This window comes from Ischnura elegans, chromosome 9, assembly GCF_921293095.1.
Source record: "Ischnura elegans chromosome 9, ioIscEleg1.1, whole genome shotgun sequence".
Lineage (NCBI taxonomy): Eukaryota > Metazoa > Arthropoda > Insecta > Odonata > Coenagrionidae > Ischnura > Ischnura elegans.
The window spans coordinates 82,759,888-83,660,853 of record NC_060254.1 but is presented as its reverse complement, the minus strand read 5'-3'; the positions used below and the strand labels follow the sequence as shown (position 1 = coordinate 83,660,853).

Here is a 900,966-nt window from a genome sequence, read left to right as displayed (position 1 = left end):
AATTGCAATATTATCTTTGTAATATTCTGTAGAAACAATATTACTTATAGCAATCTTATTAACACCAGTTTATGGTTATTCGACAGAGCATCACATGAAATTGGCTGGGTTTTGAATTTAAATTGGGTGTCACAGTTAAATAATAATCCTTTGAATGAGTTATTGTAACTGTCTACGGGGAAAGGAATTTGGGGACTAAGTTTCTTTGCCCACTATTACATTTCAAAGTCGAAATGAAACTTGGCATTGCCTTGAATAGGTGAAAGTCGTCCATTTCTTGTCTGAAAGCAGTATGTTCTGTGACTATGTATGACTTCGAATAGACTACTGAATTGACACCTGGAATCAATCAAAATAAGCTAATATTGTTTACCATAATGCATATATTACTAATTTACATCGTGAGACGCTGTTAAAAATCGTTCTTTCAATGGTACAGTAGGTTCATCCTCCTTGCTATTGAAACTTAACGTCAATCTTGAGTTACTATGCTCAGCAACTTTAGGTATATTGTTCAATAGCACATCGCGCACAGAAGAAAAAAACACATTTATCAGACTAACACCGGCAAATACCATCCCGCTCATAATAATGGCTATGTATATATTGAGTATGTTATATTGAAAATCTCTAAAACAGCGATCACGGATATCGGATACTTTTATGCATTGGATATACGCTATTTTTCTACTTTTTTCTGCGTAACCTGACACACGAACGATTTTCAATTGAAACAACACTATATTAATAGCTATAACATGTAAAACCAACGTATCTCCATTAAAATCGTCCTAATGAAGAGCTTTCTGCTCCTTCCTACGTGCAGGAACAACAGCCGTCGCCTCGCTTTGAAACAATTCCACTTGTGCTGCAGTTATTACAGGGTCGTAGAATTAAAGAATATTTAACTTCAAGTAACGGTAATAATTGCTTTGAAACCAAAAAGTAGGTATCACCCCGTAACTAGTCAATAAAACAGTGTAAAGGTCTCATATACACTATTCCTCATAGCACTACCGCGTCATGACCATCGTTCCTCTGTTTCGAGCGTTCTCCGCCAGGTGGTGTCTCCCTTGGCTGGAATCGCGAATGGGAAGGGACAACAGGGTGGTTTCCTATTATTTTTTATTGCCTAAATCGAAAGATTATTACTCCTGGAGTACGTGCTTCACGCTTTTAGATTTTTAAATGACGATATCTATGTTTCGCGAATAAATGAAAAGTGAAAATTTTCAAGCGAGCAAAAACGCGACGGCTAAGTATGAATGCCGGGAAATCTCTGTGTGACGTCGTTCTGGTTCCCGCTGCCGCAAGTGAGGTGACCTTGGGGCGAGGCTTTGAGCACTGATGTGATGCAGGATGCTAGAAGGTAGCCGAGTACCCTGCACGCTGGTAGCACTTGGCTTAAATAAGGATTATTAATACCTTATTAAACGAAGGAAACTTTCCGACCTTAGCCAGTTTTAATAGGTGATTAGAAAGAGATGCTTCCCTGAGCTCTGTGCCTCATGCAAGCATTGGTAATCTCAGAACAATGTAAAGCTCCTATCTACTCGTATAGAAACTAGGTCCCTATGACGTCACGTGGAGTAGAATCGCATGGGCGCCAATCTGCCCTTTTTCAAATGAGGATAAAATTGACCATTGCCATTCGTCCAAACCGGTATTTCTAAAACCAAATAATTTGCATATTATGAATACACTAATGTTGGGTAACGAATTGCAATCAATGCCTTTCCTAAGTCTTTGATGAAGGAAACTACCCTATTGTAGAGGTGAAACTCCTTTAACGGGACGTGTCCTGGAATTGGAGGAGATGATCAATATCCTTCTGTAAGTAATGACTATTCAAAGTCATGCAAGTCTTTAAGGATAGACAGGTATTGTTATTTTCCTTTTTCTTGCCCCATTTTCGATTTCTTTTCTTGCATAACCTTGGTTTGTATATGAGATTCTCTCAATGAGGCCCTGAAATAATTTTCATAGAGCTTGAGAAAACGTGCTCATTTGGGTAAATTTTGAGCTCCAATTCTCTCGAGGACTCACCTTACCAAGCAGTGATTAGACCCCACCAAACCACTCCTACCTACTGAACAACTACCTACCCCTTCCAATTTCAGTCAGAGCCAAATCTAGATTTTAATATTTGCAATGGGGCAACTTCCTGGAAGCATAGGAAACATGAAAAACCTCATGCATTGATGAGTTACCTACCTTGGATGCTCAAGATTGTGGCAAGAAAAATTTTTTAGGGGGGTGATTTGAAAGGAGGGTCCATTGATTTGGAGGGAGTACACTTGAGATTCCACACTTTTCAGGAGGTATGGATACCTTGAATCCCCCAGTGACTAGAGTCTACTGCACTAGGATTGGGATGAGGACGAATTTAGCCTTCCTTCCCTTGAGTCTGCTTCTTATCTCACTGAGAAGGAATGTTTTCATGATCACTTATTTGGGTGCATGCTTTCCCTTCTAACGTTAGGCTCATCTTAGCGAGAGTCATTCCCTGTTCATCTTGGTTTTGTATAAAATGTCCAAAAATTCCACAGAGAAAAAAATCATTCACCTTGACTGGGATTCGCCAGGACCAGGAGGCCCGCTTGAGGCAAATGATTTTTTTCTCTGTAGAATTTTTTGCTCATTTTGTGCATTGTGGGTAACTCTGAAGAGTTATCACTGTGGCTTGTCCCGATATACTCAAATTAAAATTGTATAAAATGTATTTGCATTGCTCATTTAGTGGTGTATTAAGGAAGAATAAAAAATTTCGGAATTTTAGATCCATTTGCTGCATGTCATGTATGTCAATGGAGTGGTGAGGCAGTAAAGGATCCGTACACTGCCTTAAAGGAACCCATAATTTCTCTATTTGGGAAAGTAAAGGGTGAAAAACTATTTGCATTTGATGTCAATGAAGAAAGTGAAGCAATTCATTCTATCTAAACTAGCTCCAAATATGTATAAACTCATGCTCCTGAAATAATTGGAATGAAGACCTCAGAAAACTATGGGGAGAATGAGTGGTTTAGCTTTAAGAATAGATATTAATTCTAGATATGGGGAGATGGTACATAAATAGCTTCCAGAGTATTATTTAAATGAGACATTGCTATATTTACAGCTATGTCTCATTTAAATATTATTAAGAACCAGGGATGCTGACTTCCAAAAAATATTTGGGGGGCCCAAACTGGGGATCTTGCCCCGGAAAATTTTCTAAGTAGTGAGTTTTAAGTTTTTTAAGCATTTTAGAAGAGTCATATGATCAACATTATTACCCTAATAACTAGAATCTCGATATGTGGACACTACGGGGAAAATTGACAAGCCTGGCATATTTTTTCCTCACACCCATAATGAATTTTTGAGGGGGCTCAGGCCCCATGGAGTCGGTGCCACTATTAAGAACTTCATATAACCATAATTTCACATCATTCAAGAGCTTCCAGGGTGTTTGCTAAGGTATAATTTGAGTTTGGTATGGAAAGGACTGTCAGAATTCCTGCCATCCCTCAACACCCCAGAGTTATCTGTGTAGGTGAATGGCACCTCAAGGCCTTAAACTCGATGAAATATGAAGGAGCCCACTCCCTGCAAAATGTTTGGGAAATTCTTATGTATCTTAGGTGTACCCTTTTCAAATGAACCATCCCAAAATGCATTCCTCCCTTGTAATAAATGCCTATCCAAAAATGTTATTTTCTAGCTGTGGTCTTCTTCCTATAAAATTACTTGTAAAAAAAAAGAACATTATCTTAGGTACCTGTAATGTATCTTATACTCTTTGACCTGCCAGCCAATGTTGCTCACCAAAACATTTTTTATATTGATTTAACTTGTATACATCAAGTCTGGTCTTTCAAAGACAGCTTAGTACATATAAGGGATTGAACGAACTACGGCTGTTAAACAGTTGAAAGAAAATTAATTCCCCAGGGCCGTACTCTTTGCTTATAGCTTAGTAGATTAAAGAACCAATCTGCTTTTGTTATGGGATCTTCTCATACTTTGAGTCAAGCTTAACTAAATCTTAACATGCTGACATTGGGGTACTCTTTGGATGACAATCTGGCATCTTAAATTTCTTCAACAAAAAGCGGATCATATGCATCCTGACCTAGTCTCTGCACTCCCTTCTCTTTATAATAGTCAACTAACATACGTAGGCAATTTTTTATTTTACTGAGAAACTTCACCTTGAAATTTTTATTTGAGTCATTGTGCACTCTTTCCTTCTCTATGCTCCAATTAAAAAGTAAAAAATATCATCTAAATAAAAACAAACCTAAACAACAAGAGGACCTTTTCTCTTTAGAAATACACATGGATTGCATTCACACTGAGTGAATCATAAAGATATCAAGAAGTCTTTGATATTATCATTTCAAGCTCTATTTGCCTGTTTAAGATCATAAATGTTTTTATTCAGCGAGAAACGTTTTGAATGGTACAAAATTCACATTGCTCCATGTAAATGGTTTTTGTTTATTCTCCATTTTGAAGGCAGTCCTAATATCTACATGTTCCATGTCAAAATCTAACTCATATTACTCACAGCCATCATAAGCCTCAATGTTTCTGGATGGAAAACGATTGTTTTCCGTCTTAAGTGAATAAGTTCCATCATTTCTGCTGGATTGTAAACTCTTTGATGTAACCAAGTGGGGGATGTGGTGTAACCATGGGGGGATCCAGTGGCGTAACCATGGGGTGGGGGGCTAGGGGGATAGAACTCCCCCAAAGCCTCAGAGAAACAAAATAAATATTTAAAACTATCATCTAGTTTTGACATATAGCAACTGCATTAGCTTAAATATAAAGATCATTTATGTATTAATATCATAGTAGTGAGACGTACAAGTCACTGAATACTGACCAGTGACTAAGGAGTTAAACTAATGTAAACGTAGAATTTTATAATTGCAGAAAAAAATTAGTTCAAGTGATAGGAGTCTTTTTTTATGCTTCATGATAAACACGAGCATTGTTGGGGCCCCTGGCGATTGCCGACCAGCTGACATGGGCAGATCGCCCCTGAATGTAGGCAACACCAGAGCAGTCCCACTTCGTCTTGCATTCCACCCTTCACTGTAATTATGAAGAAAGTCAAGGTCAGTTTCCAGAGTACCTAATCTTTTTGTTGGCAGTAACATATGCCAAGATAGGGTTGGTGCGTGAGTCAGGCAGACAATGTGGCATTATGGGACCATATTTCATCAGTATAAGTAACATCGCAATCTATTAATTCACCTTGAACACTCAAGTTATGACTAATGCACTGGTCAACTAAGGCAGTCCTCAATATATGAGCCCGCTGTAAAGCTTATGACACAGCTTATGAGCTGACCGGTGACACCTTATGTCCACTGAAGCCTTTGGCAAGTTTATCTCAAGCCTCCTTCCTCATATGTGATATCCAAGATACAGGAGTGTAAGGATGTTGAAATACACAATCCAATCTTCACTAAAGCTCTCCAACTACGAGATGCATTGGTATCTGTGTCTTCCACATCCCAAAGTCCACTGTCAAGTCTACTAGTCAGGGGCGGATCCAGAATTTCTTTCTGGGAGGGGCACAAGCAAGGCCGTATCCAGGATTTTGTTCTGGGTGGGGCACAAGGATACCTCGTAATACAAAATGAACGCAATGATAATGGGACCGTATTAAAAATCTTGGATATTTTTGAGGGTCATGGGGGGGCACGTGCACGTGCGGGCACCTATAATTTTATAGACCATGGGCATGAGGATAAGTCTTTTAAAGGGTATCCTAAGAACCTTAAATACTTTTAGGGTTCTTGGGGTATCCCTACAGTTCCTCTACCTTTCATCAACATAAATTACTCTCCCGCTGCTCTCCTTTGACGATGTAAGGAGCTTGAATTGCTTACCATCTGAATACCTTTGTTTGAGTACCTGCTCTTTTATTCGGGGGACCATACTTCATTAAAATGAAGTATAGAAGTCAATAGAATAACTAATTATCAGTAAGTGGGTCTGTTGACTTCATAATCGCTAAAATAATAGAAACTATTGCCTATACACAAATTCTAGTACACTTTGAGAAACACAATCTCTTCACCCCTTCCCAGTTTGGATTTCGCCCTGGGAAATCCACTGAATTGGCAGTTGAGTCAGTGCAGGTAAAAAATTTATCAAGGGCATTTGAAGACAAGCAATGTGTCTCACTCACACTTAGTGATTTAACCTCTGCCTTTGACTGGGTCAATCATGCTACCCTCCTGCAAAAACTCCAATACTACGGCTTTCATAACAGTGAGCTGAAATTCATGACCTCTTAAGATTAATTACCTCACTGATCGAAAGCAGATGGTACAAGTAAATTGTAACCAATCTGATTTTCTTCCAGTGAAACATGGAGTTCCTCAGGGGTCCATCCTTGGTCCTCTCTTGTTCCTTATTCTAATCAACGACCTACCTTACAATCTTTCTATGGACTGCATGATATATGCTGATGACACCACTCTGGTACAGAAATGCAATACTCCTAGCCAAGTCAGACTTCTTACAAAAAAGGCAATAGAAGAATCTCAACTCTGGTTTACAGCCAATAATCTCTTTCTGAACAATGGCAAGACACAATATCTTACATGCTGTCTTAAAAGCACTGAGCTAAACAATGATCCTGTCAGGCTTCTAGGCTTTAATATTGACGCTAAATTGACATGGAATAGGGTGGTTTCCTATTATTTTTTTATTGCCTAAATCGAAAGATAATTACTCCTGGAGTACGTATTTCACGCTTTTAGATTTTTAAATGACGATATCTATTTTTTGCGATTAAACGAAAAGTGAAAAATTTCAAGCGCGCGAAAACGCGACGGGCAAGTATGAATGTCGGGAAATCTCTCCGTGTGACGTATTTCTGGTTCCCGCTGCCGCCTTGTGAGGTGACCTTGAGGCGAGGCTTAGCGCTGATACGACGCAGGCTGCTAGCGGGTAGCAGAGTACCCTCCTAGCTGGTAGCGCTTGGCTTAAATAAGGGTTATTAATACCTTATCAAACGAAGAAAACTTTCCGACCTTAGCCAGTTTTAATAAGTGATTATTAAGACATGTTTCCCTGAGCTCTGCGCCTCATGCATGCATTGGTAATCTCAGACGACGTATAACTCCTATCTTATCGTATAGAAACTAGGTCCCTGTGACGTCACGAGGAGTGGCATCGCATGGGCGCCAATCTGGCCCTTTTCAAATTAGGATAAAAATGGACCATTGCCATTCGTCTAAACCGGTATTTCTAAAACGAAACAATTTGTATATTATGAATGCAGTAATGGTGGGTAATGAATCGCAATCAATGCCTTTCGTTTTCTTTGATGAAGGAAACTACCCTATTCTCATGTTTTCCTAGTCAGCAGAAAACTCTCTAGGGTTTTGTACTTATTGAGGAAACTTAAAACCTGTGTCAATGAAAAGTACATGAGATTAGCCTATTTTGCTTTTTTTCATAGTATTCTTGCCTATGGTGTTCGACTCTGGGGACATGCAAATGAAACCAAAGAAATTCTAAAACTGCAAAAAAAAAGCAGTGAGGATTCTGAGTGGTGCTGGGCCCTGTGACCACTGCAGGCCAATTTTTAAAAACTTTCATATCCTCACCATGTACAGCCTCTTTGTGTTTCGCAGCATTATGCACATTAAAGATAACTTAGAAACCTACCCCATACGATCCACCATCCACTCTCATGACACTAGGGCTAAAAAATAGCCTAAATGTTAATTACTGTGGGCTGTTTAAGACCAACAACCAGTCTGACAATTTGGGAGTAAAATTATTTAATAAATTACCCAGCAAAGCCAGATCAGTGAGCATCACTAGACTGAAAAATGTGCTGGAAAAGTGGCTGTGCAATTATCCACTGTACTCAATTCATGAATATTTTGATCTGGACTTTTCTTCTCTTTTATTTTAAATGTAATCTTTGTAATGTATGTGTTTATAATGTTTTGATCCAATGTACATGTTTTGTATGTTTCGTTGTATCGAATGTTTTTATAAATGTGTTGTATACAACATCCGCGAGGGCCAATCCTCGCCGTGGATGAATAAAGATAAAGACATAACAATGAAGTGAAAAGACGCACATTGGACGCACATAAAAATGTAATCAAAAGACCCGCCCGGATTTTGACTACGCTCATCGTCCGTCATTTCATTAACGGCTGGTACTTAGACCATTTAAGTAAGTAGACCTGCCATTCGGGCGGAACGCTGTGGCCAACATCGCACGGCGGGGAAGTGAGTGGGATGAGGGAGCGTGACGTCACGGTTGGGACTGCAGACGATATTCCGTATGCGCGCTTGAGATATTTTAACGCTCATTCGCTGCAAAGTCGCTGAAAAGTGACGATATTGGGCACGAAAAATGATTATACACTTAATAAATATATTTTTACGATGAACTAAGGCATTTTATAGCCTTGACTGTGCGCAAAAAGCTAAATAAATCAAGATAAAGCGAGAAGCGATCGTATTAAATAAATTGATTAAGAATGTCATATGTAAACATGGGCGTACCCAGCGAAGGCCAGGGGGAGCAGCTGTCTCCCTAGAAGCAAAAATCGCAAAAGTCTTCAAGTAAAATCAGTACTGAATTGAAACGAAAGTATTCAACAAATTTTTCTTCAAACCAACGAAAAATGATATGTATTAGTATAAGTTAAGTAACTGAAATAAAACTATTTTTTCAAGGAAATGATCTCATAAACTAATAAAGCGCTGTAATAATGTTCTTATAATGTTGGTTTCATTCATCTTTTCCATGGTAAAATGTCTCAACTTGGCTTGCCCCCCCCCCTCCTAGAACATGGCTTCCCCCCCAGGACCATGGCTTTCCTCCCCCTAGACCATGGCTTCACCCCCTCTAGGTAAAAAGAAGGGGTCCTGGCAAGTATCACGTAATTTTTTCCGCAAAAACCAGTTTATTGCGATCTCGGTTATCTTCAATAAAAATAATTAAACAAATCGTTTTATTTATAAGCCCAGCACAATGAAGCCTAGATTAACGTATTTACACTAAAAATACGCATTTTGAAAAATCCTACGTGAGATTAAAAAGAAGGCGTGGAGCAAAATCCCACGATATCTCACAAAGGATGAAGGGAGGGGTCCATAAAAATGCAAAATTATTTTAGAAATATTACTTATTAATAGTAGATTAACCTAACGGTGACATTCCTAGAAAATGAATATTAAGACAGTCCCAACGGTCGTGTGTCATTTTTGACCCGTAATTTTAGTAACTTTGCATCGAGCAATATTCATGAAAATTGGCACACTTATGGGGAAAGGTCCTAAGTTTTGTTGAGTTTAAGCAACATTTTTACAATTTTGACCTTTTGACCTCACAATGTGGGTCCAAACCAAAAATTTTAATTTGCCTTATGTGGTTTTAATGTAAAAATTGAGATTGAAAAATGTCTAAATTTCATTGACCAAAATGTCAATTCTTGGGTTTTCGGACTTAAGAAACCCGAAAAAAACACTTTCATTTACGAAAGTTCAACCTTTGACCCAGTAAGGTCACCGTCAAGGTCATAAGGGTGGCAAAAAGAATAGCATACCAACAAAGGTGTCGATCCATGGATTTTATAGGGCACCCAAGTCATTGATATTGTCCAAATACCCGTATTATTCACTAATTGACCTCCAAGGTTAATACGGAGGTCAAAGGCCGTAGAGGTAAACGTCCGGCCATCGTGACACCCAGGTTTCGAACCATGTGTTTTCAAGGGTGCCAAAGACGATTTTTCAATTAATAGATCCGTACTGCTGATTTGTTGACCACCGAGGTCTCAATGGGGGTCAAAGGTCATAGAGTTAAATGTCTGGCCATCATGACAACCAACGTGTCAAACCATAGGTTTTGAAGGGTGCCAAAGTCGGTTACGCAGTTCATTCATCCGTACAACAATTTATTTTGACCTCCGAAAGTCATAATGGGGGTCAAAGGTCATAGAGATTTTAGCCGACCGCTTTGACTTTCTGGCCGCTTTTGATTCAGTTATTTTAAACTTCATTCGCTACTTCGATTACCAAAATTTTATCTCCCTCAATAACTTCAATAGCATTTTAAAAAAGATGATTGTTTGTTTTTAAACTCTAGCTAAATTTGAGGATTATTTTTCAAAACTCTCCTCTACAATTCTAGGCCATTAAGCCTGATATAGAAAGTAGGAATTTATGGTGTGGTATAATTTGAAAATTCTATCTAAAGCTGTCGACAGAGGTAACTAGCGCGTTTTACAGTAACCAAGTATTTTCTTGTACATGCGACTTCCGCAGTTTCACAAAATTCGTTCAGCATTTGAAGACGCACACTGTAATGTAGAAATAGAAATATATTTTAATGACAATATTTTCCACATCTGCGGGCAACAAAACAGCAGCTGTTTGAACGGACTTATGTATCATGTGCGCTGCAAAACCGATTTGATAACTTGTGATGTACAGACCTTAGATCTGAAGGAATGGCTATAAAAAATAGAATGGAAATACATCCTTCTGCTAATGCTAGTTTCTTTTCTTCGTTTTCATAAATTGTTTTTACTTAAAATTTCTGTATTTTGGAGGAAGATAGAGCAGTATTTAAATATCTTTTATGGTCTTGCGTCTCCAAGTGCTTCGAAATATCATACTGCCGTGAAAAATAGAAATTTATCCGTTACATTTCACACATTCTTAACAAATTTCACAGAGTAATCGCGTCTGGATTTTTTTAATAAAATGAGATTCACTTCTTAGATGATCTTTGAATCCACATCCTCTTTTCTTACGTATTGTGACAAGAATATAAAAAATTAAATTATGTCGTAAATTGTTTAAAAAAATTTAATTGAAAACTCTGTAAGTACATACGTACAAAATTACATAAAAATATTTAATAAGTTATTCAATATATTAAATATAATTGATTGTTATAAAGAACATTTATTTTTAAAATTATTTTAATCCAATCTTCTCTTTCTTTCTAATTATAAATATGTTAGTAGGTATTATTTATTCCCAGAATTTTCCGTAGCGTACGTAAATCGTAGGTGTCACTTGCAAAGCCGGCGCTAGACCTTTTTCCACCATCGCAAAATATATATAACACGAGAGCTGTCTGCTAACAGTAAGTAAAAAATTATGCATTTATGAAATAACTAAATTACTTACCTGAATAATATGAATGCTGATTTGTTGACATCCCTTTTTAGTAGCGCTAGCGCGCAGCTCAATTTGCATCGCATAATTGACCGTTTAAAAATTACTATATGCGAAGGCGTTGCCGCGTTACTTCGTGGACGACCGGCTTTACACCATGACCCTTTTCCTCTCTAAAATTCCTCCCGTTTACAACTTTTGTACAAGATTTCATGTTTTTATAACGATGTTCCGAATGATGCTAGATCGCTAACGAGATAAGAAAAAAATCTGCGGAAGTTTACAAAGGGCTTTGTCTTCATTTTACTGCCACAATATTTTTTCGTCGCTGCCAATGCCGAAAAATGCCACTGTTCATTAATTGTAAGTTCACCAATCCAACCATGGCTGAGAGAATACTTCTCGTACATAACGCAATAAATATTAGTACTTTTAATTGAAAAATCGCGAAGAAAATGGTCAAAATACCGCAGTGATACAGTGAATCCCCATTCGTAGCCATGCGCTACGACGATGAGCGTCCCAACCGTGACGTCACGCCGCACAGTGGGCTAGAATCGAAAAAAGCTGGCCAAAACCTCAAAATCGATTTTTTTGAGCTAGGAAGTTGAAACTTCGCATACACATTCTCAAATAAATTGTGCATAACTACCCAGATTATTTTGGTCCTGTGTTTTCACTTTAACAATATATGTGAGGTCAAAGTTGAGCAAATTTAGCGAAAAACGACCACCCTCGATTTTTTCTGAAAATTGCCGACTTTATCCTCGTGCAGTGGTTTTATAAATAGTTTTATCGACAAAACTGTTATACCATCTTAATTGACACTTCTTATTCTTTCATTTTAAGGGTTTTTAAAGATTTTGTTTCATCAATAACCATAGATACATAGCAAAATGGCGGAGCCTGTTTTCAACCCATTTTTTTACATAAACGTAGAAAATAAGTAGACATTGTCACCGGCTTACACTAAGTAACTTATATCATGTCGTTCTTTGAAGCTTCTATATTGTGAATCTAAAGTCAAACCTTGCACCAATTTGCAACCCCGAATTTTAAATCGTTTTTTCGAACGCACGGACGACTCCGGTTCTGGCCGGAGGCGGCGCACAGTGGGCCAAAATCCAAAAAAGCTGGCCAAAAGTCGAAAAATGAAGTTAGCGCAAATCAACCAAAAACAGTTGATATTCATTATTAAGCATGTACTCTATAATATAGGATACCATACAGAGCATGGAATACGTTAATATAATTTTTACAGCTGTTTAAAGTAGAGCATGTCGGAGTGATTTTAGCGACCAATTTTTTTCCGTTGAAAATAGCTAAATTTGTAGCTTCATTACAGTGTCGTTGTTACGAATATTGGTTTCAATGTATTTTTATCCATAGAATTGGTCTTTCATAAAATGAATATGGACAGTGTTTGTTTGATTTTACTTGTTAATTCATATTTTTATAATTTTTCAAAAACTGTGTTGATTTTTCATTGAATTTCATTTTTAACGGCAATTATCGTTTGTTTATACATCAGAATACACGGAGTTATTTGCACTGTGAGATAGACAAAAGCATGTAGAATAATGTCCAGAATGCAGTTTTTGCGATAACTTGCGATCCTAACTTTAACAACCATATTTCTGTGAATCCACCCCGGCCGCACGGTCCACTGTGGCGGCCACGAAACGGCGGCGGGACTAAGCGAAGAAAGGATATGATATCCGTGCATAAAGACTACGGAATACTAAAAGTCCAATGACATTTGTCACTTGAATACATATTTTATGAATAATTGTCATATTGTTTTTGCACATTATACTGTAAATGGCTAAATTCAACGAACATCTTGTCGCAAATAACAATTTCTTGCTATATTGGTGACTGGCAATTCTACGATTAGGTCATTGGAAGGTTCCTCGGCAGAGTTATGGCTAATATATATTTGAAAGGATTTTCTCAGAATTTCGGATTTCCCTAAAGCATTATGGGCAGGCTGCGGTCGAGGGGTTTAGGAAGGTCATGCACGTGCAGCGACAGGCGCCCACGCCGAATGGTTGAGGATTTGCGACCCTCCGTACTTACTGGCCCGACAATGCTGGTTTTACAACCTTACCAGTAATGACTCTTTTCTACTTCCCCTAATTCATCGATAGCTATCCCATGTTATGCTTTTTACACTTTTTTGTCTCTTTTTGCCGACCCTTACCGCCACTTGTTCCGACAAATGGAATTCTTAGTTAGGGTTTTTCGGTTGTTTTTGCGTACCACATCCATCAGTTGTCCTAGAGAGAGTGCCGAGTGAACATCCACTATAACACTGGATTGATCTGTTCAACGTCAAAAGCGCTTTAAAAGAGGATATAGTTACCTACTTGTTCCTGGGAACCAAAGCCTCCTTGCACCCGCCTCCGTTTCGTTGTGACTTCAATAAGTGTTCGTTGCATCCATCGAGAAAGATTTTACTTTCCATTGTAGCGAGAAGCAGTTCGAAGTTAAGCAAAATTTTTAAAATGATTCCTAGTTGTAGTCCGCAATTTTTTTTGCTACCCATGTAAGAATGATGATAGTTCGGTTTTCGATGGAACTGATTACCTGATATTTTTTAATGTCTTTTTGATTCAAGTTTTTGACAGTGAAATTATTAGCTAGTATTTCTTCAATATTAAAATTATAAATTATTATGGTCTCTGCCACTGGTTTACATTTATGTTGCATTGCACTCAACTACTTATTATTTGCGGTGACTTTATGGTATGTACCCTTATTTGACGGTTTTACCCTTGGGTCTTCGCGCGGAGGCCGCGTGCGGACGGTAATAAACCTAACGGTTCGCGCGCTTTCCTAGCCCTTTTCACTCGGCGGCTGCCCACTTGTGTCCCCAGATTTGTTCTTTTACTTTGAACACGTGCAAATTTTTCCAATCTAGAAGTTTAATTTTCCCAAAATAAGCCGTCTAAGCGATTGGCTCGCTCATTTCTAGCCGAGTCAGTTTCCTTTCAGTATTCCTTGTCGAATTGCCGAAGGACGTCCACAGAGTAGTTGCTCAGTTATGGATAAAACGACAGTGACTAGTCAAGATTTACATAGTGTCGTCTTGGCAAATAGAGAGGGAACTATTCACAAAGTTTTTATACATGGAGCGGGAATCGTGAAATATGACATTCTTCCTATTGGGCAGCTTTCCGAAGAGGCATTGGAAGCCCGACACAAGGATTAGAACATTAGAAGATTAGAAAAAATCGGGTAAAACATACCAGAAAAGTTGACTTTTTGACTCAAAATTTACCTTATGTAAAACTATTTGATAGCTTCAACGTTGTTAGCAGTAGAAAAAATTCTATTTTTCCCTTGATATTTCCTGAGCAGAAGATAGGCGTGCCCCTGTAGAGTTTGCTTCCCGCATCACATTCGCCTATTTTTATTGTTATCGCCCTTCTAAACAATATTTTGGCCTACATAATCCTAAATAAGTTAAATTGCACATTTACAATACACAATTTGTAAAATGTTTCGTTAATTTACTAATAACTTAGACTCTAGCGACTTTTGGCCAGCTTTTTCCTATTCTAGCCCACTGTGCGGCGGAGAGTACGGCGACGCGGCAAGCGGGAGGATGCAATACGGTCTCATTTACTTTTACGTGTGGATAATAGATATATTAGTGACAGAAAATAATCACCAGAAAGTAAAATTAATAAATATTGCTACGAATGACTCTCATTATGCGATCGCTGGGCACTGCAAGAGGTGCACTGAAAGGTTTCTTTCTTTGAGTGCATTCCATGGAGAATGGACTTAAATCGCGTGCTTAAAGTGGGGAAACGGACTCTTTTACTAACTAATAAACTTTTTAACAATAACAATTAACATATTCCTTAAACGTGATGGAAAATGGCTCAATACAGTACTTGATTTTGCCGAATTTTCCCAAATCAAGTACTGTCTTGGTGCTTGAAGAGTTCATTATTTTTATCCAGTAAGGTTATTTAGTTTATATTCTTGATTTAAAGCAATTAATAATTATTCCTTATGCAGCACAATTTACATGTTGCTCTAGTTTATCCAGTGCAGATGGACGTCAATTCATGTTTTCAGGGCTGTATCGAGAGAACGAATAGGATGAAAACGAATGCAAAAGGAAGATACAGTGACCATCCTCGGAGGCAAGAAGAACTCTGCCAAGTGGATAAAATGCAACCCCGAGTATTATGTTATGTCAGATTAAGAGGCTCTCTCACTATGTAATTGTGTCCATGCAGCTCACAAAATTTCGGTGAAAGGGTGTTCGAAAATCTGAAATGCCAGGGATATAATATTAACCCCAGCGATGAGAGAGTGACGCGAGCATATGATTTCATTTACCCGAGTTAAATTATTGTAGCAGAGGTTATATAAGAAGTTTCCAAAAATGGTTCTGCATCTTACTGCGACTCGAATCTTAACGTGCATTTCCACAGATCCAAGTTTCGCGTCGCATATAAAGTGCACTTTAATTTGCAAACACGGCTTTGACAGCAGTTAGCACATGCGCAATATAATCTCACGTGGGAACGAGGGCCTATGTCTCATGAATTATTGCTCGTGAGCACCTTTGTGCCTTCTTGTTTAGGTAAAAAATGCTGTTCGTTAGGCGAAGCATGAAACAGGCACGAGTATTCAAAAGTCATCACAATTATTCTAGATTTCCTCTCCAAATAATTTAATTTTCTCTCTCTCTCACTGACGCTTTAAATGCAATTAGTATATCACCAACCGTGCATAAGGTCTTCATTGACGGAGCTGACTTTGCAAAAGAGTCCATTCTTAATTGCGACAACTGTCAGGGGAAGCAATATAGGCACGGTTTAAGGACGTGAGAAAGTTCCGTGAACAGTTGACTAGAAAAATGGCACGAGTGGCCACAAATAGGGATTTATTCCGAAGACAACTCCTGATGTAATAACTGATAATGACAAAAATTACGCCAATTAAACTGGAGGAAACACATACCTTGCCGAAAAATGTAATGGATCTGTTTTTGAAAAAGGAAAACAATGCTTTAGCTCAGACAGTGAAAGTGATAAAAACTCGTCAGATAGTGAATGAAAAACAGTAACCTTTTATTGCTGACAGTGCTAATTGCAGTATGTTAGTTGGGAAAAGTGTAAATTGTGTTGCTTTTGTTTATGTTATGTCTGTATGGTAAAGTATTTCTGAAAAATAACCATTTTGTCAGCAGCGCAGTTTATTAAGAATAATGACGTTGATGTATAGGTAAGAGATTTAAATCAATACTTTAAATTGAGCATAAGGCATAGTTCAAAATGAACTGTATTTCTTAGAACGAATACATTATTCGATGTGAGTAATATGCCTTCCGAAACTTTTAAAGCTAGCAGGAGTTCAAACCAAAAACAAGTTCGAAGGGATCGGTACACTACAACAATACTATAAAACGACTGTTGTCAGAAGGCCTTTAAATATGTATGGCAGGTAAGAAAGAGGAGGACATGAATCATCTAGGGCTCTTGCCTAGAAATTGAGCTTGTTTCTTAATAAAAGCCCACTGTGCGCCGCTTTAAAAGTGGGAGGGGAAGGAAGGGAGCGGAGGAGAGATGTTGGCCACACGGCGAGACATGGGTAGGGGTGGGGAATTGCGGGTGTAGTTCTTATATGTTCTAAGTCTGTATCTGTGGAAATCGACTACTGGTGGCATCGACTATCGACGGAATCCACTATCGAAATCACGGGCGGGAGTCCAAATCTTGGCATTCAAAAAAATTAAGCTTCGCGTTATGACTTGAGGAATAAATTCCACTGAAAAATATATTTTTTGTTTCATCGCCTCAGTAGATAAAAAAGCACGATTGAAATCACATTTCGAAGAGCATTTTTCTTTATGAAAATAGGGACTTTTCATGGCAGGATATTTTACATCTTAAGGCAGTTCATTGATTTTTTTAATTAATCTGCATTTCTTAATAACCCAGGCGGACGGCGTTCTTGGGTGTTCCGAATAGAAATGATAAAAAACTCTCCAGCACCGTTATCAGCCTCCTTCATTTTTGCCAGGGCTGCCTGAAGCCAACCGGGGAAAATAAATTCACTGATGAATCAGTTTAAAGATATTAAATGAGACGACGTCTTTATCCAATGAAACCAGAAGGAGAATAAGAAGAGAGTAGCGGCTCGAGCCGATACCTTTACAAAGAATGAATATACATGTACAAACGTAATTATTTGCTTTGCCAACCTCGCTGCCGTGAATGACACCTGCCCTTTGCGAACAGGTCCCACTCCATGTTTTCAGGGAAGAGTTAGCTGGTAAGGTTTTCCAACTAAATTCCAACAGTGTTTTTCACGTGACACCATCACGTGGACTACCATTCGTCTGGCTCCTACCCTTCCACATATTTGGCGTGAGTGGCCCTTCCTGAGGTAATTTAGATTTATTCCTGTCAGTGTAGCTCTTGGGGTCATAGGAGCACGCAAGTAACGGAAAGGTTTTAGCCCATTGGAAAGGACGCTGTGTATACTGAAGGCTACATATGGAAATAGTATACGGACAGAGTAACCTTTAAAGGGCACTAATTGTTTACTAATGGCTACACAGTAGCGGATACAGAAAAAAACTCTAGAGGGGGGCGCAAAAGATATCTTGACCAACCTTTGCTTTTATCCTAAAAAAATAATCAAGTCACATACAAAGTTTAAGAAAGTGTTATTTGAACTGATTATACGCACATGAAATACAAAGCCATCTTATGACATAAAAAAGTTAAAATTGTAGTCCTGCAATGTTTGGTTATGCGGGCGGCCAGGAAAGGGTTGGGGGGCGCGCCTCCCATATGCATCCGCCACTGAGATTACATATGGAAACAGTATATGAAAGGTATACATATACCTCTCAGATACTGTTTCCATATGTAGCACATACGTATACAGTATATGAAAGGTATACAGATACCTTTCGTATACTGTATACGTATATGCTTCAGGATACTGTTTATGTATACTTAGAATCTAAAACATGTATACAGTTTCTCAAGGAAACAGTATACACCTGGTATACTTACGGTATATGTATACCGTTACCAGTTGCTGTCTGGGATATGCCCAATTCATTACGTTGCGCTCTTAAATTAGAAAGGGATCTCAACCTTGTCTTGAAAATTTCAGTACAAGACGGAACATGTAAAGAATACTCACACTTACCGCTTGAGCAACTAACGATATAACGGCAGTCTTTTCTACAATTTCCACTATCCACAGTTTTCGATAATAGACCGTTGTAAAATGAAAAAATAAATAAATCATCAACACATTTCAATGCCGTTCATATGTTTAGAAGCACTAAAAAACGTATGAATTGGCCACTTAGTTGTAATTTTAATTTATCATGTAATCATAAATAGAAAATAAAATTCAGTTGCATATCACGTAGTAATTCATTATTGCATTTGCAATGCTTCACCTGCGACGGTTCCGGAGCAACAATGCTTTCGAAACCATACGCCAACCGTTACTACGGGACTATTGTTATTCCTCATACGAATGCATTCAGAGCAATCGAGAGCAGACGTTTGACAACTGAAAATACTGCTTTTAAGCTGTTAATTGAGCAACTTGAAGTCCAGCATGGGCCAGTGCTTGTGCCGTAAGTGTCATAACCATTGTAGGATAGTATTTTTAGACCTAAATCCACTAAATATTGGCTGATTTTAATTGAAATACGTGGCGGAAAGGATATTGCCTAGCAACCACTTGGATATAATCATCATGCATCCCTTGGCTGGTCGGTCCTCGAAGGATTCGACAGTTTTCGAGGGCTAATGCACAAAAAGTTGCGTATAGTCTTAATTTTGGGAGTAATATCCCTCAGAACGGAATTAACTTAACAATATTCGGGATCTTAAACCTGATGAGTTCGGTTCGATGGCGTGCTTCCTGAATTGAAGCGCAGAGTTCATGCTCTCGTTCTCTTCGTTACGCGAAATCGCTTTCGCTTAATTTCTGCGAGGGCCAATTACTGCGACGAAGCGTATCCATAGTGTCTTATTAAATAAGAATCCTAATCAAAGAAGAAGTAAGGCCTAATGTGTTCTTAAATCGCAGATAACCTATGCCCGAGACCTGATTGAATTGAATTGATTGTCACATACGACGAGAAATGCATAAAATAGGAATTTAATCTGCAACTCTTAGCTGATTATGTATGTTTGCATGCAATTTAATTGATATGAGGTTCATAAATTCGTTTTTGATTGGAAATGAATGTGGGGAAGGTTGAACTAATCATTTAAAAAAAATCAATTACTCGCTAAAGTGTCCTTTCCTCAATTTTAGTTGATGAACTACCAGCAGTCCTGTGTAATAATGGTAATATGTATATTGTAATAGGCAGGGGCGTATTCAGGACGATATGTTAGGGGGGCACGACCCGGGGGGGTAATATTTGAACATTTTTATCTCTAAAAATAACATTTTATGCTATTTTGGACGTTAAAATTAAGCAATTCATGGGTCGTCGGGAAACTTTTTTTTGCTAAAATATATTGGTGGAGCAGAATATATTTTTTTATAGGTTAATATTATCCTCCTTATATGAAATGCTTTTGGTAGGTTGGCACGTGCCCCCTGAGACTTCTCCCACCCCCACCCCGACTACGCCCCTGGATATAAATTTTTTACTTCATAGTAGCGTATTTATCCCTTTCGCATCCTTAAGAGCCTTGCCCAGTGACGTAACTAGGAATATGCATTGGGAGTGGGGGAAGGGTTAGGCCTGAGGGGGCGACCTCCCCCCCTGGCATGCCATTGTGAAAAATGGCATGCCTGGAAGTACATTTTACATCATTTTATGCTTAAAATTTAACTCACGGCAGATGCAGTTATTATACGGAAAAACTAGTCAATGGTTTTAAATATTCTTTTTATTTCTCTGAGGCTGGGGGAATCTATCCCCCTTCGTGGAGGAATTTATCCCGCTCATACCACCCCCATCGTTACGCCACTGACCTGACCTATGTAACTCCCTACGGGCCATCCCTTACCCTTCTTCGCATCCACCTACCCTTGGACGATCGTTTTCATATAGAGATTATAGGACTTTCATATCCTTCATTTCCCTCCAGGCAAGCGAAAACGGCAGGGCGACTGTCAAGACGCGTATCGGCCCGGAGGGAGCGAGGAGGCCTCCCGGGATGATGTCCCTCCATCGGCAGAGGCTGCGGAGCGACTCAGCACCGTGGATGAGGCGAGGGAAATTCCACCACCCTCCAATCCGCCGATGGAGGGCGAAGGAGATGAAGAAATCGTCCCGGGTTGGCTTTTTGAGCGACACCATATTGGGGCGGGTGATGCTGGCCCAGTTGTGGGCCAGGACCCTCCACGGCACATGCCGAGGGCCTTTCAAGGCGTCGAGGGGATCGGCTACCTCAACTTCCACTTGCGAATTACTGCGGAGGAAGTCGAAGGGCAGTGGGTAATCCGCAGGGTAGAGGTAGTCGCCCCCCTCGACGTCGTGGTGGTCTACCCGGGCCACCCAGCCTTCGCCGTGGAGGTGCGATTTCCGCCGGCCGGGCCCCATGGAGACGGTCCCGCTTGAGGCCCGCAGCCGGCCTCCATCAAGAGGTGAGTGAATCATCTTTTGCGTGGCAATAATGAGTATTTTGAACACTTTGAAGCCCCAGCCCTATCCAATCTCACGGGATACCATGCATTACCATCACATCGAAATATAAAATTCGTGAATACTTACACATTCATTGGTACCATCAGTTATCAACTCATAGCTCTTGATGTTGGTTCGCTAAGTAGTCTGCATTTACTAACTACACAGCAAACCGCCACTATAGGCGTGTGGCAGAGGTTGTTGAATCACCAGCCGCGGGCAAAAAAATGTTAAAAGTAAATAAGGTGCTTATTAGAGATATTTAACTGCATAATCCCAACCAGAATTTATTAAAACGACCGGAATTATCTCGAATATTCTTGGAAACAACAAATGCCTAAACATCCGTATAGCAAAATATCTCTCTTGCGTGATCGTTTCTGTATCTGTGAGTTAAACTCGCCCCAACCAGCCAGTTTACTAATGAAATTTTAAAATAGCGCATGTGTAATGCTGGAAGCTGAGAATATTGTTTAGGTGAAGAGAAAAATGAAATTATTAGAGCGAGATCAATAAGAAAAAATGAACAATGATAAATAAACGCATGCAAACAATCAATCGATCGATCAATAACAATTTTTTGGACAATTTTGACATATTTTTGCGCAAGCCCGAGTATTCCTCGGGAAATATTTCCCTCCAGGGACTCGGGCCCGATTAGAACTAGGGCTGTCGTATTTGATTCCGTGGAAAAGAATTCCGTACGTTTTTCTCGAGCCCCAACTATTCAGCCTTTTTATTAAGCTCTTTATCTAGTCTTGCTTAAAAGCAGGAATGGCAAGTGAAACGAAACGAAAGGCAAGACCAGTGAAATTTCAATAGTTTCGTTCCCTGGAGCGAAATGTAGAAACGAAACGAAATGAATTTAATCCCGGGGAGCTAAAGTCAGGGTCAGTGGCGCCGACTCCATGGGGCCTGAGCCCCCTCAAAAATTCGTTATGTGTGTGAGGAAAAAAATGTGTCGGGCTTGTCGATTTTCCCCGTAATATCCAAATATCGAGATCCGAGTTATCAGGGTTCTAATGTTGATCATTAAGGCCCCTTTCAGACGTGACGGCTTTTCGCTGCATAGATGGACCCATATCCGTCATTTTAGCGTGTGGTAATCATTTAAAATATTTCTTCGTTTCTGTTAAAATTATTAGATAAATTCATTACACATAACCTTTTCCTTATTTTTCAATACAACTGAGTAATTTGTTACAAATAATTTTAAAATTAAAAATTAAAAATGTACAGCGGTTACGTCTCTCCTGCCTCGCCTGCCTTAGCTTACCACACGTCAATCATTATGGCAGATACGATGCTTATTTTAATTCAAAATGTAATTTTCAAGGAATTTCGAATGCATAAACGTGCTAATTAAATCATCAAAATAGCCAGGTTGCCCGTCAGTATGACAAATCAGGTTCCTCGAGCAGTGGCGTAGAAGTGGCGGGGGGGTTTTGGGGAAACCCCTCCCCCCCCCCACCCGAGAGCTCAAATGAAATTTTAAAGTTAAATCCATTTTACTTAATTGGATTAATATTACTCGTAGAATAATGTAAGGATACATGAAATATCCCCCAGAAACCCTTTAAACTCACTGTTTTGAACCATTAATCATATTTTTTTTCTGGGGGAGGGCCCCCGCACCTCCCACTTTCGTGGCGGGTATTCTATAACCCCCAGACCCCCTGAATTAGTTGCGCATAAACCCCCCCTAACTTTAATTCCAGGCTGCGCCGCTGTCTTCGAGTGCTAAACAGAATTAGGTACAGCAATCGATACATGGGCGTACCAAGCGAGGGGGAGCAGGGGGCAGCTGCCCCCCCCCCCCCCCAGAAGCAAAAGTAAATTTAGTTCAAATCGAAAATTTTGAACAAATTTTCTTTTAATTCAAGAAAATTGATATATAACATATATAATTAAAATAGAAATATTGTTTCGATCAAATTATTTTAAAAATTAATAAAGCGCTGTTATTTTTGTTTCCTTAACTTTTTCTTTGTTACAACTTGTACGACCATGGCATGTCCCCCTCTAGTTTTGATCCTGGGTATGCCCTTGAAGTGATAGAAAAAGTAAGCAAAAACTTGATGGCCAAGGGGTACTTTAAAGTGAGTCTCCGTTTTGTGCTGACATCGAGGGGAAATTGATATGCTCCTCTAAATATCAAGTCGATCACGTTTGTTTTCTTTACCAAATTTCTCCACCAAACTCTGTTCTGAAAAAAAATCACTTGTACCCCTTGGCGTCTCACCCACCTCATTTGCAGCTGAATCATTTGCGCTATGAGGGAAGGGTGGGGAAAGAAAGGCTGAGAGAAACTCGGCTTTGCCATCAGCCTGATCTTGACCAAAGGCGCCGAGGAGACCACGGTTTGAATTTCCATCCGACAGTACTGACAAGGAGACATCGCCAAAGTGATTTTCGGGATCTACATTCGGATGTTATTTTCTGAAACTATATAGGTAAGGTAGAAAAAGTGTCACGGTCAAAGTGTCAAAAATTGATATTAAATTTAAAAAATCGTGAAGTAACTAGATAAAACGAATGGGTGATTTCAAAAATTAGAAGAGAGAAAAACTATTTCCGACACTGGGACTCGGTCCCTAGACACTTTATACAGGTTTAATAACTAGCGCCCTAGACCACACCGCCATGGCCATATTTGAGAGATGGAGATTACTCAATGGATGTGATGCTGCGCGAAATCTTTACAAGCGAGCATCTCTCGAACCCGGGCCTATGTGGAAGAAAGCCGTGACACTTTTTCTGCCTTACCTATATAGTTTCAGAAAATAACATCCACATCCAGATCCCAAACATCACTTTGGCGATGTCTCCTTGTGAGCTTTAAGTGGCCTCCGATGAGCACTCCGATGAGGAGAGGTCAGGCAGTCTCTGAAAAATCTCTGCCATCGCCAATATATGAACTCGGTGAATGCCTCACTACTTTGAACCCGGAACATGATGATTTTTTGTGGACATAAGCCTACATTAACGCCTCTTTTAAGAAAATCTACCAACCTTCGATCAAAGTTTTAGTGAATTATATTCTACCGCAGTGGTGTAACTATGGGGGGGGGGGGGGGGGGAGGAACGAGGAGGATAGACAACCCCCAAGCCCTCAGAGAAATAAAAAAAATTTAAACTATTGCCTATTTTTGGTATTCAATAACTGCATCAGCTCAAAGTTAAATTTAAAATGCAAAAACGATGCAAAATGTATTTCCAGGCATGTCATTTTTCAAAAGTTTTCCCGGACCCCTTGGGCAGTGTATGATCCACGGGGCGGAGGGGCCACGTAAATGCCTAGGTTTTCCTTTCATGACATGATGTGAATCAAATAGCCATACTTGAGACACAAGATATTTCGTCGATATGAACAGCGATAGTATGGCGAGTGTGAAAACTGGATAGATCGCGAAACACAGCCAAGCAAAGGAATATGGATTCACACACTAATGACAAGATAATATCCGCATAGGGTTCACGCGAGGATTGCATTCCTGCTCAGTGCTAGCTGCGTTTTTTTTCCAAATAAAATAATCTTTATTACCTCTTGGTTCTCAGGCATTTTCTAGGAATTTTTTCCACGTATGTAAATTTCGAGCTTCTCAAAACTCGTCGGTGTCCATCTGCATCGGCTGTATTCTTCGAATTAGATTGTCTTCAGCGGTTTTCTGTTTTGGGAGTGGGCGTGCAAAAATATTTTAAGGATAATTTTATGGCAGCGGAAAACTTTGATCTAATAATATGAAAAGAGAGATAAAATAATTTCATGGATGACTATTTATTGGCTTTAAATTGTTGGACGAAGTTAAGAATTATTAAAAAGAAATATGACTCGAACCCCGAATTATTCATCAAATTATTAAAAGGATATATTTCTTATTTATAATAATAACAAATTTTGGATGGCTATTGTAATTATTATATAATCTACAATTTGTCGGTTGGTAATATTGTGTTTCTAAATTTTAAGTACTTAATGATAATATGTGCTACCTATCAAGTAAAATACTACGCTAGTAAACGCTATTCAAAACTATAATTTAACCTTTATATTTCCTTAATTTTAGGACCATGACATCTCGGTCCTCCCCGCCCCAAACATGGCGCCAAGAACAGCCAAAGGTATGTGAAATATGCTCTTTTTATTGTCCCTATAAACTTTTTGTTTCTTAACCCTTGCACTTATTTAAAATGAGAATTTTCTACTTAATCATTATAATTGTTGTTGAAAAAAATAAATTCCCCTAGGCCGTACTATTTGCTGGGCAAAAAGGTGGGAAATAGAAAGGATGAGAGGGGGTGCAAACCTGAGTGTATGTGTGATTGCGACCTTTGTTCCTTGGAGCAAATCCTCTAGGTGTGTGAGTGAGCTTATGCGATTGATTGTTTCATAGTGTTTCAGCTTTATTTTTGTGTATTTAAATTGTTGGACCTCTCTGTCATCCTTCTAACTTCCCAGCCCCCCACCTTTTTGCTCAGCAAAGAGTGCGGGCTTGGGGAATTTATTTTCTTTCGACTGTTAAACGGCCGTAGATTGTTCAATCACCTGTATAATTATTTTGGCTGCTATACATTTTGCCATTTACCATACAGCATAAAATACCACGTAGTTTAAACATATCCTTAATAGAGCTTAAAATGAATGCGTTATTGATATTACATAGAAGCAACATTGCAAGCATACTGGGTTAAACTAGGCAGGATAATGGTATTTTCCCCGCTTTGAAGCCGTGTTGTTATCGATAACAATCGTCAAAACGTTACGGATTTTTTTTATTTAGGAAACTCCTGCCATACACCTGATACTATTTCCTTTTTAATATCCTGACAACAAATGTCGGCCTTCATCTCGTATTTTCGGCTCCACCTCTAAGGGCTTTGCATAGTACACTAAATACTAAGCCGTTTAATGTACTGATTGCACTGGAATGTCGTCAAAGTGAATTTCGTGAAGTACTAAAGAATCGCTATTGTCATGTTTGTGTGCTCATTACCTCATTGGGTTTTTCGAACAAGATGTTGAAGTCACAAGTCCACACTGTGGCACATGTGGCGAGGGTCGTGCTTGCTTAGTCACTGTCAGGAGTGAAAACCGCCTATTTTGTCGCTGGTCGGCGACGACGAATGTCAAAGCACTGCAGAAACAAGTGACTTTGTATACAGTCACGCGCACGGGTGCAAAGTTAAATACACCAAAGGATGAAGTTCGCCATTAAAAAAATATTTTACTTAGCCGGGATTCGAATAGTTTTGTACCAAAGGCGTACCCAGGACCATAACTAGGGGGGCAAGCCATAGTCTAGGGGAGGGGGGGGGGGGGGGGGGGGCAAGCCATAGTCTAGAGGGCGGGGGGCAAACCAAGTTGTGACATTACTTTATGAGATTATTTCCTTGAAAAAATAGTTTTTTTTTAGATACATATCTTATACAAATACATATCATTTTTCGTGGGTTTAATGAAAATGTCTTGAATGCTTTCGTTTCAATTCAGTAGGTACTGATTTTCCGGTTTTTGCTTCTAGGGGGGGAAAGGGGAGGGAAGACAAACGATGGTAGTAGCAAAATGGACGGTAAAACTTTTGGCAAATAAAATTTATGACTATTGGCTTAGAGGCGTAACTGCCAGATTACATGACAGGAATTGTGAGAGACAAATTCGATTCTTGAGATGGTTTAACGACTTCCTTTGGAAATTTTGCTCATAAAAGGCTTTTTATAATTTTTAGAGACAAGTAAGATTTACACATTTAATTCTTTCATCGATTTTGATATTAATAACAGTGATAAATAGTTAAAAACTGCGACAAAACAATGATGAGGCGGAAGCGATTGATTCTTACACCAAATATATACATGGTTATATAATCACTATCACGTATATATATTCTAATATAATTTACGCATTGATTTAATTTTTTTAGGAACGGAAAATCACCATAGCGTCCATCCATTAATTACGTGAGGCGATTTTTACACTCCCTACCATCCCCCCTTGGTGAGATATCGTGATAAGTATTTGGCTCGACCCCCACCCCTTTCCTCTAATGTCACGAGAGATTGTTCTAAAGGCGTATTGTCGGTGTAAATACGGTAATATGTGCTTAATTGAGTTGTGTTTACTAGAATAACAATTTGAGATCAGTGAAAAGTAGTTTCTAAGATAACTGAGATCGCAATTGTACACTGTTTCTTGCGGAAAAAAATTACGTAATACTTGCCCGCACCCCCACTCTCCGGCACGTGAGATTAGTTGAGAATCGGTTAGATCGCCCTAAACGCCTCGCGTAATTAATGGATGCCCCCATATTGGTTGAGAATAATCAATGAAGCAGTATCGATTTGGCCATACGTGATGGTGCTTCGGTAAATTGCTGTATCTTCTGTTGCATTTAATCTTATACTTAAAATTCATTTCCCAGGCCAGAACACCAGGCCACCTCCTCGCTCCAACCCTGGAGATTGCGTCCATGCAGGTAGGATACCTTTTTTCATCTTAATACTCTTATCACCTACCAAAATCAGGTAATAGTTCAACCATTAATTCGAATTTATAGTAATCGAAGTTATCCGAAGAGAAGTCACCATATTTTTAGACAATCAGTCTATTCAGCATTTTCATTATCACATACATTCAAATACCTAAAGCAAATGGGAATATACGGGTAATAGCCACGGTGCTAACTTTACGATATCACCCGCAGATCACACATTGTGCGAAAAGTCCACAGAGAAAATCATTAGCTTTGACAAGGATTCGAACCCGGATCCACCGATTTCCGATCGAGTGCTTTAACCAGTTCAGTTACAGAAATTACCCATATCCTGGGGTAACAGCAGTCGCTAATGTCATGTCCTACTAAATGGTTGTAAAATAAGAATTATGAGGATTTTAGATGACTTAGGCACGTTAAACTGAAATATTTATGTTTATTATATTAAATAATTCCGCATTTAAAAAATCACAAAAAAGTAAACGGAAATATGGACTTAATATGAAGTCAATGGTTAAAAAAATATCTTTCCATGGTAAAAAAAGGCTGAAAATTTTAAGGGCACTGCCAATAGGCTTACATAAGTTTATGAGCTTTTAGAACCTTAAGTTAAATTTGAATTCCGAAGCACATGTTACATAAATACCCCTCAGGAGTGTTCCATCTAGAACATTCTTGATGTGCCCTTAATTCACAAGTATTGCACCGATACCACATTTCTCCCTCTTATCCGGTGTCTTCGTTAATAGAAAGTGGTTTATTTACCCATTTCCGTTAAAAATAACTCACTTTCTAATTCGTCTTCACAAACCTTTCTCTCATCAATAGCAGTGTCTGAGTCAGATTCAAAGTTTCCTGCGCATTTTCTTTTGCTTCTCTTTCTGTGTTTTTCTTTTAGCAATAGCAGCCGTTTGCTAATGATTTTTATTTGAAGATGTCTGCTACAGGCTAAAAGCTTTATTTTTTTATTTCAACAATTTTCCAACGTTCCCGTTAATACAAATTATTGTTTAATAGGCCTTGCATTGTGGACGATTTTGAGATCGGAAAAATGGGCTGCCGTGGATGTATGGATGGTGTTGGTGGGCTTTTGTTAACGATGTTCGTTGCAAAATTTGGAATTAGTTCCGTACTTTCAATGAATGGAGTCATTCATCAATTTTTTTAAATGTCGATTGTGATATGGCTTGAAAAATAGAGAGACCAGTGATATTTCGTTTTTCGATCCGTCGAGTCGCCTAATTCACGTTCTTCTCGCGACGTAAAAGCGGCAGTCTAGCCCTTTCGCGAATAAGTTGATGACGTCACAAACTCCTGCCGAGCGTACCACTGCTTCTCCGCAACTCCTCCGTTTTGCGCATCGGTTCCACGTGGATCAAAGTTATTTACATTCCAGTGAGCGACTCCTTCCTTCAATTAGCGGTTATCTCTGAACGTATGAATGAGATGGAACACTAATGACGTCACCAACGCATGAAAAGTAGGCGGAATACTTCGTGTTTTTTTAATTGATAACTAATGAGAAAATCACGTTATGAGGAATGTGACATTTTTGTCATAACTGAGGTTTCCCTTTCGTCATAACTGAGGTTTCCCTTCCGTCTTTCCGTTCCGTCTCCTCTTCGAGTCGAATTGTCTCGGAAACCCAAAAAAATCGAGATTGAAAAATGTCTAAATTTCATTGACCAAAAATGTCAATTCTTGGGTTTTCGGACACAAGAAACCCGAAAAAAAACACTTAAATTTACGAAAATTCAACCGTTGACCAAGTAAGGTCACCGTCAAGGTCATAAGGGTGGCAAAAAGAATAGCATACCAACAAAGGTGTCGATCCATGGATTTTATAGGGCACCCAAGTCATTGATATTGTCCAAATACCCGTATTATTCACTAATTGACCTCCAAGGTTAATACGGAGGTCAAAGGCCGTAGAGGTAAACGTCCGGCCATCGTGACACCCAGGTTTCGAACCATGTGTTTTCAAGGGTGCCAAAGACGATTTTTCAATTAATAGATCCGTACTGCTGATTTGTTGACCACCGAGGTCTCAATGGGGGTCAAAGGTCATAGAGTTAAATGTCTGGCCATCATGACAACCAACGTGTCAAACCATAGGTTTTGAAGGGTCCCAAAGTCGGTTACGCAGTTCATTCATCCGTACAACAATTTATTTTGACCTCCGAAAGTCATAATGGGGGTCAAAGGTCATAGAGATTTTAGTCGACCGCTTTGACTTTCTGACCGCTTTTGATTCAGATATTTTAAACTTCATTCGCTACTTCGATTACCAAAATTTTATCTCCCTCATTAACTTCAATAGCATTTTAAAAAAGGTGATTGTTTATTTTTAAACTCTAGCTAAATTTGAGGATTCTTTTTCAAAACTCTCTTCTACAATTCTAGGCCATTAAGCCTGATATAGAAAGTAGGAATTCATGGTGTGGTATAATTTAAAAATTCTATCTACAGCTGACGAAAGAGGTAACTAGCGCGTTTTACAGTAACCAAGTATTTTCTTGTACATGCGACTTCCGCAGTTTCACAAAATTCGTTCAGCATTTGAAGACGCACACTGTAATGTAGAAATAGAAATATATTTTAATGACAATATTTTCCGCATCTGCGGGCAACAAAACAGCAGCTGTTTGAACGGACTTATGTATCATGTGCGCTGCAAAACCGATTTGATAACTTGTGATGTACAGACCTTAGATCTGAAGGAATGGCTATAAAAAATAGAATGGAAATACATCCTTCTGCTAATGCTAGTTTCTTTTCTTCGTTTTCATAAATTGTTTTTACTTAAAATTTCTGTATTTTGGAGGAAGATAGAGCAGTATTTAAATATCTTTTATGGTCTTGCGTCTCCAAGTGCTTCGAAATATCATACTGCCGTGAAAAATAGAAATTTATCCGTTACATTTCACACATTCTTAACAAATTTCACAGAGTAATCGCGTCTGGATTTTTTTAATAAAATGAGATTCACTTCTTAGATGATCTTTGAATCCACATCCTCTTTTCTTACGTATTGTGACAAGAATATAAAAAATTAAATTATGTCGTAAATTGTTTAAAAAAATTTAATTGAAAACTCTGTAAGTACATACGTACAAAATTACATAAAAATATTTAATAAGTTATTCAATATATTAAATATAATTGATTGTTATAAAGCACATTTATTTTTAAAATTATTTTAATCCAATCCTCTCTTTCTTTCTAATTATAAATATGTTAGTAGGTATTATTTATTCCCAGAATTTTCCGTAGCGTACGTAAATCGTAGGTGTCACTTGCAAAGCCGGCGCTAGACCTTTTTCCACCATCGCAAAATATATATAACACGAGAGCTGTCTGCTAACAGTAAGTAAAAAATTATGCATTTATGAAATAACTAAATTACTTACCTGAATAATATGAATGCTGATTTGTTGACATCCCTTTTTAGTAGCGCTAGCGCGCAGCTCAATTTGCATCGCATAATTGACCGTTTAAAAATTACTATATGCGAAGGCGTTGCCGCGTTACTTCGTGGACGACCGGCTTTACACCATGACCCTTTTCCTCTCTAAAATTCCTCCCGTTTACAACTTTTGTACAAGATTTCATGTTTTTATAACGATGTTCCGAATGATGCTAGATCGCTAACGAGATAAGAAAAAAATCTGCGGAAGTTTACAAAGGGCTTTGTCTTCATTTTACTGCCACAATATTTTTTCGTCGCTGCCAATGCCGAAAAATGCCACTGTTCATTAATTGTAAGTTCACCAATCCAACCATGGCTGAGAGAATACTTCTCGTACATAACGCAATAAATATCAGTACTTTTAATTGAAAAATCGCGAAGAAAATGGTCAAAATACCGCAGTGATACAGTGAATCCCCATTCGTAGCCATGCGCTACGACGATGAGCGTCCCAACCGTGACGTCACGCCGCTTTAAAAGTGGGAGGGGAAGGAAGGGAGCGGAGGGGAGATGTTGGCCACGGCGAGACATGGGTAGGGGTGGGGAATGGCGGGTCTAGCTCTTATATCGTCTAAGGGCTGGTAACGATATATCGCACCACGTTCGAGCGGATTGGAGCGGATCGATAATTTATCAACTTTTGAGTTGAACTCCTGAGAATGTGAACACGTGTGTGTTAAAGTTGAAAATACGTTAATTTATCTTGGCAGTGTGTGGTTTTGAACTAATGTCTTGTTAACCAACATAATGTCGAAAACTGGAATATTGAAAACGGCTGGAGGAGCCTCCAAACCGTCGAATAAAGTGCAGTTCCGCATTCCAATTGGTTTAAAGTCCACGTTGTCGGACTACGTTAAGGGACAGGATAAGCGATTATACGAAGAAACTGTTTCTCTCCTTCGCGACTATGACGTAGTGGTAGGTATTTATTCACATTTTACCTTAAATTTTGAGTTGGTACGATGCCATCGTCAGGATGATTCACTATGAACGCCCAATATCTGATCGAAATCTCCGATGAATAGCACCGCACATCTGAACAGTCTCACAATGGATGTTTTAATAGCATTAGCTGGTCGTATAATTTTTGCTATTGTTTATTCTTTAATTTTTCTCGAATGTTAAAAATAGAGATAATGGGCGAGAAGTTTGCTACCTACTCAGTCAACGGCTGTCTGGAATATTCTAACAGCTGAGCTACTGTGTACCAAATGTTTGAGTGCCAATTCGATGCAAGATTTTGAGCTTATTTCTACCACAAACCCTGTGCTATCCCTATTTTCCTATGTTCTTTTAATTATAGTTTTTTATTTAATTCAATTTTATTATTCACTTAGTATTCCTACGTAGGATATTTGATTTGGGAGTTGCGACCACTCAATCCTAGTGTTGTAGGCCTATGATGATGATGGCATGGAATTTAATCTGTTCATTCTGCACCACATATTTGAAATAGTTATTAAATGGGTAGATCTAATATTTTGTGATGTCGCTCTTCAGGATGATGACCTATTGCAGCTTTTGAAGGAAGTCCGTAGTGTTGTCTCAATCCTTGATAGGAGAGTCAAGTTTTTTGTTCACGTTTTTCTGGTAAGTGGATGTCAATATTTTGCTCGATGTGATTACATGTACAGATTGTCAGTCAAGATTCTTAAAATAGAATTAATGGTTTAAGGTCTTATTTGCTATTCCCAGTATTCTGCGAAAGAAATGTTTGTGTAATATTTTTGTGCTATGGTATTATTTTTCTTCAGATAAATTATGTAGAAAATAAAAATTGAAAATATTCTTTTCAGCTTATTCCATGGGCACATCGTTCTGGACCAGTCGTGGAAGAATATCAAAAATTTCTACTTGACATTCTCACTGCCCATAATTATTATATTGACATCTCATTTGAAATTCTAGTTAAAACCTTTAGGACAGGTAAGTTTATTTTTTATGGCACATCTGATTTTTTACTTGGTGGTTGGTTTTGGCTCGGTGGTTAACAGCTTTGTGGTTATCAAGGTTTCAACAATGCCTTTGTACCTGTATCATAGCCCTGGTTAGTCAAATGTAAGGAGGTTGAGGTTTTTTGCTTAATTCATTTGAATAACCAGAGGAGTAGGCTCTTGAAATTGGTTTCAGATGGGAAATGAGTTAAAACTAATTTGTAAAGCCTAATTTCTCTTATATTCAATGGAAAACGATTTTGATGCATACGAATGTACTTTGCAGTGGTATTCTTTATATTTCAATTAGCAAAAGGTGCCAGTAAAATTTAATGGTTAGTGAATATCAAGCTATGGGCTTTGAATAATTTAAGCAATGGTTCTGTGTTTAATTAGGTTCAGGTAAAAGCAGAATTATCCTTCTACCTATGTTACACCTACTTATGTGTAGCGTATGTGAAGTATGTGAGCACTCATATTGTTTATGTAGGAAAATATCCTGTTTTGCTTCAACTTTTTGTCTTCTCTTCCTTGCACCACTTGTGACCAGTATCATTCCATTGTCATGGATTTTGTTTATCCTTCACCGTCCTACCATTCTGCTTCAATATCTAGCTATACCAAATTATTATCTCTTGCAAAGGCTTTCTTACCTTGTAAGCCATCATGTGTTCATAGTTATATGCCTTTTCTCATAGCTGTTACATATTCCTTGTCCTCCAGCTAAACCTATCTTGGCTGCCTGTAGCACATTCTTATCTTAGTTTCTCCAGGTCCCCATTATTCCACTCAAAACTATACATACATCAGGTACTTAGAATTGTATTCTGCCAAATTCCGGGATCCCGTAAATGAAGATTCCGTAGGTCTCCATGTCAGTTGCATTTTACCTTCAGGAAAACCTTGCTTACATTTTTTCTTGTAGTGGTAATTAGTCATTATCTCTTTCTATTCCATCAACAGCTATATTAATATTATATTTTCAGTCACCATTCGAGTGCTATCATCAGCAAAGAATGGTGCACTGTATGGATGGTTTCAGAGCATCAAAGCTCTTGAAATGGTCTTAAATTTCTTTCCTTCATTGCTGACTAGAAAATAATTGTAATAAAATGCAACAGTACTGTAAATGAAGGAAATTCATGTTTAGTAGTCAAGTTAGTGGTTTTGGAGAACATATTAACATAAAAAATTGAATGATAACAAAACAGAGCTTGTGTTTGGGCTGATGAAAGAATGTTTTTTCTTGAAGGTATTGTAGAGATGAAAAATTAAGTTTTATTGTATTGGTGGGGAATACTAGGGTATCCACTGCACAGATACACCTGCACTTGGGATAATATTTATCAATTATTTCCTCATTCATTCAGTCAAGATGAAATTTTTTTGCACTTATTAATAAGAATTTTCATAATTTTATGCATTTTGTTTAATTTTTATTTTATTAACCAATTTCTGTTTAAACTAGAACAGTATTTTCACCGAGCTGAATAAGTAATCACTTATGAAATATGTGTAATTGGGTTAAATATTTTTACAGTTGATCCTAGTGCCAGTGAAGATGACCCAGTCCCTACTGCCCATGAAAGGAATGTTTCTACTAATGTGCACAAGGTGTTGCGTGACATATTGAGAGTAATTCCGTTGTAAGTATTAAAGTGAAAGAAAGAATGAATAAATTTTGTAGTCTTGTGTTTTATTGAATGATTTATTTAGAATTGCAGTATTATGTAGCTGATAATATTCAATCTATTCAATCTACTTAGGTCTAGCGAAATACTTGTAGAACAATGCAAAACACAGTATCCTTATGTACGTCGTCCAGCACGAGAGCAGGAACTCTACCTTGGCAACATCCTTACAATCATGAGGTATCAACCTAGCCTCCAGTTAGAACTATTAGGAATTGTTATTTCCAAGTAAGTAATTTAGAAAACCTCTTAAATCATTTTACCTGCTTGGTTAGCAGCTTTGGAAACATTACACTGAATGAAACTTTGTTATTCCATACGAATTGCACATGCATGAACACATAGTAATTGTGCATTTGGTTTCAGAATGATTCTGTTGGATGTCAACTCCCCATTTGACGAAATAGAGACTATGGAGGAGGAAGAGGATGAGAAAGATGTCTCTTCTACGGCTGTGGATGACTTGGATGCTACAAGCACAGTTACATCGTTAATGGGTGGTCCTCTTATAAGGCGGATAGGTGGCACTGGTAAGTTGTTCCAATGACCATTTAGGATCAAACTGTTTCTGATCTTTTATTCTTGACAAACCATGCCTGTAAACTATTCTGCTTACTTTTTCTATTGCATGGTTTTTATTCTATCATATTTTTATTCATAATGTATTTTTTTGTTGATTTTGTTTTATTTTTCTTATTTTAGGAATGCGACACCCACTAGCAAACACCCTAGATCGAAAAATAGTGAGATTCTTAGCCTATACAAATTCAGTATGTTTAAAGAATAGGCCTGCAGAAGAGAAAGAAGAGATAAAAAGGTAATTGTTTGTTCCCCTGCATTAGCTTGGACTGTCACCGTGCTCATGCATAATGTTATGATTGTAATTGGTCTCTATTATTAAATATATACAGTGAGTCCTCGTTTAACGTCACTTACCGTTCCTGAAAAATGCGACGATAAACGAAATGACGATAATCGAAGCATAATATCCAATAAGAGACAATGTAAAAAGTGAATATCGGCTCCTAGACCTCACAATTCCCAATTCCTACGCGAAAAAAATGTAAGCGTATCATATGTGGGGCATTTTTTACGGTGGGAATGCCAAACTATCGCATAAATACGAGTTCCTGTCTTCATCGACGACAATAGCAGCAGTGACATAAATCCTTTTCCATTTTTGTATCTTCCAGCATTTGCTTTTCGGCTTCGCTACGGTGGTCGCCCGGGCGAGCGTCGCCTGGGCATCATCATCGCTGAAACATAGTCGCAGTTACAGGAACCAAAATTATTGTGAACTCGGCAAAAAAGTGACGACAAAAAATCCGAGTTCTACACGTAAAAATGCCTTGAAATCACTTTTTAGGTTCCTGAAAACCATTATGTCAAGTAAAACCTTGCGCACCTACGTAAGAATTCATTTAGCAGAAAATCGCAATTAAGAATAAACACACTGTTTTACACTTTGCTTAGACTGACTGTATTACCGCCCACTAAACGAACAACCTGCAACGCCCGCCTTTTCGCGTTTTTTTCGCGCGAAATTCAAAAGGCTTGACATTATCGCGAAGCGAAGGTGCGATAAACGAATGACTGTCTCAAAATTTTCGTGACGTTATCGCGAAATGACGTTAAACGGAGTGATGTAGAACGAGGACTCACTATATATTAAAACAAAATCCTTTTTTGTGGTCAGCAGAAAAATGCAGTGCATGCTCTTAGAGTTCCTTTTTTTTCTAATGAAAAGCGGCTGGCCACCTCGGAAAAAGTGTACTTACATCTTTCACATGACCTTCATTGACATACTCTATTACTAATTTTTTATGCTTTCATGTTTCAGGTACTATGTTGAAAGTTTGGAGGAATTGCAACCAGCATTTCTTGTAGATCCGGAGGAGATGGCTGACTCCAACCAGGCACTTACTCAGTCTGAAGATAAGGTTAGTTGTGTGAATTGTTATTATCCAAAATGTCCATATCTATAGATTGGCTTTGAGTTTAGATAGTTCTTAGCATTTCCTTCTGCCTTTTATGAAGAGTTAAAAAACAAGTGGCTAACTATTAAATGAGTAGTTATCCCCTTGGTCTCAAATTCGTATGCAGTTTGTATGCGATTTAAAATTATTAAAGGTGTGCAATTTAAAATTTTAATTAAACCACAGCTAATTTCTTTGACCTCACTTTAACAAGGGTCTAAATTTAAGCAATGTTATTTGGTCATAGTTGATTTAAAAAATTTTGCCTTCTGCACACATTTTCCGGCAGTATCTCATTTTTGAGCTCTCTAGTGGCCTTAGGTCACAAGACTAAGTTCCTGAGCATTGGCATGTGGCAGAAACAGTTGACAAATTCAAGAACAATGAACTGAAAGTGCACTTTTTTTCTGAATTATAATTGAATTTTTTTACTTTTTACATTTATTCAGTATTTTGATTGCAGATTTACATTAGTGTTAGTGCCTTCCTAGTGATTAATGCAATTAAATAGGCACCCAAAATAATTTGATTTTGCTTTAGTTCATTTTTTCTCTTGTTCTATGACGGAATTAGTTTCATTTAAAGTATTATGTTAATGATGGTTTTTATTATTAATATTATTATTAATCACACTGAATATACAAAAGAAGAAAACATCTAATAATTTAAATAAATAAGTAATTGTATTTCAACCATGATTGCTGTTTATTTTTAAAACCTAAAATGTAGCTGAAATGAAAAATTCGTAAATGGGCACCTATACAAATTATTCTTTATTTATGCTCAGTTGAAGATAAAATGTGATAAAAATGGGTGCTTTTAATTCATGTGGCTCTTAAGTTGTTAACCTGATAATAAATGTATTCAATCCACATTTTGAGCTCCTCAAAGGTTTAACCTTGCTCTGTACTAAGGAAAGTTTATCCAAAAATGAAGTATCAAAAATGAAGGTGGTTATTCTGGAAGAAGTCAATGGTCCAAGTAGGCCAATATCAAGTAAATTTTTAAATATATTAAGTTATAAGCTGGTATTTTGGATTCTCTCACATGTGATATGGTCTATAATGACAACATGTTTCAGAAATGTTGTACAATTCTTCAGGTTGAAATACCCCATCATTATTAACCAAAATAAATGAAGGAAACGACCCAATAGATTGCTATTGCTCCTTCAGACCAGGTATATTGTCTATCATGTTTCAACAACTATGATTTGTTGCTAAAGAACTAAATCTTATGTCTGTATTGAGTATTTGTGGGTTAAAAACTTAATTGTGTTAGTTTTGAATACATAATTTATATTTATTTTTGTTATTTTTAAAGGTCGTGGACTGGGTGAGGTGTAAGTGTCTTTACGATGACCTGAAAGATGTTTTCTCTCGCCTTGTTCTTCCAACCCATGGGTCACATCATGTACAGTTTCTTATGTTTTACTTTGCGGCTGGTGGAATCCAAGGTGAGAGTATATACAGTAGAACCTTGGTTATATGACCCTCAGTTATGCGATGGCTTCACTTGTATACTGATTTTTTTGTCTCTTGAATAACCCCACATTAAAAATATTCCCGGAGGGAATGAAGCATTAATAACGAAAGAAAATTAGTAACTGATCTGATATATTCATACTGAATGTAAATAAACTCATACAAAAACAATATGTACAAGAGGCAAAAAAGCACTTTTCACTTCAAAATCAGCTAGTTGTGAAGTGAAAATTGCTTTTTGTAACCTCCTCTGAAAAGATGCCAATGATGAAGAGTTCCTAGTTGAAAGGTTAAGATTATTCCATTCCCTACTTGCAGTAACGGTAAATAATGAGCAATGCTGTTTATTAGATATTAATCATAATTATAGTAGATGATCGTTTATCCAGAATTATAAACTATGTCTTAATGGATGTCTTTAAACGAGACGAATCGCACCTGTGATGGCATGGTGCTGTCGACGGTCACCCGCATGACGGTGCACCATCTATGGCGTAAATAAGGTATTCCAAGGCTATTTATGGGAATATATACGGTTTAGAGGAAATTAGATACCCAACATCTATGCTACCGGGAATGCATCCCTATCTTCTGAATGTTAAAACGCTCTCATATAATGCAAATTCGTATAGCGCAAATACCCCAAGGAACGCATCCCTTGTGCTATACGAGGCATGGGTGTATATGGGTTGATTGTATATCTGTATGAATTTCGTAATTCAATTAATACTATTACTTGTGGGAGAATTCAGAAGATTTCTTCCTTTTTGACATTGGCAGTCATTTATTTCAATGCTATCGGATTTATGTATGATTTTTTTTAAGCTATAGCATTCTAGCAATAATAATGTTAGTTCAATAATACATCTCACAATTTTATTAATTCTCACTGTTCACTTCACTCACTTTTTTATTAATTTATCCTTGCTTGAAGTGTGTAATCAACAATTTTCATTATCCTTGTACCCTATTAGATATGAAGAATTTGCATTATTAATTTAAAGGGAACATTAGATTTCTTTGGTGCTACCTTTCCATCCCTTAATAGGGATGGAATGTATAACCTTGTGAATCTTGCTTCTGTGTTTATCTTTTAGTTCTGACTGTTTGTGAATTTGTTTTTCTTTAGATTCAAAGAACCAGCAGTGGGTGAAACTTGCTAGTTCATATGTGTCCTTGCTTTGGGAGAAGGCCAGTAGTCCAAATTCTGCACCAGTGGAGAGGGTTGCTGCTCTGAACTACCTCGCCTCCTTTCTTGCTCGCTCAAAACTGCTACCAATCAGGTAACTGATGCATTTCTTGTTGTTTAAAGTTGTTATTAAGTGTTAGAAGATTCTGTAAATTTCAGTGAAAAAAAAAGGTCTGGGGATAAATTTTGGACGGGAAGTGAGCACAGGAGTGAGCACGTGCCACCGTAGGCAGACATTTTGGGTGGCACGCAGGTTGCATACTAGTGTGGGCTGAAAAAAACTCATTTTTTTATTTCGTAGTTGTAATTGCACAGAAAATTTGCAAAATGTGTAAACAAAGCAAAAGAAAAAAAAATCGAAATCGGTTGATATCTTTTGGTCGCGCATGAACCCTAAAATTTGACAAACATGAAAATAAACTTAAGTTTTACGATTGCTTTTTTTAATCTTTGAATTAGATTGTTTTCGCAATGCAATAATTTGTAACATCTTCAAATAGAGCCTCAAAACATTAACTCTATTGTTAAAACTATACTGTAACCTTGCATAACTTCTACATTTTCGGGGTAGTATGCACTGAGAGTTCACTCAGGACTAAACTACAGGCGTGTGAACATCAACAAAGACAGTGTAGAAAATCTCCCAGTGGCAGCTCGCACTTTTTTTTTTTAACAATGTGCGAAGTTTTCATCCATGATTTAATCTGGAACCCTTCATCAGCTAAGGACTCTACCCATTAACACAATACATAACACATTTAAAGGCTTCACTTAGTAGAATCACATAATGATATGCAGGGTGGAGAAAATTTTGCCACAAGCTTTCGGCATTGGATAGCTAATGCCAGTACAAACCAAAATTACTGATGATTTTTGGGTCAAAAATGCACAATTTTTAAACTACAGAAACTATGGGCCAAACGCTCCGATTGAGCGCGACATTACCCAGTTGTCAGATACCTTAGATACATCTCTGGCAGGAAAAGCCCTCGAGGTCATGAGTTGTCCAGAGCATCTGGCAACAGGTCTAGCCTAGGCTACAAGGTGTGATCAAAAAAGACCGTACTGATTTTATTCTGCACAAACCGTTCAACGTATCAAAGTGAAACAAAGTGTGCCATCTTGCAACACATTTGATGACTGAAAGGAGAGGTGTTGCATTTGTTTATGTCAAGTTGTTATGCAGCAGTTACGCAGTTGTTACCTGTTTGTAGCCGCATGCATCGGCGGCAATAAAGGAGTTAGAGGAAGTTTTCTGTGTGCTTGTTTGTTTCAAACTAGGCAAAAGTGCCACAGAGACGTTTGGAATGATTCAGTAAGCCTTATTATAGTAAAGCTATGAGTTGAAGCCAGTATTTTGAATGATATAGTTGTTTTAAATTGGTAATAACCTCGAAAGATAAAGATTCACGAACAGGGTGGCCTTCCAGATGAATAAACCCCAACTATTTCAAATTGGTGAACGATTAGTGGGAAAATCTCCGTTTAAGTAATAGGGAGGTAGCCGAGGAAGTGAACATTGGTATTGGACCCTGTCAGAGAATTTTGATTGACATTTTGGGCATGATGCACATCACATCAAAATTCATCCCTCATGATGGCGTTTCCACCACCGTAACGTGCCGGCTCACACGCTGATTGTGACAGTTTTTTGTCAAAACCAGAACTTCCGTGATCCCACAGCCACCCTACTCTTCAGATGTGGACCCATCAGACTATATTTATTTTCATAGTTAAAATCAACCTTGAAAGGGCACCGATTAAACTCATTTGCGGATATTAAAAGTCATTGTACGGCGAACCTAAAGAGGATCCCCTAGGTGGCTCACCAGGCAGAGTGCGAGGGCTGGAAGAAACATTGGCAAAGGTGTGTCATCAGCCAAGGCATGTACTTTGAATGTGACAAGTTCGATTAAGCTATATCCGTTGAAATAGTTATATTAGAGGCACACACGTGTAAGAGGCGCACCCCTATTTTGAGCATCGAAGCTATAAAGAAAAAATATTTTGTGGCATTTTTTTATCCTATCGTGCGGTGTTGCAGACGTATGCCTGGAATTTCGACAGTTATCGAAATTTCCTCTTTCTATGCTAATTGACAGAAAAAATTTTGATAACTGCGGCGGTAATAGCGGCATAAGAGGGAGTAGGAAGAGTTCCGATCCTCTCTTCCAATACGCTGTTGCTCTACGATGCTAGTCCTACTCATGAACAATTTTGTTTAGAAGCTCTCGCACGAGTATTGCAGTAGAATTGTAGCCGTGGAAAATTTTAAGTCAAAACACGACAGGCACATAGCATGAACCTTCCCAAGAGATTGGACAACAATCGGGGCAATCTCAGCGCCGTAGGATAATAACCACGTCGTAGATTTAACGGAGCTACACTCGGCCCTCCATCAGCCAATGCCTCTGCCGTTTGTTTTCCTTTCCGAGACCCCACAGGAAAATAGCAAAATATCAAGTTATAGGGAAACAATGGAAACGTGTTTCATCCCTGCCCCATCTCACCAACTACCTTTTTCGGTCTACCAGGTTCAATTCTCCTAGTTTCTGGAGGCCAAATACTAGGTGAGTCACCTACTGAGCTCGAAGATATCTCGATATCTTTCAGCAATTGTATGACACGCACGAGGTTCTAAAAAGATTGAGACCTACGCGACGTATATCTGACGGCATTTAAGTTTTTTGAGCTCTAATTGATTGACACAAAGATTTATAGTTAAAACAAGGCTAATAGTATTCAACATAGTCCAAACAGCACAATTTCGGAAGAAACAAGCGTAGTATAAGCGCACAAGGTTGACACTGGCTGCCTTACCTCGCATGCACAGGTAAACTAATCCATGTCTCTTTTTAAAACCATCGATCCAGCCATTGGAAGCATGGAAATTTTCAATGCCCATTTTCACAGCCAAATGTATTGACTTTCTTTATTAATATAGCCATCGAACGGCACATTCGAACTCTGCGTTTGTTTGCACCATTTGAGAAGAACATCTTCCAATTCTGGAAATTTCCCATCACGAACAGGCTTTCGCTTTTTGTCACCCTGACTTATGATTTTTTCGCGGTTTCTTACAGTCGTGGTTAATGTGGATGCAGGAATGTTTAATCTTTGCACTAATTCCACTCGCTTTACGAGTGGATTTCGGTCAACTTCCTCGAGAATTTTGATCTTTTCTAAAGTTGTGATCTGCTTCACGATTCATTTTCTCTCCATTTCAATTGTAATTTGACGGCCCTCTGTATGATAACTCGTGCAATAGCAACAACTGCCCATTCGCAAAATTTGTGCAGTGGGTGGCACTCCAAAGGCAACAGAAGGTGAGGAGCTCGGGTTGGGGAAAAGAGGGGCCTCTCATTGGTTGCAGTTTTACATAGTCAGACATTCCCAAAAAATGGCTGCATTTTATTTTCATCACGTAACAACAATTGAGAAATGCATTTAGATAAATCATGGTCGTAGAAAGAGAGATGTGGAATGAATGTAAGAATGTCAGGGGCTGATAATACTGAATTAAATCATGAGTACGGAGGTTTACAACCCTTAAGGAATAACTGTTAATATAACGATTTCTGTACCTAATGATGTCGCCTCTGCGACGAAACCGGTCGCATTTAATAAATCGTGTGAAAAAGTACCATGCCTTTTTATCGTTCTTAAGGAGATACTGAGAACGAATTGCGGGTTGCGTCATGGCAAGCAATTGAGCGTACTAACCAGGAAAGCACAACTTTTTCAAACGTACTAACCAGATACATTTACCTGTGTTTTGATTGGATGGTACCGGGGCCGAGAGAAATCGCTGTACTAAGGAGGAAAAATATTAAGGGGGAACGTACTAACCAAGTTCCACTGTATCTCAAAATCGGATACTGCCACTATAGTCAACACTGCCCAGGCCCCAAAGTTAAGGATTTTGGGAACATTCAGAATTTAGATAAAGGCATCTATGGAGAATAAGTCACTGGCAATAAAGCCCATTTTGGCTATAAACAGTGATAAAGATAGCATTCAAGGCCAAATTGACGAAGTTTATCTAAAGAATTTTATGGTCTTATGATGGGTGAGAATGATCAACAAATATTGAGTGTATGAAACTTGCGTGCCACTCATGTCTGCCTGGGGTGTCGTGCCCTTATATCATGGGAACCAGAGGGAAGAAATGAAAGATATTTAAGTTGATATGCTAAAAACGTCTAATGAGTCGTTGTAAAAAAACAGAAAAGGGTTACAATAATCTGAGTGTGACGTCATCTTCAGTTATGTCTGAAAAACACCCAAAAAATCCAAAATTTCAAAACTTTAATTGCGATGCGGCACGTTTTCCCGGTATGTTATTGCAAAAATAATTTACACGATTTATTTTCTCACCAAATGGAACAAAACTGGGGGGCGTCCCAAAAGAAATTCAAAAAATTTAAAAGTAAGGACCACCCTAGAGTAATACATAATCGGTTGAAGGGCTTTTTCTCTAAATGGCTACAGAAACTGAAAGCTTCTCAATCATCATAATTTTTGTTTGGTGCTAGTATGTAACCAGGTGCTAGCTTGTTCACATAGTCTTCGAAAATATAACTTGTATTTCCTTGACTGCTTTGTCTGAGACACCTATGTATTATCTCTAGTTTCCTTTAAAATTACCACTCTATCAGAATGAAGGTTTATTTTCACCTTGCATTTATCATCATGCACAATTTTTTGCAGTCCTTTGGATGTCCAAGTTACTCAAATTTATGGTAGGCTTTAGTAGGGTTCCCACTCAACCGTGAAAACCTTAAAACTGTGAATAAGCCGTGAATTTCGTCTACCGTGAAAAAACCTGGAAATAGCCGTGAAATTTGCCATAAAAACCTTAAAAACAGCTTGAAATTGATTGTAGAACTACAATTGATGGATTAAAAGAAAAATCGATATTTCGATCATATTTCAAGGTCAGTCACTCGCAAACAATGTCCACGCATTTATCTGCGCACGAATATTCGAAGCGCAATTATTGGTCCTTGTATCATGACGACACACAGACCTTAAGCCTGCGATTGGAAGGCATTGACCCTGGAAAAAAATCAGGCACTTCCCTGCCACCCTGCTCTCTCCATTTTCCCACTCACACCCAATAGCGGGACCTGAATTTTTCTATCTATAGGTGACGTCATAAGAGATAGCACCTTCGTTGCTGCGTTTCCATTCATTTGCTGTGTTTGCCACAGTTTTAGTTAACGTGTGGCAGATGATTGTTACGTGATCAGTATTTACGCATAAAATGCCTTATCTACGAACCGTGAATTTGATGATATTTAGACTGAAAACCTGGAATAAACCGTGAATTTTATAATTTAGTTAGAGTGGGAGCCCTGCTTGAGGTTTACGAGACAATGTGAACTGTAGAAACCCTTATTTACTTGATCTCTGTTATTTAACCTTCCTAGTGTTATCATTCCTTAAGGCTTATCTTTCTCTTTAAGTTTTTCTTTCAGCTTTTTAAAATTATGCTATCTTTCTGAATCTCTGTCCCTATTAACTAATGTTTGATTGATGTAATATCAAGCCTATTCTAATTCTATTTTTGTTTGGCCCCTCAAAGATTGAAGGGCTATTTATTTGTATAATATAGCTTTCATTCTCCCTTCCGTTTTATCGATTAGGCCACACTAGCTATTTCATTTCTCCTTTTGGTTCTGAGATCACGAATATCATTGCCTCAAATGATTGTGTATTTTTTTTTTCTTTTCCTTTTCCCTTGCAGTATTCTGAAAACATCTTTGACTGAGATGTGCCATTGGATTCACTCATATATTGGACGGCAAGAATATACGGAAAGTGGAGCCTTGACGAGGGAATGTGAAAACCGAAATCATTCAGTTTTCAACTCTGCCTGTCATGCTTTATTCTATATCATTGCATTCAGGCACATGTTCCTCTCCAAGACTACCCAAGGTATTGTGAATTTTAGTTTTGGGTGTATTAATTGTTGAAGGAGGGTGGTAGACTAGTGGGTAGAGTGATTGGTTGCATGAGTTCAAATCGAGATTGAAGTCCTGGGACAGTTCTAAACAAAATCCTCTGTGTGTGAGTGCATCGCTCGTCTTCTGAAATAATGAAATTAGTTTTCTCTTATGTTTTTCCTGTCGGAAGCTATAAAATATACATCCAAGCCTCGCTTAGCACAATTTCGATCAGTGAAATTTCAATATAGTGCAGTGTTGACAATTCCTTAGAATTGCATACTGGGAATATGTGATTTCTTTATTCGTAAATTTTGTTGACATTCTTGTCAGTACTTCCTATTTAAAAAAAAAACTGGAACTGACTGTTTATCAAGAAAATGGGTGTTCCTAATATTTTTTGGGGAATTGCTCGGTAACTTGAAAAATCCTCCATGCTCATGCAAGTTAACTTTCCACTGTGATGTGGAAAAGATTATAATATTGATTTCATGTGGTCATAATGTGACATGAAGTTCAATTATGTCGGTACCTCTTTTTAGAACTGTGATAAAAATTAAATGAAGGTGTTTGCTAAGATAGTTTTTTCTTAAAGTAATTTTTTATCAAAGGTCAAACTTGATATTTAAAAAAATTAGGCTATAAGGAATTACAATGCACGTGGTACGTTGCGTAATAACACCAACCATGCTAATGATATTTAATAATAGCTTTAACTATAGTCAGTAGATAACTATAACTATATATTATAAAGTTATATACTATATAACTTTAACTATAGTCAGTGTAAATAAATTGTTAGTGTCAAACATCAAAGTGAATTTTATTTGCCTACATTGTGGTTCCACAATGTCTAGCTGGAAATGTGAAATTTAAGCAATGTAATGGGTAAAATTTGTATGAAATTAGAGATTAGGGACACTGCTTCCCTCAATTATATTTTAATTGTTGATGTTGCTTTCAATAAGAACTTTTTCGTGGCTTGCTTTGTACAACTTGTGATCTTAGTGCTCATTTAATATCCTTAATTATCTTTTTTGTTGCAGACATACAATTTCTTCAGTCACTCAACCTCTCTCGTATTGTAACAGCTGCTCTGAACCCTCTTAAAACATGCCCATCGAACATTGCTAAGCGCTTCTCATCAGTTGTGGCATCTCTACAGCTTGCCTACTGTGCAACTGTTATGGAAGCAAACGCAAGAGAGACAATACCAATTGAGAGCAATTCTACCACTCTGTCTACCTTGCCTGTGCTGTCTTCATGTTTTCCATTTGACCGTTATGCTTTGACCAGGTGAGTTTTCTTAAATATTGTCTGATCCACTTGTCTTCTGGATTTGCAGTACTACGTCGTAAGCTTTGATTGAAAGATAATTTTAGTGCAGCACAATTGACAGAGGGGAGTTGAAGCTCATTATATTGAGCATTATACTGAAAGTTGATTTATAACAAATCTTAGTGGTGGATGATGATGGGAAGGATCAGTAGGGTGGTTTCTTATTATTTTTTATTGCCTAAATCGAAAGATTATTACTCCTGGAGTGCGCATTTCACGCTCTTAGATTTTCAAATGACAATATCTATTTTTTGCGATTAAACGAAAAGTGAAAAATTTCAAGCACGCGAAAAAGCGATGACTAAGTAGGAATGATGGGAAAAGTCTGTGTGACGTATTTCTGGTTCCAGCTGTCGGCGTGTGAGGTGACCTTGGGGCGAGGCTTTGAGCGCTGATACGATGCAGGGTGCTAGCAGGTAGCGCTTGGCTTAAATAAGGATTATTATTCCCCCATCAAGCGAAGGAAACTTTCTGAACTTAGGTATTTTTAATGTGTGATTATTTAGAGATGTTTCCCTGAGCTCTGTGCCTCATGCATGCATTAGTAATCTCAGACAATGTAAAACTCATATCTACTCATATAAAAACTAGGTCCCTGTGACGTCACGTGGAGTGGCATCGCATGGGCGCCAATCTGGCCTTTTTCAAATGCGGTTAAAATTGACCATTGCCATTTGTCTAAACTTGGATTTAAACCTAATAGTTTGCATATTATGAATGCACTAATGGTGGGTAACGAATCGCAATCAATGCATTTCGTTTTCTTTGATGAAGGAAACTACCCTATTGGTGCACATGCGCGAGCAAATGTTGCCGCCACCCACAACACGACTGCTACTTGGGCAATTTTATGCGATGCGATTGTTTGGAGTACGAGAGTTGGTGTCTTGCAGTGCACAGTGGTTTGATAAATCTTAGCTATTGTTGCCATACTATGATCAAGTCACCACACATTCAGTGTTACTTAGTGGTGGACTTGTGGTTTTTGAAGCACATGTAAAATATCATTCTGTGAGATATCATTTGCAAGATATAGAAAAATACACAACTTTATGTAGAAAATGTTCTTTCTTGGTCAAGTAGCAAAGGTACATTAGAAAAATAGAAATTAAGGATTAGTGTAGGAATTGCGGGGCTTAATCCTTCACTTTTATACCTAGCTAGCATCAATATAGTGATGATTTACATAGCATTGAGATTGCTCTGTATTTTGAGCTTCTACTGTGCTCAGATGTCTTTTAATGTAATGTGTAGGCAAATGAGGTCGTTACTTATTGTGTGATAGATGAAAGTTAGAAATAAATTTTACCTTGTTTCATTTGGAATTTAATGCTTAAGAATGCGTGATTTTTAAAGAAGAATCACTGTGTGTAATTTTTCATGTTTGTTTATATTTTTTGAGAGTTGAATTCTTAAATGCTATGAATAATGGTGAAGAATCTATTTTATTTGAGTAGGACTCGTTTAGTTTCATTTGATCATGTGCCTGAGGAGATAGACAGTTCATAGAGATCGAGTTTTACAGTTTGGTTTTCAGTTCTGAAGGTTTATTTTCCTTTCATGCCATCATTTTACCATGCATGTTTATTTAAAAAGCAAAGAAGTTTGAAACTGTAGGTTTGTCCTGCTGGAAAATGGTCTGCATGTTCACATTGTGGAATTTTGAGTCTTGTTGAGGAGGATTTAATTGAAAAATTATATTCTATTCTAATATTGTTCAGTTTATATCCCTCTGTATTCAGCATTTACATTAAAAATAACTTTGGGTTTATAATCTTAAGGATCACACTATTTTGGTTCATTTTTTTCTGTATTTTGGGTAATTTTCTGATTTTTATTCTTGTGTTTATCCTTAAAGGATTTTTTTCATTTGGTGCAAGTGACACTTGGATGAATGGATGAAAGTTTGTGCATTCACTGTGTCACTTGCTAAATGAAAGAGGAGAGGGTTTGAGTGTGCTAAATTTTAAATATGATTTGGCACATATAGGAACTCTCCCACACAAGTTTAATTCATTAATATTGAATGTAATTGCTGTAAAGAGTGTGTGTATCTGCAATTTTTTGATATTGGGGTGTAAAAGAATGCTGCTAATACATGTATCTAAACTAGAATGATTTGTATCTAATTCTCTTTTAAAAGTAATTGCATATGCATGTACCTCAAGTTGCCACAATCTCCTGCTGGCAGCTTCAATGGTAGTGTTATGATTGGTCCTTTGTATCATAAAATCTCATGAATTGGAATGGATTTGATACTCAAACTTTCCTAACTTGTTCATATTATTTAGCTTAGGCATTTTCTTTGTTGTCTTGAATTCTCATTCTATAACATTCCATTGTATATCATTAGAGAACTCTGATGCTTTTTTACCTTCATTGTCTTGGTTTTGGCTATTGTTATCCACGAACAGCAATTATGAAGGATAAGTGGGTGGTAAAACCAAGGGTGATGTTTCAGCAGGGTTGATAGTTTAACACGTTGCGTACGGATGGCGAGAATTCTCGTCATTTTTTTCCCGAACGTTCCGGACGGATGACGAAGATTCTCGTCATTGAGGCGCGTCTACCTAAACAATTTTAAAGCGAACAATACGTATTCATTAGTACGTTTTCAAATGTTGTTCGGTATTCATAATGAATTGATGCATCATAACGTTTGATTGGGTAAAGTTATATTGTAAACATTACCTTACCCCGGTACGCAATGTGTTAAATGAATTAGCAGAAAGTGAGGGATTGTAACAGCTCCCTTAGGCTTCCTCTGAGACAGCTGTCAAATTAAGAGATAAAAGGGTTTACTATGTCATTACTACTCTTCCAATTGATGACCTAAACAGGTTTTAGCTGAAGACCACTCGTCCTCAAGAAATGTTCCTTGAGACCTTTGCAAAAAAAGAAAACATGACGTATTTATTCAATATCATGGACAAGAATTGAATACTGAGAAGGATAAAGGTTATGGAGAGAATTCTCTCTCATTCCCAGCATGTGATGAGTTTTATCTTGAGTTACAGCGTTTGGGTTTAAAGTGCAAAGGTGTCTTGGCTAGTAGTCTTCTCAGAAAACTATGATTGTCATCCTGTTACCAATTTTCCCATCCCTTACGGTCTCATTCACCAAATTTTTTAAAACTACTGATTGTGATAGAAATTGGAAAATACATAAGCATGTATTTTTCAGTTTTCCAATATATCGCCTACTTCTCAAGCATTCTTAGTAAATAATTGATGACTTCAACTTTTTTACTAATAAGTTGATGATATAAAAAACTCATTATGAGTGGTTCACCGCTTCTCAGCTGCTCCTCGACCGTGTGTATGGATCTTTTGTGGTTTGTCTTCTATTTTTGGGAGCAATGCCTTCCCTCGGCGAAAAGTTGACGTCAACTTCCATGTTTTTATTAAATTTTAACTTTACAAGAATAGCAAAGGGAGGGAAATTTGTTTTTTCATTCTATCTTTTCCTTCCATTGACAAATTTATTTCAATCAAGTACGATATTGTGTTGTGAGCAACCCCATTATGGAGATCAAATAAATAAAGGTTGATGTTAATCATGCTAATTACTAGTCTAGTAAAGACTACTAGTCAACTTCCCAAAATTATGACCTTTCAAATTTTTATTGGATTTCAATTTATCTCTCTGTTCCATCGACTTGAATGAATATTATCACAACAGAGGAAAAGTAAGTTTGAAGAGAAGTCATTCATCATGCTTGTTTGTATCCTCTGATCCTTTGTAATGGCTTAGAAGTGTTTTTCTTATTTTTATATCCCTGGAGAAGTTTATTGTTTAAAATTAATATTTGAATCATGTGCCTAAATTTTTAAGGTTGGTATTCAGTTGTCTCAGGCTTGAATTTGTTGAATTTACTAATAATTTAAAAATAATAAGAAAAACTTAGTTTTTCCACGTAGATTAATTAAAATATGGCCTAGGTTTTTATGAGGAATGTCATCATCAGTGTTGATTATTAAATTGGTTTGTGGGCATTTCCATGAAAATGTCAACTATTTTTCTCAAATTAAATTTTAAACTGGAAATATTTTATCTTTATAAATCAGCAGCTAAATTGCTGAATTTTATGAAATCAGTATTTGAAACATTATTCAGAGCCTTATTAAAAGTTTTCAGATTATACTTCGATTTACAGAGTTTTGTTTGAAATCATTGCACTTAAGAGGTTGACGTGGCAGTAATTCCGTCACATGTTAATTTTGGGCATATTTATAAGGTATTCCATCAATTAATTTTGTTTCTCTACATGAACATCAACTTCATAAATGTTTTTTGATCATGCACAGTTAGAAGTTTTGCGACTTTTTTCTTCTTCTTTACAATTTTATCGAAATATCCCATCTCATAATTTCCTCTAAAGGTAATTCCGTCGCAAATGGAATTGCCCATGTACTTTAGGACTGAAACTGTTTAGTATAATTTTGGATTTCCTTCTTCAGGTCTGACTGCTTCATCAGTCCGCTGTTCCTCCAGTATCAGGGAAGTGAGGAGAAAGAATCCCCAGACGATGAGTGTGCATCGGAAGATGAGGATGGTGATCACTTTCTTGATGAAAGTCCTTACCACGTTCCTCGCCGAGTGCGAGATGTCTCCATGAGTGAAGTTTATGGGACATCACCAGGCCTTATGGATTTGACTTAAGATGGTGAAATTGATCGCCAGGTAATTCTGCCTGGTTAATAATTGTGGCTGTTGAAATTTTAATACTCCGAAAGTTTCTCCTTTCCAAGTGGAGAATTAAATGCATAAAGAATACCACTCCAAGTGGATGGCTGTTTCTGGACCTGTACATAATTTTTTAACCAGAATTCTCTGATGATACTGTTGAAGACACATGGTCTATGATTGAGTGTAAATATTTGTAGGTGAGATTTTCAGTTGATTGTTGTGGTTGTTATTTATTGAGATTGGGAATGATCCCAATGGAGGAAATAAATGACATTGATGTTATTTTTGTTAGATATGCTTGGATTTTATTTGTCGTATTTTGTGACTCCTGTGACATGTGGCTCTGCTGGCATAGATATAAATTTGAGTCCCTTGCATTTGACTTAGATTTGAAGCCAAGTGGTAGCAGAAGCTGCATGAATCCTGACACTGTGTTTAGTGGATACTACATATTGTGGGAGACAACAGTATGTATTGGGAACTCAGATTTCACATTTGTTTTTCATCTTCATCTCTGTTGATGACCTGAAGGGCAGTTGGCGACAGTGAATTACAACAGTTGTTACTTTATTTGAAGTGTTACTTGATCCTTAGAACATTCTCATGCTGTCAGTTCGCTGGGAAAGCTCTAAAGCTTTCCTTACCTGATCAACTTAAACTTTTTGTGCTGTATGACCTTCTATCTGTGAACTTCATGAATCCTTTTATTTATATTTTTTATGCTCTTTAAATAAGATTAGAGGTAATCTAAGAAGATAAGCCTTTTTAGAAACCCCATATCAGGAAGATCGATTGTCTACGAGGTAGCCTCTGTCTGTTACCTCAGTCAGTTGGTGGTACAGTATATACAATTGTCATTTGGATTGACTGTTGCAATTATGCACTAATTTTTTTGTCCTGTAGGTAACCCCCATACAATCACATGTATTAACAACCTCCCTTATGAAAGTTCTCATTTTTATATTGAACTTTTTTGCAAAACTATTTTTTGCGAGCAGTGGCAGGAGTTCTATTACTTGTGTAACTTATTTGCGAGTAACATTACCTTCAAAATGATGACAGTTATATCAGGTAGTACTACTTGACAGTATCAGGATATGAATGAAATGTGTGATCGACCATGGCATGTCAATGCGCAAATGTCGAGAAAGTAACCAATGTTGTCATAGTCTTGGAGTGAGTTGGGAAGGTGAGACATGGATCAATCTTTTGAAATCAAATCGGATTAAATTTTTACAATATGAAAATAAATAAGAACATTTGTATGACATGCATAACATAAAGAAAAACATTATGTAATAATCAAAGAATAGGCGTGTACAAGGTATGCAATGGAATTAAGGAAAAAAACATCAACAAATACTCTTGCTTTGATTTGTGCAAACAGAAAGAAAAGAATTTAATCCTAGATCAACACTGTAAAAACAAAAAAAAGAGACAATATTGCTGAAGGTTGTGGCATTGAGCAGAGTGATCAAATTTCAAAATAAAAGTGAATTGTAGTCTCGCGCGTTACTACTGGCATAGAGTAAGTATATATATAGGGCTCACCACACATACAAAAATTGTATACGTTTTTGGTGTAGTTCTAGAACAATTAACCAGATGGCGAGGGACAATTTTTTTTTCGATTTTTTGAATTTGCTCATTTCACAAGTCTAAAAATATATTTTGAAGCAGAAAGGGTTGCTACATTTAGTGGAGACATTAATTATTCAATATTGTCTATACCAATTGTTATAAAAATATTTTCTCGAATTTCGGCTAGTTACTTGACTTTTCTGAGTTTATATTTCTAGTCCATTTTCCGGCAGACTGTTCTTAGTATAGAGTTGAAACTTGCAGGAAACGTTTATTGCACATTTTTTTCCATACTGGTAAAATTTAATTTGTTCATAACTCAGTTTCAACGTTTTTATGTGTGTTTATATATCTTTCGGACGACAAATCTGGAATTTTGGAGGGTTAAAAATCAATCACCTGCTAACTTTCGTATCTTATGATATAGGTCCATATATGCTGCGTATGAAATTTGGAAAAAACTATAAATTTATTTTTGGTGAAAGAATTGTAACTTGATCTCTATTAAGGGGAGTTATGAAATTTTAATGGTCACACCTTGTCAGGCTTTCCTTACTGGCCTGGGTCTGCTCTGAAAGCTCCCGCCTCCCAAGGAGATCATTTTGCCATCAGGTAGGTTGGCTAGGTGAGGCTGTTGTTTTGACGAGGAAGAGATTTTCCGTAAGGGAAGATGTTTTCGCTTCAAGAGACAGTATAAATCTTATTGATGTTCATCGCTTCATTGAACGATCAACATATCGAATGAAATACATTTTGCGTAGTGTGCTTCAGAACTTCAGTTAGGAAATACCTCACTTTGGTGAAGTGTAAATGTTATTTACAACACCAAGTGCTGGAATATTACAATAAAATAGGAATGCGAGATTGGATCCCTGCACTGAAAAACAATGCACTGTTTGCCTTTCGCTAATGGTCATAGCCTCTTCACCACAGTTGGTAACTAAAGATTAAAATAAAAAAAGAATAAATTCTTAAGCACGCCACTGCAAACGAACACACAGAGATTTGCATCAGCAGTAGCATTTTTAGGAATAGGAGTGGTCGGTGACCTTGATTTGTTTGCTTGATAGCGGGATGAGTAATGGCCCATTCTGTTACCACGTCGAAAATGAAAAGGTTTCTTTCGGCTCTACCAGGTTTCTAATTCGGGTCTTACGTATGGGGCCGGAAATCATCTAATGTAAGGTTTTGTCTTTCCTTGAGACCTTATTCTAATCATAGTTGTGATAATCGTTGTCTTGTCAATAACAAAACGCATTGTCGTTTGAGGAAAGTTTTGTTTTAAGCGTTAGTCAGTTTACATTTGGTTGAGGTTCCTAAAATTAAAACAAATAGCGGCTGCAATTAGGCCCGGGTTCACTCATTGCTTAAATTCTTGCCGTCATTGTATGAATGAATCCCTTCTCCCATGGGCCGAAAAACGAAATATCCAAAGATACATTCTACGCGGTGAGCATTTAAACAGGAGTATTTTTATCATATTCCGATTGTAAGTTGTTGCGTCACTAGAAAAATATGGCAATTCAAAACTATCCGCCCTCCCCTTTTTCGGAATTAAACCTCCTATTATGCAGTTTTGTGAATCGAAACTGCAAACAAAATTTGCATCGTAAGCATCATGGGGAATCCTAATCCGTAGGCTTAAATATGTCATCACGTTAGAATCTTGAGTTATCCATTCATTAATTGTTATAAAATATTTGATTCAAAGTATTATAGATATTGATTGTTTTTTGTACACAATGTAACAGTCCAAAACCTATTTTTTGTCTTTGATAACAAGTTATCCATTACAATATTGATTTTCAACACTAATACAGGATTTGTTTCAATCATGCAACATAAAGTTGGCTCGAAGATTTTCGCGGCGTTGATCAGATGATTTTTGCATTCTCTTCGGGTTTCCACTGCTTTCGTTGGCTTTTGGCGAAACTGTTCTTGCCAAAAGCAAACAGACGCGGTGGAAACCCGAAGAGAATGCGGAGATCATGCAACATAAAGTTTTAAGTCCAAACTTCGAACTGCAACCAACCTGTTGACGAGCCTTTCCGGAGATACTTCCTCTGAGTGGCTGAAATGTCATCTATCAATGATTTTCCCGAGGGGTAACCCTCATTTTCCTCCATTGTTAGGGACTTATTTCCCGACGAGTAAAAACTAATGATATGTTTTTAGAAGGTTAAAAACTTCCATCTAATGTAAACAATTTTTGATGTAGTCGACGTACAAGTAGCCCTCCAGCGTGAGAATGTAGGCATCAAACAAAATTGTGCAGATATAATTATAATGCCTTTGCTAATCCAAGTACATCTCACCATATGAAAGTTAATCACAACCAAGTTGATTTTGATCAATCAATTAGAAGGTTAATGAAGAAGATTTGATTATTTCCAAAGCAGAAAAAGGAACTGTGCTAATCCGTAATAAGGTCTCATACATCGTCAGATGTGATGATGTGTTGGAGGATACCTCATTCGTGATTCTCCCCCGTGATCCAACAGATAAATTCCAAAAAAGTGTTAAAAAAAGCTTTATCTTCCTACTCTAATTTTATAACTTAGCCCCTAAATTAAATATCATTTTTAGGCAATTGCCTGGATTTTCACCAAAATATAATATTAATAGCTCCATCATTTTGTCACAGAAACTTCAACACCTCACATTACCATCCAACTCCAAGCTAGTTTCATTTGACATAAAAAATCTATTTAGGTACTTCTGTACCTGTACAAACAACCTTGTTACTTATGAGACACTTATTGAGAGACTACAACATTGACAACAGTGTGTCTTGTGAACTTCATTGTCTAACGGAACAGCTTGCCAACCAAAATTATTTTTTGTACAATAAGAATGTTTATCACCAAACAGACGACCTTGCGATGTGGTCCCCCCTTTCACCTGTAATAGCCGAAATATTTATGGACAATTCAGAACGCCAAATATTTGATTCAGGCATTCTATCTTATCCAGCATCTTCTGTTACCGTTATGTTGACTACATCATCTGCCGCTGGACCGGAAGTGTCAGACAATTAGATAATTTTCTGAATGTTTTAAATGCTCAACATCCTAATATTACCTTCACAGTAGAAATAGAATCCAAAAAGCAACTTAACTTTTTGGATCTCTCCATATCCATAGTTGGTGACAAACATGAATTTGGTGTATACAGAACCCTTGCTATAGTGATACAATCATTCCGAGTTACTCATGCCATCCAACCTCCAAAAGGTTATCCTCCTTTCATTCTATGTTACATATATTGGTCAATCTACCTTTAAATGCAGTCAATTTCAATTGTGAACTTTCCACAATGTAATCAATTGCAATTTCAAATGACTACAGCTTAAATACTTTAACTAAAATCCTTCAAAGAAAATTGCAAATGCGAGCCATTTCACAGCTTTGCTCGCTTCCCCCATCACAGAGAATTCTAAAAATTGGTGCTGGTCATTGTTTGTGGGAGACCTTTCCAACAGGATTGCAAACCAATTCCCCAAAAATAAATTCAATGTTTCTTTCTACAACCCTTGCACTCTCGGTGAAGTTCTGTGTCGTAACAAAGACAAAATAGAACCCATCCATCAATGCGGCATTTACAAAGTTAATTATGAATCCTGCAACTTGTGTGACATTGGTCAAACAGGCAGAAGTTTCATTATCAGAGTGAAAGAGCATAGAAGGTGCTGGAAAATTGGGATGAAACGTCACTTCTCGCCAAACATTTGGTACAGACTTTTCATTCTTGTCATTTTCAACCAGAATTTTCTCCACTCCTTCAGTAAGGTCACAAGGCTTGATGTTTTAGAGCAATTTGAAATTGTACAAATTGATACAAATATTCTCATGAATGAACAAGTGTTTATCACCCACTCTCATCTCCTTAGTAGCCTCTTCCCGAAAATAAATGGTCAAATTCTTTCTTCACCCACTCCTAAACCAACTCCAACCTCCACATTGTTTTTCCGTCTGCCCACCCCCTCTCCGTATTGTGTTGACCATTTTCTTCCGGCTGCAATCCCCTCCTGGTACCCCTGCTAATTCTCACTTCTTTCTCAGCTACCCTTCGGCTACTCCTCTCCCCCGCCTCTTTCCTGCTTCGCTACTTACTCTCACCTCTCCATTTCTAATGACACGCCACGGTATTGGTTCAGTTGCTTGAAAGCACAAATTATAATTATTGGTCTTCATTTATGATTGGTCATTCATATATGATTGGTCTTCATAAATGATCTCCCACACCATTTACCTTGCGCCTCAGTATTATATGCTGACGATACTACTCTGATACATGATCTTAATAACTCCACTTACCCCTCTGATGTTATCCTCTCCGTGGCTGAAGAATGGTTCTCAGCAAATGGGCTTGCCATCAATACAGAAAAATCCCAACAGATGGTATTCTCTCTAAGCCCCACTTTGTATCATACCGGCACTTTAAAGCTACTAGGCTTTGACTTTGACTGCAGACTACTATGGGAGTGTCATACTTCCTCTACTACTGTAAAATTGTCTAAAGCTATATACATGCTAAGAAAGCTGAAAACTCTCATTCCCACTGAATATCTTCGAGCAGTTTACTTTGCCATTTTTCACTGCCACTTAAAATATGGCATTGAGGTTTGGGGCCATTCTTCCTATGCTAAAGAATTATTTATTCTGCAGAAAAGAGCAATTAGAACCATTACGAATTCAAAAGCTATGGAACATTGTAAACCTCTATTCAAGGAGCTAGGCATAATGAAATTGTATGGTCAATATATATTTAAATGTCATATAAATGTAAAAATGAACCTGGACAGCCATAAAACTGGTAGTGACGTTCACCATCATTACACTAGGCTAAAAAATAATCTCATTCAGCCTCAATGTAGGCTGTCAACAACGAGCAAGTCTTTTGACCATGTAAAGCTGTGCCTTTTCAACCACCTACCCCGAGAGGCCAGAGACTGTTCATTACCCAAGTTTAAGCGTTGTCTCCACCTATGGATATGTAGCCAATCTTTCTACTCTATGAATGAATTTCTTGAATGCAGTACTCAGAATTGTATTACATATTTAGCTCTAGAATTTCATTGACTTTGACGAAGACTATTGCATTGCATTGTGTTTAACGTCGAATAAATCATTATTATTATTATTATTTGCCTGCATCCAATCATCGAACTATTCAAAATAAACCACAGGAGTTCTGACAATCAAATGGGCTTCATGTTCCCTCTCCTGAAGGGCACCTCAGTTGTGAAACTTCTTTACTTTTGACATTTTTTTTGGTGATATGCTGAAAATCTTGTGGGTGAGGTTCTACTGTAATACATGAGAAGGGATGTTGCTGTTAAACTGTTACCATTGTGGAATACTTTGATTTAGAGGAAGTTATTTCTAGGGTTCCTTGCATTATCCAATTTTATGCAAACAACAGGTTGTCTGACATTACACTCAACATCTTCAGGCATTAGTATTTCCTGGATTACATGCTTTACTTTAACGTACGATTTAGAACCATTGGAGTTTGGTACGCCATTAGCTATTGCTTTCTCCTCATGTAGGCTTCAAGTAAATGTTTGAAATAAGGGATTGAACGAACTACGGCCGTTAAACAGTTGAAAGAAAATTAATTTCCCAAGACCGTACTCTTTGATGGGCGGATGGGAGAGGTAATAATGTTAACACGGGGAGTGATGGACAAAATAAGACACTTACGGAAATACAAACTTGAAACTAACACACGCACAAGCACTCACTTACTCAGGTTTGTGAAAAACACGCTACCGACAGTGACCACCCACAACAATAGAAAAGGACAAATAATAAAATAAATAAAACACTCTCTCATTCACGCACCTCGCGGGTTTGCTCCAAGGAACAAAAGGCCGCGTAGGACACACGCACTCACTCACTCAGGTTTGTGAAGCTCACGCTTACGACAGTGACCCACTCACACAATAGAAAAGGACCAATAATAAACAAATAAAACACGCTCTCATTCACGCACCTTGCGGGTTTGCTCCAAGGAACAACTGGCCGCGTAGGACACACGCACTCACTCACTCAGGTTTGTGAAGCTCTCGCTTACGACAGTGACCCACTCACACAACAGAAAAAGACAATTGAAAATTGAATTGAAAAAGACAATTGAATTTTTGAAAGTTTGCGATTGCCTTTCCGATTGGTACTATACTAATTTTAATGGAATTTATGGCTTATTTAACAATGCAGTGAAACCTTGCTACAGTTTCAAAGGGACTCTTATGTGTACACTCAAGTACAAATTGGAGGATACATTTAAATGTTTAGAAAAACATATGATGTATTGGCTGGAACCTAAAAAAATTTTTACTGAGTCAGAAAAACTAAAAGTAGATGTAGAGGTCATGGAAATGACAAGTTTCTTTTTTAATATTTTATCCTCATGAAATTTAATCTACTGTATGGGTTCCAACAAGATATGTATGTCCTGTATAGAGGCATGTCTCATCTTTATTAGTGGTCCTGTGTTCTTGTAAGCCCAAAATAAGGGCCCAGGAGATCTGAAAAGCATGACAATCGTTTTAATCTCAACCCTCCCGTTTGTATTTCCTGTTTTAAGTTGTTATTGGCTTTGCAGAGGATGTTGGCAATTTTTATCACGTGGTTGAACCTTGGTAGCATGTAAGGAATATGTCTTTCAGTTGTTCTGGTGACCAGGGAATTAAAATGTTGTGTTTTGGCTCCATCTTTGTTTTGTCAGTTGGTGGTCTGTGGGCCTTAATTCTGTTCTTTCGTTGATTTGAATAAGCTCTCGATGGTATTCATTGGTTTCAGATGTGGTTTTTAAAGGTTCCTCTCTATATTTAGAAATGGTCAATCATATAAATTAGATGCTGTGATTCTAGATTTTAGGTATAGAAAATTTATAATTAGGGTGCTAATGCAAGGGTATGTGAAGGTTTGTTTGTATTTTTCCGTTATGCTGAATAACCAAGTTTACTATTTACAAAAATTGCGGATGGTAACTTTTCTTTCATTTCACCATAAATTTTCTAAGTTCACTCTCATTGGTTTAAGTGCTTAAGATACATCTACACTCATGTAAATACTCCTAAGTGACAAAATTGTCCTCCCCGTAACTTAATTCTTTTGTTATACTGTGCCACTATAAAATGGCAAACTATGCTGTATGTGGACAATTTGATAAATATATAAATTAAAATCCACCTTGCCATCTTTCTGTGGAACTGCTGAGCTCAAAATTTTATTTTTACCTTGAACAGGTAAGTAATGACAAGTGAGAAATGAACTCATGTACCTTTTTCATGGTAATTCTCAAATAAAAGTAAATACAATTTTTTAAAGAATCCGTTATTTTTGGAATTACCACTGGAAGTCCTGAAAATATGAGGGATTAAGCTGAGCTGCACACTTATTTTCGGCTACGTTGAAAGCCTCTGAGTGCATCCACCGTTTTGTGGATGGCAAATTTACTCTAGATAGAGCGGTTAACTGTGAGATAAGCGAGTTTACTGGAATAAGCAGTTGTGGACGAAAGCAATAGCGTTCTGAGGGAGTATTGGTCTATCCTTGGTTAAGGTTGGCTATTAAAATGTTCCTGAAACCCTTTTGCTTGCTAAATACTGTGTTTGGACTGTGAGGAACCCTGGTCAAGAATATACCTGTGGAAATTGGAACAGACACAATTGTGAGTTGCACTTTCGGGTTTTCGATAGGTCACTATTTATTCAAGAATTGCCATGAGAAAAAATTCCCCTGCACCGGGAATGGAACCATGGACTTTTGACTTTCCGGGCCACTGCCCAGACCACTACGCTATCCAGGTTCTTTAATTCCCATGGCAATTATACCGGGGCTCGTGGTACTAGGTGTTAGGCCCTCGCGGTCCATCAAGGATGGCAACGCGAGGGAGAAAGGACTTCCAAGAAGCCACAACCGGTTGAGAGCCTCAAACCTGCGCTTAAGCCACGCAAAGCGGTATTTGTAATATTTCTAACTCTGCCGCGTGAACTACTACTTATTACCTCTTATCTAGAATTAGTAAAATTGGACATTGCAATATTTCCACTGAGTTTTATTTTTGACCCTACGCGTTTCGTTGCTACAAACTTAAAATTATCAAGTGTAACATAAATCTTAAGAGTTCTTCCTTGTATAGGTCTTGGTGCTTGAAGGGAGGGGGTAAGGGAGAGGATGTGGTTTGTGTGCCGAGAAGTGGGGATATTGAGGGTTGTGGGAGAAAGGGTCGTATTATAGCTCCTTTGATCATCTTTCGAAGGCCAATACCCTTTCGAAACCCACAGCAACGAAAACACCTTATTTGAGCTTTCGAGGTATATTGGTGCTTTGAATTCGAAACACATGTATTATATTTTGCAGCTCTTGTATGTGCGACCTGAACAATTTTTGTAGCCCGCCGCCAACTTTTCGCCTGCATTACTGCTTCTTGGACCTCCTGATAGAGTGGTCGTGCCTCTATGGAGGATGCGTAGTATGCATACCGATCTGTATATCATGTTGCAATTTCACGCTGCTTTCACGACGTTCCCTGTGCGGCCTCGTCAACTGTTCAGCTCTGTTTCTTCAAAAACTTGAACCTGCTTTCAATATTTTGTCCTTCTATTTTATGTTGTAAAGACCTTCATCAAGAATACTGTGAGACTGATTACCTACGAAAGCGAATCATACCTAAATAACTCTCCCTCCTTGGTCTCCTTCGAATGCGAGATAAAGGTTATTTTATCTTCTGATGAAAACTCTTTATCTTAACTTAAATTTGAGGAAACAGTATAGTGGGATGATGAATTCTATTTATTATTCACCAAATTTCTCTCTTCGCATTGAGAATCGGCCGCACAACTGTCTCCCAAAACATGATCTAGCCCAATATCAGACTCCATATAGCTAAATTTGCCGTTCGGTAGGTTTTCGTCGTCTGACAGATCGTTCTCTAACCAATTCGCGATAGAATCATCATTTAGAGGCATTCTTCACTAAAAAAATGAAAAATAAAAAAAATTAGAAAAATCACATAATCACCTAGCATAGGTCTCTCAGGCCCGAAGTAGCAGTTTTTTTACTAACCCGCAGTGGCGGCTCGTGAGTCAAATACTGGGAGGGGCACACTCCACCGGGGGGTGAAGATTTGTTAATATTTTGTTTATTTTATTGAGTTCTTAAGGCAATCTAAAGGCCAATATGATTCACTATTACACAAAGCAATCACTAACACTAACAATCACTAACTCGATCAACTCATCTACAACTAGACCTATTTAAATTAAAAAAAATTACACATAATAGTCAACTGGTCACCAAAACAAGGTATTCTGAAACAATGTATCACCAAGATTTCACGGCCGCCGGGAGGCGCGGCGATGTCAACTCACTAGATACGTCGCTCTGCGCATGCTCGGCGCGGCGTCCTAAGACTTCCATAAGGCACAAGCTTAGACGCGTCATAGCACCAGCAGCCCCCACCACTACCACTCTTCATATAACTGCATGGTGATGGATTGGGACGTTCTGGCCAGCGCCCCGTGGCTACAAATGCGAACTTCTCGCGCTATTTTTGCGTGTTTTTTTTTCCTACATTTTCGATGCATGCGTTTGAAAAAAGACTGGTTAATTAAATGTATAATTACAATTGAATGGGCATTTAATTTTTTTCCTTTTTCAAATCTTTTGGGGAGGGGGGGGGGGGGGGGTGCGGCGTCCGAGAGTGCTTATTATTATTATTACATAAATTATTACAAGTCGACCATAATGTCGGGTGGTAACATAAAATCAGGAAGTACATAATACAAAGAAACAGAACCAGAAGACATATATAATACCCTAATTCTAATCTCATACAACTAAGAATTTAACATTATCCCAATAAAACAATTTAAAAACAATCCATTAAATACATTAATTCTAATATAATACAACTAAAAAATGAGCATTGACCCAACTTCAAACTCTCTTTTTGAACCATTATGTACTTAATCAATAGGCAAGAGCTTCACACTTCTTCCTAAAAATTTTGGCATTTGAAGGGAAGATCTTGAAAATCACTTCAGGTAGGTCATTCCACTCTTTTATTCCTCTATGTAGGAAGGATTTTCTCAAAATGTCTGTTTTCTGTTTTTTCAATTGAATTTTAAATTTATGGTTTTTCCTTCCTATGTAGCAGGGTGAGCCCAGCTTAAGACCTAATTCTTTCCAACCCTGCTCTTTTGTGAATGCTTTGTATACCCCGCATAGCCTATTAATGGTTCTTGTCACTTTTAGAGGTTTCCATCCTAAGCTCCCTAGCATTGCTGATACACTTTCCCCTCTTCCATGTTTCCCTAGAGTGTACCTTATGGGCAAACCGCCACTGCTAACCCGTGACAAATGCGCGCACGTCCGGCTCCTGCGCGCGGTTGCGCGACACTGAGGGGTGAGAGGAAAAGGTACAGGCACGAACAAGTCAATACAAAACTGTGGCGCCGAAATATTTACGATTATTTAATTGTCAAGGTCTTATGCGGCGTGTTATTTTATCATTTAAAAGATAGATAAAATACTACCTTATCAGAAGAAAATATTTTTTTCAATAGAATAAAAGGAACGCTTGGTTGGTAGAGCACTTGACTTCTTATCACGGTTCCACAAGTTCAAATGCAGGCGAAGCCTTGATACTCCCCTAGCAAAAATTCTCGATTTAAGTGGCGAGACATGGAAAGGAATTGACCTTCTTGAATGCGTATCATTTTCACCCCTGTAGCTTAATCTGGGATGAGCTCTAGCCTCTTCTGTGCGCACCAATCTTCAGGTTCAAGTGGGTGTGTAAGATATGTTCCGTACCGAGAGGAAGTATGTGATTTTATTCCTTTATGAAACTGTTATATGTTGCGTCTATGAAGAAATAATTTCGTTGCCAACTGCTGTATTTAGTAAACTAATTTAACGCACGTCTCGAAATGAGTTGCTAATAACAAGCTATCCTTTACCTTGTTAACGAAATACCAATTTGAATCTCGGTTGGGGGTAGATTGAATAAATTAGTGTGGAAGTTGACGGCGGTGCTTTATTTCTGGAAAATAAGAACGCATGCATATTTTTAATTCTTCGCGAACAAGCTCACTGCGAAAGACAGCCGCTCTTGGGAGAGAAATGTGAAAAAACTTGTTTTGTCCCACTATAATGGACTGGCTAATTATTTTCATCTTGTTTTGAAAATAGAGGTGGAAGAAGGTAAAATAATTAATTAATAACGCGAGGAGAAAAAAATGGAAATGAATGTATGCTTGGGGAATGTCTCACAGTCACTCGCTGTTTTTGTTAAGACCGTTGTTGTTTCGCGAGAGGGAATTTTTGACTGGAGTTTTCAGCTCTCCTCTTCTCGCTGAAGTGGATCCTGGATATGAATTTTAGCGTTTAAATTAAAATATTTATCCTCTGTATCATTTTCAAAATTGCGCCACGGGCACCCAGAGCAAATTAAGCATCTCGACTTTATCGACTCTCGATCTAATCATCCCATGGTTTCTCCTCTCTTTCTGTACCTTCGTACGGCCTCCTCCTAGCGGTTAGCGTGCAATGATGTAAAGACCGAGGTCTTCGAGATCACATAGCGGACAAATAATGATAAAGTTTCAGTATTGTTCGTGTTTTCTGCGGTCAATGTGGGCACTACGCCGATAAAATGACGTAATATTATGACACGAACTTCCTTCATTAGGCGGTTTTTGGTCACAATTTTTCCAAAAGTTTGTTTTTTGAATTATACCTTTTTAAAAGGTGATATTTTTTTAAACCTATTTTTCTGTGGTAGAGTTCCAATACCGTCTGTATCCCCATCTCCGGATTTCCTGACCTGTGGTGTCCACAGGTAAGTCCGGACTGGACTAGAAATCTACTGCTCGTGAATGCTACTCGGCAACTTTGTGTGCTCCACCGAACTGTGATAATACCACTGTGTCAGGTCCTTTATGGTAACGGAGAATGTGGAGTGTAGCAGTTATGCTCGACTTCGGTCAACGCACATATCGACGGCTAAGTTCTAAAGGCCGTTTTACACGGTACACGGAATTGCGCAGGTTAGAGCTGCATTAATTTCTAAAATAGCGTGGAATTGCGCGAATGCATGAACGAAATTAGAACATGGGCTATTTTGCCGTCTCGCGTCCACGCATTCTCGCATGTGTTCTAGCATTTCACCGCTTTACACGACGCAATTTTGATTGCGCCTTCACAGGTACGTCAGACTGCGCTCTTCCGTGTACCGTGTAAAACGGCCTTAACAACACGTAGGTATCTCAAAAATAGCAACTTTTCAGGAGAGCAAAAAAAAACATTAATTTTTTTAATTTTACACTGAAATTAAAAACCACAAATTCATAAAACTGAAAAAGGTGCATGCATTTAGAACTTAGCCGTCGGTATATAGGTTACAGATTCAGGCAATGATGCTCTACGTATTAAAAAGTAATCTCAGCTTCTTCCACAGATATTCTTCATTTGCCGTCACCACCGCGTCGGTTTGTTGAGGCGAAGACATCAGCTTCGCTGGCACTACTGCCAGCGTCTCCAGGTCGAAGATTTACTACGGTACTATTTATCCTTCGACCTGAATAAGAATAAATATTACCGTCGTTAATATTCGACCCTGAGACGATGGCAATAGTGCCAGTGGAACTGTTGTCTTCCCCACAAAAAACCTACGCGGAAGTTATCAGAGTGAAAAATGTTTTTCGGTGCATGAAAAGACGTTTTTAGGACTGAAAAAAACGTATTTAGGACCGAAAAAAACGTGCCGGAGACTACATGAAATCGTTTAAGATACTAGGTAAAGGCGTGTTTAGGATCAAGAAAAAACGTTTTTCGGGCGGACTTATTCACTGTTTCAGCACGTTTTTCGCCGTTTTCGAAACGCTTTTGAAAAACGGAATGAAACGCTTTCATGACGTTTTTGTGTTCTCTGGGTAGGTACGAACAGGTTAGGTGCAATAGCGTCTTTGGCTTGTCGATGTCCGTTTTTTGACGCAGCGTGGTTGCAACATGAACCTCAAGATAAAAACACCAACAACCAGAGAATATGAAAATTTTTACCGGGAACAATTTTATTTGAACAAGGAATTTGGGAGGGAAAATGATAGAAAACTTTACTTTTGTTAACTTCGTGTTTAATTCCATTGAAATATACGTTGGCTTTTAGGGAATAGATTGATAGCATTGAAAAACTATGTACCCATTTATCTAATTCTATGGAATGAACTAATATACAATTTTTCGTTATTTTTTTCGTAATCGATCGTGTGAAAAGATTCAAGTGGAGTAATTCCTGCTTGGAACAAGTCCCTTTGTGACCCCACACCATACGTGTCTACAAACCTGGAGAAAATTGATTTTTGTATGCGTTCTTCTGCCGTAGTTCATCTCCATTCGTGAGAGAAACATTGAAAAATGAAACACTTCTTTCGACTCGCAACACATACGTCTTTTGAGTCGAGTAATGATGGAAAGGAAACGACCATGCCGAGGGTGACATATCTGTATTTATTAAAATTTTTCATTGCATTAATGCTTACAAAAACGGTTGCACCGAGCAAAAATATGTTTTAGCAACTTTTGCTATCCTTATGTCGTTGGAGTTCATTGTTTTACAAAATTCATGCTTGTATTCATGGAATGGATAAAATCAACGAAAAGGGCGAATCACAACGCGAGCGAATGTATTTACAAATAGTTTAAATTGAAAACAAAATCAAGTCCTTTGTGTTTGGTGTACATCAAACTTCATAATCAAGTCTCTTACTGTAAAAATTACCATAACACTAAAACATAAAAATACGTGAGGGCAATTTATGATTCTGTCTCGCACTTTTCGTAGTTAAAACCGTATGTTAAGCGTCTGAAATTAATTGTTATGGCATTTTATGCTCTCATTGTGTGTTTCTCTCTTTCTTAATTTTATTTGCTATAACTTGAATTATCAAATCATGTGTAGTGGGGATAAATTATTAATATTTGGATTTTAAATAAAAAATTACAAGAACTTCTCAATAAACTTCACATTTTCAAAATGAAACTAACGGCTTATTAGCACTTATGAAAACTAAAAATAATAATTCTTCGTTAATTTTATTTTTTATTGTTATTTTCACCTTTCGGATTATAAGAGGCAGAGTTCATATGACGTTAATGTTCATGATCGCAGAAATCATATTATTGTGCCATTTTAAGCTACTCTGAAATGCTGTTCAATCAACGCACAAATTCTTGTGATAACACCTTTATAAAAATCAAACAATTTGGGTTCGTTGTTCGGAATAGTTTCGAAGCCAAGTTCAGAAGCAGCAAATCTATTTATAGCCGCTGAGTAATGCTTATAAGCTCACGAGAATCAATGCCATGAAGCAGCAGTAGCTGCAGAAACAGCCCGTTCGGGTCACTGGGTCATCAGGTTCCAGGGACGAGGAATACAGATGCTCCTTCTGTCAGCTGAGCGTTGTGTCTTCAAGTCAATTTATTTTGTTTCTTAGGCTGCGTTTGGATTGTGTTATGATCTACAGGGGTTGGGGGATGACTTTAGCAGGAAAATTGAGGCTGATCGGAATAGGGTGGTTTCCTATTATTTTTTTATTGCCTAAATCGAAAGATTATTACTCCTGGAGTGCGCATTTCACGCTCTAAGATTTTCGAATGACCATATCTATTTTTCGCGTTTAAACGAAAAGTGAAAAATTTCAAGAGCGCGAAAACGCGACGGGTAAGTATGAATGCCGGGAAAACTTCGTGTGACGTCGTTCTGGTTCTCGCTACCGCAAGTGAGGTGACCTTGGGGCGAGGCTCTGAGCGCAGAGCTGATACGACGCAGGATGCTAGCAGGCAGTAGAGTACCCTGCTAGCTGGTAGCGCTTGGCTTAAATAAGGATTATTAATACCTTATCAAACGAAGAAAACTTTCCGACCTTAGCCAGTTTTAATAGGTGATTATTAAGAGATGTTTCCCTGAGCTCTGTGCCTCATGCATGCATTGGTAACCTCCGACGATGCAAAACTCCTAATTACTCGATTAGAAACTAGGTCCCTGTGACGTCACGTGGAGTGGCATCGCACGGGCGCCAATCTGACCTTTTTCAAATGAGGATAAAATTGACCATTGCCATTCGTCTAAACCGGTATTTCTAAAACCAAATACTTTGTATATTATGAATACACTAATGGTGGGTAACAAATCGCAATCAATGCCTTTCGTTTTCTTTGATGAAGGAAACTACCCTATTCTAATGTTGCATGGTTTTTGCGTAAAAAACGTTTCTTCACGGACAAGACGCAGCCACAAGTCAAAGAGGAATTCCATACTTCGAGCCATCTCATATTCAGAACAGGAAGATCGCCATTGCTGACCCAAAGATTGTGGTTGATTAGTGAATGTAACGAATTGATGTTGTTTACAATGTATGCGCTGTAATGTATATTGTAATGTAATTATGTTTTTCCTTCGCATTCTGGAAAATTGACTGGTTTTTTATTTATTCGTAGCCTTATCAAGTGATTTAACTCTTCCATTGGGGTCGTTCATCATTTTTTATTGTCGTTCGTGGTCATTATCAACATAGGTCAGCAATCCTAAGATTGGTTTGGCGTAGCTCTCCTCTAAATTCTCCTGTATGCAAATTTATCACATATAAGTTTTTCATGCCTTTCCCACCCTTATTTACCTGTTCCATATATTTAATTAGAGGTCTCCACTTTCTGCTTTAGACATCTCGTTGTACGGCGACGAATGTGACGATAATCGTAGTTACGATAGTCTTGTTAGTGTAACTGACCTCTTAGATAAACTCGGATGGGAATCTCTGTCGGACCGTAGATTGAAAAGTAGACAAAACCTTTTAGATAAATTCAAGAGCAGTGTCTTTTCTAACGAAGTTAACCATATCTTACGGACGCCAACATACTACGGAAGATAAGATCATATAAATAAAATAAGAGAGATAGACTGTAGAACAGACAGATTCAGAATGTCTTTTTTTCCACGATCAATAAGAGGTTATAACGGCAGCGATAGAACTCATAAATAGATTGCATGACCTGTAGTGTAGCCTACTAACCTATGTAAAACTTTATGTATGTTTCTTAATTTTTTTGTTATTTCTAACAGCATAGGGTAGAATAATTTATTAGTATACGTGACGCTTTTTGGACCGTGTGGTGTGCATGTGGGAGTCCAATTAAATACTGGTGATTGATCACCCCCTGCCAAACACCCTAGAGGTGGCTCGCAGCGTATTATAAAGGTGTAGATGTAGATGTCTTCATCAGGCCATCATATCTCAAGATATGGCCGGTTTGATTGTTTCATCTTTTTATCCGGGATTTCACGAGGCTTCTCTTCTCTCTTACTCATAGGACCTCCTCAACAGTGGCGCAGCGATGGGTTTTGGGGAATAAATTCCCCCCCAGAGCTAAGAGAAAATTTTAAGTTAAATCCATTTTACTTATTTGGATTGATGTTACTAATAGAATAGTATAAGGTTTAATAAATTATCCCTCAGAAAGCCGTAAAACTCACCATTTTGAACCATTTATCTTAAAATTCCGAAATTTATTGATATCGCACCTACCGCATATCCTGGTGGGTATTCCATACCCCCACACGCCCCGCTTTTAGTTGCACCTAAACCCCCCCTCCAGCCTTAATTCCTAACTGCGCCCCTGCTCATCAATACCTACTCGGTGAATCCATTTGATCATCATCATTCTTTTATAGCACCACATTTTGAAAGCCTCCACTCCTGACTTCTCTGCTGCTGTCATTGTCCATGCCTCCCTTCCGTAGAGACACATTCTCCAAATGTAAGTTCTGATAAATCGTTTCCTTACTTCTATGCTTAAATTTCCCGCTCTAAGTAGATCTCTCTTTTGGTGGAGTGCTCTTTACGCGTGGGCTGTTCTACTGATAATTTATTTCTTGCTTCTTCCAGCGCTAGCTATTATGCTTCTTTAATAACAGAATTCATTCACATCTTCCAGTTTGCGGGTCTCTATTTTATTGTTCGTCTTCACTTCTCCTCCTATACTGCATTCAAGTATCTTAGTTTAAATTTAGCATATTTTCAGCTAATATTTACGTCTTAAATTATTCATATTTGCAAGAGTTTCCCTCAAATCCCTCTGTGAATCTGCTATGACTAATGTGTCATTGAATAATCGAAGCATGCCAATTTTTTCTCCATGCATATTAAATCCTGACGCATTTTCTTTGATATCATTGCCGTTCGTGGTAGAGAGTTAAAAAATTGAGAAAATCGTATTTTCGTTTCTGTATTCGTCGCCTTCAACTCGAGGAATTCGCGGGGAAAAATCGACTACCTTAACCATTTCGCAGCTTAGTTGACGACGTAACGCACTCTTGCCGAGCGGGTCACTATTAATCCGCTACTCTTTTTGGTCATGTATCGGCCTCACGTGGTTCGTTCTCTTGATTGCGTCTCCTTCCCTCAATTAGTGGTTCTCCGCGAACGAGTGAATGGACCGAAACTATACTGACGTCATCAACTCATGAAAAGTAGACGGCAACTCTCTCGTTTATCTATATTATTTTTTTAACTCATGAGAGGATGGATGAGTGAGTAAGATTTACTTTCGTCGTAACTTATCTGTCCCCTCCCTCCACAGAATTATTTTACTGATTAGCGATATCGCGTCTGATTGAACGACACTACTCCGCACTCGTCTGGCCACAACTTGAATAGGCAGTTAATATAGGGGTTCCACTCAAAAAGACTTAATCCGTTAACTCAATGAAATACAAAGGGAAGCAGCCAGATTCTTAAAAAATATTACGGGCGTACAGAAAGCGATACTCAGATGTTAGACTAAAAAGGCTGGGAGCCGATAGAGACTCGGAGGCTGCGCGGTAGGCTTGGATTGCTTGAGCCATTATAAATAAATATCTTTGGGAGTTACACGGGGAATATCATCTCAGAACCGCACTATATTTCTTGGTCTGACAGAAACGATAAATTAAGAGAGACATTTTGTCGAACGGATAGATATGGGTAGGTACTCGCTTTTCCCCTGAACACTAAAGGAGTTTACTGAGTGCTTGGTGGAACATAATTAGAGCATTTACTTTTTACTTGCTTACGTTTGGTGTTATAACGCCCCCGCTATACGCCTGTTGATAGTAGGGTAGTATGTTGATGTAGACGCATCATTTTGCTTTCTGGGTTTTGATAAAATGCCGTGAATGTTGGTTGTGGAAATTTTAATGCCAATAGAGTTCTCACAGTAGAATATGATAACAAAGGCGAAGGTAATTCAGAAATAGATGTCACTTAAATTTTCGATACTGTGTTGAAGGTATGAGTTTTTATTGGAATTATTTAATTGAACTTGAATTTTCTTACCAGCCGCCGTATAACCACCTTTTTGTGGAACATTCTTGGCATTTACCTCATAAAGGTCTGCGGTTCGATTTCTGGTCATTATGATTTTTTTTCACCCTGAAATTCATGATAATTTCACTGCCGTTAACGAGGTGGTTTTGAAAATGTCAAATCCTTTTCGCGCTTACCGTGACGCCCTGAGCATGAATATTTAGGCCATCTAGATATTCCTCGGCGTCTTTCCATTGCTGTGCGACGACAATTTTACCGGCGTTTGCAGTTGGCGTCTTCAAATCAGTGAAGTGTACATGCTGATAATTACCCTTATTTTATCCGTCGTCCGCTGTGATTCTGAGTCTCTAAGTTTAGTCTGCAGCCTTTTGTTCCAGTATTCGGAGTCCAAAATCGTGTCAGCGTCGTATAGCCTTGAGCTGCGGGGTCTATTCGTTATCTCGGTGGTTTCCTTGGTTAGTCGCGGATGGTAGCGGTTTCATTTGGTAATTAATTTTACCTCGACTAAGCTAATGTTATGCACAAGTTCTATCCATTTGTGTTTTGCGATAGCGTTAAATAGGAATTGAAATTTGGTGTCTAATGAAATTAAAAGCAAGCCTTTGGTACCTTTTAGCCCATTAATCCCCAGCGTTGCGTTAACGCAACATTATTGAATCCTAATTCTCAGAGCAAGTTTCTGCTTCAGCATAATTTTTTTTCGATTTACTGACTTTTTTTTAAAGTATCCCTAGTTTTTTTTTGTCATTTTCACCAAAATTTCCATTTATATAATTGTATTTTTATTACTGATGGCGTTTGGCATAAAAATCGGTGCGCACATAAAAGACACCCTAGGAAAAATGACATACCCCAGCATGTCCGTCAAGGCAGAATACGGTATTTTATTCAAAGGAATACTGATAACTCCAGGCGAAGATGTCGAGTGTGCAAATCAAGATAAAAATAAAACATGTAACCTACTTATTAAAAATTACTTTTTTTGTATTTATTTACCGGAGTTTTCCCAGCGTTGCGTATACGCAGCATTATGGAAATCATATAATATGATGAATATAATTTTTTTCCAAAAATTCATTTTAATTAGGCCTAATTATATCGGAAAATGCGAAGCACCCGACGTTAAAAGCCCTACGTACAGTCTGGGGAATAATGGGCTAAGGCAAGGCCTTAGCCAGGAGAAAAATCGGGAGTTGGGAGTGAGAGGGGTGGGCTGGGACTCATTTAGAGGGAGTGTATTAATTTTTGATCGTACATATATCGAAAATGTTTCGGGGCCATTTGATTCATCTGATCTCCCCGTTCGGTACGGTTTGAATAACCGTCGGGCGTTAGACTGATTTTCCTAGAGATGCGTAATTGCCGAACTTGTTTCTCAGTGCCATAGGTATCATGTTCTTACTCAAACTTCGTGATTAGTTTCCATAAAAATTGCTCTTATTTTGCCTAATTTCAAAATGGGCACCAGCCAATAGGGTGGTTTCCTATTATTTTTTATTGCCTAAATCGAAAGATTATTACTCCTGGAGTACCTACGTATTTCACGCTTTTAGATTTTTAAATGACGATATCTATTTTTCGCGATTAAATGAAAAGTGAAAAATTTCAAGCGCGAAAACGCGACGGGTAAGTATGAATGCCGGGAAAACTCCGTGTGACGTCGTTCTGGTTCCCGCTGCCGCAACTGAGGTGACCTTGGGGCGAGGCTTTGAGCGCTGATACGACGCAGGATGCTAGCAGGTAGCACAGTACCCTGCTAGCTGGTAGCGCTTGGCTTAAATAAGGATTATTAATACCTTATCAAACGAAGAAAACTTTCCGAACTTAGCCAGTTTTAATAGGTAATTATTAAGACATGTTTCCCTGAACTCTGTGCCTCATGCTTGCATTGGTTATCTCAGACGATGTAAAAATGCTATCTACTCGTATAGAAACTAGGTCCCTGTGACGTCACGTGGAGTGGAATCGCATGGGCGCCTATCTAGCCTTTTTCAAATGAGGATAAAATTGACCATTGCCATTCGTCTAAACCGGTATTTCTAAAACCAAATAATTTGTATATTATGAATACACTAATGGTGGGTATTGAATCGCAATCAATGGCTTTCGTTTTCTTTGATGAAGGAAACTACCCTATTGCCGAACTTGTTTCTCAGTGCCGTATGTATCAAGTTCTTACTCAAACTTATCGATTAGTTTCCATAAAAATTGTTCTTATTTTGCATAATTTCTAAATAGGCACCAGGCAATTAAGGGATTTATGTCTTGGAAATGTCTTGAAAATTTCAGGGCATATAGAGTAGACTGTTTTGGACATTTAACTGCATCTTAATTTTCATATTTTTACCTTTTAACAATTTTCTCAGATGAAATTCTCAAATATTTGTAATGCAGGCAAGCGTTGAGTAAGGTGACCGCTGACCTGAAAATTTCAGAAAATAATAAGTTAGACAAATTTCATATTATTATTAAGAAAATTACCGGTTTCGGTGGCGGTGGAGTTAAGTCCTCCACTACCAACCATAAGGTCGCGGGTTCGGATCCTGCATAGGGAAGCGGTCCCAATGCAGGGCATGGATGATTTTATGGTGCATTGTTGTGTGCTGGAAACCCCGTTGTAAAATCCGATATATATATCTCTCTCTCACCTCAAAATGAACGAGCTTATATACCCGCGGATGGTCCGGCTTCCGGTGAGTATATATACCACCTCTTCAGCGGCGATGAATATACGCTAAGTGCGTATGCAGGGCAAAAATGACGATTCAAGTGTAAAGGGACCAGTGTTACTTTTCCAGTGTTAGTGAAGGAGAATTTAAAAGACAGGCTTCTAGTGAGCGCGTGCAACAGCACTCTAAAATTAACAAGACTAAACCTATCCGGCGTCCTAAGCCGGGAACGGCCCTGATTGGCCCAAAACATTACATTACCAGGATATAATTTTTATCATGATTTTTCACAATTATTTAGTTATTTTGGTGCATTAGTATGCATTTAGTTCATTTTAATTATTTTTTTGCATATGCTGTTTACGGGGAGGCTGGAAATAAATTAACTGAATACATTTCAGGATAAGCATAGTAGATATATTTCACCTAAAAGGACCACACTTTAGAAAGGGTTACGCCCTCTTAAGACTTATGAGAATGTAAGGGCAAAACTTGGAGGTGGCCTTTGCACTTACCCTTCGGTTGTAGGGGATTATATTATAGTTTAAACGGAAAGGCTGCTTTATACTTTGATCTCTGGTTGAAGGTGAGGTGTTGCTTGCCACAAAGGTGTTTTAAAGTTTTTTCGATCAAAGTCATCCATCGAAAATGCCTTTCGAGCTTGAAATTTTTCATACCTTTTTACAATTTGAACTGCCCTTTCGTTTCTGCTAGCTAAGTTATATCCTATTTTACGCGATAATCGGGTTGTAATTAATAGTGATTGCATACATGTATAATTTTCATTTCGATACGTTTTTGCTGCTACTTAACTTCCATAGAAATTCTTCCGCGTTCGTAAATTATGCGCAAAAATTACATCAATTTACAGATATCATTCTAATTTGAGTCATAAATGTGTTCTAATCTACAAATAAAACCGTGAGGCACTAGTACGAATCTTAGTAATTTTTTAGGGATAGTTGGTTGTATATTACAGGGGGAGGGGTAAGAAGCTAAGGGGTAATAGTGATTTTTTGTCTAAGCAGTGTTAGGTACAGCAATTAGGTAAAGGAAAGAAACGAGATAAAGTAGATATTTAGTAGTGTATTTGATGTTTCACTCAATGTCAGCACGGAACATAGGGGACAGTGCCCCCCCAGACGATAAAAAAATGGACAAGATTTTTAATATGGTTATAATTGCGTTCGTTTTGTTTTCTGTATGACGGATCCGCATTCATTTAATTTTATATTAATAACTTAAATGTAAATAAAGGGAATATTTCGTACTGTAATTATTGTAAGCTGTTTTTAATCTGAAATATGAGAAGAACGTTTGCCTGTCAGACCATTGTCACCTCAGAATAAAATCCTGGATCCGCCAATGGAGACTCTTTCCCTTTGGACACCAAGTTTTTGTATGTTTCTTATATCAATCACTGTGCATAACTATGTTTACAATAAATATGTATCTTAATTTTACCTTTTAACAATTTTCTCAGATGAAATTCTCAAATATTTGGAATGTAGGCAAACGTTGAGCAATGTGACCGCTGACCTGAACATTACAGATAATAATATTTTAGATAAATTTCATATTATTGTTACTATAATTTTAAACGTATTAATCAACCTTCACAACGTTGTTTAAAGAAAATAATATAACGTGATATGGGGGTCTATTCTCTAACTCGAAGCTCCCGTTCTGGTAGCTTCGAACTAGCTACCAGAATTGGCTACCAACCTTATTATCTAACTGACAGTAGCATTCTCAGACCGGAAATGGGGTATGAGAAATACTTCGTGCAAACTCGTTTTTTGCTTTTAAAATCAATGAAATCTCTCGTTTCATCGAGGTACACTTGCGGGGAAATCATAATGTGCACTTGTACCTGTTGGTTTCTCAACCCCTCGTATATAATTAGTGCTTTTTCGTGATATATCGTGATTCTTAGGCCGTTTTCCAATCCAGGTGGTATGTACTCGTTCCCTTTCTCCCTTGCACCCTGCTCCCTTACTAATGATCTACTGGCCCCATAAAGTGTGAACGGAAATAATGCGAACTATTGGCAGTAGCGAAATGTGACGCGAGGGGTAGTGTTAGGACATCTGGTGGTTGATTTAAGAATGAATTTCACCTTTACCTATACTTATATTTTTTCATGTGAAGAGCAAGAATTCACAATGCCGATATAATGTTACGTAAAAAAGCTCACATAATAAACACAAAATTACTTAAAACTCCAGTTCAAGATTTCTGAGTTTTCCATTGCCGCCATTTTCACGTCCACTTCCTACGAGGGCACGTGAACGAGAGAGCATCCACGTTCTCTTGTTCACTTACCCTCCGTTCCCTTGCGCCCTTGCCAATTGGATCCACCCTTGCTGTCGTCACATCCGTAAGTTGACGATCGAAAAGTGCACGAAGGGTGAATAATTGCGAATTGGAAAACGGCCTTAGAGAAGTGATAGATAGCAATGAGACGGGAATAGAATTCGAAGGCACGAGCTGTCCAGAGAATCCTTCAATAGGACAAAGCCGTGTGCAATCGGAGCGCTTAGCTCAAAGTTTCTGTAGTTGGTGCGTGTCCGACCTAAAAATCATTAGTAATTTCGATTCCGATTATCATCAGCTATCCTGGGTTAAAATTTCGTGACATAATTTTCCTCCACCCTACATATTCAGTACTTTTCGTACATATATTGTGATTTTTCAGAGAAACGATCGATAGAAATTGAATGAGTGACCGGGTGGATATACTTACATCGAGAGCGGATGCGCGGAATTTGCAGAAATGGAACGTTGCTTAACGCGATGGCATTAATGACTCAGGATAGAAAATGGGACCGCGCCATTTCCTCTCTCTCTCCACCCAGTCCGAAGTAGACGTTTCAAGCAAATATGACGAAAGTGGTCGCATTTGGGAGGCTTTCGTCAAACCAGGACTCGAGGAATGAGGGTGGGGGTAGGGGAAGGGGGATGGAGGGGACGGTAATTAGCGAGTGGGTGGGGGTGAATAGGAAACGGGAGAGCGGAGGAAAGCGCATCTGAATGTTTGTCTCGAAGGAAATTGGATTTTCTCGTTTGGTTAACCTGGAAACGTCAGGAAAATTCAGGAGCGGAAAACTATGATCCCGCTCTCTCAACAAATAGTGCAACTAATGGTATCGTTTTTCATACTGCATCTGGTCTCTACGGAGAGATCTGTAGTCTTAGAGAGCGTAGGTTAAACTTTTTATTCATAGCGCTAACGGAACATAGAAATTCAGTGATCAACGTTGATTAATTCACCAATTAAAACTTGAACAATTAGGAGTTTGTGAAGGAAAATTTGCTTCATCTGCTTGGAAATTGCAGTGCATTGCAAATCACAAAGTTTAACTAAAACCCTTTCCATATTTTTTTTTTGATTGACGAAATAAATTTATTTCACCATTGGCAGTGCACACATCTGCAAGGCTAAAGTCAAGTATAAAATTTACAAACAATTACATACATACATGAATATTGAAATTACCAGGAGAAAATTCTTGGGAATTCCCAAGATAATCATTAAGCTATGATATGTACAACATTAAAACAGAGTTCAGAGGGTTAATAAATACTAACAGAAGCATGGAAAAAATAGGCAATTCTAGTTGCATCAAGAAAATGACCTTACAATGCATCCTCCAGATATTCATTAACACTGTAGTAGCATTTTTCAGCCAGGAGAAGTTTTAGTTTCTTTTTAACAAATGCTTTAATCCTTGCCATGTTACTGATGATCTTATCAACCCTACTTTCTTTGATTTTATATGAATTACATAAAAAGCACTCGCAGTATAATATGTAATTGTTATGCATCGTTTTTTTGTGTGGAAGACAGTATTTCAATATATTGATTAATTTTTAAACGGACTGGTTATTGAAGTTTTTGCGCACTTTAGGAAACCGTGAGTGCTGAAAAAATGTTTTCGAACGGCCACTGAAGATCTTATTCATTGCTTACTAATTACTCTCCACTAAATCATCATCGTTACTAGTCAAAAAACTTTATGATTGGTTTCAAACATCTCTCTATTAGCCGTAGCCTTATTAACAGTAGCCGTGAGAATGGGTGGCGAGTCGGTACCCGAAACGTCGGCGCTCTCATATAATCTTACCCGCGCGGTATCCCGAGAAGAGTTTTTACATGTTGTTCGCCGGGAATGTGTACAATCTTACATAACTCTCTATTATATGGTGCTATCAGTTATTCGCATTGACATAGTTATTAACCTTCTCCCTCTCCTGTTTCATGTACATCATCCGAGGCCTTCCATAGTCATTCTTTTCACTTCTTCTTCAAAAAGAAAATTTAAATAGCTTTTTGCTTTGAAGAAAATAAAAGCCCCTCACCTTCCTTCTCTGCCTCTTCGTCTTACATCGAGTCGGCACGCCTAGATGCACCTTTCGGATATCCTGCGTGGACTTCGGGAATATCCATGGCTAAACTTTTTCAAAATTCAAAACAATTACACAGCCTTTACTAACAGCACTGAAATTAAATGCTTGTATAAGGCCAAAGACACAAATGAAAGCAAAATGAGCTAATGAACACATTGATTCATTGGAGGAGCAATAAATTTATTAATATCTATCATGAAACACCATACATTGCATTATAACACATAATATTATACATCTCTCCGACGGTGTACATCTATGTAGCGCTAAACTCTCTTCACACAATCACTTCACAAAAAAGATCGCTTTAGACAGACCGTTACTGAAAATGCACAGGAAAGTTAACCATACATTTTTAGATACTCGCATAAATAAGACGTCCATCCCATCCCATCGTGCAGTGGATATATTGGCGTTGGTAATCACTTCAGCTCCTCAATTTTTGCCGTCACTACAAAACACTGTCTCTAGCAACATCAATAATAATTACTGAATCTGAGTTTTGTCGTTACACTAGTAATAACTTCATGCAAAATAAAATTTCACGTGAAATAAAATGATTAAAAGCAACAATTTTCATTCAACTCCTCCAAATAATGAAATCAACAAGTTAGCGCGATCGATAGTTCACTCCGAAACATACATATTTAGTCACGAAATTTATCACACATACCCACTACTTTGTAAGAATACAATAATGGATGGCTTCAAATAATTTATACAGCATGCGCGACCTCATCAAAGGAAATAATTACGAAAAAATAATAAAAATAGTCACCTTTTTTGTTTTCCAATCCATCGCTAGCCTTGCCAAGAAAATTACTGACGGGATAGGACAAAAGACTAGCGACATGCGCTACTTGGTTCACGGTAGTGCACCAGAATTCCATAAAAATTCTCTATGTATTTTGATGGTAGCCAGCTGAAGTGCGGGGTCCCGAGGGCGCCCTTCGTGAAGCTAACCTACAATCGTAGCTTCACACTAGGTACCACGGTAGCGGAAGTAGCTTCACAACCCACAGAGAGTTCGGTTTGGAGCATAATAAGCTTCCGGTAGCTCATGCTTGCTCTTTCGCAGGAGCTTTCACAATAGAGAATACAAGTGGGAGCTAGTTGCTTCAGCTCATATCTTCGCCAGAAAGCTACCGCACTTCAGTTAGAGAATAGACCCCATGAAGTAATGGAAAACCACTTTCTTTGCAAAATTAATTATTTGTAAAATCGTAAAAAATAACATCGTGAAACATGTAAGAACCACTTATTTCAATCACATATGCTATTTAGAGAGATAAGAATTGAAATTTTGAATTACCAGCACTGAATGTGCAAAATTTTTTGGGGGAGAATTAATTTGCTGGGAGTAAAGTATAAGAATAGCATCAACCTCTATCATTTTTTCAAGCTTGGGCTAAACGGGAGAGGAAAACATATGAAAAATATATAATGATTACAGTATGCACTGGCTATTCGTCGTGAAAAACTATTTTGAAATGTTCTCTTCACTGAACAGGATGAAAATAGACAGTGTAACCCACCTCTAGTACAGAGGCCATCGCAAAAGGTATCCTGCACACGCCGCAACCATCATTGCATAAGTTGATATTGAGTGCCTGAGAGGTTTGCTCAGTATTATATCCTGCAAACACCGCAACCACCATGTCATCCCACGTCGTCGTCGTCGGACTTCATGTTTGATTCTTTATTTTTATAATGCAAGTTTTCTTGTAAATTAAATATTGACCGACGATTTTACATAAAAGCTCTAAAAGCTCAAAAAATGTCAGCATTTAGGCAGAACGGATGTCCAATTTTCGAATTCATTATCCAGTACATTTATACGAAAATGTGTAGCGTGGTTTTCACTCTTGTTGGAATTGGCGAGTTGCATATCATGAAAATCATTATATGACGTGTGCTTTGAAAAATGAAATAGACAAAATTGAGAAATCCACGTTATTTTTTCTAGTTCCAAAATTCCAAAAATTTTACGGTTCCCAAAAAAAGTTTATATATTTGATTATATGACACTACGATACATTACCTGAACAGGTTTTAGTAAAATTATTTCATTAATGGTATATTGATTATATCTGTATGAACAAGTTCATGCGGCCTATAAGTACTATCTGAAACGGTATGAATATCACTATTTATGTAAATATTCTTCCTTCTTTTGCACATTGGTAAATACACCTATCAATCTTAGCGAGATAGAAAGATATTTTGAATCTTCAGGTGCGTATATCATGTTGAATTATTAATGCTTATATATTGATTTACTTAGCCATTGATAATTTTGTAATCAACCACTCATTAATTGGCGATGACGTTAAACTCATCCGTGGATATTGCGGTCGGACTCTTTTTAGAGCCTACCGAAATTTGCTACATTATATTTTACGGCATAATTAGCAAACGCAGTGTATTTTTATTTTATCAATATGAAATATCATTATTTATAATGTGTAATAATGGTTTAAAACCATGCAATCATTTGCTTTATATTGTAGTGTACAATAGGTAAACGACCATGTCCTTTGAAATGACTCCTTTAAAGTTCCTTACCGCATTATGTAGAAACTCCTAAAATATAGAATTGTGGTATTCACTCAATTGTGTTCATCAGATATTATTCAGACTATTCTCTATAGCATTAAAGTTTCTTTGCAGCTCTAGAAAGAGAGATTTTTTTTGTAGATTTCAGTAATATTACAGATGAAATTCTTCAACATATATCCTCGAGGAGATTTTTTCATCAGGGTACTTTATGGGACTTTGACATATTTTTTCTTGCTCTCTGGTCGAGTTGAAAACGGTGTATGTCCAAGTTCAACCGATTCAGGCACGATGTAGTGGAAGTTCGACATTTTGTAATTAAATGGAGTTGGGCAAAGGTAGTTGACTGATCTTGTACCAGATGATGGCATCGCACACATTAAATAAATGTGGAAAATTGAAGCTACCTTTTAAATAAATGTGGCGCATGTCAGTGGCGTAGCCGGGGGGGGGGGGGGGGTCCAGGGGATCCGGACTTCCCCCGAAATATAAAAACTCAATAATTTTTCTTCACAAAAGAAAACAAAATATTGAAAAATCGTGAATAAAAATTGTTTTCTTTAGCAAACGAAGTTTTTTTATATTATGAAAAGTGTTAAAATTAGTTAAAAACCCATTACTTACAAATTTTCCCCCCTGGTTTTGATCCCCCCAGAACTAAATTATGTGGTTGTTCACTTTGGGTACAAGAAATGAGTGATAAGTAGGGATACGTGAAAATCGCATTTTCATTTTTATTTTATCGCACTTTCAATAACAGTTTATCGCATTTTGTAGCGTCTATTTTTTTATTTTCATAATGAGGTAGATGACGATCAAATGTAGTGAAACACAGTTCTATGACAAAATAAATAATATTTTAAATAATTTTGTTGTAGAACAATAATTAATTAAGGAATCAGACATATATAGTGGCGGAGGTGTAGCTTGCCCGCGCCCACTTGTAGTTCTCGGCCACGTAGAGTCCCAGCCAACTAGTAGCTGGCCAGTCGCTCAAATACTTTAAGCGGTGAGTGTCGGTGGAGCATTTAAACTGCGCTCGGCCCAAAATGTACGCGAAAAGGCAAATTTACGTAAAAATATCATAAAATTCCAGTCATCGCATCAATGTCGCATTTATTTGCGCACATCGCATCTATATCGCATTTATCGCATTTGCGATTTTCACGCATCTCTACTGATAAGTAATGTCGTCGGTAGCATATTCCCTAGGCTATGGTCATAAAGCTCTAGACTCACCCCCGTGTTACAAAAATGTCATGTTCATGTGGTAGTGTGCTTTCGGTAAATGAAATAAGTGATGAGTTATTCCGTTTGTGACGTATCCCTTGAACTGAGGCCTTGAGCGTGCCGTGATTCGCGTGCATCCGGTTTCATTCGTGCTATACCTACCCTCTCAATTCCCAACCTCCCCTCCCATAGCTCTATACCACCCCCTGCCATTCACCCCTTCTCCCTCTTGCAAATGGAATCGCTCGATTAATGGAGGAGGAGCGATATGCGTCTTCCGAGCTCACCGCAGAGCCATGCCGAAAGTGGAGTTTCTTACCACTGATGGCTGAATCTGGGACAATTCTATTAAGCTAATGCCTCCTCCGAGTGGGAGGGAGGGTATCGCTTTTGGGAGAAAAGTCGTCCATAACATATTGCCCTCGAGGGAGGTATGCTGACAATCCTTCCCTCATCTTCCCTGGAGAGAGAAAGAGAGAGAAATACTCCCGATTGACGTCAAAGGATCTCTCTTCTGTATTGTGCGGTCTCGTATTGGAGCACTGCATTTTTTACTCGATTTTAATCGATGAATGTCCATTTTTGATTGATTTCTATTCAATAACAGTTACGCAAATGATATCATCCTTTTATTTCCTTTTCATCTCGAGAATTAAAATTATATCTTTTTAGAGCTTTTCAGGTGGCATTTTTTCTGATTTCTGGGTTGCGGCTTAGGTAAATTTTGAGAGTACTGAAGATAAATAATAAAAAGTAATTGAACAAAAAAAAATGCAAAGCAGTATCGTGCAAGTAGGGTAGAGAATTGAAAATTACTCAGTAACGGCTGCAATATTTTTTGGTTTACCCATTTGTGTATTTTGAGGAAGTCATGTAAATTCTTCGAATAAAATAAATTAGAGTCATAACAATAGGTATTTCGCTGTGAAGACGAATATTTAAGTGTTGCACCAGCCATTTTGATCAATTTTTACTATTACTTCCTTGAAAAATTCCATTGAAAAAAATCTTGTACATTTGGTGGAATTGTGCGAAAATATCTTTATTTTTCGTAGACTATCCAAAATTTGAGCACTCTCATTTATTTTATTTAATCATCAAATTTAAAGTTTGAAATATGTCCTTTATTTCATTAATATTAGTTTTAAAACTATTAAATCTATTGAAGGTTTTGGAGGAGTTGAAAATGGTCTTACGTTTACTAAAACTTCTAAGGTCATTTACTATTTTGTAGTATACAAGTGTCGGCTGAGAAAATGAGCTTCAGCGAGTGACTTTTGTAGTTACCCAAGGTAAGGAAATAAACATTTATGTGCCTACAGTATCATTTTCACCCTCTGTAATTAAAATAATATGCCCGGGTAGTTGAAACGTTATTAATATGTCACAATCCTTCGAATATCCAATTTTGTCCCAGCTTCTTTATGAAATTCTCGACATACTTTCTTTCAAAATGAGAGCTTTGATGAGCAAAAAGAGAAAGAGAATGAAAAAAGTGACCTTCATAGCAGATTACGGTTCATTTTCAAAATTTTGACTTATTAATGAGAAAAAACGCCATTATTTCTGGTGAAACGAAAGAATGATCTCTGTTTGCTATGGCATAAACTTAAATCCGAAATTTCCTAATTATATCTTCGATATTGATTCTAATCCGCATGCATATTTGGTACTAAACTTCTCAACCAAATCAGGTGCGCTAGAAGAAATCGGAATCAGCGGTTAGCTATATTACACTCATTTTGGGGAGATGTGGACCAATTTAGCATTTAAATAAAGTTGTATATGGGTATACTGAACCACTTTAAGAATATTTTGCGTGATCATTAATATTAATATCACATCTACGTCATCTGATTTCGTTCAACATCAACAGGAAACACGGTTGACCACGATAAACACAGCACACACGCATTCGAGATTCGTGCGGGGTTCGTCAACGCGTACAGCGGTACATTAGAGCATGTTAATTTAGATAGTCTTCGAAAATTAACATGATTTTTCAGTATGTACATCACACGCGCAGCAGTTTATGTATGGAAAAAATATGAAAGTATATAATAACCTGAAGTTATGGCAATGAATATGCATCTAAATTTAGGAAACTCAAGATGAAGGGACTTCATTATGTCAATGAAATTTAATCATAGGCCTGATGCGATTACAGTAAAAAAATGTTACTCGCCTCAGTTTCTACTGAAGGCGATGAGGATCTTCCTCCGGAATGACATCTGTGAGAGATTCAATCAAATATCCTACCAATACCTTTCAGAGACAAAAAAGGTTCTTGAAATCGCCGTCGCTCACATTGAAGGCATCTTCTGTTTCTCTGAAGTATCTTATTCTTCCAAAAGCTCCTCCTTCTTCCTCTTCTAATTCTCTCATTAACCACACATTAACCATAACATCCGCCATATTGTTTAAGATTCCGATACGGAATTATGATCTCGCCTAGCTACTAACATCCTGCTTTCATTAAGGCATTCTCGGAATCATCAGATTCAGAACAAAATATCATCTCGAGCGTTTTTATCACACCAAATCATATTCTGTATCGAAAATTTCCGGGTGAACTCTTGTTTACGCATCGGAATTAATCCCAAGCGATTCAAGCACAGCCCTCCTTTCTCGAGCCGGTTCTCAAACAAGGTGTTTAATTTCATTGTTTAATTTTCAAAATCTATTAATATATTTAGTCCTGGAATCATGAAAACTACCAAATACAGTCCATTCAGTAGCTGGTTAAACTTAAAAACTCTATATATTAAGGATGTAATGTGAACTATGAAATCGAGAAAAGTTTTCAAACTGGTTTTTTGCGCAAATTATTCAGGTGACGGAAATCAAGGGTAATGGCCTTAGAAATATGGGGCTACAGAAGTATGATGAGGTCAAATGGATCGACCGAGTAGGTGATGTGGAAGTCCTAGAAGAGTAGGAGAGAAGAGAAGCCTCTTGAGAACCTTGACAAGAATGAGGAACAACCTCATGGGCCCAATATTGAGACATAATGGCCTCATGAAGACAATCGTGGAGGGAAAAATAGATGGCAAGACCGGGAAAGGAGGACCTCGAACAAAATATATGGAACAGGTAAAGATGGATGCGAAAAGGAAGAACTGCATAGGTGTGAAAAGATTAGCTGATAAGAGAATACGGTAGTTTCCTTCATCAAAGAAAACGAAATGCATTGATTGCGATTCCTTACCCACCATTAGTGTATTCATTATATATAAATTATTTGGTTTTAGAAATCCCGGTTTAGACGAGTGGCAGTGGTCAATTTTAACCTCATTTGAAAAAGGGCAGATTGGCGCCCATGCGATTCCACTCCACGTGACGTCACAGGGACCTAGTTTCTATACGAGTACATAGGAGTTTTACATCGTCTGAGATTACCAATGCACGCATGAGGCACATAGCTCACGGAAACATACCTTAATAATCACCTATTAAAACTGGCTAAGGTCGGAAAGTTCCTTCGTTTGATAAGGTATTAATAATCCTTATTTAAGCCAAGCGCTACCTGCTAGCATGGTGCTCTGCTACCTACTGGCATCCTGCGTCGTATCAGCGCTCAGAGCCTCGCCCCAAGGTCACCTCAGTTGCGGCAGCGGGAACCAGAACGACGTCACGCGTAGTTTTCCCGGCATTCCTACTTAGCCGTCGCGTTTTCGCGAGCTTGAAAATGTTCACTTTTCATTTAATCGCGAAAAATAGATATCGTCATTTAAAAATCTAAAAGCGTGAAATAAGTACTCCAGCATTAATAATATTTCGACTTAGGCAATAAAAAAATAATAGGAAACTTTCCTATTGAATGGAGAGCTGCGCCAAACCAATCTTAAGGCCGTTTCACACGGTACACGGAATTGCGCAATCTGACGTACGTGCGGAGGCGCAATCAAAATTGCGTCGCGTAGAGCGGTGAATTGCAAGAACACATGCGAGAATGCGTGGATGCGAGACGGCAAAACAGCCCCTGTTCTAATTTAGTTCATGTAGTCGCGCGATTCCACGCCATTTTAGAAATTAATGTAGCTCTAACATGCGCAATTCCGTGCCCCGTGTAAAACGACCTTTAGGATCGTTAACCAGCGATTATGATAATGGCGGTATTTATTTTACGCTTCAGTTTCATTTCCTATTCAAACCTCAAGAACCGGGGTAATAGAGAATCGAATAACCCTAAACATCCTTAAGTATTTTTTCTTATAACTTTAAGCACACATTGTTTTATTTGGCATTGTCTGTGTAAAAAAAGTTGGAACAACACGTACGGAGATTCGTTTCAATTCGATTAGTCGCGTTTGGGTCACAAGGCATTCGCGAGCCCAAATTAAGAGCAGCGGTCGACCCCGATCATCTTTGCGGGAGTATTTACGTCCACTTTTGAATGTTTTTTTTTTCAACCTCGTTTGGGAATCGGATTTCAATGATCCTCATCCAGCATCCGGGTCGCCGCCCTCTGCATTGTGCCCAGAGATGCGCCTCCGATGAAGCGCGAGCAAGATTTCTTTTTTTTTCAGTATCGGAAATGCTCGCGGATGTGCGCATAAAATATATACTCTGCCGGTCGATGAGAAAAAAAAAAGAAGAGCGAAACTTAAATGCGCCGCTGAGAGCCTTTTGTGCGGCGGGCGATCCCCGCCGGGTTTCGGATATCCGTGGGCGACGAAGCGTGGTTTGGCCAGACCCTCGAGGTCGCTGGGCTGGTGAGCCGCGAACCGTCGTCTCCCGCTCGCTTTAAACCAAGGATTAACACCCCTTGAGGGAAAGGTTATGTAAGTTGGAGGGGGAGGAGTGCTTAATAGTGGGGTCGGAGCATGTGCGATGTAAAAATGGGTAAAGGTCGCCGCACATCCAATACAACGTGAGGTGCAAGGAGCACACGTCAGCTAAGCGCGAAATTAAGGGGCCTCACTACTATTGCAAGGGCTTAGGTATACTTATTGAACTTTTCCTAATTTAAACATTCAATATATTAACTTGTGGTAAAAAATATCAATTTTAGGTGACGTTATTTCATATGAAAGATTCTCTTTTTGATTAGCTAAAAAACTTTGTATCTCATCTTTAGGTTTTTCACTTATTGTTCTACATGTTCTTGCGCAATTAATTAGCTCATTTCTACTATTCTTATTGCTTACTTCAGTTATGGTAAAAAATTGATCAAAATGACTTGAAAGATCCTCATTCTTTATTAAAGATGCAATATCATCAATGACTTTTACGTATAAAGCAAGTTTTTGCGATTTGCTACGATCCTCAAAACTAAAGAATGTTACAAAACTTATTTTTTGTGATGTATCTTGTTTTTGCTAGAAAAGATTCGATCTCGTCTTGGCAACGCACTCTCTTAACTGCTTCAGCAGGTTCAACCATACATCCAACCAAACATCTCTTGAAAAGCATTACCGCAGACCACCATTATTTCCCTTTTTGTATGATAACGTTTTTATAAATTCGCTTTGTTGTTTGCCATCTTGTCCGAGTCAAATGTTACAACTCAATTTAAGCCCTTTTTCCGATTAGCTATAAAGCTGAAATTTTCAGGATAAGTCAGAACCAGATGACAATACAATAGTATAGCACTTTCATTATGATTTGAACTGTTTTCCGATCGTTATTCAGAATTTAAAATTGAGTGTGGAGATCGGTTCAAATAATGACCACCAAAATCCGACGAGGCGCTACGATCCACGAATGATAGAGACAATTGACACAAAACCTGTTTACATCAAAGTTCATTGCAAAATTTATTAAAAAATTCACTTTTAAAATAAAAAGGAACTAAAACAAAAAGAGGAGACCTTTAAGAAATGGAAATTTGCAATGTAATTTTTGAAAAAGTTAAATTCTTCATGAATTGTGTTTATATGAACAATTCCACGCTGAAAAATATTAGTATTATTTATAGTTGGCAATAAAAACATTGTGGTAATCGACTGGAGTGATTCGAGTAGCATTACGAATGTCGAGTCGAGTAGTTTCGATTACAGAGCTGTCGAGGCCAGTAAGTTCAGAAATCTGCCGACAGGAAGCGCTATCATGAAATATTATGAGAATGGTGCAAATACTTTTACTCAGGGCTGTTTCTGACAGTTTGAATACATATACATTAATTAAATTGGGTTAGTTAGTTCGAATTAATTAAGCGGTTCATGCGTAAAGACATGGTGCTGCATTCAGTGATACTGCGACGCATATATTATAATTCATTATTTTACAAATCTTCCTTGAGTGTCCCTATAGGCGCTATCACCTATCATCACCGTTGCTAGGCTCTGCATTGGAATCAAATCAATGCTGAAGTTGCTGGTAATAGTCCCTATGGGCCAATCTAAGGGAGGGGTGGAGGGGTTCTGGCCTGCACCCCACCCCCTAAATGAGAATCTATGTAAGCCGCTGACCAATCATATTTCCTGAGTTATTGACGTATTAAAAATGTCACTATCATCCTGATATTTTACGGTCGTATACAAAGATTCCCATCATTAATCACCTGTATAGGTTATCCTTTGCGAAGGCCTATTATATATACCCTGCAAAAACAAGACAAAGCGCTAGTTTTAAGCATGCTTTGCTTCAGGAAATCAAGATATAAAATGATAGGTCGAACGGAAGTGATGTGTTCTGGCAAGCCCAAATTACACGATCATTTTTCGGTTGACATTAAACATTAACAAAGTGATTTTACTTGTAATCTACGTTAAGTAGTCATCATATCTAAAGGCAATTTTAACTATATAGAAATGTTAATGAAAGTTAGTCATGTTTTTGGGTTACCAGGCCGCAGCCGTCATCTCAGCCTATTCGAAATACATGCCATATGATGTGATGGTGTACCTGATGATCAATGTAACAGTATATATCGAGAGCTTTCCGGTCTACGCTATTGTTTAATATAAAAAAGTCTTGTGCTTCATACCATGTAATTTGGGTGATACGTTGTAATATTTTACTACTTGACTGCGAAATAGAAGGGAAAATTTCTGTGGAAACTGACCTGATCTACCATTTGATTGAAATACATTGAGGTTTTGCCAGTTTACGCTATTATTTAATATCAGAATGTCTTGTTGAAACGGAAGTGCTTCTTAACACGTAATTTGGGTGATAATGTGCAAATGTTTAGTGCCTGACTGTGAAATCGAATGCAAAATTGTTAAGAAAACTGATCTGATCAGCTAGTTCAAGGCTATTCAGTAGATTAGAAGGCATAAGGAACGACAATATGTTAAAATTAAGGCATTGCTACTCAGGGGCGCAGCTAGGAATTAAGGCTGGGGGGGGGGGGGGGGTTTAGGCGCAACTAATACTTACGGGTGTGGGGGTATTGCATACCCACCAGGATAAGCAGAAGAAACGGGGTCATCCTCCAGAAAAAAATGAAGAATAATGGTTCAAAATGGCGAGTTTTACGGCTTTCTGAGGGATATTTGATAAATCCTAACAATCTTTTATAAGTATTACTGATCCAAATAAGTAAAATAGATTAAACTTAAAAATTTCTCTGAGCTCTGGGGGGGAGGGGGGGTTTGGGGGTTTATCCCCCAAAACCTCCCCCCTCGCTGCGCCACTGTTGCTACTAATGAAGAAAGTGGAAATTACCTTGATGTACGTGATGGATTTACCTCGCGAAATAAGGTATTAAAAATTATGACATTGTGGCTAATGAAGAAAGTGGACATTACCTTGAAGTATTCGATGAATTAACGTATCAAGTGATACACGCGCCAACTATTTATATAATCGAAGACTTGATCGGTGGAGCAGTTTTGAAGCTAGCCATTAATGACTCTGCGGTCAAAGTTACAGTAATCGAGAGCACCTTTACTTTCGCCCAGTAATCGAGCCATCGCTGCCCACGGGCCGGAACGGAAGTTTTCAAGAGGACAAATATTGAGTCGCTCCAAACTGTGCCGCACGAGGCGGCCACGCTCCGAGAAGCATCAGGTGGAAATGGAGGGGGGAGACAGGGTCGTGCTGCAAGCGTGGAAGGTGCAGGAGAGGGAATGTGCAGCGCAGCACCCACCCCCTCCTCTCCACTGCTCCGTTGGAATAGATTGGGTTGGCTGGGGTCATGCCAGAGACACGTGTGGGCGAGTCGTCTGTCGGCTTGTCTCTTGGCAAACGCAAACCTTGGATGCATATCCTGCGGCAAATCGCTCCCGAGCAGAAAACGCGGAATTTTTTAACACGTTGACCACCATAGTGTGTTTGCATACAGGGTGTCCTATTTATCTTGACCACCCGAAATAACTTTTTGTCCAGATGCTAATTCTAAAATGTGTCGATCAAATGTTCATTATCCGTCAGGGGGACATTAATCAGCATGATTGCCTTACTTGTAGCTTTGTTATTACAAAGATATGTCTTTTTTAAATGGCACCCTATATTTTTTATTCGGCAATACATTTCCTCTCCTAAATACTTATTCAAACATGTAGCACAGTGGGCCATTAACACAAACAGAACGTTATGAAAACATAAGAAACTCGTCCACTTACTGGAGTCAGCAGTAAACAAATGACAAGCAAGTCAAAACATAACACAAAAGTCACTTCGAGCCCGGGACCACAACAGCGTCCACGTCTAGGGTGCCATTTAAAAAAGACTTATCGGTGTTCATATCTTTGTAAATAACAAAGCTACAAGGAAGGCAACCATGCTGATTAATGTTCCCCTGACGGCTAATGAACATTTGATTGACACATTTTTGAATTTGCATCTGGACAAAAAGTTATTTCGGGTGGTCAAGATAAATGGGACACCTTGTATATATCCTGTGACAATATCGGTGCTTTTCTTATTAGGTGCGTTTTATTAATCTGCATCTACACACTACATCTCAAGCCGCGTAAATAGGCGTGTGGTAGGGTTGTTAGGACGCTAGCCGTTACCAAAACAACTTTACAACTAGCTGGTTAATATGCACGGCACTGAGCAGCGTCTTCAACAAAGTGATATGTATCACTGAATGTTTATAAATATATGTTATATTTTATGCCTTAATTGCATGTGTTATCTTTTTGTATACTTTGTACCTCATTAACTATGTTGTATTTTACATGTAACATGACATTAGCTTTCACTCAGTAGGTTTTCGCAGGTTTTTCACGCCCCCCTTCTTGTGTGAGCGTTTTCCTGCAGTAGGTTTTTTCGGTGAAGAATACTACCTTCACATGTACTTGTTTATCTTTTTTGACATTTCACAAATAGTGTATATTGTATATCTTTTGTATTGTAAACGTTTATCTACCATTTTTTAATATGTTTGGATTGACGCTATCGAGGGGTTAGGTGGAAGAGGGGACTTCTTAGCCTCAACCTCGCCCGAATGAAGACATATTATTATTATTGTTAAAAGCAAAAGGGGAGTGGCGTCAGAAATCCACTGCCATTTACTATTAGTTGCTCCGTGGCTAGTCAATTTGACCGACATGGGGTAGCGGTAACTTCCTTGCCGGACCTTTTGGCGGACCAGGTTTCGGCGAGAGCGATGTTATTGTCATTATGACCAACATTTCTTAGTATACCCTTCCCTTTCTACTATAACGGCCATCATTTGCATAATAGGGTTTTCTTATCTATATTTATTGATAATTGCTCTGAAAAATCCATATTTTTCCATAGGCTCCGAAGACGATTCTTATCTGTGCGTAGATAATCCTTATGGGGTTATGCTTCTGTCAATGATCAGAATTATTCCGAGCTTTTTCATTAAGAGTCGTTGATTCCGAGTGGTTGGCAACGTGATCTCAATTTGTTGTGTTTGAAAATTGTCATTACGTCGACTCAGCACGAGGCATCATCTCGTTGTCGGAATGAGACCTTTCAAGCTCAATGAATGCCAATCTCGTGCCAACCCTAGCAACCTAGCCATCAGCCGCTCGTTAAGAATACCTATTATAGTAATTCCAATCAGTGTCAAGCGCATTCCTTGAAATGTAATTTTTGTTTAGGCGCAAGTGACACATGGTGCATCGTTACAGGGGCGCAGCTAGGAATTAAGGCTAGGGGGGGGTTTAGGCGCAACAAATACTTACGCGTGTGGGGGTATTGCATACCCACCGGGATAAGCAGGATTTGCGGGGGCCTTCCTCCAGAAAAAAATTGAAGAATAATGGTTAAAAATGGCTAGTTTTACGGCTTTCTGAGGGATATTTGATAAATTATAACACTATTAGTAATATCGATCCTATTAAGTAAAATGGATTTAACTTAAAAATTTCTTTGAGCTCTGGGGGGGGTTTTATCCCCCAAAACCCCCCCCCCCCTCGCTGCGCCACTGTATTGTTACACCCAAAATGAAATGGAAACCAAAATAGCCCTTGACTACTCACTTCACTTATGGCACTTCTAAAATTTTTGAAACTTTTGTGACACAGTGAGTAAAACATCAGAACATCGGCAACATATGAAGAGCATCACCCGTGGTTCAGCGATTTACTTAGCGTGATGTAATTTGATAAAACCATGTGTTTTTTTTCAAGTTGACACAGGCATCGAGGTTGAACCTGTGCCTTTTGATTCCCCACTTGGCCCGCGATTGCCAGGAACGTAGTCGGACGCTTAGTAAACACGTTTTGAATCCATGAATGCGGTGGAGGGAAGTCAAAAAGATGTCATTGGTAATGGGGCCAGGCATTGAGGAGCAGTGTTTGCTTGGGAGGGAGGTGGTGACTGGGGATATGTGGGTAGAAGTGGAGACGACGCTATGCTTTAGGTTCGGAGTGGTGGGGCAGGGATTCACTTGGAAATGAGGTGGCCTTTCGTTTACATGGCAGTCATGGTAAATGGAGATAAAAGGAATGCGATCGGTAAAGCCTCGTACGCCACGGCTAGGCGTAACTTAGCTCAGCACAAAATCATGGAAAACCATCTCGAGGGTTCTCAATGACTAGAGCGTGAAATACTACATTCGCAGTAGTCTAGAGTTGACCTCAGGTCAGATTTATCCTATTTATGATCTGTAGAAGAAGAGCAATGACAGTGATACTGAAAGTGGCAATCTATTGGTTACTGTGTTTAATGGTTGATGTAGTGATGTTATGCGGTAATAACTGTTTAAAGATGTTTAGTTTAATTGACTATTGATATTAATTTATATTGCATCCGTTGGATTATAATGGTTTGGGGCGATTGCATTTAAAAATGGGGCTTTTCCTCATTGTTCCAGAGGGGTTCTATCAGAGGGCTATGGTATGGGTTCTTTGTAGGGAATTTTCAAATGATCAGCAGCATGGTAGGCTTTAAATTTCGAAGTTATCCAGTGAAGGGCGCATTTACGCAAGCAAGTACGCAGTTTTCGAACATTTCTTTTTGGCCTTTGTAACCCTGGTCACTCCCACGTTCGCTGTATTTAGTCAATGACGTTGTGCGTTTTAAATGTTGCTTAATACAGATATGAATCCTGCTTTATTTCCTAGGATGGTTATTCATGTCTATGGATGATTTTTTCAGTAGAAAAAAATTTCTCAATGCGCCAGGTGGAAAGTCATAATTTACAACGACAGAGAAAGGCTGTAATTTTCAAGCTCAAATGCTTGCAGAGGAAAGTCTTGCCAAGCTCAAATGCTTTGAAGATGTACAAAAATAAGAATAAATATAGATAATAAAATATGCTCAGACGTCTATCGTCCCCCCAAAATGTTTTCTAGTTTCCTCGAAATACTATGTACGATTGGGCTTACAGAAGATTTGATACGACGCTTATATAACTTACGCTTAGAATAATCTTGCGCATCGATAAATTTTGTTTTGTTTATAATTCCTTGAATTAGGACTAATCTATTGTAAAATGTTGCCAGGCAATGTCCGATCCATCAAATCAACTATGAAGAAAAAACAGCAAAAAGTCTGTTAAAATACAAAATTTGGGAGTGGGTAAAAGGGAGAACTTAGAAATGTATCCTTTACGACTGTTGTACGACTTTTCAGATAGTCGAATGATTATCCGATGGAATAGTTTGAGTTTTATTTTTCTCTTTATATTGATTGTATCTCCTATATTAATCGTTGGCAAAATAGAAATCAATAGCACTGTATTTCACCCTGATTGGACAGCTAAGAAGTGGAGAAAGTGAAAGGTGATTTGTTCGAGGTCAGCGTTCTTTGGGCTCATGGCAGAGTTTAGCCACCAACACTTTTTGTTCCATTCGAATTGTTGCCAATATTCATGAATCCCTTTGAGAACTAGGGAGTTGGTTTTGTGGCTTCTAATTTTGGGCGATGGACTTGTTTGACGAACGATTTTCACCATCGCCTTTCATTGACTGGAATCAATCGAGTGACTCAGATTTTGCCGACAGACATCACAAAATCGAAAAGAAAATAGATGGTTGTCACAATCAATGGTAATTGATGACGAATATTGTGTACTTTCGGTGATACTTGATTTTTATGGCCAATGATTATCGATGGCCATCGGTTTCGTTCAGTGGAATAATGATACCGCTTCCTCGAACGAAAGCGAGATATTGCGCATCTGGCCATCTTGAAAAGGACCTCTATATAAATACGCGCTCCATTTTAGCACTCCAATAAAATACATATGAAATCATGTAACTTTGAAATATTTTAAAGTGAAATTTAAAACTTTTTCTCAGCTCACATCATTTAAATGAGGTTGAAATAATTATGATAACGCCTCGATAGCTTAACTGGCTACAGCACTCGATGGTAAATCCGGATTCGAATCCTGGACAAGGCGAACGATTCTCTGTGGAATTTACGCACATAATATCATCATGAGCTACGAAAATCTACAAGTTCCTCAATTGCAATATTCGTCACCAAAACTATGGAAGGTACTCCACATTAATCGTACAGTTGAACTACCCTATATAATGGAGGTGGTTGTGCCTGTGTCTGCTGAAGTTAACTGTAAACTGTCGTACATAAACATTGAAAAATATACAGAACCCAAAGATCACCAGATATAATCATAAGCTATGAAAATCTAAAAGATAAGTTCCTCAATTGTTATATTAGTGACCAAGATAATCGAAGGAATTCCACATTTGTCGTACAACTGAGCTACCCTATTGAATGGAGGTGGTTGTGCCTGTGCCCACTGATGTTTACTGTAAACTACCGTAAATAAACATTTAAAAATATACAGAACCCAAATATCACCAGATGTAATCATTAGATATGGAAATCTATAGGATAAGTTCCTCAATTGTAATATTAGTGACCAAAATAATCGAAGGAATTCCACATTTATCGTACAATTGAGCTGCGCTATTGAATGAAGGTGGTCGTGCTTGTGTCTTTGAGCAGTGGAGTTGGCGTTTGTTGAGGGCGTTCTTGTTTGGGGTGGGGGGGTGTGAGGTGGAAGAAGCTGTTGTCGTCAACTGTTTGGCCTGCCGCAGATGAAGGGGGAGCCAAGGCAGTCGCCCGAGTCACCCCGTCCCCTTTACACCCCTCCCACCTAACACGCGGTGGGGTCGTCTGTCCTCCCTGCGTCGGCTCTCTTTCCAAGAGGAAGAACACCGGACCCCTCCAAACCCCCCCCCTATCGGAACCCTCCCCCCCTTTTGTGGTTCGGCGTGGATTCATTTCCGAGTGCGCGCTCCAGGGGGTGCGACACCACAGGCCCCAATCTCCCGTCGTCCGAAAAATCTATTACATCTCGTTATCGGATCGGAAAAGTCTTGAGAGGAACCCCGTGTGGTTTTCCCGAAAGTGTCAAAAAGAACGGCCCTGCTAGCGGAGAGTGTGTTTCTTCATCATCGGCGTTCCGTTTTGCCTTGAGCATTGAGGAAAAACAAGACTTGTTTGCTTTTTTGCTGGTGGATTCGTTCGATTATTTCTTTTAATCAGTCGGTTTTGGTTGACTGAAGGAACGATAGTCATTTCGTTTTCGCACGTCGTACACAGCGGAAGGTCGTCTTCGTAAGTTTGAAGTAAGTCGCCCACGCGGCAGCTCAGTAGTGGTTAGGTTTGACTTCACACATTTCCCTTTTTAGAGTAACACCGAGCAGTATTTGGGTGTGGTAACTGAATTTGTGCGACGTAATTTAATCGGAGCTAATAATTTCGTTCAATCCGCAGGATTTTTGAGCATAGTGCCCGAAAAGATTAGTTTACTTTTATTTCCGACAATATTTACGAACATTAAACGACTTTCTCCGATTATTGTAGCAGTGTCCTTTCCTCTATAGTCTCTTGTGAAGGAGGAACATTTATTTAGCCCGTATACAAGAATATTGTTTCAATTTTAATAGGAGTCTGGATTTCCTGGAGATCTACAGCGGACATTTGACTGGGAGCGTGTAAAACTGCGCGCTTTTTTTTTCGCGAATTCGAAGGCGGCAATTGCTTCGCGGGAAACCGCAGCGCGACTTTTTCCTTGCTGTGATTGGACGGGCAGCCTAGATGCGGAGAATGCGCCGAGGATTACGCTGGAGAGAATCGGACGAGGTAAGTGACTTTTGGATTTTAATATTTTTTTTCCTGGGATCTACGAAATTACATTACAATCATGTGGCAGTGTGCATAGAATTCCTCGTAAACTGTTCTCGGGTTTCCTTCCCCGTTAGATCCTCTATCTCCATCCTTGCCGACGTTTCGATGAATGACTTATTCATCTTCATCAGGGCCATTGATGCCGACATCTCCGTTTGCCCACAAATGTGATCCCAATATATACTGGGTAATAGTCCACATCCCGCTGAGTATACATATCGCCTCTCTAGTCGTTTTGATTGTGCGTTTAATATGCTTTAAGGGGACTATGACAAAACTAGTTTAAGGGACCAGAATTACCTTTCAAGTTTAAGTGTCGTTGATGCCGGTTCTCGTGTGGCCAGGTGTATTTAGTGTGTCTCTCTGATGAGGTCGGATCCCATTGGTGGATGCGTTGTAGCTTTTTCCCACCAGTTTTGCGATAGGCGTCAAGGTCCTACTCAAGTGGAAACCATCATATCTATTAAAATTCTTGCTCTCGAGGTACATCTCGATTGTCTCCATTGTAAGCCGGTCCCAGTCAGTGTTGGTAAAAGTGGTGAAAAAGTAACTGTGGTCAATTATAGTTTCTTCGTAAAAAAGTAATAAGTAACGAGTACAAATTTCTGATTTTAAAAAGTAATCAGTAAAATTACAGTAAAAATTACAACTACTTCTGGTAAGATTGTCCATTCCAGAGATTACCTGGTCACTATCGAATATTGGAGTAAACCTCTGAAATAATCGATTCATATAAATTGCTAAAGTTGCAATTTCAATTGCGCTGCATACAAGAAGAATCTCCAATCTGTCACTTCAATAGCATTTCCACTGTGCAAGGCATACATATGAATTCCATTTCTGGATTTGCTTGACCTCTTGCTAAATATTTTTGTAGTGAATCCAGCGTGTTCCACTGTCAATTTGAGTGGGTTTCGAGTGTAAATACATTTATTCCTTTCCCTGTTTTTCATTACCACCAAACGAGATAGCTGCTGTAACACACAAGGGGTATCATATTTTGTGCCCATCATAAGTAGCCGATAACATAAGAGTGGTGAACCTAAGAAAGCAAATTATGGTACTCAGGGACTCGTATTATCTGTAGGCCTAGGTCATCATCACTGGAAAAAAATCCAAAGATTGGTTTGACGTAGTTCTGCACTCAATTCTCCTATCAGCTAATCTTTTCACACCTACGTATATCTTCTCTTTCACATCTTTCTTTACCTGTTCCATATACTTTGTTCGAGGTCTTCCTTTTCCGTTCTTGCCATCCAGTTATCCCTCAACGATTGTCTTCTTCAAGCCATTATGCCTGAAGATGTGGCCTATAAGGTTGTTCCGTCTTCTTATTAAGGTTATCATGAGGCTTCTCTTCTACTCTTCTTAGGACTTTCTCATTGCTAACTCGGCCGGTCCATTTTATCCTCATCATTCTTCTGTTGTTCCACATTTCGAAGGCCTCTATCCTTGCTTTCTCCGCTGCTGTCATTGTACCTACATGCCTCACTTCCATAGAGGAGCATACTCCAAATGTAGATTCTTAAGGCCTAGGCAAATCAGTGAAATCAGTAAAGTAATCGCCGATTACGAGCAGGTAATGATTGCAACGAAAGTAACGATTCCTCTTTAACCTTAATTAATGGAGTAAATGACAAATAATAGTTACATTTCATGAAAAGTAATCGTTGCTAGTACATATTACTGCAAAAGTAGCGTAACAAGTAATCCGATTAGTTTTACTCGATTACTTACCAACAATGTTCCCAATATCCTTTGAAATGGCCCAAATGTGATGTTTGCTTCCATTGAATGGCATGGTCGAGGTTGATGGAATGCCGATTCACGAAATGACCGCGCCGAAGATGCGTTGCAAATAGCTGTACAGGTGATTCAAAACTCACCCCTACCAGCCAGTTTACATAAGAAAATTTAAATAATGGCGCATATGTACCATTGGCTGTGTTAAATGCTGTTTGTGTGAAAAAGAAAACTTAAAACGATTGCTTGAAAAATAATTTACAATTTAGCAATTATTACTATTAGTTTTTTTATATTTGTTACTTGATTATCTTTTTTCGATGGTTACATTCAGAATACCTCATTCAACATCTATCAGTTAGACTCAATAATGATCTATCGTGGAGTAAACATATTCAGGAAATAACAGGTCAAGCAAATCGTAACAAGGGTTTTGTTAAAAGAATACTAGAAAAGAATACTATAGAAAAAGTAACAGATTTTAGCTACTTCTCCCTTGTTAGACCTCATTTGGAATACGCTGCCGGTATTTAGAATCCTCATGAGATAGGCTAAAGAACGGAGTTAGAACGCGTACAGAGATTATCTTCTAGGTGATTATCGAGTGAAAAGTTGTTACTGTAGTCTTGCTAGTGTTACTAACTTCTTAGATTAACTCGGATGGGAATCTCTGTCAGACCGTGGACAGAAAACAAGACTACTCGTAAATGCATTATGTTAATTCAAGAGCAGTTAATTTTCCGAAATTAGCCATATCTTACGAACGCCAACTTACTACGGTAGATCAGATCATAAAATTAATATAAGAGAGACTGTAGAATAGATAGACATAGAAGATATTTTTTCCACGATCGTTTAGAGACTACAACGGCAGCGGTAGGACTTACTAATAGGTTAGTTGACTTGTAATGTAGCCTACTAGCCTATTAATACCTTAATGCATGTTTTTGAATTTTCCTAATGTCTCTAACAGCATGTTTTAGCTTCATAGGCAGAATGCCTTGATGATCAGTTGGCAAGTTTTGCCTCTGCATGAATGTGGAATTAGAATTTATTAGTTTGCGTAATATTTTTATGACCGTGTGGTGTGCATGTGGAAATCCTCTTGCAAGCCGCATGCTGGTGATTGATCACCCCCTGCCAAACACCCTGGAGGTGGCTCGCAATGGATTATGTAGATGAACATGTAGATTTCGGCGGCGTCGGGCCCCTGTCCATACATTCGCCCCTGAGGGCAATACCATTAGCAGCCCAATGCATTGGTCCGGCCCCAATGTAGAGGGTAACATCGGTAACGAGCGGAGATCGTGTATAAAACGACACTCCACGAATGTTTGTCGAGTTAAGATATTCGATTTCGATCCATATTCCTCTCTATCTGAAGCAGTTCCTCAGTCTAATATTGCTTAAAATTAGAATTAAATTATGATCATGGATCGATACTAGTGGTGTTATAATTGTGATACTGGTAGAGTTTTAAAATAACATTGTATTAATGTAATATACTTTTAAAATTAGTTTTTTTTCAGCTGCCCAAGTTTCATGGTCAAAGGAAGTAGAAAAGCACAAAATTTTCTAAACTTTATGCTCTATTGTTCTTCAAGAAGGCCAGGCTGACTCTTTGCTGGATAATTTTTTTAATATTGAAGAACAGTTCACGTTAAAACTTAGCAATTATTGTGAAGCCACAATCGATATCGGAGTGAAAATAAAGTGTTATGTAGATGGAAGAGAGTGGTAGAAGCGATCCAATGTTCGTGGTTCGATTCCCGGTCCAGGGGAATTTTTCTCATGGCATTTCATGTATATTTCACCTCCGTTCTTCAAAATATTACATTTGAGGTCTCTTCTTTCAGACCAATCCATTTGCGCCTCAAAGTTTCTACAGAGTGGTCAGTTACACATTTTGGATTTTTTCTCTCGTCTTATACGTTGCATCATCTTCTATTCGTCATCTATTCAGTTCGGAACCTTTTTTTTTCTCTCGGCACACCTATAACTGGGCAATTTATTTTTTCTCCATCTTGCATCGGATTCTCTCCCTGTTTCCATTATTTTGATGAAGTCATCCACGCTTCGGGGGGCTGGTCTGTCTGTATTACCTGCTCCACTTAACCATTCGAGTAATTGCGAAGTGCACTCAGGGGATCTTGCATTCCCTCACCCCTTGCAGAGGGATTCACTGCATGCGAGTGGCTTGCTGCTCGCTGCCACACCCCAATTCCTCCCCTAACCAGTCGTCTGCAGTGACTGTTTTACGAGAGAGGTGGCCGAGAGACAATTTAGATGCCTGCCGACTGCTCCCTGTGGCTAATCACCTGCTGTTCTTCGCTTCTTCCACTCCCTTCCCTCTATATATCACTGTATATCCCCTCTGGTATCGATTGTGGCTTCACCAGAAGCAATTGTACTCTCTCGAAGGCCTGATATAGATGAATAAATCATGTGCAGCTGTGCATATGCATCAGAATCGATTGGATCAGACTCGAGTCAGCCCTAACTCCGTTTTAAAATTAAAACTATCGTTGTTTTAATTCTTGACGCACACAGACCGAGGGTGCGTGAAAAATTCACGAACTGTAACTTGGATGAAAAATTCACGAAATAAATCATGAAAAGTTCGTGAACAGGAAGGATATTATGTCAGGATCGTAATCTAACGGCCGTATCAACAGTTTTCCGCTAAAACACGCTAGTAGGGCGACTAACTTAGTCGGCTACGAAGACCTTTAAGTCGCCTACTAGGATATGGTATTCATGGATTCTTCTAAGTGAGCTACTAACTTAGTATGCTACTAGCCAGCTCGGTAGCCGATACTCGGTAGCGCTTTGTGTTCAACCCGCTAGGCTATGCTTGACAACTTTGCATCCGACTCCTCCGCGGCGCGGAATCTGAAACAGGTTTATACAATTTAGCTTCCTCGCAGCTACACAAAACTTTCAATTCCTGTCAAAAATTACACAACATACGTTGCCTGCCTTGCTTGCAGAATTCTCGTATTCCATTTTGGCACAAATGCGTAAGAAATCTATAACAGTATACAAATAAAACCGGAGTTCGATCATCCACAATGGTCCGCCATTTTAATAGCTCCCTTAGACAAGGCCGGAGGGCGACTAATAACCGGCTGCTAAGATAGTAGCATACTAAGCTTAGTAGCCCTTACTAACGACCTATGAATACCATTTTGCTAGGATGCTACTACTTAAAACGCTACTTAGGCGTTAGTAGCTTACTAAGGTAACTGTGAATACGGCCGTAAGAGTTCAGAGAATAGGTTAGAGATGATTCTAATCTGGAGCGAGGCGCTTTTCGGTGCGAAAACATGGTCACTTATGAAAGAAGACGAGAGAAGACTGGAGTCATTTGAAATGTGGTGTAGAGAAGAATGGAGAAAGTAAAGTCAACGGAACGAATGGGAACGACGAAATGCTGGACATGGTGGGTGAGGAGCGGCAGTTTTTAGCTGAGATACATAGCAGACAGAAGGTATGAATTAAGCGAAAACTTACCCGGTATCCTGTAGTATCCCGGGGAGGTAATGTTGAAAACTGTGTTAGAGGGTACAATGCTGGGTAAACGAGGGAGAGGAAGGAAGATAATAGGATTTCTAGATAGATTGAAGGGGAGTAGGCCTCACAGTGAATTGAAGAAGGCAATACATCTAATTTGTCCATAAGAACTCATTCTCAAAGGTGCATGCTTTTCGCAGACATTTATAGGTAGCGCAATTTTCGAATGCTCTATTTCATCTTCTTCGGCTTATCCAGATGACTGCCACTTCATTGCATTAAGTTCAATGTTACGCAAAGAGGACGAATCAAGAAATCGAACGCCCTTGATATCCTCCAGAGTTTTGTTAAATGCCAGGTGGTAAATGCGAGGTAATTTTTTTCACTTAGCCCGCACAATTTGCAATGTTGGATAAATAAGATAGAGGTAGCTGTCTTCAAATATTTAGTGTTCCCGTCATCTTAGCCTAAAGAAGGAGTCGCAAAATGTTAACTGAAGGTTAGCTTTAATTTTCATTAAACCCTTCTGCTTCAATTTATTTTCTGAATATCGTGCTCCTATCCTCTATTTATTTTTCTGTAATTCTTGTTTAATGAAATGGTTGGTAATCAAATGATATCTTGTAGTCTGTAATCAACGTAGAATAGTGAAATGAAAAGTGATCGCTACTCACATAAAATCTTTATTACTTCCAATGTATCATATTTCATGGAATATGAGTTATTTATAAATATAATGGATGTTTTAACATTGTGAAAGATTCAAAACGTCTCTATTGTTCCCCTAAATAGTGCTAAAACTATGAAAATCTGATGACGAGGTACGAGTCATTGCGCCATTTGTCATGGGAAGTTCAAAACGAACTGGGCTTTTCATTTCAGCACAAGGGGTTAATGTAATTATTTTTTAATATTTCCACTTCTATAGAGTATTCCGTGAAAAGAGAAGTACGCCGTGAGAGTCATAGTCCGAGAAGTAAACTGGCCAATGAACGGAAGATTATTTTCGTGTCGAATCTCAAGACGGGGTCTCGTCGCGTCGGACTTGAGGCCAAGGTAAGGTGAAATCAGACCCAGTAAATGGTGTTAGGGTCTCTGCGTTCTCAGATGCATCTGCTGAGCACAGCAGGTGTGGATTTGCGCTAGGACGCCCCCGCGTTTGCGCGAGAAGTGCCGGTTAACCTGTTTTACTCGAAGGGGATCCGTGGAGAATGCAATTTACACATGCTCTAACTCGAAGCCCTTTAGGCTGCGCAAGTTTCATGGTCAAAGGAGTAAAAAAGCACAAATATATCAAAACGCTATGCTTTTTCGTTCTTGAAGATGGGCTGGCTGACTCATTGCTGGATACTACTTTAATATCAAGGCGTATTTCACGTTTAAACTTCGCATTTTTTGCTTTATCTCCTCATTTTGAGATTGGATTATATCAAAATAATTTGCGCTTCCCTAGTAGATTCATTCACTCACTTATAGACTCACCCATTTAAAATATTTCTAGCAGTTGTTATTTTGGCAATTTAATGACGAGTTCATGGCACCTATTTCACTTTTGGCCATAAAAAGATTTCCTGCAGCCAGCTCGAATATACTATGTTAAGTTTAATTGGTTTCTCAATTTCAGTATGCATAGGAAAGCCCGCATAGAAGTATAGACCAATGTGGAACATAGGAAAGACCACATAGAAGTATAGAGCTATGTGGACTGGAACACAATGCTGGAATCCTGAAAAATTGGATTTCTTTACAATGACAGGAAGATGAGATATAGCTTATACGAAAACCAAGTAGCGGTGATAATATCAGGGCCCAGCTGTGAAGAAGCAAGAATCATGAAATGAGTGAGACAAGGCTGTGCTTTGCCACCCGTAATTTTCTACGTTTACACCGAGAAAACCATTAATGAAATCAAAGAATCGGCCTCGAAAGTGAATATCCATGGACAGAAAATCAGTATGCTCAGATTTTCCGATGATATAGACATCATAGCAGATACAGAGAAGAATTTGAAAAATATTTTGGTTGATATGGGTAGGTTAATGGACAAATATCAGCAGAAAATAAACACAAATAAAACCAAGATATCAGTAAGAAGCAGGAGATAAGAAGTCAAGGCTAACATTAAAATAGGGAAGCAAAAACTGGTGGTGGTGAATGAATTCTGTTACATGGGAAGCAGGATAACTAGAGACGGGAGAAGAAAGGAAAAACACTATCAGCAGAATAGCCCAAGCGGAGAGAGAATTCCACCAAATGAGATGCCTTCTTACAGTGGGAAACTTGTAAAGAAACAATTTATAAGAACTTCCATCTGGAGTATGGTCCTATACGGAAGTGAGGCATGGACAATGACAGCAGCGGAGAAAGCAAGGATAGAGGCCTTCGAAATGTGGAACAACAGAATAATGATGAGGATCAAATGGACCGATCGAGTTAGTAATGAGAAAGTCCTAAGAAGAGTAGAGGAGAAGGTAAGACTCATGATAATCTTAATAAGAAGACGGAACAACCTTATAGGCCACATCTTCAGGCATAATGGCTTGAAGAAGACAATCGTTGAGGGATAACTGGATGGCAAGAACGGAAAAGGAAGACCTCGAAAAAAGTACATGGAAAAGGTAAAGAAAGATGTGAAAGAGAAGAAATACGTAGGTGTGAAAATATTAGATGGTAGGAGAATTGAGTGGAGAGCTGCGTCAAAGCAATAGGGTGGTTTCCTATCATTTTTTTATTGCCTAAATCGAAAGATTATTACTCCTGGAGTACGTATTTCACGCTTTTAGACTTTTAAATGACGATATCTATTTTTCGCGATTAAATGAAAAGTGAAAATTTTCAAGCGCGCGAAAAGGCGACGGCTAAGTATGAATGCTGGGAAAACTCCGTGTCACGTCGTTCTGGTTCCCGCTGCCGCAAGTGAGGTGACCTTGGGGCGAGGCTTTGAACGCTGATACGACGCAAGATGCTAGCAGGTAGCAGAGTACCCTGCTAGCTGGTAGCGCTTTGCTTAAATAAGGATTATTAATACCTTATCAAACGAAGAAAACTTTCCGACCTTAAGCCAGTTTTAATAGGTGATTATTAAGACATGTTTCCCTGAGCTCTGTGCCTCATGCATGCATTGGTAACCTCCGACGATGCAAAGCTCCTAATTACTCGATTAGAAACTAGGTCCCTGTGACGTCACGTGGAGTGGCATCGCATGGGCGCCAATCTGGCCTTTTTCAAAAAAGGATAAAATTGACCATTGCCATTCGTTTAAACTGGGATTTCTTTAACCAAATAATTTGTATATTATGAATACACTAATGGTGGGTAACGAATCGCAATCAATGCCTTTCGTTTTCTTTGATGAAGGAAACTACCATATTCTAAGATTGTTGACCAGTTATGATAGGAAAGCCCAATTTAAACCATGCGAAACGGATAGCTTCATCAATTCAATGTAATACAAATTTTATTTCAGTAGCTAATAATTGTTTCCGAAATATTTTGCCTTTGTCCTCCATAAAAGTGATGAATTCTTTTAATTTTTTTAAAAAGTGATGAATTCATCAGTACCTACATTGGTTGATTTTATCAGGCCTTCCTTCTTCTCCCTTGAATTGGATGCATTGTTTGGTCAGTACGAACTTCTTTGGAATGTGAGATCATAGCAGTCAATCTATGGTGCTTCTTTTTCTGGTATGTAGAGAATGGATAAAGAACGCACATTCCCTTCGGTGTTATTTTTCGTAATTACAAAGTTTCTTTCATTTGGGTATAAATGTGCTCCATTTGTTGCACAGGCAACCAACCGTGGTAAAGGACAGTGGAAGATATTGCCCTTTTTAGGTTGTTTACGTATCAGTTCGGAGTGGTTCTCTTGTGGGTAACATCCGAAATAGTTGGTGGAAATACAATTGTTTTCGTGCTAATCGTACGCAAGCGTCTACTTTATTTGTGTTAAAATCTCGTTCATGCTAATTCAAAATAATTTTGTAATCACGAAGATAAATATATAAAAAATTTGGATAAAATAGGCGCTAAAGAAAATTTGGTGAGGTTGAAACACAGTGTCAAGAGGTGTGCCTACCCGGCAGGATGACCAACCATATACGTTGTGTGACGTGACCTGACGTAACAAACTTTAATGAGAAAACGAAACAAAGGACGCGTCAAATAAACGACACTGACAGAAGTAGCACTACGGGTTTTGGGAGCATGAAATGGATATACTTACTAACTTTGGTTGCAATCCGTGCCGCAGGATTGAAATGAATAGCGGGCAGACAAACAGACATCCTCTTTTATAAGTATAGATTTAGTCCAATTGGTTGTTTTATGGGTAACGTCCACGGTGGTCAGTAGAAAAAGAATTGTTTCTGTGCGATGCATCCTGTTTTCAAGCGTCTAACGTTACGTACGATTGGCACAATCCTCAGCGGGGCTATTTATCCTCCCCTGAGACCCACGCCTTGGGGGTAATGCACCCACCTCAGTCAGCAGTCCGTTCTCTGGGAGAATGTGTATCGACTGCTCCGCTCCGACACCTGCTCCTTTTCCCAAGCATTTCCCATGACGTAAGTTCCTTACGCCTTCTTCAACGAGATATCCAGCCTTCGGTTGAAGAAAGCGGCGTCTAGTCCCTCGTAGTTTTCAGCCCTTCACCTTACTGCTGCGTTTTTTCCCTATTGCTCGTGAGACGGTTCTCCGTAATGCCTGTTGCTTGGGAAGGAGTTATCTGCGAACGGTCAGCGAGATGATGTATACATAATTAAAATGTCTTCAGGTAGAGTTTTCCCAAGGGACGTTTTCGGTTTAATTTTCAAAATAAACGTTTGGTGCATTTCATCATCATCTGTGGGCATCAATCCTAAGATTTGTTTGACGCAGTTCTCCACGCGAGTCTCCTATCGGACGAAATGTTCTACACCGAATCATTTCTTTCTTTTCTATTTTATGTGCAATGAGCGTGCTGTGTCCGCTCCCATCGGGCTTCCCCCACTCTTTTCAATGCAGGTCCACAGAGGGATAGGCGCGTTTCTAATTTTAAAATGTAGAAAAAAAAGGCAGGGTCTTATGTACAAATTTAATTGGATTGTTCATGTACAAATTGAGGTCAGAGGACTTCTTTAAACACAACATTGGAAGTAATTACACTATCCTCTGTTAAACGCACATGATGACTCATACTTACGTATCAACAGGAGACTTGAATGTGGAATCAGCCGCATTTTGATAAAAGTTATTTAAAGAATGTGAGATATTGTTGCAAATGAACAAATGTATCAGTTTTTGCGCCGTTAACGTCAGGAATATTTACCGGATTTTGTTTTTTTTTAATTTTTTTTTTAATTATTTAAAAACCAATTTTAGGAAACAATAGCAATATTTAGGAAGTAAGATATGCCGTCGCATGTTCTCTGATAAATTCTGTGCATTTTGGTACCTCATTTGTAGAGTTTGGTTGCGTGTAAGTTGAGAAAAAGATATCTATACAGTAGAAATAATATAGAAGATGCATTTTATCCTGGATCTTCCTTTTCTGTTCTTACCATCCTCTTGTCCCTTGGCGATAGTTTTCATGTGGCCAATTTTTGTGTAGTGATTATTGTGTGCTATGTGGAGATTGTTTATTCTTGCCATCAAAGTTGCCCAATTCTCATGGGTCATTCTCCCCTAAAAACAACTATTCCGACCCCAAAATATAAAAAAAACATTGTAGAAGACCCCTAAATGATTTATCCCCAATCAAGTTGTTTCTAAGGCGCACTTTCGCCATGAAAACCTCCCCTTTTTGGACGGCCCTGCTCACCACTCCACGCTTCTTAAATTTTCAATTGATTTAATGAAAAGTATTTTAATAATTAAATACAATTTATAAATTATCATTGAGCTCCCATGAGGGAAAAAGTGTGTTGAATTAATTATTAAAATCTCAGTAATATTCTCTCAAAATCATGCGCACATTTTCATTTTATATTTATCTGATCCAGTGTTGTCTCTGACCCAGTGTATATTACACTGTGTAACCCAAGAAGGGTTCAGCGACACTTTTGGCCAGTCATAATTTTAATGGATATTCATTATCATCTGCATACTTCTCCGCAAGCCACCTCTATGAGCGTGTGGTAGAACAACAGCCGTTGTGAAAAAAATGAAATTACATCATAAAAAAGTGCGCTTTGGAGATATTACCGTGTCCCACTAAGGATTTATGTATACTTCATCGATCGGAGGAAAAATTAATTCCTATATATACCAGTTGGGTGAAGTCTCTCTCTTATTTTATCATTTATGTCCGACCCAGAATCTATGTGATATCTCAAGATGAAGTTTGCCGAGTCGTTCCAAAAGATATCTGTGCTTAAAAGACCAAGAAATCTTAGCTAGTATCTTGTTAGCCCCGTGCATAACCTTCGAGTCTCTATAGCATCCTGCCCTAATTCGTTTAAAAGGTAAATAATTCTATCTGCTCGCCCTAAGCAGTTCTTGATGAATCAAGTGTAGCTTAAGTTTATGCAGAAGAGATTTTACTAATGAATTTTTATTGATTAATTTTCTCTATGCTTTATTTTGGTGAAAAAGAACGTTGTATGAATCATTTAAACTTCCCCTAAAATCTATCTTTTAAATTCGCATTCACTCTTTCCAATTGACGTTGAACTGTTTGGGTGGTATCTTGTTTGGGAGTAGTCAACCCTTCCCGGTACGGATATTTTTTTCCCTCTCGCTCGGGAGGTGATTCTCAGGAAAGCCTGTTGATTATTGCGGTGGAGTCTCCTGCGAACTAGAAGCACAATGATGCATGCGAAATAGAACTGTCTTCAGGTGAAATATTAGAAGCAGAGAGACATGGTTGGGTTATATTTCAAGAAATTATGAGGGCCGTCATATATCTTGTGTCAGTCTCATGAAAATATTTTTATAGTCCCAGGGAAAAAGGATAAGGAATCGTAGGCAAAGAGAATGTATGCACGAGGAGTCACTTTTTTCAAGCATAAATGTTTCATTTTAAATAAAAATCTTTGTTGAATTAACATGTGCGTATAACTATGGGCGACCGGTCTCATCGTAGTGTGAAAATTTATGGCACAGAATCAGGAAATACAAACTGTTAAGTACCCTTGGTCTGTGGGGGCGGAAGTTTAGAGACAAAAGATTGGGGAAGGTTGTTTGAAAGTTGTGTTCCCTTCACATAGCCTCCCTCCACTGATGTGTATATGTTAAATCTACGAAGTTTTTATTTAAAATTTTTATTCACAAGAAATACGTTGTTATTTATTGTGAATAAAATGCTGAATTGGCTCATTATTATAGAGAACTACTTCAAAAACGAGCGCAAAATTAAATGTAATAATACACATTCTATGGACAAACGCAACAATCCTTTGTTGAAAACTTATCTTTATAATAACATGTACGGTAACAGGTTGCTGAAGTATGTTGTACCTCATACCTTTAATTGTATGCTAAAGGCTTTATGTAATCTCAAATCTTTGGCCGACATTAAAAGAAAAGTGAAATATTGGTTAATAAGTGATATTGTAAACTTGCAATTTCTTTATTTTAATCTGAAATGTACAATATATATTATATCATCATAGTTTTGTTTAAAAGCCCCTAAAGTTGAAGTTGAAACTTGTAATATAAATGCTATGCTCTCAATGTGCCACGTGTTGTATTGAATAACTGGAACCTTCTGACAAGCCATATGGCTTAGAAGGACCAAGTTTGTATATGCAAAATAAAGGCAATGAAATTAAATTAAAAAATGAAGCGCCTGATGAAGCCTCAAAAGATTGATTAGAAACGCTGCCTTTGCCTGTATTATTATTGTTTTTATGATAAATGTGAATCCAATCATGAATATGAAGCTAAAGGGCTTAAATAATTAATAATATTGTTTTTTGGATTATAGTTGTATTGTTTTTCCTCGTGAATTATGAATTGAGTTGATCGGGATATTATGATTTATTTAACATGAGGTTTTATATGAAATTGCTATTCCTAAGAGATTTATAAACCTATTTTGTCCTCGTCAAAATTACATGAACTGTGAAATCCGCAATGACTCTACTAAATTTTTGTAGGTAGTGCTCTTTTCATGAAGTTAACGATTCGACCTTTTGACAGTAATCGCTACAGAAAATTGGCTATACTATAAGGGAAGTGCACTTATAAAAGTGTGTCAGGCTTCACTTTGTGGAAATATTTAGCGTCCATATTGAAATAAAATAGTTTATTTGAAATAAAGGTGACGTAGCTGACAAGTTGATAGGTTAAATTTAGGGGTGTGCGATGTATAAGAATAAAGTAAAATATCGGAGTACAATATGTTAAAGTTGGATCGATTGACCGATGAGAATATTGTTAAAAAAATCCCCGGTGTACTGGGCATCGTTTATGTATTTTCAATATAATCGGTTATTGTAATTTGCAAATGAGGGGATGATAACGTTTTTTTGTAGGCATGAGACAACTTTATTGACAGATATAGTGAACGAAATCTAAGGCCGTTTTCCAATTCGCAATAGGGTGGTTTCCTATTATTTTTTATTGCCTAAATCGAAAGATTATTACTCCTGGAGTACGTATTTCACGCTTTTAGATTTTTAAACGACGATATCTATTTTTCGCGATTAAATGAGAAGTGAAAATTTTCTAGCGCGCGAAAACGCGACGCGTAAGTATGAATGCCGGGAAATCTCTCCGTGTGACGTATTTCTGGTTCCCGCTGCCGCCCTGTGAGGTGACCTTGAGGCGAGTTGAGCGCTGATACGACGCAGGCTGCTAGCGGGTAGCTGAGTACCGTGCTGGCTGGTAGCGCTTGGCTTAAATAAGGATTATTAATACCTTATCAAATGAAGAAAACTTTCCGATCTTAGCCCGTTTTAATAGGTGATTATTAAGACATGTTTCCCTGAGCTCTGCGCCTCATGCATGCATTGGTAACCTCCGACGATGTAAAACTCCTATCTACTCGTATAGAAACTAGGTCCCTGTGACGTCACGTGGAGTGGCATCGCATGGGCGCCTATCTGGCCCTTTTCAAATGAGGATAAAAATGGACCTTTGCCATTCGTCTAAACCGGTATTCCTAAAACGAAATAATTTGTATATTATGAATACAGTAATGGTGGGTAACGAATCGCAATCAATGACTTTCGTTTTCTTTGATGAAGGAAACTACCCTATTATTCACCCTTCGTGCACTTTTCGATCGTCAACTTACGGATGTGACGACAGCAAGGGTGGATCCAATTGGCGAGGGCGCAAGGGAATGAAGGGTAATTGAACAAGGGAACGCGGATGCTCCCTCGTTAACGTGCCCTCGTAGGAAGTGGACGTAAAAATGGTGGCAATGGAAAACTCAGAAATCTTAAACGGGAGTTTTAAGTAATTTTGTGTTTATTATGTGAGCTCTTTTTTGTACTATTATATCGGCTCTTCACATTCAAAAATATAAGTGAAATTGATTCTTAAATCAACCACCAGATGTCCTAACACTACCCCGCGCGTCACATTTCGTTACCATAGAGCATCTGGAGAGGGCGTTAGCTACCCCTCCCACGGTAGGAAAGTGAAGCCAGGGGGGCGTGGCATTTCAGCCCGTCCGCCATATTCCTTTACCCCGGGTGAAGCAGAAATACATGGTTCCTTATGGCATATTCGTCAAAGGAAACTCAATATTTTCCCTACTGACAGCCGGAAAATGCCGTTCCCACCGATGAGCGAAGATTATTTGTTGAATATAAAACCGGAAAAAATGCATCTTTTGGATGAAATAGACGATTCAACCACGGTGCGGCAAATTAAAAATATGACGCACGACAAGCCACTTGCGACAATAGCAACTAATTTTCGGCTGTAAGCTGAAAAATATCTGATGAATTCATGTGAACCCTTAAAGAATATAACTTCTGATATTTACAATAGAATGTTTCAAACCAAATTCAATTATGAAAGTAAATAAAAAAGGATAAATGGACGAGAGAGGAATGGGAGGACACTGAATGCTACGATAATAATCACGTTTAATTGCTATTGCGTGCACTACAAGATTTTATTTGGCTAATAATCCGTCAAAAATATACATAAATCGTGACTCTAGGAAAATAATATGGTTTAGCAAGACTTAAAACATTACATCGGGAATCATGCCTACCATTACTTATGAATGCTCTACAAAAAGTACTGATGAGAAAATTTTAAACACAGCGAAGTCGAGCTTCGATTCTTATCGCCGGAAATTTTTTTCGGATATGTAACTTCAATATCTAAGTGTTACACAGTGTAAATCATTTCCGAAACTACTGTTAATAACCTCATAGTCATTTAATCAAAAGGGCTTCCTCATCAAAGGAAAAATTTGAGCATTAGGAAAGTAAAATATCATCTATGAGACAAGGTCGAAAGAGATTTCGCTTACAATTCCGAGTAAACTGCCATGAAAACAATACTGTCTTCAGAAATTGAGGATGGGTCTGATGAATTTCAAGTGCTGACAAATTATAAATTATTTTCCTTCCCCGAAATCAGACGAACATGCACAGTGGGTAACAGCTGTGTTAAATGGAATCGTTGAAGGAGGTATTAAAAAAGAAAACAATTCCCATTTTCCAACTTATATAATGTACACACCCATCAAATGTTACATTTTCAGATTTCCAGAATGATTAAACAATGCTATTGAAACTGATTATTTATACAATTAATGCAAAGTAACCAAATTAACAATAAATCTCAGGCAGACATGATGTAACATTCTATTAAGATATATTCAGATTGGCAAGAGAATTATGAATACATGATGAAGGCCACCACACCTGCGGGATTATTTCCAATTTTTGTACGCTCATACACCCTCAATTACATCGGCTACTGGATTAGCTGAACCTGCAATTATAAATATGTATAAATTCTTTAGCTATATTACACCTAAATAGGAATTATTTGACAATTTCAATGGGCATAATCTGTGTGATATATCAAATGCTTAGCATCACCAATCAAGATAAACCTCTAGATGTTTATGAAAAATTAAGTTTCTACTTCATCAGGAGAACAATGAATGAGAAATTTCAATTTCGAGTTCGTTTGAAATTCGTCGCTAATTAAAGAAGTGATTGAATGCAAGATATTCAGAATAGGAGGGCTGATTACTTTCTTTGACCACCACAAAATGCAAGAATTTCTGTTGGATGTGTCAAAAGGTGTCACGCTTCAAGCAGTAGCCCAATGGTCTATCCACTAGGCCACCGCACTTCCACACTGGTGGTAAACAGAGTTGGTCCTTATCAAATTGGGAACAATTTACTACACATATACAAAATAATCCTGTTCCATTTAATGTTGTCTAAAATTGGCAATATTTTTGTCACCCTTTAATGCCAAAACAATGAAAGTAATGAATAGAATTTTTGCAAGCTAGTATTTGAGTAACTTGACATTATGGTGCACATGTGTGGTACAAAATAGGTGCATACTTTTGTTTGCTATGTATTGTAGTGGTGTGACATATGTGTGCACCTATAATTATAGTGTACATATAGCCTAAAATAGATTGTTTATTGCATCGTAACCTTAATGAGTGTTATTCACATTGATTAAAATTGAAGCGAAAATTGTAACGAAAGACAGATATGTAGAGTCAAAGGGGGAAATTCATTGATAGATCATTAGTTCTGGGCTAGTAGTTAGTAGGAAACCACCATATGTGCCACAAACTTTCATCGCCTTATACAGGGTAATTACTTTTTTTTTCAAATTGCAAAACAGACGAACACATGATTGATCATGATGAACACATTCACAAAGAAGCAATGAAAGGGGCACTAACTTGAAAAAAATGAAAGAGGCACCAACTTGATCATAGCATAGCTAAAGGAGCTGTTGCTTCAGCAAAGTTGTAATCACAAAAACAAATATAAACAACACCTACGAGCAAAAAAAGATGAACAAGAGCTAAATGAAAAATGATATTAACCAGAGATTGCTGTAACTCAGCAAAAACTAATTAGAACATGTTCCCTCCACTTTCTAAGAGATTATGTGACATGAATAGGCTATGAAACAAGAAAAAACACTCTGGGCACGTAAAGTGGTTCATTAATACATATCAACTTATGCTTTTACTACAATATTTTTATAACTGAGCATTTTATTTCTAAATAAGATCAATTAAGTTGTATATCAACCCATCAACAGAGGAAGAAGTTCGTGTTCTTTTTTTTTTTGCTGAGTAAGTGCTGTTACTGGTCATCGCTAATGATGATAATAACTTTTCGGTCGATACTTGAAATATTGCTAAGCATTCCTTTCAAAACATGAGACGCAATTGTAAGGCCAGTATAATAACTTAACAATTTTGCATTTTAGATCTAATTTCCACAATTTTTAGAAAACAACATTAATTTGCCAATGCTTGGTTGAGAAACACAAATCCGTGAACATGTGTTATGATTTCGAATGTCGAATTTCGGTGGCTAAGAGTGCCATGCGTATATCCGCTCTTAATATACCTAATATCTGAACACCAAAAGTTCAATGAAGCACGAAATTCACTCTCATCGCACAACTTGTACCGCGAATTGGCACAAACATTTTTGTACCATTACGTCAATACACAAAAATGTTCACCAGCGATGGTACGCAGGGATGAAAAGAGTTCCGAAAAAGAACGGTTATTTTTTAAAATATCTTACTTCATTACGATAAGCATTATCACTCATGACAAAATTCAACATAGTATAATACAATTTTAGCACTGATAAGGATAAGTAACAAATAACCAGTACACTGCCGCACATGAGTCCACCTGCTGCACGCGGCACATACATAGACAATTAACAAGGTTGACCATGCACTTCAAGCAAATGATAAACATATTACTAATAATTGACTATTTTGCAACTTACCGGTGGAATGTGAGTCCAGGTATCTTTTTACCAGGGCAATTGATGCACCCGTAAGCCGCGCAGCAAACCATCTGCGAAGGTTGAATAAACATGTCGTTTTCAAGGCTAAATACTCAATTTTTAACGGAGATATTAATATACCAGTATTAAGATGAATTCTAGAATATCAGCATACCTTCAGAATGCTTCAGCAGCCTCGGTATACTGAAAATTAGGTGATTTCCTTAACACGTACCTTTATGGGAAAACGAGCGAGTGGGGTAAAGGAACATGGCGGACGAGCAAAAGCGCATCGGGTAAACAGGTTTCTGCTGGCTTCACTTTTTTCAGCTAACGCCCTCTCCAGATGCTCTATGTTCGTTACTGACAATAGTTCGCATTATTTCCGTTCACACTTTATGTCGCCAGTAGAGCATTAGTAAGGGAGCAGGGTGCAAGGGAGAAAGGGAACAAGGGAATGAGTGCATACTACGTGGATTGGAAAACGGCCTAAAAGAAATGCGAATTTTCAAAACTAATTTTTTGATCTGTGCTGATCATTTTAATTGTATGCTTCTTAATAGACCATATCTGTGAATAAGAGACAATGTATTCTATCCCTCAGGTGAAAATCAAGTGTTCAGCTTTGGAAACTGCTCCTGAAGGGTAGATGAATAGGATACAGCAGCCATCGCTTGATAATTTAACAATTGTAGTGGAAGCAGATAGAGAGGACCTTACTACATATGCCTTGAGAAAATTTTTACCACGTGAAAAATTATTTGCCTGTATTTATTTATTTATGTAACACAAAAAACAGCACTAAGATCTTTACATTGGGTTTTATAAAAAAACAAAGAAGATAAAACACAAATAATACAAAATAAGAAGCACTGCTGAGGAGCAACAAGGTCTCAATACGTTTGGAATTGAAAATCGCATTTGTTTCAGTTATGAATTGATGAAAAAAATCCATTTGCCCCCGACTGATTTGATGGAAATGTTTATTACTAACATTTTTTCTCTTTATTGGAGCTTATAGGTATAAAGAGTTTTCACTGACAATGAGTTTGGGCACCCTTGCGACACTAAACGGCGAGCGTTAATTTTACGAACATTAATTTTTATAATATTCAGGGTGTTAGTGACATCAAATCTAAGTTGTAAGTGCGATCCTGTCATAGAAATATGGGGATGGAAAAATATATGCCATTTCTCCTAAAGCATATTAGAAGTACTAGCATTTAGTAAATGGCACCGAATATTCCGGTATATCGACTTTAAAATCAAAACATCGGGAAAATATGCCGAATGTATCAGTATATCGATTCGCGCCGCTAATTTCTTGTTGTTAACATCGTTGGTATGCAGCTCAGTATTATACATTAATATTTCACAAAGTTTAAGAGCTTAAATGTAAAACATTGCCTCCTTTTCCTTGAGTAGGGACTGTTGGTGAAAATTTAGTCCATTATCAACACTCTTGAGTAGCGTTATGTAGACGTAGAAAGCAAAGATTCATGTGGAGTGAAGATGTGGGCGACGTTCTGTCTCAAAGAAAATCACGGTTACGCCAACCATGGCCTTCAAGCATTCCAAGAAAATCCCTCGCGTCATTGTGGAGCAGTCCTTCAGTCTTGATATTCATGTTCATATGCCCTTTAAGCATGAACAAACGTGTAGGCGCTTCATGCTGGGTTCTCGCTGCCTCCTACAACGCGACCGCAGAGAAATCCTAGTCCTTAGAAAAATCAATTTTTCGCGTTTCCCCCTCATCTCTTGAGTAACCTTTCTTATTGTGGCCTACATTTTCCCCTTTGAATTCTAGTTGCGCTTTTGAATATTAAGATTCTTTGCTGCGGGAGTTTATCCATCCTTCTGCGATCCTATGAAGGTACTACCTTTTGAATCTGGACTGCGTAGGTGGAATGACGATGATAGATTGTCGTGAAATGAGGTCAAGGAAGTTTCTATTTCTTTCCATTAGATCACAGATTGATTTTATATTTGTTTTATATTAAAATATCGTGGATTTTAATCGAAAGCATGGCTACGGTTTCCGGTGTTAGTTGCAGTCCTCACTTCCGTAACTTATACTTTTTGGCCTTTTTTTGTGTGTGATTTAGTTTTATTTTTCCAGGAGGTAATTTTTCTGGAATCTCTCCGGTTGTGGACTTCTGTTTAGGTGTTTAAGGAGTGGGACGATGAATATGTTTATTTTTACCGTTAATTTGATTGCTATGATCAAATTGTTGGACGAGAGAAATATTTATTAATTTTTATGATTTTCTTCCCAACCGTTTCCCATGAGATGTGACATATGTGTGGTCAACCATCAGGTTTTTATGGACACATGATATGAAATGGATGCTTAAAAGGACAGGTTATGTCTTTTAAGCCATTGAGAGAAGGGAATCAACAGGGGGAGATACCCTAGCAACCCGATCAATAAATAACAAAAAGAAAGTCCGATTGAACGGGAGTGATGCGTCAACTTAACGGAAAACTTGCCGAGGAAACACGACTTGACGGTCCCTTCGATGGACAGAGTACAGTACCGAAGTGCCCCCAAAAAGCACCACCCCCCTAGTAGCTTTCGTGATTCCACTGAAGATATCTGCATGCACGCGGTTGCAATGCTGGGCCCTTTTGAATGGGTGCCCATTTACGGTTCCATTAGAAGGCAACGCGTAACGTTCATTGAGAATGAAGTCCCGATGACTCAGAGATTTATCGATGTTACGCTCTTCATAACATCTACATCTACATACTACCCTGCAAGCCGCCTCAGCAAGCGTGTTGGAACACCAGCTGCAAAAAAATAAAATGGAAATTATCCAACAAAATTCCGACTAGCATTTAGTCCTTGATTGTTCGGAGGATAATCGAATTCCCATACCTATTCGTTCGAAAAATATCTCTCTTAGTTTATCCTATCTGTAAGATCTGGAAATAAAGTGGGGTTATAATACGATGGTCACCGTATCGCTATAAATGTCAAATGTATAAATATATATTGTCAAATACTCATGCAATCTAAGCCTACTGCGCGGCCTCCGAGTCTTTAGCCCAAGATAGCCTGTTCTGTTCACTCCACGATAATAGTAGTTCTATACATATATTCGAGCTAATCCTAACTGTAGATGTAAAGGTCAAGTAAGGCCTTAATGCATTTCTGTCTCTCAGTAGCTTGTTATGCTTAATGTTAGGGTAGCATTTAAACTTGCGATGTGGCCATAATGTTATCCGCCGCTTTGGGTGGAGTAGATTGCATCTTACTGTGAAGTTTCTGGAAGGGCATTATATTTTCGCAAAAATATTTCCTTCACGTGCCGTAATTTTGATTAATAATTTAAAAATGTCGTGCAGAAAGCGATTCAACAATATTTTCTTGGCTAAAAGTGGCATCGCATTCATTTCTCTTTCTCATTAAAAGGCTTTCTCATGTAACTATTATTATTGTTGCAGTTCATTTTGGCTCGTTTAATATAATTGGTTGCTATGTTTCTGCCTTCAAAGGATTTCCAAAAGTAATGGCTACAACGCGGGAAAACTTATTTTAGAGACTTGTCTATTTTGCTTATCAGCCCGTGTCGTTTCGTATAAGTTCGTGGCACGTTCTACGGCGATTCTTCCTCTTTAATCTAGCCCATCCGCTTTAACGCGACAGCAAAAATGTTAAAAAAAAACCTTGCATAGCCGTTACAGCGGGCGGAGATAAAACCATTTACGGCACGGCCAGTTATCGGAATCCTGGAACGCTTTCGAATGACCTTATTATTTCTAGTTTGTTCACTCAAATATGCAAAAATTTCGAGGAAAATATTAGTTACGCGGCGACCCCGGGGTGAGATGGGAATGGAGAGAGGGGGGAAGGGTAGGGAGTGAGGAGGAGGTGTGGGTGGTGGGTGGGGTGAGGGATATGGTTGAAAATGAGACTGCGGAAAGGTTGGAGAATAAAAAAAGAAATATGGCAGGGGGTGTCCACTCTAAAAAGTCTACCTAATCTTTAAAACGGCGATCTTAACTGACTTACGTTCTCTTGTGTGCGAAAATTATGTGACATTATGCGTTCGCGTATATAAAAGGTCTCGCTTAGTTAGGTTGTGAAGCAATTTAGTGATACCTTATCCGAATGTTTTCTACTAACGAGCGGCTTACAGTTGCGACGGCGTAACTTTCGGCGTCGCAAGTGGATTTTAAACATTATTCCTACGGATATGCCTTCGCAGTATTTCAAGTAATCCCTTTATAAATGACTCGTTAGTCATATTTGTAAACAATGTTTTATGCGATTTTGTTTGCGAAGAATTGCGTACAATTAACGTTTGCCCTTTTGTGACGCAAGGGCCCTAAGGTCAGCTAAAAATATTCATACCTAAGCCACAGTAAAGTAAGAGTATTACAGTTGAATAAGAACCCTAGAAGCAAAGGGGAACAAGTGCAATTTTTATAATTTTAGAGATAAAGATTCGGTGATATACTTGCATCTCTTTGTCATAATAATAATGTGTTGCCCACCAGCCATTACCTACACTTATCCATAAAATAAAAGAAGCTCTGGTATCCCTTGGATTTTAGGGTTCTCATTTATGATATTTATTATTCACTCCAGAAAAATATTCCAATAACGTCACCAGCTACAGCTATATATTATTTTCTGAGAAAACTTAAAACCGTCGTTCTTTAGGAAACTTCGTCATATTTGCATGCCCGTATTCATTATGAGGATTATATTGTATGCGGATTATTCGTATCATATATTTTACGTAAAATATGTGTAGCAATTAAAATTCAGCCAACCTCTTAGAGTTCTTTTGCAATTTTTCAAGTTCCTAACTCGAAAACCGTCAATTTATAATTTTCTCCGCCTTTTCTTTATTTCAGCTCATCTGCGTCGGCAGGTCTTCATGGCCCATTTACTGCGCATCGGCCCTCAAACGTTATCTTTTCCTGTTTATAGTATCTGCACGTCGTTTATTTTAAGCATCGAATATTTCGCATGCAAATAGAGCGTCAGGGCCTAAACTACGATGTAGAACCACTCTGCGGCCACAGTGAACAGGGCTGGATCGATAGTCGAAACATCTTAGATGGCATGCGAATTCGTAATTTTTAATAATTAGCCTTAGAAATCCTAATTTAGGACAACTTAAGAAAACATAAATACTCAATGATTTCGTAATTCTTAATAATTGACCTTAGAAATCCGAAGTTAGGATATGTTAATAAAACCTAAATACGATCATCCTCGATTCACCTTCGTATTCAATGATGTACCATTTCATCAACAATGAGATTGAGTCGTATGCATTACTTTAGTGTTCGGTTTCTTGTGTACTTCATGAGTACAGCCTTTAGGAGTACCTAATTAATATTACACAAGTGATGCGGCCTTAGACCAGTCTTTTTATTAAAATCCCAAGAAGAAAACTCCACATTTTTTTCATCCCGTTCGAAGAAAATGTCGCCGCACTGTATACATCTGGATAGCCCTCGGCCCTGAATTTGGCGCTGCATTCGCTGATTGGGTTCTGGCGTTATAGTAATGATAACTAGAATGTGTGTGACGTCACTACCTTGGTCCCACAATACTTTGAGCGTCTCAATGGTAACATGGTACTGTGCCATGTGACATGCGTTTGATGTACGAAATGGTGCACCATTGCTGTGCAATCGGAAGTCAAGAAAAGTAATTCAAGGAATTCTCAGTGACCTTTTATTGGCGAGTTAAGTTAAAAATGTTTGAATATAATATATTTAATTTTCAGATGTGCTTAATTTGCCTTTCCGAGCTCGTCGATGTTTTTAATTCCTACGTCACGTGATACATATGATGGCAAACATGTTGACTGAAGATGGTATTGGCTATTCGCCCTCTTCTCATCGTTTCTGACTTAAGGTTTTGACCGTTTAGATTAAATTCATAAATGATTAAATGCATGATATATTTTCTGAAAATCTATAAAAAAAGCTTCAAATTTTTTGCATACTGCCCGGTGAAACAATTTTGATAGCAATTTCTCTTTCGAGTTAAAAAAGTTACAATACAGAATTCAATAATGGCCTTAATTTCAATATTTTCGCATGGCTCTTGAAACTTGGATTAACCCTGCCACTTTTTTTGTTTGCCGTACTAACTACTGGTACGGAAATCGCTTCTTTCACATATTTAAGGGGCTTCTGACAAATATTCGGATGAAAAGAATGTAGCTGTAGAAGTTGACACACTGATCACGGACGCATAGAGCACTACGCGAAATTACTCAATCACTAGTTGCAAAAGTTCCACAGTGTTTTAAAATCGCTTTGACTCGTTAAAAGCGAAATCTGGCGTGCTGGAATTGGCAGGTCTGAGTGATGGATGGTATGATTACTCGAAAAATGAAAATATGTTTGTGCTTTGCTTCTTGAATAGCATGTTGATATATTTTCCTGTGTCAGATTAGGTATCTGTGGAATTGATTCATCGACGCATGATTTAGTAATGTTTTTGAGATCTGGGAAAAAGTAGTCTCACTCATAAGCAGATCTGTTTGCATAACATGATTGTTGTGTGGTTTTTAAATCATATTTTAAACATAACAAACGACATTTTTATGATTTTACAATGTGAATATCGTCTGCTTATTATCATAGTATCTCAAAAATGTTCCTCTTACTATATTAATTTAATAATTTTATTATTATTATTAATAATTTACTTATAATATTGCTCTCCCGTGCGTTTTTTCCCTGCATGAATTTCTTAATGTGAAATGGTAGTAGTTTTCATTAGGTGATTGTATTTATGTAAATGTTTACTGCAATTAAAAAAAAACTTTAAAGAAGAACGGTATAAGAACACATGGGGTCATTTCGAGAAATTTGGTGTCCGCAGATTTTTTTAAAGTACTAATTTGGCGATGATGGGTCAGAAACTAGGGTCAGTCTAAACGTAAATAATATAAGAGTATTGCTTGAGGTTAGGAGTCAACTGATTTGAAAATATTTGCTTTAAATAGTCTTTCCGCTCTGACATTACACGGTGTCAGTTGTTATTTGAAATTAGCTACTGACAGCGGTGGTCGTAAGTACGATATCATAAGCCAGTAAAATAAATGCTACACGTGGAAAATATGAAAATAACAGTAGGTTAGGTGATTGATTTGGACAAAAATGATGATGTAATGATAAAAGGTCATTTTTCTATGGCAACTATTCATGGAAACAATACATATCAAATAATTCCTTTTTGGGATGTATCTGTAACTTTATTGTTTTTACGAAATAGGCTTCGTGGATATATCTCTTAGCATCAGGTTTCACTTCGTGGATAAACGTAAAATTTATTTTACAATATACTTTGATACCTTCTACAGTATTTTAACATAAATATTTACAAATATTTATGTTTTAAAATATTTTTAAAATATTTATGCTTAAAAGCGACAAAAGTTTATTTTAAAATAATGAATGTTTCGTAGAATTTTTGTCCATCTGAGGTTTTACTCTGTTTTTCATACATTCTTCCTGTATATTTTACCTCAAATGTTAGTAGAAGCGTACGTCTCCATTTAAAATTCATCTCAGCGTTACATATTCCATGCAAAACGAAGGCTAAGAAGGCAGAATTTGACGGTAGTAAAGCTAACATTTTATAAGATGTAAGCTATCTCTAGCCTACGTTTGTGCGACAAAGATTTTGCGAGCGCGTATGAAATCTGTCAACTACGAAGAGATAATAAATACTGTGAAAGGAGCGGAAAATAAGATCCTGGGATGCGGAAGAGAAAGTAAGCGAGAAATGAGTGGCGAGTGGGGATTTAAGGTTTGCATCATGTCAAGAGGAAGCGGCGACAAGCAAGGGGCTTTGCACTAATGTTGGTTGTTTGGAGAACACTGGCTTTTAGCTAAAATGTAGCTAGAGAGAGCCCACTCCCACACTTTATTTAACTTAGTATACATGTACCTTGTGGGAATGGGGTTAGAGCTAGAATACGCAGACTGGGTGGCTGTACTAGGGCGTCAAATTTCGGCCAGCATATAGTACGCGTCGAATGAATACTGTCTCTTGGATGCATTGATGCAAAATGTAGGGAGCCAGTGTTGGCAACGCCAATTTTATTTGAATAATTAAAAACATGGGGGAATTAATGAATAGCTGATTCAGGATATGTCCTTAAATTTTACCATTTCTTTAGTCATTATGTAAAAATAAAAAAATGATATTTTGCTTCGACGGAAGTGAAGCAAGTTTTTTCCAATATTAGATTTTTTATGCTAACTGGTATGCGAAAAAGCCATAAATTACTTCCCATTTTATATATTGATGGAATTCAGGCGTATTTAGTATGCCACAACTGCTCCAAAATTAAATTAAAATTTTCTTGACTAGTTACCGATGGAAAATCTTGCACTCAAACTCAAATGATCATAGTAATGCCAGTAATCACTCAACCTATAGTATAATTTTTTCCTTATTCTGATTATAGGTGTAAAATCATTCATATATGGAAAGAGATACTCTTCGCTTTTTGGTGCCTACGTAAATGAAGTAATTTTGATGGCACGACCTAGAAACATTGAAAATAATACCGTTTAAAAAGTTCTCAAGTTTCTTTGAAATTTAGGCGTCACGCTCAAAAAAGTTTCGAGGTTCCATATTTGCCTCTAAACTTAAAGTTACAACGTATAGGGCGTAGATTGATAGGCTCACGCAATATTAAGCATATAATTTTATCAAAATTGGATCATAAAAGTGGTAAAAATGGTGCCATTGACACGTGAAAATTGTGCCAAACAAAGTACTGAAATCTAAAAAACACCACTTGTCCATAATCGACATCACCACGTTTTGAAGCAAACGCGCAGGAAATGATACAAAAAAATATCTTGGTCAAATTATGTCGCTTAGTAACATCTATAATTAGAAAGGCGTATGTTAAGGAAGGTATATGTAAAACTGCGTAGAATATGGCTACAAGACATCCAAAAACCGAGGCCAGCATTGAAATGCCAAATGACGTATTCTTATGGATAATGAAAACAGCAAAGTAAGTACCTATAAATAAATTTGATCAAAATCATGACATTTCTCGTTCATTATGAGTATTCAATTTTGTGGAAATGAAATTTACAATCGAAATAAACAGCATTAAAACAAACGCCATTGTCGTAGTCAGTAAATCAAAATCAGATCCATCACATGATCTCGGATTTTGCCCTATAAATCACGGTCCCATGCGCAGAACAGATGAGCGATGTCGTGCATATTTTCTCTGAGATTGTACGATGCTAAAACCACATGAAATTTTCACGGCTGGAAACCTGCACAAAAATTTCGAAGCTTCACTTAATGCGAATCCAGGTTTCACCCATTTTTAGCGGAGTGGATTTCAGGTTATCGACCACCGGTAACCAGCGTAGCGAAGCTAGAAAGCCCGCGTGAACAGCGCAAGATGGAAGAGTGCCTGGGGACGTGCTGGGAGGGAAAAATGGCGGGAAATTACCGTGAGATCGCATGGAAGGGGTGGATTAGTTGCGCAAAAAAATGGAAGGAGCCTGTTATGTTGTTTCGCTTGTGCAAGGGGAGCTCACGGAGTTTGTGTGTGAGGGGTGAATGCTTTTTGGGGGAATAACTTTGCAGCAGGTGTATGCAGGATCACGCCCAACGGCCATGAAATCCAATTGGAGGACGGCGCGGCGCGGCGGCGGCCATATCGATTCTCTTTTTCTTTTCGTCTCGCCGACGGCGGCGTCCTCGGGGGTGAGGAGGCAAATGTATCCGCTCGACGAGGCACGCGTGCCCTGCCTTGTGGCTGCCGCCGCCGTCGCCGCCGCTTTTGAAGCGTGCCAACAAACTCTTTCGCACTTCTTCTGCTCCAACTCTCACAATTCCCTTCCTTCGATGAACCTGCACTTCCGCCATCGCCGAGGACTCGGTGAGGAGATCAGCGTGATGGGTCTGGTGGGGATAAGCTCGGAGTGAGGAAGCGAAAGAGCGATGACGATGGCAGGGAATGCCGTCGAAACGTTGGCAGCAGTGTCCATCCTGACCCGGCTAATTTCCCGAGAAGACCTCATCAGAGCGATTATTTAGTGCGTTGTGCGATTATTTGCGATTATTTCCAGTTTCTAAAATGATGCTGCCGTTTTCTTTGACGCAACGGATTTCCTTGTTCGCTATAGTTTCAGAAAATCCATTTGTTGGCTTCAGGAATATTTGAACCCCATTGATACCAGGTAACTCATCTCCTAACATTTTTGGATGTACTTTCAAATTAACAGAAAACGTTGTTGAAGTCTTCTCGGGAAATCAGCCGGGTCAGGATGGACATTGCTGCCCTGGTGGAAACTGAAACCGTTATGAAATTTAAGCTTTTTCCAGCATGTCCATGTAAAAAAATACAGAATTAAAAGGGCAATTATCCACTGCCATTTATGAATTTAATGAAAACAATATTTTCAGCAATGTCCATCCTGACCCGGTTGATTCCCCGAGAAGCTTCATCAAAAAGATTCGCCGGGAAAGCACCAAATCCTTCATTACCAGAAACGGTTTTTCTTGGGTATCTAGCGTTTTCGTAATTTGGTTTAATACTCTGGATTTTTATAGACATTAAATAATAAAGTTTGTACGAAGAAGTGCGATTATTAACGTCTGAAAAATTTATCCTTGAACTTAATAAAACAAAAGCTGTCAGCGACTCAATCTCACACATTTTGAGATTGCTTCGAGACCCCCAGAAGGGGAGTACCCATCACCAGGGTGGAGACAACAATAGGGTAGTTTCCTTCATCAAAAAAAACGAAAGGCATTGATTGCGATTCCTTACCCATCATTAGTGTATTCATATTATACAAATTATTTGGTTTTAAAGTACCGGTTTAGACGAATGGCAAGGGTCAATTTTATCCTCATTTGTAAAAAGCCAGATTGGCGCCCATACGATGCCACTCCACGTGACGTCACAGGGACCTAGTTTCTATACGAGTAGATAGGAGTTTTACATCGTCTGAGATTACCAATGTATGCATGAGGCACAGAGCTCAGGGAAACATGTCTTAATAATCACCTATTAAAACTGGCTAATATCGGAAAGTTTTCTTCGTTTGATAAGGTATTAATAATCCTTATTTAAGCCAAGCGCTACCAGCTAGCAGGTAATCTGCTACCTGCTAGCATTCTGCGTCGTATCAGCGCTCAAAGCCTCGCCCCAAGGTCACCTCACTTGCGGCAGCGGGAACCAGAACGACGACACGCGTAGTTTTCCCGGCATTCATACTTAGGCGTCGCGTTTTCGTGCGCTTGAAAATTTTCACTTTTTATTTAATCTCGAAAAATAGATATCGTCATTTAAAAATCTAAAAGCGTGAAATACGTACTCCAGGAGTAATAATCTTTCGACTTAGGCAATAAAAAAATAATGGGAAACCACCCTATAATCGCTGTGCCACTTATGATTTTAGACATATTCTCTATCTATCTACAGAATTTTAAGTCAATTGATTTAGTTCTAAAGAATTCGGAAGTTACACCTGATTTTTATCTTTAACGTCTGGACTATATTTCTACGCATCCATGCATCCAGCGTTGAAAACCCTTTAGTCACATGACCAACCGTCAAGTGTAACTTTCCATTACAGTGAGGGCCACTAATTTGCTCATTCCACCGATAAAATTGCTTGAATTGTAGCGGCAGTATTGCGATTTATTACGACCGAAAATATTGTTTTCATTAAATTCATAAATGGCAGTGGATAAGTGCCATTTTAATTCTGAAATTTTTTTTACATGGATATGCTGGTAATAGCTTAAATTTCATAACTTTTTCAGTTTCCATCATATTATTTTCATTCCTCTGAAGCCTTGAGAAGGCAAATTATTTTTCAGGTTTCAGTTACTTCACAACCACGTTCAACGCTCTGAGGGTATCTTTTTTTTACGTAAGACGTAGTTTTTGGCTAATTCCGGGGAAACAGTTTGAAAACATGTTTTTTCCATAAAAGTTCTAAACTCTCTACCGTGAATAAGTGAGAAATTATTGATTAAAAAAACTCTTAAATACATAAACAGATGAAGTTCGCCATGAAAAAATATTTGATTCAGACGGGATTCAAACCTGGATCTCCCGATTACCGGTCAGGTGTGTCAGCCAGTTACACCACCAAGCCATTTTCTCAGAGTGAAATTCGGGATGGGTTTTACCGGACAAGATGTTGACGTTACAAGTCCACACTGCGGCACATGTAGCGAGGGTCGTGCTTACTAAGCCACTGTCGGAGTGAAAAAACCCTCATTTTGTCGCTGATCGGCGACGACGAATTCAAAGCGCTGCAGGTACAAGTGGCTTTGTACGCAGTCACGCGCACGGGTGCAAAGCTAAATACATCTTCATTTTTCGTTCTTAAAAAAACGATCCTCCATCGATTTCCGAAGTTATATCGATTTCTACTATGAGTAAGATAGTTGAGTTACAGCGCAAATTATTTCGTTGTGGCCTTGAGACATAATTTAATCATCAGTTCCGGTGGTTCGTAGAGGAAATAGGATTTGTAACACGTATCCAAAGTGGGTATCGCCGCCCGGAAAGAAGAGGATACCTACTCCTTGTCTGATTTAACTGGCCAAAAGAGGATGCCGCCGGGAGGATAGCTATCGAGCCATGGATACGGCGGTTACGCAGATTTCTGGTGATTTAATTTCCGGCCGCTCGGAGTGGCCATTGAGGGTGAAGTGGCGCTGTAGTCATGGGGATGGGGAAGCGGTTGGCGCAGGTGGTCGCGGTGAAATTACGAAGTAGGCACTTGGACTAACTGCCACTCTTGTGTGGCAGTTGAAAAGAATGTCATTCCATTGGATGCTGGTGCCATTTCGTGCTAAAATTCCTCTTGATATATTCCTCTGTCCGCCCAGCTTTTCTAAATTGGGGCTGATCAATACTCTTGTGGGGGATTAGTAATGCGAGGATCTTAATTATGTATTGAACCATAATTATCGTCGACGGTGATGAATCTATATTATGGTTATTTATAACGGTTCATTCATTATTGATACATCAGTTTATTCACCTTTTGTCACATTTTTTTGGCCTTTTATTATTAGGGGGGCATGAATTATTGTAAAATTCACTGCAAGTTGAGGTGAAGTTTAATAAGGAACTACTAGTGTCATAATGTAAGTATGTATGTGCCGTAGTATTAACGTAAATTGCCTAACGATAAGGGATGCCATTACTGCGGGTGACAATGATCGCCGGAAACAAAAATTATACTCTTCAGAATAAAAAAATATTATTCTTGAGTGCTGGGAAAGCCCTAAAGAAAATGTCATGTGGAAAATGAATGAAATTTTATTGCTATTATTAAGGCTGAAATATTATAATTCTAACCTATATTGACGTTTTATTTTCACTTTTGGGACTTCTCCCCTGTCTTAAACCTTGCATTATTTATTTCAATATTCTTTGCTCATGCATTCCTTTAGATGGCGACTCCGTAACCTTGCGTGCACGGGGGAAGCGAGTTAAAAAAATACTACTTTCCGAGGTTCCGTATCGTCACCATGAAAAAAACACTCGACTCTTCTTATGGAGGCGTCGCGTCGCGGCGTATATCATTGATGACAGTTTGATTCCACGTAATTTGGAAAATATGAACCGTAACATTCGAAACATGCGCAGTGAAAGCGTCAGCAAACGTTGTTGTATCCTGTTATCCCTGCAGTTAATATTTTTGTACTTGTAATATAATACCAGCAATAAAAGGTGGGTGAATTAGCTGTTCAATAATTATTAGAGATCCTGCAACAAAACTTCTGCATTGTACTTTAATCTTCAGAATAGCTATGTCTCTGGTTTTCATACATATATTGAATATTTTCAAATGCTCTGCTCTGAAAAGTTTGTCATAAGTATTTTACCTCAGCGAAATCATGATTTTTAGTTTTGGCATGTGCCTAAATTATGAAGAGTAGAATATCTTCTGCGGACTTTGCGCCCGACAGATTCCCCAAGGATTGACGGGAAAGAAAGTTGAGGAACTTTTTTGTAGAAATTATTCCGGGACAGAAATAATTACTACTTGTAAGCTACTGGGTCACATAAGAGGTATTTTAAAAATTTGAAAGAGATGAAATTCTGAGTGTTTTCAAATATATATATATTTCCTCCGACTATATTCGGTTTTCGTGGAAATTTGAGAACATGTCTGGGACAGTGTGGTGAGTGTCATAGCAATGGGAAATTTAAGGCAAAATATATGCAAGGGCACGATAAAATTGAATTACGTAGGTATGGCATCGATCCATCCTTAATATCTGTTTACCTCTTTGAGTAAAATATCGTAGTGACGTTTCGCTAGCCTCGGAACGAATATAGAGAATAAATCGGGATTTTTAGATTGTCATTTCATCGATTGCTATTCGCATACTTCAAATTCAGGGCATTTGCTGGGGGTAAGAAATTCGAGCTGCATCCCGGACTAAATAGGCGCTATGTCTATTTTAAGTGTTCGGTCAAGGCCAGGTATTGATTTCCCCCACTGGTGACGAAGCGCTTAGGCTATGTCGTCGGAGACCTGCGGTTAGCCTCAAACTTGGATATTCCGGGAAGAAAGTCGCAGCTATACTTTCAAGTTATAGCTTTATCGAATACCATTTCTGGGCACTTTTTTTTCCCTTGAAGGATATTTTGCGGACCTCGAGATATATCAAAGGAAGACTCGACTTGGCAGATCTTTGGAATTTTCATCTGAATTTATTTCATTATAGAATTGGTTCAAATGCTTGAAATGGGCTGTTAGAAAGTCCACGATTCGAAATTTCCAAAGTTCGAAAATTTAGAAGTTCTTCCTTAAGTCAGAATTAGCCGCGGCACATCTTTGGAATTTTCATTAGAATTTGTTTAATTTTATTTTATTTTCTAGTGCGATGGGCTAATTACAATGTTTACGGAGTTAGTACGATTCAAAATTACGTAATTTCCAAAGTTTTTAAAAATTTATCACAAGATTTTTCGTCAATTAAAGTCTCGTAAGTTTTTCGTGAATGCGTACGACTATGTCGTTGCCGCGCGACGCTCGGGGTCACGTGTACCATGAGCAAACACATTGGCGGGAGATCATCAGGTGGCTAGACTCGACGTCGAGTGTGAGGCTTTTCCTTCTGCCCCCGTTCGCCGGCACGTTTCCCTCCTCGGCGGGCCTACCTGTGGAGCCTGGCACTCGCAAAGTTCGCGCTTTCTCCGCGTGAAATGAAATTATCGGGCTCGTCTCGGCCTTTGCGGGGTTCAGGTCAATGTCTACCTCCCGGGGCAGCTCGGCTTTTGTGCAAAGGTAGGTCGCTTCCAATGCCGCAATGCGCCTGTGCACTTCCATCCGCATGAAATCCACGGAAATGGTTAGAGGCTTAGGGAATAACCAGGGCTATCTCATCGAGTCGGCGGAATCTTAACGTGGAAAATCGTAAAATTAATAATTCAACATATTCCGCTTCTTATCTTGGCTATTCAGAAACTATGCTCTTGACTATTAAATAAAAATAATTTAGCTACCGCAGGAAACACATTAAACCAGACTTTTTGCTATAGTAGTTGTAAATAATTAGGCTGTGGAGCGAGGTATAGTTAGAAGGGTGCCACATTAGTCTTTCATGAATAGTTAATATATTCCGCTTTTTATCTTGAGTATGGATAGACAATGCTCATAACTATTAAATAAATATACTATATTCCGTTACCGACGGCAACATAAAAAATTCTAGATTTTTATTTTTTGCTGAAGTGGTAGTAAAAAATTGACTATGAGAAAATAATAAGCAAAGCATAGTTTAGAAGGGTACCATATTGATGTAACATTGGACTTATATGTTTTCCGGTTTTAATCTTGGATATTGATAGAATATACTCATGAATATCAAATAAAATACCTCCTTAGAGCCCGCAGACAAAAAATGCTAGATTTTTATTTTTGCTATACTAGTAGATACAAATTAGACTATGAGGAAATAATTTGGCAAAGCATAGTTTAGATGGTTATATTGGTCTTTTACTAAATATTTTCCCTTTAAATTATTCTATTCATTCATAGCATTGCTATCTTAGGATTGGTTAATTGCAGTTCTCAATTTCACCAATTCCCAAGCGAATTCCTTCGCTCATTTCCCTGATGTCCTTTAGATGGAGCATAGCAAGTTTTTAACTGGTAAACGCCAATTAGTATCACAATTGTGAGACGAATGATTCAGCCGTTCAGAAGTTTTTTTTTCTCTGGCCAACTTGCTTTTAATCAAGATCGCAACTTACATCTCCCGAAGCTTCGGTGTTTGTTGGCAAAAGAAGAGCCAAGCAGTCTTGCGTGTTCAAAGGCGGAAGGCCTCTTCGGGCACTGGGAAGGGGCATTATTCGAGCGATGAGAATAACAGATAAGGAGTATCAATCGCCGATCTTTCCTCTATTAGGTCAACGAACTTCACATGAAAGAATCCTTTAGTCGATAGTCGTGGGGTACGTTTGCTTTTGAGAAAAAATATTTTGTTTTGGTGGTGAATCATGTTGCAATCATTCGCTTATTACCTTCAATGAGTCTATTTGTGCTGTCAATATGAATGCTTTTGTAACAATAGCTGCATTTTTCTTGCCAAAAACAAAAAAAAAAACTTGCGGTAGCCTGCAGAGTATTCAAACTAAATTCATGTTGGTAAAAAAATGTGATTATAAAGTTTTAGTGAGATATTTAGTCCTAATTTTCGGGTTCGGATTCTATGATGTCATCTATATCATTCACATTGTTCGAACTACTCACAGGTAGTATCTCTATGAGTATACACAGACACATATGGCAGTGGTTGGTGACAGTTATGGTGATCGACAGAAATGCTGCAATTTAGTTTTGATGCTGTTTTGATGTTTTGAGGATGAGTGTCTCATCTTTGAATAACTCGAACGACATGCTTTCAACTGATGCTGGCGTTAGAAATGCATTTTTATGTGGTATACAGCTTTCATAATAGCTGGGTATTATTCAGTGTGGGGTAAGGATACCAACCTCGAACACGATTTGAGCTGACAGGTACTAGTTTAAAGTATACCGGGACTAGCCGCGGTGATAACTTTTACGGGAGTCACCCGCAATGCACAATCGTGCGAAAGATTCACAGGGAAGAATGACGCCTCGGTAGTTTAACTGGCTAAAGCACTCGACCGGAAATCGGGGGATCCGGGTCCGAATCCCGGTCAAGGCGAATGATTTTTTTCTCTGTGTATCTGACAGGTACTGTTTAGTTGCTGTGATGTAACATAGTTACTAAGATTAACGTCAGTAAATTCTTCTCGAGATTTCATCCGGGTAATCTCCTCATTCTTCATCGCGGCCGACGTTTCGAAGAAATTCTTTTCCATCGTCATCAGGGACTGTAGTACTATCCTAATTGCAGTCGGAGAATCTCAACAGTATATGTATTAACATTTCGGAATTTAACTTTGAACCTTGCTGATCTTATCCGCATGCGTTCGTGCTCAGTGATCAAGGCTATCCTCATGCCTGGCTATATCCTGGCAGCCTACTCCAAATGAGGTCTTACGAGGTGAAAGTAGCCCGTTTCTCTAGCTTTGTCTTCGCATCTCCCAAGAATTCTTTTTAATGAATTCTAATTTGCGTTTAGCCATACACATTATATTTCTATCGTGTTTTCTCCTGGTATGATCTTAGTTATTCTAATCCCAAGCATTTAATTTATTCCATGCTTTTTACATACCCCGTCCAACAGTGAAGGAATCTATGCCGGGGATAGCCTTTCTTCTTTTTTCTCAAATCCTACGCATCACCACGCATTTTTTCCAAATTAAATTCCAGTTTCCACTTCAGATACGTTTTCATATAAAATATAATTGTAATATTATTGCATATTATATTAATATTATAGTAATTATCTGCTTATGCCATTACGGAACAAATATGTTTTTACGTTTTCAATTAAGCCAGAGATTCCATTATTCATTTTATTATTCCATTGTTCTCTCGGGACAATGACACGTAGGGAATCGGGTTGGTGTGGTGGCTAGTGTGATGGCCTCTCACCCCGTGGGCTCGGGTTCAAATAACGGGGAAAAATTTCATAGCCCTTGAATGTTGTGTGAAAGGCACTTCAAGTACAGCACTCGTCGGATGGGACATTAAACCGTGGTCCCCTTGGCGCCTTTCGCTGAGGGTAGGGCTATTGCCGACGCCGGGTTTCTCTCCACCCTCCCTTCCATACCCTTACGGTGCAAATGAGCTCAGCTGTCGGTCGTCTCCTCCAAACACCAACTTAAATGTAATATATCATGAAGCGTTCTACCCGAGAACCACTCATCGTTAGTGATTCGACTCAAAGGTTCGTTTGTTTCGGTGAGGGTCGAGCTTAGCCTGGACTAGGGCTCTGGTGTGAGAACTTCACAATTTCAGGATACTATTATTCCTTTCACTAGACCATCACGCACTTCGAGGATTTTGATTTGGAGTGTGCGAAGACTTCATTCGGGATATGAATCGGTGTCCCCTCGATCAAACATCCCATATGTTCCACCCCCTAGTCCAGGGGTCTCCAAACAATGGCCCGCGGGCCAAATCCGGCCCGCCAAACAAATATCTGTGTGTTTACTCACCCTAATTTACGATGGGATCATCCAATTTGGAACCTGATTTAAATGAAATTTTGAGGTCAAAACGACAGTATCATTCGTCACACTAATTTGGTTGGATAAAACTAAGAGCATAATTCTATTTAGTTTGACCTGATTTTCTCCAAAAGGATATTTTTTAATTTTTCCACGTTTATACTCTAATTTTTGAGGAAATTAAAATACTGGCATTGATTTTTTTTATTTCTTCGGCCAGTATAAATGTGGGAAATATATAATATGGCCCTTGCATAGAAAAGTTTGGAAACCCATGAACTAGACTACCATACATACTAAGGATTTTATGCCACATTTAGATTTTTTAACCTCAATATATAAAAATAGTACATGGGTAATATCGCTACCGAAAATTACTGTAGCTTATCTGTACAATGTCAGTTTTCGTAGCACCTAATACCATTCAAAACCGCGATACGTTTTCCTACAATATTTGTATGACATTTAAAGTTGCCTCCAGCTTATTAGTTTTCCTTGGGAAGCACTGATGAATAACTCCTCGTGTTGGACCTTAAGGAAACCTTTCGCTTTTCACCTTTGTGGGGACGTTTGGAGAGGGCGCTGTTGACTCGACCGCCCACGCACCCCTTCCCGTCCCCCCGAGGCAGCGGTGGGGGCAGTGCAGTCGCAATTCGTTCCGTTCGATTGAGGAATCAGCATTACAGATGAACGGGCGGGAGAGAGGATTCGTGGGCTGGGGTTGAGCGGTTGCGTGTGAAGGGTCTGTTCCGTACGACGGAGACCCCTTCTAAAACAATTGATCCGAGTGTTTTCCAACGCCTCCAGGCAGAGGAAGAGGGGTTTGTTAGGGGGAAGAATTTGGGGAATCTTGGTGGGAGGGTACGCGATAATAAATAATGCCCGAGTGGCGGTTTATATCCATATAATATTTGTACGCTTAGATATAATATTAAAAAAGTAATTGTCTAAATGAATGATAATAATAGAACAGAAAATTGCAAACGCTACACCGACATTCGAAAATGGAAACAGACATGACCCAGTGAACTATCGACTAATTTCCAGGGATGGCATTAGAAACTAAACGAAAGTAAAAACCAGTTAAATTTCAATAGTTTCGTTCCCGGGAGCGAAATGTAGGCACGAAACGAAATGGATTTAAACCCTAGGAGCTGAAATCAGGGTCGAAACGAAATCGGAGACAAAACTACTTCGGGTCGAAACTAAACTAAAACTCTGGGACGAAACGAAACACAGATAATGGTCGCGTTCAGGCGACTCAACAGTTGCGGCACCGGTGGAAATTATCTCCTGAACGCTCACCGATAAGTCACCGGTGAGTTAACATGTTACAGATCAGACGCCATTTTTTCCACCGGAATTCATCTCCGGTGCGAATTGGTATCATGTTGAGAATCAATATGGCTGCGCCCATGACTTATTCTGGTGTAAATATAACTTGTGTTTATATTTACAATGTGATGACCATTCAGCTTGAAGATAGCCCAGAAACTCACTGCTGCATCTTATTTAATATATTTGGCATGAAATCGTCGTCGACGGTGATAAATAGCGCCAAATCTCTCACTACATCGTTGGCGCCCATTTTCGGATGTCCGTCTGCTACAAGTTACGTGGCCAGAATTTGTACCGGTTGCTGATTTTCCCGTTCAGCCGATAGTAGCCCGCACCGCTTACCGGTGAGGCACGGGTGAATCACCGCAATACTCGCCCGAACGCGACCAATGTTTCGCACCTGAGGGACCACGTGCTTCACCTTCGAACGGTTTAGTTTCGACCCACACAACGAGCACGAAGTATGGTTGAATGAAGAAGAGGTTCGACCTGCAGCCATTAGATGCTTGGGGCACTCATATTTTTACCAGTATCAGGAGAACGTTGAACGCAAACTGGCCATTCGATTTTTAAGCTCAATGTTTTAACCTCTCTACACGTATGCCAAATGTAATGGGTCGAAACTCGACTCAACTTTTGGGATCGAAACTTAACTATGAGCAGTTTCGTTTAATTTAGTTTCATTCCCGCGAGTTAAGTTTGGTCCCTGGTCGAAACTTAACTCATTGGTGATTTTTATTTCGTGCGGGAACGAAACTAAACCCAGGCCTCGTATTTTCGTTTCCCTCCAGGTCGAAACGAAACATTTTCGTTTCGTTTCACTTGCCATCCCTGCTAATTTCATTGATATCTACTGTGGGCGAGATACTCCAATATATCGCTGTTAGCGATATCATGACCAAGGGGACTGCATAGAGAAGGCACAATTCCATTAAAAATAAGGCTGATATTCGTTGCCATTTCGGTCGCATTTTAATCGGCTTTCAAAAATATCCGAGGCGCGGTGATGACTGTAATGTGATACAATGTTTTCTAATATTTTGCAGCATAATGTTTGTAATTGCGAGGAATATCTCTGAAAAGTTGTGAACTCGATAGATAACACTATCATGTATATATATTTCGGTTTACATCCTTAATTATTCATTATTCCCCCGTGAAACTTGGATCACTTTGTACGTCGGCGACTTTCGTAAACCCATTGAAACGCGGGGTGAGTGACAACATGAGGCCGACTTGATGATCCCCTTTAGTGATATTCGTGATTATTGTGTTCCTGGGCAGTCCTAACTTCCTCCATGGTCGTCACCATGGCTTCCGGAAAGGTAGATCATACGAAACACAGCTCGCGCTATTTCTTCAAGACGTTCTCAAATCTGGCGAATCGGAAAAACAGCATTATTTATAGATATTGAGAAAGCTTTCCTTCAAGAAACCTTTATGCAAATTACAGTATTGGGGGTTAAACGAAACAGTAGTAAACTGGATGTTAAACTTTCTGAGTGATCGTAAGCAAAAAGTGGTTCTAGACGGAATAAGCTCTGATGTACGAATTACTTAAAGTGACATCAGCTGTCCCACAAGAAGGCGTAATCGGTGTTCCACGTATAATTTAAATCCAACTGATAATTTTGAAAGGCTGATTATTATAGGGAAAATAAAAACTTGCCTTACTACTTGTCTCTACCATAATGAATGGGAAAATAAGATAAAAAATTTGGAGACGCCAGGTATCGATCCTGGTACCTCTCGCATGCTAAGCGAGCGCTCTACCATGTGAGCTACGTCCCCGTTGTACGGGAAAGTAATAATTTTAGAAGCCCGTTTTATTTTCTTTAGAAAGTGTGAATTCACTGGCATTTAAGTTGCTTATTTTCCTCAGGTGTCATGGGATTTATTAATAGGGGAGAAATGAGCCCTACGACCCAAAATATGCAATATGGAACGAAAAAGGCCGTATAATATCTCCCAACTTGCAAAAATGGGCCGAAGTGGCACCAATCATTGATTCATTTTTACAGAAGTGGAGGAGCGTTCGAAGATTTTTTACGTTCATTTAATTTTTTCATTTAATACTGTAGGAATAGCTTTGCCTGAAGAAAATTAAATTTTTTGAATAAAAACTTTTGGGCTATGTCGCCGCGTCAATTCTTGGGTGGCCCCAACGTTTCCCGACCGATGCTGGTGCAGCTATGAATGTGCAGCGAGCATATGGGATCCGGTGCATAAGGACTTAAACCCCGAACTGAATAAAATTCCAAGGAAGGCTGCGCGGTTCGTCACAAACTGCTACGGGCGTACAGACAGCGACAGCTTGAAACGTTGTCCATTATGGAAAAATTAACCAGGTGGGAATACCGAGAAGAGTCTACCCATTTCTCATTCTGTTCACAATAAAGACAGCAATATTATTCCTTGCTTTACATTTTCAAGAAAAACATGTCTTATCCTGAAATTATCTTGACTGATGTAAAATTTAATATATTTGGAGGTGCCAGGTAACGATCCTTGTACCGTTCGCATGCTAAGCGAGCGCTCTACCATGTGAGCTACGCCCCCGTTGTAAGAATTGTAAACATTTTGGTAGCCAATTATTTTTTTCGGTAAGTTCGAGTTCAGCAAGTTTGAGTTTAAGATGTCGCTTCTTTTTCTCAGATATGATTATCTTTGTCCAAAGGGAATTAAATTTATCCTTGACCGAATGTTTAGGGCAACATGGCTTGTTGAGAGGTATGGGTATTTGTAACCTAAAGGATTTGTTTACACCAACGAAACGCATTCCTATTCACTGTATTCACAATATGAATACCCAAGATTAAATTCACTTGAAAGTCTCCTATGACCTAACCCTCTCTTAGCATTAGTGGGCACACTTACCTATCGAGTGGTACAACAAATAGCATACTCTGACATATGAGAAATCGAACAATCTTCCACTGTGGTATGGGTAGTAACTTGAAAATGCTTTTCCGTTATTAATTTACTTAAAAACCCACTTCCAACCACTCACTTATACTTATACAAATGTTTGGGGTAAACAAGACGAGATGCGACAGGAAGTTATTCAGACGAAATCCTATAAAATCGTCTGAAACTGAAGGAAAAATTATCGAAACGCTAAATTTTTTATTCTCTATCTATGATATTGTTGCCTATTGCTCATATGCTTCTACTTTTTTGGGGCGTTTGGGGGTAAAAAAATATGTTTTTCGAAAATGTAATTTTTAGAATCTAGACCACGTGATGCGTCAAGAAACCAGTATTCAGACATATGGGACCACTTTTCATTTCAGCCAAATCGAGAAATTTCACTATATCGTGATTAATTATCTCGACAGCGAAGGGAGCTACGGTGTTGCGTCATAGAGAGTGACCAAAAAAGGACACAGGCCTTTTCCGAGAGGGTCTGGGAGGGGGAGGGGGAAGCCTCCCTAGCGAACGAAAGCGAGTTGCTGTTTAAAACAGAAAAATGATGGCGAAAATTCTTCGATTGATTAACGTTTAAAATGTAGCACCTCTCACTTGCTAAGAAGCTCATTACTTTGTGTTATTTGCCAGATTCATTTTAAAACCCGTATTATTCAGTCAAATTTACTGTATCTAAGGTCAAATTCCACAACATAAAGAAAACGTCTTAAAGGCTATGGGGGTTTTAATATATCGCACAGCTCTTAGTGAAACGTTTAGAGTGTCATCCTACGCTTAAATTAAAACAAACTGACTTGCATATTTGCTGTTATTTTAAAGTAAAAATTAAACCTTGATATTTATACTTTTCCAGCAAAATTATTGACGAAAAAGCTGGAGACGCCAGGTATCGATCCTGGTACCTCTCGCATGCTAAGCGAGCGCTCTACCACGTGAGCTACGTCCCCGATGAATAAGGTAGTGATAATTTTAAAACCTTATTCTTTTTTCTTCTGGAAGTGTGAAATCAAAGGCTTTGGAAGTAGCTTCTTTTTCTCAGATTTGATTAGTATAGTCAAAGGAATTCTGTCGTCTTTGAATTATAACGTGGATCCATTTAATTTAGATTCATTTACATAACTAATTCTTTTTTTTCATAGAAAATATTGTTATAATGAATTTGAAACTACATTATGCGTAATGAAGCGGAAATATTTCTCGTATTTCACTATAAAAATAGTTATATAATTCCTTACTTTATTTATAATAAATAGGGTTAAATAAATAAATAATAATAAATAGGGTCTGGAACTATCTTGACTAATATAAAAGTTAACACATATGGAGGCGCCAGGTATCGACCCTGGTAGCTCTCGCATGCTAAGCGAGCGCTCTACCATGTGAGCTACGCCCCTATTAAGGAAAGTTGAATAAATTTAGGGCCTGATTAATTTTTCTTCAGGAAGTGTGAATTCACGGGCATTGGAAATTGCTTATTTTTATTGGATAATGTTATCTAAGCCTGGATAAATTAAATTTATCTTGATTACATTTTTAGCGCAACATTTTATATTGTGAGGTATGGATGTCATCATCATCACTGGTCAACAATCCTAGGATTGGTTTGACGCAGCTCTCCACTCAGTTCTTCTATCAGCTAATCTTTTCACACCTACGTATTTCTTCTCTTTCACATCTCTCTTTACTTGTTTCATATATTTTGTTCGAGGTCTTCCTTTTCCATTCTTGCCTTCCACTTGTCCTTCGACGATTGTCTTCATCAGGTATGGATTATGGAATCTAAAAGATTCATTTACACCCTCAAGACGCTTTACTATTCGCTTGATTCATAATATGCATGCATAAGACCACATGTGATTAAAAGTTTTTCATGATCTCACTCTCATTATTATTCTTCTTATTACCAGAGGGCACCCTTACCACTCGATTGGCCACGAATATTACAAAAAATAATCCTCAAGTCGGCCTCGAAATGTGTTGCCACTCACCGCACATGTAAATGGGTTTACAAAAGTCGACACTCGCGTCGCTGACGGACAAATTGATCCGCGTTTTCACGCGGAAATATGGTATAATTAGGGGTGTTAACTGAAATTTATGCACATAATGATGTGATATATCTAATTCATTACTTGTCAATGATATTCCTCGCAATTATAAATATGATACTGCAAAATATTGGAAAAAAGTGAATCGCATTGCACTCGTCACCGCGCCGCAGACGTTTTTGAAAACCGATTAAAATGCGATCATTGTGGCAACAAAAATCAGCCTTCAATGGGATGGAATTGAACCTCCTATTTGCAGTCCCCTTGCGATTAGCATAAGAGATAGCATACCGTAACATACGAGAAATCATACTGTCAATAGTAATTTGGAAATTATTTTGCTTTGTTGTTAATATTAATGCAAAATTCGTTCCCAAAGTTTGATGCGGATAAGAAGAGGAATTGAAAGAATAAGAAATTTTTAAAATGCTCTATGTGTAATAAGAAAATATCCTTGCATAAATAATGCATTAAAATTTTTTCCAGCCACAACTTTCCATACATTTCTGTCCCCTCCTTCCATATCATATGATTGAAATTTCGCCGTACTAATCTACAGGTTTCCTCGTCTCCGTGACTGTTATCGTGCTCAAATTGCATTCGAATATTTTGTCCATTGATCATTGGAAAATTCGTTGAATACAATTTAATACTGTTTTTAGTATTAATTTTGGAAATTTCAAGTATAATGTTTTGAAAAAAATGTTAATCCAACTATAGTTTTTTAATTATTGGTAAATAATTTCCGTCTAAATTTATCAAATAAAAATTAAGTGATGGAAATGGTAATGCTTGGCATCGATACTGGTACGTCTTGAATGCCATGAGAGTGTTCCACCATTTGGGTTACGAATGTTGAATTGTTGTGGATGGAGTTAAGAAATATTAAAATATTTTCAATTTTGATGGTTTAATGGAATCCGTGGTGTATCAGAAATGAAATAGATATTCATTGGGCAAAAATCAGTTTTACTCCGGGATCATTTTAGTATAGATATATTATATGACACGCAGGTTATTTCTTTCCTAGCGCTCATTCTTTCATTATTCATGATGTAAACATTTAAGTATGTGTTGTACCTGAAATGCTGCTGTAGAATGAATATAGCCTGTCCTAAATCGTAAAACCGGAATTATTTAACGAAAGATCATTAGAAAGAAGGCTAACATGTGTGAACCATCTCAAATATTTCACTCACAAGAAGCAAATACATGAAGAATTCACATAACATTGAAAACATAATGCCCCTTTTCTTTTGATAAGCATTGTTTTTGGCAATCTTTTTTAGGTAATTCGTAAAATTGCGAAATAAAATGAAATAAAATAAAATATAATGGAATAAAGTAGAGTGAAGTAAAATAAAATGTAGTAAAAAATCATTTTTCGAACGGAATAACAAAAAGTTCGGTAGCATCAGCTATAGATTGTGGTATGAGAGGTAGTGCTCTCAAGGTTTTAGTCTGATACTTATGCCCCATTCACACGACGATCATTGTCAACCAGCGTAAAGATGACGTCAGAACCGGCGTGCGTTGACACATACCATGGTTAGACCCTAGCGACATCTGATGAGTGGTAAAGTAAGTACAATTAAAGAAGTGAATTGACAAGAGCGAAGAAACTGTTGGAAGGAAATAAAGAATGTGCAGGAAAAAGTTCTTGTGTTAATTGCAATGATTTTAAACGTATATGCATAGTATGAGCTGCTTATGAATTGAATAATGGCATTTCAGCGTCGTCGAGCATTGTTCCTTGCTACGTAGAAGTTAATTCAGTTGTGTTCGTCCAACATTGGTACTAATTATTTCATCGAAAGCGTGGTTAGCATTTTTCCACTGCTCTATTGAATCCGAATTAAACTGACAATTAGTATTAATTTGGTTGGTATCAACAACATTTACTACTACTTGCCCTTAATACGGAAGTGTTGACAAATCATTGACGTAGGTGAAGTAAAGAGGACCTAATCTTGAGCTTTAAGCGTCAATTGAGGCATACTTATAGTGATTTGGAATAGAGATATACTTGTCGCTAAATTGCGGTCCTAGCAGTTATTGTTTTCTGATTTTGACAAAGGGTATGATCCAATCTGATGCTATACCATAAATTAAAACTATTTTACCTCAATTCAATGGTGGAAGATTAACTTGAAAAATGTGACTTGAATATTGCTGAAATAAAATTTATGAAATAAGAGAGAGAACGTGGTAATTTTTTGTGATATTTAATATCACTTGACGTTTCTAACTTTATGTTCTATAGTTAGATCTAACTAGCAGTTAGCCTGATATTTTATATTTGTTTGGAGGAACTTTTGTTCAAGGATGAATATAAGTGATCTTTTTTAAACTGGGACAAAGAACTTTTACCAAAACATTAAAATCATTGTGTCCGCACATTTAACATTATTCTATAAAAAATGTATAGAGATTATTAAATATGTCCGTAACAATACAATGCGAGCCAATGGCTAATTCACTACGTATTATAGCACATTGTATAACTTACATACAGGTTAAAATTTATTAGCATGCAACAAAATACGGAATATCTATAGCATTTTCCTTTGAATTAATTCTGACGAATATAATTCAACAAGAACGGCCGTCTCCTCTTCGAATGCTTTACTTTCTGTTTTCTTTCCTCCTATCCCACCTTATTACTGCTTCGCCTTCTTTTTCTAACCAGCTTTTAACCAACTTGCGTTCACATACGCATAAACTACCGCCAACCATGGTCGGAAAACGGTGGTCAGAATCCCAACCATGGTTAACGTTAACTTGCGTTCACACCTCGGTTTGTAACCATGGAAGGGGCTAACCGGCGTAAAAATAGCGTAGTGTGAACGGGGCATTAGTAGAGGTAAAAATGAGCCGGCAACGTGATACATCGCAATTGCTTAGACCAGCGGGAAGTAGAAGTTAACATAGCGGCAGGTATTTTAGCAAAAAAAATATATTTAGAAATGTCTCAACGCTTCACCATCACGAAATGTGTTTTGTTGCAACTATCACTTTAGAAGGAAAACTTTTGCTATTTAAATCGAAATTAGTTGCGTTATGAGTAAATTTAGCCAGGTAACTGGATCAATGCAATCACTGGTTCGTAAATCGAATCTTAACAGCAGTGAAACTTTGTGTCTTGTATCGCTGTTTAACGGAAAAATATTAAGAAAATTCTTCGATTGATCTTCAGGTCACGCAAGTTTCTTTTCAACCTTTGAGATATGGTAATTCTCGCTTGCTAATGGAGAAATTTTCTCACATTAGCAAGATCCACTCAAATATGTACGTTATTCAGTCAAAATCCCAAGGTAGAAGGTTACCTCCCACAATGTAGAGAAAACTTCACAAGCGCTACGGAGTAGAAATATATAGCTAAGTTTTTAATGAAGTATTTAGAGTGTCATTCTAGGCTTTACTTAGAACAAATTGTCCCATTTTTTTGTCTTTCTTTTATGGTAAAAATGAAACCTTGATATGTATATTTTCCAGCAAAATGAATGACGAAAAATTTGGAGACGCCAGGTATCGATCCTGGTACCCCTCGCATGCTAAGCGAATGCTCTACCATTTGAGCTACGTCCCCATTGCGAATAAGTGGGATAATGGAGCTGTAAGCATAATTCTTTTCCATGATGTACTCCCAAAAACGTATTGTGTCTGGAACCGGTAACGGATCCAGGATAGGAAAAAGGGGGGGGGGAGAAGGAGTAATCTCCCAGCAGTAGTGGGGGTCCGAAAAATATTTATCATTATATCCAGGGTAAATTTGATACCAAAGGGGATTATAAAGGGGGTGCTATAGCCCCCACATAGATCCGCCACCGTCTGGAACGATATGTAATATCATTCCTATCTGCACATATTTGTAAACCTGTGTTAATAAATCAGTGCTAAAGAAGCTAACAAGCACATTTCAAGCGTTGATGGGAAATATTTTATAAATTTAGAGTTAAAATTATAGGCATATACTGTAACTACTCAGATGGACCTATTTTTTGGCTCTACATTTTACCAATTTACTTTTGAAAACGTAAATAAGGCATGATATTAGTGGTAGTAGCCAGTTGGATATGGCTATGAAATCACTTTCTCAAGAATCGAATCGTAACAGAACTCAAAATTTCCATCTTTTCGTCAGAAAGATGACGAATAAAAACCTTTCCTTTAGCTGTTGGTGTCCCAAATGATTTATCAACCATCAAAATACCTGGAATGCTTCTGAAAATCAGCGATGGGAAATAATTATTAAATCTCAAGCACGAGAAAAACGGTGGACACGCAAACGGGTTGGTATTAACATAAAGGCAGCAGACGAAGTGAAGTACCTGGGAGTTACGATAGCTTCAAACCTCTTGTGGGGAACAGTATAAGGAATATTTGCGGCATAGCCCTGAAGAAGTTAGGATTCGTGAAGCGTATTGTGCTAAGGTTTTCGCATGAAAAAATAAAGAACGGTGCTTTTCCGCACTCGTCCGACCACACCTTGAATATGCAGCGAGCATATGGATCACAGTGCAGGAAGACTAAATCCGTGAATTGAATAAAATAGAAAGGAAGGATGCGCGATTCGTCAAAAACTTCCACGGACGTACAGATAGCGTTACGCAGATGTTAAACAAATTAGGCTGGGAGCCGCTGGAGACACGGAGGATGTGCGCTGGGCTTAGATTGTTTGATCAATTTAGAATGGATATCTTTAAGAGCGACACAGAGAGCACGATATTAGAGCCACACTATTAGAACCAAGCTATTTTTCCAGGTCCGACAGATGCGATGAATTTAGAAAGATATTTTGCTGGACGGTTAGTTATGAGAATTCATTTTCCCCCCGAACCATTAAGGAATTCAATAAATACTAGTCGTAATTTTGTTTGAGGATTTGCTTTTTTTGACTGAACGGCTGGCGTGCAAACACCCATTGCCACACGCCTGTTAGGCGGCTTGCTGGGTAATACATAGATTTATTAAAATCCCGGGCGTGTCTGAAATGAAATAGGAATTTATTTAGGCTACAATAACTTGTAATACTTTGTAATTTAATTTTTTAGAATGAAGGCCTACATGCATAGGATACAGTCTCAAGGTATGAAATCCGTCTCAAGCGTTACGCTGTAGACCTATTGAATTAATTTTGCAAACACACAGCTTCCAGGCTTTAATTAAATCAAACGGAGCTATATTTTGACCAGCTATTTGGATGAAAACACCAAAAATTGCTGAGCGCGAAGAGTATGAATGAAGATAATAATAAGAGAAGGCTATTAATTGATTTTTCATGCAGTACACACAATAATATGGCGTTTGTATGCAATGTAATAATTTATTATTTTCGTTAGATCTTCCTGGTGACTGGTATCTTTTTGCAATTTTTGAAAGGAACGCTGATGTTTTATAAACCCATTCTCCTCAAGCTCTATTTCAAATATTGACACATTTTTCGGGATACCAATTTAATGAGATTCATTCTTTCCATGTGAAATCATCTAAAAAAATTACGAATGTATGTAGCATGTATTTGATAGATATCGATCCTTGTATCTTTCTCATTCAAATCGATTCCAATTCTATTCCTCTCTTATTTCATCTCGGTATACAAGGCAACCATACAATGAAGCTTAGTGTTATTTCAGTGGTTACTATTCACGAAATAAAAATAATCGCATGTCTGTAATATAATGTGAAGCCATTAAATCTAGCTTCATTTATTAGCCTATCCTGTTTTGATAACGTAAAAGAGTGTCAAAATGAATTAGAAACAATATTATGCGTTGAAATATTGGGTTGAAATATTGGGTTGAAATATTTCTAACACTCTGAAGTGAAACTAACAATAAGAGCCCTTGCTTTATTTGAAATTAATAGGTTAATTTTTTTGCCTTTACAGTTTCAAAAAAAAAATGAAATTAGTAATGACCTTAGTAATGAAATTGCCTTTACTGTTGTAAAAGAAAGTGTTTGGAGGCGCCAGGTATCGATCCTGGTACCTCTCGCATGCTAAGCGAGCGCTCTACCATCTGAGCTAGGTATAATATCATTTATTGTCAAAAGCAAAAATTCAATTTACAAGTCCAAAAATTTAGATACATATGATATTTTCCAATTTAAATTTCAAGTTTCTTCAAAAAACATTTAGGAATGGCAAAAGAAAAGAAAACACAGAAAAAAACAGCAAAATAAATAATAATGAAAATCACAGCTTTTGTAACAGTCTTTCTTCCTCTCTCCCTTGCAATACTGCAGGCATTTCCTTCTCAGGCCTCCGTCACCGTCAGCACCGACGTTGACACTGGTGCGCTTGCGCCATCTATTGCCTGCTGGAAGAGATCTAGCAGCCACGGTCGTATGTTCGCCGGAGCACCCCGGAGAGGGGCGCCGCGAACATGGGACATGAGAACTCTGCCCAAATTTCTATTATTTAGTTTAGCTTCAATAAATTTTGCCACAATGGTGGAGAGAATGACATTCTTGAAGGACGGAAAAAGCCGAAATTTCAATGAAAACAATTTTTCGTCCGCAATGGAACCACCACCAAAGACATCCCAGGTTTTGTAGATTTTCTTGACCACTTCCCATTCTAATATTTTATCATTACACCCCAACACAAAGTGAGGGACGTCATCGTCTCTCTTGCACTTGGGGCAGTGCGGGGTATTCTGAACACCCATTTTATGGAGGGCCACTCGCGTGGGGAGGAGACCAGCAACGGCTTCATACGCTGCCGTCGCCACCTTAGCGTCTACACCAGCAACGCACCCTGCCCAGTTCCTCCATTCATCCCTTACTCTTTTAGGAAACCCAGGCGCTCTCCTCATTCTTTCATAAATGGTTTTGGTTTGGAAAGCTTCCCCTTGTCTTAGGGCTTCCGCGACTTCTCGCGTGCCCCTGATGCCCCGCCTAAATTGAACGGATTGGAAGCTCGACTCTGCCCATGCGGAACGAAGGAGAGCCTTCCTCGCATCGTCGTTTCCGGCCAAAATGTTTACGTTGATTTTTGCAAAGATAATTTTTGCCTTCAATTCAATATTGGTGAGGTTGAGACCTCCCTCCTCGTGTGGGCCGTATAAAGTTGCCCTTGCTACTTTCCTAATGTAGCCATGCCACAACATGCTGTTGGTGGCTTTTATTAGCGTGGCGTGTGCACGCGTTGTGAGTGGCCACACATGTGCCAAGTACCACACCTTAGGCAAAACGCTTTGGGCAATCAGTCTGGCTCGAGCAGTGAGGGGGAGTGAGGGTAGAGTGTATTGCCTCGCCATCCCCCAGATACTTCCCCATACTTCTTCCCAGTTTTTATTTAAGGTAGTTTCTAAAGGACCGCCCCACCAAAAACCCAAAATCTTAATTGGAGCCGTGGTGCGGTTCCAACATGTATTTGGGAGAGGTCTTCCCTCCCCTTTTAGTACCAACACGTTTGACTTATTCGTGTTAATTTCCAACCCTCCCGACTTGAAGGACTTAATTATGTCCTCAGCTTTAGTTAAATGCTGCTCTTTTTCGATGAACAAGGTTATGTCATCTGCATATAACACCCCTGTATACAAGGCATTATGCCTGTGTACTCCCACACCCGCTGTCTCTAAGGATCGCATTAACGGATCCATTCCAAAGGCAAACAGCAGCATCGAAAGTGGACAGCCTTGCCTCACTGAATTTTTGATTGGGAATGTGGGTGAGATATCCCTTCCCAGTTTTAAGTTCGCAGATACGTCAGTGTACATTAATTTGATGGTATCCGTAAAAATTTTCGGAAAAGCCATCAGTTCCATTACATGTAAGACGTATTCTATTCTAATAAAGTCAAATGCTTTGGAAAGGTCCACGGCTAGAATCGCGAAAAAATCTTCTGTGGCTGGGGGAGGGGTTGAGATCACGTCTCTAATTAAGGCTGCGGCATCTAAAATGGTCCGGCAGTTGGACACCGCGTGCTGTGAAGGGTGAAGGACGGAGTCAGCAACAGCCGAGAGTCTTTTGCTTAATACACGGGTGAATATCTTGTAATCAGTGGTTAAGAGAGCGATAGGCCTTAAATCACTATATGACTTCGGACGATTCTTTTTAGGAATCAGCGATATAGTGGCGGTGCGCTGACTTTGGGTGAGCGCACCATTCGGACTGAAGATAGCATTAAAAACTAAGGTCACGACAGGTGTTAAAATATCGTGGCACAAGATATATAATTCATAAGGGAGGCCATCCACCCCTGGGGCCTTTCCTTTCGGGAGAGCGCGTAGCACCGCTGCCACTTCTTCCTCCTCTATTGGCTTAGCCATATAGTCCGCATTTTCAGGGGATAGGGTGGGGAGGGGAACGGGAATGGGAGGCGAGTCCTCCTTCCTCCACGACCCGTACTTATTGAAGGTGTTCTTAAAATGACTAGTGGCGTCTTCTAAGAGTCCGCCGTGCCGTGATTCTGTCGGCTTCAACTCACAGGTCTCTCCGCGTCGAAGTCTGACTGCTCTGCGAAGCTCCGATAGTGTGAGTGGGCCCCACGTATCGGGATCTATTTCCTTCTCCCAGTGATTGGGAGAGTGCCGTATTGTTTCATACCTCAGTATTGCTTGTTTAAGAGAAGAGACCTGTTCGAAAAAATTGTGAGGTCGAGGGGTCAGATTTAAGAGCTCGCTTAGCGCGGAACGATGAAAGGCAATCGTATTATTCATTCCCTTCCTCCATTCGTAACTTTCCCTTTTTAGAAAGGATCTTATTTTATTTTTAAATCCATATTCCCACCATGTTATAATGTTATCACCCCGGCGCAGCGTTTTGATTAATTGCTCCGTCCGCCGTCTTACAGCGGCTCGAAAATCTTTGTCAATCAAGGCCCGCGTATCAAATCGCCAGGTATGTGGCTTGTTAAGAGGTAGGGAAGAAGTTCCAGGCAATTCAATGTCAAGAATCAATGCACAGTGGTCCGAAAGGGACACCGGCACCGTTTGAGTTTTTCGGGAATGGGTTTTTAGGGCGTTTGATACAAGAATCAGATCTATACGCGTGCGTGAATTACGACCGTAACGCGAATAAGGTGTGGTCCCAACAGTGTCTCTAGCTATTACATCTGTCGCTACGATTGAATCTATGAGTTGCTTGAGAGCACGGCTCGGGCGATTAAATAATCTTGAATTGGTGCATTTCAAATTCGATTCTGAGTCTTCTTGCCTGTAAATTGAATTAAAATCGCCAGCCATTATGGCTTTCCCTGTGAAAGTGGTGACGTATGGGATTACAGTGTCACTGAAAAAACTCTCCCTCAGAAGTCGATTTTTTTCCCCAGATGGGGCATAAAGATTTATGATATGTATCCCTTCAACTTTAATGGAAGTTATTCTTCCTGACGCATGTAACCTCACACTGGAGGTTTTCAAATTATATTTAACAAGGATAGTGGTTCCAGAGCGAGGTCCTTCACAATTTGCAAAAACTTTATAGAGGGGATCAGGCCAAACTATCCCCTCCGCAGTCTCTTGAAAGAGAGCTACGTCTATTTTTTCTTTTTTTAAGAATGTCATAATTAAATTCAATTTTAGGGGACTTGAAATGCCCGCGATATTAAGAGTTAAAATTCTCATTTTTAGGTTTGGGCAGAATATCTCACCTAAAGCCGTGTCCCAACTCGTTAGCCATTAGGCATCATGTATTTAGCCAGCCAGATTCTGGGCAGCCAACCGCAAGGGAGCATGAATTGGGACATCCTTACGCAGGTGCTGCCATCTACTGGGCACTAGGCCAATGCAAAACAAGAGATAATCGGAATGATTTGAACAAATGATCAACAAAACCCACCCTAAATTGTTAATGTGATGTGTCAAGTGATTTTGAGTATTAGATGTCGGAGAAGAGTATTTAATCATAATTTTAGTATCTTAGACAATCTTTTTGTAATAGTAGAGTAGGGGTATACTTTCAAATTCGTATTTTTAGTTCCGTATGGTTTTGTTTAAGAGGTTTTAGATAAGTTTGTGGCGAAATGTTAGCGTATATTCCTTTTAATTGGTTTGTAATATTTCAATCGTCTCTCGACCAAGTACTTTTTCGAATTCCTTATATTTTAGCAATTTAATTTCTAGTTTTGTATTATTAAGAACAGGTCTATTTAGTCTATTCAAACGGTTACCGTCTGACTTGGGAATTATTTTCAAAATTTATTTAAAGTATGGTTTACGTACATAAATCAGGTTTCGGTATCATCTTATAATCACTATAGATTTTAATTTTTGTTACTTATTCCGATTCCAATTTCGGGACTTAGTCCAATAACATATAATAATAATTGTTTATTCTTACGGGTGTTAACCTAATGTACAAAAAGTGTTAAATAAGAATTTAGACATAGTGTTACATAATTAAGTATACCTATATTAGAAGCATATAAACATCAATAAGCATTATATAACACGTTAAAAAAAGTAAACGGTAGCAAAAGATAACATGTGATCGGTATAAAAAGTTATAAAATAACATATACATACATAAGAAGCATATAAACATTAATTAGCATTAAAATTAACGCCGCCTTCTCTTTAACTAATTTCTCCGTAATTCTTACACTTCCATTAACGCAATTTCATTATTATAAACAAAATAAAAATTAATAATTATTCGAAACAAGTCTCAAAATATCAACACTACTTGCAAACAAGTACTATCCCTTGTTGACAGCCATGATGCCCTTTCTCCTGAACACCACTGAACACGCTTTGCACGCTTTGAATCATGGGAAAAGTGGGGCGAAGGATGCACTCCTCGATGCCTAAATCTGGCGGCCGCGTTAGCTGCCTAAATTCCCTCCCTTATGCTGGCTAACGAGTTGGGACATCCTTCCAAGATGGCGTCATGGCTAAATCCTGGAATTGGCATAGCCAAATGGCCAATTGGGACACGGCTTAAGTCTTTCCCGCTCCACTTGCCCACTTGCACTTCTCATCAGCTTTCCGCCTCGACCCGCGGCGAAGGCCGGATCGACCTCGCCGCGTGGGAGACTGTTCAGGGCTGCTGTCGTCTTTTTCCTGGCGTTCGTACTTGAAGGGGTTTGGGGTTAGAAGGGAAACAAAGGGGGTGCCTGGGGATTGGTTGGGTTGATCCGATGCTTGGGTTTCTCTAGCCTGCATGTTGCTCAGCTCTTGTTCTTCTTTTTTCTCCGCCTCCTCGTTCTCCATGGATTCGGCCATGTCGCTTTCCGCCCCGTTCCCCTCCTCCACGGAGCTGCTCTCATTCCCCATCGTCATACTCTCTGTTTTATGTTTCCTAGGATGCAGTGGCGGGTACTCCTCACTCTCCACCTTCGCTAAGGAAGTAGAAGGAAGGGGGAGTGGGGAGGGTAGAGACAAGGGCAAAGGATGAATCACACACTGCGTAAATTGGGTGTCGTGTGGGGTTGGCGAAGTCGTCCGCGGCCTTTTCGACGATTCTTCGTCGGATGAAATGGGGCTACGCCTCCCGGCCCCCTCCCTATTCACCTCCTCAGGGTTGCTGTCTTCGGTCCGATCCGCCGGCAACGACGTAGCGACTGCTGCGGGGTTTGACTCCTCGACTACCTCGGGGGCTGGAATGTCGGCGTTGGACTCCCTTCTCTTCGTTTCCTCGAGGTTGAGCAGGGCTCTCCCCCGTTCCTCTGCCATCGTCTCGCTGATTTCCTCGTCCTGCCCCGAAGCCGCCTGAGCGTAGCTGCGCCCCGCAAAGTTACGGGGGCAATGTCGCCTCTCGTGGCCCTCTTCTCCGCAACGGGCGCAGGTTCTGCGCTGGCCGTCGTATATTACGATTGCCCTGTGCCCAGCAACACTCAAATAGCTGGGGATGTTTTTAGCGACCACCATCCTCGCCATTCTTGTCCCCGTGAGGGCTCTAATTAAATTGTCTCCCTCCCACCGAGTTTCTACGAGTCTAATTATTTTCCCGTAGTGGGAGAGTTCCTCCTTCACTGCCTCTTGCTTCACTTCCGGGGGAAGGCACAATATTTTTACATTCACAGGCGATCCTGCTGCTCTCTCCACGGTAACTCGTCCTCTTGGATTTCCCTTGGGGAAGGGCTGGGTTTTCAAATTCCTTTCCAAAGTTTTTTCTAAGGTCTCTTCTCTTGTCAGTTTTACATAAACGTCATTTCTGTTCCATCCATATTGGATGGCCACCACATCTTCTGCCGCGAGGCCCAACGATAATATGAAGTCGTGGACCTCGAGCGGCGTAGCTCTAATGTTCTCTTCGAAATGGAGGAACAAAGTGTTTGCTCTACACACCGCCATGGCGGTGCGAGAACCAGTTTCACTTTCCTCCTATGTCACTGAAGCACAAATAGAAGACTAAACTGTCTTGAGGAAAAACACCGGCACGTGGCCGAATAGTTTCGCGGCCACCGAGGCCCCACTTGCCGATAGCACGGAGCTCGACCTTCGGTTGCGGAGCACACACAAAACACGTCCGCTCGCTACGAGAGCTACGCCCCCGTTGCATAATGGGTGATGATTTCAGAAGCTGATTCATTTTCCCTCAGTAAGTTTGTATTCCAGGCATTGAAATTTGCTTCTTTTTCTCAGGTATGACTAGCTTCGTCTGAAGGAAATTAAATTTATCTTTGAATAATTTTTTAGCGCAACTTTGTCTGTTTTGAGGTATGGGTATTTGGAATATAAATGACTCATTTACACCAGAATATATATTCCTTTAACTTTTTTCACTCAAAGCCAAAGGTCCTTGGTTCCAGGTCCAGGGAAATTGTTTTCTCATGGCAGTTCATATAAATTAGGTCGTTTTATTAATTATTTTTCGCGGTATAACAAAATGAACTACTCTAAATAACTAGCCGAGCATGAATAGGAAATCTGTAACGTAGGAACGCATGGCGTAGAAGTTCACCCAGCGTGAACAATGCAGTGAGTCTTCGTTACCTGGGCGAAGAGCCGCGCGGGGAATGCGAAATTCCCTCAGCATCGATTCCTTCCCCGGAGTCGTCGCTCCTGAGAATTGATTTTTCTGGAACTGCTTTTCGCAAACATTTTGCCTCGCACCGGGTTCTCAAACCCCCCCTCCCTCTCCTCTCTCCCTCCGCTATTCCCCGAGCAATGCTGATTGCACAAACCTCAGCTCCCATTGAAACACCTCATCCTCTAGGCCCACCAATGGGATCCTCGTGGTCCCTAATGCACATGCCTATGAACATACCTACGTGAATGTCTACACCAATTCGCATTTTGTATTTTTTTCTTTTTCAAATCCACCCGCGAATTTCTGCTCATAGACATAGTATGAATGCCTTTTCCAAACATATGAGCTTCCGGACTAAGTTTTCCCCGCGTGGTAAAGGATGTTCAGAGTGTGTACCTTCTAGGTTTGAGTTGATTCCATTGGAAAATTGAGTCAATGATGTTTCCCTCATATTCCATCTTGCCGTTGGATTTTCCTCCGAATAATTGCGTTTACACAATCTTGTCTTCTATATATCATGAAATGAATCCATAAAGTTGTGATTTAATATATAATTTATTATTTTGGTTTCATTTAATGTTCCTATTGATGATAAGCGTATTTTGTCAGCCATGAAATTGACCATTTAAATTATGGAATATATTTTTTGGGGACAATTGACCATTTAAACAAGGATTTAATTCAGTGGTGTTGCAGTATCTTAAATCTCAAGGCTAAGAATTAAATTTATTCACAAAATGACCTGTATACATTTTCAGGTTAACATATGGAAGCGTCAGATATCCGTGGGACGTATCTGTCAATTTTAGAGGCGTCAGTTCATCCTGGTACTCCTCGCATGCCAAGCTAGTGCTCTTCCATTTGTATTCCAATGGTTCCAATCTAAATTTCAAGTTGCATCAATTCACATTTCGGAAGAAAAAAAATACGTTGCAAAGTGAATATACAAATACGATGAATAAAGAAAAGAAAAAAATGTTCACAGAATTTTTTATCTGGTATCTATATTCCTTTCTCTCTGCATCATCAAGCAGGCATCACCTTAATATCCGCTCAGGCTTTATGCTAGGGTACTTCAACGTGTTCCTTTATAAAGACAACTATGCCAGCCGTATATGACTTCGTATTTTCAGGAAAAGAAATTTCACCGACAAACCTTGGGATGGCCATTGGGTTGAAACGAGGTGACCTATAACGTCTCCTATCAAGCCAGCCTTCTCCTTGAAACAAATATTTTGAGATAACGCATGTGAAATGAACAATTAAATTGGACAAAAATAATATTTTTCCGGTAAATTAATTATATCTAATTTAACCGTCCGGCTTGTTTTTCCTGGAAAAACACTCTCCAATATTGCAGAAACTTTTTTCAGGTTTAATTAAAATTTGGCGGACTTTGAAGAACTTGGTTATTTTTACTTGCACTAAACATCACATCTGTCGAAATGCGTTCGTATCTATGCCCTGGAGCTACGGTGATCGATCGTAGAGCTTTCTCTGTGTCTCATGGAACACTGTTCGCTTTAATTCCTGTAGTTGTCGTTAGAGAGGAAGACGTTGAATTGAGGCCTTGAAAGACATTGAAATTTACAATTTTATTTGTAAAAAATCATGAATGTAAGTGTATGTGGTGAGTGTAGCTGTCTGTGATTAGATGACTTCAAACTTGAGTGTAGTTATAATGCTAAATATCTGTACTTGATCAGTAGCTTTAGGTTTTCAAAAAAGGTAACTGAATATAGTGTAAGGCCACTTATTCACACTTTTCTTGTGATGGATTTTTACTTCGTCAGTATTCCACGTTAAACAGATGTTAGCTTGCGATAAAAAGAATGGAGCGATGTAATATTTTCATTTGTGTCTCGGGACACATTATTTTAATTCTGATCTAAATGTTTTGCGTAAATGAAGTAATGTAGGGCTATAGAAAGTTGCGGATTGCATAAATCAAATTCCGAAAAAGTAAAGTCTGGAAAGATCATTTCGTTAGCTATAGTAGATGTAGTGAAATAAGGATTAAATATTTTAATATCCGAAATATGATTTTATGCTTTCCCGGCGAATAATGTGGGTAAACTTTTCTCGGGATTCCCACCGGGTTAATGTGTTTATAACGGCCGTTATAAACCATTAACCCGGTGGGAATCCCGAGAAAAGTTTACCCACATTTAAATATCTTTCTGGCCGTCATATTTGACCTAGAGGAAGTATCACTTCCACACACTCATAAATTTTCGCGGCAACTAATTCGTTTAAAACTTCCACTCTTATCTACAAATATTCCTGGTTTATTGTCTAGCAGACTATTTTCATCACTTAATTGCATCCCAAATTTTCAAATTTTACGTGTTTGCTCGGGTATAAAATTTTTGCATTTGAAAAAAACAGACATGTATTGACTGAGATCTACTTAATAAATCCTGAAAATTTCCATATGATTATTTAAATTGTAAGACTAATTTATTGCCTAAAATGACAAAATACAACTGGCCGAGAAGGAGTGACGAAGTCCTCTGAAGTCCCTTGGTAGTGCTCCGCGAGGGACACGCTGCTCATCTACATCTACATACTACCTCGCAAGGCGCCTAAAAAGGCGTGTGGCAGGGGGTGTTACATAAAGCCGGCCGCGCACCAGCCGTTTACATAAAAAAGCAAATTTTCAAACAAAATTACAACTAGCTTTTATGCTTAAGTCTTTTATGGTAGGGGGGGGGGGAGAATTCCCATATCTATACGTTCGGCAAAATATCCCTCTTAATTTATCGCTTCTGTTAGAACTGGAAATATAGTGGGGTTTTTAAGATGATTTTCTCCGAGTCGCAGTTAAAGATATCTATTCTCAATAGGGTGGTTTCCTATTAATTTTTTATTGACTATATCGAAAGATTATTACTCCTGGAGTATGCATTTCACGCTCTTAGATTTTCGAATGACTATATCTATTTTTCGCGATTAAACGAAAAGTGAAAATTTTCAAGCGTGCGAAAACGCGACGGCTAAGTAGGAATTCTGGGAAAAGTCCGTTCGACGTATTTCTGGTTCCAGCTGTCTCCCTGTGAGGTGAACTTAGGGCGAGGCTTTGAGCGCTGATACGACGCAGACTGCCAGCAGGTAGCAGAGTACCCTGCTAGCAGGTAGCACTTGGCTTAAATAAGGATTATTATTACCCTATCAAACGAAGGAAACTTTCTCAACTTAGGTATTTTTAATGGGTGATTATTAAGGCATGTTTCCCTGAAGTCTGTGCCTCATGCATGCATTGGTTATCTCAGACAATGTAAAACTCCTATTTACTCGTATAGAAACTAGGTCCCGGTGACGTCATGTGGAGTGGAATCGCATGGGCGCCAATCTGGCCTTTTTCAAATGGGGTTAAAATTGACCATTGCCATTCGTCTAAACTGGGATTTCTAAAACCAAATAATTTGTATATTATGAATACACTAAAGGTAGGTACCGAATCGCAATCAATGCATTTCGTTTTATTTGATGAAGGAAACTACCCTATTGTTCATTTTCTCTAATGTTTCTTCCGGTGTGAAATCGAAAGTGCGCTGCCGTTGCCATGTGCCCACGAACGGCAGCCCCTGATGTGGGCCAATGGACTCATCCCATGCATGCCTGACGTGGTATTAGAAGGTTTATGTCGTGTCACCCCTGTTGCCTCCATTCGCTCCACGTAATCCTCCTGTCAGACGAGAGGCTCTGGGTATGCACAATGCGATGATAAGATAAGGGGAAAACTGTGCATTATTAATTTTGTAGTTTTTCCTTGTTTTCAACCATTTTCGTCCATTTTATTGCCAAAAAAGGTCAGGTCAGTCAAAACATCCTCCATCTTGGCTAGGCTGAGACCAGAAGAGCCTAAACTTGACCGGTTGGCGTTAGAGAAAAACAGTTCCCTCTAAGAAACGAATTAATGGCTATTTCCATGAGAAAAATCAGGAAATGCTCATTTTGTTTTAATTATTATTTTTTTCCTTACCTTGACTTCGTTTAATTCATGTTAAAATATTTCTTGGAGTGTAGGTCAACGTATGTTATGCAAAAAAGTTATAGCCAACGTTTTTGCTTATTTTAAACCATCATCAGGGCTTAACTTTGTACATATTTATCAATTTATCAATAAATATGTACGAAGTTAAGCCCTGATGATGGTTTAAAATTAACAAAACGTTGGCTTTAACTTTTTTGCATAACATACGTTGACCTACACTTCAAGAAATATTTTATCATTTTATTTTATGCTGCAGTTACTTCTATACATTAATTAGGGCTTTTCGAACTATATTTTTATAAAAGGAATATTCTTGAACAGGTGGTATATTGTTATTTTCGTAATGCAAATGAAAAAAATATACCGACCCATTCTTTTTATCGAAAGTTAACGTATTTAAAACGTAATGTGGGAATACGTACCAAGTATGATACTATTGCAAGAAAAAAGAGGGCGTGAGGGGCCTTTTATCATTACAGTTATTTTTTTTAATCTGGTAATTTCTGTTGGTTGTAATTACGTTGGAGAGCATATTGTTAATTGTTTCCGTAGAAAACCTATAGTGCGCGATGAAGAAAAGTATAAATCATGGTAAAAGCTGAACGGGTGCTCCTAACTGTACTGATTTTCAGCAGGTATTAATTTTGTGCCGTAATTGAAGTTTAAGTACACTTATAAAATGAAAATCATTCTTCATTCGACCAATGCGTCGATAAAATGTATTCATTTAAATTTAAACGAATTGAATGATTTGACGCCTAATATCCTAATTACCGTAACTTAATTTTCCCTTTTAACGCATTAATTTTTTATGAAAGAGTGCACGCAATTTGGTACGAAGTAATAGTTTTGAATAGCATTGTAGCGGAGGGATCTCATTAAACCATCAAGGAATCTATCATCTGCAGAGTTTCGGTTAATTTACTAATTATATTCCGTACCCTCAAACTCCATCCTCCGCTTTAACATCGGTATTATTGCCACATATTAGTTTTTTGCTTTCATTAGTAAATTTAGCTCCTCAATTAGCCCATGAATTTTTTTTACTACTGTTAGTAACGTTAACACTTAGTTTAATTAGCTCCTTAAATGTATTTAACGGCAGGAGATGTCAAAACTGGAAGAATAATGTTATAGTGCTATGAAATGTCACGCCCTGAGGTTGGAGAGCATAAAGTTTTAAAGAGAAGAGTTTTTACATGTTGTTCGCCGGGAAAGTGTAAAATATTACATAAAGTTTCCTCTAATTTGACGATATTAACGATTTTCTACCGTTGGTGATTAATTTGAGTAACATTTTCATCACGTTATTTGTGGGCGTCACCCTATTCCACGGTTCTTACTTATATTTAATTCGGAAAATCGTATAAAGTAATTGCTCGAGGATCCAGCCCGCATGCCTAGCTAGCATGAGCTAGCCTCTACGGTTGGCATTGTTTGATCGGGGCAATAGGCGTAAATCAGGGCTGGATGGGCTGGCGTTGTGTAACCAAATATTGCCTATCCGTCGTGTAGTCGCCCAAACACATCGTGATCATTATTATGATAGATTATTACCGATTTGCATAGGTTTACATTTGAAGTATGTTACGAATAACTCCTGTCCCCCATTTGAAAATTCAACCTCCCTTTTCAAATGCCATGAATGCTTTTTCCCTGTCGTTATATCTATTGTTTTCCTCCCCATTACGCGATTGACTAGCGTTATTACCTCTAATGCGTTTTTTAGAATCTAATCCCCGCGTAATACTCGCTACACCCAACTCCTATGTCTCATCAGAGACTCGGAGGCTGCGCGCTAGGCTTAGATTGCTTGAACAATTGAGAATGGATATCTTTAAGAGCGACACAGAGAACATAATATTAGAGCCACATTATATATCCAGGTCCGATAGAGGTGATAAATTAAGAGAGATGTTTTGCCGAACGGATAGATATGGGAATTCGTTTTTCCCCCGAACCATAAAGGACTTGAATAAATGCTAGTCCCAACCTCGTTAGAGCACTTAATATTTTTTGTAGTAAAAGGCTGGTGTCCTAACACCCCCTGCCACACGCCTTTTAGGCGGCTTGCGGGGTATTAAGTAGATGTAGATCCGTTTTTCGTCTCGGAGTTTCAACGCATATTTCATGGTTTATAGATCCCTATTATTCCTTGCAGTATGCAACACTTCTTCGTTCCTCTTCCTATCCATCCAATTTCGGATAAAGTTTTTAAATATTGTTTCTCAAGGTAAAAAGAAGAATTTTTAATATTATTTTCCAGTGGAAAAACACTTCGAAAATAAATTAAAAGCTAGTTCCCACTTAATTGAAATATCTTTAACATCTGAAAAAATATTGCCTGACGGAAACCTACGTTGAAAACCATGTAAGAGCTACAGTTTCTCCGAAATCAAAGTAATTAGAGAAGAGAATTCCTTTTTCCCGGTATTCCTTTCCACCCCAAGTTCAAAACTGAGGCTCCGTCGTTACTCATGGGGTCATTCAGCCTGCAGCTTTTCAGATCTTCTCTGTACGGCTGTTAGTCTCTGATGTACCTATCGTGCCCTCCGGGACATCGATGAAGTGGGTCTACTGGTGTTTGGGTCCTGGGGGCGGATCTCATGTTGCACGCGTGAGTACGGTACTTGCGCGCGTAATGTGAATGACACGGACGGCTGATATGTGAGCTCACACGCAACATTGGGGGATCTGCGGTATTTCGAAGGGGGGCGTGGGTTAGAGCAATTGAAGTTGGTGATTGTGGTGGTAGGTCGATGTTGTGCGTCGAGTTTCGATGCAAAGTGATCGATGGACTAAAATTTAGATTCTGGACACCGAACAGTTGTAAGTTTACAGGGTCATAATCACAGGATAAAAGGGTCTAGCCGGATAACTTCAAGGGTAATTAAAGTCAGGAGAGATAAAAAAACATTAACGGCAGACATTGTATTTCTTGAAGACGAACCTAAAGCTTAGCTGTATGATGAAAATGAAAAAGCAGGAGAAATTTCCACAATTTTACATTTATTAATAGGTTGATGCTGAAAAGCGAAACCGGTAGTATTAATAAATGTAAAATTGTGGAAATTGCTCCTGCTTTTTCATTTTCACTATGTCACGTTTCCACTCCATCTCGCCTGAAACCTCAGATTATATACTTAGCTGTATGGTTGTAACTAATAATTATGATTAATGTAAGTGTGATAGGGATTCTTTATACCAATCTGTGGCCGTAATCAATAATATTACAAACTGATCAACAATCGTTGCTCTCAACAATCAACTCAAATATCCTCCTGGAATACATAGATGCAAATGGCGCAAAGCAGTTATTCGTGTTTTTGACAGTGTTTCACCAAGTTTAAAAATCTGAAAAAATTAGGGTTATACTTGGATGTAGACGTAACAAAATTTATTTTTTTTTCGTCGTGTCTATTGTTTCCTAAAATTTTTACTTTTGAAAATTTTAAACTTATGCAAAAGTTTAATTTTCGGTCAAAAATTTTTGAAAAAAATCAGGATGGTAGAACGTAATAGTATGTCCATTTTAAAATCAAGAAAAATATTTTATAAAAATAAAAACAGGAGATATGGATAAAAAACGAAAAATCGTGTTTCAATTTTTTGGGGGTTAATTTCCATTGTTAAGACCTGAAAATTTGGGGAAACACATAATTTTTGATGCGCTTTAAGTTTATATTTTTTATTTTTCATAACATAGGCGGGCACTTTTCACCATCTTAACCTGCTAGACCCTTTAGAGGATTCGGGAGACATGGGTGAAAAATATATGTAGGTGAGACAAGTGTCAAATGGGGCCCAATGACTTTATCTTCCAAGTCGCAATTTCATCCGAAATATATCGTAATATATCGAATATTAACGTCATTTGCAGTCATGGTTGAGCTTCCAGGCAGTCATGGTTGAGCTTCCACGCGAGACAGACGTGGGCTGGTGCTTCGCTCGAGACAGGCAGGTGCCTCAGTGATGTGTTCAGTTGCGTCCAGAGTATAAGTGCATTCAATTACGAGGATAACTTCCTACTCAATTTAGAAGCTCGAGTTACTAATATTAAGTGTAAACCGCAGTTTAAAATGGCTAATTGCAGGGTATGTAATGTGAGTGTTCTTAAGCGCCAGCTAAGGATTACCTGCAGTGAATGTCAAACTCAGTGTCACGCTACTTGTGTTCACTTGTCCAAAGAGGATATCGAGTATATTAGCGCTGAAAAGCAAAGTTGGCGTTGTCCAACCTGTGCTGCGGAAAAACGTAAGAGCATGTCAGTAGTTCCACTGGCGGATACGGACACTGCTAGTATCTCTCATATTATAAACCTTCTAGAAGAAGCTAAAGAGGACAGGAAACGCATGGAATTGGACTTGAACAAGGCTATTGAGTTTGTGCACAATAGATTAGATGAAAATACTAAAGTGCTTCAAGAAAACTCAACGCAGATTGCTGAATATTTAGCGACAATAGACTTGCTTAGGCAAGAAAATGTTGGCTTAAAATCTCGAGTGAGTGAATTAGAAAAGAGGTTAGACGACCAAGAGCAATATTCTCGAGTTAATGACCTTGAAATACACGGCATTCCCCAGCAACCAAATGAAAATACCTTAGAAATCGTGAAAAGTGTGGGGGACGCCCTTGGTGTTAAAATAACCGACGATATGGTGAACACATGCCACCGATTGGGAAAGAAGGGACACGAAGGCGGAACGAGAGGTATCATAGTCAAATTCGTCCGTAGGTCTACAAAAGAAGAAATTCTTCAAAAGAGGCGAGTGAAAAGGACCTTCTCCACACGGCACCTGGGCTTGGCGACCGATACTCCGGTGTACATAAACGAGAGCCTGAGTCCAGGTCGGAGGAGACTCTTCGCTGCTGCGCGTCTTGCGAAGAAAGAAAAGGGATACAAATATTTATGGCTAAGGCATGGGACAATACTCATGAGGAAGAAGGAGAATGATCAAGTAATCACTCTGAAATCCTCTGATGACCTGGAGAAACTGTAAGCATTCTGTGAGTGAGTTATGTATGTCTTCAACCTATCTTTACTAACAAAATGCAGAGTACTGTTAATGATAGTGGATTTAATGGTGGCAGGTTCCTTGTCTTGCACCAAAATATAAGAAGTCTAAGAGCTAATTTTGATAAATTTGTATTTCAACTAATTAATCTCGATATAAAACCCGCTGTAATAGTATTGACAGAAATTTGGGTCAATGACACTGAAGTATCTATGTATCAAATAACTGGCTATCGGAGTTTTGATGTGTGTAATAATAACTACAGGGCTGGAGGAGTTATTGCATATGTAGCAGATACTTATGAGTGTTTTTCTATTGATCTGGGTGAATTAAAAACTGCTGATATGGTTAAAATATCAGTAGGGATAAATGATTCTTCTTGGATAAGCATTATTGGTGTATATAGACTTAATTTTAACCCTGTTGAACATTTTTTGAGTGAATTGGAGAATGTATTAACCATCTCTCGTGAGAGGAATTTAATTGTAATTGGTGATGTTAATTTATGTATATTACAACCCAACGATATTTCCTTTGAATATCAAACCCTTATGGCTAGTCATGGACTGGACCAGCTTATTCGAGTACCAACTAGAATTAGCAAAACGGGTAGTACATGTATAGATCACATTTTTTGCAGAAGTAGAGATAACTATAAGTATGAGGGAAGAGCGGACGATTGGGGTTTAACAGACCATCATGCTGTATCATGTTCTTTAAATATTAATGTACCCATTAATATATACGAACGAGTTTATCGAAGCCATTGCCGGATAAACTTTAACCATCTAAATAATAGTTTGCTAAGATGCGACTGGAATGATGTTTATTCTCAACAAAATGTCAATGAAGCCTATGAAATATTTATAAATAAATTGAAATGATGCATTGAAAAAGCTGAATGCGTGTCAGACAGTAACAGATCGGGAGGAATGAAGAGGCCATGGATGACTTACGCTTTGTGCGGGAGAATTTCTAGGCGAAATTTTCTGTATAAAAAAATGATGAAACACCCTGAAAATGAAAAGCTAAATAGGTACTACGTATCGTACACGCAAAGATTAGAATATGATATTAAAAAGCGCAAAGAAAAGTATTACAGGGACCTATTCGATAGTAATGTCAATAATACCGCTGCTCAATGGCGCATTTTAGATTCACTCACGGGAGGAAAGCAAGGAAATGAGAATTGTGTAAAAATTAGAACTAGTAATGGTATCGTTGTCACTAAGTGCCAGGACATTGTAAACGAATTTAGTTCACATTATGGTAAAGTAATTCAAGCATTGACCCAGAACAATTATTTTGAAAGTAATACGAATAAATACAAAGAAATATTCCCAACCTCCAATTCAATTGACTCACTGTTTTTTGTTCCTACTGATGCGAAAGAAATAAGCAGCATTATTAAGGAATTAAAGTCTAAAAAATCTAAAGGTGTTGATAATATTTCTACACAAGTTATAAAAGAAGTAAATGCAAATATTTCGGAGGTCCTTGCCCATATTGCTAATCTAAGTATGTATACTGGAATATTTCCTAAACAATTAAAAACTGCAATAGTGATACCAATTTTTAAAAAAGGTGATAAAATGAACGTAAATAATTACAGACCAATATCCCTATTATCTGTATTTGCTAAAATAATAGAAAAAGTTGTTAAAGTCAGACTTCTTAAATTTCTAAATCAGCATAGTTTTTTCAATAAAAACCAATTTGGATTTATGAGTGGTAAGAGTACAGAGGATGCATTATTAAAATTCTGTTCAGAGCTGAACGACGGACTGAATAAGAACTGTAGAGTTGCTGGCTTATTTGTAGACATTACCAAAGCCTTCGACTCCATTAATCATAACATACTAATGAATCGATTATGGGAAGCGGGTATACGTGGAACCGCATATGATTGGTTTCAAAGTTATCTTTGTGATCGAGATCAATGTGTGCGTCTCAAAAATTGCTACAGTGAAAAGATTCGACTCACCTGTGGTGTGCCACAGGGTTCTGTGTTGGGACCCATACTGTTTTTAATATATGTAAACAATTTATGTGCTGGCAGGTTTAAAGGTCAATTAACGTCATTTGCAGATGACACTGCACTAAGTTACTCTGTTAATAGTGTTGATGATCTATATGAACACATACAAAGTGATCTATTAACACTCAATATGTGGTTTTCGGCTAATTATATGTTGTTTAGTGAAAAAACGAAATATATTATGTTTAGCATGAGTAAATCTACCCCAAACAAAAGTAAACTATACTATCAATGTGCAAATTGTATAAAAGATAATGTTACTTCCTGTGATAAATGTATTTTGATCGAACAGGTTAGTCACATAAAATATTTAGGTATATATTTTGACCAAAATTGTAAATGGAAGTCTCACATAAATAAATTAAAATCAGAAATGATTTCTATTGTAAGAAAATTCTACTTCCTCAGATACATATGCCCTGAATCAGTGTTAAAAATGGTATATTATGCTCTCATTAATTCAAGATTGCAATACGGAATAGCCTGCTGGGGTGGAGCATATTTTATCAACATTAAACCATTGATAGTGGCGCAAAAAAGGGTTATCAGGGTTATAACACGATCGTATAGGAAAAGTCACTCATTTCCTCTATTCAAAAAATTAGATGTCCTCCCACTAAGGCATTTATTCATTTATAAAGTCCTTAGAATATTCTATAACCGTAGTGGTGAAAAGGCCCGACCACAAAACTATGACGTTAGAGCTTGGAGAAACTTCCATATACCTAGGCCGACGATTGAAATTTATCGACAGTCATACAATTACTTAGGGCCTAAATTGTTTAGCATGTTGCCAAGCAATGTAGCAAACTCTGAAAAAAGATGGGGATTTGCATCCGCTGTAAAAAAATGGCTAATGAGGTGTGAGGAAGTAGAGTTTCTACTAAGAAAGGTGGGTTAAAAAGTTTACAATAAAAGGTATATTGTATATTCTATGTATGTAATTATGCGTTTATATAAGAAAAATAAGAAAAATAGTTATCCTTATCCAAATATTTGAAATACGTTTTGTAATAATGAATGCAATCGGCAATAGAACAAATAACTGAATACAAAGAAAGTTTACTTCTTATGTGTGCTAGCACCAGACCTATGTAAAAAGTTTAAGATGGTAGCCCCAAAACTACTCAAAGGGGTACCTATATATTCCAAAATTATTTAAGTATGTTCTAAAATGTAATATTTGATTGTAAATGGAATAAATTATATATATTATTATATATTATATGCGATGAGATAAATTAAAATAGCTTGATTTCCCATATATTTAAATGGAGCCCAATTCTAGAGGTCCTTCTCAAAATGGCCTAATGCGCTTTCTTGGCTTCACTTGGTGAGATGGTATCAGCATACAATTGTTCAGCGTTCAGTGATGTAGGTTGCTGATTGTTGTTCAACAATCGGATGGGTTTTAACCCTCTATGCCCCAGGGTGACTTTGAGGTAACATACCGTATTAATGCACTTTTTGTAATTTTTTTTCATTTCTTGGCCTCTGTTTACCATTGTGACTTCAAAGTAACAGTTAGGTACCCAATCCCCTCTCATGTATTACTTTTAGTTTGTTTTTTCCCCTCTTGAGGGCGTTCTCTGCCAGATCTCTGCACATGCACATGTAAAAAATTGGGGCATAGAGGGTTAATAGCCGGTTGTCCATGGACTATTTTACCTACTTTGTGCTATTGAAAATGTCCTCATACAGCAATATTGCCAATTTACAGTGGCCCAATAGCAAATAAATGCATAAAATATTACAAAGAGAATCGAAGCAATCGGTAAGAGAATGTGTAAGAAGTGATGATTTTTATTATCAGAGAGGCATGATGGAGACAAATGTGTGAACACGCTCGGGGATAGAGTAAAGGGATCAATGTTCGGACGAAGGGAGTTGAGAAGTGAGGGGATATGAAAAAAGTGAGCGTTGAATGAGCAATAATTTGAGAGTTGGTGCGTGGAACATGGAGTGGGTGCACGTAGGGTGGGAGGACACTCAGAAATTTAGAATCGAAAGTAGTTCAGGACAGTATGTGATAGAGTTGAGGATTTTTTTTGGCCAATTTAGGGTCAATTTCATAGGTCAACCTTAAATAAAAACCAAAATAACAATGAAAGCCAGAAAACCTATTATCTGAAACCAATTCCTAGATGTCTGCGCGCAGCATCTTAATCAAATTATCTAACAGGACCAGAAGGTGAAGATTAAATTGAAGTTGGTGGGTTAGTTGAAGTATTCCTGTGCTGGGAATAGAGAGAAGGTTGGCATTGCAGGAAGCGACGGTCTAGGTCAAGGGCGCAAGGGAATCGGATTAGTTTGGCAGAGTTGATAACAAGGCTATGGAGCAATGGTAAAGGGGTCGGCTACGCAGTTGAAGGAAGGGTCCTTGTGGATCATGGTCTAGGTAATCTTACTCGATCAACAGTGGTCGAGTAAAAATAGGATAATTGTTCATATTGTATATATTCGATTTAAGAGGAGGACAAAGGAATGGTTGCTTTGCGCATAAATAATGGTGCTAGAGATATGCAATGGCTCTACTGATAAATTATATAAGGTACCTGCTGATAAGCCAATAAGGCTGAGCAGGACCACTAATAGTTTGCATTTAATGTTTAACTGACACATTATAAAAATGTTTTTATACTGCGCAACATATTCTAATTTTACAGACTTTGGTAAAAGCATTAATTTGCTGTATTAAAAAATGAATAAAGTGTTTGATTAAAGAATCGCTCAAACATTTAAGTGTGGTTATAAAACATTTTTGCTCAATGATAAAAAAAATCGTTAATTGTCTTACAAATACTAACTATTGCCTATAAGAAAAATACAGCTTTCTTGAGATTCCTAACTCATTGCCTACCAACGACAAAGAACAGAGTTACGAAATACTAAATCAGAACAAAAATTCACATCAAGTATAAGACGTAAGGTGGAATTATTTGTTAGAAATAATAGTGAAAAAATATGTTTTTTTTTGTGCAAAAAATTAACTACAAGCATGGATTCTGTTGTAATTAGAATGCGCTTTCAAAAGATAATTATGAAGAAAATCACTTTTTGCGAGTGACTTTCAGCAAAAATTGCTGAAACGTTGATAGTATTAGCTTTTTTTCTGAATATTTTCATGAATTTCCGCATTTGGAAACTTATAAGTGTAATTTGGAAATTATCAATAAAACAAGAAACTTAACCAATCCAACTACAATAGTATACACCATTCAAGTTAATTTTTTGCACAGAAATGAAGAGCTTTTTTCTCACTATTGTTACTAGCAGATAATTGCACCTAAAGTTTAATACTTGATGTGAATTTAGTGTATTTACACCCATATAATCGGAAGATGCAAGCGTGATGGAGTGGAATTTTCCATATTGAAATTAATACTTGCAGTTTCCCACGGTTATAAAATTTATAACGAACTAGGTTTCAGCGTAAATAGATCTAGAAGATGATGTGGTAACATTGAAACATACATCTTTAAGGTGAACTTGAAGATTTATGTATTTCATGCAGTCCAAAGACAGCACAAGGCCAATTACAGAAGACTCATGATAAGAAAAATTGACTAATAGTGAGCAAAACGTAAAAAACAATGAACAAAATAATCTTCAACGGTATTATCAAACAAATAACAAAGAATAGTAGTCTTCATAGGGTGGTACGAGGAGTAGGGGGAAAATTGCGATGGAGTTAGTGCGAGATAAGGGATGGGATAAGATGAGGGATGAAAAAAAGGATCAAAATTTGGAACACATTAAGATTGTGTAGTAACATTGAAAAGTAAAGAAAGATTTCGTGCTTTCCCGGCGAATGGATTGAGTGAAAAGTTCTCGGGATCGCCACCGGGTCAGGAACTCCATATCTGCCAACGTTTCGATGCCCGACTCGGTCATCGTCCTCAGGGCTCATTCACAGCCCTGAGGACGATGACCGAGTCGGGCATCGAAACGTTGGCAGATATGGAGTTCCTGACCCGGTGGCGATACCGAGAACTTTTCACTCATTGAAAAGTAAGTCGCAATAAATTTCATAATCATGAAAAATTTCAAGTTTTCATTTCAAGATTGTTAAGGTCTCGAAGGATGGGTCGATCATTAAATAAACGTTATCAAGAAAAAGAAGAAAGAAAGTATTTATTTCAATATTTTCACGCCCAATACAATACCCGATGAAAAACCCGAAGAATATGTTTGATCATGTTATCAAATGTTATCAAATGAGTTTTGCTGGCTTATTGGGATGGGCGTGTCACCCTTCCTTCCCCTCGTGATGTTCAGGTTCCCGTACCCCGGGGTGTGGCGAAGGGGGCCTTTGGGAAGCATCTCCCGAAGCGAACCAGAGCTTAACGCCACGATCAGCACGATCGATTTTTAAAAATAACGCTGAAATATTTGTGCTCCCTCAGTATTTTTTCGCACACGAGATAACCCTTGCGCACTACGCGTCCTCACTTGTTTCACCTGCGGCTGTTTATGTGCTCGTGACATCCTCTCCCGCCATGTGCTGATGATGGAGTCGTGGAGTGCCATTTCGGTTCCGTCAGCAGCCTCAATTTCTACGTGCCTTGCTCCGCAATTTTTCCCATCTTTTGAAGTAAAATTTCGATTCATCTATTTAGTGATGAAAATAATGAAGCAATACGCTTTTATTAAAACCTATATTACCGGTCACAATATTATTATTCTGATGTAAATTATCTTCGCTTATGTAAATATAGTTGTGGGAGGGTATAGAAATTTGCTTCAAATTCCGAAATTGAAGTATGGCAAGCTCATTTTGTTGAGGATTTACTACTGAATGTAACATGTGCGCCCTTGAACATCCTGTACTTTATGATTAAATCAAAGAAGAACAGACTGCGGGCAAGAAGCGGGCAAACAAAATTATAACCCATCAAAGTATAAATCAAACCTTGACAATAGTAAGACAGTGAACATAAAGAACAGAAATCTGAGTTCTGGCCAACGAAAACTGATTTCGTGACAATATAATTACAATAAATCATCAGAAGAATTAATGCATAACACAGGATCATTATCATTTTTACTCAGTAAAATTATTCCATTGCATATCCATAGGTATTTATAGCCATTTGTCTTTTTGTACTCACGCGCTGTCGCAAAGAGTTTCTTCCTTCCTGGAGATAAGCTGTCATTAATGTAAACAGGTGCGTCGAGCTTCAAACCCAATAAACATCTCATCAAACAATCCCCTTCATTTGTTTCAATAGCACTTTTGCAACAATCTGCTATTTGACGTTGAAACAGCAATTATTTTCGCCAAATTTGCGTTTGAGCACCTGCATAGACCGATTTTCTATCCACTTCCTCAGTCTGTCAACAGTGGATACCGTGCCGTGACGTCACGCTCCGATGACGTCGTGTTTTCAAGCAGCCGATGAAGATTAATTTTCAAAGGCTCATAACTCAGCTAAAAAACATTATTCATCCGCGAAAATTTGCGAAAGTATATTTGAGGTATGGACCTTCTTATTCTAGTACTTTGAAAAAATTGTGCGTGTTCCTCATTGCTCGCTCCGTTGTGATATCCGGTGTGATGTGCACTACGGTTGCCATGCACCCGCGAATGGTAACTTTATTGACAATAAACGCGCGTCTTTTGTGGTAAAATTTCGATATTCCCTGAAGCTAGATTATGTTCGGGTTACCGCATATGGGTCACTGCTCATGGCTTGTATTCGTAGTAACTATAAGAATACGAGAGATTTTGTTTTGCTTTTCGTGTCTGAGGAAATAATATAGACTTAAAAGTGCGTTGGAAATAGTTTTAATTAACATATTGTTCAATATCAGTGACTAATTGAGGGAGAAATTTGGGAAAACAACAAATGATCACTGATTTCAAGATGTAACCCTGAAAATTATGCAGTGTGATCAGCAAAACTTCACCAAGGAAACACCAAAAAAGCAGACAAAAACTAGTCAAAATTTCGTTTGAGTGGATATCAAAGTAACATGATTGGGGATATAATTATAGATATTGGAATTCGTGCGTAGGTTTCCGCGGCGTTGTTCACGATGACTGCTAATTTCCGGGTTCTTCAGCCGCGTCTGTCGTTTTTGGTTGACAACAGTTTCGGAAGCCATCCTGCTTCCGTCTTCAGGTCGAAGGTGAGAAGTTTTCATTTTTTGCCGTCTTATATAGCACTGGCCGATCTCCTCCTGTGCGCTGATTGGTCAGAACTCTCTTCCAAACGTTGCTGATTGGGTAGCCGTTGTCCCTGTTAATATTTTGTCTTTTGTAAATTTCAATTGCTTCCCTGATTTGCCTTGGGTAGTAGCGACTCTCTTTTGCCACTATCTTCGCTTTTTCGAATTCAATGTTATGGCCGGCCTCACTCCAAACATGCTCTGCAATGGCTGACAAGTGCAGTTGTTTTTTATTGGTAGCTCTCACATGCTCCTTCATCCTTGTCGCCATTCCTCGGCATGTTTCGCCAACATATGACTTTCCGCAGGAGCATGGCACTGTGTACACGCCTTCGCATAGTGCCTGCGGGATACGATCTTTTGGTCCAGGTACAATGTTTTGTATCTTGGTCACGCAATTGAACCTTGTGACCTCGTCATGCTTCCTTAGTATCCTAGCAATGCATTCTGACACTCCTGCTATGAATGGAATTGTAAGCCGTGCCGTAGGTTTGGTCAATTCCTCCTCCTCTGTGACCTGGCGTTCTTCAGATGGTCGTGAGTGCATCTTTTTGACCTTAGCGGCCCTTTTGAGGACCATTTTCCGGTCGTAGCCATTCCTGATTAGTGCTTTGGTCAGGTGCTTCTTCTCTGAATCTAATGATTCGGCGTCGGAAATGGTGAAGGCTCGGTGGAGTAGAGATGTTACCACCGAGGCCTTCTGGGCGGGATGGTGGTGTGATTCTGCGTTCAGGTATCGGTCCGTGTGCGTTTCCTTTCTATACACCGCATGTCCAAGACTGCCATCGTCTTTCCTCTGAATCATCACGTCCAAGAAGGGCAACTGGCCTTCGCATTCCTTTTCCATTGTGAAGCGGATCCTTCGGTGTTGGTTGTTGAGATGTATTAAAAATTTGTCCAATTCCTCTGCACCGTGTGGCCATATGATGAACGTGTCATCAACATACCGAAGCCAAAGCTTTGGTTGCTTGTGGTAGGTATTCACGGCCTCCTCCTCAAACTTTTCCATAAAGAGGTTGGCCAACACAGGGGAAAGGGGCGAACCCATTGCTGCTCCGTCTGATTGTTCATAATAGTTGTCATTCCACAGGAAGAAGTTGTTCCTCAGGCAGTGCTCCACAAGCTTGGGGAAGTCCTTGGGAATTCCTGAGCTTGTCAGCTTTTTCACAATTTCCACTGATTCTTCAATGGGCACGTTCGTAAACAGCGACACTACGTCGAAGCTCACCATGATGTCTTCTCTCTCGATGGTAATGCCTTTTATCATATTCACGAAATGGGCTGAGTTCTTCACATATGAAGAGGTGTTTCCCACGCAATCCTGTAGAGTTTGGGCTAGGTATTTGGCGAGTCGATAGGTTGGAGCGTCAATTTGGCTCACAATGGGCCTCAGTGGTACGCCCTCCTTGTGTAACTTCGGTAAGCCGTATAGCCTCGGTGGTTTGGGTGCGGACGTAATTAGCCATCTCTGTTCTTCAGTCGGAATAGAGGACCTCTTGATCATGGCTCTTGTCTCCCGCTCTGCTTTGGCCATGGGGTTCTTTTGCAGTTTGTTGTAAATGGTGTCGGACAGAAGTTCTTCTACCTTTGAGTTGTATTTCTCCTTCTCCAAGAGAACGGTGGCATTTCCTTTGTCCGCAGGCAGGATCACGATGTTTTTGTTTTCACGAAGGGCATTGAGAGCGGCCCTTTCTTTCAACGTAATATTCGGCTTCGGTGGTTTAGCTCTGCGCAAAACTCGCGCTACATCCTCCCTGATTTCGTCGGCCACAGGTTTTGGTAGTTTCCGGATACCAGACTCCACTTCGGTGATGAATCTTTCCCTTGGTATGTCTCGTGGCGTTATGGCAAAGTTTAGTCCTTTGGCTAGCACTGCAGTAGTGGCGTCGTCGAGTGTGATGTTGGCTAGGTTGACGATGCAACGGTCCTTTTCAGGGCCTTTGTCGAAAATTGGGTGCTGACGAGCGTGAAATTTCTCGTACTTCTTAATCTGCATTTCTCTGTGAGCCGTTTCCAAGGCACGTGATGACTCGTATGATAGCTTTTCAATTGTCTCCCAATCACTGGCAGTAAGAGTAGCTGCAAGTTCCAAGTGAATCCTGTAGAGTTCCTCGGATAATCGGTGAAGGTCCAGCCTCTTTTGGTGAATTCGTTCCCTCAAGAGTGCTTCGCTAGTGCGGCGAAGTATTTTCTTGGCTGCGTAGGTGTTTAGATGGTGTTTTACTTCCATCGCAAAAGAGAGTCGCTACTACCCAAGGCAAATCAGGGAAGCAATTGAAATTTACAAAAGACAAAATATTAACAGGGACAACGGCTACCCAATCAGCAACGTTTGGAAGAGAGTTCTGACCAATCAGCGCACAGGAGGAGATCGGCCAGTGCTATATAAGACGGCAAAAAATGAAAACTTCTCACCTTCGACCTGAAGACGGAAGCAGGATGGCTTCCGAAACTGTTGTCAACCAAAAACGACAGACGCGGCTGAAGAACCCGGAAATTAGCAGTCATCATAGATATTGGAAGTAATGAGAAAAAATTAACAGCTCTATTGGAAACTGATATTGCTCCTAAGTGGTGCGATACTAATCACTTATTTGCGATTGATTCATTATTAAATATGAATGGAAAGGGAGTTACTTATTTGAGGAACCTAACATGAAAAAAATCCGATAAAATTATCTCAGCCATACGAGTGACTCATACAATAGGGGTAGAAAGTGCTGTTTTTTTTCTTTTTCGTCTTTTACACTAAAATATGTCTGCAATCTGATCTGCAAAGGTAGCTAATCGGCAAAGGTCGGTCTTCGAGCTGTTGACTGCCATTCATTTTAACGCAGAGATATTATTTCTTGCTCCACGCTTGCATGTATTCTTCTGCGTAATGCGGCTAAAACTCATGTGTAGAGAATGAAGCTTACTCCGCCGCTAAAATATATCTTCGAGCTAAAATATTAATTATTATTCCCACATCGATCTCCAATATTTCCAATTGTTTAGTCAGGTGCGTGACGTGGTATGTGCTTCGGTAACCTGAGTGTAATGAGTTGTTGGAGGTGAGCTGAGGTAACGATTGTTCCGGCGGGGAGGAGATGACTGGTATCGATGTGCACCATTGATTCATCTCCTCTGTAAGTTCATTGACTCGTGTAAACCGTGCGCAAGGGTTAATAATACACCATGGGGTGAAATGAACAACAAGGATGAAGGGAAAATATTGCGAAAACAGGGTGGAAATTTATTCTCTCGGAAAAAGTGCAGTTGCAACAGCAGAAGAAATAAATAAAATGAATGCCTCTGAATTCGTTGAACACCCATTATTACTTCCACTTAGCACATACACCTCTCTCTCGGAAAAAGTGCAGTTGCAACAGCAGAAGTAAGAAATAAAATGAATGCCTCTGAATTCGTTGAACACCCATTATTACGTCCACTTAGCACATACACCAGTTTCTGGAAAAATCTCCAAGAATTACATTGATGCATCTTAATTAACATTAAAAAGAAGAACTTTGTGCTTTCACATTAATATTTAATCACAAATTTACGACCATGGTTTCAACGTTAGACGTCAACATCAGGTGATGATGACGTCTAACGTTGAAACCAAGGTCGTAAATTTGTGAATAAATATTAATGTGAAGGCACAAAGCTCTTCTTTTTAATGTTAATAATGAATCGCTTCCACCAAGTTACGCCTCAAACAATCAATTTGATGCATCTTATTCGTGAATTATCAGCAGAGATGGTGTAATATATTAAATTTTCTTAATTGCAATTAGAATGTGTTAGATCTCAGACTACATTTATCATTTTCGAACACGAAAAATAAAGAAAATGATGTAAACTGTAATTTGTTGGTAAATTTCGTAACATTTATTTTCAACTCCAAGAAATTATTTTAAAGAATAGTGAAGTTACTTTATTGGTTCAAGCTCTCGATATCTTTTCCGGCATCGTGGATAAAATTCTTACGGAGTGAATAGTTTTTTCGTAGTGGAGTTCTCTGTATGTTAGTTTTATTTAATCTTTTTCGTCACGCTCATCTTGTGTGTCACGGCATTATTATTATATACGTTTAATATAATTTAGAATTTGGTTATTAACGCTTTGATCCAATTATTATTTTAATTAGTCTACAATAAAAATTAAATTTTTATTGTAGACTAATTAAATTTAAATTTTTATTGTGGACTAATTAAAATTTAATTTTTATTGTAGACTAATGACCAAAATAAAATGAAAAAGGAAATGAAATCTGTATTGCTGCTTCCGTAATTAATTCATTAAATCATGTGAACTAGCATTATACTCCTGTATTGTATTTTCGTTCATATTCATGTAGACTCTTGTATAGGGACTAAATATCTTATTTAGGGAAAACTGTATTATATGGTGTGTCGATGAAGAGTATTTCATCAAAAACCGATATTCATTCGTGGAATTCCTAACCCTTTTTTCTAAAACCTCACGTATTACTTTACGTTAATTTATCGTTTCGTGTCTCTTTAATCAATTCATTAAGTCATGTAAGCAAATATTTTAATCGTGCGTTGTTGTGTTCGCGTAGTGTATATTTGTACTCTTATTCGCGTAAACGCTTTTATAGAGATGAAATTAATTATATAGCGAGGAGTCCAATGTATGCCGTGTCAATAAAAATATTTCAGCAAAAACAGTAACAATTAGATATTAAATCGCAGAATTCTTTGCTCTTTTTCGTAACCCTATACCATTACGTCGCGTTTTTCAAAAATCTATGCTATCCTTAATTCAACATTTTTATGTTTTTTTCTTTCAGAGTTTTTTTTTTAATCAAAAGCTCACGCATTTGCGCTGCAAACAGAACCGATCTCCGTAAGCATTGGTTGAGGACACAAGTTCGCATTATTCGCGTCCCTCGCTTGTAGAATATTGTAGACAAAATGCGCTGCAGGCGATGACGGTGATATTGCACTCGCCATTACTTGTAGTCCTGTGTGCAGCAAAGCCCCGCTTCAGGTGGCATTTCCATTCGCGGAGCGAGCACCATTGAACTGAGCTGTGTGAGGCGCTCGGAAAATAAAAGAACTGCCTCTACAGATGTCCGCGTTTTGACGTGTGCCCGCTGATGGAAGTTTAGAGTTCGCCTCCATTGCCTATTCACGTCCACGTGCCATTGGAATAGTATTTTTACTTTGCATTCCACCCCCTCGCAGGCTGAAAGTTTTTGTTTCCCGTCATGTCACGGAAAAAAATGCCTTTTATCACTTTCCCTCCTGCAGGAACGGGAATTGAAATCGGAAATGTAAACGAATATTCGGATTCGGAAAAATGAGATTTTTAAACCAGAAAACGTTTTATTTTTAATTTAAAACACTTCCAGGAATCCTCGCACGGTTGTATTCACGATAAACAGTTTTGCATACTTCATAAGGCGGTAAGTGCAGCTTTTTCGGATATAAAATTTTAATTTCGTGGTAGAAACCGTTGCTGTTTAGCAGATATTAATTTTTGAAGCATAACACGTGTACTCAAAGTGTCTTTGAAATCACGAAAATCCAATTAAAGGCTTTGATTTGGAACCGAATGTCTTTGTGGAATGAAACAGCAAAGAAAGCCAACATCTGGGCACGGCAATGCATTTTGTCAACTTACTTCCCCTGGAATAATAGAGGAAATGATTGTATGCATTCGATTTACTGCGCCACTGCTTTATAGAGAAATATTAATTTGATAAGTTCATAGCTTTTCAAATACAAGTATTTCATGCTGCGGTAATTTCATAAGGAGTATCTCATTGGGATTGAGGCGTAAAGAGGTAATGAAACACGTGGCTTTGATAGAATGGAATTAGCAGATTTTGAATTATCTATTAACAAGCAGAGATATTTTATAGCAGTTTCTGATACAAGTTTTAAGTATAATTCTTGAAGCTAGTTGTTTGAAATAATTTTCAATCAATAGTTTTCGCTTCAATTTTGATTGCTCTCATAAAAGGATTCAAAAGACTTACTCATTCAGCCTTCTTCAACATCATTCAAACTAAGGAGTTTCGAAATATTGTGAGTTCCCAATCATAAATCAATACGTATACTATCTCTACCAAAAAGGTGTAACGATGGCATATTAGATAAATATATGGAAAAATACATATCCGGGTTGTTCTACAAATATGCTCTATATCTGTATTTTTGTTTTAGTGTGCGTTAGACTTGATATTGTCTTAAAAATATTATCTTTATCATGGATTTTTCTCCTGTATAGGGTAGATAGCTAAATATTGCAAAGATATTCCAAATAAGTGGCGAAGAATCAGTGACCTTTATTGTGAATAAAGAAGAAATAGACTGATCTAGCTAATAGAATTAGGGCAATGGCAAAATTCAATTTACAAAATTTAATGGAAATACGTAATTGAATTGAGTCTTTGAGTTATTTCAGTCCGAAAAATTATGTTTTGCGTCTATCCCTGTGGATTAGTCTTTGCGACGAAGGAAAATAGACATAGGGACTCCTTATGAGCGTTAAGCTTTATAAGTTTAAAAAAAAAATTCAAAAATGCAATCCAGACGTTTAGGTATTGGTGGAAGGAATTTATAATTCCTATCCAATATTTCTTTTAATAATCCCCGGAAACATTGTGGGAGTTTTTCTAAGAAAAAAACCGTATACATTTTTTTACTGCGACTCTAGAATTAATAAGTTCACTTTATGACGTTCTCATAGAAAATGAGTGTGCTTCTAAAGCTATGGTATTATAATTCTTCCCCGTTTTAGTCTGCAATTTCTTCATCTTCAACAAATGAATTTACCTACATAACTTAAGAGAGAATGTTATCAATAGATTATTTGTTTATAACTTAGGCATGCCAAACGATAAATTAGGATGATTTCTCAGCTGACCTACTTCAGAATTTCATTAAATATCCTAAATCGTTTTTTTATTACTTTTTTTATCTTGAATTCAGTTGCTTTTTTCCCCGCATCGTACTGCCTTTAGGAAAAACGAATATAAAAGAAGTATGCACTAATTTCATTCTCAGAGAGCACAGGAGAGATACCCCATATTTCTTCATTAACTCGATAATTGTGTTGTCTGCGAAGTTCTACGAAAGGTATGCTCTTCAGCCATATCGTCTGTTTTTTTCCTGTTTATTAACAATCTCAAGTTTTGGTACCCCTTCTGTAATATGCGAGGAGTACCCCTTCACACCTTAATAGTTATGCATGTGTAGATACCTCGTTGGTGTATCTCATGTATCTGTTAAATTTTTACATTTCAAAATTTACCCTGATACAAATTGATACAAGAAATCAAAAATTCAGTGGGCTCTATTGGCCAAAATATGAAAATATATGAAGGTTTAATTCTATTGATGAGAATATTTCAACTTCGTTTTTCCAGGATATTTTTTATGCAGACATAATTTTATTTTCAGAAAAAAGTTTTTGTATAGTAATTGAGTTGTTATAAATTTAGATGTAGTGTAATTAATAGAAAAATTACATCATTGTAGTTTTTCGTTCTTCAAAGCAGTTAATCTCTCCAATATCTGTAATTTTGAAAAGAACATCGATGGATAATATTTTAAGTTATTTAATTTTTCATTTGCTCCGATTTGGTGAATTACTACATGCATTAACATTAAAAAAAAAAGGAAAGTGAAATTATGCGTACTTTTAGATGGGAAAATTTATGTACCTACGGCATGAAATTAGGGTTGCATGAAGCGAGGATACTAATATTTGAACAACCAACGACTATTTTGATTGGTTTAATTTATTGCACGTGGTGTTTGTTAGTCACTTTTACCCCTTTAAGTCATAATTTGTACAAATATCAAGGGATTGCAGTAGCTTGTGCACCCTTTTTTCATTGAAAGAAGCGTATAGTAATTTAGATGGAAACAATAGCAAAAAGAAACAAGATAATTATATTTTTCTTTCTTCATGGCTGCCCATTAAATTATTTTAATTTCCGATGCACTCGTTTCACTTCTATAATGTTATCAAAACTATTCCTTCTTATTGATATGAAATTTGATCCAATGCTTCTTTGAACTTTGTCCTATCTAAATTTAAATTGTGGTCTCTCTACAGTCATATGGGAGCATTATGTATTACTATGTGGAACAATTATATTCTCTTTTTGAGTTATAAAGCTTCACGCAATAATATATAAGTTTTATATAAATTATTCTTGGTACAGCTGTAGTTAGCCGTATGTCTATGAATAACAAATCGCTTAAACATTATAAAACGTACTTGTCTTGTACATTTTGAAACCAGTTGGTGATTTAATTCAGTGTCGTGGAAGTAATTCGGTGGTTAGTTCTTATAAATACCGCAAACTAAGTTTCGAGGCTTCATGATTGGACAATTTTTTGTTATAAATTAAAGTGCCATTAACATATTTCGTAAGTTATGCCGCTTATATGTCGAAAAAGTATAAAATCAATATTGTACTTCTCTTCTCTGACAATTACTTTGATTTGATTCGGTCTCTACAGTTTGTGTTTTGTTCCTGTCTTCCAGCCAGTTGGATGCATGGTAGGAATTGAATAACATTTAGTTCGCAAAACTTCATTAAATAAAATCATTAAAGTATCAATAACTATTGAAAGCAATTGATATTCGAATTAAACTCTTATTGGTTATTTAATGTCAGCAGGATAAATGCTAGATTAACTGGTAGGGAAAGAGTAAAATTTTTAATTAGCAGTCATATTATAAAAATGAGTCCCATCAGACATGGTTGTTCTTTCCATCACTGCTTCAATATTTATGTGTCATAAGCATAGAAAGAGAAATAAACAAGAAAGGGGATAAAAACTTCTCATTCCGAGAGCTTAGCTAGGTAAAAACCCGAATAAATTGAAAAATTTATGTAAAATAGATTCAAAATGCATGAGAAATAAAGCCCTGTTACCGTCTGATACTCGCAAAGTCAATGTGGAACAAAATTTGAGAGCACAATAGCATTGCTTTTCGGTCCCCAACTCCTTCCCCCTCCATCCCCTGGGAAATTAAGCTCGCTTCATACGTTGTCTTTTGTTTCCATCGGTGGCGGTGTGCTCGCTTGGATTTCGAGTCCAGCCGTCGTTTTTCATTGCCGCTCACACTCGCATGTTGGTGCACCTGCACGCACCGGGAAAAAAGAATCCCTGGATACTCTGCCAGCGAGGGATGGGATTGGGGAAATAAAGGGACAAATCCTTTGCTGCCTATGCGCGTGAAATTGCACACGGAGGCGGCATTACCAACCAACCCCCGCGACTCCCTCCGCTCCCAACCGCTGAATGCAATGCATTTGCAGATCCATGCCACAGCGATCGCATGTGCGTGCTGCGATTTGAGTTCCCCTGCACATATCTCTTCCCCCTGTGTCCGACGTAAACTTTTACTCCAACGGCGTGATTTCTTCACCGCACGCAACAGCTCGTGCGCGCCGAGGTTTTATAGTTAAGGGGGAAAACGTATGATGCATAGCAAAGAATATGTCGGCAAACACGAGATTGGAATCGTTGGTGCAAAAAATTTCCCTGCATTTTTATAGCATAACCATTGTTGGTCGGTCTTTCCGCAACGTTATCGTGGTAGTTTTTAAATTCTCACTATGATCGCGAGTGGAATTTTCTGGTTCGTTTCAGCGCACAAAGTGAACACAAAATTTGCAATGTAAAGTAAGTAGTTATTGGTGAGAAAACAGCTTAGCTTTCAGTTGTAGCTTATTTTTAAAACGAGCATGAAATTACGGACAGTGTAGGAAAATACTCTGCAATATTATGACTTTGTAAATAGTCACGACCTTTTTATTCCCCGTATTTGAAAACGAAATTGGGAAAACCGAATCACTATGGTTGCAAAATATTTTATGCGCAAAAGGTTATCTGCATTTTTATAGCATGACCTATGTAACTCCGTTTTTCCGCTATATTATCGTGGAAGTTTTAAAGCCTTTCTATGATCGCCGTGGAAATTTTTGATTGGTTTTTGCGCAAAAAGAGGACCGAAAATAGACAATGTAGATTCATTGAGTATTGGCGAGAGAACTACTTAACACGTCTATTAATTCCTACTGTAGCATTGAGTATTGGCGAGAGAACTACTTAACACGTCTATTAATTCCTATTGTAGCTCTCAGTTAGCATTGAATCACGAACAGTTTAGGGATATAATTCGCGGTATTACGGTGTTTGTGATTAAAAGCGACCTTGTTATTCCTTGTATTAGAGAACAAAATTGGGAAAACCACTATCATTACGGTTTCTAAAAATTTTAATCCTTGCTATATTGTAAATACACCAAAGGATGAAGTTCGCCATGAAAAAGTATTTGACTTAGCCGGGATACGATCCCGGATCTCCCGATTGCCGGTCAGGCGTGTTAACCAGTTCCACCACAAGTTGGTATATTTAACTTTGCACCCGCGCGCGTGACTGCGTACAAAGTCACTTGTTCCAGCAGTGCCTTGATATATTGTGTTTATGTATTTTTTATCGATTTATTTTTAGGTTTTTAAACCGCACTCATTTGTTTTTAATTTTTTAAGTAAACAATATTTTTTAATACTTTCTGTTGATGCAATTCCTTGGTCAATGATAAAATAATAATCACAATTACCAACGTGAATTAATCATTGCGCAGAATCACGGAACTATACCGCTCGGAAAGAGACATTTCCTTGGAGTTTATGCATGGTCTCATGTTGACTTTATCCAATGTAATTTTTTCACCGCAGCCACATTAACTTCAAGTAGTCACGCAGAAAACTTATCTCAGCTTGTGGCATGCTCTAGAGCTTGGTATTACATTCATAATATTTAGATTACCGACATTGTTTTATTTGAAATTCTATTAAAAAGTTTCTTCAAAGTTTTCGACATTGTGTTAAAGGATTGGGCGAAATGAGTACAAAAACCATTCATCTCCACCATGGAATATATAATTAATGCATTAGATTATTTCTGAAGTTAGTCTGTGATATTACATGAGCTTATTTGGATTCGCTGTTAATATTATTTTGCGAGAGTTTGTTAGCCTAATGGGTAGGTTACTTAGATGCTGATCAAGGGATCCCAGGTTCATATCCCGGGGGAGGCCTTTGGAAATGCCCTTACAAAATCCTTGAAGGGCAAGGTGGGCCTCAGAATGCCCCCTCCCTCGTTGACTAAGTGAAATACATATTCCTGTGGCTTAGTTCAATGTGAGCTCTACCCGTACCTATGCGAACAAATCTTCGGGTTGAATCACTGAGTAATAGGATTAAAAAATGAGCATGCGAGCAAGCAGATTCGCTCCATGGTAATAACAAACAGCAACAACGATAAAAAACAGCTACGACGATACTAATTCATAACTTGTAGGGTGCGTGAAAATCATTTGTGAATAGTTTTAAATATTTTACGGCGTACGTATTGCGCATTAGCTGACTCCGACTTCGTAAAGGCGCATTTTGGGAACATTCTGAATGTAGATTAATTCATGGTCGCGTATTTCTACTCCGGCATTGAAGATTACTCGGCGCGGAGTTGGTAATCAGCAAAATTGAAATGTAACATAAATTAAATCAACTATCTCGTTCGCTAGTAATCTAGAGCTTGGAGAATACAATGTACTGAGAAAAAGGTACTAAGAGATACATAAGTTTTTCTAAAACTGGGACAAATAGCCTATTGGCAACACGTAAACGTATTGTTTACTGAACTATGACGTCACGCTCAGCAAAAATGGCGATGGGTCGTTTGGAGCGAAAGATTATTGTATCACTATAATTTTCAGTGTGGGGGATATTTTTTTATCCGAAAATGAAAAGGAGACTTCGTTGACTTCCAGTGGTTTATTTCCTCGGTACGACATGTTACGATCCATGGAGGTGATATGTACTTGATAATGACCTCTATGGCATACGGCATATATTCTTGATAATGACCTCTATGGATCAAAACATGTCGTATCGAGGAAATAAATCAGTAGAAGTCAACGAAGTCTTCTTAATATTTTCGAATATCAACTTCCACATAGTTGAGCCTGATACCATTAAACTTATCTTTTTATCGTATAATCATCCATTTTCAGTGGAATTCCCAATTGCCCGCTCTTTAGATAATTGAATGGATCAGGTTGCCAAACCTCACACACTGCCATTCCGCCCAGTGAATTGGCTTGGTTCAAAGAGAGCTCAACCCTCACCTATGGAAAACCAACTTTCGGGTTGAATCACTGGGTTACCCAATAGGGTGGTTTCCTATTATATTTTTATTGCCTAAGTCGAAAGATTATTACTCCTGGAGTATGCATTTCACGCTTTTAAATGAAAAGTGAAAATTTTCAAGCGCGCGAAAACGCGACGGGTAAGCATGAATGCCGGGAAAAACTCCGTATGACGTCGTTCTGGTTCCCGCTGCCGCAAGTGAGGTGACCTTGGGGCGAGGATCTGAGCGCTGATACGACGTAGGATGCTAGCAGGTAGCAGAGTACCATGCTAGCTGGTAGCGCTTGGCTTAAATAAGGATTATTAATACCTTATCAAATGAAGGAAACTTTCCGACCTTAGCCAGTTTTAATAGGTGATTATTAAGACATGTTTCCCTGAGCTCTGTGCCTCATGCATGCATCGGTAACCTCAGACGATGTAAAACTCCTATCTACTCGTATAGAAACTAGGTCCCTGCGACGTCATGTGGAGTGGCATCGCATGGGCGTCAATCTTGCCTTTTTCAAATGAGGATAAAATTGACCCTTGCCATTCGTCTTAACTGGTATTTCTAAAACCAAATAATTTGTATATTATGAATACACTAATGGTGGGTAACGAATCGCAATCAGTGCCTTTCGTTTTCTTTGATGAAGGAAACTACCCTATTGTTTCGACTTGGCATTCGTGGGATGGAGGTCTGCCGATGACAATAAGGTCCGAACTCAGCGCATGCTGGTCACTTTTGGCATCCAGCTGCTTGGGAATTTACTCGTTTCACTCGCTTCCATGACTTCCGGGTCTCAAAATGTGTCACTGCACGTGTTCGCAGTTATTATTGCGAGCCATCCTAATTACGTAGCTTCAGTGAAGGAGAAGTGTGGGGAATAGGAACGGAAGCACGTGACACTTCTCCCCTCTAAGCGGATTACTGTTAGTGAACAAAAAAACACTGTGCAGGAATGGAGAATCAGGAACACTGTTTCAGTTCTCCCTTGCCAGTTCCATATTTTGCGCCCTACTCCTCCGTGCATTATAGTTTCCACGTGACGTTGCGTTTGTCGTTTCGACTTCGCATGGACATGTGGTGGATTTCAGTTATTGCTTACTGCAGAATTAGGCTTGAGGTTTGGGAGTTTTAGTTAAGCTCTGAGACTCCGACTGCTCTCCAATCGGTGTAGAGTGGTACGTTTTCTTTTTGGTTTCGTTCCCAAACGTATGGACTCGGCCAGGCTGGGCAACGACCTTCAATGGAGATATTCGGAGCATCTGGTGATGTTGGACAATCCTATCTGGATGCTGGAAAGTTCTACAGATGCCTGGAAAATTATAGAGGAAAGTATTATGTATGTGTGAGACAACATAATCGAAAATAAGCAAAGTGTATATTTAATGCAGTATAATATATTACAAAACATAAAAAAAACTAAACAATACAAACCTTTATTTAGGTTGGTTGATTGAAAAATTTTAAGCCCTTTCATGATAAAAAATGTGAAGATATTTTCCACTGAAAACTTGTTGATGCCGTTAAAATGTTGACTTTAATTTGAATGTACTGCGTAGTTTTCGTGGTAATCTTCTTTCATTGCTATGTCCGCAGTTGTCGCATGATGCCGTTCAAATTCAACTTCAATGTTCATGTGCGTTTATTGAAGTACACTCTTACTTATTTTTCAATTGCGTTTTCAATAATATCGCGTACAATGACTTTGACTAGTCAGTTTTCAACGAGGAGGCTTGATGTCATGCGCTTAATCAGCAGGGAATATGTCTTTTTTCGGCCACTACCTTAGCGAAAAAACTGTTGAAATTTCAACAGTTAATTGGGACTACTATGTAACTAACAGGAAGTGTGAAAACTAACACTAACTGTTAAAACTAAAAGTAACTGTTAAAACTATCAGTAACTGTTAAAACTAACAGTAACAGATAAATCCAACAGTTATTGATGAATTCAGCAGTTACTGTTGTATTCAACAGTGGTCCCATTTAACTGTAGAAATATCAACAGTTTTTTCGCTAAGGGCTTCCAAAATTTCCTAGTTGGAAAGCGTTAAAAACATGAATAGTGAGAGAATATCACCATTATAGGAGAGTTATTGCTGCTCTTTCTCTATTAGTGAACTATCATCATATTACTTATAAAATTAATATTTGTGCTTTTTAAACGAGAGCTTTGAGCGAATGTCAGCATTACCATTGCACAATCTCAACCATTTTGAGATTGATCGTTTCATACAATTATAATACGTAGTACATTTTCTTCCAAACTTAATAATATAACATCCTTACAAATTCAGAGTATTAAATAAAGTATGGATATCTGAGAAAATTCTATTTTGTGGTAACTGCGAAGTGTATCCAAAAATGTTTTTACGTTGCCATAGCTCAGTAACTAAGGAGTTGCGACCCCATTTTCAAGGACAAAAAATGGTTAAGATTGTCTCCCCTACTACCTCATGAGGTGTTGCAGATTCATTCCGAGATACCATGCATATTATTTAAAAATTTCTCGGGTTTCCGTGCGGGTAAAATATTCGAAGAGCGCCGGCGTTTCGGCTTCCGACTCGTCACCTAAAACATCAGCGCTCTTCGAATATCTTTCCCATATATCATACAAGATAGGCGATCACTGATATTTCGCTAAGTTTCAAGCGCGATGCTTTGCGTGAAGGTTGTACTCTAGGGTGCCTCGTTTTGCCACTTTTTTTTAGGAGCGAATCGTAATAGCCGGCAAAAGTTGCGTACCCGGGTGGGTATTATATATACGATTTTTTTTTCAAAATCGGTCAATATCTTCTGTTCGCCATTTTGTCTTGAAATTTCGAAATTTTTAACGAAAAACGTTAAAAATGTAAATAATTGAAATTTGGTTGTAGCAAGCACTCATTTTTTCCAATGGAGTACAGCATTGAACTTCCAAACTTAATAATATAACATCCTTACAAATTCAGAGTATTAAATAAAATATGGATATCTAAGAAAAATCGTTTTTGTGGTGACTGCGAAGTGTATCCAAAAATGTTTTTCGAAAAAAAAATCATTAAAAAATCGTATATGTAATACCCACCCGTGTACGCAACTTTTGCCGGGTATTACGATTCGCTCCTAAAAAAAGTGGTAAAACGAGGCATCCTATTGTACTCCCATTAAGAATCTAACTTTATGTTCCTGGAGATTGGTATTTGTGATTGGGGACGCATTGAAGCCCTCACCGAACGTTGCCTCCTGCTGCTGAACGTCCCAATAGTCCCGTCAGCGTGGCCCTGTACCTCGTAAGGTTCGCAGATTACGCCCTATACGACTCCCGAGACGTTTGTGAAAGCGAACTTGCTTGACCCCTGTGGGTGCCCTCTCGCGTGACCCACCGACATTCTATGGTCACCTCCCCCCCTGGGACCCTCGACCCATGATCCTTTGCGTCTCTTACCCCCTCGAACGGAAGCGCCGCTCATCGGGAACTTTCCTTCCCACCTCTCGCCATTGGTGCTTCTCGCGCCGAAGTTACTCACTTCAAGCCTTCGGGAATATACTCCATGCATATTTTATGCGAGAAAGTTGACGGAAGAAAGTTGGGGAAGCCACCCACGATTACAGTTGCGACCCCATTAGTTTGGTGCCGACAATTAACTCATTCGGTGGAACACACCTAACTATCGATGAAACTTTTCTGGAGACAATATCATCTCAGTCACTACTGCGAGGAATTATGGGTACGTTTCAGGGGCGGCCTGGGGTGATTGGGGGCCCTCGGCTGGCACTCCGGAGAATTCGGGCGCCCTCCTCCGTAAAATTTTAGGAATTTGCTTACCCGGAAATATATTTCGAAGCTATTCTGGCTCTTAATAACTTGATCAAAACAGATGAAAATAGCAATTTAATTAGAAAAAAATACTATGAAAAATGAGATTTTCACAGCTCATAAAATTTAATAATGTATCATGGTTCTATCACCTATTTAGTGAATTTGTACCCTGAAGCTTCGCTGGGTATGTTGTAAATAAAGGAACTACTTACTGAAAGCCTTGAATTGTATAATTGCAATATATTTTGGCTCAAGTAATCTGAGACTTTTTTGTTGCACCATATACACTTCACAATAAACGGGAGTGTTGTGGGGGCTCCCTAATCTCGGGGCAATTGCCGACCGGTCGTCCTGCCGACCACCCGCGCCCCTGGTAGGTTTTAAGATAGCGAACACAGGGGTATTTAAAAGTCTGGAAGGCGAGGGTAGGTCACCATTAAGTGGTATGGAATATCTACAGTGCCTAGCGAATCCTGTTATTCTGAAAAGTATCATAAAATGACCCTTTAGTACTCCGAGCCTTGATATTACCTTAGTTTGCAGGTTTTTAATGAAATTTATTTAATTAATAATGGAGTTTTTATAGCGGGGCATTCCACCCTAAATGGACTCTATGTTTTCCCCTTTTTCCGCCGATTTCGACCAAATTTGGCAACTCATATTCATTATAAAACGAAAACCCCACAATCTTGTGTACTACGGTTTAAAAGATATTGGAATGTTATGTAACTGTCATTTTACGAAAGCGTCGTCGCATTAGACGTCATATATCTGGAAATAAGGATGACGTAAAAGTATGCGACGTCTCATTTTAAAGTTCTTAAATAAAAAAAATATTATTACTGGCTTGTTTTATGAAATATAAATAATTTGACATTGTTTATAACAAATTCAAAATTTCATATCGATTTGTATCGATGTTGATACTCCGTCGATTTTTCTCATTTTTCAGTATGTCGTTGGTAAAATATTCCTCTATAAGTTAAAAATTTGATGAATTGACATTTCGTTTTTGATAGAAAAAAAATTGATTGAGGGCGTAGCGCTGTCCTCCCTCCGCGCGAGTGATTGGCTATTTTAGACGCCATGTCTTTATTTATTAGGATAAAAAACATGTAATGTCTTATTCTATAGGCCTTGCACTAGGAAAGGTTTATTTATTGCATTATTTAATAAAAATGAATCGAAGTTTACAACATTTAAATATTTTGTAAACTGTATTATGCATTACAAAATGACTTAGGGGTTTTATTTTTATGATCAAATAAAGACGATTGCCCAAATTTGTTCGAAATTGGTGACCCGAGGGAGATCATCTGAATATTTTTGATGATCAAATTTGTGTGGAATGTCCATATTAATTTGAACTGAATTAATTTCCCTTTTGACTTTGTCCGCGTCGCCAAAATTGGTCAATGTAGAGGAAATTACAATTGTATGCTTTATATTAGTACGTTCATGGATTGTTGACAATTAGTTTTCTTGGAACATTGGCCATATCATGACCGTTGTCAAACATTAATGATCAGTTGAAGATCAGAAGAATTCATTTAAATTTCTAAAATTGCACCCTATAACCCGCATGACCTTCTCCCTCCAGGTCTTTCTGCTTCCATTGACTAATGTATTAATTATCTCGACTCAGGAGATCGGAATGCATATGTTAGCAGATTTCCTGGAAGGTTATTTTCCGTTAACCATGCCATTCTAACGATTCACCGAAGCGATCGGCTGACTCTGATAGGGATTCAGTGGTTGTCCTAGGGTTTGGGCCACTGTCTGCGCATAATCACCTAGCCCATGAATGTTTTGGGTATCTATATCTCTGTGCAGGATATGCCTTGCTCATTTTATGAAGAGAATTGGCACGTAAGAAAATGTTGGTCTCTATTATGCTTTCAAAAAAAAATAAGACAGCTGGTGTAACTTCCTCAACATATATTTAAAAACTTGTACAACGCAACCGGTACGTAGGTTTCGGCACACAATACCATTGTGAAGGTGGTAAGTTACGGCAAAGCGTGCCAAAGCCTTGGTTGGTTGCGTTTTACATGTTTTAAAATTATATACTTTGGAAAGTTACACGTACAATTTTACTTGAAATTAACATAAAAAAGCACTCCAAGTTAAGCCAGATACGCTTTTATAACTTAGCTTTCACTTGCGTGCTACGCGTATTGAAAAAAAATATTTTTGCAAATCATTACATCATCTTGCAATCATGCATAAGTACGCGTGCGAGGCAGATTTAACCACGATTACTTATTTCCTTACAATGCGAACAGCTTGGGAAAGTTGAAAACTAATGTCTGTTAATTATGTTATGACCCACTCTATTTTTAGGATCAAAAGCAATGTGCTCATGCAACATTAGTAACAGCAATAATTTTTCAACAAATAAATCATACCTGTCGTCGTTCTATCCGGAAAAGATAATCGAACCTGTATTTAGCTTTAAAGTATGCTGAATGTTCTGAAATCATTACTTATATTAATTAAGTTCTTCTAGATGTTATAGAAGGCAAGCCATAACAGAGCAAAAACAAGACAGTTAATGAAAATGGAGTAAATTAACATACGACAACAAACTTTCAAATTAACTAACGAGAGCAATCCCAGGAGAGACATTCTAAATGCTCATATGGTCACCTCTTTTAGAAAACTAAGTACGAATTTTATACCTCTCAAAATTCAGGAATGTACAGGATTAAGCGCTGTAATTTTGTCAGGAGTTATGTAAAACAGACACGAAGGAGATTTGCTACCCAAATAGGATATACGGGAGAATAGGTTACTAGTCTTTCCTTGTGGCAAACACCATTTGGTCACAATCAGTGGTGTCATGGTGCCGGAAAGCCGTTCCGGCACTGGTCAACACAAGACATAATAGTCAAATAACACTTTCATCAATTTGGTTGCCTCAAAATTTCAAATTTATACATTCGTAAACAAAACAAAAATTAGTGACGTTAGACGTCATCAAGAGGTGAACTCCACAGTGTTCCATCACATCATTTTATACCATCCTTTTATACCCCTCCTAGCCTGGTATAAAAGGTTGTGATGGATCTCTAGAGAGTTCACCTGATGATGTCGTCTAACGTTGAAACCATGGTCGTAAATTTGTGAATAAATATTAATGTGAAAGCACAAAGTTCTTCTTTGTAATTTTAATAGTGAGAAAATGTAAATAATGACTCGTAATAAAAACACACAGAGTAATATTTCACTTCTAGAAAAATTTCAGGAAAGTGCGTTCCGGCACTGCTAATTTTGCCATGACGTCACTGGTCACAATGCATTACTTCGTGTATGAAGGGGGATCGGGTTGGTGTGGTGGCTGGAGTGCTTTCTTCCCACTCTGTGGGACCGAATTCAAATCCCGGCGATGACGAAGATTTTTCAGAGACTTGTTGAGGGCACTTCAAGTTCAGCACCCCGCATTTCGGACGGGACTTTAAGGGGGCGCCCTAGCACGGTCGCGGAAGCCGATGCAGACCCTTTCTATTATCTAGTTTGTGCTTCGCTCGTCATAGGTACATACCGGTTTCTTGACTCAGAATGCTAATAAAGGTTAAGGGGGCGCCCTAGCATTTGAATTTCCCAATTTAACGACTCACGAAGGCCTCTAGCAGCAGCGCCGGAACAAGGAGACAAAAGTAAAAAAAAACACATTTTAGCACTGAAATTTTATTTTTTAATTTTTTTTAATTCCCAAAACACCGAATACAGATCATATTGAGCCATTATATAATGGGTATTCAACAAATTTAACAAATAGTTACACGAACAATCAAGTCCTGAATAAGGGAAACCTATCCAGGCGGGACTCGAACCCGCGATTTCTTGTTTGGCAGGCGAGGACTTGACCCAGCCGCCACCGAAGTCGGCGAAGCGATTTTGACGAAATGCCTGCTAATATGATGAAGATAGCATCGTCAGCGATTTCGGAAAAGTTGTGAGCTCATAAGGACCTTCGCATTCACAGGCCTATTTTTTCAGCGCTTGAGAGAGGAACACGGCCCCCATAAATTGGCTTCCACTACTTTTAATTGGCTCGCCGCCATTTAGGTGTCACATATCAACACCGACTGAGACCCCTGATCCAGCGACCAATATCATATTTTTCATGAGTATCAAATTTCTCCTCGGAGTTGTCGCAGGAGAAGGAGAGGAACAAGGCCCCCATAAATTGGCTTCTAATATTTTTAATTGGCTCGCCGCCATTCAGGTGTCATATATCAACTCCGAATGAGACCACTGATCTAGCGACCCATATCATATTTTTCATGAGTATCAAATTTCTCCTCGGAGTCGTCGCGGGAGAAGCTGGGAGGGGATTTGCCTTCCCCCCCCCCTTTCTCTCCCTCGAGGCGCCATGGCTGGTCTCCTTGTTCCGGCGCTGCGGCTAGAGGCCTTCGTGAGCCGTTAAATTGGGAAATTCAAATGCTAGGGCGCCCCCTCTCCTTGGCGCTCTTTGTGAAGAATACATCTACATCTACATAATACCCTGCGAGCCACCTCTAGGGTCTTTGGCAGGGGGTAATCAATCACCAGAATGCAGCATGCAATTGGACTCCCACATGCACACCACACAGTCCTAAAAACGTCACGTATTCTAACAAATTATACTACCTATAATTAAACTATACTGCTACCTATACTTAAACTAATTATACTATACTTATGATTAAACTATACTGGTATTACCGGCGTTGGGCTTCTCTACACCCCTTCTTTCCCTTACTCTTCCCACATGGAGCAAATGACCTCAGCTGTCGGCCGCCTCTTCTAAATAGCATACATATCTGTTTGACCCTGCAATAATACACATTGAGAAGAAATGCCGAATATGAGACGCTCTGTAAATTAAAAAGTGGAAAGCATCATGAATGACTAAAAGTTGAAGTTCCGTCACACGTTGATACCATTCACTCACCATTGTAGTAATGTTTTCTCTTTCTGTAGATTCCCTCCGGCTTGAAAACTGCATTTCTGCCGACGTTTCGAGCTCCGACTCGTGGCTCATACTCAGGGCTGCTAATTGATTCAGATGATTCAAGAGCCCTTATGATGAGCCCTGGCTTGGAGCTCGAAACTTCGTTAGGAGTTTTTAACCCGGTGGGAGTCCCGAGAAAAGTTTACCCTTATAATTTACCGGGAAAGCATCACATCTTATTTCATTACTCAGCACTCGTCCTTAAGGAGAAGATGAGACAACTTAGTTGGCCACTGATGCTCGGACGATACTGCTCGATGAACCGTACAGGATATCGTTACCGAAAAGACTGGTTTCAATAACTTGCGTTTATTTTCTTGGATAAATAATGATTGCAACGACTGGCAAGGAGACGGGGCTCCCAGGCGACTTTACAGAGACTGGCAAGGAGGCGGGGCTCCCAGGCGACTGTACAGAGACTGGCAGCCAGACGGGGCTCCTGGTAACTTGGTGACTGACTGAATGACTGCTTGTGACTGCCTGGGTTGACTGCTCCCGTTCAAGTGCCTGGTCAACACATCAATGCCCGTCTCGTGCGATCGGTGCGTCAGCGCCCCTCGCGGCTCCCTGGTAGACCAACAGCGTTACCAGGCGCGAACGACTCAAACAGCCACACTATGAGACATGATGGCCTGATGGAAACAAACAAAGAAGGACAGGTGGAAGGGAGGAAGGGCAAGGGATGGCCCCAAATGAGTTACGTAGGACAGGTTGTAATGGATGTAAAAGAGAAGAAATACGTTCCTATGAAAAGGCTAGCGGATAGGAGAGAGTAATGTAGAGCTGCGTCAAACCAATCTTAGAATTGTTGACTAATGATGACGATGACCACTATTCACAATTACTCGTACCTATATACCGCAAAAAAGGTACATTTCCAAGCCAACAGCCTCTCTTTCCCCCACCTCAAGTACCAATACCATACTTCCATCCTTCTTTCAGTACGATCCTTCAACCAATCATTACCTACGGCCGCTAGCAGCGATATTTGACCAATATGAATGAAATGAAATTGAATTGAATGCAATAGGATAGTTTCCTTCATCAAAGAAAACGAAATGCATTGATTGCTATTCGTTACCCACCATTAGGGTTTTCATAATGTACAAATTATTTGGTTTTAGAAATACCGGTTTAGACGAATGACAACGGTCAATTTTATCCTCATTTGAAAAAGGCCAGATTGGCGCCCATGCGATGCCAGTCCACGTGACGTCACAAGGACCTAGTTTCTATACGAGTAGATAGGAGTTCTACTTCGTCTGAGGTTACCAATGCATGCATGAGTCACAGTGCTCAGGGAAACATCTCTTAATAATCACTTATTAAAATTGTCTAAGGTCGGAAAAGTTCCTTCGTTTGATAGGGTAGTAATAACCCATATTTAAGCCCAGCGCAACCTGCTAGCAGGGTATTCTGCTACCTGCTAGCAGCCTGCGTCGTATCAGCGCTCAAGCCTCGCCTCAAGGTCACTTCACAGGGCGGCAGCGGGAACCAGAAATACGTCACACGGACTTTTCCCATCATTCCTACTTAGCCGTCGCGTTTTCGCGCGCTTGAAAATTTTCACTTTTCGTTTAATCACGAAAAATAGATATCGTCATTCGAAAATATAAGAGCGTGAAATACGTACTCCAGGAGTAATTATCTTTCGATTTAGGCAATAAAAAAATAATAGGAAACCACCCTCTAGAATTTGATATACAGTGGCGGAATTCGGAAAAATCTATGGAATTTCAATTCAGGGATACGAATCTATTTCCAAGTTTTTGGGAGCAGTGCTATTTTTATGTTGTTAATCATTTAGTACTTCGGACTGTATTTATTCCGCCCGCAAATTATTTCGAATCATTCAAAGGATTGGTACGTTTTTCTCTTTAGCTGGAATCACACCATAATTTGATAGCATTGTCAGCATTTGTATTTAATACTTGGTCATTCACAAATTCATGATGGGACACAGTGAGAAAGAAATAAGTAGAAACTTCCTTTTTGAGAAGGTGATGTTTTATTTTCTTAGTATATAAAAGCAAAAATTGGTTATAATATGCTTCACTCGTTCGGTATCACACAGACTGTGAGGCAGAGTGGGTGTGTTAATAACTGTAGCACTTTGAATTATAATCACAGATACATTTATATTCTATTTTCCTCAAACTCTATAATAGTTTGACCCATTTTTTGACACTGTGTACTATGTCATTCTCAAAGGTGAAAATACACATTTTGCGGGCTTATTTATACCGCTTTGCTATGTGGAGAGGGATGAAGTCTGGTTGTTTGAGGGTGAGAGGTGGAAAGATAACAAGGATATGGCTTTCTCAGGGTAGGCTGACGTGTTTAGCTTGGAGTCGAGGAGAAATCTGCATCTACATACTATCCCACAAGCCGCCTAAAAAGGCGTGTGGTAGGGGGTGTTACGACACCAGCCGTCTACGTATAAAAAGAAAATGCTCACACAAGATTACGACTAGCATTCAATAGAGGCCTTTATGGTTTGAGTGAAAAACGAATTCCCATATCTATCCGTTCGGCAAAATATCTCTCTTAATTTATTGCTTCTGTCGGACCTAGAAATATAGTGCGACTCTTAGATGGTGCTCTGCGTATCGCTCCTAAAGATATCAGTTCTGAATTGTTCAAGTAATCTAACCCAAGCGCTCAGCTTCGTAGTCTCCAGCGGCTCCCAGGCTAATTTGCCTAATACCTGGGTAAGGATTTCTGTTCGCTCTTAGCAGTTTTTGACGAATCGCGCAGCCTTTATTCTGCCCAGTTTCTGCACCGGATATCATATTCTCGCTCGCTGAGACACAACGGACACAACAGTGATTTTCGTCCCAAATCAAGGCTGCCCCTTTCCCCCTTACTTTCCTTCTCACTATTCCATTCCGTGTTTAACCCTCACCCCCGCCTTTTCAACCAGACCTTTTCCTTTCCGATAGATGTCCTCACTGTCACTTGTGTACTTTTGTATAAATGTATGATGCATGCAAGACCAGTCACCTGACGATGTAACCAAGTTACGAAACCCGGGTCGTGCCCATAATTAAATAACAGTGAACCTTACAAAGTTTTATTTCCTTCCTTCCAATATGGAGAGGTTTCACAAAGTAAAGCAAAATATCATTAGCAGTAAAAAAAGTAGTTATTAGTTATATTTTTCCTTTTATATAGGTTGTGAAGGAAAATGACATCACAAATGTGTTTTAAGTCTAACAAATGCTCTGCAAAACTAAAGGTTGGAAAATAAACAATATTAGTGTATCTGTGGTTATGTTTCATGTTATACTGTTCCACTAAATATCGCCATCCACCCTTAAGTTGATCTGCAGCACATATATAGAATTTCATTTAAAAATTAGAAAACTACACATAATATGATGAATGATTGAGCTGAAAAAGTTCAATTTCACTGTCAAAACATAGTTATCGGGAAAGTTGTGCAGTTTTCTTATTCACTCAGAATCATACGCCTTTCTCTGTGGTAGAGTGTAACATGGATTTGTCCATTCGTGGAAGTTGTCGATGAAATTTTCTCTTTCCTCCGGTCGTGTCTGATTTTTTTGTCTAGCCAAGTCGGGGCTTTTTTAATCAACTGTTCAGTCGGCTGCGCCGTTGGCGACGTGGATCTTTATTGGCTCCAGAAGTGCAAGGCGGCCTCCAGAAATCGTCTTCCTTCCAGAAATTGAGCCGTTACGAGTGTCTTCATTGCCTCCGCGTGCACGTGCCACAGTAATTACCAAATTTTCTGACTTAGTCCTCCTCTTTAATATATTTTCCCCGGGAGTGCATCCAAGCAAGGGATGTGGGGAACCCTTTCAGAACTTTGTGCCCCGTTTTAATCGACGCGAAACTCAAATTATGAGATGCAGCCCCTTGAGCGTACTACTCCGTTGAATCAACTCGCTGCGTCGCTTATATTTTTAATGCGCGCGAAGTTTCTCGTTTTTTTTCCTTCCGACCCTCTCGCTTCCCGAGGAACGCCTCAATCTTAAATATATATGCATTCGTTCAAGTTGTTTGCAAGCTCAAGATTTGTTTTCATCCAGCGTTAGAACGACTTCTTCCCTAGGTCTACGGCGGTCAATTCCAATTTACATTCGTCCCGCCTTAGCGCAGGGAGGTATGGGATTGCTCGCGCCTTCTTCGTCTCGACGAACTTTCTTCGCGATTCATTATTTACTTCGCTCGGAAGTCTCGGACGAGGTCGTGAAACTGCCGGGCCGCGGCGCCACAGTCGGCCGCAGAACACCCCTCTGACCATTCCCTGGAGGGTGGACGTCGTTCTCAAGTGAGCGAAGCTGCGGGTGTGCTCGCCTCCAAAATTTGATTCACCCTTGGTGTTTTATTTTTGGTGTTGCAGGTCCTCACTCCGTGGAGTCATACGGAAAAAAATAAATGCCTATGAATACCTATCTATTGTAGGCTAAAGAAATGTCTTCTGTAAGGATTGCGAAAAGGCTTTCAGAAAATCCTGATTACAATTAAATGTGCGTTCATTTTACTTAAGGAATGTATGCAAAGCACGATTTTAGCATGCACTTAAGTGTAGTTGTTCTTCATGTGGCATTGCTGATTGATAGTAGCAAAATAGTTCCACTATCGCCTCCCTATTAGAAGTGAGATGATTTTTTTTCAGGTGATATGGAGACATTGGATATGTGGAGAATTTCCTTAATTTCAATTAATAATTTTCCTTACATTTTGTATATCGATCATAAACAAACTTTGATTGTAAAGAATGGAAAAGAACAAAGTTTGTACTTCCATATGAAATATTTATTTACACATTTACACATGTATGGTTTCAACGTGAGACGTCATCATCAGGTGAACTCTGCTTCGCTCTGAAAGAAAGTTCACCTGATGATGACGTCTTACGTTGAAACCATGGTCGTGTTATGAAGGATCTAAGGTTTTCCCGGCGAATAGACTGGAGGAAGAGTTTTCGGGTTTCCAGCCGGGTCCAAGGGTCCAAAAACCCTTGGACCCGGCTGGAAACCCGAAAACTCTTCCTCCATGGTCGTGTTAATGTGTAAATCAATATTTCATGTGAAAGTACATAGTTTATATTTTTCCATTCTTCATAATGAATCGCTTTCATACAGTTACGCCTGAAACCATCAGTTTTTATCAAGTTTTGATTGTTTCCCATCGCGTGAATTTATCGATACGTGCGATATTCATATATTTTTGCTGTTTTGGTAGTCCGTGTTCTTTGTTCACTGTCGCGATTTTTCTTATCTCACTCATGCGTGGGGTAAAACACTATAGTAGATTATGTAATGAGACGATACATTCACATTGAAATGATTTCACGTTCAGTGCATGTTTACTATGTACCTATCGTATTTGTAAATACGTGATACTTAATGTATACTTAAATATAGGCATTCATCTTATTTCCGCGTGCAATGTAAAGAGAATAATGATTCGCTTTTACCTGTTCTGCTATTCCTTAGCATTTATGAGTAGGAATCAATATGAAAATGCAAGAGCTCTGTGTGTGCAAATTTTTTGCTGATAAATTTTACACAGGTTAAAAGATTATCATTATTATTTCTATAAATAATTGATCTATAATATTGACAGACTCGATTAACATGAAATGTGCAGATTGGAAACATTTGTTGAATTGTATTTTGCAAATTAGGAATTATGATCCGTAAAAATATAGTTGGAGGATAAGTAGAGTGTATTATCTGCTGTAGATATTTATGTATGACTATATTTAAATACTTAATGAGCTTTTCTTAAATTCCCACGACAGCTCATAGCCATGTTTAACTCATGTTATTTTATTTGCGCAATATCCTCATTATATGCGTTCTTGTCGTCATTAAATAATGATGATAATCTATTTTGAAGTGTTCTACATTTATTCATATTTATTTTTTGCAAGCACCGATATTTTAACTGATTCTTGGGCTTCTCTTAATATTTATGTATCTAAAATGTATGAGAGCACTGGTTGGGTTATAATTGCTAGACCTTGCCGTAGCGTCAGGTATCCAGGGAAAATTAAAAAATTGACGAATACACCGTTAAAATTTGAAGAGAATCAAAATAATCTCTGTGGAGATCTCGGAACAAAAGGCGAAAGAAAATTTCTCCAAATTGTGTCATCTCGACTACGCCGTGAACGTTTCAGAGTCGGGGAGGAGTCATTCAAATTTTGGACTGTCCTTTACACAAACGATATCCGTACGCTTCGCTAAAACCTCGAGCAATGGAAATTGTTCGCTTTCTGGAACTACGTATTCTGGGAAATGAACTATTTTGGTTGAAAAGTAGCTGTAAATGTTAGCTAAAAACCGTTGCTTTGTATAAATGACAAAAATGGTTCTCAAGGTAAACATGGCGCTAGGAAATAAATCTTACAATTAGATAAAACTAGATGTATTGGATATATAGATTGATGAATATATACGACTAGGTATGGGAAGTTCTGTGGGTACTTCATATGATATGGTGGTCCATGAAAATAGACATCGATGATGAAAGGCTGCATATTGTTTTATATTATGCTTCTTTTAAGCTAAAGTTTTCGTAATTTTTATTTTTACCTAACTTAATTATCAAAGTACTGCATGCAGCAAGTAACTTTATACGCAGAGTCGGGAGATTAGGGTTCTAATATCGACTAAGCCAAATATTTTTTGTTGCAAAATTTCATTCTTGGCGTAAATAAGTTTACATCAGCACATAAATTCGCATGGCAGCGAAAAAGTTCCTTGTTTCATGCAGAGCTTTGATCACTAAGTTAGGTCAAAATTTAAATTAGGAACACTTTTTGCTTTAAAGGGAGCCTCCAATGAAGCATTTTGTAGGCCAGGCATACTACCAGTTACACCATAAACCCAAGGATGATTCTTCCAAGGTGGATATCGGGCTGGGTTTTACTGAACAGTGTTTTATTCTTAATTATTTATAGCTTTTAACTTAATTACTCCTAGTTTTAAGCTATGTCATGATATTTCTTAGATACCAGAAAATGGTTTATTGAAAATATTTCCGCAATATTGGTCTGACTGGCTACTCAAAGAGATTTTAGCATATGATTTCTCATGTTTTCGCCCGGCTTGAAACTACCATGACGGCAAGTTTGGACTTTTATTGAGTTTAATAAATTAATTATACTGCTGTATATGTAGGTACGAGGCTCTTAGACTTAATTAAAATTCTATAAGTAACTACCCATAAATATTTGCATTTACTTCATACTCGCCGTGTATGAAGCATTTAATTTCAAATTATGTCAGATAATTGTTAGCGCATTGGCGACATAGAATTTTAATTGAATATCCTCTAAGATGTTTAAGTATACCGGGACTAGCCACGGTGATAACTTTTACGGAGTCACCCGCAATGCACACATTTTCGTAAATCCTCCAAGATATGCGTGTACTTTGAACCAAGGAGATGAGTTCGAAGGTCTCATACTGTGGCCGCACTTGTCACTGGCCTAGATAAAAAATTCCATTGAATTAGTTCCAGAGTTTATAAATATCTCGATCTTGATAAGGACGCATCACTTATGCTCATTCGGCCATATTTTGTATTATCTTGTCTCCAAATGCAACTTGTTTAAAAGTCAGCTATCACCTTGAAATCCTCAGGATGTATAGAAGAGTTTTACAACGTTTATCTGTATCTCTCATTCCTCAGAACAAATACTGAAATAAAATGTTCGTATTTGAAATAAGGGCACACGAAGACAACACATATACTTGTTGAGTGAGGCTTAGGTACTCTGTGTATACACAAAATTTCAAGATCACAGTGCTTGGATTTGAAAAATTCATGAAATAATAACCACTTAAAAAGGAGAGTTCTCCATTAAAGAATGCTATTACAAAGACAGTCCATTAAGGTAATTGCCAATGATCGATATTAAAAACTTGTCGTCTTCTGATCCTGAATGTTCAACTTCGTCTAGGCCTTGGTTTCGCTTTATCCGCAATTTCAGTGTAAGTACTTTTTTCAAAATATATCAGTCATGCGGAAGTGATTCGTACCTACTAAGGCGGTTCGGGTTGGTGTTGTGGCTAGAGTGTTGGCTTCCCACCCCGTGGGCTCGGGTTGAAAACCGAGGCGGCGGCTGAGAATTTCCAGAGAATTACCGATCCCTGCTTGACTGCTATGTGGAGGACATCTCAAGAGCAACACCCCGTCCGTCGGATGGGACGTTAAGCCGTGGTTCCCTTTGCGCCGTCAGTTAAGAGAAAGCTAATGCCGACGCCGGGTTTCTATCCACCCTTCCTTTCCTACCCTTCCCTCTTTGCGCAAATGACCTCAGCTGTCGGTCGCCTCCTCCAAATACCATACCCATACCGTAATAAGGCTTTCTATTAGAGAGAAAAGCTCCCCGCTGCGCAAGTCGCCGATGGAAGTGAGCCACGTGCAGACTTTCCGATCGCGACTCGCAAGGGTCTAGTCCGATAGGGTCGTGCTCGATACCGTTGGTTTCTTGGAGGTTCATCCCCTGCCCACCGCGGCAGTTCTAGTGTCTGTTGTGTGAAAAGAAAGCACTGCCGAAAAAGAGGTATGGGCCCTTTGCGGTTTGTCATATCCTCACAACCTCTCGAGCCTCCGATCGAGGTGGTCGGTGAAGTTCTCCCGCTGTGGGCCGGGCCGCGCCTAATAGAAGCCAGAAACCGAGTTCGCCCGTCGTCGCCGAAGCCGTGGTGATGGATTTGTTAGCGGAGTCATGAGAACCGACAGGGCTCGGCAGAGGTGAGTCCTCCTTAACTTCTCTCTTAAAGGGGCGCAACACGCCTATTTTATCATCTTAAAATTTTAAGAGTCTATGTGGTGGGCCTTTGGCAACCTTCTACTTTTATCGAGTCGCCAATTTTTATTGGAAATTCAGCAAATTTAGGCTTTTTTTTATACTGATTTTACATTATAAACAGTCATAGATATGGACGAAAGCGTGGCAACAACAATTATATGGATAATACAGATATACGTCTGGTCGTGAGGGAGTAACGCTTCCTCTAAATGAGGTTGGTTTGAGTATTTATTATATGCGTAAAAATAAAAAAAATGTTCCTCTCATTGCGATTCCTTGTCTGATGTCCACAAAATGTTGTCTTCTTGTACCATGATTGCCGGAAATTGCTTTGGAAAATTTGACTTTTTGCCCAGGTTCTTACGGTGTTTCCTTAGCATTGGGAAAAACTTTTATTACCAGCTAAATAGTGATAGTGCTGCAAGATAACTCAGATATGGTGATTTTGATGGATCAAAAGAAAATAACGGGGTGTCATTGGTGTCACTAATCACTGTCAGACCTATGTCATCACTGACCTTACCTTTCGGCGGTAGCAAAAGCCTACACCATTTCACATTAGACCATTTATTATTGACGGGAAAAGTCTGCCAGTTGACAGCGCTTGTCGTAGTTGGGAGGATTGCACCGGCGGGCACTTGTTTAAGATTTTCGTTGCCAACTTCGAAATTTGTCATGTGCCACCTGCATTCCACCACAGGTTCAGGCGTTGTCCCTTCAGCCGATGTGATTGGCGGAATGGCAGTGTGGAAACTTCGGCTACCAAATACATTTCAAGCTCTTAAAAAAATCACAATTTTTAAAGCACTCACGCAGTCATGGATGAAATGTCTGTCGTCAATATTGCATCGACCCCACTATAATATCATTGCAACATTCGCAATCATCAATTCGCGAGGCGACGGATTAAAAGGATGCGGTCGGGCGTATTGGATTGAATAGATAATGGAAGAGCTCAACCCAAACTAAGCCACATCCGTGTGAAGTTCACACTTTCAGTGTAGGAGTGTCAGTTCCTTTCCCTGGGGGACCTTACACTTCGAGGATTTTGTTTGGGGATGCACGAAGGCTTCACTCGGGATTTGAAACCGAAACTCCTCGATTAGCGGCCAAGTCCTTTACCTTCTAAGCTACCACGCTCTCTAATTTTTCAATAAAGAGTCGAATTCCATTTCTCCATCAATCAATACCATCAAAACCCTAGTAGACCTTAATTATGTTTAAGTAGTCAAGGTGGTCTTAGGGCAAAATTTAATCTTAAGAAGTCCGTGGATGTATTCTTGATTCGGTACAGATTGGTTATATTTAATTGCACAGGCTTTTATTTCTGCAATTGAAAAACATAAGGCGGCAACTGTGGCTGAGGACTCAAGCTGTTTGCGGAATCGCGAAATATATATCGCGTAGGTTATTTTTTTGGAATATTAAAATAGGTAATACTTTGAAGTCTACCGGTAGAAATAATGGGCCATTTTGTGTCGCGGAGTGGAAAAAATATGGTAAAAGACTCATTATGACTCATACCAGTGTAACCTGGTCTAAGAGGAATTATTCCATTACGAGGTGTTTCAAAAATAGCAGGAATTTTTAAATTTCGCGGGCTTGGAGAGTTCGATTATCAATTGTTTTAAATATTTTGGTACTCTTGCCCCTGAAGTATTACAAAATTTTCAGCTCTGTTCACTGTTTACGTTTTCTTTGATAGCCGCTGAAACGCGTTTTGTCGTTTGTTATTAGAAATGGATCAAAGAATGATCGCAAAGCAAAGAATGATCAGCAAATAAAGCGTAAAAAAGCAAGTGAAATGTCAACAAACGCTTTTGGTGAGTCTGCTATGATTAAAACAAGAATTTACGAGTGGTATGAGTAGCCTATATTTTAATACTTATGTAGTGACACAAAAATGAACAAATAATGTATGCATACATGTAATGCGAGGAAATCAATATCAACTTTCATTGTGATTACAGTACTTTAAAGCCGTGTGTGAGTAACTCAGAGGGTCAAAGCATTCCTTCAACCATTCGATACGGTGAAATTGACGTTTCAAAAGCGATCATTCAAACGATAAAGGAAAGGAAATACCTGCCTTACTCACTACTCGCCTGCTGTGGTTCGAAGCATTTCGGGTGATCACACCAGTTCATGCGATTGCCTGTCGTGATTGTTTACTAGAGCGTTTGCTCTATGCAAAAGGGAACTCACTTTCCGTCAGTGTAAACTGTATGGAAAATACTATTAGGACGTGATTATCTGTAAGAATTGCGTACTTTTAGCAATATGGAACACATTTAACTATTTTTTCTAGTAAACAAAACATCTCAAATAAACCTAGCGGTAAGACATGCAATAAATGCGTATTTCGAGTGATGAAAAAATTATTCAATTATTTGATTACACGGCGTATTCCGGTTTTTAGGGCATCTGGATATAAGGGACAGCCGATAATTTGAGACAAATGTTCACTAAAAGGACCCAATTTAAGAATTAAATTGAGTTTTCTTGGGCTAATTGAGACGAAATTCATCGATAGGTTATTGCTTTCCATTGAATTAACCCTGAGACTGCATCCTGCTCTTTAATTGCCTATATAAAGTAAAAACACACGTACTCATGCGTAGATCCTGAGAGAAATAATGATAATAAATAATGTATGAGTGGGTTGGAAGCCAAGACGTGCGAGTGATTGCTCTTTTCTATACAGAGTTAGGTGCTGTAATTAGGTATAGAAAACAAACGAGATCAACTAGATATTTAGTAGTGCATTTGATTTTCCACTCGATGTCAGCACAGAACAGACACTCACTCGTTTCCCTTGGCAACCAGATTTTTCTGTATTTATTCTAACAATAAACTTTACCTAACTCTGTTGAGAAAAAAATTACTTGTACCCCTTAGCTTCCAACTCACTCATATACTATTTTTGATCTGCTGAATTTTTTTTAGATACACGATGCTAACTTAGATGCCTTTTATAAGCTTAGTTTAGTTAATACGTACAAGAAAAAATGCATTTAAATCTACATTTGTTCGTTGCTGTATTTCAAAGCCAAGATATGCATGCTTATGGAATGCTTCGAATAAATGTGGAAGCCGCTAAGTTAGAGCAAAGTGTACCAGTCCTAATGAGTCCCAATTTCCCACAATTTACCTACTGCACACGCTAAAGTCGGTCCAGAAGTTCAAGAGAGGCGGTTCCATTCGTCAGATTTACGAAAAGGGAGGTTATTGTGTAGAGTTATGTTGCACCTTAAATTTGGGGATCTATAAATGGAGAAGTATGGTCCCTTATTGTATGTTATGCTTTGATTAATGTTGTGTATTTTTGTCGATGCGCAGTATTTATTTGGGTGAAATTCTGCTCGTCATATACCTATAAATGACCACATGGAAGTGTTTGCTCTGTGCTCTATTGTTGTGCGAAGAACTGGGAAATGAGAAAGTGAAGTTTAAAGAATAACCTTTTTACTATGTTTGAGAATTAAATCGTTTCTCTTGGTATTAGAGATCCACAGAGAGCGGGTAACTGAACTGAGTTAACCGTAAACAGCATTTATACCGCTTAAGAGAATAATAAAAAGTAATAGGGATACCATTACTATGTCTCCATGAAGTGAAGTGTAATTGTTTCTCTCCTGGATATCTGCCATTTCTCATTTATCACAAATTGCTCCAAGTCATCGATTCTCCAGACGAAAGGAGTTCTTTTATCGTTTTTGCCGCCGAGACGCGCCGGACCATTCATATTCTAGGCGTTACTTGGCAGGCGGAATTCCATGACGTAGGAAAAAATTACATTTCGGTGGCTTCTTGCGTAGTCTGGGGTCTATTACTAATTTGAATCACTATTTGAAATACTTTTGGATTTGGTGTACATAATTGCTAATTCTTCGCCGGAGTGGTATCAATGGCAATGACAGGAAAATCAACTAAATTTGCGTGTTTTAATCACCCTCTTTTCCTTAATCATCGTGACTAAATATACATATTTTACTGAATTTTATTTTAAGTGATATTGCAATTAATTCAAGCAATTGCAGTTCATTCAACACATTTTGCAATTTTGGAGTGTGAATAAAATAACTTACATTGTTATTACGTTAGAATATTACCTTATGTGCTTGTTTAAAAAAAAATGATTTTATCCTCTTGTATTTTCCTTTTAATGTCTTTTTATTGTTTTTGATCCTTTTCTTGGATTTCAAGTGAAAACCATATTTAAGAGACTACTTAGGTCTCTAAACTTTTCAGCTGTAAACCACTGGGTGAATGTTTCATCCGTAATAAATTCAAATGTTTTTTTCGAGAAAATTATTATTATTCCTTAGAGGTATTGGAATATTTTGACAAAATCGTATCACCGAACATTCCATTGAGAATTGAATCGGAGTTAGTTTCAGCGTAATTATTTTGGATCCCGTTTGAATATGGTTGAATAGAATGTATGTGAGCCATTATCCAAGTTGAATATTTTGAAGCAATTTTATTCAACATTTTGTTTTTAATGCAGGTAATGCAAACTTACGATTTTATTTCCCTGGGATAAAGTCGAAGCGGGGGAATAACTGGCACGCAGGCGGTATGTTATCAGGAATCGCAGACGCATACATTTTCCTGCTAGCTATGATCATCGACGTGCTTTTAGTACGCGGCATCACGGCAATCAAGAGAATGTTGGCATTGAGTCACAAATGACAAAGAGGACGGACAATCTACCGAAATCATCGGCTTTGAAGACCTTCTGTATGTGCGTGTTTGTATGCTTTGCGGCCAACGTAGTTCATATAAAGTGAGGAGACGCTTCCCTCTCGACCGCTTTTTCGCATTGATGCCCTTCATTCCAAAGCATGACATGTGCATCCGATGAGCACTCAGATGTCTGCGGACGAATTTTGTTTCAGCGCCCAAGTTTCTCATTTAGGGACCCTGCTTTCATTCCAAGATTTCGTCTTTATTTTCTGGCTTTGATCCTGCCTCAATCGCCTGTAGCCACATAACTTTGTGTTGCCGGTTACTAATGAAAGGAGAATTTGTTTTGGTATGATGAATAATGAAAGCGCAAATTTGGAATGGAATTTCCAAAATTGACCACTCGTCTCTAGTTGCAAAGCACGATAGTATATATTAAAAATCATCCCATTCAGGCGTATCTTGAATCTCTAGTCCAGAAAATCATTTCAGTAAAATTTGAGGCTTATAATCATATCTGAAACTTTGTCCATTAAATTCGCATATTGGCCTATAATTCAAATTTCCTTTTTGTGAATTCGATTTTCATTATTTTTTTCCGAAGAATAAACGTTTTATGGAAAATATTTTCGTGTTTTATCTCATTATTTAAAAATTTTAATGAAGATAAGGCTCGCGAATGAAATGAGACTCCTATTTGTGAAGAAGCCGTATAAAACCGAAAAAATAGATTTTTAGACCGATGACACGAAAATATTGCTTTTTCATAGTGAATATATCATTGAAAATTATTGAAATCGAGATCCCATAACGAACATTATATAATTTGTCGAGGTACTGCTATCTGGACTGACTTTTCGAGATACAGTTTAGTGGACTGTTAGTCTGGTATAGGATATAGCTTTCGGTATTCCCCATAGTATGTCCATGTTGGTGTGAAAATTGTGTTAAAGTAATTTGCATCATGGGCGAACGTTACGTTTATTTATCCAGGAGTAGCACGTATTTTTGTTAATTCTTTTGTATATTCTCAGTCACTGTGAAGACTACGATAACAGTTTCAATATACAGATTGGATTATTTAACTTAAGACGTCTGAAGTTGCATCCAACTTAAGACATCTGAATTCCAATCTGTATTTCGCACTACATCTTTATACTTTGTACTCCTATTGAAATGGTTCAGAATTTATTGAATATTGGACACATTTATTCTTATCTGCTTGAATCATCGTCACTTATGCTCTTAAATGTAGCATTCCGTGACCTGATGAAGACAGGTCATACTCTTTTGTCTAAACCGATGTCTTTTAAAACCTTTATGGAGTTAGCAGTTATTTATGTAAGTGTTCTCAAGGTAATCAGAGGAAAAGTGGTTAAGTTTATTTTATTTATATTGTGAATCGGAAAACGCTGAGGACCTGAAGTGTACAAGTACTTATGTTTCAAAGTAAAACATAAGTATTGTCTTCATTTCAATCCATATTTTGTCTCATACAGTGCGATATTTTTGTATGCAGTTTGAAACAATGGCGTGAACGAAGTGGAAAAGGTGACACGCGAAAGTTTACTCGAGCACCTCTCGCGAACTCATAGAAGTTGTCATTCTGTTTGAACTAATTCGCAGTCCACGGCTTTACTCCACCAAGTTCAGTCTATTACGGTCCAATTTCTGTCGCGGAACGAGAATGACATCTTACACTCGTCTCTTTGTGAGGAGTGAGACCACGTGGAAACCTACTAGGTTACTTCCTGCAGTCAACCTTTCATCTCACTTGAGACTTCGCTTATATCGCGAGTTCCTTAAGTAGGAAGGAACAACCACTCGTGCCTCGGCACTGCTGGGACGATCCAACCTTGAATGGTCTGACATGTGAGGAAGTTAAAAGACATGAAAGACGGGAGCATGAGAAAAGATTTGACTTTTCGAGGGAACTTGCATTTGAGAAAGTTTTCACCGATGACAGACAGTTGATTACTAGTGTAGATGGAGAATAAAAAGTGCAGTAAACTTGTGCAATGTATAATATTTTATATATTGTGCTCACAAATGTATAGCTTTTGCCAGTGAGATAATTGGGAATCTCAGAAGTAAAAGAATATCACAGGCTCATACAGTGACAGCGATGAGGCTTAGCGATTTATTTCACGTGCTTAGCTCCATACTTATAATTAGACTAAGGTAGTCAGTGTTACCTAGTAACTAAGTGTTACAAGGATGTATGACAAAATAATAATGAGTAGGTTGAAATAGTAAGCGTGTGATATGGGTTATTTTATCACTATTTTTTGCACAACTAGTAGATAAGGTAGCAGTCTATCAGTTGTTAAAAAATTTTAATCCCATGTGAAGGACATTCAGTTAAAAAAATTAAGTGTGACCACTTATTGTGGGCCATTGATTGTTATCACACGACTAGTAGCTATTAATTACAGTCTATTTCTGAATATTGGCGAGATAGATATGGTAGTAACATATGGTTGATTATTAATATTTTTGGTCAGGTAGACTACTTTTTAAAAGCTTCTGTGCACTCCAATACGAATTAAATGAGGGAGGTAGGGAATTAAAAACTAATTCTTGATGAAGGAAATAAAATGAATGAGTTTCAATCAATAGTAAAAATTTCTTGTTTAGTAGGTATCTATAAGTAACTTTTAAAGCCTTTAGCCGCATAGTAAATTTTTATTTTGTTCCAATTTCGACGATTTCTAACGTCAATTATAGACGTATTTTAAGCTATGATATTTTTTAATCTTTATGAAGGAAAAAAATATCGCCTCACTACTGATTCCCTTAAAATATTGGACACTTCTCTTAAAAAATTGATGGGCGCCGTAGGAGAATTTGATGATTATCTCCAGCACAGAATCGTTAAATTTCGCAAATTTGAATTTCGATTGTGTCCGTAACTCGGAAAGGTAGAAATGATTCGACTTTTACTGGTAAGGACGTTTTGTTTAATGGCGGCTGTAAAAACCGTCGGCTTCTGCTCCCATGCTCCAGATGTCGGGCTTTTGTTTAGGTCGCCGTGAGTGTAACCGTGTCCCACCTCTATCGTCTGATGGGCGGAATATATCTTTTTTCAAAAATTTAAAATGCTCGGGCTCTCCTAAAATAATTCGTAGTTAAATGGGGTCCGGCCGCATTTTATCCGGGAATCATCTGACTTGTGTGGAAGTAGTTAAATGGGGCCCAGCTTCATTTTATCCGAGAATCATCTCACTCGTGCGGAAGCAGCTGACCGTGGTAATCCATCGCCAAGGGAGGAAGAGGGGTCTGTTTTACTCATGCTCCAACGTATTGCTGTTTTGTTGAGGGGGCTTCGTAGCGAGGAACCACCACTCCACCCTCCAACCTACGACCTTCCGGGCCATTAGCCGTTAGCCGAGAGAACCCTTATTGCGTCCTCTTATCGGCGTAACCACCTCTGCCCCGTTTTTGTGTTTGCTGATTCCCTTCGCCAGGCATCGTTTCGACCGACTACCCAGACGACTCCGCCGTTATCTTTGCCCCCTCCTCCTCTTCTTACCCTCTCCCGCTCCATCACATCCACCCATCAAACTATGCCTCTTTTAACCCTCGCATATGAAAAATCTGTAATGGTCATCGCATTTGTAAAAATGGGAGTTAGTGCGATTTGTTTGTAAAAATAATCCCCAACTTCAATTATAGGCGGCATGATGCCGCGGAAGATTTAAATTCTATTTAAGTAACTTAAATTCTATTCAATTCTTACTGAAGTTTATAATATTAGTTTAATATTAGTTAAATGACACATTGCGAAATTGCCGCAGGCTTTATTCGAACACGACGCATTTCGTTGTTACAACAATATTATCAAGCAACATCATCAACATTATCAAGCTTTGATTATGTTGTTGTGACAACGAAACGTGTTCAAGTATATCCTGAGGAAACATCTCTTAATAATCACCTATCAAAACTGGCTAAGGTCGGAAAGTTTCTTCGTTTGATAGGGTATTAATAATCCTTATTCAAGCCAAGCGCTACCTATTAGCAGGGTACTCAGCTACCTGCTAACAGCCTGCGTCGCAGCAACGCTCAAGCCTCGCCTCAAGGTTACCTCAAAGGGCGACAGCGGGAACCTGAATGACGTCACACGGCGTTTTCCCAGCATTCATACTTAGCCGTCGCGTTTTCGCGCGCTTGAAAATTTTCACTTTTCATTTAATCGCGAAAAATAGATTATTATTATTATTATTATAATAGTATTCTACCGATTAAGGTAGGTTTCCATGGAGTACGCAAGAAGTGATCTGGGATCCTCCTTTTCCTTCCAGCACTGCCTTCTTTAACTCACAGTAAGGCCTACTCTCTTTCAATCTATCTAAAAATCCTATTCTTTTCCTTCCCCTCCCTCGTTTCCCTAACATTCTACCCTCTAACACCATTTTCAACATCCCCTCACCGCTAAGCACTAACTCCATCCATACCTTCTGTCTCCTCCGTATCTCATCTAAAAGCTGTCTCTCCTCGCCAACCATATCCAGCACTTCGTCATTCCTTTTCCTCTCCGTCCATTTCACCCTCTCCATTCTTCTCCATACCCACATCTCGAATGCCTCCAATCTTCTCTCGTCTTCTTTCCTCAGTGTCCACGTTTCCGCACCGTAGAGAGCTACACTCCAGATCAAACTCTTCACTAACCTTTTCTTTAAACTCTTACATAACGATCCTCTTAGGAGCTCCTTCCTGTTCATGAACGCCTCCTTCGCTAATGCAATTCTCTTCCTGATGTCCTTACTACTGTATCCGTTTTCCTCTAACGTACTGCCTAAATAGTTGAATTGCTCAACCTGCTCAAGTTTTTCACCTCCCACCTTTATCTTGAGTCTCACATTCCTCGCTCGTGATGCTTTACAAAACCGCATAACCTTAGTTTTCTTGTGATTAATCCTCATCCCATACTCCTCGCAACGCTCGTTTAACCCTTTCGCTACCGCATTTTGGATTTTGATCCTAAAATTTTGAAACTTATATTTTTAGAACCAGCTTTTTTTTTTGAATTTTTTGAGTTGTGTCTGACCTCTGTAGCACTAATGGTTTTAAAAATACAGATCGTCCTCTAAATGGGACATTGGGAACAACAGCGCCAGTTCCGTGGTGTAATGATTTCCAAAGTCTTAAAGTATTTAATACTGTAGAGCAGCCCTGACAGTTAGAAGTAAATTTTAACCCTTCCTTTTTTTCAGTGAAGAATGTGATGTTACTGTAAAGAAATAGAGATAAATTTTTTCACTAATTTATATAGTAATAAAACCAAACTTCAATGTGCGGTGAGCAAGATAATGCTGCCTTTTTTATTATTTTCTTTCACCCTGTATTAAAACTTTTTCTTAAATTTCAATTTTTTCTGCAAACATAAGAATAGGAAAATAGGGGACGACGAAGAATTTTTGTTTACTTGATGAGTAATTGTCACCACCTTTATAACTTTAGTTATGTGCTCTATTTCTTCTTTCATTTGTTTGCTTGTCAGCTCAAACTTTTCCAATATCATGCAAATGTTAGACCAATAAAATACCAATAAATAAAAATAATCATCCATTTATATGATGAAAACAAGTAACAACAAATTGATTAGAAATAAAAATTTAGTGCTGGTTTTATTTTTTAAACATATTTTCTCTTTTCTTACAACGGCGTGACACAATTTTTACTTTTTCTCGTGATACTCATGGAAACAATTTTTCTCACGTGCACAACATAAATTAATGTTACATTTTGTGCATATTATATATGTTTTACTTTTGCATCCGGGAGTTTTGCATCTGCCAGTGCTTGCGACATTCTTAAATTCAGGAAAATGTCCCACATTATCAAATCTGATGTCATCTATCCGTTTTAAAATTTGCTTCCTTCTTTTTGGAACTGTTGGTGAAATGACAGGGCAGTTGGATGGTCGACCGCGTTTCTTCCCTGCAGTCGATCCACAAAGAACAAGACTTTCCGCAACATAAAGTCGAAAAGCCAGCAAGTCTAAAATTTTATTCTTTGGCAAACCAATTGCTTCTGCATCTGATCTATAATTCAACCAAGAATTAACCACTGCAAGATCAAATGCATGGTTGGCCATCCGAAGTGTCCACTTCCTGGTTCGGATTTTTGTCTTGTAAATAGCAAGTAAAAAGTCGCATTTATCAACCCCTCCCATGCTTTCATTATAGAGTCTAATGCACGCAGGTCGATCAATTTCAATGAAGGCATTGGTAGCTCGATCCCACCGTTTACATTTGTCCATAGTCCCGATACCTTTATAGTTGGAGCCTACATTTACAGTGTTATTATCTAGCCACTTCGTGATAACCACTGACCCATCATTACTCCTGACCTCTTCGGCGTAGCCTCGTTTTTGGTTCTTCTTCACCTTTGGATCATCTGTGAGAGGAGGGTTTGAAAATCTATTGATTCTTATGGTACCAATGGCGTAGATATCTTTCTTCAGTAAATACTGGAATAAATGATAACTAGAAAAATAATTATCGAAGTAGAGGCGGCAATTCTTTTGGTCAATGCGCTCTGCGAGTTGCATGACTACTGACGGCCCGAGACCAAAATCCTTGTATTTTTCTTGAATTTCTCTACTACTACCTTGGTATAAAATGAAGTCATATACAGTCCCACTTTCCCCGCAAAGTGCGAATACTTTTATACCCCACTTAGTTGGTTTATTCTTGATAAACTGTTTCACGTTAATTTGTCCTTTGAATCCAATCATTTGTTCGTCTACACAAAGGTTTGGCTCGATGTCAAGGTTTTTACATTGAGCTCTGATAGATTCATAAATTGGTCTGATTTTCCAAAACCTGTCATTAGAATTAGCTGGTTTCTCATTCACATCTGTTACATGGAAAGCTTGCCGAATTTTATGGAAGCGATTACGACTTATGTTGTCTAAAATGAGTGGAATACTGAATTTTTGGTTCCAAAATAGATGTATCTGCGGGTAATTGAAAATACCCATAGCCAGGTTTACTCCGATAAAAACTTTCATTTCTCGCTCATTTACCGGTGGGAAATTAGCCACATTTGTTCGAGTCGCATAAAGGTTCGTTTTTTCCACCATGTCTTGCACCAAGTCATCTGTTATATAACGCTGAAAATATTCATAGGGCGATGGGAGACTTGTGACTTCTTTAGGCGGTAACTCATAAAAGTTTATGGCATGGGAGTCAAGAGGACCTTTTGTCCAAGAGATGGATTTTCTGTCAGTTAAATTGAGAGAATTAAAAATTTCCTTGCGAACTGCAGGATCAGGGTTTGGTGGCTGTCTTGGAGCCTGACTGCTCTGATGTGATTCACTGGTACCTTGACTACTTGATGCAGATCTTTCCCTGTTTTGCCGCTGACTTGTTGATCTCTTTTCTCTGGTCGAGGAGCTTGAAGCCTTTGAAGTGGACGGCCCAGGAATGTCCTCCGGTAAATTTATAATTTCGTACACATCAACATCATTATCATCTGATGGATTATCTTCATGGTCTCCACCTGATTCAATCAAAATCATTTATAAAACTCTGAGAGGAAAATAAGGTAGCTAATTGATTACACTGATCGAAGGTGACTCTTTTTCCACCTGTGCAAATGAAATTTATTACCAGCATCAATCAGATTTTCAGTTATTTATAGAGTTATTTTGGTTATCCGTAGATGCATCAATTATAGAGCTGGAACGTCATTTGGAAAATATCTCTCACCATTCCTTTTAAAATATGCAGCAAGCTTTCCATAGGAACGATGTCAACAATAAACTTCTTTTGGATAGTTATAACTATTTCTGTCAAACTTAATATCGTGGTAAAAATTTTTATATAGATGAGGATTTGCGTGTAATCAGATCAGGGACAAAAGCCAAATTTACGGGAAATAATGTACACAAAACAAGTCCTAGAAAAAGGGTATGAGTCTCTCCGCTCCATGGAGAAAGAGGTAATATCTATAAGTTTATCATGTATCAAATTTCAACCTCCAAGAGAAGCCCATGAAACAGCGTGATGGAGTTTCCCATGCGATTGTCCCAAGTAGATCGTGAAACAATGACTGCCGCGCTGTAGAGATATTTCCCAAGAGAGGGTGGACATGACGTGAATCTAGGGTCTTAGTTATTGTAAGGTAACTTTATCAATTGAAAGGAACACAGGAAACAGGACGAGATATTTTCTTACCTTCTTGATCAATTACAGCTATTTCATTGACTGCGTCCTCATCATCCGAGAGATTTTCTAAATCGGAAGTATCACCATCACTGATTAAAATGTTAACTATTTGTTCATCCGACAAATTGTCATAGCTTAAAAATGACATTGTTCTCTAAATTAGAACGTTAAGTTTCATAAAATCTCCGAAAAACAAACACAAGCCGTGAGCACGCACTTCCTTTCACAGTTTGTTTACTTTGATCGCTGACCGGAAACAGGTGGCGTTGAAAATATTGTCCTCTATACGGGACGATGTTTCTATAGAGTATAGAGGCTTCAGAAATCACTTCTGATTGATCTAAAAAATCCCATGCACTCTACCAACGTATCTCTATTAAAAGAAAAATAACCGAGACTTTTATCAATGTCTTAAAGGAAATAAAAAAATGCTAAATTTGTTACGTCCGGTCACGTAGTAAAACAGCCCGGATATCCCAATTGCGAGGGTTGTAAGTAGTTCTAGATACGCCGAGTAGGTGGCAGCATGATACAGACCGCATCAATGTAGTGTCCTCTATATGAGACAAAAATATTAACAGGTCCAGAATAGGTCCCTAGTCTATTTATCTCCATTTTAAGCAACGTCCTCTATATGGGACAATAGAGCGAAAGGGTTAACGCATCCACTAGAGCCTGAAGCCCCCTCGCTGACTGGCTAATCAGCGCCTGATCATCCGCGAATCTCACTGATTTGAACATCATTCCTCCCACTTTTATTCCAGCTTCTAACTCATCCCACGCTTCCCTTACCATCTCTTCAGCGTACACGTTAAAGAGCAGCTTTTTTTTCTGTCCTCTATCGCCGCTGCTCTTTAACGAAAAATAGATATCGTCATTTAAAAATCTGAAAGCGTGAAATACGTACTCTAGGATCTTTCGATTTAGGCAATAAAAAAATAATAGGGAACCACCCTATTTCCAAATAATGTACGATGAAAAGCCCTATATTTTCGAACGACAGCCGTATCGATAGAGCACAATGGAAAGTCTCTTTGGACGTATTCACGAAAAAGGCATTAAGGTACATCTCCTTTCTGTGATACATCCCTCTTCCACTTTCCCCTCGAACATTTTCAAAGCAACTCCGAGTAGACCTTCCTCATTTGGCCGCCCTCCCTCTGGGGGATCCACCGTCGCGGTACGACGGTAGCGCGCTGCCTTGGGCGGTTGTGTCTTTTTCCTCAACCGTGCGGTAGCCTTTTTTTCGTTCGAAAGGGAGTGGAAGAATGAATGAAAACAGAAGAACCCTTTTTCCGCGTCTTCCTTTTTCCCTTCGCCTAATTCGAGAGTCGCCCCGCTGCGTTCCCCGGATTAAATTCCCTTCAGCCCTGTCCTCGCGTTGAATTAGTGTCGTGCTGTCGTCTTACAACGAAGGGATGAGGGGTGAACGCTCCGCGCCGTCGAAAATGTCTTCATTTGCCTCCGACATCGTTCCGCCTGAAAGCTCACTGTCGAATCTGTCCGTCAATTTCGGTCGTACTTAAGCTCCAATATGCCTGCAAGTCATGACGTCGTCATGGTGATATCCACCAGATCAAGTTCATGTGATAATTTCGTCCTCTTTTTACTTCTTGCATTTACTGTGAATGAAATTGTCGTAATTAATTTATTAAGGTAGGAATTTATAAAAATAATTTAATAATTTTTTCTTATGCATTTAATTTTATAAATTGAGTTTTTTTTTCTTTATCCTAACCTCTATGTTTAACGTTGATTGGTGTCTTGGTATGTAGGTCTCGAAGAATTTAAACGAAAATATTTGCCAACGTTTCGGTATATTTATATACCTCTTTATTAGGCTTTTTTTGCAATGAATTGGCTTCTTTTGAACGACTTAACTGCAAGACACAAGTTAACGTTCAATTTTATGCATGTTTGGGTTTGTTTGTTTTCCAATTAAAAAAAATTCGATTGCAATGGAATTACACTTATTTTTTGTTTCTCGATTGGTTGTCTAAGTCTTGTAAATGAAAGACATTCTTAACCCGTTCGCTGTTAAGCTGATGACGTCACGCACTCATGCCGAAGGTGTCAACATTCACCTTGGCCTCGCACATCAGTCTAAAGATGCATTTACACTGTGAAACATGTTATATAAAACAAGTTATGTACAACATGTTTTACAAAAAAGTGACAAATATGTGTAACATGTTACATGTTACTTTGTGTTATAAAACAAAATATCGTGTTATACAACAAGTTTTTGGTTTCTCGCTTCGTTTAGGAAGCCAAAAACTCGTTGTATTACACGACATTTTGTTTTATAACACAATGTAACATGTAACATGATACACAGTTTTTATAACTTTTTTCTAAAATATGTTATCTTTAGCTTGTTTTATGCAACATGTTAATCAGTGTAAATGCAGAGAAGATTGGCTATCTTTTCCAAGTAGGCTTCCGCGGAGATTATGATGAATTCTGCTGGTTTTTCCGGGTATTCTTCCGAAAAAAATGGATGAACGCGGAAGGATACCCGGAAAAACCAGCAGAATTCAAGATTGGCTATTGACCAAATGTTGTCGGCGGATGAGGATAAAAAGAAGCAGTGGTGCACGGTGACGTACCTCGATGCACTTTCTCTGAAAATGTCTCATCATTTACCCAAGGACACATTCCGCATGGCTTTTAAACCTTATGCCACTCTAAGGAGACTGATTGTTAAATGTGAGAATCACATAGACCAATTGCATAGGTGTGGAGTATATTCATTGAAATGCAGCGATTGCAATGGTGTATACGTGCGACAGACAGGAAGAAGTTTTGAAATCAGGAAGAAAGAACATTTAAATGCTTACAAAAATAACAAAGATAAAAAAGTAAATTTGTTAAAAACTTAATATGCAACTGCCATAGGAGCGATTTTAAAATGAATATTTTAAAAATTTGCAGTGACCGCCGTGAATTGGACTCTAGGGAGCAGTTAGAAATTAAAAAAATTATTCGAAAGTCAGGACAGTACTCTTTTTAATGAATTTCTCTTCCCATCCTTTTCCCCTATTCTGGCGTCGGTTTTAAAATTCATCAAGTAACTAGGTAACAATAATAAGATAAACAAATCATAATTTGCGCCTGAAGATGATGATAATTCATTGAAACCCGAGTCGCGCTCTGTAAAAAATAAGTGGTATAAGTAATTGTGTGATATCCAGGAAAATTGAAAATGGAATACCACGAAGTTCATCAAAAGTTAGCGAATTTTGTAGTTCATTGTTGTTTACACTGCTGTGAGCGATACCTTCCTTTAACACTAGGAATACCGGTCTTGACACCCCTCCTAGAACTACGGATGGAGTCATTTTGACTCTTAACTTATAATTGATTATTTTTTGCAGTTTATATCTGAATTTATTGATAAGTTGCTTTAGTTTACCCTTTTTCTTTATAATTTCAATATCTCAGTCGTGGTCTTAGCAGAGAAATGATATAAAAAAAAGCGTTGTTCGACGGTATTGCTTTGAAATTCTTTTTTCTTGCATGCCATATTGTTTTAATGGGATTATCACTGAGGAATTGGATAAAACAGTAAACATAAACTTTTCACCATATTTTATTATCATGTTTCTATGATAAAAAATATTACGTAGGCTACATAGAAAGTGGGGAAATAATTTAATAAAATAAAAAATATTTTTATTACAGTTGGTACCTCCTCTCTTTGGTACTCAACGGTAAATTTTGAAAAATGTGTACTATTTTTTTTCTAAAACTATTTTTATCGCAAAGCCTTATTATTTGTCAGAAATGAATAAAAGTCAATGAATTCCAGGCCGAAATTCGTAAAATATTAGTCAGAGTAGAGAAATAAAAATCTCAAGGAGTCAAAATGACTCCATCGGTAGTTCTAGTGTTACTGAATGGTTATCACTGAACGAGCTTATGAAGTATGGTGGTATTTGGAGGAGGCGACCGTCAGCTGAGGCCATTTGCGCCATGCGGTTATCACTGAACGAGCTTATGAAGTATGGTGGTATTTGGAGGAGGCGACCGTCAGCTGAGGCCATTTGCGCCATGAAGGAAGGGCGGAGAGAAACCCGGCGTCCGCATTAGCCTGCTCTTGACGATAGGCGCCAAGGGGACCACGGCTTAACGTCCCAACCGGCGGACAGAGTGTTACGCTTGAAGTTTACTCCGCACATCATTCAAGCAGGGATCGGGCAGTCTCTGAAAAATCTCTACCACCACTACCACCGGGATTTGAACCCGAGCCCACGGGGTGGGAAGCCAACTCTCTAGCCACCACACCAATTCGATCCCCTTTATAAACCTGTAATGACGTCATCAACTTATGAAAATTGGGCAGCAATTTTCGTGTTTTTTCCATTCAAGACTTAAAAGAGAATAACTGAATGAGGAATGATCTTTTCGCCGTAACTTAACTCTCCCTTCCGTCTTCCGAATTATTCTAATAAATAGCGATTTCCGTTTCGACCCATTTCTCATAATGGGGCATATTTATGGAATTGAAACAAAGGACGAAGAAAATGAATATTTGGAATTGCTCTGCGATTTTGGATTTCCCAAAATAGCTAGCATATCTATCTCGCTTTACGCATACCGGTATTCCTCTATGAGTGATAGGCAATCGAGCTTGACTTTCAATCACGCACTTGATGGTATATGCTTACTATGGCATGGTCATACCACTGTTAATGAAGTGTATTTGAGGATTAGTATATTACTTCGTGACTAGTCATTTTGGTTACCTTATGGCTAATTAAGTGTATATTTTTTAGTCAGAATATGTTGAAAGTATGAGAACAATTTAAGATTGTTCTCTGATTTGAGGCGATTAATTGGGGACTAGAGTATTTATTACCATTTCTCTGTCACTATGTCACTCTATACAAAATGTACTGGAGATATTTCGTCAATGGTTGAAGATTGGATTACAAAGGTAATCAAATATAAATACGCCTTTTTGACGAATGCATTGCATTTTTAAAAATTGTAATGAAGAACTCTTGAGCCAAATAAATTTGATAATGCGGTGGGAATTTGTAATAGCGCACGCTTGAGAATACGGCGTAGATAACGAATCAGAGATGGTGAAATTAAAATGGGAGGACTAAAATGTTGAAACTGAGTAAGCTGTGTTATCACACATGTTTTTCCCTACCTCAGTTTGAGAATCATACCCTGACACGTTTTGATGAAAGTTAAGAATAATAGTGAACAGATATATATTCACACTTGTGCAATTTTTGCTTTATTTGTGTGATTTAAGTATCTATTCTAACTTCACGATGTACACTTTATACTTATCAAGTAGATATTTTGCATGAAATTATCTCCTTTAAGTTTTGTCTCATTTCCATGGTAATGCATTGTTGGAGCGACGTTCGCTGTTTCATTTGCACTGCTCTCCTTGAAGACAGAGACAACCCTTTCCTGCCATTCCCTTTGGAATTCTCGCTGTCCGGTGCCTCTACCAACTTGCAATTCTCACACCTCTGTCATTAGCGAAAGAAAACTGAGAAAGAGTTAATGGATTAACTGGAGCGTTAGTCCTTCCGAGCTTGAAGTTGTTAGATTAAGATCTTCTGAATGCGGAAGGAAATCCCATCTTGCTTTGTAAATGGACTTAATTAGCAGACCCTGTAGTCATGAAGTTAACGAATGGATAATGAATTGTTAAATCGTGGTATTGTGGCAGTTATGGTCTACTAACTCAGAGCCAGAAGGCCATTGGTTGATTAATTGGAGGGAAGAGGAAGAACAGGTAAGGTGAGCTCTACGGCTTCAATCGTGAAACATAAAATCATCTCCAATGGTCGTAACGTAAGGATCATGTCACAGGTTTATTATTATTAGTATTCTAACGATTAAGGTAGGTTTTAATGGAGTATTCAAGAAGTGAGCTGGGAGCCTCCCTTTCCTTCCAGCACTACCTTCTTTAATTCACTGTAAGGCCTACTCTCTTTCAACCTATCTAAAAATCCTATTCTTTTCCTTCCCCTCCCTCGTTTCCCTAACATTCTACCCTCTGACACCATTTTCAACATCCCCTCACCGCTAAGCACTAACTCCATCCATACCTTCTGTCTCCTCCGTATCTCATATAAAAGCTGCCTCTCCCCGCCTACCATATCCAGCACTTCGTCATTCCTTTTCCTCTCCGTCCATTTCACCCTCTCCATTCTTCTCCATACCCACATCTCGAATGCCTCCAATCTTCTCTCGTCGTCTTTCCTCAGTGTCCACGTTTCCTCACCGTAGAGAGCTACACTCCAGATCAAACTCTTCACTAACCTTTTCTTTAAACTCTTACACAACGATCCTCTCAGAAGCCAAACAAAAAATTTATTTGGATGCTGGAACGGGAGAATTTGCAGGAGTGGCCAACCCCAGCCTCTCAACCGGAAATCCTTTATAAGCACCAACTCAACTAGTAAGAAACCTTTGCGAGTATTGAAGGTACCTCACTAAGGTTTCTTCAGTTGATACACATGCACTCACTCAATGCTACAAGTGCATCGTGCATCACACAACATTTATTGTTTTTACCTCAATGATAAATGTATTGCCTCTTATTTCACTTTGTACGGAAATTTCATGCCTCTTTAGTGTTTGAGACTGTAAAAATGACAACAGTTGCACTTGAGGGATAAAAAAATACGAGTTACAAGAAGGTTTATTGGCTTCACGCTGACCTTTCTTTCCTGTTACCTTGGCTACAAGACACAAGCTTGTCATCAATGTAAAGACTGATTTCACGCAGCTCTTTACTCCGCTTTCCTAAGTTGTAAAATTTTCATGTAGTATACGTATTTCTTCCCTTTTATGTCATTAATAAGTTGTATATGTACCTGAATCGGGGCCATATTATGCTTTTCTTGCCGTGCACCTGTCCTTCTAAGATTGTCTTCATCAAGTCATATTGCCTAATGAAGTGGCCGACTTGATCGTACGTTGTCCTACCTTCCTCCCATGGTTTTTAGAATACTTATATTTTCTTCCAATATTCCTCATCACTTACTTGTTCGAATTATTTCTGTTAATTCTTTAATTTTCATCATTCTTCTGTAGCACCACATATCGAACGCTTCCTCTCTTGGTTTATTTACTGCTTTCACAACGTAAGTCGCGCTCCCTATTTAGCATCTAAGTATTTCCTTCTAAGCTTTTAGTCTCACAATCAGCTGCCAGCAGGTTTTCTTTTCATGAATGCCCTATTTGTATGCGATATTCTGCTGACTATTTATATCTAACTTCGTCGGTTGCTGGTTAATCGGCTACCTATTTTGCGAAGCTCTTTCACCTTTTCAAGATTTAGATTTCCTATTTTGATCTTAGCGCTGGTCTCCTCAACTCATTAGAGTTATCATCTTAAAGTTGTGATGTTATCAAAACTCTCTACATAAATGTGTATATGTATGTGTGTGTTCATTACTAAGTTAAAACTTATATTTTTGTGTTATTAGTATTGAATATTTTACATTTTTTGTATAAAAATCTACTACTTGTTAGCCTAGCAATAATCTCCATAATGCCTTATTTTTGTCAAAATGCCTTTTATTAAGAGTAGAACATTTCCTGTATTTTCTATTTTTTGCTCTCATAGGTCTTACCTAGAGCATAATAAAAATATTCTATTCCTCTCTTTTTTCTATTTATTTTCATATAAAACACACCACCGAAAACAGCGCTACTTGGCCTTTACGTCGGGGCTTTTATTACATTTAACAACTATTCATACACGATCATGCACGCCCTAAATAGGGGGAACCGACTCAGTCGGGTTTCGGACCCGCGACCTTCGATTTAGCAGGCGAGGACTTGACCCGCCGCCACCGATGCTAGCCATATTTTGTTGCATAATCACACCTTATTTTCTTTTTTCTTTTAATTTTCAACTAATAGCTGAACATTTACATTGCCAAATGCGTCATGGTCTTCTTGAAATCTTTCTCTGTGCCGACTTTGAATGTGAATGGCATTTTACCGGCATTCATTTCCTCGTGAATTCGTTCTCTTAAGGCCGTTTTACAAGGGGCACGGAATTGCGCAGGTTAGAGCTGCATTAATTTATAAAATGGCGTGGAATTGCGCGAATGCATGAACGAAATTAGAACGGGGGCTATTTTGCCGTCTCGCATCCACGCATTCTCGCATGTGTTCTAGCAATTCACCGCTTTACACGACGCAATTTGGATTGCGCCTTCGCACGTACGTCAGATTGCGCAATTCCGTATACCGTGTAAAACGGCCTTTAGAATCCTTACCTTTCATGTATTTTAACTTTGTGGTGAGAGGAAATCGGTCGGTGATTCTCTGTTGTTGGATTCGTAAATTGAGATATTTTTTGTACCCCCTCCGCCTGTCAAATTGAGAGTTGAAAATATTTGTCCTCGAAATTTTAGGTAGCAAAATGGAAAAAGAGCACTTGCATGAATGAACTGACTACCTCATAATGTCAGTTGAGAGTGATTTCAACCATGGTGAAGAAGATTCTTCAATTTGAATTGAATTTTTATTTTCATCACGTTCTTCAATGCATGGGGGTGGTGAATCGTTCACCGAACAGAGTTTGCGTCGTATACGTTTTATCCCGTTCAATTGAGCTGTTAAAACAATTGACTGCGTTTGTCCCGTGCATGCTACGGAAGTGTTGGCTCATTAAAAAGGATCGTTCTGCACTTTATTGGATCGATGTTGCAGATTGTTTAAAGCATCGAGTTCATTCCAGCGAACTACGAAAAAGCGCTTAAAAGAAAGTGCCTTCAGGGATTTCACGTGAAACGGTCGAGCTAATTGTTAGCACTCGTAGGAATGCCGAGCCAATGTATAAAAATACGGCTCTCGAATGGCTGCTGGAAACAGAGAGATAGCTCCTAATTGGGAGGTCGGCAGAGAGCTGTGATTTTGGCTCGCGTACAAAACACCAATGCGATGGAATTAGCCTTTAGTCTCCAGGTCGAAAAATATAGAGGATAGTTTTCAAAACGATTCCCATGTAATAGTGAAGGTTCTCTGTGAATCGTTAGCTCTTTACTCCCTGTCAGTGCTACCTGCGAAATCTGTTTGTTAAAAAGTTTTTGGCGATTAAAAAAAATAGCAGTTCTGTGCTTGTGTGCTATCTGTAAAATTTCCTAAATATGCGTTTTCGAGCAGATGGACAATTTGTTTTGTTGGAAACTTTATAAATTTAAATAAAACTAAATCTCCATTTGTTTTATGCACCATAAATTTAATAATTTATGAATAAATTTGACTTGTCCCATCAGGGATATTAAAACATTGTCTATAAATGAAACTGGGCATAGGTCTTTTTAAATCTATGTCGACTGTTTGCGTCAGGTGGGGATGGGTAAGGGTAGAGCTAGACTGTTACATCATTTTAGCATACTAGAGCAATGGAAGGGAATGAATAGTCCAGGTAATGATTTGATTTTTAACAAATTATTTTGCTTTGATATTTACTACGGAGAATATGATTTGATTTTTAACCAATAATTTTACTTTGACATTCAATACGGTGAATACAATTTGCCAAATTCTGCATATTTCAAACAGAAAATCTTGAGAATAGTCACATAATACAACCATAATTACACGATCAAGGTGGTTGTTAAATGTCTTTTCCTTAAACTAGAGACTGATTATTCGTGCCTTTATATGTAATGTTGTATATCAAGTGAAATGTGAATTGTGGCAAAATGTGTGCTGAGATCTCTATATGCATATCATATCCTTTTTTAGTTTCTTCCGTCAAATTTATGAAAGACCATAAAGCTCTTCGTGGTAAAACACGCTGAGATGTAAGTTCGTATTTTTTATTTCCCGGTTGTATAAAGCCAAATGCGTAAATACTAAAATATGCTCACCACGAAGGATTTGAATGAATGTCGCCAAAAATACTACATTTCCAAAATTGCAAGGTTCTTTGGTTTTTATAAATCTGCGAGCTAGATTTTATGAATTGTTTTCTGAGCCAAAAATTCGCGAATGAAAATGGAAAACCGGGAATTAATTATGATGAAAAAATTGTCAACAAATTTTCCTACGCCAAGTAAAAATTAGTGACTTACACTTTTATAAAGGAGGAGGTATTTAATTATTTACGAGCTCTGAGCCACGGGGAGGAAATTATGATTTTTTTTCAGCGCCTCTTCTTAAGCCTCGTGGTTTTAATTGCTTTGAACGAGTGCATGTGGACGAAAAATCTAGGTTTCGAGAAAGATAATGAAAAGGGTGATGGCCGTTTCTAAGGGAACATTTGAGTGTAGAATATTGCAGGATTGCTTGCTACAAAAAATTGTGTGGACGGTTTTCTGTTTCAAAGATAATTTCATCAAGCAAAGCGGCATTACTGTGACGCCGCGTGTGTAATTGAAGTCTCTCCCTGTGTCAATTTGTATCATTATGGCGGTAGATTGAATCATACCTTGAGCTTAGTTATGCTGGTTAGGTTACACAATACGGACAAATTGCATTCTATAGCAAGTACTTCACCTTTAACATGTATTTTATTTGTAATGCTTTTCATAAATGATAAAAGAAAGTGATGATGTGAAATACGTCTGTTAAAAATATTAGGAAAGTGAAAATTAGATGGAGGGAAAGAAAAATCAAAATTTTTTGTAAACATTTGGTTCGGAAAAGTTCATTGCATTATTTTAGTTATGGTATCACCTTGATAGAAATGCTATGAAATATGAACGTGGATTAATTCCTGCTGTAATGTTTTGATTAAACCGGTAAGATTTCAAATTTCGTATATTACTTTGAGATTGATGAATATATTGACGTTAAAATACTGCATAACAGGGGAAATATAGATTGGCCTATCATGTATTTATTTATTTGGAATTCTACCTAGGTTTTTTCCACGTGTTTCTTTATCACTCTGTTTTAGCGTAATACGATTTCATAAGATATTAAGGTGGAAATTATTTTGTGCATCTAATGGAGATTATAGGGACAAAATGATGGTAGGGCAAGGATAAAATCGATGCAACTTCCAATAATTTACCAACGTTCGGAATTTGAAAGAAACAGTAATGAAGAGTGTGGGTTCTAGCAGGTGCATGAGAAATAACGTGTCATTGAAGATCTTTCGTTATTCTGCGGTCAATAAAGAACAAGTTCCATTCAAATAACGAAACTAGTTCATGGAATTTGTGGCATTAAGCTGATTGGTTTTTGATAGGGCCTATAGCAAAGGAGAATATTTGGTCTGTTTGCGTGTATGTGCAATTCCAAAATTTTCCGTCATAGCATGTCCCAGGCTAATAAGAGCCGTATTAGTAGCTTTTAGATTAGGATTGATGATGCTTTTATATTAGTAGCACGTGGAATCCAAACGAAAATGAGCGCAGCCTAATACGTTATTGCTTGATGCTAAAACTGATCCGGCCTCTAACTGGGCTGGCAAAATTACTGGCGTCATTATCTTCTTCTTAGCGCCATATGTATGTTTAATTAAGAAAAGATTGCTGTTATATTAGATTATTGAGAAAAAAATGTCTCTTACTTTACTTAAATCTTATATTTTTTTTAAATTTCGAACTCTTCATTAGGCTGCAATTCAGTCGCAGTTACCAAAAAAGGTTGGTTTAATTTTTGTAATTTTTTCATACTTTTTTCTCGCCCGTAAGCATTTAAGTAGTATATTTATTTGATCTGCAGAATTCTTATTTATATATTCTTCCATTGCGGTGCTGGCGATCTGATCCTGCTCACTCGGCTAACTTGGCAATTTGAATTTCCTTTAACATTTTCTATATTTATTTCCAAATCATTTTAAATATCTAGGTATATTTAAAGAGCCTTAGAGTTGTTTTTATGTATTCGACGGTTTAATCAAAAAACTTTCTTGTTGTATCCGTGCCTCATGTCTCTATTATTACCTTGGAATTCAGTGCGCATTCAATAGCTGTATTTAATTTACTCATGTACACCGAAAACAGTACTGTTGACCTTTTTCACTGGGATTTTTAAATTAACAATCAAACGTACTCGAGTATAAAAAATAAATACAAGGGAAACCTACCCAGGTGGGACTCGAACCCGTGACCTCTTGTGTGGCAGGCAAGGGCACTACCCCGACACCACAAATCCGCCGCCCGTGGCCGGCAATTTCAAAGAAAAGTTACATTTTTTGGATTGCTTCACATAATTATTGCAAACAAGAGCTCTCAATTTTGTGCCACTGCTTACTAAACGCTCTGTTTTTACGCTTATCTGGCCTTGTGATTTTATGTGTCTAAAGGCCTGTTTACACGATACATTAAGAGGTACGAGTTATTGTACGTTTTCGTGAATCATTTTTGTGGACCGGAACGGAACATGTACGAATGAATGAACCAAATTAGAACAGGTTCTATTTTCTGTGTATGCATTTGCACAAGTTGGGTGGTTACTCCGTGCATTTTGGCGTTCATTCTCGCGTTCATACATTTAGACATTAACCCGTACGTATTAATGTACCTTGTAAACAGGCCTTAACACATGGCTATAACAGATTAGCTTTTCGGCTGCACTAATATCATTTGTACTCTAAAGGGCAGTGAAGGACGTGGCAGAGAAAGCCAGCGTTGGGAAGGGGACTTCAGCTAAACACACGATCCTGCACGGACCGAGGTCTTTAGGTTTAGTGCCCTCCACAAAAAAAATCGAGTAGGGATCGTGCAAATTCTGACAAATCTCTGCCGTCTTCGGTACTTGAATACGTGCCCCAAGGGTAGGACGCCCAGAATTTTGCTGCGCTAAACCTAACCCCGAGAAAATTTGGGTCATTTAATCATTCACATTATTTGAGGCAAGAAGACTAGATGGAGAAAGCCTTATTCCAACCTACGTGAAATTGATTATGATGCCAGTTCGTTCGTTTTTTAATAGGTTTAAAAAAAATACCCATAGCTCAGCGATGACTGTATAGTGATCTACTTTTATCCTACATTTTGCAGTGTAGTACTTGCATTTGTAAGAAGTAGCATTGAGAAGTTATTACTTTGACCGATTACACCATCAAAAGTACACATAATTTTCAATGTCGTGATTATAGCTTATAACTTTACGTGAAATCTGGATCATTTTCCCATCAGCGACGCGAGTGGCGACTTTCGTAATCTCATTGAACTGTCATTTTCGTAAATCCATTTTTTTTACCTCTGTGGTCTCTTTTTTAAAATCAGTTTTCAAAAATGTCAGCAGCATAGCGATGAGTGTAGTGCGAAAGCCTTATTCCATCCTGCAATGTTTTGCAGTACAGTATTTGCATTGGAGAGGAGTTGCATTTAAAAGTTATGTCTTTGATAGATCACATCATCAGGAATATAATTTTGCCCAAGAGTCCTGTTTATAGTTTATATATTCGTGAAATCCATATGGCTTTGCATGCCAGAGACGCGAGAGGCGATTTTCCTCTATTCCCCCTTTAAGTGCGTGGAGGGTCACAACGCATCCATAAGCCAACGTAATGAAACCTGTATCGTAATCTTCTACATGTATATTATTTCTACTGTATATATACCTTTTTCTCAACTTTTACGCAACCAAACTCCACAAATGAGGTGCCAAAATGCACAGAATTTATCAGAAAACATGCGACGGCATATCTTACTTCCTAAATATTGCTATTGTTTCCTAAATTTGGTTTTTATATAATTAAAAAAAACAAAACAAAAAAAAACAAAAAAAGAAAAAAACCGGTAAATAATCCTGACGTTAACGGCGCACAAACTGATAAATTTGTTCATTTGCAACAATATCTCGCATTCTTTAAATAACTTTTATCAAAATGCGGCTGATTCCACATTCATGTCTCCTGTTGATACGTAAGTATGAGTCATCATGTGCGTTTAACAGAGGATAGTGTAATTACTTCCAATGTTGTGTTTGAAGAGGTCCTCTGACCTCAATTTATACATGAACATTCAAATTAAATTTGTACATAAGGCCCTGCCTTTTTTCACATTTTAAAATTAGAAACGCACCTATCCCTCTGTGGACCTGCATTGAAAAGAGCGGGGGAAGCCCGATGGGAGCGGGCGCAGCACGCTCGTATTCGTGATTTGGACTAAACACATAGCCATCTGAATACTACCGGCTAGCTTCGGAAGATGTCGGTTACCTTCAGTCAGTCGTATTACAGGGGGTGGTGGGAGTAGGAGGGTCGAAGACAAGGAATTCTATCCGCGGAAGTTGGAGATCCCGGGGCGAGGCGTGTGAGTGTGAATTCGAGGGGAAATTCCGTTCGAATCAAGAGAAGCGAGAAGTTTGCGTGGGCATCAAAATGTCCCTCGCGGTTTCGCGTTCCCTTACGATCACCCCGTGGCTGGCAGCTTGCGTTTCACGAGAACCTCGTACACTAGGTCAGATGGGCGCGAAACGCATCCGACATAGTCGAGTCTATCCGAAGGATCGATTGAGTAAAACTTTTTCCCAGCCAGAGTGAAAGAGGAAACTTCATCGCTGCCAGAAGTGAACAGCCTCTAGATTAGTTTGATGTGTGGATACTCGCTCAATTCTTTTTGACATGGGATTCGCTTGTTAAAACCGTGTCTCACTTGACGCGAAAAAATACATTTTGACTCTCGTTCAACATTAGACCTAAAACAAAGGTGTGTAAGCAAATGCAAACATCTTGGTGCTATTAAGAGGAGCATCAAATTTAGTGGGAATAAAATCAAGATTTCAAGCTGCAAAGAATACATTTTATTCTCTGAACGGTGTACCGAAGTCCTGAAATATGTCGAGACAGCTTTAAATTATACTGTAAAAGTCACTATTTCTCCCTGTAGTTCTTTGTGGTTGTCAAAGCTTGAGCACAAGAGGACAATACTTGAACAAACTATTAGTTATTGAGAGGATGGCGCTTGGGAAAATATATGGTCCAGTTTAGGGCGAATTAATTGGAGAAAGGAGAAAATGACACCATCAGGAACTATGTAATATATATTGGGACAATATTGTATTGGGATAGTTAATAGCGAGAAAGTTGTAAGTAAAAAGAAATTAATGGGAGTTCGATAGACGTAGTGTTGGCTCGAGGGGTAACGAAGATGAGATCCAAGTCTGTCACCTCGAAACCTAATTTATGTCTGTGAGAAGCTTCAAAATTTCAAAAATCCTAATTTTTGTAAAAATAATTTCGCAGCTCCGTTTATCAATGTTGGTGGTTGCTTTCGGGAAATGCTGCGTAGGTAATATTATCTGCTCGACGTTTCACTCCTCCTACTGGGAGCGTTTTCAAGTTTTTTTTATTATTACAGTCTTTATATCAACTCACCAACCTGTCTGTTTGTCTGTTTGTCTGGTACAAATCTTGTAACTGAAATTTGACTCACTTCCTGTGAAGCAAAAACGCTGAAACTTTGCACACTTCTTCATTTCCGATGACAATACATGAAAATATAACTTTTTCTCTCCAACCCCCCTTTAACCACCCCCCAGTCAACCTATAGCCCCCCAAAACATGTTTTTGATCTAAGAAGTTCCAAATGGTCGATTTTCGTGTTTCGTGGCATTTTTAACATAGGGGTAGGCATTTAAAAGCATAGGGGTGGCATTTTGAAACATAGGGGGCTTACCATTCACTGAAAATTTAATAAATATAGCGACTTTTTTAATACGTCACTTTTGGTTTTTCGGGGTCACTGAGTTTTTTTGCTTTGTGTCATATATAAACGTTGCTCATCCCCTGTAATCTAAATATAAAGGCTGGTTTTTAAAAAAATTTTTTTTATAAGAGCTTATTCTCTTGAAAACGCTCACAGTAGGAGGAGTGAAATTTTGATCAGATAATGTTCAGATAATAATCAGATCAGATGTTACCTACGCAGCATTTCCCGGAAGCAAATATCAGAATTTTCAAAAATCCTCACAACAGTGAGTTTTTGCCAGTATAAAGTGTCGATTAGTACTAACCAGATATAAAAGTGGGCACAAGTTTAGCTTTTCTTCTTACAAATGAGTGGGTTGTAAACCAAGGGGTTCAAGTGATTTTTTCTCAACAGTTAGGTAAAGTTAATTGTTAGAATAAATACACAAAAACCTGGTTGCTAAGGGAAACGAGTGAGTCTCTGTTCTATGCTGACATCGAGTGGGAAATCATATGCACTACTAAGTATCTAATTGATCTCGTTTGTTTTCTATATTACCTAATTTCTGTACCTAACTCTGTATAGAAAAGAGAAATCACTCGCACCTCTTGGCTTCCAACCCACTCAAATGGTTTCCATGGTCCCCTTTGATGAATTTTTTCCAGAGGTGGCTAATACCGTGGCCGGTATTCTTTGCAACCTTCATCCCCTGCCCTTTCTTTGAGGCGCTGGTGGCGTTAGCTGCCGATTCCGTCTGGAGTATTAAGCGTGGGAAAAATAAACGGCACCTGAATAGAAAAAAAAGAGCGATAAGTGATATAAAGTTTTATCAGTGTGACTATCGAATAGTGTTTCTCTTGCTTTGACTCAATAATGAAGCTGTGTTCTTGGAGAAGTTTTATTCAAGTAGGCAATAATGAAGACTCCAAAATTACTGCATCAATGGGCTTTAAAGTGGCACTATAATTAAAAATATAGTTAAAAGTCGGAAATTCTGCCAAATGGTAACATATATTGGTTTTGCCCAAGTTAATACTTCACATTGCTATTGAAAAAACACATATAAATGGAGAAACTCTCAGACAAGTAATAGATTATAAAGTTTACCCAAAACATAGTAAAAAAGACGAAAATGAAAAAGACCCTTACGATTCTATTCTATTGAGATAATTTAGTGGTGGTTTAATACTACGAACTGAAGTAGATAAATTAGGATATAAATCAAGCTTCAAGAGTGTTTGATTTTCTGCCTGAAAAGAATAAAATTATGACTGGCTTAGTCAGTCTACTTCTTTTCCATTTTTTAAATTTAAGTTTGCGGGATACGTTGAAGCGTAAAGACATTTGAAAGATCAGATTGGATAACGGAGCTTTTTTCATTTACACTTTTCAATCAAAAAATAATATATTACGTCTCAGCAAAATAAATATTGTCAAAACTTGAAAATTTGCTATTGCCGTTATGCAAATTGTTTTTCTTCTATCATCTGTTTCGCGGTATTTACTTTAACTACATGACTGGCAATCTTTTCGGGAAGGTAATTTGACTGCTTGTCTGGAAGGCGGTAAACGGAATTTAATATAACGATCTGTTTCCGATATCCTTTCGTCAGCATTAAATCTAACCCGGTCTTGGGCAAGCAATTTGCAAATTTGGTCCCTTAATGGCATGACCAAAGTTTAGCCTCGCTTGGGTCTTGCTTGGGGTGAAATAATGAAGGGTACAGCAAACTATTAATCGAAGCAAACCCTCTTATGCGGGGTAGGCAAGGTCAAGTGAGGACAGATGAGGTCGAGGAAGGGTAGCCCTTAAACAGCACTTCGGTGAAGAACGTAGAGCACCTGCATGATTGGCATTGGAGAATACCCTCTCTCGTCGCCCTCCTATTTTCAAAACGATCACGGCCTGAATTGCTTAAAGAATTAATTTCATGAGTATTAAGGAGATTGCAATTCAGTATTAGGCTAAACAAAATATTCATTCGATCAGTTTTATTTAGTTAGAAGACGGAACAACCTTATAGCCCACCTTGAGACATGATGGCCTGATGAACACAATCGTCGAGGGGCAAGTAGATAGCAAGAACGGAAAAGGAATATCTCGAATAAAATACATGGAACTGGTGAGGAAGGATTTAAAAGAGAGAAAAAACGCAGGTGTGAAAAATTAGCTGATGTAAGAATTTAGTGAAGATCTGCGTCAAACCAATATTAGATTGTTTACCAGTCATGATTAATATCCTAAAGTAATTACTTAGGTAGTAAAAAAAGTTACTTTAGGATATTAATCATCACTGGTAAACAATCTAATATTGGTTTGACGCAGATCTTCACTAAATTCTTACATCAGCTAATTTTTCACACCTGCGTTTTTTCTCTCTTTTAAATCCTTCCTCACCAGTTCCATGTATTTTATTCGAGGTCTTCCTTTTCCGTTCTTGCCACCTGCTTGTCCCTCGACGATTGTGTTCATCAGGCCATCATATCTCAAGGTGTGGGCTATAAGGTTATTCCGTCTTCTAATCAAGATTTTCACGAGACTTCTTTTCTATCCCACTCTTCTTAGGCCCCTTGCACACACATCGATTTTGGACAATCCGGCGTGTGTGCAAGCTCCCATTTGGCCACGTACGCCTCTGTATATCCCGCACCGGCCCAGCGATCCACAGTGGCAATGGACGGCAGCTAACCGGCATTTTGCCGGTGCCGGCGCGAGGTCGGTACGTGTGCAAGCTCCAAGCTATTGGAATGTGGACGGACGATATTTTACCGTACGTCCAAAATCGATGTGTGTGCAAGGGGCCTTAGGAACCGTACATTACTTACTCGGTCGATCCATTTGATCCTCATCGTTCTTCTGTTGCACCACATTTTGAAGGCCTCTATCCTTGATTTTTCCGCGGCTGTCATTGCCCATGCCTCACTTCCTTTGAGAAGCGTACTACAAATATAAGTTCTGATAAAATGTTTCCTGACTTCTTTGTTTGAATTAAAATGTAATGCTAAATAAATATGTAGGATTTAATAACGTTTCAATATGTAAATTCAAGGGTCTACATGGCTGCATATTGAAAAATGAGATACATCCTCATGATATGATATTTAAGGCCCAATTATTTTATTATTTACCGCTGATATTAATGAACTTAAATTATTCACCTCAGTTGGGAATGTTTTCCCTTCATTGTTTTAATTATTAAATTAATGACATTTGTGGCGAAAGATTGAAAGTTGCCTCTAAATTTTTCCTCAACGTATAATAAATATTCTGGAATGATGAACGCATACGCATGCAAGGAAAATACTACCCAAATAATTCTTTTATCTATCACTTTGTCGTAAAAGTTAGTATTGGGATATTTTTGCTACTAATTATATAATACGGATTTTTAGAAGTTTCCACACTTCAGCGATATGACTGTTAGTCGAAGTAGGATGAATTTTACTCATTGTGGACGGAAATATACGATTTTATTACATTTTCGTAGTTCAGTGGCTATTCTGTCCAAAAATGTTTTCTACCTTCAACAAAGTTAACCAATGTGGCTAATTTTTGTTCAAAATTTTATATTGTAACTAATTGTTCATCTCTATGAAAAATGAAGTTATTCCAGTTGCAGTTATGTTATGATTTCACGGACTCGGAAGTCTTTTGTAGGAGTCATAAGTCATTAATCGGATTGAAAATATAGCCTGGATGTAATAATTATTACTTTTTTTCCGACCAATTAAATTACCGGAATCAAGTTTGGAACTAGGCAAACATCAAGATTACTGTGTAATATTTATAGGAGTCTATAGCGGATTTAAATTTGTCATCGTAAACCATTATCGACAAGTGTTAGTCGGTGTCCTTTATTTATATAATTTACCTTTGCTTGAGTGAATTTTTATGATATCTTCCTTTAATCCTTATCATTGCCTGGAATTTAATATTTTAGGCCAAACAATTTTCATTTGAGGATTTGAAATTGCATTAGGTATATTTCCTCTTGCATTTCTACAAACAAAAACGGTGCTTCTGAGGCTTTGAACCATAGTATCTGTATTTCGAAAAGAGGGGATGGTTAAGACATTTTGAGGTTTATAATATGTACTAATCGTTTCGTAGTAATTAGTTGGAAAGGGTTGTAAGGTAATAATATAGATTTGCTTTTTCCTATAATATTTCGGAAATTTGAGAATATCATCTTGAGACGGAAGGAATTATGCCTGTAAATGAATCTCTATGAAGTATTGTATTCCTGCATTTAGAATTGAGTGAACATCTCGTAGGTAAAATATTTATGTAAATTAATATAGTGTGGTTCAAGGGGGTAGTATTGGATATTGGTTACCACGTAAATAGTGCTAATGGTCTTATTTTAAGGCTTGATAAAAGAGGAAGAGATAATGGGAAGGTTTGCTATTATTTTTTAATTTCCTAAATCGAAAGATTATTACACCTGGAATACGTATTTCACGCTTTTAGATTATTTAATGACGCTGTCTATTTTTCGCGATCAGATGAAAAATTTCAAGCGCGCGAAAACGCGACGGCTAAGTATGAATGCTAGGAACAATCCCGTAGTCGTCATTCTGGTTCCAGCTGCCGCCGTGTGAGGCCACGTGGGTGCGAGGCTATGAACGCCGCTACGATCATGCTGCTTGCTGTCGACTGCCAGCGGGAGCCAGCTAGCAGGTAGCGCTTGGCTTAAATAATGATCATTAATACCCTATCAAACGAAGGAACCTTTCCGACTATAGGCAATTTTAATAGGTGATTATTAAGAGATGTTTCCCTGAGCTCTGTGTCTCATGCATGCATTGGTAATCTCAGACAATGTAAAACTCCTATCTACTCGTATAGAATCTAGGTCCCTGTGACGTCACGTGGAGTGGCATCGCATGGGCGCCAACCTGGCCTTTTTCAAATGAGGATAAAAGTGACCATTGACATTCGTCTAAACTGGGATTTCTAAAACCAAATAATTAGTATATTATGAATAATTTTAATGGTGGGTAACGAATCGCAATCAATGCGTTTCTTTTTCTTTGATGAAAGAAACTACCCTATTGAGAGAATTAAAATATCTTTCAGGCTAGCCAGTGACAATGAACTGCTGCTTAAAATTGATTGGCTTGGAACACGCTTGAATCCGCAAATGAAATAACTAAAACTATATTCTTTGCTAAATGATTATCTGGTCATAAGCAAACCTCATTAAAGAGAGATGTGTATTATTTTTCATTTAAACACATAGTTGAACCATTGTAGATATTCATGCATAGATATATTTTCAATTTTCTATCTTCTTCAATAGAGAGTGTTAACACGTGAGATATTTGTGCTATTGATCAGTTATCAATTATTAAAAAACTAGTTTTTCCTCACAAAGGCTTGATAAACGCAGTGATTATATATTATGTGATGCTAGGAATTTTTCCGAAGTTCACATCGGAAATTCGCTCGCAAAGTGAGAGTCATCTGTTTAAACTTGTATGGCAACAACGGCCATCATCTAAACATGTTTGGCGTCCGATTGGGTTGCTTTTTAAGTGGAAGCCAACGAAAGTCTCCAAGGGGGCCGTGTGTGTACTCTTTGGAGGCCTTATTAATTGGACCTCGTGGACCGGAATTGAGAAACAGGGAAAGGGAGTCTATATTTATTCAGCGGCCGACTCCGGGTTTGAGTTCGGAATTATAGCTGGACTCCTGTTTATTCTTGTGTTTGACTCATTTTCCTTATCAAATTGATACGCCTTCTCAGCCCCAATATAACGGTGTGTGGTCGGAGTTGATTCATATTTTTTACTTCCTTCACCGAATGCCCTTCCAGGCACTTTCACTTCGGACGAACCTTCTCATTGGGCGTGAAATTAACAGCAAGGACTATTTATGTCGACGGTTTCGTGGAATTTTTTCATCATCGATCAAAAGAAAGGCCTTTTACTCAAAGGTAAGCATGCTCATCCGTTATCAGAATAAAAAAAATAAAAATGCAATCTGGTCCATTTTAGCTTGTTTGATGTAGGAAGATCTCACCTTTACCTCACCGGTCTCTCACCGGTAAATTGCTTTCGGATAGTCTAGGAAATGTAGGGGATCCGAGTATCCAAATGTCAAAGTTTTGTTTAATTATAACCTGCTACAAAATTAAAGCTCTATCCTCTCTCAGTTTTTGTCATGTATTCTGTGGATTGGGCAACTGTCAAAATTACGTGACCATTAGTTATATTCGAGTGTTTTCACTGATTAAAATTTAGTTAGTTAATTTAATTAGCGGAGCTGAAGACATGCATTATCATACTGTCTTAGAATATCCGAAATATTTCTATGGAACGTAGAAACATGTGGATAGGAAGCATGGATAGGTACTTGAGTGAAATAACCAAAGCCGCATGAATTCAGTTTTGGTCACAAGAATACGGTAGACCAAATACGGTAAACCAAATACGGTAGACCAAAACCAAGAATACGGTAGACTCTTTGTATTTAATACTAATACTATTATTTGACTTTATATACTCTAAAGGTTTACCCTTGTTGTTGCTGTCAACGTTCCTCTCAATCTAAACTTTCAGTCATACTCTTCATAAGGTATATCTCATTTCAGTTACCGATAAATAAATTAAAGATACTAAGTTTTGGATTTCTTCTGTGCTTAATGTGGTGTACATTTCCTTCCATTACATTTTTATTGAGGGAACGATGAGTTTAGCATAAATTTTAAAAGAAATACACGCGGTGTAACCAGTGGCGTATATTCACTCAGCCACCCGCAAGCATACATAAGGTAGTATAATTCTCAGAGGAACGGTAATTATCCTGGACAGGGATTTACTTTTATTTTTTCACCTGTTTCCTATATTTCTCTTTCAGTGTGATGAAATTCTTGCTCATTTTTTATTTTGGTCTACCGTATTCTTGTAATCAAAACTGAATGCTTGCGGCTTTGGTTATTTCACTCAAGTACCTATCCATGCTTCCTATCTACATGTTTGTACGTTCCATAGAAATATTTCGGAAATATATTCTAAGACTGTATGAAAATGCAAATCTTCAGCTCCACTAACAGTTTTAACCGCTCTCAGGCTAAATTTTATTACCTTGCGAGATATTTATTTTTAAACATGGAACCACATTTAGTGTTAGTCTTGAATTTATAATTATAAATCAATTGTTCTCCAAAATTACTGCTTGATAATTAATAGAGTGAATGGTCCGATGTAATCATTTTAGTACAGAAAAGTTGGAAATTGTGACTTTCCAGTGAACTTTTATAGTTGTATTTGCTGACTATGGCACTAATTTTTGAAATGCTGTCGTGATATTTTGGAAACATAGTCAATTTTCCATAGTTGTTGCATTTTAATACAAAGCACTACATAAAAATATCTATACTTAATAGTTAAGTGTCAAAACTAGTTACATTACTTAGTTTTGCACTCTAGTGTGTTTTGATGCCTTACAGTGTCATATTCAAGTTATAATACACATTTATTTGGTAGGCATGTTTGCATCAATGCATATCCGGGAAATGCAAGTTGAGGGGCATAATCACCTTATAGATATCTTTTCTTCCGATGCATATCATGCGATGCAGGAAAAAATACTTCTTCTCAAAGCGGTTTTAAATAGTGATTTTGCTCAAACGGTATTTGGAATTTATATCTCTTCATCGATTATAACTAACTGTTATTAATTATTATCATAAAATCGAAAGACTTTTTACAGAATATGGTGCACCAAATACCTTTTATTTCTGTACTAATAGAGAAGAATATGATGGGGATGACGCGTGCTTTAATCTGGGTTTTGGAGACATTTTTTTAGACCTCGGAGTTAAAAATGTGGAAGAGTTTAAACTGTCGACCCCGAAAAAATACATTTTAAATAAATTCTGATTTTAAGCGTATTTTTGATGGTCAACATCCCACGCATGGCCGCTGCTACCTTGTTTCATCGGCTTTCTGCAAGCACAAATAACCAAGAATATTTTATTCGGGAGCTCACAGGGTCATTGCAATATCCAAATTAGTGCTAATTGAGATAAACAAATATTACGGGGGCGTTCTCCTCCCTCGGTCGCGGGTATATGAGATTATCGGACAAAAGGCTGGATTCGAAAAAAAAGGTGTTTTTCGGGTAGTTTTTAAGCCCTGGTTCCCTCTAGGGTCCTCCGTGAAAATGAAAAAGGCTCGCCGAATATTTTCCTGCCAGTGCTAACGCGGTTTAAAGACCTTCTCGTCCGGCCTGGTCGGCTGGCGTAAATTCCTAACAAGGTTACGAGGGAACTCGCTGACGTCCTGGCGATAAGCGGGATTTCGGGTTCTGCAATGTTTGCCAACAGTAGGGGCCAGTTTCGTCGATCGGTAGTGCCAACCTACCGGCTGTTTCATCCTTTGTTCATAGAATGGGAACAATCGTGTAATAGCGCGGAAATGAGCCCAGTTAATTTTGGGTACATATGAAATTTGACAAAAAGTTAAGAGTGAAAGCATTAGAAATGTGGTACTACCGCAGAATGATGAAGATAAAATGGATCGACCGAGTAAGTAATGAGGGTGTGCTAAGAAGAATGGGTAAAAAGAGACTTTTTCGTGGCGAATTACTCATATGAAACTTGCGATATCTTCTTGATGTCTTCAGAGCATAAACAGTAGACGCTTAGAAACATTTGTTTGTATCTCCAATTTGTATAATTGAGCTCAGAATTGTTTCTATGTAGAATTTTATTATTATTAATTAATGTTATAATATTTTTAATATTACATCTGAGACAATAGTTTTGTGGTATAGTTAAATGTTGACTGAGATCTGCTCTAAGGGCCCTGGAGATTTCAAGATGAAACGGTTGGATAAAAGTGAGCGATTTACCACGCAAAAAGACATGATGCGACCGTTAGGAAGCAAATGATACATCTTCTAGCACCCTTTTCTAAGTAAATGAATAGATTAGGAAATTAATAAATAGTCATATTTTCAAGCAGTAGCTTCTAGTCCGTATGAATCTCAGGACCTGTCACCCTGAGTGAGTGATGATATCATGAGAGGACTACTGACAAATACTATTTGTGTAAAATAATTTCTATGGATACCTTAGGGAACGTGGTAGCCTGGAAGGTAGAACGCTTTGGTGCTGATCAAAGGGTTCCGAGTAAAAATCCAGGTTTCAGCCTTCGGACAATTTAAAGCACAAGTATTTGAGTTTGAAGTTACCCAGGAAAAAATAATTGCCACCCTCGACCCTGTATACATTGAATTCACACGCTTTTGGCTTAGTCCTGGGTGAGCTTTACCCTCGCCAATCAAAATCAACCTTCGGGTTGATTTCACTGATATAGTGAGTCATTACCCTCTTTTAGAAAAAATAATTGCCACCCTCGACCCTGTATACATTGAATTTACACGCCTTTGGCTTAGTCCTGGGTGAGCTTTACCCTCGCCAATCAAAATTAACCTTCGGGTTGATTTCACTGATATAGTGAGTCATTACCCTCATTTAGAAAAAATAATTGCCACCCTCGACCCTGTATACATTGAATTTACACGCCTTTGGCTTAGTCCTGGATGAGATTTACCCTCGCCAATCAAAATCAACCTTCGGGTTGATTTCACTGATTTATTGAGTCATTACCCTCTTTTAGCGCCTTTCTCTTAACCAAAACTCAAGGGTTATTAAATATTCATATTTTATCTTGCCAATATAATTATTCTTTCGGACGACTACGGAGTCTTCACGGACCATCGGTTGAGAACCACTGATTTAATGAATAGTTAAATTTAATTCGCTTTTTTTTCATCACTTAGGGACGCGGAGGCCAAAAGCATTTAACTACTGATCCAGGGGTGAAAAATTGAACGCCTAAGTCCTCGTTTTGTGAAGTGTGTCCAGCAAAAGAACTAATCCTTCTTACGTATTTAAACGAATGATTGAAATTCACAAGTATAGCTCCGGGGGTATTGAGCTCTACCCTCGCCTTTCCAAACCAACCTTAAAAACCAATTCCGTGAAAGCAAAATAATTGAGGGCGTGATCATTTGCAATTGGGGCCAATATAGTTGTTAGACTACTTTATTGGCTGAAAATAAACAACTACGAAAAATTCTGTGGAAATAGGGTAGTGTAACTAATTTCCTGAAGTTATGAGATAATGAAGTATTGCGAAATAGGAAGATAGTAGTAGTAGTGGAAATAGGGTAGTGTAACTAATTTCCTGAAGTTATGAGATAATGAAGTATTGCGAAGTCGAGTGGAGATATGGTATATTTATTTTTCTTTTGAATTTACGGGAATACATGGAAGCGCAACCAGGAATGAATAAGGTGTCTGACAAATTTTAGCAATTAAAATAGACGAAATTCAATACCGCATCTCTTGAATCAAAAGAGTTTTGAGTTATAGAAGAATATTACAATTACTATTTCAAAAATCCCTAAAGATATGTATTTATTTTGGGTCAAGCAAAGACTGCAGTTTTTACTGGAGGTGTTTAAATTTAGTAATTTTTAGTATTAGTAATTTTTATTGGTATTTATTATTATTAGTTATTTTAATATTTTAGATTGGTGATATTTACCGCTTAAAATATGCTCTAATTTTGGAGCAGTGATTATTCAATTTTCAAAAAAATGACGCTCTTCACTGTTTAAATTTTGAGAAGAGTTTTGTAGTTGTATGAAAATCAGTCTACTTCAGCCATACCGGCTAAATATTTGCCCAATTACCGATTATTTGAAAACCTTAGTTTTAATTTGACTAAGCAAAGAGCACACGGTGATTCTGCCTGGGAATGGTTTACTTTACGATGTTTACTTCACTGCACGTATCCGAGTAGTGCGTTACTCTATCCACTCTTGTCGTCGTTGGCATCTTATAAGTTTGCGTAGCAAATATTTGGTGAGTTCATAGTCTGTGGTTGCTCTCCTGTAGTAATGCATTTTTGTTTACTACGAATTACTCCTGTTTTTTCTATTATTTTTTAGTGGGTTAGGGCGATTCCACGCGTCACAGACTGACCGTCACAATGTGTTTCTGAACTTTTAATAGCACACCTAGCGCGAATGGACTGACATACTAAACTTTTTCAACTTCCAAATTGCTACACAATTGTGAGACATTTAACTTGGGTGGATGCACTACTGTGTCTTGAAAAATACAGGACTTAATTGACTTAAAACTCACTGTCACGGACTGACAAAAATGAAACGAACTTTCCGCTCCTAGTAAAACCTTTAAGTTTTGCTCTGAAACAAAAAGTGATTAAGAGTTTCAGTAAGATACATCTCAGAACTCCAAATGTATATTTCATAATGGTGCAAAGCCCATTAAAATAACTGATTTTACAGAGGAGTAATTCATCTTGAAAAGCATCGTCACGGACTGACCAGAAACGTCACGGACTGACTTTTGTGATTCCCTTTTGTTATAAACTTATTCACTGCCATTAAAATTTTAAAAATAATTTCTTTTATTCAAAATAAACAAGGCAAATATATTAAAAAACTCTTAAAATCATTCAAAATAATTAACGAACCTCAAAATAGATAAAATACAGTCATTCAGTGTCCATAAAAATGAAATAGCAATACATGTTTTTTTGCGCATAGATGATGAGTGAGCTCACATGCATTACCTCATTTTGTTTATTACACTCAGATACTTCGCCCAATGGTATCTTCAATGTAGATATTTTTGCACAATTTTTTCATACACGGACGTTAACTATCTATTATTCATCACCTTTTCCCCTGATCGTATGGCAGTCCACACCATTTTCTTCACCAACCCACCAATTTCATCCACATCCCCCTTTCCATGGTAGGACTAAAACAATTCCATTCAATAGACGCATTAAATGCATCAGCTAGATATGTCATATTGCGCAGTGTATACATTTTGTTTAAATTGACTTGATACCCCATCAGAAAAATGATTAAGTTCTGAATATCTGGTATCAAGGTAAATATTTGGCCCAGCAAAGTTTTTAAAGCAACATGTACGCTGTATTTACCTTGATCTGCACAGTCAGAGAGTAAAGCAAAGGATTTAGTTTTAACATCTCTATTTAGTTGTTGGTGGCACCAGACTACTGCTGCATAAATAGATACGATCTTATTATAAGATCCAGTGAGCACTCTGTATTTCATTTTGGTGTTCGCACGAATAATTCTCAGCAAAGTCCACCTGAATAACCAAAACATTAGTGGTCACATTTTCTCTAGCATCTTTGAATGCTTTACTCTTCACAATTACGTGTTTAAGAGAGCGAACAAGTGAATTATCTAAATTTTTAAGTCAGTCAAGAACTAAGCCCTCTTTAGGTATCAACATAACCATTTTATTCTCGATACCCCAACAACGCCACTCACAACTTTTATTAGCAAGATCATCGGCCAGTTCAAGAAAGGAGATTCCTGGAAAATGAGGAGTTTCTGACTTCATACATTGAGTAGACTCTTGATTACACGTGGCCTGAGCAATAAAATCCTTAAATTCTGTCTTAATTGTAACACCTTTGCTGTGTAAAGCCCTCAGAATAAATCTCTTATTTTCTTGTAAAACACGGGTGCACACATTATGAGGTGAATTACCATGTAAAAAGGCAAAAACAGGACGCGGCGAAGCAAATTTGGAAAAGCTGATACTAAAATCGTGCTCTTGGGTAAAGAGGGAATGCGCCTCCTTGAAGGTTAACGTCATATATCTCACGGAAGCTTACAACACAGTTCCGTTCACTTGCATCTTCCTGCATTCCTTTATTCCTGGACACTGGTAGTAAATCGAGTCGTCTTCGTAGTACTGATCGGCCTGGCGTGTTTGGTCAGGCAGTCGACACGATGATCGCGTGTCAGCAGCCTTAGGCTTAGCGTCCCTCACTTCAAGGCCATTCTCTCTCGTCACATCAATGAGATTTTCTCTTTGTTTCCTTGTCGAATCTGTCAAGGAGGCGATCACTCGTTTCTTACATTGTTATAATGTTGTCGACTCCGAATGGCAGTGGAATCCGAATATGGAATTGCCTAAGCGATAAACCATAAAAGTGGCATGCTGTGATTTTATTCAACAGTAATTTCATGATTATTACTCGTAGAAAAAATTAAATTCACTCCGCTAACCAGTGTAGGTGACCCACTTGCTCTTTCACGGTGGTGCTGATTTTGTGTATAGACCCTATTCTCCTGTTTTGTATTCGCCTTTCCTCGTTGGATGGAATTCACTGTTGCCCTTTTCTGCTGGTTCTTCAGCGTATCCTTCTTTTGTTTTAGATACTCCTTTTTCTCCCTATTTCTCTGTATATAGTCGCGCTGTAGTTCAGCACCCGTTTTACCCCTTTTTCTCGATACATTTACTTCATTAAGCGTGGAATAGTAAGACGACACTCTCGCTCACGATCAGACCGAACTAACTGCTATGTACGACAATCTCTAGTGGTGTAAAAGGAGTGGAACTTTTTAATAATATTGCATGTGTTGTTCCCTATTTTGAATAATCAATCATTGTTGATTTATATGATTATATATCTCTTTGTTGGCCTGGTAATGTATAGTGTCCCTTAATTAGCGTAATAATGTCAGTCCGTGACGGCGCTCCTGAGCCGAAAGTATTGTTGCCACAAAAACAGTTCGGCACCTTAAGGTGGTTTGAGCGAGATAGATCCGTAGTCACAACAGCGACTGTATCTTCTCAAACTTTACAAGTATCAAGAGTTTTTAAGGTTTTCGATACAATTTTATAATTTTTTGTCGGGTAAATATTTGCATCAGTTGCTTATTTATCTCGGTAATGAACAAAATATACGTATTTTAAACTCTATCTTGACTTATTACCAAAGGTACCAACGGTACTTTTAGTAATATAATACTAAGTTTCCTTAATATAGTATGGACTTAATCCCGACTTGGAGTACGATATCCTGACATCTGAAATGTTCAAACATAAAAATTTAAGGGTTACTTATATTAGAAAGCTATTTTAAAGCATTGTATCGCTAGAAATGACATATGTCAAAGAGACGTTCGACTTGGCAACAACGTCAAATTTCTTAGGTTGGTGCGACTCTCAACTAGCAACTAGAAATTCAGAGAAACAAGTGAATGGCTTGAAGCGTTACAGGAGTGCAGAGATTTCGGTGTTGAAATATACTTTAGAAAGTCGAGTATTTCTCTAACTTTTTAGTGAAATATGCCAGTTTTTCAGCCTTCTCTGCTTTAACGATGAAGTCATCCACTAGTAAAGCGGGGCGGTTTGTGCGGAAGAAGGAATTTACGAAGGGACAGAAGAGTTCTTCTCGAACGTTCAGTGAATATAGGTAAGTGCTCTAGTAAATAACTCATTGCGAATTTAAAAATGGAAATATGTTATTAGCTGAAAATAATTTTTTTATTTCATTTATAGTGTGCGTCCTGTCATGTGTTGGGAATGAGCAAATGAATCGGGTTTTGGCAACCCTAATTATTCCGTCTGTCGCCAATTCCACTTGGAAAAGGTAGGAGCGATCTGTGGGGTCAAAGGTTGAAGATGCAATCGAGTACGGAAGCTGTGGAGGTGGAGAAGCTTCTCACTTTGGCCTTAACACCGTAAGTTTCACCGCATCAGTTTAAAAAATGAGACTATAAGTAGTAGCGTTATTGGTCCCCCGAAACCCAATGTGAAAGTTAATTCTTTTTTTTTAAATGTGCCTTGTGGTTGCATTACGTTCTTTCATATCTCTTGGAAATATTCAGTCGGTGTGCTTTTTATTTCCATGTACATTGCATTCCAAGAACATTATCAGTAGTAGGTCCAATATATAAACTAAAATTTAGGAAATGCAGAGGCTTTAATTTTTTTGATGATTACTTTGTTCAAGTGTAATTTTAAATTAGTTTCATTTAATTTTTTATTGTCCTTCAATGTAATTTGTTATTGGTTCCTTTGGATGAAATCATTATCGATTAAGTGACTGTTGACTGGAATTTGGTGATGTGAGCTATATAAAGTGTTTGATATTTAGAACCAGAGAATTACCACAGATTTGCTGTTTTTAACATAGAAAATCAATAATTGCTGGATTGTGTTAATGTGGATTATAAGTTGATTAATTATGGTGATCTGTTATCAGGTCATAGGATTAGAAGTCTATCTAACATATATTTTCAACTATAGTATCCATATCTTAAGTATTTATTCAGCAATTGAAGACAATCTAATTTCTCCTTGATTATTATTCCTTAGTCATTGTTTCTTAAAGAGGTAAAGTACTCAGCACAGCCCTTATACTGGTGTGCTCAGTGTTGCAACTATTACTCTATGTCATAATTTTACATGCTACTTATTTATCTAAGACTTTCAATATTTTTCGTGGATCAAAAACTTTTTCTTGATTTCTTAAAGGGATTACCTGTCTCCTCTAACAGCTATTTGCATGTGCTTGCCAGAAGAGGAGTATTAGTTATAATTCAATCAGCTTTGTTTCGGTGGCCATACCCTTTCCACTTATGATGTTCATCCTTCTCTCACAACCTGTTTTTTATGCAATGTGAAGAAATATTTTCTCTGTCGTTAATTTTTTAAAGTCAAGGCTGTACATACTAATTGCATACCCTTATTCATTTCAAATTCCTAATGTTGCATTGAGTGAATGCTAATGATCACATTGAACTTATCTTTCCAAAAGAATTGCATATAATCATATTTTACTAGTGGAAATAATATTGCAGGAAAATGTTCCTATCCATCGACATCATCTCCCTGTTGTTCTTGATGGTTCTGTCCTGATTGTGGTTGCTTTCCTACATTTATCATAATTACAACCTACTTCACTATATCTGGTATGATGTTGGGCACAATATGGTGGTCTTTAATATTAGTACAATTAAAAAGACATTGCAATATTTCCACTGAGTCTTATTATGACAACAACAATTGATAATGTTGTTTGTAGCAATGAAACGCGTTTTGTCATAATAAAACTCAGTGGAAATATTGCAATTTATAATTTTAGTAATACTTCATTATACATACTGATTAATGTTCTAGTTAGGCTAATGAGTTCCAAAGTGGCAAAATGTATTTGTGTCACATTAACCAATGATAGGGTATAAGTGTCTGACACATATACAATGTCCTCCCTAATGTTGAATCAAGAACATCATAAGTTAAGGGGTAGATTACCTCCAATGTTATCATACTATTTCTATTCCTTAGTTTTAATTCCACCCAGTCACAGAAATCTAAGTGCAGTGCATTGGCTAATTAATATGTGGCCCCTCATTCAGTATACATAATTTATTTCAGTGGCATGACTCCCAGTGAAGAGTCTCCTATGCAGTGCAATGATGGAGCTGAGGTAGATATCATTGCCTCTTATGATTATGGATGGCAGAAGAAAGGCAATGGGTAATCATACAACAGTAAATCTGGTAAATTCCATCATATTTTCTGGGAAATAAATTATGCATAAATTGTTCCTCTTTATTATGTTAACAGTTAAAATGTCTTTCTTTTTACATTCACAGGGCATGGGTCTGTCATTGATTACCACTCCAAAAAATTACTTGCGTATGATGTATGCAGGACTATCTGTGCAATGTGTAGAAGACACAGAAGGTGGGAATGTTACAAACCCTGTGGAGTGTTATTTCAAGCTTAATGATTTCCCAAATGGCTACAGCTGGCATTAATATGGAGAAGCTGGTGGAAATACTCAGTATATGTGGAACTGAGGGAATAAGATTAAGTACACATGGGAGAGAGTATCAATGGTAAGCCCCATGTTACCATCCAAAGGAGAATAGAGTTTCACAAGTCTATTGAGGCTATTAGTAAATATTTTGAGGAGTTGAGAAAACTTAAAGAGTATGATAAATAAATAAGATGATAAATAAAAAGAGAAAATTAAAAAGAGTAAGACTGATAAATTATCTTATGCCTTATGTATAGCATGGTTTAAATGTACATAGTAGCAATGGTCATACTGTAAAGTCTATTAGAGATTTTTTAGCTTCTTTAAGATTCTCCCCACGTCCTCTGGCTTGTGGTAACAGGTGTCTCCTGAGTATTTTAACTAGTATCTTCAGGTTTGCTGCAAGGGTCTAAAGGTTTGCGTGACATAATATTGGGCAATTTTTCCATGTTTTCTTTTGGGTGATTATCTTGTATACTGGTTAATGCGTCAACGCCTTTGAGTGAGAATGACTCTTTAGAAACTCCCTCCTGAATTGTTAGTGGGATTTTGTCGATAGGGCTGATCAATTTCTTTGCACACCTTGATTGGCAAGAAAATTATGCTGTCCCTCCCAAGGGATTGTTGTTAAAAGGGTAGCAAGGATTTTATTATTATTTGCATCGGTGAAAGTTATTTTAAAGTACTGTTTAACTAATTGCCATCTAATTACTGAAAGACATTGTGTTCCACTCTATGTATATAAATATCTTTATATATAAAATTAACCTGAAAATGTCCACCAGCTTCTCCATATTATGTAGAAATAAGGTTAAGGCAAATCTGGTGGTCTCCATGTTCAATGCTATTGGCTCCTGAAGTTAAGCACAATCAAGATCAGCTTACATAGCTAACATTGGTAACATATTCCCTTTCGTATTATATCTTTTGCTCTTACAATGACTTCGGGAACAACCTAAGTTGCTTCACAGGGACTGTAACTTGCCTCCTTACTGTAGCCTTCATTTTTTCTTCTATTCTGCTAGAGTGGGGCACATGGCATATGCAGTGTTGAATGCTAACAAAGAAATGTTTCTTTTTAAGACTAGCCTCTGCCCATTTCTTCAAAATTTACTGTGAATGCCTGAAGTGTATTTTTTTAACACTGATTTGAAGGAAAAAATCCCACTACTACATTGGAAATATGAGGGAACATTATCACAAGCAAGTTAGAGTGATAAGACAGCAGAGAAACACCTCATATACAAACAAACAAAGTATATAGTAGCCAATTTAATGTCTCTTGGGAGCCCTGGCTCTCCTTTTTATGTTCTTAGCCAACACTCAGTGAAACTGAAATGTGTATTGCTACATATATGTAACATTGTAGAGTGCTTTTCTGAAAATATTTTGTAATTTTTGTTATGTATTAATAATAAATATGTATACCAGAAGTGTAGTAATATATCATTTTTTGTCTGATTTCTTCCTACAAACCCTAAGTTGGTAACTATGTGCATATATTTCCAGAATAGGGCCTTGAGATGAAAAGCAGAATATTGAAATTGTATCCAATTTAACTAAAGGTAAGGGGTATTGCAGTAGGCATCAAGATGAATGGCAAGCTTCATTTAGAATAGTGTTATGGATATTTTAGTGGTTGAAGCACAATATTGTGATTTTTTAGCTTATAGTATCTCTGTAATGATGTAAGCAGAAGTCCATTTGGTGTGAATTTCTTGTTCCTAAGGGATTGTTGTAAGGAAATGGCAAGATGCACTTCCTTTGAGACTCAATATGACTGTTATTGGAAGATTAATTTATATTTCGGTAACGTTCTATCTAAAGATTAGATTCGTTTGATTGCTTCGTGGTTAGTAGTCAGCTCTGCATTCATAGGTAATTTAAAATCGATGTCGACCAATGTTAATATATTCGGAGGGCTGGTTATACATTCATTTTTTCGATAGGTTTCCTCAAATTCGGTTAAGGCAACAAGATTTAGTAGGTTTTATGCATTGTGGGATGAATTCTGATTTCCAAAAGGGAGATGATTCAACAGAATTTTACCATAAACGAAATGTGTTGTTTGACTTAAGTGTAAATGCATGACTACACTCATAATATCTCGCCATGAATCCTGTCCTTTCGTTTATGTAAGGTTCGGACTGCGTTGACTTAAATATGAAAAGTACTTGTCAATAACTACCTGTTAACGTTGTTCAGAAGGTTTCACGCACGGCTCATACCTAAAAGATGGTTTGAGCCACTCGATTTCATCACAAATAGCAAGTTCATTAATGCGGATGGAGAATCGTACTTGTGAAAGTAAATACGCAGACACCTTTAGTATGCGTAAAATCGGTAATATCTTTCCTCCCAAAGCATGCCAAATAATATTTACGTACACATAAGAAATCTCTTCATTCGAAGTTTACAGAAACCCAAATAGTATCAGGAATCGCGAGTCTCATATTTCACTTCCCAATGTCCACCACGAAGTAATTTTTGTACTTGGAATTTACTGCGACAATATGGAAAGTCAGTACACTAAACTCTTACGCAATCAATTATATCCAGTTATTCCTTTTCCAATTATTCCTTGTATGCGATCATGTTTGTTTACGTTTAATTCTAAAGCAGCGTTGCCAAGCCGAAACTTCCGGCATCCGGTCGTCTGCAGGAAATGCCTTTTCGACGAAAAGTTTTTCTTTTATATTTTAATTATACTACCGGTGACCTATAATTTTAATGCAACCAAAAATTCATAAATGAAGTTTACTACACTCAGTTAGTTTTTCGTCGATTTCTATGTACGGGAAATAATTCTTTTTAAATAAATACTGTCGCCAAAGCGCATGGCTCCTATCTATGCCATGTAAATCAGCTTCTCTTTGCTCACAAATATCTCTGAATTTAGCCCGGTAAGGGGTGTATATTATGATATCACTGGAAAGATCAAGACTTTTTCTTTACAATGAGATAAAAATCATAGAATTCTATGATGATTGATTTTTCGCTCAAACTACCTTAATTGTCGAGCACCTCATGCTTGATTTGTACATAAAAGGAAAATTCTTTACTATCACGGATCAATAAATAACGGAATTAAATTCATGTAAAACGTCACGGACTGACATGATTATGTATTTGACTTGCAGACTCCATTTCTCAGAAAACAAATAGGTATCGAAATTGCAAGTATGGACGGATATGTGTCATAAAAGGAATAAAAAAATGAATTCATACAAATTTTTATTTCTAATTGTAATTATTGATGCTATATTTTTTAAATGAAAGTATTTATCATATTTCGTATGTGGCTAAAATCTCCCGTGTCAGAGACACACGTGACTCATGCAAAAGTCAGCACTTAATTACGAAAGTGTAGACTTAGTATCACAGATTTTGATCCATAGCAGAGCCTCCAACCACTTTTTTTTATTTTACCAGTCAGTATGACATTTACGTGGAATCGCTCTTTACAGTTTTGATACTATATCTATAGGGCTGAAAAGTAAAGTATAAAGTTGTAAATTTTAATTAAACACTTACCTTATTTTGCTATATTATTATTTTATATTTATCTCATATACATAATTTATAGCTCAAAAATAAAGGAATGGAGTGTTTATAAAATCCTTTACCATTTCTTATATCGGGAATTGTCTCTGTTGGACTTGCATCAACTCAGTTGCATGTTTAAATAAAATATTTTGCTCTGTTTATCTTCACGTATTTGGAAATTTGGGAATCTGTTTTAGTAAGTGTTAAAAAGCTACGTTGGCCATAGTTATGATCTCTATAATCCCCTTTATTTTGTCCTATAATCATCGGCTTTTTTTAGTGATCACGTTAGCAATTCATTAATTGTAATATTAATGCCCATATCATTCAATTTTCAAAGAGTTTCACTTCTGTTTCACTATTTTCTTGGAATGGTACGAAAAACAGCGTTCTCACTCGTGCTATCAGTAATAATACTTTTTTTAACAGTCAAATTATTTCCCATTTCAGATGCAATGTCAAATTTACCATATATTATAATGGCCTTCGGCGTTCTAGCATATCGTTGCCAACGACGAAAAAACTTTTTTTCTGAAAATACCTTATTATTTTGTTTTTTAGGCTGCTGAATCCAAATATGATGCTTAAAAAGTTGTATCACCCACCATTTATTCACATTTTATAGTTAAATTTATGAAATCAAGCAATATTTTTAGATTTTAGCAGATTTTTTATCGTAAAAATAAAATTGAAAAAGTAGGACAAATTAACGAAGATGATGTTTGTAGCACTTCTAAAATACATGCTGAACAGCAGTTTTGTTTACTTTCAGTCTAACCTAACTTTCACGTTTCCTGTACATGTGCTCAGTGCAATGCCTAATCGCGGTTGTAAAGGTCTGATGACAGTTTTTGTCATATTTATGGTGAGTTTGTTATTAAAATACCAAAGAAACATTACATACTTTGTGAAAAAAGTTTATCTAGTATATTTTGGAAGTGAACTTGGAGATCAGGGTAAATCTTGGGCGCCGCATAAGGTATGTTATGTATGCTTCTGTACCTGTCGGTCATTCTGTATATACGATAGAGAGCTACGAAAATCTAGAAATAGTGTTAAATAAAGTAGGTTATTCTGCACATGGTTGGTCCTTGCATGCTCCTTGGTCAGCAAGGTGGTTTTAAAAAATTTCCATGTTTCCTGTGTGAATGGGACAAAAGAGCTAGGAATCAACATTGGTGCAAAAAAAACTGGCCTTCTAGAGAGTCTTTAAAGCCTCGTGAAAAGAACATTCTATGCAAAACCTTGTAGATCCAAGAAACATGATCCTACTAATTCTTTTGCCGTATCCTTTAATTATTAAAACAATTTAGTATACAGTGGAGGTGTAATAAAGTTGATAAATGCGCAACAAAATCAAATGAAATAAAAAAATATTGATTATGGTGGCATTTATTTTGAAAAAAAAATTAAATAAAAATTTAAAATTAACTTTTCCAATTTTGCCGCCCTCTAAAATCTGGCGCCCGGGGTACGAGCCCCTTAGGGTGGTACTTATTTTTAAAGTTTTCGAATTTCTTTTGGGACGCCCCCCAGTTTTATTCCATTTTGTGGGAAAATAAATCATGAAAATTATTTTTGCAATCGGATACCGGGAAAACGTACCGCATCGCACTTGAAGTTTTGAAATTTTGGTATTTTTTGGGGGTTTTCGGACATAAGTGAAGATGATGTCACTCTCGGATTATTCTATCACTTTTTTGTCTTCTACAACGACTCGTTAGACATTTGCAGAGTATCACCTCAAATTTATTTAATTTCTGCCCTATAGTTCCCGAGATATCGCACCGAGAGTGAGCGCGTGCCACCCTAGCAAGACACTTTTTGTGGCACGCGGGTTGCATACTCTTTATTTTTGTTGATCATTCTCACTCGTCGTAAAAGCATAAAATTCTTTAGATTAACTTTAAACTTCGTCAATATAACCTCGAATGTTATCTTAATCAATGTTTATTACCAAAACGGGCTTAGTAGCAGTGGTTTATTCTCCATATCTAAATCTTACATCTAAGGCTCTGCCCCTGCCCCGCCCCAGTACCAGGCCTAGCTCGGGCTACCTCCAAGTTTCGCCTCATATCAAGACTACTTATGAGACGCCTGGGTTTATCTTCGGTCTCACGTGTCCTCCTGATATTCCGCCCGCCTTGCGTCCCACGTTTCTTCCTTAATTACCGCGCGCCCTTGCCTATTCCTCGCAGTGCCACGTTCCGTAACGAGATGCTGTCGTTTTTTTATGGGATTGCTCTCGAATAAATCCCTTTCAAAGTTTTAATCTACTTTCGCATTAAAAACAGGTCCTTTCATTCGCCGACTGTGTGTTGATGAATTTGGGTTAGTGGATAAAATGAATGAAATCAGCTTTTCTCTTCACCGTCGGAGTCGACGCTAAATTTTATGAGTGAAATAAATGGGAAGTTTGCCGTGGTTTAGCGGATGTGGAACTGCATTTTCATTTCGAGAGGTTCACATTTCCGGGGCTTAGAGGTTTTAGTAAATTTGGACGAATTTGCAAAGGCGTCGGGTAAAGGTCACTTCCAGAGAAGTTAGTGTAGCAGTAGTGTCTTAGCATTGTGAGCCTTTGGATAGTTGTGGCTCTAGATTTCCCTGCTCCTACATTAATCTCCATATTAATGACTATTTGATATCGATACATGTGATCTTTTTGATCATTGGTAATATTGTGGACACTAAGATCGTTTATTAAAGTTGTTGAAAAGTCTCAGTAATAGCTCCTGTGCTCTAAAGTGTTAAAATGACCTTAGGTAATGACTGAGATAAAGATAAATTACGGAAGAAATAAAAAAGCAAGCACATGCTATTGCGAAAGTAAAATAAAATATAGATAAAAATTGATGCATTATGTCGTTATTTGCAGCTAGTAAAACTACTTGTAATATAATATTGGTCAAAATCGATTGAAATTTTGCAATTTAGAACTTGGATTGCGGTAGATATGCGAAATATATTGCTGCAGAAAATGAGATTTCATTTTATTTAAACTCTTTGCATGAGACAAGTAACTTTGTGCGCATTCACGCGCACGGGTGGAAGTTTATGTACACCAAGGTTCGCCATGAAAATCCCGGTTAAGCCAAATATTTTTGATGGCTAACTTAATCCTTGATGATCCTAGGTTTATAGTCTTTGGCTGCATGAATAGGTGGGTCGTTCAATAAGTCTTAGGAAAAAGGTAGGAAAAAAAAATTGTTTTCGGAAATTTTTTTACATTTATCAAATTTGTTTCCTTTCAGCGCTGTAAATTTTAAATAGCTTTTTTCTAACCATTTTAAGCTGTCCCCAAAGTAGAATTTCGGGATCTCCTCAAAATAGGCATTTTATTGGACGATGACCTACTGCTTAGATGTAAAAATTTGTTTGCTAAGGTATTTATGCTAATTGGGAAACGAGTGAAAGTTGCTTGGAGTCAAATCTCATAAATACGGTGAATTTTGTAACAATTGGAACTTTAATTCCATAACTTTGGCAAACACAACTGCATAGGTGTGCAACCGTGCATTGTCTTGTTGAAGGAGGAACTTTTTCTCTTTCAAACGAGGGTGCTTTTCTAGATTTCTTCCCACAATCAGTTCAATCACGGTGCATAATACTCTTCTGTTATAGTTTTTCTATTTTCTAAGAAATTGATGTAGATTATTCCGCATGCATGCTAAAATCTCGTTGCCATGACCTCACCGGGCCTGCTTCCACCATCTTCGCCATCTTCGCCTGCTTTGGACCCTATTCACTTCCAGAATTCCATTGTTTCGACTGTTTTTGTCTCTTTAAGTGTAGCGATCGATCCATATTTCATGAAAATATATGTATTGACGTGGAAAATCCTTAGTAATGCGGCGGAAAAGCGCCAAAACAGCCTCGAAGTTTTTCTTTTATTCTCCACCAAGAGCAAACGCAGCAGCCATATTGCCGAGATATTTTCACATCCAATTTTCAGTTCAAACTAAAAGCGATTTTGCATTTAGGAGTGCCTGTGGCCTCAACTATATCTTGCAATTTTATTTGTCTATCTTTTAAAACTATATCGTGGATTTTGTCAATCATTTCGGGGGTAGAGAGTTCCACAGTTCGACCGGAACCACGTTCATTTTTTTTGGATTTATGGCCACGTTTTAATTCACTTACCCAATTGAAAATAGTTGCAAACAAAAGAGCAGATGTGACATGAACTTCATACAGCTCAGATTTGATTTCTTTCGGCGTTAACCCTTCAAAAAACAAGTATTTGTTCATTTCACGAAACGCACTTTCATCATTTTGTAAAAACAAATAAAAGCAATTCTCTACAATCGGCACCAACAATGAAACTATTGGCATGCCTACACTTGACACTCTAACAACTTTCTAGTCAAGATTGTTGCCTACTGGGAAAAATAAATTTTTGATATGAAGAGTGTAATATCTCGGAATTTCTAAGGACTTATTGAACGACCCCTCTGCATTCCTCATAGTTCATGAGGATGCCTTTAAAAACAATAACCGTATGTTTTTTAAAATTATGCAGTCTGGGTCACTCATCGAGACTCATTAAATCATGAAAGAGACTTGTCTTGTGGAACTCATTGAGGATGTTGGCGCGTGGCGGCGCACCGATGGGTGTGTGTAAATCCGACATGTGGTCATCTGGGAGGCTTGCCGTACCACTGGCTATCAGATATAACATCTTGTTACGGCATCTAAATTTTGGAATTCTCTACAGTAGTATTGATAGAAGGGCTCCATTTACACATTGAAATATAAATTATGCATGCCTCGACTTAATTTAGAGCAAATTTTAACTCTGGATAGTAAAATACAGCCTGCATATTATGTTGTTAGATTTGAATGTTTGTTTCCTTGTTACCTCGTCATTATTTCTGTAACATACTGCTATATCATTAATTATTTATTATTACACACATACAATATACTGTATTGTATATTGTCTGTATGTAATTCTTATGCGTTTATGTAAGAAAGTTAGTTATCCATGTGTACATTTTTGAAATATCACAAGTGAATGCAATCGGTAAGATAACAAATAACTGAATGCAAAGAAATAAATTTACTTCTCATGTATGTTAGTACAGACCTATACAAAAAGTGTAAGATGGTAGCCCCATAACTATTCAATACGGGGTACCTATATATTCCTCAATTATTAAAGTGTTTTCTGATGTAAGATATTTGAATATAAATGAAATAAAGTTGTATTATATGTTATTATTATTACTTCTGTTTATTTTTTCATATACCTATTAATAAGCGGTTTGATGAGCCAATCATTGCAAAGTGTGTGTTGCTCCAAGGGTGATACCCATAGCATAAATTAATATATATTCTATTTTAGCGGCAGCCAGACTCCCAAACCTTCATAACCCTCCCACTGCGCGGTAATTTGGGCTTAATGTCGTTTTGCGCTCTTTTCACAGAAACATGACACTGCAGTTAAGCTTATTTGCATAGTAATTGTTTTACGGGAATCAATTAGTGTATTCTCAATCCCTCATATTTCCCTGAAGTTTTGCCACTGTTCTCTGCATAAACTGTTCCAGGCATTCGCTCCGTAAGCTTTGTTGCTGGCTTTCCTTAGCACCATAGATTTGGTAGGCCAATTAAGGCCGCAAGGTAGGTTACATAACTTCGTGCAAAACGTCAATTGGATTTAATTTCCAACAAATAACTCCAGCCAATGCAGAGAAAATGCTTTTATATAGTTATAGTAGTGTTTTTCCAATTTTATGGTGTTCTTATTGTATAAAAATGCTGTGTATAAACAGTGTTAACTTACACCAGTTGCGAGCTATAAGAATTATCAAGAGAATAGAATTTATTAATGATTTCTGACGTTTTCTCTCCTTTTAATATACTGCTCATTAGTTATCAATACTATCCTCAGTGCTGTGAACAGTATGAATAAGCCATATTTTTTGTTAGCTTAATTCTATGCCATTGATTAATTTGATTTTTACTTTTCATATTTTCAGGTAAGAGTCCATGGGTCTCTTTACGAGTTACTAAGATTTTCCACCCCAGGGATGATGGCGATATCTGTGAGTAAAAACATGCATCCACCAAAGGAGAGGTACATATAAAAGTTGTGATGAATGGAATAAGTTGGAAGTTAATGATTTTTTCCGAAATTTTACCCATGTCGAGGAAAACTGGGACGGTCATTAGATCTTTTTTAAATCACTAAATCAGGCCATGAAGCATTCTGAAGGATTGCGAAATTTACCATATTTCAATTTCTATGGGAATATTACAGTCTTTAAAAGAGATAGTATGATATTAGTTCCAATGTTTTAATTTTTTTGTGTGAAATTTTGGTGCTATATTAGCGCGGTAATAGTAAATAGTTGGCTCAACCCAAGTTATAATATGATTTTATAGTGGTTTGGAATTTAATTTGGTATTTAAATGTTTAGCAATTTCAACTGATTAGGAAGTACTACTGCGAAATTTTAATTAAAGTGCACAAGGTATGCTTTAGTGTATGAATAGTCCATTTCATCGGTTCATCTTCATGCGCATACTACCCCTAAAGCAGCCTCGATAGACGTGTGGTGGGTGTTGTTGTTGACTCCACCCGTCAGCAATAAAAACGAAAGGAAGAAAAGGAAAAGAGATGCGTTTACTGATTCCAACCTAGCATTTATTTAAGTCCTTTATTCGAATATAAACGAATTCATCTACCCATCCGTGCGACAAAATATCCCTCTTAATTTATAGTTTTTATGGCTTTATTTAACAATATATATATGTATTATTTTAAAATATAAAGTATGGATTTTGGATATTCATGAGGTATTCGTGTAATTCGTGAGGTATTCGATTAAAAAAAATATCAATTTCAATAGAAGATATCAATTTTTCCAGAAATTAAGGTGGAGGCTCAGCGCCATCCCGTTCCTCTCCTAAATCCTTCACAGAGATGATGTCACATAAATTGCAATACCTCCTGATGACAACTTTCAAGATGAAAAGCTATAAATTTATTACACAGGCCTAAACTGCAACGGATACACATATTTCATACGGCCGATTAAACTTTGAGCGTTCCAGGCGACGACTTTTTTAAATTTGCGGCACATTTTGGTATTTAATGGCATTGGCATGCCTTGAAATCGACATTTTACGATAACATACCCGAATTGGTTTTCTTAAAACTTATTTTATCATGGCCTCTTAAAATGCCATCCCTCATGACGAAACAATTATATATGCAACCAGCACTACACCACTACCCGCGAATATTTTTCCGCGACAAACCCTACTTTTGTTCGAACGCATTTTGAATTTAATTTGCTGACATCAAAGAATTATTAATGCGTATAATTTAGACTTTTTATCAGCAGTGAATAATGAGATATGTTGACTTTTCTGCCCTTCGATAACTAAGCAAATGAATTTACGTGGGTAATGAAATAATCCGGTATGCCAAGTTCTCTTCAGCGAATTTCCATTTTTTTCCAAATAAATGGTGGTTTTGCGGTAGAGAACCCGATAGATTGGATCTTTCCTAAGAAATACTCAGATGAAGCCTTTACAAGGAAGTAAACATAATATTCGATGAGGAAGAATGCACATTTTTCTTCAATATTCTTCTCTTGCTTTGATCTTTTATCTGAATCAGGCGATTGTATTCGAGACGGAAGCATCGAATAGATTTATTCTGACAAATTATTGACAAGGGAGGAAAAATACGCCATTTCATGCTTGAGGAAATTTATTCTCTCCGTGGCGGAGCCTCGTTCGTCCATCAAATCGCCCGAGTCGTGACAGAAAGCCAAGAGGCAAAGTAGGGCGCCGGCGCCTCAATTATACACGCCACATCGGAACGGGCACATCGTAAGAATCTCTGTTTTCTGAATACGAATTGCGGTGGTGATGTTATCCGTTCAAATCGAGGAGCTTTTATTTTCCCACGAGAGGATTTAGACCTTGAACTTGGCGATAAAAATTCTGAGCAAACCGTTGCAGGGCGATTTTTTTTAGAGTACACGTTTCACCTACTTTTTCATGACCGAAGCATACAAGGTTTGTATATGTCACGGTATGTTTTGAGTGAATATCCCGATGCTGGAGAAGGTAAATATGTGACCAGTGAAGGGTACGGTTATTCACCGCTGACTGTTAATTGACATTCACTCAGAGACTTGATCGATATTCCATACACCACGCACGCATTTGTTTCCTACGAGGACGTACATTTATTTTCTGAAATATTCTACCGAATGAGATGTATCTGTATTCATGGAAAATCGCGTATTAAATGCAAGGAATTTTAATTGTTCCGTTGTATCGTTACCCCTTTGTAGCATTGCGTCATTGCAATTAATTAACTATCAAAATGGTCACATAATTAATTATGTAATCAGTTTTACTGGGAAATGTGTTATTACTTTAGCGGCTATTTGCAGTTGTCGCACATTACTTTACGACGTGTTTACAATTCCGAAAGAAATTACGCAAAATGTATAGGTAGTGTATCTGCAGTTGTCGGTGCACAAACATAGTCGCAATAAATTAAATCGTGCTGGTAATATTGTTGTGTTTGAAATCCGAGAGGAAGAATTAAAAATAAAAACTCGTGAAGAGTTCGAGTAGCAGACATTGTTAGCTGTTGTCCAGGGAGTTTGATATCAGAGGAAGGTAAATTGTATCTATAAATCCTTGCCACTATCAGCATGAAATAGCTTTGAAAGAGCCTGATTTGGATAGTTACAAGCGCATCCAACTAGTTCAAAAGTATACTGTGACTCAATTTTAGTGCTTCTTTGCACTTATCGTGCATGTGCTGACATAAAAAAAATCAACGTATTAATGCCTAGCTAGATAAAATATAAAAGATACTTATATTCACTAAAAGGAAATGGATTAATATTTGCATGAAGAAAGTACTTGTTGTGAGTAGTAGCAAAAGTCGTAAATTTTTCGTAGGTTAAGGTATAAAAATATAACGAAACGTTGGAAAAAAATTTGCATTAAATTCTACACTCCAAGACACTAATCAACGTTGAAACGATGTCAAGAGAAAGAGAAATAGTTTTTTTTTTAAGGATTCAATATCGAAACACTACGATTTACTGGTGAATTGGATCGAATTATCCCTGCTTGATTGAATTCCAGTTTCTATCAAAGCTCTATCGAAGATCTATTCTTGTGGTGCCGATCCTCATGCCCAAGGAAAATAAAAACTCGTTCATCCGACTGAACGGCCTAGCCCAGTACTCCATCACTTGTCCACGTAGAAGGCGCCTGCCTGCCATTGACGCGGACTTCCGGAGGAACAGGACCCTTTGCTGCTGCTATCTCCTGCCGTTGGACGAGCGCGCGGGATTGTCAGGCTACGATGTACGTGGTGAAGGAAGGGTTTCCGCTTTTCCCTGCATCTGAAAACCGTGGAGGAAGAATGACTGGGAATTAAGGCCGGAGAGTGTATGCTTAAAAATCGAGTGAATTCTCTTGCTGCCCTCTATCTCAGCTTTGCTTCAATTTCAGAAATATCACGAACAGGCACCTATTTCCTCCTCTAGTGATTAAAAAAATTACAGCTTCAGCCTGTGCGAGTGGTTACTAGATGAGAGTATGAGCGTTACTCGCGCTGACCGAAAAGGGAAACATTTATCTAAATTCATTTGATTTGATTAAAATTGGAAAAATAAAATGTAAAAAATGCAGTCGTAGGTACAGTTGAACAGCTATCACCCACTCCTATTGGGTTACCAAGAGAAGTGTCCAAAATACCGGATGAATTTTGCTTAACTGATAGATTCTAATGCATTTCTACTGGTGGTAACCGGGTTGTGTGTGGCTGCAACAAAAATACCATAGATCTAGTTTTCGCCTCAAGAATAGGAGTCATAATAAGGTATCATATGATGCCTTCAATTAGTATCTAAGATAAAAAAGTAAGATGCCTTCAGCTTATGAATAATTGACCTTTCAATATTTGATCAAATGAACGTTAAAAAACTTACAAAGCTCGAGTCTTAGAATTAAACTAAAGAAAATTGAAGTCCAAAAACATCTCTCATGTTTAGTTTTTCCCTCATCTTTACGTCTGTTTGGGAAAGTCTGAAGGTCTAAAATGTTTAAGGTGAGTTTTGAATTGCACCTAAATATTCCTGATTACTTGACTAGGTGCATCTATTTTTTCATTAACTTGAATCCATGGAATGACGATTATTTGGTTGCAGAGAATGTGCACTCAATATATTCATTTAGTTTTCCTAGCACACAGAAAAGAGCTTTGTAAATAACTTGAAGCATTAATACATGCTTAAAAATATGAAGTTGTCCCATAGGGGACTTCTTATTTAAGTTTAATATTTTTTCCTAAGCCATATTAGGCTTGTCAGATATTCTTCAGTTTCTGTTCCGTTCTTCAGCACGCTAATAATATAAGTAAATTTCTATGTTAAATAGCCTTTATTTCTTCATTTTACATTGGTTTTATCGAGTACAATGTTATGACTACAAAAAACAAAGATTTCTTGACTAGAAATTCCCTTATAAAAAACGTATCTTTGCTATTCAAAAGGGCTAAAATTCATGATGAAATGGATGAAAAAATTGTTATTTCTACTCCATCTCTACTACCACTTCTACTCTTTCCCTTAGGTATCTTTACTGAACATAATATCTTTTTCTTATCCCTGTTCAGCCAAAAGAAAACCTTTGAAACTTTTATCACATCAATAAATTTATTAAATTTATAAATAATTAATTATTATTTATTAAATTATTTGAATATGGTTTATAACTGTATATGAGATAATTTCATGGTAAGCATATTGAGCAAGTGCTTCCTCTATCTGGAATGATACTATAGCGCCATGCACGGTGGTTACCTGTAATTAAGTTCAACTTTTCCGAAGAAAGGCCCAGCGTGACGACGATTTAATGGCTAGCATAGTGATAGAAATTAATTTTATAAGGAATTCATCATGCGTTATTCTCCTGTATCTTAATCCTAAAAAAATACGTTAAAATCATTTAAGAGAAATTTTCACATTAACTTTTTTCGGGTAGGAGTTAGAAGACAATGAAAATATATGATTCATGTTCGAGTACGACTTAATAGAAGTTAGATGGGTGTTTAATTTTTTCGCATCGGGAGTATCATTAACTTTTTTATCACCGAAGAAACTTTATTATGATCAATCTTATTCTAGTTATGAAGACTTTAAATAGGTCATCATGTAATGAGCAAAGAATGAGGAATGATTAATATAACGATTGACTACGTGTATCTAAACTAGTTTCTAAGTCAACGCGAGGAAGTGTAGCATTTTTACTCACCCTTAGATTGAACCACTTCCATTCAAGTACTCTCTTATCATACGCTAAAGATTCCACCTGTCAAGAGATTTTACTTAATGTGATAATGTTATATAGAATAATGCTACCCTTATGAAAATAATTTTTTCCCCATTGAGAAAAGCCTTTCACTAGGAAATGACTAAATTATCTATTTTAACACTGTCTTTTCTCACCTTTTTTTAGCCTAAAAAATGATATACTAAGGCCTGGTGCATTATCGCTGCTCTTATGTGATAATCAAATCAGTTTATCCTATTTTTACTATGAATGTCAAACTTGCATAGAATTAAGCACATGTCATGAAAATGTGAAGTGAAACGTAATTTTATGGGATGGAAAACACTACTCATGGAACCTTTATGATCCAAGTTAAGTACCCTCACACATATTCATTTTCTGGAGGATGATAGCCGTCCTTAATGGCCAATATCTCGTAATAATCGTGAATTTATGTTATAGATGTCGTAGAGTAGGGTTTTAAAGGGTGCAAAGCCAGCCATGAATTCAACCGTATATTTGATCTCGCAAAGTTTATGCCTGGATGCTAGGGGTCAAGAATTTGAAGACTAAGAGAACAAGGTCGCAAAGCTTGGCTCTGATCCAGCCATTTCCCGGTTGCAGGGAAACTTGTTCCTTTAACCTTTTATTCTCTTATTTCCAGCTATTCTTCCGTATTGCGTAGAGCGAAATTCCTTTCATTTCGCCCTCATCAACGTTTTAGCTGTTTTTTTTCGCAAATATAGGTTAATTGGGTAAGTTCAAGTGTTCACCGGCGAACGAAAAGGAGAGGATTGCCTGCGGCGAATGCTAAGAGTTAAGTTTAAAAAACAAAAAAAAAGAAGAAATAGTTTTAATAGACAGTAAGTAAATTTAAATTTTCGGGAGAAACTTATTTGCTGCATGGGCTGTACGAATCAAATTACAGAAAAAAACTTGGAGACCAACCATTGATTTTAGAGCTGTGAATATGATTGAAATTTTAATTTCATTTAGCGTATCATTAGCCGGTTTGACCCCCCCAACAAATTCGATACTTCGCAGCGAAAGAATTCAAATGTATGAACTTTCATGATTCAATCTCGACTCAAAATATTGGGCATCTGCTTCAGTATGTGAGCTATAAATTTTGGCAAATTCTCCTTAAAAAAACTTTCCTCCCTTATAAGTTACTATAAGGATTTTGTTTTAAAATTTCATGCACTTAATCATGAGTAATCATTTTTTTAATAATTAAAATTGGAGTTGATGACTTTCTCCTTCAATTAGATTTGATTTTTTGATTAGATTAAAAATTTGCAATAAACGTTTTATTTCGACTTGAAATTTATTAAGAAAGTTTTACCATGAACAATTTATATTTTCTTTGGATATAGCTGTTGTTAGATGATTAGCTAACTTGTAGGTATATCACAGTGGACAGATTAGTCAAATCGATAACTAGACCGTGCGTCTTGTTTTTACCGAGTGCAGCAGTATTGAGTTATTTTTCACGCAATGATTTTTATCAAATAAAGCTAATAAATGATACAAATGAACTAAAGGGTGGAGAAAAGGGTGATTGATATCGAGTAACATGGGGTCTACTGTGGCAATAGCGTGATGGTGATAGTCCTCTATGGGAACGGGACTATGCAGTAAAAATCTTATGAAAAGGTCATCTCGGAGATGAATATTGTATAAAAGGTGACGATAAGTTCCCTCAAGATATGCGAGAAGGATTCTGATGACGACGAAACTCCAAACGATGGGTCAATGCTTGAAATTTACTTTATTATATTTCTCTGTTCGAAAAAAAAGGAAAGAAAGGTACTCTGAATACAAACACTGAAACGATTCTTTTTGTCGTATAATATGTTCTCTTTCTGCGGAAGTTTTATACATTAATTTCCTAACGAATGTTGCCATTTGTTTTAGCCATGCTTTTCAAAGGCTGTTTACAAAGGTAAATATCACTTCAATCCAGCCTAAATGAAAGTAGTATTTATACTGGCTTGATTTCAAGCAAACAGTGATTAATCTCTATTGTGCCTCTATTAAAGAAGTGATTAATTAATAATTACTCTTACCGCTACCATTGTGGAAAGATAAGGCAAAAAGGTTTGATGATCGAGTAGTTTTAGAAGGGGAGAGAGATTAAAGAAGACAAGGCATTTCGTTAAATTCTCGTCACGTAGTTCTGCCGAGATGCGCTCGTCCGGCCATTTCCCGGTGGAAAACGCTGACCACCAACAATTACCCTTAAACGGATTTGTTTTTTTCTCGAGGGATTGAGTGTTTGGCATTTTTGCCGTAAAAATTACTTTGATAACCCATTGAGGGCTCTATTTTTATGTGAAAGCGTTTGTAGAAAAATTAATCAAAGTAGAATGTGATTGCCTATTTTGTATTTAAAGCTATCATTTACTGTTGCGATATAGGTAATTTTAATATCGCACTATTGTGCTCATGTCTCTATATTTTATTAAAAGTATGCAAATGTTATCTCTGTATTCTCCGCTGAAATTGCTTTAACTGCTCATTTTATTTTCTCCTTAGATCCTTCCTTCTTGTTAACCTCTCGTTATTCCAGGAGAAAGATCGGCATAATTAACTTTTAGTGCCCGTAATATCAGTAAAACACGACAGTCTGACTCCATAATTATTAAAATTAATGATAGATATAACCTTTTGTGATAAATTAAATGATCATCTACTGCTATTCAATGCATCCTTAAATTATCACAAGAAAAAGAAATAACGCTACCGAATTAATAAAAATATACTTCTGGCTGCAGCATATAAAAATATAGAGAAAAAATATGTATACATTTTTCATGTAGCTTAAATCACGCTTGGAATTGTGTTAGAGGCAAACAAATATAGCAAATGGACAAAGCGAACTTCTGAAGAGTTTAATGTGATAATTCAAATCGAATATTTCTCGAAATATTAAAACCTCGCCTGGGGGATGACAGGTTTAGGGAGTTCAACCGAACAAGTCTTATGATTTGAGATATATTCAATAAAATGGTCAATGACTGTCTATATAAGAAAAACTGCAAATGTTTCATAGAGTTGTTTTTGGAATTCAGCGGCATAGTTTCTATTTACGTTTCGTTTAGCTATCAACCGTGTTCCCAGCTACCCATATTATTTTCATTGTAACCATGATGACCCGATGAAGATAATCGTCGGGGGAAAAGAAGATAGCAGGAATAGAAAAGGAAGAGCGCGAATAAAAATGAATGGAACAGGTAAAGAAGGATGTGAAAAAGAAGAAATAAGTGAGTGTGAACAGATTAGCCGAGTGGTGCGTAAAACCAACGAATCTGAGACTTGTTGATTAGTGATGATGATATTACCGTTAAACCTTGCATACTGCATTTAATTCATAATTAATTATGAAATCAATTTAATTCAATAATTTTATCCAGATCTCGAGCATTTTATCTCGGTAATATTCTTTTACCTCACAAAATCAATCATTTGGAAGTTTTCGTAGAGCTTGTAAGCATCTAAAATGCACCTTATAAGAATAGCATCCATACAAAATATTAATTTAGGGCAATTTTTAGCCTTAAATTTTAAATAAAGCTCACAAGAAGCCTTCATAAATTTGATGATCACAATGGGCTCTTGATTTTTTATTATTTTCCCAGTCATGTAGGGGAAAACATTGGATGGTTATTGAACCCTTGCCTTGACTGATTCGCCGTCGATCAGAAAAGTTTGCGAAACTTTTGAGTGACGGAGCAATTAAAGCTGGGCACAGCGGTTGGTGTCTGCCTGAGTCATTCTAAGGAGAAGTCCTGTTTCGAGATATGATTCGTTAAGGCGGTCAATGACTAAAAGTTTCGTCTACTGGACGGGCGCACCACGTTTGTAATTGTGTTAGGGGCAAAAAAATCGTAGCACATGAAGGATACGAACATTCGAAGAGTTTTATGTGATAACTTAAATCAAGTGTCTTCGAAATAATGAAACCTTTCTTGATGGATATCTTCTATGACTTCCTATCTAGGAAAAATTCTGCAAATATTTTGTAAAAATGGTTTTGATGCTCAGCTGCATACTTTTTTTTTATCCACGTTTAGTGATCAACCGTATTCTCTGCTGCTAATATAATTTTCATCTTGACCATGATGTCCTGATGAAGACAATCGTCGAGGGGCAAGAAGAAGAGTTTAACCGAAGAAGTCATATAATTACAGATATATTGTTGACTTGTAGCTGGCGTTGACTGAATATCTAGGAACTATTCCGCAAACATTTTTTAGAATTGCTTTTGAAACTATATAGGGAATCGATTCTGTAAACGTCGAAAATAGTTATCAATTATTTTCCGCTGCTAGTATAATTCTCGTATTTTTCACGAACCTGATAGTACCTATACATAAATCATACAGTCTCTTGCATGCAAAATATTTGTCGAAGGTATTTTGAAAGTAAAATCGAAGGTATTATGTTAGTAGAATATCGTTCTAAAGTAAATTCTATATTCCCATTCAATACCGTTGAGTCATGAGCAACAGATGCCAAGTCTGTACAAAAACCAGTTGCTTTTAAAACGTTTATTCGTTGATAACGTTTCGTTTGACAAGGTGACATTACATTTGTGTGGTGGCTACATAATACCTAAATATGTATTTAATCCGCCAGAAACTTAGAAGTTGAAAGCTTTTTCCTCTTATGGAATCTCCTTAACTAGCTCTTTACCCTTAAAAGTAGTGAGTATTCGTTTAAATGTTCAAGTAGGCTTCATAACAGAAAGAAATACAAACATTTTGAAGAATCGATAAGCTAGTTGAAAACTGCTTCCTCTTCGTAAGCTGCAGAGTTCAATTTATTTAATAATTTTTTTAATCTAATGAAAGGTAGAACAGACATGGATCATTTACTTGAAGTGAAATATGTGTCATCCATTAACTTTTAATTGATTTTATTTAGCCTAGTTTGGAAAAACTGTGACAAATATTTCCTTGGTTTTAACAACAATTCAGTACTTTGTGTCGAATCACTCATCATATTTTGTGAATGACAATGGCATAACTTTCAACTATGATAACTGTAAATTTTTACTTTTAAGCCAGCCATCTTATATCCAGCTATTCATGCTCCTTCCTGACTCTTAATGCTTATCATTACTATTGGGAAGGTTTCTCATTCTGAATTCCTGAAAGCGAGAGTTGAATACATCATCATATCTATTATCATTGCGACCCGATTGGTTTACATGGAAAATATTTGAAATCACCCTTCTCTTTTCATGACGTCTGTTTGTAGAGTTAAACTTCCGCAATTGTGCAAATTAGTCGGTATACACAAATCAGAAATTATCGAACGGATTGTTTCATCGACAAACATCCTTTTCAAAGGTTTAAATCAATGCTCAATGGCGGGTGGTTAAACTCAAGTAGGAGGCGAAAACATTCCTCCTAGCTTCTCAAGACTTCGTGGAATGTGGAAGGATGGGTATCCTCAGCAACCAAAGATTTAGGAAGTGAAAGTTGAGCTTTTGCGATGCGGACTCATTTGGATGCGGCTTGCAACTTCTTTGGAGGAAGAAAGTGCTCCCTGAGGAAACTAAGGGCGTGGGTGGTGGGAAAATTAGTTTTCATACCAGCGATTGCGGTGGAGGCCATAGCGTAAGGGGGGCTAATCTTTCACATTTCGCTGTCTGCGAGCATGGAATACTTTGTCCTCGTGGTTCTAGATTTTTTTTTGCAAAATACATCATATTACTTACATAGGATAATTTAGTACGAATTTTTCAAACCTGGGGACAACTTATGTAGTAGAATTTTGATAATTATCTTAGTTTTGATGTGATGGTACCCTTATTTTGCTTCAATATCAACCTCTTTAATGATAACCGCGTGGTTCATATTACTTCTATATATAGGTACTCATTATAATCGGGAATGGCAAGGTCAAAGAAACGCTGTTAGCGTCGAAATCACTGAAATCTTTTGCCGAATCACCGACGGGAAGAAGTGGCTTCACTTATGCTTAAGGAAACCAATAATTCTCATATTAAATCTTATCTTCTTTGCCCTCCAACTCCGTTAGCCTTGTAATTATTGCAAACTTTTTGTAGTCTGACTTTGACATAGTTGTAAATAAAGATTTACGAGCGTGATGCGCCCGCTTCCAGCGAGCTTCCCCCGCTCGTTTCAATGCAGGTCCACAGAGGGATAGGCGCGTTTCTAATTTTAAAATGTAGAGAAAAAAAGGCAGGGTCTTATGTGCAAATTTAATTGGAATGTTCATGTACAAATTGAGGTCAGAGGGCCTCTTTAAACACAATATTGGAAGTAATTACACCATCCTCTGTTAAACGCACATGATGACTCATACTTACGTATCAACAGGAGACTTGAGTGTGGAATCAGCCGCATTTTGATAAAAGTTATTTAAAGAAAGCGAGATATTGTTGCAAATGAAAAAATGTATCAGTTTGTGCTCCGTTAACGTCAGGAATATTTACCGGTTTTTTTTAAAATTATTCGAAAACCAAATTTAGGAAACAATAGCAATATTTAGGAAGCAAGATATGCCGTCGCATGTTCTCTGATAAATTATGTGCATTTTGGTACCTCATTTGTAGAGTTTGGTTGCGTATAAGTTGAGAAAAAGGTATCTATACAGTAGAAATAATATAGAAGATGGCTTTAGTTAACCTGAAGTAAAATGGTTTTAATACAATAATATTCTATGTGGATAAGTGTAAGGGGAGTGTGGTAGCCTAGTGGGTTAGCCTAGCCACTTGGCTGCTGATCGAAAGTTCAAATCTCAGGACACCCCAAATCAAAACCCTCGCTTAGTCCGGGGTGACCTCTACCCTCCCCTAACCCAACCCACATTCGGGTTGACTGAGTCAGATTCACTGAGTGAGTGAGTTTTTGAAGAGAGAGAAGATTAAATAGCTATTATTTTCCGTTGATTAATAGCAAACTTAGGGATTGAAATAGTGTTCTCTTCTTAGACCCGTTACTTATTCCGAGGGTAAATATTTAGAAATTTAGAATTTTCCGATCTTTTGGTAATAGTTTATTTTTGCCTTAAGGCGATTCTGCCTTAAGCTTCAGGCGATTTTTCTATGCTTAAAACGATGATTTGTGGGTCCTAGAATTATGTACAGAGGTTTTGAGCATTGATATTTCATGTTAAAGTAGGATCGTTAATGAATATAACAGCCTTGAGACCGGAACTACTCACTATTTTCTTTGTTAATAAAGTTAGGTGACTCTACTTATATTAAGCGTTTATGATATATTATTTAGTAAAAGTAAATTAGAATTTTATGGCATTCAGTCTCTTAAGAATCGCACAGTATCCACGCGTGGAAGTATATCAAGCGGTGTATGCCAGAAAAATGGTTGGGTAGGTTATTAAATTGATATTGTAATATTTGAGAAATTAATGTAACATCAATTCTAAAATAATTAATCGGAATTGATTTTGGGGATTTAAAATTCCTGTTTTTTACTATTTGGAATTATTTCTCTTGCATCGTCAAAGAAAAATTCTACAGCAATAATTTGCGCTCTAAAAAATGTAGGTGAAAAGTGTTGTATATTTCAAAATTAGTGCAGAGCACATATAAGGGATATGTCTGAATGAACGCTATTTTAGTTTAAAATTGAAAGCGAAATGACTAATATTGCCTATAGAGGTATAGTAGGCGTGAGAATGGTATATCTAGTGTGCTGAGAGTAAGGTCATCATTAAATACATTTTTAATTTCCCAAATAATCTAAATGAGAGATACAGTGTCCGGCGTGATGCGGTGGAAATCTTTGATATTTAGCTTATTAAAACAACTTGTATGTTTTCACACTATTTTATTTTCACCGACCATGGTTTCGGCAACTTGTGACACAAGTTTCGGCACCTTGACAATGGCACAAGTTGCCGAAACCATGGTCGGTGAAAATAAAATAGTGTTGTAAAGGTCGGCTACCAGGCTATGTTGCAAGCAAACAATACTCTTCCAATGTACGATTTTTATTATGTACAAAAATTGGTTTACACTTGAGGTGGCACAGTTCTCTCTAGCACAGCGTTCTGCTAGCACCTTCTCTTATATTTCTGCCTCTGGCGGTGGCTTCTCCGCTGGTCTTATATACGCTGGCTATACTGCTTTTGGTTTGATGCGGCAGCCTCGCTGCGTTGACCGGGCTCGCCTGGTTGCCCGCGCTGATCAGCGTCGGTGCGTTGTACTTCCTGTTTGACTCGCCACAATACCCCCTTGGCAGTGACAAAACCTATGTTTTGAACGAGAGAAGAAAGCATAAGGAAAATGTACTAGGTAAACAAAAAAATAAAAAGGTAGTTTAATGGACTTGATAGCGGTCAGGGAAGTGGACTCTTCTTCCGTAACGTGTTGTTGTCTCTGGTTGCCTTTGTAAACGATCGTCCTTGCTGCCCTTGCTACCTTCGCCCGCCGGAGGTGACGTCTTGGGGTCCGCGTCGTCGGCGAAAACATATGCCGGCTTCAACCGTTCGATGCTGATCGAGCTATCCTTCCCCTTACAGCGGGCTATGAAATACTTAGGGTATCTCCTTATAACTTTAAAAGGCCCATCGTACGGTGGCTCTTTAATGCCCTTCGCCGAGCCGCTTCTCACGAAAACACTCGGAGAAGTGGCCAAGTCTTTAAAAACGAAGGTTTGCCTTTCCCCATGTCGTATCAATTTCGCTGGCCTCAATTTCTGCATTCGCCGTCTGAGGATGTCGACGAACGTGGAGGTTTCGACGGTCTGCGGCTGCGGTGATAGGAATTCGCCAGGTAGGCGCAAGGTCTCGCCGTAGACCAGTTCAGCCGCCATTCCACCGATGTCGTCCTTCCACGCCGCACGCATTCCCAGGAGAACCGCTGGAAGTGACTCCACCCACCATTGATCCGCATGGCACTTAATTGCTGCTTTCAACTGGCGGTGCAGTCGCTCGACGAGACCATTAGCTGCGGGATGAAACGCCGTTGTTCTGAGGTGCTGAGTTCCTGTCAGACGGGTTAAAGATTTGAAAAGGCATGACTCGAATTGACTTCCCCGGTCCGTTGTGACTTTCAAAGGCATACCGAACCTGGAAATCCAACCGCCGAAAAATGCCATGGCCACTGTGTCTGCTTTGATGTCTTCAATAGGGAAAGCATCGGGCCATCTGGAAAAACGATCTATGCAAGTTAAACAGTAGCGAAAACCACGGGAAACCGGCAGGGGGCCAATGAGATCTATGTGAATATGCTCAAATCGCGAAGAAGGTAACTTAAATTCGCCTAGAGGTGAATTCACGTGCCTCGTAATTTTTGAACGCTGACAGGCGATGCAACTCCGCGCCCATACTCTGCAATCTCTCTTGACTCCTGGCCACACAAATCGCTGCGTAACAAGCTTCGTTGTTGACTTGATACCTGAATGTGCGAGGCCGTGGACGGTGTTGAAAGCTTGGCGGCGGAATTCTTCTGTGACGTAGGGTCGAGCAGTCTGCGTGGAAATGTCGCAGAAAATGCTCTCATCGCAATCTGGAATCTGAACTCGCTTCAGCTGGAGCGAAGTTTTGGACGCTAGTAATTGTTGTAGCTCTTGGTCTTCCGCCTGGGATCGGGAGAGCGCTTGATAATCTATTGCTGCAGACAGCTCGTCGATTCTGGAAAAAGCATCTGCCACCACGTTCTCCTTTCCTGTCACGTGACGTATGTCGGTGGTGAACTGGCTGATAAAATCCAAATGACGAAATTGTCGCGGAGTAACTTTATCGGCCTTCTGGCGGAAAGCGAAAATGAGAGGTTTATGATCCGTAAAAATAACGAAATGACGCCCCTCGACCATGTGACGAAAATATTTTATGGATTCGTAGACTGCGAGCAATTCTCTGTCGTAAGCGCTGTACTTTCTCTGCGCCGGGCTCATTTTCTTCGAAAAGAAAGCAAGTGGCTGCCATCCGTTGGAGTTCCGCTGCTGTAGGGCGGCGCCGAGGGTACAATCAGATGCATCCGTCACAATCGCCAAAATAGCTTCGGGGTCGGGATGCGCCAGCAAAGCTGCCCGAGTCAGACTGGTCTTGCATGCATCAAATGCCTGCTGTGCTTCCGTAGTCCACTCAATTGGTGCCTGCCCTTTTGAATTTGGCCTTTTCAGTAGCTCAGTCATTGGCGCTTGGATGGCTGCTGCGTTTGGAATAAATCGGCGATAAAAATTGATCATCCCCAAGAATCGCCGAAGTTGCTTCGCTGTTCCAGGCAACGGAAAAGGTGATAGCGCTTTTACTTTGTCTTCCATTGGCTTGATGCCTTCCTTGCAAATGGCATAGCCTAAAAAATTAATAGCAGGCTTTCCGAAAATACATTTGGCGGGGTTAATCAGAATGCCTTCCTTCTTCAATCGCTCGAACAATTCCCTCAGGTGCTCTTCATGCTGCTGCTCCGAATCGGATGCTACCAAAATATCATCGATGTAGACGTAGCAGAAGTTCAAACCGCGGATTGTTTCGTCCATAAAGCGCTGGAATGTTTGTGCAGCGTTTCTTAAACCAAAACCCATGAAAGGAAACTCGTACAAGCCAAATGGGGTTGTTATTGCTGTCTTGGCGATGTCCTCTTGAGCGACCGGAATTTGATTGTAGGCACGTACCAAGTCAATTTTTGAAAATACTGCCTTCCCAAAAAGGGAGTTGGCTACGTCTTCTATGTGCGGGACTGGGTAGCGGTCCGGAATAGTCCTGGCGTTGAGGGCTCTATAATCTCCACATGGCCGCCAGTCCACCCCTCTCTTTGGCACCATATGCAAGGGCGAACTCCAGTTGCTTTGCGATGGGCGTGCGACTCCCATCTTTATCATTGCTTTGAACTCCTTTTTTGCTGCTTTCAAACGGTCGGGTGCTAGTCGTCTGGGCTTGGAGCACACGGGTGGGCCTGGCGTTGTCCTTATATAATGCTCCGTGGTGTGCTTGGGTGTCGAAAAAACTCCTATCGGTCGAGTAATTTCCGGAAACTCCCTCAATAATCGGTGGTACATAGAGTTGCCCGTTACTACTTTTATCTGCCCCACCGTGCCTTGTGCCGGGTGACCGGGAGTAGAAAGAGAGGTAATGTTATCCAAAAGTCGCCTATTTTTAATGTCGACGATTAGACCGTAAAAGCTTAAGAAGTCTGCTCCGATTATAGGTCTGCCGACGTCTGCAATAACAAAATTCCACACAAAAACGCGCCTAAGGCCAAAATCTAAGTTAAGCGTCACGAAACCGTAAGTTGCGATCCGTGACTTAGCTCGTACGAAGTCTTAAAACGGGGACCCTTAATGCGCCTCCGCGGATAGACGCAGAGATCAGCACCTGTGTCAATCAAGAATTGTTCCTTTGTTCTTGCGTCGGTCATGAAGAGGCGGCCTTTAATGGGGCTGTGCTCGCTAGCCGCTATAAACGAGGGCCCTGGTCGTTTTCCTGAGAATACGAACAAGGAGATGAGCATTTCCTAGCCTTAGAACCAAAACGCCAGTGATACCAACAGAGGCCCTTGTTCCTCTCCTCCGGATCTCGTTTTCGCGAAAGAGAACGCGATCTGCTTTGGCGTGGCTTCCTGGTGTCGGTCGTCAGGGCTGCCAGTTGCTTCGCCAGGTCGTCAATTTTCTTCTCAAGCGTTGCGATACGGGGCCCGTCTTGTAGGATAGCGATATGGTGCTTAGGGGTGACCTCATGTACCTTGTCTGCCAACAGAGCTATCTTTTCAAGTTCTTCGTCACCTTGGGTTGCCAGTATTGCTTGCATGGATGCTGGTAAGCGACCTAACCAGAGGGTCTTTAAAAAAGTATTTGGCACTGCAGGGCCGGCAGTGGTCCGTAATTGCCTCAAAAATTGTGAATGTGTCCGGTCCCCCATCTCCTCGCGCTCTAACAATTGTCGGATTCTTTGCTCTTGCGAGGCCGAAAGTCTTCGAATGAGTTCAGATTTTACCCTATCGTACTTTCCCTGGAGGGCGGATCGGTAATGATGTCCTCCACTTCTAGGGCGTATCTATTCTCTAGGTGTGAGACAACATACCAGAACTTCGTGTCGTCTTGCGTGATCCCGCGCAGTCGGAATTGTCCCTCCAGTTGCGCAAACCACAGGGCTGGTTTTTCAGGCCAAAAAGGTGGGACTCGAACGGCGACCCGGTCCAGCATGCTTCCTGCGGGGGCTGATTCGGCTCCAATAGCAGTCCCAGGGTCCGGCATCACGTCGGGGTCACCAATGTAAAGGTCGGCTACCAGGCTATGTTGCAAGCAAACAATACTCTTCCAATGTACGATTTTTATTATGTACAAAAATCGGTTTACACTTGAGGTGGCACAGTTCTCTCTAGCACAGCGTTCTGCTAGCACCTTCTCTTATATTTCTGCCTCTGGCGGTGGCTTCTCCGCTGGTCTTATATACGCTGGCTATACTGCTTTTGGTTTGATGCGGCAGCCTCGCCGCGTTGACCGGGCTCGCCTGGTTGCCCGCGCTGATCAGCGTCGGTGCGTTGTACTTCCTGTTTGACTCGCCACAGTGTGGAAACACACAAGTTGTTTTAATAAGCTGAATCTAAATAAGTCTTGAAATAATGTCTTTTCCATGTAAAAACAACATTTAGGTGGTGCGAAATAGTAAAGGAGCCTTTATCAGAAAGAATAGCATTATAGATTTTTGATTGAATTCTGAAAGGAGTGCTTGATCAGCTGAGAAAAATTTTAATTACTCTGGTGGAACAGGATATTGGGGCAAATGAATACATATTAAAATATTTCATCATCTGTTAAAAGCTAGGGAGATCAAAATTCTTGAGAGGCTTGAGGAGTATGAGGTAAAACTTGTTGCGGTTATAGAGTCTCCTCTCTTTTTGGTGGAGCTGAAATTAAATTAGGGCTGAATTTTCAAATTATGGATACAAGTTTGCCTCATAGTTTCGTATGTATTCCCATTTTGGAAAATCTCTTAATTTATTTTAAATTCATCGCATTTTATGGTGAGCCATTTGGTGAATCTACTTTGCTCACGAAATACTTTTTGTGTACAGTATTATGCGATAGGAATATTTTGTTCTCTCCTTAGAAATGAATTTACCTCATAGTTTTGCATATGTTCTCATTATGTTCACATTCTTTAGGATTCAGCGCATATAATTTAGGTTTTGCTGGTGAAACTGTTGCTAACAAATTACTTGCATACATAAACGCTTATAGTATCGTACAAAAAGAATTTTCTCACTCATTTTTACCGTCTTAGAATAACATAGAGCTTATAAATAACTATGCTTATTAAAATGTTAATAATATTCATCTCAAGCCCCAATTTCTTTCTCATGTGCACGGAAATTACAAATTATCAGAGTTTCATGCCGTAATTTCGCTTATTTCCTTCATTGTACTCGGGAGGTATAGAAACACTATGACTATCTTAAGAGTAGAACTCTTCCTGATTGTAGTTTGGTGTGAAAATTACTTTAGATTCTGGTGTAGGCATATTCTTCGAAATTTTCGTGTTGAAACGAAATATTACGTATTTGCCCTGTACGAAGGAAGAAGTCTGAAGTGCTTATATACGGGAAAAATACTGCTATTGGTACGGGTAAAATACTGGAAAAATTCGTGAATGCGGCTTAGTGGGCTTTTTTCCCGCTATTTACCAATTTTAAATAAATGTTTTCAGCTTCGTAATCACATCAACTACTTTTATACCATATCGCTGAAACTATTACCATGAGTGAAAGCTGTAAAACAATTTATAGAGGACACTGGTAAATGGCATCATGAAATTCAATATTGGCGAATTTATGTAGCAATTTTGATCGACGTTTTAAATTTGCGAAGCACATATAGAAGAGTGCGATGCATGAAAGGCATTGGTTTTTCTCTAAGCAAAAATACATGAAAAATATTACTCATGTTTTTTTCAACTGGTTTACAATCGTGTTGTTCGTACCGCGAGCGTTATTAGGGAATTTTATCCCTCTCTCAAGCTGAATTTCATGACTGCTGCCTTTGAAATATTTTATGCGCAATAAATAGAATAAGAGGTATTAAAGTATTTGGCAGAAATGATTGCGATTAATACAGAAGCTTTACTTTTTATGTTTAAGTTCACGTTTTTGTTGCCAATGACACCGTATTTTTATCTTGGTTCGTATCATGAATTCGTGTATTACCTAGCCAACCATTTTAATGTGTTGTTATTTTAATTTTCAGATGTTCGTTGGTTAGCGAACAAATATATTTATGATTACTCTGAGTAAAAATACTCTTCTGATCTGATGTTAATTAAATGAGGTGTCTTCAGTTGAAGTTACATTTTTCACTTACTCCAAACCAGTGCCTTTAACAACTCCGCGTTAAAGAAACTAACAAAATGCCTACAGGAGGAAAATGTCTCTGCTACGGCACCAGCCGAGAAATACTCTAACGAAATTACGCCTACATTTATTAAAGTATTTTATAGTACGGGGGAAATACGAATTCCCATCCCTATCCATTGGGCAAACTATCTAATTTGATGTTAATTAAAGTTTAGTTTATCGTTTGTTACTTTTTGTTTGTTGTTTTTTTTAGTTTACCATTTTACAAGTCGTCAACTCTTAGTTTATCGTTTTTGTCCAACCTGGAAATATATTTGGGTTCTAATATAGTGTTATCCGTGTCGGTCTTAAAGATATCCATTCTCATTTTTTCAAGCCATCTAAGCCTAACACGCATCCTCCAATCTATATCAGCTCCCAACGTAATTATTCTTGTGGTATATTATGAAAGATTATGTGTATGAAAGGTATAGATTTTGGTGGCTCAAGGCCTAAAGTTAATGTGTACCATATTACTGGTGGCATCAAAAGTTATTAAATCTGTCTCTGTGATATTACTTTGATGTTTATTCATTCTACCGTTGATAGAATTTTGCAAAAGACAGATATAGAAGTTTTCCGTTCTTACCAGTACGGTAGAAAGGTTGGCTGCCATAAGGTTGAATTATTTCAAATTATACTTCTAGTGGTGTTTCTATGATGATATTTGGATGTAGTGATCAGTTTTTTACTGCATATTTATGAAGCATCATTGCTATGAAGTTTTCAGCATAATTTTTCGGGTGAGACCTTTGATTCTCGTAGCTATAAGATATACAGAACATTTCGATTTTCGTTATGTCCTGAGGGAAAGAAGAAAAATGAAACATTCATATGGGGAACCATAACGGAAATGCTCGTAAAAGGAAGATGACGTGTCAAGGGAGTTAACTCCGTTGCTACGGTGTCTGCTGACGAATGAATCTTGAAGTGAGCGGTTTAAAAAAATGGAGGGTGAATAAAAATAAGTGAAGAAAATTCTTCTTCTCGATGATTGCGACTTTCTTCCTTTTCCCATGCACCTAAAGCACTTCGGTTGGTGGAAATCTTTCTTTCAGCTAAGCCTTCCCATCCACAGGAATTATTTCAGAGTTTCGGCATGATGATTAAAATATATTAGAAAGTTTTGGTACAGAAAATATGATATTTAAGCGGCACGTTTTATCTGGTGTAGCGATCAAAGTCTCCATTTGTTGTCATTTATGAAGCCCATTTTGCTTGGAGGCAAAGAATACATGCATATATAACAGTGTAATTTCTATAACATCGACCAACCTATTTAAGTTCAATTGTAGAAGCTAAATTTTTTTGCCTGAAAATTTGAAATTTCTTATAGCCAATCGATATATTTTGAACTAATGGCATTTTCGCCTCGATTACCCATATAATATTTACAGGTATATTTTAAGTAAAAATTTAATGTGCTTAAAGTTTAATGTGCTAATAGTAATGCTTTATTAAAAAATTATTACTCTTAGTTCTATTATTTAAAATATACTCATGATGTCGAAAATCACGATGCCATTTCTATGTAAATTGAAATACCTAAACACGAAACATTTATTATGCTTATGACGCGAAGAAACTAGTTATATTTATTAAAGTATATTGGTATATAGTGCTCCATGATTTAGTATTCAATTGGTTTCCAATACTTTGTGTTAAACTTGGCAGGGACTTCCCCCAACTCAATCCTACTCTCATAATAATAATAATATCTGTTATAATATCACACCAAACAGAGCACTTATTTTAGGTAAATTAATAGTTGAGGTATAGTAATTTAAATAGGCATTCAAAAAATGTGCTTCTAAATTTATTATTTTTTAGGCTCTGAACTATAAAAGTTGTAGGTTGTACTGGGCATAAGTTCAAAAAGTACAAGAATATGAATATGAGGAAATTCTTGTCCTAAGTTCTGACTTGCATGAAAAAATGTTTACATAAAAAAATTCACAGATTGTAGGTATAATTAAAACATGAATTTAGAAGTTTCTGAATAAAAAAGGTAAAGTTGCTAAACTGATGAGATGGATACTTTTACTGTGTTATACATAATTTAGATGGCACTGTAAGGGAATTACCACTTCATGAGAATGCCTAAAGTTGACGATGACATCTTGATTTAAGCGATTAAATAAGGTATGGGGCGAATGATAAGTAAAGAGAAATGGATTTTATTCCAGCTCTCCACATCCGATGCGTCCAGTGCACCTAGTTTAGTGGGAAATTATTCGCGCCCCAATCCCTCGCAGGCATGATATATGGTTCTCTGCGTCGTCGTCCTCTCCTAGGAGACGGGTAGTAATCAAGCCGCGCCATCATTTCTGCATCCTCGCTGCCCCAGCCATGCCGTCTCTCCATGCAAACTACCACATTCCTCCACTCCTTTGGCGACGGACTGTGAGGCTCAGTAATGTGCTAAGACCACGTACCTACCCACATAATCTGCCCGCATTGGCGTGCACTTGAGTTGCGGTTTAGGTGCTTAAGGATAAAGATAAAAGAACTGAGATATTATATAGAAAATTCAGTTTATTACTGAAAATTATCTTCATACATATTATTTTGGTACTAATGCAATATCGTTTGTTTTCTTATGTTTAATATTAATGAGGTTCGTGGTGTCTTTAAAAGCTTAGCATCGGGTAAAGGGTTCATATTAGAGTATAGCCTTAGAACATTCACAGACAAAAATTTGATCACAGCGGGAGCTCTAGAGAAATTAACTTTTCATCTAATTCAGCAATTTCTTTCAAGGTCTATAGCCGTGTGTCCCTTGTTTGTGGCACACAATTATAATTTTATATCTAACTATTTTTACAAGAGTTTTTCACTGAATTTTACTTTTACATGTTGAATACATTTTCTACATGGTTGACATATGAGTAAGGATGGTGCTAACATAAGAATCATAAATCACAATATTAATCAATTTAGAATATTATGTCCACCCTATTGAGAAATGGTGAAAGCAGGCTGTAATAACTAAGCAGGCTAACAATTAATATAAAATTAAGTAAAGCGGGTTTAAATGATAGCAACGAAATGGGTTTTAAAATTTAAATAAAAATTAAAAAGGAAGTACGATGGCACATATAGATAAACAGGATGTAATGCGAAATATCTCAGAGGCGGGTGTTAGACACCTTGATTGCGGCACGTGAAGATTCTAGTTCGGTTTTCTTAATTTTCCTCTATTGGGCATCTTTGGTTTGTGATTGTTTGTAGCAAGATGTCCCTCATTGGTAGCACATTAACATAATTTTATGTTATCATATTTGATCCATGCTTTGTTCAGGTACTACAACTATTCTTATTGTTGAATAGAAGAATTTGACTTGTGAGTAGGGTTGGAGCTCACCCGCATAGCAATCATAAATCACAACCTTGGATTTATTTATATTAAATTGTAAACCATTGTGGACAATGGTGAATATAGACTACAATATAGCAATCGGGGTCACAGATTAATGTACAGTTAGGTAGAGCACAGGAATAGAAGGATCAAAAAATTTGCCATTTTCACATAGTAATTTATTGACACCGACCATGGTTTCGTTACGGAGTAACATTATCAAGGTGATATTTGTTAATAATTGATAATATTACTCTGTAACGAAACCATGTTCGGTGTCAATAAATTACTATATGGAAATGGCAAAGTTGTTGATCTTTCTATTCCTGCGATTATGGATTTCCATCAAGTTACGCCCGCTACTATTAATTAGGTAGAGCAATTTTAAACAAGAACAACCAAACATAATTTTAATAAAAAATGTAAAATTAAAAGGAAGTACGATAGCACTTGTAGATGCAAAGGAAATAATCTCTAAGAGGCGGGTGTTAGACACATTTCCACTCGTGTAGGTTCCAACTATTTTCTTCATTGTGTGGGGGGCATCGGCCCACCCAGCCCCCCTGATATTATCCCTAACATTGAGACATAACTTTATAGAAAAGGGCCACCTAGAGACCTGGAGACATATTTTTTTCGATGGTCTCCCATTCTTTCATGTATGACTTTAAAATTGCCCTACGATATCACAAGATTGCTTTGGTAACTAGGAATAAAATTGTCGATAGGCGCTCTCCGAAGTGTTAAGAAATATCCTGATCCAATGGTAGCCATGGAGCTCAATGCCCTCGCTTTCTAATTGGTGAGTGCCTTTTCCCTCTGCCTACGTCTTATCATCAAGCTTCTTTTCTAATATACCAAGAATTCGCTAATATTTTTCTAAGTATTTGAGGGACTCGGCGCGTGGGTGTTTGGGGTCAGGGGTGGGCGGCAATGTGAGGCGGCTGGTGACCGCAGGGAAGGTCAGGTCAGGGCGCAGAGTCGGTCCCCTTCTACACGACGGGGCCAAGTTCGATTATAGGGTCGGGGTTGGCGGCAGGGTTAGTAGGAGGGATAAATATCGAAGGCAGATTTTCTGAATAAATCGATTATGTATTACTGCGGCGGCCATGCTTCATTGCACCATCTAAGGTTTTGTTACTGGATTGCTTATCTTCAGAAATGGGTTTAGTAAAAAAAACTCAACTTTACCTTGTGGCAGTTACTTCTAACAATTTCAAATTAGCTTTGTGGATAATTTGTTTTTTTTAAAGGAAATTATTATTGTTAAATTAAACGATATTCGGTATTAAATATTGCCATTTGTATTCTTCTTTTTATTATAAGAGGTAGGCTATTAATAGGTGTTTTCTTTCCAGCCAATTTAGTGACCAACAATAATATGCAATAAAACGTAATCGTTAATATGCAATAAAACGTAATCGTTTCCGGTATGAGTAATTTTAACCAATTTTACTCTTAATTGGGTAAAAAATCGTTTTGTCAGGCATTTTTGCCAACGAGTGTTTAAAAATAGTAAAAAATTGATCAAATTAGACGTTTCATCCTACAAGAAAATATGGAATAATTTTCCTTAAGGTGAACAGGAGTCGAAGTGTTGGAAAAAATGAATGTGCATTTTATAAAATTATACTTAACTTTACGTTTTTGAATGAAGAGAGCTAGTTTTACCTTTAGGAAATGTGATCTGATGAGGTTAAATGAGACTCAATTTTTATGCTATACTTAAAAGATTAACGTTGAATAGAAAACGTGTCGGTGGCAAGCAGTAACACTTCGTCTTATTATTTTCGAATGCCTGTCTAGGTATTCTTCTCATGTTTATTACCTTCTTTTTACATCTTTAATAAGGCTATCATGTTTTATACTAGAAGCTTTACAGATTTTAATTGACCGAAATCTCTAATTTACGGTTTTAATTGGTAAAACAGATTATATTTCTTGATGAACCTATCAGTCATATGATTGAGTATCCGTTCGATCGGCCCAGTATGCTTGCCTGGAAATAAGAGGAATACTAGCGCATATGGTTTAGTATTTCTATTTCTTCGTAAATGATGTTCTAAATCAATTAAATTGATGTCCTTATATTTTGTGCTGTTAAAAACATATATTTTCTCCTGTACCTTTTTTTATAAAGTTTAAATCAATTCTCTAATTTTTTAGGCTTCAACTAATACTGAGTGATGGCTTCTTCCTGTGAGCTTATATCTGATTTCAATACAATAACGAAGCTTATAGGAGAGAACAGAGGTGTTTTTCATTACAAAATAATGTTTTCAATATCTAGGTTTAATACTAATTACTATTTTACCGGGAGGTAAGGTTCCTGTAAGCAATAAGTGATTCGTTTGTACTAGGGCGTCACAATTTTTTGTTTGATGATACTTATATAGCTTTAATGCGACGAACAATTTATAATTTAACGTAGTGCGTTGCTGAGAGTAATATAGGTGCTACTGCAGGAACTTAACCTTCATTCTGACATGATTTGTTTGTTAGTTATCCTAAATGTTATGTAGCATTCAACTCACAAAGGAAGTGCGTATTGGTAGATTTAAAGGGGTGAGAGAAATAGAATGTCAAGACTGTGAAGTGCAATAGGTCTTGCCAAAAGCAATGATGAATACATGGCTAGAGCGAGGATTACCAGATATTGTGGGTGGGTAGGTTTAAAAGTATTTCCTTAGGGATGCAAAACTATGTTGTGTATTGTCCCTTCCATTTTTTTCCGACAGCTATTTACAAAAACGAAAAAATACTTTAAATCGCAGGCGACATCAACCATAGCTTGGGGCGCAACTGATAGTTTGCCAAATATCAATCCTCTAAATAATTTAGTCCTGACGATTCAGAAAATTTAAATTTTTACAAGGTGACATTTCCCGGTGACTTTATCGATTTCCTGGAAAGGAAGATTCGTGGAATTTTGTAGAAATTTTTCCCAGCAACCGGACATCAGTTAAAATTGTCGGGTATACTCTCAAATAAATGGCCATCTTGGTAACCCATCGCCCCTTGCTATGATGATTGCTCTCTGCCACAATAAGAAAAAACCCAATTACATCTTCCCGCCCTCACTTTCCCTGGACTAAAGCTCGATTGCGTATTTAATCGGTGATACGATTTATCATACTTCGCTTAAATTTTGTAATTATTTCATCATGATATCATTCCGATTGGCATGTTAATTCTTGCACGTGGTTGAAAATGTTTTGATTTAGTGAATTTTTATTCTTGATTTTTTTTTTAAATCCCTCCCGACTTTCTATTCCCCTCCCAAACTTTCCTATACCCCCGTCGTCAGTGGCCCTGCTTTTGGTAAACTTGCGCATCGAATATGAATTACCAAAATTTGATTTTAAGTGAGGGATTATTTAATGTATATCGGAATGAATCACTTGTTTTTATCCAATGTAATGCCCGTTGTTAGAGATGCATACAGTGCTAAAAATGCTTATCTCCGGAATTGGGCTACCGGCGAGCGGTTGTTTGTGGTGTCATGTAAACACAAGGAGAATGCATCAATCGATATCATTAATAAAATTTAGCGAGGGTAGAGATGTATACAATGCTAACAGCGGTTGGCGGATCTCCGTCTGTTAAAACTACGCTTTAGTTCAGATTCTGTATCAACGAAACTTGAATGCCATCATGCTATTAGTTTTGTTTCCATTTTAAGATTATCAAAATTATTACTTATCTCGTTTTTATAAATGTGAGTAAATACAGCGACTTGGTCGATTAAATGTGTCGTTTTTAAAAGTCACCAGATATAATACATGCCCCTTTTCTTTGTTTTGTACTCGATTGTGGAAAGATCCATCCAGCGATTGACTACGAGATTAATTGCGGTGCCGATTTAAATACTCACAGATTGAGGTGTTTATCTTCATTGAACAGGGCAGGAGACTCAAACAAACCAATCAGTGAAGTTGGTGCGAAGGCTTCCGCGGTGCGCTGGTAATGTAGGCTGCATTTTCCGGGTTTCACCGCGTCGTGGTTGCGTTGGTGACAACAGTTTCTCCTGCATTCCAGCAGGCGTCTTCAGGTCGAAGTGATTATGCCGTGTTTTGGCCGCCGTTATGTAGTCAGCCCAGTGGTGTAGGTTCGCCCTGATTGGTCGCCTTGCGGCCAATAGCGTAGGGCCAAACCGATGAGTGGTGGGCGGACCAACGTCTGGTATATCCAAGAGAGCTTTCGGATGTTCCCGGGACTTGACAACCGAAGAGTGATTAAATAATTAAGAGATTAGTTAATTAAAGATACAATAATTAAAGATTAGATTAGTTATCTTGTTATTTAAGTGCATCAAAGATAGTGAATAAATAGTTATTTAATATTAAAATGCAGTTTATTAGATAGAAAACCATGAAGAGGTTGACTACGGATGCGTGATTATATTTAGCAGAATAAAAGCTTTGTTTTAATTCAGGAAAATAAAGTAGATTAGAGATCCACGGCTTGCAAGGATAGACGAACGTAAGTCAGTCTACGCGCGCTTTCAGATTGCAAATTACCAAGACTTGCCGATCGGTAATCTATTTCTGGGGCTATCATTTAAATAGCATGTGATGCATATCTAAGGCAGATAGATATATTGTTTTTAGTTACTGTAACATACTTGATAGAGAGAGATTTCTAAAATTTCTAAAATTATCAGAATAAAGTACTCGTCTTCATCCAGCTTGCATGCATTCAGATTCACCGATGGTGGGCAGACGTAAGTCTATCTACGCGCGTATTTAGATTGCATATTATATATTTAATACCTACCGACGAACTATTCGTTTTTTTATCATTTAAATATTATACGCTGACTTCGCTGACTGCTGGGTACAGTCCTCGCCTGCCACACTGAAAGTCGCGGGTTTGAAATCCGCCTGTATAGGTTACCTCTAACCAGGGCATGGTGGGATGCGGTTATGCTATGGTAATTGTTACAAACCCTTCTAGATTAAGGCCAAAAAGTGCTGTTTTTGATGCAACGGAAATTAATAAATGTATAAATAATATCATCATCTAAAAGAAATTGATTTATTGTATGTAGTCAGTTTTATGTACTCGATAGAGATTGTAAAAGATTCCTGTGGTGCTTGAACAGCGATGAGAAATTAGTTGTGCGTTATATAAAATTATCAGGATATATTATTTGTTTTTTTTTCCAGTGTGATGTTATAACTTATGATTTCAGGCTTATCTATGTGAAGTCTTTCTATTATTGAGCAATTAAATAATTAACTTTGCTAGTTTCACTAATATTTTTGGAAAAGCACGACCCGGGTTTCAAAACATATTTATAAGTTATTTCACCTGACGATGTAACTATGTAATGACACTCGGGTCGTGCCTTTTCAAAAATATTGTTGAAACTAGCAAAGTTTATTCCATCATTTGTCTTCAGTGTGCATGTGATTAGGGATCTACGTTTTGCTGACAATGGTGGTGTCACTTCCTGAATCATTGGCCTTCCCCCTCTCCGAGCTGGACTGGTGTTCAAGGAAGCGGGGCGTGGGAGTTAAGAGCTTTCCTGGGCTGATTGTGGGCGTACCGCTCCGTGTCCGGTCGGGCCACGTCCCCAGCTGAAAGGTGAAACGGGGGCCCGTGGGATGGTGTCATGGTGCGGTTGTCAGGGGCAACGAGGGGGTGACGCGCTGTGTGGTGGAGGGGCTCTAATGAGCTCGCCCAGGCTGTCACCGTGCTTAACATTTTTGGGAACACATTTGCGGAAAAAAATAACGAAGAGTTAAAACTAATAGCCTGAGGACCGACTGAAATTGAGTATCATGTTGATGCAGGCACAAATGGTGTTAAATGTTGGTTGTCTCAAGTTTAGGGAGGAAAAAATTTCCCTTTGTGCCCAATATGTCAAATAAAATATGTTTCCGAAAGGTGATGTAAAATTATGTTTTAATAGCTTTTGACGATGGGTAAACGGCATTTTAATTCGAAAGATAGTTTTAATGCAACTGAAATAAGTGTTATTAGTATGATAAAAAAGTAACATGTATATAAAATTAAAATGTAATATGCCCAAGTGAAATGATATTTAACTAGGTAAATCTTGCGTGAGATTTTGTGTGTGAATTAGGAGGTACAAAAATTCATTTTCCAATCTATGTTGTAAGTTTATCTATGCTTGCAAAAACGGTTGTAATCTTTAGATTTTAGTTTAATAATTTTTGGGACAGAAGTGACCTATTAGTTTTTTTAACGTGGAAATGAGGGCATATCACAGAATATACGAGGTGATGATGGTAAAGAGGTTTTTCCAATTACTCATCTTTCTTTTCAGTAGCAGTCAACCTCTTCCTTATTCCGCATTATGTTTTCAAGACCTTTGTAACTTTCCGAATGTTCACCATACTTTTCTCCTTTACCTCTTTCCTATTCCCTTCCTCCTCTGGTTCAGAGTATTAATGTGTAAGGCTGGTGAAACTATGAGCTATTTTGTAATCTCTTGATAATAGCCTTATTCCTTCGGAACCGGTAGAGGGTAATACAATTGTGTCCAAATACACGAAATTATCTATTTTCAAAGCAAAGTTTTCTCCGTTTTTGCCGTGCCAATTTTTTAACAGCTATCTTCTCTTTGTGCATTTACCTACATAGCAATAATTTACAATAAAACGTAATACAAAGATAAAGTGACCTTATTCTGATACTTTAGTATTCAAATTCCTTATATATTCACATGTGTACTCCCCAATGTGGTGCATCGCGCATCAGTTTGTCTTCGTAATTTTCGAGATCTTGAATAAACTTAAACATGGAGTGTACCTGTGTCACATGGAGTGATAGATACCTTTGAATTTTTAGTGAGCAGATGATGTAAACGTTGCATTTAGTTATCTCGATTACTTCCTTTTAATTTAGGGTGCCGAATTTCCCTAGCTGAACAGTGTAGTGATCTTCAGTAAGTGCAGTTATGTATTTAAGTCCTAATGACTGTAATGTCATTATATATTTCGAGAATGGTGGATGGTAAGCCATGCAATCACTTTTAACTGAATAGGAGACTGGAGAGAAGTTCATATGGATTGTATTTGATTATAGAGCAAAATATTTTGTGCTTAGCCTCGGATAACAATGTCGTTTTTGAAATAGCGTCGTGATTCAGCGAAGGGCTTGTATTCTCAGGCGTTTCTCATTTCTTTTGCGCAAATGCAAATTGGTCTTGTGAATCGTTCAAAGTCACACTTGTATTCAAGCGTTATTTTGATTAATTTTTTCTAACGGCTTATTCGCTATAATTAATCTTCACAACGGCACACCTAAAGCAATATTATCATGTGTAGAACACCGAAATGTGTCTTTGAGTAATGGAGCTATTCATCTAAATCTACAAACTACCTCGCAAGCCTTCTAAAAAGGTGTGTGACAGGGGGTGATAGGACACCGGCCAATTACATATAACTTTATTGAGCTGAGTGATTTGTTACTTTGTTGGCTTTTCTATGCAAATATATTTTATGTGGTGCAAGAAAGTGCCTAATGGATCGTGATTCCGACATCACTTTCGTAGTTCGTAAGTGATTCTCTCATCCCGTATTTATCTCATCCACGGAGGTGTATGTGCTTTATTTTAAGCCTGCCGCGTGAACGGCTTGGACAATCATATTAGTTGCGACGAGAAAAATATCCCCACAACCGGAAGTCGAGCCATATGCCATTGGCATTCCGAACCACTGCATATACCGCTACGCTGAACCTTGGTAACGTAGTGGTTTCGAAAAGCAAAGATCCATGGCTCGATTCCCGGTCCAGGGGAATATTTTCTCATGGCAATTTATGTGATTTTAACAGAGGTGTACTTTGGGGTTTGGGCCACATGACATATTTAATCCTTTGCATTATTCGCATTTTTCATTTGAACTGCTCCAAGCATCTAGCCTTCGGTTTCAAGTTTTTCATTCTTTCCTGTCAGTTTTTCCCTTATTGCTCCCTCTTCCGTTTCAGTTGACGAGTTTTTGGGTATATTTCATTTTAAGACGTATAGCCAAGCATTATCAATTATTATGCTCGTCTCCTTGGACCAACCGACCAGGATCGTATTAGAGTTTTATTTTTATTTGTTTGGGGCAAGAAAATTTTTGATTGGTTAACGGTATAATCTGAGGTTTCAGGCGAGATGGAGTGGAAACGTGACATAATGAAAAATGAAAAAGCAGGAGCAATTTCCACAATTTTAAATTTATTGGTACTACCGGTTTCGCTTTACAGCATAATCAGGTCCTGGCGCCTCAAAATAGCTTAGTAGGTACCTGATGATTCTGTAAAGCGAATACGGTAGTACCAATAAATTTAAAATTGTGGAAATTGCTCCTGCTTTTTCATTTTTCATTATGGTTAACGGTAATATTTTCTCATGAAACTTTATTATATACCATTGTATTTTCAAAAGAATTACCTAGCATAACATACCCAGGGTGCTGACAGAGTTTGAAGCTATCAAGTTAGTCTTACGATGGCCAACCTATTCACCAATCACGGAAGGTTGGCGTGATCCTCAGGGTATATTGGCACACTATTAGGACGGAGGAAAGGAATGAATAGGTCTCAAAGGGACGTTTTTCGTAATAATCAATTATTTTAGAAGCATTATCATCCTGCTGAAACAAAATCACTGGTTGTAATAATAGAAAACAGATGTTATGAAACAACAGAAGTCATGATGGTTAATTGATACGTCAAAATACGTCCTTAATTGGCCGTTTAATAATTATTTTAATCGTTGTAACATTACGGTACATTGTTAAGAAACTTATACAGGATCTCTTCTTATTAATCACGGTAGGAAAATATTCCGTTATCAACATTTAAAATCTGCCCTATCCTCTACACCTATTCTTTATGCTAGTAAGAAGTATTGACGGATTTAGAGTGGAAATTGATACAAGATAGGAGGTTAAGATGAGATAAATGCTTTTGTTTATTATTACTCTTCTGATTCACATTTTGACGTGTGAAGGAACGATAAAGTTTATATCCAACCTTGCCTCTACTTACCTTTTTGTTGTTTAACCCTCCGGGATTAAACTTGATGTTGTTTGTTTCTCTTTTCATATTAAAAATGAGATTGCTGTATTGTGTCAGATTTTTATGATTTCAGAATTAGTTCCACTTGCTTTCACGCGCAGCAATTGCCGGAAAACATACGTCTGTTGCCTTATTAAGAGGAGAAATTTTTACTTTTGTACGTATGATCCTAAATGCTCTTGACACTCCTCTGGCGCCTCAAAATAGCAAAGTAATATCTCATCTCTCCATTTTCATTCTAGGAACTTCATAGTATATTGCTCAACGAAACTTAAAGTATCACAAACGAGCCAAATGCATTTTATTCAGGAAATTCACCAGTTATGGCAGTATAATGTAGAATAACTTCACCTTAAAACACTTTTATGTTGCTTTCTGAGATATGCATGTTAATAAGTGAAGTGAAACGCTTTTATGCGGGCTAGTTTTTTGTCACCTCTTCGGAAATTTCAAAGCGGCAATTATAAGAGCCAGTTTTCCATTTATTCGCAACATCAGTATGATTAAGATATCTGATTTTCCCGATTTCTACAACTTTGGTGCGTGAAATAAATAATTGCATTGATTTAATGTCTGTTTTTCCCTGCGAACAACGGCAGTGAATGTTTATCCCAATTTGGATTCCCCTGGAAACCCTGAAAGCAATGGGCGAGTTGCAAATCAAAGCGTTGGAATGAGATATTGAGGATCTTACCCGGTGTCTTCACAGCCAATAATTGCCAAGCTTTATCGCATTTTTTGTGGGGTGCCAGGTATTATTTTTTAAAAATTGGAATAATACTGACCTTGACAAATATTTTTACACTCTATTGACATGCCGTCTTCATCACTCTATTCATAGTTGCACGTAGCAATTTAGAATCACAATGAGCTGAGTTGTATGAATAGGACGAAAGTGATATCATCCCTTTCACATATTTATATCCCACTTCCCCGCAAACAGCGCATAGCAGCCTTTACGACGGGAGTTCTAACATTAACAAAGCACGAACACGAAAATATATGCCCTAATAGTAGGTAGGGGTCACCTACCAAGGCGGATTTCGATCCCAAGGCCTTAGGATTGGCCCGCAAGGATTTTATCCTATCGCCACTGCTAACCTAGAGGTCGCGGGTTTGAATCCCGCCTGGGTGGATTGATCACCATCCAGGGCATGGATTTTTGTGATTGTTAATCAAGTTAATTGGAAGATAGGACAATGCTGTCCTAAATTCACTTGAAAAATAAAGACGAAAGAAAGGCCGGCTTAAACCCTGAGAATGATGGGTGAGTTGTATATTAAACCGTTCAAAAGAGATATGGTGGACCATACCCGATGTGAAACTGGGATATGCATATTAAAATGCGAAAACATAAATTGGGATTTTTTTGTTTTAACCTCTTAGACTCTGTTCGAAAATTCTATAGAGGAAAAAAAAAACAATTTCCTTGACCGGTATTCGAACTAGGATATCGATGGCTAAGTTCTAACAACACGTATCTCAAAAATAGCAAATTTTCAGGAGAGCAAAAAGAAAAAGATTTATATTTTAACTGTACATGATTTTGATTGAAATTGAAAACCAAAAATTCATAAAACTGAAAAAGAAAAATACATTTGCAAAAAAGTGTTGTTTTCTGCTTAATTTGTATTGTTTATCAACAGTATTAGCAGTATTAACTCACGCCTGCCAAATTTTTAGATACATGTTGTTAGAACTTAGCCATCGACATGCCGATTTCCGTTCAAGCGCTTTAGCCAGTGAAGCTAACGAGAAGTCTATCGAATTTGTGGAAATTTGTGGACTATACTGGACATGATGGGTTGGATTGCATTGCGGGTGACTCTGTGAAGTTTTCGCCACCAATATTACAAATGAGGAGCCTCAAGTCGGCCTTTAAATGTGTTGTCACCCACCACGCATTTAAATGGGTTTACAAAAGTCGCCACTCGCGTCGCTGACGGATAAAGTGATCCGAATTTCACGGGGAAATGGGGTATAAATTGAGGTTCCGACCGAAATTTACATTGATGATGATGTCATTCATCAAATTCACAAATCTTCAAAGTTATTTCTCTTATTTCCAAAGATCATACCGGAAAATATTGAAAAAAAGTGGATCGCATTGCACTCATCACCACGCCGCGGACATTATTGAAAACCGATTAAAATGCGACCGAAGTGGCGAAAGAAATCATCCTCATTGGGATGGAATAGGGTAGTTTCTCTCATCAAAGAAAACGAAATGCATTGATTGGGATTCGTTATCCACCATTAGTGTATTCATAATATGCAAATTATTTGGTTTTAGAAATCCCAGTTTAGACGAATGGCAACGGTCAATTTTAACCTCATTTGAAAAAGGCCAGATTGGCGCCCATGCGATTCCACTCCACATGACGTCACAGGGACCTAGTTTCTACACGAGAGGATAGGAGTTTTACATCGTCTGAGATTACCAATGCATGCATGAGGCACAGAGCTCAGGGAAACATGTCTTAATAATCACCTGTTAAAACTGGCTAAGGTCGGAAAGTTTCCCTCTTTTGATAAGGTATCAATAATCCTTATTTAAGCCAAGCGCTACCAGCTAGCATGGTACTCTGCTACCTGCTAGCAGCCTGCGTCATATCAGTGCTCATGCCTCGCCTCAAGGTCACCTCACAAGGTGACAGCGGGAACCAGAAATACGTCACACGGACTTTTCCCATCATTCCCACTTAGCCGTCGCGTTTTCGCGCGCTTGAAAATTTTCCCTTTTCGTTTAATCGCAAAAGATAGATATCGCCATTTAAAAATCTAAAAGCGTGAAATACGTACTCCAGGAGTAATAATCTTTCGATTTAGGCAATAAAAAAAAATAGGAAACCACCCTTTTGGGCCTCTTCCATGAAGTCCCCTTGGTTTTCACCGTAGCTAGTCCTTACTTAAACAGTTTGGCTTTGTTTGACTTCCCTAACGTTGATTGACCTTTTTGTGCTTTTTATTTGACACATTGTAAACCTTAAGGGTTGATGATACCCGTATATGTGTCTCGTTGGTGATGGCTCTGACAGCGGCGGTATCGTTAATTGTGTCGGAATATGTCGGAGAAAAGGGGGAGCAAACCGCTGTAATCAGCTCAGGGACGCAGGGTTCGAGGGGTCAGGCGGGATCGTTTGGAATTAAAATAGGGCAAAGACCCCTTAACGGTGTGAGATTAAGAGTTTTTGCCCTCGCGAATCCGTGTCCTTCCACGCCGTTACGTAAAATGGGCTAACAGCCCTCAGTAATTGGTTTTAAATCCACAGACTGGCGGCTGTTACCCTCTTCTTCCCCATGCTAATTTGACGAGAAAGACAGTATAATTTCCTTCACAGATGTCGCCTTACTTTAATTTATTTTATTCTAGACTGCTTTGTCTGGTAGAGATTTCGTTCAGGAGCTCTCCGCTTAGCATACAGATTTTCTGGTGAATGAACGTCTCTAATGAAACCACGGGATCCTGAGGTGAAACTAAAATAAATAGACTGTAGTACCAGATATTTTGTTTCTTCGTTGATTTTGTCAAAGTTCTGAATAGAAAAATGGTTTTCAGTGATTGAGATGACGTTTTTATGCATCATATATGGTGAATGTGGTAGCACTACCACTTAAAGATCTTGGCTATGCCTTTATTGAAACGTAATTCACTGCTAAATAGGAAGAGTTCTCGTGAGAGAATTGGTAAGTGTCCATATCTATCTGAATATGTGTCAATGAAAATAATTAATCCTGAATTTATACCAGTGCCATCACTTATAGCGTCTGAGTAGGCTTAATACTTTTTAATAGGCTTTCCGATAAAGTTTGAAGATAGCTAAACTGATTAGGGAAGGTAATACTAGCGGTTGGAAATTTATTTCTTGAACTATTCTCTAATCGTCTCATTTGTCGGCCTCGGTGACGGCGGGGGTAAGTGCTTGACTGCCATACCGAAGGTCGTAGGTTTGGGTCTCGTCTGGATAGGTTGCCTCTTCCAGGACATGGGTGTGTGTGATCGTCTGTTGTTGATTGTTTCAAATCCCGATGTAAGGGCACATTGTGCTGTTTTTGGGGGTAATTGATATCTATGTATATAAAAGAATGTCGAAAATCGTGGTAGTTAGAACACTTATAACTTGAGAATGGCTGCACCGATATTAATGATATTAGGTTCTTTAGATTCGTCTCAGCCCTGGATAACATATAGGACATTAAAAAAAGAATAATTTCACAAAAAATTCATCTCTTTCTTAGTGATATGTTTTTAGGAGTTAGTAACGCAACAAAAATTGATAATTCGGTCAAAACTACAAATTAAAGTATTTGTATTGTTTTTACCATTTTAATAACTGAACTTCGTGACAATATAATATTTTAATTACTAAAATATATTTAAAATATGGAATTTGTATTTAAAAAATTTAATTCGACCAAATTGTAAAAAAATTAGAAAATTCATTGAAAAAATCCACATGCACATGCCTTGGTCTACTTTTCCGGTGTAGTTTGAATAAAGAAAATATATTTTTAACTAACCATTGTTATGCTTATTTATGTTTTCTTAATTTTTCATTATTTCATTACCGTAACTTAATATTATTAAAATCAGTACAGTCCGCTCTTGAGTAATAAATGGTGTAACTAAACTGTTCAGTGATTAATAGGCGATACGAAGTTCGTCGGGTCAGCTAGTAAATAAATAAATGTGAAAAATTCTTAAGGCCAAATTTGATGATATACCTAGCCAATTTGTTATTAAAATCTCATTTAAAAAACAAAAAAGAGCTGATTAAGTATCGCAAAAATAATTTCTTTGTTAGATGTACAAAAATTGTTTCTTGGAGACTACAGCTTCAACATGTTTTGGAATTCATTATGGTTTTCTTATTTCTTTTATTTTTACCTTAATTCTGTTGAGCGTTCCCTAAAATAGAATTTCTAATGGGGAAAAAAACTGTTTTTAAATCTATCAATTGAGTTTGAAAGGTAGGAATATATGAAAGTTTAAGATAAACGAAGAAAATAATAAATGCACAATGGCATTATTATTTTTAAAAATTAATGTTTCACAGGGAATAAGACTGCGAGGAATTAATATTTACATATTAAATCAACAAGAATCCTCAATCACCGATAAATTGTAAAAACCTTTCTTGAGAAAAGTTATATGGAAGAAAAATTTTCTGCCGGCAAAGGAAGAAGTGAAAGGAGTCTACAGGTTGTACATTCATCTGCCATAATTTCTTTCTCCAAAAGTTGTTTTTGAGAAAATTTGGCGTTCCATGAGTCTAAAGGATGCCATGTATAGGGCTTATAAATCATCAGGCTGCTTAGAGTGTCGGAAGTTAGGGCCAGTTTTCTTTGGCATCGTTTTGTTCTTCAATTTCAGGGAAGTAATGAGGCTCACTGGTGCCTTGATTTCCACATTCATACTCCACTCTAGGGACTCGGAATCTAAAGCCTAAAGCTGGCAAGAGGTGTTCTATTCAGCACCAATTATTTGTATCCAAAGCTTAATTTTTTTTGTTCAGATTAAAAAAATGAATTAAAATTATTTGCTGTAAACCATCGCGTTTCCTCTTTTAGAATTTTATAAATTATACATGCTGTCGATGAGATAATTGTTGTCTGGTTCCATAATAGATTGGGTGTACTTCATTGCTTGCCATCTTCTTTCATGATAATATGTGCACCTGGGTCATATGAAGCTCAGTACACTCGTGCAGGACCTACTAAAGTTACCTTCTTTTACCCTCTGCAGTGTGGATTTCTTTTGGATAGCAATTACGTGAATTGATTTTTTTAAATTTTCATTCCGTTACTTTCATAATTTGTGGGGTAGTTTAATTTGCATGACGAAAGTAGTGACATTATTAGCTGAACACAATTTGTACACAGCCGCCTTAATTCCAACGATTATAATAAGGCTTTGAATTTTGTTAAATACCGAAATAAAAAATTCATACCCTCCGCATTATTAAATGTTTATATTCAATTGTCCCAAGAATGGTACCATAATGCGTTTTTTTGGGAAGAAATGCGGTTCGTTACATATTTTTAGATTCGAATAACAGATTCAGCAAACGGGAAAAAATTGCATCTTCATGTGAAGATCCAGTGATTTTTAAAGAGCATCAATTCAGGGGGAATATGCTATTATTATCTAAAAATATTTTCTCATATTATGAAAAGTGATTTATATATTTTGCTCATAGAATGTCTGACTTTTCTTCAATTTTAATTTTTCTTCAAAGATTTAGGGAGAGATAAGATAGAGAGTTTTTACATGTTAATTTAAAGAGATATTTAATGAAAAAATTTTAATTTTAACAGTTCCAGGAAATAAAAAGGTCCAAATGCTAACGGCCGAAGAGGCTCGAGAATATTTGAATTCATCATTCCCGTAAGATAATTATATTTTTCTTTTTAAAATTTGCGTATAAATTTTGAAAAAGCTGCCATTCGCAATTCTAAATAATGTTTGATATCTACTAGCCCGTGCCTTCGGAATGAATCTCGGAATACTCTCAGCTAAAATGCACGGAGACTAAGGATTTTTTTTAACGAGCTTTTAACATAATTTAATTTTTTATCTTATTTTTTTATGAAGCATAAAAACATGTATTTACAATTCTTGCTAATGTTTAGTGCATACAAGCCCGAACTTTCGGAGTGCATCTCTTCTGCGGATTTTTCGGTCTGGAAATTCCTCTCTCGATACATTAACCAAGAGGCAAGATCCGTAGCATAAAAACATCTCCGTCCCCGAGGTTTGTCGCCGTCTCGGACGGCTATAAGTCGCGAAAAAATAAACGCCGGGCAGTCTGGAGGAGATGGCTAGATTAGCAATTGTAATAGCTTCGCAAAGAATGGGAGCAATCAGGTCATAACCTATCACCAGCACTTTTCAATTTGTGCATGGAGTAAGCGATGAAGGAAATTAGAGAATGGAGAACCAAAGGAATGAAGATGAACGGAGGAAAAAATCAACTTGCTGCGATTCGCAGATGATATCGTTACCATAGGGGGAGGAAGGAGCAAAAACGATCTACAAACCTCACTGAACGTTATTCAAGAAGTGATTTTTAGGAATGCATAATGAAAATACATAAAAAGATTAAGATCTGATTGGCTGGAGAGAGAAAGAAGTTTGCCGTCCTCGGTGGCGCCTGGGTAAAGTCCTCGACTGCCAAACCGAAGGTCGCGGGTTCGAGTCCCACCTGGGTAAGTTACCCTTATGCAGGGCATGAGCGTGTGTGAATGTCCTTCATTGTTAATTGTTAAGTCACCATTGTAAAGACCGTAAATGTGCCGTCTATGTGCCGTCTATGGGCGATGGAAAAAAAAGTTTCCAATAAGCACTTCAAAGGAGAGGAATTGGAACAAATAAAATCATTCACCAATCTCAGATATACCGTTAACTTGCATGGAATGGGCATAGCAGTCAGAAAGCGTCGTGTTGTCCAAACTAAGAAAGAAATCATGGCCTCAAGGCCGCTACTTTGCTTCAAGAGCATTAAAATCGGGGCACAGAAACAGTATTAGAAACGTTTGCGTTTCGGCACTACGGATCACAGACTTGGACATTCGGAAAAGCAAACTAGAAAAGATCGTCCCTCGAGGCCTGATTACGGCAAGATCTGAAGTTTAATACTTGGGGTATGTAAAATGGAGGAGGAAGAGAGCTGAGCTATTTTTCACCATGAAGGGATGAGTATCAAATGGAAGTTTAGGGTGAGATACAAGGTGTTTTAAATATTGGGGTATGAGATTGTGCAGTATCATACTCCAGGGTAGGACACGGTGGATCGGTCATGTCATCAGACGTGAGAAATATATTGTAGGAAAACATTAAAGGATGAGTGACCAGATAAAGACCCAGAAATTAGCACTTGGGGTAGATAAAGAAGGGCAGAAGGAAGAAGATGATTAGGAAAATGATGACACTTGCTTGGGGAAGTGAGAAACGGAGAGCTTTAACTTACCAATCTTAGGAATTGTAGTACTTTGTATGTAGATCATCGGAGATTGTAGGAGTAAGGAGGGAAGAATAGTGATGCAATCGAAGGTGAAGGGCTGGCAATCATTTTATTGGTTGCTTTGAGTTATTTATATTCATTTATAATGTCGTATTTGGTGGTAAATATGATGTGCACAAATCACCTTATAGTGACATATTTTATTGACTCTTTCTATGTTTTCCTTTCTATGTTTGTGATTATATCGAATCTTTGAAATTTCGAATTTGTATGTAATGTTTGATCTAATCAGTCGCGATGCGTGTGTATAATTTCATGTCTCGGCCATTTCTCCAATTATCGCAATGGAAAAAGTTGACTTGTTAATGTTTTTGTTTTTAAAATATTGACTTCAATTTACTTATCAGCTAAACTAAGTAATGTTGAGCATGCAAGTCATATCTTAATACCACCTTAACTTAGGTACGCTTAATGAAATTAAGTAATTATTCCTGATGTGGGCAAAACTTTGATGCAGGCAATTTTTTAAATTTCTATATGATTTATGATTAATTATCTAATTCGTGATTGGTCAAAGTAATTTATCATATTTACGAAGAATCCATGAAACGTACATCACGAATTCAAAATGACAAAGCTCTCATGCTAAAATGGACGAGGAACCTGTGAACATGAAAACATGAATAGACGAAATGAGTCCCTTCATCTTCTGGAAAGTATAATGAGCAACCTATTGGAATTTCCACTAATTGGTGCTTGAAAGTTCTTTGGCTACGCTAATCAATTTCTGGGCACGGCAGCTACCAGTATCAAGCTGCACGTTAAAATTGTGCACCGCGGTACAAAACATTGATAGTGCCTCTTTTTATTAATGTACAGTGGTAGGATATTTTTGATATGATACTTTTCCAGTTATGCATGAGTGCACTGTCTAAATCTAAATTTGCTGTGACTCAGAAATTCCAAGTTAAATTTACATAATTCGCTGAATATTTTTGTACTTAGTTGCTTGGCTATATAATTTTTTCAGTATATTTAAGCACTGAAGAATTATTGGTCTCTATTTTAAGTAATTGCAAGTAATTAATGTAGGATATTCGGGTTATAATTCGACGGCGTTCCTTGACATAAAATTAAAATTTTCATCAAACTCTAAATATTAGCAACTCATCTCCGAATTGCTTATTATGTTTTTATCGTTCACGAAAATATAATCTAAAATATATTGAAAAAATTATATAGCCACTCAGAGCATAAGTTGACGCTGTGTTATCACTATCATTTTTGTATATCTTCGAGATCCTTCGGTTATCATTTTTCCCGTTGAACTACTTAGTTTGAGGTTGTCCTCTGTTAACTTGGCAAAGGACTCTTGGAATCCATTTAAGAATGGCGGTGCAAGTAATACCTAGCATCGCTAATCATAACCGGTCTCTCCAACTTATGGCTGTATATAAGACCGTTAACTGAACGCTTAGCATTGAATAATAGAAAAGTTATTATTCGCCACACCGTCATGATTTGGGTTAATGAATGCAAACACACATGAAAAAAATTGCGCCACGGAAAAAGAGTTCCTAAGATCAATACTAAACATGCAATGGTTGTATAGTAATATTAATAGTAAAATACTGTATAATAGAGTGAGAATTAAGCCCGTTGAGGAAACTTTTTAAGAACTGCCATCAAAATACTTGGAAAAGCTTGAAGGATGCGAAAACGAATCAATAAAAGGTCTAGAAACACGCAAAAGACATGCCTGGGATAAACATAAAAGGGCAGAACTGTCTCAATACTTAGACGCAAGTAGACTCTTAAATACGAGGAAAAAAGAAAAATGAATATTGAGAAAAGCCATGCCATCTACAATAACATTACCATAAAAAATGCTTTTAGTCATCAAAGAAAACCTTAACTTTAGCATCAATCAGCCTAGATGGCGATGGATAAGTATTTCAGTGAAACGTCGCGAAATGGGCTGAAATCGAAAAACCTGGCAAAAACCCTAAAGACAATTTGTTTGTGATAACAAAGTGATTATGTCCATACTGCATTTACGCGTTTACCGCGTCGCCGTAACCCACCGCCACGCCGCGGCGCGGCGACCAGAACCCGAGTCGACCTCACCCGGAGAAAAGGATTAAAATTCGGGGTCACCGGTATGAGATGGATTTTACTTTAGGTTCACAATGCAGAATATTCATAGAAAGCCGTGGTATAAGTTATTGGGTGGAACTCGAAAGTATATAATTTTCTCTGCGTTTGTTTAAAAAGGAATTGCCTTAAAACAGGCTTCGCCGAAAAAAGCTGGCTGGAAGGCAAGTATTTGGGAATTTTCAAAAAATAATGGAGGGTGCTTGTTTTTCGTTAAGTTTGTTCAGCTTTGATCTCATATACGTTGTAAACGTGAGGGCAGGGGAAATAATAAATTGGTTTAGTTGTGCACAATTTATTTGACTATATTTACGCGAAGTTTCAACTTCCTAGCTCAAAAAATCGTTTTTGAGGTTTTGGTCAGCTTTTTTTTAAAATTGTGCGTCGGCAGAAATGGTAAACTTAACCCGGACGGAAGCCCGAGAAAATTTCGTAGCAGAATTTTTGTTTTCCTATCGCCCAGCTTTATAGGGATCCTTGGTCAATCATTAGGGGGTTCTGAGTGAGGATGGACAGAGTTCTCAGCAGCAGCAGCTCGCCTTCAATAGGCTCGCACACTCATTTGCGCCCTCTCCTGCAAATCAAAGTCCCTCGCTCCACCATAATTCCGTTTTTATTTCCGCCTTCGGCAGCGAATTCGAAAAGCAAATTCAATCCCTTTGAATGCTTTGAAAATTTTGTTTCCAATTCTAAAGTATCCGCTTCAAAAAGAGAGAAGGTTGCATAAGATTCAGATACATCACGTCAATGTTCGCTCGATACAGTATGCCGGGGAAAACGGAATCGTGGGTCCAGCGTCTTTGCTGGCGTCCACGAAGATTTCCTCGTTTCTTTCCTTCATCATTATTTTCTCCTCTTTAACGTAAGTTCAAGCTTAAAATATCTACTGACTAGCGTAATACACCATAGTTGTACACAGTATTTTACTTTCCCGTTGAGCTTTCTTTACGTGAAATCTCTTGATATTTTCCACAATGTGGCAAATGTACATCTTTGTTCGACTCTCATGTGTGTTTTATTAAGATTTATTTAATAATTTTACGGAGTCTCATTGCGAAATAGAAATAAGTAAATACGCTTTGGAAATAGTTTGGGGTGAATTATTGAAAGAGGGATTCTTTTGGTTGGCTAACGAGCTAAAGTTCAAATTCTAGTGTATATTAACTTAATGTGAAGTATTTCATCTGGATTTCATATCGATAGTACATAGGGAGGGACGCAGTGAAAAAAAAACGAAAAATAGAGCACGAAAATAAATAATTAACGCAATGAAAGAATTACGCCGGAAACTGTATCTTTAATACGGAAATAAAGAGGCTGTGTAGAGATTTATAAATCGCTCGACATCAATCAATATTTAGCTAGAGTTGTGGTCATCCATGTTTGTGAACTTTTTACCTTATTCCGCTTCTAAGATTTTTGCTTAGTATAAATCAATAGGTTTTGGAATAATAATTGATAATGACGCGTATTATATTTATTTTAAAGAAATATGACCTATCCATCCTGTCATAGGCGTGGGGGGCGGGAATGAGGGGGAAAGATCCCGTACAAAGTCTTAGAGAATATCATAGTATACTAATGGTTTCCCTGTTGTGGTGGTTTCCCATGAAATTGCAAGTGAAACCCAAATTTTAAGTGCCAAAGTAATATAAAATGTATTTCCAGGCATGTCATTTTTTTAAAATTTCCGTTCCCCCGTTGCCAGGGGGAACCCAGACTCCCCCAGACCCTCCCATCCTCCACAAAGCATATTCCTAGTTACGCCACTGTTTCCTATCATATTAATGCTACGGAGTAAAGTAGTTCTGATTCTGAAATCATACCATCCATTTCTAGTCAAACGCTCTTATTTGGTTGACCTCTTTCAAAATCCCTACCATTCAGATTCAGAGGTCAAATATCCTCTTAACCTCTTTCTCTATCTTCAGTTTTAAATGTCAATATTTTTCGATGTTACCCTCAAATAGAGCTCGGCATAATGCTGATCCATGAGTATTTGAAGTATAAAATACAGCTTCAAATGGATTTGAAATGCAGAATACCTTTGACATGGTTATTTGAAAAGCGAGCGGTAAAATAGTAAAGAATAAAGAAATATTTATTGTTCTTGGACCTTTATGGTCCACTAAGAACATACAAGGGCTTACATTCATATTAGAGCTCAGTGCACAGAAGAATAAGATACATGCAAAAAAAATAGAAAATAAATAGTAACAGAATATAGTGGCATATTGGTACAATTACATTTTTTCTTGTAATAGCATTTTAGTGAACATTAGATTTTTAAAAGACATCAGTGATTTTGCGGTTTTGATTGGTTCAGGAATACCATTCCATAGCCTTGACCCAACAACTGAAAATGAATTATCAAATGCAGTGGTTCGATGTTGAGGAACAATTAAAAAATCAGCTGATAATCTAGTTACAACATTGCGATATTTCTCTTTACTCTGAAAAAATTGCATAATGTATTCTGGCTGTTTGCAATTAAAAAGTTTGTATAAAAAAGAGGCAAGCATGTATTGCCTCCTTGTTTTTGCTTTAAGCCATTCTAATTTAGAGAAATAAGGGGATATATGTTCATCTTTTTTAAGATCATAAATGAACCTAACACACATATTATAGTATTTAAATACGTTTTAAAATACACAATACATTTGTATGGAAACTAAAAGATCTTTGAATAACAAAACCTGCCTTAGTACTTAATGGATAGTTACAAACATGAAAAATACGATTCCAACGAAAAAGAAGTAATTTCTGAAGCATAATGTTCGAGAGGTGTTATCAGAGCTACTTCAAAAGCATTTTCCAAACGTATTTTTTATTTTAGAATGGGAAGATACCCAAAATATGTATTTGAAAAACAAAATACAAGATAAATTCAGCTCGTGTATTTGAAATACTAAATACAAATTACAAATGTACTTCAAATACCTTTTTAAAAGTACATCTGAAATTCTTCCCAGCCCTTCCCACAAGGTATCCATCTACCCCATTTCTAGAAAGAATTATTGTAACACATTACAAGAATAGAAAATCCCTTTGAGGAAACTTCTCAGTTGTAATTAAATGCCTCTGCTGGAAAGGACTCTCAAGTCAAGGGTTTCTTCAAAATGAACCAAAAATATTCCCCTCATTTTAAAAAATATTCGTGTTGGGTGATGATCTTAACACATTGAGAGACCCTTTAAGTTCTGTAGAGTGCTGAAAGAGATGTATTTCTCTTCTTTAAAATATTTGTACACAGAATTGATAGTTCCTCATGGAATAGTGCAAAATGTTTTATTTGTAAACCAAATTTGAGGATTGATGGGTGTAAGGTATATTTTATGACGCGGTATGGAGAACAAAAATAAAATTCGAGGCTCTGTTTTGATGCGGATGACTGCTTTGCCTGCAGTTGTTCTAGGAGATCGATGGATAAGCTTATATCGAGTGCAAGGCTTACCTCATGATTTATGCAAAGGATTCTGGTCAAGCATCGTATTTTTTCGTGAGATAGTGGAAGTATTGACGTATTTTCATCTTATCGAGCTGTTTTTTCTTCTTTCGATAGAACTATGTGGTGTAATGATCCAATAACAGGACCGTGGGTCCTATTTGCTTCTTTTGCTAGTCTTCCGTTTTGCTACAACTTGAGAGCACTTCAATTTTAATTGATGTGATGTTTGTCTTGTTGTTGAAAAAATAGTTGTACCATAGTAAATCTATGTTTCCGTGGTTATTGATATGTGTAATATTACGCTCATGTATACGCTCAGTATATCATCAAGAATTTTAACTAGCTTATTGGCATGATATCTCTTTAACAGGTATGAAATTATATTTTTGCGCTATCTGTGTCTTTTTTCTTCATTAGTTTTTAAGGTGTTGACCTGACCGACGAAAACATTGAAAAGTGTAGTTATTAAAAAAATAATTGATAACTGAGCACTTGTTTGGCTTAATGTACGTACAACTTTTTTCTTTAGTTGATGCCCATTTTTTGATGAACATAAATATTTGTATTACTTTGCTCTGATTTGCCTTAATTTACTTGTATTTTCTTTGGTTGATGCATATACCTATGAGTGAATTTAAATGATTTTTACACTTTGCGTGCTATGAGCGTAAAGGTGCGTTTACATCGCGTAACATGTTACATAAACAAGTTACATATAACATGTTTTACGAAAAATTTACAAATCCGCGTAACAAGTCTCATGTACCATTGTGTTACAAACAGTGCTGCAGTTGGGCCGGTACGAGCCGGTACGGCGTACCCGCTGAAATCCAAACTCGTTACAAGCGTACCGGTTAAACTACCTTTTAAAATCTGTAAAAAAATAGACCTACTTTAAATGGTACAATGGATTCAGAAAGAAAAATCGGGAAATGATTAATTACTTGTTCAGAGTCGTCTCGTGGCAGAAATTGGAACTAATATAAGAGTTGGAGTTTGACATTTCGATCGCGGCCGGATGTATAATACATGTTCAGCTAATGACAAATTTTGGGGAGTACCGCTTCAATTTTATTCCCAACTACAGCACTGGCTACAGAATCAAAATTCGTGGTACATAACAAGTTTTTGGTTTCCCGCACGAAGTGGGAAAATGTGTAACATGTTACAGAAAAGAGGTGAGGCACACGGTGGGGATAGCCAGTTGACGGCTGGGCTGCGACTGAATCTGTAACATGTTAATTGCGCATATTTGGCTCCCCTGGACTCTTGTTATAAAAAATGTTATATAAAACAAATTTTACAAGTAACTTGTTACATGTAACATGTTTATATAACATGCTACATATTGTAAACGCACTATATTACGTCACGCAAAATCTTTCGATTTTTGCTGCGAACGTGATATAACGTCATCTTTCTTTTGTTAAATCGTAGTTTGCCATTTTTTTTAAACAAAGTGGTACTAACCTCTAAGTAAAAAAAATAAAATCAAAATTCATTCTTTATGAAACTAAATGATAAAGGATGCTAAACAAATTCCTCGCATCAAAGGGCAATTGTTAAGTAATAACATAAAAGTATGGAAAATGTTCAGCACTAGGGTACAGATGTAAAATACTATGGTCAGCTCGGTAAGTGTTAAAAATGTAAATTAATGGCGTTGTTTACGAGAAACATGATCCAAAGTGAATGAAAAAAATATTTTCCTATTTCTTGTCAACGGAAGACATTATTTCTGGATTACGTAGTCATTGCATCTTTACCCGATGTTCTAAGTGGTTAACAGCACGTGCGTGAAGGGCGAGTTGGAATGAATATCTTGTTTTTTTTTGGTACTCTTGAGAGCTGTATCATCCGCAATTTATTCTGTTTGCCTCTAGCGTACCCGCTTAAACGAAACAGGAAAAGTGTCTCGTACCCGGGCGAGCATGGAGAGAAATGAACTCCCTGAGATTTCGCTATTCAAGTGTTTTTTTCCAGCAGGACCATCACCATGGCAACATGACTCGGGGAAAATTAAAAACCCCGCGTTTAATGGAGCGATCACTTGAAGAGTCCATTGCTATAACGCGAAGCAATGTTGTTTCCGTGGAAGGAGAAACAAACGAGAAAAGAACATTTAGCTTTGCTCAAGAGGACAAAACAAGCAGGGAACTGGGAGTTAAAAAAAATTAAGGACGAAAGGTCAGCCATAAGTGAGTTCCCTTGGGAAGGCGAAAATATACCTGTATTTAGAAGTAGCGTTAATTATTTTTTTTCTTCAAACGCTCGTACTGACCAATATTTTTAGTCATTACTAACGAAACATAGGTACTACTTGAATATAAATGCTTAGAACCACCTCTATTGTTTATTACATGTCACATTATGATAAAAAACTTTTATGTTGATCCTCTTTTCATCTGAATGCATCGGAGATTTCCTTTTGATGATTTGCAAAATATCAAAGAATTAATTATTACCCATTATTTATGAGCTTATTCTTCCATACAACGTAAAAAAGCTGTACGATAAGTAACTACGTTAAGAGTCATTAGAGGATATGATGCGGAAACTTTGTAAATATTAAAACTGAAGTTCAAGTCTTATAATAATGTTTAGCGAAATAATGAAGGGAATTTATACTATTTTAAAGGTACGATTTGATGTGCTCTTTCAAGAATGATTTTTTAATGTAATTGAGAACTATTTAATCTTGAAATTTACAAACGGTAAACTGCCGGTACTTACTGGGGTAGAGTCAACTTCAAGGTGTGATCAAAAAAGGCCGGACTGATTTTATAACTTGTTTATTTAGAATGATACAGATTAATCGAACATGTCATCCTCAAAGTACATCCCTTGACTCACGATACATCTTTGTCAACGTTTCTCCCAGCTCACGAATCCTGCCTGGTAAGCAGCTTTAGGGATCCTCTACAGGTCCGCCGTACACTTAGTTTTAAAGTCCGCAATAAAGTTGAATCGGTGCCCTTTCAAGGTTGATTTTAACTATGGAAACAAAAAGAAGTCTAACGGAGCCGCGCTTGAAGATCAGGGTGGCTTCGAGATCACTGAAGTTCTGGTTTTGGCGAAAAACTCTGTCATGATCAGCGTGTGAGTCGGCGCGTTATCTACATCTACATTATACCCCGCGAGCCGCCTAAAAGACGCGTGGCAGGGGGTGTTAGGACACCAGCCGTTTACAACTAAAAAAAATGAAGCGCTCTAACGAGGTTGGGACTAGCGTTTATTAAAGTCCTTTATGGTTCGGGGAAAAAACGAATTCCCATATCTATCCGTTCGGCAAAACATCTCTCTTAATTTATCGCTTCTATCGGACCTGGAAATATAGTGTGGCTCTAATATTATGTTCACTGTGTCGCTCTTAAAGATATCCATTCTCAATTGTTCAAGCAATCTAAGCCTAGCGCGCAGCCTCCGAGTCTCCAAACACCATCATGAGGGACGAATTTTGATGCGATGCGCGTCATGCCCAAAATGTATATTAAAATTGTTTAACAGTATCCAAAACTAATGTTCACTTCGTCGGCCACCTCCCTAACATTTGAACAGAGATTTATCAGCGCCAAATCGCTCAACAATTTCACATGGTTGGGATCTGTCGATGCGGAAGTCCGCCCCGCTCGCGACTCCTCATCTGTCGAGGTTCTGTCCGATTTAGGCCCAGCGCACACGGTGTGACTGTTTTACAACTACCGTTGCAAACCAGTTGCGCGCGCAACTGTTTTGTGACCTCGACAATGTATTTGAGTGGGGAGGCGCACACGACGCGACTGGTTTTTGACTATCTCAAAACAGTCCGAAACCAGTCACATGCAACCGTGGGCCCGCGGTTGCAGTTGCGTTGCAGACTTCAGTTGCACGAGACCACGTGGTGTTTTGGTGGTATTTTGACGGCCGTATAGTTCCGATCTCAAAATGAATGATCAAGAACTCAACATGAAGCTCGTTGGAGCAGTAGAGAAGCATGAAGTCCTGAACAAGTACAAACTGTTTAACGTCTTTGGTATTGATAATAGTTCATAGCGTCTTCTTCGCCTGACTCAGTGATAGTAAGCGCTGACGGCCAAGGCAAGGGCTAAAAAACAACAAGAACCGCACTAAATAAACACTCCTTTGATTGCACAATGGACGAAACTGATTTACAAACAGCCCTTTGTCATTACACCCGTGTGCGGACAGAAGTTTTGTTTCAGTTGCAAAGTGGTTGCAGAAGCAACTGATTCCCAACTGTGGTCTCAAAATAGTCGCTCCGTGTGTGCTGGGTCTTAGCCCTTTCTAACCCAGAGCTGTATCTGGGAGAAATCAAGTTTCAACATTTTTCATTTTGAAAACTTGAAAATTTTACTCTCAATGATAATTATCCTGGCAGCTAAACATTTCGCCATTAAAATTTACACTACAAAATAATATTTAGTTCAGATATCTCCTACATAGAGCTGAGAGTTTAAACATTTTTAATGTTGCTTAGAAGCAACATTGGGTGATAAAGGGTTAAAAGGACTGTGCCTCTCACAACACTGGCTTTGACTAATAGCTTCATTAACAAAGGCTTACTGAATCATTCCAAACGTCTCCGTAGCACTTTTTCCAAGTGTTTTTAATAGTATTTTAACGTATTTTAAGTAGTTTTTATAAAGAAGTAAGCATAAACAAGGGGCAGAGCGGAGGGTTTTCCGTTTCAATCCCATGATCCTTCACTTCGAACGAAGAGGACGATGGTTGAATGCCGACGAACTGTGGGAATTCACCAAAAGGAGGACGAGAGGAAAAAGGCTTTGAATACCAAACCCATTCCGCGATACTATCCCTCTTGCCTTAAAACCCCCCTAACCCGCCCTTCCCCCTTATTTAGCTTACACCAGGTATATATAAACTCCCACAATCCAGATCCATTAAGAGTACCCGAATACGACGGAAGTATGCGTCGAAACTACTTGTACGAGTCAGTATTAAAGTTGACTTACATTATATACTTTGCATATGTCATTTTTCATCATTATGTCCCACCAAATCACGCCTCACCGTTGATTTTGTGATATTGAAAGCACAAAACTAGTAACCTATTCTTCTTAGTAATTTTGGAGTGGTAGACCACGAATATGGTTGTCGTGTATATTAAAGACGCTAGTCCAATGAATATTAGGATAATCTCTTTTGAGGGAATGACTCAGTACCCCAAAGCAAAGGGTTTAATAGAAAAATAAATTCACGCGTTTCAAGAAGTGAAGAAATACCAAAAATTTTACGATCGAAAAACTGCTATTAATACTCGGCGGTAAATATATATCTTTGAATTCCTTCGCTCAAAAGAAGAGTCCCTTTATATTTGTGGCAATCAAGGTGAATGTACGGATTTATGGCATTTACCAGCGATATTCCGCAGCAAAAATCCAACGAACCCGATTAAGGAATACCCGAAAATGACGCATGCCTGTGGATTATTTCGAAATGAGCTCTAGCCTCACCTATCTAAACGAAATTTCGGGTTTCATCACTGCGTTAGCGTGCCTGATATGGCTAGTACTCGTAAAGGAAAGGCCGGTCCCATTATATCTCGGTGTCCTTCGCCCTCCACCTCGGCTACTTCTTAATACAAGTATATTTCACTCAATGACAACACCTGAAGGTTGGCTTGGAAAGGTGAGGGTAGATCTTCCCTAAAAATGACGCATAGTGTAGTGCGTTGAAACGTGTTAGGCTGATCGGACCCTGCCGCGTACAAATCCCTGCAGATGCGTTCATAGAACCCTAAAAACTTATCCTCCAAGTGCTAGGTGGCCCAGAAAGAGGAACTATGGGAATATGATGTCACACGCATGCCGTTTAAGTGTGTGACTCTACCCCTAGGTTTTGATGTCCCTTTTTTGTTTCCATTTATGTCCATGTTTTAATTGCCATTTCAAGTGGCGTTGTACTATGGCCTATTTCGAGGTGAGCTTTACCCTAACCATCCAAACTAACCTTCCGGCTCAATCACTGAGTTAGTAAGTGAGTATGTATGATATGGCCAATTTTCACAAAGGAGCGGTGTATCTTGGTGTCCTTCGCCCTCCGCCTTCTCTACCTCTGAATACAAGTATTTTTCACTCGATGATTATAACCGAAGGTTGGTTCGGAAAGGTAAGGGTATATTCTCCGCGAAGATGACGAATGCCAGTGACTTAGTTCAAGGTGAGCTCTACCCTCAACGATTCACACCAACCTTCGGGTTAAATCACTGCGTGAGCGTGCCTGATATGGCAAGTGCTCGCATGGAAGCGGACGGTCTCTCGATGTCCTCAACGTTAGTAAGGGCTTTACCCCCGCCGCTCTTCAACAACCCTGACCCTCTTCCACCCCTACCTCCACCCTGCTCCTATGGAAACTCCCCCTCCTCACCCAGAGCATCCCCTTGGCTCACCCAACGCGAGACCCTCAAGATCCTCTTCTCAGCCCCTTAAGAAATCCCTTTTATAAGCCCCTTCTCTCCGATCCCATCCCACCCTTGCCTTTCCGAATAATCCAGAGTTCGTGGAGGCACATGCTTCAATATATCCCCCCCTCCCATCCTCCTCCTTCTTATTCCCCCTTCACGCATCCCTTGCCATCCACTTTAGCGCCTCATCCCATAAAGAAAGAGAGGACCACCCCCTCGCGAGATCTCTCCAACTCCCACGCCCCATATCCAGCTCTGTTCAAGGGCTGACCCTTGGCTCAAGTGCTGACCCGGTGGTGTCCGTGTCGACCGGGTACCCACCAAGTCATCCGTCCTGGACGGTTGACGGCAAATCTCATGCTGAAGCCAGATGCCAAAAAGGAGTTTTCGATTCGATGTTCTGAACAAATGACGGGTAGATAATTTGCGGTGATGATTCAATATTGATGCTTTTTGTATTTCAAGGTAAGGGAATTATAAAACTACTTGCTGTTAAACATATCACGCAAAAATATTTATCGAACGTCACTAGTATTACGTGAAAACTTGACATTGTATTGTCTCCTTACTCCAGAACTGCCTCGGCTGAAGCAAAGTTATTGGGAAGTGTTTTAGATTTGAGATCAGGAAGTCACAATTTAAACACAAATTTTAAAAATGGTTTAAAAGTTGATTCACTCGTGATTAAAGATTGTCGGCCGTGGTTTTCTTGATTCGATATTGATGGTTTTTGTATTTCAAGGTAAGGGAATTATAAAACTACTTGCTATTTAACATATCACGCAAAAATATTTATCGAACGTCAATAGTAATACGTGAACACTTGACATTGTATTGTCTCCTTACTCCAGAACTGCCTCGGCTGAAGCATAGTTATTGGGAAGTGTTTTAGATCTGAGATCAGGAAGTCACAATTTAAAAATAAATTTTAACAATAGTTTACAAGTTGATTCACTCGTGATTAAAGATTGTCGGCCGTGGTTTTCGTGATTCAATATTGATGCTTTTTGTATTTCAAGGTAAGGGGATTAGAAAATCTTTTGTTTAAAATGTCACTTAAAATATTCATCGAACGTCACTATTATAACGTGAAAACCTGACACTATATTTACTCCTGATGTTCTGAACAAATAACGGGCAGATAATTTGCGGTGATGATTCAATATTGATGCTTTTTGTATTTCAAGGTAAGGGAATAATAAAACTACTTGCTGTTTAACGTATCACGCAAAAATATTTATCGAACGTCACCAGTATTACGTGAAAACTTGACATTGTATTGTCTCCTTACTCCAGAACTGCCTCGGCCGAAGAAAAGTTATCGGGAAGTGTTTTAGATCTGAGGTCACGAAGTAACCACTAAATAACAAATTTTATCGATGGTTTAAGAATTGATTAGCTCGCAATGAAAGATTGTCGGCCGTGGTTTTCGATTTCATTTCCTAGGTTACTTATTTAGTGCCCTATTGTTATTCGCGTAACAAAACCGAGAATGTGCGTATTAGTTAAGTATGAAAATGAAATATTTTCAGTGACTTATATGGGATGATGGGCTTCGCTTTAAAGACATTCTAAAGTGCAGGTGTTGTAACAAGAGAGATAAATCGGTGGAAATATTGCAAGGTCTAATTTAACTAAAAAATTAGCATAAGGAGAATAACGTCTACTCTACTACTAAGTTATCCGTGCCCAAATGATTGTCCAATGTTGTGTGGAAAGGAAGAGGTTATCAGCATCACTTGTATTTCACGGAATCTTCATACGAATAGCTTGCTAAGGTTGATAGGGAGATATAATTTTGGATGATTGCAGACGTTTTGGAGCAAGAATCAACGTTACAGGCCTGAGATCAAGAACGAAATATAATCAACGATTAGAATACAATACTGGATGACTATTAACTTCCTCTTCGGCGTAGCAAAGTAGAAATGAGATAGTATCACTGAAATATCTCTTCGGTCTCCGCTTTTTACACGAACGAAAGTGTGTTGTGTCTATGCTACAACTACAGAACAAAATTTGAAACGATTGTATCCAAGGTAATGATATCGATAAGTGCCTAGGGCGGAGCTAGAGTGACCCACAGACAAAGGTCTTTGGGGGACGAAGGGGAAACTGGCTTGGGATGAGGAGGAATCGTGAGCTCCTGCTTTATTAAACCTAGACTTTCATAAATACGATGATATTAATTCCGAATAAATTCATCCGATTCAGGCGAGATGCTGTGAAAGTTCGGCATATTAAAATAAAATGTAATTGCAATTTTCCACTGTTATTTTCACCCGTACGACGCTAATAAAATGCTTTCCTTTATTTCACGCTGCCCATTCTATTCTTCTTCATCCTTTGGCCTTTCCGTTTCCCTCGTTTTTGTTTTCGGTGTCGTTCTCCTACGGCCAGTACTAGAGTCGCCTCCTACTCCCGGTTTTTCTATATCTCCTTGGTCGTCCGTTTTCTCGATGTCTCCCCACTATACTGTATACATGTCTTGTGCCAGATGATAGCTTGTCACAGTAAAGTGGCTTTGAGCCCAAACGCGTCGTATGCATTAAGATAATTGTGAAAAAGTGCAATCACAAATTTTTAATTAGACTAATTCCTTCGATAGAAATAATTTGGCGTCCAAAATTATTTTTATTTATTAATACTTTTTTAAGCGTTTACAGTCTTCTCAGCTGAGATACTAGTGCTTCTTCGATGAATGCCCTTAGCAATGCTTCTCAAAGTTCCTTCAAAGGGAAGCTTGACTTCTGGAAACGTTTCAAATTTCATATTTTTTGTTGTTGCGCCGTGGGTAAACTGAAAACCTATGGCCTTTTTGATAACGACAGATTGCATAAAAATTTGAATGTTGTTCTTAATTTACAGTTATTCCAGACTTAAGAGGACTGAAGAATATATGATTAACAGAGGACCGATTGAATCCTCAATTTCTCTCGATATACTTCGTTGCACGCTGCCTGAAGTGCAAGATTTCGTGAAATTTGAGAGTTGCCTGTCTGTTTCTGTAAATGTGCTAATATAATTTAAGTTCTTCGGCCAAAAATCTTGTGAGTTCAGATGGCTGAACACGCAGGTTAATCCCGGGTAAATTAATAAGTTTTGATCTCTTATGTCTTAGCTGCATGTCACTGTGATAAGCCTTTCGCTTAATTTTACATGGTTACCACTGCAACTTCCACCCAGTATTTGTTCCTGCTCTGGTGGTTCCTTTCTTTCTCTGTGACTGTATCAGAACTCTACTCAAGGAGAAGCCGAGAAGTCTTCACCAATCTTTCATCTACCCATTTCCATACAACACTCACAAAGTAATGGATTTATGGGAAAATCAAGAAACTTTACTCCGATGCATTTATTATAGGCTTTTAGAATACGCCACCAGAAGAAAAATTGGATTTCTACAAATATTTCTGGGACAAAATTGTTGTCTCTTATTCAAACCCAAGTGATGGATGGTGATTCCATCTGTGAATATTCCACCTCAAGGCATTTATTACCCAAATGACTTGAACAGCCTTAATCATTTTTCGAAGGAATGTATAATAAAAAATTTAAGGTACTTACATGACTAGCGGAATGAGGCTTGCATGAAGGTATATTAAGAATTTGAGCTCAACTTTAAAGAAACCTTAGCAGAATAAATATACAACCTTAACTTACTTTGCTGACATAGTCTGTTCCGTTGACTGTTCCTAGATCTTATTCAGTTCTCTCCTTCAGAAATTCATATAAAATCTCCTAGGCATGTATGTTGAGGTAGTCAAAGAAACAGGAATCGCGGAATTCGAACGAGAATTTTTTCACGTTTCATCGGCGTGGTTTCTTTATTGATTTATTTACGGCTCGATTTCAGCTGGCTATTAAAGAGTTACTGTCGGTGCCAAGATGTTTGTATTGTGTTACTTTGCTTGCCAATGGATGGAGCGAACTTTTGGTTTGTTCTATACTTTGTGTGTCTATTATTGGTGAATACAGATTGTGTGTGAGTGCAGACTGTCGCAGTCACACATGTTTCTTTGCCGAGTCATTCATTTAATTTTCATTTACAATGCGCTCGCGGTCCAGCTCAATCACCAGCTCCTGGTGACTATTTATACCACCTTCGGCGGATTTGATTGGGCGTTTAATGCGTACTGAGGGGACAGATGAGACAACAAGTTTAAGTGACCAGTATTAACTTTCCAGTGTAAGTGAAGGATTTGCATTCACATTACAGTCCTCTAATATTTTCTCAACCTACTGCTTTAGCGCTGAAACAGTTTCCTGTGTGTAATAAAATTTAGAAAAAGGCAAAAAAGGGTTGATAAGCAATGCAATGCTAACTTCGCGGAGGATGGTTCTAAGCACTATGTGAGCCGGATATTGCTGCAACCGTCAGATACTGTCCGTCCCCTCTACAGCGCCCTCCCACGCCCTTCCGACAACTTACCCTTCAACTGAGCCCTCACCGAGTTCTTCCTTTCCAACTTTTTTTCTCTCTCTTTCCCTTTTCAGACGCCCTTCTTGCAGCGTTGCGAACGTCTGTCGACGTCAGCCGGAGGTTTCCTCGAGAAAAAGGGCGGGCGCAAATAGCGCCATTGTCTCACGTAGCTTTTTTTTATTCCTTGCTTGCTGAGTCTCTCTCACTCTTGTCTTTATTTTTCCCGTATCCTTTCTTTGATGGCAGTGCTGCGCTGAGCGCGTTTTGCTCGCTAGACTCGAGTGGTAATTGGCGTCCTGCGAGCCCCTAACGGTTGAGGTTGCTACGGACGATAAATCTCATTTTTTGAACGGGTTACCTTGGCTTTGCCTCTCGTGGTTTTCCCATCACATCGCTGCTGCAAGGTTTTTTCCGCCTAGGATGCTGGTGAAGGGGATGAACATGTATGCAGGTCGTAGTGATTGAAGTAGTATTGTTAGCGTATACCTTTAGAAACAACTCTCATGTTGTTAAGAAGAACAGTAAAAATCTGAAGGGGAGGAACATATACAGGGTGTAGTGGTTGAAGTAAAATCATAGGGTATGCATTCGGAAAGAACTTATTCGTTGCAAAGGAGAAAGTGAAAAACCAGAAGGGGGGGAATATATGGAGCCGTTGTGATTGAACTAGTATCATTAGGTATATCTTTGAAAAGAACCAATATGTTACAAAGGAGAACAGTAAAAATGTAGTGTATCTTAAGATTTTCATTTATATTTCTTAGGAGTGGTATCAATAGCTTGCACCATGGGGAATAAGTATTTTAATGCACTTTTCAGCTAAAAGAGAGCGTCAGTAAGAACAATGCTGCGTTACTTCTCTCAATTTCGACTTCAATTATCCAGTTTTTCAACCTCATTGTCTTAAATTATTTTTATTTTTTTCATGCTATGGATTCCATCAATATAGCTATCCTGTTCAGTACCATTCACAGGGGGAAATTATGCAGCTCAAAACGTATACATATAGCCCATTTGTTGCCGAACAGAATAGGTATGGAAGTAAATTAACCATCACCTGACTAGCTGCCTGAAAGCTAAAGCCACTTTTATATTACCGAAACTGTATAAACATTCAATGAAGATCGTTTGCTTCTCAATTTCTGCCAAAATTGATTCCGAATATATTACCTTCTTTGATTTCTGTGATAGTAAGTTTAATTAATTTCTACGGCATTATTGTTTCAGCGATGCCTTGTAGTTGGAAAATATGTCATATCTTTTTCGCAATAACTACAGCTTTCTAGATGTTTTTGAAATGATTTAAAATTTGACGCAGTTAATAGAAATTTAAAGTGAATATACGGCAGCTGCAAGGATTTGTGCAACAAATTCAGACTCAACGTTACTCAATATAGCTCCTTGAAAGTATCTTTGAGTTTCTTTTATCTAAGACAACATAACTGCGAATTTGCCTCCAAAAGAGAATTGAAAGTATCTGGTTTTTCAAATATTGTGAATAAATTTAGGTGGAATGATACCTTCATTCATTTTAAGGAAGAACCACGGCTTTAGAAAGTCCAAATAATTTTTATATTTTCCCTCAGTGATTTTTTGCACGCTGAATAATAGGACGAGCAAATGGTGTCTAAATGTGTTGTGCACCATCTTCTCTGAGCGTCCTTTTATGAGCATGTAATTTGATAATTTTGGTTATCTTGCAGAGCGCGTGTAAACGCTATGTTTAATATTTACGTGTGTAAGACCATCACTTACTGAGCAATGCCGATAATTTCGATGGTCATGTTTAGGATTTGGTTCACTACGTTTAATTAACACTCTTAATAATGTCTGATTTATACATTTGTGTATTAATTTGTTTAAGGCGGAAATAATATATTGATAGCTTTGGGTTTGCCTCAAAATGTAAGTCTGTATCTATTATTCTATTTTTGTGAATATAAAAATCCCCGTCCATTAATTAACTCGTTATATGCGCTATGTTTCCCTCATCGAGTTGCATCTACTCTGAGGAGTGTTACCAACATGTAATGCCTCTTGAAAACATTAATAGGGTACTTTCCTTCATCAAAGAAAACGAAAGGCATTGATTGCGATTCCTTACCCACAACTAGTGTATTCAGAATATAAAAATTATTTTGTTTTAGAAATCCCAGTTTAGACGAATGTTAATGTTCAATTTTAACGTCATTTGAAAAAGGTCAGATTGGCGCCCATGCGATTCCACTCCACGTGACGTCACAGGGACAGGGAAAGTTTCAATACGAGTAGATAGGAGTTTTACATTGTCTGAGATTACCAATGCATGCATGAGGCACAGAGTTCAGGGAAACATCTCTTAATTATTAAAATTGCCTACGGTCGGAGAGTTTCCTTCGTTTGATAGGTTAATAATAATCCTTATTTAAGCCAAGCCTTTCCTGCTACCTGGGTAATCAGCTACCTGCTAGCAGGCTGCGTAGTATCAGCGCTCAAAGCCCCGCCCGAAGGTCACCTCATACGGCGATAGCTGGAACCAGAAATACGTCACACGGACTTTTCCCATAATTCCTACTTAGCCGTCGCGTTTTCGCGTGCTTGAAACTTTTCACTTTTCGTTTAAAGGCGAAAATTAGATATTGTCATTTAACAATCAAAGAGCGTGAAATGTGTACTGCAGGAGTACACATTTCACCATCTTTCGATTTAGGCAATGAAAAAATAAAGGAAACGACCCTATTAGGGGAATTATAACTTAACCTGCACTCAGAGATTCACGCTGCAAAAGGAAACTGCTCAAAGATTACAATATTAACCATTACCATTGGGAGTGACGCAGTTAGCAACACTATGTAAGGATTGGTTTCCGTGTCGACTCACTTTTGGTGGACACCTAAAATGAGTCGACGCGGCTGTAACCCGGAAACCGATCATCAATTTAATCACCACGGAAGCCTCCATAATAATACTATGTAAGGATAATTAAAATGGAACCAAACAGGAATTAATTGAGACAAAGTTCTTTCCGGAGTTTGTAGGATGCCATTGACCGACTCTTACCAACCAATCCAACTTTTATTTATTTCGAAAGTATATCAACAAATTTTCATCCTATCATGTCAAAGTTTCAAGAAGATAAAGATTTTATATTATCCTTCATCCTGAGAAGTAAACCAATTGTGTGATCCTCGGAGGAAGCAATTTAATATCAGTTGCATAAATATAAATAAAAATATCTTCATGGTTCATTCAAAGAACAAAAAATAATTTACTCATTTTTTAATGATGCATACGACGCGGATTGAAATATGAAGGTGAGACTTTGACTTAACATAACAATATTCATCCATTAATTGTTATCTCTATTATAGTAGGTCTCATTTAATATTCGTTTCTTGAAAGTTCAGTGAAGCATGTCAAGGTCGCTTTTTCGATTCGACTTCCTGCGAGTCTATGCATTCCAAGCGTTGTTATTTTAAAGTTGACGTGATAATATTTGTATGTTTTTGCAGTAATTTTAACTTTTTGCGATATTTCTCGGAATGCTGTTTTTTTATGGAAGAGGTGAACAATAAATCCGTTCAACCACAGGTAGTGGTACTACCTGGTCTTACTGCTGATTTAAATTAATAGACTTGGTTATACATGGTAAACACATCTTGGGTTATCTGCATTAATGTGCTTCTGTTTTTCTCGTTGGAGTTAGTACATTGAATTAAATTAGAAAAGAAAAGGAGTGGAATTGCGTGGGATGGCGCATTGGATGAAAAGGTCAGAATGCCTTTTCTGTTGCCAAAAGCACTATTATGTAAGCTGTATTTTTGATCTCATCTATTCCTTCATTTGATGTAAATATCTAAGTTAAAATCTTGACCTTGAAATAAATGATCTTCAACTCGTTGAAAATCGTCAATCATTTGTTCGTTTATGTACTCAATTACATGTGCCATCGCTGGATGATTCCTGGAAATAAATATATCCTCCCGGCATCATTTTCTTTTCCACCATCAATTCTTTCATCTCTCTCGAGTCGAGTTGAGTGGGAAGTCGACAGCGGGGCAAAAGACGTCAAGTGGGCGGAGGGTGAGGGATTCGACCTATTCCCATAGGTGACGAAAGCCGCTTTCGTCCACTTTTCTCCATCCATCCATCTTCTCGTCTCCATCTGTATCCCTATCGGGGGTGTGATATGAAAACACACCCACTGCCACGCTGGAGAGCACGACTCTTGCCGAGGGGAGAGAGAGCTGCCCCCAAGGTAGAAAGCTCTCATTTTTTAGTCTCCATCTCTAATTAATAAAAGATATCAATCTCCATCTCGATAATGAATCATCCCATCTCGTTTCTTCACCCTCCTTGCCCGCTCTTCCCCTTTTCTCGGCCAATATGGAAGCAATCCCCTTCCCCTCTTCCCTTTCCTCGAAGTGTGTCCTTCTGCGGATACTTCTACCCTTAACCCTGCCCTACTCTTGATCCTTTTTCTCATCCTTACTCACCTTCCCCTCTCTGCTCCTCTTCTCTCAATGAACTTTCATTTTTCCTTTCCTTTTCGTGCAATCTCTCAACTCAACCCCTTTTTGTATCCAAATTTTTTTCAGGACCTCTTGCCTGCTTCACTGATTAATCAATTTATTAATTATTCCTACAGCACATATTATTTAAGAAAATTTCTTTGCGTGATTATTTATAACAGCACATTTTATATTTGAACAAATTGTAATTTTTATTCATAATTTTTAAGTGTTCGCTGTTTTTATAGCCGAAAGGCTGATGCTGCGAAAAACCGGTGACCATCTTATTAAAGCTGAGAACTTTTATGGGCCTTAGACCGAAAAATTTATTAGTCTAAGACCACAGTGAGGCAGTTGCTTGGGCAATAGTGTAGCAACATTAACATACCGGTTCCTGTACGATCACTGAAGTTGAGCTTTATGGAATTGATCCTCCACCTAAGGTTGGATGCGTGTAATTCATACTTTTACAGTAGTGCAATGGTCTGTGGCCTGAAAGAGGTGAGCATAATAAAAACTTGGACACTATGGACTAAGGAAGGTCAATGGCAGGTCATCTTGTGGAGGCCCAGAGCTATGTAATCAACCAATCGATACAGTTGCTCTTTTTTTTTTAACAAATTTTCAGAAAAATTAAAAAGTTTAGGGAGTTTTCTATTGGTCATTTAGCGATTAGGTGAGAAAAAGAGCGGATATGAGGGAAATCATAGTGTAAGTTGTTAATTATTTACAGTAAAGCATAGGATTGCTTTTCTAATTCATGTCCTTTCTTCCTTTTCGCTTCCATATACTTTAATAACCTCATAATATTCTTCTTCTTCTTGCTTCCGTGACTAAGAGGTTAATTAATTTATGATTTGGCATTTAGTTCTGAAAAATATGAAATGAAGTATTTTGTGCTGTAGAAGTTTATATCCATGACCAGTCGCTATTGACAAGGTCTCTCGAAGAAATGGTCAGCCTCGAAATTTATTTCCATTTTCGAAATCGCGCGAAATACGAGACTAATGTGAAATAATTATCTTATGGCTCCTATCACCAATAACTCATATAATAATTAAGATAATAATGATAATAATTATAATATGATTGATTGAAGTAGTTGACGGTGGAGATCACTCCAGAATAAATCGCTGGCGTACGTAATACCACATCAGACAAAAAGGATATTCATAGGGGAAAAACAAATGAGATACCTCTTATGTAAAAAATGAATACGGATTCATGGAAAATGGCATTGATCGCCCATAGCTATGTGTTGACGATGTTTTGAAGATACTGAATTACCATTGGATCAAGATGCGTTAGTCACCTCAGGCTATGAAAAAGAATTTCGCAAAAAACTCCAGAAATATAAAATGTATTGAGAATAAAATGAATGAATTCCCTGTTACAAAATACAATTCATTTTGTAACAGGGAAAGATTGTCACAAAGAGACAAAAATGTCCACGACTGTAAAAGAGACGTAATGTATCGGCAGCCACTAAATTCTACCACAAGATGCCAGGATTGAAGGCGTCATGACCACCTTTTAAATTATGAATGGATCGATGAGGTTATAGCGCACGATACAAGAAATCTTCCATTAAAGCGACACTCTCAACTTGCTCTTGCGTCGTTGGTTACGAGCTTACCTGGCAGGTCAGCATCACATGTTTGGCATTCACTGGGAGGTACTTGGGGTGGACGTCACTGACTTTGTGTGATGCGAAGCTGATGGGTACTATATTGTTCCGATACAGCTATCGGTTAAGGCAATGGAGGTATTTTACTGCTAAAACCTAAATGTCAGCGATCATACTCAATTGATTTTAATCCGGTGGCACGTGTATGTTTGACCTGACTAGCGGACAACTCGTGTGAATTCATTCTAGGGATCTGTGTAAAAAAGTCTTTTTTGAGTTTTAGTCCATCAGAAAGTTGATTGAGTAGACAAATCGACAATATATATATTATTTGGCTAATCGATTAATTAAGAAGTCGTCAGTTTTAATTATTTATTTTATTAATATACTTTATTCAGAAGCTAGATTATTCATTCTTCATGAGAAAAAAATGAATCTAATCATGAAATATTCGGGTTGGACCGAGATAATAATGGTCTCTAAAGAGGGAATTTGTGTCTAAAAAGGGATGTGAAAGTATTCGATAATAGTATATTTTAATTATGTAATCTTCTCCGATGAGAATCGATTGGAGGTAGGGCTAAGACTTTCCTGTCCATAATGCTCTTCTAAAAACTAAATTAGACTAGTTACACGCAAAGGGAAACGAATGAGTATTTTCTCCATGACAAAGCCCAATTAATTGGAGTAACAAAGGGAAGTGAGTTTATATTTCAGTGAGGTGAGCGTTTAATTCACATAAGTTTGCTTATTTTACCATTATTGTCATTGTACTATGTAGTGTTAGTGCTGCGCCTCTTAAATTTCCAGTTACAAATAGTCTAAGGCCGCGTAATTTACCAGATTATACCACAAGAGGCATGAAAAAATTCTGACTTTCCTAGGTGTACACAATTAGATTTTTTTTCATTGAGCGATAATTAACCTGGAAACATATTCCACCGAAATAACATCGTTTTTAAAATCATAATTATCTGAGAATAATTTTGAGGTTTTAAGGGAGGAATGCGAGGAAACTAGTAAAGCAAGCCTAAAGTTTTGATTTTTTTATAGCATGGAGTTCGTATTTGTTCTTTTAATGCTCTCAAGGTACCAATATGTTTTGCAAATGAATAGGAAAATATAGTGACGCTTGTTTTTAAAGGTGAAAGAGTTCACCTTTTGTGCGTGTTCTGTTGTGGGATGCATGGCAGAAAAACAAAAGTTATTAAACTGGAGTACCCGCATTTGAAAATGCTAATTTGAAACAGTTTAAATGGAAACGCTGAAACCTTATTTTCAGCTTTGAATACAACTTTCATATTATTTCAGTGCTCCAGTAAACTCAAATTACCCTCTGAAACAACTTTTTTGAGACCCCTCATTTTTTACAATGGCTGTGGCCGGTAACTACATTTTATTTTAAAATATTTGATTGCTCGGCTGATTTTACAACGAATTTTAAAATTTCCCTTAACCTGGAAAATGAACTATTTAATACTAAAGTTGGGGCGTTTGAAATAAAATAATGATCTATTCCAAGGCACATTTCATTGTATCCTACTTCTATTTAAATTTATAGGTTGTATTTAAAATAATAGTATACCATCTTCAGCGTGAGGCGGTGCAAAAAACTACATTAATTCTTTATTCTTTAAATCCATAGGTCTAATGCCTAGTCCTCTAGTGTAAGCATCTAGTTGAATGGTTCGTCGAACTGTATCAACTTGAGTTATTTTCATCGTGATCGAAGCATTGAGTGGAAAGTTCATCTTATCATACGAGGTAAATTTAAAATAAAGATAATTTCAAACTCGAAATGGTGCGTAAAAAACATGACTCCTATTTGATATTTTTGATTTTATTGAAAATATACGAATAGCGTTTTACTGGGTTAAAATTTTCAATCTTTGATAGTAGGTAAGCCACCGTTGACGTGAATGATTCGTGAAGCCCTAAATTGCTATCAGATGGAGTTATTTTCGTCTTTTTTTCCCTCCGGTCAGTCATTGTGGCGAATGCTCATTCTTCTTAACAGCGTTTTTATTAAATTTTCTCTCTTTCGTTTTCTTCTGCGCAGTGGGAAGGAACTCAAGTGTGCTATCCGAAAAAGTACGTTGATATTATGTTTTTTTTTGTTCAGTTTGAATGTGAGTTTTCAAATAGTCAACGGTGTCGTCTTGTGCAATAATATTAATGAAAGCAGCACCGAGACAAGAAAAAAAAACATTTTAAAGCCGTGTGTAGAGTTTAATCTAATATTAGGTTTCTTCAGTATAAAAATAGTCATAAATTTCGTTCCATAGCACAGAAGTTCTTCCCTTTTTGTAAATTCTATGAAAAATCACTTTCTTATTTTTATTGACCATTTGCTTCCCAACGGTCTAGTACATAAAGGAAACTGCCGATGTCTCCTCGTGTTCCAATTCTCTTTCGGCTCGATGGGTTTTCCAGAAGAACCTTTCAATGAATTATGGAAGAATTAAATACGTCTGAAGTCTCCATGAGAGATTGCCAGGAAATACTGGAGTGAAAATGTAAAAACATGATGAGGTCAGGACATTACAACATGCCGGCGTACTTTGCCGTATAATTCACGTGATATATCTCCGTGTATATTCAAAGCAGCCGCTGACGTGACTTATAAAACCTAAAAAGCGCAAGAAATGCACTCTCCCGTGGAAAATGTTTCATGGTTTTCCTTGAGATTTCTCTCAACCGCTCTCAGGCACAAGAGGAATTTTAACAGGCGGCTACCCCTGCCCTTTTTCCCCCTGTCTTCTCTCCGATTCTTGCTTCCTCCTATCTCCGACTTCCTTCCACCGACTTACTAACAGGTTCTTTCCCCTTTAAAACTCCCCTCGCTCTTCTCCAAAAAATAATTCCTTGGCTACAAACTCACCTCTCAGTCTCTTCCACAAAATCCTTAAGATCCTCCCTCATTCCGTCTTTTGCCTACGCTGTCACCACCATTCAGTCATTCTTTAAGTTTTTTCTAGGCATGTATCTCTCCTTATTGTGGACTAACTATGGTTAGGAATTTGTAGAGTACATTCCATATATTTGACATACATCGGCACTGATACATTTTGTCGAAAGTAATCGGCATCCCCATTTCTCGGAGCATTCCCGTAAATATTAATTATGTGCATTTTCCAAATTTTATAAATTATAAAATTAAATGTATATTTTGAAATTCTATGAGTAGATAAAAAATAATGCATACTTCAGGCAGCCTGCATGCATTAAAATGGCATTGACAAAGTGGACTGGGAGAAAACTCATGACGACGAAATTAAGACTGCACTCTGAATAGATTACCCTATTTCAAATATGAGTTTAGCTTTCATTGAACGTGTGTTCTTTACTTAGGAAGCGTCAAGACAGAAGTTGAAAAAGTATAGGTACCCAAGATTAGTTCATTGGTGACAGATATTGTAGGAAGTTAGTTTGAAAATGTTTATAAAATTGACATTTTAACGTACGCATTGGTTTAATAGGCAACCCATTTAAACACCTTATTTCCCAATCAACGTGAGAAAATTCAAGGTAATTCTTCACTTGAGGTATGTTCTTGGAGCATTCTCCCAAATAAGCGGCTGCTTCAAATATACGGTGGGCCAATTCACCGGAACCTACTGCATTTTGCTTTTTGGAATACTATAATTTCTCTTGGAACGGACGAGAGAACAGTGATGCAGTATTTGTAACAATAAGACATCGCGCATGATGATAAAAAAGTAGTTGGAGTTTTTATAGGCATCTTAGTATTCCCTTCAAATGAGTTCCATGTTATATTACTTCCATTTTTATGTATTAATTATAATTACTTCAGAATTTTTGTAGATTGAATAAAGTACCAATTAAAAGCCTCCGGAGTGGATGATAAATCATGTAAGCGCAACTCAGGTACTCGTTTAAAAAATCTTTTTGCCAATATTTATTAGGGATTCCTCAGGCACTAGCTTTCAGGTAATTTTAAATTAATTTAAATTTTATTAAGAAATTCAGTTAAGATTTGGATTAACCTGAAGGCCCTGCGTTTTTCGATAAAAATTGCCGTAGTGGCTGCTTTTCGTTGCTTAGATTTCTTTCGCATGTTCCACTGAGCATTTCACGGCAATCACGGAGCCTTCAGAGTCCTACTTGTTGACGACGTTTTGAGAACGAACGCCCATGGTAGAATAGAAAATGTTAAGTTTAAAATTGTGAAATAAGTTGAAAGTTAAGCATCAATGATGACAAAACTATCCCAGATTTATGCTAAATTTTGTTCAAGATGTTGTAACATTCCCTTTTACTCCGTAACTTCACACAAATCTAGTTAATTTGCAAGCAGATTGCCAACGCACTTTATAAATACTTCGGCGGAAATATCGGCAGCGACTACGCGCACACCCGCTCGCCACAATTTCCATTACAATACTCTCCCATTCTTTCTTTTCGCGCCGTCAACAACTTGTGCAAAAAATCCACTGAGAAAAAAATCATTCGCCTTGATCGGGATTCGAAACCGGATCCCCCAGGTCGTGTGCTTTATTTAGCCTTTATATTTCTACGAGGAGGAAAGCCGCCAAGGTAGCTTAAATGGGTATGCTCTTCCACCGAAAAAGGAGCATTCGGGTTCGAATCCCGGTCAAGATGAATTATTTTTTCTCTGTGGATTTTTCGCATAATAGGGTAGTTTCCTTCATCAAAGAAAACGAAATGCAATGATTGCGATTCCTTACCCACCATTAGTGTATTCATAATATAAAAATTATTTGGTTTTAGAAATACCAGTTTAGACGAATGGCAACGGTCAAATTTAACCTCATTTGAAAAAGGCCAGATTGGCGCCCATGCGATGCCGCTCCACGTGACGTCACAGGGACCTAGTTTCTATACGAGTAAATAGGAGTTTTACATCGTCTGAGATTACCAATGCATGCATGAGGCACAGAGCTCAGGGAAACATCTCTAAATAATCACACATTAAAAATACCTAAGTTCGGAAAGTTTCCTTCGTTTGATAGGGTATTAATAATCCTTATTTAAGCCAAGCGCTACCTGCTAGCAGCCTGCGTCGTATCAGCGCTCAAGCCTCGCACCAAGGTCACCTCACAAGGCGGCAGGGGGAACCAGAAATACGTCACACGGACTTTTTCCCATCATTCCTACTTAGCCGTCGCATTTTCGCGCGCTTGCAATTTTTCACTTTTCGTTTAATCGCGAAAAATAGATATCGTAATTTAAAAATCTAAAAGTGTGAAATTCGTACTCCAGGAGTAATAATTTCTTTCTTATAATTATATCTAATAATCTTTCGATTTAGGCAATAAAAAAATAATAGGAAACCACCCTATTTGTGCATTGCAGGTGACTCCGTAAAGCTATCACCGCGGCTAGTCCCGGTATACTTTAATCCGTTAACAATAATTTTCGTTCGTTATTGTTCAACTCTATGTTTTTCTAGCATCGCCAAAATTAATTGTTACAGTGTAGTAAAATAAATGAATAGTTTTTTGAGGTGATTCCTCGAGTTGTTATTCTGTCACGTCAGCATGTTCCGGTCAGATTTCTCCCTTTTTATTTTCAAAGCCCACGAACTCACTGGAGCGCGAATACGCTTGTAACATTTTACTGTCTTCTCCTTTTCGTCCGCTTCTTATCCTCAACGTTCCTCTCAGAAACACTCTAACCGCTTCCTCTTCGGTTCCTCCCAATTTGTGTCGTCTTCATCATCCTTAAGAGTCTCTATCCTCCAAAAAATGGATTTCTCCAACAAAGACCGCATTCTCAGCCCCTGTAGCAAACATTTGCGGTAGTGAATAGCGCATTTTTTTCCTCGTTACCTTTCCTGTTAGACAATCCGTTCTCTTTGCGCAATGTCGCCGTACTTAGCATTAAAACTTAACCTAAGCGCGCATCTACCTGTGCTCAAAACCACATCGCTGCAATGGTACCAATAATGCCTGCTGCTAGAGAGTTACTTTAGTGCATGTATGAAGTTCAGCATTAGTGGTGGCTTCCTAGTAACGATGCCTCATTTCTCTTGTGTTTCTACCCTAAATGGACCTCTCGTCCGCATTAGCTATCAATGTTAACCTAAGTATACGTAATATGGGCATAAGAACTTAAGATCGTGAATATTATCCTGGTTTTCATTGTGAGAAGGAATTAAAATAAATTCATACAGTTCCACATTGTTCTCATTTAAATTTCGAGGGGACGTATTAAAAGAAGTAAGACAGTAGTCTCTGATTCGCCGCAATGAAGAAATTTTGCAAATATATTCCTTCACCTCCTCATTTTAAATGGCTACCCCTGGTACACCTAGAGGTATGTTCTGAGGAAGTTTCCTTAAAGATCAATTAAAGAAGTTTCCTTAAGATTATTATCTAAGAGCTTTTCTCTTTCGAGAGATTGCTCCAGAGTAATTTTTTTTGGTCTTACCTAGATCGAGGCCGCTCTACGAATAATATTATCGTTTTGTTGAACAGTGCTAAAAATGCGTAGCTGTCAAAAAATTTACAGAAGAGTCGCAAATATAGCACACTTGCTATCTTGGGTCCATTCAACTACCGAAACATGTTAGTTGTGAGATAGAGGCTTAGAAAATCTAGGTTAACCGAACATTAATTTTTAAAACTAATTTTAACTCCGAGGGCTCTTAGAGGGTGACATTCAGGACCTCTCCCTCGTCTACGCCACCACAGTTGGTTTCTCCGCTCTCTCCGTCATCTTCCTCTTCCTCCCATATTCCTTTCGGGCCAAAAAATAATCTCTCTCCGGTGCAAAACCATCGTCGTCTCAGCCCCTCCTCCGCCAAACCCTTTACACAGCCAGCCACCCCTTACGATACACGCCGCACCCCCTCACCTAACCTCCCCTCCACCCCCACCCCGACTTCCCCTTCCCCCTCTCCCTTACCTCCCCCCTCCCACCCCACCCCCAGTAGTGCCACTCCCGCGCGGCGGCAGCTATCAGTTCGCCAGCCGCGCCACGCCGGTTTGGACGCTCCTCTTCTCTCTATCTGTCTCTGTCTCTCTCTATCTCTCTTTATCCTCTCTGTATCTCTTTCGAATCCTTATCTTATCCTCCTCTCTCTATCCACTTTCTATCCTCATTTTTATATACACAACTCTCTCCCTTCCTTCCTCATTTTTCTCTCCCGACAAACCTCTTCTTCCTCCTCCGCGCGCCTCTCACCCCCATAAGCGGTCACGCCGATTTACCCACCCTCCCTCCACCCCCTCCCTCCATAATTTCTCTCTCCCCCCCTCCTCCCACTCCCCCCGCCACCTCCACACGCACCTTCCCCTCCCTCCGCACTCACGCACCCACTCACACACAGTCAAGCGAACAAACGCACGCGCCCACTCCAGGCCGCTTTCGCTGTAGTAGTATTGGTGGTCGTAGTGTTGGTGGTGCGGCGGCCGAATAAGACGCGCCCCGTGAGCGGCCCTCCCTTCAGTCCCTCTTCTGTCTCTTCTGCCGCGCCTCCGCCGTGAGCCGGCCGCGCCGCCGCCGCCGCTTGTCTCGTCTCCCGGCGCTCGTTGCCGCGCTCCGATCTCTCTCTTCGCGTGCCACAGCCGTTGGATCCGCTGACGGAGTCGGTATTTCCAGCGGAAGGGATATTTTCCTCAATCCTCAGTCCTTAAATTCTCCTCTAACCTTATTATTTCCTCTCCAACATTAAGTTAACCGTCAATCCTAATCATTTCCTTGCGCCTGAACTTTTCTAGCGAACTCATCCTCATTCCTCAATTTTAATTTTCCGGAACCTTATTTTTGAAGGGCGAAATATTCCTCAATCCTTACTACTCCTTATTTCCTGCCACTCCCAAGTATATTTATCTTCTACATTCATCGGTTAATCTTCCTCGTTTATATTTTCTAAATTTTCTCTCTTTCCGCGCCTTCTCCTTTGTCTACCATTACGGTCACCCAAATTAGGAAAAAAGTTTTTTAAGTTTTTGTTTTCTGCCAATATTTTTTCTGTCATAATTCCTCCAATCAAATTATTCTTTCATTTTTTGGTCTCTCTCAACATTTTCTCGTCACAACTCCTCTAGTCAAATTAATCTACCTTTGCCTACACCGCAGAAATATTTCCATTCTCCTCATAACTGGCAAATAAGTTCTTTCTTATCCTATTCACCCTCACTCCAACCGCTCCTGTTTCGATCAACCAAACCACTTCCCTCGACCCACTGAATCCATCACTTGGCTCACCCTCTCTATTCCCTTCCCTCTACCTTATCTTCGGCCAACTATCCTCCACCTTCCGTATCCACTTCTTCTCCCAAACTTTTTTCTCTCTTTCACCACTCCTAGTTTTCTTTCGCCTACCACCCGAAAAAAACCGTTCTCCTCAGCACACCTAAGGCTTTTCCCCATCCACCCCACAAACAAGGCCATCCTCTCCCCACAAAACTTCTCCAGCAATCTTCCCTTCTTCCCTCTCTCTCTCTTTCCCGGACGCAAAAAAAGGAGGAAGCGGTCGGCGTGAGCGTTCGCAATTCCCTTTTCATCGCCCGCCCCAGCGACCTCGTTATCTTCCTCTTTCTTTCACTGTTTCCTTCTCCTGGTACTCGACGTGTCACCCGCTACCTGCTCCTAGAGTTACATACATACACCCGACGCTTAGGCGCGCGAGGAATCGTTCCAGTCCTACGCCGCCGAGGCTGTCGACTGCGGTGAAGGCAGCGAACGCGTACGGGGATACCCGCGGACCACTCCCCATCTTGAGCACAGGTATGTCTCAGCGCTCGGCTTGAAAAGAAATAATGGATTAAGAAGCAAAGGGGTACGAGTGATTTTTTTTTCCTTGACTGAGTTAGGTACAGGCATTGATTGAGGGAATACACAAAAACTTGTTGCACAAGGGATACGAGTGATTCTCTGTTCTCTGAAATTAGTGCGTAGGTTTCCGCGACGATGATCATGATGAATGCCAAATTCCGGGTTCCCCAGCCGCGTTTGTCGTTTGTGATTGACTACAGTTTTAAAAGCAATCCTGCTTTCGTCTTCAGGCGAAACCAGTCTTCAACCTGAAGACGGACTTTGGCAGAGGGGATAACCCGGAATTTGGTAGTCATGTCACCGTTCTGTGCTAACAGCGAGTGAAAAATCAAATACTATAAAATATCTAGTTAATCTCACCTATTTTATTTACCTAATAACTATACGTAACTCTATTTAGAATTAAAAATCACTTGTACCACTTGGCTCCTCACTCCACAAGTGTACTTTTTCACCCTACTCTTATTGGCTGATGGGTTTCTATAGTTAATCCCCACCCTGTTGTGTGCAAACTGTGTTGCGATATTCAAGGATTTTACCATCATTTTCTACCCTTGTTTAAATTCCTTTCTGTTTTGTGCGTGGTGTTGGCACGTTTAACAGGCCATTCGTAGTTTCGGTAGCGGTAAGCCTCAGCAGATTCACCCGCAAGTGTGCTCAAAGTGTGGAAACTTCGTGAAGGAAAAAGAATTCGCTTGCATCCGCTTGAACTCGTGGAATCCTGATTTGTGTTCTAGTCAGAGCTACTGATCCTTTCCTCTGTGGAATTTTAGCACTGAAATTGTTTAATCTGATCACCTCCTGACGGGTGTTGTGGATGAATTTATTTAGGCTTTGGTAGAATTATTTTGGGAGTCTCTTGCATTATTATCGAATTAATTTTAAGTTTCTGGTAAACGGTAGGAGTAGCCAAGGAAACGTTGCCAAAAACCTTGGACCGTCTTTCATAGCCAAAGGTTTACACCAACTGAGTTCTTGTTGGAATAAAAAATAGTTTCCGGCGTAATTTTGTGGAAATATTTGATATTTAACTAAATGGAATATGCTTGTCTATTTCCACGCTTATTTATTCCAACCGACCCAGATTTTGGCTGACTATTCCATTTTCCCATTCTTTGCACTTGAAAATGGCATTATGTGCCGATACCTGGGTCGTTAGGGATAAGTGAGGAAATAGACGTGTACTTTTCGTCATGTTCTTGTTTGTAAACTGCTGAAGGGAGTACGATATTTTTTAGACAAATGTTGCTGTTAGTAATTTACTTTTACGTGAACTTACATGATAAAGAAGTTAATTTTACGTTTAAATAACGAAACTGCGCATTTGTCGAGGCGATCCATGATTAAGTGGAATTTTTTTTCCTCCATACGTTTTTTAAAAAGTCGACTTGGGTTTCAACGCACAGCACAGCGTTGTCGAGTTGCGACACAGCTGTGTGGTGATGGCAGGCGTCGACAATTATAGAGTTTAATTATATGTTTTATGTACAACAGCAAATGTTAGCGTATTTGCTGAAATTAGTGTTCTTGTTTAAAAACTGCTTAGGGGAGCAAGAGGTTTTTGAGGTTGAGGACCGGTGTTGCCGTTATTAATTCACTTTTACATAAAACATACAAAACAGTGAAGTTTATTTTACGTTTAATTTAAGTAAAGACAAGTTTTTGGAGGCGATCCCAGATTAAGTGGAACGTTTTTATACTAGATACCTTTTAACAAACTCGACGAAGGTTTCAAGTCACGGCATATTTGTCAAATTGTGACATAGCTGAGTGATAATGGCAAGGGTCGACACTTATGGGGAGCTTAATTATATTTTATCTGCAACAGATGTTTTCTTGTTTGCTTAAATCAGTTTGGATAAGCGTTTTTATGCATGAAAGAAAGTCCCTTCCGGTTATCAGTCATTTCATGTTACTCAACCAACCAAAAACTACACCGGAAAGATGAATAAGGAAACTCATCTCTTGCTTGTTTCCTCAATCGGAAATTGGTGCAGGAGAAGCAAGTATGTGAGGAATTCTTTCATTTTACTCAATTCTTTCCCTTCTACTTTTTTCATCTTTCTACACTCTTGTATTGATTTTTTAATTAAGGCTAGCCTTGCTGGTGGCAGTGGAAGCGTTTTTTTTTTTAATTTTTTTGATTTATTTTTTTTTTCTGCCTCAGAGGAGACATGTCCAGTCCGCCATGTGAGGGTTCTATAATTTTTTTCTCCCTCAGAGGAGACGTGTGTGAAAGTGTCCGATAGCCTCTGCAGCCGCTCCCGGCGTCTTCTCCGCTTCCCTCCGGCTGCCTCCCCTCGCATTCCTCGCGGAAAATTCATATTTTGGAGGAAAACTCATAGGGTTAACATCAAGTTATTATTACGTTCTCCATATCTTTGCTCCTTACAGAAAGCCTGTTTTCTAATTCCCCTTAGTTTTACTGTTATTTTATTCCACTTTCAAAAATTTATATTGTATACTAACAGTAAATTATTAGCGGATTTAGTCAGGAAATAGACTTTAGAATAGACCATTAGGAAATAGACTAATAAAAGAAACTCAGAATATATTAGAACTGGACTTGGGATTATGTGCTACTCTCATTTATATTTTTAAAATCATGTGGACTATTTTAGATATTTTTTGTGAACAGGATTTGATTCTTCACCTTTAAGAGTGCGTGACCAAATTTCAACGAGTCTCACACTCATAATTTATTTTCAAAACGTCCAGAAGTTTTTGCATAAAATGAAGTCATTAAAAAGTTCACAAATTAATGGAATTTGCAGATATTTTATCCCATTTTCTAAAGGTTTAAAAGCAAGGTGATTTTGTGATAACCCGACTACCACAGTTAGTTCAACTTGGAAATAAAATCTCAAAGGATTTTTTGATTTCTCGTAACCCTGAACTCGGGTTTCGAATTGTGGCATCGTAAGGTGTTACACCAATTTATGGGTGATCAGGTGGTCCAGGAATCCAATTCGTTATTTGTATTATATTTATACAGGACACAATTTGCCGTTGTTTTAAATTAGTAAATGCTCGGTAAGGCCTCGGATTATTTTGCCAGACTTACGGCCTTTCCATCAGTCTCTCTCAGATTTTAAAATAGAGGATTCGATTTAAATTTATAGGTGAGGTTAGATCTTCACCCATATTAAGCTTAGGTATTGGAAATTATAATATTATTGGTTGGGATCCAACCCATTTTTCTGCGATATTTCGCACCACGAAGAATATAGATTTGGGGTAGAGTATTCGGAGGTATCTGGGTTTGAACTGGTTCTCCTCGAGTGGTCACCAAACGCTCTGTCCACTGCATTAAAACCCTCCCCTTGAGCCAACATAAATAGGCGCAGCAAAACTAATTGGCGCTAACAAATAAAGCGTTGAACCCATTGGTGACTCATTGTGCATCAAGTAATCTTTATTCATGCCAAGGCGTTGAGTTAACCAATGGGGACGCGGTACACGAAACTGCTCATCAGGGTTCAGTTACACCGATTTAGCCGTTTGAAGAGCTTACGCTAGCTAAAAGGCAATTTCTAAATAAAAGAGCCAGGTTAATTCCTGAAACATTTCGCTCGAACTTAAACATTTAGGAAAGTTCCCATCGCTCTGGTGGACTGTGTTTTCGAGGATAGTTAATTAGACACGATAGGAGAAGATCTTATGAGTACACTGAATAAAAGTAATTTTCAGCTGCACCCATTTACAGGTAGGAAATTTACCAAGCTAACTCATTAACCCAAATAAATGTTTCCACTCAGGTAATTGCAACTTTTGATGAAACATTATTTAACAATATTAAAAATAAATAAATATTAATTTTTTATTAGTTATTTATTTTTTAAATTGTAACTAAATTTAACTTATTTTTGAGATTTATTTATCTCGACTGAAAAACATTGCTGAATTGGAAGTTGTTGAGCCTACACTTCTTGTACCTACTAATCTTATGTATGGTAAACTTAACAAAAATGCGGCGTTGAATTCTTAAATCCCTGCTGAAGTTTGACGAATGCGTCATTGAAACGTTAGAGACTTTGAGGAACCTAACCTTCATTCATACAATTCAATTTCTCAATTCCTCATTGCCATTAGTTTTCTCATATTTTCTCTGCGCCGGTGGTCGGTAATTTTCCCTGTGTCGTCTTTATAATTAGATAGATGATTAAAGTGCTCCTATTGAAGTATACCGATACAGTACAGCCCTCCAAGCCAAATTCATGTTTCTGCTCAGTTGCTCGCAACTTTCTATGGCATTCTATTCATATTTTATTAATGCTAATGCTATTGATTGTTTGAGGCGTAACTTGATGAAAGCAATTCATTATTAAAATTAAAAAGAAGAACTTTGTGCTTTCACGTTAATATTTATTCACAAATTTACGACCATGGTTTCAACGTTAAACGTCATCATATTGAAACGACTACATTTTAATAATGCTAATACTAGTTTCTGAGTCTATATTCCTTGTACTGATTCATCGTATGCATAGCGAAATTAATGTAAATGGAGCATTGAATTCTTGAATCCCTGCTGAAGTTATACGAGTGGCTCATAGAAACGTTAGAAACTTTGAAAATGCTGACCTTTTATGGACCCCGAGCGACTCTCTTTCTTCCCATTCGCCGATTCCGCCTAGCATTCATACAATCCAATTCCTCTTTTCCTCATTTCCATCATTTCTCTCATATTTTCTTCTCCGTGCCTTCCAAAACCCAAATATTCCCCTCCGTCGATGTGGTTTTATGTTCGAAAGGAAGGAACGAGTGAGCTTTTCGAGATGTATAAGGTTGAGATATTTTATGGCGGGTCCGGGAGACTTTTTTTCATGGAGCACTTGAAGGGCGAAGAAAAGATCGTATATATTCCAGAAGGGGGCCCGTTACTTACCTTCCTATCCGGCCGATAGAATATTCATTTATTCATTAGTATTCAAGACCCAATCGTTCGTTAACTGCCTACCGCTGTTATTTCTTATCTCAACGATGATACTTTTACTTCACAAAATCTTATCCTAGTTGAGAGTTACAGCTATTTATTACGCCAAAATTGCATATTCGACGCCGTTAACTCGAATCATAAGCCATGAGTGGTATTTTTGTTCGATTCGTGTGTATGATGAAATTTCCGGCATTTCTGTACACCTTGGCAAGTCAGTATCACATGTGTTTGTTGAAATCAGGTCAGAGTGTTATGTATTGCGTATTGGAACTGTTCTTTGATGTTTTTTAACATTTGTTTCACCCGTAATAAGTATCTCATATCGCTCTGTGTAGCATGCGGATAGCAGCAAGGGAAAGGGGCTTAGGCTGGGTTTTCCATTACTGCCTGTAATAATAGTAGTTTGGATATTATCACGTTTATTTTTTGCTAATATAATGGCTCATACTATGCAATTTAGCAATTAGTAATCACTTAATACAATTGTAATTATTATGGTTATAATTCATTATTTATTATCATGATTCTGACTGTTTATCGGACGTTGAAAAACCTCGGAAATGAAAAAATTAATAGAGTCGTTTCATAATAGAATAAAGAGAGTGAAATCAGTTTTTCCCATTTATTAAGTAGCCAGAACAGCCATGTTCCTCTTTCCATGGGAACGGAGTGGACCGTATCCCCGGAAAGAATAGCCTCACTCTATATTAAGTTCTATACTTAACTTAACCCTGGCTGAAAGGAAACAGGAATCCTGGGAATGGTCCAGGTGGTAGGCGGTACTCTTTAACTGGGACCTGCATTTATAATTTACATGGATTTTTTCATTGAATATGTCATCTTCTTTAATATAAATGTGTCTAGTCAAGGCCTCTCACTTGCGATGAAATTATCAACATCCATTTCATCCATGAGCATTATAAAAAGTTAAACTTGTATTAATTTCCATTTTGAGGCAATTCAACGCAGAACCTATAATGAAAAAATTTCGTCTTTATCTTTGAGTATTGATCTGACTCTATTTTCGTGCATTTATTATGCACTCATTTGTTGAAGACAAATGAAGACTAATTTTCTGTGAATTGCTATTAGTCATCATAGCGATAAGAGGAAAAATCACTGGCATTTCTTGTTTTTTTTTCAGTGGACCCAAAACGTAACTGTTCCATGTAGAGATTAAACTTCCATTAAGCTGGTTCCTTTTACTGGTGATAAAATGAGAGCTTTATGTCAACCTAATGTCTTTACGCTCGTTAGAGGCGGGTACTCTGAAAAGATAATTTTCTTTTTGAATTATTTTTCTTACGAAAAACAACTATTCCCTCCGGTGGCTAGCAGTGACGGTTTAATGTGAACTTCATTTATCTTGTCCCATCACCATTTCTCAATACTTAATACTGAATAAACTATACTTTCCGTCCACTAATACAATGCTTGTAGTTTGTTTGGTAAAATAACGCAGCAGGCATCACTATTTTCTGGAGAGAATTTTCTGAATAAACTGGTTCAGGTGTTATTCCGCAGAACAATTATGCATTGATAATAATAAAATAAATAAATAAAGTTGGTGCGAAGGCTTCTACGGTGTTGCACAATGAAAAAAGCATGTTCTGGGCTTTACAGCAGCTTCGCCTGCGTCACTGCAGGCGTCTGCTGTAATGAAGGCGAAAGTGCTGTCACCGTAAAAAACGAACACGGGTGGGAACCTCTGCCAGAAGATACTGCCATTCATAAAATAAATAATTACTTTGACTCCAATATTAGACGTAAAAGGCCGAAGGCACTGGTAATCAGTAGTTCATTATAATTTGCATGTATTTTTGGAACCTGACTCCGTTGGGTAAAAAGAAAATTTAACTAATAACTTCAGGCTTTACTTTGTGAAACCTCTCCATATTGGAAGTAAGGAAATAAAACTTTGTAAGGTTCACTGTTATTTAATTATAATAACATTGAACCTAACAAAGTTTTATTTCCTTACTTCCAAAAAGAAAATTGGTGATTAAAATCCAGTCATTTGAAAGATTTGCTGCAATTGGATTACATTTTGGTGAGATCCTGTCTCCATTTGGGAAATCAAGGATATTTAGGAGGGCTACCAAAAGAGAAAGTAGACTTCCACCAAAGTGAACTACTTGGAAAAGCATCCACGTCTGCATCGTCATAGCCGAGGGTAAATTTATGGAAGTTGCTCTCGTCACAAAAGACTTCCCTGTTCTCTCCTCCCTCTCCAGGACGATTATGGGGACGCCTCCTTCCTCCTCTCCAAAAGTATTTTTTTGGTGAAAAAGCACGCACTCGCTTAATACTTACGCTATAATCTAGAAAATTTCAGGGTATGTAGAGTAGCTCTTGTTCAAAATTTGACTGCATCTCAAATTTTATAATTTTACCTCGGCGTTTCCTCAGATGGAAATTTTTTAGAATGGACTTAAGTTTTGAATAAGTACTACGTATTTGAAATGGATAATACGACCTGCCATCTTAAGAGTACCCTTCAATCATTTTTTCTTCTGGAATTGAGACAAAAATGAAATGTTTGCGACAAATTGAGTATAACTTTGTCAAAATGTATCTACTTCTCAAGTGTAAAATAAATTACAAATGATAAAATACCAATTTTAATCATTGACATTTCCTCATATGTTAAAATTTTCAAATTTGAGCAGCAGATGAATGGTAGGTACTGAGGGGCTATTTTACACACCGTGGCTATCTGATAATGATGGCATCGATTTAAAACGAGTAATGCGCCAATTAAAATAAGATTTGAGGTCTCAAAAATTGGTTTTTCGAATGACTAGGCAATTGATAAAATAACGGATTAGTCGTCGCTATTCGCTATTCCCTATTATCTTGGAGAGAATTTATTACGAAAACAGGTATTCTTCTGCAGAAATATTTTAATCCATCATAATACAAATAAACACTATTACCATGACCTGTGGCAAGTTAACAAACATTCTATTCGCCGACGATAGTTGCCTAGGGAACCGAAAAACCGGTTTCGGAATCTTTAAATCCTATTTTTGTTAGCTTCAGGGCATACACGTTATGAAGAATTGTAGTCTGACGAGCGTGATGAGCCCGCTCCCAGCGGGCTTCCCCCGCTCTTTTCAATGCAGGTCCACAGAGGGATAGGCGCGTTTCTAATTTTAAAAAGTAGAAAAAAAAGGCAGGGTCTTATGTACAAATTTAATTGGAATGTTCATATACAAATTGAGGTCAGAGGACCTCTTTAAACACAGCATTGGAAGTAATTACACTATCCTCTGTTAAACGCACATGATGACTCATACTTACGTATCAACAGGAGACTTGAATGTGGAATCAGCCGCACTTTGATAAAAGTTATTTAAAGAATGCGATATATTGTTGCAAATGAACAAATGTATCAGTTTGTGCGCCGTTAAAGTCAGGAATATTTACCGGTTTTTGTTTTTTTTATATTATTTAAAAACCAATTTTAGGAAACAATAGCAATATTGAGGAAGTAAGACATGCCGTCTCATGTTCTCTGATAAATTCTGTGCATTTTGGCACCTCATTTGTAGAGTTTGGTTGCGTATAAGTTGAGAAAAAGGTATCTATACAGTAGAAATAATATAGAAGATGAAAACAATCGGAGAAGGACAAGTGGAAGGAAAATGGCGGGGGACCGCTTCCAAGGAGTTACATAGGTCAGGACATAAAAGATGTAAAAGAGAAGATATACGTCCCTAAGAAAAGGCCTAGCGGATCGAAGAGCAAAATAGAGAGCTGCATCATACCAATATTAGGATTAAAGATAAAGTTTCCGGCGTAAGTCGGTGAAAAACTTTGATATTTAACATAATGAAAGTGGATGTCTATATCCACGCTCATTTATTTCAACCGAATCAGGTTTCGGCACATAATGCCATTTTCAAAGTCTTTTTCGGTACACAATGCTTGCAATGTTAAACTTTAGGATTATTGACAGCTGATGATGAGGATGACTTTACTTTCAGCTCACTATATCATAAACTCTCACTCCAACTGCTCCCCTACAGGCAATATTAGTAATATTTTTGGGATTATACTTCTAAAATAAAAATTCGTAGAAGGGCAGATGGAAGGGAAGATTAGGTAAGGGACTGTCCCGAATGAGTTGACATTCCAAAGACGTACACAAATTGTGGAGACACCAAACATAACGAAACTTTTGTAATTAAAAAGAAATTGTAAGAAACTATTGCTTGAAAATCAACAATAATTTACATAGGTCAGATTTTCATCTTTCCTTATATATGTTTAACTGATTAAAAGTATGTAATTTAGTTTTATTTTCTTCATAATGAGAGAAAATATCCGTTGTACCTGCTAAACTAATGCGCTTTCCTCTATCTAACGATTTTTGCCCAGTCAACCACCTCCTGATGAGCCACTGGCTCAGGAGGACATATATGGTAAACATTTGTAACATTTCTATATAGTCAAATCATACATTTTACCTTGCTACCCTCTATTATTTACATTGTATTGTTATTTGGTTAATGAATACCTTTATAGCGACAAGAGTTAATAACTAAAATATTTTAATAGGCTACATGTGTGGGTATTAATATTATTGCATCATATATCTTGTGCATATAATGTAAAATGTTATTTGCACCAATAAATAACTTCAGTTATTACAAAAAAATTCATTTCAGCTAGTTTGATGCTTCATCCAATTTTCAGTTATGCGTCAACATAAGACGAAATACGGCAATAAATAAAAACGAACAAACTATGTATTAATCCACCAATTTATTTATGCGGCACGACTAGTTTCGACGCAGCGGCGTCATCCTCAGGTATAAATGATGAATGAAAAATGTACTTTGTTTTCCATATAAATTGGATTTCCACATATTCCACATATATATAATATATGTGGAAAAACAAAGTACATTTTTATTCATCATGAGCAACTTCCATAAGGTAACGCCTGAAACCATCAACTTCTCAGGTATAAAGGTTACAAAGAATCAAACATCCTTATATCTTTGTAACCTTTGTACCTGACGCCGCTGCGCCGAAACTAGTCGTACCGCATAAATAAATTGGTGGATTAATACATAGTTTGTTCGTTTTTATTTATTGAAACGAACTTCCACAAAGTTGAGCCTGTTACTATAGACGAAATACGGTGTGTGAGAGAGTGATGCGTCATCTTAAGAGTCCCTTCGTGTGCTTTCTCCGTCGTTCCCTCCGTTCTTGTCGGTGGACCGAGTAAAAATATTCGACGACAGCGCCCTCCCACGCGGAGCCACTCCCACCTCTAAGGCGAGAACGTAGGCATTCGTCCCGAATCTCTCTTTTACGTCCGCCGACTTCGACCGACCGAGTTGACGGGAAACCCCTTTCCCAATCGACCCAACACCTCCCCCCCCCATTTCTCCCTTTATCGCCCCCTTTCGATGCCTACGCACCCGCTCCAGAATGCATCGCGCCAATTTATTTTTCTCTCCTTTTTTTTGTACTCGTACGTATTCTTGTGGTGGTCCGGCCACGCCTCCGCGAGCGATTCGGCGGAGTTTCTGCCGCCGCCGATAACCGAGATCTTCACACCTAAGCTTTTTGTGGATGCACGAACGATGTCAGGATGATTGAACTCTGAGTAAGAGCCGTGAGTTTGAGGGGAAAAAAACCGGCTCCTTCACCTTCCTTCCTAGAATTGGCACGCTCTCAAGGCACGGTACATGTACCCGCGCGAGCTACTCTCCGAGTGTATCAACGCGTGAATGAGTTCAAAAATGCAAAGTAACTTATGGAAATACTCGGAAACAGTGGTGGTCTATGGAGGGGGGACTAAGGGAACCATAGCCCCCCTCATTGGATCGAAACACACACTAGATAAAATCTAAATTTTTGGATCTTGTACAAAGGTAGTTATATTTTCCGATATATTTACCTGCTTTAACGAATTGGAATACAAATAAACTCTAAACTTATGGCTATTTTAACACGCTTTTAGTATGTTACAACCCAGTGGTAGATCCATAGAGGGTCTATAGCCCCCCTTGGGAATCCAATTCATACTAGATAGACTGGTTATTTTTATGAACGCTTGGATGAATTAAAAATATGCTATAACTTATGGGAATGCCCGAGCATAAACTATAATATGCTATAATTTGGTTCCTGCATTCGTTCACGTTCCGATCCGGTTCAACAATCGTTTATGTATTAAGGCGCTAAATCGTACGGGTTCATATATATCGTGTAACCAGTCCTTCAGTAACCAGTCCTTCAAACATGCTCTTTCATCATAGATATATCGAACTTCCACCGGATCAATCCTGAGACGATTTTATATGTTCTTACTTCACCGCTGTTCCTAAGTAGCTTGCATTATTTACTAGATGTCCAGAATTATAGTTCAGCATATTTTCACTGCCTTGCGCATCTTCAATATTTAGTCATCACGTATCTTCACAAAGAGCGTATAAATTGCAATGCGGCGTCAGATTTTTTACATGGGGTGAAATTTTATAAAAATAACAATGATTTTTTACTTTCCGCGATATTTATAAGAGGAAATTTGCGTGCACACTCGCCCCAGAATGTATCGCGCAAATTTATTCTCTCTTACTTTATTTTTGGCCACGTACGTATCTTCGTGGTGGTCTGGCCACGTCTCCAAGTGTGCGATTTGTTGGCGTTTCTGGCGCCGCGGCGCGCCGGCGGTAACCGAAAGTAGCAAACCTAAGCATGGTTTGAATGCACGAACGATATTAGGGTGATTGAACCAGACTAAGAGCAGTTTATTCTTCTTAGAATAGGCATGCTTTTGGACATGCTCCTAATTCATCATCTCTTCCACGTTGTTTAAAATTTTTGGTAGATATCTCAAGTACATCTTCATTGCTTCGTGTCAATGATCTTGCATTATACGTCCTGGAAATAAGTATTTACCATCTTTTTCGGGGATCGAATTTAATTTGTATGGGCGAGATTATCAACTCCTCACGTTCTTCTGTTGAAGAAGATTTTTTTGGGAATCGCTTCTTCTTCAGTTTTTTTAAAATTTCATAATGCCGGCATGTGGTCGGTCTTTTTGGACTTTAGCATCATTCTAAAATTGTGCACAGCATGTAGTAGATGTATGCAGGATGTCGTCAGTATCATTTACTTCTCGAACATTTGCTAGACGTCTAGAAAAATGATTTTTTAAAATATTGCCCGGTATTTACGTGTTATTTGGCATGGAATTTTGTTAGAATAGCAATCAATGTTACTAGCAATCACTAAAAATTACCATTTGTCTTCATTTATCATGCAATTACAGCTGATTATCCATGATTTTTATCGGAGAAATTACCTGTGCACCCGCCCCAGGATCCCTCACCTCAATATATCTTTTTTCGCGCTTTAACGTATTCTTCTGGCAATGCGATGCGGCCACGCCTTCGTGGACGATACGATGGCGTGTCTGGCGGCGACGATAACCGAAAACAGCTCACCCAGGCAACGTAAACGCTCGCATGATGCTGATTTGGCTAATACCGAGAGCTGTACGGCTTACTATCGACGCAAAAAAGATAGATAGCTGAACTTTAAGCATTTGTATGAAATTCTGCCATTCTCCTCCATAGGGCCGTGTCAAATATCTTTTTACGCATTGTTTATTCAACTACAACAATAAATCATTAAAAAATTTATAAACTTAAACGTTTATCTTCAACGGTCGAAAGACTTCAATTTGGTAGTGTGCATTTCCGCAGGGAGATTTTCGTCTTTGTGGATTATTTTGAGTAAGATTAATAATATGTAAACCACCTCACATGATTATGTTGGAAATCTTTTTTCCAAAAAGCATACGTAACTTCGATATTCATGTACTTTTCTACACCTCGGAAATTGAAATCTACCTTTCGGCCATTAAAAAAAATCAAAGAATGGGTAAACTTTAATTTTAAAAAGCTATTTGTAACACGGAAGAATGATAAGGAAGTAAGGAATGCGAATCGTTCTCTCTAAGAACATACAATGAAGTTTACCGATCAAATATTTTGCCCACGACGAGTTCAAGAAGACGACCTTTTCGCCGCTCTCATAGGTCTTCTCGTGTTCTTCTTCACTCTTTCTAGCGTGAAGCTATATGTTTACCTTCAAACATTGTCTAATGATTTATTGTTATAGTCGAATAAACAGCGAGTAAAAGGATATATTACACGACCCTTATGGAGCTTCGGCAGAATTTCATACAAATGCTTAAATTTCAGCGTTCTGCCTTTTTTCGCCGATAGTATCTACCAAGTCGGATGATGTACCAAGATGTATGTAATCATCAAGCGTATTGTGGGAAGATTTTCGGATGAGAAAGTAAAAGAAAGGTGCTATTTCGCTCTCGTCCGACTGCACCTTGAATATGCAGCGAGCGTATGGGATCCGGTGCAGAAAGACTTAATCCGCGAACTGAATAAAATGCAAAGGAAGGCTGCGCGTTTCGTGAAAAACTGCTACGGGCGTACAGACAGTGTTACCCAGATGTTAAGCGAATTTGGCTGGGAGCCGCTGGAGACTCGAAGGCTGCGCGCGAGGCTTAGATTGCTTGAACAATTGAGAATGGATATCTTTAAGAGCGACACAGTGAACATAATATTAGAGCCACACTATATTTCCAGGTCCGACAGAAGCGATAAATTAAGAGAGATGTTTTGCCGAACGGATAGCTTTGGGAATTCGTTTTTCCCCCGAACCATAAAGGAATTTAATAAACGGTAGTCCCAACTTCGTTGGAGCACTTCATTTCTTTTAGCTGTAAACGGCTGGTGTCCTAACACCCCCTGCCACACGCCTTGTAGGCGGCTTGCGGGGTATTATGTAGATGTAGATGAAGTCATCTTCTTCCTACCCAGTTTTAGGCATGTTGTTTGCTCTGACTTCACAATCGTACCTAAGCAGCTACTTAGAGTTATGGTAAATCGTCATCGTTGAATGTATTGTGACATCGTTGTCAGTAGTAGAATTTATAGAATTGCGTCTTTGTAATTTTATTTTTGTCCAGTTTTAGCTATTTTTCAAAATCGCATCCATGTATGATAGCTTTGTGTTTACAGTATTTACAAAGTACACGGGGTATTTACAATTTATCTAAAGCATGTCGTAAGCATGTAAGAGTATCCCGGAAAAAGTTTTTGGAAATGCCTATTTACTATGGGATGAGAACGATGGACAGTTGTAAATTTCCACGAAACTTTAATCGAAGCCGGGTCGTTCAGAATTAAAGTTATGTGGAAATTTACTTCTGTCTTTCATTCATGTTGTCAATGCCTTATACATATAGATTTTTATAGGCGTCTATTGTTAGGCATTTTAAGTGTAACTTAAGATTTATTATTTGTTCACATGAAATGTGATTGGCATTATCAAAAATATTCACAAATTATGATTAACAATGATTAGCGTGTTGTCGCAGTAGGCTCGTTGAAGTGAGTTTATCATAATTATTTATGAAATATGTTCAGTTAAGCAACCACTTTCCTAGCCGCCTGATGGCTTAAATCACCATTGTAGCACACAATTTAATTCTTGAACTTATTAATTACAACGGTGTCGAGTAGTTAGCAGATTCACCTTCCACGTTGTTTAATTGCTCGTGCCCTGTGAGGTACAATCTGTTAAAGATTATCATCTTATTTTTTAGCGCGTCCTGCCGGCATCTATTTAAAGTGCATCCGGTGCTCCGCCAATTATTTTCGATCCGATTACCATTTTTCCACCTCTTTTTCTTGTTATAAGTTCATGAGATATGGTCATACAATCACGAAATTTAAACTATACTTACCATTTTTCCGAACTGAAGGCGGCTGGGTGGAAAATAGAAAGTAGCCATTAGGAAGCACTTCCCCTTCCACCTCTCCGTTCCCCTCCATCCCCATCCCTTTTCCCCTCCGCTCCCGTCCATCCGGCCGACCGGGCGGCGTTGCCAGCCTTGGGAGTAACGGTACTTTCGGGGGCAGCAGAACGAGCGCTCGGCGATCTCGAAAGATTCGGCTTGGCAACACTGCCAGCTGGAGAGCGATGAGCGCTGAACGGAGATCGGAGAGAGACTGCAGGCTCTCGCACACTTTTTCCTGTCGCTCTTCTGTGATTGGCTAGAAGAGTGGGTGGGTTGCGAGCACGCTCAAGGTCAGCCGCCTTCAGTTCAGAAAAATGGTATAGTTCTTCATCCATATTTTAACTGGCGGCCCATTGATTTCTTTAATGCACCGCATAAAATCTTGTCATAGGTCTAGCCATTGTACGTGGTTGCTTTCTTTTGATTGCTGCATTCGTTTCTACTATCTTAGATGACCACTCTAATAAATCTGTTGCAATATATCCATATGTTTCAATTTTTGTACATTTGGCTATGACTTATTCTCATACCTTTCTACTGGCCGACCATCCTCATCGTCTCCTTCGGTTTCTAGGTGGTCGTTAAATTCTACGATTTCGAAGTAGCAAGCTACGAATTGCCTGGTTTAGAGATGTCGTAGTTGAAAATGTAAGAGTTGGTATTCGTACAAGAATGTTATCAATCGAAATAACGTTGTTATTACAAATAATGAATGAGAGTTATAAAAAAATCGTTTACAGAAGTACTCTTCTTGATGATGGCTGTGTGGGTGAGTTTTTAATCAAATGCCCCATCTTTCCCTTAATGGGGTATTTTGAGAGCGGTAATTTGCCCGTTCATTTATAATTCAAGGTGAACTTCTTAAATTTAGCGATGATGACCCCACGAGAGACTAAATCTAAGTTAGCTCGAATAATTATAGCAATTTGTGGTAGACGGCTTGCTTAATTGGAGAAGAAGCAACTGAGAAGCAGAAGCGTGGAGGGAGAAATTGGCCTGATTATTGAGAAAAGCACCCTGGAAGCCAATGTTCTGTGTTCCGTCCGACAGATGAAGTGTAGCTAGGCCGTATACAACGGGAGATCTGGGGGCTCAACCCCCCCGGAATGTTTTGGAAACACGGTATTAATTGCTACTCCTCCTGGAGAACCCCTTCGAAGTGTACCACCTAAAAAACCCGATAAATGTTTGTGGAGTGTGTTGCTTCGAATACTTCGCTTTTAAGTTTGCTTTAAATATTTCGCTCTAAAATTTGTTGCAATTTGCTAACCTTTGCATAAATGAATTTATTAACCTAGCGTAAAAACTGCTCTAAGGTATCTATATAGGGTTAAAAAACCCTTAAAGAGAAATGCTCATACTTCAAAGTTTCCGGTCTTAGTGTATGTCCACAACATTTATTATAGTACTACGCGTTTAAGCGAATCACAGCAATTTATGTTGCTTTTGTACCTGATGATGGCGAAGGTAATTCGCTGAAACACTTGCCTAGTACTATAATAAATACTCTGCACAGACACAAAGTTTTTCATTTTCAATTATCATTGTAATATGTTCCACAGCATCTCGCCGAACACCGTTGAATACTTCCGGTCTTACTTTGTGGAACCTCGAAATTGTAAAGAAATATTCACTTAGTGCATTCCACACTAATACTTTATTCCAGACCATAGTTTAGACAGTAATATTCATAGTAATACTGAGAATCGTTGAAATGACATAGTAATGTGTAAATTATGGTGGGGAATATAGGATGAGTTCGGAGTACTGCGTGAATTTACATTTCCTCATAAAGAAATTGTATCTATGACAAGCAAAAATAATGATGGCAAATAAAACTTTTTACAAAAGAGGCATAAAAAGACATAATTATAGCGTTCGCGTGTTCTTCTCCACTATTTAGTTAGCAATTAGTGGTTTTATTAACTTAGTGGGCCAAAACTATCATGGAAGGAGAGTGGTTGTGAAGGTATTCAAATAAATTTAGGGTGGGTATGTGGTTGTGCAGGATATTACGTTTATTAATTTTCGGAATTTGACCTAATTCATGGGAAAAACTGGAGTTTGTTGTAAAAAGAAGGAGGGATCGATACTACAGGAGGTACAATTTAAAATGAAGGGAAAAAGACATTAGTCAATTTGGCAGTCGTCGATGGCTGGTATATGTGTAGACAGGTGAGAGAAATGTATCCTCATCTGAGGAGATTCTGAGGTGAGCTATGCGCAGTTTCTTTAAAGTTAATAAGCGTATCTAAAATCATTACATTATGCCAGATGTAGTGGTATTGGTTGTTTTAGGTGCGTCGGCAATTGAGGTTATTAGAACTGCAGGAATACGAACCCTGCAGGCTATCGGGATAAGACTTAAATGTCTGGTAAAATATATTGACTTAAACCTTAAATGTTGGTACCTCGTGAATTCTGGGTATAAATTATCTCATGGTGAATAAAAATACTTGGTCGACGAAAATTCAATGGCATTTCTAGCTTCCGATATTTCATATGGAATGCCGTAATCCGTAAGCGAACCAGCACATGCTCCAATATCTGGTTTATGGAATGTGCTAGAGTTCATTAAAGTACCCCCTCTGTGCAGCCATAATGGTAACCAACAACGGGAAGTTAAAAGCCTACTTGTGGTCGCTGTAATGAGGTAGATATTTTTTTTTCGTGGGGTGCCCTCTAACTGTTGACCCTCACCTTCTCGCCAGACACAACCTTCGCTTCAGTGCCTTGAGTCGAGGTCACACGAAGTGGAATAAACCTCCAATAGCATTTCTAGGGCATGTGATTGCGACCGTGAACCCATCGCGAGCACAAAAAAACTCAACTTCATTTGTAAATAAAACTTTTTTTGGGCTTTGATTTTTTTTTAATCTGGCCATCCGGTCGTGTAATTCTCCGAAAACTCTGATCCATCGCACGCCAACTTCTGATGTATTGCTTGAGTCCTGAGAGCGAGAGCCGAAATATCGCGTCTTTATTGATTGCCCTCTGTTTGGTCTCAATGTATTCCGCGGTGATTGAAGTGGGAGGTTTTAGGATAAAAATTCGGTGTTACCCTGAACAAAAGGAGCCAAGGGTAAATGTTATCCTCGTCATTCAGTCATTTTCAAACGTTGATATTTTTTCTTTCCATGGTGTCTATCTTTTCGTAGTTTTACAATCAGATCCTCTACATCCTTCAAATATCCTCTTTATATCGGCGTCAAATATTCAATCCGTCCCCCTATTTTTTTAAGGTTTAACCGGGCGTTTGGAGAAATTAGGGCAAACAAAAAGAGTACATATTTTTTTTAAAGGCCGTAGCATGTGGTACTTTACTCTGCACCTAAACTTTTGTTCTGTATGGCCGGTAAGTATTAGAAGTTTACAGATGAATTATGTGCGATAGAAGCCGGAGGAGAAATTCCAGGGGATCATTGATATATTTCGTTCATATACTCGGTGTTGTAATTTCTTTTAGGGACTTAAAGGAGAAAATTCTTCGAGATATTTGTAGGTAAACGTGATCGATCGAATTTATTCTGCTATCGATCCATTTATTTAGGCCCTCTTGGTTGTAGGCTGAGAACTTTTGTCCATTTCGAATACTTGGCGGGTGAGAATGACGCCATTTGTCGTTGACCCTCGCTCAGAAGGCAACATTGGTCGCTGACAGAGATAGTTTATCATTGTTTTGACCTAACCAATTCTCTACATTATCTTTTATGCGCCGAAGCGAACGAAAGTTAACCTAAAGGACCGTACTATCAATCCAAAGTTGTTTGATATGTACTGTATAATCGCACCAATAATAAATTTTAGTAGCTTTGCGAGTGTCATAACTAATATGATTGCTTACTGTCGTCCTGGCTTCATTTTGTACCACAATATTAATATATTTTCAAATGCACTCAATATTAGGCTGGGACACGTAGATATCGTATCATACAAGCTTTAAATTTGACTCTTTGTGAGCCGGCAAGTACTAATTTACTCTACTGCTGATGTCAAAATGAAAACGCCTTTTAACAGGGGTTTGAAAGGTCACAGATTAATATTTCTGGTGCGTATATCTCGTATCTTTAATATCCTGGAGGAATGAAGTACAGGAAAGAAATATTGCTCTAAGTGTCTTATGACCGGCAGTTTGCCTTATATGATTAGCGGGATGTTTTCTGGATTTAATGGGCAGACTGCGCAAGGAATTTGACACCGTAAAGGTCGCGAGTTAACCTTTTATATAGGTCATAGATGATTTATTTTCCGTAAGCTCGATGCTTTGAGGTAGATCTGGTGATTAAATCTAGATAATTTGTACTCTTTCATATGGTATTAGTGGTAATTATAGCGGCATAGAATCTGGAGGAAAATGCGCTTGTTTTATCATCAGGCGATCATTTCTGTCTTCTTCTTGTAAATCAGTGATTAGATTCCTCCAATGTAGTTTTACCAAATGTTGGTAATTTATGAGCAAAATAATTTACTTTCTCCCTAAAACTAATAACGTATCTAATGCTACCTGATAAATATTCCTGCCGTGGAAATTTTTATCGTTTTTATTAATTATCGGAATGTATGCGTTCATTTTTAAAAAGGAATCGAAAATTGCTCAAACGTTGAATGACATACTCTGTTAACATGGTTTTAAGGTCTTTTTTTTGGTAAGGCAGCGTAGCCACACCGGTTAATATGTGCGAAGTTTTTTGAGTGTGGATTTTTAAATATAATCATTAGGGTGTAAAATAAATTACCTTTCTACCTTAAATAAATTAAATATTTTCACACTGACAGAGGCGCCTGATTAATGCGTTGACAATGGCTTATGATTTTTTTCTCATTCACATTTTAAAGGTAGTTTACCTAATGAAAATGATTCTATCCTCACCCAAATATTTTCTCGTGAACCGTGTGACGAAGTTTCAGTGGTGTACTCGAAATGGACTCATTTTTGAAGCCTCTGGAAATTTGGTTGTAAAAATGTCTGTTGCTGCATTGGGGTGGCAGTGTCCTTGCTAGCCTTGTAGGAGCTCGATTTTAAATATGTATTGTGTAAGTATTTCAGGGATAATCAACCACTACAACGATGAAGTAAAGTGTTCTCGGGTTTCGCACCGGATCAGGTCTTCCATGCCTCCTTCCAACGCTTGTATCAGCAACTCGCCCATCGTCATCAGGGATTCAGGAATCCAAGGATCATTGGATACTTCAATAGTTCGCCGGGAAAAAAAAGCAAAAATTATATCACAACATGTATAATTTGAGGAGATCTCTTTACTATAGTTATAGTAATTATTGGATAGATATTCAGTAATAATCCCCATTCCATTTTACGGTGAAGGCTAATATTAGTGGAAGGATTCTCTTTTAATATTTCAAGCTCGTATCCTAATTTTATCCCATCGGATTTAGGCACCCACGATTGCAGAATAAACTTGATAGGGTTGTCAATCTTCATGCTACCTGTTAATATCATACATGGCATTTTTAGTTTCAACAGTTTCCGTATCGTGAGATATTAGCTGTAACAAATGAATCGTTGGTATGTATAGACAACTCTATACAATTACAGTATCTACTTAGGAGCTGGATGAGGTAAACTTATATGGAATACGAAACTAACATAATAGTGATAATTGCTATTTAATTTCACTTTGAGTCGTCCGTATTTATTTATTTATTTCACCTTTACCACTGACTCACCCTTAATCTGCATCTGTTACATGATAGGCAATCCAAATGTCAACTTAAATTATGAGGAGCATCAACTGATAACGAATGCCGGCGAAAAGTTCTTGATTATATTTTGCCTCCGCTGAAATTACTATTCATTTTACCTATCTTTTCTCACTTCAATTCCACCGTTTTAGCCATAATGTGCGACTGAAAATACGATGGAGGCGTTGGATTTCATTTTGACAACATTTTTTCAGACACTACCCAATCTCCGCTAATGTACTTTGTGGCTAGCACGTACAGAAGTACAACACTCCGCCCGTCGAATGGGACATAAGGCCGTGGTCCCCTAGATTATTATCATGTAAAGCATATTGATGCCGACGCCAGGTTTCTCTCCCCGTTCCATTCTTTCCATCCCCTGCGGCGATACAGGCCTAAGGGCAGGCGCGCACCAGCGCGACCACGACCACGGCCACGACCACGACCCGTGGCATACGACCAGTTTTTGCATTGCAACAAATGGAGCAACGCGCACTAGGCCAAGTGCGACTCGTTGGTCGGACCCGAGTCGTCTGACCAAAATTTTTGAATTTGGTCGTCCCCGACTCAGCGGTCGTTGCGGCCAGAAATGACACATATTGTAATGGCGCGCCGCGCACTGACTCCGACTTCACTCCGACCCGACCATACCGACTGAGCAAGTGGTGAATGTGTTTTGCTATCGTGGTCGTGGTCGTGCTCTGGTCGGAAGGTTTGCGACAGAGATCTGTCGTGGTCGTGGTCGCGTTAGTGCGCGCCTGCCCTAACCTGTTATTATTCTCTCCCAAGTATCTACCTCTCTCCTTAAAACCTGCATTATGCGATCATTTTTTCCATCCCTTTAGAGGGTTTGCTTCAGCGACCGCTCCAGCGATGGCGGAAGAAAGTGTCCGTTTCTCGCAATCGTTTTCCGCGATGGCTCGAGGGATCCATCACTCGTCACGTCCCTTTTTTCCGTAGCTGAAGCCATAGCTGGCAGCAAGCGGAATCAATTAAAGGAGACCCCAGAACATGGTGGTTAAGAGTTACATCTGTTGCCGTTTCGAGCGCATTTTATTCGGCGGCGCCACTAGGCGACAGTATCTCGTTCAGCGTGACTTTCGCCTATAACTGTAGAGGATGTGGTATTTTTTAGTCGAAATTCGTGTCGAATGCGTTAAATGTGGGCTGTATATGATTTATTTGTTCAGTTGCGAATTGCTTTTGTGTATTTCCTCGTAAAAAGCGGATAAAGATGGAGAAAGATCTGAGGTTTTCCCGGCGTATGATGATGTTGAAGTTATTTCGGGTTTCCCACCGGATAAGGTTCTCCATCTCTGCCGACGTTTCGATGGTCGTGTCGTCCATCGTTATCAGGGCTTGATGACGATGGACAACACGACCATCGAAACGTCGGCAGAGATGGAGAACCTTATCCGGTGGGAAACCCGAAATAACTTCAACATCGGATAAAGATGACTGACGGCGCCGCGAGTGGCGATTTTGAAATCTGATTTTAATGCACGCAGAGCTACAATAATTCTACCGGTGGACTTGATAATCCTCTGACCTAATTTTCGTGGCTGGCACCAATCAGTAAATCAGAACGCACGGTAGCTAACAGCGATTGCAACGCCACGCTTGGAATTTAATGGAATGACAATTGTAAAAAACGGTAAGTGATGGAAAAAGGGACGGTGAGAATGACCATGTGATTCAGAAAATGATGGTTCAAGCGATCCCTCTTTCTATCAAACCAATCGCTCTGAGGACGGGAATTGATGGGGAAGGGACGCTGATTCAGGCTCAAACAACGACTGCAATTTCTTCTGATTTTTCTGGTTCTACATCTGATATGAGCGTTTGACACTCATTTCAAGCGGCAAATTCGTCTCGTGACACCACTGACGATAGACTACTCGGGGGCAAAGCGTGTTTCTCGAATTCGTCACCGATGGCGTGAGAGTGGCGCACGTGTGCGTTCGCCGGCGGCATTCCAGAGGGCGTCTCTGCTGTGTGTCGAAAGAGTGGGGTGGGGAAGGAGTGGGAGAGGGGGTGGGGGGTGGGAGGTAGGGCGGGCTGCTGCGTGGACCACACCCTTTGATTTGAGGCCGTGGTCCAATGAACTTCCTCGATTCTCCCGCCTGAGGATCAATCGTCGTGCGATTGAGGTGTCGCGATTTTCTCGTTCGATTCAGAGTTGGCACATTATTTTTTTTTGAAATCGTTTCTGCATGCATGGCATACAAAAAGTAAGAGAATACAAGCATAGAGGTAAGGAAACAGTTCATCAGATGCTACATATGGAACATGTTTCTCTATAGAAGCGAGGCTTGGACATTGGCAGGTATAGAGAAGTCAAGAGGAAAAGAATTCAAATTATGGTGATGATAACCGAAAAATTATGAAGATTAAATGGATCCACCCAGTAAATAATGAGGAAGTGCTAAAAAGAGTTGGGGAATAAGAGAATTATCCTAAAAACCTTAAGGAGAAGATAAGACAACTTATGAATAGAAGGATCAACAACTTTGCTATTTCCACGTAGTAATTTATTGACACCGACCATGGTTTCGTTACAGAGTAACATTATCAAGGTCCAATAAATTACTATGTGGAAATAGCAAAGTTGTTGATCCTTCTATTCCTGCGATTATGGATTTCCACCAAGTCACGCCCGCTACGATTAATTATGAGACAACTTAGTTGGCCACAGTTTGCCACAGTTCTGAGGTATGATGGCCTGATGAAGACAATCGTTAAAGATGGAAGGGAAGAAGGGAAAGGGACGGGCAACAATGAGCTCTTTAGGACAGGTTGTATACGATGTAAAAGAGAATAAATTCGTCACTATAAAAAGGCTAGTGGATAGGAGAGAGGAATGGAGAGCTGCGTCAAACCTATCTTCGGATCGTTGATTAATGATGATGATGACACAAAGTAAAGCTCTAAAAGTACATAATTAAGGTTCTGTATGAACATGATTCCAGGGGCGCAGCCAGGAATTAAGGCTGGGGGGGTTTAGGTGCAACTAATACCGGGGTGTGTGGGGGTTTGGAATACTCACAGGATAAGCGGTAGGTGCGAGATTAATAAATTGCGAAATTTTAAGATAAATGGTTCAAAATGCTGAGTTTTTCGGCTTTCTGAGGGATATTTGGTTAATCATTTTACTCCCCCTTTATTTTTTGTTAATGTTTTATCCCCCAAACCCCCCCTCGCTGCGCCACTGCATGATACTACCTTTTGTATTGCATCTGAAAAGAAGCTTATAGTCTTCCAAGAAATATTCTATGCACTATTATTGGCCCAGTATGTGACTAAGTGAACCTGATGGATACGGACCAACAGAGAACAAAGAGTCCTCTACCAATGTGTCAAAATGGTTGTCCAAATTGAAACCAGAAGATTAAGATAGGCTGGCCATGTTAGCAAGAGGGAGCTAGACTCCTCACTGAGGATGGCGTGAAAATATCCCGCGTGGTGGACGACCCCTGGCGCATCCTAGACTACGGTGGGAAGATCAAGTGCATCAAGACTTTGGGCTCTAAATGTGCTCGCTCTTTCGCTGAGTCTACGACTTGAATAGCCAGTGGCTGGGGAGCAGCTAGGAATTAAGGCTAGGAGGGTTTTTTTTAGCGCAACTAATACGTTGGTGTCTGGGGGTATGACATACCCGCCAGGGTAATCGGGAGGTGCGGGGGCCCTCCGCCAGAAAATAATTAAGATAAATAGTGAGTTTTACGACTTTCTGAGGGATATTTTATAAATTCTTACATGATTCTATAAGTAATATTAATGAAATTAAGTGAAATGGGTTTAACTTTAAAAAATATCTGATCTCTGGGGGGGGGGGGGGGTTTATTCCCCAAAATCCCCCTCGCTGTGCTACTGGCCAATGGTGTAACTTTTTCAGAGACGTCCGCTAGAGCGAGGAAGGACAAAAATAAAGGGAGGAAGATTCTTCAGATAAACACTGATCCGCGAGGTGTGTACAATCATCGAAGCAATTAATTTGGGCCAGCATACCTAATGTCTGGTATTTATTTGAAAATTTTAGTTTAGAAGGGTGATCATTTTTTTAACCCATGAGTATTATGGTAATTTTATTCATTATTAGCTATGCTAAGTAGCAAGAATAAAGAAAAGAGTAAGATAATGTTTGCTCTATTTCCAATAATTGTAGTGTGTTTATTGAGAAAGAATATTAAGGAAATAAAAGAGAAGGCGCCAGGTGTGAAAAATACGCGGTAAAAAATTTAGCATGCTGCAATTTACCGATTACATATCAGCCATAGCAGAGGCTTAGAGAAATCTTAAGAAAATTATATTTGTTATGGAAAACATAATGAAAAGATGAAAGCTGAAAATATTTGTCTATGAAAAACATAGGTCTGCTGTAGAAGAGAAGAGGCGAAGACCAAACTGAAAATAGGAACCAGTTAACTTGAGATGGCGAAGGAGTTCTGCTACCAGTGTAGCCGAGTGACCAATATAGTATAAACGACGGTATATAATATAATATAAACGACGGTAATGGTCAGTAGAATTGCCCAAGCGAAGGGGACATAATGAGGAGACTTCTTACTGCAGAAAATTATGCGTTGAAGTTTGGAGGAATTTTATCAGGACTTATATTTTATTATATTTGGAGCATTGCTTATGGTACTGAGGCATGGACGATGGCAGCAGCGGAGATAGCAAGGTTTGAACACATCTTTCTAAATGTGGTGCTATTAAAGCATGGCTAAGATCAATCGGATAGATTGCATGAGTAATGCGGAATTTCTTGTTAGGTCAGAAGAAAAGAGAAGTCAATTGAAAATCCTGCGCGCAAGACGGGACAATTTATTCCACTGCATGGTCAGACACGGAGGCCTGATGAAATCATTGTTGAAGGACAAGTGGAAGGGAGGAATGGCCACGAATGAGATATATAGAGCAGATGATGATGGATGTTACGCAGAGGAATCACTTTTTTTGCACTCCAGCAGTTGGGTGAAAGTGTACTAAAGTGGAAAAGTTGTATGCAACATAAGCCGAATTATTTTGAAATTTGGAATTTTTGTTAATGAGTGAGTCGACAACCCTAAAGCCTGGCGAAAGTCTGAAAGGGTCTTTAATTCCAAGTCTTTGTCATTTTTATTTCGTGTATGATTGTATTATAAGGAATTCAAATTATTATTATAATTATGCCGATGTTTAAGCATAAGCCGATAGGGGAATTGAGAGGAGACTGCGTCAGACCAATTGCAGGATTTGTAACTGCTGATGATGATACTCCTATATACCTCCCAAGGGGTTTAACACGTTGTCAAATCTAGGCTAATGAATTTTTCCTGTGCGCAATACTGAGCAGTCGACGTCGATGTCGACGAACCAATTGTCGGAAAACATGGGAAAAAAAGGCTTCGTATTAGATGCATGGATCAAGTGATTGTGGGTTCAGAGAAGTGGAGACACTTGGCGAATAAAAAATAAGCTAATAGGAGAATGTAGTAAGAGCTGACATAAACTACTTTCAGAATTTAAGTAATGAAATAACAGAGAGATGGCACTTTTCCACAGGTTTATTATTGAAATATTATTGTGGAAAAGTACCATCGCCCTGTTCATTCAATACTTACAGGATGTCATTCCACTATATCTCGCCTGCTTCTGTTACTTTTACTTTCAGCATTATTCACCTATGATATTGATAAGATTAATGTAATTTGTGTAATTGAACGAAATCTTTGAGGAATGTGGCGGTCCAGTGGATAGAGCATTGGTTCACTAATCAGAGGATTCCAGGTTCATAATCGGGATCCATTGGACACCCCATCTAAAATCTCCGGTGCCAGGTGGGTCAGGGAAAAAGACTGGCCCCCCGCTCTGTGTGTATGTGTGAGTTGATACACCTGTAACTTAGTTTTGGGTGAGCTCTGCCCTCGCCTATTCGATATTCAGGTTGGATTACTGAGTGAGTGATTGTATATTGGGGGATGGGAAGCCAAGGGGTACAAATGGTTATTTTTATAAACAGAACCCGGTACAAAAATTGACTTCTAACCCCCTCATATGATATCGTTGAATTGAGCTCGGGCACCGTTGCAACCGACTCTTCTGTGCGGGCTTTGTGGGGGGGGGAAAGGGAGGGCAATCCCACCGCTACTGCAGCAGCCACCCCCTATAGCCCCCCCGGCCGATGCTGCGGCGTCAGAGGAAGACAGACGGAGGCGGGGGCGGATACGGGGGATGGGGGATCGGTGCGCGCTGGTTGGTACTCGGATCCGTTGCTAGGCGATGGCCCAGCCGCCGTATAAACCCACGCGGGAAAAACAACAGCAACGAGAGCATCAACAACAAAGGCGGTTGTGGCGTCAGGGGCCGCCGCTACCTCGGACAGCGCCGCACTCAAACATGCGCCCCCGTTTACTCACCACTTCTCCCCACCCTAACTCCCCAGGGCCAATTCAGCACACCTTTTAGGATTCCAGAGGTCGCACGTTGACAATCCACTGGAGAACTCAGGTGAATGTTTATCTCACAGAAGAGTCACAGAGTTTTATCCCGCAAAATTTCCTTTTAACATATCAATCTTTACATCATCACATCGAATGCATTATTGACATTTTGGGGTTTGTTTCTAGATCCAAACATTTGTTGAATCAAGAGAATTTGGGTGAATAGAAGTGGAGATACCTGGCGAACAAAAAATAAGCTAATAGGACAATGTACCAGAGAGCTGAGATAAACTTCTTGATGTAAGACCAACTCACCACCTTTTAGGACTCCAGAGATTGTAATTTTCCAAGCCACAGGAGAACTCAGGTGAATGATTATCTCAGAGGAGAGTCACAGAGCTTTAGTCCGCAACATTTTATTTTCACCTGCGAATCTTTATTCACACCGAATACGTTTTTGATATTTTGGAGTTTGTTTCTAAAGCCCAAAAAAATGTTGAACAGATGAACATAAAAAAACAGATAGCCCGCAAAATTTCCTTTTCACCTATCAATCTTTACATCATCACATCGAATGCATTATTGACATTTTGGGGTTTGTTTCTAGATGCAAACATTTGTTGGATCAAGTGAATTTGGGTTTACAGAAGTGTAGATACTTGGCGAGAAAAAAATAACTGAACAGGAGGATGTGCCGGAGAGTTGAGATAAAATACTGTCAGCATTATTTACCTACGATCATGATAAAATTGCTGTGAGACTAACTTATCACCTTTAAGGACACCAGAGATCGCTTGTTTCCAAGCCACAGGAAAACTTAGGTGAGTGAATGATTGTCTCACAGAAGAGTAGATTTACTGAGTTTTAGCCCACACAGAAGACTCCACTTCTTTGTTGATTGAGATCAAATCCCCGATATCATATCCAGCCACTCATTCAGTAATTTAACCCCAATGTCGAATAGGCGAGGGCGGAGCTCACGTGAAACTAGGCTACGTGCGTGTGAAAATTGAGTCTTACTTGAAATAGAAATGGTATTAGTAATGGATATTCATCCGAGAAACCTTAGAATGATTATTTCTTACCTCCTATAGGTGCATTTTATATCCAGAGCTAGCTTCGTGCCTTAAAGAAATTAAAATGATTGAAAAAAATGATGATCTTGAAAATGTTATCTCATCTAGTGAATATAAGGATCCTCATTTATACATATTGTGTGGCTATACCTTTACCGATTTATTTCTTGTCAACGTTAATTTGCAATGAAATTAGTGTTGCTCCTAAAGTTTGTAATTTTTGCGGATGAATGTTTATCAATTAATATAATACCTAATTATTTTTATATTGGTACAAAAAAAAGAAACTTAAAAATCTTTCTGTCTTATAAGAACCGCCGGAGAGATTATTCTACCCTGAGAAGTTAAGAGAAAGTTGTGTGCCCTTTGAATAACAAATCATAGTCAATTATTATAACAAGTATGCCCTCAGACGTGATTTGCTGGTTTATGACTTTGAAGCTTTGTTTATAGTATCAGATTCCCCATGAACTGTCCTGAATGGGCTACCTTTTGTTTCGGCACTCTCCAGCAGAACAGCAGCCGCCCGTAATGGGTTTGTACATTTTTACTATCGTCGTGTCTGATAAAATCCGGAAATCAATGAGAGCAGCATTTTCCATTTTTCTATCCGTCGTATATTTCTCAAGCTATTTACGACGAAAAGACCACAGCCTTAACATTTTTCTGAGAGAAGTTAATGACGTCACGGACTCACGAAGGCGGCTCACCGCGTGTGCACTACTCCTCAGGGGGCCTTCACAGTTCGGCGTTGCGTTGACGCCGCGGCTAGCGAGCCAATCAGAGCCCGTCTTTGAGAATTGATGACGTCACGTCTCCAGCTCGCTGCGTCGTTGCAGAAAAACTGAACCTGTTCAATTTTCTCTGCGTCAAGGCGGCAGTACGCCGACGATTTCGAATTGGTGTTTGTTTATGGGTATGCAAATATGCAAGATTAGCTCTAATGGGAGTGGCAAATGCTATTTATTTTATTATTTACTATTATTTTGAAGTGTTCAGCTTAGATATTTCGTATCTTTAACCCTAAATTAGATTACAATCACTGAGGAGCATAGATTAGCGTAACACATACCCGTAAATGGAATCAAAAGCTAAATACAGCGTGAGAGGTGCTTGTTGGTGACTAAGGCCGTTTAAATTCCATTTTATATCCAATAATTGTGCCCTCATGATCTACTCAGTTAGAGCTATTTAGATAACATGACTAGGACACTCTGTTTGAACAACAGTTATCATTAATAAATATTCCTGATAATATTCCACGTTACTCATGTTCATTGAGTGTATGTAATTAGCTATTTTTCGAATATTCCGAGTTAGGAAATAAAATTTAAAGGTCATAATAATGCATAGGCAAGGGCCATCACTACATGCATTATTAACGACTTTATGGTCGCCATATTAACTTCAAATGCTATTTATAGTTAAGAAGAACATTTTAAGAAATGAAATTGGGTAATCTTGCAGAAAACAGCATATGTATTGTGAGTTTGGTTCGAAATCCTAAGATGATATGCTCACAGGCCGATTTTTAGGAGCCGACGCTTTTTGCCTTTCATTTGTTTTTGCAACGCAGAGCTGTGAAGGGCTCCAACTTGCTGCGATGAGTTAGCTCCGTCCCCAAGTACGCAACGCCGAGCTATGAAGGCACCCTCAGTCTCGCGCTTCAGTCCCACATGGTTCGGTCTTATTTACAGTATAGAGAGCGATTCTTTCCCTCTAGAAACGGCTCTCCGTGAATGAGTTAAATGAAGCAAAACTGTAGTGACGTCACCAACTTACGAAAACTGGGGGCAACTTCCGCATTTTTCATTTTAAGTTATGAAAGAACTTAGTGTTTCATCTTAACTTATCCATCCCTTATATCTACCTAATTCTGTTGACAGTTTGCTATTTCTGGTCCGAGTAAACGACCCCATGGTATGGTATTAGCAGGAGACGACCAACAGCTGAGGTCATTTGCGCCATGAGAGAAGGGTATGGATGGAAGGCTGCAGAGAAACCCGGCGTCGGAAATTAGCCTGCTCCTAACGAAAGTCGCCAAGGGGACCACGGCTTAACCTCCCATCTGACGGACGGAGTGTTGAGCTGGAATTGTCCTCCACTCAAGCAGGGATCACGAGGTCTCTGAAAATTCTCTGCCACCGCCGGGATTTGAACCCGAGTCCAGAAGGTGGGAGGCCAATACACTAGCCACCACACCGACCCGATCTCCAACCCCATTTTCCCATGCAAATCTAGACCGTAGCACGCATATATTCATCAAGGTACTCCATTGGTGCAAGTGAACTCTGACTCTCGGAATTATACGGCGTAGAGAAAATAGAAGGTATTGATATTTCTGAGTAACTCCCCCGCATATATCGATTTCAAGGAATTAATTACTCGTTCGTTCACTCACCTTTCGCTCTGAAGCACCTTCATCGACTTCAGCCGCTCACTTATATTCTCCACCAAAGTAATGATTCGCTCCCTTTCCGTCCCGAATGTTGTTCTTCGTTACATGCGCCAACTTTGAATTCGTCGTGGGCGTAAGTACGCCTACTACACGGCTACTTTGAGAGATGGGTAAATTCTCAATGGAGGTGGGAACAGAGAGGAAGCCGTGGGTTCGTCCTTAATTACCTCGGAACTATTCTCTTGAAGTCTTGTTAGCACCGCGGAGATTCCTCGCAAGGGCGTCGCTTGAAGCAGGCCTGTCTTTGGGGAGTGGAGATATTTGTGCCACTAGACTCCTCCGCATTCCTACCTCATCCGCTCTTGCGCCTGGTCCATTCTTCTCCCGGCGGACATTAGGTTGTTATTCTATAGAACGGGACTGGTAATCTCTCAGTCTAGCGACAAACTAACTAACTAGCTCCAGATACCTGAAGTTCACCTGTTCTGTGGGAGTAGGCTCGATAGTTATCTCTTCTATAGCTGCCCACTTTGTTGAAAGAACTGAAATGATATAATGGGCGGGTTTCTCACTTGCATTCCGAAAAAATACCATTATGACATTTCGATATGTCGCATGTGTGAGTGGTACACTCTCATACTAAGCAGCAAACTAATTAGCTCCATTTACCTGAAGTTCCCCTGTAATGTGGGAGTAGGCTCGATACCTATCTCATCTAATGCCGCACACTATTTTGAAACTACCGAAATGATAAAGTGGGTGGTTCTCGCAAATACAGGGTGTCACATTTATCTTGACCACCCGAAATAACTTTTTGTCCAGATGCAAATTCAAAAATGTGTCAAGCAAATGTTCATTAGCCGTCAGGGGGACATTAATCAGCATGATTGCCTTCCTTGTAGCTTTGTTATTTACAAAGATATGAACAGCGGTATTTTTTTTAAAATGCCACTCTATATTTTTTATTCAGCAATTCATTTCCTCTCCTAAAGACTTATTAAAAAATGTAGAACAGTGGACCATTAACATACACTATGTGGTATGAAAAATGACTGACTCTCTTGCACTTAGTGGAGGTACGCGGGTATTGGAACTATTCCACTTGTTGACGTTGACGGTGATCAAATGAAAACATAGTAAAATGCACACAAGTCTTAAGAAGCTCGTCCACAGGAAGTGGCTCGGGTTGTGTATTATTGTTGTTTTTGTTGTGTATTTCGGGTGGTCAAGATAAATGGGACACCCTGTTTATCGCTCAACAATCCTACTAAAACATATTCATATGTCGCGTGTGTAGGTGACACTCCCTCATACTAACGGCAAACTAACTAACTTGCTCCAGGTACCTTAAATTCCCCTGAACTGTGGATGGAGGCTCGATAGTTATTTCGTCTGTTGCCGAACTCTTTGTTTAAACAACTTAAATGATAGAGCGGACGGTTCTCCCAATGTGTCCCTCAACAATCCCACCATCTCATATCGATATGTGGCGTGTATAAGTGGAACATCCTCTTACTAACGACTAACTAACTAGCTCCAGGTAGCTGGAGTTCCCCTGTATTGTGGAGGATAGTGCTCGATTGTTATGTCGTCCATAGTGACACACTTTGTTGAAACTACTGAAATGATATAGTGGGCGGTTCTCGCAAGTATATCCCTCAACAAACCCACTATAATGTATCGATATATCGTATATATGGGTGATACTTCCTCATACAAGCGATAAACTAACGAATTAGCTCCAGATACCTTAAGTTCTCCTTTACTGTGGGAGAAGGCTCCCTCATACTGGTGACAAACTAACTAACTAGATTCTGTACTGTGGGAGGAGGCTCGATAGTGATCCATGGTCGCGTACTTTGTTGAAACTACTGAAATGATATAGTTGGCGATTCTTCCACGTATATATCTCTCAACTTTCCCACTATCTCATATCCATATGCATATATTTAGACTAGTGAAATTAGTAATTTTCAAACTTGAGAAATGCATTTCCCAAAAACTACAGTCTATAGCTTGGTTCAATGGAAATAGACCCGTTATAATCATAATTGCTGCTACATCTGTCCTTACAATTACAATTAATCTATATATTTTTTAATTCTATTCAATTAGCAATAAGAAAAATTCACGACCTATGTAATCACTTCTCATTTGCAGTTTTATTAGTCTTAAGTTAAATCTTAGCCTAAAAAGTACAATATTCTATAGTTTCTTGTTTCGAGATATTTAGGATGCAATGCCAAGCAAACCAAGAGAGGTGTATCGCTATGAACAAGAATCAACAGTTCACTAGACTAGCGGGCTGATTGTGGTTTTAAACCCTACCCTTTCTATGGCGAATACTGCAGTCCTACAGTCCCAATGGAATCTTACGACGCGACGTTGCTAAGCAGACTGCGCTGGGACTGGGGAGTCTAATTTCCAAAACAGGTCGTCGTGGGTGGACGGATTGGACTATTGTTCACTTTCTTCGATGGCAAACTATACAATTTTTCTCATACCTTCAATGAATTTGAATGTTCCTGCTTTTTCCTGCTAAGTGTCATGGAGTGGGCATTATTGCATTCTTGGTAGAGTTGGTTGAATGAAAGGAAAGTATGGTCAGCTATATATCTGATTCTTGGGATAGTCATTTCTTCACAGAGACACTTTGCTGGCCATTTTACCTGACTTGTGCTTACATTCTCCGCTGTTCCATTTATTTTACCCCTCCCACATATTTCACGTATTCTCAGTCTTTGGCAAGGGTTGCTATTCGATAGGGAGAAATGCTGCCCATCAAGTGATGGCACTCTAAATAACTAACTCCTTCGGGTTTCAGTTCGTGATATTTATCTACTGAGTCTGTAGCGGTGGAATGAGGCGTGCCATTTATATTTTATTTCACTGTGTCTTCTTATTAACCACTTCAACCCTAGGCATATTCTATTCATATAAGGGAGGCACAGAGGCACGTGCTCCCCCAGACGCTTGAAAAAATCTGCATAATTTTTTATACGGTTATCATTACGTTCGTTTTCTTTTGTGTATTACGGAGCCTCAATCATTTAATTTCATATAAATGACTGTTATGCTAAAACAAAGAGAATTACTTTGTTTACAGTAATTGTTGTGTCGTGTTTTTGATCTCAAGTATGAGAAGATTGTTTGCCAGTCAGATCCTTGTGCCCTCCCTGAAAAAATCCTGGATCCTCCCCTGACTACGACGATACTGATACGTGATCAATGCCATGGACTATATACTGATTTACGTGTAGTTTAGTTTTTGAAACACAATGAGCAACTTTTACACCATGAAGTACTGACGTATTCCATTATATAAATGCAGCACAGAGCCCTCACTTGATGTTTTTCGATCAAAAAAAGGGAATACCGATATTTTTAGAATTACGATCTATTGAACGATGCAGCACAGTATATAACTAGAGTCACAATATGTCACTATATGATATATAATAAATACGGGAATTTACTTTGTTAATTTACTTTACGCTAAACTATGTTTGTTTTTCTTTTTCTTTACGCTAAACTTTTATGTTTTTCTCCCATTCATTTATCTCTCGGATATTATTACGTCGCTATTTGGTTGTGAGGAATTATGCTTCCTCTTCAATCATTTTCCCTCCACAGGGTAGAGATGCATGTAGTTCCTTCATGCTGTTGGACGAGGCGCTATTATATTCGTGTCTATCACCTTGGCCTTTTTGAAAACGGCTGGAATGATATTGTACACAATCGTGCTTATTTTCCAAAGATTGACTCATAAATATTTTATCCTGATACAATATATCTATGGACGTAGTCTCCACAGATTTAGCCCTATTCACCTCAACTTTATTCGATTTATAAAATGAAGCAGACCAGTTTATGAAACATTCCCCCAATCACAGCTAACACCGCGGGTCAATCGTGAGATTAGTTTTAGAGATCTTACGATAATTCATGTCTTACCTATCCGTGTCATTCATTCAGGCAGACCTATCTTCATTACTACTGGTTTGTTAAAAAAATAATATTTCTCTATGCTAAGTAGAATTGTGACATTTTAAGTTTATGTGAACAAGGGAACGCTCTTTTTGAGTTTTCACGCCCATATTTACGACAGCTTAAGTCAAATTAAGTTACTGTGAACAAGGCTTTAAGCGTAGATTATATAAGACGGTATGAAGTACCAAAAAATTCGTTGAACGTAACGGTTGTACTGCTATTCCTTATCTAGAACCAATAACCTAGTATAACAGAAGTCAGATGTTCAGAAATCCGCAGGGATATCTGTGAGGATAGAGTAATGGGGATTACAAGGTAATATAACTAATCGTCAGTATAATAATGAGTCTTTAGGCTAGCGAGATGAGTATGGTTTTACTCACGGTCCGTCATATTCCACTAAAATTCCGTCATAGTTCCTTTTAGAGGAAGTTCTATGTTCCACTACATGGAACCAACGCAAACTGACAACGCAGTTCTTTATTTAGGTACACGATTGATAAGTTTCCCTTTTGCTGCCGAAACTTATGTGATGGAGCGTGATTATTATCATGTGCATCGACAGGCCTGTAGTGGAGGCCGTTGAAATGATGCGGTCGGCGAGCATGTTCATTTCCTTGGAATACTTCATGTATCAAAATTGCATTTTCGACTACCTTTGTACAAAATGTAGACATTTCGCGAGATAATTGCCATTGAGAAGTTGACACATGATTAATCAATGGAATTTTTCCGTTTTTTGGACCGGAGAATATTACCCTACCTCTATCATAGGAATGCCTACAATTCACATGTATTCTAAATACCATTCCTGAAAAATGTTTTCCGGGAACAACGGTTCAGCGAAAACGCCATCCGAAGCCTCATTACCGTCTCTCATACCGCCTTGTTCTGCGTGGAAATTATTGAAATAGCACAGTTCGCGGGCACAATAATAGACTACATCGAAATTCTGAAGTATTTGTTTCTATATCTTGGAATTTATTTGATTTTTGAAGCATAGGTAGTTAAAAATTCTACTTGTTTACAATTTATAAGCTCAGTTCAAAATATTTTACTTGGTGCATTGGGAGAGATGTACAATCAGTTATTCAAATTCCCGTCACAATGTCAATATGAAAGAGTTTGTCGTGGTTACAAAAAATAAAAGCTAATTTACATCATCTGATGTCTTTTTTGGGAATCTTAATGTTACTCTCACTCCATTACTTACTATTTCTTTGGCTAAACTTTTATCCTTCGGTGATTTTATGGAACATTTTTCGCATGCGTGTATTAAAACGGCCTTTACTGTGATAGAGTCACTCTCTAACATCCGCATTATGGAAAATTGCTATTGATTGAATATTTGAAATACATGACTACCTTGTTTGATCTATTCATGATAGAATTTTCTCGCTATACTTCGTAGCCAATTATGGGATCATTTAAAAGTTCTTTTTCATTGTCTGACGTAATAGAGTTTAAAAAAAAGAGAACCTTTTATATAATTTTTTTGATCTGTTCTGTCTGATCGGTTTCCTACTTCAACCCATTAGCGATGAAAAATCGGCATTAACCATATCGCGGATAAGTTGATGACGTCATGAATTCGCATAACGGGTCGTCGCTTCTCTGTTACTTCTCGGCCTTGTACTTGGACCTCATGTTTCGTGAAGGAATAAATCAATGGAAACTTCTTGGATTATCTTTTATAATAATTAAATATTTATTATTACTAAAAAATTCAACACAATGAAATAAGAAGACATATGCTAGACAGGCTGACTTAGATCATAAGGTTACTGCAGGACGGCTGCCGTATACAGCAAGTTCACAGCAAGACGGCTAGATGAAGACAGTCGACTGTTGGTGGAGCGCAGACAGTTGAGCAATAGCGTGACCAAGGGGACTGTATAAAAGGAGGTCGAATACCATTCCATATAAAGCTGTTTTTTGTTGCCAGTTCGGTCGTATTTTAATCGGTTTTCAAAATTGTCCGCGGCGCAGTGAACTTTTGCGATCCAATTTTTCCAATATTTTGCATTTTAATATTTACTTGTAAGGAATAGAAATTTTAACTTGTAAGGATAAGAAATTGTCAGCCTCGGTGGTGGCGCGGATAAGTCCTAGTCTACCATACTAAAGGTCGCGGGTTCGAGTCCCGCCTTAATAGGTTTCCCCTTTAAGGACATGAGTGTGTGTTATTGTCTGTTGCTGATTGTTTAAACTCCCAATGTAAAGGCCATAGTGTGCTGTTTTCGGGGGTAATTGAGATAAATAAAAAATAAATAAAGTAATAAAGTGGATAGATCACATCATCATGTATATAAATTTCGGTTAATTCCCTTAATCATACCTTATTTCCCCGTGAAACTCGGATCACTTTGTCCGTCAGCGACGCGAGTGGCGACTTTGTAAACTCATTTAAATACGCGGCGGGTGACAACACCTTTCGAGGCTGACTTGAGGATCCTCTTCTACAATATTCGTGAGCACGACGAGACTTGGCGGCGCATGCGCGTTGGGGCACAGTAGACGACGCACGGTGACCTCTCAACACATTCCAACACCTCGCATAGTTCCATATTGATCACGTTGTTGTGTACGATTCCTTCCTTCAGAGAAAGGCTCTCTCGAACAAGAAAAATAAATCTGAATGTCATTAGACATAACCTGTTTAGGAAATGTGGGAGGAAACTTAAGCGTTTTTCAATTTAAAGTTATCGAGGAAATGGCTAAATGTGGTAGTTTTTTTGTTTCGTCGTAACTTATCATTTCCATCCTCATTACATTAATAAATATGCGATACCGGGTTTGAGTGAACGACCTTTTTATATTACTATAATCGCTATCAATTGATATTTCTTTAATTTTTTAAATTTGATTCCTCTTTTTTTCGATGTTCCCCGTGTCAATATAGGTACGCCTAGGTAATGAGGACAGCTTTGATCACTACAGAGTCGCTGAAATTGCATCAACTAATCCTTTGTGAATTAAGATTTTCCCTTTGAAGTAATTTGGGCGGGATGAAGATACTAGATGTCAAAGTGATGTCAAAGAGAGTATAGTTAATGGGTAAGGAATACTTGATGAGTACTGCGGAAATTGCGCCACCAGATTGAACCGTCACCGCTCGGAATTAACGAAGGAGAACATTTCAGAGATAATAGCTACACATGTCTGATATCGCCCGTAGAAAATATTACTGCCTTTAATGTAGTGGTATAAGCCTTGATATCTCACCTTGAGGGTTCGTAGTACAAAGTTTCCTTTATATTTCAAATTCTGTTTGTGTACATGAACCTTGTATCTTATGTTATATCCAGAGGTATTTCAGAAACTTCTTTCGGAAACTAGCGTTGTCGAAAAGTTTCGTCTGATGTGAAATGTGAACGTTTAAAAGTATCTTCATTCAAGCCATTCCACGGAAGCGTAATAGCAATCCTACACGTTATAGACGAATAAAATCGTTAAATTGTGTTATATTTATTATTTATTACGTCATTTCTTGGTTGGGCATTAATATAAAAGCTTACATTATTCTCCTGCAAATCTTTTGGATCTTTGGTGTTTCTGTTACTCGTTATATAATCCCAAGACAGGATTTTTCATGTCAAGTACGAGTCAATGCAAAAATGTTTTTGAGGAATAGCCATTAGTTTCACCATGAAATTTTGGCAGCCTTTTTAGTACTTTTACGATGACCAACATTATTTTCGATATTTATCGGATTTTTAGCATATGAAGGTCATCACAAGACTATGGTAAGCATTTCTATCGGAACGGATAACCGTAGGTCTCCTTTCTATCGCGCTTAAGTGGAACTTAGGGAATCTTGGTCTGCTGGGAGCAGCTAACGTGAGTTAACCAGAGGCTCATTACAGAATTTAGACTCTCTCAAACATATGATTAATGTATGTAAAATTCATGAGTGTCACATGAATGACGATCGGAATTTATCGAGCAAAAGAGATTCTACTTACTTAATTTATTGAAGTCATTATAGGGACAGACAAATAATATATGAAGTTGTATTTCTGGAGAGTATTATCAGTAATTTCCGAGCTTTTTCACTCACTTTTTCTTAACTTGCTTCGTCCGATCGTTTTGTCGTTTCATCGATGGAATCTTGTTATTGATTTTAGAGTCACTACCCATTGTTGGATCAGCTTGAAATTTTGCTCAATTTCTCGTTTCTGATGATAATGCAATATTAAATAATGTAAATTAATAATAACAAATGAAAATGAATTTGGTTCCATTGTGCTCTAATTAATGAAATAAATTTTCATACGGAAAAATAGTTTTAACTTTTCTCAATAAATAGCGTTAACTATAATTTTTTTCTCAGAAATTTCTCGAGCATCTCTGATTAAATCAATTTAATGGGAATTCGTTTTCCTCCGAACCATAAATGAATTTAATAAATACTAGTCGTAATTTCCTTAGAGCACTTTATTTTCATGTGTAAACGACTGGTGTCCTAACACCCCCTGCCACACGCCTTTTAGGGTATTATGTAGATGTAGATAACTTCATCCGGCCGGCCAAACAAATCCCTGTTTACTTACAATTGGCTCATTTAATCTGGAACCTGATTTTAATGAGATTATGAAGTCAAAACGACTGTATCATTCGTTACACTAATTTAGTTGCATATAAATAAAGGAAGGAATCTACTCAGTTTACATTGATTTTTTCCAACAAGATACTTTAATAATTTTCCACGTTCATACTATAATTTTTGAGGATATTAAATGACTGGCTCTGATTTACCAACTCATCAAGCTCTTCATCTATCATTTATGATTAACCTATTTTGAACCCAAGTGCTATTTTCCGGGTGATGAAAAAAATTTTTTTCTTTATAGTGCATTTCATATTGTTTTCCGAAAGAGCAAGTTTCTTAAAAATCTCCTTTTACTTTATTTTGATATATTTTAGTTTTCGATCCACAAATAGATTTTTTCGAGCCGCTGTAACGTACAGCTACACGATTGCAGTTGGAGGATTGGATTGTACCGTTGCGAATGGTAGTCCGCATCAACGCCGGAGCGCATGGGAGCCGCGGCGTCGGGTGCCGGCCGCGTCGCTATCAGTCCTCAGCCGTGGCGTGTGTGGGGACCTAAGTTGTTTCTCACGGTTTATCGTCCCCTCTGCGGAGACTCCACTGAATTCCCAAGCAGGTGGAATGGCTTTTTGAGAAAATGGGTTATCTCGGGAGAAAATTAAACATTCGGGTCGCAGGAAGCAGGGCGATTCACTTGATTAAACTAAGGATGGGCTCTTGGGAGATTTTCAGGTCATCTTAAACCATCGTTAAAAGTCCTTGGGTTAAAGTTGGTTGAACAGTAATCGTAGGACCTATAGAGACCATATTAAAAAATTTCAACTTTCTTCGTAAAATAATTTTTAGCAGGTCCGTCCCATTCACCCATTCATGCGATACTACGGTTGGTGTTGTAAGTGAGGGTAGACCTCACACCGAGCTAAGTCTCGGGTGTGTGAATGTAACGCACTCAGGGTAGGAGGGCAAGTTACTTGCCCTGCGCCACTCGCTACTTAGAGGATTTTGTTTTGGACGCCGAAAGACTTCATTCGGCATCCATTGTAATTGATAATTCCAAGCTAATCATCATCATCATCAGTGATTACTGTCCTTAGACAGGTTTCCACTGGACTTCTCTCCATCTTTCTCTATCCTGAGCATCCTCCTTTAGGTCTTTGTATTTTCTTCCTCTTCTTATATCATCCAACATTCCCATCCTCCTTCTTCCTCTTCCTCTCTTTCCTTCTATCTTCCCTTCTATTATTCTCCGTTCCAAACAATTCCTTCTTAATATATGCCCTAACCAACTTGCCTTCCTCTTATGAATCATATGCATTAATTTTCTTTCCTCGCCTATTCTTCTTAGAACTTCCTCATTCTTCACTCTGTCAGTCCACTTCACTTTCAACATTCGTCTCCATACCCACATTTCAAAACTTTCTAAATATCTCTCCTCCTTCTTTTTAACAGTCCATGGTTCACATCCGTACAACACTACACTCCACACAAAACATTTCATAAACCTCTTCCTCATCTCTATTGGAATTCTTTTTGCTGTTAACAATGCTTTTACCTTTCCATACGCTCCTTTACCTATTGATATCCTTCTTCTTATTTCCTCAGTACAACTTCCATTCCATCTTACCAGACTTCCCAAATATTGGAAAGTCTGTACTTGCTGTATGATATTTCCTTCTAAGGATATACAAACACAACCTTCTTTTCTGCTGATTCTCATCACCTTGGTTTTATTTATGTTTAAGTTCATTCCAAATTCCCTCCCCACATTCATTATATCATCCATCATATAGTTAAGCTAATAGGACCATTAAATCAATATTATTATAATGGACCGGTGTTGCACATTAGGAAATATTTAATCGTGTCAGGCGAAACATGATGAAACTCTTTCATGATGAATCAAAAAAGGAAAGACAATGGCAGGTTCTACAATTTAATAAATACTTCGACCGGTTTCGAATACATGGTGTCATCATCAGGCCCGATGTATTCAACGGTGTTTGGCGAGATGTTGTGGAACATATTGCAGTTATAAATGAAAGTGAAAAAACTTTGTGAAACAGCGATGAATCGCTGAAACACGTCGTACTTGAATAAATACTGTGGACATTCAGAAAGTTTTTTTCACTTTCATTTATATCAGGCCCGATGATGATACCATGTATTCGAAACCGATCGCAGTATTTATTAAATTGTGGAACCTGCCATTGTCTTTCCTTTTTCGATTCATTAGGAGATATTATAATAAATATTAGCTCATCAGTAAGTCACGTAAGTCACGTAAGCCACAAAAATTACTGACGTGCATGTCTGTCCTCGTAATAACTTAAGTGGGAATTGACCACGAGTGTATAGGACGGTAAAATGATGCATAAATACGTTTTTCTATGTTTATCGGTATCAGGGACCTACTAATCAGACGCAATGAATACACACTGGATCGAGGATGGTGGCGTAAACACGCGGCAGACTTAAGAAATGGTATACTCAACCCTGAAGATGATGGTCTAGGTAGGCGTTGAAACGTTGGCAACGACTGGAATACACGCTGGAGATCCCGAGAGAATTAAATTCTCTGTGTGCGCAAAGGAAGCACCAGGTTTTATGTTGACCTTGTAATAATTGAAGTTATGAGGAGTAGAAGCTATAGCATAAATAGGGGATGGAAAAAAAACACTTGCTCTTCGTATACCTCCTACCACTCATTACTCCTTTCCCCGATAAGTAAATCCACTGCGGGAACCTCATTACATTCGCACGCGCTCAGCATCAATATTACGAAGCTCTTTATTTATGAATTCACGAGCTATTTTTTATGTAGCGAACGGAAGTAGGGGTGTAATACCTGAAGAAGGCATACATAATTTGAAAATAAACCTTGCATAAATGGATTTCATCGATCAAATAATCTCTTGATCATAACATGTGTTTTCGTTGCTACGATGAAAATTGATTGCATAATTTTATCAGATTTTATGAACTATCCGCGAGGAATTTTGTCAATCCATTTTATTATTTGTTTTCTAATCACCTTGATCAATCGATCAGTCCATTTGGGCTACCGATTCCATTCGGAAATTTTATAGTGTGTAATATTTGAGTGGTATATGTGAAATGTGTAGTATTCGCTGTAATTTAGGTGTATTAATTAATAAATAAGTTTTTGCACTCCGTTCATCAAGTGATATAAGAAAAAATAGTTGCTCACTCGTAACTATATTCTTAACTATGAACGAAAAAATAAACAGCTACATTCATTCAACTTTAATAGATTTCATGAAGCATTTTAAGAAAATTCTCTACGTATTTACTACACGAACATCATTACCAGGTTTTATCTGGCTTCAGGTTTTCATTCAGGTACAAAGCGTATTAGAGGACATTTTCATTCATTAAATAATTATTTTTTAAACCAGCTGTTCAGGAGGTGACTAATTTTTTGGTGATTTTCAGATCGTCCTGCACAGGATAAATCTGGCTTATGAGGAACTTGTTGCTATCCGGGGTGGCTACTTTTTTATATCATATGGATAATGACTGGGAATTGTTTTGTTTGCTCTGTAGCCGATGATCTTGTTAAACCCAGGGCAGCGTTAGCGAGCTTTGATGCATGCATGGAGTCTAAAAAAATTACTTAAGGCAAGAATAGAGTTCGTGGCAAATGGTGGGGATTTTGGTTGTTAAATGGAGACTATTTTGGAGTTTGTAGCGCGTGAAAGCGGTGCTTGTGCTGTGCTTTATTTGAGCGTTTTTTTTTGTTCCCTCTCTTGATATTTTTTCTTATTTCGTTCTCATATTCTATTTTTTCTTCCTGAGCCCCTTCTTCTCAGCACGAAAGAACTAGGTGTATTCTGATAACTTCTTTACCGAGTTATAAGTCTTTATCGACCTTCATCCTTAATTTATTTTCATATATTTTCTCTCTGTTCCTATTTATAAGTGCCTTTTCACTTCTACAGTTTTATTCTGTACTCCTTAATGTTCTCAAATTAATGACTATTAACTCACCATTTTTGAGAAAAAATAGAAAATTATTAACAAAGCGAGATCAGGGGTTAGAAATGAATTACCTATGAATAACATCGATAAGGGACATACTTTTCTGCATTAAAGTGCATATACATAAGATTTTATACTTAAAGTACTACGATTAATAAGATTTTCTACTTATTGAATGGTCACTGTCCATGCGGCAAGATGGAAGTGAAGAATTCCTTCAATTCGTAATTTTATTCGTATATTTTTCCTCGATTTGTTGGTTTGTATATGGAATACATTGGCAACGTATGTGACACTAAGTTGTGATGAAGAGAGATCCTATATCTCCTGCAAGAATTTTCCACCGAGGTAAAAAGATTTATTCTCAGTTCGCTCTGCTGTGAGGGAGGAATTAGAATTGGATTTTTAGAATTTGGATTAAGCTTGGGCCCCCGGAATATTTTTCTGAAGTTGACATATTCCTTTGACTCTGGAAACTAATTTGCGCATATTTACGGCAGGTATTCCAGCTTTTTTAATACCTCTGAAGTGAATCGCGTAACTAGTTTCCGGGACATAGAAATAGTGATCCAGTACTTTCCTTTGTGAAGACGCCATTTATCTAGCTCTCATTTCCTCCTTTTCCTCGGAGACTTTCATTTGTGAAGGGATTTTTGCATAAAAGATAAAGGATATTCCAAAATATCCCCGTTCTCTCTTGACTTCTTCCTCACGCGAACCCACAAAAAGGACACGTTATGACCATTTCATTTTTAGAACAGGAAGCTCCGCATTTAGACACGATACAACCGATGTTGGCACGAATAGCAGATGCGAGTGGCTACTATGGAAGTTATGGCTGATCAATACAAACTTATTACTTACCTTAAGAGTTTGGGTGAAAGTAGATGAGATAAAATGGTTGCACGGCTAATCAATGAACAGAAAACCAACCTTGGCTCATCGCTAAAATCTTACCGATTTGTGCGTTTATGCATATATCTATGCAAAACGTCTACTCTATGACCGATGTTTTTTAATTTTAAGTACCGAGCACTTAGATATGAGGATTGCTTCACATAATAAGGTATTATTGTTGGTCCACATTATAAAACAGTACTGAAATGTTAAGATTTGGACCAGGATAAGAATTTTATTCGCTGTTGTAAGTCATCAGAGTAAAATACACAACAAAATATTTTTGTTGAGACGGAGATTCTTAATGTTATAGGTTTTGGGTGTGTCTCTGGGGTATATTGTGTCTCCCTATTTCCTAATATTAATTAAAAGGCCGTAAAATCGCATGATACTATATGATATTGGTGTGTACTTCTTGGTGTCAGAGGCTGTCTCATAGTCATGGGCTGTCTCTTTGTTTCTCGACAACGCTCTCAGCAAGACGATTGATACGTTGAGTAAAAATGAATCGGATGCAGCATTTTCCGGAAGAAACAGCTATGTAATGGTATCGTCAATTTGCTTTACAAATATGCTAAACCAAAAATGGTAGCCAAACTAACGATTCGTGGGGAGTACTTTCTTTATTTTATAAGAGTACTTTGATTAATATCCTTTAATTTTGTGAAGTATAATAATACTAATTCGATTTTTTCTATATTTCTTTTTCTTTATTTCTTTCCTTTTAACTATAATATTTTGATAATAATAAAAAAAAAGATTAGTGTTGTAAGATCTTGTTATATTTCCACTGCATGCCGGACCAATAATACGGGGGTCGTTCTTTTGGTGGCATATGAAAATATTTTTTGCAGAAAACTTTTCTGTCATACCTATTTATTGATCCTTGAAAATATCTATATTTTACTTTCCTTGTTAATTTGTGACAATGCATTCATATTAGCCAAGAATAAGGGGCTCGGTCTCTCTTAAGTCCGACATTGGAAAAAATTAATTTTCGAAGTTTATCATGGATGAAAGCTGAGAAACAACTTGCTTAATTTTTACATAATGGATTTATGAATCTTTTAATATTCTATGGAATAGAAGAAAATAATTCAGACGAGATTATTGCTCATGCTCCGAGAAAATTATCAAGATTATTTTATTATAGTTTTTTCCATGATGATATTCGGCAAAAACCTATACAACGGCTTCTTCATGAATATCATTCAAAAGGAATTGAATAATATGAATTCATTCATATTATTCAATTCTTTTCCTTCTCCCTCGCATATTGAAAAGAAGGTTAGGCGAGAAGCAAAGGGGAATGGAGTGATGAAGGTTGGAGAAGAAAGGAGGGGTGGAGAGGCGCTCCAAAACATCCCTTTTTAAATCCTTTTCCGGTTCGTTGGCTACAAGGTTTAAAATACCATCCCTTCTTATTCTTTGGCTCTCAAACTATACACACTCGCAAGAGTTTAGCTCATTGGTTTTCCTCCTTCCGCCACGATCATTTCTATATTCCTCACCTTGCCTCTCCACAAGCAGACTTTGCTGAGGTAAGTCTATTCCAGCTACCTGTGAGTCGGAGAAAAGAATTACGGAGTAGGAAAAGTATCCTCTTGCTTCTTGGGTACTTTTATTATTTGTTATTATTGGGTACTGCTTGATATTAAGGTTTTAATTTTACCATTGTTCCAGCATACTCCAATATTGTATTGATTATCTTTTATTTTTGCACTTAATTCAGGAGGTACATACTCCTTCACGCATGTTCTGGTGAGAATATTATCAGTTTACTGCAGGTGTTCTCATTTGTGCATAGTTAAGAGCAGCTTTTCTTAGTGTGAAGGTATTGGAATATTAATTAAATAGCATTTCTAGTAAAGTCTATCAATGATACTCCATCTTTAATGATTTCACGTTGTGAGGCTTTAATTTCTTTTACTTGCGAATGCAGTTATTTGAAACCCTATTTGAAGTACCTCTCAATACTTTTATGCTATTTGGCTCTCTCAAAATCACCTCTCCTGCCAGATTACTTTTGTGACTTGGGCCATTATTATAACGTACACCTAGTTATACGCATTCAGTCGAATGATATTATTTTTTTCCATACCCGCTCAAAAGATACAGCCACAGTCCTCGTAATCTTGTAACCTAATTTATTTTTACATGTTTTAAATCAGCGACCTATATTTTTACGCCCTAACTACCAAGGTTACGTATTTTTTCATGAAGACACGGTAATCAAATTATACCCGAGATTTCCGTTAAGGTAGTTAGCATCAATAAATTTCGGTATAGTTTTATCTTCAACGATAAAATAATTTGTGAGATCTCTTTCCCGAGTGCCATGCCGTGTGAAATTCTCTTAAAAATTTCAATCGTTGAGAAATTGCCTCATATATATTAAAATTTGCTCTAGTGATCTTTTTGCCCTCTACTCATGTATTGCGCAGTAATGCTAGAAACAGCGGTTGCAATAGACTTCATTGATTCAGAATTGGTTGGTGGGTTGCATGTAATACTTCCATCCCGTTCAGGGGAATGAGGGTTGAATCATGATGGTAAAGGATATTTTTCAGTGCTATAACGAACCGCACCGTGGTGCTTCATGTGTGGAGACTGCTTCAAGTGTGGCTCGACGCCATCCGGATAATGGTGACGTTGAATTTGAGGACCCCCTGGTGGCCTTCGTTTTGGAGTAGTATGATTTTACTCCCATCCCTTCCCATTTATAGACTAATCCGTTCCTTAGAAACCGATGCACGTATCTGTAGTGACGCAAGAGATCACAGGCTTTGGCTACCTTCTCATGGAACCAGAAACCAATGGCTAATGTAATGTGTGCTATGAACATTAGATGGGCAGTTTGTTGCTCAGGGGTTGCTGGGAATGGATTATTGTCATGTACAAGATATGAAATCAATACGCGTAGTGCACGGGTTCCAACTCCAATGGTAACATCATATTTTTTAAGAGGTAATCCTTTCTCTTCTTGAGTTCTTTTAAGATAGCTGTTGAGTTCGATGTTCGGTCCGTCAAATGATACCAGAACGACGTCTGCACTTACAGTTCTTACTGCTTTTTGCGAATATCAGGCTCTTAACGTTTGTGGTCTTCACTCCTATTGGCCACCCAGTCCCATTCTATTGTTTCTTTCAAATTAAAATGCGAGTGAGGAAAGGTAGACTAGTTAAAAAAAGTAACTTGAGCCCGCCGTGTTCGTCGTTAGAAATGATGAAAGCATTTGCTTTAATAAATTTTTAACAATTTTTTCCTCAGTTCCACGCCAATATGTGATCAGTCTCTTCTAAGAAAACTCACTTATTATTTTTATGTAGAAAAAATACCGGAACTGTCGTTACGACGAATAAAGTCAAGATATTTTTTAATAAATTTTACTTTAAAACTTTTTGGAAATTTCCTGTGAATTTTTTCCAATGAATTGATTTTTTCGACGAAAATCGACTTAAACGCCGAATATCCACAGTTTGGTTTACTTACTACAGTTTAGTTACCAACTATAAGGTAGATTAGATCCATGGACATTTAAATTGGACGTATCTTCATGAATTTCATATCAGGTAACAATATATGTGGGTACTACTTACTTATTGTTAACAAAATATAATCCCAGTTTTACAGTGTGATGGTAAAATTTCTTAAACTATTTTTTTAGTGTGTGGTACTCCATTTTTAGGTTTCTTGTTTGGATAACTAATACTTACAAACCGATTATTTAAAGAAGTGATGTGAGTGATAGATATCCAGCAAAGAAATCATTGTGATTGTACTTGACCACAAGCATCTGTTGAACATTCATCACTATCTTTTTTTCTTTTTAAACGATTTCTGCATCCGATAAGTACTCATGCCGCGATGTTATTCGCTCCGTATGCCCTTTCTACCTTAGTATTCATCTCTACCTCTTCGCATATGCCACCATTACCCACTATTTACACAATTTTTTAAAAAGGAGTTGTATAAGCAATAGTTATCCAACAAAAAAATCATTTTGATTGTATTTGTCCACATTCCTCTGTTGAATATTCATGACTATCTTTTTTTTCTTTTTAAACGATTCCTGCATGCGATACGTACTCAAGTCGCGATGCCAATCTCTCAGTATGCTCTTTCTACCTTAGTATTCATCTCTCCCTCTGCCACCATTACCCATAATCCTCCTGTCCTCTCGAACCGTATCGATTTGTGGCCTTTCGTCGAGAGGACGAAACATCTAATCCTTCCCTCTTTCAAGGGCCCTTATTCTCTTCCCCTCCGTTCCTCTCGTTCCCCCCCTCCCCCATCCAACCCTCTGCACTGCTATGTCCATCCAATCTTATTGAAATATGCTCGCTAATTCCCGAAACGATGTACGGGCGAGCCGTTTTATAATCGACCCCCAAAATCTCTCCCAATTTGACTGCCATGCCGCCTACTCTTAACGGTCATTCTGGGTTCCAGATTCACATCCGAATGGCTTGTTCAATCCGCCGCTTTTTAGAGTGAGCACCGTAGCGACAACAGGCTGCCTCTCGAGCCCTCGCTGACGTGTTGTTACCATGACGATTTCGCCTCGATAATTCCTCGATAGGGTGGGGCCACGTAATTCATGCTATGCTGCCGGGCGAGACTCCAGAATTGCACACAAAAGACCGCTCTCTATATGGTCACGTCGAGCGAGAGATAGGGCGAGACATGTAAAGAAGTTCCCTTTACATTTATTTCAGATTTCTTTTTTAAATTTCAAGTGCTGCAGTCGCCGTAGTTCGTGACGGGACTAGAAATTGGAGGATTGATAGTGTGGAAATATCGGCGTAATAGAACGCTCTCATCATTCGGGTTCGGATTTGACTTCCAAAGCGTAGCCAAACCCTCTGATCCATCCCACGTGACAATAAAGCACTCCATACTCATATTCAATAAGGGTGTACCATAAACCTGGCTCCATAGAAAATGTCAAGCTTATTTAATGGAATCGAAGCTTGAAGCTTGTGCGTGGTGGAAGTGCTCCATATTATCCATAACAGACACTATGTTACTTCCACAATATATTTAACAAATTTTTATTTTTGACCGGTTTCGGCTGTTACACCATTATTAATAAATAGAAAGATAATTTCTGTGATGATAGAAATATATTTTCTGTACTTGATTATGGTATGACAGCCGAATCCGGTCAAAAATTAAAATTTGTTTAAATTATTGTGGAAGTAACAGTGTCTGTTATTGATAATTATTTAACGGAGTTGAAGTCGAGCTGGGTTTAATTTATTCCGAAACTTTGAACGTTTTAAAGTCACTGTCACAGTAATTGGTACTTTTATACGCTAAATAAATATAAGAACCATCATTTTGATTGTCAATTCGTTTTTCCTAAACCGATTTGGAATAGTTTCTGACATGTCTACTTTAGAATATCCATGTGAGAATTAAGTCCGGTTGTATTGAGTGACATTAATGTAGGAGAAAATCTTCATACGTATTACTTTAAGTTTTGCGTGCATGAAATTTAATAGGAAAATTATAACTTTGAAAGCCGAAGTAATATGATTGTCGACGAGGCATTTACACTTCTTAGTGTCCAGGCGAGAGGTTTTAAAATTTATCTGCCGAGTACTTAAAGGATAATTTTATTTTTACCATCTCCATTTGTAAACAATATATTTCATCAACGTCTTTTCTTTATTATATCTCTTCCATAGCAGTGTTATCCCTCATGAATGCGTTGTTCTTGGCCACCTTTCATTTTACTTAAAACTTGAATGCAATTCTCCTCTCTTATATTTCACGTTTGACGATGAAGTTTATATGGATGAGCTGGAATATAAACGAAGCTTCCTTAGATGAGGTAAGCCGTTCGTATTCGGTAAATAATAATCTCATGATTACCCCTGAATTATGACAAGAGCGAGTTTGATTTATGTGGATCTCTTGCGCAAGAACTCAATGTAAATGTGATTAAAAATATTGTATTCGCGGGATATTTTGGTAATTTAGATATGAGAGCTTGCATTAATTACAAAGCTAAATTTCGAGCTTACCATATGAGTGGCTTTTATTGTAAACAAGGTTAGTGGAAAAGTTATGCAGGAGACTTAACTCCTCACTGATTACTTTTGGACATTATTGAAGTTTAGCAACCGCCACTTTGCAATATTATTGGCTCTGATGCCTTATTATGTAAATTAAAAAGGAACATTCGTACACTTGCCTTGAGTGAATAGCAGAAAATCAAATATTCAATATTATTCATGATGTTTTTAAATTTGACAGTTGTGTTTGGGCCTGATTAGCCTAATGGCTTTGGGCAACCCTCGCCATGCTTCAATTTTACGGCTGAAACCGGAATAAACTTTACCAGATTTCGGGAGAGCGAGAAAATTTCCGGAAAGAACACCCATCCCCAAACACAATTTTGTCATATTTTATTTGCAGGAATCGTGATGCGATTATGCTGGAAAGGATTGACTCGGTGGAAATCATACGGTGGAATAATTCTCATCCCTACAGCCTAAGCTTTTATCAATTCTCTTTCTATCCCTAAAGTGCTCACAGCCATGACCTCATTTTCAGTTCGTGCATGGATGGGTGTTGCTACTGCACAATGCTTATTGAAAAGGGTAAAATACGGAATGAATTGTTTCCACTTCGGCAAATATTTTCGGCAATACGTTTTTTCTGCACGGTCCTCGCACCGGGAAATATTGTGTGAAAAGTTTCGAGGGGTTAAAAATTTTGAATTCATCATCCGACTGGCAGGTTAATTGGTGGTTTTTTGTGGATCAGATGTGAAAAAAGTCGAGAGAGGATTATACTCCTTTTTTAACGCTTGAGATATTGATGTATTGTGATTGCATATTTATGGCACATATATATCAGGAATTTGAAAAGTGTGGGGCATTAAAAAAAATGCCTTTGTACGCAGTTACGCAAAAAGGTACAAAGCCATAAATATCAACTGCCCATTAAGAGTACTCCGTCGAATCTCATTATTGTTTTCATGGAAATTTAACAAAAATTAATGATTTCCATCTTTACATGCATGTATAAGTTTGGGAATAGGTTATCAACTCTTTCCTATCAAAACCAACTACGATTTTTTGCCCTCCCTTAAACAGTGTTTTTTTAATCTTTACTCCTTTGTCTTTTGTCGAGCTATGAAATTGACAATTATTGTGTGACGGTTGAGAAACTGTTTCATTCAAATGATATGATAGTGAGATTCATGTTCTCGTTCATATAGTATCTTGAATAAATAATAATACGCTTTGAAGTAATCAATGATGGTAAGCCCGGTAATGAAATTGGATTTGGTGAAGTCATGGTACTAGTGTGTTGGTCGAGAATCCTATTAATTTGAACTGTGCTGTGGAATTTTCCTTAATCACAGTGATTTATGTGCCATTCCTGAATTTTTCTCATTTTTTTAAATTTTGCTCGGTGGATCTCCGTGTTTTGGTCCTAGTATCGCGAAATCACGAACTTTGCGTTTTCATTCAACTTACAAATATACTATGGCGTCTCCCTCGAATAAAATTTCAGCTTAACAGAAAGTTTTTCCTAAACTTACGATAGAAAGCAATTGCATAACTCCAAAACTTCAGAAAAATTGTTAAAAACTGGTAAAAGATCCGATAACTTTAATTCAATGCAGTTAAGTACTAGGCTTATACTTTAAATTATCGAACTCAAAGCTAAGTTGCATCGTGCCTTCATACACTTCATTAATTGCAGTCTACCTGTATTTTGTATTGAAGTTAATCAGTCCTGATAAGATATCGTTGGTTGAAGTGTTTTAAATAAAGTGCTGCTGAATTTTGAAGTGTCGACAGTAAATTTAGATCAGAACCCGTAACAATATCATCAAATGCCCAAACATTTCATCCAATGCAGTACACCTGCACTTCGGCTACATTGAAATGGCCATCAGCTGCGTTCAGGTTTTATTAAATACCTAAATAATAAAAAAAACATACAATTTACTGTCGCAATTCCCATTCGTAAGCAAATTTTCTATTCTCTGTCCTTATCACAGAGAAAGTCGCTTTGTGCTTTATAGCTGGCCACACTCATTTCTCCCACATCTGTCTCGAACTTCGCTCCCCCCTTATCGGATAGCGGTCGCCTGGGTAAATAACAATCCACCTTTACTTTGACATCTATCGTTAAATGATCACCATATTTCATGATATCATAGATGGCTCATACATTTCATCTATTGCAGTGCACCTTTTCTTCGTCTTTATTGAACTGGTCATCAGTAGCATTTAGGTTCTACTGAAATTTGAAGACAAAGCTCTTTTACTTTAATAATTAAAATAAACACGCGATTTTTGGACGCGATTCCCATTCGCATGCAAATATTTCACGGTCTGACTTGCCATTTCCAAGAGAAAGTCTTAATGCGCTTTGTTGCTGGCCACATTCATTTCTTACGTCTCGGACTTCGCTACTTCCTTATCGGATAGCGGTCGCCGGGGTAAATAACAATCCACCTTTACTTTGACATCTATAGTTAAATGATCATCATATTTCATGCTATCATAGATGGCTCATACATTTCATCTATTGCAGTGCACCTTTTCTTCGTCTTTATTGAACTGGTCATCAGTAGCATTTAGGTTCTACGAAATACTTTAATAATTTAAAAATAACACGCAATTTTTGGACGCAATTCCCATTCGCATGCAAATTTTTCACGGTCTGACTTGCCATTTACCAGAGAAAGTCGCACTGCGCTTTGTAGCTGGCCGAACTCATTTCTTTTCGGAACTCTCTCATCGGAGAGCGGGGCTGCCGGGGTAAATAATAAAGCGTAATACGAAAAATTTTGCTCGCATAGTTTTTTTTTAATGGGAAGGCAGTCGCGGTCAGCAGTGCTCCCGGTCCGCCAAAGCGACAAAGGGAGAAACGCAGGCCTCACGGAAGAGTTGAAATGCTGATCTTCTTTTGTTATTATATTTTTTATTATTTTAAATCGTCCCCTTTCCCTTCCGACCGTCTCCGTTGAGTTCAACAACGAGCGACAAATTCGAGGGTTGGCCTGTTGACGATGTGTTATCATTGTGTTCTTCTCTCTCCCTCTCTCTCTCTCCCTATTTATCACTCTCAACCGGCATCTCCGCAGTGAAATTTCAGCCCCCTTTCGCTCTGCTTGCTTTCCAGTTTTGTGCGAATGTGTCTACATGCGTTTTCCAGTCCGTCAATGAATTTAACGAACCCCACGTTGGACGTACGGCAGTTTATTTTTTTTTGCGTGTACACCCTTACTAGCTGGTAATTACCAGCATGTTCTCTTTGACCTTTTTTTTCCTTTAGCTTTGTTTTATGTGCCTGTTCTTAGCGCAGTTAAAAAAATAATTCCCGATTCAGGTCATTAAAATCGTCTCGGATTGTAGAGAAGGAAAATTTCTTATTTTTCGTAGAATTGATGACACAGCGTCCCAATTGATGCTCATTATTTCCGCCAATAATTCAAGGATCAGAATGCGTGTAGTCGATTCGTAACAAAGTTACAATTGTGAATTTTAAACGTTATCAATTGGATATCAATGGATATTTTGTGAATTGATAATAAATTCGGCTGTTACCCTTGGCTCTTTGTGACTATTTGCTAAAGTATAACTCCCCATTCTTTCATCACTTTTATTTTTGATGATTTGTAATGTTCTTAGTGCAAGTCAATCTTCGGAATTCGAGGGACGGACTTCCACTGTACAAGACTTAATCAGTTGAATTCATTACCAACCAGAAAACACAGATATTATTGGCTGTAGCAAAAAGGGAAACAAATAGCGATAGCCACATGTGGAAAAATTGCTAAATTGCTGAGAAATCTCTTAAAAATTCAATTTCGATAGTCATTATTATATTTCAATACTGCTTTCAAAGCCATGGAAGTGTTCTTTTATGAAGAAATAGATTTATAGTAAGAGTTATATCTTACTGTTAACATATCTAAAATAAAATGTGAGTCACGATGGCAATGTACCTTTGGGAAATGTTTCGATACATTAGTTAATGATGTAGAATAGGTACTTTCGTATACGTCGCGGAGGTGATAGAATACACGCAGAAACGATTTAGTATATTTTATTTGCTCGGTATATATTGTACAAAGAGACAAGCGCTCAGATGTAGCACTGACGGGCGTAACAGGCGGTGGGCCAGACCGGGCACACAACTCCTTCACGAGCAACTCTCCGGGAGCTTGCGCGTATCGGTTCGCCAATGTTTTTTTCCGAGAAGTTCCTTCAACGGCCGTAGAGGGCGCGCGGTGCGCCGTTGCGAGTCGGAAATTTTTTTCCCAGGCGGTTTGATTTACTATTGGTAGCCACTATATGACAAAGTAATTTTATCTTTGGTCACGTCTACTGAGACAAGGTAAGGAAAAATTCTCCGAGAAAAATATCATTTGAACGGAACATTGGCATGAACATCGTCGTCGAACGAAACTCAGTTTCGATGAACTAAATTTTTAAATATTAGTATAATTGACATGGATCGAGAAATGCAGATTTTTAATTCCGGCCAGCATATAAATTACATCAATTTTTCAGAGGCTACCAATGGAGCATGTTTTCTATGATAGCGAGGCTTTGACGTTGACATCAGCAGAGGAGTCAAGCATTCGAAATGTGGTGCTACAGAAGAATGATGAAGATAAAATGGATCGACCGAGCAAGTAATAAGTAAGTGCCAAAAACAGTGGGAAAAAAGAGAAGTCTTCCAAAAACTTTTATGAGAATACGAGACAGCTTACTTCGTTGGCTGCATTACAAGGCATGATGGTCTGATGAAAACAATTGCAGAAGTACGGGAAGACGCGAAGATAGGTGGGAGACCTCCTCGAATGAGTCACTGCAATCGAGGAATTCATGTCCTTATTCCGGTCATCTGATGAATTGAATCATGAGAGCGAGGCTTCAACCTATGTGAGCGAGGCTTAACAGCAGCAGACAAGTCAAGAGTGGAAGCGTTCGCAATGTGGTGCCACCGAAGATCTGTCTCATTTTCGGAATTATATAATAGTTCTTTTGAGGAATGATATGTATACCGAGCCGAGGCTCTAAATGCTGATTCTTAAAAGTCACTCTATATTCATTTTTTATTTTTAAGGACAGAGAAAAGAGAAGAAATACCTCACTATGTAAAGGATAGTGGATAGGAGAGCGGAATAGAGAGCTGAATCAAACCAATATTAGGATTGTTGACTTATGATGATAATGACTGCGGTCAGGTCTAATGATTACACAGGACAACAATGAAAAAACTTTTTTTACTGAAAATACCTTATTCTTATGTTTTTTAAGTTGCTGAATCCAAATATGATGGTTTTAAAGTTGTATCACCCACCATTTATTCACATTTTAAAGTTAAATTTATGAAATCAAGCAATATTTTTAGAATTTAACAGCTTTTTTATAGTTACAATGAAATTGAAAAAGTAGGTCTAATGAACGAAGATAATGGGGGATTAATGTTGGTACTTCACCGAAAAGTTCAGCAAGCGATTCATAGCAGAAAAAGCTACACAAGAAGCTTCGAGGAAAAAAGGGAAAGAAAATGTAGAACAATTCCAGCTGACAAGGGAACCCTGTATTATCACGCTGTAGTAAATACAAACAATTTTATCACGATGTAGTGAACAGTAAATACAAACAATTTTATGATATAACACAGTGTTTCATTGATTTCCCTTTTACCGTATAGGGGTATTAGACTCAATATTAAAATACATATTGCTTGGAAACTATGGGTGATACAAAAAAGCCAGGTTTGGATTTGGTACATACAAATCTATAAAATTCAGCTCTTAAAATAAAAAAAAGTTTTCAAACAAAAGTTTTTTGTTGGCCTGTGTTATTTTCGGTGCGAATTAATTCCCTAGATGCTTCTACTAATGGCTGAATATCCTCTAAATTGAGATTGGATCCACTCTTTTCTTTTGATGCTCTGTTTTCTTCATCCTCACACCAAAACAGGATTCGCTGCGCGTACGTCGTTTTTTTTGTCGCGACCTAGCGGCCACACCGCTGGGTCGCGACGTGCGGTCCCGCCGTGAGTCGAGCATAATTTTCGCAGAAATCTAGGGCGCGAGCACGAGGAGGACGGTTTTTTCGCGCATATGTTGTCGCCGGATGAACCAGTGTCCTTTTCCGTCTCCGAGGGGTCCCTTGCGGTCCGGTCGCAGTCTCCACGCGGGAGAAGCTAGCCGAACGATTTATTACTTGGGAAAGGGGGAGAAGTGCCTCAGAGATAGGAACGGGAGGAAGTGCTGGGACAAACTGATATAAACGAGCGGTTTTCTCAAGCGCTCGCCGCTCGTTCCGGCTGAATCTCATTTTAAAGCATGAGCTAATAATTTGATAATACCTTTAAGCCTTGTCAACGACTAAACTTGCGTTTCTTGGCATTGCGTAAATATGGATTTGAAAATTCAACATAGCAGCAAGTAGAAAAATAACAAGTAGAAATAGCTGAGCTATATCTAGGAGAGCAGTTTTTGATAAAAGATGAAATTTGTCTAAAAGTATAAGAGTATTAAAGAAAGATCTTTATGTAGAAATAAAAACTGCTTATATCCCCAGAAATTGATTTCACGATTAATGTACAGTTTTTGCAATACTTGGAGGAATATACCGTTTCTGAGTTCAATTCATAATCAGCTTAGTTGAACTAAGTTAAATTGATGCTAAGGTAGATCAATGCATCTGATTACGTCTCTTCTAAATGTGATACTCACAGAAAAGAGAGCATGTTTATCTGAGTGATTTTTTTTTCTAGGTGATTTTAAGTTGAAGCATCCTTTCAAAAGATTATTTTCAATGAGCCGTAATTGAGTATATATATTGGGTGATTCACTTGGCTACGGCGTTTTAAAGCGTTTGATTCAACCATTGAATCAGCCATTGATCGAATCTTGACTGCGATGCCAGGTAGCAAGGGGCTATAACGCGGCCAATGGCCTGCTACGGAAAAAATGTACCTCTCACGTTCAATTTCTTATGCAGGGTACTCCATCATCAAGTCTGTTCGAAGCCAGGTTTTTTATGTCTACCGTTAGAAAGAAGGGGAAGTCGTCCATTTATGGTCGATAAAGCAAGTAAAAGCATTAGAAAAAAATATGTACTATCATAAAATGCTGGTTTAAGAATCTTCCAAGTAAAAACATCTTACTACGAAAGTTCTAGCTGTTAGTTTAGTCAGCTATTATTTTAGCAGTTAGTTTTTCCTTTGAGTTCTCAAATGTGGTTTTCACAATTACATAATGGCAATATGCTTGATACTTCCTGAAAAGCAATCGCTCTTTGCACAGAGCAAAATATAAATGCAGCTCCAAACCCCTGTGTAAGTAAAGCCTCGGTGGGTATTTGAAGAAATTGTGCTTCCGTTATTGAGGTTGAATATTTCAAGGAATTATCAATTACAGCAACACACTATCAGGCATAAGACCTCTAATTTAAAATAGTGAGTTATAACGATGAAACTCAGTTTTAAATATAATTTTATTCCTTAGCATGGTATAAAAAAAATCGAAAATGTTTGAGTGAAGGCAGGAAACAACATTTCCGAAATGAGAAATATAATTAATTGCAAATTAAATACATGGATAATTGATGAATTCATCAATTAAGTTTTTGTTGATCGAATGCCTAGGAAATTTTGTCAATTCTTTAAATTATTGAATATTTCGCTTGGATTTCCCATATTTTTATTTAATAGCATGTAATGACATCAAAAGTTTAAAAAAAAATTTTTTCCGAAAAATTTACGTCCCATGATGTGATGCTATGCAGATAGTCGGCATAGTGCGATGCAGTTATCGCCGCCGGTATTTGAACCCAAGGTCTTTTATTCTAGTCACCACTACAACACGATATTAATTGCAAGTAAATGATTCATGATTTTTTATCCTTGCTTGCACTTATATCATTGTAATTATCATAAGAGGGTGAGTAAGAACTATCTCTTTGGCATATGTATTGCATATTGCTACTGCAATAGTGTTTAGCTACGTATAACTTGTTTCAACAAGTTTTAAATTATATGAGAAATAACATGAATATTGAATTTATTTAAATAATAAAATAAATATGAATATAATTACAGTTTTATTGAAATTATTAAGTCTATTAATATCATTAAGATTTTTATATCACTTTGCTTATTGTATGTTTGTGTGGATTTGTTTATGCTGTGTTAAAATCGTTATGTATTATGCGTTTAGTTTCAAAAATTGATCCATACTCAAGAGGAAAATCCATTGATTGATCAATTAACAATTAAATTGATAATTTGCTGAAGAGGGAAAAGAGAGTATTTAAAATCCTCCGGAAGTTTCAAGTAACGCTGCCCAGGTGATGGGGAGGTATAAGACTGGCGCATCAAGGGGTTGAAGGGGTGTCACGTTTAGCGAGCCGGAACGGCCTCCCCCCCCCCTGAGGATGCTGGCGGTCGGAAGGGTCGCTCAGGGCCAACCGACCGCAGTCCAACCCCACCCCGCCTCTCTCCCGCTCCGATACTCCTCCCTGAACCCTAACCGCGTCTCCACAATCTTCCAAACACGATGACAGCTTACTCTTTAGGTGTCCGGAATGGTTTTGTGAAAACTTATGGATTTGAACTTGAACTCGGGCTGTCCATCGGGTGAAAGTTTGACTATTTCCGTGAAGAAAGGGACTAGAAGGGACGACTAGCGTTAAGGACCCAAAGGAAGTATTCTCTCAATTGTATTAGACTCAACTATGTGGAAATTAATTCACGAAAATGAAAAGGAGACTTCGTTGATTTCCACAGATTTATTTCGTCCGTTCGACATGTTTCGAACCATAGAGGTCAAGCTTGATAATGACCTCTATGGTTCGAAACATGTACGGGCGAAATAAATCTGTGGAAATCAATAAAGACTCCTTTTTATTTTCGTGAAGTATTCTCTATTTCGACGATTAAAAGAAAGGGATTGTTTTGGTGGCTTTTTTCAGTACTTTATATGCATGTGACAACGTTGCATGACTAGGCGAGGGCGTTAGGTGCGTTTGGGGGTCAGAAATTGGCTGCAAACCGTGATGGCGGAGGATTCTCTGCCCATCCTTTTGAACTGTCATGGGAAAACTCTCGCCGGCTGGACAGTAAGATTTAAGTTTTGAATGGCAGCATCTTTCTGGGTTTCCAACCGTGTTCTTTGTAAATAGTGGCAACAATTTCGACTGCGATTCAGCCTGAGCCATCAGGTCAAAGGTCGTCACTTCGACATGAAGGCTCCTGCTGGAACGCAGGGGAAAATGTTGTCACTATTTACAACGAACACGGTTGGAAAACCCAGAAGATGCTACCATTCATTACGCAACACTCTGGAAGACTTCGCTCCAACTTATGTATTTATTTGAATCTTTGCAAGCTTCTTTTAATCCACCTACGTCCCAGTAAACGATACGATGGGCTGGTGGGAGCGAAGGACTCGGTCGGGCTGAAGGCTTCAGGAGTTTATCGAGTTTCGTGTGAATGCGATAAGATTTATATTGGCGGGACAGATCGGACGATTGAGACGCGCTTAAAGGAGCATCGTCACCACTTTTGCCTTTGCCAACTGGAAAAGTCTGCAGTGGCAGAACACGTCAGCAGGGAGAATTATTGTATCCTACGCGAGAACATCGCAGGGTGCCCCGGTCACCAAGAATGCAGTTGAGTCCTGCCTAAGTAGCAGTAATATTAACAGGACTTCGCCCTTAGTATGATGTAGGAACTAGTAATAAATAAGGACAACACTGAGTGGCCGAGAATTCATCAATTAACGATGACCCAGACGATGAAGTATCGTATACCTGTATGTACCCCGAAAGACAGCTATGACGTCTTATCTCAGCTCTAAAGATGTTATAAAGGAATTCTATCGAAACGTTGGCCATAATGGACCATCTGACCCGGTGTAATACTCGAGAGGAATTCATACAAGCATGGTTTTTATATTTATGGGTAGCAGTAAAAAATTGAAATTCGCGCAGTGTAATATTTATAATGCTTTGGTTATTGCATTATAGAAAAATTCATTTTAAGATGAAATGTTAAGAGAAAATCACTCTGTTTCATTAAAAATGAATCAAGCGAAATATGTTTTAACTATACATAAGGGAAATGATGCATAATATACTATTCGCCCGCTGGCCTCGTCGGCGCTGGGGAAAACTCCTTGCCTGCCAGTCAGAAGGTCACGGGTTCGGTTGTCAATATTGAATAGGAGATATCTATCCAGGACATATGTATTTGTTATTGGCCCATATTCAAATGATTTTAATTTAGAATCACTTATAAGTAGAGATGCGTGAAAATCGCAAATGCGACAAATGCGATATAGATGCCACGTGCGCAAATAAATGCGACATATATGCGATGACTGGACTTTTATGATATTTTTACGCAAATTTGCCTTTTCGGCGGCAAAATTCGTACATTTTGTGCCAAGCGCAGTTCAAATGCTCCGCCGACACTCACCGCTTAAAGCACCGCATGTGAGCGACTGGCCAGCTGCTAGTTGGCTGGGACTCTACGTGACCGCGAACTACAAGTGGGTGCGGGCAAGCTCTATACCTCCGCCACTCTGTCTTATTCCTTAATTTATTATTTTTCTACAACATAATAATTTAAAATGTTCTGTAATTTGTCAAATGTGTTTCACTACATTTTATCGTCATCGATCTCACTATGAAAAAAATGGACGCTACAAAATGCGATAAACTGTTATTGAAATTGCGATAAAATAAAAATGAAAGTGCGATTTTCACGTATCTCTACTTATAAGTAATGATGGACTGATCATTATTACCATAACCTGCTTCAAGGAAATTTATTTGTATTTAAACAAAGTTAATTTATTAAAAATTAAATTAGATATGTTCCATCATAAATTGCCATAAATATGCTTCTAAATTTCAGAAGACACTTTTCAGAAGACCTGTCTGTAGAAATAGCAATAATCTATTTTAGAACTGCGAGTTATAATGGCACAAAGTCACTTGAAGATCGATAAATTAGTCAGTTTAGAATATAAAAATGTGTGTCTGAATGGGGCCATTATATTGTTTACCGCATTTATTGGCCTTGACATGTATCACTGAGCATATAATTTGAACTGATTTTTAGAATAATTGATGCATGTGATTTATGGGACATCGTTTGCCTTGCTTTTTCATGAAAAAATACGCCTATAGATGCAATTTAATACGATGCATTATCTGTTGCGAATAACTTGTTGGCAACATCTTTTATCACGAGATATTTCGATACATCATTTTATATTAACGTCTGTGTTCGATCTTTTTGAGTATCGTGTGATCTTCGTTTCCGTTTAGAATCCCCATTCTCTCTCTCTCTATCCCTCAATTTCTTTCCCCCAACCCAAATCTTTTCCTCACACCCACCCTCCCCTCCCCTATTTAGCTCCCCTTCCATTTTCGCAACAGCGTGGGTGCTTAACGCGGGGGTTTTACCGACTTAACGTCCCAGAAAATTAATACCTCGCCGACTTTTCGACTTCAGCAGCTAATTGTTTCTCGCCATCCACTTTTCCTCGTAGTTTTGCCGCCACAGACGAACGGTTGCTCCACCCCGTTCCACACCCCGCCATTGAATCTCTAATCTTTTGCCACAAGAAGGGCGTAAGCTTTTGGGGGGAAAAGAAAGTCATTTTCGGGGCGTAGGCAGCGCTTCGTTCATTGTATTTTTTTCGAGACGGAAATATTTTTCCTTTTCCCTCGTAAGAGGATTTAATAGCTACAGGTCGTGAGGGTAGGCATTGAAAAAGCCTCGCATTATAGGAAGAAGGGATGAATTAAATACAGCGATTTATAGATATGAGAAGAAACAATCAAGTTTTCTTCCTTTCTTGTTGATATGATAACAGTGATGACAAAGGAAATTTATGAAGTCTTTACGAATCATTTATTTAATAGGCGGCTATTAATGAGCATTTCAGTTATATTGCCTCCTAGTGAGAAAAGTAGGAAATATCGTCAATTCAAGGGTAAATAATATTCGTTTATGCGAAAAGTTGTCTTCTCAATTTTAATAAGTCTTCATCCGGGAACTGGAGGTTTTCTCACCATTATACACACTCTATACTGTCCTGTTCCCTATAACTAACAACTATATCACATTATGTTTGAGAGAATATATTGAGTCTACTTTTTTGCCCATCCAATCATCTTCTTAAATATCCAATAAATCTCAACCATTAAGTTTGATGTCACTTTCAATATCGCTATCGCAAGGTCTATTTTGCATTTTGTCACTTAAATTTTACGTGAATCCAACAGTATGTATTTTACTAGAGTGGGTTAAAGGTTTTTCCGATACTTATGATGCATAGAATTGCTATAGTTTTTAATGCTATAGTAAATCGAACTACAGTTAACTTCCGGCTAATAAATCCAGGCTTTTTATCTGCGACTGCTATTGGTTGCTTTTTTCTTTTGGTTTTTATTTTTGCACTATCAAATTTAAGATTGTGTAGGTATATTGAAGGCGGCATTTTTTTGACAGAAATATTTGGCTGAAATACATATTATTACTGCTTTAAAAAATCGAAAAATTATTTTCATATGTATTTGAAAATATGATTTCCAGCCTCTCGCAATGTAGTGGAAGCGAATTAGGTCATTATTTATATTAAAAATTGAATCGAGCTATTTTAGAAAATGTGTACTAAATTTTCTGCCTGAATTCATCATTACTGTGTTATTTCACGAAAAAAATTTCCCGAAAAAGCGAATCCTCTTATCTTCTTGGCACCAACTGAGACGAACTTGTGGAGAGTTTAAAGGCCGTAATGGCTTTCTAGTGGGCTGAGATTTATTGGGGTGCATTGACAGTTTCGCTCGTTCCGTTCGAAAAGGTCGCTATTTCACGAGAAAAGAGTGGGAATTGTGGATTGGGATGGGCAGGGTGGGAAAGCGACGGTCTGAAGTGACCAAGAGCGTATTAGAGGCGGTCCGGATCAGGGGTGATAATTTGAAAGTAGTCAGCTTCACTTGCGAAAAAACGGATGATCATTTTCCTGGAAACCGTATGAAGGCGTTTTGAATAAATTGCTTCCCAAAAGTACATAAATCAAAGGAATTATTCACGTTGTGGTATCCTGAACTTCTACTAAATCACGGAGGTTTGTTTTGGTGTATAGAGGAGGGATGTTCACGATTCCACTGTCATAAACAAATAGTTTTTACGTGTGTTGTCAAAAACGTTAAGTCAATATTGGCGAAACCTTTCAGGCAAGTAAAATTTTGAGCTCAAAATGAAGTTTCTGGAAAATATTGCACGGAAATCCAAGTTTTCCTCCCACCAGTCTGTGGATTTTAGATAGAAGTGAAATTTTGAAATTTTTAGTGAAAATTTTGAAATTTTCATTAAAATGGCAATTAGTTTATTTTTCGAACAAAACTCCTTAAAACGTTCATGGAATTTCCTCAATTAAAATTTAAAGGCTAAATTATTTTTCTCCAAAAGAAAGTTTTCGTTTTTTGTAGTTGCGACAAGCTATTCATTTCCCTAGATGGAGTCTGGAAAAACAGTACTTACAGGAAGCTGCTGCTATGTATTTTGGTTCAGCAGGATCAATAAGTTGCTACTATGGTTTCTTATTAATGTCGTCGGATGCTCCCGGAAGTTACCAGAAGTTTATAATTTTTCCCTGGTGTACAAAATTGCGTAGAGGAATCACATGGGTAGCAGCACAAAAATAAACAATTAATTTTATCGTGAACGATTGTTTTCGGGTTTAATTAAATTAAATTGGCGCATCAAAGGGCTGGTTGCATAAAATAACGACTATAATTTCCAATTTTAGTAAGATGATAATCATTATTTCATTTAACAGAATACCGAAGAATACGGAGAACTCTTTTGTCCCTACTTTCACTTATTAATGTGCACAAATTATGTTTGGTTTCACGTCCCGGGTTTATATTGTCCATTTCAGTCGTAAAAATCATCTTACTTCAGATTACTCTGTTGAAATTTATTTCGTTCTCAGATTAGTTTATTGGAAAATTCCGTACTTCACTCGTTTCCAAGCAACCGAAAAAATTCTGCAGACACTCGTTGGTGAAAAAATTGAAAATGGATAAAAAAAAGGTTGGGTCCAAACGCCTCTGAATTAGAGCGGTAACCCTTCGACTCGGCAAATATTTACCGACTCTCGGGGGAAAAAAAAAACTTCTCCGGAATGAGCAGGTCCACAGCAGAATGTCTGGGTTTAGTGTTCCCCTTCTCTCGGGGCGTTCAGGCTCTAAACATGTCCCCTGGGGAAGATGTACTTCACGGCTTGGGATGTACGTACTCTCTCGGCAAACGTTGCTGCGAATGCACGTGAAGGGCTTTGTGCCAAATGTTATTCGCTCAGCGTAAACGTTGATGGCGGTCGCCTCTTAAATGGAAATGATCCTTTGACCAGGAAGTACAAATGCCCTACGGCGTCTTCACTGAAGATATATTTTTTCACGGATTGAACCCTTAATTGCTGAATAATGTTATTTCTACAATACCTCAAAAAAGAGATAGTAGTACAGGATAGAAATGAATGGCAGTTTGATGTTGAAACTTATGCTATCATCATCTCAGTCAGCTAGTGATTTAACCCGTAAGTTAGTTTAGAGAGGTGAGGTTAAAACTCACCCCAGACTAAGCCTATAGGGTGTGATTTTACTTATTCAGGGCACGGGTAGGGGCCTGCTCCTTTTCCCAAGCTGTATCGCATTTAGAAGATTTTTGTTTGGGGTGATAGGAGGCTTTCACCGGAGTTTGAATCCGGAACCATTCGCTTTGCAGACACCAACACTTTATCATGCCAGAATGGTAGCATGGGCATTTTGTATTGTTTACACGCCCGTGGTTAAATCTAGGGCTATCTATACCCTAACTTATCTATTATGGGGCCGTGGTGCCACAGTAGGTTGAGTGTTGGGCAGGTTATCCGATAGTATAAGGCTCAATATCCGATTGAAACCCTTAGGCGACATATACAAAACTCTTCGCTTCTTCGCAGAGCGAGACGGCCCAGGGAAGGAAACTTCCCCACTACCATGAATTTGTGAGTATAAAACGCAAGAAGTTTCGTTTGACGAGAGCTGTTGCCTGAAATAACCTTAGCGTACTTAATCACTGAGTGGGTGAGATAATGAATGCTACTGTTTAGGGGATTCTTAACCTTTAGTCAGGAGCAATATTGGGAAATGCAAAGTTCAGGCGCAATGTGCCTGACAGGCACAGATGTGAAAAAAATTATTTACCGTTAGCATGGCTCAGTGGTACACCCTTAAGGTTTAAAGGACCATTATTAGTGTGGTCAAACACTTACATGGCGTCATTTGTGCTATGCATAGACCCATGTATATACCGTCATACGGCCCTGGACCAATCCAGAAAGGTGCTATTTAACGTGTTCTTTAGGTTACTGACTACTATTATATGTAATGTGTTTCAGTACGTGAATTCTCTAAGATCAGTGATTTTTATTTTGCTACCATATTTACATAATGCAGTAGAACCTCGGATAACGACCACAATCCGTTCCAGAAAGCTGGTTGTTATCCGAAATGTTCGCTATCCGAAACTAATTTCCTCATAAGAAATAAATTCAATAGGAATACCTGGTTCCTAGCTCCTATTGAATCGCTATTATATGAAAGTTACAGGGTATATGTACAGGGTTACAGGTATTGTATTACATTGTATTATTTGTACACTTACTATTGTAGACATTGTATTACTTTGTATCCATTTGGTATCGCGCAGCACGGAACACAAACATGGCCGCTACACATCTGTTCGCTAACCGAAATTTTGTTCGCTATCCGAGACAAATTTTTAGCGAAAGTTTTGGTCGATATCCTAATTGTTCGTTATCAGACGCGTTCGCTAACCGAGGTTAAACTGTAATATATTTATTTTGCTTTATCTCGCCATTATTTTGCTTAATTATGCTAAATATTCCGCCATTGATCGGCTGCATAGAGCGTGTCGAAAAAACAGCTGCTATGAGTGTCAAGGGTGTATGCCGCCTATTGGCTCGAAAAAAAAAAGAAATGAAAAAAAAAATAAAAATGAAAAAAAAACTCGCGCTGTGTCTGTCTGATCCATTGCGCCCGACGTAGGTTAAAAATGCATATTGAAGATTCAAACGAATATAATCAAAACATTTGACCTTTGACATAAGCTTTACATGATGCTTAAGATAAATACGTATGAGGACTCCTGACTTCTGGTTGTTATCTAGAATAGGCGACTGTTAGGTTGCTCCAACGTCCTTTGAATTACTATATACTGCTTTGATTCTGACAAAGGTAAAACCCACTCATTCATTCTTCATTGTCCTACCTCTGGTGTATAACCCAAGTCTTAGTTCGAGATGGAAACCTCTTGACAATGATGTCCTTGGATATCCATGCTGAAAAGGTTTTTCTCGCTTCATTTACGACTTGAAGCTTTACTCTCACCATTCCAATTGAAGTTGCCCGGATATATCTCAACGGGGAATTTACTTTCCGAGAAAGACCCTGGCATATCGAGGTGGAAGAAGAAGTTTCTCAATTTCATCTCCTTCAAGGATTCCTTGCTTCATGTTCCCAGCCTTCTCGTGACCAACCTGACTAGGAAAACTCTTTGCGACCATTTTTTCGTAATAGTCCTTTAGAATTTCAGAAAATTACTGAGCAAGATTTTTTCAAAGAACTGCAAAAAATGAATCGTTAACAGTAAGGAGAAGAAGTGACTATGGCAATAAATCAGTAGGGGTTCACTAGACAAATCAATTACTTCAGTGAATTGACGTTTCTTTATCGGAATTAATGTTCGTATAGAGTCCTTAGAATTCGATTATCTCTTTATTGCCTATGCTGCACTTTTATATTTACTGCTGCTATATGCTGCTGCACTTAGCAGCTGTTGAAGCAATATATATTGTTAAGTACGATTCGTTTTTTAATTTTTAAAATTTTAGATAACGCAGTTCGGAACAGGAAGTGATTCATTAGGCATATTCTTTGGTAGAAAATATGTATGGAGAAAGTTGCTTCGGTAAAGGGAAGTGGAGCAAGTATCAGTTTTGAATAATGAACTCATTAATAATAATGACGACGATTTTTAGTTTGCTCGCTGACTTCATTAGTGCATAAGAGTAATTAATATCGTACCCGAGGGAATAAGTAATATGTGCTTTCGATGCCTTGAGTGATTGAAAGCATGGCATAACTGATGTTTGTTGCCTATGCTTTGAGAGTTTTGGTAAGGAAGTGTAGATGTGTGGATGTAATATGCCAGAGCTGAATCGCTCCACGACTCTTGGATATGTTAATTTTGGTCTCTTCTAGGTTTTGTCTTCTCCCTGAATTGTATCTGCTCGAGCTACTTTTTTAATAGGAACGTCTGTTCCTCTTCACTTAATTTATTGAGAATGATATCCGTCTATTTGGTCTTATGTATAGAAATTTAGACAGCACTATCCTTTTTCGTATCAGTGTCCCACAAATCCATATCACTCTAATTTTTTGATTGCTAAATTGTTCTCTGGCCACGTTGGCCGCGGGGTAAGGTCCTAGCCTGCCAAACAGGAGGTCGCGGGTTCGAGTTCCGCCTGGGCACCACTACCCAGAGCATGGTTGTTTGTGCTCGTTAAATTGTTAACATATTAATGGCCCCGATGTAAAAGGCCGTATAGATCTGTTTTCAGATCTGAATCGAAATTATTCAGTTAATAATTAATAGTAAAATAATTAAAGAACGTTTTAATGAAGCGCATGCCATGATTAAGGACTTATATTTTCTTTTTAATGAGGCAGAAGGCCTATTGCTCTTTATGTCTATCCATGAACCCTACTCTCTTGCTCGTCCTTTCCCTCTAACCGAAAATAATTCGTTTTATCATTCTTTTCAGCACCCTCCCACCGATCATTACTTGCTCTATCCACACCCTATGCTTCCTTCTTATCTCCTCTTGCAATTTCCTCTTTTTTTCTCACAATTTATGGCGCTCATCGTTCCCTTCAACTCCATCACCTTGTATATTCCGGGCATCTCGAACGCTTCCTTTTCCTCTCATTTTCCTCTCTTTACTTTCTCCAGTTGAGAGACTGCATTACACTCCCTCCACTGTATTTTTTGCGACAAATCACTCGTTTTAAACTTTGGTATCATCTTGAAAATATCAAGATATTTTGACAGTAATCCGTTCAAATTTTTCTATGTGTCAAGCATTAAAAGTATTATCTTAATCTTTTAAAGTAAATTTTTTAAATCTGTAGTGATGGTTATTGTTTTGGAAAGGCTATGCTCATAATGATTTGAAAATTTTAAGAAAACTGCGTAAGTTTGCAATATATTATTTTTTGTAAAAAATAGCCGATCGAGCGAGAGTGATTCTCCTCTAGATCAGACTGAGAAGTATACCTTTCTTTGCACTTATACTCAACTATTTTCTCACAAATTCGCTAATGAACATATATTGCTCCTTTACAAAAACTAAACTCATACCATTATTCTTAATGATGTGCCAATTTTTCTCAGTTGCAATAATTTCCAATTGCACTCTAGTGAGTTGATAATTTTTTACAGTAAATCTGATATTTACATTGATGTAAATAATAATTGTTGCTTGCAAAAAAATGTTAGAATTTTGAACGGAAGCGGAATCTTAATTCCAATGAGGTACCTGTGTTCCAAATTATACATGTACCACTAATCATTATATTTATGTGTGAAATAAATGTTATACATATTATTAATTCACCTCGTACATGATTTTTAAATAGTTTAATTGCTAAGCCTGCCGAATTGCATATTGATTAATTGACCGCTTTCACCGCCTTTTCGTTGGAGTGCAAGCATAAGGCAATCCATTATCTTGATTGGCTCGGCAGTGATTAGCGCCACTTCCTATGCCCCAGAGGGGAACACGTGTCACGCCGGAAACGTGTTTGTATTGTTAAGACCAACGCCAATTGCGTTGTGTTCACGTGTGCTTTGATTTGATTATGATAGGGTATGCGCTCCAGAAAATGCGTTAGAATTCCCGCTCTCTGTCTTTATCATTACTGAAATTTAGCGCTTTCGCGAGATGATAATTTTTTTTACAGTATATCTGATATATACACTGGTGGAAATAATTTGGTGATTTATATAATAATATATTTATCTGATGGAAAAATAATAAGAATAAATATTAACATTAACAATGCCCATCACACTTAGATTATCGTAATTATTGTTTATAACCATACTGTTAAGCTTTAATTTCCTATTTAATGCGTGAAAATGGCAGAAGCGGTCATTACGAAATTTTCGAATATACATAAAGGCCGTTATACACGGGGCAAATCGTTTCGCAAGTTAGCATTGAAAAAAATTGGTTGAAATTGCAAGAATCCGAGCCTGCAGTTAGAGCAGGGGTTGTTTTCCCCTCTAACAGCAGTGCATTCTCTCGTGCGTTGTAGCAATTCTCTCCTTTACTCGACGCAATTTCGACTGCGCCATCGTACATATGTAAGATTGCGCAATGATTCGTTACGAGTAAAACGGTCGAAGTCACACTATTAGCTTCGTCGAAGCTTCGTCGAAAACAGGTCTCCGAAAATTCAGTCATATTATTGCATTATTAGGGAATTTGCTCAAATGCTGTGGATAACTTCATGATTAATTAGTCAGGAGATCTGAAAAAAATCATTTTCGGCAGACTTTGTATTTCTCGAAGCTTGAACACTAACTTAATCTTACATCAGGCACAATATTGGAATTGCTGAGTTCAGGCGCAATGTGCCTAAAAGGAACAGATGTAAAATAACATAATTAACTCTTATCATGGCTCTGTAGTACACCTTTGAACTTAGCACCATTGTTAGTGTAGTCTAACACATAAATGATATCTTATTTGCTATTATATACCCCTATACACGCCGTCATCCTGCCCCAGACCGATCCAGAAAGGTGCGATTTAATCTACTCTTTAGGCTATTAAGTATTATTATATGTAATGTACTTTAGCATTTGAATTCTATATGATTAGGGTTTTTGTTTTGCTATTCTAAATATCCACTAGTGCTTTAATTTCGCTTTAAGTAGTTGTAGAACACGGGCTTACGAGGTAGGCTGTATAATGAGAGCGAGTTATACTATGCCATCAAAGCTCTGCCTCTCTGGCACGTGTCAAATATTTTCTCTTTCACCAGAATCATTCTGAACTTTTAATATCCTCAGTGGCCGTCGGCGTATCTCTTACGCCCCGCTTTTATTAAATCGCACTTCATGGGTCCAAGTTATTAGAGATTTCTCCCCAGGACGTTGCAAGAAACGAAGTTTTGTCTTTGCTTTATTTTTACAGAAAAATCATTTTTACCGAGATGCAACATTTCAGTAACTACTGAGATGATTGACAATACATTTCAATTATCAATCAGAACTATGATGGTGTTATTATAATAATAATTTGGCTTAAGTAATTAAACTTTACGGAAAAAGGTAGGTACCTTTTTTTTTACAAAGCCTTACCTATCTGAGCTGAATTAAAAAAACATGATTGTAAATTGAGTTATATCAGCTTACTTGAAAATAAAGAAAACAACAGGTAGGTAATTGCATATTTCAGCGCTGAAGAATAGAAATTACCGTTAATAGATGTTATAGCCTGAGTTTGATTTTGTCTCTGTCCTGTCAGAACACACAAACTATACGATGCTATTCCTGTCAGTTTCAATTTGTACACCATCATGAGTTTTTTTTTGATTTTATGTTAGTCGTGAGAATTTTGCAATTTTTGTGCTTATGAAATGGTTAATGCAATGAATTTTAATACTTGGTTTTTTGTTTAACATCAGAGAGAGCCCATTTTTAAGTGAACTTGTTCATTGCTTGCTTTAACCCCGCCAATGCCGCAGTATAAAAGGTAGAATTTTGGTAATATCAGAATCACAGATTTCTATATGATGTCTATAATTTAAAAATTTCAATTTACTTGATAAACGCAGGTCATTATTCAATTTTTTATTAGATTTGTGAGACATCGATGAGTTATTTGTAAAACATCATGTTTGAAGAAATATAATACAAAAGTTTCTGAATAGCTTCGTTGGTGATGTATTTAGAAGATTGATTCAATGGCACTCAATCCTTATTTGATTGAATGACAAATTATATGTTTCATAGGAAAGAGAAATGAAACATGTTTCCAATTTTATCAGCAGCGTTTTTAAATATGTTCAACTGTGCAATATTTCTTTTAGACAAAGCACATATTACGGTTAAATATTAACTTAGATATCGGAAATTTAAATCCAAAAAAATAGTTTCAATGTTATTTCAAATTTACTTCGGTGATTTTTTAAGGATATTTTAGGAATTTAAAAAGTTACTTACCTTATTTTTATTCTTACCATAAAAATTATGTAATTAATAATTATTTTGGATTGTGTATTAGTGCCCAAAAACATTTAGGCCCTAAGAGATCCTTTTCAGCAATTGTGGTTTTTCCAAGAGAGAATGGGTGAAGTATGTCTTATGGTTATCATATATCATTGAATTTATTTTGTTTAATTTTTTATTATTAGCAAATGGTATTAATTTTTAACTGGAGTAAACCTTTTGGAGTAAACTTTGGAGTGAAGCTTTTTACTAATTGCTTGTTTGATATAATAATAATAATAATAATTTAGCGATAGCTTACACGATATTTTATCATCTTAAAGTGGCTAAATATCGAATTTTATGCTACCATTAGCTGCGTAGAATATTAATCACAAATTTTAGTTTCAATATTTTATGCAAAACCTATACTTTTCCTTTTTGGACCGTTTAAATTAAGCTTTCGTAATTTTTATTGTGATTTTGAGACACGGAGATAAAATGATTTAAATTTGGATGTTTGCGCACAATTTTGACACGTTTTATTGTTGTAGTGGGTGATTATATGATATGATATATCATATGATGATGTTATAGTGATTTCTGAGAAGGAAATAGTGGCTAAGCGTTGTTAGTTGGTTGTTAAGGTTTAGTCCACTTGATCTCCAGGAATGAGTAACCCCAAGTGCCTAGGATAAAATTCTAATTGTAAAATCCATTCAAGGATATTATGGAATTTAAGGAGTTACCCCACTATAGTTCAGATGTTTCTGTGAAAAAGCTACATATTACATAAAGCATGTAGTGTTGCTGGTACTGGGACAATGAACGAATAAGAAAATGTATGTATAGTGGACTGCTCCTTAGGGCAAATAAAGATGGAGGGAACACCGCGGGTTTAGAATTTCTTTGCTTTATCAATTTATGAATGAATTGAGTTGTAAATATTTCTAGGACTGTTAATCAACCGTTATACTTATATATGCAATAATTATAACACATCCAACTTTTGACAAACAGTAACACTGGCTCTGCGGGAACGCATTTATCTATACATACTTTATGTACTTTGTCAGGAATATCATGAATTTTTAAAAATGCGCCTGAAATATACTGTTTTGTAGAATGGTTCATGTTTATATTAGAGTAAATACTGCTTTAATGTTCCATTTCTCATAGAGAAGTCGTTAATTAAATCACGAGTTTTTTTTATCATTCAGTGACATCCTTAAGGTTATGCAAAATAAAATAAATGACATACGTATGTATGCAATTTGCCTACTATCCAGGATGTCATCGAGATCTGTAAGCTTGGAATACTCATTTATGATGGCGTTGCCGTAATTCTTTATGCAAATTCTCTTTTACTATAATTTATTTTCGCGACTTTCCCCGGTCACATTACCGTTCTAAGATCTTCAAGGTGGGAAATAATGGTATTTCACCGATGAAAACTCCTGTAAATCATCAGAATATATATTTGCATTCTGGAATAGATTGAAATAAGATGAAAGTCAATGATTGAAAATTTCAGAATAAAAGTTCATAACTATTTTTTTCTAGCCTGAGAAATACAATTAATCTTACTAGGTTGGATATCGCTTTAAGAATGGGTTAATTTTTATTCAAAACTTCAAAATTTTTAAATGCGACATTATATTATAACTTTAAGCAGTATTGTCATAATAGGGAAATATAGTTAATACTACGTAAAATGTCAAAAAAGGCCAAAATTAGGATATCAAGCGTCCAAAATTATTTGTAATTGGCGAAAGAAGTATATTTCTGGCAAAGCTAAAGCACATTGTGTTTGCGAAATGAATATTCATATTTCATGTATTTATGAATGGAGATTACCCTTGTTTCCGGACATTATTAGTGAAAGGGTGTCTTTTAAAAAGAAAATTATTCTCTCGAGCATGATTTTCTCTGGCCAGCTGTCACCCTCTGGAAATGTTTTGCATTTCCAAGATGTGCGAAGATATACGTCCCCGCGAGAGTTTATCCATGCATAATTGGTGTTACCAGGAAAGCTGCTATTAATTACAGCTGAGCTTGTTTTCCTACATGTGAAGCAAATGAAGTCCACGGGATACGTGTTTCCCTTTAGTTGATTAATTAATAGGTGCAGTCTGAGTTAACCTTGAGTTGGATTCCGTGGACTCTTTACAATATGAAGCATCAAGTGAAATGTCGGAAAAAGAATTTGCCCTTGTATCAACCCACTGAATATTCATCTGCTTGCTTTGAGCAGTTTCGTTTCGTAAATACCATGATTTTGTTTTGCTGCTTGTCTAGTTGTATACTTTCACAAAAGCTCATTAGCGCAACCGCTGTTTGCAATTGTTTATCGACATTTATACTCTTTTTTGATGGATGTTATCATTATTTAATTGACATAAATTCGTGATTTGATCTTCATGTTTGCCATCGTTTGTATCTACTACGAATTTTACGGCTGTTACTAATTTCTTCGCTTAAAATAAAGTTTTACATGCGTCAGAAATTTATTTAAAGTGCTGTGATGGTTCTAATCACTCTCTATTCGAATGATTAATCTGAAACTACATTTACATCAGAGAGTAAATAGGAAAAAAACTACAAATGTGTTATCTAGTCATAGGTCGTTTGAGTAACCTTTGTGTAAAGTATTCCATTTCCAGATATTTGGTCATCGAATTTCTAAAATAAGTTCCTCCAATAAATTCCTCCAATTTCGAAGTTGTTCTTGTATCTGGTATCCTATAGGTATTAATTTTAGCTCAGTAACATACCGAGTTTTCGTTCAGGAAAGAGTGCCTCTCTCTGCTAAATGAACTGTGTAATTAGATATTCAACGCCTCAACAAGTTAAAAGCCCACAAGTAACCTTACAGGTCTAAGTCACTCTCTGTAATTTTAGCGTCTTCTTCTTGATCTTTGGAGAAGATCTGATACCCTTATATCCCAAAGTTTGCAATCTTCACCTTTTTTTAACGAATGTTTCATCTTCGTTTGGGGAACATGTATTCGATTCGACGTGTGTCAAGGAATTTCTAGAGCGTATGACGTACTACTGGATCAATTAGCGAACATACAGAGAGCAAGGGGATACAATTTGTATGTTTGGGCTGATTTCCCTCGTCGATTTCCGCTTAACATATGGGATTCACACGCCACGATTGACCCCCGCGCTTGGAAGCAGTGGTAATGTGCGGCTGAGTGGAATTCCTAATATCGACAGTGCGACAATATTCACGAATGAGGAAGCCACAGAATTGCATGCTATTAATTTTGAGTGCATTATTGCACCCATAGTAATTGATCGCGCGTTGTCGATAATTGAGGGTGACTCCAAGTGCAAAATTATTCTCAGTAAGCTCATAATTTTCCGTTCTGTTTCATGGTCTATTAATGCATATGTGAGGTTGTTAATACGATTTTTACTTCGCTATATAAATTAATGACAACTAAGTTTATTCATATTCAAGTCACCCGAGAATTATATTTTCGTTGAATCAAAAAAATGGTAGGTTGATCGAGGACGCCGTATTACTCGCCATTAATGATGCAAATGGAAATTAGTTGTACATATACATGGTTTAATCTTGCTTTGATTAAATGTGGAAAAGAAATATTATCTAATGAGAGAAGGCAGGAAGGGATGCTGAAAATTTTTACCTGATTACGCCTTTAATATAATCTCATGCAGTTGAGTTACATAATATTTCCGGGTAACTATAACACATATGCAATACTTGTTGGATACTTATACCCATGAAGAAGCTATTTATTAATCCATTTTTTTATCATGTCCTCAATATATATATAATATAAAATGTAGTCTATATTATAGGCCAGGAAAATGAAATGTAAAAATATTTGCCGTCGTTTCGATATATTTCTTATGTCTTCTTCATGGCTATGAACCATAATGGTTACAATACATTAATAAATGAAGGCGTGAACGATTTTTACAATCTTTTTTACAATAAAAAAGTATAAAAATAATTCTATTATACATATAAATGAAGAGACAAGAATTTTGACATTAATAATTATGCACAGTGAAATTCCTTTTATATTTTTTATTTTATCATTTTAAAGAACTTCTTTTGGGTATTTTAAGATTTGGGTATTTATTCTTCGGGTATTTTAAGATTGTAATCAGCATTACATCGGACCGTTGAGAAGTCATGCAACCGAGGTTGATATGAGATACAGTTTGCCTAATTTTTATTGGCGTATTGGAGTAATTATTATCAAAGATTGCTAGTTACACTATGGAATGAAAACCAAGTTCATATCCAATATCATGCAACATTATGGGTAGCATTTAAAATATTTTAAGCCAGTCACTAAAATCAAAACATTTTATTCCTGGAGGAATTCATCGCCTTTTATCAAGTCTGTAGCTGCCAAGTTTATTTTTTGTATCTGCTATATTTTAATTCCATAACTAAATATTTTCATGCAAGGTTTTCGAGTAGTTAAACACATTACTTCATGTTATCACGTCTATTTTCAAATTAAATTAATTTATTGGAAAGAATGCGTTTGGAAGTCAGCTACTTTTGTTTAATATTTCATTTCCATTTCCCATGGGGATACTAACACAAATATGTGTATACCAGCCTCAATAAATCCTAGTTTTTGTATGATATTTTTGTATCCCAAGGCTATAAATACAGGAATTAGGGCAACGCAGCGATATATGCACTATATCTTTGCTTTAAACCGGGTTTAGCGCAGTAATATAACCACACCTAAGCATTAAAGACTTGAGGTAAATGGTATTTTATATCATAATATATGGAAACGATAATATACGGATTTCAGGAAACCTTTTGCAATTGCTTTGGATATATTTTCTTGGAAATTGCTTCTGGCCTACCAGTCTTAATTCGGTAATGAATGTTTATTGAACGGAGGTATTCCAGAACTGTTTCCTTTTGGCTCCCCTTGAAGCTCTGGTTTCTTGACCTATTTTGCTCTATTAATATTTAGTGTGCAGGACATTCTAGGGGTGATCTTGAGGAAAAGAAGAGAAAATCTGATTTAAAAGAGTGGCTTTACTGGCATTATGATGGTATTGGATTCAAGAAAAAATTGAAACATGAATGTGTTCGTATACAAGAATGTTTTTTTTTCATTCGCAATACCAATAACAGGCCTAAGTGTTGTCATTAATGATTCATGAAATAATTCTTCATACTTTTCCCCCGAAGCACATTTGCCTACGGCTGAATCACCACCAAATGATTGGATCTTAATATGCTAATTGTCATTCAAGTATCAAAATGTTAACGTTAACGAGCAATAATGAAATTGAATCCTATTAAAATTTATGTGGGAAAATTAAATTCTAATTTGAAAAAAAATAGTTTTCAAATCGCCTACACCGCATCAATTACACTTTTTTCAAGTCGTATAATTTCATTCTGACATAACTCAAATTCATAACAGGAATTCATGAATCTAGGATTCAAGTATAATTTAAATTAATCTATGAATCCAAAATGATTAAGGTAACGATTTGGCAAGAAAAATAGATTGGCTGTATAATTCACTCTTTGAGCCAAAAGTGATGATAATCATAGAAGTTTTCCCTTTTTACACGCTCTTCTTAACTTTTCGTCTGTCTGATTCATCGATAGAATATTATATTATTATATTGATAGAATATATAGAATCGATAGAATATTATATTATATTATTGATTTTTAAACTACATTCCAATTTCGGATTACTTGAAATGTTGCACATTGGATTGCTTGATGAAAATACAACATTCAAAATTCATTAATTTGAAATTTTGTTCCATTGGGCTATAGTTGATCAACTAAATTATTTCCTTATTGAAATATTTTTTCAATAGTGTTCTCAATAGATGTTAGTTGTAAATTTTTAGACAGAAATTTATTGAACAGCTCTCTTTTAATCGATTGCATTTTTCACACGTTAAAAGTGGTAAAAATATGAATTTGAAAAAAAAAATGTGAAAAAGAATGCACTTTTTCCAAAAAAGTGAAAAATGCATTAAAAATTAAAAAATGAGATTTTAATGACGAGGAGAATACGACACTGGTGCGGATTAGGCTTCGATATTAGTGTTGCGTGCCATCCTTACTTATCAGTCTCTTTTACGAATTCTCAAGACCATTGCACCTGGACGCGGACGGTCCGCTACGCGCGCGGTTTGGGTTCCAATGGCGTTGATGGAAGCTTACACATGAGTGCGAACCGTCAGAGAACCATCCGCGTGGCCCCTGCGCCCCGCGGATCATCCGCGCGCGTTCGGACCACAGACACAGGTTTGTGCTTACACATGAACGCGGACGGCTGATGCGGACCAAGAAGATTTGTTAGTGGAAATAGAGCGACCCTTAGCGAAAAACTGTTGAAATTTCAACAGTTATTTGGGAACATTGTTGAATCCAACAGTAACTTTTGAATTCAACAGTAAATTGGGACCACTGTTAAAACTAACAGCAACTTTTAAAACTAAAAGTAACTATTAAAACTAACAGTAACTGTTAAAACTAACTGTAACTGTTAAAACTAAAAGTAACTGTTTAAACTAACAGCAACTTTTAAAACTAAAAGTAACTATTAAAACTAACAGTAAGTGTTAAAACTAACAGTAACTGTTAAAAGTAAAAGTAACTATTAAAACTAACAGTAACTGTTAAAAATAACATTATCTGTTAAAACTAATCATTACTGTAAACTCTGACAGTAACTAATAAATTCAAAAGTTATTGATGAATTCAGAGGTTACTGTTTGATTCAGCAGTTACTGTTGGATTTAACAGTGGTCCCAAATAACTGTTGAAATTTCAACAGTTTTTACGCTCAGGGGAGGTTGGTGATAACAGAGCGAGTGCGTCTTTTCGCCATGTGTATTGAATTAGATTGTCTTCAATGGTCTTCTGTTTTGGGTGTGAAAATGATCGAAAAACTTACATTCATCAGCACGTAGCTGTGTAAATGTGCTCACCATAGGGGCTTTTAGTTTACTTTGTGCCACAATAGGGTTCATCCAAAACCTCCTTTGACCAGAGTCCTCCAGATTGCTCTCTCAACACTACTCTCCCATCATGTCGTAGCTTTTTGTATGAGAAACAGGCAGTCAAAGATCTATTTCAATGCAAATCGAAAACACCAATGAAATGTATTTAAAATTTAGAGTGAGAAATTTAGAATCTTCAATATGCTCCACGCTATCTATTTCATCCTAACATATTAATTAAGAACCTAACAGAAAATACGAGCAAATGAAGACTCAAAATGTATGGTTTACAATTGATTTAAAAAAGAAAAAATCCATTAGAAATTGTAAGAGGTTCATCTATCCCAACTTCGTAGTTATTATATGGCAATATAGAGGACTCTGCCTTTGACGGGCATTTTTTCCGTTTTTTTTTCTAACTTGGAATAGAGAAATTACTCGAATGGCCCTTGGCACTATAACTTTCTTCCACCTTGGCAAGCTACGCACGACTGACATTGTGCCCGACGCGGACGATTTTCGTCCGCGCTTATGTGAACAGCGGCGACCGCTTTCCACCCCCCCCGTCACGTGCGCGGGCCGCGGACCGTCCGTGTCCGTGTGAAACGGGCATTATTTCCTTAGAAATGAAGTCCTATTGGTAAACACGAACATCCCATACATGATTAGTATGTGATAGAAATTTTACAACTCTGGTTTAATCGATTTAATGAATCACCACTAAAAAGTAGAAATTGATAATAAAATAAAAAAGAGGTATAAAGAAAGCGCTTTTTCCTAAAAAAAGTATATAGTAATCATAATACGAATAATAATAAATTTATTGTTCTAGGTCCTTCTCCTATGGAACATATCACATTTTACTAATAAGTCTCAGCAGTGAACAACAAAGCAAAAGTTAAAATACAATTTTACAGTATTAATGATATATAGTGTTAAAGTATTGTAATTACAATTATATTTTTCAAGTAAATAAGCAAACATTTTCATTTTGAATTGATTTACTGTGTTACAGTTAACAATGCCGTCCGGTATTTCATTCCATATTCTTATGGCAGAGTTTAAGGTTGGCAATTGGTACACCGTAGTACGGCAATTTGGAATTTTAAATCGTCTTCTAGCTCTTACTACACTACAAGTTTCACTCTGGTGGTACATAATCATTTTATAAAGATAATCAGGTGTTTTGGATGACAATACAGTATACTGCCTATTTAATATAAAAAAGCGTACTGTATACTTCCCTCTTCACTGGGGTCCTGCGCATCTTCCTCCCACTCGTTCCCTGCCCGCCTCTACGTCACAACTTTCTCTTCCAGTGACGCACCACCCGTACAATCCGGCAGTAGCCTTAACATTTGGGTATTCAGAGTGTAGTGGGAGCATGATGTCACCAGCCCGATTTATTCCACGTGCCGCCAGGGGAAGCCGATTGCGGTGACGTCAGGCGCGGTGAGATTTGCGACGTTAGCCAGGCGAACTCTAAGGTACCCAATGGAATTCCGGAACAAAAACATATCTCTCTAGGATATAGACATAGAGGATGTGAAACGATTTAAAAAATATCGCTTTCAACAGTAGGATTTTATCGCTGAAAGGGTTGTGAGAGTTCGCTCTCATTTTTACTGGCACGATACGACATGCATGGATTAAGTTTTATTAATTCTAAGGGTTTAATTAATTAAGGGTTTCCAGGGTTTTTCCAAACAGGCGGGAGGGGCGAGTTCTAGTGGTTCTAGATTCAGTGAATCGTATGGTCGTGAATTTCTTTTTCCATTCTATTTCTTTTTGGAAAAGAAAATTAAATTTGAGTTGGGATAGATGAACCTTTTACAATTTCTAATGGATTTTTTCTTTTTAAAATCAATTGTAAACCATCCATCTTGAGTCTTCACTTGCTCGTATTTTCTGTGAGGTTCTTAATTAAGATGTTAGGATGAAATAGATACTGTGGAGCATATTGGAGATATATTTTCGAACGAAAATGAAAAACTAATTCTAAATTTTAAATGTATTTCGTTGGTGTTTTCGATTTGCATTGAAATAGATCATTGATCGTCTGTTTCTCATACAAAAAGCTAGCGGTAGTAGAGATTTATTTGAAGTGATGGCACTTAAAACCTAAAGCTAATCGTTACGGACTAACCTTGGTCATTTATGGTCGTTTTGGAAAATTGTCGACGTCACCACTTGTAAAACCTGGTATTAACTTGATGGTTACAGTCTTTCATGTTAATAAAAATGTCTATTAGGCTATTAAAAAAGTCCAGAGATTTAAAGAGTTTTCATGTGTTTGAGCTTCAGGCGATGCACTTTTCCCTTGCGCAAATGTTTTGCACTGCCATTCTTGGAACACCGTGTCTACTATTACTACTACCAATCAGGACTCTTGGAAAGTCATCATTCTCTGCCTCTTAAGCTCAGTTAGTTAACCAAATTGTACTCGCAAAGGCTCGCTTTTCTGTATGCTGCTTAAAAATCAATAATACATTAAGATATCCCTATATATTCAATATTTTTTAATATAGGATGTTCCTAAATAGTAGTCGCATCAATTTACAACGAAATTTATTTTCGAAGACCATATCATAGTGGTACTGCTTCTAATATTGTCTTAATATCGGTAGGAAATATGAGTAAAGTGATTCAAATTGTTTAATAAATGGGCATTTCCATGAATATGTCAACTTTTTCTCACAAATTAAAATTTAGGCTGGAAATATTTTCTCTTTATAAATCAACAGCCAATTGATTGAATTTCAAGAAATCAATGCTTAAAATATTATTCACAGCCTTGCTAAAAGTTTTCAAACTATACTTCGATTCACAGAGCTTTGAAGATGTTTAAAATCATTACACTTAGGAGGTTGACCTCGCAGTAATTCCGTCACATGTCAATTATGGTCTTGTTTAGAAGGCATTTCGATAATTAATTTTGTTTATGTACATGAAAATCACCTTCATTAATGTTTTTTGATCATGCGCAGTTAAAATTTTCACAATTGTTTTTTTGTATTTTACGATTCAATCGAAATAACCTATTGCATAGGTTTTCTCTAAAGGTAATTCCGTCACAAATGGAATTGCCCAAATCCTAATTTTCACTGTATCATCATGTTTCACACCGATCTTCTGGGATAATAATAAATTCCTCGCAAGCCATTTAATGCAAAATACCACTCCGGACACCAATGTTTCAAGTGCCCGGTAACCAGTGAGCACAGTTTGTCTTTCGTCATAAAACGAGCAAACAACTGGTTCGGAGCGCGTGGGTGGTGGCATGAATGCAGGTGAGCCGGTGGGAGTAAGTCCACCACTAGAATGGAAATGAGGACCCCATTCCAAAAGTCCCTCGTCAGCGTCCTTCCCACCCCGTCTTCGATCCCTTGATACACGCTAAACTTTCCCCCGAACCCTGAAGCGGGCGGTGACGTCACCATCTCCTCTCCTCTCCTCACCAACCTTGGCTTGCGTCACCGTCCCACGCGGATTCACTCGCCGAACCGGCCAATGAACTCGCTCCCGTCTGCACCGTCTGCGCGAGACCCACGTGAGATTTTAACTGCGTCATAAAATGAACCGTTGAGGCGGTGACGTTGTACTCCATAATTTATGGCCCATATAGATAGATCGGAGAACGTCACGTTTTCTTCGCGAAAGAAAACTCATATCCTAAAACAAATTAATGAAACGCCTTTTTCGGTGGCATGAGAATGACAAATTGAGGGATAATGATTTTTTTCTAAAAAGGGTTTTTTAAATTTATTTTATCTGTACATCTACATCTACATAATGCCCTGCGAGCCACCTCTAGGGTGTTTGGCAGGGGGTGATCAATCACCAGCATGCAGCATGCATTTGGACTCCCACATGCACACCACACCGTCCAAGAAACGTCCCGTATAATAACAAACTAAGAAAAAACAACAAACTACAGTCCATCAATCAAATTCATTTCTAAGTACCTACTTGTTCTCGTTTGTTTCCTTTGCCTAATAACTGAACCTTAACTTGTATAAAAACAAAATCACTTGTGCCTCTTGGCTCCTCACCCCCTCAATTTAGCTATGATTTGTTAAGCGCAGTGCTGTAGAGAAGCAAATGCCACTTCCAGCCATTTTTTAAAGCCTAGACATTCCTCTCAAAGGAATTTCATCCTCAAATGCAGTTATGTCTTCGAATGACACAATGCATCTACGCCATCTGTATTAAAAGGTAGCTCTTATCAAGCGTGACCATCTGATTTCAACAGTGGTTTAACTGACACATCCTGAAATGAAGACAGAAAAAGAAAACTTCCCACGCAAATATATCGCCAGGTCAATGTCACTGAACGTATCATTTAGTAGTAATCGAGGATAAACAGATAATTAGGTGCACTGGCTGTTGAAAGACCGGTTTTTAAATCAAGGTGAATACGATCATCTTCTATTGTTTACTGGAAAAGAGAAATTTTGAACCTCCTCATTCTCTTATCTATTTCCTGGATTTTTTATCATACAATTTTTTTTAGGTTAGTTTTTAGTTAGGTTTTTTTAGGCCATTGGGTAGCATTATTGATTGATATATATGACAATATAGCAAAATCTTTGGGTTTTTGAATCTCTTAATCACACTCATACAGCATAGAAGGACCTATGGGATATTACATGACATGGGTATAAACGCAAAGTGTTTATTCTGATGCGTGCGTCCGATAGTAACATCTGAGATTGTGAACTTAATATCATAGATAAACCGTCCAAAAGTCTTGCCATTTCGCTGTAAAAACATTTCTTTGAGGTTTCTTGCTGCTAAAAACTACTGTGTGAGAATAATTACATATCTATCCAGTAACTACATCGCAAATAGAAAACTCTCTAGATTTTATATTGTTCTCAATGAGAAGTTAAAATACAGTAAGTTTTTGTCACCATGTGGTGAAAAAATTATTCCATATTGTTCCGTAAACAGAAGTATGTTTTAGTTAGAACGTAGGTTTCCGTGGCGATAGTTTGATCTCTGCATGTCTTCAGGGTTTCCTTCCGCGTCAGCTTGTTTGTGGACAAGAGTTTCGCTGGCTATCCTGCCAGCGTCTTCAGGTCGAAGGTGTCGGCTGTCGGTTTCTGCCTCGCTTACCTATATGTTTTAGCTGTCGTAACTGCCACCGCAGGGCATAGTTTTATTCCGATATTCAATTTTTTGTGTGTGCGCGTGCGACCAGTCGTCGTTAATCTCGGAGTCAGTTGTGTCATTCAGTGTGTGGAACTCATATCGAGAATGTGTGGTGCCTCAGCTCCCCCAACCCCTCCCCCACACCCCAAGTGTGCTCAAGTGTCGGCGGAACTGCAGACAAGGAGGCTTACTGACTGAAGACTGACTGATAAGTGAAATTCCCCCCCATTATTATTCACTATTTTCATGATATTGTTAAAGATATGAATATATATTTTTTGAATGTTTAAGAGTGCGTTGTATTTCTCTGGTCCTTCGGGTTATAGTTGTATGAACATCGATCCTTTTTCATCCCGCGACACATATTGTTCGGAACAAAGAATCATTGATTAAATTGACTTGAATCGACGCTAAGGAAGCATTCGTTGTAAAATTCAGAAAAAGTAATGAAATCACTGCGATTTACCATATGAAAACAATTCTAATTATTAGTTTTACCATTTGATACTATGGAGTTAATTTCTATTGCTCTATGAAAGAATGATAGTACCTACTCTTAGGCAAGTGTAACTATCATGATCTAGTTATGGAACGGTTCGACTGTGGAAACTTTTGCATTCTGAATAAATATCAATCCAATTATTACTCTCCTACTAAGTTCTGGGCAAGTAAGTCAACAGCTTTTAATACACTTGTTTTAAAGTTATTTTAATTGAAGATATGTTCATTTGAGTTATTTATAATTATCATTGTGCTCCCTCCGTTTTTTGATTAATTGATAATGTATATCGCTGGCATTATAAAATTAGGTTATTAAAAGAATTATAATTTTACTTAATTACCTAAAAAATATTTTAATGCATACAATTATGCTTATATGTCCTGGAAAACGTGGTTACTCAAGGAAATAAATTTCTCCTTTGGGTGTCTGCAAGGGTTTTATCTAAAAATGTTGGAGGAATATGAAACATTTTGATATTATTAAGGAAATACCGGCGAGCTAGTTATTGGCCACCTTCACGGAGTCACGGGAAATATTATCGTGCTCGAGGAAAATGATTTTCCCCGTGAAAAAGTGCACATCTATTAATTATTCATATTCTCTTAACTTACATTTTATGCCAAAGCAGGAAGGATTTACTGAAGCGACTTGAGTGTACCATTCAGCTCTGACAGCGGGAAATCTGTCTACTCGTATACACAGTGGTCATGTTGTTCCTTGATAGACCGCGGTGATTCCCCAGGTGTTCTCTTGGGGTCGATTTTCTTCCTGGCATCTCATCTCTAAGTCAGTCGCCTCATCGTGCAAATACATCAGCCAAGCATGATCAGCTAAATAAAGCTCGCCGTTTCTGCGGTGTTCTCTCGATTTCCTTGGCTTTTCCGAGTTCCCCTGAGTGCTTTGATCATTAAGAAGATTTATGGACGGTACCGAATGCTTTAGCGACCCAATTTGGATAGCGGGTAAAACTTTTAGCCGTTCAGCGGAAACAGAAGGAATGCAATCATTTGTGCAACTCCGTTCTTCCCTTTCCTGTTCTTAGGTTTTCGGAAGGCTTGCAAAAGGGGACAACAACTCAATGACCTAATGCTTTTTGCATTTTACCTTTGAGCTAACGTAATTGGAAGTTATTGGAATGGTCTGGTAAGAATATTTATAGACCTAGGTGCGTCCGAATTCTATTCAAATATATATTTATTCTGACTTTTTTCCCCTCCAATTCCGTTAAGGCTTATATGGAATCTGGTAAAAGAGCTCTTTTAAGCTCTTTATTATCTAATTGAGTACTCGACATCCAATGCAGCTTGAGAAATTTCCGCTGAGATATAATCCTATTCAGGTATCCTAGGTCAAAAACTTTAAGGTCAGTGCTCCAGACTTTAGATACGACCCAGAAATTATTAATTATAGGCCTGTGGAAAGGTCAGATTCCTCTTACCCTGCAATCACTTCTATCAACGAATTTTATATTAAAATTCACAAACTCTTATTTCGCGTAATTGACATTCGTGCACGGTAATGTTTGCTATCTTGCATGTTTTTCTTGGAAATAAACAAAGGAATGCAGAATGCTTCACGAAAAAATCTTGATGCGGTATTATTTGCACCCACACAACTATATAAGTTGTCGTTTTCATTAACTGAGGCAAGGGTGCAGAAATAAACTTAACTGTGAAATCTTTATTAGCTTATCATTAAATAAGTTATGATTTTAAAAAATATTTCTTTCTTTCTTGCATGGTCTTCATGGTGGGCGGAATCGAAAAGATTGTGGTCTGGTATATAGTTCATATTTTATTGTATACAATTCCAAAAAGTCGTATAAATTCCACATGCGTTGATTTTGGATATCACGAGTTTCATTGTTTATTCTACGAATCTGCGTGGTTTTCACAAACTTTTTAACGGTTGTATGTTAGTTTAACTTCCTCAACGTTTTTAACTAACACTAAGTATTTATCATACTATTTTTTTCTATTTCAGGTAGGTGTCCCTGTCGCACAATATCTTGAAATTGCTCTGGAGTTGATAGCTTGTGTTTCCTGATTAATAACTGCATGAATATTAGTAGCTTCCATCTTAAAGGTAAGTAAAGAGCTCTAGATAAATATTCTGATGAATTTAGGATTTTTCGTTTAGTAAAGAACCATACGTTCCGCGGTGGATCATTGATTTGAAATTTTAAATTGATTCTTTACGACTTAGTGTCTTATTTCAGGAGGACACTTACTAGGTTAAGTACCTTAAAGCTATTAATGTCCTCTCCTCATAGAACCCCAAAAGATGTTTGGAATCGTCGTGTTATATTTCTCGGTAGAGCTTCGGCAAATATATAAGCGGGGAACGAGATACGCTATAGAACTTATAGACATTTTCCTCTCACTTTAATATTCACGAGAGAAATTTCAGTGAATTTTGTATTATCTTCAGGCGTTATTCATGTTCAATACGTCTATAAATACGTTACTTCGTCACGGATTGACTGACATTAAGAAGTATTGAAGTCAATCTTTCCATTCGGGAGATCGTATGCACATCCTTATAACTTACCCATTGAAGTGTATGGTATTTGGAGAAGGAGGCGACCGAGTTATCCAATTTCTCTCCCCCATAGAACCCCAAACGATGTTTAGAATCGTCCTGACATTCTCTCAGTAAAATTCTCTTCGAAAAAAATAAAAGTGAGGTCCAAGATACACTGTAAAACAGCTCGGAAACAATTCCGAGGGTGATCCATCTGGCGCCGGTAGTTGGAGGCAATCATCTTAAAGCTATTAATGTCCTCTCCTCATAGAACTATCGAAGATGTTTGAAATCGTCGCGGTATATTTCTCAGTTGAGCTTTGGCAAATATATAAGCGGGGAACGAGATACGCTATAATACTTATAGGAAATTTCCTCTCACTTTTATATTCACGAGAGAAATTTCAATGAATTTTGTATTATCTTCAGGCGTTATTCATGTTCATTACCGGTTTGTAAATACGTTACTTCATCACGGATTAACTGACATTAAGAAGTATTGAAGCCAATCTTTCCATGCGGGAGATCGTATGCGCATCCTCATAACTTACCCATTGAAGTGTATGGTATTTGGAGAAGGAGGGGACCGAGTTAACAAATTTCTCTCCCTAGTAGAACTCGACACGATGTTTGGAATCGTCGTGACATTCTCTCGGTAGTAATTCGACAAAAATAAAAGTGAGGTCCGAGATACACTGTAAAACAGCTCGGATATGTCGAAACAATTCCGAGGGTATCTGGCGCCGGTAATTGGAGGCAATCATTGTTGCTTAAATTTCCTCTTTTGAGACGAGAGTGGGGACTGCGGGGAAAACTATTTCCTCCCGGCTTCCAAGAAGTGCGGAAATCAAATGAAATATTGGAGAGGATAAGAGAAAGAAGGCGGTGAAATGGACGCAAGGACAGAGGACGCCTTTCACTCGTGTCTCCCTCCACCGGTGCAATTCCACGTCAGATCCATCGCCCGTTTATATAAAGTTCTCAAATTTTCGATAAATTTTATATGAAGAATACACTCGACAATGTAGGCATGTGGACAATTAGGTAAGAATAAAAATTTTCTTGTTCCACATTCATATATTTACTTGCGACCGCTTTCTCTATAGGTAGTGTGTAGTCATCTCGCCAGACGACGATGAACTGGATCAAAAAACGGTCGTAAGTAAATATATTATTGTGGAACTAGCAATATTTTATTCTTTCCTGATAGTCATGAAGGAGTTCCATCAAACGACACTTAAAACCATTGCATTTAGTAAGCAGTATTTCGACATCCGATGTCCAACAGTGCAGTGGCGGATCTATGGAGGGGGCTATAGGCCCCAATCCAATTTACACTAGATAAAATTGTAAATTTGCTCGGACCCCCACCACTGCTGGTAGGTTAACCCCCATTTAGTACCCCTTTGTCCCTATCCTGGATCCGCCACTGCACCTGTGTATATCGTCGGAGATGTTTTCATTGCAAAGGTAGTGCATTAAAAATATTTCAAATATTGGTTTTAAACCCATGCATTTTACCTTTCGAAAGACATGTTATGAAATCTTTATTTGATGGAGTAAAGCTTTACAGTCTTTTAATTTATACTTAAACCTTGATTCTCTCAAAGCACACTGCCTAAGAGTTTTATATAAAAAATGTATATATTTTAATGGAGTTTAACGTCTCGGAATTGATCAGAGCTAAACTCCGAGGTTTTAATCATTGTTAAATGATCGAGGTCTAAAAGTGAAATAGATTTTACATATTTTACTTCTGTAACAGCCTTGTTATATTAACAATATTAACTTGGTATTAACTTAATACTGAGGGAAAGAAATTACACCCATTTTAGACATAATGAAATAATTATTTTGCGAAAAGCTATGAACATCCTTTTGAGCTTGTCAATTTTATACTAAAATAATTTTAAATGACAATATCTGTGGAAATCACAGTTACAGAATGGTTAATTAGTGTAACTGTGTACTTTTAACACCTTTACATAACCTGAAATTTATTAGTTACATTAAATTCTCCTATTTTGGTTTCAAAGTTGCTTAAACTTTTTGGTGTCATGTTATTGTTTTTTTATTAAGTTGGAACTTTAAATGTGATATAAAGGTTATTCTTGCAATATGCCACTATGTAGGATAAGTGGAACCTTCTGACAAGCCTTCTTGCGTTTAAGGACCAAGATGTGTATGAAAATATGTATGGGCAATTATTAATTATTACAAAAAACATTTATAAATAAAAAAATGTATATGAAAATATAGGCAATTATTAATTATAAATTTTTTTAATTCATGTTTAGAAAAAAATTACATTCGTGCTTAGATTGTTGAGTGTGAATTTTCTACCAAGTTTGATGAAAATGGGAGAAAATGAAATTAATTCGTGTTTGTTCTGGCATTGGCTCACTCTCTTCTCTGTGGATTCAGTTCGATTCTTTTTTGTCTTCCCTCATCCAATTCCTCCCTTTCTCATTACCTTCCTCGATAACATATTGTCTATTAAGCGGTCGTAATTGGATGGGCGTATGATGCATTGACATTCAATGTTGCATGATCGACTAGCGGAGCACGCTCCGAATGGTCCACATCTTTCCAGTGAGTAGGGGAGAGTGGGGCAAAACCGACTGGGCGGGTCAAACCGACCCCTTTAAAATCACCCGGTAGTTGTTGCTTTCAAGTAGCAACATTATATGCTAGTTGAAGTGGCCGCCATTACCAGCAGATCGAACTTGTTTTCGTTTGCGTAGTGGCCGCCGTTTAGTCTCTGTGAATTTTTCAAATTTAATACAGTTTTCTTAATGATTTTTATTATGTTTGTTTTGGATCTGGCAGCTATAATGCCGATATGATTTACCCACGGTAAGTAAATACGATAATTTAGTGTTTTTAGTTGTGTTTTAAGCCCGAGTAGCCGAGTAGTTGGTTATGGATACGCATGTATTGACATATTTCTGATGTTGTGTGTCGAGGGGCAAAACCGTCACCGGAGAGTGGGGCAGGACCGACAGAGGTTGCATTCTCTTAAAGATAGGGATGATTTTGACGAAGGAGACGAGGAGGCTCGCAAATTTTGCAATGAGTTGTACTCCGGTTCCAAGAATAAAGAGGGTTGAATACAATGTTTGAACTGCAGAGGGTGGGCTCACGAGGAGTGTTCAAATTGTGAAGAAGAAGATGACAATGTCATTTTTGATTTATGTACGTAAGTTCATTTCCAATCTCACATATTGTTAATTTGCTATTTCATGTTCACAAATATCACATACGCGTTAAACGAGTGTTTGTAAAATACATCTTTCAAAATTGTACAGTAAAGGTTTTGTAAATGCAAATTCAATGGGTGTCTGTTTTGCCCCACCTATGGGGCAAAATCGTCATTTTGTCAATGTTTGATAAAAATCATAAATATATGTAATCACTATAATAAAATGTATTTACATTAATATTCTACACTCTTTATATATAAATGTTACTATTAACCACATTTAAAAGAATATTAGCAACAGAATGATGAAGTTTTAAATGAAAAAAGGTTAACCGGTCGGTTTTGCCACACTTTCCCCTAATCATCGTTTGGAAATCCGTGTGTCAAGCAAAGAAGGCATGATACTGCTGGGACTCGTTGAATGCAAAATTGACCAGTAGTAGAAGGTCGAGAGCTCTAGCCCCGTTCGCAAATTAAAATAACTCGGGCGTAACTTGACTTAATAATCCCATGCTGATGGCTGAATATTTTCCACCAATCAAAATTTAGACTGCCTTTCGTTCATGACGTTGATTTTAGAGGACTTTTGATTAAATTCAACCGATTCAGACCCCGACCACCTTCAGACGCGATATAGTGAAAGTTTGACATAAAATGTAACTGCAATTTTCCGATATAATTTTAATGCGTACGATATGTTTCGGCTCACATAACTTTCATCTGTTGCATCATGATACATGTGAATATCATATTTAAACACTGGAGGTAGATTTCCAAGTAGGATTCCGCGGAGATTATGATGATATCTGGTGATTTTTTCGGGTATTCTTCCGCGTTTATCCATTTTGTACGACAATAATTCCCCAACGTTCCAGTTGGCTTGCTCAGGTCCACTGAAGTGTCGATGCAGAAAGTTGTTCATATTATATACACCCCGTTTGCCGCCTTCTTTGTGGAGGTGTGTCCTGATTGGTCAGGATCTTTGAAGACCCTCTTCCAACAAAGAACTTAACCGTGAAGACGGCTACAATCACGCCAGCGCGTGGAAAAGGGTCTTCAAAGATCCTGACCAATCAGGGCACACCTCCACAAAAAAGGCGGCAAACGGGGTGTATATAAGATGAAAAACTTTCTGCTTCGACACTTCAGTGGACCTGAGGAAGCCAACTGGAACGTTGGCAAAATATTTTCCTACAAAATGGATAAACGCGGAAGAATACCCGGAAAAATCACCAGATATCACTGGACGTAGAGGTGGGGGAGGATTTGAAAAGTTTGAGGAAAGGGTGGGAAACAGAATTACAGTGGAGTGATAATGAGAAAATAACCGAGGAGGAACGATATGATGTTCTCATGTATGATATGACGTATTGTACCAGATGATTGCTCGGTGAGCCGAAACGCGTCGAACACATTAAATTAATTGTGGACTCAGATTATTCCATTTTCAAGAAGAGATGTAAAAAATTTATCTTGGAAAACTATTTTCATTGCTTATTTAAAGTTTTCAATTTCACTGATCTAGTTTCATCTTGGTGATGAATTTTCATTCATTACATATTAGCTGTTACCATCTGGAAAATAGCTAACTTGTAACTTGGATAATAATATAATAATGATATTACACCCAAAAGATCTGAGAATTTCTTGCTGCAAGCAATTTCAACGTACATCTATCAACTAATAAGTTCATAAGTCGAGCAACGCCGTTTTAATTAGCCATGAACGTGCTACAGGTTTATCAAGTTTTCAACCACATAATTACTCGAAGTAGTAGTAGTAGTAGTTGTATGAGAGGCTCAAAATATGCTTGGTTTATATTTGAGAAATATAAAACACTTAATCTTCCAGTGTGAGCTATTACGTGCATGTTGTACTTTTGCCCTCATTGAGAAAGTTCTTGTATATTTATAGCCATTTTCTTTCGGAAAAATGTCTACCATTCTATTGGTTAAAGAATGAAGAATATTTGAATACAATAAATAATTACGAAAATATTACGAGGTTAATATCTCAGTTAAAATGGCGGGATTCACAATCAGAGACTTTTAACACTGTTATTCATTACAAACATTCTCATACATGTCCCGTATCGTGTCTGTAATACTAGTTTTTATGCTGTTTTATTTTATATTTCTCTTTGGCAACTGAGAAATAGAATTTGTAGCGTTTGTAAATTATAATCCGAAATGTTATTTGAATAAATCGAAAGGTGTCTTAATCTTAAAATATTTTCTGTAGTTTTTTATATTTATATAGCTTGTTTTTAGGCGTGAAAGTGAAGTCACTATCAGAATTAGAGTTGTTTACTCGAATGAATTCTCCGGGATAATTAGTTTTCAACTACCCGCTTCCATCACTGTTTCCATTTGCTTTCAACCAAAGTTTGTATCCCTTTGTTCATTTAAGCGCTCGCGATTTGTGAGCTATTCCAATCCTGAAAAAGTACAAACTCTATCGTTATAACATTGTCTCACTCATAAATACATTCTTTTCTCATACTGGAGAGCCACCTTTTATTGAGTTGGAACTCGTTGAAAGAGTTGTGAAAAAGTATGTATTATAACTATTTTTTTCTTCTTATCTTGACCTCGTTTAATACATGTTAAAATACATACGTTGACCTAAACTCCAGGAAATATTTTAACATGTATAATAACGTCACCAATGCCTTTTTTCATGCGATCGTTACATTTTTTCCTGGTAAATTGATATATATGACTGTGAAATAATTGCAGTAATTTTTTAGCCCTTTCGACGCATTGATAGTTTATTTATACAAACTACCTAGTGAAATGTTTACGTACAATAGCTCGATTGATTAACTACGTTAGTTAATACATAGTCATTATTCCATTCATTAACTGAATGGGAAAGGCCATTATTGATAGTGACAGATTTTGTAAATAGACCATAAAAAAAACAAATTTCAATGATAGTACAAATAAAAAATAAATAACAGGAAGAAATTACTTTTGAGAATAAATATAAACTATCGGTTGATTTTTTTTACGGCCTACAGAGGTAAATTTTTATATTGGTGTTATTCTTTTATCGCCAGTGCTTCCTCGAAGTACGACTCAGAAGCCGTAATTTTATTTGCGTGAGCAAAATTTAAAATATTTCCGTTCGATTTGGCCTGGAGAATTCTAGAGACGTCTCCAAGAGCACCTCAATATCACTTTGGCGCCCAGTGACAGGAAATTGCGGAACGTTAAAGGCTGAAGAATGAGGAAAAAGAGGAAGAGAGGACTTTGCGCTGGAGGATGGGGTACGAGAGATGCAAATTCCGGTTCGTATCTCATTCCGTCGTAAATTTTCTCGGGTCTGCAAGAATGAGACGACATTGCCTCCTCTCTTCACTAGATCTCTCTTCACCTTCTATTCACTCACACTCCCTTCACTTCCTCATCTTCTTACCGCGCCTACTCGATCCTTCCAATCCTGTGCAACCTCACTTAAACCCCAGTTCTCCCTCCAACCCCCCCAGTCATAAATTTTCGTTTAAAAACGAAGTCGCCCTTCACGTGCGAAGGGTTATTTCCCGCACAGCCCTTCTTCATTCTCTTCCTCTCACCAATACCTTCCTCCTAACTCACCCCTTTTTCCTCATATCCATCCTTGAACCCTACCTCAATCGTCTGTGCAACTGCCACACCGGTTTTACCGTCCCTTATGTACTGATCGAGAATGAGGTAAGAGTGACCAATAAAAACGTGATGCGCCCTTTTCGAAAATGCCATTATTGTAAATTAGAAATTGCTGGTAATTTAACGAAAATATTCAAACGAGCGGTATCAATGCAATTTTTATTATCTTGGGGCAGTATTCATGTTCATTACCGGTCAAGAAATACGTATGGCATGGTATTTAGAGGAGGCGACCGACAGCTGAGGTCATTTGCGCCATGAGAGAAGGGTGTGGAAGGAAGGGTGGAGAGAAACCCGGCGTCAGCATTAGCCTGCTCTTAACGAAAGGCGCCAAGGGGACCACGGCTTAACGTCCCATCCGACGGACGGAGTGTTGCGCTTGAAATGTCCTCCACACAACACTCAAGCAGGGATCGGGTATTCTCTGTAAATTCTCTACCACTGCCGGGATTTGAACCCGAGCCCGCCGGGTGGGAAGCCAACACTCTAGCCACCACACCAACCCGATCCCCAAGTTCGCAAATATTCACGTTCTGAAGGTCACGTATATTCCGTTCATTTATCTATATTACTTCAAACCTAGGATTGGTAGACTGCAATACTCCATTCCTCCCTTCTTCAAGCGATTCCCTTCCGTTTCCTGATGCTCTTCATTATAATATCCTAATTTTACTGTTTCCACTTTAGAATCAATCTCTGCAAGCAGAAGGTTCTCGTCCAGAAATATGTTATTCCTTAAGGGAATGACTGCGTTTGAAAGGTATTGCAGCCAATTTTTCCATGCGAGGGATCGTGTGCATGTCCTCATTACCTACCCATGGTATGGTATTTGGAGGAGGTGAACGACAGCTGAGGTCATTTGCGCCATGGGCGAAGGGTAGGTAAGGATGGGTGGAGAAAAATCCGGCGTTGGCATTAGCCTTCTACGTCTTAACTAAGGGCGCCAAGGGGACCACGGATTAACATCCTATCCGACGGCGGGATTGTTGTGCTTGAAATGTCCTCCACACAAAATTCAAGGAGGGATCGGGCAGTCTCTGAAAATTCTCTGCCACCCCCGGGATTTGAACCCTTGCCTACGGGCTGGGAGGACAATTATCTAGCTACTACGCCAACCCGATCCCCAACCTACTCATCTTTTACATTCGTTCATTCTTAATATATATCCTATAAACGCGATATAATAGGGAGAATGTAGAAGGTATTTAAAGTTCGGAATAGGGTAGTTTCCTTCATCAAAGAAAACGAAAGGCATCGATTACGATTCGTTACCCACCATTAGTGTATTCATAATATACTAATTATTTGGTTTTATAAATCCCAGTTAAGACGAATGGCACCGGTCAATTTTAACCTCATTTGAAAAAGGCCAGATTGGCGCCCATGCGATTCCACTCCACGTGACGTCACAGGGACCTAGTTTCTATACGAGTAGATAAGAGTTTTAGATTGTCCGAGATTACTAATGCATGTATGAGGCACAGAGCTCAGGGAAACATCTCTTAATAATCACACATTAAAAATACCTAAGTTCGGAAAGTTTCCTTCGTTTGATAGTGGAATAATAATCCTTACTCAAGCCAAGCGCTATCTGCTAGCAGGGTACTCTGCTACCTGCTAGCAGCCTGCATCGTATCAGCGCTCAAAGCCTCGCCCCAAGGTCACCTCCCACGGCGACTACGGGAACCAGAATGACGTAAAACGGCGTTTTCCCAGCATTCACACTTAGCCGTCGCGTTTTCGCGCGCTTGAAAATTTTCACTTTTCATTTAATCGCGAAAAATAGATATCGTAATTTAAAAATCTAAAAGCGTGAAATGCGTACTCCAGGAGTAATAATCTTTCGATTTAGGCAATAAAAAATTATAGGAAACCATATGGATACCCTATTATGGAAATTTACCTCAGGAGGCGTGGCAGCTCAATGGCTTGAATTTTACTGTACAGATCGGGTCCCGGATTCGAATACCGGTCGAATGTTTTGAAAATTCGTATTCAGTAGCCAAAGTGCGAGATTGGATCGCCGTCAGATCTACATCCTTTTCTTCTCTAGCTCTGTCTTCCACAGTTATTCCTGTCTTCGCTGTATTCTCTTTCAAATGCTTTCAAATCCTCCCATCGTATGCGCAACTACCGTGCCCGCTAAGCTTTCGCGTACTTTCGGGGTAAGAGCAATTAAACTCTTCTTCATTTATTTATATTACCTGCCTAAAACACTTCATTCTTTCATGGGAGGGACGGAAATAGGAAGTATTGAGGTCATTTTTTCCACGCAGGAGATCATACGCACATAATCCTCATAATTTTACCCCATTCTTTTATATAAGCCAGGTATGCATTGTAACAACCAATTCAGACCGTGTAAAAGGGCGAAGACTTCGTTTCATTTGATTAAGAATCATTCCAAAGGGTACTGTGTAGGTGTGTTCGAAGGTTTAGACCAGAGTTTGAACGCTTCGATCAGCAGATCGAAGCTTAATCAATTAGGCCACCACGTTCTCCGAGAGTAAATGCTAGATTTCATCATACTAGAAGACTTTTAAATAACTTTTAATTACATGGAAGGTATTTAACCCTGACGTTAGGCAGGTCGGATTTACTCTTACCAGTGGGCACACCGCAGCAATTTTACTACAAATATAAATGCATTCCTTTGCATTAATGTGATGGCCTTCGTGCCCTCTTAAAGATATCTATTCTCAATTTCTCATGCAATCTAAGCCTAGCGCGCAGCCTCCGAGTATCTAGCGGCTCAGCCTAATGTTTTTAACATATGTGCAACTCATTCTGTACACCTGTAGTAGTTTTTTTTACAAATCGCGCTACGAACGTTAGCTTTATTTTGAATTTTATAAAGATCACGGATTATATTTCTGGGCCGAATCCCTTTATATTGATGATTTTAAGAGAAATTTTAGAATATTCAAAATCGATATATATTATTTGTAAATTTTACCTTGCAACATCTACAATTTTGTTATGAACCTAACATGATATCATCATGGAGATCTAAAATGGTATTAATGAGTGATTACCAAAATGAAGTCGCTTTCAAAATGAATAAGGCTAGAGTCTATTTCAGTTCTAAAACGCGGCATTCCGGAAATTCCTCTTGGAAGAAGTCGGAAAATATGCTGGAGGCTGCTTTAATAAATCGGTTACAAGTAATCAAGGTATTTTCTCTCATTATTGCTTTTTGCAGCAGTTCTCATAAAGGCAGTTATTTTCTAAAGCATCAGAAAGGCTTCTTCGAATCTCGGTTGGAATAAATGAATTGTCTCATAGAAATTACCTTCTTGGTGCATTTTTGAACGTAAGTTAAGGGCGATTTCCATCAATGTACCCCTCTAATCTATAGATGTACCACTTCCAGTTTCCTTGCAAATTCTGAGAAGACAGGAGGCCACGTCATATATCGGAAAAGCTGCCGTAGTTTTATGGAATTTATATTTTTTTAAATATTCCTTATATTTACTCAAAATCTTGCTCGTATTCATGTAAGGTTGAAGAATATTTTGAAGGAATTAATTGTTGGGAAAACAATAAGCGTATATCTATATTTTCGACACTTTGTATTGCCCTTTTTCTCAGAATATCCCTCTCCGTATATCCTTTTCCCTTGGGCGATTTCTGTTTCCCGGAACGACATCTTCTTCTCCGTATTCCCCTGTTTCTCTTTTCTCGTAATTTGACGTCATACTGTTCTGCTACTTATCCTTGTTCTCATCGTCTTCCTTGAGGAAATGTTGTTATATCTCTTATAAGTACTAAAACTCTTATGAAAACATCAGGAAGTCCTTCGTCTAATTCTCAATCTGGATGCCTTTCTAATCTTTGTCTGTGCATTTGACTAACTTTTCCACATTATTTGGCTCTCAAAATAAACTGAATGATACTGGTTTCTTCGAGAAAATTTAAATGCTTCATATTGCGGCATTTATGGTATTCCTAATTACACAAACAAACAACGAGCAAATATAATGTCAAAAAGGTGAGTTTTGATTTCAAATATAATATTAAAGTTTAAATGGCGTAAATAAATTATAGTTTTTACAAGGGTTTGATAGACATTGATCAATTCCATGAAAGATAAAAATTGTAATGGGAAAAGGTTTTTAATGAATGATTTAGTTAACTGTGCATGGGAACTCAACAAAATTTACCTAAAACTTATTTTACGATTAATTTTATTTCAAAATGTGATTTTTTTGCAGTTAAATTGCAACAGAAAGAGCATCTATATGGGAAAACAATAAGCGAAAAAGAAAACAAGTCCAATGCTTAATTTTGCTTTTTCCCCCATAGAACCTTATTTCATCACTTCACTCCGTGTTTTGATCAGCTGCGTGTTTATTAATTGGGTTTTATAATAATGGAGTTTGGATATTTGGTCTCGTTAGCATTATTGCCATTTCCCGGAAAAAGGGAGATATTTATTTATGTTTCGGAAACAAAAGTCTTGATACCTTGAAATGCAATATCATTTCGTCAAGAGTTGATACTCAGCGAGACCAATTACGACTCGTACCGAATGTCGCCCCGAGGGAATTATTCCATTGAGGAGCCGTGGAAATTTGGCGGCGTTTATTTTAACTTTTGCGTAAGAAATGGAATTCACATAGATCCTTACGTATCATATGGACCTAGTAGTGTGGGCTTGATTTGTTGATTTCATTCGGAAATTAAATTTGTGGAAATACAATAATTTCATGGCTAGCAGACCTTTCCCATGCGATGGAATTACTTTGAAATCCGTACGGTATGAAATGTTTTGGCATTGGTTCGATGTGCATCATACAAATCTTTCATACTTACACTTATTTTATCTTACTTCTATCAAATTTTACAGCACAGTATTGCATATAATGGTAAGTGTATGCTAAATATCTTCAGCATTCTTACGTGTTACCATGATATTCCGTAAACAGTTAAGATGCTACTTACATGGTAAAAACAAAAGATGACGAAAATTATGGTACAGGATGGCATCGAAAGCCACACAATAACGTAATATGAAATAACTTTCATTAGATAGGAATTATTTTGAATTTTATTGCCCGTTTTGTTTTCTTCTACGTTTTAGTGCTTGAAATGACGTTTTGCAAAAATAAGTGTAAAAGATATTTCTTAACGCTGTTTACACGGTTTTTCTAAACAATCTTCGTCCGTCTGTTTCATCGATTGAATGATGTAACTGATTTTTAACTAAGGAGGTTGTAACTATCTCGAGGGGGCACCACTGGTTTCGATCGTGGAGTGAAGTGTGGCCGGAATAGGGGTGCTTGGGTAGGACAAGCCACGCCCACTTTGACCAAAACATTGACAATCCCATAAGGTAACTATTTGGTGAAAAATTTTGTCATAACTCGTTAACACATTAAAATAACGAATGGAACCCACAAAGTAAACCTTTTTTTCTTACTTCATTGGTAGGCTTCGCGAATTTAGGACTCAAACATCTTTTTGCAGATAAAATTATTAAAGCCACCACGGTTACGTTCTGCAACCAGCTAAGGTTAAATTTTTTTGAGAGCAAACTAGTCAATTACCTGCTCAAAATATTAGTAGGAGACCAAGCACACACATTGTCAAACCAAGATGGCGGTGTAGCGTGGTAGTAACTCATTGTTGGCTCAAGTAAAAAGAAATGACTTCCGCAGGTAACAGACCGCTCGTGGTGAGCGTTGTTTTATTGCGAGCAGACACACTACAATCAATCAGCTTTTTACACTAGCAGTAGTTTTGACCACGTTAACGACTTGACGTTAGGCGTAGAACTCCTCGGGTCTGGTTACTCTTCGCGACCAGCCGTCTCCGCTCCCCTGGCGGTGGCGAGCGGGACTATGAAACAGCTGACGATCATTGGAGCGCGTCGTCTGCACAGAATCCACAGAGGAATTTAGGCCACGCTCGCCACGCTACAAACACGGAAACAGCGCCTCAAGATATTCACAACCTCCATGTTTTTAACCACCTTCCCATTGTCGAATCGTCTTGAAGATTTTCATATTCGATTGTTTCTGATTTACATATTACATTCGATAATCAGGAATTTGAAATATTGTTCCATAATGCTCTATAAAAATATGGAAATTTCACTATCGGAAATCCATTGGTAAGAAATAGTTTTAAAATTTTTTAATAGATGGCAGTAGTAATAATTTCTTTGACAGAAGTTTCTTTAACAACTCTGGTTCAATAGATTGCAAGAATCGCCACAAAATAAAGTAAAATAAATAAGAATAAAATAAGATAAATAACAAGCTTTTTGTAAAAACATTAGAAACTGCACTAATAATAATAAATAAGATTTTCATTACTCTCAGAACTAAGTGAGAGAGTAGATTAGGTTTAGATTTTAATATTGCGTCTCAATAATTATTCTCCATATTTCTTAACCTTCATTTGTGGTATTACTAATTAGCAATAACTAATCTCCATCCATGTATACAAAATAATTATTACGTGTGGAATTATATGGCATTGCCGTATTGACGGAGACTCGTTCCCTTGTCGCTCATGACTTCTCTTCGCCACGGCGAAGTCGAAGCGAAGCTAAAATTTTCTTCGCGTCTCGTTCTTATCTGCCCGCCTTAACGCTTCAGTTCAGGTAACTTTGTGCTCACGGCGAAATACTGTGACGTAAGCAGTGACGAATTTTCCATAAGTTAATGGGCAAAAGGTAATTACAGCGATCAACACACTACCTCCGTAGTCTGAAAAAATTGAAGAGCGCGAAGCACGTTCGTAAGTTCAAATCATATTTCAAATCATCAAGAGAGATCTGGCGGCACCTCCCCTTGCCGTCATCGTAGATGTAAAAATGAATCCAAATGTCGCTCCAGCGAAACTAATGGGTTAATATTTTCTATTTAGCCTAGCCCAGATAGCAAAAAATAAGAAAGTTGTCTGTTTCTTATTGTTTTGTTAGGGAAGAAAATGACAAGCAGCTTATCGTACGCTAAGGAACTTGTGTAAGGCAAGAATAAATAAGATTTTAGGGAAGAAAAGGACGGAATGCAGTCAAATATTCTCATATTAACATAATTTACTGATGTTGGATGAACACCAAAGGCGTCATAACAGCGTACTAAACATCCCATGCTGCCTGGAGCTCTGCCGGGCATAAATGTAAAGCTTAATAGTGAAATTCAGTGAGTTTTTATAAGAGCTGGACAACTGATAAGAGATATTCCTGTAGGTGCATGTAAAATATTCTGACAACTTCAAGTGACTTGCCTCTGAAGATGAAAAGCATAGTATACGAACCTATTTCTTGATGTGGAGAGAAAAAAGTGACTATGGCAGGAATAGACCGTATAACCTTAAGGCTGGTTGATAGCCATGCTATCCACTACACCACTACTTCAATTAAAATACGACATGCACTTGTATGAAAAAACTTCGGTCAGTCCCTTTCTTATTGTTTCCGATGAAACTTGAACGAATTGTAACCGAAACAACAAGTTTTCTCAGGCAACACATTTACATGCTAAGAATAATAGCACTCCCACGATAACACAATACGCTTACCAGACAAAAGCTTCGCTGTTCATTCAAATGCAAACCCACTTTTAATGCCATCTATTTAATTACGTAGAAAGACAAGACGAGTAAAATAATACACAAGTTGTATGCTAAGCATTTGAATAACAATTTAACTCATTGGGATCAAAAATATAACATAGTGATAGTGTATAGCTGTAATTAATTGAATGCGATGGTGGTTGGCGTAACATGGTGAAACTCCTTCATGATGCACAATGTCGCATTATTTTGTGAAACAGCGAAGTCTTTTCTTAACCTTTGTGTAGCTGTCATTTAATCACGAGTCGGTCTCTCATCAATTCTTTCGCCAAGCCGCTAGAGCGACTTCACTGTCGTCGCTAGCGAAATCCGCTCTTGGCGAATGTTTACATTCACTATATGCTCGCCAGACAGAGTGAGAATAACTTTTTCGTCGCAAGATGGACGAAGCGAAGCTTATCTGGTGAAATATCTGGCGAAAGAAAATGAGAATACGAATTAAGTCACCGTTCGCCAAGCTTTTCGACAGATCGCGTTGACTATAGCCAGAAAAGAACCAGAATCAGGCCCATGATGTCAGTAGACGGAGCTCGTTGCTATAAATATATGATATTCTTTCTAATTTTCTTCATGGACAGACAGGATGTACATGCAGTAATTGTGAAAACACTTGTAAATATTATTTTGTATCATACTGGGTGGGAAAACATTAGGACTATGAGTGGAAGAGAAAAAATTAATCCAAGCGCCTCTCCTTGTCTCAAGTCGCTATCTTCTCTTATATGTATCACTACTCTTCCTATCACACGTTGAGCGGCTTTCTGGGTGTTATGTTGCCATGGAATACCTCTTAGTTCTGCTTCAAATACTCTTTTGGCGGCGGACTAACGCTAGAGTGAATTTATCTCCATTCCGTTTGAGCGATCCTCCGCGCGAAAGTAACCGGAATGCTTTTGAGACAGGTGTAATTGGAATTATTTCGCAGAAGCCGAATATCATGCGCTCAGTGAGTGCTGTATTGGCGTCTCATGATGCATTTAATTATGGTGCTTAAGCGGAGAGCTGATGCAAAGAATGAAATCCATGGAAACAAGGGAAGAATTATCTTGGGTAAAATGCTCGTCCTTCGTGTGCTGCCGACGGAAGAAAGTGCCTCTTGCTTCGACGATGAGGGGAATCATTTTTCGTGGAGTACTAATTTTCCTCAAAGTTATCACACTTGAGCTAATACGTGTATCTTGTTCTCTAACGTTTTTTAGTAGTTTGCTGTAATTCTTACGTTTTGAGCCTCCGATTGCATATTTTAATAATCATTATTTATTCAAATTTTAATCGATTACATTTGGTCAACAGATTTACTCTCTTGAAATACGAACAAATAATGATAGAGCAGGTAAGTTTATTGCTAAGATAAAACAATGTAAGGCTGTCCAATGTTCGGTGAGCGTAACAACATAGTCATGCACATTACGGAGGATACAGCACCAGCTAATTTTCGAATGGCTTTTTCTCAGAAATGGTAAATCTTAGAGAAAAAAGTACATTGATAATTTTCTGATCTATAATTTTAGCCTGTGCAATTTTTATCGTAAAACTAACCGTTTGGCCAAAAAATGTAAATAAAACTCATTTTTTGTGACCTTCGGCCTTAAAAAATTTTTTTGTGCACTCGGGATAGACGAGGACTTTTTAGGATTTCATGAAAGTGGTATTCTTAAGGTTCCTGTAAGTTTTCAGCTTGTTGGGAATTTATGCAAGGGTCAATGCCTATTTTGACCGTGTTATATAAATCTTCGATTATTGAAAATCTCATTTCAATATGTCATTGATGTTGTTCTCCGTGGCTGCCACGATTAGAGTTTATATTTTAATTTTACCTAATTTGATGTAAGCTTATTATATGACCGCAATAAATAACAATTTATCTTTTCTGACGGGCAGTTCATTAAAATGTCTAAAATCTTGCAGTGTGGCATATTGCGACATTGGTCTATAAAGACTTGATCTCTAAAGCTTTGGGAATTCTAATTTGAGAATCAGTTTTATATTTTTTGCTGGTCATCCTGAAATGTGTAGTGACTTACCATATACAGCAATTACGAACGAGACATCGAGGGGGACTAAAAAAATGTCACGTTGGCTATCGCTCGGTACATCCGCGCCAACCCACGTTCTTTGTTGTACGACCTGCCATAGGCTTTACGGACCGATAACGGAAGTAATTGCTTTGAAATCAGTGTGGGAGTATGGTGGACGTGATGGTAGAGGTGAATGTGATAAGATATGTAACAGGAAAACTTCCCACTAGAATCATAAAGCACATATTTCACCTCCTGCCGATATCTACCTTCTGTATGCACTGCGTAAAAACAGCCGTAGAACTCTTAAGCCTAGATCTAAACCGTCTCTATCGTCGAAATCCTTCTTTTCCATGGATTTGAAAAAAAAGTCTCATCATAATTGCATTCATTTTGTAGCATTATTGTACATTTTGTCTTGGAGTAAGTTGAGAGGAATAAACATGTGCTTCATTATTCGACATAAAGAAGAATGGAGTGAAAAAATCATACTTCAGCCATGAACAGAGTAGTGCATTGCACTGAATGGCATATTACCGAATCTATCCGATGAAAATGGAAACATTTCCCTTCCCAAAATCAAGTTGTTTCAAACCTGGAGAGGGGCAGTCTACGGCGAAGCTTTAGTAGATAAATCCAATATTTTTAATTTTACTTATATTTTATAGACATTTTATTGGCTAACTAGTATAAAATATTTTATTAATTTAAATAAACAAGGAAACTTACTATTTATACTTAATTTCAAAGGTTTATTTGAACTTGAGAGAGTAAAGGTTGGATAGGAAATTGGCCTAAGGCGGTTACATTCAACTATTCTGGTTAAAGGTCCCATTTTCTTCTCTTTGGCTACGTCGCTAACTATTTTGGCTTTGAGGTGGTTCTAGACTTCATCCGGAATTTGTATCCAATTACTTTCAATTAGGAGCTCAACTTTAAGGCTTTAACGCAATTAAAAAGAGATGAGTTGATAGTGAAAGCTGACGGACCTTCATCCTATTTCCTTGAGACGGAAGAGTGCTAAAGAACTCATTACTCCTGAAAATAAAATAAATATGGTTTATAGGGCTTGTAGTAAAGGACGAATGTAAATGTACCTGTAATTTATTAACAGGCACGTCTATCTTACTGAACACTGGTACTAGTATTCCTAGAAGAAGCACTAAAAATACGATTACAGGTAAATGAAGATAAAGCTAAATTTATGAAAATTGGAAGTCTGGCAGAGTCCAATAGTTAAACGCTGGGCGTTATGGGATAGAGATTTACAATGACTGAAGAATTTAAGTATTTGTGAGCTATCATTAACTGCCAAAATAAAATAGAAAAAGAGGTAAAAATGAGGTTAAATGCAGCTGATAGATATTGCTGGAGCCTATCAAAATAATAGGGTGGTTTCCTATTATTTTTTTATTGCCTAAATCGAAATATTATTACTCCTGGAGTACGTATTTCACGCTTTTAGATTTTTAAATGACGATATATATTTTTCGCGATTAAATGAAAAGTGAAAATTTTCAAGCGCGCGAAAACGCGACGCGTAAGTAGGAATGGTGGGAAAAAGTCCGTGCGACGCATTTCTGGTTCCCCCTCCCGCCTTGTGAGGTGACCTTGATCGAGGCTCTGAGCGCTGATAGGACGCAGGATGCTAGCGGGTAGCTGAGTACCTTGCTGGCTGGCAGCGCTTGGCTTAAAAAAGGTTTATTAATACCTTATCAAACGAAGAAAACTTTCCGACCTAAGCCAGTTTTAATAGGTGATTATTAAGACATGTTTCCCTGAGCTCTGTGCCTCATGCATGCATTGGTAACCTCAGACGATGTATAACTCCTATCCTCTCGTGGAGAAACTAGGTCCCTGTGACGTTACGTGGAGTGGAATCGCACGGGCGCCAATCTGACCTTTTTCAAATGAGGATAAAATTTGACCCTTGCCATTCGTCAAAACCGGTATTTCAAAAACCAAATAATTTGTGTTTTATGAATACACTAATGGTGGGTAATGAATCGCAATCAATGCCTTTCGTTTTCTTTGATGAAGGAAACTACCCTATTGAAGAGTACAATCTTGTTAAGAAATGTAAAAATTAGAATATACGCAGTCATTATACAGCCAGTTCTCGTGTATGGGGCTGAGGTATGGGCCCTAAAAAAACAGTCCCATGTGGAATAAATAACATTTGAAAGTAAAATATCGAGAAGGATAAATGGGCCGACACTTGAAGAACGGGTGAGGGGAACACTGAAAAACAACTGCTCAAGAACCTGTACAGAATAGCAGATATTGTAGCTGTGATAAGAATTAGGAGAATTAAGTGGCTGGGTCACTAAATAAAACAGCCAATTAAAGATGGCAACTTAACGGCGAGGCTAAAAATCAACTTGATTGTCCATAGGAGTTGACAAGAGTTATTTGGTACCATGTTAAAATATTTGCTTTGATACAGTAAAAAATTACATCCGGGAATCCATGACAGGTGCAGTTGAAGCTCACGGTAAAATGAAGGCAATGGTTCTAAATGTAATCACTCCTGTATTTTTTAGATTATGTTAAGTGCTCAAGGTGATAATTTTCAAGGTTTACATCGGTGTTTTACGAAGGAGGCCATGTCTACGCATCGACAGAGTGGATATAAACTTGTGCTTTTGTTGGTCTGCCCACCGTTGCAGTGGCAATCAATCTCACCTCTCGCCCTTCCTTTCTCCGCAACTTCGGAGTGCTCGCCGCCGCATAGGGGGGAGTCGCAGGGATCAACTCCTCCACTACCCTCCCCGCTCCACGGATTATTTGGTCCTCCCACGTTTAATTCAATCCTCCTCTCCTCCCACTTTTATCGCCGCGGGAATCCCGACGCATCGCTTCTCTTTTGTTCTCGCCGCCGAGGCGCACTGCCGCTCACCAATCTCACCGAAATCTCCGAAAGGGAGGAGAGAGGGAGGGAGGGTTGTTTACTATCGCTGAGCGGCGCGTAATCGCGATGGCTTAATGGCCGGAGACTCGCGGGACGCTCTCCCGCTGAAGCGTCACTGTGGATGGAGGACTCTTCTCCCCGCGGTTAAAGTTGCTCTTTTAACATTCCGTGCATGAAGTGGTGTTCTTTTAACGGACCCCACGGTCTGAGAAGCAAGAGATAGAGGATTAATAGTTTTTAGGAGCAATACTTAATAGTGTTTTGGCGAGGGGAGGAACTGAATAGGTAACATAATAAAGATACACTTTTGGTATATATAAAGATACACTCGTATAATGGTATGCCTTGATATAAAGGTATACCTTGATAATGACGTAGTGTACTGTCGAAACCTGGGTCGGTTATTAAAACTTCTGTGGAACATACAAAAGTGTATCTTTATTATGTTTCCTGTCACCAAGTTCCACCAAGTATCGCCTTCCAGCCTTAAGGTGAACTCAATGGGTGTTATGGAGTGATAATAAGTTATTAACTTGCTTCTTGGAAATTTTTCTGAGAATATAGTCGGTAGGTAGTAGCATTAAATAAGACTATTTCAATATGAATATTGACCAAATATTCGATGCCGCTCTCGGTTTCACCTTCGTAAACTTGCCTCTCATTAGCAGGGAAAACGAAGCGTTAGCGTAGTGGTAGCGTTAGTCCCGACTAACATTATTTTAATATCAATATCGAGCACGGCTTCGAAGTCGTGTGATAGCGTTGGCTGAGTGCTCCAGTGAAGGCTCGCCGTGATAGAAGATATATAGAAGATGATGCGACTCTCAGTCTCGCGTCCTGTTGGTAGGTGGTAGGTTGGTAGTCCTGGGTTATGTAATATAGGGTTATAGATGGATGCTTTTCAGTAAGAAACTATAAGAATGAAAAGAATTTATTTACTCTGTATTCGATTTGTTGGGTTGTTTAATATTAGCAAAGATTAGTGACGGAATTGACCTACATGTTTTTCGGAAGAACATCCACTTGACTTGACTTTTCATTTATTTCACCTAACCAAGGTGAGGCCCCCTATTCCCTTGGGCCAGGGCTTTTTTTCCGGCTTTCCGATATTTCTCACAGGTTTTGTATCTAATTTGTGTTTTAGGCAGGCAGGCCGATAAAAGTTCATTTTCGTTCAAGGTCGATTTGAAGTCAAGTCAATTTTTATTTGTAATTTACTCCTAATAGTAAATGAGGAATCGTTACTACCTTTGTAATCTTGTTGAAACTTGAATTATTTTCAGGCAGCTTCGCTGGCCTGTGTACAAGCTTCAACAGTTTTCTAGTTAATAATTATTTTCTCTTTGTCACGAATTATTTATTTTGTGCGCAATAAGTTGTAAAAGTTATTCACTAACTTACCTAGGCCTGCCGATAACTCCGAATCCCTGAGTGCCATAATTTTCTTCTTTAAGTTCAGCCGCCTTGATGCTGTAGCCTGCTTATGATGGGTACGAAATATGACAGCCCTTTCATCGCTAGAAGGGTTATAATTCTGTGTCTATCAAGTGTACTGCATCTTTAGCGATTTCTATGCTTTAATTATTCCACATATTTATTGCACTATTCGGCAGCTACCTAGTGGTTTCTAGAGTGGACAATCTTGCAAGAAATAATTGTAATCATAACTGTAAATTTACGTAAGTACTTTTTTAAATCAGTAAATTGTACCCGTAATTGATTAATTCTTTAAGAAGTAACTGTATTGAGGCCAGTTACTTTGCCACATAACTTTTACCAACACTTCACGTAGTATAGGGCATGAATTGGCTGTGAAAATTCATGTATTTGACAAGTCTAGAGAACTGTGCATTTCGTTTGAGAGAACATGCCATTGCGCTGAAGAAAGGCGAGGATAGTAAGTTAGAAGGCTTGGTGGCGGAAGACACTGGGTTCGCACCAGACGTACAGATGAAATCTCGTGGTACATGGAAGACAATGTCTGTCTATCTGTCGACCGTGCGTCCCATTGCTCTTTCAACCGTCAAGTGTATCGAGTGTATTTCGCCGTAACACATATTTCACACGCTTTTTCTTTACTTGCTTCGTCTGTTTCATCGATGGAATCTTGTCATTGCTCTTAACCCACTTACCTCGTCGAATCGGCTGGAAAATTTCATTAAAGATCAGAGCCAGATGAGAATGCATTCTTACACTATTCTTATACTGGGTCTTCAGAGGCAGCACATGCCACCTTTTGCCACCTTTAATAAACACTTTTATTAAATTCCTCAGCTTCAGAGTAAGTTCTAATAATTTCATTCGTCACAATCATATAAGATGTCATCTGTTGCAACGGGTAATGAATCTTCCAAGGAACGAGTAAATTACAGGTTTGAATGCTGGAAAAGTTGATTAGTGCGCGTATTCCACCGTTTTAGGATGTTTTATTTCGCACTTTATAACGGGAAGTTTTTAATAGGCTAGTAGTCCTCTCTTTTATAGAATAAAATATTAAAATAACATTAAAATGGAGTAAATAATTAAATTAAAATCCACGTTTATAGGTGGATCGGCTTGAGTGTTGGCTACCCACCCGGCGGGCTCGGGTTCAAATCCCGGCGGTGGCAGAGAATTTTCAGACACTGCCCGATCCCTGCTTGAATGTTGCGTGGAGGACATTTCAAGCGCAGCACTCCGTCCGTCGGATGGGACGTTAAGCCGTATTTCCCTTGGCGCCTTTTGCTAAGATCAGGCTAATGCCGACGCCGGGTTTTACTCCACCCTTCCTTAGCTACTTTTCCCTCATGGCGCAAGTATCTCAGCTGTCCTGATATTTAGTGATTTTTCCGGGTATTCTTCCGCGTTTATCCATTTTGTAGGACAATATTTCGCCAACATTCCAGTTGGCTTCCTCAGGTCCACTGAAGTGTCGATGCAGAATGTTGTTCATCTTATATACACCCTTCTATCTTATATACAATAAATATTGTCCTACAAAATGGATAAACGCGGAAGAATACCTGGAAAATCACTAAATATCATTATAATCTCCGCAGAAGCTTACTTGGAAACCTATCTCAGCTGTCGGTCGCCACCTCCAAGTATCATACCATACTTGAAGTTTATATTCTCACTAAAAAGAAGAATACAAAAATGATAAAAAGATTAAAAAACACGCTTCTTCCAAAATTAGTCAAACATTCACTCAAAAGTGAAAAATTTCTACAAGTTTTTCACCACCCTGAGAATAAAGCTTGTGCACTGATTTGGTTTAGATATTAATGTTGAGAGCCAATCCTGACTCACCTATGAGCCTATATTCTGTACTCATTTCCGTTAACCCGTTTACGCCTAGTGGTACCATATGGTACCAGCTGGTAGTGCAATGCTAAACATAACTTTTTTTGTCATTTATCGTAATTAATTTTTGAGAGTTTCAAATCAATAAGAATATTTTCAATAACATTTTTCCGAAAAGTTTGCTATTATAAAGCTGTAATTAACGTATTTAGAGCCGTTTGAAAATTGAGAATTATCAACTAGCCCAAAAAAATGGAATTTTTAGAGCAAGCATTTCCATTTTCTTTACTTACGCCTTATGTACTATTAATATAGAAGTTTTATTATGTAATTATGATTGTTATAACATTTTTATACCATATAAGGTATGGTTATTTGATGTGAGCCTAATATTTAGGATATTATGATGCAAAACATTTTGGTGGTACCATATGGTACCGCTAGGCGTAACTATTAGTGCTCAAAGAATAAATTTTCCGCCTAATGACTCAGAATTTCATTGATATTTAGATACATGATTATCACAAAAATCGCAGAAACTTTTTAATTCAGGCATCACCGGGTTAAACATAATCAGCACCCACGCTCTGCTCTCTAGGGGATTAAATTTATTTTTTACTTTTTAGTTCATTTTATACTGTTTTTGTAAAGAAGCGTTGTTTTTTGGATTATTTTTTATTGAAAAATACCCAATCGGCCGTTTTCTGTGTGCTGGTTATGTTTAATGAAGTATCCCATGCTATTATGATGTTTTAATTTAGAAGAGCTCAACAAAGAATTTTTTGAGCCATCATTTCTAAAAATTACCGAAAATAAACGAATTGAGAATCTCCGATATGTATTTCGCGATGAGAACTCCATTTGTAAAACGAAATTGATTGACTTTGTCTTGGATTTGTGGAAATTGACCATATTAGCAAATTAAACAATAGTAAGCCACCATGTTTTCAGTAAGAACCCCTACCAAAGGGTGAACGCTATTATGAAGCCCTTCGACATTGATTGATCTGATAGGTGAATCATCAAATGGATCAATTAACTTCATTCGTTCTCATGCCTATGTAAATCAGAAAGATCAAAGTATACTATTGCTATATCAAGGCGAGAGAAAACAACAAAAACTTAGTTTATGAAATTAACCAATGATTCAAAAAGCTTTATTCGTAATTGATCTTAAAGTGAGACTAATTACTATTTAACTTCGCCTAAGTATTGAAGGTGAAATTTAATCGTCACCTGAAGTAATGTACCTTCCTTGTATATTGTTTGTGCTTACTTATTGCCTTAAAGGTTTTTAGGTGTATATTACGATCACTCATCTTATTTTCGTAGCACATCAAGACTCATTACATAAAGCTTTTTGCTCATTTATGATTGCTGCAACAGTTTTAGGTAACGATATCCATCGATGCATTTATCATGATCAAGGCGGTCTACGAACACAAAAAATATTTTCCATGAAAAATAGAACATTTATTTTTTTACTTTTGGTATCTTTTATTAATACAAAGTCTCCGTGTATGACCTCCAATTAACATAATAACCTTTGTGAAGTCCTCTAGCTTATTTATTATTGAGCTGCTCTGTTGCGTGTTGATTTATTTCACTACAGATTAGTAAGTGACTGAGAAAGTCACTAATGCTCATTTTTTGAGGGGATTACTATTTCTCAGTTCTATTTCTTTAGAAGAAAGTTGAGGAAAACGCAAATTTTCTGCGGAAAATAAACTCTTAGGTCCAAGGATGTTGAAGTGATGGTTAAGTAGTGAGAGTATGGTACTGAAACAAGGAGACAGAACGTGTGGATGGATCGTGTAATCAAAGAGAAGTACGCCAGGGTCTAATAAAGGTAGTTGAGCAAGCGACGAAGGGGCAGGAAGATAACGGGGTTAATTCGTTCGGTGAGAGGAGGCAGGCAGTATGTCGTGCTAAAGACGCAAATTTAGAGAGATTGGAAGCTTCCAGGAGTGATGGGAAATATTCGCCCGTGTACCTTTGTGCAAGCCTGCCTACATTGGTACATTACCTCTTGTAATATTACGGAAAGTTATTCAAATGTCGAATTAGCGCTATATGTAATGTGCCGATGCCTTTCTGGCCTCTGTGATAAAAGCAAAACAAAATTGAGCCTCTGCTTAACGTAAAGCTGTCCACCTGGGTTCACGTGGCTGCCTCAATTTAAGCAGCATACTCTCGCGGCCACTGCGGGCAATACACCGCCAATACATCAGCTCATGTCGACCGGATGACAGGCTAGGTTGACGGGAAGAGGTCAGTTTATGGGCCCTGCTAATCGCCAGGTCTACCCTTTCTGGGTCCCCTCGGTGACCTTGTCCGACAAGGGGTATTAAAGGATTATCATTGCAGAGCGGTGCGCCATAAGCATCAGCACACTTCAAAAGAAGTTTGTTCCTGAACTATCCAGATGCGTGATGATGACGGATAGTGAAGTGAAAACAATGAGCACATCTTTCAGTCCTTGATGGAGCCTCAAATATAAAATAGTACCATTACTAGATATTAGGGATGTCAATAAAATGGCGTAATCATGTATGTTGTGCATCCAATACCGAGGCTATGATGAACGAAAAAATAAAGTTAATATTTTACTCCTTAATATTGTACAAAACTTTTTTTTTCATCTATGCAATTACCAAACTCCAGAGCAACATGCCTGGTGCCTATCGATATAGAGTTATCTATAATATTTGTGAATTTTCGTTGATTATAACAGGTCCATCCAGGAGAGGTTTTTATCGAAAGTCGTGAAGACGATTCCTTATGTTTGACGATCATTTAAGAGAAAACAATAGGCACATCCTTGAGTCCTCGACAGTGCCTAAAAGTTTTCATCATCAGTTACAAGGTATAATTATATAGAGTGGCCACGTATGCGGTGCGTTCAATACTAAGGATATGAAAAACGAAAAAATATGTGGTCCTAAAATGAATATTTAAAAAATATGCAACGACCGTTGTGAATTAGATTCTAGAGAGCAGTTAGGAATTTTTGAAACTTATAATAATTAGGACCGCACTCTAATAAACTAATATCTTTACCAATCCGTTTCCCCTATTCTGACGTCTATTAAAACAAAACCTCTCTTCTTCCGTAACGTAACTAAGGTTACAATAATAAAGTAAATTAAAAATCAAGAAAATTCTCCAGAATAGTGTACTAATATTTCTATTACATCTATGTTATCATCAAACTTAAGAGCAACATGCGATGTGCCTATCGATGTATTGCTATCTATAATATGCGTGAATTGTTATTTATTACAAAGGATAAATTGATGGTTAGCTTTTTATTGAAAGGGGTGAAGATTATTCATTATGATTAGAAGATTAGCGCAGTGAAAATAATAAGCACATCTTAAAGTTCGTTTAAGTATCTCAAAAATATCATCATTAGTTATAGGAGACAATCGATCGGCGTAATCATGACGTGCGATGGAACATGATAGTGATGTGTTCATACGTGCAATTGCAACATATATTGTTTCATTTGCCATTGAATATTCATGCATATTTTTTCTTCATTGTTTCAATATTTATTTGTCGACTTTTTCTCAAATAGGTGCTGGTAGACCAAAACATTGGCATAAACGATGGTCAAATTCCAGAATGTCCGGCTAAAAATTAACGATTGAGGGACCCTTCGGAGGTTATTTGGCGAAGAAACTTGTATTCTATAACTATGTATGACATAGTATTTATCATTTAAAAATGTAATTATGGAAGTTAATCATTGGCGAGTAATTCGGTGTATATACATATGAAATGCATATGATTATTTATATAATACTCCCATCATTATCTGGCCATTTTTGGATTGGTTTTATGGGATTTAGTTGTATTAGCAAACGTATTGATAACTATTAACTCAGTGAAATTCATTCTCTATACTCTGCGGCTCGAATAATTTGTACTAAAGTGACTTGAAAATATGATATGGTTTCGAATTCCTAGTATGAGTGCACGTGATACGATTATTTTAACGATGGAATTCTTGTGGAACGAATTAAAATTTTATTTAAGCTGGATATATAAAAGTAAAAACTTATCAGAAAGGTTTGAGGATGTAGAACATTTCTCGATTTAGCTAATTGCTTTAACATTTATTCAGAATTACGTCTATGCACTTAACTTCCATCTAAGCTCTGAATCCGGTATTTGCTCGGTTCCAATTTACCTAATACCCGAACCGTACTCCACAATATTAACCAATATCTGATCAAACGTGCAAAGAAGCCATAAAAAAGGAATGCGTTGTCAGTCATGCGTTTCATATTTCATATCCAAGTACTCACGTAGAAATATGCCTCATCTACGAAATGAATTGCAGGTCATCTTCTCATACCTTTTTGCTAAAAATACTCCGAAGTCTTTCATTTTATTTTTTGAGCCCAAATCAAATTACTGGTGGAATTAAAGTCAAAAGGAGTTGCATTGACATGCTGCAGCAGTTACGTCTCTCCTCCTAAAAAAAGCAGTTTATTTTATGAATATTAATCGAAACAGATTCGTGGACCTATTATGGTATATGTCCCTAATTAAACGTGGCATTTAATCGTCATTAAAAATATTTCCAATGAAGCTCATTTCAATATATGCTTTAGATTAATAAATGAAAATTTAGTGGTAAGAAAAAGGTTAATACGTATGGAGTCTGATAGATGTTTTCTATATAATATAAAAATGAAATTAGAAGATTTATCTATTGGTCAATATTTATGTGATGAAAACGCATGAATTTTAATTGTAATGTTTTTTTCGGAGAATTTTCTTTTGCTGCTTGCTTATTATTTATTTTTCAGATAATTTCAATGTGTGTGTTTTTTATTATAGTTCATATTTTGCTTTTATAAGCATAGAAAATTACTGGAGTCGGAGTGTTTAAAATTATGTAGATTTACTTTATTTTTGGAGCCATAATCGAGGCTTATATTTAACATCCAACCACATTTTCATGGTATATTTTTTTTCTCGCGCCTAAGGGATATAATGGATATTTATCGATAATATAGAATTTAAAAAGAATATCGAATTATATTCCGTCGTCCAGAACTTGGAAAATTTTTGTAATTTTAGTTCGTCGGAAAATTTGTTAAATCATAGTTTTACGATTTGATGAAAAATATGAAAGAGATATTTTTAATCCAAATAGAGCCTTTAAAAGGAGAAACCTCAATAGATAGGTATGTAGGGTGTGATTCCGATTTGCATTGAGTGCACGAGCCGCGATTTTTGCTGCTATGATCCCACTCTTTTGAGCGAATAAGCTGCAATAGCGACCATGCGGGTCTCGATGTTCATGTCCATTCAAACAAAGCTATGGGAATGTGATTCAGGTTAAACCGTCATGACCTTTGGAGACCGGAGACATTATCTCCCGGGTTCGTTCCGCTGATTCATTTTCATCAACCCTTGCATTTAGAACATTCAGCATTTCTATCCCATTCCCCTCGTCGAAGGATTCCTGTCTTTCTCCCTTAAGCACGTTTCCTCTTTTGCAGAAGGGCTCGCCTCAATTTTCTGTCCCCCAAACATTGTTCGCAATTGTTCCTCTCTTCACGCGAGGGTAGGGTAATTGCTGCTTCCTATGGTTCCCGTGCCTAATTCTCCCTTCGACCTCCGGTTACAAACTTGCAGGCCGGCTGTGTCGAGCAGAACGTTGGCTCGTGGCTTGGATTCCAGCCGAGATATTTTACAGGTGATATGGAAGCGCCCATGCCCCGCGGGATCTTAATCTCGTTCGTCCTTGGAAATTTCATAAGTTGAACAGCGAACAGAACGGGTTATTAAGGAATAAAATCTACTGTCATTAGGGGTGCATTGTGACCACGTGGTAGCGTAATTCATGTTTTAAATTTTTTGAATGCCTACGAAGTCTGATAAGTATGAATGAAGTCTGATAGATGTTTTCTATATCATATAAAAATAAAATTAGAAGATTGATCTTTTTTGGTGAATATTTATGTGATGAAAACGCATGAATTTAAATTGCAATGTTTTTTCGGAGAAGTTTCTTTTGTTGCTTGCTTATTATTTATTTTTCAGATCTTTTCAATGTTTGTGTTTTTTTATTATAGTTAATATTTTGATTTTATAAACATAGAAAATTACTGTTTTCACAGAAACATAGAAAATTACTGTTTTCACAGAAACATAGAAAATTCCTTTGAAATTTCATAAGTTGAACAGCGAACAGAACGGGTTATTAAGGAATAAAATCTACTGTCATTATATGTGCAATGTGATCTTGTGGGAGCGTAATTCATGCTTTAAATGTTTTGAATGCCTACGACACTGGCTATTTTTTTTAGATTGCTTAGCATTTGAACACAGATTTTTGACCATACACTACAGATATTTCGTCCATTATATTCCATTTATAATATACATATAATAGTATAATATATTATTGGTCCTCACACAATCCAAGCATGGAAATATCGAAGATATAAAACCAATTTTAGAGCTTTTGGTGAACCTAGAGGCTTTTGCCTGTTGGAGGGATCGCCTTCAGAAATACAATAGTAATACATCTATAATAATATTGTTACATAACAAAAATTGTCTTTTAGGTGAGCTTTTGACACATAAGTAATGTAAAATAAAGATTCACTGAATATAAAAATATTTATTATATATTAAAGAAAGATATTTGCGCGAAAATTGCCGTATCGCGCCCATTTTGGCAAAACATTGGAAAATCATGTTCAGAAAAATCTCTTTCAATAATTACTCGTAATGAATTTAAAGGCTAGTGTACTTGAACGGAGAGACGACTTTACTCGTCCACTTTTCGATGGGTTTACTCTTGCTGATATCGTTATTGACCATTTGGTAATTTAAGTTTTGTTTTTTTTGGAGGGTCGTGAAAAGGTTACAACGTGACATGGAGAGAGGATCACTGATTGAACGCACCATTGTGGTCCAGTGCTGTTCAATGGCTGTATCCATATCTCCCAAATCAATCTCTCATCGCTTTGGAACCGATCCACTCGATTGTAGTGGAACGTTCCCATGGCAACAATAGTATATTGTCAACCGTCTCTTCCCATTCCTCTCCTATAGAAGCTCTTCGCTCAAAATATTGTCTGATCTATCCCTCCGTAACATCCGATACAGGCCTTTGAATTCTAAAAGAAAAAAATCTTGCATCATGCAGCCATACATTCTTTTTTCGATATCACATCATACGCGGTTTGTTTTCATGAAAGGGAAATCGAATAAAAATTTTAAAAATTAAGTAAAAAAACCTTTTTTTGCTTTCTATTGTTAGCCTGGGAGATGAACAGGAAACTTAATTTTCGTTTTCATGGATTGCTTCTGCATTCATGGAACGAAGAGTGAAAGAATCGGCTCCTTTCTCGCTGCCGACTCTGAAGGTCCTTGAAGTTGGGTTAGGTATGCCAGAGATATATCTCGCTTTCCCTTTAAAGTGAAATGTACAGAATTTTGTGAGTTTAAATCCTGGCTTCGCTTCTGTGATCGATCGAAAACTTATCGTCGCCTTCTTTTTACTGTAGGGAACGGTAGTTTTGGACTTCTACCCTCGAGTTGCGCTCATTGATTATGTTAGCGACTCTTCTGGAAAAGGAATATTTTTTAAACTCACCTTTTAACTTTAGAATAAGGAGATTTACTAGAGAAATTATATTTGAATAAGGATGTAGTTGTAAAAGTCAAAAGAGGACTTGATCAAATTTTTTGTGTCTCCAAAAAACTTCTGCTGCATAAAAAAGAAAAATGTAACTAATCCATTTTCCAGAAGTAAGCCCTAACTGTTTGTCAGCAATTATTTTCGAGCTATTTTAGCTCCTTATTCTTCAAATGTAGCGCATTAGATCGTAAGTCAGCTTCTTACTGAGATAGCAATCCTGTGCAGACGTAGTGATGGAAATGTATAATAAGCTCTTATAAAAATTTTTTTTTTTTAAACCAGCCTTTATATTTAGATTACAGGGGATGAGCAACGTTTATATATGACACAAAGCAAAAAAACTCAGTGACCCCGAAAAACCAAAAGTGACGTATTAAAAAAGTCACTATATTTATTACTACGAATCTGCAGGCGCCCGAAGGGAAGAAAATTTTTTTGACGATTTTCGAAAAAAATCTAAGTGCCGAAAAATTTCAGTCCAGAGTCCGGACCTGGGACGACGGAATTCGGACGAAATTTTTCCAAGTCCGAAGCCGGACCCGAGACGACGGAGGGACTTTGAAAAATTTTCGAAAGCGGGGGTCTCGCCGAGTAAAGCAAGACGAATCCCCCAAGCTAGGGCTGAGTCGATGGGAAATTTTATGGTGGATAACTTTTACTGTGGTCGCAAAACACGAAAATCGACCATTTGGAACTTCTTTGATCAAAAACATGTTTTGGGGGGCAATAGGTTGACTGGGGGGTGGTTAAAGGGGGGTTGGAGAGAAAAAGTTATATTTTCATGTATTGTCATCGGAAATGAAGAAGTGTGCAAAATTTCAGCGTTTTTGCTTCACAGGAAGTGAGTCAAATTTCAGTTACAAGATTTGTACCAGACAAACAGACAGGTTGGTGAGTTGATATAAAGACTGTAAAAAAATGTCCACCCAAGGAATTCATCGTGGCCATGGAGTAAAAAAAGTTTTGGGTCTCTTTGCTTTCAAGGTACTTGTTATCATTGTCTTTAACCTGAACATTCAGTGATGCAAAGGATTCTTGCCAAAATTTTTGAAGTGACTGAAAAATTGTCATGCTCCAGAAGATAATAAGTAACCGATGTATTTATGATAAATAATAGATGATAGATGGTAACATTTTTTGTGTCGTATTATATAAATGATGAAGCATTGAGTAAATGCGTTACTGAAGAATTATGAGGTTAAAATACATCACCGAGTAAGTAATGAGGAAATGCTAAGAAGAGAGAAGTGTTCCAAAAATCTTAAAAAGAAGACGGGACAACTCAGTGACCCACATGCTCAGGCATGATGGCCTGAAGAAATCAATCATAGAAGGACAGGGAGAAGGGAAGGGGATGTCCCCAAATGGGTTCAATAGGACAAATCATTATGTTTGTAAAAGAGAAGAAATATATCACAACGGGATGGCTAACAGTTTGGAAATCGCAAAGGAAAGCTACGTCAAACCAATCCCATTATTGTTTCCTGGTGATGATAATGAGGTGGTCTGATTATTAATTGATTTGAACAACACCATGAATTTTTTCTATTAGGTTTTAAAAATCAATGTTTCAAAATATTGATATATTGTGCTGATGACAGGGATAAGATGGTATCTCGCATAGCTTAGTGGACTTATATTCCTGATAATATCAACTGTTCGTCGAAACCATCGTCATGAAATGAATCGTCATATAGATTTGTGCAAATGAATCCCCTCTAAGATGTTTCAATCTATTGGCGTGATGAAGATGCCTGATAACAGCTTTCATAATTATTAATAATTAAAGCTTTAGGCATTTATTCTCGTTTTGGTTTGCGGTAGTAGAGCGGAGTAATCCTGCAGATTGGTTCAGGTAGTCACCCGAAGACTCTCATTATCTGTTTCCTCCGTCGATCGCATCTTAATCCTTTTCTTCGACGGGAACATGGCTAGGCCTTCACGGCGGTACTGTACAATTAAAAATACATATGTTTTAATTTGCAAAGTTTTTCATAAAATAAACCATCTAGAGACTTAAACAAGTGTCTTTTGATTGACTCTCTACGATAAAAATTAGGTGTATGAAAAATGGATAAGGAATGCACATATCAAACATGGTAGAGCTCCTGCATTGATAGGGCATTTTTTATTGGGATTTCAAAACCTGGGACGCTGTTTTACATGGCGCGTCCTAAGGTAGTCCATACTTTTCCTGGCGGAAACCTTTGAATTGGTGAGTGATGTTATTACTCGTGTGTTTAGGGAGAAGAGAGTTAGTAGAGTTTCTCTTTTTCATTTTAACAACGTTCTGTATATTACACCTTTCGTCCGGCCTCTACTCTCCGACTTATCTGGCAAGGGTATCCCAACCAGTAACTGAAAAAACTTTTATACAATGCGATACTCATTATCTAATTATTCTTGTATTCTACGCGATAATGGCTTGCGTCAAATTTACTGGAAATTTTTATGTGAAGTATTAATTGCCATCCCCCTCCGTTCAAATTCCGTCATGCGAAAGGCGAAAAAGAATTGATTTATTGATTACAGCTCTCTAGCACTAGATCTAGAGAACTACTAAGTTTTTACACATTTATTCCTTGTTTAAAATGTCTTCTTTGAGCTCATTAGTCCATTTCCGCCCGTCTTTATTAGGTTTTCAGGGAACTCTTTTCCGAAAATATTTCAGTAGATATATTTTCTATCCCATATTCCCTTCGTGTTTGCAAGCATCTTTATTCATTGCTTTATCCATCTGCTGTCTTCCACGATATATTCATTTAAATATTTTTCAAAGTTTTCTCTATGCGCATATAGGGAATTATATGAAAACATGGTGTAGGGTGAGATTAAAAATGAATCCTTATCTTGCCATTTCTGGAGGTCTCATCAGCTGCCATACCTGGATGGGGTTTTGTTTCCTTCCTCTGCGCGAGAGTTTATATTTATTTTTTATGACAATTGGTTTGTACCCCAGGGTTTTATGCACCGGATCTGATTTTTAGCAGGAATTTTTATAGGAAAGGTATGAGTTATACAGCATTGCAAGTATCGGTCGCCTCCTCCAAGTACCATGCTATCCAAAACCCTCGAACACCATAATTTTTACGTGATGAACACTTCGAACATGGAGAGAATTTTATCGAGAAAAATACCACGAATCATATCGGTTTAAAGATTCAATGTAATTTACATGACTACCAAATTAAAAATTACTCCACTTGTAATCTACACTGCCTCCTCTTGTGATAGAAAATATGATAGGTAACCGAAAGGGAAATTTATTTGGTAGGAAATGAAAATTCTTAAGGAAGTAAGTTGGTAACTTAGCTATTCAAAAGAAATAATTTTCTCTTATGGTATTTGAAAAAATGTTTTATATTATATATGGCATTCATTAAGGTTGAAAATGTAAGTAAGCTTGCAGATAATGTGGATAATTTAGTCATTATTAACATAACCTCAGTTACACTATTCCTTTGTTAATGAAGCAAATATTACTAAGGTGGCGGAATTTTTATATTTTTTATTATTTGCATTTCATAAAATATATTATTTTAGCTTTTTGTCAAAACGACTTACTCATTGACCACATTTATTGTTTAGATAGGCATTTCCATAAGAATCTGACGCAAAAAGTAATTCAGTGCCGAGATCATTATATTTTCATAATTATTTTCATTACATTGAGTATATTGTTTGAGTTTTTTTTCGTCAAAATGACTTTTACATTGCCTTATTGATCCACATTTATCGTTTAGATATCGCTTTGACAAGCATTTAACAAAGAATCTGCACCCAAATGCAAATTCTCAGATGAAATTTCCAGTATATATTGCGTAGAAAGGCTATTTATTGTGACGGTAAGTCTATATAGTATAATTGGAAGATCATATTTTGAAGTAACCATACAATTGAAATAAAATTCGTTTTTTGGTCTCCTTAAATGAAAAATTTCATCTGATAATTACGGTGCATCCGACACCGTGTACTATTTAACTGAGGAATCAATTACAAAGATACAGCTTCAATCGCTTTTTCGTTCGCTGAGGAAGCTTCATTGTGTCCTTACTAACATTGGAACGCTTTACCTAATTTCCTGCGAGAACGAGTTTTCCTCTGTGATGCCGAGATGAGAAAGAGTCTCCGTAGCAATGCCGTCATTCCTATCTCCGCTGAAACTCCATCCCCCCTCCAGCCACCTCGTACCCCCTACCCCCACTAAGCATTCTTCCACTCTGCCCGCATCCCATACACAGCCTTCCTCACAAACATTTGCCTCTTCTTCTCCAACCTTCCAGTAATCTAATTTTCCTCTTGCGACGAGAGGTACTTGGGATATCAGTGTCCAAACACTGCTTGTTTTCTGTATAGTTGTTATCGCAGTTTCATTTCCAAACTCAAAGTATAAAAGTCGTTTTCATTTGACGGTGTTTACAGTCTTTTTTCAAAGGTAAGACTTGAATGGTAGGTATCTGATCAAATCGGATCCATTTAATAATTGTCTTTTGAACGCAGGGAATCTGTTTTATCTTCTTTCAATTAGGCTCACCGACTTGGCATTCATTTACGGAAAAAGTGATGGCGATGAAGGTAGCTCAACTTGTGCAAACATTCAATTCTGAGTTACCTTTGCTGATTGAAAAGACAAAAGTGTTCTGGTTATGTTAATGTGATTTTGTCTCTTAGAGAAGAAAATATTACTATCTTAATTCTGACATGTTGAAATGTTAAGCTTTCTATGGAAAAGTCGTGGTATTAACCTGGTACGACGAGGCTGAGACCTTAATGCATAGGGCGAGTGAAGAAAAATATTGGCAAATGAGCATTGGGGAAGTGAAGAAATTGGTATAGGACAGTGTAAATGAAGGGCTAGTAAACAGTTTTTCTTGTGATTTTATCAAAATATTGATTCGCAGGTAAATGTAAGTATTCCAAGATATGGATGCTATACCTAAGGGTCATTTACATCGTTAGTTATATCTGTTATACCTGCGTCGGATAGTTACTTCTGCTATCATCTGCGTTTCAATTAAAGCATGAAGAAGTACGGAGAGAAAGCATACTATTTCCCAATAAGAAGTAATTTAAACAAATTAGGATTTCAATCTGCACTTGAAGACTTAAAATTTATTTACAAGCAAAATTTACTAGAGGAACAATTCTCAGTGCCCTGCCTTTAAAAGTTAAAATATTCGATAAGGGAAAAAATATAAAAAATAAGGGAAGGGAAAGCCTGATATTTCCCATTACCTAGTTATTTAAACAAATTAGGATTTCAACCTGCATTCGAAGACTTACTAGTCATTTACGAAGTAAACTTACTAGTGGAACAAATACGGTATTTTCTCCGCCTTTAAAAGTTAAAATATAGGGTAAGGGAAAAAATATAAAAATAAGGGAAAGGTAATCATGTTATTTCCCATTGCCTTGTAATTTAAACAAATTACAAGGCAATGGGATTGGAAGACTTACTGGTTATTTACTAAGTAAACTTACTAGTGGAACAATACCAATATATTTTTAGTGCCCTGCCTTTAAAAGTTAAAATATTAAATATGCCACGATGACATTTTTCCCTCGACTTCCCGAGAAAAGACGCCTTTTTTACGGCTGAGAATAAAAGCGGTTGACAGGTGACAGCAGGACAGGACGGAGCATCGCGAAAACTAAGGACACTTGCGACAAAAATGCGGAGCGCTTCGGGACTTGAGTGCGTGCTGAGGGCCTTTAAATTGGAACTGAGGGAGAGAGATTAGCGTGGATGAAAAAGTTTATGCCAGAGCCTTCGTATCCCTTTATTCTACCCTCGCCATTAATTACCTGTGCCTTTGTTCTACCTTGCCCATTCCATTAAAAAAAATGTTTACTTCAACTTTTGTTTTGCGGTGGACTGGTCGTTTTCCGTCACTGTCTAACCATCTTGTACAAGTCTAACCATCCTGATCACCCTGCTTTAAATTGAAAAAGTCAATAGTATTCAGTTGTCTTAGTGTTCCCAAATTGACTTTTGCACTGATTTTCTTAATTCGTGAGTCACATGTGATATTCTGTGGTAAAAACCTCTTCAGAGTTGAAAATAATCTGATCAACAAACTTTTTTGTAAAATTACTTTGCGTTCAACTCTCTCATGTAGTATGTCTGAGCTCTTAAGGTATATTTTTCCATGTATCTGGGGCTAAATATTTGAAGGCAACGGTAACTAATGTATCATTTTTCGCGACCAAATACGACCAAAAACTTCAAGACATTTGATGTGACATTCTGATACTTTATACTGCAGGAATGTTTTTCATTGTGAGAGGAGATAAACTCTTGATTTGGAATTATGCTCTGAAAGAAAACGCAATACACTTAAAGGAAAAATGCTTGCAGATATGAGAGCAGAAATTGAGTGCTGCGTCAAACCAATCCTAGGATTGTTGTCCAATGATAATGACTCTGACTGTGCACAAATGGTATCGTTAATACTATAAAGGAATATTTTTCATGCCTGCGTCCAACTAATCCTAGGATTGTTGTCCTACGATAATGACTCTGAATATACACGAATTGAATCGTCAATACTAAAAAGGAATATTTTTAAGGTTTTAATTAAGTCCTTACCCAGCTATTATGAATAAAAATTTTTGGCTATGTCGCCGCGTCAATTCTTGGGTGGCCCCAACGTTTCCCGACCTTGGGGCAACCCAAGAATTGAAGGGGTGACATAGTCCAAAAGTTTTTATTCATGATGACTAGCACCCGCGAAAGTTTTGACGAAGAATTTCTTACCCAGTTGTTAATATGTACAAATAATCTAGCCTGCATGACGAAAACGGGCAGATAATTGATGAAATAGATGGTTTGTAGCGTGACTCGGTGAAATTTCTTCATATTAAACAAAAAACCGTGGATTTCACATATGATTTTGGTAACAACCAGTTTCGTCGCTTAGCGTCATCGCCATTTTAATCCTGACGATGACGACAGTTGATTTATTACGACAACACAAATTATGCATCAACATGCATTGAAAATTGTTCAGATGATAGGTGCACATTAGGTTGGTCATTATTTTTAAAGTTTTCGAATTTCTTTTGGGACGCCCTCCCGGTGTTGTTCCATTTGGTGAAAAAATAAACCATGAAAATTATTTTTGCAATCTGATGCCGGGAAAACGTGCCGCATCGCACTTAAAGTTTTAAATATTTGTATTTTCGGGTGTTTTGCGGACATAAGTGAAGATGACTTCACTCTCGGATTATTCTATCACTTTTTTGTCTTCTACAACGACTTTTTAGACAATGGCAGAGTATATCCTCAAATTTGTTTCATTTCTTCCCTTTGGTTCCCGAGACATCACACCGAGAGTTAGCGCGCGCCACCCCAGTCAGACACTTTGGGTGGCACGCGGGTTTCATACTCTCAATTTCTTTCATCATTCTCACTCGTCGTAAAAGCATGAAATGCTATAGATAAACTTAAAACTCCGTAAATATAACCTTTAATGTTATATTTATCATTGTTTATTACCAAAGCGGGCTTAGTAGTAGTGGTTTATTCTCAATATCTGAGTTCTTCTGTCTAAATTCAGAGTATCATTTCTGAGAGCTAACCCCCTGAATAGTCATTGAAGGTGCTTCTCCTTGCATGTATTTCTTTGCCATTGTACAAGCTCTGGGTTTCAACTTATGAGATTTTATTTCTTTGCACTAGAGAAAGGTGGGGTTAGTTGAAAGTTAATTGATAAGTGGCGGAGAATGCACTGCACATCACTTAAATATTTTAATTGAATTAAATTTATCAATAAGTCAATAAATTTAAAGGACGCTTGTAATGACATCGACTTGAAGAAAGTTTGCACTTACACTTCTGAGGTTTAATAGTCGAGTGTAAGTAATTTATACCTCATTTTGCGTCGATGCGTGGCCAAATTCAAGAATTTTGAGAATGTTTCGTCCTCTCGTGCCGTAATTTTGGTCCGTTTCTTTCGTGAGGGAGCAGCATCTTTTGGTCGGATTCATGAAGCCTTGCAGGGGAGACTCAAAAATGGCTCTTTCCTTTGCTTGATCAAAGCACAAAAAAAAGAGAAAGAAAGACAAAGGAATCTCCTCGCTCCTCTAAGCGAAGCTGAAGGAAAGAAGGAAGACTTGTGGGGCAGAAAGATTGCTGGCTGCGTCGTTTCTTTTCCGGCCGCTTTGTGAGGGCTATATGAGGCCGCGGCACACACTCAATAAATGGTCGTCGAGAGGGAGGAAATGAGATAGAAGGGGCAGATCGGCTCACTTACCCGTCCCGCACGAAAAGCGACCGTTTTGCTCCTCGTCTACATCTACATAATACCTAGCAAGCCACCTAAAAGGCGTATGGCAGGGGGTGTTTGGACACCAGCCGTTTACAGCTATTAAAAAAATGAAGGGCTCTAACGAGGTTGGGACTAGCGTTTATTAAAGTCCTTAATGGTTCCGGGGAAAAACGAATTCGCATATCTACCCGTTCGGCAAAACATCTCTCTTAATTTATCGCTTCTATCGGACCTGGAAATATAGTGTGGCTCTAATATTATGTTCTCTGTGTCGCTATTAAAGTTATCCATTCTCAATTGTTCAAGCAATCTAAGCCTAGCGCGCAGCCTCCGAGTCTCCAACGGCTCCCAACCTAATTCGCTTAACATCTGGGTAACACTGGGTAACTGCAGTTTTTGACGTAACGAGCAGCCTTCCTTTGTATTTTATTCAGTTCGCGGATTAAGTCTTTCTGCACCGGATCCCATACGCTCGCTGCATATTCAAGGTGCGGTCGGACCGGAGTGAAATAGCACCTTTCTTTTACTTTCTCATCCGAAAATCTTCCCACAATACGCTTGACGAATCCTAATTTCTTCGGGGCTATGCCGAAAATATTCTTTATATGTGTTCCCCACGTAAGGTTCGAGGTTATTGTAACTCCCAGGTACTTCACTTCGTCTGTTGCCTTTATGTTAATGCCATCCACTGCATAAACATGGATGGAGTTGGACGAATTCCGCAAGAAATGTACCGCCATGCATTTGCTCAGATTAAGTTCGAGACTTCTTGCTTGCGCTCTCAAAGCCTCTCAGATAGAGTTTGTCCAGGAATTATCCGAAAGCATTGCGTCCAACCCTCACACTTCAGCAGAAATTTTTGAAAAATTTCGTCAAACATTTCAAGTATTGATTAATATAAAAGTAACAGAAGCAGACGAAATATAGTGAAATGACATCCTTACAGGACAAGTATTCTTGTTAGTATTATTGAACGTTAATTAGTAGTACATCCTTCTCATAAGTATTAAAAGAATAGAGAGATGGCACTTTTCCACAGGTTTATTGAGAGGATTGTATGTACTTGATGGTAACCTAACGGTCGAAACGCGTCGTACCCTTAATAAGCCTTTGTAAAAGTGCCATCTCTCTATTCTTCTAATACTTATTGATTAATATGATTAAATACATCTACATAATACCATAAGAGCCACCTCAAGGATGTTTGGTAGATTTAGTGTTTACACCAAAAATTTTCATATATTTATTAAATATTTCAATTATTTGTAATTGAATAAATAAACTCTTAACGAGTATGAATTGATCCATGTAAGTTGACCCCAAACATTTGACCAATATACCCACACCTTTATTTGATGTAACTACCCACACCCGTACATTGATGTAACTACACACAAGTAAATAAAAATGTTGGTAACAAATGAAAAGAAAAGTATGTGCTTGTCCATCAAGGTATTACAATGAATTTTTTTCTTTTCACTTGTTAGAATGAACTTCTACAAATTTGAGCCGGAGACTATATAGATGAAAAATGTTTGTGTATAAACACAACCTGCCATACACCCTTGAGGTGGCTCGCTGGGTATTATGTAGATATAATGGATCATATTCAGGTAATGTTTGATGGAGCATCACATAACATGAGGCATGCAATACTGCTGCGTATTCATAGTCATAGAAAAAAGGGCCATAACACATGCAAATGCCAACAGGCGGTGTAAACTCTTTTGCATTGCTCCATACAAGTTGACACCAACCATTTGACCAACAAAGCCAACTGGTTGGTCAACAGACCCAAAGCAGGGAAAGAAAAAGAAAAGAGAAAAAAGAAAATGCATTTCGGTCGATCTTACGTGTGCAGCGACCAATTACATCGATGGCACATTTGTTACTTCCGCTGATAATCTTAGGATACTTCCTATCACCCTAACGTAGAATGTTGTATAGAAAATCCTAAGATATTCAATGCTAATCACTTTTCATGATGCACAAAAGTTCTATCAGCTGCTGATTGAGTATTGAGGAGACTTTCATTCTGATAGGTTTACAGTAATATCTTTTAGAAAATGAGCTAACACGAGCTTACGGAATTAAAAAAAACTGGTGATAGTTTATACAGCCTCAATTTTTACTTATTTACCATCGATACTCTCAGCCTGAGTAGGGTCAAGATCCCATGAAAATCAACGCAATGTTCAATTCTTAAATCTATAATGATGCTCATATTCATTTCACTCTATTTTATGTAGCGCATTAACGTTTTCTCAAGTATAGGCAGGCAACTGTCAGGATTTAAATTATGTTAGTTGCACACAAAAGGAAACAAATTAATAGAAAGTTACGACTCAAATGAAAATATTCAAATAACAATGGGACAATCGCTGAATCCACTTCACGCATCGAGACAGCTGATTTGAAAAATCTGTGTTGAATTGATAGAGCTTATTTTTATTAATTAGCTATCGAAAGTTCAGTGTCTATGTCAGATTTACACAAAGGTAAATCATAATTTTTTTGGCTTCCACTCGATGGAGAGAAATCTCGAACGTTTCAAGTACATTCAATACATTTTATCTCACCCCTCAGTAGGAACTTTACAATACCAATCTACCAATCTGAAGTTTCTCTAAATCTATGGTGCCATCACTCATAGTCAATGAAAATTTGGAATAAAACATTAATTTAAATGATATTAAAATACGTATCCCTCAAAATATTAGGAATATAATTACTAAATTTGTTTTTTCCCTTTTTTCCAAACGTTTATTGATGATATTGATTTTTTTCCTATTGATTATTAATTTCTGTTAATCAGAGGATTGATTAAATTGAGAAGAGACATTCAAACACGGAGCAGAATTTCTCAGGGCATGCCTTACTTCGACTTAATTCTACTAATATTCCAGATTATATATTTCAACTGTTAAAATATATGTAGGAAAGAAGTATCCATGCAGTCTAATTGAATAAAAAATAGAATATGATACAGGATTTAATAATGAGTACCTTTCATCTTATTTAAATAATATTCAGTAACACTTCTTTTTCTTTTCGGAGTGCAATGAACGAAACTAATTTGGATATAAACTCTTCACCCATTTTAATGAGATATTAGCCATGGTATGACGCTATTGACGTTATCGTCTCTTATGAGGAAAGACAAGAAGAAGGACTGGCTTAAAATGCTGGATATACTCCCTTACGACAAAGACGGTCTTAAGGAAAGACTCAAAATGTAATCTAGAAAGGAAAAAGTGAAATAAACTAATTCGTTATTTTCCCCCTGAACTTTGGGATAAAACAAAACCACTCAACTGAGAGGAAAAAAATTATTAAGGGAACGATTTTGGTCGTAATTAAACGTAGAGTAGAAGATTATTATGTGTACTCTTTGGCAAAGTTGGCCCAAGGGATTACTCAGCGGTTGAGGAAAACAGCAGAAGGAGGCCCATGCCCCTTCAGATGAATCTTTATTGGCTGAGCCCTTGATTTTCGCGATAATTTGGTTCATAAGGACTCGAGTAATCAACTGTCTCATCAAAAAGTCTTAATATAAATATTCTCGGCGCTTTCCTGTCCTTTTTCCGTAAAATTTCTTTGACCTATGCAGAGAGAATTTTCAACGGTGACCATCACGTTCAAAGAGCCTTAATGAAGGGCATATGGATACTTGGCTGATTTCTTATCAAGTTCAAATAAACTAGAATAAATGCAATTAATAATTAATTGCAACGCACCTTCCCAAAAAAACCTAAATTTATAAGAATTCAAGCAAAAAGTTAAGGTTTGTGATCAGTAGTTCAAATGAAAAGCTAATGATTTTCATTCAACATGCAGAAATATACATATTGGTCCAAATTCTTTTTCCACTATCAATTATTATCGGGTTATTTTCATTTCGTAAATTTTATCCAAACATAACCAAGCATGTAATTTTTTATTTTACCTTTTCTGGCTTGGCTTTTTTGGTCCTGTTTCCCTTTTTTGCACCTCATTGGTTTTATGCAGTTGCATCAATATTTTTTCCTTTAATAATTTTGTATTTTTTTCATGGTTGATGTCAACTCGCTTGTAGCAATGCATGATCGGTGAGAGCTCACTCCATCTGCTTGCGTATGCATATATTATGGCCTTTTTTACATGCTGCATGTTTGTTTATACTCACCGCTTGCCAAGCAAACTTGAGGCTCGAAGGATATTATGTAGATGCAGAATAAATTGAAACAAACATTTTCTTTGAAGCCTTAAACTTCCAACTGGTATGAATCGTGTCCAAAACCTCTTCTGGCCACCATTTTCGAAATTTCTATGGTATATGGTATGATATGCTGGAAGTTCTTAACATTAGTTAAATGAAATATGAAATATTTTCACAGTATTTAATCGAGCATTATCAAGGTATAACTTACCCTTCAAGTTACTTTGTGAATATATTGCTTCCATCCTGTATTTATTGTTTCTGCCGTTCTTTTTACATGGAATTATCGGTAATTAAATGTTATTTTTTAGTTTGTATTCAACGTAGAACAATGAAATAAAAGGTGCTTAATATTTCATATTGTAAATTATCTAGTTAAATATATCAAGAACACAGCTATTGCTAGTCGTATAAAATCATTTTATTACTTCTAATGCATCATATTTCATTAAATATGAGTTATTTGTAAACATTATGGATGTTTTAACATTGTTCAATGTTTAAAATATTTATATTGTTTCCCTAAATTGTGCTCTAATTATAAAAAATCTGATGACCAGCTAGACTCGTTATTGCGCGATTTAGCATCAAAAGTTTTTTGACTAACTAAACCCCTCATTTCAGCGCAAGGGGTTAGTGCCATTGTAAGAACCAAATGCGTCATGTTCAAGTTAATTCAATATGAAATATTATAATTTTCCATAAAAATAATTTTCTATATTAAACCTGTTAAGGAGCCCCATAAATTTTGGCCCGTTATTTTCTGTTTCGCCGTTGCGATACCACGCCGTAAGGTTAAGAGTTCCATTGTCCTTCAATATTTGATGTACACTATGAAAAACGGGACGGAGGAGAAGATAGAGGTGAAAAAACGCCCATTCTAGACGTCGGGACGCGAGAAACTTTAACCCATCAACGGCCTCCGATGAGCGCCCCCTGTATGCAGACGCCAGAAGGACCCGTGAGGTGGCAACCCACCCTTACTCTCCCCCCTGATTCTTTGTTCACCAAACTCGGCGAGCGGCTGTTCGTATCGCTGAGTTTTCCTCGATGCTGGGCCTTGTACGGCGGCGATTGTGAGGGAGTGCGCGAGAAAAAATAAAGATGAGGCCATGCTCTTCAACTTCTTCCAATATATATATATACATGTACATATATATATATGAATGGAGGATTGTTCATTATCCTCTTCTCCATCGAAGCAGTCTTGTGCCTTTTTTCGTTGTATTCATTTCCCCTTCGAGAAAAGGATGCTCTGCTTGTTGGCTTTCGGCGAGGCAGAATTCCCAACGAAAATCGTTGAAGCGTATTGATCTCGGAATTTCGAGAAATTTTCCCCGACCTAACTTAGTTTGTTCCCCATATTTCTTGCCGAATACACTCCTCTCTCATTCAGAGAAAGAGTCCCGAGAAAACTCCTCAGTGATGCCTAATTCATTTGCCCAATCTACATCTAAATCTAAATAATACCCTGCGAGCCTCCTAAGGATGAGTTGACAGAGGGTGAGTATATAAATCAACTGCACAACAAGCAATACACTACGTCATCGTAGTAATCGGAGAAAGCCCGTAGTGGCAGCCGGTGGAATGAGATCTTACCGATCATGCATTGCTCCATGGAAGTTAACACATATCATGCAACAAATACAAAATTACTGATATAACTGATAAATTCAGCCTTTACTGTTTGAAACCTTTCCATTGTAGAAAATGACAGAATAAAACTTTGTTAGATTCACTTGTATATTTAAATAGGCACGGCTCGGCTCATGTCATGCTGCATATTATGCTGGAAGCTCTTATGATAAGTTAACTGAAACATGAAATATTTTCACAGGATTTATTCGAGAATGACGCGTTTCGTTGTCCCAACAGCAGTATCATTCTGCTGTAGGGACAACGAAACTTGCTTCTGCATGCTGAAAATTATTAAGTGGATCAATAACCATGCAGCTGTATGAAACCAGATGCTGTAAATGAAATGAAATGAAAATGGAAATGGGTATTAACGAGATTTATCGTAAGTTCACGAGGGAATTTTCGCAAATTTGAATTGCTTTCTTAGCAATCCAGAATCGAATGTTAGCTATACCAAGAACGGCCAAAATGGAAATAAAAGTAGATAATTTTAAAGCTCGTAGCTTCGTTGATGTAAGTAAGACTTAAGTAAAACTGGAGGGATTTTATATGAAAAAAACTTAAAAATAGTCTTATCAATTGTACATAGTTACATATTAATTAAAGTTCAATTATGAAATTGGCCTTTTTATACCATTTCAGTAAATTCTACACCTCATATGATTTCGTTTGACAAAAAGACATCTTTTTCTGCAAACTTGAGAATTTTAATGTCGCGTATTTATTTATATCGGAGTCTTCGTGATTTAAAATACTGCTACATCATTTAAGAGTGAAAAGATATCAATTTCAATAATCAATTACTTAATTACGATTTTTTAAATTTTCAAAGCCCAAAAATTCTCCTTTCGCCCTGCTTCACGCTTTCTTGGAAACCCATATTTGTATTTTACAATCTCCTGTATGGTTCGGCCGCCCCATCCTGAGAGGAAGGAAATAATAATACACCTTAGGTAGGGAAAGAGGAAGGCATAAAATCAAGCCCTGATTTAAAGCTCATAAAAAGTCTCTTGTTTGGTTTATTTTTCCATTTCCTCCGGTACACATAAAATATTCCTCTTTCTATCCTGCCGAAGACAGGAGCGATCTTAATAAAAAATGAAACAAAACATAAAACATAAATGTCTATTTGGTTTTCTGCTGCCGTATTAATATCCAATTATCCTTTTATTTATCATCGCCGTGTTTTTCTATACTCATGGCAATATCGCATGTCCACACAGGAATCTGCGAAAGAGTCAAAATAATCGGGTGAGATCAGCAAACATCTGTCTTCTTTAAGAATTTTGAAAATCAAAATGGAAGCCATATGTTTAATCCATGATGAAACAATTTCTTGCAATTTTCCGCAAAAATAATTTTACTTCGACTCGAGTTTCGATGTTACTACATCATTTTCAAGGTACAAATGGTACAGCATTTGTACCTTGAAAATGATGCAGTAACATCGAAACTGGAGTCGAAGTAAATTTATTTTTGTGGAAAATTGCAAGTCATTGTTTCATTATGAATCAATTCCACTCCATCTCGCTTGATTCCTCGAATTTTATATTTAACCCACGAATTGATGAATTAAGTAACTGTTAAATTGCAAATAAATAAAAAATGAATTCATCATAAATTTGTGGTGATTCTGTTTTAAACCCTATCTCTTGTACCCTTGATGTATGTTTTCAAGATAAACTGTTTGTATTGCACGTGATTTTTTGAATGTTCTTCGCCGTATTTACAGCCAGTTATTCGTTGATTTCCCGACACCATGCTTGCTTATACTCTGGGGGATACCATACGCAATGGTGCGAAGCTGCGAAAAAATCAAATTAATCTAGTGAGATCAGCAAACATTTATCCTCTTTAAGGACTATGGTAATGAAAGGGGAACTCCTCTATATGTATCGATGAGTTTATGAAGTAAGCAACTGTTATCTAATTAATATACAAAAATATTCATTCATCATAAGTTTTCGAAAATATTATTTATCTAAATTTATTTTAAACATAATCTTTTGAATACTGGTTCTTGGTTTCCTGGATACCCTATTTTGTATAGTACGTGTATTTTTAGAGTGTTCTCCGCCGTATTTACAACCAGCCATCCCTTGATATCTCGTCAGCACGTTTGCCTATACTCTTGGAAATACCTCGCGCTCGAGGTAGAAAGCCGCGAAAGAATATAAAGAGTCGGATGAGGTCAGCAAAGATTTGTCTTCTTTAAGAACTTTGGTAATGGAATGGGTACTCATCTATTTCCATCCATGAATTGATGAAGTAGGCAACTATTACATTGCAAGTTAAAAATGCATTCGTCATAAATTTATGAAGGGCTGTTTTAACCCTTTACATGATTTGCTGTTTCCTGAATAACCTTTTTTGTAATGTTCATGTTTTCACCATTGCTTACAGACAATTATCCCTTTATTTCTTGTCACCTTGTTTGCTTATACTCTGGAAAATACCACCAGTGAGGGTACGAAGCCACGAAATAATCTAAATAGTCGGAAATATTCTCGGTCTCAAAATAATAGGAAAATTCTTGGTTTCCTAGATAAATAGTTTTAGTTGCATGTGCTTTTTAGAGAGTTATTCTTGCTTATACTCTGCAAAAATACCACTTGCTAAGGTGCAAAACTGCGAAAGAATCGAAATTACCGGAAATAGTCTCGGTTTCCTGGATACCTTTTCTGTATTTTACGTGCTGTTTAGAAAGTTCTCCGCCGTATTTACAACCAATCATCCCCTTAATTTCTCGTCGCCATTTCTGCTTATACTGCGGGGAATACCACACGCCTATGGTACGCATCCCTGATAGAATCGAAATAGTCGGAAATAGTTAAGCGTACCAAATATTCTTGGCTTCCTTGATAGTACCTTTTATGTATAGTACGTGCTTTTTAGAGGGTTTTACGCCGTATTTAAAATCAAATATCCCTTGATTTCTAATCATTGTGTTTGCTTATACTCTGGGAAATACCATACGCTAAGGTACGAAGCCGCGAAACCGTCCTTAGAAACTGAACCGTCGGCTGAGTTTGGCGCGAACCTTTCTCTCGTAATTAAGAAAAAAAAGAAGGGTAGGAGCGATAACGGGGTTTGAATTACGGTAAGGGGGACCCCGAAGCATTCCTACTTCCTCCTTCTATCCGCGGTCCCTTCCTCTTTCCTCTGCTACCTTGTTTATACGCGACAGTGGCTCCTTCTACCCACTTAACCAGCACAACATCTGTTTACACCCTCTCCCTCCACCCTCTCTCAGCGCCCTCTTCATTTCGTTTTTTTTCCGGCCGGCTCGAAAAACAAAACAATGTCGTCGATGTCCTCTCTCAGGACCGTAAGCTATATTGCCCAGCCTGTAAAGGATGGTCGTGAAATGGAGGAAAATAAGAGGGTAGGGTCGGATGAATTTCATTTTCTTCTTTTATGGAGCATATCGGTGAGAAATATGTATCATATCGGGTTTCATCAGGGAAATACAATTTTTCGGTAGGGGTCCCTTGCGTTGATGATGTCACTTTGAACAAATTTCGGTCCAGATAAACCGTAAAGTTTGCGAGCACCTAGCTGTTTTTTTCTTCTAAATTTCGTTCACTGTTTTCAACGAGGAAAATATATAGAGAGGATTCCCTAGTAACGTTTAGAGGAAAACTTTTCTTTTTCATATACCCAATAGAATCTTAGTGCGTTCGTATTTTTGTCAATCCTTTTTCGAAAAATTTTCAGCCCTGACCAGAATGTGAAAAAAACCTGTACTCACTATTTGCTGTTTTTTTTTAACCATACGAGAAAAATATTATTTTCCATATATCTGTTTCTTACAGTTTTTTAAAATGTGGGATTCCCTTCAATGTTTATGCCCCTTGTCTTGATTAAAAGTGGTTTAATAAAGCCTGACCTCCATAGCAAGCCTATCTCAGAAGTTGTTGTAATGGGAAATTAATATTGCGATATATTTTTTTTTAACTTGTGGACCCTATTGATGCTATGTTCAGCCACATCAGAATTATTTAGCTGTCTAAGTGTAAAATACCTAATGAGGCTCCTTAAACCGGTTGAAACCCCGAGAAGGTTCGCTAATAATCCGCCGGGAAAGAATTATATGATACATTTATGAATATTTGGCTATAGTAACATCAATGAAATGACTTGGTATTATGATAAATAATAATAAATTAATATTATTATATTTTATCAATTATATTTAATTTGTATTATAATATTAATTATATGAATAAAAATAATGATATAATTTAAATCCAAAGTATTGGCATCTTTCTAGATGATAATAAGCCGAATGGCGGTAAAATTAGATACATACGGCTACTTTTCCTCAAGCAAGCAATCGGTGGAGATGAAATTCTTCATGGCGGCCAAATAGTCAGTGGTACATCTCGGTTGTTAAGGATTCGCGTAAACACGGGGAAGTTCCTAAATGGCTTTCTCTTTCGTTTATGACCCCGGGATTCTCTTCTACCTTTCCAATCGTTTGTGTCTTCCGAATGATTTATCCCTCGCATAAGTGCCGTAACAGCTATATATTCACAAAGCTATTTATTTTAAGACTTCTCATATTTTATCATTGCCACAAATTGTTCCTTCACCTATTTGCAATAATGTTTTACAGTGTGAACTATTGTATTGCTTACGAAATCGGCGAAGGCAACATTCTTAAGAGTGGCAAACCAATGCGTGGTACATCTCGTTTGTTTAGACCTCGCGTAATCCTAAAAAGCTTTCTCTTTCGTTCATGCTCCTGAGATTCTATTCTACCTTTTCAGTCGTCTTTATCCTCATCCATATGATTCATACCTCGTGTAAGTGCTCTTAAGGCGAGAAATTTACAAAGCTCTGGGTTTAAAAAGTTCTCATCTTTTACCATTGCCTTGTTCTTTTCCTTTACCGACTTGTATTTTTTTTTGCAGTTTTCCCATTTTAATACATAGGTATGCAATCAGTGATGACAAAATTCTTAAGATCAGCAAACTAATACGTGATACATCTCGTTTGTTTAGATTCCGCGTAATAACGAGGAAACTACTAAGGAGCTTATTGACTCTTGCCCCTGAGATTCTCTTTTTCCTTTCCAATCATTTTTATCCTCCTCCACGTTATTTATCCTTCATATGAGTTAATGCCATTCAAGCAAAAAAATTCACTAAGCTCTTTGTTCTAAAATTTCTCATCTTTTACCAATGCCTCTAACTTTTCCTTTATCTATTTCTAATAACGTTTTAAAGTTGGTCCCATTATATAACATACAAAATCAGTGAAGAAAAACTTCTTAAGAGCGGCAAACAAATACGCGATACATCTCGTTTGTTTAGACTCGGCGTAATCACGAGGGACCTCCTAAAGAGCTTACCCTTTCGTTCTCCCAGCTATTCTGAAAGCCTCCCTCCCCTGGGTCCGCGGTGACGTGGGTCGACTCTTAAAGAGCTCCTCCAGTGGTAGGCGCTCGGATTCATCGCATCGCTCCAAGGGTTCCTCGCATGAGCACCCCCATTCGCTCCGAATTGGATATTCGGCTGCTTCCTCGGAGGATCCACTCTCCTCTATCTCCTCGTTGGCACAGCAACCACCCCCTCCCTCATCAACGTGCGACCCTATCGAAGGGAAGAAAAGATATTCTTCCTCTCCTTCCCTGTCCTATTCCTCAACTCAAACCTACCCTCTCGCAAGCAGAGAGCCTCGTTTTTTGTCGGTCTCATGATTCGACATTTACGTCCCTGTAATTGACGGACACAATGTGCTCGATCTCGACTAGTATGCCCTACCACACTGTATGCCCTTATCTGCTCTTGAAATAGTTAACAATACGATGAACCAAGCATGTGGATGAAAAATTTAATCTGACAAAAGAGAGGTACAAATTGAAGATATATTTAAGGAACGCAGGTGCTTATTCTTATGCTGGTAGGCTTTGTCTCTGAAGCAGATAATCAATCAATTAAAAAAAATATTATCCTTATCATACCATGTTGAAAATGAGTCGTATAAAATGTTATAATTTTATAAAGTAACTCAAATTTTATTAAATAGCTTCAATATGTATTAATATACCTTCATTAATAAGGCCTTATTTGCCTCTGTTTACTTGAAATCTTGCAAAATATATGTTTACTAATATGACTAATACCTGTTTATTTCAGCCAGCTCTAAAATCTGTAAATATTCAGGAATGTGAAATAATAATGTATTCATACAACTATCCTACAAATATATCGGTATTAAAATGGTAGTTCGATAATATTTTATCATCCCCGTGCGACCCTATCGAACAGAAGAAAAGATACTCTTCCTCTCCTCCACTGTCCTATTCCTTAACTCAAAACCTACCCTCTCGCAAGCAGAGAGCCTCGTTTTTTGTCTGGATCACGATTCGACATTTACTTCCCTGTAATAGACGGACACAATGTGTTTGATCTCGTATATTCCTACTAGTATGCACTACAACACTTTATGCCCTAATCTGCTCTTGAAATGGTTTACAACACCATGAGCCAAGCATGTGGATGAAGAATTTAATGTGACAAAAGAAAGGTACTAATTCAAGATATATTTAAGGCAGACAGGCGCTTATTCTTATGCTTATAGGCTTTTTCCGGAAGCAGAATCAATCAATCGAAAAAAATTATCATTATCATATTATGATGGAAATGAGTTTCCCAGCCACAAAAGTGGTATAAAATGTCATAATTGTATAAATTAACTAAAATTTTAATAAATAGCTTCAATATGTAATAATATACCTTCATTAATTAGGCCTTATTTGTCTCTGTTTACTTGAAATCTGGTAAAATATATGTCTATTAATATGACTAAAAACTGTTCATTTCAGCCAGATATAAAATCTGTAAATATTCGTAAATGTCAAATAATAATAATATATTCATACAACTATCCTACAAATATATTGGCATTAAAATGGTAATTCGATTTTATTTTATCATCACCGTACGACCCTATCGAAGAGAAGAAAAGATACTCTTCCTCTCCTCCCCTGTCCTATTCCTTAACTCAAACCTACCCACTCGCAAGCGGAGAGCCTCGTTTTTTGTCGGTCTCATGATTCGACATTTACGTCCCTGTAATAGACGGACACAATGTGTTCGATCTCGTACATTCCTACTAGTATGCGCTACCGCACTGTATACCCTAATCTGCTCCTGAAATAGTTTACAACACGATGAACCAAGCATGTGGATGAAGAATTTAATGTGACAAAAGAAAGGTACAAATTAAAGATATATTTAAGGAACGCAGGTGCTTATTCTTATAGGTTTCGTCCCTGAAGCAGAAAGCAATCAAAATTATCCTTATCATATTATGATGGAAATGAGTGTCCTAGCCAAAAACGTGGTATAAACTTTTATAATTTTATAAAGTAACTCAAACTTTAATAAATCGTTTCAATATGAAATAGTATCTTGCTGTACTTGCCTGTACTTCTTGCCGGTGTTCATTTGAAATCTGGCAAAATACATGGCTACTAATATGACTAAAAAGTTTTTATTTCAGCCAGCTCTAAACTCCATAAATAGTCAGGAGTTTAAAATAATAATGTATTCATACAAGTATCGTACAAATATATTAGTATTAAAATGGTAATTTTAATACTAATTCAATTCAAATTAATTCAATGATATTTTATCATCACCGCGCGACCCTATCCAAGGGAAGAAAAACACTCTTTCTTCGCCCCTTTCCTCTTTTGTAACTCAAACCTTCCCTTTCGCACTCCAAGAGCCTCGTTTTGTCGGGCTCATGATTCTACGTTTATGTCCTTGTACTAGACGGATACAATGTATTCGGTTTCGTATATTCCTGCTAGTATGCACTGTATGACTTTATCTGCCCTTTGAAATATGTTACAACACGATGAAACAAGCATATGGATGAAGAATTTTATGTGAGAGAGGGGAAGTTATATTTAAAATTATGTTGAAAAGCACATAGATAATTATTATCAGCGTTTTGTCCCCGAACCAGGAGGTATCAATCGGAAAATATTATGCTCATCATATTATGAGATAAACGAGTATACTAGCTGATAGAAAAGGTACTATTCCTCCACCCCGATCCTCTTCCTTAACTTAAGTTTCCCTCTAGCAAGCCGAGGGCCTTGTTTATATTTATGAGGATCATCATTCGACGTCTACGGCCTTGTACTAGACGGACGCAATGTGTGCGAGATCGTATATCCCTTCAAATAAGCATGGTATGCCCTTATCGGATCTTGAACTATTTTCCAATGCAAAGAACCAAGCATGTGAATGAAGAATTTAATGCGACAAAGTGATGTGTTTTACTTCAAGATAAACATTAAGGCATTTTGCTGCTTATCAATTTTTTATTTATGATACAGTAAATATTATGCGGGAAATGAGTCTACTAGCTGAAAGCGTGACATAGGCGCATTTAGCGGGGAGACACGGTGGCACGTGCCTCTCCAGACGCTTAAAAAATAGATAAGATTTTTAATACGGTTATCATTACGTTTGTTTTGCTTTTTGTATTACGGAGCCTCAATTTCATATGAATAAATTTTATATTAAACTAAGAGAATATTCTGTATAGCAATTGCGTTATGCTATTTTTAGTTTCAAATATAAGAAGACCATTTGCCTGTCCGACCCTTGTGCCCCCTAGAAAAAAATCGTGGATCGGTCCTTGAAGCGTGGTACAAACTTTGATGAAATGATGCTCTCGATTTTTTTCCAAAACAGTGAACCATGCTTGCGGGTGAATAATTTAATGTGATAAAGTGATTTGCATTCTTCAAGATATATCCTAAGGCACCTAAGTTCTTATCAATTTTTTTTATCGCTGAAGCAGAAAATCAATCAATTGGAAAAGATTATTGTTATTATATTATGAGGGAAACGAGTGTACTAGCTGGTGTGCTAACTAGAAAACATGGCGTAATCTTTTACGATTTTATAAAGTAAGTAGAATTTTAAGGAATCATGCCAGTATGTGTTAATCCCTGCATTACTAACCTATTATTGCCTATGTTTATTCGGAAACTGGCAGTTTTCTTTCAGCCAGCTTCTAAATCAGCAATAATCAGGAATGTGAAATAATGATAATATATTCTCTCACGTATAATATATATTAATCCTAAAATGGTACTTCGATATCTGGATGATAGTATTTAAACCTTCATTTGTATCAAATGATCGGCTTTTTGGAAATAATCTAATTTTTATACACAGTAATGTTTTCTTCGGTAAATTGAAAATTATTACGTCTGTATACTCTCTCCTGTTGGATTTAGTGTTAAAATTGAAATTATTAAAATTTATTTTCTTTGAAGTTGGTCACCGAAAAACTAAGTACATTCTATTTTCGTGATAATTTTTAAATATCCAGTTTTTGTTGTAGACTTTCGACTGAAAGCGATGCTTGTCTAAGCGGATAAAAATATTGAAGAAAAATAAATATATGCCTTATAATTTACAAAAATTCATAGGAGAGGTGTGTTGTCATCGCAGTGATGTTTTAAATTAAACTTAGTCTCGTCACTGCTCTTAGTTTTGAGTAAATTGCAAGTTTATGCGACATTTAGAGTCGAACGAGTGTAGTTACATAAAAATGGAGCTAAGGTCAGCAATATAGACCGGGAAAAGCACTAACTTAAAAAGTTGTAGGATTGGATTTTCCGTATTAAACGCATCCTAATTTCACTCGTCAACCTCGATGAATGTCAACTATGACGGCAAAGGTTTCAAAGACGTATGGTTTTATGCGGATTAGTCGTTTCCATTCATAAACTCACGGATTCATCAAGGAATTCATCCCCTTTGTCATGAGGTAGAATAGAATGCTAGAATCCTTGGAAAACTCCTGGAAAACTTATGGCATGATAGGGATCGCTCTCGCATATGTTTTTTTTGTCATTGATAAACCGCGTTACGTCTTAAATTTTTAGTTAGGGTGCTTGGCTACTAATTAAAGGGTTCTGAGTTCAAATCCCGAGTTTAGTCTTAGGACAACCCCATATCCTAATCCTCGAAGTGCGACGTTGCCCAGGGAAAAAGAACTGGCCATCTCTACCCCGAACGCGTGCAATTCACAAATGTGTGACTTAGTTCGGGACGAGCTCTACCCTCACCTATCCAAACCAACCTTCGGGTTGAATCACTGAGTGAGAAAGCTTTATAATCAAAATATGATTCATGAATGGAAGGTATGCTCTCCGAAGGGGTAATATTTTTCAATATAATGTCCTCGCTCTTTGAAGTGACGAATCTGATGAACTTTTGTTATCCAGCTAGTAATGTCATTTGTACGCCTACTAACCATTTTTGGAAAGCTTTCAGCTTATTTTATCATATTTACACCAAGGACGAAATTCGCCGTGGAAAAATATTTGACTTAGCCGGGATAGCCAAATATTTTTCATGGCAAACTTCATCCTTGCTGTATATAACTTTGCACTTTGTGCGGGTGACTATGTACAAAGTCTCTTGTTCCATGCGGTGCTTTATTTTATCTTGTTTACAAAAAGAGACCGTGGCATTCAACTTGCCGGAAATCTGTAGTCGCTGTCCAGTTTTGCCAGAGAGGACTCCGTTGTCGAGTCTTTCCATCGTGGCAGGAGTCAGGAAGGTGAGCCGGGGATGAAATTCGCGTTGCCTTTGATATCGACCCACGTGCAAAAACGAATCAAACCCCTCGAGAGTTCACTTGGACGTAAACGAAGGTTGGCACCTCTTTGTGACCACTCGACTGTTTAAGTCTAGCCGGAGCGAGGCTCGACTTCACGCTAGACCAGAGACTTGACTTGACTTTTGTTTTATTTTACCTGGCTCGGGTGAGGCCACAATCCGACCCCCTCTTCCCCCGAGCCAGGGCTCTTTTACATAGGTATTTTAGTTAATTCTTACAGTACAAAATAAGATATCTGTATGTATTATTTTCTTCTTTTAGTACATTTGGCTCAGCTTCGTGGACATTCAATGGTCATTGGATGTGGGGCTGGTCAAGTCTTTTCTTTGCTTCATTCGAGTTCATCTCAGGAAATCCAGTATATACGATATGTATATAAAAAAGTTATTAATTGAAGCAATATAAAAAATAAATGTCTTGAATATAGATACATAAAAGTATAGGCAGCATTCTCGCCAATCAGTGAAGGACATGAACAAAAATCAGATGCTTAAAAGTTGCAATAAAAACGTTAAAATAGAGAGAAAAAAGAGACGTGGTAGCATTCTGGAGGAATGGGCTGAGGGAAACTCCGTCTCAAGCTGTAGCTAGCTTGGTGAAGCAGCTACGCTACAGCACGCATGAAAAATCTGCTAAAAATATTTTTTTTTTAAACTTGAAAGACGGCAATTTATTCATTTTTTTTAGCTCTGAATTATTAACTTTACAATGGCACCTAAAAAGATGCAGCTTTTCACATTAATAATAACTGGTGCCTGGGCTGCGATGTGCTTCAAAAGTTTTATGCTATACGTTATGAAACTTAAAATCGTTTTACTGATGCTTGGTGAAAACGAAGCATAGGATAGCAAATATTTGGTGGGAATTCACTCTATTTTGACGAAATTTTCTCAAGCTCATTTTCTCCTTCAGTAACGTTACACCTAATGCTGTGTCAATTATAATCATTATGGCTATCTAAACCTCAGAGCTGCGGTGGATATCACAAACTTTCAAGACCCGGGTGGAGACGTTTCTCTAAGGCTTTAGTGAGCCATGGAGGCTTGGCTAAGTCATGAATGAGAAAGCTGGTAATGTATTTTTATAGTCATTTTAAAGGAATAATTTTTCACGCGTTATTTTTACCGTATTAAAAAATATCATATTGTTATAAACCGTAATGTTTAGTCGGAAATTTAGTTATGAGATCGAAAAAGTCATTCTCTCTCGTGTAAATTATGACTAGAGCTTGATCTTCAACGCGAATAAAAAATATTCATCAAGTATCTCCTCTTCCTGCTTTGTAAATCCGAATATATGTTGGGGGCAGCTTGATTGGCTGACACTCTTCACTCCTCGTTTCTTTCCGCCTTGTTTTTTATTACCCCCTAGCTCCTCCATCCGACATCCTACGACATCCTCGTACGATAATTGATCAATAAACTGGTCCAGCTAACGTCCTCCGGGCCATTTTTCCGGTCACATTCCACTTATTTGTCATTATATTTCCTTCATGCCTCATTATTTCTCCTATACGTTACAGTATTCGGTTAGAGGCTGCTTGCCATAAGCTTTTCTCATTCATTATTATATTCGAGAGTGCGACTGTTTAAATCAGTGTCACTTGGCAGAACAGGAAGCCGTGATGAACGCGGTAGCATTTGTAGGGCTGGAGACAATTTTATCTCAGGCTTCGAGGGGAGTTCAATGAGTAATGCAACACATTTTTTCTGAAACAGGGGTTGCTTTATTCTTAATTCAAACACACCGTGTTAATGCCTAATTTTTTAGCTTCACAAGATTATTTCTTATCGTAATCTCCATTCAATTCCACGGCTTGAAGTCATCTTGAAGGGAGGGTCTGCTTGCCTGTACGGTATCATTGCACAAGTCAACGTCGGAACCAACGTAGCACTGCATCAGTAACTTCTTCATTATCCCCGTAGCGGCGATGATGAAACACGCATTGCCATTACTCCGTCCATGGGACGTTAAGCCGTGGTCCCTTTGACGCCTTTCGTTATTAGTAGGATAATTTCGTAGGAGTAGGATTAGTTCCTCTCTGGTCGAGCGACTAAGGGACCCTTGTTGAAATTTATTAATTATGAAAAAAACTGTTTGAGACGACAAATTTGGAAAATAAAAAAACAAACTTTGAATATTCTGTTTCCAGTTTGACTATGTTGAAAACCGCACAATTCCTTTATTATAATCCTGCATTTGTACCTATTTGCGAGAGAGTACAGTTATATCTTGAGTTCTGAATCCTATAATGACGCTGATAACACTGTAGATTTTTGGGGTTTATCATTAATAAATAGTGCATGGGCAACAATGTGATTCAGAAGTTTGCATCTAATTTAGTGCAACTTAAAAACCGTAATACTGATTTTTAGTGCACATGAAAAATGGACAAGCAAAAATTCAATTGCAATTTATCCTTTGTTTCTTTTTCATTAAATGCCCTAAAAATGACTAAACTTTCAGGCTTTCTTGGAGGCTTGCACCTTGAATATTAGTATCAAGTGTATGTCATCCCTTCAAGTGCATCGATGCTGTCGTTATTTTTAAAGCACCGAGAATCTCTACATTTCCCAATATTTTTGAACTAAAATAAAATTCCTATCAATATTTTTAGCGGATAAAATATATTTTTCATTCCCAAAAATCCGTGCATAAAAATAGTGAAAACAAAAAGTTGGAATATCTCTTCAGGATATTTTAATAATATTTTCGCCACAAGGAGTAGCCCTTTTTCATCCTCTGGAAAGAAAAATTTGGCCATAAAAGTAACACAATATACGGCGCGCATTAATCTTTCGTGCGGGAGCCATGGAATCCTTTTGTTATTTTTGGTGGCTTTGATGATAGAAATATACTCTCGGCTGCTGACAGATGCTATGTTTACCCGACCGCATGGACTGCCCGTTATGTACACCCCCACTAAAGGTCAGAGAGGTGTCATGATTGGTGGGTGGTGCGGTGGAAATTGTAAGGCCACGTGATAGCATGTGAATGCCGTGTGTTTTGATTGCTGACTTTGATGCATTTACACCTGTCTCACGTTTCTCTGTGATGAATGGCTGGAAGGGACCCAATGCGTGGTTAGGAGTCATGCATTTTAGTTTATCTGATATAGCGGATCTGGTACTGGGGGTAAGCATTGTGTTTGAAATTGGTGATATCGGAGATTAGGACTTCCTCAGCTAGTTGAACTGGCATGATCTGTCTATAGACCACAATTATGGTGTGCCATGCATAGATATATAACGTTAATGGGAAAATAAATCCCTTTTACTGCAGATCTAATTAGTTTATTATTATTTTTTAGTAATTCATTATTTATGTCTTAAACTCTCTCTTTGTTTCACTGAAATATTTTGATGTAGAAGTTTTTGGTTTAATTTTAGTCCTCTTTTTTATAAAATAAAATCGAGAAAATATTCAATAGTATTATAATACCTTTAACATTAGTATTAAATCTTTTTTCAATTAAAATGAAAAGAAGAAATTATCACAATAAATTAAAAAATTATAAAAAAAGCCACATTTGAATTTTAACGGAAATGAAGTAAGTACATCTCTGGGAAAAAGGGCCGCATTTCAATTTTAAGGTAAAACACTTCACGTTCAAAATCAAAAAAGTGGTGCGTATCAATTTCAAGATTTCTAGTTAAAGGTATAAAGATGATTTTATATCACTCAAGCGTCAAATACTGAGCGAATACGTACCAGGTGTTTTGTTTTGAACATATTGTCTTTTATCTTTTAAACATAGGACTTAAGGCAAAGGCATGGAGGTTGATTTTCTTCTTTTTTTCCAAATAAAAAACCTCAGTTTTTAATTACTGTAACATTTAACACACCAAATGCAATGATGTAGGTTATTCCAGTATATCGTTCCATTCTTTCCTGAGTGATAAAGAATAGAACATTTGTACTTGCCCGATATATTTAACAATTAAATTTCCTCAAAGCATATTCAGTGCGGTCTTAGAAATTTTTACATTTTATATGTTGAATAAATGGAGAATTATGTGTGATTAAATAAATGTCAACATCCTTTCATAGTTTTATCCAGAATGTGCATTCTAACGCCATATCTGCACATAGTAGCCCTGTATTTTAAGCATGAAACGAATAGGCACAAATTTGCACATAATGAAATGCTATAATTGTGCATGTAACTGCAGTGTCGAAGAGACTAAAATCTGTTACGATTTTTTGAACCAGATTTTTCCTAAAGCTAGTGAGGAAACTCCAAACTTATTTCGTATGATATTAATGTATATATTTTTTAAAGTAATGATGCATTGCGTTATGTTTTAAAAAAGAGATCGATATCGATGTTACAATTTCCAGGCGCTACCCATTCCGCAGAAGTTTTGTGCCCCCTCGAGTCCCGACGTAGACTGATTTTAAGCCATGCATTATGACACACATTTTCAGCGAAAGAAAGAAGAATTAATTGATTACATTTTTCTTACATAAATACTCTCACCTCCACGGGTAACTGTAAACAACTGTTCCATCTACTCTTGAGGTTTGCATCAGGAGCTTACACGCTATGCCCGTTCATTGACTTCTGGCTGTTTCAGAGCTCTTCGTTTAATGGTACTGTCTTTTACGTGGATGTAGCGTAAAAAATTCAATTTTTGGCTCAATATCTGTGTACGGAATATTTTTGATTGTGGAAGAAAAATCAAATACCTTGCGGCTAAGTACTTACAATGTGAAACATCAGGTTTACTACGGTATGGTATGGTTTAAGTCACGTTCATTAACTTGCCCTTAGCCATCTGTTTCTCTTGCTTTGTTTGTGAATTTTGATTATAAATAAGTGTTAGGGTGCTTATGAAGGTAAACGAATTTAATAAGGCAATTTGTATGTGCGAACGAATTGTGTATTTTTCCTGGCGCGTAGTGTGGTGCGATTCCGCTTGTCACTACTGTAACTCGAGGTAAGCGCGCCGCTTATAAGCGTCGTTAAACATTGACCTGATGTCACGCCATGCGTAAATAAGGCTCTTATTTAGTAGGAGGTCCTTAAAATAGCGTACACAAAGAGTACGTGAAAAATTTTTGCGGTGAGACATGGGGGTGGATCAAAGGTGAGGTGGGGTTGGACAGAGTTGCGGATACCCTACATGGAAAAACCAGACAAAATATGCATTTGGAGAGACAGGCACTGAGTGGAATGAATCAAGATAAAGTCACTCCAACTGTAAAAATACTACGAGGGAAAAATCTATGTACCTCTAAAACCAAATAGACTATTGGTAAAGCCAGAAATGGACATTGGTAGGAGCCATACAGTTTGGAGGCATTTTTAGTGATCTATCACCTCACGCTCAAACCAATTGAGCTGACCTTTTGGGTAATATTAAGGTATAAATGAACATCTTTGGTTTGAGAAATGAGTTTACAAATTCATTACGAGTCATTAATAGGAGAATGTGATGTTAATTTAATGTTTAAATGATAAGAATTTTTATCATTAGACAATGAATTTTTACAAACCGAAACACAAGATCAATTTGATGGTAATTCGTTGTATATGTTTTCGATAACTCATAATTTTGGTAACCTATTATTATATTTTTTTCTCATTGTATGAGCAAATTCATTCCTTTTTCGCATCTTTGCTAACTGCTGCTTTATTCTTATTTCAGGTAAATGATCTTCCGTTTACGCCATAGTGGCTGTAGTCTTCGTATTTGACTTTTTCTACTCATCTCTCGTCTACATTTAGAGTAAGTAGGTACTGAAATGATCTTTTTCTTGGAGCATGCTTCATTTTTCTCGTCGAGGGTAAAAATATTTTGGATTAAGTATAGTAGTGAGGTAGAAAATTACAAATTTGTTTCTAGGGTTCTAACAGCTCTCAAGTTTTTCACCGGTCGTGGATTGTGTGAAAATGGACTTCTTATTACGCATTATCTCTAATGTAAAAAATAACTATCGTCTGAATTTATTATTGGGTAACAATAGGGTGGTTTCCTATTATTTTTTTATTGCCTAAATCGAAAGAGTATTACTCCTGGAGTACGCATTTCACACTTTTAGATTTTTAAATTACGATATCTATTTTTCACGATTAAATGAAAAGTGAAAAATTTCAAGCGCGCGAAAACGCGACGGCTAAGTATGAATGCCGGGAAAAGCCCGTGTGACGTCATTCTGGTTCCCGCTGCCGCAAGGTGAGGTGACCTTGGGGCGAGGACATGTGCGCCGCTAGGCGCAGGCTGCTGATGCAGGTTGTTAGCAGGTAGCAGAGTACCCTGCTAGTAGGTAGCGCTTGGCTAAATTATGGAATAAAAAAATATAGATTTCGAATGAAAGAGTTAATTGTAAATTATGTAAAATATGAGTTCTTACTTTAGGTTATCTCTAAAATTGAAGTATACACGGGATGCTTTGTATGCTAGTTACTGTTATAAGCCGATTGCGGGTTTCATTATCAGTTAAGAGAATTGAGTTACCCTTTAATTGCGAAAACCCAATCCATTTGTTTTACCCTCGTCTGAGACACTACCTTGAAGCGGTTATGAATTTTCTTGTATATGCATTAGATGCTAGTGGTTTCATTTTTTAAGCTCTGCAGTTTAAGCCTAGATATTTGCCAAATACTATGTATCTGATCGTAAATATAAGTATCTTAAACTTGAAAACTCTTTCAGATCCTTTGTAAAACCAGCTCAGGTTTATTCAATGGTATCCATCTCTACCGTTTGGAAAATGTAAAAGCAGTATTTTTTTAGCCTTACTACGGTAGTAATTTTTACTATACCATAAAACTGGCTCATATAAAACGAGAAAGGTAAATTTCTCAACTAAACTCAGCCATTACTTTTTACGATTCAAATTTGGAACTTGTTTAACAACCAGGTTAGCTTTACGTCAGCTTGGGCTGAAGCTCCCTTCAAGAAAGGATCATGAGAACAGGATGCTTAAACTTGTGGAGACACTTTCAGGACGAGTACCCAAAGATGCTAAACGAGACGAGTGCCAAAACTACATTTTTCGTAAAATTTTCAGTAAAGGACAATAGAGTTAATTAATAAACCACCTGGAATGGAGAATAGTTAGTTTGGGTATGAAATCGAATTATTCCTACCTTAATTTAATTTTTATTCGACCAATATAAATTTAAGAATCTTGGATCATAGCGTATTTTACTCATTTAGTCCTATTTTCAAGGTACATTTTATGTCCTATTAGCTTAAACGGTTACGGTAGAGCTTGCTCACTTAGATTTCAAAGTACTTTGGGCCGGTGTGCTTTGACTTTAGCTCAGCTTTCGTGACCGTTCTGCTAGCCATGCATAATTCCGAGTGATTTCGAGTTCAGGTAGCAGTTTCTGAAAATTATTACGTCCAAGGGAGCGTTCGAAATCATCCTCTTCTCCGCTCTGTGATGTTCCACCCTAGAGTTTTTATCGCCTGAATTTGAAAGCAATAAAATTATTCGCTGCCATTTATATTATCGATCCCAGTTCACCCACTAAAAAGATCTCTCACAGTGTCCCAAATTATGCATACAGTTGATTGGTTGAAAATGGCAACGAAAGTCTACAGCAATGATGATTTTAAGAATTATTTCCGTGTAAAAGTATCAGCAAGATGTCAATAGAGAAAAACGTTAATCAGAGCGGGTGATATACAAATTAATCTATATATAATCTAAATTCCTCTGGTAACTGGGAAACAATTAATTCCGTTCCCTAAATATGTTTAGCCGGAGAATATTTTCAGGATACTAGTCACAGGTTAATAAACTTCTAAATATTACTGTAAAAGAGGTAATTTTTACAAAGAAGGTTTACTTAATACTGATTTCGATATATTTTGTGTAATCATCTGATACAAAGGGTATTGAATCCGGTATTGATTGAAATTTTTAATGAGAAAAGTTTTTTCAATATGTTAAAAGTCTCACCAGATTAATCCTGAGAACACATGCCATAGCATGTCACCTTTCAATCAATAAATTAGTTTCGGGAAATATTCCACCGAGGACCTCCAAAAGTTTTCTACTTTAAAATGGAATGATGATTAAGAGACGAAGAGCCATCAGCCAAGTTAGTCGAAGCCATCGATGCATGCATCACTTCTCTTTAACGGATTGCGAATCGAACGCTTCCGCTGGTACTTGCAAGAAGTCGCTCTTGTGTGAGCCTGAACGATTTCCGCGGAAGCTCTGCAAGCTAGCTGCAGAGACAACGACGGGATCCAAGTTTCACGGGCAAAAGTCAACATGTCCCCCCTATTTGCCTATCAATCAGAAAATTGGTCGACTCTTGAATAGTATTGCTCTGCTGATTCTGTCATCTTCCGTATATTTCTCTTTCACGTCTGTCTTACCGTAATGATGTAGTGATTTGATTCAATGAGTTTAACTTACGAATGGCTTCATTTATACTGGATAAAAAAGCTCTGTTTCCTTAGAGTATTTTCAATTTACTGCTCTTTTTAAGAAAAAAAGGAATTCATTTTTAAATTAAGCCGTTCTTTGTTTTCAGCCGTAGTGTTTTTTCCATTATTCCTATCATTTATATAGATCTATATTAGCTTACAACCATTTCTAGTTGTTTTTCTTTCGCCCTTAATCCTATAAAGTATTTATTTAAACTAATCGAAAAGTTCAAGCATGTACTAGAAGATTTATTTTGTCTCCGTTTTGAAGGTAGCTTGGTTTTTTAAATCCGAAAATATGAGGACTATTGCGAAATATGTCAAGTTAGAACCGTTAGACTGTGCTTTGCTTGATGTTTGTACACAAGTCTCAAACATAAAACAAAGGTCCTTCATGGCCAATTGAAATGATTTGTTTTATAATATATTTTATCTTTAAAACTTTTCTTCCTAATTTGATGGGAATATATTTTTCGAGATGGAAAGAACTAAATTTCATTTGGAAATCACTAAAGAATTTCCTGATTTTAGATTTATGTTAGTGCTCAGATAAGTTGCCATCAAGGCCACTTATAGATACATTTTTTTCGAGAGAGCATGATTTTTTTAGACTCCTGGTTACTCTCTGGTGGTCTTTGTATTTGGCGGTTGATGTCGCTCTTCAGTAGTTTTGCAATCCTGTTTTCCTGCGTTAGCACGCCGTTCCGTGGAATTTCATTACTTCCGTCTCTATTTTTCCAGAGTTTCATGCATATGAAGAAAAAGAAAATCATTCTGCTCTCGAGCGTATCGGGTCGTTCCACTTCCTTGTGTGAACAGAGATCCTTTTTCAATATTGCGTAATTTAATTTTTGCCTACACCGTCCCTTTTTCCTTCGAGATACCACCCGCCTCACGTCTGTTGAATTTGCTATTTTTCTGATTTCGAGGAGGCGTATGCATTTCGATTCCGATGGTTTCTCTTCTCCGAGTCCGAATCAGAATCGGAGCATCTCATTACTTCGCTTCGTTACTAGGTTGCGCGTGTTTATTTTCCCCCTGGCTGAAACGCGTTCGTTCATTTCGAATTTTGATGCTGTTTTGACTGAACTGTGAGAAATATATTCTTTGATTGGGTATAAAAATACTGTTTTAAATTAATCGTTTCATTTTGATCATTTTAATATTGATCAAGTGGACAAGGTTCCATACAGCGAATTAAAAAATTCTTCTCCCCTAAGCCACCACAGAATCTTCTCTGAATTTTCAGGCATTCTGTATTAACAGTTGAAAGCTACCTACGAGGATTGCTCAAGGATTGCGATGAATTTCTCTTTTGGATTTTCTATTGTTAAATTGTATTGCATGCCCGCATTTTTATTCTTTAAATCATGGAAAATATTTGTTTAGTCTTAAAATACCATGCCCTCCTTTTATTTTAGAAAATGCTATATCAACGTTGAATTAATAAGGAAAATTTAGGGAGTCACTGTAAAAATACTGTTTTTACATGCATATCACCTTAAATCTTTGAAGTAAGACTTCGTGAATGTATTCTTATTAAGGTTCCTTCATTATGATATCTTATTTTGCTCATTACGAGCGAGTTTTATGTAGTTTCTTCCCATCACTCGTGAAAGGATCTAAGCTGCAGTTCTTAGCTGGGAATTAACCTTTGGCATCACATTAATGAAGATGGAAGAACTCTTCCAGAAGGAATGGCTCTGGGGAACTTCCGAGATTCTTGACATAAGCGCAAGGCAAACTGCTGTCGCATGACTGGAGATACCATTAAATGCTGTTGAAGTATTCCTCATAAAAACGCTTAAGTTTTTTCTTTTATTTTTCTTAAATTTTAAAAGTAAGTCCTGCCCATCCATAATTTATTCCTGACTCTCATTAAAGTGCACTTTAATCTCAGTACTGTCGTCATTGTACCTTCGAAAATATATTCTAACTCGCAGTTAAGATTATCCGCCGAGAAAAAATAAAATGGAACGCCCGAGGGTGTCAAGTCAGTATCCTCCTTTAATGAATCCGAGTGCCTGTCTGACGTTTTTTTTCCTTTCGCGTCGCTGGTTTATGCTCTTTTCTTCTGACTGGGAAAAGAATGTTTCTTGGAATATTCGCGGACCAAGTCCTTTTTAGAGAAGTCCTTCCTTGCCATTCTTTTACGCTCAATTAACTTAATCCAGGAGCTGTACGGCGCTTACAACGTTTTTTTTTGCCTGTAGTTGGCAGGGTTTCAGTGGGCTAAATCTACATACTACCCCACAATCCGTCTCAATAGGCGTATGGCATAGTATTTTAGGACATCAGCCGTCAGCAAAAAATAGAAAAATATGGACAAGGAAATGCGCGCACCGAGTTGAAACAAGAATTTATTAAATTCCTTTATTATTAGGGTGAATGACGAATCTCTGTACTTACACGTTCGGGAAAATATGTCTCTTGATTTTTCGTTTCTGTCGGGCGAATATGTTCCGGTATGACGTTCTCTGTGTCGCTCTTAAAGACATATATTCTTTACTGCCCAAGTTATCGAAACCCAGATCGTATAGTACTGGAAAAATCGACTTCGATTAGAATAGAAAGTTGAATTTCAATAGTCAAAGATTGAGGAAATAGAGATCGAGCCATGATCTTCGAGTTTTGATCCAAACTCGATTTTTCAAATTCAATCTGTACCATTTTATGTGTTCCCAGCAGCGTTTCTTGATAACATCATCCATCACATGTGAAAGACAGGCCCTCTAACATCAGGAAAACATCTCAATCACTTTATGTTTCTTAAAAATTTTAGTGCATCCCATTGGTTCAAGCGGTGACCCCAAAAGTTAAAAGTGGATTCTTTTTTTTCACAAATTTTTACTACTAATGATTCAAGCATGTATTATAAGTAGATTTTTTCTACTACTCAAATATATATTTTGAAAGATTTTGGAATCAATTATAAAAATGTCTTTCGTAAAACTTTTTTTTTAAAGAACCGTCGATGTTTCCGATTAATCGATCTTTTGGTTCATATTTCAATTTTTGTTGAGAATTTGAGCTTTTGATTTCGATTAAAATCAATTAAGATCAAAAAATCGATTTTGAAAGAAATTTTCCATCACTAAGCCCGTAGTCTCCAAGTCTCCATCAGGACACAGCTTAATTCGTTCAAATATTGTGTAACGCTTTCTATTCACTCGTAGCGGTTTTTGACGAAATATTTTGTTAACTTAATGTATTAAGTCTTTCTGTGCCAGATGCCATATGCAAGTGGCCCAGCCACATTGCCACATAATTCCCAGAAAAGATCACTGAAGTAATGAGGACGCATCACTACAGTTCAACCGGTAATTATGCTACTCAATCATCAAAATTATTTCCTCGATGTCACTTAAAAAAAAAAGATCTCAGGAATAAGTATATTCAGAGCATCTTCTCTAAGTGCATGCTACGTAGTAGAAAAACGCATGTGTCATATGTATTCTTGGTACATTTTTCGGCCATTACAATATGTTTGCTGTCTTGAATTGCCAATATTAATATTATTGTTGTCCTTTTTGCAATCGAAGTACATATTTGAAAAACCCAATTAATTAATCCGAAAAAATGTACTGGTAACATTAAGATTGGGCAATATACGTGTGGAAATTAGGCAAGCGTCCGTTAACTACGTGTATTTAAGAATATACCGAACTTTACGATTTGAAAGTCAAAACTTTATTTATAATGCTCGAAATATCGGAATGAAAGGTAATTCATTAGCTTACGTCTTAATAGTTATTCTCCTCAAAAGATTTTTCAGAATGATTTATTAAAATGCATTAAATCGTAAAATTTTACAAGAGGTATGGCCAAAATATACTGATTATTCCGAGAAATATTCAAAAATGGTTATAGGAGGCATCAATGAAAATATACTTTAAGGATGTATCCCTTCAGTTAGTGACTTTAAAAAATAATCGTACGGGGAAAGTGTTTCTATTTGGATCCATTGTACTCCTCTCAATATTATGGGGTGCTTAGGGCCAGACGTACTGAGAAAATCACTGCCATTCCAACTTAGTTTCGTGAAAAAAAACGTTCTTCTAGGAAACACGTATTTGAAGTTAAAAACTGCTCTCCGTTTAGTCCAGTTTCAAGATTCGTAACTCGTTGGCGCATTTAGCTTAGGTAGTTTGCCGTTTCCCTAAGGATTTACTATAGCATGGAGTATTTGCCGAATACAATTTACTTCGACATTCCGCTTCACTGCCTCTCTCTTGCTTATTTGAAGGGTCAACGTTCCCATCGCACCGCTTGCATAAGAGAAAGAGCCCGTGCTTCTTTGAATCTCATGTTTTTTGAACTATTCCTTGGCGATGCTGAGACGTAGACGACGACATCATAGGACGTCGGCGCTACGAAGCCTTAGGGGGCGACTGTAAGTGGGGGAGGTGGATTGAACAGACCTGCGTTGGGAAGTACACAACTTTACAACCCCAGTACCTCATTTCTTAGTCACAATGATGACAGTATTAAGATTTAACGATTTTAATTTCTCCCGGTGAATACTATTGATGAATTTTTCTCTGGTTCTCAGCCAGGTTAATGCTTCCACAATCCAGATTTTGTAAGCATTATTTTTTAAATTTATACTAGAGCTACATTCCCACTTCTGAGCTGTAATAATTTGGGAATTAAATGCGTATTTTATTTGTTTCTATTTATTGCCTTATTTTGTAATAATGAGTAGAGATTTGTTGATTGCTTGTTGAAATGTAACTGAATAAAACTCATGTTAAAAGTGACACCCTTTTTGAAATTGAATAATCACTTTCCACAGCGGAAAACATCAGGAAACTATGAATTTGTGAATTTTATTGTCCGTCGATGTGATATATGTCACGCTCATCGATTGCCTTGATGTCCTTTTGATAACGGCGTTAATGCACGAATCGGATGCTCTGGATAATGAAATGAGCAGGTAATGACAAGAGATTAGAAAAGGAAATGACAATTTGAGGCTGTAAACACATTGATGCATAAAAATTAATCAATTTAAAGTTCAAAAGTTATAATTACACGTCTAATTTCCTTATTGACTGTGAAATTCTGGAAATAGGTTTTGCTATTAGTTGGAAATAGAGAAGGTAATGTTACTTTTTTCCTCGCAGATTATAAGAGATAAATAAATCATTATGTCTCGATGTATCATTGGGATGAGCATAGGTACTCCCGATCGGAATATAAGCACTGATGTCCTCATAGATAAATAAATAGAACTAATCACTTGTAAAAAGCCTTGTTTCACACTTAATTGATGAAATTTACATTATGCCATCAATTAGATTAGCGCACAATTATTATTTTTGACGGTTTCCTGGTTCAAAATAGCTAATTTTAACTACATTTTGGTAAAAAAAACGAGAATGCAATTAAATTTTTTAGTCACTCCTTGTTTTAAAGATACGCAGCAACCTCATTGATTCTTTCATGATCGCATTTGTCCTCAGTTACTTACAGATAGAAAACTAAAAAACTAAAAGTGTGCAATGTGGATCGACCACGAGATGGCCAGTATTAGAGTACGAGGAAATTACTTTACTTATAAACACGCTTTTGTGGAATGTGTAACATACGCGACAACCTCAGAGAGAATGAATGTTCTGTAAATTCTCGCCATTTCATGTAAAGGTATTTTGAAGAAGAAAAAATATTTCTCTGTAGTAAATATACTACATCAGATAATGATTCATTGAAAAATAGAAAATTTTCATAAGGCAGCGTCTGATTTGAGCCTAAACCTGCGCACTTTTCCTTATGAATAACTTCTTGTACTTCATATCCGGAGCATCTACTGTTGCAGTTCAGTCGTAGCCGCTGAGCAATTTAACGATTTAACTTAGCGACCGCGGCATCTGCGTACCTTTGCAGAGATATAATGGTGAATGCTCATTGCTTAGAGCTCCTCAGTGGAAAAAATCAAGATTGAAGATTTTCTATTTCGGCTTCCAAAAAACACAGAAATAAGCCGTATTTAGTGTACCTAACTGTATTACCTGGAGTAAGAGCAACGACTTTCAAATTTCAACAAATCTGAAATAAATGAACCTCATATGTGATTGAATCTTGGAGTGATTTTTACGTTACTATAAGTTTACTTTATGTAAAGGGACTGTCAACTGGTAATGAAAGGAAAAATGTCGCTTCTATGCAAGAACAATGCTTTCCAACTGAGCTTGGAAGGTATATTTAAACATCCTCCCCTTCCTTAAAGAATGAGATATATTCAGGAAATAAATGTATCAAGCATTCAACGTTGATATAAAAAACACGTGATTTTTCTTCTAAAAGTATATCTTTCCTTACCAATGATTTACTTGTAAATGTATATAAATATATTTTTGTGAATAATATTGTGACGCGTCCTTACTGTGTAATATTGAATTTTGGTTGAAGTAGACGTTAATGTTTCAGTCTTGACGCTATACGCTCTGCTTTCTTGTAAGTCAAGTCAAGATATCTAACAAGATAATACAATATTATCTTCCAGAATTAGTGGAGCTCATTTAAATATTCTGCCTTAAAGGCAAAATTATGGGCATTTCCATATGTTTTACTTTTTGTTCACTATCATTCTTTTCAACCTCATAATGTTGAAGTGGTTCAGGAATTTTCCGATTAGCCGAGTGAAAAAAAAAATGGCTGAGTCATGAGAAGGTTCCCGCGGCGATTCCCATTATGAGAGCAATTATCTGTGTTTGTCTGTAGCGAGCGATGACTGTTTCGAAAGCCATCTTGCTTTTTCGTCTTCAGATCGAAGTTCGCCGCCTTACATAGCGCATTCTGTCATTCCGCTGAGCGCTGATAGGCTAGCAATCTCTTCCACGGGTTACTGATGGGGAGCCACAGTCTCTGTTGAAAGTTTCTATTTTATGGATTTACAAGGCTTCTCTAACCTGCATTAGATAGAAACCGCTCTTCTTTACCAATTGTTTTGCCTTTTCAAAATCAATCCTATGGCCTGCCTCACTACATGCGTGTTCCGTACTTACGAGAGGGTAGTCCACCCAAGCAAGCGGAACACCCCTGTTAGATAGGCAAACGCGTGTGTTTCAGTTGAAAAAAGGAAAGTTTTCATAATTTGAGGCTGATGCGCCTGAATGTTGCAAGTTGAGTCCAATTGCATTTTATTTATTTTGAGGCATATTGGAACAAAAATCATAAAAAGCTGCATAGCATTCCGAAACTTTATGATGCTAAAATTACCCCTAACATTGCTTCTGGGCTATCCCAATTGGATTATCAACCATTTGCAAAAAAGAGATAACAATTTTTATGGCGATTTTCGTATTTGAAAGACATAGAAGAACATTTTTGGTGTCGGGTAGTGTTATTTTTTTACAGGAGAAGGGAATAATTTTATTGACAGAGCAAAAAGGAGTATATATCTTTTAAATTATGGATCAGCTTCAAATTGAAATTCATTGCAGTAAAATGAGGATAGAAAATAGGATAGAATATGTGTTTAATCTTAATTTTAAACGTGGACATATCTAAATTGGAATACAGTTCTCAAAAAACTACTTTGATGAATATACGGGAATTTGGGTTTTATGCGAATATAATTGCCTGTAGTATTCGATAGTTGCAAGCCACCATTTACTTCCACTAAAATCATGCCTGGCGGCATGATCCGATGATGGAGGTTTTTGTTGCCTTGCTTTAATGGATGATGAGCAATTTAAGTGCCCCAAATAAGGAATATTTAGGGCAATATACGCTTAGAGCATTCCGTGCATCTCCGTGAATGATTGATATCCTTTGGTGGATGCATTATTTTGGAAAATAGGTAGCTTATGTACTTGATAATCAAGCACTCTTTTTAAATACATTTTACTAGTTTTCACCGAGATGTACTCATCTGCTTTTAAATGCACAATTGAGTGCATTGATTTCGGCATTAGCGATAACGTAGGATCATAATTTTTTTGTTAAATTTCCCGACACTAGCACTGATAAATTGCGTTACTGATAGCGCTGGTGCCTTATATTTCGGTTATTAATAAATAAAGAAATCAGAATTACTTGGTACATTAATTGGTACAGGCTAAAGATATTCATTGTTGCTGTTTAGATGTTTAGCCCATATTTATGCCTTTCCGGATATTGTTTCTTCTTACGCCATCTATTCAGATGATATTTTGGCTTTGCGATTGAGTTTTTGTCTTCCATATTCTAATGTTTTTATTTTATAAATGCGTACACATTTTATTACTTATAGCACGTGTGGCTGATTTTCACTAGTTGACATTTTCAGAAAAAGAAGTTTTTGGCAAAGAGATATAATAACATAAAGTATTGCAAGTATAGGGGCACAAATTTAGATTCCTTAGGTATTCTATCTCTCACGCATATCGCCGTTCAAGTATAGTTATGAATAATTCATTTGTTACATTTTCTGCCAAATATTTGCTATGGCAAACACAATCTCCCTGATGACAGATTTTTTATGAGCAAAGTGGTTCAAAAAGTTTCTATTCGCTACATTAAGCATAGAGTTAAGTGATATGATGAGGCTATGATATAAGTATCATATGGGTAGTTTTGCGAGGCATATTTTAAAACTTATGGCGGAAAAAAAAACTCAGATTGAAGAAGACGCAATAAGCACAGGAAAAAGTCTGCAAATGGGAACGCATTGGTCCTCCTTTTAAGCCTTTCCATGCAAGAGAATTTTTCCATCCTTTGATTTGAATGACCCATTCATTTCAAGCCACTCTTATGTAAACGGGGTGCAACTTTTTTTTTGCGTTTTCCTTTTAACTCTTCTGAAGTGGCGCGACCCTTTACATGAGGATCGCCGGAAGTTTTTCCACGCTTTTAGTGTAGGATTCCGGCGGGTAAACAGGTAATCTATCCCTATCCTTTGAGTCTTCCAAAAGCAATCATCAACGAGGTACTATACGGCACGTGGACATTCAGAAAATGCAGAATCTAGCAAAAAAAAGCAGCAGATCATGGTTTTGTTTCGTACCAATCTTTTTCTGCAGAGGATTTTGTTGCTGTTACGTTTTAAGGTTTTTGGTATTTCAACCTAACCTTGCGTTATTGCTATTGAAGGAGAAAAAGGCTTGAATAATTGAACTGATAAAATCCCGAGTCCACTGGTAGAAAGCAAAGATAATTTAAACAAGTAATTATTCTATTTCATCTGTTTTGTGTTTGAGCACGGTGGCGTTCCTATGCGTTCACCAAGTTCACAAGGTCTTCGGAGTGTCGCTTTATTTGGGGGCTATAGTTTCTGCGGAGGATTCTGTTGTTGTTACATATTTAGGTTTTTGGTATTTCAACCTAGCCTTGCATTATTGCTCAAGAAGATGAAAAAGGTTTGAATGTTTGTACGGTATGGATGATAGAGGGTCAAGTTAAATGTTCTTCAATAATATTTTATTAGTACAAAGTGCTATGAGAACGGTAGCCTTGGGTGGATATTTTACCATTTGAATGCCATCCTTGTATCAAGAAAAATACCTTCAAACCGGAAAAGTTAATATAGGTTATACACGAATCTTTAAATGTAGATATATTACTATTGCGTAGCATTTCAAAAATAATTTAATTCCTTTTAGATTCGCTATTTAAATTGATGTGCCCATTGTATTTCATTAAAGAGATTACGATTCTAAAAATGTAGTGACTGTTAAAATGAATATTTCAGGTTTAACTAAGTTAACGAGTCAAGTCCGTGAAGTTTCTATGAAGTAACTTTGTTGTATATAATCATTGGAATTTATCGCTGTATTTTTCCTTCACTGACTCTTTTGTGTAGTTCACCAGAGCCTATTTTGTCCCATCAGGACATCGTATCTGACTTTAATGTAGATCGTTAATAAATTCTCGTCGGCTACAGTTCATTACAACAAGTTAGAATCGTTTGCGGCCATGAGTAGAGCAACTTATAGAAATTAAACCCATAAAAGTGGTACAAAAAATTAGTACTGATGAATATGGCGGGTTATTTGGCTAGTGATATAAATCTTAGAGGTTTATTTTAAGGAGATTTGTTGGAATAACTGGGTGGAATGTATAATTGCACTTTTTTACAGTGCTGCTTACAGAGCTATTTTTTCTTCTGAAGATATGGAATTCTAAGGTGAGAGAGTTTACAAGAGAGGAGGAAAGGAAGCAGGCTATGTGGCATGCTTAGAATAATGAGTGGGGAAAAAGCATGGAAAGAATTTGGGAAGGACATGTCAAAACCCAGCTTTGTTGGAAAAAATGATCACCAGTTCAAGATAAAGTGCCGATCACAAAGGACAAATACGAAGCAGTTCTCCTTCTTGAATAGGACCATAAGGGACTGGAACGACCTACCACCAAAACTATTTGAGCCCTTCCCGAAAAATTTACATATTTTTAAAAAGCGGTCGAAGAAGTAGGGACTAAGGGCTTATTATAATGTTTTCTATTGTTTTTGCATCATATGTACATGTTTCCACCAGGTCAATGGCCTACTTGCAACCATTTAATAATAATATTAATAATAATAATATGGCGTATGACCTCGAGTATTTCGTGGACCAATGCTCGGCGGCTTTAGTCCTTTACGAGACGTTAGAATCTCTTGTGGGCATGGGTACAGCTGCGTTCTCTCAATAATCGGACGGCAGAAATCCTCGGGCGTTTAACTTCCTCATGGGAATTGCTCTATCTCGAGGCGGAAATGTCAATACTCAGAATTGAGGGAAAGGAAAATGAGTGGTTGGTGCAAGATGGAGGCTTTACACCCGTCGCCAAAGTATTCTGCATTAATCTTGAGATGCACGTGTCTCTCCCTTCAATTACCTCTCTATAACCATCTCGTGGCTCTGGGGCAGTTGAATGCGTTTGAAGCCCTTTGATTGGCTGCTGCACGCTCTCCAAATTAGATCGGAAGGGAACTTTGACAAGAAGTATTAGCTCATCTCCGACGAGTTTTTGAGTCTGGAGCGATATATTATACCTTTAATACTCTCTATCCTAAAAGCAAAGAAAGTTACTTACGTAATCTGTAATTAGGGCCATCTTTATCTTGTCGGAAGCTAAGCAATTTCTCGAGATGAAATCAATCAATTGGGAATAGTTAAATGGAAAAATCTGTATTAAGCTAAGCAATTTCTCTTGATGAAATGAATCAATTGGAAATAGTTAACTGGAAAAATCTGTATTAACGAGTAGCATCCTATTTTATCTTGCTCAAACCGAGTGTCAGCAAATATATGATTGGAATTTTGCAAATATATAGATGATAGAATTTCCCGTTTTATCTTTTAACGGCTTCCCTTTAGGATTAACTACGATTTTATTTTTAGGAGTAGTTCATATTTTACTTAATATCATTTAGAGATAATTTAAAATTTGACGGTGTTTTTAAGCAGGGTATATAAATAAAATAACGTGTCATTGTGGCAGCAAATGCCTTTTTGTGGTATAGAGAGAGAATACAATCTTTTTATGAATGCCTTCCGAAAATGTGATGCGAGTGTTCTGGTAACTGACAAGAAGATCGATTTCCGTTTTAATATGGAAAGTGTATACATTTTACAGCAAAAGTTTCTTTTAAATTTATTCTTCACACCTTTTAAGACATGATTTAACTAGGTTTTAGAATACAGTAAAATGTTTCTGAATTAGAATTAAGTAAAGTTAATTTTGATATGCCCTATCTTGCATTCATATTAATTCTACGTAAGTATTTTAATGCGTTAGTGAAAAATACTTTAAGCTAAAATTCAGCCCTTTACATGTGTAACTTAACTGTAGCATTGAGCTAACGAAAGCAGCCGAGTGTTTACTACTGTTTTAATGTTAGTCGATGTTTTTCTTCACATTCTATTTAGGAAATTTTTCATTCAAGTTTCTTTCCTCTTCCGATGAATGTTAGGAAGAAGGCATTGTTCAGCATAAATTTAATAAGAGAGAAATATTCCTGTATCCTCAGCTCAGTCTTTCACAGCATATCACACTCTCAAGAATTTGAAGGATTCTCGGAAATCTAAGGAATCTCGTTTGAGAAAGCTTAATAATGTACTTAAAACTGCAATCAATTTTCGCAAAAACTCCATGACCTAGATAATACGCTTTTTTATATACGTGATGTGGAGAACATTATTACTCTTATGGATACGTTCTAAAATGAGTATTTCCAAGAAATTCAGCATTTTATAATATTTGTAGTTTTTTAAGTTAGTCGATTTTTTCTCGTTTAGGGAATGATTATAAATACCCTTAAAACACATCGTAATTTTTTTTGACGCAGTAATGGGCAAAAATAAGTGCCTACGTAGTATAACATAAGGTACCGAGACACCTCTGGAATTTCATCGTATTGCATTTCTCATGACTGCTACTTTTTATCGAAACTATTCTTAATTTGATGCGCATTTTCTGTAGATTCTATGCTATAAATTGTATTTTTTGTTTCGATTTTTTTCCACAAAAAAATGTAAAATTCATTTTAGCCTCTCGCAATCGCTTCGAAAAATTCTTTATTTTATGAGAGGAAAGAATTTCCTTGGGTGCCTCACTCATTTTGATTACTTTTAGCTGACGTTGCATGAATAACGCGACGCAAATTAAAATTAGACAAAAACGGTATCAGGATTTTCGGTTCTGCATTTTATTACCTCTGTCCCATCATTTTATGCATGACTGATAAATATGGAGAACAGTATTTTCCAAGAGAGTGATTTGTGCTTAGTGAAAAAGATTTTTGTGCATGACTGGCTTTAATTCCAAGTAGGTAGTGATGAAAATACTAATAATATTAAAAATATAGAACAAAGCAGCATTTAATTCAAATATTCGAATAATGGTTGCAATTTAACTATTAAAGCATGCCTTAAGTGAATGTTTTATTGTTAGATTGAGTTTTTAAGGTTTTTTTGCCAGAAATTGCTAGAAATAAATAGGATCTGAGTAATTAAAAGAGCATATTGCAATCTAAAACTATGCTCCATATTGCTTTCTCAAATGATCAGCAGTATGAAGTGAACAGTATTTTAACACCATGTCAAACGGTGCGCTAGGGTACCCTGGCATTCTGAAGTTGGTTAGGTCATTTTTATAACGCGTTAAAAAGGGATACATGCTTAAATATTGGTTGGATAGGATAAAAATTGGGAGAAAAACGTTTTGCTGATTTTAGGATGCAAAGCATTTTTGTGAAAGGGGGTATTAAAGAAAGGCGATCATTAAGTTTTGTACACAGAAATTTTTCGGAAATAATTTTATTAAAATAACAATTTCTGGTCATTAAACACAACATAAGATATATCTCACCAATCATGCAGTCATTTTAAGGGATTTGAAATTATTTAAGTATTAGTAAAGTAATAATAATGATATCCTTAATAAAGGCTTAGGTATTTTGGATTTTATATATATTTACGAATATTTACAATCATCTCGGGTCGTTGAGTCCTGAGAATTTTGATAAATTGAATTTAGCCTCGTTTGGGGTTTTATTTAATATTTGCAATGGCCTTTCCTCCATAGCAGAAATAGCATTAGGGCTGAAGTGATGCTACATGAAAATTAGTTCTTTTCAGCATTAATACATATTGGAATAATTACCATTAGTAGTAATAGACCTAATGAAACTATTTGCTGATTTTTTTTAACTACACTTACACCTCCCATTATATAAGTGGCCACAAAGTATCTTATTTTCAGATTGAAAACTCTAGCACTATCATTTAATTTTCACGGTAAGTATTTTATCATAGCTTATGATATTGCAAAGGCAATGCAAGAAATAAATATTTGCAATTAATTAACACCGAAACTAATATTGGACTGATTAAAGGGATATCGAGTCCAAATCTAAGAACACTCAAATATTATCCCCGCGCATCACATAGCAATACCTAGAAGGCAAGCATTTGATATTAAATTCTACCAGATTTCGCTCGAAAAATGGCAGTAAAACAAAAGGGAGAAGAAGCGTAATCATTTCTAGTTTCTGTCGTGGATACCATTTTTCACGCTCAGGCATCAACCAACCTGCTCTCCACAGACGTTTTCGTGCCCTTTCAAAGCCACACTCAAAGGAATGCGTATGAACACGTTAACGCGCATACAGTCGTGCGGAGTAGTCGCCGCCACAATTTGATGTCGAAATAAGGTTTTCCCCTTCCGGCTGAAGAGGACCGCATGTGCGATGCATCTCCGTTTAAGCCGAGGGATATGTGCAGCGAAATGTTCAACCCTCCAACGTGACGAGTAGATGGAAGCAAAGAATGCGCTCGTTAGCACCGCTCCGCAGCTGATGCAATGAAAGCAGGATTATACGGGATGGGTGAAAAAAATGAGGATAAAAAAATGAAGAAATAACGACTTACCCGTTTGGTGCATTAAAGGCTGATCTGATCCCAAGGGCCACGATAAAATGCACGTTTTGCGGTTCTAATGGAAATGTTTAGTCCTCATTGATTCTTCTTCCTTATAATTGGGAATATGCCAAATACATTCATGACTGAATAATCCCTTATTGATAAATCATCGTACTGCTTGATTCCATATTTTCCGTAAGATATATATTGTTTCTAAAATAATCCATTTCCGTCCAGTAAACTCTCTGCCTTTGATTGTGAAGATATTTGGGTACGTTGCTCTAGTGGTCGTCTTTAGTAATCCTGTGTAACATTTTAGTCATGCAACAACTTATTTCTTCCGAATGACCCGTAACCATATAGCTTTACTGGTTGGAAACGTGGTTACAATCTAATGTCGTTCAATTCCACGAAGTTTTCTTGATAAAAAGGATGAATCCTCAGAGAAAGCATCATTTTGGATGGTGAAAAGTTAAAATAACCTATACAATGCCATTTCCTGTTTATTTTTATGAAACCTACATCCAATTTACAGACAGTAGCTGTCTATAGTGAGTTCCCAGTTCCCATCTGTCTTTTTTTATCTGTGGGCTTATTTCGATAGGTTTAAAAAATAAACTAATGGGTGGAATGAATTTTTTTCATGAATCAACAACACATTCGTAATAATTCGACACCAAAAAGGAGCGGATATTCTTTAAGAGTCTACGGTGGGCGGAAATGTGTTTAGTTCACATGCGTACTTGAAATTATTCGCTTTCTCGAGCGTGACTTCATAAGGTAAAAAAAAATTAATTCCACATAAATGTAATAGTGTGCGACATAGGTTTCGATGTTACACGTCATTATATGGTAAATTTACATAAAAGATTCCGATGACTTCGATACAAAATTTTTGGTAGTAAATGAAGACGTGAGACGAATTTACAAATGAAGCAATGATATTATAATGTCTCTGCGATGCAAAGGTATCCAATGATGCCGTGCCACGTCAATAAATTGGTCGTGCAGTATTAAATTTATGTGGAATTACAATGTTTTGTACATTTCATTGGCAGCTACATGGCTACTGGTCATTCTGAAGAAAAAATTGATGTATCACCAAAATATTTCACAGGATTACTAAAGATGACCAATTGGAGCAAAGTACCTAAATATATTCACAATCGCAAGCAGAGATTTTATTGAGCTGAAACGGGTCAAGTTAAAATTGTTATATATCTTCCGAAGTTTATGCAATCAAGGACGATGATTTATTAATAACTGCTAACTTTGGCCCGACTTTTCATGATTTATTGGAAACAAACAAACTTATCTAAGTTGAAATTAATAAAATTGCATCAGCTAAAAATTATTGACGGATCAAGTACCTTCAATTTAAGGCTCTTACTGAACCTCTGAAAATTAAAAAAAGTATTTATTTAATTAAAAATTTGGGGCAAGATTTTCTTGATTTGTGGTTACTATTTCCCGATCTAATAAAAAGATGCAAGACTAGTTATTAAGCGTACTTAGTATCTTTCTCATTTTTACAGAGTTCACCGATTTATCCATTTGGCATAGTTGCATTCTGATAGGATTGATTTTCAGCGGACAAAAATTTATGAAATAAATGAAGACGTGATGCGAATTTACAAACGAAAGAATAATTGATGGATTCTTCTCGGGTTTTCAACCAGGTAAACTCAGTCATATAGGCCGACGTTTCAGAAGGCGACTTGTGTCCCATTTTCAAGGCTTGTTTCTCAATAATATTTTACACTGAACCGGATCGACCGTGTTTCGTGATTAACAATAAGGCTCAGGCCGTTTTCCAATTCGCAATTATTCACCCTTCGTGCACTTTTCGATCGTCAACTTACGGATGTGACGACAGCAAGGGTGGATCCAATCGGTTGAGGGCGCAAGGGAACGAAGGGTAAGTGAACAAGGGAACGCGGATGCTCCCTCGCTCCCTTCCCCTCGTAGGAAGTGGACGTCAAAATGGTGGCAATGGAAAACTCAGAAATCTTGAACTGGAGTTTTAAGTAATTTTGTGTTTATTATGTGAGCTCTTCTACGTTATATTATATCGGCATTGTGAATTCTTGCTCTTCGCATGCAAAAATATAAGTATATTCTTGCTCTTCGCATGCAAAAATATAAGTATAAAGGTGAAATTGATTCTTAAATCAACCACCAGATATTCTAACACTACCCCGTGTGTCACATTTCGTTACTGCCAATAGTTCGCATTATTTCCGTTCACACTTTATGGCGCCAGTAGAGCATTAGTAAGGGAACAGGGTGCAAGGGAGAAAGGGATCAAGGGAATGAGTGCATACTACGTGGATTGGAAAACGGCCTCAGCTGTCGTCCGATTTGCTGAAGGTCTTTTGGCATTCTTTATGTGATTCCCTTATGTTTTTTATGCAGCTGATAACAGGTCCCCATGCTTTGCTTAGATGGAAGCCGGTATCGCGATTGAAAAATTTTGGGATTGAGGCGGATATCGATGGCCTGCTTGATTATGCGGTCACAGGAGCGTCATAGGCCTATACGACTGAATTAACTTAGTTGAAAACCCGAGAAGAATTCTTCAATATAATTCACCTGGAGGAATTGAAATCGAAACAATAATTGCTCATGAGGCTGTTCATGAGATGGAACTATGATGGACGGTGAGGGAAATTTATCTAAAGCCCCATGGTATCAATTTATTCCCACCGTGGTAAAGTTTTTTAACCTCTAACTCATTATAGACTCCTCATTACGTAATAATAGTTTTCATCCAATAGTTTATCGGAATAATGAATATACTAATTTATAATTTAAGATTCTTACCAGTAAGCGGTATTAATATTACTAAACAAAAAATATATCAGTAAAATTTTCACGAAACTTGTCATTCGAATTAGGCCATAATTTTCAAACTGAGAAGAAGCATATTCGCATTTTGTCAACGGATAACATAATTGCAGATCACAACGTGTATGCCTAAATTGGAAATAGAATATGATGATAAAAATCGTGCCTTTATTATTTAGATGAGTTCTTTTGTTAAACCATAAAAATTTGAATCGTACCAGCACCAATTGATGTGGAATATTCAAAGTTTGACGATTTGTAGAGCGTCCGTACAATAGAAAGCCTGGTCATTGAATAGCATTCGGAGCAGATTCGAATCCGTGGAAACTTTGATTGCATCAAATTCCTCTGTTCATTGATATTAAAAAGATTCCAGATTTTAGATTTCATCCCTACTTTGAAGTGGATTAGAATTTATTTTCGTCAGTTTTTTTCCAGAAGCTTCTAAATGTTTTTTCTTCTTTCTTTAGCATTGGAATCCGTTATTTTTCAGAGCCTGCGTTCTGGCCAGCTCTCCATATCAGGGATTATGAGAAAAGTTTATGCTTTCAGTAAAGTTTTCTTTTAAGTATAATAATGTTACCGAACCAACCATTTGTTTTGAAATCACTCACGGAATTTTACGTATGCGGTTTGATAAATTGTTGTGAAAAACTCTTTTTTTTAAGTAGGAAAAATTTGTTCTGGTAAGACTACGTGGTGCAGTACAATGCTTTTAATTACTATCATTTTCTAAAAATACCATCAGCAATAATAGTCGTGATTATAGATGGACAAATATAATAAAATAATGAAGAATAAATAATAATTAAATAATTAAAATAATCAAATGATCTTTCTGTCCCAGGCAAGGGAAATCGGTGCCGTTTTCACGAAACGTGTGCACTCTATTGATGAAATTCACCTGAAAAAATCATTATAGAAAAAAGTTGTTTAATTGGGTCCCAATTTTCGGTCAGGTGTACCACCAGTTTCATCACCAAGTAATCCGTGGAAATGTTCTCCTAAGGCGAATCGCAGACTCAGGTTCAAATGCACCCCTGACAATTTTTACCCGGGCTCTTATTTTCCCATTTCGTAGTAGAAGTTCAAGTTCATGCACCTGGGCGCGTGACTGTGTCAACGTAAATTTTTGTACACAATGCTTTGAAGCTAATGCATGTTTTGCGTTGCTCTTTAGTATGTCTCATATTATCAAGAACTTTGGTATCAAAGTTGCACAGTGCTACTTTTTGTAAATTTTATACGAGAAGTTTTTGTGTAATATCCCATTGAATCATTCATGCTATTTCTTGCGATGCATTGGCAGTGGGAGGATGGAGAAAAGTGGCGTACTTGCAACCCCCTGGCCCGTGAAAAATTTTCTTAAATGATTGTGGAAACTCAAAACCACCAAGATGTAACCAGAGAAAAAAATTTAAAAATTATACAATTTCCAAATCACGTCAAGTCGTTGCGAAATCCGAGAGCTAAGCTTCTCACATTAAAACCCATTTACACAAAGTCATCGCACAAATCACCAGCATCAAGAGAGAGGTATCGCATTGGTAAAAAATTGATACAACCCGCAAAATAACTCCTTGAAGGATGGAACTTAATGAAAACACCTGACGATTTTTCAACCGAAGCCCATGTTCCCATGTACGGATACCCTATTATCTCAGTAGCTCTCTTCTGTTATCGCAGCAGCTCTACCTCAAGCTCATGCACTGCTGAGGCATTTGTGTAAAGAAGGCATTTGTGACATATCCGGTTTCGTATTAAGATTTAGTGATCGTCATTACTTGTTAGAAAACCATTAGTGCATTCAATATATATTAATGGGTAGATTCCAAGCCCTTCCTTTTATTTTAGTCCTACGCCGTTATTCGCTGATTTCAATGCTTTTAGAAGCTAAAATAAAAAGCGATTATAAGACTATTTATTCGATGCTTTCGTGCGAGAGTGTTTTTAGTATAAATAATTGTTAATTAAATACAGTTAAATAATATTTAATTATATTACGCCGTTATCGGAGAAATTCCAACATAAATCCTGGGTTGTAGGATTTTTGCAGTCGTTGCGAAGTCCGAGAGCTAAGCTGCTCACATTAAAACCCATTCATACCAAGTCATCACGCAAAACTATCTACATACAATTACAAAGTCATTCCTCAATACATATTTTTTTCTCACGAAAATTATTCAATTTTAGGTTTTTTAAATAAATATGTTATTCCTAGTTGATGCTTAACAGAATTCGTCGTGCCGTGGTAAATTCTGAAAGTTTTATTTTGTAACATTGAGAGGCTTGTATGACTCAATGTACGAATAGTTATTTATGTGGAAGAGAATAATTTAAAAATATATGGAGTCAAAGCTCCTTATTGATCGGAAAATATAATGCATCCCTGAGTAAGTATGTGTTAAATGTGGAAAACCTGACGTACTTACCTTCCTATCCGCGAAAACAGTCTGCAGTCTGAAATTTTATTTTGTGTCATTGAGGAACGTGAATGACTTAATATATTAATAGGAATAATAATTTTAATGGAATTATTTATATTACAAAAACATTGAATTGAAGTCCCTCATCGATCAGAATATATAACACATGCGTGAGTGCGTGACAAGTAAAAAAAACGGCGTACTTCTCTTTTGCGTAAAAAAGTCTAAAATTCATAAATAACAATGCATTCTCGCCTCGCTTGCACTTTTGTTCATTTTGTTTCCATCGATATTGCGATTAGTTCTCCCCGCCTGCTGGGTGAGAGAGGGAAAAAGGGAAAATGTGCGAATTCAATTTCCCAGGATTCCGTGCCATTTCCTCCTTCTCCCCTCGGTCGAAAACGACAGCTGCGAGCCCATTTCCAGCCTCGTATTGTTGCCTGGAGCTCGCCTCCGCTGCCCACCCGACTGGCTCCAGTGATCCAGGAGTGTTGCTGTGCTGCCGCCGTCAACGGATATAGGCGGCTATGTGTCTGGGGGGCCAGCAGAAACTAATTCCCAGCGTAAATTCGACCGTTATGCCCTTTTCCTGGCGCCTGTCTTAGTGGATCCATCGAGTTCACTCGCCCGTTTTCACTCGAGTACCTGTTAGGTTTCGTTTGGTCGTTTCTGAGTCTGAACTTTTTTTGAGGAATTTTCTCGAAAGCTAGATCAAGTAATTTTTTTTATTTTTTCTTTTCGATTGATAACACAGGCCAACAAAAAAATTAGATGTTTTTATAATGTCTAACAATATCAGCGAAATCCGAAACAAAGAGCAGTGATTTGTTATTTAAATTTAACTATTTGTGTTCTCAAATTTATCTTTACAGATTTTATGAAAGATCATATGAAAGATAATGTTATTTTGATTTTGTTAAATATATCGATCACTTATTAAATTTATCGTAGCTTTTATGGTCCTGGAAACATTAGGCAGCCAAAAAAATTAATGTGAAATAAAAACTCATTGGTAAAATCTTGCATTTTGATGAAACCTCAAACCATAAATAAACCTGAAATTAATAGTTATGCATTAATTTGAATGGCTGTAGAGTCAATCACTGGAGTATTTATTTTTAGTATTTAGTGGCTTACAGGTTTTGCTTCATGTTTGGTGGGAATGAGGTCTATTTATACGAAATTATTATAATAAAAAATTATCAAAAGACTTCGTGCAATCCCACAATAATTATGGAATATAGTGGAATGGTACAAAGGGTTTTTAATAGTATTTAAAACACAAGCGTTCCACAAAGTACCGACAGAACCCTCAATTTGTTCTAAAATGTTACTATTTATAATTAAAAATTTTCCAAATTGAAGCCTAACTCATGCTCTTCGTTATATCATCCTCTTCCATTCCATTTTTTAATCTAGAATAAAATTGGCTTTTCATGCTTGATAAATTTACGTTTTGGTTTCGTAGAGTTTGTTAGATGCCATCGAATGCACTTCGTATTATCCTCAAACCACCTTTTTACGTGTTGTTAAAGCTCCTCTATCTCTTGTTAACTCTTCGTCTACCCCATCCCTCCGGCGATCTGCTAGTCAAGGGCCCTTGTCTTTCTCCCTGAGGTCTCCTTTCGATGGAAAACATATTTTCTTTCCGCTTTGAGCCCTCGATGACGAGAGTCGCAAAGAGTCGAGAAAACCATTCCAGGAATGCTCGACGCCGATTCCTTTTTGCGGGTAATCGGCCCCAAGAAACGGTTGCTACGCCATAGGGTTCCGTCGTGTTTTTTCCCTTTCTTCAAAAGACCCTTTTATGCCTCGCGCGAGGCCGGGTTTTTGGAGGTTGTGTTGATAGGTTCGAGAGCTCCACCTCAAAGGAGAGTTCTCTTGGTCCCTCTGTCGGGTAAGCAGGGGAAATTTTGAGATAGAACTGCTAAAAACCAAGCATCGTGCTTATACTGAGAATTATCTAACGTGTTTTTATTTTACTTTATTTAAGTAAACTTCACATACAGCCGTGACGCCAATTTACAGTGAAATTTTTAAAAATGACATGAATTAGACAGAATACAATAATAATATAAAAACAAACAAGAATTAACCAGTAGGGAATTATAATATTCAATTAGCAGACACATGGGTCAGAGCTTGTGCGGTGAATTTTTTGCGTGACAGGTAAAAAGGATCTACGGAAGGAGGGAGCGCTTCGGATTGTGTTCGGAGAGTGTCTCGGATTTTTAAGAATAAATGCACGTTAGCTCATTTCAAAGTAAGTTTAATCCCGTTAAGATGAGCAAGCAAAGCGTACGAGAATGTCGTAGAGAAGAAGTGCACCAGACAAAGAGAGCGAATGAGCGCTCAGAGAGGTTACTTGGCAGGTGCGCTAACAAGTTGCGCAGTAGACAATCGGCAAGTCCTAGGACTAAAAATTACGCAAAGGCGCACATTTGAAACAAAAATTTTCAACATAACGTACATGCAAGAAAATATGAAATGACGACAGAAAAATATCCTTTTTCTGCCCTGGAAAAGACTTCCTGGTTACCATTCAGGTATTCTACAGTATATTTGTTGATCGGACTTTGAATCCTGATCAAGCTAAAGGATTCCAACCTGCTTGCAGGGGTGCTCAAGATCACGGAGACTCGTTTTAAATCCATTAAGAATATATTTTCCAAGAATATTTATTTTGTTAGTTAACGTTGGTTGCCGCTGAAAGTGAGATTTTCAAATGTCATTAGAACTGACCACGCGCGTTAATGTAAAAAATATGGATTTATTGCGCTCAAAGGGCAAAAAATTTGAAGGAAAAAGAATTGTAATGATTGGTGGTTGATTTCCACATCACAGAGAACTTTGATATGCCGTGTGTGTGAATGTGTCACTACGTGTGAAGGATTTACTTCATAGCTTTATCAGAATTTGCTCACCATGTTTCCCGGAAATGGAGCATCTGTTTTGGCAGCAAAAGCCAGGTGTATTAAGCCCATCGCTCAGCAGCGGCTTTTCAGTTTACCTTACCAGTTTTTAAAATTGAAAACCATGGAAGCTCGTATTCCGCTTCAGAATCTCTATCCATTAATCTTTGTTATGTAGCATGCTTATAATAATCTCCTTGAACTACTCTTCGTCCAAAATTTAAAAATTTATTCCTTCCGCGGCTTTGTGTTATTAGGGATGCATTTTAATTTGGCTTGTTGGGTTATTTTATGCATCCGATAAAGGCAATGCGTTCATATTACCTTCGTTTCAGGATAATGCCTCTCATATTGGTATTATACGCAAATTGGACTTTTTTTCTCCCACATTCTGTTTGTCTGGGTTCCGCGATGCAAAAATGCGATCAAAAATGTAAAATAGAATGTCAGTGTTTATCATTATGAGACACGTAATAAACGAAACATTTAGAATTTTGTCATTCTATCCCCCTTAATACTAATTTTTCTGAGATTCAAGTCCTTAATTAAAGTGGTCTGCTTTTAAAATACTCCTTATCCTCCTTATACTCCTTAACTAATCCTTTGGGTTATTTGTACTTTCTATACGTGCTAAGTGCTTCAATCCGAGCTTGAATAACCTTTCCTTTACTACTCATTTCTAAAATAAAAAAAGCAATTTTTATTACTCATATTAGGAGAATGAAAATGAGCGTAAATATTTCTGTTTTAAATGACGCGTGCATTAGCGTAGAAAACTAGAATTTATGTATTTTGATAACTTTCCGCTTGAAGAATCAGTAACCTTAGTGACGGAAAGTGGGTTCCACGGCAAACTGACCACTACTAATGGCCATCCTCAACGGCCACCTCTCTACGCTAGGATCCATACGCTACGGTCACCTACCTACCCTCACAGCCGCCACCAGAGCACCTATTCTGTCCCCAGCGATCCACGTTTATAGGAGACTGCATGGGGTGAGAGTACGCTAGTGAGGAGAGGGTCGGGTTGGTGCATGGAGGGTTGAAACCGTTCGCGCGGAACAGGGGATAGAGTCGATTTTCAGACCACTCTAGGGTGGTGGGCGTCCGACAGGCAAGCACCCCCATCCAAGCATAAAGAAGAAAAATATCTTGTCTCTTACGAAGAAGATGGCACGCGACGAAATGTAACAATAAAAGGCGCGTGGAGTGTCATCGCTACCCCAAGGAAAATATTTTTTTCTCTTTCTTTGGAATGATACAGCTATCCTTGTTCTTTTTTAAATAGCTCCACCGAATTTAATTGATACTGATAATTTTTCTAATTAAATAAAGAAAAACTATGGGGTGGGTAATACACCCCGCGCGTCCTTTCCCGAGATAAGCCTGAATCACAGGATTATTTTTTCCATCCCCTAGCTTCAGCGATAGTTTTTCAGGGACAAGCAGAGTGAACGCTCGACGCATCATTATCTGAATTACACGGTCATTCCCATATCGCATTATTCCATCGCTTATTCTGTCGCTTTTCGTATTTACAACTGCCAATTGTCGAACAACTGTCTACAGTTCAATTAGGAGCCAAGCGTGGTGTTACAATCAATATTAGCGGCCGCCTGTTCTGATTGGCTGAAAGACATTACCAGCAATGATCAATGGTTTCAGCTACGGTAAAAAGGAAGGAACCAAGTGGTGGTGTAAGATACGGGATTACCATCCCCGGAGCCACTGCGGAAAATGATTGCGTAAAACGGTAATTTTTCCTTTATTATTGAAGAGATCACTGGAGCTGACGCACGAAAGGGACGAAAAAAATGATGTAAGCTTCAGGGTTTAACAAGACAAGCACTGAAAGAAAAATAAGGGAGCCCTTGATGATGGTTAGATGGGTAAAATTTCCTTCAAGTGGCGATGGCAAAATGTGTAACAGAGAGATAGCTATTGCGATTCCGACAGATTCGTGGTGTTGGCTAGCGAGATCATTGTATTTATCACTTTTAACTGCAGTGGAACGAGGCGTTTATTAGTTTCAAACTGTATTGTATAATAATATTGACGTGAACAGTCAGCAGACACCAAAACAATCCATTCTGAATCTTATAGCTAAATTGGATGGGAATAATCTTCATTGGTGGCTGATATCTGCTAAAATATTCATTAGTAATTTCATATTAGCCTTTATCAGAATTGACGCGATGTCATTGTAGATCACTCTCATTGACTGTACGTAATAGCATACTAGGAGACATAAGTTACTTGTTCCAATCCACACATTCTGTCGTTAAATAAATTTGTTTCAACGCCAAAGGGAATGAAATGGCTCTAAGTTTTCTGAAATGAGCAATGCATGATACCAAATCACCGACGGTGTATTTTTTTTACCTTCGTTTTACCAAATCCTTGCGCTGGAGAACGAGGAAGTTAATAAAATGGAATGACTACAAAGGATATTCCAACATGTAAATTTATCCCGTTAAATATAGTTTTCCTTTCGGCATAGCATTACCAACAACCTTGAAATAGTTACGTTAGAGAAAAAGTTGTGAATAAAATCCTGAAAATTTCCGATTTGAGTATTTCTCCTGTGAAGGTATCCTTGGTATCAATTCATCTTTTAATCTTAATTATTAAATGTTTTTTACATGTCTGCCAACCTCTGCAAATTAAGAAAACTTTTAGAAAGAAGTGTTCCAAATCCCAACTATGGCATTGGTCCAGAACTATCCAAGTCTTTCGTTCATTATTCCATTTGATCTATACCTTGAAGATAAATGTCTCTCTCACTGATTCCATTTTTATTGATTTCCAATCGCAGAGAAATCATAAATTTTGAACCTTAATCCTCTCCCGTCGTTGGGGAACATTAAAGGGTTTCGCGGTGAAAATTCTCAGCATTGCATCGAGTGATGTTATACACCTCATGACTCAGAATAAGAGAAAACTGCTATAGAAAACATAGCAAAATGCCTTAATAATAAATATTATATCCTACATTTTTCAGCGACACGAATCATGCGTCATTAACAAAAGTCTTCAGCGGCTCCTGGCCTTCTAGATACCTCTTAATGCTTGTCATTTGGAATATAGTACCTGATGATCATACTCCAGCATTGAAATCCGGACTGTGCAAGTTTTTCTTTCACCATAGTGGATTGTAAAAGCTATTGGTATAGTGTGAGAATTATCAAGATTAATTCGGTTCCTAACCTATTTCGCCTAATTAGTACCTACTTTGTAACGGTCTTCGTTAGCCTGTAGAAGTTTTTTTTAACGGATATTATCGCTTAACTTTGTATTTTATTTAGTTCACGGATTAAGTATTTCTTTCTCACATGCATGTAACGTATTTGCGGGCTTGCGTATATTGCGGGTTGAAGTATATTCCTTTTGGATCCAAGAATAATATTTTGATAAATTTTGAGCAAAGCTGCGTTGAGACAAAATATCGCGGACGAAATGAATGTGGAAGGACTTCATTATTTGATAAATGCTTTACGGTACCTTTGACACCATGAGCTCCTCATTCCAGCGTCTCAAGTTTCCATCGCTTTAGGGAATGAGTGACAACATAGGGGTAACTTTAGCCTTCACGAAATGAATCCTGGCAGTTGCAAAATTGCGGGCATTGTTACGGCAGTGGGAGGTTCAGGTTTGGGGGGAGGGGAAGAAATAGCTGGGGGGTTGCCTGTGGAATTTCGTAGGAGTGCTTTGCTGTGTAAGGGGAGCAGGGAAATCCCTGTTACCCTCCCCCCATCTCCCTCTCTCTTCGCCCGAAAGCTCTTCAGGGTTTCCTACTTCATCTGACGCCAACTCTCTTGTCTCTTTCCAGCCCTGTCATTTAATCCTACCACTGCCTCCTTTACCCTGTCATCCCTCATACACCTCCAAGTCCAGCCTCTCCCTCTGAACTTTCTCCCGCTTTCTCCCCATATATATATATATATATATATATATATATATATATATATATATATATATATCACATTTTTATCTTATCTTACACACTACATTTTTAACTTTCTCAATCAGCCAAGTAAGACGAACTATTTTCAGCGCGTATTTTATTATCATTTTTCTTATTAATTTATACTCACTGGGTAAGAATGTGATGGATTTATTGACAATACTGTAGTTTAATTTTAGAACGTGTTTATGAGTTTTAAGTTTTTGATTCTAAATGGAATGCGTAGGAGATCTTTATGTAACGCAATCTCTATCGCCTCGGGCCGAACCTTGTGGAAGTTCATTTTATCGTGGGTAAAAATAAAAACTTTGTTATATTCCGCTGCGTCGAAACTAGTTGCACCTTAGATTGGAGGAATATAACTAAGTTTTTTACTTTTAATTACGATTTATCTTAAGTTATTTGTGTTTTGAAGAAGTGTGAAGGGAAATCTGTCGCCATTTCTGATTTTCTCTTGAAGACAGGCGTTAAGAGGATCATGGCCCTGCGGACTGTTGTACATAAAAACAATTTATGATATACCAGTTAGACTAATTTTAGTTTATAATAGCAATAGTACGCCATGCTCCCTACCATATTCATTATGTGTCGAAAATTGTTTTTCAGCTGTTCAATAATGAGAGATCATGTTTCTATTTCCATGCAATTTTCAAATCAAATATCTTCTGAGGTTCATGCATGTTCTTCTAAAATATTTTCTATGTGGTATCTTCAGAGATTTTTGACTTTAAATTAAAATCCGTAATCTGAAATGATTCTCTTTCGTGATTGAAATAACAAGTGCTTATGTTTTTTTATTAATCTTCGATTTTAGTTGGCAGGACGTAATAGTCGTCGTTACAAAATTTCTCATCGTGTTTGGCGAGATGCTCTCTGAAGCCTCGATATAATGGTTAATTAACTGAATGAAGTTTGGTAATTCCACATTATATGTTTTCGTACTTACTAACCAGTTTCGAAACTACTTTAAAATTGATAATGACATGCGAATGCTGAGTCCGGTGGGCATGTACAGATACAAAGTGTGTAGAATATAAAGTTAGTTTTATTTATTAAACCATATTAGTAAAAACAATATACACACCTCCATTTTAGTAAAAACAATATATTTCAAAATACTGTTATTCATTGGTACAGAGCAATGATTTGCTTCTTTGCTTGTACCCTCTTATTACGTCCATATTGATCAACTGAGAGCGTTCCGTGGTCTAAATTGAACGAATCCGAGTGACTGATTGACCGGAAAATACTTTTCGTAGGCGCCGGCGCCTCTCACAAAAAAGGCCCATCGCCTTTCTCATCTCATCGCTCTCGAAGCTCGTCGAATGTTTTGCGGTGAACGGCCTTTCCCGACTGATCTCAAATCACACCACTCCGCCACTCCTCACAACCGTCAGCGCCTGGCGCTAGTCTTCTGTTCTTCTTATCGCCCCCTCCCTCTCTCCGACATCCTTCAAGTCGCCGCATGCTTCGGCGCTTTTTGTCAATCGTTTCTCGTGGCTGAGAGGAGAGCATGCATTGGGGGATACTGGAGGGATGTATCTGGGGAGGTAACGGGAATCGGGGAGCCCAGTAAGAACGTGCGTGGGATGGAATGAATAGTGTACTGGAATTGGGACATAAGCGTGGAGCGTAAAGGGCTGAGGGTACTTAGAAATGGGAATGGCAAACCGGGTAATATATTATTATTATCTTCTTCTTATTTTCCCTCTAACTAGGTTGTAAGTTTTCTTTATAGTGAAGGGAACAGGTCAAGTTCAACATTTTATTCCATATATTCTACAGTTAGGAACCGTCGGGCAATTTGACACGTGTACTGGATTTGTATTTGTACCAATATGCCTTTCAGGTTTATTTTTTAAAATTGGTATTGCACTTTAAATGGTATGATTGCAGTTGTTGTTATGACAACTGGGCATATATCCACCGACTGCATTTTTCACATAGCTTTAATCTCTACAACAAGTTCTGCATATTTATTAATTTTGGAGTTTGACTTCTGCACGTAGTCTTTTCATGGGATAGTTACGTCTCTTAGGGTTGTGTGTCGCTGTATTTTGCCTGCTACAACTGGGTTTTATTATTATTATTATAATAATTATTATTATTATCATCGTCTTTTTCAGTAAATTATGTTAAGTTTACACTTAGTTTTTTTATGTAAAATGTACGGGTTCTCACCAAAGTAACTCTTTACTGTTCCGTTTAGTTAAAAAATATTCTCGTGATGTGATAAGTTGAAATTATTATGGCCATTTGCATTTTGATGCATGGAATTGGTAAAGGTTGAGTACTGTAAAACCTTTTTATTTTTTTTGTTATTATTAAACATAATTTTTGTAAGTGGGAAATTTGTTTGGTGGTAGCAAAAAACATAATTAAATTAAAATCGTTTCAAGATTAAAAAGTCAAAGATCAAAATATCTTTAAAATCCAAAAGAAAATTGAAGGAATAAATTTAATAAGAGGAAGACAAATGGTAAGTCTACTGCTTTAAGCATTCTTAAAACTGTTCACAATTTTTGGAAAGGGCTTGAAAAGTTCTGGTGTTAGATCTTCCCAATCAAGTATGGTTTTATTCGCGTACGAATTTAAAAACAAATCCATTTTTTGTGACCGAATCCTTATCATGAAATATTGGCAATTTTTTCTCCACAAAATATGGGTCCACTACATTTTTGCCAATTTCTTCCCTTACTTTTTCTCTACAAATAATTATGGACATCCCATGTAATCTACCCCTTTTCCTCCTTAGTTCCAATCTGTCCCATCTCAATACTTTGAGCTTTCTTCTTTCTTTTTCTTCGAAATTTCGACCTTCTAAACTACCCATCCTTTTGTGGATCCAACAAAAGTGCAGAGTATTCAGGAATTGGGAGAACCAGGGTTTTGTGGGCCATATTTTTTCGTGGCCGTTGCACCTTATTTGATATTACTTATTATGAAGTGCAGAACTTATAAATTTTTTTAAGCAATTCTTTCCACGTTTGGACCCCATTCCAAATACACGGACAAAGGTACACTTAAATATTTTCAGCTGTTTTTCTTGGGAATTAAATTACCAAAAAAGTATACACTTATATACGGTTATAATCTATCTTTTATTTTATTATTAATACCCTCCCAGATTTCTTCCGCACTTTTCCCACGCAGGGAACCTATCTTTTAAAGAAACCCTTATGTGTTACGAATGTATTTCCTATATTTAACGAATTATAAAAGAAAAATATTGCGTTGAAGTTAAAAAGTTCATTCAGTTCTAAAAATGCTGAGAATTCCGTATTATAATAGACCATATATATTTATATGAGCTCCTTTAAGGCTCTTTTTTTGCAAATTATTTGGTTAAGGCTGAAAAACCTGAGTTTTTGGAAACAGTAGTGTTGATTTCAGGGAAATTTTCTTTTTATCCACTAAGGTTGCAAGTGAATGATTGAAGGCAATATGACACAGAAATGTTTTATATTGGCTAAAGAGAATATGAATGTAGAGCAATAGGAGTGAGAAATATATGTATACAGTTAGTACCTACCTTCTGTAGTGTCTTATTCACTGTTTTAGTGGTAGTTGTCATAATATTTTAATTCGAGTATAGATATGCTTCAATTTTGTTTTTTCTAGCCATATCACTATTTTATCCCCCCATCTTGTTTGTCAGCTCCTTGATGCACGAAGGCAATACTCCCTTCTGTCACGCGCCGTAAAGTTACCGTGGTTACGGTGCTCTTAATTCGGGCGGTGAGGGCAGTTAAACTATGCCCGTATTCAATTAGTAGGGGCAATTGATTATGACCTGTTTCCTTGTACATCGCCGTCCTTTGAGCATATTAGGGACCACCGCAAAGCAGGAGTGCCTCTCCCGCGAGTGTGTTGTCGCGTGGGGACGCAAATAACGCCGCCAACTTGTGCATACAAAGGACTCTCAAGTGTCTCCGTGCACACAACACCGCGCTAGAGAAGGATCTTAATATGCTTCAAGCCAAGGGACATTCTCCGCAAGCAGTGCGCCTACCTAGAGACTATGTTCTATTTATAATGACAGTCGGTTAAATTCGAAATTTGTCCTCGTGAGCAAGTTCTATCCGACACCATCGTGCGGCGTTGTGTTATAACGAACATTTTGCCTCTCTGCTTACCCATGAGATGGTGATTATGAGGGTCTAAGAGGAAGAGATAAAATTCCAAGATAGAGATGATAACGTCTTGGTCTAGGGCATGACCTCAGTACGATCAGCTCCAATGCCTTCTTCTTGAAGGAGAAATGGTATCCTTTTTATATGGCTTTTGTATACGTGGGATCAACCCAGTGCTCTTCGCATGAAATCGTTTCAGGCTTGACTTGGTAGAAATGCTATAAATCCATGATAAATTATGAGCAACAAATGATTATTTCCACAGCTTAATATATAACTTCACTACAGACCATGGATTCGACACACTATGTCATTTTCAAGGTGAAGGGTCGGACATTATTTGTATTTATCCTCCTTCCTTGGCTGTGGTTTAAATACAGAATGTGTTTCATGACCTTGAAAATGACATAGATCGTCGAAGCAATAGTAAGATGTGGAGTTCGATATCAAATTGTGTACATTGTTGTTTGTTAATAAAAAATAAAACTATGCAATGGGTCGTCCTAGCGAGTGACGCCGTTAATTTTTGTAATCGAGACTCCGTTGCTATATTTACTAGTACGAGTAAAGAATGGCATTTTAAATCTCTCTGTTTTGCGGTGTATTTCATTCAATTTCTTCTCGCAATCACGCCTATCATGGCACAAAGGTAAACGAAAGATATGATCTCACTGCGTGTGGAGTAGTTCTCGAGTTCACCTCCGGGTCAGGAACTGCTCCCGTCAGCGCCCCAAGTTTTTTTTAAATTCACACATATTTCACTTTTAAAAAATACGATACACATGAGCTCAACACAATGAGCACAATTCAAACTGACTGAATAATAGAGGAAACATTCTACTAAGTATGTGCACCAAAATGTACACTAAAATTCACATATTAGATGCATTGCAGGAGTATTGGCTCAACACTGCACTGGGTGCCATATGGCACCCGTGGGCGTTGACGGGTTAATGCCGACGTTTCAATGTCCAACTCATCCTAATAATGCAGTTCCTGACCCGGTGGCGATCCCGAAAAATATTCACGCAGTCAATTCGCCAGGAAGCACTTAGCCTTTCAGATATGTTTCGAGACCCAAAAAGCTAGGACGGACTGCATTATGGAAATGTGAAATGTGCATGGCCTTAATTTCTTTTCTTAAAAAAAAACTATGAGGCGAAGTAGGGAGTGAGGTTGAAGGGAGAAGAGGAGTGGAGGAAGTGGGAACATTAGGGAACGAAAGCTGTGAGAGAGAAAGCGGAGGACATTCTCCCGCGACCATTTGCGCCCTAATCTTCCTCTCGCTTTACTCCATTTTATCCCTTTGCTCTAATCTTCCACACTTATCGCCGAGGAAGCGGATTCCCTAACCTAACCGCAGGATCAAAAACGACTGCGCACGAAAAAATTCCATTTTTCGATAAACGATTCCTTGAGAGTAGAGAGCCCAGGTTGACTGGAGAGAGGGACTCGATTCAGTCAAAATCCGATTTGATTTGCCAACGATTTGCTACTGCTATGGTGCCCAGATGTTCGATGAATTCACATTGGTAGGTGCAGTTTCCCATTTGCAGCATCAAATGTTTGCTCTTTTGCGTGTTAAGCGCTATGGAAGAAACATTTTCTAATATTGAAACTAGATTTTTTAATTTTTTTATGTCTTCGAAAAAATCTACCGACTTGATATGGTGTTCTAAACATAACTAAAATAAATGTCTCCAAAATAAAATTAGATACTTTTTTATGCTTACCTAGGACAAAGTTATTCAACATAAAGACAGTGATATTGCAGACCCCTGGGTTAGTTTAATTCAGCAGAGAACTATGCCTTTTGTTGCTGAATAAAAGTTAGATAATTGTTAGTGATCTCCCAAATATTATCACCCACATCATGCTTCGCCTATTTTAGTCCCAAGTTGTTGCTAGAATTGACTAAATTGCCCAAGAAATACGTTATGATACTAGTTTAATGTGTGCCTAGCTATGCAGGCATTTATCTGTTTTTATTTGTGAGGTCCATGTGCTCTAGGTAAAATAATTCATTTTCAGAATAATGCATTTCAGAGTTTTCCATAATAGCCTATATTTAGAAGCCTTTGCACGTGGAATGGTATCCACATCCTTAATAAATTATGGAATATTTCAACAAGTGTTGTGCATTTTCATAATTTTTCCATATTCATCTGACGTATTGGGATAAATTTTCAGGTTATCTGTCCGCATTTAAAGCTAAACTTGGAAAAATTAAAAGCTAATGCCTCGATTGCTACCCTTGGTTGTAAGCATCATCAGTTATTTTTCCGTTACGGGCATGGGCTTGGAAATTCGGCCATAATGGGGTCGAATCAATCGTAATAACAGCATATTCTATTTTCCTTTTAATCAAAGGCAAATTATTAATGATTTCTACACTATGAGAAAGGGAATGAATTTTAAAATTATTGTGTATACTAGAAAACTTCAGGAGAGGGGAAATATTTTCGTAATACTTAAAATTGCGTTTAGCGTCATTCATTTATTTTTGCAAAAATCATTCGGACAATTAAAGATTGAGATGGGGCAAAGAAATGTTTTTAAGTTCATATTTCGCTATATGAATCGGTTTCCAGAAAGTGTGTCTGCAAAGGACGTTAAAGTGTCAAGAGCCATCACTTATTTTTAATGCCGGGCAAAAAACTCTTCAATTTAGCACTGAATCCCGTTAAAGTGAGTAGCTGGATGGTTATCTTTAGAAATGTGCCATACCAGATGTAAAGGGGGGGATAATTATTTCGTCTTTAAGCAACGAAATCCATTCAAGATTTTAGTCAAAACTTGGAGACAGAATATTATTGTATACCTAAATATTTTTAGGTTGAAAGAGCAAGAATACTGATTTTAAACCCAGTGGAGAATGTAAGACTAAGACAAAATAATTGTTTCGCATTAAATTTTTTTTAATGCAGTAGAGGTATTTTAACAAGCTAGTCTTCCCTATTGCTCGGGCATCATTGAGGGAAAATTCGAAGTAAGCCTCTGTGGCAAATATCTCTCGGTTAGTTCATCCTACCTCGTAGCAGAAAAAAAGGCTTGCCTTATGGAAACCCTTCTTTGTACCTAGAATTTCGTTGCACTTTTTGGCTGCATCTGGGTCATGCAAAAGCTGAAATCAGCTCCAGTACTTTGGTAGTCGTTATTTAGCTCATTTTCTTTTGTGCATCAGTGGAATATTTAAAAAAAATCCTCTTTGTCCTCCTTGTATGTTTCTTCTCATTGCAGGCAGGTCATTTGAATTTGCCTGGCTTTTACGTAACGAGGCAGGGTGGAAAGGTATCTACGTTGCTTCACTGAATGTAACTGCTCACTAAGCTCTAACGTGGGAGAGCTATATTTTTTCTAGTTGGGTAGGTTTGTTTTTATTCAATACTTAACGGTATTTGGGTAAAGGTTAGCTAGCAAAAGAGTGAGTATTCTGAGACCGGTAACAATGTGTAAACAAGGAGTCTGCCGCGACATACATTTTTCCTCGTAATACTTACAAAAAAGGTATGTATGGTGATTCACCGAGCGCTACTTGTAAATGATCAATGCAATCATTACTATCAAAAATAGTTATAGCCAACCAACCAACTAACCTGTATCTCTTTGTGCATTAGAAAAAGCGTATAGCTGTCTCAAAATATCAGTATGCAGGTATTTCTTAAGATGACGGCGATTTCAACATGTATATGAGGAAGAAAATAGCAGCAGAAGTATGCTACAATCAAACACTATTAAATTGAAATGTCTTGTATGAAATTCTATCTATAATCAAACACTGTTAAATTATCATGCACCTCATTTGGGATGAGCTTATCAAAGTAACTGCTATCTAGAAGGCCTACTTTGGAGCAGGGCTAATTAAATTGTCCTACCGTTCCTATTGCTCTATCATCATTGGGAAAGATAGAGTGAAAAATTTATAACTTCATCATAATTTGATCATCATTGCTATAATTGCAGTGGAGTTATATGTCATAGCGTTAAAATGCAGTCAGCATTAAGTCGGATAGAGCCTAAATTTTTTACCAACTAAAATAGTCCTCGTTTGAAAACTTATTCGAAAGAATTCGCGTAAAAATGCATTTAGCTTGCTGCTATTTTTACTTTGTCTTCCAAAAAATGAATAGCTTTTAATGCAGTTTGATTCCTTTTGCCTTTATTGTATTCCCTGCGTAATTTGGTTTTCGAAGGAGTAATGAGAAATACCGGATACCTTCAGCGGTTTGCAATTGAAATAGTAGTTACTGCCAATCGGAAAGACACTTGTTCTCCATTGTTTCAATGTTTCCATTATTGCATACAAATTATCGCCAGGGATGGGAGACCCCAAAAAATTAAAGTATTAAACCATCAAACCCGATCAAAAAGTCATGATTTAAATAAAACTCTCTAAATAAGTGTAAATTAAAAAAAAATAACATGCTATATGCCTTAGTGACTAGCATTTCTTTTACCACAGCATTGTGTCAGCCATTAAATGCATATTAATTTGGTACAAATTTTTATTCTCTATGACACTGTTCATTACTAACCTGAGAAGCTATAAATTTTATTATCATAATCCGTTTGGTATTCCTGTTTTTCGTTGGGTTCTAAGCACTTAAATGGAAGTGGCTGAAAATAACAACAATATGTGTGTACTTCGTACGTGTACTTCGAGTGTTAACCTAGCATAACAGTCACACGAGGAGTCTTAATGAAGAAGGCTCTCAGGTCATCAATCTGTAAAATAGAATGAGACCCTTCGTTTCCATTTTTGGTTTTGACCAGCATAATTCCGTTCTTTGCGTATCCTTTTAGGCATGGCTCTAATATTCCAAAGCCTCGTCTCCCTATGTTAGCCATGGAGATAATCCTCTGTACACGTAAAATGTTTCTTGGATTTTCTGTTTTAATTCCGCCGCGGGGAAAGTTCTCCGAAAGATGAGCGCTGGAATCAAGAGAAAGGCTGAGCTGACTGGAAATCTGGAATTAGCCCTACTTCTTCGTGGGCACTGTGAAATGTGTGGTGATGAAAAAATTTCAACCCGGAATATCTCTTGCGCTCGCGCTAATGAGATTCTCGCGGTCCCGGGGGTATTTGCGTTGTGGTAATTTTTTTGGAATCCCTATTTGCACTGTAGGCTGTGCGCTCAACTCTGAAACAAATATACCCCCTGAATTCTGGAACATGGGCAAATCATTGACCACGAATAAAAAATTGAGGAATGTCTTGTGAACATATCTTCATGAATGTTGAATTTTGGTCAATGTTTAAAAAGCCTGTGATGTAAAAAGATGTTTTAATTTAGTAAGCGGACGAATAATTTTGAAAATATTACAATTCATCGCAATGACGATATGAGTCTATGTCACCAAAGTACATTTTCCTAGGCAAAGGTGGTAATTTCGAGGCCAAAAATTTATAATGCAGTTTATGAATAAGAATTCAATTTTTAGTAGTAAAATATATTTTTTTACTAACAAAAAACCAAAAAAGAGGCAGTTTTCAATACCCGCTGTTGTACGACATCCAACCTACAAGCTAACTTTATTAGGTAACTAATAGCCTATACCGTTTTTTAAGCTTTATTTTTAATAAAATAAATTGGCACCTTTATGGTAAAAAACGTATCTACACATTTTAATAAATGGTGTTCTTTCTATTTTATTTCAAATGCTACTCACAGTATTGTGATTTTTGGGGAATTGTGATTTGGGGAATTGTGATTTTTAGTAAGATATATAAGGGCAAAATACCTACCCTAAGATTGAATTTTGATGAAAAACTGCTTCACGTATTATCTATTGTGATGAAATTTGCGTTAAAATATTCAAATGCCATAGTTGACTAAAACTGATTAAATTTTCATAATGCTTAAGTTGTTATTTATACATTATTCAAGGAAACTTATAAGCAAACGTTTTTTATAGTTTGAGGAAGGTCAAATAACTAAACTGAACCATAATACAAGGTAGAGGATCTATACCCTTCCTTGTTCGTTACACATTCAGTTTTAAATTCGAATACTTTCCAAACCTTACGCTTATTATCGTTTGTATAATATTGAGCATAATAACTTATTGAAATCTCCCTTTTGCATAATGGATCTTAGCCATTACCCCATTAAAGACCAAGGCCGCTTTTAAGTATCATCATCCTGCATAGAGCTGAATTGTGTGGGTACAGTTAAAAATGAGAAATTTTGAAGTTTAAATTCTACCAGAAGAGGCTTTAGGATAGAAATGGTTAACTATTTATTTGTTGTGCTGTAATAGGGCGGTGATTTTTGGTGTGGTGGAATATTGTGATCAAATAGTACATGAAATGTGATATTCTTCGAAAATTTATTGAGATTCAGCTATACTTGAATCTTAAAAAATTCCTACTTCCGCATGTGTATACACGTCTGCACGTTTATCATTTTATTTTCTCACAGAAACAATATTTGGGTTGGGATAAATTAAATTACGTCGTCTAGCATTTTGCTGTTTATGACTGTCGAGAGCCATGAAATTAGTCATAAACAGTCCATTGCCTTATGTGAGGGTGATTATAATGATGCTTGTTACATGAATATTTGACAGCTAGAGTAAAATTTCTGTTAACTTTATTTATATCCATTGATTTCATTGTCACCTGAAATTTTTAATTATTACTTACAAATAAGTTTTTCTTTGAAAACCTTTTTAGCTTGACATATTTATATCTAATTTACGCTACCTACCGTGATTTCTCATTGAGTATAGTTGTATTTTTTGCTTTAGTAAGATGCAATTTGGGTTTGTTTCGAGCTGGTAGAAAATATATCACGCACTATATTCGATATAGTGATAAAATCCCATATTCTCAGAAGTGGGTGGAAAACAGTGCATGATGAAAGAACTTTGCTTTTCGAAAGAATTTTTAAAAATTCTCTTGTCTTTGCATAGATTATATCATATGAAATAACTCACTGGTTTGAAAACTACTTCCCTTAACAATCTCCTATTTGATGAACGTAAGCTCTTAGAGTGCTCATCAAAGCTCACTTTTAAAGGCTCCCTACATTATAAAGAATGGAGTGTTTAAGAGATAAATGGTGCCATTAATGTTGTTAGCTGTTTACGAAATGACTTTTTTCTCGTCAAAGTTGCTTATGAGCTTAAAGTGGAGAGGAAGCAGTTAATGCGTGGGTAGGTGTAAAAAGGTGTATTTTAATGAGTTTTCATTCATTTTTTCACTCGAAGCGAGTCACATTACTTCAAATGAAACGGATATTGCTCCGTATTAATTGTATGGTAATTTTAATATCTACTCGAGAGAGTTTAGTTCGTGGAAGTTATTACGTGTGCTACCGATTACGGTATACCTTATTTCTTGTCGTATGAAATTATCTTTCCTCTCTACACCTCTTCGTTGAAATGAATTCTTGCAAAAACTGTTGGCTTGAATCAAACTCCAAGCTGTATGGCATACAATTATGTGGTCAAGTGACACAGCATCAGCTAAATTACTCCCGAAGAACCTGATTTGTTTGAAAGAAGATTTGTTATCCTGGATGAAAATTTTTGCGAAATCCTGGTTTCAGCTATTGTTTATTTTGTTTTTTTTCAAGCTGTGTTAATATGGCGAAATTATGTCAGCTGGGGGTAATTATATCTCAAACGTGTTAAAACTTCACGCTCACGGGTGCAAATTGCACGCTATATACAACGAGGATGAAGTTAGTAATGAAAAAATATTTAGCGTAATCGGGATTCGAGACTGGATCTCCCGATTGCTGGAAAGGCGTGTTAGCCAGTTACAATACCAATCTATTTTCTTAGAGCGAATTCGAGGATGGGTTTATCAAATAAGGTGTTGACGGTGTTGACAATTCCACGCTGTGGCACGTGAAACGGTGGTCGTGCTTTTCACCATCTTAACCTGCTAGAGCCTTTCATATTTTCAGAAAATGCTAAGTTCCGCAGTGCTCACCCATTCTAATTACTCGAGGAATTTTCTGTGGAATTTTGAATGGTCAAGATAATTGTGTATTGCAAAACAAATTGTTTTAAGCCGCTAATATTTTCACAAAAATTGTGTCCCAAAAAGTGTTCCAGTCCTCCCAAGTCTTCCCTATATGCAAGGAGGTGAAGATTTGTGCAAACTATTGGTAAAAAAAACAAAGAGTAATGTTGTAATTGAAAATAATTCCTCATTATAATGTTTTTAACCGTTTGTTTATTACAAATGAGTGGGTGAGAAGCCAAAGAGTACAAGTGATTTATTTTTAGTACAGAGTTGCGTGCAGAAATTACGTGAAGAAATCAAACGAGTTGAATTAGATATTTAGTTGTGCATTTGATTTTCTACTCGATGTCAGCACAGAACAGAGGCTCACTCGTATCCCTTAGCAACCAAGTTTTTGTGTATTTCTTCTAACTTTACCACAATCTGTTGAGAAAGAAACCACTTCTACTCCTTGGCTTCTCACCCCCTCAAATATGTTTAACTTTATCCTCAGTACATATAACCTTCTGCCCATGTGCGTGACTGCGTAGAAAGTCGCCTGTTCCATGCAGTGCTTTGAAAATTGTGGGCGACGACATAGGGTTCGTTTCTCCAAGAGTGAAGGCGCAGTCAAAATTGCGTCGTGTAAAGCGGTGAATCGCTAGAACGCAAGAGGTAATGCATTGTTGCGATATGGCGGAATAGCCCCTACTCTAATTGCGGGCTTTGATTCTCGCAATTTCAACAAATGTTTTCAATGCACAATGCCTTGCCCCGTGTAAAACGGCCTTTATGCTTATTCGAAAAGATGATACACCAATTATTACCACTTCTGTCATATTCTCGCACTATTAGGAAATTGGCTCAAATGTTGGCGATGACTTCATGGTTAATTAGAGTCAGGAGATATGAAAAAAAAATCATTTTCGGCACACGTATTTCTCGAAGCTTGAAGACTAACTTAAAGCTTAACGGTATGGGTATAAACGTTGATTACGATAAATATTATTGTGATAGGATTTGTTTATGCTAATATTTATTCTTAATCAATAATATTGCAAACTAATCAACAATCTTTGCTCTCAGAAATAAAAACATATGTCCTCCTGGAATACATAGATGTAAATGGCGCTAACAGTTATTCGTGTTTTTGACCGTGTTCCACCAATTTTAAAAATCTGGAAAAAATGAGGATTATATTTTGATGTAAGAGTAACAACATATATTTTATTCGGCGTGTCTATTGTTTCCTGAAATTTTAAATTTAATTTTGAAAATTTCAAACTTACGTAAAATTTGAGTTTTCAGTAAAAAAATTATGAAAAAAATCAGAATGGTTAAACGTAATTTTATTTTAACAACAAGAGGACTTTAAAAAAAGAAAAACTGAAGATATGGTTAAAAAATTAAAAATCGTATTTCAATTGTTTTGGGAGTAAATTTCGATTTTTAAGGTCTAAAACTTTGGGGAAACACATAATTTCTGATGATATTCCGGGAGAAATGGGACAGTTAAATGGGAGGAATGGGACGCTAATGTAAATGTGCTAAAATGGCAAGAAAAAATTAGTAATTCAAAATATATAAAAAATAGACTTATGGTTTTTTCTGATCATATTTATTCGATTTATAGTAGTATTGGTTAATATAAATTATTTACTCTCGCTTCTCTCTCACACTTTTGCCTTCATCACAAGCCATCTTCACAACTTTCAGATTTGCACAATTTGGTACAGGTTCCTTATTTTTTCCTCCACTAATGAGACATAATTAACTAAAACTTAACATTAAAAGGCCTTAAAAAATAAAACTTAAAGAATGATGGTGCTTTGGGGGAGTGAAACTCTGTCCCATTCCTCTCAGATATCTTATGTCACAGACCTCCCTTAAGCGCCATTTTGTATTTCACAAGTTTAATAGACTTAAAAAAACAGAAATATATTATTTAAATTACCAGTTATAAACCCGAAGTCCATGTATTTTTTTAGTTTTTTTAATTTTTTTATTTTTATAATTAACCAAATAGGAAATTAAAGTTGAAGCATCTCACGGAAGTTACCAAAATTGGTGTGAAAATCAATATCTTCTTCTGAAGTACACTCAGAGAAATGAGTCAGGAGCATTTTATGAGGAAATGTGGCTTCTGCTTCTCATGCATGCGATAAAAGCAAGAGCTAAAAAGCTTAAATCAAGGGAGGGAAATTTAAACTGTCCCGTACCTCACACTGTCCCACTCCTCCTTTGTTTTCCCTATCTTTCTCATGAGTTATGATTTTAATGGGGAGTCAATTAATTTCACTACCAGCGTCCTATTTTACCGATTTCCTTGCTGAAAACTTCTTTTAATCCTCACGTTTCTAGTTCAGGTTGATTAAGCTGTCTGCTAAACGCCGTTTCTTTGCCTCTTTCATCGCAATACAAGGTAAAATATCGGCGCTGGAAGTGTTCCAAAAGCAATTGTTTGTCCTTAATTCAAATAAATTTATGGCCTTTGGAATTTAAACCAAGCAAGGTGCCGAGGGAGCAGGAAAGATATGGATTATATTTGCGTCATTAATCCCACAAAAACTGTGGTCATATCTTTTAGCCACGATGAGTAATAACGATTACCACTTCTTAGGTCAGGGTCGGATTCCATGTTGGGTAAATTTTCATTACCTTTTGTGTAAGCCGAAGAAAGTTGGTGACAATTAAGTTTAAAGTCCCGGATTTTATTCAGGATAATCTCTAATGTATTTCTAATTTTTATTCCACATGTAAAATCTTCCTATCTGTGATGCTTGCTTTACATAATTAGGATAGATTAAATAAGATATGTTCCTTTAGGAATCTGAGAACCGGGGATGAATTAATGGCTGCAAATTGTTTGTAATGGCAGAATAAAGGCAAAATAAATGATGCAGTTGACGGTATTTGGCTAAACATTTTATCTGACACTCCACCGAAAGATGTAATGCTAACATTCAGTCCTCAGTGAACGAAAAATATTTTGAATATTCCGGTTGAATTTAGTAGTTTAAAGCTGCATTTCTCCGCTAAGACAATTTCTTAACAGCATGTAGCATAATTTCGCAATTGGTAGAAGTAGTTGCCGAATTCTGAAGCTAAGGATGATTGGATTAGTACGACTTTATAAAAATACAAAAACAGTTATGGAAATTTCATGCAGCTCCTTTCATTTTATATGGATTCTGATTTCACCAACTTATGGAGTTATATGCTGTTTAAAAGTTTTCTATTGACGGCAGGTAACAACTGGTATGTCAAAAATAGATACTATTCGATCAATACTCATGGAAGTGTTCAAGTTCTGAAATTAAAAAAGAGAAAAGTATATTTTTAAAAAATAAACATTTTTACAACTTTAAGATGCACAAGTGTAATTTCTTTTCGGGTTTTCTTTCGCTAGGAATAAGTGCAGCGAATGAATTCAGTGGAATGAATGTGTCTCAGTCCGCTGATGAAGTTCCTCGCTGAAAGAACGAAACATTGAGTGATGAAAGTTCAGCACTTAACCCGAGCAGCGATGAGTAGCAGTGAACCCGATAATGTATTTCACGAGTAAAAATTATATTTTGTATTAACACTTTCTACCGAGAAAGCCGTTGAAATAAATATTCGGAATCAAAGAGGAGGATAGCCAAATATTACCTTTTGCATCTTTTAGCATAAAACTACTCCAATGGAAGGTTTTTTGTTTAACACCACTTAGGACATATCATAAACATTTGCAAAACTTTTTAATATTTTATACATTAATAAAAACGGTATTTAAATTTTCCCTTATTCCAAATATTCCATGATTTTTCCGCTCTTGGCAGAAAAATCATGGAATCATTACAAAAGGAAGAAGGGCGAAGAAAGAGTATAAATATTTTAATATATTATTTTTTTGGCGTTCAAAAATTAGAATCTTTACATAAAAGGTCTAAAAGGCCTGCAATTCTGAACGCCAGTAATACTGAATTGAACGCATCGAACCATTGAGTTGGTTTCAGTACTTAATTAGAAGACTCATTTTGTGCCATAGTATAATAAAGATGTATATAGTTATTCAAAAAGTGTTATTAAATTCTTACGATCACATTTTATCCTTTTCATTCTCACCTAAGGAATATGCTATCAAGTAATACTACACACAAAATCCCTTTTTACTCATTTAACAAGGCCATTGGGAGATGTATGCTTGGCGAATTTAAAAGCAGCTGTGATGTTCATCTTTATTGAGCAGTTTAAGTCAGGAAAAAAGAAAGGGAAGCGATGGGGTTGGGACAAAGTTTTGCAATTTCGTCCTGAAGTTGAAACGAGGTGCAGGAGACCGCGGAAGAATGCCTGAGGAGGAAACGTCCCAGGAGTTTGGTCCAAGAGAATAGAAGAGTGGTATGATCTACAAAATTTTAAGTGTGGACGCTCCACCTCGTTTTTATTGCCAGATTGGTAAATGAGTGCCCTGCATTGGTCGATTTTCAAATAAGAAAGCGCCCAGTTACTTTAAAATAATGTGAAGGGCATATTTCTGAAGAAATTTCTCGCTTATTTTATAAATTGAGAATAATGGAAACAGATGGAAAATTTTTTGCAACGTAAGTGATGGAACTTGGAAATAAAATTTGGAACCTTGTAATTAAGTATTTATATAATTATAACCATAACTTGGAAAATGTGGTAGCCAAATGTAGAATGTTTGGATCCCGGCTGAAGGATTCTGGTTCAATCCCAGGTGAGGTATTTGGATACCCGCATAAATCCCACAGTGAAATAAACAGTTACACATTCAAAATAGCATAAATTAACACTTGCTAGAAACGTAATATATCTTCGTGTCGGGTGACCGCTAACAGTTATCCACCCGAGCCTTCGTATTAGAGCATTGATTAAGATAGTATCTTTAAAACAATAAAGCAAGTCTTCATTAAGTAGATTACGGTGAACTCTTTCTTGAACAGGTCGAATAAATAATTAAATTGAAGATTTGAAAGTGAGTATCACCAAGAAAAACCTATCTGCGTTAGCTTACATTTTGTTTGACCTTAGTTTCTATATAATATTTTTTATGAAGAGCAACTTTTTTCCATCAGATTTAACACTCGCAAAGTATTATGAGTATCACGAATTTTGTAAAATCTATGAAGTTATACAATGCAATTAGTTTTTCCTTTTCCCATAGAACTAATTATGTTGTGGTTTCTACTGTTATCTTCAGCTAATGATTACTGCGCAACCACCGTGAGGACTCTGTTTATATTTATTCGTAGTATGCGAGTGAACGTGAAACCATGGCAACGGCACAGGAGGGGGTGGGAAGTGTAATGGGGACAGAGGGAGTGTCATTGGATAGTGGATGCTGTGCGGAGGGCGAGTGAGGACAATCTGCGGAGCCCGTTTGACGATCAATTAACTCGGCGGCATCGATTGAGCGCCTCGCGTTCCTCCCCGCGGCGGACGACACACAGACTCGGGAATCGCGACTTTATACCAAGTGTCGGAGGCACCATTACTCAACCGACCTTTTATCGCACGCCTAATAAGCTAACGCAGTGAAGTAAATGACTCCCATCAGCTCGTGTCATACATTAAATTTTATTTTATATAATATGTAACAACTCTTCTGGGGATACCGCGTGGGTAAGATTATATAAGAGCGCCGACGTTTCGGGTACCGACTCGCTACCCATTCTCACGGCTACTGACAGAAAATTTGAAGTGACCGTTGAAGCTCAGCATTAGGAGGGGCCGGATTGGTCGAGTCCCGATTGTTGTCGCGGAGGACCGTGGACCAGCATAGATTTAGCTCTGGCAAGCATAACTCTTTTAAGAGTTCTATTCCAAGAGCTGCTGATCGAATATCTGGTGTCTCTGTTTACATTTTTATTCTCAAGTCTTATTTCAATAGCCTCTTTAGTTAAACGATCCCAAAATTGATTTGATCGCCATAAAAATTTGGTGTCATCCCACCGTATTTTATATAGTTTACCAATAATATCGGCGTAAGGAAAGGTAGAACGGTGAAGTATAAGCATTTGTATGAAGTGCTGCTGAAGCTCTATTGGGTCGTGTAATATATCGTTTCACTCATTGTTTACTCCACTAAAATAATGAAACATAAAACATTGTTTAAACTAAATGTTTAGCTTCTACGGTCAAAACAGTGAAGAAGAACTTGCTAAAAACTATGAGAACGGCGAAACGGTCGTCTCCTTCATCTCCTTGCGGGCAAAATATTTGTTTGGCGCACTTTATTGTTTTTTTTTAATAGGGAGAACGTCGTCTTCGCATGAAAAGTAGCTTGTTATAATAAAATTTTACCAATTCTTTGATTTTTGAAATGGCCGAAAGGTAGATTTAAATTTCGGAGGTGTAGAATATTTCATGAATATCGAGTTTACGTGTGCTGTATAGAAAAATATTTCTAAACTTTTCATCTAAGAAAATGTCGATATTGTTTCTTTTATTTAAATAAATCACACAGACGAAAATTGCCACGCGGCAATACGCACTAGGAAAAAAGTAGTCATGCTATTCCTAACGAAATGGTGGAGGAATTATAAATAGAAGGTTTTGTTATGTCCGCTTAGAGTTTTAATTAAGTGCAGCGCGTTTCAACGCCACTGCGTCATCATCTGCCAATGCTGGTTTTAATCAGATACACTGAGTTCGGCATTTAAAAATTAGACTAAGCATTTATGATAGTGAAAAAAGACTAGAATTGAGGAAAACAATGGCATAAATCCATTGAATACGTTTCAACACATAATCAGAATTGAAATTTTGTGCCATTGCAAAATACAGTTATAAAATGCATTAATTTATTTTTGCGATAATATTTTCTCCTTTCCGCACTCTATTAACTTAGCATTTTCGACATGAATTAGGACGGTTTTAATCAGATAGGTACACCGAGTTTAAAACCAGTGTACCTGATGATCAAGCAATAGCGTTGAAACACGTTGTACTTGATTAACCCAATGTTGCTCCTAAGCAACATCAAAATTATATACATTTTCAGCTGTATTAAGGAAATATCTGAACTACGCATTATTTTGTGGTGTAAATTTTAATGACGAAATGTTTAGCTCCCAAGATAATTACGATTGAGTGCAAAAGTTTCAAGTTTTCAAAATGAAAAATCATGAAATTTGATTTCTTCCAGAAGTAGCTCTGGGTTAGAAAGGGTTAAAAGCCTTAGTGGCCATTGCAAAATCTTTTCTTTGCTAACTCTCGAAGCATGTTCCACAAATTCTCATCTGACACTGTTGTTTCACGTTTACCTATTCGAAATGTTTGAAGTTGAATTTAGTAATAGTTTCTTTTATGAACATTTCTCTCTTGCGGATATCTCTAGCGTACTCCGACCTATAACTGATATATTCCTTCACTCACAGGTGAGTCCCGCATTAATTACCGAATCGATTTGAGAGGACTTTCTATCGTTTTTTTGATTCTCAAAGGAGGTGAATATCGTTCTTGCTTGTAGTCAATTGAATCAAATTTTACTTTTCATAGCTTTTTAGAAAGCTAAGTTCAGTTACGCCATTTTATACCGTCGCGGAGAATAGGCGCTTTTCTCAAGTTTTCAATATAATCACTGCAAAGTTAAGTCGCGTTAACTTGTTGTGACCAAGTTTTAAGCCTAGCACGGCGTTATCGGATTTTTATAACGAATTTACTTGACTTGACATGACGAAGTAATAGAGTTAAAATCTCAGAAAAAGCCCATGTGCGTTCAAAACGACCTTAATGGATAATTCCTGTAAGGATGGTCGTCAATAGAGAAAATCTCAAATTTCTCTTAAACAAAAATGTACCTAGTAAACATTTATGTCTATCGAGATATTTTTAAGGATTTAGTAAAGATTTTAAATGAAGTGATGAATCAATTGAAACTATCAGTGAACATAAACCATTTTTTAATGCAATGAGTAAAAAAGAAATTAAGATTGTATTGCTATAGTAGATACTAAAATAGCCCTCCAGATGGACTCACTCTCGATGGATTATTACTAACACTCACCGTACTGACCTTAGTACGGTAGATCTGTACCCCAGTGCAAGCTATTTTCAAAGGTGTCATTTCCTAGCAATCAACCTTTGATGCAAGGAGTAGGTGTTTGTTATCATTTTCAAAAATTAATTTTGCTTTTTTTAATTTGTTTATTTAGCGCAGAGTACCTACCTACATTTTTGTAGAAAAACTCTGAATGGTACTCTTTTAAAAAAAAACGGATGGAATAACTTTACATCCGCAGCAAAAATCGAGGAACTTTACGTGGGGTAATATCGCACCAGTTGCACGCTAAGTGTTGGAAAAAAATTACGCACGGGTAAAAAACCCAACTTCGCGTGTAACCCATGCAAAAAGGGACTTTATTTACGCCGTCTATGAATTCAATAAATATATTTCAACTTAGTGCCTGACAATTAGTGAACGCTCCGAATCTCGCGTCCACGCCCCTGCTTCGCTTCCTTGGCCGCGCACCTTGGTCTGCACTTCGGTCGGAACGGCCATACAGCCTCGCCCACCCCCACCCTACTTCGCTGCCCTTTACCCCTTCCATCAAAACCCCATGAACCCCAAACCCTCGGACTCGCTTTCCTCGAAACCCCTCAGGGAGTCCGCCCCCCCCAAACCTCCCACCCCTATCTAAACATATCAAACTTGCGCTAATCGACTCTTCAAACAATTCCCTTCCAGCCCTGCCCATATTTCCCCATCCACTTTCCTCCGCGTCCAACCGATTGCGGTGGGATTTCGATTGCTACTCTTCCTCCGATTTTGTTTTTCTCGCCCAGAGAAAGTATCCATACGATTTTTATTTCAGCCTGCCTTCTAAGTTTGGGGAGACTATATTCCCAGCTCGGGGCACTGCCGGAATGGGAGTTTCTTTTTTACATTATACCCCGTCTGTTAGGATGGCAGAGCTAAAGTTTTTTTTCCTGTAAAATGGAGGTTCTTATGGAGAAGTATTGCTGTAACATTATTTCGTAACAGTTTCGTAGGCGTCATCTTTCTCTGATCTACAGTCTTGCCGCAGAGAAAAGGCTTGCGCGTTACAATGGGATGGTTTCCTATTATTTTTTTATTGCCTAAATCGAAAGATTATTACTCCTGGAGTACGTATTTCACGCTTTTAGATTTTTAAATGGCGATATATATTTTTCGCGATTAAATGAAAAGTGAAAATTTTCAAGAGCGCGAAAACGCGACGCGTAAGTATGAATGCCGGGAAATCTCCGTGTGACGTCGTTCTGGTTCCCGCTGCCGTAAGTGAGGTGACCTTGGGGCGAGGCTTTGAGCGCTGATACGACATAGGATGCTAGCAGGTAGCGCTTGGCTTAAATAAGGATTTTTAATACCCTATGGAGCGAAGGAAACTTTTCGACCTTAGGAAATTTTTATGGGTGATTATTAAGAGATGTTCCCCTGAGCTCTGTGCCTCGGTAATCTCAGACATGCATGCATGCATTGGTAATCTCTGACGACGTAAAACTCCTGACTACTCGTATAGCATCTGGGTTCCTGAGATTTCACGTGGAGTGGAATCGCATTGGCGCCAATCTGGCCTTTTTCAAATGAGGTTAAAATTGACCATTAGCATTCGTCTAAACTGGGATTTCTAAAACTAAATAATTTGTATATTATGGATACACTAATGGTGGGTAACGAATCGCAATCATTGCCTTTCGTTTTCTTTGATGAAGGAAACTACCCTATTGTAAACTTTTGCTGTGCTATGAAAGTATAAACTAGCGCACGAAAACGCGACGGGTAAGTATGACTTGACCTGACTTCCTTGGCACTACAGCCCGGTATGGGCTTTGGCCTCCCTCAAGACGCCTGTCCATTCTCGCCCGTTCTGCACTTTCTCCCACCATCTGACAATCCTCATAGCCTTTATGTCTTCTTCCACATCCTGCATAAATGGCGATATATATTTTTCCCGATTAAATGAAAAGTGAAAAATTTCAAGAGCGCGAAAACGCGACGCGTAAGTATGAATGCCGGGAAAACTCCGTGTGACGTCGTTCTGGTTCTCGCTGCCGCAAGTGAGGTGACCTTGGGGCGAGCCTTTTAGCGCTGATACGACGCAGGATGCTAGGTAGCAGAGTACCACGCTAGCTGGTAGCGCTTGGCTTAAATAAGGATTATTATTCCTCTATCAAACGAAAGAAACTTTCCGACATTAGGCTCTTTCAATAGGTGATTATTAAGACATGTTTCCCTGAGCTCTGTGCCTCATGCATGCATTGGTAACCTCAGACGATTTAAAAATCCTATCTACTCGTATAGAAACTAGGTTCCTGTGACGTCACGTGGAGTGGAATCGCATGGGCACTAATCTGGCCTTTTTCAAATGAGGTTAAAATTGACCGTTGCCATTCGTCTAAAACGGTATTTCTAAAACCAAATAATTAGTATATTATGAATAACCTAATGTTAGGTAACGAATCGCAATCAATACCTTTCGTTTTCTTTAATGAAGGAAACTGCCCTATGGCTGGGAGGTTGAATCTATTACTCCCATTAGGGCCATGTAGATAGAAGGATAGGAGCCAGACTTAAGGTAGCCCACGGGATGGTGTCACGTAAAGAGCACTGTTGGAACGGAAGTGTAAAAAACATGGAGTACAATGAAATGAACCTCGTAAACAGTGTGAGGTGAGGTTGTAATGTCCTCAGGGTCGTCAGTGGGTGAAACTCTTGCAGAGACTTAACATCATAAGCGGCCGCATGAATGAGAAGAAGTCAGCAGTAAATGCTAGTACGTGGAATGAGAGGACTATGATGTGGGTGGGAAAGAAAGGAAATATCAAAAGGAAAATTGAGAAAGGGAGAACCGATATCTTAATACCATGCGAAGTGAGGTAGAAGGATAGTGGGAACTACTTAATTGGTGGATACAGAGTAATAAATAGTGGTGAGGAAGTAATTCAACGAAGGGTAGCTTTACTATTAAAATGGGAATCTGAGTAAGAGATAAGACTATGACCCTTAGTAGTCATAAATCAGGTAAGCAATAGGATTGCGTGTTGGAAATTGAGGTGAACCCACAGTCCAACAGTGAGACTGTGAAGTGTGAATTTTAATTCACAAATCAAAAGAAATAAATTGTGAATTTAACAAGATTGAAGCTGAAAGTATTCATTTTGTCGTAGTTTTTATGGTATGATTCTAATGTGGAGTACAAGAAACCCAAAGATCTTATTGTCTATGTATACTGTATAGTTGCGAGCGTCTGTTTACAATTCTATGTGAGTTCTTGCGAGCCTGCATCTGTAAAATCTTGTATATTAATATATAGTTCTCTTGAAATTATCCAGAGAAAACTTACCTCAAGGTGTCACTCTGCATTTGAACCAAGCTGTATATTATTAATTGATATTAATTAATTGATGTATTAATTGTAGGTCTAATCATTTTTAGATGAAAATTCATCATAGACTTCTAAGATAAAAGGCGTTTGATAATTTTAATTACTACATTCTATCTAAATATTAACTTACGGTTTTAGCATACTTATGCTTATATGCAATGCCTATTTTTTATGTTTAACAACGTTGACATTATATGGTAACGGTTGCCATTTGTACTGCTGCTACCGCAATAATCATTTCCACACGTAATTCATTGTTTAAAAATGTTTTACACGGGAATTGTATGGGATTCAAGTAATCGGGAATCGATGTCTAATGAAGGTCGCGTAAAGAGTCACAATAAATGAACGCCATAGCCAAAAATTGAATATTCCCGGCAAAAACAATTTGTTGTAAATATGTAATGATTATGAAAATATCTTGCGCGTCTGGTTGTGAAAACAGTCTAACGCTGATTTGCGTTTGTGGCACCATCTATATCATAACAATTAAAAACATGTTTTAGAATAACTATTTTTATTATAATGTTAATGAAAATAACTTACCTGTCTGGTGATATTTTTTTGTCTCGATATTTCGCGTTCCTATTGCCATCTCTCGTCTCACAAATAACTACAGGTTTTATAATAGCTGATTTTATGATTGTTTGTGAAAATAAATTACAAGCCAGGTGATAGTTATCTTTCACGTTTTTCCTCGTTCATCTAGCCATCTCTTACCTTATAGTTATGAATAGATGAACATGTGTATGAATTGTCGAATTTTTATAAATATACCTCAAGGAATATGCGAATGCTGGATTTTAGGGGACAGCGTGTTGGTGGCGCGTTCTGTCGCTTGAAAGGTAATAACATTTGGATCCTCGCTTTTTGGGATTATGTCTTCGAAGTTAACTTGAGCGGCTGAGTATTGGTATTAATTAATATCACTCCATTTAATTAACAATAATGGTCTTTTAATTTGTTCAAGTTTGTTGGGTTCAAACCCTCATAATCAGAATTGGAGGAGCTACAATCCTAGGGTAAGGGCTAAAATACGAAAAATCGCCTATATTTCACAAGTTCATCCGCCATTAATTTTATATTTCTCTCCATTTCCTATGGTCTAGAAACGGTAACCTTAGCACGTTTAATTAATCTCGGGATCAGCTAGCGACAGAGCGTTGCACAAAGCTGCCAAAATATTGGCAGCGGCTTACTTAATGTACTAGTACCATGAGTACCAGTGATTTATGACTGAAAGTAAGTATGTCAAAATTAATTGAGTGTGGTAGCAAATATTTATGTATAAACAGAGGAACTTTTTGTACCTACTTATTACAAGTTTGTGGAGTATTTTAATAACAATTTGTAAATAAGTAGCTGTTCCAGGTATTCCGGCTTCTTTAATGTTATATCTAGTTTTTATGGCAAATAAAACATAAACCTTTGGGTAAACTGAAGCTTTCAACTTCGGGCCTGTTACAAATTGAAGCATTTTTATGGCTATACTGCATAGCAAGTTATCCTGTTACAACGGCTGCTTTGGAACCATGAAATATAAACCATGAAATAGGGTAAAATCTATGAAGCATATGAAGTATCTCTTTTCCCAAATATCCATCTGGTTGCCTTCATCCGATGCTCTTGGTGAACCGAATAGATGAAGTCGACCGTCTATTAAGTGCCTGGGCTCATTATTTTGAGAATGGGCAATTGAAGATCACGTCGTCACTATACTGAATGAAGAAAATTTAATTTTTGTATCAATATTTTTGATCCGTAGAATTTTTCTGTGAATCTTACTTTTTGTGGTAGTACTTAGTAGCTACTACAGTGCATGAATTGTGGACCATCCAACTTTTTACAAGTAGATCTTTTTCCAATTTTTTTCCATCACTACAAGATGGTAACATTGTGTACATACATTTTTTCTTCGAAGAATTTTTATCGTGTATATACTTACTATATGTCTACTGCTCTCTACTCCTCGATTAAGTGGTGTGTTCTCGCTCTTTCGCAGCACGTAACATACTTTCTCTCAACTCTTTGATTTCGTAATCCTTATTGTAACATCTTTCATATCGTACTTGCGAATTCCGTCTCGCTGTTTCTCGACTGTTGCATCTCTGTCTACAAGATAGTTGGTAGGATGGTAGAGGCGTTTGGGTAGAATCTCTCTCTCTCTTTTTCTCTTTGATACTTCCGAAAAATTACTTGTTGACTCATCACATTTATTCGCGTTTCCCACATCCTTATACTTACCCCACATGGACCTCTCCTTAAACACAATGCCGATCCTACACCTTTCCCGTACGCTGTCACCACTATTCAACAATTCAAAAACCGTTCCACGTCACCCGCCATCCGCACCGAACTCCTTCTCTTCCCAGATTTCGCGTCCGGAGAAGGAGGCGGGGCAGACAGACACAAAGACAAACAAGACAGCAGCCTGAGGAGTGGAGGAGGAAGATTGCGGCAAGATGGGGGACAGAGTGCTGGAGGTAAGAGAAAAGTGGGACGCCTTGGTTTTCTGACAAGGGGCACATCGTCTTCGACTCTTGAAGCTTCTCTTTGTTTACCTCATGCCAACCAAGTCCATCTGTCGTCCCCTTGCTATCATTCCTACTCTTCAATCTTACTTATCCCATTTCCTTTCCTTATCGTTATGTCAGGGTGGTGCGGTTAAGGCTAATTACTATGTCTGTTGTGTTATACTTAAAGGATAATTCCCACACAATTAATAAAGCCCACAAACTGAAATTCACTCGAAAAAAGCCGCAGTAAAACAACTTTTACTGTTTTTTACAATTTAAACTACTTGTAAAAAAGATTCCTTGTCCCGAACACCGAAAGAGTTGACTCTGGGATCACTAGAGGCATACCGAAGGAAGATGACGACAACTTCAATGCACATAATTGACTTGAGAGGCTGATACTTTGTGGAACTCAATGATTAAGGAGAAAGAATACTTTTTAACTCCATTGACAATATAAAAACCTCAATCTTATACTTTTCGTGGAATTAGAAAGTATTACTTTCCTTTTTTTAGCTGCGAATGCAAGAGAATTGCCGTCCATGCCGGAGCGGGAGAGGCCAGGGTAGTACAGTGAATATACCGAGCTATTGCGAAATATTTTAATTATTGTTGCTATGCTATGCGACAAAATATTTTTATTGTTACTGCTGTTTCTTGTTGTCATATATTTTTATCATTCGGGGGAGGATGATGTGAAATGGAAGCTGGAAAGTTTTTAAAATACGTGAAAATTTGCGAAAAAATGACAAAATTGATCATTTTTAATGCATTTTTACACAATTTACGGAGACTAATTCCCCCCAAAACTACCTCTTTACCATAAACATTAATGTTTTAGAATTAATTTTTCACCGCTCAAAACCACTAGAAAAAAATTAAATGCTAAAATAACCCTTTTAAGTCCTAAAAATGACCGAAAAGTGATAAAAATTGGAGGGGGGAGCTCCCCCGAAAATGGTGGGTGGTGGAGAAAAACGGAGTTCATATTCCGTTTTAGGAGGTCATTTTACGTATGAATCAGCAGGAATGGTGTCAGGGCCGATTTTCATGCCGTCCAGCGTAATCCATCTTTCCTCGACTTCACTTTGAACTTTGAATCTTTGACAATAGACATTAAAACTTTCTCTAAAATTGTTTTTATCTATGATTGGAAGTACAATCAATTATCATGAGAAGATAGCAAAATTAAGCGCGAAATAAGTTAGTGATCAATATTTCGTACATTTTTCAAAAGATCTATAAGGATAAGTTTTTTACGACAACTGTTATTTTTCCCATTTCAGTGGTTTAAAAAATTAAAAGTTCATTTATATATTTGTATTTTTCCACAAAAAATCTCAAAAAAATATTTTTCGCCTGCATTACTACATGGTGGTAAACATTTTTAGAGACTATAAATAGCTAGTTTTACCATTTGAGAGTGATTGGCCAGAATGAAATGAATGAGTGAACGAATAAGATGAATTTTGGCAGGTGAATGGAGATTAGATAAGATGATTAAAGAGGCAGGTCGGTCAATCATAATAACTTCTTCAGTCTCTATATAAAATCAGTTTCTCCTTAGAATTACATCGTCTTCGAGACTGAAATTATGTGTTTTTACCCATTATACACATTTAAGATAGTTACTTTTCATGTTCATGAACTCGTTCACTTGATATTTCAGATTGTTTAAGGAACGGAATTGCGTGAAATAAATCAGATTAAATTAACTACGATTTTACTTGTATTGCGTGTCGTTGGCTGGAGGTAATGTGAAGTTTGAAGAAATTTGTGTGTCGGTTTTCATGCTTAAACGACGGAGTGCCCTCTGATTGTCAATAAAGAGTACTCTGATGCATTACATCAAATGAAGTGCACCCTAAAATCGGTATTTTTGAGGGATAGTGTTTCTTAAGCAGTCTCTTGAATGTATTAACCAATTATAGATCATAAACATAAGAATGTTTTAATTTATAATTTCAAAGATTCAAAGTTAAATGCGAAGTCGAGGAAAGATGGATTCTTCTGTAAGTACAACCGATATTATACTATTTGCAATGTCTATTGGTGACTAAGGAATTTAACTTTTTTTTATTTTTGAAAGAATTTGCAAAGGTGCCTTGTAACGCCGAAGCGTTGAGTTCCCAAAGGAATTGAAGCTCATCCATTTCCAGATTAAAGTTTATTTGTCCCTGCGAATTCTTCCAAAATGCGCGTCTCTTTTTGCCTGAATATAACTCGCTCCGTAATCACTCCCAAACTTTTGATTCGCTTCTTTGCTTCATGGCTCAGGTGTTTCAAACTAGTGTCCTCCTCCTGTTCCCTGTTTTCCTGTGTGTACACTTCTGAAGATTTATCTTTGCTGAATAGCTCCATGAAATGAGTTTTTGAGGGAATTCCTTCCTTGCTCATGCAGAAAAATTTCTCTGAAATAGTCGTTTTCGCTGTTTCCGTCTTGACAAATAATCTTTAGCTTATAACAGCTATTATAGCGATTGTCGCATTATTTGTGAACAATACGTAAAGCTTCTAATCACGGTATGCTGTTTTCAAATCTGGAGTAGTAATGATAATTAATTTGGGGAAGTATCTCAGGATCCCCACTCCATTTGTAACTTCAGTTCCGCCATACATATAAATCGCAAGCACCGCTGAAAACCAAATACAGGAACACCACAAATTGTAACTGAAATGTGTACCCTCTTAATTCGTCGGGGAAGTAAAAATTTTTTTAATACCTACTCTAATAAAAAAAAAACCGTCGAACCGTTTGTTTGGATTGATGATTCGTTTTTCGGAGGTTTTTCTCTGTTACACATAGTTTTCAGAAGCCTATGGCAAGAACTAAAGGAATAGTTTACCCTTTGGAAGGCATGGTAAATAATTAATCAATTTCTCTAAACTCTCTCTAATATCTAAACTCCGCCTACTTAAACATTCAGGAAATAGATAGTAAAGAGTACCAAACTCTGAGCACTTACCTTGTGGGACTCTTCAAAGCAAGAAAATAAATTTTGCATGTTTTGCAATGTTTGCTGGGGCAAATATCTATCAATAGTACTATTACTATTTTTGGGGCGCAAATATCTACTGAAATTCTAAATCAACATACCAAGGCGATCACCGAATCTAAGGTGTTGGCTAACTTATTGATCGGAGGTTGGAGTGAGTATTTTTCTCAAAATTTTTTCCGCACATATCCAGTCTGTATAATCATCGCCATCACAACGTGGTGCAGTGGGATGCCATATATGCTTTTAATCAAAGCGATTTGGAGGGAAGAGAATTCAGATAGGACCTAAGAATTAGATTTTGTTTGCATCCTAGTAGGGCCCTCGTCTCCGGATAATGGGCCTTGTGAATGATTTCTTTCCAATTGCATTTATCTTTTTCGCGGTTGTAAAATTATTTTAAACTCTTAAAATTTTGGCTGAAAGTAATTTATTTGAACTTTCAAAATAATTTTACTATATTTATGAAGATTAAGTTTCATATTTAATTTTTATGAATGAATATGATGAATTAAGACATTTGGCAAGATAAAGGTAATTTCAGGTAATTATTAAATGAATGGGAAATTATTAATAAATACGCGATCATCTTTCCCCTTAAACAATGAGCGAAGAGAGGAACTTAGATGAAAAACTTTGCAAGGTTGTTCAAGGGCGTACATTTGGTTTAGGAAAATAATTTTGTTCTCAATCTCTATTTATCTATCTTCGTAGTACCCTGCGAGCTACCAATAGGTTTTTGGCAGAGGATGGCCAATCGCTAGCACCCAACACAACCTCTACATGTATACAAAATGGTCATAAAAGTACTACCCCCCACAACAAAAAATATGTAAATGCATGCAAAGGCAAAACTACCAAATGCTAGTAATTCTTATAGTAAATCCAAACAAGGACAAAATAATGGAAAAATATGTACAATTATACATGCAATGAGTCTTCCTTGCGAGTAACGCCATTATTTGTGTTATCCCAGTTACTGTTGTTATCCTCGATAATACGATGAAAGAATGACATTTTAAATCCATCTGTTTTGCATTCTTTATCTTTATTTTCTCCTCACGAACACGTCTACTCTACTACGAGGGTAAGCAAAGGATATCTCTTTTCTCATCGTCTGAGATAACAGGATAATTTACTGCTCGGTATTTCAATTATGCTTCTTCCGGAGTTCCACAATGTCCGATTTCTTCACGTTAGCCTGAATTAATCTCATAGTGAGTTAATCGAATCCTTGCATGAGAGTCATGAAAGACCCCTTCGTCTTAGAAAAATCCTTCCCCGAATTTACTCAGTAAATTTAGCTTGTACTTTGCTCTAATATCCTGTAACCTCTTTGATAATCTTGCGTAAATGTATGGAAATGTGTGCATAAACCTGAGAGTGTAATTTGAATTCAAGGCATTGGCTAACTATCCTCTATTAATCGTAGGCCAAGAAGTGCGTATTTAGCGTCCTCTATCCTTCCGCATCTATCCAAAGCTTTAAGTCGTCATCGCCACAGCAGTTAGGTGCAGTTGGGAGAACCGTCCTGTTCGCAGCGAGTTTGAGGGAAGAGGATTTAGGTGAGATCCAGGAATGTGGTTTTGCGGACGTCCCAAGTAGGGCCCTTCGGGATCCAGGGTTCACAGAAGGGTCGAGACAGGGGAGTGGCGGTAAAGAGTTGGGGTGGCGGATTAGCGTCGAGGGGACTTATCCCCTCCCTCCCGGAATTGGCAAATAGTGGATGGCGATTGTTGGAGGCAGCAGTGGTGGTGGTTGACCGATTTCGCGGGCGAGTGGTCGGATGACGGCCGGGGGAGGAGGGCCAAAATCCTTTGGTTTTCCCCACACGAGAGCGAGGGACTTCGGCGCTTCATTTATCAAATACGTCTGGAGTTATCGGTCGTCCGAGTGTGCTTCACAAATCGTGCATTATCTCCGCGGGATATATGTTTAGTGTTGAAAGGTAGAACTTCGTGATGCCAGCGATTTGCAATTGGTTAAGGGACTGGAATGACATGGTAATGTGAAGGAAATAAAAAGATGCAACGGTTGGAATCCTATACAATTTTTATTATGTCCCACAAATTAAGCAAAAATCGCATCAGTTTCAAATATCAGGCTAATCTAATGGTCAGCTCAGCAGTCGTAAGTAGTTCTTTTTGCCTTTTTCTGATGTTCTACAACTGAGTTAATTTGAATAACTTATTAAAAAGGTTTTCCGGAATGTTCAAGATAATGAACATTGTTGGACTCAATTTTACCTCAATTTAAGTAACTATACTCTTCCTTGACCGTATGAACATCATGACAGTATGTTATTGTTGTAACTCGATGTTTTAAGACTTCTTTTATTGTTAGATATTAAATGGGAGAATACCAATATGTGCGTCACCAGTGAATGTATTCGCAAATATATAATATAGAACATGTACTACTTTCCTTATTATCGCCGGCAAATCTTACATTTAATCTGAATTTCTACCCTAAATGCCATTAATTGTAACAAATTTGTTTCATGTTACCCTCAAGATCGCTAAATTGCGATGAATTCAGCATATCAGTATAATCAGTTATCCTGCATATGAAAAGAGTTGGTTCCGTTAAATTTAATGTTTAAAGTAATAATAAAAAATCTTAATTCATTCGTGACGCTTGTTGCTGATCTCCCCTAGATTTTTAATGGAACCGTAAACGAATGAAAAATAAACGAATTTTCCCCTACTTTTGGTAGTTCATAATCATATTTAATTAAGCCCAATTATAATCTTAACCTTCCACTTGGGGAATCTGATATTCCCATCCCTTATCCGCGTTAGTGAATACCATAAAATTTTTTCCCGTCGTCTAATGAAACGGATTCCCGGTAAAACATAGCGATTAGCCTTCTTGCGTTGGAACTAATGACCCAAATTAGGTATGAATATTCATTGGTGGTTCCCGAGACCCGGGCGGGCAGCGAGGGAATGATATTCCTCTTCCTCGTCTTCTTTTTAATGTAGGTACTGGATGAAAGCACAGGGCTAAAACACATCAAACAATTGTGCTTTGGTGGAAGTCCCGTATTAGCTTAACCAAAAATTGTTCCGTGTTAGGTTGAGGCTTGTTTTATCTCGATGGCTTTGCTGTATAATTAGTCATTGGGCCTATGAGTGAGTGATAAACATAGATAGAATGATGATAGGAAAATGAAATTCAGATAAAAAGAGTGATAGACACGTCAAATCATGCAATACCTGAAATCACAGCATTCGCCCATTATTCGTAGTTGCCGCTTTTTTCGCAATGGAACGCCTCATTTAAAGGACTCCACGTAGAACGACCTACCAATCAGCTCCAATGGCCCCTTTAACATTTATTTTTTCGAATTATGTGTAGACGGCATTTAGATTCGTTAGCAGCAAAAAAAGCTTTTTATTCCCACTGACTAGTTTGTTTTCTCATCAACCTGGTTTACACAGCTTATTTTTCACCAATTTAGGGAGTGCTACCAGAGGTAAAAACGATGGTAGGGTCAGCTACTCACTTACTGCACCATACTAGGGCAATAATAGTTAGGAATTTGAAGGAGGTGACCGACAACTAAGGTCAATTGCGCTATTAGGAAGGAAAGTGGAGAGAAACCCGGCGTCGCAATTAGCCTGCTCTTGATGGAAGTGCCTTGGGGAACACTTAAGGGCTTAACGTTCCATCCGGTGGACGAAGTGCTGAACTTTAATTACCCTCCAAAAAGCACTCAAGTAGAGATTTGTAAGTCTCAGAAAAATCTGCCGACGCTAGGATTTGATCCTGGAACCGTAGTTTGGGAAAAACTCTTGCTGTCATGGCAACCGTGATACCTCTACCTGAGAATTCCCAGAATTTATATTTATAAATGATACAGGTAGGTTATTGAGGTTCGGTCTTAAGTTTATAATTATTTGTCAACTTTTACCGCTAGCATTTTGCTCCTATATACGAACATGCGTAGGGATTAACAAATCTAATGAAAAACCTTAACCCTGATTATGCTCAAATAAGGAGAGATACGTTAGTGGTAAAAATTATCTAATTCCTATAGCTTATAATCCAAATATCAATGACTCGTACCCGTTAGTTATGAAATAAATGGTCAAGAACTATAACAAAGTCTTTCTATATGCTGATAAATCCTCGAAGAGCCAAAGAGTATGGTATGATATTTATAGGAGGCGACCAATTGTTAATATAATTTTTGGAAGGGGAATAAAACACGTGGTAGACATTAGGCTACAGTTAACGAAGGATTTCTGGGGGACCACGGCTTAACGTTCCTTCCGACGGATGGAGTCCTACATTTGAAGTGTTCTCAAGTACACTCAAGTAGGGATCGGGAAACCTCTGTAAAATCTCTGCCGCCGCTGGGATTTGATCCCGGGCCCACGGGATGCGAATTCAATACTCTAGCTACATGACTGACACGATCCCATAGGAATGTGGAATTCTGATCAGTGACAGCGAATTTTTTCGCACGACTGTTTGGTGGGGAGCAGACGTCTCGAGCATTTTCACGTGTTTCTTATGATCACGAATGCTGTTGACTTTCCCTCATTCTTTTAGTAAAGCATTTCCTCCCCCACTCTCTTCCCCTGAGGTCTCTCCTTACCCACCCTCCCACCCCACTCTCACCCCACCCACCTACCCTTCTCCCCCTCTTTTCCTTCACGCTCAATTTGGACCATTAAACGACCCGAGCCTATTAAACGGATTTTTGTAATTGCCTTAAAGGAGTTCGCTGTGCCACTTCGTAAATCAAAACAGGGAACAAATCTAAACTTCCTACCCAAGCCAGTCTTTTTGGCCTTATAAAAAAAAATAGGCTGACTTACTCCTGATAAAAGACCTCATTACGGTGCGGAGAGAATCAAATCATCATTAAAAGGAGAAAGACGTAGATGGTAAAAAGTTTTGGTAAAGGCAGAAATAAGTAACCAAGTTAATGCTTAAATATAGTTTTCCAAACCTATGCTAATGCGAAATAATTTAATGCAGAATATCTATAAAATATTTTCAGTAAAGAATCAGGATTGCCTGGGATATTAAAATCATATGCCATTTAATCTTCATTACAGTTATCGGTATGTATAGTGGTAGTATTCTTTTTTTAATCGTTATATTACTCGATAGCGCAGTTCTGTACAGCCACTTTCCAGTACTTATCGCTACTTTATCAACTTGCTTAGTGAAGAGCCAATTTCGACTGTAAATTAAATTGTAATTTTAAAGCTGAAAAATAGTTAGTTTATGTGGCGTTAAAAATTTATGGTTAAACGAAGTGTTTGGGAAATTAACTGTTTAGAAGAATGTGCCGTGTGAACACGCCTCAGTATAATTTTCCGTTGGTAATAAATTCTGTTAATAATATTCTGTTCTTATCCAATGACAACATCTGATTGAAACTTATACTCACCTTTATTACGACTTAGCGCACCATAACGAGATAACTACTTGCTCCTTATACACAGGAGAAAACTTACTGCGTCATAATTAGATAACAAAAGACGCACGCTTTTACAAAAAGTAATGACTGCTCTCCTAGCAGAAACAAACATTAGTTCGTCGATCTTGGACACACTATTGACACATTCACCATCTCATGCACATCAACAACTTATAAAAAAAAAAACATTTTAAAGAGGAATAGGGGAATAAGAATTTATGTAGAATGAAAGGGAGTACGCCTAACTGTGATTTGGAGAGGGAAGTACATGAATGTTAGGGAGAATGCCGGAAGGCTTCGTAAACACTCCATAGAAAACTATCAAAATCGGTAGAAATTTTAATAATAATAATTGGCGTTAATTATGTCGAATATAATCATATGTTTTATTGAATAAAGATTACGTGATTTCCCGGCGAATGGACTTAGTGAAGAGTTCTCGGGATCGCCACCGGGTCAGGAACTCCATATCTGCCGACGTTTTGATGTCCGACTCGGTCATTGTCCTCAGGGCTTTAAACGTGTGGGCTTTCACAGCCCTGAGGACGATGATCGAGTCGGACATAGAAACGTCGCACAGTGGGCCAAAATCCAAAAAAGCTGGCCAAAAGTCGAAAAATGAAGTTAGCGCAAATCAACCAAAAACAGTTGATATTCATTATTAAGCATGTACTCTATAATATAGGATACCATACAGAGCATGGAATACGTTAATATAATTTTTACAGCTGCTTAAAGTAGAGCATGTCGGAGTGATTTTAGCGACCAAATTTTTTCCGTTGAAAATAGCTAAATTTGTAGCTTCATTACAGTGTCGTTGTTACGAATATTGGTTTCAATGTATTTTTATCCATAAAATTGGTCTTCATAAAATGAATATGGACAGTGTTTGTTCGATTTTACTTGTTAATTCATATTTTTATAATTTTTCAAAAACTGTGTTGATTTTTCATTGAATTTCATTTTTAACGGCAATTATCGTTTGTTTATACATCAGAATACACGGAGTTATTTGCACTGTGAGATAGACAAAAGCATATAGAATAATGTCCAGAATGCAGTTTTTGCGATAACTTGCGATCCTAATTTTAACAACCATATTTCTGTGAATCCACCCCGGCCGCACGGTCCACTGTTGCGGCCACGAAACGGCGGCGGGACTAAGCGAAGAAAGGATATGATATCCGTGCATAAAGACTACGGAATACTAAAAGTCCAATGACATTTGTCACTTGAGTACATATTTTATGAATAATTGTCATATTGTTTTTGCACATTATACTACTGTAAATGGCTAAATTCAACGAACATCTTGTCGCAAATAACAATTTCTTGCTATATTGGTGACTGGCAATTCTACGATTAGGTCATTGGAGGGTTCCTCGGCAGAGTTATGGCTAAAATATATTTGAAAGGATTTTCTCAGAATTTCGGATTTCCCTAAAGCACCATGGGCAGGCTGCGGTCGAGGGGTTTAGGAAGGTCATGCACGTGCAGCGACAGGCGCCCACGCCGAATGGTTGAGGATTTGCGATCCTCCGTACTTACTGGCCCGACAATGCTGGTTTTAAAACCTTACCAGTAATTACTCTTTTCTACTTCCCCTAATGCATCGGTAGCTATCCCATGTTATGCTTTTTACACTTTTTTGTCTCTTTTTGCCGACCCTTGCCGCCACTTGTTCCGATAAATGGAATTCTTAGTTAGGGTTTTTCGGTTGTTTTTGCGTACCACATCCATCAGTTGTCCTAGAGAGAGTGTCGAGTGAACATCCACTATAACACTGGATTGATCTGTTCAACGTCAGAAGCGCTTTAAAAGAGGATATAGTTACCTACTTGTTCCTGGGAACCAAAGCCTCCTTGCACCCGCCTCCGTTTCGTTGTGACTTCAATAAGTGTTCGTCGCATCCATCGAAAAAGATTTTACTTTCCATTGTAGCGAGAAGCAGTTCGAAGTTAAGCAAAATTTTTAAAATGATTCCTAGTTGTAGTCCGCAATTTTTTTTTGCTACCCATGTAAGAATGATGATAGTTCGGTTTTCGATGGAACTGATTACCTGATATTTTTTAATGTCTTTTTGATTCAAGTTTTTGACAGTGACATTATTAACTAGTATTTCTTCAATATTAAAATTATAAATTATTATGGTCTCTGCCACTGGTTTACATTTATGTTGCATTGCACTCAACTACTTATTATTTGCGGTGACTTTATGGTATGTACCCTTATCTGACAGTTTTACCCTTGGGTCTTCGCGCGGAGGCCGCGTGCGGACGGTAATAAACCTAACGGTTCGCGCGCTTTCCTAGCCCTTTTCACTCGGCGGCTGCCCACTTGTGTCCCCAGATTTGTTCTTTTACTTTGAACACGTGCAAATTTTTCCAATCTAGAAATTTAATTTTCCCAAAATAAGCCGTCTAAGCGATTGGCTCGCTCATTTCTAGCCGAGTCAGTTTCCTTTCAGTATTCCTTGTCGAATTGCCGAAGGACGTCCACAGAGTAGTTGCTCAGTTATGGATACAACGACAGTGACTAGTTAAGATTTACATAGTGTCGTCTTGGCAAATAGAGAGGGAACTATTCACAAAGTTTTTATACATGGAGCGGGAATCGTGAAGTATTCTTCCTATTGGGCAGCTTTCCGAAGAGGCATTGGAAGCCCGACACAAGGATTAGAACATTAGAAGATTAGATAAAATCGGGTAAAACATACCAGAAAAGTTGACTTTTTGACTCAAAATTTACCTTATGCAAAACTATTTGATAGCTTTAACGTTGTTAGCAGTAGAAAAAATTCTATTTTTCCCTTGATATTTCCTGAGCAGAAGATAGGCGTGCCCCTGTAGAGTTTGCTTCCCGCATCACATTAGCCTATTTTAATTGTTATCGCCCTTCTAAACGACATTTTGGCCTACATAATCCTAATTAAGTTAAATTGCACATTTACAATACACAATTTGTAAAATGTTTCGTTAATTTACTAATAACTTAGACTCTAGCGACTTTTGGCCAGCTTTTTTCTATTCTAGCCCACTGTGCGTCGGCAGATATGGAGCTCTTGACCCGGTGGCGATCCCGAGGACTCTTCACTAAATATGTTATATTTGTTCTAGCAGTGGGTATCATCAGGCCTGTTGATGTTGAATACTTCTTAAATTCTCCACAGAAATGCACTTGGTAGAATAATTTAATGATAATAATTTGTTTTCCTTCCCGTTCATACGTTTTAGGAATAGAACTCCCAATCTTCACCGTTGGACCGCTCCTTCTCTCCGGCCCACATTCCTAATTCGTCCTATTCCCCCAACTACTTTGCTCTTTCCACCAGGAGTTCTCCGAGAGGTGACGCTGCCTTTTCATCCGGTGGCACCGCGATTTGGCGGTGGGACTTCTTGATCCTCACGGGATCTCCACCCCTCCCACGCTTCGCTTCATTCCGTTTCCCGGCTTAGCCGATATGTCTCGCTGCCTTCGCTCATTCCGGACCTGAACTGCGCCACTTGCCGCGACGGGATAATTTCTCGGGCCAATGGCGTCTTATTGATTTTGCGTCCCACCGCCTCCTCCACTGCCTCCTCCTCTGCAAATCAACTCTCATTTGTTTTTGTCGTCCGGGGAGATTTCCTTTGTGGCGGTGGTGGTGGCGGAGGTCCCAAGTCAAACCGGTCCAAGCCCTCAACGGCACTCACTAATTGGAATAGCGCGGGAAGTAATCGATTTAGGGTCAAATGCCACGTTCGTCTTAGATTCATCGCGAAACTGAAAACTCTCTCTAATGTGATTCGAAACGAATCTAGACCCGCAATGAATGGTATTTCTGTCGTGCTCAAATGCACTTTCGATTATTGTTATCGTATATATATCTTCTTAATATTAATTTTTTATATAGGTATGTATGCATTGTCTATTTGTCTGTCCGCTATGCGTCTCCATGCCTCTGCACAGATTGCAACCAAGATTAGTAAATACCTTCGTCTCATGCTCCCAAACCCTGCAGTGCTACTTTCGGTTGCGTCTGACTCGTCCTTTGCGTCCTTTTCTTATTACAATTTGTTACGTCACATCTTGTAACATCTATGGTTGTATATCCTGCCAGATATGCACACCCCTTTACAAATAAAAATAGAGAAGACATAACTCAAAGGATACTACACTTGCCTTAACCCATTAGTGCATAAAGTTTTTTTTGCCAAATATTCTTTTAGAAAGTAATTATTCTGGTTAAAAAGGTTCATTTTAACTTATTTCTGCAATTTTAATATTTTTTAAATCAATAGTTTAAATAATACAGCTCTTCCGATGTATCGGGCGGTCAGTTTTCAGTGTTGATTACAGATGCAAAATAGTACGGATAAACTTGATAATGTAGAGAATAAAAAGATAAACCTTAAGAAGAAAAACGAGATAAAAGTTATCAACATACTGAGCAAAATACGTCATTAAAAAATAATTTACTTGCCCCATGCGGGTGACTGAAAACTCTTTCAATGCCATGTCTCACATAAATGCTTCTCAAGTCGATAAATTCAAGGGGTCGACTAAAATATTAGCGGGGCGGTGAAGACAGACATCCATTTGAACTTAATATAGTATCAAAATGTAACACGAGTCAACTGGAACCCAGAAAAGAAATCAAATACGCGCGTCCTATATATCGGACCCTGTGCACTAATGGTTTAAATCCTCTCAGTGCAAACTCTTCACAGGACGTTTTTGGTCCACGCGCGTACGGACAAAAATAACTATCAATGTTGTGGAGAAAGGTATAAGCTGATTCTGATATATAAGAAAATCTCTTTTTTCATTGCTTGCTGATTAGCGTTTTGCGCTCACCGTCTTACTTCAATTTTGAGTCAACCGTGGGATACATTAGGACAGAGTTATCGTGTATATATACGAGACGTATTCATAAATTAAGGGCCGTTTGGTCACAAAAAAAATATAATCATTTGAAACACATTTTTTTGACACTTTTTGTCGGCTACAAACCTCTCTACATAGTTGCCGTTCACATATAAGCATTTTTCGTACCGCTGCGCTAGCTTCTTCCACCCCTCTCCATAGAGGCTCACCGCCTGAGAGCTGAACCAATTGGACTAAGCCACATACTCGCACTGCTGTCAAAACCAATAATAAAAATTCAAGATTCTCGTTGTCTTTCTTTGACCACCCACCGTGTAGTCCATAACTTGCACCTAGCGACTACTTCCACTTTTTGCGATTGAAACAGTGGATCGGTGGACAACATTTCGAAACCGAAGAGGAAATCAACGGCGTTGTCGATTCGTTCAACTCTCAGGCGGCGATGCATCAATGCAGAGGGGTTAAAAAAGGTGTTGCAGTGGTACGAAAAATGATTGGAAGTGAACGGCGACTATGTAAAGAAGTTAAGTAGGTTTCTATCAAACTAAAAATGCGAATTAAATGTTTCATATGATTATATTTTTTCCAGTGACCAATCGGTCCTTGCTTTATGAATACGCCTCGCGGTATATATGTATATACACCGTCACCATAGCTACTTTGTTCCTTTACCTGAAAATCGTGATTATGAATTCCAAGTTTCCCATTTCCCTAGGCACTATTCCTCCCGATCAACTCCGGGTGGCCTGCTGGTAATATTTAAATGGGGAAAAATGTTTCCTAGTGGATTTAGCGCTTGACTGCTGACCTTAGGGTCCCACGTTCAAATCCCGGGTGAAGCCTTCTGACAAAAATCCTCAAAAGTGCGAGGTGACCCACGAAAATAAAATGAGCCCCCACACCCTAGATGTGTGATATTACTTCCCTATGGCTGAAACTTGTGGGACCTCTATCTTTATTTATTCCAACCACCCTTTGTGTTAAATATGACAGGGGAGTATAAAGGTGGCATCGATTGGCAAATTTGAATTTCACTCTGGAAACGATGATATTATAATTATTGACGATGAGTGAGAACAAAAAGATTGCGGGAAAAGACACATTTACGTTAATACATTAAATCTTGTGTTCAGCGAGGAGCAGGTGCGTGAAATTTCTACTGCAAGCACCATTTAGATTTACCAAGAAGGGTTGGTTTCGATAAATGAGGCTAAAATGCGTTACTAACTAAGCTACTGGCGTTAAAATTGAACTAACTCAGGACGCTGGAGCTGGTTCTCTTCCTCGGTTATCTTCCTTGATTTGAATTTTTAACTTCAGAGAAAACGTTGTATTGGTGCAGTTAGATCTGAGTGTATTGCAACACACTCAGCGATGCCACTTTTACCGCTGTTTGTCATCGAGTTCACTTATTTCTTATCTCAGAAACATGGAAATTCGAACAGCACATATCCAATAACGCTTTGATACTCTTTCCGATGTTAATTGAAGAAAATGTATGATATACATCTTCTTTATTATTTCTACTGTATAGATACCTTTTACTCAACTTTTACGCAACCAAACTCTACAAATGAGGTACCAAAATGCACAGAATTTATCAGAGAACATGAGACGGCATACCTTACTTCCTAAATATTGCTATTGTTTCCTAATATTGGTTTTTAAATAACTAAAAAAAACAACAAAAAAACCGGTAAATATTCCTGACGTTAACGGCGCATAAACTGATACATTTGTTCATTCGCAACAATATCTCGCATTCTTTAAATAACTTTTATCAAAATGCGGCTGATTCCAAATTCAAGTCTCCTGTTGATACGTAAGTATGAGTCATCATGTGCGTTTAACAGAGGATAGTGTAATTACTTCCAATGTTGTGTTTAAAGAGGTCCTCTGACCTCAATTTGTACATGAACATTCCAATTAAATTTGTACCTAAGACCCTGCCGTGTTTTCTACATTTTAAAATTAGAAACGCGCCTATCCCTCTGTGGACCTGAATTGAGAAGAGCGGGGGAAGCCCGCTGGGAGCGGGCGCAGCACGCTCGTATTACTAAAATCAAAATTCTATAGAAGATATGGGCATCGATTGCATCGACACTTTTACGTGAGGATGGCTCAGTAAAATGTTTTAAAATTATTTTGATGTCTTTAGATTTTTTTCTTTCCTAACAAAGAATTACTCGTTATTTTGTAGTAGTACCACACCACCACATTATTGATACCACATATATCCAAATAATTACTGATATCAGTAATTATTTGGATATATGTGGTATCTATTGTTTACTTTTGCTCTTTTCTGAAACTTACACATTCTGCTAACACTTTTATACGAAAAAATAGAGCTTTAGCAATGAATGCTTACTTATGACGGTTGCTTCAGCCCAGGTTTTCTCTTGATGAAACCCAGCTTTCTTATTCTCTTATTCTTTTCAAGTCAGTGTTTTGCATTGTTTTGTTTAAAGCAATGAATTTAATTTGTAACAAAATAATCGACTGGTGCCAAAACTCAACGGGTAGGGTGAGAAACGTGGTGTACCGGAAAAAATGGGAAAAAGGAAGAGAATTGTGGAGCACCGCTCGCCAGAGAAGGACCTGATGAACATGCAATGCCGAAGATCATGTAATTTGCGTAAGGAATATAATGGATGGAAAAATTGAAAGAAAAGTCCCCAAGGAGGACCCAAAGACCCCTTCAAACAAACCCATCGTAAACGTGTATATTTAATTTAAATCTATTCATTGATCGAATAACATCTCGTCAAAATACCAGCTTCATTCCAGCACGATAGCATATTACGAGGAGCGTTTTTTTTAACTAAGTAGGTACCGTCTTGAAATTATTTGTATACCATCGTCTTTTGTATAAAATCGTTATAGACAAATCCGCCGGAGTTGACAGCCAATGCAAAAATGTTTTTACGTTTTCATCTTTATCATGGCTTCCTAGCTGTTTCTTCAGATGAAAAGAAAAACGAGTTTGCCATTTAACGCAAGGTCTGCACTGTAAGGAGAATGATAAAAATTCCTTCCAATCCAATGATGCGTTGAGATATTGATCTAGATTGGCGGCATGTCAATTGAGTGCATGAGATAGTGGGCTTGTATGTAAAAAATAAATTGTCACAAAATATTTACTGGTTCTTTTTATGTTTCAAAATGGTACATACTTTAAAAGCACGTCTTGTATATTTTCGTGGCTTCTTCTACACTTCTGCTCGCAGAGATTGATTCTAAAGAGGAAACAGTAAAATTAGGACAATATAATGAAGAGCATCAGAAAACGGAAGGGAATCGCTTGGAGAAGGGAGGAATGGTGTATTGCAGTCTACCAATCCTAGGATTGAAGTAATATAGATAAATGAACGGTGTTTAATATTCAAAAGGTGAAAAGTGGACTGTATAGGGCATATAATGCCGCCGAATGGTACTCACAGAAATTCGGAGGCGTCAATGCCATGGCAAGCTGGCGCGTGGTCTCTGGATGTTCGAAGCACACACGTTCCTTTTTACTACTTACTAACTACTGACCCTCGTCTCGAGGATCAAAAAAAGAGAATCTTTTGCCCTCTTACGGCGAACACGCAACAAAAAAACAAAAGAGAAACAAAATTCACCACTCGGCGGCAACGGAATATACGTGAACTTCAGAACGTGAATATTTGCAAACTTCAGAGAGAGGACCTTACTCCCTTTGTTGTAATACTTTAGGACTCAACTCCATATACAGATGTATAGCGGGAATGACGACAATATAATGAGCTGTAGTTATTGAATGAAGCAGGTATTTTTGGCGAGAGATTACCCGATCGATGAGGAGATTTAAAATAAATATACATGTTTACGATGGCATTGTTTGGTGTGATGGGTGTCCGCGTAAAAGGGGATCACAACGGCTGAAGAGTTTTGAAAGGGAGGACGATGGGAAGAGAGATCGTAAGCTGGTTGGTATAGAAGACAAGCAAAACAGCTCGAGGAATTTATGAGAGAAAAAGTTTGCGTGCTGAGATTCTGAGAAGCCAGCGAAGGTAGCTTGAAGGGAGCCGGGAGGTATAAAGGGAACGGTGTGTTGAATAGCCTTAGTGGCAGGGGAGGAGGAAAGAAATTGAAAATTTTGACAGCGTAAAAGAGAGAAAAAATCCACTCGGAGGATTTAAAGATACGTAATTTAAAGGAAAATGGATTTTAAGCTGAAATGTTTAATAACTGATTTGGTTATATTAGATTTTGAAACGTAATTTTGTAGGACTCGTGTTCTTATACTTTTTATACTCTCTTGCGTTATATATTAAAACTAAACTTGTAACGATCTCTAGAATAACTTGTTCTCACTTCATCCGAGTAGATGAATTAAAGATAATCGTTGCAGATAAATCTTAATGGGGCATTTAGGTTATAATTGTGCCTTAAGATTCATGTATAATAAATTAAGTGTTTTTAAATAGCTGAGGATGATAATGCAAGAAAGCGACGGCATGTATAATTCGTTTAACATGATGTGGTAAAAGAAATTCCTGAAGTTCAATTTAAAAACCTGCATTCTGGCGGATAGAATATGCAATTAAAAGTAGAAAAATTTTTTTGTTTCATGCATAGTAAAATTTTCAGAGTTCAAAAATTCTTTGAGTTGGCACAGTAAAACGAATGGTCACATTTTTCCTGAAACCACGATAGCATAACAAGGAAGCCAATCATGCTAATTAATGTCCCTCTGACGGCTAATGACCATTTTCTTGACAAATTTTTGAATTTACATCTGGACAAAAAGTAATTTCGGGTGGTCAAGATAAATGGGACACCCTGAATTGTAGGTATACGTAACATTAAAATTATTGCTTTGCCCAATATTTAATTTCTAAAAAAATCTATCCAAATTAAAAAAATACTTATCGCGGATTCAGGTTTCAAGGGCACTCAGCAGGTATTTTTATGGAAAGCCCTGAACCATGAATCGTTGAAAGAACCTGAACCATGAAGTTGAAGAACGTTGCATTAAAATCCACTGAAAAAGTTGGCTCCTGTTGTCACCTAAGTCGTTTGGGAGGCTTATGCAATTTAATTTCTTGTTACGAAAGAACGGAAAACTTGGAGTATGGAATATTTTTATTCAGTCATTGAGATTATGTTCCTCCATACGTCTGATCTGTCAGTGACTAATGGTTGCGAAAATTATTTTAAACAAATAAAGAGGTAGAGACATCAAAATTTCATTGGAAAACACGAATTTTTCGGAGCCGGGAATCGAAAGTACTTAATTCGATGAGGCCTACTGAGTACATATCTGCCATAAGTTAGAAATATTTTGACCCCCAACAAATCGATTTTTTGGCATATTTTTCACTTTATGGTCCTTAAATTCAATTTATATTAAGGTTTGGACTGTAGGCATGAAAAGTACTCACGAAATCGGTATGCTAAATCGGTAAATTGTACTCTTTATAGGAAAACTTCGTATTATGTGCCCTGCCCATCGCAATCTGCGGCTCTTTGCTTCAGCTACGACGTTGACTGGCGAGTCGAAAAGGTCCTTGATTTCTCTGTTGTGTTTTCTTCTCCAGCTTTCATTCTCTCTTGTTGATCTAAAAACTTTCCTTAACACTTTATTTTCAAAGAGAATTTATTTTCCGTTCTTTTGTCGATAATCCACGATTCAGCCATATAGATTATATAGATAGATTCAGTCATATAGAAGGATAGGTCTCATAATGGTTTTACAAATTCTAAATAAGAACATGATACGAAGAAAGCAAGATGCCCCAGCAAAACAAGTCTGGGTAGAAAACCCTGATGGAAGAAGACCTCCAGGAAGACCGAGAAAAAGATTGAAGGATGAGGTGCTGTTGATATGGGGGAAATGGGAGTTAGCGAGGCGGATGCAGAAGTTAGAAAGAGTTGGAGGCAGACAGTTGGCGAGCCAAGTACCATTTAGTGTATTAATGGCCATGGGAGTGAATGAGTATGGGAATACTAGAGCTTCCGAGAAATCTTCAATCCTATACCATGACGTATGAATTTCCTCACACTGCCAATGCCATTCTTTTTTATTTAGGCAATTTTAATCTTACAGCATACCTCGAAGTTAATAAATCGCAAAATGTCAAGATTTATAATGAATGACTAATGTATTCAACTATAGATCAGAGTTTTTACAGTATGTGTGCACCTTCACTGGAACAATTGACCCACAAAACCTTTCGTGCATTTTCCACACATTTTAATATTTTCAAGGAAACTTAGGAAAGGAAAAATACATGGGTATAATTTTTATTTTTATATTTTTGCTTTAGTTCTATCTGTTGCCACCAGAAAATTGCCAACATGAAACTATTTTAAAAGTAACAGTAACATATTGTTATATCCTTTCAACCTTTGATTAGCAAACTAATATTCATAACATCAAGGATAGATCATGTATATAATGGAAAATTTATCCAGAGCTGACTTCTTGGGATATTATTCAATCATCTTCAGGGATATGCTAGAAGAAATGTATAATGGTACAATATAATGGCCAAATTAATAGATCACTCGAAATAAACAGTATAAATTTTTGTTTACAACAATTCCTTGGAATTAATAACATCCACGACATCCTTATTCAAAAATCTTGTTTTCCTAATTACAATTTACGTAAATAGGAAAAAATAAAAAAAACTTGGAGTACTCCACCTTTGAATCGTCATAGGTATTGTGTTCAATCAAAAACTTCTATGAATAATCTCACATAACAAATCATAAATGAGGCTTCTGATTTTTTTTAAATCAATAGATTTTTGTAAAATTAAGGAATAATGAAATTATTTAAAAATATAATAATCAATTTGAACATAGTTGTATAAACAATAAAATATTTAAATATAAATAATTATAGCGATAGTTTAATTCGTTTAAAATTTACAATTACACATATTAATAATGCTTGTAGTGATATTAAATAAATATGAGCCCTCTAGTCCCATAAATGCGTGCAGATTTCTCGCTCTCGAGGAAGTAGTCTTTTTTTGCGTAGGTCGGTAGCATCGGCCATCCCTTTCTCTCACGATCGCAAAGACATTTCGCTTTAGCGTCCAGCGCACGCCCCACCGCGTGTTCGGGCTGCGTCCTGGGCCATCGAATGCCCAGTCGTGCGTGCAGCAACGCCGGCTTGTGCGTCTGTGTTGTGTGACGCCCCTTGGGAGGGACCGTGAGGTGGAGGGGGATGTGTGGGGGGTTGGTAGGGCATTGTGGCCTCCGTTTCCCTCGCGCACAATCGGATGGTGGGAATCGATACACATGGAGACCGTCTGGGATGCCGAAACGGAGAAGGAACTGGACAAAGCGTCGAGTAAGGACGATCCTTGACCACAGATCCGGATTTCGGTGACGGTGGGAAAATTTTTGGCATTTTTATCACAATATCTGGTTAGCTGAAGCATATTGCTGAAACGTAGCGTTGGGATCACTTCAAACCCGAGCGTGTATTAACGCAAGACATTAAAAGGGTCGATTTCATTTTTTTCGTACGAGTTTCCGTGAAGCTGTTGTATGAATTTATATATTGAAATTGCGAAACACTCCATTAAAGTGAATCATTTTTATAAAAACTCATATAAATGCCAGAATTTAAGATTAAAGAACATATGCCTACCAAGGTAAATTGGAATCACTTAAATGTATAGAAATTTTTCCATAAGCCGCAGCATAAAGTTCTCGTCGTGTTTAAAAAAATAACAAAGTGCATATTTTTCTCTTTATTACTTTTTTATTTTCAGCGAGAATAAAAGGATTTTATGAAATACTTAGAAACATCTGTAACTTGATCGCCTAACTTCTAACTTGGCCATTATATTTAAGATATATTTTATGGAAATTTTCAATTTATTTCAGAAAATTCTTCTTCAGAAGGATGCTTTTGGTGTTGGTCATTCTAAAGATTGTGATTTGTTTAACATTACACGCGAAAATTCGTATAAACTAATATTTAAGTTTGTTTTCACATTGTTCAATCCTATTCCTAATACTGAGTCTTGATTGTTGGCCCCATATCTTTGATTCGTATTCTGTTTCATTCCCATTATTTGATTATAAATAGGTCGTGAGGTGAGAAATAATTAAGGACCTGTAAATCAGAATGAATGGAATTGTCACAAATAAATGGCTGACTGCAAAGTTTTTCCTCAATCAAACACAGTCGAATCATTATCGTGCAACATTTACACAATAGCGAATAGTTAGAAATATTTTCACCCCTAAGGGATCGATGTTTTGGCATATTTTCCCCTTTTTGTTCCTAAATCCAATTTATATTAATAAGATCACAGAGAGCTACGCATTTTTTAATCTCGTCCTCGAATTTTGTCCTTTCGTTTTGCGACTTTGTTTATCATGACCATGAATATGTGCGTTGCTGACGTTATCGAGACGAAAATGCCAAATGAGGGTGATAAGATTTTCTCTCTGGCATGAAGACCAGTTTCCAGCCGTGGGCCTCTGATTTTAGGCACGAAATTATAAAAAAAAGAGTTTTGCGTTTTTAAAAAAAATACGGAGAGGTTTCCGAAGTATAAGTCCAGTTGTATCCGTTTAGCTATGCAATAAAAATGCATCTACTGCGAATTATAGGTAGCAATTGGAAAATACATTGCAAAAATGTTTTTTGCTCGTAATGACTCATGACCACTCTGTTTAACGGATTTCCCATTAATAACGAGGACACGAAGGTACACATAATCTCAGATCAAAATTTAAGCACAAAAAATCCCTGAAGTTTAATTAAGCATCCAGACATATCTAAAAATAAAAAAATATAATATGTATTCATTCAAACGAAGGTATTACAAGGCATCCTCGCCAATTGCGGCCATCTACCATTCTGGCAACTCTCTCAACCGCAGTAAAACTTTCGCAAGAATTTCAAACCTAAAATTAGCACTTATACTTTCTACAGTTTTGGATTTTATTCGATCACAAAACAATGAAGGCGCTTTCAAATCTGAACGGAAGGAATATGAACATATATTCAGATGACTTTGAATTTTGGAGGTTTTCTCACTGCTTGAAAATATAAAATTGGCATCATTATTACCCATTGCAATTCATAGTTGGTACCGCGGAAAGACCCACGGCTCTCCCATGTGTAAGACAATAGCGGCAACTCTGTCGCTCTCAACCAGTTCATCCTAGCGCGCTTCTCTCCCCTTAATCACTTGGAATCGCCCCCCGACCTCTGCATCACTCCTCAATTCTCACCTCCGCTCTCTGACTCCTGGTCCCCAAATAATTCACTCCAGTTCTTCTCACACATAAAAGCATTCCGGGTCTGTGCTAACGGGAGAAATATTTATATTAGGTAAATGATTTGAAAATGTTTTATTGTTATGAGTGGTGTATATTCGCTTGGTCTCGATGCTTTGAGAACATTTAAGCTCAATGAGTAAATTGGTTTGAAACTTGCACTGAATATTAGTGTGTTATCACTTTTATTTTATTGTGTTAGAGCGTAGGTTTCCGCGGCGATGGTCTGATCTCTGCATTTCTCCAGGGTTTTCTTCCGCGTCAGGTTGTTGGTTTATTGACATACAGTTTATTTTATTGTGTTTATTCTATTGCTGTTTTTATATTCTTTACTATCTATTAAGCAATAAATATTAATCGGTTGTTATTAAATGTTATTAAATAATTAAAGATAAGGTGCTAACGAGCAATACTCAATCATTAATTTCTCTTACTACCTTTACGCAGATAATCCGGCATTTATACTGTTATGAATCTTCCTGTTAGCCGTGAGAATAGAATTTTTTTCAAATTGATCCTGATGAAGAATTCCCAGACTGATTTTTAATCTGAACGATATGAATCTGGAAATAATCAAAACCATCTGAAGGTTTCCAGATTCCTTTCTTACCGATTTGAAAGCACTTCGATAAAATTTTTCTCCGAATAAAATAAAAAACTGCAGAAAATATAAACGCTAATTTTAGGTTAGAATATTTTGTGAACGTTTTGGCTACGGTTGAGAGAATTACTAGAATGGTAGCTGGCTGGTATTGTTGGCTATGTCAGAAGTTGCAATTCGAAAAAGTGTCTGTGGATACAAGTAATTTTTAACATTTCGGTATATTACCTTGTTATTTTCGGATCATTCCCTTAAATAAATCATATGACGACTTCGGAAAGGTGAAAAAAGAAAATTCACTCTCAATACATAGGTATTACCTAGCTTTGAAAGGGCTGTAAAAGATACATTTACAGTAGCTTGAGGTTAAGCATCCAATCCGCTGTTGAACCGAATCTCATTGATTAACATATCTAACTAGAACTACCCGTTCATGGTGAACTAGACTATTGAGTCATTAAGAATCAAGAAATCTTCTACGCTTCTCTGTTCACATGCTGACCTGCTGGAAACCTCGACTATTTCCCACTCTAAAGGCCTGGTTACACGGTACACTAACACGTACAAGTTAATGTACGTTTGCGTGAACGATTTTGGTGGACCGGAACGGAATATTAACGAATGCATGATCCAAATTAGAACAGGTTCTATTTTCCATTCATGCATTCGCAAAAGTTGGGCGGTTACACGGTGCATTAACGTGTTTGTTCACGCGTTCATACATTTAGTCATTAACCCGTGCGCGTTAATATATCGTGTAACCAGGCCTTAACAAATATTTCCTTACCCTTCATTTTAAATTATTTCTGTTTTACCCGAAGCTACTATATGTATTTACCTTTCACTGCCATACCAAATTTATTTATCCTACCCATTTATTCTAAATCGGAAGTCAATAGCTAAGTTATTTGACACATTTGTGCATTTATTCCCTGCTGGCAATTATTTCCTATCGGCCAGCGTTGCAGGTACAATAGACTTGCAGGTTACTTTTGCTATTTAACCCTTTCTCTTAGAAAATAATTTGTTTGAAGTTCATTTTATAAGATTGAAATTCAACGTTTAACTACTACGCTAAATATTTTCACATTTTTCACGGCTTGTCATCAAATTTTAACAAAATTTACTCCAAAACTATTTATTCACTGCTTGGTGGAAGGTTCTTTTTCCATTGTGGATCTTTCCATTTTGTGGGTCAGATCCGCCAGGAAATTTTTTCCTATCAGCCAGTGTTACAGGTGCGATCGACTTTCAAGATTATTTCGCTTCTCTACCAATAGTTTCGGAAAATATGGTGTTTGAAGTCCATTTTATTATTATAGATTGCCATTAAAATTGTAACTACTAAGATTTATACTATCAAATTTGTTACAGTTTATTGTTGTTTTTTTTCTCAAACTAACCCAATATTAGTTATTCACTGGTTGACGGTAGGATATTTTTCCAGTGGAAGTCTTTTCATTTTGTCGGTGAAATTCAGCGAATGTTATCTTTTTTGGCGTGTCTTCCATCTCTCTTATTCGTTATACCCTCGTGAATTGCCTCGAATGTTTTATGGGCGGGATAAACAACCCATTTGCATAGAACAACTTTCCCAGATCCCCTAGCGAACTCTCTCCCTGCTTATCTGCTATCCGTGAGAACTCCACGAGTCTATCTGTGGGTCGCTTCATCTTCTTTCTCAATCCTCTGAATCGTAGCGAAATAATAAAAGAAAACGAAAGGAATCCCATGTGACGCAGTGATCTCATTCCGGTTCAAAAATGTATAAATGGAAGGTTCGGAGCGAATGGAAAGCGAGCCATATAAGCGCAGCATCATTTCCACCTCGCTTCACTACCCTCGAAAAAAGCAGAGGTAACCCTGTTGGAAATTTTGTGTGTTGGTTACTACTCATATTTTGTCGTGTTGACATATATGGCTATTTTCACATTTCGATATAGCAGCATTCTTTATATTTCATTAAATTTATTTAATGAAGATTTGTGTGAAAAAGGATAAGTACCAAAGTTAAGAAAACGGTGAATCATCGTTGGGCGAATTATTATTTATTTAATTATACATTTGAAATTATGTATATTATTTATTCAATACGTGAATCTGTCATTAAAATAGTGCATTTAAGGCCTTAATATGTCGGAATCTAAAGAATAACGTTGGACGATCACAAGCACCGATTTTATGGATAGGGGAAACTTATCTGGGCTATACTCGAACCCTCGGTCATTTATATAGCAGGTTGGGACCTTACCCCAGCGCCGCACAATTTTTTAATTGTAATTTGATTGATAAATGATTGAAAAATCGAAAGATCCTTACTTTTCGAATATAATATCGACAGATACAGATCTAATTCACTTGCTCTGTCGTTATCTTACGCTATTTGCGAGCTTACCCGCTGCCTTTAAGTAAACAGCCCCACTTGGGGTTTTCACTTAACTTTTTTACTTTAATTGTGGCTCATTCCCGTATTTTGGGTCCATTATATTATGTTAATTCTCCAAAGACGTTTTAAAATACTTTTAAGCAGGAAATACAGCCTACTTTATGATATAAACCTGTCACTTTAACCGCTCTCCTTCTTTCTCCTCGTTTCTCCGTAAAATGGGATAGAAACAATGGAAGTCCTATTAATTCAATGGTCCGGTAATGTGAACGAAGATCGGCAATTTATGTAAAGACTTTGATTTGAATGAGTAATCATTCAGGCCTTAAATTTGGCTATTTGTACCACAGTCTGCATGTGACTGGCATGCTAATCATGGCACGATGAATCAAGAAAGTTCTAACTTCCAGGCCTTTAGTCGAAGGTTTATTCAACCATAAAATCACGTAATTTATTATTTCCATGTACACCGTACAGTCAAATATATGGTTACTTGTATACAGCTGTTATTCTTACCGCTTTGGATTCCGTTCTTATGGACGTTGGTCTGAGACGCGAATTATGATCTCCAAATGAAAACTAAGATAGAACTTTCGTTCCTCATTCATTGATGACCGAAAAAATATGCTTTCCGTGCCATATTTTTGGGACTTTGAAGTTGGGAATTCCTTAATATGAAATAAAATATATCCACTTCACCAGGCTACGTTTGAGTTATCAGGAAATGAGTACTGCATTTTAAGTCAAATCACAATATCGTACGAAAATGGCGCTAATGTCTGCACTAATGGCTTATCCAAATTTCATGAACCATTATTTTCATTTTAAGTGTGGGTAGATTTCTTCTCTAATGACGGAAAAAATTTAATTTGAGCATGAGAAAAGTGCTTATTTTGGTTTGCTCTGTCACGAGTTAGATTAGTTAAGCAGAGGTTACTTGGCTGAGAGCCCTTGTAGTTTATGCATGAACCCAAAGGCAGAGCGCGTGTATCGGAATCCCTCCTGTCGTGTCCGTGCTAGCGTGCGTGGAGAGAGGGGATGAGAAGCCACGCCCTGGGCACTGAGCGCTTGCGCCTGCCGGGATATGCAGACACGCTCCTCCCGCCTTACTACAGAAATTTTAAAATTAATATCAACGAGTCGGCTCCGTTCCTTCACTCCTGTTTTCTTTTTTCGCCGACGTGGTAGTTATTGCGGCGGGGATGATGCGAGAAGGAGGATTTCTGCGAAGGAGGGGTATATTCGGAGGATGTGCGTGAGATGATGCGAGGGGAATGGGATGTGAATGCCCTGTACAAATGTCGGTGTGCTGGGGCGAGGTCGTGACTTGAGGCGGACGTGTTACCCAATGCTCCTTTCACTACGGTTTTCCCGGGAAATGGGAGACGGTCGTCGTTTGAAAATATTGCTCCGGTATTTCTCCTAAGCAATCTTTTTGCACTTAAGGAGGTTGGTTAGGGTTTACGGACACCTCTGACTTACTTACTCCTCTGACTCACGGACACTTCTGACTTACAGACACCTCTGACTTACGGATACCTCTGGCTCATGGACACCTGTGACTTGCGAACACCTCTGACTCATGGACACCTCGGACTTAAGGACATATCTGGCTCATGGGCATTTCTGAATTACTGACACCTCTGACTCACGGATACCTCTGACTCATGGACACCTCTGACTTGCGGACACCTCTGACTTGCGAACACCTCTGACTTGCGAACACCTCTGACTCATGGACACCTCTGACCTACGGACACCACTGAGCCACGGACACCTCTAACTCATGGACACCCTTGACTCACGGATTCCTCTGGGGTAAGGATATCTATGATTTACCGACATCTCGGACTTAAGGACAGTATGCAATTCCCTGGCAGAAGAATATAATGCGCTTCTATAAGGATGTAAACACTGGTATACGTGCTCTCCAATTTACGCACATTTAGGCACAGTTTTACTCTTCCGGGGACACCATCGCCATGGGTTTCTGGCCTATTTGTCAAAAGTTGAGTGTTTTTTAATAGAAGTATTTTATTCAGCTGGCATTCCTATACTGTAATACTTGCGGGGGCCTCAGCCTAAAAATACTTCGTTGCTTTTGTAAGAATATCACTTAAGCGTAAGAATGAGGTTTTCTTTAGGTACTTTCCGACTTACGGACACCACTCCATTTAAGACACATTTTCGAGGACCTTTATTGTCCATAAATGAAAGGTTTCAATATATTTGTGCGCCATTTTCATGAATATTTGAAAAAACTGAACGAAAAAAATATTTTTTCCGGAGTATACTCGCTGTGAAGGCTGCTCGCGGGCTCCATGGCTACCGCAGATTACCCGGTGGAGCAACCGTGCAGCCCTAACCGAAAAATGTCTGTAAAAATTTACTAATGTTGTTTATCTTCATGCAACATTTCACCAAGTGGAAGAGGAATCTATTTGTTTCATTAAAAAATGCATATTTTAACTATGTCAAGTTCCAGAGAGGAAAATTAATCCGCTTTGCCCGGGATTATATCCCGGATCTCTTACTTCAGGCTGTGTCTTTTAGCCAGTGAAGCTACCGAGGTATCCATCTCCGAATTGGAAATTTGTGGACTATACTGGACAAGATGGTTTGGACTGCTGAGCGTATTATGCGATTAGCGGTCCAAATCGTGGGACACTGCGCCACAGCCGGAGAGGAAAGCCCGAACTTTGAACAATAGAGGTGTTCGCTCTTGATGGATTCTAGTATACCGGGGCTAATCGCGGGCATGATTTCACGGTGTCACCCGCAACGCAGAAATGTGCGAAATTCCAATGCGATCGACACCTCAGTACGTTAACTAGCAAAGATACTCGCTTGGAAATCGAGGGACTCGTATTCGAATCCCATTCAAAGCGAATGATTGTTTTCACTCTGAAATTCCGCAAATTCGTTCGTTGCGGGTCACTCCGTAAAGTTATCACCATGGATGGTCCTGGCATACTAGAATCACTCTTTTTATTGTTCCTCAATGGCTGGTTGGGTAAAAAAATAGGCTTTCCGTGATATATGTTCTGGACGTTGCAATTGAATCTCCGCATTTTCATACATGTTCCTATGACCGCACTTATATAAGCATATGAAGTTGAGATCAATGCTAAACTATATACTTCGTACTGACAAATAGCTTAATAAATTTTTTTTTACTATTATTTATAAAATAGAATTATTTATAGGCTCTTTATTGGGCTACATCTGATCTCTCAGAAAATGAATACTCATTTCAAGTCAAATCACGTTATTTGCAATAGAAAGGCGCTATGATCGAGGTTTGGACCCCCGATTGATAAAAAGAAATGTATAAGTTTACGAAAACTTTTATTTAAAACATGCAATTATGAAAGGAATTGACATGCATATTAAAAATGTAATTTTTACATCCGTATTTTACATGACTCCTGGTTTTGCGTGATGGGTATGAAAAACCTCGCCACCTTTAAACGTTTCCAGATACGCCTTTGGATACAGCAATTGAGCTGTTGTTGGAGAAAAAAGAGGTTGAAAATTAATCAGTCCTGTTATTTCTCCAAAAATTAGCACTAATGTCTTTATCGTAGAATTGTCAGTTTAGAATCAAGTAAACAGTTTTCTCTAAGAAAACACCTTCTTTTCATAAGTTATTTATACAATATTGCAATGGCTTAAATGTTAATTATAGTTCACTTCATCACATAATAATGTAATGGCAATAGTATGAAAAATCCATTGTGGATGCTGTGTGAATTAGCGGATAGTAGTTGCAATTGTAGTAGAAGACAATAGATGATGTCCATTCACCGCAAGCATTTGTTAACGCCGTCAATCCAGGTACAACAATCATCAACAGGAGTTGCGGTGCCGCGTATGGGCGTGTCGCTATACGATGGACCCTCTAAATTACGGCTGTACTTGTCCAGTCGTTTGTTGTGTCAAACTTCCCATTAGCTAGCTCTCGAATACAGATGAGACTAATTGCGCACTTGAGGTTATTGGCGAGTTCTCATTCGTGATGCTGGTTTGTGTTGTGGGATGGGAGATTGAGAGCGGGTTGGGTATGAAAAGTTATTCCTTTCTGCAAGCTTCCGCCCCCAGCAGAGGCTGTGCAATCGCATCGACCGTGCACAAAAACACACTATTTCACTTGCTGTCGTCGCTGGATTAATCATCGTCCATCGACAGAGCCAAACTAATCCGCTTGTCGAGCAAAGTGAAAGGCTCGGCGATCATTCTGTATGAAATGCCTTACATCGGTTGATTTTGACAATCTCCGAAATCCTACGCGCGAACGATAAAAGCAGTTGTGTAGTTGCGCGCGGAAAAACGGTTTTCCGCGGGGCTAAATTTGTCACGTGGTCACCAAATGTTCGTCGCCCGGGAATGCTAGACGGAGAAATGACGCCGAAACAGTTGGATCGGCGCACTGAATTAATAATTCAGCGGAAAAAAGAAAATGAGCGGAAAAAAATGAGGCCTAGTTCAAGCGACGCTCTGGGATCGATACAATGCCGGGGGAGTGCATAATGAATTTTCGCGTCACGGGAAAGATAAATTTCGCCATAAATTTTAACCTGAGCCATTTTTACTAATCGGATTGGCAAATGTGTTTTTGAGATGGAGTGATCGCGGGAAAATAAGCTGGAGGGAATTGAAGTTGGAGTGGAAAATTATTTCAATTTCTTTTTTCTGGACAGGTTCCACAAACTTTAAACCGATACTTGATATTTCAATGCCTCCCGTTGTATCCGAAAGATACATTGAATAAATATTTCTTCTCCATTAGTTGACCATTTTTATCTTCCTTAATTTCATATTTAATGAGATAATAGAGTTTTTGGTGGCGGCCGCGGAGAAAAACAGAAAAAAATGCAGCGAAGAATGGTTGGTTGCTAAACCCGCGTATAGTCCGTATCAAAATCTCTCAGGATTGTTTACGTGGGAGGGAATGGAATTTTGTCGACGTTTCGACGACAGACTCGACCGTCACCTTGAGGCCTGATAATACCGTGAGAAAATTATTGACCTACTTACATGCAGTACCACCGATAGTATAGTGGCACTATTATCCCTGAAGATGATGGCCGAGTCGGTTGCCGAAACGTTGGAACTATTCCAGGATCTGCCCAGTTGTAACACCGTGAGATATACCTATAAAGTGGAGTGGTAATGAGAACTGGGCTTTAGAAAATCTTTTTTCCTTTTTCTTGTACAATTTTTGTATGTACTCAGTGGAAGCAAAAAAATGAAAAAGTCACACCTTAAAACGAAACTTGATGAAACAAGGCGAACTTCAGTGCTTACTTCACGGAGGATAAATAAAGACTGAATATTTAAGAGTAGGGTAATGTATATGTACATTGACAAAATAAATACGGTGCTACAATTGGGGATAGAGTGTTGGCTTCCAACCCTGTGGGCTAGGGTTCAAATCCCGGCGATGGCAGAGAATTTTCCGGTATTGCCCGATCCCTGCTTGAATGTTGTGTGGAGGACATTTCAAGCGTAACATTCCGTCCGTCGGATGGGACGTTAAGCCGTGGTCCCTTTTGCACCTGTCGTTAACAGCAGGCTAATGCCGACGCCGGATTTCTCACCACTCTTCCTTGCCAACCCATCCCTCATGGCGCAAATGACTTGAGCTCTCTGTCGCCTCCTCCAAATACCCTACCACCACGATGCTACAACAAATCAAAGGCAAATCTAACTATTTTCTCATACAGTTCTCATTTGTGCGTGTGGACTGTCGTGATCAATTTCCGACCACAGCAATGATAGGAATTGGTATCATCATCTTTAAATAAATTGATTTTTTTCAATGGAACATCTCTTAACTTTCATGCTCTTGCTCATATAATTCTGACCCTGTATGGACTGTCGCAATCAATTTCTATCAGCAACAACAACAACAATTATATGCATTAACATTATAGGCATGGAATCGTTTCTGGTGATTTGTTTGATTGATTTGGTGGAAGGTCGATGAATCCATGATGAAAGAACACATATGGTAATTTCCAAAACTCAACAACCGACCACGTTTTCAACACATTGTGTCACCTTTTTGACCTTGAAAATGATAATGTGTTGAATTTTGGAATTAAAAAATGTGGAAATTATATCTTTTGTTCTTTTATCATGGAGTAATATCATCATTCAATTATTCAAAGATTTATTCATGCCTAATAAGTGGTGGTGAGATGCCAAGAGGTACAAGTGATGTATTTCCAGTGTAAAAAACAGTGTAGTTAAAAGAAACAAACGAGATCAACTAGATACATAGTGCATTTGATTTTTCACTCGATGTCACCACGGAACAGGGAATCATTCGTATCCCTTGGCCCCCAAGTATTTGAACAGTTCTTGTATCACTTTTTGTACCTGACTCTGTTTTGAGGAAAAATCACTAGTATCCCTTGACTTCTTTACCCCTCATTTCAAAAAATGTATTTCTCTCCTTTCCTCTCCGGCTGGTTTTCCATGAATACTGTATTTTTATGAATGCAAGATTTTATTTCGAATTGACAGTCGTGGAGATTCGAAATCATTTTGCGAAAGTTTTTGACAGCTATGGCCCTTTTCCATCCGCAATTCTTTTCCCTGAGGCATCAACGACTATGACCTCTGTAACACGGGTAAGATGAGTTGGGTGTTTGTCCAGATTGGCACATCTTAGGATTTGTCTCCTGAGGATACTTCCTCCTTTCACTTTTCTCAATATGTCCGCAGCGGAGACTTCCTTCGCACAATTTTTCCCTTCCTGAACTCTCTACGAAGTCTCTTAATCCCAATTCTCTCCAAAGTTAAAAAATTTACATCAACGGACGTCTTTTTGGTATGAATTGAAGCAAATATTCCTTCCATTCGGCGTGAATTAACCATTAGATTGTTTAAAGCATAGAGGACCGTTGTCCTGCTTCCATTTTTTTACTTTCGCTACTCCTGTAGTTGTTGAAATTCACTTGCAATCGGGTACATCTACTAAATTACTATGACTCAAAATATTTTATTAGTTGCTAAAACAGTTGGCTCAAAATGCAATCATTTTGTACTTCAATACCATTATAAAGCCTTTAAATATATCGTGTCACTTTTTTTATACGCCGAAAGTGTGATAGCCCTTACCTCGAAATCAAAACTTCACTTAAGCACCTGAAACCGGCATTCACACCATTATTATCATCATCATTATTATTATTATTATTGTTTTTTTATTTGTTTTATTCATGTTTGACATTGAAATCTGCACATTCATTTTAATAAGGCTTGATATGTAGCAATAAGTATTTTTAGTTCTTGCTATTTCAAATTGAGATTAAGTATCAATTCAAAAAGTCGGCGTTGAGCAAAATCATAAATCGATAGCGTCAATGCAAGTCGGAGTACTTTTATCATGGCTACGAAGATTTAAATGTAGTAGAGGGAATGAGATTGTAATTTACCTGCAATTGTGAAAAAAAATCCACTACGCCCATTCAAAATTGCAAGCTATTGATACGGATTTCTATTGCTGCATAAAAATTCCGGAAGCGGGTAATTCTTCTAAAATTAAATTAAAGTTTCTTTCATATTCTTCCTTGCTGTTCTCCCATTCACAATGATTTCAAAATTACTCTTGTCTGCCGAAGTTGAAATGCGTTTTATGCCTATCGACTAATAGGCATGAACGGGCTCCAGTGAGCAACTTTCTCCAAAAATCTGAATGCCATTCCGGTTGCATTGAACTCGGGCTTTAGAGATAGTTATTTAAACTCTATATAATCAAATTTTACGAGACTGAGTGATCGTCCCAGAAGAATGATAGCTCACGGTGACATTACCGTGTTCATTGGACCACAGTCCCGCTGCTAAAGTGGAAACTACTTCGCGCACTTTGACCGATTTCTGTCATAAATTTCAAAGAGCCAGATATGTCCCTTTTCTAGGCCATCCCTAAATGTAGCGACTTAAAACTAAAAATGTATCCATTTTCTAATATATTTCATTTTTTTAATATCTTTAATACCCAACCGATTTCGACGCTGATGCGTTATTATCATTGGTCTCTCAAACCGTCCAAGTTTTCAGAAGTAAACAAGACATGTGTACTCTAAATCTGGGAGGATGGGGAGGGTTGATGGAAATAAATATCGATGATTAGAAAAGGGTGGAAGAAAGCAGGAACAACAACAAATCCCGCCGTTATTAGGGTAGTGAAATCACTGGTAATTTTTATGTTTATTTTTATTTTACCGAGGTAGGAGTAAGTTAAGGTATTGCGGTTAGTTGACTCTTTAGGTAAATCCGGGATGGTATGGTAAAACAAATGTTATGTCTGGTTTTTCCCGGCGAAAATTGTTAAGGTCCTCCATATCTCCTTCCGGCCTTTCGATGCTTGCCCACTGTCCGCAGGGACACTGGAATCCAAATCTGTGAAAAAATATCTTTTTGTTGTTTAAATCATTTGGATTCCTTTACCTCTCAGGACGATAGGTGAGTGGCACATCGAAAGGTCGTAAGGATATAAGAAGGACCTTACCCAGCATGGGACCCGAAAAGTCTTCAATTTCCTTCTAAAACAGAGATTTTAAGCAATAAATACTGTTAACCTTTATTGCAGACTTGTAATTTCTTTATTTTAATCTGAAATGTACAAAATATATTAAATTACCATAGTTTTGTTTAAAAGCCCCTAAAGTTGAAGTTGAAACTTGTAATATAAATGCTATGCTCTCAATGTGCCACATGTTGTATTGAATAACTGGAACCTTCTGACAAGCCATATGGCTTAGAAGGACCAAGTTTGTATATGCACATAAAGGCAATTATTATTTGGAAAAAAATATTAAAAGGCTAAAAAATATGTCTCCAGCCTATATGGTCCACATAGCTGAGCTGCCTACTAAGTAACTCAATATTTAACTGGATCTGGACACGAGCCCGGATGTACCAAACTCTGGCCATGTGATTTAAATTCCAATTGTGCCCTCTCGAGCCACTCAAAACGATTCGATACCGAAAAGGACTCTTCGGTCACTTCAATGTTTAAAGTGGGCACTCGGCGCAATTTCGGCATATCGATATCGATCGATAGACACCGGAGAGAAACAATCATTTTAATCAAATTCCCGTCGCAGCCGAGTGCGAGGGAGAGAGAAATGAGCACGAAACTAAAAAAAAATGGAGTGAAGTGCTCTAGGTGTGCATTGAAGGGTTATAATGAACATTTTTCATGTGGAGTGGAGGTGTGAGTTTTGGGAAATATATAGAGAGAACACAAAAGCAGGAATGGAAAAGCCCCCTCTACCACTGTCTCCTTTATTCTGTCCTCTCTATATTCCTCTCCCGCCTCTTCACAATCTCTTTTGCTCGAGTGAAATGATTCAAGAGGCGAATGGCTTTGGAGCGCGCGGCCCGCGAGAACGCCACGATTTATGTGCGGAATGTGGAAATGTGGGCTTTCGTTCCGTACCTCTCAACTTCCTTTCTCGCTTCCGACGCGAATAATGATTCGGAGCTATTTTAATGAAGGTAATTTCGAAACTTTTTCCGAATGAGTTCAGTTTCGCCATCGTTCGGAAAGGTTGTTGTCGATGAGAGAATATTCATGGGCTCGTATAGAATATATATTTTGTGAGCATGCGCAAATCGAAATGATAACCCTCGCGGAAATAGCAGATATTGCATTGTTTAGAGCCGGGCGCACGGTATCGGTCTCATATTACTCACTTGGAGAACCTCACCTGGTGAGTTTTTAATAATTATGGAAGCGTGGCGTGGGTCCGTACGCTCACTGTTTGGTAATTTTTTATATATTATTTTGGACTTTTTGCTACCAAAACATTTCTCTCTAATGTTTAAAGCAAATAGGTATTCGAGGGCTAACTTTTGGCTCATCAACATTTTTGTAATCGAGAAATGAAAATTAAGTCCTACTCAGCGAAGAGCTTTACGGGATACGGGTTACGGCACTACGTGTGTCCATGTTTGTTGACAACAAAGCACAGTTCTTTATAGTCTACGAAAATGGGCGCAGTGCGCATGCCCCGTAAATCTCGTCGTTGAATCTTCACCACACCGCGGAGGCCAATACAAGTATTGAGTCTTATTATTGTTACTAGCCTATACAAGTATTGAATCTACTTTTAAAACTTTGGTTTTTCGTATCTTTATTGGGATTATGTAGATTTACTGTAGTGATTTATGCTCGTGAAGTAAGAATTCGAAGTCCACATGAAACGTCAATCATGCATACATGAAGATAGCGATTTAAGCAAAAAATCAGTCCAAGCGGCAACTCTTCATGTGCATTATTTTTTGAATATTGTCTTTTCTTTGTAACTTTTTTGGCACTTTTTGAATACTTGAAAATAGGGGTGAATACTTGGGAGGCCTTTACCCTCCATCATATCTCGTCATCCAGGCTTCCGAAACACAAAAGAAATACACGTTCGGGAAGTTGATGCACGCTGGCATAAAAGCTCATGAAGAAAGAATTCAAAGTCTACAGGGAACTTCAATCATACATGCATGATGATTGATTATTTTAACATTTGTACTCAATTACTCTTGTGTTTATGCTACACTTATTTCTTAATTACCGAATTCTGAGCAGAATGCATCTGTACTTATGTTTTTTGCTCCTATCGGTTTCCCACAGCATTTATAAAACCGTTTCATTCATTCAGAAAAAAAATTATTGTCCTTAACAAGGCAGGCTCCACATAGTAGGTTAGCATTCCTTTGAAATAGAGAAAAATCCACGTGAGGAAAGATCAATCATACACGCAAAGAATCAGTCCTGGCAGCTACTCTTCATACATATTTATTTTTCAAGTTGCCTTCTCTTTCAATCATTAGTAACACATTCTTATATTCTTGAAGAAAAGGGTGAATACTTGAGGGGCCTTTATCTTCAACCATATCTCATCCACAACGCTTTCGAACAGTGAGAAATGAACGTTTGGGAAGTTGGTGTTGCTCAAAATAATGAAAATTGAAGCTATCAGGTTGGCAGTAAAAATCCGGATAAATTACTCCTCACGAATGGCAATCAAGAAAAGTGGCGAGGCAAAACGCCATTCAAAAAAGTTTGTGAACTGAACTTCAAATCAGCGCGTTAGTCATCATTCATCTTTGCTTCTAATTTTTGCTTGATCATTCATATAATTGGCACTTTACGTAATTGGCATACTCACCTTTTAAATGCAGAAGTAATTAGCAAGGGGCACAGACCGTATTGAGGAATGTATTATTTTTTTGGAGAAAAGTAATGAGAAAGTAAGTTTTTTTTGATATAACGCCAATTACATATAATTAAAAAATTGTCGCACATGATCTAAGAGTCCCACAGACAAGTTGCATAAGATGTAGGTTGAAGTATTAATGTTAGCATAGTTCTATGGACTTTCCTCATGTGGATTTTTCTCTATTTCTCAATGCTCACCTACTATGTGGAGCCTGCCTTATTAAGGACAATATTTTTTTCTGAATGAATGAAACGGTTTTATAAATGCTCTGGGAAACCGATAGGAGCAAAAAAACATAAGTACAGATGCATTCTGCTCACAATTCGGTAGTTATAAAATAAGTGTAGCATTAACACAAGAGTAATTGAATACAAATGTTAAAATAATCAAATCAATGAGCTCAGAGATTCTTACTTTTCGAAACAACAATGCTAATGTTTTAAATGTTCGTATATTATCCTCTTAAAAGATTCTGCGGTGGAGGAGAATTCTATTGAGAGGAGGTAATGAATTTCAAAACTTGGATATGGTATAATAGGGAAGGAATGTAGGCACTTCTTGTTGGGCTTGGGGTATGTAAAGAAGGTGGAAAAGAAGAGAAATAATTCGTTATTTATTTATTCAAGCTATTTTTAATCGGGAAGAAACGCTTAGAAAGAGGTCTTGCGATCGGGATTTAAGTTACCAATCGGTCATGCAATGTCAAACATGTTTACTGACCATCTCACGCGTCCCGGAGGGATCACACATATGCCCAGTGATTCGTTCAACCGTTCTTACCAACAAATCTTGTCAGTTTTTGTCACATTAGTGCCTCGGTGCTTATGTGAGCGAGAATTTTCTACCCTATCTCCACACCGAAGGAGTAGTTCGGGCTTGTATAATGGAAGCTAGAGGCAGCCCATTTCCTGCCTCAACGCGAACCAAGGTATGCTTGAGTATACCCTCTAATTGCCTTCTCTCTATGTCCCTTTAACGACCAAGGAGTTCAAAGTGGCCTTCTTTGATGGAGTATCATCCCGTAGTAGAGGAGTTGTCGCTCGCTCCGGTAAGATACCCGAAATTCCGACTGTTGCCGAGTTGTCAAGGCGACCCAGGATCGGCATGAGGGGCTCGGGTGGGACCTCTTTCGCGTGCGAGTTTGCAGGAAGCCATGCAGATAATTTCGTTTTGTGCGGTTCACCTTTGACTTCATGAATGCTGCTCTCCACTTGACGGAAGGTAGGGAAAGTACTCGGATTAACTCAGGTGAACATATTTTAGCGGAGAAATTAGTTACATTAGTTGTTTTTTTATAATGAAATGACTGTACCTACTCATCCAATGCGAAATACGGTAAAACATTTTTGGAATACCACATGCTATATTGAAATTCGTGCTTGTAAATATTTATGCCACACCAGTAGTGGTGCCATACACTCATGATACGATCATTTTTACATTTTAACGCAAATGTTTTTTGTCACTACCTACTGTAATGGCCGCTCATTCCCATAGAGTGTCCAACACTTTTTCAGTGACTCGTGCTTCCCCTTTTTAGACTCATTAATCTTGTAAATCCCTGAGTAATTAATAGGCTTCACAAAAAATAAACAGTGTACTCGAAAAATTCAACGACAAAGCTGTGAAATGTATTCTTTAATCAAGGATCGGTGCAACCAAAGTGACTCCTAAGCTAGAGCACTATCAATGCCGTTTAAAGCTATTTGGAATTTTTAGGCATTGAGAATAAATGTACCTAGCACAGATTAAAAATATGTAGATTGCCTCTATCTGAAAATTTGGCACTAAATTTGAAGTAAACATTATTCCCTCCCTTAATAAATATTATTTAACTTATTACTTCTGAAGAATTAGCATTGGCTTTGTGGTTTTCATGCTCGTATTTTTATGTTTATTCATTTTATATTAGAAAGTTCAACTTATATTACATCAAAGATTTGAAAAATTCTCTGTATTGTCATTGGTTCAATGAAAGGCAGTTGGAAATAATCACCAGAGCCTTTACAGCTGGGATTAGAAAGCGCATTTTACTGCTGTAACGTCTCCCTCGAATTCTTCGCGATCAGTGTCGGCTACTCTCTTCAGTCTCGACCGAGGTATGAAATGGAGTAAATTGCAAATCGCCCTTAATAAGGCGTAGCAGTGAAATGTTCTCTTGGGGGAACTGTCGCTACAAAGGGGGAGTTCGTTGTAATTAAGTTTCGGGAGGTACTCGAAGGAAGCAGTTTGGGTAATAAATAACTGCAAATCTCCAAACTTCGGGAAATCGCTAATAAAATGCATGTGAGTAGAAGGGGAGAGGTAGATGGGAACCCTTATCTAAGGAATTAGGATACGGCAGTCTTTTTTTAGGGCTGCCTTATTTCCGTGCAATATTCCCCATCCTCGGGATTAAGGATTAGCGAAAGAAGCGATGAAGATTATCATTTTAAAATTTTAAAACCTCAATAGTTTTTTATTTCTTGTTATAAGCATGAAATTTCAACTTCCTGTCGTTAAAAATATCCATTTACTTGCTAACGTAGCTTGCTTCAGCTACTTGTGCTCTTTAACTTTTGAAGAGTTTCAGCTGAGTTGATTTAATGTTAAAGGAGCTTAAATATTAATAAATATAATATTAATAAATAAAGTTTCAGGTATATTTGGGCTAGTAGTATGCTCTCAAGAAAATAAATATGATTTCAATATTTTTACGGTATAGTTTCATGTTTTCAGATATTGTTAAAATGCAAAACATTCCCAATTTAAAGTATGGAGATGAATTGAATAGTGCTGTGGCACTGTAAAAATCCTACCTTAGAGCAACTAAAAAAACAAGCAACTTTAAGCGGGTTGGTGTGGTGGCTTGATTGCCGGTATCCTCACTATGGGAGCCCTGATTTTAATCCAGGCGGAGGTGTGCGTGTTTCAGTGACTGCCCGATCCCTATTTAAGTGCTACATGAAAAGCAATTCAAGTTCCGTACTCCGGCAGTGGCATGATGTGTTCAACAGTGGTTCAATTCGAATGTCGACTCCGATGTTCTCTCCACCATTCCTTTTCTGCCTTTTATTATGGTGCAAATTGTCTAAACTTTCGTTTGCATTGTTCAAATATCATGTCATTCTAGTCAGCTTAAGGTTGGAAGGCGATATTTGGTGGAACTTGTTCACAGGAAACATAATGAAAATACACTTTTGTATATTCCACAAGAGTTTTTAATACCGACCCAGGTTTCGGCAGTATGTACAATGACAGTGTGTACTGCCGAAACCTGGGTCGGTATTAAAAACTCTTGTGGAACATACAAAAGTGTATTTTCATTATGTTTCCTGTGTCATTCTAGCTTTTATCGTCACATATATTTTTTAAAGAAGGTAACTTAAATAATTATTTTTTTACGTATTACTTTAATTAGTCACTTTCGTCGACATGTATCTTTTATCATTAACTGGATAATATTATATTTAAGCCCCGATTACATTAAATCAACTCGGCCTATGTTGTCTTACTTTTTTCTGAACCAAGTTGACTAATTTTGTCTGAATATTCCGCCAGTCATAGCTCACACCGCGCGTTGAAGTAGGTATTAAAGAATTTAGAAATTTTTAATGGCTCTCGATTGACATAACTTTATTCCTTTCCATCAACTTATTGGAAAATAAATTGAGATTTTATCAACTATGGTCTGTGCTATGTTGAGTTAAGTTGCTGAAAATCAGCAGACGCCTCAGTCAAATTTTCAACTCCACAGTTACGCCGGAGTTAATTTGTTTTCTTCAAGGAGTAACTTAAATCTGTTTATTTTTTTTAGAAAAATTTCCTTCCATTCCACCAACCTTTTTTTCCTACTTTTAAAGAAATTGACCTTTTCTCAACTAATGGCAATGCCATGTTGAGTTACATTGCTAGAAACCAGCAGACACCTTTGTCAAATTTTCGAATGCACAGTTACTCCGAGATAAATTGTTTTGAAAAAGGTGTAACTTTAATCCATTAATTCTTTTTTGGAAAATTTCCCATCCATGCTTCCTCCACGAAATGTAACTCCCTCAAACACTCCTGTCTCGCCGTTTTCCGCGCTCTCTCTCTCTAGGGCGTCAGCAGTTAAAGTGGTTAAGGTCGTTAGCGCGCTTGGGGCCATCTCAAGGACCGGGGGAAGGGGTGGTTGGCTCAGGAGGAGGGGGGAGGGAGAAGGGTTTTAGTCGCTAAGGACAAGTGCGTCAGGCGAAACTGAGAGGAAAGGGTTGTTGGGGGAAAGTCTTCGCCGCGCGCACTGCCGACCGCAGCCCGGCGGGGACTGGCGCGGGAGCAAATATTGCAAAAGGACGATTGAAATAAATTGCGGAGAAAATTTGAGCTCCCTTGTTGTGTGGAAGTATACAAAATTTTGGAATAAACAGCTAGAAAGCACTGCAAACTGTTTGCGAATTATGTTTACGTTATTTTGCCATTGAAATGCATGCACTTTTATCAATGGAATTTTCAAAGTAACGGGCTCTTAGTTTATATACAAAACACTCGTAAACTTCACAATGTGGAATCACATTGCGATTCAAGTAAACTTTTTCCGGATAGATATCATGGCAGCATATCAAATGATTATCTTATCATAATTACCATTTCACTGGGCGATATTTGGAAATATGATCTCTGTATCCACAGATATATTTATTTACCTGCCGAGGTTTAATCAATCAACGGGACATTATCTCCGTCAACTTCAAAATGCTTATATAAAAGCGTCGATACTCAGGTGGGTCAATAAAAATCTCTTTGATGCATTGAAAATCCATGTTTTCTCTGAATGAGTTTCATTTTTGTTTACGTTTAGCTGATATTGAGTCATCTATTTTTATTGAATTACGATTCAATCGTGTGCACATGCATCTCAAATAAATATCGAGAGTTAGATATGTCAGACAATTAATGAAACATTCGTTCAAAGTCATTTACTATTTATGATTCAGTGAAGTTAAATAAAAAAGAACAAGTGCCAGGAGGACAGAAAACTGACGCCTTTAAAGATAATAGGTTGTATATGATAACGCAAAAGGCTCTTTGCCATCAGTTATTTAGCGAATGTTATGCCACCCATGAAGTCAACTTCTATGGATCTTTCACACCAAAATAGCATAAATATAACTTGCCTACTCTACAGACGGCGTTGGAACTTGCTTAGCTTAGACATATTAACGTTAATTTAGACAAATCGATGTTAATTTTATGCAGGCAATGCCAAATTCTACGTTGCAATATGCACGTAACATACGTACGTATCTCTAGGTAAAGTGTAAAGGCATGTAGAGTGGGTAAATTGTCCTCCATAAAAGATTACATTGTTTATGGCAATGGCAAGTACTCAAAACATTTTTGCCTGATATACCTCTCCATATCGAATGTCATAATAGTTTCGTGTCATACATTAATTTTCACGGTACACCGTTTATTGTGTAGATTTCTAACTCTCGACTCCAGAAAACCTAGACCTCATTAAAATTTGTCTGAGGCAAATGGAGTGGACCATGTGAAGGGCTTAGGTCGGAGCTTTTAAATGTCCTGAGTTGGGAAAGGTTGAAGGCGAAATCAGCCAGCAAGGCCTTGGGAGTCGCCGGCCACTCGCCTGCCGCGCCATGAAGCCACGACTCTTAATGAGCGTTAAGGACATGGCACTTAAGCGCACCTTCTACTACTAGGAGCTATCTTCTTTTGGAGCCCTCTGTAGTCGGAGCATGAATTATGGAAGGAGTGTATCAAATAGACTCGAATACTGGTATAAGAGTTACGCAATGCTTCTCCGCTACTCGTTGCTATTGGCTTGGGTATCCTAATTCGTAGATGAATGAATTCCCGCGTGATCTGGCAAATAACTCCCGATCTCAAGGATAATATTTGAATTCTTTTATTTCTAAATACACCAAAGAATGAAGTTCGCCATGAAAAAATATTTGACTTAGCCGGGATTCGAACCCGGATCTCCCGATCGCCGGTTTGTTAGCCAGTTACACCACCAAGCCATCTTCTCAGAGCGAACTTCGGGGTGGGTTTTACCGAACAAGATGTTGACGTCACAAGTCCACACTGTGGCACATATGGCGAAGGCCGTGCTTACTAAGCCACTGTCGGGGTGAAAAACCCCAATTTTGTCGACGAATTTCAAAGCACTGCAGGATTTTATTTATAATCGTCTACTTTCTCGGATGAGATGTAATTTTTAAAGATTCTAGTATTTCGTAACTCCGTTAAATTATTTTTTCGCGTTTTTTGTTGTTTATCGGTTACAATTGAAGTTTCATCCAATCTTTGTCTGTTGTACAGTATTTTCAAATTTATTAAGTTAAAAATTTTGGACAATACGACAATATTTTCGTATATGATTCTTTTTTCGAGTGAAATTGAGAGTGAAATGTGGCCTTAGTGAAGAACTTCATGCTGACGACTTACCCCGAGGAGCAAAGTGAATGCCATTTGGCAGTATTAGTACTCTAAGTACTCGAGTACCCCAACTTTAAATTTTGTAAATGGCAAACGACTTCATTGGTTCTTGAATTGGTTCGAGGAGTCCAGGGTTCAGATCACGGCTGAAATCTTCTAACAGCCCAAATCGAAATTTGTGAAAGGAACTAGCATTCCTACGCTGAATTTGTGCAATTATTAGGTTTTTGACCGAGTATAGGTTGAAGGTAGCACTCCAAACTAATCTTTTGGATGGAATTATTGGCTTTTTGATATTAATCACTTGCTTGATGTATATGATTTGGTCTCGTTGGCTGTTCATTATTAACGTCTAAATTTGGGTTGTACGCGAACCCCAGACGTTCCTCATTGCATCTGGTTTGGCTAACAATTCAATCATTGTAGGAGAAAGCTTATCAACATATCAACCGCCACATAATGGACGGATAAGGTTGCGATAACGTTTGAAGAGCGTAATGCGGGCGTATAGCTCTGAATACTTGGAAGAGACGCCATGCGACAGAGAAACGCTCCACGTGGGACCCAAGGGTATTAATATTTTATCACTAACATTGGCTGGATGAAAAGGCTCCTTATTCTCGGAACCGCCCAGCTGTCACCGATCGTATGCCACGAAATTGGGCGCATAAATTCTTAAAAAATCTTTCTAATGGAACAGGGTGTTTACTCACTTCTTCATTCAAATTAATCATGAGGCAACTCCCACAAGGAATCAGAAATACTGGAGTATTCATTCGCTATAATTTTCAAGCCAATATCTTTTGGTCTTATTTTATGACTCATTTACCCTTCTTAACAAAATATATATCCACATTCGTATAAAGGCAAAATTGTCAACTACTAAAGAAGGCAATCTGCCTATGAATCTGGAATGAAGAAAAACATGCTGTTAGAAATACTATAACAATTCAGAAACATACATACGTTAGTAAGCCACCGCACCAGTCAGCTAACCTGTTTCTAAGTCCCAACACTCCCGTTATAGTCTCTTATAGATCGCGGAAAAAAGATATGCTAAATTTATCTATTCAACAGCTTACCACTCTTATTTTATTTTTATGATCTGATGTTGGCGTTCGTAGGATACGGCTAACTTAGTCGGAAAATAGACTGCTCTTGAATTTTTATAATAGGTTTAATCTAGTTTTAAGCATACCGGGACCAGCCATGGTAATAAATTTTACGGGAGTCACCCGCAACGCACAAATTGTGAGAAAAATCACAGAGAAAAATCATTCACCTGACCAGGATTCGAACCCTGATTCCCCGATTTACGGTGGAGTGCTTCGGCCAGTTAAGCTACCGAGGCGTCATTCCTCCCTGTGGATATTTTCGGACACTACCGGACAAGATGTTGCTGGACTGCTGAGCATATGATGCCACAAGCAGTCCAAATCGTGCGCACAACGTCACAGCCGCAGAGCAGGCCCGGACTTAGAACATCGGGTTATCTGGGTTCGAATCCTGGTCAAGGTTAATGATTTTTTTCTCTATGATTTTTCGCAGGTTTAATCTAGTTTTCAAAGTACTATCTAACAGTTAATCGCATCCGATTTATACTAAGAAGTCAGAGGTCGATGTTTTTCACGTACCTGATAGCTCTTTTCTCTACGCGTCCGAACTCTGTTTTTAAGCCTTTGTAGCTGTTGAGAAGAGGAAAGGGAAGGATTGGCAATGAAAATATCAGCACGGTGTGCTTTCCGAGAAAATCTATCTATTTCGGAGATGACCAGAGGTTGCAGGCTATTGATAAGTAAGCTCCCTGTTGAGCAACCACTGCAAATCCAATTAGAGCGCATATTGGAGGCACTACCTTCTTTCTCACTTGCTTGGTGGTGGGTGTCACTTCTTTTATTCACCATCTCACTCTAACTCAGTTCCAACAGTGATAGCATTTTCTGCATATACATCTACATAACACCCTGTGAGCCACCTAAATAGTGTTTAGCACGCGAAGAGTACACACCAAAATTCAGTACGCTACGTCTTCGCGGTCTTCGAAAAAATAGGCTGAGACGCATGCCAGCATGCGGTGTGAGCTTTCCCTAACCATGCAATTCACAAGAATCATGTAAAAAGTACAAATTATTTAGTGGATAAATATCCACGCTGTTACATAAAACTAGTTAAATGCCTAAAAGGAATATAAGGACAAGCAAACCCAAACCAGAAAATGGAAAAAGAGAAAGAAAAAAATACACGCATATGGTTGACCTAGCGAGTGCAGCTATTAATTTCGCTGATGGCCAGTCTGTTACTATCCCTGATAGTCAGACGAAAGAACGGCATCTGAAATCCGTCTGCAGTTTATTCCTTTTATTTTCCTTTCGTGATCTCTTCTACATAATACGACGGTAAGTGAAGCATGCTTGTCATATCATCTGTGAACACGACCTCTCTGAATATGTTTAGAAGGTTCAGCCTTTACTTTGCCCTTTCTTCAAGTCTTAACTCATCTTCGCTCATCGCCTAGGGCAACCCATCTAACAATTCACTTGCGTGGCTTTTGTGCCTCCTATTCTAACTCTGACTCCTTTCACTGGTGTATCTTTCCCAGTTCCCTCCCCCCAAGATATACAATCGAGTGATAATTTTGCCTCCGGAATATTTTGCTGGGAAGGATGCCAATATGCCATGTTGAATGCAAGGCTGCATCTTCTAAGGTAGTTACTTTGGTGATTTCCCATTGCCTTTCATATGGCAGTTCTATGATCAATTTCGAGAACTATACGCTACTGATTTGTGAATGAAAAACTTTGCTGTTTCTACAATTTGGAACTTTATTTTCCTGACTAGTTTCGATTCACTGTATCATATTCATAGGACTAGCAGTACAAGTAGTTTCGTTGTGGGTTATATACCAAAATCCACAACGACGCTATTTGTACTGCTAGGCCTAAGAATATGATACAGTGTATCGAAACTAGTCAGGAAAATAAAGTTCCAAATTGTAGAAACAGCAAAGTTTTTCATTCACAAATCATTAAGATGGATTTCTACAACGTGAAGGCCTCCACTATTCTGTGCATCAACTATACCCTAGCCAGAAGCAATGGCAGTTGATACCGGACCAATTCTCTGAACCGACACCATCAGAGCCTTCTGGTGAAACTGTTTCCGTTTCTTGACCCCTCTCTATGCATAAAATTTCCAATAAAAGAACCTTGAGGTATGTAGATTCCAAGAAGTAGTTACCCCTATTCCAACTGCCATTCCTCTTCCTTGATTACCTTTCCCATAAATGATCTCCTTCCTCGTCAATGGCATTGACACGCTGATTACCATCGAGTTCTGTGCTTGAATATTCTCAGAAATTCAGTTTTGAAGAGTTCCTCTCTTACCCCCCTTTCATCTTCTCAACTGTTACAACCACCGCTGCTGAAGGCTGAAAGAAGTACCCCTTCACAGACCTTTCTTCCTCCCTTACATCCCCTGACTCCCAACTTCCTTTTGATGCTTGGTTGTCAATCCCTGTCTACCTGGAAAGCTCATAAAATTGTGTATAAACCGACCTGACTTGAGCATATTAGCATATTAAAGCTATAGAATTACAGCTAGAAAAGCCGTTACTGTATTTACGTGTAAACATTCACAATGGATCTCCACTATCAAGAAGATTCTCCATCAAATCTTTAGGGCGTGAAATATTCGTCTGAGTGGTACAAACACTAAGAACTAACAAATTGTGTCCTTGATATTTCTGCCTTTTGTACTTGTGGAGGAAAGATTAAAAGAAATATCCAGAGAAGAAATATTCAGAAATGGCCAAACCAGAACGAAGTGCTACCAGTTAATCCATAAGGAGCAGATATAATGTTTGGTTTCATAGTCTTAGCTCAAAAAATATTTTATCGTTCTGTTCATGTTAAGCATTTGTTTTTTCACAACGTTGAAGCAAAAATGTCACAATGGCGTGGATAAACTAAGTGTCGTGATGAAATTGTCTATTTTTTAAAACAAGTATTTATTTATAAAAAATGCTACGCGAAAATAGGTGAAAAATCATTATGATGCTATAAACTTAGATAAGAATTAATTTCGTTTATCGACTTATGAAAAATAGTAGGGGCCTCCAAAGGAACCCATCGCTTCCCAACGCAATGATATGAAGGGTCGGTGACCAAAAATATTAATAGGGGTAGTCAATATTGGTTGATGATAGCAGTAAAAGGTAATATTACGGTTAAAATCTCTCTTTGCTCGAAGAAGGATCACATTAAATCACGCCTGAAAAACCGCATGGTTTGGAAAAATATTGGGAATAGGAATGACTTCTTTGTGAAAAAATTTTTAAAAACTAAATTCATCAAGAAAATCTTGGGATTTTTGAGTAAAAAATGGGTTATTTTTTCTTTAGGTATCTAATTTTTCAGTGTACAACTGCTGAAAATGTATAAAAACTACATTTTCTGTATGCTTAATATTTATTTAATATTGAATGGGAAAGTGTGTGTTGCTATAAGCAACAAAATCAAGCTTGTGGTGTTGATGTAATCCATCGATTTATTGGATCGGTTCACTGTCATAGAAAAAATTGTAAAAATAAAAGGGATTTTTTTGGTGTACCACCATATTGCGTAATTTAGTAATCGGCTCGTAATGCCAAAAAGAGGAAATGGTAATCAAAGAACATGGGGAGAAATAAAAGTAATTACAAAATTATGCAGGACATCCACATTATTGTAATGAGTTGTTACTATGCGAACTTTCTCATTATTTATAGTTCGCTCGTGGATCAACCTACTATGGCTGCCCGATTTAGATAATTCTTGCCACTGGAAAATTATTAATCTCCATACATTTTTTGATACTTAATTTTTTTGGAAGTATTCAATGTAGTTAATACGAGGTGCAAAACGGACGCTGTGTGCGATGATTATTGTATGCTGGTAATTCATTTGCATTACATGGATCACATTAATGTTGGAAACAGCAATAAAATCCCTTGTAATAGAATAAGAAGCGTATGGAGACTTAAATGAGATTATCAATTAACAATATTCCTCTAAATATCACCAAGATTCTTTCACTTTTGGTTTAATTTTAAACTCAGTTGCTGGGTTCTATAATGTTTCATAATTGAAAATTGATGAAAAGTTGCTGATACAAATATGAATAAGATGCTTAACTTTGATAAGGAGTATGCGTAAAATCAGAACCATTTTGTTACCATATGTATAAAAACTCAATGGTATTAAAGTGAAAGCTTTGTGAAATGATTCTTTCGTCTCGTGACAGTAAATTTAATTAAAAATATAATCACCGACTCAATCCAAGTCTAGGAATGCTTTGATGATAACTTGGCCTCATTTTAATTGTATTTACCATGAAAATTTTCCTGCCATTTATCAGTTATTCATAAGGGGATACGAGATGCCCAATCAATAAATCAGTACTGTATCGTACAGGCATAAGCTGCCATCAACTATCGATGATACGCTAGAGGAATTTCACATGTAAACTTACTGGATCAAAATTGCTCTAGCACTTTCTACTTGACCTTTTCTATTCTAAATTTTATGATGGATGCCCAATTTTCTCTATTGAAAAAATTGATAAAAATCATGAAAATAGTATTATTGAAGTAAATCAGCTACTGGGGAAGACACAGTATTTGTTTTCACAAATTATGTCTTTTATATTATATCTTTCCCAACCTTGGTTTTTTTTGGTAAAGAACCCATCCCGGAATATCAAGAAGTATTCATATAGTAAAAATATTAAAGGTTTCATTGCCAAGTAACATGCTCCATCATTTATGGGTCAGATACTTGTAAATGAAATTGACAAGAACAGCAAAAATTTATGCACGCTGAAAAATTCTTCCTCTGTTTATTTATAATTTAAGAAATGCCACAAAGAGAGTGAGTTGATGTAGAAAAAAATATAAGCCGACGGCGATACAAAATTGCATTTTGGTACCTTGCCAACTCGTCTTTCAAGCTTGTAGAAACTGTTCACAAATATGTGTTTTATGTGACGGAAAAGTGCATTCTAACTGAAATTGCTGACTCGTATTTTTATATATATTCTAAAAAAAGAGATCGGAGATGATTTGAAAAAGAAAATTCTCGCAGATTGCTAGCGGAGTTGATGGCATGGAAAAAATGAGGAGATAAAGCATCAGGATGGCATATGAAGCGTACGCTTGGCATTCTCTGTATGATGAAGGAAGTATTCAATTCCATACAAATCAGACGAAATATGCGTGTAGGTTGGGTATGAAAAGTTCTGTTTCGCTGGAGGAGAAAACTTCGAAATTCACGGTGCTCTTCCCTCAACACAGAGTTCTGAGAAGAGACGCGACATTTGAGACATTTATATCAGTGTGCCCCCGGGGAGAGAAAAGAGCGTATCACTCCATTTGCCTCGAGTTGCTCTCGGCTATCTCCTTTCTCCGAATTGAACAATCTGAGGGCATAGTTTCTCATTTCCTTTGCATACATGGTTCAAACGTACGCGGTATACTCTTCACATTTGCGGCGCAAATTTTTTCCTTTTTCATTCAACCACAATTCTGGGTACGCGAGTGGAGGTATAATAAACTTAATAAAAAAAATTATAATAATATGATATTAAGAATTAAAATTATAATGATGATGATGATAATAGTAATGATAATAACAATAAAATAGTAATAATAATAATTTATTAATATAATTTTATTTATTACAATGATAAAAATTGTTTAAATAATACATTTGATAGTAAAATTTTTTTTCAAACAATAGTTCCATACCTGTAAAATATTAACCATTCGTTAACATCCATTCAAATAAGTAGTCACATTGCATAGCATATTACAAAATTTTTAAAAATGTTACAAAATATAAAATATTATCTGAAAAATATGATATTGTCATTATATAATTCAATTCAGTTAAGTATATCTTCCAATAAAACATTTAAGTTCTCTAAATATTTACATTTGAATGAAGACTACATTATTTTTGCATTTTAATGGTCCTGCTAAGCATTAAGCTTATCAGCAGGTTCCATTATTATCTTTACTCTTACAAAACATTTATTAAGTTTTTACACACAGACAGCATACATATACCCCATCATACATATGAGCACTAAAGTATTCCTAAATTCCCTAGCCACATAGTAGTATTACATTATGACACTCAAAAACATATCTAAGAAAATTATAAGACATCAGTTTTGCTATCTCTCCAGTAGGTGCTTTTTTAGTTTACTTTTTAATTCCCTAATAGATTTTATTCTCTTCAAGTTATTTGGTAACTCGTTTATTGCCATTGGGATTTTAGTATTCATTACACCTTTACCATAGTTGTTATTATATTTCGGTACTTAGTAATGAGTAAGATTTCTCATTTCCATGGAGTGGTTGTAATATATAATATGTGGTCAATACAAGATTGGTGAAAAATACCATTTTTTGTCTCCTCTCTTGTGAAACTGTTAACTATGGGGGTGAAGCCGCAGCTTGATAACATGTTGAGATATCTATTTGATATTATGTTGAGCCTATCTTTAATGTTTATATTTATGTCACCTATTATAATTGTATTAAATGACTTACCAAGTGTTAATAACTTTTCTAATTCGTCAATAAAATGAGTTTTGTTCATGTCTTGAGGTCTGTATATTATAATTAACTTTACCGTACCGCTCCTAATTGAGACCTCTGTTATGATTGCTTCACAAGAATTAAATTTTGTATTTTGTCTAGCAATTGATATTTCTTCTTTAATGAATAAGAAAATCCCTCCACCTCTTTTGCCTTGTCTTAAGCTAGAAATAAGTTTATATCCATCTATTTTATATGTATCCACTTCTTTACACAAATTTACTTCGATTAAAATCAGTGCAATGAGATTGAATTGTTTGGCCAGAATGTTTATATTCACCAAGAGAGCATTCCAATTCCTTCTTAAGGATCTAACATTAACATGGATAACAGTATCACTTTTTATTTTATCAACATTATCTATGGCAAACACCGATTCGTATTCTTAGTGATAAAAGAAAACGATTCCATTGTTACCTAGGTTTTGCAGTCCACAGGGCACAAAAAACAGGCCTTTCCGTTAGAGAGGGCTATCAAGCCTATCCAATTCTTTTTCGTTGTGTATTCTTATGGGCATTGATTTGTCATCTTTTTTTACAAACAGTTTTCCCTCTCTGCACCAGACATATTTGTAACTCTTACATTTATTTTTTGTTTTCCTTATTAGATCCCTGAAATACCATGTAAGACGTTCATTAACAAAAATATTTCCAATACCTCTTGTTGACTTGAAATCTTGAGATTTCAAGACATTCTTACACATCAACCATTCTTTTTTGTTATTATTCAAGGTAAATCTGACAATGATTTTTGGATTTTTTTCACTTCTTTTTTGTTTGATTATAAAACACTCCTCTATTTGATTTGTGTTACAGTTATTGATGTTGATCCCCGTGCCAAGTTTGATAATCTCAGTTTTTAATTCATCCACTGATTTGTTTACACAGTCCAGACCAACAACTTCGATGTCCTTTGATAGAGATTGCTGTTCTAGATAATGAATCTTATCCTCAAGAATTTCGATGTTATTGTCTTTTTCTTTCAATTCAGCTGTAAGATTCTGTATAGCTAATTGGAGTTCTGTAACCTTTTCGCTAAAGTTGACGTACAGATTTGTTAGTTGGTCATACTTTTCATTGAGGAAAGATAGGCTTTTGTTAATTTCGGTAAGATTAGAGTTTATATTAAATGGTTCATCACCTTTATCACCTTTATTTGTAAAAGGAATTGTAATGTCCGAAGCAGAAGGTTCAATTCCAGGTGAAGAGGCCAGTCCATTTGTCCTTATGTCAGAAGGTGCCGTGGTTGTTCTTCGGCAGGTTACACATTTCCAGGAATCTTTGGTTTTCCTTGACATAGACCGATATGTAGACTCCTTAATGCCAGAACATTCGTAATGAATTTTACCATCGCACCATCGACATCTCACAAAGTCTCCATCTCCTGGAAGTTCTTCAAGCATCTAGAGCACTTCATTACCACTTATATAAAGGATAATAAGCATTAATGTTGCATCAAAATACACGATTCTCGCTCTATAGCACTTAAGAAGAATAGTGACAGTCACTTTTTTGTTTGAAGATGTAAACACAAATATAAATAATTGGAAAAAAGTATCTAACAGACAATTTCCACATTCACCAGCATTCACCGAGTTAGTTTATGTATACTTGCGTGTTAACAACCCACAATTGTGTTACGTAGCACAATAAATACCCGCAAAAACAGTATAATTGACACCACTAAAGAACGATCGTCATACTCTACGTACGATCGCCACTCCGTCGATAATAATAATAATAATCTCTGCGGAGGGAGTCTTGTCTAAAAGATTCAAAAAAGAAGTCGAAGACCTGGGAATTAAAAAACAACTGATTAACCTCGGGCAAAAAGCTGTTTTACTACAGACCTGCCAGACCGTGAGAAGATTCCTGGGTCGGGCATGATCGGACAGTGTAGGATAGGTTGAATTCTCTTCCTTAGCATCCGAGCCTAATCCTAAATTGACCTTGGGATAGGTGAATATTTCCAGCTGGTTTTAATCAGCTGAGAAAGTGCATAAACTCAAATAATAATAATAAAGGAATATAATCCATAATAAATTTAAATAACCACATATTGTCATGAATTTATTTGTATGGATTGCGTATATTCTCTATTAGGCAATTATGCATAGGGTAAACTAGTCCAAGATTGGCAGCTCTGGTGATAATTTTAATTCTTCAACCGTTTTTTATTTTTTTGTATTTTATGAAAGAAATAAAATTTACCACTACTATTTCACTGCTCATGAACTAATTCACTACCTTATGCAAAATAATAGGATGATACAAATGCATTTATATCCAGTAAGTGCTTTTTAACAAAAACTTGGCTATTTGAACTAACTGATAAAAAACTAACACATAAATAAATTGAAAACCATAATTAAAATCATTACTATACGTATGGTTTTCTAGTAAGATAAATTAGAGTCATAAATAGCATTGGTGCCGAATTTTTATTATATCAAGACCCGGATAACCTCAAAAACCCAAGCATCTTATGCATGGACCACGAAAGTTGAAAAAAGTATTTGAGAGTTTTAAGCACATCACCGGACAATGTAATAAAAATAAATTATAATCAGTACGAATAAGTAACACAAAATCCTAATTATCTGAAAATATTGATAAAAACTGGCATTTTTGAGCATGCATGGCAACGCATACAACATAGATTGCTTCATTCTCAATGAGCTCAGGCGCAGCCCCTATCGCTCTAGGAAAGGATGAGTTTTCTCTCTTGAGGATCAAAGACTTTCCGCTCCGAAGATTGGAACGAGAGAAAAAATATGCCCCGAAGAAAGTAAGTCAAAACCCCGGGATTCGTCCTCTGTGGGAGAGCTAACTACCTAAGGAAGATGATATCCTCGGGAAAAAAATTCGCTTGCATGTGGCATATCGACCTGACGTAACACCGTCGGGGATTGTGTTTCACATAAAAATGATAGCAATCTCACACGGGAATGATAAGTTTTGTGTTCCTCTATCGGGGATCACTGGGAGAAACATATTGATAAACTGGGGTTGGGACAAGGGGGCGTATTGAAGGTTCATAAAAGTGAACTAATTATGGCCAAGTGTATGCTTATTAAGAGTTAGGTGAATTTTTCTACGCTATTATTTTCGCTTCTCAGCTGTGTACGTAAGCAACTTTGCCCACTTCTCCTTCAAGCCTAAGTAAAAAATATACTTTAATCAGATTTTTTCCGTGGAATTTCGGTCTGAAAGTATTTTTAAATCTTCAGAAACAAAATGCAAGAATGTTTACTGAGAAAAAAATTATTACTGCAATATATTTTTCTCGGTTACCACTCATGCATTTTGGGATTCAACAGTTCCATTCCACCGGTATTTTTCTGTGACTCACCTCTCGTTCGAAACTGATGGCGCACAGGATATCTTTGACAATATAACCGGTATTTATTTTGATACTAGGATACTTGAGACACTGGCAAATGGTTAAAAAAATGTTCTCTATATCCCTTCAAAATTTTCAATTCCAGGTTCTTGTATATCCAGGGTCCATTGGAGGTATATCTGAAGCTCACATTCTGGACCATAATAACAGGAGGAGGAATCTTTCCACATGATGGGAAATAAAACTGAATAATTTTCTCATTGGTCACCTTCTCTGTAAGACCTTGTGATACCATCTTAGCTAGAGTCTTCTCTTTACTTTGGGCCTGTCGGGCAAGCTTAGCACTTCCATGACCGAACCGCGCAATGTCTTCATATGGGCAAGATGAGAGCATTATTATTAAACAAGTTATAATAAATCACCAAGCCTAAAATATAATGTTGAAGGGCGCGCAATATGTGATGAAAATATTATTTACATATTCTAGATCTTGGCTATTCTTTGGATTCTTATATAACTTATACTCGAGAAAAATAAAACGGCATAATAATGAATGAAGAATAAAAACAAGTAAAAATACGTTAATGCATTAGTATTTACTTGAAAAATTATTCAATGTAAATATTTTCACTACACATTTTCAACAAAACGAGGCGAAAAGATAACAGTCATAGCCATCAATATTCTATCCACATACTCTTACCCATTTTAAATGAAATAATAAACTTTGTTCATCACAGACTATATTCTGTGGAAAGAATTTTAAATTTTCATTCAAAATGAGTAACTTCCATGAAGTATAACCGGAAACCATCAGCTTTACTGTTACCCACTTTTTTGGTGGGAAGCGTTTCTACGAACGAACTAACTTCTACGAACGCCCCGCCAAACACTGCTTTCGCATCGGCGTCCCACCATCGATACCCGGACCTACCCCTGACACGCCCGCGCCTCCTGGCTGCCCCTGCCCTAATCCCCATTCTTGCGCGTACCACGGGTGGGTGGGGGGAGGTAGGGTTGCAGTGCATTCATTATTCATCCCCTTCTTCACTCGTCCATTGTCCTCCTCCTCCCCTGCTCCTCCTTTCCGCCACAAATTCTCCGTCCGCTCCGGGAGGATCCGCGCTTTCCGGAATTCCTTACCTTTCCGGAATTTCCCGCATCCCCCTCGTACCCCATCAACAGCCCCCGCGAACGGAATCGCTTCTGTAAATGTCCCCTCTTTTGTGCCAATGCCCCGCTTGAGTAAAGTTCCGACACCTCCATTGTGCTCTACCTGCGTTTCCCTAGCTGTTCCGCTTAGTTTACTTCGTTGCCCGATGAGCCGTTGCATAGGGGTGGCAGCAGGGGCGTGGCTAGGAGGATGTGTTGGGGGGTTACGACTCAGGAGGATAGGGGGATAAAAGTGTAATTTTTGCTCCGAGTATGAAATAGAAAATAAAAATTCATTTGTCATAACCGGGCTTGGATCTCGGATCTCTTTACACCTGCACGCGTGTACGTGTAAATGTACTTGTAAGGTGCTGTGCTTAAAACACTCTCGTGGCCCATACGCTCAAAACTCTAATTTTCCCTGCTTTATTGGTCCATGAATCACTTGAAAATATGTTTGGGGTTACCCGCGTCTTCATATAAAATATAGATCCGACACCATTGCTCCTTACGATACCCTATCTTAAAGAGCATATCGATGGCTAACTTCTAACAGCACGTATATCAAAAGTACAACTTTTCAGGAGAGGAAAAAAACGATTTAATTTTTTAATTTTATATAATTTTAATTGAAATTAAAAACCTAAAATTGATAAAACTGAAAAAGACGCATACATTTGCAAACAAATAGCTGTTGTTTGCTTGAATTTTATTTTTTATTAACAGTATTAGCAGTATTAACTCAGAAGGGCCAAATTTTGATTTACGTGTTGTTAGAACTTAGCCATCGATTTGCTTAACCATTATTCGATCACTTTTTCTTTTTTTCTTTGCAAGAGTTCATTTGTAAATTTTTTGTAGATTAGATAAATCTCGATCAAAATAGATTTTACAGCTTCTTTTGTGTTTTTGTGGTTCCGGTGAAATTGCACTGATGGATATAGGTGAAAAATATCGATTATATGCTATATTTAATAGATACTGTTACAAGCGCAATTCTGTGGAAATATTTAATATTCAATGTATGATGTACCCTGGTATTTATCAAAGCTAGCTGTATGGCATTATGCACTAAAACCTAGGGTGGGGGAGATAAGACCTAGTGATTTCACCATTTAAAATTTTTATTAATAACTTGTTAACAAGTGCAGTTTTGATTTTAATGTTTACAGACCTGTAAAAGGCATCACAGCTTGATTGAAGACTGTTAAGTTTTGTAGGGCAAGGGAATTATTTTAGTTTTAGTGGAATGGGATTCTATTTCAGTGCATAGAAAATCATTTTTATTTCTCTAGCCATGTATTATATTTCAATAATGGTTTAGTATTCATATCGATGTCAGCGTTGCATCTAGTCATTCTCGGTTCCCTTTCTCTCCTCGAATATTGCGTAATGTGCCATCTCTCTTCTCACGTAAATGCTTTTTTTATACTGTTTGGATCATATTAGGGTATATTGTGGTGATTTAAGGGCTATAAATAAGTAGGTTATCCTGAACATTCTTTGTATTAAAGATCTAAAATCGTTAATTATGAATGAAATATCCATGGTGATACAAGGCAGTAAGATGCAAGGAATTAGAAAGTTGTATGGGAAATGAAGTATAATAAAAGTTACTTGTAATAATTTTGCGAGATTTACAGAGAGATTAAATCATACACCTTGAGCGGTCAGGGCGAATGATTTTTTCTCTGTGGAATTTTAACACAATTTTCGCATTGCGGTTGACTCCGTGAAGTTATCACCGTTTCTAGTCCCAGTATATATTTGAATAACTCACAGCAAACACTTTTTTCTCACCTCCGCTTGATGAATGCTATTGGTAAGGACAATATGTTGAGATGGGTCGCATCAAATTTGTATTTGTGTAAAATTTCCACTAATTTCACTTTTTAATGAAGAACGCAATTCCTACTCCTTCTAATCATCTTACGTAATCCTTGAATGGTCCCTGAACACACAAATGATTTCAGCTTCCTTTGAACAACAGCGCTCGCAAGAATGCCTGCATTTCGCAACTGCCGTCACCTGACAAGTAACGTCCACACTTTACGGAAGGGTTTTGCTACAACTACGACGAAAGTGCTGCCTCCCGCGGCGCCATCTTAATTCACTGTCCCGAATTTGTGAGGTGCGGTCTGGTGACAGCCAGACAGTTGAGGAGAGAGGCAGGGGGCTGATGAAAGTCCCGTAATGCAATGGGAAAGGTACGACACCGTTAAACAAACGCGGGGATCAAATGCAGTAGTAGTCTCCCCTACGAGTCCTAGACCCTACGAGCGGACGTTGTCTGACGCAGGACAATTGTTGAGAATTCTAAACTACGAATGTGGGAGCTTCGAATGAAAAAAATAAGTGTAGTCGTGGCTATGGACCAAACTGCGACACTCAACTAGGCTACCCACTGAGCAGGAGGGTGAAAATGTAACATGGACAATAAGTCAATTCTATTCACTCAAAATTGAGTTTGATGGTATTTTGATTAAATGTTAAAAAAAATGATTTGCTAAAAAATTAATTATTAAAAGGTAATAATAATGAAATAAATTGCTTTTGATTTGCAGTTTTAGTTTCATGTTTAAGTTTAAAAATGTTTTGGGACGCGAGATTTTTAAAATTCCTTTTCGCCTCATACTGTCGTCGTAAAAGATGATTAACTGTAGGGAGTATTGGAACTTGAGCGTACATGAAATGGTTATTGATGAAAAAGATTTAGAAAAATTTCCTAAAGGTTTTAGGCTTCTCATTGCTTTTGAATATTTACTGGAATAACCGGAACGATTTTTACGTTTTCCTCATGTACAGTAGGCTTATTTTTTTATAGCTTCAGAAAATATTTATTTGATGTTATTTTGATTCATGCCCTACAATGTTTTGAAAAGGCTTTATATTTTATGAAAATGTATATCAGTTATTATCATTATAATTTTTCTAATATCTCAGTGTTCCCTGAATGATAATTTTAGCAACCTCTCATATTCAGGCAAAGCCCTTAAAACTCTACGGTTGTTTTTTTATAAACTATCACGAATTATCATCTTAAAAAGTCATTTATGCGTAGAAAACAAAAACTAGCTGAATATTCTGGTTGAAAATCAAATTGGTTGAATATTGTTTTGTGAAATAATCTCTGATAATATAAATATATTAGCAAAGGAGGCATAGTGGTAAGTGATGGCATATTTAAGATTAAAATGCCCAGAGCACGGAATGCTTGATATAAAAGGCTTGAATTGAGTGCAAATACTGGGTATTCAAACTACCGCTACTTGTCCTGAAATGTGCGGTGGAGAAGGATATTAGTTAATATTTGGATTTTTAAATGCATGGTATGTATTGGGAGGTTATTTGGCGTCCGTTTTCATGGAGCTTTTTCACTAATAAGGTATATTGAAACCAAAATAATTTTCAACATATAGCAGTGCTTCCAATTAATTTTGAATACAGTCGTATACGCAATTTCTATTACACGTCGTAAAACGATATAAAGGTCCATAGTATCAACACATAAGCTTAATTGAATAATATTGCGTGAACTGGATTAATGTTTTCTCAAATTCTATGCAGTGTTTAATTGGATATTGGAGATTAGCAGACGAGACAACAAAAATGTATATCATCAGAAGAAAAAATTGTACCTATTCATCGTGTGGATTTGCAGGGAACCAAACACTTTTTAGCGCTCTTAATTTCCAGTCACACATCATGCAGGTTATATTTAAAGTTTACCTTTTGTATTCCAGACGCTTAAAATTGAGTAAAACTTAATTGCTTGCTTGAGACAACAAGTATATTGAAATAATGGGGAATAAACCTTAAGGTGATTGCAGCGGAAAGTAAAAAATTGAAAAAAAATGATGAAGATAAGGAAGAATAGTGATAAGACTCACCAAAAGAAATTGAGTACATCAGTGAGGGTAAATGAAGACCTCTCATTGGGTGTCGAAATGGTCGGTGTTGAAAAAATAGCATAAGGAAAAATATAACGGAAAAGGTGACCTTTGGAATGCTCTTTGAAGATGATCTTAAATGGCTATTCGAGAAAACTTTTCCATGGCAACTACTTCTTTAATAACCCAGAATTAACTACCTTATTTCTCGTTGTTTCGAGTAGGTGTATGATAATTTATGCTTATTCATGTATCATAAAGAATAAATTATTTTCTAGAAAAGCGAGTTAGTATTAGCGATTAATGAAATTTACCCGTATCCAATCAGCGCTGTTTACATCACAATAACTACTGAATTACTGTACTACACTGTTAAATTACGTCTCAGAAATATCTCACAGCATTGTTGTAAATTTCCCTTAGATTTAAATCTACACCTTTTTCATAATCATATACATACACAAGATACACTTGCTCCATTGTTTTAAAGCAGACATTTTTGTCTTAAAAACAGGGAAAATACTTATGTTAAAGGTATTTTCACGGAGTATAGGACCCACTCTGTGGTAGTATTATGCAATTTTTAGACCAATGTCTTGCCCAATTTCACCGAAGTGGCTTTTCTCTTATGGGAATCATGGAATACTTTTTTTAGGAAATAATTTGGAGCTTAATTAATGGAAAACTAATTTGAAAATGGCAGGTTTATTAGAATTAAATAAGTATTAAAGGTTATTTTTGCAAATTAATTTATGTACATTGTCTTTTATGCAAAAGGATAAGGTGTATTTAAAAATCGTTAAGGTTCTTGACACCATTTAATATATGGATTATTTGAAAAATTAACATAATTTTTCAAATAATCCATCAAGATTGCTCTTCTACCTAGTTTTACACATTGGATATATAAAAAATCCAAATATTGAGATGTGAAAACCAATAAACATCAAAGTAAGCTTTGGTATGCTGTCAACCAATAGTTATTATTTACATTCAGGATGTTTTTACCCTCCTAAAGTTACGTCAATGGTTAGTATTAACAGTCTACTTCATCAAAAGAGTGTAATCACTTTCGGTAACAACTTAAAAACTTCATTTTCTCTTTTGTAAAATTTAACTTTATTGATTTGAAGCGCTGTGAGGCACCGTGCTTCATTTTAAAATGTTTTTTATGCAATTAAATTAAATGTATTACCTGCAATTAAGTATTTGAGTTAATGTTTTTGTTCTCAAATAATCGATATGTGATAAAAAGTGAATTAATTTTGATTAAATATACTGTATATTGTATTGTATAGGTTGTGAGGGTTGGCCGATGATTTCTTTCCTAAAAATGAATTTTTGAGGCTTATTCAAAAACCACCGGTAAATAAAGACTTTATCAAAGATATTCTTCCTGAAACATAAGACAAAGTTGCGGAATTATTAGACGTGACGTCAAAGGATGTTTGAGGATGTTTGAGGCAATTTCGAGGATGCATTATTTTAGATTGTCCATAAAGTTAAATATTTTGATTATGCCTACTTGGAATTCATCATGCAATTCCTATTTTTGCATCCAATTCATGGTCATCAGTTATTAATGTCACAAGTTTTATGTTAAAATCAAAAGATAATATTACCTATCTATTTGTGGACTAAAGTATGAGGTAGATGCACTGTCAAATCATTGATTGAGAAATGTTTTCTATTTTACGAATGCGTCGGGATCTGATGGAGACAGCGAGATCTCATCATTCTTTTTGGTCTTCCTTTCCAAAATGATTTTTAGAGAGTAATTTAGAATTGGCCGCTACTCCCGTCAACTGCAATATGCTGTTACGGTCCCAGATATCCAATTGTACAGCAACATTTTTATTTATTTCCATCGTGAAGTAAATAGCGTTTTTTGAGTCATCAGTACTTGACCCACGCCCAGAAAGCTCTATGATGCGAATAGAGGCACGTATTTCCTATTTTCAATTAGAAGGAAAATATTTTATTGGCGAGTGGTGCATATTCTTGTTTTTAGCTTCGACGCTTTGATCAAACTCAGCCGTGTGAGTGCTTTACTGTTAGACGTTTAAAAACATAAATTTCGGAGCCCTGAGCTAAATTTATCCAGGTTTGAAATTTGAATATGCATGAAAGATTTTCAAATCCCATTTAAACGAAAATGGTGCTCAAGTTTGACTGGTACGTTTGATGCATGCTCATGCGATTGAACTTTATACGAAACGATAACTGCTGCTTTCGCAAAATAGAGGGATATAAGGAAAAACAATCGCTAAAAAGGTGGTTGATAAAAACTATTGGTTGAACTTAAGATAACCAGTGAAAAAATATGATACCTGGGCAATTCCATTTGTGACGGAATTAACTTTAGAGAAAATTATGAAATAGGATATTTCGATTGATTTGTAAAATACAAAAATATTGTAAAACTTTTAACTGTGCATGATCAAAAAACATTAACGAAGGTGATTTTCATGTACACAAACAAAATTAATAATCGAAATTATTTCTAAACAAGCCCATAATTAACATGTGACGGAATTACTGCGAGGTCAACCTCCTAAATGTAATGATTTTAAACATCTTCAAAGCTCTGTGAATCGAAGTATGGTTTGAAAACTTTTAGAAAGGCTGTGAATAATATTTCAAACATTGATTTCTTGAAATTCAATCAATTAGCTGTTGATTTATAAAGATAAAATATTTTCAGCCTAAATTTTAATTTGTGAGAAAAAGTTGACATCTTCATGGAAATGCCCACCTACATTCGGGTACGACTATTGAAAAAATATATTCCTAAAAAGTCAATTGCGAATCCCATACTTTTCTAGAATTGAATTCATTAAAATACTATTATTCATTAAAGCTAAAGCTATTTCATATCAATCAACATATTAAAAGGTTTTTATTTAATTGTTCCGCATAAAGAACGGCAAGGGTACCAGAGTAAGGATTAGCAGCCTCTTAATTCTCATATGACAGCGTAAATAATTCAAATGAAATTACATAATGCACAGTTATGCGCCGCGATGACTAATTTGGTGCGATTTGTGCTTTTAATCTAAGAATTAAAAATTTTAATTGCTGTCTTGATGGCTTTCTCCACTCTGCAGTCCTACAGATGGGCCTAGATATCCTCAATCGTAACTAAATATCGCACCAGGCAGCGCATTTAGAATTATGGACGATTTTCCGTTAAATAGAGCTAATTATTTTCCAAACCATGCTATATTTTTCAATGAGCTTTTTAAGTTTTTTTTTGGATGAATATCTATTACTTATACCACTCCTTTTTTTTTTTTTTAATAAAATGACCTCTTTTCCCCAAGCCTGGCATCTGTTTAAACTCTAAAATGGAATAAAAGATTTTCATATCTAGTCAAGCAATTTGATTTTTTTCAAAGAATTAGGTGATTAATTGACTTAAAACTGCTTACAACCTGAATCTCACGTACATTTGTGTTAAAAACTCATCAATACGCAGAATTGGTGAATGTTTTAGTCACTTCTCTTTTGCGTCATTTTGGTGGTCCAAAAATGTTCGTGTATCATTTCGTAGTAGTCGTTATGTATCATTTCGAGGGGTGAAATATGTTTTTGATTGGCAGGAAAAACCTAGTGGAGAAATGATCATGTCCCGGCCGTAGAGTCATGCCAAAAGCGAGTAAAAATAAGAGGTTCAAGCTGCGCATGGCATTGACGGGATTTAAGGATAAATTGCTTCGTTAGTCCAGCTCCGCGACATGTATTCCATCACGAGCACGTCCTGTTCGGCTGGTGTCAATTGATATTGATGAATTGCAGTAATTGAATTTTAAGCATAGCGAGACCATCGTTGGGCAGGACTCGACGGCGCGGTTATAATATTTCCTGTGGTTGACCCATTTAAAAATCACCATAAAACCGATTTGCTGTGGCGTGTCATGCCTTTTAAGCTGCAAACGTATTTCAGTTTACCGAAATAACTGATATCCCGCATATTTTTTCCTCACTTTCCAAATATAATTTTAGTAACGTCCATTTTGAGATAAATTTGAACATTTTGAGAATCTGAATTTCCAAACAAAAATATCTAATGTGCCATCGATAAAGTGATTATTTTGTGTTTTATTGATGCACAAATGATTTTTGGATGTTTCGATTGGATAAAAGAAAATTAACGATGTGAAATCTCGTTCAGCTGCATGAAATGCCGTAATCCACTATGCTTAATCAGATTGAATCAGTAATAACTTAGCACAAGATGAACATTTTCCATCATCTTTTTAGTGGTATTGTTAAATATTCCAATTTAATTTTTGTTTCTGACGTCTTTTGCGGAAAAGAAGTCTTTAAAGGGTGCTCTTTGTTTTAAGTGATCGTGAATAATTCTTTTGTTGCCGTTTTATATTTGTAGACATTTACTTACAGTTATTTGTGAGGTATAGTAGGGGATTTCCCTAAAAAATCTGTAGATTTTGTAAAATGTGTTAAAGAAATTTCTTTAAGATAATGATTGGCCTTGGTGGGAAAGATTTTTTTATTTGGAATTTTCGCAATTTACGCGCATTTGCGGGAAGCTCCGCAAAAATATGAAGCTGCTTAATCCACGCTTTTATCCGTAAGAAATGCCCGTTTATGTTCAGTTCGAAATAAGTATATGAAGTACCGGTTAAATTTGTAGGGTACACCTGGTTACGCTACTTCAAAGTGACACCTAGCCTCATATATGTATCAAGGACAGGACGGTAAAACAATTTTTCATTATGCATTAAACATATGTAATATCTATATTTATTAATTATGTATTATCTATATTTGTGCTAATTATGTATGCCTAGTGATTTCGGATCAACTAAAAAACCCCTCTGTAAATGAATGTAAATGATTACAGTGGGGAGTTTATTTATAAGTTATAACGGCATATTATGAATTAGTTATTTTTTCTTTTGAAAATTATTTAGACCAAACTCGTCGACCATTGAGGCTGTACAACGAGTCGATGAGTTCTCGAAAGAGGCAATATCATTAAAAGGTTCAGTCACCAGAAATTATTGCTTTCCCATGACCACCTAATTTCATCGCCATATCTTTCCTGTAAGGAGCATATTACTACAAATACCGACATCTTAGCTTGTCATCTAACGATGAGATTTGCTCAAGATATCGAACCTACTTAGGCTCGTATTCGCGTGATAGAAATCTAATGCTGGAGGCATACCTCTTGACCTACCCGCCCGAAAATTGGCCAGAAGCCTAGCCTAATTGCAGCCCCTACCCTGAATTCCCATTCCTCTCTCGAACACCCGAACCTTGCTTACTTTCCTGCGTGGGGTTGCGCTCAGCAGTGGGTAAACATTTGCAGAGGTTAGAGATTTCAGCCTTTTCCTCCATGGCAATATTGGCGCTTTACCAGTAGAACGGGCAGGATAGCAAGATTAGCGTTTCGGCCATCCGATCCATACTATCTTGAACAACTTTGCTAATGACAGCTATTAATGGCGTCGATTAATAATGTAGCGAACACGAAAGCAGTTCTAACTTATCATGACCCACTTATCACGACAGACTGTAAAATCAAGTTTCCTGAGTGCTTTTGAATAATCAATTTCGGAAAATGGGCTATATCAGATTTTTACTTTTTTCCTAAACAAAATTACCAAATCTGCAATGGTTCGTGTAAAGTGCTAGAGCGAGTACTTTTTAGCTTATATTTTTATCGTGTAGTTGTTAACATTGACGTTTCTCTTTTCGTGATCATGTAGCCGTGACAGTTAAATCAGTGACGTGTATTTGACGTGACTTTTAATGCGTTAAACTGCCCTTCCATCCCCATGCTTTCATCCTCCTTTTTCAGGCACGAAAACACTTGACGTAGACGGAGCGGGTCAATTTTCGGTCAAATTCATCAGCGGGGAAATAGGAAAGTGATTTTATTTAGAAAAAGTATAACATATGTCATTCTCTAAAGGATATTTTCCCAACCTCTATTGAACACCAATATGCCTAACCATGTTCAGTACTGGAGTTGTCGTGCTAAAGTTTAAATTTAGACTGGTGAAATGCATTGAATAATTTATATCCATGTCTCCCGAGATCTTTTCATCAGAAAGTAGGCGATTTTTTACGCATGGTTATAGTACTTGTAAATGTAATTAATAAGTAAGTAAATGTAATTGTACCAATATGCCACTATATTCTGTTACAATTTATTTTCTATTTTTTTGCATGTATCTTATTCTTCTGTGCACTGAGCTCTAATATGAATGTAAGCCCTTGTATGTTCTTAGTGGACCATAAAGGTCCAAGAACAATATTTCTTTATACTTTTTCCCCTCACACATCAAGTAATCATCTTATTTTGCCGTCTACCCCATTTAAATTTAAGTAATGTGCGTATGTAAACTTCCTTAGTAATAGCTCTTGGACTTATACTGGATAAAATGGCTCTGAACACCTTCATTAGTCAGCGATGCTAAGATTGGATTGACGCAGCTCATTATTCCTCTCTCCCATCCGCTTGTCGTTTCATAGTGACGTATTTCATCTCTTTTACATCCGTTATAATCTGTTCTGTGTAACTCATTCGGGGTTCTTTACTCTAGTATTGTTTTCATCAGGGCCATCATTTCTCATAATGTAGCTAACGAAGTCATACCGTCTTCTCCTTAGTTTTTCGAAGATTTCTCTTTTCTTAGTATTTCCAATCTTGAATTCTCTGCTGCTGTCAACGTTCAAGCCTCGCTTCGATAGAGAAACATGCTCCATATGTAGAATGTGATGAATTGTTTCCTTACTTCTATGCTTTTATCCTCATGTGTAAAGGCCGTTTTACACGGGGCACGGAATTGCGCAGGTTAGAGCTGCATTAATTTCTAAAATGGCGTGGAATTGCGCGAATGCATGAACGAAATTAGAACGGACTATTTGGCCGTCTCGCATCCACGCATTCTCGCATGTGTTCTAGCAATTCACCGCTTTACACGACGCAATTTAGATTGCGCCTTCGCACGTACGCCATATTGCGCAATTCCGTGTACCGTGTAAAACGGCCTTAAGAAGATTCTTCTCTGCATTGTCGAAATTCATAATTTTCGGGTTCTGCACCTCATAAATCGCTGTGTTGACTCCAAGTCTATTAGCCATTTTTATAACTAAAGCGGTACTATTCAGTGGTAACAAGCCACTTCGTATAAGCTAATTTAAAATGCACTCAGTGCTTGAATGCGTGGTTAAATTTGCTTGTACATGAAAATAGATTGTGTTGGGGGAAAATAATTATTTAGAGCTGCTGATAATTTTATTATGTCTCTCTTTGGTTGTCATGGATCAATCTATTCTAGGTAAATGGCTTGAATGCAGCAATGCAAAGTGCTGCATGTCGTGTAGATGCATGAAGAAATAATCAATTTATTCGCTTTTATTTGTGACCCAATGACGTATCAAAGTAACAGCAGCGTAGGTATAAGATTTTATCGAAGGACCAACTGTCTTAGCTAATCAATGGGTGCCTATAGACCATAATATTTCACACCTAATTTTACAGAAGTTTACAATGTGTATTGAAGTATTTTCTGGGAAATGCAGAGTGTTAAAAAAAACATCAATTACCTGTAAAAGGAAATTAGTACTTCATTTTTTATGCAGTGAATGCAATTTTAGTGCTGTCCTGAATTCTTAAAATAAGCTACAATCGTGACCCAAAAATATATACGTTGGAACAAAAAAAATTAAATCCTGTATCTTAATTGATAAGAAATATTTTTGAAAATTTGAACCAATTTTTGAATCGTCTATTCCGAACAAGATACAGTAAAAGTATTAGAAATGCAGGAGTATTTATCTATCAATTTTATATATCAACTGTATATTATAAATTTTAGTTTTCATTAAATACATTTGCATCGTTCTTATATCAAAAATGAGGAAAAATAGAGAAAAAAATCACCATTCATTACGTTTCACGAAAATGCTTGTCCATGATATCAAACCCTGCCATTCCATATGTTGCAGAGTTAGTATATTATAGCTATACATTGGCGCAATAAGTTGAAATATAGAATTATTATTTTAAGGAATCATCTATAAATTTATCAGGATACCCTTAATCAAATTTACTAAACCCTGAACGTACTGTGTAGCTACCGTATCCTGAATGTAGACGCGCATATCTCTAACATCAATGCGGTTACCAAAGAGATTCTAGCAACTATCTTTGTTTCAACTCTTGCGTAACAATTTATGCATGCGGAAGTTTTTTCTTTGTGCAATATCCTGTCTGCTCCACTAAAGATACCCTTCTGTAATAATGCTAGCACGCATCATAATGTTTAAACTAGGAAAACGGGATAAGGAGACTGTAAATAGGGATCGTGTATTGGCCTAGTTACTCACAAGCTCGATTGTTTTCTTGTACTTTTGTCGGTATTTCAGATAGTGTTTTTAAATCTATGTTTTTCCTTGTCGCCATTATCTCAGGTAATTATGTTTAGAGGAACCCATCTTTTTTCAGGGCCCATCTGCTTGCCTGTATGTTATCTTCCGTGATATGATGAAATGCGCGCTTGGGCAGAAAAAAAGTTGTTTGCTACAGAGCATGTACCTTCCTCTTTCTAGTTATTTTATCTCCAGACATACGCTTGAGTGCGTAATGATAAATTGTGAACATTTTACCAGCGTTTTTGATAAAAACAACTCCTGTGTATAAAAAGAAATAATAATTATCAAAATAAAAACACGCATTCAGTGTTGATGTAACATATTTTGCGGGAAAATGAGCTGTTTAATAAAAACTTTAATGGTGGTTCGCACTGAAATTACTGCTAATGAATGTGGAGTACAAAATTCATCTCTTCATAAATAGCGTCATAGAGTTTAGTAACATCATCATTCTGTATAAAAAAACGCGTTCAACCACTTTCACGCGCCAGCATAATAGTGTGTCTAGCTTTGAGGAAATCTGAAATCGTGTTATCGTTAGAAAAAATTTTACTTGGCACTTATCCAATATTTGTCATAGAAAATTGTTCACAGTGAAAATGACCACATACTGATGAATTTTCAGATAGCCAAGTAATCATTATCTAGCTCTAATTCATTTTAACCTAACAATAAAACGTATTTAGTTTGTGATAAATGCCATCCATAGGACAGGACTGTTTCTTTTTCAGCATCATTTACTTAATTAACATGATTTAAATATTCTTATATAAAAATTTATTTACACATTTATTCTTAGAATAATATGCAGACGATATCAATTTTCCATACTCCCGTTTTTTGGTAGCATACCTTTAATGGTGTTTTGTTCTTTGTCAAAATTCACGATTACTTAAAACAAATAGATGATTTATTTATCAAACCAACGCATTAGATGTCTTTCCAGTGATTTTATTCATCTTTAAATCAAAATTTAACTAATGAAGAGTCTTGAATTTAACATGAAAAAGTTAATACAAGAATGTAAATTTAAAATGATTTTTCATTATGATGTAATTTGCTGATGGGAAGTTAATTGTGTAAAAAGAGATGTAAAGTTAGGCCAGTGTTCAATTTGACCCATTCCTGAGATGTCCCGTTGCTTTCTTAGTGAAATTCACCAAAATTCACCAGTAAAGAAGGATCTATGCCTGCTCATTTGATCTTGAAGTGTGCAGTTTCTTCGGTTTTCAGGTAGAATTAATTGTGCCTTGGATATAAGCGTTTGAACTCCCTACCCAAGTAACAGCGTGTCTGAGAGAATGTACCTTGAAACACCAACTACAGTTCGAGGGACGACGTTTCAAGATAAGCAACGCAATGTTACCAAACGTTATGTGATTCAAAGCGAAAACCTTTGTTGACTGAGAACAAATGCGGATGTCTGAAACACCATTTAGAAACTTTGTAAATTGTTATCGCTCCAAAGCCTTTGAATGGATATTATGTTCGAGACAGGATGAAACATGTTCCAACGTTGACAGCATCAAAGGAAATCAAGCATGCTGTATCTAGAATTTAAAAAGTCATATTCGGTTGTTTGGTGACAGGAGGTTAGCATCACATTTTTTAACGAATCCATGAAAGCAATAATGCACGTAAAGGGTGAACATTACTTCAGCATTTTTTATGAACAACTGCATAGCAGATTTCAATGGCGAGAAAATATCGTTTCCATTGACTTTATGTCATTTGTGGTTGTGGGTTAATTACAGATTTTTATCACATTTTTCTGTCAAGGCATTTTAATTTTTAAGCCTCACCGACTTTGGCCGCTCATAAACTCCGTGTCAGCATTTACTTCGGTTCCCAGTTGCCATCCCTGCATGACTGTATATTTTATTTTATATAAAATCCTATTATTTTTCCCAATCCCATATAGTTTAACTAGCAATACAGATGCAATAACAGCGTGCGATTCCAGTATAGAGAGGTAAATGAAACGTAAAACGTGTATCTCCAGATATTATAGTCAATCCGCCGCGCTGAAATCACTTGAAGATTGCAGGTATTTCACTTATAGAAAAATGTATGGCGAACGTCATTTGGTGACATCAATCTGCTTATCATGTTCTCAACCCTTTCTAACCCAGAGCTGTTTCTGGGAGAAATTAAATTTCAAGATTTTTCATTTTGAAAACTTGAAACTTTTACACTCAATGATAATTATCCTGGCAGATAAACATTTCGCCATTAAAATTTACAATACCAAATAATATTTAGTTTATATATCTCCTAAATAGAGCTGAAAGTTTAAACATTTTTGATAATGCTTAGAGGCAACACTGGCTTATAAAGGGTATACCCGTTTCCGCTAACTGTAGCCATGTTGATACACCCTGCCATGCTGGGCAAAGATCCTCTTGATGAAAAGATTATTATTATTTATATGTTAATATTATTTTGGAGACAGTTTGATGAATGCATCACCAAAATATTTTAAGATGATGACTAAGGGCGACCACAGGGGCGAAACACCTGAATAACTTCAGAATCGCAAGCGGGCATTTTTCTGGGTGGAAATGGGTTAATATACGTTGATAAAGGTAATTCGTCCTTTTCCTTCCTCCCACATACCGATGGCCTTTCAGCGTCGTGCCCTTTCGTGGGTGGATTGCCCCCTGGGCCCTCATTTGGGCGCGACCTTTCGTAGATACCTAGGTGTACGCACCGATCACGTAAATATTTCAGTGTTTCATGATCTGACCGAATGAAAATAATACAGAATATAATCGAAAATTGGTTCTTTTCATTGTTCTCTATATACCTGGAGGTCACAAAGACTTAATTGTGACATTTATACCTCACGTTAAATAAAGTCCCTTCACTACTTGACGCAATCGATGATGAAGCGGACTACCAGAAATGTCAGCCGATACCTGCGTGACATGGAATATGTTAGACATTCGTAAAGGGACCGCCGTCATTGGCGAGATCCTAACAGCCAATCCAATCGTTTCAGCCGGAAGGATGTGAAAGTTAGTTACGAATTATTAAAGCAAAACTTCGTTTAAATCATTTCGGATTTTACCGGTGAATGCCAAAAGGCATCTTGGCGTTCGCACCGTGTGATTATTTCATTGTGAGTTGTTGCACAGCCTTACATACACGCTCAGAAAATTATAGATATGATTAGTCGAAAAGTACTCGTTATTAGAAACAATTCTCCCATAGAGTTTAGAGGAACATATTTTATGTTAAAAAAGCACAGAATAGTTTATGTGGGATTTAACCCATGAGCGTCATCCTCAGGTGCAAAGCCGGCATTTCTTCTTTCAAAATGGATCAATGCAGTAGATGGGAATAAATATAATACAAATAATATTTTTAGCGGCTTAAGGTAGCAATCATAGAAATGTCAAGTTTAGTCTTTATGGGTCAAAATATTTTTGGCCTGCATAACTGTTTTGAAATTTTCATTGATTTCCTTGATACAGTATAAAATCGGTGCTTCTATTGAATATAATTTGTGAAATTTAGTTTGAGAAATGTTAGAGAGATGGATATAGCGTTCAATATCGGTCAGTTTAATGTGAATAACTTGAAGACGGTTTTTGAGCACGGAAAATTACAATTTGCATCACTATTTGCATCTATATTGTAATGAAATAATGAGTAGAAATAGTTTTCATAAAATTACATATATATGAAAGAAAAACTATTATTGGGGCCATCATGAAATCAGATTCCTCAGATTTTTTGCGGTTGAAATATCTCTAGTAATAATAGCTAAAGGTTAAAATTACGTTTTCGTAGGCACTCTAGGTTTTCATTCATTTTACATCTTTCAACCTTCGTGTAATACCTCGAAAGGAAACTTTGTATTTTTGTGTTCAAAGAATTTTTTAAAACAGATCTCTTTCTAGAGACAGTGGTTTAATGCTCTTTTCATTCGTGTATTTTCCCGCGATAGTCAAATATTTCCCCTGCAAAGTTTACCTTTTGGTCGGTAAAAAGTTGGACATACCTTTTGACACCGGATTTGGGTTGAAAAAGGTCGACGACCTTTGACATCCACACAATCGAATAAACTAGGTTCAACATCCGTCTCTATGAGACCGAGTGGGAGAGCAGTCCAACAACTAGGAGTGACTAGGAATTCCAGGAAGGAACAGGGAAATTTTTTCTCTCTTGGAGACGAAAGAGTCGCTCGTTCAAGCTATTTGGAGTTTCGATGGTAACGTGTTGCGGAGGGGAGAATAAAAGGCGTGAAAATATGTCTCCCGGGTGTGAAGTAGCGGTGAAGAGACTCTGTAAGGACATATAAAAGCCCCCCTTGAAGGAGGAAGTCTAACACGAGAGACTTTGAGAGGGTGCTTGGCTAAATATGAGTGCGAAAAGATGAAGGTTTCTTCCTCAAGCGTAACTGCTGTGTAATACTATTCTTTCTGTACTGCTCAATGAACACTTTAAGGTGATTTACTTCAATGGAATGCGAGCTCTCGCATTGTTAGCTGTTACGACTTCATTCATATGCATTGTTCACATGTTAGCCTGATCATATAAATTTTATAGCTAACGATTATTATCTTATGATTGCTAAAAAATGGCCTTTTATAATGCATCTGAGCATTATAACATCATTAAATTTCGGTCTCATGGCCATATTTGCCAACATATGGATGTGAATTTATTATAGAAAAATTAAACTAATGTAGCTTAAATGTAATTAAATATAAACATAATGAATCATGAGGGAATATTCCTCTAGAAAATTTAAATTAGAGCTACCTGTAACATTTCAATTAGTTAACCTCGAAGTATACGATGCCCTGGGACAAGTAATTTGAACGTCACAGCGAGAAAATATTTATGGCTTTTTCTGGTTCTTGGCTATTAAATTTTTTTTGTGGAACAAAGAGCGATTGGTAAATATCTTTTTACGGCTCAATTCAGGCAGGTATATTCCCGTCAATTGCAATGTATGAATTAGTGTCACCTAAATAATTGTAAAGGATCAAGAATGAATTACTGGAAGAAGAAAATTGGAGTTTTTCGAAGAATTCTTTTGGTTTTCGTATGCTCCTTCCTTCCATAAATTGTATAAAGAACCAGGTTATTCAAGTATGAAATGTTCTGGCATAAAATATATCATATAAATAGGAATGTAAGCATTTAAATCATAAGATTTTATCGCAGGACTGGCTGATTCCGGCGTTTGATTTTTATCCTATTCCAAAATATTATCTCTTGATTCCATAGTCTGACCACTCCTTCCCAATGTTTGTGTTATACAATTGTAGTAACAGGTAAATAAATACTAAAACATTGTGCTTGCAAGGGGACAGTTGAAAATTAATGGATGGTATGAAGGGCGTTTTTCTGCAGAGGAAGTGGGTATGATGGAATATTTTGATCCCTCATGGCTACACTGAGAGTGATTAGAAAGAAAATAAAATAGAAATGCGTCTTCACTATGTTTGCTCGAGGTTACAGGAGGGCTTCAGAAAATGCTTATCTTTGGTTTTGAAAGCTGCTCGGGTGCTCCACCGAGTAATCTCAATCATGCCTAACGACGTTTCGGGGTACGAGTCGTACTCCATCTTTAGGATTAATTGATGATTATCGGACTCGTGCGACGAAACGTCAGCAGCGATGGAGGAGATTTTTTTCGGAGAGCCCGGAGAGCATCTGAGTGGTAGGGCGGATCGGAAAAATCGATTTTTTTCAAATCCATCTGGCCCAATGAAAAAAAGTTGTGGGACCTGAAAAATATGAGACCTCTAGGTGAACCCCTGACCCTCGCTCAAATGCTATATAGGGGGGGAGCGTCAAATATCGAAAAAATTATCATTTTATGGTCATTCCCTACATATTTTGGCACTCGAGTGGTCACTTATAGACTGAAGGCTCCTTGCCTGCGTTCTAGGATCTAAAAATATCGCGATAATCACAAAAATATTTCATTACTTCTCTAAAAGTCAGAAACGTCGATTTGTTGAACGTCGACGAGAAACCAAAAAAGGGAAAAGTCAACAAAAATCGAAAAAATTAATATTTTATGGTCATTCCCTTCAGATTTTGCCCAGTTACTGCTCTAAAAGGGCAAAAACTTCGTGCATTTTGGCGTATCTGCCACCGTTAAGCCACAAAATGACATTTTAGCGCGCGTCCTCGAAGAACATATTCCAACCCCCACGCAGCATCGCGGATAAAGGAGCGGTAGGCTGCTCTCGTTCCCTCCCCGTACGCCCCTCCTCCTCCCACGCCCCGAATGCAGCAAAAACATCGATTTTTCCGATCCACCGTATTGATCAGCCTTCACTATTTACTACAAGCATACGGCAGGAAGGCATCAAATCTTTTTTCAACGCTTATTTTTGCTTATGAAGAGGTTGAATGAGGGAAAAATAACCATTATAGAATAAAATAAAATAAATTTGTTTTATTTCACACTTTATTTTCAATAGCACGACCCGGCTTTCAACATCTAGTGTTATCATCAGGTACAACTAGTTGGGTGGTGCTCTTAAATAGGTTATCGTGGGTGGAAGGGGGGGGGGGGAACCGGAAAAGGGGCGGATGGGAAGGAACATTGATGACGGGTGAAGCTGTTTTTTGAAGAAAGGAGTGGTGGGGCCTTGGGCTGGCTTGCATGGGCTAAACGACTAGGAAAAAAGATAAAGGGGGGAGGGGTTCTCAGGGTTTTTTTCGGTTCCCCCCCCCCCCTTCTACCCACGATTACCTATGTAAGAGCATGCCACCCATCTAATTATACCTGATGATAACACTAGATGTTGAAACCCGGGTCGTGCTATTTAAAATGAAGTGTGGAATTAAACAAAGTTATTTTATTTTATTTTATAATGAAGCAATTCCACAAAAATAACGCCTGAGACCGTGTCTTATATGAAAAATAACCAAATAATCTCTTACGTATTACTTGAACGCTCCCTTGTCACAGAGATGGGCTCGACAAGGGAGCGAGGATACATAGCAGCTGAAAAAATGCAGACTTAAACTCCGTGAGTGATTTCGGGAACTTTTAGAAGGGTTGCTTACTCCAAAGAAAATAGTTGAACTAACGTGTTATTTAAATAGCTCCTCCTCAGAAGGCTGCAGATTGCGGATGTGCTGGGAAACTTTGCCGATGGGAAATCCAAGGAGACCACCCCGGTGAGTGGAAACTTTTCCCCAGTTTTCATATCGCGCACACTGGCTTCGTCACAAATGACAAATGATTTCCGTTTATTGCAGTTTCATGAAGTTGAAGGAAAGTTAACCTGACATCATATTGTTTCTTCTTTGCAGGTGTGTCTGGTGGAAAATTTCCCCAGAAATTTCATCCTTCTTCAAATCAGTATGCTTTCTGAAGTTGAAAACTTTTTTCTTTTCGTTTCACAATGACGGTGCGCTGTGAGCAAAAAAATATCGGTGTCGCAATGGGAATAAAATGGGAATGCATTTGCGGGAATTCAACCAAGGCACGTGGAAAATGCGTAAATAATTTAGCAACCAAATGCGGCAACCAAGGTCTGAAATTCAACCATGAAATAGGTTCTGTGGAAATGAATATAAGTCCCATTATTTTTTTACTAAATCTTTATTTTTACCTAATTTAAGAGGAGAATCGACATGAAAAAATAATTCTGAAAAGCAGGGATCGGGCAGTCTCTGAAAATTCTCTGCCACCGCCCGGATTACAACCCGAGCCGACGAGGTGGGAGGCCAACACTCTAGCTACCACAACAACCCGATCCCCCTATGCTCCGTTCTGTGGAAATTACCTCCTGTGAACATGATGGAAAAGAGTTATTTGTGATATTCCATGCTTTTTGCAGAAAAGTGTAGAGTTAATTGAATACGCTTGGCTTCGGTAGATGTTACCTTTATATAGTACCGTAATCGATCAATGAACTATGGAAACAAGGAAATATTAAAAAGTTGTTTACTACATGACCTATATTAGTGTCTTTGATGCTATATTGTGTTAATATATCTTTACTCATCCTGGCCTTAACTTTGTCGACGTATTAACCGTGCAGAATTTTTTATTCTCGGGTAAAAGCTTTTTAAAGACCCGCCTTTGATGTAGTAAAGGGTATACTCTATGGACTTATTGATAATGTGCGCGCCTCAAAGGGTTTATTTCGTTACAGCAGATCAAAAGAAACAGGGGTATGGGCAGTGATTCGTCTTCTAACGAGATGAGCTGCTATGGGTACTATGAAAACGATATTTTATCCTAACTTAATCCTCGCAGTCCTTCAAAAAGATGTAAAATTATTAAAACAGCATGAAGGCAAACTATTTTGCCATTTTGTATTGTATTCTTCAGTTAATATTAGTGCGGTATTTATTTTGATAAGAACCTTGGAAAATATGGATGTATAAAACTGTCCGGGAGGGAAAAAGTTCCTCCTTTAATTTTGACCTTCTGTAACATATACTTACATTATATGCTGATAGTAATTCGAGTGTGTGCATATACCATAATGCACTGCGTGTGAAAGGTGAACTTCTCCAAATAAAATATACGTGTATTCCCGAATTCCCAAATTCTCCTTATATTTGCCAATTCAAAACCTAGATATGTCTTGCTGTCCTGGTAGCAAGGTATCAAATCAAAGTTTCGCGAGTTCAATACGTGGAAGGGTGACGTAATAGAATAAAAAATAAACCTTATTATATTCCACTTAGTATTTATTAAAACTTCTACTGATTTTGACCTTTTCAGGTCAGTATCAAGAGGTAACAGACCCTCTCCTGTTAATATTAATGCGGTAAAATATATATTGTTTAACAATTTCTCAATTACATTTTCTGTTACTACCTCTTGAAAATGAGCTTAAAAGGTCGACACCGGTAGAGTTTTTAAACTGTGCGGAATATAGCAAATTTTATTTTTGATTCCAGAAGTAAGGTTGCTGTGGGTTGTAAGGTTTGCAATCGGATGGTAAAAAAGATTTTTTCAATAATTTTAGCGTCGAAGCCGTGCCCAAAGAATTTGATCTTGGTGTTTGAAAATCACGGTTTTCTTAAATTGATAAATGCATGAAAAAGATGTAAATTGTCACGATAAAAGTTGCCATAATAAAAAGTATCTTTCAATTCCTATGTGCATTTATAGTTATATAAATTTTTTCTTTCTATTTTCAGGTATGGATACACTATAACTATACTTACTAGCAGTGTGTTCTCTGGGAGGAAACGTGGAAAAAAAAGTAAGTTTGATGTAGTAATTAATAGCTATGCTTATTTAACTCCATGATACGTCACTACCGTACTGTTTCCTTCCGTGTGCAACTTATATCAAAACGATAATCCGTCTTATCATTAGGACCTCGCTGCTGTGAAATATAGGAGATACTGAAATTATATTTTTACGATCTCATGGTATGGTACGGTATTTGGAGGAGGCGACCGATAGCTGAGGTCATTTGCGCCATAAGGGAAGAATATGGAAGGAAGGGTGGAGAGAAACCCAGCGTCGGCATGAGCCTGCTCTTAACGAAAAGCGCCAAGTGGACCACGGCTTAACGTCCCATCCGACGGACGGAGTGTTGCGCTTTAAATGTCCTTCACACAGCACTCAATCTGGGATAGGGTAGTCTTTGAAAATTCTCTGCCACTGCCGGGATTTGAACCCGAGCCCGCCGGGTGGGAAGCCAACACTATAGCCACCACACCAACTCGATCCCCTTTTTACGATCTCTGCTCTATGGATCGAGTTATGTATGTTTCCATGTAGGGATACGTCGGTAAACGTAAAGAGTAGTGTGACACTAGAAGCTATATTATTTCATTTATTTCCCACCACGATTTATGAATAAAGCAGCTTACTCGGGGAGAGTGGTTTTAGGTTAGATTAGAGATTTTTCTCCGTTTTCGGGCAGAACTCCCTGGAGGAACAATGGACTTATGTAAACATTCAGCCTATAGAAAGAGTCAATTGGTCAATTAAAAGGCTATTCATAACTGAGGTGTTGAAAATGTTTTTTTATATTTCATCACCAGTATAATGCAATAACATTTATATTATATTTTTCATTGCTTCGTTTGTGGGTTGTTGAGAGACCTGTGACTGCATTAAGGCAAAGAATTTGTTAGTTCTAACATTCGATCAAATCTATCGCTCTTATTAGCTGGAAAATGTACAGGGTGTCCCATTTATCTTGACCACCCGAAATAACTTTTTGTGCAGATGCAAATTCAAAAATTTGTCAAGCAAATGTTCATTAGCCGTCAGGGGGATATTAATCAGCATGATTGCCTGCCTTGCAGCTTTGTTATTTACAAAGATATGAACAGCGGTATGCCTTTTTTTAATGGCACCCTATATTTTTTATTCATTAATTCATTTCCTCTCCTTAAGAGTTATTAAAAAACGTAGCACAGTGGACCATTAACATAAACACAGTGACTACTCCACTTGCTGACGTTGAAAGTGAACAAATGAAAACATAATAAAATGCACACCAATCATTCAGTCAACCATCGACGGTTGAACTGCCGAATAAAAAATATAGGGTGCCTTTTAAAAAAGGCATACCGCTGTTCATATCTTTGTAAATCACAAAGCTACAAGGAAGGCAATCATGCTGATTGATGTCCCCCTGACGGCTAATGGACATTTGCTTGACAAATTTTTGAATTTGCATTGCACAAAAAGCTATTTCGGGTGGTCAAGGTAAATGGGACACCCTGTATAATTCACCATTCTTATCCAAAATTATAAAAATGTTAATTTCTGAGTCCAGGAAAGCCGTCGCACTTACTTTTTCATATTTTTGCTAATTCATGAAATGGCAATGAATCCGTAATTCACTATAATTTATAACTTCTATTGAGGAGCGCTTGACCCATAGTGATTTCTCATATGTCCTTAATGGAAAAATGAAAGGATTCTGGAATCGAATTCAACGAAGCTTAGCGGAATGAGGGAGCATGGTAGCCCAGTGAGGAGAACGCTTGGCTGCTAATATAAGGGTCCTGGTTTTAAATCCCGGTCGAAGGATTGTGTAGCTTCCGAAATAATCCTCTCTAGTGGCGTTGAAATCTTTTGAACCCTTTACTTCTTTTGTGAGTTCCAACGCGTGGAGAATTAGGATCAAAGGGATATATAGAAAGCGAGTCTGGGCGGTTGACATTGAAAAGGGAACTTTTTCTTTCGGCGCCGGAGTGGGCCCAAAACACTTCTGACCACCGTATTCTTTCCCTCAATCCCTCTGTCCCCTTCTCAACTTGTTGCTCCATCTTGCCAATCTATCTGCCTCTCCCCCCTCCCCCTTTTCGCTCAACTCTATCTCTCCTCTCCCCATGTCCCGCCACACTCTCCCTTCCTTCTTCCGATCCGCCAACTTGTTGATCATTACGCCGCAGGAAAAAAATGGAGAGTGGATGGAGTATAAGGGCGAGGAGAATGGGGACTAGGCAGGGGTGGTTTGCGTGGTGCCCCTGGGGGTAAGTTGAATGAGGCCGTCAACTGCGGAAACAGGGTATCCTCTTACGGGGACTCGTCAATCCCTCTCAACCGGTCGTTATTTTTAATTTTTTTCCTTAAAATCAATTGCTTAAAAGCTTTCATTAAAATACTGAAACATTTAACGCTATGTGCTGATCATTGTATTATTTTCATCGATCTTACATATGAAACTTTGACTACAGGATACAATTTGTTCTAGATAATTTTCGTTAAGAGTAGGCTAATACCAACGCCGGGTTTATCCCCACCCTTCCTTTCCTACTCTTCCCTCATGGCGCAAATGACCTCAGCTGTCGGTCGTTTCCTCAAATACCGCGCCATACCGATTATGTTAGGCGTGTAATAACATATTTTTGTGGACTTGGCATCATGGAAAGCAATAATCATAGGGGATAGGTTTTTAAATTCTACATTTCTATTAAGTATCCCGACTTTTTTTCAAATTTCATTAACTCCATACCGTAGCTGAAAAGCGGTACATACTTTAAATTGTTTTTGTAAGGGTATTATGAGTAATTTCTTGCAGCAATCTCGCGATAAATTTATTTGACGAAGTCCTGGAAGGGAGAATGTTGAGAAGCAAAATGAAAATAGGCGTAGGCTCCGTAGTAGGTACTGAAATCCTCAGATGGGTGATTGGCAGCTCTTCATTTTCCCTTCACCAACGTGTTTTTTTAGTTCTCATATTCCTGTGTCCTCTATCAGTTTAATAATTTATTTCATTAATACTTAATAATGTAAGCATGATATCGCCTGGTGGTTACATGATAATTAAAATAAATCAGGGAAAAGCCCACATAAGGGAAAAGTGAAGGAACAGAAAATACACCAATAAGATGCAAAAAATGCTTGATTGCAAATATCGCACTAGTAAAAAATTGAATTTTGCATCAAATGCCCAATTTTCCAACGCTCCATTACGAACCATAGTGACAGCAGCTAAGAAATGACGGACACTTTAAAAATTTTCAATATTTGCGGGGAAGATCTTAAAAATTTCTTCAAGTAGCTCACTCCACTCCTATATTCCGCTATTCTGGCAGGATTCCTTCAAAATTTTCGTTTTCTGCTTCTTGAACTTAATTTTGAATTTATGAACATTACTTCCCTCATACCAGGATGAGTGTGGCTTTCGATCCATTTCCTCTACAAGCCTGATCTTCGATAAAAGCTTTGTAGACCTCCACAAAGCCTATTAATCGTTCTATTGATTTCAATGGCTTTCATCCCAAACACCCTAAAATAGGCTTGACGCTGTCCACCTTTTATGCTTCTTTAGAGTAAACCTTGCTGCCTTTAGTTGAATTATTTGGTATATATCTTCCTATGTACCTTTTTCCAACTGTATCAAACTTCAATTTTATCTTCCATTGCGTTTCTTACATAATCTCTTCGTCTTGCTGCATGGTCTAGAAAAAGAAAAAAAAATTGGTGCTCACACTAAGGGTATTTTTATATTCCCGGGGACAGTTATTTTGAGCTTGAAACTTTTTATGAGTCAAATATGGATATTATTCAGTTAGAGTAATGCTTTTCCATGTTCAATATTACTTATCTAAGAGCTTCTTTCATGGAATCTATGTCTATTTGGCAGGCTCTTTTCATTATGCAGCTCCACACTCCTTACTTTACTCCTATTCTTCCACAACCAGCACCATGCCTCGAAAGCTTCCAGTTTTTTTTCAGCAGTTCCAATGATCGCTCCAGCAATTCTAACCTAGTTACCAATATGCTCAAATATTTAAGGGAAGGGCTCAAAAAATCAAAGAGAACACGGCTACATTATATCTCGTAATAATTTAGACGTTTTTGTAGAAAATTGCCCCACAATATTCCGCTAATGGCGAATTCCACTCCTTCTCGCTTAAACCCTAGGAAATTGTAATAACTAAATTGAATTATATTTTCGATATTAATGGTATTTGTCCGTAAAAATAACTAATTAACGAAAATAAATACTCAAATAAAATACCAAAGCAGCAATACCAATAAATAAAATTCGGCGCGTGTAATTTAGAAAACATTTTTGGAGCTCACAAAGATTTTTATCCCTGAGGAGAGTTATTTATAAGCTTAAAAAGTTCCATACGTCAAACATGCATATTATTCAGCGGGAGTAATTATTTTATGGGCACAATATTAATTATTTTGGATCTGCTTTCATGATATTGATATTCTTTTTCAGCTTCATTCATCCCAGAAAATTGAAAGTCAAATTATGACTGAGTATTCATATGACAGTCGTATGTAATGCAACCGAAAATGAAATATAACCATCAATTTCAGTCTATAGTATATATTTTCGTTAATATAGAGGAAGGAGGGAGAATACGATAGTTTGCCTCCTTTTAGCATTACATATTTAATTTAGTTTCAATAAAAGTTTAATCGCCATTTTCAATATTTTAGTGCGCCTGTTTTATATCCAATGTCCTTGACCTGAAACTTCTCATTCCTTCATTACTTTTTCAAACCTTTTAAACGCTAATGAAAAAACATTGGCTGCTAAAAAATTGGATTATTATTCACAGTGGATTGCTCGTATCACATGATCAATATAATGGCTTACGCAGGTCAAATTTTTACGTCTAGTCACCTGGAAAAGAGTAAGCAATCAACGCCAGAAAGATGGATTTCAGTAAATAAAGTCATTTAAGATGACTAGTAATGATTGCATAAGTTTAACAATTGAATAACCATCATTGTTGATATAATGGGTTGAATTTCCCGCTAATGATGCTAATGCATTTTAGACTTCTAAAGTCTTTTTTTCTCTCTTATCAAAGATAATTGGAAAATGTCAATACGGAAAATGGGCCTTCATCCTTTGCATAATCTCGCTGTAAAAGAATAATTCAGTTGAAGATGAATCAATATGCCTATATATTTGCAGATTAAGGCTTATGAAACAAATCTGATTGCGTCATAGTCTGTAAATGTTTTTGGGTTGTTGGGTATTATATTACGTATAGTATTCGAAGATTTTGATAATTCTGTTTTAGTCTTACTGATGTTGATACTAGGTAGAGAGGTTGGATTAAGTATGTTCCTTTAATGTGGGACACGTGTATTTCAGTACTATGTGCAACTGCATTAGGCGTATTTCGTGTAACTCCTGCACTCAGTTCTGAAAAAAATACGGATTATGTTCCCGGCTAAACTGCGCTCGATGTTGAGAGGAATTATGGAGAACTGAGACCCACGGGTGAAGTCCGAAGGACTTATCCTATTGAGACGTGGTCGGGTCAAGAGCATCCTCGTCACTGAAGTTCCGAACGGACCCAAGCACCAAAGTTCTGCATGGACATCGTTCTCCAGCTGCCTCTCATCCAACTGAGAGTGGTTTTAGCTAAACTAAATGATGAGTCCTCGCTTTTACGAAGAATATATAAAATCTAATTTCGAAAGGCACGAAGCAGAGTTGGAGCCCATGATATATCTCGGGCATTGCGTCTATGTTAGAATTTAGTAAAAAAAATTCATAAGATCGCCAACCATGTTAGTAATGAAGGGGTATGTAACAAATAAAATACTTCTGAACTTATATTGAACTTAGTCCATCCTTTGTAAGTTAGACTCGAGGATGAATTGTACACTTCCGTCGATGACATAACATACAACATTGCGATAGTTGGAAAGGCAGAGTTTTATTTTATAGCAAATTAAACGTTTCATATATCACCTCGCCTGTTTTTATGTTATGCTTCCTGGAAAAAGAACATTGATGCGAGTTATTTTGATTTAAAAAAAAGTAAATCTGTCGAAGAAATTGATAGATGATTAATACTCTGTGGATACATTATTTATAGCATTATACCCATCGCATACTTTAGTTACTTTCTCCATTCAGAGAGCATACACACAAAAACTATAATTTTCATATTTTTTCATTAGTATCGTCGATAAATATCGAAACCATAATTATGTAATAATTGAGAATATTTATAAAATAATTTTTGAGCTGTGCGTGCTAGAAAACTTTATTTGCAAACGATGAATACATGCTGAACTGCAATTACTACAAATTCTACCGTGAACGATCACCTACAGTATAATTACGCCAGCCAATGCTACTTAAATTTCTAGGAATCCTTTGGAATATTTATGTATACGTTCATATTATGTACAAAAATTTTCTAAATTTAAATGCACGTATAATGCACCTTTTAATATTTTTCTGCTGTTTTACGCACGTAAAAAATCACATGAATTTCCTTCATGGTATCCCGGATGATAGATAATTCCTTTATATTCGTGGCTGTTTCCGTTATTATTAAAAATTTATAGAGTAACCGCACATTACTCAAGACATTTTTAGTTTGTAAGGTAACTGTTGGTGGGAACCATGTACACCTTAATTTAAATTAGTTTATGGATTGCATAAACCTTCTTGCCTTGATTTCAGGAGAAAACTATAGGGAGTCATATTGAAATCGAAGACTCCGAGAGACAAAAGTGATTTTAATTTAAAAAACTTCTTGGCTGAGTCGTAAGCTTGAGAAGTTTTACTTCATTAAGAATTCACACAACTAAGATACATTTTTAACCAACAAGCTTTGTAAGTGTATTTCCAACGGTAAATTTTCTGGAGTGGTACTAATGTATTTTCACCATTTCATTCCGCGAAATATTTGGAAAAGAGTATTATTCATACTTTTTTGCGTTACCTCGGCATTTTTCGTTTCGAATTTAAGTAAGTAAAGCGCTTTAATTTAAACTAGGTTTTTGTTTGCATAAAACTTCTTGCTTCATAAAAATGAGGAGTCAAAGAGAAGAGCCATATCGGAGAGCCTAAGCCCCTCCTAGTTACATTAGAGATGACTCACCTTGGAACGAAGGAATTCTGCTGAAACGAAGCGGTGCTAATGCTTGCTTCCGGAACCAGATAGGAATAGCCCTTGGGGCAGCGATTGCCTCGCAGGGGTCACGCGAGAGCCTACGTCACTCGAGTTCGACGCAATAATCGACGGATCCTGAGGAAAGCACTCAGCAGATGGCGTGGCAATCCCATGTATTCTTGTCACAGGATTCGTTTCGGGCCCAAGATGTTGCCCCGAAATTTCGGCTGATGGACTTCCTTTGTTATACTAAGTTAAGTGCGGTGCCGAAGTGGAAGTGGAGGGGAGAGGGAGCCAAAATCATGTATTTGGGACGGAAGAAAAATGAAGAGACGCAATGCTGGAGGGGAGTTTAAATCCTGTAACACTAGACGAGCATTATATATGAACGAGCGTGATGCGCCCGCTTCCAGCGCTCTTTTCAATGCAGGTCCACAGAGGGACAGGCGCGTTTCTAATTTTAAAATGTAGAAAAAAGGCAGGGTCTAATGTACAAATTTAATTGGAATGTTCATGTACAAATCGAGGTCAGAGGACCTCTTTAAACACAACATTGGAAGTAATTAAACTATCCTCTGTTAATACTTGTTTAGCGTTTTCCTTAATATTTACAAAAATATTTTGAAAAGATCTTACCCTAGAGAATGCTACATAAAGTCGACCATGAGAGAATACAGGGTCAGGCAGGAATAACCCAGCTCTTTGCAAAGTCTGACCCTGAGCCTTGTTAATAGTCATCGCATAGGAAACCTTAATGGAAAATCGTGTGCGAGTCAAGTTAAAAGGCATGGTGGGATCCGACGGCGTTAACTGTATTCTTGGGATGAGGACAATCTTGCCGGAATCGATTATTTTTTTATCGATTTTTTTAATTTTTAAAAACCAATTTTAGGAAACAATAGCAATATTTAGGGAGTAAGATATGCCGTCTCTATGTTCTCTGATAAATTCTGTGCATTTTGGTACCTCATTTGTAGAGTTTGGTTGCGTATAAGTTGAGAAAAAGGTATCTATTCAGTAGAAATGATGTAGAGGATGACAGACTTGTAGCACGCTTTGCAACTGCATATTGCAAATATAATATACATGGGTGTAAAACTCATTCATTCACACCAATAATACGTCGAAGAAAAATTCAAAAGCAGATTGTTTTCGGGAATAAATTATCATTCAAGCCTTCTGGAACATGAAAATCAACTAATTTTGCTATTATGAGTTTAATTTAAATTCATCTAGCCTGAATGAGGATTTCTCCCAACAAGAATTATCTTTCATACAAATAGCATACATTTTTCATTAAATGTAGTATTTCAGTGTAACACAAGACGGGCATTTTAAATGAACGACGGACATGTAGCATTCTCTGCATAGGCATATTGCAATGATAATGTTGTTGCGTGTAAAAATAATTCATGTTTATGTCAGTAATCTTTTATCATTCATGATTTTTTAAATATTAAGCATTTAAAAGAATCCATTAGCATTTTTCATGTATAAATTGTCATTTTAGCTTTCTCAAATATCCAAATCAACTAATGTTGCTGTTGTAATTCTAATTTGAAATCTTTTTGGTTGACTGGCAAGCTAATGGTGAGTTACTACAGCAAGAATTATCTTTCATGGAAATACCTGATTTTTTTCGTTAAATGTTTTTCAAACTCATTTTTTCTGGAGCAATACTAATTTATTTTCACCATTTATGTCCGTGAAAAATTTGAAAGCAATAGCTTCGTATGATTGGAGTACTAGAGTTAACGATTGGCGTTTATTGTCCTTAAATCTGAGTCAATTTTCCTATACTAAAATTTCTCTTTTATTTCAAAGTGAAAGTATGCTTGTCTGTCATATGGTATATTATTTGAATAACCATCTAAATAAATATATTTAAAAGACAACGCTAATTCTTGCTGGGTTGGAGGGATTAGCTTTTATTTCCTAAAATTTTAAGCCATTTGTTTTTCTTTGAAATAACGAAATTGGGAACTCACTCCAACGTCGAAATGATGTGGGTGCAGTCATTGGCCCTCAACTGGTCTATCAAGTTCCGTCGAATTTATTGCTTGAAGCGTACGAAGCAAGGCCAAACAAAAAACGTACGATAATTTAGAGCAGAGAATATACTCAATGAAGTTGCAAAGTCATTCGTACCCGCGATGGTATAATCAGATGGACGGTATCAGTAAAATTGGAGGCAGTTGTTTCTCCATATATTATTTTATAGCTTTAATCGAAATATGAACATGAACGTGATGTTATTTTAAATTATCAGATCCGAAAAATGAGTCCTTTAACATCCGTAATATAAAATGCTTCACGCAAAATTCTTTTCATTATGTGTACCATCCATTTTCGGCAGGCTTATTTTTGGATATTACTACTGTTCTATTAGTGATTACATTTTAACATTGAAATAAAAATAACGTTTAATAAAGTTTTCTATAATTACTTGTGTTTAAATGACCTATTATTATCTTTCTGAGAACAGTTATCAATCATAGAATGGATTTACTATTTTGGAAAGTTATTTGTACGCTTTGCACTTGATTGTGATCATTTTAATATTGCGCCATAAACAAAATTTAGTCTCTCCAATATCATAGAATTAACATAGACGGTTCGGAAATGATATTACCGTCATTAATTTTGGTGCAATTTCATTAATCAAAAGAGAAATAATTACCCTTTGATATGCATGAAACCATTTTTAAGGCATATTAATTGCACCCGGCCGTATGTATGAATACTGATAGGAACAAGGAAATTTTAAGGTTTTAATTAATGATAACAAGTTCAAATGATTTTACTGTATATTTACTACATCCTTTTAATGGTAAATGGCGATCAATCGAAAATAAACAAGTAAACGATTAATATGATGTTGAATTAAAACTTTTGGGCTATATCGCCGCGTCAGATTTTGGGTGGCCCCAACGTTTCCCGACCGATGCTGGTCGCTTTCTCAAGGGAATCTGAAGAGGTGGGATTTAAAATTGGTATATATAGGTATACGTGTCAGGTGGTGGGGGGGGGGGGGAGGGGAGTGAGAGGTTGGAGGAGGAGGTTGTCGATTGTTTTTGCCGATTACGGGTTGCCAAGTACGGCTGATTTTAAGGCCAGTGTCTCTGTTAAAGTTGTTTTTCTCCTCTTTAGATATTTCTATTGCTTCTCTTACGAGTCTCTGTTTAAAGCCTTTCACTCTCGCCACAATTTTTGCTTCCTTAAGGTCGATTGTGTGGCCCAGCGCTGCGTGTTCGGCTACTGCGGACTTCGTTGACTGCCCCAGTCGAATTGCTCTCTCGTGCTCCTCTAGACGTGTTTTAACCGATCTGCCAGTTTCGCCGATGTAGTTCTTCCCACAGGTCTGGCAAGGAATTCGGTATACCCCTTCGACTTGTAATGGAGTTCTATCCTTGACGGTTTTCAATAGATGCTTTATCTGCACGTGAGGCGAGAATATTGTCCTTATCTGGGACAATATTCTCGCCTTATTTTTTAAATCCCACCTCTTCAGATTCCCTTGAGAAAGCGACCAGCATCGGTCGGGAAACGTTGGGGCCACCCAAAATCTGACGCGGCGATATAGCCCAAAAGTTTTAATTCAACATGACGAGCACCCGCGAAAGTTTTAACGAAGAATTACGACGCCTCTATGGGGAGGAATTGCGACATCGATCGAAGAAATTCGACAAACTCCGAGCCAAGAAGTCATCGCTTCTGTGCCAACTATCCTTTCTACTACGTTGCCGAGACCAGCAGATTCTGCCAAATTTCCTGAGACTACGTCACCATCTTCGCTCTCAACGCACACCCCGGATTCTTCACAACGCCAGTAAACAATTACTACGAGCAGCTATTCAAGAGACCCGCCGTGAACTGGACCACGTCGGCAAGGAACTTTTCAACATTCACATCATTCTCGCCAATGCCATGAAGAATGAAGATTTGGAGAGGCTCGACAGGATGACAGCATCACACATGATCGCGGTAGCAGAGACTACGACGGAGAAGCAGAAGAGGAAATTTACAAGATTGGAAATTTCGCAGAAACCCTACAATCCACAATGCGAGGCAAAGGTCATCGTCAACCTCTCAAAACTTCCCCTGGACCCTGCCGCCCAGTCGATCCTTCAAAAAGGATTCAATTACGCACTGACGCCGAAGAAAATTCCAGTAGAAGAAATCATCAGTGGAGTAGAGAGCGCCATTGGCCACTTGCCCCCCAGCGAGGCTGAAATAGTTCGACAGGACGCCTGCCGAATCCTCAGAATGAAAAGCAAAAACCAGAAGCATAACACCACCATGGCGGAGAGAGAAGCCCTTAGAAAATTGAAAGAAAATGAGAGCATCGTGATTTTACCAGCCGACAAAGGCAACGCGACGGTCGTCCTGGAGAAAGAAGACTACGACAAGAAGATGGAAGATTTACTCGCGGAAGGGCCTTATCAAAAGATCGACAGAGACCCAACCGCCCGATACAAGAGGATAGTGACAGAAATAATCAAGACGTATATACCAGATCCCGCCGATAGAAGAAGACTCAACCCACAGGATCCGAAAACTCCGTGTATCTACGGCCTGCCAAAAATTCATAAGGAAGGAGTGCCCCTTAGACCCATAGTCAGCGCCATTGACTCACCAGCATATAAACTAGCGAAATATCTGGCACCGATCTTACAGCCCGCAGTAGAACACGCTAAATCTTTCGTGAAAAACTCACAACATTTTCTTCAGATCATTAGTGGCGTCAAGGTCAAAGAAGAAGACATCCTAGTCAGCTTTGACGTAACATCGCTCTTCACAAATATTCCTTGTGACGAGGCGGTAAATATCATAAAAGACAGGTTCGGAGAAAACATCGCCAAGATGACAGAGATTTGCCTCAAGAGCACTTTCTTCCGGTGGAGGAATAATTTTTATCAACAGACGTCTGGAGCAGCGATGGGTTCCCCTCTCTCCCCAGCAATTGCAAATATATTCATGGAGCACATAGAAGATACAGCCATTCAGAACGCCCCCTACAAGCCGAAGATTTGGGTGAGATATATCGACGACACTTTTATCATTTGGACGCACGGCAAAGAAAAGCTTCAGGAATTTTTTACTTATTTGAACGGGATCAACAGCAACATAAAGTTTACAATGGAGGTGGAGGAAGGCGGAAAACTTCCATTCTTAGATGTCCTCGTGGAAAAGAAGAAGGACGGAACATTGGGGCATGCAGTGTATCGAAAACCTACAGCAACAAATCGGTACCTGCACGCCTTATCTCACCATCATCCAGCGCAAATAAATGGAGTGGTCAACACGTTAATTCACCGCTCCTACAAAATAAGCGACCAGAGCAACTTTGCCGAAGAGAGGAAGAAGCTAGAGGCCATTCTACGGGCAAATGGATTCGACGACAGAGTTATCTCTCGAACATTTAATAAAGTTATCAGAAAGAACAACGAGATCAAAATCAACACCGCAGAAGCAGCGAACTCCTCTGTTAATGACCTCAGCGACCAGAAGAAAGCCTTCCTGCCATACATTAAGGGGACGACTGACAGAATAGGAAATATCCTACGCAAATTCCAGATAAGGACAATATTCTCGCCTCACGTGCAGATAAAGCATCTATTGAAAACCGTCAAGGATAGAACTCCATTACAAGTCGAAGGGGTATACCGAATTCCTTGCCAGACCTGTGGGAAGAACTACATCGGCGAAACTGGCAGATCGGTTAAAACACGTCTAGAGGAGCACGAGAGAGCAATTCGACTGGGGCAGTCAACGAAGTCCGCAGTAGCCGAACACGCAGCGCTGGGCCACACAATCGACCTTAAGGAAGCAAAAATTGTGGCGAGAGTGAAAGGCTTTAAACAGAGACTCGTAAGAGAAGCAATAGAAATATCTAAAGAGGAGAAAAACAACTTTAACAGAGACACTGGCCTTAAAATCAGCCGTACTTGGCAACCCGTAATCGGCAAAAACAATCGACAACCTCCTCCTCCAACCTCTCACTCCCCTCCCCCCCCCCCCACCACCTGACACGTATACCTATATATACCAATTTTAAATCCCACCTCTTCAGATTCCCTTGAGAAAGCGACCAGCATCGGTCGGGAAACGTTGGGGCCACCCAAAATCTGACGCGGCGATATAGCCCAAAAGTTTTAATTCAACATGACGAGCACCCGCGAAAGTTTTAACGAAGGATTAATATGATGCTTATTCGTTCGCAAGAGTAGATACGTTGTAGTTGTGCTTATAGATTTTATCTTAGTGTCTATCCCGGGGATGAATATTATGATTATAGGTTGAAAATAAATTATATCAATAGTACCATACACGGATAAGCAAATATATTGGAGAATTTAGCTGAATTTTCATGCCTCCTCACGGAATGTTATTGAAATCTTTGTCTTTCGCTTTATATATTGTTTGATTACCTCTGACCATTTGGCCACATATTTTATAGTTCTTTTTAGTTCTTTGTTGCTTTACTTATGAATTAATTTATGAGCAGTATTGGCTGTAAATTGGTTTTATATGTAATGGAAACGTTGCAGCTGTATCCATAATACTAACAAAAATCAGTGCTTTCTAAAAGTATTATGACGGAGGTAATAGATCTTCCTGAATGCTTTGCTTAAAAATGTACTTGGTAGGATGGATTAAGCCGTTTAATTGTTGACCCAAAATTTTGGCTGATGGACTCATTTGGTTTTAAATGTATCTGCAGATAATTTAATTTGTATATTTTTGTCTATTTAAGTGGATATATTTACGTAAGGGCCTTTACGTACTTTAGTCCTTGCAGAGCTACTTAGTCCTTACAGAGATACTGATTTCGGCATGAAACTTAAAAGTATTTTAAATCCGCTTGTAATTGCGCATATCTAAGGCACAAATTTGATTCAACACGCATGAAATAGCAGTTAATCTATAAATAATAAAATTTTCATGTTTACAACCTTTCTTTCAGATTGTCATCCAACTGAACAGCTACATAATGATATTTTGTATGACCACCGTATTCATTGCGTAAAACTATTTTGAAAGTACAAAGTATTATCGAACAAAGTAAATTAGTCGAATTTTGATACCTCAGAGGTGATCATAATTAAATGTTAATTATAAGTTTTCCGTAGCTGAAAGGTTGATATGTTTTGATGAGCATTTACGACTGCATTCATGTATGATACTTTATCAAACTTTAAATTTGAAACTATTTTAAAAGTAAGAATACGTCAGAACATTCTCTAGTTCTCTACAGCAAACTAGTTTTAGTAATGTTGTGTATTAAGATATGTTGATGATCCTTGTACACAACAGTCGAAGAGAGGGAGTTTGGAACAAATGATATTTTAAATACAATAAGTAATTTTCAATTCTTATTTATCGAACGTCATTACCAGTCTTAACCTTCTTTAATGTTTGTGAGGTAAAATAAATTTTTATCCCCTTAAATAGGATTTTTAACACCCTTTCTTTCCAGTAAATACCTAAGAATTTTCTGGAATACAAATTATTCATAGGAAAATGATCGATAAAATGTCGTTACCAGTGATGAGCCATATTTAACATGAGTTTAAATATGGGATACAAGAGATCGTTCTTTTGAAATCATTGTTCGATTTCCCAAAGTAAAACCAACGACATTCTATTCTGAAGAAGTAATTGGTATTTATTTTGGTTCGCTCAGGTCTTGAACTTGTCTTAAAGCTTGACCTTTCCCAACGCATCAAATGTCCAGCCCTGGCAAATCGTTCAGAAAGGCCGCTTCGCCGGAGCACCAATTCCCCGCGCTGCCAAATAGAAATCGCGGGAGCGTCAGCGATTCGTGTTTAGATGAATTTCCGCATCCGACGTAGGTAGTGGAAGGGCACGGGGAAGGTCGATGCCTTTTCGGGAGAAACGGCCAAATGCTAGGGGGGCGCAGCAAGTGAAAATGACCACTTTGGGCTCCGTCCAGCGAAAACACGGGCGGCCTGGGTCTCTTTATATGTGCTCTTCGCCGTGCAAGGCCTCAGTAAGCCAGGTGGGCAGCGGGCCGAAACGATGGGTGTGTAATTGGCCTTGCTTTGCCACTTGCGATGGGAAACCCAGGCTGTGCGCTTGCAGAGCAGGGCAGAAATGGAATGGTTGAGGACGAGAGAGGAGTGTATGGAATGAAATGAGGATTGCTGCGGAACATTTTAAAAGGTACGGACGAGCTAACGACTCATGGCGACCATAGAAAAATTAGAAATCCTTTACGTTGTCGTATATATAACTGTATAATGTGCAATAACTTTCAACTTAGGCGGGAATTTTCTATGACGACGGTAAGCGAAAGCATGTATTTTGACACGATAAGTACTTTTACATTAACGAAAAATATGTGAAATGTAGTTTAAAGTGTGGAGTTTTTCGTGTCAAAATATTTATTTTTAAAAGTTCAATGTGTATTTTATAATTCAAAGCATTACATACTTGAAAAACTTTTATAGAATTTCTGTAAATCCTATTAACCCCATTAATATTCCAATATTAACTCCATTTTGCAACATAAGTCCATTTCAATGTAAAAAAAACAGCTCAGATAATGTTATCTTGGAAAACATCTTACTTTTACTCGAATATTTTTTGTTCAACAAATAACCAGGAGATCCTCTCCAATTCAAGCATCATGCAAAAACGTATATATTTGGGATATCATTTTGGTGGTACACTTTTAATTTTATATGTTCATTTTAAAAAAGGATACTAATATTTAGGTATATCACCGGGCAATAACCAGAAATATGACCAAAAATGTTTATAGTATTTTCGTTTGCAAGTACATAATTATTCCTTATGAATATTTAAAAGATAGCCAGCAGTGCAATGGGTTGATAAATTTGAATTTAATGAAAGATATTTATTGAGATTTCGTTCACCCACTGATCCACTGATATCCACTGATTTTGTTAATTGCACAATGATTAAAAACTCTGTAAATTATGTAAGTACCTAAATGTACTTAGCCTGAATATTTTTAACTTATAATATTCACGGAAAACATTCTTTATCTTTTTAGAAAATGACAGTGTTTGTTTTAAATATCAAAATTTAAGCCTTTTATCCTAAAGGTGTTTCTCATAGTACGTCATCTTAGCCCAAATGATGCCCGTAAAATTTGACGAACGATTGCCATCCAATCGCTCCTTTAATTAAGATAGTAATCCTTCAGAGTGTAATCACGCCTTGGCTTACTTATGCTTTGGTGAGGAAAACTTGAAAGATTGATCGTTATCCAATGGAATTATACTTGGAAACTAGGATGGAAACTTATACCTCCGTTGGTGGGTAGCACAGGGAACTTGAACCCAGCATCAATATCATAAGTAGAGAAAATCACCAGTTTCTCTGGAGGTAATAATCCGAATGTATGAAGAATCAGTCTTTCTGTATTCTTTAGCATTGACTTGGAAAAAAATATTTTGGGTTGAGCAGGGCAGGCATGTGAGAATGACATCTTGTATAGTGTCGAAACTTGGGTCATACCATTAAAATATTAGAGAAAGATACGACATTAGTGTATCTGAGATTATATTTATGCTACACAGTTCCACCACATATCACCCTCCACCCGTAAGTTGTTAATGCTGTGAAGAGTTTAAGATAATGATTCATTCATGTTCATGTTTGGTTCAAGTATCAGTGTTCGAGGGTTTACCATTTCTGATATTTTAATACCTAGTTAATAGCTACATTTGTATCTCTTCAGCTGTTATTAATGCCTGAGTGTCAATTGAAGATGTGACTTAGTCTATCCGGGGATCATGAAATGCACATAACTTCACGTTTGGAAACGGTCCAGGTCTCACTTACGTGGACCATCGTTACGATCGACGTGGAAGCAACGCATGTGGAAGACATACATCGTCGATCCCATCCGGCGTCAGGATTACGATTTTAGAGCGACGGAATACGACGGAAGGGAGAAACATTGATGGGCTGAAACGTGACGAGAGAAATGGAGAGGGCGCCATCAATCTTCCAGCGGCTGAAAAACTAATCACATCCGATCCGTGGCTATGAAAGTGCCTTCCGGCGATCTATCGAACTCCGTGATTCCGTAATCGATTCCGCACTTGATCGGCACCGAGGAGCTCGTAGCAAACGCTAAATACCTCTTCACACTGGTGAAGTAATCGCTTGGTAAGTTTGAGGACTAGGCGAATCGCGATTGTCATATTTTTTAGTGCCGTGATGAGCATAGAGGTTTCAGTTCAATAGGGCAGGGAAATATTGAGTAAAAATGCTTGATTACTTAATGTTTATTCATGAACCGTTTGTATATGTGGAACAGTTAAGTAGCAGTCAATTTTCCCCTGTGAAATATTTTATTTTTACTCGGCAAATTATTCTCAACAAGCATTTGAGTACTCTTTACCGAATAAAGCATTATGTATGTATTTTTGACAGTGAAAATTAAACATTTTTATTCATTTTTGAAAAATTGACGTAGGAATGATTTCTTCAGCTACATTTTTCCCAATATTTCGGGTTTTAGTGTCGCAGAAATATATATATTGATAAAAAGGCTTATAATTTTTATTAAGAATATTCATTATGGATTTATACTTTATTTTATATGATAATTTATTGTTTTCCTCAATACTTAATTGATCCTCAAGATTTTAAACTTTTTACATTTTTCGCTTTTGCAATAATCATTTTGCGTCTGCACATTGATTGATTTAGGGTGCATCGTCAGCTTAATGTGCCTCATTCAAGATCTTACCCTATTGTTTTCACCTCCGTCTCCTCTTCGACTAAAATGAACAATTAAATGCTTGATTCTCAAAGCATGTGCTATTACGTATTGTTTTCCTTTTATTTGGAAAGAATATTTTGAGATTTTTCCCTTTCCTGTTCACTTGTAATTTTAATCTATTCCATACGCTGTAATTCTTCATTTTTTGTAATTCAATATTTTTCTGCATCATTAATCTTCTTTTATTTTCGCGTTCATTAATCTACTATGTCTCCCTCAACTACTCTATTAACTTTTGCTCTATTGACTTTTTCCCTGGTGGTTTTTATCACTTAGATAGTCATCACGTTTTCGTTTGGCAGACTAGAAAACCAATAGACTACATATGCTGCAATTGTTTTTATACGACTGAGACTCCAATGTCAGTGCAAGCCGTACCTGTTAGGGACGTAGAAATGGTAAATTACGTTACAATGAATAAATTGCTTACAGCTGTTCTCAATTAACAATTATTCTCTCAAATAACCCATTACCAAGCGAACAATTTGTTGCGACTGTAAAATTATGCTATTGTCTACTTCTATTTACCAGTTCAGATATTTCCGTAGCATATTTCGCTGTTGTAATATGAATTTTTAATTATTGAAGCATTCAGGAATACTTAAAACCCTAAATCATGACCTGGGACGTAAAAATATATCATATGTGTTAATGGAAGCTATATGGCTATACTTGCTAATTAAGTACCAACAAATAAGCCTTTAGAAGGTGATAAGCCACTTACAGTGGTGTTATGCCCTAGTTAGTGTTTTATTTTCAACTTCCAATTGTTTGGCTACTACGATCACTCTGCTGATATACAACGGCTATTACGCAAACACCCCGGCTCATTTTACATAATTGTTCACTCCTCGTCTCGTAAACTACCGCATGCTAATCACCATCCGCGAATTAGCCTACGAGCTCATCCGACGGCTGGCGCTTCATTGGGACACAAGTGTTCGGTTTCCATCACCTCACGTAGAAGACTCAATCATCCTCATCATCACTTCGATCGCCTTGCAAATTCTACCTTACTCCATAGTTCTTGCTTCTTTAATTTTTATTTTGATCCCATGTTTTCATAGACAAAATATGAAATTACTGCCTTTCATTGCTGGTTTGGTGTAGCAAAAATATTTAAATAACTTATGTGTGACCTTAAATATATTCAGCGCCAGCTCCCTTTTTACTTATTATCATTATATCATCCTTGACAGTTTTTTTCAGTATTATTAAGGAATTTGGTGTTCATCATGATTGTACTCTTATATTAAAATCAATGGCATAAATTACTAAATACATTGCATGCAAGATTCATTACATACAAGTTTATGCATGCAGCTTTAGCCTAAAAGTGCGTTCAAGTCTTTGACGTTATCACGCGTCAAAAATAGGAACTAAACGTCGTGAAAATAAACTTGAGGTGTTTATTAAACGACAGGTTTTATATGCATTAATTAAAGACCACCAAACGACATATGAAGTGATTATTCCCTTCATCAAATTAAAAATTCCTATATAAATTTTACCACCATACTCTTAGTGGACTTCCAACTGTTTCCCTCAGTGAAGCTGGTAGTGGTATGGTAATGTATTTTAAATTGCAGTTACGCGTTCACCTTGTCAAATTTGACGTAACTATTCTCCACGGGTTTCAATTAGCGCTTGCTAATCACAATTCACGAATAAGCCGACGTGTCGCGATGCGCTGTTGCAGGGGATGCTCCTATGCTGTGGCTGCGTTATTCGGTTCGGCTGAGCGTTTCCATTACCTGCCTTGGAATGCTCAATCACCCTCTCTATCAACACCTAAGCATTTCGAAGTTCATGCACTTTTAATATATTTTCTAGGTAGATTATAAAAAAATCATCGATGGCTAAGTTCTAACAACACGTATTTCAAAAATAGCAACTTTTCAGAAGAGCAAAAAAACGATTATTTTTTTAATTGTGCCCTGAAATGAAGAACCATAATCATAAAACTGAAAAAGAAGCATTCATTGGCAAACAAATAGTTGTTTTTTGCATGTATTTTATTTTTTTACTGCCATTAACCTTCGTTTAAGATACCTATCTCAAAACGGCCGAATTTTAGATACGTGTTGTTAGAACTTAGCCATGATCATATTCCAGCCTCGAGTAAATATTTCAGGAAAGGAATTATACATTGAAATACGTTATATATAAGCTGAAAAAACTTTTACACAATTGTATGCGTGTTATCCATGGAATTTGGTGTAATTATTTGTGGTGCCAGTACTTTTTTCCATCAGTATAATACGAGAAAAAATCCCGATGAAACCAAATTACGCAAATTTATTTGCATGACTGGCGTCTTAATTTCGATTTGCCTTACCACTGGCATGAATCCAATCTTGAGGTGCAAAAATGGATTTGAAATGATAATGGAAGCTGTATTTAATCTAATGTAAATTAAGAATCATCTAATATTCATTTAGAAAGTCTTTATTTGCAATTAAAAAAAAACATTTTCTGCAGTTGCGAAATTATTCTGTCCTCCACAATTTCATTTCCCAATGTTTTCGTGTCATAGTAACCATCCTGATGTACATAAACTCCTCCCTTCAATGAGCATCGTAAACTACAACATGCTAATCACCATATCCGCGAGTATACCGTTGCGATCTCTTTCCGAGGGATGATGCTTTATTGGGACAGGAGTGTTCGCTTCCCATCGCCTCACACTCGGAGGGCTCAATCATCCTCATCACGACCGCTTCGATCGCACGCTGAGCATCCGCCCCAAAATAGGATGGGCAAAGGTTCACTCCGGAAAATGAATGAGGCAATTCAACCGACCTCGTCACCACGGTTGAGAGAATTGAATACCACCTCTCCTCCACCCTGTACCCCGCCTTTCCACCCTCGAAGCAAGCGAAAATCCTTGGCTTGGTCATTAATTACCGATCACCCCAAAATTCGCCGTCCGCATGATCGACAGCCTATCGAGTAAATGCGATTCCGATGTCGCACTCGCGTTCTCGAGTGGGATCTTCCCAAAATGCACTTATCCTCGGGGCCAAGAGGAGAGGGGTGTTGGCGTATTACCATCGTCCAAAACGCTGCTCGTTTTTCACATTCTTTGGCAGACCCTTTTTGTCCGATTCGCTCGTTCATTAATCCGTTTGGCTGATCGGGGTGACTAATTTAACCTCGAAGTAGGCAAGGCGTTTTGCTGTTTTCCGTGTCATTGACCGGATGAGTGTGGAAGAACACATCAACTTGAAATGATGTTAAATAGATGAAGGGGAACCATGTGTGTATTAGCAATCCCTTCGCTCTGTACTCTCATATGCAACGTAGTTGGCAAAGTTAATCAAGTGATTCAAGCGGAATCCATACCAAAAAGTGTTATTTGTGCAGATTTGATACTGATTAACCTCCACCAAAACATTATTTTCTCCCTTTTGGTTTGTGTAATTATCCATTTTGTTGACATAAATTGATAATTTGGCATTGCTGATAATTGAGATTTGAGAGCCACACCAAGAGAATGGTTGATTGTTTGGGTAACTATCCATGCCTTAACTGCTCTAATTTCGAACAAAGTGATTGCTAAATTAAGCGAATTATGGGATTTAAAACAATTGAAACTGCTCAGTTAGGTGCCTGTATACTTCCATTATTTGGATAGCGCTTTTTTCCAAAAAAGGCATTCTTTGCATTTTACTTATAAAACAGAATTGTGTTTCCGCAACAAGTTTGCTGGCATAATTGATACGAGGTTCTTATGAAGAAGATGGGTCTTTGAGGATGGGAAGAATTAGGTTGGGAATGTCATTCATTCATCACTTGTCTAAACCCATTGCTATAATGATTTCGAAGCTAAGTATTTTCCAATTTATTTCCCAATTTTAATTTAACTCGTTGATGTGATAGTTTTTTCCAATTTGTATTAGTAATTTACGAATGCGCAGCATCGTGAAAGTAACATCAGATATTACTTCAGCTGCTCATCATTCTAGGTCGAAGTTATTCTAATGTCTCTGCTCTAATATAAGAAAATCTTTTATCAGTATTGGTGGTATTGAGCTACTTCCATAAAAGCCAATGAAGTTATGTGACACTTTGTATTTATTGCTGTGAACCTAATATTTTTTCGTATTAACCATTGATTAAATTATAGTTACACTTTTGTACTCTTTCTTCTAAATAGTCTTAAGCCTGTACATCATCCTGATTATGGCGATATATAGTTTTGACCTTAAGTATATATTTTCATGTCACAATATGTAATTTTGAAATAAAAATTATTAATCATTAAATATATGTATTTAATGTGCACCAATGCATCTTTCTTTGTATTATATTTGACTTTGATATTGAGATAATTAGTAACGAAGCACTCTATGAATAAGTATTTATTCTTATCAATACTTCAGCCGGAAAGTTCCTTTGTATATCCTTGAGTAGAGCTCAATCAATAATCCACTTCATACCTTGACAGTGAGAAACCTAGTACTTACAATGAGATGCTTTGTTTTCAAGTTTGGCCTTATGACAATGCTTTAAGCTAGCCCTATCCGTAAGGTATTCAATCCAATGACTGATATCCTCACCTCTAGTTGTTCTGCTGAAAAATATCGATCAGTAATAACCAAAGACATTTTGAAGGAAGCAATTCTCGACTCTGTTTTACGGCAATAACTGCTGGGCTCAGTGAATACATCCAAACTCATAATAATACATTTCCGGGGAAGAGAAAGTGAAAGTCTGCATTCACGGATTTTCACGCGGAATTGGTTGCTTCACTCTTTAGCAATACCGTTAAAAGGAGTAAATGTAGTATTGAACAAAGAATAACTTGCGCCTCATATCTGTTCTCCAAGCAACATCGAAAGAGAATACACATTGTGAATCGAGGCTTCAACGTGAGACAAGGGAAGCAGGTAGTACACCGAAATGAACCTTTTTTTTCTGAAAATCTCGAAGCTTTTTATTTTACAGGTCGCTCCCATATTTTTCCAGCGCCGTATTCCATGTCTCTGGTTCCTTCCCTCAGTCTCCTCACTATCGAAATCCCAGCCTCCATCTCTCACCCTTCATCGCTTCATTTCTCTCGCTCGACGTTATTCTTTTGTTTTCGACACGTTCGGCCCGAAATTGACTCTCTCCCCCCCCCCATCCCTTTCTCCCCCACCCCACTCACTCCCCCCGTGCGCCGTCTCGCCATCTTGCCTCTCTCCCCCTTTCCCCCAACTCCGTTCCTTTCAGAAACATTCCCTTTTTTCGCTCCTCGTGGCCCTAGAGGGAGTTATATTTGCCACCTCTTTCCCAAGACTCCTTGCAAACACAATCCCTTTCTCCCGGTTCAACGTATGCCAAGTTCTTACTTTTTCTGGGAGATTTCCTTGTAGGGTACTCTGACGGCTTTAGAATGCGCCCGCACGGTGGACGTATTTATATTTACCTCTGAGGGAGGGGCTCATAGATGCTTCGATATCTTTCATGTGGAATGGAGCCGCTACAATGATGCCGAAAGGCTATAGTCGAAAACTGGTTGTTGGTCGCGTGATATTCAAGCAAGTTCTACTCACGGACCATCTTGATAATTTTATGCAATTTTTCCGTGAACAGAATTCAATGACGTCCTGAATAATTTATTATGATGTTCATTCTATTACTCCTCGTGATATGAAAGAGGAAAGCCACACAGAGGTGAATACGTGGTTTTCTCAGTCACTATCAAAAATGGGAAAAAATGACCGTCACTAAGTCATTTTATCGTGCATGTTCATTACAATTCTATTTAAATGTGCATTTAATGAAAGCTAATGATTTGTCTTCATATTTTTACGGAAATGGTATTAAAATCAAGTTAGCCCATGAATGAAAGTTTAACAAACTTGCATATTGCCCAAAATTTGAGGTCATTATAAGTTAAACATGAATGAAAGATGTGTTATATTGTGTAACTCAGTAAAATGAAAGAGTTGGGGAGGTTGAATTATGGTAAAACCCATGATGAATGAGTGACCGCGGATATCGCATCTCTGAAAATACCTATGTGCATGGATTTAAATATTCTACGCACTTCTAAACCTTTTTAAATTTGCATTAAAAAATCATTTCCTTCGATGTATTCATATCTCGCAACTTTAACCTATTTTGGTTTTACCGCTTTTCATACCATTTCCGGAAATTATCAACTCCTTTCCTTTTTGCTCAAATTTATTATATTATAAGAATATTTAAAAGCAAAGCTTTTGCTTATAATGTATCAGTAGAGTTGAATATTCCGAACACTTGTGTTGCAAAAAAATTCAATAATTTTTTTGGGGTGAAAATGAATTCTTGTGTTAAATCGATTTCGATTTTATTCTATAGAAACGACTATTTTTCGATACCGAAATCTCAGATTTAATTACCTTCTAGTTCTTAATGTAATTTATGTCGGCAAAATTTATGAATTCTTAATAAAAAAGGCTGCAAACAACAGAATGCCTTACCTTCTAAGTGAGAAATCAATAAAGAGATAGTATAGAGAAAAATTTAAATTTCTTAGCTGATTTCTTTATGGATATGCTGAAGACGGTTGAGTAAATTACTTATAGAATTGATTTCAACGTAATGGTGTCCAAACTGAGATATTACGTAGTCTGGAAAGTGCCCCCTACATAATGAAGTGCCCAAGGTTGAAGGAGAACTCATGGAATTGATAGAATAGATAGACTTCTTAGATGCAGTAGATAAAGCAGAAAGATTATCAATTATTTTTATTTAATACCATCAGTTATTCCTTATTGACTATCTTCGTTATATATTTTAATTTCGTTGCAATCATTTCTCACCACTTGCAAAGATTTCATCGGAAGGTTACTTCCTTTCGACAGGCCTTTTTTCGTGTTGCTTTTCATCTGCGATTTGCTACCTTAAAACCATGAACCGTGGAAGAAGACATCTCAGGATTAATACTAAATTAGATATAACAATGGAATAGAGAGGTATGCCTCGGGTATTGAAATGGGTACCGGAATTTCACGCTAAGTAAGATTTCAGTACCAATTACATTACCTCGAACGTGTTATTTATTGCTTACTTCTATAAACCACCCTTCATACTGTATTTTTGTCTCTTATTATACGTTTTTCTTAATTTGTTTCGCCTGTCTGTATCTTTCATTGGTGAAATCCTGCAATTGATTTTTTAACCCAATACACATTGTCGGATTCGCTTGAAATTTTCAGCACAAGCTTCATTCTGATGACAATCCAACATTAAATAAGGTTAACATTTTTTCGAGCCAATCAGACTATTCTACACTCATTTCTATCTTAATTTTCTAACTTAATCAGCACCCACGATTTATTCTTGGACGGTTGGATAGCTTATATTTTTACTCATTTTTGCATTTTATACGGTTTTTGGGAATAGCTTGTTCTTTAAAAACGCCTGTTTAAATTTTGTTCATATTTTTTTGCGTGATTCGGCCTCTCCCCCTCGAATACATTATCAATGCTTCCTTTTCGGCGCGTTCAACTCCCTCGCACTTTTACCCCATATCTCTTTTCATCCATATCTTTCTCCCCCTTCTCGCTGGCATTCCTCTTTCCGGAATCGGCCGAGAGTCCATTTCTATCGCAAATAATCGTGTGTGGGCTTTCCCCTTTTTTTGGCTTTCTTCCCCGCTTTCGCCTCGCACAATGAGTGCTATCTCCTCCTACCCCGTCCATCTACGCAGAGACCGCTTACGCGTCACGAGCCCCCACCACCACCCATTCCCTCAATCCACCTCCCCCTCTTCCTCACTTCTTCTTGCACAATGGATTCCATTAGGTCGTCGTTTTCCCCCTTTCGCCTACATTCCGCCTCCCACTACTTTTTCCCCTCGTATCCCGCCCTTGGGCAGCCATACTTTCCATACATAACCCTTTCCATGCAATCCTCGCCCTTCTATTCCTCTCACTCTTTCTCTAATCGCCGTTTCGACGAATTATGAGGACGCGGCACGCCGTCGCGCGTCAATTTTTTTTCTAATTTTACGATCAGACGCTATTTTCACTAAGGCATATCTCTATTACTTTCAAAATTATTGGCGATTTGAATCCTTTATATTTTAGCACACCGATTTCTTTTATCTCCATGCCTTATACTCTGGGAATTCAAGGGTGAAATTACCAAGTTACTGTGAAACTTATTTTGTGTATTTTATATTTGAAACTCTCAGCGCGCACTCCTCTAATATAAAGAGGGTATGACCAAAAAGAAGGGGAATTATGGACATTTTGTCAGTGATTTTAACCTTTATTTTCTACAGGAGCAGTATAATATATGACATGATGGAATTCCTGTACGATAAATTATAGAAATTGGTCATTATTATCACTAGTTAAAAATCCCAAGATTGGTTTTGTACAGCCATCCAGTCGATTCTCCGATCAGCTTATCTTTTCACACCGACGTATTTCTTCTCTTCTACTCTTCATAGCACTTCCTCAATACTAATTTGGCCGATCCATTTGATCCTCATCATTCTTCAGTAGCACCACACTTCGAAGGCCTCAATCCTTGCTTTCTCCGCTGCTGTAATTGTCCATGATTCACTTCCATGAGGGAGCTTACTCCAAATGTTGGTCCTTATAAATTCTTTCCTTACTTCCATATTTAAGTTTCCCGCTTTAAGCCGGTCTCTTTTGGTGGAATGCTCTCTTCACTTGGGCTATTATTCTGATAATAGGGTAGTTTCCTTCATCAAAGAAAACGAAAGGCATTGGTTGCGATTCGTTACCCACCATTAGTGCATTCATAATATACAAATTATTTGGTTTTAGAATTCCCAGTTTAGACGAATGGCAATAGTCAATTTTAACTGCATTTCAAAAAGGCCAGATTGGCGCCCATACGATGTCACTCATTACGTCACAGGGACCTAGTTTCTATACGAGTAAATAGGAGTTTTACATCGTATGAGATTACCAATGCATGCATGAGGCACAGAGCTCAGGGAAACGTCTATTAACAATCATCTATTAAAACTGCCTATGGTCGGAAAGTATCCTTCGTTTGATAAGGTATTAATAATCCTTATTTAAGCCAAGCGCTACATGCTAGCAGGGTACTCTGCTACCTGCTAGCAGCCAGCATTTCAGCGGCGCACAATATCCTCGCCCCAAGGTCACCTCACACGGCGAAAGCGGAATCCAGAATGACGTCAGATGGGGTTTTCCCAGCATTCATACTTAGCTGTCGCGTTTTCGCGCGCTTGAAAATTTTCACTTTTAAATTAATCGAGAAAAATAGATAAAAATAGATCGTCATTTAAAAATCTGAGCGCGTGAAATGCGTACTCCAGGAGTAATAATCTTTCGAATTAGGGAATAAAAAAATAATAGGAAACCACCCTATTTCCTTTGTGCTTCTCCCGTCGATAGTTATCCTGCTTCGCAAATAACAGAATTGAAATGGCTATTTTCATGTAATAATGTAATTTTAAAAACTTTTGTAATCCCTCATGTATACTAAAATACTGTCAACCTGTGGTTTTCAACGTGGCACGCCATCATTTGGTGATTCCATGTGGTGATTATGACGTTGTACGCTGAAATCTAGGTCGCAAGGTCATTGATTTATGTAAAATTACATTTTTTTATTTCATTATGTTAAGTTGACACAATGAAGTCAAGCCTGAGACAATGAATTTGTATTTTACATTGAATTTAGATCATACGTAAAAGGGTTTCAATTCTCTACGTAGTTATCAGATTCTTTTAGGAAATGAGAAATGATTCTTAAACCATCAATTGATTCAGTAAAGTATATAATTAATTTTTCCCCTATCTTGACCTCGTTTAATACATGTAAAAATATTTCTAAAAAAATGTATTTGTAAAACAGTGTAGGTCATCGTACAACTTACGCAACTTTGTACATATTTATCAATAATTATGTACAAAGTTAAGCCCTGATGATGATTTAAATAAACAGAAACGTTGGCTATAACTTTTTTGCATAACATACGTTGACCTACACTCCAAGAAATATTTTTACATGTTAAGTACATATTAATATCTATGGCTATATTCGAGCATTTTTCATAATTTTGTGATCGGAACGTTTATAATTTATAGAAGTTTATATAGAATTTACGAATTTGATGGTAAAAGTAAGATAATAAGATTAATGGTACGTGGTAAAATCATTCACCGCTTGGAATGCAAGGTGTAGAATACCGACCAATACCGAAAAATTGCCAATATGGGAGTTGGCCCAAGGCGATTGAGGCGCGACATTGTCCGACACCTGATTGGCTGCCTCCAGAACAGTGGCGCCCCGCTCGCCGGAGAAGCTCGATTGTGAAACATTTCTCTCGCCATGAAAGGCTCGCTTGGAATTTCTCGCATTTTTATCCATTTTCGCTCCGTATTTCGACCCATTTTGACCCATTTTCGCTCACTACCTGTGCCTGCATCTCTCTTTTCCTTACTTAAATCTCTTTATTTTGCCATCACACGCCCATTCTGAGGTGTATGCTATGCCGATCTTCTGTCGATGAAGATCAATGCTCTGTAGTGTGACGGATTATGTTCACGCAGTGCATTCGTTGCAAATACCCTATTATCCTAAATGTCACCGAAAGAGAATCTCGCAATGATGCGTAAATACTTTTATTAATTCTTTCTTTTGTCGTAAATGTAGGCTCAAGCGTTCGAAATTACTGTAACAAATTACTGAAATGTCCATCTTTTTCCGGAATGAAAAAGGACAAGCATTTTTTAATATATGGCATGAGTTACATAAAATCAGATCACTTGCTATCCAGGTGTATTGATTTATAAATCTTCTACCGTCTCCGTAATTTGCCTACAGTTTTTAATACCCACCTTGCTTGTGATATTTTTCATTTAAAACTGTTCACATATAACTGCCACTAATTTGATGAAAGGACAGTCTCTGGCTAAACTCGTTGACAAATATCTCTCTTCTAATATTTCTACCCGAGCGATATAAAAACATGGAGAATTTTAAATTTGGGTAGGTGAGTCATAAAATTTACTTGGTAAGATATGAAGCAGGATATTACTTATATTGCTAAAATTTAGATGAATAATATTTACTTCCTTTTATTTAATTTTTACTTTATTTAATTTCTTTCTTTTCAATTTCCACTGGATGAAGACACTGTGTCAAATAAATCACGACGGTTTGTTGTCAAGATACAAAATTTAGTATTTTTTATTTGAAGCATATCTTTGCATGAATCTTAGGGTATATTGTCAATATTTCAATTCTATTGGATATTTTGGAAAAAGGAAATGACCGATTTTTTTATATAAAAAGTAATTGCCTTTGAATTTTCTCACGCCTACATTCATGGAAGGATATTCATTTCGCTAAATCTGCCATGTTCCAGGCGGACTAACTTATTGAAGTAAAACTGTTCTCCGATAAAGAAAAACACTAAAAATTGCCGAGGTTAATTAAATATATAAAAATAAAAATCGGACGTCATGGTATCCCGTCTCCATATTTATCTTTCCTCTTCTTAAACTTCATTTCCTCTCCATATTCACGTCCTGCCGAAATCTTGTGCTAGCTCGGCCTCCGCCGTTTCTATGAAGGCAGTGCTTGCGAATGCAATTATTGCGAAAGTTAGCTGTCATTGACTTTCTCAAATGCCCATATGGTGGTAGGAGATGACAACCTATAACTTTGTTTGAATGAATAAAAAATTTATCTGTATAGATGATTTTCTCCATCGTTAGAATTTAGCACGATCATTAAATAACGCTGTGAAAAAGATGGTGAATATAGAGTTTATTCCTCGGGAGAGGTGCAAATTATATCAATTCAAAGGATATAAATCGAGATATATAGTATCTTGGGATTAAACGAGAAATTAAATTTTTTACTACTACCTTGATTGTGGACGCTGCTTTGTAAGTTGATAAGTTGAGGAAAACATTCGGCTTTGAGTCGTCTTTTGAAATGAAAAGCTGACGCTAGAAAAGTCAGCTTTGGGGCAAAAAGTCTATTGCCGATTTAAATTGTCTTCGATATCTTATTTTAGTGGACTATATTTTTCCAATCCCTCTGCAGTAAAAGCACCGAATATTCGCGAATTAGCGAATCAGGGTCGAGTTTTAAGATTAATATTACTAGTAGACTCCATAGAAACGTTAATCATATTTTTTAGACTTAGTAAGTTTTATCACTTTTTTGCGTACGGATATTATTTAAGTTAACTTCACCTAAAATTGCCATTCCGAAAAATTCGATGCCTACTCTCATCAGCTCTCTAACTACAACTCTTTAAAAATTAGTCGGCATTGTCCCTTTACATGTACCATCTCCCTACACATTCTCCACACTCCGTCTCCGCTTGTCGATGCTCTTCGTATTCGCCCGACGAAGGTGGAGCGTGCTCAAATAGCCGTAATGTCGGGTCATTATGGCTAATTCATGCAGAAGCGATAAGTCCCCCATTTTGTTCCTCCGTTGAAGCGGACGCACGGTGTATTGAGAACGTTCACGTAAGTGCGATGTGTGTGGAGTCGAGGGTGGCCCAACATGTCTCCTTGCATTTTGATGTGTACGGGTAATTAGCTGTAATGTCTTCACTGTTCTTACTTCCCGAGCGACAAGTGACCATCCTTTTCGCTGAAAGCGAAAAATAAATCTGCATGAAAAAAACGCAAGTTTCAAGCATCGGTTGCTCAGATATTTCAAGTTGGTAGAACATCTGTAAGTGCCGTAATTGGATATCCGTAAATAGAAGGTAAAAATATCTGATGAAATCTTAATGCATATTCAGGAGGTGGTGAGAAAAATACTTGACAAAGACGCGCTGAATTTTTTTCATTTATTTCTCAAAACATACCACCAGTTTCGTTACATTTTTGTAGTCAAGTACGATTTTCGATAAAGTGGATTGTTCTAATAGATATTACAGGTCAGAAACTCTTTGTTTAGCAATGAATTACCGTGATACATAAGGTACTCATGGACTTATAATTGAGGTACCATGGAAAATTAATTATATTCCATGGATTGAAAGAAATAAAACATCGATTAATGTAAAAATTTAGTGAATGTTTTATCCCACCAAGGAAAAACTTTGCAAGTGTAAGGTTTCAATTTTAATTTTAAATTCCAATTTGTAAAATACCAGATACCTGCCCTTTAAAAATGGTCTCGTTATTCTCAGCATAGATAAAGAGTATTCGTCAGTGTACTACGAGAAAGCAAATTATTATTTTTAAGTCCATGAGTGATCGGTACATAATGTGGAATCTAATAGATGTGAATATGTTTATAAATAATTACTTATAAGTATTCAATGTTCTTCTCAATCAATTTATTTACAATTTTCTGCTATACATCAGGTTTTGGTCCAATTAATGATGGAAAAATGAACGATAATGTCGTGCCCTTGAATCTTGAGGAATCAACGAAAAATTCGCACTATTTGTAATAAACGTACAAATCACACTTTACAACTGAGGAATATTGATTGAAAACTTAACAGAGAAAAACAAGATTAAAACAATGTGCCATCGTAGAGTATTAATTTAGCTACAAAGGATAAATGGAATGTGAAAAGTGGAACCGAATCCTGGTTAAATGCTATGATGCAAGTATGTGACATCAACTTGTTAATGATATATTACAATTCATTCGTTGAGAAACCTTCAATGTGAGATAAATCGCAGTAACATTGTTTCATAATCCTACTAAATGAAGAGAATGCATGAAATATGTTGATTCAGTGGAGTAAGTTATAAATTATTTATAAGTTTGATGAATTAGTCTGCAGTGATGCATTACAAACTTATTATCATTTGCATTAATCTGCATTTTAATAGCATTATTAAAATCCAAAGGTGCATCACTAGAACCAAAGAATGCCAAAATAAATTGATGATAATTTATTTCCGAGTAAGCTCTAGCTTCAAGCCCTAAAAAAATACCAGCAACTGATATACGCATTATGTTTTAAAGTTCATCGCGGGTCATTGACATCGTCTCATACTTTCATATAACTCTAGTCCAAAGTTTTTTTTTTCACGCTCAGAAAACGGCGAAGCTTTCAAAATTCTACGAGGGCGCTTCCCTATGGAAATCACTTTGTATTTCATTTTTTTGATATCTCATGCATCCGTAAATTTTTTCCGCCTCTTTTCCAAACATTTTTATTGATTAAGCTAGTGCAAGGCGTGGGCGCGTTGGACTAAAGCCGGGAGATAATGCCCTGAACAAACTTTAGGATTTATCGGAATATCCTCCACGAAGCACCCCTTTGGTTTCCCACCGTCTCCAATCACGTTTCCCAATATCAGCAAACGATAGACTCCACCCTGTTGTGTGTTGTAAATACGATAATCGATCAAGAAGCTTATGATACTAGGTCGAGTGCCCCCAAAATTCTGTACAACCTATTTGCCCTTCCATTCAATATGACATCACTCCAAAGTGAGATGACATAGCTATCTTCCATGCAATGGCACTCTTTTTTTATACGCTACCTTTTTTTTCGCTGAACCGTTTCGTTCAGAGAGGTCATTGGGGACCTTTAAAAAGTCGCATCCTGGGCACAAAGGATTTGGTAGGCGTGGGTCTTTCGACCTTTGACCCGCTCTTTTATGGGCATCATCTCAGCAGTTACTGTCGTAGGCGTATTTCTGAGAAGGCCAAAGATCAATGTTCCCCGCTGTTACTGTGCCGTAAGTTCAGTGTAGGTGCTCTCATCGAAATACTTACCCTTATTTCGGTGAAAGCTCACATGAAACTCCTGCAAAGATCCGTCTCTGATAACGATGACCTTTGTTGAAAACTTTCAATGCTCCCGTTCAATAATTCATTGTAAAATAGGTGGATTATGGAAATTGTTTCGACAAGAAAAAGTCGAACCATACCATAGAATTATATAAAATTCATAAAATTGGAAAGAGAAAATATAATTCACAGTGTACGGCGATATCTGGTGGAAATGTTTTATATCCATGAGAATAAAATAAAATGGTAAACTTCCACACAATTTTATTTACAAAGTACCGACCCGGTTTTGATAATACCTTGATAATGACACTACGTGTCGAAACCGGGTCGGTACTTTGCAAATAAAATTGTGTGGAAGTTTACCAATTTATTTTATTCTCATGAAGAGAAAATATATTTTCTCTTGGAATATGAATTCATATAGGTTTGTTCATTTTTGGGTGAGAGGATTGAATTGTTAGGATATTAATACACAAGGTGTGATGCAAAAAGACTGGACCGATAAAATGGCTTGTTCATTTCGACGGATACCGCTTAATTGAACTTGTCACCCTCAAATTACATACCCTGGCTGACGACACACCTTTGCCAACGTTTCTTCCAGCTCTCGAACCCTGCCTGCTAAGCCGCTTTAGGAATCTTCTTCTGATCCGCCGTACAATCCCCTATATTATTTCTACTGTATAGATACCTTTTTCTCAACTTATACGCAACCAAACTCTACAAATGAGGTACCAAAATGCACAGAATTTATCAGAAAACATGCGACGGCATATCTTACTTCCTAAATATTGCTATTATTTCCTAAAATTGGTTTTAAAAAATGGCCCTTGATATTTTTCTTAGGGGATGAGGCGATCCGCCATCTTGACGTCACGCACTTGCTCCATGGTACAGAGCAAACCTTTATTTCAGGATATTTAATTGATCCCAATTTAGTTTCAGATATATATTACTATATTTTTGCGGACCTGCATTGAAAAGAGCGGGGGAAACCCGCTGGGAGCGGGCGCATCACGCTCGTAAGTATTTGTGTCCGCAATAGAGTCGAGTCGATGCCCCTTCAAGGTTGATTTTATCTTTGGAAACAAAAAAAGTCTGATGGAGCCACGTCTGGAGAGTAGGGTGGCTGTGGGATGATGGAAGTTTTGGTATTGGCGAAAAACTCTGTCATGATCAGCGTGTGAGTCTCGCATTCTTCTATATTATATGAATGCTGTATATTGTACGTCCTTTAAGAAATCTAGAAATTTTTCTAAAGTGGGAGACGTATTAATCCCCGAAATATTTTCAAGCTTGCCTCCTTTTGAAGCTACAATATCCCCATTGATATGCCAAATCTGATTACGTAACCGTTTGGAAACTTTACGCTAATTGTCTTGAAATGTTCTTGAATCGCAAAATTTTAACACACGATACCTACGAGGAATTTATCGCTAATTAATTAATTATTTTTTTTTTATCATTCCGAATTTGTACTTATTTATGCCACCGGTAAAATTATTATATAGATATTCATCGGACAACGCTTTCGCTTAAAATATTTTGTCCGCTTTTTGTGAATGGCAGATTTATTAGAATGAATATATTCGTTTCATATATATAGGAGTGAGAAATTAGAGAGGCAATCGCTGTTTCAATTCAAAGCTCCGTCATTTACTTTCACCAAAATATCCAATAGAATTAACATATCGCCAATGTTCTCTAACATTTATGCAAAGTTATACTTGAAACAAAAGAATAGCTTTTCTTTCATATTGATAGCAAACTGTCGTGATTCAGCTTTTGCAATGATATCCACTCAGTATAAATGGATAAAAAATGAAGTATTCATGGCAATAGTTAATATTAATTTTTTATTCTTCATCCCCGTAACCTTAATTACTTTTGACCACGATTTAAAATATAACTATGCCCTCTACCTATTAGAGAGTCAAAATTTCGGTTTTCATATGCTGTTCCTGAAAAATGCGACCTTACCAAATCAGTTGAGAAACCTTTGAATTTACAGTAAACTTTGGGTTCCTCATATCACATAACTAATTTCCAATCTTTTCGAATATTTAAAGTTTGAATAAACTGCAAAGAAATGAGGAGTAAGAATTGGCAATGTTGGTACCGTTCTTAGAAATATTTTACTTATGCCTTACGGTTGCGTGAATTAAGCAAATTTCATTTGGAAAAAAGCCTGCATAAAGTTAGTATAAATGATTGGAAAAATTAATGAAAATGTTATTTTAAAGAAATATTCGTGTTAAGTGTGACTTTTATGGCAGATATTAGGATTAAAGAGCTTACATTTGCGAATGGGGTGGCGAAATCTATCCACTTAAACCAAAACCTTCATTGTGGGTTAAGATGGAATTAATTATTATAGAGAAAATTATATTTTCTTTTGATGCATGCTTGATAAATACAAGTTGAAATATACGAAGATTACCAAATATTGGTTTTAAGTAGGCGTTTCTTAGCTAGCACGTAAAAAAGTGTTTTGTTTTATGCATTGATTATACGTGACCCTTACACTCAAACATATGGAAGTAAAGCAGGGTCAAGTCAGTTTCCTTCCAATAATTTTATCAATCATGATTACTAAAACCATGCAAATAATTGCAATCGCAAAGAGGTGCAAATTCGAATTCGATATGCTGAATAAAGTAATTGCGGTATATTCTGGCATTTTTGCCAATATGTGGCCAAATATTTTCAGTAGAATCATGCAGTTACTACCTGGAGTAGAGGGAGCGTAGTACTCCATCCGTTAGACGGGATTCCCAACAGTAACTTATTAGGAGGGTTTCGTGAAATGTAGGCTAATGCTTATAAAATATCTAAGCGGATCTTTCTATGAACCTGCAGTGCGAACTTCTTTTGTTCAACTTGCACGTCGCATGAAAATCGAACAAAATAATTTTACATCAGTTAAAAATGTATCCATCTTGTTTTTTCTAGAATGCGTGATTTTAATACTCCCTCCTCTATGCTTCTCCTATTGCTTAGATCCTTTTGTAATTTTGCGCATAATATTGTGTCTTTCCTCGGCAATATCTCCATGCGCTGCGTGAAATTACTCTTTTTTTAATCTACTCAATGCATGATTAGTGCTATCATTAAACGAAAAATAACCATCAATATGCTAAACTGAGCCATCTACTTAGCAAATAGCACGATGATATTCATAAATCAATAACGCTGCTATGAGAGTAGGTGATCCAAAGAATCGCCATCAAAACTGCTTTAAGGGATTCACAGTGGGTACAATAGATTTTCATTCGTCTCTAAATACCCCCTTTAGTACAAATGAGAGCAGCTACGGATTTTTGGCTCCGGATTCTCAGCTTCAGCGTCACAACGGAGATTATTTTTCAGGCATCAATACGGAGCGAGAGGGACAACGGCCTTGAGTCAGCTCATCTTTTTACTCCCGAAATTTGTCGTCTCCAAACCGTCCGTTCGCTGCCTCGCCCTAAATGCTGCAGAGGGAGCAATTTTGGCATCCCCCTCCAGTTCCCCATCGTCCTACTTCATAGCTGGGCCGATTGCTAACGATCCGGCTACGGTGTGCCATGAGTACGTTCATTGTATGGAATTTCCGGAGACTCAGGTATTCTGTGATCTTACGAAGGCTTCCCCTCCGTTTTGGTCGGAATTCGGCGCGTATAATTGCTTTTGAGCTTCGCTTTCCACTCCCAAAGGGTGGAGCGGATGAAAAATTGTGAGCGCAGCTGTGAGTGGACTGTATTTCTCCCTTTCCAACTTCTCATGCAATCATCACTCCCGAATCCTCACTACAGTCGAATGATGAGATTCGAAATGCCTTCTAATTTTTTGTGCAATATTATTTTACTTTGATAAAAGGCCTTGTCCTTTATTTTAGTGTAGAATCAGGGGTGGATAAGTTCAAGTTGGATGAGCGTGTATAGAAAGCCAATAAATTTGAAAGATGTAATATTACGTCCATGGCAATCTTCAATAACATTAACAGGACGTAATATTAAGTCCATGGCACGCAAAGAGTTACCTATAAAATATGCTCCAACATTTTATCCGCTGCTTAGACGATTCTAAGTTATTTCCAAAATAGTATAAAATAATAAATTATAAATTATAAATCCTTTTAATAAATACTACTCGAAGTGCTAAAAATGCTTTCTTAATTCAATAATTTAACGAATTTTCCTTATTTTTTTGCGCGATATTGTTTTATTTACCAATGGTTTCGTCTTTTATTTTACTATAGAATAAGAGAGGGGTACATACATATTAGATGAGCCTGAGCCTAGGCGTGTAAGAAATATTCAGAATTTACAACAGCAATAAATTTAACCTCACAATAGTCTAACTGTGAAATATGAACTTCTTCATAGCTATCAGCATTCTTTTCAAAAACAATTTATAATAGTGCCATACTTGTTTTATATAAGGAGCAGTATTTTTATAGATAAAAGTTTTTGTCCCTAAGATTGGTAGACAGGAAAATTTATATGAACAGGAGAGTGACAGACAAGTGGGCGACAATGAACTTTCCTTTTCCCTCGTTCTGTGCAACCACCTTCCTTAATCCGCATAACAATTGAATGATTACATTTGAAAGGACTAGATTTTTCACTCTATAGGAACAGTCTTATTTTTCTTCAGAGGTTTCATTTTTTGGTATCATGAAACAGCCCCAGACGCGGATACAAGCAGGGGAAAAATTATTGTACTGCAAAATTAATAACACAGTGAATAAATAAATTCTGTCGCACTATATTGACGAGATTTGAACCGATTTTCAACGTTTTATTTGTTGTTCAATATTTTTTCATGGATAAATGGATTAATCCCTTGTATTTTCTATTGTAAACCAGCGGTGAATGTAGGCACAAGTAACACAAATGCGCAGGCTTAGGGGCCCGCAAAAAATTTGCAAGTGGCAAAACCAATGAATTTAGTTTCACTACAGAGTGCTAGAAGGTTCCATAATCATGTGTTTAATATCATTCATAAACATCGAAGAAAGTTTTTTTTCCATTGGTTAGCTTTAACTTTGGCGGATACGGGTACACTCATCATAGACACGGATTTGAACCGACTTTTTTCTGTATCTCTACTTAGAATCCACTCTGACGGTTTATTCGTGAATCCTTGCGTATTTAAGTATTGGCCCTCTTTTAGTCAAAGAGTCCTACGGCTCTTCTGGTATTTCAAATATAAAAAAATTCACCTGATACTTACCCGAAAGAAATTTTTGGAGTAATTTTATGCTTCTCTTTGGAATGTTATTTATTTTTTAATGTGAATGAAATAATTTCAAAGCCTGGATTTAGTCAGAGTTTCATTTCATGCTTCTTTGGGCATAAAGATGATTTGACTGATGCGCATTTCGGCTGCAGAAGTTCTTGCTTGAGTAAAACCTCGAATACTCATAAAAAAATTTTATTCATGAAATTACTGAATTGTATATATGATTGGGGAACGAACGTTTCCGAATATTTCTTTGTTTGTAGCTTTTAAATGAAATACTTATTTGAGGAGAGTCACATAAAAAGTTTTATTTTCTGGAATAAAGATAATTTTATTTTCTTTTGAGAATACTATCAAGACTATAGAGTAAGCTTCAGGTGTGTAGGTTTTAATATTCCCTAAAAGAAATAAATGGTTAAGCATAAAACACGATGGTGTTATTTTACTGTCTTTGATGTAAAGCACCAGTTTTTCTGCTGAAAATATGCCGAGATTCCCCGGCGATTTCCGTGAATTTCAGCAAAGATTTACATTTATGGGGCAGTGGAATAAAAAAACTGAGACCCACTTTTTCCATTAATATTTTTCATTCTTTTAAAAATATGAGTATCTCCATAAGTTCTGGAAGGAAATAAAGGAATGCGCTGGTCAGTAAGGGCTCCGATAACTCTGCTCAGGTAAAAAGATGAAACCTAAAGTTTTTTGGCTGAAATCATGGGCTATTTCTCTTTAAAAACTCAACTCGTGCTTTTTTCATGATTAAATTTAGAAATCAGTTTTTGTCTATTTAAATTAGAGTAAACCTTTCCTGTAATATCAACAGTTTTGTTCTGAGAAAAGTTGGATATTATGGCGGAAAGATAAAATTAGTGTTTTTTGTAATTTTTATCCCTTACCCCACTTGCTTGGAGATGGACTTTGCGGTATTAAACATGTCAATGTCAAATGCTGCCAAAAATAATTACAGGCTGAGAAAAACCATTGGTAGTGATGAACTACATCATATACCGTCATGTTGTTTTTCTCAGATGATGATTTAAATATATGAGCAGGCTTTAACGATTTCCAGGTTACCGGATATTTCTTATTAATTTTTTTTACTCGATACACAGATGAGGAGATTCTACTAAAGAGAAGAGGAAAATAGATGTGAGGATTTAACATATAATTTTGATTACCAGGTATTAAAATAAATCGTGTGCGTACGTAAATAGGCAAGTTCAAATAAACAGATATTTCGTGGATGGACTAAAATCCTATAGATGAGTTATCAGTTTTCTTTATTTTCCTATGAATTGGATGTTTCCATGTTTGCCGGAAACGGATAATTTTATTGAGTTTAATATTTATTAGCGAGATGCAGTTTAGGAATTTTAAGGGTACAATAATAAAGTATTCGATACTGCATGTAACAAGGGCGGATCAGGAAATAATTATTAAATCCAAGACGTGGAGATGGCGCTTGTGAAATGAAAACGTGTGGTTTTTTTACAATTACAATAATTGATAGTGCAGTTTCCAAAACTTCATCTATATTAATCTCATCTTTTCAAGCATGTTACCAAAGCTATTATCAGATTTTTAGTTCACACAATTGAGTATTGAGTAGCATAATTTTGTATAAAATCTGAAGATTCAAGCGTAGTGGAGAGGAATTTTTCCATATTGCAATAAATAATTCTACAGGTTTTCATATCTCTTCCCCCTCCTCTTTTCCCTTACTTCCCCCACTCCAGTCAAAAATTGTATTTATTTGACGCACTACACACCATTTTTGCCTCTAAGATATTGTAGTAACAATTGTCAACCTAAACTAGGTCAAAATAAATTTATTATCGTGGAAAATAATATTTATTTCAAAAGGTCTAGTTTTGGGCGATAGATATAAGTATTTGTTGAAGTCGTATGCGGCCTGAATTGAAGACAGTAGGACCACAGTTTGAGTAGTGTTACCTTTGGAGGCAGTTTAGTTAGGAATTTCTGAAACCCTCGCCTACCGCTGGAGGAGGACTAAAGTATTGCTTTCAAATGGATTCTTGTGTTCCGTGAGTGAGCTCAGGAACACTGGGTGGGCCCACGTGTGTCCGTCTCCCTGCAGAAAGGACGTTTCCATGCCTTTTATCCTACACTTCTCTTAGCTTCCTTGATGGGATGCCTTGCATTGTTTACTCTACCACTTGAAGTTGCAGTGGGTACGCTAGAGGACTAGAAGAGAGTGGCGATGTTACTCTAGCAGTATGTTCTTTTGAGTGTCGTGAATCGAGAGAACACGGTCCCGTCTCGCATTTCAATCTCCTACTCGAGAGAAGTAACGGAACGTTTTCAGTTTGCTCATCCCATTTCCTAATCGCAGCTGGTGATTTAAGTCGATCACCCTTTCTTTAGCCTGGGGATTGGGTTTGTGTGGTGGCTTCCCACCCGGCGGGCCAGGGATGAAATCCCGGCAGTGGTAGGGAGAAGTTTCAGAGACTGTCCGATCCCTACTTGAATGTAGCGTGCAGGAGATCTCAAGCGCAACACTCCGTCCGTCGGATGGGACGTAAAGTCGTGGTCCCCTTGGCGTCTTTCGTTAAGATTAGGCTAATGCCGACGCCAGGTTTCGCTCCACCCTTCCTTCCATAACCTTCCCTCATGGGGCAAATGACCTCAGCTGTCGCTCGCCTCCTCCAAAGACCATACGATACCATATCTTTCTTTAACCTTCCGTCAGGCGCAATGAATCTAACAGGCACAGCACGAGGTTTTTTTATTAATTTCTCCGCAACACTATGCGGCATAGACCCTTGAAATAGGTTTTTGTTTTAACACGCTCTTTGCTGTTTTTCACTTTCCGAATTTATGCTGACAGATCAGTGGCGGAATATTCAGCATAATTAAAGAAATGAAGGCACAATAAAACAAAATATAATTATTTTTAGATGAATGAGATAGCAAAATAATATCCTCTGGTCTTATAGAATTCACATGATAAAATAAATTACATAAAAGAACACTTAATAGCCGAAAGAGCACGTTGTTGGATCGGTCCGGGCCGTATGACGGTATATAAAGTGATCTATGCATAGCACGAAAGAAACAATGCAAGTGTTCGACTAAGCTAATAATGGTGCTTTGAAATTTAAAGGTGTACCACTAGGCATGCTAAGAGTTAATAATTTTGTTCGCATCTGTGCCTGTGCCTGAACTAAGCGATTCCAATATTGCGCCTGATGGAAGGTCAAGGGAGTGGATAAAGGGAAATACGTAGTTAATGTGACTATAAAATGTTGCCTTTTTGAAGCAATTTCGTGAAACTCGGCACATGCGTTTCCTTTGAGTATTACGATAATGACATTAAAAAATATTCTGTATGATAAACGGCACGATGTGGTGGAAGATCTTAATTTGAATTAAATGTGACATTGCAACATTTCCACTGGATTTGTTTTAACACGACGGATGTTGTTTGTAACGATTAAACGTGTCGTGTTAAAATAGTGGAAATTCTGCAGCGTCTTATTAAACTAACATTGAAAAATGAAGCAACAACCTTTATAGATACCCATTATCTACCATGATCCCCAAATGGGGACCCGGTTCTTTAAACTACATAGCAGCGCTACCTGTGACCAATATATGGAAACTGGACCTTCGCGTCTTCCAACATGATGTCGTTGGTGAAAGGAGGCATGAAGTGATCACGTGCATGCATTGACATGTGCACACGAGCACGTTTCCGCTCAGAGGTCTCCGTTTTTTGGTCGTAGAGGGAAAAGGTGACTTTTGACAGCATAAAAGACGTTGTTGGCTGTGGCTATTCTCCAACTGGGTCCATTTTTCTTCATTCCTGGTTAGCATACAATAGCATAATCGACGTTTTGTATTGCCAATGTGCGTCACTAGGGAACAATGGACACAAACACCTCGAGCCCCATCTGTGGCTCACGGTTGACATCGTGGCCGTGAGACTCAAAATGTGTGTTTTCCTAATTATTGGGATGTATACGGACACAATCAAAGTAAAAAAATTAAAAAAACAAATTTGGCAGTCAATGGGTTAATTTATTATGCCCATCCAGTTTTCTTGAGCTCACTTACGGAACACGTAAATCTATTTGAAAGAAGTTCTTTAGTCCTTTTCCAGGGGTAAGCGAGTTTCAGTAATCCCTTACTAAACTGCCAATAAAGGTAACACTACTCAAACTACCCCTTACCCTGTATTTACTCAGTGTTTCAACCCGGCGTAGGTTGGAATGAATTTGCTCTCTCCGGACTAAGGCAGAGGAGCTTGAATTTCGGAGATTTAGACGTGGGGTTTAGTTTAGCTCCTTAGCCACCACGGACTTCGAGATTATTTATTATTTATTATTATTATTATTATTAATACATAATTTGTTACAAGTCGACCATGAAGTCGGGTGGTAACACAAAGTTAGGAATTATATTAAGACAAACATATCAAATGCAAAAAAATTTAAAAAGCCCTCAAAATACCATTTTTTACACAATACATGTCCCCATGTACATAGCACCAAATCAGCAGAAAACAATACATGTTAACATTTACATTGCCCTCAAAATCCAATTTTACACAATAATATACGAAGGCCAAAGTAAAAAAGACGAGAAACACTAAATTCAAAAAATATAAATTTATAAAGCCCTCAAAATTCAACTTTATTTATCCTATTGATAAATATTGTGGCGTGAGTTGGGAAGGACTCAAAAAAAAATTTCCTCCGGTAAACCATTCCAAACCTCTATCCCCCGATGTAGGAAGGAAAATTTTAGTCTATTTGACAGCTGCCTTGGAGCCATATTAATGATACGTTGATTTTACTTAATAAAAGTGGTAATAGAAGGATCAACAACTTTCTATTCCTACCTTTATGGATTTCCACCAAGTTACGCCCGTCACTATTAATTATAAAAAGAGGTAATACTATGTAAATAGTATAATTTGAAAAGAAGGTTTGATTATTATGCCCAATTTAATTATTTCGCAAACGCAGGTATTCAAAGCACCCGTGCCTTTGTGTCATTGAAGCTGGGTTGTTGAAGCGAACCATCTCTTAGAGTAGAATAATGTTTGCCACTCCCACACCCATATATTACCGTGCCATTCAACTCGAGAGTGTTTGTTTGTGTAAGAGCTTTCACCAGCTTACATTGCGCTAAATGTTTCTTCAAAGCAATGCTCAAACAAATGCATCTAGTCTACATACAACCGATGTGAGGTTCCGCAAGGCATAGGCATATAGCCTCATGCATCACAAAGGGCTGTGAAATAAAAGCAAACAGTAAGGGAGGTTGCCAAACTTCATCATGCCATCTGTAATTATGTCTCAATGTATATTGTTGTAGTCCACTCAAAATAGTAGCTAGGAATTTAATAAATAGACTGTAACCGTGATATCGGGAGACACTTATCGTTGAACAATTCTCATTGACATTACTCCTCGATCTTTTATAAAATATTACTTCTGATATTTCATACGGGAGATTAATTTTTCTCGTTTGAAGTGATTAGGTTTTCCAGCACCGGGAAAGAAATACAAATAATGATCATGATGAAGAACACAAATGGTAATATCCACTCTTTTTTAACACTCTGCGTGCCGTGGACGTAATATTACGTCCTGCTAATCCTTCTGAGGATTGCCATGGACGTAATGTTACGTTCCATCTATTTTATTGACTTTGTTTGCGTGAAGCTGTAATATTTCGCCCATGGTACTTTTCCAGTTTACTGCTTAGCGGTTTTGTTATTTCAAAAATCTACTGCTCGATAGAAGAAGAGTTCTTTTAATGTCTTGAGGACGAAAAGTCCTCCCTTATCTCAGCCTACTTTGTTGAAAATTCTTTGGAGGAAAGAACCGTTCGTTGAGGGTGCAGTGACCCTTTTTGTCATCCACGATTTGGAATGATTTGCTTGGAACAATGCTACGTATGGTTTCCATGGTTTAAATAGTTCAAATTGAGCGTAATAAAAAATATTATGCATTTTATGGCCGTACATCATTTGTTGCAACTTTTTTATTTAAAAAAACAGCAGGTTTTCATTATTAAAATATATATTTAAAAGTTAGCAATAAATGTTATCCAACTCATTCATAAAGGAGAGCAAACAAAGTCCATTTTTATTGAATTACACATCGATATAAAGATATTTTTGATGCCTATGTTTTAAAAAAATTGTGAATTTAGTAGAAATGGCTGGAATTTTTCAGTAGGGCTTTAAAATTAGCGGCAGGCACTCAAAGTGTTTATGCAACACTCAACACCAATCATGGTTTCAACACAATGTGTCATTTTCAAAGAAATAATGATCCTTACGCTGAATCGAGCAAAGAATTTGCACTCTAGCAATATTTTCTCTCCAAAAACTTTCTCATTGATTTCTCATGCCGATGATAATCAGGTATCGACTATTTACTCAGGCTTTCTGATTAATAATTCTGCTGTGCACGCTTACGTCATCATTTTTTATATTTTACTTCGGATCCCATATATAAAGTGGGTGTTTTGTAATTTTCATAGAGAAATAAACAATATTTTATCGCTCTGGGGATTAAGGGTAATTATTTTCTCGTTTTTAAAGCGCATTAGAAACGCTCATATTTACCCAGATGAAGGCGTATTAGAAAATGAAAAGCTCTAATTAAAGAGGAAAAATAAAGTAGGTACCTATTTTTTGTGGCCCTAGAGGCCTGAGCATAAAATGTGTAAAATGAAATTAGCAAATGAAAAACTAGGTCAAACAAATATGAGCGATGACATTTCATGATTCACTGGAAAGCACAAATAATATGAATGCATTTGAACACGTATTATTTTAGTCTCTATCAGTTCTATGAAAAATTTTAGAGACATTATCATTTGCATATACATACTACCCCGCAATCCGCCGATAAAGAAGTGTGGCAGGGGGGTTAGGGTACCAGCCGTAAAATTTAAAAAGAAAATGCACAAAAAAATTAATGGTGCGATTGAAAAACGAATTCCCATATCAGTCCGTTCGGCAAAATATCTCTCTTAATTAACCGCTTTCGGACCTGGAAATATAGTGGGGCTCTAATATGATGTTCTCCGTGTTGATCAATGTTCTCAACTGCTCGAGCAATCTAAGCCAAGCGTGCAGTGTCTAGCGGCTCCCAGCGTAGTTCGCTTAACATCTGTGAAAAAGGGCATTAAACACATAAATAGACATCGGGAGCATAGGGTTGCATATTGGTGCATTATAGATAAAGATAACGAGCGTGCTGCGCCCGCTCCCAGCGGGCTTCCCCCGCTCTTTTCAATGCAGGTCCATAGAGGGATAGGCGCGTTTCTAATTTTAAAATGTAGAAAAAAGGTAGGGTCTTATGTACAAATTTAATTGGAATGTTCATGTACAAATTGAGGTCAGAGGACCTCTTTAAACACAACATTGAAAGTAATTACATTATCCTCTGTTATACGAACATGATGACTCATACTTACGCATCAACAGGAGACTTGAATGTGGAATCAGCCGCATTTTGATAAAAGTAATTTAAAGAATGCGAGATATTGTTGCAAATAAACAAATGTATCAGTTTGTGCGCCGTCAACGTCCAGAATATTTACCTTTTTGTTGTTTTTTGGTTTTGTTTTTGCTTTATTTTTTTTTATTATTTAAAAACCAATTTTAGGGAACAATAGCAATATTTAGTAAGTAAATTATGCCGTCGCATGTTCTCTGTTGAATTCTGTGCATTTTAGTACCTCATTTGTATTCTCATCTCTCATCTGATTTTGGTTGCGTATAAGTTGAGAAAAAGGTATCTATGCAGCAGAAATAATATAGAAGATGTTTGGGAAAACTTGTTCTCACAAAAGACGGCTACACGTATGGGCCCCGTATAAAAAAATAGCCCGTGCTTGGATGAGGGGAACAGAATCTGTTTGCAGTGATGACCGTGCCTTGTCGCTGTGGGAGGTCGCAGCGCTTTGTAAACGGTTGTGGGGATCGCGGGAGCAAATACGACATCAAAGAAAACTTGAGGAGTGCGTCGCTGGGAAAGCGGTTAATTTCGAAGCATTTTGAGGCAATTTCCGTCCTGCTGTTTCCCACGAGATAAGGGGTTGGGGGGAAGGAGAGAGGGAGTCAATTCGGTTGAAAGCGGCGGTAGTGGTGGCAGCGTTGACGCCGTTGCCCCGGAGACAGTCACTCGTTTGATTCGTGGAATCGGATTCGCGACTCGAACGCCCGACTTCTAAGGCGATACTTAAGCCCTCACCGTCTGTCTGTGTTCGAGTGTGGGATAGTTCTCCTCTCAAAATCCCTTCGAAGACAGTTTCGGGCCTTTCTGTGACTACGAAAGTCCAATACATGAAACTTTGTAGCGATTTTCATCATTGGCTACGTGTGCCAGGTGCTCCTTGATTTAATGTTACCCCGGAATAATTTGGTCCCTATATCTACGTAATTTGCGTTCGAGAAGGCCGTATTTTTTATTTGGGGAGTTTGCCATAGATATATATTTCCAATTTCCCGCTTGAACGGCAGTGAATTTTGGTGAAATTAATTAATTAATCATTATCATTATTTATGTAATATTAACATGAAAATGAAAAATTTATTCCCATGGGACACATTTTCCTTGAATCAGGGATTGAATCACCGATCGGCTTGACTTTTCGGGCTGTGCAGGCTACTATTGAAACTAAGGGGGCCGTTTTTTTTCAAACTCCGACGGGTCATGGACAAAAGAAGAAATGATCGATTAAAAATTATGTCATCGGTAAATATTGAACACACTTGTGGTGTCCTTTCGACATAATCGCCTCGACGACAGAGGAATTGATCGAGCCTGTGGGCATGCTTTACTAAACCTTCTTCATATGATGCTGCCGCCGATGTCTTCCAATGATTTTCGCCTTTGTACCGAAGCTAATGGTCTGGGGGATCGGGTTGGTGTGGTTGCTAGAGTGTTGGCTTCCCACCCGGTGGGCCCGGGTTCAAATCCCGGCAGCGGCAGAGAATTTTCAGAGACTGCCCGATCCCTGCTTGTGTGTTGTGTGGAGGACATTTCAAGCGCAACACTCCGTCCGTTGGATGGGACGTTAAGCCGTGGTCCCCTTGGCGCCTTTCGTTAAGAGAAGGCTAATGCCGACGCCAGGTTTCCCTCCACCCTTCCTTACCTTACCTTCCCTCGTGGCGCAAATGACCTCAGCTGTCGGTCGCCTCCTCCAAATACCATACCATACCAGCTAATGGTCTGTTTGAAAACGCTTCCCTCAGGGCCACGTCCTCATTTCAGCGTAAAGATGGAATTCACGCTTCACGAGGTCGGCATTGCACGGCGGGTAATCGAAAATGTCCCATTGAAATAGTGTGGTCTCCTATTATTTTTTGTTTTCCTAAATCGAAAGATTATTACTCCTGGAGTACGCATTTCACGCTCTTAGATTTTCCAATGACGATATCTATTTTTCGCGATTAAACGAAAAGTGAAAAATTGGACAACGGTTTCGCTGGCTATCCTGCCAGCGTCTTCAGATCGAAGGTGAAGACCTGAAGACGCTGGCAGGATAGCCAGCGAAACTGTTGTCTGCAAACAAGCTGACGCGGAAGAAAACCCTGAAGAAATGCAGAGATCATACGAACGGATTTTATAAAGTGCTATGAAGGAATTTTTTTAAATTTCATGCCATTAGCCACCATACATAGACAATAAAGATATATTAGTGAAATCCGACCGGTGTTGTCCTGTCTGTGCATCACTAATTCCTCAGTATATATATTATCCTAAGTGTCATCAATGAAATACCAATTGTACGGGTAAAATTGAAAAATATCATGATTTTGAGAAGACAAAAATGAAAAATGGGTCATAAGCGCTTGATTGTGATTCACCTATAGTGTCAAAATGTATCTATCATATTATCCCACTTTTAAAATTACCTTTAGGACTCTCATTTCTCAAAATGAACTTTATTTTCATTCTAGCAGTCTCAGTAAAGTCGCATACGTAAGGGATTCAATGGGTTTGTTACCTAATGCGCACACAAGGTCGCACGTGTGCTGAGTCACCAAAGGAAATGACTGTCATGAACAGAATTAGGGCAACGTATCAATTTTCTCGACCTATGTGATATTTTGTAACTTTTTCAGGGTCATAATTATTTCTGCGTATCAAACCTACGTGGTCCCATCAAGCGAAAGCCATATCGGCTCTTTATAAAACATTCCATGTGCTTTTTGTCTTTTTATACCTGGAAATATGCAATCTCAGTGACAAATTATACTATTGTTTTTTATCTATTATTCTATATCGACGCCATTACAGCCAAGTGTTCACTACTTTCTTTCACCGAATATTAAAGCCAATTTTAATAATGGTGCTGCAGGAAATATATATCCCCTTGGCTGTTTGATGTAAAAGCAAAGCAAGCTGTCATGGATGAAGTTGAAATATATCACAATTAATCGTTAAAACTTCTGATTAACGAAAACGAACCTTTTTTACGTACTTAAAATTATCCTGATGACACCTAATATTTCTATTTGGTGAGGGATTCAATTTTTTTATCATATCAGGTATGGTCTTTAATGCTTTCAATGCCTCGTTCCTACCATCGTGCGTATCTTTTCGACTGCATTATTTCGGATTACTATTGATGCTCAGTTGACTCCGTTTACTACGCATTGCCGCATAGCATTTTTCGTTCCATTTTGAATAAAGATGAGCACTCCGTTCTTCTAAGAGACGCAAAGCATCGGAAAGTCAAAAAAGAGGAGGCTGTAAATAGAAAAATCCTTCCAAATTTGGACGGAAATAAAATTATTTTTCTTTTGTAGTCCACATGGAGCGACGAAAATATTTGCATAGTAGAACAGGCATGCATAATTCATAATTATCATAATGTTAATTGCAAGTCTGTATAGAGGGTGTTTCAGGAGGAATCTGCAATACTTCAGGAGGTGGTAGTGTATGCATTTTACATCATTTTGGCACTTAAAATTTAACTTTAAGCAGACGCAGTTCGCATGTATCAATTCCAGACAAGAAATTTAAATTATTTTTTGATTTCTCTGATGCTTTGTGATACATCTCCTCATCCCCCCCCCATACTTACGCCACTGCACTAGGCGGATCAGCTGAACCCCGACCAAGATCGCCCCACCCGGTCAACTTACTACCCCTCGACTCTCGCCGACTACTTCAACCAAGGGGTTGAAGGGGTATGCGACCTTACCCCTTCTCCTCCGACAGCGGCCTCCGAGGCTGTCTACGGAAGTAACTAAAAAAAAGAAAAACGGTGGGCGCTCCCAAGCGCCAGCATAAATGAAAACGTCACAGTAGGGGAATCGACTATCTTGTGGACTCCTTAGTTACTGAACTATGCTACGCAAACATTTTTTGTATGCACTTTGCAGTTATCAAGAGAAAGGTTTTTCTCGGATATCCTGAATTTACGACATTTTATGTTACTCTATTTTTTAAGGCCAGTAAATAAATAAGGTTGGACGATAATGTCCAATGAAAAATGAAAAAGCAGGAGCGATTTCCACAATTTTACATTTATTAATGCTACGGGTTTCGCTTTTCAGCATCATCAGGTATCTGATGATGCTGAAAAGCGAAAAGGATCTGATGATGCTGATTATTTCACGTTTCCACTCCATCTCGCCTGAAATCTCAGACGATAATGTTCAATTTTATTGCTTTCGACAAGCAAACTTTGAGCTTTATTAAACGAGAGCTTTAAGAGAGTATCGACAATACGGTTTCGCAATATCGCTCATTTAGCGATTGTTTTAGACAAACATTATCATATATCTTAGTCCAACCTTAATTCTTTATTGCCCTTAAAAGTCCAGAAAATATACCCTCTCAAAGTACCTTTTCGAAGGTAACCAAGAAAAATCTTTTTCATGGTAATCTAAAAGTTCATCCAAAAAAATATTTGCGTTTCCATGGCTCAGTAACTAATTAGTTGCACCACCATATTTATGAACAAAAACTGCTGATAATTGTCTCCCTTACCACCTCCAGAAGTATTGAAGATTCCTACTCAAGTACTTACTCTATATTTTTTTATTTTCGTAGGTATATTCAATATAAAGCGATTCAATTAATTGTGATGTCACTTCGTGAATTCTTTCATTACATACTGATCCCCGAGAAAGCCCAGAAGTTAACCAGCACAAAGAAATAAAAAGAAATAATGATCCTTACGCTCACAGGACGCGCTCTCTTCTTTGGTATTTGCACTACGGGAATATTTTCTTCCAATAATTCTCTCGCAAAACTCTTATTGATTTTTCATGCTAAAAATTGACTAGCACTGAACATTTACCTTGGCCTTATAAAACAATGAGGACGAAATATATTTTCAATTCTTCTGTATAAACACTACATTGTTCCTCTTCTTCAAGTCAATAAATAGTTTAAGACGGGTTAGTTATTTTTGACTGTGTGATTCCGTAAGGTAGCTTTTTAGGAATGTTTTCTGAGATCTCGCATTTTTATTGCGGTCGAATATTTTCGAGGACAGCTCTCATCACGTGATGTATTCCGGCAGCAAAAAAATAGGAAAAAAAGGAATCTCCACATTTTTCCTTCGTCAGCGGAAGCATTTTTATTGCGAGCGACTCAAGAATTCTAGAAAGTCCACGTGTTCTTATTTTAAAGTCGTTATATGATTCCTTGCATTTTATACGGGTTTTCTTCTCGACGTTCAGATATCTCTGCTCGTATGATTTCATACTTTTTTTTCCTGAATATGACCTCGTTTCTCAGGCATTGTTTTTTCTATTTTTATTTCTTTTTCGGAAAAGACAAGCACCGTAGAAACTTTAGCTTTGGAAGATTCTTATGGAAAGACTTTAAATTACAGCACCCAAACTCGTACTTTTACGACATTATTTTGCTTGTTCGGCATTATTTTTGCCTCGATTGGCAGTGTCCTCATGAGAAAATTGTGACATCAATATTTTTGTTCTTCTTTTCTATATATTTTCCCGAGTTTTAACTGTGAGATTTGGATGTGGGTTGACTTAACGGGTTGAGATATTGAGGATTGGATTTTTTTCCACATTGGGCACTGCTTAGTCAAAAACCTCTATGCAATAGATTAATAATAAACTACTCATAACAATTACCTTAACATTTTCTAGAAGTTTACTCATTTAAGAACCTTTAAATATAAAATTTCTTTATTTGTGTTGAAATTATTCACTGATTTGAAAGTTTAAAATAAAAGTATGCTAATTAAATATCATTTATAAGCTTTTAATTATATTCAGACATGCAACGACACAAAAATACATGGAAACTTCAGCGTCAGCCAATTCCTGACGCTTTTGTGCAAGAACATTTAAGGCAAGCAAAAATATCATGTTTATGAAGAGAACCATTCCCTTTTTCAGGTTTTTAAATTTCTTTTTAGTTCTTTAACCATGCGTAACGCAGTGCATGCTAGACGGGGATTTTGAATTCAAAAATGTTCAAATTAGAATCCCTAGAGCTGGATAACATTCCTCCTCTTTTCGATAGCGTTGCAATGAAGGGAATTGGTGGATTAATTTTCCTTGCCTTTGGCAGCTTTGAAAATTTCGGATTCCATCTCAATTATCGTGTAGGAAAAGGTGAATACCGGAGTGCATGTATTCTTACGCCTAACAAAACTGGAATTTAAGCAACACTTCTATGAAAAGGATACTTGAGATGATGGAGAGGATTAGACGGCATCTGCGTTAATTTAAGTGGAGAGTATTCTGCCGGTGGATAACTGTATAATTTCATTTATTAGAAGACCCGTTGTAATAGTTAAATAAAAATACATCGATTTTGAAGGATATTTGGCTTATGTTTTATCGATTACAAGCCGCGTCTAAACTTAACGTGAGCTAGAACACTTTAGGACGCCAGAATAGTTAAATATCATACTCGTAATGCACTACTAATTCTGCGCATCACAAAACGCTGTTGTAAGTTCAGCACTGTAGAGAAATATATTCTAGAAAACATATTATTTGCTCCATCATCTCTTTGGCCCCGAATGTTAAGTCTATTTGAATATATTAACGAATTATATTGTTGTGGAATGAATTTAGGCTTCCGTTAAATACAAAATATATATGATAATCATCCGTCAGTTCAGTATGCCATTATTACGTGATTCATCGCATTCATAGTAAACTTGACGATTTCCCTTTAAATTTTAAAATGTTAATTCCTCAAAAAGATTTGAAGATTTATGAAATTATGCCAAAATATCACTTCGAATGAGAATAAACTACCTCTTCACTATGAAATATAAAAAAATGGTTAATTTATTAAGAATTCCACCAAAAAATTTCAGATTTGTAAATTTTTTGTCTACAACACCTTTCAATCCCGTTCTTTCTCGCATTGAAATTTCTTAAAACGTCTTATGTCTCGAAATGTCTTATTTATTACCAATAGGAAAAGAGTAATGGAGAGAAAGAGGTACATTACGTACTTTTGGAATGGTTGTTACGTTCTCACTGGCAAAGAGCGGCTCGAAGCCACCACCTGATTAACTCAATTTAATGAATTTCGCCGATGGGACACTAATTGGTCAATCATGTGATGCATTTCTTCCCTAAGCGTTTCAAAAGAATGGTGTTCCGGGAAATTCTTTGCACCCGCTGCGATGAGTGCTCTTCTACTCGGAAAGAATGAGTTAGTGAGAAATCTAACTTGTACCTAAGCGCTGTGAATAACATGTGAGTTTAATTTATTTATGCTGAGAGTGAAAAATATCATAAAGAATATCATTTAGCTTGGAAGAAGATGAATTGATGGTGTAATTGGTAGCATATTTGTTCAGCAATCGTAGATCAAGGCTCGATTGCCGATTTGACCAAACCATATTGTGTAAAAATGGATTTTGAGGGCAATGTAAATGCAGACATATATTGTTTTTTGCTGATATCCTGCTATGAACATGGGGACATGCATTGTGTAAAAAATGCTATTTGAGGATTTTTTACATTTTTTTGGTACTGAGTATTTTGGTCGATGTATATTTTTGTGTGTAATGCAACCTATCAATCAGAATTTTATATTTGTGTGTTAATGTACTTCCTAGCTTTATGTTACCATCCGACTTCATGGTCGACTTGTAACTAATTATGTAATATTGATAATAATATTAATAATATTTATATAACATTTGACCCTTTGTGGCTTTGCACCCCTGCGCGAGACTACGAACAGGATCACTCTTTGTACTCAGGGCTTTGGAAAACATACGTCTCTGGATAAGTGAGTAGGGTTTAATCTCCGAAACAGGCAAGTAAGTACGATCCCCGACTCCTGTGACAGTACGAAAACTTGAGACCCCAACACCTTGCTCCTTAAACAAAGCCTTAATTTTGACTTGGAAGAAGATCGCTCACTGGTATAACTACAGCATTCCTTACAGGTGATCAGGGGATCCTTTTTCAAATTCCGGCTATACCAAATTGTTACATCCCGACTTCATTTTTCTTTCGATTAAGTTCTCACACTCTTTTTGCTGATGTGTGCCTATTCTTTTGGTCGATTCAATTTCCGGCCTATGCATCCTCTTCATCCGTCTTATTCACCTTTTTTTGCGTGAGTGTCTTGAGCTTTCCTTATGCCTGCGCGGTGCTTATTGTGCTGACAGTGGGGAATGTATTTTTGATAGACGGTGCGTGTGCGTTTTTATGAAAGGAAAGCCTAGATGCCCGTACTATGCTGATTTTGCTGAGAGTGGGAATCGCACTTTTGATTGCCGGTGCGTTTGCACTTTTCAGAAAAGAATGGCGCACCTGTGGAAAGTTCTAGAACGCACGGAGGGGGGGGGGGCGCTCACAGGGCCGTGGAGGGGAAGGTCTACGATTGACCCGGAGTATCCGAGGGAGGAGATCACTCTTGTTCAACAACCAACTGTTTCCAAATACACTCCTTGCGGCAAACTCCGTATCTTTCATTTCTCGCCGATACTGTCCCTCCGAGAGGACCACCTTCGCAGTCCGGAATCCCTCAGCGTCAGTCAAGATCCCTAGTCTGAGTCGCCCCTTGTCCAGCTGTCCACGAGAGGACACGACAAAATTATATTTTTAATATAAATCCATTTATTACATTTTAAAGACATGGTCTCACTTAGCCACATGTCTTGTCAGAGGGTTCTACACATGTGCATAAAATACGGCAAATAGTTGAATAACATACATAATACTGAGAATGTTACAATAAATTATAATATCACAACTAGCAGACATAAGTACATATAATAAATTTAGATTTTCCACCTCTTTGTAGTCGCAGGCATTCATACCAAATATATAGAACATAATCCGTTAAAAAAATTTAAAATCCTCCAGCAACCATGAATATACCTCATAATTACTTCTGCCATTTTTAATATAACCAAGGTGTTTAGGAATGCAATCAAAAGTGTCTGGTACACAGTGTTTTGGCAAAGTTTTTCCATATAAATTACAAGGAAAATTTCACCTTAAGAGTAAGTAGGTGACAGAACGGTTCCCTTTTTAAGGTGTCCCTAACACCCCCTGCCACTCCCCTTTTAGGCGGCTTGATGGGTATTATGTAGATGTAGAAGAGATGGGTTTCCACAAGAACGAGGTGATGACTGCTGGAGAAGCAAAAAATCTCCAGGAGGAAGAGACAGACAAAGCGTTAAGAAATAAGGGGTTGAGAGAGGGGCGCGAGGAACAAAAGAGAATACGTCCAGAAGAGAAGTCGAAGAATCCGTCCCCTCCACGCGCGATTAATCGCAAAATGCTTCGGCTAAAGGCTTCGTCCGCATTATCCCATCCTAATTAAGTCCCTGGGATTAATTTATACGACGACGGATGAGTAGGCGCGAGTGGGAGGATTTCCAAAAGGAGGTTCGGGGTGGGGATAAGCTGGGATTCCTTACCGACGACCACCCTCTCGTCCTTGTTCAACCCCACCCTTAGACACTTCCTTCAAACCAGCACAGGGCCGGGATTGGTGATGTGAATTCCAATCTTGGATACCCATGAATCAATATATTATTAACGTTTGTCATTTTTCATTGGTGGTCAATTTGGACTTTTTGTACGCTCTTCACTATATCATAATGATTCTTGCCATTAGGTCTCTTTTTTTTCCAATTCGTTGGCCAATTCAACATTTTCTTAGACTCATACTAGTATTATCCTTTAAATGACTGTGGAATTAGTTTCGCATGTGCTCAACTCATCATGCTGTAATTCAGGGCAAGTTTTATTCTATAATCTGTCGACATTGCATTGATAGAGAATAAATATCTATAAATTGATCTAGGGTTTTGATGCTTTCTGACATACCAAGAGTATTAATTCTGTAAATTTTAGTAAATTAAAAATAATTAAATTTAAATTGATGTAAAAATAAATTTATAATTTCAAGCGTCTCTCGGTGAAATAAATACGAAATAATCTCATGAACATATTATATAAAATATTTAATATGTATGAAGGTGATAAGCTTCAAATTTTAATTTTTTTAGGATTAATAAACATTGAATGTGGAGTTTTTTTAATTATGTGAAATAAAATATATCTAATTTGTCTGACAAAATGTAATTTAATTTCAAGTGGCGAAAATTTCCATACAGTGTCAACCCTAATTCATGCCTACCATTGATTTTTGAAGCTACCTCATCAAATGAACTCATTTTAGCCTCCAACGCTTCCTTCTTCTTAAATATGGAGGATCTTTCGTCTTCGATTTGTTTGCTCATGACTTAGACCGTACGAACTGAGCTTCGCTTAAGCGGTCTTTCCATTTTCTTCGAGTAAATTTGCGAAATTTCTCATAGAAAGGAAAGTTTCGGAGTGACTGACTGTGGTGGACTGGGAAGTGATGGTTGATAGGTTTATGTTACTGGGCTAGTAAAACCACGGCATTTATCATAATTTCGCAGAGTCATTTCGCTAGAAAGCTTCTCCAACGTTCGTGGAAAACCAGTTTCCATATTGTTTTTGCCTTGCATGGCGTAAACATTTATCCGTGGTGAGGAGTGAATACTCTTCTCGTTTGTTTAAAAAAAACGCTTACCTTGGCTGCGGTTTTTGTATGAATTGAAATAAATTTCGTTGCAAAAGGTATCCAATGACATAACTTAACACGCGAGTATTTCTCATAAGACAAATTTCACAAACCTCCGAGTTATTTTTATAATTTCCTTGACTCCTTAAAAATAAGAGGGATGATGTAAATTTTTTTCTAAAAATTAAAAATTCAAATGCCCATTTAAAAATAAATTTTTATCTTTCTCCTGTTCCTCTATTGTCTATGAATGATTGTGGGTAGAATATATGCATAGCAATAACGCACAGTATTTCAGGGAAAACTCAATTCCATGTCCCTACTCTATATTTGCTTCATTCAATAACTATTTTGGTCTCACTATGGCATGAAATACTTCAAAATATTTCCATAAAAAGTTTTATTTCAATTTTTGCGGAAGACAGAAGGGGTAGGTACTGTTAGTATTACTTTTTTCATGACGTGGAAATGAAAATTTATGCATTGGAAATCCTGTTATTCACAAAAACGATTGCATGATGTTACAACCAGCAAATTAAAAGTTTGAGCTGTTTTAGCCAACAGATTATTATGCGCGGACTCCATCAATGAATATTCAACGATTCCCTATGAGCATGGTCCAGTGAACTCGCGTATGAATATATCATTTCAGAGGTAAGACTGGGCATTTTTTTTCGCGAAGTGTTCATTCCTCTAGCAGCTTACAGGATTTACCATATGACACCGCCACTGCTATCCTTATACCGGGGATGTATCACATATATTTTTACTAATTCCGAGATACTTCAGATAGATTAGAGTGTAGCTCATCCCATAATAGCCTAAGACTTGTATAACGCACCATATTAAGTTAAGGTTTCTGTACAACCAGATCCTGCACCAACCGCAAATCAGTTCCATTATTGAAATTTATAACATGTTGCGCTATGATTATATGTAATTTTTTTCTTGTTTTATTTCTAAAGGGCTATGGCATGGATGCTCGTATGAAATGCATTAATATCCAGTCGTAATTTTACAATTTTTTTGCGAAATTGATGTCGTTCAATTAATCCATAAATATTTTGCACTTCATTATTCTAGCTAAATTATGGTGCATTATTACAATTGCTTTGCAGAAAATAAACGCATGTAATTTCACATTTGTTGCATAGCGCTACTCATTTTTTTGTTTATCCCATTCATAAGAAGATTAGCAAAATTGTATTTATCTTTTAAAGGTGGCGTGCGCGGTGACTTTGTATAGGTGGCGCGCTTAGCATAGCACATGCATAGCACGAGCCATAATGATGTAATGTGCAGTTGAGAATTATGGAATGCAGTTAATCAAAAATATATTAATCCACGGTTGTTTTACAATATTGATAAAATAGTACTTCGAGAGTTAGAATTTAAAGCATAAAATAATTCTTGTCATATAATCCTCATCTTGGGGTATCTATATTATTGAGATGGGAAATTATTTTGTGGCTCCTTATCCTGAGAGAGGTAATGGGGTACTGATATCAAATACCATTAAAAACTGCCAGAAATTTATGTTAAATTTATGTTTATGTAATTATAAAACTCTTGTCTTAAACTTTTCCAATGGGATAAGGAGTTGCAGCTTTCATTGTGCGACTAAATGTCTAAATTGAAAATCGTATATTACTTCATGAGCTTCCTCTAAGGATACATGTGTCATAGATATAATTAACACTCGCAGCCCAAATCTCAAAAGTTATTGGTGAAACCTCTTTGTAGCTTCTATGTAGTATACTTTCTCTATCAGCTCTCAATTATGAATAAGACCTGAATTTCTTTGGTAATAATGTCTAAGATGAGCAGAATATGATCGTATTCCCCATGATGGGGAATAAGATCATATTTCTATTTGCGCGCTAGGCTTAGATTGCTTGAACTATTGAGAATGGATATCTTTAAGAGCGACACGGAGGACTTAATATTAAAGTCCCACTATATTTCCAGGTCAGATAGAAGAGAGAAATAGGGTAGTCTCCTTTATCTAAGAAAACGAAAGGTATTGATTGTGATTCGTCACCCACCATTAGTGTATTCATAATATACAAATTATTTGGTTTTAGAAATACCTGTTTAGACGAATGGCAGTGGTCAATTTTATCCTCATTTAAAAAAGGCCAGATTGGCGCCCATGCGATTCCACTCCACGTGACGTCACAGGGACCTGGTTTTCATACGAGTAGATAGGAGTTTTACATCGTCTGAGATTACCAATGCATGTAGGAGGCACAGAGCTCATGGAAACATCTGTAAATAATCACCTATTAAAACTCGCTAAGGTCGGAAAGTTTCCTTCGTTTGATAAGGTATTAATAATCCTTATTTAAGCTAAGCGCTACCTGCTAGCAGGGCACTCTGCTATCTTCTCGCAGCCAGCATCGCAGCGGCGCCTAATATCCTCACCCCAAGGTCACCTCACACGGCGAAAGCGGAATCCAGAATGACGTCAGACGGGCTTTTCCCAGCATTCATACTTAGCCGTCGCGTTTTCGCGCGCTTGAAAATGTTCACTTTTCATTTAATCGCGAAAAATAGACATCGTCATTTAAAAATCTAAATGCGTGAAATACGTATGTACTCCAGGAGTAATAATCTTTCGATTTAGGCAATACAAACGTAATAGGAAACCACCCTATTAAGAAAGATGTTTTGCCGAAGGGATCGATATGGGAATCCGTTTTTCTCCCGAACCATAAAGGACTTGAATAAATGATATTCCTAACTTCGTTGGAGCATTTCATTTTTATGTGTAAACGGCTGGTGCCCTAATACACCCTGCCACACGCCTTTTAGGCGGCTTGCGGGGTATTATGTAGATGCAGATGGTTGAAATCCACTCAATATGTGCTATGGAGGAGAAGGAAGTGAACGTTTTGGTGAAAGGTAGAGATGACGGAGCAGGGTACTTTCATCATGTTTGAGAGCTTATGCATCATTAATGGGTAGTCTGGCGCAGAGAAGGATTGGGGAATGTGGAGTGGCCCTTTGCTTGAATATTAGAGCCTAGAGATTTATCGAATCATATTCCTCGGGGAGATTTTACTAGGAAACGGGCATTCCGATAAACGGCATCTATTAGGAGGCCTACTTTCTCAGTAAGCTCCTTCACCATAATTTGAACTTTCAAATATAATAAAATTCGAGAACATAAATACGCGTACGCATTTTCCAGTTTTTCAATCGATTTTTAAGTTTCTATGTTCTGGTGGCAATAAATATACGTCACTTTTCCCTCCAGGAAAGTATGTATTACGATTATTTATTGAAATAAAATGATAAAAATGACGGAAAAATGCTTATTTTTCGCGCCACATGCCACTACCATCCAATTTCAAGAGGAGCTACATTGCGTTGATTTTATTCGCTGCATTCCATCACATTTCTCATTACTTACTTACCAGTGATGGTTGCCTTATGTTGCTAATTTTTCAATTTTGAATTTAAAAATTTATTCTTTATTGACCGTTGCCATCTGGCTACACCTTGCCGTGCTGAAAAAAATAATCTACCGTTGCTTTGAAAAAATAAGGCAATTTAATGGTACGAATGATTTGAAAATATAACTACGTATACATTATACTTTGTATGAAATTTATGACAGATTTCTTCTGAAATTGCTACGTCAGTGTAGATCGGAAGAAGTCCAACTTTTGGTTCCTCTCACCCATCTATTAAATCATTAAATTCCATTTAAAGCTGGGTAAAATCAAGATCGTGATCAGGAATGCACTTTATAAAATACGTTCTTTTGATTTGTCTCCAGTTTCATATAGGGTGAAGAGAACTTTTTTCTATATATATTATTATTCTATTTACATATATTGAATTATTTCAAGTCTTACCGTATATCAGGTTTACTCTATAATGACACTTGCTAACGAAACTATGGCCGCCTTGCGTCTTGAAGTGTGGAAAATGAGAAAACATTTTTCTCTGGGATTAAAATGATACTCACGTAATGAATCTGGAGAATTTGTGTTACGCGATATTGCCTTATATCTAATATAGTAGTTTTGGGCCTGTAAATCGTAAAAATATTCCAATACCTCAAAAATGTGGGACGCTTCGCATCTATGCGAGCAGGTCTTTGAGATACAGCAACGCCCTACCATCCAACCCTCATGGCTGGCTTAAATAACGTTAGTTGTGGCTTCACCTTGCCAAACAAGCTTCTGGTTTCATGCCTTTGCGTATTCGCCCACCTTATTAATTCCCGCCTTCCAATCCTGAAACCCAGCGCCCTCCCGAACGAAAAAAAAAACTCTCAGCTACTCAGTCGAGCCGCTGGGTTGGCTTTTCATGGAAGCGTCCTTTGCCACACTTGGGAGGGAAAGGTGCCCCATCATACCGGGCGAAGTCGGTTGTTTACGGCCGTTATCCTTTGCCTTTGCTCGACTCAGATTGGCGTCTTCGTATCAAAAGACGAAGTGGAGTTCTGGAAATCGTTGCGACACAGGCATCTCTCATGTCGCCGCCATGAAGTCACCTGGGTGAGTGGGAGCATCTCAGGTTTGCCGGCGGGACAGAGGGGGTGGAGAGATTCGGAGCGTTTATTTCCTAACCGAGCAATTCACCTCGAATTCGGTGTGATTACGTTCTTAGTAATTAGTGAACTGGATTCAACGTACTGCGTTACACGATGTTTTTGACCATTTTGGATTCGTTCATTGGCATTAGAAAGATTTATAGCTTTCGTAAGAGAAATATTTAATTACGCAATGTCAATTTTTGCTCTTGTAAGTATTTGGATATTGATATGACCAAATGAAATATTATTTTGGGTTTATTAATATTACAGTAGAAATATAAGCAGAAATACCAGGAGTGCTCATTAATATTCTTTGTTGAGACATGAATTTGTGCTCGTACTCTTCAGTAAAAGATGAACTGTGTGTACTAGCAGTTACTGGCAAATTACAAGAATGCAAACACAGATAGAAGGAACATATTCTTCAAATACCAAATGAGAGAATTCCAAAACAAGCAATGAAATATCAACCAATTAGCAAGAGAAGTGAAGAGAAAGAAGACCAAGAAAAAGATGGTAATGTGGAGACGGAACAGGCTTAGTAGCCTAATCCTGGAACGCAGAAGAAAAAAAGAGACTCTTCATTAAAATATCATAATTTGTCATATAAATCACCTTAATATACTTAAAATTAATTTATATGTTTTCTATTGCCAGCATATAAGGTGTAGATACCGTTTACGGTAAAATGTGTCCGTAATGTAGTCAGAAATTCGGATGACCAAACGTTATCTTTCGGTGTGAGTCAGCATCAGTTTTCTGTATCATTAAAAGTGATCTGGTAACAGAGAGGAAGCCATGGTGCAATACCTATTTCATTAATTTAATTTTCGATTCGTTAATGCAATTTTGTTCCTTTTTTTCTTTAATATATCATCACTGTATATTACTTCTACAAAATCACTTAATCAAGGAGAGTATTAGTATTAATAAGTATTAGTTATTCATTTATCTGCACAGGGCTGCGATTATTTTCTGAAGGTGATCTTACCAACACGTAAAAGCCTCTGGATTCACCAATAGTTCCACTTTGTATTTGTATCTATGTTATGGTAAAAATTTTACAGCAATAAATATCATATTATTATTAAGTAAGGCTCTCTTTATTTTTTAAACTCAATCGCAATGGACAATTAAAAAAAATGGTGAACACTGTAGTTCCTTAAATGAATGCACTCATCTCTTTAGTCGATTCAACTTAGCGAGGTGTATCAGCGGAGGTGTGAAGGGGACCGTTGCTTACCCTTAAGGCTTTGGAGTATCCGTTCGTGCTGTTGAAAGGGTCACCTAGCAACCAGCAGACGCCTCACCTGCGACGTATGAAATGAGAGCCAGCAGCACACAGTGTCTTTGACTTGGGCCCTTTCCTCTGGCGGCGTGTTCGAGGAACTAGAATTGATTGCGTATGCGATGGACCGGACGGTCGTAAGGGTCTTGGGGTTTGGGGGGGTCGTCGTTCAGGATTTTGCCTCGGGGTTATTTTATTTTCCTCAGGGGATCGGCTGGAAATTTAATATTCCTCAGCAAGATTCCCCTCCGAAGCGGATTTCGGCATGCGTGAAGAGTTCCCAGCACAAAACGTATCAGCCTCGGGGTAGCCAGAAAACTGGGACGGGAGTCTCATTTGATTTGGGGCTGCTCGTGGATGTAGTCGAGGATTTATTGAAGAATTTGGAGCATCGTTGGAACTTATAGAGTCAGTAGGAAAATATGCTCGAGCCTATCTCTATGGGGAGCTATCATTGACCATTTTCTCTTTATTAAGTAGCTATGTATGAAAACATTCATGCATTCTATGACCGGAGGCTTACAGATTTGGAAAAATTTTCATGTAGAAAGAAGCACACATATTTGATAAGTAATTTAGTTGAGGGCTTGTTGATTTTGATTTGATGCACTATTGCATATTCTTGTAACTTTGCTAATTTCCTTATCAATATTGGATCTCCTGCGTTGTATTAATCCACCGATCTCTGTCCGTAATACTGGATTAAATGCTGACTGAATATACACGTTTCTTCGGTCATCAATTGTCAAAATTTTGATTAAAAATGAAATATTACTTGAGCTAAGGCGTATTTGTGTTCACCTTCTTAGCAAACGCCTTAATTCATGTATCTTCTTCAGCGTTTGAATCTTCTCACATTTTGATACATAACCTCATTATTTGCCAACTGATTTCCAATCAATCAGAAGAATTGATTTCATTTCTTCTGATTGATGGATTACCTAATACTCGAGTTAAAGTTTGTAATCAGAGAAGTAGATACGTATGAGTGAGAGGTAAATTTTTTAACACCGCTACAGCCCCTTTGTTTTGGCCTTTGTGAACCCTGAGGAAGGAAGGATTCAGAAAATAAGAACTTTCCAATTTTCCATATCGCAGTATTTTAGCTCTTAGGTGACGAGAACAGTGATGAAAGAGTAGAAGAGATTGGTGGTAGGCTATTGGATGATAAAAATGGAAGAATAGAAGCTTTTAGCAGTTTCCTGATCCCCTATTAATAAATTTAAGTATACCGGGACTAGCCACGGTGATAACTTTTACGGGAGTCACCCGCAATGCACAATTGTGCGAAAAATCCACAGAGAAAAAATCATTCGCCTTGACCGGGATTCGAACCCGGATCCCTCGATTTCCGGCCGAGTGCTTTAGCCAGTTAAGCTACCGAGGCGTCATTCTTCCCTGTGGAAATTTGTGGACTATACCGGACAAGGTGGTATGGACTGCTGAGCATATTATGCGACGAGCAGTCCAAATCGTGCGCACGGCGCCACAGCCGGAGAGTAAAGTCCGAACTTTGAACACATATAGGTGTTCTCTCTTTGACGAATTTAAGTATACCGGGACTAGCCACGGTGATAACTTTTACGGGAGTCACCCGCAATGCACAATTGTGCGAAAAATCCACAGAGAAAAAAATCATTCGCCTTGACCGGGATTCGAACCCGGATCCCTCGATTTCCGGCCGAGTGCTTTAGCCAGTTAAGCTACCGAGGCGTCATTCTTCCCTGTGGAAATTTGTGGACTATACCGGACAAGGTGGTATGGACTGCTGAGCATATTATGCGACGAGCAGTCCAAATCGTGCGCACGGCGCCACAGCCGGAGAGTAAAGTCCGAACTTTGAACACATATAGGTGTTCTCTCTTTGACGAATTTAAGTATACCGGGACTAGCCACGGTGATAACTTTTACGGGAGTCACCCGCAATGCACAATTGTGCGAAAAATCCACAGAGAAAAAATCATTCGCCTTGACCGGGATTCGAACCCGGATCCCTCGATTTCCGGCCGAGTGCTTCGCAAGGCGAATGATTTTTTCTCTGTGGATTTTTCGCACAATTGTGCATTGCGGGTGACTCCCGTAAAAGTTATCACCGTGGCTAGTCCCGGTATACTTAAATTCGTCAAAGAGAGAACACCTATATGTGTTCAAAGTTCGGACTTTACTCTCCGGCTGTGGCGCCGTGCGCACGATTTGGACTGCTCGTCGCATAATATGCTCAGCAGTCCATACCACCTTGTCCGGTATAGTCCACAAATTTCCACAGGGAAGAATGACGCCTCGGTAGCTTAACTGGCTAAAGCACTCGGCCGGAAATCGAGGGATCCGGGTTCGAATCCCGGTCAAGGCGAATGATTTTTTCTCTGTGGATTTTTCGCACAATTGTGCATTGCGGGTGACTCCCGTAAAAGTTATCACCGTGGCTAGTCCCGGTATACTTAAATTCGTCAAAGAGAGAACACCTATATGTGTTCAAAGTTCGGACTTTACTCTCCGGCTGTGGCGCCGTGCGCACGATTTGGACTGCTCGTCGCATAATATGCTCAGCAGTCCATACCACCTTGTCCGGTATAGTCCACAAATTTCCACAGGGAAGAATGACGCCTCGGTAGCTTAACTGGCTAAAGCACTCGGCCGGAAATCGAGGGATCCGGGTTCGAATCCCGGTCAAGGCGAATGATTTTTTCTCTGTGGATTTTTCGCACCCTATTAATATTTTTAGCAAACTCAAATTAGTTTAGACACATTCAAAATAAATAGAATTCGAAGGCACAACCTTGTGGAATAATTTATAATTAAAATAATGGGTTTATAGTTTAAGAATAAATCCAAATTCCCTCAAAAAATTTAAAATGATATTTAAAAATTTAATCAAATGCTTAGACAGTGACTGTGACGATAACGATTTGAATGGAGAGTATCCCTCGGGAAATCATCAGAAAAAAGATGGGTTTGCATTGAAAAGGATTGACTTTGTTTTAAAAATATAGAGCCAGCTACCAGGTCGCTGCTTTGAAAGATTTCCTAGCACTGCCTTCGAAGAAGCTCTCACAGTTGAGCTTCAAAAGATACACTCCGCTTTTGACCATTCCTGAAGCTTCATGCCGCATTATAGATTTAAATAAAACGAAAGCAGAAACCTGGGAGCTTCCTTGCTCCCTTTCAAGAGGAACGAGGAGGGTCCCCTTGCATCAGAATGGAGTTTGTATGGCCTGCTGTGACCTTTGGGGCCGGTTGAATTCTCAGAATCAGAACATTGGGTTCCAGTTCGAGGAGGAACGTTGGAGTTGCGTCTACTTTGGGACGACCGAGTCGTCAGGGAGTTATTCGCGCGGCAAATCCACGACGAGGCTTGCTTACATGGCTGGACGTCCAACCATCGGTCCTTAGTCGAAGACCAGATGCAACTGAACTCAGTTTGGAGTTTTTACCCGCTCGGTCGATACGAGAAAACTTTCTTAAGAGAAAGTCCTTTTAGCTGCTGGGTCCTCCGGCATCTCTTCGTGCCAACTGTTGCCTAATTCGCTACAATTTGGAGCAAATCAGGAGGACCAAGTTTATTGAAGAAGTCAGGGTTCTCAAGGGCTAAGACCCTTTGAGCTTATGCTTAATCTGTCTGGTGGACTTCGGCTGTAAAGAGATGAAGTGTGCGTATGACCCTGGCCAAAGGCAAAGGTGCCGGTTGGGGAAAACTACATTAAAGACTCGTTACTTGAAGATGGATTGTAGAAAAGAAAGGAAACTAACTTAGTAGCATTTATCTTTTTTATTAGTACTTAGGAAACAAAAAATCGCAATTTAAAACCACTCATAATAATATATTAACATATGCGTGATAGTGAATCCATATATACTATTAATTTTTTTATAAGAATAAATATTAGAAATGTAAATTTAGAGATTTTTCAAATATAAGATTCAGTAATGTCACCAAAACCCGATAAATTGTTTAAATTTTCAATCCTAAGTACTACCAAACAATTTCAATTACCCTATTTTTGAATTTGATAGCAAACCCTTTTAGACAGGCTTAAAAAACTTGGTTAATAAGACATGCAATTTATAATCATGAAATTGATGTATTTCTTACGATAAATGATATTTACGCGCAATTATGAAGTATTGCTTTTATTTCTGATTCTATGACAAGTGGAAACAGTTTTGGAATGTTAAATCTCTTGCTGATAAAAGAATTGATCGGAGAGCTGCGTCAAGTATAAATTCGGATAGCTGACTGATGATGATGGTGACCCAATTTGAGATAAAGAAGATTCTATTACCCTGGAAATTTCCTTGCTAAAATATCACCATGTCATCGTGGCTTTTTTATCTCTTTATTTGGACATAATTTCATGTTCGGAAAAATGTGACGAATATGGGTTTTATTTGATTTCACCTGTCTCGCATGAGAAGAGGGAAACCTATTCCTCGGCCATTGTTTACCGTTTGAGTTACTGCTCTGTCAAAGCCCTCGCTCCACTGATCGCAAATCGAGAGCGAATCACAGAGGAAGCCGCCTTCGAAGGCGGAAATATATATTTGCCCAGAGTCGTCAATACCCGTGTTTCCTCATAAATCCGCAAATCCGAGTGTTTACATTTCCGTTTCCATGGTAGCGCGATACCTTCGCGATGAACTTGGGGATCGAAAGGGTAAGTTGGAATCATGGCGCGGCATTCTAGGGACATGTTTTGGCAATAGCAGCGGTAAATTGTGTAGTACACGATGGATGAAGGTATCCGGAGTATATAAGATGGCCCGCATCAACATTTTCGAGAATTTACACCAGTCTCCACAGCTGAATCGGCACGGGTAATTATTCTTGGCAAATAAGCAAGTGGTAGTGACCTTTGGCAAATTAAATAATTAATAAAATACAGAGGAAAACTTCGTGATCTTTCAAAAACTGCTACGAGCGTAAAGAGGGCGTTACATAAACTTTAGAGAATTAGGATAGGAGCCGCTAGAGAATCGGAGGCTGCTCGCTAGGCTTAGATTGCGTACGCAATGGAGAATGGATATCTTTCAAAGTGATATGGGGAACATTATATTAGAACCCCACTATAGTAACAGATATGATAGTAACGATAAATTAAGAGAGATATTTTGCTGAACGGATAGGTATGAGTATTCGTTTTGCACCGAAAAGTAGAGTTTCCATAAATGCTTGGCTGAACTTCGTTACACCACATGCTCTTTGTTTGATAAATTTGAAAAAAAACGATACGTTAAGAGTAATATTTTGCGAACGGATAGGCATGGGAATTCGTTTTGCTCCGAGCAATAAAGAATTTCAGTAAATGCTATGTTGAACTTCCCTCCAGCAATTCCTTTTTATTTGTTAATGACTGGCGTCCTAACATTCCCCGCCATACGCCTACTGAAATAGCTGGCGTGTAGTCGCGCCTGCCGTGTCCATGGGCGTGTATGTAGATGAAATTTTGAAGAAATATTTGTAATTTTCATGATGTTTATAGAAGCTTATAGTTGACAGAAAAAGTATATAGCTGAGCATTCGTAGGCTAATATTATTCTTATTTGTAAATATTTCCAGGTATAATAAAAGTGAGTAATCGTTAGGAACACTATAAAGCGTGGTGTACAATGGCTCCGACATCACTCGGCGTCACAGTTTTCTGGACAGGATGGATTTTTCTCGTGTTAATTGTGTAAGTTAATTGATATTTTAAGTACATACTTAGATTCCTTTGTATCAAAATGAAAAGGAATGAATTAAAATTTTATTTTAAATATATAATACCCGTATTATATCTAATATTTCCCCTGATGAAAAGAAGCGGCACGGCACTTTGTAAGTTACTAATCATTGACCAAGTAACTCGTTGAAAATCTGAGGATATGCAGCCTCCATCCGATGTGCGTACACATGTCTTAGTTTTACGCAAAAAGTTCTGCATAAAACTTTGGAGCCTGGATTGTAAAGCCTATTTTAATTCGAGAATATTTTCAATTATTCTATGATGATTACGTAATATTCAACAGCTTATTAATGAACTGCAAATGACCTTAGTTGTCGAGGCACCCTAAAAAAATACTACTTATCAGTGGACAGGGGAATTGATGTAACTTTCATATAATTGAGCTCAGCTTTGAGGATTTTATTGCTGGGCATAACTGTAATTGGCATGTGTTTCCAAGGGTAATGTTTTTTTTTAATAGTACCACCAGAGATATCCCTCATCTCTACTCTTTACAGACTTGCGCAATAAATGCTGCTTTGCCTTGGGTCACTGCGAAAGGTTGAAATTGCTCTCGCCATAAGAAAACATCACGTTCTGTAGCGCCGATGACCACTTGCGAAGGCCAAGTGGTGAACGCAATAGCTGGCTCGCATTTTCTGCTCCGAGGAGAGCCACCGGTTGGAGCAGGAAAATCAGAGTCAATTAACTGGCGTTCTGTTTAGTGAGAAAACCGTGGCCAAGGATCAGGATCGGTTTACCTAGTAGGAATCTGCGCTGGAGAGACGCCTTCAAAGGCAAGGAGGTGGTGCGGTGCGGGAGAGGTGGCTATGAGGAGGAAATGGCTGCTTGTTGTGGTTGGAACTGGGAAGGTGAAGGGAAGCTGCGAAGCTGGGGAGAAAGTGTGAGGAAGGTTGAGGGGAGAGGAAGATGGAGATAGTGGCACTATGATGAAAAGGATAGATAAGTTGAGTTTATTCTTTTTTCTTTATCTTGACCTCAATTTTTAACGTTAATAATAAAATAACTTTAATAATAAAAGCCTTGGAGTGTAGGTCTGAGAGAGTAAAGTGCAATTTTTTGCTTACGTTTCGTTATGTTTATATACTTTTATCTGGGCTTCTTTTTCAATGAATTTGATTTTTTTCATGTAATTCTTCTATGTTTTACATTTCGACAGCGTCGCATACTACTTTTATGCACCCATTAGTATCCGTTAAGATAATGACAGTGCAAAAGTCCTTTAATTTAAGAGTGAAGTTGGTATATATTAAATTATTATTATGTCCATTAATACCAATGATTATCAAATTATATTCAATGCTAGCAAAATAAGGGAAAAAGATATCGAAAATGGAAGATAATGAGTGATTAGTGACTGATGGTTGCAAGTGATCATACAATCGTGAAAACTTTTTAAAAGACTAGTTTTCAATGCATTTATTATCATCAAGTATAGCTTGGATCGTGAAATATCCGCAAATGCAAAATTTATGGACCTACTCTCATCAAAAAGTGGCTATGAAAGGGACCCTAGTATTCATGTTATAGATTTATGACAATTCGATTGTAAAAATTTGCAATTGAATTGATTGAAATGGTTATTGTCGTGTGAAACCTATTTTACGCTCATTTTGGTATTCAGCCAATCAGAGATAATGAATGAAAGCAGAATTCTATCCGAGATAAACCCTATGGGGCAAATATTGAGTAAAAAGGCCAGTTTCCGATTCCCTCGCCACCTGTATTTTCCCACGAAATTTCTGGGTTCGGAAAATCGCATCGCAGGGATTTTAGGTCAGAGGTGTCCAGAAAGATCTAACACGGATTTAAAGCCGAGGATGCCATTGAACATGCTAATGATTAGGACTTAGTTAAGATTAGGTACGATACAGAATCCAAAAAACATGGATTCAGTGAATCCATGAGAATCAAGGTTTATGGTTGTTTTTCTCCCTCTGCTTAATGATTCTACAGCACATATTTGTCGCAGAACTATGAAATCAATGGTGAATTGATTTTACTGATGTCTTGTTAAGGCTATGAATTTTGCCATATCGGTTGTAAGATTAAATAAAGGCCACCCTGATGTTAAAAACATGCAAGGTTATTCTGAGATTATACTTGCATAAAATTTTTAATGTTGGTTATCACTATGCTTCTGACACCCGGAATATCAAGTCCTAATTGATTGAATCACATTGAAAACTGCATTTTTAATCATTCTTTCGTTTTTGTTTGTGTCGGTGGATGAAGAATTAAACATTCCAGATCTAATTGTGATCGCAGTTAATTCAATTACTGCCTCAGTTATTTCAAGAATTTGATAACAGTGCCGAAGTAATTATTATTCGGAGCAAAAGTTACAGAATGCGCAGTAGATAAGAAATTTTAACAATATCGTACTTGAGATTTGAATTTAAAACCGTAAGATAAACTATTATACATACATTAAAGTGTTTCAAATATATTGTCTCCTTTAAAACGGGAGAGCTTGATTCTTGCATATATATTTCTCCTCGCTGCTCTAGCAAAATCCAATACCAGTCACGAGAGAGGTATCACATTGCTGAAAACTAACGAGTCAGTGTCACACTTTGTCCCGCAATATCTCTCTCTCCTTGTTAATTGAACGTGGCGCCAACTTACGGAGCTTCCTCAAACCTCTCATATTCCCGCCCATTCCACGTCAAGTTTTTATGGCCTTCCAACCGTCGATGCGCATGTTTACTTCTCTTCCGCCACAAAGCTTCCTCGTCTCAACCATCAGTGTGAACTGCAATGATTAAACTCCCATGTTTTATCATATGCCAAAATTTTGGGAGGAACGTGAGCCTAGTATCAACGTTAATATCACTGTCCCAAAGCTTTTGGCCCACTGAAAAATGTGAAGTACCACCCTTGGGTATACTTAGAGCCTCACCTTGTTCAAAAGCCAAAGCGGCTCCGACCCCTTTTGCTAGAAATGAGTGTTCAAGGGAGACTGCTGCTACAAATATTCCAGGGTTCTCAATCTTCCCATATCCTAAAGCACATCCGCCCTCCACCGGAATTTTGGAAAGTTTCGTGGATCGATGACAGGTTCCCAGAACTCTGTGATGGAAACATTCTGCTACGAAACATGAACTGACATTCAACCGGAAAGTTAATCAGAAATAATATCATATAATATTGTGAGGGGTGTTGAAAAACATATATTAGGACCAGAGGGCCAGATGAAATGTAAAATGTGATGTTAGTATTTGCTCACCATGCTATTCATACTAATGTCTTGGAAATAAGATATACGAGTGATACTAAAACAAATGGAATACAAAAGAACATGCGTTTTACAACCTCACAAATAAGGGCGCCTAGTCAAATAATTAACAGTTCACTTTTTGCTTCTGTCGTATATCTTTGTGTATACATTGCATCAACTTAAAAACGGTAAATTTAAAGGAATAATTTACAAAGCTTCCAATAATCCATATTTTGTATTCTGTTACAACTGCCTTGTTGCAATGCCTGGTTACATACCCTAGCAAGGTTAGTAAAGCATAGTAGTGTATCGTGTATGGGATTATATCGCAAGCAAAAAAAATTAATCACCATTTGTACAAAACGGTTTACAAAAAAATTTTCGATGGTGTCATATAATTATAAAAGTAATGAAGTGGCCTTACTTTTATGAACAGTCAAACGAGATTATAATTATTATCCTCAAGGGAATACAAAAGAAATTGTAGCGATTTGAAACTCTGCGAAAGAAGGTGTACAATTGACCTTTGATGAAATAAATATCATTAAAATTCTTATACTTCTTGTATAACTTATTAGTTTTTGCCATTGATAGTACTTGTCTACTACGAGTGAAAAATTGATCATAAGTTACATGAAGGGAGTACTGCGGAATATGTGATTGTCTGTCATTACGTTAGCGCGAATTATTTAGTACAACTTGCTGAGAGCAGCGATAAACGGGCCCTTCTGCTGATAAATGTAGTATTTACTGCCCGTTTAGAAAATTTGTAAAAGAAATATACACTATCTCTTAAAAGAAATGGAGCTTAAAATATTAGTTGAGCACTATGTATTCAATTGCAACTGGCCAAAATGCGAATGATGACTTTGTAAGTCGTAAAATAATGCCTACCATCAAAACGGAATATTTTCAAATGCTCATTGCCTTTACTTTATTGATGTTTCATGCTTCAAAAATCAAATTTTATATTTGCACAATATTTATTTAAAACATGACAGTTGCGTTGCTTATTAACGTTTGTGTAGCTGTATATCATCCGTAGTGCTTTTAATGCATAAAAAGGGTGTGATACTGCGAGTTGAAAATATTATGTTATTAAGCAGCATAGTTATATTCAATGCTTGTCTCTAGAGCCTCCACCAACCCACATTTTGTTACAAAAGCATAGCTGTATTTCAGGAAACAATTACTTGACTATTCAATAATGTAGATTTGGATTTTTCGATAAATTTGGTAAAAATAAAATTTATAGAAAATTAATGAAAAAACAAAAATCGAAAGTCGATTACTTGAAAATTGAATCTGGTTTTAAATATCGAATCATTGATTCATCTATTATCAGCTATTGAGTGCGTCACGTTTATCGTGTTTACAATGGATTATTTAGGGAAGTTTAAATAAGGTGTTATTTTTAGAACTTTTTTTGACCTGAATGTGTATTACCTATTTATGCCTCATTGAAATGATTCATAATTGACTCGAGGTAATTGAAGTATGCAAAATAACGAGTACACGCCTAAATAAAAAAAGTAAGTTTAGTTGAATTGAATATAATCTGAGTTAATTTAGTTGTGATTAATGACAGAGGGCCAAATTATATACAACCTATTTCTGTCACGTTGGCGGAGGTGAAATTCACCATAATTACTATGGGAAAAACTCCCACTCACCGGGAATCCTGCTAGATTATCATGAGCCTCGGTAAATTGTCATTGGAATAAAGGAATCTGGATAGGGTAGCGGTCTCCACAGTGGCTCGGAAATTCAAAGGTTTATATTTCAATATCCGAGCCATGGGAGTTATTTCTCATGGCAGTTATTGTGAGCCCAATTATTGTTATTCCTTACTTAGTTTGTACATTTATCGTGGTCAAAATCATGAATGTAATTTGTATATAATCGTTATTTATCATAATTCAGGTGTTAACCTGGCATTCATGATTACTTTTATGAGCCATAAAAACATTTTTTTCACTGAATATCAATTTCTTTGTCACTAGTTTTCCATAACAGCTGACTTTTACCCATCAAAACCATAAAACTAGTTTCCCAAGACTTGAAATGAACATAATTTTGCTCTTGTACATTCTTTCTTAAATAATAATAATATTTAATATTTGGCGGTTAAGAATTAATACTAAATCAGCATGCCAAATCCAACTAAAGATTGGAGTTACAGATAAAATCCTTCACTGGTATGTTTGACCGAATTTCTGGGATGGAAAGACAAAGATCTGTGCTACTTCAACCCTGCCTCTGGAGGCCCCAATGGTTTCAAATAATTCTCCTTTCCGTCATTCTGCTTGGAGAAATGTCTAAAGGGATACAGTCATATCAGAATGAGCGGAAGTAATAACCATAAATATCTGAATAAAGATGTCTTCCGTTTTCCCACAGAGTCATGCTGGTTTAATTGCTTTCAATAGGAGATGGGTTCAAATTCTTCCCCCAGGGCTAATGCGTGGCAGCAATATGTCCACGGGGACAAGACCATGGAGTGATTAGTGTAATGGCTTGGAGGGCCAAATTCTCCTTGGCGGAAACCCTGCGGTTGCTCAATTCGGGTGGTGCGGTTGGGAAGGCAAAATTTTGGCCCTGGGAGGGGAAATATTTCGTGTGCCATTTGCGTGTTGCATTGATGTGGAGGCCACATGCCATCTGCTAAACTCTCCGATTGACCACAATCGCCATAAGGAAGGCTCACCTTTGACATCTAGTTCATTGTAATTGGATATATTTCTCTCAGCTCCCTACGTGATTTACTAAAAGGTAAAAATTCCTCATAACATAGTCGGGGGAACATGAAAGATAATATCAGCATTTCTTTAGAGTAAAGCTGCCGAAATAAAAGTTCTAAGCATAATCAATAGCGTAAATAAATGTTTCAGGGAAATGTGATGAAAACATTAATAAACGATTACTATTGATAAAACCGCTGAATAATCTGTTTTTTTCGTGGACTACTGTGCAGCGCATTTTAGCTGAATATTTGCAAATGATACGAATCGCGGCGAAATTCATCCCCTGCATGTTGACTCCTGATCAAACCGCATTTGGCAAAAAAATCTTATGTCACCGCTCCTTCACCCACCTGACTCACCAGATGACCAGACCTCGCACATTGTGATGTCTTTTTTTCACCCGGATGAAAAAGGTGATGAAAGGGAAATGTTTTGATGACATTCCGGAGGTGAAAATAGAATCGGAGGTCACTGGAGAGGTCGAGTGCCAAAGTTGTACCAGCAAAAAAAACGTTTGAACCAATATATCAGTGCTTCAAGTGTGACTAAAGTTTGTAACACAAAAAATATATTCTGAATTTTTTAAAAATTTCTTTCGGTTATTCTTGCCCCCCCCCCCCTTCGTAAACTTATTGTGTGTTGCATTTCTCTCTCTGTAACACTGAAAATGCTCGAATGTTACGATAGTAGCATCTTAAAAGACTTGAAAAGGTTTTTGTATATATAATTTTCTACGTGTTTACTAATTCTGTGGAGGGTTAAAATTTTGAGGGAGAGGAATACAATTTGTAATCTCCATATGTTTTAAAGCCTAGCTCAAAGTTGCGTTGAAGTGCCTGTTAATGTAATAGCAAGTAAAAAGGGAGCGCATAGAGGAAAAACGGGGAGACACGTGGAGACGGAGAGTTTCAAGGACTAAGGCGTCTGCTGCAACCGCATCCGCCGGTGCGGTCGGTCAAACCTCCACACCTCCCTGCCGCTGCCCTGGAAACCATCTGCAGCCATACACACCCACATCTCCTCTCCATGCCCTTTCTCGAGACACATTTTTGTTGTCCAGTAAAGTCACTGTAATAATTAGATAATGATAAAACATCGAAACATCACTTACAAAAATAATTGAGGTAGCTTATGTTTCTTCCATGATTATTGATGTATGGCAGTATAATTTATAATAATGGTAAAGCTTTTAACAATTTTATTCCTGAAGAATCGCGAAAATGCATAATCATATGCGGTGATCGGAATAAAATATTTGCAATGCATGAATATTTTCTACTTCGCGTGGATTACGCAGATTATTATTTCTCATCCACTGATGTATAAAAGTACAAGGAACAATTTTACAATACAAATATTCTACAGAGGAATCTTGTTTTTCCTCTGCGAAACGTGATTGAAAAAATTAAACTGAAAAAGTACACAGAAATTTTGGATTATAAGGACCAAGGTGTCTATGGAAACTGCATCAGCCGACGCGCCGTTTCGTGGCCGCCACAGTGGACCGTGCGGCCGGGGTGGATTCACATAAATATGGTTGTAAAATTAGGATCGCAAGTTATCGCAAAAACTGCATTCTGGAAATTGTTCTATACGCTTTTGTCTATCTCACAGTACAAATAACTCGTTTAGCCAGATGTAGATACAAACGATAATTACCATTAAACATAAAATTAAATGAAAAGTCAACACAGTTTTTGAAAAATTATAAAAATATGAATTAACTAGTAAAATGAAACAATCACTGTCTCCATTCATTTTATGAAGACCAATTTTATGGATAAAAATACTTTGAAACCAATATTGTTAACAACGACTCTGTAATGAAGCCACAAATTTAGCTATTTTCAACAAAACAAATTTGGTCGCTAAAATCCCTCCGACATGCTCTACTTTGAACAGCTGTAAAAATTATATTAACGTATTCCATGCTCTGTATGGTATCCTATCTTATAGACTACATGCTTAATAATAAATATCAACTGTTTTTGGTTGATTTTCGCTAACTTCATTTTTCGACTTTTGGCCAGCTTTTTTGGATTTTGGCCCACTGTGCGACGGTGGATGTCTTTGGCCGTTCCTTTCAGAGTACTGCCCTGGTAAGCGTCTGCAGCCATTGCCGTCCACAATCCCTAAGTCACCCATTCGCCCACCATTACCCCTTTCTCTTGCCGCCTTCTGGCCGTTCCTTCCCCCTTGTCCGCGCACGCTTCTCGGCGACGTCTGTCCCCATCCCTCTTATCCTTTACTGCCCCCTATTCCACTTATTGCTCACCCCTCGAATACCCAGACTTTCACGACAAAACTACATCTGCAAAACGTAATCGCCTTCCGTACTGGCTTCTGAACACCGTGTGTTGGGTCATGCGTAGAGCAGTATCAGAGGGTATACGGCCGATTTTAAACTGCTCCAACATGATGGGATAAGAGAGTTAATTTGTTTTTGAATTCAATTAAATAAAATTATGGTGATTTTATACGCGAAAATTTACTGGATAGTCACCACTAATACTTGCCTCTTCTGCCCAAAAAATAGACTGGCTTACGCATAGACTTCTGCTATACCCGGAATACAAAATTTTGATTGCACATGCAATAATAAAAAGAAGCAGATAAAAATATTAGAACTTGCTCCAATTATTAACTTTTACCTAATATTTCCGACGATAACCCTGTGTGTGTGGTACTGAGTTCTGAAGGTTAAGATTAGAGGTCCTGACTTTTTATCCCCAGATGTCCGTCGCTCGAATTCTGAAACTGTCTCAAAAATATAAGTTCAGTCCCCACTCCAATGCTCTAATGCACTCTAATACACAGAATTTCAAACAAAATATGTTCTGCACCCGATCCTGCTCCTTAAAACTGCGAGAAACCTAGCTCTTAGGCAGAATACGGTCATAGTATGTACGGAGAAATATTGATGGATGGGAACTGGTTTGATTAGATCAATGTAATTTGAAATATATTGCAGTTTTTGAATAGAATAGAATAGAATAGATATTTATTATGCTCTGGGAAAAAACCCTTGGAGCAAAAAACACAATTTACAAAAATAATGGCTCATCAAAGCAAAAAGTTCATGAAAAATGTCAAGTAAAGTTGTTTGATACGCACCTATAAAAAAGAAATAACACGTAACAAGGATTGAAATTTGACATCATAGGCAGACGGAATATAGTACATAATACATAATAATGATACATAATAGGCTGTATTTTCGTGGGAGTTTATTTTAGCTCTCCACTGAGTAAATCCATGTACAATTTAATTTTAAAAGCATGGATGGAGCCCCTCTGTCTAAGATCCTCAGGGAGAGAATTCCAGAATTTTTGCGTAACAAATGGAAAGAAAAGCAGGCAGAAATCTTATCATCTCCCACTGATGATACTAGAGATATAATTTCTTCTATAACCTATTCTTATATTCGCATTTAACATAGGAATGTTACCCATTTATCATTTATTCATCGAGATAACATTTTAATACTTTTGCCCCCAATGTCAGCAAGTGAATAAATCGTCAAATTCACTTGTTACTGGTAATTTTAGGCATTATAAATTGGATTTAGTACATGCCGTAATGTGTATATCTATACAATTATGCAACACGTGAGCATATACTCAGTTTGATAGCATTCATGGCATTTCATCGAGTTAAGCTAGTTGTTGTAAAAGGATATAATATTTAATGCTACCTAATGATTGTAATTTCTAGATTTCAAGACGTTTTTAATGAATCTTAATAAAATATATATGTATAATTTCGGACCGAAGAACTCATGATTATAATATTACACATATGGTCCGTGTACAACTATCGAATTTATAGAAATTAAATATATTGCATATATTCGGGCGTATTAAAGATTCCATAAAACCTCATGACTCAATCGTAGCGTGGTTACCTTACCTCCATCAACAGTTGAACTGAAATGCTTACAGTATATATTGCGCTCATTTATATGGAGATTGAATAAATGGCTTTACTATAAAGTGTATAATGGCTATCACCTGCTTTTCCTCTATACATGAAAATTCATAAAGTTCTCATGAATATTGTGATAGAGTTTTTGATGGATAAAATGTGCGTTTAAAAGGCAGGTATTGTTATACCTACGGATTTATTTTCAGAATTACGGCGTTAAATGCACGAGAATTTGTTGTATTTTATGCCCAATAGCATTATCATCTTTCCCTATAATGTCGCATAAAATTCGCTCAGTGAGATAACTAAATTATTACAGCGCATATTGCGAATTTGGCGAAGTCTAGTTTGAGAAAAGGTCGTGTAATAAGTGTAATATGTTAAACATACTCTCCTCCTACATATATGCAGTCAAAAGTGGAATAAGAAGTACTACCTTCAGAGCAAACGGGTATCTATTCTCCATTGAAAATACTTAAATCGACATGGATCGTTTAAAGCAAAAGAGGGAAGCATATACAGGGTGTCCCATTTATCTTGACCACCCGAAATAACTTTTTGTGCAGATGCAAATTCAAAAATGTGTCAAGCAAATGTTCATTAGCCGTTAGGGGGACATTAATAAGCATGATTGCCTTTCTTATAGCTTTGTTATTTGCAAAGATATGAACACCGGTGTCTTTAATATGTCTTTTTTAAATGGCACCCTAGACGTGGACGCGGTTTTGGCCCCGGGCTCAAAGTGACTTTTGTGTTATGTTTTGACTTGCTTGTCATTTGTTTACTGCTAACTCCAGTAAGTGGACGAGTTTCTAATGTTTTCATAACGTTCTGTTTATGTTGATGGTCCACTATGCAACATTTTTGGATAATTCTTTAGGAGAGGAAATCAATTGCCGAATAATAAATATAGGGTGCCATTTAAAAAAGACACACCGCTGTTCATATCTTTGTAAATAACAAAGCTACAAGGAAGGCAACCATGCTGATTAATGTCCCCCTGACGGCTAATGAACATTTGCTTGACACATTTTTGAATTTGCATCTGGACAATAAGTTATTTCGGGTGGTCAAGATAAATGGGACACCCTGTATATCGAGAATAATAGTAGGAAATTGTATAATCAGCCCCAATAGTTGAGGATAATGAGGTGTGAGGAACCTTTCCTCAAAATTGATTGTGATGAAAAATCTCTCTTATCTTGAGGTAATAATAAAGGTGTTTTACTGTTTATTTGTGTGGCTTCTGAGATGATGGCAGATTATCATTAATCGATAGCTCAGCTTCCCACATAAATACGGTCCTTTCGTTTACCTAAGAAATGTTTATTGAGTTAGGTTTTAATTTTTCATAGCATTTTCCTTTATTGTTTGTAGAAAATTATCCTCACATCGTCTACATTATTTTCAATATTAATGGATAAATTGAATCTTTAAAAAATTCCAAATATTAATGTTAGCTAATAAATTTAAATAATGATAAATGCTGATGCAATCACATACATTTACCCCCTAAATTTATGTATAGGGTAGCTTTTCTCTGCAGACTATATTGATCACCACAAGCACTCAAAAACTGTTGTTGCGATTATGGACAAGATGAAGACATGAATGCCTAAATCGTAACAGTATGGCATAGCTGATATCTTCTAACAAAATCCTTATTTTGGTGCCCTAAAAAAGTTGATTTGTAAAAAGATGATCAGTATTAGCTATGAACCTAGATTTATTTCCAAACTCCAGGATCTCTGTCAATTACTTTTGAAAAAGCTCCTGAATAAGCTGTGAGATAGTTAACTTTTACATTCCAACAAGGGCCATTATTTAATGACCAGAAAGATTATGACATGCATATTTTATCAAAGATCAAGTGCGTGCTTAACTAGACATTTCCTCATTGAGTAACAATTGTTCGCGGTGACTTTCTCAATCGGTAAGATTGATTACCTCTGACAATTGACGGCCTTTTGCCTTGTAGAAACAACTGTTCCCCTAAAATACATCTTCTTCATAACTCACCCCTTTGTTTCTTTCTATTTGGATCTTCTCTCTTTCGCGGGCACTGTCATCCTTTGTCATTCTCCTTCCTAAAATTTTCATATGACCACGTATCCGTTTTCATTACCAATCTGTCACGTAGTTATCACTAGCTTTTATAGTACAATATATCTATGAGATGTACGGTCAACAAAGTGACGCTCTTACACGCAAAAAAATACTACTAATTGAGGCTAGAAAGGTTACTTATGCAAATATATTTCAATTCATTTCCTTTACTAAGTGATTGAATTATCAAATTTGGCTGAGCTAAATATTTCATACTCATATCTTATTGAAATCTGATAATAATGAAGAGTTTAAATGTAGTGAAGAAAAGGTACGTAAAAGTAATGCAAAATGGACGAGAAAAATCATCAGACTCTCCTTCAAAGCCTTGCCCTCTTCTCGACCCCATTGCGAATAAAAAGATCCACCCTCCCTCCACTCCAAACTCTACACCCTTTTCCCACACTCACTTCATCCCTTTTTGCCGCCGCAATCCAAGCGCTTGGAGACCCCTTTATCTCCACACAATCCTCAGAGTGGCGGCGCAAGCCATCAAGATAAAGATCCCACCCCTTCTGCGCGTCCTCCCTGTCTTTCCCACAGTTCCTCCCTCTCTCTCTCTCTGCTTTGCGCCACCCCCGTCGAGGCGTAGGACAGGGAGACCACCCACGCGGGAATACCGGGAACCGATCGGGAATTGCAAGATAACGGGATGAACTAGGGAATTGTGTTATGTCAGCGGTAAATTTGTTTTGAGGTTATTCCAAATCAGCTCACGATACGAAGCCAATGAAATCGATAGATTCGGCTTTCACTTGATGAAAATTCATGCTGAATGAAGATAAACTCTCTTTGTAAATTTCTTGTTAAAATAGTTCTTGGAGTGTAGGTCAATGTATGTTATGTAAAAAAGTTTTAGCCAACGTTTGACATACCTTAACTTTGTACATATTTATTGATATTATGTTACTAAGGTTACCACACCTTGTTACCATTGATTTTGATTGATTAAGTAAAAATAAATTTTACTGAGGTTTTCAATGTCAAAATTTCCACAAATTTTGTAAATTTCCACATAATTTTTAATCAATAAAATATTATAAATTTAAAGAAAATTGAGTAAAAAATTTAGTAGACATCTAAAAAGGTTGTTTTCCTTCATTCATACGAAAGTAACGTTTCAAAACCCACCTCATGCGATTGCTTTCACTTTTGTCTCATATAATAACGTATAACTAATAATGGAATGCAAATAAGCATTTAAATATAGTTTTCGTACAATTTCCCTCGTTTAGTATGCTGTAACATTAGTAATAATTTCTTAAAAAGTTGTATGAATCGGTTTTTTCATTGCTAACAAGGTTCATTAAAATTTTTAAAATTGAACGAAATCATAAATGATCTAGCTGTGTTGAACTTGTATGGAATAAATAATCGGAAAATAAAGTGCAAGTTTTTGAACAAATAGTGAAAAAATGAGCAATGCGACTGTTTGATACTTATTTTTTCCTCCTTTGGTCAGTGATTGTTTTATATAAAAAAGGAGTGTATGTGCGCATGCATTCTCGAACATTTGGATTCGGTGAAAAAGTAACTTTTGAAAATATTTTCATTTTTTTACATTTTAAAGCCTTCGCTAAACATTTGAAAATGTCAATACTGAGGTAAATATAAAATAGGAATAATTATTAGCCATTGCCAAGAAATTTAGGATTTAATTATAGTATAGAAAGCTCATAAAAACTCTATGCAAAGTAAGGCACAAACTTTAAAATATTTTTTTGGCTAATGGGGAGATCCGAGATATTTTTTGGCCAAGCACCGTGGTTTTATTGCATGAGACAATTTTCCATATAGAAGAATTTTATTGAATAGTCGACGACGGAGTCAAGGTATTTGAGAGCAATCACACATAAATTTAAGCTTTGCTAGAGTATACTCAAGAAAATTGGAAATTAGATCGGGAAATTAAATCTTTCAAATGAGTGGCCACCCATTTATTAGTAATTCAAAATATTCTTGCATTCTTTACTGAAATAGTGAAGTGATAAATTGCAACATAACTATGATAAAACGGAAACTTGCGCGAGATCTTAGGGAAAAAGTGGGCATTGTTAATTCTGCAATCGAGTGGCCACTATGGGTAAGGAAAGGGGTCAAATATTGGGTTGTAATTTAGGCAGTATTACGCTATAAATTTCACTTAATAACGATAAAACGGGATACGGGAACAGGATAAAACGGAAAAATAGCTAAGGAAAAATTAATCCTTTTGCGAAGTGGTCAGATTATCTACGTATTGGTGACTAGAAATTTTCACGTAGTACTTGATCAAAAAAAGTATGATAAAATGATGCAAAATAGCTGGGATTGAAATGAAATTTTTTTCGGGAATATCGGGAAAAAATCAGGTTTTTTTATTTCTGTAACCGAGTGGCCAGCCTGGGGATGGGAACGGGTTGAGAGAGAGAGGGGTGGATATGGGGAGAGGAAGGAAATAGGCAGGGTTGAAGTGGGGAGGGTGAACCACCACCATGTACTTCGATCGATGGTTTAAAGCCCATCCACCACGTCCCCTCCTTTCACTCACCTCTCCTCCCTATTCCCTCGGGCAACCACCGCTGCGCTGCTGACGACCGACTCGTGAAAAGTCAAACGATTTTAACATTTTTTTTTTGCCTCCGATGATTGTTCATCATCTTTGAGAATCTGACGAAAAATCGGTATGCTGCAACACTCTGACTCATTGAATCATTTTAGCCCCTTTATATCCACTTCTGCTTGAAATTCCCACTTATTTATCCCGGGTCATTTAAAACTTTTTCTTTCACGATTATTTTCTATTACACCTTATGCCTATGTTATGAAATAACAAATCTTCTTTCATTTCCTTAAAGTTTATTCAAAAATATTTTTCCTCATCAAAATAGTTTTCATTGCTGTTAAAAAAAATCCGTGCATATTTATTGTGGTGAAGTTTTTTCTATCCTTTTTTTGAGCTAACGGTTTCTTTGCTGGTGATTAATTAATCAATTTCTTCATAATATCATCATTTTATTCCTTTCCTATCGGCAATTTTGTGTGGCTATCCATCATCGTTCTCCATAATATCTTATGAAATTCAAGCTAAATGATTCTTTTATATCTGCTCGCAGAGCCGCACTAAAATTATTATATCTCCTAATGAGTGAGTAGTAATCTGTACAAATCTGTTGTTCTGATTCATATGTGCTAATCTTAGCTAATGGCTTTCTTACTTGATTGTTTCTTCTCCCAACAATTGCATTCACTTATTACCCAGTTTTCGCGGTATTTATTTAAAAGTCGTGTATTACAAATATTCTTTAATAATTTTTTTTATTATCACCTCGTGTTATTGCAATTGAATGCCACACCTTCATTACTCAATTTTTCAAGTGAAAATATTTTTAATTAGTGCATAACGTCTTTGAGACTATATGTCTTCAATGTTCTGAAGTATTCCTATCTATTTTGTCCTCAGTTTAAGATTATATTTTTTATACTACTAGAATGTTCATTTCATCTCTGAACTCATTCGTTAATGGATCGATTTGTGAACATTATTCACTATTTCTAAGTTTTTGATCCGATTGGCTTCTATATAAATTATATTCTATATATATTATAAATCCATAAAATTCTATTAAAATATTGGCTTATATATTAATATTTTATATCAAATTTTGGCTGTCATCCATATCTATCCAGGATTCGACACAACTATAACTACTTCAGCGTCTCTTTCTACTTCCGTCTTTTTTCTTTCAGAAATCGATCAATCATGTCTTTAAAAATGATTTTGTTCTTCAAAAAACGCTTTAGTAATCATTCCGTGTATCTGATACCACTGTCTCTATCGCATTTACGGTCTTTACAAATCCCTTTTGATGATTTTATCTTGCATAACTTACTCATACGCATATTCATTTATCTAATTACGCTTCATGGAGATGAAACTTGAGTTCATTTAAATGCGCAGAATGAGGCCTCGTCGGCATATTTCGTTCTTCATTAATGAGCGAAGGCCTGAATACCTCTATCCGGAGTCAATTTTGTTCGTTCCAAATGAATATTAGTTTTCCCTTCATTTCCTTTAACTTAATTCCTCGCATTTCTGAGGTTCTGTCATCCCTGGTCCACCTTGTTAATTTGTATCATTCAAGCCCTAATTTTTTTAACATTGAAGTAAATTTATTTCGATTGCCATGTTGTTGAATACCTAAAACAATTAATTAAACCTTATTACAAATCTCTATTTTACGTAATTACTTCATGTATTTAATTTACACATGTCTGTAAAAAAACTTTGTGTTGTTTATTTGCTTCAAATCTGTTTATAATCATTATTTGCTTCGATAGCACGGAGAAAATATAGTGTGATTAAAACATCTCTAACTTATCGTTCTGGATAAGAAACATTTGAAAATGTAAAATTAATCTTAAGAAAATTCTTTATTCTTGTGGAAACCATCTATTACCTATGAGTTGGGATATGGGATGAGTTAAATTTATGCTTTAACTTTTGGGAAGAATAGCAGTATAATGGTATTCTAGAAAAGGGCATGGATAGAAAGATTTTAGGCCACGAGAACTTTTTAATAGATGTTAAATTTTTATATCAATGTTGATTCTAAATATTCAACTTAAGTATTACTTTACATTAGATTTTAGCTTATTTTCGAACGAAATCACCTCCTCACCATTGTGTGTAATTATATTAAAATTATTTCGACATTATGCACTCCCTGTCATGATACAGCCGCGAAATTTTTCTATTGCAGGACAGACGCTTTTATATTCTCTCATTTTCTTAGCCAATCCTGTATACGTGCCATGCCTCTATCCACCTGACATCTTCTTCTCATCTTATCCGCTTTCCCCTTCCGGAAAATCCTTCTTTATCCTGGTCTTAATCCCCGCCATCACACAGCCAGAATACCACCAGCGACGCTTACAAAGTCTTCCGAATTGATGTTTTTGACTCCACATCCGCGCATGACGGTCGTGCCTTTCACGCAACTTTTTACAGTGCTGCCCTTGAGCGAAAGAGCTGGATAAAATAATCAAAATGGCGGTTTGTGCACTTCATTAAGAAGATCTTTCTCAGAACGGTTGCGGTACTGTTGCGAATTGAGGAGCTGGTGACAGAGCGATAAAACTGGAAGGATGTTTATGATGATGAAGGCAGACAATGATCTTTTTACGATTGTCGTCCTCCTCAAATGTTTACTGTGAACTGGATTAAAACTGAAGCCTTGGGTTTATGATTGAATGTCAAATTAAACGAACTTTCGCCATCATCACCCACCATGGTTAATATTAGGCCACAAACAATTCTTCACAAGATTTAGATATCTTATTTTGATGAATTTAAGTGTTGGTAGTAACCCAAGGAGTATGGTGGAGGAAATTAATATTTTTGTTCTTCAGTATTTAATATTGTGTTAGCTATAAAACCAGGATCCTAGTAAGATTTATGGGCGTAAATACTGGATAAATTATACTTAACGAATAATGCTTGTTAGTATGAATTCCAGCCTCGGTGGCGGCGGGGTAAAGGCATCGCCTGCCAAACAGGAGATCGCGGGTTCCCGCATGGGTAAAACCCCAATCCAGGGCATGGTTGTGTACGTTAAACTGTTATTAACCCCGATGTAAAAGGCAGTATGTAGCTGTTTTCGGTGGTATGAAAATAAAAAAAATAAAAAGTAATAAATTTTGTTGCACGAAATGTAAGTGGTGTAGTTCTTTTGGGTATAGAAAGATTATGGAATAATTTACCATTCATTTACATCCAAGATCTGAGCTGAAATTTGTTGTCTGCATTGTTCTGAGGTTATTCCAGTTTTATATTTATGGTAGGGGTGGTGTGGTGTCTCGAGTGTTGACTTCCCATCCCTTGTGCCCGTATTCAAATCACGGCTGTAGCAGAGATTTTCTCGAGGTTTCCCCATAATTTCTGGAGTGCCGTGTGGAGGGTACTTCGTCCGTCGAATGGTATGATAAGGCGTGTTCCCCTAGTTGCCTTTCAGTTAACATTGCAGGCTTATGCTGACGCCGGGTTTCTCTCCACCCTTCCAGCTTATCCTTCCCTAACAGCGTAAGTGAACTTAGCTGACGGTTGCCTTCTCCAAATACCATACCATGCGATGAGGAGTTATACTTCCGCCATTCATATTATGTAGACACTCCTGAACTTATGATGCTCGCTCCTTTGTTACCTCATTAATATATTACAGGAACGATTTCGGAGGGATTTGAATCGTTGTTTACGGAGTAAATTATTATTTTTTTCACTCTCTGAAAATTTTAAGGCTATTATTCTAATGATACACTATTATATATTATATATTTTTGTATATTATTCTAATGATACTACATTATTCTAGCTATTAACCATGAAGAATATTTTGGGTTCGGAAATGATGATTAGGAATGTAGGACTGCTTCAGCGAATTAGTGTGATCTATCGGGTAGAGAGACTTCCAAAAGGCTTATAGCATTTAAATTTAGATCTGGATGAATTTCTGCTCAAATCCCCAGATTGAAATCTTTGCTTTGCTAACCTAGAGCCTACAGGTTCACTTTACAATGGATTAAATTTTCTAATTTAAATTCTATCTTCGGCTTTCATTTTCACTTTGGATAGCAGTTGCACATGTGTCCATCAAAAGCAGGGTTTACGACTTTCAGTTTTTGGCTTCAGCAAAGCGGAGGGTAAGTAATGATGAATTGACAGCCATCTAAAAGATAAAATTGGATTTGGATAATCTGTTCATTAAAGTATGGAAAACACTAGGTATACCTATTTCGAAAACGTGGCACGTTTTCATCCACTTACTTGCCCAATATTTTCACTTGTCGATTACTTTTCCTCGAGTTTACCCCATAAAATGTGTTATTTTTATATTTTAATGTGATGATGTTTTTTCGACGCAATTTTGAGGCCATACCTAGCTAATTTGTCTCTTGTTGGGTATAAAGTATTTTTATGTTGCATTGTGATTGCTAAGCGTGATAACCTAAGTTTCAAGGGCTAGGATGGATTAATATTGCATTGCTTTTTTCTATTATTATTGTTACATAAAGTTAATACTTTGGTTTCGCTGTTAAAAAAGGAATTCATTATGAACTCAATTACATAAATTGAACTTAGTAAAGAAACGACTTCCATAAAATTCACCTGAATTTATTTCCAACATGATGTCACAATGGTTTTCTAAACATCTAGCAGGTCATCTCATTTTATTCATCAGCAGTTTAAATAAGTTGCGCTACGTTTTTATCACCTAAAATTTTGTAATACCTCGGAGATTAAGGTCATCGTCTGACAATTTTATAGGCTTTAAACGAGTACCATTCATAGGCAGGAGCTGCACAAGTCTCCCGGAAGCTCGTAACTCCTACCCGAAAATAACTGGAAGAAATGAGGATTATCACGACATTAATAAGCTAGTTTAGTTAATATACCGGTATAAATGTATCTTTACTCTTATATCATCTTTACCTCACTTCATTGCAGCTATATCTTAGGAGATCTTTGGACATAAATGTTGTATTTTAATATTTATTGCTGGTGCATTAGTCGGACGGGATAATAAGTAAAAAAGTATTCTGGTAAATGTATATTCCTTGATTTTATTTGTGGTTCGTGAATAAAATGTCGAAGAAAGCCTCTGGGGTAAAGGAAAAGAGATTTGTTTTTCACCTTTACTGAAACTAAAATCTTGCGTCAATATTCTTCACAATTGACATGAAATCTGAAAAAAATTATTTAAACTAGCTAAATATCAATAAAAAAACTGGGCATGCCATTACCTATCCCAAATTATCCACGGAAATTTTACGGAGCATCGGCTTGAGTTGCTGCCAGCACTTTCAACAAATCTACCTGTGGACCTTACAACCTTATCCACGCAAATGGAAAAATGTAGTAGAATGAAAATCTGCTGGTCGGTCGCAGGAGAGCGGATTGGAAGGTCTTGTCCATGGCGTTCGTCGACCAATAGTGATATTTCTACTTGTTTTACAGCTTTTTTTTGGTACTTTTATAGTTTTATTATAAAAATTTATATCTATTTTTTGCAGAATAATATAATCACCAAATGGAATAAACTTAATCAAATGCTATAATCGTTTGCAAACTATTAAATTTCACATGGTCCTCAACTATTCATAAATATATGAGAGGTATTTATTTTTGCCAGCAGTTATGTTTTCGAAAAAAAGCAATGTCGCATTTAACTTTCAAATGTAAATCTTGGTGAAATAAGATCGACGTCTTTCCCGATGAACCACCTGAAGAAATGCCGATGAAGAAAAGGCGGAAAAAGTAATTTGATCTGATTGAAAACCTGTTATCCGGACAAGGTGGACAATTCAAACAGATTTGTCTTCAGTGTGCCTATGGCTCATCCCTTCTAGGATTCCATTAATCTTTAAACAGCACACCTTTTCCATCCTAAATTTTTCCTTTCCCGTCGCGCCTGTTCCCCACCGTTTTCTTTAGAGAATCCTGTCACTATGTGCGAAAAATCCACAAAGAAAAATTCATTCACCTTGACCGAGATTCGAACCCGGATCCCTCGATTTCCGGCCAAGTACTTTAGCTAGTTAAACAACTGTGAAAATTTTTTGACTATAGGCGAAGAGAGCATTCCACCAAAAGAGAGACCTGCTTACGGCGGGAAACTTAAATATGGAAGTTAAGAAACAATTTATAAAAACCTACATTTGGAGTATGCTCCTATACGGAACTGAGGCATGGGCAATGACCGCAGCGGAGAAAGCAAGGATAGAGGTATTCGAAATGTGGTGCCACAGAAGAATGATGAAGATCAAATGGATCGACCGAGTTAGTAACGAGGAAGTCCTAAGAAGAGTAGGAGAGAAGAGAAGCCACCATGAAAACCCTTACAAGAAGACGGAACAACCTTATAGGCCACATCTTGAGACATGATGGCCTGATGGAGACAATCGTCGAAGGACAAGTGGAAGGCATGGACGGAAAGGAAAGACCTCGAACAAAATATATGGAACAAGTAAAGAAGGATGTGAAAGAGAAGAAAGATGTAGGTGTGAAAAGATAAGTTGATAGGAGAACTGAGTGGAGAGCTGCGTCAAACCAATCCTAGGATTGTTGACCAATGATGATGATGACCGGACCAGCTCAAATTTCCACAGGGGTGAACGACGGCTCGGTAGCTTAACTGGCTAAAGCACTCGGCTGGAAATCGAGGGATCCGGGTCCGAATCCCGGTCAAGGCGAATGATCTTTTACTCTGTGGATTTTTCGCACAATTTGTGCATTTAGGGGTGATACCGTAATAGTTATCACCGTGGCTAGTCCCGGTGTACTTAAATCCTGTCACTATGGCTCCTCAAATCAGGGGCGCAGCTAGGAATTAAAGGTTTTAGGCGCAACTGATACAGGGGGCTGAGAGTGTGGAATACCCTCCAGGGTAAACGGGAAGTGCGGGGGCCCTCCCCCACAAGTTTTTTCAGATAAATGGTTCAAAATGGCGAGTTTTACGGCTTTCTTTGGGATAATTTACTGATCCTTACACTATTCAATACTTACTATTAATCCAATTAAGTGAAATGGAAAATACTTAAAACTTTTCTGAGCTCTGGGGGGGGGGGTTTATCCCCCTTAACCCCCCCTCGCTGCGCCACTGCCCCAAATGTCCTTTCAAGTTGGCACGCAGATACAGATGAACCTGTTGTCAACGATGCGTATCTTTGAGAGCTCACCACAACTCTTTTGCTCTAGCAATTTGGTGGATGGGGCATAAGATATCTCACAGACGCATCTCCCGGGCGATGTTGAAAAAAAAATTCGCATCCTTCGCTCTAAGACCCCTCGTAAAATTTTCACTCTCGGTAGGTTGGGCGCGTGACCCGAATGACCGGAGGCTTATCTGATGGGAACGGCAAGGGGTCGTGGGGAAAGAAGGCTCTAAGGGTTTTTCAAGGCTCATATCCCCGCGTTCATGTTGATTTTTGGATTAGGGAACCCCTTTTAAGCATCGTCCTAAATGCTCGAACGAATGGTACATAAGGTCCGGGCTACCGAGGTGGAATTTCGAATTAGACGGTTGGTTTCGTCGTTGAGCTGGATGTCCAGGAACTACGTACGTTAGTGAATGTTCATTGAAAGCCGTATCACTTAAGAGCAGGCCAAGGTAATTCCTGTCTTAAAAGTTACATATGGATTTGCTTTCTCTTTCCTTCAGTAAAGAGATTTTTGTTCCTCGAGAAATACCCAGGAACTAATACAGTATGAATATTCTTTAATTGTAACCCGTTTACCCCGTTCTATGTTTTATATACGGCTAAAACAGATGATTTCCGGCAATGAGGAGTATAAATAAATAATAAAACAAAATCTGGAACTTTGTATTATAGATTATTTCTACCTGGGCTTTTGAACTTAAGTAAAATAATTGATTTTAATGAAACCTTTGAAAATCACGATTGTGACTCCATCAATTTTAATTTTTCACTTCATTTTTTTCATCTCTAATACCCAATGCGATGGGAGATTTGATTTGCATGATGACATTAGATTTTTTCCAATTGAGATCTTAAATAAGTCATACTGATGTAAAGTATTTTCACGTGCCGAATCATCGCACAGGTCTCTCAGCTAAACTTTCACAAATCCGAAATCCAAAAGGTCACCTTGTTCTCGCGTTATAAGCGGAGGCCACGAGCTGTGGTTTCCCTTTGCCAAATTTTTCTCGCTCTCGCGCGTAAAACTAAACCTCGCAATTAATTATCTTTCCAAGCTGTGGTCAGAATCCGACTTTGAACTAGTTAGAAATAGATCGCATCTAATTAACTAAATACGTTCTTCTCTTTCTCGCCGTGTGGTAAACGACAATATCTAATTTGATGCGATTAACCCTTTATAACCCAGACCTGATTCTGGGAAAAATCAAATTTCAAGATTTTTCATTTTGAAAACTTGAAAATTTTACACTCAGTGATAATTATCCTGGCAGCTAAATATTTTGTCATTGAAATTTACACTACAAAATAATATTCAGTTTATATATCTCCTAAATTGAGCTGGAAGTTTAAACATTTTTGATGTTGCTTTGAAGCAACATTGGGTTATAAAGAGTTAAATCAACCTCTGATTTTCATTTGGATTTCAGGTATACCGCTTATTTTAAATGGCACAAATTGATGAATTGAATAGAAAAGCAAAAAAAAACTCAATCACAAAAATTAATGTGCGTTATCAACATTTGCTTGGACTTAATTTTATGGCCAACTACATTCAGCGTTGGCTTTGAACTCCTAGCTTCCCACTTGAAACCGCAAAGGCTAAATAAATGACTATAAATAAAAGAAATGCGTTTTGCTAGCACGGCATTGGATTTCCATAAAGCGGTGGCCGACCTTTGAGTCATCATTTGCGTTGTGCCCTCCAAATGCAGTCAAAGCGTTCACCACACAGGGTCGCACGCTCACGTACAACGGTATTAAGTTACTCTCATAATATATGCTCTTTATGGTGAGAGTGGGGAGGTAAAAGTCGCGGAGAAAGCTTTGCAAAGAGTCGGTCGGAGCTCTCTTGAAAACTTCATCGCTCGAGCGTGCGGCAAGTTGCGATTTTTTTTTCGTTTATCTCTCACGCGCGCGAGAGATTTTCCAAATTTTCTCTCGCCGTATTCGAGCGATTCACTGAAGTGCGGTTATCCGCAAAAAAATCACTCCCGTAATCCGACACGGGTGGAGTGAGAGGAGTCAACGGGAAGGATAGACGGGGGACGATCTCGCCACGGAAATTAATCCAGTTTTGAGAGAACGGACGCTAAGGTAGTGTGGTTCCGCACTATGTGAGGATATCGTACGCAGGACGTTGGCATGATTTCATATCCTTTCTTTTCATCGTTTTTGTGCGTAAATCCATTCCATTGAAACTAAATTTTGACAATTTTTTAAAAATTGATATTTATTTGATGTCACAGCTCTGCTACAAATATGTATCTCCAAAAAATCCCTAATGAATGAAATTGTATTAACTGAACTAAAAAATTACATACAACTACATGTTTCATCTGAATTACAAAATAAATGCTTGCTTGCTTAAAGTTTGGCTGACTACTTCTAATTAAAATTATTGTACTATCTCTGAGGTCAGATTTACAGTCGGTTAATGTATTATTACATAGGGAGTTTCATATGCATTTTCTGACTATTCGTGAATCTAATGCGCTGCTTTCTCCAAATCAATCCTTTTACCTAAGTTTTGCTTGAGAATCTTTTCCATTGTGCACGGTTTATTATATTAAGGGAGGGTAAAAATTTGCTTGCAATATTTTAAGATGGTAAATTACATAAATTGTAAATATGTATTGAATTCCCTTGGTTTTGTAAGTACAGTTGTCCAAAAATCAAATCATTCCCGCAAATCCAACAGGCAGGGATGTCTCACAAATTTATCCAGAGATGAGAACGGATTCTGAGATAGTGAGGATTTCCGTACCATGCGCAGGTGATGATTTAATATCCTTTCTTTCCTTCGTTCTCGTGCAAAATCTATCGGCTGGCTCTATCGTCGGTGAATGTCACAAACTCTACTCAAACTCTAAAAAATGGAATTATGAATAATTGCGCCTCTGGCCATCTTGGGGAGGAACTATGTGAAGGATCTTGTTAACCGATTCAAATACATGGGAATTAACGCAACTCAAATATTTTTATTAGCTCATTTCCTTGCGATCAGGTAGTTGTTGTAGTAGTATTGTTGTGACTAAGGGTGCGTCGACATCTGAGGTCATTTTGCACCACACCATATCTCATGTTAAAAAGTTGGTGAAGTTGTATTAAACTTTGCGTAAAATGCCAGTTACTTTTAACACAATTATTACCTGGCTAAGTTGCTCATGGTCTTCACGGAGCATGTCCTTTAATCCTCCGACAAGGTCCATTCTATTTCGCCATACCCGGTATAGATCACACTCTGTCAAGAAATGTCTTACACTGATAACGGGGTCACATACATAATATTGAGGCGGGGTTTTATCTTTGCGATTTGTGATTAGGGATACCACTTGAAAAACAAATAAATTATTGGGAAACAGTTTAAATTCCTCAAAATTCACCGTCGTATCACATTCAAATTTTGCGAATATTCCTATTTGAAATACATGGTAGCCCGCCATTTTTGGAATTCACCAACTGCCTTCAGCATGGTTTCACCTGATTACGTGCGCGTCGCACAGAGTTTGGAATTCAATTGTTTCGAGTTCAGTTGGGAACATGGAAGAGCAATATTTCGAATTATAAAACCAAAAATATTGTACCGTCCATATTTATACCATGAACAAAAGACATAATAGACAAATAACACTTGTATCAGTTTTTGTGACATAAAATTACTGATATATACATTCGTAACTAAAACAAATTTTTTTCCGATTTGTTCATTCTATATTTGTTGAAAAAATTGGTGCTTGAGTGAATCGTTGTACTGTACTGTAAGTTTATTCTAGCACTCCTAATTTTGCCTTGAGGTCACTGCCAATCATGACACCGTAATTAGTTGAGAATCGGAGAAACAGTCATTAAAATCGTTTTAGTAAAATAGTTTAGGAAATTTTCCTTTTTATTAGTATCCTTTGATCTTTTTACAGTATTCAATCCAATCTTTTCAATCATGAATCTCGCTGTTTAAGGGCATATGCAGTATTATATTAATTTATTGTTTGGGTGGAATTAAAAACACGGTAATGGACGAGGTTCTTTAAAATAATTTGTTTCTTGATACGAAAATAGTAAAATATATGAAATATTTTAGTTTCTTTTGAATCTGTTCTCTTCACTATGTTTTTGAAAGATAGGTATGTACTGTATTATCATAGACCATTTTTTGCTCTTGGATGTTTGTTGTTTTGTTTGCCTTGATGTTGAATATGAATGCGTGATTCCCGCTTATCTGTATTTGTTTCATGTTAATGGAACTTGTGTGCCTACTCTTTTCTCACTACACGCTTATCTTCTACAAAGGGATTGTGTCATGATATCGCCGGAAACGGCGTCAGATCCAACGCATTAATTTTCCATTATTCTCACTGCTAATATACCGATGGATATAATTTATTTTAGCAGAAAATGATTCTATGATAAGGTGCAGATGAACTATGGAAGGCTTACTTCAAAACAGCCACTAAGTATAAAAAAATAGTCGTCGAAAGATCGAACCAAAGCAGGAAATTAGATGAGAAGGGCTTTTGTGGCATTCACTCGATTTTCTTGTAGAATTTCGAAATTATTTGTGATCAAACGAGGAAAATAATTAATGCACCAGTTATAAAGGATCATTAAATACTATATTTTCCCTGGTAAAAGCTGTTAAAAACTGAATTATATCCGTGTTAATCCCTTAGAGATTTTTTCTCACTGTTTGAACTACATTATTTAGTTTATAACGTCAATTTAAACAATTGTATGTGTCTTTTTGATTCTTAAAATGCATTTTAATATCGAATAGTACCCAGACAAAAGTTTCAGTATATTTATTAATCTGATTTACTGAATTACTTTATTTTACCGTTGGCTCTGTGAGTCAAATAATAAACCGATTCACCACTCGGGTGATACCTTTGGATGACAATTCTTGGACGATCGATAGCAACCGCTCTGTCGAGTGTCATTACCGTCCCATTGGGATGGACCTTGTAAGGCACTGCCCCGGCGAATGAATCCTATAATATATCACAAAGTGCGATAAGCAACCGGTACCAATGAAATTAGTGCCTTGGAGACACATCCTTTAACTCCCAAATTCAGAGTGATGTGGCGGCAGAGGAACTGGGAGTGATCATTGTCCTTGGGTTGTGAGCACATCATCTGGAATACTTCAAAATTTTCCCGCTAATCAGATGGTAGCACAATGTTTAAACTCCTTAATATTTTTATCTAATATGTAAATTACTATTACCTACGATCTAGTTAGAGCCGGTTTTATTACCTAAATTTTAACAGTATATAAGTATTAAATCATTTTTCTGTTAGATACGAAAAATTTTAACAGTGGTCCTAGCATCCGTGCTTAGTGCATTTTTACCGGGGAAACGTGAATATACAAATTCCTTTACGAGCAAATATTAATTCATCCATAAAATATGTTTAATTTATCAAATTTCATCAACCAGAAGCTTTGGCCAATTGTAAAGCAAATAAAGATTACGTAAATCATTGACAGAATATAATGCTAAGCTTGAATTCACCGATGATTTTCCTTAATGCAAAATTTCGTGAAAATTTACGCAAGACATCTACTTTACCATTTACTGTACAAACGGCAATTTAAGTATTGGCGACTTGAATTCTAATTACCCCTGAAAAATAATTCCGTTGAGTCTGATTAACCTCGTGAAAGTTGTCTTGTTAAGTATGACCAAAGGGTGTGTTACTGATCTGTAATCTCATTCATGCCCCTATTACCATTCCTGGAAAACATAGGAATTACCCTACTGTATTTTTTCATGTATTTACTTTATTTTTCAATGTAATTTAGGTGTATACTCTCTTTTTTTTACTTTTCCCTGCTATTTGTTTTCACTCGCTAAAAGACGCGTCATAAAGAATGCATGTCGCAGGTAAGCAAAACGACCGGGACAGGACTGTTGCTTATCTCTGGTAAAATGTAGCCGGGTGCGCCTTATCGATTTAAGCGATGACTTTGAAAGCGCTCTTTTTCCATAAATTCCTTATTTACTAAACCTGAAATCTATTGGTGCCTACTCGGGTGTTTTTTTCGGTGAAAAATGCAGACGCAACGTGCCCTCGGCCGCCCAGATCGGCCGCCGGCTACATTGCCGTAAACCTCCAGATGGACATATCATGGCTGGCCGCGGGAGGTTTGTGTAAGAGCCTCATATCAGTGGGCTTCCCTTATCATTTCTCACGTCTCCTTTTTTTCTTCTTCCAACAGGTGAGTGAGGGGCTTAATCTGGAAGGTGGAATCGATAATGGTCCCGTATCGCCAGCGGTGCGATCGATATTTTGCTGCGTGATCCCGTGAGTACACTGCCTGCTCATTTACTGCTTTTTCCCCTAGGTTTATATATTTTGTTCACTCCAGCTGATGAGAAAGTCATTGGAAAACATTTTTTTGCTCTTAAAGAATGGCCTAGTGTTTAGAATTAAGTAAATGAATACTTTTAATTTCATGATTACGCTTACACTTTAAAATAAAATTTGGCAGTGATCGAAATGGCCTAGTGTTTGGAATTAAGGAAATAAATGCTTTTAATTTCATGATAACGCTTAAAATTTAAAATAAAATTTGGCAGTGGTCGATGAAAACTACTTTTGAGTGACTGAAATCATGGAAAAAAGATAACTTACTTTTTTATTCTGAAGCATTTAGAGTTTTCTGGGGTGGTAAAGTGTTAAAAAGTGCCTAATTATACTCTGGTTTTAGAAGTTTGTATGTTGTATGTTTGTATGTCATTGACCCTTTCTAACCCAGAGCCGATTCTGGGAGAAATAAAATTTCAAGTTTTTTCATTTTAAAAACTTGAAATTTTTACACTCACCGATAATTATGCTGGGAACTAAATATTTCGTCATTAAAATGCACTCTACAAAATAATAGGTAGTCCAGATATCTCCTAATTAGAGCTGAAAGTTTAAACATTTTTGATGTTGCTTAGAAGCAACATTGGGTTATAAAGGGTTATTGACCAACTAGTCTCTCTGATCTTAAATCGTACAATCTTTCTTAAAAATGTATCATTATGGATATAATTAGCGACTAGCGTTTTCAATCTAAACTGGCAGGATTAATCCATGAAATGAGTCAGAGGAGCAAAGTGTGCCCTATAAATTCTTAAAAATTGAATATTTTTAGAGCATTTAATCCAAGTTATTTTTAGGAAAAAAGGATTTGGAGCAAATAGATTACAGTCATTACTTAATGTGTAATCAATTAGCTGGATTTAGAAGAAAACAACTAAATATGTTCTCTTTAAGAAACCAGTGTTTCAAATACATTACTTTAATCATTTTACTTTTTTTAAGTTATAAGTGTAAAATTCTTCTTTAAGATTCCACTTTAAAATAATTTAGCACGGCCATGGAAGAACGTGTATGCTGAATTAATTAACGCCCAGGAAAGGTTAACCAAATAACTTCCCTCGAAAGCATTCGCTGTATTTACGATTCCAATGGCGCTATGTTTCCAATTTTGTCCTCAATCAAAAAGTTCTATATCTTTATATCGAAACTTGAAGCTTGTACGTGGTGGAAGGGCTCCATAACACTTTTTATTGCTAATAGATGGTCGCAATTACGTTTTTATCTTGTAGTATCTTGTATTTATTGACATGCATTTTAGTTAGTATATTATTTCTGAAACTGACTGGGTGATTTCAACCTATGTGTAAGTTATCTTAGCAGCATAGGCAGTAAAAGCATAAATTTCATTGCTTTCATACACATTCTCTATGTATTCAAGCAATTTAAGCGAATAACCTATTTAATAATTGCCTTTTCATCAAATAATCCTCGAGTATCTTGACCGTTGTTTACTGTTTGTGACATTAGTGCAGAGTAAAATTTTGCATGTGGAATTGCTGGAAGCTGAGTTTCATAAACTGCATTACTACCTAAAATGCTGCTTTATATTTTATGTTTACCGTTATATTCAGAAGCCATGCAATACATACAAGTTGCGGAAAATGAATCTTGTATATTTGAAGCGTATTTTTTCATAAGCTTATGCAAATTTATAAAGAGAAAGCAAATACAGCGGTAAAACATTTTGACCAAAAAGTTTTTGAAATTTGTACACTATCAAATGAAAGGGAGTAGGCCTTATTGTGAATTGAAGAGGGAAGTGCTTGATGCAAAGGGAGGCTCTTAGAATTCTCCCCAAGTACTCCATTGAAGCCTATAGTAATTGGTAATGCACTTTAACAAAAATTATCGTTGTATGTATGAAAGATTTATAAACCTAGACACGGGAATGGAAATAATGGAATCATTGGCAAAAGTAACGGCAGCAATGAAGATAAAAAAATGTCAGGATGTGTATAGTTCAGAGATTGGTTTTATCGGTGCCCACCGCAAGACCTGTGATTCACGAAGGATGGAGGCGTTGGCTATCGGATTTTTACGGAGATAGCATATTATGATCCAACTTCACAGTATCGCACCTGATCCCAGGGTTAGAAATCTGGAACGATCTGATATTTATATACTACCACCCCTTTGAGGGAATGGGTTCCACATTCTGGTATCAGTTTTCCTAAAACGGCTCTCTATACATTATCCTTGTTTCGTGCCCCAGCCAATGCGACATACGAGATTGGTACTAACAAACTAGAGGTAAGCAACAAACAGACTCTGGCGTAATGTATGACCTCCTCAGGGACTCATAAATTACGCCAATCATTTTGCCCTCTATCTATCTAAATATAACTAATAACTTCAGGCTTTACTTTGTGAAACCTCTCCATATTGGAAGTAAGGAAATAAAACTTTGTAAGGTTCACTGTTATTTAATTATGGGCACGACCCGAGTTTCGTAACTTGGTCACCTGACGATGTCACCAAGTTACGAAACCCGGGTCATGCCCATAATTAAATAACAGTGAAACTTACAAAGTTTTATCTAAATATCTTTTATTTATAGTTTAATATTTGGTAGAAAAATTATAGCTCAATTTTTGATTTCCGTCTCTTTTCTGGTCTTCGGACCCTCACTGTCTGCGGTCGATTGTTTGCGTTGGAGGCAATAGAACCTGATAGTACATACAAAATTTCATAAAACATCTGCGGATCAATGGTAACTCATAACTCTGTTATTCACACCAAAAAATTCGCCTTTAATGTGAGGAATTGGTTCCATTTTTCATCAAGTTTATGTGTTAAAGCAGATCAGATATAAAAATACATGATAGTTAGCGCTTTCATGACTCTTGCATCAAATTGTAGTCAATTTATCGTTTGAATTGGAATGGTATATTGCAATTCGAATGTGAGATGAAGTAATTTAATTATTGTGTTAATTTTTTCAAATATTTCAAGGAAAAGGTAACAAACTATTTAATCAATAATTTATTCTACAAATATTTTTGGAGGCAAATTTCTTGTAGATCTAATGAAGAATTGTAAAGACGACTCCAGTTACTACACTGCGTGTCATCACTCCATTTGGTGTTAGAATTCTACCTTATTCGTTCATTTGCAGACTCATATTTCCGGAACACTTCACTGATTATTTAATTAAGGCGTGTGTAAAATAATACGCAAGCATGCATCAATAAACTTTCATGTAAATTTAATTTAGTAGTCGAATGTATTTTGGTGCCTTTAGAGTGTTGCGTCGCCCGAGGAATTTCAGTTATTTTTATGCATTTACGAGCGTGATGCGCCCGCTCCCAGCGGGCTTTCCCCGCTCTTTTCAATGCAGGTCCACAGAGGGATAGGCGCGTTTCTAATTTTAAAATGTAGAAAAAAGGAAGGGTCTTATTTACAAATTTAATTGGAATTTTCATGTACAAATTGAGATCAGAGGACCTCTTTAAACGCAACATTGGAAGTAATTACACTATCCTCTGTTAAACGCACATGATTTGAACGCACATGAAACACACACGCACACACGTATCATTAGGAGCCTTGAATGTGGAATCAGCCGCATTTTGATAAAAGTTATTTAAAGAATGCGAGATATTGTTGCAAATGAACAATGTATCAGTTTGTGCGCCGTTAACGTCAGGAATGTTTACCGGTTTGTGTTTTTTTTTATTATTTAAAAACCAATTTTAGGATACAATAGTAATATTGAGGAAGTAAGATATTCCGTCGCAAGTTCTCTGATAAATTCTGTGCATATTGGTATGTCATTTGTAGAGTTTGGTTGCGTATAAGTTGAGAAAAAGGTATGTATACAGTAGAAATAATATAGAAGATATTTTACCCTCATATTTCTCTTGTTATCCAATTAAGCCACGTATAATAGGACTCCGGAGCTCAAACAGCGCGTTGCCTTATAGCACGAGGCTGATCTCCGTCACCGCACTACCCTTGAGGCGACTAGCGAGGTGCCTTGTGGTATAGGCGTCAGTACTCGAGTGCCTTCGATCCACAAGCGACGCGCGTGTGGTCGACACTCGACTGCTCCCAATGATGTCCCGACTCCTCTGAGTAATCGCGGCCGAGGTTGATGACGCCTCCGCGCGGCGTGGTGAGGCGAGAGAGCACGCGCTGCTTCGTCAAACAATGCCCCAGGCTCTCGTTATCAGTTGACGAGGGCGTCGGTGGGCATTCTGTGTGGTAACGAACACATGTTTGCCGTGTCGCGTATGGTGCAACAAAAAAAAAATCAATGGTTACCTATGAAGCGGTCGGTGGATCCATTGCTCAGGCTGGCGCTGCAAACTTGCTCTTGCAGTTCAGCAGCTCTTCCACTTAAGGGGAATAAATGCCCGCTTGAAAACACGACGTCATCGGAGCGTGACGTCACGGCAAGGTATCCACCGATGGCAGACTGAGGCAGTGGGTAGAAAATGATTGCTGTTCTAACGTCAAAATTAAGTTAATGAACATATTGGGTTGCCAAGGCGTCGTTGTAATAAATAAAGGGGATTGTTTGGGGAGAATTGGAAAGGTTAAATGAAAATAAGTTGATTGCACATTGTGATCTACGCTGCACACCTACATCATTTGTAGGTTTAATATAATGGTACTATCTTTATCCATCTAAATTTCCATATAACTAAATATCTAACTAAATCTCTATCTATCTCTAAATCTATTTATTTCTATCAATTTCTATCTAAAAAAGCTCTATCTTGTCGCGTGTGGTGTCAACAAATCAATTAGTAGCGATTAAGCGGAATGTCCTGGCAACACTTAGGACTTACTTTTGAAGAACATCAACTCTATCGCTCGTTGAATCAAATAAAAAAGCTTTATCAACTCGTTGTAGATTTATGATCGTTGAAGATCAGGGGTTGAGGAAATGATGTTACATCAAGGAAAATTTAGATTATGACGGAAATAGAATTGAATGAATTACTAATTTTTTTCTCGACCAGAAGCAAATGACAACGCTGTATTCCTCTGATTAATTAATCGACAAATATAAGCGGTTGACGATTAAATAAATGAAAATGGAATTTGAGGGAAGAGCGGTTGATTTAGATTATAACAGATTTCTCTTGACATGGTGAAAAAAATACATAGTTTCTGCTGTAAAATATGGCAAAGCAATTTTTAAAATTATAATAGTATCACCGCATGCACAAATAGAGTATGTATTTTTATGTATATTATGGATGTTTTTTAGCAGAAGAACCACGTAGCCATTGTAAAATATCAATGATTGACAATTGGCGATGCCAGGTAATCTGTGTGGAGGGTTACAGAACATCTATCGAGTCACGCATGGCATCAAAAATCTATATTTAGCAAGTAAGCGGAATCTCCTAGCAACTCTAAGAAATTCATCTTGTAAACTCATGGTCGGCAGTTATATTGCTGAGTTAATTAAATCAAATCACCTTACATTTATTTCTAAGTTAAAACTGAACACCCTCATTTTAGAATTTTCCACAAGTTACTCTTCTGAAACAGTTGTTATTGAAAAGAAATCATTTGGCAGAATGAAAAAATATCGAATTCATTTTACTTCTAGATCAATTGAATATGATGGAGGTGTTCATGTCAATACATTTTCGGTAAATTTGATATACATATCCATTCGAACAAATTAAAAATGGACCTAAATCAAGTCGTTGTAGAAAACATGTTAGGTATCCGTTAAATGTGATATCTTTACCATTGCACGAAATAATAATGACTAACATTGGCTAAGAAATAAATGGCTGAGATTTTCTCGGCAAAATCAGAATTTCAAATGATACTAACTATGTTTCTAAAAGGAATGAGAATCCAGTGCACTATGCAGCGTATAAAAATGTGTTATGTATTTTGAGATATTAGATCCTTAAAAATTGAAGTAGCTCTTGGGTCTCTCCAAGAAATTCCAAATGGCAAAAAGGAAAGTATGTTTTAATGTTTTTCATAAATTGTAAGAATAAGATTACAAAAATTCTTGGCATTCGTTTGAAGAACTTGTTGAAAAATGAGTAGAGGAAACAGCGTAGCACATATCATAGTTTTTATGATGCATATATCAGTTGCATGTCATGAGGCAGTAATTAAAATTAACATCTGTCAAAATAATAGCCTATGGAATCGCACTAATTAAAATTTTCTGTTTTACCGTCTTTCATTCATTTAATTATTACACGTTTGGCATGTTTTTATGAAGCCTCCTTTTTAATTATCATGGCATTTCATTAAAGGAGGCTATATTATTTTGTCGGGAAGAATAAAAACAAGACGCATTTTTCAACACGGTCGTGGAAACATTTAATTAACCATTCAATTATGTCTTACGTAGGTGGAAGATGGGTTACCTATTCAACTTTGTGAGAGCTCCCACCAGTGCAGAGACAAATTTCTAACAGCCATAATAACAGCCAGCCACCAATTTCACTCCTCAGCTATCGCAGAAACGCTCCGTGGATATAATTGGATCCTTGAATCTGAAAGGCTAGCCTCTCCCCTAACTGCAGTTCATAGAATGAACGCTACGTGCGTCAAAGTCAGAATTCATTACCGGATCCAGTTCTCTGCGATGTGGGCTGACAAGTAGCTCATGGGCTATAGGTCTGATTAAATTTTTAGTAGGAAACAAAAAAAACGTTTGCGTCAGTGAAACATTCACGGCTGGACGGTATTTTTCAGTACTTCGTAAACTAGCAAGTCTGTTGATAAAGTGGGTGTCATAGGGATAAAGGGTGTTAAAAACGTTGCTATTTTCGATTTCGGTCCGCCAAATAGAGTATAGTCCGGTTATCGCTATACTAAGTGCGTACAACTGTTCATTATTAAGGTTGTTAAAAACTGAAGCTCTACGATTGAAAAGAGCTCGTTTCCTATAGATTCTATGGGATTTGAATAAATTGTAGCATTTCACCCTTTTATCAGCTGTATAAATGACAAAATATATAAATATCGTGAACATTTTCCTCCAAAAATCAAGCAAAAAAATAAGGAACAATAAAATTTCAAGGAGAAAAAATCATGATTTCATGCGATTGGTATATTCTGGCTGTAAACTGCCGTTTATTCAAGAAGATAAAATTTATTGGTGATATAACATGTATTGACATAGCCGTTATAGCAGAAACAGAGAAGGATTTGAAAAATATTCTGGTTAATATGGGTAGGGTAATGAGTAGATATCAACTGAAAATAAGCACGAAGAAAACCAAGATCTTAGTATTCAGCAGAAGAGAAGAAGTCAAGACCAACATTAAAATAGGGAGGAAAAAACTGATAGAGGTGGATGAATTCTGTTATTTGGGAAGCAAGATAACTAGTGAAGGGAGAAGCAAGAAAGAAATTATCAGCAGAATAGCCAAGATGAAGAGAGCATTCCATCAAAAGAGAGACCTGATTACAGCGGGAAACTTAAATATAGAAGTAAAGAAACAATTTATAAGAACCTACATCTGGAGTATGCTCCTATACGGAAGTGAGGCATGGACAATGACCGCAGCGGAGAAAGCAAGGATAGAGGCCTTTGAAATGTGATGCTACAGAAGAATTATGAAAATCAAATGGATCGACCGAGTTAGTAACGAGGAAGTCCTAAGAAGGGTAGGAGAGAAGAGAAGCCTCATGAAAACCTTAATAAGAAGACGGAACAACCTTATAGGCCACATCTTGAGACATGATGGCCTGATGAAGACAATCGTCGAAGGACAGGTGGAAGGCAAGAACGGAAAAGGAAGACCTCGAACAAAATATATGGAACAAGTAAAGAGAGATGTGAAAGAGAAGAAATACGTAGGTGTGAAAAGATTAGCTGATAGGAGAATAGAGTGGAGAGCTGCGTCAAACCAATCCTAGGATTGTTGACCAGTGATGATGATAACATGTATGGCTCGATGGTACACGAAATGTGGAGACTTAAGGCGCATGTAGTTCTATTAGAAAGGCGTAGATCCATCATTGAATTCCACGTCAAGAGATAGAAGAGTTTTAAGAGTTTTCCTAAGTACCCTATAGCCGCTAATAAGAATTTTCAGGAATGGTCCATTCCTTTTAGCATGAATTTCTTCTCAATTAGCTTTATGTACTTTTTTCAATTATTTCGATTAAAATCTATTTGACCAATGATTCAAGAATTTAAAATATTAGATCCAGCCATTTCAGTTTTTTTCGAATTTCATGAGATATATTTTCACGAGAAATCATTTTATTTTAGACGTAAAGGGATAAGAAAGTCCCTCTTTTTCTCTGTGGTGTAGTTTCTTTGAAATTTATGCGAATGTGAAGGTAACTCAAGTACACTCGGTTTTTGAGAGCTCATATATATAAAAAAGAGAGTGGTCCTTTACTCGAGGGAAATTCTCGAGAGATGGAGGAAAATTGCCTCTTTACGAGAAATCATGAATTTAATTTAATGAGGGGAATTTCATTTTGAAATTTGATTTTCCTCATAAATGCTCACCAATCACCCGTTCAAAAAACGGCCATGGATAGAAATTTTATCCCGGTTTGATCTTTACTTTGGGAATAAAATTAAGTTCCAAGGACTTTATTGCAATGCCAAAGGAAAAAAGTAAAGATTTAGATCTTGCTAGGGCACTGAATGAAATATGAGTCTGAGAATCATATTGGGTGAACTCGTATGAAAAGGTTTTGGGAAAAGACATTAGGACGCATGTATTATTTAAGATATTCCTTCTTTCTTCTTTGCTGAAAAGTATTGTTTTTTCTCTATACTTTGCATTATCTGTGTGTTGCTACTATCAGAAAAAGGTGATACTTCTATCTCTTCAGTGAAAGAAATTACTGTTGCAAAGGGTATCCATAGTAATAATAACATGTTTTACACAGCATAATGTACGTCACAGACCAAAACATATTTTCAACAAGACAAACCATAATATTATTATTTTTAAAGTATATTAGTTTTCATCTGTGAAAATGGATCCGTATGAAAGGAGAAAACTATTATTTTTTATTGATATTGTTTTCCCTCCATGCATTGAATCTCAATACTTTAGATTGAAAATGAACTACCATATGCATAATGTGCAGGCTATGCAGCTATATCTGATTCATTCAGCATGCCCTGTAGTAGACCCCATGTTGAAATATGATATTTTATTATTATAAGAAACGATGATATTTTTTGTGGAGAAATATTGTGAACCCCATTTCTTAGTTAGTTTCTCAATTATTAAAAAATTCTTTTTGTAGGTATTCCTTATTTTTTCTTTGCTGAAAAGTATTGTTTTCCTCCCTATCCTATGCATTATCTGTGTGTTTTCTACCATCAAAAAAAATGCTTCTGCCTCTACAGCCAGTGGCGGATCTGTGGGGGCTGTAGCCTCCTAAGCTAAGGTTAAGTGCTATGGTGGGTCGAAACACGCACTAGATAAAATCGAAATATTTGGTGTTTTCCACTTCGTAAAAAAGTGTTTTGTCAAATTTTCCGATATATTTACCTACTTTAACGAATCTAAATACAAATTAATTCTATAGTTATGAACTATTTTACACTTTTTTTGGTGTGATACAATCTAGTGGCAGATCCAAAGAGGGGCTAGGGGGGCTATAGCCTCCCCCTTGGGTATCCACCCCACTTATCCCGCTTGTCCACATCCTGGATCCACCACTGTCTACAGCAACCACTTCCATGGTAGACATTAATGTCGCCGAAGTTGTATATAGATTTGGTAGCATAGTTTTTACACAGTGTGATGTACAGCGCTGGTCAAAATACACTTTTGGCATGCGTAACCGTAGTTATTTTTTAGTCTTAGAGTGAATTGGTTTCCATAGATGATAATATGCATAATGAATTCGTAAAAAAGAGAGAAAAACTTCTCCTTCGATGCATTGAATCTCAGTACTTCAAATTGTATTTGAACTGTATGTAAAATGTAGGGCTATATAGCTGTATTTGATTCTTTCAGCTTGAAATATTATAGATCCCGAGTTGAAATACGATATTTTTTTCGTCCAAGAAACTGGTTCATATTTTTGGCGAAGAAATATTGTGATTGATTACCCCCGTAAAGAGGTTTCATGGATTTAAATTTCTCAATCGTCTCGATACTTCGCAACTTACGGAGTTTTCTCTTGCCTATCCCGCACTGTTCTATTTGATACTGGATTTGGCAGAATTTTTTTTTTCGCTGCTTGGTAGTCTTCTGAGTGAGTCCCAAGAAGATTCACGAATATATTTTAGCGGGGAAGTTTTTTTATTTGGTCGTCTCGCATCCATCACTGAGCTGAAGTCGGACATTTAAAGGGAGCTTTGCCTTCTCATGCCTCTGAGCTATTCTATTCCGATCCGCATCTCTGCGGTCGATTTCCTTATTTTTTTGCCGTCGCACTCCGCGTTGCCTCGTGAACGGATTCGAGAACGCAATCTTATATATTTTTTCTCCTCTCGCTTGGAAAGGTATGTACCTTATAAACAGCAGAAACTTCTTTGGGACTCCTTTGATCCGAGTACCCACTCAGGCATAAAATAAAACTCCCAAATGCCTAACTCCAGTGAAAGACGTAGTCCATTAGTATTGTATTTGCCAGTTTGCTGACAGCATTCGTATTTTATTGAAATCTGGGGGAGCCACATCGTCAGTGACCGCATGATTACATTTTGCTACATTTTCTCACTCAAAATTCCCTATTCAGTTCCCGTTTTCTCTAGCTCCTTGAGTGAAAAGAATTGTGTACGGTCTCCTTGTGATGTAATTCTGGATTTCAAATCTTATAGTCCATTTGATTGACATTTGATAGAAGCTATTTGGCATGCATTGCTTTGAATGCATAGAATAAACAAATGCCTTTGTGCGTAGATACTAGACTTTGGATACTATCTCAACGTGTATATTAAATATTCATCTATTAAATTTCATCTTTAAACAGTTTAAGGGAAATTATTGTGTCACTAACGAAGAAAACAAAATGCAATTTTTTAAACTTTATTATTATTACATAAATTGTTACAAGTCGACCATAAAGTCGAGTGGTAACATAAAGTCAGAAAATATATAAAGAAAAAAACATAAAATGCAAAGTATCAGATTGGTTGGTAGGTTTCATTAAACACAAAAATATACAAAAACCAAAATGCAAAACATAAAATACTAGGTACAAAAACATTTTGAAAAAGCCCTCAAAAACCATTTTTTACACAATACATGTCGCCACGTACATGTATGAAGACCAAAGCAAAAAAAACATGAAACACCAAATTAAAAAAATAAACGTTTACAAAAGCTCTCATTATTCAATTTTGTTTAACCTAGATACAAATATCTTAGCGTTAGTTGGGAAGGGCCCCAAACAATTTCCTCCGGTAAACCATTCCAAACCTCTATCCACCGATGTAGGAAGGAAAACTTTAGTCTATTTGACTGCTGCCTTGGAGCCTTAATCTTATAATTATGATCCTTCCTCGCCAAATAACTTGGTCTTTTTAACTGCTTTGTTATGTTCCTCCATGCAGGATCACCACTTTATTCTGAAAGTGGAATCATATTTACGATATAATGGCAAGTGAATATGCATCTTGGATATATTCTCTTCCTATATCTGCTCAGGGTCATGCTTAATATCACTATCGAGTGATTAGGGAAACATTAATTTTCAAATTCACACTTGGTGTACAGGAACAGTGATTAAGACATGTTATTACGGCAAGAATTAATTTTAAACCCATAAAGTATCAAGTTGTCTCATCCCTTTCGTAAAAGAATTATATATATTGTATATAATAAAATAATATATACAAGTATATGTGAAAATGAAGTAGAGTAATTTTTTTGACAATTGATCCAACTTCATATAATTAGTGAATATTTATTTTTTTGGATTTCAATAGTACTGTTTTTCTGCCGGTATTCTTATAGTTAGTGAATTCTTTCAATTAACTGGAAGGAGGATCAACTTGTGAATCAACTGAGACTGGTTAGTTGGTTGAAGTATACAGAGCATTTTGAAAGTGTACAACATAAATAATTGAGGGTGAATAATTAATCGTAGTCATCAGAATCCCTTTCGGCGGGAAGGAAATTAAACATAGACGTTTTAGTCAACCTCTTACCCCCCTCAGCACGATACACATCACTTTTTAAGTGCGGCAATTATTAGTGAGTAAAATATGTACTTGAATTTTCATATCAGCGTCTGGGAAATATTTTGCTTTTTTTAGTGAATCTCGTTCCTTGGAGTCTTTATACGTCGGAATGGACTTTTCTTGAGTTAGGAATAAGTGGCGATACCCTTACTTTCCTTTTAAAAAATGGGCTGGAAGGGAAAGAATTATTAGGAAAACTGTCTCTAAAATTCTCGGTTAGAAGGTACGCATCTAGTCTGTTTAAAAACTTTCAAATTTACCCGTCGGCATTAAGCGGAAATAAAGTGAGTTACAGCGTCAGGAATGGGAATAAAAGGGCTAATTCAATGTCGAGAGTTAATTCAACCCTCTCTTCCTTGAGGAGGGTTTCTGAAAATGTGTATATTTTCTTCCAACGTTTCGTTTTAATTTCACATATTTACGTTCGCAGTAAATGCTGCCCTTTTGATTCCATTTCCGAGGCCTTCTTCGGATATTTTGTGAGCCACGGTGGAGTGGGAACAATAGTTAAGAAACGTCGTCTTATTTTCCGCAGGCTGTAATCAAAGCCACGAATTGAGCCAAGACTCCGTTCTAGGCAAAGAATAGAAGACCATAAGTATGGGGAGTTAACCTGAAGTAGTTATGCGCAGGAAGAGGAACCTGGAAAATAAAGGACCCGGTATGAAAAAGAGAGATGAATACGGTTTTGAAATTGAGGGAGAATTTTCAGTGAAATTTCCGGGTCTATTAAAAGTTACTTTATTTGTTTTAGAAAGGACTTATTTGAGGAAATTGCTCTGATTATATGTTATGGCAACAATAGTATGTAATCTTATTTAGTGAACTTTATTTAATGTGACTTGAGGATTTTTTTAGAAAAAAATCGAGTATACAAAGTGTTAATAGAAGTTATTTTTGCTCGTAATGTGAGCCATTGATCGTGAAAACAGCCGATAATACTCAACGATTTTTTTATTATGAGGCTATTTTATGTGGATAGCTGGGAGTCGGTCAGATTCAGCAAAGGTATGTAGATTGTTATCCGCAAATTGTTTACTTTATCGAATATATCATATGATTAGATGACAAACAGTTTGATCAAATTTGTAGTGCTACAAGAGATTTCCACTCTTGTCTATTTATTCGTTATTTTGGTTTATAAATAATAAGAAATGTTGTTTCGGTTAATAATTTGGCACAGCAAAAACTCTTGATTTCGATAATTTCTATGGAAATAATGAGCATCTATTTCAATGTGGACCGCTTTCAACCTGTGTGCCGCGAGTAACCGATCCCTAACATATGCCAATTTATGTCACTGAAAGGAATAATTTTACATTATTTTGACAAGGGTATCTTCGGAGTTGTCCCAATTTAGATTACTTTAAAAAACAACATTGAATGGGAGTACGAAATTGGAGTCGACTGTAGACATTGCAGATGAAAGCTAAGACAGCAATATCACTTGTAGTTATGGAGCCCTTACTTGGTCAGTTTTTAAGTTTCAGTCCGAAGTTTACTTTCATATTTTTTCGTTTAACTGCCGGTTCACAAATTTAAATTAAAGACTTTTTGGTTGAAAAGGAGGGAAAATTAATGGGAAACAGGGAGGCGGCGTAGGACAAAGTATAGGGATTAATTACTTTCTGAGACAGAAATTAACTAGGATCAACATTGCCTTGCTGTGTAAAACTTAGACTTAACCGATTGTAAAATAATTACTAGATAAAATTTCAAATTTCACAACGTCAGCGAAGTTTTCTTCCTATTTTTACATGTGTCAGCCTGGTTTTTAAAATATGTCGAAACATTTTTTCTTATTCCTGGTTTCGACAACTGAGAGATGAATGAAAAAATGAGGAGGAAGGGGAAGAAAAAGCTGTAGGAATATATATAAAAAAGAAAGTAATATGAAGTCAAAATGGTGGCTGACAGTCTCAAACATTACATGGCTATGGAGTAGTGAGAATAACCTTAGTAAACGAAATTTTTTTACGAAAAGTCATCAAGAAGTTTCAAAGTTCATGTAGATATTCATCTCTTAGCTCTCCATGGACTAGTCACTTTCCTATTTAAATTAAAATATTTATGAAATAGTTACCAAACAAAGAATTTTATTTTTTGAAGAAAACCGAGCCTGCAGTGTGAAGACATCATGGTTTAAGAACAATGGCGTTTAATATTGCCGGCTTCGGTGACGGTGGGGTAGATTCCTCGCCTTCCAACCCGAAGGTTGCGGCTTCGAGCCCGGCCGGCGTAGGTAGTTTATTAGGGTTTGTGTAGTGCACTATTGATGCTGGGAACCTCGCTGTAAAGACCTGGTGCTGTTCATGGGAAAATTAAAATTGAATAATTAACTAAATATTGCAACTTTAATCAACTCCAAATCAAAGTTTAAAGGGTAGAGTTCCCGCCTGCCAAACCGAAGGCCTTGAGTTCGAGTACCGCAAGGGAATGGATGTTTATGTTGTGCATTGATTATGTTGGAACTCTTGTTTTAAAGACTCGGATCTGTTTACGGGGAAAATTAGAAATAAATAAATAATACGACCAATTATCGAATTTCAAATCAAAGTTTACCACCCGGTTCTCTATGTGTCAACATGAGTTTGAGGATGAATCGAAATATTTTTTTTATCCTTAGTTTCGGAAAAGTCAGGGCCAGTTTCAAACATTTTACTAGAGTAAGCAAACAACATCTCCACTCTTAAAAATAATCTGATAAATATCAGGAATGATCTCCGGATACATTTCGAAATAAATGAAAATATAAGACGGTCTCCTGCGTTACTTTGTGGAACTGTTTCATCATAACATAAAATAAAATAAAAATACTTTGTTCTATTCCACACTTTATTTTAAATAGTACGACCCGGGTTTCTACATATCATGCATGGGTAAGTAGGCGGCTACGTAGGGCGTCACGCTAAGGGGGGTGCGTAAGCGCTCATTCCAAATTTTTAGTCCCAATAAAACATGGAGATTAAAGGTTCATCAAACAAGGAGGTTTATGGGTATCACATTCAATATATAAGAGCAAGCACATTATAAGCTCACGCTGATATTTAAGTCTCATGCATGCATGATATGCAGAAACCCGGGTCGTACTAATTAAAATAAGGCGTGGAATAGAACAAATAATTTTTATTTTATATTATAAATGAAAATAATTTAGGAATAAGGGTCGATACTTAAATATCAGCGTGAGCTTATAATGTGCTTTCTCTTATACATGGTGTTCCATTTATCTTGACCACCCGAAATAACTTTTTGTCCAGATGCAAATTCAGAAATGTGCCAAGCAAATATTACGGGGTCACGGGGACATTAATATGCATGATTGCCTTCCTTATAGCTTTGTTATTTACAAAGATATGAACAGCGGTATGTCTTTTACCCGCGTACTTGCACTAAGCGCTAGAGAGTTAGTCATTTTTCATAACACTGTTAATGTTAATGGTCCACTGCGCAACATTTTTGAGTAAGTCTTTAGGAGAGGAAATGAATTTCCTAATAAAAATATAGGGTGCCATTTAAAAAAGACTAACCACTGTTCATATCTTTGTAAATAACAAAGCTTCAAAGAAGGCAATCATGCTGATAAATGTCCCCCTGACGGCTAATGAACATTTGCTTGGCACATTTTTGAATTTGCATCTGGTCAAAAAGTTATTTCGGGTGGTCAAGATAAATGGGACACTCTGTATATTGAATGTGATATTCTTAAACCTTCTTATTTGATGAACCTGAAATCTCCATGTTTTACTGGGGCTAAAAATTCGGAATGAGCGCTTACGCACCCCCTTAAGCGTGACGCCCTACGTAGCCGCCTACTTTTCTTACCGCTTAAACTGGCCCTGAGAAGAGGTGTATAAATGTGGAGGGATGTGGGCGGTGAAGAGTGTGGTATCGGGAGAGAGTTGGTTGCGAAAGAGGAAATAGAAGTGGCATTGAGAAGGACGTTATCCGGGTGATGGAAGGTATACGGCGACGTCCTACGCAAAAGCTCTCTGGATGTCGCGGGAAATGGAATGTGTCCCTATAAACGCTTGAGGATTTTCTTTTCGGGGGAAAAAATCAAACTCGAAACGCTCTTTTTTAAATGGAAAGGGTCAAAAGAGCACATAAAGTCATCGTAGTGGAAAGAAGAAGAGGTTGGAAAAAAAGAAGATTAAATCCTTCAGTTAAATCAAGCGAATTCGTCATAATGGGGTGCTCAGTGCTCACCAGGTACTAACTAACAGAGCCGGCCTTAGGGCGGGGCGACCGGGGCGACCGTCCCGGGCACCGCGCTTCGGGGGGGCCCCGCGTTCATGAAAAAAATAAAACATACGACAGTTTTGAAAACGCAATTTCAACTATTAATGTATTGTTAAGTCCGTGCTAGACAAAAAATAGTACTATGAAAAAGGAATAATTACGGCGTAATTACGAAGTTTGAATTTGGGAGGGGAACACATACTTAGCCTGAGAGTGGTAGGGACTCAAAATGCTCGAGTTTGCAGATGGGGTATAGAGTTTAATATTTCTGGCCCCGCACTGAAGGTTCGCCCCTAGCCCCGCACCTGCTAGGGCCGGCCCTGCTACCTAATGTGTGTATCTCTTTTGTGACGTCTGCATGAATTTTGTCATTGAATTACACTTTTAATGTGAATGAGACATGTATCAGCTCATGACATGGTGACAGTTCTACCTATTTTGCCTTGTCATTTGTGAAAGCTTTTTTAAGTGCGTTGGAATGGGAATGGATTGCATAGTTTTGAAAGTAAAATTCATTGCTGCCGATTCCTTGTGTTTACGTTTGTATTTTCTCGATAGTTTCCATATGATATAAGTTTTCACTGGTTTTGGTACATATCGAATTCCAAAATTTTCTATCACTATTTATATTTCTCTATTCATGCGCAGTGTACAAAATATCTTTTAACTATTTGGGGAGAAACTTGGTGTAGATTAAGCCAGACACTTAACAATAGCATGCCCGACCAATCCTTACACTTTATTATGCCCCTAGTGGGTCAATTTGACCCAATACGATCAGGTTTGCATATTTTACTCAAAATATTTAATTCCTTCTCAGTTTATTTATTAATATCGTTTAGAAAGTATTTGGGTGGGAAGTGTAAAATTTAATTGGACGAAAAATATTAAAATTGTAGTTGTTCTACAATTTCTATGGTGTTATGGGAAACTAGCTTACACAAATTTGTGAATGCCCATCTTTTTTCCTCTGGTGGGTTTGGGAGGCACATTGAATTTCAATGGAATCAGGTTAAAAACTAATAACGGTAACATTTTGACAAAAAATCAGCATAAAACACAGCGTTTCATTGAATACAATGGAACACTAGAAAGGCTTCAATTGAATTTATATAGTCTGGGTCAAAATAGCCGTCCGGGAATGGCAGTTAAAAGTGATGAGAAAAAATAGAAAAAATAATAATAATATCAGGCCTAACTTTTGCACAGTTGTAAACCAAACTAAATAATTATAATTCATAAAATAAGAGTCTAAATTTTTCTTCGTTTCAAAATAATCAATATAAATATTCTCTCATTGTCAGTCAAATTGACCTAGCCGGGTTAACCCTCGTGTGGCGTCACATTTTGGAACGCTATTTGTCGCGCGGCGTCTTACAGACACCATTTTGAAATGGCTAAACAAAATGTATGAAAGTAGAAATAACTGTTTCAACTATAATAAATCCTTCATTGAATACTTAATTTCATGAAAGACAACCAATTTATGAATAGGTATTTATTAAAGTATTCTACCGATTAAGGTAGGTTTCCATGGAGTGCTTAAGAAGAATTCCGGGAGCCTCCCCTTACATCATGCACTTCCCTCTTCAGTGCACAATAAGACCTGCTATCTTTCATTCTATCTAAAAATCCTATTCTTTTCCTTCCCCTCCCTCGTTTACCTAGCATTCTTCCCTCTAACACTGTTTTCAACATCCCATCCCCGCTAAGTACTCGCTCCATCCATGCCTTCTGTCTCCTCCGTATCTCATCTAATGGCTGCCTCTGCTCACCCACCATGTCCAGCACTTCGTCGTTCCTCCTCCTCTCCGTCCACTTCATCTACTCCATTCTTCGCCACACCCACATCTCGGATGCCTCGAGTCTTCTCTCGTCTTCTTTCCCCAATTCCGCACCGGAGAGCGCTACACTCCAGATCAAACACTTCACTAACCTTTTCTTTAAGTTCTTACATATGAACCTCTCAGAAGCTCCTTTCTGTTCATGAACGCCTCCTTTGCTAATGCAATTCTCTTCCTAATATCCTTACCACTGTGTCCGTTTTCCTCTAACGTACTGCCAAAATAGTTGAACTGCTCAACCTGCTCAAGTTTTTCACCACCCACCATTGGGTAATTCCACATCAATTCAACACAGAAAAGTGGCATTTTCAACCCGACCACCTCAGATTTCTTTCAAATTTGGTGTATTCAATGGTACTGGTAAGTAATGGAAAAATACCAATTTGTAGAGGTATATGATGATTTTGACAAAAGTTACAGGTCCGCAAATGTTGTAAATTTGTCGAAATTTCAGCGTGTCTCTCTAAAGGTAAATGACTATAATTTCGGTTCTATTCAAGGTAGAAAAATGAAACTTATGTTTTTGGAAAGGTAATATGTAGGGCTTTACAATGATATACAACACGGCCTATTTATAATAATTTTAATACTCGAGGTCATTGACCTTGACCTTTGACCTTGAATATCTCAAAACACCCCCTCTTCAATTTTTTTAATAAAAATATATGTTATTGCTCATACATTTTACTACACGAATACAAAATATCAAGATGGCACACTTACGGCATCATGCCCAAAAAATTATTTGTCTACGGAACTACACAAGCAAAATGCAAGAAGTACCACTTAAATATGAAATGCCCATTGTTGAACGGTATAGGTCACGGCTATATCATTGCAGTGTTACAGAAAACAATATGATGGGTAGCTTCAATGAAAATACAGTTAAAATTGGTAAAAACCAGGGGTGGTTTCAAAATGGGGCTAGGGGGGCTAATTCCCCCAGGGGTATCCAATTTACATTAGATAAAATGGTAATTTTTTCGGACCTCCTCCTTTGCTGCAAGATTCAGGTCCATGCCCTCACTATTATTGCCACGATAAAAGAGAAAGGAAACGATAAGGCAGAAAAGCAGATGATAATGAACCACAGAGGAAAGCATTCGGCGCCCCCACATAGAACACACAATCGCTGAGAAAACACATAAATCGGAGCGTGAGTGAAAGAATATCTTCTTTGAGGGTCCACCAGACGCTGCTCCTAGAGGAAGCATCCTAGCATCAGCTGGAAAAAATATTATTTAATAATACGAGCACACAAACAAAAGCAAAGAAGAGGCACAAAACAAAAGCAGGCAGTTATGTCTCATATATAGTCACTAAAAGTACATAAATGGAAGCTAAGAGATAGGAATTCTTAATAAAAGATTCGGACGCCTTCGGTGTATAGCGCACGCTTTAGGCATGGCATTTAGAAGATGCTTACAGTGCGTTGCATACGCTGGGAGAGGGACCACGGGAATTTAAAGTCAGGCTTGAAGGGTTAATCTAATTAAGACTAATCTGATTAGATTCAGAGAGTTTAATTTAAAGTGAGAATCATACAGTCATTTAAGCTCCTTATCTGTTGCTTGTCCTATGGATGTCACTTAAGTTGGAACTACAGTGAGGCGTATGAGTAAGAATCAGACAGTCATTTAAGCTAATTATCTGTTGTTTGTCCCAGGATGTGTCTTCAGTCGGAAGTACAGTGAAGTGCATAAGTAATTTTGAGCACTATTTCTTTTATGTGAAACAGTAGTTTGTGAAAAATGGCTTTCATGTCAAAAATGTACTCTTGCAATCCATTTAAAGAAGAAGGCCATGCAAGAGTAAAGAAAAATTTGAGAGACGTTCAGGAGTGGATGGCAAACGAATCACCTAATGTATTGATATGTGGGAAAATTTGCAGTAAATGCCGAAAAAAATTATCACAGAAGTTATCAGAAGATGCTGAAGTAGCCTCTGCTATGCCAGGGACTTCCAAAGAAGATTTAAGTGAAGATGAAATAGCACCTGCTATTGCCCTGGATTATTTAAATAGTAGCCTTCAGTGCTTAGGTGAATCTCCTGTGAAAAAAGGGACTTCAAAATGAGAAAAATTACCCAAAAGAAAAATTACCCAAAAGAAAAATTGAAAAAGGTAGCCTCAGTTTTGGAGCGTACTTATTTGTTGCAACCTGAAAAAGAAAGAGAGTGCAGAAAGTGAAATCATAGCCCAGCTCAAAGATAAGTTTCATAGTTCAGACAGTATATGTGACAAGACACAGATTCTGACTGTGCTTCCGAAGAGCTGGAGTGTTAGGAAAACCATGAGAGAATTTTCTGCCTCAGATTACATGGTACATTAAGGAAATGTACAGATATTTCAAGGAAACATATCCAGATTGATAAATTGGAATCTCCAAATGTTGTGAATTGCAGCCGAAGCACTGTGTTCTAGCGGGTGCTAATGGAACCCATACTGTATCTATGGCATAGATGAAGTTTCGTACCATTCGTTTCGTTTAGATGAAGTTTTGGTTGACCACTGGCAGGGCAGTTTTAGAGACTTTAACAAAATCAACGGATGATTTCCTAGAAGCATTTTCATCCAGTTTAAAGCATATAATACCACACTCATTCATAACACAAGAGCAGTCACAGTTCTTCAAAACTTCGAAAGAAGAACTCAAAGTGAATAAATATCTTGTGGTTTGTGATTTTGCAGAGAACTACTCCATCATTCAAGATGAAGTTCAAGGGTTTTACTGGAATAACTCAGAAGCCACAATTCATCCATTCGTGGCTTACTATAGAGACGTTACATCTAATAAAATATAACATGTGTCATAAGTAGAATTATCTGACTGCCTTCATCATGATATCGTATGTGTGCATTGTTTCCAGCGCAATTTCATTAATTCCCTGAATTGCCACTTTTTAACTCCAAAGCACATTTACTATTTTTCGGATGGATGTGCTGCCCAATACAAAAACTGAAAAAAATTCCATCAATCTGACCTACCATCAGGAAGGCTTTGATGTCACAACAGAATGGCATTTTTTTACAACAGCTCATGGCAAAGGACCTTGTGATGGGGTTGCAGGGACTGTAAAAAGACAAGCCTCACTTGCAAGCCTCAAGAGACCTTTTGATAATCATATATTGGCAGCACAAGAGTTGTTTCAGTGTAGCAAAGTAAATATTCCATCATGTACCTTCAACTATACACCGACTTCCCATCACGATGAAGACATGGCCAAGCTGAAGCAACATTTCGAGGCCCCTGGGGGGATTAGCCCCCCTAGCCCCCATTTTGAAACCACCCCTGGTTTTTACCAATTTTAACTGTATTTTCATTGAAGCTACCCATCATATTGTTTTCTGCAACACTGCAATGATATAGCCATGACATATATAGTTCAACAAAGGGCATTTCATATTTAAGTGGTACTTCTTGCGTTTTGCTTGTGTAGTTCCGTAGACTAATAATTTTTTGGGCATGATGCCTTAAGTGTGCCATCTTGATATTTTGTATTCGTGTAGTAAAATGTATGAGCAATAACATATATTTTTATTAAAAAAATTGAAGAGGGGGTGTTTTGAGATATTCAAGGTCAAAGGTCAAGGTCAATGACCTCGAGTATTGAAATTATTATAAATAGGCCATGTTGTATATCAATGTAAAGCCCTACATATTACCTTTCCAAAAACATAAGTTTCATTTTTCTACCTTGAATAGAACCGAAATTATAGTCATTTACCTTTAGAGAGACACGCTGAAATTTCGACAAATTTACAACATTTGCGGACCTGTAACTTTTGTCAAAATCATCATATACCTCTACAAATTGGTATTTTTCCATTACTTACCAGTACCATTGAATACACCAAATTTGAAAGAAATCTGAGGTGGTCGGGTTGAGAGGTGTGTTGAATTCACATGGAATGACCCCATTATCTTAAGTCTAACATTCCTCGCTCAAGATAAAGGTGGGTGGTGAAAAACTTGAGCAGGTTATGGTGGATATATTTTTATTAATAAAAGACTGAATACTACTTATTTTGACGTTTCTCACAGTTTTTCATTCATCGAAATTGTATCAACAATTTTAATTTTTACAATAAATGCAAGCATATTTTTCACAGTTCCATAGTACGTATTTTGCAATTAACCTAAAAAAATAATTTGGCTACTGGGGGAATTGTTGATTTTGGAGACGTTTTATATTGGTAGCGCGTTCAGTTGAGCTCGAACCAAAATGTCTTTTATCAGATTGTTAACGGAAACAAGCGATTACGGCAAAGAAGAAAATTTGATGCAAGCACGAAAAACTTATGTCTATGTTACGGTTAATGCTATGCATCTACATGAATATGATAAACCACCATAAAAATAGGTAGCGGAGGGGAAAACGGTGTATTATAGACAGTAGTTCACTCAAATTATGTGATAACCTTATAAATTCTTCGCACTAATAGTTTTATTCAGGCGTTATATTGGTTACAATTAATAATTCGTTGCAATAAGACGCATATCCAAATTTTAATGCTATCATAAACGTATTAAAAAACTTTTCAATGAATATCACGAAGCTATTACCATGTTATGTATTGTAACTCAAGTTGTCGCATGGCGTCTACCAGACTCCAAAAACGACGAAATATCAAAATGTATTCCGTAATGGGACAAATCATACAATAATATTGGTGAAAATTTCAGAATCATAAAATAATAAGATACAAGGAATATGAGTTTCCTAACTCTGAAAAGACGATGTGGGAATATAGAAAAGAAAACGCAACGCGACTAACAGAGGGTTAATAAGATTAGCCAAACATTTAAAGTACTAGCGTGAATTTGGAGGGCCTATACCTGTCCAAAAATCACTGAAATTTTTCATATAATGCTAATTATCCTAATAGATAGGAATCATATGATGCGGTCAGCCTCTTGAATTCGACGATAAGAATTAAATGAAAAGGCTGTTTCCTCTCTGATGTATTTCATGACGTATTAGACGTTATAGTACACCTTTTGTGATATAGTTGGTCATTTCTGCACTATGAGGGAATAAAATAGATTAATTTTGAAGGGATAATAGGAGGGAAACGGTAAAGAGGAAGACCAATATTAAAATATTGAAAGGAACACAGATAAGAGAAGTGATTTAAATTTGCATTGCATTTCAAAATTTTCAATAACTATTTACATTTCTGATCATGCGCAGTGTACAAAAAATATCTGGCTAGTAGGGGTGAGATTTGTTTTGGAATAAGCCAGACACTCAATAAGATTAGGCCGACGACGGTTCAATTACTATTGTAAATTTTGAACATAATTTTGTGAATTGATTATTATTTTGTGTCGTCATCCAATCCTGGTGAATTGGCCACAATAGGCGAGAGAAATAAGACATCCGTATTTGTGGGATTCAATGGCACGCTTTCCTGAAAATTGTTGAAGTCTAACATTCTTCAGTATGTGCCTTAAATTTTATGGGAGCTCTACCTCCACATGTAAAGAAATGGAAGTGGTGAATCATCGCTCTTTCCTATCACGATAATCTGTTGGTGGGTAAGGAGTTTGTTAAACCTTGGCCGCATACGCAGTGGCCAAAATTCAATCTCCCTCATTCTTACCCTGGGGTCTCGCGCGGTTGGTTGTCAATGCAGATCAGTGATGCGCGTGAGACTTTCCGACTGACCGGGTAGGGCAGTGAGTGATAGAAAAGGCGCTTGCAACGATGCCCACCTGGCGCTTGGCAGGAGAATATGTGGGCGGCTCTTAGAATCCGGTGACAGACCATTCAGGACAGCGGTTCGGATGTAAAGGCGTCTCCGAGGCTGCGGGCGTCGGGAATCAACGAGAGACCTGTATGATGCAAGTGACGCTTGCCTACGGACTCGATCGCTTAGCTGATAACATTGGTGAATTAGGAAAGGGTCGAGCAGGGTAAGATGGTGAAAAGTGCTCCCCGATATTCTGAGAAATAAAAAATATACACATAAAGTGCATCCAAAATTATGTGTTTTCCCAAAGTTTCGGACCTCAAAAATGGAAAATAACTCCAGAAAAAATTGAAATACGATTTTTAGTTTTTTAACCATATCTCCAATTTTAATTTTTATAAAATCGTTTAACTGATTTTAAATTGTGCATAATATTATGGTCTACCATCCTGATTTTTTTCAAAATTATTGAACCGAAAACTAAACTTTTACGTAAGTTTGAAATTTTCAAAATTAAATTAAAAATTTTAGGAAACAATAGACATGCCGAAAAAAGTATATGTTGCCACCCCTATCTAAAAGTATAATCCTAATTTTTTTCAGTTTTTTAAAATTGGTGAAACAGGGTCAAAACACGAATAACTGCTTTCTGCCATTTGCATCTATGTATTCCAGGAGGATATTTGATTTGATTGTTGAGAGCAACGATTGTTGATCAGTTTCTAATATTATTGATTAAGAATAAACATTAACATAAACAATGCCCATCACACTTAGATTAACCGGAATTATTCTAACTATAACCAGGCATCACTTGGTGGAACCACATATCTATAGTGAGAAGTAACTCACTTTGCAATGTTCCACAAAACGTTATTATTCCGACCATAGGTGTCGACTATTAGGTAAGTCGTTATCAAGGCTCAGAACATGATAATGACTATCAAGCAGGGTTAGCAAGCAAAACGAAACGAAAGTCAAAAACAGTAAAATTTCAATAGTTTCGTTCCTGGGAGCAGAGTGTAGAAACCAAACGAAATGGATTTAAACCCGGGGAGCTAAACTCAGGCTCGATACGAAATCGGAGTCTACTTCGGGTCGAAAGTTAAGTAAAACTCTGGGACGAAACGAAACGCAGATAACACAGGCCAACAAAAAAATTTTGTTTGAAAACTTTTTTGTTTTAATAGCTGATCTTTATAGATTTTTATGTGCCGAATCCAAACCTGGCCTTAGTTTTTTTTGTATCACCGATAGTTCCCAAGCAATATGTATTTTTATATTTCGTCTAATACCCCTGTAAGGTACCTATATAGGGAAATCAATGAAACACTGCGTTACATCATAAAATTGTTTGTATTTACTACAGCGTGATAATACAGGGTTCAGTTGTCAACTGGAACTGGTCTACATTTTCCTTCCCTTTTTTCCTTGAAGCTTCTTGTGTAGCTTTTTCTGCGATGAATCGCTTGCTGAACTTCTAGGTGAAGTACCAACAGTAATCCCCCATTATCTTCGTTCATTAGACCTACTTTTTCAATATTATTGTAACTATAAAAAAGCTGTTAAATTCTAAAAAAATTGCTTGATTTCATAAATTTAACTGTAAAATGTGAATAAATGGTGGGTGATACAACTGTAAAACTATCATATTTGGATTCAGCAACTTAAAAAACATAAGAATAAGGTGTTTTCAGTAAAAAAGGTTTTTCATTGTTGGCCTGTGTAATGTTTCGCACCGCAGAGACCACGTGCTTCACCTTCGAACAGTTCAGTTTCGACCCACTTACCGAGTATGAAGTATGGTTGAATGAAGAAGAGGTTCGCTTTGCCGGCATTAATTCAAAGTTTTAACCTCTTTACACGTATGTCCAACGTAATAGGTCGAAACTATTCCATCTCTTCCACCTCTGGGATCGAAAATTAACTATGAACATTGGACTTTCGAACAATTTAGTTTCGTTCCCGGGAGTTAAGTTTCGTTGCGGGTCGAAACTAAACTCCTCCGTGATTTTAATTTTGTGCAGGAGCCAAACTAAACCTGTGCCTCTTATTTTCGTTTCCCTCCCGGTCGAAACGAAAAATTTTCGTTTCTTTTCTTTTGCCAACCCGGCTATCAAGTACGCTAAATCCAGGGTCTGCATAATAAAGTTTTGTCGAACATTTCAAAGTTAGTTATTTCGCACTATAAATACATCATCATCAGTTTCATAAAAGTCAGCAATCCGAATATATTGGTTTGACGAAGCTCAACACTCGACCCTTCTTCATCTAAGTCCATGGGTGGAGTTCAATGAGAACTAGGTGGGCCAGTCCCCCCCCCCCAACTTAATTTGTAAATTGTCCAAAAAAGTGGTACATGTTGTTGTACCTGTAGATTCAAGTAGAATGAAAACAAAATCATCAAATTAAAAAAAAAATGTTTGTCTTTGATAAAGAGAATTAAAATACAGATGCTTAAAATGCTGTTTTCAGAGGCTAATTTAAACAAATTTTCCACGGCGTGGTCGCGGGAACCCCCCCGTTTCACTTGGGGGTTTCCATAGCCCCTGAACCCCCAGCAAGATTGCTAGCTTCCCCAAATATAAAGCTCTAAACTCCCCCATGTCTAAGACTAAATAAATGAATTTAGTTCTATAGATTGATAATAGTTAGAGCTAATGAGATAAATCCTTCTCTGGTTTACAACCGGTTCAGGTTTTCTGTTGCCGACGTTTCAATAGCTATATCCACCATCGTCCACAGGAAGTTGATGATTTTTTTGATGGATTTTCTCGCATTTATATACGATCCCGAACCGTCACTTCCAGCTAAATAAAATCATTACTTTTATCCTTTGGAACTCTGAGAATGTATTGATGTTGATCTTACATCTGATCAGGTCTGATATAAATCCTGATAAGGATTTAAATACACTCTCACCCTTATTTAAATATTAAGTTAGACCTGACCTAAAATTTTCATCAACAATCTCATCAACAACAAATGTGTGTGAAATGGGAATTATTCGCAATAGCTCATATATATGGATGTAGGATGTACAAAGGAACCTGGATAATTCTAAATACTTTTATTCGAGTATTTATCTTAGTCCCTAGCATTTTGTTTTCAAATTAATTGCTAACAAATCGTGAATAATTCGAATTTTATTTCGGATAATTCGAATTTTTGGTGTGTCAAATTGAGGCATAAATTATAATATGCGACTCAAAAAAATTGTGAATCCATCGGAAAATATGCTTTACTAACGCTATTGTCAAAAGATTTGTGTTAGACAAAATTATCTTTGGTTATTATGATTCTATTGCAGTGAATTATGCTATGATACGCTGTCTAAGCGTATGCGATTACGAGTTAAGTAGGTAGTGCACACCAGTTCAGATGTTGCTGAGGACATTTTAAGGTTGGAATAAAAATGCCACTATACTTTACTTCGTGGTTTGCTGATATAAATATTCCTGTTTTAAGGTTACTTTAATCTTGTTAATAGGCGTTATTCAAAGTATTTATATTTCAAGAGTGTCAATTCAATAAAAAGTTTGATTGAAAATATGAATTGTTTTGGAACTATTCATTAAGGAATTATTTGATTCGAATTTTTGGACAATTCGAAGTTTTTAACTGGTCCCCTGATGTTCGAATTATCCAAGTTCCACTGCATTCACATTGTCACTATTTTACTCATTCAAGCCGAAATTTAGTTTGGACTGATAAAGATAGAGGTCACCAGGTTTATAAGCGTGCGAAGTTCTCAAAATTTCAGGCTAGAGAAGACAGTTCCATACCATAGACCAGTTTGCAACCGAGGAAAGATGTTGGAGGTGACCAAAGGCCGTAATGCCCCATCAATTTCATGAACACCTCGAAAACTATTCTTAATAAACTTTTCTGCTCCCATGGATAAATTGAAATGGAATAGCAAGATGTTAAGCATAGCGGGGAATATGAACGCACGTACTAGGTGGCGCACAGTGGGCTGAAATCGAAAAAAGCTGGACAAAACCTCGAAAATGGTTTTTTTGAGTGTGGAAGTTGAAACTTTGCACAGTTGTTGCCAACACATTAGTGCATTTTTTGACGCAAAATATTTTTCATAGGCTAATTTTTTATATAAAATACATAGCCTCAAAGTTGAACAAATTTGGCGCAAATTGCCCGCTTTGAATTTTTTTCGAAATTCAGCATGTTTAAACTAATGTCACACCTTTAGTAGTAATTCAATAGCAAAAAAAATTTACAAAATTGTTAAACGGTTTGTTATCATCGATTAACATCAACTTTCACGTCTTAGTTGTTGTATTTGTGACCAATACGATACAAAATGGCGGACCCTGTTTTTCGTCGAATTTTTGTTTTTATGTAGGATTTAAAAAAAAGGATCACCGAGTTACCTCGAGATATTTACACCACATATACAACAAAGTACAGTGAGTCCTCGTTCTACGTCACCCCGTTTAACGTCATTTCGCGATAACGTCACGTATTTTAAATTTCGCGCGAGAAAAAAGGCGAAGTGGCAGGCGTTACAGGTTGTTTGTTTCGTGGGCGGTAATACGGTCAGTCTATTCAAAGTGTAAAACGGTGTGTATATTGTTAATTGCGATTACTTTTTTGGCAAATTTTAGCATCAGAGACATTTCCACGACAATGTCCAAGAAAACAATATTCACAATAATTTTGGTTCCTGTTACTGCGACGATGTTTCAGCGATGATGATGCCCAGGCGATGCCCGCCCGCCTCAATTCGCAATTAAAACCATCTCTTCGATTTCATAATCCCAGTTTGCCCGCCCTCGCTCATTTGCGCCATTTTGATTTCGCTCCTGACCGGTTCGAAAAGAAATTCTCGTAGCGAGGTTAGGGCCTATGGACCGGAGCACTGGATCCCCGGTCTGTAGCGTCTGGTAGCATTCATTGGACCGCACTATAGCGAAGCCGAAAAGCAAATGCGGGAAGATACAAAAATGGAGAAGGATTTATGTCACTGCTGCTATTGTCGTGGATGAAGACAGGAGCTCGTATTTATGCCATAGTTTGGCATTCCCATCGTAAAAAATGCCCCAGATATGATACGCTAAAATTTTTTCGCATAGGAATTGTGAGGTTTAGGAACCGATATTCAATTTTTACATTGTTTTTATGGGATATTATGCTTCGATTAACGTCATTTCGTTTATCGTCACATTTTTCAGGAATGGTAGGTGACGTTAACGAGGACTCACTGTATATAGATTATGATAATCGGAAGTACAGCTGCGACCACCTGCGACGCCGAAATTAAGATCGATTTTTCGAACGTGCGGCACCGCCCGCAGCTGGCTGCTGGCCACGGGAATTGCCGTACACGACGGATGTTGGATAGTGAATCATTTTAAGCAAATTTATTGTATAAAAGCTATGATATATTATTACTACATTTATTTTCCTTTTGTTGTAACCTGATTTATTTACTGTCTTGTAATATTTATCGTCGATGCAGTACAAAATGGTGGACGCTAATTTCAGTAACATTTTTGCCCGTGTGTGGCTGTATAAAAAGGAGGACACCGAGTTGCTCTCAGATATTTACATCGTAATTGCATGAAGCATTTTAGAGTCTTCATGCACAGAAATAATCTGCGACCGTTCGCAACAAACAAAATAAAATCGATGTTTTTACCGTGCCGCGCAGTCCGCGGGTTCTCCCTGGGCGCATGGAATGTTGTGACGTGGGGTAAAGTCCTCGCCTGCCAGTCCGTAGGTCGTGGGTTCGAATCCCACCTGGGTAGGTGATCCCTAACCAGGGCATGAATGTGTGTGTTTTGCTTTGTTAATGTTGAAAACCGTTATTAAGGCTGCAATGTGCTGTTTACGGGGAAGTAGGAAATAAATAAATAAAAAATAAATAAATTTTCTCTGTACTTCACTATGTTAAGCGTAATGGAGAAGGACGTTACGATAGAGGTATAGAGGTTCAAATTTTCACGTGTAAGCAATTACGAACTCCGTCCACTTTTCTACAGACCCGTCATTGGATGCAGCCTTATTAATTTTTATTCAAAGCTCTTTAGATTTTATTATCCTGTGGCACTTATTTCTCTAGTTAATTATCGTCGCAACATTGCGGAAACACATGCGTAAGACTTGCTCTCAGAGTACATCGCCAGTGCCAAAGGCCTTTAATGAACTTGATATAATGGCCAAAATTGCCTTTTTCCTCATATATCCTTCCATGTGCAATGTAGTGGCGGATACTGAGTACAAAAAAGTCAACGCAAGTGATAAAAAACTAGGCTGAAAAAAATGATAAAACATGGAGAAAAAAATTTCAATTTTTGTCTTTTTTTGCACGGGGGTGCATTCAGGTTATTGCGATGGTGTAATTTCGTTAATGGATATGAAATCTTTCATAATTTCCTGGTAAAACAAGTATTGCGGAAATAAATTGTGCGAGTACAGCAAAGGGTGAAGCGGGCGAGATTTGCGAGATTTTAGCGAAGGTGGAATTATCTGGCGGGAGTTACGGAGAGAGAAATTTTGTGTAAACGTTGTGGAAATGCACGTGATTAAAGTAAGTCGCAAATGGTACGTTGCGGAAGTTTCTGTTTCAAATTGAGCACAAAGGAGCTGAATGGGTTTTTACAGCAAAAATGGCTACCCTTCACATTACCGAAACCTAAGTGTAATGAAATATAATTCATACGTACTCAAACACCATTTCAAACGGCTTTGGATATCATTTCCAAATTTGCGCGATCAGAGAAAGATTGCGCCATGATTTCATTGTCTTCTGTTTTTACTGAAGCCGTTAAAACATTTGATAATATTCCATTTTCAATTTCACTATAAAGAAAAATGAACTTAAAGTAAGTATAGGTAGTCATTTTGACACTTTATATCGAGCTGTCATAACAGAAAAGACGAAACGTAGATTTAAAAATGTTATTAAATGTAACTGTTTTTTCTTGAATTTAAACACTTTGGAATTTATCCATTTTAGAGACTATGAAAGTTCAATAAAATGTCCCACCTCCATTTAAAATTCGGAAGGACCCTAGAGAAGAGCCCATTAGCCTCCGCCTCTGTTAAATACATTGTTATGTACCACTTTTGCAATATTCATTTTTATTTTTGCAATTATTTCTCCATTTAAAAGGTACTCACTGTCATCGCTAAATGGTGTTTTAAATATTTATTAATCATTTTTAAACTGAAATCTTCCTCTTTCACATTTATTTTTCTTTAAGTGGGGTGCATCAATTTTCACTGTCTCTTACCTTTAAATCTTTAAAAAAGGTATGCATAGTTTTAAATTCGCTCAGTCAATGCTTCAGCCCGAATACTGTTTCGAATAAGTGACGATATACTTCACTTCGGGCTAGCTACAGATATGTCACTTGTCACACATTCTGGGTACCTTTGTCATGGCTAATGTGTACCGCGAGAATAGGGTAGTTTCCTTCATCAGAGAAAACGAAATGCATTGATGGCGATTCGTTACCCACCATTATTGTATTCATAATATACATATTATTTGGTTTTTGAAATACCGGTTTAGACGAATGGCAGCGGTCAATTTTAACCTCATTTGAAAAAGGCCAGATTGGCGCCCATGCGATGCCACTCCACGTGACGTCACAGGGACCTAGTTTCTACACGAGAGGATAGGAGTTTTACATCGTCTGAGATTTCCAAAGCATGCATGATGCACAGAGCTTGGGGAAACATGTCTTAATAATCACCTATTAAAACTGGCCTAGGTTGGAAAGTTTTCTTCGTTTTATAAGGTATTAATAATCCTTATCTAAGCCATGCGCTACCAGCTAGCAGGGTACTCTGCTACCTGATAGCATCCTGCGTCGTACCAGCGCTCAAAGCCTCGCCCCAAGATCACCTCACTTGCAGCAGTGGGAACCAGAACGGCGTCACACGGAGTTTTCCCAGCATTCATACTTAGCCGTCGCGTTTTCGCGCGCTTGAAAATTTTCACTTTTCATTTAATCACGAAAAATAGATGTCGTCATTTAAAAATCTAAAAGCGTGAAATACGTACTCCAGGAGTAATAGTCTTTCGATGTAGGCAATAAAAAAATAATAGGAAACCACCCTATTTATTACTCGGGATTTGAACCCGTCATCCTTAGGTTGGTAGTCAAACGCTCTCCCCTGGTAGGTTATCAGGCTCCATTATAAATCATGATTTTGCCATTGATATTTGGTTTGATCCCGGATTCTGTTTCCATTCCCGGTAGAGCCTACGGACACCCTAATACAAAAATCCTCGAAATACGAGGTGGCTCTGTGAAAAGCACCAGCCCTACTTCTCTGAATACTTGAAAATGTGACTTAGTTGGTTTGTAGTGTTGGATTGGGTGAGCTCTACCCTCGCACATCCAAGCGAACATTCAGGTTGAATAACTGGGTAAGCGATTACACTGTTCTGCATAAAAATAGTTCAAAAAATGCCTGGCTACAATTTAGGGTGTTTCTGACTAATTTTGGGTCGCTGAATCCGAAAATGACCTCCGTTTTTTTCTATCACCCTCCATTTTTACGCAACCCCTTAATTGGGGAAAACAACCCCTTATCTAAACTTATCGCTTTTCAAGGAACTTTTACTGTTGTTATCTGCTTCTGATTGAAAAAAACTGACATTTTAAGGCTATCAGAGTCAAGAGAGAGACAAACTTCGCTGGGGTTGAAAAGATTTAGGGGGTGAAAATTTGAAAAAAAACTTTAAAAAACATTAAAATAACCATTTTTCTTCGTTTTTTATGACATATGATATGGCAGCTAATATGCAATAACATTCAATTCAAAAGTAATTACTTTTTAATTGTATGTTTGAATTGTATGAAAAGTAATGACTTTTGAATTGTATGTTCTCTAGTCATAAGTGGGAAAATCAACGAGTCAATTTACTACCAAATATGGAGTATATGTAGGTAAATGACTTCCATAGTCCTCCAATGTAGCACTCCTACGTGAGAGGAAAGGATAATGGAGAGAGTCATCTGTAATGTGTGATAAGGACTACTTTGAGATTGAACTTTAGGCTCGGCACGGAGGAAACCATGAAACCCCTTGAAGTGTATGGATCGGCTGGAAATGGAACTTGAAAATGAGTATGAAGGCAGGGCTTTAATGTCTGTTGCCTACGGGGAGTCGACGCAGCATGGTGTCGAAATGCTGCTGAGAGGAGTTTCGGGGAATTTCTCCTCGGGAGGGAATGGAGACTGCCACGTACTGAACACAGGAGCACGGCTTCAGGTTTCACCGCCACATTATGAGCATGTCATATTCCGGATTCTGTATTCTTCTCTGCATTGTTTACGAAAAACTGCTTTTACAGGTGAACAGCCCGAAGGGGTTTATCCAAGAGTTTACGCTCCCAAATATTCGCGTTATTCGGAAAGTCTATTTTTTTGAATGAACATGTTGCTCCATCCCCGAGTTCACATAGCGCTCACTTTCATACCGCCAATACGCCCTATAATGCGCTCTCTCTGGATCCGCATATCTTGTTTTGTGGTTATATCATGCTATTCTAATCTTCTGGTACTCAAGTCACTTCAATACGCGGACGGTTTACATTTGAACCAAGCGAATTACTGAATATTAACAATAACTAATAAAACCTTCATTACTTCTTCTTTTCAGTTGGTGTATCTAAAAATTAGAGCGGTGGGTACACAATATATATAATTTTAAATTTCACTTAAGTTTAGCGTGAGCTCATTTTAGCTATAATTTCTGCTAGTAAAAGCAGCTTAAAATTACTTATCTAAATTTTCATTGAATGAGGTACTCGAGGAGGATAACACAATTCAACGGATGTAGACAGTTTCTGTAAGGCATTCCTTAAAAATACTGTCAATGCAAGAATGAATGACTAGAATGATCGAATGTGGGCTGCACTTAATTATGAAGTCATAGGTAATAAGAAAATGCTTATTGCCGACATATCTATGGTTTTTTTTCCCCTGAAACAGTACAAACGACCCATTTATACATGTGTCACGGAAAAAATTCCTTACTAAACCCAGAAATATCCAGAAATATTATTTTAGCCACTATTCATGAAAATTATATAATATAACGTGTGTGAACTTCAATTGAACTGATAACTCCTCTCCTGAAAAGAGTAGTTAATAGAATTCAAATTCAATTCGCTATTCCATCGGTGCTGTGGCTCAACGTAAGAACCATTGCAATGGGCTATTGTATCACGAAGAAAATTACCAATTTGATAAAGAATAGCATTTCTATGGGTCGTCGCACGGAAAAGGGGACGAACTACGAGGGACGTTGCGAATATTACCAAAACTTTCTAATGTGTAGCCCCTGCAATTTGAATACAATCAGGCTACCTAGTATCTCTAAAAATGGGCAATATCAAACGTGAAAAGGATGGAATTTGAGGATGCAGGCAACGAGGAAAACAATTAACTGGTGAGTGAATTTCGAGATTCATCTGCTGTCGAAAATATCCGTGTCATACATGCGGCTACATTCCACAATTCAATATTCCAGGAGGATATTTGATTTGATTGTTGAGAGCAACGATTGTTGATCAGTTTGTAACATTATTTATTAAGAATGAACATTAACATAATGCCTATCACCCTTAAATTAATCGTTATTAAACTTTAAGTTAGTCTTCAAACTTCGAGAAATAATACGCCAACACATATTATAACGAACAATGCCGACAACAAATATTTCTCGCCATGCTGTTAGCATACGTCCTTTAAAATTTTTAGTGTACTGGAATAAAATTTGAATATGATTAGTGAAGGTGAACATTGATTGTCGTCAGGAGAAAATCAGTTTTCTTTAATAAAAATTACACTAAGCAGTAGCGGCAAATAATTTTGGTTATGAACAGCTCTTTCTGTCTCCCAAGAAAATATGAATATAAATTTAAATACATCTTGACAAATACGACTTGTCATGTATAGCTTAAAGTGTGTTGCATGATAATTATTAAAATTAAAAGAATTAATGAGAAAAATATTTCTCGTCGGTTGCAATTTTTTTGTGTGGGGTTAAAATTTGTGTCTTTAATGTAGAGGAAAATATATCTCGTGGCTAACAAGTAATTAGTGTGCAGCAATAAGATTTTCATTTTGGAAATAGAGGTGAGAATTTTATGACGTTAGCAACATTTAGTGCTCAGAAATACATTTATTATATTAATAGAAGAGGCCACTTATTTTAGTCAACGGAACCGTTATAGGCTACTGGAATGTAATTAGAATTGAATAAGTTTATGCGAATATTTCTCATCGTTATCAACATATTCATGTTCTGGAGTAGAGTTTGAATTTAAGGAGCATAGTTGTGTATGTCTTGTCCTTAGGAACATTTTAATGTTTTCTTGTAAAATTTAAATTTGATTACAGGCTAATATATTTCTGCACTTAGCAGTTTTTTTATTTTGCTGAAATAAATTTTAAACTTAAGCTGTTGAGGTGAATATTGATAGTTTTTCAATACAGTATATGTGTGCTGGTATATAATTTTATTGGAGTAGTATAGGCGTATATTTCTCTCCTTGAGCAGCTTCTTTGTGAGCTGGCATAATATTCTAGTTTTCACCCTTCATGCAGCGCTCATATCTCCAGCTTTCCTCACCGGCGGCGCATCACCTTGCAGTATTTTGAAGCTGTCTCCCAAGATGCTTTTGACATACCTTATTTTCTCGGAGTGCGCCAAAGGATTTTCTTCGAAGAGAGGGAGGGAGCCGGATAATGTTTAGGGGGGGGGACAAGGAGATGTTGAAGGGTGCGGCGATAGGAAGGTGTGCGGTGATGGAGAGACGCCACCCGCATATCGCCCCTCAAATTCGATTTCGTCGCAGGTGAAGAAGCTAGTCCGCTTCATATCCCTGCTTCTTTTCGCTTCGAGTTAGTTCTGAATCCAGGAACTGTAGTGTAACGAAGGGCTTGTAACCAAAAGTTGCTTGTGGGAGGAGAGCGAGTCTATTGTTTGTGCAAGAATAAAGTTGGTTCGTATATTTCACACTTAATTTTCACCGAGCACGCTTTCAAAAACATTTTCATTGGATATATTTTAAAATTTGAAAAATACATTGATTATAAGTTGTGCGAAAATCATGACCGGTAAAAACATGTTTTTTGCCACTTACGAAGCTAATTCCCTTTTCGAAGTTAACGATTTCCTAGTCTGAAACCTTTTACAAGACTTGAACTTAAAGACTTAAATTATTTGATTTCTTATGGCATTGTTCAGATCAGCCCGAAGTCGCAATTCATTAAAATAATTTGGCAGATTGAAGACAAATGTGTGTGACGATGAAATAGGAATCTTTCTCAGTCAGTCACTTTGTTATTGATTAAAAACAGAAACTGCGGAAGTTAAGGTTCACTTTTCAAGAGTTAAAGATGTCATTACAGTTAGAGGTAGTTATCTGGTTCGAGGAGAAGCTTAATTTAGGGACAGGGTTGAACGCGAGAGTGTAAATTATAATGAACCACGGAAGTCCGATGGAGCAGGGAAAGGGAGCAGTTGGAAGCAGAGTCAAGCTTGGTATGAGTGCGTGACATCACTGTTGGACTACGAAAGGGTTAGGGTCGTCGAATTTACAGCTCAGAAATCGGGAGACGTAAGCCATGCAATTTGTGTCAGATGATGTTCCATAGTTTTAAAATACATAATATGTCGTAATTATACTAACTTTGTTTCAGGGTGAATCTTAAAACTTTGCACATAAATTTATCATCATTTTAGATGAAAATTTCGTAAAATAAATATATTCCAAAACTATTTGAGAGTATTTTTGAAGTTGCGAATTAGTATAGAATTAAGATTTGATAATCCATTATTTTTTGAGTTAATAAATCAAATTTGTAGAAGGATTAATTAGAGCGTTAGGAACAGGCTATGTTTCCGGCCAAAAGATCAGTTTTCACCCCTTTTCCTGCTGGACATTCATTTCTCTTATTTCTTCCTCCAAATTGGCTTATCCTTTCAATAAACCCACTTCGACTTCTCTTTACTTCTTCCCAGCTCTCTCTCTCTACTAATCTCATTTCCATCCCTGCCACCCGTAAACTACCCCGCTAACGGGCTTACCACATTCACTCCCGCCGTCCTACGAAACCAACGCCACCGTCCTACAAAAACTGAACAAAATTACGCGTGCTTGTGTCGTACAATATTAGATTTAATTTTCCTCCTGATTCGAACTAGGGGTTTTTAATTACAATGGACGTCGCTGCTTTAAAGCGCTATAAAAATTAACTATTCGTTGTTTTACGTAATATCTGAAGAGAATGATTGGATTTTGTTGTTAAATGAAGAGGTATTATCAATTCGTCATTAGTACTTTCACCGGATAAACTTTTCATACATATAAATAAAAACCTTAATATATTTACTTACCGATGGCGTAGGGTCTAGCCAAACGGATATTCATACTTATCATACATATTTCAAAATAGTTTGTACCATAATTCCATGTAGCATGCGCATTGTACTAAATTTAACGAGTTTTTAATATTGCAGGGAATATAAATATTAAGTTGTTATATTTTTAATATTTAAACTAATATGGATTTTATTTGCCTTGAATGCTTCAAAATCACTCTTGATAGAGGTCATATAAATGAGTGATAAGACACCTGGGCAGCGTAATTTTTGGCTCACAATATTGATATTGCTGCTGATTTTAGTTCATGTCTTGGCAGATGCTTCACTATTGCTTGGTCATATTTTTTGGCAGATTAATATTATACTTCTCATTTTCGAAATGATATTTCTCATTCATAATTTAAGTAGCTTTTAGTATTATCTGTATACTTTTAATTCGAAGCAGAATGTAATCCAGCCAAAAATGAAGCCAGCCGAACCGTTGAATTCCATCTCTAAATCTCTCATGTACCCGTAGGTTATATTAGCTGATTTGGAATACACGGGAATTGTACCAAAGGTTTCAAATCCTGGGTGAGCCCTCTGGAAATACAAAAACTCCTCGCAGCATGATTTTTCACAGCAAAAAGATTATGTTCCCACTCTGAATGTCTGATTATTCAATTGTATGGAATCTTATTAGCTACTTTTTTACCCTCACTTAGGCATAATATTTTTTCTAGTTTAGCCAATAAATGAGTGAATTTTATGTTACATAGCTATCATAATTCCATAAAATTATTATATATACACTGATTCGTTACGTATGTCTTGCTGTGAGGACGAATGTTTCAGTTTAATATGTCATGAATAGCTTTTGCTCTTTATGAGATAATGTACGACCAGAGCACAGCTACAGTAAGAATGTCCCACGAGGATAGTCAAAAGTTAAGCTTGCTCTCAGACTCGTGCGGCAAGTTTGACTGGAAAAAAGGTTTTTTTTTCGGTCCTCATAGTAAATGGGATTTCCGAGCGTAGACGCAGATCTAGGACATTGTTCCGCTGAGAAGGAGTCTTGCTGAGTGACTCACGTGGGGCCGCCTCGTGCATTTATCCCTACTGCCGGGAAGAGATTGTGGATGCATCCGCGAGGCGTTCATCATTTGTTTTTTTTTCTGACACATGCGCCCGAAAAAGAGCGCCCATCTTTCTCTCATCCGAGTCCATGTTTGCAGCCACGCTTCCCTTGTGCATGAACTTTCACAGGCGGGTTTATGGACCACAGGGCCGTGTGTCCCCCTTCCAGACGCTTAAAAAATAGACAATATGTTGAATATGGTTATCATTACGTTCGTTCTGCTTAGCACATTACGAAGTCTCAATCATATAGTCCTTGAGTAGTAGTCCTTGAGCTCAAGTCAAGAAGACATTTATCCGGTCATTGGTCATTCACTAATCATCGATCGCTAAAAAAATCGCCCTAGTGGAAAGTTATAATTATATTAAGTGGGAAAGGTATAATTTCCATTTAAATAATATAAATTTCCATTTAAATGATATAAATTTCCATTTAATTAATATAAATGGCATTTTTATGCATGTAAATTAAAAATGCTTTCATATTAATAGCTCACATGTTAGAGAAAACACAAACGAGAACAATTCGAGAATACATCTGTAGACACTAAATCAAGGGACCAGAATGATCATATTTTTCGTATCGCATCAAGAGCCACGTAAAGCTCCAACCCGGAATATTTTTTAAGTAAACGTTCTAAATAGAGGATAAAAAGGGTCCCACTCCATTTCCCGGCTGAGGACATTTTTCTCCTTCTTTTCTGTTGACAGGCCTCACGACCCATGCATCTTTCTCTCCATGTTTAGAATAAGGGACTTTCTGGATGATAAAATAAAATGGGGTCAGAAGGAAGTCGTGCCTTTGGCATATTCTGAACACCTGGGGGGGTATTTGTTTAGTGCCTGACATAAATCAAATAAGTAATGTGTGGCGTATACCAAGGAATGTGAATTCATCGGCTTGTTTTTACATAACGCTGAGGAAAAAATGAGTAAAATAAAAAATACACAAAATCATTAGCAACAAATGATGTAGCCAAGTTAAAATAAATGTAATTCCAAAGTACCAATCTTAGGTTTGGAAATTATACATTTTTTTCTATGTTGGTATAGTAAATGCCTGCTACCGGGGCCTGTAATTTCAATTTAATTATTAGAAGTAATTAACCCGAAGTTTGTTCTCATTCTGACGTAGTGGCGATGTTAGTATTGACTGAAAGTACCACAATGTTTGTTAATCCGTGAGAAACGTATTTATCGGAAGATATAAATGCACCAAATATATCTTATTCATGCACCCGTTGCGATTTCCATCAGTATTTTATCTTGCCGATTTATATCTGATACACATCTTTAAAAAGTAGTCTAACATATACATCATTAACTCATGGACTTCTCAGCGTGATAATACTTGAATCATTTTTAAATTAATTTTTTAGCCTTCTATTATCCATCAGTAGTATCTCTGTGTTTAGTCTCTATACTTAAAGTATAAAAGTGAATTATATTACACGTATTATATCACTGGTAGATCGTTTTAAACTGTGAGTTTTATATCGATAATCTAAAATAAGTACCATGGATTGATACACACACACACACACCGAAAATAAAGTGTAACAAAACCTAGTTTTTGCTCTTTTTACTTGAAAAAGAAGTTAAATTTATCTCTTTCATAAAATACTACATCACGCGTTATTATATCTGCAGCGCAATTATTTACATCAAGGTTTCATAGTAAATTTTTGTTTATGCAGTAGTGTTATATTTTAAAACCATTTGTAATGAATGATACTATTCATCACCATAAGGAAGATGATACGAATTATAGATAAAAATAAGTCCTAATGTAAGATGTCCAATTTTTCACTTCATATATAAATTACCGAATTCATTTGTCTATTTTCATTAAAAGCAAGAAGACTTCACCAATGATTCAAAAACTATTTATACAATAATTTTTATTAAAATTGTTAAAGTCAAGCTAAATTCTAAACCTAATTTATTCTGAATATCTGAAGTGTACTTAATATTCAATTCAATTACTAATTAAAAACAATTTTTAAAAGTTTTTAACATCAATAACAGTTTTTTCAGCATTTTCCTGACCGTAATTAAAGTTTAACTTGAACACATGAAAGCCTTTCAGAGGTGTAGGATCAGTGTAATGCGGAATGCGTTCATTGTTATCATTAATGAATTTCAATACTTGACTTTTAGGCCTGGGGGTAACGTCAATTTCAGTTACGCATAAGGGCTGCTTTTTTATAATGTTATGGTGTGGAATAATTTATTTCATTTTGTTAAACTCCATAAATTACTCATTTCATAAATGAGAACTTTGAATACGTGAAACCTATGTTATGATATGAAACTACCACCTAACAATAAGTCACCTATATGCATTACCTACTGTAATAAATAAATCCTATTACTGGTAAACTTTTATTTTTATTTTTACCTCTATCTTTTATCGATTCTGATATAAAGTAAGTCAGAGACTTTTCATGCATCATATTTACTTTGCTTCAATGAAATTAAGTACATTGTGTAAGCCATACAATTTTTTATTTAAAAAAGTGACTGTGATGAAATCATAATAGGAATTTATTTATTTTACGCGGCAAGGGTCATGTATAAGGAAAAATAGTATTGCGATCGGCTTACTTAGTCTCATTATTATTTTTATCATTATTATTTTCCACATTTTCAATGCTGTCTAAAAATCGTGAGAAGGGTGATAGGAAGGGCCAGATATATAGTCTCTACTAGTCTCTACAGTCGTGACTAGTCTCCTTCGATGACAACTGTCGGAATGAGCTGAATATTTGCTTGTTTCCCTGCACATAAATGTATAAACGTAATAAAAAATTGTGACTGCTTCATTAAACCGCCAAGCTATCTTTCGGTCACAACGTGGTTATCGATGATGCTCTGGGCCAATTAACCCAATCGGCATTTATTGAATAATTGGTTTGGTAACTCTTGCGAGAGCTGATAATATTAGCTTCAAAGGGGCAGGTCCTTGGATTTATTCATCTGTAAATCATTCGTTCGAATCCAAATAGGGTTCATCAAAATACAAAATGAATACATGCATTATAAAAGGCAGTTGAACTGAGCAAACTACATAGCATGACCATTGCTCAGTGCGGCCAAAATAAAAAAAATATTTATCGTGGAAATCAATTGTTATCACCCAGCCATGTAGAGAACATTCCGTTGATGCTAATGGACTTGAAAACAAGCTCTAATGGAGTATCATCTATTTAATGTAGAATATAAATGGTCTTTGACGATATCTCTCACAGAAAACTGTAGCTCTTGATGCGACACGGGATGCGTTCAAAGTTTTTAATAATGACTTTTATTTGGCCCTTAGGACTGGGAGAAATATTAATTTCATTTACGAATGAGTTACGACGATTTTATCATTATATTCACACATTGCATGATTCATTTTATTTAAACTCAATAAATGACTCATTTCATGAGTGTCAGCCCTAAATACGCAAAAATCATTTTATAATTTGAAAATACGTCCTATTTATCACCGTACAGAGTCGTCGCTACGTTTCTGTAGCTTGATTCAACAATCTTTTTCAATGTTAGCCAAAGTTTTTTGGCATGCAAGGAATTTAAAGTGGTGTCAGTAAAGTGTGAAGCATTATTTATGAATCATCATTTCTATTTATAACCTAATACTTCCTCGATGGAGGAATTCAGAATATTGAAATAATTTCCAGATGCATGAAAAGAGGAACAGTTATGTCTTACTTCTGATAGGAGTTATTGCTTATATCATGCCGCTTCTTCCATTATCAATATAGGTTACTCTTGTCATAGAAAAATATATTAGAAAATTAAAACATACTTGATTTTTCGGTTAAAAACATGGGTTGTTACTGAAAAAATATGGAGTTCGTTTCCAAGGATTGACATGAGTAAAACTTTACCTTTAAAAAATTCAAAAAAAATAAAAGAAGAATAATATAGAAAAACTATTTAAAACTGCATATACCTTATCCCCTCATGTATTGCATTAGATACGACCTAAGAGTTATAACCCTGAAATGTTTGGTTATCGTCGACGGTTACATATTAAAAGCACACGTAAGATTTTATTTCTAGAATATGTACTGTATTTTTCAGATTTTTGCCAAAACACAACTTTTGATTTATTAGGATCACTAATATTATTGGATACTGCAAATTCACCATGACTATTTGCTCTTTCAGTTAAATATAAGGGTTTTTAAGGGCGAATTAGTTTTAAATTGAGTTAATTCGGAAGATTGGAGAGTAGGTATTTATATCGTTGAATAATTTTCTTGATTAACGAAATGCTAATTGGAAAAAAGAATTCTTTGAAGCCGCAAGCAGGGCCTCTGTATTTTGGTAGTTAAATTCAATCCGTCCGTCTGATGACTGGTAGTTACAGCAAATAGATGAAAGGTTACCCACTTCTAGGGTTCAAGTACATCTTACCTGGAGTTACTCGGAAATAGAGAGGAACATTGTTCTTCGTTTCGAAGGGAGTGCAACTGTAGGACAATGCTCATTTGGGTTTTTAAGAATGTAATAAATTTATTTACACCATTTAAGAACAGCTGAAGCATCTTTCGGTGTAACTTTATAAATTTGAGTCCGTACTACGCAAATAAATATGCAAAGTGCCTTTTGAAAATTTAATAAAATATTGAATGGAATGGCGATGTTCTTTTCCTGTTTTAAACTTGAAATTCAATATTTTCGGATATAAACACGGTATATGACTGTGATCAAACAAATTTCAGGAGTCTAATTGACTATAAAAAAGTATTTTTAAGCACATGCTGATGGCCAATTTTTATTCGAATACTTTAAGGTAGCGATATTTTAAAATATTTTAACTCCCTGGTTCATACTGGGAATGGGGAACATGCATGAAGTTTGTTCATCATGCTAGTTAGTCTCGTTGGATAGAAAATTTTCTCACGAGTCCAAATATATAAGCCAAAACTCTCCTAGTACTCCACAAACGTCAATAAATGCTAATTAAAAATGCTCAAATATCGCTTTGTTGTCACGTGACCTGAAACGCCTCTGGCGTAATCGCACGGTGCACCATTCACTTCGCTAAAAGAGAAGAGTAGTAGAGCCTTCAATGCAAGATATCGAAGTGAAAATATTCGTCGAGCTTTGTAGTAGTTTCTAAAAGGACAAATTGACTTAAGAGAGATTTAAGAAAGCACAATACCTCAGTTTAATTTTGGTCGACTTCCTTATTTGACGAAGCAATTACTGTTTCGACGTCGAAACAGTGATTGCTTCCTCACTAGCGCCACGCGGGAGTAAAATGAGGGAGGTAAATAATCATGCGATTAATGAAAACTATTTTACGAACGTTTTTAAATATTTATTTATTGTCCATTAAGATTTAATATATCCATTGCTAGCTGAAAATCTACCTTATGCATTTACTTAGTTACCTACCATGCGGAACTTAGTCTTCCCTAATCGGCCGGAGTTGAGATCCTAATCATCGTGAAAAGGATAAAAAAGTATTTGATAGACATAGAAATAAGTTTCCAATACTATTTACTCTGTACTCAAGTTCCTGTTTTTGAACAGAAACCCACTGCAGAAACGAGACGAAATTTTAGATTTTGCGTTGACATGCAGCGAACTTTATGGGTAAATACTTAATTTACATTACCAAATGCCACATATTTCTCGTATACTCCTTATTTTACCCGTGGTTTAATCGTAATCAGTATTTATTCTCATAAATAGCCACCTTCCTTTATATATATAATCCTACAATCGGTGGACTATTAGGTTGTACATTTCTAGGGTGTTTTACAAGGTGAAATGAGTGATACATCCTAAATTTAGTGGCCATCGGAGAAATACTGGCGATTTGTTAACACCCTACGATAACCCTGATTAAAGAATGTACTTACGTTGAGAAACATCCCGTTGACAATGGAAATAAAGTATTTAACTCCATTCCGTAGTCCATCAACCACCTCCTTCTCTTATTTTTGTCCTTTGGGGCACAAGGAAAAATTTTCTCCGGCGAGAAAATAGAGGTACTTGAGCGGCGGGGCTCTAAACATGATAGATATGGTTTTCACACATTTGTCTATTGAATATCCATGCTGCAATACCAAAACATTCCACTAACCAAATGATATGGGTGTCCAACGTAGATCGCAATCTATAACCAACTTATTTTCATTTAATCTTTCCAAATCTCCCCAAACAATCCCCTTTATTTGTTTCAACAAAGCCTTGGCAACCTAAAATATTCACAGTCTGCATTTTGACGTTAAAACAGCAATTATTTTCGCCTAAGTTGCATTTGAGCCCTCGTAGATCGATTTTCTATCCACTTCCTCAGTCTGACATCAGTGGATACCGTGCCGTGACGTCACGCTCCGATGACGTCGTGTTTTCAAGCAGCCGATTAAGATCAATTTTTAAAGTCTCATAACTCAGCTAAAAATCATTATTCATCCGCGAAAATTTCGGCGAGTGCATTTGAGGCAGGGAGCTTCTTATTCAAGTACTTTAAAAAAATTGTGCATGTTCCCCATTTTGTAATTATCGTTGTAATCGTTAAATTATGTTGTGTGTTATCTGTCGGTAACCGAGGAGATAATGCAAATATGTTTTTTTATTGCAAGGCAAATCGTATACGCGCTGAAATTTATACTTTCCAACGTGGAAAATCGGAAAATTTTGTATCTTTTTTTCTCTCGAAATTGGTCAATGAATACACTGATTTATTTAGTATTGCCATTTTGTACATTATAGTGCTGGTAATAAAAAGCGTAAATAATATTTTTCATATAAAGGGGAGACATAATTGACTTATTCGCTTGATTTTTCTGATCATAGTTATGCCTTGTATGGAAAAAAGAGGAAATTTGAAACAGTTTTTAGCCAAGCAAATTGTCAGTCCTCCGTCATCTTGCTTCTAAAAATGTAATTGTTTTCTTTTTAGCCTTGGTATATTGATATCGTCACTAAGAGATCAAATTTCAGACTATTTTCTGGGCTAGTAGAAAAGGAATCAATAAAAGTGCATACGAAAATGGATGTAGTATCCCTTTATGAAATGCTAGTTTTAAAGATAGCTTTCAATATTTTTTTCTCTTTCTTGTCTATATAATATATACATATGTATTTCATCCAGTTAATTCATAGAACTTGAATCTTATTTATGTGCGTTTAATATCTCCAGCATACCTGATATTAATGGATTTAAGCGTCCCTATGGTAATCAAATTAAAAACAATAACTCATCGCTGATTGATTGGTAGCTATTATCTCTCATCTGATTATTACGTTTTATAGCTATAAAAAGGGGAATTATCCCGCAATACTAAATATTTTTATCCCTTCCAGTTTCCTTGAGTATTTCGCTTATGGTCCTTTTATTTTCTCTATGAAATAATTGTTCGTTATTTTTTTTAGAATTTCCTTTCTCCTTTCACCCGGTCTATGCCAACATCGGTAAGATATGCCGGTTTTTTAATCCAGAAATAATAAATATGTGAGGAATGCCTCTCCGAGAAGAAATTTGCTCTGAAATATATGCAGGGAGTATACGGGAGAGGCTTCGCTTCCCGTGGATAGACGGGAAGAATTTTTCCGATTTTTTCAGAATATTTAATTAAATAAAACTTGTAGTGGTGATGATACCCTCACGACCTGCGAGGAAAAATTATTCCACGGCGTGAAGCCGTGGTTAATCAACCGCGTTGCCCGGAATATATTTATCTACACGCAGTGTTCGCTGCATTTTGGCCCCGTGAATAATTATCGCCCGTGATGAAGCTCAATTTGTGCTTGGGTGGAGCTCCAAGCATCAATATGGTAATCATTACTCGTATGCTTTGAAATTTTATACGGGAAGCCGCTTTGTAAAATATGAGGGGGCTTTTTGACCCTGAAACTCGACCATTTTATTTGTTTTAATTTTGAAAATTACGTGGTTTGATCGTCGGTGGAGTGGAAAGCATCAGAACATCATTTTCAATCGATTGAAGAAACTAACAGCAACTAATTTAAAAAATAATAAATTTCGGTCGCATCCTGATGGGCCATTTAGTTGGGTTTCATGAATTATTAATGAAGTAGGCATTTTAGTTCATAACTCGCATGCAGCGATATCAATCAAAATGGTGCTTCTCTTTCGGGTTAACCTCTGACAAAATATTTGGAAGGTAAATTATTTTAAACTATTTAATCGGGTTTTCAATAATTTCCTGCTCCAATGTACTTCAATCCAATCAAAAAATTGAAAAGTGATAGAAAAATTAGGAAATTAAAAGGGCTATTTGTGAAAGTATTCATTTGATGTCACGCTTTCTTCCGAATTTTTTTTCATGCATGTAAAAAAGACTGTAGCCACACGAGACATAAGTGGTACGCAATGCTCGAGAGTACGTGTGGAGAGTAATATGCTGAGAGAAATCAGACACATGTTTTAGTAAAATATTGACATTTTGTGGAGCAAAGCCCGTTAGCCTTCTATGCAAAGCAAAGGATAGAATTCTCTCTGGACCCCAATGCGGGATATACCAAGTTAACTGCAACCAGGGCAGTGCATGCATCGCACAAACTGCTGAGCGCTAAAGAAACGGCTCCAAGAACACCAAATAGCCACAAGAAATCAACAACTAGGCTTCTCAGCCACAGCTGAACACACCAGGAGTGGATCAGGTTACAATGTTTACAAGACAAAAGTATAAATTTCCAAGAAGGAAAGATACTATCCACGTGTCATTAAGGAAGCGAGAGATATTATGAAGTCTACGAAAGTCTTCAATAGGGAATACAGATACCAGCTATCCAGCTCATGGAGAGGAGTGCTTAAACCAACTCGATAGAAAAAGTTCAAGCTATACACAAGGGGAGACGGACCAATGAGAAGTCTACGGCCTCCTATATGGATCAATGATAAGACACCTGACTCCGACGGATGTGCATAAAAGACGGTCCACCTCTTTGCACTTCATTGACAGAAAGAAAATGCTTACGTCCAATACTGAATATAAGATGGGGGACAGAGGATTATGACAACGAAAGAATATATAAAAAATCTGGGATTCAAAACATGCAATTACTAATAAGAGAACATTGCAAAACATACTATGAAAAACTAAAAAATAATGACGAAATAACAATCAAAAACTTAGCAACAACAAAAACCAGTACTTGGGACAAACATACAAGGACAGAGTCCTGTTTGCATATATAGGCCGGGGTAGCCATAAAAAAGGGAAATGAAGGAAGATGGAACATTGCAAAAAATCGGTGAACCGATTGACAGCAAATGAAAGCTGTTTTAACAGCAAGACACGCGCACTTCATTGACCTGAAGAAGCCACTGCAATGCCGGTGAAACCGTTGTCAGCAAAGGTGGGCACACACAAAGATGGCGGTGCATAACTTGTAAACCTCTTCGATGGAGCGTAGTGGTTTGTGCATTGCTCCTTAGAACTAAAAGGCCGTGGTTTGATTCCCGGTACATGGTTTTTTTTAAATTCCATTGTAATTAATTTGAATATCATGGCCGTTTGCCCACCAGGCTTGAAATATACCACGTGCATCTTCATGTGCGGTGTTAACGTTGAAATTGGGTTCACCTTTGGTGATGGCTTTTTGGAAACCCATATTTGCACGCTTTACCATCTTGGAACTTGGATGGTATAAAGTCTGCGCAGTTTTACGGATCACCTTTTCATACTCAAAATAAAGATTTCGCGCTTTATTTGCAGCCCCATTCTCAGATGGGAAATAAGGATTTTAATGCACTTAATTTAATGTGGACTACCTCAGTAATCTTAATATAATTTCTCAAGTCCATTATTTTTTACCACCTTTCTTCCCTTCGTTTAACACACGAGGTATTAACCTTGTCTACTCCATGATGAAAGAAAGCAAATGGTGATTTCGACACTTTTTAATTCCAAAAATCAGCAATTTACCATGGTTTCAGCGGATTGTGTCTTTTTCAAGGTTTTCTCCCATTGAAAATGACACAATGCGTTGAAACCTGGGTCGGTTGTTGATTTTTGGAATTAAATAGAGTGGAAAATACCATTTGTGTTCTTTCATCATGGATGCGTCGAACTTACACCAACTCAAGCCTGAAACGATTTTATACTTGTCTTCTCCTTCCCTGTGTCTCCTAGCCATTGATATTCCCTTCAATAATTAATGTGAAGTATGTTTAATTTTCTTTTTATCGAAATTAATCTTCTTCTGATGACAGTTTTTTCGAGTTTAAAAATACCGAAAAATTGCCAAAACTGTTCCACTGTTGCATAGTTGATTAACAAAAGGAATGTTGACATCCACACTTTTAAGTATCATTCTATGCATAATTTATAATAGTTTTATTAAAATATTAGTTCATTAAATCCTTTAATTTAGGACCAGGCCCAAATGTGGACATTCTAGTTCTAATTTTCTTGCGAATAGCCGTTTGATCTGAATAACTCAAAATATATAGTGTATATAGAATTATTTCCAAGCTTTTTAAGAAGAAAAAATTTCCTTTACCAGGAAATACCATCCCCGATGATAATATAAAAATAATTCAATCATATGTTGATCAATTTTTTCAATGCGTGTCCTGGTTTAAGCTATAGTTTTTAATATCTAAATCATCCAAGTTATTTGCATCAAAGTTCATTACATACTACACATTATTTGTATTGAGCTGAAAATGAGAGATGAAAATGCAATCTTTTCTTTATTAAAGTGGCAAGGCCATTCATTATGTTATGGTATGGTATGGTGCAATTATTGGTATGGTGCAATTTACTATTTATTTCATACTAAATTTTTGTTTTTCCTCATGAAAAATGTATTTTTGTTTTGGAAACTGATTTCATACCATTTATAATTAGTCAATAGCAATTGAGGTGGTTGAATATATTATGCCTATGCATGGAAAAACCTCTTCTCTTTGCTGAAAAAATCTTCGAAATTGTTGAATAAGCATTGGCAATTTAGTAAATATTCAAATTGAAACTACTTATCTGTAATTGAAACGCTATTATTACTTGTAAATTTGTTTTTCTTTTACTCTCATGTCATTCTGCTCTTCTAAACTATTATATGTCGTGACAATAATAATGCACCCAACTGCTTGAGAAAAATACATTTTGTCTTTTTTCTTTGTTTTTAATAGGGGGCAATATTTTTCCACAATTACGATGAACCTTTATAGACGCAAATTAAAACATTCTCACTAAAACATTTGGAAGCACTCATTTCCTCCATACATTCAGATTATGTAGCGCATATTAATTCAATCACTGATTACCATATTTTCAGCCCACGCTGTCTATAAAAAACTAAAAGGTATGTGTTTCTAATTATTCTGTTTCCTTTTCAGTATTACTCCTACATTTTCATTCATACAGCTTATTTTTAATCAAACGTGTGCAGTCAACGGCAGTGGGGAAGTGAACGCGTAAAAATAAATATCATCCAATCCACTGCCTCAAACAGTATACTCTGTCAATGACCATTTACTGATCCGATTTGAAAGCCCTTGTTAGTACAATCCCCAATCCTTTTGGTCTTTTAAAACCTCGATCCAGGCATTTTCTGAAACTCAACAGGTACTCTCAAAATGTGAAAATATGGATCGGCCAAGTCCATTGTTACCTCTGGTGTGCCCATGAAACAATGGAAAACGGATTATGCACGAGGATTTAAAAGTGCATGCAAGCTTTTTTCAATGACACGCGACCGACCGAAATAGTGCTTCGAAAAATCGGCAAAAAATAATAAAGCCATCGCTGCAAAAATAGTCTTTTTAGAGCATCGCTGGTAAATTCAGAGGTTCTCCTGGTTAAAAGGTGATTTTTGTTTCGGAGTCCGCTGGGTTTGGTACCTCTTTGTGTTTTCCCTTCACTCGCCGAATACTTTTTTTTTCTTCTCCCTTTCTCTAAGTTAAAAAAAAATCAAAAACGGTTCGCATGGCCTGGTTTATGTTTTTTTTTATTTGTTATTGTTTTCCCGAGTGGGAACGGCGCTTTCGGTGAATGGCACGCGAGGTTTGAAGGAGTGGTCTTATGTTCGCTGACAGTAGAGCAGCGAAAAATTTTTGAAAAAGAATAGTTTGCCGAGTTATTATCTGTTATTTTTTTCTTAAAAACGATAAGGGGTTGTGAATGGGAGTGGGATGGGGATTAAAAATGTGAAACTTTGGGGTTTGTGAGGGAAGGTAAGGGATTTTGCGATTGGAAACTTGGAAAAGGCAGGAGTTACGGGGAGAGGTTATTTTTTTTAAAGGGGCGAAAAAGAAGACAAGAGAGCGATGGGTTTAAGAGAGGAGGAGGGGTCAGGGAGGTCTTTGGGGGGAAGAGAAGTCATCTGGAGATGGAAATAATGAGGCAGTCGAGATTAAGGAGTGGATGGAAGACGTTTGAAGAGACCTGGGACAGATAAGAGGTTGAGATATTAAGGAGCGGAATCTTGTCACTCAGTGAAACGGGTCCCCTGCATAATTCATCTTGAGGTGCTTCGATGTTTCAGTTGCTGAAAAAGGTCCCGACTAAACTTAAGCCTCGTTCATAACAAATTAACTTGACGACAGAGTGGAATAAAAAAACTGTATTTGAAAATTTTGCCCATTTTTGCTCGAGTTATTTTTTTGCTACAAATTTTAGCTACTTAGCATTTTTTGTTAGTTTTATTTATCCTGAGCATATATGATTCGTATTTAAAAGAAACTTACACTCTTAGAAGCACAGTAATACTATATAGTAGTATAGAAAACTGGAAACGAATGGGAGCATGAAGAAAAATCCTTTTTTTGTTAGTATTTCTTTTAATATCGAGTTTTAAAATGAAAACACACTTCACTTCATTATTTCACATGATAATTTTTAAAACAGATATCATGTAAATTTAAATTACATTTCTCACAACATTTTTAAAAATTTTTTTAGCTCATAGCACACCGGTTTTTTCCTTGCAGTATTAACGATCCAATGGTCGGTGTGATCAGATCTTATTTCACTAGAAATACGTAGAAGTAAGTCTTTAGATGACTTAGGTCTCCCTCCTCCAACTGATTGCCTGCCCTATTTCTTCCAATGCACTTAAACAATATGCCTTCTGAATACTAGATAATCAAGATCTTTGTTGTTTTCCTGAATAGATGGCATGCATTGTGAATACAGGTATCCAAGCAAAAGCAGAATAAGGGCCACCACCACTTCTTTGATGGAATGGATATCCTATAGATTTCAATTTTTTCATCCGTACTGCCTATTCCTCCCATGAAACGGTTATATTGTGACACAACGTGTGGAAGAGCTATTGGCATTTTTTTTCCTTTCAACGGAAACCCATGTGCTGGCAGTACCAGTGGGGATACAGAGTCACATAAAGTTATCGAAAGTACCGTTCTATTGTCATTCCATGATGTTATAGTACAATTTTTAAAGTATCAGAGCGATAGTCATAGCGTCCTCTCCTTAGTTTCCTTTTTTTCTACTTCAGATATTGAACAACCTTCCAATGGATTTTTCATCTCTGTTCCTGTATATTTATAACCTAATTTTGACATTCTATCTAACAGCTTTACCGAGGGGAAAATTCTATTAGCACATATTTTGTATGGAATATTTTTTGGCAGAATACTGACCAGATTTAAAATCACTGATGCTCCGAGGCCAAATTCTGAATTGGGGCGATCTACCTGCTTTCCCTAATAGGGTTCAAATTGCATCAAATAACCTAATGGGTCACAGAGACACCACAGTTTGTATCCATATCTTATATGCTTTCTTTTTAGAAGTAATTTAGTCCCATGGTTACCGAAATAAGGAACCATTCTTTCATCAACTGATAAACGTTCTACTACCGTGGCATGCTTTAAAAAGCGTTTGTTCACCAAATTAGACAGCGGCGTCATTTTTCCAAATTAGTCATTTTTAGGTAGATTTTTATTATCACAGCAATGGACGAAACACTTTATGAGTCAAATTTGTTTCTTCTCATGACATCAGAAACCAGTCTATTGAAACACTCGGAATCCGTTTCCTACCGCATCCTCCATCGAGGAACAGTTACATACCCAGATAAGAAGCAAACCGATAAAGCATCGAACATTATCACAGTAAATTTCAAAGCTATGATTAACCTTTATGCTCTCTAGCATAAATCAAAAAAATATTTTTTTAGAAAGTAATATGCCTCATCATCGATAAAAAGCTCAAAACATGACACTGGTTTGGAAGGTTTCAATTTTTGGTTGGTCATGCAGAGGTGAAACAAATTCAGGAAACTCCTGCACCAAATCCTTTTTCGCTCAGTCCCGCAAAACCTTTGATATTTTTCTAACGAGGCAGACTGGCCACAGGGTCCTCATCCCTATCATCACTACATGTTCTGCAATATCGTCCTCGGCGCACAAACTCAGCTCCAGCCTCTGCTTCTAGCTGGCGTCCATTTATATTGCTGATATTGCCTCCTTCATCTTCATCACCACTGTCCTCCGCACTTCCTTCACCATCATCAGTTGGCGTGAGAAAATTGTCTGCTCTCGTTATTTCTTCGTCATCTTCCAGTATTCTAAGTACTTCTCCAGTGTTCAAAACCTTTGAATATTTGTGAAATAAATGTATTATACGCACATCATAAATAATTTTTTTACCTGATGAAGGCGCTACAAAAATATGGAACACATTAATTGTTTTACTTTTCTGATAACTTTTTTTCGGATTATCTGGTTTCGGCATTCACTGATTTGTTCACCTAAACTGTTTCCCCCTTCCACTCCCCACACCCCAATTCCATATTCCCCCACCTCCTACCTTAGCCTGGGTATACATACCGAGAGAGTTTTTGTTGGATTACCATGAAAATGACACATAGTGTCGAAACCATGGTCGATTAATTGTTAAATAAAATAGTGTGGATATTATCATTTGTGTTTTAATCATGGATGTAGCATTATTTCACAAAATTAAGCCTGAAACGATTTTTTTATACGTTCTGGATGGTAAATTTGGCTCAATGAAGGGTGTTAAATATTCAAGTTCTCATTCATAAAAGAGCCTTTTTCTGCGTGAAAACAACGCGAGTTCGGTAATTTTACTTTTTGGAATACAAAAATATCTTCTTTTATGAAGTTTTTGCATGATTCCAATTTGTTTACCATGAATTTTGGTGAAATCCATGCTCGTCATATTTAAGGCTGGGTAACCCTTAAATTTATTAATTTTAAAATTTCTGTACATAGGTAAGTTCCATTCAAACTAATCACTAGGTTGCAGTTAAATATGAACGGTTAATGAGGTTTTTGCATTTTCTCTAAAATTTCAGAGCAGTAAGTTTTAAATTGTAATGGAAAGCAATGAGTAATAGTGTAATGTATATTTCTGAAATTTTCTATTCCTTTAATTTTTTTTTGTGCCTTGAATTGAATTCAGGTTTTTAAATAATAACAGTAAGCCACGAATATGAAACGAGTAATTTTTTTATTCGATCGAAGGCAATATCTCTCTCGGTTGCCTCCTGTATCCTTACATTACATGCACCTGCATATTTGTATGCACCGTGAACTTAGGATAAAATTTATCTCATGCTTTGAACGGTGTATAAAACCCACTTTAGTGACTGAGAGTCACAAAGATAAGCAATAACGATGAGCTATTTTTGTAGCAAGAGATGACATTCATGAGTTGAATTGAAAACCAAGTATAGAATGGATTTTATTTTCGCCTGCTCTCTCCGGGGCTAAAATAATTCTGCCTCAAAAAAAGAGAGGTAGAAGTGAATTATTTTAACTCAATGTTACAACTACCCGCTTTAATTTAATATAATTAACCTGCATATTACCATAAAATTTTGACATCTAATTTTTAAATATCTAGCTTTCAGGTGGTGTTGCCCTCTGGTGCAAATATTTATATCGCAACTGAAAGCCAATAATTTGCGGCGCATGTTCAAATTTTATTAATGTATTAATTTAGTCATTAATAAAATGAATTTGCCAAACTTTTTAAAATACTCGCTTAAAATCCAGGAATTTGAATTGATAATATCATTATGTTAGAGGTAAGGAGTATTTATAACATCAGAATTGAGCATTCCATATGAGCCTCGTTGAAATATGTTTCATCAAATGGCAGTTTACTTTTCACTGTTGCAAATTAAAAGCTAAATTGCTTTATTTGATTCGCATTGTTTATTGATAGTGCATTATGGATTAGTATTTTTATGGATTAGTAGTAAATGAAAAAAGGCGAAAAACCAATTTTGATTATTTCAAATGTTAATTCTATAATTGGTATAAAACAAGATTGATACAATATAGAAACAATTTATTGTATCTTTATTAGCTAAAACGAAACTCTATGGTACTCATTGCGAGTGATTGTTTACTATATTAATTTTAAGGATGATTCCCATGGGGAAAAGCAAGACTTAAAGATTGGGCCACTAAGTCTCTTTGCCTGATTTCATCTTCACGCAGGAATTATTAATATTAACGTCTATTTTTTGCACTCATGTTGAAGTTTTACCCTATTTCAAACCACAGTACCTATATCAAACTAATTTTCTGTGTCACCATGAAATGGTGATAATGCGAGAAAATGATAAGAATATAAAACGTTCTAAATCATGCATAGTTTAACTTCGAAGTTTGTAAAGATTCTCTGGCCTCATTTTAGTCAGAATTTGCTTTACCTTAACGGAAGTTTGTTCCGTAGTTTATTATGAAATTTATTACGGAATAAATTTGGCACATCCAGCACAACGCGCGAGGGATTAATATCCGGGGAACTGCTGGTTTGCATACATTTAAACAGTCTGTATGCCTTAAATATTTTGAGCGGAAATATTGACAATCGATTATATTGGATTTCAGTTCCTTTATCTCATGTGATCAGCTTGTTTCTCTTACCTGCCTGTTTTAAAAATTGATATATAAATGCTATTTTAATCCCGTTGATGCGAAATGAATGTTTATTTTCGCTTAATATTCAGTACTTGAATAGAACGTGGTAAAATAGCCTTAAACTGAATATTTTTGTCACTTTGATTTATATCTGAAAATGTTTTACTAAATTTGGTTTAGAGAAAAAGTTTATTTGTTGGCTTTCAAACAATTTTCTTATTGTTGTTATTAAATTTTTATGGATGGCAAACAATAAATTATAGATCGAAATATAATCCTGAAATTCCGCTATACGTGCGTCAAATACTCCGATCCGTCGAATAATATGATGGATAAAAGTTTTGCGCCATTTTCATCAGATGCTGCCACACATATTTTTGAAGCCACATTTAGGAAGTTAGGATAAATTGAAATTGAGTTAAAAAAATTATCGACTTTACTATACCCAAAACATCCCTTTTATTCTTGGTGCTTAAAGATTAAATTAATACAAAAAGTAATTTTATTTCATTAAAAATATATTTTTAAAAGAGGCATCATTGATTAAACGTGAGTTAAATATTTTTTTAAGCTTAAAAGGTATTCATTACGAAGAAGTTTTAATCCATACAAATTAAATTATGTCACTGTCAAGTTTTGAATTGAAAACGCCATCTTTGTGCTGCAAAAGGAAATACCAATTACAGTGCGGTTTTCATGCTTGTTCGTTGCATCATCATGGAGTTATTGATTTTGGATATTATTGATGGTTATTGTTAATTAGAATATAAACTCTAGATTAGTACTATTAATCGCTTTTAGATCCACGGAAATAGCCACGAGTTAGACGCAGCTTGCTATGATAGGAGAACTGATGACCTATGGGTAGTTGTTCATTTTTAATATCTAAATATTCCTAATGCAATGCATTTAAAATTGATGGTTTGAAGTGTGCCAGGTTAGTTGGGGCATAAATTGATGTGATGGACCTCTGTAGAGTTCACCTGATGGCTACGTCTTACGCTGAAACCATGGTCGTGTAAATATGTAAATAAATATTTCATGTGAAATCACAAAGTTTCTTCTTTTTCATTTTTTTATGCATTTACATTTCTCTAATTATATTATGAATTTTAAAGGTGGAATGTCTTTTACTTCAACCGTTAGGATATTTTTTAAACTGTTTACTCACCCAAGCGTAGCAGAAAATATCCTCATTTGACATGATGTTTTTTCCTTGTGGCTGAAGTAGGCCCGCCGAGATGTTACTGATGGTGTTACTGGCAGGTCGCTCACCACCCAGACCCTAATGTTTACCTTATACTCGACGTCACATGAGAATTGCGATGAGCTGAGGAACTTTTCGCTGTCTGGACCTTCTCTGACGCGCTAGAACTCGTGTTTACTTGTGTAAATTCTGCCCTAATGTATATTCTTTATAAATACCTGTTTGAATACCAATAGCTAGCTTTCTCACGTTGCATTGCCAAAATAAGACATACTGTATCAAATATCTGGAAAAAAGCTGGATGAGCACCATCATGCAGCAGGTAAGCATGTTGACAGAAGCAAACTTAGTTTCGGAAGTAAAATAGATCCCTTACTTCAAAATAAACATACTTGTTTATGGATTTAAGGTTTCCGTGGCGTTTCTCTATAAGAGTCACGAATTTTGGGTGTTCCTCCACGTTGTGTTGTCCATACTGTTGTCATCGTCCACCATTACTAATTATATTTGCTAGACTTAGATTGCTTGCACAATTGAGAACGGATATCTTTAAGAGCGACACGGAGAATATAATATTAGAGCCCCACTATATTTCCAGGTCTGACAGAAGCTATAAATTAAGAGAGATATTTTGCCGAACGGATAGATTCTAATTCCTTTTTCCCCCGAACCATAAAGAACTTTAATAAATGCCAGTCGTAATTTCATAATAGCATTTCCTTCTTATGTGCAAATGTCTGGTGTCCTAACACCCCCTGCCACACGTCTTTTAGGCGGCTTGATGGGTATAATGTAGATGTACTACTGCTTTCGTCACCTATGGACATCAAAACGCGGAGGAACACCCAAAAGCCGTGGCTCTTATTTGTTACTGTTTTTATTCTATCATCTAATGTTTTAGGACGATCAGGGAATAATGAGGTTAGAAACTGATCGTTTAGAAGAAAAATTAAAAAGAGAAGAGAGGCAAAAATAAATTCCTGAGAACGATAATTCACTTCACATCAATTTCCCTCTGTTTCCTCCACTTATCTTAGAGATGGTGCTTTTAATCATTAATTATAATGCTACTCTATTGTTCTGTAATGCATTTCTGTAGTCCATCACTAATTTTGTGATTTCTCATAAGCTCTTTAAGGGCTTGGTGTATGCGTTCTGTGTTCATTTTCCGATGGGAGATTTACGTTATGCTCTGAAGACCAATGTATTGTGCGCTTCAGTGTCTGTAAGTTCCAGCGAAGAGCTAGTGAATGAAGCGTTTTATAAAGGGAAATGTGTCGCTGCGCTACTTTACAACGAAAATATAATCCTTATAAATACATGTCTCATACAATTTTGAAAAATTGTGATGAAAATGCATGCTTATAGCAGCACATTTTTCTCATTTATTACCTGCTTGCCTGCATGGGCAATCCTGCTCTTTTAGGATTCAATGGCGACGTTTGATAATTTTCAAATACATTTATTTTTCCTTATGATAACACTTTGAGGGTAAAATAAACCTATTCAAACCCTTTCCGCATGACTTTACATGCACAAAGTTTTTAGCAGTTTCGTTTAGAATATGCCTAGGTTTACTGGGCAAGCATTAGTGATGCCGAATGGCCGTTAATTACAATGGATGTGTGAATGTGAATGGATGTATCAGTTCTTTTATTTTAGCTGTATCAAAACATTTAATAATACCAATTAATGAAGTCAGGATGATGATGCATGTTGCATTAGTGTATGCAAGAGGCATTGTTTGAAGCATGAAGTGGAATTGATATGCTAAGCTTGGTTTATATTTTTGCGAAATGTGAATATTGAAGAGTGAAAAGCGAGAAAGTTCTGAGGGCCTAAATAACTATCAAGCATATCATTTCTTTGTCTTTATTACTGGAGGGAAAGTCTTAGAAGTTCTATATTAAATTAAGATAGATGATTTCCCCTGAAATTAAGAGTTCGAAAGGCTTGATAAATATATATTACATAACGCGATGAAAGAAATAATTCTTTTATTGAAAGTGGAAAGATTTAGATTTTTTTTCTAGTGATGGCAAAGAGAGACATTTCAAGACTGACCAAAGTTTTAGCAGAAAGGAAATGCGCTTATTCTTCAGTCAATGAAACTCGAGAAGATCAAATCATCGTTGATCAAATTTCAAAAAAATGATAATCATGGGAGATGGATCGGTAGATATTTTTTGGAATGATAGATAAAAGAAACAAAGGATCTCTTTGGAACATTCGGTTTGAGGAAACTTCCGCACAGTTCGGTTCGTATAGCTCAAAGGTTCCTAGATAAATGATTCAAAATCACAAAATATCATTAGTGAGTCTCTTTTCTGTTCATTTTTCCCTTGTGATGGTTATTAAGGTTATGGTTAAAAGCGAGTTTTGTACTTATAGGGGGAATATAATTTCAGATTTATCAGTAAAATATAACTTCCAATTTGAGCAGGGAAGAGAACAAAGATTACTCCTTATCGAATGAAAAACGCTAAGTCGACAGCTAACTCTCTAAAGCCGCAGATAATACGCTTAATTGGCCTTTCAACTAAGAAAGGGTTGACCTTACATTCTAAAGAAAAGAGATTGGTCCAGTCTTCCGTGACCTCACGAAATCTCTCAAATAAATATATAGACGGGAGAAATACACTAGTTTTTTATTCATGCAATCACATGAAGGTATATAGGGACGGAAAAATAAGCGTTCTTTACCTGTATTGAACAGAAAATGGTTGCGGTCGACTTGGATTGTTGGAGTACAATGCGTCCTTTCCATGTGCATGAGGAGGAGGAAGGCAATTGGTAGCCTCTTGCTTTTTTGCAAATTATTCCCGTCGGCGGTGAGTTTTTTATCCTGCATTAGCCTGCTATTGAATCTATTCGTCTGCTATAATAGTAGAGTTACTGAAAATTGTGTGCCGTTCTGTTATTTGGAAAAGGTACGAATAAATCTTCCCTTGAGGTCATTGAAGGTAACCCTTTTGTGACATATTTCTTTCACTGTTTCCGTCTACATGGAAGTTTTGCAAAAAAACTCGGAGGTGCAAATGGAAGTTAAGGTGGACATTATTCTTTAGGAGTGAGAGTAAAATGGAACATTTATTGGCAGGAAAACGTCGGTGATTTAAAGTTTAATGTCTTTGTTGACACAAAAATGCAAAATATTCATACACGTTAAATTAAAGTAACCCGTATGAAATACGTGCATAATCTTTAGAAAAATGTTATTTCATGTGGATTATCCCATTCTAATTCTCAATATAAAAATAAAATTTATAATTTAATACTCCATATAGAATGAACTATACAATACCAATACACCATAAAATATAAAGTAAGACCTTTAATTTGTTAACAATATAGTTTCAATAAGATTCTAAATGAAATCATTCTCCAATCAGGCATATATTAATTTTTGTATTAAAGTTTAATTAATTTACGTGGTGTCTTATTAAATTTTTTTAGGAACTATCACTTTGAATACGTTATTTACGTATATTTTATATTGCAAAGGTCAAATTATTTTTCCTAGCTGCCCGGAGAGATTCAAGCTCTCTTAAAAAAATAAGTTTTTTTAACGCTGTCAAAGAAATAATTTTCTCTTATAAACATATTCCTCTAAATTTTCTGTAACCTCGAAATCTCTAAGTATTTGTGGATGGCTGTGGAAAAAATGAAAAATTGGTAGAGATTTCAGATGCACTAGTATTATATTTCACGACAAGGTAACTGCAAGTTAGGGTGGAATCGTGAACTTTTAGTAGGTAATTTTTATACATCTAGTGTTAAGTATATTGAATGCATTCCGATGGTAAAAGTGATGGATAGAAACATAATTCCATTTGCCACCTGAAGTGTTTCAGGGTGACATTTTAACGGTATTCACTGCGCTATCATTGGATTTTTTGCTTATCAGTGAACTATTCCCATTAATGCATGCATATCAAGTCGAACATCTGGATAAAGAAAATATGGCCTAATTAAATTGAAGTAATTGTACGGATTAGTGACAAAATTGATAAAAATTGTAACAACTCTAGCTATCATTATCCAAGGTATTATATCATCCACCATCCATCACCTACCGCTGCGACTTAGTCACAAGGAAATGGGTGACGTTAGTCAAAAAACTGCTATAAATAACAAATTCGTGGAATACTTTGTATGGAAAAGGATTTAATCAACCCAATCCTCAGAAAAATGCCTACCTCTTTGGTAAATAGGGAAATAATAATTTAGGATCATTAAATGAATTATTGGATGAATGAGATCACGATATTGAGTCAATAAAAACAGCTTTAATGAAGGTGGAAGAGAATTTACATTCATGAGACGGCTGATTGGGAAGCATAATCTTCTAAAAAGCCAAGGATGAAAAATTAGCTGATAGCCCAATGGCAGGTGTAGTTCTTTAATCATTTTGGAGAAACTAGGTGAAGCTATTTCCTGTTACAGAAGGTTTTATAACTATGCGGCCCTATTAATTTACCGCACATCAATATTTGAATTCAGTCATAACTTAATTCCTTTTGGCTTAAATTGTCGCTGGGTGAAAGTTGAGCTATGCAGTGAAGCAGAACCATCCGGGAATCAATTTTAATTGGTGAGCAAGAGACTTCTATCAATATGCTGCTCCATATTTCCCCGTGACACGTGGATTGAATCTTATGTGAGACCGCAACGCATACGAAATGGAATGCAAAAGGTCTTTAATATCTTTTTTTCCGTAATGGATAGAGAAATGAAATCCTTGATTTATATGAAAATGTATTTTTCTTGTGGACTTGAGGCAATCGAGTTGAATAGATTTAATATATTTTAGAGTCAAGTTGAGGATTAACTATCCTATATATTGCCGTGAGAGACTGAGAATTACTCATAGCTTTGAGAACATAATCCAATTTTTGCAGTCATATTAAACATTGGAAAAAAGTATAATTTATTATAATGCGATGATAGGAAAAACATTTAAAGCAATAATAATGAATAGCTGTACGAAAAAGTAACTGTCCATTTCTATATAACTATAACTGTCCATAACTATAATTTGCTGTACTTTCAGTGATTAACTGTAAACAGTCGAAATATATTTTATGTCACATTTTAATTTTTGTTCTCATTAAGTATACGTGGCAGTGAGAGGTCATGGTAGCTTTTAGTAGGTTATAGTAGCTTTTGATGCATAGGAATCTGCAATTTATATTAGCAAAAAAAAGTTATTACTGTTGGTTAGATTAGAAGTTAGTGCCTGAAAGGTTTACAGGCTGTATTCTCGGTGTGGTATGATGAAACCGTCCATGAAATCTAATATTTCGATTATTCCTTCATTTTAATGATGATAATACGTATTGAATTCGAAAAACGGTAGCAATAGCATGCTCTGAAAGACTGAATCTTGATTAAGTATTGTGACTGGAATAGAATTTTATCGGTAATTATCGGGATTAGTTGACTACGGGAATGTTCTTGTGCTCTAGTTTTCAATATGTACTTAAATATGTTTAAGATTCCCGTAAAGAACAACTGTTTTTTTGTATCTTATAGCTGCATATTTGGAAATGGAAGTGGCATAGTGTTCAAGCAAAGGGAGTGCGTGAATTTTGACCAAAGAGTGCCGGAATCACATCTCGAATAAAGCCGGAGCGACATCCTTTGAACGGCTATCACTCGGCTATCCTCGAATTATAAGTTGGCCCGGCGAAATCCAATCCTATTATGCATATTCTTAATACATGTAAGCCTGTGGCTTAGTTCAGGGGGAACCCCATCTTCACCCCTCCAAACTAACTTTATGGTAAAATCAGTGATAGTGACATTAATTATTGGTTTGTGGGTTGCAATTATTTTAGCTTGTGGTCCATTTATTGTTCATAGAATTTTTATTTGTGTTTTGAGGGTGAAATTATAAAACTATGGAGGTAGTTGGTACATTGAGGGATGAGGTTTGAGGATCGGGTGATATCGTCGGTTTGTTTTTGTTTCTAACGTTGTCTGGTAGTGTGTACTGAAGTTGACTGATTATTAAAACAAATTAGCCATGTAAAATAGCTTCTCTTTCTCTGGCATATTGTATCAGGGGCATGATTTAAGCGTATTCTTTGACGAAGCGGTGAATAAATTGATATAGGTCATTATAACCCTTGGTGGTAAATAGTATCACATTTTCTACCCGAAAAACATACAAATTAAATCTAAAACGTTTGAGGATTAAACATTGGTTTTCCTTTGTTTTGGTGAGAATGAATCACTTTGCAAGTGTATAGCGTACCAATTCAATTAAGGAAACTATCGGCGAGATAACAATGGGTTTGCCGATCTGCAATGAATAGCGATTCTGAGTTTTCAGCTGAACTCACGGGGCTATTATGAAGGCCTTTTGATCGGCTTAGAATAGCGTTGCGCGATAATCGCACCAATCCTGTTTCCTGATTGGATTGCATATTTTCAGAGGGGGTGCTCTAACTCAAGCATTGTTATCTGCTTCTCACTGCCAATCAGTTTTTTTCGCTCAAAATCCTTCCTTTGCGTGCAAAATGCGTCGATGATGCTTCAATGACTCTATTCGGAGTCTAAATACTCGCGGTGATAAGCCGTAATTTTTTTCTACACATTTCCAGTAGTTTGCTGGCCTTCACTTTTAAAACCTAGTTGCCGCATACAAATCGCTCCAGTTCGCCTCGTGGAATCCAATCCGTGGCAGCGTTCACATCCGTTGTGCTATTCTCATGGTGGATGGAATAACTCACTGGCTGACTTAGTTTATTCAAGCACTCAAACGTGCTTTTCCCCCATTTTTCTAGGCGAGCGAGTTTGAGCCAAATCACGCGTTTTACTTATTTTTCCAATTCGGTTCATCGCCTTGCAGATATTTGAATTGTTATTTTTAACACTTAATTTCTATTTTTCCTCGGCCGATCCACATTGATTACTTTTTTATTCCCAATAAGCAATAGTTTTGAAAAGTTTTTTTTTTTGTATTTCCCAGATTCTAACGGTATACTCACCAAAAAGTGAATTTTTAATTGATCGTAATAAAATGTATTGCATGACTAATTTTATTAGCGCAATTTCCTCCATTTTTTTCATTATGTTAAAATTCAAGTTCCATAAATTTCGATATTTCCATAAATTTTAAATATTGCACTTCTCATTAATGCCGATATGAAACACCACATGCACCCAAAGTAACACAAATTAAGTTAGCCATTTTAGGTATCAAAATATTTGTTTCACATCATACAAAATATCAAAATGATGTTTAAATTTATCTATTTATAATGGATAAGGTATCAGTATGATTCTTTTAAGTATAACAATATAAAGCTAATATGTTACAGAAAATTATGGAGAATGTTAAGAAATTTGAAACGAGAAAACTTTACTTAATTAAAGTGAAGTAAGGGTTTTAGTACATTTACATCCACGAGATACTGTGAAAGTCACCACCTGGTGTGTGGCATAGGCTGATTCTACAAAAAGTATGCAGCAACCATCCTGGCTTTAATCAGAAATGCGCTCGCTTGCCAGACACAGACAAAACACACAAGACTGCGAGATGCGATCAGACTAGATTAGCAGATCAGATCAGATTAGGAGAGTATTACGGACACGAACATATTACCATGTAAAATAAATCAATTAAGTAGTGAGAGAAAACGAAAAGTTAGCGTAATAAGTAGCAGTTATTACAAGCGAAAAAATTCATTCATAGTAAGCCATTAACCGTACATATTCTCCCTAATCCGAATCAAGCTCTCCTAAAGCTTAAGTATCGCAGGCATTATGGTACATTATTGTACTTGATACTAGGCAAAAGCGGTGATCTCGTCAATATTTCACTGCGAATATCTCGAGAAATATGGGATAGATAAAAATCGGAAAGATTAAGGGTCTATTTACATTTAAAACTCTATCTCAATTAATTAATATTAATTAATAAGTGGCAATAATTAAAAAAGTGGTGAGCGGTCCTACATGGGCCGTGTTTTCAAACTCCGATGGCTCATGAATAGAAGACGAAGTGATTGATTGAAAAGTATTTCATAGCTAAATATTGAGCACAAATATGATGTACTTGCGACATAATGTCCTCAGCGATTGAGGAATTGGTCGTACCTGTGGGCAACTTTTACGTACCCTCTTAGAGGATGTTGCCGAAAATGACTTCCAATGAATTTGCCTTTGTCCTAAGCTCATCGCCCGTTTGAAAATGCTTTCCTCCTTGCCAAAACTTCATTTCAGCGTAAAGATGGAAGTCATACGGCCCAAGGTCGACATTGCACGGCGAGTGATCAAAAATGTCCCATTGAAATTGCTCAAGGAGCAGTTGGGCTGCATCAGCGCTTAGATGACGGTCGTTGTCATGGATCAGGACACTTTCAGAAGTCGGCATGTCTCTTCTTTTGTTTAAAATGGGAATAGGCGTAATGTTTGACACTGAGCAGCTGAATTAATGCCAAAATTCTCTTTTAGTGGCATAAAGGTGAAGACGTGTCAATGCTTGTGGCGAGTTTTCTGGCTCTCTCTCCGCAGTGCTCTTTTGGCGGGAGAGTCAATGGGGTAGTTTCCTTCATCAAAGAAAACGAAAGGCATTGATTGTGATTCGTTACCCACCATTAGTGTTTCATAATATACAAATTATTTTGTTATACAAATCCCAGATTAGACTAATGTTATTGGTCAATTTTAACCGCATTTGAAAAAGGCCAGTTTGGCGCCCATGCGATGCCACTCCAAGTGACGTCACAGGGACCTAGTTTCTATACGAGTAGTCATGAGTTTTGGAGTTTTACATCGTCTGAGATTACCAATGCTTGCATGAGGCACAGAGCTCAGGGAAACATCTCTTAATAATCACCTATTAAAACTGCCTATGGTCGGAAAGTTTCCTTCGTTTGATAAGGTATGAATAATCCTTATTTAAGCCAAGCGCTACCTGCTTGCAGCCTGCATCTCAGCGGCGCACACATTCTCGCCCCAAGGTCACCTAACTTTGCGAAAGCGGGAACCAGAATGACGTCACACGGGATTTTCCCAGTATTCATACTTAGCCGTCGCGTTTTCGCTCGCTTGAAAATTTTCACTTTTCATTAAATCGCAAAAAATAGATGTCGCCATTTAAAAATCTAAAAGCGTGAAATACGTACTCCAGGAGTAATAATCTTTCGATTTAGGCAATAAGAAAATAATAGGAAACCACCCTATTGAGGCAGTGTAACTAATGAGATTGCCTCTAACCTTAAACTAAAAACTTACAGTTAGAAATGAATTGAACGTGTGGTGCTGAGAACGCGCAATTGCCCTACCTGCGCAGTACCCGCCTGTCGCTTGTGTGGTGTTTTTGCCGAGCGATCGGAGGTTGAAAAAAAACCTCCCTCGTATTAGGAGCATTAGTGAGTCTAAACCACATCTGAAATACATTTGTTGATACTGAGGGATTATTTTCCCTCAGTATTAGAATAGAAGATTATTCTTTATCTCATCTATTCTGTGAATGCATTCGAGAAATGCTGAGTGAAAAATAAAGGACAGGATTTGATGTTGAAATTCATGGCCATATAGCGTCACAGCTACGAAAAGTCAAGTGCTGCTTTGGAGTAGATTTCATGATTTATATTTGGAATCGGAGCGTAAATAGCAGTACGACTTTGATGGAGCAGCGAAATCAATCATGATTTACCTGCTTATTTCTACTCTAAGCCACTCTAGGAATTATGAAGTCTTCGGAATGGATAGTGGAGTTGGCATTTTATCCCCAATATCATCACAGACATAAGAAAATTTTGAAAAAAAAATTAAAAAGTTAAGCAAGAATATCTTAGGCCCAGTAGTTTTAATACTGCGAGATTGTATGAGAAAAAGAGGAGCAACGCTAGAGTGAAGTAGAGATTTTTTCAGGCATGACTCGCAAGCGTTGGGAAAGGATATGGCGTCAATCAATTTCGTTCCGTCTTTGATGAACATCTGGAATCAATCTTTTTTTATCCGCCACTCTTCCCTATAGGTTGTTTCCATTTCTATGGCCCTCAGTGGATCATTGCAAAAGAAGGGGAATAATCTATGAATCTATCACCATGGTGAAAACAATTATAATATAGGAATTGTTTTGAGTAAAGATTATTTTATGTTTTACTAAAGTAAGATACTTAGGTGCATTAACCAATTTAATTTGTCTTTAATTGTGCTGTTAACTCAGTCATAGTTTATCTATTCATTTTTCCTCTAACTATCGTTTTAAAATTCTTCAATTTTCTTGAAAGACAACATTTCGATACTGAAATGGTTAGCATAATTGTTTCACAGAAAGAAATGTGAAATTAGGCATATGTTGGAATAAATTTGACTGCACTGAGGATAATTTTCCTTACTATACATTCTTTGATAACCTTAAGAAAATTATGAGTGAAAGATCAAAACTTGGAAATTTGATTTTAAAAACTTTGGCAACCGTTATGAAAATTCAAAATCTAAAGGCTACGCTAAAGTAAAATTATGCCAAAAGTTTTTTCTTAAAGTTGAGAATGCATTGCGTCATCAATTTTCTCTACGACGTTATGGACAGGTATAGGTTGTAGTTGATAGTATAAGTTAAGTTATAATAATTAAGCTAAATAGTAAAATATATAGTTAGGTTCATGGTGAAACAAAACTCAGTACTATTCCACAAACTTTTATTTTAACAGTCTACTAGTTTCGATGTCTATACCGTCATTATCAAGACTAACGGTGACGGTATAACGGTATAAACGTCGAAACTAGTAGACTGTTAAAATATAAGTTTGTGGAATAGTCCTGAGTTTTGTTTCACCATGAATATTTCATCGTTCCACCAAGTAACGTCCAAATCAGTTGATTTTATATAGTTAGGCATAAGTTATAAGCCAAATATTTCAGGCCTGTACCTCGGGCGTTGGGGTGGATATAATCAATTTCATTCGTCTTTGATGAAGCTAAAGAATCGATAACTACTTTTTTCCACCAGTCTCGTTTCTTTTGGTGGGTTTCATCTTTGCATTCTTGTTTCTCGGGACCCCCAGTCGAGGAATGCGTAGCGAAGGGAGAAGGGTTGGGGACAAAATGTCACGAGAATGTCTCCTCTTGCTACCCCACATCTCTCTCTCTTTTTCACTGCACAGACGCTGGCTCTCGTTTCTTTTCCTCGCCAGGCTTCGCCACCGGCGCTCGCATCCACTTGTTGTCTTTTCTGCGAATCCAAAACCACGGCCTCCCGTTTGGAAATCATTTGTTCTCCCCTTTCGATCAATTGGAAGATGGCTCCCTTAAACTCATTCGATATCTCTTTTTCCCTTTTTTTTTTCTTCGATCTTTTTTTTCCACCCTTCTTTTGTTTATTTCCTCGCGTGCTCGTCGCTATCGATCCGTGCAAATGAGGTCTTTTTCCTCCCCTTGCAATTCCAATCCCTTTTTCCACCAATACCTCTTTTTTCTTCTTCAAAGGCTTACCCCTCCCTCCTGCATTTTTCCCCTTTTTGGCTCGAGCTACCGAGTGATCCCGAAACACGATCGTGCATAGGGCGAATAAAATTCGTCTATTATTTCGATTCGGTTCACTTTTTTTGTAAACTTTCTTTCTATTTTTTTTCTCTACGCTTCCCTACGTGACCCATATCCATCGGAGCGTGTTTCGTGGAACTCCAACTAGGGTTTTCCGGATTCCCAAAACTTAGGAACCTTTTCGATTCACTACCCGGAAAATGCCCTTATTTCACCGTAACTGTTTAAATTTTCCTTGTCCAAGCTTTTTTAGCATTCTGTTTTATGTTCTGTTTAGCATCGACCAGTTCTAGACTTAATTTTTGATCACTATTATTTATTCAAAGGGAAAGGAGAGGCAATGAATTATATGAAAAGGAAGAATATTTAATTCCTTTTTGAATTATTTTGCATGAATTTATTGTTAAAGAATTTAGCGTGGTTTTTGGTTGATTAACTTCCTGATATTCTTCATGTTCATTTTACTTAACTGATGAGTGGCAATGCTCAAATAAAGAACTTCAATACCTTAAGCCTTTGCGTTCCAACGTTGAGGCTGGTTCTATAGGCCTAGTGCTACCATCAGATCCAGCGACAATTTTAGCTCGACATCACAAGGCGCTGCGATCGTACAAGGGCTCAAGGGATTATACATACAACATTCCAAGAGATATCACACGTGGAAAATTTTAAAGAAAAAACTCTTTGATAAAACATGGATACTAAAAAAACCATTGGATTTTTACTTCAAACAATAAAATAAGAACATTTTGAGGACAGCAATCAATAATGTCACTTTTTTTCTAAAAATTATTTTGAAAAAAAATAATATTTAAAAAAATTGTACCAGAAAGGTTTAGTGAGATATTTAATTATATTTTCATAGTATCATACTCGAATGTATGCTTGTAGAATTTTAGTTCTTCGCGTCGCATGGTTCGAAGGAATAATTTCGAATAAGTTCGAAGCATTAATAAGGTGGAAGGGTTTCTCACCGGGCCAGGTATTGGTTTGTTTTACTCACTAAAATCAGGGGCAACAGCAAAACTTGGACCTGGCACGAATAATTATCAGCTTTGCATTGTAAAAGAAGGCGCTTGAAATTAACTTGGAAGAAAAGAACACAAATAGAGACAAATAAATCCAACTTAGCAATACGTGGAAAATCATGATCAATCATTGTACACGAAAAAAACAATCGAGAAAGAACCAATCAGGGCACTAAAGGATATAACTATATAAATAAACAAACAACATACCGGCAATGATTTGCCTTCAAATTCTACCCCTGAAGACGAATGCAGAATCAGCCTCAGGGATGCCAATAAATTATCCCTTCGGGTGTATGCTTTCTTTGTCTTTAGTTTTATTATTAGTTGATTTAGTATTCGCAACAAGCTAGTAATAAGGTTACATTGAAGCAGAAAAACAGAATTCATTGAGGCATAGGTGGTATTATTAAAAGAAAAATATTAATTAAAATTGATAATTCTCTATTCCCCATGTCTCTGAGAGATATATACATGATTAATGAATGAAAATTTTACTTTTAGCCCTATTGGGTATACTGAGTCTTCCGGCTTGCTAAGTACTAATTTTTCTATTAATTATTCACAACATGGTTAAGTAGTGCCATCGACTTAAATCATCCCCAAACATGTCCCAAATTAACTATTTGTTCCAGTTTCGATTTTTGGGAGATAATTTGGGGCTCCTCTCAAAGCTGTACGGTGGTTGACGCCACCGATTGTAGCTTAAGCCTTTCCCCCATAATAATTAGGAAAAGTAAAAAGTTTTTCTTATTCGTGACCTCCGTATCCAAGTGTCAAATAAAAGCACCTTATTTTGATACCTGTCTTTTTACATTATCTAAAGTGGTTATGTTACAGACTATTATTTTACGTAATCAGAAACCTAAGTAGTAAATAATAATGAGAAAAGGAAGAAATTTATTATTGATGAAAACATTTTTCTCTATTTGTTCATCAAATTTCAAATTATTTAATGCAATTAGTCGCAGCACAAGTTATGACCATTTTGGTCAGCGAAGGATCTCTTTCTTCAAGAGGTTTCAATACCCCATTTCTCCTTATTGGATTTTCCTTCTACAAGATTCATTCATTTGTGGACTCTGATCAACCGGACGCCCAAAGGCTCGTACATCTCTCCACTTCTACTCAACCCCTCTCCCCACACTTTTAAGTCTCCAGCTCGTGACCCAATTACACTGAAGCACATTTAGAGCCGGCGCCCGACATTCCAATCTTTAACGAAATATTTCCCGTGGACGGTGCAAATGGAATGTGTTTCTTCTTCCTTTCCTTCCAAAGAGGACAGCCTATTTTGTTCATCCCCTTGCCCTAAAGGCCCTTTCGACGCTACCCCTACCACTCGTTCTCTAATCACCCACCCCCCTACGCCTCGCCTCCTTCCCCCTCCATTTTCCGATCTTCGATTGTTGTCCCTTGAAATAATATCTCCACCCACAGCGAGGCTTGCTTCCTGTCGACGAAATAACTTCCTCGTCATCAATTTCAATAATTCCGAACCTTTCTTTTATTTTTCGAGGAGGGATCTTATATTTTTACCTCCGACTCTCGGAATTTGTTTTATCTTTTTTTAAATCGTATTGTTTATTTGACATGAGATTCGGTGGCTAACGTATGGATTCAAAATATTTTTTTTAGACAGGGTGTTGAAGCAATCTCCGAATTCCGGAATTTGTTTGTAGTTTCAAGCGATCACTTCATTCTTTACTCGTTTATCAAAATCAAAGGCCGTCATTGAAGTGTATAAAACTGTATTAAAATATTTATGTATTCCTTATTTAGCATTAATTGTAATTTACCGTGCTGAGGAGTGAGTTGGAGGGCTTGTTATGTTATGGCCTGAAAATATTATCTATTTATATTTTCGCCTCGTCGCTGTCCTCTAATATACATTATAAATTGATAAATGTGCATTGATCCATTTTACTGCCACAATTTAAGGTCAAAACTATGCTAATTAAGTACAATTATTTCGATGCATTCATCATATTGTAACTGCAACTATTTGCTTTAAAACGAATTCAAACTACGATACATATTACCTGTATAATATTTGCATCGTATCGAAATTTGATCTAGAAATATCATACTTATTAGTTTCAGTGATTTTTCCTCCGCCCGACTCTCATGTTACTTTAAGCGGAATCCAATCTTTCAGAGACTTCTAGCATAAAATATAATTCGGAAAGGATAAAAAACTAACTAATTGCTAAATATGAAGAATTCAACTTCTTTGGCAAATTTTTCGCATTATTTGTCCCAAAAAAAAACATGATTTTTTATCAAAAATCTAGATAGACAATTAATGTCATCTTTGGATGTTAATTGTAAATTTAGGCTCTTACTTCAATTTATTTTTAAGAAAATACTTCTGACGGCTACAATAGTTGCAATTAATATTTTTAGAATGATTGCAATTTGTAAAAGCAAATGCTACATTTATTTTAAGGCGTTACAAAATAAAAATAATTATTTATTCGTATTTCTAAATTACATTTAGTCTTCCAATTGGTAAACTGAAACAATGACAATGCTCCAGATTCTAAGTTAATTATCTTCTTTGTTTTTAAATTATTTTGCCAAATTTTATTTTATTTAACCAAAAACATAGGAATGGTTGATATATATGTATTATCATAAGTACAATATTTGCGAAATAGATATGTATTTGGAGAAGAGCAGTCATTTTCTGCCATCTGATGAATAAATTCTCAACAAATTTTCAATTCAAATAAGTGAAGGCAGTTATTTTATATAAGTTCTAAATAAATAGACTAAATCAGTGATGCCTTATCTATGCATTTTGGCAGTTTTCCTATGTTTTAATAATTTAGAAAACGGTTAAACGGAAAGAACTCTCCGGCTTGAAAAATCAACTAAATAATTGTAAACACGTCAAAAACTCTGTAATTGAATGGTTTATGCTTATGGTATGGTATGGTATATGGTATGGTATGGCTGTAATTGAATGACTTATGGTATAATTATGTAAATATTTGTCAAACAAAAATGTGAATATTGCTGTTAAATTATAAATGATATATTAAAATTTTTACTAATATCATGAAAATCTGGTTATATTTTATGTTAGTCATTGTGACTGTTAATGATAGAACTGTGTGAAAGTAGAATGTTTTCAAAGAAAATTCTACTGCCGCTTCTAATTGAGTCAACAAAAAAAATTAACATTTCATCATCAACGCAAGTCATTTTTGAAATCAAAAGCGCTTAAGTGTGTATACCTATTACCATTTTTAATTATTTCACAAAGTGTCTTTATTGGGAAAAATCCCTGATATGTGAAGCACACAATAACGAAACTTTCATAATAATATGTGTTAATTTTTTATGTGAAAAAGTGTTTATAATTTGATCAGGACGTGGGATGATTGTGAACTTAATACTTATTTATCGGACTCGCCATCAGCTATGATCTCTAACTTTTCAGTTGGAAATCTATTCTGACTACTGACGCATAAATCTGATTAAAACACTGAATATTATGTGGAACAACGCGTGTCATGGACAAGCTGTGATATTTTAGCAGATTTCGAATTAAAGTGGTTTGAATAGCTACAATTTCTGGACGTAGCTCTTTTCAATAGAGATATTTCATCGACACTGATTGAAGTTGATAACTAGGCCGTCATAGAGCTGTGCCGAAAAGGAAAATTTCGCCGAGTACGCCCTAGGATATGAGGCAAAATGGCCTTTCACTTCAGAGACGCGATTATGAAATAGTGAAAAAGAAGCTTAAAGAGTTTGCTTTTGCGTGCGCGGGATAGAGTATAACGCTCTTGCGCCCGATGTTATTAAATGTCGATATTAATGTCGAGGCCAGATGTCGAGCTAATGGCAGCACCGAATGCTGAAAATTGCGTGAAATTCCGTGCGAGTTAATTAAACTGGACTCGATGATAGAGTGACGACGCTTTAGAGTTTTTGGATGCCTTTGCCAAGATTATTGGCTCAGCGGGGAGGGAGAAAAAGGGAAAGAATAATTTTCCTGGAATATAAGTTACTGCTCGTGCATTATTGAATTAGTTATAAGCCTCAATCAGCATAAGGATTCATTTTGCCGCCATAAAAGTTTACTAGTCATTACGTTTGAATATACTCAATGAATCTTTTATTACTTTCATTTTTTTGCTGGGAAAAATCATAATGTGAATGCGAACTGAAGTAATGATTTGACACAAAAAATCCACTTTCAATTTAAAAGGCTTTTAAATTAATGTGAAGGCAAATCAAAAGTTAATTGGTAGTTTTCATTGCCGCCATTCTTTCAGTTCCATGATTTTACAGTACCAATGTGTTCTTAGTTCAACACTCTCGGTGCTCAGGTCAGTTTAGATAGAGGAAGAAAGAGCTTATCCCAGAATAATCCAAAGGCGTGTTAATTCCTGTGATGTCGCAACATTTTTCTTCTCAGAGAATAATAATCACTTTAACTCTTAAGCACTTTATTTCATCCCCTCCATCCAAAATGGCTCTCTGTCTAACAATCCACTCCTTACTCCCCATCACCATAGCGCCTTCAACTCCAAAACACCGAAATAAATACAAATAACCAAAATGCAATTTAAACATCAGTGCATAATTAATTACGCAAAACATCATAGACGCACAGTTACATTTCCCATGCTTGGAAATGGCCAGTCCTTTTCCCCTTCTCCTAATCTCTGTGGTGTTTACTGGCTTCACCGGGGTTGGAACTCGGTATCTTTCTATTAGCCGCCATTACCACTATCCAATACCAGCCATTAGCTCTATAAATTACTGCTCGGCCCCAAATGGATCTTTATTTTACAAAGTTCTTACTCATTATAATATATACGAACGATTCATATGCATTTGAAAAAGTAAAATAAAATGGCGCACAAATTTAGAAAAAAAGAGTTACTTTGCTTAGAGTCTTTAGCATTCACACTACTTCGTTTAGCCTACCAGAGTACACTTATCAGTGATTAAACTAAAAGGTAGGTTTGGAAACTTGATGGTAGACCACACCCCGAACTTAATAAGTCACAGTAATGCAATGCCAATCATTCTGGGTAATGGGCCACCACGCACCTGGAGCATTATTTTGTCATGATTACCTCAGACTTCAATCAGGATTAGTATTTAGGACCATCTAATCAGCTTGTCAGGGCATTTACCCTTCAGGCTATCACGTTCCTCCACTAGAAAAAAGATGTAATAAATTTTACTCCAAAACAGATACGAAAGATTTTTGGTGTACTTATGCGATTGTAAAACTTTTGATTTCATTCATTAGTCTTCCTTTGGACGCAATGGATCTGAGAGATACATTGCGAATGTTTTTGCATTTCTGCTTGCCACTAAGCGGCAAAGACCCTCGGCACTTATAGTAGCTGTTTGTTTTGACATGCGCAATGTAGCCTTTTGCTTTTCGCATTTATGCCGACGGATCAGTGGCGTTTTATTTAGCATAGTTGAACAAAATAATGGCATAATAGATTTAAAAAAACCGTTATTAGCGAAATACGTTTACAAAATAAAAAACACTGATCTTATAGGATTCACATGCTAAAATATCTTCTATATTATTTCTACTGTATAGATACCTTTTTCTCAACTTATACGCAACCTAACTCTACAAATGAGGTACCAAAATACACAGAATTTATCAGAAAACATGCGACGGCATATCTTACTTCCTAAATATTGCTATTGTTTCCTAAAATTGGATTTTTAAATAATCACAAAAAGCACGGTAAATATTCCTGACGTTAACGGCGCACAAACTGATACGTGTGTTCATTTGCAACAATATCTCGCATTCTTTAAATAACTTTTATCTAAATGCGGCTGATTCCACATTCAAGTCTTATGTTGATACGAAAGTATGAGTCATCATGTGCGTTTAACAGAGGATAGTGTAATTACTTCCAATGTTGTGTTTAAAGAGGTCCTCTGACCTCAATCTGTACATGAACATTCCAATTAAATTTGTACATAAGACCCTGTCTTTTTTCCTGCATTTTAAAATTAGAAACGCGGCTATCCCTCTGTGGACCTGCATTGAAAAGAGCGGGGGAAGCCCGCTGGGAGCGGACGCAGAACGCTCGTATTACATATAGTTATAGTTTCATAGCATAAGAGCATGTGGAATCACACCTTGCTGGATCGGTATAGGGCCGTATGACGACGTATTAAGGAGTATATAAGTATAGTATTCATCGTTGAAGTTTTAGACTATACTAATAACGGTGCTTTAAACTTAAAAAGTGTATCACTGAGCCGTGCCAATAGTTAATAATGTTTTTACACATCTGTGCCTGGCAGGCACATTGCGCCTGAACTCAGAAATTCCAATATTGTGCCTGACGGAAAATTAATAAGATAAAAACTGCTGTAGTAATTTTCCACAGTACTGTAGCCAAACAACCGGTTTCAACGCTTACACGTCATCATCAATAGCTGTCTCTGACGTGTAACGACGAATAATGACGCTTAAACGTTGAAAAAGTGAATAAATTGGAGTGTAAAATTATCACAGGTGCTTGTATCAGATGACTATGAATTTCCACAAAGTGAACCCGTTAGCAATCGATCTCATTCATTAATTACCAATACGAAAATTATGTGTTTGAGTACACGATTTGATTGGATGTGGAACGCGCAATTAATGGATTACATGGCGATGAGTTAAAGGAAAAAAGGAGGGGTGAGCTCTTTTTAAGGGATGAGGGATGGGTGATTCAGGAATGGGGTCAGAAAGTCGACCTGGGCCAGTCGAGAGCCTTGTTTTTAAGAGGGTGAAGGGCTTCTCAACCTTTTGAGCAGAAGGGTCGAACTTGATGTTTTTTCTTTCTTCTCCTTCTTCTCTTTTCTCCTTTCCGCCTCCTTCTCCTTTCCGTGGGTCAGTGAGCTCATTTTCTGAAAGTCAAGGATGGGGCTGACTGAGGTGAAAAATAAATCAGCTGAATACAACATCCTATTCCGAAAGTTAACTTCCGGCTGCCGTTTAAATATTTGATGGGGTCCAAAAATCCGAAATCACCTTAAGACTTCCCGTTAATGCACTTATTTCTCATGAACGTCCTTAAATATTAGGGTGATTCTGATTACCGATCTATCAGAGATTGAGAGCAAATACAAGATTTCAAAACTTGTGCCCTCCTTTCATCACGGCAAATATTATAGAACTTGATTCATTAAGGCACATGGATTAAATCATTGAACTTTGAAGTATATATAATCAGCAATATTATTAATTTTCGTTGGCAATATTAGAAAATTTAACTCTTCCTTGATACACATAATGCGGGTAAGTTGGCTTGAGTTTTTTTTCTTCATTTCCGCTGGTGATTCAATCAGAACAAGTTTAAAAAATATTGCTCACGTTAAGAGCAGTTTTTCTTACATTTTAAGCTATCTTAGCTCTCCATTTATGCTGGTGATATCTGTCTTCATTTACTCATATTTCCATTTCTTTTAAAATTTAACTGTTGGCGTAGCATTTCTTTAATCATTTTTAATGTTTAAAAATTTGATCGCTTTAAATTGAAACCCAGAAGGAATTTTTTACGCTATGAGAAACCGAAGTGGTCAATAACGTTAAGTGTTAATTTGGACAATATACTTTAGCAAAGCTACCATTCGCTAAAACTGATTTTTTGATATTACGAGTCCTTTCAAATTCAGATAATCTCAATGAGATATATTTTACATATTTGGCTTATTACTCTATTATTTAGTGATTCTCTGAAAAGTGGTGACTTATTGAAACGGTGCTAAATAATGAAAATCTATCGTGAATAAAAAAAACTCTCTATGAAAAAACGAAATGAAAGTTTTGACTTATTTAAGATTATTGATAACCCTCTGTTTTAAAAACAATGAATAGCAAAGTGTTATAAAATCTTTGTACACTGGCAGTACGGCTTTAATTCTGATTCTCATTATTAATAATTTCTTTAAGTAACTCAAATGGAATTGTAGGTGAAATATTTAATTCCACCACGTCAACAGAAAATTACATATTTTCCTCTTTGTTCGCAGAGAATTTATTTCTTTCCTATGCGTTTGAGAATGTCTTACTCGATAGTATCATTAATTAACGACAAGAATTATTGCAAAGATCAATTATAAACTCTACGAAAGCAACTTATTGTACCAATCCCAAAAGGAACGAAACGATAATGTTTCTTTTTGTTGGTGAGTGTTTGGTCAAAGCTGTACAAATACTTTGAAACATTAAAAAACATTAAAAATCGGATTCAAATCATGATTACAGGGAACTAATCGAAGGATTGGTAAACTGATTGACAAGCTGGTCTCAATGGCATACCGTTAACCTCAGTAAAAAGTCATGAAACGTTGAGGTTTTCTTTAATTGGTCAGTATTTGATCAAAACTGTACAAATACTTCCTGGAAACATTAAAAAGGGGATACAGGGCATGATTTTAGGGGACTAATCTTAGGATTGGTAAACTGACTATCAAGCTGGCCCCAGCAGCACGCCGTAAACCTCTAACAAAAGGAAAGAAACGTTTAGCTATATTTTAATTGGCCATTGTTTGATCCAAGGGGACTGAATTGAGGAGGTCCAACTTCATTCCGTGGAGGGAAGATTTCCGTTGCCACTTTGGCCGTATTTTAATCGATTTTCAAATATGTCCGCGGGGCGGTGATGAGTCCAATGAGATCCACATTTTTATATTTTGCAGTATATCTGAGATTGCGAGAAATAGCATTCAAAAGTTATGAATTTGATGGATAACATCATTAGTCAACAATCATAGGATTGGTTTGACGCAGCTCTCAATTTCTCCCTCCTACCCACCAACCTTAATTATAACGACGTATTTCTTCTCTTTTACATCCTTCATAACCTGTCCTATGTAACTCATTCGGGGCCGTGCCTTGCCCTTTTCCCCTTCCACTTGTCCTTCAACGATATTCTTCATCGGGCCATCATGCCTCAAAATGTGGCGAAATAAGTTGTCCCGTATGGTATGGCATGGTATTTAAGGAGGCGACCGACAGCTGAGGTCATTTGCGCCATGAGGAAAGGTGTAGGTAAGGAGGGGTGGAGAGAAATCCGGCGTCGGCATAAGCCTGCTCTTAACGAAAGGCGCCAAGGGGACCACGGCTTAACGTCCCATCCGACGGACTGAGTGCTGCGCTTTATATGTCTTCCACACAACATTCAGCATGGATCGGGCAGTCACTAAAAATTCTCTGCCATCTCCGGGATTTGAATCTGATCCCGCCGAGTGGGAAGCCAGCACTCTAGCCACCACACCCACCCGATCCCCTGTTGTCCCGTCTTCTGCTTAACGTTTTTAGGAGGCTTCTCTTTTCTCCCACTATTCTTAGCACTTCCTCGTTACTTAATCACATCATCATGTATATAAATGTCAGTTTACACCCCTAATTGCACCTGAAACTAGGATCAATATGTCCGTCAGCGACCCAGTGGCGACTTTTCTAACCGCATTTAAATGCGCGATGGCTGACAACACATTTAGAGGCCGACTTTTTTGTAATATTCGTGGTGTGATCAAAGCTGTACTAATGATTCCTGGAAATAATAAAAAGAGGATGCAAGGCATGATTTTAGGGAACTAATCCAAGGATCGGTAAACTGATTATCAAACTGGCCCCAACACCCTACCGTAAACCTCGACCAAACTTCCCCCGGCGGCGGTATCCCGCGCTTAATGGAGGATGCGTTGGGAGGGACAAGTTATTGAATACAGCTTTAAACTTCGGGGCAGGAGCTGATTCTCGTCTCTCGGTGAGAAGACGTCCTATAAACGAGGAAATAGGATTAATGGCTGGAGTGGATGAAGCTGATAGGACTTTGCGGCGCTTAAGAGACACGTCTGGAAGTAGGTTTTTTTATTTTCGTGTGATTCAGTGGAGCCCTAAACGCTTTGACCAGCTTCTCAGGGTTTATGCCCGCAGTCAAACACAACCGACCCATAAATCTACTCTGCTTTGAGCGCGATTTGTATGGCCGTGCGTGTTTACCCAAGGACATCAAAAGGTGTCCTGTCTTTGATGAAAAGCATTGCCCCAACGGTATCGCTTATAATCGATATTTGTTTTGTCGAACGGCCTTGCTCATACTATTTGGTGAAAGAGGAATACGTTATTTTGATATCCTTTTGACTGAGAAATAAATTTTTCTGTCGTTTACAAATATTCCTCTAGAATTGTTAACGAGGGGCATATTAAGGGAAGGGAAATTTCTTCATCTTTGGGCCAAAATCTAATCTATGTTATTAAAGGGTCATTTCAAATCCATTTTATGACAAATAAGCACTTATTTAGGGTTATCATAAAATAATGGTACGGTTTTGAGCATAGTTGAAATGAAAACAGCATTTATTACAGTTTATATCATTATTTTTTAGAATTTTTCGTCTCAAACCATTAAATTATTTCGTCAAAATCCATTTTATTGAAATATATTACATGGTCAATACATTTCTATACATGCGCCCTTGGTTGTTCATCAAGGGAGAAGCCTGGTTTCGGAATTAGCCTCCTTCTAACGAAAGGCACCGAGGTAACCACGGCTAAATGTCCCATCTGACGGACAGAGAGTTGCACTCGAAGTACCCTCCTCAAGGCGCTCAAGCAGGGAGACTGAAAAATATCTGCCACCCTATCCTCACTATTTCCCTTTGAAATACAAAAACTACGCCGATCTTCATCGGAAGTTGGACGGGCCCACACGGAAAAAAACGTTTCTACATCTACATAATACCCCGTAAGCCGCCTAAAAGGCGTGTGGCAGGGGGTGTTAGGACACCAGCCGTTTAAGCTAAAAAAATGAAGTGCTCTAACGAAGTTGGGACTAGGTTTATTAAAGTCCTTTATGGTTCGGGGAAAAACGAATTACCATATGTAACCGTTCGGCAAAACATATCTCTTTATTTATCGCTTCTATCGGACCTGAAAATATAGTGTGGCTCGAATATTATATTCTCTGTGTCGCTCTTAAAGAGAGAACTATCGAATTCTGATGTTTATCAAGCTTTTCGGTTCATATGGAACATTGAAAAATTACGGATAACAATGCACTTGAAAGCAGAAATAAATACAAAAATGAACGTTAACAATATTAAAAGGTTATTGCAATAAAAAGTAGTGAAAATAAAATCATTTCTAACAACCTATCCTTTAAGTAAGGCCTGTTTAAGAAACTTTCAACTGCAGTTGTGTATTCATGTATCAGTATAAACTAAAGAGGAACGACCTACCGTTCGATAGATCGAAACACGATTAGTAAATTATATAAAACCATATTTGGTTAACAATATAGAGTTTGATAATTGTTGACAAACAAGCAAGCACCTTCGTAAAATTAATCATAACTTCGATGAAAGTTACAAAACTCTGAGTCGTATTGAATTAATTAAGTTATTTTTACCAAACTCTTCTCTCAATTTACAAAAATATGAAATATCAAAATGTTCGATGAAATATATCAAAAGCGTTTGATAAAATAAATCAAGTGCTCATTAATTTACATAAGTTAAAGTATATTTAACAAATATACTCCCTATCACACCAATTTGATAGTTTCAATCAAATCTTTTTTCCGTGCAGGATAACAAGGGTGCTAAATTGAAACCTTTTCACAAAATTGTAGACAACCATTCAATTTGGGGATCGGGTTGGCGTGATGCATAGAGTGTTGGATTCCCATCCCGTGGGATCGGGTTCAAATCCCGACGGTGGCAGAGAATTTTCTGAGACTGCCCGATCCATTCTTGAGTGCTGTGAGGAGAACATTTCAAGCGTAACACTCCGTCCGTCGGATGGGATGTGAAGCCGTGGTCCCCTTGGCGCCTTTCGTTAAGAGCAGGCTAATGCCGACGCCGGGTTTCTCTCCACCCTTCCTTACCTACCCTTCCCTCATGGCGCGAATGACCTCAGCTGGTGGTCGCCTCTACAAATACCTCCATTTTCAGCTTTGTTCAACAAATCCTTAATATTATTCGCAGAACGACCTCTATCTCTTTAATTACTCAAGCAGGGATTTGGCAGCCATTGAAAAATCACTGCCACCCTATCTCTACTATGTTACAGTGAAACCTGTATTAACCCTTTCTAACCCAGAGCTGATTATGGGAGAAATCAAATTTGAAGATTTTTCATTTTGAAAACTTGAAAATTTAACACTCAATTATAATTATCGTGGCAGCTAAATATTTCGTCATTAAAATTTACACTACAAAATAATATGTAGTTTAGATACTTACTAAATAGAGCTGAAAGTTTAACCATTTTTGATGTTGCTTAGAAGCAACATTGGGTTATAAACGGTTGAGCGAAATCTCTCGGGCCCTTCACTTTTTTCCGGATAAGATGGTATTCCGCTTAACTCAGGGACTGACAATTCAAAAAAGACCGCGAAAGTCATATCACGTCTATTGCATGCGTTACCTAAAAGGTATTATAACCGCACCATTCTTTTATGATATTCCTGTAAAATGTCAGATGCTTTCCCAGCGAGCAATATAATCGACATCTTCACTATTTACGAATGAAACATTCTTATCATAAAATATATTCGAATTGACCAGGCCATTATGCATCGTAAATAAATACAAAGTCATTTCATTCATCGATTCGACCCGAAAATCATATACAGCTTAGGATTCAGATTCATTTTCCTGTGCCAACCCGTACTTAAAGTTTGTTTGTTAATTTGCAATGATTTCACCCGGGATATGATCCCATGACCACCCAATGAGCAGCCCAACGCTCTAACTATTCGGCCATAAGACTCTCAAATATTGTTGTAAAAATAAATAAATAGAGAGTAATCATGAAAAACAGAAATCGTCAGACACTCTTAACTTTTATTTTGGCAACCTTATTCAACTTGGTCTTTATTGCTTGGTTTAACGTCATTTCAATGAATCTGCCACTTATGATGGCGGGTATGCGCATTATTTAGGGGTATTTCTCTTGTCCTTGTTGCTGTAAAAGGCAATTTCAATTCTAAAGGAATTTAAAACAAGCAAATTGGGTTAAGCAGAGGTAATGATTTGTTATATCTTTTTTCTAGTAGAGGAACGTGATATCCTAGTGGGTATAGCCCTTGACTTGCTTATCGGAGGGTTCGAGACACTAGTCCCGATTGAAGCCGTCGTTGATCACCATACAAAAATTCCCCTAATGCGTGGTGCGCAAGGGAAAGGAACTGGCCCACTTACCCTGAATTTGTGGTATTACATTACTGTGGCTTAGTTTGGGATGCACTCTACCTGTCCAAACTAACCAAATGGTTTTAAAACTAACCTTAGGCCCACTGATGATTGATCTTGTGAGTTGATTCTGCGAGATTAATTTACTTTGGATCAGAAAATTTTAGCACTTTTTTAATTCATCATGGCAAAACGTCATGTTCATTTTAAAAAAATAACATGGCAAGTATACGCATTCATGTTCAGGAAAATGAATTTCCGTTTTTTTCTCTATATTACATCAGCGGAAGTATGAGTTAAATCGAAAAAATTCACTGTATGAACGTAATATCAATTTATTTACGATATTCAGCCACTGCTCATGTATATTTAATATGGTAGCTTGGCACTTTTTATGAGCCATGCAGTGGAGTTCCTGCCACCATGGATCACTTTCTGAGCCGATCGTGTCATATCATGGATCGGATTTACTCCCTAAGCTTGTTTTGCTTGCATTACTTCCATCCTCTGACTCCTTTATCGTTTCATTCTCCTTCTCAAAGAGTGATACTTTTTTGTAAAACGAGGCGAATCCTTTTATAATATGAATATCCACATTGCTGACATGACTGGAAAATGAGATGGTAGCACAATGGAGACTCAATTTCTCCATAAATAAGAGCCTTTGGCATTTCGCCTCAATACAATCCGGTATCTTTCCTCAGTATGGAAGAGCCTTATGGGGATTTCCAAAAAAAATATTAAGAAAGTTTTATTTTCTAACTAGTAGCAACAAGGCGTAGATTTTTATGGAATTGTCAGCTTTATTAAATTACATGGAGGGAACTGAACTCTCTCTTCCCAAACATTCAGTGGACGAAGAATTGACTCGATTTTTCACTGTCAATCGTTAAACCGCCTTACACTCTAAAACTTTATTTTGGTGTCCTCATTGTACTTGGTCTTTATTGTTTGGTTCAACCTGCTTTCAATGAATTCAAAATACCCTACTAAATTACTGTTGAAATTAACAAAGGTATCTTTGCAACTTTGTTGTCTCCAGAACGAATTCGGATGTATTACCGAAAATAATTTTACTGCCCAGAACGTCAAATTTTTGATAGTTGTGGTTTTCAATAGTTTTCTAGATAATAAATAGATGAAAGCAGGTGCTCTTTAGCTTTATAACTTATGTAAATAAGGAAAATCTAATTTGATTATTAATTAGGGTTCAGGAATTATTTTGAGGAACATCTTGCAAGGCTCAATGTGAAAAAGCACAAAAAAAACAGTTTACACAAGAAAAACGTTACGACTCGAGTTTGCTTATTTCGGTACCATTGTGTAAAAAACACTATTTGTTTTCATTTTTCACTGTGCATTTACAATGTAGTTACGTAAAGCACCATTTCCTCCCTCTAACAGTTAATATGTGGAACTACACTCACTCAATCGTAGCGACCCGAATGTTGACTTTGGTATGTGAGGTTAGAGTTCATCCCAGACTAAGACACAGGTGTGTGATTTACATAAATTCAAGGTACTGAACAAGTACTTCTCTTAGCCACATATTCTGATCAGTCTGCTGACCTCACGGTGTCAAGCTTTACGAGCCAGGTCTACAAGTCAACTAATTTTTTACTCTGTATAATGATCAATGCAGGAGATCATCCCTTCTGGAATTGCTAGAATTGTGTGCAATTACGGTTGACTCCGTGAAGGTGTCCTAAGCTGAAGGTCGAAGACGTGGGCATGAATTTTTTTAATTCACTTATATTATTTGTTATTGATCTCCCGGTGTAAAAGCCAAATAGTGCTGTTTTGGGGGTGATGAAGACTAATAAATATAAATAAATATATAGGGTGCCTCATTTATCTTGACCACCCGAAATAACTTTTTGTCCAGGTGCAAATTCAAAAATGAGTCAAGTAAATGTTCATTAGCCATCAGGGGGACATTAATCAGCACGATTGCCTTCCTTGTAGCTTTGTTATTTACAAAGATATGAACAGCGGTATGTCTTTTTTTAATGGCACCCTATATTTTTTATTCGGCAATTCATTTCCTCTCCTATAACTCCTCCAGTTCATATCTTTGTAAATAACAAAGCTACAAGGAAGGCAATCATGCTGATTAATGTCCCCTTGACGGCTAATGAACTTTGCTTGACACATTTTTGAATTTGCATCTGAACAATAAGTTATTTCAGGTGGTCAAGATAAATGGGACACCCTCTATAATTGGCTTATTACCACAAAGTCACCTTGAGCGCTCCAGTATATAGTATTTAATCTTTAGCCAACTCTGTTAGCCATTGTTTGTAGAGAAATGTAACGCGCATTCTATGATGGGACAATGATGAAAGTTGATCTTTGGCAGTCATCTGGTTCTCACGCAAATTTCTTTCCGTCAGATGGTGGACCAGGAGCGCATCCGTCTGGTGGTGCTGGGCGGTGCGGGTGTGGGCAAGAGCAGCATCCTGCAGCGCTTCCTCTTCCGCACCTTCCCCGAGAGACACAAGAGGACCGTCGAGGACCTCTACACGCGGGACTTCAAACTAGCCAGACACCTCCCGCCCATCCAGCCCAACCAGTCCGCCACTCCAGGTGCGTACGAAGATGTACTTCATCCCTTTGAGTGATTTAAAAATTTTCTAACATGATTAGGTACGAATACAATAAGCACTTTTTACCTGACCGAAGAAGGCCTTCGTCATCATCATCGCTGGTCAACAATCCTAAAATTGTGGGTGAACTCTTTTCGGGATTCCCACCGGGTTGATATATCCATAATAGTCTATTATGAATAAACTAACCCGGTGGGAAACCCGAGAAGAGTTTACCCACACTATTCCCCGGGAAAGCATAAAACCATATTTCACAATACTAAGATTGATTTGACGCAGCCGCCAATAAATTCTCTTCTCACCTTATCTTTTCGCACCAGCGTATTTCTTCTCTATCATATCCTGTTCACACATTCTGTTTGTATTTACTATATCCTCTGGTGCGTCACTAGGCCACTTGTTGATTCATTCCTCTACTTTAATTTGTTATGGCTTCTGATGCAAAGGAAGAATCTATCTATAATCACAATGAGTGCAAAATTTATCATATTTTAAATTTAATCTCGGGAGTATAAAAAATCTAAAAAGAGTAATTTTTAATAGAGAGTCTCGCTACAATTACGTAGAGAAAAACCTCTTGATACTAAAACCCAAGCACAACGTAGCAGAGTCTATTTGTATGTTGTGTTACGCAATTAAAAATGTTAGTTATGTCGGGAGAGAGGGAGGACATTGGGACGCCTTCCGTCTGCTTGAAGAATTTTACATCGTACATGAAGAGCGTCGTTGTCAGTGCATTATGAAATAGTTCCACTGTATTCTGGTCGAAGCGTGTTCGAAGTGTGGCATTAGTTTTAACTTGATGATTTTTTTTAATAATTCAATACGGACATTTTTTGCGAAATTTGTAAAACTTTGAGGCCATGTAATTTGCTTAAAAAAGTAACCTATGAAAAACGATTTGCGTCGAAACATGCCGTAATGTATTTAAAACAAAACAGGGCAAAGATTCGAATTCCATACTAAAAAAAAAACCTTTTTTGGGGTTTTGTCCATCTTTTTTAGATTTCAGCCCTCTGTGCGCCTCTTACTTCCTCTTTTTCCTCCTTAGCACTGCTCCTGTCTTTGATGAAAAGCATTGCTCCTACGGCATCGCTTATAATCGATATTTGGTTTTGTCGAACGACCTTGCTCATGCTATTTGGTGAAAGAGGAATACTTAAAGAAAGATTTCGTGCTTTCCCGGCGAATGGACTTAGTGAAGAGTTCTCGGGATCGCCACCGGGTCAGGAACTCCATTGCTGCCGACGTTTCGATGACCGAGTCGGACATCGAAACGTCGGCAGCTATGGAGTTCCTGACCCGGTGGCGATCCCGAGAACTCTTCACTGAGGAATACGTTATTTTAATATCCTTTTCACTGAGAAATAAATTTGTCTGTCAATTACAAATATCTTTTATATTCTCAATATACTCTTATATACTAAAAAAAAGCATTTTTGGGGTTTTGTCCATCTTTTTTCGATTTCAGCCCACCGTGAGCCTCTTACTTCCTTTTTTTCCTCCTTAGTACTGCTCTTTTTAATGGTAGGGGGAAAAGGTCTCTCTCATACAAGCGCTGCCTTAAGAGTGTCTGGATAGATTAGCATTGTCACTATTTTACAGCCTGAAGCCTGAATAACACGATCATTTGTTACCCTTCCGAGCGATAGCTCCAGCTATCATTCCGGTTATGGCGGAATAAATAATAATCGTTGCATGCAATCATTTTCCGCGATAGAAGTCCTATTTTTTAATTCCTAAGTCCTAAGTTATTATCTATACATGCAGATCATATTATACCGAATCTGACAAGCAAACCTAGTGCTAAACTATCGCAGGTATTATGGTCCCTTATTACACGGGGAAAAACTACGTCTTTAATCTATAGGTTTATTTACATCCTTAGATCTAATGTGTAAACAGATATACTCTTTTATACTATGAGCTATCGAGGAAGTTGGTTCCAATATCAAGCCAGACCTTTGACGTAAGACCTTATATCACCATCTGAGGAGCCTATCCACGACATGGCTGTCTGTTGGTTGTTGGATTGGCAATCACGGCTATCATCTGGATGCCCATTGGAGGAGGCTCATTAGGCGGACCAATAGGAGAGCGGCAGCCACAACTGGCGGGACTGACCCCCTATATAAGGAGGACGAAAATCGTGGACCGGCATCATCTTCGACCTGAAGACGCTGGCAGCAGTGCCAGCGAAACTGTTGTCATCACCAACAAACCGACGCGGTTGCACCGGAAATATGGAGAAATTGGAACCTGAACACCGCGGAAATCTACGTAGTCACTTTGCTTGTCACGTTTTTGAATTTGCATGTCGACAAAAAGTTATTTCGGGTGGTCAAGATAAATGGGACACCCTGTATACATACGTTTTTTTCAAGCTCCGATGAGCCATGAACAGACGATGAAATGATTGATCGAAAATTATTTCATAGTGAAATATTGAACATACTTATGGTGCCCTTTCAACATAATCGCCTCGGCGACTGAGGAATTGGCAGTACCTGTGGGCAAGCTTTACTACACCTTCTTCATAGGATGTTGCCACCAACGATTCCAACGAATGTTGATTTTGTCCGGAAGCTCATCGCCCGTTGAAAACACTTCCTTCCAAGCCACATTTTCAGTTCAGAGTCAAGATGGAAGTAACACGGCACGAGGTCGGCATTGCACGATGGGTGATCGAAAATGACCAAAAAACATTGAAATTACTCGAGGAGCAGTTGGGTTGCATCAGCGCTGAGATGACGGCCGTCGTCATGGATCAGAGCCCTTCCAGAAGAAAACATGTCTCTTCTTTTACATTGACTGGGAATGGACGTAATGCTTCACACTTTCTAACCCCATTGCATTAAAAAAAATTATCTTTTCTCGGCTTAAAGGTCAAGACATGTCAATGCTGAAGCCATTCGGCGAGTTTTCTGGCTGTCACTCCGCAGTGCACGTTTGGCGGTGGAATCAATTGAGGCAGCGTAACTAATGAGATTGCCTCTAACCTCAAACTAACGACTCACGGTTAGAAATTACTTGAAATTGTGGTGCAAAGGATGCGCAGTTGCCCTATCTGCGCAGTAACCATATGTTTCTTGTATGGTGTTTTTGTTGAGATATCGGAGGCTGAAGAAAATGGCCCTCGTGCAAACCCGAATGAACCTGGCGGTTTTTCATGATTTTTCAATACCCTAGAATTAAATACCAGCTACTTAGTGATGTTACTCCCGAAAAAGTTTCTATTTCATCTGGAGTTATACGATAAAGCTTTATATGCCTACAATTGTTACCTATGTGATACAGATTTTTTAAAATTAGTTCATTATCTGCTCGTTGCGGCGCCTCCTTCGTTTTTCCGTCCCTTCCTCCCTAATCTTAAATTCAGGGCGTAAAACTCACCGAGTTGCTAGCCAGGACTCACGGTTGTATTCCATATTTTTTTTCTTTGTGGCCCTCTCAAAAATATTTTATGAAAACATGCGTTAGAAAGTTTGAAATCGACGCCATTTCTTCTTTTCCCGCTCAATGTTTTTGAACTTAATGAGGAACTTGCATGGGTCGTAGATTGCTCTAAAAACTAATTTGAATAAGTCAAATGGATACATTAGCTCGCAAAAATACCTTCAGTTTCTCCATTCAACATCAAAAGAAATAAAAAAATTGCATTTAAAATCGAGAAAAATTTCTCTGAGCCGACCACTGCGCGAAGACACCCGAGCGTTGCCGAGGCCAGGCGTGACGTCATAGGTGCCTAAACAACCGTAGGGAGTAGGGAAATACGCTGAGCGGATGGTGTAAAATTTGTTTTGAGGGAGTATTTAGCCGCTCATCGTCACTTTATTTTGTTCTGTTATTCTTGGGCAAGTTTTCCTATTGCTATTGTGCCTAGATTATTACTTGGGATATTAATAATGCGGCATCGGGATGATGAAGTACAAGCGTTTCACTTCATGTGTTTTGGTTATCAGAAAAATGGATGATAACGTTGCCACTCGTTCAATTAGTACACCTGAAATTCATCTACATCTACATAATACCCCGCAAGCCGCCTAAAAGGCGTGTGGCATGGGGTGTTACGACACCAGCCTTTTTTTAGGACACCAAAAATTGATGCCACGACCCTCATGAAATTTGTTAAGACAAATTATTGCTATACGTCGGCGGCAAATCGAGTTGTAAAAGAAACTTGTAATACTGGAGGATAACGATCGTAAGCTGTGCTGTTGACATTAGAGTAAGCTGTGCTGTTGAATTTGGCAACGCCGGATTAACGGAGAAGGTAGTCCTATCCGTCCTACCGTACGAATTCACTGCAAAACAGTCTGCACACAATCCACATGTGAGATCGCGAATCGGTTCCGCTGCCAACACACACGCAAGCTACAACCTATTTCAATATTAAAGGTAAATCCATAAACAATATACTAGCATATACCATAAAAATATAGTGGGAAATAGGCAAATACTCTTATCAAAAACTGGATGTCACTATCACATTCTTATATTCATCACGTACCACTTACAATAACAGAACTCGTTATGATGAATACAACTATTTATTCACTTATTTAAACCCTTAATTTAGCCCACACAAGTGACACAGGTGACATTTCTCACTACTATTCGTTGAAATAATGGAATAACAAACTTCACACACAGTTTTTATTTCAAAAGCGTGATCGTGAAATGTCATATCTACGGTGAACAACGGAGATTAGTACGGCACTGACAATTTTTACACTACTGTTAGACATTTATCGATAGCGTAATAGCACTTTTTACAATTCAATCACGATGGAACACTGATAACTCTTGGCCGATATTTTTCAACCTTGTCAAACTTTGTGCATTACAACCACTGGCACTGTGATTATTAGCAGTAGCTTAACGGGAGATGTCACGTTGAAAATAACACTATTTTGGCACAAAAATGTTCCTAGATGTCTCCAATCAGCGAGCAAAAGTTGCATTGACTGGAATTCACCCCATAATACAAGCACAGACAGTCCTAAACGACGAATTCTCCGGTACCTATGAATAAACTGATGAAGTTATTGTATATAAAAGCTAAGCGGACATTAGTAAACATCAAAATCGTTCTAATTACATACTTAAATGAATGATATGCCGTCGATAACATCAACTTACAATTAACGTATCCCCCTTCCAATGGCCGTGGCTCAGACTCCTGCAACGATGTTATTTAGGTATTATCAAATTTTTGGTTTAACTGCTCCAGTTTTATATTTTATGCCCTTACTCAGATATTAATATTATAAATAATGCATAATACGAGGGCTTCCAAGCCTCTATCGTCGGATATTTATCTTTAAATATAAAATAATCAACACGTCTAACAAACGAAGCTCTCACAACTGCTGGCAACTATTACAAACAATCACAACAATAGCTTCGCGTGATGTTTAGGCACCTTTGACGTCATCGAGGCTTCGTCGGCAGTGGCTTGGGGGGTGAGGGAGTTTTTCCCGCGCTTTAAAATTCGTTATATTTATCATTAAATATCTCGCGAAGGAAAACTCAGATTTACATGCGGTTTTCTTTGTTGTATTCAGAAAATAATTTTCTGTCCGCCTATGAAATAAAAAAAATTCATGCAAGTTCCCCATTGGACATTTGTTCCATTAAATAAGCTTTTAAATGCCGCAAACTGCATTAAAATATAAGCTTTCTTGACCGAGATACCTCATAAAGAGTTAAAATCGTTTTTTCGAGCTAGCCGGCCCTGGTGGGCCTCCAGCGGGCTGGAAGTGTGAGAAGGTTAGTCCTATTTGATGCCAAATCTCATGCCCTAAGTTTGGAAAAAATCCAGGACTTTTCACCCTCTTATTCAGCTATGCACTTTTAACAAATGTACAATTATGCGGCCTATATTATCTTCATATCTTTAGTTATGAAACTATAACTGGTAGGAGAACTGAGTGGAGAGTTGCGATCAACCAAACTTAGGATTGCTGACTCTGGCTGATATTTGTAGAAGTAAATATTCAAGTATTTCACATGAATCAAACATATACTGAATGACTCAATTCACTCAAAAAACTTGCTTGTTCCAATCACGTCCTATTTCGTGCGTCCTTCAGGAAGGCACTGGTGTGCGCTTTGTGGGTGAAATCAGAGTACCTACTTTTGAATATTTTACCCCTGAAATGGATTGAAGGAGTCTTGAGAGGACTAACTTTGCTTTATGAATACGACTTCGCGATGTTGCAAGTTTAAATTCAGGGCATTCCTCCAGTGAGATACCGCGGTCTGAGAAACACCTGTACGTGCGAATTGAAGAGAGACACCTGTGGAGAGGAAGCGGCCACGCAGCCATATGATTACAATTACACTCACGTCATCCAAGGTGGCACTGTAAGAAAACGTCGATTCAAATTTTCAGGACAATATGGTGAAATTTTGTCTAAAACTGGTGGAGATCGCGAAAATACTAGAATTTATTTTACTGACTGATTGGTAGACTTGTTTTAAAGATATTTTTCTGCTCAAATGTTAATAGCACAGTATATACAGTTTTTGCACAGTAAATGTAGCAGAAATTTGATCAATTTCCTGACACTTATTGGAATAAAAGTTACTCTGAATTTCATATTGTTTTCCTAATGTTCTACAAGCCAGTGGTAAAAAAATAACCATCACTCAAAGTGCCGAATTTGACTTTTATGGTCTGTATTCTGTCTCATTTACAACAGGCTACATCATAAAAGCGTGGGAACAATCTTGTGAGTTCATAAATTCACGCCAGCAGTTTTTACCCATTCAAACTTCTTTTTAATGGAGTTTTTCCTTGTCCGTTCTTCTCTTGTATTCCACAATCGTCCAACTTCTTCCATTGTAAGTGGATAAATCCAATTCTGGAGCTAATTCCGACCCTCTGTCCTTTTATTATCCTCGGTCTTATTCTTCTCTTCTGGAAATCGGAACCGGCTTACCGAAACCTCATCCTCCAGTTGACTTCCGTTGAACTCTCAGGCAGTCTGCATTTACCGTACCTTTTTTCAGGAATCTTCGTTCTCGAATAATTAGAATATATAAAATGATGTTTCCTGGAGTTTAGGTCAATAAATTAAAAGTTAGCAGCCAACGTTTCGTTTTATTTTAAAAACATCTTCAGGGCTATGTTAGAAAAAAAATTATGAAACAATATAAAATGCAGAGAATTAGGCAATATACAATATATATACATAAAAAAGGAGCAATCGTGCCTTTTTTTATATAAACAATATAATTAATAGAAATATATATAAACATATATATATGAACAGAATGGATTATACAAAAAATTTTGACATACCTCTAAACTTTGAATACATTTATTGATATTTGGTTTCTACGGTATTGAAACAACCTAGGTTACCATTAATTTTGATGTATTAAATAAAAATAAATTTTGCTGAGGTTATCGATGTCTGTTTTTTTATTACAGCAATTTTTTGTTTTTGAAATATAAACCATTTCTTTAAAAAGTCTTTTTTTCAATATAATTTCATGATCCAAAATTTCGGCGTTCTCAAAATCAAAAATATGGCCATTGTTTATGCTATGGCTAGCTAGAGCACATAGAGTTATACCACCTTTTATTGTTGATTTATGTTGAGAAATTCTATTTTTTAAATATTGCGATGTTTGTCCTACATAACAAGTGTCACAGTCGAGGCAAGAAATTTTATATATTATATTACTGTTTAGATTTTTAGGGGTTTCACTCGATGATAATGACATATATACGGAGATTCCAAAAAATAAAAACTTTACTACTTCACTTCAAACTAAAGTAAATACACTGGTTAAAAAACTTTTTAAAGAAAAGAAAATAGATTTTAAGACAAAATGTAAATTAACAAAAAACAACGGTATTCCTCCAAAATTGTATGGTTTAGTTAAAGACCATAAACCTAACATACCCCTAAGACCGGTGGTGAGTTTCATAAATAGTCCAACTTATGAATGTGCCAAATTCCTTGCTTGCATTCTTAAGAATCTATCCTCAGATAAATATAACTTAAAAGATTCTTTTCATTTTTATAATACAATTAAACAACAAACGATTCCCTTAAATCATAAACTGTGCTCTCTAGATGTTAAATCTCTTTTTATAAACATCCCACTAGATCTATTAAACAATATTATTATAGAAAATTGGCTTTTAATATCTGATCATACAATATTAAACAAGGAAGAATTCTTTGAATTGTATGATATTACTGTCAATCAAGGATATATGCAATATAAGGACCGTCAATATCAAATAAAAAATGGAGTCCCCATGGGTTCCCCAGTAGCGACCATTTTAGCTGATTTGACGATGAACCATCTCTTAGACAATGTAATTACTAGTTTACCTTTCAAAATTCCTTTCATTTACAAGTTTGTTGATGACTTATATTTAGCACTTCCCAATGACATCAAGGAAGACACCATTTTAAATTATTTTAATAGTTTCCACCCTAAATTGCAATTTACAATAGAATATGAAAAAAACAATACTCTACCATTTCTTGATATGCTGACCATTAGAAATCATGATGGTTCGATTCATGTGGATTGGTGGAAGAAACCACACAAATCGGATAGATTTCTGAATTTCGAATCACATCACCCTCTTAAACATAAAGTAAATGTAGCGCTTGCACTAAAATTTAGAGCTCTGAATTTGAGCGATAATATATTTCACGAAAAAAACATTAAAATAATTGAGGATATTCTAAAGAAAAACCATTTTCCAAAAAAACTTGTTCATTCTATACTTTACAAAAACAACACTAGACTTTCACGTACTCAAAATTCACTAAACAAAAATGATTCAGCAAGTACAACATCCCCATACCGTGGAATCATCTATATTGGTAAATTATCTGAACAAATTTCGAACGTATTCAAAAAAATAAATTATAAAATTGCACACAAGAATCATAACACTCTAAACAAGCTCATTTACACAAAAATAAAATCTGAAACCCCTAAAAATCTAAACAGTAATATAATATATAAAATTTCTTGCCTCGACTGTGACACTTGTTATGTAGGACAAACATCGCAATATTTAAAAAATAGAATTTCTCAACATAAATCAACAATAAAAGGTGGTATAACTCTATGTGCTCTAGCTAGCCATAGCATAAACAATGGCCATATTTTTGATTTTGAGAACGCCGAAATTTTGGATCATGAAATTATATTGAAAAAAAGACTTTTTAAAGAAATGGTTTATATTTCAAAAACAAAAAATTGCTGTAATAAAAAAACAGACATCGATAACCTCAGCAAAATTTATTTTTATTTAATACATCAAAATTAATGGTAACCTAGGTTGTTTCAATACCGTAGAAACCAAATATCAATAAATGTATTCAAAGTTTAGAGGTATGTCAAAATTTTTTGTATAATCCATTCTGTTCATATATATATGTTTATATATATTTCTATTAATTATATTGTTTATATAAAAAAAGGCACGATTGCTCCTTTTTTATGTATATATATTGTATATTGCCTAATTCTCTGCATTTTATATTGTTTCATAATTTTTTTTCTAACATAGCCCTGAAGATGTTTTTAAAATAAAACGAAACGTTGGCTGCTAACTTTTAATTTATTGACCTAAACTCCAGGAAACATCATTTTATATATTAAAATAAGGTCAAGAAAAAGGAGAAAATATAATAATGAATAATTAGAAGGCACCAGCTACCCGCCTCGCCTCCCTGCGATCTCTTTTCACTTTTCGTCGGCCCTGTCACAAAGGGCGACCTTCAAAGTTTTCCGCATTCTTTAGAGATAGCGTGGCTATACGTGTTCGACAATGACTACGTTCTCATTCTTTCGCCTAGGCTTCTTTCGCTTCGTTCAGCTTTGAAATCTCTATTGGTACACACATCCTGGTACCGATAATACGGTTTTAAACAGAATATCAATTGTGACGGTAGTAATCGTGACTAGACCCGGAAGCGTGGAATTTGAGAAGGGAAGCGTTATCATTTTTTTGTTGAGCTCTTCTTTTTTTGTTCTGCCCTTTATGAAATGGAGTTATTTTAAACATATTATTACTCGATATTTAATTTCTGAACCCACAAATTCACTGAGAATCTTAGAATCACAGACGAATTCAATACAACATTAAATTCTGAACAACTGAATTTTAACTAGTACGTCCACAAAATTGATACAGAATTAATGCGTATGATCGGGAAAAAATTAAAAATCGGAACGTGAAATTAGCACTTCTCCTATAATAAGCAATGATTTCATTTATTATATGGAAGCCAAAATATTTTAGGATAGTGCCTCATGCTTAGATCTCATGAAAAATATTTTTCTCATTCATACTAATATTCTTCTTTTACAATCTTGATAATATGAGCAAAAAGACGCAATCACGCAGCTTTTAATTGGATATTTATTGGGTTTAAAGCAGTTTAAAAGAGAGCCTTTGAGAGCTGAAGAATGAAGAATGCTAATGATTATTAACACAGAAATGAGTTATTTCAGCTTAAATAGAAGTTTTATAAATCTATTCTGTGTTTACAAGGAAATTTATTCTCCCTACCCTGGCGAGAATAGTATGGAAAGACGGAAAGGAGAAGCAAAGGTAATGATGATAATTTTATTCCGTTTTCCTGGCAACATTCGGTGGAAAATTATTATCCTCATTCCACTTATATTTCCAATTATGTAGTTATCTACTCATCGATTGAAAGCGTATAAGACGCGAATTATCCATAGAAAACCATGTGTCGGACACAAACGTTTAGATACGACTGTATGATCGAGCGAGATGAAAGTTTTTGATTCTCTCTAAACATCAATAATTTTGATTCCAGAATAATAAAGCCCTTCTTGTTGTACTCCTTGCTGTTAGACATTCAAATGCAACATTTTCATTCATTCTGTTAATATCTGTTACTTATCAGCAAATAATGAGCTAGTGATCAGTATAGTTCACTGAGGTCATTTGAAGTGATATTTTAGAGGGAAGTCTCGGATTAGAATTTCAGCCTATTTATATTTTATTTCTGTGGTCTTTCACAATGTGAAAGTGAGATTCTTTCGATATTTAATTTGCGTTGAATTGACCAAAAATGAGGATTGACCAATTATCTAGTACCTAGCATCTAGTACCTATCACTCTAATAAGTTAGCTATCACTGTTAAGATTCTGTCATTATTAATTGCCAATATGACCTATGGGGTGGATATAAGACAGGTATATTATTGCTGGCTTACCGGAACCTAATGGTTTTCATACCTCACAGTTGTCTGTACCAGCTAAGGTTAAGTCATGTGACCTCCCTTCTCTTTGCTTATTAGTCAATTCGTTGACATAGGTTGAAATGAATTGACATAGAGTTCTTAATCGTGTCATCTAATTGAAGAATGAGAAATAGACTCCGAAGCACCGTAATAAATCATCTAATCGGTGAAAATTGTGAAATAACTGGCATATTGAGTTTTAAATGCCAGTAATCAACATATACCATGCCTAGTAACTTAATAATGCGTTTTTTTTTACAAATCCGTACATTTTCATATGAAATTATGTGCAATGGTAATGTTGTGGAATTTCTCTGTGCCGGGAGTAAAAAATTATTTGGATTTCAGTTTCACTGTTAAAAGTGAAATCACGAAATTTTTGTACCCCGATATAATGTGGCCTCTCCACCTTGAATAAAAAGTGACAAATTTTTTAACGTAATTTCATAACTTAAAGTCTTTATTTGACTTATTTATCTGATTTGATTGAGAAAAAATTGCATAGGTAGTAACCTAACGGGTTGGAAACTTTTCTCAAGCATCATATTATTGCTGATTCGACAGCTTGAAAAGATCGGACGGGGAAATATTTCGTATTCATCATAAGGTTTCCTAGACTTGTAAATTCAGCCCATCGTAACTTAGATATCTTATATTTCTAATAGTCAAAGCACTGAATGAAACAAATAACGTGGCTCGCAGTCATGCGCACGAGCGCAAAATTATATACAACGAGTCGATTGGGCGCTTGAATTCATCAAGCGGGTAAATAGGGGGGGGGGGGGAACATAGTTGTGTCACATGTTTCCGAGTCATGTGCCCATAAGTGGTTCAAAAAGCGAAAGAAACACCCCAAATATCGTTTAAATGAGTGAAATATGCGGGCAATACGCTCATTCACTGTCAACAATACTTAAGACCATCTTAGTAACCACGGTGATCAATGCTTCGGGGAACCGTTTTATTATGAATGATTTACGCAATATAAAAAAAATATAGTGTATGGTAGATGAACTTAAGCGATTTATCGTATTTCAGCCATTACCCTAGGATTGTATCACCTCTTGATTTACTCACCTATTTTTGATTTATAATGTTTGCATACAGCAAACTTAATGAAATTAAAAACAGCATTTTTAGAAAATAAACGAACAGAGACTAATGAAATGATTATCCCAATAATTATGTCTCGAATAATGAAGTAATGTTCGGATTTCTCTCACGATGTATGTCTCTCAATGGTGTCAATTTTTGGATCTAAGGAAGGTTTATAACAACAAAACGCATTGATTACAATAAATATATTAATACGGTTATGAAACTTGAATTGGAGAAAGAACCGAAGAATGTTCAACTGTCCCCGTTGATGTTATATTCGGTAAGTAATAGCAGTTTGATATATTTTACAAAAACGTAGATTCGATATGTGTCGAATGGGAGCTTGGAAAGCAAATATATTTAATTGGTGCAGCATGAACAATGCTATAATAAACATATTCATAAAATTTCTTCAGTTTAACATCAATAGTTAGACAGATACGAAAAATTGCATATTTGCTACCGTAATCATCGAATTATCAAGTATACTGACACGTGAAGTTAAAATTTCGTAATCCTATTGATTTATCTTCCCGTTTGGTCATCTACCCTATAATTCATGGTCAAATACGCCCGCGGATGTAAAATCCTGCATGTTATAGCAATTCGACATATTTTAAGAAAACGCTGAATCGATATATATCTAATGAGACAAAACATGCAAAACATATTCCCATTGGGGTTTGTGAAGAATACCAGGATGTGCACATTCACCAAATTTCATTGGTCCAACGGATATACGAATCAAGTTATGCCAATTTGCGTATTTTCTATAATAATTTAATTGATATTTCGACTATACTGCATCTGTAATATAAAATCCGCAATGCTTTTGATTTTAATTCCGGTATATGGCCATTTACCATATAATTCCTAGTCAACTTTGCCCGTTGATGTAAATTCCTATGTGTTATAACAATTCCATATATTTTAAGAAAAAGCAGATTCCATATATATCGAATGAGAAACTATACACAAAAAATGTTTCCATTGGGCATTGTGAGGAATACAAAGTTGTACCCATTCACCAAATTTCATTGGTCCAACGCATATACTACTCAAGTTATGCGTATTTGCGTATTTGCTACAATAATCGATTCGATCTTTCGATTAAACTGCATCTGCACTGTATAATCCGCAATGCTGTATATTATAATTCCAGTTAATAGTTATCTACTCTATTATTCCTGGTCAACAATGCCTGTGGATGTAAAATCCCAAATGTTAAGGCAAATCGATATAATTTGGAAAATGAAGATTCGATATATATCGCATGTGAGACCATATACAAAACATATTTCCATTGGGCATTGTGAGAAATATCATGATATACCCATTCCCAAAATTTCTTTGGTCCAACTTATATAGCAATCAAGTTATGCCAATTTGCGAATTTGCTATAATGATCGTATCGATCTTTCGATTATACTAACATCTGTACTGTAAAATCCGCAATGCTATTGGTTTAACTTCCAGTCTACGGGTATTTTCTATATGATTCCTCGTCAACTATGTCCTTGGATGTAAAATCCTATATGTTATAGCAATTCGATAAATTTTAAGAGAAAGTCGATTCGATATATATCGAACGTGAGACTACATACAAAATAAATTTCCATTGGGCATTGTGAGGAATACCAATATGTACCCATTCACCAAATTTAATTGGTCCAACGGAAAAACTATTGAAGTTATGCCAATTTACGTATTTGCTATAATAATCGAATCGACTTTTCGATCATACTGACATCTGTACTGTAAAATCCGCAATGCTATTGCTTTAACTTTCAGTCTATGGGTATCTACTATGTAATACCTGGTCAACTATGCCCTTGGATGTAAAACCCTATATGTTATAGCAGTTCGATATATTTGAAGAAAAAGTAGATTCAATATATATCGCACGTTAGACTACATACAAAACATATTTCTATTGGGCATTGTGAGGAATACCAAGATGTGCACATACGCCAAATTTCATTGGTCCAACGGGTATACTTTTCAAGTTATACCAATTTGTGTATTTGCTTTAATAATTGAATCGATTTTTCGATCATACTGACATCTGTACTGTAAAATCCGCAATGCTATTGGTTTGAAATCCAGTCTATGGGTATCTACTATTTAATCCCTAGTCAACTATGTCCTTGGATGTTAAATCCTACATGTTATAGCAATTCGATATATTTTAAGAAAAAGTTGATTCGATATATATCGCATGTGAGACCATATACAAAACATATTACAATTGAGTATTGTGAGGAATACCAAGATGTACCCGTTCACCAAGTTTCATTGGTCTAACGTATACGCTAATCAAGTTATGCCAATTTGCATATTTGCTATACTAATCGAATCGTACTTTAGACAATAGTGACATCTGTACTGTAAAATCCGGAATCCTATTGATATCCCTTCCATTCTTTGGTCAATGCGTTATCCCTACCTTCTCTACTATCCCCGCTTTCAACATTTAGCCTATGTTCTTATATTGGTGACGTAGATAGACGGGATGCGTGTATTTCTTACGGGGGCCTAATACAAAAAGGTATAAATTCATATCGATGTATCTTCATTAGGAAACGTAATTCATCTAAATAATTTATGTGTGCGCATAATTCATTCTTTTCCTTACATATTGTTAAAAACTTTATCCCCGTAACTATGTAAACAAGCCCAAAAAAAGGCTCAATCGAATACAACCTTGCATCGATCATAACTTCGAGTCTAATCAATCGATCCGCTTGATTTAACTTTTGTCGGATGAAACACATTATCAGTTGTATTGTGTATGACTTCCATGTTCAAAACTTGATTAACAAAAAAGTTATTAGCGATTAAAGCGTATCCAAGGAGATTGGTATCGATATAACTCGCACATGAATCGATCGAGCGGAATCATCACCATTGCAAAAGTTGACTATTTTAATGATGCTGTTACCCTGAAAATTTCATCCATCTAGCTGAAATGGTTACTAAGATATTTAAGGTTGTATGCTCCACAAAAAAATGGCGACAATGATTTTTCGCGTGCAGGACATTTTTCGGAATTTAATTATTAATTAACCAAGAGGGATACGGAGAAAGTGAGCTCAAACGTAAGGGTTTGAAGTACCCTTTACGGTTTTTCTAAAGATTCCAAATTTTCACATGGCACATGTCTCAAGGCCGAAATCCGAATTTGAATATTCGCCCATCACGACAATGTAAAATTGAAATCGTTTATTCCTCGGAATTGTTTCGACATATGAAAATTCCAAGATAGCCAAAACATCAACCAAAAAATTCTCTACCAAATAAGTCAAGGACTTTGTCGTACGATTATTGAAAGTTGGTCAAAAAAATTCCTAAACTTTTTCCATAAGAAAAGCATAGAAAACGTTCAAAAAATAATAAAAAATACTGAATATCAATTTGTCGCTATGGCAACTATACCAAAAAATCGACCAAAAAATCTACTTTATGTCCATTGATTATCATGTTCCTCAGACGTTTAAAAACATAGAATGAAAGCGAAAAAGTTTTAGTCCCATAAGGCTCCCATGTTAATTCAAGTCGATATATCTCGAAAAATAATCGACTTTTTCAAGTTTTCAGATTTTTTCTCACGATGAATTTTTTTTTACTTTTGCGTCCAATAAGCCAAATACCCACACCTATCACAGTTTGGGCTGCGAATATTGATGAGTCAGTCAGTGGCATATCGATTTGCCATTATATATTAGCTTAACGAGTCGATTGGGTGCTTGAATTCTTCAAGCGGGTAATTAGGAAGGTGGGAACATTGTTGTGTCACGTGTTGTCGAGTATTGTGTCCATAAGTGTTTAAAATATTCAAAAATTTCCCTGCCGGTTTTTGAAAGGGTAAGGAACTTAATTGTTTACTTTTAAAATTATTTGTTATTTTCAATATGATTTCATTTGACGGATAGTTCATTATTTGAATAGGCTAAGTTTAGTACTGAGACATAATTGGAATAAGGTTTTTAAAATTTCAAGACAGTGATGATTTTGTGGTTATTTTTCAACTCTTAAAGTCCAAAAGCGTTGTGATAAGCGAAACTTGAAAATGAAACGCAGATTCCTTAGATAAATATATAAAGATATACCACTCGCAAAACATATGTCCATAATGCAGTGTGTAAAATACTAAATTGTAACGATTCCCCAAATTTCTTTGGTACTAAAAAATAGTTATTCTCAAGATATTCCAATTTCAAAAAAATTGCTTTGGCATATTTGCTATCATTATCGTATCGAATTATCAAGTATACTGACACGTGTATTGAAAATTCGCAATCCTGTTCCAGTCTTCGATCATCAACCCTAAAATTCCTGGTCAACTATGCACGTGGGTAGAAAATCCTGTATGTAATAACGATTCGATATATTTTAAGAAAAAGCATATTCAATTAATATAGATCGTGAGACTACACGCAAAGCATATTTCCATTGGGCATTGTGAGGAAGACCAAGATGTACCCATTCACCAAATATCATTGGTCCAACGGATACACTAATCAAGTTATGCCAATTTAAATATTTGCTAAAATAATCAAATCGATTTTTCAATTATACTGAAATCTGTACTGATAAATCCGTAATGCTATTGGTTTAACTTCCAGTCTATGGCTATCTACTACATAATTCCTGGTCAACTATGTCCTTGGATGTAAAATCCTATATGTAATAGCAATTCGATATATTTTAAGAAAAAGTAAATTCGATTTCTATCGAACGTGAGACTATAAAAAAAAATTATTCAATTGGGCATTGTGAAGAATACCAAGATGGACCCATTTACCAAGTGTCATTGGTCCAACGTAAATACTAATCATGTTATGCCAATTCGCGTATTTGCTACAATTATCGAATCGATCTTTCGATAAAACTGCAATCTGCACTGTAATATCCGCAATGCCGTGGATTTTATTCCAGTTAATAGAAATCTTCTCTATATTTCCTGGTCAACTATGTCCTTGGATGTAAAATCCTATATGTTATAGCAATTCGATATATTTTAACAAAAAGTAGATTCGATATATATCGAACGTGAGACTAATCACAAACAATATTTCAATTGGGCATTGTGAGGAATCCCAAGATGTACCCATTCACAAAATTTCATTGGTGCAACGTATATACTAATCAAAATATGCTAATTTCAGCATTTGCTATAACTATCGAATCGATCTTTCGATTATACTGACACCTGTACTGTAAAATCCGCAACGATATTGATTTTATTTCCACGCTATGGTCATCTTCTATATAATTGCAGGTCAACAATGCTCGTGGGTGTATAATCCTATATGTTATAGCTATTCGATATAATTTGTGAAAAAGCAGATTCGATATGTATCGAATGTGAGTCTACATGCAAAACATATTTCCATTGGGCAATGTGAGGAATACCAAGATGTACCCATTCACCAATTTTTATTGGGCCAACGTATATACTAATCCAGTTATGCCAATTTGCGTATTTGCTACAATAATCGATTCGATCTTTCGATTATACTGACATCTGTAATGTAAAATCCGCAATGACATTTTTTTTATATCCAGTCTATGGTCATCTACTATATAATTCCTGGTCAACAATGCCCATGGGTGTAAAATCCTATATGTTATAACTATTCGATATAAATTGTGAAAAAGCAGATTCGATATATATCGAATGTGAGACTACATGCAAAACATATTTTCATTGGGCATTGTGAGGAATAAAAAGATGTACCCATTCACCAAATTTCATTGGTCAAACGGAAACACTATTGAAGTTATGCCAATTAACGTATTTGCTAGAATAATCGAATCGATTCTTCGATCATACTGACATCTGTACTCTAAAATCCGCATTGCTTTTGGTTTAACTTACAGTCTATGGGTATCTACTATATAATTCCTGGTCACCTATGTCCTTGGATGTAAAATCCTATGTGTTATAGCAATTCGATATATTTTAATAAAAATTATATTCGATATATATCGAGCGTGAGACTACATAATAAACAAATTTCCATTGGGCATTGTGAGGAATACAAAGATGTACCCATTCACCAAATTTCATTGGTCCAACGGAAACACAATTGAAGTTATGCCATTCAACGTATTTGCTATAATAATCGAATCGATTTTTCGATCATACTGACATCTGTACTTAAAAATTCGCAATGTTTTTGGTTTAATTTCTGGTCTATGGGTATCTGCTATATATTTCCTGGTCTACTTTTTCCTTAGATGTAAAATCCTATATGCTATAGCAATTCGATATATTTTAAGAAAAAGTAGATTCGATATGTATCGAAGTGAGACTATATACAAAACATGTTTCCATTGCGCATTGTGAGGAATACCATGATGTACCAATTCACTAAATTTCATTGGTCCAACGTATACACTTATCATTTTATGCCAATTTGCGTATTTGCTTTAAAAATCGAATCGTACATTCGACTATACTGCCACCTGTATTGAAAAATTCGCATCCTATTGATAACCCCTCCTTTCGATGGCCATACCCTTATCCCTCTCTTCTCTACTATCTCCGCTTTCAAAATTTCGCCTATGTTCTTATATTCGTGACGTATATAGGGCGATGCGTTTATTTCTTACGGGGACCTTATACAAAAAGATATAAATTCATATTGATATATCTTCGTTAGGAAACAATACTCATCTAAATAATTAATGTGTACGCATAACTCATTCCTTCCTTTACATATTGCCATAATTTTTATTCCCGTAACTATGTAAATAGGTCTGAAAAATGGCTCAATCGAATGCAACCTTTTATCGATCATAACTTCGAGTGTAATCGATCGATTCGCTTGATTTAACTTTTGTCGAAGAAAAGACATTAACAGTAGTATTATATATGACTTTCACATTCATGCCTTGATTTAGAAAAAAGTTATTAGCGATTTAAGCGTAACCAAGGAGATTGGTATCGATATAACTCGCACATGAATCGATCGAGCGAAATGGTCATCATTGCAAAAGTTGACCATTGTGATAAAAGTATTACCCTAAAAATTTCATTTATGTAGCTGGAACGGTTGCTATGATATTCAAGATTGTATGCTCCACAAAATATTGGCGACAATGATTTTTCGCGTGCAGGACATTTTTCGGAATTTAATTATGAATTAACCAAGAGGGTTACGGCGAAAGTAAGCTTAAACGTGAGGGTACGAAATACCCTCTAACGATTTTTCCAGAAGAGTCCAAATTTTCATATGGCACATGTCTCAAGGCTGAAATCCGAGTTTGAAAATTCGCCCATCACGACAATGTTAAATCGAAATCGTTTATTCCTCGGAATTGTTTCGACATATGAAAATTCCAGGATACTCAAAAAATCAACCAAAAAATTCTCTACCAAATAAGTCAAGGACTTTGTCGTACGATTATTGAAAGTTGGTCAAAAAAATTCCTAAACTTTTTCCATAAGAAAAGCATAGAAAACGTTCAAAAAATAATAAAAAATACTGAATATCAATTTGTCGCTATGGCAACTATACCAAAAAATCGACCAAAAAATCTAGTCTATGTCCATTGAATATCATATTCCTCAGACGTTTCAAAGTACAAAATAAAAGCGAAAAAGTTTTAGTTCCATAAGGCTCCCATGTTAATTCAAGTCGATATATCACGAAAACTAATCGACCTTTTCAAGTTTTCAGATTTTTTCTCCCGATGAATTTTTTTTACTTTCGCGAAATACCCACACCTATCACAGTTTGGGCTGCGAATATTGATGAGTCAGTCAGTGGCATATCGATTTGCCATTATATATTAGCTTAACGAGTCGATTGGGTGCTTGAATTCTTCAAGCGGGTAATTAGGAGGGTGGGAACATTGTTGTGTCACGTTTGTCGAGTATTGTGTCCATAAGTGTTTAAAATATTCAAAAATTTCCCTGCCGGTTTTTGAAAGGGTAAGGAACTTAATTGTTTACTTTTAAAATTATTTGTTATTTTCAATATGATTTCATTTGACGGATAGTTCATTATTTGAATAGGCTAAGTATAGCACTGAGACATTATTGGAATAAGGTTTTTAAAATTTCAAGACAGTGATGATTTTGTGGTTATTTTATCAACTCTTAAAGTCCAAAAGCGTTGTGATAAGCGAAACTTGAAAATGAAACGCAGATTCCTTAGATAAATATATAAAGATGTACCACTCGCAAAACATATGTCCATAATGCAGTGTGTAAAATACTAAATTGTAACGATTCCCCAAATTTCTTTGGTACTAAAAAATAGTTATTCTCAAGATATGCCAATTTGAAAAAAATAGCTTTGTTATATTTGCTATCATTATCGTATCGAATTATCAAGTATACTGACACGTGAATTGAAAATTCGCAATCCTGTTCCAGTCTTCGATCATCAACCCTAAAATTCCTGGTCAACTATGTACGTGGATAGAAAATCCTGTATGTAATAACGATTCGATATATTTTAAGAAAAAGCATATTCAATATATATAGATCGTGAGGCTACACGAAAAGCATATTTCCATTGGGCATTGTGAGGAAGACCAAGATGTACCCATTCACCTGGTCAACTATGTCCTTGGATGTAAAATCCTACATGTAATAGCAATTCGATATATTTTAAGAAAAAGTAAATTCGATTTATATCGAACGTGAGACTATAAACAAAAAATATTTCAATTGGGTATTGTGAGGAATACCAAGATGTACCCATTTACCAAGTGTCATTGGTCCAACGTAAATACTAATCATGTTATGCCAATTCGCGTATATGCTACAATTATGGAATCGATCTTTCGATAAAACTGCAATCTGCACTGTAAAGCGGGGATTACACGTACGAGTCGACTCGTTGGTACTAGCCGACTCGGACGTGTATCATATCAACTTCCGGCCGAGTTCACTATCGATTGCTGTGGTTCTCGATACTCGGACAGGGTAGCCGCCATCCTAGTAGCTATCCGAGGGTTCTCGATTTGATCGAAATAATCGCACTGGTCCGACAGCAGTGGATGCCAGTTTAAAAGTGGAGAATTGTTATGGAGGTATGTTATGGAGAGTTTTGATCAAAATTTGACCAGAAGCCACAAGGCCGTTAATTGGACAACAGTTTAGTAATCGAGTTGTTCTTAACGGTGTTAGCTGTCTGGAATTTAGTATTTGAATAGTACATGTGCACTGAGGTTCAGGCGTGCCGACTTACAAAAAATATTGGGGGGCCCAAACCGGGTATATTGCCCAGGGATATTTTATAAGAAGTGAGTTTTAAGTTTTTTTAAGCATTTTAGAAGAGTCATATGATCAGCATTAGAACCCTGATAACTCAAATCTCGATATCCGAACACTCCGGGGAAAATCGACAAGCCTGACACATTTTTTTCTCACTCCCACAACGAATTTTTGGGGGGGCTCGGGCCCCCTCAGGCCCCATGGAGTTGGCGCCACTGCTGAGGTTTCCATGTATATTAATTACTCCGTCACTCCTACGAACAGCGATGTTGTATTTCCTCAGCAGTTGTTATACATTGATTGGGCTACCGTATTTTTCCAGCATTTATTTGCACTGTTAGTTAACTGGAGGTGTTACTGTACTTTTCAGCATCAAAAGTAATTGCCCCTGAGACCGTGTATAACATTTGTCCACTTGAGGTAGAGCACAGAATTAGGTGGGATTAATTACTAAACTTGTAGCCAGTAGCATGAGTCCTTCCAGTACTTCGGTTACTCAGTACAAATTTTGTTGGAATGTTATTTCTAAGGTTTGTTTTATCACATTTCTTCTCCAATAATTATATAGTAATGAGAAGATGTACATCTAATTTGATTCATTGATTTATAACGATTTTCCATATCAGGACTAATGAGTACATAATTTCCTCTTCCTCTCCTGAACATCCTTCAGGCTGCTCAACAAAACAAGTCCCAGCGCGACTCTCCTTCGGTTAATAAACATCGCCAAAAACCAATAATAGGTTATATGCTTGTTATAAAAATACCGCCAACGACAAGACTTCACTAGCGATAACGTGCAATCGACAGCACTACACGTGTAGACACAACAGCGAATCCAAGTGGAGTCGAAACTCACATTCGATTCAATATAAATCGATCGACTACGAGTTAACTCGTGTGTGTAATGCCCCGTTAATATCCGCAATGCCGTGGATTTTAATTCCAGTTAATAGAAATCTTCTCTATATTTCCTGGTCAACTATGTCCTTGGATGTAAAATGCTATATGTTACAGCAATTCGATATATTTTAAGAAAAAGTAGATTCGATATATATCGAATGTGAGACTAAACATAAACAATATTTCAATTGGGCATTGTGAGGAATCCCAAGATGTACCCATTCACAAAATTTCATTGGTGCAACGTATATACTAATCAAAATATGCTAATTTCAGCATTTGCTATAACTATCGAATCGATCTTTCGATTATACTGACATGTGCACTGTAAAATCCGCAACGATATTGATTTTATTTCCACGTCATGGTCATCTTCTATATAATTGCTGGTCAACAATGCCCGTGGGTGTAAAATCCTAAATGTTATAGCTATTCGATATAATTTGTGAAAAAGCAGATTCGATATGTATCGAATGTGAGACTACATGCAAAACATATTTCCATTGGGCAATGTGAGGAATACCAAGATGTACCCATTCACCAATTTTCATTGGGCCAACGTATATACTAATCCAGTTATGCCAATTTGCGTATTTGCTACAATAATCGATTCGATCTTTCGATTATACTGACATCTGTAATGTAAAATCCGCAATGACATTTTTTTTATATCCAGTCTATGGTCATCTACTATATCATTCCTGGTCAAGAATGCCCGTGGGTGTAAAATCCTATATGTTATAGCTATTCGATATAAATTGTGAAAAAGCAGATTCGATATATATCGAATGTGAGACTACATGCAAAACATATTTTCATTGGGCATTGTGAGGAATAAAAAGATGTACCCATTCACCAAATTTCATTGGTCAAACGGAAACACTATTGAAGTTATGCCAATTAACGTATTTGCTAGAATAATCGAATCGATTCTTCGATCATACTGACATCTGTACTTTAAAATCCGCATTGCTTTTGGTTTAACTTACAGTCTATGGGTATCTTCTATATAATTCCTGGTCAACTATGTCCTTGGATGTAAAATCCTATGTGTTATAGCAATTCGATATATTTTAATAAAAATTATATTCGATATATATCGAGCGTGAGACTACATACAAAACAAATTTCCATTGGGCATGGTGAGGAATACAAAGATGTACCCATTCACCAAATTTCATTGGTCCAACGGAAACACAATTGGAGTTATGCCAATTAACGTATTATCTATAATAATCGAATCGATTTTTCGATCATACTGACATCTGTACTTTAAAATTCGCAATGTTTTTGGTTTAATTTCTGGTCTATGGAAATCTACTATATATTTCTTGGTCTACTATGTCCTTAGATGTAAAATCCTATATGCTATACCAATTCGATATATTTTAAGAAAAAGTAGATTCGATATATATCGAGCGTGAGACTTTATACAAAACATGTTTCCATTGCGCATTGTGAGGAATACCATGATGTACCAATTCACTGAATTTCATTGGTCCAACGTATACACTTATCATTTAATGCCAATTTGCGTATTTGCTTTAAAAATCGAATCGTACATTCGACTATACTGCCACCTGTATTGAAAAATTCGCATCCTATTTTTAACCCCTCCATTCGATGGCCATAACTTTATCCCTCTCTTCTCTACTATCCCCGCTTTCAAAATTTCGCCTATGTTCTTATATTCGTGACGTATATAGGGCGATGCGTGTATTTCTTACGGGGACCTAATACAAAAAGATATTAATTCATATTGATATATCTTCGTTAGGAAACAATACTCATCTAAATAATTAATGTGTACGCATAACTCATTCCTTCCTTTACATATTGTCATAATTTTTATCCCCGTAACTATGTAAATAGGTCTGAAAAATGGCTCAATCGAATGCAACCTTTTATCGATCATAACTTCGAGTGTAATCGCTCGATTCGCTTGATTTAACTTTTGTCGAAGAAAAGACATTAACAGTAGTATTATATATGACTTTCACATTCATGCCTTGATTTAGAAAAAAGTTATTAGCGATTTAAGCGTAACCAAGGAGATTGGTATCGATATAACTCGCACATGAATCGATCGAGCGAAATGGTCATCATTGCAAAAGTTGACCATTGTGATAAAAGTATTACCCTAAAAATTTCATTTATGTAGCTGGAACGGTTGCTATGATATTCAAGATTGTATGCTCCACAAAATATTGGCGACAATGATTTTTCGCGTGCAGGACATTTTTCGGAATTTAATTATGAATTAACCAAGAGGGTTACGGCGAAAGTAAGCTTAAACGTGAGGGTACGAAATACCCTCTAACGGTTTTTCCAGAAGAGTCCAAATTTTCATATGGCACATGTCTCAAGGCTGAAATCCGAGTTTGAAAATTCGCCCATCACGACAATGTTAAATCGAAATCGTTTATTCCTCGGAATTGTTTCGACGTACGAAAATTTTGAGATAGCCAAAAAATTAACCAAAGAATTATCTAACTTTTTGGCAAAGGAATTTGTCGTACGATTATTGGAAGTTGGTCAAAAAAATTCCTAAAGTTTTCCCATAAGAAAAGCATAGAAAACGTTCAAAAAATAATAAAAAATACTAAATATCAATTCGTCGCTATGGCAACCACACCAAAAAATCGACCAAAAAATCTTATCCATGTCCATTGAATATCATGTTCCTCGGACGTTTAAAAATCAAAATTAAAGCGAAAAAGTTGTAGTCCCGTAAGGCTCCCATGTTAATCCAAGTCGATATATCTCGAAAACTAATCGACTTTTTCAACTTTTCAGATTTTTCCTCCCGATGAATTTTTTTTTACTTTTACGTCCAATATTCCATATACCCACAAATATCACAGTTTTGGCTACTAATTTGTGTCAATCACCCAATCAATGAATTACTTTCCCACTTTATAGACGCAACGAGTCGATTGGGCGCTGGAATTCATCAAGTGGGTAATTAGGGGGGGGTGGGAACATAGTTGTGTCACATGTTTCCGAGTCATGTGCCCATAAGTGGTTCAAAAAGCGAAAGATACACTCAAAATATCGTTTTGACTGATTGAAATATGCGGGCAATACGGTCATTCACTGTCAACAATACTTAAGTACTTCTTAGTAACCACGGTGATCAATGCTTCGTGAAATTGTTTTGATATGAATGATTTACGCAATGTAGAAAAATATATAGTGTACGATAGATGAACTTATGAAATGTAACAGATTTTTCTTATTTTAGCCCTTACCCTAGGATTGTATCACCTCCATTTTTGATTTTTAACGTTTGAATACAGCAGAAATAATGAAATTAAATACATCATTATTAGAAAATAAACGAACAGAGACTAATGAAATGAAGATCCGAATAAATATGTCTCGAATAATGAAGTAATGTTCGGATTTCTCTGACAATGTATGTCTCTCAATGCTGTCATTTTTTTTATATCTAAGGAAGGTTTATGACAACAAAACGCATTGATTACAATAAATATATTATAACAGTCATGAAACTGGAATTGGAGAAAAAACTGAAGAATGTTCAACTGTCCCCGTTGATGTTATATTCGGTAAGTAATAGCAGTTCGATATATTTTACAAAAACGTAGATTCGATAGGTGTCGAATGGGAGCTTAGAACGCAAATATATATTTTATAAGTGCAGCATGGACAATGCTATAATAAACTTATTCATAAAATTTCTTCGGTCTAACATCAATAGTAATAAAGATACGCAAATTAGTATATTTGCTACCATAATCATAACGAATTGTCAAGTATACTCACATGTGAAAATATAAATTCGCAATCCTATTGGTTTATCTTCCCGTTAGGTCATCTACCCTATATTTAATGGTCAAATACGCCCTCGGATGTAAAATCGTGCATGTTATAGCAATTCGATATATTTTAAGAAAACGCTGAAACGATATATATCTAATGAGACACTACATGCAAAACATATTTCCGTTGGGCTTTGTGAAGAATACCAGGATGTACACATTCACCAAATTTCATTGGTCCAAAGGATATACGAATCAAGTTATGCCAATTTGCGTATTTTCTATAATAATCGATTCGATCATTCGATTATACTGTAATGTAAAATTCGCAATGCTTTTGATTTTAATCCGGTCCATGGCCATTTACCATATAATTCCTTGTCAACTTTGCCATTGATGTAAATTCCGATGTGTTATGACAATTCCATATATTTTAAGAAAAAGCAGATTCGATATATATCGAATGAGAGACTACATACAAAAAATGTTCCCATTGGGCATTGTGAGGAACACGAATGTGTACCCATTCACCAAATTTAATTGGTCCAGCGCATATACTATTCAAGTTATGCCAATTTGCATATTTGCTACAATAATCGATTCGATCTTTCGATTAAACTAACATCTGCACTGTAAAAACCGCAATGCTGTATATTATAATTCCAGTTAATAGTCATCTACTCTATAATTCCTGGTCAACAATGCCTGTGGAGGCATAATCCTAAATGTTATGGCAAATCGATATAATTTGGAAAATGAAGATTCGATATATATCGCATGTGAGACCATAAAACAAACATATTTCTATTTGGCATTGTGAGAAATATCATGATATACCCATTCCCAAAATTTCTTTGGTCCAACTTATATAGCAATCAAGTTATGCCAATTTGCGTATTTGCTATAATTATCGTTTCGATCTTTCGATTATACTGACATCTGTACATTAAAATCCGCAAAATTTTTGGTTTAACTTTTCAGTCTACGGGTATTTTCTATATGATTCCTGGTCAACTATGTCCTTGGATGTAAAATCCTATATGTTATAGCAATTCGATATCTTTTAAGAAAAAGTAGATTCGATAAATATCGAACGTGAGACTATATACAAAACATATTTCCATTGGGCATTGTGAGGAATACCAGGATTAACCCATTCACGAAATTTCATTGGTCCAGCGGATATAGTATTGAAGTTATGCCAATTTACGAATTTGCTATAAATATCGAATCGATTTTTCGATCATACTGACATCTATACTGTAAAATCCGAAATGCTATTGGTTTAACTTAAAGTCTATAGGTATCTTCTATATAATACCTGGTCAACTATGTCCCTAGATGTAAAATCCTGTATGTTATAGCAATTCGATATCTTTTAAGAAAAAGTAGATTCGATATATATCGAACGTGAGACTACATACAAAACATATTTCCATTGGGCATTGTGAGGAATACCAGGATTTACCCATTCACGAAATTTCATTGGTCCAGCGGATATAGTATTGAAGTTATGCCAATTTACGTATTTGCTATAATAATCGAATCGATTTTTCGATCATACTGACATCTGTACTGTAAAATCCGCAATGCTATTGGTTTAACATCCAGTGTATGGGTAACTTCTTTAAAATTCCTGGGCAACTATGTCCCTAGATGTAAAATCCTATATGTTATAGCAATTCGACATATTTTAAGAAAAAGTAGATTCGATATATATCGATCGTGAGACTGAATACAAAACATACTACCATAGAGTATCGTGAGGAATACCAAGATGTACCTGTTTACCAAGTTTCATTGGTCCAACGTATATACTTATCAAGTTATGCCAATTTGCGTATTTGCTATACTAATCGAATCGTACATTAGACACTGCTGACATCTGTACTGTAAAATCCGCAATCCTATTGATATCCCTTCTATGGTCACTCCCTTACCCTGCCTTCTCTAATATCCCCGCTTTCAAAATTAAGCCTATGTTCTTATATTGGTAATTGGACGGGATGCGTGTATTTCTTACGGGGGCCTAATACAAAAAGATATAAATTCAAATGGATGTATTTTCATTAGGAAACATAATTCATCTAAGTAATTTACGTGTGCGCATAACTCATTTTTTTCCTTACATATTGTTAAAATTTTTATTTCCGTAACTATGTAAATAAGCCCAAAAAATGGCTCAATCGAATACAACCTTGTATCGATCATAACTTCGAGTCTAATCAATCGATTCGCCTGATTTAACTTTTGTCGGATGAATGACATTTTCAGTCGTATTTTGTATGACATTCATGTTCATAACTTGATTAACAAAAAAGTTATTAGCGATTGAAGCGTATCCAAGGAGATTGGTATCGATATAACTCGCACGTGAATCGATCGAGCGGAATGGCAATCATTGCAAATGTTGACTATTTTAATGATGCTATTACCCTGAAAATTTCATTCATCTAGCTGAAATGGTTGCTATGATATTCAAGATTGTATGCTCCACAAAAAAATGGCGACAATGATTTTTCGCTTGCAGGACATGTTTCGGAATTTAATTATGAATAACCCAAGAGGGATACGGAGAAAGTAAGCTAAAACGTAGGGTTCGAAGAACCCTTAACGGTTTTTCTAGAAGATTCCAAATTTTCACATGGCACATGTCTCAACGCCGAAATCCAATATTGAAAATTCGACCACCTCTACAATGGAAAGTCGAAATCGTTTATTCCTCGGAATTGTTTCGACATATGAAAATTCCGAGATAGCCAAAAAATCAACCAAAAAATCTAGTATCTTGCGTTTCAAGGAATTTGTCCTGCGATGATTGCAAGTTGGTCAAAAAAATTCTTTACGTAGTGCCATATATAGGGACTTCAATAAGTATATAATCCATTAAGAAAAAAGATTGGCTTGAGAGTCACTTACGAGGAAGATCGTGGTGTAACTGGTAGCATACCTGACTAGCAATCAGGAGTTTCGGGTTTCGAATCCCAGTTAAGCCATATGTTCTTTATTAGCAAATTTCATTTTTAGTGTATATAGCTCTGATAGCTCTAAGTTTTCAGAAAAAAATTCTTCAAACGGAATGAATGGGTAACTTAAAATTATTATTCCCATTTACGTATTTAAAATGTCTCAGAATGATTCTTAGTCATCGCTTTTCTCAACTATCGGTGACTGGGAGTTAAAGGTGCTTCTGTTTTTCGTTGAGCTAAAACATTCATCCGACAATCGCTGACTTTCATCTACTTGGGGTAAATGTGCGTGAACTGATAAATTTCTTTGGTCCTAATCCTAACCGCTAATAATCCTAGCCTAATAAATAATACGCTACTCCTTTTTTCTATAATGTGGTAACAAATTTTAAAAAATGGCATCCAGTGCGTGCGGAAAATACAATATGTTTTTGATGACACGCATTATTTGCTCACAATGTTATGAATCTAACAAAAGATGATGGTAAAAAAGTGGCAATTTAGGCAACCCACTGACCTACCCCTCGTTTCTCCCCTGTCAGGTGGCCCGGGTTCGAAGGCGGCGGGGTCATGCCTCATCCGGCAGGGGTTCTCGGGGTTCACGGCAGCGCCCGGGGACCCACTCCTGCTCAAGGTGGATCTGCTGGACACGGCCGGCGACCTCCAGTTCCCGGCCATGCGGCGCCTCTGCATTGCCACGGCTCACGCCTTCCTCATCGTCTACTCAGTCACGGATGCTGAGTCACTGGACCGGGCCAAGGGGTGTTTGGAAGAGGTTAGTGGTGACATATTTAGTGAAGAGCACACTAATTGTTTCCTACTATCTCATCATTAGAGATACGTGAAAATCGCACTTTCATTTTTATTTTATCGCACTTTCAATAACAGTTTATCGAATTTTGTAGCGTCTCTTTTTTATTTTCATAAGGTGGTAGATGACGATAGAATGTAGAGAAACACAGTTATATGACAAAATACAGAATATTTTGAATAATAATGTTGTAGAGCAATAACAAATTAAGGAATAAGACATATGGTGGCGGAGGTGTAGCTTGACCGTGCCCACTTGTAGTTCGCAGTCACGTGGAGTCCCAGCCAACTAGCAGCTGGCCAGTCGCTCACATGCTTTAAGCGGTGAGTGTCGGCGGAGCATTTAAACTGCGCTCTGTACAATATGTACGAATTTTACCTTCGAAAAGGCAAATTTGCATAAAAATATCATAAAAGTCCTGTCATCACATCTATGTCGCACATATATGCGCACATCGCATCTATATCGCATTTGCGATTTTCACGCATCTCTACTCATCATTATCATCTGCAGTCATTAATCTTTAGATCCCCTCCACTCAATTCTCCTATCGGCTAATCTTATAATAAAAGATACAGTTTTCGGCGCAGTTCGATAGAAATCTTTGAAATTTGGCATTATGAAAGCACTTATATTTTTTTACACTTCTTTATTTCTGTTGACCCAGATTTCTGCATATAATACCATTTCTAACGTCAACCGAACCTCGGTTGGTTCTTTACACGGAGAAATTCAATAAAATGAAGTGTGTTTAGGCTCGTTATCAAGTCAAAAATTATCTTAAATTAATTAGCTACTTATGGTTTACCCATCTTAAGCATCCTCCGGTGAATTCTTCCACTGCTGCTTTTAACATGAATAGACTCTCTTTTAAAGAAATTCATCAGAACAATACCATGGATATTTGAAATAAAAAATAATTTTAAGAGACCCTTCGAATTTGTGTACGTATTTCTAGTCAAAGAACTAAAGTCAGTTATAAGCAAAGTCTAGCAAAGTCGAACTATAACGTACGTTGATCACAATACAAAGACTATATAGTGCAGCGGAGTAGATTTTTACAAAAGCAATTTTTAAAATCCGTGCGTGAGTTGAAGTTTGAAATGGGAATATCCCTGATCACGTGGTCTAGTATGAGATTTATTGCCTACCTACATTAAGAGCGTTTATTTTCATACACACCTGCGCCTGAAAATTTTATTTCCATTGTGTTAAACCAAAGAAAGATAAGAATCAGGACTTTCATGAAATTAATTGAAACGTGTGTCATTGCTAACTTTTTTATTTCCCAATATAATACTCAAGCTGGGGTATCATAGATATCGTCCGCTTTAATATGAGTACTTTCTGCCAGAAAAGAACTAGCTTAAAGCTGAAATTGTCATTTTCTGCTATAAGCCATTGCATAGAAGCTACTGTTAATATTCAATTTTCACCAACCTTACTTAATTTCAAGCGTTATTAGATTACTATCTTCTAGTGGATTACAGTTCTTTATGGTATTTCATATTTTTCTGTGAATGCTTTTAATTTATCACTCGTGAATAAAATAAAATTTGGCTTAAACTTGCTGTGAAAGAAAACTGCTCTACGGATATGATTTATCCATTTTCACAGGGCTCTTCCAGCAAAAATCTCCGTGGTTCCTTGAGCTCTTTTCCTTTCCACCCAAAAACAGCTCCCCCTCTCTTCTTCTTCAAAGCTTTACATTTTTTTCAATTCCAAAAAAAATTCTCAGCCCGTCAAACTCATCGGCGAAACTTAATCAAGTCTGCTAACAGGAAGAGGTCGTACAAGGTCAGTAGCATTGAAACGCCAGTCATTCGGATTAAAACGAAAAAGGTTCCGGAAAATGGTGAAAGAGGCTTATGATTTTTTCTGTCAATCGAATTAGCGGTAACTTAATAAAACGTGCATCAAACATGGACCCAATCTGATATCTAGTAATGGTTGGGTATGGTAGAGTTCGAAGTCTTCAATATTATCCTTGACGCAGTCTTTGGTGTATCCACTTCTTTCAAGAGACGCTACTTCATCACGAATAAGGCAATAATCCATTCATTGGTTTCAAATCTTTTCCTTTGGCGTCTTAATCCCCTACCTTGAGCACCGCATTATTTCGCCACGGGATTGTTAATACCACGGAAATTCTGAAGCGAGGGATATCTCCGTTATCTTGATATCTTGAAAGACATAAAGGCAAAAGGAAGCGATACACTTGTCATTTTTGGACTGCTATGTACTCAATGCATTGATCTGATATTTTTGATATTTTAGAACAATTTTTGTGCGTAAGTTGATATCAATATTCATTTACCACCGCTTTTAGTCATTATGAGAAATAATTGTTTGTTGAAAAAGCTTTATTTCGTTTGGTGTTTTCTATTTTTCATGATTTCACTGATGAACGCTTTCACTAATTTGGTACTTGTGTAAATTTTGTCTCAGTATATCCGAAAAATGATATAGTGACCAAATATATTTGACTTACTCAAAAATATTGATTCAATAACTTTTTGAAGGCATAGGTATTTATAATCCTCGAAATATCTTAAAGGATGGTTACATTAATTGCTTTTATTTCGTTCTTCTGACCTCTTGTCTAGCGTGTATGATATCAATGGTATGATATAATATGTGATATGATGTCAACTGCTCGGTAGAGTAAAAGTTATTATAACGGCAAAGTATTAGGCTGATACTGTTACCTGCAGGTGATCAAAACCTCTAAGGAAATTGAGTATTTCAAACTAATCAGTGATGTATAACTATCATATCAAGATGAAATATGTCTTCAGTAAAATTTTTTACGGCGATATGCAGAGTTTTGATGCTATTTATATGTTTGATTAACGGCTCTAGAAGTCCATTTTGACTCATGGCAATTTAATCCATCATTAATTTATTGCCGTTGCAAGAATCCAAAATGAAAATAGTTCGAACCGAGTTACTCGAAGCGTCTCTTCGAAATTCCTCGTCAGAAAAATGGAGAATAAATGAGCTATATATACATGATCTCCGCAGTCAAAGTTTTATGCCCGTATATTTTTAGGACGAGAGCATAAATTAGGAGAATGATCGCAGTATAGGCCTATGAGTCCGGATTTGGGAATAAAATTTTATCGACATGGTGGCGATGTGAACGTGTACTCGTATACCCTCCGTGGTTTTACGGCCGCAAGTTTTATTTTACGATTCGCAAGGAGAGAACTGAGATGTACTGAATGAGATGTGGAATTTACCACTAGACCGAGCTTATTTTATTTCTATTATCGTAAAGGACCATTAGATTGTCTCCGTAGACATTTGGAGAGTACAACTTCTTTTGAAAGCGTGCCGTGAAAGTATTCAATGGAAGATTATGTTCCACTTTAAGTGCGAGATTCCAATGTGGGTTCCACTTGGTTTTGTGTTTACTGCCAATTTTTTTTTATCCGAAGGAATTTTTTGCACAACAATTATCTATGCAACGGCGACGGTTAGGTAAGCTTTGGAAAATGTCACGTGTTCTTTTATAAAAAGGCACATACCGAAGCTTAGAGCAAGTGTGATTTATCATTTCTTTCGTGAATTCTGGCAGAAATCTATTATTTTCTGGTGTAAAAATATAAGTTGTATAATGTGTCCAACCATCGCATGTAATTTTTGTGAATTGGTGATGTAAAAACATAGTGGTTTAAGATAGAAATTGGTGTAAGTATTTGAAATTATGAAAAAAATTATGAAAATTTTATTATATGTAGTATTAGGTGTGCCACTTTGAAACAAACTGGGAAATGAATTGCTTTCTTTTCATCAACACTCGCCATTACGTATTTTTTGTAAGCAATCTATAAAAAGTTTTAAAACTATGAGTTCACAATGAGCAAAGCTTTTATAACGCACTTTAATCCAGACTCTGTGATCATTGCTAAAATTTTGATGGATTGAAATAAAATGTAAAGAAGATAGCGATTTGATCCTCCTCTGTTGTTCGAATAACATGAACCAAAGGAAGTTCAATAGTCCTTGAAGTGCCTTCTAAAAGTACCCTGTGTGGCTGCATAGCATTCTGTAGTCGTTGTTTACTCCCTATTCTAAGTTGTTTCTCGGGATACCGATAAATTAAGAAAAACACGAATTGCTACCACATTAAAAAACATTAACGCATTTATTCCGCCACAGGCAATGATATCATGAGCAAAAGCCTTTTTCAGACTTGATTCAGAAGATTTTTATCGATAGAATCTATTCTAATCCTATATTTATGCGGCTTTAATTGTAATTCAACTATACATATTGAATTTTTGATAATCATAAATCGAAAATTATAAACTGAAATAATGTATTCAAATACGATGTTAGACGAATATTTTATCAGCCATTACTTTTTATTACCATTCATAGAAATAAGTGAAAAGTTTTTCTGTTTCCATAGCCCGCTTTGTCAAATACTTTCCTCAATTGAGAATATTCTTATTACCTTTAGCTATCGGATAAGTGTAAGGTTTAATGCATTTGGGAGACCCACTTAGCGGCCAAGGGATTATAAGCTTTGAGTGACCACTTGATCATTTCTTTTGTGTGTCACATGGCTCTTGTATGGGTCGACATATTGTAGGCTGTGAAACCAAAAATTATTTTAACTGTCGATACACCTATTACTAAGTCCCAAATTCTACTCCAATAAAATTTAGATTTTGTAGATTCCAACAACATTTGCTGCTCTCATATGTGTTGAGATGGAGTGAATTAATATCATTGGCGTTGGAAAGTCTAAGGAGTATTTTCAATCTTAGGCTAAGGCTTTTTATGGAATAAACTTTTTTCCTTTTTTCTAATTGTTTTGAATGTGACGGCTTTTGATTTCTTTCTTTAGTACCCTATCTCGTCAAGCCATTTCTTTTAATGTAGCTGTAATAGTTCTTTTAAAAAAATCTTTGAATTATTTAGCTTCTCCAGTTAAAATCTCCTTTACTAAAATATGCTGTTCCTGTTATTTTTTACACTTAAAAAATTGTGGCAAGACGCAAATTGGTTTTTTATTGGCCAGCAGCCGTAGTGCTTTTTGCAAATTATGTTGGAGAAATACAAAATTTGTTCAAAACGACTGGTACAAGAGGAAATTATGTGAAAATATTCCGTGATAACAATTATATAATTATACTTACATTGCCATAAAACATTATCATCAAATACTTATGACCAATATTTCAACAAATAACGCCACCTTCAGGTGAAAATAAGGCGAAAATGTTTGTCAAAAACTTCATTTTTACCTTCGAATTTGTTCATCAAACTTTTATTGTAAATTTTTCAAATATTGTCCTTTATTTTCCTTCTTTTGAATGAAACTTGGCCTGTCATTTTTATGACTACCTCTTCAAGTGCTTAAATTTTCCTTAATCGATCCATGGTGCTACAGAAAATGACGAGGATCAAATGGATCGACTGAATTAGTAATGAGGAAGTCCTAAGAAGAGTTGGAGAGAAGGGAATCCTCATGAAAACATTCATAAGAAGACGAAACAATCCTAAAGGCTACATCTTGAGACGTGATGGCCTTGTGAAGACAATCGTCGAGGGGCAAGTGGATGGCAAGAACGGAAAAGGAAGACCTCGATCGAAATATATGGAACAGTTAAAGGAGGATGTGAATGAGAAGAAATACATAGGTGTGAAAAGATTAGCTGATAGAAGAATCGAGTGGAAAGCTGCGTCAAACCAATCTTAGGATTGTTGACCAGTGAAAATTATGATGAATCGATCCAAAAGAAGCAATATGTGGACATATGTGCATATAAATATAGGTAGATGTACGAATAAAAATATTTATGATAATGTACGGCTTCTCTTGATCGCTTGATTCCTCTGAGGCTGTATTATAGATGAAGGAAACACCTGGCTTTCCCAAAAATCCTTGACCCTTCAGTACCAATCACGACCTCCTTGTGGTAACGGGTGAGGAAATAAGGGTCATCCAGTAGATTGTACCCTTCTTTTCCCCCTGGATTATGTGAGGGACGGTTCGACCCCCACAGAGCCATTCCCCAGGGGACTTCGGGAGAAGAATGGGATGCTATTGATCCTCTAGGAGAGTATATGGAGGGCACCACAAGCCGAAACTCTTTTTTTTTATCCGTTCCGGCGGTAAATCGTCAAAGTCCGATATCATCATCACTCTTAAAGAATTATGAAGAGTTTCCTAGGTGACGACATTCTCGGAAAATTTGAGGAAACGGGAAATCTGGAAAATAATGGTTGAAGAAAAACATAAAAACGTGAATTAGACGCTATCGGAAAAGTTCATAAAAATTTTTCAGTTTAGCAGGGAAAGTTGAAACAATTGAAATTGAATTTTATCCATATTAAAGATAGAGTAGAGAAGGAAATTAATCATTTGTTCAATTATTTTATTAATTCTTAAAAATATCCATAGCATCAAGAATTTGAACACACGGAGTATCAAGAAGACTTGTACCTTGAAAAATGAGGACAATAAAAATTAGAAGATGTAAAGGAACTGTCGGGCACTATCCACCAGAAAGGAACCCTTTTTAATTAGCCATGCCATTCTTTGTCTTGAAAAATATAATGAAGATAAAAATTGAAGAAAAGTCCCTCGAGCCTCCATCTATGTGTTAAGTGGTAATCCAAGGATGTTCTTCTATGAATGAATGATTTTGTTGATACTGTAGTGTCCATTACCCCAAAACAGCACAGTGAGGCCTTTTACGTCAACAACTAACAATGATTGTTCACAAACACCCATGGTCCGGTTAGGGACAACCTACCCAGGTGGAATTCGTACCCTTGACCTTCGTTTTGGCAGGTTAGAACTTCCCTCACCGCCACCGAAATATATATTAGATACCCATTTTTTTGGAATTTATTGTAATTCAGGATTACTATGTAGTGCAGGCAACATATTAAACAATATAAGCGAGGAGCCACTTTGCGCTCTTAAGTCTGCACCTTGAATATTTGGCGCGAATATGGAGTCCGGCACAGAAACTCACGATACTTCTGTTTTAAGTAAATCCATGCTAATTTTAACAAAATTGAAAAATTTATACATTTTTTTAACAACAGATGGTGTCATAACATACCCATTTGAGTGGCTTGATGAGTAGTATGTTGGTGAAGTTATGTAAACTCAATGTAAAGAAGCTTGAGGAGAATGAAAACACACTCGGGGAACCCGAGAGAGACCCGGGAATTTCTGTAACCGAATGGTTGCCCTAAGTTAGTGGCATTGGGGGCAAGGAGGGGAATGTGGAAGGGTTTATAGGATTGGCAGAGGTCTCGGCGAGTGTCCCTAAGGAAGAATGCGGACAGGGTATATCTCGGGAATGGACTCACACACGCCAACTCCAAGGGAATCCACAGGTATAGGGCTGCGTGATGGAGGTGGAGGGGTCGGGGGGTAACTCAACTCCCCGCTTTACGGCGTGGGTCGGCAATATTTTTACGTCATAGAGCCACATGTTCAGCTTAGCGTAGATAGACAAATTCATATGCTTCATCAGTTGGGTAAAATTTGTTCATTATTGTGAAAATTTGGGTAATAGATTTTAATATTGATGGGATTTCTTTCACAAATTTCGTGAATTCAACATTGTTATTCTTCTATTCCCATATCCGCTCTCTTCGACCTCTAAAAATTGCCTTAATCGATCCAGGGGAAAAAATCGCATACTTATTCATTTGCGTAAATGAAACTATTTATTTACAATGGTTACCATGAGAAAAAATTCCCCTGGACCTGGGATCTAACTACGAACCTTTAGCTTTCCACAAAAGTCCATAATTCGATTCCCAGACCAGGGGATTTTTTTCTCATGGCAATTCATGTAAACTTCACCGTAGTTCATGCGGAAAGCTCTAGATATAGCATAAAAAATAATTTTTCTTCTGTACGGCTTCTCTAAATGTCCCCTTATGTTCTATAATAGGTGAAGGAATCACCTCGTCCTCTTTTGCGACAATTTGAAGCATTTCAACAGTGGAAGGCGTGACAATCCGGACTACTCTCTCTGCCTGAAGGGGCCAATTTGACTTCTTCCTTATTGTATGATTAATTTCAGGCACAAACTATCGCGATGCAGCTATTGTTATGGTAGTAAAGGTTGAGTTTTTCTACGCCTCATAATGGTTAGTTGTCTCTGTAGAATTGTTTCATCGGTTTGGTATTTTTCCAAGTAATTTGGTAAGAATTCCATTCGTTCATATCAATTATATTGTAAAGTTATTCATAGCTTTATAGGCATTTTTTGGTAATAAGTAGAATCTAACCGTTATTATCGAGTGGGTACACTTAATTCATTTTAAATTCAATTAAATTAATATCATTTAGTTCATTTGGATTTAATTAATTAATTTTATTTTTTGAAACAAATTAAATTTCTTAAAATTTCTAAATTACTTAGAAGAACAAAAAATAGTGAGGGTAAGGGTAGGTTTCCAATAAAAGTTAAGCATTAGGAAAAATTTGTTTAAAAAACGTATAGCAGTATTCAAGCTATTAATCTATCTAAATAAAACCAGCATTTATAGTTTTTTCTACTTTAAAGAAGTCAAATGCCAATTAGACCGAATGATTTGCACTGGAACATTCCATGACAGGAAGAGGTCCATCGCCTACTAACAGTTATTGCTTCCAAACCTTTCGGTCTTAAGTTGACTAAAATTCATGAAAAAATTATAAACGAAATTGAAAATGGACTGATACGATCTCCTCAGTCTTTTAAATGCTTGTGATAATGAATTTAGAACGAGTATTCGAGTAAAATACGAGTAATATTTAAAATTACTACTTTATGTATCATTATAATATTAATTAGTATTAGTTGCGGGGCCCGGAAAGCTCCTTCATTTGCTGCAAGCGACTTACAAGTTGTTCGGCCCGAATTTATGGCGCTGGGCTAGGGTAGAAAAATATAGTTTTGTATAAAAAAGGAGCCGGGTTCATTTTATTATTACGCATGGCATTGGTGAATATGGTAGCCAAGGTCTCCTTACAATTTGCGATATTATGGGTTGAATCCAGCTTAATATAAGATTTTTTGTGGACGACAATGCTTCCCTTCCACATTCCTTCTCTAGTTTCATGAAGAAGTTACGTCGGTGTCAACCGTCATAGTTGGGATATTTACCAATAGTTTTATCTATCACGATAAATATGTCATATCTGTGTCACTGTTCTTTCTACCGGGTATAACTTAATTGTACATATTTTTTAACTTTGTCAATATTTTGTTATCAATTTATGCATCTCACTTCAAACTATTTATGACAAGAAATTACCATTTTGTTTTGAATTATATTTAACTTTATAAAGTCGTAACAGCTATATAGTTTAAAATCATCGGTTTTCGAGCCGTAATTGGTAAATAATTATTAGTGCCTCAGTCGTTAAATGTTTTCTTTTGTTTGTCCAATGACTCTGCTGTTGGATTGTTGCGCTAGGGTAAGTAAGTTTCCGGAAAGCAACCTAATAAGTTAGAATCCTATTGCAGCATTTTTTAGCCTAATTGGGGAGAAACTTGCAAGCTAAGTCTGTTTACGCCGACCTTGTTCTAGAGAAGATAATTTTGACTTTAGAAGTGACACTTGAAAACTCGCAGCCTCCGGAACCAGTATTAAGACTCCTTGAGAGGCATAAAATAAAATTTACGAATAAAATTATTTTAAGCTTTCTGCTGTTTTTTTCGTGGACCTAATGCTCCCCTGCCGTCGAAATTAGGATCCTACGACTCTAAGAGCAATTAGTACTGCATTTAGGATTGAGTAGAAAGCTTCTCCTTGACAGCATACGCGGCGCTGGTTCTTCAAGAGAGAAGGGGAAATGAGGAAAGGATTTAGGCTGATTCCTTCGCCATCTATTAGTATGAAACTCTCTCGGCTGTTCTCAGGATGAAAATTGACGGGAAGATTCTGCTAATGGCTCCTTTCCTTATCTCTTAAGCGAACCATTAGCTTAAAAATTTTTGTCCATATTTCCGTCTTCTTGACATAGTTGTATTTTTGAATTGGTGATGCAAAGATATTTTTCAATATTCTCGAGTCATTCCTAACCTTCGGGAGATTATATAATTACCGTCTTCTCAATAAATCATTTCTCTTTTTCTCAGACTATCCTTGGCTTCATGTAATAATAATAACGAAAAAAGCGTGAATTTTTTTTATAATCCTACTGGTTTTCATGTTTTTTTAAAGAAATTAATGTCATGATGGTTGTTTCTCATTGTAATCAGGTACAAGTTCGTTTGTTCCTATTTATAATTCTACCCTGAAGTCATGCTTTAAGTATGACCGAGGATAGTCAAGTAATTTTTAATAATCAAAGTTTCCACTTAAAAAGCATGGTATCTATGAACCTAATAAAACTGTGAGAAAATTGCAAAAACAACCTTAGATTATGACCTGTTTTAATTGTCCCAGAATAAATATTCTATACTTATTTAAACCCTGGCTAAAAAGAGATTCTTCCTTAGAATATTTTAAGCAGATTTCAGCTGATAATAGTCGCAAATATCTATCTGGAGAGGAAGAAAATATAATATAATTAAAATGTTATCGGGTGTCAATCGCAGTATTATTTGTTTTTTTTTGAAGAATTTCAGTTGCGTATCAGAAGTGGGATATATGAATTTTTCCATGAAATATTAGGATCCATTGTGAAACGATCCCATTTCGTAAAGTACGATGGCAATCGCCTTTAAAAACTTTGACGATTTTGGCAGCAAAGATAAAAAAGGCATTATGAACGTAAAAACTACCTAACTATTGAAAATCATATTTCATTCTTATTTGCTTTCATAAAAGAAAGCAACATGACAATTAGAGGAAGATGTTTGTAAACACTTTCTTACTATCTCCCGATTTTCTGGCCATTTTTCCTCAGGTGGCATTTTTCATAATATTCTCCGATGCCTGCCGAAGCTAAGGTCAATATTTTTGTGATAAACTTTTTTTAACCGTCCAACCAGCAACAGCCGTAGTTATATTACTAACTTATATTTCATTAATCTATTATTTTGGAGATTTTTTAAAACGTCGGTCCATAGTAACCAACTGATTTGGCTTTATTTTACATTGGAAATATTTATTCACGCATATGTCAAAGAATCCTTGCATGATAATCAGTTAAAACTTTATTTGTGATTTTTATCAGTTATGAACGAAGCACGTCCTCTATGAAAAAATTGTAAAAACCTGTTTCAAAATTTTATAAAATTTATACAATTGCCATGGCAATGTATAAAATTTTGAAACAGGTTTATACAATTTTTTCATAGGGGGTAAAATGGAGGCAAATCAACAAAGGCCATCATTGCGCATTTCATTGCAAAATTCTTGTCTGTATGCACCAAATTATCTTGCAGTAAAGTTAACGCTTAGATTTTCTCACCCGTATTAGTTGCGAAGACCATTTTAACTGCAAGTTACCAAAGTTATGAAATTGTAAGCTAGGAAATTATTTGATCTAATAATACAATATCAGAATGATTTTCTTAGTTTTGGAGCAAATGCAGCAGATAAACTGACAAAATCTTTAATAATGAAAATATGCTGAGTCACAGAAGCCCAATTATAATTTTGAAGCATCACCAAGGCACCGCGATTAAATTTATTTTCTGACTTTTGGAGTAAGTATATATACCTACTTTATACTACCGTGAGGTCTGATATCCTCTCAAATAGCCATAGACACTTCATTATTCAACGCAAAGATTTTTTTATAAGTCCAATTTTTCTTATAATTGTTCATTTATAGTCAAAAGTCATGAACTCCTTGCTGAATTATCCATATTTATGAGATTTTTTTTAGATACAACGTAGGCTTCAAGGTCTTACCTCGGCTTCTCCCCGCACGTGGCTTCATCTCGACCCATGTAAAAAAGGCGCATGCCTCATATCCGCAGTGTGCGGTTCTTAAGTAATATTTTACCATGAGGCACATGCCTTTTTCTCCTTTTTTCCACATCGCATCCACTTTTCTGCTTGGTTTGTAACGCGGGATTACGTGCCAGCTTATGAGAAATCGGGTTCTTCGAGATAATCTTACCGTATTCGCATTGGGAAGTATCTTTCATGCATGAAGAGCCTATGTTGACGTGCTGAGTACGGTAGGGCACGGAGCAATCTCTTGTCTATGCATATTAGAGACAGCATTTCCATTTGCGATGCATCTGTTTCTTCGATAGAAGAAAACGGATCGCTGCCATCATTCAAATATTTTTTTCGTATTTTTGCCGCGGTACTCCCGTCTCTATCTCTAAGTTTGATCAAATCAACCCCTGAATATTTCAATTCTCCAAGATTCTGCAGCTCTCTTCTGCAACTCTGCGTCGGTACTTTGAGAATACAATACTCTGTCTCCATGGAGAGCTGCTTAGCAGTGTTGTCACTCGGGGAAACTCTTTGATCGGAAGAACACATTTCCCCAGCGTATGGGGACTTCAACTTCCTCCTTGTCTATTGCGTCTATTTTCTTTCCAGTCTACGATGTACTTGGTGAAATTCGGTCACTCACTGAGGACGCAAAAAAATAGGAAAGAATCTAGTCCTGGATATATACCTATATGTAACCTATATATTTTCCTGAAATAACTGCGAAAGTTTTGAGAGGCTTTGTCGTGCAGGCAAACTACATGCAATCGTTTACGGCTTTGCTTACATTCGTTTTTATGATCAAGTTTAGAAATAATAGGCACGTTCGTAGCCAAAAGCACTTTTGCATCTTTGAAAACGTCGAAGTATGGACAAAAAGGTGGCAATAGTATTACCCTTTAACTGAGAATTTCCGTGTATGCTGTATGTTTTAAGAAGTGTCTCAGATGTGAGCAGATTTTGTCATAAAATTATTCTAATTTCGTTTTTTCTCTGAAGATGAATTTCTTGCAGCGATGTGCATCGCTCTAAAAGTTGATGTAAGTAAACGTCTCATTTCTAATGTTTCCGACACACAATTTATTTTGATCAAGTCATCATTAAGGGCCGTTAATCTGAGCTTAATACATAAGCAGACATACTCATACTCAGGGGAGATACGGAGTATACATTGGAGATAGAGATGGTAAATCAATAATTGATCAAACTGTAAGAGAATGAAAAAAACAGTGAAGATGTAAAAAAATATCAAGTAGGTAATTATATGTTTAATAGTGTAAAATAAGGTCTATTAGTCAAGACCATGCGTTTAACCAAATTACACCACCCTGTTCAAAAATTCTAAGAGTTCATTTTGCAAAAATTGAAAATCAGTGGTTGACAAAGATCTTCACTGTCGATCATTTAAAGCGCTTGCAGGGAAAAGTTTCTATGATCAGTTTAAAATTAGGAAGCATCTAATTAGGTGAGCGTGGGAAATTAAATCGGGGATTGATAGGTTTGCCAATTAATGTGCTCGTAAATACCTTAGAAAATATTTTCTGGTTTTCATGAGCCAGGATTATTAAGCCCAATTGGCGAGCGATAAAGCATTTGCATTCTATGCGGTAATCGGCTGAAAAATTTGGTGACTTCATAATTGGATGAAGAGCAGGAGCTGAGGCAAAGTTCCAGAGAACGAAAGATAGATGGAGCTCAAAATCTGTGGGAAAAATGCCATGAGAATCGGCTGGATCTCAAAATCAGAGCGTGGAATTCAACTATCATAAATTCAAGGAGGACTTATTTTTGCGTGCAGCTAACGTTCAGAGAGAGTGAAAAAATGAAAAAGAGACGTTCAGTATATGGTACAATAAAGGAAGTTTCACTGAATTATGGAAAAATAAGTTATTGGATCTAGTGCAGAATACCTGATTTTCTCCGCTGCTTATGGGCTTTATTGAATTTCATTTTCATTTTGCGGATAGGACAGCTGAAAAATAAAACACTTTTTTTCATTTTTAATGCGCAGAGAAAAAATTATTATTGATATAAAATGTTCTAACGGTGAAAGTAATATTTTATTCATAAATTTAGTGGAAAAAAAACTTTTTTAAATAGAGTTTTTCCTTACTGCAACAAAATATCTTTGTTTTCACAATAAAAAGTTACAAGATCACAGAATATAACATTTATTGGTCTCATCTCAACCAAAATCTGTATTAAGAATGAATATAATGGAAATAACAATTCATTCTCTTCATAAATCTGCTCAAACAGAGTTGCTAAAATTGGTTGGACCCGATAAGTGTTCCTTTTTGAGGGAAAAGGGAATTTAAACCCACGACAGCAGTAGTGAATCATTCGGAAATTGGGGATCACCTTAAAGGTCGGAATCGTTCTGCCGCTCAAGTGGAACATTTCGGAAATGGCGCCTGGGCAAAATCCTTTGGGTCTTTCCCCCCCACCCTTACCTTTGCCAATTGACTACCCTAAGCCACTAACCTCGATTTTTAAAACGTTATTTCACCCATCGACGAGCACTTCGCCCGGCTTTCCCATTCCTGTCTCCGCTTAATCTGAAGGAAAAGAGAAGTTGAAAGGTCAATGGTTCACCACCACATTCTTTTTGAGCATCACTGTCGTCACTTTCGCAGCAATTATTACTATTAAAGCGAATTGAGAACAGCACATTTTTCATCTAATTGGATTTGACATCTACTTTTTTCTTTTTTATATCCTTTTTATAGTTTTTTATAGTTTATATTTGTTAAATCTGCCGATTTTATGCTTTTTATTCAATGTAATGGCCATTTTGGCTGTGTTTGAATAATTTAATAAATAAATAAATAAATTTGTCTCCATTATCGAGAGTTTTCATAGTCTTTATAAATATTTGCATATAGTTTCTCAAGTTTGCGTAGCCAAAGTAGGAATTAAACTAGTACATTAATACACTAGTACAACTAGTACATTAAAGTACACTAGTACATTAACTAGTACATCAGAACCATTGGTAGTAGTACATCGTCATCGTTTTCCTTAAAATGTATGTTTTAATCCTCAGTTACTACAATATTATTTTAATGCTTATTATGTGCTTATGAAGTCTCGGTTCGTAATGATCCACAATTATTGTTTGAAGAGGTTGATAATAATATAGCGAATTAGATGCTAAAGTTGTGTCCGAGTTGATTCAATACGAGTAATTTTTCACTTCCCTCTATCAATTCTGCTACACGTTTGTAAATGCATATCAATCCGCTGAATGATCCAAATTTCTGTTCATCCTTTCCTTTTTCTGCGGTATTTATTCAGTTCAATAAATAAATGCTTATATCCAAACTTTTGCCTTTCTTGATGGGATTAACTCAGTGAATGTTTTCTTTTATCACCGCACTCTTGTGAATAAATATACAATTTCTTCACACTCATTGAAGTTCATGGACAAAATAATACGTTTTCCATACAAAGAGGTTTTTACATTTGAGGGATTCACATTTTATGGTGGGGCAAAGTCTGTTAACGTGTGCCTGAATTTTTTTTCACAATTCCATGATAATGTAAAAATTAGATATCTAAAAACACAGGCTGTCGCAATCGGCTTTAGGAGTGGTATTTCGTTTTCAGTCTTGGAGTCGTATTATGAATGATAGTGATGGTCATATAGTGAATTAACGCAGTTTTTTTGGATAATTAAAATGATTTTATTCAATGTTCTTGCCTGAAATTTCTCTATTTAAGCATCATGAAAGCTTTTATCTATCAAAAAGCTTTGCTGTTTTTTTAGGCAAACACCCGGAAAAACTTCCTCCGTAGTTACAGGTTGTTACAGTCCTAATTTGATTGATTCCAGCTTATAGATCCTTTGATTGTAAATTTACATTAGAATTTACGAGTTTTATGCCACATTTACTATTTTATATTTTTTGCATGACGCTTGGATTTAATATTAAAGTCGTTGGTTTGACCAAATCTCTGCTGCTTTGGTTTTTTTCTGCTTGGAGTGGAGCTACTCTTGGAAGGAAACTTGCGACTAAACGCTTGGGATTGCAGCAGCATTTCTTTTTACTCCGCTGAATTCTGTATCGGAAAAGGTTTGATGGGGAAAGAGCCGTCTATTTGGAGTATAAGCGGATGTGGTCGCACGCGTGAATGTCTACTTTCTGGGAGACAGGGGTCTGGCTGGCGTGAGTGCTTGATATGTAAATTCTGAGGATGGAAGGAATTTGATCCAGCCCGCTCGAGCCCATCGCGACGATATTTTGACGAGATGCGGTGAAAGGCGCCATCGGATTCTGGAGTATCTGCCGTCCAATTTTTTTTCATCGCCCCATTCTAGGAAAGAGACTCTTCCTCCACCGAAACTGGCTGTGTTCTTAAAGACTTCAAGGGTCCCCTTGGGATGGAACTAAAAAGGGAGTGCCTGAGAGGTTGACCTGGATCTGAGGAAGGAATTCCAGCCCGAAAGATTGTGTAAGAAAACGCGGATTAGTATCCTATTACAGCGGATTCTGACGAGTTTATTTCAGGAAAATTGTAACAACAGTGAGTGATTCCGTAAGTTTCATTTTCTTTACTCTGTCATAAGAGACGGCTCTTCATCCTTCAAATCTTTTCCGGTACAGAATTTAACAGGATAAAAAGAAATTTTGTTACGATCCCATGTGTACACTTGCACGTTTCACGCCAGGGTATGTTTTATCTATCATAAAAATTTTAAATGTGCAACAAAGCATCTTTCGTAACGAAGAAAGGTTAAAGAAGAATCATAGTCTCCGAAGAAATCATCTTTTATCTCATTATTATAGCAATGTTGATGCGATTAAAATTGAATAGCAAATTGATTACTTAGCATAAAATTTATTATAATATTTATTGTAAATTATACTTCAGATTCACCCAATCCAAGGTGAAAAAATCTTTTCGTGGTAGAAAAATCTCTAAAAAGTGTAGGGAAATGATTTACCTTGATGTTTTGATGTAACTTTCTATAATGGTAGCTGTAACCTTAAATCCTTTGAAAAGGCTATTTTCATTCTTTCATGCTTAAGTGTCTAATATTCCAGAAATGATAATGATATTTTGCGGAACTCGGTGATAAAATTTCTTTGGAATTTTAAGCTGAATATCTAGATGCAGTATATAGAAAATTTAGACCTGTGTCTTGTAGATCAGATTTGGTATGGTATGGTGGTATGGTATTTGGAGGAGGCGACCGACAGCTGAGGTCAATCGCACCATGAGGGAAGGGTAGGTAAGGAAGGGTGGAGAGAAACCTGGCGTCGGCATTAGCCTGCTCTTAACGAAAGGTGCCAAGGGGACCACGGCTTAACGTCCCATCCGACGGACGGAGTGTTGCGCTTGAAATGTCCTCCACACAACATTCAAGCAGGGATCGGGCAATCTCTGAAAAATCTCTGCCTCCACCGGGATTTGAACCCGAGGCCACAGGGTGGGAAGCCAACACTCTAGCCACCACACCAACCCGATCCCCTCAATCATATTTATAGCTGAACAAATGGACGTTGGGTTGCCATTTATTTAGATATCGAGAGAGCAGGTTATAGTGATAGTTGAAACAGGAGTAGTATTTTTCCACACTTTTTATTCTTCCTCGACCGTTTTAATCATTTCGCATTATTATCAAGAGCTGTCTAACCTAAGGAGCAGCAAGCCTGGTATTTATATTGAGGGTAGATGTAGGTGGGGTAATGTATAGAAGCAGGAGTGGTTGAGGTTGGGTACTCATTTGCGGGATGTCTATTCAGGGTCATCAGAAAAGGTTTTCAAGGGAGGAGGGACTCTTGCATTAAGGAAAGGTGAGGTCATCATTGGTACCACCTCATTGACATGACATTCACCAAGCAACTTCGAATATAGGCCTATCTAAAAAATTTCCACAAAATCCATTTTTTTACCTTTGTCAAATGCATGTAAAAGTTTTAAGTTAAAATCGGATGAGTGGTCACAGTAATACAAATGTTTTACAAACATAGATTTTTCGTCACAATTTAAAAGAGACTTTTTATGTTCATCAATTCTTACGTAAAATGTTCTCCCAGTCTGGACAACATAACAACAATTACAATCATTTGTTTTACATTTCAGAAAGTGAACACCACTCTTTTATCATTTATAGGGTCTTTAGAATTAAAAAACAGTTTACTGGAGGTGATAGGGTTATAAAAATATAACTTAAAATTATCCTTAGGAAACAATGTTCCAATTTTATATGAAAGATGGCCTAAAAATGGTAATTTTGTCCATTGTTCCTTTGAACGTGGTCTAGGGAAATATATTTGACCGTGGTATATATTAAGGATGGAAAATGTGAAAGAATGACACAAACGTGGGGTAAGTCACGAAGAATACGGAAAAGAAGAGCCATGAGAAAGTGATGGAACTAATATGAGGCAGGGAGAAATGAAGGGCAGCAGTGATCTAATCCAAGGTTTGAGACACCCACGCATGAAACTTTATATTGGATCACACTGACTTTATTTTGACTCTGTTTATGCATGCACACTTCACTGTTGGGACATATCACAATTATCTGACACAGAACGATCCGAAATTGCATTATTTAAAAAAATACCCAGCTCAAGTGTATAAATAGAGGTTAGATTAAGTGGTAACTTTTGGGTAATAAGTTTGCATGGCTCACACTTGGTCGGAATGTATTGACCAAGTGAAATTTTAATCTTAGCTCTCATTCAGGCTCAGAAAGATTTTAATCTACCTTGATAGCAAGAGAACGTTTTTATGCGATTTTAATCTCCGTAGCAGCTCTGGTGTTTGATTTATTCACCATTCATATATGAAACTTAAATATTTTTCGACGCTATAGCTTATTTTTTAAGTTCTCAGTTTAACGTATATAATTTTTAATTTATATTTTTATGGGAAATGTATAAAAATGCACAAATATATTTATAAATTGCAAAAAGAGTGTAATCAGGGCGTCTGACCAATCAGCTAATCGTGACTGAGGCACGCTAGCTCACAGAGTGGCTTTTAAGGCTGAGAACGTGGCCGCCTTCAGCGCTAAAATATTTTTGACACAAAAACTGTTGCTTGGACATAAAAACTGAGCAAATGTTTGGTTCAATAGACTGTATCTTTCAGTATTACTACAAAATATGATATTGGTAATGTATTTGAAGGAGGCGACAGGCAGCTTATGCCATGAACACCATCATGGAATGATAGGGAAAGTAGGGTGGAGAGAAGCTCGGCGAAGGCATTAGCCTACTCATAACGAAAGGCGCCATGGGGACCACGAATTGACATCCCATCTAACGGATGGAGTGCTGCACATAAAGTGCCCTCCAAAAAGCATTCAAGCAGGGATCGGGTGTAAGATTTTACACTTTCCCGGCGAACAGCATGTATAAACTCTTATCGGGATACCGTGCAGGTACGATTATGTAAGAGCGCCGACGTTTCGGCTACTCGTTACTCGTAGCCGTGTGAATGGGTAACGGGTCGGCATCCGAAACGTCGGCGCTCTTACATATTCTTACCCGCGCGGTATCCCGAGAAGAGTTTATACATACAGGGATCGGGTGGTTTCTGAAAAATCACTGCCACTAGCGGAAATTGAACTCGGACCCTCTGGGCAGGAAGCCAGTACTTGTTACAGTGGACACCACACCAACCCGATCCCCAATATGAGGTTCGTGAGTAATATTCATAACATTAATTTTTTTTCATTGGACATATGATCATGAGAAAACTCCAAATCACTCTGCTATTTTGAAAAGGTTCTATAGACTCACAGTTAGTCTGACAAAAAATAGCTTCATTCCTTGCTTATGTTTTAATCAAGTCAAATCTTTACTACCTTGCGTCATTTCCTTTACCGAAAAATAAAAACGCAATTTAGTACTTTCCCAAACCAATGCAACTAAAGTTTAAACAATGGACCTGATATTATGCTATGCATAGGTAACGTTTTTACTCTCCATCGCAAATTCTAATAGGCTGAAATTGAAAATCCCTGAAAAATTTATTAAAAAATCCTTTTAGACACTCTCAAGCTGACCCTGAATCCGAATGACTCCCTTTATATTGCAGTCTTCGGCTAAAAAGCAAGCTTTATCCATCGGACCTCTCCCTACTCGGATGTAACTCTTTCCACCCGTGGGAATTTCCCAACTTAAGCGCTCTCAATAAGCAAAGGGACGCGTTTCTTGCCCGCTTGACTCCTGTTGCGTATTCTTCGCACATGGAATGCACCTCCCTTCATTTATCCTTTCGTTTCGTCTCACATATATACATTTTCCTCAATCTCTTCGTCTCTTTCGATTGCCCGCAGGTCCGGGAGCAGAGGGCAGACGTGCTGGACATCCCGATCGTGTTGGCGGGCAACAAGGTGGACGTGGTGAGGGCCGGCGACTCCGGGGGCGGCGGTGGGGGTGGTGGGGGCGGGAACAACCCCCAGAAGAGAGCCGTCACTGCAGACGAGGTGGCAGAGTGGCTGACGTGCGAGATGCCGAACCTCAGGTAAGGCTCATTTAAGGAAATATATCCGCGGACGAGTCAGCGGCGCGGCACACAGCTTTCGCAAAAAAACCTGACGCAGTACTGCGCAAGAGGGAGGGTAGGTAGCGGTGTAGGAAGTGAATGGAAAAATCTACGTCTTCATCATTCCTTGCGGGTCTCTTTAACCCTCGAGCGGTCGCGCTGGCGTATAAAGTACGCCAATCTTCGAAAACCAAGGTATTCAAAATTTTACGTACATTCTAGTATAAAATGGCCGCGTGTATTCTTACAAATGGAACGGAACCCTAGGACGGGCTCGCGAGGATACACTCCCAGGGCAGGGTCTATAAGCGCGAGATTTTTACCTCTGCACCCAGAAGGGGGAGGCTAGGAAGGAGAAGGGAAGGAGGCGCCGCCGCGATAGAGGCCCGACGACGACTCCTGGGACAGGATAGGGAAGGAAGGGACGAGGAATCCCACACCGCCGCAAGGCGGGCGGGTCTTACTATCAGCATCAGCCATTGCTATTCTAACAACTTTGGAGGATTATCCTATGAGGAAGAATAATCCAACGATCAAATCGTTAGATATATAGCGTGTATTCTTACAATGTACTTTGACTGTGTATAGTGCGAGTTTTCAAATATTAAATATTGTAGCTAAATCATCTTTAGATCAACAAGAGGAACCGATACCCGTGGCGTACAAAGTACGCCGCGCGACCGGCCGTGTACCAATTGTACCACCTGCGTACCTTTATATCTGTATCACCTATAAATGTGCAAGCTTGAACTAATTTCTACTAATAAAGATATTTTTTTTATATAGAGTGTTATCATATAAATTCTATTTCGTAGACAAAGTATTCCACTCGCCCGGTCGTGTAAAAATATCAGGCGCGCCCTCTCGAGGGTTAAGGGTGTTTGGCAGGGAGTGAGTGTTCAATGTCGGAATGTGAGTATACACATAACCGTCATCCTGAATCCCGAATATTAGCATCCATTCTCAGTGATATCTTCGAACCCGAAAATAAAGTTAATATGGTCGGCGATGGCATAAAAGAGTTTTCTCCCATCTACATGACTAACCTTGACATTTTCAGACGTGATTTCATCTTTTTGACTGAAAAAGTCTCTTTTTCGAGTCATAGCATAGCGTAAAATAATGTGGAGTGCTGGGGGTTGCCTACCCCGAAAAAGTGTTTTCTGTGACACTATAAAAGGACATTTTCTCGATAATTAAAAGCAATATTGCTTTAAAAAAGTTTGTCTAAAATATCAATTTAAAGTCCAAACATATACCCTACTGCAAAAAAGAGTTCTTACTCAAACCAAATTTAAATTATTTACATTTTTAACATTTTTTGCTAAAAATTTCGAAATTCTATAGGGTAAATGGCGAGCAGAAGATATTAACCGATTAGAAAAGAAATCATGTCTGTAAACCTATCTGGGTACCCAACATTAGCCGGGTATTACGATTCGCTCCTAAAAAAAGTGGCAAAACGAGGCATCCTAGTATACACCAATATGTAGCATTCAATATGCTGCGTCACTGCTGTCATCGAAAAAAGGTCATAGCCCATACATATGCCAGCTTTGTGAGCTCTCTTCGATCATGTATTGTTCCACGCAACTTGACACGAGCCATTAAAAAAATATGAAATTATTCAGTGCCTCGATACGTCGACCAAAATTATTTACTCGACCAAGCAATTGATTATACTGATGGCACATCTGTTACTGTCCCTGATAGTCCTGGGAAAGAACGACATTTCAAATCTCTCCACTCTGCAGTCTATGTCTCATAAGTTCCTTCCGTGATGTCTGCTGCCATAATACAACGGTAATTGAATTTTACGTTTCATGACATCCGCGAACACGTCCTCTCTGAATCTGTTTAGTAGTTTCAGCCTATATTTCGTTTTTCGCTCTAGTAGTGACTCCCAGCATAACTCATCTATCAATACGCTCACGCTATAAAATGCTCTGTACTACACTTTGTGATTCAGGGTCAACATACTTGATGCCAAACTTTAGATTTTCCCAAAGGGTTCACGGCAGTGCCATCCAGTGACGTCATGGCAAAATTAGCAGTGCCGGAACGCACTTTCCTCAACTTTTCAATAGAAGTGAAATATTACTCTGTGTGTTTTTTACTACAGATAAGTTATTATTTATTTTATTAACCCTTTCTAACCCAGAGCTGCTCCTGGGAGAAATCGAATTTTAAGATTTTTGATACTGAAAACTTCAAAATTTTGCACTCAAACATAATTATTGTGGCAGCTAAATACTTCGTCATTACAATTTGCACCACAAAGTAATCCTTGGTTTAGATATTTCCTAAATAGAGCAGGAAATTTATAAATTTTTTATGTTGCTTAGAAGCAGCACTGATTTATAATGGTCAAAAAATATTTTGTTTTGGTTACGAATGTGTGTATTAGAAATTTTGAGGCAACAAAATTGAAAGAAGTGTTATTTGATTATTATTTTGATAACCATTGCCGGAACGGCGCACAGTGGTTCCAAATCGAAAAAAGCTGGCCAAAAGTCATTTTTTCGACTTTTTACGAGGAAGTTTTGATTTATGTATTCGGATTCTGCAGGATATGGCCTATAATATTTCGTACCTGATAGGTCTGTGTGATTATTATGTTGACCTGTGTAACCCGTCAAACATGGGCATATTCAGCCTAAAACGCCCGAGGCGTAGAAATAGTCGATTTTAGGGTAATTCAACTTATTAAATGACTATTTTAATTTCATGGGATTCATCTGTCAATTTTAATACGGTAAGTTTGCATATTTTTTCACAATATTATAGTAATTTTTGTTGGTTTCAGAATTTATTATAACAATATTTAATTATTTATAATGTTAGCTATTTTTGGGCCTATTTTTAGTCAAATGTGTCGATATAGTTTTGTGCCCCTCCGTGCCCCTCGAAGATTCCTATGCTCAATCTTTAGGAAGAGTATGTACAACAAGATGGAGAAAAAAAATCTTGCCTATACTTGCCTATCCGACATCTAGAGGGTTTTAAGTTGAGCGGTGCACCGCTCCGCTGAGGGCGGCTGGCCGGCGGCCGGCGGGAGACAGTGGCATTATCGCTCAAATATTCCTGTATGGGTGGTCAAACTTGCATGGTGTATACTTAGCATAATTCTACACCCTGTACGATTGCATACATCAAGTAAGAACTTCACGCCTATCGTATGCACACTTCTCGTTTGTGCACTCACCTTCAAATATTCATGAAACCAATGAGGGCCAGTTTTCATGCTCTTAATGAGAAACACTATGAGTGATCAAAAGCCACTACTTAAGTCCTCATGCGAAAACCTTACAGTAACCACAAGATGCTTTTCTCTGTAAAACTTTCCTCATATTTTTATAGAGAAGAGATCCCTTACATGCCGTACAGCGTTGTCAGCACGTTATTCCGAAATAACGTATTGGCGATATGAGAAATAAATGCTCCCTAATGCCAAGAATTGTTCACAGAATCATTTCAACAGCCCATAGACGTAGATAGGATTGAATTCGGAGGGAAAAATTCGTCTAAACCCACCAATGGAGCGTGAATCTTGCAAGTGCATTTTTTAATAATAATGGAATGAGGATGACGGCCTCCCTCACCATAGCCATTGCATGGATGTGGTGAATATTTCCCACCCAGTTTTACTTAATGATTTTCTTAGTGAAAAAGTGCTGTGCTCCAAACTGTGTTAACACGGCTAACTCGAGAAACTTGTCCTGTCCAGATAATTAAAGCACTTGGTTTGCAAATGTTTGGCATTCAAATTTCAGGGTACGCCGGAAACTCAGAGGCAAGTCTGTATAAGCTTTATATCTTTTATTCCATGTCAACTCATAATTTTCGGTTTATTATTGGTTAAAAATAGACAACTTTTGGAAATCACATTCATCGTTTCAGCCGTAAATACTCCTGTTAAATTTGAATTATGGGTGCCGCAAATTTTTTCGTACCTTGCGGTGTACAATAAAAATACAGAGAGGAAAGAATATTAATAAGCGAAGAAGAAGGAATATGTCGTGGAATATATGAAAACAAGATTTCGACTGAATGAAATCAAGCATGCAAAAAATATTCTGACGCGTTTTGTGCGAAGAATGGTTTCTCGAAATACCTGAGAAAGTGGAATTAAAGCTCGAGGACAGATGAGCATTTCAAAGAGATGTTCAAAAGCTGGTTGCAGAAGGAAATGAAATTCCCTCCAGAAGCATATCAATATCTCCCTCTCGCATCTAGTGAGTGAAAATGATTACCTTATGCACAATCGGTGAATATATGCAGTGTATAAAAATAATCACTCATTAATCTCAATCATCATATTTTTTAAAGTGAATTTTTAATTCAGGATTTCATTTCAGACAAGATGAAATTACTTGTAAATATAAAATTATAATCAATAAGTAAGAAATATTGGACCCGTTTCTATTATTTTGAAAAATCTACGAATAAATGCTTTATGTGTATGAAATGTAATTATTAATGTGGTTTGAAATTTTCATGACGGGTGTCGATGAAAGACTTATTCATAGACTTTCAGTGTTATTAAAATCTCTGTCCTGCGGCTATGAGGTAAATAATGAATCCTTCAGGCAGTATTGCATTGAAATAGCTGAGCTGGGCATCGATTATAGTTGGTATTATATTCTGCTCATGGTGCATAAAGTGCTGATACATGGAACAACAATGTCCAAAGAATCTTTTCTTACAATTGAAGTTTTAGCGGAGGAAGCATTGGAGGCCAGGAACATAGACATGAGGAAATTCCGAGAGCATTGTACAAGAAAATACCCAAGAATTTTAAATTATGAAGATATCTTTCGAAGACTCCTTTAAATATCTGAATCATACATTTTAATTACATCAGGAGTTACAAAAAAACGAGGTCAGTCTATCAGGTGAGGTGAAAATTTGCTAATTTTAAGTGATTCGCAGAACGACAATGAGTCCGATGGTGTGGCATCGGGCGACGATTATTTTAAAATTTGTTCTTTGTGATACATGAAAGCGATTTTATTGAAATTCGAACATTATTTTCCTCAATGTTTTTAATATCAGTCATTTTATTTCATCTTATGTGACTTATCAAATATATGGAAGCCAAAAATGAGTGTGTGAGAGTACTTTTTTTTTCGATTTTGGTATCTCACCAACTATGCTGATGGTCGCGGGTTCGAATCTCACCAATTTCATGTCGTAAATTCTATAATGGGTTTTAACAACAATTTATACATCTTTTACCTTAAAATTATACTAATTTAAACTCTCCATGAACACCAAGTTATCACCAATCGCAATGACATCTATATTGAGATTTTCTAAAAAAATGTTTAAATAATAACAGCTCAAATAATGATAAAATGAAGAGACATCGTAAAAATAATGCCAAAATCAGATTCAGACGATCAAAATCAGTAAGGGAGATCCACTTTTGTTGCTGTTTTAGCTAAAATTACGACGTTATTAATTTTGGCCAGCTTTTTTCGATTTGGGACCACTGTGCGGCGCGGCGTTCCGGCGCTTTCCGGCACCATGACACCACTGGTTCCATCCTCTATATTACCTGGCATTATAACTCCAGCGTATCATTCGATTTTACAGTTCACCGTTGACATTGTGGGCCAAAAAGGGTAGACAAAGGAGATTGCCTCATGTTGGTTTCATTATTTTTTAAAGGGGAGCTTGGTAACCTCATATATACATCTTCTCGCTACAGAATAAAGGGTCATGTGCTCAGATTCCAAGTGTAATATACAAGAATTGCCATGAGAAAAAATTTACAATTTTACATTACAATTTTAATAAAATATTCTTGTATATTTCACCGTCGTTCACGCGGCAGGGTTAGAAATATTACACATACCGCTTTGCGCGGCTTTAGCGCAGTTATGAGGCTCTCAACCGGTTGTGGCTTCTTGGAGGTCCTTTTTCCTCGCGTTGCCATCCTTGATGGACCGCGAGGGCCTAACATCTAGTACCATCAGCCTCGGTATAATTGCCATGGGAATTGAAGAACCTGGGTAGCGTAGTGGTCTGCGCAGTGGCCCGGAAAGCCAAAGGTTTGTGGTTCGATTCCCGGTCCAGGGGAATTTTTTCTCATGGCAATTCTTCTGTATTTCACCGCCGTGGCAGGGTTAGAAATATTACATATCCAATTGTAATGTTCGAAAATGACTCAAGTAAATGAACTGTATCCCTAACTCTGAATTTGTGAATTTTAAATAAGCATCGCTTTTCTGGGGTGATCTCTCTCTGTTGAAAATAACTTTCGCGTTGAAGCTCTAAGTGAGCGTATTACTTCAATAGCCTGAATAATTACCAAACTGCATTTTTTATGGTATGGCATTTGGAGAAGGCGACCGATAGCTGAGGTCGTTTCCGCCATGAGGGAAGGATAGATAAGGAAGGGTGGAGAAAAACCCGGTGTCGGCATAAGTTTGCTCTTAACGAAAGGTGGCAAGGGGACCACGAATTAGCATCCCGTCCGACGGACGGAGTGTTGTGCTTGAAATGTCCTCCACACAATATTCAAGCAGGGTTCGGGCAGTCTCTGAAGATTCTCTGCCACCGCCAGGATTTTGAACCCGAATCCTCGGGGTCCAACACTCTAACCACCACAGCAACCCGTTCCCCTTGAGTTTTTTAAATCGAAGAATTGCATGTGTATTATACACGAGATATCAATATTAATATTATTAATTTGAAGAAGAGTAGAGCCAACAGCAATACCTAAGAGGTGTACTTATTTGTTTTGACTCGTGATCGAACTAGCTGATGACTTGGTTATTAATATTAAATATAGCTTGTGCAAACATTGTACATATATATGACGTGGTAAGTGTGATTTTATATTAAATTTAACGACAAATTTAATGAAAAATAATGCGAAAGATGAATAAAGCAACTAAGAAATAATGAATTTCATAAAAAGGTAAGCCTAAATAAGCGGTGATTGAAGAAATAACGCCATAAATGAAGTGCAAAAAACAAATTGTTTGTCTTACTTATGTCAGTGAAATCTGTAAAACCAACTTTTATCACAATCAGCATGAGTAGCAATGCAGAAAGTTGAGAAATTACTCCTTCAATCTATAGATATGAATATTTCCACTGGGCCGTCTGTCATCTTCAGATTGTCTTTCTTGCTACTGTCGCTTTCCTACACACATTTTCATCCATCTGCTTTTCTCTTGCTCGACACCAGTTGGCGCCGTCGTGTCGATTCACTCCGCTCCACGAGCATCTTTTGTTCTTCAAAATCCTCTCCTCCTCCCTTATTACTCGTCGGAAAGCACCCTACTCCACTTTCCCTTCATAATGAGACAACTCGGGTTCTTTCCATCACCTCTTTTAGAAATGCGGAAAAGTGCCAAAAGTTTAATGTTGCTTCATTATGGATGTCGAGGGCTTTTCACCATGTGGCTCCACCAGCCTCCTACATTTTGTTTTCTCCACTTCATTTACGACGTTTTTCCTTCAACCGCCACTTATTTAAGGCTTTATTTTTTGAAGCTAGTACACAAAGAAAGTTCATTTTTTGCTATATTCATCTTTCGCGTTCTATTTCATTACATTTGTCGTTAAATTTAATGTAATATAACATTTAGCATCACGTCGTCTGCAAGGTAATTTTCTACCGAAGTTGAATTTTGAAAGAAATACTGTTTTGCCAGTTTTTCTTACCAGCTATTTTAATTCCTTGTTGAGAATATCTGATTAGTTTCATTCATTAGTTGATTAAATACAGTTGAAAGATTATATTTTGAAATTATCTTGGAAATGTATACTTCATTGCTCGCGCCAACCTCCTTAAATAACTGAAGTCAATACCTTGACGAATTCCCTAGCAAGCAGGTTCCAAACCCGTGTATTGATCAAGGTAGATTCGGGAACTCGCTGCTGTAGCCATTTCAAGTAATCCTATTCGCTGAGAAAACCGAGAACTTGATTACGATGGTATTCGCCTGGGTATTCATAGTATTCCTTTCAGTACCTTTTCAACGCATCAGTTGGTTCATTCAGAAACTCATGCATGCATTTCGGTTTCTAAGTAATCATTTAATTAGTAGAGTATCAGTGGGGTTGTAACGCCTGATTATTTTAACGTTTTTATAAATTCACTTTGTTGTTTGTCATCTTATCCGGGTCAAATCTTGCAACTCAATTTCAACCCACTTTCCGATTACCTATCAAGCTGAAATTTTCAGGCTAACTCAGAAGCAGATGACATTGCAATATTATGACACTCTAATTATAGTTTTAACTGTATTTCGACTCTGGTATTCAGAATTTAAAATTAACCATGGAGATTAGTTTTAAAAATGGCCACCAAAATCCGACGCGATAATTTTTTTTAATAAACTTTATTCTTAAATTACTTTCGTAGAATTATTTGCATAAAGGTTGTTTATAAAGAAGTGAGTGTACTGTTTCATTGATGGATTTGGTATATAGGAAAATGTAGTGTAAAAAATGGCCACCAAAATCCGTCACGATAAAAACGTTTTTTTAAACAACTTTATTCTTGAATTACTTTCGTAGAATTATTTGCAAATAGATTGTTTATAACAAAGTGGGTGTATTTTTTGCATTGCTGGCTTTGGTGAGTAAAAAGACAAGATGTGACATCACAGTCGTTTCCTTTTGGCTTACCGTAGGCTTCATGGGTGCCGACTTACAAAAAAATATTGGGGGGCCCAAACCGGGGATCTTGCCCCGGGAAATTTTATATGTAGTGAGTTTTAAGTTTTTTAAGCATTTTTAGAAGAGTCATATGATTGAAATTAGAACCCTTATAACTTGAATCTCGATATCAGGACACTCAGGGGAAATTAGACAAGCCTGGCACATTTTTTCCTCACACCTATAACGAATTTTTGAGGGGGCTCGGGCCCCCTCAGGCCCCATGGAGTCGGCGCCACTGGTAGGCTTCCTGAACAGCTCCCGCCAAAATTTTTCCTCCGCCATTTTTACTCCTCTCCCCGCCTGTGGTGAAAATCATGCAATGGGATTACGTGCCACGGCAGATAAGGATAGAAAGACAGTAGTAGAATGGGGATCTCTCCGAATCATTGGTTTGGGTCCTTTCAGCGCTAATGGCTCCATCTTCTCCCAAATGTTGGAAACGCGACTCTGGAGAGTGGATTGGAGACGAGCGACGACGTGTATTCTTTCGATACACTCTCCCGTTTCTCCTTTCGGGAACTCATTTACTCCGTGGAATGACGAAAAAAAAATGTGAGCCTGCACGTGGTCGCTAAAAGGAATGGAGCAGTAAACAGCATCTGAAGTCGATGTGCCAATACAATGGATTAATTCGCAGAAGCCCAAAAGAAAGAATCGCGATGGGGATCGAATTCGCGAAACAAATGGAGGAAAGCATTCACTGGTGATTGGGCAGAAAAGAGAGATAAATTACTATGGCAACGGAAAAATAACTTCCCATTACTCGCTCTACTTTAAATTATCCACTCCACTCTCGCGGTATGTAATTTAAAGAAATGCTTTGACTTTAAGGTACAAATCATCTGGAACCAGTGGGTTAGGGAACCAATGTTCAAGGGGCTCCAAAACTAGGGAGAAAAATATTTTGAAAAACAGGGTAGCAAGTAAAGGGTTTTCAACTAATTTTAACATTTTTCATATTCGAAAATACTTCATTTTTTCAGAGATATCTTTTGTAAATTTATGATTTTTCGAAATTTATTTTCTTATAAGAAGCACAGTAAATATGTTTTTATATTTTGGGGGGTCCGGACCCCACAGACCTACTCTGCACTACGCCTCTGTGTGGAACATAAGGGGATCTTTTTAGGGAGATAAAGGATCTTTTTAGCCAATTTCTCTTTGTTTGCCTATTGATAACAGTTACTGTTACGGCTTAAATTTGTTTAACTTTTTCTTCTTTAATTTATATTCCAAATAGATATGTAGATATCATTTTATTTTTGCATTTGTAGTAATGTAAAAATCTCCTGTCTCAATAAAAAAAATCACTTAAAATCTATTGGATGTTTGGAACTTCTTGAGTAAACACACTTTTATCGTTTGGGAATCATGATAGCATGGTCATTATGACACCAGACAACCATTAGATCTTACCAAGTTAATGTTTTTGATCAACCATTGGATAAACGAGGGCCGTTTCTTTCAACCTCCCATAGCTCAGCAAAAACACCATACAAGCGACAGGCGGGTACTGTGCAGGTAATGCAACTGTGCGACCTCCGCACTACACGCTCAAGTTATTTCTTACCGCAAGTTGTCAGTTAAAGGTTAATAGCATTCTCAGTAACTACACTGCCTCAATTGATTCTCCCGCCAAGTGTCCACTGCGGAGCGACAGCCAGAAAACTCGCCGAATGGCTCAAGCATTGGCATGTCTTCACCTTTATGCCGATAAAAGAGAATTTTTTTAATGCACTGTGGCTAGTGTGAAACTTAACGTCCATTCCCATTCAAAACAAGAGACAAGCTGACTTCTGGAAGTGCTCTGATTCATGAAAACGACCACAGCGCCGCAACTTCATCGCAGCGCTGATGAAGCCCAAATGTTCCTTGAGCAATTGCAATTGAATATTTTCGATCATCCGCCGTGCAATGCCGACCTAGTGCCGTGTTACTTCCGTCTTAACGCTGTAATGAAGATGTGGCTTGGAGGCAGTGAGCTTCAAGACAGAGGCAAATGTATGGGCAAGTCCTTTCCTTTACCTCAGGTTTGGGTGCGACACCCAAACCTACGATTTCTCGTATTCGAAGTGTTTTTTCGGTGTGGCAACATCCTATTAAGCCGTCCATGACTCATGGCCATCACGAAGAGTAGTGAAAAAGACTGCGGAGTGCGGGTGCAATCCGCCGAAACTGCTTTTTACTCAGGCGAGTGCCTGTGCAGTGGCTGACCTAGTGGGGAGTTCTATAAAACGGACCTGCGACCCTGCCCCCGGGCTGATTTTGCCGACGTTTCTCCTCGTGTGAGGACGGCGAGGAGTGTCATCTGAGAAGCGAAGCGACGCCAATTCCACCAGATCGACGACTACTCGTGCGAGTACTGCCAGCGCCTCCCTCATACCTATCCTATCCCTCTCCCTAAGTAAGATCGCTTTTCACGATATTATGTCTGTATATTATTAAAATAAACTGGTGCCTTTTGTCTCTATTGGTTGGCTCTTGGGTTTTCTATCGACCGCCCCGACCCACTACGCGTTTCAGTATGAAGAAGGTATATAGGTAGAAGCTTGTCCACAGGCCCACTTGTCCTTTATTGCCGAGACAATTATGTCGAAAGGACGCCACAGGTGTGCTCAATATTTACAAATGAAATAATTTTTAATCAATCATTTCGTCTTCTGTCCATGGCCCATCGGAGCTTGAAAAAAACGGCCCTCGTATAAATGCTGGAATTGCTTTGGGTCCAGTTAATGCGCAATTTCTTTGACGCTCGTGAAGAATGGGTCTAAAGCTCTAGACTTAGTCAGCTGGAATGAGACTCCTAGGGCGGGATTGCGAGGATACACTCCCGGGGGCAGGGTCTGCAAGCGCGAGGTTTTCGCCTCTGCACCCAGAATGGGGAGGGCAGGAAGGAGAAAGGAAGGAGGCGCCGCCGCGATAGGAGCCCGACGACACTTCCTGGGACGGGATAGGGAAGGGACGAGGAATCCCGCACCGTCCCAAAGGCGGGCGGGTCCTACCATCAGCGAAAACAGGCATCAGCCATTGCTATTCTGACAATTTTGGAGGATTATCCTATGAGGAAGAATATATAATCCAACGATCAAATCGTTAGATTCTAGACTTAGTCAAGAGTATGAGAGTTCAGGGCGAACCCTTCGAGGATACAACGCAGCGGGGCCGGGAACCAAGCCAGTGGCTTATACGCCCGATCACCCGGGAATGGGGAGGAGAGGAAAGGAAAAGGAAAGAGGCGCCGCCGCGATAGGAGCCCGACGACGCCTCTGGGAGAGGAAAGGTGCGGAAGGAACGGGAGAGGGATAGACACTTCAACGCTATAGAAGCGAATAGGGCCCTACTATTAGCGAAACCAGGCAAAGCCATTAATGTGCCAACGATCTTGGAGGATTATTCCATGAGGAAGAATAATTCAACGATCAGATCGTTAGATCTAGACTTAGTCAGTCTTCTATATTTGGCTAACGATGGCAGAATAAATATTGTACATGGGATTCTTCCCCCCCGCGATTCCATTGGTTCCCACCGGTCGCCGTAAATAGTGTCGTTCCTGTTACCGGGATACATGTATTGACACGTACTACCCCACAAAAAATACGCTACGCGGCGAATTAAATGGCTTATTGCTAAAAATGAAGCTCAATTAATGACTATTTCGCTCAATTATATAAATAGTTAAAAAATCGAATTTAAGCATTAATTGTGAAATTTATTCCCTTCAAAACAACATGTAACTACGTGTTACCATGGTCCAGTAATGACAGTGCTCGACTTATATGATCGATTTTCATTTACGGTATTTTATTCCTAAATTCCTTCTACTTTTTCTTTTACAGGGGCCTGCTATTCACAATTTTTTTTCATGATTTTCGCTGAAAATTTGATTTCTGTTCGAGGAAATATTTTTGTGAACATGCGGCTTCTGATGCTTTCCCATTTTATCACACGGAAACTTCCTTTGAATGTTTTTATTTCCGTATCGCAACACGGCGCATTTTTAAATGGGAAAAGAATCCGAAATAGCGAAAAAAATCAGAAATAGGAAAAGATGCCACATGGACACAAAATGAATTTCTCGGCACAGAAATAAAATTTTGCAGTGAAAACTATGAAAATAATTGTGAATAGTAGGCTTCCACAAAAGAAAAAATAGAAGGACATTATGAAAAAAAGTAACACAGGCGAGAGATGAACCTGGTATCTTGACATAAGAGTGGAACACCGTAGCTACTAGACTATGACAACAATTTTCTGAAGGGAATTCATGCGCTCTATTCATCCTACCGTCTGTGTGAATGCATAAATATTTTATTCCATTTCCTCTTCTGTGTATAGTATATTCTCGACATGCGAGCAAGATGCGTTCCGAGACTTTGTTTGCGAGTTGGAAAACCTAAGCAAGGTAAAGATAAGTGAGGTTATCCTGCAGGATGCAACACCGCATTACAAGTTTGCGTTAACTCGCAATAGGGTGGTTTCCTATTATTTTTTTATTGCCTAAATCGAAAGATTATTACTCCTGGAGTGCACATTTCACGATTTTAGATTTTCGAATGACGATATCTATTTTTCGCGATTAAATGAAAAGTGAAAAATTTCAAGCGCGCGAAAATGCGACGGTTAAGTAGGAATGATAGGAAAAGTCCGTGTAACGTATTTCTGGTTCCAGCTGCCGGCGTGTGAGGTGACCTTGGGGTGAGGCTTGAGCGCTGATACGACGCAGGCTGCTATCAGGTAGCTGAGTACCCTGCTAGCAGGTAGCACTTGGCTTAAATAAGGGTTATTATTCCCCTATCAAACGAAGGAAACTTACCGAACTTAGGTAATTTTAATGTGTGATTATTAAGAGATGTTACCCTGACCTCTGTGCCTCATGCATGCATTAGTAATCTCAGACAATGTAAAACTCCTATCTACTCGTATAGGAACTAGGTCCCTGTGACGTCACGTGGAGTGGAATCGCATGGGCGCCAATCTGGCCTTTTTCAAATGAGGCTAAAATTAACCGTTGCCATTCGTCTAAACTGGGTTTTTTTTAAACCAAATAATTAGTATATTATGAATACGCTAATGGTGGGTAACGAATCGCAATCAATGCATTTCGTTTTCTTTGATGAAGGAAACTACCCTATTATGACGAACTGATCTTGTTGCGCGTGCGACGCAGTTGTAGCCGAAAAAATTTCGCTGTCCGCGGGAAGGTAAAACGCGCGACACAAATTCCTGACTTCTCTACGGTTTAATTGATACTTCTCACGGATTAATAGCTTACGTATGATAATATCGATGGCTTAGTTCTAACAACACATATCTCAAAAATAGCAACTTTTCAAGAGAGCAAAAAAAACGATTAATTTGTTTTACTCGTACACTGAAATTAAAAACCAAAAGTTCATAAAACTGAAAAAGAAGCATTCATTGGAACACAAAGAGTTGTTTTTTGCGTGTATTTTATTTTTTTATGTTATTACACTTTGTTTAAGATACCTATCTCATACCGGCTGAATTTGAGATACTTGTTGTTAGAACTTAACCATCGATATGCTAGTGGTGGGGAAGGGAGGGAGGGAGGGGAGATCAAATGAAGTGCATCTACATACTACTCTGCAAGCCGCCTAAAAGGCATGTGGCGGGGGATTTTAGACACCAGCCATTTGAACATAAAAAGGAAATCCTTCAACAAAATTACGACTGGCATTTATTAAAGTCCTTTATGGTTCGGGGGAAAAAGGAATTTGCACATATATCCATTCGGAAAAAATCTCTCTTAATTTATCACTTCTGTCGGACCTGACAATATATTGGGGCTCTATTATTATGTTCTCCGTGTTGCTCTTTCAGATATCTATTTTCAATTGTTTAAACAATCTCAGCCTAGCACGCAGCCTCCGAGTCACCAGCAGCTCCCAGCCTAATTTTCTTAGCATCTGAGTAACGCTGTTTGTATGCCCACAGCAGTTTTTGATGAACTGCGCAGCCTTTCTATTTTATTAAGTTCACGGATTGAGAATTCCTGCAGCGGATCCTATACGCTCTAATGATGAGAGGGACAGCAGACTGATCTTTGCCCCCTGACAAAACTCCTCCCTGTATCAGTAGCTTGATTCTCTCAGTTTCTGGCACCCAGAAATATTTACTTGGTCATCTACATTTTATCCATGCTTGATGTGTGATCCATTTTACTCTGTAAAGTTAAATTTTACTGAAAATTTGCACCTTAACAAAAATTAACACCAGGGTTGAGCTTAATTCTGTAAATCAAATGAATTTACTTTGAATTAATTGGCTTCAGTTAAAACGATTTAACAACTTTCCTTCCGTAATTAAAAAAAATTAGTGATTACTCCAATGAAGAAATTTTTGTTGACATGACGTTTTTTTAAATTATCAATGAAGAACGAAAGTTATATTAGCTTTTCGAATGGTAATGGTAATAGTTGTATAAATTTTGAATATTCATTTATGCTTGATATCATTGGTATTTCTAATTAATTTATGTTTCATCTTCATCCATGTTTAAACAAAGTTTTTTATTCAACAAAATGGTGTAGTAGGTATTTAGTGGTGCATACATGGTAATTTTTCAAGGGTGAATGCTGTGCTGTTGAAAGCTTAAGGATTAAACTATGAATCACTGCTTGTATTTGGTTTCATTGTTGTTATGTATTTTTTTATTTTCAAGCCAAATTACATTAATATGCAACCAGCTCTAGGAATTGAGTTACGTAAAACCTAAAATCGGTGTAAATTAACATGCACATGCATATGTAAACAAAAATTCTCTGGATTACTTGATTGTTATGTAACAAGTAGGTAAGTGTTTTGTAATTTTGAACGCATCAACATGCATGCTTCATGTTTATGGGAGCTGATTTAATGATGTACACGTAAACCAATTTATGAAGCTCTTTGCACATTTGAGTGAGAGTCGAAAAGATAAAGTAGTTTTATACATTGTAAATAATTGATATTTTCCTTATTTGAACAAAAATGTTTCACTGAAAAGCTTCCAAGAATGTTTCAAGTGCATCACAGTATTTACTTTGAATTGACCTCTATTAATCTCTTTGAAAAGATTAATAAATATTAAATTGAAAAAAATTATTGAAAATTCATTGTATGGAAATTATTTTGTTTAAAAAGAGTCACATGTTCTTCCTATGCTTGAGGTGAATTATTATAGTTAGTGTGCTTGTGATAAAGCAAAAATATCCTTATGCAAAATGAAAATATTTCTCTTAATTAGCTCTATAAATATAGTTCATCCTTGAGCATTTCATGTATTTTATTAATACCTGAGTACATGTTTGACGCAGATAACATTGCTTTGCTAGTGCTAAATAATCTTTATGCATGATAAAAGTATGTTTCTCAAATGGTTCATTCTAGGCATAAAAAATAAAACAATTGTTATGATATGAAGGTGAATTTCCTCAATTTTTGCTTTTTTACATACATTCTTTTGTTTGTGCTTTTTTTTTGACGTCACAGCCCCTAACCATGTTTTCCTCCAAAATCCTCTATTGTTCCATTACTTACTTCTGTGAATTGTCCTCTGTGATTGTGAACTCTGGTTCACTTGGATTCAATCTATAAATGTCACTATAGTTTCTGCTTCAACTGAATGGAATGTTTTCATTAGGATTAAATGCAGTGCCATTGAAAGATAATTAAGAGAGATCATTGCATAATAATTGGATTGGACCAACATTACAGTTGGATCTCAGTATAAATCTGATCATTAATTGCTGTCTTTCTTCTATATTTTATTGCTCTACCACAGGGCTCGTGTGATTGAGTGTTCGGCAAAGGAGGACCACAATGTGAATGAAATCTTTCAGACGTTCCTGGCCCTGTCACAAATCCTAGGTGCTGATAGCCATGATAATGATGGAAGTAGAATTGTGGGACAAGGTGTGTACAAAACTGTCTGTCGATTTCCAACTACTTTTATTTGGCATTTTGGCATTCATGCCTACTTTTATTTTTATCAATTTTTTGTCATGATATGCTAATTTGAACTGAATATCACTAAATTATATCTATCAATTAGTTAATCTCATTTATTATTCTGTCACATATCTTAATATGCATGAAAGAATCACAATTCTCAATTTTTATGAAAACTCACAAAAGTAAATACACATATTTTCTACTCATTGCTCATTATGCAATATTCATTTGCAATAAGTTACATTGCATAACTCCACTTGCTGCAACCAAAGGTCATTTGTTAATATATCGTTGGCTGTCAGATTCCTGCCATTTTCAAATACTGTGTATAATAATCACTGACATACCTGAGGAAATATTCCATATCCTCAGCCATTTTATTTACATACACAAACTTAAGACTAATTTTATGATGGTGAATTATTATCATTGAAATACAGATATGAATTTTACCTGTTATTGGCGCTGTCCTTTATTTGTGATATGAAAAAGTTTAAAGTCGTGAAACTGTGCATATTTTCCCTAATGTTATTCAAATCACTGCTTACTGATGATTCTAATACATATTTTTCTCTTTTTAATATTACATACTTGGTTTGTAAAAAAACAGGTTTTGTGTAAAAAAAATGTTTTTCCCTATAACTTACCTTCTACTATTGCAAACTCACTGAGAATATAAAAATGGTTTCGTAGAAACACTTCAATATGGGAACCGTGTTATTGATTACAGAAACATTATCTCCACAAATGCGTGCCCAGTCCATTATGCTAAGAATTAAAAATCAACATATTTACCTCAATATATTAAGATGTCACTAATCAAAAATGTGTGATGTATTTAGACATCATCCACTTTTGAAAATGTTATTGACAATATTCTTTACCAATGGAATAACTCTTTTAAGATGGTGATACACCATTTTTAAATCATTGTTAGGAATACATTGAAAATTATTTCATATGAATTACAAGTGAACTCAGCGCAAGAACATTCCTTTTCCTCAATACTAGGTGATGTGGATGATTTGATCTAATAAGATGATTTTTGGCTTTGGGGTTACCTGCATCTTGATGTTAACCCGGGAGAGGGCATGTGGCAAAATGTAACATTAGAAGGCACGTGGGGTGTCATCGACGCCCTATAGAAAAATTTTTTTTCTCTTTCCTTAGAATGATACAGTTATGTTGTGTTCTTTTTTAAATAGGTTCACCATATTAAATTGATACTTTCAATTTACTTTTACACTATTACCATAAAATTGATAATGGGAGAAAAATATTCAACTGAAGTTTTCTCTGTAGGTTATTTGACATTTGGTAACATATTTGATGTTACCTTTACATCTTTGGGTTTCAAGGCATGAAATACCTTATTAAACATCCTGAGTATAATGTTATACATTCTAAAAGCAAAAAAAATAATTAGCTCTCATGCAAGAAAAAAGCTCGAGGGAAGAGGGCTTGGGAGAAAGAGAATACAATTATTGTGGATCATTCTGGACTATTCTTTCTTTATCACTTGATATTACTGGCATTCATCATTCACTTTAAGGCTACGTTGATTTCCGTAATGCTCTCCTCTTTTCCTACTCCTCTCCTCACCATGAAGCACTAGAAGTACACTGAAAGCATTTTCAAGCAGCTTTGTGCTCACAGGCATTCGATGAGCAGCTACAAGCATAGTGCTCGCCCATTGCAAGTAAACTTTCACTCCCAGTGGACATGTGCATCCATCACAGACAGATATGAGTTTCAAAGAGAAAAAAATCACATCAGGCAGAGCACACACATACTGATACACTGCACCATCTTAGGTCAAGCATCTACATGCGATAGACCCAACCCAAACAGGATGTGTAACGCAAGCTTGAATATACCTGAAGCTCTGTGCAGTTTGGTGCCTGCAGTAGATGCGGGCATATCTGACTCTGGTTTTATGGGATTTGCCATGTGGAGCCACTTGTATACACTTGTGTTGCCTGAGCTCAAAGCCACCTGGAAACGCCTCCAGCGTATGACCAGCCTGAAACTATTACATAATTGATGCACAACATTTTGGAATATGTACATTAGCCCTAAGGAGGTGAGGAAGAGGAGATGGCTCATTTGAGCATCAAGATGCAGGTTATCCTAATAAAATTAACAAGCCACATATGGACCCCCGAGTCATAAGCAGATTAAAGTTAATGTCATATTTTTTTAAAACATATGAATTACCTACATTTTAAGTTCTTCTATGAAAAAATGTGATCAAATCCTATTCCTACTGGTTTGAAATTCCTGGGAGTTATAACATTTGCCACAACACAGATATCCCGGTACTTTTATTTTGTAGACTTTACAAGCATTTATTTTGGGATGCTAAGCCTTTTCCTCCCAGATTAAGAAGTGTACATATTGTACATGAGGAATATTTTCAAGTGATAAATGATAATTACATATTCACTCATTGATAATATACAGTATGCCAATTCATTTGATTATGAAAGCTATTTATTCAAATATTAATATTTTTCTACTATGGGAGAATTATATTTATATGTATATCTTAACTTTACATTTGCATGTGCAATTGTAAAATCTTAAACTCACAAGAATTTTCATTAGAGGTATTACTGCTTTAAACTGAGACAGAAAAATTCAAGCTGACATATGCATGTGGGTAACTTTCATTATTTTCGAGAAATTTGAACTGATAGTTGAGATTTCTGTTATTATTCTGTGGATAGTTAGACTATTTTTAATGCAGGTAATTCAGTGCTTTGCTCAGATAAAGTACAGGAATTACTGACTATCCTATCACCAATGCGAGCATAATTGTAAAGAGTAGGCTGTATCTTGGTTCATGGGGAATTGGCCGTGATGTGCTGTCATCAAAAAGCATTGAACTCCTCACCAACACATCATTCCCACACCTTTAATGTCACCTATATGTAGCTTCCAATGCTTTGATTCTCTCCACCTGTCTTGGTTTAATATTTCCCATGACTTATGCACGATTCAATAAAATATACCATGGATAGTACCATACTTAAGTGTTTAAAAAAAAGTATTGGAACTAAACAGGTATACATCCTTAATTTGACCTCATACATCCTTTTATTTGTTTGCTAATTGGACTCTGGCTGTTTTAAATCACATAGTTTGACTACCTTGCATCCTGTACAGCTTTCCACATCCACAATTCTGATCTGTCAGCCACTGTTTTCTAATTGCCCTTTATACAAGGTATACTACAACTAGTTCTGTTTGCTTAATCTGCTTGTTTATCTGCTGTTACAATCTTAAGCCAAAAAATAAATGGATAGACATGAATTTCTTAATCCATAGGATTCATCACCCTCAATCTCCTCATTGGTTGTTTTTTGTCTTTTTTGGGGCTAATTACACATTTTATACTTCTGTTATCATCTAGAAATTTTTGGGGTACATTTAGACCTTTCTCAATATTTGCCAGCATCTCAAACAGAAAAAATTTATATTTGAAAAATATTGACGAAAAAGGTCAACTCAATAGACCCTGGTATTTTCACATTAATAGGGTAAATTTTAAATTTAAAGTAAGTAATCATTGCCAAAAAAGACTATTGAGTGGAAGTGATGCATCCTCTTAAAAGATTCACATTTTTTGGAAGCAGTTAGCACAATGGAATATGATATATATTTACCATTACATATGTATTATGATTTGTGGTACATAATGTATTTATTTTTGGTAATAATTACAAATTTCATTGATGAGTTCACACTTCTTGAGGCCCTTGTTTATGTTTTTGTAAAAGAAATTTAGGAACCTCATCATGTTCATTTGTCACAGAGATACTTGATTCATTTCTTATGCTTTGATTACTTTTGCTCATTACACTATAAAGTTTCCTAGCCTTTGAACAAGATAGAGAACCAAATTGGTGTAACCTAATGGAAAACCAGTCTTACAAGTTAGTTAGCTTTCTCTTCTCTACTTTGTTGATGTTAATTTTCAATTATTTTTCCATTTTCTGGGTGGGTCTGTATTCTGTCTATGAGATATCACCTTTGCATCTCAGGAAACTTACATAAAAAAAACGCATTACTGAGTAATTATATGATCCTGATCTTATTTAAATCAGCGATTACAAGATAATAATTCTTATAACTCTTCAATATATTTACCTCCAGCATTTAGCTATTTCAAACATTTTACATTCTATTTATTACCATGTTTAACATATAGAGCACGTCTACCCTGTTTCCAATTAATTTTTCTGTGATTTATCTCTTTATGTGAGCCATTTTTATGGCAATTTCTTCATGTTATTTATCCAATCTTCTGCAATCGAGACTTCTTTCATCTCAATGGTAAACTTATTGATCTTACCTCCACCTTGACAAAAATTCTTTAAATTCAATGCATGTAAAGCATGTGACACTAATTTGCTGCCATCAGATTAATATTTGCAGCCCATTCTTCCCATCTGTCTCTCTTATGATTCTTTGCATGATTCTCTTTAAGTTACATGTTATTTTCCAGTAAGTCCCTTTACCGGGACAAAGAAACTCCATATTAATTTTGAAATTCCCTGCTAAATTATTTTTCCCTACTCATTATGCCATCCTCAGGTTAAGGAGGTTCCTCTTCAATCAGGGAATTCATGAGAATACTTGATAAGATATGCTTATTTGCCAACTTTTATGGCAGTTCGTTCAGACTATTTTCATAAGCTTAACATATTTTGCCTTGTGTGAAACATTAATTTTCCAATGAATGTTCCGATTATTTACCAGAAGATGTCTGCATTTAATTTATTATGCCTTTTATGCCATATTGCTGCCTTATCAATCAATAAAATATTTATTTTCTACTAGAAATTGACATTTTCTTCTATGCATTGGCAAGTTCAGGCACCATGAAGAGCAGCATGGCGTCAATAATTAGTATTAAGTACATATTAGCTTTGCTAATACAAATTTTTTAATCTTCATATTAAATTCGAATTATTAATCCTCAAATTAAATTCATATCGAATTTGAATATATAGAAGTCCAATTTATTTCAGGAGCAGTGGGAAATGGTAAATCCACTCCACTGTCTTAGGACAATAGGGCACATTTTCTAATTATTGTTTTAACAATTTTATTATTATTAAATGAATTTATAAAATTTAAATGATACAAACATACATATTTTTATGTTATCCCTATATACTGCATCAAACTCTTAATTTAATACTCTTATCAAAAGATTCAGTATTTTGCTTAAAATTTCAGACAAGGGGAATCAGCAGGGAAAAGAGACAATTAGTTTTCTTCTTTTTCAAATATTTTGGGGAAGTCTTTGCTGCAGTTCGAACGACGCTTATAAATTTTAAAGGAAAATATTTTATAAGAACTTTCCATGAATGCAAGTAAAAGATGAAACAGCTTTATAATTTCTTTTACACACTAATTCATTCTCTTGTGGAGGCAAATTTTCCTGTTCTTGAATAAAAATTTATTTTATGTCAGTTTTCATTTTTTTAAATCATCAATTTTATTTACTTATGGATGATGAATCTCAAAAAAATTTTAATGTGATCTATAAAAAAATGGCTTCTCAATACATAATACTTTTTTTGTCGGTGGGACCACTTTCAATTGAAAGGCCTTCGAGTGAAAAAAAAATTGGATATTTTGAAAGTGCTATGAAGATAAAATTCACTCTGTTTAATGGTGGAACCTCCTTAAGAAACATTTTCATGGAATTATAAAAGAAGAGGAATTCAATACATAATAGTTTGCTGTCAGAGCTGTGATTTTTTTCCCATATGTTGCTGTGCACTCCTCCCTCCTGAATTACTTTGCACTGCCGCCCATAGCTTTACTGCCTCCCTTATTTACCAGCACTACGTTTGCTACTGCAACTCCACCTCCCCTGTCCTCCCCCAAGGCATTAATTGACCCCCATCATCCTTCCCATGATCCATCTCTCAGCATCTTCATCGGCTCAGTCCCCGAGCGCTTCCGGGAAAGCCAATGGGGGCGGAGGCCTCAAGAGGCGATCCTCTGCGTATGTCAGCGCCTCACGTGGCTGGTCGTCATCTTCCGCCTCATCGTCGCCAGGACCAGACGGTCGGAGGGGCGCTGAGTCACCATCCCTGCTGTCCTCGTCGTCGGCAACTTCGGATGCGCAGAGCGACTCCCCGCTGAGCAGGTCGAAGCCGCGGTCGAGATCGCTCATTCGGCGGTGCAGCCGCAAGGCGAAGCAGCAGATGAGGGAGGCGCACGGAGGGGCAAATGACTGCAACGTGTCATAAGGGGGGTCATTGGTCGCTGAAGACGACGGCAACATTTGGATGATCTCAACTTAATACAAAAGAAGTGAGGTGGCTGCTCTCAATGGAATATTCCTCAGAATGAATATTCACGCCTGATTGGTATGATTGCACTATGTAAGTACTCCTCTCGACATATGTAATCATCTTAAGTGTGAGGAGGATATATGCATGATGGGCTGTGATGTATACAATAGCCAGCCATTAAGAGTTAAAAACCCACCGAAGCATGGATTAATGTTTCCGGTTTTACCACTATTAGTTGATACACATGAGGTGCTAAAACCTAAAACTATCTTAGAGATTGTAAGTTACAGATATGTTTACGACATGCCTTGCTTTCTACAGAGCTTTTTCAGTCTTGAACACAAACTGTATGATTTTCATTTCACCCAAACAGTAGGCTGTAATTTGGGGGGTAATCAATGATGAGCTTTAAGTGAAACTAGCTATGTATTCTTTCAATGGCTTTAAAGCCATAGTGTAAATATTGTAAAAAAAGAGATATAAGTTGAAATCACTTGGTTATAATGGAAGTAAATAAGACCTTGTATGGTGCTAAAATCTATACAGTGTATCAGTGTTCAAGTGGTCTCACAGAGTAAGGTATCAGAGGCATGTCCTAAGACCTCGGTTCTTTTGGACTTACTGTTGATTCTCTCCTGGATCAACAAAAGTATTAGAGATATTTTGCTGAAGAATCCTGAAGTAAGGAATAGTAGATTTCGACTTTTGAAGCAATGACCATGATCTAATCAAGGATGACAGGCTATATTAAGGCTGAGAAGACTGAAATATTGTCAGATATGTCAGTATAGCAAGTAATAGCAAACATTTTTCCAAATATGTATATGCATTTGGCAGACTTATGGCATTTTCATCAAAATTTTAACCACAACAAGTAATGATATTTTTTTAAAACCACCTTGGAGCAGCTAAAATTGTTGTAAAATGATACTTGCTTGCATAAATAGGATAGATGAGGGGATTTTAAGGTGTAGTTCAATTCACAGTATGATAAAATTTAAATACAAGATATCACGAGAAAGAAAGATATCATTGTAATCATTCAATGCTACATCTTTGAAGCTGCATTAAAACATGGAAGATATATTTATTGCTTCCATCAATTTCTATTGCATTTTATTCAAAAGCAGCCTATACATTTGTGGTCTGCCCCTTTCTCTGTGCAAGCTATATTGGACCTAAAATCAGTTTTTGATGCCTGTAAGTGGACTGGAACTTCTTGGAGACACTTTCCTTACAGATTCCTCAAAGTGGAATATTCTCAATTTATAAAAACTATTGTTATTAATTCATAAACTTCATAATTAATTGCATTCTGTTTCAATTGCTGATTGAATCAATATTTTCCTTGAAAGAATAAACTTACCTGTAAATGGTGTTTTCTCCATGTAACATGTTCATGTATTGCATCTCCATTTTCATTTTTTCATTATTCATGTTTAATCACGGAATCACAGTGAAATACTGAGATATTGATAATGTGCATGATTGAAGGAGCAGCCGTTAAAAAATTGTAAAAAAATTCATTGGCCAACATACTCCTACTAAACATGTATTTTGTTGAAGAAATTATTTTGCACTTTCAGTATATTCTGTAGTGCATTTTACCAAAGTCAACAGAGAAAAAAAAGAGCAAAAATATGGTTTTTAATATTTGCTGTGCATCAGTGTAATAGGTTGTTTGAATGTTAGAAAACATAGACCTAAGTTTTAAGAAGAAACTACCTATGCTGCTGGAACATGTGTTTTGCAATGATGTTTCAAACATGTCCATGCACAGTATACCTATATTATGAATGCTCAATCTGTTAGATGGAGGACATTCTCTAGGGATAGACATTTTTTTCAGAATAATCCAAGGTACCACATGGCATCCCATAAGTCTCTATTTTCTATTGTGATACCTATGTACAATTCAGGATTATAAAATGGTTTGGATGGAAATCTGCATTTTGAATTGCAGAAACTTACCTAATTATTAATTCATAATTCATTTGCTCTTGAAACGTTTTTGATGTTTATGCAAAATTTACTTCTGTGTCCTTTCATTGCTCTTAAAGTTTTGGGATTACGATAAATATTTCTCTCCATTTTGAAATATTAATATCAGCTAAGCCAAATGGTGACTTGATTCCCTCCAAAGCATTAATGCCAACCATTCAGCTAACATAATAAATGATGATCACCATGATTACTAATGAAATTCACCTGTGTGTAATATTTCGTGTAATTACTGAGTTCTTTACTGATACCTCTCTTTCGTTTAATTCATTATTTCTGTACTGGCTGCATTGAATGTTACTATGTGATACAAGAATCTTAGAGTAAAGGAAGTATTATAGCATCTAAGTGATTCATGTTTTAAATGAGATAATGTTTAACGTAAAAAGTATCCCAAAAAAAGTTTGAAGGGTGTAAAGGGCTCCAATATAATATTTATTAACATTTTATTCCTTACATTTGAAGAAGACCAATCATTTGGAAATCCTTACTGATCTATAAAAAGACTCCGTTCATAGACCCAACTATAAAAGGTGCTATGTCATTGTTATTAATGTTTCCAGGTACATTTCTTGGTGTTTCAATTGTGTCCTAGATCATTGTGCTAGACTAATGAAGAAAGGTTTTTGTTGTCTTTATAAATTATTTGTTTGTGATTTTGATATGTATCTAGTAGATAACATATCAACATAGGATTTTATTGTAGTTTATTTTGACCATCAAAATATTTAGTACTGGAACCAATCATTCTTTGTGATCAAGGGGCTGTAAAATGGACAACTATATCCTGGTATATCAACATTTGCTCAATTTGCCAGTGAAGTAAGTATATGCATACTAATATTGCGTGTAATCTGCTTCCATAATTGATTGAGAAATAAAACAATTACATGTAAACTGACAACCTTAATCTGTTTCTCCATTAGAAGTTAGTAATTTTTGATTTTAAGATTTGATTTCATTATTAATTTTTCAATGCTTGTATTCCCACTATTACAATGAATTTCTTTATTTTTTCGACATTCTATTCGATGAATTTTGTGGTCTACAAAAAAACAAATGCATGATTCATTTTCAAGTTCATGAATTGATTGCACAGAATAAGTCACTGTTGAGGAGCACTAAATCACCACATATTTGAAATTTTAAAATGAACATATTCTGTTATAATATGTCACCTGTTATGGTTCATGTCTACATATATTTTTTACCAACATTCTCCACATAAAACAATTGACTTCCACACCTGAGATTACCTGCATTACTTGCATTTGTACCATTCCTTTTCTTTGTCCCTTTTGGCTGCTGCACTCATAATAATAATGCAGTTGTGCACTTATCAACATGCATAGCTTTAAATGTAACCTTGATAGCATCTCTGATTATTCTTTAAATTTACATAAAAATGATGTTTGATGACGTGAATTTTGAGTGCTTCAAAATTTTCTACAAAAGGAGTCGAAACTTTAAAATGGTTTGTTTTCTCTCTCAGAAAACTCTCTTACTTCGTATTTCCCACCAAATCAGTATTCATTATGGTAGAGCCAGTAGTAATGTTATGCTTTGGCATGAAGCCTATTATTATGCTTAGCATTCATCAAAAGAATTCGGTTGATGGAAGGGAAAGATGGTTTATGCTGAAGTTACTGGCCTCTTTTCATGAGATGGTGACATCACATTAGCCCCGGTGCAACGGAGTGTTCTGAAAGGATCACTCAAGAAACAAGAGAGCAAATAGCAGCAAACTATGCGAGGCTGATGCACAAGGCCAAGGAGTAGCTGAGATCTTCTCCATAGAAGCCCTTTCAGCCACAAACCTGTCTGCCCTTCCAGCTATCATTAACGTATATAGGAATGGGTTTAGGATATCAATTTGTTTTCCGTGGATAGCTCAAGAAGTAGACAAAGGAGAGGAAAATTGAATAACATGGGTCTTTTTATTTTCAAAACTCTACCACAATCGGCAGTGAAAAAAATTGTAAATGAGTGGATTTCATCTGTGAATGAAAATCAACTTGACATTGAAATAGGCAATAAAATTCAATATGTGCAGATGCTAGTCAGTACGTTGGCTATCACTTCCAATATTTCATTGTCTCACAGCATGTATGGAGGGACCATCAAGGGTAGGGTTTTCAAAGTGCAGGGCAAAGTTTCCTCTCACAATCTTTGGTGGAACATTGAAATCCATCAGGTATGAAGTAAAAGTTTCTCGTTTAGAATCTAGTTATTTTTATTTTAAGATTTCATTTAGTAAGCAATTGTTCATAGACCCATGATGTTTAGAATGAGTCAATGTTGAGGATCAACAAAACACCATGTATTTGAAATTTTAGATAAATATTTTCTATGACCATTACCAATTACAGTTCATCTCTATACAGTTTTACCAACATCCTCTTCAATAAACAATTTACTTCCGCACCCGATATTACTTGCATTACAGCACACTCCCGATTATCTGTGTTAACCCTTTCGCGCCGGACCTTGGTTCAGGGAAATTCTTCCTCAATACGAGTCTCTTGAAAGTTTACTTTACTCCCTTGTACGAAGCGTTTTCACATCAATTGAAGGCAGTGGTTCCCTCCCTAACCATTTTTGGACCCAACTCAGAGGGTGCTGATCCCTTTCCTCGGCCTCTGTCCCAGACCCTAGAAGGATTAAAAGCCCCTTCCTAGCACGAGTTTGCGGTCAACTGGCTAAAATGTTAATGAAAAATATATGAAAATATTTGTTGCTCGCACCTATTTTTTTACATTCAAAATGAATTTTGTGTTTTTTTCTGAGCGTGCAGAAATTTTAAACGAAGTTCTAATGTTGATTCAGACGGATTTAATGTATTTACTAGTTGTTCTATAACTCCGTTGAGATTAACGTTAGAATTTTGTTTGAAATTTCCGTGTGGTCAGCAAAAAAAGATGAATTCATTTCTAGCATTGAATTTCAAAAGTAAGCAACAAATATTTTTTTGGAAAACACACTGCAAATAACAGTAGTTGACTGCGTGGAGAGGATGAGAAAGGGTCGACCTGAGCGGCCGAAGATGGGACTGGGCTCCCGCTAAGGCGGATCGTGAGGGGCGACCGCGTCTGTGGGTCTATTGTGTCCGCGACGGTCACTTTTTTCAACCTGTGCCGCACAGGCGCAGCATTCATTGGTTAGGGTAAGAACATTCAGGACGCACTGGTGTGGCATTCGTTGTTTAGGGAAGAAAATCCTCGCCGCACAGGTGAGGCATTCGGCACGAAAGGGTTAATGATGGGGAGAGACGGCACGAAAAATCAGAAAACACAGATAACCTTAACTTTCACTTAAATGTCTTGCAATACTCATAATTTACGTAAATCAAATAATGTGTAATTATTCATGCACTTATTATGTTACTTTAGTGTGCTTCCTGGACTCATTGAGAGCTTCCTTCGCCAGACCGCATTCTTTTTAGCGGCGATAACAAGGTTTTACTCGTATTATTACAGCTCCATATAAGAACTGGTTTTGAAAACCAGTTCACCTGCAGCTGCATGATCATGGATACAGAAAAGTGGTTTGCATGAATGCTGCAAAACCACTGCGCGATGTCGGAAACAACACCTTCAGGCACCTCGCCACAGAATCGCATCTCGCACTAGTTGCCTGGACTGCTGCAGGACTTGTATCCGTGATCATGGAGTGCGATCGCTCACTGCAAGGCTTGGAAAACAGGAACATGGAGTGAATGCAGCTAGCAGCTTCTGTTTACCAATGGGGATTCTAATAGAGGTAATAAGTTCGGTTTATCCTAACATTCAAATGCCGTAAATCCGGTAATTTTGCGTCATATTTATTTTTTATAAAGGTTACGGAAAATATTGAGCGAGAGTGAAAATCATGCACGGATAATCCGCAACACAGATATACCACAGCCGGATAATCGAGAGTCTGCTGTACTTGCAATAGTACCATTCCTTATCTTTGTCCCTTTCAGCTTAAGATTGCAGTTCATTCAGTTTGAACCTTTCCTTGTACCACAGTATTCACATTCACAACATTCACAGTGCATATTAATGTTAAAAATCAGTTTATTGAGAGCCCACCCTCATTTATATCCATCATCAGCCATGCTATCCTCAGACAGTCCAAAACAGTTGTATTTGTGAAAGAGACATGAGCTCCAGCAATCAGTGGCGCAGCGAGGGGGGGGCTTTGGGGGTTAAAACCCCCCCCAGAGCTCAGAGAAATTTTTAAGTTTAATCCATTTTACTTAATTGGATTGATATTACTAATAGAATAGTGTAAGGATTAATTAAATATCCCTCAGAAAGGTGTAAAACTCACTATTTTGAACCATTTATCATAAAATTCCGCAATTTATTAATCTCGCACCTACCGCTTATCCTGGTGGGTATTCCATACCCCCACACAGCCTGGTATTAGTTGCACCTAAACTCTCCCTAGCCTTAATTCCTTGCTGCACCCCTGCCAGCAATGTTAAATCAATGGTGGTGGCATCAAGGGGTATTTTTGTGGTATGGGGTACATTTAGGCATCCACAATGATGTGCCCTCTGTGGAAATTGGTCTCTAACAACTAACAATCCTAAAAATTAAGGCATAAAAAACTAAAGTTTAGCTGTAACTACATATAGTAAAAGGATCAAAGGGTAGTTTAGCTATAATAAAATCTAAAGTTAAAATTTTTGTATGCATCCAAGTACTGGGTATATTCTGGGAATCTCCACTGTCTTAATTTATGTGGTGCTGCAGAGTGGACCAGTTTTTAGTGTTGGCAGTGTACCTACACCTCCCATGTATAAGGGTGGACCCAAAAATAACTGGACGAAATTTTAAAAAGATTCTGAATTTATTTTTTTGTGTTAATAAACATTAGTCACCTTCGCAGGACTCTCCATTAACACTGATACATTATGTAGGTCTTACGTTTATTCCACAGTGCACGACAGATTAGATACATATCCTTTCCGATGCCCAGCAATGCCACCTTTGATTTTATTTTCACCACCCGAATGTCATCAAAACATTTCCCTTTCATCACTTATTTCATCCAGGGGAACAAAAAGCAATAACATGATGTGAGATCTAGTGAATAGGGTGGGTGAGGAAGCGGTGTAATATGTTTTTCCCCAAAAATTATTTGATCAGGAATCAAGAAGAGGGGGAATGGATTTCATTGAAATTCGTCTCATTTGCAAATCTTCAGCTAAAGTGCGCTCCACAGAACTTCATGAAAACCAGATTGTTCAGCAAGTTCATCAATAGTACACCTTCTATCCTTGTAGTCAAGGACACCAATTTTCACCATATTTTCATCAGTTCTGGACGTGGAAGGCTTGCCTGGGCATTGAATGTTGCCATGTTTGAATCGTGAATGCCACTAGTACACTTGAGTTCTTTTTAATGTGTGTTCTTTGTAAGCTGAAGACAGCATATCAACCATGTCCAATGCACATTTACTGAGTAAAGAAACAAAATTTCAATATTGCACATGATCACAGGCGCCTACTTCATGGGGCCTGAGGGGGCCCGAGCCCCCTCAAAAATTCATTATTGGTGTGAGGAAAAAATGTGTCAGGCTTGTCGATTTTCCCTGGAATGTCCAGATATTGAGATTAGAGTTATCAGGGTTCTAATGTTGATCATGTGACTCATCTAAAATGCTTAAAAAACTTAAAACTCACTACTTTCCCGGGGCAAGATCCCCGGTTTGGGCACCCCCAATATTTTTTGTAAGTCGGCACCCCTGCACATGATATCGAATATCAGCCATTTCCAAAATCGAAGAGAGAAAAAGCTCTTCAAACAAAAACTGTCACTGGGGCTTGCGACAACTGTCTAAAGCCATGCCGTTGACTTTGCATTCTGACTCAGAAAGGGTGAATTAGCGGTGTTGTGGTTGAATCCCAATCTATAAGTTGCGTGTGCAGTGATTTCCATCTGGTTATTTTTGGGGCCCCCATATAAACCAGATACATAGTCATCCTTATCCAAAAAAGGCAATACAGAATCTTTTATTGCAATTGAGTGGATGATGAACATTGTGAAGATTGTTGAGAAGGATAGCTGAGGCCTACCAGGGCCATAAAGCAGGGCCCTATCTTTTGTCCATCACTGCCCATTGGGCAGAAGCTTGTTCAAGATTTCCATTAGCTCAAGGAACAACAATACTCACGTGTAGCTCTCTTTTTCATCAACATCCAAGTACTAAATATGTTCATCTGCACTTCCAAATGGCTAAAATATTTCTGTTAATAGCTGGGCTTCCAGATTGAGGTAAAAATGGTGATAATCCTTGAAGGTGCACTAAGTTTTTTCCAGAAAAAAAAGTTTTTTAGAAACGCATCTGATGAACAGAAATTTTACTTACAAAATATGGATGTTAATTCATTCATATGGTTGCCATAAATGACGTTACCTCCTTTGTGTAAAATTGAATGTTATATTTACCCATGCAAACATGCCATGCTGGTATTTTGGATATATGTATGCATATTGTCCAGAGTGTTTCTTCTGTTTTTTGTTTAATTTGAAAGGGTTAGCTAATGCCTAAGTTAAAACTACCCATAAGAAGATAATACAACAATGGTAGTGACTCGTGCTAACTTAAGTTAGCAGCCGAGAAATCTGCTATTCGACCCATCTCTAGTAATATGTTTTTCCCCAAAAATGGTTTGATCAGGAATCAAGAAGAGAGGGAATGGATTTCATTGAAATTCATCTCATTTGCAAATCCTCAGCTTAATAACTGGGATAAACGCCCAGGTCCATGCAAGGTTATTCTCTAAGTTAGAATATTTTGCTTGTGCTTCTGGTTATTCAAGAATGCATCCCTCATGAGGACTAACACAAGCATCCATGTCACATTGGCATAAATTTTGATGCGCACTTCTCAGTGTGGGCAATAAGAAATGCATTATTAGGCACTGAATGATGAGCTTTTGGTCCTCTGGGTGACTAACTTTGTTAATTCCAATTAATATTGCTCTGATCTTCTTTACTTGGATGTAATTTTGGCGTACCATCTGTGAATTGAAATTAGTTTCTAAGTGTTGAAGTAGTCTTGGGGAGAAACTTTCTGTTGAAATTATGCTTTTCCCCTCTTGATACACTGTTTTATTTTTTTCTGTCATGGTCCTTCCATCATTTCCTATGGCTCATATATGGCAAAGGCTTCCACCCATCTGATGAATATGTAGGTTAGTTACCTCTCTTACTTACAAGTGTTGGTTTAATACTGGCAATATCCTGGAATAGGTCTACATATGTATAAAAATACATATGTACTTACCTTCAGTTTAGAAATGATATAGGTATATATACCATGATATGCTTTGTAATGCCTTTTTTTAACTACGATGCAGTACCAGGAAATATAATCTATAAATATATAAACATATGTCTCTTATCAAAAAATAAGCTATTTTCTACTTGAGCAATTTTTTAATGGATGCATTACATCTGATCAATAGATACAATATGCTATCAATAAGTTTAGTATATAAGTGATTCTCAACACTGAATATCTTATAATATATTCGAAATTCATCTGCTACCCTCTGACTGCTGGCTGTTTGAATGCATAATTTCTTTCTTTTATTTAACCTTTTTACTGCCACTGGGCTGATATATCGGCCCTCGCTGGTTGAGCGAAAACTGCTAGGGGCCGATTTATCGGCCTGAATTATTTATTTTTTTTTGTGATTGTGGCCTTTTCAAGGGCTGTAATTTATGTAAACCCCCATAATCTATCAATGGTTATAAGATATAAATATATCTTAAGAATTGGGAAAAAATCGAGACGTATTTAATAAAATTAAGTAGCTGAAAAATTTTTAAATCTGAAATGCTGCTAATTCCGGAAAATAGCTTTGGCAGTCTTCATACATCCCACCTGAAATGGGCTGTCAGTAAAAGGGTTGATTATAATTTGCATCATTGTGTTGGTATGTACTTCCCTATTTCAGCGTATTATATTTTTTCTGCCAGTTGCAGTACAACAACAAATTTGCAAGTCAACGATTAAAAAAGATTTTGTGCAGGCTCTCTTTAGTTAGCATGTTGCATACCGAGGTATTTAAATTCCTAGGAACGCCGATTCTGGGTGGAGGTGTTGAGATTGGAAATATGCCTTTGGTTTAAACATGGTTAAAAAGCTAATGTTTGGAATATAACTTTACCCAATCAAACGTTATGATGCATCAATTCATTATGAATAACGAACAACAACTGAAAACTTACTAACGAATACGTATTGTACGCTTTAAAATTATTTAGGCTGACGCCCCTTAATGATGAGAATCTTCGTCATCTGTCCGGAATGTTTGGGAAAAAAATGACGGGAAATCTCGCCATCCGTACGCAACGTGTTAATAAAATATACTATATTTTTTTCAAATCAAACTATGTTTCTTCATCAATAGAAAATAGGCAAAAACATTTCAAAAAAAGAGATTTAGAGTGGTTCTTTGAAGGCTCGACTGGTTAGAGATCTTTTCCTACTCTTTGCAATAAAACCCTAATGATTTGCTGCATCATCACATCAAGAAAAATATAGGTTACTCCTCCAATCATCTAAATATCTTTGATTTTTCCTAATTGGGCTTCCATGATTTACTTTTCGAGGAATGTGGATACACACTGAAAAGTTTTAGCATAAGGCAAATTCTTTGTCCTACTCATTTATTTTATTGACCTTCAAAGCTACACATTTCCTTATTATACACTTAACCCCAGATAATCTGTGCATGGAATATCCATGCATGAGTTTCACCCATCTTCAAGTTTTTCTTTAAAAATTATTTCCAAAAAAAATATTTCCAAACATATTTTTTCCATTAGAATTCCCTTTGCAAAACATAACTATTTTCTTCACTCGCTGGCAAGCAATTTTTTAATTCTTTTGGACGTCTGCTTCAAGTATTGCAGAAGATAGGTAATGATCAGGCAAAAAAAACTATTTTTATTTTTTTAATTAACATTCTTTATTAATTTTTGAAGTTATCTTCAATGGATAATCGATCATAATTTAAGATTTGTGTATAATTTTCAATCTTTAAATCTATTTTTTGTATCATAAATATACAATTACTGCTGCAGCCTCACATGCAGTTGAATACAACACAAGGGAACTGGATATTTTGTTGCACTCAGGCATGTTTACGCGGTGATCAGTCAAGCTCAAAAGTAGTGGAAGTAAAGGCTGGGAAAGAATGGAAGCAGAGAAGAAGAAAATAGAGATCGCATGAGTCACAGGCAAGTGCTCACCTGTATAGAGAGTTTGCTGGAGTATATGAGCAGTAGGAATACGTGTACAATGACATTGCCACTAAAAGATCCATGGTTAGCTAAAGAAATCTCTCAATAAGTCCTTCCCAGTGAGAAATGGGTGGTGGAATCCACGTGGAACCCTCGTGGAATCCACGTTGAGTGGTGGATATTTGGTGGTGGTGGATATTGAGTGGTTGGACCCACGTGGAATCCACGTTGATTTCAAGTGGATTTGTGGTGATTATCATAAAATGTTAAACAGAATTTCTAATTTGTGGAACTTAACTCTCTGGTGACATTGCGTCATTTATCATCCTGAAACCACGCTAGTTATGTGAAAATGTATCGCACATTCTATTTTTATATAATTCGTGGAAAGGCAGCCATGAGAGCACATGAAAAATCGTAGACACATATATAGAAGGTTTAGATATAGAGTGGTTGAGGTTTTAATGGTTTTAGGACAGCACCTACTGCTGTTTTAATTTTTCCACCAAATTTCCACGTGGGTTCCACGTTGATTCCACGACCAAAAACACGTGGTATCCACGTTAATTCTCCACGTGGATTCCACCACCCATTTCTCACTGGGTTGAAGCAGTTTAAAATAACAGACCTTTTTATAAAGAATATGTTCTTTTATTTACATAAATTATTGGCATTTTAAGGCATAAAAGTGAAAGTTTGGATTACATATCTGTGTTTTCCGATTGTTTGTGCTGCTTCTCCACATCATTAGCCCATATAATCTGGAGTTAAGTGAATTTTCAATTTGGCGAGTTAATCTTATAGTGAGGCTGGTGGAATTTATATCAAGGCATTGTGTAAATTTTTTTCTTAAAACTCCCTAAATTCTAGGCTCCCTTAAGAGGAGACTATTCATTCGGATACCTTTTATGTACATTTTACCTTTCTCATGGTAAAAATATTGCATATATTGTATATATGTGAAAATATTGCATGTAGATGTTGCTAGCCATCATATCTAGGTATAATATGATAAACAAAGGAGCACAAATGTTGCTGCTACACGCACAATCACAAAGAAATTACATAACTGACTGATTTTTTCCTGTCAGTGGACATTAGGTACCATTCATTTTTAGTTTCTGCTAGCTACTTGAATTTGCTTCATTAAGCTATTTCAAAATATGTAAATAATAAATGTCCTTTAAAAGCCTGCATACATTTCTAATGCTATGTGATCTATCTGAAGAATTTTTTAACTTGCTAATGTCAGCAGAGTTTATTTATTACCTTGGGACCACTAAAGGATAATTTTTGCTTCTCTGATTCTGGAAAATCTCCTGTAGTGAAGTTTATTCCTTAAGAAATCAACTTCCACTTAATTGTCTTCAAATTGTTATATTAATTAGTGCTAACTATGTACATATTTCATTTTAATGCTTGTCATAGTCAGTAGTTTTGGAAACCAATAGTAATTGGGAAATATGTAGGTACAGTATTCTCTTCTTGGGGGTCACTTATGTGGCAATTGGCTGTTGTTTATATGTACAGGAACTTTTGGAGAACTGATGGTACATTTGTGCACCATCACTGAGTGGACTAATCACATTCAGTAGAGCTTTGATTATCCAATCTAAAGGAGAATATAACACCTATGAATCATTATTCATTGGTGTTATATTCCCACATGCCTGCAAAAAAATATTTTTTGAAAGTTGTTTGAAATTTGATAACTGATTTTTATGTACTTTTCAGCGCTGATTTAAAAAATCTAATCGGTTTTTGTCAATCATGTCAGGTTTTCTCACAAATTAGGGAGTATGTTTGGGTATAATAACAAAATATAGGCAATTTTTCACATTTTTTCCAAAGTTATAAAATTTTTTATTTATTTATAAATCATGTTATAAACTACGCTTCCAGTACACTTCCATTTCTCTTTAATCTCAAAGGTCCTTATAATCACAATTTTGCTCTCTGTCGGAACTTCTTTTACTGCTTGTTCGGTTGTAATTTCGTTAAGAATCATCTCTTTTTATCATCCATTAGTAGTCCGCTATCATGCTGACTTTGAATCTTCCTCAATATCTTTTTTCCATTTCTTTGACGTCTTGATGGAATCTTTCCCCCTGCTGTTCACTCACATCAACAAGGTTTGCAGGGAAGTAGCCAAGATGTCAGTGGAGAAAATTAACTTTAATGCTCATGTTACAGCTCAGCTTCTTAAAGTTGTCGAGCATGTCTGAGACGATTGTCTTGTAGCTTGGATCTCTTTTGTTTCCTAGGAAACCGGAAACAAATAATTTAAAAGATGTCCATGCTGCCTTTTCTTTTGTTTCCACTTTGTTCACAAAGTTGGGATCTGTCATAAGTTTTCTAATGTCTGGTCCGGCTAGTATTCCTTCCTTTACCTTTGCCTCTGATAAACCAAGAAACTGTCCACAAAGATATCTGAAGCACTTCCCTTCTTTTGGCAATGCCTTAACAAATTGTTTCATCAGCCCCAACTTAATGTGAAGTGGTGCAAGTAACACCTTTTTGGGATCCACAAGGCTTTTCCTGTCAATATTTCCAACCCATACCGGTAATCTTTTTCTCAAGGAAAGGATAAGCTTTTTGTGTGTGGCGTTGCTTTTTGTCTCTACTGTCCCATTCACAGAGAAAGCAAGGGAGCTTTATAGCCACTTTGTTGACCAAACAACATTGAAATTACTTTTTAATCACCATATAGTGCCCATTTGTGGTCTGAATAGAAGAGTTTGCTTAAAACCAATTCAAGGTTTTCGTAACATTCTTTTAAGTGAACCAAGTTTCCAACTGGTATAGAAGCATACTTATTGCCATTGTGTAGAAGTACTGCTTAAAGGCTTTTTTCCGAAGAATCAATATAAAGTCTCCACTGATCGGGAGCATATTCTATTTTGTAACGTGTCTAACTAAATCTTCAGTTCAAATTGTGAGAATGGAATGGGATTGGTTGTGCTAGGATCGTATCAATTACTGTCTTCTTCACTATAACCTAGCTCAGCCAATACCTCGTGATCATCATGCATATCATCCAAAAAATATAGAGGAGAGGGTATTGATACCTCAGGTCCATGAGGACCAGGGCGAATGGCCCATTAAATGATAGGATAAGAAATACCCTTTTTGTTTCTTAAATTGAAACTTCGTACGCTGCAAGAACAAAAACAGCAGTCATCGCTATGATTTTTGGGCTTCCTCCTAACCATTGGTATTCCAAAACGTAATGACCGCTTTTAACAATGAAACCAATGCCTCAGTTCTTCAACACACACTGCACAAAATTTGTGTGGGGCCCAAGGGTTATTTTGATCGCCTAACTTTATGTATACCAAAGTAGGCGAAATTTACTTTTTCAGCAAGTGAGCCAGCAAGTGCATGGGAGAGGGGGACACCAAGGACAAGTGCTGACATGAAAATACTGCTGGTTTCTCTTAATAATTCTTTATTTTACGTAAATCTAATATGAAAACAGCTATCCAAAAGTATATGGGAATCCTAAAAACTGAAATTCAGACTCACTAGAGTGCTGAAATATTTATAAAAATATCAAAAATGGCTAAAACTAGAAATGCAGCTTGTGAAATAACTGTGCGTGATGGAATTTTTTCTTTATTTTTTCCGAAATCAGCGTTGAAAACACCATAAAAATCACTTGTTAAATTTGAAACAATTTTTATGTCGCAGACCTATGTAATCGAAAGAAAAGGATTGCATACATTCATTATCGTTTTATGAGAAACTTTTACTTTGGTTTCTTTGTTATGTATCTACACACCTTTAATACCCGTGATCCAACATAAATACAGCTTGTTTTGGATTGTTTAAATGGATATTTATAAATGGATGGGAAATTGGCAATTGAGGAGAATACAAAAGGGAGAGAAAAATTGGCAGGAGTACTGGCCAGGGAAGTGATATGTAGGTGATTGACCCAATAAATAATTAATTAGAACAATTGCCCAAATTTGAACAACAGATATGAGCACTTGAAAACATTAATAAATGTGTAAAACTCAGTGCCACCAACTTTGAATGTTTTAATAATTTGTATAGACAGTATACTGCTTTAAATGTCAGCACGGGGCACTTTTTGTTAGCTGTGCTTATTTATCATCTGATGTGTTAGTTTCCTTCTTTAAACAATAAATAATGGAAGCTCTATGGAATAAAAATGTAACATAATGACCTATGTGCACTCATTCATTATTCTGAGGAAACAATTCACCTCATTTAGCAGTCAAAGGTCATATATGTCGAGTGCATAAATTGGACCCTGAAAATAAATCCTGTTTGTAGTTGAGGTATGCATATTTAAATGTCTAGATTTAAAATGAGGACTAAGTGATGTGATTTTGAGTCCTAACAGTGAAAATGTATCTATTTTATATTCTGCATTTGATGTGTATTGTACAGATCGACATTTGCACAATGGTGGAGAGGGTAATGGGGGGAAATTTTTATGACAAGTTTTTTAATTGTGTAGTAGTACATATATTCAATGCAAGGTTGAAAAGAAAAATATTGTGGAAAAAATTGATGTAATTGGTCATTCAAAAGGAAAATTAAAGATTAATTGATTGCTGGATTACAAATTGAATGTAGTTTCTGTAATTTTGGGTTTGATAGCAGGCAGAGACATAAATTACCTCATAAATTGAAGATCATGAAGATCAACAAGAATAAGATCAAAAGAGGAGAAAACTTAACATGGCCATAGTTATTTCACTATGACACAGATGGTCCATGCTCTACATGATATGGAACAATGTGCTTGCTATTGGTAAAGTTCTTTAACATAGATGCTGAACAGACATTATGGACGAGTCAGGAAAAATCTCTTCTTTATTGTGTTGAAAAGATAAAAGGAAGTCAAGAATTCCAGACTAACTAAAGAAATTGTGGTACCTATTCAATGTTCTGCAGTAAATACTGAGTACATATAAGTAGAGCCTTTAGCTAAGGCTCATATGGGGCATAGTTTAGTGAGGCTTTAACAGTAATTACATGATCTTATTTGCAGATTTTTCTTACAAGTAGGTAGGTCAATTATTGAGAGCTAAGTTAATTCAAGTCATTTTGAATTAACTTTGCTCTCGACATAAACCAACCTTGTAACTCTATATTCTATTTTCCAATTTGTGGTACCTGAACTTTGCCTTCTGGTCACATCTGTTAAGGGGAAAATTATACATATGTAACTTGTTTGCGTCAGGTACAAATTCTATCCTCTTCACATGCATGCATTGTCAATGATGTGCTTAATCATAATGTACAGAGCTTTTGGTTATTAGCTCCATGATGTCCAGCCACCATGAGTTAGGCACAGGAGAATCATGGTGACAGCCAATGAGGTTGTTTAATTTTCATGTCAATATGCTTGCATCTACCATTGTGGCTCACACCCATGTGGACAACTTTGGAATAAAGGAGGCATGTGGATAACTCCAACCAGGAATTCAAAAAGGAGTGTATGGTCCTGTGAGGCACAGTCTTTTAGAAGCATTATACTTATCTGTGGTCGGAGGGCATGGTATGATGTCCTTAATGAAGGATATACATGAATGTTGGCAGCATGGCTGACGGTAACTCGATGTGGTCGCTCACATGGTCTGAAAAAATTGTTTTGCTGTGAAAATAACTCGCGTGGAAAATAACTTTATAATTATTATAGCATTATTATTTCCATTCTGTTGAATTATGATGATATCAAGAGCAAGAAGACACATTTGTTTTAAGGAAAATTTTGTTGGGTTCCTAATCTATTCCTTCGATAAACAATTATTCCTCTTTTTTAAAATCACCGAGTTCCGTCATCCTACATAAATATCAAATAAAACACTTTTTAAAATTTTCTACTGTGTCAGAAAAAATGACATCACACATGAAGGTGTTGTATAAATACAGTAATTAACCTCACTTCAAGTAATTAATTCCTACAATACTACAATGGCTCTCTGATGTAAAGCTCTAGTGAAGGAGAGACAGGGACTGGCATGCCACAATAATTCCATGTCCCCCAAATCCCCTGTGATCATTTGTTGCAATCGGCCCGTGATTCTCATGATTTAGCCATGACTCTCATGATTGGGCCATGACAAGCAACAAGGTAACAACCAGTAGTCCAGCAAGGTCAACCTGGGAGCAGAGCACATATAGGTGGGCACTTTTAGTCATTTGAGAAAAATGATAAAGTCTTCTTTATTCCAATAGATATCAATAAATGTTTCACCAAGATGAGCTTGTGATTTTGTTTTGAGATTCGTATGATAGATGACATGATTACTGCATTAAGTTCTTTTGTTCATTCATCAATTGCTTCATATCTTATATATTCTGATTATGTTCAATCTCTGCCTTGAGAACTATAGCCGTCTTCTATTTAACAAACTTACAATACCACTGTCTCTGCTTAAGATTTTAAATTAAATTGCTCAAAACCAATGATAAACACTGATTCTGGGATTAGTATTGGACATCCATCCAACAACATAGGAAAAAGTCTTCGTCTGACACCAGAATTTTAAGAAACTTATGGCAGCTAACAGTTGAGAACCAAGGGATCAAAGAGTAGCAGGGCTGAATTAATTTAAAATTTTCAATGAGCAAATCATTGCATACCCTTAGTATTCCACAAAACAGCACCATTGTTCTTTGACATAACGCGTATAAACGTGATTCCCACATTGCGTACACCTTTTGAAGCTCGCTTTCCAGGTTCCCCTTTGGCCCCATAGAGGTATTCCGCGGAGCTGTGGATTCCCTTAACTCTTTCGCTGTGGCACACTATACAATACCCAGATGGCACAGAATCCTCCGTATCTAATTCGTATGCAGATAGTATCCATTGACTACCGCTCCGTCGCTTTTCGTCAATGGATACTATCTGCATACGAATTAGATACGGAGGTTTCTGTGCCGTCTGGGTAACCCACCCATCACATGCGGGGAAAGCACTAAGCACATGGTAGGTAGGAAGAAAAGGTACGTTCACAGCAGCCTGCTGTGCAAACATACCAGGTACGTTCACAGCAGTGAGAGGGTTAAGGTCTAGCTTGAGCTGTGGAAAGAGAGAAGAGTAGTCTCATGAAGCCAAGAAGTCAGAAGTCTCATGGTGCCAAGTCGGGACTTAAGTTGAGGCAAGGTCATGTGGTAACCCTGTGCTTGGCTATAAACCCCCTTACCAATAGAATGGTGTGGCACAGCACATTGTTCCAACAATTGCCAATTTATCTCTACTCTCTTTACTCTCTGCTTGGCTGTGGACCTCTATCCTCACTACTCAGAACCCGCAAATCAACTGAGGTCGCAGCGCCGTCCCTGCGGATATGTCTGCGCAGACCAGAATATGGCCGCGCGCGCATATCAGCCGGGTGCGGCCCACGAGGGCTCGTCGGCCGGATTCTGTGATTCTCGTAGGCCCATGTCACTTCCTGTGACTGTACATTTATTATAATATTAAAGTACATATCCATAAGCTCTGGGTGAGTGCGATATAACATGCCATTGCCTTTTCTGAAGGTATACAGAGCAGTCTGATTATCCAAATACATTACAATTTTAATACATGTTAAGTTCAAATCGTTTAGAAGTAGTATTGTCTCTCGTAGTCCGACGAGGGCTGCGTACATTTCAATGGCATTGATGTGCCAGTTCTCCGGGACCAGGAATGATCTGGACAGTTGCCAAGTTGGGATCACCACCGCCCCTTGCTGCAGTGTGGCATCCGTGTAGACATCAATGGATTCGGATGCCCTTGGCAGTAACACCTGATGGGAGAAATAGTCGGCTTCTAGGAGCCTGGTTAACATGGCATGGTCTACAGGAACATGTCATGCAGAGGACATGTTCCTGTAGACTGTCAAGCAGGTCCACATATAAACTGGCGTTCACAGTCTGTCCAGGGATTATGTGAACAACCCCACGATGGAAAAAAGACAATGAGCATGGATTTGACCCTTGACTTGCTTATCCTGGCTTTCCTCTCTTAGCTTGGGGACTTGTTGATGTACCCACCCCTCCCAGAACCAAGGGCGTACCCAGGATCAAAACTAGGAGGGGGCAAGCCATGGTTGTTCAAGTTGTAGGTAAGATTGAAGCACGGAAAAGGTGAATGAAATCAACATTTTAAGGAAACTGAACAGCTCTTTATTAGTTTTTAAAATAATTTGCTTGAAAAAATATTATTTTCCTCAAAAACATTTGCGATTTTTGCAATTTTTTCGGTACACCCATCCCCAGAACATCATTGGAAGCATCATTGTGGGCTTCCTTAATCATTATGAGGGTCCCCGATGCTGTTTTCCTGAGTTTGACACAGAATTTTATGATATAGCTCTGCTTGAGGTTTTTCCCCATCTTGTATCGTGACCACACTTCTTTACAGAGGTTTACGGAAATGGACATGCCTACTCTCTGCCTGGTGAATGGAAAAATATCAGACTCTTCAGAAGGCTCTCCACTATCATGCTCAAATGGTCATTTATAGAGCCATGCTTATATTCTTTTTCTATATATAGTATATTTCAATCTCCAACAATTTTAAGGATGATTGGCATTTACTCAAACATTTTATTCGATTTCATTGAGCAAGGGTCTATGCTAAATCAATCACAGGATTAGTCAAGGAGATATCCATGGATTAGGCAGTCGTGAATATTTACTAATAGTTACCTGCAAGTACAAGTGATCTGCAAACATTTCACATTCATTTTTGGAATAATGCATCAATGATTTTAATTTTATAAAAAAATTACAATTGAACTAAAATAAATGTATTATCTTCAGATACTAGGATTGGATCTTAAGATAAACCCTTTACCAATAATATTTTTGATCTTACTTGCATCTTTTTATAGTGATTTGGGATTGTAAAAAAGGCTAACGTTATTGAATTGAATGGAGTTAGATGGAAGAACTGTTTGAAAAACGGCAAGCCTGGATATACATTTTATATCATTTCGGCACTAAAAATTTAACTTTAAGGGGATGCATTTATTGAATTTCAAAACTAGACAATAATTTTAAATAACTTTTTTATTTCTCTGAGGCTTAAAGAGGGGTTGATCTATCCCCTCATCCTCCCCTCCATAGTTACATCCCCATTGACCAATGTTAAGCTTGCCCTGCTCATTTATGAGAGTGAGGCTTGAGGACATTCGTGAAACTTGAAGGCAAAATTGTGGAAATGCCTGAGGCAATTGTGGAGTTTATTCAATTTATGAAAAATGCTTAACAAAATCGTTCAGTTTACAATCACACCAGCAAATTTTATTAAATCATCCTGCAGAATCAACTCACCTTGGCTGATTTTGATACAACACTGTTAAGTATATCCAAAACTGCCAAGCTGATGTATTTGAATATACTTTATTTATTTGAGTTAAATTTTATTTTTTTCAGAGATTATAATACATATTAATTTATTGATGCAAAATTTTCCTCTACATTTTTCCCATGACAAGGGAATATGGTACGCCGGAAGTACTGGAAAAGAGACTCATCTAAAAAAAACATCACAGACACCAAAAAATATACATATCATAGTATGTAACTGCAAACCAAAAAATTATTTACAATGCGGTCAGTGGTGTCATGGAGCTGGAGCGCCGTTCCGGCACTGGTTAACAAAAGACATAATAATCAAATAACACTTTTATCAATTTTTTCGCCTCAAAATTTCTCATGTATTTTAACCCATATTTTGATTGAAGAATGACTCCTGGAAATTCGGAGATGAGAGCAGGAGGGAGGTAATAGGGCCAATAATAAAATGAATAATTTTTTATTGTTTGTAATAATGATATGATCCTTGTAGTAAGTAAATCATGAAGTACTGTGTATTCCTTTTGATGCCATTTTAAGTGTTGTTATTTTCGGAGGTATTTTTAGAGCGTATTTTTGAATGATGAATGTATTCAATAAACCAGAATCCAATCCACAAAAGGTTCTTAAAATTCCACGTTCTTCTTTTCTTAACTTTATTCATTGTCCCTACAATTGGGGAGATATGTATCGATAGCTATGTACATCGAGTAAGTGTGTTTTTTGTCTTTATTATGGAGTGTATGTGTATCTGAGACTATTGAGCATGCAGGATCAATTGGTGAACCACAGTTCTGCGGTAGAGGGGCTGGTCACCCCTGGCCGTGGGCTAGAAGGCCGCCTTTGCATCCGATGGCTGACCACCTAGAAAATAAAGGATGGGCTTACGCGTGATGTGCAGTCTGCCAGCACGCCCGATTTGGATTCCCGCCAGAGAGCTGTACTCGATTGTTGCAGCCGGAATGCGTCATCTGCTAGCATGACGTTGCTGCTGCCATCTGGAAGGAGTGCAGGAGGGAAGAGCTTACTAGGCGCTTGCTCTCTTTAGCCTTTGAACTTTCAGGGAACAACATTCTCCTGAAAATGTGCTCTAATAGTGAAAGTCATTGTGTGGCGGTGTGTGCTTGCTGATGCAAGTGTGATTCGGTTTGAGGTATGTGGCTAGAAGCTATTGTGAATTTATTCTTGAATTTTCCTATTTGCGATTTATTTTGGAGTGCTCGAATTTGGGCTATAAACCCTTTTAGTGCCAGCAGTGGTGCCGACTCCATGGGGCCTGAGGGGGCCCGAGCCCCCTCAAAAATTTGTTATGGGTGTGTGAAAAAAAAGTGTCAGGCTTCTTGATATTCCCCGGAGTGCCCAGATATCGAGATTTGAGTTATCAGGGCTCTAATCAGATGCAGATCGTGTGACTCTTCTTAAATGCTTAAAAAACTCAAAACTCACTACTTTTAAAATTTCCCGGGGCAAGATGCCCGGTTTTGGCCCCCCCAATATTTTTTGTAAGTCGGCGTCCCTGCGTGCCAGCCCATTTCTCCTGGTTTGTTGAAGAATTATATTAAGCCTAATATGCATTTTCTGAAACTAATTTTTTTTTCATTGACTCTCAATACTTACGGGTATGTTAAAGCATGATAGATACTAAAAAATATAGACAAAATCTACACGAAGCTCAAAAAATACACAGCATCAGTGTAAAATAAGCCCGGCCCGGCCCTTGGATCGGCCCGGCCTTAAGCCCGGCCAATGGATCGGCCCTTGGCACTCTTCGCATATATTACCCGGGCCGATGGATCGGCCCCCTGGCACTGAAAGGGTTAAATTCTTCACGTATTTTTGTCTCATTTGTTTCCAATTCATTGGCATTTGTGCAAGGTCCGTAGTCTTTTTATCCGTGTCTTTTATGCAAGAGTTATTTTTTTTTGTTTGGGGGTTGGATCATTAAAAGTCCCGATGGGGAGGAAATGCATTATTGTGGTTTTTTGTGCTGCCAAAAAGTTAAGTTTATCCTATTGTGAATGCTAGTGAACTCCGGAAGGCAGAACGGAGATATTGTCTGACTCTCGATGAATTTATTTGTTGAATGTTGTTCATCATATTAAATATAAATAAATTACTCTATGATCCAATTCATTATAAATTTTTCTATAGCTCAGCAATCAAATACTCTATAGCGATTTGGAAAACTAATATCTGAAATCTAAAGTAAAGCAAATATTTATCCAATTTTTGACGTAACATACGTTGCTGTTGTTACGTATTCTTTACCGAGGAGATATGATTTCTTAATACATATTCGGATTCTATACTAAGTTCTTTAACCCAAAAACCAGCGATCTGGCATTTTGATAATGTTACGTTAATTAATTGGTATTAAGGATAACTGACAATATTTAAATTTCAAGTAAATATAAAAATCAATTCAAGTCAATCAATCAAGTAAACGAAAGTCAAAACCAGTAAACTTTTAATAGTTTCGTTCCTGGGAGCGAAATGTAGAAACGAAATGGAATAGAATTAAACCCGAGGAGCTAAACTCAGGGTCGAAACGAAATCGGAGACAAAAGTACTTCAGGTCAAAACTAAACTAAACCTCGGAACTAATCCAGGAGCGGATGAAGAAAAAACTCAAAGCTGCAGATATCTTGACCACTTTTACTTTCAACGCTATAAAAAAAATGAAATGAAATATAGAGTTTAAGAAAGCTTAATTTTAACTCATTATCCACACACCCTATGCCATTTAATGGTTATGAAAAGTTACAATCGTGGTTATATACTTACCTTAAATAATAAAGTCTCTGCGCCTAATCTTCCAGACAAATTCGGTAATTACATCGTCAATAGGACAATCGATGTCAGGGTGAGTGTTCATCAGTGCTAAAACATTCACAGTAAAACGGCGAAATGGATAAGAATTTTAAATTATAGGAGTCATTTCGTATTTAAATTATCTCAGCATCAAAACTACACATTGTATTAAAATTTTAAATTTAAGGCTTTATTTCTCTTTTTATAATTTCAGCAGTAAAACTACGAATTGTATTAGAATATTAAATTATAGACGCAATTTCGCATTTTAAATACCTTAGCAGTAAAACTATGATATATTTTACAATTTTAATGCCTGACGTCATTTCGTATTTTTATTAGGTCAGCAGTTAAACTACGAATAATATTAGAATTTTAAATTCTAAACGTCATTTCGCATTTTTTATATATTTGCAGTAAAACAACGAATTGTATTAGAATTTTAAATCCTAGGCGTCGTTTCGATATTTTATTATCTCAAGAGTAAAACTAGGCATTGTTTTAAATTTTAACTTTTACGCTTCATTTCTCTTTTTTATCACCTATGCAAAAACTACGAATTGTATTATAATTTAAAATTCCAGTTGTCATTTCGCATTCTTAATATCTTACAAATAAAACTATGAATTGATTTAGAATTTTAAATTCTTGCCGTCATATCGCAATTTTTTATATCAGCAGTAAAACTACGAATTGTATTAGAATTTTAAATTCTAGGGGTAACTTCGGTTTTTTAATATCTAAGCAGTAAATCTACGAATTGTTTAAGAAGATTAAATTCTAGACAATATTTCGTATTTTTTTTCTCTGCAGTAAAACTACAAATTGTATGAGAATTTTATATTATAGGCGTAATTCCGTATTTTTATTATCTCAGGAAAAATTTTACGAATTGTGTTAGAATTTTAAATTCTCTGTGTCATTACGCATTTTTAATATCTCAACATTAATACTATGAATTGTTTAGAAAATTAAATTCTATGCGTCATTTCGCATTTTTAAAATCTTAGCTGTATATCCTACGAATTGTTTTAGAAAATTAAATTTTAGGCGACATTTCGCCTTATTGACATATTAGCAAAAAAACTATGAATTGTTTCAGAATTAGTTATTATAGGCGTCATTTCGTTTTTTATTATCTCATCATTTAAACTACGCAATATTTAAAATTTTAAATTCTAGGCTTCATTTCTCTTTTTTAACATCTCAGTAGTTAAGCTACGAATTGAATTAGAATTTTCAATTCTTAACGTCATTTCGCATTTTTTATATATTTGCAGTAAAACTACGAATTGAGTGAGAATTTTTAATTCTTGGTTTCATTCCACATTTTTCATGTCATGGAGTAAAACTACCAATTGTATTAGAATTTTAAATTCTGGGGGTAACTTCGCTTTTCTAATATTTTAGCAGTAACTCTACGAGTTGTTTAAGAAGATTACATTCTAGACAACATTTCGTATTTTTTTCTCTGCAGTAAAACTACAAATTGTATTAGAATTGTATATTATAGGCGTAATTCCGTATTTTTATTATCTAATAAAAATTTTACGAATTGTGTTAGAATTTTAAATTCTCTGCGTCATTTCGCATTTTTAATATATCAGCATTAATACTACGAATTGTTTTAGAAAATTAAATTCTATGCGTAATTTCGCATTTTTAAAATCTTACCTGTGTATCTTTAGAATTGTTATAGAAAAATAAATATTTGGCGTCATTTCGCCTTATTGACATATTAGCAAAAAACTATTAATTGTTTCAGAATTAGTTATTATAGGCGTCATTTCGTATTTTTATTATCTCATCATTTAAACTACGAAATATTTAAAATGTTAAATTCTAGGCTTCATTCGTCTTTTTTATAATCTCAAGGTAAAAGTACGAATTACCTTAGAAATTTAAATTCCTGAGTTCATATGTTTTTTATTATCTCAGCAGTTAAACTACGAATTGCATTAGAATTTTAAATTGTAGACTTTATTTCGCAATTTTATTATCTAGGCAGTAAAACTACGAATTGTATTTGAATTTGAAATAATAGGTGTCAGTTCACATTTTTAATATCTTAGCTTTAAAACTACGAGTTGTTTTTGAATTTTGAATTCTAAACGACATTTCATATTTTTTTTCTCTGCAGTAAAACTACGCATTTTTTAAAATTTTATCTTTTAGGCTTCATTTCTCTTCTTTATCACCTATGCAAAAATTACGAATTGTATCAGAATTTTTAATTCCAGATGTCAATTCGCATTCTTATTATCTTACAAGTAAAAATTGATTAAGAATTTTAAATCCTTGCCGTCATTTCGCAATTTTTTTATCTCAGTAGTAAAACTACGAATTGTATTAGAATTTTATATTATAGGCATAATTCCGTATTTTTATTATCTCAGGAAAACTTCTTATGAATTGTGTTAGAATTTTAAATTCTCTGCGTCATTTCGCATTTTTAATATCTCAGCATTAGTACTACGAATTGTTTTATATAATTAAATTCTAGGAGTCATTTTGCATTTTTTAAATCTTAGCTGTATATCCTAAGAATTGTCATTGGTCATTTCGCATTTTTTATATATTTGCAGTAAAACTACGAATTGAGTGAGAATTTTTAATTCTTGGTTTCATTCCGCATTTTCCATATCATGGAGTAAAACTACCAATTGTATTAGAATTTTTAATTCTAGGGGTAACTTCCATTTCTAATATTTTAGCAGTAACTCTACGAGTTGTTTAAGAAGATTACTTTCTTGACTACATTTCGTATTTTTTTTCTCTGCAGTAAAACTACAAATTGTATTAGAATTGTATATTATAGGCGTAATTCCGTATTTTTATTATCTAAGGAAAAATTTTACGAATTGTGTTAGAATTTTAAATTCTCTGCGTCATTTCGCATTTTTAATATATCAGCATTAATACTACGAATTGTTTTAGAAAATTAAATTCTATGCGTAATTTCGCATTTTTAAAATCTTAGCTGTATATCTACGAATTGTTATAGAAAATTAAATTTTAGGCGTCATTTCGTCTTATTTTCATATTAGCCGTAAAACGATGAATTGTTTAAGAATTAGTTATGGTAGGCGTCATTTCATATTTTTATTATCTCATCATTTTAAGTACGTATTGTATAAAAATGTTAAATTACAGGCTTCATTTTCTTTTTCATCATCTCAGCAGTTAAGGAATTAGAATTTTAAATTCTAGACGTCATTTCGCATTTTTATTATATTTTCAGTAAAACTACGAATTGAGTGAGTATTTTTAATTCTTGGTTTCATTCCGAATTTTTCATATCCTAGAGTAAAACTACAAATCGTACTTGAAGTTTATATTATAGGCATAATTCCGTATTTTTATTATCTCAGGAAATATTTTACGAATTGTGTTTAAATTTTAAATTCTCTGCGTCATTTCGCATTTTTAATATCTCAGCCTTAATACTACGAATTTTTTTAGAAAATTAAATTCTAGGAGTCATTTCGCATTTTTCGAGTAACTCTATGAATTGTTTAAGAAGATTAAATTCTAGACTATATTTCGTATTTTTATTCTCTGCAGTAAAACTACAAATTGTATTAGAATTTTATATTATAGGCGTAATTCCGTATTTTTATTATCTCAGGAAAAATTCTACGAATTGTGTTAGAATTTTAAATTCTCAGCGTCATTTCGCATTTTTAACATCTCAGCATTAACACTACGAATTGTTTTAGAAAATTAAATTTTAGGCGTCAATTTGCCTTATTGACATATTAGCAATAAAAAGGTTAATTGTTTAAGAATTAGTTATTGTAGGCGTCATTTCATATTTTTATTATCTCATCATTTAAACTACGCAATATTTAAAATTTTAATTTACAGGCTTCATTTCTCTTTTTTATCATCTCAGCAGCTAAGCTACGAATTGAATTAGAAATTTAAATTCTAGACGTCATTTCGTATTTTTAATATATTTGCAGTAAAACTACGAATTGAGTGAGTATTTTTAATTCTTGGTTTCATTCCGCATTTTTCATATCCTGCAGTAAAACTACAAATCGTATTAGAATTTTATATTATAGGCATAATTCCGTATTTTTATTATTTCAGGAAAACTTTTACGAATTGTGTTAGAATTTTACATTCTCTGCGTCATTTCGCATTTAGAATATCTCAGCGTTAGTACTACGAATTATTTTTGAAAAATGAATTCTAGGAGTCATTTCGCATTTTTAAAATCTTAGCTGTATATCCTGCGAATTGTTTTAGAAAATTAAATTTAAGGCATCATTTCGCCTTATTGACGTATTAGCAAACAAAATTATGAATTGTTTCAGAATTAGTTATTATAGGCGTCATTTCGTTTTTTATTATCTCATCATTGAAACTACGCAATATTTAAAATGTTAAATTCTAGGCTTCATTCCTGTTTTTTATCACTCAGAAGTAAAACTGCGAATTGTTTTAGAATTTTAAAATATAGATTTATTGTATTTCGCATTGTTAAATTCTTAGCGGCAAATATACGAATTGTTTTAGAATTTGAAATTCTCTGCGTCATTTCGTATTATTCATATCTCAGCATTAATACTACAAATTATTTTAGATAATAAATTCTATGGGTCATTTCGCATTACTAATGTCATAGCAGTAAAACTATGAAATATATAAGAATAATTATTTGTAGACGACATTTCGTATTTTTAGTATCTCACAATTAAAATACGGAACGTTTTAGAATATTATATTCTCGGTGTCATTTCGCATTTTTAATATCTCATCATTAATACTACGAATTGTTTAAAAAAATTAAATTCTAGGCGTCATTTCGCATTAATAAAATCATAGCAGTAAATCTATGAAAAGATTAAGAATTATTTATTGTAGGCGTCATTTCGAATTTTTATTATCTCAGCATTAAAACTACGCATTATATAAAAATTATAAATTACAGGCTTCATTTCTTTTTTTTTATCATCTCATCATTTACGCTACGTAATGAATTAGAATTTGAAATTCTAGACGTCAATTCGCATTTTTAATATCTTTGCGGTAAAACTAATTGTGTGAGAATTTTAAATTCTTGGCTTAATTACTCTTTTTTCATATCCTGTAGCAAAAAAAGGAATTGTTTTAGAGGATTAAATTCCAGGTGTCAACTCGTATTTTTATTATCTCATCATCTAAACAACGCAATGTTACAAATTTCATTTCTATGCGTCATTCATCTTTTTTATCATCTCAGAAGTAATACTGCGAATGGTATTAGAATTTTAAATTCTATGAGTCATTTCGCATTTTTAAAATGTTAGCCAAAAACATACGAATAGTTTTTACAATTTTAGATTCCAGATGTAATTTCGTAATTTTACTGTCTCATCAGCTATCTAGAAATTGTATTATAATATTAAATTCTAGGCGTCATTACGCATTTGAATACCTAAGCAGTAAAACTTAGATTTGTTTTAGAATTTCACATTCTAGCAGCAATTTCACATATTTCCGGTGCAACCGCGTCGGTTTGTTGGTGATGACAACAGTTTCGCTGGCACTGCTGCCAGCGTCTTCAGGTCGAAGATGATGCCGGTCCACGATTTTCGTCCTCCTTATATAGGGGGTCAGTCCCGCCAGTTGTGGCTGCCGCTCTCCTATTGGTCCGCCTAATGAGCCTCCTCCAATGGGCATCCAGATGGTAGCCGTCGTCTCTGTTAAAATTGTCCGTCCGGGCTATCTCAATGGATTCGCGGATGAGTCTGGGAAAATATCTGCCTTCTTTCACTATTATCCTGGCGTCGTCAAACTTAATGTCATGTCCCGGGGTCCAGGCGTGCTCCGATATGGCAGACAGCTGGAATTGCCTGTTTTTCGTTGCCCTTCGGTGCTCTTGCATCCGTATCTTGAGTGAACGGCAAGTCTCACCGATGTATGCTTTTCCACATGAGCAGGGGACCTTGTAAACATCTTCATGAAGGTCGTGCTGTAGTCTATCTTTGGCTGTGGGCAGCAAGTCACCAATTTTTGTCGTACAGTTAAACCTGGTGGTGATGCCGTGCTTTTTCAGGGCCCTGGCAATCCTTTCGGTGGTCCCTGAGACGTAGGGAATGACGGCCCAAGCTCTTTCGTCTTCCGTTTTTTCACTTGAAAGTGGTTTTCTTTTAATGGTCCTTTTCAGGGCCGAATCCGGGTAGCCATTCTTTTTCAATGCTGCAATTAGATGTTTCTCTTCTTCTGCCAGCGACTCAGCATCCGAAACGCGGTGGGCCCGGTGAAAAAGTGTATTTATCAAGGATGCCTTTTGCACAGGATGGTGGTGCGAGGCATAGTCTAGATACCGGTCCGTATGCGTGGCTTTCCGATACACAGAATGCCCGAGGTGACCGTCACTCCTTTTCTTTACCAAGACGTCCAAAAAAGGTAGCTGGCCGTCTTTCTCTAACTCCATGGTGAATTGTATATCCTTGTGTTGGGAATTCAGGTGCAGTAGGAATTCCTGTAGATTTTCCTTGCCGTGGGGCCAGATGATAAAGGTATCATCCACATATCGAATCCAAAGGGATGGTTTGTGCTTCGCAGAGGCCAGTGCCTTTCTCTCAAATTGCTCCATATACAGGTTCGCTATCACTGGTGACAAAGGCGAACCCATTGCTGCGCCTTTTATCTGCTCGTAGTAATTATTGTTCCACAGAAAATACGAATTCTCAAGGCAATATTGCACTAATGACGGGAAATCTTTAGGCAATCCAACTTTTGTGAGTTCTTTGACCTCCTATATAAGGAGGACGAAAATCGTGGACCGGCATCATCTTCGACCTGAAGACGCTGGCAGCAGTGCCAGCGAAACTGTTGTCATCACCAACAAACCGACGCGGTTGCACCGGAAATATGGAGAAATTGGAACCTGAACACCGCGGAAATCTACGTAGTCACAGCAATTTCACATTTTTAATAACTAAGCAGTGCCACTACATATTGTTTTAGAAATTTATAATCTATAAGGCGTCATTTCGCATTAATAATATCATAGCAGTAAAACTATGAAATGTTAAAGAATTATTGATTTTTGGCGTCATTTCGTATTTTAATTATCTCACAAGTCAAACTACGAATCGTTTTAGAATCAAACATCCTCTGCGTCATTTCGCTTTGTTAATGTATCAGCAATAATACTACATACTGTTTTAGAAAATTAAATTTTAGGCGCCATTTCGTATTAATATTATCAAAACCGAAAAAGTATGAAATGCTTAATAATTATTTATTGTATGCTTCATTTCGTATTTTTATTATCTCAGCATTAAAACCTACGCATTGTATAAAAATTTTAAATTACAGTCTTCATTTCTCTTTTTTATCATCGCAGCAGTTAAGCTACGAATCGAATCACAATTTTAAATTCTAGACGTCATTTTGCATTTTTAATACCTTTGCAGTAGAACTACGAATTGTGTGAGAATTTGAAATTCTTGGCTTAATTACTCATTTTTCATATCCTTTAGTAAAACTTTCAATTGTTTTTGGGTTTTAATTCTAGGTATCATTTCGTATTTTTACTATCTCATCATATAAACTACGCAAAGTTTTAATATTTTAAATTCTAGGCTTCATTCCTCTTTTTTATGATCTCAGAAGTAAAACTGCGAATACTAATAGAACTCTAAATTCTAGGAGTCATTTCGCATTGTTTAAATCTTAGCAGCAAACCTACGAATGGCTTTCGAATTTTAAAATCTAGATGTCAATTCGTTATTTTTATTGTCTCAGAAGTCAAACGACAAACTCGATTATAATATTAAATTCTAGATGTCATTTTGCATTTTTATTTCTCATTATTAAAACTACGCAAGGTATTAAAATTTTTGGTGACAGGCTTCATTTCTCTTTTTATCATCTCAGCAGTAAAACTGTGAATTTTATTAGAATTATAAATGAAAGGCTTCATTTTGCATTTTCAAAAACTGGGCAGTAGAACTACGAACTGTTTAAGGATTATTTATTGTAGGCGTTATTTCGTATTTTTATCATCTCAGTACTAAAACTAAGCATTGTATAAAATTTTTAAAATACAGGCTTCATTTCTCTTTTTTATCATCTCATCATTTAAGCTACGAATCAAATTACAATTTTAAATTCTAGACGTCATTCGGATTTTTTAAATCTTTGCAGTGAAACTAGAAATTGTGCGAGAATTTTATATTCTTTGCTAAATTTTTCATATCCTGTAGTAACACTTTCAATTGTTTTTGAGTTTTAAATTCTAGATATAATTTCGTATTTTTATTATCTCAGAAGTTAAATACAATCTGGATTATAATAATAAATTCTAGATGTCATTTCGCAATTTTAATATTTAAGCAGTAACACTATGAATTGTTTTAAACTTTTAAATTCTAGGTGTCATTTCGTATTTTAATTATCTCATCATTTAAACTACGCAATGATTTAAAATTTAAAATTCTAGGCTTCATTTCTCTTTTTTATCATCTCAGCAGTAAAAATGTGCATTTTATTAAAATTATAAATTCACGGCGTCATTTTGAATTTTCAAAAACTGGGCAGTAGAACTATGAACTGTTTAAGGATTACTTAATGAAGGCGTCATTTCGTAATTTTTTTTTATCTCAGCACTAAAACTACACATTGTATAAAAATTTTAAATTACAGGCATCATTTCTCTTTTTATCATCTCATCATTTAAGCTACGAATCAAATTACAATTTTAAGTTCTAGACGTCATTTCGGATTTTTTAAATCTTTGCAGGGAAACTGGCAATTGTGCGAGAATTTTATATTCTTTGCTAAATTTTTCATATCCTGTAGTAACACTTTCAATTGTTTTTGAGTTTTAAATTCTTGGTATAATTTCGTATTTTTATTATCTCCGAAGTTAAATACAATCTGAATTATAATAATAAATTCTAGATGTTATTTCGCAATTTTAATATTTAAGCAGTAACACTATGAATTGTTTTAAATTTTTTAATTCTAGGTGTCATTTCGTATTTTAATTATCTCATCATTTAAACTACGCAATGATTTAAAATTTAAAATTCTAGGCTTCATTTCTCTTTTTTATCATCTCAGCAGTAAAAATGTGAATTTTATTAAAATTATAAATTCACGGCGTCATTATGAATTTTCAAAAACTGGGCAGTAGAACTTTGAACTGTTTAAGGATTACATAATGAAGGCGTCATTTCATAATTTTTTTTATCTCAGCACTAAAACTACACATTGTATAAAAATTTTAAATTACAGGCATCATTTCTCTTTTTTATCATCTCATCAGTTAAGCTACGAATCGAATTACAATTTTAAATTCTAGACGTCATTTCGCATTTTTTAAATCTTTGCAGTGAAACTAGAAATTATGCGAGAATTTTATATTCTTGGCTAAATTACTCATTTTTCATATCCTGTAGTAAAACTTTCAATTGTTTTTGAGTTTTAAATTCTGGGTAAAATCTCGTATTGTTACTATCTCATCATTTAAACTACGCAAAGTTTTAAAATTTTAAATTCTAGGCTTCATTTCCTTTTTTATCATCTCAGCAGTAAAAATGTGAATTTTATTAGAATTTTAAATTCAAAGCGTTATTTTGCATTTTCAAGAAGTTGGCAGTAGAACTACGAACTGTTAAAGGATTATTTAATGTAGGGGTCATTTCGTATTTTTATTATCTCAGAAGTTAACTACAAACTGGATTATAATATTAAATTCTACATGTCATTTCGCAATTTTAATATCTAAGCAGTAACACTATGAATTGTTTTAAATTTTTAAATTCTAGGTGTCATTTCGTATTGTTATTTCTCATTAATAGAACTACGCAAGGTATTAAAATTTTTGGTGACAGGCTTCATTTCTCTGTTTTATCATCTCAGTAGTAAAACTGTGATTTTTATTAGAGTTTTAAGTTAAAGGCGTTATTTTACATTATCAATAACTTAGCAGTAGAAGTATAAACTGTTTAAGGATTATTTAATGTAGGCGTCATTTCGTATCTTTATTAATTCAGCACTAAAACTACGCGTTGTATACAAATTAAAAATTACAAGCTTCGTTTCTCTTTTTTATCATCTCAACAGTTAAGCTATGAATCGAATTACAATTTTAAATTCTAGACGTCAATTCGCATTTTTAAAATCTTTGCAGTGAAATTAGCAATTGTGTGAGAATTTTAAATTCATGGCTAAATTACTCATTTTTCAAATCCGTTTGTAAAACTTTCAATTGTTTTTGAGTTTTAAATTCTAGGTATCATTTCGTATTTTAATTATCTCATCATTTAAACTACGCAATGATTTAAAATTTTAAATTCTAAGCTTCATTCCTCTTTTTTTATCATCTCAGCAGTAAAAATGTGAATTTTATTAGAATTTCAAATTCAAAGCGTCATTTTGCATTTTCAAGAACTTGGCAGTAGAACTACGAACTGTTAAAGGATTATTTAATGTAGGCGTCATTTCGTATTTTTATTATCTCAGAAGTTAACTACAAACTGGATTATAATATTAAATTCTAGATGTCATTTCGCAATTTAAATATCTAAGCAGTAACACTATGAATTGTTTTAAATTTTTAAATTCTAGGTGTCATTTCGTATTTTTATTTCTCATTATTAAAACTACGCAAGGTATTATAATTTTAGGTGACAGGCTTCATTTCTCTGTTTTATCATCTCAGTAGTAAAACTGTGATTTTTATTAGAGTTTTAAGTTAAAGGCGTTATTTTACATTATCAATAACTTAGCAGTAGAAGTATAAACTGTTTAAGGATTATTTAATGTAGGCGTCATTTCGTATTTTTATTAATTCATCACTAAAACTACGCATTGTATAAAAATTTTAAATTACAAGCTTCATTTTTCTTTTTTATCATCACATCAGTTAAGCTACGAATCGATAGACAATTTTAAATTCTAGATGTTATTTCGCATTTTTAAAATCTTTGCAGTGAAACTAGCAATTGTGCGAGAATTTTATATTCTTGGCTAAATTACTCATTTTTCATATCCTGTAGTAAAACTATCAATTGTTTTTTAGTTTTAAATTCTGGGTATCATTTCGTATTGTTACTTTCTCATCAATTAAACTACGCAAAGTTTAAAAATTTTAAATTCTAGGCTTCATTTCCTTTTTAATCATCTCAACAGTAAAACTGTGAATTTTATTAGAATATTAAATTCAAGGCGTCATTTTGCATTTTCAAGAACTTGGAAGTAGAATTACGAACTGTTTAAGGATTATTTAATGTATGCGTCATTTCGTATTTTTATTATCTCAGAAGTTAAATACAATTTGGATTATAATAATAAATTCTAGATGTCATTTCGCAATTTTAATATTTAAGCAGTAACACTATGAATTGTTTTAAATTTTTAAATTCTAGGTGTCATTTCGTATTTTAATTATCTCATCATTTAAAATACGCAATGATTTAAAATTTAAAATTCTAGGCTTCATTTCTCTTTTTTATCATCTCAGCAGTAAAAATGTGAATTTTATTAGAATTTAAAATTCAAGGCATCTTTTTGCATTATCAATAACTTGGCAGTAGAACTATGAACTGCAAAATGACGCTTTGAATTTCAAATTCTAATATAATTCACAGTTTTACTGTTGAGATGATAAAAACGGAAATGAAGCCTATAATTTAAAATTTTAAAACATTGCGTAGTTTAAATGATGAGATAGTAAAAATACGAAATGACGCCTACATTAAGTAATCCTTAAACAGTACATAGCTCTACTGCCAAGTTATTGATAATGCAAAACGACGCCTTGAACTTAAAACTCCAATAAAAATCACAGTTTTACTACTGAGATGATAAAACAGAGAAATGAAGCCGGTCACCTAAACTTTTAATACCTTGCGTAGTTTTAATAATGAGAAATAACAATACGAAATGACACCTAGAATTTAAAAATTTAAAACAATTCATAGTGTTACTGCTTAGATATTAAAATTGCGAAATGACATCTAGAATTTAATATTATAATCCAGTTTGTAGTTAACTTCTGAGATAATAAAAATACGAAATGACCCCTACATTAAATAATCCTTTAACAGTTCGTAGTTCTACTTCCAAGTTCTTGAATGCGAAAATATGCGAATAAAAATGCGAATTGACGTCTAGAATTTAAAATTGTAATTCGATTCATAGCTTAACTGTTGAGATGATAAAAAAGAGAAACGAAGCTTGTAATTTTTAATTTGTATACAATGCGTAGTTTTAGTGCTGAATTAATAAAAATACGAAATGACGCCTGCATTAAATAATCCTTCAACAGTTCATCGTTCTACTGTCAAGTTATTGATAAGGCAAAATGACGCCTTGAATTTAAAATTCTAAAAAAATTCACAGTTTTACTGCTGAGATGATGAAAAAGAGAAATGAAGCCTGTCACCAAAAATTTTAATACCTTGCGTAGTTCTAATAATGAGTAATTAAAATACGAAATGACTCCTAGAATTTAAAAATTTAAAACAATTCATAGTGGTACTGCTTAGATATTTAAATTGCGAAATGACATCTAGAATTTAATATTAAAATCCAGTTTGTAGTTAAATTCTGAAATAATAAAAATACGAAATGACACCTACATTAAATAATCCTTAAACAACTTCAAATGGCACGATAAATGGAGGTTGTTTCCGGCTGAAATTGAAATTAAGAACCTGTGGCAGCTTTTATTTATTCCACTTTCTGGAGTAATATTTATGCTTTGATGGCCATGTCTTGTGACATTGTGAGGTTGTTTGATATGTTGTTTGACCTCTTCAATATGAAATGTTTACGGAACATGTATTTATCTGTTTTATTTTAAATAAATGTTGTTAAACTTCATACATTTTTTTCTCTCCAGAAATACCGCGGCGAAAGGTGCTAGAAAATAACGCATTACTTTTTAACATGTTAATTTTTTAGGTTATTCAGGGAGGTGAAATGATGTTTATTTTAAAGCCGCTCCTTATTTCTAAGTCAATAAATTATATAGGGTGCTCTTCTATATAAACAACAAATGGGTTAAGCAGTAAACTAAACGGTATTTCCTTCTTTGTCTGAACTTCTGGGTCGTCGATCGCAGTACTTAATATATTTCCGTGCATAATCTCTCGTATCCCTTGGCTTGTTATTAGTTCTCACGATTACTTTTAATAAATAGCTGTTAAAATACGAAATATAACTACTCAAATAACTCAACCCTACCGTAGTTTTTAGCTTAACTTTAGGGAAGGTGAACGGAGGTCCAACCGTATTATCGTGAAGAGCTGAGAGGCCGATCCACCGCACCCCAGGCGATGTGCAGAGTAGCACCCCTGACGTCACGTAAAGCGCTGTCGCCAAATTGCATGTTCCGGCCTGTATTATAGGTGGCCATGGTCTCATCATTACTTTTTTTCATCTCCACGATAAAATTATGTTGTTTAATTAAAATTCAATTTTTAGTGGACAATTTGTATTTTTTTCATCTCCGAACTAAAACTGTATTCTGGAATAAAAATTCACTTTCTAAGTATCTATTCGCATGACAGATTTTGCATGAAAGAATAAAAATTACAATATCAACATTGCAAAAGCATTATATTTACATAACACGGTGTTTCGTAGGGTTAAAAAAATGCGAATTGACACTCATAAATAGAAGTTTTATAACAGAACACAGTTTTAGTTCGCAAATGAAAAAAATAAAAGTTGTCAACTAAAAATTAAATTTTAATAATGGAGCAGAGTTTTACTGCGGAATCTATATGCCAATTTGCCTATTTATCACCTCAAAAAAAAATTGTGCTCTGAAATAAAAATTCAATTCTGTGTGCGATAATAAAAATAGAAAGGACACATAGAAATTTAATTTTTAGTACAAAGCTCATTTTTATTGTGGAGAGGATAATGAAAAAATTTCAACATTGTAATTGCATTTTTATTTTAGAACACGGATTTTATGTCAGATTAAAAAATATCAAATAGACACATAGAAAACTAAAATTTATTGCAGAACAGTTTTAGTTCGGAGATGAAAAAAATACAAATTGTCCACAAAAGATTGAATTTTAATGAAACAACATAGTTTTATGGTGGAGATGATAAAAATAATAAATTTACGCATAGAAATTGAATTTTTGTTGCTAAACACAGTTTTAGACAGAAATGATTGATATACAAATTGACTAATAGATATTGATTTTTTAATAACAAACGGTGTTTTATTTCGGAGGTGTTATAATATGTATATAATTGACACATAGGTAATGAATTTTATTTCAGAACACAGTTTTAGTGCGGAGATGATAAATATACAAATTGACCATAAAAAATTGATATTTTATTATAGAACACAATCTTATTTCGAAGATTACAAAAATATTAATTCACACATAGAAATTGAATTTATTTACACCACAAAACATTAATGCGGAAAGAATAAAAATTACTATTTCAGCATCGTATATGCCTTTTTATTACAGAACACCGTTTTTGTTACAGGTGAAAAAATGCGAATTTGACACATAGAAAGTGAATTTTTATTACAGAAGACAGTTTTAAAACGAATATGATAAAAAATCGAAATGACAAATAGAAATTAACTTTTTGTTATAGACCTCAGTTTTCGTGTGGAAATGAAAGAAATACTAATTGACCAATAAAAAGTGATTTGTTATTATAAAACAGTCTTATTGCGGAGATGACCAAAATATTAATTCACACATAGAAATTGAATTTTTATTACACCACAAAGCTTTAATGAGGAAAGAATAAAAATAGCTATTTCAACACGATTAAGCATTTTTATTAATGAACACCTTTTTTTATCAGGTGAAAAATGCGAGTTTGACACATAGAAAGTGAATATTTATTACAGAACACAGTTTTATTGTGAATATAATAAAAATACGAATTGAGACATAGAAATTAATTTTTGTTATAGACCTCAGTTTTCGTGTGAGATGAAAGAATTACGAATTGCTTAATAGGAATTTAATTCTTTAAATGAACACTGTTATATTGCGCAGAAAATAATATGCCAATTGACACTTATAAATTTAATTTTTATTAGAGAACACAGTTTAAGTCGAACATGATAAAAAAAAAATTTCCAATAAAAATTGATTTTTTTTAAACAACAGAGTTTTAAACGGAGATGATAAATTTAGGAATCGACACAAAGATATTGAATTTGTATTACAGAACACAGTTTTAGTGTGGAGATGATAAAAATAGTAATTGATACATAGAAATTGAATTTTTATTACAGAACACAGTTTTAGTGTGGGAAGAATATAAATAACAATATCAACATTGCAATAGCATTTTTATTATGTTTTATAGGGATTTAAAAATGCGAATAGACACTTAGTTGGTGAATTTTTATTACAGAATACCGTTTTAGTTCGGAGATGAAAAAAATAAAAGTGTTCCATTAAAAATTTAATTTTAAGTATGGAGCAAAGTTTTATTGCGGAGATGAAAATATTTTGAAATCACACACAGAATTGAATTCTATTTTCAGAGCATAAGTTTTTATTAGGTGAAAAATAGGTGAATTGGCACATGAAAATTTTATGTTTGTTTAAGAAAACAGTCTTACAGCGGAGATGAATAAAATACAAAGTGAACAATAAAAATTGAAATTTTATTACTGAACACAGTTTTAGAGCAGTGATAATAAAAATACGATGGGACACACAGAAATTTAATTTTTATTCCAAAGCTCATTTTTATTGTGGAGAGGATAATAAAAAAAATTTCAACATTGTAAATGCATTTTTCTTTTAGAACACGGTTTTTATGTCAGATAAAAAAATATCAAACAGACACTCAGAAAGCTAAAATTTATTAGAGAACACAGTTTTAGTTTGGAGATGAAAAAAATACAAATTGTCCACTTTAGATTGAATTTTAATTAAACAACATAGTTTTATGGTGGAGATGATAAAAATAATGAATTTACGCATAGAAATTGAATTTTTGTTGCATAACTCAATTTTAGACAGAAATGATTGAAATACAAATTGTCAAATAGAAATTGATTTTTTATTAACGAATAGTGTTTTATTTCGGAGATATTAAAATGTTTATTGAAAAATAGGTAATGAACTTTTCATTACAGAATATATAGTGCGGAGATGATAAATATACCGATTGACTAATATAAATTGATATTTTATTATAGAACACAATCATATTGTGGAGATGACCAGAATATTAATTCACACATAGAAATTGAATTTTTATTACACCACAAAGCATTAATGCGGAAATAATAAAAATAGCCATTTCAACATCGTATAAGCATTTTTATTACAGAACACCGTCTTTGTGTCAGGTGTAAAAATGCGAATTTGACACATAGAAATTAATTTTTGTTATAGACCTCAGTTTTCGTGTGGAACAGGAAGAAATACAAATTGTCCAATAAAAATTGAATTTTTTTAAAGAACACTATTATATTGCGGAGAAAATAATATACCAATTGACACTTATTATTTTAATTTTTATTAGAGAACACAGTTTAAGTTCAGAGATGATTAAAATACAAAATGGTGCAATAAAAATTGATTTTTATTGCACCAACAGGGTTTTATTACGGATATGATAAATTTAGGAATAGACACAAAGATATTGAATTTTTATTACAGAAGTTTTAGTGTGGAAAGAATAAAAATAACAATTTCAACATTGCAATAGCATTCTTATTACATGACATGGTGTTTGTGTAGGGTTAAAAAAATGCGAATAGACACTTAGAAAGTGAATTTTTATTACAGAACACAGGTTTTGTTCGGAGATGAAAAAATAAAAGTTGTCCACTAAAAATTTAATTTTAAATATGGAACACAAGTTTTATTGGGGAGATGAAAATATTTTGAAATCACACACAGAATTTAATTTTTATTTCAGAGCACAATTTTTTTGTGAGGTAAAAAATATGCGAATTGGCACATATAAATTTTATGTTTGGTTAAGAAAACAGTCTTAGTGTGGAGATGAATGAAATACAAATTGTCAGATAGAAATTGAATTTTTATTACTGAACACAGTTTTTGTGTAATGATAATAAAAATTCGAAGGGACACATAGAAATTGAATTTTTATTACAAAGCTTATTTTTACTGTGGAGAGGTAAATAAAAAAATTACAACATAGTAATTGAATTTTAATAACAGACCACCTGTTTTGTGTCAGGTGAAAAAAATGTGAATCAGCACATGAAAGTGAATTTTTATTACAGAACACAGTTTTTATGTGAATATGATAAAAATACGAATTGACACATAGACATAAATTTTTTTATTGACCTCAGTTTTCGTGTGGAGATGAAACTACTACTATTATTTTTATCCTCTCCACAATAAAATGTTATATATCCCTTCGTATTTTTATCATATAAAGTTTGTCGCTGTAAAAATGTTTCAATTTTTATGTGTCCCTCTGATTTATGCACTAAAATGGTGCTCTGTAATAAAAATTCAATTTATGTGCGTCAATTCCATGGACAATTTGTATTTTTTTCTTCCCAGCAGTAAAACTGAGTGTGGTAACCAAAAATTCAATTTCTATGTGACAAATTGAATTTTTTCTCCTCACACAAAAACTTTGGTCTGAAATATAAATTCAATTCCCTGTGCCAATTTGTATTTTTATCATCTCCATATTAAAGATGTGTTTTGTAATATATATCTCAATTTCCATGGTCCAATATGCATTTAACAACTATGAACTGAAACTGTTATCTGTAATAAAAAATCACTCTCCTTGCGTCATTTTGAGCTTTTTTCACCTGATACAAAAACTATTTTGTGTAATAAAAATCCAATATCCGAGGTGAAACAGTTGTTTTTATCCTCTCCGAAATAAAATTGTGCAATGGAAGAAACGTTCAATTTCTATATGTCTTTTTGTATTTTTGTTACCTCCTCAATAAAATTTTGTTCTGTAATAAAAATTCAATTTCTGTGGTGAAAATTTTATTTTTATCCTCTCCGCAATAAAAATGTGCTATGTAATAAAAATTCAATTTGTATGTGTCCCATCGTATTTTTATTATCTCCCCATTAACACTGTGTTCTTTAATAAAAATTCAATTTCTACATTTCAATTCGTTATTTTATCATCTCCGCATTAAAACTGTGATCATTTCAATAAAATCAATTTTTATTTTCCAATGTCTATTTTTATCATGTCCGCACTACTAAAGTGTTCTGTAATATAAATTCAATTTCTATGTGTCATTTCGTATTTGTATCCATCTCCGCACTTCAACTTTTTTCTGTAATAAAAATTAAATTTGTTTGTGTCAAATTGTATTTCTATCATCTCCGCAATAAAAATGTTCTTAAGTAAATAAAAAATAATTTTTTATTGGACAATTTGTTTTTTTATCATCTCCGCACTAAAACGGTGTTCGGTGATAAAAATTCAATTTCTATGTGTCATTTCATATTTTTATCACCTCCGCAATGAAACTGTGTGTATTCCCACTTTTTTAACCTTGCAAAAAACCGTGTTGTGTAAAAAAATCCATTACTATGTTGAAATTTTGATTTTTATTCTTTTCGCAGTAACACTGTGTTCTCTGGTAAAAATTCAATTTCTAGGTGTCAATTCGCATTTTTATCATCTCCGTAATTATGCTGTGTAGTATGATAAAAAATCAATTTTTATTGATTATTTCATATTTTTATCATGTCTACATTAAATGTGTGCTCTGTAAAAATAATTCAATATCTATGTGTCCATTCGTATTTTTATCGTCTCCGTACTAAAACTGTGTTCTGTTATAAAAATTCACTTTCCTTGTGATAATTTGCGTTTTTTTCACCTGACGCAAAAACTGTGTTCTTTAATAAAAATTCAATTTCTATGCATCAATTCGTATTTTTAACCATCTATAATAGAAAAACAATTTTCACTGATGAAATTGTAATTTTATCATCTCCGCTCTAAAACTGTTCTGTAATAAAAATTCAATTTCTATGCATCAATTCGTATTTTTAACCATCTATAATAGAAAATCAATTTTTACTGATGAAATTGTAATTTTATCATCTCCGCTCTAAAACTGCTCTTTAATAAAAATGCAATTTCTATGTGTCTTTTCGTAATTTTATAATCTCCGAAGTCAAACAGTGTTCTTTAATCAAAATTCCATTTTTATTGGACAATTTGTATTTTTTTTTCTTCTCTGCACAAAACTGTGGTCTATAATAAAAATTGAACATCCGAGTGTCAATTCGCGTTTTATTCACTAGTGCAATAAAACTGTGTTCCTTAATAAAAAATCATTTATACTGGACCATTTTCTTTGTCTTTACACTAAATTTGTGTTCTGCAAGAAAAATTTAATTTCTGTGTCAATTTCTATTTTTATCATCTACGCAATAACAGTGTAAAAAATTATAAAAATTCAATTTTCCTTGGACAATAAGTATTTTTTTCATCTCTACACAAAAACTGTG

At 37.1% G+C, this 900,966-nt stretch overlaps 3 protein-coding genes, 3 long non-coding RNA genes and 3 other non-coding genes across 11 annotated transcripts; 4 read left to right on the top strand and 5 right to left on the bottom strand.

Moving 5' to 3' along the window:
- The first annotated feature begins 20,435 nt into the window (after window positions 1-20,435).
- LOC124165976 lies at window positions 20,436-27,294 on the top strand. The gene is made up of 3 exons (XR_006866371.1): window positions 20,436-20,778; window positions 24,886-24,940; window positions 27,238-27,294. It is a non-coding gene; the product is annotated as an uncharacterized LOC124165976 (long non-coding RNA).
- Window positions 27,295-31,370: 4,076 nt separating this feature from the next.
- LOC124165525 (RNA polymerase I-specific transcription initiation factor RRN3) lies at window positions 31,371-51,320 on the top strand. The gene is made up of 13 exons (XM_046542967.1): window positions 31,371-31,696; window positions 32,279-32,368; window positions 32,575-32,704; window positions 34,253-34,358; window positions 34,479-34,631; window positions 34,770-34,933; window positions 35,106-35,220; window positions 36,244-36,343; window positions 37,703-37,835; window positions 38,993-39,146; window positions 44,802-44,992; window positions 46,047-46,296; window positions 50,799-51,320. Exons 1-13 carry the CDS (start codon window positions 31,526-31,528, stop codon window positions 50,998-51,000), a joined length of 1,959 nt encoding a protein of 652 aa, XP_046398923.1. The 5' UTR covers window positions 31,371-31,525; the 3' UTR covers window positions 51,001-51,320.
- Window positions 51,321-112,420: 61,100 nt separating this feature from the next.
- On the bottom strand, window positions 112,421-114,835 carry LOC124165488. 2 transcript variants are annotated; one of them, XR_006866243.1, is made up of 3 exons: window positions 114,658-114,835; window positions 114,483-114,553; window positions 112,421-112,461 (listed from the first exon to the last, which is right to left on the bottom strand). It is a non-coding gene; the product is annotated as an uncharacterized LOC124165488 (long non-coding RNA). The 2 variants fall into 2 exon arrangements; XR_006866244.1 differs by having other exon boundaries at window positions 114,483-114,835.
- Window positions 114,836-136,152: 21,317 nt separating this feature from the next.
- Window positions 136,153-136,225, bottom strand: Trnaa-agc. Its single transcript has one exon. It is a non-coding gene; the product is annotated as a tRNA-Ala (tRNA).
- Window positions 136,226-138,236: 2,011 nt separating this feature from the next.
- Window positions 138,237-138,309, bottom strand: Trnaa-agc. The gene has a single exon. It is a non-coding gene; the product is annotated as a tRNA-Ala (tRNA).
- A 4,617-nt stretch (window positions 138,310-142,926) lies between these two features.
- Window positions 142,927-142,999, bottom strand: Trnaa-agc. The gene has a single exon. It is a non-coding gene; the product is annotated as a tRNA-Ala (tRNA).
- A 13,110-nt stretch (window positions 143,000-156,109) lies between these two features.
- LOC124164978 lies at window positions 156,110-171,782 on the bottom strand. The gene is made up of 2 exons (XM_046542217.1): window positions 170,781-171,782; window positions 156,110-156,235 (listed from the first exon to the last, which is right to left on the bottom strand). Exons 1-2 carry the CDS (start codon window positions 171,780-171,782, stop codon window positions 156,110-156,112), a joined length of 1,128 nt encoding a protein of 375 aa, XP_046398173.1.
- Window positions 171,783-241,560: 69,778 nt separating this feature from the next.
- Window positions 241,561-245,867, top strand: LOC124165578. Its single transcript, XR_006866261.1, has 4 exons — window positions 241,561-242,079; window positions 242,166-242,347; window positions 244,047-244,171; window positions 244,268-245,867. It is a non-coding gene; the product is annotated as an uncharacterized LOC124165578 (long non-coding RNA).
- A 77,939-nt stretch (window positions 245,868-323,806) lies between these two features.
- LOC124165529 (GTP-binding protein Di-Ras2) lies at window positions 323,807-859,420 on the top strand. 2 transcript variants are annotated; one of them, XM_046542971.1, is made up of 6 exons: window positions 323,807-325,270; window positions 784,519-784,711; window positions 814,529-814,761; window positions 834,971-835,158; window positions 851,645-851,775; window positions 857,893-859,420. In XM_046542971.1, the coding sequence occupies exons 2-6, from the start codon at window positions 784,519-784,521 to the stop codon at window positions 858,084-858,086; spliced, it is 939 nt and encodes a 312-aa protein (XP_046398927.1). In that variant the 5' UTR covers window positions 323,807-325,270; the 3' UTR covers window positions 858,087-859,420. The 2 variants fall into 2 exon arrangements, with proteins under 2 accessions (XP_046398927.1, XP_046398926.1); XM_046542970.1 differs by having other exon boundaries at window positions 857,764-859,420.
- Window positions 859,421-900,966: the final 41,546 nt, after the last annotated feature.

Coding starts and splice junctions, on each gene's coding strand:
- LOC124164978 (XM_046542217.1), bottom strand. CDS start 171,782: ATGGAAGTAAAACACCATCTAAACACCTACGCAGCCAAGAAAATACTT. Junction 156,236..170,780: donor TCGAGAGAGAAGACATCATG/GTGAGCTTCGAC, acceptor TTCGTTTCTTAG/AGGGAACTGTTTTTCTCTAA.
- LOC124165525 (XM_046542967.1), top strand. CDS start 31,526: ATGTCGAAAACTGGAATATTGAAAACGGCTGGAGGAGCCTCCAAACCG. Junction 32,705..34,252: donor AGTTAAAACCTTTAGGACAG/GTAAGTTTATTT, acceptor ATATTTTTACAG/TTGATCCTAGTGCCAGTGAA. Junction 34,632..34,769: donor TTAGGAATTGTTATTTCCAA/GTAAGTAATTTA, acceptor ATTTGGTTTCAG/AATGATTCTGTTGGATGTCA.
- LOC124165529 (XM_046542970.1), top strand. CDS start 784,519: ATGGTGGACCAGGAGCGCATCCGTCTGGTGGTGCTGGGCGGTGCGGGT. Junction 784,712..814,528: donor CAACCAGTCCGCCACTCCAG/GTGCGTACGAAG, acceptor CTCCCCTGTCAG/GTGGCCCGGGTTCGAAGGCG. Junction 851,776..857,763: donor AAGTAGAATTGTGGGACAAG/GTGTGTACAAAA, acceptor TCCATCTCTCAG/CATCTTCATCGGCTCAGTCC.